This window comes from Gorilla gorilla, chromosome 4 (assembly GCF_029281585.2).
Source record: "Gorilla gorilla gorilla isolate KB3781 chromosome 4, NHGRI_mGorGor1-v2.1_pri, whole genome shotgun sequence".
NCBI classification, from domain to species: Eukaryota; Metazoa; Chordata; class Mammalia; order Primates; family Hominidae; genus Gorilla; species Gorilla gorilla.
The window spans coordinates 166427799-167581231 of NC_073228.2; the positions used below are offsets into that span (position 1 = coordinate 166427799).

At 37.5% G+C, this 1153433-nt stretch overlaps 4 protein-coding genes and 4 long non-coding RNA genes across 16 annotated transcripts; 4 read left to right on the plus strand and 4 right to left on the minus strand.

Moving 5' to 3' along the window:
* Positions 1 to 21027: 21027 nt before the first annotated feature.
* On the minus strand, positions 21028 to 22122 carry LOC129533634 (uncharacterized). The gene is made up of 3 exons (XR_008679912.2): positions 22055 to 22122; positions 21661 to 21900; positions 21028 to 21170 (listed from the first exon to the last, which is right to left on the minus strand). It is a non-coding gene; the product is annotated as an uncharacterized lncRNA (long non-coding RNA).
* A 255610-nt stretch (positions 22123 to 277732) lies between these two features.
* Positions 277733 to 834097, minus strand: LOC109026901 (uncharacterized). The gene is made up of 8 exons (XR_010133979.1): positions 833930 to 834097; positions 822873 to 822970; positions 651415 to 651551; positions 484533 to 484634; positions 407634 to 408025; positions 407442 to 407528; positions 405528 to 405621; positions 277733 to 277867 (listed from the first exon to the last, which is right to left on the minus strand). It is a non-coding gene; the product is annotated as an uncharacterized lncRNA (long non-coding RNA).
* Positions 834098 to 834294: 197 nt separating this feature from the next.
* CCNG1 (cyclin G1) lies at positions 834295 to 841762 on the plus strand. Of its 2 annotated transcripts, none has more exons than XR_010133978.1 (8): positions 834295 to 834538; positions 836013 to 836276; positions 837835 to 838088; positions 838644 to 838722; positions 838803 to 838901; positions 839128 to 839322; positions 840416 to 840667; positions 841086 to 841762. XR_010133978.1 is itself a non-coding variant. In XM_031010828.3 (8 exons), exons 2-8 carry the CDS (start codon positions 836013 to 836015, stop codon positions 840480 to 840482), a joined length of 909 nt encoding a protein of 302 aa, XP_030866688.1. In that variant the 5' UTR covers positions 834295 to 834538; the 3' UTR covers positions 840483 to 841762. The 2 variants fall into 2 exon arrangements, 1 of the variants encoding a protein (XP_030866688.1); XM_031010828.3 differs by having other exon boundaries at positions 839128 to 839252; positions 839302 to 839322; positions 840416 to 841762.
* An 8440-nt stretch (positions 841763 to 850202) lies between these two features.
* On the minus strand, positions 850203 to 857065 carry NUDCD2 (NudC domain containing 2). Of its 2 annotated transcripts, none has more exons than XM_004042953.4 (4): positions 856546 to 857065; positions 854247 to 854295; positions 853606 to 853757; positions 850203 to 850677 (listed from the first exon to the last, which is right to left on the minus strand). In XM_004042953.4, exons 1-4 carry the CDS (start codon positions 856732 to 856734, stop codon positions 850594 to 850596), a joined length of 474 nt encoding a protein of 157 aa, XP_004043001.1. In that variant the 5' UTR covers positions 856735 to 857065; the 3' UTR covers positions 850203 to 850593. The 2 variants fall into 2 exon arrangements, with proteins under 2 accessions (XP_004043001.1, XP_018883310.1); XM_019027765.3 differs by having other exon boundaries at positions 855681 to 857062.
* Positions 857066 to 857147: 82 nt separating this feature from the next.
* Positions 857148 to 888568, plus strand: HMMR (hyaluronan mediated motility receptor). Of its 2 annotated transcripts, none has more exons than XM_004042954.4 (18): positions 857148 to 857426; positions 860559 to 860657; positions 861423 to 861502; positions 864395 to 864442; positions 866335 to 866523; positions 867847 to 867933; positions 868025 to 868125; positions 869842 to 869916; positions 870043 to 870221; positions 870721 to 870869; positions 872121 to 872335; positions 875350 to 875466; positions 879294 to 879440; positions 879672 to 879824; positions 879916 to 880015; positions 880714 to 880890; positions 887013 to 887175; positions 887739 to 888568. In XM_004042954.4, the coding sequence occupies exons 1-18, from the start codon at positions 857381 to 857383 to the stop codon at positions 887789 to 887791; spliced, it is 2178 nt and encodes a 725-aa protein (XP_004043002.3). In that variant the 5' UTR covers positions 857148 to 857380; the 3' UTR covers positions 887792 to 888568. The 2 variants fall into 2 exon arrangements, with proteins under 2 accessions (XP_004043002.3, XP_018883311.3); XM_019027766.3 differs by having other exon boundaries at positions 857250 to 857426; positions 861423 to 861556.
* Positions 879803 to 890698, minus strand: LOC109026988 (uncharacterized). The gene is made up of 4 exons (XR_002006086.3): positions 890342 to 890698; positions 890086 to 890192; positions 885875 to 886007; positions 879803 to 879920 (listed from the first exon to the last, which is right to left on the minus strand). It is a non-coding gene; the product is annotated as an uncharacterized lncRNA (long non-coding RNA).
* An 8392-nt stretch (positions 890699 to 899090) lies between these two features.
* MAT2B (methionine adenosyltransferase 2 non-catalytic beta subunit) lies at positions 899091 to 915522 on the plus strand. 2 transcript variants are annotated; one of them, XM_004042958.4, is made up of 7 exons: positions 899091 to 899577; positions 908146 to 908340; positions 909695 to 909809; positions 909982 to 910134; positions 912649 to 912842; positions 913695 to 913808; positions 914393 to 915522. In XM_004042958.4, the coding sequence occupies exons 1-7, from the start codon at positions 899548 to 899550 to the stop codon at positions 914561 to 914563; spliced, it is 972 nt and encodes a 323-aa protein (XP_004043006.1). In that variant the 5' UTR covers positions 899091 to 899547; the 3' UTR covers positions 914564 to 915522. The 2 variants fall into 2 exon arrangements, with proteins under 2 accessions (XP_004043006.1, XP_004043005.1); XM_004042957.3 differs by lacking the exon at positions 899091 to 899577 and adding an exon at positions 901682 to 901901.
* A 187041-nt stretch (positions 915523 to 1102563) lies between these two features.
* Positions 1102564 to 1125020, plus strand: LOC109026847 (uncharacterized). 5 transcript variants are annotated; one of them, XR_010133981.1, is made up of 5 exons: positions 1102564 to 1102642; positions 1104307 to 1104425; positions 1114486 to 1114560; positions 1117519 to 1117535; positions 1124615 to 1125020. It is a non-coding gene; the product is annotated as an uncharacterized lncRNA (long non-coding RNA). The 5 variants fall into 5 exon arrangements; XR_010133980.1 differs by having other exon boundaries at positions 1102566 to 1102851; XR_010133982.1 differs by having other exon boundaries at positions 1102566 to 1102851; positions 1104310 to 1104425.
* The last annotated feature ends 28413 nt before the right edge of the window (positions 1125021 to 1153433 follow it).

Below are 1153433 nucleotides of genomic sequence, written 5' to 3' on the forward strand. Positions count from 1 at the left end.
TAAATAACAGAAAACAATAATGGTTAAAGATTTTAGTAACATTTCCTCCATGTATTTAGTTTTGTTGTGTACATTTGCTTTTTGAATCAGGTAGTAAATGAAGGAAAACATACATTTATACTGCCCTTGTATAATTGTATAATTTACCTTTCCTAATCCTGTTTGTTTTCTTGAATACATTCAAATTTCCATTTGGGTTTACTTGCTTCTGTCTGATGAGTCTCCTTCAGTATTTCTGGTAAGACAGGTCTTCTAGCAGCAAATTCTCTCATTTCTTGCTTATCTGGAAAGGTCTTTATTTTGCCTTCATTTTTGAAAACTTGCTTTACTGGATATAAGAATTTTGGGTCACATATCTGTTTTTGTTTTTGTTGTTGTTGTTGTTGTTGTTGTTGTTTCAGCACTTTGAATATGTCATCCCACTGTCTTCTGGCCTTTATGGTTTCCAATGTTAAATCAGCTGCTGATCTTTTTGGGCCCCTCTCACATGTGACAAGGCATCTTCTCTTGCTGTGTTCAATACTTTCTTTTTATTATTGGCTTTCAGGATTTTTAGTGTGCTGTGTCTGGGTGTGGGTCTCTTTGTATTTATTCTACTTGGAGCTTATAGAGTTTCTTAAATGTTTAGATTACTGCTTCTCAACAAATTTCAGACGTTTTCAGCTTTATTTCTTTAATATATTTTTCTGCTCCTTTCTCTTTGTCTCACTCTTGGTACTACCATTACACAAATGTTGGTGAGCTTAAAGATACTGTATATTTCTCTGAGGTTCTTTTATTTTTCTTCATTCTATTTTCTTCATAGAAATTTATGAAAACATAATTTCATAAAAACATAATTTATGTTTTCTTCATAGAGAAAACAGAATGAAGATCTTATGAAGATTCTTGTATAATCTCCATCAATCTATTTCAAAGTTTACATTTTATTGTCAATTAAAGCCTCCTTGAGTTTTCATATATATATGTATATACTTGTATATATATGTATATAAATGTATATGTGTATATATACCATTTTTATATATGTTCATATTCATTTTGACTGCTTTAAGTTTCAACACCAGAGTTTCCATTTGGTTCTTTCATAAATATAACTTCTATTTCTTATTTAATATTCTCTATCTGATAAAACATTGTCTTCATACCTTCTTTTATTTATTTAAGCATGTTTTCTTTTTAACTTTTTTGGAACATATTATTATCAGCTACTTGGAAGTCTTTGTCTATTGAATATGATACTTTGTTTCTTTTATAGACAGTTCATGTTGTCTGTCTTTTTTTCCTCCTGTGTATGGGTTACACATTTCCGTTTCTTTTTATGTCTCATTGATTTTTTTTGACAACTAGGAATTGTTTGTAATATACTGCATAATAATATCCCCCTTTCAGGGTTTGTTTTTGCTCTCTCTTCACGTGTTTTGTGACTTGACTAGGCTATTTTAATGACATTTATTTTCCTTCCAGTGTGAAGACTTACTGTTGCTCCTTACAGCAGGCAGCCATTGGCATGTGCACAGTCACTCTGGGATGCTGGGATGACAGTGGTTTTAGCAGGACCCTTTTCAACTGCCTCTCAGATCTCTGTCTTAAGATGGATGCTTCATTTTGTTATATACCGACCCATTAGGCCATGTTAATTATGAGTTGGCTGCTTTATTGGTTTTGATAATGCCTTGAGGCATAAATTGCCCAGCAGTCGAATCTAATAAAATCTGGACAGGGATAATTTATGAAGACAGTATTTGAGGTTTGTTCTGACCACAGAATAGCAGAATGGCTTTTTTTTTTCTATCTCTTTCAATGATTCTCTCTGCTGAGGTAGGTAGCCTATTGTAAACCTTATTGCTGTTAATTAAGAGGAGCTGTTGTCTCTGAGAGTGCTCATAGGGTTTTCATTTCTTCACTCTGTTTCAAGTATTGTCAGTTCATTTGGTAAGAGCTTCACAGTCTTTTGTTTTATGAACTGACTGTACTCATGAGCAAACTTTCAGAGACACTACTCTGGGTGCTGGGAGGACAGGAATCTCTGGTGTTCTTGGCTTGCCTTTCCTTGCATGAAAACTCTACCTAAGATTAAGCTGGAGGAAGTGTGGTTGGGGCCCCAATATTCTCATCCTTCCATGGCCAAGGTGGAACCACTGTCCTAAAAGTAGGGCTGTGGGGAGAAAGAGAGCCCTTAACTTCTTAGTTACACTCCACATATATTTACCTTCTTCAACTCAAAGGTGCAGAAGAGAGAAGGGCTGGCAGCCAAACTCTCAATATGAGATATGGAAAGTCTTGATTGGGAATTGACAGGAGACAAAACCCCATCTTCTTGACACATGTTTCCCTACACTCATGTGGACTAACACTTCTGTCAGACTTAGCTGGGTTGGGGAAGTGGTAAGTAGGTCAGGGCTCGAATGCCACAAATTCTTGCTGTTCTTATTGAGTTTTAGATTTTCTTAAATAAGTATTTCTTTAATTCCGTACGTTCTTAGTACAATTTCCAGAGATTTTTTATATTGTTCTGTTGCTGCCATTGTTGTTTTGAATTTTCATCTGCATTGCTTGTTTTGCTGGGGAATGGGTACGTGGAACTCACCACATTGCCATTTTTGAACTCAGCTATATATTTTTGGGTTTTTTTTCTTTTTAAATTGAGTATATTATTTACATGTATGTAGAGCTGGAGGCTGGGGCCTTCACATTTTAGACCAGAAGAAGCTTAAAGAGTTTTGAACCTCAGACTTAGTTCTCACAGGCACTTGATGTTGCAATATGCATATATAAATCATTTTTGACAAGAGATGATATTGAGACAAAATAAGTGCTACCTGCCAAAGGTTAATAGAGCTAGTTGTTATTGGAGTTAGGCCTACACCCCAGCAATTTTGACTCCTGGTAAAGCCACTGTTCATCTCTCTCTCTTTCTCTCTCTCTCACGCTCTATCTCCCTCTCTTATGGGTAAAAATAGAGATACATTTAGTTTGTGACATTGTATTAGTCTAATTAACATATATATTTCTCAAAAAGAAACAGTAAATCAAACTCATCAGTTAATACATAAGCAAGGATTATCTAACAGGAAGACACTTAGTGAAAGTATATAAAAAAAAAAGCAACTAAGATCAACTGCCCACAAAAGAGAAAGGAGGTTTTTGCTTCAACAAAAGCATGATGCACAGGGTGAAAGATTGGATATGGGAAGTAAGAATGGATGAAATAACTAATAAAGATTATGAATGTCAGATTGGATGACCAGTAAAATTGCAATGACAGTGATAGAAATTGAGTTTTCAGGAGGCAATAAAGGTTAAAACAAAGGTGGTGGGTTTGGTACTACAATTCTGCTTGATTATGAAGATTTAGGAAATTACCGCATACATACACACATATACAGTTATGCTCATTTCATATGTTTCTCTCAATAATTCATATATAATTCATTTTCAAAATAATTTATGTTTTATCCATGCATGTATGTGTGCACACATGTGTTTCTATGTGTGCTTGAATATGGATGTACATTGTGCCTCTGTATAAATGTGTTGTGTGTATGTGTGTATTTGTGTAAATCTATATTATTATCCTGGAACAATAATGTGGTATTCCTCTATGGGATCCGGATTTGGATGCAGCTGAAATAAAATTCTGGATCCCTTGGCAAGCAAATGTGAATAAGTTATTTGAATTTATTTGGCTGGGTGCAGTGGCTCATGCCTGTAATTCCAGCACTTTGATAAGTCAAAGTGGGTGGATCACTTGAGGCCAGGGGTTCAAGACTAGCCTAGCCAACATGGCAAAACTCCATCTCTACTAAAAAATATAAAGTTAGCCAGGTGTGGTGGTGCGTGCCTATAGTCCCAGCTACTCAGGAGACTGAAGCACAAGAATCACCTGTTAGAACCTAGGAGGCAGAAGTTGCAGTGAGCTGAGATCCTGCCACTGCCCTTCATTCTGGGTGACAGAGCGAGACTTGGTCTCAAAAAATATATATATGTATCTGCAGATGCCTTATACCAAATAGACTTACTTGTGAACAGTGCATATCAAACACTTAGTGCAATTCATGACACAAAAGTGTTCAATACATATTAGTTTTTAGCTATATGATATAGTAAAAATAGTTAAGGTAATGAATATGATGTCAATATATTTAAAATTACTGAACTAGCATAAAATATATCTTCATTGTTGAATATGAAAATGGTTTATTTTTCATTTCCCTTTATTATCTATGAATAAAGGAAAATAATCTTTATTACTTGACTTCTTATACATATATTTTAGAAATATTTATTTAAATTTATGCAGAAAGGACTGGGTGCAGTGGTCCATGCCTGTAATCCCAGCACTTTGGGAGGCTGAGGCAGGCAGATCACTTGAGCCCAGGAGCTCGAGACCAGCCTGGCCAACATGATGAAACCTCGACTCTACTAAAAATAAAAAAAATTAGCCAGGCATGGTGGTGTGTGCCTGTAATTCCAGCTACTTGGGAGGCTGAGGCAGGAGAATCACTTGAACATGGGAGGTGGAGGTTGCAGTGAGCAGAGATCACGTTACTGCACTCCAGCCTGGGCAATAGAGTGAGACTCTGTCTTTAAATAAGTAAGTAAAATAAATGTATGCAGAAAGAAATATCAGAGAATATTGAGTCAACTTAATGGTACTTACAACCCTTGGATGTGAAAGTAATTGGGCATATTTAAATAGATCCAAGTCATTTTCCTACTTGGTACCAGGCTCTTAAGTGTACATCTATAGCCAGTGTTCCCAAAACTATGGTTCCCTAAATTCACAATGGGCCTTTCATGTGAAAGACTACAAAATTCTTAAGATTATCACACCTGACAGTAGTATTTTTTAAACATTTTAAGCTATGATATTATTTGAATCCTGAAGGTGTTTGTATACAATGGTAGCATTTCATGTAAATATACAATGATTATCTGGATATCTGTGGAAAATCTTTGTATTTTTTATGTCCAGACCTGTGTAGTTGTAAATTAATTGAATAATAAAATAATGCTGGTAAAGTTCTATTTAAAGTGTTGGCTAGCAGGTACTGTTTTTTTATAATCAGGAGGGCTCAGATGACATTGATACGCATGCTCAAATAGTTAGTTGCATGTGGTAGATTTAGATCTTATGATTACATTTCAAGGTTAGACATATAAAAACCCTACATTTGAAGGAAGTCTGGTTTAACTATGGTATTGAAGTCTGTCAACTTTCTAAAGGACAATTTTCGTCCTATTGGCTTCTTTTTTGCCTTTTTTAAATCAAGGAGGCCAGAGTAACAGATATTATTTTTTTGCATGGTTACATGAATATTACAAATTCATTATTTGTGTATTTATTGTTTTTTCCTCAATCTTTAAAAGATTGAAGGCAAACTTACAGACTTGTTTTGATCATCAGTTATCCTCATACAACAGATAGCTGAACCATTCATTAGGCCATTCATTAGCTCTTGTATATAACACAAGAGCCATTTTATTCTGAGACTCGTACGGTCATAGGCAAAACAATATATATATAATTTTAAATTATAAAATGTTTATCTTATCTCTCATCCAATTAACCTCATGTCACTGAAAACACAAAAGAATAATCATGGTGACTTGGGGATAATTAACTACGTTTTTGTTTGTTTATGCTCTTTTTAAAACAGTTCAGATTAAAGTGATTCTATGAAATGTCTCCTAAAAGTGAACATTTAGTATAAACTGAAACTCAGTCTGGGGTTTTGGATGATGATTAATCTTAGATTTTTCTCTCTTCTCAAATGTATGCTATTAATAGCTTAATCAAGCATTTATCGGTATCATGGAATTAGATATAAATTTTTCTTCAATGATTAAAAGTAATTTTATTACTTCATTTTCACATTAAGTGTAATTTTTGCAGTGGAGTTTTTCAAGCTCTGTTAATAACATTTAATATAGTGCCCCTAGAGACAGAAAGAGGCTGCTGCCATCTTCGGAAGTCAGAACTTCTCCCTTCTAACATTTTACAGCCATTGGTATAACTCAACTACATAGAGAAATAAAGAATAAGGAAAATTAAATTTTCTTAAGATTGCATGTAAAAAAGAGTTCTTCAACTTACTATTTAATTGGCTAAAAACGCAAATGTCTACAGTTACTTGACAGGTTGTCTAAATAAACTGGCCTGCTGGAAATGGTGAACTAGAAGATGCTATCTCACTGAAGAGGCAGTAGGTCAGGTTCAAACTCACATCTCTAGCAAAAATGGAGTCCAGTATTAAAATAACTATAGATTGCTTAGAGGAATCCAAATACCTGGGTATGTGTGTACATGTATGTACGTGTGTGTGTGTTTGTGTGAGAATTCTCGCAATTCACAAAGCATTGGCTTAAATTTTAAAAACACTTTACTACTTCCCTTTCTTCCTTCCCCCTCAAAAAAATCTATATTTGTTTCAGAGGCCACCATTTTGCAACCTGTATATATCATCATTATTATTGCAATGAGTATTAATATTATATTTTTTACCAATGTACCAATAATTTATTATAATCAAGGTTTATTTGGAAAATAATTCATAAAGTACTACATATTTATGATGGATTTATTAATAGTATTATTACAATGTTAACAGTCTACATAAATGTAGCTTGGTTTAATGGAAAGAGTAATCATTTTAGACATCAGTTCCAGTTTTAATACTCAGTTCTTCTACATATTGGCTACAGAAACTTAAGAAGTTTGATTGACTTTACCAAGCCTCAGATTCTCAATCTGTAAAATAATAATACTATTTACATTTCAGGATCATTGTGAAGAATAGAAATGATGCAGTAATAAAGCCTTCTCATAATGTTTGACTTAAAATGGAGACTGTATGGTACATCTATTCAATGACACATTCCACAATCATTAAAATCATTTTTTAATGAAATCTAGCAACTATCCTATTTTACTTAATACACACAAAAAAATCCTTAATCATTGATATATTTTGGATATCCCAAATATCATGTTGAATTGCAACCCCCAGTTTTGAAAGTGAGGCCTGATGGGAGGGTATTGGGTCATGGAGGTGGATCCCTAATGGCTTGGTGGTGTTCTCATGATGGGAAGTTCTCGTGAGATCTGCTTACTTAAAAGTATGGCACATGCCCCCATCTTTTTTGTTCCTACTCCCATCAGGTGAGATATCTGCTCCCACTTCCTCTTCCACCATGATTTTAAGCTTCCTGAAGCCTCCATCAGAAGCCAAGCAGATGGTGGCACCATGCTTCCTACAGAGCCTGCAGAACCATGAGCAAATTAAACCTTTTTCTTATAAATTACCCACTCTTAAGGTGTTTCTTTATAGCAATGCAAAAAGAGCCTAACACAGAAAATTGGTACTTGCTGTAAAGATACCCAAAAAACGTTGAAGCAGCTTTGAAACTTGGTTAACAGGCAGGGATTGGAAGAGTTTAGAGGGTTCAGAAGAAGACAGGAAAAATTTGGAACTTCTTAGAGACTGGTTAAATGTTGTGATCAAAATGCTGGTTGTGATATAAACAATGAATGAGGTCTCAGATGAAAATGAGGAATGTATTAGGAGCTGGATCAAGGATCACCTTTGTTATGCCTTAGCAAAGGACCTAGTTGTATTGTGTCCTCACTCTTGGGATCTGTGAAAGTTTGAACGTGGTAGTGATGACCTTGGGTATTTGTTGGAAGAAATTTCTAAGCACCCAAGCATTCAAGGTGTGACCCCACTGCTTCTAAGAGCCTATGCTCTGATGCAGGCAAAGAAATGACATAAATCTGGAACTTATATTTTAAAGGGAAACGAGTCTATTAATCTGAAAAACTTGCAGGCTGGCCATGCGGTAGAAAAGAAAAGCCCATTTTCAGGGGAAGAAGTCAAGCAGGCCGTGGAGCCACCACTTGCGAGAAATTTGCATAACTAAAAAAAAAAAAAAGGGAAGTGCTGATATCCAAGGCAATGGGAAACATGATTTGAAGGCTTTTGAGAAATCTTCTAGGCAACCCCTCCCATCACAGGCCCTAGGAGGAAAGAATGGCTTTGTCTAGAAAGGTAAAATGGTTTCAGAAGTCAGGGCTCCACAGCCTCAGTATACTGCTCAGGACCCAGGATAAGACACAGCATGGGCTCAAGAGACTGCTCCCCACATCCAGGCAACTCCTGCATTAGCCTTGGTTCAGAGGACCCCAGGTACAGCTCAGGCTGCAGGTGGGGTGTAAGCCACTGTAAGCCTTGGCAGCTCCCATGTGGTATTAAGTCTGTGGGCACACAGAATGCAAGAGTAAAAGAGGCTTGGCAGCCTCCACCCAAATTTCAGAGGATGTGTGGAAAAGCGTAGGTGCCCAGGCAGAAGCCTGCTACGGGGTGGAGCCCACACAGGGAAACCCTACTAGGGCAGTGCCAAGGGGAAATGTGGGGTTGGAGACCCAAGACAGAGTTCTCAGCGGGGCACTGCCTAGTGGAGCTGTGGGAAGGACTCCACCATCCTCCAGACCCCAGAATGTTAAAGCCACTGGAAGCTTGCACCCTGCACCTGGAAAATCTGCAAGCACTAAATTCCAACCTGCAAGAGCAGATTTGGGAGCTAAACCCTGCAGAACCACAGGGTCAGACCTGCCCAAAGCCTTGGGAACCCACCCCTTGAAACAGTGTGTCCAGGATGTGGGACATGGACTCAAAGGAGACTATTTTGGAGCTTTAGGATTTAACAGCTGCCCTGCTGGGTTTCAGACTTGCATGGGGCCTGTAGCCCTTTCTTCTGACTGATTTATCTCTTTTGGAATGGGAATGTGTACCTAATGCCTATATCCCCACCTGATCTTGTAAGTAAATGATTTGTTTTTGATTTTTCAGGCTCATAGGTAAAAGGAACTTGCATTGTCTCAAATGAGACTTTAGAATTTTAAGTTAATGCTGAAATAAGCTAATAATTTGGGGGGATTATTGGAAAGAGATTCTTATATTTTGCAATGTGAGAAGGACAGAGATTTGAGGGGCCAGGGTTGGAATTATATAGTTTGGATGCCCCCTCCAAGCCTCATGTTGAATTCTAATCTCAGTGTTGGAGGTGGGGTATGGGACATGATTAGATCATGGGAGAGGATGTCTCATGGCTTGGTGCTGCCCTAATGATAGTGAGTGAGTACTCGTGATATATGGTTGTTTAAAACTAGGGCACCTCCCCTCCCATCTTTCTTGTTCCTGCCAAGTGAGATGCCTGCTCTTTCTTTACCTTCTTCCATGATTGTAAGCTTCCGGAGGCTATCACCAAAAGCTGAGCACATGTTGGCACCATGCTTCCTGCACAGCCTGCAGAACTGTGAGCCAGTTAAACCCTTTCCCTATAAATTAAACAATCTCAGGTATTTATAACAATGCAAGAATGGCCTAACACCATAATATTAGATATTCTAAGTCCACAATAAAAAATAATAGGCCCAAGTTTTACACACACACATTCACCATCCATCCTTCCATGCATGCATCCATCCATGCACCCATGTAATGTTCATTCATTAACAAATATGTATTAATTGCAAACTGTATGCCAAGTACTGTGCTAGATAAAGCTTACTTAAGCACAGAAATACATGCTAGTCTCTATTTGCTGTAGAAATTTTGAGAAAACATGGTGACTGAGATAAAATAAGGAATGAGAAAGGAGTGGATGAGGGGTGCAATTTTGATTAGAGGAGATGACATCTAAACCAAAATATGAAAATGTAGAATTTTCCAGCAAAAGGAAGAGTTAAGGTAAGAGTGTTCTTGATATATAAAGATTCCAGGGGAGATGATGGAAGCTCCAGAGATTAGTTCATTAGAGAAACAGAAGGAAGGCTGACAGGTATGTATTATGTGGCAGTTATAAATTATCTCAATAAACTTTCCTAGTGTGTCTGAAGCTGCCTCACATATCTGAATCAACAATCCACTATCAGTAAAATTACCTGGACATACCTTGCTTTTATCTTTTCTATTTATTTCTTTCCTAATTTTCTAATTCCTTTTCTGAACATTTGTCATGAGGAAATAGACAACATTAAATTATTCCAGAACTAATATAATGACATTAGTGTAGACAGTAATAATTATTTGGTAAATATGTGATTAAATGAAATAAACAGTAAAACTGGGACACAGACCAACTGTTAAAATTAAAGGAGTTAAGTAAAGGACTCTAAAGAAGAGAATAGAACATAAGCATCAATGAAAACGAAACACTCTTCATGAATGCCTCAGGTTGAAACATTTCTAGACTAAGGCCATTATCAATAAGACTTGTATTTACCATAATAAACAATAATACACATACTCTGCCTCATGTCAGGAGTAAGTGGTCTTCCTTCCTATGTCTCAATTCCATTTAATAATTTTTTAAGGAAATGGAATCACTACTTTTAGTACCCATAAGTAATAATGTTTTTAAATTGTGTGGTACAATAATTTAGTGTAAGTCAATCAGCACATACTCATATCCAAACATAATGCTAGCATTTTGTTTTATTTCTTCATTCACAATTTCAGCACCTATGATGCACAAGACGATCTGCCTAGGATGACAATGTAAATACAAATAACATAAAATCCCTACTCAAAAGACTCCATAAGGAAGATCAGCAAGAATATTTATAATGAAGATGGAGAATTGGTATAGTAGAAATATGTCCTAAGTGTTCTAGAGGCTAAAAGCAGAAAGGATTAAACTATGGGGGAAGTCACAGATGGTTGCTCAAAAATAAAGAGCAACTTATTAGGGCCTTAAAAATGCATATGAGTTCATAAGGTGGTTGTGTCAATATAGCAGAGAGATCTTTGGCTTTTGATACAGAAGTAGAGGACAAAACAATTGATTATATGTAAATACCAAAATATGTTGTATCAATTACTGTGTGTTATTGGCATTCAAGATGGACAGTCAACCATATGAACTATTGTTACTAAAGAAGGCTTTGAAGAGAAGAAAATTTAATCTGTGGCTTGGAAGAAATTCTAGGATATAAAGAACACAAAAAAGCCATTGAAGATTATATAACTTGTATAAAATGAAAGAAAGATTCAGTTATGTAACAGAGACTACTTTGGCCCACATGCTCCTTTTGTTTTTTCCCAATTCTACAAATATGCCGTTCACATTGTCACTGAAATCCAACTCTTCCATTCATGCACTAGACGCCATGTTCTTTTGCCTATTCAAGGATGTGGATCCAGTGGTTTACTCACATCATCCTGACACCATAATTTCTTCTCTCTCTTCTAGATATTTTCCCTCAGCTTACACATACATTGTAATTTCTACCGTCATATAAAGCAAATCCTCTCTTGACCTCATTTTCCTCTCCATCTCACACCAATATTTCATTCTTATTGACATCAAAACTCTCTGAACATTTTATCTACTCTCTTTTTCCAATGTCTTCCCATTCATTTTTTATTGATTCCTTCCTAACAGTCTGTGGTCTCCAATCCTTCATTACATGTGCTGTCGTCAAAGTAACCAGTAACCTTCATATGGTCAAATACGATACTTAAGCCTCAGACTTCATCATTCTTGAACTCTCTGCACATTTAACATTTCATCCATCTTGACTGAATAATTTTCCTCACTTGACTTTCAGGACTCCACATACACCTAGGTTTTCTACTACCTCACTTGTCATTCTCTCATCTTCTTTGCTTATTTCACCTCACATCCCCAACCACTAAACAAAGCTCAGTTTTAAGCTGTCTATGCTTATTGTTATATTGATTTGTGTAGTTTTATTATTTCAAAATACTATCTAAAAATAATATCTCCCAAATTTATTTTTCTAATCCAAACTGCTCCTATGAACTTTCATTCTTAAATGTTCAACGGGTTATCAGACATCTATCTCTACTTGTATGTATAATAATAGACATCTCAAAATTATAGTATATTGATCTAAGTTTTTCCTCTCCTCATTCCCCCACATTTACTCCTCACCCAATCTTATCCATTTCAGTTAATGGAAATGTAATCCTTCTTGTTGCTAAGGCCAAACGTTTGGATTCATTCCCGACTTTCAATCAACCAGCATTATCTATTGGCTCTATTTTCCAATATCTTCAGAAAACTCATTACCTCTACTACCGCTCTGGTCCAAGTCAAGAGTATCTCTTGCCTGGGTAATGTCCATAGCCATCTAACTGTTTTGCTATCCTCAGCTACCCCACAGTTTCTTAATAATGAAACAGTTAATTATTTACACAGAAGTCTAGTGATTTTTTGAAATGTACCTCAAAACATATCATTTCTAAACCACCAATGACTGCCTATTTTACCCAGAGTCAAAGCCAAAACCCATTCAATGACTTAAAATATCCTACATGATCTCATCTCTCATTGCATAAGGGTATATTCAAGCTCATTCCTCTGCCTGGAACATTCTTCTTCAATATATTTGATATTCGTGATATCAATTTCATTCTTCATCTCAGTCAGGGCTTAGGCCAAATACCATGTTTCCATTGAGTTCTTTCCTGCCCTTCATTTTGAAAATTCCCTATATTTCCTTTTTTCCTACACTATATTCCTCTATACCACTGATCATTAACTACACATCAGTATCTATATTTATAGCTATCTACCTATATAACATTTATTTGTTAATTATTTCTTTTCCTAAAGACAGGGAATTCTTTTTGTCTGTTTGATTAGCTATTGAGTCTCTGGTACCCAGAAAAATGTCCTACATCAGGTAAATATTCAATGAACGTTTTAAATGAGTTAATGAATAAATGAATGGATTGGTTTTACTGAGGTTAAAATACTGTATAACATTAAAATTATAGTGGAAATCATGAAAATTTTCAAAATTACTTAGGTATAAATTACCTATATAAGAGTAGAGGATGCAAATACTAAAACTGATAGAGAGTGTGTGAAGTATGAAAAACAGAACTGTGTCCCTGCCTAGTTAGGTAGTGAAAGGGTCATATCACCTATTTTGCCTTCTTTTCCCATCACAGCTGTCTCTCACAGAAGCAGCAGTAAGGTAGATGCTTTTATACAGTTCCTGGACATAGGGTAAAATAATATTAAACCACATTGTGAGTAATTTATGCTGTTTTTATTATCTGTGATTCCTCCTTTTACAAATCTTGCTTTTTTAACTAAGAGAGTGAATCCTTCTGACTCATAATCTTCAAGAGGCAGCCATATTTATAGATAAGGTTTAACAATATTTTGGTTTTACTATACTAATACGATGTATATTTTCTTTTCAGAGCAAAATGTGTCTTCTGTTAAAATACATTTAATTAATAAATTGGTAAATTGATGTAAAAAGAAATATTTAAAATTAACAAGGTTTTCATGTGCAAATATGGCAAAATAATGAAAGTGATACGTGAATAAGTGTACATTTTAAAATTTTAATTGAGTAAGCAAATGACTAAATTTGAGAAAATGGCAAGGTTTTATCCATCCAGGATTAGAACATTTACACAATAATATTGTCTTAGCCTTATCATAAAACTTTAAAAAAGATTGGCTTGAAATAAAATCTCTTTAACCTCCCTATAAATTCCTTGAGGCACAGCAAGTAGGCTATTAGAATTAGTTAATACATACCTAATTAATGAGTCTGATACTTGAACATCTGCATATTGCTCCTCATTTATTTTCCTTCTCGTGCAAAAACTTTCTCAACAGTCATATTATATATAATAGAGCCAATTAGTAGAGAAGCCTGAACTTCTTGTGAGAAGACATGGTTAGCTTAACATTAAACCTGATTTTCTTACATTATCTCTTTCCATTTCTCTTTTTCCACTGCCATTCTAAGTACAGTAACTATGAGTTACATATTAAAACAAAGAGCCAAGGTCAAGCTATGACAAAAATAATAGGACTAGGTTTGGGAGGTCATTTACTAAATGCCAGCCCTGGGGTGACTAGGGCACTTGAACAAAACTTCCAGAAATTGAAATCATTTCCAGATGTCTCCTCTACACAACTTTACTTGGAGGTGGATAGCTATCACTGTCTCTCATTTGTTAATATGGTCTCACTTCCTCTAATTCCTTTCTGATACCATTTCTCCTTTCAGAAATTGCCACCATTGCTCTCCACCGATTCGTGCTTCAAACCCCAGATAAAATCCCAATTTTCAATGAAGGCTTCTTAGATTATTGTAGCCACCATCAGTCTCTTGTAGTGCTCTGTTAAATGTCATTTTATCAAACACACAACTAACATTTGGTTTTTAAAATGGCCATTTACCAGTTTTCTGTTGCACAAAATTAGCTGTTTATTATACACAATCTCGTCCTCAATAATCATTTTATATATTTAAAATGTTCTTTTTGGGGGCTACAGGTGGTATTATATTCCTTTTAATACCTACAGGGCCTAGAATACATATGTATATACTTATACATTTCATGATTTTGTAAACCATTTGGAACAGAAATGTCAACAACTTACATGTTCCAATTATGTAAGAGAATGCCTGCATGTGTTTTGAAATTTCTGCTCTTGCTGATGAAAGGCTTGCATTTAATAAATATCCAGCTGTGACAGCTAAAATTAACATATCTTTCTGTAACATTAAGTAGAATGCTCCATAAGGCTGCACTGGAGTGGAATGTAGAATTTTCCAATTTTAGAACCTTTAGGAAAATAGATCACTTTTTTAGCTGCAATTGATGGGGACATCAGTGTGCCAAACATCATAGGCCTTTGTTTTGCTAAATTTATAAATATTATGTAATTATCATTGTAGTAATGAAAGTTATCATTCACTGGTAGGCTTACTGGGATGCTGGGCACCTAAGATATTTAAATGTGTTATGCCAACTCTGTGACGTAAGTATGGTTGTTACCCAAAATCTACAAATCAGGAAGTGAGGCCCACATAGTCTGTAAAAGACATAGAAATAGAACTCAGTCTGGTCCATTTCAAAGTTTACGCACTGAAGCGTTAAGATATTTTTCAGTTAAAACAACAGTAACAACAAAGTAATCACAGTGAATGGATATAATCCAGAGTCACCCATTAGGTCCAAATCAATTAGCTTAAACCCCACCTTAGGAAAGCGTACCCCATACACATAACCCCCATAGCCAGAAACCTCTCAGTCTCAGGGAAGGCCTCCTTTCCCTTGACCTGCTCTTTATTTCTAATACTTTCTCTGCCTTGGCGGATCCTATTTTGTCCCTCTTCTCTAGTACTTGATTTTCTGCAGCAGTACTTGGTCTCATCTATGTCCCCTTTTGCTGGATTTCAGATACATATCTCAATACCCTTCCTTACCGATATATCTATGGTATAGCCCTACTGAGTAGAAACCAACTGTCCCCATATATTCTGGTGGTCATAATTCCTCAAACTGGTATAACACCTAGATTGCTACTTTTCCATGAGGAGGCCTCTATCTGTTCATCAATCCAACAGACATTCTACTAGGTTTCTTCTATGTATCATAGTTTCAGCAATTGTGAAAGACATAGAATGTTACCACGGAGCTGCAACGATCATGGAATCTACACTATGTATTTTGAATTGTGAAGGTTTCCTGTTGCTGTTGTAACAAATTGACACAAATTTAGTAGCTGAAACATCATTAGTTTATTACATTACAGTTCTGTAGTCTGGGAGTTTGGCAAGAATCTCCTTGGCTAAAAATCAAGGTGTAAGCATTACTCTCTGAAGGTTCTGTGGGAGTTTCTGTTTCTTTACCTTTTCAGCTTCCAGAAGCTGCCCACATTTCTTGGTGTGTGATCTTCTTCCTCTACCTTCAAAGCTGTCAGCTTTGCATCTGTCTGTGTCTTTCTTACGTAGTAACATCTCCCTATAACTCTCCTCTTCTGTATTCCTTTTCTACATTTTAAATCCTTTGTGTTCACTTCGGGAGGCTGAGGCAGGTGGATCACTTGAGGTCAGGCGTTCAAGACCAGCCTGGCCAACATGGTGAAACCCCATCTCTACTAAAAATATAAAAATTAGCCGGGGTAGCAGCGTGTGCCTCTAATCCCAGCTACTGGGGAGGCTGAGGCAGGAGAATCGCTTTAACCCAGGAGGCGGAGGTTGCAGTGAGCCAAGATCAGGCCACTGCACTCCAGCCTGGGTGACAGAGCAAGACCCTCTCTCAAAAATAAGTAAGTAAATAAACAAATAAATAAATAAATAAAATACCTTTGTGTTTATACCAGGTCAGTTGGATAATTCATGATAATCTCCCTATTTCAAGGTCAGTTGGTAGCAATCTTAATTTTATCTGCAACCTTAATTCAATTTTTCCATGTAACCTAACATATACATGGATTCCAGAGATTAAAAAAAAATACATTTCATGTTTGGAGGGGTAGCATTATTCCGTTTATCACAGAAGGTGAAAAGGACATCAGAGAAAGAAAGATCTATGAGAAGCAAAGCACAGAGTATGGAAAGCACAGATAATGTACGGGGAATAGTTGTAAATAGAAGTCCTACCTCATGTTTCATGAAGACATCTTGCAAATGTAGATAACTAACAAGATTGCAAGAGCATATGAGCATTCGTTTCCAGTGGTTTCATTTTTCAAAGTAAGTTATAAAATATTAATAAATAAATAACTATGACAGACAAAGGGGAGCATATAAGTAAGGGGAAGATGAGAAGGGGAAGAGAGAGAAATGAAAGACCTCAAATGCTAATAACCCAAATTGAAATTAGCAGATTCACTTCAGCCTAAAATATCAGTCCTGACATTTTTCTTGTAGCTTCAGCACATCCATTCAACTCTGAGAAGGTAGATTCTCTTCAACTTTCACTGAGGAGTAGGGTTGGGGTGTAGGAGGGGCTAGTTAGAGAGATGCAAGCTTTAGCCCTCCCGATGTCCAGGCAAAGAACATTTGTTTTATGTCCAATTAAAGGTCTTTGGCTGGAGTCAAGAAATAGAATATTAGGCTCTAAGACAAACTGTGAAATTATATTTGTGATGAACCATAGATTTTTCCGAGTACTTTTGGTCAAAGATTATTTAATAACTTTTTATTATGTAATATTTTTTTAAATTTTATTTAAATTTAAATTTTTTAAAAATTTTATTTTAGGTTCAAGGGTACATGTGCAGGTTTGTTATGTAGGTAAATTGCATGTCATGGGGGTTTGTTGTACAGATTATTTTGCCACCCAGGTAATGAGCATAGTACCAAATAGGTAGTTTTTTTCAATCCTCTGACTCCTACCACCCTCTACCTCCAAGTAGCCCCCAGTGTCTGTTGTTCCTTTCATTATGTCTATGTTTACTCAATATTTAGCTTCCATTTATAAGAGAACATGTGGTATTTTACTTTTTGTTCCTGCATTAATTCACTTAGGATCCCAGCCTGCAGTTCCATGCATGTTGCTGCAAAGGACCATGACTTCATTCTTTTTTATGGCCATGTAGTATTCCATGATGTATGTGTACCACATTTTCTTCCTCCAGTCTACCATTGATGGGCATTTAGATTGATTCCATGGCTCTGCTACTGTGATAGAGCTGCAATGAATATATGAGTGCCTGTGCCTTTATGGTCGAATGATTTATATTCCTTTGGGTATGTACTCAACAATAGGATTGCTGGGTTGAATGGTAGTTCTATTTTAAGTTCTTTGAGAAATTGCAAACTGCTTTCCACAATGGCTGAATTAATTTACATTCCCATGACCAGTGTATAAGCATTCCCTTTTCTCCACAACCTCAACAGCATCTGTTATTTTTTTACTTTTTAATAATAATCATTCTGACTGGTGTGAGATAGTATTTCATTGGGGTTTTGATTTGCATTTCTCTAAAGCAGCAGTTTCCAACATTTTGGGCACCAGAGACCAGTTTTGTGGATGACAACTTTTCCATGGATGAGGTGGGATGGTTTCGGGATAAAATTGTTCCACCTCAGATCATCAGGCATTAGATTCTCATAAGGAGTGGAGTGCAGAACCTAGATCCCTTGTGCAGTTCATAATAGCATTCATGCTCCCATAAGAATTTAATGCCACAGACTTCTAGAGGTCCACTGCCCAGTGGTTGGGGACCCCTGCTTTAGAGGTTAGTGATGTTGAGCATTTTTTCATATCCTTGTTGGCCACATTATGACTTGTTTTGAGAAGTGTTTGTTCATGTCCTTTGCACACTTTTTAATGGCATTGTTTTTTGCTTGTTCCTTTTTTTTTTTTTTTTTTTTCTTTGAGATGGTAACTCACTCTGTCTCCCAGGCTGGAGTGCAGTGGTGTGACCTTGGCTCACTGCAATCTCCACCTCCCAGGTTGAAGCAATTATCCTGCCTCAGCCTCCCAGTAGCTGGAATTACAGGCACCACACCTGGCTAATTTTTGTAGTTTTAGTACAGACAGGATTTCACCATGTTGGTCAGGCTGGTCTCGAGCTCCTGACCTCAGAAGATCCACCCACCTTGGCTTCCCAAAGTGTTAGGATCACAGGTGTGAGCCACTATGCCTGGCCCTTTGCTTGTTAGTTAAAGTTCCTTATAGATTCTGGATGTTAGACCTTTGTCAGCTGCATAGATTGCAAATGTTTTCTCCCATTCTGTAGGTTGTCTGTTTACTCTGTCAGTAGTTTCTTCTCCTGTCCAGAAGCTGTTTAGTTTAATTAGGTCCCATCTGTGAATTTTTGTTTTTGTTGCAATTGCTTTTGGCATCTTCATCACAAAATCTTTGCCAAGGCCTATGTTCAGAACAGTATTTCCTAGGTTATCTTCCAGGATTTTTAAATGTTTAAGTTTTACATTTAAGTTTTTAATCAATCTTGGGTTGATTTTTGTATATAGTGTAAGGAAGGCATCCAGCTTCAATCTTCTGTATATGGCTAGCCAGTTATCCCCAAACTATTTATTGAATAGGAAGTCTTTTCCCCATTGCTTGATCTTGTCACCTTTATTGAGGATCAGATGGTTTTAACTGTGCAGCTGTATTTCTGGGCTCTTTATTCTGTTCCATTGGTCTATGTGTCTGTTTTTATACCAGTACCATGCCTTTTTGGTTACTGTAGCCTTGTAGTATAGTTTGGAGTCAGGTAACGTGATGACTCCAGCTTTTTCTTTCTGTTTAGAATTGCTTTGGCTTTTCAGCCTCTTTTTTGGATCCTTATGAATTTTAAAATAGCTTTTTTTAGTTCTGTGAAGAATGACATTGGTAGTTTTATAAGAATAGCATTGAATCTGTAAATTGCTTTGGGTAGTATGGCCATTTTAACAATATTGATTTTTCCCATCAGTGAGCACCAAGAATCTTTAAGAACTCATTTCCCACTGCTCACCATGGAAAGAAACTTTGAGTATTACTTACAGTAGTTTTTTTTTTTCCTTTCCTTTCCTCTTTAAAATAAAATCACCTAAATTTTCAAATTTGAAGACTTTAGCAAGCTTTATTTCCTCCAGGAAAATTCTCCAAACTCTATTTTTAGTCAATCACCTACATCTTACCATTTAGAATTTGACTGTATACCAATATCTATTATTCCATAAGTTTTCTGCAAGCTTAGAATGATTTTCCAATTTCATTATGAGAGGTGACAGCGTGCTGGCAGCCCTCGCAGCCCTCACTCGCTCTCGGTGCCTCCTAGGCCTTGGCACCCATTCTGGCCGTGCTTGAGGAGCCCTTCAGCCCACCACTTCACTGTGGGAGCCCCTTCCTCGGATGGCTGAGGCTAGAGCCGGCTCCCTCAGCCTGTGGGGAAGTGTGGAGGGAGAGGCACGGGCGGGAACCGGGGCTGCATGCGGTGCTTGTGGGCCAACTAGACTTCTGGGTGGGCGTGGGCTTGGCGGGCCCCACACTCGGAGCAGCCAGCTGGCCCCACCGGCTCTGGGCAGTGAGGGGCTTAGTACCTGGGCCAGCAGCTGCAGAGGGTGCGCCAGGTCCCCCAGCAGTGCCAGCCCACCGGCGCTGTGCTCGATTTCTTGCCAGGCCTTAGCTGCCTCCCCGTGGGGCAGGGTTTGGCACCTGCAGCCTGCCATGTCTGAGCCTCCCCTCCCCCTGCCGTGGTCTCCTGCACGGCCCGAGCCTCCCTGATGAGCACTGCCCCCTGCTCCACAGTGGCCAGTCTCATCAACCACCCAAGGGCTGAGGAGTGCAGGTGCACAGCATGGGACTGGAATGCAGCTCCACCTCTGGCCCCAGTGCGGGATCCACTGGGTGAAGCCAGCTGGGATCCTGAGTCTGGTAGGGACTTGGAGAACCTTTATGTCTAGCTAGGGGATTGTAAATACACCAATTGGCACCCTGTATCTAGCTCAAGGTTTGTAAACACACCAATCAGCACCCTGTATCTAGCTCAGGGTTTACGGATGCACCAATCGGTACTCTGTATCTAGCTAATCTGGTGGGTACTTGGACAATCTTTATGTCTAGCTAAGGGATTGTGAATACACCAATCGGCACTCTGTATCTAGCTCAAGGTTTGTAAATGCACCAATCAGCACTCTGTGTCTAGCTCAGGGTTTGTAAACATACCAATCGATACTCTGTATCTAGCTAATCTAGTGGGGACATGGAGAACTTTTGTGTCTAGCTCAGGGATTGTAAATGCACCAATCAGCACCCTGTCAAAATGGACCAATCAGCTCTCTGTAAAACAGACCAATCGGCTGTCTGTAAAATGGACCAATCAGCAGGATGTGGGTGGGGCCATATAAGAGAATAAAAGCGGGCTGCCCCAGCCAGCAGGGGCAACCTGCCTGGATCCCCTTCCACACCGTGGAAGCTTTACTCTTTCACTCTTTGCAATAAATCTTGCTACTGCTCAATCTTTGGGTCCACACCAACTTTATGAGCTGTAACACTCACCGCGAAGGTCTGCAGCTTCACTCCTGAAGCCGGTGAAACCACGAACCCACTGGGAGGAACGAACAACTCCAGATGCGCCACCTTAAAAGCTGTAACACTGACCGCAAAGGAATGCAGCTTCACTCCTGAGCCAGCAAGACCACGAACCCACCAGAAGGAAGAAACTCCAAACACATCCGAACATCAGAAGGAACAAACTCCGGACACACTGCCTTTAAGAACTGTAACACTTACCGTGAGGGTCTGCGGCTTCATTCTTGAAGTCAGTGAGACCAAGAACCCACGAATTCTGGACACAATTACATGCTCTTCAAAGGCCACTTTTAACAAATCTTTATGTCTTCATAGTGATCAGTGTATAATAAACATAGGTGGAAACATCTGAAGGAACCAAGTCAGAGACACTTCTCTTAAGTCAATTAATAATTCAAATGTGTTTAAATTTTTTTGGTCATTGCAATTAGTGCAAGCATTTATGATCATATATATTATGCCTATGTGTGCTTAAGTCTCACCTAATTGCAATAAATAAGAAAAATCATAATACCACAATTACTATGTGTCAGAAGCCATTTATTGCAAATATTTTCTATATGTTTTCTGATTTAATCTTCATAAAAGCCTTAGATCACAGATCATTGTGAAGATTAGCTGAAGGAATATATATATATATAAACTGTTAGGCATAGAGTCTGACCAATAATCAGCTTTCAAAAACTGTTAGCTAAAATAAAAAAAAAAATCTATATTTTTCATCAAAACAACTAGAGTTCAATATTTTCAATGCCTCAGTGTTTTGTTATTTAATAAAAATGAATAGCCCCTCAATAACCAGGAAGATATTATTAACAGCATAGTAAGTTATTCTGACCTTGTGTGGCTCATTTTCTTCCCCGTGGACTCTTCACAGTATGCACAGGCATTTGTTAACATTTCCCAAGAGTAGACAGCTTGCTTAATTTTCTTCCTATGGCATCACAATTATTCCATAACTAGAATTTTTAAGTGAGGTGTCTTGAGTGACTGAGTTATAACAACCAGACATTTCAAAGCGTCCACCAAAGCAATATGGGCTGTGCGAAAAGCTGAAGGCATTAATGTAATGGCCTCCCTGTGGAGAGAAGAACAACATGAGAAAGAGTCACATTTTCTTTGTGTTTTCAAATAAAGCATCCAATTTTCAGAACTCCAGAACACTAGAGAAGGATGTCATTCTTTTGATTTGGAGTATAGAACAACTGGGCAGTGGAAGCACGCTGACATACCTCAGGTGGGTTCATGTCAGAGAGACCTGCTGAAGAGCTGTAGGAAGGCAGGCGATGAATACAAAACCTGAGGCAAACAGCAATTGAGTCAGTATCTTTGAAAAAAATGCTGCATATTATAGCAAAACTTGAAAGAAAATAGGTATCTCTTTAATTTTTGAAATTAACTACATTAATTGCCATTATAATATATCAATCATCAAAGCCAGCTTGTGGAATAGAGCTTGGGGTGCTGTTCTTCAAAGTGCTTCAGCAATTCTCAGGATTTAGCATTGCCTTAAGCCAAAATCACCATAGAGGTCCCACCTGCTATTTTAGTGTAAACTTAAAATATTAATGGTGCTGAAGAGCAATATTGCCTTTGACAGCCATCTATCATGTACTCCCTTATTTTATTGTCCAGAGAATTGAAATACTTCAATATTGAAATGGAAAACAGTGGAGAAGGAAACCAGATTTTTCACTCCTTTCCACTCCACATTTTTCATGAAAGTTGAACTATCAAACTCTTTTTCCAGCCCAGGCTTCGTTATGACCCCCTGGGTACATATCATGCCCTGAATCTGGTTCCAACGTGTTCCTGACAACTCTTTCTCTTCCGGCTCTGCAATCTAGGGCAAAATTTCAGAAGCTCATTTTATACTTTTTATAAGGAAAGCAATCATTTCACATAGTAGGAAAGCTACCTGGGTAATAAAATACTCAACTTCATATATTTAAGTACAATGATGCTAGTATTTACCTGACCAGGGAAGAAATAGTTTCTTATTTTTTAGCTTGTTTTGACACCATATTTTACTTAGTTTTATGACACTATTAGCTAAATTCATAAGTGTGCCAATAATAATAATAATAATAGTTGAGAAACCACTCTTTAAATAAAAAGACATAAAATAACTAACCAGTCCAACTTGGGTGAAAAATGTTACAATGTGTCATCTGTTGATTTAATATTTTATTCAACTGTCTTAATGCATATTACATATATATTATATATGTAACAATAATAATAAAAACAGCATCATTAAAAATTTACAGGGGATTCTGGCAAGATGGCCGAATAGGAACAGCTCTGGTCTGCAGCTCCCAGCGAGACCCATGCAGAAGGTGAGTGACTTCTACATTTCCAACTGAGGTACACTGTTCATGTCATTGGGACTGGTTAGGCAGAGAGTGCAGTCCATGGAGGGCTAGCAGAAGCAGGGTGGGGCATTGCCTCACCCAGGAAGTATGAGGAGCAGGGGGCCTCCCTTTCCCAGCCAAGGGAAGCCATGAGGGACTATGCTATCGAGCCCAGATACTACATTTTTCCCACGGTTTTTGCAATCTTCAGATCAGGAGATTCCCTTGTGTGCCTACACCATCAGGGACCTGGGTTTAAAAACTGGGCATCTGTTTGGGCAGACACCGAGCTAGCTGCAGGAGCTTTTTTTTGTTCCCCTCACACTCCCCACCCCCAATGGCACCTGGAACTCCAGCGAGACAGAACCATTCACTCCCCAGGAAAGGGGGCTGAAGTCAGGGAGTCAAGTGGTCTCGCTCAGCAGATCCCACTCCCACTGGGCCCAGCAAGCTAAGAACCACTGGCTTGAAATTCTCACTGCCTGCACAGCAGTCTGAAGTTGACCTGGGATGATCAAGCTTGGTTGAGGGGGGGATCAGTCCACCATTACTGAGGCTTGAATAGGTGGTTTTCCCCTGACAGTGCCAAAGAGGCCTGGAAATTTGGACTGGGTAGAACTCAACACAGCACAGCAAAGTGGCTATGGCCAGACTGCCTCTCTGTCCCATCTGTTATTCCTCTTCACTGGGCAGGGCATCTCTGAGAGAAAGGCAGCAGCCCCAGTAAGAGGCTTATAGATAAATCTCCCATCTGCCTGGAACAGAGCAGCTGGGGGAAGGAAAGGCTGTGGGTGCAGCTTCAGCAGACCTAAACATTCTTGCCTGGCTGCTCTGAAGAGAGCAGCAGATCCTGACAAGGAGGGTTCTCCCAGCAGAGCACTCGAGCTCTGATAAGGGACAGGCTGCCTCCTCAAGTGGGTTTCTGACCCCCATGCTTCCTAACTGGGAGAGACCTCCCAACTGGGGTTGACAGACACCTAATACAGGATAGCTCTGGCTGGCATCAGGCTGGTGCCTCTCTAGGATAAAGTTTCCAGAAGAAGGAGCAGGCAGCAATCTTTGCTGTTCTGCAACCTCTGCTGGTGATACCCAGGCAAATAGGGTGTGGAGTGGACCTCTACCAAATCACAGCAGACCTGCAAATGAGAGGCCTGACTGTTAGAAGAAAAATTAACAAACAGAAAGCAATAACATCAGCATAATAAAAAGGACCCCCACATAGAAATCTCATCCAAAGGTAATCAGCATCAAAGATCAAAGGTAGATAAATCCACAAAGATGAGGAAAAAACAGCCCCAAAATGCTAAAAATTCGCAACACCAGAATGCCTCTTCTCCTCCAAATGATCACAACTCCTCTCCAGCAAGGGCACAAAACTAGATGGAGAATGAGTTTGACGAATTGACAGAAGTAGGCTTCAGAAGGTGGGTAATAACAAACTCCTCACAGCTAGAAGAGCAGGTTCTAACCCAAAACAAGGAAGCTAAGAATCTTGACAAAGGTTACATGAACTGCTAACTAGGATAATCAGTTTAGAGAAGAACATAAATGACCTGATGGAGCTGAAAAACCCAGGACAAGAACTCCGTGAAGCATACACAAGTATCAATAGCCAAATTGATCAAGTGGAAGAAAGGATATCAGAGATTGAAGATCAACTTACTAAAATAAGGCATGAAGACAAGATTAAACAAAAAGGAATGAAAAGGAATGAACAAAGCCTCCAAGAAATATGGTACTGTGAAAAGACCAAACCTACGATTGATTGGGGTCCCTGAAAGTGATGGGGAGAATGGAACCAACTTGGAAAACACACTTCGGGATATTATTCAGGAGAACTTACCCAACCCAGCGAGACAGGCTGACATTCCAATTCAGGAAATACAGAAACACCATTAAGATATTCCTCAAGAAGAGCAACCCCAAGACACATAATCATCAGATTACCCAAGGTTGAAATGAAGGAAAAAATGTTAACGGCAGCCAGAGAGAAATGTCAGGTTACCTACAAAGGGAATCTCATAAGACTAACAGCAGATCTCTCTGCAGAAATGCTAGAAGTTAGAGGAGTGTAGGGGCCAATATTCAATATTCTTAAAGAATAAAATTTTCAACCCAGAATTTTATAGGCAGCCAAACTAAGCTTCATAAGTGGAGGAAAAATAAAATCCTATACAGACTAGAAAATGCTGAGGGATTTTTTCACCACAAGGCCTGCCTCCTGAAGGAAGCACTAAATATGGAAAGGAAAACCCAGTACCAGCCACTGCAAAAACACACCAAAATATGAAGACCAACAACACTGTGAAGAAATTACATCAACTTTTGTGCAAAATAACCAGCTAGAATCATAAAAACAGGATCAAATTCACACATAACAATACTAACCTTAAATGTCAATGGGCTAAGTGCCCCAATTAAAAGACACACACAGGCAAATTGGATAAAAAGTCAAGACCAATCAGTGTGCTACATTCAGGAGACCCATCTCACGTGCAAAGACACACATAGGCTCAAAATAAAGGGATGAAGGAAAATTTACCAAGCAAATGGAAAGGAAAAAAAACAGGGGTTGCAATCCTAGTCTCTGATAAAACCAACTTTAAACCAACAGAGGTCAAAATGGACAAAGAAGGGCACCACATAATGGTGAAGGGATCAATGCAACAAAAAGAGCTAACTATTCTAAATATATATGCACCCAATACAGGTGCACCCAGACTCATAAAGCAAGCTCTTAGAGACCTACAAAGACTCCCACACAATAACAGTGGGAGACTTTAACACTCCACTGTCAATATTAGACAATTCAACAAGACAGAAAATCAACAAGGATATTCAGGACTTGAACTCAGCTCTGGACCAAGCAGAACTAATAGACATCTACAGAACTCTCCACCACAAATCAACAGAATATACATTCTTCTCAGCACCACATAGCACTTATTCTAAAATCAACCACATAATTGGAAGTAAAACACTCCACAGCAAATGCAAAAGAATGGAAATCATAACAAACATTCAGACCACAGTGCAATCAAATTAGAACTCAGAATTAAGAAACTCACTCAAAACTGCACAACTACATAGAAACTGAACAGCCTGCTCCTGAATGACTACTGGGTAAATAACAAAATTAAGGCAGAAATAAATAAGTTCTTTGAAACCAATGAGAACAAAGAGACAACATACCAGAATCTATCAGACACAGCTAAAGCAGTGTTAAGAGGGAAATTTATAGCATTAAATGGTCACATCAGAAAGTAGGAAAGGTCTAAAATAAACACCCTAACATCACAAGTAAAAGAACTAGAGAAGAAAGAACAAACAAATTCAAAAGCTAGCAGAAGACAAAAAATAACTAAGATCAGAGCAGAACTGAAGGAGATAGAGACATGAGAAATCTTTTAAAAAATCAATGAATCCAGGAGCTGGTTCTTTGAAAGATTAACAAAATAGACTGCTAGCCAGACTAATAAAGAAGAAAAGAGAGAACAATCAAATAGACACAATAAAAATGATAAAGGGGATATCACTCCTGATCCCACAGAAATACAAACGACAATCAGAGAATACAATAAACACCTCTATGCAAATATACTAGAAAATCTAGAATAAATGGATAAATTCCTGGACTCATACACCCTCCCAAGGCTAAATCAGGAAGAAGTCGAATCCCTGAATAGACCAATAACAAGTTCTGAAATTGAGGCAGTAATTAATAGCCTACCAACCAAAAAAAGCCCAGTACCAGAAGGATTCACAGTTGAATTCTACTAGAGGTACAGAAAGGAGCTGGTATCATTCCCTCTGAAACTATTCCTAACAATAGAAAAAGAGGGACTCCCCCCTAACTCATTTTATGAGGCCAGCATCATCCTGATACCAAAACCTGTTAGAGACACACACACACACACAAAGAAAATTTCAGGCCAATATCCCTGATGAACCTCAATGTGAGAATCCTCAATAAAATACTGGCAAACAGAATCCAGCAGCACATGAAAAAGCTTATCTACTATGTTCAAGTCGACTTCATCTCTGGGATGCAAGGCTGGTTCAACATATGCAAATCAGTAAACATAATCCATTACATAAACAGGACCAATGACAAAAATCTCATGATTATCTCAATAGATGCAGAAAAGGCCTTTGATAAAATTCAACACCGCTTTATGCTAAAAACTCTCAATAAACTAGGTATTGATGGAACATATCTCAAAATAATAAGAGCTATTTATGACAAACCCATAACCGATATCATACTGAATGCCCATCATATTGAATGCCCATTCAGTATGATATTGGCTATGGGTTTGTCATAAGGGATTGTCAAAGCGAATGGGAAGCATGCCCTTTGAAAACCGGCACAAGACAAGCATGCCCTTTCTCACTACTTCTATTCAACATAGTGTTGGAAGTTCTGGCCATAGCAACCAGGCAAGAGAAAGAAATAAGGGGTACTCAAATAGGAAGAGAGGAAGTCAACTTATCTCTACAGATGACATGATTGTATATTTAGAAAACCCCATCATCTCAGCCCAAAAACTCCTTAGTATGACAAGGAACTTTAGCAAAGTCTCAGGTTACAAAATCCGTGTGCAAAACTCACAAGAATTCTTATACACCAATAATAGACACCCAGAGGGCCAAATCATCAGTGAACTCCCATTCACAATTACTACAAAGATAATAAAATACCTAGGAATAGAACTTACAAGGGACATGAAGGACCTCTTCAAGGAGAACCAGAAACCACTGCTCAAGGAAATAAGAGAGGACACAAACAAATGGAAAAACTTCCATGCTCATGGATAGGAAGAATCAATATCATGAAAATGGCCAAACTGCCCAAAGTAATTTATAGATTCAATGTTATTCCCATCAAGTTACCATTGACTTTCTTCACAGAATTAGAAAAAAACTACTTTAAATGTCATATGGAACCAAAAAAGAACCCATATGTCCAAGACAATCCTAAGCAAAAAGAACAAAGCTGGAGGCATCACACTACCTGACTTCAAACTAAGGCTACAGTAACCAAAACAGCATGGTACTGATACCAAAACAGATATATAGACCAATGGAACAGAACAGAGATCTCAGAAATAACATTACACATCTAAAACCATCTGATCTTTGACAAACCTGACAAAAACAAGCAATGGGGAAATGATTCCCTGTTTAATAAATGGTGCTGGGAAAACTGGCTAGCCATATGCAGAAAACAGAAATTGGACTCCTTCCTTATACCTTATACAAAAATTAACTCAACATGGATTAAAGACTTAAACATAAAACCAAAACCATAAAAACCCTTGAAGAAAACCTAGGCAATACCAATCAGGACATAGGCATTGGCAAAAACTTCATGACGAAAACACCAAAAGCAATTGTAACAAAAGCCAAAATTGATAAATGGGGTCTAATTAAATTAAAGAGCTTCTGCTCAGCAAAAGAAAGTGTATCATCAGAGTGAACAGGCAACCTACAAATGGGAGAAATTTTTTACAATCTAACCATCTGACAAAGGTCTAATATCCAGAATATACAAGGAACTTTAAAAAAATTACAAGAAAAAAAACAAGCCCATCAAACAGTGGGTGAAGAATATGAACAGACACTTCTCAAAAGAAGACATTTATGCGGACAACAAACATGAAGAAAAGCTCATCATCATGGGTCGTTAGAGAAATGCAAACCAAAACCACAATGAGATACCATCTCATGCCAGTTAGAATGGCGATTATTAAAAAGTCTGGAAAGAACAGATGCTGGTGAGAATGTGGAGAAATAGAAACACTTATACACTGTTGGTGGGAGTGTAAATTAGTTCAACCATTGTGGAAGATAGTGTGGGATTCTTCAAAGATCTAGAACCAGAAATACCATTTGACCCTGCAATCCCATTACTGGGTATATACCCAAAGATTATAAATTATTCTACTATAAAGACACACACATGCACGCATATGTTTATTGCAGCACTATTTACAATAGCAAAGACTTGGAACCAACCCAAATGTCCATCAACGATAGACTGGATAAAGAAAATGTAGCACATATACTCCATGGAATACTATGCAGCCATACAAAAGAATGAGCTCATGTCCTTTGCAGGGACATGGATGAAGCTGGAAACCATCATTCTCAGCAAACTATCACAAGAACAGAAAACCAAGCACGGCATGTTGTCACTCATAAGTGGAAGTTGAACAGTGAGAACACATGGACACAGGGAGGGGAACATCACATGCCAGGGCTTGTCAGAGGTTGGAAGAAAAGGGAGGGAGAACATTAGGACAAATACCTAATGCATGTGGGGCTTAAAACCTAGATGACGGGTTGATAGGTGCAGCAAACCACCATGGCACATGTTTAGCTATGTAACAAACCTGCACTTTCAGCACAGGTATCCCATAACTTAAAGTAAAAGAAAAAAAGAAAAAAGAAAATTTACAATAGCATTGTAATGGCTAAATCTTTATCACCCATCATGTTAATTAACCCTCATAAAATAATTTTATGTTTCCAGTACTATTGTTTCACAAGCAAGAGAAATACAACACAGTGTGGTTTAAGATTTTTGCCTAAGATCGCAGAAGTGCATAGTCGTCAGGGTTTGAACCTAGGCAGCCTGACAACTAATGACCACACTCTGAAGACTCTCATATACTTTGAAGATAGTTGTTTAATCCACTTCTTTTCTCATATAGAAAAAAGGAATTGAGGATGGAAATCTAATATTTGATGAAGACTCAGTGTGCAAGTAATCATGGAGACACTATATTGTTTTATTCTAGTGTCCTTGTAATTTTCTTTATAGAGCACCAAAACAATAAAGTGCTTCTCAAATGGTCGTATTGAAGTGCTTTATAATATTAACTCATTAGGTGTGCATAACAACTCTATGAGGTAGGTTTTATTATTATGCCCATTTTCCAATTGAAGCATCTTGTGTGCAAAGAATTAAGTAATTTACCCAAGATTATTCAGCTGATGAATGGCAAGATATTCACATACATGGTTCTTTATAGTTACAATGAATCTCATTACCAGTTCAATGAAGTGAATGGTTCCCACACTCAGAGGATACTCTTTTGTTAACACCTGTACTTTAACCAAGAAAGGCTGGGATATGACTGTCAGCGATGGGACATTTTTATTTTCTGTCCTCTAGGAGTTGATTAAATAAGTTCTTTTTCACAAAAATCATTGGGCTAATTTAAATTTCTCACAGAATGGCTAAATTATTCCTCATAGCTCTTTCTGAAACACTGGCCTTCCTAGGTTCCTAAGAACAGAAAAGCCAGTTAAGCTGTTGTATATACAAGGGCAATGATGGCAACAGACTTCACCTTGAGAGATTTAGTATCAGCTTCTCCGATCAAAAAAAGTTTTAGGAATGATTTCAACATTAGGTATGCAACAAGATGCAAAATCCAGGCTCTTATGTTCTAAAACTCACTATTTGTATGAGCTGCATGACTTAAAGTATGACAGGAAGTTATTGGTTTCGAAATTCTGAAACTAGAAATTACAAATATCCAGTAGAACTTAATAACACATATGTATTAGTCCATTTTGCACTGCCAAAAAGAAATATCTAAGTCTGGATAATTTATAAAGAAAAGAAATTTAATTGGCTCTTGGTTCCACAGGCTGTACACGAAGCATGGCTGAGGAGGCCTCAGGAGACTTACAATCATGGCAGAAGGTGAAGAGGAAGAAGGCACCTCTTCACATGGTCAGAGCAGAGGAAGAGTGAGAAAGGGGAGGTGCTACACACTTTTAAACAACCAGATCTCATGAAAACTCACTCACTGTCACAGGGAGAGCAAGGAGAAGGTCTGCCCTCAGGATCCAATCACTTCCCACCAGGCCCCTCCTTCAACACTGGAGATTACAATTTGAAATGAGATTTGGGTGGGGACACAAATCCAAACCATATCATTCTGCCCGTGGCCCCTCCCAAATCTCATGTCCTTCTCACATTACAAAAGACAATCATTCCTTCTCAATAGTCCCTCAAGTCTTAACTCACTTCAGTATTAACTCAAAAGTCCACAGTCTAAAGTCTCATCTGAGACAAGGTTCGTTGCTCCCACTTATGAGCCTATAAAATAAAATACAAGTTAGTTACTTCCAAGATGAAATGGGGGGAAATGCATTGGGTAAATACTCCCTTTCCAAAGGGGAGAAGTCTGCCAAAAGCAGGGGTGACAGACCTTGTGCAAGTCCAAAACCCAGCAGGGCAGTCATTAAATCTTCAAGCTCCAAAATAATCTCTTTGGCTCCATGTGTCAGATCCAGGCAACACTGATCCAAGCGGTGGACTCCCAAGGCCTTGGGCAGCTCTGCTCCTATGGCTCTGCAGGGTACAGCCCCTGCAGCTGCTTTCATGGGCTTTCATGGGGTGTTGAATGCCTGAGGCTTTTCCAAAAGCATGGTACAAGCTGTCAGTGGATCTACCATTCTATTCTGGGGTCTGAAGGATGGTGGCCCACTTCTCACAGCTCCAATAGGCAGTGCCCCAGTGGAGACTCTGTGTGGGGGCTCCAAACCCACATTTCATCTTGGCACTGCCCTAGTAGACATTCTCCATGAAGCCTCCACCCTTGCAGCAGACTTCTGCCTGGACATCCAGGCATTTCCATACATCCTCTGAAATACAGGTGCAGGCTCCCAAGCCTCAACTCTCACATTCTGCACCCCTACAGATTTAATACCATGTGAAAGCCAAAAAGTCTTATGGTTTGCACCTTCTGAAGCAACAGCCTGAGCTGCCCATTGGCTCCTTTTAGCCATTGATGGAGCTGGAGCAGCTACAATGCAGGGGGCCATGTCCTGAGACTGCACAGAGCAGGAGAGCCCAGGCCCTGGCCCACAAAACCATTCTTCCCTCCTACACCTCCAGGCCTGCAATGGGAGAAGCTGCCTTGTAGGTCTCTGAAATGCCTTCAAGGCATTATCCCCATTATCCTGGCTATCAACATTTGGCTCCCCTTTACTTATGCAAATTTCTGAAGCCAGCTTGAATTCCTCCCCCAAAATGGGTTTTTCTTTCCCACCATATGGCCAGGCTGCAAACTTTTCAAACTTTTATGTTCTGCTTCCCTTTTAAATATAAGCTATAGTTCTACATATTTTTTGCTCATGAATATGAGCATAAGCTTCTAGAAGCAGCCAGGTCATGTCTTGAATGTTTTGCTGCTTAGAAATTTCTTCCATCACATGGCCTAAATCATCACTCTCAAGGTCAAAGTTCATAGATTTCTAGAGCAGGGGCACAATACTTCCAACCTCTTTGCCAAGACATAACAAAAGTGATCCTTGCTTAAGTTCTCAGTAACTTCCACATCTCCATCTGAGACCTCTTCAGCCTGGACTTCATTGGCCATATCACAATCATCAGTTTGGTCACAATAATTTAAGAAGTCTCTAGGAAGTTCCAAACTTTCCATCATCTTCCTGTGTCCTTCGGAGCCCTCCACACTCTTCCAACCTCTTCCCATTACCCAATTCCAAAGCTGCTTCCACACTTTCAGGTGTCTTTATAGCTGTGCCCCACTTCTTGGTACCAATTTTCTACATTAGTCTGTTCTCGCACTGCTATAAAAAATACCTGATACTGTGTAATTTATAAAGAAAAGAGGTTTAGTTGGCACATGATTCCACAGGCTGTACAGGAAGCATGGCTTGGGAGGCCTCAGGAAACTTACACTCATGGCAGAAGGTGAAAACGAAGGGGGCACTTCTTTACAGGACCAGGGAGGAAGAGAGCAAAGGGGGAGATGCTACACACTTTTTTTTTTTTTTTTTTTTACTTGCAGACGTGATAATTTTCTTTTTTTTCTTTTTTTTTTATTATACTTTAAGTTTTAGGGTACATGTGCACATTGTGCAGGTTAGTTACATATGTATACATGTGCCATGCTGGTGCGCTGCACCCACTAACTCGTCATCCAGCATTAGGTATATCTCCCAATGCTATCCCTCCCCCCTCCCCCCCACACCACAACAGTCCCCAGAGTGTGATATTCTCCTTCCTGTGTCCATGTGATCTCATTGTTCAATTCCCACCTATGAGTGAGAATATGCGGTGTTTGGTTTTTTGTTCTTGCGATAGTTTACTGAGAATGATGGTTTCCAATTTCATCCATGTCCCTACAAAGGACATGAACTCATCATTTTTTATGGCTGCATAGTATTCCATGGTGTATATGTGCCATATTTTCTTAATACAGTCTATCATTGTTGGACATTTGGGTTGGTTCCAAGTCTTTGCTATTGTGAATAATGCCGCAATAAACATACGTGTGCATGTGTCTTTATAGCAGCATGATTTATAGTCCTTTGGGTATATACCCAGTAATGGGATGGCTGGGTCAAATGGTATTTCTAGTTCTAGATCCCTGAGGAATTGCCACACTGACTTCCACAATGGTTGAACTAGTTTACAGTCCCACCAACAGTGTCAAAGTGTTCCTATTTCTCCACAGCCTCTCCAGCACCTGTTGTTTCCTGACTTTTTAATGATTGCCATTCTAACTGGTGTGAGATGATATCTCATAGTGGTTTTGATTTGCATTTCTCTGATGGCCAGTGATGATAAGCATTTTTTCATGTGTTTTTTGGCTGCATAAGTGTCTTCTTTTGAGAAGTGTCTGTTCATGTCCTTCGCCCACTTTTTGATGGGGTTGTTTGTTTTTTTCTTGTAAATTTGTTTGAGTTCATTGTAGATTCTGGATATTAGCCCTTTGTCCGATGAGTAGGTTGCGAAATTTTCTCCCATGTTGTAGGTTGCCTGTTCACTCTGATGGTAGTTTCTTTTGCTGTGCAGAAGCTCTTTAGTTTAATTAGATCCCATTTGTCAATTTTGTCTTTTGTTGCCATTGCTTTTGGTGTTTCGGACACGAAGTCCTTACCCACGCCTATGTCCTGAATGGTAATGCCTAGGTTTTCTTCTAGATGCTACACACTTTTAAACAACCAGATCCCATGAGAACTCACTCACTATCATGGTAATAGCAAGGGGGAAATTTGATCCCACGATCAAATCACCTCCCACAAGGCCCCTCCTCCAACACTTGGGTTTACAATTTAACATGAGATTTGGGTGGGGACACAAATCCAAAACATGTCAACGTTTATTATTTAAAACATTATATTACCTTGTGTGTTTTAAAAATTGATATTTGTCTGAAGTATATTCTTATGACAAAATCATTTATGTCTGGAAATTATCTATGTAGTTTCAAAAGGTAAAAATAATTAAATCAGTAAGACATTAGAGATAATCTAAGTAGCAAAAGTGCTATAGAGATACGGAATATCAAAGTGGAGAAAAATTCCTAGTGAAATAAAAATTGAAAAGACATAAAAGTGTGATTTAATTGTGTCAATTGCCATGGGTTAATAAAACTGTGGCTACTGACCACATTAAGGCAAGGAGATAAGTTTTCACAAAGTACTTCAAGGAGGCTTGTCTTTTCTTACTTGCCTGCTTGCTTGCTTTTCTCCTTTCTTTCTTTTTTTAATGTTGACAACAGAGATTAATGAGCAGTTATTCCTGCCAATTGAAACATTCATCTTTTTAGTTTATCTCCAGAAGATTAAACATAGTTCCAGAAAATTAATCACTTTGCACAATCCAAAAATCTATATGTTGCCTGATGAAATGTTTGATCAGCACATTTCATTTTCAAGATGAATTGGGAAAAGATAAAAATAAAGTTTTTTTTACTGCAGATTATTGTACATTGGCTTATTTAAAACAAACACATAGCCTGACATACAATCCACTGAAAACAATTTAAAAGCCAAATCATTTCCTGAGAAAAGCAATATCTTGCTGATAAAAACTGGTATGAGGCTGTAAGCCTCATGAGAGCCAGCATAGTGTTTTACTCACAGCTGCATTTCTAATACTGTTATATGGAGTAAATGTCCTCAGACCTTTTAAGTGAATGTATCTCTTCCATACAACAGCTTCCTGACAAAGTCTGGATGCCAGAAGTTCCACATCAACTCACCTTTTCAACTCACTCTTGAAATTGCCAAGCTCAGTACTCCAGTTCCAAATGCCTGCAACTTGTTTTGCAAACTTATGCGTATAATATTTTGAACGCTGGCCCTCATAATCTATGCAACTGGACTTTTCCTTGGGCTCCATCAATGTGCCATTGTAGGTAAAAAATACTTCCACTGCCTGTCCTATCTCTTCAGAACTCATCTTAACCAGGTCAGTTCACCCAATTTTTCAACAGCCAAAGAGAATGAGATTGAGAGCTCACTCTTGAGAAAACAGCCAGGTATGGTTGTGGGCAATGGTTTATGAGTTTCTGAAAAAAAGAAGCTTTTCAGAAGGAAAAAAAGAAAAGTATGTGACTACTTCTACTCTAAGTGAAAAGAAAACAGAGAAATGATTCGTCCCACATAAACATCATAGGATCTCTCTGCTGATGCAGTTTTCATCTTGCACAGTACGTTATTGTACTAACGATGTCTCTTACTCTGCTCCCAGCTTTCTAGTGAGGAAGCCACTATGTTTAAAATTCCTTCCCACCTGGGATGGCCATTCTCCTGTGGAAATTCCTTCATTTTGGGGGCTTGGAAAAACCCGCTCAAAATATGTAATTCTTATGCAAGTACAGTCTGTGCACTGCACACCAGGCCTATGGTTCCTCACCAAAGCCCTATTTCTATTTTCTTTTCTTCAGCCTCTGAGTTTCAAGTCAGTAATTTTCCTCTTCTGACTTCAAGGGAAAGACCAAATTCAAAAAATAAACATAAAAGTTATTTCCTTAGTATACATGCATTATGTATAATAAGATTATTATAAGCTTCTCCTTTTCAGAATGTCAACCACCAGAGATAGGTATTATGAATTACATTCTGCAGGCACTGCCCAATTTTCACTCTGGCACCTACACATTCATGCCCAATAGTTTCCCATTTAAAAATGTCTTGCCATAATCATGTACTGTATGTGCAGAATCATACTTCACTATTCCCAAAGGGGAATAAAAATAACTCAGTACAGCTGGCTAAGAGCACACTGTTTCATGTTTCCAACAGAATATCTCTTTGAAAAACAATCCTCGTGGATTGTAAATAATGGCATCAACCAATCACCACTTGAGAAGAAAACTAACACAGTAATTGAGATTTCTTCCTAGAGTGACCAAGAGAATGGCTTGCCTATTTTTATAAGAGTTAAAAACAAGCTGCAAGCTCCCAGTCTGTCCTCTGTCCTTATAAAGAGTCAACAACATTTTGTCGTCTATCAATATCCCATTTGGTGTATCTCAACCTGCTGGGGATTTTTGTGTCTTAGTTTATTAAAATAAATGTTGTACTTTCTTGGTGTGACCAAAAATAAATGATGGCTCATACTGTGCGTGGGTTCTTGCTCATGACAGTCCAGACTGCTAACAGATTGCTAATATGTTAACAGCGCTATTATAAGACTCTCAAAGATGCAATTTTTAATGCCATTTGTGAAGTTGAATTCTCCATGGTAAAAGAGTATTGCATGGGAATGTCGGGATAGATGCTGAGAAGTCCATACACTTTCTACATGCAGATATGTCTGCAGATGTTTAAGAGCTCCAGATGGCTGAGCTTTTTAAGGTAACATTTTCCACGATGTGCCCATTCTGGGCACCAGAATATTGGATGAAATGGTATAATAGAATCTGTGCCTTTTGGCCAAGATCTGCATATCATAAAAGGTACTCTAAATGCAGAAGTTTCTAGAAATGATGGAGGTTATAAAAAATTAAGAATGACTGTACTCAAATAATGGAATTAGATATATTTTTGTTATTTCTTCCAAAGATACTAGTGAAAATCTTTAGCCAGACATGACTCAGAGTGTCTCTAGTTCTAGTGTAATCCATGTTTTTTATGTATTATTTACATGTGTTACTATTGTTTTTACTCTTAGGCTGTTTGTCCTACAGAGTCTTGGCACTAATATTGTAAAGTGAGAGTCTGACTTTAGCTAGGAAGAGGAAAAATATCTGAGAACAAGAAAATATATCTGACACATGGACCATGCTCTATAAATGCATTCCAGTAAAGTTTCATGGAAGGATATGTCCTAATTTTTTGAAAATTATGTGTTCTGTTTCTAAAAGTTGCTTGTTATTGCTAAGAAGAAATTCTGTAAAAGTTTATCATGGTTGCCTCCGTCAATCTTCAGATAAGTACTGTTGGTAAGACTCAGTCATTGATCTAGATTGACCAAGATAGGTGTTCACACAAACAAATGTCATCAAACAGTTAGTGGGTACTATGGCGAATACTCTATAATCATAAAATTCCTACAAGATTATAAACATTCTAATTTTACTTTTTATTATTCAACACTCTTTTTTCAAAATAAACAATACTCATTTGTTTCTAAAATTGAAGTCATAAAGGAGTCATCTGACTTTAAGCAGAGCAAGATTCAGGTGCCCACATAACATTTTATTGGTTCTCTCATTCTCTCCAGTAATTGTTTTCCACTGTGCTGACTTTAGTTGGAAGCACATTTGTTTAAAAATGTTTAAACACCCTTCCAGACTTGCCATCCCATTAGATTTTCTAGTAATTTCACCTAAAATCTTAGCACTGTTGTTCATTCATACTCTTTGACTATGCCTAAGTCATGTGCTTACCTCTGAATTCACAGAGCAGGTTCAGCACCATCTGAAATGTAAACGTTGAATCTAAGGGAAGGCTAGCTCCCAAAAGAAGCCCAGGAAGCTGTTATTAGAAGGGAGCTGAATGCATGCTGTGCTGACCAAAACAATAGGTACCCACTAAACCTTCATCTTGCAAAGAATTACATTGGAAGCTTTGATAATGTGTCAAGTAAGTAAAACAGAAAGTCACACCCAGGCTGGCTGACCCCAAAGTCACTCTTGACAAATGTACCACACTCCCTATCAGTATCAGTTAGATTAGCTCTAGTCTACAATAAAACCTAAGATTGTTTACGCTGATCCATTCTCTAGAACAGTAATTTAACAAGCGGAAGTAGATCTGTTTTCTTCACAAATTTAATCTGTGAATTTTGCTTTTATATTTTGCTTTTAAAAAAGCAAAATTCAGGTTTATGTATGCATAACAAAGAGGTATATTCCACTGGGATCCTGCCCTACCATAAGGACATAGTATAAAGAGCCTCAAATTCCCAGATGGAAAGAAATCTCAGTCAAATGCATCGTCAATATTTAGTTGTAGTTTTCAGTTTTTATATTATTTTAAGTGTAAGCAATGTATTTAAAACTGATTTTCTATAAGCATAGCTCTGCAATATGACAAAACAAAGAGCTAAGGCAGACAAAATAGAAGGTAATTAAAAGAATTTTCTTATAGTATCTCTTTTTAAAAACTGCCATTTCTCACTCTTTCTGATCAATGTTAATAATTTATTTATTCTTATTTTTTATTTTTGTGGTTACATAGTAGATGTATATATTTATGGCATACATGAGATGTTTTGATACAGGCTTGCAATATGAAATAAACACATTGTGGAAAATGGGGTATCCATCCCCTCAAGCATTTATCCTTTGAGTTACAAATAATCCAATTACACTCTTTAAGTTACTTTAAAATGCACAGTTAAGTCATTATTGATTATAGTCACCCTCCTGTGTGATCAAAAAGTAGGCCTTATTCATCCTGACTATGTTTTGTACCCACTACCCATTCTTATCACCCTTCCAGCCCCCACTACCTTCTCCAATCTGTCTACATCTATGTTCATAAGTTCAATTGTTTTCATTTTTAGATCCCACAAATAAGTGAGAACATGAGATGGTTGTCTTTCTGTATCTGGCTTATTTCACTTAACATAATGATCTCCAGTTTCATCCATCTTGTTGCAAACGACTGGATCTCTTTTTTTTTTATGGCCAAACAGTACCTCATTGTTTATATGCAGCACATTTTCTTTATTCATTTATCTCTTGATGGACACTTAGGTTGCTTCTGAATCATAGCTATTGCCAACAGTGCTGCACAAACACAGGAATGCGATATCTCTTTGATATACTGATTTCCTTTATTTTAGGTATATACCCAGCAGTGGGATTGCTGGATCATATGGTAGCTCAATTTTTAGTTTTTTTTAGGAACCTCCAAACTCTTCTCCATAGTGGTTGTACGAATTTATTAATACATTCCCACCAACAGCATACAATGGCTTTCTTTTCTCCACATCCTCGCCAGCATTTGTCATTGCCTGTCTATTGGATCTAAGTCATTTTAACAGGACTGAGATATCTCATTATAGTTTTGATTTGCATTACTTGACAATTAGTAATGTTAAGCACCTTTTCATATACCTGTTTGTCTTTTGTCTGCCTTCTTTTGAGAAATGTCATATTCAAATATTTTGCCTATTTTTGATTGGATCATTAGATTTTTTGTCTGTAGAGTTGTTTTAGCTCCTTACATATTCTGGTTCTTAATCTTTTGTCAGATTGGTAGCTTGCAAATATTTTGTCTCATTCTGTGGGTTGTCTCTTCACTTTGTTGATTGTATCCTTTGCTGTGCAGAAGCCTTTTGACTTGATGTAATGTCATTTGTCCATTTTTGTTTTGGTTGTCTGTGCTCACAATGTATTGCTCAAGAAATGTTTGCCCAGACCAATGTCTTAGAGATTTTCCCTAATGTGTTCTTGTAGTAGTTTCATAGTTTGAGGTCTTAGATTTAAGTCTGTAAACCATTTTTATTTAATTTTTATATATGGTGAAACATGGGGTCTAGTTTCATTCTTCTGCATATGTATATCCAGTTTTCCCAACACCATTTATTGAAGAGACTGATTTTTCCCCAGTGGATGTTCTTGTCATCTTTGTGGAAAATGAGTTTACTATAGGTGTGGACGATCACTTTTAAAAAGCGTTTCTGAGGTTGGAGAATAGGTCAAGACTTACAGAGGTTGGAGAATAGGTCAAGACTTACAGAACTAGATGTATCTGATCACATAGGACTGTAGCCTACGATCTGAGTCCTATATGGCCTGCTCTCCAGCTAACTAGCCTCTCACTATGACTTCTAATTAAAAAAAAAATGCTCATTACACCACAGCTTTCTCGGAAGAGCTCATGCTGCTTTATAGAAAACATCTTCAAAAGCAAGGAAGAAAATATCCATTGTCTCACACAGTAGTCATGTTAATTATGACATTATCATTTTCAAGATGAGTAAACATAGAGGTTAAATTACTGTGGAAGGTCACGCATTTCCTGTTTGAAGGAGAGTGGTGATTTTGTTTGTAAAATTTGGAGACCTTTAAACAGACAGCATTATCTAAGCAGTCACAGATCAACAATCACTGCACCCTCTGGCTGTAGCAGGGAATGCATATACCCTCATATATCATGTGTTGTTGTTTCTCTCCTACATGAGTAATTAATTAATCTTTGTAATGATGCATAAACTGCTAGATTTTTTCAGTTTTGCATTTAGTTTTATGTAAAATATCATAAATTTATTTAAAGATGTTTCTCCTAAATCTCATGAAATGTTGGTATTTTAACCATATCATATAACTGAAACTCTATAACCTCAATTTTGTAGTAATTTAGCATATGAAAAAAACACGTGGAAAATTGCATATATGTAGCTAACTCAACTAAAACGTAGTAACTTTCAAATTCTTTTTTTTAACCTAAGATACAAGTCCAAGTGGCATCAACAGCAAGCCTATGTGGGAATTCCTAGATAGGTTAGTGAGAAAAGTGGACTTTTATGACTGAAGGCCCATCCAGCAAGTTATTTGATGTTACACCAACCATTTTTCTATTCTTAACTTTCATAATGACAAATGTTAAGCATCTGTTTTCTGACGCTTTAGAGTATTATAAAAATGTAATAAAGCCATTTGAACTATCTAAGTACCCTTAAGACAGCTCAATTCCTAAAGAAATTGTCAATACTGATGTGTTGACCAGAAATCGTTATTCATAGAACATAAAAAGATTTCACTCAAGATTGTATTCACTTCCAGACATGATGGCACAAGTCTGTAGTCCCAGCTCTTTCGGAGGCTGAGACAGGAGGATTGCTTGAGCCCGGAAATTCAAGGCTGCAGTGAGCTATGATATCAGGCACCAACCTGGACCACAGAGTGAGACCCTATTTCTTTAAAAATAATTATATTCCTAAAAATTTTATTTTTTTACTGAGCAAATATGTATGCCAGTATATTAATTAAAATACACTATAGTAGACAGAATAAATGAGATAAATTTTCTGCCTTCATGTGGCTTTCAAGATAATAATGTTCATTAAGCATGTATAATAATTTTAATACAGTTAAGATGTATTAATAATTTCTGTCATAAAAGAAATACTATCTTCCATGGAATTTTAGAATAAAGAGTGGTTATTTTCAGGTAAGACTGTAATGTTAAGAACAAAAAGGAATGACTCTGTGGATCAGGACACATTTGAAGAAGTCCTTCAAGAATAGTCACAATTTTTAATTCAACAGACATTGAGTCAATATGACACAGAAATAGAAAGGCACATAGATAGTTCACACACGAATCGGAACCAACGCACAAAGGACTGAACAGAAGACCATATAATTAAAATACACTAGAGATATCAATTTTTCCCCCAACCCCAACATTCCCTTCTTGGAGAACATACTTAATCCAGAGGAGCATGGTTTATATTATACACAACATTGGCCACACCTGGTTTAACCAGATTGGGCACAAGATCAAATCCAGGACAATCACATATTTTCTTTTAGAAATTCGTATTTGTTACAAACAAAGTTTCAAGATGGTCTGTATGAGCTTTTCGATTTGGACAGCACTTTGAGTAAGGGTTGAAGCAGATAATCTGAGGGCAGATTTATTTGAATCAGAAAAAGCCAATGTGGATAGAGAGGAGAAAATTAGGTAGAAGCAGAGAAAAGACCATGTGATCCCAGAAAGAGAGACAGACAGAAGGAAAACTTGCCCTGTTTCTTACCCATATAGTAATTCTAGTTGTGGTCCACCAAATCTTCTCTGTATGCTCTGCTCTTGCTATGCCTCAGTTCTCCCTATTCCTCTTCTATCAGTTTATATTGATTGCAAAAACACAAAGAAATATTTTGGATAAGCTAAGCAAAACTTGAAAAGATTGGAGATAAACTAGGTAGCTTAGTTAATGACTGAATGTCTCATTTCAGGAAAGAAACAAGAGATGAAATGAGAACAAAAGCCAAGGCAGTTTGGAGTAACTAAACTGCCGAAGATATTGACCATTCTGATTGGGTGCTGCTGCTAGAGTTACAGGGATCTATTTGATCTATCTCCTATCTCTCTAATCAAGACTCAAAGTCCTGAAAGGGTTGAAAGGGAGCCTAATTTGACTAACTAGATCATGTACTAGTCAAGAGGGTTGTTACTTGCCCTTTGGCCAGAGTAGGGCAGGGTGTTTTGGTATGCAGTCTACAATAAGGCAACATATAATAAGAGAAATATAATTTTCCAAAACAAAACAAGAAATAGGGCTGTAGAAGAGAAGTATATGCCGGTGACCAAGGAGCAATAGGCATCTGCCACCATTTCCTATCAATATATTTTAATAACTTAAGGTAAGTGAGATTTGATTTTTTGTACTGTAATGAGCCCCGTATAAGATCACAGACTAAGTAATTTTAATTTTATTTGTTTGACAGTGAGGGGATAGTGACAAATTTTAACAGCTTAATGGTATCGGAGCTATGTTGTAGGAAGGCTGCGTTACATGGAACAAACAGTGGAAGCAATCAGAAAATAGGAAGAAATAGAATGAGATTCTTCATCAGGGACTGTAATAATCTCAGGGAGAGATAATGAGAGGGTCAACAGAAAGACTGTAAAGGAGCAGGAGTACAGCTGTTACCATATCTCCAGGAGAAAATGAATACAGTTTTATAATTGACCAATTTAAGGGGGAATAATAGAGAGCAATGTAAGAATAAAGCCACAGTGCATGGTAAGACGAATTGGTATACACACACACAAACACACAAACAACACACACACTCCATTTACATCAGAGAGGCACTAAATAGAGCAAAGTCATTGGAGCCACCATTCCCAAAGTAGAAAATAGACTAGGATTTAAAGAATGTTTGACGTTTTATGTCACTGACACACCCTAGGCAAACAAACAGAGAATGCGCAGCTTCTCAGTTTGCCACAGAGAGCCATGAGGCTTGAAAGTCAGAACCAGAACCCTAGTAATAGGGAAAATGAGATTTATGCAGGAAACATTGTTTTGCTTCAGATAAAAACTTTTTGGAGATACATGCTACTTAGTAATTCAAGTATTGAAGGATGCAGCAAATCCGTAGACTTTACCTTTTGGGAACTTGAAATAGAACAGATAATGGCTATTCATCCTTACTCTTGAAGATAAAAACAATCTTTCCTTTCTTTCCCTTACCCATTCTGAACAGTGTAGAGATGCTGATGAGCAAGTACCTGGTAGAAGTATGACATGTCACTCAAGATTACAGAGTGCATTATGGATGCAAGATAGACACCAAGAGGAAATCTTTGTGTTGAAGAAAGTAGTACTTGTCCTGTGGGAAACGATGAGGGTATGGTAGGTGGATGCTTGAGAAGAAGAGATAAGTCTCTATGAAAAGGAGCTTCTACAGGATAAGAAGCAAGACAATTAAACTTTTGTACCATAAAATTAGCCAGTAAAACTGAAAGAACAATTCTACAACAAGAAAATTGCTTCACTTGATTTATACTCATATTGATAAAGAATTAGCTTGTTGCTGATCAACATGTACACTGAGAACAACTAGGAAAGCTGCCCAAAATATAAAAAAGATTTATGTTTGAAGACACTGGAGATATCTCAAGGCAGTGAAGATTTGAGGGCCAAGATCATGTAGAGAAAGAAAGCACAAAGAAAAATGAGCCCTACATCCAGTGCCACTTTTCCACTGTGGATACATAAATTCCAAAGCATCATCTGAGAATGTGATCAAAAAGTTGTAGCTAAGAAGCTGAGATGATAAATACACTGTTCATCTTTCTACAAGAGATTGAAAAAACAACACAAGCTCATAAAACTGGGCACAAAAACATATTCTGCATAACTTCATTTCTACATATAATGGTAACTATTTTATATAAGCCAACTTATTTAAATTAAGATGTTGAAACTAAGAACACCTTTTATCTTTGGTGAGTAGAATGAAGATAGTGATATAGAAGCCAGAGACTAGCTTTTGGTATGCTGGAAATAGTCTACTTTTGATCTATGCGGTGGGTTACAAAGGTATGTTCAGGCTGTGATAATTCAAAAACTTGAACACTTTAGATCTGTACATTTTTACATACAGGCATACCACAGATATATTGTGGGTTTGGCTCCAGACTACCATGATAAAAGCAATTTGCAATAAAGCAAGTCACACAAATTTTTTGGTTTCCCAGTGCATATAAATTATGATTACACTGTACTATAATCTATTAAGTGTACAATATCATTATGTGTAAAAATGTACCTTAACTAAACATACTTTATTACTACACATGCTAATGATTATCTGAGCCTTCAGCGAGTCACATTTTTGTGGTGGAACATCTTGCCTTGATGTTGATGGCTGCTGACTAATCAAGTGGTGGTTGCTGAATGTTGGGGTGGCTGTGGAAATGGGTTGAAATAAGACAACAGTGAAGTTTGCCACATTAATTTACCCTCCTTTCCATGAAAGTTTTCTCTGTATCATGCTGTTTGGTAGCATTTTACCCACACTTGAACATCTTTCAAAACTGAATTTACTTCTCTCAAACCCTGCTGCTGTTTTATCAACTAAGCCTATGTAGTATTCCAAATCTTTTGTTATCATTTTAACAATGTTCACAGCATCTTCACCAGGAGTATATTCTATAAAAAAAAAAAAAACACTTTCTTTTTTCGTTCATTCATAAGAAGCAACTGCTCATCTATTAAAGTTTTATCATGAGATTGCAGCAATTCAGTCACATCTTCAAGCTCCACTTCTAATTCTAGTCTTCTTGCTATTTTTGCCACATCTGCAGTGACTTCCTCCACTGAAATTTTGAACCCCTCATAGTCATCCAGGAAGGTTAGAATTTACTTCTGCCAAACTCTTGTTAATGTTGGTATTTTCACACCCTCACATGAATCATGAATTTTCTTAATGGCATGCAGAATAGTGGATTCTTTCCAGAAGCATTTCAATTTACTTTACCTAAATTCATAAGAGGAATCACTGTCTATGGTAGCTGTAGCCTTATGAAAAAGATTTCTTAAATAATAAGACTTTGAAGTCTAAATTACTCCTTGGTCTATAGGCTGCAGAATGGATGTTGTGCTGGGAGGCATGAAAACAATATTAATCTTCATGCACATTTCCCTCAGAGCTACCGAGTGACCAGATGCATTGCCAAAGAGTAGTGATGTTTTGAAATAAATCTTTTTTTCTGAACAGCAGTTCTTAACAGTGGGCTTATAATGTTCACTAAACCATGCAGTAAACATAAAAGGGCTGTCATCCAGGCTTTGTCATTCCATGTATAGAGCAGAAGCAGAGTAGATTTAGCATAAAGCTTAAGGGCCCTAGAACTTTTGGAATGGTAAATAGGCACTGGTTTCCACTTAAAGTAACAAGCTGCATTAGCTGCTAACAAGAAAGTCAGCCTGTGTTTTGAAGCTTTGAAGCCAGACATTGACTTCTCCTCTCTAGCTATTAAAGTCCTAAATGACATCTTTTTTCAATATAAGACTCTTTCATCCACATTGAAAATCTGTTGTTTTGTATAGTTGAGAGGTGAAGCCAGCTGAACTTCTGGGTCAGGTGGGGACTTGGAGAACTTTTCTGTCTTACAAGAGGATTGTAAAATGCACCAATCAGCACTCTAGCTAGGATTGCAAAATGCACCAATCACCACTCTGTGGCTAGAGGTTTGTAAAATGGACCAATCAGCACTCTGTAAAATGGACCAATCAGCAGGACATGGGTGGGGACAAATAAGGGAATAAAAGCTGGCCACCCCAGCCAGCAGTGGCAACGCACTCGGGTTCCCTTCAACACTGTGGAAGCTTTGTTCTTTCACTCTTCGCAGTAAATCTTGCTACTGCCCACTCTTTGAGTCTCTGCCATCTTTAAGAGCTGTTACACTGTGAAGGTCTGCGGCTTCATTCTTGAAGTCAGCAAGACCACAAATCCACTGGAAGGAACCAACTCCAGACATATAGTCACCTTCAGGTATCTCAGCTAGATCTTCTGGATAACTTGCTGAGGTTTCTACATTAGCACTTGTTTCTGACCATGGTATTTTTACGGCGTGGAGATGTCTTCTTTCCTTAAACTTCATGAACCAACCTCTGTTAGCTTCCAGCTTTTATTGTGCAGCTTCCTTATCTCTCTTAGCCTTCATAGAACTGAAGAGAGATAGGGCCTTGCTCTGGATTAGGTTTTGACTTAAGGAACTGCTGTGGCCAGTTTAATCTTCCATTCAGACCACTAAAACCTTCTGAATATCAGGATTAAGGCTATTTCACTTTCTTATCATTTGTGTGTTCATTGGAGTAGCACTTTTAATTTCTGTCAAGAACTTTTCCTTGCATGCACAACTTGGTTAACTATTTGGCCCAAGAGGCCTAGCTTTTTGGTCTATTTCAGCTTCTGATGTACCTTCCTCGCTAAACTAAATAATTTCTAGATTTTTATTTAAAGTGAGAGACTTGCAACTCCTTCTTTCACTTGAACATTTAGAGCCCACTGTAGGGTTATTAACAGGACTAATTTCAATATTGTTGTGTCTCAGAGAATAGTAAGGCTTGAAGAGAGAGAAAGCGATGAGAGAACAACCAGTTGGTGAATCAGTCAGAACACATGCATTTATTAAGTCCATCTTCTTATATTCATGTCGTTTGTGGTACCCTCAAAATAATTTCAATAGTCATATCAAAATCCCTGATCACAGAACACCATAATATGTATTATAAAACTGAAAAAGTTTAAAATATTGCGAGAATTAGCTCACGCCTGTAATCCCAGTGCTTTGGAGGCAGAGGCAGACAGATCACAAGGTCAAGAGATTGAGACCATCCTGGCCAACATGATGAAACTCCGTCTCTACTAAAAATACAAAAATTAACTGGACATGGTGGCGTGAGCTTGTAATCCCAGATACTCGGGAGGCTGAGGCAGGAGAATCACTTGAACCTGGGAGGCGGAGGTTGCAGTGAGCCGAGATTGCGCCACTGCACTCCAGCCTGGTGACAGAGCAAGACTCTGTCTCAAAATAAATAAATAAATAAATAAATAAATAAATAAATAAATAAATAAATAAATTGTGAGAATTATCAAAATGTGACACAGAGGCACCAAGTGAGCAGACGCTATTGGACAAATGACTCCAAAAGACTTGTTTGGCACAGGGTTGCCATAAAACATCAATTTCTATAAAGCACAATATATTTGAAGCACAAGAAAAAAGCGCAATAAAGCAAAGTATGTCTGCAAGCACATTAAACTTCTATTAAACGTATTAAAATTTGATAAATAATATAAAAATGTGGTTGTATCCAACTTTGATTTTATTGTAGAAACTTGTATTAATATAGTCAAGTAACTATAGCCAAATCTTGACAATATTTTTGTTTAACATTTTCTCTTGTCTCTGAATAATTTAAAACACCTTGTAATATGGGAACAGGAAGTTGCAGTCCTCAGAAAGGGTAGATACCAAGCATTTAAAACAAATGTAGATAATATCATTTGCAGAAACTGAATAAAAATACACCTAACAAGAGTGAAATTACTCATCATATGGAAGCTATTCACAACAAAGAAATAATTTGTAACTATGTTATTGATAAGACTTCTGTGGGTTTTCAACATAGAACATCATTTAAAAATATTTATAATTGAAGAAATGACAATATTTAGAAAATTATAATATTTCTGGTGGGATGAGTTATGACAGTCATTTTTTAATGGCTTAGTAAAACAAAGATGATAAGATATTATGTAGAAATTTACAGTCAATAAGAGAGTATGTTATTTGAGTCTAATAATTGTAATATTCATCATCTAGACAGAAATGACCTCTAAATATTGGAAAAGAAAGAATCAAATTCTTGCAGCTTGTGACATTATTTCTTTATGCTGCCACTAACTCCCTTTACTCACCAAAAACTTTCTGTTTTGTGCTTGATTTTTTGAGTTGTCCTGCCCATATTGAGTATTGTCCTTGGTTTATAAGTAATTTTTTTCAAATATCAGTATCCTGACAAATATTAAGTTAATAGCTGATTATTAATTATTCTAGATTATTAATTAATGTTCTGTGAATTATTATTCTGTGAATTACAATTGATCTTATTATGATTGACTGTGGATACAACTGAGTATTGTAAGCACTTCCCACAGCACCTGGGACATTACAGGTGCTCAGTAAATTTGTATTATTATATTAGAAAACAGGAATGACCAATACTCAATGAAAACTTGTTGTTGACTAACATCTCATTAGTATGTAATAGAAGTGTACTTTTCAGTGTCTTTGAAATATGTTGGAAAAATGCAGGGCAAAATGCTAGTGCTTGTTAGTAATCATAGTAACAAAAGTTATTCCTGCTGCATTCTACATGTTTATTAATTAGGTTTACTGTCCCAAGTGCAGGAGACTCAGAAGATATTAAGTCAAACACAGTTCTTGCCCCATAGAGTTTAGCTGAAAATTAGCAATCAGCACTCAACAAATGTAAATGTACTATGTGCTGCAAATTGTGCTGTGAAACTATATGATAAAGAATTTAACTTAATGTGAGGATAATATGAGTATGTCCAGACTTAAAGGATGAGCCTAATGCGGCCAGGCTAACAGTGGTAGAATGTTTTTTTTTCCAGACAAAGACAATAACATATGCTAAGTTTACAGGGTAGGAAGAAGTTTGACACATGGGATATGAGGTCAGTGTAGTTCACGAGGAGGAGGAACCACCGGAGAAGACTCAGAATGTGTAGCAAGGGAAAAAAGGAAATCCAGGAAAGTGGGTTATCACTGAGATTATTAAATATATGCAACATTTGGGAAATACCTATATTGAAAATTAGTCATAGCTTCTCTGGTAAGCAAATGTAACTGAGCACCTTGTATTATTTATTTGCTAAATCTGGCAACCCTAGTTATCAGGTAAGTCAAGAGTAGAAAGTGTCAAGGAGGAAATCACCACAATTACAAGTAGTATTTGTGGGGCATTGTGCCAAGAGCTTGGCATGGATTGTGTAGTTTCATATCCCTGCCTTTGGCCTTTCTAATTCACACAGCTGGATCTACTAATGGGCTGATTTAAAGCTCTTGGATGTCCTCATTTGATAATGTTGAACCAGATGAAAATTGTCAAAGTAATCCCAACTCCATTAGCCCTTGTGTATCGGAATAAAATTGAGCTTTATACAAGCCCTGAAATCTGTGGAGTGCTGAGGGCATGGGGCAGAATAGGCTAGACACTTTCAATATCTCTCTCTATCCCTCTCACAATCCACCCTTATTGACCTACTATCTTTGTGTGATTCCTACTTTGCAGACAGCAGAATATTATTTGAGAAACATAATGTCCTTCTAAGACTGTCTGTCCTCAAGCTAGTGCTAGTTTTTTGTTGTTGCTGTTTTTGTTTTGTTTTGCTGAATAATATGGTCTTCTCAGATCCTCTTAACTTCCAGAATCCCAAATAATAATTTGCTGCCGCCATCATAATCATAATTATTATAATATTTAACATTTGCTGAGTTCTTATTAAATATCAGACACTCTACCAAGAGCTTTATATAAATGGTCTCATTAAATTTCTCAACAGTTCAATAATGTTGATATCATCTATTTTTTATATATGTGAAGAAACTGACATCCATATCAAGCCACTTGCCATGATGAGATAACTGAGATTCCCCAAGAGTTACTTATTCAAGTTAAAAGTGAAGTCTATTCATTTTTCACAGAAATAGAAAGAAAAACCTCAAAATTTATATGGAACCACAAAAGACCCCAAATAGCCAAAGCAATCCTAAGCAAAAAGAACAGAGCTGAAAGCATCACTTTGTCTAACTTCAAATTATATTGCAAAGCTATAGTAACCAAAACAGTATGGTATTGGTATAAAAGCAGACACATAGACCAATGGAACCGAATAGAGAACCCAGAAATAAAACTGCACATTTATAGTCAACTCATTTTTGACAAAGCTGTCAAGAGCATACTTTGGGGAAAGGACAGTCTCTCCAATAAATGGTGCTGAGGAAACTGGTTATCCACAGGCAGAAGAATGAAATTAAACCCCATGCCTCAACATATAGAAAAAGTCAAATAAAAATGGATCAAATATTTCAATTTAATATTTGAAACTATCAAACTACTGGAAGAAAATATTAATGAAATGCTCTAAGACATTGATTTAAGCAAAGATTTCTTAAGACCCCAAAAGCACAGGCAACAAAATAAAAATGGACAAATGAGATCACATCAAGCTAAAAAGCTTCTGCACAGCAAAGAAAACTATAACAAAATGAAAAGATAACCCACAGAATGAGAGAAAATATTTGCAGACTGACCCTCTGACAAGTGATTAATAACCAGGACATATAAGAAGTTCAATCAACTCAATAGCAAAATATATCTGATTTAAAAATGGGCAAAAGATCCGAATAGACATTTTTCAAAAGAAGACATACAAATGGCCAACATGTATATGAAAACATGCTCAACATGGCTAATCATCAGAGAAATTCAAATCAAAATTTCAGTGAGACATCAGTTAAAATGGCTTTCACAAAAAAGGCAATAACAGATGCTGGTGAGGAGACAGAGAAAGAAGAAACTTTGTACACTTTGGTGGGAATATAAATTACTACATCCACTATGGAGAACAGTTTGGAGGTTCCTCAAAAAACTAACAATAGAACTAACATATGATCCAGCAATTCCACTATTGTCTGTGTACCCACCCCCCTCAGAAAAAAGGAATTCACTATATTGAAGAAATATCTGCACTTCCACGTTTATTGCAGCACTATTCACAATAGCCAGGATATGGAAGTGTCCATCAACAGATGAATGAAGAAAGAAAACGTGGTGTATATATAGACAATGGCATATTATTCAGCAATTAAAAAATAAAATCCCACCATATATAACAACATGGATGGAACTGGAAGTAGTATTTCATGAAATAAGCTAGGCACAGAATGACAAATACTGCATGTCTCATTCATATGTGGGAGCTAAAATGTTAATCTCATGGAGGTAGAGAGTAGAATAATGGTTCCCAGAGGCTGGGAAGGATGGTGGGTCAGGGGCATTAAATATGGGTTGGTTAATGGGTACAAAAATACAGTTAGATAAAAGAAATAAGATCTAATGTTCAGTAGCACAATAAGGCAACTATAGTTAACAATAATATTATATATTTTAATACAACTAAATGTAATTGGAATGTTCCTAATGAGTAAATAATAAATGCTTAAGGTGATGGACTTCCTTATTATTCTGATTTGATCATTAAACATTATGTGCTTGTATTAAAATATTGCATACATCCCCTAAATATGTACAATTATGAATCCATAAAAATTAAAAATTGCTGGGCGCCGGCCGGGTGCGGTGGCTCACGCCTGTAATCCCAGCACTTTGAGAGGCTGAGGCAGACGGATCACAAGGTCAGGAGATGGAGACCATCCTGGCTAACACAGTGAAAACCCCATCTCTACTAAAAATACAAAAAATTTGCTGGGCATGGTGGCAGGTGCCTGTAACCCCAGCTACTCGGGAGACTGAGGCAGGAGAATGGCTTGAATCTGGGAGGCGGAGCTTGCAGTGAGCCGAAATCCTGCCACTGCACTCCGGCCTGGACAACAGAGCAAGACTCCGCCTCAAAAAAAAAAAAAATTAAAAATTAAAATGCAATTAAAAAAGTGAATTCACTTGACAAAGACCACTCTGTTAGTAAGTTGTGGGTTCAAATTTTAATTTGCATTTGACTGTCAGCTAAGCCAAGTCTCTTAATAAATACTCTATGCTTATTCTCTACCTCTCTCACATTTTTCCCCATCAACAGGCACAATTTTCTCATCATTTTCAAAGCCTGGTTCTAGTCTGTTTACTTGACCATTTGCCCAAATGTCTCTTTAAGAAACAAGAGCCTGTATCTTCTCAACAGGGTGGTTTTTGTGGATGAGTGTTCCTTTTCACCATGCCATTTTTGCATGCCTTCTACTCAAATCAGCTCGCATTACCTCAAACTTAGTAGATCTATTGTGCTTTTAAAATATCCACATATAATTGGGGTTGAGGATGCTCCTTAACATATCTCCAACTGTATGTGGAATTGGGGGAAATATTATTTGTGTATTTGAATTAGAGATTGTGAATATATTAAAATGTTTGTTTTTTAACATTGGAATTTTTAAAATTTAAATCTTCAGTGCAATACAGCAGCTCTTTTTATCTCTATAAATATGTCATTAACTCTAAGTGTAGGCTTTGCTTCACTAAACCTTCTCATTTTTTATGACATTAGTACCTCAGTTTCTGTTTCAGTCAGTTTATCAGATCAATAAAATAAAAAAAATTACTGAAAAAACTATTTGAATTGGCAGATCAAATGTTCTGTAAGACTTAAGGGAGATTATGTAGGCTCTAGGCAATCATTTGAGGAAGCTAAATCTTTACTGGCTTTAGAAAGATGCAAAAATTGTTTAACATTCTCGAATATCAGTTGAAGGACATAACATTTGTTGTAAAATAAACAAAAAAGATAATCCTAAAAATAAAACATCTATCATTGGACAGCCAAGGGCTTAAGATCAATTTTTTTTTTCCAGCAAGACATTTCTAGAAAAAGCAAGAAACAGTTTACTATGCATGATTTTGGGATAGAAGTAAAACTTTAACATCGAATACACATTTACTCTTAATGTGTTCCTAGTTTTAGGAAAAAAAAAAACTAAAAAGCTGATAAATGGAATATTTTCCTGTTATAATTGTTTTAAAAAGGTAAGTTCAACATAATGACAAGCTGTCAATTTGGTAAATTAAGATGACGGAAACCTGTGGTGTGCTATTGAAATTAATCTGAGAAGCTCCAGAAATGTTGACGTTTTAGGGTAACAAAACTTTGTCCTATTAAACTTTGTATTATGTAGGACACTTTAACTGCAAGAACAGAAACTCAACCCAAGCATACTTTATGTTAAAAGCAAATGTTTTGGCTCATGTCACTGAAATGCCTATAGCTTAGGATGTGATTGTGCCTAGAGGGCCAAACAATATCTTACATGCTGGCAGTTTTCTCACCATCTTTAATCTCTGTATTCCTCCCTATTGGATTTACTCTCTATTAGGCCTTTGCTGTGCTACCCTTACAAGCTTCCAGCTCCAATTTTATTTAAAAGAGAGATTCCATTCTCCCAACAGTGTTGGAAAAGTTTCTGGAATTGAGGTCATTGTCCCTAATTGGGTAATAAGTCAAACTCTGAACCAACAGTTTTGGCCAAGGAGATAAAATTATCAGATTGGTAGGCAGGCTTAGAACCAGGGGTTCATTCAACTCTTATCAAACCAGCTGGACTTAGGGGAAGAGAGGAACCCATGGAAACTGGGATGCTGTTGCTAGATGAAGCAAGAACTGATGCTGAAGAGACAAAGCCACAAATGTTCACTATAAGCATCAATCATTTCTCATTCTCCTTTCTCTCGTTTCCTTCCTCTGAATAAAACAAATACTGAAACACCTCTGTTTCTTTTTTCTCTGTATTTACACTTCAATATAGCCTTCACAACTAACAATGGTTCCTTAAATGAGTCATAATGTTTCCATCCTCAGAGTCTTTGTACATGCCAGTTCCCACTGCCTGAAATGTCTGTCTCTCCCTTATTCACTTGGAGTGCTCTTCTGTCTCTTGTTACTACATGGCCAATTCCATTGATGTTCAGTTTAAATGTCAGTTCCTCAAAGAAGACTTGGAGTATAGATTCAGAAACTGTGATTTATCTATTGCGCTCTTAGATTAAAAACCAAATGAAAGCCTCTGTCCCTTTACACATGAGAAAGCATTTGTGTCACTGAAAACCAGAAGTAGAGAGTTAATGAATCTGCTGTATTGCATGACTGTAATCTAAGAACAGACATATACTGAAAATGTAGACAGACAGAGGAGAATACAATCTGAAAAGAGTGAATTATTATGGCTAGAGGGCAATAAATAGAAAAGTTTATTGAAGAGTGAAAAGTTAGAAAGGTCGTAATTCTACAGTGGGTATAGTCTGTATGTATTTTACAGTGTTGTGTGGCTGCATTGGGCCAAATATAAGCTGATGTGTGAAAATTAAAAAAATAAAAACCCAATAGCAATAAAGTCATAAAATCAAAAGTGAGTACATAATTGAAAAAATTCAAACAACATTCTGATGACTATTTCTAAAATACCCGTTGTTCAGCTTTGAGAATTGAAAAATAAACAAATAAAACCACAGAGCATACAAAAATATACTTAGAATGAATAAGATCTAGTATTTGATAGCACAACTGAATGATTACAGCCAACAGTAGTCTATTATCCATTTTAAAATAACTAAAAAACTATCATTGGAATGTTTGTAACACAAAGAAATTATAAATGCTTGAGATGATAGATACTCCATTTACCTTGATGTGATTATTACACATTGCATGTCTCTATCAAAATATCTCATGTACCCTATAAATATATACATCTACTATCTACCCATAAAAGTTAAAAATTAAAAACAAAACAGAGGAAAAATTTTAAAAAGAATAAAGGCATTTTCCAGGTTATTTTTGTATTACTTTTCAAATCCGTACTTTTGGCTAAGTTCTAAAATTTTAAGTTAACATAATGTTCAGTAAAATTAATGATGTAAAACCCCATTTTCTTTATTTTTGCATTTTTTAGACCAAAGTTCTTTGAATAAAATAAAGGGAACTCTCTTCTTATGATCTGGGATGCTCTCTTCTCTCTGTCCTTGCTTAGCTAACTTCTCCTTAACAAGATGTCAGCTCAAATGCCATTTCTTCAAAGAAATGTTTACCCTGAGTAATTAATAAAAATCCAGCTGCAATGCTCTTACAGCTTTTTGCATTTTTTCCTCACTTATCACATATTTTTACTTGGAGACTATTTGATTTTTGTCTGTGCTCCCTCCCAGGCTGCAAGTTCCATGAGGGCAGTGTCCATGTCTGTTTTGTTTCTCCACAGTATGTCCAAAATTAAGCCTAGTTCCGAAGAAGGCACTCAATAAATATGTGTGGAATGAGTAAATGTTATCCATCCTCAAGACTCAGCACAAGTACCTGCAGCTCCAGGTAGCCATCCCTGATACCACTGCCTGTAGATGTCCTCCCTTCTTCTTTGTCTCAGAGGCCTCTGTATATACCACTGTCCTAGCACCCACCACATTGTACTGCATCCATCATTATCACCCTCCCTCACTTCCTAGAGGGTACCTGACACAGTACCTGAAATACAAAAGGTACTGGAGTAGAGATTCTGTAATGAATGAATGTATAAGTGAAGAAAATAATTAATATGCCCTACCTTCACCAGCCTCCTTATGCAGAGGCACACGCAGTGTTATAACCTGGCTGAGGAACCAAGAAGTCCCTAAGGAAATACCTCTGAGATACATTCTTCAATTGGAAAAGTTACTACCCAGAGACAAAAGATGCAGTCATAAAGACCTCATCTTTTAAAGATTTTTTTTAAAGGTAAGCTTTTAGAATCCTCACTATCTTACAAAGTGAGAAAATATTTTTAGTGACTTGATTCTAAAGTTCGGCAGTGTGACAATATAACAATGTCGTTAACTACACTTTCCATCATGTGAATGAAGACTAAATAGTTGACACATTCCTCGTGAGGCACTGTGATTCCAGGATGATTCAGCTGCTCTTCACATAGTACATTATGTGTGAGTGATTCACACCACCTGAGGAGCAGTGTGACTCCTCTTAAAAAATGCTAATAGAAAATCCAAATCACTTCCTCCAGGTCCCTCTCAAATGAAATAAATGAAGTTACGTTTTTGACTACTAAACTCCCTTTTTATTTGGGATTTGAAAGAGGCTCAAATGCCTTTGTGTATAAGAGAAATTTCATGATTAATAAAATGTGCTTTTGTTGGCAGCTAAGAAATTATACCGGCATTGTGTATGTGTGCATGTGTATGAATAATTGGTTAATATGTCAATTTCATATATAGATATATGTTTTAGGTATACTATCCACACATGAATATTATATACATGTATAATATATATCTGTTCTTTCAATAATTGTGTACTGAGCACCAACCATGTACCAGCCAATGCTCTAGGCCCTAGGAGCGGACTATTGAACATAGCATAGAGTTCTTATCCCCATGGAGTTAACATTCTAAGAAGGAAAGACATAATAAACAAATAAATAAAACATTCTAATAAATTTTCAGGGACTGAACAGGATAATATGATAACTAGGAAGGAGAATCACTTCTGATATTCCATTTGTATATATAGACATATCTGTAATAGGTAAAATGTACAAAACATCTCAATGGAAATCTAGCACATTTTTTAAAAAACACAACAGTGTAATAACTTTAAGAAATGTAAATAAGAGCTCTTTTACATTTTCACATTTAAGCAGTCAAATACTTTCATTTACTCTGTGTATTAAAAAAATCAGATGATTTCCAAATTCAGATTTTTCCAAACCTGCAGAATGCTAAAGATAAGATTACTACTGATATGTTTTAAGGTGGCATTCCTAAATATAGCTCTGAGAAGCATCATCTGAGATGCCTTCGAAAATTCCAGATTCTGGTTGACCATATTCAGATCTACATAGTCATGACTTTGTGGATGGGACCTGCAAATATTAAATATTTTTAAATCTCCCAAGATGATTTAGATAACTGACCAGGTTTAAGATCTATTCATCTAAGATGTTCAGAATGGGCATGCAAAGATTCAGAGCAGTGTTTTCGAGATCCAGGTAAGTAAACTGTCACCGAGTGATATGGTCTGGCTCTGTGTCCCCACCCAAATCTCATCCTGAATTATAATCCCCATGTGTCAGTGGAGGGACCAGGTGGGAGGTGACTGGATCATGGGGGCGGTTTCCCCCATGCTTTTCTTGTGACAGTAAGTAAGTGCTCATCTTTTCTTGTGATAGTAAGTAAGTTCTCATGAGAGATGAAGGTTTCAAAGTGTGGCACTTCCTCATTCTCTCACACCTCCCCCCTGCCACCTTGTGAGGAAGGTGCCTGCTTCCCGTTTGCCTTCTGCCAACATTGTAAGTTTCCTGAGGGCTCCTAGCCACGCTCCCTGTTAAGCCTCCAGAACTGTGAGTCAAAGAAACCTCTTTCCTTTATAAATACCCAGCCTCCAGTAGTATTCTTAATATCAGTGTGAGAACAGACTAATACACACATCTTGATAAAAATGCAGATTACTGCTCCCAGCCTAGGGATCCTGATTCACCAGATCTAGAGAGCTGTTTGTCTAGCTTTTGTAAAACTCCCTCGAGTATTCTAACGCACAACTACATTTTTGGAAATCATTGTTTTGAAAAAAATATGTCAGACAGAAAAATTGCCTGTAGGTACAAATATGGTAATTCTTTCCACAAACGTGGGGCAGACTACCAACAAATTTTCAAACAGCTTCTTTTTATAAAAAATGCTACAGAGTATGCCAACTCCTAATGTAGCTTCATAAAAAAATGCTTTTTTGGAAGAAACGTGAATAGATGTTTACAATGGCTGAGAGAAATGTATATTTTGCTAGCTAGTTTCCAGGAGCATCTACTGGTTATTGCATGTAAATGAGAACAAAAGCTATAATTTATGCATGCATGAGGAGATTTCAGAATTGCTCTGACGTTATTCCTTAAGAGAGTTGTTGGACATGAAGACCATAATGATGAAGTCAACATTTATCCGACATGAAACTTAGTGTGCTTTGAGTTATTTCCTCATGTCTGTTTTCCTTTTACTTGGAAAATATAACTCTGTCTTAACCCTTTTCTAGTCACCCCTTGATCCCTATCGAGTTATTATCCCCTCTCAATGAATGACTTACACTAGTTGAAACAAAAATTTCTCATCTTGAGCTGAAAACTATGGGAGAGGAAGTGGTTGGAATGGAATGCATGGCTGTTGGTTCAAGTAAAAAAAATAAAGGGAAAATGTGCAGATGGGCAGGAAGGCATGGTTTCCTCAGAGCACCTCAATGTGGAGCAATGAAGTCTATGTGGGAATGCATATCATAATGGCATATTATGAACAACACAAGAGCTTTGTCACACCTCAGAAATCAGGCTCAAAAGAGGGCAGGTGCGTGGAAAATATTTGTTGAAAGAGAAGGGAATAAACAGATAAATTATTGTATGGCCTATGATTTCTGAAAAGTAAATACCTTACAAATCTACCATAATTTAAACTATCTGGCACTGAGTAAGATAATTGACCTACAGCTCAACAGAAGAAAATAGAATTTCTAGAAAAAGAACTGATTATATATGCAAATTTAAAAAGCATTTAAATTAAACAATATAGATTGGTGGAATAATCATAAATCAAGTAATAAAAACAGTAATAATCAATAAGCTGTTGCTATTTTTAAATATATTATCAAATATAATAAAATGAGATTTTAGCCTTTTGGAGATGAGCTTAAAGAATAACTTGGAAGCTGTATGTCCTTATCCCATTCTGTCATCTCGGCTTTGAGATGGCATATCCTGAACTCACCAAATAGTTCATATCTTTAAGAGCATTGCCCTTCAATTACCATATCAAGCTTCTTTCTACAAAGTTCCACTCTGGAAAGTCAAGTCTCTATTCTCAGAAACTTGTGAGTTTCCTTGATACAGAACTAAAGAAGAGAAAAAGATAAAATAACACAGTCGTTTTTAGAAGGAAAGTGTCTGCATTTATCTCAGGTTGATAGTTATTAATATAATACATCTCAGATTATAAATACATCATAATGTTGGTAAAGAGAGAGTTTTTAATTTAATGCCATTAATTATGAAAAAAACATTCCATAGACATTACCTAACAATATAGCATGTCAGTATATTCTCATCAACAATACCATCTTTGTTTTTACTTTGCTAAGATGACAGATGTCATTGTATGTTTTTGTCATGCACATGATTTAAAATATATAATATATACATTCATTATATATACAGCATTTTATATATATATATACACACACACACAAACACATATACACAAATTGTGAAATGGTTAAATCACTAATTAAGAAATGCATTACCTCTAGTTATCCTTTTATAAAAAATAGTTATTATTTCTGTGGTAAGAACACATAACAAATATCCACTTTCTTTTTTATGAATAGAATATATCACCCTTAACTATAGTCACCTTGCTGCACAATAGATCTCTTGAAATTTTCTCTGTCTTATTAGGTATCCTTTGACCAACAACATCTTCCCATCTCTCTATCTCCGCCAACCACCTCTGCCACTGGTAACTACCATTATACTCTCTACCTTCTATAATATAAAATTTTTAAGATTCCAGTTACGAGTGAGATCATGAGGTACTTGTCTTTCTGTGCCTGGCTTATTTTATTTGACATAATGTCTTCCAGGTTCATTCATGTGGTTGCAAATTACAGGATTCTTTTCCTTTTATGACTCAATAGTATTTCATTCTGTATATATACAACACAGTTTCCTTATTCATTCACCTATCAATGGAAATTAGGTTGATTCTATGTCTTGGCTATTGTGAATAGTGCTTTAATGAACATGATAGTACAGGTATATCTTGAAAATGCTGAATTCCTTTTTTAAATATATACTCATTAGAGAAATTGCTGAATAATATGTTAGTTCTATTTTTAACTTTTGAAAACTTCCATACTATTTTTCATAGTAGTTGTACTAATTTACATTTTCTCTGATAGTGTGTAAGGGTTCCCCTTTCTCCACATCCATGCCAATATCTGTTATCTTTGTATTTGATAATAGACTTTCTAACTAGGGAGAGATGATATCTCATTGTGGTTTTGATTTACATTTCCTTGATGTTTAGTGATGTTGAGTAATTTTTTATATACCTGTTGACAATTTCTATCTTTTTTTGATAAATTTCTACTTAGATCTTTTGCTTATTTTTAAATTATGTTATTTTATTTTTTGCTGTTGAGTTGTTTGAGTTCCTTATCTATTTTGGATATTAACTGCTTGTCAAACGTATAGTTTACAAATATTTTCTCTCATTCTGTAGGTTGTCACTTATTCTTTAACAACACTGTCTTTAGGTATTGTATTTAAACTGAGTACAAACTGAAATTGATGTTGTTTGGCTAAATAGTAGAAATTATTTCTCATATCCAAGAATGCTTGCTGAGAATCAGTTCTCACAGATAATTTTGCAAAATGACAAGACTATAATGATTCTAAGTAAAATAGCATTAAATGACTCTGAAGCATCCACTGTTTCCAGTTTTGAACTGAAACGAAGCCAACAGAAACAAACAAGTTTATTACAGGCCTCTGCCAAATGAATAGCAAAAAATAATCCACTGCAAAAAACGAAAAGCCCCCATTATTTTTGCTCATGTCCCTTACAGTGTGCCATCAATGTATAACAAAACTAAAGCCTGATGCACTTAGAAATAATATTTTTATTTTAACACTTACCCAGGCACCTATACACATCTTTTTACATATGTAAACAGACTAAAAGTTAATATTTATCATAATTTGCTCTGTTTTTTGGCACATGTAATTATAACAAGGCTTTTTATATAATTCATATTATTACTTGATATTTAAAATGCATGCTCTGTGGGTTGTTGCAGGACACTGCTGTACATAATTAGCAGTTATTTTTAAAATATTCAACCAGAACTTTTTTAAAAAAGGTTATTACTAAATGACAATACAACTTTTTTTTTCAGTGGCTTGTAACAAAACAATGTATTTACAATTTGACAATGCATTATTTTGAAAACTATCCTTTCTAAGGTCTAATTTCTCCAGATTTAATAAACTTTTTCTGGTGAAATTTTTCTTCACAAATCAACATCGAACACATCATTCAAATATAATTTCAATCTATTGTCATGTTCTATTTAATCTAATCAGTTTTCCAAATATTAAGGTTGAATATACTAATCACATCATCCTATGTGATAGATCCAACAAGTAAAGAAATCTTACTGGAAACTTTCTTATACATGCTAAAGTATCAGGCCTTCCATTAATTTATTTTAAACACTTTTCAAATGCTACCTTATTTGATTCCCACCCCCCCCTACTCCTTCAAGGCTCCCAAAAGTCTCAGAATGAAAAATGAAAAGCTACAGCATTAACTTATATACACATTAGCTCTTACCATCTATATTAGGGGCATTGTTTCATCTGTTTTAGCAGGTGTAGAATGGACTGAAAGTTAATTGGAAAAGTATTTCAGAACAAAAAGTGGCAGTACAAGGTCAAACAGTTTTTGGAGACATAATGTTTCATACTTTTTATTGGAAAAAATGCTCAATTGAACAAAAATTTTCTAGTTTTTAAAAAACAGTAGGGAAAGATTTGTCTATGTAAAACCTGGCTATGATACGTGAAAAAAATATAAAAAAACTTTCTTCAGATCCACTTTACTTAGCAGGTTAAGAAGTATTTGTCACTATAGCCTTCAAAAGCCCTTTACGTGAGCTTGGTCTATTTTTTCTAAGTGTCCTCCATAACATTTTTTGTTTCTAGACCAAGGACTGCTCTCTCCACCTTCCAAAATCCTGGACATCTATTGACATTATGTCTAAAACCCTTCTCTTTTCAGTTACCTTCCACGGCTACCTGTCTGAATATTATACATGTTACTGACCCTTAGAACTTAATCTGCATGTATTATCACTATGTATATTTTTTGTTCTACCTAGTCATCAATATTGTAACTTTTTGAGGCCACAGATATATCTGATTCATCTTTGTAGCTTCTAGAACACGGTTATATGCACAAAATTAACATGCTGACTTGAATGGATTTGAATAATTATGGCCCATTAAATCTATGGAAAGAGCATCAACTTTTGGTTAAAAAGCTCCTGATGTCCAACATCTAGGTCTAATCCAAATACATGGGTACCTGCAGTCATAAACCAAGCTCCCTCTTGAAAACAATGTTTTCAGTTATTATGATAAAATCAAATGTTGGAGTGTTTCAAGCTATTGTCAAAATGTCATTCAATCAGATGAAAGTAGAATCAACAAGGAAAAAATAGATGGAGGAAATAAAATATATCTAAAGTTTATGAAATTGTTTTGGAGTGATCTTTAAAATTATAATGTACTATAAAAATAATCTATGAAACACTAGGCAACTATCATACAAATAGTTCCTTTTCTGGCACAATAGTAATGATGGTTAATATTTCTTTGGTATTTGCTATCTGACAAATATGTGCCAAGCACATTAGATTTATTATTTCGTTTGTTATACAGTGGTCCCAAATTACTATGTATCACTGATTCGTAATAATCCTGTACCTTATTGTGAACATGACCATTTTAAAGATGAGGAAACTGAGTGTGACAACAGAATTGTGTACTCACTGTATATGCCTCTCCACACTTCCCATTGCACCTGACTGAAGCTGAGGTTATGTGACTAGCCCTGGACAATTGACTATGTGTGGAATTAATAGGTATTACTCGATGTACAGTATATAGCATGAGTTTGAGGTTGCTAAATTCTTTATTCCCCGGGAATGAGACTTTGAAATGATGATGATGATGTCAAAATATTTAAGTAGGCCTGGCGCGGTGGCTCATGCCTGTAATCCCAGCACTTTGGGAGGCCAAGGCGGGCGGATCACGAGATCAGGCGATCAAGACCATCCTGGCTAACACAGTGAAACCCTGTCTCTACTAAAAATACAAAAAATTAGCCGGGCGTGGTGGTGGGCACCTGTAGTCCTAGCTACCCAGGAGGCTGAGGGAGGAGAACAGCGTGAACCCGGGAGGCGAAGCTTGCAGTGAGCCGAGATGGCGCCACTACACTCTAGCCTGGGCGACAGAGCGAGACTCCGTCTCAAAAAAATAAAAATAAATAAATAAAATTAAAGCATTCTGGCCTGCTTGGTAGTCAAATGTGGTGTTCAGATTTCAAATGTGGCATGGTCTCTGATCTGCAGATTGACTGAGCAAGAAATATATCTTTGCTGTGTTAAGCCACTGGCATTTGGGACCTACGTTGTTACCACAGTATGACATAACCTACTCTAGCAAGTGTTCTAGGGCTTCAAATTTTATTTTCGATTTTGAAAAAAAGTTTAGTAACGTTGAAAGAAGTTTATTTTATGCCAGCACTTACAGTCTTTCACAGTATGTTTCTTATAGAAAAGCAAGTCCAAGTGGTTTCTCCAGAATATAATTGCCTACGTCATACGTGTAGCATCAACAAAACATCACTGGCTTTCTTTGCTGGGACTAGTGAATGGTATCTAAGAAAGTTCATTCTGTGGAGATCGGAGATGAGAGAAGCAATTGCTTCCTGAGGTGGTACTTTATCCTAATCAAATCCTCTCTCTGGGAAATACAAATTCTAGGTACACAGGAAGAAGCAAGGTACTGGAGTTTAGCCCCAATTTTTTAAATAATACTGAGCTCAGGCTCCAATTCTCCATGAGATCATTTATATGAGCTTGGAAGTCTGAGATCCAAAATAAATGTCAAGCTGCCAAGGATGTTTCCCCAGCTATTTTCCTTTCTATGTGTCCTTACAATAAATCCACAGCAACGAAGATAATCTGACCTTGTCTTTTCTTGGAAATCACAAAGAACTTAATAAAGATATTTATTTCTTTTTTTAAATAGCATGTTTTCAAAGGCTGGAATGATACTGGCATGTGTATTACCCTAAGTGTCCTACAAAATTGTAACCTAAGTATGCTATACTTTTAACAAGGTGTTCCACAATTACATTTTCTAAAATGGGTATCTATTTGTAGTTATCTGCAAAAATTACAATCAGCAGATTCCAAATTGTTATGAATTATGTTGCTTTTCTAATTTTTAAGTTTATGTGCTCTGTGTGTGTGTGTGTGTTATCAGAAACTCAGATTGCTGCTGTCTTTTTTCACAAGAAAGCCCTGTTTATCCTTAATAAGACAACTTTGCATGCAAAAATTTTGCAACTAAAATGACCTAGAAGGACACGTGCTTTTTAGCATACTAATTGCTTTTGCCATGACGAGAAAATAATGTCTTGTAGCTGACTTTGCATTTCCTAAGCTACATATGTAGACATCCACATCCAGGAGGAAAATTCATTTTAATGTGCTTTGTAATTTTCATAAATGATTGCCTAGTGGACCTGGAGGTCCCACTGGGCCTTGGGTACGGTACAGCACATGGATTTGCAGCTGTGATATTATTATAGATGCGTGACTGCTCAATTGGAAAATAATGGCAAAAGGGAGGAGAAGTCAAGTTTAATGGCCATTGCAAGCTAAAATGTTAATCTAATTATTGTTTTAGTGTTTAATTAATAATAATTGGTTTCTTAAAACATCTAGGTAAAAATTATAGATGCCAAGTCCTCATTAAAATGATGAGCATGCTGGTTGTCTTAGTACATTTTCTGCTGCTGTAACAGAATGCCAAAGCCTGTGTAGTTTATAAACAATAGAAACGTATTTGGCTCATGGTTCTGAAGGTTCGGAAGTCCAAGAGCATGGCACAGGCCTCTGGCAAAGGCCTCATCATGTGGCAAAAGGGTACAAGGGCTAAAGAGCAGAAAGGTGAGGGAACAAGTGAGCACAAGAGACAGAGGGAGAAAATTAGGAAATTTTCATTTTTTTAATCAGGATCTTACTCCCACAATAACTAACCCACTCCCTGGATAATGCATTTAACCATCCATAAGGGAAGAGTCCTCATGACCTATTCACCTCTTAAAGCCTGTGAGATCAAGTGAGGTATCTTAGAGAGTGCAGAGACTAGAGAAAAGCAGGCTTAGTGCAAACCTCAGAGACACACTAGAACTAACATGGTCAGAGGGCCCCGAAAACAAACAAACAAAACAAAAAAAACTCAAAAAACCCAGAAAGAATTATCCACAGTAAGAAATGGAAGAAGAGAGAGTTTAATGTCACAGGACCCAAGAGAATAATATATTTTAGGGGAGAAGTAGTTGTTATAAATAGTGACAAACAATGTAGAGAGATCAAGTCCAATAATGCCTGAAAAATGGCCATTGTATTTAACATCTAGAGACTTTTTCCTATCTTTGTTGAGATCAGATTCAATAGAGTGGTAAGGGAAGAAGACAAATGATCATGTGTTTAATGTTTGATGTACAAGAGATAAATGAGTAGAGACATTCTCTCAAGCAAGTTGACCCTAGAAGAAAAGAACAAGAGATGCTGCTAGTTTGATAGGGATATTAGATTAGAATATATGACATATATATATATATATATATATATAAACTCACCCATAATTTTGCAAAATGATAGGAGCATAATGGTTCTAAGTAAAATAGCATTAAGTGACTCTGAAGCATCCACTATTTCCAGTTTTGAACTGAAATGAAGCCAACAGAAACAAGTTTATTTTATTACAGGCCTCTGCCAAATGAATAGCAGAAAATAATCTATTGCAAAAAATGAAAAGCCCCCATTATTTTTGCTCACGTCCCTTACAGTGTGATATCAGCGTATAACAAAATTAAAGCCTGATGCATTTAGAAATAATATTTTTAACACTTATTAAAGTGTTAAAATATGGTACATATATGAATATATACCGTATGGGTTGGTGCAAAATAATTGCGGGTTTTCCCATTACTTTCAATGCCAAGACTGCAACTAGTTTTGCACCAACCATATGTGTATACATATATATATATATATATATATTCACACACACATATACATACATATGTATGTATATGTATGTATATGTGTGTATGTATACGTATATGTGTATGTATCTGTATATGTGTGTATGTATACTATATGTGTATGTATATGTATATATGTGTGTATTATATGTATATATTATATGTATCATATCAAAAATATCTCATATACATACAAATTTTATATATAATATAGGTATTTGATGATATTTAAATTCTTCTTTTAGAAAGAAGTCAGTAGAAGAAGATATACAAGATAAAAAAGGGAAAAAGGAATTGTTAACAGATAATTGGGCACAGAAGGTACCAGATGCAGATATATAGAAACTAGTTTATCTTTTTCTTTGCATTGAAAAATACAAACCATGGTATTACAAAAAGCAATACTGAGTATTCATATATCTAAATGTTTTAACTCAGCTTAGATTATATCCCATCCTTGATTCTTTGTCTTTAAACTTTCTCAAAGATTCTGGAATCAGATGTTAGGACAGTCATGCATTGAATGATTTTACCTGGCTTTTTGAAAGAATTAAAAATATAAAGAAGCTAGGTAAGTAGATATGCCACTCCTTTACCATACTTCTGTTATCAAACTGAAGGGGAATCCACTCTTATGTACAGTAAGGCCATATATCCACACAGAGGTTTGCAGTGAGAGAAAGAAGTGTGTTTGCAGGGCACCAGGCAAGGTAAATTGGGTAGCTCAAAGGTAAGACCCAATTTTCCCAATGGCTTGCAGGTAAGGATTTTTAATAGCAGGGAGGCAGTTAAAGCAACCTCACAAATCAATACGTAGAGGCCATACATTGATTTGACCTGAAAAGACAAAACATCTCAAAGCAGGGGCTTACAGGTCGTAGGTAGATTCAAAGATTTTTCTGATTTTCAATTGGTTAAGAAGGTGAAGCTTTGTCTGAACTTTGGGGTCAGCAGAAAAGAATGTTAGCTCTGACTGTAGGTGTGACTTCCTCCAAACCCCTCAGGAAGAATTTCAGAATAAAGAACAGCTGTCAGAGGTAAGTCCTCAGTTCTCCTATGTCTGAGGTCTACCTGCCAGTGAATCTCTATGGTGGGGGATCCAGGTTTCTGAAAAACAACTCAGAAACATAAGTTATCTTTAGTTTCTGTAGGGAACATCTCATAATTCTAACCTCCATGGCTATTGTTTTAAGCTACTGTTACCTTCTTGCTTCTCAAGTTACTTATTTACTTCTTAGTGCTACTTAGTTAGTTGCTTAGTTAGGTTCCCTTGAAGGAACTCAAGATTTTCCTTTATTTCCATGCTGGTTGGGGAGTGTTGCAGGGTGCCCAGCAGCCCCCTTAGAGGGTGTCCCTGTTCTGTTTCACCTTTACAACTTGTGCACAGTTACGTACGGTTTGTACAGGAAAATAAGTGAAGCAATAGTCCCAAATTGTGTAACTTTAACATTCTTATAAGTTTCTATGGAAATACCATACAAAACCTTATCTCTTTCCATTTTTCTATCTATCTATCTATCTATCTATCTATCTATTCCCATGTATTTTTTTGTGTTTCACATGAAAGGTTTAATTCTGTAATTTCTGTGTATTTTATAGGCGTACTTGTGTTTATTTAGAAAATCTGTATTCTGTATATTTTTTCAAATTATGTGGAAATATATATTTAGTTAAATAAAGACTATAGGAATGAAACCTTCAACAGAACCTTAAAAATATACTTGAGGAAGTTACTCTATTAAAAAATATAAATAGGCAGATGTCCAATTATTTAGTTGATTTTAGAAATATAGTTTCCCCTCGAGGCAAAAACATCATCTGGATTCTGAATTAAAGCTCTCAAGTACAGAAGGATTAAATATAGAAGAAAATTGATTAGCTTTTTATACAACTATCTCGTAATCCAATTCACCAAAAAATTATACAGTGCACAATGACCATTTAATTTATAAAGAGCTCATTAATTTCATTGTTGTTTTAATCAATGTTCAAAGAGGATTTTGAAGATATTGCTGCTATGTGGCTTAAGGCCGTACATATCCACATTCAATCCCAAACGCATTTTATAACAGATGGGAATAAAAATGACATGGACTCATAGCAATCTGAAAATGACTTTATAGTTTGGTAAATTTATACAACATTTTCACTTAAAATGAAGAATTTTTAGAAAGCAACATACTCATTTTTAATTTCTTCATGTATCTTTCCTTGGACAGATGGAAAAAAGCCAAACAATAACTAACAATGTATCAACAACATAATGGAATTCATGCTTTAACAAATTGACTAAATAATGGCTCACATTTAGAAAAATTGATTTTTAAGTAGTCTATTTACAGACTTCATCTATATTTTAAAGACATTTCTTTCAAAGGTTTTAAACACTGTATATTTGGTTTGTTAGGTAATGCAATGTATCACGTTTTGGCTTTAGGGCAAAGAAAATAAACATACCAACTACTCTAGAAACAAGAGCTTCCAAGAAGAGTGAGAGAGAAAGGGACTGAGAAGACTGCTGAAACTTCTGAGGAAAAAAAGAATCTGGCATATTCTAGCATCTTCCATCAGGAAGGCCAAAGAGACAGTCACAAGAGCTTAGGACAGGTGGAATAACGCCTACAATTCCTCCTGCTGTGAGAGGTGTGCAAATTAAACTTCACTGGCTCCACAGGTAAGAGTAAAAGGCATTGCAAAGCCAGCCACCCCTCCCCACAGGAAAATTCATGACACTGAATTCTAGGAGCTGCCACATACATGAAACTCTCCAGACCCTACCCACAGAAATGAAGAAATGACCCCAATATTGCATGAAATGTGTTCCTAGCAAGAAAACTACATCATACCATAGTAGCTGACTCTGCTATTTTGAAAATCAATGTTTCTTGATTATGAGTTAATTTAACCCTTTACGTTTACAACAGAGGTAGGTAGTGACTTGAGCCTTATTTCATCCTTCATGGCACATTAAGGCAGAGAAAGCAAACCACAAATCTCCCCATAATTAAGAAATTAAGTTCTATGCAAACCATACAAATTCTTATAATCATCTTCCACTTAACTTCGAATGTGGAGACTTGACCTTAGCACAGCAAATTTTAGGTTGATTTCCCTCTCAGCAGCTGCCTGCCTCTTTTTAAATGACTCACCAAGCTTATCATATATCATACACTTGTTTAAAGAGTCTTGGCCTTAATTAGCAAGGGTACAATTCAATAGCACATGTAGTAATTGTCCTGGAAGTAAAAGCTTAATGTCAACTAAAGTGACAAATCACAAACATCAGGTCAGCCAGATGCACAAGTTAGCAAAAGAAAAAGATTTTTTCAAAAAAATATGTAACCCTCCGGAACCAAAATGCCATGTGATCTTGCAGAAGAAGTAGGCTATGTGTTCATTTGTTTGTTGATTTTCTTGTTTGTTTTGAAGCAAAGGGACTAAGAAATCAGTGATATTTTTCTTCAGCATAGTTTATATTTACATACCGTATTTACATTTGGAGAGAAATTAAATTTTCAGTAGAAAGAAACTCCTATGTACAGGATTATAAAAATGTAAAAGAAATATATATGAAGCACCAAACTTCTTAGGTCAAGCACAAGAGAAACCTGGGTAATTTAAGAAGTAGAAACAATTGGAAAATCACTTTCGGCCATGAATCGGGCAAGACTCAATTTCCCAGCAGAAAAACCTGGGGTGGAGTTTCACATCCATCTGTTGGATGGTCAAGCAGCCAAAAGTATACCTTTTGTATACTTCTGTATACTTCATTCAAAAGTATACAAAAGGTAAGGGAGAGAAGTTATAATTGGATATCTGGCCTGTACCTTACCAATACCCTTATGTACATTTATTTTCTGCTAAAATTATCAATAGTTTATTTTCCTTGCTATTTCAAAGGCAGACTAATCTGCTCTTACACCATTAAGCCTATGCGGCACCTGCCTACAATGTATCAGGTACCACATAGTATAAAATGAAAATTGATAATTAAATAACCTTAAGTTTTTGAACTCAACCCATACTAACACAAATAGGAACGACAACTGAATTTGCAGTCCAAGAAGAGCTATGCTAGATGCATGTGGCTAACAACATTTTTTCATGAAGCAATTTGTGATATTCTACAGGAAAGATAGATCTTTAGGTGGAAAAATATCCTGGAGCTTACCACCCATCCATGTCAGCCCTACTGTTCACTGTTGGAAAACAACAACAACTGTTTGTAAGTTGACCATAAAATGAAATTTAAGTTTGGCTGCCTTCTTTCATCATAATATCCCTGGCACACTTGCTTCTATTTGTCTGATTATTCCCTTATCCACTGCAGAGGAGAGGATTACTTTATTGCTAAGACATGAGGGAGAAAAGAAAACCTCTCTTGAATTTAGAGGACATTAAAAACTCCTCATAGCATCCTAGTGTGGTTGTATGTTTGTGTTGGAGGGGAAATTTTCCCATGTGATATACTCACTGATAATTCTCTAGATAATCTGTCTACACAATGTTTCAAAAATGTTTGCAAAACAAAATAGTTATAAACACATAAGCTATTTGAAAGTGTATTTCTGGACAACATGCTATGCACAAATATTTTGATTCCTTAAAAGCAATAATTTAATATTTTAGTGCAATAAAGGAACTCATGGTCTACTGAACTTCAAAAATTGCTTCTAATCTAGAGCATCCCCTGTGACTTTTTAAATAAATTTTAATGTATATTTATTATTAAGGGTAATAAAGTAGCACAGCTTATTTAAAACACAATAATAGGCTTATTGAACTTTGGTAAATTGCTTGCGGATTCTTCAGAGAGATTTTCTTTTGCCTAAAATAGTGCCCTCCTTCTCTGCAGAGTCTCATGAACTTTATATCCCCCGACTGGGATTAGAATTCTTTCTGCTGCAGTAGAGCTACATTCTAAGTGTGTTGTCACGAACAGCCAGTGTCCCAAGATAATACATTGAAAAGGTCATTGAGATGTCTTTGGGATTACACAAGAATATGGTAGGAGTGAAGCAATTGACTTCTACATTTGGCTACTTTGTGTCCACACTTTTTTATTCACTCTATCATAAACATTAACACTGTAGAAATATTTTATTTTTCTTGAAGCCTCTTGCAATACCTCTCCTCCTGAAAAACACACACATTTTCATCCGGATGAAGCCAGTTTGCTAATCAGCCAAGGTGCACCAAAAAGTCAAGTGCAATCACGTATTAATAAAGAAGCTATTAGGGAAAAAGGTATTTAAGAATCAGAAGCAGAAGTCATATTAAGTGTAAATGCTTCTGTCTCTAAACTTAGAAGATTTTTCTTCATGACATTTAATTTCTGTTCTCATCTATATTACTCATCTGCCTTTCTAATTAACATTTTGCATTAACTGCCAATATCAACCTCTTCTATTGGTTTATGTCAATATGAAGCTAATTCCTTTCAGCAAAGTAGGTCTTGAAGCAGTTCTAACCAACCATAGTGAACTCTAAAGAGATGGCTTGTTTAGACGTAAGTCAATATGTTTTTGTTCAGTTTCTCAATTTTTAAAATAGAAAGATCACTTTTTTATTCACAACTGTTTAATGTGGTCAAATCAAGGGATGTTGCAGGTGAAACTTCTGTTCCAATAACTTTCTATAGTAATGCATGATAATAATTATTGAGACAAATAGACTAAAAGACCATTCTCACATTGACCTTTGGGAACTAACTTTGGATCATGCTTACTGGTTTTAAAGATTCTTCTATAAAAATATCACCTAGGAATGGGATTAAAACAGACATGGCTCCTACAAGAACTCATTTCTACCATGACCCTGACAATTTAAACCATACAGAAATACAATTAATCAGCATTGGGAAACTGTTCAGGATTATAAGATCAAATGAAAATTGTTTTCCTCTAAAACAGGGTTTCTCAACCATACAGAATACAAAAAACCCATGAGGAGCTTTTAACAAAGTACTCACGTCCAGATCTCAATGAACGAACCGAACAAACAAAAGTCAAGATTTTCTGGTGATGAGACCCACACATTGGTATTATTTCAGAGCTCCCCAGGTGCCGCCAATGAGTAGCTAGGGTTGACTAGAAAGGACAATGTACACACATACACACACACACACACCACAAAACTCCGAAAGTAGTCATTTCAAGATTCCAGTGAATTGGATTAAAATTTATTCCCTGAGTTTTTAAGATTCATAGATAGAGATGTTCCCTAAACCATAGTGGCAAAATTTCTCATGGATATTTTGCTGAATAAGAAATGCACACGTTTTCCAAAATACATTAGTTGGCTGATAAAGATTGAAAAAGACTTCAAAGAGGATAGAGTTAAGCACAGCATTCCTCAGTTCAGAACTATTGGGGGAAATTCACAAGACTTCAAGAACCAAGAACTGTGTTTATCAGAAATAAATTCTTTAATACTGTGGTTGCTTTTATGTTTTTCTTAGAACTGCTAAACAAATTTATGGGAGGCCATTGTTTTAGGCTCCTACACTAGGCCCCATCAGACCAGACTACACCTGAATGGAATCACTTGTATAAAGTGCCATGTAATGAACCAGAACTATGAAAGGGGCTAGTTTTCCCCAAATCCACAGATTCCAGGAAACATGAGTCATTGTAACAAGGAAGTCCACATGTGTTTTAACCCCGTAAGGAAATAACTTGGAAATGAGCAACCACCTTTTGTTTTCTGTTTCTGCTTTCTTCAGTTCTTTTCTGCCTATAAAGCCAAACTCTTCTGCTTAGCTCATCAGAACACTTACTCTATTTTACAAAATAAGATGTTGCCTGATTGTAGAATTATAAATAAAAGCCAGTTAAGATCTTTAAACTAAATTTATTGTATTTTTTTTATTTTGACAATTCTTTCAGATATTTTCCAAATAATTCTTACAAAATGCTACTTAAAAACAAATCATTATTCTCTTGGAGGTCATCTATGTTAAATATTAATTTTTTCTGTCATTGAAAGAAATCACAACATGATTTTTTGCTTGTTATTCTTGTGGGTCGTTTTTTCTCCATCATGAATTTGTTATCAAACTGAGGAATTTTCTGGATGTAATATCATTTATTACCTCAGTTGATTCTTCATCAGTTTAGAAGCCCATTTTTTAGCATGTGCATAATCACTCTCTCTCTATCTCTCTCTCTCTCTCTAATTATTTTCCACTGTGTAACACTGGTATTTGTGTCTTCCTGTTCATCACTGCCTAAATTCTCTTCTTGGATCTGAAGTTCTATCATATTGGTCTTTGTATTGGATCTTTCAGGCTTGTTAGTGTGGGTCAAGAAAGCGAAAGTGATTTCAATTACGTGTGGTGAATCTTTTAAGAATGTGAGCAGGAATGCCAGTAAAGATAATGGGACCTAGGTGGCCCATATTAGCCCAATTCACAGTAAAACAACTCACGGGTAGGAATGTGCAGATTAGAAAACTACCAGTGAATAGTTATACATAATTTTTCACATATTATCCTAATGTCTCCACACCCCGCTAACTCTTGAATGCACTACCCAATTTGTACTGATTCCTCATCCTCTTCTGCACACATGGGAAATAAAATTCCTTAAAATCTCTCCCAGGTTATATTTTTGGAACTTCCCTGAACTTATATTGACTTACAAATAATATTCTGATTTTGATGCTGCTGATGCCCCCTCACTTATGCTTCAATTCTCATACTGCACAACATTTCCACAATCGCTAACTAAATGAGATGCCCTTTAACACTGGTTTACCCACACAGTGAAGTACTCTGCAGCTCAACAAGTCCTTCTAAGTGATTAAAACTTTTAACTAACAAACCCTATTTTCCCAAAATAAAAAAAAATTAACCATTTTTCTTGATCACATCAGGACCAGTCACCATGCAGTATTCAAGAATCCACTTGTCTGAAGCTCATGATCCATTGTGAAATCTAGTTTATTGAGTCAGCCCACATATTCCTTTATAGCCTCATTGCAACAGGAATACCTTTATCTCCCCTCTCCCCAGCCCACAGTACAATTGTCAAACCCATTTCTGTTTAAACTTGTCACTAACACAGTTTAAGCAGTTTTCCTCATGTACGGCATTAGATGCAAATCATTATTACAGAGTTGTTATGGGTTGCTTAGCTCTAAATTTTAGTTATGTGAGTCTGATTTCTGGTGCCAGAAACCCTGCCACATGTGATATTCTCTCATGCATGATGGGAGCTCTTTAAGGCCAACGATTAGGTCTTCAATGCTTGGCTCCTTACTACAGTTCAATAAAGGTTATTGGACAATTATACAAATAAAATGTTGTAGGATTACTAAAAGGTAGAAAAAGGTTAGGAATATCTAATACAGACTCTTCTTTATGTTATAGAATTCTTTTTAAATTGAGAACCAGATTTTTCTCTTAGCTTAAAAAAAGGCCAAAGATATTTTAAAAATTAATAAAGCCATCCTTATCCCCTAATTCCTCACTCAACATAGAGTCCTTATTGCTCTTGACTCCCCTTGGAAGAGCATTTCTGTGCTACAGCTTGAAAAGTGCACTTATCCCAGTAATAAAGGTTAAATCTATCTCAAGGAGCAGCAATTCTGCATAGGTAGGGCCACATGGAGGGATGTCATGCGGTGTAACAGCTATTTGGGTCAGAAGAACATGGGTGGTGGTAATGGGATTATTTTTTTTTCAATTTGATTTCTGAGTCCTAAGACTGAAAACCTAAAGAACACAGCCTCTCTTCTGAGTAAATGTAATGAGTTTTGAAGCCATATTTAAGTTTCATTCATTAGATTTGTCTTTTGTGTCTTTGTCTGGGGGAAAGGGAGGAATAATATGTTTTCTCATATTACAGAAAAAATAAAAATAATTCCCGGCTTCTTAGTGTGTTTGCAGTTTCCGAATTCCACTTCAACACACAGGCAACATAACTGATTTTTTAAACTTCAGGGCCTAGCACAGTGTCCTGCACATTTATATTTTCTTTTATTCAGTAAATATTGAGCTTCTAGTAAGTGCTCAGTAAATATCTATGACAGTCTTATAAATCAAAGTGATAAAGAAGGTAAATAAGACTGTGGAATAATAAATGAAAAGATAATGTCACTACACTAAGAATTACTTCCAGGCAACAGCCATTTAAAAATACCTAGTAAAGTTGCTGGCACATCAAAAGTACTTAATAATATTTGTAGAAATAAGTTGATAAATTGTGACATGATCAGAAAATAAGATCTAAGCCAAGAAATGAAGACAGCAAAATTAATTGTATTAGTTGTATTAGGAAGTATATGCATGATATCATTACGGAGTAGAAGCCCTTGCAAATGAACGTAGGTGACCCAGTATGTAACGTGAACCTACACTTTTTGGAATTGTTCAAGAACATGAGCCACTATATCTCTTCTCTCACCCATCTTACCGTTTGGTGTTAAAATCAAGATACAAAGAAGTATTTGCTTTTGTCAAAAAGTGAGCACATTTGCGTACGCTACTGTAGAAGAATTTAAGACAGTGTCGAATGATGCAGACACACTTGAGTACAGAGGACTGTAATTCTTAGAGTTTCTTCAAGATGGTAAGACTTGGGCTATTCTCACTTAATAAATTATCCAAGTATTTTTTCTAAATGTAGGCTCCTCGTAAACATCCATCTTTTAAGAATATCAGCAAAGTTTTCTGTCAGAGAAATATCAATTCTGTGTGTGTTTGTGTGTGTGTGTGTGTGTGTGTTTATGTTCGGAAGTATAAATTATATTTTATATGTTGATCAGAATTTGATAACCTGCAAGAGGATTTACAAAACAAGAATATTCTTGTAAAAAATCACTGGTTTCAACACTTTGACACAAGTAGACTTGTAAAATAGTTTGTAACTTAAAACCAAGCCCTAAAATGGTAATCATTCACATTTGTTTCATCTATGATTACTTTGTGACAACCATATTGTAAAATACCTAAATATTGGCGCTATTATCAGATTTTGTTTTGCTTCCCAAATAGCCACCAGCATGATGCTGAGGAATTTACTAATTTATATAAAGAGATGAATTATTGAACAATCTTAAATTATCTAATATGATTTCTAGGTAAGCAGATATTAAGAAACTTATTTTAAAAGTCCAATAAGTAGAAAAAGGAATATTAACTTTTCTGCAATTAAAATCAAAGAAAATTTTTCATAAGTTGTCCCTGAAAAGATTCTAAAACATGTATAGCTTCTGCTGGCCTGACACACATTAAAAAAGAGAGAGATGGAAATAGATAGTATCATTCAGCATTCAGAAGCTTGAAGAGTATTACGTTATCTGAAACTCTGCTTTTAGCAATTAGGCCTCTGGGCATACAAACCCTTTGAAAAATCAGATAATTGCAGGTTTGAATTTTTTTAAAATGCTTTAAATGTGGTTAAAGCAACACTCAATTGATCTACTTCATAACCTTGGGGAGGAAATAATTTTTAACAAAAGAGCAAGGATTAAGCATTGAAAGAGGTAGAAGAGTCACACAGAAGTTAGTCAACTCAGCATGGAAGGCAAGAATCAATTATGTAAAAATTGCCCTTAAATTACCTGTAAAATATAGTTCACATAATTCTGTGTACTCAACCTAGTCCATAAAATAATTTGCTTACTAAAAGTTGAGAAACACTGAAGTAGACAAAGGAAAGAAAAATAGAAAGTCTATATGCAGATGTATAAAAATCTAATCATTTTGCTTTAAATACAATTATGAAGTTCCTAGAGGTAAGGGGTGGAGGGTGAGTGAAGGATTCTAAAGTGTTTGTCCTTGCACATTGGTTGACCAGTTTTAATACTGTCTTCATATCTTAATATATTTAATAGATTTATTAACTATTGTAAGAATTTAAGTTCTAAAGTAAAGACATAATGTAAATCTGCTAGTATATGACTCCACTGTATCATAGAAGGACCCCTTGCTTCCAAACTCTCCCCTACTGCCCTTTCAGGGTACCTGATTATCACACATAACTTACCAATGTAGGTGATGGTTTGACAATAACCACTGTCGACTAAAAGGAAAAAGTGAGGCAAAATTAAAATAAGTAGAGAGCCTATTTGAGCCAAATGTGAGGATTGCAACCCAGAAAACATACTTATACACTAAATTTGAGAGGTGCTCCAAGTTGGGGCAGTTACAAGCAGATTTTTAAGGATAAACTGAAGAGATATAGCAAGGCAGTGTCAGTCTATTCATATAGTAATACTATGGGTTAACAAAAATTAGTGACAGGATGATTGGATGATTGGCTAAAGCATACAGTACCTCTTGGAATAGTTATTACCAGTAAACTAGTTTGTGATCAACCCCTAGTTCCTAGAATTCTTTATATAAGCAAGAGGGGTCTATGAATTTCAGCAGAATGACTGCGGCCTATTTGTCCAAATTTGTTCTCATAGCCAAAATGCAAATGTTTTATGAAAAAGGTAATTGCATGATCTTTGATAAGGTAATATTTTTGTAGATAGTTTAATTCATACTGTCCAGTTCTGAATGTAGAGTTTCATTAAGGATATTGTTATCTATCTGTGCTGTCTAATACAGAAGCCACTAGCCACACATATGGCTATTTAAATTAAATTAATTAAAGTTAAATAAAATTTAGAAATCAGCAGGTGGATAATGAGGTCAGGAGTTCGAGACCAGCCTGGCCAGCATGGTGAATCCCTGTCTCTACTAAAAATACAAAAATTAGTTGGGCATGGTGTTGCATGCCTGTAATCCCAGCTACGTGGGAGGCTGAGGCAGGAGAATCACTTAAATCTGGGAGGTGGAGGTTGCAGTGAGCTGAGATGGTGCCACTGCACTCCAGCCTGGGTGACAGAGCGAGACTCCATCTCAAAAAAAAAAAAAAAATCAGTTACTCAATTATGCTAGCCATCTTTCCAGTGCTCAGCAGCCACATGTGCCTAGTGGCTGTCATATATGGACGTGCAAATATAGAATATTTCCATTATTATTGAGAGCTCTATTGAATAGCACTGATACACCCATGAATTCGTTTCACGGTATTATTTCTATGGAAAACTCCACAAGTGGTTGGAATAAATTTTGGATAACCAACAGATTAGTAAGTTGAAAGCTACCTATAATTAACTTTGAGTCATGTGTCTCCATGAACATGATAACCATCTGCAATGAATAATCTTATTTTGATGATTAATAAAACATTTTATTTTCCATCAAAAATTAAAGAAATGCTGTGCTGTGACATTACGAAAATAGCAAGATACAATCTAGCCTATTAGGCTTTACAAAACATTCATTTCTAGTGTGTGTCTGTGGGGGGGGTGTGTATACACAATCTTTTAGAGGCAGGGGATATTTTTGATTTCATGATGATTATAAAATTGAATATATTTGAGCTAAGAAAAAAAATAAGTACGATGGCTGCTATTGATGGAAATTGTGTGGCCCTTTGTCCTTCACCCCTGGTGATTATTCATTTCTGGGAAAGAAATTTTGTGTACAAATGTCGACAACATGCTAATTCCCTCCGTAGAGATTTCATTTTCAAATAAAAGCTTTCTTCTTTGATTTTCATATTGAACGTTTGGGTTCAAAGGTATAGGGCTACACAAGTAATGCAGTATAGATAGCCTTTTTCTCATACAATCTCATTTCCACAGGGCTCTGTGGCTCCCTCAGTTGTGTAAAGAGGTTTACACTTTTCCTTTAATGTTTCAATAATTTGAGTCCATAAAACAAACTGATAATACACAGATTAATAGGGAAAAGGCATTCACATTTTTATGTGCACATGTGTGCACAGGAGTTATACTAAATATGACAACTCTAAGAAATGGCCAGATGGTTGATGCTTTTATACCATCTTGAAATTACAAAAAGAATGGAGGCTGGGAGTATGGCAGAACAGTTTGTGGTGGCAAAACAGGTTATGGGAGAGGGAGAAGAGGAGGCCTGGCCAGCAAAACTTCTTCTGTTATTTACCTAGATGGTAAATATTTCTTTCAGACCTTTAAAAGTGTCAGACTCTTACTCAACCTTTTCTAGAGTTAGAGAAGGGAGGGCCTCAGAGAAAGACTGGCAACACCCATGCAGATTTTCACTGCAGATGCAATTCTCTCCCACAAAAATCAGCTTTGTAGGGTTACTACTGTCTGCAGTCCCTCTGAACAGCCACTTCAAAATATATCAAAATATATTTTGATGTTCAATATTTTGACAGTCGTCTGTTTTCCCAGTTGTATCCAAAGCAGAATAAATGCATACATGCATAAAAAGAGGTAAACAAATACTGAGAAATGGACTCAGGTCAACTTTTCATGTTGATTCTCACTGATTTTCATTCCAAATCCAATTCATTCATTCAATAATTATTATTTAGCATATAGTGAATGCTAGACACTATTCTATGCACAAGGTAAAGCAGGTCCCTACCCTCACGAGACTTCAAGTCTACTGGGACTTGAGTAAGTTGAAGGGAAGGAAGACAAGGAAAAACATAAACAAATACATAAATAAGACAATTTCAAATAGTGACATATTCTGTGAAGAAAATAAAATAGGCTAGTGGGAGAGAGGTGGCTCACACACTGAGTTATTTTGGGTAGGGTGCTCAGAAAAGTCATCTGTAAGGGTGACATTTGAGCTGACAGCTAAATGATGAGTAGACATTAGCTTTACAAAGACAAAGGAATACAGAATTTTGAAAAGAGAGAACAGCAAATGCAAAATCCCCGAAACAGAGACAACTTCAGTGTGCCAAAGAAATTTAAAAAAAAAAAGAAAGAAAGGAAAAAAGAAAGGCTAGGGTTGCTACAGTGTAGGAAGGAGAAAGAGAATGATAGGGGTGTCTTTAGGGACAGGTAGAAGGAAGGTATTAGAGTCTGGTAGACATGGTAATACATTAAGACTTTATTCTAATTGCAGTTTGAAGCCATTTGAAGCATTTTAACCAGGGAAGTGAAACAATCTGATTTCTATTTGTAGATCAGTCAAGTGACTTTGTGAAGGATGAACTAAAGAATGCAACAGTGCAGCAGGAGCGTCAACTGCGAGAGACATGTTGTTGCAGTATTTCCACTAGAATAGCGATATGACTAGGGCCAGCAGAGGAGATTGGGGTAAATAAATCCAAAATATATGTTGGATGTAAAATAGACTTGACTTGCTAATGGATGTAAGCAATAAGAGAAAAGGAAGAAGGAGGTTAAAGGACCCTTGATTTTATCCTGAGCAAGTGGGTGGATGATGATTTTATTAACCCAAATGTGGTTGTCAGTAGCTATGCTACCCAATTATTCTTACATGGAGGACAACTGGCAATGTCCATTTGGTCCAGCAAACCACAGAAGACAGTTATTTCACAGTCACCAATTTGGTCATTGGAAACATTCTCTGATCAGAAATGAAACCCCCAATCAGGATCAATGCAGTTTATATAATGTAACAAAGAAACACTACACTATACATAATTCCATATCAAAATATCATACTAACTTTACCATGTGCATAAATTAATATATATATATTCTTAAGTTGTCAATACTCAGAATGGAGTGAGATGGTAAAAAAAAAAATTAAAAAACTGTCTCCATATTCCAGAGATATGAGTTCAAATTCTTTCTTGGCACTGTGTAATCTTGGATGAGTCACTTCATCTCTTAACTCATCTTAAAAATCAAAGCAATAGTGTTACTTTATTGAATTGTAGGAAGACTGCATAAGATAATTTATGTGAAACGCTTCAAATACTGCCTGTAGTATAACTAATGTTCAGTAAATAAAGGAGTCTCTCTTTCTTCTCTTCCTCATTCCCTTGAGTTATTGCCAAGTTGTCATTCAGCCTTATCTACTCCACCAACTTTGCAATATTAGCATAAAGATTGCATATTAGGCCATGCTTGCATTTCTATAAGGAAATATCTGAGACTGGGTCATTTATAAAGAAAGGAGAATTAATTGGCTCATGGTTCTGCAGGCTGTGCAGGAAGCATGGTGCTTGGCTTCTGGGGAGGCATCAGGGAGCTTTTGCTCATGGCAGACAGAAGGTGAAGCAAGAGCAGACACTTCACATGGTGGAAGCAGGAGGAAGAGAGGGAGGGGAGGTGCCACACCTTAAAACAACCAGCTCTCCAGAACTCTCTGTCATGAGGAAAGCACCAAGCTATGAAGGATCTACTTCTATGACCAAAATAGCTGCCACCAGGCATCACCCCCAACACTGGGAATTACATTTCAACATGAGATTTGGGTGGGGACAAATATCCAAACCATATCAGATTGTGTCTACTTCTAGATAGTTTCAGCCAAAGTTACAGATTTCTGTCTTATTTTCCTCATATTGTGCATATCAAAAGCAAATACTGATGGGTGAGAGGTGGATTATGATAATTGGCCAGATGTGGCTCACTTGTCAATTCCTGGAATAATAGGGTAGTCTCAGAGTACTTGAAATCATGAATATGAGAGAACGGTGATTCCACAATGCAAAATTAAATTGAGGTTACCTGGAGAGAGAGTAATGAATGCTGATCAGAAGAAAAACACCTGCTACTATACATGTGCACGTTTTTCTTGAAGGAAATTTAGAAACATTAATAATTATTGTCCGAATTCCATTCTAAAAGTGCTAATCTTGCCAGTTCCTTCTCATCACTGAACTGCTTTGGAAACTCAATATTATAAGGTAAGATCAGCCCTAGACAAGAAGTTGCTAGCTGCATTTCTACTCCTATCTTTATTGCTAATCAGCTTTTAGAAGTGGAGACAATAGAAAACTTTGTTTGCTGCATTCTCAGGATGAGAAAATAAGAAACTCTGATTTCTGTTTTTAAAAGAAATGCAGATTTCTGTATTATAGATCTAACTATAGATCAAATGTGGTCATGGATAGATATTAATCTTCCAGTATTGCTTGCACCCAGAGGTTTCTATGTTACTCTCTTCTGGCTAATTCCACAGAACAGGAAGTCTTCTGGTGTGTTAATGGAAAGAATTTTGCCCTCTAATAGGAGGTAAAAGAAGGTAAGATTACTTTCTTAGCCAACCACTGCTTCCTCTATTTGAATGAAACCATGCTGTCAAAGTCAATACCTTGCCTAAGGAAGGGAGAGTAGATATTTGAAAGGGGTTGGGTTTGGATAAAGTCATTGAGGAACTGAACAAATTTCAGCAAATGCCAACCTCTACAATTAGTTTCGCAGGGCCAAGAAGAAAGTTCCCCTTTTGCCCTCTGAGTCACTGAAAATCACCAATAAAAGACAGATTAACAGGATAAAGCAAATACAAATGTATTTAATCATACTTTCATGTGACATAGGAACCTTCAGAATGAAGATCTCAAAGATACAATGGACACTCCCTTTTTATACTTCGATTCAACAAAGTATAAACAGCCATATAGAAATATGATTGGGCAAAAAGGGTAAGATCTAATGCTAATAGATGGAACAGGGAAGACCCCCAACGACCTGACTGTTTAGATTCTTGCTGGCTTGTCTGTGCAGCCGTTTTTCCTTTCAGGTATGGGGCAGGACCCTGTCTGGAATGGGGGTCTTAAAACCTGCAGTCAAAAAAATGTAGGTCAGATAATTTCTTTAGGTCCAGTTTTTACACAGAGAGGCAGAGGGGAAGATTTGAGTAATGTTCTCAGGTTTTATGGCTGGCTTTGGGGAAAAGGGATTCTGGTTTCTATGACCCACCTTGGGGAAGAGAGATTATAGTTTCTATGGCTAGCCTCAAGGGAAACAAGGGGCCAGATATAGGAGGGCAGGTGAAGGTCAGAGAAAAACTTTTGCTTCTGAGGATGCTTCTGAGGCCTTCATTTCAGGGTATCATTTTCTGATCTCCAAAAGATTTAAGTGAGAAAAATTAAACTGTACTGGTCTCATGAAATACTAGCTGAGATTTCTGTTATGCCAAAGGGATTCCAACTGATAAGACAAGTATAATACATTATGAGGAGCCTTGCAAATATTCCGAGAATGAGAGAATTAAAGCAAGATAAATAGTTTACATAGGACAAATGCCAGGACTTTTTAACCAAGAATTCACAAATCTCTGGGTTCTATGAACTCTGTCAAATTGTATGCTAAACTATGTGTACATACACATACTTACCAGGAAATTGTTGAACAAATATTTAAATAGGCATGTGATCCAAAACAGATGTGTGATTAAAAATAGATTATTATCTTCTCCCATTGCTATATTGGTTATGGCATCACATAGTAGGCAGCATTCAGTAAGTATTTGAATAATCCAAAGGTATTAAATAAATGCAAGGATAAAGAAATGAACAATTCAGCAAACAATGTCAACATTTTGCCTGTATATTCTGGACAGGTGCTGAAATATGAGATTTCAATAGTGCCACTGCATTACCGTTCCTCAAAAATCTTGCATTCTAAAGGAGAAAAAAAAAGGTATGGAAATGATTTTGTTTTGGAACGGTAACTGGTAAGATAAATTTGTACACAGATGTTATTGAAGTACAGAAACAGGACTCTGTCCCAACAGAGAGTCACAGTATATTTTATGGACTCTAGACTGCTCCAGTGGTAATGAGAAATCCGCTCCAGAGAATTGACACAGTCTGAGGTTTGTTTAACTCTGAAGAAGAATCTAGAAAACAGAGTAGTAGTAAGATAGTATATCCCAAAATTCATGTTCACCTGGAACCTCAGAATGTGGAATGTGGCCTTATTCGCAAATAAGGTCTTTGCTGATATAATTGGTTAAAATGAGGTCAGGCTGGACTAGGGTGAGCCCTACTTTTAATGACTGGTGTTCCTAGAGAAAGAAGAGAGGACATACAGAGAAGAAGGCATTAGAGTGGCAGGAATCAGAGCCATGCAGCTACAAGCGAAGCAATGCCCAAGATTTCTGGCATCCAGCAGAAACCAGGAGAGAGGCATGGAACAGACTTTCCCTCAAAGCCTCCAGAAGGAGCTAATCCTGCCAACATCTGGATTTCTGATTTCTTCCCTCCTAAAGCATTCGTGAATTAATTTCTGTTTTTTGTCTTTTTTTTTTTTTCCTTTTTTTGAGACTGAGTTTTGCTCTTGTTGCCCAAGCTGCAGTGCAGTGGCACGATCTCGGGCTCACTGCAGACTCTGCTTTCCGGATTCAAGCGATTCTCCTGCCTCAGTCTCCCAAGTGGCTGGGATTACAGGCGCCTGCCACGATACCCAGCTAATTTTGGCCAGGCTGGTCTCAAACTCTCGACCTCAGGCAATCTGCCCGCCTCAGCCTCCCAATGTGCTAGGATTACAGGCGTAAGCCACCGCCCCCGGCCAATTTCTATTGTTTTAAGCCACCTATTTGTGGTCATCGGTTACAGCTGCCCTGGGAAACTCTTACAGCTGTAAGGCATTGGTCTGTAGAGGAAGGCTCAGGAAAGGCCACATGAAGAAAAAAATGTGAGCTTAATTGAGAAGTTAATTCAAGGTTGTCGGCTGGATTCATTCAAATTTACAACAAAAAGATCATAATAAAATATTTCAAAAGCTGCATATATTCTAGAATTTTTCAATGGCCATGAGAAATCTACACCAGCATAACAGCAAAGTCACTTGACAGAGTATGAGTTTTGTTAAACTATGAAAAAGGGTCCATCATCAAAATTGCCAGGATCTTACTGAAAAGCAAATTTTGTGCTGCCTGCTATTTTCAATTTAGTAAGACTCCAAGCAAATCAATGAGGTCAAACAGCTAACATGATCTGGAAACTCATAGAAGAGAAATGCTCATCCCATTGAAGGAATGATAAATCATATATTTCTAGCTGATAAATATTGTTTTCCATTTGGTTTTGCTTTCCATCAACGACTAGGAACACCCATTCTTAGTGACTTACACATGCACATTATATTTTATATTAATTCTATTTTCAATTTGGGGTATAAAAAGTTAATATCTATATAAAAAATTTGTTATGTAAAAATATATAAAATAAACATTAGGAATATAATTATCGAGCATTACACATTATGTAGAATATTTTTACTAATAAACATCTGAATCACATAAAGGAGAAAATGGTTATATGCTGAGTTTTAAATTTAACAAGATATTTAAAACAATAAAAATTTAATTAAAAGCAACTGAGAATCCCGCAGGGCGGCAACCCCAGAACTTTTGCAAAATTTTGTTCATATTTGCCCTCTGCATTCTTTAGTCCTCTTCCTCAGGAGTTGGAATTGGAAGGAAAGCCCAAGTAGCAATTACTCAAAAGATGTCTGTGCTTTATATCACCATATTTAGAAACTTCTAGATACTATGTTTGGAATCAGGAATTCTCATTGTGTACTTAAGTAATTATTGTCATTTTAATTGTCAATGAGCTAGTAAAGCATATTCACTGCTCCATTTCTCAATTGCAGCAAACAGCTACGGTCCAATCTTCTGGAGAAAGGTTTGTGTCTGAAAACTGGAGAACTTTTACTATTACTTCCTCCTTTAAGATTTCCTCAGGTCTTTAGATTCATCTTCTTCCCTTTACCCCAGTCCAACCATGTTTTGTTGTTCTCTTTTTTTTGTTTTTTTTTTTTGAGACAGAGTCTCACTCTGTTGCCCAGGCGGGAATACAGTGTCGTGATCTTGGCTCACTGCAACCTCCACCTCCTGGGTTCAAGAAATTCTCTGCCTCAGCCCCCCGAGTAGCTAGGATGACAGGCGCCTGCCACCACGCCTGGCTAACTTTTGTATTTTTAGTAGAAATGGGGTTTCACCATGTTGGCCAGGCTGGTGTTGAACTCCTGACCTCATGATCCACCCGCCTTGGGCTCCCAAAGTGCTGGGATTACAGGCATGAGCCACCGCACCCAGCCAGGCCAGCCATGGTTTTAAGCTTCTCCTGGAAGAGAGAAGGCACATGTGGGGCATGACCAAAATATCAGGAAGGACAATCAGTGATAACAATAAGGTCGTGATTCCTTATTATGATGGCACGTTTGTGTTGTCAGACGTTTCTTGAGCACTTACTCTGTGCTAGCAATGCTAGGCATGGGTTTCCAGTGGTAAGTAAGATGGATGTAGTCTCCTGTAGGATACAATATTGTTTCTTTTAACACAGGTACATTACCATCACTTCCTTGAGATGATAGTTTTCCTACTCTCCATCCACTTCCCACCATCTTGGAAACATCAGTTTTAGAATCCTGCAGGATTATTAGTACTAACTTCTGTGTTAGTCTATATAGTTAAAGAAATATTTTGCTAGTGCTAGCGTGTGTCCAAATGGAATTCTTTCCCTACCTTGGGATGTTTTGAGTATGTACTGAGGAAGAGAATCTGGAATCCTCCCAGGACCTCAGGAGCTCATGATGACGTATCATCTCTTCTGTTTTCAGTTGGTCCAAAGTAACTCTGAATGAGAAGTTTTAAGACATTTAAAGAGCTACATTTCTTCTACTAGTTTTGCATTCTGTCCTCACAGGGTAAAATTTAGTCCTCTTATGTAATAGTTACAACCAAGTGGCCAAACTGCTCACCTTTTTACATTTTAATTTGTAACTACCTATATGCATCTAAAAACAAACAAAACCCTACGCAGCAGCAAAGACACTAGCCTGCCATGCTCAAACCAAGAAGGAGTGATATTGTAGATGTTACAATTTACTTACTGTAAAATTCTTCTTAAGGAGAGATTCCAGAAATGCTTATGAACTAAAGGAACTATGACATTTAAATAGCCTTAGACTGCTATATTCTACTACCAAAATAACAGAACTTTTATCACAATCAAAAGCTTTTTGGCATCCCTTTTTCTCCTAAATTCTGGTAACATTTACTTGCTGACATAGTATTACAGCTAAACCAAATTGCTCTATTATTGCCTTTAGGAAATGGAAATGAGCCGAATTGTCCAATTTCTTTTTTGCATACCACCTAAGTACACCCGCATACACTTTCAATACACTTTAATTTTTTTTATTATACTTTAAGTTCTGGGATACATGTGCAGAACGTGCAGGTTTGTTACATAGGTATACACGTGCCATGTTGGGTTGCTGCACCCATCAGCCCATCATCTACATTAGGTATTTCTCCTAATGCTATCCTTCCCCTAGACCCCCACTCCCCTACAGGCCCTGGTGTGTGATGTTTCCCTCCCTGTGTCCATGTGTTCTCATTCTTCAACTCCCACTTATGAGTGAGAACATGCAGTATTTGGTTTTCTGTTCTTGTGTTAGTTTGCTGAGAATGATGGTTTCCTGCTTCATCTGTGTCCCTGCAAAGGACATTAACTCATCCTTTTCTATGGCTGCATAGTATTCTATGGTGTAAATGTGCCACATTTTCTTTATCCAGTCTATCACTGATGGGCATTTGGGTTGGTTCCAAGTTTTTGCTATTGTGAACAGTGCTGCAATAAACATACGTGTGTATGTGTCTTCACAGTAGAATGACTTCCATTTTTTGTGTGTGGAGACAGAGTCTCACTCTGTTGCCCAGGCTGGGGTACAGGGGTACCAACTTGGCTCACTGCAACCTCCACCTCAGCAATGCTACTGCCTCAGCCTCCCCAGTCGCTGGGTTTACAGACACCCACCATCATGCCTGGCTAACTTTTGTATTTTCAGTAGAGACGGGTTTTCACCATGTTGGCCAGGCTGGTCTTGAACTCCTGAGGTCAAGTGATCCTCCCACCTTAGCCTCCCAAAGTGCTGGGATTACAGGTGTGAGCCAATGCACCCAGCCCCACCTAAATTTTCTATGCTGATTATGCTTATTTTTCATTCTCCTTCATTAGAAAGTTTGGAAACAACTTTTTATGCCATTTTTTTAAATTTAAGGGTTTTAATTTAAATCTCAAGTGGTCCTTTTTCTTTCATGTATTATGAAGAATTATTTAGTCATTAAGCTATCTCATTTGTAAATAATACTACAAACATTCAGACTGGAAAAACCCCTGTTATCCTGATGGTAAGTAAACATTAAATGCTCATGAGGAAATATTTTACACCCAAATATTAATAGGCAATTATCTTCCAGAAGACATATTGATAAAAGTCTTTCAATGATGTGAAACAAGGTAATAGATAATTGTATTTATTATAGCCATTTGCTTCAGTTACACTCTAAAGTTAATTTTGTTCTGTCTAATGTTATTTTAATTAAATATACACTGCAAGTAGGTCAATGTTGTTAGATGTTGGGTCAATATAGTTATGAGGCAGTTTATACTTATAATGACTCTCTTGCTTCTTTCTAGCAACAGTTAATGATCTATAAATTAAAACAGAATTGGATTGCCTCTTGAATTGTTCTAAGAATTTTCTTCAAGAGATAAACATTCAAAGTAGATTAACAACCAATGAGTGGAATTGTGAGCTGATGTGTGCATATGTGTGTGTGTGTGTATATATATGTGTGTTTGTGTATATGTGTGTATATACATATGTGTGTGTGTATACATATATGTGTGTATATATATGTGTGTATATATGTGTGTTTGTGTATATGTGTATATACACACACATATATGTATAGATGTATATATGTATACATATATATGTATCTATACAGTATATATACACACACACGTATATATGTGTGTATGTGTGTGTGTAATTATCCCTTGCAACCACACTAACCTCAAAGGAGGTGAAGTCATCTGCCAGAAAAAAAATTATATAAAACCTTTAAGGGTTCTGCTTTTTCAAGTCAAGGGAGAATATCATTAAAAGGTGATAGTAACTAGGTGACAACAATAATGAGTTGAAGAAGGAAATCCTCAGTAGCCACCAAAGTTGTAGATATAGAGTCTCAAAATCATTATTTCACTGAATGAGCAAGAATTTTGTATCCACCTTCACAAGTTTAAAGATGATGTCTACAGATTAAACTTCAAGAAGGCCCTCCCAACTAGAAGGTCCTATCAACTTGACCATCACGTTTCAATCATACAACTGAGTAGTTGATAAACATACAGAAATATCAAACTGATAACAGTATGACCTAGTATTTCTTGATCAGACAGAATAACATTCATGTCTGGGACATATAAAAGAATGGTTCTGGGATGGGTGTGGTGGCTCACACCTGTAATCCCAGCACTTAGGGAGGCCAAGGCGGGCGGATCACGAGGTCAAGAGATGAAGACCATCCTGACCAACATGATGAAACCCCACCTCTATTAAAAATTCAAAAATTAGCTGAGCATGGTGGCGTGCACCTGTAGTCCCAGCTACTCGAGAGGCTGAGGCAGGAGAATTGCTTGAACCCGGGAGGCAGAGGTTGCAGTGATCTCAGATCGCACCACTGCACTCCAGCCTGGCAACAGAGTGAGACTCTGTCTCAAAAAATAATAATAATAAATAAATAAATAAATAATAGTTCCACCACGGTCACAGCCTAAGTATCATCTTCTTGTTTATTTGTAAGTTTGGATATGCTGTAACATCCTAAAGTAGAAAAAAAAAATGTATACCATAGCTTTAGGTTTTAATGTTTTTTTTATTATTATTATACTTTAAGTTTTAGGGTACATGTGCAGAACGTGCAGGTTTGTTACATATGTATACGTGTGCCATGTTGGTGTGCTACACCCATTAACTCATCACTTAGCATTAGGTATATCTCCTAATGCTATCCCTCCCCCCTTCCCCCACCCAACAGTCCCCAGTGTGTGATGTTCCCCTTCCTGTGTCCGTGTGTTCTCATTGTTCAATTCCCACCTATGAGTGAGAACATGCCGTGTTCGGTTTTTTGTCCTTGCGATAGTTTGCTGAGAATGATGGTTTCTGGCTTCATCCACGTCCCTACAAAGGAAACTAACTCACCATTTTTTATGGCTGCATAGTATTCCATGGTGTATATGTGCCACATTTTCTTACTCCTGTCTATCATTGTTGGACATTTGGGTTAGTTCCAAGTCTTTGCTATTGTGAATAGGGCCACAATAAACATACGTGTGCATGTGTCTTTATAGCAGCATGATTTATAGTCCTTTGGGTATATACCCAGTAATGGGATGGCTGGGTCAAATGGTATTTCTAGTTCTCGATCCTTGAGGAATCGCCACACTGACTTCCACAATGGTTGAACTAGTTTACAGTCCCACCAACAGTGTAAAAGTGTTCCTATTTCTCCACATCCTCTCCAGCACCTGTTGTTTCCTTTTTAATGATTGCCATTCTAACTGGTGTGAGATGGTATCTCATTGTGGTTTTAATTCGCATTTCTCTCATGGCCAGTGATGATGAGCATTTTTTCATGTGTTTTTTGGCTGCGTAAATGTCTTCTTTTGAGAAGTGTCTGTTCATATCCTATGCCCACTTTTTGATGGGGTTGTTTGTTTTTTTCTTGTAAATTTGTTTGAGTTCATTGTATATTCTGGATATTAGCCCTTTGTCAGATGAGTAGGTTGCAAAAATTTTCTCCCATTCTGTAGGTTGCCTGTTCACTCTGATGGTAGTTTCTTTTGCTGTGCAGAAGCTCTTTAGTTTAATCAGATCCCATTTGTCAATTATGGCTTTTGTCGTCATTGCTTTTGGTGTTTTAGACGTGAAGTCCTTGCCCATGCCTATGTCCTGAATGGTATTGCCTAGGTTTTCTTCTAGGGTTTTTATGGTTTTAGGTCTAACATGTAAGTATTTGATCCATCTTGAATTAATTTTTGTATAAGGTGTAAGGAAGGGATCCAGTTTCAGCTTTCTACATATGGCTAGCCAGTTTTCCCAGCACCATTTATTAAACAGGGAATCCTTTCCCTACTGCTTGTTTTTGTCAGGTTTGTCAAAGATCAGATAGTTGTAGATATGCTGCATAATTTCTGAGGGCTCTGTTCTGTTCCATTGGTCTATATCTCTGTTTTGGTACCAGTAGCATGCTGTTTTGGTTACTGTAGCCTTGTAGTATAGTTTGAAGTCAGGTAGCGTGATGCATCGAGCTTTGTTCTTTTCACTTAGGATTGACTCGGCAGTGCGGGCTCTTTTTTGGTTGCAGATGATCTTTAAAGTAGTTTTTTCCACTTCTGTGAAGAAAGTCATTGGTAGCTTCATGGGGATGCCATTGAATGTGTAAATCACCTTGGGCAGTATGGCCATTTTCATGATATTTATTCTTCCAACCCATGAGATTGGAATGTTCTTCCATTTCATTGTATCCTCTTTTATTTCATTGAGCAGCGGTTTCTAGTTCTCCTTGAATACGTCCTTCACGTCCCTTGTAAGTTGGATTCCTAGGTATTTTATTCTCTTTGAAGCAATTGTGAATGGGAGTTCACTCATGATTTGGCTCTCTGTTTGTCTGTTATTGGTGTATAAGAATGCTTGTGATTTTTGCACACTGATTTTGTAACCTGAGACTTTGCTGAAGTTGCCTATCAGATTAAGGAGATTTTGGGCTGAGACAATGGGGTTTTCTAGATATACAATCATGTCATCTGCAAACAGGGACAATTTGACTTCCTCTTTTCCTAATTGACTGCCCTTTATTTCTTTCTCCTGCCTGATTGCCCTGGCCAGAACTTCCAACACTATGTTGAATAGGAGTGGTGAGAGAGGGCATCCCTGTCTTGTGCCAGTTTTCAAAGGGAATGCTTCCAGTTTTTGCCCTTTCAGTATGATACTGGCTGTGGGTTTGTCATAGATAGCTCATATTATTTTGAGATACATCCCATCAATGCCTAATTTAATGAGAGTTTTTAGCATGAAGCGTTATTGAATTTTGTCAAAGGCATTTTCTGCATCTATTGAGATAATCGTGTGGTTTTTGTCATTGCTTATGTTTATATGCTGGATTACATTTATTGATTTTCGTATGTTGAACCAGCCTTGCATCCCAGGGATGAAGCCCACTTGATCATGGTGGATAAGCTTTTGGATGTGTTGCTGGATTCGGTTTGCCAGTATTTTATTGAGGATTTTTGCACCAATGTTCATCAAGGATATTGGTCTAAAATTCTTTATTGTTGTGTCTCTGCCAGGCTTTGGTATCAGGATGATGCTGGCCTCATAAAATGAGTTAGGGAGGATTCCCTCTTTTTCTATTGATTGGAATAGTTTCAGAAGGAATGGTACCAGCTCCTTCTTGTACCTCTGGTAGAATTTGGCTGTGAATCCACCTGGTCCTGGACTTTTTTTGGTTGGTAAGCTATTAATTATTGCCACAATTTCAGAGCCTGTTATTGGTTTATTCAGGGATTCAACTTCTTACTGGTTTAGTCTTGGGAGGGTGTAGGTGTCGAGGAATTTATCCATTTCTTCTAGATTTTCTAGTATTTGCGTAGAGGTGTTTCTAGTATTCTCTGATGGTAGTTTGTATTTCTGTGGGATCAGTGGTGATATCTTCTTTGTCATTTTTTATTGCGTCTATTTGATTCTTCTCTCTTTTCTTCTTTATTAGTCTTGCTAGCGGTCTATCAATTTTGTTGATCCTTTCAAAAAACTAGCTCCTGGATTCATTAATTTTTTGAAGGGTTTTTTGTGTCTCTATTTCCTTCAGTTCTGCTCTGATCTTAGTTATTTCTTGCCTTCTGCTAGCTTTTGAATGTGTTTGCTCTTGCTTCTCTAGTTCTTTTAATTGTGATGTTAGGGTGTCAATTTTAGATCTTTCCTCCTTTCTCTTGTGGGCATTTAGTGCTATAACTTTCCCTCTACACACTGCTTTAAATGTGTCCCAGAGATTCTGGTATGTTGTGTCTTTGTTCTTGTTGGTTTCAAAGAACGTCTTTATTTCTGCCTTCATTTCATTATGTACCCAGTAGTCATGCAGGAGCAGGTTGTCCAGTTTCCATGTAGTTGAGCGGTTTTGAGTGAGTTTCTGAATCCTGAGTTCTAGTTTGATTGCACTGTGGTCTGAGAGACAGTTTGTTATAATTTCTGTTCTTTTACATTTGCTGAGGAGTGCTTTACTTCCAACTATGTGGTCAATTTTGGAATAGGTGTGGTGTGGTGCTGAGAAGAATGTATATTCTGTTGATTTGGGGTGGAGAGTTCTGTAGATGTCTATTAGGTCCACTTGGTGCAGAGCTGAGTTCAATTCCTGGATATCCTTCTTAACATTCTGTCTCGTTGATCTGTCTAATGTTGACAGTGGGGTGTTAAAGTCTCCCATTATTATTGTGTGGGAGTGTAAGTCACTTTGTAGGTCACCAAGGACTTGCTTTATGAATCTGGGTGCTCTTGTATTGGGTGCATATATATTTAGGATAGTTAGCTCTTCTTGTTGAATTGATCCCTTTACCATTATGTAATGGCCTTCTTTGTCTCTTTTGATCTTTGTTGGTTTTAAGTCTGTTTTATCCGAGACTAGGATTGCAACCCCTGCCTTTTTTTGTTTTCCATTTGCTTGGTAGATCTTCCTCCATCCCTTTATTTTGAGCCTATGTGTGTCTCTGAATGTGAGATGGGTTTCCTGAATACAGCACACTGATGGGACTTGACTCTTTATCCAATTTGCCAGTCTGTGTCTTTTAATTGGAGCATTTAGTCCATTTACATTAAAGGTTAGTATTGTTATGTGTGAATTTGATCCTGTCATTATGATGTTAGCTGGTTATTTTGCTTGTTAGTTGATGCAGTTTCTTCCTGGCCTTGAAGGTCTTTACAATTTGGCATGTTTTTGCAGTGGCTGGTACCGGCTGTTCCTTTCCATGTTTAGTGCTTCCTTCAGGAGCTCTTTTAGGGCAGGCCTGGTGGTGACAAAATCTCTCAGCATTTGCTTGTCCGTAAAGTATTTTATTTCTCCTTCACTTATGAAGCTTAGTTTGGCTGGATATGAAATTCAGGGTTGAAAATTCTTTCCTTTAAGAATGTTGAATATTGGCCCCCACTCTCTTCTGGCTTGTAGAGTTTCTGCCAAGAGATCCGCTGTTAGTCTGATGGGCTTCCCTTTGTGGGTAACCCAACTTTTCTCTCTGGCTGCCCTTAACATTTTTTCCTTCATTTCAACTTTGGTGAATCTGACAATTATGTGTCTTGGAGTTGCTCTTCGCGAGGAGTATCTTTGTGGCATTGTCTGTATTTCCTGAATTTGAATGTTGGCCTGCCTTGCTAGATTGGGGAAGTTCTCCTGGATAATATCCTGCAGAGTGTTTTCCAAGTTGGTTCCACTCTCCCCGTCACTTTCAGGTACACCAATTAGATGTAGATTTGGTCTTTTTACATAGTCCCATATTTCTTGGAGGCTTTGTTCGTTTCTTTTTATTCTTTTTTCTCTAAGCTTCTCTTCACACTTCATTTCTTTCATTTCATCTTCCATCGCTGATACCCTTTCTTCCAGTTGATAGCATCTGAGACTTGTGCATTTGTCATGTAGTTCTCATGCCGTGGTTTTCAGCTCCATCAGGTCCTTTAAGGACTTCTCTGCATTGGTTAGTCTAGTTATCCATTCATCTAATTTTTTTCAAAGTTTTTAACTTCTGTGCCATTGGTTCGAACTTCCTCTTTCAGCTTGGAGTAGTTTGATCTTCTGAAGCCTTCCTCTCTCAACTTGTCGAAGTCATTCTCCATCCAGCTTTGTTCCGTTGCTGGTGAGGAGCTGCATTCCTTTGCAGGAGGAGAGGCACTCTGATTTTTAGAGTTTCCGGTTTTTCTGCTTTGTTTTTTCCCCATGTTTGTGGTTTTATCTACCTTTGGTCTTGGATGATGGTGACTTACAGATGGGTTTTTGGTGTGGATGTCCCTTCTGTTTTGTTAGTTTTCCTTCTAACAGTCAGGACCCTCAGCTGCAGGTCTGTTGGAGTTTACTCGAGGTCCACTCCAGAGCCTGTTTGCCTGGGTATCAGCAGCGGTGGCTGCAGAACAGCAGAAATTGCTGAACTGCAAATGCTGCTGCCTGATCATTCCTCTGGAAGTTTTGTCTCAGAGGAGTACCCGGCCGTGTGAGGTGTCAGTCCGCCCCTACTGGGGGGTGCCTCCCAGTTAGGTTACTCGGGGGTCAGGGACCCACTTGAGGAGGCAGTCTGCCCGTTCTCAGATCTCAAGCTACATGCTGGGAGAACCACTACTCTCTTCAAAGCTGTCAGACAGGGACATTTAAGTCTGCAGAGGTTATTGCTGTCTTTTGTTTGTCTGTGCCCTGCCCCCAAGGTGGAGCCTACAGAGGCTGGCAGGCCTCCTTGAGCTGTGGTGGGCTCCACCCAGTTCGAGCTTCCCAGCCGCTTTGTTTACCTACTCAAGCCTGAGCAATGGTGGGTGCCCCTCCCCCAGCCTGGCTGCCACCTTGCAGTTTGATCTCAGATTGCTGTGCTAGCAATGAGCAAGGCTCTGTGGGCGTAGGACCCTCTGAGCCAGGTGCGTGATATAATCTCCTGGTGTGCCATTTGATAAGCCCGTTGGAAAAGTGCAGTATTAGGGTGGGAGTGACCCGATTCTCCAGGTGCCATCTGTCACCCCTTTCTTTGACTAGGAAAGGGAATTCCCTGACCCCTTGCGCTTCCCGGGTGAGGCGATGCCTCGCCCTGCTTCGGCTCACGCATGGTGCGCTGTATACACTGTCTTGCACCCACTGTCCAGCACTCCCCAGTGAGATAAACCCGGTACCTCAGTTGAAAATGCAGAAATCACTCGTCTTCTGCGTTGCTCACACTGGGAGCTATAAACTGGAGCTGCTCCTATTCGGCGGTCTTGGCTCTACCCCAGGTTTTAATGTTAAAGGCAGTCTCTTTCTAGGGCATGGGAATGCAATGGAAGTAGATCTCTTCCTACACAAATCCTCTTACTAAATGTAAAACTAACTTTTAGATCTGTTGAATCATCCTTTTGAATCACAGGTTCTATTTGAAAAATATAATAGAATATCTCACAAATAAGTGCAGTATCATCTAAAAGATGGCAAAATGTCTGAAATTGTAGAAAACAAAGTTCCAGAAATGTGTTTACTCACTAAGTACATTCTACAGCCCTACCTGTATCTGGTATTAAAGACAGTCACAGGGAATATAGCAGTAATGATCCAAAGCATTTGAAATAGGAACTTCTTGCTTTCGTGGAACTATTAATTTACTGGGAAAGACAAGAGATGCAGAACAACCATGACATGAAGATATAAATGTTCAGAACTAAGAGAGTGGTATGGTGTGATACAAATTTAGGTCATGAAAAAGGCTGTTCCTATTAGCTTTGAAATGCCCATGTATGTTCAAGCATCCATCATTAATTCTATGCATATTCATATTTTGGTGTATAAGCCAAATATTTTCTAACTTGTGGTGTGTTAATTTTCTATAATGTTAATACTTTGAGAAAGGAAGAATATAGCATGAGGGAAGTAGAGAGGAAGCTAGTAAAGTTGCATGTTTCTGAAAGGGCCCAACCCAGACAACAAAAAAATTCAATTCAAATGTTAGTTAGTATGGTTATCAATCCTATTTTTAATATTATTAAGAACCATCCCCCAGACCCACACCAAGATATAATTGAAGCCTCTATATTCTAAATATAGGTCAACATTTCCTAAATTGCATTCTGCAGAGTACTAACTCTGTGAAACATTTGTTAGGGTTATATTTAAAAAAAAATTTCTTCCACTGTCAAGTAGGTTTGAGAAATGCTAGCTTCATCATTCAGGGAAAGTCTTCAAGACTTTTCTGAGTCTTTAATATAATTATCCAATGTGGGGGACATAGCAATGGCACAACTCATTTGAGGACAGAATTCTTTTTCTCTTTGTTCATTGCTACACAATTTTTCTAAGGTACACAGTTTGAACTCCTAAATGGATGCCTAAGGAAATTCTATTAAGCTCAAGACTAGAAACATGAAATTGGCTAGAATTCACTCCCTCGTTGTCCCTGGCTGGGTCATTTAAGCCAACGTCTGTCTGTCTGTCTATCTATCTATCTATCTATCTATCTATCTATCTATCTATCTATCTATCATCTGTCTGTCTGCCTATCTATCTCTGTCTATCTATGTGCCTGCCTGTCTGTCTGTCTATCCATCCATCCATTCATCCATCCATCCATCTCTCTATTATTTTTCTCTATTTATAAGACTTATGGGAAGTCAGATGGCACAGCACCAGGTTCCTTGAGATTAAGGCAGGTAGAGTTTTTCCAGAAGCTACAGTATTATTGGCACTAACATTATTTTTCTTAGGACAGACATGATCTGACATGGTAATCCAGGCTCTGAGGAGGAAAGTGGGTTACTGAAAGAAAATACGAATTGAAGATAATGTTTAGATTCAATGTGGTTTGCTTTAGTTTGCTTTTCTCTCTGAAATAAGAATTTAAACAAAGACATTTTATAATACAGACATCGACACATATATAATCAAGGTTCGTTCTTGTTCTTGAAGGAAAGAGAGCTGCATTCCAAGGAGGCTTGAAGCGTGATTTATTGAAATATATTTCATTATGTATCACACTATGAATTCTGCATAGCAGGGCACTCTACTAATGATCACATCTTTCTGAGTATTAACTCTACATTTTTATTTCCTTTTCTGTCATTCTCCCCAATGAAATTTTTTCTTATATTGCTGTGACTCAACAGGGTATTGGTTTGAGTAGCTACTAGGACTGGCATTAGGGTGAAAATAGGTAGTAAGGTCCTGACCTCAGGGACAGAATAAGGAGATACCAAAATAACAAGCAAACCAGAAATTAAGATAAACAATATTTTAATGAAATATTTTAAAAGTCAAAATTAATGTCAAACATCTATGACAAACAAAACATAAATATTTTGAAAAATCATAGTGCTGATTTTTTAGTTTTGCCTTAGGCTCCAGTACGGCTCTGCATGGCATCAGTAGAAGCCTCTTTAATCAGAATTTCCCTGGGATGCAGTCTGTCAACCTTGCATCTGAGGATATTCGGTTGCCATAAGTTGATTTTTACATAACACTCAGTAGCTAGATTAAACTGATTGTTTTCTTTCTCTCTAAACTGGTTTGTGAATATATAAACCCTACATTATAGATCAATGAAAAATATAAATATTACTTATTAGCATTCTCATGGAAAGCTCAAAGTCCAGGAAAGTTAACACACGGTCAAATAAATAGCATCAGATTCTGAACACTTCTAAGTTGCCTTCTCCACACTCAGGGTAAACCTTATTTTTGGCAAATAAAAAGCAAAAATCACGACACTAACTTTTTTTTTTTACTTTTATAAATGTGGTAGACCTATTTTGATAATTTTTCTAAGGGTTAGAATAAGGGATTTGGTTAGTTTTGTCTAAATAAGTCCTATGAACCATTATTCTACTGCCCTCTATTGTTTCATAGTGAATAATAATGTCCTTGAGCAGGATCAAGTATAAAGTAAAATATCTTTGACGGAGCTGTCATATATAACTGTCTCTATGTATTTATTAATAACCTAGAATATCTCCTGGAAGGCAAAACATATGTGGTTTGTCTTTGGAAATTTACGATTCATTAGGATTTTTGTAAAATGTTGACAGTCATACTTTAGCACAAAATATTAAAATTAACTACATTTAGTTTACTTATTTCGATAAAAATAGTACATTTAAAAATAACTGTTGAAATATAGAAATGTACAAAGAATATCAAAGTTCTCTAAATCTTATATCCAGAGATAAACACTAATGAAAATTGACTCTATTCTTTCTGAGTTTACTGTACACCATTTTAGTTAAAAAAAAATCACTACCAAATATTGCTAAGTAAACTTTTGTTTTTACACAACCAGTCTATTTTTCTTCTCAATCAGTTCTTGTTAATATTTTCAGTGGTCAATTGATTAAGAAAATCGCCCATGAGGACTCTTGCTAGGAACAATGAGGGCTACTAAAAAAAATAAAACTACTCAGTAACCTCAAGTAACATATGACAAGTATGGTTGAAACAACCCACTAAAGAACATGAATGGCAGCATGACGTTCTAAAAATGAATCACAGCTAAAGAAATAAGAAGCAGAGTAGCAAATGTAGTGTAGCTCACTTCTGCTGTGTGATGATTATGAAAGGCTTTTCTATTTTGGAGAAAGCATGGATGAAGGGGAGGCAAAGGGCATTCTTGCAGGTGTCATGTGAAGACTGAGTAAAGCCGAGCATGAGTCTTACTGAGAGTAGTGGAGAAAGGAAGAAGAAAGAAGAAAGAGGCCGGGCACGGTGGCTCTACGCCTGTAATCCCAGCACTTTGGGAGGCTGAGGCGGCTGGATCACAAGGTCAGGAGCTCAAGACCAGCCTGGCCAAGATGGGGAAACCCTGTGTCTACTAAAAATACAAAAAAAAAAAAAAAAAAAAAGAGAAAAAATAGCCAGGCATGGTGACAGGCGCCTGTAATCCCAGCTACTCAGGAGGCTGAGGCAGAAAGTTGCCTGAACCCGGGAGATGGAGATGGTAGTGAGCCGATATTGTGCCACTTCACTCCAGCCTGGGATACAGAGCAAGACTCCAACTCTAAACAAATAAATAAATAAGAAAAGAGGGAGGGAGGATCATAGAAAATACTGAGAAATACAGTATTCATATATTCAGATACGTGTTGGCATACTAAAGAGCACAGCTAATAAAAATGTCATCCATGCAAAAAAAGGAAACTTTAAATTTGATCTGAAGCACACGCAGGCAGACATTGAATTTTTGAGCAGGTGAATGATAGGGTAAAAATATAATTTGGCCTTTGGAGATACGTGCAACTGCACAATAAATAAATGTTGACATTAACTGATCATGCAGAATGGTATTTGTAATAACACATTATTGTTAATGATAATCTTCCTGTAATTATAATATACAGGGTAACATTTCCAACACTCCCTAGCCTGCTTAACCTGTCTGCTGTTCATTCATCCATTTATTCATGGGGTAAACATTCATTGTATATCTTATCAGTGAGGGGCATTGTTCCAGATCTAACAAGAAAATGAAGATTATTTATTTATATATGTACTTGTGCTGTACCTTTTCCCAAAAAGGATTTAAGGCAAGGAAGTGTATTAATATATGATTGCATCGCTTAAGAAGGTTATAATCCCAGTGGGGAAGATGATAGGCATGCATAATAAAACAAATAAAAATAAAGAAATTAATGCCATAAGTGGATGTATAAAATCATTCTGTGAATGCTCTAAGGAAGGTAAAACGAATTCCAAATTCTCGAACTAAGGGAGTCTATATAAAAGATATGGTGTAAGAGTAGAGATGTGAAGTACATAGAATTTTAACAGGGAGAACAGAGAGGAGAGGAGACGAGAGGAGAGGAGAGGAGATGAGAGGAGAGGAGGGGAAAGGAGAGGAGAGCGAGGTATTACATATACACGATATCACCCACATAAATTGAGGTATTTGGCCAGGAATACGACAGCTACAAGGAACAGCAAAACATATGAAGAGGCTACAGTCCAGGTGGATGAGACATTGGTAGGTAGTGATGAGGATGTACTCAGTGCTAGATAATGTCACAAGATTATTGAAGATGTTAAATACCATATGAAGTTTGGATTTTTCATTTCTGTGAGAATAAAAGATTTTCAGGCAACCTAGGAAGAATCTATCTGATTTTATAAAGTAATGCTAACAAGAGTATAGAAATGAAGTTTAGACATAACAGATAGGAGCCAAAGGACCATAAGGAAAGTTGCTGTAATATTCCAAAGTACATATGACTAAGGCTTTAAGTTTTTATGATGGGAAAAATGCAAAATTGAAAGTATCAACTGTATTTAGTAACTAATTTTATGACAGAGGGTGAGTATAAGGAGTTGGTGAAATATGATGATGCTTCTAGCTTTAATGATCAAGAGGTCAGTGATTTCAGAAGAATCTTAGATTTTAGAAGAAAGACTACTAATTAAATTGTTTGGGGTATGGGGATTTTTTGGATTACTGTGGTATCTAAGAGGGTATATCACACACAGAACTGTAAAGAGAGATAATAAGATATTAGGACTTCAGGTACAAATTTGGAAGTCATCTTCAGCAAGGAGGTTTTAGGTTAAGCCATTGGACTGAAAACAATTTTTCAGGGAGATGTTTCTGAGCTAGAATAAATTAGGATGAAAGACATAACCTAGAGAATACCTATACTTTAAAAGCAGATAAAGGAACAGAGGCATGAAAAAGACAAAAAGAAGTGGTCATACATGCAGAAGGCACAATACAATTGTGATTTATTACTGATATATACTTCAGGTTATTAAAAAGATGTTTTTATTATATTAGACATATGTATTATATTATTCTATTAGGAATAGATATGACCCTGAGAAGCTAGCTTGATTTTATCTGAGTACTGTTATATTCTTTGGCCTATGGACAGAACTCGGATGCAAAATTGTGGTTTTAATTCTTGCAAATGTGTGAGGGCTTTTTTAAATTATCTTACTTATTAAATTATCATTCAATAAAGTTGACTTTTTCAGTGTATAATTATTTGCATTAAATATACATATTTATGAAAGTATCACCACAACCAAGATACAGAACAGTTCTGTCACCCAGAAAACTCCCTCATTCTCTATCCCACCACTTTGTAATCATGCTCTTCCTCCACCCCATCCTCTGTTCTGTTAATCTGTTCTTCATCAATACCATTTTTTCCAGAATATTTTATAAATAAAACCATACAGTATGTAGCCCTACAGGACTAGCTACTTTCACTCAGCATAATGCCTTTGATTTACATGCATATTTTTTCATGTATCAATAGTTTATTCCTTTTTATTTTTGAGAAGTATCCCATTGTATAGATATACTACAATTTACCCATTTACCCATTGAAGGATTTCGGGGTTTTTTTTCCAGTTGTTGGCAATTATGAACAGAGTTGCTATAAATATGTTTTGCGTGAATATAACTTCACTTCTGTAAGGTAAACACCCAGAGGAGTTGCTGGTTCATAAGGTAATTGTATTTTTATCTATGTAATAAAGTACGAAACTGTTTTTTAGTGGCATTTTGCATTCCCAACAGCAGTGTATGAAAATGCCAATTGTTTTACATTTTCTCAAGTACCTACTATTTTAGCCATTCTTTATTAGTGCAAAAAGGTGGTCATAATTTTCGTTCCCCTAATGGCCAATGATGTTGAATATCTTTTCATTTGCTCATTTGCCATCTCTGTATACTCTTTGGTAAAGTTGTGTGTGAGGTTGTAAGGCCTATATTTTACCCTCTGGCTTTATGTTATTTCTATATCTTTATTTATCTTTGCCTCATCTTTTGGTCTTGTTTTAATTTTTTTCATTCCTTCTCTACTGTATATTCTTTTATAAGCCACTTTCAATATTCCTGGAATAAGTTTGGTGGGTAAGATGGGAGAGAAAACATAATTACATATAAATAGTTAAATATGCAAATAAGTATAATCTTTCCTGGTTTTAAAAACTAGAGAAAATATTAAATTCTCTCGAGGGAATTTCTAATTTACCTAATCAGATTTGTAACTATGTAGTCACATAAAGGAAGCTTGGTTGAAGATTAATCAGGAACAGAAAGACTCCTATTTTTTTCCTTACTACTTCCTTATAGATAGGACTGTTTTGATGAGGACCAAAGATAGATTGGAATCTGAAATGTTTTAATCAATGAAATTCACATTTGCAGAAAAGTACAGGCACTTGCTATAAATTTAAACAAAATGCTTGTTTTTTCTATTTAGGACAGACTGGCATACAGATTGTATTACGACGACCTGAAAGCCTTAGGGCAAGAGGTACCTTCTAAATAAATGCAGTACTGTTATTTCCCCAGGCTCTGAAGAGAGGTTCTGGAACATCAGCCAGAGCTTAATTAAGGAGTCTCTGCATTGCTCAAACAGTCTCTAGCAGCTTTCTCCTGGCTGCTTGAAGAACTGTCCAGCAAATGAATGGCTGAGAACCAATATGGCATTTACTCTGTAATTAGCTCAAATAAACCTGTAATAAAATGGCAGACCTTATGACTTCCATATCACATTTTCTCTCATATCACTGGTTGATGTAGAGCAATGGAAATTTTCCAAAAAGATAAAAAAATATTAAATGCCAAGATATGTTTCTGTTTTATTACCTCAAATTAACACCATATATTATGAAGTCCTAATCCCAATCTGGTTTTAAAAACTAGATAAAATATTAAATTCTCAGGCATCACAGAACTAATCAGATATTGGCTTAGGAAATTACATGAGAATAATGTGAGAACTTAGAGAGAAAATAAAATACAGGTTAGAGAACTGAGTTGGAAGCATAAAATATTTTCTTTCAAATTTTGATGATTTTCAACCCTTTTGTGTATAATTTAAGCAATAATTTTCATCACAATTTTATTAGATCTTGATGTGGAGGAAGACTTTCAAGAAAAAAATGCAGTGGAAAATTAAGATGTAATTATAAAGATTAGTCATTTCAAATAAAAATAATGTTATTTCATATGGTTCTCAGGTTTATTGTGAAAAAATGACATATTTTTGAATTTATTAAAATTATCTTCATGCAGAGAGACATTTCTGACAGCCTTTAAATCAAGCTTAATTCAAAACCTATTAAAATACACATCTTTAAAAAGGCTTACTGATATTAACTTTTTTACACTGAATACATGCTTAATTTCCCTTTAATATACCTCTTTATTAATCAGTATTTAAATGAAAATGCTATTTCACATTAATATCTGCCTGTGGCCAAAATTCTAATTCTCATTACCCATGTTACTATTTGCTGGAGATAATTAGAGGAAGAATGAGATATCATATAGACCCTCTTAAAATTCACAGCATACTTTACAATAATGACTTCAATGTTTTTCCATGCTCTAGAAAGCTTATGCAGCAGTTATTCATTTGCTTCCATTTTCCTGTGATGCTTCATCATTGCAAACAGAAAAGAAAAGAGAATACAATCTGAGCAAGAAGGTGAGGTTTTGAATGCTAAAAGAAAAAGATAAAGGAAAGAAAGAGAAGTTCTATTGGGCTCTGAGCTATTGTGAAGGAAATCAAACAAAGTGAATGATCCCAAGGGCTAGCCTTGATGCTTGCAAAATGTCAAAACGCAGTGACTGAGCGACATTACTTGGGACTTAAAAAGAAACCTGGTGTGACTGCAATTCATAAGATCTGCTGCAGGAATGGGCATCAAATCTTCCCTCTCCTTTCCTCAAGGATATATATATATATATTGCATATATATATATTGCATATATATATTGCATATATATATTGCATATATATTGCATATATATTGCATATATATATTGCATATATATATTGCATATATATATTGCATATACATGTATGCAAAATAAAATGAACAGTAATTATCTATATACTCACAATTGTTAGGTTAATACTGAAAACTGAATCCTAAGTGCCAAATAAGTAGAGAAATTAAATCAAGTATTTCTTCAGGACTGGCATCAGCTTTTCAGCATAATCTTTTGAGACTGGTGATTAGTAAACTGTATCTTGTGTTACAGGTCAGTTATTTTCAAAGCGTGTTTTCTGCATAAGCAGCATCAGCATGACCTTGGAACTTAGACCCCAGAACTACTAAATCAGAACCTTTGCATTGGGTATTCCAGCAATCTTCATTTTAACAAGCCCTTTTGGGGGATTCTGATGTATTCTAAAATTTTAGAACCATTGATCTAGGTAAAACTATGACACACTGGTGTAATCTAGAGGTAGTTTTTTTTTATTTATTTGCTTATCTATTTATTGAGCTTCTACTAGGTGTCAGGCCCTAGACATATTGTGAGCAACATAACCTAGTCCCTGATCTTGAGCGGTTTACAATCTAGAAACAATAGACAAGCAAAAAGCAAGCAAATAAAATAAAGTTGTGATATAAAGGTTATTAAATAAATAAAGAAAGTACTGGAATAGGAATAACAGGGAGAAAACTACTTTAAATGACAAGATCATGGAAGGTTTTTTTTTAAGGAGATAATAAAACATCTATTTTCAACAAATGGCCTGGGGTTGAAAGCATCATCATTACTTAGGAGCTTATTTGAAATAAAGAATCTCAGGACTTACTCAAAACTTTCTGAATCTGTGTCTGCTTTTGAACAAGGTCTCTAGATGTCAGATGATTTGTAAGCACGATAAGAAGCAATAATGTAAAGGAAAAGAAAAAGCCAACACATGGTGGGTTGGCATGCTGCAGTCAGTAAAATCATCATGTGCAAAGGCCCTGTAACAGGAAAAATCTTAGTATGAATTTTAGAGTCTCCATGGAATTCAAACATTTATTCCCATGCAAGCAGATTTAATCCCATTAGAAGCGCATAAGAAAAGTTGCTCTGCCACTTCCTGTTATTAAGAACATAAAATCATGGTCCATCACCAATTTTTTTTCCGGTAAATCCCAGAAAAACTGTTTAGAGGTATCTGTAAGGAAATTTAATTTCCTGACCCTTATTTTTCTTGATGACAAAGCTGTGTGGTCACGTTCTTATTCGTCTCACAATTCTGGTTATATATTACCACTCAGGATTTGCATGACTTCTGATTTTTAAAAAAGATGACTTAATTAAATAATTTAAATATTTTATGTAACTACTTCATTGCATGAGCAATTTTGATACTGCAATAACCATTATTGTTATAAGTACTATTCACATAACATAAAGAGACAAAATTTACTCAGAGGTAGAGATTGTTAAATTCTAGAAAATTCAGCTTTTTGTCAGTTCACTTAATGTGATATTCAATTTTTGACACAGTGATAACCAATATGAGGCATGGAAATGAGAAAGGGAATAAAAACCTGGAAAAGAATAACATTATTACCTCACCCTATGGATGATTACTACAAGATACCTATCCCTGAGCTACGCACTAGGTGTAATAGAGAGAGAGACATTTAATAAGAAAATAATTCTGTAACATTTGTATTCTCACATCCTGTATCTCATATTTTCAGTTGAAAATGCTAAGAGAGTCAAATCCCATTACTGGGTATATACCCAAAGGACTGTAAATCATGCTGCTATAAAGACACATGCACACGTATGTTTATTGTGGCACTATTCACAATAGCAAAGACTTGGAACCAACCCAAATGTCCAACAATGATAGACTGGATTAAGAAAATGTGGCACATATACACCATGGAATACTATGCTGCCATAAAACATGATGAGTTCATGTCCTTTGTAGGGACATGGATGAAGCTGGAAACCATCATTCTCAGCAAACTATCACAAGGACAAAAAACGAAACACCGCATGTTCTCACTCATAGGTGGGAATTGAACAATGAGAACACATGGACACAGGAAAGGGAACATCACACTCTGGGGACTGTTGTGGGGTGGGGGGAGGGGGGAGGGATAGCATTAGGAGATATACCTAATGCTAAATGATGAGTTAATGGGTACAGCACACCAGCATGGCACATGTATACATATGTAACTAACCTGCACATTGTGCACATGTACCCTAAAACTTAAAGTATAATAATAATAAAATAAAAAAAAGAAAATGCTAAGAGATTAATGGTTTTTCTGAGGTTTAGACAGTAGGACACACTGGCAGGGTAGGGTATGCAGCAGGGGAGGCGGCTGGACTGAGTGGCAGCATTTAAACTCAAAGCTGTGTGATTCTCAACAATTACTTGAATTACAGTGTTTTCCAAACATCAGCCATTATTTTACTTCTATTGCAATACTGTTACACCCAAATGAAACTTATACTGCTATTACTTTATTTACATAAACAAATTTTACATGTATCCCTCCCGTAAATGAAAGTATATTCTTTTAAATTGATAGAAAATACACTAACAATAAATTAAGCAAAATGATAGTATTTAATTCTATCCATACACTGTTGATAACCTGATGCTGAGGAATGTGAATTGTGAGGACCACTCTAAAAAATAAAAATTACCTTATGGTCAAGAGAGTTAGAGCACTGACGACCAGACTAATGCTGTGGCTAATTTTGGTTGAGCAAGAATTGAAAAGGGAGTAACTTGTTCAACTTCAATATCATTTAATGTCTATTCCATAAATCACTTAATTGTATATGGTCAGAGTAGGGCAACCCGAACACTGAGAACTATTAGATTACACTTCATGTTCAAATGTTGAAGCGAAAACAGGCCCTTTTCCACTATATTTTTAAGTAGTAAGCTTATTTCCTAGTTAATAAATACAATGTCAATGGATCAAACAACTTTAAACATATTTCTTATGAATATAGAATGTAATAGAGTAAAATCAAGAAGATGTATTGAGATTAGATGATCCCCAGCTCTCATGGTCCATCATACTGATTGTGGGATAAATAGAGACTGAAGAACAGAGACCTGGGTTCAATCCTGGACTGCCACAAATTAATTTGGTTACCATGTCAGGTAACTTCTTTAGGCCATAGTTTCCTAAGAATAGTAAGTGAAAATAACAAGAGTGACTAATTGATAGCATTATTGGGTGTTTAAATGAGACAGCACGTAAGATTTAGTAAGGTACCTAGCACATGGTAAATGCCCAATATATGTTGCTGTGATAATAATTATTATCATATGCAACAGTGGGATAACAGAGAAGAAGCACCAGTTTTTGGAATGCATACTATTCTTCATTTGCAAATTAAGCTGCAAATGGCAAGTAATGGCATGTCTTTCTTGGCAAATTTTTAGTACGACTTCCATCAGATAGATCGCTGTGTGTAAATAGGCTATTTGTATGACTTTTGAAAAATGTATACTAATTTTTGGAGTAAATTTGAACTCAAATAAATTCCAATGATACCTGGAGTTATTTGAACATCACAGCATAGACTGTGCTTTTCAAAAATTTTTGTTTCTGTTACCCACCTTCACAGTGCCTTTCCTGCCACAGTCATCAGAATGAAACATTGATATCATGATGATCATAACTCAAAATTTGACAGTCATATGCAGTATTTAAAAATTACTTCCAGTCCCTGGGACTTACTCAGCAAACAGAAAAACGTTTATTTTCTAAAAAACTCAAATCTTCAAAAAGTGGATTGTTTCAATATTAATAGAAGTATATGGAAGAAGCACATTATATAAGAAAATATTTTTTCTTACTAGGTATGATTTAAATTATGACCATTATGATGACTCTTTATTCTTATAACCAACACATTCTGGGCATCTGTCTGCTATGTTCATCTCTCTAGTCTTATGAATACATAACATATTTGGGAAATTATAAAATATATAATACATATCATATTCTGGCATGAGTTTAAAAATTGCAATATAAGGAATAGCATGCATTTTACTCAATGCTTTAATAGTTAACATTTAGTAATTGCAGCATACTTAGTTTCTTCTGTTCTATAAGTATTAACTCATTGAATCCACTCAGCAAGAACCCGTAATACAGATGATGAAACTGAGATACAGCCCAAGTCCCACAGCTAGTAAGTGGTGGCACAAGGTTTAAACTCACAGACTGGTGTCAGTGGTGACCATACTCCAATGACTTTATAATTATAAATAATGATAGTACCAATAACAATTAAGTCTCTTTTATGAACTGCAGGTATATTTATACCAATTTTTAAAAGCAACCTTGTTTTTATCTTATTGATTTCAAAACCATACACTGTACATTATAATGAATAAAAAATAGAAGAAAATGGAAGACAGTTCTTTCTGTAGTTTTTTCTCAAATGTTATCTACTGAATAGTTGACAAAAGATTGAGTCTAACCTGCTTTCATCATGACAATGTTTTTTTTCTATTCAGAGTATTTAGTATCAGGTTTCATGACCTTTAAAGCAAATTTCTTCTGGATTCATGTGCTGGAAAGCAACCCAACTAATTCTATTCCCAAGACAAGTACCTTCTCTGAACTTCATATAGATGTCTTCCAAAACTGAAACACATTCAGAAATCTTTATATAGCAGTTTCTGTGTTTGTCTTCCAAAACTGAAACACATTCAGAAATCTTTATATAGCAGTTTCTGTGTTTGCTATATAATGTCTTCTTGCTGGTCACTTGTTATTTTATACCCATCTTGATTTGCTAACCACGATTCTCAACAGCCAGTAGAACTGTGGATTCTGGAACTAAACCAAGTATCATCACACCTTTACTTAATTGTACAATTTAAAATAACTAAAACAGTGTAATTAGACTGTAACACAAGGGGTACATGTTTGAGGGGATGGATACCCCATTCTCCATGAAGTGATTATTTCACGTTGCATGCCTGTATCAAAAAACATCTGATGTACCCGAAAAATATATACAGCTACTACGTATTCACAAAAATTAAAAAATGTTTTTAAAAAGTATCATCACACCTAGGTCAGCCACCACTTTTTATTTCTCAATCATATATAAACTGAGACACACCATGTAATCAACTATCAGGAATTATTCCATGAAAGCATTAATAAAAATGACATAGTTATTAGGGATGATCATAACATTGAATTTCATGGCCCCTTTTCCTCCATGAACTCTCTTCTGCTAACAGAAGTCTGTTACCTGATTTCATTGCCAAAGTTACCTGTCTGTTTCTAAGATTCATATGTATTTCCATGAAATAATCTTCTTTAATATATAAATTGAATTATTAGAAGTAGCAATGGAATAATCAAGAAAACAATAGAAAAATTAAAAGTATAATGATGGTAATTGAAAGAAAACATAGACTTTCTTTATACTTGCTATGAGTCCCTAGGCCAAGTGCTTTCCATACAATTTCATTCAATCCTCACAAAATTCCTATGCTGTAAGTACTATTTGTGTGTTCATCTTCAAAATGAGAAAACTGAAATTCAGAGTATTTAAGTAACTGGCCTAATAGAATACATTTTGTAGGTATCAGGACTAAAAATACAAACCCAAGTCTGTCTTATGTGAGGTAAATTATTTGAACTCTGCAGGTAGTAAATAATAACATCTAATGTCTATAAAACGAGCAGTTCACAACATCCAGATGGAAATTTGGAATGATCTTTTAAAACGATGTCATATATGAAAATTAATAGTTTAGAGTTAAAATAATATCAGTACTTATGTTCTATGTTGCAACAAAGTTAATGGAAAATTATACTCATGATGAGAAATGTGAATTACACCTTGCAGAATGATGTGTAGTTGAATGCAAATGAGCCTCACTTTGCAAAGTGCCTATTGAAGAGTTCAGTGTCAGCAAAACTGACCTGCTCATTATCGACTGGAAAAGGTCTTAATATTTGTTTTGGATAAAAATAAACTAGAGATGAAGTCAGTACTCCGAGGTAAGTTATTTCCTGCTACTAGGGTGAGAAGTCAGATGTACTTAAAAAGCTTGCTGAGCAAGTGTACAAAGTTCGTCATATTTTCACATATAGATGATGATGATTGGTGACTAAGACTCACACTTGGAAAGAATATTCTATTAGCAATGATTTAAAAACACTACTGTTTATTAACTCAAATGTAGTTAGATAAGTTACCACATGCTGTATCCACAAGATAGAACAAAATATTATTCATGTTACAAAAAGAAACTTGAAACTGCTAAAGGTGCCTAGCTGATGACATAGATAGTAGAGACAGGTAAAACTAGAGAGATTAACTATCTTTCAGCAACATCTCCTGTAAGATAGGTTGCTACATTAGAAAAAAATATTGATGAATATTTAAGAGATTTATATACTATCAGTGGCTCTAGGCTTATCTGATTTTCTACCTCTTTCTTATTCATAAGAAAGATATCCACTGGATAAGATAACAGCAAATATTTATTTAGTTCTGAAATACCTTGATTTTAGAACTCAGCGGCTAGATCTTTAACTCCGCCACAATCATGGGCTTCTTGTTAGCTACTGAATGGCTACAAGTAATTTTGGAAAGATAACTTCACATGATTTAGGGATCTGATACTTGAAGTGTTCAAAATTAACAGTCTACTGATCAACTATTCTGTGGCAGAGTGAGTGCTAAGTACTTTACGCTGCTGACTTATCTTCACAACTCTGTAAGATCCAAGTAGTGGTTCTATTAGAGATAGGGAAATTGAGATTTACAGAAATTGCCTAAGGTCACACTCCTAGTGAGGGACATGCAATAATTAAGAGACATTTTTCAACATTGTTGTTTATCTGACATTCAAATTTAACTGGGTATCCTGTATTTTTATTTGCTAAATTGGGCAACCTTAATCTAGGTTCATCTTATTCCAAAGCCTTCAAATGTATTGTATTCTGCTGACTTTATTGTTTTTGTATTCATTTACATTTTCTCATGAGAATTTCACAATAAATCTAAGAGGAAGACAGTATTTTCCATGTAGTATTCCGGATGTAAAAAGGAGTCAAACATTTTTCAATGTCAAATGAGTATTGTTTGTGAGATGCCATTTTCCTATGTTGCAATTATAGGATTTTGATGCTATAAAGTCCCTAGGCTTTGAATAAAATTTCAGCATTGTGCATGGTACATGGTAAGTGTTTAATAGATGTTTATTAACGATGATTTTCTTAGTGCCATCATTACTGTTATTACTACAGGAGTCATCAAGACTCTCTAAGATTTAGAATCTTTTGTATACACAGATACATAGGGTTTCTCGAGAAAAATAGGAGAACTACAAACCACTGCTCAATGAAATAAAAGAGGATACAAACAAATGGAAGAATATTCCATGCTCATGAATAGGAAGAATCAATATCATGAAAATGGCCATACTGCCCAAGGTAATTTATAGATTCAATGCCATCCCCATCAAGCTACCAATGACTTTCTTCACAGAATTGGAAAAAACTACTTTAAAGTTCATATGGAACCAAAAAAGAGCCCATATTGCCAAGTCAATCCTAAGCCAAAAGAACAAAGCTGGAGGCATCACGCTACCTGACTTCAAACTATACTACAAGGCTACAGTAACCAAAACAGCATGCTACTGGTACAAAAACAGAGATATAGACCAATGGAACAGAATAGAGCCCTCAGAAATAATGCCACACATCTACAACTATCTGAGCTTTGACAAATCTGACAAAAACAAGAAATGGGGAAAGGATTCCCTATTTCATAAATAATGCTGGGAAAACTGGCTAGCCATATGTAGAAAGCTGAAACTGGACCCCTTCCTTACACCTTATACAAAAACTAATTCAAGATGGATCAAAGACTTACATGTCAGACCTAAAACCATAAAAACCCTAGAAGAAAACGTAGGCAATACCATTCAGGACATAGGCATGGGCAAGGACTTCATGTCTAAAACACCAAAAGCAATGGCAACAAAAGCCAAAATTGACAAATGGGATCTGATTAAACTAAAGAGCTTCTGCACAGCAAAAGAAACCACCATGAGAGTGAACAGGCAACCTACAGAATGGGAGAAAATTTTTGCAACCTACTCATCTGACAAAGGGCTAATATCCAGAATCTACAAAGAACTCAGACAAATTTACAAGAAAAAAAACAAACAACCCCATCAAAAAGCGTGTGAAGGATATGAACAGACACTTCTCAAAAGAAGACATTTATGCAGCCAAAAGACACATGAAAAAATGCTCATCATCACTGGCCATCAGAGAAATGCAAATCAAAACCACAATGAGATACCATCTCACACCAGTTAGAATGGCAATCATTAAAAAGTCAGGAAACAACAGGTGCTGGAGAGGATGTGGAGAAATAGGAACACTTTTACACTGTTGGTGGGACTGTAAACTAGTTCAACCATTGTGGAATTCAGTGTGGCGATTCCTCAGGGATCTAGAACTAGAAATACCATTTGACCCAGCCATCCCATTACTGGGTATATACCCAAAGGACTATAAATCATGCTGCTATAAAGACACATGCACACGTATGTTTATTGCGGCACTATTCACAATAGCAGAGACTTGGAACCAATCCAAATGTCCAACAATGATAGACAGGAGTAAGAAAATGTGGCACATATACACTATGGAATACTATGCAGCCATAAAAAAGGATGAGTTCATGTCCTTTGTAGGGACATGGATGAAGCTGGAAACCATCATTCTCAGCAAACTATCACAAGGACAAAAAACCAAACACTGCATGTTCTCACTCATAGGTGGGTATTGAACAATGAGAACACTTGGACACAGGAAGGGGAACATCACACCCCGGGGCTTGTTGTTGGGTGGGGGGAGGGGGGAGGGATAGCATTAGGAGATATACCTAATGTTAAATGATGAGTTAATGGGTGCAGCACACCAACATGGCACAAGTATACATATGTTACAAACCTGCATGTTGTGCATATGTAACCTAAAACTTAAAGTACAATTTAAAAAAAAAGGAAAATAGCTTCACAGATGACATATTGTCACATCTGATAAGCAACTTGAAATCATTCGCAAAACAGGAGGCAAACACAAATGTTGAATCAGAGAAGAAACTGGTCATGTTTGAGAGGCTACCAATGGGTCTCTGACTAATTTAACTGGACCATAAATGCTTTAGGAATCACCAGAGTAGAAAAAAAAAATCGATTTAACTTATAAGTACCCCCCACTCCTCTGTTCTCTACAGGGAAGAGTACAACATGAAGGAAAATTGATTCTGATTTACCCTTCTCTGACTTTCCACATGACCTAGGACAACTTATTTGGCTCCTCTAAACTCTGGGTTTACATCTTTCAAATGTGGATAACATATCATTGGGTGGTTGTGGCTGTTAAATGAGATACACGTGCAAAGTGCTTACTTAGCACATTGTCCAAATAAATGCTGGCTATTAGTATTGATAATTTTCTTTCTCCTTTCCTATTTAAAATACTTTGGTGCCCTTTCACAAATTACTTGAAATGTGATTTAACTGTGGTTTCTTTTCTGTTTTTGTTTGTTTGTTTGTTTGTTTTTTTGTGAGACAGAATCTCTCTCTGTTGCCAGGCTACAGTACAGTGGTGTGATCTCAGCTCACTGCAATCTCTGCCTCCCAGGTTCAATCAATTCTCCTGCCTCAGCCTCCTGAGTAGCTAGGACTACAGGCGTGTGCCACCACGCCCAGCTAATTTTTGTATTTTTAGTAGAGACAGGGTTTCACCATGTTGGCCAGGATGGTCTCAACCTCTTGACCTTGTGATCCACCCACCTCAGCCTCGCAAAGTGCTGGGATTACAGGCATGAGCCACCGTGCCCGGCAATTTAACTGTGGTTTCAATGAAGCTGACTCACCTGGTTAAATCTGTCAAAATAATTTATGGCTGTAGATTTAATCTAAGTTGCCTATACCCTAATATTTGGGCTCAATTAGGCCAGATTAATTAATTTTTTTCACAGCTGTCCCACTGGGCTGTTTAGGATTAATGGCTTAATGGCTTTGTTCCCACCTTAACATCATTTTTCAGGAGAACTAACTCGTGCAGGAAACGCCCATGATGCTGTAATAAAAAACAAACTAAAATTAATAAAATTAATCTTTGTAAATTCTTCCAAACAAAGGCCTAGTATAACTAGCACTTTTTACTGCTACTCTTCCCTTCGTTTCCAGTTTATACTGGGGTTTTAGTTTTAATGTATCTCTTGGTAACAAATGTTCACAAAGCTTCCAGCCACCATCACTGAACATTAATACCTTATTTTAACTGCGGCCAGGCATGGTGGCTCATGCCTGTAATCCCAGCACTTTGGGAGGCCAAGGAGGGTGAATCACTTGAGGTCAGGAGTTCGAGACCAGTCTGGCCAACATGGTGAAACCTCGTCTCTACTAAAAATACAAAAATTAGCCAGGCGTGGTGGCACACGCCTGTAATCCCAGCTAGTCAGGAGGCTGAGGCATGAGAATTGTTTGAGCCAGGGATGTGGAAGTTGCAGTGAGAAGAGATCCTGCCATTGCACTCCAGCCTGGGCAACAGAGCAAGACCCTGTCTCAAAAAAAAATACCTTTTTATAACTGGATTTCAAATTATTTTCTTACTCATGATCTTGTTCATCTGTCTTGAGATAGACTTATTAAAAACAGTCAAACTGTAATCACAGTGATGCCTTGTAAGCGATTATTCTCTGCTGGGAGGCTATAGCAGGTTTTAAGCAAAAACAAACAAACGAACAAAAGCTGAAATCCAGAAATCAACTCGCAGTCTACTTCTGCTTCTATCTGTGAAGGCTATGTGAACACTTCAAGTTGCAACTTATTTTCATACTAAAAAGTGTTCCTGGCTGGGCACGGTGGCTCACATCTGTGAGCCCAGCACCTTGGGAGGCCGAGGCAGGTGGATCACGAGGTCAGGAGATCGAGACCATCCTGGCTAACACGGTGAAACCCTGTCTCTAGTAAAAATACAAAAAAAAAAAAAAAAATTAGCTGGGCGTGGTAGCAGGTGCCTATAGTCCCAGCTACTGGAGAGCCTGAGGCAGGAGAATGGCATGAACCCGGGAGGCGCAGCTTGCAGTAAGCCGAGATCACACCACTGCACTCCAGCCTGAGCAACAGAGTGAGACTCTGTCTCAAAACAAACAAACAAACAAAAAACACAGTGTTCCTGTCCAAAAGTAGAATTCAATCGCCCAAGGGAAACTTTTAAGATGATTACCTGGAATAGTATAGTGGCATTCACATCCAATTTGCTTCTGTCTCAGGAAAAACAAAAAAATAGAGCCACTCACAATGTTAGAGGTCACTGTCTCCGAAGTCTACAGGGCAAGATAGGTAACAGCAGCTTCTAACCTACAGTTGATGTCTGCCTTGTAGGAATAGAGTCTGGTGCTGTATTATTCTGCCATTTTTCTACACAAGAAGAAAGAAGTATAGACTTTGTGTGAAGTTGTTGACTGTTAAATATTGGCAGCTAATTTAACTATTTGAAATATGTTTGTTACTCAAAACTTTCAGGCAAGACCCAGTTGATGAACTATTGGATGAAGACTTGTTTTAACAAGTCCTGAAAGATTGCCCAAATTCATTATTTTTAAAAGATCTTAACTTGAACATAAAATAGTGCTAGAGTTAGTGAGATGCACTATCATTTTACAGGTACGATATGCAATATCTCTGCAGTTTGTCACAATTTTTCCTGGCCTTTATTGACCATTGGCTTAATGAAGTCCACTGTAGGATACACACCAAAGGAACTGTGATATTTCTTCCTATTGAGTGAAAAGAACACTCTTTGCTAATGCCATAACAATAAGCCAAAGAGCCATGTTCCTTTAGGCTCTTCCCTTGGGAACTCTCCTTTAATTACTGGTAATATTATAATAATTATCCTCATTGGGTAGGTTCTCTTAATTTCTTTCTATTACTCCGTTTCATGTGACTCCAGACCTCCAAGTCTGACAAAGAATAATCAGTGATAACATGCCTGAGACTTCATAATAGGTTTACATTATTATATTTAGGGAGTTGTCTCATCCTATGAACAATGATTATCCAATAATTTTAAAGATGAGTACCTTTCTGCCAAGTGACAGAGAAGGAGCATTGCTTTCTTGGACAAACAGCATCATTTTAAGTTCCCCTTGATTAAATCCAGCCTGAAAACATCAGCCTAATGACTAATGTCAGCATGACCATAAACCACAAGTGACATCTCTGACCAGAAACATTCCAACCCTGAGATAAACCCCCCTCTGACCAGAAACATGCCAGCCCCGAGATAAGCTCCCCTCCCACCAGAGAGATTCCAACCCTGCAATAAAACTCTCCTCCACACAGAAACATTCTGAGCCTGTGAAAAGCTCTCCCTCCCTAAACTACTTTTTTTTTGTTTTTTTGAGACAGTCTTGCTCTGTCGCCCAGGCTGGAGGGCAGTGGTGCGATCTCGGCTCACTGCAATCTCCGCCTCCTGGGTTCATGCCATTCTCCTGCCTCAGCCTCCCGAGTAGCTGGGACTACAGGTGCCCGCCACCACACCCAGCTAATTTTTTGTATTTTTAGTAGAGACGGGGTTTCACTGTGTTAGCCAGAATGGTCTCAATCTCCTGACCTCATGATCCGCCCGCCACAGCCTCCCAAAGGCTGGGATTACAGGCATGAGCCACCATGCCCAGCCTCCCTCCCTAAACTCTTAAATACTCTTTAGTCTGTAAGAGACAATGCTCCTGACCGAAAGTAGCCAGAAGCCCCTCTCAGGTTTATTCTCCAAAATAAACCTGTCTTTCACTGCTGAGCCACTTTTTGTGTTTTTTCTTCTTTCGTTAACTCTTTAACTCTTACATTTAGTGCCAAAACCCAGTATGGGTGTTGGGGGTAGAGGCTCTCTTGGAACCCAGGAAGCAGTTGGCAGCAGCAGCTTGTCCTACACTAATTCCTGGACCCTGAGAGTCTTTGGCCACACACTCCATCTTTCCTGTCACTTCAGTTTTTGAGCAATTTGCATAAGGAGGAAAACTAATCTAAAGGGAACTGCTAGGGTGGGGCTGGGGCTATTCACTGGTGGGCTCTCAAAACCCTCAAGTCTCAGGAATTCACCTCTGACTGTCCACAATGGGTATTTCACTCTCTCACCCTTGTCCCCTCTTCCTCCCTCCTCAAGGTCTCTGTGTCTGTCTCTGTCTCTGTCTCTCTCTCTCCCTCTCTCTGCCTCTTCCTTGCACGGTTCCAGTCTTGGAGGCCCTTTGCCAATTCCAATCAGAACATCCAGCATCAAACACTAATCCAGCTGACTGATAAGATTTGTCTTCCCCTGGCTTTCTCACAGTACCCAGGAAAGTCAGGTCTGCCATCTCTGTCCTCAGAGGACCAGTGGGACTAAGCTAGCAGAAATCTTAGAGATGCCCAGTTTGTTCTCAGCTTAACCATCCTCTTCAGAAAGAGGATTCTGGGTCTCTGTCTTTTGTCTGGGGATGCCTAGAACAAAAACAGACACCCTCAGCCTCCTCTTACCACTCCACATGGGTGCCAAACAATCCCACATTCCTCCCCACTGAGATGTCTCCTTCACAACCTTGCCAAACTTGGCTTACAGGGGAGCCTAAAGCCAAAGCCTTTAGTTTTTTAATTGCAGCATGGTCTGGCCCCAATACAAATTAGATAATGACAGCTGATGGCCCAAAAATGGCACCTTTGACTTTCAAATTCTCAAGGATCTTGACAACTTTATAACCAGGAATGGCAAATGGCAAGAGGTTCCCTATTCAGGCTTTCTTCTACCTTAAATCCCAACCCTCTTTATGTCAAGCTTGCACCCCTCATGCAATCCTTCTTCATGAAAACCCTCTCTGGGTATCTTCTTCCACTAAAACTAATGTTTACTTATTATTTAATTTTCTTATCTCATTACATAGGCTAGCATTTCCAAAAACTGTGGGCAAAACACATTAATAGTAGGAATCCTTGTTTTAGTTCCTATTAATAGAAATATCTCAAGTGTTTCACTGTTATATTTGAGGTTCTCATTTGATTTAATAATCTAAGCATTTTTTAAAATTTTTTCGGTATTAGTTTATTATGTGTTTTCTTTAGGAACTTGTGTTTAATTCTCTATAATGATCTTTAGCAGCACCCAAGACAATTTTGTTCTGCTTGGTTTATTAATGTGATTCATTAGAGATGTGAACCAAGCTTACCTTCCTAAAATAAAGTCAACTGAATCACATAAAATTATTTATTATGCTGTAGATATACTTTGAAAATGACTAGTATATTTATATCTATATTCAAAAGTAAGATTATTATACAATGTAATGTTTCAATGTTGCCTGGATTGTTTCTGAATGTATTTCATTTCCCTCTTTTACAATACTTCTTCTGTCCATATTTAGAAGACCATGTCCTTTCTTGGGAATCTGAGACTGACAGAATACCTTAGAACCAGAGGAGAAAATGTTGCAGCAAATATGACAGTCAAGAAATGAAATGTTAGCAACAGAAAATGTACTGTCACTCAGAAAAAAAAAGTTGATGTAAAGACACAAGAGAAATCTTTTTACTGTATCTCCAAAGTAATAATTATCCATTATGTAGTATGGTTTGATAATATGTCTATTTTCATGTCTACATATTGTCACTTGAGAAAATGAATGAGAAAAATAAACTTAATACCTAAGGGCAGGAGAACATTAAATTTAAATGCTACTTTATTTATACAATTGCTTGTCATTTTAGTACATAGCTCCAAATATTTGAGTATTTTATTTTATGATACTTTAAAGAAAATAAATTTTAATGTGAGTTTTTTACTCTCGATATATGCATTTAATTATTTTAGTTAACTAGCTATATTCACCCTAAAATTAATGGAAAGAAACAGAAAAACAGATTTGTTTTTTAGATTTGGGGCTTACTCAAATATTATGCTCTACTGGAGAAAGAGAAAATTAAGTAAAAAATGAAAATTATCTTTAAAAATCATAACTTCCATAAAAACTGTCAGAGTATCTTATAAAAAGTATCTATCACTGCATCTCAATAAGGTAGAAATCATTCTCAGTTTAAATAATTGTTTGTCACCTTATAGATTAACATAGCTGGAGATTTTACAGTAATTTACAGAGTTCCTTTATAAACTCAATTGCTTTTACATAAATTAAAAAAAACTCCATATAAAGGAATAATATATATTTAGCAAGAATACATATAATTAAAAATAAATTCATTAAGCATGATAGGAGGACTGCCTATAATGAAAAGAGAAATGGGAATAGAGTGTGTAGCGGTAAGTGACAAAGAAGAAATTTGACAAAAGTTTCTTATGATTAAGCTACTGTAAGTAAGTAAACTAGATATTGTTCGATGCTACCCTGAGACTTTCAGGGTATAATTAGTTGTTGTCAAAAATAATAGTTTTCTACTGATCTAAAGGTGATGCCACCTCTAAAATCTGCTCATTAAAAACCAGGGAAAGATTAACATGCTAGGAAAATATGGCCCCTTACTTTTGTCTGATTAAAGATATTATATAGTTCTAATTCAGAAATTTTTTATGTATGTATCATGGGGAAAACTCTTGAACTTCCTGCACTCGCATTCTTTTCTCAAAGACGAAAAAGAAGATGGTGAGTTCACTTTTCACCTCAATAAAACCCTTTACATAAAGTTTGCTAACTGCCATATATTGTAGGACCTATTGGGCCAATTTGGGAAGTTTCGATGGAAATTTTGAATTCTGGCCTATCTTGTGGTAAGAGTTGGGGCTAAATATTTTGAAGACTTCACATTCCAACCAGCTATGATTGGCAGGTGTTAAAAAAAGCTCCTTCCCATCTAGCAGCTCCCATCCTGCCATTAAGATGTTACATCACTTGAAGTTTGTCACAATCTCCACCTCTAATTATTCCCTGTCTCACACTGAGATGGAGTGTTTGTTCATATTCATCATTGTGTTTGCATAGCAGTTTTCCTAGTATCAGAAGAAATGGGATTTATTATCTCCTCCCATGTCTCTGTGAGAAAAGATCATGACAAACTAAAAGGCCTGGCTATTTTAGCATAAATGGAAGAAAGCAATTCTCTAGGTAGAAATGATGATTCCATTCCACCTGATCTCCTTCAATCAAGTTACCACCCTGGCCCATGAAAGCATTTGTGTTTGGGATTTCCTCTGTACATAATCACAATTATAAATAACTAAAATTAATACTCAAATAATTAAGACAATATTTTTCATGCTAGTTTAGAGGGTTGTGGAATATTTCTGGAAGATTCTTAATGCATAGTATTACCAGTTTTAGTAAATTAACTGATTTACCCAAATAAGCATAAACCTTTAGGAGAGAAATCATAGTAACCCTTATGAATTACTGCCTCACACTCCAAACTCATAAAACTTTCTGACTGGCTTGTCTCCCTGGGAGCAAAATATTTGGTAGATTTAGTAATTTTCACAAAACTTCAATCGAGCGTTTTAATTTCTAGCCTATCTCGTGGAAAGAGTGGGAGCTAAAAATACTGAATTTTGTTTACTGTGTAAAATAAACATTATTTCTGTGTTGCTATTGTTGAAATTTTCCATGGTTTAACCAAAGGGGGATTATATAGTTCAGGGGATCTCAAATTTTAGCATACATCACACTCACCTGGGAGGCTTATTAAACATAAATTTCTGGGCCCCTTTCCCAAAGTTTGTCATTCAGTAGATCTGGGATGGGGTTAGAGAACTTTCATTTTTAAAAGTACCCGGGTGACACTACTAGTCCAGAGTTCAAATGTTAAGAACCACCACAGCCACAATGTAATTGTAAAGTGGAATGTTATGCATTTTAAATAACAGATTATTAATAATATTGCTGCCATAAGAAATATTTATAACTGCAAATAACATTTTTATATGAAATCCATCACCTTAGGCCTATCGATAGAATTTCCTAAAAAATAAGGCCTCTCTTTAAGGAATTCTTCCAATATTTCTGGTTGTATAACAAGCCTCCAGTAAGCATACAGCATGGACTTGCATAGCAAATACCCTTTTTGATGTGTCTTTAGTTAAGACATGGGAGAAGAATACTAATATCTTAATAACTTGCAAAGAGGAAAGATATCTAGCTCAGGATTTTATAAACAACTTATTGACTTTTAAAGAAGAATCATAATAAGGATAGTAAAATGCATTAATCATTTAAAATTTACAAAAGTAAGTTGTTTTATTGAAAAGAAATATTAAAATTTTTTCATACACATACATAGTCTCTGACTACATATCCCACTGCCCATGGTTAAAATTACATATTTTACTCAAGCCCATGGGCCCATGTACTTACTATATTATAATGTTTTGTCTATTAGGTAAATTATAATTTTGAAGGATTCGTGTATTTAAAATATAGCTTAAAATATTTATGTGCATTATCACACATCTTCTATGCGGTAAGAACAATTATTTTAAATAGGTTAAATGCAACATCTAATCTTATTGCTAAAACAAATTTTATACTATCTTATTAATATTTAACAATTTAAACTCTGCCTTAGATCTTTCACAAAATACAGCTATCAGTATTCTTAAAAAATAAAATTAAAAGAACTACCTCTATTAAAATATTTTAAATACTTTATTAATATATGCTTTAACAGTTAATGCCTCCATTGTTATTATTACCTACATATATGTTCTTAACAATCAGTCATATATGTCATATATGGAAATAAACAAAAACTATCTGTCTTAGTTCATTTGGGCTGCTATAAGAAAATCCCATAGACAGAGTAGCTTATAAATAAAGGAAATTTATTAGTTACAGTTCTGGAGGCTGGAAATTCCAAGATCAAGATGCTGAAAGATTCAGTGTCTGGTGAGGGCCCACTTCCCGACTCATAGATACTGACTTCTCACTGTTTCCTCACATGGTTGAAAAATCAAGGCAACTTTCTGGGTTCTCTTTTATTAGGGCACTAAACTATTCATGATTGTTCCACCCTCACAATCTAATCATCTCCCAAAGTCTCTGCCTCCTTACATTATCACCTTGGTGATTAGGTTTTCAACATATGAACTTTTGGGGAACCTAAACATTCACACCAGAGCAAAACACAAATGAGAACACAGGCTACTTATTTAGAGCTTTCAACAGCAAAGAAGATAGTCAACATCACTTGTGTTTAACAAAGACTCAAAGGCCAACTGGGGGAAGAAGACCAAACTTTATAGTGAAGGAAAAGAAGCCTTTAGGTTCTTTTTCTGATTGTAGGCTAGCATGAAGAAGTAGTAGGTGGACTAACTAAAAGTTGGTAATTTATGTGAATGGTTTGGGAAGCATATTTGACTTTCCCTAGTTGGTCCTGAATTGAAAGCAGAGGCAAATATAGGTAAGTTGGCAGTTATTGACCCAGTCCTGGATATTTTGGACTAATTGCTACAGAAGTTATAGTTTGGCTTCCCAGATAAAAGAGTTTGTAGATCAGAGTTCTGCTTTCATCTATGGTCTGGTCACTATCCATTTGTATATTCAATAAGTTATCCATATTATATTTAAACAATAGAGATCCTACATCTTCATGTAAACCTACCATCAGCAATAGATGAACTCCTAAGGGTGCACCCAGAGCTAATAAAATTATCTTTGTTGGTATTCCACAATATAAATCCTGATTAAATGAATAAGATGGGTGCTCAAATAGTGACTTTTAATCCAGCATAATATGCTGCACACACATAATGCTGATCTGAATAAAAAGTACTTGTTCACTCTACAAATATTTATTGAGCACCATAGTGTTTGTCAAATCCTATGCAATTTAAAATACTGCTCTGACACTTACTTTACCTTCTTGTACTAGAATCTGGCTTTCCCTTGTGGGGGTTCCCTAAAGATCTCATAATTGGGTTTTTTTTATACCTTAAGCTCTGGAATATATATGCAGAATGTGCAGGTTTGTTACACAGGTATACATGTGCCATGGTGGTTTGCTGCACCTATCAACCCGTTGTCTAGGTTTTAAGCCCCACATGCATTAGGCAATTGTCCTAATGTTCTCCATCCCCTTACTTCCCATTCCCTGCTAGGCCCCAGTGTGTAATGTTACCCTCCCTTTGTCAATGTGTTCTCATTGTTCAACTCCCACTTATGAGTGAGAACATGCAGTGTTTGGTTTTCTGTTCCTGTGTTAGTTTGCTGAGAAGGATGGTTTCCAGCTACATCCACATCCCTGCAAAGGACATGAACTCATCCTTTTTTATGGCTGCATAGTATTCTATGGTGTATATGTGCCACATTTTCTTTATCCTGGATTTGGGTTGGTTCCAAGTCTTTGCTATTGTTAATAGTGCTGCCATAAACATACATGTACATATGTCTTCATAGTAGAATGATTTATATTCCTTTGGGTATATACCCAGTAATGGGATTGCTGCGTCAAATGGTATTTCTGGTTCTAGATCCTTGAGGAATCGCCACACTGTCTTCCACAATGGTTGAACTAATTTATGCTCCCACCAATAGTGTAAAAGTGTTCCTATTTCTCCATATCCTCTCCAGCATCTGTTGTTTCCTGACTTTTTAATGATTGCCATTCTAACTGGCATGAGATGGTATCTCATTGTGGCTTTAATTTGCACTTCTCTAATGACCAGTGATGATGAACTTTTTTTCATATGTTTGTTGGCAGCATACATGTCTTCTTTTGAGAAGTGTCTGTTCATATCCTTCACCCACTTTTTGATGGGGTTGTTTGCTTTTTTTCTTGTAAATTTGTTTAAGTTCCTTGTAGGGTATGGATATTAGACCTTTGACAGATGGATCAATTGTCAAAATTTTATCGCATGCTATAGGTTGCCTGTTCACTCTCATGGTAGTTTATTTTGCTGTTCAGAAGTTCTTTAGTTTAATTAGATCCCATTTGTCAATTTCAGCTTTTGTTGCAATTTCTTTTGGTGTTTTAGTCATGAAGTCTTTGCCCATGCCTATGTCCTGAACGGTATTGGCTAGGTTTTCTTCTTTTATTGTTTTCAGTCTTACATTTACGTCTTTAATCCATCTTGAATTAATTTTTATATAAGGTGTAAAGAAGGGGTCCAGTTTCAGTTTTCTGCATATGGCTAGCCAGTTTTCCCAACACCATTTATTAAACAGGGAATCCTTTCCCTATTGCCTGTTTTTGTCAAGTTTGTCGAAGATTGAATGGTTGTAGATGTGTAGTGCTATTTCTGAGGCTTCTGTTCTGTTCCACTGGTCTATATATCTGTTTTGGTACCAGTACCATGCTGTTTTGGTTACTGTAGCATAGTTTGAAATCAGGTAGCATGATGCCTCCAGCTTTGTTCTTTTTGCTTAGGATTGTCTGGGCTACAAGGAGCCTTTTTTGTTTTCATATGAAATTTAAAGTAGTTTTTACTAATTCTGTGAAGAAAGTCAATGGTAGCTTGAAGGGAATAGTACTGAATCTATAAATTACTTTGGGCAGTATGGCGATTTTCATGATACTGATTCTTCCTATCCATGAGCATGGAATGTTAATACCAGAATTTCTGGGACACAGCTAAAGCAGTGTTTAGAGGGAAATTTATAGCACTAAATGCCCACATCAGAAAGTGGGAAGATCTAAAATCGACACCCTAACATCACAATTAAAAGAAGTAGAGAAACAAGAGCAAACAAATTCAAAAGCTAGCAGAAGACAATAAATAACTAAGATCAGAGCAGAACTGAAGGAGACAGAGACACAAAAACCCTTCAAAAAAATCAATGAATCCAGTAGCTGGTTTTTTGAAAAGATTAATAATTGGGGTTTTCAACTGCTACATCCTAGACCTGTAGATGAGTAATTGATGACCTTGCCTCTCATTGCTGCATTCAAATCACCATTCTTGCCTTCTCCCTGATGAAACTTCCCTGCTCTTTGTGTCAGACTGCACCATTTGCTTCCAAACCTGTACCTGCCAACTACAGACTGGCTTTTATACTCCTTCAGGATATTAGCACCTTGTTCAAATACTCTCTTGCAACTTCCATTTTTTTTTTATTTCTGATTTCACAATTCAAATAAACAACACACCCATTACCTTCATTTTCTTGCTTCAAATAACTTGAGAAATGTGTTTGTGTTTTCATGTATGTGTGTGTATCTGTCGAATGATTTCAATGTGTAGGTGAAGATGCAAACTTGTATCTTAAGCCAGATGTTCTCCTTGACAGCATCTTGGACGTTTTTTTATGTATCAGTGTCAGCCACGCATCATGGCTCATGCCTGTAATTCCAGCACTCTGGGTGGCTGAGGCGGGCAGATCTCTTGAGCTCAGGAGTTCAAGACCAGCCTTAGGCAACATGGTGAAACCCCAACTCTAAAAAAAGGACATGCAAAAATTAGCCAGGCACGGTGGTGCACACCTGTAGTCCCAGCTACTCAGGAGGATGAGGTGGTAGGATCACTTCAGCCCAGGAAATCGAGGTTGCAGTGAGCTAAGATCACGCTCTCACTCACTGAACTCCAGCCTGGGGCAACAGAGCAAGGTCCTGTCTGAAAATTGTATATATATATATATATATATATATATATATATATATATGCATATATATATGCGTGTGTGTGTGTGTGTGTGTGCGTGTGTGTGTATAAGTCCTGGTTCTCCAGCCCAGATCAATTAATGTCATCAATTTTTAAAATGGGGGAAGACAACAGTGTTCTTTAAAACAAAGGAAGAAAGGCAAGTAAGAAGGAATACATAAATATATGTTTTGTTTTGATAGATGAATAAATACACAGATTATTTAATTAATTAAAATAGAATTTCCTGAGGGATTATAAAAAGTTGAAAAATGGCTCCACTCTTGACTTTTCCACTGTGAATAGCTTCCCCACTCTGATTTTTTTTCTTATCTGTCCCTATTAAATCTCATTTCCCTCAAATAGCCTGATATCACTAACTCTTTAACCACATAGACACTTTTAATTTGTTGACCCTTCTCCTTTGTATTCTCATTTTCCTCCCTAACCAATTTAGATTCCAAGTCCATCATTTAACTAACTCCCTTAACAAAAAAATTCTTAATTCTTGTCCCACTATCTTTCCCTAACTTAATGAAGAATTGCTCTTTCTCCATTTGTTTGTACCATCACCTCTTGCTCGCTCTAGAATATTATTTCTGCAGTTGTCTGCACATTCATCATTAATCTCATTCATCATTAATGTCTTCTTCACTGGATAATTTCTGTCATTAAATATTTTTGTGATAATTCTGGCATTTAACAATAATCTCTATTCACATCCTTCTTCAGTTATCACTGCCTTATCTACTTCTTTTTATGACAAAATTTTTAAATGCTGCCTCCATTTGTTATTCTTACATCCTTTTTTTAATTCTCCCTAATCACCAAATCACCAAATCAAGGTCAGTAGTGACTTCTACATGAAAAGGTTCAATGGCCACTTTTAATTATTATATTATTATGCCTATTAACTAACATTTGAAGTAGCTGATCACTCCTTACTTCTAGAAATACTGTCACTGCATTATGTGATACCATATACTTTTTTCCTTCTTCCTCACTTAGCCTCCTACTTCAGTGTCTCCTTTGCTGAATTTTTATTTTCTTCCCAAACTCTAAATACAGAAGATCTGTCCTGGGATATCTTCTTTCAATTATCTACCCCCATTCCTTAGGTGATCCTAGACTTTCTCCTTGTTTATATTCCACCTTTGTACTTATGACTCACAATTTAGTTTCTCCAGTCTTTCCTCTGAACTTAAGGCTCTTAGATCCATCTGCCTCCTTTATTTATTCTCTTAGATGCCTCAAATTTAACATGTCCAAAACCAAACGCTTTATTTTTCTTCCCTGTTCGTTCCTCACTCTTCCTTTTCTCAGTAAATAAGAATGGCATTTTTCCAGTTCTCAGAATTTAAAAATTGCGTTTTTTTTTTAAAATTATGGCCAATTTATTATATACTATCAAAATTATTTTAAAAGCTTTTTTGAGGTATAACTGATATGCAAAAACCTGCACACGTTTAATACAATTTGATCAGTTTGGACATATTCATAAACCTGTGAAATCATCACCATAATCAATGCAATAGATATTTCCATCACCTCCAAAAGTTTTGATGTATCTCTTTTGCTTTTCTTTTTGTGGTAAGAACGTTTAACGTGAGGTCTATCCTCGTAAACGTTTAAGCATCCAATACATCATTAACCACAGGCACTATGTTATACAGCAGATCTTCAGAACTTCATTCATCTCGTACAAATGAAAACTTGTACCCATTAAACGACAAACCCCCATGTCCTCATCCCACTAGCCCATGGAAACCACCATTCTATTTTCTACTTAATTTAAAATGATTCCTCGTGTAACTGGAATCTTGCAGTATTTGTCCCATGTCACACATACCTCACTTAGCATAATGTCTTCCAGGTTCTCCATGTTGTCATAAATGGTAGGATTTCCTTCATATTTAAGGCTAAGTTCTTAAGAGCCCCATATGCAAACAACACAAATGTTCACTGAAAGATGAATGGAGAATGGATAAAGAAAGTGTAGTTTTATACCCCAATCCATAAGCACATTTTGCTGTTACTTCCTTCAGAACATACCCCAATTCTGATCACATTTTACCTATTCCACTGCCCAAACCATGTGTTACTGGTGGAGGGTGACCAGATTCTTGGCATTTTGAATAAAGAATAGGACAAAACGCACAAACAAAGCAAGGAAAGAACGAAACAACAAAAGCAGAGACTTACTGAAAACAGAAGCACATTCCACAGGGTGGGAGTGTGCCTGAGCAAGTGGCTCAAGAGCCAGGTTACAGAATTTTCTGGGGTTTAAATATCCTATAGAGGTTTCCCATTGGTTACTTGGTGTACACCCTATATAAACGAAGAGGATGAAGTGAAGTTACAAAGTTATTTACTTGGTGTACACCCTATGCAAATGAAGAGGATGTTTCCTGTCATAGCTGAAGTTACAAAGTTATTCACTTGGTCTTAGAAAGTTGGGTTTTTTTCCATTTGATTTAGTTCTAGGAAGTCCTGGCCCCCAGAGCCTATTCTGCCTCAATGGCACCATCATCTCTGACCTGGACCATTCAGCATCCTTCTAACTAGTTCTTGTTCTACTTTTACACCCATGTCATGCTGTTCTCCACGCATCAGCCAGAGTGACTCTTGCCCAATATAAATAAAATCAATCATTGCTCTCTACAGAAACTTCTGATGCTATCACCTTTTTAAATAAATACAATATAAATGTTTAACATGGTCCCTGAATATTTCACTTATGATTTTGTATTGCAGCCCCTTCTCTCCAGGCTTAATGAAATTTTTCTTGCTCTTTGAACATGAGAAAAACCTCAGGGATTTTGCATATGCTATTCCTTCTGTCTGGAAGGCTCTTCTCCCAGATGTCTCAATGACTTCCTCCCCCACTTTATTCATAACTAGTACTGAAACAGCACCTCCCAAGAACACTTTCTCTGACTGCCATGTTTATTTTTTTTAATATTATTTTTTTGAGATAGGGTCTCACTCTGTTGCTCAGGCTGGAGTGAGATGGCATGATCACAGCTCACTGTAGCCTCGAACTCCTGGACTCAGGCAATCCTCCCACCTCAGTTTCCCAAGTAGCTGCGACTACAGGTGAGCACCATGACACCTGGCTAATTTTTTTTTTTTTTTTTTTTTTTTTGTTGAGATGGGATTTTGCCAAGTTGCCGAGGCTGGTTTCAAACTCCTGGCCTTAAGCAATTCTCCCATCTCAGACTCCCCAAGTGATGGGATTACAGGCAAGAGCCACGACACCTGACTTGACTACCATGTTTAAAAGATCACCTTCCATCACTCTCCATCCTCTCCCTATGTTTCAATTTATTGTAGATTTTTGTCATTTTATTTACCTACTTATATGATGTGTCTTTGCTGTTCCTGATGAAAACGTAAAATTGATAGAAGCAAAGGTTTTGTCTATTTTATCTGTTGCAATATTTTGGAGTCTAAACCATGACTGCCACATAGTAGATATTCATAGCAGATATTCAAATAAACACAAAGATATGGATAAAGGAGCATTAACTATAAGCCAGGCTTTTGTTCTGGACCTGCCCTCATGCAACATGTGTTGAATATCAAAGAGAAAATAAACAACCAAAACAAAAGCCAGATAATTACAGATGGTGATAATAAGTGCTGTGAAAGAAATGCAGTAAGTGATGTGTTTTGCAGTGACTGAGTGAGACAGCCTGAAGTGGGCCGAGCAACGCATTTCTGAGGAAGTGATATTTAACGAGAGCCTGAAGGTTAAGAAGTCAAACTCTGAAAAAGCTAAAGGAAAAATACTTCCATAGAGGAAATCATAAATATCCAAGTCCTGTATTAAAAAAAAATCAAATGCTATGCAGCTGACTTAAGACGGTAAGACTACCAAAGAGAAGCCGTATGAATAAATGCATGAGTAAACCCGAGAATAAATTGATCTAACAGCAAGGAAAGAGATGTACTTAAGAGTATTTGTACAATGATCTAAGCCTACGTACGGTAAGATTTAATTTTCTGATGATCCCGAGAATTACCTTTGCCCTCAAAGCCAAAATATAACCCTGACCTTTACCCAAAAATAACTACTTTGCTTGTATCACATGGGCTAAGCTATTACACACTCATTCTTTTTTTTTTTTTTTTTTTTTTTTTGAGACGGAGTCTTGCTCTGTCACCCAGGCTGGAGTGCAGTGGCGCCATCTTGGCTCACTGCAACCTCCACCTCCCCCAAGTTCAAGTGATTCTTCTCAGCTTCCCAAGTAGCTGGGACTACAGGTGGGACTACAGGTGCGCACCACCACGCCCAGCTAATTTTTCTATTTTTAGTAGAGACAGGGTTTCACTATATTGGCCAGGCTGGTCTCGAACTCCTGACCTTGTGATCTTCCTGCCTCAGCCTCCCAAAGTGCAGGGATTACAGGTATGAGCCACCACACCCAGACTACATACTCATTCTAACCAGCACCACACTAGTTGCAATGCTTTCAGAATATAAAATATGCAGATGGATGAGGCTAGCCTGACACCTATTTAAGCAACTCAAAATGATTTTTAAACAGTAGTACATGAGCAACAAAGACAGAGAAAAACAAATTATAGTTTCAGGTCTGGCAACAGCTTAAAAGGCAGCCTTGCATTCATAGCAGCAAGTTACTGCTTCTTCATTTGTTTTTTTATCTTAAAAATAATGAGGAAGCTTTGACTAGATCATTGGTCGTCAAATTCTGCACAGTGGAACTGACAAAGATGTTGGTTCCCTTAGGGAAGAGCTAACCAGAACAAGTAGACTTTTGAGCACTGAGTTCTGTTGTGACCAGAGAAGCACTGCATTTATTACCTGTTTAGGAAATACTGAGGTTCCATGTAAGATTTAATTTTAAAGTAGATTTCTGTGCATATACTGATAGATATATGATAAAGGATTTATAGCTAACATTTTAATGGTAGATTCTAGGTTCTTAGAATATGGTATTCACTCTAAAATTATTTCAAGTTTTCTCTATATTTGAAATTTTTAAGACTAAAATGTTGTTAAAACATGGGTTCTACGAAAAAAGTTATAGAATCCTTTAGTGTACTGAAAGCTTTTAATAGCTCTTATGTCCTATAAATCAATGAAGTTTGTAATCTAGTATTTGTATTTTAGAAACAGTTGTTGATATAATACTAACGTATTGATATGTAAATTATTGAGTAATTATTGAATCTACATAATCATAGAGAGGATTACATGCAGCTTTAAGGCAGAAATGCTCTTATTTTTTTCTAGGTTAACAGTTATCAGCACAAGAACGAGCTCAAAAGAGTCACGTACACGGCGTGTGTGTGTGTGTGTGCGTGTGTGTGTGTGTGACTTTCAATAAAAGAGTAAAGAGATGGCATAATAGTCTTTCAGAATTTTGCTCCTTAGTTCAACTAAAGCCAGATTCCTGTCACACAACCAGGAAAGATTAGGAACATGGACACCTGAAGGGTGAGTAGAGTGGAATACATTGGGCGAAAAGAAAAAAAAGAAAGAATAAACTCTCAGCAAAATGAGAGGGGGTTCTTCTAACAGGCCCCCACGTCACAGACTGATTCCAGACCACCACACCAGAGCTGAAGAGGCCAGGCTCCTCCCCCTTGCACAAGGCCCTTGCACATTGCTCTACCTTGTTCTCCCAGTGTGCACGCAGGTGGGAGATTCTCCAGGGGCCCTCTCCTTTATCTGCCTCTTGCATCTTTCTCTGATGATGCAATTTCACTTTGGTCAGTATCAACAACCTGTTACTATTATGCCCTCAAAATCGTTTCATACATTTGAGTTTACAAGGTAGATTTTGCACTTGTGCAATATTCTTTCATTTCTCTTCTTTTGAAGATGTTAAAAATAATAATAATAATGCAAGACAGAGTAAGAGCAGTCTGAGCTAGGCAAAGTGAAACCACCATTGCAAAACTGTAACTGAGACAGTGAAAGAGATCTGACCTAACCACCTTGATCTTGCTTCTAGCCTTCAAGCTGTCGTCCTTGTTCATTCCTGGGCATAGGGTGAACTAACTTCGGGAGGAACCCAGGAACTGACTCAGTGGCAAGAAGATTGCTTCCATTCACTACAATTTCCATCTCTGACCTGACAAATCAGCACTCCCGGCTCACTGGCTTCCCCACACCCACCAAGTTACAGAGAACGCCACAGAGATACTCCTCGAGAAGAGCAACTCCAAGACACATAATTGTCAGATTCACCAAAGTTGAAATGAAAGAAAAAATGTTAAGGGCAGCCAGAGAGAAAGGTCGGGTTACCCACAAAGGGAAGCCCATCAGACTAACAGCGGATCTCTTGGAAGAAACCCTACAAGCCAGAAGAGAGTGGGGGCCAATATTCAACATTCTTAAAGAAAAGAATTTTCAACCCAGAATTTCATATCCAGCCAAACTAAGCTTCATAAGTGAAGGAGAAATAAAATGCTTTATGGACAAGCAAATGCTGAGAGATTTTGTCACCACCAGGCCTGCCCTACAAGAGCTCCTGAAGGAAGCACTAAACATGGAAAGGAACAACCGCTACCAGCCACTGCAAAATCATGCCAAATTGTAAAGACCATCGAGGCTAGGAAGAAACTGCATCAACTAACGAGCAAAATAACCAGCTACCATCATAATGACAGGATCAAATTCACACACAACAATATTAAATTTAAATGTAAATGGACTAAATGCTCCAATTAAAAGACACAGATTGGCAAATTCGATAGAGTCAACTCCCATCAGTGTGCTGTATTCAGGAAACCCATCTCACGTGCAGAGACACACATAGGCCCAAAATAAAAGGATGGAGGAAGATCTACCAAGCAAATGGAAAACAAAAAAAGGCAGGGGTTGCAATCCTAGTCTCGGATAAAACAGACTTTAAACCAACAAAGATCAAAAGAGACAAAGAAGGCCATTACATCATGGTAAAGGGATCAATTCAACAAGAAGAGCTAACTATCCTAAATATATATGCACCCAATACAGGAGCACCCAGATTCATAAAGCAAGTCCTGAGTGACCTACAAAGAGACTTAGACTCCCATACAATAATAATGGGAGACTTTAACACCTCACTGTCAACATTAGACAGATCAACGAGACAGAAAGTCAACAAGGATACCCAGGAATTGAACTCAGCTCTGCACCAAGTGGACCTAATAGACATCTACAGAACTCTCCACCCCAAATAAACAGAATATACATTTTTTTCAGCATCACACCACACTACACCTATTCCAAAATTGACCACATAGTTGGAAGTAAAGCACTCCTCAGCAAATGTAAAAGAAGAGAAATGATAACAAACTATCTCTCAGACCACAGTGCACTCAAACTAGAACTCAGCATTCAGAAACTCACTCAAAACCACTCAACTACATGGAAACTGAACAACCTGCTCCTGAATGACTACTGGGTACATAACAAAATGAAGGCAGAAATAAAGATGTTCTTTGAAAACAACGAGAACAAAGACACAGCATACCAGAAAATCTGGGACACATTCAAAGCAGTGTGTAGAGGGAAATTTATAGCACTAAATGCCCACAAGAGAAAGCAGGAAAGATCCAAAATTGACACCCTAACATCACAATTAAAAGAACTAGAAAAGCAAGAGCAAACACATTCAAAAGCTAGCAGAAGGCAAGAAATAACTAAAATCAGAGCAGAACTGAAGGAAATAGAGACACAAAAAACCCTTCAAAAAATTAATGAATCCAGGAGCTGGTGTTTTGAAAGGATCAACAAAATTGATAGACCACTAGGCAAGACTAATAAAGAAGAAAAGAGAGAAGAATCAAATAGACGCAACAAAAAACGATAAAGGGGATATTACCACCGATCCCACAGAAATACAAACTACCATCAGAGAATACTACAAACACCTCTACGCAAATAAACTAGAAAATCTACAAGAAATGGATAAATTCCTTGACACATACACCCTCCCAAGACTAAACCAGTAAGAAGTTGAATCTCTGAATAGACCAATAACAGGCTCTGAAATTGTGGCAATAATCAATAGCTTACCAACCAAAAAGAGTCCAGGACCAGATGGATTCACAGCCGAATTCTACCAGAGGTACAAGGAGGAACTGGTACCATTCCTTCTGAAACTATTCCAATCAATAGAAAAAGAGGGAATCCTCCCTAACTCATTTTATGAGGCCAGCATCATCCTGATACCAAAGCCGGGCAGAGACACAACCAAAAAAGAGAATTTTAGACCAATATCCTTGATGAACACTGATGTAAAAATCCTCAATAAAATACTGGCAAACCGAATCTAGCAGCACATCAAAAAGCTTATCCACCATGATCAAGTGGGCTTCATCCCTGAGATGCAAGGCTGGTTCAATATATGCAAATCAATAAATGTAATCCAGCATATAAACAGAACCAAAGACAAAAACCACATGATTATCTCAATAGATGCAGAAAAGGCCTTTGACAAAATTCAACAACCCTTCATGCTAAAAACCCTCAATAAATTAAGTATTGATGGGATGTATCTCAAAATAATACGAGCTATCTATGACAAACCCACAGCCAATATCATACTGAATGGGCAAAAACTGGAAGCATTCCCTTTGAAAACTGGCACAAGACAGGGATGCCCTCTCTCACCACTCCTATTCAACATAGTGTTGGAAGTTCTGGCCAGGGCAATTAGGCAGGAGAAGGAAATAAAGGGTATTCAATTAGGAAAAGAGGAAGTCAAATTGTCCCTGTTTGCAGATGGCATGATTGTATATCTAGAAAACCCCATTGTCTCAGCCCAAAATCTCCTTAAGCTGATAAGCAACTTCAGCAAAGTCTCAGGATACAAAATCAATGTACAAAAATCACAAGCATTCTTATACACCAATAACAGACAAACAGAGAGCCAAATCATGAGTGAACTCCCATTCACAATTGCTTCAAAGAGAATAAAATACCTAGGAATCCAACTTACAAGGGATGTGAAGGACCTCTTCAAGGAGAACTACAAACCACTGCTCAGTGAAATAAAAGAGGATACAAACAAATGGAAGAACATTCCATGCTCATGGGTAGGAAGAATCAGTATCGTGAAAATGGCCATACTGCCCAAGGTAATTTATAGATTCAATGCCATCCCCATCAAGCTGCCAATGACTTTCTTCACAGAATTGGAAAAAACTACTTTAAAGTTCATATGGCACCAAAAAAGATCCCGCATCGCAAAGTCAATCCTAAGCCATAAGAACAAAGCTTGGAGGCATCATGCTACCTGACTTCAAACTATACTACAAGGCTACAGTAACCAAAACAGCATGGTACTGGTACCAAAACAGAGATATATATCAATGGAACAGAACAGAGCCCTCAGAAATAACACCGCATATCTACAACTATCTGATCTTTGACAAACCTGACAAAAACAAGCAATGGGGAAAGGATTCCCTATTTCATAAATGGTGCTGGGAAAACTGGCTACCCATATGTAGAAAGCTGAAACTGGATCCCTTCCTTACACCTTATACAAAAATTAATTCAAGATGGAATAAAAACTTAAACGTTAGACCTGAAACCATAAAAACCCTAGAAGAAAACCTAGGCATTACCATTCAGGACATAGGCATGGGCAAGGATTTCATGTCTAAAACACCAAAAGCAATGGCAACCAAAGCCAAAATTGACAAATGGGATCTAATTAAACTAAAGAGCTTCTGCACAGCAAAAGAAACTACCATCGGAGTGAACAGGCAACCTACAAAAATGGGAGAAAATTTTTGCAACCTACTCATCTGACAAAGGGCTAATATCCAGAATCTACAATGAACTCAAACAAATTTACAAGAAAAAAACAAACAACCCCATCAAAAAGTGGGCGAAGGACATGAACAGGCACTTCTCAAAAGAAGACATTTATGCAGCCAAAAAACACATGAAAAAATGCTTACCATCACTGGCCATGAGAGAAATGCAAATTAAAACCACAATGAGATATCATCTCACACCAGTTAGAATGGCGATCATTAAAAAGTCAGGAAACAACAGGTGCTGGAGAGGATGTGGAGAAATAGGAACACTTTTACACTGTTGGTGGGACTGTAAACTAGTTCAACCATTGTGGAAGTCAGTGTGGCGATTCCTCAGGGATCTAGAACTAGAAATACCATTTGACCCAGCCATCTGATTACTGGGTATATACCCAAAGGACTATAAATCATGCTGCTATAAAGACACATGCACACGTATGTTTATTGTGGCACTATTCGCAATAGCAAAGACTTGGAACCAACCCAAATGTCCAACAATGATAGACTGGATTAAGAAAATGTGGCACATATACACCATGGAATAGTATGCAGCCATGAAAAAGGATGAGTTCATGTCCTTTGTAGGGACATGGATGAAACTGGAAATCATCATTCTCAGTAAACTATCGTGAGGACAAAAAAACCAAATGCCGCATGTTCTCACTCATAGATGGGAATTGAGCAATGAGAGCACATGGACGCAAGAAGGGGAACATCACACTCCGGGGACTATTGTGGGGTGGGGGGAGGGGGAAGGAATAGCATTAGGAGATATACCTAATGCTAAATGATGAGTCAACGGGTGCAGCCCACCAGCATGGCACATGTATATATATGTAACTAACCTGCACATTGTGCACACGTACCCTAAAACTTAAAGTATAATAATAAAAGAAAAGAAAAGGAAAAGTTGTCTTTAAAAGCTCTGATCCCTGAATGCTCCAGGAGACCGATTTGGGTAATAATAAAATTCCAGTCTCTTGCAGAGCTGGCTCTGCATGCATTACTCTTTTTTTATTGCAATCCCCATGTCTTGATAAATCAGGTCTGTCTAGGCAGCAGGCATGGTGAAGCCATTGGCAGGTACAAAAGTACTCACCAAAGAAAGCTCTGTCAGCTATTTAAGGCATCACTTCAGCAAGGTACACAACTAATTGTCATCCTAATGTCCTGAACACTTTGCAGTGATTAGCAAATCCCTCTCTCCACCAAGTCTGGTGAATAGGGACAGCTTTTTTTCTTTCCTTTTTCAAAACATTATCAGATTGCATTTAATCTCAGAATGTCAGTCTTTGAAGACTTGGGATATAATTCAGGTTATCTAGGTCTGGCATTTGTTACAAACACTGATTTACCTGTGTCCAATGGCAAAGAGATAGGGATATTAATTCTTTTTTGAGTATTCCTTAAGGACATCTTAGAAAAGCCATTTGCTACAATATATATCAATACAGGAAATAATTAACGAAAACCTGATGTTCTAATATTCATACTGAAAAACTAACAAAATATACAAAAGATTTTTATGTTTGTTTCACAGATTATAGAGCCAAGTATTCAGATATTTCAATTAATATTAGCTGCATTTCATGACAATGACAGCAGGAGGTTACAAGCAGTTTCATCCGTGATCTGCTGATACATTAGTGAGTAAATTATGTCTCCTCAAATGGCTTCTGCTAAGTGAGTAAACATGCAGGGAATTTTACTTTTGTTCAAATGGAATTTTCTTCCATACTTTAATGACTTTTAGATGGTCTATGTTCATTTTACTTGTTAATTACAGTCTTGTGCACACTGAAGCTGATGAAACTGTGATGCATTCATATTAGGAACAAGTAGTGTATTTCCAAATGGCTTCACTAATGAGAAGGTAGTTCACCTACATAGCAAATCAGAGTTTCAAACAGCCAGCTAAGAAAGGTTATACCCCAATTCACTATGGTTTTCCAAATGGCTTCACTAATGAGAAGGCAGTTCACCTATATAGCAAACCAGAGTTTCAAACAGCCAGCTAAGAAAGTATATACCCCGATTCACTATGGTTTGGCAGTCACTAGCTACTGTGTTTTAATAAGGAGATAAAGAATGACCAACTGAATGCTTATTTCACACCAGGAACTACAATAAATGTTTCAATTGTTGTATTTTACAGAATTACAACAATCTTTTGAAGCAGATCATTTGTTCTTAATTTCAAAGATGAGGAAACTGAAAATTGACAAGGTAACCTGTTCAAAGTCACATAGCTGGGAAGTGGCAAAGCTGGAATGCCACCCAGCGCTGTTTGACTCTAAGGCCCAAATATTTGACCACTGTGTTTGATGGTCCCTGTCCAATTACAGTTCACTATAATCCAGCACCAGACTGGATTGGAGGAAATTAATTTTCACCCAGGACGCTTTTGTTTGCAAAACAGTTCAGTTTTATGCAAACAAAAATTTGATGACCATCAAGGTACCAACTCTTGTTGACATATTCTTTCTGAATTCTCTTAGCATGTGAAAGTAAAAATTGAAAATAAATATATTTTTGTTTCCAACTTTTATTCTAAGTTCAGAGGTACACGAGCAGGACGTCCAGGTTTGTTACGTAGGTAAATGTGTGCCATGGTGGTTTGCTGCACAAACCATCCTATCACCTAAAAATTAAGCCCAGCATCCACTAGCTATGTTGCCTGATGCTCTCCCTTTTCCCATCCCCCACCCTTCGACAGGCCCCAGTGTGTGTTGTTTCCCCCCACGATGTGTCTATATATTCTCACCATTCAGCTCCCACTTATAAATGAAAACACATGGTATTTGGTTTTCTGTTCCTGCATTAGTTTGCTACTGATAATGGCCTCTAGCTCCATCCTGTCCCTGTAAAGGACATGATCTCATTCCTTTTTATGGCTGCATAGTATTCCATGGTACCTATGTACTACATTTTTTTATCCAATCTATCATTGATGTGCATTTGGATTGATTACATGTCTCTGCTATTGTAAATAGTGCTGCAATAAACATACGTGTGCGTGTATCTTTATAATTTAACAATTTATATTCCTTTGGGTATATACCTAGTAATGGGATTGTTGGGTTGAATGGTATTTCTGCCTTTAGGTCTTTGAGGAATTGCCACACTGTCTTCCACAACAATTGAGCTAATTTACACTCCCGCCAACAGTGTAAAAGTGTGCCTTTTTCTTCTTAACTTCACCAGCGTCTGTTTTTTTTTATTGTTTAATAATAGGCATTCTGACTGGTGTGAGATGGTATCTCATTGTGGTTTTGATTTGCATTTCTCTAATAATCAGTAATGTTGAGCTTTTTTGATATGTTTGTTGGCTGCATGTATGTCTTCTTTTGAGAGCTGTCTGTTGATGTCCTTTGCCCACTTTTTAGTGGGGTTGTTTTTTTTTTTCTTGTTAATGTAATTTCCTTATACATTCTGGATTTTAGATCTTTGTCAGATGCATAGTTTGTAAATATTTTCTCCTGTAGATTGTCTGTTAACTTTGTTGGTAGTTTCTTTTCCTGTACAGAAGCTGTTTCATTTAATTAGGTCCAATTTGTCAGTTTTTGTTTTTATTGCAATTGCTTTTGGCATCTTCATCATGAAATCTTTGCTAAGGCTTATGTTCAGAATGGTAGTTCCTAGATTATATTCTAGGGTTTTTATAATTTTAAGTTTTACATTTAAGTCTTTAATCTATCTTCAGTTGATTTTTATATATGTTGTAAGGAAGGGTCCAGCTTCAATTTTCTGTCTATGGCTAGCCAGTTATCCCAGCACCATTTATTAAATACACAGTCTCTTCTCATTGCTTACTTTCATCACCTTTGTCGAAGATCAGTTGGATGTGGGTGTGCAGCTTTATTTCTGGGCTATTTATTATGTTCCATTGGACTATGTGCCTGTTTTTATACCTGTATCATGCTGTTTTGGTTACTGTAGCCTTGTAGTATAAAGTTGGGTAATGTGATGGCTCTGGCATTGTTCTTTTTGTTTAGAATTGCCTTGGCTATTCAGGTTCTTTTGGTTTCATATGAATTTTAAAATAGTTTTTTTCTAATTCTGCAAAGAATGTCAATGGTAGTTTAAAGGGGATAGCACTGAATCTATAAGTTGCTTTGAGCAGTATGACCATTCTCATGATATGATTCTTCCTATCCATAAGTATGGAATGTTTTTCTATTTGTTTGTGTCCTCTTTGATTTCTTTGAGCAGTGGTTTGTAGTTCTTGAAGATGTTCTTCACTTCCCTTCTTAGCTACATTCCTAAGCATGTTATTCTTTTTGTGACAATTGTGAATGGGAGATCATTTACTATTTGGCTCTCAACTTGCCTGTTGTTGGTGTATAAGAATGCTAGCAATTTTTGCACATTGATTTTTTTATCCTGAGACTTTGCTGACCTTGCTTATCAGCTTAAGAAGTTTCGGGGCTGAGATGATGGGGTTTTCTAGATGTAGGATCATATCATCTGCAAATAAAGATAGTTTCACTTCCTCTTTTCCTATCTAAATACCCCTTATTTGAATACCCCTTATTTCTTTTCCTTGCCTGATTGCCCTGGCCAGAACTTCCAATACTGTGTTGAATAAGTGTGGCAAGAGAGGACATCTTTGCCTTGTGTTGGTTTTCAAGGGGAATGCTTCATCTTTTGCCCATTCGGCATGATTTTGGCTGTGGGTTTGTCATATATGGGTCTTATCTTGGGGGGTTATGTTTCTTCAATACCTAGTTTATTGAGTGTTTTTAACGTGAAAAGATGTTGGATTTTATCAAAGGCCTTTTCTGCATCTATTGAGACAATCATGTGTTTTTTGTCTTTAGATCAGTTTATGTGATGAATCACACTTATTGATTTGCATATGTTGAACCAAACTAATATCCCGGGGATGAAGACAGCTTGATCATGGTGGATAAGCTTTTTGATGTGCTGCTGGATTCAGCTTGCCAGTATTTTTTTTTTTTTGAGGATATTTGCATCAATGTTCATCAAGGATATTGGCCTGGAGTTTTGTTTTTTTGTTGTTGTATCTCTGCCATGTTTTGGTATCAGGATAATGCTGGCCTCATAGAATGAGTTAGGGAAGAAAGAGTCCTTCTTTGTCAATTGTTTGGAATAGTTTCAACAGGAATGGTACCAGCTCTTCTCTGTAACTCTGGTAGAATTCAGCTGTGAATCCGTCTAGTCCTGGGCTATTTTTGATTAGTAGGCTATTTATTGGTGCCTCAATTTCAGAATTTGTTATTGGTCTATTCAGGGATTTAATTTCTTCCTGGTTAAGTCTTGGTGGGTGGATGTGTCCAGGAATTTATCAATTTCTTCTAAATTTTCTAGTTTATATATGTAGAGTTGTTTATAGTATTTTCTGATGGTTGTTTCTTTTTCTGTGGGGTCAGTGGTGATATATCCCTTATGATTTCTAATTTTGCCTATTTGAATCTTCTCTCTTTTCTTCTGTATTAGTCTAGCTAGTAATCTATTTTATTTTTTTTCCAAAACTAACAAACAAAAAAACTCCTGGATTTCTTGATCTTTTGAAGGGTTTTTCTTTTCTCTGTCTTCTCCAGTTCAGCTCTGATCTTGGTTATTTCTTGTTTTCTGCTAGCTTTGGGGTTTGTTTGCTCTTGGTTCTCTAATTGTTTTAGTTGTGATGTTAGGTTGTTAACTTGAGATATTTCTAGCTTTTTGATGTGGGCATTTAGTGCTATAAATTTCCCTCTTAACCCTGGTTTAGCTGAGTCCCAGAGATTATGGTAAATTGTATCTCTTTCCTCATTCGTTTCAAAGAGCATCTTGATTTCTGCCTTAATTTCATTATTTACCCAAAAGCAATTCAGGAGCAGGTTGTTCAATTTCCATGTAGTTGTATGGTTTTGAGTGAACTTCTCAAACTTCAGTTCTAATTTGATTGAGCTGTGGCCTGAGAGACTGTTTGTTATGATTTCAATACTGTTGCATTTGCTGAGAAGTGTTTTACTTCTGATTATGTGATCAATTTTAGAGTAACTGCTGTGTGGTGATGTGAAGAATGTATATTCTTTTGTTTTTGAGTGGAGAGTTCTATAGATATCTATCAGGTACACTTGTTCCAGAGCTGAGTTCAGGTCCTGAATATCTTTGTGAATTTTCTGTCTCGGTGAGCTAATACTGTCAATAGGGTGTTAAAGTCTCCACTATTATTCTGTGGCCATCTAAGTATCTTTGTAGGTCTCTAACAAATTGTGTTATGAATCTGGGTGTTCCTGTATTGAGTGCATATATATTTAGGATAGTTAGCTCTTCTCATTGAATTGAACCCTTTACCATTATGTAATGCCCTTCTTTGTCTTTTTTGATCTTTGTTGCTTTAAAGATTGTTTTGTCAGAAACTAGGACTGTAACTCTTGCTTTTTTCAGTTTTCTATTTGCTTGGTAAATTTTCCTCCATCCTTTATTTTGCGACTATATATGTCTTTGCATGTGTGATGGGTCTCTTGAAAACAGCGTACCAATAGGTCTTGGTTCTTTATCCAGCTTGCTATTCTGTGTCTTTTAATTGGGGCATTTAGCCTATTTACATTTAAGATTAGTAACATTATGTGTGAATTTGATCCTGTCAGCATGATGTTAGTTGGTTATTATGCAGTCTTGTTTACGTGTTTCATAGTGTCACTTGTCTGTGTGCTTTGGTGTGTTTTTGTAGTGGCTGGTAACAGTTTTTCATGTCCATATTTAGTGCTTCCTTCAGGAGCTCTTGAAAGGCAGGTCTGGTGGTAACAAATTCCCTCAGCATTTTTTTGTCTGAAGAGGATCTTATTTCTCCTTTGCTTATGAAGCTTAATCTGGCTGGATATGAAATCCTGGGTTGGAAATTCCTTTCTTTAAAGAAAAGAGTATTGGCCCCCAATCTCTTCTAGCTTGTAGGGTTTCCACAGGGAGGTCTTCTGTTAGTCTGATGGCCTTCCCTTTATAGGTGACCTTGCCTTTCTCTCTGGCTGCCCTGAACACTTTTTCTTTGATTTTGACCTTGGAGAATCTGATGATTATATGTCTTGAAGATGGTCTTCTCATGGAGTATCTTACTGGAATTTTCTGGCATTTTCTGACTTTGAATGTTGGCCTGTCTTGCTAGGTTCAGGAAGTCATCCTGGGTGATATTCTGAAGTATGTTTTCCAGGGAAAATAGAAAATATTTTTAAAAGCTTCCTGGACTTTGCAAAGATAATATTTTGGCAAGGAATGTATATATTCATAAAATTAAGTTGGCCAACATATAATGACCAGAAGAAAAAAATAGTAATAAATTAAATAAATTTCACTTTCAAATTATGTTTTTATTTGTCAGTAAAAGTAAAGATACGACACCAACCAATTAATTGGTTTGCTAATGCTTATCCTTTACTTACAATCTTTAAATGTTTACTGGGCTTTGGAATACTATGATCTGTATTGATACTCCACAAATATTTGGTATTTCATAATATTTTATATTTTAACTATAAATAACTGATTTATACCACAGAATTAAAGTCAACTTATGGCTCTCAAAAAACTGGCCGGGTGAGGTGGCTTATGCCTATAATCCCTTTGGGAGGGACCACTTTGGGAGGCCAAGGTGGTCAGATCATTTGAGGTCAGGAATTTGAGACCAGCCTGACCAACATGGTGAAACCCCATCTCTACTAAAATACACAAATTAGCCAGGTATGGTGGCAGGCACCTATAATATCAGCTACTCGGGAGGCTGAGAAAGGAGAATTGCTTGCTTGAATCCAGGAGGCAGAGGTTTCAGTGAGCCATGATCACACCGCTGCACTCCAGCCTGGGCAACAGAGCAAGACTCCCCTCCCCCGCTTCAAAAAAAAAAAAACAGAAAAAACCTATGCCTTGTAAAATTACATTTTTGTCTCTCTTTTCCTCATATGTAACCCATCATTTTATTTAAACTTGATGTAGTGATGTCACTGAATCTGTCAATGTCCCCTTTCCTGTCTGCTAAATAATGCCTTGATTTTATTCTAAAGTACTATCCCACCTTATGCACTTATCATGTGAAAAAAGGGGTCTGAGACTAGCCCAGAGATTGGGGCTTAAGCATATCATCAGTCAGAGGTACATATCTTAATTAATTCAGAATGGCCAAATGATCCAATACAGGCCAATGTCCTCAAGCCTAGGACTTCTTTAGGGGACTGAGTTAGGAAAGACAGTATCTTTCAAAAAGGAATGCTGATCAATAAATGTAATATACCACATTAATAGAATTAAGGATAAAAATCATATGATCATCCCCACAGATTTAGAAAAAACTTTTGACAAAATTCAACATCTTTTCATGATTAGAACTCTCAACAGCTAGGTAAAGAAGGAATGTTCTTCAATATAATAAATGCTATATATGACAAGCCCACACCTAACATCATACTCAGTGGTGAAGAGCTGAAAATTCTCCTCTAAGATCAGGAATAAGACAAGGATTCCCACTCTAATCCTTTCTATTCAACATAGGTCTGAAAGTCCTCACTAGAGCATGTAGGCAAAAAGCAAAGAGAGAAAGAAAAGAAAAAGGAAGAAAAGGCATCCAAATTTAAAAGGAAGAAGCTAAATTGTTTCTGTGTGCATATAACATTAGTTCATATATAGAAGACACTAAAGACTCTACCAAAAACCTCTTATAAATGATAAGAAAATGCAGGCAAGTTGCAGGATACAAGATCAGCACACAAATATCAGTAGTATTTCTGTACAGTAACAACAGACTATCAATAAAGAAATTAAGAAAACAATCTCATTTGCAATAGCATCAAAAAATACTTAGGAATAAATGTATTCAAGTGGGCATAATATATGTACACTGAAAAACTATAAAATATTGATTAAATAAATTGAAGGAGTCATAAGTAAATGGAAATATGTCTCATGTTTATGAATCAAAATAATCCATATTGTCAAAATGTCCATTCTATTCAAAGGAATCTACAGATACCTACTAAAATTCCACTGGTATTTTTTCAAAGAAATAGAAAAAAAATCCAAAAATACATGAAACTGTAAAAGCCTCCAAATAGCTAAAGCAATCTTGAACAAGAGCAAAGCTGAAGGCATCACATGCCCTGTCTTCAAATTACATTACAAAGCTATAGATATCAAAACAGTGTGGTATTGACATAAAAAAGACACATAGGTCAATAGAAAAGAATAGAAAGCCCAGAAATAAACTCACATATATACAATCAACTACTTGTTGATAAAAGCATCAAATATATTCAATGGGGAAAGATAGACACTTAAATAAATGTTGTTGAGAAAACTGAATATCCACATGCAAAAATAAAATAAAATTGGATCTTCATGTTTTATCATAAACAAAAATCAACTTACAATGTATTAAACACCTAATATATTAAGAAGACCTAAACTGTAAAACACCTAGAAGAAAATAGGGGAAAATCTCCATGGCATTAGTCCTGGCAATTATTTTTTAGATATGAGCCAAAAATCACAGGAAGCAAAAGCAAAAATGGACAAATGGGACTACATCAAACTAGAAAGTTACTGTGCAGCAAAGAAAGTAGCCAACAAAATGAAAAGGCAGCTTACAGAATGAGAGAAAATATTTGCAAGCCATATATCTGATACAGAGTTAATATGCAAAATATAGAAAAAACTCATTCAATTCAATTGCAAAAAAAAAAAAAAGCTAACAACCCAGTTAAAATACAGGCAAAGGAACTGAATAGACATATTTCTAAAGAAAACATACAAATGACCAAAAGAAATATAAAAAGACGTTCACCATTACTAATCATCATGGGAATGCAAATGAAAACCACAGGAGATAATACCTCATACCTGTTCGGGTGGCTATCATCAAAAAAGGCAAATGATAACAAGTGCTGGTAGGTATTTAGAGAAAAGGAAGCCCTTATATACTGTTGATAGAAATATAAATTGGTAAAACTTATGGAAAACAGCATGGAGGCTCCTCAAAAAAAAAAAAAAAAAAGCTACCAGACAATCCAGCAGCAATCTCACTTCTAGGTGTCTATCCAAAGAAAATAAAATCACTATTCAGAAGTACATCTGCACTCCTATGTTCATTGCAGCATTATTCACAATAGTCAAAATATGCAACCAATCTAAATATTTCTCAACAGACCAATGGATTAGAAAAGTATAATATCTATTATAAGTACATATATATAACAACATATATTACAACTTATTTATCCATTCATCTTCAAGAGATACTTAGATTGTATATTGTATATGTAGAAATTGTACCCATACAACATATCTGTATATACACACACAGTGGAATATTATTCAGCTTTAAAAGGGAAGGAAATTCTGCTATTCGCAATATGGATAAACCTGGAGGACATTATGTTAAGTGGAATAAGCCAGATATAGAAAGACAAATATTCCTTGTAGAGTCTTAAAAAGTTGAACTCATAGAAACAGAGAGTAGAAGTATAGTTATCAAGCGTCAAGGCATGAGGGAAATGGGATGTTGGTTACAGAACACATATTTTTAATTATAAGATGAACAAGTTCTGGAAATATAATGTAAAATATGGTGACTGACTACAGTTTTGTTTTGTTTTTTTGTTGTTTTTGTTGTTTTTGAGACAGAGTCTCACTCTGTCACCCAGGCTGGAGTGCAGTGGCACGATCTCGGCTCACTGCAAGCTCTGCTTCCCGGGTTCCCGCCACTCTCCTGTCTCAGCCTCCCAAGTAGCTGGGTGCCCACCACCACGCCTGGCTAATTTTTTGTATTTTTTTAGTAGAGACAGGGTTTCACCATGTTAGCCAGGATGGTCTCAGTCTCCTGACGTCGTGATCTGCCTATCTCAGCCTCCCAAACTACAGTTAATAATAATATATTATACACTAGAAATTTGCTAATAATATAGATATTAGGTGTTCTTATCACACATGCACAATGGTAACTATGTAAGGTAATGGATATGTTAATTAGATTGACTGTGGTTATCATTTTATAACATATACATATTTCGAAACATCATGCTGTACACCATAAGTACGTATTATTTTTATTTATAAACAATGTATGTTCACGCAAAAAAATGAACCAGTACTGCTAAGTGAATAGGATGTGAGCCTGGATCTGCTATTAATCCTTCTTCTACCTTAAAGGAAGGCTTGCCAGAGACTAACGTCACCCTAAAAGGAAGCATACTCAAACAAAGGAAAGAGAAAGTCCTGAAAATATCATTTGAGCACCTGGACTCAGCTCTGTCAGAAGCTTAGAACTTCCCAGGTAGATTTTTATTTCCCAAGGCTATAAAAGACCTGTTTTGTGTAAGCCTTGTAAGTGGGTTTCTGGCACTTGGACCAGAAAGAGTCCTGTTAGTGTAATTTGGCCCAAATGAAAGAAATATTCACCAAGGTGCAACACACATACAAAATTGAGATTGCTTATTTCAGATTAAAAATCACCTTCATATGGAAATTCTGCTCTCTATGTTGGAAGGCAATTAAGGAAAAAAAGGGTGGCAGTTGCATAAAATAGATTTTTAGCCTTAGCCCCGCAAATCACTAAACAAACCCAACATAATATAGGTAAACATATCCACTTATTCTCTCATTCGCTCCACAAATTCTATAGATTCTTTTTATTGTGAAAATATAGCATTATTGACTGAAAAGACATAGCTTCTTCATAAGGCAAGAAGATAGTTGTCAAGGGATAAGGAAATACAACGAAGTTATGAGGCAGTAGACCTAGTCCTAAAGGTGTATCAGTTTCTTTTCCTCTGATTGTCAATGTTCTCATCAATTAAATGGGGATAATAAAATTTTCTGTGCTACTAAGGTTTATTGATAAAGAATACAAAAGAATGTTTATGTGTAATCAATAGGAACACATGATACACACAGAAAACTGCAAAGATTTGTTGTTTGCATTAATCACTAAAATATATTTCACAACAGAAAGACAATTTTAAATCATAAACGTAGACCAATATTTACATTCCCAACAGAAATGTCTTTTTTGAAAATAAAAAAAAGTATTTAACTTGTATAAGGCTTGCTTCCTGAGTTTACCTTCCACTTGAGGAATAAAAAAGGGATAAAATTAGATGCATCTACCTTCTGCATGTTGAGAACCATGGTATCTCTGAGCCTGTAGAAGCAGATGTCCCAATTCCAACTGCAAAGTTACTGATATTTTTTCTGTTTTAAAGGGAATCTGAAATGATTCCTGCAGCAGTCGCAAAGGTTAAATGTTGTTCTCCTTAAATGCTATTGGCAGGTCATCTCTCTGTTCTAGCAGGTAGGTGTAGCGTCTTTCTGTTACCCTGCTGACACGATCACTTCACAGATGGCTTTAGCAGCACTTGAACTGACATTGCAGTTGATTGCCAAATGAACCCTTAACCTTTGCCAGTAGTCTGGATATGAAAGGACAAATGTGACCCCACTGACCTTTAGAAGCTGCCTGTTGGAGGTTTTTAGAAGAAACCACAAAGAAGAATTCTTGAATGTATTATCATACTCAAACCACCATCCTTGTCACACCTACTGCTGTGAGTCACTGCACAAAGTGCCATGCTTATGAACTTGCATTAATTAGCAAATGTAATCAAAGTTGATTATAATTAATTACACAATTATGAACATTTCAAGTTTAATTCCACCAAAATTATTTCATAAACTATGTTTTGAATGATGTCTGGCTAAAGGAAAATAGATATGAATGTGTATGTGGATTTCTGATCATGTATCCAACTAATGAAAAAACATTAATATCCCTAATTTTGTACTCATTTTCAAAGACATGGTCTAAAATTCATGTTGACTTTAACATATGATATTGCTTAGTGACCTCTTAAATTGAGCCGTGACCTATCGTGGTACATGTTGCTCTGGTTAAGCTGAAAATAAGCCCTCATTTCACACACAAAAAAGCAATCTTTACCTCTCTGACTCTGTCCTTCCTTATCTCCTTCTCTTCCTTCCCTAATGTTTATTGAGATCTTTCTATATGTCAGATATTATGCTAGTATGCAGGGGATACAACATTGAACGATACAGAAGTTCTCTTTCCTTCAAACAGACTAGAATCCAACAGAATATAGTATATTTGATTAATGGATAGATACACATATGGACAGATATGTGATAATGCAAATATAGCAAAATGATAATTGTGGAATCTAGGTGGGGAGTAAATATAAAATGTTGAATCTATAATGCTTTCAACTTATCTGTATGTTTGACAATTTTCACTATAAAATTTGAGATAAAAATTCAGCAGTAGATGTAGAATATCTACGAAGTGCAAAAATTCTTATCATGAGAGATGTGCAAATTATTATTGGAGTTAATCTTTTCTAAGGAATCAAGGAAGGAGTCTGAGATTTTTCAGATGGAGATCATAGTGGGCATTAAAATAGTTACCCCAACAATTATTTTGTGAAGCCATGTGTTTGGTAGAGATGGACTCTATCTCCCAGTTGTGGGTTCTATTAATTCAACTAACCTAGGCCTAAGCTAGTCAGCATATGACAATTTCCTGTAATTGAGACGGGGTAAGAAATAAGGCAGGCAGGCCAGGCGTGGTGGCTCACGCCTGCAATCCCAGCACTTTGGGAGGCCGAGGCGGGTGGATCACGAGGTCAGGAGATCGATATCATCCTGGCTAACACGGTATGAAACCCCGTCTCTACTAAAAAATACAAAAAATTAGCCGGCCGTGGTGGCGGGCACCTGTAGTCCCAGCTACTCGGGAGGCTGAGGCAGGAGAAAGGCGTGAACCTGGGAGGCGGAGCTTGCAGTGAGCCGAGATCGCGCCACTGCACTCCAGCCTGGGCGACAGAGCGAGACTCCGTCTCAAAAAAAAAAAAAAAAAAAAGCAAAACAAAAAACTAAGGCGTGTGACTGACTTGGGGCCAAAGCAGAAAGAGTAGGTGTTTTCTGGGGATATAAGGAGCTTTCTTTCTTTGATAGTTAATCAAAAAAAAAAAAAAAAAGCTATCAGAAGCCATTTCTGTCTCTCTTTTTTGGTAGTGTGATATGATTTGTTTGACAACTAGGAATGGAACATTCGTTTTTTCTATTATGATAGAAACAAACCTTAAGACGTGCCTGACAACTCAGAGGGTCCCCAGTGATGTCTTAGAGCCAGTGACAAGGCCGTATTTACCCACAGACTTTCAAATTATGTGAGCCAATTAAGTTATTTTATTTTAAAAGTTATTTTAAATTACCATTTTCAATTATTACAGCACAGAGTCCTGGCAGATATAAAGGAATATTTTTATTGTTCATTTTGTTTTTAATATACATTGTTCCTAATTTGTCAATTTTAAGTGACTTTTTCAGTGATTTGCCGCACTTGAAATGCAGCCTCAGGTGATTGGTCAAAAGACAATATGAATAAAAATACATGGTAATCTTTTATTATTATTATTATTATACTTTAAGTTCTAGGGTACATGTGCACAATGTGGTATTCTAATCCTACCTCTAGCTCGTGGGACATTCTACTCCTACTTCTAGCTACCTCTAGCTGGGGTACTTTGATTCTCTCTCATTACCTCCAAAATTGCTCAGTTGTTGTCAATCCCAGGACATCATAGGTATCCTAATGATTGTCTTCCAACATTCCAAAATTCTCAATTTGGTCATATATTAAAGTCTGACAACAAACTTTTAACAGTGTTACATTCATTGGACCAAAAGTCTTTATCTTCTTATCACAGGCAATTAAAACAAATGTCTATTTGGAAATAATTCAACCCATCTGTTACTATCTTTTTTTTTCTATTTTTAAACCAAAACCTACTCAAATGTTTATAATTATAGAAGGATAAACAAATAAAAGCAAATATTGTCATTGTTTAAAAAATACATTCAGTGTTTGGGAAATGAAGGATTACTTTCTATATAAATATTCAGTACCGAATATTGGCATACTTTATGACTACACCCACACATTCATTCAGGAAAATACTGAAAAGGGTTCTGACTACATTGGGGGGGCGGTCTGTGGATCAATGAAGTATATTTTGCTCACTGCACTGACCTGTAGAAATTCTAAATTGTCCTCCATTTTTATTGGTCATTCTTGCAGATTTAAAGCAAAGATCTTTTGATCTGTAAATCACAGTAATATTCTACAAAAAGAGGTAATTCAGGGTGGAAACCCAAGATCAGGAATGAAGATCAAATATGTCTTCAATAGTCTTCAAATTACTTATCACAGTACTTTTCCTCTTCCTTCCAAATTCTACTTCCCATCTCCGAATATCTATACCCAAGACACTTGGTGCTGGTATGTTGTCTTATCTATATGGCTTACTTGTTAAAAGACCAGCTTTTATTCCACATCTCAGCCACTTCTGTCCTTTTATTAGTTTTCTATTGCTACCAAAACAAATTACTACGAACACAGTGACTTAAACAACAGAAATTTATTATATGAGAATTCTGTAGGTTAGATATCTGGGCATTCCCGGGCTCAGCTAGTTTTCTGTTCCAGGTTTTGCAAAGCCAGAATCAACATGTTACTGTGTTACTTTCTGGCATCTCCAGGGACAAATTTGTTTTCAAGGTTATTCAGGTTGTTAGCCAAATTCAGATCTTTACAATTGTACATCTGAGGTTCTCATTTTCTTGCTGGCTGGTAGCAATGGGTGAAGTGGGTCGTTCTCAACTTCTGGCCGTTGAAATGCCCATCCTTGGCTCATAGCTTTCTTCACTCCATCTTCAAAGCCAACAGCACAATTGGTTTTCATGCTTTGCATCTCTCTGAGCTCCCTGTTAGCCTCATTTCTCCTCTTGCTTCTCTCTTCTACATCCCTCTGACACTTCTGCTTCCCACTTCTGCTTTTAAAGACTCGAGATTACACTGGGCTCACCAAGACAATCTCCTTATGTTAAAGTGAGTTGATTAATATTCCAAAATGTCTTCTGCAAAGTTCTTTCACAATATCACCTGGATTAGTATTTGACTGAAAATTCGGGGGATAGTAATAAAGTTGCTCCCTAGACTTTTGCCCTACCACATTCCTCCATCCTTCAAAACTGTAATCATCTTCCCATGTTCCATTCTGTCAACTAGGAAAAAATTTTACTTAAGATTTATGGTGATAGGAGCTTATTAGCATCCTTCTTCCAAATGTGCAAAATATATATATATATATATATATATATAGCTTTTTTTAAACTATCAAAGAAAGAAAGAAAGCTCCCTATATCCCCAGAAAAAACCTACTCTTTCTGCTTTGGCCCAAGTCAGTCACATGCCCCAAGTCAGTCACATGCCCCAAGTCAGTCACAGCCAATATATATGTGTGTGTATATATATATATATATTTTTTTTTTTTTTTTGAGATGGAGTCTCGCTCTGTTGCCCAGGCTGTAATGCAATGGCACGATCTGTCTTAGCTCACTGCAGCTTCTACCTCCCAAGTTCAAGCAACTCTCCTGGTTCAGTGTCCCGAGTAAGCTGGGATTACAGGCACATGCCACCATGCCTGGCTAATTTTTGTATTTTTAGTAGAGACGAGGTTTTGCCATGTTGGCCAGGCTGTTCTCAAACTCCCAACCTCAGGTGATCCGCCTGCCTCGGCCTCCCAAAGTGCTGGGATTACAGGCTTGAGCCATCGCGCCTGGCCTTAATATATATTTTTAAGATGTTTACTTTAACTAATGGGAAATGCTGATGAGGGAAAATATTTTGGAGGCTCTTTTGAAATATCCTTTAAAATACACTTTACATATGGTTATATTAGAGTGTAATTTGTGGGTTTTTTATGAATTCTCTGCAGAAAATAATGAATTCTACACTCCCACTTTTAGAATACTGAACCTCTTTCTTGTGTTTCCAGACTTCCTCATCTTATGACTATTCATCTTCCACCGTAAGCTACAGTGCTGTGACAGAGGCATGTGACCTAGCCGCAGCCTGGTAAGTGCATCAGAACCAGTCATTAAAAAAGTAAGGGGGGTAATAATGGATCGCTTTCTCTTTATAGCAACAGTAGCAGTACCTGAAAATTATAGGACAAAGCAAAACTTTCAGTTTTATCAATGAGCCAATTTATTATCCAGTTTTGAACATAGTTTCTGGCCACTAACTTTGAGTTTTGTTTTCTAGGACCGCAACAATTTTACAAACTCCCAATATCCTTTTAACAAATTCATTGTCTGTTTAATCAGCCAAAGTCTTCTTTCGTTGTTTGTAACCAAGAACACTGAGTAGTACAAACAATATCCAACGTGCTAGTGAAGACTTTGAAGGATGCCATGACACTTCACAAGGAACCCGATTTACTGCAACCCATGGCTCAGATTCTCCGAGAATGGACTGCAACTTTGCTTGTCCTAATGGATTTCTGCCACTCATCCAGGGATTTTCCTTTGAAATAATTTAACTATGCTTTTGGAAATTGCCAGTTCAATTCCTACTTTATTTTTGTTTTGATATCAAGTCACTTTTCCCCATTTACATGACTAAGTGTTCAATGAGTTATAAACAAAATAAAAATTGATGTCAATTTTGATACATTTGCATAAGAAATTACTGTAATGGTTTTAAATTGCATTCCAGTGAAATAAATTCATAGTCACGGTAATTCAGAAAAAAATCTGCATATTTTTTCTTTAATGAAATATGGAGCTTTTCACTTAGAAGATTAAAATTCAACTCCTTATGCTCTTAGGCAAGGCTCGAAAGTAGTTTGGAACAAGAGCAACAGAAACAACAAGAAAAAGTCAAAGTATAAACATGTCCTTAGCCTAAATGATTTATTTGGGGCTGGACACAGTGACTCACGCTTATAATCCCACACTTTGGGAGGCTGAGGCAGGAGGGTTGCTTGAGCCCAGGAGTTCAAGACCAGACTGGGCCTCATAATGACACCTCATAATGAGTCCTCATCTCTACATCTACCCCCTTTCTCCAAAAAAAATTTAAAAACACCTGGGCATGGTGGTACACACCTGTGGTTCCAGCTACTCAAGAGACTGAGATGGGAAGATTGCTTGAGCCCAGGAATTTGAGATTTCAGTGACCTATGATTGAAACACTACACTTCAGCTTGGACAATAAAGTGAGACTCCCTCTCTAAAAAAAAAAAGTCCTTTAAACCATGACATCTTGGTGAATCATGATTCTTCCCCGATATCTTCAAAGGAAACTTTCACCAGAAATACTATTTAATTTGTACCAATTTTAAATTCATAGAATACAGATAGTACACTAGGGAAATTATAGTTAATAATAATTTGTTTATTTCAAAATAGCTAGAAAAGAAGAATTTTAATGTTTCCAACACAAAGAAAAGGCAACTATTTTAGTTGATGGATGTCCCAATTACTCTGATTTGATCATTACACATTGTATCTAGGTATCAAAATATTACATATACCCCCAAATATGTATGACCATTATATAGCAATAAAAACACGTATACTTTTATAGAATACATATTCTGGAACTTTCTTTGTAAGCTGTGACTAGCTCTAACAAACCTTTATTAGCAAGTCATTACAGGTAACTGTATTGCTACACTAGGTTCGTTTAATCTTACCTGACTCTAATGCTATAAATTTAAAAAGCATTTTTTGAGCACTAGAGTGTATTTGTATAAAAGAGAGAGAGAGACACAGTGTGTGTGTGTGTGTGTGTGTGTGTGTGTGTGTGTGAAGAATTCAACACCTTTCCTCCTTGGAGGGCAATGCTTCATTGCAAATATAATTGGAATAGGTGGGTTACTGAACATCACATCCCTCTATAGAAGCTAGGCAGACAAGAGCTATAGAATCCTACTCTGCCCACTTAATTAACAGCCATATGAACATACATGCACAAATCACATGGTCCCCAGTCGACTCTTTCTTACTTGATTGGGAGGTAAACAGGAAGGACAGTTGTATTTTTTTTTTTTTTTTTTGAGATGGAGTTTCACCCTCATTGCCCAGGCTGGAGTTCAGTGCAATCTCGGCTCACTGCAATCTCCGCCTCCTGGGTTCAAGGGATTCTCCTGCCTCAGCACCCCCACCCCACCCCCGCCCCAAGTAGATGGAATTACAGGCACGTGCCACCACGCCCAGCTAATTTTGTGTTTTTAGTGGAGATGCAGTTTCACCATGTTGGCCAGGCTGGTTTTGAACTCCTGACTTCAAATGATTCACCTGTCTTGGCATCCCAAAGTGCTGGGATTACAGGTGTGAGCCACTGTGCCCAGCAAGAACAGTTGTATTCTTTTTTTTTTTTTGAGACAGAGTCTCACTCTGTTGCCAGGCTGGAGTGCAGTGGCGTGGTCTCGGCTTACTGCAACCTCCGCCTCCTGGGTTCAAGGGATTCTCCTGCCTCAGCCCCCCCACCCCACCCCCACCCCAAGTAGATGGAATTACAGGCATGCGCCACCACGCCCAGCTAATTTTTGAATTTTTGTAGAGATGGGGTTTCACCATGTTGGCCAGGATGGTCTCTATCTCTTGACCTTGTGATCCACCAGCTTCGGCCTCCCAAAGTGCTGGGATTACAGGTGTGAGCCACTGCCCCCGGCCAAACAGTTGTATTATTTTTTTTTAATTTTCTTTCCTTTTTTTTTTTTTTTTTTGAGACTGAGTTTCACTCTTTTTGCCCAGGCTGGAGTGCAAGGGCATGATCTCGGCTCATTGCAAACTCCACCTCCCAGGTTTAAGCAATTCTCTGCCTCAGGACCTCAAGTAGCTGAGATTATAGGTGCGTGCCACCACGCCCCGCTAATTTTTATATTTTTAGTAGAGTCGGGGGTTTCACCATCTTGGCCAGGCTGGTCTTGAACTCCTGACCTCGTGATTTATCTGCCTCGACCTCCCAAACTGCTAGGATTACAGGCGTGAGCCACCGCGCCTGGCCTGTTGTATTCTTAAATATGATACCAAGCTCCCTGCTTCCAAGCCTTAGGCAAGCTTTTCCTCTACCTCTCCTGCCCTCCTCATACCTTACAAGTCTGATTCTCCAGACTTTAGTCTACTCTGTGAATTCCTAAAGCTTTTTATTAAATTCGTTTTTTTCCTCAGGGTATCGAGAGATTGTTTCAGTTGCTTTCAATGAGGAAACTAAACACTCAAGAGTGACGTACTATAAGTTTTAAAGAATGGTATTGACTACTTAAAACAGTGCCAGATATTTGGGGAAAGTAATTTTATGTATGAAGGAAGGGCATGAAAATGCATATTATTGTTAGGTTTACAAACATTAACTGATTATCTGAATCACCCCTCTCTTTCCAACTCCTTTTTTAATAGCATTAGAAATATTCTATGTAAATAGTCCAACATTCTCCTTTCCAAGCAAGGTCATCCAGTTTTTCCACAAATAAAAAACTATCAGGTTTAAAGCTTGGATTTAGCAAATATGTACTCTTTCAAAAAGACTGAATGAAAAACTAAACAGAAATATTTGTAAAATCAACTTTGACTGCCATGATAATTATATACAAAATTTTAGAAAACTGATTATTCTTGCTTCCCCAACCTTCTGAAATTGAGCTTATGCACTTTCACTGTTTAAATTTTATTTGACATAAGTGAGAAGCTAAGTAAGTAAAAGCACTTTTAAAAAGATCTGCAACCAGGATCATTGTATTAGAGTTTCAGACAAGGAACTCAGCTCATGAGCTTGCCTTCAGATTTAATTCTAGATGCCCTTTCTCTCTTGCATATGTGAATAAACAGAAAAAAGATTTCCGTTAGCTCGATCTCTGGTTTAAGCAGAAATGCAATCATCATGGTTCCTAAGTGTTGTGTGTACACTTTCTAACTCAATTTTCTCAGCATTATTTAGACATGCTCACTGCTAAAACCTGATAGGAAGCCTTCCCACCCATACCAATTAACCTAACCCTGCAATTTTGTGTTACCCAGTAGTCCTTGAATCCTCCCTTGTTCTCCTCTATGCTGCTTATTTGAATTGGTTTGAATCCTTGCCCAGAAAATGTTTGTAATCTAAAAATTGTCTTAATCTTTTTGGTACAATTTTTCCTGCTTTTTAATTTCCTGAGAAACCCAAGTGAACTTCCAGACTTTTCTGCAGATCGCATGGAACACTATTTTTTAAGTGCAATTTTCTTTTTGTGTTTTGCCCATAGGAACTGGCATGTTAAAAACATCAGTCATTGGCCAAACCACAATAAAGAGCTTCTCCCCCTTCCATTCTCATGGGCTTTCTAGGTGTTTCCCTCAGCAAGATCCATGAGGGAAAGAAAAGACAAAAATACTTCTTATCTATCAAGTTAACACTCTCTGAAAGTTAGGCATTGGAAAATATACATCAGTTGAGAGCTATGAAGTCAACTGTGCACTTGGAGTTACAAATTCTATGGATATTTGAGATTGGGTTTATACATATGAATGACGCTTAGAGAAATCTACAAGATGGCTCAAATAGAAAATTAATTACTAATGCATATTTACTTAGGATCATAAAAGTAAGAGATAGTCACCAAAGTAAGAGATAGTCATTAGAAGGGATGAGTACGTTCTCTGAAAAGGTTTCATTTAAAACTTGGTACTCTTTAGGTCATCACCTTTAGCCCTTCTGTAAGTAACCTTGACATTACAGAATGGGTTCATGGATTTAACTGGATTATTTGGAATGCACGAATTTATGTATTTGTCTTCAAATAAGGACAAGGAGGTAGGTATCCACACTCCTTCAGTTTCAGAAAGGAAGTGACTGAGACTTAGAATTGTGATGTGTCCAGAGTTGCATAGCTAGTAGCTGGTAGAAGCAGTATTTGAATGCAGGTCTATGTGGCTACAGAGCTAAAGTTCTTAAACACTTCTGATCTCCATGGAGAGCTACAATGTTTATGTCATAAGTATAAATCTTACACGTTAAAACTTATTTGAGATGAAAGCTGTACCTGGCAGGAACAACTGTACTTGTGCTGTTTTTTATCCTTAGCAATGGGAAGGGAAGTCATTCCCATGTAGGCCAGAAATTTTTCCATTTGTGCAATAATAATTTGCCTTTCTCTTAAAAAATAGAGAGGAGTTGACATTTCACAAAGGACATGACATGAATACAAGCCAACATAGAGCGTTTGCTTAATCTGCAATTATAATAATCTGTATGTTCAAAAGCTCCAACTATGAGACCAAACCTACTTATAAGCAGTGATTTGGTGATTCAGTCCTTTTGTAGAATTATTTGATGGACCAGGATAGAATATATTCTAGATATATAGGAGACTGGTGTGGTTTGAATGGCTTATTTTTAATGCATGAATGTGAATGTGTGTGGGTGTTTGTATGTAATGGACATAGATAAAAAGGACAATATTCAATACCATCTAGTTTCAAATAATTATTTTAAGAGTTACCAAATGATACATGGGTTCAGGGTATACTGTGTTTTTAATCTCTTATTCAAATAAACCCATGTATCCTAGAATTCATGCATAAATTGAGTTTTCTTTAATAGGTTGACTGTCTTCCTCCTTTAAAAGCATGTGATCAAAATTGCATACTCTGAAATTGTCTTTCTTATATTCTATTTACTGTTGAGATGCTTGCCACATTAAAATATGTCAGAAAAAGCTGGAATAAATAGCTAACCACATTACAGAATACATCAGTAAACTATGATAAGCCTAGAACTATGTATATTGTATTACTGTCTTCTCAGTTTTCAAGCTAAAGACAATTTATAAAATAACTGTTTTTCCTCAGAACAAACATTTCACCAAGAAATATAATTTTTTATTTGTTCATGTCCTAATATATTTGAAAGGCAATTTTTAAAAACTAATGTGTCGCCGGGTGCAGTGGCTCATGCCTGTAATCCCAGCACTTCGGGAAGCCGAGGCTGGTGGATCATGAGGTCAGGAGTTCGAGACCAGCCTGACCAACATGATGAAACCGTGTCTGTACTAAAAATACAAAAATTAGCTGGGCATCGTGGTGCGCATCTGTAATTCCAGCTACTCAGGAGGCTGAGGAAGGAGAATCGCTTCAACCCAGGAGGTAGAGGTTGCAGTGAGCCGAGATTATGCCACTGCACTCCAGCCTGGTAGACAGAGCAAGACTCCGTCTCAAAAAAAATCCAAAAAACAGGCCGGGTGCGGTGGCTCATGCCTGCAATCCCAGCACTTTGGGAGGCCGAGGTGGGTGGATCACGAGGTCAAGAGATCAAGACCATCCTGGCTAACATGGTGAAACCCCGTATCTACTAAAAATACAAAAAAAAAAAAAAAAAAAAAAAAAAAATTAGCCGGGTGCGGTGGCGGGTGCCTGTAGTCCCAGCTACTTGGGAGGCTGAGGCAGGAGAATGGCGTGAACCTGGGAGGCGGAGCTTGCAGAGAGCCGAGATCGGACCACTGCACTCCAGCCTGGGCAACACAGCAAGAATCCATCTCAAAAAAAAAACCAAAAAAACCCCCAAAAAACAAAACTGTGTGTGTGTGTGTGTGTGTGTGTGTGTGTGTGTGTGTGTGTGTGTGTGTGTGTGTGTGTGAATGTGTGTCGTAAGTCAGAGCCCACAAAATTAGAGTCTACGACTTTTGTTAGTCCACAGAAAGGTTTTACTTGAACATAAATTTAAGCCAGTGTTTAAACCATATGAAAATATAGACTCTGGATTTCATCATGAACTCTCCTATATTAAAAGCAGTAGTTGGACAAGATGATCCTTTAGCTCTTTTGGTTTGAAACAGTCAGAGATGTTGAGTCACCCTTTGCTGAAGGTTGAGAGTTACTATCTACCATTTTAAAATAAAAGATGCTCTGTCAGTTCCACTAAAGTGGTACTTTACCATGGTAGAGCTGGAGAGGAGGTTAGTTAGTAGGAATGAATGGTAAAGTTGTTTGCAACTTTCTAAGGCAACACCTTTCAAATTTTAGAGTATATAGGAACTACCTGTGAACTTGTGAAAATGCAGATTCTCTGCTATACCCTCAAAGGTTATGATTTAGAGATTTGGGATGGGGACCTGAGTATTTGCATTTTGAAAAAGATTCCCAAGTGAGGCTGATGTTGATATACAGACCACAGTCCCACAGTTAGCACAGACTTACTGGAAATAGAATCTCAACCATTCAATTGACATCATATACAAAAATCAGCTCAAAATGTAATCAAAGTCCTAAGAGTTCAGAGTTATAACAAAACTATAGAATCTTAGAAGCAATAAAAATAACTATAAAACCTTAAAAGAAAATCTTCATGATCCTGAATTATGCAATTTTTTTAATATCTGACACAAAACACAAGCATCATTGTCAACAAAAACAAATGACCAGGCATCATCAAAATTGAAAACTTTTTTTTTTTCCTTGAGATAGAGTTTCGCTCTTGTTGCCTAGGCTGGAGTGCAATGGCGCAGTCTCAGCTCACTGCAACCTCTGCCTCTCGGGTTCAAGCGATTCTCCTGCCTCACCCTCTCGAGTAGCTGGGACTACAGGAACCCACCACGAAGCCTGGCTCATTTTGTGTTTTTATTAGTGATGGGGTTTCACCATGTTGGTCAGGTTGGTCTTGAACTGCTGACCTCAGGTGATCCACTGGCCTCGGCCTCCCAAAGTGCTGGGGTTACAGGCATGAGCCACCACACCTGGCTGAAACATTTTTTCCTTTTGCTTCAAATGACACCAGTAAGAAGGTAAAAAGAATTCAATGTAGTAGAAATTTTGTATAAATAATATATCTGATGAGGGACTTACACCAAAAATAGAAAAAAAATTCTTACAAGTATATAATAAAAAGATAAATAGCCCAATTTAAAAATGGCAAAGGATTTGATAGACAGTCATCCAAAGCAGGGTTGTACAGAGGCAGCCACAGCAACACACACAGCCATCTGTTGGGTTGCAGGTGGGATAGGAGACCGAAAGGCCTGCTCCAGAGGGAGGATGAACACTTTAGAGGAAGATAACTTCTTACTGTCCTTCTCCTCCACCTCTGCTGAACAATTTTATTCTTTAGCTGGATATTTATACTACATTATGGTGGATAATGAGTTGTAGTTATTACAGAGAAATTTCTTGGACATATACTGTCAGGAATTTGAAGACAAGTTAAAGAATAAACTCACCTACATGCCTACTTTTAAGGAATATATTTATTTGGTAGAAAAGTATATTAAAGACCAGCTGCTGGGGCAGATGCTTGGATTTAACATGGCAGCCTTATGACATTACAGCACCATAAAGATGAAGCGGTTGGTGACATATTTGACATACTGTTCACATTTACAGGTTTGATAGCATTTAAAGAATGATTTCTGGACTACAAAGAAGAAAAACAAGGCTGGGGTTGGACTTAAGCAGTGGTTTACTGGTTACTTCATTGTGTAAATCATCTTCTATGTTAGCTTCCCAGAAGGATCTGAAGCACTAGGTCCTACTTCCAGCCAACGAATGAGATCATTCTGGATGTCACCAGGCCAAAAGGCCAATAGGCTCAGCTAATAATGACTTAAGAATATATTTTGGAAAGACTTACTGTGTTCTGCAACTATTCCCTCACATTATGTATTGATGGGCCAAAACCAAAATGACCTAACCCTCCTGGACATATTTCTCCTGAAACACCTTCTTGTATTCATTAACCTTAGTACGCCTCCTGAAGTGTTTAGGAACCCTAATACTCCTCTCCTCCCCAAGTAAACACTGCTCTCACATGCTTCTGAGTCAGACCCCTCTGAAGAAAGCCCATGTCAAGCATTTCACCCGGAGGACCCCTGGCCCAGCATACATGTTGGTGTGTTAACAGCATGGAATAACCCACTCTCAGGAGCCCTCTTTGTCCCAGGAGCTTTGCATGAATCTTTTTGCGCACTCACAGCTCTTTTGTACATGGTTCAGAATTTCAGTCCTTCAGTCTCAATGGGTTTTTTATATTTATCTAGCGTGTTAGTCAAGCCAGCTGCCTGTCTTGATATTTCGGAATCTTCTATGATGACAGCTTGTCTTGGCTTTAGGAATCAACTGATGAAAGAGATGACCTTTGCCTAAAAACTACATGTGAAAGTCAACTACTAGTCTTAACATTTGCAGTCATTGTGTCACTATGTCTTCTTCTGGTCCTGATGTAGTATCACTATTTCTAGAAGTCTATCTTAAGCATTCTTTAAAGAAATATATATATATATATATATATATATATATAGAGAGAGAGAGAGAGAGAGAGAGAGGGAGAGAGAGAGAGAGAGAGACAGAGAGAGATGAATACTCAAGCTTACCTAGTGGCTATCATCTTGGAATTTTCATGATTATTCAAAGATCAAAGTATTATATGCTATGTGCTTTGTAGTCTTTAGTGCTATGAAGGCAAAAATGCTTCCTACATTGTCCTTTGCTCCTATTTTACTGGGCACCAATGAATGCATGCTGTGTGTTGGAGACAGACTAAAAGGTATCCTGTTCCTATAGCATGTTAAATATGTCTGTGCATATTTGCAGAAAATCCTTTCTGTATAAACCAATTTGTTAGGTTCACTGTTGGGGTAGGTACAGACTCTATAATTTCTTCTTCCTATAAAAATCTCTCCTACCAAGATAGTGTTCCACTGATTGAGCTCAATATGGGAAGAACATAGTAAATAGCTTTACTGGTCATCTGTCTGCTTTGGTTTAGTACAATGTTTGGTAGAATATTACTTACAAGAAAACATATACGTCACATATCTAGAAAAAAAAGTAGCAGCTTCATTCCCAATCCTTTGAGTTTCTAAAAGTAAAAACAAGGATCTGTACTGACTTTTCACATCAATGAGCTACAAGCTATGTGTTTTTCTGTAGTGATGTGCACCATGAAGGACAAAAAAGATATGCAACTAACCAATAAGCACATGAAAAGATTCTCAACTTAATTAGCCACCAAGAAAATTAAAATGAAACCCATAATGAGATATCACTTTACACACAATAGGATGGTTATAATCAAAACAAAGGACAAATAGCAAGTGTTGGTAAGGATATGAAACCATCATACATTGTTGGTGAGAATGTAAAATGGTACAGTTCCTTTGAAAAACAGCCTGGCAGTTTCTCAAAATGTTAAATATTGATGCAGTAATTTCACTCACAGGTATAGGTGAAAGCATATGTCCACAAAAAAAAAACCTTAAAACGCATGAATTTTCATAGCAGCATTATTTATAATAACTAAACAAATGGGAACAACCCAAATGCTCATCAAATGATGAGTGAATAAATAAAATGTTTTATATCCATAAAATGGAATAGTATTTGGCAATAAAAAGGAATGAAGTACTGATGCATGCTTCAACATAAAATAACTTTGAAAACATGCTAGTTAAAAGGATAAAGTTACATAGAAACTACATATGTTATAATTTCTTTCTATGGAATGTCTAGAATAAACACATTTATAGAGACAGTAAATAGATTAGTGGGGTGGAGATAGGAGGATTTTGGTCAGGTAATGGGTAGGGGATATGTGGTTTCTTTCTGGAGTAATAAAAATGTTCTAAAATCAATTTTGTTCATGGACACACAACCCTCAGAATATACTAGAACCCATTAAACATACACTTTAAATGGGTGAATTGCATGCTATGTGAATTATATCTCAATAAGGGTGTTTTTGTAAAGACACTCAAAAACATTTATTGAGCAATTACTGCATATTGATCACTGTCTTTTCCCTCTTTGTGACCTTCAGAGTTTCCGATTAAATAGCAATTCTTCTGGAAATTTTTTCTAACCACCTTTCCCATTGATCGGATTTGATGCTTTCACTAAGTACTTTCAACAAACCCTATACTTCCCTTTCAAATCATGTCTCAGACTTTAATGTGATTGATTATCCCATGTTCGGTCACTTTTCTCAGATTCTAAGTTTCAGTAACCATGAATGTCTTGTCTTCTATTATCCTCATAACTTACTACAGTGCTTGGTAGATGTGATACTTAATAAATTATTCTTGAATTAATTAATGAAGGAAACATGGTCTTATGGGATTACAAACCTCTTTCTTTCTAATTTCATAACAGTCCTGTAGCATGAGGTAAAGAGAAAGTCAAGGACTTCCTCTGCTATTCACAAGCATGGCCAAGGGGGAAGACAAAGTGACTTTCATTGCTATAAAAGACTACAGTGGAATATTTTTTAAAAGGAGCATCAGATTGCAGTGAGAAGACATCAAAATCCAGATTACATTTTTTAAGCTGTGCAACCCTGGGCAAGTTCCTTCACGTAGGAACTTCTGCATATCAGTGAAATACTGGAAATTATACCCACTTCTACTTTCTCCACTGGGTGGCTTGGAAGAACAAATAAGATAACCTGAATGTTAACCCCTTGTAGAAATTTGAAACCACACAATTATAAGTTGCTAATGGTGTGACACATTAGTAAAGAAGTAAAGCTATAACAATTAAGGAAAGACCTGTGTTTATGTCAGAGCCCTCTAGCAGGTATTCTAAAGTGCCTACACAATAGCCAGCCTTTCTTCCTTGCTAACTATCTAATTTTGTTTGAGCAGCCATGTGCCTAGCTATGAGGAATGACTTAGGAGTGGTCTAAGCAAATCATTAAAATGATATTTCCCTTACCTGCAATTGGTCTTGGAATTAACAGGGGATTCAGTTCTTGCCAATACAAAGTACTCTAAATTCATTGTATGTGCCAGAGAAAGATTTTCCTCCTTGAAAAGAGGCACACCAAGAAAACCTTTTTATATTCACCTGTTTTGCTTCCTGTGTAAGATTCTTACCTAAAAGACCTGAGGCAGAACAATGCTGCCACCATCCTCTAGCCATGAAGGAAGGAACAAGAGAACCAGAGATGCCGCACCAACAATTGCTACTGAGTCAACCTTGGACCCACGTACCCCCAGACCTCTTGTCATCTAAGGTGAATGACTGCCTTTAATATTGAAGCCACTGTTGATAGGGTTTTGTAATAGTGGTTGTTGAAAGCATTCTAACTCGTGCTCAGCTCTTTGGGAAATGCAATGGCATGGTTACCTGGGGAAGACTAGGAATCTATCAAAATGCCTTTTTATGCTATGTAAAGCAGCAGCAGTTTAATGTCCCCTTGTGTTTTGCCATATTAGAACAGTAACTATAGGCAATTAAATTCCTGAAAATTGGAAAACTTGCTTCTTAATTTAGGCAGATTAATTGAAAGGATAAAAGGTATTTTAAAAAGTTCATGTCTAAGTACTTGTCACACTAATTTTGATCAAAGGAGAGAAGACAAAGCACAGGAGAAAAAGGTGGGTTTCACAAACCTGTGGGATTTGCTGATCTCTATTGTATTAATAGATTCCTATAGGTTCATGCCACTGCTTTCAACAAGGTACAAGATATAGTTGAAGGCTAATTATGCAATTGTCTGTGTGGCTTTTGTAGCCTTGCTTTCCCAGCCAACATCTATTTCTTTTATTACAGTAACCATATTAATGCAGCTGTGAGGCGCAGAAATAGAGAAGCAGGGACAACACACACCCATAATAATTTGTGACAATTCTTTCATTACTTTATCAAATAAAATGAGTTGTTTCTATCCGGTTGAGTTTCTTTTGGAGGTAATTTTATTGAAAATAAACAAGGGCTAACTCTCCACCCAGACGATGAGTGGCTTACTTAATGGTGAGTTAGCACTTATGTATTTTCTTAATACTCAATCTTAATACTTCTTAATACTGCCTGAAAAGAACAACTACTGACACATTTTTTTCAATGAATTTTTTTCTTTTCAGAGATAAACCCAAGGCAGTCTCAGCTTTGGCAAATATGGATAATGCTGAATGATTCTAAGGTACACTAATGAGAGTCATTTTTTTCTAAAAAGAATGACTCCAAGCTTATTGTTAGAATAACCCTTTACTGTATTCATATTTGTGCCCCCAATGCTGGGAAAAGTGCCTGGCACACAGTAGTGGTTCAACTAATTTTTTGTGGAATGAATGAGGGAATGAACAAATTGGTAATTCTCCAAATTTTACCACTGTAATTCTCTTTTATTTCCTTTTCTAGATCATTGTATTAGTCCATTCTCACATTGCTATAAAGAAATACCTAAGAATGGGTAATTAATAAAGAAAAGGGGTTTAACTAGCTCATGGTTCTGCAGGCCATACAGGAAGCATGATGCTGGGATCTGCTCAGCTTCTGGAGAGGCCTCAGGAAATTTGCAATCATGATGGAAGGCAAAGAGAGAGCAGGCACATCCCATGGCCAGAGCAGGAGCATATGAGCGAGGAGGGAGGTGCTACACACTTAATGACTAGATCTCAAGAGAACTCACTCACTATCACGAGGACAGCACCAAGAAGGACTCTGCTAAACCATTCATGAGAAACCTTCCCTCATGATCCAATCACCTCCCCCCACGATCCAATCACCTCCGCACAGGTCCAATCTCCAATATTGGAGACTGCATTTTAATATGAGATTCGGGCAGGGACACACATCCAAACCATATTAATCACGGAGCTTGTGCTTTTGTAAAATATCTCTCAAACCATATGTGTTAAGAATTTTTGAACCATGAAGACACATGTGACTGCATAATTACCACAGATCAGCAAGAGCTAGAGTGAGGAATTGTTGGATTTCAGTTTAATTTGGTATGCAGATATCAACTGAGAGTAGGTAATATGTGGTCTCCATTAGGCATTTGAAACATTGAAAATAACTCGCAGACCCTCGCTTATTGAAGAGAGCATGTGAAGAGAATCTAGATTCAGGGTCACTGGTGGGCCACGTGGGCTGCCCTGGAGAATATACTTTGACCAAAAAAAAAAAAAAAATGACTCTCTTGTATTTGGTAAACTCATCCTCCTTATCCAAGCCCAGATCTCCAAGTAAGACCACCAGGAAGTAATAGAAGGGGCTGTCATGCACTTAGATAGCAAGAACAGCTTAGTCAGCCCTGAGATGGAAAATATCATAAGAAGGTTATCTTTGCATCTCACCCTCCTCTGTGAGAGTAAAGAAAATGACCTAAACCACCTCACATGCAACCTCCCAGATCAACCATATTGCCATTTTACTTGACACTGTCCTTCATACAAACATTGTTCAGTCCCTGTTCCTAATTTCCTAGGTCATGATAACCTTAAGAATATCCTTCTAAACTCTCTTCTGCTCACTAAAATGCCATTCTTTCTTATATCAACGTATACAGTCAATTCATTATGACATAATATTTTCCTTCCCTGAATTCCTGAACAACGTACAGTCTTCTCCACATTATTTGACCATGCATGGTTTGTCCTAGATTATTTCACTATGCACAGCCTATCCCATATTATGGCAGCATATATAGCCCACACTGTATTAACTTCACCATGATCACTATTATTTTTAACAATAGATACCCATTATTCTTTGCATATTATGTGCTAGGTGCTATATTAGGTGCTTCATAAATATATGTCAGGGTTACATCTCAGAGTATATCCTGAGAACAGTATTTCTCCTCCCCTAGCCTAGGCCAAAGTAGAAACAAAGACTCAAAGTTGGTTTTGGTCTAAGTGTACATCCTTGATCAAAAAGTGACCATGTCTCCCCTTGAGTCTTAGACAAAGTAATTATCACTAGGCTTCCCTTTGATTTTTTTTCTCAATCACGGACCCTGTGCATTTATAAAAACAGGGTTTGAGAAAGGGCCAGGAGTCGACAAAGGGGAAAAGAGTAGAGGGTTCTGATTAACTGTAGAATAAAGAAGTTTTCATTATTGAGGACCATGGAGAGGCAAGTGGAAAGGGCAACTCTTCCAATTGTTCTAGGGAATGGTTGACCCTTCATTTAAGGAAAACCCACTATCTCAACAATCCTGGTCACTTGTAAGTCCCTGAACTAAGGGTGTCCATATTTAGGAACTGTTATGTAGTTCTTCCTGCTTGCTCTGAATTAAAAGACCTTGGTCCACATTCTATCTAGAAAAATTTCATAGAAACCTATTTTCGGGTTTATGTATCTCATAAGTTTACCTCAATTATAAACCCCTAAAGAACTAGAATAGTATAAATTCAATTATAAACCTCTAAAGAACTAGAATAGTATTAAATTCATCCTCAGGATACAATAATTATCCTACTAGTTAACCAGAGAAATTTAGAAATGACTTTATTATTTTACTTCTGTGTCTAAGATATAAAGTACTAGTTAAGAAAATTTTTCAGGTTTATCTACTGTATAATTTGTGACATCATTGATCATGAAGGAATTGATTATTTTTGCCACCTAATTAGTGAAACGAACCTCCACTTAGCACCTTGTGCTGAAAACATGTCAGAACTTCATTACATAGATATTGGAAACTGCAATCAGGTTGCCATGGTGACAACAAGCTCCCACAGGGAGTTTAGTGTTTAGCTGACATACCCTGATCAGACAGAGTGCGATTAAAGGAAAGAATCTAACTTAAAGCACTTTTGTGTTCAAAACACTGCAAAATTATGTCTTTGAAACAGACAATTTCAAATAAAATCACTGCATAAGTCTCCATAGAAATAAAGCAGTTTCTTGTTTTTTTGGTATCTCATTATCCTGTGACCTGCATTTTTTACTTTGAAGATAAAAATTATGATCACAGAAACACTCAGAACATAATCCCCATTGTTTCAATATTTTATTGATTCCAATAATGCATAAATGATGTTAGAAGTCACACATTTAAGCCAAGGCAATGAAGACAAAAGATGCATAGCCTTAATACAAAAAGTAAATCAGAAACAAAGACTGCTTTATGTTAATATGATTCTGTGACATTAATTGACAAAGAAGCATGTTAAAAAGACAAGTCATTAAAAGTTACAGCTTTGTTTGGTTAAATGCCAGCTTTTTTTCCTGTCCAGTCTGTATGCGTTATCGCTGCATTCATTTGCAATGCTTCATTTGTACAATTTGACCTATATATAATTGACCTCTTGGGTCAATACTAAAATGTAGAAAATATTCCAGTCAGCAAATAATTATTGAGATTTCCCTCATTCCAAAATAAATATACCACTTTATGATTTATTATACTTTAATCCCCCTTTTTAAAATGTAGTTGATTTCAAAATATTCAATGCCTTATTTGCATAACCCAACTCAACACCTAAACAAGGCATAACCCTGCTTAGGCTGGGGTAATCAGCTTCTGTCAAGACTAAGGTGCCATTTGTGACAGAGCAAGCAGGAACCAAAAGACTGAGAGAAGTGTAGTGTGAGATATGGCTTGTGATTGACAGCTGGACCCAAGGGCAGGTAATGCCAACAAATTGTAACAGCCGATGGATCCCCAAATTGTCAGAGCCCAGAAAGGCTCTTTGCAGCACACAGGATATGAGATTTAGTTGCAGCAAATCACAGATCTCAACCTTGGAAGAAGAAAGATACTGGGCCAGAAACCAAGGTATTAGAAAACATGCAACCCAGTTTGAGAAGCTTAAATGTTTAAAAACATTTAGTTTCTGCTGACATAAACTCAACAGGAGGCAACAAGTCATTATTGTGGTCCTATATGATCCAGAACCGTTAGTTCTGCCACTGGATATTCAAATTTGAGAACAAAAACGAGAATTCCTTTGAGAATCTAACCACGTAATATTATAGATTGCATTGGTGAACACTGACTCAAAAGAGCCCGAAAATAACTATAAAAGCATGTTCACAGAAAATCATTACACAGAAATCATTTTGCCAGTCTGAATAATAAGTCAGCAAAATTATGAACACAAGGAAAACCTAGCCACTTGACTTTAGGAGTCAATAGGACCAGGTGCGGTGGCTCACGCCTGTAATCACAGCACTGTGGAAGGCCCAGGCAGGCGGATTGCTTGAGCCCAGGAGGTCGAGACCAGCCTGGGCAACATCGTGAAACACCGTCTCTACTAAAAATACAAAAGTTAGCCAGGCTTGGTGAGATGCACATGTAGTCCCAGATACTCGGGAGGCTGAGGTGGGAAGATCGCTTGAATGCAGGAGGTAGAGGTTGCAGTGGGTCATGATGCCATGATCACGCCACAGCAGCCTAGACAAAAGAGTGAGACCTTGTCTAAAAAAAAAAAAAAGTCAGTAGCAAAGCCTTTAGCATAAATTGTCTTTCTGGCCTCAACTTTCCAGAAAGCACAAAAGATAAATATGGTTTTTATATAATAAAAATCTAAAAGCAACCTTTTGATAATCCAGATCCAATCTACTCAAGGCAAAATCATATATATTAAACTGTCTATGTTTCTATAGAATTCTTTTTTGTTGTTGTTGTTTTTGTTTTGTTTTTTTTTGAGACGGAGTCTCTCTCTGTCGCCCAGGCTGGAGTGCAGTGGCGTGATCTCGGCTCACTGCAAGCTCCGCCTCCCGAGTTCACGCCATTCTTTTGCCTCAGCCTCCCGAGGAGCTGGGACTACAGGGGCCCGCCACCACGCCTGGCTAATTTTTTGTATTTTTAGTAGAGACGGGGTTTCACCGTGTTAACTGGGATGGTATCGATCTCCTGACTTCCTGATCCGCCCGCCTCGGCCTCCCAAAGTGCTGGGATTGATTACAGGCGTGAGCCACCACGCCGGGCCTAGAATTCTTAATTATTTTAGGTTGGCAGTAGCCAAGTATATTTGGTAGAGGGTGTGTCTTCAGAGTTACAAAGCTCTGTTTGTTTAACATTTGGGTGTCAAATTTGTGGCTTCACTTTTAGCTGTCTTTATGAAAGCTAAAATCTCTCCTAAGCACTATGCTGAGCTCTCAACTCAATGATTGGAGATTTTGCACATAGGCTCACAGCTGTGGAGTATTTTTTTAAGTTGTGTGAATGATTTATGAATAAGTGTCTGAGCTTTAAATGTTATTGGCCGGGACCAGTGGCTCCCACCTGTAATCCTAGCACTTTGCGGGGCCAAGGCGGGAGGATCACTTGACCTCAGGAGTTCGAGACCAGCCTGGCAACATGGCGAAACCTTATCTCTACTAAAAATAAAAAAATTGGCCGGGCGTGTTGATGATGCCTGTAGTCCCAGCTACTCTGGAGGCTGAAGCAGGAGAAGTGCTTGAACCTGGAGGTGGAGGTTGCAGTGAGCCAGATCATGCCACTGCAGTCCTGCCTGGACAACAGAGTGAGACTCCATCTCAAAAATAAAAATAAATCAATGTTATTGTTGGATATGTACTGAGTCAGTTCCTACTTGTCATAGAGGAAGATGGCTGTGTATCTTTTGATTTGTGTAAGTATACTTAAATACCAGTCTATAAAAAAATAAGAAAAAATAAGATAACTTTTTCTTTCTTAATCAAGCCATTTATTTTAAGATAATTTTAGATTAATATTTAGTTTTAATAAATAATGTAGGTAGCTCTTGTGCAGCCTTTAGCCAGTTTTTCTCAATGGTAACATTCTATAATACTGTAGTACAATATCCCAACTAGGATATCCCAACATTGATACCATCAAGTTGCAGAACATTCCCATCACCAAGAGGATCCCTCTTGTTGCCTCTTTATAAACATAACCACACGATACACAGACCTATCATCAGGCTGTTGCATGTATTAATAGTTTGTTCCTTTTTATTGGTAGATAGTGTAACATGGTAGGGATGTATCATGGTTTATTTAACCATTCATTCACTGAAGGACACCTGGGTTTCCAATTTTTGATGATTACAAATAAACCTTATATAAACATTCATTTACAAGCTATTGTGTAAACATCAGTTTTCATTTCTCTGGGACGAATGCCTAGAAATGCAATTAATAAGTCATATGGTAGTTGCATGTGTAGTTATTTAAGAAATCGACAAACCATTTTGCAAAATGGATGTACCCTTTAATATTTCCACAAGTGATGTATGAATGATCCAGTTTCTTGACATCCTCACCAGCATTTAGTGTTGTTATGTTTAGGTATACCATTAGGTATTCACATGTTAGGGTTTAATTTGTGTTTCCCTAAGAGCAAATGACATTGATGATATTTTTTGTGTGCCTATTTGCCATCTGTACATTCTCTTTTGCCTTTTGCTCATTTTTCTAATTGGAATGTTTCGTTTTGTTTTGTTTTTACTGCTGACCTTTGAGAGATCTTTATACACTGTAGTTCTAGTTCTTTGTTGGGGGTATGGTTAGCAAATGTTTTTTTCCCAGGCTGTAACTTGTCTTTTCATCTTCTTAGTAGAACTTTTCACAGAGCAAAGTTTTTAATTTTGAAGTCTACTTTGTCAGTTTTTCATTGTATGTATTATGCTTTCAATGTCAGATCTAAGAATACTTTGCTTTTCTCTAGATCCTGAATATTTTCTCTTACGATTTTTTAAACGTTATATAGTTTTATGTTTTACACTGAAACTCATGATCAATTTTAACTTAATGTTTGTATAGTGCATAAGACTTAAATTGAGGTTCTTTTTTTGTGTTTATGATACCCTGCACCATTTGTTAAAAAATTTTGTTCCTGCACAATTTGTTTAAAAAAAAATCTTTCCTCAATGAAATCAATTTGCTCCTTTGTCAGCAATCAGTTGAACATATTTGTGTGGGTCTGTTTCTGGGTTTCTGTTGTGTTCCATTGGTCTCTGTCTGTGACAGTACCACAGAGTCAGATTACTATAGACATATAAATAAGTTTTGAAATCAGGTAAACTGGTTTCTCCCACTTTATTCTTTATATATTTTTAAGCCATTCCAGTTCCTTTGTCTTTTTATTTTAGAATGATATTGTCTGTATTTTTTTCTGGGATTTTGATAGGATTTGTGTTAAATCTGTATGTTAGCTTAGGAAAAATTGGCATCTTGATGTTGAGTCTTCTCATTGGTGAATATGCTATAGATTTATCCACTTAATTCTTCCTTGAATTTTTTCATCAGCATTTTGTAGCTTTCAGTGTACATGTTCTGTTAGATATACCTCTAACTATTTTAATTTTTTAATGATTGTAAGTAGCATTGTATTTTTACCTTTGATGCCCCACGTTCATTGCTAATATGTACAAATAAGACAAATTTTTGGAAATTTATGTTGTATCTTAATACCATGACAAATTCAATTGTCAGTTTTAGGAGTTTTTTTAAGATACTTTGGATATTTTGTGTGGAAAACCATGCCATCTGAAATGGGGACAATTTTATATATTTGTTTTCATCTGTATGTATTTCATTTCTTTTATTTGCCTATTGCACTGGTTAGAAGTTCTAGAATTATATGTTGAATAAGAGTGATGAAAACAGTTATCCTTTTTTTGTTCTTAATCTTAGGGGAAAAGCATTTAGTCTTTTAATATTAAGTGAAATTCTAGCTTTGGATTTCTGTAAACTTTCAAGAAATGAAAAATTTTGTCAAATACTACTATCAGGTAATTTTTCTTCTATAGCTTGTTAATATAGTATACCAATGGATAGATTTTTCAGTATTAAACCAACCTTGCATTTCAGAAATAAACCCAGGTTGGTAATGGTATATTATTTTTTTTTATGTATTGCTCAATTATATTTGCCTATATGTCACACACATGCACACAGACACACACACATACACACACACACACAACATTTTCTTATATTGTCTTTGCCTGTCATTGGTATCAAGGTAACACTAGCTTTATAATATGAATTGAAAAATATTCCCTCTTATATTTTCTGGAAGAATTTATATAGAATTTCATGTGAATTCTCTTTTAAATGTTTTGTAGAATTCTCTAGAGATATCATGTGGCTGTTGGAATTAACTTAATTTTTTGGAAGATTTTTATTTACAAATTTAATTTCCTTAATAGTTACAGGGCTCCTCAAACTACCATTTTATGCTGGCTGATGTGTATCAGTTTGTATATTTTGAGAAGTTCGTCCATTTATTCTAAGTTGTCAAATTTATTTTTGTAGAAATGTTTCTAATATACACGTCATTTTTGATGTCTCAAGGTCTGTAGTGATATTTTCTGTTTCATTCCTGATTTTAGTAAGATATATTCTTTCTTTCTCTCTCTCTTCTTTGTCACTCTTGCTAGAGGTTTGCCAATCATGGTTTCTAAGAGTCAACTCTCTGTTTCAAACACATATTCTATCATTCTGTTTTCCTATTTACAGTTTCATTTATTTCTTCTCTTATCCTTATTATTTTCTTCCTTCTGCTTTGGGTTTACTTGGCTCTTCTTTGTCTAGGTTACTGATATGGAAGCTTGGGTTACTGATTTATCATATTTCTTCATCTCAAATGTATGTATTTAGTGCTATAAATTTTCCTCTCAGCACTATTTTAGCCACATTTCACCATTCTGATACATAGCATTTTCCTTTTCATTAGTTCAATATTGTTTTTTATTTTTTCTTGAGACTTTCTCTTCTACCAATAGAAATTTTTTGGACCTGTTCGGTATAGTTGTCGAGTGTTTGTAGATGTTCCTGATATTTTTCTATTATTCATTTCCAGTTTGCTTCCTTGGTCACAGAATGCAATATGTATTATCTCAATTTTTAAAAATTTGTTCAGATTATTTTTAAGACCCTAGATATGTTCTACGTCGGCACATGTTCCATGTACACTAAAAAAATGTATATTCTGATATTTTGGGTGAAATATTTTATAACTATTTATTACATTATGTTTGTAAATAGTTTTTATGGTATTTCTATAGGCTGATTTTCTATTATTTATATAAATTGCTGAGTAAAGGGTGTTAAAGCCCAACTATAATTGTGGATTTATGTACTCATTTTAGTTCAGTTCTCACTCTCTGTCTTCCTTTTGGTTTTTATTTCACATATTTTGTTACTCTGTTGTTTGGTATTGTATAGTGTCATATTTACGATTCCTATATCTTTGTGGAAGATTGAAACAGATATCATTATGTAATGCCTATCTCTGGAAAAGTACTTTGTTCTGAAGCCTACTTTATCTGATATTAACATCTGATGTTAATATGCTTTCTTTTGATTCATCTTTTCCCCTTTAATTTCAACCTGACTATATCTTTATATTTGAGGTGAGTTTCTTATATACAGAAAGTCCTTGGATTATTTTTTTGTTAGTGGACATGGAGGTGATTTTTTTTATCTACCCTGCCAATCTCTGTATTTTAACTAATGTATTTAGACCACTTACATTAATGTCATTGTTAACATATTAGAACTTAAATATGCAATTTCACTTTTTGATTTTTTTTTCTATGTTTGTCTCTTCTCTTTCTTGCCTTTCTGTAGAATACTTGAGCATTTTTTGGAATTCAATTTTGATTTATCTAATCTGCTACTATCCTGACTTTATAAATTCATATATAGTATATATACCATACCTCCCTTTCAGTCTCTAAAATTATATTAGTAATATAATTTTCTTAAATATTTTCACTATGTACACTTATAATCAAATTAGATAATTTTTGCTTCAACCATAAATGGTTTAGAAAATTCAAGAGACGTATTTTTTTTGTATTTTTGCTACTGATTCTTTCTTTTTTCCTTATATTTCAACATAGCATCTATTGCCATTTGTATTTTGTTTAGGGAACTTCTTTTCGTCATTTTTTTAGGGTAAGTCTGCAGAAATGAAATTCTCTCTGTTTTTCCTCATTTGAGAATATCTTGATTTCCTTTTTATTCCTAAAGGATATTTTCACCAAGTTTAGGATTTGGGGTTGAGAATTCTTTCCTTTCAGCATTTAAAAATGTTGTGCTACTTGTGTCTGGCCTCCACGGTTCCTAATTAGAAATTCACTGTATCTGAATTTTTGTTCATCTATAGGTAAGGTATGACTTTTTCTCTCTCTCTCCTTGCTTTCAAGATTTTTCTTTGTATGTATTAATAGTAGTAGAAGTTTTATGGTGTGTCTTCGTGTGAATTTCTTTGGGTTTATCCTGTTCAGAATTTGCTAAGATTCTTGAATTTGTAAAATTATGTTTTTTTGTCATATTTGGGAAGTTGCAGTCATCAAGTACTTTTTGATCCCTGCTGTGTTTATTCTCTCCTTCTGGAATGCCAATGACATAAATGTTAGATATTTAATTATAGTCCATTGGGTTCCAGAGACTTTCTTAATTTTTTAATTGCATTATTTCCTTGTTGTTCAGATTGGGTAATTTTCATTGTTCTATCTTTCTGTTCACTGATTCCTTCCTCCTTCCCCTCCATTCTGCTCTGAGCCCATGAACTGAGTCATTTGTTTTGGTTATTGTATTTCTTCAGCTCTGAAATCTCTATTGGTTTCTTATAAACCTATTTTGTTTTTTGCTGAGACTTTGATATGGTTAAGCTTTGTGTCCTCACCCAAATCTCATCCAGAATTATAATCTCCATAATCACTGCTTGTCAAGGGAGACATCGGGTGGAGGTAACTGGATCATGGGGTGGTTTCCCCCATGCTGTTATGGTGATAGTGAGTGAGTTGTCACGACATCTGATGGTTTTACAGTGTTTGGTAGTTTCTCCTTCATTCATTCTCTTTTCTGTCACCTTGTGAAGAAGGTGCCTTGCTTCCCCTTCGCCTTTGCCATGTTTGTAAGTTTCCTGAGGCCTGCCCAGCCATAACCGTGAGTCAATTAATTCTCTTTTTTTTAATAAATTACTCAATCTCAGGCAGTTCTTTACAGCAGTATGAAAAATGACTAATACAGACTTTCTATTTTTTTGATACTTTCTTTTTTTGTTTCAAGTATGTTCATAATTTCTTATTGAAACATTTTTATTATGGCAGCTTTAAAATATTTTTTGGAAGGTTCTAACATCCATGTCATCCTGATGTTGACATATATTGATTTTTTTTCAGTATGCAATCTTCCTGGCTTTTGCTATAACAAATTATTTTCTACTGAAGTCTGGATATATTGGGTATTATTCTGAATTTTATTTAACCTTTTGTTTTTGCTGGCTTTCTCTGGCACTGCTTCAGCAGAGGAAGGGAGATATATTGCTTCATTATTGCCAGGCAGTGGTAGAAGTCCCAGTTCTTCACTTGCTCTTTATAGACACCTCAGGGGGTGGCTCCTTTTTATGACTGGGTATTTGGAAATTCTGTCTTTCTACTGGGCCTCCACTGATGCCTCCTTGGCTGGGAGGGGTAAAAGTGCCTGGTTATTGCTTCCCATGTGGCCTCACTGAGACCACAGTGCAGGGGCAGTCTTTGTTAATGTTCAGTTGCTAGCGAATGTTCTGAGTCTCAACTAGGCCACCTCTGACAGCATCTCGGTGGGTCGAGGTGTCACCTCTTTACTGATGGGTGGAGATAGAAGTTCAGGTTCCCCAGGTGATTATCAGCCACATCACAGCAGAGGAAGCTCGTTATGGTTTTCTTGAAAGGGAAGTCCCAGGTCCCTATTTGACCTTCTCTGACATTATCCCAGTGCTGGTGTGAGGGAGCCTCATGAGACTAGGCTCACCACTAGGCTTTTTTTTTGGTGTGGATGGAAGTGGAAATAGTTTTTCTGTGGTGTTTGGCTAGAATAGAGCAGTTATCTAAATGTTTTTGCCTTGCTAGCTCACACTCTTCCTGGTCCTTTGACAAGAGAGAGATTGCTTTTGTTCAAGCTTTTTTTGACTGTATCAATTGGTGTTTCTAGGTTGCCAGCTTCTTCAGCTCCATGTCTGAGATATGTGAGGCAAAAAAACAAAAAAAAAGAGAAAGAAACAAAGAAAATCTAGGGAATTCACCACCATCTCATGCCTTGAGTACCAAGGTCTTTAGTTGGTCTGCCTATTTATTTTCATTTCAGTCTTCTTACGTTTGTTTTAGATATAATGTTCAGGATTTTTGGTTGAATAGGGAAAAGTACATTTACTCCATATTCCAAGAAGCAGAAGTGGATTAGCATAAGCTATTTTGTATGGAAATCTAACTGTTCTGAGTTCCTTTCTTTGCTTTATTGCAAACATTTTCTCTTACCTTCTGTGGGTGTTTGAAGATAAAGCCCTCCTTTAAAAAAGGAATTGCTCACAGTCACTAGTAATTTGGGGTATGTGTTTAATGCTCTAATGAAAAGTAAGAGAATAATAAGATGATTTGGAGTGGAGGATAAATAGAGAGTAAAACCAAGAGGACTCTACAGAAAAGGAATAAATTACTAAAGATTATCAGGTGAGTTTGATGTCTAAGAAACAGAAGAAGATAAGAAAGTACTGATAACTCCCCCCCTTGCTACCCCCCCCCCACAAAAACAAACAAACAAAAAACAACCAGTGAGATTTGCCATAGAAGGAGCAATGTTACCAGCAGAAACTTTCATTGACTTCCCAATTTATGGGAAGATGGGGATGTATACATCCCCATCTCATTGAGCCCAGGAGTGACCGCATGACGTGGTTTCATTAATGAAATGTTGGAAGAAATAAAATGTGTATACTCTGATCAGAAGTATAGAAGCCATCTCATGGTTCACATGTCTGGTTTTTGCTGTCTGTAGGAAATGTTCCAGCTAAAGACTACTTTGTCAGCCTGGATTATGGAACAAAGACAACACAGAACAAAGCCAGGTCAGATCCACAATGCAAATAAATTTTAAGTGAAAAATGAACATTTGTTATTTTACTCTACTGAAAGTTTGGGGACATTTTTCAGTTTAGCATAACTCAACTTATCTTTTTTGTATTAATTTCTGATTAACGTAGGGCTGTGCACCTGTTCACTTACATGTCAAGTCTGAGTATCTCAGAAACACTATTATTGCGATTTTTCTCTTGTTCCCTCTCAATTTCCCTTTCTTTACTGTCTCAGTCCCATCAGCATGAAAACATACTAAAATCATAACTATGCACCTAAAAGGAACTCTTCCTGTATACCAGCTATTGTCCTGTATCCCTGTTCCTCTTTACAACAAAGCCCCTCCAAAAAGCTATTTATAATTTCAGTGTTCATTTCTCCTTCTTACATTATCTCTTATTCTTATCAGAGTATTTTTCATATCATTTCTCAAAATACCAAAGTCAACAGTCAGTGATCAATCCTTATCTTACTTGTCATTTCATAGCTCCTTCCTTCCTTCTTAAAAGCACTTCACTTGGTCTTTGATTATCTTCCTACTCCTTCACTCTTTTATCCTCTATTCCCTTCTCTTCTAATGATTGAAGTGCTCAAGGTCAGACTTTGGACCCATTCTAGTTTTACCCTTTTAAAGCAATGTATGTATTAGTATATTATAAGTACTGCCAACTCTACACTTCCACATCCAGGTTAGACACTATCCATAAAATCCAGACTCATATATTTTACTGCCAAATCAGCATCTCCATTTGACTGTCTTATAGACATCACAACCTAATCAGGTCATAAATAGAACTCCTAAGTAGTTCCCTCAAACTAGTGTTTCCTACAATCTTTCTTATCTTATAGATGGCACCTCCATTCCTTCAGTTGCCCAAGCCAAAATTCTAGAGTCATTCTTGACTTTTAATTTACTCTCATCTCATGACAATATGCCAACAAACACAAACCTTCAAAACCCAGAGTCTCATTACCCTCTGACAACCTTCATTTCTACCACCCTGATTCAAGCTATCATCATCTCTTACCTATTCTGCCTGTGTCAATGCTTGCACCCTTATTGACTATTCTCTTCACTGCAGTACAGATTGTTTTAAATATACAGTCATAATACAAAATCAGATTATAAGACTTATTTGCTTATTTCATAGAATAATATCCAAAGTCTTTACTATGACACATTATTCCTTGCATGATCTGGCCTCCTGTTTGCTTTTTGATTTCACATTTATTCCACTCCATCCAGTCTGACCTGCTGTCTAGACATGATCCTACCTTGCATTGTATTGGCCGTTTCTTCTTCCTGGGATGCTACTGCATAAGATACAAGCATGCCTTGTATTGTTTCTCCCTTGTGCTCTGCACACAAATATCAAATCTTTCAGGAGGCCTCCCCTGATTACCTTGTATAAAATAGCCCTGACTCATTATTCTTTATGCTTTATTTTTCTTTAAATTAATTATTAACATCTCACCTAATGGATATATGTTTGGTGAGTGATTATTCTCCCTACAATACAATGTGAATTCCTTGAAGATGAAGACCTTTTATGTTCTGCTTTGTTTTATTGCTATATTCCTGATACCTAACACAAACAGTTGAAGTATTCAAAATATATTTGTTGATTAAATGAATTAATTAATGTCTTTTATCAAATTCTCTTTTTCTCTTTAACAATTGACACCATGATGCTAGAAGCTGTTGTTTGTATTATGTTTCTATATTATTTCCATAACTTCTCAGTGACTTCTATAGTTAAACTATATTAAATATTCCCATTTATCTAATGCTTTTTGCCTTGAATTCAATTTTTCTTATATAACTATAATCATTGCTGTCTCTATGTGTTTTTATTTCTATAATAATTTCCACATTCTTATACAGGTTGAGGATCCCAAGTTAGAAATTCAAAGAAGTCCAAAACCTGAAATTATTTTGAGCACCGACATCATGCTTAAAGGAAATGCTCATTATAGCATTTTGAATTATAGATTTTGGGATTTTTGAATATTCAACCTGTAAGTATAATACAAACATTCCAAAATCGAAAAGAATTCAAAATCCAAAATACTTCTGATCCCAAACATTTAGGATAAGGGATGCTCAATCTATATTTTAAATTGTTACATGTTTCTTGTAAATATCTTCTAAATTGATTTTTTTGTTTGTTTGTTTTTATTTGTATGCATTTAAGTGGTACAAGTGAAGTTTTGTTACATGGATATTTTGCATAATAATAAAGTCTGGATTTTAGTGTAACCATCACCCACTAAGTGAATTGTGTGATGACTTTAGAGAAACTTTTCATGGGAAAATATACTTTAAACATTAGAATCATTATTATTTGGAGTCAGTTACTCATCTCATTTTGTGTGTGTATTATATTTCCAAGTGGTATACATTTTTCTTTTTTGAAATTTGCCAAGCTGGATATATTTTATGTTACTTCCTTTTCTCTCTGTTATTTGTTTGGAGATATATGTATACACATATATATGAATATATATACACATATATATGAATATATATACACATATATATATGAATATATATACACATATATATGAATATATATATACACATATATATGAATATATATATACACATATACATGTATATGGATATATATATAGACACAAATGTAATAGTTAATTATGTAACTATTATGTTTATCTACATTGTATTATTGACAATAATTAATATCTACACTGTATCCCTTGAATGAGTTAAGATGTTACCATATATTTTATCTTTCCTTTTTTCATTTCCTAGATTTTGTTGAAATAATTTGTAATTTTTGTTCCAGATTGTCAAATCTGCATTATCAACATTTATTTAGAATTAACTATGAGTTTACATGATTACGCTCAACACAATATTTTATATACTAAACTTTACTCTTTTTTTCAAATTTACTTATTTTTTGATGAAGTATATTAAGCAAAAACCAGATTTAGGTTTGGGCATAAATGTTTTAATTCCTGATTAAGTCTAAAATTTGGTTTATTCTGTCCTCATTTGTGAAGCTTAACTGAAATTGGGTTTTAACTGTAATGTTCTTCTCCTTCAGCACATTTAAACATCACTTTATTGATTTGTTTCATCCTGTGATGCAGATTAGAAACAATATATGTCTGATTATCAATCTATTACAGAACAAATCTTTGTTCATCGTGGATATATATGAATGAGCTTTTAGTTTGATTCCTATTAGAAGCTAAAGTGTATTTCCTACATCTAAGCAAAATGTCTTGTCTGCTTTGCAGTGAATAAAGAACTAAAGTTCCAAGAGTCACCTGAGGGAGTGTTGAGGGAAGGGAAACAAAGCTCCTTGAGTTTTCTTTTAGAGAAGAGAAGAAGCATGCCTTTCCAGTGTTGGAAGCTCCTTACCTGTCCTTAAATTTATGTGGGGCAGAGCCTGATACTTTCTCTGTCTCAAAGCTCACTAAGACAGTGTCCTCCTATAGATCTCCAACTTTATCTGGAGAAATGGGCTCAGTCGTTAACCTGTGGGCAAACACTAAGCCAGCCTCCCAGAAGCTGGAGCATGAAGGCGTTGATCAATCATCCTATGCAACAGCTCACAGCCCACTTGCTCTCCCAGACCTTGATGCCTTTAATCATCATGTTATTCTAGGGTTTTTCTGGGAAATTCACTTTGGGGAAAGTATTTCTTTCTTCTGTATAGGCCACTGGTTCTTTCTAGAAATTCCTTAATTAGGGGGAGGGTGGTTTCCTCTTATTACCCTTTTAGTTAAAACTCATATTGTTATTTTAGTGGTTACAAATTAATGTTTTAAGTATGTTATATCCTAAAATAATAGTTTGTATTTATATGTGGGTGTTTCCCTGTGTTTTATCTGTATTTTAAGAAATTGGTTGGGAGGATTATCTTAATTTGTCTCATTTAAAATGAGAAATAGGCCAGGTGTGGTGGCGTGTACCTGTAGTCTCGACTACTCTGGAGGGTGATGGAGGAGGACAGCTTAAGCCCAGGAGTTCTGGGCTGCAGAACACTATACTGCTTGGTGGCTGCACTAAGGCACTGAGTTTGGCATTAATATGATAACCTCTCTGGAGCAGGAGACCCCCACATTGCCTAAGGAGAGGTGAACTGACCCAGGTCAGAAACAGAGCAGGTCAAAACTCCCATGCTTTGTTCTCACTTATAAGTGGGAGCTGAACAATGAGAACACATGGACGCAGGGAGGCGAACAACACACACTGGGCCTGCCGCGGAAGGGCAGGGGTCAGTGGGGGAGAACATTAGGGAAAACAGCTAATGCATGCTAGGCTTAGTACCTAGGTGATGGGTTGATAGGAGCAGCAAATCACCATGGCACACGTTTACCTACGTAACAAATCTGCGCATCCTGCACATGTATCCCAGAACTTAAAAAAATACAGTACAATACAATAACGAACAAATAAAACATACAACACATAAAATTCAAAAAATCTTGCAACTTAAAAAAAAAACTCCCATGCTGATTAGTAGTAGGATCACACCTGTGAATAGCCACTGCACTCCATCCTGGGCAATATAGTAAGACTCTATCTCTAAATAAAATAAAATAAGAAACTGGCTTCTAGTTAGATTTTTGTAGAGAATGTTTTGTCTTTACAGATGGAGTACTGATTTAAGCAGAACCTGTGTTAATATTTTTGATTTTTAAAATTTTTTCCTGCCATTTAAATGTGATTTATAAAATGGAGAGAGATAACCTTTAGTTCCCGTTAGATATATTAAGTTAGAAATGTGTAAACTCTAATAAAACTATGTGTTCTTCAGTCTCTTATTCTCAGCCTCTTCTACACCATTGATAGCATCACAAAGGCTAGAGCTTGTGTTATATGTAATATGCAATCATTCAGAACGCTACCACATGGGACTTGGCAAGAATCCACATTGTATAACAAAAATGACCTTAATTGTATGCATAAAATAGGGCAATCTAAAATCTTCACATTCCTATCTATATATTCCTTTTCTTGTGGGGCTGTAACTGAATCTATGCAAAGATCACTAGCAAATGCATTCTGAAATACATAGCTGGCAACAAAAGGAATGATAGAAAATGTATTAAATAAGCATCAAGTATTTTGATTTGAAAAAAGAATATTAAATCCTAAGAGGAGAATAGAGGACAGATATTCAGGAATTTTTCTACACCTCACTTTACTAAAATTTGTATTGATTCATGTTAAGCATCTGGCTGAGGCCCCAGGTCAGTACAATTTTAACTTATGAATAGTCTTCAATCAAAAAAGTAATAGAAAGTTTCTTATAGCTCTCAATAGTAAGAATAAGAAAAAGTGTTACATAAATGCATTATTCTTAAGCCTATGAGAGTCCATGGAAGTCATTTATAGCTCTCATTCTCAACCATTATGTGTGTTAAAAATGAATATGTCATAGCTTAAAGGATATTGAATGTCCAGTGTTAGAGAGTTTCAATTTATTTTCTATTAATCTAAATATCTTTCAGTTTAGGAAACCAAAGTATGTTTGTTTGTTTGTTTGCATATTTGTTTAATTTATAACTATAAACCTTCCCTACTTTTAGAAAGGATTTGAATCAGCTTACTCAACAAAAAAAGCACCATACATACAATAAAGCCCTTTAGAATGGAAATAGAAATAATAAACTAAAAAAAGAAAACATGGACGAAGCAAAAAATCCAGCGAATGGGGTTTCTATACATAGTTGATTTTAATTTATATTAGGTTTAAGCTGCTTTATTTTTGAGACAAGACAAAAGAAAGAATGAGAGAATAATGTGAATTATTATTTCAGTTAATATTTTTGCATCAAGGAAAAAGTGAAAAGCAGTGGCAAAGAGAAAAATAAAAAACATTTATTAAGTGCCTACTTTGTGATAGAAATTGTGTTAAGACACACAAACATATATATTGCCAAAAAGATCTCATGTCATCTTGAAAATTCTTTGAGCTATAAATATTATTCTCATTTTACAATTAAGAAAACTGAGCTTCCAAAAGGTGAATAGTTTTTCAAAGTTCCCATTACAGGAAGGTGATATGCCAAGGATTGAATCTTGGTCTTGTTACACCAAAACAGCCTTCATAGACCATAAGGAAGAGCTTTAAAAATGAATATAATTTCAGGATATCCACATGAACGCATATACATGCATCCAATATATACACACACAACATATAGAATATCAAAGAGCATCTCTCCATATTCAAAAACTGGGAAAGAAATGATACATCACTTTGGTCTGTAGGTAATCTCTCGTCTTGGTTATTAAAGGACAAGTTAGGGAAAGTTAGGATGTGGTAGAGCAAGGATCTTCTTTCCTTTCCTTACAGGAAGATATTTCTGACTCAGCAAATAATATCAAGTTGAATCATCATCTCAAGACTACAAAGTGGATTTTACACAAATGTATCACAATCCATTTTCTGTAAGTTATTATGGCCATGCTGAGGTGTTTCTCAGATCACAGCTGGGGATGAAGGAGAGGCTCAGAGAGTTGAATTTCTTCTGGTTTCTCCCTCATCCTCTTTGAAAATAGCAGTTCTATTTACAAGTATTTTATATATTGGCACTAGCATTAGCTAGCTATTGCTGTGTAACAAATTATTCCTAAGCTTAACCACTTAAAATTTATTATTTATTTTCTTACACAGTTTTGAGAGTCAGCAATCTGGGAGCAGCTGAGATGTGTTGTTATGATTCAGGGTCATGCATGAGGTTGCAATTAAGATGTTGGCCAATGCTGCACCATCTGGCTCCAGGATGACTAATCAACATGGCTGTTAGCTAGAGGCCTCAGTTCCTTTCCACATGGGCTTCTTCTTATGGTTGGTGCTCATGACATGGCAGTTAGCCTCTTTCAGAGTGAGTGACTCAAGAGAGGGAGCAGTGTCCTTATTGACGTAGTTGCTCCCTGCCATTTCTGCCATATTCTGTCTATTAGAGATGAGTCACTAAGTCTAGCCCACACTCAAAGCAAGAAGAATTAGACTCCACCTGCTGGAGGAAGGAGCATTGAAAAATTTGTAGACGTATCTTAAAATCACAAAATAATTCCACATAAGATGCCATTTTTAAGTGTTTTGCAACTTTAAAAACAAAAGGTTAGAAAATATTTCTCTGAATTAACTTCATTAATGTACATGGCAATCCAATTATATTCCCATTTAGTCATTACAAAGCTTGTTCTTAAGAAACCTTGTTAGGGGAAGATAGAAAATTGTGAAATCAGCAATCAGCAGTATAAGAGATGGTCTAAAATTTTATGAAATATCTCATAAATATTAAGTAATATTTAAATGCTTTTGAGAATCTCTTCATCTCCTATATAGATTGCATTATTGTTTTACATATTTAATTTGTATGACATATAGAGGAAGCTCTAAAGAAGTGTGAACTATCAGTGAAATATAACCTGGGCTTTTGGCCATGAAACAATCACACTGAGCAGATAAGTGCTGATTGTTGATGCTAACATATTTTCTGAGATCAGTGATACAGATGATTTCTAGCTTTATTCTTTCTAGTAATACTAAGTTTAGATATCTATCTTATAGCTCAACTTGAGCATTAAGGGTCGGAAATTGAAATTGAAAGTATACAGCTATAAAGTTCAGGAATTAATTGAATGGGCATTGTTGAAATCCAAATTAGTAACCTGAAAGATTAAGAGATTAAAACCACCGAAGAATTCCACATAAGATGCCAGTAAAAAAAAAGATTAAGATTTTGCCATAAGATAATGCAAAAATAATAATAAAGAAGAAGGGAAATAATAAGAAAACATTAGAGAGCTGGAGGATAAATCCAAGAGTACTAACCACAAATAATAGGTAATCCAGAAAGAAAAAGCAACACATGAACATAGAAAAACTGTGATTACATAAATTTTTAAAATTTTTCTGAGAAAAAAATTTAGGAAAGGACTGTAACCAGAAATACAAATGTTAGAATGGAGACATCATTATAAGAGAAGAAACTGAATAAGGGTAAGCAATTAACTTTGCAGAGCACACAGTTCAATTTAAATGCATAATGATACAGTGGCTGCAAATACATAATTTAAGCACTCAGTAAGGCTTGTTGGCATAGAAAATACATACTGTTGGTGAAAACATCATAATAGTCTGGTGCTAAAAGTACGAAGATATCTCAGAAAAAGATAAACAAATGAATAGATCATTAAAAAAAGGATAGGATGTAGAGGTAGACTATTCTCAATATCTCTTTTTGGACAATAAGGAAACAGAAAAATAGAGTTTATTATGAGGAGAAATTATTTATAAATTACTTTCATATAGCAGATAAATGTATTTTACTATGACAAAGGTATGAGGCCATTAGAGCAACAGAATATACAATAAAACTCCAAAATAGCAGCTTGTCCCCACCAGTAAAAATAAAATGGCAAAAGGTAAACAATAATGTAATATAAACAGTAGACATACATGAACCAGAAGAAAGAAAATCTATTATATCCATTGTTATGCTAAATATAAACAATAACAGCATTCACACTTTTGTATGGAAAAGGTATTATGAAAGAAAACAAAGAAATCATTCTTGTAGTCACACTTATAAAGGGTCATTATTTATAAAGGACATTGGATGGGAAAACGTGAAGAGAGACAGGAAGAAAGGGAGGAAGAAGAGAGCTTGGGAAGGAGAGAGAAATCCTATAGGACTTCACTGGAAACTTCCTCCCATGCTTATTAGAATTATTCACTCAGTCCAGGTACAGCGGCTCCTGGCTGTAATTCCAGCACTCTGGAAGGCCAAGGCAGGAGGATCACTTAAGCCCATGAGTTTGAGGCTGCTGTGAGCCATGATCACACCACTATACTCCAGCCTGAGTGACAGAGGAGACTGTCTCAAAAGCAAAAACTAAAACAAAAGCAGTAAGAATTATTCATCCAGCTACAAATTAAAAGGAAAAATTTGTTTAAAAAATTTTTTAAGTTCCAAAATACATGTGTAAGAAGTGCAGGTTTGTTACATAGATAAACATGTGCCATTGTGTTTTACTGCACCTATCAACCCATCACCTAGGTATTAAGCCCCACAGGCATTAGCTACTTAACCCGATGCTCTCCCTCCCCTTCCCCATCCCCGCATAGGCCCCAATGTGTGTTTTTCCCCTCCGTGTGTCCATCTGTTCTCATTGTTCAGCTCCCACTTACAAGTGAGAACATGTGCTGTTTGGTTTTCTGTTCCTGCATTAGTTTGCTGAGGATAATGACTTCCAGCTCCATCCATGTCCCTGCAAAGAACATTATCTCATTCCTTTTTGTGGCTGCATAGTATTCCATGGTGTATATGTACCACATTTCTTTTTTTTCTTTTTTTTTTCCCATTGCAATGATTATTTTTTTATTGATGCTCAAATGATCCCATCCTTGACTAGTGAGAGGAGCCCCTTCAAGTTGGTTTCTGAAGACTTTTTATAGTGTCCTTCCTTTTTGGTATGATGATATGTTTAGGTTCATCTTATGCATCTTCTGTCTCAGCCCTCAGTCATTTCTTCAGGGAGCTCTTGTTCTTTTCAGCAGGAAAGGATATATGGAGGCACATTCGGATGCTTGAACATGGATGACAGACTTTTTAATAGATGCTTATCAGAATATCTGTAGAGTCCAAAAAATGTCTTCTTTCACCTTGAATTTGAATGGAGAGAAATTCAATTTTTTCTTTTATGAAATATGGAGTGTTTTTGTTCGTCGTTAGAGAAAAAGGAAAACAAAGGTTTTAGATAGAAATAAAATGAAGCCTTAACTCCCCTTTAAAATTGATTGTCCTCTCTCTGTCATACTTTGTTCATCATGTCCAGTGAAGAGAGATGCTAATAAGCTTTTCATATTTCCAGCTACGTAAAAACCAGGCAGTGTTTAAAGATTATCATTATAGCATTTGTTTGATATATTTCTTAAGTCTTTTTTTATCTCCAGGTCCCCCGTCCCTGTAGGCTCCCCTCTCACAGACCCAAGTCTTCTTCCTGGCATTTTTAGGAGGGCCTGGTGTTTTGTTTGGAAAATTTTGCTTTATTATATATCCTCAGCTTATACTGCATCACTAGTGAAAATCTTAGTTTTGTGTTTGGTGTAAGTAATGTGTTTCTGGATTTTTTATCATAAAAACTCATTTTATTATACATAAGAGATGGAAATATATCATTAGAATGATTGTATATTTAAATTATGAATCAAGTTAGAGGAGAATGGAATATTGCCCCCTTATGAGAAGACTCTGGAATGTAGAAATTTTTTTCTTTTCTTCTTTTATTATTATTATTATTATTATACTTGAAGTTTTAGGGTACATGTGCACAATGTGCAGGTTAGTTACATATGTATACATGTGCCATGCTGGTGTGCTGCACTCATTAACTCGTCATTTAGCATTAGGTATATCTCCTAATGCTATCCCTCCCCTCTCCCCCTACCCCACAACAGACCCCAGAGTGTGATGTTCCCCTTCCTGTGTCCATGTGTTCTCATTCTTCAATTCCCATCTATGAGTGAGAACATGCAGTGTTTGGTTTTTTGTCCTTGTGATAGTTTACTGAGAATGATGATTTCCAGTTTCATCCATGTCCCTACAAAGGACATGAACTCATCATTTTTTATGGCCGCATAGTATTCCATGGTGTATATGTGCCACATTTTCTTAATCTAGTCTATCATTGTTGGACATTTGGGTTGGTTCCAAGTCTTTGCTATTGTGAATAGTGCCGCAATAAACATAAGTGTGCATGTGTCTTTATAGCAGCATGATTTATAGTCCTTCGGGTATATACCCAGTAATGGGATGGCTGGGTCATATTTCTTTTATCCAGTCTATCATTGACGGGCACTTGGGTTGATTCCATGTCTTTGCTACTGTGAATAGTGCTGCAATGAACATATGCATGTGTGTATCATTATAATGATTTATATATATCTATATTTATATATATATCTATATCTAATGATTGATAAATATATCATTAGAATGATTTATATTCCTTTATATATCCAGCAATGGGATTGTTGGGTCAAATGGTATTTCTGGTTCTAGATCTTTAAAGAATCGCCACACTGTCTTCCACAATGGTTGAACTAATTTACATTCCCACCAACAGTGTAAAAGAGCTTCTATTTCTCCACAGCCTCGCCAGCATCTGTTGTTTCTTGACTTTTTAATAATTTCCATTCCCACTGGAGTAAGATGGTATCTCATTGTGGTTTTGATTTGCATTTCTGTAATGATCAGTTGTGTTGAGCTTTTTGTAATATGTTTGTTGGCCACTTCTTTTGAGAAGTGTCTGTTCATGTCCTTTGCCCACTTTTTAATGGGGTTGTTTGTTTTTTTCTTGTAAATTCATTTAAGTTCCTTATAGATTCTGGATATTAGACCTTTGTCAGATGGATAGATTGCAAAATTTTTCTCCCATTCCGTAGGTTGCCTATTTACTCTGATGATAGTTTCTTTTGTTGTGAAGACGCTTTTTAGTTTAATTAGATCCCATTTGCCAATTTTTGCTTTTGTTGCAATTGAAATCTTTGCCCGTGCCTGTGTCATGAGTGGTATTGCCTAGCTCTTCCTCTAGGGTTTTTATAGTTTTGGGTTTTATATCTAGGTCTTTAATCCATCTTGAGTTAATTTTTGTACAAGGTGTAAGAAAGGTGTCCGGTTTCAATGGAAACACTTATTTTAAAAGATATCACCAGAGTTGGGGAAGATTTTTTAAAAAGTTTGGAAGATGGATGGTGGTGACTGCACAACAACCTGAATATCCTTAATGCCATGGAGCTGTACCTTTAAAAATAGTTAATATAATAAATTTTGTTATATATATCTTACCCCAAGGAAAAAGTTAACATCAGGATATTTGTGGTTTTAGTGTTCTAATAACTCTTAATGACATAGGAAAATATTAAGGGAACAAAAATTAAAAACAAAAGAAAGAGAAAAGAAAACCATAGCCACATTGTAGCAGTCCATCATTTAAGTTCAAATGCTAAACACAGAAAGTTTTCATTTGTTATTTTGAATGCCTACCATGCTCTTTTTTATTTAAAATGTAGCCTTTGAAACTAGAAAAGTAGTCCTGGCTCTCAGCTCAGAGCAATACTGAGGAAATGCTTAATGAAAGGATAAAGGATATGAATGCTTTTGTTCTAGATTCTTCTGCTTTTGGGTAGACACATATCATCTCATCTTCCCAGTTCTCTCTATTCCCCTAGTAGAAAGCCAAGAATGCTGCCACAGTAAATTCAAGATAAACCCTCTGTATTAGTTTGTTCTCACACTGCTATAAGGAAATATCTGAGACTGGGTAATTTATAAAGAAAAGAATAATTGGCTCATGGTTCTGCAGGCTGTACAGGAAGCATGGCAGCATCTGCTTCTGGGGAGGCCTCAGGAAACACAGTCATGGCAGAAGGCAAAGGGGATGCAAGCTGGGTTTTACATGGCTGGAGCAGGAGGAAGTCTGGGGCAGCGGGGAGGTGCTTCACACTTGTAAAACAACCAGATCTCATGAGAACTCACTCACTATACAGCACCAAGTGGGGATGGTGCTAAACCATTCATGAGACACCTACCCACATGATGCAGTCACCTCCCACCAGGTCCCACCTCCAACACTGGAGGGTACAACTTCACATGAGATTTGGGCAGGGACACAGATCCAAACCATATCACCTTCTATCTTCATGCAGCCCATACTCAGTGCATTAGTACCAGAGACTGGTGGCTTAAACAACAAAAATTTTATTTTCCCCACAATCCTGGAGGCTAAAAGTCTGAGATCAAGGTGTCAGTAGAGTTGGTTTCCTCCAAGGCCTCCCTGCTTGTTTTGTAGATAGCCTTATTCTCCCTGTAGCTTCTCATGGTCTCGGCTCTGTGTGTGTCTGTTTCCTAACCTCCTCTTAGAAAAACACAAGTCATATTGGATTAGCGACCACCTTTAAGACCTAATTTTAATTTAATTACCTCTCTACAGATCCTTTCTCCAAATACAGTCAAATTCAGAGATAATGGGAAATTAAGACTTTGATGATTCAAATTTATGGGAACACAAGTTAGCACATAACCCCTGGTTTCCTTTATAGCTGCTTGCTAAGGATAGGAGGGACAACATTTCACTCCCCCAGACTTACCAATGAGCAGGCTGCCGGGAGGCATTTTGGGGTTCATCTTCCACTTGCAAAATCGATAAAAGAGACTGCTTAGAAGAACCAGGGCCAGGATATGTGGAATATTACTTCACCAGCAAAACAATAGCCTCTGATTATTATATTATGGCATTAATCTAAATGTTTTGTGCCAGGCCCTTGGTGAATATGGACCAGTGACAGAAACAAGAAAATACTTCTAAAAACCTGAAAGTTAGGATCTGAATCATCTTTTTTTCCTGATAGGTATGGCATTTCTCTCAGATCAAATTAGTAATTTTTTGTTTAAGTTGCAAATGATTAAGGTTTATTTAACTTTTAAGGATTTCAAAATACATATATTCTAGGGGGGGTGGTGTAGAAAAGATAATATAGTCAGCTCCAGAAATATAGAATCAGTGTCTTTGAAAAGAAGTGTCTCAGTTTATTCATCCATCAAATATTGCTTTAGTATCTATCATATAAGAAGCACTCTACTAGTTGCTACAACAATCACTGGAAGAGACCATCTTTGTCTTCTTGGAGCTTACAGCCTGGTGGGGAGGGATACTGTGGGCTATATAACCTCTTCACATCACACAAATCATATAAAATGATGGAATATTAAAGCTAGAATGAAAAGCATCAAATATTCTCAAACCTACTATGAATTTGAATCTTTCAAGGTTCTATAAAAGTATTGCTGTCTGAGAAACACTCAATTAAAAATTCATCGCTGAATAAACAGTTTTCCAAAGAAGGTATACAAATGGCCAATAAGCACATCATTAGCCACCAGGGAAATGCAAACCAAAAGCACATTGAGTTACTACTTCGTATGCATTAGGTTGGCTATAATGAAAAGGACAGGTAATAACAACTGTTCTTGAGGAGAAAATGGATCCATCACACACTGCTTGTAGAACTGTAAAAGGCTACACAGCATTTTACAATCTAGACATGCCACAAAATATTAAACATATTCACCATTTACCCAGAAATTCCACTCCTAAGCATATATCCCAAAGAAATAAAAAACATATTCATACAAAAACTTGTTAACACACATTCATAGCAGCATTCTTCATAAGAGCCAAAAAGTGAGAACAACTCAAGCATCAATCAAGTGATGAATTGGTGAGTAAATGTGGTAAATCCACACAATGAAATATATTTAACAATAGAAAGAAATGAAGTTCTGATTCATGCTGCAACATGGACAAACATTGAAACATTATGCTAAATGAAACAAGTCAGTCACAAAAGACAACATATTGCATGATTCCATCTGTATGAAATGTCCAGAAAAGGCAAATGTATAGATACAGAAAGATAAGTGGTTCCCTAGGGTTTCTGAGAAGTTGGAGGGAACTGGGACCTGACTGCTAATTGGAATAAGGCTTCTAGGCGGCTTGTTAGTCAAGTGGTATGATTCTTGTTTGCAGGGGGTGTGGGAATGAGGCTTCTTTTTGGAGTGGTGAAATTGTTCTAAAATTGTGACAATGATTGCACAATTTTGTGAATATATGAAAAACTGTATACTTTAAACAGATGAATTGTATGCTATGTGAGTCCATCTCAATAAAGCTGTTATTTCTAAAATGCCAATTGCTTCCATTTTAAATTTCTTGTCAATATCATGTTAAATGAAATGAAAAAACAGGCGTGAAAATAGAACGGCCATTCCTGATATAAAGTAATCACCAAGATAACCCAGATTATGTATTTATTCTTTACAATTTCCATCAAAATCATGGCTCAACCTTAGCAAAGTCAGGGAAGGAATCACATTTTTCTAGTTCTCAGAACAATGTTCTTTCTAGTACACCACCATAACACTTAATAATTTCTCCTGATTTATCGCATTCACCAGATAGTACAGAGAATATCACTCCGTGGAATCCTGCAGTGCACTACACAAACAGCAGTACACAGTGACCCTGATTGGATCACCACTCCAAAATGTAAAAGAGGTCTATTATTAAGTATTTGAACTCTCAAAGGTTATATACGCCCTGATTTGCTTACTGGGACTAACCATATATCTTGCATTCTATTATCTTTTCCCAGGACCATAAAATCAGCATTAAGAAAATCAAAGCATTTACTGACAGCATTTACTGCAAGTTACCTCTCTGAAAAGAAACCAGTGAAATCAGGGACTGCTCACTAGGTGAATAAATGTGTCTTGGTGATTTTCTCCAGGTTAGCAACCCCATGCAACCTTCAAAAACAAACCTAAATCATTTTAGATTTAGAGGAATGTAAAAAGTCAGCATATGATAAAATATGGTAATTTAATTTGTTTCTCTTAATTTAATTTTCACACGCCAAAGGTGCAGACTAAAAGGGTGTTAAAATGCAGGGAACGACTTTATAGAATTACCCTTGCTCCCTGTAAGAGGTTATGAAGATGACATTGGGGAGCATTTTCCTGAACCACTAAATGTTAATGCGTGGCTGATTTGGGCATTTTGAGATGAATTGAGTAAAGGGCTGATCTGATTTCCTTGAGATTTACTGTGAGCATAGATCAAAAATACACATCCTTGGTGTTTCCCTAAGGTCCTTCTGTTTTCTGTTTAGAAGGCAGGGCACTATATAAGTAAAATGCTGAATCATGTCCGGTCTATGGAGATGTTGAACACAATTTTTTTTAAATACTGATTCTTCTTCAACTGGTCCAGTGAATTAATAAGGAAATTTATTTAAATAATAGAGTAAGAAAACTGATATGTTTAATAACTTAAAAATCACAAAGAAACACAACTCATTCCCCAATAATAGTTATTAAAAAGTTAATATTACCTTTATTTTTATCAGAAAGGTAATGCCTATGCCTTAAAGAAAAGGTTAAATATAAAGAACATTTTTACTATCCCAAGAGCCATTAGCATAAAACAACGTTAATGTGTTAGTGTATTTCCTCCCATTTCTCTTCCTCAAGTATGATCTGTTTTGTTTTTCAAAGCATCAACCATCTATTGAAACCATGCTGCTTATCTTTACAGTTTGGGTCCAATGTACAGTATTTAAATCTGAATGTCATGTTCTTTACACACACATACACACACACACACACACATGCACACACACGCTTCACCCATCATTCTCTGATCCAAAGGACAAGTACTATTGTTCTAGTTTTCTTACCTTAGCCAGAATATGTAACCATCCCTTTGAAGATAAAGAAGGTGGAAGATTCCAGAATTTAGAGCTGATTAGTCTGGTCCAAACAGTTCCCAAAACATGGGGTTGAAATGAAACCTGAAAAAAAGGCAATTGCCCCTGTCAATGCTGAAACATACCAGCAGCCTGTACAGTTCCAACGCTAATGCTTGGGCCTGAAACTTCTTTAGAAGAAGTTAATGCCTTTCCAGGCAGGTCACAGAATTTCTTTAAGATGGGAGGCAGGCAATCTTTCCATCAGTGATATAGGATCTAAGGATGTTTTACACCATCACTGGCCTTGGATTCCAATATTATAACTATTTGGATTCAGTCACAAAAGCCATTTTTGCTGAAGCACAAGCCTTGCTTGCATAGAGTATATCCCTATGTCACCCATAAGAGAACAATACCATTTCCTTTGATCTGTAGTTTTAGAGTAGGAAAGAGCCTATTCAATCATGCTGTGCCTTTCTACTTTTATTGACATTTCATTTCTTAGGTCACATTGCTTTGACCTGATCCCAGGGCCTCACTCAGGGCTACCTCAGTCCAACTATCTTAGGAAAAAAGAGTTGGGTCTTGATCCTATCTCTCTGAAAAAGTTCCGGGGCACCTTATGTAAATGAGCTCATTAATTTCAAGACAAACTTCCAGTTGCAAAAATCATTGCTGTCCTTAAGGAGATACAATTTTGCCTCACCAAATCTAGTTACTATAAAGACAAGGCAACATCATTTGGCAATTAAGAGCATGGGTTCTGAAGCCTCAATGTCTTGGTTGAAATATCACCCTTGTCATTTATTTTCTTTATGACCTTTGTCAAAATACTACAAACGTTCTTCTCCTAGACTTCCTTATGTGCATAACAGGAATGATATCACTACTTCCTTTACAGAGTTGTTACGAGAATTCAATGAGGTTAAAAATGTAATGCACTTAGAAAAGTGTCATATAGTAAACACTGAGTACATGCTGGCTATCAGTATCTTGATTGTTTTTACTTATGATTAGGAATATTTTGTTATTTTTAATGACTACCTATTTTGTATTGAATGAATGTAAGTTTATTCAAAAATTCTCTTATAATTGGACATTTAGTTTCTTTTCAGTTTTTACTATTAGAAACTATTATTTATTTGATATAAATACCTTTGTGCATGATTTTTTCATGCTCAGTGGTTTTTTTGAGTTGCACTTCCCCCAAATGTAAATTAATAAATCAAGGAATAAATAGTATAAAGCTCCTGATATATTTGCCAAAATATCTTACAGGACCACTCCGATTATTTTCACCAATTTTGGCACCAATCTAGTCTCAGAATTCAAAAGGAAAAATATGAAGAAGAAAAATGCACTTAGAAAAGTGTCATATCACAAACACAGAGTAAACACAAAAGAAGCACAAAGATCTTATATCAACATAGTTTATAATAGTAAAAACTGAAGAGAAACTAAGACTCTCCCAAAAGATTTTTTAAAAGATTTCAAACAAAACCACCAGGAATTATTCTGGCTATTATTCCCCATCTTTTGTTCTGCGAGCAATAATCCTATGCCAAATTTACACGTAGATGTTCCTTGCTTTTGACTTTTCAGGGACTTGAATTTCAACTCAATAAAAACACAAAGTGGTAGCTGACCTATAATATAAAGTCTCAGTTGACACATCTGTCAGTTAATATTGCTTAACCATTTACTCTGTCAAAAGCCCTACAATAAAATCCGGAGAAATGAAGGAGTGACTTAGAAGAAAATACCCTGAGATAAATCAGAAATACATATACTAAGGGTAGCAGATAAAGGAAACTTAGAAAAACAAACTCCTTCCCTGCTGTCAAATGTTATTATAGAATAGCAGTACACCATATTAATCTAAGCTCTGGGATTAGACTGATTAGTGCGAATGTGAAGTCCATCACACACAAAAAATTTTACTTTGAGCTAATCTTACAGTTAAATTTAGATAAAATCACACGGTGGGTTGAATGTAAATTTTGATATGGAAATTACTGTGCATGGTACAGGTATGGCTGAATTTAGCTTGTCCCCTAACATTCAGTTCCCTACCCCTCATAGAGATTTGGATGGGCATGTAGCCACACAGCTTTACCACATTCCCCAGCAAACCTTGCATCTGTGCTTGGCCACGTGATAAAGTTTTGGCCATTGGGACGTGAAAAAAAATTAAATGTACAATATCTGGATATTGCCTTTAAAAGGAGTGGCCGTGTGATAGAGTTTTGGCAATTGGGATATGAAAAAAAAAATAAATGTACAATGTCTGGATGTTGCCTTTAAAAGGAGTGGGTGTGTACTCCTTAGGCCTCTGACTCTTCCCACCGGCTGATACTTGGTGAGAAGTGGTTTAACCCAGGCAGAGGGGCCCATTGGAATCTTGGGGGAACTGCTCTTTGAATAAGTATAATGAAAAGAATCTGAGTGCCAGAGATGAATTTTAGTAGGCACAATGATGTGTCCTTCAAGAAGACTTGTGGCCTCAGCTGCTAAGACTGACTGCAACTAAGCAGCCTTCAGCTGTTAGACCCTTAAGGGATTTCCTCAGTGGTAGAGAGTCACTGAGTTCAAGGATACACCCTTCCCAAGGAAGCACACATTCAAAGACTAGTTTTGGTGGGAGTGGGAGGTGAAAGCCCAGACAGTTCTGCCCAGAAAGGGACAATTTTGATGGGCCATTTTAATTCTGTGGGATCAACCTAGGCTGTCATCATGCCAGCATTTCAGCTCTACCAGTCTCACTGCCCTAACTTGCTTCCTTCCACTTCCTTCCACAGATTTTACTCCCACTGGTAGCCCCTAATGAAAATTGCATATGCTACAATTGGTTTCAGAGTCTGCTTGACTGAGAATCCATCCAGTTGTGACATGCATTTTATTTCTTGTACTCCTTGAAACACATTATTTACTTAGATTATAGACACCATAGTCATCTGTTTTCATTTTTTTTCTATTTCCTTGGCCACTATTTCTTCTTGTTTGTAAGTTATTTTCCCAATTCATCATGCCCCCAAACTCACTTCCTAGTCCTTTTCCATTTTTAAAAAATTCTCCCCACATTCTCTTGCTGATATTAGCTAGTTTTGTTGCTTTAAATACCATGCAATCTGTTTTCAATACAGCAGCCAAAACAGTCATGTTAAAATATCAAGTTATGTCATTTCTTTCCTGAAAACCATTCCACAACTTCTTATCCCAATCATAGTCTAACCCAGTTCTTTGTTCTGTTTTGTTTTGTTTGTTAGAATAGTCTGAAAGACCTGATACCAGTGGTTCTCAACCCTGGATGTATATTAGAATCACCTGGAGATCTTTAACCACTACTCCAGCCTGAAACTCAGCACAAACGAATTAAATAAGAATATCTGGAGGTGATATGTGGTGCTCACTAATTGTGTAGCTCTTAATAAGAGCATCTGACATGCATCTCTAGATTTAAGAAGCACTGCCTTAGAACTCTAACTCCTTGTTCTCTCCTCTCCTAGTACTCTGGCCATATCTCACTGAGCTTTAGCCTCACTGGACCCTTTCTCATTTTTAAACACACCAAGCAGCACTCTGGACTCTGAGCTTACTGTTTTCTCTGCTTGGGACACTTTCCCTCATGTATCTGGTGGTTCACTCCTTCACCAGCCTCAGATCTTTGCCAAATTTCACTGACCCATTAATCATTTTCCAACTTATCTATTTGAAAGTGTCACCCCCTCCTTCTTCAAAACTTTTAATTTCTCCAAGCATTTATTATATGTCATTATACGTGTTTTACTTGTTGTTTCTTAGCTTCCTATACTAGGTTCCTATTGCCGTTGTAACAAGTTACTACATACTCCATCTTAAAATAACACAAATTTATAATCTTACAGTTCAGGAGGTCAGAAGTTCAAGATGGAAATTACCGAGCTAAAATCCAAGGTGTCAGCAGGGCTTTATTTCTTCTAGAGGCTATAGAAGAGAATCTATTTCTTTGCACCCTCCAGCCTCTGGAGATTGCTGGCATCCCTTGGCTCATGGCCCCATTTCTCCTTTTGCAAAGCCAACAATCCCAGTACTCGGGCCCCTCCTTCTGTGGTCACATCTCCTTCTCTGAGCTAACTCTTCTGCTTTCCACTTTTTCTCGTGAGAATCCTTGTAATTACATTGGGCAGCCTGATAATCTACGACAATCTTACCATCTCAAAATTTGTAACAATTATATTTGCAAAGTCCCTTTTGCCAAATAAGGTAACACAGTCACAGGTTCCAGAGACTGGTATGTGGGCATCTTTTGAGACCATTATTCTGCCTATTATACTTCCTCCTCTCAAATATATTCTCCCTGAGAGAGGAATTTCTGTCCACGTGGGTCACTGCTCTATCCCACGTACCTAGAGCAGCACCCTTTTTGTTGTTTAACAATTTGTTTAATTAATTTATTAATTCAGTGACCTATGACTCCTCCAAAGCTGAGATGAACCCAATAGGTGATGAGCATCTTGGAGATTTTTCCACCTCATCAAGTTATTTTATTTGGCTACACATAATATGCTAGAAGGAAATTCATTTTTACATAATGCTTTTAATAGCCAAAGTATGCTATCCTAAAATATTTTATGAACATCTGCTTTATATTTGCTACCAAGCCCATAAGGGACAATCTTAGCAGAATCAAAGCCAGATTCACTCAACTTAGAGCTCAAGCCAGACAGTTAAAATAAATTTAGATGGAGGAAAGTGATCCAAAGATTCCTAGACTAATCAAACCACAGACAGATTTGGAAGAAATATTAAAAGGTCACTTAATATATTCCCCTGTCTTCATACGAGATAAAAATGTCACAAACTTAGGCTTATCACTGTTTTAAAATTTGTAATTAACTTTGAGCTCCTTGAGATAAGGAATTATATCTTATTTATTTTTTAATCTTTAGTATCTAGTACATATTAAGCATTCGATATGTGTTCTGGAAAGATATATTGAATAAATAAATGTAACAAAATTCTTCATGCCATAAAAGCTGAATATGGAGCTGAAAATCAAATTTAGAGAAAATAAGCACCCATCTTTATGAACTAAAAAGAATTTTATAAAATAAGATATATAATCATATCTCTAAATCAATTATATTGGTACCAAGAAATAACAGCTATGGCTGCAGCTATAGTAAAGCCCACCTCTGAATACTGTCAAAGCCAGGTTTGTACTTATACCAATGACCTTTTGCAACCATTCTCCCAATTACACAAGCCAAAACTTAGGAATCATCTCTGCTTTTCCACTTTCTCTCCCATCCTTACATTCCATCCACCACCAAAACCTGTGGCTCTGTTTTCAAAATATATCCCTTGTAGAAGTCATTGTTAAATGTTCAACAAATATCCCCATTCTTTTGCACATTTCCTAATCCCCATATTGTTAGGTTGGAGCCATGGGATTAATTCAAAGAAATGTGAATGGCAACAGTGACTATCTCCAAGGCAATTAGGAAATGGTGGGCATCCTTTAGCTCCCTATTCCTCAGCTGTAGTGACCTTAAAGGCCACATGTTCCAGATGGCATAGCTAGAAGATTGAAGATGCTGGGATTCTTGAGTCACCATTTGGAGGAGGGCCACTTTGGAGAGCTTCCCAAACTGCTTTGGACTGTGAGATAAGAAATGCACTTATATTGGGTCAAGCCACTGAGATTATGGGATTTGTGTTTTGTAGCAGCTAGCATTAATTACTCTAAAAAATAATAACATCAGAACCAGGAATGGGCGGGGACTTCCCTAACTAAAATGAAAACAAAAATATGTGGTGTCTGCTCAGGAGTCAAACGTCAGAACAGCCAAGAAAGGGATAGTGGAGGTTGTAAATGTATTAATCCTTCGTATACAGAAAGAAAACATGTGATTATGCTATTACCTACAGCAACTTATGATCATATAATTACTGAGCTAGCAACTCCAGGGAAATAATTGTAAAACAGAAAATTAGTAGTGTTAGTTGCCTAGCATAGGCTCTGAAAATGTTACCTCATCACAGAGGCCTTTTCTCTCTTCTCCACTCACAAGTTAACCCTTTATTCTACTCTTGATGCTTCACATGACTCATCATTATCCTCAATTATAATATATCTTTGTTTATTCGCTGAGAACTTGTCTCACTAGAATAAAATCTCCATGAGAAAGAGGCTTAAGTCTCACATTTACCACTTTTATCATTAGAATCTTTAACAGTACCTGACACATAATAGCAAAAAATGTATTAAACAAATAAAAGAATGAATGTATATTCTCTAATTATTGGTTTCAGATGAAGGTTCCTTAATATGCATCAGTGTCTGTCTTTGCTTCTCCTCTCTCTCCCTCTCTCTTTCACCCTCTTGTTCATGTTCACACAGTCTCTCATCTCTTCTTTTCTTTGTGTATCTGCTTTATGTTTCTTTCCCTAGAGACTGGTTTCTCTGCTTCCAAGTTCACATGGCAGTCCCACAGCATCCAAATTAATATGTTTTCTCACCATACTTTAATTTGAAATTATTTTGAGAAATAATCAAAATAATTTGGGTAATTTATGACCAACTGTTGATGGTCATTTGAGGAGAGGGGTATATACACAGTTGTCTATGTCCATAGCAGAAATCTCAAAAAAGTGGCTACTACAAAGCTCTTGACAACAGAATGATAAAGATGATTAATAAATTTTCAAATAACAATCCCCTATTTAGAAACGTAAATATTTTATTAAGTGGTTCCTCAGGAAACCATGCACAGAAAAGTAATTTTAAAAGCCCTAAAAATTACATTTAAAAGATGAAGTAGAGAGCTGAGTGATACTATTGACCATTTTGAAGAGTAAGAAAATAATGTATATTTAAATCAAGTTGTACATAAGGAAATATTCCAAAATCTTTGGGATTACTTATTCACAATCACATGTTTGAAGCACCATTTTCTTTATGGGAATGATGATATGACAAGAAAAAAACGGAATGAGAGTTATAAAAATAGAAGTATGTATAATTTTTTCTTCTGTATTCGATTGTTTTACTTCCTTTGTCTTTCTTTTAGGAAAAGAAAACTTAAATAGCTCAAGCAACCAATTCATAAGCAGATGGAAAAGAAAGTTTGCAAAAGTTTAGTGTTTTCCTGAAAAAGCCACAGATTAAATATTCTGACATGAGAAACCCCATTTATGACTGTGATTTGTCCATAAAATACCAACCAAGTTAAAATAAATGTATAGCTTGCATTTTATGTAGTATGCAGGAAATATCGCCCGATTATATAGTCTAGTTTAAACAAATCCAACTGCATTCTGATTTGGGAAAATAATTTTAATATAACATTTTATCATTATTTGATAATTTAATGTACAACTTATGTACATAGCTGTATAATATACACATATGTGTACACACATAAGCACACAGTATGTTTTGAATGAAAACATTAAAAATTAGTTTTAAGACTGCATCATAAATGAGTATCTTATCTCTTGCTTCTTCTCAAATTCTTCAGATACCCATTGTCCTCTGCTGCTGGGAAACTGTCAAATTTAACAAAAACACGAGGTCTTTTTATTTTACTTCGCAAAAGGTCTCTTCTGTTTTCCTTCCCACACCAATTAGAAATAATATTCCAGAAAGCCAAACAGATGATTATTTGATTATTCTACACTCTGAAAAAGTTTTAACATTCCCTTCTTTCATTTCATTCATTTAGGCAGAGAGAGAGAGACAGTGTGTTTGTGTGTGTGTGTGTGTGTTTACACAATATACTGAGTGTTGAAGAAACAATAGTGAATAAACCAATTTCCTGCCCTCAAATACTTAGGGTTTGACTATATGCCAATAGGCAATGTGCAATGTATAGTATCTCATTTTATTCTTTAAACCCTTTGCGCTAGGGTTAATACCATTTTAAAGATGGGATAAATTCTTTAACAAGCCCAAGCTCAGAGGGTGTTCATTTTTTTAAGTCTCTGGATATCTAATCTTCAAAAGCAAATATTAGTTATTGTGATGGTATTTGAGGCACAACTTGGTAAAATTTGATTAAAAGTCTAGGACCCCACATTCCCCTTTCATCAAATATTTCTTATATGATTGCTGAGGAAGATAAATACATACATTGCTATGAAACAGAAACCCAAAATGTTGCTTTAATTCTTAGTGGGAGAGTAGGAATACCCAAATGCAAGACTTTCTTGTAACCTGGATCAAACACATCACTTTAGACTCAAGCCCTAAGAGGGCTTCTCTATCTTATCAGATGCAATCCAATCAGGATGATTTCCTAAGGTTTAGGGAATGTTCTAAGAGGAAGCAGAGAGATATAAGATGGAGAACTGACCCTCCCATATACGAGTTCAACTCAGTTCCCTTACAAGTCCTAGAGACAGGGAAAAGAAAGTAGAAAGAAAAGATGCACAGTGGCCCTGACCACTAGTAGCAATAGCCCAACCACTGATCCACGGTCTGAAGAACCAGACTGGATTATCTCCCTTTTGGGGAACAAACAAAAAAACAAAAACAACAACAACAACAAAAACAGTGTTGGAGAAAATGAGCATTTTCCCTCACATTAAACTAGTATATGTTAAAGACAGAATATGACTCTTTTTTTTCACTTTAAGAACAATTATTTTAACTGCTCTCCCATAAAAAAAAAGTTTTCTGGAATTGAACAATGAGAACACATGGACACAGGAAGGGGAATATCACACACGGGGGCCTGTTGTGGCGTGGGGGGTGGGGGGAGGGATAGCATTAGGAGATATACCTAATGTTAAATGACTAGTTAATGGGTGCAGCACACCAACATGGCACATGTATACATATGTAATTAACCTGCACGTTGTGCACATGTATCCTAAAACTTAAAGTATAATAAAAAAAAAAAGAAAAGTTTTCTTAGCTTTTCATCTTCAAAAGAGAGCATTATTTACAAAAATGGCCCCCTAACTAATAGAATACTCAAAGGATTTATGTTTAATCACAAAAGCTTCCTCTGCTTCTATTTCCAGGAAACCATCTCTTCTTGCTACAGCTTACTCACACAGCCCATTCCTCACATGTGTATTCTAACCAAAGTAGATTTTCTCAGATTTTATTAACCGTACATTTTAAGGAACAATCCTAAACTTTCCAGGGGTGGTATTTTATAGCAACAGAGAGATCAGCAATAATTATCATGATTATATAAAGCAAAAGAATGAGAATTGTAGAGAAAAACTTATTTAACTTATAACAAGTATATTTCTTATTTTTTTTTTAATTTTAAACCTGTAATGTTAATTAAAGCACTAAGTCTTGCTTATCAGAGATGCTTATTTTGGGTAGTATGGAAAATACAACTCATGGAAACCCAGGATCATTGTTAAGTAAGTTGTACTACTTTTAAAAATATATTCACAACCTTTCTTCCAGCACCAGATTTAAGATAGGTATGCTGTTCAATATCTCTGTCTTTGAAATTTGTTTTCCCTATTTCTGTATTTTTTCCTCTTTCTTTACTTTGTGATTTCTGAATTGTCAATCTTTAATACTCAGATCACATGATGAGGGCTTTAGCATTCCATCTCACAGAATTCTGTCCCTGTAGAGTTGTACACTTTCTAATTTTAGAACTTGCCACAGTGTTTTCTGTGCCACAGCACTGTGAAGTTTTGAAAGAAGAGACCATATTCTATTCAACTGTGAAATCTTCTGCACCCAAAATCCATCACAGTTTTGGCCTATGAAATGAATGAGCGAGTTTAGAAGGGACAAGTCCAGAAATCCATAACTCTAAACCCCCAGACAATTATGCCTCTCTCCACAATCCCTCATCTCTTAATAATACCCATATGAATATAACAAGCAAGTTCCGACTTGGTGTTTTCATCTTTATATAGTTTTGGGAAATCTATGTCTTTCAAGATTTCTGTAGCCTAAAAAGATTAATTCACGGTGACTCATTCTGATCCATATTAAACAGGACAACAAATTGTAAAACTTCTTCAAATTTTCAGAGTCCAGCACCTACATTATTTACTGGAACAGAGCTAATAATACAATTTTGTTACACACATCATCCCTGGATTTATTCTATTTTGTTGCTTTGTTTAGATTTTCCTTATATAATTAAAACATGTATTTTTGTAAATGACCTTAAGTCATTCCTAGAAAAATTTGAGGAATGAATAATTAGACAAATGAAAGATATACCAACTGATGATTTCTATTCCTTCCATAAGTTTTTATAAGCCACTGACAAATGTGAGTTCTCTAGTTCTAATATAGCAGTATATTAAGTTTAATACTGAAAACAAAATCAGTTATTATTTAAAATTTGATGTTGGGCATTCTCCCAGCACACACTTTCTACATCGGAAAGTTAGAGTTTCACTGGCCTTAATTCCCATCTCTAAACTCATTTCATATCCAAATAAGCTATTTTATTCAATAAATATTTATAAAGCTCCCTCCTGACATGCATTCAAAGTTGTTCTGTCAAAGAGAAAAGGTTAGTGAAGCTCAATTAGACCAAATGGAATGCTTGAGAGAACAGAACTGTCTTTGGCATTTTTTGAACATTAATACTGAGTGAGTCGATTCTGTGCCCTTGGACAAGGAATTTTGTAGCTCTGAGCTAGAATTGAAAGGTTTGTCAGTAGCACCTGCCCACACCAATCTATAAATGGTGATGGGATAAGCCATCACATAAGGGTTACACATGACTGTGTAAAGAAAAAACTTGTTTTCAGGTAAGCATTTCCCAGCTATTTCATGTATTTAAAGAGAGCCTGCACTGTTGCTTTGAGGCTGATAAATATGTACTCTATTCCAACTCAGAGGAAGGTACTATTTAGAGCAGAAATATCTGCAGAAAAGACAACTAAGCAGAATATTTAAGGAATCTTCTGGAAAATAAGGGAGATGCTAATCTACAAGTCACTGGAACTCTAATTTCTCATTTTCTAATTGTTCCTGTTAGGTAAAAGCTAAAATGTGCAGTAATTTTCAGCTTTGTCACCAGAGAATTTTCATTTAAACGCTGGATATAAACAGCTGAACCTGAGACTCAAACTGAGCAAATATTCAGTTTGGTAAGACAAATGCCTGTTATAGCTGTAGATCTGGAAAGAACCATGTAGCTCTAAAACATAATGCCTACAGCTCCACAGGATAAAGCAAAATCAAATGTAGATCTTTTCTGTTGCATGACTGATTTGTGTAACTGGATAAAGAAAAATTCTTCCAGTATTAAGGAGTTATATAGAAATATGAAAAAATTTTTGACAGTAATCAAGTAAAAAGAGGGGAATGGATTAAATAATCAGCAGTTTTATTTCTTATCCCAACTATTTGTCACCAACAGAGGTTACCATGTTAAAGCATTTCTAAATTATTAGTCAATGCTACACATTTTCCCATTAAATCAAAAATGCATCGGTCGGTTCTGATATTTAATGTTGCTACTAATTTGTTATATAAGTCCAAGTTTCTTTGTAAATCACTATTTTATCAATAAAAATGGAAGTAACATATTTCCTCCATATCTTTAAAGCTTATTGCAAGAATAAAATGAGATAGTAGGTAGATGTAAAGTTATGCATTTAAAGTCAAAAATTCAATTGTTCAAAATAAGTCAACTGTCTACGAAGATCTTGCAATGTATCAAATCAATAAAATAAACAAAAACAACAAGAAAACAAAATAAGTCAATTGTCTAAATATAGGATATGAGAGAATACACTTAAAACTATACTATAAAAAAGATTATAATCTCTCATGGACATTTTAATGAACAGGTGCTAAAAAGCTAATAAAATCTGAGACTACAAAAACAAAACTATTGTCTAGCTCAAGGGACACAACAGGGCATAATATGCTATACAGGTCACATCAAGTAGTCATTGCTCAGAACTTTGAGAGCCTTTAAGAAGGGATAGGTGAAGTATTTGGAAACTGTGTCACAGGAACAAACTTTGAAACCACCAAGGATGATTACCCAGGACAAATAAAGCTTTAGAAGTATTGTCATTAGAACAGTACATTAGCAAAAGAAATGTGAATTAAAATATGGCTAGCAAGACAGATCACGAGGTCAGGAGATCGAGATCATCCTGGCTAACACGGTGAAACCCCGTCTCTACTAAAAATACAAAAAATTAGCCAGGCGTGGTGGCAGGCACCTGTAGTCCCAGCTACTCGGGAGGCTGAGGCAGGAGAATGGCGTGAACCCAGGAAGTGGAGCTTGCAGTGAGCCGAGATCGCGCCACTGTACTCCAGCCTGGGCAACAGAGCGAGACTCCATCTCAAAAAAAAAAAAAAAAAAATGCCTAGCAATTATAGCTCTACACAAGTAAAAAGATGATGCGACAAAGTAATGAACTTTCTGTCATTAGAAAGCTTCAGGCATAGGCTAGATAATCAATCAACTGACAGAGTGCTCTAGAGAAGATATCCTAGGTATACTCCAAAGACTTACAACCAGACAATTTTAAAATTGAGGCTATAACAGTAATTTTTAAACTAATTGTATTGGACAAAGGAAAGACTTTGTCATCCTGTAGAAATAGATTTCTCCAGTATAAAAATCTTTGAGTAATACGCTAACATGCCATTATTCTGAGGACGATGCTTCCGGATGGTAAAAGGAGACAGATGGAACAATTACTTCCTGTTCTCCACACCATTTTCACAGTGAGTGCTTGTGGCTTGGATGCTACTGCCAAGTGCATGATTAAAAACAAACACTTTTCAATGTGAACATGCAATTTGTCTATCATTCCTATTAATGAAGGCAAGAACTGCTTCTGTTTTGAAAATAAACTTTTTAAAACTTATCTTCCCAGAAATTACTTGAAATGAGAAAAATTGATTTTATTAGAAGGTAATCCTAGAAATACAATATTGAGATACATTGTAAAAATGAAAACTGTTCTGTGAAATAAGCTACAGCCCGTTTGAAAATGACTTGTTTTGTTTTAATGTAAAGCTCACTATCCCATTTCAGACTGTTTGCATATATTTAAATAAAGAATTTTCCATGAGCTGTGCAATTTGAAAACTTCTTGGTTTATATAGGATGCACATATTTATCTGAGGTTACACATAACCAAATAAATACCAAAACTTTCCTAGATTTTGTATACATACCTGGGAAAATTGGAAATTTACTCTAAAGTCATAATTGACTACACAATCAAATTAATTACATAATTTGGCTCCTTATTCTTCCTGCTATTCAAGTGCATTGAGTAAGCTCAAACAGGATTAGCTGGCTCATTCTAAATCCAGATACTCAGAATAAGATTTTGAGACCATAATTGTCCACACATACTATCTCCTGAAGGGAGTCATAGAATCAATTTTCATCAGGGACGAGTTGGGTAATGAAAAGATAAAAGACATCAGAGAGTGACAGAGCCTGTAGAAAATGACAGACAATCCCCTGACAAAATGCATCAGCCTCAATTTCTAAAAATTATATGGTGATCAAATAAAACATTTCTGTGACCTAGATCTAACTCAGAGTCAAGAAGATAAAATCCTGACCTAATGTTCAGCCATTTTATTTTATTTTATAGATAGCAAACCAATACTATCGTGTTGCGGGAAGTCAGGGACCCCAAATGGAGGGACCAGCTGAAGGCATGGTGGAAGAACATAAATTGTGATGATTTCATGGACATTTATTAGTTCCCCAAATTAATACTTTTATAATTTCTTGTGCCTGTCTTTACTGCAATCTCTGAACATAAATTGTGAAGATTTCATGGACACTTATCACTTCCCCAATCAATACCCTTGTGATTTCCTATGCCTGTCTTTACTTTAATCTCTTAATCCCATCATTTTCGTAAACTGAGGAGGACGTATGTCGCCTCAGGACCCTGTAATGATTGCGTTAACTGCACAAATTGTTTGTAGGACATGTGTGTTTGAACAATATGAAATCTGGGCTCCTTGAAAAAAGAACAGGATAACAGCAATGTTCAGGGAACAAGAGAGATAACCTTAAACTCTGACTGCTGGTGAGCTGGGTGGAACAGAGCCATATTTATCTTCTTTCAAAAGCAAATGGGAGAAATATCACTGAATTCTTTTTCTCAGCAAGGAACATACCTGAGAAAGAGAATGCATCCCTGAGGATGGGCCTCTAAAATGGCCCCCTTGGGTGAGGCCGTCTTTTACGGTCAAGCTGTAGGGATGAAATAAGCCCGTCTCCCACAGCGCTCCCAGGCTTATTAGGACGAGGACATTCCCGCCTAATAAATTTTTTGTTAGAGGGGTTGCCTGCTCTCAAACCCTGTCTCCTGATAAGATGTTATCAATGACAATGCATGCCCAAAACTTCATTAGCAATTTTAATTTCGCCCCGGTCCTGTGGTCCTGTGGTCCTGTGGTCCTGTGATCTCGCCCTGCCTCCATTTGCCTTGGGATATCTTATTACCGGTAAAGCATGTGATCTCTGTGACCCACACCCTATTCGTACACTCCCTCCCCTTTTGAAAATCCCGAATAAAAACTTGCTGGTTTTACGGCTCAGGGGGCATCACAGAACCTACTGACATGTGATGTCTCCCCCGGATGCCCAGCTTTAAAATTTCTCTCTTTTGTACCCTGTCCCTTTATTTCTCAAATCAGCTGATGCTTAGGGAAAATAGAAAAGAAACTACATGAAATATCGGGGGTGAATTTTGCCCAATATCTGGCTGAATTTCCCCCGATATCTGGCTGAATTTCCCCCGATACTATCTATATGGATGTTGAATTAAATACGTGACTTTTTCAAGGTCATAGAGTAAATTATGGCAAAGCCAGATCTAGATTCTACGTGTTCTGTGTTTTGGTTGCATGACACTTTTAAGTTATGTGTTTGACTCTATTACTGAAATCCAGAGCCTATGGTTCTGACCTTTAAAATATTTTCATGTACATAAAGATTGTGTTTCTTTGTGCACTGATGTCTTGTCTAATACTAATTCCCTATTCTTTTTGCTTTTTCTATTAACAAAAGACTACCGTGTGAAGTAAAACATAGTGAAAAAATCTTGTAAACATATTTAGCAGGTACTCCTCTAAATCTTGGTGAAAATGCTGCACTACTTTGTAAATTAAAAAGATCCAAAACTGGAATACATTCTGAGATGCTGACTTAGTTAATAATGAAAACTGAGCCTGCCATACTCTGTGTATACCCAGTTCTGCTACATTTGCATAGAATTTTCCTTGGGGAGAACAATAAACAATCTTGAAATCCCATGAATGACTGGCCTGGCATTAACAGTCTGCTATTAATAAAAAAACTCTGTTAGAAAAAAACCAAAGAATAATAAACATTTTCTTGCTAGTAAGTCATTTATAGAGAGACTGTCATCCCACTTTTTTTTCACAGCCTAAACATATGTTACTGCATCTTCAGAAAGATTCATTTTTGCTTAGATGAGACATGGCAAGCAATTGGAGCCTTCAATCCAGTGATCTGCAAGGATGACATCATACCAGGAATAATCATCATGTTTATGATGGTTATGTCCAGCAGGACATTAAGCATTTGTTACTCCTATATAGGCCAGAGGAGAGAAACAAAAAATCATTATTGAAGTGGCTTCAATCTCTGGGTCCAAATTACAATTATTATTTGCCTCTAAGTCTTCCGATTACATAGGGATTCTTCAATGCCAATTTATCTCTTCTAGAAATTTGTTTTTCGTTCTTAAAATAGAAGCATAGCTCTACCTTGAACACAATGATGAAAGATGAGCACATGCAGCCCAATCTATTTTTATGAATGAATTGGTTTGATTTCCTTTTTGGCAACTGCAAACTCAAAGCATCAGAATAAATGTGTTCATTCAACAAAAATGCGTCTTGTTTGATTGAATAATGCTGTGATCCAAGCAAAAGAGTCTTAGAAAAATGGAAATGATTTGCAAGGAAGTCAGTGAGATATTCATATCTTAATGGAGATGAAACCACTCTCTCTCTGGGATTTTTCAAAGACATAGTTGGATAGTCTTGTTGAGTATGAGAATGGTAGGCAGATATTTCCCATTGGCCCTTAGCTACTAAACAATTATACTTCTCCAGTCATTCCCCAGTCCCATGACTAACTGTTACTATTTACCTAGTCTCTAGTATTAGCACTTCATGTGTCCATTAGGATTTTGTTGGTTGTAATCAATACAAACCAACATTAAATAAGCACAAAAGGTAAGGAATTTTATAGAAGGTTGTCATATAACACAGATTCAAAGATAATACTAGTGAGCCAGATTCAGGAAAGAACAAGAATTAGGGAAACTCTGCTCAATAGTCAAATTCCCACAGGAACAGGTGTGGCTTAATTTGGGACACTACGCTAAGAGAAGCCAGAATACTTTGGTTATTTCAACAAAACTGCACAGAGGAAAGGTAATTTCCCAAAAGGAAAAGGAGGTGCTGTTATCAAATGGGAGGGGGAAGAAATGAAGTATGCACTACACTGTCCTGTCCTCTATATTTTTTGTCATTGATCAATGCAAAATTGAGAACACAGATTCCAACAGAGGCCAAGAACATCAACACAGGCTCTTGTCCAGGCCTCTTGATTTGTCTCCATCTTACCCTCACCTTGGTTTCTGACCAAAAGTATATTTTCAACACTTCTGATTTGGGACCAGGCCTGTACCTGGGAACTCTTGCTGTGTTATACTTTTATATCACAGGACAGACATGAAACTACCAAAGATCAGCCTAAAAATTGGTGTGGTTTTGTTTGTTTTTATCTTAGTTTCATAAAAAAAACCTAATAACTTACTGCTAATAACTTCTGAGCATCACTACCTATTGGTCTATGAGGTCATTATAACAGAAATAGCATCAAACAAGAAAAATTCATTTTATAAAACTCAGGGGCAATTAATTTCTGATTTTTAGATACATAAACTTTTAAACTTGATGTGAAAATAAGGATTCAAGAATTATTTCTGTATTTACCATGAACAACTAAAAACAGTTGTACATCCCCAATATGCCACAGTGGGCATTTTGACCAATGAATATTTTATAATGTGCTTAGTAGGCCTAAAAGAAATCCTTATTATTATCACCAACAGCAGAAGCACCAATTGCTAGCATTTTCTCAGGTTTCAGGATATTCCAGACCTAGAGCTGGATGCTTTGCAGACATCAGTCTCTAATGCATATGGTCACTGGTGAGAAGAATGGCCCTATTTCCATGTTATAGATAAACACATGAATGCCTACAATGGTTAAGTAACATACCTTATTTAGCTAGCAAATGCTTAAAACTGGGGGTTAAAGAAAGGCTCATTGGACCCAAGGTTTTTTCCGCTATGCCGTAATTCTACAAAAACCACCAGACACTTTGTATATTATTTAAGAAAAATAAATCTAGTTTATTCTTAGGTATGTCAAATTTAATTCAGGTGACTTAAGTACAGAAGATGTCAATAACTTTTTAAATAAAAGAGGGTAAAATTCATTATGGGGGAGGTCAAGAGCACCTATCATATTCAAATTCATGCTTAAAAATAAATTATAATAACTCTAACAAAATCAGCTGAGAGCCTTTTTAAAAAAATTCTTATTACTCAGGTGTTACTAGGAAGTAACAACATAATGAGAAATATTTTTGTATTTATTTTTGTATTTACAAAATCTAACCACATGATAAAAATCATGGCTAATATTTATTGAGTACTCATGATGTGCTTAATATTGAACTTAAAAATATACTTACTTCTCTCCCCATCCTATTCTTCCTTTCTCCTACATTGAAGTTGTTTTCTGTCCTTATATACATGGCTTCTCATCATTGACCTTACTGACATTTTGTATTCTTTGTCACAGGGGGCAGTCCTATGCATTGTAGGATGTTTAGCACTCTCTGGCATCAACCCACTAAATAAATGCCAGTAGCAGCACTGTCCACAGTTGTGACAACCAAAGTATCTCCACGCTGGGTGCAGTCGTTCATGAATGTAACCCCAGCAATTTGGGAGGCTGAGGTGGGTGGATCATTTGAGGTCAGGAGTTCGAGACCAGCCTGGCTAACATGGTGAAATCATGCCTCTACTAAAAACATGAAAATTAGCCAGGCATGGTGGTGGGAGCCTGTAGTCCCAGCTACTCAGGAGGCTGAGACAGGAGAATCGCTTGAACCTGGGAGGTGGAGGGTACAGCAAGATTGCACCACTGCACTCCAGCCTGGGCACCAGAGCAAGACTCCATCTCAAAAACAAACAAACAAAAAAAGTATCTCCAGAATTATCCAAAAGTGCTGGGGGAAGAGAAGAGGCAAAATAACTCCCAGCTGGGAACCACTGTTCTAGTGACTCCCTTCTGCACCTGTTGCTTGTACCCTCCCTGCCACCTTTGCAATATGGCATATATAACCTGTCTATAATAACTTTTCTCTCTAGAATCTTTAAATTCTCTTAAATTGTTTATTTCCATTGGCTTTAAATACACAAGAAACTCCCTTTTAAGAGTGGTGATTAATTAATTTAAATATTCTCCTGACCCTAATGTTTGTATTAACCTCTGTCCTGTCACTCTTCCCCGCTCCCTAGAAAAATTTGCTGGAAAAGCCATCTATACTTGTGTTCATTTGCCCACTTACCTTTCTCTTCTTATCCCCATCTTAAATTGGCTTATCCTTCTCTTTCTCTCTTTCCTTGGATCCCGTGTACAAGTTCCTGATTTTCCTTTCTCTCTGGAAGTTTCTTGCCTCCTTCTACTTCCCTCTCCTTTTCTCCTCCCCTCTCTTACTTTCTCTTTTCTTCCCCCTCCCTCTCCCTTCCTCTCCTTCCTTTTCTCTTCCCTTCTCTCTCTCACTCACTCTCTCTCTCCCTCTTTCTCTACCCTCTTTTCTGACTCTCTTCTCTATCCTCTCTTTATCTCTCTCTCTCTTCCTCTCTCTCCTTTCTCTCTCTCTCTTAGACTCCACTTCCTGGCTATGAAATTGTGGCATTTCTCAAAGCTGATTCCTAATTATTCTTCTATTACTCAAGTTTCTCTGCCTCAGTGATCTCATTCATCCCCTAGCTTTATAGGTGCATATATGATGATGGCTCACAAAATTTATGCTTGCCTCTTAGGTCTCTCCTTGGAGCATCAACTAACCACATGTGTCCAACTGATGAGTTGACATTTCCTTTCAAAGATCCTAAAGCACCTGAAGCTCCACATGTCCAAAATAAAACTTAAGGTCATTTCATCTTCCAACCTACTTTTTGTCCCTTTCTTTATTACAGTAATTTGATCTTTGATCTATCTTGTTGTGCAAGTGGGAAACGTGTCCCTCTTAAAACTTACATCTTACCTTCATATTCAGTTAATCACAAAATATGTAAAGTTAGTGATGTACATGAATCTTAAATACCTCTCAATTCTGTCCATCTTTTTTATATTCATCAGTTCTAGCCTAGCATACTGCCTTCTTCTCATAGCTAGTTAGGAGTTATGACAAGAGTGTGGCAGCGGGTCCACCTGAATCCGTTCTGGCCCACTCCAGCAGGTAAGCCAGAGGAAGGTCAAGTGATATATGTTTACAATGGAGATCACTGATCTCATTACACACTATACCTTTAAAAACTTTAAATGGTTCCTCAGTGCCTTGTGAAACACACAATACTTAAAGTTTATATAATAAGCAAATCATATACAAAGCACAATAGCAAACTCATCACCAAGCTATACAACCAGTGAGACCTATAATAATAATACTAACAACAACAAAGCCAAAACATAGAAGCTTTATTATTAAGCAGGTACTATTCTAAGTGTTTTACATACATTAGCTAATTTCATATTCACGGCAGCCCTACGAAGTGGACACTATCTTTGTGCCCATTTTACAGATGAAGAGCTGAGGCTCAGACAGTTGAAGTGATCTTAAAAAGACACACAACCATTAAGAGTCAAAGACAAGATTCAAATCCCAATAGTCTGGCTCTAGGCCCGCAATCTAGATAATCACACTATAATATCTCTCAGTAATATAAGACTTTAAATTAGCTCACAATATATACACCAGAATTTTTATTTAATTGGACTTTTCTTACCACTTTTATGGTGGTAAACACCATAAAAATTAGAAGAAAAAAGCATTCAATTGCTACCATTTAGGAACCATCTAAAATTTTCAATTAAATGTGTGTTGTAATAATGCTTTCTTCTAAAGTGTTTGGACATAGAGGAGATAGAATCACTAACCAACTATGAAATGGAAGGTACCAAGGAAGAGAGGAGAGTCATGTTAAAGATATAAAATTATCTTAATGCTACAAACAGGATTAAATGCATTACAACTACTAAAGAAGAAGAAGGCATTAATCTGAAGGGAAAACAGAATTTACGACATACTTGTACTATAAACAACCACTACCAACAACGGAAGAAGGGCTGACATTTATTTAGCATTTACTATTAAAAAAAAAACCTGATGTTCCCCTTCCTGTGTCCATGTGTTCTCATTGTTCAATTCCCACCTATGAGTGAGAACATGTGGGGCCTGTTGTGGGGTGGGGGCGGGGGGGGGGAGGCATAGCGTTAGGAGATATACCTGATGTTAAATGACTAGTTAATGGGTGCAGCATATCAACATGGCGCATGTATACATATGTAACTAACCTGCACGTTGTGCACATGTACCCTAAAACTTAAAGTATAATTAAAAAAAAAGAAAAGAAAAACTGAGCAGAGCCCTTTAAGGCCGTAACTTATTTGCTTCCCACAGCAATTGTATTTGTGATAAATATTATCACCTGTAATTTGCAGGCAGCTAACTGAGGCTAGAACCACAGTGCTAGAAAGCCTGAGGACTGGAATTTGAACCCAATTTAGTGTAACTCAAGTGATTACTTTAAAAACCTTTCAGAGAAAACGAAAACATTACAAACATGCTAATATGAACATAGGTCAGATCTTCCCAGGTTCAATCTGATAATGAGACTGCCTTCCAAGGCCATGACAAAGAAATCCATGAGAAAATCTTCGGAGGCTCAAGAGAAGGTAGGAAAGTTTACTTATACAACAGCCTTTTTTTTTTTTCTTTTTTTGCCTGCTCTGCTTTTCTGCGTTTTCCCTCTTCTCTGCTCTGAAAATTTGTTAATTGGGTTTCAAAGTGAGAAGCTGTTCTCTAGCAAAAGTGTTCTGTTCCAGCCCTTAGGTAGGTTAATATTTTAAACCTTCACCGATCATTCTCCAAGCACGACATGGCACGGTTACTCAGGAAAGGCAATAAATGTAGGCCTTGGCCACCAAATCAGTACTGGGGAGCCTTATTCACCAAAAAATAGGAATAAATGATTAAATTCAAATAAAAGCTGAATTGAGAGAATGTTGTCCTTTGTTCTTCCTGACCACTAGAGAACTTGCTTGAAAATAATTACTTTTAGCATGTATTCAAAATGCCTGCATGAGAAGCCACTCTTCCAGTGTACACAAAGTAGAAGGAATTGGATATTACTTAAAGACTCTGTAGGTGGCAGTGCTCCCAACGGATTTGCCTAACTGTAAGCTTCTCTCTCAAAGCCATCTACAATGATAAGATAACTTTTACTCAGATGAGAAATTAAACTTTTAAAGAAAAATAACAATTTAGAAAGAACAAAATTATCTGGTCGTGAAGAAAATATGAAACATGTTGCATAATATTCAGGTACATATGTAAAAAGAAATGTCTTTTCCTGAAGATGGATTCACTGCAAAGTACATCTAAGGCTCTGTGATTGGACACAGACAAGACTTCAATAAACATTTATTCATTATGCCCTAGAGCATGATATGATTGTTAAAAGCATGATCAAAATTTATTCTGCACTTTGCAGCAGAAAAAGTCTGACTTAAGTATTCAGGCCACGGTTTACAACCCAATTCTAAATTCATGTCATAAAGAAATTAAGATAGTTACTAGGTAGCTTGCAAAGGCATTGTTTTAAGATGTTCTATAGAAGATAAAACATAGAATAATGTTCCATTGTTACTATTAGAAAACAAGGCCTATTTTATTGATAGCAGAGATGTTAGTTATATTAGGCTAAAGTCCTCTAAAAATATACAAAACTCTAATAGCTCAAACACAATAGCTGCTCACTTCTTTCTCAGTGTAAAGCAGGTGGTGTTGGGAGGTGGCTCTTTTCTTCACAGTGATACAGAGCTCCTACTTCTCTTCTGCCTTACATAGGTCTCTGCCAATGCCTATGCCCTGGCAGATGAAGAGGATAAAGAGCACACCCACTTTTTAGAGGCCATAACCCAGAAGAAGTACATAGATATTCCACTCATATTTCGTTAATAAAAATGAGCTGCATGGCCATGTATAGATGTGAAAGGGGCCATAACAGTAGTCTTGGTCTGGGAAGCCATCATACAACCATGCCTCTATTGCTACAGAAAAGAAAAAAGCGTTTTGACTGCCACTTAGTCATCTCCATCACAGATCAACAAAAATAAAATTCAGCTTCACTGACAACAAAATTTCAAAGGCACAATGTTTATAGTACAGGTTCCAAAAACCAATCATTCAAAATCAATGTAAATAAATAAGGAAAACAGCACACACAATTTTAAAGTGGAAAGAATCAAAATATTGGCAGAGCATTACAAAGAAGAAATACAAATTCAATTTTTGGATCTGTGGTCAACAGTTGTGTTATTTTATGCTATTTCATTCCACTGAAGAGGCAGAATATCACAAAAATGTCAGACAGACCTGATTTAAATTAAGGCTGTGTGTATTTCTAGCTGTGTTAGCTTGGGAGAGTCAAATAAATTCTCTGATTCAGTTTCCTCTTCTCTACGATGGAATTAATAGCATCTGTTCATATGGATTCTTAGTAATTAATGACTATGTAAAAAGGACAGCAGAGTTCATGGTACAAAATAAATGTTAAATAAAAAATAACGAGTATCATTATTACTCTTTCTCGTATCATTTTTGATTTTATAGGTTACCTCAACCTACCCAAAACAAAGGCAAATACTGTCATATTCAAATACCATAAATCTTGTTTCCAAGTCCCTATAACATTTTCTTCATTCTTGAACCACAGAACTTCTTAAACAGATCTGACATGTGTTTTTATGCCCCTTTCTGATTGCTCATCCAGACTAGGCACCTTTCATATGACGTGCCATTATCACTTGATTTGTCTACACATTTTCAATATTTGTTTAGCATGTTGATCTATTTTTAAATTGGACAGCATTTGAATATACACTGCAGAAGGGCATCTAAATCATATCTGGAAAAAACAGATTATCTTTTTCAGTCTTTCCTTTTCCAGTATTTAATCTGAGACATTTGATCTGCATTATTAAGTGTGAAAAAATTTAGTAGGTATAACAGAGAGCAAATAGTATGGGCTTTAGAGTCAGATAGATCTGCTTATGACTCTTGGTTCTAGAAATTATTCCCTGTGTTAATTTGGGTGTGTAACTAACTTTGAGCCTTATTTTCTTTATCCTTCAAATGAGAGGCAAGCTAGATTTTAAGATCTTTGAAATCAAATACCTCACATTGATCACTCAATCATTCATTATTATATTCCAGGGCCTACCAGAGTGCCCTCCACATAATAGGCAGCAAATCAGTTATCACTTTTAGTACTATCAGTAATAGGATATTATTAAAGATACCAAGAGAGGTCATATACAGCCCTAGGGAGGAGTAAACAATGATGTGTTACAGATAACAGATTTTATAAAGAAAGATTATAGAAGAGCTAAACAAATAAAAGCATCAAGCCAAAAACCCACCTTCAACTAGTCAGAAATCTTAACAAAGAACATCTTAGATACAGGATTCCATGTTAGTGCATGACCAAATGCTCCTAGATACAAAAAACCCGAAAGGTCCTAAGGAAAATATCTTCAGAAAAAGGAAAGGAGAAAAGTGAAATTTGAATTTATTTATTAAACTGAATCCCTGACATCTCTAATTTGAAGGCTATAGAAATAGATGAAGATTTGTCTCCAAATGAATAACAAAGATATCAGGTCCCCTAGAGGTTTATGTTGTAAAGTGGGCTTTACAGATATTTTCGATGGGATCATATGACCACTTATACTAAAAGTAAGGCAATATTAATAAAGTCCTCTTTAACTACATATGCATTGAGACCATCAAAATGTGCTGAAGACCTGACAGCACCATCTGCTTATCTTTTCATTGGTCCTTGAACTAATGTGTTTTATTCATATGCAGCAGTTACTTAATAAGCATTTCATTGTTTAAAACACAAATTGGTCTTTTATATCCCAAATTTTGGGGGAACTGCATGTCCCCATAAAGCAGTAAGGTATATTTTAATTTTGCCGCATGACATGACACATTCAGCTTCAATGATTTGTGTTGAGTCACTCAAATTATGAACAGTGGTTCCAAAGCACAAATGCAAACTAGGTCTGGTCGTGTTTTTGCATTTAAAAATACAGAGAAAAATGGCAATTGGAACAAACAGTGTTCAGTCCTTTGCAGAGTTTTGTTTTTAGTCAATGTCACAAACTGAACTACAGATTCAGCATAGCTTCATCTCAAAGCAAGCAATCAATAACTTACCATGGAGACACATTATGATTTTGGTAGACTTAGTAAGTTGTGCAATGTGATTTTCTATTTTTTGGTAACACCACGCCTCTAGCTCCTTAACACAGAGAAGGTTTTAATATGCATCAAGGATGGCAGCCCTGCAATTTTGTTCCCTCTTGAGTCTGTGCTTATCAGAACAACAAACTGAACAGCAGAAACCAGAAGTAGAAAAAAGAAAGAAAGAAAGAAAGAAAGTGAGTGTAAGAATCATGTCTGAGAGGAAGCAAAAGACAAGATTGCTTGGGTTGATTTTCCTCCCTCCAGCTGTAATCTTTTATAATGCTAAAATAAGATGGAAGTATCATCCTTCCAATTAGGCACCTTTATTTGGTGTAGGGCCTTAGAATGCTCATATTCTGCCAGCGTGGTCCAGCAAGACCCACACCCATGGTGTCAAATCATAGTGCTCAAATCTAGAGAGGAAGCTCAGGTTCTAAGAAATTGTAGCAATAGTTCCAGGCCCTTCAAGCAATGCAAAGAACAGTTGCCTAGAAATCATTAAGGGAAACATAAAAAGTGAGTAGAAATGGAATTTCATTTACATACATGTATCAGTCATTAAAAAACTATGCATACCCAAGATATTTCAAAGCCCTCTGACCTTTGGGGGTCCCATTTGCAATATCCAGATGAGGTGGATCCATTCTATGCACAATGGGGAAACATTCGATATTTTCATTGGATCCCAAGGGCTTACATACTTTTGCTCCATTTATAACATAGCCTAATTTCTAACTGTTATTCTCATCCTGTCTTACTGTGTCTTACTGTGTCTTTTTTTTTTTTTGATTTGTTTTTTGTTTTGTTTTTTGAGACAGTGTCTCACCCAGGCTGGAGTACAGTGGCACGATCTCAGCTCACTGCAACCTCTGCAACCCGGGTTCAAGTGATTCTCCTGCCTCAGCCTCCTGAGTATCTGGGACTACAGGCACCCGCCATCACGCCCGGCTAATTTTTTTGTATTTTTAGTAGAGACGGGGTTTCACCATGTTGGTCAGGCTGGTCTCGAACTCCTGACCTTGTGATCCACCCGCCTCGGCCCCCCAAAGTGCTGGGATTACAGACGTGAGCCACCGCGCCCAGCTGATTTGTTTTCTTATTGAAGATACAGCAGGCAGCATAGCACATGGGAAAAATAAAGTTGAGAGAAGGTCAGGGTTCAAATGCCTGTTCTGTGACTTATTAAAACAACTCACAGAGTTAATAGTGGACTAAAATAGATACAGTTGTAATGCCCTGGCAGGAAGTTCCTTGTAATTAAGCAATATTACCATTGTATGAGAACTTCTGCATTATGAGATCTAACCCTATCAAGCAAAAAGAATTAAGCATTATCGTATTTTTATTTGCTTAATAATTTTACTTGAGAGATTGTGCCCTGAGTTACCTGAAAGCCTCTAAAGAAAGATCAGAGTGTATGTTTTAAAGCATATATTTTTCAACCCTAGCAAGTAAGTTGCTCCATTTCAGAAATATGGACACTAACAACCAGAGATGTTAAGTATTTAGCTCAAAACCACAGATGGAAGCCAGAGCCTGTTTTAAAAACACCCTCTCCTGATTGGTAGTTGTTTCTTTTCTCGGCAGATGGCCCTAGCTTTCTGCACCAGGTCCTAGATCTCTACCTTCCTCCAAGAATTTACATTTCACTGAGGCCAGCAAGTCTTTTAGATTCTTGCTTATCTCTGAAGCATTGATTCACAATCAAATTAAAGCCAGCAATGAGATAAATACAAAAGCTCCTTCAGAGGAATGTCTCCTCATAATGCTGGGACACAACTGAGTGACATCTTGACTTTCAGCCATATGACCCTTCTATAGAGTCATAGAAAATTAAATCCATTTGAGGATACTACAGGGAGAGGTTGCTTCAAAGGCAGTAGGGTTTCATAATGAGAATCATTTTTATACCAAATACTTAGAGGCCTCATTATTTTACTGTAACAAGGCTTTTTCAATAGGCTTTGAAATTTGGATGTTATTGTTGTTTTAATGCTCTCAAAGAAATAAATCTGAATGGTAAAAGGTAATGTAAAAGAGTTATAGTGCCTATATATCACCATTTTAGAACTCAATCTTTGAATCAATAATCCCTTCAGAAACTACTTTTTAATGTAAATGAATAGCAGGTATGGGTTAGATATGTAATGTATTCCCTTTGGTTTAAATTGATTAATGATACTAACCATTACCTTTTTTGGAGTCTTGGGCATATACTAAATTGTGAGCTAAGCACTTTAAGTCAATTATCTTTAATCTCTGCAACAATTCTTTAAGAGATGATCTCAATAAATATTTGTTAGAACAAATCAATGTAATAGACCCTGGGAGATAGAGGTTTTTGTCTGTCTGAAACGTCCCTCTCCTTTCTTTGGCTTCTGTTGGGGCATTACTACCATACCCTGTGTGGTCTCCTGATGTTGTTGTTGTTGTTGTTGTTTTATACTTTAAGTTCTAGGGTACATGTGCACAACGTGCAGGTTTGTTACATATGTATACATGTGCCATGTTGGTGTGCTGCACCCATTAACTCGTCATTTAAATTAGGTATAACTCCTAATGCTATCTCTCCCCCCTCCCCCTACCCCATGACAGGCCCCCATGTGTGATGTTCCCCTCCCTGTATCCAAGTGTTATCATTGTTCAATTCCTACCTATGAGTGAGAACATGTGGTGTTTGGTTTTCTGTCCTTGAGATAGTTTGCTCAGAATGATGGTTTCCAGCTTCACCCATGTCCCTACAAAGGACATGAACTCATCTTTTTATGGCTGCATAGTATTCCATGGTATATATGTGCCACATTTTCTTAATCCAGTCTATCATTGATGGACATATGGGTTGGTTCCAAGATGTTTTCAGTTAAGAAAACCTACCTTCTCCAACCAAAGGGAGGGAGGACAAACCCTAGACTGGCCATTGAGAGCACCATCTATCTCCTGGCCACAATAATAACCCCAGCAAGGCCAATCAAGTAATTGCCTAGGTGGCTGGAATGGAAAATTCTTCTGGCCTTATTCATTGTGGGGATATAAGTCTGGGGGTGACAGAGGCCTTCTTTTCCAGTACTGGAAGAGTTTGAGAGTGAAGCTGAGCAGAGGATAAGAAGGCTAACAGACGAAAAGAGTAACACTGACCCAGAAGCATCTTTTGAACCTCTGCACTAAACTATGCCTAAAGCCAAAATTCCCCTTAGATTACAGTCAGTTTCCCTTTCTGGTCAATGTAGTTGGATTTGGATTTCTGTTACTTACAACCAACATTTTATTAATTAATTCCATTTTACAGATGAGAAAAGTTAAATTCTGATGTGTCATATATATTACTCAAAGACACCAAAATACATGACAAGCCAAGATTTAAAGCCAGGTCTCTAAGCTCCATAGCAGATGTGCTGGCATAGAAATTGGTTTGGGAATCCAATGTTTGCTGCCCTTGAAGCCATCATGTACTTTAAGCTTTTGTTCCTCTCGTTGGTGATAATTTGTGAGATGTTCTCTAAATCTTAATCCTACCTATCATCCATGGAACACGTTTCTGAGACAATGGTGGAGACCAGCGAGTGAAGAAACTAAATGGTATATCCAATATCCAACTTTGAGCATTGTATTAAACAATGGTTAAAAAGTGAGAGGGGGAAAAATGAAGAAAAAAAGTCCTCCCCTCAAGGAGTATTGAACTTAAGAACATGCAGAGAGACACCTGAATAAGTAATTATAACATAACGTGATAAGTATTATATTAGAGTTATTTATTCACAGTGAGCTTTAAGAGTAAGAGAGAAGTATGAAAAGATATCTAGAGGATGTGAGATTTCCCAGAAAGGATAATACTTAAACTGAGAAGTAAAAGAACAGAAACTTGTCCATTATAGAAAAGTAGAAAAAACAATCCAGACCAGTAATACAATATTTTCAAATTCAGTCAGATATAGTCAGAAAGTCAGACATAGTCAGAAAATGGATTTTGATAAGCATCAAATTTATGAATCTAACTTCATTAGCACCACTCTGGTATTTCTTTTTAAACTAAAACATCACTGCTTTAATTCCAGTGCTTTGTGTACTCTTCCAGGATGTTTTAGGATAAACCTATTTCACTCAGCTCAACAAATATTTATAGAATACTTTTTTTTTTTTTTTTTTTTTTTTTTTTGAGGCAGAGTCTCGCTCTGTTGCCCAGGCTGGAGTTCAGTGGTGCGATTTCGGCTCACTGCAAGCTCCGCCCCCTGGGTTCATGCCATTCTCCGTCTCAGCCTCCCAAGTAGCTGGGACTACAGGCGCCCACCACCACGCCCCGCTATGCCAAGCATAATGCTCCGAAATAAGTAGATGTGGGGGGTGGGGGGTGGGGGGTGGGGCGGGGTGGACGGTGGTAAGAAGTTACTTGGTCATGAAGGATGTATTCACAATAGTCATGTTCTTCAAAGGAGTTAGGGGAGAGATACAAACAAATAGTCTCAATAAAATGGAATTAGTACTTGTCTTTTGCTATAAGAACACAAAGAAAGGGCATTTTGTAATATGACGGCTCACAGGAAGCTACATGGAGGTCATGTCACCTGACCTGAAAGAAGGAAGAGTTAGAATGAGACTGATGAAAACTATAGTAAGGGGGCATTCCAGGCAGAAGGAGTAACTTGAGCAAATATTTAAAGGAGTGAACTACACAGAGTATACAAAGAATTTAAAATAATATATTGTTATTTCAGTACAAAGAAGCTGGAGAGTAGAGACTGGATCATGGAGGACTGAAAGATCTATAACTTTATTCCATAGCCAATAAGGAACCATCAAAACATTTTAAGCAGAAATGTGACAATGTCAGTCTAGTTTTAGCTATGATGTGGAGAATGGAGCTAAGTAGGGGAGAATTAAAGACCTAGATAGTAAGAAGGCTTAGTGCAAACTTTAAGCCTACTACATTCATTTTCAAACCATGTGTAGACACAGTTGTCCATCCAGTTTGGGGAACGACTATAATTCAGGATCACTTAAACTCCTTTTCTATCAGCCAAGGCATTGGAACAAAGCTGTTAAAATCCCTTCACCTCACTAGATTATAAGGACAAGATAATTGTGGAGCTTGGCCATATAGGTGATATAGGTTAAAGATGAAAGCCACATCTAAGGTTAGATGTTAAAGAAGCCTCAAAATCTTTTAAAGATTCCTCTACTCAAGAAAGCATTTTACTTGGTCCTTCCCTTGGCAAGCCTAACCAAATAAAATATTGTTGGCAGAAAAACAAATTATACAGTTCATTGCTCAAACCAATGCAACAAAATCAATTGTATGGATGGCCTTTGTTTGTTTTAAAGTCATATTGAAATTTTTATTGTAATAGCTCAGAGGTCAATCCCAGATCCAAATCATTTCAGAGTTGTGCTAAAGTAGATCTGGAAGTGCATATACGCAGTTATTTTTGTGTGTGTGTGTGTGTGTGTGTGTGTGTGTGTGGTGTATGTGTGTGTAGAGCTGTGAATTCTGAGTATACAATGAGTGTCAACATTATAGTGAATAAGAAAAGCAATTCCAAGGATAGTATTCTTCACAGTTACAATCTACAAACTAAAGAGTTTTCAGAGTTAGTGTGAACCAAGAGATGGGGAAGAATTGACTTTTTGAAATACCATATTTGGGATGTTTAGAAATTCTATAGGAAGCCCAGTGGAAATTCTGTCTTTGAGGGTAATCCGTGCTTATGTGATACAGTCATCCTCTGGGATTCTTCTGTGTCTTAGAGCTTAGGAAATGGTGGTAAACCCCAGCATTTATCATGATAGCATATTCATCTAATTTGATGACTTTTATTTTAAAAATTTAGAGTTTTGATTTAGGTTAGCTTGTCACATTGACAATAACTAAAAGCCAGCTCAGTCTTTCTCAAGGAAAAAAAATGTTAAAGTGATGCCATTATATCTCATAAAATGCACAGAAGAGTAAAACTATCAAGGAGTTAGATGCATATGATATAGACAATGTAGAATTATTGGTGGATCACATAGGTATTGACTTTATTGTTGCACATCCATTCAACCACTTCTATAAACAGAACATCCATTAAATGCCAGATCTGTGAAAACCAACTTTTTTTTCCTTATCCCAAACTTGTTCTGATGATAACAACACTACCATTATCTCCAAGAAGGTCACGTGGCCCATTCTGAAACCACTCAGCATACTTTATTCTTTGCTACCAGTGATTTGTTCAAGGATGGAATTGTGGTCCATGTTTTAACAATTATAACCATCAAAACTCACTCACTTCTGAGAGTTCTTTCTAAACTGTTAGGAAAGTGGACTCTATCAGGATAGAGTAGACCATGCTGTATGTTGGCAAGGGGTATCTGCCCATTGCAGGCACTCAAAGTCTCAGGCTGATAGAGGCTCAATATTGACACAGGCTTCCATGACCACTGAGCAAGGGAAGAATTTGGCAAACTGTAAACACCCCTTTCTCTCTAAATTTATTGGCCAAAAGAAATCATGAGGCCATGCTTGAGTTCAAATTATCAGAGAAGGATAATTCTACCATGAGCCAGAATGTTATTAAACATTTGTGAGTAGCCCAAATGATTCTCATGGTCTGTTCCTATATTCATAATATTCTGTTTGCTTTTTCTTATTTGAAAAATATACTCACCACCTTCCCACCCAAGGGTCAACTCCAAAATGCCATCTAAATATGGCTTTAAGCCTAAAGTTTGAAATTTCTGTTCTCATCTTTATCTGGCTGCTTGATACAGAGACTCAAACTAACAAAGAAACACACGCTCAATATGTAACAGTGAAAAGGAAATAGGATCTCTATGATAAATACTTTTATACAAAGAGGTGAATAATGGAGCCACATGGAAAACACTGACCTTGACTACTTCAGAAATAATACACATTGTGAGGCATTTTACTCTGGGGGTTTTGGAAGTTTCTTTGGTTAGGTTCTAATTCTGATCATTCTTCAGTCTTTATCTTCCTTGGCTCTTGGCTGTAACTTTTGGGGAAAACTTCCTTTTCTAGCATCTGACATCATTAAATCTGAAGAGAGCAAGTTGAATATGTATGCCTACCTTGCAGACTAACACTGCTTCTGCCCAACAGAACTTTGGAAACACAAAGTCATTTTCAGTCTCAAACAGCCACAGCCTATTTCTTCTTGTGGCAATTCACCACTTTCAAAATTTAGTGAGTTTCATAGGTATCTGAGTCTGGTTTTCATTTGTGCCATAGCCACACCTACAAGTCTTTTGGAGACATGACTCTCTATTTAATTGTGAGGATGGTGAGTCTCTCTGCCCCCATGGATCAGCTTAGTCTCTCATCCTGTTACTCGCTTTATCCTGGGCCATTTTTATCCAACTGAAAGGATTTACTGGATACCACTTTAATGGTAAAGGAAAGTTGGCTTTAATTTCTACTGAATCCTTGCTTCAAGTGTGAGTTCTAATTGAATTTATAACGCAGAGCCCCTCTCAGTGTTATCTTTTACCCATTAGAAATAAGAGTCAACAGGCCTCTTCCAACCTTGAAATTTCCTATATTTCTAAACATTCTCCTGTCCCTTTTATTCATGCTTGCACAGTGGCCAATAATTTCCTGAGCGTAACTATTGCTCACAGGTTTTGTATTGGAAGCCAACAAAAATAAGCAAACACACTAATAACATTCTATTTTCTAATATTTTCACCTAGAATTCAAAATCATTAGGCACATTATATATCTGCAAAGTTACTGTAGACAATTTTGCTAAATCTTTCACCACGTCATAGGTGAATCACGATTTTTCCACTTCAAACATTTTTCTCAGCACTTTCCAGCAGGCCCTGAAGTCAATGCCACATATATTAGTTTTTCTGTTTCATAACATCTCATTTCAGTGCCTATTTTTATAGTAGTCAGGATAGGCTCCATTATACCACTGTAATAATCAACCCCTAAATATTTGCAAATTAAAGCACAAATGCTTATTTTTTCACCCATTCTGCATGCTCATGATGGGTGAGCAAAGAGGGTCTGCACATTGTAGGCTATCAGGGGCCAGGCTGATGAAGGCTCTCACTTGACAGATGCCTTAGGTGCTTACATAGGCTGGGAAAACACAATGTCAAAAATCATACACTAGTTCTTAAAGCACTCTTTCCTTCTCTCTCTTTTTCTATCTCTCTTCACTTGAATTTAGCATTGGGGCTTCTGAAAGGTCTGTGGATAATTTGAGATCATTAGATTGTCCAAGATGATCCAATTAAGTGGAAGGTATATCTGAACTTGAAAAATAACAGAACAGTTCAGATTACATTATTGTATATGAGTCCTGATTTTGTTGTGCCTAAAGCCAGATGACTCCTGGGGATTTCATTATGTTAAGTTACTGGCATTTTCAACTGAAATCTTACCAAATAGGACAAGGCGAAGTGCAGCTGGGTTTCAGGCACAGCTACAACTTGGCATTCAAAGTTCCTGCATGTTCTGTCTTTGTGTCTCTTTATGTATCAACCTCATTTCTTCTATTGCTAGAAGCTAACCTTCTCCTCAAGGTATAAAGAGTGTTTTCCATAAATGCTTGATTTTTAATATTGAAGCTCAGTCCATAGTGTAAAACTTCCTATTCTCTTTTAGATCCATGTACCAAAATCCTAGGGAAAGAATCGTTCATTAGCTGAAATTAAGAAAGTGCCCTTTGGGAGGCCAAGGCGGGTGGATCATGAGGTCAGGAGTTCAAAATCAACCTGACCAATATGGCGAAACCCCATCTCTACTAAAAATACAAAAATTAGCCAGGCGTGGTGGCACGTGCCTGTAATCCCAGCTACTTGGGAGGCTGAGGCAGGAGAATCACTCGAACCTGGGCGGCAGAGGTTGCAGTGAGCTGAGACCGCACCACTGCACTCCAGCCTGGGTGACAGAGCGAGACTCTGTCTCAAAAAAAAAGAAAAAGAAAAGAAAGTGCCTAACACAGTAAACATAGTACCCGAACTGTTTCTTTTTTCTCTTTTTTTTTTTTTTTTTGAGACAGAGTCTTGCTCTGTCACCCAGGCTGGAGTGCAGGGGCACAATCTCAGCTCACTGCAACCTCCACCTCCCGGGTTCAAGTGATTCTCCTGCCTTAGCCTCCCGAGTAGCTGAGACTACAAGGGTGCGCCACCACACCCAGCTAATTTTTGTATTTTCAGTAGAGACGAGGTTTCACCATGTTGGCCAGGATGGTCTCGATTTCTTGATCTGGTGATCTGCCTGCCTCAGCCTCCCAAAGTGCTGGGATTACAGGCATAAGCCACCGTGCCCAGCCCCGAACTATTTCTTAGAGAGCTAACCAGTATGACTAGATCTTGAGATGAAACCTCTGACCCCCTTAAAACAATAAATAATTAACAGGGGCTAGGGATGAGGTTTGACATGGCTGTTCCTATGGAAATCACATGGATCAGTAAGCTTGAGGTCACAATTCACAGGAGATGGCAGCTCCTGGATAAACAATTTGAAGACTGCCCAACAGGTGGCTTTCCTATCAAATATTAAAGTAATATCAGGCTGGGTACAGTGGCTCACACCTGTAATTCCGGCACTTTGGGAGTTCGAGGCAGGCAGATAACATGAGGCCAGGAGTTTGAGACCAGCCTGGCCAACATGGCAAAACCCTGCTCTCTAATAAAAATACAAAAATTAGCAAGGGTGGTGGTGCCTGGCCCCCAGCTACTCAGGAGGCTGAGGCAAGGAGGATCATTTGAACTCAGGATGGGGAGGTTGCAGTTAGTCGAGACTGAGCCACTGTACTCAAGCCCGGACAAGGGCAAGATCTCGTCTCCTAAATAAATAAATAAATAAAGTAATATCAAATGAAACAAATAACTTTAAATCTAATCAAATATTCAAGTCATCCTTATTTCTACAATTTTGTTAAAATTCTAAAATTATAAGATATTTTGTATCTTAGCAACCTTGTCTGAAGAAGCTGTTATTTTATACTTGTTCATGGGCGATTTAATAATAGATAGATTTCTGTTCACGTAAAGGAAGACACACAACTATTTATACTGCATTTTGTGATCAATGAATAAAAATTGCATATAAATTTTATTAATATTAAAAGTATTTATTAAATGTCTACAATATACTTGCAACAATTCTAAATATCAAAAATGTATATTGTATATCCTACCTAACAAATAAAACTTTAGAAGTAAATTTTATTTAAACATTTTATCATTGGATATAATCCTAGTTAAATAAAGTCTATTAAACAATTTAAACTGTATTTGATGTATTTATTATGGCTATAACAAATTTCCACAACCCAATGAAACAACACAAATGTATTCTCTTACAGTTTTGACTGTAAGTCTGACACAGGTTTCCTTGAACTAAAATCAAGGTGTTAGCAATGCTATATTCCTTTCTGGAGGCTATCAGGGAGAATCTGTTTCTTTGCAATTTTCCAGCTTATGAGAGGATACTCATATTTCTTGGCCCATGGCCATCTTCAGAACCAGCAACATTGAATCTTTCTGACCCTTCTTATAAAGTCATATATTCCTCTGAGTGCTGCAGAAAAATGTTCTCCAATCTGAAGGACTCATGTTTAGTTTGAGCCCTCCTGGATAATCAAGCATATTCTTTGATCTAGAGTCCTTTCCTTAATCACATCTGCAGAGTCCCTTTTGCCACGTAACATACCATATTCACAGCTTATGAGGACTTGGAAGTGAATATTTGAAGGGGGAATGAGAGAATTATTCTGCCTACCATGATGTACCCGATTCATTTGGATGCTTCAAACACCTTAAAAAGTAGACAAAACCACACAAATACAAGCATGACAAAATGTTCTGTACTTACACAAATTTACTCTAAAAATAACGCCAGTGTTTTAAGAAGTTTGTCTTTATTTTAAACTAGTTTTATGCCATCTTAAAATAATGAGAGGCTTAGCTCAAGATCCTTTTAGGGTATCAGAAAAATTACTATGAAACCTTTTGGTAAATGCAGTAATTCTACTAAGAAAGAGAATTCTTTCTTAGACTAGCTAAGGTAACAGAATCTGAGTCACTGATCAATTGATATTTGATCAGGGCTCAGGATTTAACTGACTTCTTCCAAGGTGATTCAAATTAAAGTCACTGGCACTGAGGCCAACCTTGCCCTTTTTATAGATAAATTGCACTTGTTACATCAATAAGAGTTTTTCTTTAAGGTCCGTGCTTCTAGAATAGATTTAAGTTTTCTCCAGTTGGGATCTCCTGCCAAAGTGATAGATTTTTAAAGCCCTGCTTAGTTCGCGTTACATAACTCATTGTTCTGTCAGTTTGACATATTGACCTGTTCTCTTAGAATTCTTTAAAAGTTGATGCATTCCTTTTTAACACAGTATTACAATTAGCAGGGCCATCTAGAGGTTTTATCTCCTAGAAAACAAGGAATTGAGTCTATGCAGTTAAATATTTTTTTTGAGAAATATGCCTAATTTGTTATCCAGGACATTGATAATTATATACAAACTTATTCTTCCTTCTGATACAATAGAGTTCTCAGATTTCAAGGACTATTATTTGTGAACTTACTACTCTCTGTGTTTATTCTTTACTGTTTATCTGGATATAAATATACACTATAGGCAGATTCCTAATGAATACTATAAACTTTTTTTTTTTTTAGATGGAATCTCACTCTGCCACCCAGGCTGGAGGGCAGGGGCCTGAGCTCACTGCAACCTCTACCTCCCGGGTTCAAGCGATTCTCCTGCCTCAGCCTCCAGAGTAGATGGGATTACAGGCACATGCCACCATGCCCTGCTAATTTTTGTATTTTTAGTAGAGACGAGATTTTGCCATGTTGGCCAGGCTGGTCTCAAATTCTTGACCTCAGGTGATCCGCCCGCCTCAGCCTCCCAAAGTGCTGGGATTACAGGCGTGAGCCACTGTGCCCAGCCTATAAATATTTTTTAAAACATGCATGTACACACATACAAATATATACATATGCATTTTATCTATCTATATACCTCTACTTAGGAAAAATAAATTCAAAACAAGGAGTACTATTTAAAATATTTAACAACTAGAAGAGTTCAAATGCCAATTCATCAAAACAGATGCCACCTCATAAAGAATAGATACTAGCCATAAACATCCACTGGTACATCCACAACAATGAATGCCTATTGAATATTAAGCTTTTTTACACTCTATATTTTCTAATTTTCAAGAACATGTGACCCTTAACAAACTAAAATTATTTTAATAAATCATAATAGCTTTGATTGTTGTTGTTACTGTCACTATTTTTACTGATATTGTCCTCGGATTTCTTAATCAATGCAAACCCCTTAAGTTAGCTCCTTTTTTCCTTCCAGCACTCATCTCTCAAGGAATTCTGACTCCTCGTATTAGAGAAGATTGTTGGATGCCCAAATCAAGGGGTAAAATGCATGAGGGTTGGTAGTGGTTAAAACTGTCTCTTTAATTGGACCACTTGTGGAAGAGCTGTAAGAGATTTTAAAGTTACTGGTTATTACAAGCATTCCAATGTATTTGTTGGTGTGTGATCCCCCTCTTTAAAAAAAATTAGTGTTTATACTTTAAAACTTTCTACTACGAAAACACCTCAAAATATATTAACATCCAAACACTTTTTCCTAGTTCTTAGAGAAGTTCTATGTTCTTTGTTCTTATCTTTCTAACTTTTCAATGGTGCAAAAGTCCTTTAAACTTGAGAAATCTTATGGTTTTAACATATATTTATGAAACCACATTAACAACACTAATGATATTTAGTAGTCAATTTGGTTAGCTAATTGGGAGAGACACCATAAAAATGAGGTAAACTGTGCTGAATGCCTATCGACACTGATAGACGAGTCATGACATTTATGATCAATGGAATTGTGAAAAGACCTACTTAGGCTAAATAATCATTTTTTCCTGTTTTTAAAAGCCATGAAGAGAAAATTAGGTGAATAGTGATTAGGAGCTTAAAAGCTTAACAAATGGCACCATTTAGATTTAAAATGCATAATCCTATTTCAAAGTTCATCTATTTAGACTCTGTATTTTCTCAGATTTTAAAAAGCACCTGCAGCACCCTGAAAATACATATTTAATACTATACCATTGTGGCCGGTCATTGAGAACAACATTTTGAAAATGTATTCTCTAAAGCAATGAGGTCTTCTGAAGAATCTACTAACTGAAGTATATTAGTCCATTTTTATGCTGCTGATAAAGATATACCCAAGACTGGGAAGAAAAAGAGGTTTAATTGGACTTACAGTTCCACATGGCTGGGGAGGCCTCAGAATCATGGTGGGAGGCAAAAGGCACTTCTTACATGTTAATAGCAAGAGACAATGAGAAGGATGCAAAAGCAGAAACCCCTGATAAAACCATCAGATCTCATAAGACTTATTCACTATCATGGAACAGTATGGGGGAAACTGCCCGCATGATTCAAATTGTCTCCCACTAGGTCCCTCCCACAACACATTGGAATTATGGGAGTACAATTCAAGATGAGATTTGGGTGGGAACACAGAGCCAAACCACATCATTCCACCCCTGGCCCCTCCAAATTCCATGTCCTCACATTTCGAAACCAATCATGCCTTCCCAGCTGTACCCGAAAGTCTTAACTCATTTCAGCATTAATCCAAAAGTCCACAGTCCAAAGTCTCACCTGACACAAGACAAGTCCCTTCCACCTATGAGCCTGTAAAATCAAAAGCAAGCTAGTTACTTCCTAGATACAATGGAGGTACAGGTATTGGGTAAATACACCCATTCCAAAGAGGAGAAATTGGCCAACACAGGGGTTACAGGGCCCAAGCAAGTCCAAAATCCAGAGGAGCAGTAAAATCTTAAAGCTCCGAAATGATCTCCCTTGACTCCAGGTCTCATATCCAGGTCATGCTGATGCAAGGGGTGGGTTCCCATGGTCTTGGGCAGCTCCATCCCTGTGGCTTTGCAGGGTATAGCCCCCGTCTTGGCTGCTTTCACAGGGTGGCGTTGAGTGTCTGCAGCTTTTCCAGGTGCACAGTGCAAGCTGTCAGTGGATCTACCATTCTAGGGTCTGGAGGACCGTGGCACCCTTCTCACAGCTCCACTATGGCGGTACCCCAGTAGGGACTGTGTATGGGGACTCTGGCCCCACATTTCCCTTCCACACTGCCCTAATAGAGGTTCTCCATGAGGGCCCCACCCCTGCAGCAAACTTTTGCCTGGGTATCCAGGAGTTTCCATACATCTTCTGAAATCTAGGTGGAGATTCCCAAACCTCAATTCCTGACTTCTGTGTACCCACAGGCTCAACACCACGTGGAAGCTGCCAAGGCTTGGGGCTTCCACCCTCTGAAGGAACAGACCAAGCTGTACTTTGGCCCCTTTTAGTCATGGCTAGAGTGGCTGGGACACAGAGCCCCATGTCCCTAAACTGCACACAGCATGGGGACTTTGGGCCGGCCCACCGTTTTTTCCTAGATCTCCAGGCCTATGATGAGAGGGGTGCTGTGAAGACCTCTGACATGCCCTGGTGACATTTTCCCCATTGTCTTGGGAATTAACATTTGGCTCCTCATTACTTATGCATATTTCTGCAGCAGCTTGAATTTCTCCTCAGAAAAAGGGTTTTTTTTTTTCTGTCACATTGTCAAGCTGTGAATTCTCCAAACTTTTGTGCTCTGCTTCCCTTATAAAACTGAATGCCTTTCACAGCACCCAAGTCACATCTTGAATGCTTTGCTGCTTAGAAATTTCTTCTACCAGATACCCTAAATCATCTCTCTCAAGTTCAGAGTTCCACAGATCTCTGCGGCAGGGGCAAAATGCTGCCAGTCTCTTTGCTAAAACATAACAAGAGTCACCTTTGCTCCAGTTCCTAACAAATTCCTCATCTCCATCTAAGACAACCTCAGCCTGGACCTTATTGTCCATATGACTATCAGCCTTTTGGGCAAAGCCTTTCAACAAATCTTTAGGAAGTTTCAAACTTTCCACCTTTTCTTATCTTCTTCTGAGCCCTCCAAATTGTTCCAACCTCTGCCTGTTACCCAGTTCCAAAGTCGAGTCCATATTTTTGGGTATCTTTTCAGCAGCACCCAACTCTGCTGGAACCACTTTACTGTATTAGTCCATTTTCATGCTGCTGATAAAGACATACCCAAGACTGAGAAGAAAAAGAGGTTTAGTTGGACTTACAGTTCCACATGGCTGGGGAGGCCTCAGAATCATGGTGGGAGGCGAAAGGCACTTCTTACATGGCAGCAGCAACAGAAAATGGGAAGTATGCAAAAGTGGAAACCCCTGATAAAACCATCAAATCTTGTGAGAATTACTCACTACCACGAGAACAGTATGAGGGAAACTGCCCCCATTATTCAAATTATCTCCCACCAGGTCCCTCGCACAACACGTGGGAATTGTGGGAGTGCAATTCAAGATGAGATTTGGGTTGGGAAACAGAGCTGAACCATATCATGAAGAAAATAGTATTTTATTTTATAATACTTCTCCTCTGTTGGCAATATGAGTAAGTGGCTATTAAAAATAGTAGGCACACTAATTGTTCTATATTTAGGAGAGTTTAGTCTCTCCAATTTGGCCTTGAATTTTTAAAATAATTTTCCCATCTATTCATTCAATAAAAATGTATCTATAATTTATTGTTCTACATTCTGGGAATAAAATGATGAAGAAAGCATGTACCTTTTTCCTGAAATTCTATTTTATCTTTTCCTAGCCATACCTAGACTCTTCCTTACAGATATTTCTTACTAAGATTTTAGAATCCTGCTCAGGAATTATATTCTCTAGACACCCTTTATTGATCTCCCAAGACTAGAAAATATCCTTCCCATGTGCTTTCATGATACTCTATTTAGCTTTTTGTAATATTTTCATCCTGGATGGTCATTGGCCGTGTTCTTCTCTGAATTCCCAGTACATCCTGCCCCCCTTTAGTGACCTATATGCAATTGCTGTATCATTCACCATGGTGTTCACACTCCCTAAATCCTAAAACAATCAGATCTCCATCAATAGTTATTGGTTGAATTAATGCCAGTTAATGTGGGTGGTGTTCCTACTTCCCAAACTTTTATTCTTTAATGAGTCGGTACTACAGGCATAAGTACAGCAGAAGTTTAATCATAGCACTGTGGTAGGCACAGAATGTAAAGAGAGCACAAAGGGGAGCCAGAGAACTGGCTCTTGGTGAGCCATGGTCATTTCAAGTGGGAAGTGATAGCTATACCATCTACATGTAGAGGGCTGAATATATTTACGGGGAAACTTGATCAGTGCTTCCCGAGGGCTTGAGTTTCTTGGTACCTTACCAAAACTATAAATAGATTTTTCCTGTCCCAGTCTGAAAGACAGGTGAGAGCAGAAAGCCTCTCCATTTCAAGTTAATCAATGTTTTACTGTAAATTGAACAAACAAGTAGACAAATAACCCACACTAAGGGCTAAGTGAATGAAAGACAGGAGCTTATCGACTGTCACAGCTGTCAAAGTGCCCCAGTTTCACACTCTGGCACTCTTCCTATTATGGAATGGAAAAGATACCAACTTGGTATCATTTCAGGAGAAATGCAGGCTGAAATGAACCTGGTTTTCATAACTTGTCTTAAGAACAGATAACTAAAGGCAGAGATTAGAAATTCACATTAAAATAGAGAGAGAATGACATCTACTGGTTGAGAGAATTTGGCCTTGTAGATAGCTAGTAATGGTTTTTCCCCATAAAGTTGAAATGTTTTCCTTTCTTCTTATATATATATAACTCCAAATAATGATAATGGGAATTATCTACACACAATGAGGGGGAAATTGACCTATTATCTGTGCAGTTCTAATAATAATGAAAGAAAGTTAATCCTTAATTGGCTGGCATTGCAGTTAGAAGTATTTTGCAAATGACTTTAAAAGACATTGACTTAATTTCTGCACGTGTATAAGCAGTTTTTTATGACAGTCTCTTGTACAAAACTGTCAGCAACTTTCTTGCAAATAAAAAAGAAATTTGTATGTGACAATTTTAAAAATCATTTATTGTGCAAATCATAGGAGCTTTCTGTACTAAAAAAATTATTTGCATTCCTAAAACCAATTATCAAGGGAAAAAATCTGCCTTGGGATTGGTGATAAGTTTTTAGGTATATCACCCAAAGCATAATCCCTAAAAAAAACTGACAAATTGGACTTCATTAAAATTAAAAACTATTCTGTTAAAGACATTGCTGAGACAGTGAAAAGACAAGGCTCAAGGCTCAGACTGGGAGAGATTATTTTAATTTTTTTGTATATTCAAACAGCCTACACTGAGATTCATCTCCCTCCTGTAAAGAGAGTTGAGGTTTTGTATGGCATTTAGATGTATTCATGGGTTGTCAAAGCTGAAGGCAAGGCTGCAATCAAAGGAAAGTCCAATTTTTAAAAAAAAATAAAAACTTGCAATGAGAAGTGAAAAGCTCAAATATTAACATTTATTCTCTTATCTAGAAGAACAACGTAACAGGAACTAATTAATTTGAGCAGATATTTTGCTTTAAGTATTTTAGAGAAATTTTTATTTTAAGATAAAGAGAAACCTTTCTAGGCCATTGATATTAAAATAAACAATCATTGAATTTCAACCTTTCCAGCATTTGCTTTCTTCCCATAAATAACATTAAAGGACACAAATTCAAATCAATAGTACCAAACTTACCTAGATAAATCTAAGTCAAACATTATGCCCTAACTAATCTCCACATCTCAAATTTACACGTTTCAAGAGTCAGAATTGCAGTCTTATTACTACTGATTTTCTTCAACTATCAATTAGGGAACAAAGGACTGTTTTTAAAATCATAGCAGAATAAAAACATATACAGTCCTGCATCACTTAAAAATGGGGATATGTTCTGAGAAATGTGTCATTAGGTGATTTAATTGCTGTACGAACATCATAGAGTTACTTACATAAACCTTGATGCTGTAGCCTACCACACACCTGGGCTGTAGATATAGCTTTTTGTTCCTAGGCTACAAATCTTTACAGTATGTTACTGTACTGAAAACTGTAGGCAATTATAACACAATGGTAAGTATTTGTGTATATAAGCAGACTATACCACTAGTGTTCAGAAGAAAAGGGCTAAGAATACCAAATATTGGTTAATGGATTCATAATCGTACACAATCAAGTTGACAAGTCTGTTATACATAAAAGGAAATAGCAAGATCACTTTAAATTCTTGTTGATAAATGAAGCACTTCAGTTTGTATTTTATTTTAGTATTATCTACATCTGCCCATAGGAAAACCACTTTTTCCAAATAAAATTTACTTTTATTTATCTGAGCATAAAAGCCATTTTATGTGGATATTACTTGGAAAGCATTTACAACCATAAATTTTAAAAATTACACATAATCTCACCACTCCAGAAAAATGCTATCAACATTGTATTTTATTTCAAACATCAACATTATTTGAAAAATTAAATTGGGATTATACTACACATACTATTTCATCTAGTTTATAATATATAAACTATTTCTTCTCAAAATATCTTAATGTTATAAGTTCTCTCCCATGTCAATGAAACATTTTTTAGTCCCTAATGGCTGCTTAGTCTTTCAGTATTTGATGAACCACAACTGATCTAATCAATTTCTCTAAAATTAAACATGTAGACTGCTTCAAATATTCACTATTACAAGAAATGCTAATGTTTCTTGCTTTTATTGGTCTTTTTGGCCATCGAACTACATTACCATTGGTTCTATTTTTTCCAGAATTTCAGCAGTCTTACTACCCTTTTCCATTCTAATTATGGCTACTTTTGTTTTTCTACTAACATGATATTTGATCCAATGCTTCTAATTGTCAGGGTCAAAAGTGAAACCTTATCTTTTGAGTCCCCTTATTTAACAGATAATTTGACACATTTCTCGAAAAACCCAAACTCCCCCCACCCACTGCTTCATTTGATAAGGTAACTTTGAATTTGTGATACAAATTTTATGTATTCATTTTTACTGTATAAGTTTTCATTTAAAACATTTTAACATTTGCATGTGGTTTGAGACCCACAAGAACAGCAAAGCTGCTTACGTAACTTTTTTAAAGGTAAAATTAATATATTTCTGAAACCAGAGGCCAGAGGTGAGTGGTCCAGATGGCTGGGGCTGCTCAGTTTCATCAGGTCAGGCAGGAATGTGTCTTCCTCCCATTGTTTTGTTGTTGTTGTTTTAGTTTTATTTGGATTTTGATTGACACACAATAATTGTACATATTTATGGGGTACAGTGTGATATTTTCATGCATGTATACATGATGTAATGATCCAATCAGGGTAATTAGTGTATCCATCACCTCAAATGCTTGCCATTTTTTTTGTTGTGAGAACATTCAAAAGTCTCCCTTCTAGCTATTTGGAAGTATACAATACATTGTTGTTGACTATAGTCACCCTACTGTGCAACAGAATGCCAGAATTTATTATTCCTAACTGTAACATTTTTGGTGTACCCATCACCCATGCAGCGGACACTGCACACAATGTGTAGTCTTTTTAAACATTCCATGTATGAGTGAGATCATCTGTCATAGGTCCTATTGTGCTTAGCTTATTTCACTTAACATAATGTTCTCTAGGTTCATTCATGTTGTCACAAAGGACAGGATTTTGTTCTTTTTTTTGGCTGAATAGTATTTCATTATGTAGGCATACCATATTTTCAAAAATCCATGGATCAATCTGTGAACATTAGGTTGATTCATTATCTTGGCTATTGTGAATAGCATTGCGATAAATGTGGGAGTGCAGATATATTTTTGACATACTGGTTTAAATTCCTCTGGATATACACCCAGTAGTGGGATTGTTGAATCACATAGTAGTTTTATTTTTAATTTTTGAGAAACCTCCATATTATTGTCTGTAATGGCTGTGCTAATTTATATTCGCACCCACAGTGTATGAGTTCCTTTCTCCACATCCTCTGCAGAATTTGTTACCTTTTGTCTTCTGATAACTTGTTTTCGTGTCCACCCCCTGCCATGTTATACCACAACTCTATCATTATGGAGAACTTAAATAGCAGTTTTACTGAGATATAATTCACATAAAATTCACTCTTTCAAAGTGTACCATTCAGTGGGTTTTAGCATATACACAGAGTTATTCAGCAGAGTTCTTAATAATTCAGTCCCAAACCTATTAAGTAGACTAAAGCAAGTAAGTTTTTACGCATTGGCAGAGGGGACATGTGGTGGCCCAGAGAGGAGTAGCCTAACGTGTTTCCACAAATGGGAAGCTCCAAGCAGAATATTAGATCCCGAATGGGGTATGGGGGACAAACGTGAAGAAGGGTAGTATGAAGTGCCAGAGCCCACCAGGATGAGAAGGGCATCCGTGGTAGGGAGAGGGAGGATCAGTGTAGCCAGATGCTTCTGGCACAGCCTGAAAAGGATGAGGCAAACATCCCCATAAGAGTGTGGTCCAGCACGATGTGAGCCCAGCAGGGTGAGGAGGTGGCTATATAGTGTGAGCAGGCATCCAGGAGTGGGAAGTCAGAGATGACCAGAGTGAAGAGGGCATCAACACGGAGAAGGGATGGCAATAGCAGTAGGACATTGGTTATGTACAGGGAATTGGCCAAATAAGTACACATAAAAGAATAACAGGAGACAGTCTTATGTCATAGAACAGTGGTATAAATAGGCAAAAATGATGTCTAGTATGATCCCTGAGGTGACAGAGTGAAATTGGAAATATACGTGAATTTATGGTTTTCAATATATAACAACAGATATAGAAATAAATGTGGAGGTAAGTGCATATGCATGTAAGTGTGCATATACTTATTGCATTCAATGACATGGCCTAGAACCAAAAACACCCCTAACAACAAGCATACCTACAGCTCAGCTCCTGGTTTTTTTAATACTCATCTCCACCAAAAGGCACTCAGACTTGTTATAAAAATGACTGCTTCCAAAACTGAGGCAGTGAAAGTAAAAGAGGAGTCTGGGACATGTTTTGTGCTAGAAAGCAAGCCAGTACTAAAGGAATGACTAGGCCATGTCAAAGGGACATAGGGAAAGCTTGAAGGGGCTCTTTTTGGCCAAATCTGAAGCAACTTGACTATCAAAATAACCAAAGTAATGACTTAGAAAGCACTGGCAAAAATAGAAAGCCATAAGTCTATAATTTGGCGAAGAATGGGATACATTAAAGGTAAGGCCCCACAAAATATATATTAATTACAAAAGAGAAAATAGTGGCTCGAAGACACCAACTTAATCAGAAGTCAAAGTGAACATCATTAGTAGTTCAGCAGATCAAATTCATGTGTCACCTGATAGGGTGCAGGGAGAAGGACACACCATCACTTCTGCAGCATTCCTGATAAAAATTCAGAATTTAATATAGTCATGAGTAAGCAAAAAACAGATACAAATTGAAGGGCATTTGAAAAAATAACTAGTCTCATCTTCAAAAGTGTCAAGGCCATGAAAGTCAAGAAAAATCTAAGGAGAAATTGTTCCAAAATGTAAGAGAGTAAAGGTTCATGACAAGTAAATGCAGTGAAATACTCTGAACTGGGTCTTCTGGCTATAAAAAAAATACTGGGATAACTGGTGTAACTAGAATAGGATTAGTGTATTTATGATGGTAATATGTCTGCGTTAATTTCCTGATTTTGACAGTTTGTTGTGATGATGTAAAATAATGGGATATATTCTGCAGGTAAACCAACGTTCTGTTGTTTCAAAAGAATAAAAGATAAATTTCAAAACCACAGGTAAAATAAGAAACATTCTAAAGCAATTCATCACACACAAAAAATGCAGTAAGTACACACTAAAATATTAGGTGGTGAAGGGGCATCAGGTTAGCCCTCTGAAATGTTACAGGAATAAAAAGTAATTGTCCTTTCCTGTAAATTTGAGATGGTTTCAAAATATTTTAACATTCCAATGAAAAAGGATCTGAATTTCAGATAAATAGTAACATTCAATTCTTTTCATCATCTACAAAAGCCAACATATGACTGCAGGAATTGAAAATAGCTCATAAGGCTCAGGAAGATTGTCTTGTTTGATTTTTCCCACCTAGGAGAAAGAAAGCAGAGCCACAAAAGAATTGTGCTTCTTCTTTCTCAGCTTCAAGAGGACATTTGATCATCAAAGCACAACTATCTTTCTGCCTCTTGCAGAAAATTTTGCCTGCATAACTGCCAAGTAGCTCCTGGATTCAGCACCTAGGACAGTGCTTGGTAGACCATAATAACAGAAATAGTAGCGGTCATAGAACACTCTTACTCAAGGTTATGCAGACAGTGAAGGTCAAAGCCAGAATTTAAAGGTGGATTATTTGGCTTTAAGAGTCCCATTAAACAAATCTTTGCTGACTAAAACTTAATACATTTACTCTTATTAATTGGGTAGTTTATTAAGCATGAAAAGGCTAATTCTCCTACTGGACTGCTTTGTAAAATCATTGAAGATATAACATTGCTCTGCTTTCTTTAAAAAGCATCTGTATGTAAGACGAACATAAGCCATAATGTTATAGTCAATTTTATTTGTCAATTCAACTAGGTTAAGAGGTGCCTAGATAGCTGGTAAAACATTATTTGAGACTGTTTATTTTAGGGTGTTTTCAGAGGAGATTGGCATTAGGATCAGTAGATCAAATAAAGAAAATCCACCATTACCAAGGTAAGCTGAGTTAATCCAATTCGTTGAAGGCCTATATAAACCAATAGGTTGGGTGAGGGCAAATTTAACCTCTCTTCTGGAACTGAGACAATCATCCTCTCCTTTCTTCCAACATCAGAGCTCCAGGTTCTTGGGTCTTTGAACTCTGGAACTTGCACCAGAAGCCCATCCAGTCCTCTGGTCTTGGGCCTCAGACTAGGAGTTACACAATCAGCTCTCCTGGTTCTCAAGCCTTTGGACTCATATTGAATTACACCACCAGTTTTCCTGGGCCTCCAGCTTGCAGACAGCACTATAGTGAGACTTCTTAACTCCATAATCATGTGGAACAACTCCCAATTCCCATAATAAATCCCCTCTTATCTCTCTCTTTTTATATTAACTGTTTTCTCTCTAATTCTATGAAAGAACTGACAGGGAGTTGAATATTCCTACTTCATCATGTAGGAACCATGCCCACATTACTGTTTTTGAGTAGTAAAGAGTTATTGAGATAGTAAAATATTATCTCATTAAGTTAGATATATATATATATCTCAAAATATATATAAGATATATATCAAAATATATATATCAGAAGATATATCTTTAATAGATCCATTATTTTCTGTTACTTCATTAAATTCACACTTTGTAAATAAATAGAAATTTTGAAGTTGAAATATTTTATTTATTTTATCTTATAAGTTCACAAATGGAACAAAGTCATTCAAAACTAAATTCTGAAAATGCCATAACATATTAATTTATGCAATAAATATTATTGAACAAGCACTATTCACCAACTCTATTCTAGATGCAGGAGAAATAATTACAGAGGAAAAAGCAGCAGATTAATGTTATATAAAGGTCTCACTAATAAATTCAGTTTTAAAAATAAGATACCGAATTTCCAGTCATTCATATATTCATTTATTCACTCACTCAAAAACAGATATATCCTCTACTTCTCTCCAGAATATGGTTAAAGATACGAGCACAAGGACAACAATAGCAAAAGCAATATAACAAAAACAGGCTTAAACAAATCACTGAGGAAAATACTCAAAATGTTGTTACAAAATCTAAAAAAAAATTTTTGCAAATTAAATAGAAATGCTTGAGGTCAAAATAAGAATAAGAGGGAAAAGGAACCACTATTGATGCAAAATAACAATAGCTAACATGTTTTCTAAGTGTCGGAAAATTGTATGTTATTATCTCATTAGCTCTTTACTACTCAAAAATGGTAATGTGGAGATGGTATGATTCACTGAGGAATCAAAACTAAATTGAAGTAATATTCAACTCCCTGTCAATTCTCTTATAGAATTAGAGAGAAAACAGTTAATACAACAATTAACTGGAAATCCGGAAAGATGAAGTGTTTTGATTTTTCAACTACAAGTGAATCATTTTCCAAATGTGGTTGTAGGGCAGGTCACTGGTGCTCTTCGGGGAAATATAGAGAATGGTGAATGAACTGAATGTATTCCACTGTTCTGATTGTTTCCAAAGGGGGAAAAAAAAGACAAATTTCCAAACAAAATTCCTGGAAGAAAATTAAATCAATTGATTATACAGAAAATTCATGAGCACTTAAAAAATAAACTAGATCAGTAAGGTTCACTAAAATACTAATGGCAATAGCTCTCATGTATCTCAAGAGTCTCATTTTCAGTATACTATATGCCAGGTACTATTCTAGTGTCTATGTAAAAATTAATCCATCTAACCCTGCAAATATCCTATGTAATATTAAAAAAGCCATCTTATAGATGGAAAATGGAGACACAGATAGGTTTAATGATTTCTGCAAAGTCATTCATATAAAAATTGGCAGAATCAGAATTTTAATTCAAGCAGAATGATTTTAGAGCCTGCATTTTTTATCTACTTTTGTTAGGAAAAGACACAATTATAATGTTACTGGCAATGTGCAGAGTACCCCAACATTATTCTATCGGGTGCCTGGCATATACTAAGCATATACTGGTTATTTGTCAAGTGAATGAGCCTTCTAGCTATTTCTATTATTTTTCCCTCAACACCTTTATACGTGTTGTTTCCTTTGCCTATAATATTTCCCCAAAATCTTTTAAAAAGAGAGCTCATTTTCAACATTTGGATCTGAGCCTGGGTATTCTCTCCACAAATAGACTTCCCTGACTGTCTTTCTAGCATGGACCCCAGTCATATATCTAGACAAATATCCATATATAATCAGGCCTACCTCAACTTGAAATCATGAAATCAACCTACTTTACTTATTTACTTGTAGTTATTTTGTGCTTTCTCAGTACGACTTAGGTGTAAAACAACAAGAGCCCCGTCTACCATGTTCATAACTCTGTATTCCTCCTAGGCTTTTAATACATGTTTGATGAATAATTAGATGAATGGATGAATAGATGGAAAGAAAGATGGATAAATAATGCATCTGAATTTAAGATGGGAATTTGGTCATAAGTTTTACGGTGTCCAGGTGGGCTATACGTATTTTTAGCTGGTTAAATTACCAAGCCCCCCAAATCTTGAATTTACCAAAATAATACCAGATTAGAAAAGTTCTCTAATTGCATGATAGAGGGTTTAATCTTTAACACTTTTCAAAAGTTTTCTTTTTTTGTTTTGTAAAAACAACTGTGAGGCACCCCCCAGTAGGGGCAGACTGGCACTTCACATGGCCGAGTACCCCTCTGAGACGAAGCTTACAGAGAAATGATCAGGCAGCAACATTTGCTCTTCAGCAATATTCGCTGTTCTGCAGCCTCCGCTGCTGATACCCAGGCAAACAGCGTCTGGAGTGGACCTCCAGCAAACTCCAACAGACCTATAGCTGAGGGTCCTGACTGTTAGAAGGAAAACTAACAAACAGAAAGGGCATCCACACCAAAACCCCATCTGTACGTCACTATCGCCAATGACCAAAGGTAGATAAAACCACAAAGATGGGGTAAAAACGGAGCATAAAAGCTGAAAATTCTAAAAATCAGAGCACCTCTCCCTCTCCAGAGGAACACAGCTCCTCGCCAGCAATGGAACAAAGCTGGATGGAAAAGACTTTGACAAGTTGAGAGAAGAAGGTCAGATGACCAAACTTCTCCAAGCTAAAGGAGGAAGTCCGAACCCATTGCAAAGAAGCTAAAATCCTTGAAAAAAGAATAGATGAATGGTTAACTAGAATAACCAGTTTAGAGAAGTCCTTAAATGACCTGATGGAGCTGAAAACCATGACACAAGAAATACATGGCGCATGCACAAGCTTCAGGAGCCTATTCGATCAACTGCAAGAAAGGGTATCCGTGATTGAAGATCAGATTAACGAAATGAAGCAAGAAGAGAAAATTAGAGAAAAAAGAGTAAAAAGAAATGAGCAAAGCCTCCAAGAAATATGGGACTATGTGAAAAGACCAAATCTACGTCTGATTGGTGTACCTGAAAGTGACGGCGGGAATGGAACCAAGTTGGAAAACACTCTGTAGGATATTATCCAGGAGAACTTCCCAAACCTAGCAAGGCAGGCCAACATTCAAATTCAGCAAATACAGAGAATGCCACAAAGATATTCCATGAGAAGAGCAACTCCAAGACACAAAATTGTCAGATTCACCAAAGTTGAAATGAAGGAAAAAATGTTAAGGGCAGCCAGAGAGAAAGTCGGGTTACAAACAAAGATAAGCCCATCTTACTAACAGCGGATCTCTCGGCAGAAACTCTACAGTCCAGAAGAGAGTGGGGGCCAATATTCAACATTCTTAAAGAAAAGAATTTTTAACCCAGAATTACACATCCAGCCAAACTAAGCTTCAAAAGTGAAGGAGAAATAAAATCCTTTACACACAAGCAAATGCTGAGAGATTTTGTCACCACCAGACCTGCCCATAAAGAGCTCCTGAAGGAAGCACTAAACATGGAAAGGAACAACCAGTACCAGCCACTGCAAAAACATGCCAAATTGTAAAGACCATCAACGCTAGGAAGAAACTGCATCAACTAATGAGCAAAATAACCAGCTAACGTCATAATAACAGGATCAAATTCACAAATAACAATATTAACCTTAAATGCAAATGGGCTAAATGCTCCAATTAAAAGACACAGACTGGCAAATTGGATAAACAGTCAAGACCCATCAGTGTGCTGTATTCAGGAGATCCATCTCATGTGCAGAGACACACATAGGCTCAAAATAAAGGGATGGAGGAAGATCTACCAAGCAAATGGAAAACAAAAAATGGCAGGGGTTGCAATCCTAGTCTCTGATAAAACAGACTTTAAAGCAACAAGGATCAAAAAAGACAAAGAAGGCCATTACATAATGGTTAAGGGATCAATTCAACAAGAAGAGCTAACTATCCTAAATATATATGCACCCAATACAGGAGCACCCAGATTCATAAAGCAAGTCCTTAGAGACTTACAAAGAGACTTAGACTCCCATACAATAATAATGAGAGATTTTAACACCCCACTGTCAACAATAGTCAGATCAACGAGACAGAAAGTTAAAAAGGATATCCAGGAATTGAACTCAGCTCTGCACCAAGTGGACCTAATAGACATCTACAGAACTCTCCACCCCAAATCAACAGAATATACATTCTTCTCAGCACCACATCAAACTTATTTCAAAATTGATCACATAGTTGGAAGTTAAGTACCCCTCAGCAAATGTAAAAGAACAGAAATTATAACAAACTGTCTCTCAGACCACAGTGCAATCAAACTAGAACTCAGGATTAAGAAACTCACTCAAAACAACTCAACTACATGGAAACTGAACAACCTGCTCCTGAATGACTACTGGATAAATAAATAATGAAATGAAGGCAGAAATAAAGGTGTTCTTTGAAACCAATGAGAACAAAGACAAAACATACCAGAACCTCTGGGACACATTTAAAGCAGTGTGTAGAGGGAAATTTATAGCACTAAATGCCCACAAGAGAAAGAAGGAAAGATCTAAAATTGACACCCTAACATCACAGTTAAAAGAACTAGAAAAGCAAGTGCAAACGCATTCAAAAGCTAGCAGAAGGCAACAAATAACTAAGATCAGAGCAGAACTGAAGGAGATAGAGACAAAAAAACCCTTCAAAAAAATCAATGAATCCAGGAGTTGGTTTTTTGAAAAGATCAACAAAATTGATACACCTCTAGCAAGACTAATAAAGAAGAAAAGAGAGAAGAATCAAATAGACGCAATAAAAAATGATAAAGGGGATATCACCACCGATCCCTCAGAAATACAAAGTACCATCAGAGAATACTATAAACACCTCTACACAAATAAACTACAAAATCTGGAAGAAATGGAAAAATTCCTGGACACATATATCCTCCCAAGACTAAACCAGGAGGAAGTTGAATCTCTGAATAGACCAATAGCAGGCTCTGAAATTGAGGCAATAATTAATAGCCTACTAACCAAAAAAAGTCCAGGACCAGATGGATTCACAGCAAAATTCTACCAGAGGTACACAGAGGAGCAGGAACTATTCCTTCTGAAACTATTCCGATCAATAGAAAGAGAGGGAATCCTCCCTAACTCATTTTATGTGGTCGGCATCATCCTGATACCAAAGCCTGGCAGAGACACAACAAAAAAAACAGAATTTTAGACCAATATCCCTGATGAACATAAATGCAAAAATCCTCAATAAAATACTGTCAAAATGAATCAAGCAGCACGTCCAAAAGCTTACCCACAATGATCAAGTGGGCTTCATCCCTGGGATGCAAGGCTGGTTCAACATATGCAAATCAATAAATGTAATCCAGCATATAAACAGAACCAAAGACAAAAGCCACATGATTATCTCAATAGATGCAGAAAAGGCCTTTGACAAAATTCAACAGCCCTTCATGCTAAAAACTCTCAATAAACTAGGTATTGATGGGATGTATCTCAAAATAATAAAAGCTATTTATGACAAACCCACAGCCAATATCATACTGAATGAGCAAAAAAACTGGAAGCATTCCCTTTGAAAACCGGCACAAGACAGAGATGCCCTCCCTCACCACTCCTATTCAATGTAGTGGTGGAAGTTCTGGCCAGGGCAATCAGGCAGGACAAAGAAATAAAGGGCATTCAATTAGGAAAAGAGGAAGTCAAATTGTCCCTGTTTGCAGATGACATGATTGTATATCTAGAAAACCCCATCATCTCAGCCCAAAGTCTCCTTAACCTGATAAGCAACTTCAGCAAAGTCTCAGGATACAAAATCAGTGTGCAAAAATCACAAGCATTCTTATACACCAACAACAGACAAACAGAGAGCCAAATCATGAGTGAACTCCCATTCACAATTGCTTCAAAGAGAATAAAATACCTAGGAATCCAACTTCCAAGGGACGTGAAGGACCTCTTCAAGGAGAACTACAAACCACTGCTCAATGAAATAAAAGAGGACACAAACAAATGGAACAACATTCCATGCTTATGGTTAGAAAGAATCAATATCATGAAAATGGCCACACTGCCCAAGGTAATTTATAGATTCAATGCCATCCCCATCAATCTACCAATGACTTTCTTCACAGAATTGGAAAAAACTACTTTAAAGTTCATATGGAACCAAAAAAGAGCCCACATTGCCAAGACAATCCTAAGCCAAAAGAACAAAGCTGCAGGCATCACGCTACATGACTTCAACCTATACTACAAGGCTACAGTAACCAAAACAGCATGGTACTGGTATCAAAACAGAGATATAGACCAATGGAACAGAACAGAGCCCTCAGAAGTAATACCACACGTCTACAACCATCTGATTTTTTGACAAACCTGACAAAAAAAAGAAATGGGGAAAGGATTCCCTATTTAATAAATGGTGCTGAGAAAACTGGTTAGTCATATGCAGTAAGCTGAAACCGGATCCCTTCCTTACACCCTATACAAAAAGTAATTCAAGATGGATTAAAGACTTACATGTTAGACCTAAAACCATAAAAACCCTAGAAGAAAACCTAGGCAATACCATTCAGGACATAGGCATGGGCAAGGACTTCATGTCTAAAACACCAAAAGCAATGGCAACAAAATCCAAAATTGACAAGTGGGATCTAATTAAACTAAAGAGCTTCTGCAGATCAAAAGAAACTACCATCAGATTGAACAGGCAACCTACAGAATGGGAGAAAGTTTTTGCAATCTACTTATCTGACAAAGGGCTAATATTTAGAATCTACACAGAACTCAAACAAATTTACAAGAAAAAACAAACAACCCAATCAAAAAGTGAGTGAAGGATATGAACAGACAATTCTCAAAAGAAGACACGTATGCAGCCAACAGACACATGAAAAAATGCTCATCATCACTGGCCATCAGAGAAATGCAAATCAAAACCACAATGAGATACCATCTCACACCAGTTAGAATGGCAATCATTAAAAAGTCAGGAAACAATAGCTGCTGGAGAAGATGTGGAGAAATAGGAACACTTTTACACTGTTGGTGGGACTGTAAACTAGTTCAACCATTGTGGAAGACAGTGTGGCGATTCTTCAGGGATCTAGAACTAGAAATACCATTTGACCCAGCCATCCCATTACTCGGTATATAGGCAAAGGATTATAAATCATGCTGCTATAAAGACACATGCACACGTATGTTTATTGTGGCACTATTCACAATAGCAAAGACTTGGAACCAACCCAAATGTCCAACAATGATAGACTCGATTAAGAAAATGTGGCTGGGGAGGAGCCAAGATGGCCAAATAGGAACCGCTCCTGTCTACAGCTCCCAGCATGACCGACACAGAAGACAGGTGATTTCTGCATTTCCATCTGAGGTACCGGGTTCATCTCACTAGGGAGTGCCAGACAGTGGGCGCAGGTCAGTGGGTGCGTGCACCGTGCGCGAGCCAAAGCAGGGTGAAGCATTGCCTCACTCGGAAAGCGCAAGGGGTCAGGGAGTTCCCTTTCCTAATCAAAGAAAGGGGTGATGGACCGCACCTGGAGAATCGGGTCACTCCCACCCGAATACTGCACTTTTCCAACAGGCTTAAAAAACGGCGCACCACGAGATTATATCCCGCACATGGCTCAGAGGGTCCTACCCAACGGAGTCTGGCTGATTGCTAGTACAGCAGTCTGAGATCAGACTGAAAGGCCGCAGCGAGGCTGGGGGAGGGGCGCCCTCCATTGCCCAGGCTTGCTTAGGTAAACAAAGCAGCCAGGAAGCTCGAACTGGGTGGAGCCCACCACAGCTCAAGGAGGCCTGCCTGCCTCTGTACGCTCCACCTCTGGGGGCACGGCACAGACAAGCAAAAAGACAGCAGTAACCTCTGCAGAATTAAATGTCCCTGTCTGACAGCTTTGAAGAGAGCAGTGGTTCTCCCAGTACGCAGCTGGAGATCTGAGAACCGGCAGACTGCCTCCTCAAGTGGGTCCCTGACCCCTGACCCCCGAGCAGCCTAACTGGGAGGCACCCCCCAGCAGGGGCACAGTGACACCTCACACTGCAGGGTACTCCAACAGACCTGCAGCTGAGGGTCCTGTCTGTTAGAAGGAAAACTAACAAACAGAAAGAACATCCACACCAAAAACCCATCTGTACATCATCATCATCAAAGACCAAAAGTAGATAAAACCACAAAGATGGGGAAAAAACAGAACAGAAAAACTGGAAACTCTAAAAATCAGAGCGCCTCTCCTCCTCCAAAGGAACGTAGCTCCTCACCAGCAACGGAACAAAGCTGGACGGAGAATGGCTTTGACGAGCTGAGAGAAGAAGGCTTCAGACGATCAAATTACTCTGAGCTACGGGAGGACATTCAAACCAAAGGCAAAGAAGTTGAAAACTTTGAAAAAAATTTAGAAGAATGTATAACTAGAATAACCAATACAGAGAAGTGCTTAAAGGAGCTGATGGAGCCGAAAAGCAAGACTCGAGAACTACGTGAAGAATGCAGAAGCTTCAGGAGCCGATGCGATCAACTGGAAGAAAGGGTATCAGCAATGGAAGATGAAACGAATGAAATGAAGCGAGAAGGAAAGTTTAGAGAAAAAAGAATAAAAAGAAACGAGCAAAGCCTCCAAGAAATATGGGACTATGTAAAAAGACCAAATCTACACCTGATTGGTGTACCTGAAAGTGATGGGGAGAATGGAACCAAGTTGGAAAACACTCAGCAGGATATTATCTAGGAGAATTTCCCCAACCTAGCAAGGCAGGCCAACGTTCAGATTCAGGAAATACAGAGAAGGCCACAAAGATACTCCTCGAGAAGAGCAACTCCAAGACACATAATTGTCAGATTCACCAAAGTTGAAATGAAGGAAAAAATGTTAAGGGCAGCCAGAGAGAAAGGTCGGGTTACCCTCAAAGGGAAGCCCATCAGACTAACAGTGGATCTCTCCGCAGAAACCCTACAGGCCAGAAGAAAGTGGGGGCCAATATTCAACATTCTTAAAGAAAAGAATTTTCAACCCAGAATTTCATATCCAGCCAAACTAAGCTTCATAAGTGAAGGAGAAATAAAATACTTTAGAGACAAGCAAACGCTGAGAGGTTTTGTCACCACCAGGCCTGCCCGTAAAGAGCTCCTGAAGGAAGCGCTAAACATGGAAAGGAACAAACGGTACCAGGCGCTGCAAAATCATGCCAAAATGTAACGACCATCGAGACTAGGAAGAAACTGCATCAACTAATGAGCAAAATAACCAGCTAACATCATAATGACAGGATCAAATTCACACATAACACTATTAACTTTAAATGTAAATGGACTAAATGCTCCAATTAAAAGACACAGACTGGCAAATTGGATAAAGAGTCAAGACCCATCAGTGTGCTGTATTCAGGAAACCCATCTCATGTGCAGAGACACACATAGGCTCAAAATAAAAGGATGGAGGAAGATCTACCAAGCAAATGGAAAACAAAAAAAGGCAGGGGTTGCAATCCTAGTCCTGATAAAACAGACTTCAAACCAACAAAGATCAAAAGAGACAAAGAAGGCCATTACATCATGGTAAAGGGATCAATTCAACAAGAAGAGCTAACTGTCTTAAATATATACGCACCCAATACAGGAGCACCCAGATTCATAAAGCAACTCCTGAGTGACCTACAAAGAGACTAAGACTCCCACACATTAATAATGGGAGACTTTAACACCCCACTGTCAACATTAGACAGATCAACGAGACAGAAAGTCAACAAGGATACCCAGGAATTGAACTCAGCTCTGCACCAAGTGGACCTAATAGACATCTACAGAACTCTCCACCCCAAATCAACAGAATATACATTTTTTTCAGCACTACACCACACCTATTCCAAAACTGACCACATACTTGGAAGTAAAGCTCTCCTCAGCAAATGTAAAAGAACAGAAACTATAACAAACAATCTCTCAGACCACAGTGTAATCAAACTAGAACTCAGGACTAAGAATCTCACTCAAAACTGCTCAACTACATGGAAACTGAACAACGTGCTCCTGAATGACTACTGGGTACATAACAAAAAGAAGGCAGAAATAAAGATGTTCTTTGAAACCAACGAGAACAAAGACACAACATACCAGAATTTCTGGGACGCATTCAAAGCAGTGTGTAGAGGGAAATTTATAGCACTAAATGCCCACAAGAGAAAGCAGGAAAGATCCAAAATTGACACCCTAACATCACAATTAAAAGAACTAGAAAAGCAAGAGCAAACACATTCAAAAGCTAGCAGAAGGCAAGAAATAACTAAAATCAGAGCAGAACTGAAGGAAATAGAGACACAAAAAACCCTTCAAAAATTAATGAATCCAGGAGCTGGTTTTTTGAAAGGATCAACAAAATTGATAGACCACTAGCAAGACTAATAAAGAAAAAAAGAGAGAAGAATCAAATAGACGCAATAAAAAATGATACAGGGGATATCACCACCGATCCCACAGAAATACAAACTACCATCACAGAATACTACAAACACCTCTACGCAAATAAACTAGAAAATCTACAAGAAATGGATAAATTCCTTGACATATACACTCTCCCAAGACTAAACCAGGAAGAAGTTGAATCTCTGAATAGACCAATAACAGGATCTGAAATTGTGGCAATAATCAATAGCTTACCAACCAAAAAGAGTCCAGGACCAGATGGATTCACAGCCGAATTCTACCAGAGGTACAAGGAGGAACTGATACCATTCCTTCTGAAACTATTCCAATCAATAGAAAAAGAGGGAATCCTCCCTAACTCATTTTATGAGGCCAGCATCATTCTGATACCAAGGCCGGGCAGAGACACAACCAAAAAAGGGAATTTTAGACCAATATGCTTGATGAACATTCGTGCAAAAATCCTCAATAAAATACTGGCAAACCAATCCAGCAGCACATAAAAAAGCTTATCCACCATGATCAAGTGGGCTTCATCCCTGGGATGCAAGGCTGGTTCAATATACGCAAATCAATAAATGTAATTCAGCATATAAACAGAGCCAAAGACAAAAACCACATGATTATCTCAATAGATGCAGAAAAGGCCTTTGACAAAACTCAAAAACACCTCATGCTAAAAACTCTCAATAAATTAGGTATTGATGGGACATATTTCAAAATAATAAGAGCTATCTATGACAAACCCACAGCCAATATCATACTGAATGGGCAAAAACTGGAAGCATTCCCTCTGAAAACTGGCACAAGACAGGGATGCCCTCTCTCACCACTCCTATTCAACATAGTGTTGGAAGTTCTGGCCAGGGCAATTAGGCAGGAGAAGGAAATAAAGGGTATTCAATTAGGAAAAGAGGAAGTCAAATTGTCCCTGTTTGCAGATGACATGATTGTATATCTAGAAAACCCCACTGTCTCAGCTCAAAATCTCCTTAAGCTGATAAGCAACTTCAGCAGAGTCTCAGGATACAAAATCAATGTACAAAAATCACAAGCATTCTTATACACCAATAACAGACAAACAGAGAGCCAAATCATGAGGGAACTCCCATTCACAATTGCTTCAAAGAGAATAAAATACCTAGGAATCCAACTTACAAGGGATGTGAAGGAACTCTTCAAGGAGAACTATAAACCGCTGCTCAAGGAAATAAAAGAGGATACAAACAAATGGAAGAACATTCCATGCTCATGGGTAGGAAGAATCAATTTCGTGAAAATGGCCGTACTGCCCAATGTAATTTATAGATTCAATGCCATCCCCATCAAGCTACCAATGACTTTCTTCACAGAATTGGAAAAAACTACTTTAAAGTTCATATGGAACCAAAAAAGAGCCCGCATCGCAAAGTCAATCCTAAGCCAAAAGAACAAAGCTGGAGGCATCATGCTACCTGACTTCAAACTATACTACAAGGCTACAGTAACCAAAACAGCATGGTACTGGTAGCAAAACAGAGATATAGATCAATGGGACAGAACAGAGCCCTCAGAAATAACACCGCATATCTACAACTATCTGATCTTTGACAAACCTGACAAAAACAAGCAATGGGGAAAGGATTCCCTATTTAATAAATGGTGCTGGGAAAACTGGCTAGCCATATGTAGAAAGCTGAAACTGGATCCCTTCCTTACACCTTATACAAAAATCAATTCAAGATGGATTAAAGACTTAAACGTTAGACCTAAAACCATAAAAACCCTAGAAGAAAACCTAGGCATTACCATTCAGGACATAGGCATGGGCAAGGACTTCATGTCTAAAACACCAAAAGCAATGGCAACAAAAGACAAAATTGACAAATGGGATCTAATTAAACTAAAGAGCTTCTGCACAGCAAAAGAAAACTACCATCTGAGTGAACAGGCAACCTACAAAATGGGAGAAAATTTTTGCAACCTACTCATCTGACAAAGGGCTAATATCCAGAATCTACAATGAACTCAAACAAATGTACAAGAAGAAAACAAACAACCCCATCAAAAAGTGGGCGAAGGACATGAACAGACAATTCTCAAAAGAAGACATTTATGCAGCCAAAAAACACACGAAAAAATGGTCACCATCACCGGCCATCAGAGAAATGCAAATCCAAACCACAATGAGATAACATCTCACACCAGTTAGAATGGCAATCATCAAAACGTCAGGAAACAACAGGTGCTGGAGAGGATGTGGAGAAATAGGAACACTTTTACACTGTTGGTGGGACTGTAAACTAGTTCAACCATTGTGGAAGTCAGTGTGGCGATTCCTCAGGGATCTAGAACTAGAAATACCATTTGACCCAGCCATCCCATTACTGGGTATATACCCAAAGGACTATAAATCATGCTGCTATAAAGACACATGCACACGTGTGTTTATTGCGGCACTATTCACAATAGCAAAGACTTGGAACCAACCCAAATGTCCAACAATGATAGACTGGATTAAGAAAATGTGGCACATATACACCATGGAATACTATGCAGCCATAAAAAATGATGAGTTCATGTCCTTTGTAGGGACATGGATGAAATTGGAAATCATCATTCTCCGTAAACTATCGCAAGAACAAAAAGCCAAACACCGCATATTTTCACTCATAGGTGGGAATTGAACAATGAGATCACATGGACACAGGAAGGGAAACATCACACTCTGGGGACTGTTGTGGGGTGGGGGGAGGGGGGAGGGATAGCATTGGGAGATATACCTAATGCTAGATGACGAGTTAGTGGGTGCAGCACACCAGCATGGCACATGTATACGTATGTAACTAACCTGCACAATGTGCACATGTACCCTAAAACTTAAAGTATAATAATAAATAAATAAATAAATAAATAAATAATAAAAAATTAAAATTAAAAAAAAAAAGAAAACAGAAAATGTGGCACATATACACCATGTAATACAATGCAGCCATAAAAAAGGATGAGTTCATGTCCTTTGTAGGGACACGGATGAAGCTGGTAACCATCATTCTCGCAAACTATCACAAGGGCAAAAAAACAAACACTGCATGTTCTCACTGACAGGTGGGAATTGAACACTTGGATACAGGAAGGGAAACATCACACACTGGGACCTGTGTAGGGTAGCGGCAGGGCGGAGGGATAGCATTAGGAGATATACCTAATGTGAATGACAAGTTAATGGGTGCAGCACACCAACATGGCACATTTATACATATGTTAACAAACCTGCACATTGTGCACATGTACCCTAGAACTTAGAGTATAATTTAAAAAAATGTAAAACCGGAATCCATAAGCTCTAACGTAGTTGTCTAAAACATTTTATATTCAATTATTTTTATTTGTTGTAATATTAGTAGACAATCTCTAGAATCATTTCTACAATCAAAAATATTGTTATCATTCAACATAGTACATACTAAGGCTTCACCTATGCTGTTGCTGTTGTTGTTGTTCTGTGTGTGTGTGTACGTATGACAAAAAGTTAAACATCGTAAAATAATATACAGAAGAAGAATGTTTTAAATTGTTTTTCAATGACCATGGAAGCCTATGTTGTTACTTTTTAGACATGTAAGTCCAGAAATGTTATTAAAAATAAATTACAGTTTAATGTCATGAATAAATGTTAGATTCACAGGGAAAATGCTGCTTTATAGGCATATACTAAACATTAGAAGATATAAGAAGTCCTACATTAAAAAGTATACGTCAGGCAGATATTTGAACGAAATTTTCATTCTTCCCTAAACATGAGCATGTCTTCTTAGGTCATGTATAAACGACAATATAAATATAAGGAAATCTGAAAATGTGGGTTCTCTCCCCTCTCTATTCCTTACTTTCTCCATCACTTGGTATCCTTACTCAGAAGCAGGACAGGGCCTTGGATTCCAAATGTTTTATTCCCCTCTTTCATAATCACTGCATGCCGCTGCCCACACACAAACACATTCAACATATTCTTTTCTGATACAATACCATTCTATTGGCTAGAATAAATTGAACAATATTAAAAAGGACTTTTAAGAAGAACTACTGACCTCAGGCAATTTGAGTACCTGATCCGAAAACTATTCTCAGTCAAGGAAGACCTTTTGATGTCCCAAATCATGCATTGTGGGCACTGTCTCTATGCCTAGCCTAAACCTTGCATCCTCTATCTGAGGCCGTACGCATTTCAGGTCCTGAGTTTAGTCAACATGGAAAGACTGCCATCTACTGAATTACAGGCAATTAATTTGGAATGTTGATGAATGTTTGATTTAATCTTGCTTGTGGTAACTCAGTTTTGTTTTTTAATAGCAGATATCACTAATTCTGAGCCATTTCAGGGAGAAGGCAAGAGGATGACTAGCATGGAAGTGGTGACTAACAGTAGGTCAATAATAATTTCCACAATAGCCACTTGTTGAGTGACAAAATAAAGCAACAATCAGGTAATTCTCAGTTGAATAAGAATTAGGAAAAACAGAATAACAAATTTATTGGGCTATTTCCTATATACATACTGATTTCCTAATACACATACTGAGATTGTATTGCCCTATTCACCTTTTCTGCCTGCAAAAGCTGTTAACAACCTTTTCCTTGCTGAAACGGTAAAATCAAAACAGTCTGCTAATGGGCAAAAAAAAAAGAAAAAAAATCCACAAACAAACTATCAAATCAAAGAGGGACAAATCTTAAAGATTTCTTACGCCTTTCTGTCCTTACACCGTCATTCATGTGAACCTCGCCTCTTGTTATCTACAGCTTCACAAATCTTACCCAATAGATAAAAGTAAAAAGCTTTCCCCAAATTCAGATTAGAGCAAGCAAACAACAGTCAAATTTTTTACAATAACAGGAATTATTTATTATGGGCCACAACAGAAAAAAAAAAGATTTTTCTTCACCAAACATGATTATCTGAGGTTTGAAGAAAAGTTAGTGTTGAGAAATCAAATATCAACTCATTAGAGAAAATAGTAGATCATCCTCAGATTCACTATTCATGAATATTGAAGTTCATTAGCTGAAACAGAAAGCACAGATGCAGAAACTACCTAATTTACAGAAAGGTTACCTGAATGATGCCAAGAACTTTCCAAAGACAAATAAAAGCTTGATTAACGGCTCAACGGTCAATGAAGCTCATTTAAATTCACTCATGGGGGAAAATGTAATTTTCAAGCTAAGCTAATAAAATCTCAGTTTCTTGTACTAAATTAACTTTATTAACTTCGTTGTTTAAATTCATGATGACTTAACATCTAAAATATGTTTACTGTTAAAAACTCAATAGTTTATTTCATTATTTTAATAAGTCATTAATCAAATACCAAAAACAAATCCTCTAAAGTCATGCTTGCCAATGTGTTAATGTGTAGGTTCCTGTGGAAATGGCCTGATTCCTGCATGTGTGCTAATAACTATTTCACCATTATTGTAAATTTTCAACAAGTGAACAAGTGTATGAATTTCACATACAAATAAATTAAAGCTCTCAAGTTGCTTATGAAGAGCCAAAGTACTGGGTTGGCTACTAAATCTGTAAAGATTCCACTTTCCCAGAAAATGACAGGCATATAGGTTTGGTAGTTTTCTTCCTGGTAAAAATACTAAAAATAGCAGCACAAGTTAGTGAGACCTACTAATATCTTAGAAGATGCATACTAAAGAATTTAAGAATAAAGAATTCGAAGTATGTGATTTAATTTCTAAGTATTCAACAAGATAGTCAGACAAATAAAGTAAATCTGTAAGAATATTTGCTTAACAAACACAATAACAAATACCAATTATTGTTAAATATAGATTATATGTGTGTGTGTGTGTGTATATATATACACATTTTTCTTTCTTTCAATTTTTCTATATGTTTAGAAATTTAGGTGACACATATTAGGCACAGGAAATAGCAGAAACCTCAAATAGCAGAGTTTCTCTTTTGCATCTTTGAGTAATGCCCAGTCTCAAAAATGCCATTTTTGGGTGCTATTGTTTAATGTCTCGATCTAAACATATATTTTTATTATTATGCTCTAATATCAGAATCGCTGATACCAAGAGTATAGGTACATATCAATAAAGATTTGCTGTCCATAGATATTTTAGGGTCTTATAATTTTTAGAAAGCCCAAATAGGTTGAAAGCTGCTTGGTTACTATGCAAAGTTGAGCATCAAAATGACTAAAAAGGACTAAAAAACAGAAATTCGAATTACCAACCAAAGAGCTGGGTAAACATCCCACTACTAATAAAGCATTACTTTCAATTGGAGCTCATTCTAATTAACAAAACCTTAAAACTAAACTCTGGAAAATAAAGTAAATAAGTACCTCAGCACATCGATGCATACATACACCAGGCAAGGACAGATGGTCATTTTTAAAAGTAGTCTCAATTTGCACTTCTAAAATATAAAAGGGAGGAGCTCTGCAGACCAGCTCCCCAGGGAAAGGAGTGAAAATTCTTTTTAAAAGTATTTAAAGTATCTGACCATATTCTTAAGGGCATACAGGAAAATGAAGAAATATTTAATCAAGAAAATCCACTGAAAATCAGTAAGAACCGTGAAAGTCTGGGGAATCTGAAGCATGAGCTGCTCCCTCTTTCCTCCCACCCAGCCTAGCATGATGGAAACTCCATTACAATCTAATGTAGCCATGAACACAGAGCTCCCTCTTTATCAGCAACCAATCAAAAGTTATCGTATTGTTGCTACATTCCCAGGAAGAACTGGATGTCAGCATTTCTCATCCCATCCCTCACCCACAGCTATACGTTATAGAAATTAAATTTCAGGGAGTGCCGTTGAGAGGGCAAGAGCTCTCCTTATGCCTAACCCTCACTTGTGAGGCAGAGGATACTGAAAATAATAGGGCCCTAATTGCCCTCACTTGGTTCATCTGTAGGGCAAAGAATCTATGCCAGAGAGCCCTACCAAGAAGACAAAAGACAACTTCATGGGTATCACAAAGAGAGAAGCATTCCACTGTCCTCATCACCGGTTCAGAAGCCCTGGCTCAGAGACTTTCCCGAGGGAAAAGGCAAGCCATAAAACAGATAGTTCCAAAGCTCTCTCCAAAGAAATGCCTAACCAAGCTCTTTTGATGGAAAGTAATTAATGGGAAATTGTTAACTTTATTAGAGATATAAACTAAACCATTGACCAGCTAGCTTACCAGAGAAAATGAGTTAAGGCCCTTCCTGGGACTAGAAAAAAACTCAAACACTGACCTCAAAAATTACCCCGAAAAGGATCTTCGTTAAAGTGGATCAAGTATGTAGAGAAATTTATGAACCAAGGCATTGTTGAAAATAATAAATCAATTAACTGGAACTTAGTGAAGCTTAACAGCTGGATGTGGTGGTAGTGAGGAAGGATGGTCAAACAGAGGCCTGCTAAAACCATTATCATTTCAGAATAACTATGTACATTCCGAAGGCTGAACCCTCTGAGTAACATTAGAGGATTCACAGTGCAAGAGAAATAGACCTTACTAAACTAGTCCATCCAATTATTAAATAAGTAAGCAAATGACAGAGAGAAGTCCAAACGAAGACCAGAGTCACTATATTAATATAGTATAAATGTCACTATATTATTAATGTATTATATATAATATTGTATACTAATATATTCCATATTAATACATTGTTAATTCCCTGGAAGAGCTGGATGTCAGCATTTCTCATCCCATCCGTCACCCACAGCTATATGTCATAGTTATTAAATTTCAGGGAGTGCAGTAGAGAGGGCAAGAGCTCTCCTTAAATCCTAACCCTCACTTGTAAGGCAGAGGATGCTGAGAATAATGGGGCCATGAAATAATGGGGCCTATAGAATATTATTCTGTATTAATATATTATTAACATATCATGTATACTATATATTATATAGTATTACAGTATATAAATATATTAATTATGTTATATATTAGCATATATGTTTATAATATAACATATATTAATATTAGTCATTATATTGACTAATTAATCTAAATTAATAAATATATTTAGTAAAATATAATAAATTATTATATATTTTCAGCTTTCTAGCCAGTTTTCCCAGCACCATTTATTAAATAGGGAATGCTTTCCCCAATGCTTGTTTTTCTCAGGTTTGTCAAAGATCAGATAGTCGTAGATATGCGGCGTTATTTCTGAGGGCTCTGTTTTGTTCCATTGATCTATATCTCTGTTTTGGTACCAGTACCATGCTGTTTTGGTTACTGTAGCCTTGTAGTATACTTTGAAGTCAGGTAGCGTGATGCCTCCAGCTTTGTTCTTTTGGCTTAGGATTGACTTGGCGATGTGGACTCTTTTTTGGTTCCATATGAACTTTAAAGTAGTTTTTTCCAATTCTGTGAAGAAAGTCATTGGTAGCTTGATGGGGATGGCATTGAATCTGTAAATTACCTTGGGCAGTATGGCCATTTTCACGATATTGATTCTTCCTACCCATGAGCATGGATTGTTCTTCCATTTCTTTGTAACCTGTTTTATTTCATTGAGCAGTGGTTTGTAGTTCTCCTTGAAGAGGTCCTTGACATCCCTTGTAAGTTGGATTCCTAGGTATTTTATTCTCTTTGAAGCAATTGTGAATGGGAGTTCACTCATGATTTGGCTCTCTGTTTGTCTGTTATTGGTATATAAGAATGCTTGTGATTTTTGTACATTGATTTTGTATCCTGAGACTTTGCTGAAGTTGCTTATCAGCTTAAGGAGATTTTGGGCTGAGACAGTGGGGTTTTCTAGATATACAATCATGTCATCTGCAAACAGGGACAATTTGACTTCCTCTTTTCCTAATTGAATGCCCTTTATTTCCTTCTCCTGCCTAATTGCTCTGGCCAGAACTTCCAACACTATGTTGAATAGGAGTGGTGCAACTGGATCCCTTCCTTACACCTTATACAAAAATTAATTCAAGATGGATTAAAGACTTAAATATTAGACCTAAAACCATAAAAACCCTAGAAGAAAACCTAGGCATTACCATTCAGGACATAGGCATGGGCAAGGACTTCATGTCTAAAACACCAAAAGCTATGGCAACAGAAGCCAAAATTGACAAATGGGATCTAATTAAACTAAAGAGCTTCTGCACAGCAAAAGAAACTACGATTACAGTGAACAGGCAACCTACAAAATGGGAGAAAATTTTTGCAATCTACTCATCTGACAAAGGGCTAATATCCAGAATCCATAATGAACTCAAACAAATTTACAAGAAGAAAACAAACAACCCCATCAAAAAGTGGGCAAAGGACATGAACAGACACTTCTCAAAAGAAGACATTTATGCAACCAAAAGACACATGAAAAAATGCTCATCATCACTGGCCATCAGAGAAATGCAAATCAAAACCACAATGAGATACCATCTCACACCAGTTAGAATGGCAATCATTAAAAAGTCAGGAAACAACAGGTGCTGGAGAGGATGTGGAGAAATAGGAACACTTTTACACTGTTGGTGGGACTGTAAACTAGTTCAACCATTGTGGAAGTCAGTGTGGCGATTCCTCAGGGATCTAGAACTAGAAATACCATTTGACCCAGCCATCCCATTACTGGGTATATACCCAAAGGACTATAAATCATGCTGCTATAAAGACACATGCACACTTATGTTTATTGCGGCACTATTCACAATAGCAAAGACTTGGAACCAACCCAAATGTCCAACAATGATAGACTGGATTAAGAAAATGTGACACATATACACCATGGAATACTATGAAGCCATAAAAATATGATGAGTTCATGTCCCTTTGTAGGGACATGAATGAAATTGGAAATCATCATTCTCAGGAAACTATTGCAAGGACAAAAAACCAAACACTGCATGTTCTCACTCATAGATAGGAATTGAACAATGAGATCACATGGACACAGGAAGGGGAACATCACACTCTGGGGACTGTTGGGGGGTTGGGGGGAGGGGGGAGGGATAGTATTAGGAGATATACCTAATGCTAAATGACGAGCTAATGGGTGCAGCACACCAGCATGGCACATGTATACATATGTAACTAACCTGCACATTGTGCACATGTAGCCTAAAACTTAAAGTATAATAATAATAATAAATTATTATATATTAACACACATTCTATGAATATATTAATATTAGTCACTATATTAATGTATTATGTAACATGAACAGTTTCCATCAAAAATTATGAGACTAAAGAAACAGCAATGTGTGACTCATACACCAGAAAGAAAGCAGTGAACTGAAACTGTCTTTGAGAGTGACAAGACATTAGATTTAACAAAGACTTGAGATTTGCTGTATGGTCAAAGAACTAAATGAAACCATAATAATGGTGACAATGGCTTATCAAGTAAGTAGACAATGTCACCAAAGAAATAGAACTTAAAAAGAACCAAACGGAATTATGGAGCTGAAAGTACAATAACTGAAATGAAAAATTGTGTTAAAATGACTCAACAGTAGGTATGTTCTAACAGAAGAAAGAACTAGTGAACCTGAAGATAAATTAATAGAGTTTATGCAGTCTGAAAAACAGAGTAAATAGAATGAAAATAAACAGAACCTCAGAGAAATGTGGAACACCTTTAATCACACAAACATACACATAAGAGATAAAAAATACTGATAAAAATAATGCTTGAAGTATAAAATTCCAAATTTATTAAAAAATAACAACCTATACTTCCAAAAACCTTAACAAACTCCAAGTAAATTAAAAACAAAGATATACACATATAGACACACCATAATGAAAACTCTGAAAGTCAAAGACCAGGAGAAATATCTTATTAAAAGCGGCAAAAAATAAATTAATAAATAAAGAATTCATCACCTATTAGAAAAACCCAATAAGATTAACAGCAGACATATCTTCAGAAATAATGGAGGGCAGAAGACAGTGGAAAAAAAATATTCGACCAATGCTTGGGAGATGGGAGGATAAAAACCTATGAACCAAGAATTCTATGTCCAGCATAACTATTTTTCAAAAATAAAGGATTATATACCATGACCAAGTGGTTTTTATTCTAGGAATGCAAAGTTGGTTGAACATTCAAAAATAAGTTAATACAACACATCATGTCAACAGAATAAATATAAAGCCCACCTGATCAACTCGAGTCAGAAAAAGTATTTGACGAAATCCAAAACATTTCTGATAGAAATACTCAACAAACTAAGAATAGACGGGAATTTCTTCAACCTGATAAAGAGTATCTATGAAAACCCACAATTACCATTATACTTAATGGTGAAAAAATTAAATTATTTTTCTCTGAGACTTTAAACAAGACAAGAATGTATTCTCTTACCATTTCCACTTAATATTCTTTTAAGACTTCTAGCCAGGGCAATTGAGTAAAAATAAATTAAAGGTATTTAAATTGGCAACAAGGAAGTAACACTATCTCTCTTCCTAGATGGCATAATCTTATATGCAGAAAATTATGAGAACTTGTCTAAAATACTATTAGAACTAATAAAAAAGTTCAGAAAGGTTGCAAAATAACAAATAAATATATAAAATTCTATGTGTTTCTATATGCTTGCAATAAAATTCCAAAAATAAAATTAAGATAATAATTTTATTTTAAAATAGCATCAAAAAATAAAGTGCTTAGAAATAAATTTTACAAAAAGGAGTGCAAAATGTATACTCTGGAAACCACAAAACATTTTTGCGAGAAATTAAGACGTTCCAAATAAACAGAAAGCCATTCTATGGTGATTGCTTGGAAAACCTAATATTGTTTAGTTGGCTGTTATTATGGCATAAGTTATGCCCTGACTCCAAAATTCATATGCTGACATCCTAATTAATCCTCAGTGCCTGAGAATGTGACTATATTTGGATACAGGGTCTTTAAAGAGGTAATTAAGTTAAAATGAAGTCATTAGGATGGACCTCATCCAAAATGACTGATGTCCTTATAAGAACAGGAAATTTGCACATAGATACATATACAGAAAAAAATGATGTAAAGGCACAGGGAGATGTTGGCCATCTATGAGCCAAGAAAAGAAGAAACCAACCATGCTGACACCCTGATCTCGGACTTCTGGCCTTCAGAGTTGTGAGAAAATTAATTCCTATCATTTAAGCCACTCAATCTCTGGTACTTTGCAATGGCAGCCCTTACAATTTAAGACAGAAATAATTCCCAAATTGACCTATAGATTCAATGCAATTTCCATCAGAATCCCAGCTGGTTTTTCTGTAAAAACTGACAATCTGCTTTTAAAATTCATGTGGAAACTCAAGTAACCCAGGAATAGTGAAAACATTCTTGAAAAAGAAGAACAAATTTAGAGGTATGACACTTTTCAATTGCAAAACTTAAGGCAAACCTACAGTAATCAAAACAGCATACTATTTGCATAAAGATAGAGATATAGATCAAAGGAATAGAATTGAGTTTCCAGAAGTAAACTCACATTTTTTATCAATTGATTCTCAACAAAGGTGCTGAGACAATTTAGTAGTGGGGAGGGGGGAAGAAGTCTTCTCAACAAATGATACTGGGAGAACTGGATATCCACTTACAAAAGTATAAATCTGGACCCCTATATCACACTGTGTACCAAAATTAACTCAAAAGTGGATTAATAACCTATATGTGAGAAGTAACACTATAAAACTCTTTGCAAAAGAACATAGGCACAAATCACATCCTTGGGTTTGGCAATGTTTTCTTAGATAAGACAACAAAAACACATGCAACAACAAACATATTGATAAATTTGACCTCTTCAAAATTAAAGACATTTGGGCTTTAAAAGACATTATCAAGAAAATGAAAAAATAACCCAGAAAATGGGAGAGGATATTTGCAAATTATATGTCTGATAAGGGACTTGTATCTAGACTATCTAAGAAACTTTTAAAGTCAATAGTAAATCATGTAACCCAGTTTTAAAATAGACAAAGAATTTGAATAGATATCAAGAAGATATATAAACAACCAATAAGTACATGGGAAACATGTTCAGTACCATTAGTGATCAGGGAAATGCAAATCAACATCACAAGTGAGATACCACCTCACACTCACTGTGATGCTAATACCAACAAGATAAACAATCAGTGTTGGAGAGGATATAGAGGATCAGAACTCACATGCTGCTGGTAGAAATGTAAAACAGTGGAGCCACTTTAGAAAGTGGTCTGGCTATTCCTCAAATGATTAAACACAGAGCTAATATATGATCTAGCAATTGCATTACTAGGTATGTATTCAAGAGAAATAAAAATATATCCACAAAAACCTGCCCACAGATGTTCACAGAATCTTTATTCAGAATATTCAAAAGGTAGAAACAACCCAATGTCCATCAACTGATGAATGAATAAACAAAATATGGATAAATAATCATACATCGGAACATTTTTTCAGCAATAAAAAACTAATCACAAACTCGGGAGGCTGAGGCAGGAGAATCACTCGAACCCAGGAGGCAGAGGTTGCAATGAGCTGCGATTGAGCCATTGCACTCCAGCCTGGGCGACAGAGCGAGACTCCATCAAAACAAAAACAAAAACAAAACAAAACAAAACAAACAAACAAAAAACCTGGTACATACTACAAAGTGGAACAATCGTGAAGACATTATGCCAACTCTGAGAAGGCCATCACACAATACCACATATTATATGCTTCAATGTATATTAAATGTCCAGAATAGGCAAACTTATGGAGACAAAAAGTACATTAGTGGTTGCTTAGATGACAAGAGGGATGGAAGAACTGGGGAAGGAGTGAAAGGGTAAAGATGTTTTAAAACTGATTATAGTGATTGTTGAACAACTCTGTGAATATCCTAAAAATCATTGAATTTTATACTTTAAATGACTTAATTCTGTGGTATGTGAATTGTATTTTAATGAAGTTGTTACAGAAAAGGTTTATCTTACTTTTCCTTTGTCATGTCTATGTATTTCATCAAAGAACACATAAATTATTAGTGATAACACAATAACCAGTCCTTTAGACACTCTATCATGAGAGTACAGACAATTAAGTTATAATAAAAATAATGAGAATATATGACACCTCTCTATAGGGTGTCAATGAATCTTATAAGAAGAGATACCTTACAGAGACTTAACAGATTAGAGATGAATGCCAGGAATTACCTAAACTGATTTCTGAAGGAGTATGGCATAATAGGCAAAGCATTCCAATAATACACAAGAGCATGCACAAGTTCCAGAGGAAAGATAAACTATATGGCAGGAGCAGGGACCCTGAATTATAATCATGCAGTATGGCTATAAAGAAAAATTAAAGGAAGAGAGAAAAAAACTGGGTTAGAGAAGTAGGTGGAGACCACATTGTCTCATTGATTGGCCGAAGTGGAGAGTAGGGCTTTGTGATTATGAATGGCTTTGTGATTATGTAGCCAACTTCTACAGGATCATATTGCTTCAAGCAGTGTCCTTTATTGCTGGCGACTTCCTGGTTTATTCTGTCTCACATGTGTTTCTTAGAGGTGTCAGGGATTCATGAAACACAAAAAATTTTACTTGCAGTTTATATTCAATCTCTCTGATTAAGTATCAATCAGTTTAGGTAATTCCTGGCATTCATCTCTAACCACTTTTTTTTCTTAATATTAAATATTCATGTTTTCTCTTCAAACCAAATCAGCTGGTATCACGTTCGTCATAAGTCTTATGACTGTTACTTTTTAATAATGTTTTTCTTCTCCACTGGAATATAACAGCTATAAAAGCAGAAAACTTGTTTTGTTTACTGCTGCATCTTCAGTGCCCCAACTAATATATAAAACATGGTAAGAATTCAACAAATCTATATAGAATCAATGAAAATACATTAATCTCTCATTAGTTTCCAATTTCATTTATCTGTTTAAGGTATTTTAATAATATGTGGAATTCACATACCTTTATAAAATTTCCCATAAATAGAAGAATTGGTGATGGGGAGGGACTGGGAAAGGGTAAGGAAACTGTTGTTTTTCTCAAACCTATCTTTTGAAAGAAAGATATCATTAGCCTTTAAAAAGCTGAGAACATAACATCAACTATCAGCTTCCAAAAGAATCTCATCAAGGTATTGACCTTTAGAGCACATGTCAGACACACTGATTTACCTAGGTTAGCAAGAATCCAAAGCTTCTTCTGGATTTTCTATTTTCCTTTGTAATATTAACTTCAAAAAACCTGACTTACATGGTTGCCATGGAAATGAATGAAATGGTGAATCGTGACTCTTTTAGAAGAATGCTGCATAAATGTGAAAAAGGGCTATTTTTATTAATATTTTTACAATGTTGGTAATCTCATGATACAGAAGATTCAACAGAAAAAGAGAAGTTTATTATTATAGTCCTAACTCTCAGTATGTGATGTAAATGCTGTGAAAAAAATCAGTACATTGTTGCAATGAATAAAAAAGTACCGGAAGATTAGTTCTGTATTCTGATTTGTTATTTTATATAAGTAAATATATCATAAATCATAACCTCCATGAAGCAATATAATAGCAATTCACTTATACATGTGTATAGATTCTTTTGTCTAATGTCAGCATCATAAAGTATTTCCTCTTTACTGTCAACCTAAGCACACAGCTCTTCCTCTTTGAAGCCTAGCTCTTTTTAAAAAAGCTTCTGACATCTTTTAATGTGAAAAGAAACAAGTGTATATCTGTGAACCCAATAAGGTAACCATAGTGGGGGACAAGGTATTAACAGTTACAAAAGTATTGTATGAAATATTGACCATCATTTGGAAGAATGAAAAAATCCAAAATATATAATCAGATTCCCCAGGTGGAAAATGAATACCAAAGAGCTTTCAACTTTATATGTAAATTACATACTATGGTATATTTTTAATAGCAGCTAATACAGCATAATTACATTATTTTTGGTTTATTTAGAAATTTTCATTCTCAAATTAAATAATTTTAAATTGGCCTTATTCAAAATATATGTAATAGCTACAATCAATGGAATGATTTTCAAACATGATTAGTAAGATAGTAGCTTATACAAGACCAACTAAATTGTTTATTGTTTTCATGACTGCTGCCTACCTTGAAGATTGTTATCATATCTGAATGGTGTTTATTGAGCAGAGTATATTTTCTTTTTTTGTTCCACAGCTAATTCTTCAAGTTCTTTTGTCATTTTAGAAAAGGAGATAACCATAAGGACTAGTAAGCTAAGGTGTAACCTACCTGCACTTCATTAGTTTTCTGGATGTTAAGGGATAGTTGCCAAATGGCACTTTGACATATATTGTTAAAAAGTCTAAAATAAAAGTTCACTTTCAATTTAAACTTTTAAGTCCAGGATGGTGTTCTAGAAGTCCATCTATGAGAACTAACAGTTTTCTTCTGCATTAAGTATATGAGAATATAAGGGTTACCTTTAAGACTTCTACAATTATAATTTATTTGAACTTGATGAGTCTCATTTATCCCTCCAAGAATATTATATTATAAGATCAATAAATAATGCAAAACAGATTTGCCTGCTATGGAAGGTCAAGGAAAGTAATTTCTTCTAGTGATAGAGAGAAATATTAGGAGATGAAGGTAATGTTCAAAAGATTGTGTGTGGTGTTTGAAGTTACCTGCCATGATAGAATAATCAATAACTAACTGGAAAGACCTTCATTTGATCATTCATGCCTCATTGCTCTTGAGCATTATTAAATATTCTCTTGGTTTCTCAGCAGGTTGTCTTTGAAGTTGCCACATGGAACATTTCTGTGCATGAAGGATTATAATTTAGAAAAAAAAGCGTGATACTGACAGGTAGGTACAAGATAAAAAGAGATATAATAAACTTGTACATAGTTCATCAATTACTCAATGACCTTGAGTAACGAGATTATTTTTATCAAAATATGCTTGTTCCCTCTTGAGAAGTCAGTTTTGCCAAATGGCCAACCATAGTCTATTGACCATTTAGAAGTATTGGACATAGGGAAAACATTTAAATTATAGCTGGTATATTATATGGGAGATGTTCATAAAGATGCAATGAATATTTTTTCAACCAAGTATTTTTTGTCAGAAGTGATGATAAATTAAAATGATTTTCTTTAGGAATATCATATTTTGCCAACAAAATTATTAGTGAAAACATTTGCCGAGTTAAAAGAAGAACTCAGAACTACTGTGCCATGAGTATTATCACTTTCCAAAATCCTAAATATATAGCAAGCATGAAGCAGAGCACAAGTGTCAGCTGAAAGAGGAATTTTATGCATGACCACAAAGGTGGTGTGGCCAAAAGCATGGAAGTGGCTCATGTTTACAAAAATCCAAGACCCCACAAAAAATTTTGTAATTTATGAAGAATGACCCCTTAGGGAAGAGTTAGTTTTGGCTAGAATTACATTCTCATACACACACACACACACACACACACACACACACACACACACTCATTTGAAAAGATCACCCAAACCAACACTTATGGTAAGAGTGAGATGAAATTTACATGAAGAAATTCATGGCATGATCCTTAAACAATGACAAATATTTCATTCCATCATAATGTTCCCATTCAGTCAAAAGGCATTCATTAAAATTTACAATGGATTTACAGTAGGAAATGAAAATACAAGGATAAATAAGCCACATTCCTTACTCTCAAATCATGGGGAAACCAGGCAGATAAATAGATTGCATTGTTGTGTAACAAAACCCTGTTCACAGAGAACAGCACGTGATTCTACCGGGGGAGGCAAGACAATGTCTGTAGAGAAGATGATGTTTTTACTAAGTCTTGATGAATAAGTAGGAGTTTGCTATACTGAGAAAATATGAGATGACAATCTCTGGAAAGTGCATAGATTGAGTAAAGAAAGTTTGAGAATCATGAACAACTCAGTGTTATAGAGCACAGAATGCAAAGAATGATGTGGCTAGTATAGCTGAAGCGGGGTTTGTTGCTATCCTTTCTTACATTTTCAGTAGTTAAAGTTCAGCAGATAGCAATTTGAACACGATATTTAGTTAGAGCAGTGGTAACATTAAGGAAGCTAATCAATAAGGTTTATAATAGATTACATTGAGAAATGAGGGGCAAGGCAGAAGTTAAGGGTGATGTTAATCTTTCTTGAATATATTGACAGTGATAATGTCACTCAACAAGATAGAAAATAAATAAAAAGAAAAAACCAAAGGCAGCGAATTCTACTTTTTACATTTTAAGTTTGAATTACAAATTCACTTGGTTTTAGGAACAAAGGTGCAGGAGACATTGTTGGAATAAACAGCTCAAGATGGCACTTCAAATTTGGGGAGTAAATAGTATCATTCATAGAGTGCAAGAAGGAAAAAAGAGAATCAAGAGAATTAAGGAATAAAGGAGAATGAGGAGAAGTCAAAAGTTCGGAGGAAAGCTAGGGGTATGGAGGTGAGGAGTGGGCAGGTAGTGAGGTAGAATGATTTTCTGAAAGCCTAGAAAAGATTCCTCTAATGAAGAAAGGCAGGAGGATTGTGACAAGACTGTAAAACACAGAAAAAAGGTCAAAGAAAAAACTAAACAGGCCACTGGGTTTAGCAATTGAAAAATAAGCCATTGGACTTTGAAAGAAGACTGTCTGTATGACAGGAACACAAACTAGGTGTCCACGGGCTGAAGAGCTGGAATGAAGTGATGATGTGCAAACAATACTACTAAGTCTAGAAAGAAGTTCCAGAAGGATGGAAGAGAGTAACTAAATCGAATTTAGCTGAAGGTGTTAAGTGTGAGTGCAGCTTTATTGTTCATTATTTTTTTCATAGAAAGAGGGGCAAATAGGAAAACCTAAGTGTGTTTTAAAAGTGCTTTTATACAAAGTGAAAGACAAAAACCAATGAACAAAGTTCTAAATAATTTGTAATAGAGCCTTAATCTTAGAAAAGGTAGGCTGGGCGTGGTGGCTCACACCTGTAATCCCAGCACTTTGGGAGGCCAAGACAGGTGGATCACTTGAGTTCAGGAGTTTGAGAGCAGTCTGGCCAACACGGTGAAACCCTGTCTCTATTAAAAATACAAAAATTAGCTGGGTGTGGTAGCACATACCTGTAGTCCCAGCTACTCGGGAGGCTAAGGTGGGAGAATTGCTTCAACCAGGGAGTGGAAGTTTCAGTGAGCCGAGATCACGCCATTGCACTCCAGCCTGAGTGACACAGTGAGAGTCCGTCTCAAAAAAATAAAAATTAAAAAAGAAAGAAAGAAAGAAAGAAAAGGTGAAAAAAATGGCTTATTTCGGATGAAATAGGAAGACACAATAGATACAATGACACATGGAACTTTAGGTATATTTACAAACAAAAAGGAGCAAAGAAGTAAATGTTGTAACATAATAACTTCTATTTTTCTGGAAATGTAAATTTATCATCTCTTGGGCTGTGTTGATGTGGCTTGGATCTGTGTCCCCATCCAAATCTCATGTTCAATTATAATTCCCACTGTTGGAGATGGGGCCTGGGTGATTGGATCATGGAGGTGGTATCTCGTGAATGTTTTAGCACCATCCCCTTGGTGCTGTTCTAGTGATAGTGAGTCAGTGGGTTATCCTGAGATCTGGTTGTTTAAAAGTGTGTGGCCCCTCCCCACCACCATTCCTCCTGCTCAGGCCATATAAGAGGTGCCTGCTTCCCCTTCATCTACTGCCATGATTGTAAGTTTCCTGAGGCCTCCCCAGAAGCTGAACAGAAGCCACTACGCTTTTGTACAGCTGCAGAACAGTAAGCCAATTAAACCTCTTTTCTTTATAAATTGCCCAGTTTCATGTATGTATGTATGTATGTATGTATGTATGTATGTATGTATGTATTTTGTTGTTGAGACAGAGTTTCACTCTTGTTGCCCACGCTAGAGTGCAATGGCACAGTCTCGGTTCACTGCAACCTCTGCCTCCTGGGTTTAAGTGATTTTCCTGTCTCAGCCTCCCAAGTAACTGGGATTACAGGTGCCCACCGCCATGCCCAGCTCAGTTTTATACTTTTAGTAGACATGAGTTTTCACCATGTTGGCCGGCAGGTCTCAAACTCCTGACCTCAGGTGATCCACCCGCCTCAGCATCCCAAAGTGCTGGGATTACAGGTGTGAGCCACCACACCTGGCCTCACGTATTTCTTTAGAGCAATACAAGAACAAACTAATAAAAGGGTATATCAGAAGGGAAGGAGTTTGCAAGTCATATTATAGCAAAATTTGTTAATCTAGTGATTAGAGGTGTGAAGATAAATTAGTTTTGTTATTTTGGTTATGAAATCGATTAAGTTCAAAATTATTCACAGTGACATAGTTGAGGGTTAATATCAACACCCGTGAGTCATTTTCTACCCTGAACATAGCTAATCTCCTCCTCACGCAATGTATGTAGATACATTTAACTAACTATAGTTTCTGTGTTTGCTCAACAAACCCAAGGCATCCAGGTTAGGAATCCAGAATACAAAAGCTTTCAAATCTTAGAAATATGAATTGGTTGAGAATGCCAAAAGACTATTAGGTACTGTGTTGCTTTTGTATGGAGTCATATGATACTTAAAATTATGGGAACATTCAGCAGGGCATGGTGGCTCATGCCTATAATCCCAGCACCTTCGGAGGCCAAGGCAGGCAGATCACTTAAGCTGAGGGGTTCAAGACCAGCCTGGGCAAAATGGTGAAACCCTGTCTCTAAAACACACACACACACACACACACACACACACACACACACACAAAAGCTGGGTGCAAGCCTGTGGTCCTAGCTACTGAGGGGGCTAAGGCGGGAGGATTGCTTGAGCCCAGGAGGCAGAGGTTGCAGTAAGCCAAGATTGCACCACTGAACTCCAGCCTGGGTGACAGAGCAAGACCCTGTCTCAAAAATACATAATAAATAAATAAATTTTAAATAATAAAACAACCAATAATTCCTAGCATAAATAAGACCTGTTAGCCTGAGATATGTATCCAGACTTGCCTTTCTTTAAAAAAATTGTCCTTTTCTCTGTTTTCTTTTCTTATTGGTGTTATTCTACCTTAAGAAGAAAATCTAGAAAAGTGGTTTATTAAAATTCACTCCGTCAAAGCAGAGTTAAATCACAAATGGGGAAAATTATCCCAAACTCAGAAAAGGGCAAGACAGATTAATGGGTATCCTTCAGGATCATGATCCACATTGTCCAGTGGACCCTCCAGGGATTGTCCGATTCCATAAGCTGAACATCTTGATCTAACTTTCTATTGAGTACTGTATTTTACATATCTCTAGTGGCAGAAACTAACTTGATGAAATCTGACAAAAATGTAAATTATTCTTACCCATAACAATGGAAATGAATTTTGTCTGGTGGAAATCCAATTGATTTATGCCTTGTAGAATAGATAACAAATACGACATTTATCATCCTATATGATATCAACCAGTTTTGAATCTGCTTGCAAATTCATTTATATAATCCTGCACATACACACACACATAAACATACACACACTGCAGTTCTTCAAATTCTTCTTTGAACTAGTTTAACATCTTACTGGTTTGCTCATTAACTCATGAGTTAAATAAAATCTTTCCTGTATTCATTTTATATTTTTAAGAGTCATGAGTTATTTTTTCTAAAATTGAGCTTTAGCACAAAGCAGTTAAGTAAACTGGATAACTACTTTTTAAAAATCTCTGTCTAGAAGCATGTCTTCCAGATCTTCCAAAAAAAAAACCCTCATTATATCAATGCCACAGCATTAATAAAATAAATTTCAAGTCACAGTCTTCCATTTATATCAGTTCATCACTGGAATATATTCATTTTTGTCAACAAAAAAATAAGATTAAGTAAAATTGAATTAGAACTGTACATATTTATGTAAGTAATAAAACATCTGTTTATTGTGAAATAAATGTTATACAGAATGAGTATTAACTAAAATGTTGACAAGTATATCCGTAGTCAATGTGGAGCAATTTTTATAATAAAATCTGCACTTTCTCTAACAAGTTCCCTTAGAGATTAAGAGAAAAACACACTGAAATGTAGGAAAATAGATCGAAATTTTAGTATAACAACTACATAGGCTAACTTCACATTTTAGCAAATTCAGAAAATTTTAGCACTTTTCAGAAAATTTTTCTGAATACCCAAAAACGGTAACCTTATATAATTAGTGATTTATATAGACAGACTCACCATTCAGATACTCAGAAAAAGCCATTTGTATAATGATCATATCAACAAGAAACAAACAAAGACACTATTATTTGACTCTAAACACGTGACTGTGCAGATGAGGTTTCCTACTTCAGTCATACAAGGGACAATTCTGAGTACAAGACCGATATGCTCTATATTTCTCAACAATGAGGATTTTGCCTCCATCTGTTTTAATCATTTACTACAGATTAAGTATTGGTATTTATAAAAGAGTAATATGGATATGACTTGAAATGGCAAGCTCATTATAGAAAAAAGGACACAAAGTACCAAGTGAGTAAATATATATATATTATATATATGCTCTATATAGAGAGAGAACAAAGAGAACAAATATGTATTTGAGTGTGTGTGTGTGTGTGTGTGTGTGTGTATAAAAAGCCTGGAAAGAAACCATCTGAACTGCTGACAGTAATACTTTCTGAACCAGTTTACAGCGGATATGTTTTGTTACTTTCTTCATAATTTTCTGATTTTTTTCAAACTTTTTACAGTGAAATTGAATTTATCAAAAGTCCATGCTTTTTCTTCTGTCACAGACTGTGCTACTCATTTTTCTCTCTTCAAGTTTTCATCTACCGTTTCTTCACTTAAGTGTTTCTAAAACTCAGGAAGAATCATGCTTTCCATTGTTCTCACAATTGTTTCTATTTGGTAATTGAGTTCACTGAGTGTGGTTCCTAAACTTTCAGCTATGGCAGGTCCACTCATTAACAGCTTGTGTCTGAGCATTTCAAATGCTTTACATGCCTTTATTCCCACTGTGAGTAAGTCATATGGCATAATTCTCCACTATTACAAGAAAAAATCCCCTCTGAAGGTATACCAATGACTTACTAGGAAGGAGCACATTGCATGGATATTTGCAAACTCAGCATGAAACATTATTAGCAAGGAATTAAACAGCATGTTTTCAGTAGTATTCAAACTAGAAGCAAATGGCCCTTTTGTAACAGATATCTTATATCCTAATTATTATATTCCTTCTACATGGTTACAAAATAAACATATAAAATGAAAATGGCATTTGGAAATGCATTTTTGTTGTACTTCAATGATTGAGAATATTAGTTTTATCTAGTATTTAGGAAAGTCCCACAGATATCCAATATTTTTTCTGTAGTCAAGAGATTTTTGGAAGATGGTGGCTTCAATGAATCCCAACTTGATTAGCCTCTCAGTTCTCACCTGTCCACCTTTGCTGAGTAAGCAGCTACTGGGAAGAGCAGGCAGGCAGGTTACAAGTGAGTCCCAACTCTGCATTCCTTCTGATGGAGACAGTCCCTCTGGATCAGAAATGAGTTTAGAGAACAGCATCAGAGAGGACTGAGACAGAAATTAGATCTCAAGAGCAGGTCTGTCCTTAGAGGCCAAGCACTCAGTAATTGCTGAAGAAGTGACTTGAAACCACCCTGTTCATTCAACTGAAAGTCTACAAGGAACAAAGGGAGAAGGAAAGCTTCCTTCTGGGCATCCAGAGATGACTGACAACTTGACAACTCTTATAGCATCAGCCTCCAGGTAGAGTACAGTGACATACACCACTTACAGGTTGTCATCACTTAAATTTACACAAAGTAAAATTACCACAAGCTCCATGGGATCCTATCAACACAAAAGAAGAAATGGACAAGCAAAACAAGCCCCAATACCCTTAAGGATACTGGAGCTCTGGAGAAGAATGATAACACCACCACCACACTTAGAATAATCACACAAGAGTATATCAAGACATTTAAGAAAAGCATAAAACAAGTTCTTGGAAATGAAACACATCATTTCAAGCTAAAAAATGTTCTGTACTAATTTGCATTCCTCCCAACAGTGCATGAGTTCTCCTTTCTTCACATACTCACCAGCATTTGTTACCTTTTGTGTTTTTGCTAATGCCATTCTATATGGCATGAGATGATATATCATGATTTTCACTTGTAGTTCCCTGATGATTAGTGATGTTGAACACTTTTTCATATACTTGTTGACCATTTGTATGTCTTCTTTTGAGAGATGTCTATTTGGGTGTTTTACTCATTTTTTAAATCAGATTATATGTTTTGTTTTGTATTGCTCTTGAGTCGTCTGAATTTCTTATATATTCAGAATAGCTAGAAGAGAGACATTTGGTGATGAAAATGCTAAATACCCTGAATTGATCATCATATAATGTATATATGTATCAAATTAAATGTGTCAATGTATCAAATTATGTGTCAATTAAAAAAATAAATAAATATATAAAAATGTTTTAAAGTGACAGAAAATTGCTGGTAACACCTGAATTTGCATGGTAACATGCTCTGCTCTAATCTTCTAATGATTTTCCTTGCTATTCAAAATAAAACTCCACCTTCTCACTATTGTTGAAAGCTCCGTTATGACCTTCCATTCCACTACTCCCTGACCTCGATTCTACCTTCTCTCCTCTTACACTATTCTAGACATATCTTGCAGTTTTTTGTACACATAATGAAAGCATGATCACACCTCCAGCCTTTTGCACTTGGTCTTCCCTCTGCCTACATCAGTCTCCTCCCAGATAGTCACATGTCTTACTCTCTCTTTACATTCAATTGTCACTCCATTCAAGAGTCCTTGGTCTCCCAATCTAAAATAGCTGTAACCATACTCTCTCAAAACCTTTATTCATTTTTATTCATATATATGATATGTATTATTGTCTGGCATATTTTTAATTGTTCATTGTTTTAAATTTCATCTCCTTTCCAGCAAGCATATACTCTGCATAAGCATGTCTGGTTTATTCACTTCTGAATTTGTAGTACCTAGATCAGTGTCTGGCACACAGTAGGTATTCAACAAATATATTGAATCAGTGAATAACTAGGTGATTGAATAAATATGTGAATGAATACATGGTGGGTAAGCGTCAACTAAAATTGGTCTCTCATTGTCCTCAATTCTTGACATAGTGCTAATCTCTATTACAAAAAGCAATGATAAGCACTGTGGAAATGAATTCTTAAATGGTTTCATGTGTGTATGAGAGTGCTGAAATGATGACACCAAATACAGCAAAAAGCAGGGGCTGTGGGGCCAACATTTACTAGTGTGGCTGATTTTATTGTTTGTTTATAATTAGTCGCTTCCTCTGCACTCTTTCCAAATTCCTTATAGGTAGAGTACAATTCCCTGCCCCATTCCACTGATTTTGGGTTGATCATGTAACTCGCTCTATAGCCAATGGAATGTGAGCAGCTGTGATTTTTGCTGCATTTGGGCAGAAGCTTGAAAGGTAGTTCTGCGACTTGGTGCTGATACTCTGGCTCTGACACATCCATTCTAAGAACTGCATGTTCCAGAAAGTTGCTGGCTATTTCTTCAACTTGGGTTCTGAAATTAGAAGACACACAGAGCCTAGGAGATCGCATCAGAATTGAAGCCTTCCTACAGCTTTTATTATCATCAGCAATTATTATATGCTACTGGGTTACTGGAAATTTTGGCTGCAGAGAAACCTAATATAACTAAGTATTTCAGAGGTTAAATATCACTGTGAAAACTAGGAAAGATGAGAAGACATATTATTTATTTGTCTCTGTATCCCCAGAACCTAGAACCACAAATGATATCAATATATTCCTAAATCTATATCCAGTGTCAATTTTCATTCAAATGAACTCTCTGTCCTTTATTTTGGATTGGCTCCCTTCTGTATAACAACAAAATGGATTTTTGTTTCATTTGAGTCAGTCTCCAAACATTCAGAATTACACAAATTTTTCAGGCATATCTTTCTTGATAAGTGTAAGAAGAACAGTAAAAGTTGTTACCATTAAGTTTGTATTTATCTAATTGTGATTTAATAGGTTCTCAAGAAAATAAAATAATGTAAATAAACATATTTAAGAAGTGAGGATGAATGTTCATGCATATACTTGAATGATAAAAGTAAATGAAGGAAACTTGTGGTCAGACTAGATCTATTCTCTATGAACATTTATTCCTATCTTCTAAACTTATAGCAGGATTATAGTTCCTTGGCCTCCTGTAGTTGGGTGGAAACAGATGACGAGTTCTGTACAATGAGTTGTGAGTGAGTTACATGGGTTGCTTTTAGGCCAAAACATTTACTTGCCATTTTGAGACATTAAGAGTTCTGGCATGTGACTGCCAAGTTCCCAGATATAGCTTCTACACTAGCATGGATTCTGAGTGAATACTAAGAATAGGTCTCTCCTGACAACCAATCTATGAGATGTAGTATAAAAATAAAGTCGAACTCTTGTTTTAAGTCACTGAGATTTTGAGGGGATTGTTAATAACTATAGCATCACTTGATAAAACATAGACATATGGTTGAATATATATCCTCAGTGTATATGTGAACACACTAACATAATATTGTAACTGAAACAGCAGGGGTTCAGTCTAGGTCCTGCTGCTCACCACACAGAAAGCCAATCACTGAGACAACAAGTATTGCCAGGGAAGAAGGCTTTAATCGAGTGCTGCAGCCTAGGAGATGCGAGTCTCAAACTCATCTTATTAACTGACTAAAATTAGGGAGGGGGTTATATAGCAGAAAAAAAAAAATGTAACCATGTGTTAGAAAACAGGAACCAGGGAAGGGTAAGGAAACAAAATGAGGGGTCTAGCATCTCAGTGTCTGGATGCAGTGATCTGGTGAGTTTCAGTTCTTTGATACTTTTTAAGAGGGCTGGGAGTCCTTTCCTGAGGAAGGAACTCAGATAAAACCATTGTAAATTTCAAGCTTTAAGATCAAAAGGGTCAATTTTTATGTTCATCCAAAAGAAGTATCTATGGGACTACTGGGTCTGTTTCAGCCTTCCCTTTCTCTTTTTCAATTCCTCAATCATGGAGAATCTGGTTGTCAATCATTCTGGACGCTTCATGCTGAGGAGGGGCTTTGTGGACAGCTCCATACCAAAAGTGGGACATGGTCCCTCAGAATCAAAGGCTAATCTAATACCGTAGTTTTCTGTGAAAACACAATCTTTCTGTTCCCCACTTCCATCAAAGACAAATCACAGTAGGACCAACCTACCTGCAAAATAAGCTTCAGTCCCATATAGTTGGCCTGATTACCCAAACACCACCTGGGCTCTCCTAACTAGGCCTTGCTGGAACCTCTCACAAGGCCATTTCAGTCAAAGCTTTGAAGAAATAACTAATTCTTCCAAAGAGTTCCCATTATAAACGAAACAGGTACTTATTAGCCATATGCAAATAAACACATTGCCATGAATTCACAAGTAGTTTTAAAATTGTGGAGAAATTAGGCAGAGAGAGAGAGAGAGAAATAAGCTTCAAATTCTGTTTACAAAAGTATAGTCTACTCAATACACTTCAAGTGTACTTAAAGGTTACAAATAAGTCTAAAGAAAAAAATTATCCAGACCCTAAAAAACAAAAAGAATCAGTAATGGTTCAAACCAAAAAAGTCATAAAAAATTATTTCATTCCTTCATTAGTCTGGTCCATGCAATCAACTCCTGCTCTGCTTTATATTGGGTTAGCAATCTTTACAAACACATCAGCTATTTAATTAGAAGCCTGGTAGTTTTCTCTCTAATCCAGTGGTGCAATCTCCAAATTTACCAGAAACCTTCATTCAAGAGTCCTTTTCATGAACTCCTCCTAAGAAGCAAGCCCTGGACTGTAGCTGATTGTAAATCACTTTTTGAGAAGAATCAATGCAAAACAACAATTGTAGATGACAAAAGTATTAGGACAGCCATAATTAAAGACACAGTTGACAAGGAAATTTGGCTATGTCTGTTGACATACAACAATTTAATATAATAATAATCATTACTGACAACATATATTAAGATATATCAGAATTTCAGAAATCTCATACAATCCTAGAACACATATTAACAGCATATCTATATAAATATAACCCAAATAAAGTTAAATACCCCCTCACATTTGGTAATGCTTTCTATTTAATTCTAACATATCGAATAGGCCTAATATGTTACTCTTGAACTTTAGGAGACCCAATATCCAAAAAAAGTTAGTTTGAGGTCAAAAGACTGAATTTAGAACTTGAAATTTCTCCGTTGGAAAGTCTGTCAAATATGAAAGGATTAAGACACATGGTATCACACAACAGAATCACAAATTACTATAAAATAGCATTCATTTAGCCAAAATGATGAAACAAAAACATTTACTTATTGATAGAGAGGAGACACAGTTTCCCAAACAATAAGACCTAATAAAGAGAGCGTGAGGTCAACTAAATCTGTCTCTCCCACCCCCTTTTTGTTTTCTTCTGTAGTTTTCCACAAAGGTAAATAAAAATCTCTTATTCTCTCTTGCATGAAAATTTTGTTCAAACAGAAAACCAAATTGCATTCTATCTTTGTATGATATATTATTAATATTAAAGCTAACTTTAATAAAACCTTATAAACAAATCTATCTAATTTTAATCAGTTGGACCATAAGTTAAGACTTCCATAAACCTTTTATATCCTTTTGCAATTTTCCATTAAAAAGCAGATGAATACTACAAGAAAACTTTCTGATTCGAACACATGGACCCAGATGCTGGCCTTTCATTAGAGTGCTTTTGATATTAATGTTTAATTTATAGGAACACTCAACTAATCTTGTCTCTGGAAATCAATCCTTACAATTTCACACACGCACCTCTTACACAATAGTCCCTGGCCCTAGAGGAGGCTGAAGCGTTTTAATTTTCAACCTTGTCTCTCACAAAACAGTTCATTTTGTTTGTCACCTTCTCCCAGGTCTTAAGACAAGGCTTTGTGTAGGGGCTCAAGGTTCAAAATTTAGCAGGGGTCAGTGCCTTTTTCAGAACCAGGAGTCAAAGCTCTGTAACTTAACAGCGCAAGGATTAGTTAATAAGATATTTATACTACAGAAACTCCTATCATTCTCTCTAACATTTCACATATTAAAACACTGTGATTTTTGTATCTAGTAGTTACTGCCTGTAACACTTCAATCCACTGTATTAAAGTAGTTAGTTTACTGATTGCATATGTCTAATTGCTAGCATTCTAGTGATAGAACTGTGACCAAATGCATCACAAATGTGATAAGTCCTATGCCAAACTTATCAAAGTAAGACAACTAACTTTTCTCTCCATCATTAAAAAAAAAAACGATAAATGCAAATTTCAGTTATGGAAACTCAGTATGAAAATAAATAATCTTCTTTCACTTAAATTCTCTACTACAAAACAAGGACAAAGTAAGAACAAGCTCCCAGTAATTTCTTTTCAGCTATTTAAGAGTGTTATCACATATTTCTGAGACTGGTGTCCAGATACAGTACTGAAAACTGATTAGGTAATTTTCACCACTAAAATCTTCAATCCAGTGCAGCATTTGTACAGAATTCATTTCCAAGTACACACATGAAGGCCCATCAGTGACAAATGATTGGGATACAAAATCATTAGAGAGTCTCACTTTTTTCATTTTTAAAAGTGATTATTATTAATACTTAAACCAGATGAATGTCACTTAATGCTAATAATGGTAAACACAACTGAAGTAGTATGAGAGAAATCCCAGTCAATGTAATTTCCTTAAGGACAAAGGCAGTCTTTCCTAAATATTAAAACTCTGTGCCCATATCACAGTTTTTTTCTCATTATAGGAAAAGATCTGAAATGAACTCAAATTATTAATTGAATTACTTTGGATATATACACCATTTCAGCATTTCTACTCGCGTCTACTTTTCCAAGTAACAAAATAAATAATACATTATTTCTCTTCAGAACTTATAAAAATAAGTATTTTATTCATTGATTTATTTTTGTCAGGAACCTTCAAGCTCTTATAGCTCTCTGGATCAGAGGTGTACAGTGTTATCCAGAGCCTTAAAAAAAAAGCACATGATGGATATTTTCTTCCTGGTATGCAAATTAATGTCTTTAAGTCCAACAATACCATTATATATTTTGTGCAATTAAAAATTATTTTTAGGCACGTGACCAATAAGTTCTTTAGTGCTAGTATTAACTATGCAGAATAGCAAATACAGTGTGAAGCAATACAAGCATTTATATGAAATTTAGCTCCATGCTAAACCTGGCTTCATGCTTAGCTATATTAAAAAAGAACTGCTAAACTGCCAATTTAGTTTTTTTACAATATTTCTTATTTTACTTTCATCAAGATTAAGAGACTTAACTATGAGCAATGTTAATTAGCAAAATTCTCCAATTTTTCATTAGGTTTTAAAGAATATTTTACTATCTAAATTTTTCAAGTTTCTATTTTCACTGTATGTGAATGAAGATCGGCAGAGAAAAACAGGAAAAACTACACGTGACTTACACAGACCATCTATGAATTGTTTGGACTTTCTGTTTTGTCCTAAATTTTTTCTCCTCTTTTTTTTAAATAATAAGCTATTTTACTTTAGGGTAAATATTTACCATACAAGATCCTGTTTCACTCAAAAGTATTCTCATTTTTTTAGAACTATTCTTACCAAAAAATTCATCTTTATATCCATAACTTTCTTCATATCTCTCTCTCCTACTTAGTGGTTTCTTTCTACCTTGTTTCATAAATAACCTTTTCAAGTCTGTAATTTGAATTAACCTTTAGATAACTTCTGAAACAGACAAAATTATTCTTTTCCTCACTAAGAATATATCTTCTTTGGCACATTTTATATGCAGAGTTATGTGTTAACTATAAGCCTTATCTTCAGTAACCTTAAATTTTAGTGAAAATCTAGGAAGCATAAACTCCTGAGCTGCCTCTCAGATACTGGCATTTTATAGATGAGACTTATTCCACAATTTTTAGAAAGATGTTTCTCCATATCTTAACTTTTTCATAGTTGGAAATGGCCCAGACATCCAATGAGCATCAAAAATAATTTTAAGATTTTAAATTACACAAAATTTTCACCGACAACATTTATCCCATTTACATGTACTCAATTCTTTTATTTTTAAGTTTATCTAGATTATTTCAGAAAAATTTACAGCCAGTGAACAATAAGTGCTCACCTAAGTAAGAACCTTGAAGTTAAATATTTTTGCCAACAACGCAGAAGATTCAGCTCACATTAAATTAGTCTCACTTGTCAAAGAAGGCACGCAAACCAATATCATTTTATTTTAGCTGGGTTTATAGTCTTTTAACCTTCTATAGCAAGCCCTGACACCTCAAAATATCTAGCAGAGACAAATATAAAACCCAGATAAAAATGTACACTGACAATTCCGAAGACATTTCTATTTTTCCTTTATCAATAATTTTAAAGCCATCTTGTCCATTAAAGGTTTACTTAAGTTACATGAACTTGAAAAATACTTTAGACTTTCTTAATTTATTAATGGTCTTTTATTTATAAGCCAGTTTAGTAGACACAACATATAATATAATAAATATATATACATAAACACATGCAGACATTCACACATACACATAAACACAGATCCAATAGCTTTTACCTCAGAACTCCAGCCATGAGACATCTGTGTAAACTCACCCGTTTACATGACTACACTTTGTTTGCCCTAGTAGGTAATCCACTGAAGGCTGTCATCCAAAATGTTGGGCAAAGCAGTTTTCATGGCAGTTTGATTTTAAAAGGCCAAACCTCCCCAGACTCCAAAGAACACTGGGGCCAAATAGCACCACAGAAGAACATCACATACTAACCAGGCCTGACCCTGCTTAGAACAGCAGCACAAAAGCCTGGACACATGAAACTCCATCACGCTTTCCCATGCAACAGCAAACTCCAGATTCCAAACAGTATTACAATAAGCTTTCTAATTCTAATTTCCCATGACACACACACAATAACCAAAACACAATCCAACCGCTGCAGCAGCAAACAAGCCCTAAGAGTGTCCAAACTCAATCACGCGCTTCCTGCTCTCAGTCAGTTGGGCTTTTTCAACCTGCAAATGGAAATCCTTTACAAGTTTTCCAAATTGAGAGGAGCAGATCCTGCTCTCTGGGCCCAGAAAGGACACTTACCTATCTGGGCAGATGTCAAATTTCAAAGGCTGTTCTTCTGAGGCAATCAGGAACATGGTTGGGGCCGGTAGTGGCAGGGCCAGAGAGAGGGAAACACACTTCTATCCAAAATTGAGCGGTCAACTGCTTAAGAGGGCTTCTGAGACTCCTGGCCCATAGCAGCAGATCCACTAGCAATGCGTTCCCAGTGAGGGAAGCAAAATCTGTTACCAAAACACCAGGGGTTTAGACTAGGTCCTGCTGCTCACCATACAGTAAAGCTAGACGAGTACTGCCAGGGAAGAAGGATTTAATCAGGTCCTGCAGCCAAGGACATGGGAGATTGGTCTCAAATCCATCTCCCTAATCAACTAAAATTAAGAGTTTATATAGCAGGGAAGAAATGTAATATTGTGTAGGAAAACATGAAGTCGGTAGGGGTAAGGAGGCAAAATGAGGAGCCTGGCTCTCATTGTCTGGCTGCAGTGATCTGGTGAGTTTCAGTTCTTTGATACTTTTTGAGAGGCCCGGGGGCCCTTTCCTGAGGAAGGAACTCAGGTTAAAAAAATGTAAGTTTCAAGCTTTAAGGTGAAAGACTCCATTTCTTTTTTTCTAATTCTTTAATTTTAATTTTTCCATAAGTTATTGGGGTACAGGTGGTATTTGGTTACATGAGTTAGTTCTTTAGTGGTGACTTGTGAGATTTTGGTGCACCCATCACCTGAGCAGTATACACTGCACCCCTTTGTAGCTTTTATCCGTCCCCCCCTTCCACCCTTCCCCCCAAGTCCCAAAGTCCATTATGTCCTTCTTATGCCTTATAGCTTAGCTCCCACATATCAATGAGAACATACAATATTTGGTTTTCCATTCCTGAGTTACTTCACTTAGAATAAGTCTCCAGTCTCATTCAGGGTGCTGTAAATGCCATTAATTAATTCCTTCTAATGGCTAAGTAGTATTCATCATATATGTATACCAGAGTTTCTTTATCCACTCATTGACTGATGGGCATTGGGGTTGGTTCCACAATTTTGCAATTGCGAACTGTGCTGCTATAAACATGCGTGTGCAACTATCTTTTTTGTATAATGACTTGAGAAGACTTAATTTCTATGTTTATCCAAAAAAACCATCTATGGACTATTGGATCATTTAAAATATATCTTAAAGAAGAATACAAAATTATTAATAATAAGTATCTCTAATGAGTGGAAAGGGGGATTTTAACAATTATACCCTTTCTTATGCTTTTTTTTTTGGCAATGTTTATGTAACAATGTTACAATTTTTTTAAGACAAGGTTTTGCTCTGTCACACAGGCTGGAGTGCAGTGGCACAATTATGGCTCATTGCAGCCTCAACCTCCCGAGTTTAAGTGATTTTCCTACCTCAGCCTCTGGAGTAGCTGGGACCACAGCCAGCTAATTTTTTTACTTTTAGCAGAGATGGGGTCTCACAACGTTGCCCATGCTGGTCTCAAACTCCTGGCCTGCCTCAAGTGATCTAACCACCTCAGCCTGCCTAAGTGTTGGGATTGCAGATGTGAGCCACAGTGCCCAGCCAAACTTTTTAAAAACAATTTATAAAAATAAATACAATCTGTCTTCCCCTGAAAAAAGAAAGAATGCCTTCTAGTAGAAAAGGATAAGAAACGAGATAATTAATGGGAGCTATGTTTGTATTAAAGAACTAGAAGTGGAACCTCAGAAAGGTCTAGTATCTGCTGCATGCCTATGATTTCATTCTCTTGGGATATGGCGGGGGGTGGGGTGCGTGGTAGTGAGCAGACAATAGGACTCATGTTCCATCAGCATATATTTTACATAAACTGTTCAAACCTAAGGTGTCTTAGGTGGAAAATGTACGTATTAGTAAAAGCTTGGGCCCCTAATCCTGCTAGCTGTACATGAAACATTCGGCAAAGCAGAGAAATCCATGGGCTAACCCTGAGTTAATTCAGAGCTTCAGGGAGAAACCTTAGGTTAACGACCCCACATTAACTAGGTTCAGCATAGACTAATGAGCTATTCTTTCTTCTTCCTCTGCCTGTGTGTTTCCCCTTTTCTTTGCATTAAATGTAACCTTTCCAAGGCAACATTTTTTAAACCATTTCTCTAAATTACTACCTCCCCTCATTTTTATCTATGGCAACCACTGCATTATTTCCATCATAGCATTTATTATAATTTGTCATTATTAGTTTATTTGTTTTGTATTTGTTTATTGGCTGTAGTGCCCCCTACAGTATATGTTCCATGAAGGCAGGGATCATGACTATCTGAATACTTTATCCCCAGCTTTAGACAGTAGTAGATATATAGAACACATCCAATAAATATTTATTTCATAAACAGACAGAACATTAAATAAATCATCTTTGTTCCGTATACCAAATAGCTCTCATTTCACCAAACTGGGAAAAAATAGGAAACTACTGATTGTTTTGCAGCCCGCCATGCCCAAGCCCCCCGGCAGTGGGCTCCCACATGGCCCAAGCCTCCCCAATGGGCGCTGCCCCCTGCTCCACAGCACCTGCTCCCATCAACCGCCCAAGGGCTGAGGAGGGCAGGCACGTGGCACAGGACTGGTGGGCAGCTCTGCCCGCAGCCCTGGCGTGGGATCCACTAGGCGAAACCAGCTGGGCTACTGAGTCTGGTGAGAACTTGGAGAACTTTTATGTCTTACCGGAGGATTGTATATGCACCAATCAGCACTCTGTGTCTAGCTCGGGGTTTGTGGATGCACCAATCAGCACTCTGTATCCAGCTAATCTGGTGGGGACTTGGAGAACTTTTACATCTAGCTAAAGGATTGTAAATGCATCAATCAGCACTCTGTGTCTAGCTCAAGGTTTGTAAATGCACCGATCAGCACTCTGTGTCTAGCTCAAGGTTTGTAAACTCACCAATCAGTGCTCAGTATCTAGCTCAAGGTTTGTAAACACACCAATCAGTGCTCTGTGTCTAGCTAATCTAGTGGGGACTTGGAGAACTTTAACATCTAGCTAGAGGATTGTAAATACACCAATCAGCACTCTGGGTCTAGCTCAAGGTTTGTAAACGCACCAATCAGCACCCTGTCAAAATGGACCAATCAGCACTCTGTAAAATGGGCCAATCAGCTCCCTGTAAAGTGGGCCAATCAGCAGCATGTGGGTGGGGTCAGATAAGGGAATAAAAGCAGGCTGCCCGAGCTAGGGGCGCAACCACGTTGGGTCCTCCTCCACACTGTGCAGGGTTTGTTCTTTCGCTCTTTGCAATAAATCTTGCTGCTGCTCACTCTTTGGGTCTGCACTGCTTTTATGAGCTGTAACACTCACCGCGAAGGTCTGCAGCTTCAGTCCTGAGGCCAGTGAGACCACAAACCACCGGGAGGAATGAACAACTCCAGACATGCTGCCTTAAGAGCTGTAACACTCACCACGAAGGTCTGCAGCTTCAGTCCTGAAGCCAGCGAGATCACAAACCCACCAGAAGGAAAAAACTCTGAACACATCTAAACATCAGAAGGAACAAACTCCGGACACACCCTCTTTAAGAACTGTAACACTCATCACAAGTGTCCGCAGCTTCATTCTTGAAGTCAGTGAGACCAAGAACCCACCAATTTTGGACAGAGTTTTACTTATAGTTTCCATTACAGGAATTGTCTTAGTCAAATCAGAATTCATTTTTAACGTATTTCCTGGTCATCACAGCCAAGGTAAGTGGGATTATTTCTGTAGTTTTTCTTTTACATTTTAGGAAAACACATATGTTCAGTCTATGGAATTTCACTGGGTTTCAGGGGGTAAATTTGAGGAACAGGCCTTGAAATTTACATAAGAGTTCAAAATTGGCTGGGCACAGTGGCCCATGCCTGTAATCCCAGCACTTTGGGAGGCAGAGGCAGGTAGATTGCTTGAGCCCAGGAGCTCAAGACCAGCCTGGGTAACATGGTGAAGCCCCATCTCTACAAAAAATACAAAAATTTGGTGGGTGTGGTGATGCATGCCTGTAGTCCCTGCTACTTGGGAGGCTGAGGTGGGAGGACGGCTTAAGTGAGCTGGGAAGGCAGAGGATGCAGTGAGCCAAGATTGCGCCACTGCACTTCAGCTTGGATGACAGAGCCCAATTCTGTATCCATAGGAAAAAAAAAAACCAAAGAGTTCAAAATTATTTGAAGACTTTTTAATTTTTTTCAAGAAACAGATCAAATTAGGAATCTGTTTTAAACCATCAATTTCTCAATATTTTTAAAATGTTTGCCATTTGAAATAATTAATTTTGATAACTAAGGGTTTGGCTGTTTCTTAGCAAATTCTTTGGAATACCTCTATAATCTCGACTACTGTTGATATTTTAATTGGAAATCTCAAGGAATTGCTGAGTTCCTAATTTATACGAAGAATAACTCAAAGAAGGGCATATTATGCACAATTATTTAACATTTTAATTATAAATGAATTTAAGAAACACTTCTGAGAACTCTTACATGCTATCTGAATCTGCATAATTTAGATCTTGTAGAAACGTGTTGGGGCCTTTTAAATTCTTGCTCACTAAAATATACTTTCAAGACATCTTTTAAAATTTTCAAAAATAGGTTTAAATTAAATTTATATTTTAAATTAGGTTTTAATCGTCTTCAGAAAAAGCTCAACCTTAATTATGGTTTTCTCACAGCCAAATTTCCTTACATAGAATTATCATTTAGACCAATTGCTTTCACAAGAAAATCTTTACTAATTCTTTTTAACATTAGGGCTAAAAAATTACCTCACTTCCCTTATTGGATTAGGGCTTCATCACCACCATAATAAATGCAGACTATGAGACCTGGCCCTGTTTTGGTTAACAAAAAAACATTAAACTGCAAACTTTTCAATGTTGAAATTACTGCTGCCTCTTTTAAGTACATTCATCTATATTCACTGTGATAATGGATTCAATGACAAGTTGGTTGACCTCAAGTTTCTGATGCAAATCAATATTCATAAATAAAAACTGTAAGAGTCTGCTATTTATATTACAAAAAAAACTGTCATGGCCAATAGCATTTCTAAATCCTGCTTAATAAACCACTTGACTCTGCTTGTATAATTGAGAGAGGAGAAGGCTTGTGTCTGAATTATCTACATAAGTGCTTAATTCTGGTGGGAGCAATTTGAACCTAATGTCATTTTTCATAATGTGCATATTAGTTATACTTTAATACCAAACAGTTTCTGGTAAGCCACATTCGGGTTATAGACTTAATATCTAAGTCAAAAACAAAACATAAAAAAAATTTCTCTGTGGTTTTCAACAGGTAGTCCCTGGACCAGCAATATCAGCAACACTACTTGGGAACTTGTGAAAAATAATATTCTGAGTTCCTGTCTGAGGTCTACTGAATCAGAAACTAGGTATGAGTGTATGGTACTCTATGCCTTAACAAGCCTTCTAGTTGATTCTGACACTAAAGTTTGAGACCCCCTGCTTTATATCTTCTACAGTCCTCAGTGGACTCTTGAGTGCTGGCATCTCTCATTGCAGTGTGAGCCTGTGGCTCAGCGCTCCTCTGACTTAAGAGAGTTGTTCCCTCTACATGGACTGCTCTGGCCTCTGAAGTTTAGGTTCACCTCCCCAACAAACGAGGGAGATGTTGGGAATCTGTAATGCTCACTTATGTTTATATTCTTAACTGCTGCGTAACTGTGGCCATGCTTGGTGCCTGATGGGAATGTAAATTAAATTAACCCAGCTTGATCCAAGTTAGAGTTGATATCATCACCAGTCTTCAAACCTAGACAAATATTTTGTGTTCCAAATCAGTGCAGTGATAGTCTGAAAGAGCAAACAAACCAAAAACAATTCTACTGATGAATTGTCCTTTATATATGACTGACAGTCCACAAGATTTATCTGGCTAATCTAGATCTCTGGATAATGAAATCTACACTTTAGATTTTGACCTGAATAATTTACTTTAATATTTAACGAACAGGAGTCAGTCACTCATTGATGATTCACCAAAACCAGCATCATTCTTAGTATTTGAGATTTCAGAGGATATTTTTATCCTGATCAGTAAATCTAAGAAGTTAGCATGTGATTCATAGGAACCACTGGTCTTTTGAAAGGGCCACTGTATAAACTTTAAGAATTGCTGTTTGAAGTCATCATATGTCTTAGCAGCATTTTATATATATATGTATATATATACACACATATGTGTATATATGTGTATATATGTATATATGTATAAATGTATATACACATGTGTATATATGTGTATACATATATATGTGTATATATGTGTATATATGTATATATGTATATATAAGTATATATGTACATATGTATAAATGTATATATGTATATATATGTATATATGTATATATGTGTGTGTATATATGTATGTATATATGTGTGTGTGTGTGTAAATTCAATTTTTGTGTCTTCTTGTGCAATAGCTGTCCCCTTCAACTATTTATCCCATACAAATGTAATATTCCAGGGAGTGAAGATGCCTGCTGAGAAAACGTAAATGTTCTTTTAAGCCCTGAAAATATATAACCTAAATCTGAAATGTCGCTAAAGCAAGAATGTTCAATACTGCCACTAATGGGTAAACTAATGGGTAAATTTAAATGCGAAGTGAGAATGCAGCTGAAAGAAGAAATGGCCTTTCTAAGAGCCTAAGTCAAAAACAAAATCAAACATTTCCCTAAAATTGTCCTCATTCTCTACGTGTAATACAAATGCTTGGTAGTCTTGTGTGATGACACTTCCCACGGGGTAAGCTTCAGTACCCCAGTGACATCATTAACATGTCGGTGGTAGTTTTACTTGCATTTCCATTTTCAGTTGCACTTTGACAACTACAAGGTTGTCAAATCTTAAAGGTGAGTTTTCAATGTTAAAAGATTGAGGAAATCATCTAAATTGCCAAATTGTAGAGAGTAGTCCATAGAGTTTGAAAATGGGAAATTACTTATGTGTGCATTTGTCCCTAGCTAGTATTACCATTTGTCTTCCACATCTATTTACTGAAAAATTATAGTCTAACCTTCAGAAAGCACACAAGGCGAAGCTGGTTTATTCTGATTTTTTGAAACAATTAATTTTAATTTAACTGGGATAGTCTTAGGAAATGTTTATGAAACATTTCATGTTATAACATGATTTAAAAATAATAATTTTACTCAGCACACTGAGGCAAATGGCTAAGAGTAATTTCAGCTACCCCAGACTCCGACCACTGACCACCCCTGGCATCACACGGGCACGTTTGTTACCTATTTGTTCCATACCAAGTTGTATGCACTGCAGTTGTTAGATTTTGCTCTAGCGTTCTTGACAATCTGTAATTCTTGGAGTAAATTACAGAATAATAATAATAAGAGAAAGAAAAAGAGAGGGAGGGAGGGAAAAATACAGAAGCACAGAAGGAGAGAAGGGTAAAGAGACGAAAAGGATATGTTAAAAAGAAGAGACAGAGGAGGGCAAAAGTAACGATATTACAGAAAGGGAAACATATCAAAAGTAAAATTGATGGTCAAAGCTGAAAGACCCAAATTTAAATTTAAATATAAGCTGAAAGACTTACATTTAAAAAAAAGAGTAAAGATACAAAGCAAGAAAAAGCAGACAGGTTCACAAATCAACTATTATTGTAAGAACATTAATTTACAGGGAAAAAATTTTAAGGAGTTATTAATAATTATAGGTGGTACAAAGAGATAGACATTAAAAAATAAATATGAGCATTATACCTCCTTTTTCTTTCTCTTTCATTTTTTCTGATTATTCAAGAAGACATTTTCAGTTTAATGTATGTCTTTCACACTTTTTAAAAATTTTTTCACTTTCTTTTTTAACAAAGAAAGAGCAGAGCTTTTGGCCTTTAGGTAGAACTCAATACCATTATTTTGTTATTAAATAAAATTACTTTTACCATTAACTTCTATGTTACCCAACTGGCACAAAAACAATAGAATCTTAGAAATCTGGTCTTGCCCAAATTGTACATGGCATGCTTTTTTAAATTTCTGAACTAAACCTTAAAAAGTACGTTTCCCTAGAGTTGCATCACTCTTAGAACCAAAATGAACATTGGAAAACAGGACTCTGCTCTCTCTCTGTCTCTCTCTCGTAATGAAAATAAACTTAAATACATCACCTTGATTGTTAAGTTTTCTTAAAAATCATCAAATTATATAAAAACATCCAACTTTCAAAAAAAAAAACAAAATTCTCTGGTCTCCACATTTGTAGGAGTGTGTGTGTGTGTGTTTCATGCTATGAACATATTTATGACTAAAAGCCAAGTAAAAACCATGCTTACCAAGGCTGCTTAATGAAGAGTGAAACATCTTGACTTCTACAGTGTCTGACCACATTCCCTTGAAGTAAAAGCAATGCCGTTTAAATATTAAACCACTGGCCGCTAGCAGTTGAGGCTAGCACTTAAATATGGCTAGTTCAAACTGAGATGTGCTGTATCAAGTAGTGATATCAATAATTTAACTGAAAAAAGAATGTAATAATTTTGTATAGATTAAATGTCAAAATGATAAAATTTGGGATACAGTTATTTAAATAAAACATTCAAATTAATTTCACTTTTTTAACAGCTATAATGAAAGTTTTGTTTATATACATAGTTTGCATTATATTTCTGTTAAACAATACTGTTCTAGAAGCTGTCACCAACAAATTTAGCAATGTAAGGGTTACTAATGACGTTGTGGAGAATATATTTTTGTGAACATTTTTTCACAATTTTGTACGTAATTATGGATCTGTTCTAGTTTTCTGCACCACCTTGAATTATGTTTTATAATATATATTTTTCTAGAAAATCATTAGTTTCAAGAATTTTTGAAACACTTATTAGGTATAACTTGTATATAATATCCTCACAAATTTTTGTTGTTTTCTGGACCACTAGTTATATTTGTAATGTTGAATTATGTACGTGGAGTTTCTACTTTTATCCTTTATTTGGAATTAGTGTATTATTTTTATTGCTTTCTGTTTTCTATTTTAAGAATTTATCATTTTACATTAACTAATATATTCTATTTCATAGTGCTTTCGCTAATTTCTAAAATTCAATTCTTATTTTCTTTTTGTTGCTTAACAGTAAAAAGCAACAAGACAATAAATCAATGTGATACACCTTTTGCAATATGGCATAAAATTTTTAATCTTCAATGGTTTCTTTGTCATTATCTACCAAAGAGAATATAGTTTCTTCTTGATTTCTGTTTTTCTTGAGAGTTTAGGATTTCCTTTAAGTTTCAAATGTATAAGGGTTTTCTGGTTAAATATTTTAAAATTTGTCTTTAGTGTATGGTGTTCAGAATGGTAAGTGTAAACTGTACAGTATCTACTTTGAGAAATTTAAGATATTGGTTTTAATAACCTAGAATATAAATAATCAACATTCATTTTAAAATCTGTATATCCTCTGCAACATACAACATTTTATATTTACATATTACATATAGCCTATTGATTTCATACTTCAAAATTTTTAAATCCTTGTTTTTATTTTCAGTCTATACCAATGCCTAGGAGAATATGTCTCCTTATATTCAAAACGGATTGCTTGTTTCACCAGAAGGGATAATCTTATTGCATGCTTGAATGAGATGCTTCTTTCTTTCTTGTGCTGCTTGTCAATTAAAAAGTAGTTTGTCTTAATTCAGTGGCAGCCATCTTGGAATCATAAGGAAAGCTAACTTGTGCAAAAACTGATACTACAGTAGTTCAGCAAAACAGAGAGGTAAATAGAGTCGGATGGATGATGAAAGCAATAAGTCACAAAGACAACTAATACTAGAAGTAGAAGTCTTTCGACCTCTAGGATTTTAGGTTGGTAACATATACTATTTTTGCATATTATGTAAATCTAATTTCATCTATATCCCTATTACAACAGAAGACATCCCTGACTTGTTAACAATTCTCTCTCTGCTTGTCACTCAAGACAATGTTAAGGGTAGGCACAAGTTAAATAAGTAATAGTTTGCTACATATGTTAAAATTGCTACAATCACTATTATCTTGAGAAGTAGAAACACTAATATTTCTAAGTGCTTCTCATCTCTAGGCAGGGATATAGATGGTTAATGCATGGAAGATAACGTCCGTGTGAAACTATTCAATTTTTGGCATGTTTAAGAATAAACGGTGTCACAAACGGTGCATCTATAATTTCTCAGACATGCTAGTGAACATATGCCCAAATTAAACTCAAATTATTTTTCTCATCCTTTATCCATGAGTCAAATTCTTCCCGAACACCCTCTTGGACATATTCCAAAGGTAAAGCTAACTAGATCACATCTTTCTCTGCCTCTAATTTCTAGGCATTCAGTTATAGGTGGCCTTTAAAATTATAATATTATATTAATATAATATAATGGAAGCTCTATTACAAGGCAACCAAAAGAACATATTCTTTGTCAACTTTAACTCTGCTTAATATATATTCAGCATTATCTCCTTTTACTTATACAGGTGAAAGAATAAAAGGTTTGTATAGTTCCGCAGTCTCATTTCGGTTTTCTTGCAACTCAATATATTTTTCTTCAAGTCCATCCCTAGGACAAAGAGGGTTGGGTTCTGTCAACCAGTGTACCTGGCCAAGGTAATTGCACTTGAAATGACACCTCCCTTTTAGAAACTTTCAAAGACTCCTTGATATATTCTCAAAAACAAAAATACCACAATTGAACTTTAATGCTTATATCCACATACTTCTAAAGCATTAACTAACTCATTTTATTTCCAGTAACCTATCTTTCTATCGAAGATTGTATTTTCCAAAGATGATCATTGTGAGCTCTTGGAGTTGGCTCCTGTGTCCTTTCGATATATCTTACTATTATCTTTATTATTATTATTAGGAACTTGATTTTCTGGCACTATATGATGCTCCAGATTCATTTTGTACATTTTACACCACAGCCCTAGAATAAGCATTTCTCTGAGGAACTCTGGTATGTTTTTATTTTTGTTTTGTTTTGGAAGTTAGTACTAGAAAGCAACATCTGGACCCTAGCTGTATTTGTTGATACTGGGGTGTCATCAATTCTAGGCTTTCTTAGCTGACAGAATAAGAAAATAGATATTTGTATACTAACCCATGTGTTTACATATGTCTATTAGTCTGCACACAAATGCACACACACACACACATATACACCACACATATATATCCATCCGTATCAATATTATCTATATTAAGCTAAACATAAGTTTACACTAATATCTCCAACTCTAAATCATTACCCCAGGGATCATTATGGCCTTCTTGCTTATTTATAAATCCCCACCCCAACAGGGATAAACACAGCTCCCACCACCTGTCATTTACTCACTTAATTGTTCAATTCCAGTATATACATATCACAGAATGATAATAAATAATTCACCTATAATCACATGGGAAATTACTTATTCATCCACACTACAGTATTTGTGTACTGCTAGGTTTTTGGGGGTGTTTTGGCTTTGATTGTGGTTTTTATTTATTTTTTGCCTTTTGTCTTATGCACTCCATTCATTTCTAAATTTACTGAGATCAGCATCTTCCTCACACCTGCCTGTCTTCATCCGGGTTTTTTAATACACTTGTATTATAATTAGTTTGTTTTTTTCATATTCTGTATTCCACCCTGGAATCCTTTGATCTACCAAATGATATTGGGAAAATTTGCATACATTAAAGTTTACTCTTTGTGCTATATATAAAGTTCTATGAGTTTCGGCAAATGTATAGTGTCATGTATTCACCATTACAGTGCTATACACAGGTTTACCAACCTAAGAAGTCCCTGTGCATTAACTTTTCAACCCTGCCCAGCTCCTCACAAACTCTTGGCAGCTAGTAATTTTTTTAATGATCTCTGTCATTTTGCCTTTTCCAGAATGGTTGTATAATTGGAATCAGACGCTGTGTAGATTTTTAGACTAGCTTCATTTACTTAGCAATATGCATTTCGGATTCATCCATGATATTTTGAGGCTTGATAGCTCATTTCTTTTTATTGCTGAATAACATGTCATTGTATTGATGTCCATCCATCAATGTTTATTTCCAAACAATTGTATTGATGTCCATGCATCAATGTTTATTTCCATGCAAAGTGTATTACTGTTACTTGGCCGCTTCCAGTTTGGGGTAATTATGAATAAAACTGCTATAAACATTTGTATCAAGGGTTTTGTGTGGACACAGTTTTCAAAATAATTGAATAAATACCTAGAAACATGATTGCTAGATTGCATGGCCTTTGCTTTCTTTCAGTTATGTTTGTCCAGTATTCTTTTGACCATTTCTTTTATTTTTACATTTTGTGTAATCTTGTTTCAGATATACCTTGCATACATAATAATATATAGCAGGGGTGTCCAATCTTTTGGCTTCCCTGGGCTACATTGGAAGAAGAATTGTCTTGGGCTACATATAAAATACAGTAACACTAATGATAGCTGATGAGCTAAAAAAAAAAAAGTGAAAAAACAAACTCATAATGTTTTAAGAAAGTTTATTAATTTGTGTTAGGCCACATTCAAAGCCATCTTGGGCTGCATGCAGACAGGCTTGATATATAATATAAAATATATTGGAAATAGAAGTTTTACTCAAACTAATAATCTTTGACTTTTAATAAGTCAAATATGCATGTGTACATGTATATTTATATGTATTATAATATTTGATGGTTACCTTTATGTTTTAAAATTATGACTACATATTTTTGTTTAAAACTATCACAAAGATACAGCATCTAGTGACTGTCTCCTGTGAAAATCGAGAAATTGTGCATACTTTTATTTCCCTTTTCATGTTTCAGAGCTGTAGATATAATCTAGAACAGTGAATCTAAATCTTTATAGTAGTAAAAACTTATCTTCAAACAAATACTGCGTGAAAATCCAATACATAAAACAGTTAAACATTGCAGCTGTTCTAATTGGGTCACACTGAGTTTTCCCTCCTCAATTCTTTTTAATACTTCTGAGGAGGTTCCAAGATGGTCTTTGTTTTATAATAGTATTTCTTTGCCATCTCATTACAATATGCCAAACTCATCTTCTCACAAATAGTAGGCCTTTAGAAGCAATGTGTGTTTTCACCCTTTTATTTTACTGTTACTACTTACGGTAAGTGAGCCTAGTGTTTAACCAACCATTTTAATACAAGGTCTCCTCCTTAGATAAAATGATTCAAATAACAGAAGTGAGTTGCTCTAAAGAAAAATATGTAAATAATCACAAATACAATATTTATGTGGCAAAAAAATTCCAACGGTAACAAAGGAATAACATAGTTTTAGAAAACCCTGCTCTACACCAAGTTTCCTAGGAGAAGTAAGGTAGATCAAGGAGAAATAGAAAGTGTTGTCTGAGACTGAATATAGGTAGGCGAGGGATCTTTCAAATATTTTAAGTGAAAAACAAAATCTTAGGGGAAATATAATAAAATTAGCAGATTTCATGAGAATTTTTACAAGGCAACAGACCTATGTTAGAGTTATAGACTACGCTAGTTTGCCTTTCTTCCTCATTTTAACCTTTAGCAAGTAGTAAGTCTTCTTAAAGAGTAAATAATAATCAATAACAAGCTGCCACAAGATGAAAGCATGAAAATGCACAGAGAAAGTAACAATTATGGAGAACATGTAAAGTATATCTGAAGAAGAGTCAAAAATGCAAATAAGAAATACTCAGGATATACGGGCCGGGCACGGTGGCTCATGCCTGTAATCCTAGCACTTTGGGAGACCAAGGAGGGCAGATCCCCTGAGGTCAGCAGTTCGAGACCAGCCTGGCCAACATCGCAAAACCCCATCTCTACTAAAAACACAAAAATTAGCCGGTGTGGTGGCGCATGCCTGTAATCCCAGCTACTTGGGAAGCTGAGGCAGGAGAATCGCTTGAACCAAGGAGGCAGAGATTGCGGTGAGCTAAGATCGTGCCACTGCACTCCAGCCTGGGTTACAGAGTGAGACTCTGTCAAAAAAAAAAAAAAAGAAAGAAAAGAAATATTCAGGATATAATAAAATTCTCCTTCAAATAAGAAAAAATGATTTGAAATTTAGATTAAGAGAGCCACCTGTATATTGATAAGACCTTCTAGTGATATACTGAAATAACATTATTAAACTTCAAAAATAAGGAATGAATCTAATATATGCCTATGCAAGAAAATTGAGTAATGTGCTAAGAAAAAACTGATTTACTTCAAACTATTCTATGGCAACACTCAATGCCAGAATAAAGTGAATTAATGTGTGTAGTAGGTTGAATAATGGTCACCCAAAGACATCAATTTCTAATTCCTAGAACTTGTAAAAGTTACTTTGTCTGCGAAAAAAGTGTTTGCAGATTTGACCAAGTTAATAATTTTGAGATGAAAAAATTAACCTGGACTTTCCAGAGGGGCTCTGGATGCCATCCTAAGTGTCCTTGTAAAATTGAAACAGAAGATGCTTTTATTTATTTATTTTGAGACAGAGTCTTACTGTGTCGCCCAGGCTGGAGTGCATGGTGCAATCTCACCTCACTGCAGCCTCCGCCTCCCGGGTTCAAGCGATTCTCCTGCCTCAGCCTCTTGAATAGCTAGGATTACAGGTGCCCGCTGGTCTCAAACACCTGACCTCAAGTGATCCTCCCTCCTCGGCCGACCAAAATGCTGGGATTACAGGCATAAGCCACCACAACTGGCCCCGAAATAGAAGATTTCAAACAGACATGAAGAGAAGAAGGTTATATGAAGATGTAGGCAAAGATTATAGTAATATAACCACAAGCCTAGGAATGTTGAAGCAGCTACCAGAATCTGGAATAGGCAAGGAACAGATTCTCCTCTATGCCCCCTGGAGAGAGTGCAGCCTCAATGGATTTCAGGGTTCTAGTTTTCAGATCTTCAAGAAAATTAATTTCTTTTATTTTAAGCCTGTAACTAGAGAGGGAGCCAAGTCGGCCAACTAGATGCAGCCAGGAAGAACTTCTTCCATCGAGAGAGAACAAACCATCAAGTAGACCGGCACACTTTGAACAGATCTTTAAAAAGAAGGCATTGAGAGTGGACAGAGGATGAATGCAGATCCCAGGCTTAAAGAGAAGGAAGCTGGGAACTCTGAATGAGGCTGCTAAGCGACAGGACACATTCCAGGTCACGAGCAGCTCCTGGGGAAGAGATAAGTGAAATAGGCGTGGAATGGTTCACTCTCACCATGGACCTCCAGAATCCTAGCTGCAGGAGACCCCACCACTCCAGAGGAGATTTGAGTTGGCAGGGGAATCTTCCTCCAGAGTTGACAGAAACAAAACTCCAGCCTGCATGAAGCCCAGAAAGTTTGGTGTGGGAATAGATACAGTGGAGCACAGCCATGATTTCCGGTCCCCCAGTGCTCACCATGCTGCTCTAGGTGGCTTGGCCTTTGTTGTCCGCTGAACCTGGATAGAGCAGGGTTATCCTGCCCGTGACACAGGTCCAGTCTGATCTGAGCACCCCCTGATCTGCCAGTCTATCCCAGGGTCCCTGCCTGGCCACACCCACTGGCAGTGTAGCTTCAGCTACCAAGGTGAGGCACTTGCCAGCAGGCACCACCATAGCTTTCTTGTCAGCAGACCCCACCTAACAGTTGGAGCACTTCTGCAGGCAAGCCCCCGTCAGCCAGCACGTACTCAAAGCCCTAACCCATTGGTATGTGCTTGCCCACAGCCTCCCCTCACTGCTTCAGCCACATGTGCACACAGGACCTACTAGTGCCCACTGCTAGCAGCATGCATATATGGGGACCCCTACCACCCAGTGCCCTGCCGCTAAAGTGTTTTTGCCAACACCCATCATCAGAGTGTCATTGCCAGTTGACTGAGAACACCTTGGCCACTCCAGCATAGCAGGTGCTTAACCTTAAGGGGCCAGAGAAAAAAGCTGTGGATGGGTCTCATCTCAGCTTCCCAGGGTCAGAGCATGAAGCCCAGGATTCCTGAGCTGAGCCTTGGTCCCCTGAAATTATCCAGAAACAAAGTAAACTGACTGAACCCATCTTATACCACTGTCAAACCCTAAGGAGCATCAAATCGTATAAAAGCAAAAATCCCCATGCAAAAGACAGCAACTTCAAACATTAAATGAGCATCAGCCCGCACAGATAAGAAACCAGTGTAATAACTCTGGCAACCCTAAAAGCCAAAGTGTCTTCTTACCTCCAAACAATTGCACTAGCTCCCCAGCAGTGGTTCTTAAGCAGACTGAAATGGCTGAAAAGACAGATGTAGAATTCAGAATCTAGATGGCAACAAAGATCATCAAGATTCAGGTATTGAAACCCAATCTAAGGAACCTAGAGAATTAAATAAAATGATGAAAGAGATGAAAAACAAAATAGGCTCTTTAAGAAAGAACCAAACAAGAATTTTATAATATAATTGGAAGTATTAACAGCAAAATAGACCAAACTGCAGAAAAAAATCTCAGAGCTTGAAGACTGGTTCTTAGAATCAACTCAGACAAAAATAAAGAAAAAATTTTAAAAAATGAAAAAATCCTCAGAGTAAATGGGGATTATATAAAGAAACCAAACCTATGATTCACTGGTATTCCAGAAAGACAGGGAGAGAGAGCAAGCACCTCAAAAAACCTATTTGAAGACGACGTCCACAAATGTTACCTCAACCTCTTTAGAAAGGTGAACATGCAAATTCAGGAAATTCAGTACCTCGGTGAGATATTACATCAGATGAACATCCCCCAGTCATACAGCCATCAGATTCTCAGAGGTCAACACAAAATTTTAAAAATATATATTTAAGGCAGCTAGAGAGAAGGGACAACTTATGGAGAAAGAAAATCTCAACAGCCTAACAAGAGACCTTTCCACAGAAACCTTAAAAGCCAGAAAAGACTAGGGGCCTGTATTTGACATACTTAAAGAAAAGAAATTTCAACCGAGAATTCCATGTCTAGCCAAACTAAGCTTCATAAGCAAAGGAGAAATACAATGATTTTCAGACAAGCAAACGCTAAGGGAATTCATTACTAGCAGACCTATATTATAAGAAGTCCTTAAGGGGCTTATAAATACGAAAACAAATGACCATTACTTGCCACTACCAAAACACACTTAAGTATATAGCCCATTGACATCACAAAGCAACTATATAATCAAATCTACATAAAAACTAGCTAACAACATGATGACAGTATCAAATCCTCTTATATCAATTTTAATCTTGAATGTTAATGGAATAAATACCCAACTTAAAAGGCACAGCTGGCAAATTGTATAAAGAACGAAGACTCAACTGTATGCGTTCTTCAGAGACCCATCTTACATGCAATGACATCCACAGGCTCAAAGTAAAGGGACAGAGAAAGACCTATCCAGCAAATAGAAAACAAAAGAGAGCACAGGCTGTTATTCTTATTTCAGTCAAAACAAACTTTAAACCAACAATGATAAAAAAAAAAAATACAAAGAAGGGCATTGCATAATGATAAAGATTTCAATTCAACAAGAACACTTAAGTATTCTAAATATACATGCACTCAAGACTGGAGCATCCAGATTGATTAAACACGTTCTTAGAGATGTACAAAGAGACTTAGATTACCACACAATAATAGTGAGAGACTTCCACACTCTGCTGACAGTGTTAGATAGTTCAACAAGGCAGAAAACTAACAAAGATATTTGGGACCTAAAGTTGACACATGACCAAATGAACTTAGCAGACATCTGCAGAATAGTCCACTGAACAAGAACAGAATATACATTCTTCTCATCTGTGTGAGAAAATATTTTAAATGGTCCATTTTCAAGGCATAATAAATTTAAGGACTGGCAGCTATCCTGCAAATGTAACAAACTGCACAGCTCATGCACCTAGAAGGTCACAATAAGTGAACAGAATGCAGAGGAGGGGTCAGCCCATAAAAGGGGAAAAAGTTTCATAACTGGGAAATTGAAACTTAAGCGGGGAAGGGGATGCGGCATAACCTTATAAGGGGGGTAATAAAATATAAACGCCTTAGCATTTGCTTGTCTGGGAAGATTGTAACCCCATACTACTTGACAATGAGGAACTAGGGGAGGGACTCGAGTGCTAGAAGATAAAGTGCCTGTTGTGACTGCCCCAGATGTGCTCACCGGACATTGAATCTTTCAAGACCGTCATTAAAAAGTCTCACTTTCACTGTTCTTCTTGCTTCTAAGTCCATTCTTTGTGTTTGGATGGATAAATGTGTTTCTCACAATCTGCATATGGTACATACTCTAAGATCGAACACATGCTCAGCCATAAAGCAATTCTCAGCAAATTCAAAAAACCTAAAATCACACCAACCACACTCTGGGACCACAGCACAATAAAAATAGAAATCAATACAAAGAAGATCTTTCAAAATCATACAATTATGTGGAAATTAAACAATGTACTCCTGAATGACTTTTGGGTAAAAAATAAAATTAAGACAGAAGTCAATAAATTATTTGAAACAAAGATGCAACATAACAGAATCTCTGGGACACAACTAAAGCAGTGGTAAGAGAAAAGTTTATAACTCTAAACACCTACATCAAAAAGTTAGAAAGATCTCAAATTAACAAACTAACATTATACCTAGAGTAATTAAAAACACAAGAGAAAAAAACAGCCCCAAAGCTAGCAGGAGAAAAAAATAACCAAAATCAGAGCAGAACTGAATGAAATGGAGACGTGAAAATCCATACAAAAGATCGACAAAACCAAATTTTGTTTTTTGAAAGAATAAATAAGATTGATAGACTGCTAGCTAGAGCAATAAAGAAAAAAGAAGATCCAAATAAACACAATCAGAAATTACAAAGGTGACCACTAACCCCACAGAAATACAAACCCCATTACCACTAATCCCACAGAAATACAAAACAAACAAACAACAAACCCTGAGAGACTATTATAAACACTTCTATGCACACAAACTAGAAAACCTAGAAGAAATGGATAAATTTCTGAAAACATACAAGCTCCCAAGACTGAACCAGGAAGAAATTCAATCCCTGACCAGACCGGTAACATGTTATGAAATAGAATGAGTAATTTAAAAAAAAAGCGCTACCAACCAGAAAAGGCCCTGGACCAGACGGATTCGTAACCAAGTTCTACTAGATGTATAAAGAAGAGCTAGTACCAATACTACTGAAACTCTTGCAAATATCTTCTGAAACTCATTCTATGAGGACAGCATTATTTTGATGCCAAAACTTGGCAGAGACACAATAAAAAGAGAAAATGTTAGGTTAATATCCCTGATTAACATAGATACAAATATCCTCAACAAAATACTAGCAAAACAAATCTAGCGCACATAAAAAAGCAATCAAACATGATCAAATAGGCTTTATTCCTGAAATGAAAGGTTGGTTCAACATATAGAAAACAATAAATGTGATTCATCACAAAAACAGAACTAAAAGCAAAAACTACATGATCATCTCAGCTGAGGCAGAAAAGTCTTTTGATAAAATTCCACATCCCTTCATTTTAAAAACCCCAAAAAATCTAGGCATCATAGGGACATTCCTCAAAATAATACGAGTCATCTATGACAGAGCTACAGCATAATGCTGAGCAGGGAACAGCTGGAAGCATTCCCTTTGAAAATCAGAACAAGAGAAGGATGGTCACTTTCACCACTTCTATTCAGCGTAGTACTGGAAGTCCCAAGCAGAGCAATCAGGCAAGAGAGAAAGAAATAAAAGGCATTTGAATAGGAAGAGAGGAAGTCAAAATAACTCTCTTTGTAGATTATATAATTCTATACTTAGAAAACACATAATTTTTGCCCAAAAGCTTCTAAATCTGATAAACAGCTTTAGCAAAGTTTCAGGATACAAAATATATGTAGAAAAATTAGTAGCATTTCTATATACCAGCAACATCCAAGCTGAGAGCCAAATCAAGAACACAATCCCTTTTGCAATAGCCACAAGAATAAAATACTTAGTAATACAGCTAACCAGGGAGATCTCAGATCTCTACAGCAAGAATTATAAAACGCTACTCAAAGAAATCAGAGATGACACAAACAAATGGAAAAACATTCCATGCTCATGGATAGGAAAAATTAATATTGTTAAAATGGCCATACTGCCTAAAGCAATGTACAGATTCAATGCTATTCTTATCAAACTATCATAGTCATTTTTCACATGACTAGGCAAAACTATTCTCAAATTCATATGGAACTACAAAAGAACCTGAATAGCTTAGCAATCCTAAGCAGGAATAACAAAGCCAGAGACATCACACTACCCAACTTCAAACTAATACCACTAGGCTACAGTAACTGATACAGTTTGGCTGTGTCCCCACCCAAATCTCATCTTGAATTGTAGCTCCCATAACTCACACATGTTGTGGGAGGAATCCGATTGCAGATATTTGAATCATGGGGGCAGTTTCCCCCATATTGTTCTCATGGTAGTGAATAAGTCTTATGAGATCTGATGGTTTTATAAGGGGAAACCGCTTTCACTTGGTTCTCATTCTCTCATGTCTGCCACCATATAAGACATACCTTTTTCCTTCCACCGTGATTTTGAGGCCTCCCCAGCTATGTAGAACTGTGAGTCCATTAAACCTCTTTTTTCTTTACAGATTACCCAGTTTCAGGTATGTATTTCTGAGCAGTGTGAGAACAGACTAATACAGTAACTAACACAGCATGGTACTGGTACAAAATCAGACACATAGAACAACAGAACAGAGTAGAGAACCCAGGAATAAAGGCACATACCCACAAATATCAGATCTTTGACAAAGTCTACAATAATAAGCAATGGGGAAAGGACTCCTTATTCAATAAATGGCGCTGGGATAACTGGCTAGCCATATGCAGAAAATTGAAACTGGACTCCCTTTCACCATATACAAAAATCAATTCAAGATGGATTGAAGACTTAAATGTAAATCCTAAAACTATGAAAACTCTAGAAGAAAATATAGGAAATACCATTTCAGACATAGGCTTTGGCCAAGTGCTTGTCAGCACTTATGATTGCATTAGACAATTTTTTGAATTAGTCTACCTAGCTCATGCGCTTGTGCACTTTCTCTTTCTTCTTTCTCTTTTTTTCTTTTTCTTTTCTTTCTCTCTCTCTCTTTTCTTTTTTCTTTAGCTTTTCTTTCTCTCTCTCTTTCTTTCTCTCTCTCTCTTTCCCTCTCTCTCTCTCTCTTTTACCATTCTATTGGTTCTGTTTTTCTGGAGAACCCTGAATGATATAGAAACTAATTATTATCATTAATACATATTTATTTCAGTTCATCACATTCTATTTATTTATTTTGTGTGTGATGGAGTCTCGCTCTGTCGAGAGGCTGGAGTGCAGTGACGCAATCTTGGCTCACTGCAACTTCCGCCTCCTGGGTTCAAGGAATTCCTGCGTCAGCCTCCTGAGTAGCTGGGACTACAGGCGTGCACTACCACACCCAGCTAATTTTTGTATTTTTAGTAGAGACGGGGTTTCACCATGTTGGCCAGGATGGTCTCGATCTCTTGACCTCAAGATCCGCCCGCCTCGGCCTCCCAAAGTGCTGGGATTACAGGTATGAGCCACCATGCCCGGCCTATCACATTCCTTTTTAAAGAATTAAATTACAATTAAATTTTCTTTTGAAAATATGGCATTATAACGCAATGCCATTTAAAAAAGTTTCTTTTTTTTATCATTATACTTTAAGTTTTAGGGTACATGTGCACAACATGCAGGTTTGTTACATATGTATACATGTGCCATGTTGGTGTGCTGCACCCGTTAACTTTTGGAGGCCTAGATGGATGGATCACTTGAGATCATGAATTCAAGGCTAACATGATGAAACCCTGTCTCTAGTGAAATACCAAAAAGAATTAACTGGGCGGGGCAGTGCATGACTGTAATTCCAGCTACTTGGGAGGCTGAGGTGGGAAAATCCCTTGAACTTGGGAGGAAGAGGTTGCAGTGAGCGTGGACAACAGAGTAACACTCTTTCAAAAACAAAACAAAACAAAAAAGTTTGCTTCTTTTTCTTTTTATAGTTTTCTTCACTTCTTTTTCTTTGCTCCTTTACTTTCTTCCTTCCATCTTATGTCTGCAAGTCTGTACATATCCAAGGAGAAATGACTAGAACAATATTCGTTATTCCTGTGAAGGTAATTTCTAGCTAGTGAGGTTTTCTATTTTTTTAGCTTTCTTTGTCCTTGTTGATATGCTTGAAAATGTTACAAATAATATGTAATACATTCTTATAAAATATCCAAAACCAAGTAATGCTGAAATAACCAATCATCTGGAAGAAAATTAAGTTAGAAGTTTTTCTCTCTTACACAAACACACGCACATGAATTCTAAGTGTTTTAAAGACTTAAATGCAGTAAAATAAATGAATGTGGAAATAAAAGAAAACAAATTAAGCCCTAATATGAAAAGTAGAAACCATTAGTATATAAGTTATCAAGTATTAGAGTGGCACAGTACTTTAATACATAAAGATCAAGAAAAATAAATTAGAAAGGAAAGAATTACTTAATAACATAAAAATAATAGAAAGAATATATGACAAACAAGTTATAGAAAAAAATAAATGTAAAACTAAAAAAAAATTGTAACATCTCTGCCATTCATGAGGAAAAGGGTTACTTGTGACTTGTTACTTCTGGAACTCCCAACTCTTAGCAGAGTCACTGGTATGCAATAGTATCTTAGTGTATTGTTAAATGACAAGAAGGAAAGAATGGAGGAAAGGAGAGAAAATAAAAGGCAGAAATGTGCCAAATTTTAAGATAATTCTACTGTGCTCTTTTTCTTCTGTTTCTTCACCTTTTCTACAATGAATACATTATTAAATACATGTTACTTTTAAATAAAATAAAAATAAATCTTAAGAAAGTGTAGAATAGTGTAGAATTAAACACATTGTAATATTCACCCTCTTTTAATATTCTTTGACAAAATGTGATTGCAATTATCTTTCAATATATATTTAAACTGTGTTAAAAACACAAATATCTATAAATTGTACCTCTGAAAAGTTTTAGTTTTGGTCTTAAAGAAAATAGAATTATTTAACTATTTTCGTTGAAAAAAATTGAATAATAATCATCATGGATTAATAATTTAAGTATTAATGCAAATTTTCTAGTTGCATTATTTACTATTTGTTTGACCTGGAACAAGACATGATGTACTTATCACAGTGTCTGGCATTTTGTTTTTAAAAAAAGGGAGTTCAGTAAAAATATAGCTATTAAGATACATCTATAGAAATTTTCAGTATGGTAATCTGAGAAGGAAAAGAATATCAGTGGAAGCACCATGGCATAATAAAAGCAAATTTATACAATCAAAAATTATTTTATTGCCATTGTAAAATATCCATTCACGTCTTTTGAAAATAAAATCTTGCTCACAATGTGTTTTTCATAGAGCTGGAGAATATTATAAGAGTCAGCAGATGAAGTTGATCGTCTCATTTGTGAATGTGAGTTATTGCTAAACTCAACAGCTGCAAAGGATGAATTACTTTATATCCCCTTTCCATGACAAAGCATAGTTCATTTTTTGCCTTGGACAGTTTATACAGGAAAAGCAAAGAAACTGGGATACTTGGATCCACACTAAGCAGTTTTAATACTACATGTTTGCTTACAAAAATTCAATCTTTCCTTGAAAAAATAATTGTTGATTTAAATAAAATGTAAATCTCATTAACAGCCACATAATGAGGATGAAATCTATTGAAAGCGAAAAATGAATTTCCTCTTCATATAATTATAGCTGCCTAAACTTATCAAAGGCAAAAGGGACAATTGAAAGTATTTTTTTATTAATTACAAGTTCAAAAAACCACATAAGCAAAGTGAGGCACATCAACTTTCCCTTACAAAAAATAACTTCATAAATAAATATTCTGGTGTTAGAAAAATACTATCACTGCTCAAGATAGGAATATCTGTCTTCAGCATTTATTATACATTTTATTATCATTTGCTTGATTTCCTGCAACTAACCTTGGTACCTCCAGCAAACATTTATTTCAAATGTTTAGGACTGAATGATAGTTTGTGGATACAACAATAGTGCTGTTTATATAGAGTGACTTTAACAAGCAGAATACTTAAAGTACTTTATAAATAATATTATCTCTAATATAATAGCATGATTTAAATAATGGATTGAAATCTGTTTTCTTACCAATAATTTATAATATTTTCTGAATCCAGTCTCCTCCATAACACCTTCCCTGCTCACTCTAGCTGCATTGATTTCATTTTTTTTTTTTTTTTTGACACAAATTTCGCTCTTGTTGCCCAAGCTGGAGTGCAAATGGCACCACCTCGGCTTCCTGCAATATCAGCCTCCCAGGTTCAAGCCATTCTCCTGCCTCAGCCTCCCGACTAGCTGTGATTACAGGCACCTGCCACTACGCCCAGCTAATTTTTGTATTTTTAGTGGAGACGGGGTTTCACCATGTTGGCCAGGCTGGTCTCGAAGTCAGGACCTCAGGTGATCCACCCACCTCAGCCTCCCAAAGTGCTGGGATTACAGGCGTGAGCCACCATGCCGGGCTGGTTTCATCTTTCTGTTTTTTTTTTTTTTTATTATGTTCATCATCAGTAGCAGCATAGGGTTTAGCACTTCATTGCATGATGAGGTTTAGCCTGGTTCCCGAACCCAGGTAAAAGCCCTGAGAGTGAAAGCTTCATGCTTTGTTCCTTTAAATGCATCACATTTTCTCACTCATTGTCATATGAGCTTATTATATGCCAATAACTTTCCCTAGAGGATTTTATATGTAGTATCTTATTTAATTCACACAATAGCCCTGTGAGATGGATATTTTATATCTATTTTTCCAAATGAAAAACCTGAGGCACAGTCAAATCAGGAGTTAATTCTAAACCACCTGACTACAAAACCTTTCCTGTTTGATTGCATACAACCACATAGTAGATATCCAACAAGCACTTGGGGACAGAAGAAGAAGGTGAGCCAATATCAGATTCGGATCCTAGGATCTCAGTTCTAATGGCTCGTTACCCTGAAAAACATGTAGTGGGTATAAAATAACTAAAAGGATACAGAAGGTATTGGAATTAAATTAATTCTAGTCAAGTCTATTGAAGGCACTTTGAAAGTAAAATTCTTCTATCTGGCACTCAAGTTCCTTTAAAAACTTTTCATATTAGAATAATTTTAGACTCATAAGAAGTTGTAAATACAGCACTGAGAGTTCCCATATAACTTTCACTCAGCTTCTGCAGTATTAACATCTTACCTCACCATATTACATCATCAAAACCAGGAAACTGGCATTGATAAAATACTATTAACTACAGACTTCATTTGGATTTCATTCATTGTTGCATGTGCTTGTGTGTGTGTGTGTCTATGAAATTTTATCTCATATGTAGATTCATGTAGCCACCCCCTCCAACAGAATTTAGAACAGTTTCAAGATTTCATGTATATATACGTATATATATGTGTGTGTATATATGTATATATGTGTATATATATATACACGTATATATAGTGTATATATATATACACGTATATATGGTGTATATATATACACGTATATATGTGTGTATATATGCGTGTATATATGTGTATGTGTATATACATATATACCTATATATACATACAGGTATATCTGTGTATGTACACACATACAGGTATATCTGTGTATGTACACACATACAGGTATATCTGTGTATGTACACACATACAGGTATATCTGTGTATGTACACACATACAGGTATATCTGTGTATGTACACATACAGGTATATCTGTGTATGTACACACATACAGGTATATCTGTGTATGTACACACATACAGGTATATCTGTGTATGTACACACATACAGGTATATCTGTGTATGTACACACATACAGGTATATCTGTGTATGTACACACATACAGGTATATCTGTGTATATACATGTGTGTATATATACGTATATACATGTATATATACACATACATGTATGTATATATACACGTGTATATATACGTGTATATATACACGTATATATATACATATATATATACACACACACACACACACACACATATACTATATGCCCAGCACAAGCACTTTCTTCATTCAGGTCAGACTTCTTACTGATCTCTATATGTGTCATAATCTCTCCACTAAATAGAATGCTTCTGGTCCACTGCTTTTACATCCACTTATCTCAAAAATCATCATGAATCGATTTTTAAAACTTTGATAAATTATATTTAAATATTGCTTTTGGATGTTACATTTTGTGGAAATATATAAGCTTCATTATCTAAAGTTTTCTGAAACTCATGGATGTGCTGAACTGTTGCTAGGGAACCAATTCCTATAGCTGCTAATCAAATTCCTAAAAGAGAGAAAGGATAAGAGCTCACAAATACATTTTTGTTTTTGCTTTTAATTAAGCAATTAAAGCGGTAGAGTTGTGCAGATGGAAAGAGAGATATGGACCTTCAGATATGCAAATATTTTAAAGAAACATTTAATAGAATCCCTCATTTTATAACATGTTATAAAATGCTGAGATTTGCCCCCATCATACAGCAAGTTAGTGATTTAGCCTGGATTAAAACCCACTAGTTTCCAACAGGCACACTTCCCATTATGCCTCACTGTCTTTAACAGGTGGAAAGAAGGAAAATACTTGTAGAGGCCAACTTCTGACAAGTGGCAGACAGCCCAATAGGAATCTAGCTTCAAAATCAGATCAGGCTTGGATGAAACAGAGATTTAAAGATTTAATGATTCGTGAGAGAGTTGCCTAATAACACATGACATTAAAAACTTTCCAGTTTTCATTTTAGATTTGGTAGTATTTAAATTAGCTATCTTCATTTAATTTTTAATGAGTAAACCGAGCTATACGTATTAGACATGTGGTCTGATAATATTTAAACCACCTGGAATCATTGAAATGTGATAGACAGATACTCAACATAGTGGACCAATCATTTAAGTATTTTTTAAAAATCATGACAATTAAATCTGAAAATCTAAATTTATAAGGATCATCACCTCCTTTTTTTCCCAAAAGTACCACTCTTAAAACCGATTTCAGTTCTGATTTTTTGATGTCTTAATTAGTTCATATTAATCTAACTCTTCTCTGATCTACTCTACTACTTATAATTTGTATCAAAGATTTTAATAACTGACTAAAACCTTTCATATTATTTTTCTCTATATGTTCTTTTATCATCGGAAAGAGCACTTTGTAAAGGAGCGTGTGTTTTGTACTTTTCTTATTCAACCTGGCCATAGAGCAAGTGTTTAGTAACTAAATCCTAAATTATTTTTTAACAGGGTAATTCATAGAGGTTATTTGCGTTTCAGCAGAAGGAGCAACTTATTCTAAATGAACTCGGAAAATCACCTATCAAGATATCAACTGAAAAGAAAATTCATATTCTGAAATCATGGATAAAATAGTACTAAACAAATGACAGGGAATCACCAGTAATTTTTGCAGAGTAGCATGACAAAAGTTACCTTGCACTACACAGTGCTTATTACTTTAAAAGGATGATGAGGAAAGCTCTAGAGAAAACCTTAGAGAAACTTGTTTCCTGCCTGGACATTTCTTCCAGCAGGTTGCATGACCTTGGAAAAGATACATAAATTCTTTGGGCCTCAATTAGGATTGATTTCTAAAATACTTCTAGCTTCAAATTATTATGATATTATTTAAATTCTAAAAACATCTTTTACTTATACAGAAGTTAAGAGGGATGTAATTTATAGCAAAGCTTATAAAATCAAATGTTTTTGATGATCTCAGCTTCAATATAACATTACCCCTACTTTAAGTTAATTTGTGCAAGGCTATTTCAGACATAATAACTGAATAAAGAGAATTCTGATGGTTTAAAAAACAGAGAATCTGGTATTAGTTGACTTGAATTTAAGACCCTACTTGACCTTTCCCAGTTGTTAGAACTTGAGGAAACTTTTTCTCTTTTCTTTTTATCTTACCTATAAAAATATATAGGTGGGGGGTAGGAGAATCATTACAATAAATATTCCTTAAAGACCTTTTCACAGTTTTATTATATTGTTGGAGAATGGCATGACATTTCAACACAATCACTATCTCTGAAGGTTAAAGAAAAAAAATAACTAAATATTACTGTAAAAAAGGAATCAGTCACAGCTCCAAAGGGGAATGGAGAAGGTGTCCTGTGATCCACTAGAGAGAGGCTGGAACTGCAAGAGGGGTCAATTCTGATTAGGAAGGAGCTAGAAACCACTCCTAGGAAGCAAAATTATATAAGCAAATTTTAACTTATTCCTCCACCAAGGATGCCTGTATATATATTGAGTCTATATATAGCAAGTCTCCACTTGCTCTGCCTGTCAAGCTTTTCCCATTTCCTCTGTGGCCCGGTCTGCTCTCCCTCATGAGGCCAGTTTCTTTCCATTCTTTAGGGTTCCGTCTGATGCCAGCTTAACAGAGAAGCTTTCCAAAAGTCGCTTTTTCTTAATTATTGCCTAAGTCCTTTATTAGTTTTATTTTCTTTTGAGATATATATATATAGAACTTTTGAGCTATATATATAGCTATATATATTTAGCTATATATATAGCTATATATATTTAGCTATATATATAGCTATATATATTTAGCTATATATATAGCTATATATATTTAGCTATATATATAGCTATATATATTTAGCTATATATATTTATATAGCTCAAAAGTTATATATGTTATATATATAGCTCAAAAGTTATATATTATATATATAGCTCAAAAGTTATATAATACAAATGTTATTATATTAGTATGCACTGTAATATATAGTAGTTATGTAATATAACACTTTCAAATCTAACCCAAACTTTTCTTCTGAAGTGAAGCTTTATATGCCCTTCACTTAGATATCTCACAGCTATTTTTGACCTCACTCCTGTCCAAAATCAGACTGACTTGATGTGTCCTCTCAACCCTGTTTTCTGAGTGTTACAATTCACCTGGATGCTCCAACTAGAAATTCCTGGTTTCTCATTTTTCCCTACTCACTCCTGAAATCTAATCCATGAGCAGGCTCTAGTAGTACACCTCTAAAGTGTCTTGAGTGAATGAACATTCCCCCATCATCACTGCTACTTTCTAGTCAAAGTCACTGTCATCTCTTCTCCAGTTATTCCAATAGACAGCTTCCATCCTTTTTTTACCCTAACCACAATATATCCTCTCTCTGACAGTTGGAATAAACTTATAAAAATCTAAACAGGATTGTCATTATTCTAACTAAAGCCTTCCAGAGGATTCCCAGTGCATGTTGTCTACCACACACTTCAAAACCCCTTATGATTTAGCACTGGCCTCTCTCCTCCTTCACCCCAGCTGGCTCTGCTTCTTGATCAGTTTCCTTCAAAAGCTCCAGATCCTGGAATAGAGCATCTCATTTCCCCTTAGAGGTTTTGTACAGACTCCACTTGCCCTGCCTGGCAAGCTTTTCCCATTTCCTCTGTGGCCTGGTCTGCTCTCCTTCATGTGATCAGTTTCTTTCAATTCTTCAGGGTTCTGTTTGATGCCGGCTTGACAGAGAAGCTTTCCAAAAATCACTTTTTCTTACTTATAACCTAAGTCCCTTATTAGTTTTATTAGCCATCTAGTCCTTTATTAGCCATCTGATATGGCTCATACCAGAATATACAATTATTTAAATTATTCATCTGTTTATTTTTAATCTTTCTTTCCCGCCAGAATATTGAACTCCTAATACAGTGTCTAGTATACAATAGGCACGTGGTAAATATTTGTTAAACAAATTCATTGAGTGTTGGGGAACTTTCCCATCAGTTCAATTTTCTGGGGAAAACCGTTGGCAAAATTAAATGGCTTTATGGTCATTTTCTCTGGTTTCTTTGTCAGGTTTATTCCACAAGGCAGAGGAAACTTGAAATATCATAACTGAGAAATTGTTGTTCATGTATTTTCTTATTACTTTGGTGATTTGAACTTATATCTTTATTTCACATGATTCAGTGGTTTAAAATCTATTTTGTGTAGATATCAGACCATATTTTATACCTAAATTTTGAAAAATCTGACATTAGTATCCTCAGCATTTCTTGATGATTTTCCATTTTCATTTGTTTTTTAAATAAATTTACTGCAGTTCAGAGTTGCTGATCAGTTTCACTTATGCTGTGAAAGCTCTGAGAAGATTACTGGATGTTTTAAACGTAAATATATGTAGTAGTGATACAGGATCATACGACAATGTCACCCAGCACTTTTAACACATTATGTAATTGCGTTTTTAGGTTAGAAATCAGTTTTCTAAGTAGACTGTGCAATAAAATAAAACTTGCTTTAATTTGAATATTAAGTAATTTCATTTAATTCAGAGAACAGTGTTTCCAGCAATAGAAAGTGAAACTTTTATTTAGTATTGCTTTGATGAAGTTGTATCAACACTTATAAGTTAATCACAATCTAATTTTAGGTCATCTTATATTCTCAAGCAGTTTTTGTATCAATCCTGCTGTAAATTAAAATGAGTGAAGGAACAAAGAGTGAAACGAATTAACCTTCTGGTCAAAGAAAGGAACAAGTCAACAGACCCACTTACTTTGATTGATCAATGTTTTATTTTGCTTCAGGGTTTCAAACCAAGTGATTGGATTTATATAACATAATACTTTCATTTGTATTAAGAGCAGCTGGGAGCATATACAATTTTTTACATGAACTCTTCTCCAAAAATTTTTTTTTAATTACTAATTAAAACTAATACTCAGAGTAAGTTGCAGAAAACTGTTAAGAATTCATTAACTCCTGTATTCTAAGTAGGATCTGCTTACGAGCTGTAAAACAAAAACAAAAACAAAAAACAAAACAGAACAAAAAAAAACAGGGTTTAACCTGCAAAAATTGCCTGAGGCATATCAAATTTATAAGAGTGATAGTAAGTAGTCAGAGGAAGTTTGCTTAGTCAATTTATATTTGGATTTGGAAAAGATAAAACATTATTTTCTATCATCATTATGATAATTTTACTATTTAAAAATAGAATTCAATTTATTGTGAATTTTATTTTATTTATGTTGTCCAGAATAACATTTATTGTGAAAGGCTTAGAGGTGAACTTGATCATAGATATCTGCAAAAACAAACAAAACACTCAGGTTACAGAATGTGGCAAAAGACTGAATATAATACAAGGTGAGAATTATTCCCAACACAGCTGCTAGAGTGGTCTCTTGAAAAGATGAGTCAGATCCTGGCACTTCTTAGTTCAAAACCCTGCTAGGCATGGCTCCTCCTCACACAGAGTCAAAGCCAAACTCCTCAAAGGGAACTTCAAGGCCTCATGTGATCTGTGCCCCTCCTGTGATCTCTGCCCCTCCTGTGATCTCTGCCCCTCCTGTGATCTCTGCCCCTCCTGTGATCTGTGCCCCTGTAGCCTCTCCGCAGCTACAGCAACCCCACTTCCCTCTCGCCCCACTCCTTACCTCTCCTCCTCCCTCACTCCCCATCAGATACAGGGTCTCCCTGCTATATGAATGTACCAGGCACACTCCCACCTGAAAATCTTCATATCAGCACTTCTTCTGCCAGAATTATCTTCACAAAGCTAATCCCCCACTCTCTTTATGACTTTATTCATGTCATCTTCTCAAGGATCATCCTAACCACAAGTTGCAACCTGCCCTGCCCTTATGCATTCTTAACCCCTATTCTCTGTTTGACTTTTTCCTTTTTACTTTCATGACTTTTATTGCCTTCCAACATGTTATACAGTTTACTTCTTTTTCACATTTGTTATTTATTATCTGGCTCCCCTCATCGGAATGTAAACTTTGTGAGAACCGAGGCCTTTGTCCCCAAACACCTGCAAAAGTACTCCATATGTAGTAGGAGGCATTCAGGGCATATTCATTGAATGAATGAAATAATACATCTATAATTTTTCTCAAGTTAGAAAATGAAGTCTGTGGGAGAACACAGCCTGAATCAGGATTAAAAGCCAGGAAGAACTAGAGAGGATAAAGAACCCAAGGGAAGTGAGGAAGGACAAAGCAATTCTCAAATGAGAAAATGAGAAAGTTTAGGGACTCTAGTTAGCCCAAACTATTTTTTGTTTGTTTGTTTGTTTTGAGATGGAGTCTTGCTCTGTCACCCAAGCTGGAGTGCAGTGGCTCACTTCAACCTCCACCTCCCAGGTTCAAGTCATTCTCCTGCCTCAGCCCCCTTAGTAGCTGGGATTACAGGCACCCACTACCATGTCCAGCTAATTTTTATATTTTTGGTAGAGATGGGGTTTCACCATGTTGGCCAGGCTGGTCTCAAACTCCTGACCTCAGGTGATCCACGCGCCTTGGCTTCCCAAAGTGGTGGGATTACAGGCACGAGCCATCGCGCTGGCCCAAACTGGTCTTCTTCTGTATTTATTTTAATTTATTCTGTACATTCCATAGTAACCTATTTGATATCAGAAAGTCTGTAGTAACATTTTTGACTCCAGGAAGCATTTTCCATGATAGTGCTGCAGATGGTTTCTTAGTAAAAGAAGACTAAAAGGAAAGTGAGGCTGTATCATTTGGCTGCAAACCAGCAGTCCTAATGGCAAGATGCCCTGGAGCCAATGAACCATTGTGAAACTGTAGTATTTTCCTCAATAACACAGCTCTAGGGATTTCGTTAACCAGTAAAAACAATTTTCTTTGCATCCAAATTGGCATGTTATCCATCAATGGGATTTCTGTGTGAAGCTTGAAGATACTCTTTATCATTTTATTTCTCTAATTAGAATTGCTGCTTAATCAAAAAAAGACTTTAACTTTAAAATTAGGATAAATTTAGAGGATGAGTTCTATAATATGCTTTCAATATGAAAATTACTCATTTTCTGAATCTTTATCAGTGAAGTTACAATTTCCTTTTTAGATATACTTAATAAAAATGAACTAAGGTCCCTAGAAATCTCATGAATCGAGTAGGCAGGCAATACGAGAGAGAAAAGACTAATGGACAGGCAAGATTCTAATACTGGTGACAATAATGCAGGTATTCTGCTATTTTGACAAATTACAGCTTTCTTTCTCAAAATTCCATTCTCTTTCTCTCGTCTCCTCTCATCATTGCCTGCCTATAAATTTATTTGTACAAATAAATTTGTATAAATGTCTTGGCAATACATTAATTTATTAATTATACTCAGAAGTAACTCTAGGCAAAGAGGTATGTCAGGGAAGTTTCATTGCATACGGATTCCAGAACTTTCTAGCATTTGGACCTGTGATTGTATCACTACCTAGGGCAGAATTTTACCAGCCAGAGATGTACTGCCATCAGCTCTTGCTCTCAACTGATTTTTATAAAAAATAAAATTTATGGCTTGACTATGTTTCAAATGATGCATATTAATTACAAACTATTCATTTGCAAGGACACTTATATCAGGGATTACTCTAAAAACAGGATTTAAATTTACCATATTTTTCTAATAATTCTAATATTGAGAGAAGGCAGACAACGTAAATTTCCTAATCCTATTTTAGATAATACCAAATGACATTTTCAAATAGCCTGCAAACAATTAAATGATTAATTCAACCCGTTGTTCATCCTTTTCTCTTCAGACTTCATGATTGCTAGTGTGAGAACAGATTTATTGATGGAGATTTACTGATACAAGTACTGAATAAGGTATCAACTAATTTGGAACCATCGTTGATCACATTCAATAAGGTAAGTAGTGGGCATGATAGCCAATAATTGGCAATAGATAAGTATTGAGGATTGGTCTAGGGGGGCTTCTAAATGATCTTAATTTTGTGTTGATAAATGTGAAAGGAAAATAAAAACTTGGGACCCCAATTCACATGCCACAAAGAAAGAAATTAAGCTGAAACCTGGGTCATGCAAAAAACGGCCTTTTCTTGTGTTCTTAAACAGATAGCTACAGATAAAAGGTTAAAGATATCCACTAGTAGCTACTTTATATTCATCTTATCTGATGTAAAGTGCTGATTTACTGAGCACCAGATGAACACATTATTGGCTATTCCCCTACCTACTCCTTTTCTCATGCATTATATGGATTACAATATCCTTCCTCTTTTCTCTCCAGCCAAATTTTCCTTTGAAATATTTAAGCCCTCAAATTCATCTTTGGAGAAAAGCACAGACCACAGACTGTTTCTGTGATTCCTTGGGATTTCTGTTTGTTGGTTGGTTTTTTTGTTTTTGTTTGTTTGTTTGTTTTTTCTTTTTTGAGATAAGGTCTCACTATGTCACCCAGGTTGGAGTGCCATAGTGTGATATCACCTCACTGTGTGATCTCAGCTCATAGTGTGATCTCAGCTCACCTTGGCCTCCCAGACTCAAGCGATCCTCACACCTCAGCCTCCTGAGTAGCTGGGACCACAGACATGTGCCACCACATCTGGCTGATTTTTTGTATTTTTGGTAGAGACGGGGTTTCACCATGTTGCTGTATGCAAGTTGGTCTCGAACTCCTGAGCTCAGGCAATCTACCTGCCTCCGCCTCTGCCTCCCAAAGTGCTGGGATTAAAGGCATGAGCCACTGTGCCCAGCCTCGTGTTTGTTTTTTTGTTTGTTTGTTTTTTCCAGGCATGTCCTTAACCTTGGCAAAATAAACTTCTAAATTGACTGAGACCTGTCTCAGATACTGTTTTGGTTTACATAAGAAATAAACAACTATAAAGATAGATTAAAAATATAGTAAGTACTATATATATATATAGTAATTATATATATATATCCTATTGGTTTTATATATATCCTAATTTTATACACACACACACACACATATCTCCTATTAGTTCTGTCCCTCTAGGGAACCCGGACTAATACAGGGACTATCAGATGATTGGCACCTACAACAATACAGCTTGTATCCCATCATCAATTACTTTTATTCCCTTAGTTTCTGGCATCCTTTACATGAGACTATCAGGCTTCCATTTAACAAGATGTGGAACAAACCCAGGGGTCTGGCAGGGACATTACTCTAATGTGGAAATATGTGGAAAGTTGAGGGTTTTTTCTTTTCTTTTCTTTTTGTTTTTTGTTTTTTTGTTTTTGAGACGGAGTCTCACTCTGTCCCTCAGGCCGGAGTGCAGTGGCGCGATTCGGCTCACAGCAAGCTCCGCCTCCCGGGTTCATGCTATTATCCTGCCTCAGCCTCCCAAGTAGCTGGGACCATAGGCGCCTGCCACCACATCTGACTTTTTTTTGTTTGTTTTTTGTTTTTGTATTTTTAGTAGAGACGGGGTTTCACCGTGTTAGCCAGGATGGTCTCGATGTCCTGACCTCGTGATCCGCCCGCCTCAGCCTCCCAAAGTGCTGGGATTACAGGCGTGAGCCACCGCGCCCGGCCAAGTTTTTTCACCGCGCCAGGCCAAGTTGTTTTTTTTTCCAACTCCTTAAACAAACGATTTCTGAATTGTGCGAACACGTGAATGCTTTGTCTTCAATGCTTTGTCATGTTATGATTCAGAATTATGTATTGTACACACAATTCTAGGCATATAAATAGTAACTAAAGCATATATCTTTTATTTGTTCATTCAATAAAAAATTATTGAAAGTTTATGATGATATAGGCACCTTGTGCTTAGTATAAAATGGGGATCAAGCTATAGAAACTCTGCCATCAGAGAATTGTGTAGTTAATGGGAGAGACAATATTTGAATAGTATACAAATAAATCTTAAACTTCAGCTGTGAAAACTGATAAAATAGATACTTGGAGAACTAAGAGAACATGTAGCTGTCGGTTAAGCTATGTTGATATATTCAGTCACTAGAACAAGAAGCATCCACATATTTGGGACTGAAAGATTATTTAACCTGTAGCCCAGGCAGATGTTGGTTTCACTATTTAGACTTTTTTCTTTCTTGTGCTAAATAATTCCACACCAAGAACAACGTGTATTTATTTATTCTTCCTAGTTTCAGGCCCTGACCTCATAAGGCACAACTACAATTAAAGTTAAAATATTGGAACAGTGCCTTTGCTTGGAATTTGCAGTAACAACATTTGTCCAACATCGTTCAATACATGGCGGAAGGAAACGCCATAGCAACTGCAGCATTGAAAAAAACTTGAGAGAAGAATTGCACGATGATATTTATTCTTGAAAAATACTTGTGAAAGGAAAGGTTTATGTTTCCACAGCAACAAACTTTGTTGAGTACACTGAGCTCTGTTAAAAATAAAGAAAAGGAGAGAAATAGAAGTGAAGGACAGAGTATGGTCTAATGTGGCAAAATAAGGAATTCTGAAGTCAAGGACATTGTAGGAGGAATAAAAAAAAAATCCCCAGTTGATCATGGGTTCTGGTTTTCTTTAAATTTTAATTAATTAATTAATTTTAAACCTCATTTTATTGTGGCAAGAACTTAACAAAAGATCTATCCTCTCAACAATTTTTTGGGGGTAGGGTGGGCATTCACTCATTTTTAGTTTTTTTAATAAATATATTTTTCTTTCAATAGCTTTTGGGATACACGTGGTTTTTGGTGACATGGATGAATTATTTAGTGAAGTCTGAGATTTTACTGCACCCATCACCCGAGTACTGTACATTGTACACAATACGTAGGATGTTTAAAAATCACACCCTACCCTTCCCTCCTTCCCTGAGTCTCCAATTTCCATTATACCACTCTGTATGCCTTTGTGTACCCATAGTTTAGCTCCCACTTATAAGTGAGAACACATGGCATTTAGTTTATCATCCCCAAGTTACTTCACTTAGAATAATGGCCCCCAGCTCCATCCAAGTCACTGCAAAAGACATTATTTCACTCTTGTTATGGCTGAGTAGTATTCCATGGTGTATATGTACAACATTTTCTTTATCTACTCTTTGGTTGATGGGCACTTAGATTGGTTCCATAGCTTTGGGACCAAAAATTATGCTGTGATACACATACGTATGCAGGTGTCTTTTTGATATAATGACTACTTCTTTTGGGTACTCAGTAATGGGATTGCTGGATCAAATAGTTGATCTAGTTTTAGTTCTTTGCCTCTCAACAAAGTTTAAGTGTATAACACATTATTAACTGTAGGCACAGTGTTGTACAACATATCTCTAAAACTTATTCATCTTGTACAATTGAAACCTTATGACCATTGATCAGTAACTCCATATTTCCCCATCCTTCAGTCTACTCTGATTTTATGTGGTTCACTATCTAAATTACCTCATATAAGTGACATAGTGCAGTATTTGTCCACCAATAGCTGGCTTATTATGCTGAGCAGAATGACTTCAAGGTTCATCTACACTGTTGCATATTGAAGGAATTCCTTATCTTTTTAAGGCTGAATAATATTCCACTGTATGTATGTACCATATTTTCTTTATCCATTCATCCATGAATAGATATTTAGATTGTTTCCACATCTTGGATATTGTGAATAGTGCTACAATGACCATTGGAATGGTAATATCACTTAAACATACTGATTTTAATTATTTTAATAAATATCCAGAAGTGGGATTGCTGGACCATGTAATAATTTTATTTTGAATTTTTGAGGAATCTTTGAATTGTTTTTCATAGCAACTGCATCTTTTTGCTTTATGACCAAGAGTGTACAGGACTTCCAATTTCTTCACATTTTTGCCAACATTTATCATCTTTTTTAAAAAAACCATCCTACCAGGTGTGAAGCGATCTCATTGTGATTTTGATTTGCATTTACCTGATAAGTGACATTTAGCATTTTTATATGTGTGTCAGTCGACTGTATGACTTCTTTAGATATTCATTTAAGCAGCCATTTTAAAAATTGGATTGTTATTCTTGTTGCTTTTGAGTTTTTCCTTATATATTTTGGAAATTAACACCTTATCTAATATCTAGCTTACAGATATTTTCTTCCATTCTGTAGGTTGCCTTTTCACTCTGTTCATTGTTTCTTTGGCTATACAGAATCTTTTAGTTTATGTCTTTTTAATTTTATACGAGTTTAACTTGTCTACTTTGCTTCTGTTGCCTGTGTTTTTGGTGTCATATCCATGAAATAACTGCCAAGACCAATGTCATATAGCTTCTTCTTTATTTATTTCTAGGAGTTTTAAAGTTTTGAGTCTTACATTTTTAATTAATTTTGAGGGTTTTTTTATGGTGTATGATGTGGGTCCAATTTCACTATCTTCCATGTGGATATCCAACACCGTTTTTGAAGAGACTATCCTTTCTTTATTGCATATTCTTGGAACCTAAGTTGAAGATCAATTGACTATTTATACATGCAATCAATTTCTGGACTTTTTGTTCTGTTTCATTTTTCCACGTGTCTATATTTATGACATTATCATACTGTTTTAATTACTATTGCTTTGTACTACATTTTGTCTTTTTTTTATTCCTTTGTGTGGAGAATGGGTCTTGCTATATTGCCCAGGCAGGTATCAAACACCTGGGCTCAAGCTATCCTCTCGCCTCTGCCTCCTTAAGAGCTGAGATTACAGAAGTGGGCCACATGCCAGCAATTTCTACTATATTTTGAAATCAGGAAGTCTGATGCTTCCAGTTTTGTTTTTCATTATCAAGGTTGTTTTGAATATTTAGGGTTTTTTGATTTCATATAAATTTTAGGATTGTCCATTTTTTAAATGTCATTGGGGTTTTGATAATTACATTTTATCTGTAAATTGCTATGGGTAATGTGAACACGTTAACAATATTAAGTCTTCCAATCTATGAGCACTGATGTCTTTCTGTTTGCATGTGTAGTCTTCAATTTCATTCATCAATGTTTTGTAGTTTTCTGTGTACAAGTGCTTTGCCTCCATTTAGATTTTTGCTAAGTATTTTATTCATTTTGATGGTTTGGTAAATGGAATTGTATTCTTAATTTTTGAAGAAGTTAGTTTGTTCTTAGTTTATAGAAAAGCAACTAATTGTGTGTGCTCATTTCATATCTTGCAAATATTCTGGATTATTAGTTCTAACAACTTTTTATGGAGGTTTTAGAATTTTCTACATCATGTCATCTGTGAATAGCAATTATTTTACTCCTTGTTTTTTTTGGATGTCTCTTTTTTTTTTTCTTGACTAATTGCTCTGTCTAGAATTTCTGGTAGTATCCTTGCCTTCTGATCTTAGAGGAAAAGCTTACAGTTTGTCACCACTTATTATGAGGTTAGATGTGGGCTTGTCATATACGGCCTACATTATGTGGAGGTACATTCCATCTATAAATAGTTTGCAGAGTGTCTTTTTAATCATGCAAGGGTGTTCATTTTTGTCAAATGGTTTTCTGTATCAGTTGAAATGATCATGTGATTTTTTTTCTTTCAATCTGTTAATGTGGTACATCACACTAATTGATTTGCACGAGTTAAACCATACTTGCATCCCAGGGAAAATTCCCACTTGATCATGGTGTATGGTTCTTTTAAAGTGCTGCTGAATTCAGTTTGCTAATATTCTGTTGAGGATTTCTGTATCTCTATTCATTAGAGATATTGGCCTGAAGTTTTGTTTTCTTGAGGTACGTTTTTCTCACTTTAGTATCAGGGTAATGCAGGCCTGATGAAATGACATTGGTAGTATTCCTTCTATTTCTGTTTTTTGAAAGACTTGGAGAAGGACTGGAATTATTTCTTCTTTAAATGCTGATAAATTGACCAGTGAAGCTATCTGGTTCCGGGCTTTTTTTTTGTTGGGAAATTTTTGATTACTGATTCAATCCCCTCTGATTGAATATAGATTGATTCAGACTTTTTATTTCTTTATGATTCAGCCTAAGTAGGTTGCCTGTTTCTAAAAATTTATTCACTTCTAGGTTACCCAGTTGGCGGACATAAAATTATTTATAGTAGCCTCTTATGATCCTTTTTATTTCTGAGGCATCTGTGGTAATGTCTCCGTTTTCACTTCTAATTTTATTTACTTGAATCTTCTCTCTTATTTTCTCGGCTAATTAATGGCTTTTAAATTTTGTTATCTTTAACAAAAACCAACTCTTAGTGTCATTGATTTTTCTATTGTTTCTCTAGTCTCATTTGTCTATTTCTTCTCTAGTCTTTATTATTTTCTCTCATGTGCTAATTTTGGCCTTAGTTTTTACTGCACTTTTTAGTTCCTCGAGGCATAAAATTAGATTTTTTATTTGAAATCATTCTTTGGTTTTAAATATATGCATATATCATATATATTAATACTGTGCTTGTATCATTCTTGGTACTATTACTGCTACAACCTATAAGTTTTGGCAAGTTGTATTTTCATTTTCATTTGTCTCAAGATTTTTTCTAATTTCCCTTTGATTTCTTCTTTGACCCCATGGCTGTTCAAAAGTGTGATGTTTAGTTTTTACATATTTGTGAATTTCTCAGTTTTCCTTCTGCCGTTGATGTCTAGTTTCAGTCAATTATGGGCAGAAAAGAAACTTGGTATGATTTCATTCTTTTAAAATTCCCTAAGAATTTTCTGTGAGCTTAAATGTGATCTCTGCTAAAACTGTTCCATGTGTGCTTTAAAAGAATGTATATTCTGGGTGGAATGTTCTGTATGGGTTTGTTAGGTCCATTTATTTGTAGGGTTTTTAATGTTTGCTATTAATCTGTTAACTTTCTGTCTGGCTGTTCTATCCATTATTGAAAGCAGGGTATTAAAATCTCTCTTACTATTATTTTATTGCTGTATATTTCTACCTGCAGTTCTGTCAATGTTTTCTTTACATATTTAGGTGCTCTGATGATGGGTGATATCTATTTATTATTACGTCTTCCTGTCAAATTTATTATTTTATTACTATATAATATTTCCCTTTGTGTATTGTGACAGTTTTGATTGAAAATCTGTTTTGTGTGATATAAGTATAGCCATTCTGCTCCTTTATGCTGTTGTTGTTCTCATTTCATTTCATGGGATATCTTCTCCATCCTTTAACAACCAGAGTGTGTGTCTTAAAATCTAAAATTAGTTACTTGTAGACAGCATAGAGTTGAATCTTGTGATTTTTGTTTGTTTGTTTTTGAGACAGAGTTTTGCTCACTGCCCAGGCTGGAGTGCAATGGCGCCATCTCGGCTCACTGCAACCTCCACCTCCCAGGTTGAAGTGATTCTCCTGCCTCAGCCTCCCAAGTAGCTGAGATTACAGGCGCCTGCCACCACACCAGCTAATTTTTGTATTTTTAGTAGAGACGGGGCTTCACCATGTTGGTCAGGTTGATCTCAAACTCCTGACCTCAGGTGATCCACCAGCCTCGGCCTCCCAAAGTGCTGGGATTACAGGCGTGAGCCACCATGCCCAGCCTGAATCTTGTTTTCTAATGAATTCATCCACTTTATTTGATTGAGGAGACTTCATGAACATTTAAAATAATTATTAATAAAAATTTACTATTGCTACTTCAGTGTTTTTGTATATCTTGTAGTTGTTTTGTCACTCTCTCTTGTTTTCTTCCTTCGTGCTTTGCTGATTTTTTGTAGTGATGTATTTTGATTCCTTTCTCTTTCTATTAGTGTATATTCTATATTTTCTTTGTGATTACCATAGGACTTACAGAAAATATCTAACAGTTATAACAGTCTATTTTAAGGTTATAGCATCTTAAATTCAATTGCATACAAAAACCCTACACTGTTACTCTCCCTCATGACACCTTATGTTATTGATGTCACAATGCACATTTATTTGTATTGTGTATCCATCAACATTTTTGATATAGTGTTTTAATACTTTTGTCTTTTAACTTTTATATTAGAATTAAGTGATTTACACACCGCTATTACAGTAATATAGTATCCTGTATTTGTGTATATATTTAACTTACCATGTTTCTTATTTTCTGTGCTATTTTATTGCTCTTTAGTATCTTTTTGTTTTGGCTTTAAAAGAAGTTTCTTTAACATTTTTCCCTCCACCCCCCACCACCCTGTCCTCCTGTAACCTTTAACATTTCTTGTAGGGCAGTTCTAGTACTGATGAACTTTATTAGCTTTTATTTGCCTGAGAAATATCTCTTCATTTTTAAGGGAGAGCATTGCTGAGGATAGTATTCTTGTTTGCAGTTTTCTTATTTTGGTTTGATTTCTTTTCTTTCAGCACTCAGAATGTATCGTTTCACTGCCTTTTGGTCTGCAAGGTTTCTGCTGAACAACTAGCTGATAGTTTTCATGGGGATTCCCTTATATGTGAAAAAAAATGATTTTCTCTTGCTGTTTTCAAAATTATTTTTGTCTTCAACATTTGACAATTTGATCATAATCGAGTCCACTGTGTACTTATTTGGGTTCTTATTTGGGATCCCTTAGGCTTTCTGGATGTGTGTATTCATTTCCTTCCTCAGAATTGGGAAGTTTGGGGTCATTATTTCTTTCAATATGCTGTCTGGTCATTTCTTTCTCTGTTCCTTCTGCAGTCTTATATGGTTGTATTTGGTAAGCAGTACCCATTATCTGTCTGTCAGTTTTTGACTGTCAGACTCTTGAACCAGCCTATTTTTAAAAAAAGAAGCATGCTTCAATTTACCTTTTTAAAATTGATACATAATATGTGTACATATTTCTGGAGTATATGTGGTATTATCTAACATGCATAGGCTGTTCAATGATCACGTTAGGGTATTTGGAGTGTCCATCATCTCAGGTATTTATCATTTCTATGTGTTATGAGCATTTCAAGTCCACTCTTGCAGGTGTTTGGAAATACACGATACATTTTTGCTAACTATAGTCACTCTGCTCTGCCATGAAGCAATAGAAAATTTTCCTTCTATTTAACTATTATGTTTGTACCCATTAACCAACCTCTCTTCATCCTCCTACCACCACCTACACTCCCTTCCCAGCCACTGGTAGCTCTCATTCTACTCTACCTCCATGAGACCAACTTTGTTAGCTCCCACATATGAGTGAGAACATTGAATACTTGTCTTTCTATGCCTGGTTCATTTCCCGTAACATAATTACCTCCAGTTCCATTCATGTCACTGTGAATGACATGATTTCATTATTTTTTATGACTGAATTATATTACATTTGTATATATACCACATTTTCTTTATGCATTTATCTATTCATGGACGCTTAGATTTTTATATTTTTGCTATTATTAATGGTGTTGCAGTAAATGTGAGGGTGCAGGTATCTTTTTGATATATTCATTTCTATTCCTTTGAATAAATACCAAGTAGTGGGATTGCTGAATCATGTGGCAGTTCTGTTTTTAGTTTTCTGAGAACTCACTATACTGTTTTTCATAGTGGCTATTCTAATTTACATCTTGCCAACAGTGTAGGAGAGTTTCCTTTTCCCTTCATCTTTGCTAGCATCTGTCATTTTTTTTCTCTTTTAAATAACCATCATTATAACTGGGGTGAGATATCTCATTGTGGTTTTTATTTGCATTTTCCTAATGATTAGTGATGTTTAGCATTTTCTTGTATACCTGTTGACCAATTCTTTTGAGAAATGTCTATTCACATCCTTTGCTAACTTTTTAATGGAATTACTTGTTTTTTTTATTTTTTGAGTTTTTGAGATTCTTGTATATTCTGGATTTTGTATACTCTGGTTCTTGTATATTCTGGATTTTGTATAGTTTGAATTTTGATGTTCTTGTATATTCTCTTGCCAGAGGAATAAGTTTGAAGAGATTTTCTCTCATTCACCAGGTTGTTTCTTCACTCTGTTGTTTCCTTTGCTATTCAGAAGCTTTTCAATTTAATACAGCCCATTTGTCTATTTTTGGTTTTGTTGCTTGTGTTTTTGATGTCTTAGCCATAAAATATTTGAATAGACCAATTTCCTTAAGAGCTTTCCCTACATTTTCTTCTAGTAATTTTTAGTTTGGGGTCTAATATTTAAGTATTTAATTCATCTTGAGTTAATTTTTGCATATGATAAAAGATAGGGGTCTAATTTCATTCTTGTGCATATGGTTATCCAGTTTTCCCAGCACCACTTATTAAAGAGGATGTCCTTGGTGCCTTTGTTGAAAATCAGTTGGCTGTAATATATGGATTTATTTCTGGATTCTCCATTCTGTTCTATTGGTTTATGTATCTGTGTTTATACCAATACCATGCTTTTTGGTTACTGGAACCTTGTAATATATTTGGAAGTCAGGTAGAATGATGCCTCCAGCTTTGTTCTTTTCAATCAGGACTTAATGTTAGCTAATCATGCTCTTTTTCAGTTCCACACAAATTTTAAGAATTTGTTCTATCTCTGTGAAAAATGACATTGCTATTTTCATAGAGATTACCTTAAATCTGTTGATTGCTTTGAGTATTGTGGTCATTTTAATGATGTTAAGTCTTCCAGTCCAAAAGCATGGGAGGTTTTTCCATTTGTTTGTGTCCTCTTCAATTTATTTCATCAGAGTTGTTTTCCTCATAGAAGTCTTTCACCTCCTTGATTAAATTGATTCCTAGGCACTTTATTTTATTTTTTGTAGCTGTTATAAATGAGATTGCTTTATTTATTTCTCAGCTAGTTCACTGCGGTATAGAAATAATAGTGGTTTTTTGTAGGTTGATATTGTATCCTGCAACTTTACTGAATTCATTTATCAGATCTAAGAGTTTTTTGAAGTCTTTAGGTTTTTCAGATATAAAACTATGTCATCTGCAAAGGGCAATTTTACTTAGTCTTTCCCAATTTGGATGCTTTTTAGTTTTTCCTCTTGACTGATTGCTCTGGCTAGGATTTCCAGTTCTATGTTGAATAGGACTGGTGAAAGTGAACATCATTGTCTTATTTCAGTTCTTAGAGAAAAGACTTTCAACCGTTCTCTATTCGGTATGATATTGGCTGTGAGTTTATAATATATTTCAGCCTTTTTATGTTGAGGTATGTTCCTCCTATGCCTGGTTTTTATCATGAATGAATGTTGAATTTTATAAAATGGGTTTTTTTGCATCTATTGAGATAATCATATGGTTTTTGTCCTTCATTGTGTTTTTATAATATATCCTATTTACTGATTTACATATGTCGAACCATCCTTGCATCCTTGGGATAAATCCTGCTTGATCAATGGTGTATCATCTTTTCTGATGTACTAATGGATTCAAATTGCTGGTAATTTGTCAAGAACTCTTGTATCTATATTCATCAGGGATATTGATGTCTGGTTTTTTTTTGTTGTTGTTGTTTTCTGTGTCTTTGTCCATTTTTGGTATCAGTGTAATGCTGGCCTCATAGAATGAGTTAGAGATAATTCCCTCCTATTCCTTCTTATGAATTTTTTTAGATAATCTAAGGAGAATTGGTGTGTGTCAGTTTTTCTTTGTAACTTTGGTAGAATTAGGCAGTGATTATTTGCTCCCACAGCTTCCTTTGTTGGGAGATTTTTATTGCTAATTCAATCTCCTTACACATTATTGGTATGTTCAGATTTTCTTTCTTTATGAGTCAATTTTGGTAGGTTGTATGTGTCCAGAAATTTATCCATTTCCTCTAGGCTTTACATTTTGTTGTTATAACAGTCTCTGATAATCTTGTGTATGTATGTGGTTATCAATTGTAATGTCTCCTTCACTTGTAATTTATTGGAGTTTTCTCTTTTTGTATTTTGTATTTTGGTCAGTCTAGCTATGTAACTAATATGTTACATACAACTAACTAAGTAACAAATAGTTGCAAAGATGTAACTATTTGGTAGGCTCATGGTATTCCATATGTCTGTTCTTTTCTCTTTATTTTTTTCTGACTAGGTTATTTTAAAAGTAATTTCTTCAGGATCTGGAATTCATTTTTCCGCTTGATCCAATCTATTGTTGAAGCTTTTGAATGCATTTTCCATTTCATTCAATGAATGTTTAATTTCCAGAATTTGTTTTTTTAAAAATCTCTTTTAAATTTCTCATTCATATCCTCTATTTTATTTCTTAGCATTTTTTATATTCTATTATATCTCACTAAGATCCTTCAATCTCATCATCTTGAATTCTTTATCTGGGATTTCATACATTTCTTTTTCACTGGAATCAGTTGCTGGAGAGTTAATTGTGGGTTTTTTGCAGGTGTAGTATTTTCTTGCTTTTCCATTTTTCATTTGTCTTTTATATTGATATCTGTGCATGTGTTATAAAAATCACTTCAATTTTTTGAAATTGCTATAGTGATGGAGGACTGTTTCCTGAGGATGTACCCATGGTGTTGGTTGGTTAGGGTGCTTTGGCTTTGATTCTGGGGGTATGCAGTGGTGTAGTCTTAGTATGATTTCCTTGTAAACAACATCAGTAGTGTCTATGATTTTCTCAGTGGCTTAGGGTGTGGTTGTTAGTGGAGGCTGGGGTGAAATTTTGCTGGGGATGGGGACAACATCTGGGCCAATCCTCAGGTCCTAGTGGTGGCATCGGTGAGCTGAGCATGACTTTCCTTGGTCCCCAGGGGAGCCCAGTATGCTGGTAGTGGTGTTGGCAAGTCCAGGCAGGCCAATTCTTGGGTTTCCAGGTGGCTTGCTCAGGTGCTAGAAGTGGCAGCAGTGGGCCAGGTCCTTGAGTCCCTGGACAGCAGATGTGGCATGGGCAATAACAGTGGTGGATCAATCATCTGGCTCCCAAGCAGTCCGTGGTTGTTTTGGTGATGACTGCAATGGTCTTCATAGGCCAGACCCCAGGCCTGCATGTGGTGTGTGTGCAGGTGGAGGCCAGCTGTGGTAGTAGCATGTTGGCTGGGCCTCTGCTCAGGCCCCTGGGAGGAGTGCTGAGGTGTTAATTGTTGTTGATGGGGCAGGGCAGTCCATAGGCCACTGGATAGTGTGTTGGACACTAGGGATAAAGTTAGATTAAGCAGTCTTGTCCTCAGGTCCCTTGTCATGAGTATAGGATGGCTATGATAGACAGAGGCAGGGTGATTCCCAGACCCCTGGCAGAATGCTCAGGTTGGGGTGGGAGTGATCGTACTATGGCGCAGCTCCTGGGAGGGCAGGGTTGGTTTCAGAGGCAGCAGCCATAAACAGGGAGAGCAAACACTTATAGCCACCCCGTGGTGGCTATAGGTAGTATAGCCTTTCCTTCAGGTGCTCTTAAATGTGCAGTGGCCCTGGTACTGGGGGTGGCAGAGTTGCTGCTAATGGCTCACACTCTGACCCTTGTGGCAGCAGCCAGCAGCAGTACCCGGATACATGTGGGGGAAATCAATGAGGCTCCAAGAATGTGGAGATGCAGGAGGTCTTGGGCCCCAATACAGGATGCAGTCTAGTGGGGGCTAGGCTCTCAAAATGGTGACCTACTGTAGCTGCTTAGGCTTGGGGTGTGTGTGAGCTCTCTCTATGGCACAATGTCATTGCCTGTTCTCCAGGTAGCTCCCTATATTAGTCTCAGGACCCGTGAGGATCTTGGGCCTTTCTCTTGGCTTTAATTGCAGGAATTCATGGTAGAAATGTTGACTGTTGGGGGTCAGCTTTTTCTCCATACTCACCAGCATCCATAACTTCCTGACTTTTTGATACAAAACAGTTTAACTGGAGTGACATGATATTTCACTGTAGTCTGGATTTGCATTTCTGTGATGACTAGTGATGGTGAGTATGTTTTTAATATCCCTTTTGTATATCTTCTCTTAAGAAATGTCTATTGAGATCTTTTGCTTATTTTTTGATTGGATTATTGTTTGAGAGTTCCTTACATATTCTGGTTATTAATACCTTGTCATATGAATAATTGACAAATATTTTCTCCCATTCTGTAGGTTATCTCTTTATTTTGTTGGTTTTCTTTGCTGTGCAGAAGTTTCTTAGCTTGATGTAATCCCTTCTGTCTGTTTTTCAGCTACTCTCCAGATAGTTGCCTGTCAGTCTTAGGGCCTATGAGAATCAAGAGGCTTCCCCATGGCTGTAATTGCAGGAGTTCATGGTAGGAATGTGGACCACTTGGGGCACTCACCCTTTCCCTGCTCTGGGGAGCCTCTCCAGCTCCCAGTGGGATCCCACCTGAGCAAACCACCTCATTTCCCTCTCTTTCCTTGCATTGGGATTTTTTTTTTCTGTCAATTATCTGTGGAATTCTAGCATTCTGTCTTAGATGATCTATTAGAAATGTGATTATCTCCTTGCTATTTTGGTTCTTCTTTGTGGACAAGGCAAGTATCAGTTGACGTTGAAACTCAGAGTGCTGAACAAAAGGGATAATTTCTATTTCTTTTCCTGGTATAACATTTTATTCATGGTCCATTTTTGACTAAGTTAATGAACTTTTGCAGACAAGCTTGTTTTATCTATTTAAGCATTTATGGAAAGTGCCTTAAAATTCCTTGCTTTTATTAGAAGCAAAACTCCAGGGATAAACAGCTGGTAACATTATATAAGACAAATGTACCATTAATGGACAGGAAGCCTCTGGGGAGTGCCTCTTTTCTAAAGGCACATGGCTAACTGATGTTAAGGTTCCTGGGTTTAGCCTCCTAACTTTCTGATTTGTCTGTATAGGAAACTTTCTACTGCTAGTAATTAGCACTCTCTAGACATCTGTTTCCCTGGGAAAAAACACATAAGCCACAGAAAGATTAAATCTAATTATTATGATTTCCATTTCTGGAGCAACGCCTTTTCATAAATAATTACGTCTTAGAGCAAAACTGGCAAATTTTATTCACTGGCCCTATCATTCATAATAATGAATAGATTTATAACCCATACGCTCATTAACTACAGAAGGCTAATTAGGACTTTAACCAAAAACACCATTATGTGAACTGCTCACTGAGGTCATCACAGAATTTTGGCTACAAAATCACCCACTTCTTACTCTGTATCCAGAACCCAAGGGCAAGAGTGAAATAGTATCTGCCACATCGGGAAGAGGAGTTTACAGCTGTGTATGAAGTGACCCTCATATAGAGGCAGGTTCTTGTATTCCTGAGGCTGTATGCACTCAAAACATGTGAAAATAAAAATTATGGCAGAATAAGATAATCATAAAAAGGTCAGCGGGTAGACATAAGAAAGACCAATACCACATTCTCACAGAGGCATAAGATTTAAAAAAAAAATAAAGAAAAAGATTAAAATTGTTAAACATACATGGTGATAAAGAATACTATCACATTTTTGTCTAAATTTTTGTATATTTAAAATAGTTTGTAGGTTTTTTTATTATTATTACACTTTAAGTTTTAGGGTACATGTGCACAATGTGCAGGTTAGTTACATATGTATACATGTACCATGCTGGTGTGCTGCACCCATTAACTCGTCATTTAGCATTAGGTATATCTCCTAATGCTATCTTTTAGCAGTTTCCTTGTTTCAGGTCTTAGATTTAAGACTTTAATCCATTTTGAGTTGATTTTTATACATAGTGAGAGATAGGGTCTGGTAAGCTGATTCGGTTACTCTAGTTTTGTAGTATATTTTGAAGAAGTCAGGTAGTGTGATGCTGCCAGTTTTTTTTGTTTTATTTGTTGTTGTTTTCTCCAGATTACTTTGGCTATTTATATGGAACCACAAATGAACAAACAAAAAACACAAGGTCTTTTGTGGTTCCATATAAATTATTTCCATGAAGAATGATATTGATATTTTGATAGAGATTGCACCAAATGTATAATTGCTTTGGATGGTATGGACATTTTAACAACATTGGGGAAACACTCCAGGACATTAGTTTAGGCAAAACCTCTTGTGTAAGACCTCAAAAGCACAGGCAACAAAAACAAAAGTAGACAAATCCGATTACATAAAGCTAAAAAGCTTTGGCACAGCAAATAAAACAATCAACAAAGTGAAGAGACAACCCACAGAGTGGGAGAAAATATTTATCAATTAGTCATATGACAAAGTATTGATAATCAGAATAAGTAACTCAAACAAGTCAATAGTAAAAAATAATAATCCATTTAAAAATGGGCAAAAGGTCTAAACAGACATTTCTCGAAAGGGGATATACAAAAGCACCAACAGGCATAAAAAATGAACACTCAGCATCACCTGTCACAGAAATGTTAATCAAAATCAAACTGAGATATTGTCTCACACCAGTTAAAATGGTTTTCATCAAAAAGTCAGGGGATTATGAATGCTGGCCAGTATGTAACGTGAAAGGAACCCTCATACACTGTTGGTGGGAATGTAAATTAGCACACACACTATGGAAAACAGCGCTGACGTTCATCAAGAAACTATAAATAGAGCTACCATATGATCCAGCAATTCTGCTACAGGATATATATCCAAAAAATTAAAAGAGGAAATCAGTATATTAAACAGTTATCTCCACTTCCGTGTTTACTGCAGCTGTAGTCACAATCGCCAAGATATGGAATCAACCTAAGTGTCCATCAAAAGATGAATGGATAAAGAAAAATGTGCTATATACACAAATGGAATATTATTCATCCATAAAAAAGAATTAAATACTATTATTTGCAGCAACATGGATGGAAGTGGAGGTCACTATGGTAAGAAAGATAAATATCTCATGTTCTTAATCATATGTGGGAACTAAAAACATGAATCTCATGAAGATATAGAGTAGAATGATGGTTACCAGAGGGCAGGAAGGGAATGGGGAAATGAGGGACAAAGAGAAGTTGATTAATGAGAGTTAATACTTGTGGATTCGATAGAAGAAATAAGACCTAGTGTTCGATATATCCGTAGGGGGACTTTAGTGAACAATAATCTACTGTACATTTCAAAATAGCTAGAAATAATAATTTGAATGTTCCTAGCATACAGAAAAGATACAAATTTAATGTGATGGGTACATCAATACCGTGATTTGATCTTCTCTCAGTATTTGAATATATCAAATTATCACAAGCACCCCAAAAATATGTATATCTGTTATGTAACAATTTTAAAAAACAGCAAAAAATCTTATAATGGTTTCAAAGACTTTCAAAGCCATATCGTTCCAGTTTTTGTTTTAAACACAGCTACTCCCTGGCTTCTTTTCTGATATCTTGCACTCTACTTTAGAATTCATAAATTCCATACTTTCTAATGCTCTGCTATCTCATTGATTCACTATGGGCCCCTGATTGCAAAATAATAATAATAGGTTTTTTTCGGGCTTCTTGCATTCTCCCTCACCAAGCCTAGTTCAGAACTTGACATTCATAAGCGCTCCACACGCACTGCATATTGGCCTTTTATCTGCTTCCACAATTATGCTGAAGAATGTTTGTGCTTATTCTGAATAACATTTGTGAGAGATTCTTCTAGCTCCCTCAAAGAACAGCCAGTGCAGTTTAATTTACTAGCTCATAAAGTACTCTGTAAAAACAGAAGACAAGGAGAGAAACTAACAAATGAGGCTCTGGCTGAGGACAAGACAAGATTATAATTTACGATGTGTTCCCCAACAGGATTTACTCCCAGTAGGTAACAAATGGCATGCGCACCAACAAATCACCATTTGCTAGCTGTGTCCTGCCTAGCTCTGAGTAGAGTCTGTTAATCTACTGCCTTTCACTCCACTCTGCAGTGCAATTTGGTAAATTAGCAATAAGGTCTAACCTAAAGTGCATTACACATGCAGTTAGCTATCATAATGCATATGCTATGCTTCATTTACACAATCCGTTACACCCATTTCCAGGGGTTGATTTTACCTTTTATGACTGATTCAATGTTGTTTCAGGAGCTAAGACAAATTGATACCTTAGCAAATTCATCCAATGCCTCATAAACTTTTTGTGTAGGCTTCCTTGAACTTCCTTTGAATTGCTATACAGAGCCAAAAGAAAGAATCTCCATCTCCCAGCATGTCATCTTATAGTAACTATGTTTACTATATATAAGCCTATTAAAAACCTCCAGGGCAATTTTAGGATTTTTAAAGCAGATTTAAAAAATAAAAATAAAAACAAAGGAAGAATGACTTTTATATATATATATATAATATATAATATATATAACATATATAATATATAAAATGTCATTCTTCCTTTGTACATATTATATATTTTATATATATATATTATATATATATATATATATATAAAATGATCTCTAGCCCAGTTTAGTGCTAGTGCAGTGATTTGTACTAAGCCTTCAGCCATTTTACCCACTACTGTTTTTGTACCATTAGGGCAAATTTCAAAAACCAAAAATAGCAAATAATGTCTTAGTGTTATTATGAGAATAGCTCTGACCTTGTGGACCTCCTGAAAAGGTCTCAGGGATTCTCAGGATTCTCTAGGGGTTCATGGATCCTACTTCGAGAACCACTGTCTTGGAATTTAGGACACAGAAAAACTCTTATACTGTGTGCTGCTTTAAGATTACATACAAAAATGGAACAGTTAATTGTTTGCACTTTTTCTCTAAAAAAATGTTTTTGCTCAACAACATGCTTTTCTGCAGAAACAAAAATGACCCTTTACGTCACCCACCTCTTCCATGACTGGTTACCTTATGCTGCCACAAAAATAAAGCTGGTAATAACCAATGGAATTACCTAATCTAGGCCTTTTACACACAAAGAAACAGAGACAATGAGGAAAAAATTGACTAGAGAAAGGCTACAATTTGAAGTCTTCTGATTACTAGCCGAATCATTTTATTTTTGCATATATGACTCTATTCAACCATGTCACTCTTCTCTCTTTAGCATGTTGACTCCCCCCATCCCTCTGTATTCCCCTTTTAATCAGACTCGCTCCTAATCATATGCAGCAGTGTCTCATGCTTTTATTTTGCTAGTTCAAACCACGTTTTTAAAATATTATCTCTAGGTGGTGTGACTACATTTAAACACTGTGTCCTAGCCCAAAGCAATTAAAAATAGTTTAATCTAAATTTCTGAGTGATAAAGTTTAAGGAGAAAACAAAACGAACATAACTTCTAATTATCTTTGCATGAATTTGCAAAGAAATATTGTTTAAACATGAATAATTGCAGTGGAGGGGAAATGAGTTCACCCTGGAACGCTGTCTCTGAAGATAGCAGTTTACTCCACCCTTAGTGGCTGTAACCTTGCCTAAATTAAATATAATGAGTAAGAAATTATTCAGAAAGTAAAGCAGAAAGTAAGAGAGAAGAAAAATGTATTCGATATTTTCAGTCCTAAATTACAGGTTTACTAATCTAGCTGTACCATATTGCAGATGTTGCTTAATTCATTATAAGTGAACCAGAGCAAATTTACTCCTACTGAGAATAGAATCGTTACCTTAACCCAAAGAAAGATGACGTGAGATGCAGTGACCATCAAGCATTGGATAACAGCTTTAAAAATGTTTCCAACTGAAATCTATGCTGCCTTTACCTATTAAAATGTGGTTAACAATTCCCTTGTCAGTCATTTTAGTGCTATTTAGGTCTTGTTAATTGAATTTAAAGGAGCACTTTTATAATAGAGAGAAGAAAAGGACAGACTGGGTTTGAATATCTTTCTCAAAATAAATTTGTTAAAGAGCCTTTTTATGTCCAGCGTTTGGAACAGGCTGGTGGCCTATTTAAAATGAAAATATTTAAAAAGTGAGATGTTATGTTGTTTCTAGGATCTCACTGTAATAATCTGAATGCCAAGGACTCTACTAGATCTGGATATTGTAAAGCTGAATTTTTTGGCAGAGCTTAAAAGCTAGGATTTTTTATGCTTAAGTTTGGGAATTATACCTTAGGTCTTACCAGGTTTTGCATAATACAAATATAAAGATGGCTTCTGGCTTATACCAGCTGAGTTTATCCTTCACCAGACAGTTCTAGTTTATGGTACAACAAACAAACAAGGGTAGCTGCACACTTCCTGTCAATCTTTCATGGTCTTTAATGGCTCAGATTTAGTGAGGACGATACAGTAGATTTCCTCTTGCGGTGTTAGAAAGGCCCATTAAATAGGCATCCATGGCTGTAGGTTTAAATATATCATCCAGCATTTAGACTTTAGCCATACTAAACTATTAGAAATGGGAACTCATTTTTGTATCCTATATTATGAATTGAATGCGATTGTCAAAAATCCCACCCTATTTCTAAAATACTGGTTCAAATACTTTTTGTGGCATTTTTCTCTGACACAACAATTTTTTTGTCAAACATTCTACAATTTAGGACAAAAAGCTGAAACAGTGAGTACACTCGAGGCACTAAAGGCAGACCTGAAATCCTTTCCCCGCTACAAGTTTGGACTAAAAGTTTTTGGACAAATGATAGAAATAGAAGGGCTCCTGCTGATAAATCCTTCCAGGGCAGCTTTCATTCCTTTATTGACTATGGATGGGACAGAACCCTAGCAGGAAATTTTCAATGAGCCATGGTAAGAGATAAAGCAATGCCAAATCTGATGACTGAAGATAAACACCAATACTCCAAGTCCAAATCAAGGGCTGAGTGGAACAAGCATGAATGTTTGTCTGTTCACCTTTGCTGAGTACAAACTGAGAGCTTCATACTGGAAAGATGACTCCACTCTCAGCTATAAACTTGGAGTGAAATTAAAACTGGAAAAGAAAACAAGGGGCAATTTACCTCTGTTTTACAAAAAAAGCAAATATCTTTAGGTTCAACTCTCAATTATTAAGAGACAGAAGTATTTGGAGCTGAAACTGGCTCAAAGAAGTAGAAATGTGAGAGAAAGAAGAGGAGTTTAAATTTATGTTTCATGTTCTAGGTACATTCCAGAATATCAAGAGAATGCAAGAGAATGTGAATAATAATAGCAGCCACACTTATTGAGCATTTATTGTAAGAATCATGCTGTCCTTCATGTGCCAAAATGAGAATAAAGCAAGGCATATATTAAGATGCTCTTTTTACAAGTATGGAAAAAGAGTAAATGCAAGAGAGATAACAATCGAATATTAAAGGTCACCAGTAGCAAAATGCACTGCTCAATTCTGCAATAGTCTACGCTCAGACTTCACTGCCTGGGCTGCTTAACTGTCACCCCCTGAAGGTTATTTGAATTTTTACTTTTACATATATCTATGTTTGATTTTAAATGTCTGTATATCTGTATCTATCTTATTTGCATCTATTAGTATATATAGATATATATACATATATGCACATTTATTAATGTATGAAGATATACAGACACATACATACATACATGCATATATATATACACATATATATATGTAAAAAGAGACAGACAGAAAGACAGAAAAAATTCTGTATAGCTGTAAATTCATCCCTGTAGTTCAATTCCCTTAGTCAGGGGAAAAGAAATTGGGCTACAGTTCCTTTTCATTAAAATTGCATTTGAACTATTACACTTGGCTTAAATATGACTATACTCTTTTCTCAAATAAATCTGTTTCTTGTTAAAAAAAAATGTGGATTTTATGCACTGGATCATAACCTTAAGTCTTTCCTGAGCACACTTTATTAATAAAAAAAAGTGTTAACAATGTTTGTAAAAATTCTACAGATATGTTTTATGCTTTCATGAGTGTAAAAATAAAAGTTAGATTCTTTGTCATTAAGAAGGGCCAAGAAAAGGAGAGTATGAAGACTTCTGTGTAACACCCAACATTGTGATTCTTCATGACTAATGAATGTACAATAAACAAAGTTCAAAAATGGGGCTAGAGGGAGCCAGACTGATCTGAAGCTTCTGGTTGAAGCAAACTAAAACCAGGGCTGAGTTATGCTTGAATCCCATAGGTAAGGTTGTTTAATGACACTTAAAAATAGCTTGAACAGATATCAATTATAGGAGAAATGACTACAAATGAATCAGAACTTATCAAATTGTTGGTGCCTTGGACAGTGTTAAAAGTCCCTGAAATAGTAAGTGAAGACTATCTGAGACAGGCGTTTGGCTAAAGTGGAGGGACCTTGAAGGCCCACTCAGTTCTCACATCCACAAAATCTTTCACTACTGATTTGTATCTGTAACCTCAATCAGTCTGATATGGTAAATTCTGATCTTCTTGGTTAATCAAGTGGATATATTGATCCCTGGATTAAACAGAATGAGCTTAAAGTATAGATAATGTAAAACTAAAAATAAGTATAGATGTAATGGCTATTACAGGTGTCACGGTCAACTGTTCTGTGGCAAGTTAGTTGTTGGGGGACTTCTTTTGTTTTACATGTGTTCAAATTCATCAAAAAATAGAATCATATTTTAAATATTTTAGATAAAATCTACTTATATCCAATAATGTGAATATTTAATTTTAAAAAAAATGCATACAAAACTAAAACATCACAAAATGAAAAAGCCTGGAAAAGATGATACACTGAAATCTTTCTCATTTTCTTTTGAAGATAAGGTACTAATAAAAGGAGTCTTCAAAGATGTACCTCACCACTTGACAGCAATATTCAAAGACATCAATTATACCTTTATCAACTAGAGAAATAAGAAATATTCCCAGGTTTATAGAATGAGGCATATTTGATTGTCTAAATTTTACTAAATAAATTCTTAGACAAATAACATTATACATGAGAACTCAGCAACATTAATTGAAAAAAATTTCTTTAAGTAAATCATATTGTGAATTTAAGGGAGTGAAGTTTGGTAAAAATATTGACCTTGCCTCTAACTTGGGACTCTAGTATTCATATAGGACATTTTGAACACGGATTTTAAACCAAGACTGCTACTATTATAACACCTTAAGCTAAATTTAAAGCAATAAAACAAATTAGACTTCAAACAAAATTCATCTAGGGTTATAGAATAAATATGGACCAAAAATATTGATTTTTGAAATTCAGTTAATTTTCTAGTGACGAAGTGTGAATTATCTTACAGATGTGTTCAAAAACTTAACTTCAGAGAGACATAATCTATAGTTTTGCCTCTGTGTCCATCCTTGGATAAAACAGACTGGAGGAACCATGTGCATAACCCAGCAAACTACTTTGCAATAATTTACTTATACAACACATATTGGAGTGCCAACTATGTGTCTGGAATCTGGGGCTTCCTGCTGAGATTACATAATAGATATAGTTAAATATGCAGTGGTTACTATATTACTACCACGGTCCTATATTAACATAATGAACACATAACTGCAGCTTATTTATGGGCTAAGTATCATAGTAACAAAATATAGAGGATCAAAACATCTGGGTATACAAGGACAAATAAAGATGCATAACAATATATTTTAATATATCTCTTTCATTTTTTAACCAAATAAAAAAATGAAAAGTGACATAAGAAAGCAGAATAAAAGAAATGAATAAGAATTCACATTGAACTCAGTATGCTGGGGGAAAAAGTGTGTTTTCTCTTCAAGTATCCAAGAAACAATAAAATGTTGAAAGTACGTTTGGCCACAAGGACAAAATTAATAAATTATTTATATTGGAAAGAGTATAAATCATATTCTGTGACTACAATCTCATTTAAAAAAACAATAGAAATCAAAAGTTAAAATTATTATACATTCACCCCATTGGATAGTCAAAAGCATTCTTCTAAACTTCTTTAAGGCAAAAGGAAATTAAAAAGCTCAATTGCTGAAAAAAATCAGTAAGAATACCTTTCCTTTCAAAATCCATGGGATGCGATCAAAGAACAACTAATTTTAAAGGAGGAGATGGAACAAAGGGAATGACTGTTTGTTCTGTGGTTGTTATCATTTTTAGGATTAGGACAGGGCAGATAATAAAAGCTCAGTCAGTTGGTCATGCTGACTAAACCACACAGTAATGAAGCCAGAGAAGACCCTGGTCATTGTATTGCGTCTATGTGCCAGCTGAATGAGCTTGTACACAGCTCCCGTCTTTAATAATGGAGATGATAAGTATTTCCTTCATGAGGTTATCATGGAGAGAGTAAAACAGTGCTTGGTACTAACCAGATTTTCAATATCAGAATATTAGCAAAATTCCAATGGGGGAAAATCCGAAGAATCGAAGAGTAAAATATATCAAATGTTAAAAAAGAGAAACAACTTAAGAGTTGAGAAATTATGATTGGATTTGAGCATCAAGATGCCACTTGAAATTTCAAGAAGGCAATTTCAGAAGATTGAGGGAAGGTCAAGATTATAGACTGAAGGAGCTTATAATGTTCCCAAATAAAGTTTTTTTGGGAAAAAGTCATCCAGGATTTCTAATAGCCATTTCTTTTATATCTATAATTTCAACTTTTATTTTAGATTCGGGGGATACGTGCTGTGCCTGTTTGTTACATGGGTGTATCACATAATAGTGAGATTTGGAGTACAACTGATCTCATCGCCCAGGTAGTGAGTGTAGTATTCAATAGTTAGTTTTCAACCTTGTAACAGGCATTTCTTAATGACTGGTATATGGAAATCATTTTGCAAAGCTACTTTAAGACGGAAAGAAAAAATATTTCACTCACTTTCCTGTGTTCTCTCTGTTGGCATCCAAAAGGCTCATCAGCATTATTTACTTCACAAGTGCTCTGTATTTTTTATATAGCATAGTCATTCTCTAATGTGTTTAACAAATATTAATTGAGCCACTATGACAGTGTCAGTCTTTTTGTTCGAAGCTGGAAATTAATAATATCAATCTCAGAAGGTAAATTAAATAACGATTTTTAAGACTAGCCAAAAATCCGACTATTTATGTACAACATATCGATTTTTAAATGTTGACTCAAAAATATTAAGGCCACACTAAGAAACAAAATAAATAAAATCTTAAGTAGAGTTTATCCTTTATCATTGATCTGACAGTTTAGTCATTGGTCTCCAATTTCACACCTATTCTAATTTTAATCTCTTTCAAAGTTTCCTACACAACTCATGTCATTTTCTGAAAAGAAAAAAAAAGGCTTCTAACGTACAAGAGATTCAAAATTAAGGAAGACAGAGAAGTATTACATACTCTTAGAGCATTTATTTCATGGCCTGTGTCACCTCATTTTATGGGAAAGTTCCATGCTGACCAGATTTCTGATTAAAGGTGGATTTGACTGAGAAGAAAGTTGACAGCTCTACATCAACTGAACAAAATCCTTCTCAGAAATGAAAGAAAAGTACACTTTTCTTTCAGGTATAATTCTTTCACAAAAGTGAGGGACTTTCCTCAGCACTTAGCAATCCCCAACTCTTAATGCCAGGAAATCCATAAAATACCAATTATTCTATAATTACATAATATTTTTGAATTGAGTAATTATTACCTTCTAGACATTGTACAGAATACTTGCATTAATTACTTTTCAAAAATAGCATGAATAAAGAACTATGATTATTTTCATTTTCAAATGAGAAATCAGAGATTCACACAAAGTAAATAGTTTGCCACAGGTCACATAGCTGAGATTCAAATTTATGATTAAGTGATAAGGCTAGAAGGACCAAACGAACTAGGTAAGTTGAAAATAATAAAGGACTGAGGATCAAAGAACAAAAAATAAGAGGAAAGAAGAAAACAGCATAAAGAAAAGGTGGCAGTTGTAATAACAGAGATAAAACCCCACATCAAATAGTCTGCCATTACAGAGTTCTGTGATTGCATTTTATCCTTTACAGAGAGACAGAGACTGAAGAAGGACTTTTGGACTGCACCTCCTGTTAAAAATTGTCTGTAACTTTCCAAGAACATCTGACAATAGAATCCAGAGAGATACTACAAAATGTGTGATTATTTCTCTTCTTTCCCTAATTACTGAGTAGAAAAAAGAAGCAGCAAGACGAAAATGGGAGAGCGTGTGCTATTTTTTCATCTTTGCTCCAAATGAGGGATTTGGGCAGATATATTCATATTTCACTGCTTAACTTTAAAAACAGTTCTTCTGGGATTCTCTTTCCTGATGGAATTATATAGCACTGAGTGTTATGTTTTTAATAAGATTCAAATCAGAAGTCTTTGACAGAGAAAAATGTACCCCAAAGGTCAAATGTGTCACTGGGAAGACTAGAGGATTCAATAGAGAAATAAGCTACACTGTCATTTATTACAAAGGAGTCAGAAGAGTCTCTCTTCATACTTTGCTTTCTTTGTATTTAGCAGTACAAGTATAATCTGTGGACCTTAAAATATTAAAAGATGAACTAATAAGAATATTTCCTTGAAAATAAGATGCCATTTAAATCAATGTCAAAGTTATGTAAAAGTCAAGTAATGAGAAGACCAGAATTATTCTTCATGATTTTATTAAACCGTAGCTGGTATATCAATCCATCACTTGCCTAGGTTGTCTAGAATGCATGCGTAACTGTTCTTTGTGAATGGAAACGAGCTGAAGAAAGAGGAAATGTCTGATATCCACAGTGCAGCGTGACAGGTCACTCTATTGAAGAGCAAAATAATTTAGCCGTGGCTCTTCTCTATTGCTGAAAAATCAGCCTGACAATAGTTACAGGTTTAATTGTAGTTCTAATTTTTGTGCTGTAGAATTCATCTGCTGCTGAGAAACTACTTTGTTGTGTGTTTCTAAATCATTTGACATTTAGAGGTGTTATGAAGGTCGTGAGATTTATAATAAATACCAAACTTCAAAAAGAGATGTATTTTTAGTCATTTCTTAAGGCCAAATGATGTGCAGAAAATTATGTAGGTGGAACAATAATAGGAATAAAGGAAGTGGCTAACCAATTTTGTTGCACCTTATTTTCTTTAATATTGGTAATTTTTAAAAGGTTGTGTGTTCTTGTGCTTTTAAATCTAGTTTCTAATGTGTTCTGCTGCCACATGGGTATAATACAGTCTGGTCAAAGGTTGTAAACCCCAATGTTTACAGAGTTTACACAGTGAAATTCAAGAAGTAAAGTGAGTCCATTTGGAGAAAAATCACATTGCCATTTTGCCCTATATTTTTGTCATCCATCTTTTGACAGAGCTCCAATGAAGATAAAACTTAGGTGCTATAGAAGTTTGATGATGAATGGCAAATGTTGTTTAATACTGGGATCAGAGACAAGGGGGAATGGCGAGGACTTTGATGAAGTGGAGACCCCAGAGATTTCAGCCAATCCCATTTGACTGCTGCCTTTGAAAATGCAGGTCCAGAGCTACCCAATCTTTTAATTTTTTTTACATTTCTGAAAACGTTTCTAAAACATAACACAAACAAAATGCAAGTGTAAAATTACATTTAGGTCACAGGCTTGGTATGATGTATCTTGTAGTCAGAAAGTGTAGAGTACAGATATCACAAAAATCATGCAGTTATGTGTGAATTAGTAACATTTGGAGAACACCTCTACTGTGGGTCTGTCTTGATATCTATTTTGTTCTTGAGTTCTTCTAGGTTGTGTGTGCAAGGGGAAGGGAGGGGAAGGAGTGAAGAGGGCCATATAGACCAGACTGCAGGAAGTCACAGAGTTGAAACACACTGCAAGAAACTCTATACAGTCATGTGCCACATAACATTTCAGTCAACAATGAATCCCATATACACCAGTGGTCTCATAAGTATTTTTACTGGACCTCTTCTATGTTTAGGTGTGTTTAGACAAATACTTACAATTGTGCTACAGTTGCCAGTAGCATACTATATGGGTTTGTAGCCTAGGACCAACAGGCTATACCATACAGCCTAGGTGTGTAGTAGGTCATGCTATCCAGGTTTGTGTACATTCACTCTGTGATGTTCCCACAACAAGGAAAACTTAATGATGCATTTCTCAGAATACATCCCTGTCACTAAGCGAGGCATGACTGTATTTAGTGCTGAAATCAAATTTACTGTTAACTAGTTTTATGACACTGTACAAATCATTTAATATCTCTATGCTAATTATTTCCTCTTTTGAATTGATGACCGCTAGACTAGATAATGTCTAAAATGTCTTCCACCCCTAAAAATCTAGAATAGATGTAGACAAAGTATTTCACAGCTTCTCAGTGACAACTACCAAAGTTAATCATACTGTATCTAGCCTATAATTCCTCATTAAATCTTTTTTCATAATCCTTTTCACTGATATGATTTTCTTATTTAAAATTCCCTTTTTATACACTTTCATACATTTTGGTTTTTTTATTCTTCCCATGCCTATGCCTTAAGAAGAGGATGAAAAATAGATTTCATCTTCTGTCAAGTCTAATATCAGAGCAGCTTCCCAGAAGACTGTGTTCAAAAGGATTGTGAGCACTTCCGGAAGTGCTGCACGGAGCATGATTGATTAGCAATGTCTGTATGGGCGAGGGAGAACAATTTACACTTTATATCACAGAAATGAGTTTAGAAGTATTGGTTCTGAATTCTAAGATTTCAAAATTACTAAACCCTAGATTAAACATCCACGATTCATGACTTTCTCCCTACTGTTCTTGAGACTTTAGAGAGTTTTTTTTTTTTTTTTGCCAAAAATATCAAACTTCCTTTTATTTATTTTTTATTCTTTGGCGGTCATAGAGCAGGTACTTTTTTTCCATCAAATTATAAGAGATCCTATCAAAAAATGCCTTAAGTTGTATTTCAAAATTCTGAAAAATCATAGGCAAAATGTACAAACTATGTTGAACTGAAATTAAGCAAAGTTAATTGTGCTTATATCCAGGGAAAAGAAATTGGGCTACAGTTCCCTTTTCATTAAAATTGCATTTGAATTATTACATTTGGCCTAAATATGATTGCATTCTAAGGCATTTTCTAACAAATGAAGCACTCAGTTTTTTTTATTCTTCACAACTAAGCATAGGAGTAGTGTGAAATGTACAAGACCTGTCAAAGTCTTATATTAATATATAAGCTTCTTGCTAGGTTTTTGTGCCAACTTTCTAAAAATATTTGTCAAGAGAAATTCTTGTAATTTTATGAGATTTTAATTTTTATCAAGTAGAGTTTTTAAAGGTTCTGATTTTTAAATTTCCATATGTAAAATTTGTAACAATAATTATAATTTTATTATTTGTAGTACCTACTACAAACTAAGATAGGGAGGACTGCCTAATAGAAATCTATTTCTTCCTTGGTTAAGAAATAATATTAATTTGCAAACGATTCTATTAATTATCAGTATATAAATGTGTGCCATTTTAGGGGATTAAGATGCCTAAAAAAATATATTTTTTAAAATGGAGCATTATCTTAAGTAACCTTCATGAAGAAAGAGTTTTCTACATTTATATACATTGAAATTACCACCAGTATAAATTTTTGAATTAGTAAAGAATAAATTAACATGTGGTTATCTACTGTATTAGCCCGATTTCACACTGCTCATAAAGACATACCTGAGACTGACAATTTACAAAAGAGAGGTTTAATGGACTCACAGTTCCACGTGACTGGGGAGGCCTCACAATCATGGCAGAAATGTGAAAAGCACATCTCACATGGCAGTGGACAAGAGAAGAGAATGAGAGCCAAGCAAAAGGATTTTCCCCTTATAAAACCATCAGATCTTCTGAGGTTTATTCACTACCATGAGAACAGTATGGTGGAAACCACCCCCATGATTTAATTATCTCCCACTGGGTCCCTCCCCCAGCATGAGGGAATTGTGGGAGCTACAATTCAAAATGAGATTGTGAGATTTGGGTGGGGACACAGCCAAATTATATTATCTGCCATTCAAGTTAATACTTCTTAATAAATATATTTAAAAGGAAAGCAGAACTTTTAGGAAAAAGATAGCCACACTTTGAAAATTCAGGTACTGAAAAATGTTTTCTCATGTAGCTTGTTCAGATGAAAATTTTAAATCACACTTAAAGTACTGCTTGATATTAAAAATCTATCTCTTCTTCTTGCTTTTCCCCCAAGATCCAGAAGTCAAGGCTTTTCCAATTATGGTGGTATGCTTGGAAATCTCCAAGGCTCTAAATAAAAGCTCTCTCTGGATTCCATGAGAAGAATTTCTGGGTGGGTCACACAACTACAACTTTAACTCTGGCAGAACTGTTAGGTGAAGAGCTGTTGACCCAAAGGGAAAGGAGTCCATTTATTTTTCATGCCTGCTAAAGAAAATTAGTCCAGCTATTCTGACAAACAACAGCAACAACAAGAAGCACATCTTATTTCTCATTCTGAGCTATTCCCCATTCAAATCCATGCCTCTTCTACTTTTGAGAATCTTTTTCATTACAATTTTATGGTCTCTAAAATTCTAAAAATTTTTCAAACCCAAAAATCTCCGATAATTGTCACATGATCTGAAATATTGCAATCTCTGAAACTTCACAGTTCTAGGAAGTATCAATTATTACATGTATGCAAGTCTTTTATTATCATGAGGTAATTAATATACATTGATTATGGAAAAGCACCAAAAATGATACTATACAATTACAGGATTAGTTTTAGCGTTAAAGGGACCACATACCCTGAAGTGTGTCCTTAATTATTCAGAAGCAAGTAATCATCTACGTGGAATATATCAATAATTAATGTCTACTTTAATGCACTTTAACGGAACTCTTCTTTTGTACAGTGAATCAACATATTCAACACTAAAAAGTTTAAAGTTTTAACAAACTTAGAGGTGATATCAGTAGCGGGAACTCAGGCTTGGGTCTTTGTCTTTATTACATTCTCCTCCTGGGTTCTCTCATCTAGTGCTACGTCTATAAATAGCAATTATGTGCTGCTGATGTCTCTAAAGTTTATTTGTCCAACTCAGTCTGCTCCACTATATTCCATATCCATTCATTCAACTGCTTATTTGATCTTTCCACTTGGATAGATATCTAGTAAATATATTAAACTTAGTACTCCCAAAAGTCAACTCTATGTTGCAATTTATAAAATCTACTCCTCTACCAATTTTGACCATTGGGGCAAAAAAATGCCACCATCTTCTCTGTAACACGGTTGAAAATACTACACGTCATTCCAGACTCCTTGCTTACACTGTCTCCATGCTATCTCCAGCAAGCCCTGTTTTATTCTACCTGTAAAACAGAACTTCAATGTGTCCATTTCTGTCCATCCCTACTGCTACCACCCTAGTCCAAACCACTGTCATCTCTTCCCAGGAAACTGCAGTAGGCTCCAAAATAGATTACTGCCTATATTCTTCCCTCTTCCACAGTTCATTTTCCAACAAAAAGAGCAGCCAGAATAACCTTTTACAACAATAAATCAATCTATGCCACTCCCCTGAACAAAACCCTACAGTGACTTTACACTGTATTAAGAATAAAATCCAAACTGTTTTTCTACAAAGACCATTATCACCTAATCTCTACCTTATTCTTTGAATCGTCTATGTTTATTATTTTTTGTTGTTAGTTTCTGCCTGCATGAATTATTAGCTCCAAGAGGGCAGAGATTTTTCTGTCCAGTAAATCTTTGGCCTAGCCCCTAGAGCAGTGTGTGGTGTATAGTAGACTCTGAATAAATGTTTCTAAAAAGAATGACTGAGATTTCCCAAATATGATTACAAATGTATGCCTGCAAAATGAAAGGAGGGGTAGTGGTGGTCATTGTACTAAAATAAGGTCATATATGACACATTTCTACATTTTTTTAATTAAACAATAAACTGAGCGGTCCCTGCTATTCAGGTGGTAGAGCTTTAGTTCCTTCTTTTAATGGTGCATAATATTGCATTAAACAGCTCAAAAATTTTTCAGCCATTGTCCCCACTAATAACCTTTCTTCGTTTTTTTTTTTTGCAACAAAATATGAAAGTATTTTTTTCCCACAACCATTCCATTTTTAAGCTTTAAAGAAGCAGGATTTTTTTAAATTTTAGCATTTATTCAGTTCCATCATTTGTTTATGATAATTATTGGTATGCTCTTACTGTAACTTTTTTCTATTTTAAATAATTTTTACCTTTTCTCTTGTTGTTCTTTAGTTTTATGTGTTCTTAATTAAGAAGACCCCCACTGCCTTGTGATTGTAGACATAGTCTCCTACGTATTTTTCCAAGGGTTTTATTGTTCTTTTAAATTTAAAGTTTTAATGCTTATACCATTTAATTTTAAACATAGTAGGAGATGGAGGATCCACTATCATTTTCTTTCAATGCAATCTCAGGGGTGTTACCACTATCCTATTCCCATACTAAATTAAACTATCACCTGTGAACCCCAAAAATTTGAGAAAGGTCTCAGCTAATTTACAAAGTTTATTTTGCCAAGGCTGAGGATGTGCCCATGATACAGCCTCAGGAGGTCCCGACGACATGTGCCCAAAGTGGTCAGGGCATACAGCTTGGTTTTATACATTTTAGGAAGACACAAGACATCAATCAACATATGTAAGAACTACATAGGTTTGGTCCGGAAAGGCGGGACAACTTGAAGCAAAGAAAGGAAGACTCTAAGCAAAGCGTGGAGGGAACTTCCAGGTCACAGATAGGTGATACACAAACAGTTACATTCCTATAAGTTTCTGATTTGCCTTTCCAAAGGAGGCAAATCAGATATGCATCTATCTCAGTGAGCAGAGGGGTGACTCAAGAGAATGGGAGGCAGGTTTGCCCTAAGCAGTTTCCAGCTTGAGTTTTCCTTAGTGATTTTGGGGGATATTTTCCTTTCATACAACCATCATATGGTTGGTTATCATATTTGTATCATGTATTTCCTTTCTCAAATATTCTGGGATATATTTGTGCCCACTGATTTATTTGCTTCCTCAACATAGTACAACCATATTAAATTGGTTGCAGGCACTTTATAATATATTCTGCCATTGTTCTTCAGGCATTTGCAAGCATTTATGGTTACTCATAAATTTTAAGACCATCTTATACAATTAAAAATTTATGTGGTATTCTAAATAGAATTGTATTAAATTTATGTTAATTTGGGGACAATTGACCTTTTAATAAGAAGTCTTTCCAGCTAAGAATATTATTTTCTTTTTCATTTAATAAGATCTTGTTTTACGAGTTTCAAAAAAAAAACTCATGTAAATTTCGTGTGCCTTTTTCCTGAACTCATTACTAAGTACTTTTCAGTATATATTTACTATAGTTAATTATTTCCACAATAAGTTTAGCTATATTTTAAGTATTGCTATAGTAGAAAAAGTTATTAATTTACTTTTCTTATCTCCATTATATTATCCAATTTACTGATAAATTGTATAAGTCTTTATAAATGTATACATAGTTTATTTCTCTGTTTCAGGCATTTTATAGAAATGTAATTCATCAGCAAAGATAGCGTTTCATTCTAGTTTTTCCAGACTTATTGAATGTTTAAGAACTTTTATGGCATGAATAATGTTTATAATAGATTTATCAGTTATCAATTCAATTCAAATAGCTTCATTTTTAACAAGACTATTAACTTAATGTCATATTTATATACCTTATGAATTTTACCTTTTCAGAATTTCAAATATTTAAGAAATGTAAAAAGTGATTAATTTTATTAAAACACCTGAGATCCACTATGAAATGTACTCCATGACTACTGTGATATAATTGCCTATATATATGGAATTAATTTTTAAAGTCTCTATATCATATCTTATTAGTGCTGTTTTGGACATTTTCTTTATACTGGAACTTGCATCTACAGCTGTTGAATTTTGTCAAATACATTTTACTATTTATTGAGATGATTTAGTGTGTTAATATAATGTATTAAATTATCTATTTCCAGATATTAAACTTCCATTCCTTAAAAAAAATCCTGCTTTATAATAGTGTATTATTTTTTGACACATTCCTGAGCCATTTGTTAATATTTTGTCTGTAGTTTCACAACTCCTTTTATAGTTATTAAAGCAATACTGGGTTCACAAAAAAAATGGACTGGAAAACAATCCATCTTTTCATATGTTACTGGATTAGTTCAAAAGCCATTAGAATTACTGTTCTTCAAATCAAAGTGAAACCAAAGATAAAACTCAGTGGGGAATCTATCAAGTCCTAATTATTGATCAATGGTAAATATTATCCTTCCTATTTAATTGTGGTAATTTATTTATGTTTCCTACTTCTTGTATAAATTTTGATTATTTATATTTATTTTCCTGAAAAATATTCTGCCTTCTTCTGATTTTCAATTTTGTTGAAACAATTGTATATAGTGTTCTAAGTCTTTGCAATTTTCTCTCTAATTCTTGGGCACTCTTTGATGTCACTTGGTTGGCTCACTGGAACAATGGTCTGTGTGGGGATACCTAAAGTCCTGTAGGTGGCAGAAGCAAAGTGGTCAAAATCCCTAAATGTCAAGGTTGGCACACTGTTAGTTTCCTGTTGAGACACAGAAAGTTTCCGTGCACTCTGATCCCCAAAACTCATCAAGCTCCACTCATCCATTCAAGTCCTTGGATACTTTGGGGATTAATGGGGATCTTACCCACTTACATGAGGTCAGTATTGATCTGATCACTGGATGTCACATATTCATCTTGTTCAAGCTCTCCCTAAGTTATCTAACTTCTGGTCCTCACCTCTAGATGCATATGTGATTCTCCAGATACCCCTCAATCCCATGACAGAGAAAACTTCACACCACTTTTCTTAGTCCCTCCACCATAGTCTGCCAAAGCCTGAGGCTTTATGTATACCCATCAACCCCATCAACTCTCTGGCTCAGGAAGTATGAGAAGCCCAGAGCTGAAATAGACACAAAGGAGCTATTATCAGGTTACCACGCTTGCTGAATGGTCCCAATTTTATCATAGACATAATCACTCTTTATGTGCAGTGAGTTTACTCTGGGAGTTAGGATGAAGGTTGAGATTTAATCAGTTGAATGTAATAATTTAAAAAATAATAGTAATTGAATGTAATAACTTAAAAGGTAATAGTAAAATAAAAAGTAATAGTAATCTCCTCTATTAAAAAGTAATAGAGGAGACAATACCTTTGCATATGTTTCCAACTCTATCTAATGTCAAAGTATTATACCATGGTTCAACTAGTCTTAAAATACCCATTCCTCATTTCTCTGATCTGTTAAAAGGCAATAATGCCAGTTTACATATCATGGTATTGTTGTGAAGATTAAATGAGTTAATCCATGTAAAACACTAAATAGCATTTATGGTGTGCTCAAACATGTATCAAATATTTTGAGCACCTACTAAGTGCCAGGCATTTAAAGAACAAACAGGACAAAGTCTGTATTCTCAAGAAGCTTTCCCCGATAGCAGCAATCAGATAAAGATGTCTGTTCTTGCTATTTCTTTCCAGCATTATGCTGGAGGCTCTAGTCACTAAAGTAAAGCAAGAGAAAAAAAAATCAAAGGCATCCAGATTAGAAAAACAGTAACTTTTTATCTGTAGTCAACATGATTAGGTATAATACTCCTATTTAACCTATAAAATGTGCTACCCGACTTAATAAGTTAATATAGATACCAAGATTAATATAGAAAAATTCGTGTTTTTATAGTAGAAATGAACAATTTAAAGTTGAAATTAAAATATTATTTTGTTCACATAAAAATAAACACTTATGGATTATATTAGTCAGAATTCTCAAGATAAACAGAAGTATATATTCAGAATATATATATCATATTATATATATTATATATATGGGCAAACTATATATATGTGCATATATATATATACACACACACAGTTACATGTATATGTGTATATATATGCAGTTTTACATATACATGTAAGCATTTTCTCTTTTTTATTACTTTTTAAATTACTGCATTCAACTGATAAAATCTCTGCCTTCATCCTAACTCCCAGAGTAAACTCACTGCATATAAACGGTGATTATGTCTACAATAACACTGGGACCATTCAGCAAGCATGGAAACCTGATAATAGCTCTCTTGTGTCTATTTCAACTCTAGGCTTTTCATACTTCCTGAGCCAAAGAGTTGATGGTGTTGATGGGTATACATAAAGCCTCAGGCTTTGGCAGAGTATGGTGGAGGGACTAAGAAAAGTGGTGTGAAGCTTTCTCTGTTGTGAAATTGAGGGATATCTGGAGAACAGCATATGCATCTGGAGTTGAGAACCAGAAAATAGATAACCTAGGGAGAGCCTGAACAAGATGAGTATGTGACATCCAGTGATCAGATCAATACTGACCTCATGCATATACTCATAGTTGGCCCTTAGTATCAGTGGGTTCCATATCTGTGGATTCAACCAATCACAGATCAATAATATACAGAAAAAAATTAAATAATGTGTCTGTACTCAACATACAGACTTTTTTCTTGTCATTATTTCCTAAACAATACAACTACTTACATAGCATTTATATTGTATAAGGTATTATGAGTAATCAAGTATATGAGAGAGTGTATGTAGGTTATATGCAAATACTACACCATTTTACATAATGGACTTGACCATCCACAGATTTTGGTATCTGCAAGGAATGTGGAACCAATCCCCCAGGGATTCAAAAGACACTGTTAAAAGAGGGAAACATCCCAGCACAGTCTAGAACAAAATATTTGCAAATTATGTATCTCATAAAAACTTTTATTCAGAGTATATAAAGAACTCTCAAAATTCAACAAGAAAACAAACAACTTCATTACAAAATTGGTCAAAGATCTCGACAGAATTCCACCAAAAACACATGGATGGTAAATATTATATGTAAAGATACTTAAAATCTTTTGTCATTACAGAAATGACAATTAAAACCACACTGAGATACCACTACAGACATATTAGATTCACTGAAATAAAAAAGACTGACTATATCAAGTGTTGGTAAGGGTTTGGAGCAGTTGGAACTCTCACACACTACTGATAGGAATGTAAAATGTGTCAACAGAGTAGAAGTAGTTTGATGGTTTCTGGAAAAGCAAAATATACACCCGACATATAATCTCGACATTCCAATGCAACCCAACAGCACTGAAAGCATATTCATACAAAGAAAAGTACACAAATGATCACAGCAGCTTTTGTTTGTAACAGCCAAAAACCAGATACAACCCATTTTCCATTACCAGATGAAAATAAACTGTGATACAGGCATACAATCGAATACTACTTAGCAAAATAAAGGAATTAACTCCTAGTAGTTGCAAAACTGCATGAAATTCAAAATAACTATGCAGAGTAAAAGAACCTAGAAGAAATTACATACTGTATTATTCCATTGTTTATAAAATTATAGAAAATGCAAAGCTATCGCTAAAGGAAATAGATCCATGGTTACCTGAGGAAAGAGGGTCTGGAAGGAGAAAGGATTATAAAGGTGCACAAAGAAATGTTAGGAGACAATGCTTATGGCATGTGTCTATTATCTTTAACAGTGATGTTTCCATATATATACATGAAAATTTTCTCAAACTGTCTACCTTAAATATGTTCAATTTATTGTGTGTTAATTATACCTCAGTAAAGTTGTTTTAAAATTCCTAAGGTTTTTTATTGGTCTGTAAAGTTACACAAGATGAGTAATTTTGTGTCCTCAAGTTAGGTTGTCCACATGAACTGGACACCTTTCATCACATTCTCGGCTACGTATTCATGAACTGTCAAATGGAGGTATGTCACAGATGACCATATATTTTGTTAAATCCTAAAATTTTTTTCTGAAATACATTATAAACTACAAGGCAAAACAAGATATATAAAAATATTAAGGCATACATAATACATAAATGTTATATGTGAAATAAACATTACAGCATACATAATACATACAAATAAGAAACAACTGGCTTGCCTACCTTTGCATTGATTGTAGGTATGTACTGAATGTGATAGCAATTATAATGTTCTTGTTCGTGTGTACCTTTAAGTAGGCCAAATTAACAAAGAGCATTCATTAATACTCATTACAATCATATTTAACAATATCCTTAAGAATTAAAAGCCCTAATCCTGTCATTAATTGATTAAAGCAGTATATGTGAATTTGATTAATAAGCTCTGTGTGTTCATTAAGCTATCTACTTGTATGCGGATTCATCTACCAAAAACTCATTGCAATTCAGCAACATCATTAACGCATATGGTCATTCTGAAAATGATGGTGGTGTTAATATCATGGCCATCAGCATGAGCACATTAAAGAGTTTTCCCCCCAGGCTTTAGTGAATTAGGTTTTGCTTTGACAAAATGAAAAAGTATTTAATATGATCTGATTATGATTTACAGCCACAGTGCTGAAATAACAGGAAAACTTTATATTCTCCAATTGAGGAATATTTGAATAAATTTCATACTGTAGGATATAATGCAGATATTAAAAAGATTTTATGTATATAAACATGAAAAATATTAAAGTATCCTGTTGAGTGAAAAATGAAATTAGAGAAAAATCCTATTTTAAAAGATGAACAAAAATCATTCTATAATAGATACATAAGCATTCTTTTGTTTTTTGTTTTTTTTTTTTTTTTTGAGACAGCATTTCACAATTTTGCCCAGGCTGGAGTGAAGTGGTATGATCTCAGCTCACTGCCATCTCCGACCTCCGCCACCCCGGATTCAAGGGATTCTCCTCCCTCAGCCTACCAAGTAGCTGGGATTATAGGATCCCGCCACCACGCCTGGCTAATTTTTGTATTTTTAGTAGATTTGGGGTTTCACCATGTTGGCCAGGCTGGTCTCGAACTCCTGACCTCAGGTCCATCTGCCTTGGCCTCCCAAAGTTCTAGGATTACAGGCCTGAGCAACCGTGCCCGGCCAGCCTTCTTTTTAGAAATAGAAAATGTATGAAAAGCAATGTTAACAGTAATCAAACTGTTAACATCAGTTACTTTAACCTGTGTGGAAAAAGAACAGATTGTATCTTTTTCTATTATTAAAAAGTATATATTTTACTTACTTAATTATTATAAAACATGAAAGAAATATTATCTCTCGAGAACACAATTTCAAAGTCCCAGAAAAAGACTTCTGAAGATAAAAATATCTATAGGGCATTATTCATTCAAACTAATAAAGTTAGTTCAAAAATTATATGTTGAAGAGACATAGGTGTGCTGTCCAATTATTACAACAGCACTACAAAGGAATCATCACTATCTTCATTTTACAGGTAAAAAAATTAAGATTTCTTTCCAAAGCCATATAATTACCAAGTAGCAGAAACTAATATGAACCCAAGTGTGACTCTAAAGCTTGGGCTTCTGACTATATAATATTACTTTTATATATTCGAATCCTACCTTGATACATTACAGAGCATGTCCAGCACTGCAAATACTATACTTTGCCCAGAGTATGCCCATACTTGTGTAAATCCAGCATGGGTTTGTGGGCAAAACACAAATCATAAAATATTTATCTTCATTTAGAGCATTTATATTACACAACTTATGTGCCTGCTTTTGCCATCTAGAGAAAACAGGTATGAGCTGGCTGTTTGGGGGCTGTTATCCATGTTTCTGAAACAAGAACACTCTCTGTGCAAAGCTTGCTGGCATTTTTAGCTGTTTCTGGTCTCAGATTCCCAAAAGCTACATGTTAATTGAATAATGCTAATTGGCCTAGCACTGAAAACGATTTCTGAACATAATGTGTTGGACCTGGAAATGGATTCGAATACAAGAGATAAATTTGCATGCCCCTCAAACGGTCTTTTATTCTCCTTGAAGGAATTGTGCCTCTTTTCTAAGCAGTAAGAATTGATGTTAGAATGTTCTCATAGGTTAGGCCACTTTCTATGTATGGCTTTTATGACAGAAACTATGTGTTTTATATAGTGCCATGGTCCTTAGAGAAATGATTTTTAAATGTAATGGATTCCCAAGGGAAAGACTCTGCTGACTAGTTGACTATCTGAAATGCACTCAGAAAGAAAATATAGAACTATTAGCAATGGTTTTTTTTTTTGAGTAAGCATGATCCTATGCTTCTCCTTTGGTTATTTTCTGTCCAGAAGTGGTAGATGAATCCATACACAAGTATATAACTTAATCATTACATTGAGTTTTTTAATCAAATTCACATACACTGCCTTAATTAATGACAGGATTAGGGCTTTTAATTCTTAAGGGTATCGTTAAATATGGTTGTTTGTAAGCAGTATTAATGAATGCACTTTGTTAATTCAGCCTACTTAAGAGTACACATGCACAAGCATATTATATAATTACTATCACACTTTGACATACATACAATTAGTGCCAAACATACACACGCACACACACACACACATGCACAAACATATATACCCATTTACTGCTAAATTGCAGCAAATTCAGATATACAACAGGTCAAATGCCTCTTTTATTATATATGACCAGAATAATATTTATAGTTTTAAACTTATAATATTTTAACCTAGTCTCCTAATTCATGAATTCTGAATAAGAATTCTATAGTATTTAATTAAAGTATATCATTTTTGAATGTAAAATTAGGACAGCACCAATTTACTCATTTATTCAAATAAGCATTAAAAGTCTATTATGCATAAAGCAATGGGCTAGGCAGTGAATTTTCAAAAATGTTCAATGTTCAGTAATTGTTTTAAATACATGTATTCAAAATATCAACTAAAACAACTATAAGAAGTAGTTGAATAAGTGAATAACAACCTGAAGAATCCATGTTTGTAAGATTTCAGTGTCTTATTTGACGTCTATTAAATACCAGTTTTACTGTTTTATCGGTTGAATGTACTACTAAATGTTTTCACATTTCAAAATCATAAATAAATTTTGACAAATGAAAAAGGTCATTAGCTGCTTTAAAATCCTTCAGAACTGCTATAAAATATATTCTCAATGGGATATTAATTAATTTCAAAACTAACATTTCTGTTGATTACCCTTGAGCAACACATAAATGTTACAAGACTATCACTGCTAAAGAGATGACTGGTTGCTTTCGGAATAAAAAGAAATAGAATGGACTGGATTTCTTTTTCTTTTTTTTTCTTAAAGACAGCTATTAAGATATTTAATCTACTTTCAATTTTACTTAAAAATAAAAACAGAACCCTTAAATAATTTACTTGCTTTGTTAGGGAAATTTTCCTTTCATAAATTTTTTCTGGGATAATTAAGAACTAGCATAAAGAGTTACTTATAAAAGTGTTCTTAAAACATCGATTATAATAAAATAACTGAAGAACTATTCAATAGAAAAATATATTCATATATATACTTCATATATATGTTCATATATGTACAGATATACACAATTCATAATAATTGCCACTGGGATGCCAATCACAGTCTAGAATCTATGGTGGTAGATTTCTTTTATTTTTGCTTGCCTGAACATTCAGAATTTTATAATTTTCTGTAGCATGTCTTCACTGCTTGCAGAGTGAGAAAAACATTTGTACCAAATTAGAAAACAACAACAACACTGAGGTTTTGTAACTTTTAAGCATTAAGGATATACTTTTTTTAGTCCCTCCCCATTTTATGGGCCTCATAAAATGCAAAGTTAATCTGCATGTCCATAAATTTGTTTCCTGACTCCTATCAACAGGCTTACCCACCCCTCAATATTAATCCCAAAGACTTTGTGTAAATACCCTTGGGAAAGTCACTTTTCTCTGAATCTGAGTTTTTCTTCTCTGTATAATGAAGGCATTAGAGTGGGGTTTTGTTCTTTAACATTTAGTATTTTATGATACTCAATGACATTCTAGGAAGTCTTCAGAATATAGTCCTTACAGCCTTAATTAGTTCAATGTATAGCTTTATTCCTGTATCGGTGAATTTAGTTTATTTTTCATTAAACAAAAGCATATTCGCTAGAACAGGAACATTTATGTCTGCAGAAGCTGTCTGCTGCCTTTTGCTCTACTATGCCCTGCCCCCAGAGGTGGAATCTATAGAGGCAGTAGGCCTTGCTGAGCTGCAGTGGGCTCTGCCCAGTTCATGCTTCCCAGCCTTTGTTTACACTGTGAGCTACTCAAGCCTCAGCAATGGCAGAACCCCATCCCCCACACCAAGCTGCAGCATGGCAGGTAAATCTCAGACTGCTGCACTAGCAGTGAGCAAGTTTCCATGAGCATGGGACCTGCTGAGCCAGGCACGGGAGGGTATCTCCTGGTCTGCCAGTTGCTAAGACTGTGGGAAAATCACAGTATTTGGTCAGCAGTGTACCATTTCTCCAGGTACAGTCTGTCACAGCTTCCCTTGGCTAGGAAAGAGAAATTCCCTGACCCCTTGTGCTTCCCAGTTGAGGCGATGCCCCATCCTGCTTCAGCTCACCCTCCATGGGCTGCATCCACTATCAAACCAGTCCCAGTGAGATGAACCAGGTACCCCAGTTGGAAATGCAGAACTCACCTGTCTTCTGTGTCAATCTCACTGGGAGCTGCAGAACAGAGCTGTTCCTATTCGGCCATCTTGGAAGCACAATCAATAAAATTAAACTTCTAATAAAGATACCACTTGGGCTGGGTGTGGATGTACACACCTGTAATCCCAGAACTTTGAGAGGCCAAGGTAGGCGGATCATGAGGTCAGGAGATCGAGATCATCCTGGCCAACATGGTGAAACCCTGCCTCTACTAAAAATACAAAAATTAGCTGGGCATGGTGGTGTGTGCCTATAATCCCAGCTACTCAGGAGGCTGAGGCAGGAGAATTGCTTGAACCCAGGAGGCGGAGGCTGCAGTGAGCTGAGATTGCACCACTGCACTCCAACCTGGTGACATGCACCACCACACCCAGCTATTTTTTGTATTTTTGGTACAGACGGGGTTTTGCCATGTTGGTCAGGCTGGTCTCAATCTCCTGACCTCACGATCCACCTGCCTCCCAAAGTGCTGGGATTACAGGCATGAGCCACCGCACCCGGCCTGTTTTTTTTTTTTTTTCCTGCTTTAAAGTTCTTTCCAATGCCTACTATAAATCATATATTTTATGGCATACTCACTATTTATTAAAATACATGAGAAAATTTCAACCATTTAACTTGTACCTCCTAGGCAATAAATAATTTTTTGTTTCATAATATTCAAAAGCTTAGCTAATCTATTAGCTACATTTTTGTATTGGTGTCAACAGTTAGCAGAAAGTCTGCCTCACAGTAAATTGACATCAAGCTACAGAAGAAGAAAAACTATTTGTTCTATTCTATAAAATCACTGTAGGATCACAACTGAACATGGCTTGTGCATCATATCAAGTCTTCTTTGCCTTACCTCTTAGTTCAGTCACTGTTGGCAGCCACTGGCGCTTACATCTTGTGTTAGTTTGTTTTTCACACTGCTATAAAGATATTACTAGAGACTGGGTAATTTATAAACAAAAAAGGTTTTATTGACTCACAGTTCTGCATGGCTGGGGAGGGCTCAGGAAACTTACAATCATGGTGGAAGATGAAGGGGAAGCAGGCACCTTCTTCACAAGATGGCAGGAGAGAGAGAGCACGCAGAGGAAACTGCTACATTTAAAACATCAGATCTTGTGAGAACTCCCTCATTAACCTGAGAACAGTATGGAGAAAACCACCCAAATGATCTAATCACCTACTGCCAGGTCCCTTCCCTCTAACCATGGAGATTATGGGGATTACAATTAGAAATGAGATTTGAGTGGGGACACAGAACCAAACCATATCATTCCATCCCTGGCCCCTCCAAAATCTCCTGTCTTCATATTTTGAAACACAATCCTGCCTTCCCAACAAGCCCCCAAGGTCTTAGCTCATTCCAGCACTAACCCAAAAGTCTAGGTTGAAGTCTCAACTGAGACAAGGCAAATCCCTTACACATATGAGCCTGTAAAATAAAAGCAAGTTAGTTATTATACTTCCAAGATACAATGGGGATACAGGCATTAGGTAAATGCTTCCTTTCCAAATGGCAAAAATTGGCCAAAACAAAGGGGCTACAAGCCCCATGCAAGTCCAAACCCCAACAGGGCATTCATTGAATTTCATAGTTCCAGAATAACCTCCTTTGACTCCATATCTCACATTCAAGGCATGCTGATACAAGGGGTGGGCTCCCAAAGCCTTGGGCAGCTCCACCTCTGTTGCTCTGCTGGGCTCAGCCCCCAGGGCTGCTTTCATTGGCTGGCATTCAGTGCCTGTGGCTTTTCCAGGCACATGGTGATAGCTGTAGATGGATCTACCAGTCTGGAGTCTGGAGGATGCTGGCCTTCTTTTCATAGCTCCACTAGGCAGTGCCCCAGTGGGAACTCTGTTTGTGGTTCCAACTTCACAGTCCCCTTTGCATTGCCCTAGCAGAGGTTCTCCATGAGAACTCCGCCCCTGAAGCAGACTTCTGCCTGGACATTCAACCATTTTCACACATCATCTGAAATCTAGGCAGAGGCTCCTAAAGTTCAATTCATCTTCTGCCCATCCACAGACCCAACACCACATGAAAGACACAAAGACCTGGAGCTTGCACCCTCGGAAGCAACACCCTGAACTGTATATTGGCTCCTTTTAGCCATGACTGAAGTTGGAATGGCTGGGACACAGGGTGCCATGTACCAAGACTGCACAGAGCAACACGGCCTTGGGCCTGCCCCACAAAACCATTTTTCCACCCTAGGCCTCCAGGACTATGAAGGGAGGGGCTGCCATGAAGATCTCTGAAATGCCCTGGAGACATTTTCCCCACTGCCTTGGCTATTAACATTTGACTTTTCATTACGTATGCAAATTTCTGCAGCCACCTTGAATTTGTCCCCAGAAAATGGGTTTTTTTTTCTTTTCTACTACATGGTCAGGCTGCAAATTTTTCAAACTTTGTGCTCTGCTTCCCTTTTAAACATAAGTTCCAATTTCAGACCATCTCTTTGTGAACTCATATGACTAAATGCTTTCAGAATCAGCCAGGTCACCTCTTGAATGCTTTACTGCTTAGAAATTTCTTCCACTATATACGATAAATTATCTCTCTCAAGTTCAAAGTTCCTCAGAACTCTAGGGCAGGGAAAAAATGGCACCAATCTCTTTGCTAAAGTATAGCACAAGTGACCTTTGTTCCAGTTCCCAATAAGTTTACCATCCCCATCTGAGACTTCCTCAGTCTGAACTTCATTGTCCATATCACTATCAGCATTTTGGTCAAAGCCATTTAACAACTCTCTAGGAAGTCCCAAACTTTCCCAATCTTCCTGTCTTCTGGAACAGCCATCCAAACTGTTCCAACCTCTACCTGTTACCCAGTTTCAATGTCAATTCCACATATTCAGGTCATCTTTGTAGCAGTGCCCCACTCCCAGTACCAATTCTCTGTATTAGTTCATTTTCACACTGCTATAAAAATACTAGCTAAGACTGGGTAATTTATAAACGAAAGAAGTTTAATTGACTCACAGTTCCACATGGCCCTGCAGGCCTTAGGAAACTTACAATTATGGCAGAATGTGAAGGAGAGGCAGATACCTTCTTCACAAGGTTGCAGGGGAGGGAGAGAGCACAGGAAAAACTGCCACTTTAAAACCATCAGATCCCGTGAGAACTCCCTATCATGACAACAACATGCAGGAAGCTGCCCCCATGGTCCAATCACCTTTCACCAGGTCCCTCCCTCAACATTTTAGAATTATAATTCAAGATGAGATTTGTATAGGGACGCAGAGCCAAATCATATAACCTCCAGATTGAACTGGGCCCTCTTACTTCCTGTGCAAGCTTCTCTGATGACACTGGTTGCAATGCCTGCAGAAACTGGTTCTTCCCTAGCAGAAACACAATAAAAAGTGCAGGGGACTTAACACCTCTTGACTGCTGTGCAGAAACCAGTGCTGAATCAGTTCATTTCATAATAATTTCAAAATATTTACACTCACAATTCCTAATCACACTAAGTTGATAGACAGCTACTGGTATTGCCATCCAGATATCACTAGGAAGTGATCAGTCAACAAGCCATTTGACAATTTCTACAAATTGCTGATGGATTTTTTTTCTTTTCCTGAATTCACTGGCTAATAAGATTCTCTGAAAGCAATCCATAACCCAGTGGCTCAATTTAGCCTCTAATGCCTCAATTGTACTTTGACATTACTTTTTATTGTAATCAAAATATTTACTATATTAACTTTGGAGGCCAAAAAAAGTTCATCTTTGAGAAATTATTACATATGGACTCTTTGTTACATGAGAAACATGTAAGAGACTAATCTTTCTGTAAAATCCTGTTATGGTTTGGCTCTGCGTCCCCACCCAAATCTCATCATAAATTGTAATCCCAACATGTTAAGGGAGAGATCTGGTGGGAGGTTATTGGATCATGGAGGCAGTTTCCCCCATGCTGTTTCCATGATGGTGAGTGAGTCCTCACAAGATCTGGTAGTTTAAAAGTATGTGGCAGTTCCCCCTTCCCTCTCCTGCCAACATGTAAGATGTGACTTCCTTCCCCTTCTGCCATGATTGTAATTTTCCTGAGGCCTCCCCAGCCATGTGGAACTGTGAGTCAGTTAAACCTCTTTTTTTGTTTTTATAAACTACCCAGTCTCAGGTAGCTGTTTATAGCAGTGTGAAAATTGATGAATATAGAAAATTGGTACTGGGAGTGGGGCACTGCTATGAAGACACCTGAAAATGTGGAAGTGACTTTGGAACTAGGTAATGGGCATAGATTGGAACAGTTTGGAGGGCTCAGAAGACATGGAGATGGGGGAAAGTTTGGAACTTCCTAAAGACTTGTTAAATGGCTTTGACCAAAATGCTGATAGTGATATAGACAACGAAGTCCAACCTGAGGAGGTCTCAGACGAAAATGAGGAAATTTACTGGGAACTGGGGTAAAGGTCACTCTTACTGTGCTTTAGCAAAAAGATTGTTGGCATTTTGCCCCTGATTTTGAGATCTGTGTAACTTTGAACTTGAGAGAGGTGATTTAGGGTATGTAGCAGAAGAAATTTCTAGGCAGCAAGGTATTCAAGATATGGCTTGGGTGCTCTTAACAGCATACAGTCATATGTGTTCACAAAGAGATAATCTGAAATTGAACCTCACGTTAAGCAGAGCATAAAAGTTTGGAATTTTTACAGTTTGACCATGCAGTAGAAAAGGAAAAACAAACAAACAAACAACAACAACAAAAATTATCTGGGGACAAATTCAAGCTGGCTGCAGATATTTGCGTAAGTAATGAAAAGCTAAATGTGTTAATAGCCAGGACAATAGGAAAAATGTCTCCAGAGTATTTCAGAGATCTTCATGCCAGACTTTCCCATAACAAGACTAGAGGCATAGGAGGAAAAAAATGGTTTTATGGGGGCAGACCCAGGGCCCCACTGCTCTGTGCAGCCTCAGGACATGGCACCCTGTGTCCCAGCCACTCCAATTTCAGGTGTGACTAAAAGGGGTCAACGTACAGCTCAGGTTGTTGCTTCAGAGGGTGCAAGTTCCAAGCCTTGCTGGTTTCCATGTGGTGTTAGGCTGACTGTGGGTGCATAGAAGACAAGAGCTGAGCTTTGGGAGCCTCTACCTAGATTTTGGAGGATGTATGAAAATGCTTGGATGTCCAGGCAGAAGTCTGCTGCAGGGGCAGAGTTCTCATGGAGAACCTCTGCTAGGGCAATGCAGAGGGGTATATGGAGTTGGAGCCACAGGCAGACCTCCCACTGGGGCACTGCCTAGTGGAGCTGTGAGAAGAAGGCCAGCATCCTCCAGATTCCAGAATGGTAGATTCATCAACAGCTTGTGTCACACACCTGGAAGACCCACAGGCACTCAATGCCAACCTGTGAAAGAAGCCACAGGGGCTGGACCCTGCAAAGCCACAGAGGTGGAACTGTCCAAGGCTTTGGGAGCCCACCCCTTGCATTGACATGCCCTGGATGTGAGACACACAGTCAAAGGAGATTATTTTGAAGCTATAAGATTCAGTGACTGCCCTGCTGGATTTCCAACTTGCATGGGATCTATAGCCCCTTTGTTTTGGCAAGTATCTGCCATTTGGAATGGAAGAATTTACCCAATGCCTGTACCTCCATCGTACCTTGGAAGTAGCTAACTTGCTTTTTATTTTGCAGGATCATAGGTGGAAGGGACTTTCTTTGTCTCATATGAGACTATGTACTTGGACTTTTGGGTTAATTCTGGAATGAGTTAAAACTGTGGGGAACAGTTGGAAAGACATGATTGTGTTTTGAAATGTGAGAAAGACATGAGATTTGGGAGGGACCCTGGGCAGAAAAATATTATTTGGCTCTGTGTCCCCTCCCAAATCTCATCTTAAATCCTCACATGTCAAGGGAGGGACCTGGTGGGAAGTAACTGGATCATAGGTATGGTTTCCCTCATGCTATTCTTGTGATGGTTTAAGTGTGTGGCAATCCCCTCACTCCTGCTTCCATGTAAGATGTGCCTTGCTTCCCCTTCTCCTTCTGCCATGATTGTAAGTTGCCTGAGGCCTCCCCAGCCATGCAGAAATGTGAGTCAATTAAACCTCCTTTGTTTATAAATTATCCAGTCTCAGGTAGTTCTTTATAGCAGTGTGAAAATGGACTAATACAGATCCTGACAAGTGAAAACAATAATACCACCTCTACTGTAGTATAACTTGACCCATTAATGGAGACAACGCTTTCTGTTTAGTTAACAGAGTATTTTTCTCTAATATTGTTGCATAAAAACTCACATATTCATCATTTTTCTGGCTGTAAAATTATTATAAGTATGCATCTTGAATTTTTGCTAGATACGTTAAAGCTTTTTTAAATTTACTTGCTCATGCTCTTAAGTGTTAGCATAAGATTTTATATAACTATTCTCAGTATACCTCCACGTCCACTAGGAATATCACTCTATTTGATACTCGTGAGAAAATAGTATTGTGTGAAGCATAGCCAATTTATGTGGTCTTTATGACTTTTTTTTCAAAGCTCAAAAGGGCTTCCTTTCTTATACTTTTATAGGTTCAAACTGTAGAGGTGTCATTCACCTAAATGAAAGGGTAATACAGAATATGTAGTAACCTGCCATCCCAGGAGATCTTACTCTAGACCAGGCTGTGCCGATCAACAGCCAAGGAATATTTTGAAATGACATTTGTCTCTTATTCTGCTCAGAAAAAAAAAAAGAACAAAAACACTCATTTATTGGAAATAAAGTATTTGAACCCTATCTGAGAAATATTCATTTATTGTTTATATCCACTATTTAGTTGAAGAATAGTAATTGCAACTGATTATCTTTTTTTTTCATACAGGGTCTCAGTCTGTCACCCAGGCTGCAGTGCAGTGGCACAATCACAGATCATGGTTCACTGCAGCTTCAATCTCCTAAGAGGCTCAGGTGATCCTCCCACCCCAGTCTTCCAAGTAGCTGGGACTACAGGCCTGCACCACCATGCCATGATTTTTGTATATTTTATAGAGACAGGGCTTTGCTATGTTGCCCAGGCTGGTCTCAAAATCCTGAACTCAAGTGATCTGCCCACCTTGACCTCCCAAAGTGTTAGGATTACAGGTGTGACCCACCATGCCCAGCCTAGCATAATTTTTTTATTATCTACTGTATGCCAGTTTGCTAAGGACTGTTTTTCATTATTTCATACTGTTGAAATAAGCAGTTATCTTTTTGAAATGCTTAGGACCAGAAGTGTTTTGAATTTCACATTGTTTTGGATTTTGGAATATTTTATATACACAATTAGATATCTTAGGAATGGCACCCAGGTCTAAATATGAAATTTGTTTATGTTTTGTATACATCTTATTTATATAGACTGAAAGTAATTTTTTACAAGATTTTACATAACTTTCATTCATGAAACAAAGTTTTGATTGTGTTTTGACTGTGACTTCTCACATGAAATCAGATATGGAAGTTTTTTACTTATGGTGTCATGTCGGTGCTCAAAAAGTTTCAAATTTGGGAGCATTTTAGATTTCAGATGCTCAGATAAGGGATTTTCAATCTATATGTTGCAATCCCCATATTGTAGATGAAGAAATTAAGGTTTAGTGAAGGCGTATATCTTACCTCAGGAGGAACTTGCATTTGAAGAAACATCTTTCTGACTCAAATTCACACTAAGTTATCCTTGAACCATGGTGTGAATATGTTACATTTATTTATTTATTTATTTATTTATTATTATACTTTAAGTTTTAGGGTACATGTGCACAACGTGCAGGTTTGTTACATATGTATACATGTGCCATGTTGGTGTGCTGCACCCATCAACTTGTCATTTAACATTAGATATATCTCCTAATGCTATATCCCCCCGCTCCCCCCACCCCACAACAGGCCCCAGTGTGTGATGTTCCCCTTCCTGTGTCCATGTGTTCTCATTGTTCAATTCCCACCTATGAGTGAGAACATGCTGTATTTGTTTTTTTGTCCTTGTGATAGTTTGCTGAGAATGATGGTTTCCAGCTTCATCCATGTCCCTATGAAGGACATGAACTCATCCTTTATTATGGCTGCATAGTATTCCACGGTGTATATGTGCCACATTTTCTTAATCCAGTCTATCATTGTTGGACATTTGGGTTGGTTCCAAGTCTTTGCTATTGTGAATACTGCCACAATAAACATACGTGTGCATGTGTCTTTATAGCAGCATGTTTTATAATCCTTTGGGTATATACCCAGTAATGGGATTGCTGGGTTAAATGGTATTTCTAGTTCTAGATCCCTGAGGAATCGCCACACTGTCTTCCACAATGGTTGAACTAGTTTACACTCCCACCAACAGTGGAAAAGTGTTCCTATTTCTCCACATCCTCTCCAGCACCTGTTGTTTCCTGACTTTTTAGTGATCGCCATTCTAACTGGTGTGAGATGGTATCTCATTGTGGTTTTGATTTGCATTTCTCTGACGGCCAGTGATGATGAGCATTTTTTCACGTCTCTTTGGGCTGCATAAATGTCTTCTTTTGAGAAGTGTCTGTTTATATCCTTCGCCCACTTGTTGATGGGGTTGTTTGATTATTTCTTGTAAATTTGTTTGAGTTCATTGTAGATTCTGGATATCAGCCCTTTGTCAGATGAGTAGATTGCAAAAATTTTCTCCCATTCTGTAGGTTGCCTGTTCACTCTGATGGTAGTTTCTTTTGCTGTGCAGAAGCTCTTTAGTTTAATTAGATCCCATTTGTCAATTTTGGCTTTTGTTGGCATTGCTTTTAGTGTTTTAGACATGAAGTCCTTGCCCATGCCTATGTCCTGAATGGTAATGCCTAGGTTTTCTTCTAGGGTTTTTATGGTTTTAGGTCTAACATTTAAGTCTTTAATCCATCTTGAATTAATTTTTGTATAATAAGAGCTTTCTATGACAAACCCACAGCCAATATCATACTGAATGGGCAAAAACTGGAAGCATTCCCTTTGAAAACTGGCACAAGACAGGGATGCCCTCTCTCACCACTCCTATTCAACATAGTGTTGGAAGTTCTAGCCAGGACAACCAGGCAGGAGAAGGAAAGAAAGGGTATTCAATTAGGAAAGGAGGAAGTCAAATTGTCCCTGTTTGCAGATGACATGATTGTATATCTAGAAAACCCCATCGTCTCAGCCCAAAATCTCCTGAAGCTGATAGGCAACTTCAGCAAAGTCTCAGGATACAAAATCAATGTACAAAAATCACAAGCATTCTTATACACCAATAACAGACAAACAGAGAGCCAAATCATGAGTGAACTCCCATTCACAATTGCTTCAAAGAGAATAAAATACCTAGGAATCCAACTTACAAGGACGTGAAGGACCTCTTCAAGGAGAACTACAAACCACTGCTCAATGAAATAAAAGAGGATACAAACAAATGGAAGAACATTCCATGCTCATGGGTAGGAAGAATCAGTATCGTGAAAATGGCCATACTGCCCAAGGTAATTTATAGATTCAATGCCATCCCCATGAAGCTACCAATGACTTTCTTCACAGAAGTGGAAAAAACTACTTTAAAGTTCATATGGAACCAAAAAAGAGCCCGCATCGCCAAGTCAATCCTAAGCCAAAAGAACAAAGTGGGAGGCATCACACTACCTGACTTCAAACTATACTACAAGACTACAGTAACCAAAACAGCATGGTACTGGTACCAAAACAGAAATATAGACCAATGGAACAGAACAGAGCCCTCAGAAATAATGCCACATATCTACAACTATCTGATCTTCGACAAAAACAAGAAATGGGGAAAGGATTCCCTATTTAATAAATGGTGCTGGGAAAACTGGTTAGCCATATGTAGAAAGCTGAAACTGGATCCCTTCCTTAAACCTTATACAAAAATATGTTACATTTATTAATTCAATTTAAAATATGCATTAACTACCTACCCTACTATGTAATAGATTTTTTAAGGAATTAAGGAGTTAGTGTAGAAAAAAAAGTTAAAAAGACATTTCCTTTCCTTCAAAGGTTAGCTTATAAGCAAATCTATAATTACTTAAAATAACTAAAATGTGGCAAATAAATGTAATGTGATAAGTTTTATGAAGAGAAGATAAAGAGTATATTAGGGGTTTTATAAAGGAGACATCAGGAAAATATTCCCAGAAAAATATTATTTGAGCAGGCCTAGAGGATAAAATTAAGTTAACTAGGAGAACCAAGGAAAGGTGGAAAAGAGAAAGGATTTCACACATTTGGAAAAATATGAACAGTTTTGTGTTTGGAGTGGACATGGAAAGTAGACATGGCTGAAGAAACATCACTGTAAATGACGTGAAGCAAGTGAGGAAAAGCCCTTAGCATGTGAGGTCCTATAGACGCCATAGGTAAAAAAAAAAATATTGATCTTTATACTGAGAACAGAGGGAAGTGATGGAAGATTTTTAAGCAAGAGTGTATTTTTGGTGGAAAGACTTGGGGTTTTGGTAGAAGTTGGTAAGATATTTTGTTGGCTAGACAGTACTTTCATTTTACTAGGATTTTACTTATCAAGAATCTTAATTCCAAGTAATTGCAAGGATAAATATTTTTCTATTTTACTAGGTGCACTGAATAGAATAACTCTTAAATATCAAAGCACTTATATGCACATATTTAAACTTACATGTATTCATACATGATATTTTACGCATGAATATTCTTATCTTTCACCCTTTTTTTTTTTTTTTTTTTTGAGACAGAGTTTCACTCTTGTTGTCCAGGCTGGAGAACAGCAGATCCATCTTGGCTCACTGCAACCTCTGCCTCCTGGGTTCAAGTGATTCTTATGCTTCAGCCTCCCAAGTAGCTGGGATTGCAGGCATGCACCACCACACCCAGCTACTTTTTTGTATTTGTAGTAGAGACAGGGTTTCACCATGTTGGTCAGGCTGTTCTCGAACTCCTGACCTCAGGCGATCCACCTGCCTCAGCCTCCCAAAGCTTTTCACCTTCTAATTCATTTTTTATTATGACAGTTGTATTCTCTTAAGATTTTCAAAATTTTACAACAATATTACCTACTTCACAGTCTTAGTATGATAAACAAATGAAAGAAAGCATGTATTATTTAAGGACTAAAATTAAAGCCCAACATTAAGTGGTGCCTTGACACCTGGGAGAAACCAGGGAACCTCATCTGGCCTAATTGCAAGTGTCCTTCTCCACCTTGCTTCTGCTTATAAGGTTCCCTAGCCACACAGCCTTCCTTATCAAGGAGCCCAGGAACAGTTCCTGCTCATCCCTGAGTAACAGGTTACCGTTTCTTGCCAGCCCCTGGAATTTTTAAAACAAGCCAATCCCATCCTCACCCAGGAACTAGAGATAACTCCAGCTTCTTGGTACTGCAAAGCCTGCTTCCCACAGCCCCTGGTTGTTTCCTGTCTTCCTGTGTGTAGCTCTTGTGTAGCCCTGCATGGCACAATTCCACCTTCCTCTGGCTGTGAATATATGTAACTAATAAACCACTGCTACCAAGTTCATCTGTTCCATGTTGGATGCCACGTGTTGAGCCATCCTCATAATCCTAGGGCAGAATTCCTCTACCACAAATGATGTGTGCTATGGCTTAAATGTGTCCTCCAAAAGTTTGTGTGTTGGAAAACTAATCTCCAAATTCTTATGTAGATTAGAGTTGGGACCTTTGACAGATAATTAGGATTAAGTAAGGTTACCTGGGCCAGTGTGGGCAGGGCACCCATGATGGGACTGGTAGCTTTATAAGAAGAGAAAGAGAGAACTGAGCTCACATGCATACCCTTACCTTCTCACCATCTGATGCCCTCCCCCAAGTTGTAATGCAGCAAGAAGGCCCTCACCAGATGCCTGCATCATGCTCTTGGGCTTCTCAGCCTCCAAAACTGTGAGTGAAATAAATGTCTTTTTAAAACAAATTATGCAGTCTGTGGTATTTTGTTGTAGCAACACAGAATGAACTAAGACAACATGAATATAAGATGATTAAAATAGTTTGTGGGGGAAAAAAGCAGCCTGTGCCTGTAAAAGCATTTGAAAGATATTAAGTTCTTTACAAATATAAATCCAACCTCTAAATTAATCTAGGTCTCCATTTTTCTGCTGTTAGAATACTCTGTGCTGTTTTGTAGATGAGAAAACTGGGGCTAAAGAAATAAAATTGTTTTTCTGAGTTTATACAATTACTGAATGCTAAAACCGAAATTTCAAACTTTTAGCCATCTAAATCCAAAGCTCCTACTATTCCTATCATGGCATATTGCAGTCATTTCTCCCACTTAAAATGTGACTAATAAGCAATGATTAAAAATTACTTTTTTAAAGAACATAAATAGCAAAGGAATTATTTTCTTAAAATAATTTTCATGACTCCCACTACACCCACCCTTGATCATAGGCAAACATCACATAAAAAGGATCTGAGAGATCTCTCAAAAATCCATCATTATTTTCCTTTGACACACAGGAATGGAAGAAAGCATTTATAGTGTAAGGCTCAACACACACACACACATCAAAACACATTACCAGCACCGGCGCTTCTATCACACATCTTTGCAAGTAGCGGCAGCATCTCTAAAAAGAAGAGAAGATTTAGCTCTGGTCGATCAATACGATCAAAGAGAATGTGCAGTCATACTATTTTAACTGCAAAACAACAGAATATGTTACTACTGTTACAATATTGAAATTTCTACATGACATCATTTATTTGGCACCTTCTAACTTGGCCCAATATCACAGAAAGATATTTGAAGGAGCACAGTATAGTCTAGTTCCTCGAAAAAAAGAATTAATAAACAAACATGATCAGTATTTATACTTGCCTGGGCTCTGAAATGTGCACAATAAACACAGATGGAGTATCTAGAGCACAGAGCTGTGCAAACATCTTAGAGAAACAGAAAAGTGCTAAGTGGTATAGTTCAGCAAGTTACAAAGCTGATGATTTCACGAAATTGACTTTTTTTTTTGACACAGAGTCTGGCTCTGTCGCCTATGCTGGAGTGCAATGGCATGATCTTGGCTCAATGCAACCTCCACTGTCCAGATTCAAGTAATTCTCCTGCCTCAGTTTCCCAAGCAGCTAGGACTACCAGCATGCGCCACCACGCCGGGCTAATTTTTATATTTTTAGAGACAGGGTTTCACCATGTTGGCCAGGCTGGTCTTGAACTCCTGACCTCAAGTGATCCACCCGCCTCAACCTCCCAGAGTGCTGGGATTACAGACGCGAGCCACCATACCCGACCCACAAAATTAACTTTTAATAATGACTTAAAAATGTAGAAATTAATATACTTGCACTTTAGCTATTAGGATTTAAAAGCAACTCTGATGGTACTTTATGTCACCTTCAAAGTGCAATAAATCTTTTACATGTTTAACATTACCAAATACTCATTATTAAGCATTTGCATCTATCTTTGTATTCTATTTATTCTTAGATCAGCTAAATTTTTTTAATATGAACTTACTTACCTATGATGAGTCAGAAATAACATCAAAATTTTCAAAACCCAAATCAACAAACCAGAGAAGCCTTTTATTTTCAAAAGCCAACTGAGCCTTTTGTCTCTGGGGGAAACACACACACACACACACACACACACACACACACACACACACACACACACACTCACCCTGTTTAACATATAACCTAGGTGTGCTCTATATGTTTTATCATCCCAAATTCAATTCACTCTGCTCATGAAAATTTCAGGGAGGAAAAAGACAGCTATGGGAAAGGAAGTAGGTACTTGATTTTATTTAAGTCAACAAGTATTCATTGAGTATCTATTCTCTGCCAGAAATCTGTTACCTTTTGAAGATAAATTGTAAATCAAAAGCACACAGTTCCTCTCATAGAGTTGATGGTCTGGCAAGAAACACAGATTCTCCTACTACACTCTGTGGTTTTATCCTGTTTGTTTTGCTTGTAGGACTTACTTTTACTTGTAACTATGTATTTGTCTTTTTACTTTTTTACAGTTTGACTCCTCCATCAGCGAATCTATCCTTTAGAGAAAAGGCTACTTTGTTCATCACTGTATATTCTGTCCCTAGTAGATAACTGGCATGTTAGACCAGTACTGTCAGGGTTCCCATACCACCCTTAGGTTCAGTGATTCACTAGAAGTACTCACAGAAGTCATTATAAAGCTGTTAAACAGTAAAGCTGTTATACTCATGGTTATGATTTACTGCAGCAAAATGATACAGATAAGTATCAGCAGAGAAAAAAAGGCACATGTAGGAGAGTTCAACAGAGATCTGGCACAAGTTTCCAGTTGTCCTCTCCCTGGGGAGTCATACAGACAAGCACTTAATTCTCCCAGCAGTGACGTGTGACAACATATATTAAGTATTGCCAACCAGAGAAGCATGCCTGGACCCTCTTTTCAAGGGTTTTGGTTGATCGACTCAAAGGGAGTCAATCACATAGGTATGGGACACCGATGGATCTGACCTTGGTTACTTGATCTTTAGCCCCTTTCAAAGTCAAACTCATATAGCATTGGCCAAGGCCCCACCGTAAGTCACAGCGTGAGCATAAAGTACCCGCCATGGCCCAAGGCCCCAGGTACATGAAGATACTTTATCTGGCAGTGTATTTCAAGGAACATTTCAATGTGATCCCTCTGAAGCCAGTCAAGGCCAGTCCTTTCTTTGGAATGTGCAGTGTTGGAATCTCACAAGCCTGATGAATCAAGATTTTTTTGCACATGGACATTTGTTGAATAGTGAGCGAATGAAATGTGAGAAGTTTTATGAAAAACAATGGACAGATTGCTTTAACATTATGTAGTAAAAGGTTTAGCTTAATTTCTAAAACCAGAGAAAGTCTTTCTCAGGTTACAGGTTTGGACTGTGAGCTGGAAGACAAATGGAAATTACCAAATTAAAAGATGGCGTATGTGAAGAGGGAGTAAAAATGGAGCTGCCACTGGTAGAAATAGTGTACCAAACAAAGTGAATAAGCATCCTTGAAAAACCTGGAGACACACTTATCATTTTAAAAATACTCTTGAACCACCCATTCTCTGTAAACACACATATTGATGTTTATAGAGAAGAGAAAACGCTGCATAAATTTCTTTCAGATGCATCATTTACATTTTATACCAAGAGATAACAATCCCTTCCTTTGGCTACATAGTTTAGATCCACTCATTCCTTAGTCTTCCTTGGCAGTTCATTCATGCAAAAAAAAATTTATTGAGATTTACTATGTGCCAAACCTCAAGCAAAGTATTGCCAATATAGCAGTAAACCTCACTTCTTGCATTTAATGAGGCATGTTTATCTAAAAGAAATCATCACAGTTTTACAAATTGTGAGGCTGTAAAAGAAAGAAGAAAGTGTACATGGGAATAATCTGTGGAATCAAACTTACATCATTTAGATTGGGGTGGCAAGGACATCTTCCTGAAGGGATAACCTTTGCACTAAGATCTAAAAGACACAGAGGAATTAGCCAGATATATCACAAATGGAATATGGATTAGGGATTTGGCAGCAGTCCTGGATAAGAGCTCCAGTCCATGGGAAGACCCAGAGCATGCAACGGAGACAAAAGGAAAACCAATATTTCTCAGATGCTGTGTATAGGAGGAAAACTGGTTCAAGACACTGGTGCACTGGAAAATGAGGGCCATAAGATGGAAGTCCTTCTAGGCTATAATAAGAACATGCCTTTAATTCCAAACATAGGGTTAGAGTAGAGTTCTAGAACTATTCACTGTTTGGAAAAAGTTAGCTAAGTATAATTGCCAGCTGTGAGTCCCACTCCTGGCCTGGACATGCTGTTGCTCAGTCTCCAAAACAACACAACAGGCACACACACAATATACAATACAGGCTTTGTGCCCTTTAGAGAAAGAGCAGTTTAAGCAACATTTACAGCCCACACTAGCTTTGGGACAGAGAGAGGTTCTGAGTTTGCACAATGATCATTCTTTAAGCCATATTCCCTGGACCAATAGGGTCAAATCACCAACAATGCTAAATGTATAGGTTCATTTAAGATGAAGACTTCTCATGCTGCATTTTCTAACTCCTAGCCCTGCCTCCCTTGTTGTGCTGAGTTATCCAAATTAGGCCCTGAAAAAAAATATTTAATGGGGCCTCAATACCTATCTATGTCTTTGAGAAATATAAAAAGTGTAAAAGAAATATTTCCTGTATTTAAGTGGCTTGGAACATAATACGGAAGATGAGATATAGACCGAAGTTATCTCAAGTTCAGCCCCGGAATACGGCAAAAGTCACAGGATGGGACAGGCATCCTTCAGAGGAGGTAAGAACAGAATGAGATCAGACATTGCTTCTTGAAAAAAATGATAGGGTCAACTCAAATTTAATAGCTTCCACAAGAGTATGAAGTAGGTAAATAAGGATAATTAGCAGAAGCTCTTAGAGGATATAGACGGCAAGGTAGATAGATTGGTTGACTTTAGCCTCTACTGGTGAAGGCCAAACTCCTGCTTCTCTCCACATTTGCTAAGAATAGTTTAAAAGTTCCCCCTTTCTGCCATGGGACACCATCCACAAAATAGCCTGTGTCATTAAAGTAGTTTGAGCAATAGCTTTAAAGCAAAGCCAGCCAAGGAAACTAAAACTGTATCGAGAAACCTAAATCATATACTGCCAAAAAACAATGGAAATGTTTTACATTAGCAAAGCGTTTCAACTATGATTTCAAGAAGCCCAAAGGATAAAAGATGCATGAACCTCATTGCAAGAGGGAAAAAGGCTGACTGAAAGTTCTTTGAAAGAAAAAGTAACCAAGGGTGGTGATTGAAAGGTTCAAATTGCCCACAAGGTAAGTCTCTCTGTGGTACTGTTTATATTGTGCTATTAAATTTTTCCTAAACAAAACAGGAGACAAGACTTGAGTTCCTTGTACTCAAAATGCAAATCCTTTTAAAATGACACTGTGATAGGTTAAATTCCTTATTCTGTATTTGAAGAATTATTGAGAGGCCCTTAATAGAGGTGGCAACACTGAAGAAACATTAAAAATTCAGTTTCTCTCATTTTTATTTGCAGCTAGAGAATTTCTTTGTATCTCCCAGACGTTTTTGTTTCATATCTCCCTACATTCTCACCCCTCACTAAGTGTTTGATTAAAAAAACAGAGCAGAGGGGCACACATACATTTAACAAATATCTCCTGAGCACTTACTAAGACCGGGGAATTCCATAATGAGCTAACAAGGTCCTGCTCCCATGGCACATGTATTTTTCACGGTTCTCATATTCTAGATACTTCATCAAAGTTATCTTGTGAAAAACTTTTTATTACCCCAATAAAAGTTTGTTTGCCACCAATGTTTTACCCTAAAACACATTAAGAACCTAAACTGCTTTCCCAAAACATGTGAGGCTTCTGAGTGCAGGAAGTACCTGTCCGGTACGGAATAATGGGACCTTCAAAGAGGTAAAAGAGGACAAAAGGACTAGGAATGGAAGAAAAGGGAGAACAATCAAAGAAAGAAGGGAATTCTCTGGTGCCTATCCAAGATGGATTCTGAATGAACAAATTACTGAATGAGAAAAATAAAGAATTGGTGTGTACCATATGTGGGGAAGATAGTGAATTGTATTAACACCACACCACACGTTATAAAAATAACCACAGGGTTTACATTTAAGGGACTTATTTCTTTCCTTCCTCTTGACCCTTTCATGGAGGAACATCTTTACTGGGGAAGAATAAAGGAGTGTTCAGTATGCAAAGAGAAATTCTGTTGTCCATATAGATGCTCCAACTCAAATAATCTAAATCCTTCTCCATTGATATTCAACATCCTGACTCTTCAGAATGGAGGGTTGTCTCACAGAAAGAACAAAGGAAGAAAGGACGTGAGGGAGCAGAACTCTTCTGCTAAGCATCATTCTGTTCACTGTGAAGTAGGCATTGCTTGGGGCACTCACAGAGATTCAAACTCAGGCCTTATCACAGAAGGCTGCCACCTTGAGGGGATGTGGCATACACCATTGGCCTAGTCCATGGGAGAGAGCCATAAGAGAGACACAAGTTATAAAAGAAGATGTTACCTCTGTTCTGCCCTGGGAGACAGCAGGTTTCATGTAAACAGACTTACATACTTCATGTAAGCTGGTGTTATCTGAGGTGATAACACCAGCACAAAGGTACAGAAGTAGATGATCTCAGACTAGGCTAAAGAGAGCCCTCCAGCCTCCCTAAGTTACACGATATTGCAGCAGCCTTACCAATGAACATAGTGTTTGAGTTTTGTTTTCCAAAGTAGGACCTGGAGTTCTTTGTCTCACCACCAAGGAAACTAAGGAGTGTGGCCACGAGGGTAAGGTTGGAGCAAAAGTTTAACAAGAGAAAGGAGAAAGCTCTCAGCAATGGAGAGGGAGCCTGAAAGAGGGTTGCCATTCTAAAGTTGAACACTAGGGATTTTATAAACATACTAGTAGGCTGAGATATTTCATTTACATAAGGTGCAAAGAACTGGTTAGGACTCGGTATTTCATTTGCATAAGGCATGAATTCCTGACAGCTCCTTCCTATCCTTTTAGTGCACATGTGGACTCACCCTAAGTTACTCCATGTTGTTTAATTTCCCTTACTGCATATGTGTAAGGGGGTGGGATTCCCCATTGTGGATGTGCTGGGTTCTATGTTACTTCTCTTAGGCATGCTTCAAGCAAGCCCCCCTTCCCCCTCCCCTGCACAAATGCCCATATCTGAGTATGTCCAGAAAAGGAAATAAATGTGCTCACTGAAGCCTACCATGTATATGTGACCCTTACTAGTTAACTTACACAGAAAGCATCTTATGGTGGACCTTGCCTCTTTATCTGTGCTTGCAGCCTGATCTTTCAAGCTGTTCCTTTGTTAGAAAAAAAGGAATTCTACCAAGGACTTGTCCTAGCTATCTGCCTAACTAATTCCTTTCTCTCTTTTCCCTCAATATCAGTAGAATTTTCTGGAAGTGAGGACTAAAGATATAACTGGGTTTCAATGTTTGGAAGAGAGTGTAAGAAAAGTAAGCATCTTGAATGCTCAGAGGAGGAGCTGAAACTCACTGCAGCAGGAAATGTGAAATTACCCAGTGTTTCTCATTAGAACAATGAGGGCAGGATCAATAATTTCCCCAGAAAGGAGAATTTACTATTTCTAAACTCATTTATGGTAGGATAGGAAGACTTTAACTAGACAGCCTGTGAAAAACATAACTTTATATGGGTTATCTGAGAAAGGGGAAGTTGACATTCATGACTCAGTTACTTCCGTTAGGACTAAATTGGATTATGATGGGAAAATGCTACTGTGATGAGAAGAAAAAGCCTTACAGCAAGTCATTTGTGTTTAATAAGAATCTGATGCTACTTATCTACAATAAAACATTCTCCCAAATTAGATAATATAAAATATAGCAGATCTTTAGCTTCACCATTATTAGGTAATTCCAAATGGCATAAGGAATCCCTAATTCTAATCCCAGCAGGGCTCTGAACGTCCCCCTTGAAACTACATATAAAGCTCACTAAGAACAGTCTTTGGAGTAGGACAGCTCTATAGTAGTTGTGTTACTTTAGGCAAGCCACTTAATCTCTGAGTGCCATGTAGTTAGAAAGCCAGGTTAAGTATCACCTTTGGATCGGGCATCAGGCAAGCACTGAAGAATAACAGGGAAACAGGCAGATAAAATCCTTGACTTCATATTGTTTACATTATAGTGGGGATTTTTTTAAGGGAGTGACAAACAATGCCAGTTTTTAAAAAATGCAGATTTTACAAATTCTATGTTATGCATACATTATAGGTTGTTGTGAAGATGATATAAAATCATGTAGATAATCCCTTAACCTGCAGTTACATATGTTGTGTGTCTTAATTATCACTCATATTATTAGTGACAATGTGAGCATCAGAAAGTTATTTTTATAGAAGCCACATGGAAATATAACTTTTGTTCAAGTCTAAAAAAGCCAAGGAAGAAATAGATTCAAAGCAAAAGGAATTATAGTTTCTAACAAGGATGCCATAAGTACAATGGAACTGTCACAGTGCAAAAAAATGTATTTTATTATTTTTAAATGACACCTCCATGGCAGACATTATTCCTTTTACCTAAGAAAGTGCTTTTGCCATTTAATCACAAAATCAATATCTAGTTTAATGGTAACTAGCTACTTTGGACAAAAGATAAGACAAGAGGCAGGTTAATTACATTTCATGGGGATTGGAACATTAAAATAATCTAAGGAGCAATTTACCCTCTGGACAAAGATTTAGAGGATAATAACCATTTCACTAAATAATAAATACATCCATGGGAATGGGGCCATGTTAAAGAAAATACTGCAATTCACAAAGACTCCTTTTTTTGAAAGTTTGGAATGTAAAGAAGACAATATTAAGGAAAATAAAGCAGGCAAATGAAAACAAACAAAAAAACCTGTGAGCTTTATAACAATCGAAAAAGTAAGCTGGAAAGATTTAAAAATCAAAGGCTTTATTAAACTGTGGCCTCCTCTAGTCCTCTAGGACTTCTAAGTCAAGAACTAGAATTTTCTCTGTATTCCCTGGTTCGTTCTGCATACAGTGGGCCTTCAGGAAACACTTATTGGGTAAACTGAACTTTCTGGCATTTGTAAACTCCACTATACATGTTAATAGTTCAATAGCATAAACTGAAAACATTGCTTAGTCATTCATTATGTAAAGGCCTCACATGATACACCACAGTTTTATGAATAAGCCAAGTATTTCAGCTGTAATTTCATCTGACATGAAACTGGAATAAATTTGTGCTATTTCCTCATACTTTTTCCTGTTCCCTTCTAACAGTTTTCCATTTTCAGCTGTTAAGAGGTGACCCACCACAGAACTCAGTCTGAGCCTCCAATGCAGCTCACTATATTTCATCTTCAAATAATATTTTAAATAATTTGGTTTTTCTGATGTTGCTGGTATCACGTGTGGAGGTGGAGGCAGTGGTGCTGTCTGAAAGAGGAAGACTACTAAACGAATAGTCAGTTTGCTGAAGCACAGGCTAAATAGTGTTGTCCCCAAAGGAATTCAACATGTAATTAACTGCTAGAAGTTTCCATAGAACTCAATATAATAGCAATTTTCTATGTTTTATGTATTTTCTTTTTAGAGACATGATCACACTCTGTCCCTCTGGCTGGAGTCAATAGAATAGTTCTTAACACGTATTCAATCACAACATTTTCACACCAAATGCCCAGCATGGTACCGGCCACATAATCCAAGCCACTATCAACATTAACTTAGACCATTGCAATAGTCTTTTATATGATTTTCCTGTTCCTGTTACTGTGTCTCTACTATTTATTTGCCACTGAATGGCCAGAATGAACATTGTAAAACATAAATCATATCACACTGCTCTGCTGTGTAAAATGTTCCAGTGGTTTAAACTGCATTTGGAATCAATCCATATTCTAAACTGTGATTTTCGAGGCCCTATAGGATCTGTCTCCTGCTGACTTCTCTAACTCCAAGTTATACTAGGTACTTGAGTTTACTATACTTCAATTGCACTGTCCTTTTTATTGGCTCTATTTCTATTGGATGCACCAAGTGCCTCTCTTCTTTAGAGCCTTTGCATCTGTTTTTTCCTTTGCCAGAAATGACCTGCACTAAGATCTTTCTAATGAATGCCTTCTTATTCATGTCATTTCTCTGCTGCTTGTTCAAAGACAAGTTCCTTCAGCAACCAGTCTAACAGAGCTGCTATTTCCAGAAGTCACGGTCACATCTCCCTGATTTATTATGTTCATACATTTATCACTGTCTACAATGATTGTCTTCAAGTATTTATCTATTGATTAAACACCTCTCCAATAAACCTGCTCCTAAGATTTTTAAGGCCCACTAATGTATGCTTAAATATTTAGAAGTTTAGAAATCAAGTGATAAAACTGCCAAGTAAAATATATTCTACCTTCCTGCCTTGACAAAAATGGGTTGGTAATGAAAGGCCAAGTTCAAATGTAGAATTTTTGACTGCTTGGTGTTCTATGCCAGAATATAACAGCATGGGAGAAGGAGACTAACCCTTACCCATAGCCCAACCCCTTTTTCTTCCCACTCTTGACATTGTCTTATATAAGAATGGGCCTCATGTTTGTATGTAAGACACACCAGTGCATATAACCATGGTCCATCTACAGTGTCCATCTCATACCCCAGGCAAACTATAATGCCCCTGGCCACTCCTCAGACGTAGAAAGGGGTACAACAGTGGTATACTTTGCCTTGTGCATATGGACCCAGGAAATAGTCCTGTGCACTCCCTAAAAGTATAGGCTTGAAGTTGTTTGGGCAGGGAATTTAAGTGCCAGTTGCCTAGATCATGATCTCCAGAGAAGAGCAAGTGGCCATTCAGACTCCTTGACCAGTAGTGAGAGATGTGCCATATCAGGCCAGAGTGCATTCCTCTTATATGTGAGGGCCAAGGCATGGGCTGGCTGGGGAATTTTAGGAAGAGATTGAAGTCTCAACCCCACTCCATCCCATCCTAATCAGAGTACAAATACCAAAACAGCAGATATATTTTGTTTTCGTATATGTTTACTTTAGTAAACAGTTTCAGGCACTTAATATACGCTTAATAAATATCTGTAGAATAAATAAATATTTGGCATGCAAATATTTATATAAATAAATATAATGTTTTAACCTCAGAACATTCTTGAGTATGGAAGTATGGAGATACTTCTATCCCCATCTTCCTAGTACAACAACTTGAATACAGTCAGGAAAAAGAAGTGAGTTCAAGTTCACACACTAACTGTCAGAACTGCAAATGAGGATTAAAGGGAGTCAGGTATCCAAGAATAGAGACTTAGTCATTGCTATGCACCAGATTGTCAATTCTGTACAATGCAATTGGTGTTTTTTTTTTTTTGGCCCTTCAAGTAACATAGGAGAAAATGAAGAATTTTAAATCTATACCTCATCACCAAAAAATGGGGAACCAGGATCTAAAACATGGCAAGTTTAGGAGAACAGATGGTTAAGCTGGCCATGAGTCTTCTCAGCAGAGGTGCACCATTCCTGTCGGAAACCCCAAATCCACAAGGAGACTGAAGTCCTCAGTGTAACTTAAGATCTGCTATTGGATCTCTCAGAGTCCACTAGAGGGTCTCAACTTACTAGGTGAAGATTTTCCCTTAAAGATGATGATTATCAAAGAATAAATATCTGAAAAGGGGGGTTTCACATTGGCATCAAATTTTTCTAAGTGTATTAGTTCGTTCTCACACTGCTATAAAGAACGACCTGAGACTGGGTAATTTATAAGTAAAGGAGATTTAATTGACTTACAGTTCCATAGGCTTAACAGGAAGCATGGCTAGGAAGCCTCAGGAAACATACAATCATGGCGGAAGGCAAAAGGCAAGCAAGCACGTCTCACATGGCAGCAGGCGAGAGAGAGAGTGAAGGGAAAGTACCACACTTTCAAACCATCAGATCTTATGAGAACTCATTATCACAAGAACAGCATGGGGAAAATCTTACCCCATGATCCAGTCACCTCCCACCAGGTCCCTCCCTCAACACATGGGGATTACAATTTGAGATGCGATTTGGGTGGGGACACAGTGTCAAACCGTATCACTAAGCATGGAAAAGCAACTGGCTCCAACTCAAAAGGAAGAACGTCAATAGTCTGATCACATGGCATTAAGAACCATAGCAATAACAATTATACCTAATATATATATATTGATTTTACCTTCTCAGTGCTATTAACTTCTTCCCCTCCTCTCTACTGTCTCCCTAACCCAAGGTGCCCTCAGCCCTCACTTAGCCTATTGCAGGATCCATCCCATCCCCCCATCTTCTTTACATTGTAACCAGAGTTCAAAATACAACATACTTATGTCACCATCACCAACACTTCATTCTTCTTAAAATTATTCAGAGGCTTCTCAAAAATATTAATTTAAAAAAACGGAATCCATAATATGGTCTAAAAGGCCCTACATGTTCAAACTCCTGCTAGCATCCCCAGTTGCACTACACAGTACTCTTCTCTCTCATTCCTGAGGCATCAACCGCCCTGGCCTTCACTACATTTCTCTGACACTCTCTGTTGATACAGGGCTTTTGCCTACATTACTCTTCCCTTTCTCTCCCCACCATCCCTTAGTGTCTTAGCTTGTTTGGACTGCTGTAACAAAATACCAGAGACCAGGTAGCTTGCTCACAGTTCTGGAAGCAAGAAAATTCAGGATCAAGACCCCACCAAATTCAATGTCTGGTGAAGGCCCTCTTTCTCATTCATAGAGGATGTCTTCATGCTGTGTCCTCGCAGAGTAGAAGGGGCAAGGCAGCTCCCTAAGGCCTCTTTCCTAGATGCACTAATCCCAACCATGAGAGCACCTTATAATCTAAATCACTTCTCAAATTCCCTACCTACCAATACCATCACAATGGTGAATAGATTTTAACCTATGAATTTTGAGGGGGCACAAATATTCAGACCATTGTACTTAGTTAACTTCTATTCATCTTTGGGATCTAGCTCTACTGTCACTTTCTCAAGGAAGTTTCCTGCTGTCTCAGACTAGAATATAACTCAGAGTTGTAACACTGAATTGCTTTATTTGATAGCAGTTATCACAGTTAAAATTTCACACGTTTATATGATTACTTAATTCATAGCTGCTTTCTAACCAAGCCCACAAACCCCCCAAGTCACAGGCTCCACGAAGGCAGCAGAATGGGCTTGTTTCGGCGCACTCTTTTGTTTCCAGAGCTTAAAACCATTCCTGGGACACAGCTGGTGCTCAATGAATGTTTCTTGAATAAGAAAATGTGTAGACTGAGCATGTTTGCGTGAAGCAAACTGTGTTCTGCATTTTCTATGTTACAGATGAGGAAACTAAAGCTTAAGAAGATGAATTGTCCTAATGTCATATATTTAGTACATAGATCATGAAGCTGGTAATCAAGCCCACACTTTCTAATTCAGTTTCCAGACCTCAAAAATTCTATGTAATAATATATCTGCCAAAATGCACTTCCTGTTGTCTCGCATTTCATGCCTCTTCTTTCTTCCATAGCATAATCTTATATGAAAAGTGTTTCTGTAGAAATGAAAAATATTCCTAAATTATGTCAATACATATTTTCAAATAGTGAAGGGTGACCATTCTTTCAAAAACATTTTCACTTTTTCTGAGATGGAAAAGACACCCGGAAATGTATTTCTTCATCAACAGGTAAACTGAAAAGTAATGTCAGGTACCCATGGTGTTACACTAAATTATTCCCTTTCCTTTCCTAAGGCAAATGCTCTAATCAGCCTCATGCCACATAAGTCTAACACCACTCTGCCCCATGGTATTGAATTAACCTTTACCTGACATTTCTAGGTAATCATTTTGGGAGCCATCCAATAAATCATTTAATAAAATGAAAGTAAAATAGCCTTCCAGAAAGTGCATGTGCTCATTTTAAGTACTTCTAAATGGAGGCAATTGCACTCAACAACAAAAATAGCTCTTTGTACCAACAAACATAAATGAGTGGACTGGCCTTCTACAAAGGCAACAAGGAGGCATCTGGCCATGAACCAGAATGGACTTCTTAATGACATCCTCAAACAAGGACAACTATGCCTGTGGGGTTTTCTTCCCTGTCCTCATCTCCATCTGTGGCTACTGAACTTTGGCAATTCATCAGAAAAACAGATTGCATTTGCAAGGAGATTGCATCACTGTCTGGTAGAATAACTGATAAGCTAAATGGTGAGGAATTTTTGCTATCTCCTAAGATAAGCTGCCTTTTGGAAAGAGAAGTTGGCACCTACTTTATAATACAGAAACGGATGGAGAGTCACCTTGAAGATAATTTTGCCTCTATAAAAGGTTATTCGGATGCCTTATTTAGTTATGGCAGTGTAAAGAAGTGGGCACCCATTGTTATGTTTTTGAGTACCTTAGCCAATCTGTTTCATTCCTTGATATTCCAAGTTGATTTCTCAGAATAAGTGAACCGATATGCCTAAGAAGGTGACAGTCTGTGAGAGAAAAAGGAGTTATGCCTGAAATCCTGATCTTTGAGACCTGAAGTTAGAAAAACCTGGAGGAGTGGTCCAGAATAGCTTCAACCAAGGCCCAATGGTAAGACAAGAAATAAGATAATGAGCCTTTTGAATAATGAGGCTTTTAAGCTGGCATCCCTGCCTCAACACAGTGTCTGTGAGATTGTAGGGAAGGGCAGATTTATTAGGAAAAAAAAATAGTTTGTGGCTGATTCTTCCTCTTGAATAGTAGTTTTTTATTTACTGGGTTATCAGATGAAAAGATTTGCCATTTTACTATGATGTGACCTTTGAACACTCACACAGGCCTTGAAAACATTTTATATGATAATAATTGGCTTGAGAGAGCCGTGTAGTTAATGGTTCTGAAAGAAAGCACAGAATAATGGTCACTTAGGAATTTCCCTTCAACCACAACAAAATGAAGATGCTCAGTATTCAGAAAAAGGCTAGACATTCATTTGCATTCCATAAAATAAGGGAAAAGTTTGCATTTCTGGGAAGTGTATACATCTAGATCAGTGGTTTTCAACTGGGAACTATTTTGCACCACTTCCTTGAGATACCGGCAACACCTGGAGATATTGTTTGTCATAATGGGGAGCTGAGATTGGCATCTAATGGGTAGAGGCCAGGGATCCTGTGAATCATCCTACAATGCAACAGGTCAGCCCTCCTCATATAAAATTATTATCTGTTCGAAATGTTAATAGTGCTGAGGTTGAGAAACCCTGAGATAGATCAAAAAGGATCAACTCAATTGCACTGAAAGTCATCCTCAGATCTCATTACAAACTGAGAAAGTCAATTAATTCAAGAACTGGTAAAACTTTGTAATCTTTTTATTTCTCAGACAGCTGGCTGATTTCTTCATCCGAGGAACACATTCATCAAGCCCACTGCAGAGAAACTCTTCAGTTGCATTTTCCTACATAATTCCAAATACATATGGATATTCTGGGGGAATCCAGGGGAAGCTTTGAGAATTTTATCTATGTTTAAAGTGACAAGCAATATTACTCTATAGCGCATTATGGGGAATTTTGTATACTTGGCACTTTAGCAAAATAGAACGAACAACCAAACAATATTCCAATAAAAATCCAGTATTCTTATGTAATATCTAGCTGAAGCTCTGGGCCACATAAACTGGGCTGTTCTCTGATCTGTAATTTAATATGAAGAGTGTGGAGTCTGATCAGGAATTAAATGTTTTGGATCCCAGTCTCTTTCAAATTAACTGTACTACTGTGCAATAAAGGTTCATATACCTCACCTATGATTAATTACTGGATTATTGTATTTATCTATGGGACTTATTGTGAAAATTAAATTAATTGTGCATATCAAAATATTTAGGAAATTAACAGCTTAATAAATGTAAATAATAGTGACTTTGCTTCAAAATAACTCACAAAAGTATCACAAGATGGAACTTGACTGAGAGAGGCATTTTTGAGAATTTTCTGTATTCAAAGTGTCTCTTGTTGTGGAAATTTTGTCTTTCAATTTGACATTAATTTAAACCATTAAGTTACTGAAAGACAGAGGAAAAGCTTATGTATAGCTTCATGCTAATTCTGAATCACGGCATTTTGTTAATATCAATTTTAAGAAAAAGCTGTGTCATAAAGAATAGTCACAGTTATCCAGGATTTCCACGGTTTTACTACTATAGGATTTTAACTGTTGGATGGCCAATTATTTCAGCATTTTGAAATCTCGCTTATAGAAATAAATATAAACGAAAAATAATGAAGACATGAAAAGCAACATAATTTTTCTGGAAATCACAAATTCATGTATCTAAAACAAAGCACAATAAAACAAAACAACAAATATATAAATAGATATAAGCCACATATAATTTAAAGGTGAATAACTGAGTGAGTCCTAAACTTCTTAATGAAATATTTTTAGGGACTATATGTACCTAATTTAACAGGAAACATACATAGCTACTCAGTAGTCTCACAGTACCTATCCATGCTATAGCATTAATCACATTTGACTCACAACCTTTCTAGCTTGAAGCCAACAATACACTCTGTTCAGTTATAGACCAATGGCTTATAGACATACATAACTTATTATCCTAAGTGGGTAACTAAAACTTTTATAGCCTTCAAATGATTTACATTTTCCCATGCCTGACCTGCTACACATGACATGCTCTTGGTATTAGAGATAAGATTTTGGCTTTGTTTTTCCTCTTGGACATTAGTGAAAGAATCATATAGAAGTTATACAAGGCAAGAAGAAAAGCAGCCTTGTGATGGGGTTTGTCTAATATAACTTTTATGCTGCAATATCACATTATCAACAAACTAAACTCACATGCTTTAAGAAGCAATGCTCCATGTTATATCTTAGAAAGCTTGAAATTCTCCACAGGTCTCATCAAAAACTAAAGAGGAAGGAAAAGGGGAAAAAGAAAACTATGCAAAGAATTTCAAGCTAATAAAGTTTGTGGAATATGGTAGGTAATGAATAATGTTAACTGTATTTAATACTGTTACAGAAGTTTAGAGTATCATTTAAATTCCTTCATTTCCTAGAAGTAGAATATAGATTATAAAATAATTTTTCTCACAAACTTCCAACCTCACTTCTAATATCTCCATGAAGGTTAACATTATCTCACTATGGCCGGGCGCAGTGGCTCGCGCCTGTAATCCCAACACTTTGGGAGGCTGAGATGGGTGGATCACCTGAGGTCAGGAGTTCAAGACCAGCCTGCCCAATATGGTGAAACCCTGTCTCTACTAGAAATGCAGAAAATTAGCTGAGCATCGTGGCGGGTGCCTGTAGTCCCAGTTACTCGGGAGGCTGAGGCAGGAGAAATCACTTGAACCCAGGAGGCAGAGGTTGCAGTGAGCTGAGATCGCGCCACTGCACTCCGGTCTGGGTGACAAGAGCAAAACTCCATCTCAAAAAAAAAAAAAATTATCTCACTATGTGGGAATTCCCTGTAGCAAATTACTTTACATACTTGTTTAAATATAGTTTTTAAATATAGAGAGCATTAGTTGACAATTGGAAACACAGTATATACAGAATAATTTTATTTTAATTATATGGCTAGAGAGTATGTGTTATTTGTTGTTCATATCTTTCTTTTGGCAGCCTTCTCTCCTGTACTCCATGTAATTTGGGGAACTTAGATCAAGAACTGTCAGGACGGCATAAATATAACTCTTTAGGGAGCCTGCCTTTGCCCTCACATGGAAAGAATATGTCTGAGAATGAAGGCAACTAGAAGAAATGGGGTGCCAAAGAGAGAGAGAGATTCAGGCATTACAGTTTCTAATTATTCCTAACAAAGATTTCAGTCTTAATTTTAAAGAGCTATGAAGCTACTGAAGAGAATCAATCAGGAGGCAAGAATGATCATATTTACACATGGCAAAGATCATGCTAGCCACCGTACAGGACATAGTTTGGAAGAAAAAAAAACATGAGTTAGTGTGTGAATTCCATTTCTGAGGTTATCATTGGCATCCAGGCAAGAAATCAAGGCATCTCTTCTTTTAAGTGTTTCCTGGTCAATATCAAATCTGATCAAGTGTTCATCCCCAGCCCCTGTGTACTCTAATGATACCTTGTATACTTCCTTCTTCATAGGTATCACAACAATACAGTTTTTGTCTTATAAAGATTTTTCAATGCCTGCTTTCCCACTAGACTCACACATGAGTGCAGGAATTTTATCAGTTGTGTTTACCTCTTTTAACCCCTATACATGGAAGAGTACTTAGTACAGAGGTGATGCCAAATAAATATTTGTGGAATGAATGAGTGAATGATCAAATGAACAAGAATTGACACTAACAGGGCCGGGCATGGTGGCTCACGCCTGTAATCCCAGCACTTTGGGAGGCCAAGGCGGGCGGATCACGAGGTCGGGAGTTCAAGACCAGCCTGGCTAACATGGTGAAACCCCGTCTCTACCAAAAACACAAAAAATTGGCCGGGCGTGGTGGCAGGTGACTGTAGTCCCAGTTACTCGAGAGGCTGAGGCAGGAGAATGGTGTGAACCCAGGAGGCAGAGCTTGCAGTGAGCCGAGATGGCACCACTGCACTCCAGCCTGGGCGACACAGCGAGACTCCGTCTCAAAAAAAAAATAATAATTAATTTAAAAAAAATTGACACTGTTATTGGCCTTAGAAACATAGTTTTATTAAAAATGTTAATTATGTACACATGAGGAATAGAAGTAAAATTAATATGTGGCTGAAAACTCATTTATAGCAATATCTTATACATCCACATGAAAAGTCTTCCCCCCCAAGTGCTGTCAGTAAAGTGGATTTTTTATTTTTTTATTTTTTTACTTTTCTTTTACTAAACATCATACAAAATTATACAAACTTTTTTTTTTTTTTTTGATACGGAGTCTCACTCTGTTGCACAGGCTGGAGTGCAGTGGTGCAATCTCAGCTCACTGCAACCTCTGCTGCTCAGGTTCAAGCAATTCTCCTGCCTCAGCCTCCCAAGTAGCTGGGATTACAGGCACCTGCCACCGCGCCCAGCTTTTTTTTTTTTTTTTTTTTTTTGTAGTTTTTAGTAGAGACAGGGCTTTCACCATCTTGGTCATGCTGGTCTTGAACTCCTGACCCCGTGATCCACCCGCCTCAGCCTCCCTAAGTGCTGGGATTACAGGTGTGAGCCACCATGCCCAGCCCACAAACACTTTAACAAAGAGAAAATTAGTAGAAGTTGCTGGAGAGTGAAAAAGAGTTGGATAAGATATAGGGCAGGTCCTTTGGCTACTACGTGAAAATGTTGCCTACAAACCAAGTCTCCATCAGTGTAAGATCCTAAAGGAAGCTACAATATCATCTTCCTAATAATCTGATATGTTTTCCTACATTTTAGCTCATCTTTCAGTAAACTGGCTGGATAATAAAGAAATGGTATTCTTCGAAAAATAACTACAGCCCTAATTGAATTTTTCGCTCCCTTTCTGCCACCAGTAAGGAGACTATTGTTCATGGTGCTGAAACTTCAAAGACGGATGACTAAACTTTCTGAAGGCATAAACACAATCTTCGTTCTTCTTTCTGATGCGTGACCACAGGCTATTAAGTTTGTTTCTGGATTTATAATGAGCCTCTCCTACTGACTTAGTGAGATAAGGTAGATTTTAATTACTTAGTTTCAGGTTCTGAAATCACATTGAGCACAAACCAGCACAGAATCAAATCATGTTGTGACTAATTTGTCAAGCAATACTGAGTCATAATTTAGAAAAGGTTATATTTTGCATGCACTATTTAGATTTTCCATAATATGCCATTAATAAATTTTATATGATTTGAAAATCTGCTTAAGGTAAAATATCTCATCTTTGCATTAAGAAAGCATATGCTATATTTCTCCTGTGATTTTTAAAAAATACATTTGATTCCACATAAAAGTAATGTGATGAATTCTTTTCACATTTGTTTCTTAGATTATATGTTTTGGTTTATATAAAATCTGAAAGCATAGTTGCAACAACAGCTGACAAATGAGACGGACAGACTGCAAATGCATTGTGGGAAAGGTACATGAGGCCAAAATTGCTGACTGTACTATTTCTATGCTCCCTACCTAGCTTCAAAGATGAGCCAGTTTCTGGAGTTGAAATAATTTTCATTTATTTTCAATGGTTAACATGATTATTATTCACTAACATAGAAAAGCAATTCATCCTTTTTTATTTAGTTATAACTAAGCTACTTTCTTATTATAGAGCTCTAAATTCAGTTAGCAAATGTCCTTTTGAGCTCTGGATGGAAATTACTTAGGCTGAATTTCTAATATCATGAAGATAAGTAAGCATTTAAGTGGGTATGACACATGCTTTTAAGTAAATGTCCTGTGAAAAATTATTTTCTTGTAATTAATTATCTTCCCCAGAAGAGATAAAAATATAATTTTTATTTGGATAAAACCGAGGACATTGTTTATTTGGATTATGGCTCAGTTTCAAACACAAATATATGTCACATTAAGATCCCATTTCTATATGAAAGGAAAAGAGTAAAAGTTATCTGATAGTTAAATGAATTCTTTACAACAACCTAGACAATATTTGGAAACAGATGTTGAAATTCTATGAAGAAAATTTAATACTGTGAAACCTTATCACATTCTGTTCTTGCTCATGCTCTATGACCATTTGATGGGGAAATTAATTAATTTAAATACCATCTATGAGTACTTTAGAAACTCAGTGAATCCTTTGGAATATAATTAATTCTTTTTTATTTTCATTAAGCCTTGAGAAAGTCTATGCTTATTTATCAATATCTGAGCTCTTTTCCTGCACTGTGTTGAGGGGTCCACAAAAGAACAAAAAAAAGCACCTTATATCTCTAGGGCTCTCTAGAGCTTGCAAAGGGATCTCACTACATTTCACTTAACACACATGATAAAAAGTAAGGTAACTCACTGGAAAACTGAGATTCAGGAGAGATTGTTATTTTCCCAAGTTCAGAAAGATAGTGTCAGAATTGGGACTTCAACCTGGGATTTCTGACAATAGGTCCAGCATGTTTTCCTACAGGTGTTGTCTAACACGACACCTGACCTAAAGAGGATACAAGTGAAAACGAAATGTAAACATATATGGAAAAGTTAAATTAGAAATTAAGCACCATGTTACAGAGGCTAAATAAATCATCTGAACTAAATCATTGACCTATACTAAATAACCACTGATATAAACTGAATGAGGAAAGAATATTGGAACCTGAGGTGGCTTTATTAGAAAAAAAAAAACCTAACAATTAGAGAATTACAAATAACTTTTTAAAATTTCAATTTTGGACTTGGAAAATTTCATTGCAACTTTCATAAAGGAAAATCAAAGAATCTTTTATTTGACCAAAGAAACTAACTAAAGGCAATGTACACTATATAAGGTAAAAATGTGATCTTCCAAAAGCTGTACACATCTAAAATACTATTCTCTATATTTCCCAGTAGATGACAATTCTATAGAAATACTGCATGTGCTATTGTTTTGTTCTTGATAATGCTTTGGAATAGTATAGGGTGGATTAATATTTGCTGCCATACACATCAAAGTGGAAGATGGAAATTAAATTTCTGAAACATTTCCAAATGTGCTTATAGTCCACATTTTGAGAGCAGTTCAACCACTATTTGTCTACGCTCTTAATTTTCTTCCTAATGATAACATTTAATGGTAGAATCATCCCCAAATTGCTTGGGTCAGAAGAAATTATGTCGTATTTGATAATTCAATTAATTTGTTTACTTAATGACCTGGCTTATAAATATAATGAGGAAATGAAACCACTGGCTAATTTACCATCAAACGTATGGTACATACATTCCTATTTTTGACCCATAGTCTGCTAAAACTATAAAGAATTATATGAACTGGGCTGACTATAGAAAGTTGCAAATTGAATAATACGGGTTCTTGCTGAGAAGGAAAGAAAAAAAAACAGGTTTTCATTAAAAGAGAAAAAGGACAGCACTTAGTGTGAATAAACCTAGAATTTACATGGCTATTTTTTTTAGCAACTCAAATAAATCTGAGCAAAAGAGAAATTGTCTACAAAGTAAGTGGACTGTATGAGATGGACCCACTATAAAATTTATTTCTGCTCTTAAAAAACTATGGTCAAAAATTATTTAACTGTATGTTTAAAAATAACTGAAAGAGTATTACTGGGATGTTTGTAACAAAGGATAAGTGCAGGAAGTGATGGATACCCCATTTACCTGATGTAATTATAAAACACTGCATGCTTATATCAAAATATCTTCTGTAACCCATAAATATATACACCTAATACGTACCCACAAAAATTAATAATTTTTAATGTAGATGTTAGTTTTTAAACGTTTTTTATCATAAGACTATTCTGATTGCAAGAAGCAAAGTACATTTCAAATTAGCTTACACTAAATAAATAAATAAGCTTATAAGGGGTGAGCCTAATTCAAAACTGAAGAATGAATGAGAGAAAAGTCAATTAAGAGAAGGTTACTACAGTAATCTGAAAGAGAGATAATGGTGTCCTCAAGTGGTGTATTAGTGGAGGAGATGGCTAGAAATGAAAAGGCAAAGAGATACCTTTGATGCAGAAATGACAGATCTTCTTAATTATTGGGTGTTGAGATATGTACAATGAGGGAAGTGACCAGGAAAATTTGTTTTTGTTCTTGTTATTTTGTTTTGTGTGTTTTCTTCTATTGCTTTTATAATTTTACTGTCACATTTAAATCTCTAAGTCACAGAGGATATAAGTTGAAGGGAAACACACATAACACAACTTTTAAAAAGAAACAAGAGTCTCCCACAGATCGGGAGGTGTATCATGAATTGAGGAGTATTATCATGTCAGTTCTGAGCATCTGAGGGCTTAAAAATAAAGTGCAATAAAACAAAAAGTTTTCAATAGAGAAATTAATAAGTAATTATAACAGTCTGTATTTACATTCATGCAGTTAAGCCATATCTCAGATAGTTACACCCTGCAGTTGAAAAAGGCCATAGAGATTACCCACTAGTTCCATCTCTATTTTGAATACACACACTGACTTTCAAATAAGTCAGTTATTAATAGCTAATATGACACAACATGATGTTAACAGAGTTGAGACAGCCTTGTTTTCCCAATGATCCAATCAGTGTTTCTTATACTCTTCCATTTTATTCATTCATTCATTGTTATTCTGGCATGTACTATGTCAAGAAAAGGCACATGTTAGATGTTACAGAGAAGGCCGAAAGTACGTCCTTGTGGACGACACTCTACAGTTATATTCAGAACACCATAATAAGTATACAACAGTGTACTACAAGAAAACATCGAAGGTCCAAACGAGTGTTTGGATATAGCTTTTGAGTTCAAGTGAGAAAAAAAATAAAGCCATGGTTAATAATTCTTGCCAAGCACATTAGTAAATGCTTTACAGATCTTTTCTCACATCATCTTCACTATGCAACTCACAAAACAGTTATTATTAAACCCCATTTACAGATAAAGACACACTGAGAGTAACTTAGTAATGTACAAAAGATAGTATAGCGGCTAAATATTCAAATCATGGCAGTGACTCTAATCATCGTATTGCACCGCTCACCTACAGTAGCAGGAAGGATGAAAAAATTTTGAAGAGAACATGAGATGCATAGGACAAAAAGTATGCATAGTACTTCCAATTATGAGAAAAAGGAGCAATATCATGGGTAAAAAAAGCATATTGCAAGTATTCACAGAGATGGCAAACTGCATGTGTGTTTGTAGAACAGTATTAGAAAATTACGATGGAAAGGTAGGAAGGGCCAAATAGTCAAAGGGATTGAGTACCAAGGTAAATTGTTGGGTTTTATATTGTGAACGGTGGGAGATATAAAATCTTTCTGAGCATAGGAGACGCATATTCAAATCAGATTTTTATGAACATTAATAGTAGTGCTTTTTTCTTTTAAAATGACATACTCTAGCATATTTTAAAAGAAAAAAAAAACAAAAAACCCAAGAAAGCATTGAAATATTTTGAAAACCAGGACAGCAACCAGACTAGAAATAATAACTAGCCAGATTTGTTTAAAAAGTCCTCATCACCAATTATAACACACCAGATTTGCTTTTTTACCAGCTGAGAAAAAAAAAATGCCCTCACTTCCACTGTTTGTTTTTACTCATTGGCAGCATTTTCAATCATAATTACATTCAATAATATTTTGAATAATTGAAACATTGATTCTTAGTTACGCAAAACTCTTGGTTTTTGTTATAGTATGAAATTATTGAGGATTGACTCTGCTTACCAAAGGAATCCCTAAGTAAAATATATGGTTGGAATATTTATCCAAAATCCAACTTGAATTATACATGTTCCAAATACTTCCCATTGTAAAGGACCCTTCAGCATGCATAAATTCCTGAGAAATCAGCACATATTTTATGATAAAAGATAATGTAATCAAGTGACCGGCAGCCCATTTAAATACCAAAATATTATTCATGTATAAGAATACTTTGCGCAAAGAATCTGTATGACTTATTTTTAACAAGGGAAAAAAAAGAATACACAGTAAAAGGAAATTTTCTATAATGTGAGTGGATTGGGCAAAATAGACCTTTCTAAAGAGTCTCCTTCCTCCCTCCAAAAGAAAAAGAAAAAAATAGAACACCTATTCTGAGCATTTATTCAATCCCACACTCAGTCAAGTCATAATGACTCTACTGGTAGCTTCAAATTGGCCATTTGGGAAGAACATACAGCACAGAAATCAGTAAATCCAACAAATCTGGGCAGTTTTTTATTCCAGAGCCAATTTTCCAATACATAACTAATTATAAATATTCCAAATGTTTTCTTGATTCAGGAACCTTGATTCTTGTGAAAATATTTGAGAATTTGATGACTGAAATAGAAATCTTACAGAGGACATTTGAAATATAAAAATCAGTTATGTTTTATTTTTTAAAGAACAGAAGTCTTCTAAGATGTATCATTTTCCCTTTGTCATAGGAAGGCTCCCAAAATGTTTTGCCATTCACTAAATATTTTTGAGGCTATTAATGAGAATGCTCCTTAAATCTAATAGTCTTCACTTGTTCTCAAATACTAAAATGCTGATGCTTGTTAAAACACAAACTCCTGAGCTGCACACACTCCAAGAATTTCTAATTCTGTAGATTTGGGTTGGTGGTCAAGAATGTGCATTTTTAACAAGTTTCTGGATGATGCATATGCTCCTGGTTTAGGCCTCATACTTTGAAAACCGTTGGATACTTAACCATATTTTATTAGCAACTAGAAAATTTGCCCTTAATAATATAAAATATTTTAACTTTCTGATGAAAATCGTTTTAAAAGGTAATGGTCAGGCTGGGCACAGTGGCTCACACCTTTATTCCCAGCACTTTGGGAGGCGAGGAGGGCCATATTGCTGGAGTCCAGGAGTCCAGCCTGGGCAACATAGCAAAACCTCATCTCTACCAAAACTACAAAAATTAGCCGGGCATGGTGGTGCGTGCCTGTAGTCCCAGCTACTCCGGAGCTGAGAAGGGAGGATCACCTGAGCTCCAGAGGCTGATGCTGCAATGAGCCGAGATAGCGCCACTGTGCTCCAGCCTGGGCGACAGAGTGAGACCCTGTCTCAAAAAAATAAATTAATTAATTTAAAAAAGGTGAGGGGTCAGGTGCAGTGGCTCACAACTGTAATCCTAGCACTTTGGGAGGCTGAGGCAGGCAGATCACTTGAGGTCAGGAGTTCTAGACTACCCTGGCCAACATGGTGAAACCCCATCTCTACTAAAAATACAAAAATTAGCCCGATGTGGAGGTGCAAGCCTATAGTCCCAGCTACTGGGGAGGCTGAGGCAGGAGAATCACTTGAACTCAGGAGGCAGAGGTTGCAGTATGTTGAGACTGCACCACAGCACTCCAGCCTAGAAGACAGAGTGAGACTCTGTCTAAAAAAAAAAAAAAGTAATGGTCTACTTTCTTCAGAATTACTTACCAGACATAATTTAGTATTTCTTAAATATAAGATCTCTCTCTGGGCCATTAAGTCATCATTTAGATATCAGTTCTCATTTTTCGTCAGTATTTGAAAATCTAGCCTTGGACTTTGTGTCTCTTTCTCTCTCCCCCCCTCCCCCCCCCACACACAGACACACACACACAGAGACACACACACACACACACACAGACACACACACACACAACACCAAATCTGTTTTGTATTTATTATTGTCCCTTTAAGTTGAAGCAAAGCCACTTCACTTTTCATAACTTAACTTTTTGCCCCAAAAGTAGAAATATCCATTTTTCGTTCTTAGGGTTGTTGTGTGAACGAAGTACATAATGCCGGTATATGTTGAGCAATACAATTGACAATGCTCAAGTATTCAAAGATATACTATAATAGTGAATCTGATTTTTATTTGAAAACTGAATTACTTTGCAAAACAAATGGGAAAGATAAAATAGCTATAAAAAATGTCAGAGGACCTTATTTAAACATCTTGAATCTTATTTTAAATACAGCATTATACATACCTCAAAGAATGCCCATCTATGAGTTTATTCACTTATATATCATTAAACTAATATTTATTGAGTGCCTAGTATATATCGGGTACTGTGTACTGGGAATATAGCACTGAAAAAAAAAAAAGACAGGAAGATCAGTGTCATGACTCTTAGAGTCTACTAGGGCATACAGATATTAATCAAATAATCATGTTAGTGAACTTTTCAGTTAAGGGTGAATAATTTATCCAAAGTAAATTAGATACATTCATTTTTAGGGCTACTGTGAGTACATATTATAAATAATAACTGACCTACATTTGAAAATCAAAGAAATAGTCCATAAGGAAATGATAATCTCGTGCTGAAAATAATCTTGTGCTGAAATCTGGAGAATTAACAGGAGTTAACTAGGCAAAAAGAAAACAGTGTTCCACAAGGAGGAAGCACTGCACAGAGCCCTGGGGTGAGTGAGAGGATGGTGGAGTGTTGAAAGCTATGAGAGACAGTATAATAGCCCTGGTAGTAGGAAGGGAGTGGAGAGAAAGATTGAGAAAAAGTGAGCAGGTAAGGCTGGAGAGATCATGATAAGAATTTTACTAGGCTAAGAATTTTAATTACCTTAAGAACAATAGAAAGGCAAGGGTAGGTTATAAGAAGTAGAGAGAGATATATAAACAGATTTGTGTAAAATATCACTACCTTGGTTGCTTTAGATATACTAAATTGAATAAAATGCATGGCTAAATTAATTTCACTATTTTTTCCTCTTCTAATATGCCTCCTAGAAAACTTAAAATTTTATGTGTGGCTCTCAAATTTCATATAGAAAATCTTAAATAAACTTTATTTTTCTCTATTGCTTTGGGCAAAGCATATGAGAAAAAGTCAACAAACAATTGTTCTTATTAGGTAAGATTTTAAAAAATTTCTAAGTACTACTAAACATTTAGACATTTATAAGCTATGTATGAATCACACCATAAGAACTTATATGCATAATTCAGACCCCAGGCTTAGATATTTAGCCCAAAGCAGTAGAAAAAAATATTCCAGGATAGTATCGTCCATCAAATATAATAAGAGCCATCTGTAAAATTTTAAGTTTTCTAGTGGTCACATAAGAAAACTAAAAAGTGAAATTAATTTTTTATTTAACCCCATAAATCTAAAATCTTATTTCAACATTCAATCAATATATAATTATTGAGATATTTTCCATTTCTTTTCTAGTATTATGTTTGGAATCCAGTGTTTTTCTGACTCCCACACTGTATCTCATCTCAGAGTATTCCCATTTTAAATGCTCAGTACCTTCATGACTAGTGGCTGCTGTGTCACACACCACAGCTCTAGGAGGTGGTGGTTCTGGTATTTTATTCTCCTAACACTAATCAATTTGGTGACTTTAAAAACGTCACAATCTCTAGGTTTCCTTTTGTCATCTATGACATAGGCATAATATTCATTTTATCTGCCTCAAAAAGCTACAATAATAAATTTAAAAACAATTCAATATATTTGAATATTCAACTCAATAGCTCACATTATTAAGAATGATTTCCATCTTACTTTACTTTCATGATTTGTATACCTTCAAAATTAATAATAAAAACAAACACCAAAAAGGATTACTAATACTAAAACAAATATCAGTACTATTTGTACTGTGATAGCTTTAAAAATACATTAAATGTTGTTAGGCTTTCTATAAATTAAATTAGAACTCACACAAATGTCCCTTATGAATGAAGTTATTAGCCAATTATTCAAAAAGAACATACATGGGCATTTTAATAAATTATAAATATCTAATGATGCTCTTGTGTAAATACTGGGCAGATGCCTTGGCTATGAGAACCACAAGCATTTTTACCACTCAGGAAATTGATAATAGCCTAGATTAAGGAGGAAATTATGAAAAACAGTCCAGAATTTTAATTAACACTTAAATACGCTAAACTGAAATCACAATGACATAAAAAATAATGCAGCAACTCCAGATTTATATAACTTTATAGAACTGTTGAAAAGTGAATTTATTAAATAAGGTGTTCAGTACCTTATTTTCTCAGATTATCTTTTTTTTTTCATTTTTTAAAAAAGAAACAGGGTCTCATGCTCTGTCACTGCATCTGGAGTGCAGTGGTACAATCATAGTTCACTACTGCCTCAACTCCCGGGCTTGAAAAACCCTCCTGCCTCAGCCTCCCAACTGGCTGGGACTAGAGATGTGTACCACTGCATGTGGCAAATTTTTTAAGAAAACTTTTGTAGAGATGGGGTCTCACTATGTTGCCCAGGCTGGTGTTGAACTTCTGGCCTCAAGTAATCCTCCCGCTTCAGCCTCCCAAAGTGCTGGAATTACAGAAGTGAGCCAATGTGCCCAGCCCCAGATATCTCAATGGTATCCATTTGATACAAATGATTTTAATTACTTAGTTGTTATATGCATCATGTGATATGCATCATAAGAAAACCTAAACAGGGTTTGAATTATTCCCAATAATGCAAATGTGTCACTGTAACTAGTATTTTGTGTGCTAAGAGGGTTGGGTGTTCTGTCACTGGTATTCTTGAACTCTGGATCAAAACTTAAACCCCTATTGCATTTAGAGTTCAGTGCTAAGACTGGTATAATACCTCTCTATAATTTTTTAAATCTGTTATAAATATCAGGCCACTTGGAAGAAAATTTAATACTGTAATCATTCTAGTGCTTTGCTAAAAGTACTACCACCTATAACAATTCCCATTGTGGTAGATACTGCATGAATGTCTCTAATTCTTTGGTTTCTGTGCACCCATTTTGCTACATGATTTTCACTAATAATTACTGATGAGATTGAATCTATACCCTTTCTCTTTTTGTGTACTTTTTTCTTGTAGCTATTTTAGCCATTTTTGAGTGTACAATTCTGTGGCATGAAGTACATTCACATTATGCAACTATTACCACCATCCATCTTCAGAACTTTTTTGTCTTCCCCAACTGAAACCCTGTGTCTATTAAATATTAATTCCCAATTCCAGTCCCTGGAACAACTCCAGCTCCTGGCAACCACCACTCTACTTGCTATGAATTTGACTACTCTAGGAACCTAGTAGAAGTGGAATCATACAATATTTGTCCTTTTGTGACTGGCATAATTCACAACGTAATGTTTTCAAGTTTCAACCATGCTCTAGCATGCATCAAAATTCCCTTAAGACTGGATAATAGTTCATTGCATATATGTACCACATCTTGTTTATCCATTCATCTGTTGATGGACACCTGGGTTACTTCTGCTTCTGGCTTTTGTGAATAATGCTGCTATTGAACAAGGGTGTGGAAATATCTGTTTGAATCCACACTTTTGATTATTTGAAAATTAAATTCTTTTAATTCTTTGGGTATGTACTTAGAGAGGGAATTGCTGGATCACATTGTAATTCTATGTTTAAATTTTTGAAGAATCACCATACCATTTTCTATAGCAGCTCCATCATTTTATATTCTCACCAACAATGCAGAAGTGTTCCAAATTCTCTATATCCTTTCCAACACTTGTCAATTTCAGGTTTCATTTCATTTTGTTTTATTTTTGCAGCCTAATGGGTATAAAGTGATATCTCTTTGTGATTTTGATTTGCCTTTATTCTTTTACTCACAAACCTGGCTGGTTTTATGACTAATTTTAGTCAATGAAATACTAGCAACGTGACTCATGAATAAGATTGAAAATGTGCTCGGGCTTGTCTCTCGCCCTCTGCTGGTAATGGATGGTCCCTGAGTTACAATGGTTCAACTTCACAATTTTTAAACTTTATGATGGCTTTAGCAAGGTATCAAATACATTTTTTACTTAGAATATTTTTCACTTACAATAGGCTTATTGGAATGTAACTCCATCAGAAGTCAAGGAGCATCTATACAATGGGAAGAACATACTCAGGCTTGCCTGTTGAAGAAAGGGATATGAGGAACAGAGCCAAACTACTCAAGTCAGCCCAGATGAGGACATCCTAGGTTAGGCAACCAGTAGCTGACCCTCAACCAAACATGTGAGTGAGCTAGCCAAGATGAGCAGCACCTTCAAGCTAATTCTTGTTGGCTGCAGAGGCATATGCAAGCCCAGGTGAGACCACCTAAGCATAGCCATGTCAGTCAATCCTAGTTCCAGTCAGCAAAACCCTATAGACTCAAGGCTAAACAAATTGTCACTTTGTTTGTTTATTTTGGAGTATTACTACTAACACTGGATAAGTCATACATAATCTGTGGTAGGAAACCAAAAATTAAATAATTGCATGAAAGTCTAATGCTAAAAAATAAATTAAGGTAGAAATATGGTGGTAAGAATGTGACAAAAGGAAAGATCAAGTTGGTTAATATTGCTGCAGTACAGTGGACAGACCAGAAGAATGAGGATGGAAAAGCAATTTTGCTCTTTTGAGAAAGTATGTTTTCCTGTCTCCATTCACTCTGTCAAACCATGGACATTGTGTTTGGCTCCAGAAACCCTTTTCTAAAAATCTATTAGCTGAGAAAGCAAAGAAACAAGGAAATTGGTTTGTATCCATGTAAGATCAGGAAGTTCACAAGTCCAGGCATAACAGTCTTTCTAACGGGCAGACTGCAAAATTCTTATTGGCTACACAGCTATTATTTTCACTTACACTCCAATCCTTGTGACCCTGGTCATCTCACAAACTTTGTTCTATTTTATACCTGGCCTACTATAAGTCTCTATGTTTCCTACCTGATCTTTGTCAACATTTGAGTCAGAACTTTTGGTCTGGAATTATAACTTCCATTGGTTTCTTCTCATTGTGTTTCTCAGAAATGCAACTTTTCAGAAAATACAAATTAAACACGACTGGGATGTTGTGGATGACAAACCTAGCTTGCTATTAAAAATTGTTTTCTTTCACTATGAAAACACAAGTTCCAAGAGTTTTAAACACAGTGCTAGAAACAATTATAATCTCCACCCCCAACCTTTGCTTTCTTTCTCTGTGATATTTGGCACGGCATTCTTATAGTTGTCATTAGCATCAGTATTTTCACTGGTCGTGAAATGAGCTGTAGAGCACCCTCACAATGAAGCCAAGGGAACGTAATGCCAATTTTTGTTCTGTGATCAATTTGAAATGGCTTGCTGTTTGGGTCCTGACTGAGACAGATTAACAACATCTTACCGCAAAATGCTATTGATCAATCTACTGTTTAAAAAAAATTACCATGGAAATGTGTTATTTCTGATATCTCATCTCCCTTTATTTAACTTTATAGTCTCACATTATTTTCATAAATAGACACCCTTTTCCAGCAATGTCAAAGCACACAATACCACAGGGATTTTATTAAAATGCATTTAACAGTGGTAAACATGCCAACAGAACACTTAGTTTCATAAAGAAAAAAACATTAAAAGAAAAAAGAATAAAATCTGGACCTAATTTTCATACACAAATATCATCTTCAAGATAGTTTTTTTTCAGTTTTTATAGCTTATGTCATGAGAAATATATCAAAACTATTATTTGACATGTAAAAAAGAAACCTGGTTGTATCTTACTCATCTTAATCTATATAGCAAGAATTTTTAACGTGGGAAGCTCAAGCCACCCAGAAGACCATGTGTGGAATTCAGGAAGTCCAGGAACTTGAATGAATACAATTAGATCCCCTTTTCCCACTAACCTGTAACTGGTTTAGCCATTCCTTAAGCTATGAATGTAGGCAACAGACCATAGTACTGTTAAAATTTGTGGTTCTCATCAGAAGAAATCACAATTTTCATATTATTAATACATTAAAGTTGTGCAAATAGTTCAATATATTATTTATGTCCACCACTATGTCAAAATTATAGTAATAATTAGGTAATCATAGATTCAATTACTAAATGTGTTGAAGAAGTGTATATATTACCATGTCACAAGTTTGTTTTATTATATTTGTGAAATGTTTTTAAATATAGGTTTTCTTTAATCTTAGGTATTTTATGCCCTCAATAACTTTATTTAGAAAGGGGCATCTACAGGTTTCACCAGGTGCCAAAGGGGTCCATGGTACAAGTATTCTTAATAACCTCTGCTCACCGGAAATATATTTACTAGCAGAAAATTCTTGTTGAACATCTTAAGATAGAAAAAATTCAGCATCACATCTAGCAGAATGAAATTTGATGAGTCACTGACTGAAAACTTTGTGTGGGCAGCCTTAAGGAAAACTAAAATAAGCAATATTCGAGGCCACTCTCTTTCTCCTCCCTCTGAGCTAAATACCCTTATTCTGCCTTGTGCTGAAGTTATCCAGTGTGCTCTCGGAAAGCAAATGGTTTCCTCTCCTTTTCTGGCAGTTCTCAAACGTTGAGACTTTTGTCTATACTCTATTAAACAAGGTCTGTGCTAAAAGGAACTGGTAAGTGTGTTAATTATCAATGCCTCATTGTAAAACGTGAGTAAAAATAGAGATGACACCATCTATAATCTTGAGTCCAGAAACTCAAGTGTCTCTACTTACCTGAATTTTCAAAAATTCTAGAAAGGGTCAAGTTCACTAATATCTCCAATTGCGCTACATTTTAGAGCCTAATTTTCAGGTTTCAGGATCTAATAATCCTTCAGGGGTTTCATCAGACCCCGACAAAATTACCTTCCACCTCTACCATACAACTAAAGATATTTTAGGTTTAATTTTTCTCCTCCTCCTTCTAATAGATCACCCAGATCAAAAGGAGCAGGTATCAAGTATGCACGAACACAGCTCACAACACTTTACTCAACCACATTCCCAAAGGAAACAGCAGTGATAAATCTTTAGTAATAAATGAAAGTTTGACTAAGCCATACTAATATTTAAGGTTGGTTAATTTCGTGCCAGCCACCGTGGCCATACGGTTAACCCAGCATTGAAGTAAACTTAGATTTTGTACGTAATCTAGGCCATATGTACAGGAGATTGAAATTAGTAAGGCAAGGTCCACTGCAGGTTCCTTATTAGTCCCTTCTCACACTGCTAATAAAGATATACCCAGGACTGGGTGATTTATAAAGGAAAATGGTTTAATTGACTCACAGTTCAGCATGGCTCAGGAGGCCTCAGGAAACTTAATAATCATGGCAGAGGGGGAAGCAGACATCCTTCTTCTCATGGCAGCAGCAAGAAGCGCCTAGCAAAAGGAAGAAAAGCCCCTTATAGAACCATCAGATCTCGTGAAAACTAACTCACTTCACAAGAACAGGATGGGGGAAACTGCCCCCACGATCTATTTATTTCCACCTGGTCCCTCCCACAACACGTGGGGATTATGGGAACTACAATTCAAGATGAGATTTTGGTGGAGACACAGCCAAACCATATTAAGTTGGATTAGGTGTCTTAGTTGATTCCTGCTGTTACAATAAAATACCATAGACTGGGTAATTTATAAATGGTAGAAATTTATTTTTCACAGTTCTAGAGGCTGAGAAGTCTAAGACTGTGGCACCAGCAAATTCACTGGCCGGCGAGGGCCTTTGATGGTGCCTTCTATGTGTCCTCACATGGCACAAGGGCAAAAGGGACAAACTTGCTCCCTCCTGTCCTTTTTTAACGGCACTAATCCCATCCACCCTCATAGCCTAATCACCTCCTATGGACCCCACCTTTTAATATTATCACCTTGGGAGTTAAGATTCCATGTATAAATTCAAACACGCATTCAAACCACAGTTCAAGGGAAATGAATTCATCTCCTTTGCTGAATTTGAACATAATAAAAATCACAATAAATTTTTTATTCTTCATACCTACAAGAGACTCTCTGAAAGACAACTGTGGACCAGTATTCCAAAGTCCAGATGTTTTCTAAAGCTTAATGTATCTGTATATGTATTCAATATAACTTAGTTGATCCCATTTCATGTTCCTTTTCATAGATTTGGATATGTGAATTAACATATATTCACTCCTGGTGAGACTAGCAGCATATGATATAAAATATCACAAAATAGCAAATGGTTAAGCCAAGTTCTTTTTTCTTTCTCCATTCCTGTGTAATCTAGGGCACCCAGTTGATGGGGCAAAAGGAAAATTTTAAGATGAAGTTTTAAGTTGAAATTGGATAGGTTAAAAAAAATGTATTCACATTTTTCTGCCTACCTCAAGGGAAATGTACTAACTGAGGATCGCATTGAAATGGAGGTGTGTTCAGACACTTCCTGAGTTTTTATATTTAACTTCCTTTAGACTCAAAGCAAGAACACAGGGAGCCCACCTCCATTTCACATCCTGTTAGCACATTTTATAGGGGAGGGAAGAGATGATTGAATAGTTAGAATCTGTACAGTTCTAATTATGTGGGATGCTGAAATAAGATTAGCAAGAATTGAAATGCTGAAAAGCAAACAATATCCACAGAAATGGGGTTAAGGAAAGTCTTGGCATTATTTAAGAGGATAAATCTCTTTCCAACTAGCATATTATTACAAGAATATTTAAGTTTAGTACATACTATAGAGCAAACTGAGGCTGTCTCTCTTTTGTTAAGGTATAGATCTTTAACCTTTTTTGAACTGAAGAACTTCAAGGGTGAAAAACAAGCACCCCTGAAGGGTGAGGGTTTACACATGTTCTAGAATAATGAGCAGTTAATAACTGCAATGTCATCTGTAGGAGAAATATGTCACTATTCCATTTAGACACATTCAGGGCCCCTCTGCTTGCAGATCACCTCACTTTGAAGTTTTAAATACATCCAGTATTAACATATGATAAAGGAAATCATGGATTAGATAAACTCCAACATTTTAACAGATATATAAATATCGATGTGAACAGTATCATCTTTGAACAATACAATTAATATGACTGACTTCCATAAAAAATTTATTCACTTGGCTCTTTGACACAGTACCTGCTTTTACCCTCCCCAAATATTATTGAACTGCCAAGTTGTATTTGGCTAAAGCTTTGGGCTATTTAAATGAAATTACACTTAAAACTACTTACAAGGTCAGAGGACATCTTCTCAGATTTTGGCAAGATCTTTGCCATTTGTTCAATTAATGCACTGATGATCTGAAAGTAAATCTTGTGCTGGGGAGAGAAAGTTACATAATGTCCATCTATGTGACAAGCATCTGAACTGGTATTCACTAAGTCTGAGAATCTAGTCAAAGTTATGATGAATACAGGGCTCACCTGGTGAGAAGGGGGTGGTGGCTTAAGAATTCAACAACTTTAGGTCGGCTGAATCCATAGGTAGATCCGATATTCATATAACACTGTACTCTCAGCTTTCCCAAGGGCAGAGTCAGGACTGGGCTCGGTGGCTCATGCCTGTAATCCCAGAAATTTGGGAGGCCAAGGTGGGTAAATCACTTGAGGCCAGTAGTTTGAGACCAGTCTGGCCAACATAGGGAAAGCCCGTCTCTACTAAAAACACAAAAAGTTAGCCAGGTGTGCTGGTGCAAGCCTGTAATCCTAGCTACTTGGGAGGCTGAGGCAGGAGAATCACTTGAACCTGGGAGGTAGAGGTTGCAGCGAGCCAAGACTGCACCATTGCACTCCAGCCGGGCTGACAGAGTGGGATTCTGTTTCAAGAAAAAGAAAAAAAAAAAGTTGAATTGAGTCTGAGAGTTGATGCCTTCTTATATTTTGCACGTTGGTTGCTTGCTTGCTGCACCCAGCCCTGCAGGAATTTTAAGCATTTTGATACTTTCAGTCACATTTGATGTTAGGGTGGATATGATACAGGAAGGCAGTATTTTCCAAAGTGTAGTTTAAGGTCCACCTAAATCAGGAGTATCTGGAAAAACTGGGATTTCTATACTCTATCTTTTACTCAGAGACTGAGGCTTGATTAATCTGCATTTATACCATCTATTTTGGGTGATTCCAGTGCATTTTAAAGTAGATCCTCCAGTATTTTCTGCATAATTGGATGATTGATTGAGCGAATAAACAGAATGTAAGTGGAGACTCCCGCAGTTGTTTAAAAATGATCTTGTACTGGCCGGGTGCGGTGGCTCACACCTGTAATCCCAGCACTTTGGGAGGCCAAGGCGGGCAAATCACGAGGTCAGGAGATCGAGACCACCCTGGCTAACACGGTGAAACCCCATCTCTACTAAAAATACAAAAACAAAATCAGCTGGGCATAATGACAGGCATCTGTGGTCCCAGCTACTTGGGAGGGTGAGGCAGGAGAATGGCGTGAACCTGGGAGATGGAGCTTGCGGTGAGCCGAGATCATGCCACTGCACTCCATCCTCGGTGACAGAGCAAGAATCTGTCACACACACAAAAAAAAAATTATCTTGTACTCCGCATTTTTCTTGAACTAAAAAAGAAACTAACTGGAAAGAAGAATGTCTGCATATGAATTTACTCATTCATGTAACTTACCATGTTGCTTTTTCTAATAGAATATATTCTAATAACTTCAAATAATTTTACATAGAAACATTGAATTTATTCTGAAGTATTTAATGGTAGGTAACTGCAAATACAGGCAGGTAAAGTAAAAATAAATAATTGAGTTTCTTAAACTTTTCTGAATTTACAGTTCTTAATTTTTGTTCCCCAGTATTTTACCAACCCATTCATCCAGAACGCTACTAAGTTAGCACAATATATACTCTTAAAACAGAATATCTTTAAAGATGTTCCCTAAAACAGGAGCAAAAACAAAATACAAGTTTTATACTATTCCACAGAAAACATGGGATTCACATATTCCCTTGAGGGAAAGGTTATCTTTTCAAAAGGTTATCTTTTGAATCAACCTAAACAGAAGAAATACTTCTATTTAAGAAGCTGGAATAATGATAAGAACTGCTGTTAGACTTCTAATTGTAGAAACACCTAAATTTCTAGTTTACAAGTTGTCCTGTTCCTGCTATGAAAGGATGTTTTATACTTTTCAGTCTTGAATTCATGTTTGTTTCTTATGTAATATACAGCTCTCTTGGATCCAGCAAAGCCTTACTTGATAGATACTCTGTTATCCCATTTATTGCAGCAATGATTATGATATGAAGATGCATTTTGGTGCTAACAAAATCATATTGTAGGCTCAATAGCTAAAGAGGCAGAACAGAATGGCCCACCAAGGTACAGTTTTTGAGAAAATACTACAGTAGAATCATCAGCTAGGGAAAAAGAGATTGTTTATGTGTTAGTTGAACATTGATTATAGTACTTTGGGGGATTATTGAATGGTGTTTTGGAATTTGAGGGTTTTATGAATATGGCAAAAGCTTTTTTGCCTCTCCGAGGAACAAAAAACCTACTTTTAGGGCACAGATTCTAAGAAAGGATGAATATTCTGTCTTTCATACCCAATTACTAGCACCAGGTCTCAGTCTCACAAGATTTGACTCTTTTCCTGCAAGTAAAATGAGAAGACAAATGAGGTGATCAAAATGTAGACTGATGTGATCAAGAAAGTAGAGATTGCGGACCGGGCGCAATGGCTCACACCTGTAATCCCAGCACTTTGGGAGGCCGAGGCGGGCAGATCACAAGGGCAGGAGATCGAGACCATCCCGGCTAACCCAGCGAAACCCCGTCTCTAGTAAAAATACAAAAAATTAGCTGGGCGTGTTGGTGGGCACCTGTAGTCCCAGCTACTCGGGAGGCTGAGGCAGGAGCATTGCTTGAACCTGGGGAGGCGGAGGTTTCAGTGAGCTGAGATTGTGCCACTGCACTCCAGCCTAGGCAACAGAGTGAGACTCCGTCTGAAAAAAAAAAAAAAAGTAGAGAATGCAAACACGATAAACTACAAACAATGGAAATATGAGTTGAATGTACACAAGAAATAAGGAAATATTACGGGGAACATTAATAAAATAGGCTTCTGATTCTTTGAGGGTATTCCTCTAGCTAGCCTCTTTGGTAAGGTTAAAATATGAAACAGTGTTTTCCAAAGTGGTGCGTTGGACAATTTGTACAAAAATCAGTCAGAGAACTTGTTTAAAGCAATTTCATCAGAAATGCATTCCTCTCTATCTCTCAACTCTGCTCTATTATGTTGGCATCATCTTCAGGCAGGTTCTCTTTTGAGATATTTATAGGCAGCTCCAAGTTTCCAGGCTCCTCACAGCTAGCAAAACATGAGCTCTTCTGTTCCAGACTTTACTAAGATTATATCCTATTGGCTTGTGTCACATCGCTGATTCCTGAACCAGTCATTGTGGAAACATGAAATACGCTGTTTGACCAGTCCTGGGTCATTTGCCTAACTATGGTGACAAAACATCTGGTGAGTTCATTTAAACCTTAAGAACTAAGAATATAGGACAGGTGGTTGCCCTTTGAAATCAAGCTATAGCTACCAACAAATGAAATAAAAGCTACTAGCCTGACAAAAACCAAGCCTTCTATGGGATACTTTATATATGCTCATGTATTTATGGTATAAATGAAAGTAAAGCTCCCAGGAAGGACTCTTAAAATTCTTAATGACGCTCATCATTTTTGTCCTTGCTCTGTCTTTCTTTGTCTGTCTCATATATTTCCACACCAGACTGACTCTCATTCTTTTCCCTATATAGCTTAGTCTTCCCTCCATCTGCCCATGGAGTAAAGATGTTTTCCTGGAAAGCAGACTAAGAACATACAACAAACTGTTAAGGATGTCATGTGAGTTTGGAATTGCATTCAGCTTCTAAAGCAGAGACCTGCAATAACAATTGCTTGAGCAAGATAAAGTTTTATTTTATTTTATTTTATTTCATTAAGGAAATCCAGAAGAGCTAGGCGGACCAAAGCTGGCATAGAAAATCTCACCCCAGGCCCTTTCCATCTTCCTGTCCCACCATCATTAACACATGACTTTCGTTTTCAAGTTTGAATTCCTAAACTCAACCAAAAAAAGGCAGAAGCAGCTCCAGTTATCACATCACCATTATAGGAAGGAAGAACAGAAGAGTGGGAGGATAAACAGGAAACATCTCTGTGCCAAGGTGATTCCTTTATAAAATTTTCGTGGAGTCCTTACCAAACGACTTTTGCTTACATTACATTAGTGATTTTTATTTGCAGAAGAGGCTGGGACCTGCAGTTTTGTTTGGTGTAGATCATGCTACTTCCCTACCCCATTTCCACAATTCAAGCAACTGTTACTAAGGAAGAAATGGAGAACAACAACTGTTACTAAGGAAGAAATGGAGAAATGGACAACTTTTTTACCACAGTGGTGATATTAGTGATATCAGTGATGGAATTATGGAAGACCTCTCCCATATTATATATTTCTGCAATGTTTGAATTTTCACAGTATTTTGATAAACATGGAGACAAAGACAGGGAATCTGTGGAATACAATGTAGGTTACGTCTACAATAGGAGTGTCACAATACTGGAATACAGATTATATTATCACATGTTGACCATATGCTGGCTATTCTTCCATTATTCCCTTTTTATCTATTCTTATTGCCTTCTCTAGTACCCACTAAAAAACATATTTAAGCTCAATTCTTTAATTATTCATTATTGTGACCAGTATATAACAAACATCTGACTATCATTATTTAGAGGTGATGCATGAAGGTTAAAAAACGGTGTGTAGGCGAAAAGCACAAGTTTTCAAATCAGTAAACATATTAATATTGATTAACATACTGTGCTACTCTGGCAGGTCACTTTACCATTCTGCTCCTCAGAGACATCCCTTCTAAAAATAAACGAGGTATTCTGTATTACTGATTAGGCAGTGTTTTGTTTTTTTTTTCAATTTAAATCTATCAGAGTCCCCAAGGAAAGCTAGTAATATGTGGATTCTAGAGCCTCATCATCAAAAACTTTCATCAGGTAGTCTGCAGTGAGCTAATGAATCTGCATTTTTGCCAAGCAATGGCAGGTGATTTTTGAGAAAGGTATCAGAGGATTATATCTTGAAAACACTAGTAAGATATCTTCAAATTCTTTCAACTTAATGAGACACACAGAATTTGTCTTTGTGTGTGTGTGTTTTGTTTTGGTTTGGTTTTTTGCAACAAGGTCTCACTCTGTCACCCAGGCTGAAGTGCAGTGGCATGATCATGGCTCACTGAAGCCTTGACCTCCCCACTCAATCAATCCTCCCACCTCAGCCTCCCAAGTAGCTGAAACTACAGGCACACAACACCACACTTGGCTAATTTTTGTATTTTTCACAGAGATGGGGTCTCACTATGTTGCCGAGGCCAGTCTTGAATTCCTGAACTCAAGAGATCCAACCACCTTGGCCTCCCAAAGTGATGGATTACAGACACGAGTCAGTGCACCCGGCCAATAATTTGATTTCTGCTTATAAAATATTTTAATTTTTAAAGCCAGTGCATGAAGCAAAACTTTCATACCTATAGCTAAATTGGACATGAAGATATCTTCTCTCAATAAGTCCAATGAAATCAATTTTTCTTCCAACATTGGAATTTTCCTCTTTCCCTCTTTTTCTCTTTTCTTCCCTTTCTCGTTCTCTTGCTCCAGCTGAATCTGCGAAAGCTAAATGTCTACATGATGAGATTCACCTGTCTTGTCCATGCGTTCTTAAGATTCTGCAATGTTAAAACTCAAACTATAGAACAATTCATTATTTTTAAAGAAACTTTCCAGGAAAAATGTTGATGAGGCCTCTCACAAGTTAAAATGAAAATCAGTTTGGTTTTAATCTCATCCAGCTTTGATTGGACAATAAACATTTGGGAGTAATTTAATGAATAAAAGTGCTCATATTTTAGAAGGTAATGGTACCATAAGATAGAGCCACTAAACTGCAAATAGACAACATGTATTGCCAATTTCTCCAAGGGGAAAGGTTTATTAACCCACGTTCCAGACAGAGTGGTAACACTGTCTTGTAATTGGAAGCTCTGCCCTTTAGGTCTTTGCTACCAAATAACCTGAAGAAGCCACTCTTTTGTATAACAACACGAGCACCTTAGTTCCCCAACCAGCTATTAATTTCACTTCATTGGATCTTAAAGCACATTTTTAACCTGAGTCCACTAAATTAGTCATGTGGGGTTTTATGCTCAATGGAGGCAAAAGAAATTCTTATTAATTTGAGGGAATAGTGGAACATAATAAAATATGGTTAAACAGCCATTCTCTTGACATAAACATCCATTTAATGAAGAACAAAACGTAGACTCATTCATTTAGTTCTAACAATCCCTGTAGTCCCAATTGCTATATTCAGTAACGCTTTCCAGACTGTTCCTAGTTCTTCTACATTTGCCTTTTTTTCAACCTATTTTAATTGGAAAGTTGCTAACATCACCCATTTTTAATATGGTAAATTGGATATCCACAGAAATGATGTCATTTTAAAAGCAAGAGAGGCACAGGAAAGCATACTCTTCCTGAGACTTCTACTGGGCAGTGCATCCTTGCAATGATAGTGCCGTGGCAAGAAAATATTTTAAATTTTTGTTTATTTGTAGTTTGTAGTTTGTTTTTTACTGCTATCCTAGCATTGATTCCTTCTTTTTTTAGTTAAAAGTCCCTGATTCTTCTTTGTATATAAATATAGTGGGACAATCAGTCAAGGTCCCCCACAACTTCTGGCCAAGAGTGGGCAGGAGGCCAGATGTTCTCTTCCTGGAACTTCAATCTTAAGCAGAAGGACTCACAGATAAAAAGAAACTTGGACTCACTCATCTACCAGTAGTGCCCTATTAAAAGTCATCTATTTTTATAATAGTTCTACTATGAAGACACATGCACAAGTATGTTTGTTGCAGCACTATTTACAATAGCAAAGACTTGGAGCCAACCCAAATGCCCAACAATGATGGACTGGATAAAGAAAAAGTGGCACATATATACAATGGAATTCTATGCAGCTATAAAAAAGAATGAGTTCATGTCCTTTGCAGGGACATGGATGAAGCTGGAAGCCATCATTCTCAGCAAATAAATACAGGAACAGAAATCCAAACACCACATGTTCTCACTCATAAGTGGGAGTTGAACAATGAGAACACATGGACACAGGGAGGGGAACATCACACACTGGGGCCTGTCAGTGGGTGGGGGGCAAGGGGAGGGAGAACATTAGGACAAATACCTAATGCATTCAGGGCTTAAAACCTAGATGGTGGGTTGACAGGTGCAGTAAACCACCATGGCACATGTATACGTATGCAACAAACCTGCACGTTCTGCACATGTATCCCAGAACTTAAAGTGAAAGTTTTTTAAGTCCATTTTTTAACTGAATTTTCAGAGTGATTTTGGTCATTTCTAAACTTTACATCTTTATATTTCTGTTCAATTCTCTGAACTATTCCATATCCTTCCAACAAATCTCTGCTTTGCTTAGGCTTATCAGAGCCAGTTTGTTTTGTTTTGCTTTGTTTTGTTTTGTTTTGCTTGCAACTAAAGAACCATACTGATATGAAAATTAAAGGCAAAATGTTATAATAGCAAAAGTCCCCAAAGTCCTTTTACCTCCCTTAGTGCTTCTAAAGCAAATGATGGAAAGGTAATCCCCCTTGATTCTTGAAAGAAAAACGTAGGTTTTCTCTGCAGAAAAAGTATACATATCTCTAAACACTTAAAACTCAGAGCTTCTGTGCTGCAGGTTCATGTCTTGCCACACAGATATTTTTAATGAATTGATTTTAGAACATGTCTTATGCATAGAAGGAAAATTAAACTTTGAACAAATCTGCTGCTGTTTCTGAATTAGAATTTCTCATTTTTGCATAAGGGAATTTTCATGCTGAAAAGAATTAGGTATCCTGACCTCAGAATCACAATAAGAAATAAGAGAAGAAAAGATTCTCAGTGGAAATAACTTCCCTCTAACTCAGGTAGCTTCGATCTTTACCACTTTTTATTATCACTTTTGGCACTTTGTAGAGAGACAGGAGCATAAGTCTTTTCCCTAAATGGTTCTTGTCTTGCTCTTCTGCCTCTATCAGCTCAAGATAATAATTATTGGGAAATTAAAAGTGGCATTGGTTGAAGGTTACATCCTTTGAGAAAGTGGAGTCAGAAATTCTTTCTTGCTTAGTGTATCAAAATATTTGGGCAGTATAACCAAAGAATAAGAAGGAGCCACCCACGAAGAGCAGAGGATAATATTTAGAGAAAAAAATTAGAATGTTATCCACGTAAATTTATATTGTTTCCCTTTACTACACATTCTTTCTTCCAACCTTCAATTTCATGCACTTACAATAAAAATTATGTGCAGTTTATCTCTACAGAAAGAAATTAATTGAAAGCTCAAAATAGTCTGTAAAGATTGTCATTTATTAATGTTCTGAAGGGCTTTTAAAGCATCTAACAACAAAAGTGGTTTCTTTGGTAAATAAAGAGGTCTCTAATGGTGTTTGACAGTAATGACTTACATTTTACTTACTTAGCTGCACATTTGATTACCCATATCCAAACATGAAATTGGTATTATTTCTTTCACCATATCTTAAAGACTTGAAATAGGATATAAAGTGAGAAATGTCAAGGGGCAAAATATAAATAAATGAGCAATAAGCTGCTTTCCTGTAAAAGGACCTTAGATATGCTCCATGGAAGAAATAAAGAAATGGAATCAATTTGAATTATGCACAGGTGAGAAAATAATGGTTGCTTTCTTTTGCATTTTGGAAGCGTAGCATCATGAAGTATTCAAGCACTTCTTGTTTTATTTTTAAATGATGAACTATTTGCACATAGAAAATAGCATATTTAAAGTTTAAATTTGTTAAGTGTGTAGCTTAAAGAATGACAAAACAATGACCTGGCACCTGGAAACCAGCTTAAGGAATAGATCCTTACAGATACCTTCTGAAGGCCTCTTCATGCTTCTACCTGACCATAATGCCTCCCTACTCCTGAAGGGTAACCGCTATACTAAATTCCTTTAATCATCATTTGCTTTTCCTTAGTCTTGTCTACAAATCGATGTGTCCCTAAGTCAACAGCCTGTCCAGGCATGTTTTTAAGGTTTAGATAAATGGGCAAATCATCAGGTCATTTTTTCTTCAGTACTATGTTTTTGAGATCTATCTATGTTTCACCACTCAATAGGAAAACACTGCATGCATAAACTAAAATTAATTTTTTTCCATTTTCCAATTGATTGACATTAGGGTTGTTTCTTTTTTGAGTTGTTTCCTCTATTGAGAGAAATGCTGCTATATATATGCATATATTTTCACTTAGACATGTGGAAGACTTTCTCGAGGATACATGTTTGGGTCTAGAATTTTGGATTCTTAAGGTACATGCATCTACCTTTTTGACTAGATAATATCACCTTGCTTTCTCAGGTGGTTATATACTTTCACCACGTGAGTATGAGTTCCTGTTGTTCCACATCCTTGCCAACAACTTTACCACTGTGGTAACTGTAAAATGATGTCATATTTAGGTTATAATTTACATCCTTCTGCTTTCTATTGATATTGGGCTTTAAAAATATACTTACTGGACATTTATATTTCCTTTTCTGTGAAACGCTTGTTATAATTTGATTATTTATTTGCCCTTTTATTGATTTCTACGACTCTTTTGTATGGTCTGGGTACTATTCCTATGTCAGTAATAAGTACTATAAAAATCTCTTGGGTTTTGGTTTATATTTTCATAATTTATGGTATCTTTTGAAAAATGTAAATTCTTGTAATCCCAGCATTTTGGGAGGCCAAGGCAGGTGGATCACGAGGTCAGGAGTCGAGACCAGTCTGGCCAACATGGTGAAACCCCGTCTCTACTAAAGATACAAAAAATTAGCCAGGCGTGGTGGTGAACGCCTGTAATACCAGCTACTCAGGAGGCTGAGGCAGGAAAATCGCTTGAAGTCAAGAGGCGGTGGTTGCATTGAGCCGAGATCATGCCATTGCACTCCAGCCTGGGTGACAAGGAAAGACTCTGTCTCAAAAAAAATGTAAATTCTTACTTTTAATATAAAGTTATTTTCTCCTTTATGATTTCAGATTTTGTGCGTTGTTCGAGAATATAATAGAGCTATTTTTCTCTTAAAACATAAAAGTATATTTTTCATATTTAATATCACTGAGAGCTGATATTTATGTGTGTATAAGTGTGGAGATGAAGGAGGATTCAATTTTACATCTTTCCATGTTAACAAGCATGTATCTTAGAACTCTTTATTGCTAAGCTCATCTTTTCTCCAGTTATCTCTATAGCACCTTTGTATATGTTGTTTTCATATATATTTGTATATGTATAAAATATTTGGCTATATGATAAATTTCTAGGATTTCTAGAGGTTATAATTAAATTTTGAGGATTCCTAACATTCTATGCATTGGATTTTTTGTGTGTGCCTGCTGTTGCCTCTACCTGGAAGCTCTTTGCTTGACTCACTTCTCCCCCATGTTGGGTTTTTGCTCAAACTGGACTTTCATGACAATTTTAACCTAAAGTATTTCCCAGTGTCTCACTGCTTTTTTTTAAATCCCTATCACATTTTATTTTTTATATCCTTTGCCACTTATGTTTATATTCACTTCTTTGTTTACTGACTCTATCCTCCACTAGAATGTAGAATCATGAGATCTGAAACCTTGTCTTTTTCATTTCTGCATCTTCAGTGTCTTTGGAATAATACTTGGAAGACAGTAGGTATTTAGTGAAAGTTTAACCAAGGAATAAATGAAGAAATGGATATAAAATTTGCTCTGTCATTTATGAGATTAAGAATCTTATGTAAGTTACTTAATCTTTCTGAATTGTACTTTTTAAATGTTGAGGTAAAGCTTAGAGATAATGAATCTACTATGACTACTGTAGTATTTGGCACACAGAAGGTTCTTTGTAAATGATAGAGATTATTATATACAGTCTCTGCATGAGAAGAAGCAAGATGCAATTTGTCATCAAGAGCACCCCAAAACACAAACACATGAAATATAAAATGAGAGTTTTAGACTTTTACTTGATTTTAAAAAATAAAAGAAAGAATAAAAGAAAACCAAAAAGGAAATAAAAGAAGAAAGAAAGAAGGAAGGAAGGAAGGAAGGAAGGAAGGAAGGAAGGGATGGAGGGAGGGAAGAAGGGAAGGGAGGGAGGGAGGGAGAAAGGGAAGGAGAGAAAGAGAGAGAAGAAAGAAAGAAAAGAAAGAAAGAAAGAAAGAAAGAAAGAAAGAAAGAAAGAAAGAAAGAAAAGAAAGAAAGAAAAGAAAGAAAGGAAGGAAAGAAAGAAAAGAAAGCAAAGAAAGAAAGAAAGAAAAGAGAAAGAGAAAGAAAGGGAAAGAGCCTTCTGAAACTATTTCAAACTAAAGAGAAAATCCATTAGGATATTATAGTGGTATCTTATAGAACCCAGAACTGAAAATAGGGAACTCAGAAATCCTTCCTCTCCCTTTCTCATTTCTGCTTTTCTCTGCAGTGAATTTAGTGGATTTACTTCTTCTCCCTCATTCTGAAAAGGATTCAGTTTGTGTGGCAGCCAACAGCTACAAGGGCTATAGGTTACATATTCAGCCAATCAGAAATATGCTGATCTTTTCTTTTTTATTCCCTAATCCAAATTCTCACGAAAATAATTTATTTGACTGAATTGATTTACCCATATATTTTTCAACAAATCAATTGTGGCCAGAGAGCTAGGATTATATTGAACAAACATGAAAGTTATCTCTAATGCATATATCTATGGGGAGAGCAATTACCTACATAAAAAAGGAAGTAGTCTCCAGTAAGTTAAGGGGGGCTGCAAAGATCATAAATAGTCTATTCCAATTATATTTGAAGAAGGAAACCTTAACTAGTGTCTGATCTTAGAGCATTAGCTCGAAAAATAACCCCAGTAGGAAGTTATAGTATAATGAAAAGGTCATTGCTCTGAAAGCTAAAAGATCTTGCTTCCAGGATCTAGTTAACCAGCAGGAAAAATTCAGAGAGAGTCACTAAGGACAATAGAACCATTACATTAAATACTATTATTTTTGGCTGCCTTAAAGTGCTATTATTCAATCTTTTCAATGATGGGTTAAACTTCAGAATATTTTAATGAACATAAATAATTTTTGTCTTGACTTCTTACAATAATCCATGTGGGGTTTTCTAGACCTCTTATCTAATGCTGTAATTTTGTGCTTCTACAGTGGATGACTAGGTTCAAACATAAATCACTTGTTTAAAGAGACACTAAGAAAGAAAATCTATTTTTTCTCCAAAGTTAAAGATAGATATTGATACTGACTTTCACATCACAAAACTCTTATTTTACCTGATAAACTGCAAGGCTCCAAAAAGACAATACTCTGAGAAGGACATACTTTTCTTCCTTCATTTGACCTAACATTCCTTGGGAGGGGTCACTCCCATGGTGACAGCTACTGGCAAACTTTAGCAGTATCATCGCCAATTAAAGTGTCTCTTCCTCCTGACAGTCAGTATCCATTTCATTCTAGATGTGCAATTTGGCCTCTTTCTGTCATGAATCTCCTCTCCTAGATGGCATTTTGAGAAAACAGCCACTTGCTTGATTTCTCTCATATCATGGGAAGTTTCAACCCACTGGGATGTCACCCATATAGTACTAATTACTTTTACCTTTGCAGTCCTCAAATTAGAAAGGCACTATCCACAAGCCAATGATGCACAAGATTAAATAGATAATATTTTGCAAATGATGCAGACAGCAAATCTATTAATGTAAAAATGATGTGTTCATGTTCGCAATTTATTATAGTAATATAGGCCAGATTCATCACACACAAACACACACACACACGCACACAGACACACGCACACAAATATAAACATATATAGAGAGAGACAGAGAGAGAGAGAGAGCGAGAGGAAGGGAGCTAAGGCTGGTCTTTCTAAACATTTACTAGATTTCAAGTGTTCAGCTGGGTTGTTTAAGTAGTTTATCTTACTTAACCCTGCAACAAAATCTCCATTTTTAAAATAAGGAAAAGAAGCTTTGGAGAATTGAAAAAGTTTTCTCAAAATTTCACACAAAAAAAGTATAATTTAATGGAGTAGATTGCAAACTTTGGTGCTCACTGCAGCCAAGCAGGTAAAATAAATGAATAAATTAGGTGTGGCACTTGTAGATTAAACTAAAAGAAATGTTCTTTGCTTCTTCAAGTAAGAGTTCACTCTCTTTGTTACTTGAAAAGTTTCACCCTCTAGATTAATCCTTCATTTTCCCAAGTACAAATAATTATACCTCTATTATAAGAAAAGCAACAATGTGAAATAAGTGACCATTACTTACTAACACAGCTTTGGAGTCAGGGCAACACTATAGAATGATGGAAATTGCAGAAAACTGTAGAAGGCACGTCATGATTAAATGGTGCAGCCATTGTGCCTCTCCTGCTGATAGTTCCCATGGGAATGCAGACCTAGGGTGGCCAGACCTCATTTTTTAAGTGAAGATGCAAGTTTGGATTTTTACATGAAATTATCCAGTGTTTATATGCTGGCTCGAACATTTTAAAAACACAATGCATGGGCCAAATAAAATACACATGGATCAGCACTTTTCAAAGATGTAAGGGAGTAAAAGTGAAAACATGGTATGATGTACACATAGGTTTGAAAACTACCGGTGCCCCATACTAACTTGTACACTTTGGATTTGTTTCTCTATTCTTAGTCTCCTCATTGGTAAAATAATAGACTCATTAAGAGGATTACATGAGATATTCATGGGACTAATCACAATTTAAGATGGTCAAAGCAAATATATGACAGGACAAACTAGATATTTGCAAATATTTATGTCAAGTGAATGAGTCATGATTTAAACTGATGTCTGCCTCACCTCAAAGTCCATGCTTTTTCTACTACATTACCATTCCCTTTAACAGGCTGAGGATTCTACACAATATTTGACAGATCTCTTCTAGTTTGTCCTGTCATATATTTGCTTTGACCATCCTAAAATTGTGATTAGTCCCATAAATTTCCCTCAGCTAGCACACTCAGGACGTGAAGATCGGTTTTGGTTACCAATAATAGAAAACCTAACTCAAATTGCCTTAAAATATAAGGAGATTTTATTAACTCACATAAAGCTCAGGCTTTAATTGTGTCACAAAATTTGTGTAGGTGTGTGTATCTGTGTGTGTGCGTGCTTCTCACATCTCACTCTGCCTTCCAAGATATTTACATCTTCCTAAAATTGATTTATTTTAGCATCTCAAATGACTGCTAATACCTAGGGCTCCCTGTTTCCTCATTCATATTTAGCAGGGAAAGAGGTCATTTTTGCTCCAGAATTCCCAGCGAACTGAATTTCACTCGGAATGAGTGTAGGTACCATGGGAATGGGATAGCAAGTCCTGAACCACAGTGTGTGACCAATGAAATGAAATGCTGTGATTGGCTTGGCCTAGGTTCCAGCCCCACTCCAGCACTAGATGCCCAAGTGGAAACTGGTGACCATTTGGAAAAGGAACTGAGGAGAGAGTTGGCAAAGAAGATATCAACAAATGTCCATCTACACTGATGTCTTAATAAGGGTTCTCCAGAGACACAGAACTGATAGGATAGGTAGAGAGAAATGCTAAAAGGGATTTATCAGGAGAATTGGCTGGTTTGATTATGGAGGCTGAGAATTCCCGTCATAGGCCATCTGCAAACTGGAGAACCAAGAAAGCTGGTAACGCAGCTCAGTCCATGTCCAAAAGCCTCAGAACCAAGGAAGTTGATGGTATAACTCTCAGTCCAAGGCTGAGACTCAAGAGCCCAGTGAGATTGCTGGGGGGAGTCTTGAGTCTGAAGGCCAGGGATCCTAATTTTCTGATGTCTAAGGTCAGGAGAAGGACACCTCAGCTCCAAAAAGAAAGGGAAATAATTAACCCTTCCTTTGCCTTTTTGTTCCATCGGGGACCCCAGCTGATTAGATGGTGCCACACACATTGAGGGTGGATCTTCCACACTCAATCCACTGATTCACAGGCCAATCTCCTCTGGAAACACCCTCACAGACACAGCTGGGGCAGCCCTGTCATTGAAATCCAAAACAAACCACCTGGGCTTCCCTTTCAGCAGAAAAGTTATGAGCCCAGGCCGAGCAAAGCACCGAGAATAAATAATGCTCTATCTGCTATCTGGATATCCCTTAATTCAGTCAGGTTGATACCCCAAATCAGCCACCACAAGTCCATTCCTTGTCAACTTGACACCCATACTCATGTCTTTAAATCATACTTAGTCTCTGCATAAATGAAATTAAAAGGTTGTAGTTCCACTTAACATGATATAACTATTCTGTGTACAACCAAAAATGTATTAATCCCTTCCCTAGAAGAGGAGGTTAAGTCCTTGAGTGATGTTTACTCTTTTCCTCATATTCCATAACTTAAATATTATGATGTAAAAATGAATAATCGCTAATTAATGATATAAATTCAATTTTGAAATTTTGTTTGTTTGGAGGGCTGAAGGGTAATACAATCAGTATTGTATTACCAGGTGCTATGGAAATAGCCATGGACCTTACATTAAATAATGATGCTCTTTTATTTATTTATTTATTTATTTATGAGACGGAGTTTCACTCTTGTTGCCCAGGCTGGAGTGCAATGGCACAACCTCGGCTCACAGCAACCTCTGCCTCTCGAATTCAAGCAATTCTCCTGTCTCAGCCTCCCGAGTAGCTGGGATTACAGGCATGTGCCACCACACATGGCTAATTTTGTATTTCTAGTAGGGACAGCGTTTCTCCATGTTGGTAAGGGTGGTCTCGAGCTCCCAACCTCAGGTGATCCACCTGCCTTGGCCTCCCAAAGTGCTGGGATTATAGGCGTGAGCCACCGCGCCTGGCCAATGACACTCTTTAATCCAAGAGTTATTTAGTGTAATAAACTCTTACATTTTAAGAACTACAAGACAGTTTAGAAATCTGTAAATATAGGGCCGGGTGCAGTGGCTCACACCTGTAATCCCAGCACTTTGGGAGGCCGAGGCAGGGGGATCATGAGGTCAAGAGATCCAAACCATCCTGGCCAACATGGTGAAACCCTGTCTCTACTAAAAATACAAAAAAAAAAAAAAAAAAATAGCTGGGCGTGGTGGCAGGCGCCTGTAGTTCCAGCTACTTCGGAGGCTGAGGCAGGAGAATCACTTGAACCCAGGAGGTGGAGGTTGCAGTGAGTTGAGACTGCGCCACTGCACTCCAGACTGGCAACAGAGCAAGACTCTGTCAAAAAAAAAAAAAAAGAAAGAAATCAGTAGATACAACCTATTTATTTTGATAGATTAATAAAATGGTTCCAGAAGAGCATAAATGGCATGCTTAATATCAAGTTTAAAAGTTATTTGTAAATGGAATCTGTATTTCTCTGCTTTTATTTCTGTTTCTTGGAGGAGCAGCCTAGGACAAATGTACAACACAAATGTCAAATCTCTTTTCAATGACAATTTAGACTGATAAAACATAGAGTCATTTTTTTCAGACTTTATTTCTTAGAGCAGTTTTAAGTTCACAGCAAAATTAAGAGAAAGGTACAGGCTGGGCGCGGTGGGTCACGCCTGTAATCCCAGCACTTTGGGAGGCCGAGGCGAGCAGATCACGAGGTCAGGAGATCGAGGCCATCCTGGCTAACACGGTGAAACCCCGTCTCTACTAACAATACAAAAAAATCAGTTGAGTGTGGTGGTGGGCGCCTGCAGTCCCAGCTACTCGGTAGGCTGAGGCAGGAGAATGGCGTGAATCCGGGAGGTGGAACTTGCAGTGAGCCGAGATCGTGCCTCTGCACTCCAGCCGGGGCGACAGAGCAAGACTCCGTCTCAAAAAAAAAAAAAAAAGAGAAAGGTACAGAGATTTCCAGTAGTCTCTCTCATTACCAACATCGCTCAACAGTGGTACATTTATTATAACTGGTGAACCTACATTAACACGTTATCACCCAAAATCCATAGTTTACATTAGGGTTTATTCCTGGTGTTAAGTTCACTCCTGGTGTTGAGTTCACTCATATTCTATGAGTTTGGACAGATGTATAATGATATGTATTTGTTATTATAACATCGAACAGTATTTTCACTGCCCTAAAAATCCATGTTCCATCTATTCAGTTCTCTCCTCATCCCCCACCTCCTGTGAACCACTGTTCTTTTTACTGTCTCCATAGTTTTGCCCTGTCTTGAATGTAATATAGTTGAAATTATTACATATATAGCCTTCTCAGATACACCCTTTCACTCGCCTATATTCATTTAAGTTTCCTCCGTGTCTCTTCATGCTTGATAGCTCTTTTTTCAGTGCTGAACAATATGGATGTACCACAGTTTACTTATTCATTCACCTACTTAAGGACATCTTGGTTGCTTTCAAGTTTTAACAATTATGAATAAAGCTGCTATAAACACCTGCATGCAGGACTTTGTGTGAAAATATGTTTCCAATTCCTTTGGGTAAATAACAAGAAGAATAACTGCTGAGTCAAATGGTATGTTTAGTTTGATGAGAAATCACCAAGCTGTCTTTCAAAGTGGCTGTACTATTTTTCATTCCCACCAGCTCTGATTATATGTTCCTGTTGTTTTACATTTTTGTCAGCATTTGGTGTGTTAGTATTCCAGATTTTGACCATCCTAATAGGTATATACTGGTGTCCTGTTGTTTTAACTTGCAGCTCCCAATGGCGTATGATTATGTGCATATTTTCACATGCTTATTTGCCATCTGTATACCTTCTTTGATGAGGTGTCTGTTAAGGTCTTTGGCCAATTTTTAAATCAGGTTGTTTTCTTATTTTAAAAGTTCTTATTTTTAAAGTTATTTTAAGGTTTTAAAAGTGCCTTGTATATTTTGGATAACAGTCCTTTATCATAAATGTCTTTTGCAGATATTTTCTCCCAGTCAGTGACTTGTCTTATCATTCTCTTGACATTGCCTTTCACAGAGCAGAAGTTTTTATTCTTAATGAAGTCCATCTTATCAATTATTTCTTTCAGATACTCTGCTTTTGGTGTTGTATCTAAAAAGGCATCACCATACCCAGTGTCATCTAGATTTTCTTCTACATTATCCTCTAGGAGTTTCACAGTTTCGCATTTTACATCTAGGTATACAATCTATTTTGAGTTAATTTTGGGGAAGGATGTGAAGTCTGTTTCCAGGTTTATTTTTGCATGTTGATGTCCAGTTGCTCCAACACCACTTGTTGAAAAGACTGTCTTTGCTTCATTGTATTGTCTTTGCTCCTTTATCAAAAATCAGTTGACTATATTCACATGAGTCCACTAGAGTCATTTTTAAATCAGCCCTACACCCTCTAAGTACTTCTAGTAGAAGAAAATTGATGGATTCTTGTCTGGGCAAAGAAATACATCTGTCTGAATATATGCCATGAACCTAAACAGCTATTTCATTTTGGATGGTTTTTAAGTTCTCCAACCTATAATAGATGAGATGGAGAGAAAAAGAAGAAACAACAAAAAAGAGGAAAGAAAAGGAAAGGAAAGGTAAAGGAAAAAAGAAAGATAACTAATTACTTGGACATTGTGTTTTGTCAAAGACAATTCTTTTTCAAGGTTTTTACATTTAAAAGAAACATTTTAATATTATTGTCTAATTTTTTGTCTGCCAACTTCAATAGCAGAGTACTGCCAACAGAATTGGTAAGTAATGCAATACCAAAAGATATGCTTGTATTAGTCTGTTCTCACACTGCTAATAAAGACACATTTAAGATTGGATTATTTATAAAGGAAAGAGGTTTAATTGACTCACAGTTCCACATGGCTGGGGAGGCCTCACAATCATGGCGGAAGATGAAGGAGGAGAAAGGCACATCTTATATGGCAGTAGGCAAGAAAGAAAGCATTTACAGGGACACTTCCCTTTATAAAACCATCAGATCTTGTGAGACTTCTTCACTACCATGAGAATAGCACAGGAGAAACCCACATCCATGATTCAATTACCTCCCACTGGGTCCCTCCCATGACATGTGGGGATTATTACAATTCAAGGTGAGATATGGGTGGGGACACAGAGCCAAACAATATCAATGCTTCACTTGATTGGAAAAACCAAATTCATTAGTATCTACATATCCAAAATTCTTTTGTGTATTTGTTTAGAGGTAACAACAGTTAAATGATAAACCTGCCCTATACTCCTAACTTCAAACTTAAAACATTGTGTTTTCAAAACTTTCAAAGAGTTTCAAATATTTCTGCCCTCTACAAGTTAAAATCTGTGTAAATCCAAATCAAGAGAAAAAGAAAAAAATAGCAAATATTTTCTAATGTCTTTTCCCAAAACAGAGATTTCTCAGTCTCACTATTCTCCCTGCTATTTCCTCACATAAAAAGTTATTATTTATAGCCTAGCCTTTTTAGGGCATAGTTATTCTAATGTCAACATCATCTATGGTGTGGATGGAACTGCTGTGTCAGACAACAGAAAGAAAGGTTGGAAAAAAAGCCAAATTTTCTGTTTAAATTAAAAATTGAAGATTTTTAAAAATTCATTTATCTAAAAATAATAGTCTTTTTGGACTCTTGTGATACTATAAAATATATATTTGTTCTGCATCCATCCCGGTTTCCTGGCATACAACTTCTAAAATCTGTAGAATCACCAAAGTCATGTCTTTTTGTGTGCTAATGCGTTGGCTGATGGCTGGCAGCCCCTACATAACTTCAGAATGGGGCTGGGCACCAGAAAGACCGAAGCAGGATTAGAAGGTTGGGACTTTCAGCCCCACCCACAACCTCTGGGGAGGGATTAGGGGTTGGTTGGGGGTTAAGTTAACCAAAGTAGCCGGTGCTTTAATTAATCATGCCTAAGTAATAAAGCTTCCAGAGAAACCGTAAGGACTGGATCTCAATGAGCTTTCAGATAGCCAAATGCATGGAAGTGCCCGGAGAGTGTCACACCCAAGAGGGCATGGGAGCTCCACATCCCTTCCCACATGCCTTGATCTGTGCATCTCTTTGTCTACATTCTTTGTAATATTCTTTATAAGAAACTGGTAAATGTGTTTTCCTGAGCTCTGTTGAGTTCCTCTAGCAAATTAATCAAACTCAAAAAGGTGGTCACCATGGGAACCTCAATTTACAGCTAGTCAGTCAGAAGCACAGGAAAAACAAACTGAGGCTTGCTACTGGCATCTGAAGTTAGGGCAGTCTTGTAGGGACTGAGCTCTCAATCTGTGCAATCTATGCAACCTCCAGGTAGATAGTGTCAGAATTGAATTGAATTACAGGACACTGAGCAAATTAAAGGACACTGAGCTGGTATCCACTGCAGAATTAATTGCTTGCTGCTGGGGAGAAATCCACACACATCTGGTGTCAGAAGTATTTTGAGAGAGTGTAGTTGAAGAAACTGAGTTTGTTTTTCCTTTTCAACTATATAACTGCCCTCAGATATTCCTAATTCACTGGTAATTAAACATTTGCAGAATGTGTATATGGTTGCACAGCAAATAATCCTTGCACTATCTTTAAGTTTAGTTCAACCAGTTTTCCAAATGCTATTCATCAATGTATCATGGCACCTATCACTTCAGGGAAAAAATACTTGGCATAGTGTAAAAATTATTTCTTTAACAGATAGTATCAGATTTATTTTTATAGAGGAAAACAAATTTTGAGGAAAACACCTTGATAAGAAAGTGAGTTAGGAGAAAATGCATGTGGTTATAAGTTGGCAAAAGTCAAGACAGTAGAAGAAATAGCTAAAATGTTCTGCACCAAAAATAAATAGAACTCTGATGGTGAGAAAAGTGAGAGAACAAAGAAGAGAGGATGAAGGGCAAGGGGGCCAAGAAACACAACCAGGGAGTCTGGAGCTCAATTTACAGAAATAGCTACAGGACTTCCATAAACAGGAATTTCTTACAGTGAATTTTAAATTGTATGTGTTACTTCACTGCAAAATTCTCCATATTGTCAAAAATTCAGGAAAATCTTGACACAAAATGTTATAAAATAAATGGTTTGATGAAACTAATGGGAAAAGCCAATTTCTTCACCTGGGTCCATGTGCTGTGAAACAGAGACAGAGACAGAACGGCCAGATGGTCCCAAAACTGACCTAATTTGTCAGAAAGTCTGGCTTAATCATATCAAGAACCTGAAACAGTGGCTGGTGCATAGTAGCTGCTCAATACATATTTGATCAGAATTAATGAATGAATTCATTAGGCATCGGTGATTTTGAGATGCTCTTTGAGAACCATGAACATCTTCTCTCAGGTAGTCATATAGTTACTAGGGTATTAAAATGAGGTTCAAGCAATCTAATTGAAATTATATACATCAATAAAACCTTTGTTAATGTCTAGCTTATATTTACATTAATATTTAACACTTTTGAATATTAAAGTTTTAAGAGTAAACATGACTGTGGGTACTTTTTCAAACCTTAAAGTATCCTATTTTGCTCTCTTTTAAATACCTATTGTACAGAAAATCAAGAGGCTTTTAAAATCACTTTTAAAAATAAAATTCCACTTTTTAATCTTTTTTTTTATTATACTTTTAAGTTTTAGGGTACATGTGCACATTGTGCAGGTTAGTTACATATGTATACATGTGCCATGCTGGTGCGCTGCACCCACTAACTCGTCATCTAGCATTAGAAAGAACATTGTATAAAAATAAAATGTTCTTTAAAGATGAAAAAAAAAAGAAACAGAGACTATGAAAGAGATTGGTCTGGTTACAAGAAAAATAAAACAAGGAGCAGAAAAAAATAAAAAACATTGGCAATACAGAAAAAATAAATAAATAAATAAAAAATAAATAAAAAATAATAAAATAAAATAAAACTCCAAGGCATAATTTACAACTATGGGAATAAAAACAGTTTATAGACGCTCAAGTTAAACCAAAATCTTCACTATCCATGCCGATTTCAAAGTATTAAAGTGTTAAGCATGACAAATTGCCTCAAAATGTAGTGGCTTAAAACAATAAATATGTATTATGCTATGACTTGAATATTTGTCCCCTCCAAAGCTCATAGAAATTTAATCCCCAATATGGCAGTATTGAGTGGTACAGCCTTGAAGAGGTGATTGCATCTTGAGGGCCCTCCCTCATGAATGGATTGATCTATTCATGGATAATAGGTTAAGGAATTAATGGGTTATGATGGGAAGGGACTGCTGACTTTATAAGAGGTAGAGAATCCTGAGCTACCACCCTCAGCCTTCTCTCCATGTGAGGCCCTGTGCTGCCTCAGGACTCTGAAGACTTTCTACTAGCAAGAAGGCCCTCACCCAATACGGACTTCTCAGCATCTATAACTGCAAGAAATAAATTTCTTTTCTGTATAAATTACCATATTTCAGGTGTTTTATTGTAAGCAACAGATAAATGGACTAAGACATTACTTCACATTTTCTGCGGATGGGATGTGGAGCTACTTAGCCCAGTGATTCTGGCTCAGGGTTTCACACTGCTGTCATGACAGCAACTGAAGATACACTTTTATAAAAGTTTGAATGGCGCTGGAGAATCTGCTTAAGATGGTTCATTCACATAGGTGAGAAGTTGGTGCTATCTCTTGGCAGAAGGCCAAGTTTCTTGATGCACAGACCTCTCCATAGCACTGCTTGAGTGTCCTCATGACAAGGGGGCCAACTTCCATCAGAAGAAGTGAATGATCAAAAGAGATGAAGGTGGACGCTCCAACGTCTTCATGAACACTCTTGGAAGTGACACAACATTACTTCTATCATATTTTATTCATTAGAGGCAAAACACAAAGTCCAGCCCATACTGAAGAGGAAGGAAGTTAAGCTCTGCTATGGTTTGGTTTGGTGTCCCCACCCAAATCTCATCTTGAATTGTAATCCCACCATCTGCACTTGTCTCGTGGGAGGCACCCAGTGGGAGGTAACTGAATCATGGGGGCAGTTTCCCCCAGGCTTTTCTTGTGATAGTGAGTGAGTTCTCTGGAGATATGATGGTTTTACAAGCGTCTGGAATTTCCCCTGCTGGCATGCATTCTCTCTCCTGGTGCCCTGTGAAAAGGTGATAATTATAAGTTCCCTGAGGCCTCACAGCCATGCAGAACTGAGTCAATTAAACCTTTTTTTTTTTTTTTATAAATTACCCAGTCTCAGGTATTTCTTCATAGCAGCATAAGAATGGACTAATACAGCAAATTGGTACCAAGGGAGTAGGGTGCTGCTATAAGGATACCCAAAAATGTGTAAGTGATTTTGGAACTGGGTGATAGGCAGAGATTGGAGCAGTTTGGAGGGCTCAGAAGAAGACACAAAAATGTGGGAAAGTTTGGAATTTCCTAGAGACTTGCTGAATGGCTTTGACCAAAAAGCTGACAGTGATATGGACAACAAAGTCCAGGCTGAGGTGGTCTCAGAGGGAGATGAGGAATTTCTTGAGAACTGGAATAAAGATAACTCTTGCTGTGCTTTAGCAAAGAGACCGACATCATTTTGCCCTTACCCTAGAGAACTGTGGAACTTTGAACTTGAGAGAGATGATTTAGGGTACCTGGTGGAAGAAATTTCTAAGCAGCCAAGCCTTCAAGAGAAAGCAGAGCATAAAAGTTCGGAAAATTTGCAGCCTGTTGATGCAGTAAAAAAGAAAAAATGTAGTTTCTGGGGAGAAATTCAAGCTGGTTGCAGAAATTTGCATAAGTAACGAGGAGCCAAATGTAAATAAAACAAGGGGTAAAATTGTCTCCAGGGCACATCAGAGGTCTTTGAGGCAGCCCCTCCCATCACAGAGTAGGAGGCTTAAGAGGAAAAAATGGTTTCATGGGCCTGGCCCTGGCCATGCTGTTTTGTGCAGTCTCAGAACTTGGTGCCCTGCATTCTAGCCATGGCTAAAAGTGGCCAAAGTACAGCTCATACCACTGCTTCAGAGGGTACAAGCCCCAAGCCTTGGTGTCTCACATGTGGTGTTGGGACTGCAGGTGCACAGAAGTCAAGAATTGATATTTGGGAGCCTCTGCCAAGATTTCAGAGGACATATGTAAATGCCTGGATGGCTAGGCAAAAGTTAGCTGCTGGCCAGGTGCAGTGGCTCATGCCTGTAATCCCAGCACTTTGGGAGGCTGAGGCAGGCAGATCATTTGAGGTCAAGAGTTCAAAACCAGCCTGGTCAGCATGGTGAAACCCAGTCTCTACTAAAAATACAAAAAAAAATTTAGCAGGGCATGGTGGCCCATGCCTATAATGCCAGCTACTTGGGAGGCTGAAGTGGGACAATCATTTGAACCTGGGAGGTGGAAGTTGCAGTGAGCCAAGTTAGTGCCACTGCACTCCAGCCTGGGTGACAGAGTGAGACTCCATCTCAAAAAAAAAAAAAAAAAAAGAAGAACAAGAGGAGGAGGAGGAAGAGGAGGAGGAGGAGGAAGAGGAAGAGGAAGAAGTTTGCTGCAGGGGCAGAACCCTCATGGAGAATCTCTGCTAGGGCAGTGCAGAAGGGAAATGTGGGGTTGGAGCCCCCACACAGAGTTCTTACAGGGTCACTGCCTGGTGGAGCTGTGTGAAGAGGGTCACCATCTTCTAGGCCCCAGAATGGTAGATCTACCTACAGTTTGCACCGTGTGCCTGGAAAAGTCACAGACATTCAATGCCAGCCTGTGGAAGCAGCTGGGAAGAGGGCTGTACCCTGCAAAGTCACAAAGGCAGAGCTGCCCAAGGCCATGGGAGCCCACCTCTTGCATCAGCATGACCTGGATGTGAAACATGGAGTCAAAGGAGATCACTTCAGAACTTTAAGGTTTAATGACTGTTCTACTAGATTTTGGACTTGCATGGGGCCTCTGGCCCCTTTGTTTTGGCCAGTATCTCCCATTTGGAATGGGTGTATTTACCCAATGCTTGTACCCCATTGTATCTAGGAAGTAACTAACTTGCTTTTAATTTTATAAACTCATAGTCAGAAGGGACTTGCCTTGTCTCAGAAGAGACTTTGGATTTGGACTTTTGAGTTAATGCTGGAATGAGTTAAGACTTTGGAGGACTGTTAGAAGGGTATGATCATGGTTTGAAATGTGAGGACATGAAATTTGAGAGGGGCCAGGGGAGGAATTATATGGTTTAGTTTTGTGGACCCACCTAAATCTCATCTTGAATTTTAATCCCATAATCCCATGTGTCTTGGGAAGGATCTGGTGGGAGGTAATTGAATCATGGGGGCAGTTTACCCCATGCTGTTCTCATGATAGTGAGTGAGTTCTCATGAGATCTGATGATTTTGTAAGCACCTGACATTTCCCCCGCTGACACTCATTCTCTCTCCTGCTGCCCTGTGAAGAGGTGCCTTCTGCCATTATTGTAAGTTTCCTGAGGCCTCCCTAGCCATGCAGAATTGAGAGTCAATTAAACCTCTTTTCTTTATAAATTATCTAGTCTTGGGTAATTCTTCATAGCAGCATGAGAACGGACTAATACGGGCTCCATCTTTTGAAGAGAGGAGTGTCAAAGGTTTGTGACTATATTTTAAAACCACCAGTTATTATGAGTCAAAAAGTATGTTTTCTAAAAATATTGTGCTTCATTTATACAATGCAACTTAACCACTTGATATCCTGCTATATATAATATTACTACAGTAAGTCATTCTTGGACCAGGAAGAAAGTTTCCTTAGAGAAGAAAGGAGTAGAAAAAGGAGGAGGAGAAGGAGATGGAATAAGAGGAAGAGGAATAAGAAAGAGAAGGTGAAAAAGAAAGATTGGGAAGGGAGGAGAAAAAAGCAGGAGGGGGAAGACGAAAAGAAACAGCCATTATCGTCCATGCTGTATAGTTCAGTTGTTTTTCTTATTGCTCTGACTGGGTCATGTGCTATTCCTGATTTGATCACTGTATCAAGGAAATTCTATGTCTTACAGGGCAGACCCAAGGCACATAGGCACATAGGCACATAACCATTCCTGGTCTAGGATAGATTCAACACCTTGAAAGCATATGGACTCAAGTGGAAGAAGAGTGAGGTACCAGAGAAATCAGAGTTGTGGTTCCCTAAAGCATGAGTTGATTCTAGGTAGCCAAAAACAGATACCCACTAACAGACGTCTATAAATATACATATATATTTATGGTGTGTGTGTGTGTGTGTGTGTGTGTGTGTGTGTGTGAATTAATCACCCCAACAGCTATTTGAGGAATATAGGAATTTAAAAGTGAAAAAGGGGTAAATCTTAGAAGGAAAGGGGACATGAGCATAAAGATATATATTTTTTAAAAAATACATTTATTCAAAAGGGACCTGTAAGTTAAACATATATTTTTTAAATCTATACATCATTAGTAAAAAATGACCATGTTAGAATGTCTCAAAGCTATGCAAAGCAAATAATATTAATTTTGAAAGATTAGGTATCTCACCACATATGGGGTGGTCAGAATGAAAAGATGAAAATGAGATTGAGTTCAGCATGAATAAAATAAAGACTGGGGAATAATTTCTCTAGTCTAGGGACATGACCAGGCAAGTCTCAGTGGCTCTCATTATAGAAATGGATGAATCAAGTTCATCATTTCCAGATATTCTTGAATAACTGATTAATCTACTAATCCTTATTGCTCTTATTAAGTGCTTATCAAGTAACTATGTAATATTTGGTTTCCCTGTAGGTTGCTCTATAAGAAAGAGAATATCTGGCAGTCTCCTTTAATATTACTCTTTCTGAATTAGTTAACTGGCATCCTGGTAAGATTCTTCTGAATGTGTATCATGAGTGGTGCAATGTCAGGATAATCAGATTCATGCCTGTCTGTGTCTTTCCCAAAATATCAGACTTTTATTGATACTATCTCAATCATAAAAGCCACGAGCTATATGGAGTTCCCAAGGAAGCAGTTCTCCTTAGTAATTCCCACTCACTTGGTAATTAGAGCTGTAGGCACACTGGCTCAAGCCACTCCACAAGTCAGTCAATATTGCCAACCATACATGATAGTAGACTTAAACAATACGTGTTATAGATTAAACATTCCACAACAAACTAAGTGACATTTAACATCAAGAGAAAAGGGATAGCAAAAACAGGTTAACAGACCAGTTCGTAGAGAGTGATGTAGGCCAAAAGAATATCCTGGTCTGGCCCAGGTGGTTGCTGGTCTTTCACAGAAGAGTCTTTGATGTGGACAGAGCCTTTGGCAGCAGATGCTGGTTGCTTATCATAAATGCTAGAAAGACAGTGTCTGTTAAGACAGCCATTTTGAGCTGCTGAAGTCCTGCTCTTTTTATTTCCCTAGAATCCTCTGGTGAGGACTGACAGTGGAAGAGTGTACTTTGTCCTTATCTGGTTGGGTCCAGTCTTTATTATCAAGCAAAACATCTAGTCCCGGTTGGCAAGGTGTCTTTTGAAATGTAAGATTGAGTCTTTTCCTAAGATGGAGTTACTTATGTCAATGGTGCCGTATACAATGAAGTTATCTCATATCATTCAACCCTGAAAGATTGACATACTCTATATTTTAACTAAAATATGCTCTTCCTGCTGCCCTTAATTACAATAAAATACAATAATGCTACCTCTGGGTAGCCAGTCAGGCAACATCTGTAAAAAACCCCATATAACTGTATTCCCTTTTCAACTTTCATTAAGGATTAGTACCAATGAGTATTGCTCTCTGCCCTTTGCAGCAGATGTGTATTAATCCGATGGCATTACTCTGGTCAACCTTGAATTTATTCATTCCTCACCCCTGCTAGTAATATGAGTGGCACTTCCATTTACAGCATAAAGACCTAGAGGCAAGACTGAAACTAGCGTGTTGTCCCTTTTCTCATACTTCTGTTTTTATACTGAGAATTTGCTCCAGATTTGAGTTCAGTCCCTAAAGTCTAAGAGAACCTTCATTTTTATTCAGCAAACTGTCTTTGCCACTTCATAGTTTAAAAAAAGAAAAAAAGGACACAGGTGCACTTTTGATACAGTGGCAGCCTGGGATATGCAGATTCCAGAGGGAATCCAGATGCAGATTCCAGAGGGCAGGCACCATGTTTCTGACCACCCTCTTCATCTGTACTCACATACCTGCCAGACAGTGGATCGGGATGCACTGGTGGCTGCTGCCCCTCATTGCACACCAAGCAGAACATGATCTATTGCCTACAGATCAGGGTGGAAAATCACTACTGGCTGTAAATACCCTATTGACCTTGGAGCAGCAGCATGGCCCTGCTGCCGCAGTGTGCAGGGCAGAGGCCATGGAAGCCATGAAGGTGGCCAATACTTCCAAGGTCCCCCAACATAGATCTGTTGTAGACAAGATTGACCATCTCAATGTCATCCAGAAATGGTCCTAACTCTGAGTCATTACCTTTTGATTTTATAGATCGCGAGGCTGCCCCATTGTTACTGGGTACCAGAACTACAAATCTGTAGCTTATATAAAAATGTGAGCCTTTAGACCAGATACTTATTTAAACAAACAAATATGAGCATCGTGGTCTGCATATAGAATATTTGGGCTCTAAACTTCTCAATACTTAAAAGTCCAATTATTCTCCGAATGTGTTTCTTGTTTCTTTAGCCTGATATGCAGATGGGGATTTCCTGAGTCACAGATAATGTAAAACATATTTTGAATGAAAGTTTTAATAAAGCCACTGGTATGATTAGACATTGTGTCCCCACCCAAATCTCATTTTGAATTGTAATCCCCAGGTGTTGAGGGAGAGACCTGGAGGGAAGTGATTAGATCACAAAGGCGGTTTCCCCCAAGCTGTTCTCATGATAGTGAGTGAGTTCTCATGAGATCTGATGGTTTTTTATAAGGGGGTCTTCTGCCTTCTCTCTGTCACTCAGTCTCTGCTGACATCTTGTGAAGAAGGTGCCTGCTTCCCCTTCCACCGTGATTGTAAGTTTCCTGAGGCTTCCCCAGCCATGTGAAACTGTGACTCAATTAAACCTCCTTTGTTTATAAATTACCCAGCCTCAGGTAGTATCTTTATAGCAGTGTGGGAACAGACTAATACAGCCACAAACTATGAGTTGGGTTCTTTGCTTAAGTATGAGATGCTTGATGGGGACTTTATCATGCAATATTAATTTGCTTACCTTCTTAAGCTTAGATGGAAAATGAGCTTTTTTATTTAAACATACTCCTAAAAATAACATTCTCTTCTGGGATTTGACTACTAAAAGTGAACATTTAAAAGTAAAAGATATTCTCAGAACTATTTTTTTAAAACAGAGAAAGTGACATTTGAAGAAGAACCTTTGGATATTTTCATATAAGCAAACTTCTTATCTTCTCATGATCTGCATTTTAATCTCTAAATGAAGGAGATTAGGGAAGGTGGAGCAAGAAGGCCAAATAGAATCCTTCAGGGTTCCCACAGGAACATCAAATTAAACAAATATCCATGCAAGCAAACACCTTCATAAGAACCAAAAAAAAAGTGGGTAATCACAGTACCTGGTTTTAACATAATAACAAGGAAAGAGGCATTGAAGTGGGTAAGACAGACAGTCTTGCATTGTAACACATTCTGCAACCCCAGGCAGGGCAGCATGGAGAAAGAATCCATGGGCTTAGGGAAGAGAAAGTGAAGTGAGTGTGGGTTTTAGCATTGAAACTCAGAGCCACCTAGTCACAGTGGAATACAACACAGGGCAAAATTCTGCCAGTGCCAACTGAGGGAGCATTTAGACCACACAGTCATGGATCAAAGGGGACTCCTTTGCCCCAGGAGGAGAAAGTCACTTCCTGGCCAACTTCATCACTAGTTGACTAAAGTGACCTGGGGCCCTGGATAAATCTGAGTGGCAGTTGGGCCATAAGGACTGCAGTCCTTGTGGAAGCCCTGATGCTGCAGTGGACTTGGGGTGTGACAAAGCGCAACAACAGTCGCAGTGGCCATGATAGTGCCTGAATCACCCCTCCCCCAACTCCCAGCAATGCAGCTCCTGTAGCAACTCCTTTTACTTGGGGGAAGGAGAGGTAAGAGTACAGAGGACTTTATCTTGCAACTTAGGTGCCAACTCAGCCACAGTAAAACAAAGCACCAGGCATATTCCTGAAGCCCCCAATTTCATTTATTTGCTCCTGGATGGCGTTTCTAGGTACAACTTCAGCCAGAAGGGAATCCACTGCCCAGATGACAGCTACCCAGTCCCAGCAGGATTCACTAACTGCTGACTAAAGGGGATTTAGGCCTTGAGTAAATATCTGTGACAGCCAGACAGTGGTGGCCTCAGGCCCTGGGTGAACTCTAGTACTATGCTGGTCTGGAAAGCCATGGGCTTCAGGTGTGACTCAACATGATGCCAGCTGTGGTGGTCACAAGAGTGCCTGTGCCATCCCACCCACAACTCCAAGGACAGAAAAAAAAAAACTCCCTCACAGAGAAATACTACTTCTGATTGGAGAGAGCAGAGGAAAGAGAGTGAGAGACTTTGCCTGGTAACCCAGGGAATTCTCCTTTTATCTTCCCCAAGTCTACCAAGTCTGTGTATCTAGTTCACAGGAGTTGTAGTGCTCCTGGACTTAAAGAACCCTCTCATGTGAAAATGCTGCAGGGACCACAAGCTTAGGTCACAACACTTAGTCCCCTTTGAATTATTGGAAAGCCCTCTAAACAAGGACAAATATAAACAAACTCAGACTGCAAAGATTGAAATAAAAACCTGACTTTTCAATGCCCAGACATTGACAAATATTCTCAAGGATCAAGAACATTCAGGAAAACATGACCTCACCAAATGAACTAAATAAGACATCTGTGACCAATCCTGGAGTGATGACAATATGTGACCTCTCAAGCAGGGAATTCAAAATAGCTGTGTTGAGGAAGCTCAATCATCTCAAGGTAACACAGAGAAAAAATTCAGAATTCTATTATACAAATGTAACAAAGAGATTGAAATAAAAATTTTTTAAAAATCAAGCAGAAATTCTTGAACTGAAAAATTCAATTAACAAGCTAAAAAATGCATTAGAGCCTCTCAATGGCAGAATTGCTTGAGCAGAAGAAAAACATTAATGAGCTTGAATACAGGCTATATAAAAATACACAATCAGAAGAGAAAATAAGAATTAAAAAGAATGAAACACATATACAAGATTCAGAAAATAGTCTCAAGAAGGCAATTCTAAGAGTTATCGGCCTTAAAGAGAGAGAATGGGGTAGAAAGTATATTCAAGAAAATAATAACAGAGAATGTTTCAAACCTGGAGAAAGATATGAATATCCAGTTACAAGAAGGTCAAAGAACACTGGGCAGATTCAACCCAAGTAAGACTATTTCAAGTCATGTAACAGTCACCATCAAAAGTCAAAGACAAAGAAAAAATTCTAAAAGCAGCGAAAGAAAAAAAACAACATATAAATGAGCTCTGATAACGTTGGCAGTCAACTTCTCAGAGAAAGTCTTAAGAGCTAGGAGGAAGTGGGATGACATATTCAAAGTGTTGAAAGAAAAAAACTTTTCAACCTAGAATAGTATATCTAGCAAAAATTATCCTTCAAACATGAAGAAGAGTTTTCCAGACCAAAAAAACTGACAGATTTTTTTCAACACAAGACCTCTCTTAAAAAAATGCTAAAGGAAGGTAGTCAATGTGAAAGAAAAGAACATTAATGAGCAACAAGAAATCATCTGAAGTTGTAAAACTCACTGGTAAAAGTAAGTACACAGACAAATACAGAATATTCTAACACTGTAACTGCAGTATGTAAACCACTCATATCTTTAAATAAAAGATAAACCTATCAAAAATAATAGCTACAACAATTTTTTTAAAGAGATAAACAATATAAAAAGACAAAAGAGAAAAAAACTCAAAAAGCAGGGAGGAGATGATGGAATTTAAAGTGTGAAGTTTTTTAGTTTCCTCTTTGATTTTTTTATTTTCTTTGTGATCAGAGTTAAATTGTCATTGGTTTAAAATAATTGGTTATAAGGGATTATTTGCAAGCCCTATTTATGGTCATCACAAAATAAACGTCTACAACAGATACACAAAAAATAAAAAGCAAGAAAATAAAACACACTACCAGAGAAAATCACTTTTGCAAAAAGGAAGACAGAAAGAAGGAGAAAAAGGAAGAGAGTACCAACAAAACGACCTGAAAACAAATTTTTAAAATGGCAATAGTAAGTCTCTAAATATCAATAATAACATTGATTGTCCAATTAAAAACATACAGTGTGGTTTAATGGATTAAAAAATAAGACTTAACTCTGTGCTCTTTGCTGCCTACAAGAAATCCACTTCATCTAAAAAGGCACAAATAGACTGAAATAGAAGGAGTGTAAAAAAAAAAAAATTCCATGCAAATGGAAACCAAAAAAGAGTAGAAGTAGCTATACTTATATCAGATAAAATAGATTTCAAGACATAAAGTGTATAAAGAGACAAAAGGTCACTAATATTGATAAAGGGGTTAAATCAGCAAAACAATATAATTATTGTAAATATGTATGCATTCAATGCTGGAGCACCCAGACACACAAAGCAAATACTATTAGAACTAAAGAAAAAGATAGATTCCAATACAGTAATGCCCCAACACCCGATTTTTAGCAATGCACAAGTTATTGAAACAGAAAATCAACAAGGATACAATAAACTTAACCTGTAACACAGACCAAATGGACATAATAGATACTCACAGAACATACATTTAACAGCTGCAGAATACAAGTCCTTCTCCTCAGCACATAAAACATTCTCAAGGATAAACCATATGTTAGACAACAAAACAATTATCAAAATTCTTTTTAATTACAGTCATATCAAGTAGTTTTTCTTACCACAATGGAACAAAACTAAAAGTTAATAAGAAGAGGAACTTTGAAACTATGAAATACATAGAAATTAAACAATATTTTTCAAATAAACATTAGGGCAATGAAAAAATAAGAAGGAAATTTTAAAAATCAAGCCATAAAAGAAAACTGAAACACAACATACAAAACCTATAAGATAGAGCAAAAGCTGTACTAAGAAATTTATAGCAATAAATGCCTATAAGAGGGAAAATTAAGAAGGAAATTTTAAAAATCATACTATAAATAAAAATTAAAGAAAAATTTAAAAAATAATGTTATAAATGAAAATGGGAACACAGCATACCAAAACCTATATGGGATAGAGCAAAACAGTACTAAGAGAGAAGTTTATAGCAATAAATGCCTACATCAAAAAAACAGAAAAACTTCAAATAAACAACACAGTGCATCTTAAAGAACTAGAAAAGCAAGTGCAAACCAAACTCAAAATTAGAAGAAGAAAAAAAAAGAAGATCAGAGCAGAAATAAATGAAATTGATGCTAAAATAACAATAACAAAATAACAAAAGATCAGCAGGACAAAAAGTTGGTTTATTGGGGTAAACAAAACTGACAAGCCTTTATCCATACTAGGGGAAAAAAAAATAGAAGACCCAAATAAATAAAATCAGAGATGAAAAGGGAGATATAACTGATACTACAGAAATTTAAAGGATCATTAGAGACTATTAAGCAATTATATGCCAATAAATTGAAAAAACTTAGGAGAAACGAATAAATTCCTAGGTACACACAACCTACCTACATTGAACCATAAAAAAATCTAAAACCTTAATAGACCAATAACAGGTAACAACCTAGAAGCAGTAATAAAAGGCTCCCATGAAGACAAAAAAAGTCCAGGACCTGATTGTTTCACTGCAAGAACTAATACCATTTTGACTCAAACTATTCCAAAAACATGAGGAGAAGGGAATACTTTGAAACTCATCCTACAAAGTCATTATTACCCTGATACCAAAACCAAAGACACAACAACAAAAAAGAAAATTTCAGACCAATATAGTTGATAAACATAGATGCAAAAATCTTCAACAAAATACTAGCAAACCAAATTCAATGATACACTAAAAAGATCATTCACCAAGATCAAGTGGGATTCATCCCAGTGATACAAGGATGGGTCAACATAGGCAAATCAATAAATGTGATATATCATATCAACAAAATGAAGGACACAAACCATATGGTCATTTCAATAAATGCCAAAAAAGCATTTGATAAAATTCCATATACTACTTTGATAAAAACTTTCAACAAACTGGATATAGATGGAACATGGTGGAACATGATAAAAGCCATATATGACAGACCCACAAAGAGTATCACATTGAATGAGGAAAAAGACCCTCTTGTAAGATCTGAAGCAAGACAAGGATGCCAACTTTCACCACTGTTATTCAACATAGCACTGGAAGTCCTAGCTAGAGAAATCAGACAAGAGAAAGAAACAAAGGGCATCAAAATCGGAAAGAAAAACATCAAATTATCCATGTGTGCAGACAATCTGACATTATATTTAGAAAAACCTAAAGATCCCATCAAAAAAACCATTAGAACTGGTAAACAAACACAGTAAAGTTGCAGGACACAAAATCGACATGCAAAAATCTGTAGTTTTTGTATATGTCGACAGCAAATCATCTGAAAAAGAAACCAAAAAGGTAATCCCATTTATGATAGCTATGAATAAGATAAAATACTTAGGATTTAACTTAACCAAAGAAGTGAAAGATCTGTACAATGAAAACTACAAAACATTGATGAAAGTAATTAAAGAGGAAACAAAGAAAATGAAACATATTCCATGTTTATAGGTTGGAATAATCAATATTGTTAAAATCTCCATATTACTCAAAGCAATCTACAGATTCATACAATCTCTATAAAAAATGATATTCTGCACAGAATTTTTTTAATCATAAAATATGTATAGAACCACAAAAGACATTCAACAGCCAAAGCAAACCTGAGCAAAAAGAAAAAGGTTAGAAGTGTCACATTACTTAACTTCAAATAATACTACAAAGCTATAGTAACCAAAACAACATGGAACTGGCATTGAAAACAGACACATAGACCAATGGAATAGAATAGAGAACCCAGAAATAAATCCATGAATTTACAGTTGTAATAGTCCTTTTTCACACTGTGGAATTATATGGTTTGGCTCTATGCCCCACCTAAATTTCATCTTGATTTGTAATCCCCATAATCCCCATGTGTGGAGGGAGAGACCTGGTAGGAGGTGATTGGATCATGGGGGCAGTATCCCTTATGCAGTTTGTGTGATAGGGAGTGAGTTCTCATGAGATCTGATGGTTTTATCAGCATCTGACATTTCCCCTGCTTTCATTCTCTCTCTCACCTGCCCCCTGCTTTCCCTTCATGCCTCCCCAGCCATGCAGAACTGTGAGTCAATTAAACCTCTTTTCTTTATAAATTACCCAGTCTCCTGAATACAGCACACCGATGGGTCTTGACTCTTTATCCAATTTGGCAGTCTGTATCTTTTAATGGGGGCATTCAGTCTGTTTACATTTAAGGTTATTATTGTTATGTGTGAATTTGATCTATGATGCTAACTGGTTATGGTGCCATTAATTGATGCAATTTCTTCATAGTGTTGATGGTCTTTACAATTTGGTATGTTTTTGCAGTGGCTGGTACAGGTTTTTCCTTTCCATATTTAGTGCTCCCTTTAGGAGCTCTTGTAAGGCAGGCCTGGTGGTGACAAAATCTCTCAGCATTTGCTTCTCTGTAAAGGATTTTACTTCTCCTTCACTTATGAAGCTTAGTTTGGCTGCATATGAAATTCTGGGTTGAAAATTCTTTTCTTTAAGAATGGTGGCTCCCACTCTCTTCTGGTTTGTAGGGTTTCTGCAGAGAGATCCATTGTTAGTCTGATGGGCTTCCCTTTGTGGGTAACCCGACCTTTCTCTCCATCTGTCCTTTACATTTTTTCCTTCATTTCAACTTTGGTGAATCTAATGATTATGTGTCTTGGGGTTGCTCTTCTTGAGGAGTATCTTTGTGGTGTCCTCTGTATTTCCTGAATTTCAGTGTTGGCCTGTCTTGCTAGGTTGGGGGAGTTCTCCTGGATAATATCCTGAAGAGCGTTTTCCAACTTAGTTCCATTCTCCCTGTTGCTTTCAGGTACACCAGTCAAACACAGGTTTGGTCTGTTCACATAGCCCCATATTTCTTGGAGGCTTTCTTTGTTTCTTTTCACAGTTTTTTCTCTAATCTTGTATTCGCACTTTATTTCATTAAGTTGATCTTCAATCTCTGATATTCTTTCTTCTGTTTGATTGATGCTGCTACTGATACTTGTGTATGCTTCACGAAGTCCTTGTGCTGTGTTTTTCAGCTCCATCAGGTCATTTATTTTCTTCTCTAAATGGGTTATTCCAGGTAGCAATTAGTCTAACCTTTTTTCAAGGTTCTTAGCTTCCTTGCATTGGGTTAGAACATGCTCTTTAGCTCTGAGGAGTTTGTTATTACCCACCTTCTGAAGGCTACTTCTGTCAATTCATCAAACTCATTCTCCATCCAGTTTTGTTCCAATGCTGGCGAGGAGTTGTGATCCTTTGGAGGAATAGAGATGTTCTGGTTTTTGGAATTGTCAGTGTTTTTATGCTGATTTTCCCTCATCTTCATGGATTTATCTACTTTTGGTCTTTGATGTTAGTGACCTTCAGATGGGGTTTTTGTGTGGATATTCTTTTTGTTGATGTTGACAGTATTCCATTCTGTTTGTTAGTTTTCCTTCTAACAGTCAGTCCCCTCTGCTGCCGGTCTGCTGGAGTTTTCTGGAGATCCACTCCAGATCCTGTTTGCCTGGGTATCACCAGCAGAGGTGCAGAAGATCAAAGATTGCTGCCTGTTCCTTCCTCTGGAAGCTTCATCTCAGAGGAGCATCCGCCAGATGCCAGCCGGAGCACTCCTGTATGAGGTGTCTGTCAACACCTGCTGAGAGGTACCTCCCACTTAGGAGTCATGGGGGTCAGGGACCCACTTGTGGAGCCAGTCTGTTGCTTAGCAGAGCTGAAGCACTGTGCTAGGAGATCTGCTGCTCTCTTCAGTGTTGGCAGGCAAGAATGTTTAAGTCTGCTGAAGCTGCACCCACAGCTTCCCATTCCCCCAGGAGCTCTGTCCCAGGGAGATGGGAGTTTTATCTATAAACCCCTGACTGGGGCTGCTGCCTTTCTTTCAGAGATGCCCTGCCCAGAGCGGAGGAATCTAGAGAGGCAGTCTGACTGCAGTGGGTTTGTCGAGCTGTGATGGGCTCCACTCAGTTCGAACTTCTTGGTGGCTTTGTTTACACTGTGAGGGAAAAACCACCTACTGAAGCCTCAGTAATGCTGGATTTCCCTCCCCCAAACCAAGTTGGAACATCCCAGGTTAACTTCAGACTGTTGTGCTGGCAGCGAGAATTTTAAGCCAGTGGATCTTAGCTTGCTGGGCTCTGTGGGGATGGGATCCACTGAGCAAAACCACTTGGCTCCCTGGCTTCAGGCTCCTTCCAGGGGAGTGAACACTTCTGTCTTGCTGTTGTTCCAGGTGCCACTGGGGTATGAAAAAAACTCCTGCAGCCAGCTCAGTGTCTGCCCAAACAGCCACCCAGCTTTGTGGTTGAATCCCAGGGCACTGGTGATGTAGGCACCGGAGGGAATCTCCTGGTCTGCAGGTTGTGAAGATGGTGGGAAAAGCGTAGTATCTGGGTCAGAATGCACCCTCCCACATGGCACAGATCCTCACAGCTTCCCTTGCAAGAAGAGGGAGTTCCCCGACCCCTCATGCTTCCTGGGTGAGGCAATGCCCGACCCTGCTTCATCTTGCCCTCCGTGGGCTTCATGTACTGTCTAACTAGTACCAATGAGATGAGCCGGGTACCGTCAATTGGAAATGCAGGAATCACCCACCTTCTGCATTGATCTCATGGGGTGCTGCAGACTGAAGCTGTTCCTATTCGGCCATCTTGCCAGCCACACCTCAAGGACACGCATAGGCTCAAAATAAAGGGATGGAGGAAGATTTACCAAGCATTGCAAAAAAAAAAAAAGAGCAGGGGTTGCAATCCTAGTCTCTGATAAAACAGACTTTAAACCAACAAAAGTCAAAAGAGACAAAGAAGGCCATTACATAATGGTAAAGGGATCAATTCAACAAGAAGAGCTAACTATCCTAAATATATATGCACCCAATACAGGGGCACCCAGATTCATAAAGCAAGTTCTTAGAGAACTACAAAGAGACTGAGACTCCCACACAATAATAGTGTGAGACTTTAACACCCCAATGTCAATATTAGACAGATCAATGAGACAGAAAATTAACAAGGATATTCAGGACTTGAATTCAGCTCTGGACCAAGGGGACCTAACGCACATCTACAGAACTCTCCACCCCAGATCAATAGAATATACATTCTTCTCAGCACCACATAGCACTTATTCTAAAATTGACCACATAATTGGAAGTAAAACACTACTCAGCAAATGCGAAAGAATGGAAGTCATAACAAACAGTCTCTCAGACCACAGTGCAATCAAATTAGAACTCAGGATTAAGAAACTCACTCAAAACCACACAACTACATGGAAACTGAACAACCTGCTCCTAAATGACTACTGGGTAAATAACGAAATTAAGTCAGAAATAAAGAAGTTCTTTGAAAACAATGAGAACAAAGACACAAGGTACCAGAATCTCTGGCACACAGCTAAAGCAGTGTTAAGAGGGAAATTTATAGCACTAAGTGCCCACAGGAGAAAGCGGGAAAGATCTAAAATCGACACCCTAACATCACAATTAAAGGAACTAGAGATGCAAAAGCAAACAAATCCAAAAGCTCGCAGAATACAAGAAATAACTAAGATCAGAGCAGAACTGAAGGATTTAGAGACACGAAAAACCCTTCAAAAACATCAATGCATCCAGGAGCTGTTTTTTTTTTTTAAGACGAACAAAATAGACCACTAGCCAACTAATAAAGAAGAAAATATAGAAGAATCAAATAGACACAATGAAAAATGATAAAAGAGATGTCACCACCAACCCCACAGAAATAAAACCACCATCAGAGAATAATAGAAACACATCTATGCAAATAAACTAGAAAATCTAGAAGAAATGGATAAATTTCTGGATACATACCCCCTCCCAAGACTAAACCAGGAAGAAGCTGAATCTCTGAATACACCAATAACAGGCTCTGGAATGGAGGCAATAATTAATAGCCTACCAACCAAAAAAAGTCCAGGACCAGAAGGATTCACAGCTGAATTCTACCAGAGCTACAAAAAGGGGCTGGTATCATTCTTTCTGAACTATTCCAAACAATACAAAAAGAGGGACTCTTCCCTAACTCATTTTATGAGGCCAGCATCACCTGATACTAAAACCTGGCAAAGACACAACAACAAAAAGTTTCAGGCCAATATCCCTGATGAACATCAATGTGAAAATCCTCAATAAAATACTGGCAAACCAAATCCGGCAGCACATCAAAAAGCTTATGCACCGTGATCAAGTCAGCTTCATCCCTTGGATACAAGGCTGGTTCCACATATGCAAATCTATAAATGTAATTCATCACATAAACAGAACCAATGACTAAAACCACATGATTATCTCAATAGATACAGAAAAGGCCTTCGATAAAATTCAACACCCCTTCATGTTAAAAACTCTCAGTAGAGTAGGTATTGATTGAACATATCTCAAAACAATAAGAGCTATTTATGACAAACCCACAGCCAATATCATACTGAATGGGCAAAAGCTGGAAGATTTCCCTTTGAAAACTGGCACAAGACAAGGATGCCCTCTCTCACCACTCCTATTTAACATAGTATTGGAAGTTCTAGCCAGGGCAATCAGGCAAGAGAAACATATAAGGGGTATTCAAATAGAAATACACGAAGTCAAATGGTCTCTGTTTGCAGATGACATGATTGTATATTTAGAAAACCTTATCATCTCAACCCAAAATCTCCTTAAGCTGATAAGCAACTTCAGCAAAGTCTCAGGACACAAAATCAAGGTGCAAAACTCACAAGCAATACACCAATAATACACCAATAATAGACAAACAGAGAGTCAAATCATGAGTGAACTCCCATTCACAATTGTTACAAAGAGAATAAAATACCTAAGAATACAACTTACAAGGGATGTGAAGGACCTCTTCAAGGAGAACTACAAACCATTGCTCAAGTAAGAGAGGACACAAACAAATGGAAAAACATTCCATCCTCATGGATAGGAAGAATCAATATCGTGAAAATGGCCGTACTGCCCAAAGTAATTTATAGACTCAATGCTATCCCCATCAAGCTACCATTGACTTTCTTCACAGATTTAGAAAAAAACTACTTTAAATTTCATATGGAAGCAAAAAAGAGCCCGTATAGTTAAGACAATCCTAAGCAAAAAGAGCAAACCTGGAGGCATCACGCTACCTGACTTCAAATTATACTACAAGGCTACTGTGTCCAGAACAGCTTGGTACTGGTACCAAAACAGATATATAGACCAATGGAACAGAACAGAGGCCTCAGAAGTAACAACACATCTACAATCATCTGATCTTTGACAAACCTGACAAAAACAAGCAACGGAGAAACAATTCCCTATTTAATAAATGCTGTTGGGAAAACTGGCTAGCCATATGCAGTAAACTGAAACAGGACCTCTTCCTTGCACCTTATAAAAAAATTTGCTCAAGATGGATTAAAGACCTAAATGTATGACCTAAAATCATAAAAACCCTAGAAGAAAACCTAGGCAATACTTTTCAGGGCATAGGCATGGGCAAAGACTTCATGACTAAAACACAAACAGCAATGGCAACAAAAGTCAAAATTGACAAATGGGATCTAATTAAACTAAAGAGCTTTTGCGCAGCAAAAGAAACTATCATCAGAGTGAACAGGCAACCTACAGAACAGATGAAAATTTTTGCAATCTATTTATTTGACAAAGGACTAATATACAGAATCTACAAGGAATTTAAACAAATTTAAAAGAAAAAGACAAGCCCATCAAAAAGTGGGCAAAGGATATGAACAATCACTTCTCAAAAGAAGACATTTATGTGGCCAACAAACATATGAAAAAAAGGTCATCATCACTGGTCATTAGAGAAATGCAAATCAAAACCACAATGAGATACCATCTCATGTCAGTTAGAATGGTGATCATTAAAAAGTCAAAAAACAACAGATGCTGGAGAGGATGTGGAGAAATAGGAATGCTTTTACATTGTGGGTGGGAGTGTAAATTAGTTCAACCATTGTGGAAGACAGTGTAGCAATTCCTTAAGGATCTAGAACTAGAAATACCATTTGACCCAGCAATCCCATTACTGGGTATATACCCAAAGGATTATAAATCATTCTACTATAAAGACACATGAGCATGTATGTTTATTGCAGCACTATTCACAATAGCAAAGACTTGGAACCAATCCAAATGCCCATCAAAGATAGACTGAATAAAGAAAATGTGGCATATATATACCATGGAATACTATGCAGCCTTACAAAAAGGATGAGTTCATGTCCCTTTGCAGGGACATGAATAAAGCTGGAAACCATCATTCTCAGCAAACTAACACAAGTACAGAAAACCAAACATTGCATGTTCTCACTCATAAGTGGGAGTTGAACAATGAGAACACATGGACAGGAAGGGGAACATCACACACCGGGGCCTACCAGGGGGTGGGGGGCTAGGGGAGGGATAGCATTAGGAGAAATACCTAATATAAATGACGGGTTGATGAGTGCAGCAAACCACCGTGGCACATGTTGACCCATGTAACAAACCTGCACGTTCTGCACATGTATCCCAGAACTTAAAGTATAATGAATAAATTTTTTTAAAAAACCTGTTACCTAGAGCAAAAAATAAAAATAAAATAAAATAATAAATTACCCAGTCTCAGAAGTTCTTTATAGCAGTGTGAAAAATGAACTAATACAATAGTCAACACATTTTTGAGAATGGCTCCAAGAATATACATTGAGGAAAGAACAGTCTCTTCAATAAACGGTGCCGGGGAAACTGGATATTCATATGCAGAAAAAGGAAACTACACCCCTATCTCTCCCCATATACAAAAATCAAATCAAAATGGATTAAAGACTTAATCTATGACTTCAAACTATAAAAGTACTACAAGAAAACATAGGGGAAAATCTCCAGGATATTAGAGTGGGCAAAGACTTGAGTAATACATCCCACAGGCACAGGCAACCAAAGCAAAAATAGACAAATGGGATAACATCAAGTCAAGCTTCTGTGCAGCATAGGAAACCATCAACAAACTGAAGAGACAACCCACAGAATGGGAGAAAATATTTGCATACTACCCATCTAACAAGGGATTAATAACCAAAATATATGAGAAGCTCAAACATCTCAACAAATAATTTGATTAGAAAATGGGCAAAAGATCTACGTAGCCATTTCTCAAAAGAAGACATACAAATGGCCAACAGGTATATGAAAAAATGCTCAACATTGCTACTCATCAGAGAAATGCAAATCAAAACTACAATGAGACAGCATCTGACCCCAGTTAAAATGGCTTTTATGCAAAAGACAGGTAATAATGAATGCTGGCAAAGATGTAACAAAAGGGGAACTTCCATACTCTGTGGGAATACAAGTAGTACAGCCACTCTGAAGAACAGTATGGAGGTTTCTAAAAAAACTATGAACAGAACTACCATATGATCCAGGAATTTCACTCCTGGGTATACATCCCAGTGAAAGGAAATTAGTATTATCTAAGAAATAGCTCCATTCCCATGTTTATTGCAGCACTATTCACAATCACCAAGATATGCAATCAAAGTGTCCATCGTCAAATGATTGGATAAAGAAAAGTGTGGTACATACACACGATGGAATATTATTCAGCAATAAAAAATGAAATCTTGTCATTTTCCAAAATACAGTGGAACTAGGGAATATTATGTTTATTGAAATAAAAGTATCACATATTCTCACTCACAGGTGGAAGCTGAAAAAAAAAATTGAACTCATGGAGACAGAAAGTAGAATGACGGCTACCAGAGGATGGGAAGGAAAATGAGGCCTGGGACAAAGAGGGGATGGTTAATGGGTACAAAAATACACTGAGATAGAAGGAATGAGATCTAGTGTTCAGGAACACAACAGGTGGCCATAGTTAAAAATAATTTATTGTATATTTCAAAATAACTAAAGGAGTGAAATTAGAATGTTCCTAATACAAAGAAGTGATAAATGCTTGAGGTGGTGGATATCCCAGTTACTCTGATTTGATCATTACACATTGTATGCTTGTATCAAAAACCCACATGTACACCAAAAACATATACAACCATTACATATCCATAATAATTTAAAACAACTTTTAAAAAATCATAATAGTAATAAATAAAGGGCAACAACCATATAATGTTTGAAGTCTCCCGAAACCCTAACATCCCCAGAATCTATGGTTGATTCTTCCTGGGAGGGAAAATTACTATATTCTAGGCATCTGCCTTTGAAAACAGTATTCTTCAAGATGTATAGCCTCTGAGCTACATATTGTTTTCACATCAATGTGATTTATCTCCTAAGCTATATTTTAAAAGCATTGAATTCCAGGATATTTCACCATACTTTAATCACATATATCTTTCTTCCTTGCACAGTATATATACTTCAGAAATACCCATCTAAAGATTCACTAGGCATGGGGCTGGGCTCGGTGGCTCACACCTGTAATGCCAGCACTTTGGGGGGCCGAGACGGGTGGATCACAAGGTCAGGAGTTCAAGACCAGCCTGACCAGCATGGTGAAATCCCATCTCTACTAAAAATAAAAAAAAAATTATCTGGGCATAGTGGTGCACGCCTGTAGTAACAACTACCTGGGAGGCTGGCTTTGTTATTTCAATCCTAGTATAATTAAACTAAAACACAAACAAAGAAAGAAAAAATACAGGACAGTCAGAGAGATGGGAGCACTGGATATTTAATGATGCTAAACAATAACTGTGATTTTTATGGGTGGGGGCGAGTTGAAGGAGGGTGTGATAACAATATTGGTTTTTTTAAAAGCAGAATTCCTATCGTTTATGTTGAAAATTTTACAGATGAAGCTATATGAAATGCAGAGTTTTCTTCAAAATAATCTACAAAAGGGAAGATTACTAAATAGTTAATAATGTGAACAAATTTAGAAATGGGTTGACAGTGTTTAAACTGTTGATAGGTACATGGGGTATCATATTTCTGTATCTACTGTTGTATATGTTTTACATTTTCATAAGTTTTTTTTTTTTTTACAAAAAGAAATACGTGTTGGCTGAGAAGACTCTGCAGCTCTTTGGATGCTTCACATACATGCACTGCACTGATGAGAGAAAATTACCAAAAAAGAAGGAGGAGGAGGAGAAGGAGGAGGAGGACAAGAACAAGAAGAACAAGAACAAAAAGAGCATCAGAAAAATATTAAAGAAACTTAGATCTAAAGCTGTTCTTTGATTTAAAAAAAAAATTAAAGGGAAAAACTCTAATAGTGCTCTAGGGGTGGGTCAACCACATAAAATTCACCTGCAACATGCTTTTGGTGTGATTCATTAACTCAGAGATGGTTTCCAGAATACTGTTACCTTTGATGGGGTTCAGGACATGCTACCCCAAACTAGGACACTGTGGCAAACTGAATATTTTTAGCTGAAGGAATTTGAGAAACGACAGATGGTGAAAGGACTTTCTGACCTACTTTCCTGAAGCAGGTCATAAGACCTTCCTGTGAGAGGTGCCCTCACTATACCCGAAGGAAAGGAGTCTCCTTACATCTGAAGATGGAGAAATGCCAAAAGGAATCTTAATGAATAAGCCTTACTAAGTTTCCTCCAGTTTACTCCACTTAGCTCATACCCTTTTGTCCTATTACATTTTTCTCATAACACTCCATTCTTAATCAAACTTAGTATAAAAACGCTTCGGCTTAACCATTTATTAGGGGTCTTCATTTCCTTATGAAGCTCCCACATCACATAAAACATATACTAAATGAATTCGTGTGATCTTTTCCTGGTAATCTGTCTTTTGTTATAAAACCACAGCTGAGAACCTAGAAGGGCAGAATGAAAAGATTTTTCTCCCTCTCTTACAGTTTTTGTTGACCGCAAAGAGGCAGAAAAAGCCTGGAATACTCTACTCACCCCAGGGACGGCAGTTGAAGTCTAGGACAACTTCAAATCTGACAGAAGATAAGAATTCTTACCCTATCAGTTTCCGGGGTATCTGTCCATAGCGCCTGATCAAGAGAGGAAGGTATTAATAAAGCTGTTTTCTTGTTACTTCCTTTCCAAATTCAGATTTGCAGGAGAAAAGTATTGGTAAGAATAAATTTTTTGAGTTGTGACTCTTGTGAACTTGTTTTTGGGGTATTCATTGGTTATTGATCCTTTCTCAGGGGCAAGTATTGGCTTCCTGTTTATCTTGTTTAGTGTTCTGTAAACTTGGCTTGACTTTCTACCTGTCTGGGTAGACATATTGTTGGGCCTACATCTGCAGGCAGTCAACCATTACACTGGGGATGCCAAGAGTAGGCTGGACAGAAATGTAGTTTGCACATCATTTGCTGCTAATGTCCTACCAACTTTTTGCTGTCTCCGGTGAGGTGGAGAGGGTGGTGTCTTCATCTGTTTTCCCTTTGGCTATATTTGGAAATAATTTTGGATCTTGGGAGGTCTGTATCTTTTGAAATTTCTTTTGGGATACCTCTTTTGTCCATGGATAAGTCATAAAAGGCTTACTGGTTTTGGTTTTGAGTCACTTGGAATAGACGTACTCTTCGGCAAAAAAAAAAAAAAAGAGTTAAGTCCTGCTAGGAATATTTATTGTTTGTCCCAAACAAATGATTTTTTAAAGTGCTCTAAGGTCGGAAGGTGATTTTTTTAAGTGCTCTAAGGTCAGAAGTTGGCCTAATCAGAAGTTGATATTCACAGCCTGAGAGGAGTTCTGATTTTCTGAGGCCTGTCCGCTCTTTCTATTTTATATTGCTCCTTCCATGGGAACTTGTCGACTAACACTCCTTTCTCAAAACCCTACTGATTCTATGCTCTGCCAGTGCTGCCCACCTTCTTCTCTTGGCATGATCTGCAGAGGATAATTTGGAATTTCACTGGCTTCTTAGGGAAACTTCTGATCTCCCCACACTGACTCCCCAAGGTCCTTTCTCCCCATTGCTTCTGCTCTTGCATACTCCTTTTGCCACCTCCCATCCTCATTCAGTTCTCCTGAATTCCAAGGTTCCCCTCCAAGGTCCTATCCTTTTTCATGTCAGCCTCTTAATCACTGAACTTTAGGTCCCTTTGTTGCTAGGGACTCAGGTTCCTCCAATAGCAAATAACTGAAGTTGGAAAGAAAAAAGGCTAATTGACAATAAACTGAATATTGTATCCACTCAGCTGGGCTTTGAAGACATCCAGACAGCTGCTGGATATTTCCCCAGTCACTTCCCTAAAATGTAGCTTGCAGCCACCATAAGATTACATATCAGGGCAAAGGAAATCTAAAAAGCCTTCTCCACAAATACTGTGAGAAGTGTTTGCCCTCATATTGAATAGGTAAACTCAACTTGTCCCATTTATCTGAAATACAATTCAGATAAAAATATCAAGTGGATATAAAGCAGTGAGTTTGTATTACTATTTTACTGACTTGTGGCTACAATTTTAGAATAAAATCAATTTTAGAAAAAAGATTTTATTTATATTTATAAATATTTACATATTTATCTGTATGTATGCGTATGTCTATATATTAATATGTACATTACATATATGTGATATTTTTCCACCTCCAGGTAATATTACCAAATTAATTTATAAAATCCATTAAAGGAGTTCTATTCAAAATTGTTTAGAGAGGAATGAGCACTTATGTAAACTAATTATTCCTGAAATTCTCAGAAATATAGAAACATCCAAATTTTTTCTTTTTCTTCTTCTTTTTGATTTACATGAGGTAGGATATTCTTTGATATATAAAGCTAGTTTTAAGATTTTTGATAAATAAAAGCAGACATGTCTTCAGAGTTGTAAGTTTTTCTACATAGATTTACTAGTCAATCAAGCTTGTCTCTACTAGATGTTTAAGATTATAAAACTACAAATTTAACCTAGGAACAAATAAAAATACATTGCAACAATAAAAATAAATTGATTTCTGCTTCTATGAGTCGAACTATTTTTAGATTCCACACATAAATGAGATCATGCAGTGTCTGTCTTTCTCTAGCTGACTTATTTCATTTAACATAATGTCCTCCAGTTTCATCTATCTTATTGCAAATGACAGAATTTCCTTCTTTTTTAAGGTTGAATAACAATCCATTATATATACAGATGTATATACACACACACACACATATATACATGTATACATACACACATTTAAGAAAGAAAGGGAGGAGGGAAGGAAGGAAGGAAGGAAGGAAAGAAGGAAGGAAGGAAGGAAGGAAGGAAGGAAGGAAGGAAGGAAGGAAAAAGAGGGAGAGAGGGAGGGAGGGAGGAGGAAGGAAGGAAGAAAGAAAGGAAGGACTCTCTGAGATGATGGATGTATTAATTATCTTGATTGTAGTGATTATTTCACAATGTATATGTATGTCAAATCATCAACTTGCACACCTTAATACAATTTTTAATTTTGAAATATGCCTCAATAAAAATAAGTAAAGTCTTTCATGTATCCTGTTTGTCTTGGTCAGCCATATTAAAATATAATTATCTAAAAACTAAAAATAATCAAAGTTAAAATTAAAGCAAGTTATAAAACTGGCAGACCTATCAGACACATCAAAGATTCAAACCAGGAAGGGCATGGAAATCTGCAGGATGCCAGCTTCATATTTGCTTTGCTGCTGGTTGGAAAAAACCTATGTGATGCCAACAATTCCCATGCTTCAGTATGACAGATGCTTCTTTCTCCTCACATTCTACAGTGAATCCTTTGAGAGAATAGCAAAGACCAGCCTTATTTAGACTTGTGAAAATGTGAAGATGTTCCAGCCACTATGATTTTCCACCTCTTCTGTCACAAGAAATTCTAATTCTACATTATCTGCATGCCTTTGAAAAAATCAGCTGCTGGCTTTCTGAGACCAGATTAAAAAAGAATAATAAGTATTAACTTATTTCAAATGTGTTTGATCATGAAGAAAGGAGAAAATATGTATAAAGAGATAAAGGTGAGACATGTAGAAGTAAAAACATTGTGTTGTATGTCCAGGGACCAAAGTCTAGTCCACTTCTGACATTAGCCCTGCCTTTTGAACAAAGTCACCTAAAGCTCTTGAAAAAATAAGCAGTTACTGAAGTCATTCAGTAAACTATAAAGTATTAGAAATTATGAGATTATATATGTGCATATACATATGATATATTTATGTGTGCATATAAAAGAGTATGTGTGTATGTATAGTGTGTATATGTATACATACATATATACATGTGTGTGTATGTATACATACATATATACATGCATGTGTATATAGTATGTATATGTATACATACGTATATACATGTATGTGTATATAGTGTATATATGTATACATACATATATAGACGTATGTGTATAGTGTATATATGTATATATATGTATATACATGTATGTGTATAAATATATACATGTACACACACATATACAAAATGTTATATGTATACTTAGCCATCAAAAAGCTCTCAGATTTTCTTTTTTCTTCATTCCCTTTATGAGCTATTCAAAAGTTCAAGTATTTCTTGAACACAGGTAATTTACATGGTGCTGTTAGAATACATATATTCATTATATGTCTATAACAAGATACGTACTTTCTTATTATAAAAAGCTCTCAAATTTTCCATTTCTTTGCTCTGCAGGCTCAGACTCTCTCTTTGAAAACCTAAGACTCTATGTTAAGGACTTTGAATCTCAGTCAGCAGATAATGTTTATTAATCCATCTATTTCATCCTTCTGTCCATCCAACCATTCATCTATTCAGTGTTCTCCAAACTCCAAGGTAGTAGTGACATGGTGAGGTTTGATATCTTTCAGGAAAGAAAATAAGAAATTATCCCAGTTCTACTTTGCTGTTACTATTTGCTTGTTTCTTATTTTAAGTACTGTTTTTTAATTTATAGAAAGGATGGCAGATAATGGGCTCCTGAGGGAAAGGAGCATGTATTCTCATGTATCTCCAGGAATTAGTGAGGTACTCATAAGTATTTGGAAAAGTGAATGTACGCACATACATAAACATGAAGGTACTTCAAGACCAACATGCTAAAAGCTTCTCTAGGAATACAGAATTATTTCAAGAAATCTTGTCTGAGATTTATTATGAAAGATGAAATCAGAGACTCAAAGAAAGGAATATTTCCTTATTCCTCTTTTGTTCAAACTTCACCATGTTTGAGCAGTGGAGGACAATGGAGAGAGGAGAAAAGAGCGGAAAAGGAGAAAGGGAGAAATTGGGAAAAACAGTCTGGAGTGCTGTATGCATGGCCAAAAGAAGAAAAAAGTAGATGGTGTATTAAGAGTAGCATTACCCACTGGGTGCGGTGGCTCATGCCTGTAATCCCAGAACTCTGGGAGGCCAAGGCGGGTGGATCATCTAAGGTCAGGAGTTTGAGATCAGCCTGGCCAATGCGGTGAAACCCCATCTCTACTAAAAATACAAAAATTAGCCAGGCATGGTGGTGAATGCTTGTATCCCAGCTACTCGGGAGGCTGCAGCAGGAAAATCACTTGAACTCAGGAGGCAGAGGTTGCAGTGAGCTGAGATCGAGCCATTGCTCTCCAGCCTGGGCAATAGAGCAAGACTCTGTCTCAAAAAAAAAAAAAAAAAAAGAAAGAGTAGTATTACCGCTAGTTATCCATAGTCCTCTGCCCCGTCATTTCAAATCCAAGTTATTTCTATTTTAAGAATAATGAAAATGTTGTACCAACGCCATTAATGAATATTAATCTAGTTAAAATATCAATTTTTAAAAACAAATTTAGAAATAAAAACAGTTCTATTTATCTGCTTGCCACCAAAAAAAAAAAAAGAAAGAAAGAAAGAAAGAGAGAATTGCTTGATGTATATCAAGCATGGCAGGAAAAAAAGAAAAAAAAACTGTAGGCTTAACTTTTTAGTTTTTTTGCCTCTGTGATGTTTGGTGCTTGCTTAATATACGTATGTTAGAAAATGACGTGATGGTTAGCTTTGTTTGCTATCATAGTATGTCTGCCTGAAAACTGTTTCCAAATTTTTTTTGGTAACTTGCAACCTTAATGCTATGCTAAGTAATACATATTTTAAATTCATATTAATTTTAAATATTAAATATATTAATAGATTGAAGGTATTAAATATTAGAGGTATGAAAATTATTAACTAAAAATCATAAGATAAAAACTCAAACACTCGTTAAAAAACATAAGTTTAAATTTATACTTTTGTCATCTTATTTTTACATGGTATAGAAAGGCTAAATACATTTCAGTCTGCTAACAAACATAAAAAATTCTATAGCAGAAAATTTTACGCTTTAGAAAATGTAAAAAATTCTTCCTCATAGAATTCATATATTCTATGAGGAAGTATATGCTTTTGAAAATTGTGAGATGAAATATTCACAAAATTTTCTGGTCTGCTATAGAATGTTGGTATGTGACAGACAATTCACAATTGCCTACTTTATAGTTTTCTCCATAAAAGAGAGGTCACTAATGGCTGAAATTTATAATTAATATATGTAAATAAAATTACTAGAAACTATAAGTATAAAGGAAAACAACTTTGTAGGCCAAGTATGTGAGGTGTGAAGAATATGTTTTTGTTCTGAGGAAATGAAAGTATTTATATTCTGTTGTAGGACTGTGTCCTTATAGGTTTAGGCTGTTTCCTCAACTATAAACATCTCAGGACCATGGGTTGTGACTGACAAGGAATGTGCCCTGCTTGTTTAAGATGGAGTTGATTTTAAAATGGTGTTACTTTGGCTCTCTTGGGCTTCTGCCTCTGTAACAAAACTACCAACCCAAGATCAAGCAAACAACCTGACAGTGGGCTTACAGTGATACTTAACCTTCTTTATATTTGTCAGTCATTTTAAGTATTTTGTCATTTAAAGATACTGTTTTACTTTCTTTTTATTATTATTATTATTATTATTATTATTATTATTATTATACTTTACGTTTTAGGGTACGTGTGCACAACATGCAGGTTTGTTACATATGTATACCTGTGCCATGTTGGTGTGCTGCACCCATTAACTCGTCATTTAGCATTAGGTATATCTCCTAATGCTATCCCTCCCCCCGCCCCCCACCCCACAACAGTCCCGGGTGTGATGTTCCCCTTCCTGTGTCCATGTGTTCTCATTGTTCAATTCCCACCTATGAGTGAGAACAAGCGGTGTTTGGTTTTTTGTCCTTGCGATAGTTTGCTGAGAATGATGGTTTCCAGCTTCATCCATGTCCCTACAAAGGACATGAACTCATCATTTTTTATGGCTGCATAGCATTCCATGGTGTATATGTGCCACATTTGCTTAATCCAGTCTGTCATTGTCGGACATTTGGGTTGGTTCCAAGTCTTTGCTATTGTGAATAGTGCCGTGATACTGTTTTACTTTCATGCTTTCCTGAAAGCTTTTGCAAAGTACAGATTTATGATAATTTTAAGATCATGCCACTAGACTGGGTAAGAATTTCCAAAACTCGAATTTAGAATCTGATGTGTTCATGAAACTGTTACCAGAAAAAGTGGTCTAGATCCAGACACCCAGAGAGGGTTCTTGGATCTTGCACAAGAAGGAATTCAAGGAGAGTCTCAAAGTTCAGTGAAAGAAGCAAGTTTATTCAAAGTTACATCATTGCAGGGTATGGTGCCCTCAGAAAGCAAGTGGAGGAGCGCACCATATTTGTTTTAAGATTTGTGTATAGAGGTCTTTCCTATGCAAAGACTAAACTAAGCTGTGCCTACGTACAGGTGAGCAGACAGAATGACAAAATTTATTATTCTATTGAGTTAAAGAAAACTACCCTTGACATTTTAGTGTGTGAGTACATCAAAGCATAAGTGTTATTTTCTTGAAAGCATATATTTTTATGGGTATTGGGACATCTGGACTCTCTACTGTTGTAGGAGTGTGTCCTTATAGGTTTAGGCTGTTTTCTCAACTATAAACATCTGAGAACCATGGGTTGTGACTGACAAGGAATGTGCCTTGCTTGCTTAAGATGGAGTTGATTTTAAAATGGTGTTATTCTGGCTCTCTTGGGCTTCTGCCTCTGTAACAAAACAACTAACCCAAGATCAAGCAAACAATAATTAATTACATGGAACTGAATGAACTGAAATATAATTATTATGGTTTTTGTTTTGGAAAACTGATAGTTCTTCAATGTCTTGTTTTCAGATCTAATGAATGACTTTTTTCTTTTCTCTTAAGCTATCTATAGCTTACAGCTATTTGGTAAAGTATGCCATTGTGAACAAAAATGAAACATTTATTTTTTTCTTCCTATCTGATCCCTCCAAAATTTAGAAACTCTTATTAAATATTCATATTTTTATGGCAATATGGTTATTTGCATAAGTTCAATAAGAATCTGTTATCCTTGTAACTGGACATAATTGGAAACATTGGTTACCTTAATAAGGCTTTCACTGGAATGTCCAGTTTTAAGGAACTAAGCTTGACTTCATTGAGTCGTTGCTTTCAATAGCCTCTTGGGAAAAACAAGACAAACAGACAAGAAAAGCAACCTGACAGTGGGCTTACAGGATTTCTGACCTTACAGATGAGTAAAAAAGGTTGCTTGCTGGCAGGCCCAGGAAACTTCCAGATACTGGAAATGTTGAGAAGAGAGGAATTCATTGAAATCTATAGGTATTGTGGATGACATCTGATGACAAGCTCCTCTGCTTAACTTCCTAGCCTCAGAGGCTTTTAAATACTTAATCTGAAATTCCTTATGAAAAGTTTTACCAAAGCAAAGTGAAAAAAGAGCCTATGTGGTCAATTACTAATCTTGCCACTTTTAGGTAAGTAATCAGGCCAAGTTTAATGAGACTATAAGCAAATTAGTCTTACTGTAATTATATTTGACATAAGCTGGGTGACTGTGGAGAGAGAACAATGTTTCCATGAAAAATTATAGGAAACATATATGGATAATAAAATCTAGTCCTGTTCACTGTAAAGTTTTGTTATCTACCTATAAATGGGACTGAATCTTTAATTCTTAATAGTTTTCTCCAATATCTGGTTACAACTCCCCAAATAAATGTTCTTAAATTTTCTCCCTTCTGACTTGGAATTATTGAGAATGAAAACTGCCTTTTTCTTGAGGACCTGCAGGCTGATGCTGGAGGATTTGATACAAACTTAAGAGAAATCTTCACAACATATCATGTATAGACAATCTTCATTCCTTTTGCCATGTGGGCGACTCAGAAAATTCACTGGAACACCCGGTGACATAACCAAAGATATTCAAACTATAAATCAGGAAAATCTATAAAATTGCTACCACTATCTTCACTCCACCATCTTAAAATTATTCAATCTCAACATCTAGAAATCTTGACTTCCCTCTGCCCTTAACTTGATACAACCATTAACCTTTGTTTTTCTCTTATTGCCATAAATGTACCTCCAATTAAATGACTGATTTCTCACTTCATATAGAGACTTAATTTGGGTGGTTGACTACTCCTATCTATACCACTGCCTCCCAAAATGAGATACAATTGTTTAACTGGATAGAACTGTTCCCAGGGCTGAGAGACTAGTTCAATGGGATGTGGAGCAATCTACCAACTCAGCTTCTGAATTGTGAAGCTTCTTGGGGAAGTTTCAGGTGGATGAATGGTGGGGTTCATGACATGATACCCCATAATATGACAACATAGCATATTTAGTATTTTTAGCTGGAGTCGTTTGAGAAATGGTAGGTGATAGAAGAATTCTCTGTCTTCCCTGAGGCAGGTCATAAGACTTTCACATGAGAGGTGCCCGCCCTGTCCCTGGAGGAAAGGAGTCTCCTTTCTCCAAAGATGGAGGAACTTCAAGAAGAATCTGAAGGCACAGGCTTTGCTGAAGGATAAGTTTCCCCCAATGAACTGCGAGAAAAAAGCTTAGCTTTTTCCATGACTTTTCACTCCTTATCAAACTTAGTGTAAAAACACTCAGATTTAATCATATATTTGGGTCTTAATCTCTTTATTAAAGCTTTCATATCATGACTTTTATATTAAATAAATGTTTATGCTCTCCTCTTGTTAATCTTTCTTTTGTTTCAGAGACCTAGTAGAAAACCTAATGGGTTAAAAGGAAAATAATTTTTCCCCTACACCTTCTAAGCTAAAGGTAATTAGAAATAGATTTCTCCACTTCTGTGCAAGAAAAAAAAATCTTAACATTACAAATAAACAATCTTGCTTCCATTTCTGAAATGATCCAAATTTTATTAAGCTGTAATTGCATGGTCTGGTTAAGGTGAAAAAAAATATCTTTAAGATAGTGTATTCAGCAACACAAAATTATTTTTATTAAAATAACATTTCTTTTTGCAATTGATGGGATGATGTAAATGGTTTTAACACAGTGAGAATCTCCTTCAAAATATTTAAATGTTATACATCATGCTAGTTCCTCCAGAAAAAAAAAATCATTAATCTGGCTGCTAATGAAAACCTCTGAGTTATTCTAAAATTAAACAGCAGAATTATGCCTGCACTTCATTGGATATTATTCAAGTAAATTAGAAAAACATTGTTTAGCAAATTTGACGGAAATTAGTCAGTAAAGAATATTCCCTTATTGAGTCATACTATACTGTCGTTAAAATTCCATCTTAAATACAACTGCTTTACACCAAATCAGCAACATCTGCCAGGTTGGTACTTTTTTTTTCTCATTTTTCAATCTCTTTTCATTAATCCCAACACTTTTATTTAATTAAAGCTTGACTGTCAACAAATGAGCCTGAAAAATGGTTTTGAAAGGCAGATATTAATGGTTTGCATGCTAACAAAGAGCAAAGCTTGAATAGTTTCATATATGCATTCCCAAAGAATATGTAAGTATTTAGACATTGTAGTGAATCAAACTGAAATTGATATTTTTATTAAAATCTCTTTAAAGAGACAAGAGCTGCCCTTGGCCATTAGGTATAAAGCATTTTACCATATTATCTTTTAAAGGAATTGCTTTCAGAACACAATTTATTTTAGCTGTAAGGTACACCACAACAAGAAGCATAAAATATTGTCATAACGAAAACATTTAATTGAGGAATTGATGCCCTCAGGCAACACAGAGAATGTTACCATCAGGTTTTGTAAATAATAAATATTTGGTATGTCTTAAAGGATCCACTATTAAAGTGTTTTTATGAACAACGATATTAGATCTTAATACTCTTATGCTTATTTGTGCTTTTGATTACTCACTTATTAATTCTAATAAAAAAAGGTCATAGAGATTGTTAAAATCTAAGAAAAAATTAAGTTAAATATTAGAGAATTTTGTTGAATAATGCATTGTTTGAATAACCGGACTTGTTTTAATTAGCATTTTCCACTGTATATTTATTTATAACCAGACAAGGGAATAATTTACATGCAAACTATTGAACCATTTTTCCACAAAGTTTAGATAAATAGAGAACACCTTAAATAACCAGAAGTGGACAAATATGATAGCTAGCTTTATGATAAGGACTATATTTTACCTGGAAATACAGGTTAAAATCATAATATGCACCTCCCTTACGTAACATAAATATGTTATGCTATTTTCCCATATGCCATCCACGCAAAGATCTTCTAATGTCATTGAAAATATTAGATCAGAGATACAGAAGGATCCTGGAATCCATTTTAATGCAAATGGGCAAGTACTAAATATGTTTTAATGATTATCAGAGTTTGCACAATTCCAAGATTGAATGCACCTTCAGTGCATATAATGTGTGTGCATGTGTGTAAATATCCTTTTAGCTGAAGTCCTATGAAAAACATGACTTCAGTTAGAAATTGACATTATCAATAGAGCTTTTCAAAGTTTTAAGACAATATCATAAGTAACAAACAAAAGATATCCAACTCATCTATAATCTAACATTTAACTGTTCATATCTAAATTCTAATATTAATGAGCATCTCTTGATCAAAGCAAATCATGTCATAGGACTTATTTTCCAAAAGGAGGACCTCACATGTAACAAGACCAAGCCAGAAACAAAAATATGAATTTAATCTAGTGTTATGTTTGCAAGTTTTCATAACTGGAATCTTACTGAAAGTAAACAATTCTGGTTTAACCTACCTTTTTAGCATTTTTGCCATTAGTAAATGGATACTTTATAGTTAAATTGTACCTTTTGCTTTGCAATTTGAGATGCATATTTGATAATATGTATTTAAGGTAACAACAGAAAATAATATTACCCAAGATTGATCCATAATAACAATTCATAATTAATATTTTCTCAAAAAGAACATTAAATAAGTAATAAGCTATATAATTATCATGAAATGCCTATTCCTAATACAAGAACAAAATCGCCATAGTAATTCACTCTTACAAAGATTTTTAAATTTATAATAGCTAATACTCTTCTTAATATTAACAAACCTAAAAAAGTGGAGTGATTTGGATGTTCAAGTACAGGATAAATATAAACATTGATGATTTTAAGAAACACGCTAACTTGATATCCAATCTTTTTTATTAAACATCCAGTTTTTAAAAGTGTGTGAACACACTTATCAATAGAGTTTAACAGAAAAAACTATTTTTAAAATAACTGAGAACACACAGAAAATCATTTAAACATGCTGTTAAAATTCAAAACTACATAGAAGTTGACTTAAAAACAAAAATTTTTTAGAAATTTGAATAATAAAATGCTGCTATTAAAGTTTACAAAAGAAGCTGCATTACATTTCTTTAAAAGCAAATAGAAAGTAATAAATACTCATAAAATGCAAATTATTTATTTTTCCTTTTCTTATTAAAAATGTTCTCATTTTTAATTTTTGTGGGTACATAGTAGGTGTATATATTTGTGCGGTACCTGAGATCTTTTGATACAAGCATTCAATGAGAAATAATCACATCATGGAGACTGGGGTTACCATCCTCTCAAGCATTTATCTTTTGCATTACAAACAATCCAGTTACACTCTTTTAATTATTTTAAAATGTAAAATTAAGTTATTATTGACTATAGTTACCCTGTTGTGCAATCTGTTGATGGACACTTAGGCTGTTTCCAAATCTTAGCTGTGGTGAATAATGCTGCAATAAACATGAGAATTCAGATAGCTCTCTGACATATTGATTTCCTTTCTTTTGGGTATGTGCCCAGCAGTGGGATTGCTAGATTACACGGTAGCTCTATTTTTAGTTTTTTGAGGAACCTCCAAACTCTTCTCCATAGTGGTTGTACTAATTTACATTCCCACCAACAGTATATACAAGGGTTTCCTTTCAACACATCCTCACCAGCATTTGTTATTGCCTGTCTATTGGATATAAGCCATTTTAACCGGTGTAAAATGATATCTCACTGTAGTTTTGCTTTGCATTTCCCTGATGATCAATGATTTTGAGCACATTTTCATATGTCTGTTTGCCATGTATATGTCTTCTTTTGAAATATGTTTATTTAAATCTTTTGCTGATTTTTTGATTGGATGAATTGATTTTTCATATAGAGTTGTTTGAGCTCCTTATATATTCTGGTTATTAATCCCTTATCTGATGGTTAATTTGCATATGTTTTCTCCCATTCTGTGGGTTGTCTCCACCTTTTTGGTTGTTTCTTTTGCTGTGCAGAATCTTTTTAATTTAATGTGATTCCATTTGTTCATTTTTGCTTTGGTTGTTTGAGCTTATGGGGTATTACTCAAGAAATTTTTGCCCAGACCAGTGTCCTGGAGATTTTCCTCAATGTAGTCACATAGTAGTTTTATAGTTTGAGGTCTTAGATTGAAGCCTTTAACCCATTTTGATTTGACTTTTATATGTGGTAAGAGATAGGGGTCTAGTTTCATTCTTTGCATATGGATATCTTGTTTTCCCAGCACCATTTATTGAAGAGACTGTCTTTTCCCCAGCACATATTCTTGGCACCTTTGTCAAAAATGAATTCATTGTAAGGGTGTGGGTTTGTTTCTGGGTTCTCTATTCTATTCCATTGGTCTATGTGTCTGTTTTTATGCCAGTACCATGTTGTTTTGGTTATTATAGCTCTGTAGTATAATTTGAAGTCAAGAATGTGATTCCTCCAGTTCTGTTCTTTTTGCTTAGGATGACTGTGGCTATTGTGGGTCTTTTGTGGTTCCGCATAAATTTTAGGATTTTTTTTTCTATTTCTGTGAAGAATGTCATTGATATTTTGATAAGGATTACATTGAATCTGTAGATTGCTTTCTATAGTATGGACATTTTAACAATATTGATTCTTCAATCCATGATCATAGAATATTTTTCAATTTTTTTGGTGTCCTTTTCAATTTCTTTCATCAGTGTTTTATAGTTTTAATTATAGAGAACTTTCACTTGTTTTGTTTAGTTAATTCCTAGGTATTCGATTTTATTTGTGGCTATTATAAATGGGATTTCTTTTTTCTTTTTCAGATTGCTCACTGTTAGCATATAGAAATGCTACTGATTTTTTGTATGTTGATTTTGTAACCTGCAACTTTACTGAATTTATCAGTTCAAATAGTTTTTTTTTCTGCAGCCTTCATGTTTTTCCAAATATAAGATCATGTTATCTGCAAACAAGGATAATTTGACTTCCATTCCAATTTAGATGCTCTTTATTTCTTTCTTTTGCCTGATTCCTCTAGCTAGGATTTCCCGTACTATATTGAATAACAGTGGTGAAATTAGCATTTTGGTGGGTTCTAGATCTTAGGGGAAAGGCTTTCAGTTTTTTTCCCATTCAGTGTTATACTAGCTGTGGGTCTGTTGTATATGGCTTTTATTATGTTCAACTATGTTACTCATATCTAGTTTTTTTAGGGTTTTATCATGAAGGGATGTTGAGTTTTACCAAATGCTTTTTCAGCATTACTTGAAATAATCATATGATTTTTATCCTTCATTCTGTTGATATAATGTATTGTATTGATTGATTTGTGTACATTGAATCATCCTTGCATCCCAAGGATAAATTCCACTTTGTCATTATGAGTGTTCTTTTTAATGTATTGTTTAATTTGATTTTGCTGAGGATTTTCGCATCAATATTCATCAGAAATATTGGCCCATAGTATTTTTTTATGTGACTTTTTCTCATTTGGGTATCAGAATAATTCAGGTGTCATAAAATGAGTTTAAAAGTATTCCTTCCTCCTCTATTTTTTGGAAAAGTTTGAGTAGGATTGATAATAGTTCTTCTTTAAATGTTTGGTAGAATTCAGCAGTGAAGCCATCAGGTCCTAGGCTTTCCTTTACTGGGAGAATTTTACTATGGCTTAAATGTAGTTATTTGTTACTGGTCTGTGCAGGTTTTGAATTTCTTCCTGGTTCAATCTTGGTAGGTTGTATGTATCTAGGAATTTGTCCATTGCTTCTAGATTATATCGGCATATAGTTGCTCACAGTAGCCACTAATGATCCTTTGAATTTCTGCAGTATCAGTTGTAATGTCTCCTTTTTCATTTCTGATTTTATTTATTTGGATCTTCTCCCTTTTTTTCCTTAGTTAGTCTGGTTAAAGGTTTGTCACTTTTGTTTAACTTTTAAAAAAAACTTTCGTTTCACCGATCTTTTGAATTGTTTTCTTAATTTTAAATTTATTTACTTCTGCTCTGATCTTTATTTTTTTTTCTTTTACTAATTTGGGGGTTGATTTGCTCTTGCTTTTTTAGTTCTTTAAGATGCATCATTAAATTATTTATTTGAAGTTTTTCATCTGTTTTGATGTAGGCACTTATAGGTATAAACTTTCTTCTTAATAGTGCTTTTGCTATATACAAATGCAAAATTTTTAAAAATTTAACTGTTAAGAAAGAAGTATATGATTAGCTATATTCAATATATATAACATAAGGATTAACTAGTATATTTCCTGAATTGTATGTAGCAGTATCTATCAAACATGAGGTGAATCGCCTTTGACTCAGATTTAATTTTTGTGTTTATTGTAGAGAAATCATCAAATAATATTAACACAAAATATATTCATTAGAATTATTTTTGCAGAATTATAATAATGCCAGCAAATGGAACTAAATGTCCATCAATAAGATATTAGTTATAAGTTATAAAGATCTATACAATGAAATATTACAAAGGCATTGAAAAGAATGTGTGTTTATACTCATCGGACAGAATATATTACTATGGCACATTGTTAACTAAAAAAAAGAATTTTAAAATGGTTATGTAATTGAAACTTCTTATTTACACTATGATGGAGTAATGAGAAATGACTCACTCATTCATCACAAGAGAATCTAGAAAATTGGATAAAAACCTGACCCTTGAGAGAAGGGAAACAAAAGAGGTGAACCCCATGATTACCTCAGATTTTTGCCTGGAGAAACTTTCCAAAACATGTTGCAAAAGAAAGATTCTAATCCTAGGACAGTAGTCTTGCTTATTTGAGAAGATAGAGACAGGATTTTGAAGTGGCTACCTGGGGTTTGAGGAGAAAGAACTGGAAAGGAGGGAACTATAAAGAAAATAAGCTTCAGGAATTTGCATAAGGTTCTTCTTAAATCTATTTAAGCCATGCATGCATAAAATGAAATTCCGAAAGTCAAAGCAATTGATTTGCTATTAAATGAACACCAGAGTTCACACAAGAGTGGGTATCATTCAAAGTTTGACGAGCTATATAGCAAGAATTCCTTGCCGAACATCAAGCGTATTCAGTCAAGAGACCATAAGGTTGACATATTTTGTGGTCCTGAGTAAAGGCTTCTCCACATCTCCCCTCACAAAGTTTACAAGCAAGTTTTGTAATTATCAAGCTGACACTCCAGTAACTACCTTCAAGATCAAAGTGCAACCTTATTTAAAGAAAGCCAACACAATCCAACACTCAAAAAAACACAAAATTTATACTGGTCAGTATTCAATTAAAAATTACTAAAACTTCTTAAAAGTAGACAACTATGGCCCATTACAGAAGAAAAATCAATCAATCGACAAAAACCAAGAAACAGTAGATATGATAGAACTAGTAGAACATGATTTTAAAGCGTCTGTTAGAAATATGCTTAATATGTTCAAACATTCAAGGAAGTCACTAATATGAAAAGAGAAATGTATTATATAAAGAACAGCCAAATGGGACTTTTGAAAATGGAAAATATGACATTTGAAGGAGGAAAAAAAATCACCGCATGGGATAAATAGCAGTTTAGACCCTGTAGACTAAGTAGATTTTAGTGTATAAAATCACTGAAATTTAAAAGCACTGAAATTTAGTAATAGAAAAATACAACATAAAGCAAAGAGAGAGAGAGAAAATGCTCAAAAACAAAGATATAGGCGAAAGGATACAAAGATATAGGTCAAAGGATACAAATTAATGAATAAGTTTAGAAATCTAATGTGCAGCATGAGAACTATAGTTAATAAAATTGTATTGTATTGGACAAGTAGATAAAGAAACTGTGGTATATATATATACGATGGAATACTACTCAGACATAAAAAGGAATGAATTAATGGCATTTGCAGCAACCTGAATAAGATTGGAGACTACTGTTCTAAGTAAAGTAACTCAGGAATGAAAAACCAAACATCATATATTCACATTCATAAGTGGTAGCTAAGCTATGAGGATGCAAAGGCATAAGAAGGACATAGCAGACTTTGGGGACTCAGAGGGAAAGGGTGGGAAGGGGGTGAGGGATCAAATACTACAAATTTGGTGCAGTGTATACAGCTCTGGTGAATGGTGCACCAAAATCTCACAAATCACCACTAAAGAACTTATTCATGTAACCTAACAACACCTGTTCCCAAATAAACTATGTAAATAAACATTTTTTAAAAACATTGTTGTACTGGAGATTTTTATTAATTAAATACATTTTAGTTGCTCTCATCACAAAAAAGTATGTGAGATGATAGATATGTTAATTTGTTTCACTACAGTAAACACTGTACTATCTATATGTATTCCATAACATCATGATTTACACCTCAAATATTCACAATAAAATGTATTAAATAATAAATATAACAAAAAAAAACAGAGACTGAGTAAATTGTGTAATAATATGAAATGACCTAACATATTTATAATTGGAGTCCTTGATGAAGAGGCGGAAAGACAGATAAAATATTTAAAGAAATAGTGGCTGTATTTTTTTCTAAATTGGATAAAATCTATACAGACAAACATTCTAAGAAGTGGAACACACTATTAGCAAGATAAATACAAGGAAGACTACACTAAAGGCACTGTAATCAAACTGCATAAACCAGTGAAAAAGACAAAATTTTAAAAGCTCCAAGAGAAAAAAAAAAGACATTACTTACAGGAACAGTAATAAGAACAACTAACTTCTCATCAGAAATTGTGAAAATCAGAGGACATTGACAGATTTAAAGTTCTGAAACAATACAAAAAAAAAACAGTAAACATAGACTATTATGTTTAAGGAAATTTCCTTCAAAATTAAGATGAAATAAAACCTTTTCAAATAAATGGAATCTATTCTTCAGTATGATAAATGTTAAAAGAAGTTCTTCAAGCAAAAAAAGGCATTAGATACAAATTCAAATCTATACAAAGGAACAGAGTGTCCAAAATAATACATTTTTCTCATTTTTTAGTATTTTTTAAAATCCTCCTTTAAAGCAAGAATTGTAAGCATATAATATTGTAACTTTAACATATAAGAACATATGGCATCAATAGCACAAATGAAGGATCTTTAATACTACAATGTTTAATATTATTTGAAGATGGCCTTTGATATGTTTGCGATGCATAAAATTTCGTAACAAACAAACAAAATATGTGGTATATCTTATATACCAATAGTGGAGATAAAAATAAAATACAAAAAACTACTAATTAATTCCAAATAGAACAGGAGTGAAAAATATGAACAAAGATCAGATGGGAAGAATAGAGAACGAATAGCAAGAGATATGCATAAATAGGTATATATATTATATATATGCATCATAAAAATACTAATCATAAGAAAGCTAGATATTAATACTGACTTGAGAACAAGAAATATTGTCAGGGATAAAGTAGGACATTACATATGATGAAGGTGACAGTTCACTAAGAAGATATAAACATATATATATATACATATATATATACACATATATATATATACTTACAAACTCAAAATACATTAAACAAAACTACCAAACCTGAAATAAGTAGGCAAATCCACAATTACAGCTGGAGAGTTGAGGATTTTGACTCTCCTCTCTCAGTAATTGATAGACTGTATAGAGAGAACAGTAGTAACAATGTAGAATATTTGAACACAGGAAGAAAATTTGACCTCAACAATGATCTCAGAACACACACCAAATTTAACTTGAAACATAAAAGTTAGAACTACAAAAATATTAGAAGAAAAATCAGGAAAAAGCATTTGATTTTGGGAGATGCAAAAATATTTTCAATAGGAGACAAAAAGCATGAACCATAAGATAATTTAATAAATCTGACTTTATCAAAATTAGCTAAAAACGATGTTTGCTCTTTAAAAGATAGAATTAAGAAAATGAGAAGTCAAGCCACAGTCTTAGAGTAAATAATCACAATATACACATCTGAGAAAGCACATGTATCCCAGAATATATGAAGAATGGTTGCAAGTCAATAGTAAGAAGAAATATTTTTTCAATAGGCAAACTATTTGAAGAGACATTTCACATAAAAAGATATATGAGCCTAGGTGTGGTGGCTCATGCCTGTAATCCCAGCACTTTGGGAGGCCGAGGCGGGCAGATCACAAGGTCAAGAGATTGAGACCATTCTGGCTAATACGGTGAAACCCCACCTCTACTAAAAATACAAAAAGTTAGCTGAGTGTGGTGGCACATGCCTGTAATCCCAGCTACTCGGGAAGCTGAGGCAGGAGAATCGCTTGAACCTGGGAGGCAGAGGTTGCAGCAAGCCAAGACCACACCATTTCACTCCAGCCTGGGCAACAGAGAAAGACTCCATCTCAAAAAAAATAAATAAATAAAAGATATATGAATGGCCAACAAGTATATTTCAAAATGCTCAACATTATTAGTCATCATGGAAATGCAAATTAAAACCACTATGTAACCCCTAAAAGGCTAAAATTAAAAAGTGCTAGCAAGGATGTGGAATAAATGGAACTCTCATACATTGCTAGCAGTTACACAGAATGGCACAAAATGGAAAACAATTTGGTTGTTTCCTTACATATCAACATATATTTACTATACAACTAAGAAATCCCACTCCTAGTTACATAAATAAGAAAAATTAAACTTATGTCCACAAAAGTCTTGTACCTAAATATTCATAGATATTTTATTTTTGGTAGTCAAAATTAGGAAACAATATTGTCAGGTGAAAACCTAAAAAAATTATGATCTGTTTATAATATAAAATATTACTCATTTTTTGTTGTGTCTCTGCCAGGTTTTGGTATCAGGATGATGCTGGCTTCATAAAATGAGTTAGGGAGGCGTCCCTCCTTTTCAACTGTTTGGAATAGTTTCAGAAGGAATGGTACCAACTCCTTTTTGTACATCTGGTAGAATTCGGCTATGAACCCGTCTGGTCCTGGGCTTTTTTTATTTTTATTTTTGGCACACTTTAATTACTGCCTCAATTTCAGAACTTGTTATTGGTCTATTGAGGGATTCGACTTCTTCCTGGTTTAGTCTTAGGAGGGTCTATGTGTCCAGGAATTTATCCATTTCTTCTAGATTTTCTAGTTTATTTGCAAAGAAGTGTTTATAGTATTCTCTGATGGTAGTTTGTATTTCTGTGGTGACATTCTTTTTATCATTTTTCATTATGTCTATTTGATCTTCTCTCTTTCCTTCTTTATTAGTCTAGCTAGCAGTCTATTTTGTTAAGTGTTTCAAAAAAACATCTTCTGGAATCATTGATTTTTTGAAGGGTTTTTCATGCCTCTATCTCCTTCAGTTCTGCTCTGATCTTACTTACTAAATGACAGGCCAATATCCCTGATGAACATCGATGCAAAAATCCTCAATAAAATGCTGGCAAACCGAATACAGCAGCACATCAAAAAGCTTATCCACCACAATCAAGTTGGCTTCATCCCTGGGATGCAAGGCTGGTTCAACATATGCAAATCAATAAATGTAATTCATCACATAAACAGAACCAATGAAAAAAAACACATGATTATCCGAATAGATGCAGCAAAGGCCTTCAATAAAATTCAACACCGCTTCATGTTAAAAACTCTCAGTAAAATAGATATTGATGGAACAGATCTCAAAATAATAAGAGCTATTCATGAAAAACCCACAGCCAATATCATACGGAATGAGCAAAGCTGGAAGCACTCCCTTTGAAAACTGGCACAAAGACAAAGATGCCCTTTCTCACCACTCCTATTCAACATAGTATTGGAAGTTCTGGTCAGGGCAATTATGCAAGAAATACAGGTTGTTCAAATAGGAAGAGAGGAAGTCAAATTGTCTCTGTTTGCAGATGAGATAATTCTATATTTAGAAAACCCCATCGTATCAGCCCAAAAACTCCTTAAACTGATGAGCAACTTCAGAAAAGTCTCGGGATACAAAATCAATGTGCAAAAATCACAAACATATCTGTACACCAACAACAGACAAGCGGAAAGCCAAATCATGAATGAATTCCCATTCACAATTGCTGCAAGGAGAATAAAATACCTAGGAATACAGCTAACGATAGACATGAAGGATATCTTCAAGGAGAACTACAAACCACTGCTCAAGGAGATAAGACAGAACACAAACAAATGGAAAAACATTCCATCCTCATGGATAGGAAGAATCATTATTGTGCAAATAGCAATACTGCCCCAAGTAATTTATAGATTCAATGCTATCCCCATCAAACTACAATTGACATTCTTCACAGAATTAGAAAACAATACATAAAATTTCATATGGAACCAAAAAAGAGCCTGGATGGCCAGACAATCCTAAGCAGAAAGAACATAGCTGGAGGCATCATGCTACCTGACTTCAAACTATACTACAAGGCTACAGTAACCAAAACAGCATGGTACTGGTACCAAAACAGATATATAGACCAATGCAACAGAATAGAGACCTCAGAAATAACACCACACATCTACAACCACCTGATCTTCAACAAATATGACAAAAGCAAGCAATGGGGAAAGCATTCCTTATTTAATAAATCGTGCTGGGAAAACTGGCTAGCCATAAGCAGAAAATTGAAACTGGACCCCTTCCTTTCACCTTATACAAAAATTAACTCAAGATGGATTAAAGACTTAAGTGCAAAGCCCAAAACCATAAAAACCCTAGAAGAAAACCTAGGCAATATCATTCAGGACATAGGCATGGGCAAAGATTTCATGATGAAAACACCAAAAGCAAATGCAACAAAAGCTAAAATTGACAAATGGGATCTAATTAAAGAGCTTCTGCACAGCAAAAGAAACTATCATCAGAGTGAACAGGCAACCTATAGAATGGGAAAAAATTTTTGCAATCTACACATCTGAAGCACTTTTGTTTACAAGAAAAAAACAAACAACCCCATCAAAAAGTGGGCAAAGAATATGAACAGACACTTCTCAAAAGAAGACATTTATGTAGCCAACAAACATATGAAGAAAAGCTCGACATCACTGATCATTAGAGAAATGCTGGTTAAAACCACAATGAGATACCATCTCACACCAGTCAGAATGGCAATTATTAAAATTCAAGAAACAATAGATGCTGGTGAGGCTGTGAGGTATTAGGAACGCTTTACACTGTTGGTGGGAATGTAAATTAGTTTAATCATTGTGGAAGACAGTGTGATGATTCCTCAAGGATCCAGAACCAGAAATACCATTTGACCCAGCAATCCCATTAATGGGCATATACCCAAAGGAATATAATCATTCTACTATAAAGGCGCACACACACATATGTTTATTTCAGCACTGTTTACAACAGCAAAGATATGGAACCAACCCAAATGCCCATAAATGATAGACTGGATAAAGAAAGCATGGTACATATACACCATGGAATACTATGCAGCCATAAAAAGGAATGAGATTATGTTCTTTGCAGGGACATGGATAAAGCTGGAAACCATCATCCTCAGCAAACTAACACAGGAACAGAAAACTAAACACCGAATGTTCTCACTCATAAGTGGGAGTTGAACAAAGAGAACACATGGACACAGGGAGGGGAGCAATACACACTGGGACCTGTCGGGTGATGGGGGCCAAGGGGAGGGAGAATATCAGGACAAATAGCTAATATATACAGGGCTTAAAACCTAGATGACAAGTAGATAGATGCAGCAAACCACTATGGCACACATATATCTATGTAACAAACCTGCACGTTCTGCACATGTATCCCAGAACTTAAAGTAAAATGAAAATAAATAAATAAAATAAAATATTACTCATCACTAAAAATTGAACAATTACTAGTACACAAAACAACATGGGTAAATTCTAAAATCATATGCTGAGCAAAAAAATGAGCACATACAAAATGATAACTTTTATATAAATATGTTAAAGATATAAACTAATCTACCAGAAAGAAGTTCAGTGGCTTCCTGGGTGTGGGAGTGGAGTGGGAATTGATACAAAGAGCATAAGAGAATTTTCAAGGTTATGAAAATGTTCTACATCTTTATTATGGTTGTGATTATATGTATAAGTTTGTATACATTTAGCTAAAATATATGTATACATCAGTCAAAACTTAGAACACTATATATTCAAACTGGCTTCATTTGTATATGTGTGTGTACATATATGTGGGTATAGCTAGCAACCCATAGGCAGCCGCTAGAGGGCCACACCTAGATTTTGTCACTACAAATCACAGAATCACCCCCAAAAATCTCAATTTTACACATCTTGTTCTATGATGAATATCTTCTTTCTTTCCATATCATTCCTTCAATATGTCGATTCCAACAATTTTCAACCTGATAAAGACTTAAATACATTGGCTCAACTACCTTTCCACTGGTTGTGATCGTCACCTTCTTTAGGTCCTCATTTCATCCTCAGCCAACTTAGATTCTATAGGCCATTATTATAATAACACCCCAAACACTCTTGCTCCGTCTCTATGTATAACTCATTCCAAAAAAAAAAAAAAAAAAAAAAAACTCTACCCCTGGCTAGGACCCACTCTCTGCTAGTCCTTACTTGCACTTATGCTATACAATGTGGCTGGAGAAAAACAGAAAAAACACAACTAAGCTCAATCCTCTCACTTTAAAGGTATGACCACTATTTCAAGTGGGCCTGACAATGCTCCTGCACTTCACTAATTCATTAGCACTTTCTCTCTTCAATCCTCTAATGGTTCCACTTTCTTTTCACTCTGAGCTAATGACTTCTTCTTGGAAGCAATAAAAAACACCTTTCTGCTGAGCACAGTGTCATGCACCTATAATTCCAGCTACTTAGGAGGCTAAGGCAGGAGGATCATTTGAGACCAGGAGTTTGAGGCCAGCCTGAGAAACATAGTAAGATCTTGTATCTTAAAAATGAAAAGAAAAGGCAACTTTTCTTTCTTTTGTATTCTTATAACAACAAACTACTCAACTGTCTGCCTCCATGCCAAAATACTGTCCTCCTTTGTTACCATATACAAACCTCTGTATTCCTACCTGATTCTAACTCATCTACTTATGCACTGGACTCAGCAAGCCTACTGAAATAAATTCCAATTAAGAAAATAATTTTTTTCCTTTACCTATCCACCTCCAACTTCAAAGAAGTTGAGTGCCCTATCTTTACTACACTTTTTACAGCCCAATTTTTCTATCTCCCTTTATTTAAAAATATAAAGTATATATTTCTACTTCCTATTTCTTTTGTGGGCTCATTCTTCTCAGGCTTTCTTCCCCATAAATTCTCTGAAATCATTCTTGCCCCAAGGCCACCACTGACCTCCACATTGCTAAAGCCAACGATCAATTTTTAGTCCTGATCTTCTTTAATCTTTCCACGACACTTGGCATAATTGATCACCTACACCCCTGACTTGACTTCTCTGACTCTTTCTACACTTGGCTTTTGATAGTTATAAACACTCACAGATTTTATTTTACTCACTGATCATTCCCTCTTGCTTATTTTTGCTGGAACCTCCTCCTCTTTTTGGCTTCAAAATATTAGGCCTCAAGTTAAATCTTCACATCTCTTTTATTTTCTGTTAACATATTCTACTAAGTAATTTCATCAAGATACATGCTTTTAAATGTCGTATCTTTTTTTATTCTCTAATTTTTTCTTTCCTCTTCAATCTGAATCCCTCTTATGAACCAGACATGCTTATTCTCTGCTTGCTTGACATGCTGAGAGAATTTGCCACTACCAAGCCACCACTACAAGAATTGCTAAAAGAGCTCTAAATCTTGAAACAAATCCTGGAAACACATCAAAACAGAACCTCTTTAAAGCATAAATCTCACAGGACCTATAAAACAAAAATACAATTTAAAAAACAAAAATAGAAAACAAAAAACCAAGGTATATAGGCAACAAATAGCGTGATCAATGGAATGCTACCTCACATCTTAGTACTAACATTGAATGTAAATGGCCTAAATGCTCTACTTAAAAGATACAGACTTGCAGAATGGATAAGAACTCACCAACAAACTATCTGCTCCCTTCAAGAGACTCACCTAACACGTAAGGACTCGCATAAACTTAAGGTAAAGGGGTGCAAAAAGACATTTCAGGCAAAAGCGAGCAGGAGTAGCTATTCTTATGTCAGACAAAACAAACTTTAAAGAAATGGATGTTAAAAAAGACAAAGAGGGACGTTATATAATAATAAAAGGTATTGTCCAGCAGGAAAATGTCACAATCCTAAACATATATGCACCTAAGACTGGAGCTCCCAAATTTATAAAACAATTACTAATAGACCTAAGAAATGAGATAAACAGCAACACAATAATAGTGGGGGAACCTTACTGCTCCACTGACAGCACTAGACATGTCATTAAGACAGAAAGTCAACAAAGAAACAATTGATTTAATCTATAGCCTGGAACAAATGGACTTAACAGATATATACAGAACATTCCATCGAACAACTGCAGAATATACATTCTATTGAACAGCGCATGGAACTTTCTCCAAGATAGACTATATGGTAGGCCACAAAATGAGCCTCAACAAATTTAAGAAAATTGAAATTATATCAAGCACTCTCTCATACCACAGTGGAATAAAACTGGAAATCTATTCCAAAAGAAACCTTCAAAACCATGCAAATAGATGGTAATTAAACAACCTGCTCCTGAATGATCATTGAATCAAAAATGAAATTAAGATGGATATTAAAAAATTCTTCAAACTGAATGACAATAGTGACAAAATGTATCAAAACCTCTGAGACACACCAAAGGCAGTGCTAAGAGGAAAGTTCGTAGCCCTAAACACCTCCATCAAAAAGTCTGAAAGAGCACAAACAGACAATCTAAGGTCACACCTCAAGGAACTAGAGAAACAAGAACAAATTAACCCCGAACCTAGCAGAAAAAAGGAAATAACCAAGATCAGAGCAGAACTAAATGAAATTGAAACAAAAATATACAAAAGATAAGTGAAAGAAAAAGCTGGTTCTTTGAAATGATAAATAAAATTAACAGACCATTAGCAAGATTAATCAAGAAAAGAAGAGAGAAAAATCCATATAAGCTCAGTAAGAAACAAAACGACAGAGTTTACAACTGACCCCACAGAAATACAAGAGGTCATTGAAGGATACTATAAAAACCTTTATGTGCATAAACTAGAAAACCTAGAAGAGATAAATTCCTGGAAAGATACAACCCTCCTAGCTTAAATCATGAAGAATTAGATACCCTAAACAGACCAATAACAAGCAGCGAGATTGAAATGGTAATTAAAAATTACCAACAAAGAAAGACCAGTACCAGACGGATTCACAGCAGAATTCTACCAGACGTTCAAGGAATTGGTACCAATCCTATTGACACTACTCTACAAGATAGAGAAAGAGGGAACCCTCCTTAAATCATTCTATGAAGGCAGTATCATCCTAACACCAAAACTAGGAAAGACATAATCAAAAAAGAAACTACAGACCAATATCCCTGATGAACATAAACACTAAAATCTTTAACAAAATACTAGCTAACTGAATCCAACAATATATCAAAAAGATAACCCACCATGATCAAGTGGGTTTCATACTAGGGGTGCAGGGATGGTTTAACATATGCAAGTCAATAAATGTGATACACCACATAAACAGAATTAAAAACAAAAATCACATGATTATCTCAATAGATGCAGAAAAAGCATTGCTGGACAAAATCCAGCACTACTTTATGATTAAAACTCTCAGCAAAATCAGCATACAAAGGACATACCTCAATATGATAAAAGCCGTCGATGACAAATTCACAGCCAACATATTACGGAATGGGGAAAAGTTGAAAGTTCCCTCTGAGAACTGGAACAAGATATGGATGCCCATTCTCACCACTACTCTTCAACACAGTACTGAAAGTCCTAGCCAGAGCAATCAGACAAGTGAAATAAATAAAGGGCATCCAAATTGGTAAAGAGGAAGTCAAACTGTCGCTGTTTGCTGACGCTATAATCGTTTACCTAGCAAATCCTTAAGACTCTTACAGAAAGCTCTTAGAACTGATAAAAGAATTCAGAAAAGTTTCCGGATACAAAATTAACGTACACAAATCAGTAGCTTTTCTATACACCAACAGTAACCAAGCTGAGAATCAAATCAAGAACTCAACCCCTTTTACAATAGCTGCAAAAAATAAAATAAAATACTTAGAAATATACCTAACTGAAGAGGTGAAAGACTTCTACAAGGAAAACTACAAAACACTGCTGAAAGAAATCGTAGATGACACAAACAAATGGAAACACATCCCATGCTCATGGATGGGTAGAATCAATATTGTGAAAATGACCATACTGCCAAAAGCAATCTATAAATTCCATGCAATTCCTGTCAAAATACCACCATCACTTTTCACAGAATTAGAAAAAAAAATTCTAAAATTCATATGGAACCACAAAAGCCCATATAGCCAAAGCAAGACTAAGCAAAAAGAACAAATCTGGAGGCATCACATTACCTGATTTCAAACTATACCATAAGGCCATAGTCATCAAAACAGCATGGTACTGGTATAAAAGATAGGCACATAGACCAATGGAACAGAATAAAGAACCCAGCAATAAACCCAAATTCTTAAAGCCAACTTATCTTCAATAAAGCAAACAAAAGCATAAAGTGGGGAAAGGACACCCTTTTCCAAAATGGTGCTGGGATAGCCATGTGCATTGGCTAGCCACATGCAGGAGAATGAAACTGGATCCTCATCTCTCACCTTATACAAAAATCAACTCAAGATGGATAAAGGACTTAAATCTAAGACCTAAAACTATAAAAATTCTAGAAGATAACATTGGAGAAACCCTTCTAGACATTGGCTTAGGCAAGGATTTCATGATCAAGAACCCAAAAACAAATGCAATGAAAACAAAGATAAATTGCTGGGACTTAGTTAAACTAAAGAGCTTTTGCATGGCAGAAGGAATACTCAACACAGTAAAAAGATAACCCACAGAGTGGGAAAAAATCTTCAAAATCTATACATCTGAAAAAGGACTAATATCCAGAATCTACAATGAACTCAAACAAATCAACAAGAAAAAAACAAAAATCCCATCAAAAAGTGGGCTAAGGACATAAATAGATAATTCTCAAAAGAAGATGTACAAATGGCCAACAAACATATGAAAAAATGCTCAACATCACTAATAATCAGGGAAATGCAAATCAAAACCACAATGTGATACCATCTTACTGCTGCAAGAATGGCCATAATCACAAAATCAAAAAACAGTAAATGTTGGCGTGTATGCACTGAACAGGGAACACATCTACACTGCTGGTGGGAATGTAAACTAGTACAACCACTATGGAAAACAGTGTGGAGATTCCTTAAAGAACTAAAAGTAGAACCACCATTTGATCCAGCAATCCCACTACTGGGTATCTACCCAGAGGAAAACAAGTTATTATACAAAAAGGATACTTGCACATGCAAGTTTATAGCACCACAATTCACAATTGCAAAATCATGGAACCAACCCAAATGCCCATCAATCAACGAGTGGATAAAGAAACTGTGGTATATATATACATATATGATGGAATACTACTCAGCCATAAAAAGGAATGAGTTAATGGCATTCACAGTGACCTGGATGAGATTGGAGACTATTATTCTAAGTGAAGTAACTGTGGAACAGAAAACCAAACATCATATGTTCTCACTCATAAGTGGGAGGTAAGCTATGAGGCTGCAAAGGCCTAAGAATGACACAATAGACTTTGGGGACTCAGGGGGAAAGGGCGGGAAGGGAATGAGGGATAAAAGACTACAAATACTGTGCATTATACATTGCTCACAAATCACTAGTAAAGAACTTACTAATGTAACCAAACATCACCTCTTCCCCAATAAACTACTGAAATACAAAGTAATAAAAATAAAATAGCATCATGAACACCCCCTCCTCATGTTCCTTTCCCCACACCCTGTTGTACTTCTTTTTATAGAATTTCTCACTATGTGATTTTTTACCTATATATACAAAAATACCTCTTTATTGTCTGATTCTCTTCCTGTATTATTTGCTCCTTGAGGTCAAAGACCTCATAGCCTTATTTCACTAATATATTCCCAAAACCCAGTACCCGGCACAAGGTAGGAAAGCAGTAACATTTATTAAAGAAACTGAAGGACTAAATAAATAAGCCAATGAATGAATTAATGATAGCATGGAAGATTATTCAACAAAATGTTTTATGGATATAACCAGCTGATGAGATCATGGATAATAACATTCTTCTATGTACATTTTTCTACTTATGCTTAATATCACTTGCAATATCTACACATATATGCATATTCTTTAGAATAAAAGAATATTTTCAATGTTTTGTTTATATATTTGAGGGTTTAAAACAACTTAAGAGCAACGTTAGGATAATATTACTTCAAAGAAGCTTGTGAAGGAGGTCTTGGGCAGAGAAATCCCACTGAAAAATTACCTTAAATGTTCACTGCAGTGAGATAAAAGCTTTAGATACCGGAAAAATGAAGAGTGTAAATAATTAACCATTAGGAAAATAAATATGTTTGTCTTTTTTTTTTTTTGAAACAGAGTTTCGCTCTTGTCACCCACACTGGAGTGCAACGGCGCGATCTCGGCTCACTGCAACATCCACCTCCCTGGTTCAAGTGATTCTCCTGCCTCAGCCTACTAAGTAGCTGGGATTTCAGGCACCTGCCACCATGCCCAGCTAATTTTTGTATTTTTAGTAGAGATGGGGTTTCAACATTTTGGCCAGCCTGGTCTCGAACTGCTGACCCTGGTGATCCACCGGCCTCAGCCTCCCAAAGTGCTGGGATTACAGGCATGAGCCACCATGCCTGGCCAGATATTTGTCTTTTTAAAAAATATATCAAAATGAGAGGTCAAGCTAGTCCTACCCAAAGTTCTTTACATTCTTTAAATGTAGGGGAAGGGGCCCTTCCTGAACATGCTACATAAAACCAGTAACACCTCCCCAAAAAAGTAGCTCTTCTCCTCCTACCCCTTTACATTCTTTAAATGTAAAGAACCCCAAACCTTAGCATCATGCAATGTACCCTTGTAACAAACCTGCACATATATCCCCTGAATTTAAAATAAAAGTTGAAGTAGATAAATCCACATAAAGAACAAACTTTTTATGGCCTTAATTGCCTGAACCTAAATTTCATTCAGAATTCAGAGTTCTGCGCATGATACAATAAAGGAACATTCAGATGTGATTTCCCCTGCAAAGTATATACAGAGATCCCAAATAGTAAGTTATAGCTCTTCCTCACATGATGCTCACTAATTTACACACAAAGACATTCTGCATGTTCGTGCTATTCTATAATCTTACTCACAAGGGAGATTTCCATTTGGAAAAAAAAAGTAAATTATGAAAATTTTCCTCAGTGTCAGTATATGTAATTTCTACGGTAAATATAAAAATTACAGGATATTTAGTTATAATTCCCACCCAATTTATTCAATAATTAAGTATTGAGTGAGTCTTATATGCTAACAACTATGCTAGATCATGAATTGTCTGAGTATGAAACATAAATGTTAACAGGTTTCTAGCCTTCAAAGACCCATGGCCTTTTTCCCATTAAGAAAAGAACCTAGGTGGGAATTGAACAATGAGAACACATGGACACAGGAAGGGGAACATCACACACCAGGGCCCGTTGTGGGGTGGGAGGAGGGAGGAAGGATAGCATTAGGAGATATACCTAATGTTAAATGAAGAGTTAATGGGTGCAGCACACCAACATGGCACATGTATACATATGTAACAAACCTGCACGTTGTGTACATGTACCCTAAAACTTAAAGTACAATAAAAAAAAAGAACCATTTGTCTTGAAGTTATGTAATGTAGGAGTTAAACCACAGAAAAGCACAAGCTTTGACATCAGACCAAGTAGATCAAAATTCTAACTCACTCTTTTTCTTTTTCTTTTTTTTTTTTTTTTTTAGAGACAGGTTTCACTCTGTTGCCCAGGCTGGAGTACAGTGATGTGATCATAGCTCCTTGCAGCCTCAAACTCCTGGGCTCAAGCAATCCTTCCACTTCAGCCTCTTGAGTAGCTAGAATTACAGGTGCACACCATGATGCCCACCTAAGTTTTAAATATTAAAAACTTTTTTGTAGATGGAGTCTTATTATGTTCCCCAGGTTACTCTTGAACTCCTGGCCTCAAGCAATCCTGTTGCCTAGGCTTCCCAAAGTGCTGAGATTACAAGTGTGAGTCACCACACCCAGCCCTAACTCACTCTTATAATACATATATGCTATTCCATTGTATGGATGTAGCAGTATTTATCCAACCAGTCCCCTAACGATATAGTATGCATTCAGTGTTTTCTGTAATGAGGTGACATAAGACAGTGTTGCAACAAACACCCCTGCACATACAGCCTTATGTTCTGATGTGTTTATTTACACAGAAATTAAAAGCAATAGCCTCCAGATTGCTGCAATAGTCTAACTAGTGTGCCTGTTCTGTCCTTGTTCTTTTATCATGCACATAAAAATTAAAACTTAGACTGTGTCAGTCTTCTGCCCCAATCCATCAGTGGTCTGTCAGTTCTCTTAGAGCAAAAGACAAAGTCCTTCGATGACCTGTGTCTTTTTGTGAATTGCTCATCTTCACCCTCAGTATCATTTTGACACCATTTCCTACCACTCCCCACCACAGTCGCTTCACTCCAGACACACTGGCCTCAGTACTATTCCCTGAATCCAACACGATGCAAGCCCTCACCTTAGAATTTCTTGCATTTGCTTGTTCCCTCTACTTGGAGCTGTCTTTCCTTAGGTGTCTGCATGCCCCACTCTCTCACATTCTTCAGGTCTCCACTCAAATGTCACCTTCTCAGCAGCGCCCTTCCTGAACATGCTAAATAAAACCAGTAACATACCTCCCCAAAAGAAGTAGCTCTTCTCTTCCTACCTCACCTTATTTTGTTCAAAGCATTAATTACATCTGACATACTTTGGATTTACTTGTTTATTTGTTTATTTTCTGTTTCCAGTCCTACTCCAAATAAGAGTACCACCCACAGGGGTAAGGACTTACTTTTTCTACTGCCATATCTCTGGTAACTAAAATTGTGCCTGGCACATAGTAAGTGCTCACTTGATTTTTATTAAATGAATTGATAAAGGAATTAAAGAGTCTTAAAGCTTGGCTAGATGCTGCCAAATTAATCTCCCCAAAATGTTGCTGCAATCAATATTTTTCTGCAAGATGTAAGAATGATTGTAACTACTTCCCCATACTTTTACCAATTCTAGACATTATCGATCTTTTTATTATTTATGTATGTACTTATTGTCTAAAGGATAGTTGCAGCTTTTATCAAGTAAATGTGAAACTCTAATGTGTAGCCAAACATACATATTTAATTTACTTCTATATGCTCCTAAGTGACACACTGCAAGAATGCAAACAGAAACAATGCAGATAACTAAAGTTTTGAGCTAGGTTTTTAGCTCCAACAATTAAAATGCAAATCAAATACCTCTTCAAGGAGACCTGTCTAAGGAAGCAATCTCTCAGTTTCAAGGAAGTATCTTTCAGCCAGCACCATCCTTCTGTGAAATAAGCAGCTTCTTTGGCAAGTCTGAAAGAAAGAATGGGGAAAATGAGAGGATCACTCATTATAACTGCCCTCCTGGAGTTCTTTCAAGAATATGCTTCCATGACAGATAAAGGGAATTCAGAGGCTAAGAGGCACTCTGTTAAGATTTACAGGCGGCTCTGGCAAAGATCCAGATGCAAGATAAATAACAAATGTGCACGGGAAAAGAAGGATGTGACAGAGTGAGAATATCCTTCATATGACATGAAAGGCAGTGATTCTGGGGATGCAAACTCAGCCTGTTGAATAGTCCTTGAAAATGGCATTTTAAAAGAACATCGAGCAGTTGGAAGACCTATGGGGAAATTGACAGAATCCAGAACTAGACAGTCATGTTGAAGTATTGTGAGGCATGGATTTTCTTTAAAAAAGTCTCAGTGTTAAAAGATAATTTCCATTTGTAGTATAGAAATTACAAAGTCGGGTCATTTTTGGATAGTTCTGAGTTAATAAAATGATAGCATAAACCAAAATTAACACTAAATTCAGTCATTTTTTATTTTCAAGTTCTTCTTTTCTCTTATATTTAATAGGGCTTTGGGAAGGAAGACAGGTACCTTTCCAAATTGCAAACTAAAGATGTCCTACAAAACCCTGAAATATTCAGGCCTACTTCAGAAATTAGCCAAATTCCCCATTTTGGAGATAAAACTTAAGTTGGAGGTAGAGCCAATAAAAAGATAAAATATTGCCAGACTACAGAAAATTCAGATGATTTCAATGATGTTGCCAACAGATGGCAAATGCAGGGCAGTGGAAGATAATGCCAAAATAATTACCTCTCAAGCCAGAAGCCAAACTAGGGAGTCTACTCTGAGAAATAATCATTCTACTCACTGCTCAGGAAAAGGACATGCACACACACAAATATTAGGAGGAAAATAATCAAATCTATAGAAATAAAGGAAGAGTACTGAGATTAAATTATTCTATCAAAGGAAATGGAAAAAGAGAAAGAATAGTTTAGATATGCCTCTTAAGAATAACATTGTATGAAAGTAATTCAATAATAATAATGTTTGCCTTTTTAAAGCCATATGTGCTAGACCTTGTGTCAAATGCTTTTATAAGTATTTTCTCATTCAACTCAGGATAATGCTGTGAGCTTGATTTTATTATTGCTCAGATTTTACTGGGGGATAAAGAAGTTAAGTTCTCTTTCCAAGGTCACATAACTTGTAAGTGGTGGAGCCAGGATCCACTACTAGACATTTTGACTAAACAGACTACACTCTTCGATATTACACTGTGTATAAGGTCAAATTTTACAGGTAAACAGCTAAAAAGCAGCTTAACTTTCTATCTGAACCCAACTATATAAGCCTAGTACATGACAATGTTACTCTGTTCACCTAAGACTCAAAGACTCATTGATCCAAACATTTAATTGGCACTTACTGCATCACAAATGTCATACGAGGCACTAGGGAGAAGATAATTTCAGCTCAGGAAGAGTATATTGTGTAGTGGGTGGCATTAGGCCATTCTTGCATTGCTATAAAGAAATACCTGAGACTAGGTAATCTATAAGAAAGAAGTTTAACTGGCTCACAGTTCTGCAGGCTGTACAGGAAACATAATGCCAGCATCTGCTTCTGAGGAGGCCTCAGGAATCTTTTACTCATGGTGAAAGGCAAGGCAGAAGCAGGAAGTTCACATGGTGAAAGCAGGAGCAAGAGAGAAAGAGTGAGGAAGAGGAGCCACACACTTTTAAATGACAGGCTCTTGCAAGAACTCACTATCATGAAGACAGCATCAAGCCATAAGGGATCTGCCTCCAGGATCCAAACACCTCCCACCAGGCCCCATCTCCAGCATTAGGGATTCCAATTCAACATGAGATTTGGGTGGGGACAAAAATCCAAACTATATCGGTAGAGAATAAGATAGATATGTTAACAAATAATCATAATGCAATGCAAGAAATGGCATGCTAGCAGATACATTCATGGAAAGGTGGGAAGAAAGAAAGGGATGAGAGGTAACTGAAAGAAATAAAACAGAATATCCAAAGACATTAAGTTGGCATTCATAAAAAAAATTCAAATATGGAATGCAGACTGTGACAAAAGAACATAACTATTAAAAATGCATGAAAAAATGCATGGAACAACTTTGCTGAAGAGTGTGCTCATCTAAGTAACTTTGGAAAGGAGTGAAGACTGTAAGACTAAACACAAAGGAAACCTAACATAAGCACTATACTCTCCTTGATAAAGTTGTTTTCCCTGGGGATATAGTTAACAGTTATTTTAAAACTACATGTGTATATTGTAATTTTACAATGAAGTAAATGGATGATGGATGATGAAAGCAAGATTTCTCACTATTGGAGTGGTAGATAACAGACAAGCAAAGAGACAAGACAAGAAAAATCCATGTGGTAATGTTTACAGTTGGGAACATCTGTATGAACTCCTGTCTAGCTTAATACAGATGCAGATGGAAATGTTTAGGGATGTGCTTGTGTGTGTGTTTATGCACAACTTAGCATACACACATGTATTTTCTTGTTCTGTCAAATATAACGGTCTACAAGAGACAATACACTAGTAGCAACACCTGAAGCCCAGATCTTGGTTTCTAATACCTTTCTCCAATAAACGAACCAAATATCTTTAGAGAAATATCTGATTCTAGGACTGCGGCAGTAAATGTACAAGATGAGTCTGGAGCATGTTATACTCAAGAATAAAAAGAAAGAAATCCACATTGATAGGTATATGACAAAATAATGGCACATGAGCTAACTGCAAGAGCTACTAATGGCCAAAGCAGGAAGAGTAATGATAAAATTATTTTCGATTATAACCTAAAATATAAAATAAATATCCATTAACCCATATTAATATAAATAGCTAATTAAATAAATAGATGAGAGATAACTAATAAGTTTCTCATGCTGAAGAATTCCAAATAACTTACAAAGATACCCCATTCTCAAGGAGGAGAAATAGAACTCTATAATAGAGAAACCTGACAAACACTACTTCAGCCAGATAATCAAGGTTAATATCAACAGTGGTTGCATATGTTGATTAGTATGTGCCCCTGCTATGACATGATAATAATGACACTTTGCTTCTGTGGTCTCCCTCCCAAATTCCCATAACACCAGTATAATCATAAGCAAATCACAATATAAATCACTACTGAAAAATGTTCTACAAAATGCATGAACAGCATTCCTTCAAAACCATCAAAGTCAACAAAATCAAGCAAAGTCTGAGAAGCTGTCCCAAATAGGAGAAGCCTAAGGAAACAGGGCTATGTGAAATGTGGTATCATAGATAGAATCCTAGAACAGAAAAAAGACATTAGGCAAAAACTAAGAAAATATGAGGAAAATGTGAACTTTAGTTGATAATAATGTGTCAGCGTTGGCTCATTAATTGTAATAAGTGTATCATGCTAATGTAAGATATTAATAATAGGTAAAATCAGGTGTGGGGTATCTATCTGCACAACTTTTGCATAAATCTAAAACTATTTTATATTTAAAAGTTTATTAAAATCAAAGATCCATCACAAAAATTGAAAAGAATTCAAAGAATGTGGAAAAGAAAATTAAATATTTTTACATTTATGAGCTTTTATAAAAAGAAAAATAGCATTCGTTGAATATGTACCTCCAAATATTAAGAAAGTAAGTACCCTAGAAACATATATACATGAGAAAGATGAACATTTATCCTCAATATACAAAAAATTCAAAGAATAGAGCAACTTTTTAGCAAATTCTGAGAGGTAGAACTTCTGGGAAAAAAAAAAAGGCTTAAGCAAAGAGTTGCAGGATAAACTAATCTGACCTTCCTAAAGTGGATAGAATTGGTATTACTGAAGGATAAGATTGTCTCCTTGAATGGCTCTCTCTCTGTCAATTTCTAGAAGTCTCTTTCTTATTTTTCTTATCAAAACATTAAAAAAGATGAGCCTGAAATGAACTACCAAGGACTGAATTAACTATGGTCAATTTTCACAGTAGTTGAACATAATAGGATCATGGAATCTCAGAGCAGGTAAAATCACCAGGGTCAACCCCTCATTGTGAGGAAACTGAGACCCAGAGAGATAAGGTGTCTTGTCCTACAAAATAGGTATAACTGATGACTCATTTGACACTAGAGCCAAGTTTTCTTTAACTGCAGGACCATGCTTTTACCCATGTATGACACCAGTGATGGAAAATAACTGCTACATGTTACTTCTTGCAGCCATTCCTTACTTCCTTACCTTTCTCTCTTTCTCTCTCTCTCCAATGTTTGTCTATCACAATACATTTTCTAACAGAGCAGATAGAGAGGTTAAAATGCCCTTTACCCTATGCATCCCATACTCTAGATAATGAATAAACTTATATTCCATCCTTAAAGACAAAATGTTGTACTAGTATAAAGCAACTATGCCCTAAGGTGACAAGTTAATCCTGGAACCAAAGCACACCACCTCACACCAACATGCTTCAGACCATAATAAACTCAGAAACTTCATTAAACTAATGTTTGCTTATTAAGCTGGAACCAATTAAAAGTAATCAGACAAAAAAGAGTGATCCATTTCTTCTAATACATTAATTCAATTTGGATGAAAATAAGCTATACCTCGAATTAATCACTTCAATGGGAGTTGGTTAAAATGGCTAGGTTTTCTAGCCCATCAATTTTAAAACTGAAATGAAGAAAAACACAAAAGCAGTTTAATTTCAATAAAAGTACAGCTTTGAACCTCAAAATAATCAGATATTGAGCAGACGCAGCTATTTTTCCAACTTATATTCTAATTAGTTTTCTCTGGTCTAAAACTGATAACGCACCCTATAAACTTGCAAATTTAGTAACTATCTGTAAAAATCTTTTTCTTTAAATAGCTTGGGAGTTGTCTGCTGGGACTAAAAATATATGCAACAGATACAGAAATGTTTAAAAGTGAAAAATTTGCCTGTCTGAAATGTACTTAGAAATATGAAAAATCTGTGCTTAAATAAGTTGCTTCAAAATTGCCTCATTTCAAATCTATTAAACTTTCAAAATCTCAAAGACAAAAGAAAAATGTCAGCAGTTGATGGTAAGCAAGCATAAACTTTATATTATTATAATGTTTCACAAACCACAAAATTTGAATTTCAGAGCAGAAAAAAATCTTTGCAACCACCTAACCCCAATTTTCACATTTGTGCAACGTATCCACAGAGTTTAAGTAATTTTCTAGAAGCCACACAAGTAGTTGGGATTAGATCCCAAGGGTGTTGCCTGCTGGTGCAACGCTTGCCACCTTTTTCATAATAACATGCAGCCCCCTCCGTTTCTTGTCTTCATAGATGAGTGGCTGCCATTCCTTCTATAGTATGAAACCTTCATTCTCGTATTCTCATGTGTGTTTTCTTGGTTTCACTTCACCCTAAAAGTCAACACTATTTACTTTCGGATCTTTATTTCTTCAAGGAGAAAAATACGTGACTATTTGCTCTATAGCTTGAATCAATATGTCTAAAATATAATAAACCTTTTTCTTTTCCTCTCAGAATCAGGTGACAGTAAGTAAAGTATATTTTGCAGACACAAGATAAACAAAAGAAAATATGACAGTGAACGCTAATTAAAAAATAATCATGTTAAGTACAGTACCCTCGATGACAACAGATTTGGCTTGGTGGTTAATTCTAGGTGCCAGAGTGAGACTTTTTGACTTCAAAGCCTTCTTCTTCCACTGTTCAGCTGTGTGACCGGAAGTCACACCCTCACTATTTTTATAGTTCAAAATAGATAGGTAGATAACATAGAAAGAGATAGAGTCATAAAATCAGAGCAAGGAAGTTCAGTAAAGTCCCTGGTGTTTCCCACAAGGACTGCCTTAATGCTTCTTTTAGAAATACCAAATAACAAATTATTTCATTATCTTTTATCGCTCTCGGCTTTACCAAACATTTTCGGCTTGCCTATTATGCAAGCCAGGGCTACTAACACAGTTCCTTAATATTTCTAAGTCCCAGGTCTCCTCATCTATAATGCTTACTCACAGAATTTAATGAGACAGTAAATAATCTGCTGTAAGTTGTCTGTTGAGATTTGGAAGCCTTTTCACCCTTTTCTGTACTTTCCCTTTTATAGCAAAGACTAGAAGCTTAAGAGCTGGATTTCCCAGGCTCCTTTACCGACAGGATTCTGGATACAGATTAGGTTCTACCAATTTTGGCGAGTTTGTAAGACAGAAGGCGGCCGAAGCATATTTCTCTTCCTCTGGCAGTGACAATCACTCGTTTGACCTTCTCTCCTTGAGTCACCTTCCTTGATGCTACACATTTTATAAATTTTCTCAACATGAGAAAAAGCAGCAATTTCCTGATCCTCTAAAAATCTACAGCAAATAGAAAACAAGTGACAGCCTTTCCTGACCTTCACTCTTGGAGACCATCCAGTGGTTTTCTAAGCACCTAATCCCCCGTATTAAATTCCTTTCTTCTCAAAATAGTTAGGGTGGTATCTGTTTCCTGACTGACCCCACTGATAAACACATAATGTATCCATCACAGCACCTTGCTCTCATAGGCACTCAATAAAGGATTGCTTGAAAACAGCAGCAGGAGTAGCAACAGCAACAGTATTAGTAGAGGCAGTAAACTCAGTCTCCACTTTCTCTAACAAAACAAGAATAGCGGACTATCCAAATTAGGGAAAATTCTGGATTATGGCTCTCATAAGAGAAATATTACATTAGTATTTAGAATTAGATACAGTAATTTAATTCAGCTATCATGCTATTTTGTAGAACTATGTTTGGGTTTGCAAGTATTGTTTGTGCATTTTATGTTCATGTGATTTGGAGAAATGATTTTTAAGCAAAAAAAAAAACAGCATATCTGTGTTCAAATCTCACTCAGCCACTTACTAACTGTGATTTAGCACAAGTCAACTTTCTATGCATTGTTTCCCAATACAAAATAAAATAGCTGAAACAAATGCTCATAGAGGGTCTGCTCAGCTGTTTAATGCTGTGCTTTTAGAACTAAGTATGTGAAGGCTTTTAAGGTCCTTGAAAACTAATGCCGGAAGTGATTTAAATATTCCCCTGAAACCATATGTATGTGATTAATTTTCCTAAGGAAGAAAACATTTGCATATCAAAAGGTATTTTTCATTTTAATATAGCCTAGCTCCTGTCCCAATTACCATCAAATTTTTATTAATAAAATAATGTTGTCTCATTTCAACCAATATACAGTCAAGAGAAAAGAGACAGACCTGAAAAGTATCCATTTATTCCATTCATTCCAAGGATATCTCAGAGGGCAATAATATACTGGTCTTTTCAGTCATCAAAAACCATACAAACAGTAGCTTCTGGCAAAAAATAAAATAAAATAAATACATTTATAAGGCGGGGACAGATAGAGAGAGAGGGACACAAAGACACACAGAGAGAGAGATGAAGAAAAAGACAGAGAAAAAGACAGAGGGAGGTAATATGAAAATATTTTGAAAAGTGCAAAGCACTGAATGAATGTAAATATAAGAGGCTTCAACCACCTATCTGAAGAAATCACCAATCAATGAAATCCATTTCTTTATTCTGCTAGAAAATTTAAGTTCTCTAACGCAGTCCAGCATATATTGGTTAGGGCATAAATTCTGGGTAAGAGCAGACATGGAGTTGAATTTCAGATTCAGTAGTTACTAGCTGTTTGATTGTAAACAATTTAATTTTCATGAGCTTCAGCTTCATATTAGTAAAAGGAAAACAATAATAGTAATCGCATAGAATTGTTTGAATTAACTAACAAGATTCATGTACAAACATGGATAACACCTATTAAGGTATTTACTATATAGCAAATGCTCCTTACATGTTAGTTACTCACAGAAATCACTCCTCCAACCAACCTGCTGTTTCATTTCATGAACTATCTTTCGCTATCCCACCGGTATCTTTTTTCTGGCAATTTTATTATTATAAGCCTAGCTCTAAAGGATTAAACAGATTTCAGTTTTCACCACTCTGGACCTGTGAAGAGATGCTAGAAGGAAAAAAAATTGAATTCAGAAAGTAAATTCAACTTATTAAGTTGAAACCAAAATAGAATTATAAAGGAAAAGTTTGGTTTTGGTTTCAATTGATTATGAATACTCTATTCTGTCACAACTCAATCTTTTCATCTATTTTTGTTTTCAGCAGGTTCTGGGCCATCCAGTTCTAATCTCCTTTATAAGAACGTACTTTCAGCTGGAAAAATACCAACATGTGAACTGCTCAGATTACCTTTAGTGACACACAGAATTTCTCAAATCTAAAGGAAAGGGTCAAAAGATGCAAATCCAAGGGGCCTTGGAAAAATATTTTTAATATACCAATAAATTGGTGCTTTGTCAGTCAGATGTCTCCAAATGTGGTCCATGGCCCATTGTGGGCTGCCACAGTCTCCATGGTGGGCCATGGTCTTTTCCAACTCAATGGAGTTGGAACAAATATTTACTAAGCATAGTACGTGCCAGAAACTATTCGATACTCAAGATACAGAGATAAATAAAACAGAAAAAGTCCTTGATCTATTGGACTTATATTCTAGTATCTAGAGACAGACACATAAAAATTAATAAGTAATACATTATCTGGCAAATGATACAAGTGCCTTAGAGAAAAATAAATAGGAAAGGGGAATAGAAATACCATGGTAGGAAGAGAGGCTCAATTTTAAATAGTATGTTCAGTGGAAGCTTCACCAAGATGATAACATTTGAGAAAAGACCTAAAACAGATGAGTAGCAAGCCTTTTGCATATCTGGGGAAAGAGTATGGTAGGCAGAAAGAGGATCAAGGCAAAAACATTGGGGTGAAAAAGTACATGCAGGCCACGTGGCCAATCTTTTCTTATTAAATTATCTTTTACATTGAATGAGCCATGGGATATGTCAACCTTCCCAAAATGAACTCCTTTCAAAAACCTGGAAAATCATCAGATGTACTTTTGTAAGACGAGCCCTGGACAGTGGACACCCAGGAAAATTATTCAGAATGACAATATGATGCAATTTTTTAAGTCTAAGTGAATATCACATCCAGCTATCGTGGTCACTGCTACTTAAATGTAGAAAATAGAACCCCTCTGAGTAAAGACTAAAGAATAGCAATCATGCAATATGGCACTCATTCAACAGTTATTGAAACATTTAATAAGCATGCACTATGTTTCATGTATTATTTTTGTATTATCAAAAATACAAATAAGAAGATTGCATTTACTAGCATCTTGGTCTTGGATACATAACAAGGACATGTACACATAGTCATGTGATAAAACAATTCAAGCACATGGAATCAACCTTCCACACCGCCAAGCACCATCACCAACATTCTGGAGAAAATTTTCTTTGGAGTCTTACACTACAGATATGGTCATCTCCATTCACAAACAATCAGGAGATTACCTATTTAACATTATTCACAAGTACTAGATAGCATCAATTCTGAAAATAGATACAGACAGATTAGATTATTCTTTTTTAACGGAGGTGAATTTCCCATGAAGCAAAGCAAGAAATAAAGAGATATTTTGCAGGAAAAAATTTCCAATTATTCTTTGGCTGGACACTTCCTTGTATTTTGTGGATGAGGAAAAGAGAATACACAATTCCCCCTGATTTTCTGTTCCTATAATGAACATCTGTTGCATTTGCCCAGAATCCATTCTCCCTTCCTCTTGGAGAATCATCCCCTCCAGCTTTCTGAGTCAGACCATTTTGATTGAGAATTACAGCTCCAGGGGTGAGCAAGTGATCCAAACTAAGACAGAGTACTCCTTGTCCCCTTGCAAGGCCAGCTTCATTGGGGAATGTGTGAGCCATGTAAATATATAGGACCCTGCAGTCGGAAGGGTCTCACACTTGGCTTAATGCGTTACAGCATCTGTCTCAAAATAGGTAATAATTTTGTTTCTGAACTTGTGTTTTTTAAGTAAAATCCAATGGGACAATAAGGTTTCCATGTGAGCACAGTAAATATGCACAATGTCCATCACTCCATGCTACCCCATTCACTCATAACATTTGCATGTAGCATTCGCATGGCCCCATGAATACAGAATTTCAGTACATTAGAGTTCAGTGATATTCAAAGCAAGAAGGTATCATTTGCATCTAAAACTGAATAATTGAGGGACCTGAAAGCCACATTTTTCTTTTGAGCCAGAATTTCCTTCAATAGGAAAAGAAGGCAATTGCATTCTAAGAAACACGGGTGACCAGAGAACCCTATCATATTCATTTTCTCCAGTGTAACATTCCTGTGTTAGGCAACCACTTAGCTGATAATGACGACATTCTAGAAGGAAAGGAAAAAACGGGGAAACTCAGAGTTCCTTTTTCTTTTGGTCCTTCCTTACTCATCAATGAGCGGGACCTAGAGAATATTGACAGAATGAGGACATATCAAGAAGTGAAGTTAGTATGATGCAGCATCTCTACATTTCTGGTAAGAACAAAATCCATATGCATGAGAAAGTTTATACAACATAAATTTTGTAATTTTGACGAATTTGTATATGAATTAAATGTCATTTAAAACTGGCATTGCATATATAAAGACAAATGGTAAGGTCTATGCTAATCATTTAAAATTTAAATTTTCTTTACTTAGAATGACATTAAACAGCAAATAAAAAGCACCATGACAAGCTGAATGTGAGCATGGAAGAAAGAAACTTCATATTTAATCACCTTTAACAGCACTCTTTTCTTACTTTTTGAACAAGAAACTTCACACTTTCATTACTCACTAAGCCCCACAAATTGTGTAGCTAGGCCTTCTTCCTGGCCACCGCAATTGGTTCAGAATGGGCATATGAATTAATCAAGGCCAATGAGACTTAAGATCATGGAGTTTTTGGGGTTTTGCCTTTTTATTAAAAAAAAAAACAAAAAACTTTTATTTTGGTTTTCTTTCCCCTGGAGCAAAGAAATATAGAATGTCTCTTTCCACTGAAAGTGATTAGGAATACAACCCTGGAGCTCCTAATGGTCATCTTACTGCTGAATAATGAAAATGCCAGAGAAAAAAAATGACCCCAGAGGTAGAAAAAGATTCCTCACAGTATCATCTGAGCATCTGAGCCCAGCCATGCCTGCTCCTCCTATGTTTCTATTTTGTTTGGACTAGTTGAGATCATTTCCCCTTTTGCTCAAGCTAGTTGGAACCAAGTTTCTATTATTTACAATCAAAATATTCTTGCTATTAGTATTCCCTTGCCACATACCTTTGATGTGCTCCTGCTCCTTTGCCTGTGGAATAAAGGCAGTCCTTATGAATTTAGCGTTTACTCCAGGCTCCTACCCGACTTTCGACTTTCTCCTTCCATTATGCAAGCCGCACACTTGTGTTCTGGCTGGCCACCCCCCTCTGCTCCTGGTTGTGCCTTCCTACTTGTGCTTTACTTTTACTATTTCCGCCTACACCTAGAGACCATGTGACCTCACTTACTACCTCATAATGCTGCATCACATCTTTCAATACCCACCTGCAATGTTCTTTCTCTAGAATGATCTCCCTGTTTGTCCTCAAAACCATGTTCTTTCCATTTCTTTAAACATTGTTATTTTGAATATACAGTTGTGTAATAATAATTATCTATATCCCTCACTAAATTGTACATATTTCAAAGGTATCTGAATTTTCTACAGTGTCTAGCACAGATACTGGTACATACTTCTTGTTCAATAAGTACTAGTTGAATTGAATTAAGTGGAGGACTGAAAAACAACTGAGAAGAAAATTCAAAACACTCAAGAGGGTAGGAAGAATCAGAAACCTTGATGAATTCCGGCAGTGATCTCTTAAGTAGACTATTTTGTGTCATTCTTAATGTTATTTTTGCCTGAGGGAAGACACAATAAATAACATTTTAAAAAACCAGATAATCTATTCCTGCTTAATGTTTAGGATAAAATGGACAGTTCAGTTCATCAAGGAGACAAACTCTACCAGCTTCGGCTCTGAGTCTCTCAAGTTGCAGTTATCATCTTTTAGGCCAAAAGTAGCACTTCGAAATAGAAAGTCTCATATCATATACTAAACTGTTTTAGGTTCAATAGAAGCATAAATTCAAAAAGGTCAAAGTCATACTTTTTTTTTTACATTTTTATGGGTACATAGTAGGTATATAATTTTCATCCATCCCTTCCTCCCTTCTACTCCTAAAATACAGAAAGTATTCAATAAACACTAGTTGAAAGTTTTTTCCTGTCTTTTTTTCTTCAGACAGAGTCTCGCTCTGTCACCCAGGCTGGAGTGCGATGGCATGATCTCGGCTCACTGCAACCTCCACCTCGAGGGTTCCAGCGATTCTCCTGCCTCAGCCTCCCGAGTAGCTGGGATAACAGGCACCCACCACCTCGCCCAGCTAATTTTTGCAATTTTAGTAGAGACAAGGGTTCACCATGTTGGTAAGGCTGGTCTTGAACTCCTGACCTCAGGTAATCCACCCACCTCGACCTCCCAAAGTGCTGGGATTACAGGCATGAGCCACTGCATCCAGCCTAGTTGAAAGTTTTTAACTAAAAAACTTTTAGTTATTATCAAAATCTCGTCCTGAAATATTTCTTTGATAATTTTTATTTTCATGCTCTAATGTAAGTGGTACTTTGAAAAATAGAATACAACGTGATTAGTGCCACTAGAATAGTACCCCTGACATTCTGCGATGCTCTAGCTCCTTCTTAGTTTGGGTTTCTCCATAAACAAACTCTGAGACAATGATGTGGGTGCAAGTGGTTTTGCAGGGAGGTGATGCCAGGAAGTACTGTGAAGAAGTAGAAAAGTGAGAGAGTAGAGGAGGGGATGTGTTAGTAAGGGGTGAATAAATGAGCAAGTTGTTGCTGTAGGCAATTGGGTGTCAATGCTACTGAGGACCCTCTGAGAGTCTTTGTGCAACACACCCTGAGATTCCCATCCCTCACTGGCTGAACATCACTCCAGGGGAAATTAACTCTACAGAACTTCCACATGTTCCTTGGCAGCCATGCTCTTGCAGCTAGATAATACCAGTAGGCAAAGAGACACAGAAGCCATGTGTGATTGTCCTAGGATAGGCTGAGGGGATATGACTGACTGCATTTGCTACAGGTCCTGATAAGTGTAATATGACATACTCCTGAAGCATCAATATTTTATCTATTGTGCATCTGCTGTGTGCTAGACATTGTTCTAGATGTAAAAGGTATAAAATTGAAAATAATGGATGGAAATCTCTTCCATTATGAAACTTGTACACCATTAGAAAAGACAGATATTAACTCATATATTATACAAATATATGAAGCATGTTTTATGAAGTTCAATGCATATAATGATAACTTGATCTTGTCTGAGAAGTTAAGGATGGGTTCATAGAGAAAATGAGATTTGAGATGAGGAAGGAAAGGTAAATAAGACTGCACTATGAGACACTGAATACATTTAAAAATGCAAATATGGCTGAAGTGCAGAGATAAAGGACAAAGAGGAGCAGCAGGTCAGGCTAGAAAGGCCAGCAGAGGCCAGATTATTTGGCACCCTGAGGGATATGTTAAAAACTATAGTTTTAAAATAGGAACAATGGAAAGTCACTGAAGGATTTTAAGAGAGAATATTATGTGGCAAGAAAACTGTTTTGAAAGACTTCTTTGCCTATCCCTTGTAGGAATTGGTTTAGAAAAGTGCAGAGTAGGTGTGAGAAGTACACTTTAGAGAACATAAGTGATAAAAATTGTGTGGATAAAAATTGTGGCTTAAGCTAGATAGTCACAAAGTAGATGAACTGATATAAAAATGGCATGACATGATGATAAATTAGACATGGAAGAAGAAGTATCCATGAAGATACTTCCATTTCTACCTCTGGCTTCCGCTCACTGGACCCCCATAAAGGCAGACACTGTCTTGTTCTCTGCTGTACTGTAGTAATTCATATAGTGCCTGGATTACAGAGCAGGCCTATATTTTTGATAAATATTAGGGAAGGAACAGATTTGGTGAGGGAAGTACCTTTGAGAGTACCATACCATTGAGACCTCCAAGTGGCAATGCTGAGTAAGCATTTGGAATAGAGAGTCTGCAGCTCCCAGGAGGTCTGGTCTGGAGATATAAATCTGGAATAGTCACATATACTTGATAATTGAAATCCAGGTCATACTTGTTATTGCCTGGTGAGAGAATTTAGTATAAGAAGAAACCCTTGAGGAACTTGATTGTCCACAAATTAAACCTAATGTATAACTGCAAATAAATTTCTCCTTTGAAAGCTATATAAATATTTATAAGTTATTCTTATATAAATACGTTGGGAAGACAACAGTTTTGGTGTTGTTTTTGCTTTGTTTTATTTTTTTACCTCATCTCGATTTCTCAGTCTCTTAGAGATAATTTTGTTTTTCTCTCAGACATAATTTTCATCCAGACACAAACACACAAGTGGTTCTCACATTTTAAAAGTCTGTGATAAATCTTAACACAGTTTGAACTATTATAAAAAAAGAAAAATATTCAACTATTTCAAATCACTCCCTTTAGCTTCTAAATTTTCTAAAATGCAGAGCTAATTACTTAGTGGGACATAATGGCAAATAAAATTAAATGGAAAGAGGCACAGAAATGTCAATAGAAAGAATCCCAGAATCAAAACAACTGCTTACTTGTCGGTCGATAAAGTGAAGAGCAGAAAACCTCTTTGTAAAGGTTGTTCTTTTTTTTTCCTTTAGCAGAAAGAGAACATATGCATGAAATGAATAGTCTATATTTTATATCTAACAATACCACACATATACAGGAAAGCACTTAATCTCTGAGATCCTATAACCATATGACAACTAGAAAAACAGTGGCTAAATGTATTTACAGCATTGACAACAAAGCCAAATAAATGGAAACTTCGGGACATTCTTACTTCAAAGCTTACTTCAGTTTAAATTTTCCCTGAATATTTGTTTAAGCTCCATAAGGTTAAGGGAAAAAATATATATAAATGAGATAAAGTGATATCCTCCAAGCCATAAAGAGCAGATAGGAGATTTAGATAAGGGCATGTCTTAGACCAGGGCTGTCTTCATCAGGCTACATTTTCATTTTTCCCTCCTTGCGAGTTCTTCTATGAAAATGAATCTCTGCTCTATCATGTAGATTAACCCAAGGGTCATCATTCTAAAAATGCAAGAGAAGTGAAATATGAGGTGTGTATTTGAATTTTACTGAGTCATCACCATCTGCTTATAAATGAATTAGAAACCTAATAAAAAATGGGCTCACATAGTTACACCCACCATGAATCTGTCCATTAGGGGATAATCAGCCGTGAGTTACTTAGGGTGGTTTTACCGCTGGGTGGCGTACTGCCCACCTCCGAGTAGCATGTAACTGGCTCTTCCTCTGCTTCTGGGATTATATACATGAAATGTCAAGAATCAGACTTACTTAATTTTAGGTTTTGAAAATATGAATGAGGGAAATACAGTTTCTGAAATCTGACATATAAGTAAAATGAGATGTATGAAGGACTTGCCTCTAGGGAACAAAAATTTAGTAGTAAATCATTCCTACATTTGATTAGATTCTGTGTATTACATCTTCTAGAATTTTGTAATCGATGTAGAAGTTCCCCCACATGGAAAACTCCAGTCTCTATCTCTCCCCCGAGTTCCAGACTCACATCAACTTCATAGTCACTTCTCCACTAGGTTATTCCATAGAAATCTCCAAAACCCAATTCCAGACTGCTATCTTCTCCCTCTGTATCTGTCCCTCCTTTAGCGTTCCCTATGACATTAAATTGCCTTCCAGGCACCCAGCTTCTTAAACCAGAAACATAAGAACCAGTGCATTCCTTCACACAGCACATAAAATTTATCAGCAAATCTATTGTTGCCATATGAAAAATATTCATAGAGTGCATACATTCTTCTCCAACTCTGCTGCCACTACCTTTGTGAAAGCCACTATCAATTCTCTTCTGCATAACTGCATTATCTCCCTGCCTAACTTCCCTGCTTCTAAACTCACACCGTACCCAAATTAATAGTAGCCACAGTGATCATACAAAAATATAAATCTGATCACATCATTTCCCAATTAAAATTCTTTATTATTTTGCTGTGAACCTAAAACTATTCTAGAAAATAAAGTATATTGATAAAAAATAAAAGCTTTCACTAGCATTCAAATGAATTTCAAATAAAACTTAAACCTCTTTTTATGGTCAAAGGTGAGGCTCTGCAAGACTGGGCTCCGCCTACTTGGCCCACGTACTCCCCATCAGCACTCTACAGTATACTCACTGTTACTGAGTCACAGAGCTGAGTCAGAAGCTGCTCAGATGCTCCAGATCTTTCCCGCTTTAGGATTTCTGCATGTGCTGAACTGTTTGCCTGGAATTTTCTTTCTCTTTTCTCTGCTTATCCCTTATTGTTCCTTTTAATCTTTCTGGGCCCAACCTAAGTGCCATCTTCTCCAAGAGTCCTTCCAGAGTCACCCAATCTAAAGAGAAACATCCCCTCCTCACACCCTTATTCTCCACCCAACACCTGGTAACTCGTTCTTTTTTTTTTCTCTTAGACAAATAGAAATTGTATATATTTATCATGTACAACATGTTCTTTTGAAATATATATACTTTGTGGAATGGCTAAATCTAGCTAATTAACGAATTCATTATCTCTTACATGCTTTATCTCTGGCAACATTTAATTAGATGTTGTGCACCCTGTTTAGTTACTTATTCCTTGTTTTTCCCACAAGATTGTGAGCCTTGTGAGGGCTAGGCTTTGTTTACTAACTAATGTATAACAAGCAGCCACTACAGTGTAAGCATCCAATAAATACTTGCTGAATAAATGAGTGACACCACAAAGTGGTAAGCACTTCCCCTTGGGACATCATTACATAATCTTCAAATATGAGCCTGGCTGACAACCTACTGAATTCAAAACCCACTGCGAGTAAGAAACTAAAACAAAAACCACAACCTAAAATTTTTGGCTGCAAAAGATGATTTTTTTCTCTCATTTGAAACATGCTGACCATAGAGTGTCCTATTGATGCCTCCAATTTCAAAACTCTTCTTAGATCTTGAGTTTTTGTTCTTAATCTTTCCCCAATTTAAAATGAGTGTTTTGGCCAGCATTAAGGCATATACCATGTTGACTTCAGCACAGTGAAATGAAAATGTAAGACTTTTATTTCCAGAAAGTTAATTATTTTGGATGTCATGAGAAGCTGAAGTCTCAAACATTTCTAATCTTTCTCAATCAGCATTTCCCAAAATTTTTTTCTAAGGAAAACAGTTGTTCCAAGAAGTGCTAACATATCACGCAATAATGCACGTATACACATCTATGTAACTACCTACTTGCATAAGGTTTTGTATAGTCAAAAATATAGGAAATACTGAATTAAACAAAGATAAACAGGTCTATAATTGTCTTCTCAGGCAGCCTTTATTAATACAGGCATACCTCTGAGATATTGCAAGTTCAGTTCCGGCCATCACAATACAGCAAGTCACACAAACTTTTTGTTTTCCCAGTGCATATAAAAGTTATGTTTACACTATACTGTAGAATATTAAGTATAGACTAGCATATCTACAAAACAATGTATGTAACTTAACTTAAAAATACTTTATTGCTAAAAAAATGTTAATCATCTGAGCCTTCAGTGAGTGTAATCTTTTTGCGGGTGGATGGTCTGACCTCAGTGTTGATGGCTGCTGAGGTAGTAGTCATCAGTTGATAACTGATCAGGTAGTAGGTGCTAAAGTTCGGAGGGGCTGTGGCAATTTTTAAAAATAAGACAGCAATACAATTTGGCACATTGATTGACTCTTCTTTTAATGAAAAATTTCTCTCTGTCCCATGTGATGCTGTTTGACAGCATTTTACCTGTAGTGGAGCTTGTTTCAGAACCGATGCCAAGTCTCTCAAATGCTGCTGATGCTTTATCAACTCAGTGTATGTAATATTCTAAATATTTTGTTGTCATTTCAATAGTGTTCACAGCATCTTCACCAGGAATAGATTTCTTCTCAAGAAACCGCTTTCTTTGCTCATCCACAAGAAGAAACTCCTCATCAGTTCACATTTTATCATGAGATTGCAGCAATTCAGTAGCATCTTCAGACTCCACTTCTAATTCTAGTTCCTTTGCCATTTCCACCACATCTGCAGTTACTTCTTCCACTGAAGTCCTGAACCCCTCAAAGCCATTTTTGAAAGTTGGAATTAGCTTCTTCTAAACTCCTATTTGACCTCCTCTCATGAATCATAAATGTTCTTAATGACATCTGGAACGATGAGTCCTTTCCAGAAGATTTTCAATTTACTTTGCCCATCAGAGGAATCACTATATGGCAGCCATAGCTGTACAAAATGTATTTCTTAAATAATAAGACTTGAAAGCCAAAATTATTCCTTGCTCCATAGGCTGCAGAATAGATGTGTGTTAGCAGGCATGAAAACAACATTAATCTTCTTGTGTATCTCCATTAGAGCTCATGGGTGACCAGGTGCATTGTCAATGGTCAGTAATAATTTGAAAAAAAAATCTTTTTTTTTCTGAGCAGTAGGCCTCAATTATGGGTTCAAAATACTTAGTAAACCATGTTGTTAACAGACGTGCTAACATCCAGGCTTTGTTGCTTCATTTATAGAGCACAGGCAGAGTTGAGTTGGCATGATTATTAAGGGCTATTGGATTTTTAGAGGGGTAAATGAGCATTGGCTTCAACTTAAATTCACTAGCTGCATTAGCCCCTAAGAAAAGAGTAAGTTTGTTCTTTGAAACTTTGAAGCTGGGCACTGACTTCTCCTTTCTAACTATGAAAATTCTACATGTTATCTTCTTCCCATATGAGGATGTTTTATCTGTATGGAAAATATATTATTTAGTGTACCCACCTTCATCAATTATCTTACCTAGATTTTCTGGATAACTTCCTGCAGCTTCTACATCAGCCTTTACTGCTTTACCTTGCACTTTTATGTTATACAGAAGGCTTCTTTTCTTATACCTCATGAACTAACCTCTGCTAGCTTCCAACATTTCTTCTGCATTTTCTTACCTCTCTCAGCCTTCATAGAGTTGAAGAGTTAGAACTTTGCTCTGGATTAGGCCTTGGGTTAAGGGAATGTTATGGCTGGTTTGATCTTACATACAGACCATGAAAACTTTTGTCATATCAGCAATAAGGCTGTTTTCTCTTCTTAGCGTTCAACTGTTCACTGGAGTAGTCCTTTTAATTTCCTTCAGTAACTCTTCCTTTGCATTCACAACTTGGTTAACCATTTGGTGCAAGAGGTCTAGCTTCCAGCCTGTCTGAGCATCACACATGACTTCTTCACTAAGCTTAATCATTAAGTTTTTTAATTAAAGTGAGAGACATCTTTCTTTCACTTGAACACTGAGAGGCCATTGTAGGGTTATTAACTGACGTAATTTCCATATCGTTGTGTCTCAGGGAATAGGGAGACCCATGGCAAGGGAGAGAGATGGGGCCGGCCTGTTGATGGAGCAGCCAGAACACGCACATTTATTAAGTTAGCCATCTTCTATGGGCAGGGTTCATACCCATCATCTCAAATACTTCACATTACTCTATTGTGAGAACACTTAAAATCTATCTTTAAGCTATTTGAAATATATAATACATCATCATTAACTATAGTCACCACAGCCTATTCCTCCTGTCTAAATGGAGATGTTGGTCAGGGCTATAATTTTTATTAAAGCTAAGACTTGAAATGGAATTATGAAAATAGAATATATATCACTGAGATATGAGATATTTATTAATTATCTAATGAGGTAACTTAAATTGAATTTTGAATACTAAGAGCAATAAAAGGGCAAATGATGAAATAACATCATCAAGAACTCATCAGCTTCAAACTCATTTCTCATTGCCCACCTACCATCATTTCAGTCACTTGACATTATACCCAAGAATCATTAACACATTACTGAAACACTTGCTTTGCTTTAAAGTGTTGTATAATTTACTGTAAATGGCATGCTAAACTTTTCCATCCTTATACACTTTGATGCTAATGATGCTTTGAATACTTACAGTTTACTAATGGCTAAAATACATTATAAATAGTTTACTACTTAATTACCTATTTTAATTCATAGCAGAGCTTAAGCAGTAGGCAAAAATAAATTGCAATAAAATTTTATAGATAAGCTAAACTGAGTTTCTGGTGAGTATAAATGTTCTCTTCTCTTGAAATAAACTCAGAAAATAAAATTATCAATAATTCAAGGTATTTTTACCTTCTGCTATATGCACAACTATTTTATAAATAACGGTTTTATGTTCTAGTTTTAATGAAGAATTATGAAAAGCATATTCTAATAACCTATGAACTGATACATATCTAAAATAATCTATGACCATACAATTATTTGGATTAAGGTATAATGAAAAGCACATATTATTTGGGGTCCAAAAAACATGGACTCTGTCACTGATATATTTATTCAACACATTTTATTGAGCTTATACTATATGCCAGTCACTTTTGAGGTACTCGGGATACTGTAGAGAGCAAGACAAAATATTTACCCTTATGGGACTTACATTCTAGGAATGAAGACAGGCAAACAACTAAGCACAGAGTAAAGCAATCCATGTTATAAAAAAATGATACGAATCTATAATAAAAAGGGAGGAGTGATGGAGAGAGGGGACCAATGTGATAAAGTAGGCAGGGAAGTCCTCTTCAGGGAGAAAGCATTTGAGCAGAAACTTGAATGAAGGTAGGAAAGTGAGCCATTTTAAGACCTAATAAAAGAGTATTCCCAGAAAAGGGAGCCAAAGGTACTTTTTCCCAGAAAAGCACCTATGTCCTCCAGAGGAATAAGCTTGGCAGGTCTAAGGAGCATGAGAAAGTCATTGTGACCAGACTGAGCATTGTACAAGATGAGGTAGGCAGATAGCTTGTCTGTGGTAAGGGTTGTGGGTGTTACTAAGCGTGATGAGAAGACCCTAGAAGTTTGAGTGTATTTCATTCTAGGACTTAGGTTTTCAAATGTTCAGTCTAGCTGCTGAATGGAGAACCAACAGTAGTTAGGCAGAATGAACAGGGAGATTTTAGTAGCTTAGTAATAGTCTTCCAAGTGAGACATGAAGGTGCCACTTACGAACACGTGAACTAGTTACTCAGCCTATATGGCCTCAGTTTCCTCACCTACAGGCTGTGAGCTGTAAATGAGTTCTCATTACATGCAACTTAAATTCCGCATTGAAGGTTAAACAAACTTCAGTGGCTGACTACAAGATTCTGTATCTAAAATCAACATTGAATTGAAATTCAACCCTGGGAAAACTGAAGTGGTCTTTCACAGAATTTATTTCATATGTACTGTATAAATTTTGGAAGAAGCACTATAAAAATAGCATTAAAAAGTGACAGCAACTCTAACATGTAAAAATAACAATTCTGAATATGTTGCTGTTTTTCTCCCTGAGGATGTACTTTTGTAAACCTGTTTTTTTTTTCAAAGAACCATTTATCATCCTTCAAAGCATTAAATGTCCTTCAAAAAACATAAACTTTTACTTGTTTGCAGGCCTATATAATTATAAACAATACTTTGATAATGCTTGTGTGTAAATCCCTGCATGCCTACCTGGTTATTTCCATAGTAAATATTCTTGAGAGTAGAATTTTTGAGGCAGTCAAAAAAATAATACATATATATATATAAATTTAATGCATTTAACATCATTGCCAAATTTATTTCCAGAAACTTATTCCAATAACCCTTTTAACATGTGCCTGACAAAAATATTTTTGACCTTTCCATGGCTTTTCTGAGACCTTTAAAGCCCTCTTTTTTACATCTTATAGTTTCTATCTCTGCCTGTTTTTCTTGGGAAGTGTCCATGCTCCAGACTTTTCTTCAGATCTAACACTGCACAAGTCTACACACTCAAAACCTCCCTAGGTGTGGAGTCATAGCTGACAATATTGATTCCCTGCATAACTGCCTTTCTCACCCTTCTCCCTAGCCAATAGCGACACTAGCTTGTTTAGGTATCAGATTGCCAGCAAAACATCGTATTTAAGGCAAGGAGGTACCTCTTCCAATCCCGGGAATGGGGCAATAAATATTTATATTTGTAATTCATTGATGGGAAAAAGTCATTCTTCTATTTTCTAATTCCATTGTCTTTGCCACGAATTAATGGCATGTGAATGATATTAAACCAATCAAACATAAGAGGAAACATGCTGGGGGCTTCTGGAACAGCAATCCATGCTTCCCAGACAATAGAAAAGAAGTAATTCTCTAACTGCTCTGGCCACTGTCCTGCTTCATACTTTTGAATGGAAATGTGATAGATGGAAATTTAGTAGCCATTGTGTAGCTGCTACACATTTAGTTACTACATTTCAAGATAAAAACAAGCACGTCAAGGGTGGCAGAACAAAAGGATGAAAAGTGCCTGGCTTCTTGATGACATCACTCAGACACTGAACAAATCTTGAATTGTTCACCTAAATGCTTCTTATTATGTGAGATAATTCAATGTTTTGTTGTTTAAAGCCACTGTTTTAATTTTTTTCATTACTTGCTGTTGAATATATCCTATTCAATAAACGAGGGTATCTAATCAATCTCTCTACAAGTAGACATTCATTTGTTTCCTGAGCCACCACCATTAATTTGAATGTCAGTGGGGTTCATCTAGTCTGAACTGGGGGCTTCAATATCGTAACTCAGGATAACAGTTACATAGGATGGTGTTCATGAGAATTTGCCTGCAGAACTCAATGACAGGAAGCTTAACTGGCCAGGGACTCAGCTGCTATACTCTGAAACCCTTGTCTGCATTTGTGCTGAGGCCAATGACTGAACACGGCAGGGATTTTAAGGCAGGCCCATCCCTGGGAAACAGGAGACTCCCCTGACAGCCAACTTTAATATGAAGATTCCCAATGGCATTGCCACACCTCCCCACAATCTTCTTTTGCTGTCATCTTCACTGAGGATCAGACTTGAGTTGCAACCTGATGGTTCTCCCACCTTCCCCAGATCCCACTCCACTTCTCTCAAAGGTGTTTCTCCTAGTAAAAACTTTGCATGTTAAATCCAATCTCAGAGGACTTAGACTAACATGCATGGTATAAATATCAACTACTAACCCTTTACCTGTACCTTTTCCACTGAGCCCAGATTTGACTTCTGAATAATTCTCAATCCAGTATTTCATTGCAACCACTATTAATAAGTAGTGGTTTTCATGCTAGATGAAACCTTTATACCATCTCTGCCTTACCCTAAAGGAGTATTTATTGTTCACGTGCCAAGAGTTGTGTCATACTGGAAAGGGAAAAAAATAAAGCTATGATATCTTAGGCACTTCTCACATAGCTCCTTTATATACTTCCAAAGAGTCCCAGGCCTAATATATTCATTAGAAACTCAGAATGACAGCAAAGGTTTTAATCAACAGGTTTTTTGTTTGTTTGTTTGTTTGTTTGGCTGTCTAGCTTTTCATTTCCTCTTCCAAACTGCACTCGGTTTGTTAAGGGGTTAGATTACTGGATAAAATCTGGTGAGATTATCGAGAGACCTGCCTTCCCTTAGAGCAAACAGATAATTCCTCCCTCCAACTGAATTTTGAGAAAGGGAAAAGGTACTGAAAATGGTCGAAATTTTAGTCCTTCTTACTAGTGGCATCATGATGTCAAAGAAAAGTTACACTTGGACAAGTTAAACAGGCAAGGAAGATTTTATTCAAAACTGTCACCATAGCAGAGAGAGATTGAACTTAACCTTACTTTAACAAATGCCTGAGAATTTTTAAGCACTGAGTGAGCCAGTAGATACTGCTGGAGGACTTTAGGTGGGAGATTGGCCAATGTAATTAGTCCATCTGTGTTTGCTAATTGTCTCTTATTGAAGTTAAGCTCCTACTCTCCCACGGAGACTGGGAGTTAGAAGGCTGTCTTTTTTTCTAAGTTATATTTCAAAGGGACAGCTCCCAGGTCCATTAGAAAGACATCCCTGGGTTCCAAAACTGGCAGGAGGCTGGGAAAAGATTTACATCTTAAAGGGGCAGAATTTATAGTTGCAAGTTTTTAAAAGTAAATACTCCAAGAAAAGGAACCTCAAAGGTATATAGTCAGGAAGAACCTGTCTAAATCTTAGTCAAGCTGAAGGGAACATTAAGGCTATCCTGCTCAATAAACATGCTGTTTCTCCTTCTGAGTTTCACTAATCACTCCTTGTTTTGAAGACCTGTGCTAAAGAATTAAGTGAGCCTCTGATAACCTTTCAGCAAATTCTCTTTTGCCCTAAACAGCCAAAGTCAGGTTCTGTTGTTTGCAACCAATGTCCCCCTGATAAATCAAGATTGCAGTCCTTATTTCACTTTGTTTTGAAAATTAGGAAATAAAACTACATTTCCCATTGAGAGTAAAATAAACCAGATATAGTAGGAAGGCTATACGTGGGCCTGGAGACCAGAGCTCTGGATTCTAGTTTTAGTTTAGTCACCATGTGTTTGAGCTCTGAGGCTCATTTATCTCAACATGACAAATGAGAGGGTTGAACCAGATGGTCTCTGAGGCCCCCTCCAAATCTGTTATTCTAAAACTGTGATAATTTTGACCAGTTAAATAAATGCATCATTAGAAATGGAAAACAAAAAAGATTACTCTTTTAAACCCAAATTTTCATTGACTGGAAAAGATAAAGATAACTATGCCAAAACTGTCCATGGTTTAGTAAAAGTGAAATCACAGGCAGAATTTGGAATAACAAGTTTTGATTTGATGGGAGTTCAAAGCAGCCATAATTGACTTTCTCTTCAAAGAGGCTCTTAGCATAGACCTACACAAATCGCCCATATAAAATGGTTGGCAAGTACAAAGGAAAAAGACAAGAGCTATGTTGAGTAAAGAGTTATTTTAGACACCGAAGAATACGTTAGAACAGTAACTTGAGAAAGGAGAAACACGACAAAAAGCATTATAGAATAAATTCATTTTCCAAGCACTCTGGAAGCAGCAATCCAGAGTCAGGAAAAAAGATAGCAAATCACACTACAAGGGATAGATGAATCTGTAGTGTTCACAAAAGGAGGATAAATGAAGTTTATCACGGTGGATTCGGTGTTCAAAAGAGTAGAAAGTTCTTATAACAGCTGCTACTTGTGATGGATCTCAAGAATGTTTTCAAATGAGTAGATAAGGTCTCGCAATCTTTGCATTCTGCCTGGACTCAATCCTTTGGAAAAGGAAAGAGAGTAAAAGACAGTAGCTGAAATTTGTTGCCAGAAAATGCTGAATATAATTTTAAATATGCCTTTCTTATTTGAAATGTAATTCATGCTCATATCTGGAAAAATGCAAGGGAAGGAAAGATAAGCAAAAGAAAGTAAAACACATACTGCCATTACCCATCTAGAACCAACTCTACTTCATGGTTCCTCCTAGTATAAGATCTCAGATACTACAATGATAGAATTATTTCTTAAATTACCAGCCACATACCTATGTGTTCAAATTGGAGATTAGAGAATTGGACTGTTGCCTTTGCCTTTTCTGTCTCTCCACCTCTAACCATAAATACAATTAGGTAAAGATTACTTAAACAGCCTCAGCGTGTTAAGGATGTAACATGGTTTTCCTAAGCTGCTAGCTTAGGCAACAGAGAGACGATCTGCTTCTACTGGTAAAATTAGCCTTTCTATCAGCCTGGGTATTACTTCTTGAACAAAGTATGTAGCAAGGGTTTCCATATGTCAGGTTTCCCTTCAAAGGGAATTATCAAGGTACAATTCCGTGCATTAATATCATAGGTTCCCCTCCCACATGCCAGCATGATTCAGTCAACATTCACAGTGAGTAATGGATATTCAAGTACAGACTCTGTCTGCTGTCAGCACCTAGTCCCCCTAAGTCCCAGCCTCTCAGAGAGGTAAAAACGTTTTTGCACATAGCTCTACATTTATGCTCCTGTTATATGAATATTAGTCGAAGTGGACTTAGAAACCAATGGGTAGCAGTCAGGTTTCCAGGGCAAATCATCTTCCCAGCATGGGCTTTAAGATAAGACTACATTGACTGACACTAAAGGCTCTGTAAAAGGGACCAGTGAAGATTTCTATGGAGTTTTACGTCATTAGCCAAAAATTTCATTTAGAGCCAACTGCTACTTCCTGGAATAAAGGCAGAGCCAATCACTTATACACGTTTTATAATAAATGCACTACCAACCAATCAAATAATTTAAACAATCAAAATCTTCTCATGGGGAGGACATTTCAAGCTAGGCAGCCAACACCAACTAGTTTTTGCATTACTTCAAACGATGACAACAAAAGAAATAAAACTCATTACCCTTGAGTACTCATATTCTGACATTACACGATGTAAATCATCACTTCAGTGTGAAGTTGAATTCTGTTTGCTGATACTTTGTTGACGATTTTTGCAGCTATGCTCATCAGAAATATTAGTCGTAATTTTCTTTTCTTGTAGCATCCTTGTCTGCCTTTGGTATCAAGGTAGTGTTTTTGGTAAAAGGAGGTGGAAAGTATTTCCTCCTCTTTAATATTTGGAACACATTAAGATAAATTGGCTAACTCTTCTTTCAATGTCTGGTAGAATTCTTCAGGGAAGCCATCAAGTCCTGGGCTTTTCTTTTTTTGGGGGGGCGGGGGAAGTTTTTGATTACTGATACAATCCCTTTGCTTGTTATTAACCTGTTCAGATTTTGTATTTTTTCATGATTCAGTCTTGGTAGGTTGTATGTTTCAAGGCAGTTATCCATTTCTTCTAGGTTATCCAATTTGTTGGTGTACAATTGCTCAGAGCAATCTCATAATCCTTTGTATTTCTGTGGTTATCAATTATAATGTCTTCACTTTCATTTCTTATTTGAGTCTTCTCTGTTTTTTTAAAATTTAATCTAGCTAAAGGTTTGTTAATTTTGTTTATCTTTTCAAAAAAACCAACTCTTAGTTTCACTAAACATTTTTGGTATCTGTTTTACTTATTTCTGCTCCGATAAATATTTCCTTCCTTCTGCTAACTTAGTTTGACGCTTCTTTTTCTAGTTACTTTAGGTGCAAAGTTAGTTTGTTTATTTGGGATCCTTCCTATTTTATCGTAGTAATTTACCACTATAAAATCCCTCTTATAACTGCTTTCACTGCATCCAATAAGTTTTGGTATATTGTGTTTTTATTTACCTTTGTCTCAAGATATTTTTTAATTTCCCTTTTGATTCTTTTAATTTGACACATTTGTTGTTTAGGAGTATATTGTTTGTTGTCTACATATTTGTGAATTTTCTAATTTTCCTCCTGGTATTGATTTCTGATTTTAGACACTATGTGGTCAGAAAAATTATTTGATATTCTTCCATTGCTTGAACTTATTAAGAGTTGTTTTGTCACCTAACATATGAGCTATCCCAGAAAATATTCTATGCACATTTTTTATTTATTTATTTATTTATTTATTTATTTATTTATTTTTATTATATTTTAAGTTTTAGGGTATATGTGCACAACGTGCAGGTTTGTTATATATGTATACATGTGCCATGTTGGTGTGCTGCACCCATTAACTCGTCATTTACATTAGGTGTATCTCCTAATGCTATCCCTCCACCCTCCCACCACCTGACAACAGGCCCCGGTGTGTGATGTTCTGCTTCCTGTGTCCAAGTGTTCTCATTGTTCAATTCCCACCGATGAGTGAGAAGATGCGGTGTTTGGTTTTTTGTCCTTGCAATAGTTTGCTGAGAATGGTGGTTTCAAGCTTCATCCGTGTCCCTACAAAGGACATGAACTCATCATTTTTTATGGCTGCATAGTATTCCATGGTGTATATGTGCCACATTTTCTTAATCCAGTCTATCATTGTTGGACATTTGGGTTGGTTCCAAGTCTTTACAATTGTGAATAGTGTCACAGTAAACATACGTGTGCATGTCTTTATAACAGCATGATTTATATTCTTTTGGGTATATACCCAGTAATGGGATGGCTGGGTCAAAAGGTATTTCTAGTTCTAGATCCCTGAGGAATCACCACACTCACTTCCAAAATGGTTGAACTTGTTTACAGTCCCACCAACAGTGTAAAATTGTTCCTATTTCTCCACATCCTCTCCAGCACCTGTTGTTTCCTGACTTTTTAATGATTGCCATTCTAACTGGTGTGAGATGGTATCTCATTGTGGTTTTGATTTGCATTTCTCTGATGGCCAGTGATGATCAGCATTTTTCTCATGTGTCTTCTGGCTGCATAAATGTCTTCTTTTGAGAAGGGTCTGTCCATATCCTTTGCCCACTTGTTGATGGGGTTGTTTGTTTTTTTCTTGTAAATTTGTTTGAGTTCTTTGTAGATTCTGGATATTAGCCCTTTGTCAGATGAGTAGATTGCAAAAATTTTCTCCCATTCTGTAGGTTGCCTGTTCACTCTGATGGTAGTTTCTTTTGCTGTGCAAAAGCTCTTTAGTTTAATTAGATCCCATTTGTCAATTTTGGCTTTTGTTGCCATTGCTTTTGGTGTTTTAGTCATGAAGTCCTTGCCCATCTCCTAAATGGTATTGCCTAGGTTTTCTTCTAGGGTTTTTATGGTTTTAGGTCTCACATTTAAGTCTTTAATCCATCTTGAATTAATTTTTGTATAAGATGTAAGGAAGGGATCCAGTTTCGGCTTTCTACATATGGCTAGCCAGTCTTCCCAGCACCATTTATTAAATAGGCAATCTTCTACCCATTTCTTGTTTTTATCAGGTTTGTCAAAGATCAGATAGTTGCAGATGTGTGGTATTATTTCTGAGGGCTCTGTTCTGTTCCATTGGTCTATATTTCTGTTTTGGTACCAGTACCATGCTGTTTTGGTTATTGTAGCCTTGTAGTGTAGTTTGAAGTCAGGTAGCGTGATGCCTCCAGCTTTGTTCTTTTGGCTTAGGATTGTCTTGGCAATGTGGGCTCTTTTTTGGTTCCATATAAACTTTAAAGTAGTTTTTTCCAATTCTGTGAAGAAAGTCATTGGTAGCTTGATGGGGATGGCATTGAATCTATAAATTAACTTGGGCAGTATGGCCATTTTCACAATATTGATTCTTGCTACCCATGAGCATGGAATGTTGTTCCATTTGTTTGTAACCTCTTTTATTTCATTGAGCAGTAGTTTGTAGTTCTCCTTGAAGAGGTCCTTCACGTCCCTTGTAAGTTGGATTCCTGGTATTTTATTCTCTTTGAAGCAATTGTGAATGAGAATTCACTCATGATTTGGCTCTCTATCTGTTACTGGTGTATAGGAATGCTTGTGATTTTTACACATTGATTTTGTATCCTGAGACTTTGCTGAAGTTGCTTATTAGCTTAAGGAGATTTTGGGCTGAGACGATGGGGTTTTCTAGATATACAATCATGTCATCTGCAAACAGGGACAATTTGACTTCCTCCTTTCCTAATCAAATACCCTTTATTTCCTTCTCCTACCTGATTGTCCTGGCCAGAACTTCCAACACTATGTTGAATAGGAGTGGTGAGAGAGGGCATCCCTGTCTTGTGCCAGTTTTCAAAGGGAATGCTTCCAGTTTTTGCCCATTCAGTATGATACTGGCTGTGGATTTGTCATAAATGGCTCTTATTATTTTGAGATACTTCCCATCAATACCTAATTTATTGAGAGTTTTTAGCAGGAAGCGCTGTTGAATTTTGTCAAAGATCTTTTCTGCATCTCTTGAGATAATAATGTGGATTTTGTCGTGGGTTCTGTTTATATGCTGGATTACATTTATTGATTTGCGTATGTTGAACCAGCCTTGCATCCCAGGGATGAAGCCCACTTGATCTTGGTGGATAAGCTTTTTGATGTGCTGCTGGATTCGGTTTGCCAGTATTTTACTGATGAGTTTTCCATTGATGTTCATCAGAGATGTTGGTCTAAAATTCTCTGTTTTTGTTGTGTCTCTGGCAGGCTTTGGTATCGGGATGATGCTGGCCTCAATGAGTTAGCGAGGAGTCCTTCTTTTTCTATTGATTGGAATAGTTTCAGAAGGAATGGTACCAGCTCCTCTCTGTACCTCTGATAGAATTCGGCTGTGAATCCATCTGGTCCCGGACTTTTTTTGGTTGGTAAGCTATTAATTATTGCCTCAATTTCAGAGCCTGTTATTGGTCTATTCAGAGATTCAACTTTTTCCTGGTTTAGTCTTGGGAGGGTGTATGTGTCCAGGAATTTATCCATTTCTTCCAGATTTTCTAGCTTATTTGCGTAGAGGTGTTTATAGTATTCTCTGATGGTAGTTTGTATTTCTGTGGGATCGATGGTGATATCCCCTTTATCATTTTTTATTGTGTCTATTTGATTCTTCTCTCTTTTCTTCTTTATTAGTCTTGCTAGTGGTCTATCAGTTTTGTTGATCTTTTCAAAAAAGCAGCTCCTGGATTCATTGATTTTTTAAAGGGATTTTTGTGTCTCTATCTCCTTCAGTTCTGCTCTGATCTTAGTTATTTCTAGCTTTCTGCTAGCTTTTGAATGTGTTTGCTCTTGCTTCTCTACTTCTTTTAATTGTGATGTTAGGGTGTCAATTTTAGATCTTTCCTGCTTTCTCTTGTGGGCATTTAGTGCTATAAATTTCCCTCTACACATTGCTTTAAATGTGTCCCAGAGATTCTGGTATGTTGTGTCTTTGTTATTGTTGGTTTCAAAGAACATCTTTATTTGTGGCTTCATTTTGTTATGTACCCAGTAGTCATTCAGGAGCAGGTTGTTCAGTTTCCTTGCAGTTGAGTGGTTTTGAGTGAGTTTCTTAATCCTGAGTTCTAGTTTGATTGCACTGTGGTCTGAGAGACAGTTTGTTATCATTTCTGTTCTTTTACATTTGCTGAGGATTGCTTTACTTCCAACTACGTGGTCAATTTTGGAATAAGTGCGGTGTGGTGCTGAGAAGAACGTATATTCGGTTGATTTGGGGTGGAGAGTTCTGTAGATGTCTATTAGGTCTGCTTGGTGCAGAGCTGAGTTCAATTCCTGGATACCCTTATTAACTTTCTGTCTCGTTGATCTATGTAATGTTGACAGTGGGGTGTTAAAGTCTCCCATTATTATTGTGTGGGAGTCTAAGTCTCTTTGTAGGTCTCTAAGGACTTGCTTTATGAATCTGGGTGCCCCTGTATTGGATGCATATATATTTAGGATAGTTAGCTCTTCTTGTTGAATTGATCCCTTTACCATTGTGTAATGGCCTTCTTTGTCTCTTTTGATCTTTGTTGGTTTAAAATCTGTTTTATCAGAGACTAGGATTGCAACCTCTGCCTTTTTTTGTTTTCCATTTCCTTGGTAGATCTTCCTCCATCCCTTTATTTTGAGCCTATGTGTGTCTCTGCAGGTAAGACGGGTTTCCTGAATACAGCACACTGATGGGACTTGACTCTTTATCCAATTTGCCAGTCTGTGTCTTTTAATTGGAGCATTTAACCCAATTCATTTAAGGTTAATATTGTTATGTGTGAATATGATCCTGTCATTATGATGTTAGCTGGTTATTTTGCTCATTAGTTGATGCAGTTTCTTCCTAGCCTTGATGGTCTTCACAATTTGACATGTTTTTGCAGTAGCTAGTACCAGTTGTTCCTTTCCATGTTTAGTGCTTCCTTCAGGAGCTCTTTTAGGGCAGGCCTGGTGGTGACAAAATCTCTCAGCATTTGCTTGTCTGTAAAGTATTTTATTTCTCCTTCACTTATGAAGCTTAGTTTGGCTGGATATGAAATTCTGGGTTGAAAATTCTTTTCTTTAAGAATGTTGAATATTGGCCCCCACTCTCCTGTGGCTTGTAGAGTTTCTGCCGAGAGATCAGTTGTTAGTCTGATGCGCTTCCCTTTGTGGGTAACCTGACCTTTCTCTCTGGCTGCCCTTAACATTTTTTCCTTCATTTCAACTTTGGTAAATCTGACAGTTAAGTGTCTTGGAGTTGCTCTTCTCATGGAATATCTTTGTGGCATTCTCTGTATTTCCTGAATTTGAATGTTGGCCTGCCTTGCTAGGCTGGGGAAGTTCTCCTGGATAATATCCTGCAGAGTGTTTTCCAGCTTGGTTCCATTCTCCCCATCACTTTCAGGTACACCATTCAGACGTAGATTTGGTCTTTTCACATAGTACCATGTTTCTTGGAGGCTTTATTCATTTCTTTTTATTCTTTTTTCTCTAAACTTCTCTTCTTGCTTCATTTCATTCATTTGATCTTCCATCACTGATACTCTTTCTTCCAGTTGATCGAATCGGCTACTGAAGCTTGTGCATTCATCACGTAGTTCTCATGCCTTGGTTTTCGGCTCCATCAGGTCCTTTAAGGACTTTTCTGCATTGGTTATTCTAGTTAGCCATTCGTCTAATCTTTTTTCAAGGTTTTTAACTTCTTTGCCATGGGTTCGAACTTCCTCCTTTAGCTCGGAGAAGTTTGATCATCTGAATCCTTCTCTCAACTCGTCAAAGTTATTCTCCATCCTGCTTTGTTCCATTGCTGGTGAGGAGCTGCGTTCCTTTGGAGGAGGAGAGGCGCTCTGATTTTTAGAATTTTCAGTTTTTCTCCTCTGTTTTTTCCCCATCTTTGTGGTTTTATCTACCTTTGGTCTTTGATGATGGTGACGTACAGATGGGGTTTTGTTGTGGATGTCCTTTCTGTTTGTTAGTTTTCCTTCTAACAGTCAGGACTCTCAGCTTCAGGTTTGTTGGAGTTTGCCAGAGGTCCACTCCAGACCCTATTTGCCTGGGTGTCAGCAGTGGAGGCTGCAGTACAGCAAATATTGGTGAACAGCAAATGTTGCTGCCTGATTGTTCCTCTGGAAGTTTTGTCTCAGAGGGATACCTGGCTGTGTGAGGTGTCAGTCTGCCCCTACTGGGGAGTGCCTCCCAGTTAGGCTACTCAGGGGTCAGGGACCCACTTGAGGAGGCAGTCTGTCCATTCTCAGATCTCCAGCTGCATGCTGGGAGAACCACTACTGTCTTCCAAGCTGTCAGACAGGGACATTTAAGTCTGCAGAGGTTTCTGCTGCCTTTTGTTTGGCTATGCCCTGCCCCCAGAAGTGGAGTCTACAGAGGCAGGCAGGCCTCCTTGAGCTGCAGTGGGCTCCACCCAGTTCAAGCTTCCCGGCCGTTTTGTTTACCTGCTCAAGCCTCAGCAATGGCGGGCACCCCTCCCCCAGCCTCGCTGCTACCTTGCCGTTTGATCTCAGACTGCTGTGCTAGCAATGAGCAAGGCTCCATGGGCACAGGACTGTCCGAGCCATGCGCAGGATAAAATCTCCTGGTGTGCTGTTTGCTGAGACTGTCAGAAAAGCGCAGTATTAAGGTGGGAGTGACCCGATTTTCCAGGTGCCGTCTGTCACCCCTTTCCGTTGCTAGGAAAGGGAATTCCCTGACCCCTTGAGCTTCCCGGGTGAGGCGATGCCTCGCCCTGCTTCAGCTCATGCTCGGTGCACTGCACCCACTGTCCTGCACCCACTGTTTGACAATCCCCAGTGAGATGAACCCAGTACCTCAGTTAGAAATGCAGAAATCACCCATCTTCTGCATCGCTCACACTGGGAGCTGTAGACGAGCTGTTCCTATTCGGCCATCTTGGAACCGCCCTCTCTATGCACATTTTAAAAGAATGTGTATTCTGCTGCTGTTGGATAGAATGTTCTGTATATGTCTGTCATGACTGACCATTTGGTCTATACTGTTGTTCAATTCCACTGATCCTTATTGATTCCCTTGTTTCCCATGTTATTCATTGTTGAAAGTGGGGTACTTAAGTCCCCTACTTTTATTGTATTGCTGTCTATTGCACCTGGAGGACACAATGCTAAATGAAATAAGCCAAACACAGAAAGGCAAATACTGCATGATCTTGCTTATATGTAGAATATAAAAAAGAAAATCAAACTCATAGAAATAGTAGAATGGTGGTTTCCAGGGGATGTGGAAGGGGTGATGAGGAAAATGGGGACATGTTGATCAAAGAGTACAAAGTTTTAGTTATACAGTATGAATAAATTCTGGAGTCTAATGTACAGCATGGTTACTATAGCTAAGAATCCTATATTGTATACTTGAAATTTGCTGGGAGAGTAGATCTTAAATGTTCTCTCAAAAGAAATATTGAGTGATGGACATGTTAATTAACTTGATTGTGGTATCACAATCATTTCACAATGTATAGCTATGCCAAAACATCATGTGGTACACCTTAAATACATACAATTTTATCAATTACACTTAATTACAGCTGGGAGAAAAAACTCCTAATTTGCACCAGTGATTGCAAGGTTATGTGCCACACCATACTAAGACACAAAGATACAGGGATACAGAATACAGTAAAACATGGTTCCTGCCTGTTGTAGTAACAACAACAACAAAAGAACATGTTACCAACTGTTACGTCTTGACTTCCCCAAACTAAGCATCTGAGGAAGCATTACAAAGTACCTTGATTTGTTGTTTCTTCCAGAAGCAATCTATCCTTTTGAAGGATGTCTAAGATGTTAAAACTAGTGATTTATTCATGGTACAGAAGCACGAGATCTAGACTGGAATTAGATGATGGAAAACCTGGCATTCAGAAAGAAAAGAGTATCTGGGCTGCTTTTTTGCAGACTCTTTGGAAGGGATCTCGAATCTCTTATTCCAGAAGCATCTGAAAACAGGAAAGAACCCTGAGGTGAAGTATGAAAATAAAAATAATTTTGAAAATTTTTTCAAAAATTTTCAGAATCCAAAATTTAATTCCCAAACTGTAATGAAGCAGAAAGTTATCCCAAAGTTTCTTGAATTAGCCACCTTATGCCTGTCTTAAGTGACTTTTGATAGATGGTTTAAAGTCTGAAGGAGATATCTAATATCAATCAATGTAAACAACTTTTGGCTATTAATTGATGATTAAGTCGTATAACCATCTACAGTGGCATGTTACCTCTGTGATGTGGAATAGGATGTAACGAGATTAACTCACAATAGGTGGGACCTGTGATGTATCAAGTACATGGATTTTCCTAATTTACTTAGTTGAAAATGTAACCTGACACCACACTTAAAGAAATAACATTGAGCTCTTTGTTTTGTAATATTATTTTCATTTTAAAAAAAGAGGACTATCCTGAAAACGATAAATTATGCTGTGAATAGAGAATAAAGTATAATCTTCTTTCCATTTTCTAAAAGGCTCTGCATTGATTGCACATGCCTCTCTCTCAAGCCTCATATCCTGACACCGTTCCTTCAAAATTTCAAAGTTTATTCTAACTTTGCACTCACTTTCCTCTACATGAAATAATCTTTTTTCTCTTTCTTCTCTTCCAGTCTCTACAGAGGTAACTCCTTCTTATTTGGGCTTCAGTACAAATCTTACTTGTTCAAAAACATGTTCCTTAACTTTGTACAACTTCATACTTTAGTCAACTCTTTATGTTTCTTTTATACTTTACACAACTTCATTCCTTAGTCAACTCTTTGTGTTTCTCATGGTTCTTATCTGCATCAGAAAATATCTCATTTACCTGCTTACTGTGTTTTAGTCCCTACAAGTATATAAATTTCAAAAGGATAGGAAACATGATTATCATATTTATCATTTGTTGGGAGCAGGCCCCCCAAAATCTGGCCATGAACTGGCCCCAAAACTGGCCATAAACAAAATCTCTGCAGCACTGTAACACATTCATAATGGCCCTAACGCCCAAGCTGGAAGGTTGTGGGTTTACAGGAATGAGGGCAAGGAACACCTGGCCCGCCCAGGGTGGAAAACCGCTTAAAGGCATTCTTAAGCCACAAACAACAGCATGAGTGATCTGTGACTTAAGGACATGCTCCTGCTGCAGTTTAGTAGCCCAACCTATTCCTTTAATTCGGCCCATCCCTTCGTTTCCCAAAAGGGATACTTTTAGTTAATCAAATATCTATAGAAACAATGCTAATGACTGGCTTGCTGTTAATAAATATGTGGGTAAATCTCTGTTTGGGGCTCTTAGCTCTGAAAGCTGTGAGACCCCTGATTTCCAACTTCACACCTCTATATTTCTGTGTGTGTGTCTTTAATTCCTCTAGCACTGCTGGGTTAGGGTCTCCCCGACTGAACTGGTCTCGGCATCATTAGGGTCCTATTTTCTACAAGACTGTCTAGAATATTTGTTAAGGAATGAATGAATGAAGTATACAGTGGCTTTCTAAGGAAGAAAAATTAAAGGAAAATTGTGTTTGTTCAATACTGGCGTGGTTTTCTGAGCCTGGTGCAGTACTTGGCATGTATTATGTACAGTCTCTTGGTATAAGATACAAAACCCAATTAAGCCAAAATCTGATCTTTGTAATTAATAAGAGGTTAAAATACCTCCAGTGTCCTTGATTGCTGTCTATGTAGAGTGAATAAAATCAAAAGTACATGTCATATATTTTTACATTTTTCAGTAGAATCATATATGTTGTTGACAACTGGCTCCCAGCATTTAATTGAATGTTATACTGATATATGTTTTAGCACTCTTGCGCTCATCCTTCTTTAATCAAATTAACCAAATCTATATCTCATCAACCACACATACCTGAAGCTCAAATTTCTTGATGGCTATCAGAAAGATGTTCTGTCATATGTTCAATACAGCACTATTCACGAAGCAAAGACATGGAATCAACCTAGACACTCATCAACAGTGTGTTGGATAAAGAAACTGTGGTGTGTATACACTATGGAATACCATGCAGCCATAAAAAAGAATGAAATCACATCCTTGCAGCAACATGGATGCAGCTGAAAGCCATTATCCTAAGCATATAAACACAGGAACAGAAAACTGAATACTGCATGTTCTCACTGATAAATGGGAGCTTACCACTGAGTACTCATGGACATAAAGAGGGCAATGATAGACACTAGGGACTACTAGAGGGAACAGAGAGGGAGTGGAGGAGAGGCTGAAAACTAATTGTTGGGTACTATAACCAGTACCTGGGTAACAGGATCAATCATACCCCAAACTTCAGCATCATAACCATGTAGTAAATCTGCATTTGTACCCCATGAATTTCAAATAAAAGTTGAAATTATCTTTAAAAAGAAAGAAAAGAAAAATGGGCTGTGTTGCAGTATGGTTTTCAACTTCTCTTCAACATTGACCTGTAGCAGTTACTCTTGTCCCTGACTGTAATCTTGGGTCATTCCCAAAAGAGAGGTGTTCCTCTTTTCATATTAAGTGCAATAATAAATTTTGGAGCCCCATCAAGCCTAAGAATGAGTTGTGCAAATAAGCATAAATTCCAGAGTTAATGCTCATCTTTTCAAACAATGATCCTGTTCTCCAACCTGTTGTTTCCCTGAAAAGTAATTTAAACATTGAAAATTAAAACACAATCTGTTTCCTCCCCAACCTCTACCTGCTGTCACTACTCCTGGATTAAATTAATTTTATTTAAGCGAAAAGTAACTTGAATTCCAACACCTTGCTATTTGAGGTCCCACCAGGTTACTGCTACCTTGCTGTAAATCTGGTTGCTTCATTATTACTTTCAGTGAAATTAATATCAACTGCCTATTTGTTTTCCCTGTCAATGTCTTTAAAACTCCTTGATGGGGGGCCCTAATAAAAAGACATAAAACAATAAGGAAAGTGATTTCTCTACCTTCCTTTTGGTGTCTGACATCATTAATGTGATTAATGAGGTGATCAAGGAACCCAAATCGCTTGTCACCATTAGATTGCTAATACAATCACCAAGGCTCAAAGGTGGGCAAGGTATAAAAAATGAAAGTTTTCTCTTATGTCTGTTCTCCTTCTTTCTCAAGGAGACAATCTACTCTTGTGTGAAGCTTTTTGTAATACAATAGTAATCATTTTGTAATGGAAAATGCTAAGAAAATGGCAAACGTGTTCATTTGGTTCCAAATATTTGTGATGACTAACAAGTAGTTATTTTACTTTAAAAGCTTAACAGTACATTCCAGAGACTGAATGATTATAAAATTAAAAAACAAACATCTGAATTTGTACCTTTAACATAAAAAGCAAAGAGAAGGAGTATACTCACCAATGGAAGTGATTGGAAGTCCAGCAGTAGTTTGGGCTTCAGACACAACTAAACTATCTTGCCCTTTCTGTCCCTCTCTTCCTCTCCCCAGTTTTCTTTTTCTGCTTCCATTTTCTGCTCTAAATTTTTCTGTTGTTTTCAAAATCTTAGAGAGAGAGAGAGAGAGAGAGACTCTTCTTTTCTCTCATTCTAGTAAAATTCCAAAATTAATACAAAAACTCAGCTTGGTGACGTGCTTAGCCCTAGAGGATGAGAATATCAAATACACTGATGTGTTCACAGGAACCACATGCCCAGACCTGGAAAAGGGAGGGGTCGTTCACTCTGATGTGAAACATACTCCTGAGTGTGAAATATCAAAATGGTTTTTGCCCACAGGAAGAAAAAAAAATCAGTCCCCAGCAGTCAAATAATACAAATAAAATGTCTACTATAGAAGGAATAAATTATTTTCAAAGAGAAAATGGGTTTGCACTCGGTCACGTTAACTTTGTTCTACAGAGTTATGCACTGATGGGATTTCTCATACATGGCTTGGGGATATAAGCTTTAGAAATTTTTGAGAGGGCAATTTGGAAACCTTTTATATATGAATATACACTTTGATCAGACAACCACTCCTCTAGGAATTTATTCTAAAGAAATAATAATAAATCTTTGCCAAAAATATGTAACTAAAATGATGTTTATCTCTTTGAATATATAACAACAAAAAATTGGAAGCAAACAAAAGGTTCAAAAATAGGGAACAGATCTAAAACAGCATCAAAACTGGTAATTTTTTCATGTATTCATTTGCTTATCTGTTATTGATTTATTTATAAAATCTGAAAAGCTATACACCAAGAGGCTAGGACTGTCTGTCTCTGGGTGGTCGAAATATGGGTGACTTTTCCTGCATTTCGCTCTTTTTTTTTTTTTTTTGCTAATCTCTATTTACTAATTTTTTAGCCAATGTGTGTAAACATGTATTAGTTTTGTAATGTTTGTATTCTGAAAAGAGGGCAACTTGAACACAGATGGCTGATTCACTGCAAACACCCTAAGTGATACCACATTTGGATATGAGGCATGGTGGGACATAGGACACTTCTGAGGTGTTCTTAGGGACCAAGAATTGGCCAGAAATTATTCTTTTATGTGTCTGTCACAAGCTTAGAGGTCAGCCTCAGGGCAGAGAGCTTACTGTATTTGGGGTCACCAATGATGACTCAGATGTCTTGGTTCCCTGAGGGAAATCAGCAAGCAGGTGCCTGGGCTCCTCTTCCAGAAAGGCTGCACCTGACCACTTGCCACATGTTCATACCAACCCCGAAGTCCAGGAAGCAATCACACTGAGGGCAAGAATGTCCCATTCCCTAAAGTGGGGAGATGGCTGCTACTTGTATTCCAATTTCATATAATACTTCAAAATTAATTCCAGATGAAGTGAAGATTTAAATGCAAAATCTAAAATAGTTAAAATATTGTAAGAAACTTTGGAAGAATATGTGTATAATCTTAGATTATCATAAGCAAGATAGAAAACCTAAAGGTTGTAATGAAAAGTATAGACATATTTCATTATATAAAAGCATCTTTTATGACAAACATAACATGAGAAATATTAAAAGAGAAACGAGAGACTAGAAAAATATTTTCAATGTTTTCAATGCTTATGTCAGATAAAAGATTTGACATGTCCTTTATTAATAATAATACAAATAAAGGATTTGTAGTCCCTGTATAAAATGATCTCCTCATGTCCTTTGCAGAACATGAATGGAACTGGAGGCCATCATCCTTAGCAAACTAACTCAGGAACAGAAAACCAAATACTGCATGTTTACTTATAAGTGGGAGCTAAATGATGAGAACACATGGACACATAGTAGAAAACAACAGATACTGGGGCCTACTGGGGGGTGGTAAGTGGGAGGAAGGAGAAGAAAAGAAAAAATAACTACTGGGTACTAGGCTTAGTACCTGAGTCACAAAATAACCTGTACAACAGCAAATCCCTGTGACATGAGTTTACCTATATAACAAACCTGCGTGTGTACCCCTGAACCTAAAATAAAAGCTTAAAAATAAAAGATCAAATAAAATGATCTCCACAAATATGATAAAGAAAAATAGCGGAAGGGAAAAATGGACAGAGGCAAAGGCTGAAGAGGCTGATAAAAATACAAGAATTCTCCTAAACTCTTTATGGCTTATGGGAATGCAAATTAAAACAATAAGACGCCATTTTTTATTCATCTAATATAGAAATACTAATGCAGTGAGAATGCAGCACCAAGAAGGAACAGAGATATAATCTCTGATGTGTAATAATTTGTGAATTGCAATGACCACTTTTGAAGGCTAATTAAGCAGTGAATACTAAAATTGTAAATGTTTACCAACTTTGACCTACCAATCTCACATTAGGGAACCTAGTCTATGAAAATAAAAATCCTTGTGTTATATGAGCAAAGATGTTTGTTGCAATAGTATTTTATAGTGGCAAATCAAAAGGAAAAAATGAAGAACTACTAACAGGAAATGATTGGAACAATCACAGCACATCTATTGCATGCAATAATGGATAGCCATCAGAAAGAAAACTAGGTTAGACCAGTGATTTTCAAGGTGTGGCCCCTGGATAGGCAGCCACAGCATCACCTATAAAGTTGTTAGAAATGCTTATTCTCTGGCTCTACATCAGGCCTTATTTTTTTTTTTTTTTTTTTTTTTTTGAGACGGAGTCTCGCTGTGTCGCCCAGGCTGGAGTGCAATGGCATGATCTCGGCTCACTGCAAGCTCCACCTCCCAGGTTCACACCATTCTCCTGCCTCAGCCTCCTGAGTAGCTAGGACTACAGGCGCCCGCCACTATGCCTGGCTAATTTTTTGGTTTTTTAGTAGAGACGGGTTTTCACCGTGTTAGCCAGGATGGTCTCGATCTCCTGACCTTGTGATCCGCCCGCCTCGGCCCCCCAAAGTGCTGGGACTACAAGGGTGAGCCACCGCGCCCAGCCTACACCAGGCCTTCTGAATCAAAATCTCAGAGGGTAGGGCATAGTAATCTGTGTTTTATCAAGTTATCCCGGTGTTTCTGATACAGAAACAATATATCAATTGTCTTGAGAGGTCTATTTGCACTGTTAAATGAGAAATAAAATTTCCAAGTAATATATTTAATGTGATTCATTTTTATGAAAACACCATCAACAAAGCATGTACATTTTTTGATGTACTTTTGCATAAAGTTGCATGAAAAAGCAGAAAGTTGTGGAATAATAGCTATGTTTGATGCCAATAACATTGATTAGGATGGGAAAGCAGTGGAATGGGAGAAAAAAACCTCTCCCTTCATGCATCATTGCTTCATTTTTCACTATTAATAGTGAGTATATATTACTTTCCTAATTTTAAAAAATGACATTTAAACAATAAATTAAAGAAAAAAGAGTAAATGAGCCTACACTTTAACTCCATGTAAATCAAACAGACCCCAAGCTAATTGGACATCAATAGAAAAGGTTCTTTCTTTCCCCAAGCCTCAACTGGCCTCAAGATCTAGCTAGTGATGGTCCTGGAACAACTCTTCATTAAGCAAACTATTTAAATAGGTAGATAAGTCAGAGGAAGGATTCTTGGATTTCGCATGAAGAAGCAAATAATGCAATTTCCCTGTATCATTCTCTCGAAACCACCTGCCAGTTAAAGACCCATCCATCGGACCTTCTGAATAGATTACAGTCACTGTAAGCAAACTATATAAATGTCAACATCTCTAAAACGACTTTATGGTAGTTTAGTAATTGTGAAAATTTTGTGTATTGTTACTTTATATCAGTCCTTCTTATCATGTTTTAGTTTTAAATTTCAAATCATGTAAAAAAAAGATTTCTTGTTTAAAACCTTAACCATTTATTGAAATACAATTTTTAAAGGTCAAATTAAGTTATTGAATTATCACTTTTTTACCTAAGAATTTTCTTTCGAGGACAACATCTTTCAATACTATCACTTGATATTGATCCTATCTATATTTTAAGTTTGTTAGAAAATACATTTATTTAAAAATGTCCACCAAATCAATAATTATGTGACTGTTGAATCCAAAAGTTTCATCCCAGGAAGTCACACAAGCTAATAACATGGGCCAGAATAATCACTGAGATTAGGTAAATTTAACTCACTATGTTGACTTCTTCCTTTTAATTGCTTACCTCTTGAATGTAGTCAATAGTTTGATGAGCTCTGATTATGAAGAACTGAGCTAAAAATATTTTGAGTTAATAATCATCTGCAAAGTGATATTAAAGATTGTAAAACTTTTGTCTCCTGCCCCCTTTCTCATTCTTTTTCTTTTTCTTTTTCTTTTTCTTTTTTTTAAGACAGAGTCTCGCTCTGTTGCCCAGGCTGGAGTGCAGTGGCGCGATCTCGGCTCACTCAGCCTCCACCTCCCAGGTTCAAGCAATTCTCCTGCCTCAGCCTCCTGAGTGGCTGGGACTCAAGTGCACACTGTCACACCTGGCTAATTTTTGTATTTTCAGTAGAGACAAGGTTTCACCATGTTGGCCAGGATGGTCTCTATCTCCTGAGCTCATGATCCACCCGCCTCGGCCTCCCAAAGTACTGGGATTACACGCGTGAGTCACCGTGCTCAGCCTCTCATTCTTTTTTCATGAGACAACTTTAGGGTTACGACTGAGGTGAATCTCTGATTACTAGTGCCCAGGTGATTTGATCTGTGCATTTTACTAGAAAATTAACAGGAACATTTACTTGCCCTTAATAAAAATCTATATTCCACTAAAAGAAACTCATGTTTAAAATTTCCCTAAGGCTGAAAGAAATACTTCCATAACCTAATATGTCAAGGTGTTCTAAATGAGGATTTTCCAAGACAATCACATAAAAAGAAGCTTTTGCCACTAGACTTAAATAGATTGGATTTATATAATTTAATAAATTGACAAAGTCCACTGTAATTCTTTAGAAGTGAATCTCTTTTCATCTTCCAAGTTCATTGGCTTCATTACTGTTGCAAATAATTTCTAAACCAGGATTACATTTGCACCTCTCCAGAGAGCTGCTCAGAGTCCTGAGAAAAATCCTACTAATTTTGGGACATGCTTTAGTTCTCATCAGATACCAACAAAGAAAACTCTTTCTGCCTTAGCTATAAAATATTTGCTCTGCATTAATATATTTTGCTAGTATATATATATAATCTTTTCCTTCAAGCAAATATTTGAGAACCTACTATGTTCCAGTTCTTGGCAAGCACTTCAAGCATGTAAGGAAAATAAAGACAAAGATTTGACATAAGTACTAGCTTACAGTACAGTAAGGGTCTTTTCCTAAAAGAGTTCCTAAATGTATTTTTACTAACTCAGTAACTACTTAACTAGATGTTTAACTGAACACATGTGCTATTTCCTACCCTTTCAGTAACTAATTAATGCATTTTCCTATTTTGCTTTAAAAGTTGCACCAGCCTCCACACTGTTTCCTTGCATCTTTCCCTTCATCGAGGCCCAGTGGTCACTAGCATTCAACCGAGGAGCAGATAGTAATGTGCCTTCCAAAATTATTTGACTTTATTTCCATACTACTCTCTCTTTTATGAAAGAATATCCTGAGATGCTCAGATTAGGGAGAATATTTTTATTTAAATATTAGGAGTTTGTGCTTGCATAATTTAAATCACAATATCTTCCTCTGCAAGGACTTATATGTTATGCTGAGAGATTATCGGTTTTATCTGTGGTGTTAATGGAAATTCAAATTGTTAAATTAGATACAGATATCATATTCATGGTTTGCATTATTGAGGAAAAAAGCAGACAGTTGAATAGATTTGGAAATTGTGCATGTTCAAGGTAATGAGTATAGTAAATGTGAAAAAAAGTGTAGTTTTAAAAAAATGTAGTTGTAGGGAAAAAGTCTATCCAATATAAACTCTCAACCATAGCTATAAGATTTTTTGTTCAGTAAATTCTATTCTGTTCTTTATCCCAGAAAAAAATTTTTCAGTTGATGGGGAACAAAGTTCAATATTAAAGAATTCATGTTACTGAAATTCCCACCAGTTAATAATGTCCCTTGAGAGCCATAGCCAGACCTTATAGGAGAGAAGATGTATACCCTTCTGCAGAGTTCCCCCTGTTAACCAGGCAAATCACAGAACATATGGCTGAAAGAGTTCCAGTTCACCAGTCCCCTTCCACCATCAGATACTAGATTTCCCACATTTGCAGTAGATGATGATCCATAAGATACTTCTATGTATTTGCAACAACAACCTTTGAAAAGTATGATGCCATCAGTAGGTGTTTCCCTGGAAAATTTCTTTAACCACAAAGTACCTTAAACTCCACACTAGAATTCTTAGAATGGAGATTCATTGAACCCACACTGTGGTTTCCTATTAGAACTACATCAAAGAGAATATGAACTACCATCTCCAGCTAATGGTTAGAAATGAAGATGCTGAAGTTAAAATGCCTGGGTTTAATTCCCAGATGTGTAATCTTGCACATATTACTTAGTCTCTGTCATTCTTCTTCACATGTAAAATGGAGATGAAACTGGTGCTCACCTAAAAGGCTTATTGTGAAGATGAAATAAAGTGCTTAGTACAATGCCTAGTACCTAGTTCCCCCCCTACAAATTCCTCATTTAACAAACATATATGTGTGCTACTATTTGGTCATTTTCAATGTTTTTACACTCCATCACTTTTCTAAATATACTTTAAGGGGTTTATTGGTTTTATTGGCATTTCCAAAGAACTAGATTCATACTGGTTTTCTGAAGAGTTTTTTGTTATTTTCTGCTTTCCTTTTTATACATTTTATAAAATTGAGATACATCTTTTTCTTGATATTCTGTTTTCTTTGGTTATTTTTCTTTATCTAAGTTTTTTTATTTTAGCCTTCTTTCCTAAATGTGGGCATTAGGACACTGCTTATAGCTTGTACTATAAACAATAGGCTTCAGCATGTTTTCTAGAGTTTTCAGTGTTCATGTTAATTTTCTCTTTGATTCAAGAATAAACTGGGAGTGAATTTCTTAATTTTCATGAAATTCAAATTCCTTTGTGTCATCCCTTGGTTTTTAGATTACTGTATTTTGTTTGAGAATACCTTTTAGTTTACCGTCATCTCTATTAAAAAATATTTTTGTCTTGACAGTTAAAAATGTACTACCATCTAAGAAAATTTCTTTAAATTAGTAATTCTGATACACCCTTAATAATTTCCAAGAAGATTTCTGCAGGCCATGTAGCCTTGATGTTGAGAAACATAGAATAATTAATAAAATCAAAAGAAAGTCAATGTTTGAATGTCTAGGCATTCTGTTTCCTTATTATAAATTTTAAGTATCGGTCGGGCATGGTGGCTCACACCTGTAATCCCAGCACTTTGGGAGGCTGAGGCGGGCGGATCACGAGGTCAGGAGATCAAGATCATCCTGGCTAACATGGTGAAACCCCGTCTCTACTAAAAATACAAAAAATTAGCCGGGTGTGGTGGCAGGCACCTGTAGTCCCAGCTATTCAGCACGCTGAGGCAGGAGAGGCGGAGGTTGCAGTGAGCCAAGATCACGCCACTGCACTCCAGCCTGGGCAACAGAGCGAGACTCCGTCTCAAAAAAAAAAAATTTAAGTATCTAGTAAGAATCAAGAATAAGGCATGGGAAGAATTTTAAGTATTTGTATTTGGTTATACATTTACTCCACTCAGTTTTAACAGTCTCTTTATAATATTAGTCAGTCCAGGAAGTTTTCTGGAAGTAAGGTGACAGGAACTCGAGCATCAAAACAGAATGGTGGGTATGAAGTGGGCCCAGCAGACTGGGTTCAGGAAAGACACAGACTGTCAAGTTCAAGCCCATGTTTAAATATACATATAAATAAATAGACCATCCAAACAATACGTAACGAGCATCAGATAAGAAAAATTTACTATTATGATACTTCTGCCCCAAGAAGAAAAAACAAACAAGCAAACAAAACATGCAAGAACAAATGGCTTAACTTCCAAGACATGGCCAACAACAGAGACACAGATCTTCATATAAGTTCTAGAAGTTTATCATCTCAGTCCCCAAAAACAAGACATTTACCCTGAATCCAGAGTTTTCACTATTTTATGCAGGGTTATGGAAAGAAAAACTATTCACATAACTTTGAGCAAGTGGTTCTCATTGAGTTTCAGTTTCCACATCTGATAAACAGCTGTGGGGTGGTAAAGGGCCTGACTATGTAATCTGTACATTTATTTTTAGCTTTAATATTCTATAGTTTTGTAGGCTGGCTAACATATGTCTACTCTAAGCATTAAAAACATATGAAGAGGCTGGGTGCGGTGGCTCATGCCTGTTATCCTTGCACTTTGGGAGGCCAAGGCAGGCAGATCTCTTGAGGTCAGGAGTTCTAAACCAGCCTGGCCAACATGGTGAAACCCCGTCTCCACTAAAAAAAAAAAAAAAAAAAAAAAATTTAACCAGGCAAGGTTGTGGGTGCCTGTAATCCCAGCTACTTGGGAGGCTGAGGCAAGAGAATTCCTTGAACCCGAGAAACGGACGTTGCAGTGAGCCAAGATCATGCCACTACACTCCAGCCTGGGCGACAGAGTGAGACTCTGTCTCAAAATATAATAAAATAAATAAATAAACAAACAAACATATGAAAAAAGTCCAATCACAAATAGCAGGGCTATAAGATAATTTATTAAAATGGTTTTGATTGAATACACAGCACCCTAAACTATAACTTGATAAGACTAGTTTTGAAGTTATCTTTTCATTGATAATAACCTGTCTTCAGGTATAAAGATTAATCATGTCAGAAGTTATTTTGTGATGTAAAAATTTGATTTAACCACCTAAAACTGTAAGAAGGAAGTAAACTTCTGAGTACCAAAAATGGGCCAAGAAATACACGTTAGGTGTTTTACATGTTTTATAAGTAGAAATGATGAACATAAAATTGTAAACTATCAGCCTCTAGCAGATGCTGTTGGTTCCCTGCCCATATCCCTTGGGTGTTGTGACTTTAGTTTGCTCCTGCACAAATATTATACCAACTGGCAATATCTGCATCTCTTTACCTGAAAGTCTGGGAAGCCATGGAAGGCCGCTTTGCCTGCACAGAGCAGGCAGATGGCTAGCTTATCCACTCTGCAGGCAAAGTGTATGTTTTACACTATTAACTTAAAAAAAAATCACAAGATATGAATTTATAAAAGGAAAGAGGAGACTGTATTTCTTTTAAAGAGTTACAGTCTGCAAGGTGGCCATCCCACAGGATGGGAAGCATGCCTCAGGCCAAGAACAGAAACAGGCACTTCAAAGGAGGAGTTGGAGTGGAATCTCTATGCAAAAGAAATTGGCTAAATACACATATTCAAGTGACAGGAGGGGCTACGAATACAAAGGTACTCCTGACACATGCATATTGAACAAACATGCATATAACATACAACCTATGTTCACTTTGGGGTAGAGACTTAACATTTAAATGTATCACAATTAGATACTATAAATCAAAAAATCTTTTCGGGACATGAAGGCACACAAGTGCACAATCTCTGTAAACCAGCCAGGACCAGTCCGTGGTCAGTGGCCTTCTTATCTGAAGAAAGTTACTAACATCAGTCTCTAATCCAAGATAAGAGTAGTCCCCTCTTATATTCAGAGGGTATGTTCCAAGACCTCCACTGAATGCCTGAAACTGAGGATAATTTACTGAGCTGGATTGACCTTACTTGGAACAAGTTCCTGCTTGTGCTTTTTTGGTGTATTTTTCAACTTTTATTTTGGATACAAGGGGTACTTGTGCATGTTTGTTACCTGGGTACTTTGCATAATGCTAAAGTTTAGGTTATGAATGATTCTGTCACCCAGATCCAGAGCATAGTACCCAAAAGTTAGTTTCAATCCATGCCCCCCACCCACAGTAGTCCCCGTTTCTATTGTTGCCATCTTTATGTTTCTGAATACTCAGTGTTTAGTTCTCATTTACAAGTGAGAACCCATGATATTTGTTTTCTCTTCCTGTGTTAATTAGCTTAGGATAATGGCCTCCAGCTACATCCATGTTGCTGCAAAAAGTGGGATTATGTTCTTTTTTATGGCTGTGTGATATTCCATGGAATATATGTAACACATTTTCTTTATCCAATCCACCATTGACAGGTACCTAGGTTGATTTCATGTCTTTGCTATTGTGAATAATGCTGCAATGAACATGCAGGTGTATGTGTCCTTTTGGAAGAAAGATTTGTTTTCTTTTGGACATATACCCAGAAATGGCATTACTGGTTTGAATGGTGTTCTGAGTTCTTTGAGAAATCTCCAAACTTCTTTCCCCAGTAGCTAAACCAATTTACGTTCCCACCAACAATGTATAAGCATTCCCTTCTCTCTGCAGCCTTGACAGTATCTGTTATTTTTTGACTTTTAATAATAGCCATTCTGACTGATTTGAGATGGTATCTTATTGTGGTTTTGATTTGCATTTCTCCGATCATTAGTGATGAGGAGCATTTTTTCCCTATTTTTGTTGGCTGCTTTTATGTCTTCTTTTGAGAAGTGTCTGTTCTGTACTTTGCATAGTTTTTAATGAGATATTTGTTGTTTGCTTGTTGATTTGTTTAAGTTCCTTATAGATTCTGGATATTAGATCTTTGGTGGATGTCTAGTTTGTGAATATTCTCTCCCATACTGTAGGTTGTCTGTTTACTCTGTTGATAGTTTTTTTGGGGGTTTTTTTTGGTTTTGTTTTTTTTTTGGTTTTTTCTGGGCAGAAGCTCTTTAGTTTAATTAGGTCCCATTTGTCAATTTTTGTTTTGGTTGCAATTGCTTTTAGAGACTTAGTCATAAATTTTTTCCCAAGGCCAATGTCCAGAATAATTTTCCTAGATTTTATTCTAAGATTTTTATAGTTTGAGATCTTACAGTTAAGGCTTTAATCCATCTTGAGTTAACTTTTGTATATAGTGAAAGGTTGGGGTCCAGTTTCATTCTTCTACATATGGTCAGACAGCTATTACAGCACCATGTATTGAATAGGGAGTTCTTTCTTCATTGCTTATTTTTGTCAACTTTGTCAAAGATTAGATGGTTGTAGGTGTACAGTCTTATTTCTTGGTTCTCTATTTGGTTTCATTGGTCTATGTGTCTGTTTTTATGCTAGTATCATGCTGTTTTGGTTACTGTAACCTTATAGTACAGTTTGAAGCCAGGTAACCTGATGCCTCCAGCTTAGATCCTTTAGCTTAGGATTGGTTTGGCTATTTGGGTCCATTTTTTGTTCCATATGAATTTTAAAATAGTTTTTTCTAATTCTGTAGCAAATAATCTTGGTAGTTTGAAAGGAGTAGCACTGAATCTGTAGATTGCTCTGAGCAATGTGGTCACTTTAACCATGTTAATTCTTCTAATCCATGAGCATGGAATGTTTTTTCATTTGTTTGTGTCATCTCTGATTTCTTATTGCAATGTCTTGTAGTTCTCCTTGCAGAGATCTTTCACCTCCTTGGTTAGATGTATTCCTAGGTATGTTTTTGTGTGTGTGTGTGGTTATTGTAAATGGAACTGTGATCTTGATTTGCCTCTAAGCTTTAACATTATTGGTGTATAGAAACGCTACTCACTTTTGTACATTGAGTTTGTATCCTGAAACTTTACAGAAGTTGTTTATCCATTCCAGGAGCCTTTTGATGGAGTCTTTAAGGTTTTCTAGGTGTAGGATCATATAATTTATTAAGAGAGATAGTTTGACTTGTATTTTTCGTATTTGGATGCCTTTTATTTCTTTCTTTTGCATGATTGATCTGGCTATCACTTCCAGTGTTGAATGGGCATCCTTGTCTTGTTCCAGTTCTCAAGGGGAATGCTTCCGGTTTTTGCCCATTGAATATAATATTGGTTGTGGTTTTGTCATAAATGACTTTTATCATTTCGAGTTATTCTTTTTTATGTATTTTGTTGGGGATTTTTGCATCTATGCTCATCAGGGACATTGGCCAATGGTTTTCTTTTTTCATTGTGTGTTTGCCAGGTTTTGCCATCAGGGTGATGCTTCATAGAATGAGTTAGTGAGGAGATCCTTCTCAGTTTTTTGGAATAGTTTCAGTAGGACTGATGCCAGTGATTTGTTGTATGCCTGGTAGAGTTCAGCTGTGAATCCATCTGGTCCAGGACTTTTTTGGTTGGCAAATTTTTTATTACTGATTCAATTTTGGAACTCATTCAGTATTTCAATTTTTTCCTGATTCATTCTTGAGAGATGGTATATTTTCAGGAATTTATTAATTTCCTCTAGATTTTGTAATTTGTGTGCATTGAGGTGTTCACAATAGTCCCTGAGGATCTTTTCATTTCTGTCAGATTGGTTGTAATGTCACCTTTCTCATTTCTGATTGTGCTTATTTGGATATTCTCTCTTTTTTTCTTTGTTAATATAGCTAGCTAGCTATCAATCTTATTTATCCTTTCAAATAACCAACTTTTGGTTTTATTGATTTTTATATGGATATGAGTGTTTCAATTTCATTCAGATCTGCTCTGATTTTAGTTATTTCTTCTGCTAGCTTTCAGATTAGTTTGTTCCTGTTTTCCTAGTTCTTCTCAGTGTGATGTCAGATCATTAATTTAAGATATTTCTAGAACTTCAAGGTAGGCATTTAGTACTATACATTTTTCTTCTAAAAGGGAATGCTTATACACTGTTGGTGGGAGTGTAAATTACTTCAATCATTGTGGAAAGCAGTATGGTGATTCCTCAGAGAGCTAAAAGCAGAACTAACCATTTGACCCAGCAATCCCATTACTGGATATATACTGAAAGGAATATAAATCATTCTACCACAAAGACACATGCACATGTGTGTTCTTTGCAGCACTATTCACAATAGCAAAGACATGGAATCAACCTAAATGCCCATCAGTGACAGATTGGATAAAGAAAATGTAGTACATATATACCATGGAATATGTATATTATGCAGCCATAAAAGAAAATATTATGTCTTTTGCAAGAACATGGATAGAGCTAGGGGCCATTATCCTTAGCTAACTAATGCAATAACAGAAAACCAAATACGCACATGTTCTCACTTATAAGTAAGAGTTAAATGATGAGAATTCATGGACACAGAGAAACAACACACGCTAGAGACTACTTGAGGGCGGAAGGTGGGAGGAGGGAGAGCATCAGAAAAAATATTATTGGGTATTAGGCTTCATACCTGGGTGACACAACAATCTGTACAACAAGCCCCTGTGATTAAAGTTTACCTACATAACAAACCTGCACATGTACCCCTGAATGTACAATAAAAGCTTAAAAACTAAACAAAACAAAACAAAAAAAACCCCTTTTCTCCTAACACTGCTTTTGCTGTATCTCATAAATTTTGGTATGTTGTATCTCTGTTTTCATTTACTTTAAAGAATTTTTTTATTTCTGTCTTAATTTCATTGTTTACCAAAAGTCACTCAGGAGCAAATTGTTTCGTTTCCATGTAATTGTATAGTTTTGAGAGATCTTCTTGATATTAATTTCTATTTGTATTCCATTCTGGTCCAACAGTATGGTTAGTATGATTTCCTTTGTTTTTTAATTTGCTGAGATTTGCTTTATGGCTGAGCATGTGGTCGATCTTGTATTACCTTCCATTTGCGGATGAGAAGGATGTATATTCTGTGGCTGATGAGTAGAGTATTCTGTAGATGTCTTGGTTCCAACTGATCAAGTGTTAAGTTTATGTTGCATTTATGTCCAGAATTTCTGAGTTTAAATCCAGGATTTCTTTTTTAGTCATCTGCCTTGATGATCTGTCTAGTGTTGTCAATGGAGTGTTAAAGTCCAAAACTATTATTGTGTGACTAAGTCTTTCCATGGGTCTAGAAGTAGTTGCTTTATGAATCTGGGTGCTCCAATGTTGGTTAAATACATATTTAGGACAGTTATATTTTCTTGTTGAATAGAAACAATTATAATATAATGCCTTTCTTTGTCCTTTTTTACTATTGTTGCATTCAAGACTGTTTTATCTGATATAATAGCAACCCTCTTTGTTCTTTTCCATTTGCATGATAGATCTTTCTCAAACCCTTTATTTTGAGCCGATGAGTGTCATTACATGTGAAACTGGTCTCCTGAAACAGACAGATGGATCTTGTTTTTTAATAGTACTTGCCATTCTGTGCATTTAAATTAGGCATTTAGACCATTTATATTTAAGGTTAATATTGATATGTCAAGTTTTAATCTTATTGTGAGGTTGTTAGCTGGTTGCTTTGTAGTTTCTATCATGTGGTTGCTTTATAGGATCTTCAGGCTATGTATTTAAGTGTGTTTTTACAGTAACAAGCACTGTTTTTTCATTTCCATGTTTAGAACTCCCTTAAGGAGCTCTTATAAGGCTGGCCTGGTAGTATCAGGTTCACTCAGAGCTTGCTTCTCTGGAAAAGCTTTCATTTCTCCTTTGCTTATGAGGCTTAGTTTGCCAGGATATGAAATTCTTGATTGGAATTTATTTTCTTTAAGAATGCTGAAAATAGGTCCCTAAGCTCTCCTGGCTTCTAAGGGTTTCTGCTGAGAAGTCCTCTGTTTACCTGAAGTGGTTCCCTTTGTACATGATTAGACCTTATCCTACAGCTACCTTTATGATATTTTCTTTAGCTCTGACGTTGGACATTCTGGTGACTATATGCCTTTGGTGATGTTCATTTTGTATAGTATCTCACAGATGTGCTCTGAATTTTTTGTATCTGGATATCTACCTCTTTAGCAAGATTAAGAGAGTTTTCTTGAATTATTCCCTCAAATATGTTTTCCAGGTTCTTTTCTTTTTCTCCTCTGTCAGGAATGTCTATAATTCATCACCTTACATAATGTTATATTTCTCAAAGACTTTGCTTATTTTTTTTTAATTTTTGTCTAACTGGGTTAATTCAAAAGACTGGTGTTCAAGCTCTGAAATCCTTTCTTCCATTTGTCCCACTGTATTGATAAAGGTTTTCATTGTATTTTGAATTCCTTAAGTGAGTTTTTCAATTCCAGAAGCTCTGACTGATTTCTTTTTAAGATATTTATCTCTTCCTTCATTTCCTGGATTTCTTTAGAAGTTTCTGTGTATTGATTTTTTAGCCTTGTCTTGGATCTCATTGAGCTTCCTTGCAATCCATATTTTGAATTTTGAATTCTTTATCTGTCATTTCGGAGTTTCTATTTCAGTGAGGGATCACTGCTGGAGAGCTAATGTGATCCCTTGATGGTATCAATAAATACAGATTTTTCATGGTGCTATAACTCTTTTTTCTTTCTTTTTTTTTTTTTTTTGAGTCAGAGTCTCACTCTGTCGCCCAGGCTGGAATGCAGTGGTATGATCTTGGCTCACTGCAAACTCCACCTCCCAGGTTCACGCCATTCTCCTGCCTCAGCCTCCCGAGTAGCTGGGACTACAGGTGCCCGTCACCACACCCAGCTGATTTTTTGTATATTTAGTAGAGATGGGCTTTCACCATGTTAGCCAGGATGGTCTTGATCTCCTGACCTCGTGATCCACCCGCCTCAGCCTCCCAAGGTGCTATAATTCTTGAGCTGTTTTTTGTCTCATCTGGAGATGCTGGCATTTCTAATTTCTGTCATTATTTTCATGCAGGTAGAATTTTTTTTCTTTTTCTTTCTTTTCCTATATGATTATTTATTTATTTCCTTTTTCCTTTTCCCATCTTCCTGGGAGGGTATGACTGTAGAGAATGCTAAGTAGGGTATTTTGGTTTTGTTTCTATAGCGTACACAGTACTTTGGGCAGACTTTACACTGGGCTGTTCATTTCTACCTACAAGCCAATAGCTGGTGCTTACAGGTAAGAGCTGGTTACAGCCAATGTGGCTGGATGTATACTGATCCTTGTTTACTGGCCAAAGCTCTCTGTTGCCTCAGGCAATGGGCTGATTTATGAAGGTACAGTGGTCTGAGCTCCCTGATCATGAAGGACACAGTCAGACCAGGTAGGTCCACCTACAGATCCTTCAATGGCAGGCACCAGCACCAGCCTTAGGGAGAATTCAGTGGGCAGCCACCAAAAACCTAGATGTGGGCCTAGGCCAGGAGCTGGGAAACCTCCTCAGCCCCAAATTCTCTGCAGGGGGTTAAAGAGCAGCCTAAACTCCCAATCCAGGAGAGTGAGTGCTCCAGATGCCTCGAGATCTGCCTGGGTATGCAGCAGTTAAGGCCCCCTGCACTAGGATCTATGTCCAGGAAGGGTGGGGAAGTGCAGACTGCTGAACAAAATGAGTGGGTAGAGTATTGTTTATTCTTTGACTGAAGCGGTGCATGACTTAACCCTTGCCTAGCACAGCCTTAGGTCTTGTTTATAATTTGGTATTTTATTGCCACAAAGAGCCGGTTCTGTCAGTCTTATGATCTCTACTTTACCATTAATGCCAATCACTTGTGTCTAAATGATGAGAGGGGGTATAACAAAGCATGTCTGACCTCCCATCCTATCATGGCTGGGAACTCTGCTTTAAGGTTTCTCTGGGGTCCCCTTGGCCACAAAAGGGGATCCATTCAGTCACTGGCAGCTTAGAATTTTATTTTAACCTTACAACACTATTTCCCAGAATTCTCCAGAGGTACTAAGGTTTAGTCACTGACAGCAGAAGCTACCTTTATAGTCCTCCCAACATTGGCTACCCCCATTTCCATGACTCTCTTCCCCTCCTCCCTACCCATGTTTCCTGCACCTGCCAAATAAACTACTTGTACTCAAATCCTTGTCTTGTCTCAGGATCTGCTTCTGGAGGGAGAGATCCAGACAAAGACTACCAGAAAAAGACTGATCTATTGTGAAAGCACATCTTCCAATTAAATTATGATTTTACCTTTACTACCCCACTTATATACGCTCTCACATTCTTTGCTCAAAATAAGAAACAACCTTGGCAAGAATCTTGTATCTACAATCCAGAAAGTGATAACCACTTAAAAAATAAATAAATAAGTAAACAGATAAATAAACATGGATGTGAGATTGAATGCCCACCCTGGCAGCAAAGAACACGGCAGATACTTTTTCCACAAATGATGACATTAAGGCTTGCGGGAAGGGAGCCAGTCCTTTAATTACCATTTTCCCTACTTTTAGGAGAATCTTGAAGATAAAGACTTGAATAAGTATGCTTTAGCAAGATAGGTGTGATTAAGGGTACATTCTGCTCAGCACTAATTCTGAGTCTGAAAGCAAAATTTTGGCAGAGACACACCATGTGTACTGTCTTTCAGGAGTTCAGAAATAATGAAAAGAGGTATGTTGGAGATTCTCTAAAAGAAGAAAAAGAAAACTGCCATTATCCCAATTATATTGTAGCATAAAGTTCAAATCAAAGGCAAACTTCAAATTTTAGAGTAATTAAAGAGGTAATTGCAGTTAAAATATTTTGGTTCATATATGTGGAAGTAAAAATTGCTTTATAATATTTTGGTTCATATATGTGGAAGTAAAAAAAATTATTCCCTTCCCATGAGAAGGGAACAGAAAATATGTCTGTTTCCACATTGCTGAATCATTCATGAACAAACTACAGATTATCAGGTATGTTGCTTTTATCTGGCTTGACTTTTAGGGAATCAATCACAGTAATAAGCCTGATCCTACATAAAACTAATTCTGAATGAGAAAATGAACATTTTATGCTTGACTGATGCTTGATGTACTTAGCACCCAGTTATAAAGAATTTGGTCTTTTTTTTTTTCTTTTTGCTCATCCTCTTTTCCGTTTCTCTTCTCTACTCTATTTCAATGGGAATTTTCATGATAAACTCAGTCCCCAGGATTTTATCTTTCTAAATCTGGAGACCAGTTATAGTGATATCTAACGGAGGAAAGAGGATGTTTTAAAAAATAGTAGATGCATGGCTTGGGGTTTCATAAGACAGGGAGTAAAGAGAGAGAATTAGAGCATCAGAGACCTCAGTAGCGTATTAAAACCTGGGAGATGACAGGAGATTTTATAAAGGGATGTCATTTTATAAAACTGTGATTCAAACACAAATCACTCAAATACTAACCTGAAAGTATAAGCTTATAGTAGAATATAGTAAGTATAGTCTGGAATACTAGGCTAAGATGCTTGTCCTGTCCCTTTCTATCCACAACATACATACAATGGTGCCAATGGTCTCCAGAGCACTAACAGGACAATTTTGAATACTTCATTAGATAACCCAAACCACCAAACAGGCATTAAGCTATCATTTTCCAATCAACCACATTATCTTTTCTGTCTCTAAAAGATGGATATTTAAAGAGAGAGAATGTGTATATTCTATCTTGGGAAAAGTGGTAATTTTATTTCAGCTTTATGTACATCATTAAGTTGATGGGAATTATGAAGACCTAAATTACATATGCGAGCCATTTCAGGCACTGGGCCCTCTGGTAGGAAGAGGCAGCCATCAAATCAGTCAGTTCAAGTCATCCTTGACATTAACAAGGTGGCTGGCTATGATCACTTTAATAAATGACTTTCTGCTCCTATTAGCTGAGCGACTATACTCTAGCTCCTGTTCCCAAAGCATGTCACCAAACTAGTCTCCCAAAAAGTGTATTTAAAGGATACAACATTTTTTCAGTGTTCGTATTCAAATAAAAGCTTAAAATTTTAGGAGTCCTGGGCAAGATGGCCGAATAGGAACATCCTCAGTCTGCAGCTCCCAGTGAGACTAACGCAGAAGGCAGTTATTACTGCACTTCCAACTGAGGTACCTGGCTTATCTCATTGGGACTGGCTAGACAGTGGGTGCAGCCCATGGAGGGTGAGCAGAGGCAGGGTGTGGCATCACCTCACCCAGGAAGCACAAGGGGTCAGAGAACTCCCTCCCCTAGCCCAGGGAAGCCACGAGGGATTGTGCTGTGAGGGACGGTGCTATCCAGCCCAGACACTACACTATTCCCACTGTCTTTGCAACCCACAGACCAGGAGATTCTTTCAGGTACCTACACCAGCAGGACCCTGGGTTTCGAGCACAAAGCTGGGCAGCCCATTTGGGCAGACACCCAGCTAGCTGCAAGAGTTTTTTTGTTTTTTTGTTTTTTTCATACACAGTGGTGCCTTGAACGCCAGTGAGACAGAACTGCTCACTCCCCTGGAAAGGCAGCTGAAGTGAGGGAGCCGAGTGGTCTTGCTCAGGGGATCCCACTCCAACAGAAACCAACAAGCTAAGATCCACTGGCTTTAAATTCTTGCTGCCAGCACAGCAGTCTGAAGTCCACCTGGGACACTTGAGCTTGATGTGGGGAGGGGTGTCTGCCATTACTGAGGCTTGAGTAGGCGGTTTTCCCCTCATAGTGTAAACAAAGGTGCTGGGAAGTTCAGACTAGGCATAGCCCACTGCAGCCCCACAAAGCCACTGTAGCCAGACTGCCTCTCTAGATTCCTCCTCTCTGGACAGGGCATCTCTGAAAGAAGGGCAGCAGCCCCAGTCAGGGGCTTACAGATAAAACTCCCATCTCCCTGGGACAGAGCACCTGGGGGTAGGGACGGCTGTAGGTGCAGCTTCAGCAGACTTAAACATTCTTGCTTGCCGGCTCTGAAGAGAGCAGCAGATCTCCCAGCACAGTGCTCAAGCTCTGCTAAGGGACAGACTGCCTCCTCAAGTGGGTTCCTGAACCCCATGCCTCCAGACAGGGAGACACCTCCCAGCAGGGGTCAACAGACACCTAATACAAGAGAGCTCCAACTGGCATCTGACAGGTGACCCTGTGGGACGAAGCTTCCAGAGGAAGGAGAAGGCAGTAATCTTTATGTTCTGCAGCCTCTGCTTGTGATACCCAGGCAAACAGGGTCTGGAGTGGGCCTCCAGCAAATTCCAGCAGACCAGCAGAAGAGAGGCCTGATTGTTAAAAGGAAAACTAACACACAGAAAGCAATAGCATCAACATCAACAAAAAGGATGAACACTCAACAACCCCATGCAAAGGGAACCAACATCAAAAACCAAAGGTAGACAAATACACGAAGTTGAGGAGAAACCAGCACAAAAAGGCTGAAAACTCCAAAAACCAGAATGCCTCTTCTCCTCCAAAGGATCACAACTCCTCACCAGCAAGGGAACAAAACTGGATGGAGAATGAGTTTAATGAATTGACAGAAGTAGGCTCCAGAAGATGGGTAATAACAAACTCCTCCAAGCTAAAGGAGCATGTTCTAACCCAATGCAAGGAAGCTAAGAACCCTGATAAAAGGTTACAGAAACTGCTAACTAGAATAACCAGTTTAGAGACGAACATAAATGACTTGATGGAGCTGAAAAACACAGCATGAGAACTTTGTGAAGCAGACACATGTATCAATAGCTGAATTGACCAAGCAGAAGAAAGGATATCAGAAATTGAAGATCAACTTAATAAAATAAAGCCTGAAGACAAGATTAGAGAAAAAAGAATGAAAGGAATGAACAAAGCCTTCAAGAAATATGGGACTATGTGAAGAGACCAAACCTACGTTTGATTGGTGTAGCCGAAAGTGATGGGGAGAATGGAACCAAGTTAGAAAACACTCTTCAAGATATTATCCAGGAGAACATCCCCAATCTAGCAAGACAGGCCAACATTCAAATTCAGGAAATACAAAGAACACCACAAAGATACTCCTCGAGAAGAGCAACTCCAAGACACGTAATTGTCAGATTCGGAAAGGTTGAAATGAACGACAAAATGTTAAGAGCAGCCAGAGAGAAAGATCAGGTTACCCACAAAGGGAAGCGCATCAGACTAACAGCAGATCTCTCTGCAGAAACCCTACAAGCCAGAAGACAGTGGGGACCAACATTCAACATTCTTAAAGAAAAGAATTTTCAACCCAGAATGGTATATCCAGCCAAACTAAGCTTCGTAAGTGAAGGAGAAATAAAATCCTTTACAGACAAGCAAATGCTGAGGGATTTTGTCACGACCAGGCCTGCCTTACAAGAGCTCCTGAAGGAAGCACTAAATATAGAAAGGAAAAACCAGTACCAGCTACTGCAAAAACAAACCAAATTGTAAAGACCATCAACACTATGAAGAAACTGCATCACCTAATGGGCAAAATAACCAGCTAGCATTATAATGACAGGATCAAATTCTCACATAACAATGTTAACGTTAAATGTAAATGGACTAAATGCCTCAATTAAAAGACAGACTGGCAAATTGGATAAAGAGTCAAGACCCATCAGTGTGCTGCATTCAGGAGACCCATCTCATGTGCAAAGACACACATAGGCTCAAAATAAAAGGATGGAGGAAGATTTACCAAGCAGTTGGAAAGCAAAAAAACAAAGCAGGGTTGTCAGTCCTAGTCTCTGATAAAACAGACTTTAAACCAACAGAGATCAAAAGAGACAAAGAAGTCCATTACATAATGGTAAAGGGATCAATGCAACAAGAAGAGCTAACAATCTTAAATATATATGCACTCAATACAGGAGTACTCAGATTTATAAAGCAAGTTCTTAGAGACTTACAAAGAGACTTATACTTCAACACAATAATAGTGGGAGACTTTAACATCCCACTGTCAATGTTAGACAGATCAACGACACAGAAAATTAACAAGGATATTCAGGACTTGAACTCAGCTCTGGACCAAGAAGACCTAATAGACATCTACAGAACTCTACACCCCAAATCAACAGAATATACATTCTTCTCAGCACCACATAGCACTTATTCTAAAATTGACCACATAATTGAAAGTAAAACACTTCTCAGCAAATGCAAAAGAATGGAAATCATAACAAACAGTCTCTCAGACCACAGTGCAATCGAATTAGAACTCAGGATTAAGAAACTCACTCAAAACTGCACAACTACATGGAAACTGAACAACCTGCTCCTGAATGACTACTGGGTAAATAACAAAATTAAGGCAGAAATAAATGAGTTCTTTGAAACCAATGAGAAAAAAAGACACACGTACCAGAATTTCTGAGACACAGCTAAAGCAGTGTTAAGAGGTAAATTTATAGCACTAAATGCCCACAGGAAAAAGCGGGAAAGATCTAAAATGAACACCCTAACATCACAATTAAAAGAACTAGAGAAGCAAGAGCAAACAAATCCAAGAGTTAGCAGAAGACCAGAAATAACTAAGATCAGAGCAGAACTGAAGGAGTCAGAGACATGAAAAACCCTTCAAAAAAATCAATGAATCCAGGAGCTGGTTTTTTGAAAACATTAACAAAATAGATAGATTGCTAGCCAGACTAATAAAGAAGAAAAGAGAGAAGAATCAAATAGACACAATAAAAAATGATAAAGAGGTTATCACCACTGATACCACAGAAATACAAACTACCATCAGAGAACAGTATAAACACCTCTATGCAAATAAACAAGAAAATCTAGAAGAAATGGATGAATTCCTGGACACATATACCCTCCCAAGACTAAACCAGAAAGAAGTCGAATCCCTGAATAGACCAATAACAAGTTCTGAAATTGAGGCAGTAATTAATAGCATACCAATCAAAAAAAGCCCAGGACCAGATGAATTCACAGCCGAATTCTACCAGAGGTAGGAAAAGGAGCTGGTACCATTCCTTCTAAAACTATTTCAAGCAGTAGAAAAAGAGGTACTCCTCCCTAACTCTTTTTATGAGGCCAGCATCATCCTGATACCAAAACCTGGCAGAGACACAACAAAAAAGAAAATTTCAGGCCAATATCCCTGATGAACATCAATGCGAAAATCCTCAATAAAATACTGGCAAACCAAATCCAGCAGCACATTAAAAAGCTTATCCACCACAATCAAGTCAGCTTCATCCCTGGGATGCAAGGCTGGATCAACATATGCAAATCAATAAACGTTATGTCTCACATAAACAGAACCAATGACAAAAACGACATGATTATCTCAATAGATGCCAAAAAGGCCTTCGATAAAATTCAACAGCCCTTCATGCTAAAAACACTCAATAAACTAGGTATTGATGGAACGTATCTCAAAATAATAAGAGCTATTTATGACAACCCCACAGCCAATATCATACTGAATGGGCAAAAGCTGGAAGCATTCCCTTTGAAAACCGGAACAAGACAAGGATGCCTTCTCACCACTCCTATTCAACACAGTATTGGAAGTTCTGGCCAGGGCAATCAGGCAAGAGAAAGAAATAAGGGGTACTCAAATAGGAAGAGAGGAAGTCAAATTATCTCTACAGATGACATGATTGTATATTTAGAAAACCCCATCGTCTCAGCCCAAAAGCTGCTTAAGCTGACAAGGAACTTTAGCAAAGTCTCAGGTTACAAAATCCATGTGCAAAAATCACAACCATTCAGATACACCAATAATAGACAAACAGCCAAATCATGAGTGAAGTCCCATTCACAATTGCTACAAAGAGAACAAAATACCTAGGAATACAACTTACAGGAGAGGTGAAGGACCTCTTCAAGGAGAACTACAAACCACTGCTCAAGGAGGTAAGACAGAACACAAACAAATGGAAAAACAGTCCATGCTCATGGATAGGAAGAATCAATATCGTGAAAATGGCTGTACTGCCCAAAGTAATTTACAGATTCAATGCTATTCCCATCAAGCTACCATTGACTTTCTTCACAGAATTAGAAAAAACTACGTTAAATTTCATGTGGAACCAAAAAAAAGCCCATATAGCCAAGAAAACCCTAAGCAAAAAGAACAAAGCTGGAGCCATCACACTACCTGACTTCAAACTATACTACAAGGCTACTGTATCCAAAACAGCTTGGTACTGGTACCAAAACAAATATATAAACCAATGGAACAGAACAGAGGCCTCAGAAATAACACCACACATTTACAATGATCTGATCTTTGACAAATCTGATAAAAACGAGCAATGGGAAAAGGATTCCCTATTTAATAAATGCTGTTGGGAAAACTGGCTAGCCATATGCAGAAAACTGAAACATGACCCCTTCCTTACAACTCATACAAAAATTAACTGAAGATGGATTAAAGACTGAAACATAAGACCTAAAACCATAAAAAATCCTAGAAGAAAACCTAGGCAATGCCATTCAGGCATGGGCAAAGACTTCAAGACTAAAACACCAAAAGCAATGGCAACAAAAGCCAAAATTGACAAATGGGATCTAATTAAACTAAAGAGCTTCTGCACAGCAAAGGAAACCATCAGCAGAGTGAACAGAAACCTACAGAATGGGAGAAAATTTTTGCAATCTACCCATCTGGCAAAGGGCTAATATCCAGAATCTACAAGGAACTTAAACAAATTTACAAGAAAAAAAAAGCCCATCAAAAAGTAGGTGAAGGATATGAACAGACACTTTTCAAACTAAGACATTTATGCGGCCAATAAATATACAAAAAAAAGCTCATCATCACTGGTCATTAGAAAAATACAAATCAAAACCACAACGAGATACCATCTCACACCAGTTAGAATGGTGATCATTAAAAAAGTCAGGAAACAACAGATGCTGGAGAGGATGTGGAGAAATAGAAATGCTTTTACACTGTTGGTGGGAGTGTAAATTAGTTCAACCATTGTGAAAGACAGTGTGGCGATTCCTCAAGGATCTAGAAATAGAAATACCATTTGACCCAGCAATCCCATTACTGGGTATATACCCAAAGGATTATAAATCATTCTACTATAAAGACACATCCACAGGTATGTTTATTGCATCACTATTCACAATAGCAAAGACTTGGAACGAACCCAAATGCCCATCAATGTTAGGCTGGATAAAGAAAATGTGGCACATATACACCATGAAATACTACGCAGCCGTAAAAAATAATGAGTTCAGGCCAAGCGCTGTGGCTCATGCCTGTAATCCCAGCACTTTGGGAGGCCTCATGAGGTCAGGAGTTCGAGACCAGCCTGGCTAACATGATGAAACCTTGTCTTTACTAATGATACAAAAAATTAGCCAGGCATGGTGGCACATGCCTGTAATTCCAGCTACTTGAGAGGCTGAGGCAGGAGAATCGCTTGAACCTGGGAGGCAGAGGTTGCAGTGAGCTGAGATTGTGCCATTGCACTCCAGCCTGGTTTGCAGGAGGAGACTTTGTCTCAAAAAAAAAAAAAAAAAAAGAATGAGTTCATGTGTTTGCAGGGACATGGATGAAGCTGGAAACCATCATTCTCAGCAAACTAACACAGGAACAGAAAACCAAACACTGCATGTTCTCACTCATAAGTGGGCACTGAACAATGAGCACATATGGGCACAGGGAGGGGAACATCACACACTGGGGCCTGTCGGGGGTTGGGGGATAAGGGTAGGGATAGCATTAGGAGAAATCCCTAATGTAGATGACGAATTGATAGGTGCAGCAAACCACCATGGCACATGTATACCTATGTGACAAACCTTCACATTCTGCACATGCATCCCAGAACTTAAGTATAATAAAAATTATTATTATTATTATTATTATTATTATTATTATTTGAGACGGAGTCTTGCTCTGTCACCCAGGCTGGAGTGCAGTGGCATGATCTCGGCTCACTGCAACCTCCGCCTCCTGGGTTCATGCCATTCTCCTGCCTCAGCCTCCCGAGTAGCTAGGACTACAGGGGCCCGCCACCATGCCTGGCTAATTTTTGTTTTTGTTTCTGTTTTTGTTTCTAGTAGAGACAGGGTTTCACCATGTTAGCCAGGATGGTCTCAATCTCCTGACCTCGTGATCTGCCTGCCTCAGCCTCCCAAAGTGCTGGGATTACAGGCATGAGCCACCGCGCCTGACCAATAAAAAATTTTTTAAGGGCAAGAATATTAGAAAAAAATTGGACCCATGACTCAGTATCTCTTCAGTAGAAGTAGTAATCAAGGCAAATGTTTACTGTTAGGTTTGTTGAACATAGATGTGTGGACAGAAGCTTAATGTCCATGCAATCTGTTTCCAGTGCATTAGCCATTACATTACAAACAACAAACAAAATTCTTTCTTGTTTAAAATGTGTTCCCCATGCTCAGAATCAATCTTGATCAACAGACTGCGGTATAATTTGATGGTTCAGAGATGAGAAGATTATGGACATATTTCAATTAAAAAACAAATAGAGAGAAGACAACTTAATGCACTATGCATCTAACAATGTTTCTGAAAAACATTTAGGAGTTCTCCAAGCCAATTCTGCACAGAGTCTTGGTCTACATTGCCAAACAATATAATATAGATGAATTACTTACGGAGAAGCTATAGGAAAACTTCTGTTTTTTCACATAACAAACTCTTTTTTAAAACATTATTTATTTATTTATTATCTTTTTTTTTTTTTTTTTTTTTTTTTGAGACAAGGTCTCACTCTGTCACCCAGGCTGGAGTGCAGTGGCACCATCTCATCTCACTGCAATCTCTGCCTCCCGGGTTCATCGGTTCACCTGCCTCAGCCTCCCAAGTAGCTGGGATCACAGGCACGTGCCACCATGACCGGCTAATTTTTATATTTTTGGTAGATACAGGGTTTCGCCATGTTGGCCAGGCTGGTCTCAAACTCCTGACCTCAGGTGATGCACCCACCTCAGCCTCCCAAAGTGCTGGGATTACAGGTGTGAGCCACTATACCCAGCCAATAAATTCTTAATATATATTTAAAAGTTGAGTGTGCAAAAATAAAATCATCTGTGTTTAATTCTAGCCCCACCAATTAAAAGATCCTGAATTACTTGACATCTCTCATTCAGACATTTATTCATTCAACAGATATGTATCATTGCCTATTATGTTTGAGCCACTGTCCTAGGGTCTGTGAATACAGAAGTCAACAAAAGAGGCTCCAATTCCTGACTTTCCCTTTTAAATGAGTGAGTTAATATAAGAGATTGCAGACAAATATACAGTATATTAATATGTGAGAAATGATAGAAAGCAAAATAAGGAAAGCAGAGAATGGGTTATGAATTACTGAGGGATGGCATTTTAGATAGGGCCAGGTAAGGTGTCCCCCGAAGATGACTTTGGATGATGACCTGAAGGAAGTAAGGGAGCAAGTCATGCAGATAACCATCCAGGGAAAGGGCATTCCAAAGGTAGCAAGTACAAAAGCTCTGAGGCAAGACTGTGCCTCACAAGAAAAGAGGTGCAGATGGTGAGCACAGAAAGGTGAAGAGCAGAGTGGCAGAGGAGGTCAGAAAAATGGTGGGGTGGGGGCTAGGGGACAGACCATGAAGGCCTCATAATACGCAGAGAGAATGTCAGAGGAAATGAGAAAGCCTTGGAGGTCTTTGAGAAGAGAAGTGATATGATCCGGCTTACATTTGATAGAAATAATAATAATTAATCCCCATAGGTTTACTGAAAGATTAAATAAGATAATTGATGTAAAATGCTTCCCTCAGAGCATGGCAAAAGGTAAACATAAAATATTCACCGCTGTAATTATTTTTGTTATCTAGATAGAGATTAGAAAAGCATAATCAAAAATAAAGTTGTTGTACAATATTATAGATTAGGTTTCTTATTTTTTTATTTTGCTTTTATCCTTCAAAAATTAGATCAATAACCCGAGGGGAGAAAGAGAAATAACAAGGATATGCTTTATTTAGTTCAAAGACCAAGTGAAGAAAATTTCTGAAACAATAAAGTCTTATTTTTAAAATGGAGGAAGAAACTTACAGGTACAAAAGAGAGGGAAATTAAAGTTTCCAGGTAAACCTCTCAATATTCGAAGCACATAAATAATTGGAAATCTTATTGAGGCAATTTGAATTGATGTTTCTTCTAACTTAGGCCTAGGAACTAGCATCAAAATGTGTTTGGATGACTTCAGCAAAGAGTTTTACTTAATAAATAGAAAGAATTTGTTGTAAATAGATTCGAAGAAATATACTAATAGACTTCCCTGCTGGCTGAGCAAGATTACTTTCGTAAAGCAAGGCAAAAGATACTATTGCCTACTTAAACATTCTGGCATAAAAATTAATACAGAAGCTGGACTTGAGAGAAAAAAACAAACAGATCATGCTCAAAACATCATGGGAAACAAAGTCTATCATATTTCTTCCAGTAAATCATCACAAGGGTACAATAGGCACAAATGATATGAAGAATGGAGAGGGATTTTTTATTTGAACTTTCAGAGAACCTTGCAGGATCTTATTTCACACAGAGCCTACAGAATAGTATATTATATCTTTCATTTTTATATCGTTTTATGTATTTTGCTCCTTTAAAAAGAATTTATCGATTACCTATTATGTGCAAGGAGCTGTGGGAAATAGAAAATTGTGTAAGACATGGTACTTTCCTCCCAAGAAACTCACATTACAGCAAAGGATGACGAGGCATAGACTATATTTCGCTGGACATAAGGCACCATGAATTTAAGTTAAACCAAAATAAGAAATTCATAGAAAAAAGAAAATCTAACTATACATAGGATTTTAAAAACATACTCCAATTTCAGAAACATTGAAATAGGAAACGCATACATTTATATACAAAGCAGGTATATAAATATCTACCCAAGAGGAAGCATAAGGAACAAGGATACTTTTTAAAAAATGTTTTCATTTCCATAGGTTATTGGGGAACAGGTAGTGTTTGGTTACATGAGTAAGTTCTTTAGTGGTGAGTTGTGAGCCTTTGGTGCACCCATCACCTGAGCAGTATACACTGCCACTCAATTTGTAGTATTTTATCCCTCACCCATTGCCCACCCTTTCCCCCTGAGTCCCCAAAATCCATTGTCTTTCTTATGCCTTTGCATCCTCATAGCTTAGCTCCCACTTTAAATGGGAACATACAATGTTTGTTCTCCATTCCTGAGTTACTTTACTTAGAATAATACTCTCCAATCTCATCCAGGTTGCTGTGAATGTCACTAAGTCATTCCTTTTTATGGCTGAGTAGTATTTCATCGTATATATATACACCGCAGTTTCTTTATCCACTTATTGATTGATGGGCATTTGGGTTGGTTCCACATTTTTTGCAACCCTTCCAGACATTGGCTTAGGCAAGGATTTCATGACCAGGAATCCAAAAGCAAATACAATAAAAACAAAGATAAATAGCTGGGACTTGATTAAATTAAAAAGCTTTTGTATGGCAAAAGGAACAGTCAGCAGAGCAAACAGACAACCGACAGAGTGGGAGAAAATCTTCACAATCTATACATCTGACAAAGGACTAATATCCAGAATCTACAATGAACTCAAACAAATTAGCAAGGATGCTTTTTGAAATTGCTAGGTGCCATAGCAGTACAAAGAAAAAAGATATTAATTACTATTGAGTCAGATGGATAGCAAAACCCAAATGATGTTAATATTTCAGCTGGGTTTTAAAAAGAGAGATAGAAATTCTATCATGGCAATGCTGGGTGAGAAATGCAGTCCAGGCAGAGGAAATAGCACATGTAGAGGCACAGAGTAAAAATTAATTTCACAGAAGAGCAGTCATAATGCTGGGCATGGTGGCTCACATCTGTAATCTCAGCACTTTGGGAGGCCGAGTTGGGTGGAACACGAGGTCAGAAGTTCAAAACCAGCCTGACCAACATGATGAAACCCTGTCTGTACTAAAAATACAAAAATTCGCCAGGCGTAGTGGTGCACCCCTGTAATACCAGCTACTCAGGAGGCTGAGGCAGGAGAATCACTTGAACCTGGGAGGCGGAAGTTGCAGTGAGCTGAGATCACGCCACTATACTCCAGCCTGGGTGACAGAGCGAGACTCCGCCTCAAAAAAAACAAAAAAAAGAAAGAAGAGCAGCCATAAAATCAGATTGACTGGAGAAGGTTTGTGTTAGACCCAGTTCTAGAGGGCTTTAAATGCTAGATAAAAGATTGTTAAACATTGCCCTGCCAGAAACTAATAAGTTTTAAAAGTAGAGGGCAATTGCTCTCCTATACGTGGTTTTGGAAGATTAACAAAACAGCCGTCCACAGTGGGCTGTAGGGAAGCTTGTCTTCAGAGTGGGACACCAGTGAGGAATCTTTCATAATAATATAGGGAAGAGGTGCCAAACTGAACCAGGGAGGCTAACATGTGGGTTGAAAAGAAATGGATGTGCCTCTCCCTTTATAGTGCTTTTATTTACATGTGATACACAGTAATGCGGCACAGGAAGAATAATAACTAACTTAGATTCTGATAAAGACATCAAGATAGAACATGTGTGAATTTTTTTTAACTATATGTAGGTAGAGGCAGAATCAGCCACAGAAAACAATTTCACTGCCTCAGAGGGCAGGTCTGTTGTTCTCTTCCCAGCATATTATCTAACTCTCATGGAGGTTTCTGGTCAAGAATTTAAAAATGAATATTTTAGGAGAAATTGAATATTACAACTTAAGTGCTTCACCAAAGATGACTACAGTGACTCAGCAGTTCAATGTTATTCCACTGTTGACATTTTTGTGACTGTGACAGTTTGTAAAGGCATTACGTCCACACCCAACCTGTGGCCATGTAATCAGTAGTTTATAGTTGGTGACTTCATGGGATGAGCCATGAACCAAAATTTTGGCTACTTTATTAAGCAAGATTGAATTTAGGAGCAAGGAGACTCAGTCAGGGCCTCCAAGGATGGCCAGTGGGTTGTATCCTGCACATGGCACTCAGCTGAAGGGGTGAGCAGGAGCAGGTTCTGCTTCCCAAGCCACGCACGCTGTGGCAGGGTTGCTTCGTTTTTCTCAATGACCCACGTGGAAGGCCTCATAGTCTAGGCCAAGGAGACTTCTGGAGGGAAAAGGAGAGTCACAATGGAGAGTATCAGAGGGGAGCCAGGACCAGATCTGCATTTTGGAAGAGCTCCCCTACCCCCAGAGAGGAATCAGAGGAGGGAATCCATATTTTCTATTTCAAAAAATAAAATCTTTCTGAAAGAGACTGGACATGCACACATCATCAAAGAAATTTCGTTTCACACATCATCAAAAGAAATTTTATTTAACACTAATAGACTAATTACCAATTAAAATGGACTAACTTCTCCAAGCATCACTTAGATACTGAACATTGGTTCTCACTTTCCAAAGAACTCCTTCCTTTGATATTTTGGTACAGTAGATTTAAAAACGATGACCAAAAATGATGGAACAATATCAGAATCACCTTGGGTGCTTCATAATTCAGATTATGAATCAGTAGGACTGGATTCAGATGTGAAAATATGCGGCAACCAGATTTTGGATATACTGCTCCAAGGCATATTGTGACCAATAAATAGTTCACAGGCAACTCATGAGAATAAATTAGTTTTTACCTTTAAATGCCATAATAGCTTCCATTTTTCAATGTATTTCATGCCATTCTTTCCCAAGCAACCAACCTCTATCTTTCAAGATAATTATATTAATGGTTGATAATAAATATATATGAAAACCATGTATTATTTTGTGTCTGACATCTTTTAAGATTATTCATGGTACAGTGTGCATCAGTAGTGTGTTCATTTTTATTGCTGAGCATAATAAAAAGGTTGGCAATGAAGGAGTAATCTTGATAACAAGTGAGATTTTTTCAGTCATGAAAATTTTTTTTTCTTTTCTTTTTTTTTTTTTTTGAGATAGAGTCTCACTCTGTTGCCCAGGCTGGTGTGCAGTGGCATGATCTCGGCTCACTGCAAGCTCCACCTCCTGGGTTCACACCATTCTCCTGTCTCAGCCTCCCAAGTAGCTGAGATTACAGGTGCCTGCCACCATGCTCGGCTAATTTTTTGTATTTTTTAGTAGAGACGAGGTTTCACTGTGTTAGCCAGGATGGTCTCGATCTCCTGACCTCATGATCCGCCTGCCTCAGCCTCCCAAAGTGCTGGGATTACAGGCAAAATTTTTTCTTGATTAGTAAATATTTACATATATAGGTACACACATTACACACGCTACAAACTTCATTTACAGTTTCGAGATTGTTCTATTTGTATCTATAAGGTTTATGGTATAATTTATTGGCTTTGAGCAACTGTTGCATATTTAATGTCTCCCAAAAAGTGTTATTCAACAAAGAGAAGAAGAAAAAGGTCACTTTGGTCAAATTATTTGAATGACGAACCTTTTAGATTATTGCATTGATAATGAATTTATTCCTCTTCTCTAGTAAAATATCTTCAATACTTCTTGATTATTCTAGAGAAACAAACATAAATATCTGATAGGTATTTTGTATAAACTCTAAAAAGTCAACAGGGAAAGGACCAGAAAAAAGTACTCCAAAGCAAATCCCCACAGACATTTTCTGTGAAGAGCCAGATAGTAATAGTTTAGACTTTGTGGGCTATATGGTGTCTGTGACAACTCTGCCATCATGGCATGAGAGCAGTCACAGGCAATATGTAAACGAATGAGCATGGCTATGTTCCAATAAAATTATATTTATAAAAACGGGCAATTAGCAGGTAAGAGATACCACTAAGCACCCACTAGAGGGGCTAAAATACAAAACACTGTCAACACTAAATGCTGGCAAGAACGTGAAGCAACAAAATCTCTCACTCATTGCTGGTGTCAATGCACAATGGTACAACTGCTTTGGAAGACATCTTGACAGTTTCTTACAAAGCTAAGCATAGTATATTACCAAATGATCCAGCAATGGTCCTCCTAGATATTTACTTAAATAAGTTAAACACTAATGTTCATACAAAAACCTGCACACAGGTGTTTGTAGTAGCTTTATTCATGATCTCCAATAATGGGAAGCAATTAAGATAAACAACTTGTGATACAGTTGTACAATGGGATATTATTCAGCAATTAGAATAAATGTGCTATCAAATCACAACTAGACATAGCAGAACCTTAAATGCATATTGCTAAGCAAAAGAAGCCAGTCTGAAAAGGCTACGTACTGTATGTTTCTCACCGTATAACATTCTGCAAAAGTCAAACTAAAAGACAATGGTTACGGGTAGGGAGGGGAAGGATGAACAGGTGGAGCATGGGAGAATTTGACGGCAGTGAAGGTATTCCATATGACACTGTAATAGTGTGTACATGACATTATGCACTGGGAAAGACCCATACAATGTACAATGCAAAGAGTGAACCCTAATGTAAACTATGGACTTTAGTTAATAAAAATGCATCAATATTGGTTTACACATTTTAAAAAATATACCAAAGGGAAGATATTAATAGCAATGGAAACTATGGTCTGGGTGGACAGAATATATGGGAACTCTATAGTTTCTGTTCAATTCTTTTGTAAACCTAAATCAGATCTAAGGTCTAAGGAAAAAAAAAACAGAAAACAGGCAATGAGCCCCATTTGGCCCGTGGGTTACAGTTTGCTGATACCTGTTCTAAAGAATGAAAACATCATCAGAGAACACTTGGAATTTATGAAGTTGTCATTGTGAATTTCACTTACTCTGAGGAAATTCATTCAATGTGGCTTTCAGAATTTTTTTGGAAAAGGAGTCTTCTCATAATAGCCGTCCTGACAATTACACTCATATGCTTATTTCTACAGCAGTAAGTTATCCATTATATCATCTTTTCATAGATGCCAACAGTTAAGCCTATCCTTGCTTCAGCATTAAGGGTCTTCCCCATAACCCAGCAGAACACCTGTGCTGGGAAACCTGGCATACCTTATTGCAAACATAAGCAGAGCTCAAGTTATGTCTCACCTACAGAGCTCAAGTTCTGTCTCACCTACAGAGCTCAAGTTATATCTCACCTAGGCTGCTGGAAAATTCTCCATGTGATTGGATACTTCATGGCTCTCTTTAATAGATTCATCTTTTATACTTTAGAAAGCTTCATCTTCTAGAGTTTTCACTTGTTATGTTACCACTAGTCACACAGGAAATAAACCTAACATTTATTTTTAGGTTCTATAAACTTAATCTTCCTCAATCTTCATGGATACTTACAGCAGAAATGTTTATTGCATTTTACGATACTTAATAGAATATGAGTAGAATTTGTTTTACTCAAAATGATACATGTATTCTTGATAACAATATTATAAATAATCTGTTTTACATTTAATGTGACATTAAAAATACATATTCAATGATGTCATTATTATTCTATATACTGAGTTGTTTTTGTTTGTGTTGCAAAATTATAGCAATAAAATTTAACTGCAATTGTGGATGCAATTATGACTTTTATTTTCTTATAATTTGCCATAAATCATAAATAATATAATGCCTATAAAAAGCACAGCTGTCCTTCTTGGGGAAAAAATGTTTTTTTATTCTTGTAATTAGAGTAGAATCTGTCAAAAGTCAAGAGTAGAATTTTAGCTAACTCGGCATCCCTCAGCTGCTGGGTGATATAGGATGTGTAAAAGCCTTGTTTTCTTTAGGAAAAAACTATAGCTGCTCTGAGAATTTTAACATGCACAGTTTTGTCCCTTTTATGTAATTTTCAACAGAGAATATACTGAGTAAAAGTGGTAAGGTAGTCAAACTTCAATCACGTAGCATGAGGATCAGATTGGTTAGCTTGTAGGGGTAGGACGTCTGAGTTGAAATGAAAGATTTTTCTTAATATTTGTAAACATAGCTACTTTCTGTCTATAAAAGACTGACAATATTCTTTCCTGACCATATCCATAAGTAGGCCAGCAGCCATTTTGAAAAGTGATGGATGTGTATATTGTGGAGAGGGTAGAATAGAAAAAAGAGTAGCCAGAATATTCTTTTAAGTAGAAACAAGAGTATCTAAGTTATGAATTGAGTTTATCAAGTGTTCTGTTCTTGAGAAAGTATAAATAATCTTTAGAGGCATAATAGAGACATCTTAGACAACCAGCTATTTATCACATACAATGCCATCACACAAGCCAGCACATAAACAAAGGAAGGTTAAATACATAAGAATCCCTGTGCCATATAACTGCAGTTTGTCCTAATATCCTTTTTCTTTTTGTCTCTGGATTTGTATATGTGGGAGGAAGGCAAGGAGAGAATCAGAGCTTGCAAGGAGAATTTTGCCTTGTTATTTTGCTAATTTAATGTTCAGTATCTGGTCCACCTGCTGCTGTGCATGAGCTGCGGTGATCTGACACTGATCATGAAATGCTGATTGAAAAATAATGAAGAGTTGACTTTAGATTAAAATTCTTTGTGGGTGAACTAACAACATTCAAGCTTATTAGGACAAGTCAATAACTAACCAAATTTGTGCTTTTGAACTATTTTAACAGATGGCTGCTTTATCTGGTTTCATATATCTTTCATAAGCTCGAAAACTACTCATTTACATTTTCTTTACATCTTAGAAAATAATTGCTGTGGTTTTTCACTTTTTATTCCCTTATGCATTTAAGTTTCCATGTTGAAATTTTCGCCTGGACTTTTTCTACTTTACAGTGGCAAGATTAGAATAAGTTAGTAATAATTAAGTGTGAGCCAGAAGCATATGTAATTTTTAACATATGCCTTGGAAACTAAAGTTGCCTAAGGAAAACACTTATTTCCTCAACTGAAAAATGTGAGATTCTGAGTTTGTCAGAGTATCTTCTTATATAAGAAAATTTTTCAAAAGTTAGAAAAATTTTAAGGCAATAACATGATTTTTCTAATAGTGACAGTGACTTTCCATAACTGCAAACAGATATTTAAGCAACTATGACAAAGTCACATCTCAAAGGTGCTTATAGGGCAAAGTTTTTCAATGGCTCTATGCAATTTATACACCATCCTAAATTTAGAAATCTTTAACAAGTATCATATTTAATATGGTGCATTACACCAATATGGAAGTTATCCCAATCAGTAGATACTTTCCTCTCCTATTGTCTAACATAATCTACTTCTTCCAGAAACACTTGAAAGACTTTTTTTTTTTAATGAACACTCTTCATTATTTTTCATTCACTGACAGGGCTTCCCTTTAATCAAGTATAATAACTGCTGTATGAAAGAAAGAGTAAGCCTTGATCTTTGAGAAGAAACATATAGGCATGTATGGTGAAGAGACAATTAATTAATTAAGTATTCAAAAAACTTCTTAAAAAATGGTAGCAGGTCTAAGAATATCATCATTACCATCTGAAAAAAACAAGCAAACTAGTTTACTATACAAACTAGTTCAATGATTCTGCAGCCAATCAATAACATTACATCCAAAGTTACCTGAAGTACTCAGAGAACAGAGCTTATTCTTCCTGTTACACTTCCCAAACACAAATAAAAACTAGGATGATGTGGTAGATTGTTTACATGAATAGTCCCAAATACTAGCTTCCCTATACCCAGGATCTTTGCCCTTAACTGTATTCCTGTCTCACTGTGACTCTGGGATTGAACATTCGACTTGTTTTGCCCAATGGGATATTAGTCAATGTGTTGCAAACAGAGCAGAAGGCATGGATATTTCTGCTTGCTCTCCTGCATAATTGGGCTGACTCATTCCTGGAACTTACCACCACCAAATGAGCATGGCTAGGCAAGTCTGATGCAAAGATATGAGAGACTTAGGAGTAAAGTTTAGTTGTCCAAGCAAAAGTCACCCTAATCTCGATAGTCTCTTCTTAAACTGCAAGTTGACAGCAGATGTATGAACTGGCCCAGCTCAAAACAACCCAGTTTACACTGGCAGAATTATCCAGCCAAACTATAGACTCAAGAGAAATAATATATGCATGCATTTTAAACCTCTTTGTTTTGGGTTGATTTATTACCCAGAGTTCCATTTGGAGTAATAATGTTATACAACATGATAATGACAATAGATAATTGATACACCTAGTCATATTCGTAAAACTCTTCCTAAAACCTTATTAATCTACTGTTTTGACTGAATATGCTAAGTAACTTAACACAGTAATTTTCTCCATTTCTCCCTTTCTCCCTCAATACTTTGAAATAAAATGCTTCATTACAGCTTTAAATATCTCTCTATTATTACTATTAATAATATGTACATTTCAGGTGTGACATGCTAGTTAACCAAAATTACTTATTCAGCTTCCAGGACAATGTTTCACAGTTACAGTACGCCTTTTACCTAAAAGTAGTCTTAGACCCGAGGAGAAACTTCTGAAAAAGAGAAGGCTTAGTCTGAAAAATAAAATATTCCTAAGGGCTTTGGGTAAACAAACCAAACAACAAAGAAACAAAACCCTCTTCCAGAATATCAAATAAAATCTTACTTACTTTGAGTAATGCAAATTTCTTGCTAACATATTTTTCTCTTTTTGCATTTTCAACCAGACAGCTGAAGATAATTAGAAATCATCAATCTACTTATTTCTTGTTGTTACAAGTCAAACATCATTTTATAGGGACCCCCCACTTCTTGCCAAGTTTTCCACGTCTTTCTCCAGGACAGTACTAGATCAACATGAGCATACTCATCAGATAAAGTGAAATAATTAAATAAATAATTTTACCATGGGGGGCAGTCAAAGATGGCCAAATAGGAACAGCTGTGGTCTGCAGCTCCCAGTGTGATTGACAGAGAAGGTGGGTGATTTCTGCATTTCCAACTGAGGTACATGGTTCATCTCACTGGGACTGGCTGGACAGTGGGTGCAGCCCATGGAGGGTGAGCTGAAGCAGGGCGGGGCATTCCTTCACCCACAAAGTGTAAGGGGTAGGGGATTTCCCTTTCCTAGCCAAGGGAAGCCATGACAGACTACCTGGAAAATCGGGACACTCCTGCCCAAATACTGTGCTTTTCCCAAGGTCTTAGCAACCAACAGACAAGGCAATACTCTCCCATGCCTGGTTCGGTGGCTCCCATGCCCACAGAGCCTTGCTCACTGTAAATGCGGCAGTCTGAGATCAATCTACGAGACAGCAGCCTGGCTCGGGGAGGGGCGTCCGCCATTGCTAAGGCTTGAGTAGGTAAACAAAGCCGCTCAGAAGCTCGAACTGGGAGGAGCACACCACAGCTCAGCAAGGCCTACCGCCTCTAGACTCCACCTCTGTGGGCAGGACATAGCTGAACAGAAGGCAGCAGACAACTTCTGCACACTTAAACATCCCTGTCTGACAGCTCTGAAGAGAGCAGTGGTTCTCCCAGCATGGCATTTGAGCTCTGAGAATGGAAAGACTGCCTCCTCAAGTGGGTCCCTGACCCCCATGAAGACTAACTGGGAGACACCTCCCAGTAGGGGCTGACAGACACCTCATATAGGCAGCTGCCCCTCTGGGACAAAGCTTCCAGAGGAAGGATCAGGCAGCAATATTTCCTGTTCTGCTTTGCTGTTCTGCAGCCTTTGCTGGTGATACCCAGGCAAACAGGGTCTGGAGTGGAACTCAAGCAAACCCCAGTAGACCTGCAGCTGAGGGACCTGACCGTTAGAAGGAAAACTAACAAACAGAAAGGAATAGCAACAGCGTCAACAAAAAGGTCATCTACAGCAAAACCCCATCTGTAGGTCACCAATATCAAAGACCAAGAGTAGATAAAACTGCAAACATGGGGAGAAACCAGAGCAGAAAACCTGAAAATTCTAAAAATCAGAGCACCTCTTCTCCTCCAAAGGATTGCAGCTCCTCGCCAGCAATGGAACAAAGCTGGATGGAGAATGACTCGGACGTGTTGACAGAAGTAAGCTTCAGAAGGTTGGTAATAACAAACTTCTCCGAGCTAAAGGAGGATGTTCAAACCCATCATAAGGAAGCTAAAAACCTTCAAAAAAGATTAGACGAATGGCTAACTAGAATAAAGAGTGTAGAGAAGATGTTAAATGACACGATGGAGCTGAAAACCATCACACAAGAACTTGGTGATGCATGCAAAGCTTCAATAGCCGATTTGATCAAGTGAAAGAAAGAGTATCAGTGATTGAAGATCAAATTAATGAAATAAAACGAGAAAACAAGGTTAGAGAAAAAAGAGTAAAAAGAAATGAACAAAGCCTTCAAGATATATGGGACTATGTGAAAAAAAAAAATCTATGTTTGATTGGTGTACATAAAAGTGATGGGGAGAATGTAACCAAGGTGGAAAACACTCTTCAGGATATTATCCAGGAGAACTTGCCCAACCTAGCAAGGCAGGCCAACATTCAAATTCAGGAAATACAGAGAACACCACAAAGATAATCCTCGAGAAGAGCAACTCCAAGACACATAATTGTCAGATTCACTAAGGTTGAAATGAAGGAAAAGTGTTAAGGGAAAGAAGAGAGAAAAGTCAAGTTACCCACAAAGGGAAGCCCATCAGACTAACAGTAGATCTCTCAGCAGAAACCCTACAAGCCAGAAGAGAATGGGGGCCAATATTCAACATTCTTAAAGAAAAGAATTTTCAACCCAGAATTTCATATCCAGCCAAACTAAGATTCATAAGTGAAGGAGAAATAAAATCCTTTACAGAAAACCAAATGCTGAGAGATTTTGTCACCACCAGGCCTGCCCTACAAGAGCTCCTGAGGGAAGCACTAAACGTGGAAAGGAACAACTGGTACCAGCCACTGCAAAAACATGCCAAATTGTAAAGACCACTGATGCTATGAAGAAACTGTATCAATTAACGGGCAAAATAACCAGTGAACATCATAATGATGGGACCAACTTAACATATAACAATATTAACCTTAAATGTAAATGGTCTAAGTGCCCCAATTAAAAGACACAGACTTGCAAATTGGATAAAGAATCAAGACCCATCATTGTGCTGCATTCAGGAGACCCATCTGACGTGCAGAGGCACACATAGGCTCAAAATAAAGGGATGGAGGAAGATCTACCAAGCAAATGGAAAAAAAAAAAAAAAGCAGGGTTTGCAATCCCAGTCTCTATAAAACAGACTTTAAACCAACAAAGATCAAAAGAGACAAGGCCATTACATAATGGTAAAGGGATCAATTCAACAAGAAAAGCTAACTCTCCTAAATATATATGCACCCAATACAGGAGCACCCAGATTCATAAAGCAAGTCCAGAGAGACCTACAAGGAGACTTAGACTCTCACACAATAATAATGGGACACTTTAACACTCCACTGTCAATATTAGACAGATCAATGAGACAGAAGGTTAACAAGGGTATCCAGGACTTGAACTCACATCTGCACCAAGTGGACCTAATAGATATCTACAGAACTCTCCAACCCAAACCAACAGAGTATATATTCTTCTCAGCACCACATCACACTTATTTTAAAACTGACCACATAATTGGAAGTAAAGCACTCCTCAGCAAATGTAAAAGAACAGAAATCACAACAAACTGTCTCTCAAACCACAGCGCAATCAAATTACAACTCAGGATTAAGAAACTCACTCAAAACTGCACAACTACATGGAAACTGAACAACCTGCTCCTGTATGACTACTGGGTAAATAATGAAATAAGGCAGAAATAAAGATGTTCTTTGAAACCAATGAGAACAAAGACACAACATACCGGAATCTCTGGGACACATTTAAAGCAGTGTGTAGAGGGAAACTTATAGCACTAAATGCCCACAAGACAAAGCAGGAAACATCTAAAATCGACACACTAACATCACAATTAAAAGATCTAGAGAAGCAAGAGCAAACAAATTCAAAAGCTAGCGGAAGGCTACAAATAACTAAGACCAGAGCAGAACTGAAAGAGATAGAGACACAAAAAACTTTCAAAAAAATAAATGAATCCAGGAGCTGTTTTTTTGAAAACATCAACAAAATTGATAGACCTATACCCAGACTAATAAAGAAGAAAAGATAAAAGAAACAAATAGATGCAATAAAAAATTATAAATGGGATATCACCACCGATCCCACAGAAATACAAACTACTGTCAGAGAATACTATAAACATTTCTATGCAAATAAACTAGAAAATCTACAAGAAATGGATAAATTCCTGCACAAATACACCCTCCCAAGACTTAACCAGGAAGAAGTTGAATCTCCAAATAGACCAATAACAGGCTCTGAAATTGAGGCAATAATTAATAGCCTGCCAACCAAAAAAAGTCCAGGACCAGACGGATTCACAGCTGAATTCTACCAGAAGTACAAAAATGAGCTGGTACCATTCTTTCTGAAACTATTCCAATCAATAGAAAAAGAGGGAATCCTCCCTAACTCATGTTATGAGGCCAACATAATCCTGACATCAAAACGTGGCAGAGACACAACAAAAAAAGAGCATTTTAGACCAATAACCCTGAAGAACATCAATGTGAAAATCCTCAATAAAATACTGGCAAACCAAATCCAGCAGCACATCGAAAAGCTTATCCACCAAGATCAAGTCAGCTTCATCCCTGGGATGCAAGGCTGGTTCAACATACACAAATCAATAAACATAATCCATCACATAAACAGAACCAAAGACAAAAACCACATGATTATCTCAATAGAAGCAGAAAGGCCTTCAACAAAATTCAACAGCCCTTCATGCTAAAAACTCCCAATAAAATAGGTATTGATGGAACATATCTCAAAATAATAAGAGCTATTTATGACAAACCCACAGCCAGTATCATACTGAATGGGCAAACACTGGAAGCATTCCCTTTGAAAACCAGCGCAAGACAAGGATGCCCTCTCTCACCACTCCTATTCAACATGGTGTTGGAAGTTCTGACCAGGGCAATCAGGCAAGAGAAAGAAATAAAGGGTATTCGATTAGGAAATGAGGAAGTCAAAGTGTCCCTGTTTGCAGATGACATGATTGTATATTTAGAAAAGCCCATTGTCTCAGCCACAAATCTCCTTAAGCTAATAAGCAACTTCAGCAAAGTCTCAGGATACAAAATCAATGTGCAAAAATCACAAGCATTCCTATACACCATTAACAGACAAACAGAGAGCCAAATCATGAGTGAACTCCCATTCACAATTGCTACAAAGAGACAAAGAGAATAAAATACCTAGGAATCCAACTTAAAAGGGATGTGAAGGACCTCTTCAAGGAAAACAACAAACCACAGTTGAATGAAATAAAAGAGGACACAAACAAATGAAAGAACATTCCATGCTCATGGATAGGAAGAATCGATATTGTGAAAATGGCCATACTGCCCAAGTTAATTTATAGATTCAATGCCATCCCCATCAAGCTACCAATAACTTTCTTCAGAGAATTGGAAAAACTACTTTAAAGTTCATACGGAACCAAAAAAGAGCCCACATTGCCAAGACAATCCTAAGCAAAAAGAACAAAGCTGGAGGCATCATGCTACCTGACTTCAAACTATACTACAAGGCTACAGCAACAAAAACAGCATGGTACTGGTAGCAAAACAGAGATATAGACCAATAGAACAGAACAGAGGCCTCAGAAATAACACCACACATCTACAACTATGTGATCTTTGACAAACCTGATAAAAACAAGAAATGGGGTAAGGATTCCCTATTTAATAAATGGTGCTGGGAAAACTGGTTAGCCATATGTAGAAAGCTGAAACTGGATCCCTTCCTTACATCTTATACAAAAATTAATTCAAGATGGATTAAAGACTTAAATGTTAGGCCTAAAACCATAAAAACCCTAGAAGAAAACCTAGGCAATACCATTCAGGACATAGGCATGGGCAAGGACTTCATGACTAAAACACCAAAAGCAATGGCAACAAAAGCCAAAATTGACAAATGGGATCTAATTAAACTAAAGAGCTTCTGCATGGCAAAAGAAACTACCATCAGAGTGAACAGGCAACCTACAGAATGGGAGAAAATTTTTGCAATCTACCCCTCTGACAAAGGGCTAATATCCAGAACCTACAAAGAACTTAAAAAATTTACAAGAAAAAAAAATGAACAACCACATCAAAAAGTGGGCATAGGATACGAACAGACACTTCTCAAAAGAAGACATCTGTGCAGCCAACAGACACATGAAAAAATGCTCATCATCACTGGCCATCAGAGAAATGCAAATCAAAACCACAATGAGATACCATCTCATGCCAGTTAGAATGGCGATCATTAAAAAGTCAGGAAACAACAGATGCTAGAGAGGATGTGGAGAAATAGGAACGCTTTTACACTGTTGGTGGGAGTGTAAACTAGTTCAACCATTGTGGAAGACTGTGTGGTGATTCCTCAAGGATCTAGAACTAGAATTACCATTTGATCCAGCAATCCCATTACTGGGTATATACCCAAAGGATTGTAAATCATGCTACTATAAAGACACATGCACACGTATGTTTATTGCAGCACTATTCACAATAGCAAAGACTTGGAACCAACCCAAATGTCCAACAATGATAGACTGGATTAAGAAAATGTGGCACATATACACCATGGAATACTATGCAGCCATATAAAAACGATGAGTTCATGTCCTTTGTAGGGACATGGATGAAGATGGAAACCATCATTCTCAGCAAACTATCACAAGGACAAAAAACCAAACACCCCATGTTCTCACTCATAGGTGGGAAGGGAACAATGAGATCACTTGGACACAGGACGAGGAACATCACACACCGGGGCATTTCGGGGGGTGGGGGGCTGGGGAAGGGATAGCATTAGGATAAATACTTAATGTAAATGATGCGTTGAAGGGTGCAGCAAACCAACATGGCACATACATACCTATGTATCAAACCTGCACGTTGTGCACATGTACCCTAGAACTTAAATTATAATAAAAATAATAATAAATAATTTTACCTTATTCCTGTGATGTCTTTCATGGATGGACAGGAAATTGTCAATAATTATATATAAGGGAAACCTAGGGCATTGAGGACATCATTTGCTTTTTGCTCAACCTCTCAGAATCTTGTTTTTTCCTTTTATCACAAATCAAATCATGTTGCTGGGCAGAGAAAGGCTTGGAGAATATGGTACCCTGCCCCCAAATAGTGATTATTTTCTCCATATTTCTGTGGGAGTAGGAAATACTACAAACCAGAACCTAAAAATCATTTGTTTATATCTTAAATTCATCAACCCAAGTTAAAGTTATATACAGAAATTTAATATGAGAAAGTGGTAAATTTTTACTTTTTAAAGACAGAATATCATTATTTCCAGTGAGTTTCTCACATGAAAAGATAGTGAGATTGCCAAGCTAACAATCACTCATTTCCTTGATACTGATAATAACTACAATACATCTGCTTCCTCTAAGTCTTATTCTCTGCTAAGTGATTTTCAGACATTTTATTTAATACTACAATGATGATTCAACAGCAAATGTAATTAGTTGGCAGATCCAAGAGTCAGTTCCCTCATCCTTCTTTCATGCTGCCTTCCCCTGTAGTGGCTAGAAAAGTGAAATACTCAATTTTCCAAACTTTCTTACAGCAAGAGATGGCTATGACAAGTATTGGCCAACAATCTATAAACAGAAGTAGATTTAAGAGATTTCTAGAAAAGCCTTTCATTTTATGATTGAAGAAACTGCCAAAATGGACATAATTCTTCCTTTCTTCTGCTTTGAATGTGGATTTGATGCCTAGAGCTGTGGCAGCCATCTTGTCACCATATGAAAAAGACCAAGAGCATTGCAGAGAAGCCAACCTTGATATTACTGAACCATTAAACCAATTCCAGCAGCCATCTATCTCCAGATTTCTTGCCATGAAAAGGAAAATAAGCCCCTACTTTTTACAGTCATTGTTAGTCAAATGTTTTACTACCACAACATATAAATGTTCCTGACTGAAGTTTCAAATCCCATTTTCTTAACCAAGCCCAATATTTCTTCTCTCCCTGTACTCAGTATTAAACTAGATATTGCATTAGTAATATCTCACAAACTTCCCAACACAAATTTTTATGCTAAGTTCCAAGTACATGTGAGGTGCTGGTTGCAAGATGAAGCCAACTGATTGCTGATTTTAGTATACTCATCATGAAGAGAAGCAGAGTAAGTAGTAACTACCACAGGTTTGCTTTTTATCTGTCTGTAACTTTAATATTAAAAAAACAGAAAGCAAGACTAACACCAAAGTATAAAATGTAGGACTTTCAGAGAGCTTATTTCTTGGGTACAGAACTTTCATTCATCCTTTTATTTCTGAAGGCTCTGCAATCATCAAGCTGCTCCTAATTTAGAGAACTTTAGAATTACTAGAATCATTTCCTGGGAAATTTGAGTTATGAAGGCAATTGAAGTGAAACTGCATTCACGGATTGTAGTATCATAGAAAGAGGGCAGACTTTGAAGCCAGATAGAAGCTTAAGCACCTGGGGTGATTTATTTAGCCTGCTTGTGTTTCAGAATTCTCATCTGCAACAGGTAAGTTGCAGACCAAAGATATCATTTCTGTGACATGCTTTGTACAGACGATGGAGTATATTAAATGTTCAGTAAATATTTTGTATTTTTCTTAATTTGATTATCTTTCTGATATCTTGGCTTTTTAAAAATCTTTAGACAAAGCCAGAGAAGAAACATCCCAGTATGTTCAACCAGTCTCATGCTTACTCAAAATGACTTTCTGGCCTCAAAATAAAATCTTTTTTTCAACCTATAAATCTCTAAGTACAAAGCAGGGAAATTGTGGTGAGAGCAGCCATTGATTCTGATGAGATCTCTGACTGGGCTGAGCAAACACTGGGTAAATTCCAAGTTCAATGAGGGCTAAGCAAATAAAACCACAGCCAGTTCTGTTTGCTCCATCTGCCTAAGATGTGAAGAAAGTGTAAATGGAGTGTTCTGTTAGCCTTCATTTTATTTATTTAGCAAATGTAAAATTGGTCATGGAACCTGTAGTACATTCTACAGCCCAGGTCACAAAATGTTAGCAATAAATGAAAACCAAGATCTTATAATATCTTCATAGTTGTTTTCCCCTCTAGACTGTTCATGTAATAAGTATTTGAGATCCTTCTGTTTGTTAGACATTGAGGATACAAAGATTAATAAGATACTGCTCCTGCCCCCTTGAAAGGCTCCTAATCTGCTTGGAATCAGAAGCTGGTTTCTGGGGCGACCATGATGGGTAGCAATGGCAGTTGAGAATGAGGTTTTTTTGTAGAGATCGTGGAAAATAAATGCTCAGCAGTTCAAGTTATGTGATAAAAGGTCTTCCCTTCTTGTGCCTCCCTCATAAGGCTTCTCTATGCAAGTGCCAAGGCTGGGAGACTGGATCAAGTCAGACAAGATTATCTAGGCTTGGGCAGAGCTAAGATTATAAAACCAGCCCAAGAAAGGAGAGAACTGTAAGTTATCTGTTCCCCATGGCCTGACTCAAATGTCAAATGTCTACTCTGCCAAGCAGCTCAGGTGGGCAACCTGGAAGCTTAGCTTATGTCTGCATATTGTAGCTTCATCCTGAGCAGAAATGGTGGAAATTGTGCCCTGATAACAAATCCAGAGGCTCTCTTCTTGCCAAACCCAACCATATACAATTTGTCTGCAGCTACTGTGCCTCCTCTCCCTGCAATAGCTGAGTGAACAGAGATGGAGGAGTAATAATGAAATAGACATGCAAATAAGTCATTATAATGCAATGGACTATGGAAGCACAGACTAATGACCAGTGAATTCTTCTTGGTCCCAGAAACAGATGCTCACAGAAAACTCAGAAGACTTCTCAAGTGCCAATACTTAAAAGAAAATATAGACGTTTTGTTGAGCCGGTACATGAAAAGAGGAGAAGATAAGGAGAGAGCATGCTGGCCAATGGAAGAGCATGAGAAGTGCAAAAAGGCAGGAAAGCAACTGATGTGTTCCGGAAAAGTCAAACAATTCAACACTGGAGTTCAGGTGTTCCACATGTGTAAAGGGTGAGAGCAGCCATTGATGTGGATGCAGTGTCCCTGATGGGGCTAATCATTAGACAACACATACATGCATCAAAACATCACACTGTACCTTAGAAATAGGTACAATCATTATCTGTCAATTAAGAAATAAGTATTAATATCTTAATCTGTGGGAGGGAAAGAAAAAATCAGTTGGATGTTGCCTTTTATGATTAAAGAGTCAGTGCAGCTCAAATTAGCTTCATAAAAGGACACATTTTTCATTTCCTATAGATTACATAACAGGGAGATTTCACATGTTAAAAACCCATATTTTTGTTTTCTCTTGAAAACTCAAATGTGGCAGCAATCATGGAGGTGAAAGGCAGCAGTCGTTTAGAAAAATACCCGATCCAGTTGGCCACCAACCCTGACCAGCCCATTTCATTTTTTTTCCTGCCAGGCCTTGGAAAGAAGTGAGTGTTTTACTCCTGCACTCAGTGATGAAAAGATAAAATTTTTAAACAGGAGACTGATAGGATTACATTAGTTTTATGTTCAACATAGTGAGCAGAGAAGGAAGGGATACCACACACACTCTGCTATCCCCTGCTAGCATTTTAATAATTTAAAAATCCCTCGCTCCTGCTTAGGCAATTTTTAATAGTGGGTACGTGAACCTCTGAAATATAGCTCCTTTGCTACCAAATTCCCCTTTTTCTCTCCTTTAGTGAAAGGATTTTCAAATCATAGAGTACATTTTCAGAAAACCACAGGAGATAATAGATTTTATTGTGTTGAATGTCTTTAAATAATTCAAATCAAAGTATACTATGAACTTACTATAACTCATCTATGGTGTTCTAATGGTTATTAAATACCTAGATTTGCTCCAATGAGTTAAACGAAAGTTTATCCTGAATGTGCAATGTTTGCAAAGCCCTTTGGCATGTGTGTTGCTGTGGCATGTGGACTCACTACTTGATCGTGGTTAAGAAGGTTTGTCCCCAAGTGAAAAAGTTGAGTGGGGAAAGTTGAGTTTAATAATATCAACATATATCATTGCAATGCACTGATTTAAAACCAAATTAATATTTTATCCTCAGGTAATTCTTACTGTAATCCAAAAAGTCTCATCAAAAGAGATTTATTAAAAAAACTTTTCTTTTATTAAGTTTACTAACCAGAGTTATTTTTAAGAGTCTCCAAGATGAATACCTGAGATGTAGAAAGATGTAAAGTTTCTGGAGAAATCAAGGTTGCAAAATCCTGTAAAGTAAAATACTAATGGGAATTTTGAACAGATATGTCTAATGCTATTATAATGAATGAACACAAGTGGATAAAAATGATTGACAAAAGGATAGAGGATCTCTAATATTTACTGAGTTCCTTCTACATGTCAGGTACTATTTTAGGTCTTTCATATATCACATAATACACCTAAACCTCACAGTAAACCTGTGTCAGGTTACTATCCTCACTTTACAGGTGCAGAAACTGAAACACCGAGAGGTTAAGTAACATATACAAGGTTGCGTAGTTGCAAATGGCAATCAATTTTGAACTTAAGATTTGTTTAATTCCAAGGCTATGCTTTGGAGAGAAAAAAAACACTGTAAATGATGAAGAGTTTCACCAAGCATTACCCAATCTGCTGAAAGACTGCTGCTAACCTCAGCTGTATGGGTGAATCTGAAGCCAGGTGCACACATTGGGAAAGGGAGGTTCACAGGTCCCCTACGTTAGTTCTTCTGTTAAGAGATGCTCCTGCAATATTACATAGGCTGCTTTGCCCACTGTCACTCACACACACACACACACACACACACACATACGCACCACAGCAGTGCTAAATGTCTAGGAATTTATGACAGGATGGGCCATTACTTCTACCCAAAGATGTAAATCCTTTTAAAAAATACCAAATGTTGGGCACCTAGACAGAGAGCACGCCATTCATCAGCATAGATAAATATATAAAATCCACTATAAGAAAACTGAAATAAATACACTCACACGCTGTCAATCTTTGCCAACACTATGAACTGAAGTGAGCACAAGAAGCCACTGGTAACCTTCAGATAAGAAATCCTTAAGCCAGAGACCCTCTTTCACTTGTTTCTTTGGTATTTTACTAGGTTTAAATAAAGGCTGACAAATCACTCCACCACAGTAGCAATAATTCTACCTAGATATTTTTGTATGTGAAGGAACCAACCAATAAGACTTAAGAACAAGAACAAAGCTGCCAAAGGAGATGGATGTGATGGCAACCTGAAAGATCATGATGTCCACCTGATGTGCAAGAGGAGGAGGGCTGCATTGCACAGGCTAGGAAACCAAAGGTGGCTCATTGGGTTCATCTGAGGCTCTTTAAGTGAAGACCGGGTCACAACAGAAACGCCCAAAGAGAGGTTCTGAAAGAGCTGTTCTTTTCCTGATGACTTCACTTCATTTAGGGATTCACAAAAGTACAAGCTTACTTTCTTTTTTTTTTTTTTTTTTTTTGAGATGGAATCTTGCTCTGTCCCCCAGGCTGGAGTGCAGTGGCACAATCTCGGCTCACTGCAAGCTCTGCCTCCCGGGTTCACGCCATTCTCCCGCCTCAGCCTCCTGAGCAGCTGGGACTACAGGCATCCGCTACCGCGCCCAGCTAATTTTTTGTATTTTTAGTAGAGACAGGGTTTCACCGTGTTAGCCAGGATGGTCTCGATCTCCTGACTTCGTGATCCGCCCACCTCGGCCTCCCAAAGTGCTGGGATTACAGGTGTGAGCCACCGCGCCCAAATTTTGCTACTTACCTAGTATGAACAAGCAAAAAGAGCAGAAAATAATGCCCTCCAAAAAAAAGTCACTTGTAATAGCAGTTATCAGAATTTTAAATGGAATCATCATTCTACATGATGGCAACAGCTCTTCTGTAGATGGGCACATTTCCAGAATCTTGACACTTGTTTTATATCCAGATTTCACAATTTTCTCCAGTTACAATAAAATGTGCAGGGAGCACTTATGTTCCTGCTCATATATTATCTTTGATTTTAAAATCTTGGAGGCAATGATATATTCTACACTTATTTTTATATAACCTACTGCACTTTCTTTTAAATAATAACTCATTGCCTTCGTAAAGCAGATTATATATTTCATTTGAGTACTTCCATTATATCATTTTATTTGACTCTCATTATCCTGTGAGGGAAAGCAGGATGGCATTATTTCTATTTTACAGATAAAGCCTTAAAAGAAGATAGTTTCCCAGGAACACACAGCTATTCAACAAGAGGGTTGAGGCAAGATCCTGAATCTTCTGATCTATGGATAAATGAACCCAATTTTTTGATTCATTTATTTTCAAAGAAGAATAAGGCTGTAGTGATTGTAATCCTCTTAAGTCTACTCAGCCTAAAGCATAGATCAAATGCAGGGAACCCTTGGCAAAAATCTTTAGAATGCATGGTGTTTAGACCAGCTGCTGCTGTCAAGGGCAATAGCAAATTAGCAGTCTGTGGAAATTGTGGGTTAGATAGTTCCTTTAAGGACAAAGTTCATTTTGATTGGGTTTATATTATTTTTTAATGAATACAATGGTGTATCAAATGGCTTAAAAATAAAATAAAGCAAAAGTCATTGCTATCAACTGAATATTTGTTTCCCTTTAAATTCATGTGATGGTATTTGGAGAAGCAGTTTGTGGGAGGTAACCAAGATTAGGTTAGATCATGAGGGTTTGTCCCCATAATGAGATTAGTGTCCTTATTAAATAAAAATTTAAAAAGGAGTAGACAGGGGATCTATTTCATGGTGTGTGGAGAAGAAAGCTGGCGTGAAGACATAACCAGGAAGAGGACTTTCACCAAGAACCTGACCATGCTGGCTGACTCCTTGGTCTCAGACTTACAACCTCAATAGGACTGTGAAAAATAAACATCTGCCATTTAAGCTACCCAGTCTGTGGTATTGGTATTCTGTTCCAGTACACTAAGAAGACAGAGAGAGTCATATAAGTGGGCAAGTGTCATGAATGGTCATAAAATAAGCAGCTTAACACCAGTTCCTTACACCAGATGGCCTCTGTCGTTACCTGAAATTGTGAGCCTGAGCCCCAAATAATAATTTGTTCTTACTGTCTTCTAAAAGGCAGTACACTAAAAATCCTGTTCCTTGTCAGTTATGGCTCCTAAAACGCTACCAATAAAAAAAATACTTTGCAAAACAAAGTTAAAATACATATAAACTGAATTAATTAAAATTTCTGTAATACTGACTAATTAAGCCCTCCAGACAATTACTTCCATATGCAGTTCACTGTTCAATGAGATGTCACATATTATTATCCTAAATAAAAGTTTAAAACTTCCAAAAAGACCTTCTAGAGAAACTTTTACAGAGCTATAATACCTAAATACACAGCACAATATACTTTTCATATATATTAACAGCATTAATACCCTTCCAAGGAAAAGTATAAGAAGTATATTGGTCTTTTGTCAGATATATAGATTGTGAAGATTTTCTCCCGTGGGTTGTCTTTTTACTCTGCTGACTGTTCCTTTTGTTGTGCAAAAACTCTTTAGCTTAATTAGGTCCCAGCTATTTATCTTTGTTTTCATTGCATTTACTTTTGGGTTTTTGGTCATGAAATCCTTGCCTAAGCCAATGTCTAGAAGGGTTTCTCCAATTTTATCTTCTGGAATTTTTATAGTTTCAGGTCTTAGGTTTAAGTCCTTAATACATCTTGAGTTGATTTTGTATAAGGTGAGAGATGAGAATCCAGTTTCATTCTCCCACATGTGGCTAGCCAATTATCCCAAGACCATTTGTTGAAAAGGGTGTCCTTTCCCCACTTTATGTTTTTGTTTGCTTTGTCGAAGATCAATTGGCTGTAAGTATTTGGGTTTATTTCTGGGTTTGCGATTCTGTTCCATTGGTCTATGTGCCTATTTTTATACTAGTACCAAGCTGTTTTGTGACTGCAGCCTTATAGTATAGTTTGAAATCAGGTAGTGTGATGCCTCCAGATTTGTTCTTTTTGCTTAGTCTTGCTTTGGCTATGTGGGCTTCTTTTGGTTCCACATGAATTTTAGAATTGTTTTTTCTAATTCTGTGAAGAATGATGGTGGTACTTTGATGGGAATTGTGTTGAATTTGTGGATTGCTTTTGGCAGTATGGTCATTTCACAATATTAATTCTACCCATCCATGAGCATGGGATGTGTTTCCATTTGTTTGTGTCATCTATGATTCCTTTCAGCAATGTTTTGTAGTTTTCCTTGTAGAGGTCTTTGACTCCTTAGATAATCCTAAGGGTTTTTTTTGTTTTTTTGTTTTTTGTTTTTTGGTTTTTTTTGCAGCTATTGTAAAAGGGGTTGAGTTCTTGATTTGATTCTCTACTTGGTCGCTGTCGCTGTATAGAAGAGCTACTGATTTGTGTACATTAATCTTGTATCCAGAAATTTTGCTGAATTCTTTTATCAGTTCTAGGAGCTTTTTGGAGGAGTCCTTAGTGTTTTCAAGGTAAACAATCATATTGTCAGCATACAGTGACAGTTTGATTTCCCCTTTACTTTAGTTCTTTCTCTTGTCTGACTGCTCTGTGAACTCAAACAAATCAGTAAGAAAAAAATAAACAATCCCATCAAAAAGTGGGCTAAGGACATGAATAGACAATTCTCAAAAGAATATATACAAATGGCCAACACACATATGAAAAAATGCTGAACATCACTAATGATCAGGGAAATGCAAATCAAAACCACAATGTGATACCACCTTATTCCTCCAAGAATGGCCATAATCAAAAAATAAAAAAAACAGTAGATGTTGGCATGGATGTGGTGAACAGGGAACACTTCTACACTGCTGGTGAGAATGTAAACTAATACAATCACTAAGGAAAACACAAAAATTACTCAGGCATGGTGGCACACGTCTGTAGTCCCAGCTACTCAGGAGGCTGAGGCAGGAGAATCACTTGAACCCGTGAGGCGGAGGTTGCAGTGAGTCGTGATGGTGCCACTGCACTCCAGCCTGGGAGACAGAGCAAGACTCTCTCTCAAAAAAAAAAAAAAAAAAAAAAGAAAAGAAAAGAAGGTAAAAGTATCAGAATACCTGATGTGTTTGAGCAGGCTGAAAGGAGATATAGAAAAATGTAAGAGAAGTGAGAAATATATATATATATATATATATATATATATACACACACACACACATATATGAAAAAACATTACTATTAGCAATTAAGGAAAAATGGGAAGTTATGCAACAAATGAGTAGTGGTCAGAACATACTACTGTTGTGACTAGAACTTACAAGATCATAGTAAACATAAAGGCTGAAAATTGGTCTACTCAAAATAATGACATAAATATTTTGGCTGAATGAGAGGTTATGTTTTTATGCATGCCTGTGCAGGGAAAGGTGATGAAGAAGAGGTAAATTGTCCTCCTCCATGGTGAGAAGTTAATAGATGTTGGTTAAAACAAAATGAATAGTGCCATAAGCTGTTGCTCAGAAATGTACAGGTGCTTTCTACAAAATTCTGTTGAAAATGGTTGCTTCTGAAACGCAAGAAATGGGCAGGAGAGCCTGGGAATAGATATTCTTCCAATAGCTTTGTAGAACTTTATAAGTCTTTAAACTAGGTGCTGAAAAATAAAAAAATTAAAATTAATTTTAAAAAATTTAAACATTTAACTTACTACCTTTTTCCACATTAAATAAGCCAACTTTTAAGCATTCCTTCCATGGGCCAAAGCTTTTGCTACTTAACCATGAAATCATATATGTTTATTCTAGCAAACATTAGAGAATGCATTGTGTGTGTGTATGTGTGTGTGTGTGTGTGTGTGTGTGTGTGTGTGTGTGTTTACTACTCTCATGAGAAAATTATTTGCTGGATTTCTGCTAGCAAGAAAGATTGCCTGAAATGGTTAGGAGAATCACTTTTAATAGCTTGGAAGAAAGGACAGTTTTCTAAGAAATTGTCCCCAAGTTCACCAGAGAATAATGAAGCTAATTTCTAAAAATCCCCAATGCAAACCTTTGTCCTACTTCTTGGGCCTCATCCATCTTCTCTGCATTGGCAGGCAAGAACAAATGTAGCAAAAACCCTTTCCTAACTTCACAGATACTGATAAATAAAATTAACTGATGAACGTAACCAGAACACCTAGGCAAACTAGATAACAATTTTACACTTAAACTTTCCTTATTAAAGAGAATATGCTGATCTAGCAGTACACCTCTAGATATAGGGGGCATGATAGCCCCCTTCACTAATGTGTCATTCAGAATCTTTCTGTCTTATTTAGTAATTTTTCATGCTTGTGGGGATCCAAGGTTTTCTTTTTTTTTTTTTTTTAGAGTTTTCCATTGAGTAGGTTAAAATGGAGATATTTTACTATCATCTTCATGTTTAAAACTCTACTCCACTGCACGATGCCTTCCTGGAAATATTTAACTGGAACAAAAACACTCTAAGATGTGCACACAGGAGATGCACCCCACAGGCTCCTCAAACACACACACTGGCATACAGCAATCTCTAACTGATCTGGAGGCCGTAGCCATATCAACAGATATTTTAGTTTATGCTGTATTGTTCCTCCACTATTTAGAATAGTTTTCTATTCTCCTTAGCAGCGACCCTCAATCTTTAGTTGGGTATATAAGCATTACACAAGGTGTATTTTAAATATGCAGGTTCTCTACTATGCAGCCATAAAAAAGAATGAGTTCATGCCCTTTGCAGGGACATGGATGAAGCTGGAAGCCATCATTCTCAGCACACCAACACAGGAACAGAAAACCAAACACCGCATGTTCTCACTCATAAGTGGGAGCTGAACAATGAGAACACAGGGACACAGGGAGGGGAACATCACACACCAGGGCCTGTCAGGGGGTGGGGGGCAAGGGGAGGGAGAATATTAGGACAAATACTTAATGCATGTGGGGCTTAAAACCTAGATGATGGGTTGATAGGTGCAGCAAACCACCATGGCACATGTATACCTATGCAACAAACCTGCACGTTCTGCACATGTATCCCAGAACTTAAAGGAAAATTAAAATAAATAAATAAAATAAAAATAAAAATGCAGATTCTCAGGCGCCCCGTTATTTGGATTCTTCGTGTTTAGTGTTGAGTTTGTGAATCTGCATTTTAACAAATCCCCCTCCATCCTATGAGTCTGCTGCCATATTTACAACATACTGGCCTGCAGGATACGACTTAAATCCTTTACCAGAATATACATAGTTCTCCCAACCTGGTCCTTGCCTATTTCTCTAACCTATGTTTCTTATATCCCAGAATGAACCTGTTGCTCAAACTGAAGTATCACCTTTCCATGCTATTTCAAATATTTGTAGCATATTTCATTTTACTTTCTAGAACACACTTCTCCCGCCAGTATTTATTATCTTCCCACCATACCAAGTATCTCCTGTGAATAATGGACTTTTGGGGGAGGGGATGCTCTTTTATCTTCATTTCTCACTCAAAACATGTTCTAATTAGAGCTGCTAACTATAGTATCTACTCCCTTGGCCACAGGAAACCAGTGGAAGGCATGTGAGGCCAACCAAATACTTTCCCTGGGATTCTTTTTGAACTAGAAATTTTATCTTTCTGTGCCTGGCTTATTTCAAAAAGAAATAGAACTTTAATAGTGAAAAAGCTGAGAGATGTGTGGGTCAAGAGCTATATGAAATCTTGTTCCTTAAAAATGGAGTAAAGCAGCCAAGAAGAATAAAGCTAACATCCACAAAGGAGCAGGAATAGTTAATAAATGTACATTGATCAAATATAATTTTGCTACAGGTAATACTGTTATACATTATTAAGCTAAACATATGGAAACAAATATTACTTGACTGAACGTGAATGAATACAGGCTGAGGTCAGCATGGGTATGTTTTACATGGGAAAAATGTATTAAATTCTAAGATCTATTTAGGACATTAGGACTGTTCATAGTTTAAACAGGCCAATAATTTAATATAATATCATACATTAATATGTAACTAAGAGAAATCATTTCTTATAGATAACTCTAAATTGGAAGGAAATTATAATGTTTTCTGGGTCATAGATTCCTTTGAGAGACTGATAAAATTTGAATTCTTTTAGGGGAAAAAAATGCATATTTACCCCAAATTCAACAAACAGTTTCTGGAGAATCACAGATGACCAAAAACCTATTCATGGAGTTCTTTTAAAACTTCCAGGGCTCCTGTTGTTTCCTGACTTTTTAATGATTGCCATTCTAACTGGTGTGAGATGATATCTCATTGTGGTTTTGATTTGCATTTCTCTGATGGCCAGTGATGGTGAGCATTTTCTCATGTGTTTTTTGGCTGCATAAATGTCTTCTTTTGAGAAGTGTCTGTTCATGTTCTTTGCCCAATTTTTGATGGGGTTGTTTGTTTTTTTCTTATAAATTTGTTTGAGTTCATTGTAGATTCTGGATATTAGCCCTTTGTCAGATGAGTAGGTTGCGAAAATTTTCTCCCACTTTGTGGGTTGCCTGTTCACTCTGATGGTAGTTTCTGGAGAGGATGTGGAGAAATAGGAACACTTTTACACTGTTGGTGGGACTGTAAACTAGTTCAACCATTGTGGAAGACTGTGTGGCGATTCCTCAGGGATCTAGAACTAGAAATACCATTTGACCCAGCAATCCCATTACTGGGTATATACCCAAAGGATTATAAATCATGCTGCTATAAAGACACATGCACATGTATGTTTATTGCGGCACTATTCACAATAGCAAAGACTTGGAACCAACCCAAATGTCCAACAATGATAGACTGGATTAAGAAAATGTGGCACATATACACCATGGAATACTATGCAGCCATAAAAAATGATGAGTTCATGTCCTTTGTAGGGACATGGATGAAATTGGAAATCATCATTCTCAGTAAACTATCCCAAGAACAAAAAACCAAACACCACATATTCTCAGTCATAGGTGGGAATTGAACAATAATAACACATGGACACAGGAAGGGGAACATCACACTCTGGGGACTGTTGTGGGGGGGTAGCGGGGAGGGATAGCATTGGGAGATATACCTAATGCTAGATGATGAGTTAGTGGGTGCAGCGCACCAGCATGTCACATGTATACATATGTAACTAACCTGCACATTGTGCACATGTACCCTAAAACTTAAAGTATAATTATTTAAAAAAAAAAAATTAGAAACACCAAAAAAAAAAAACTTCCAGGGCTCAACCAGACTTGTTTCTGTTCTGCTCTACATGACTGCCACAAAAGCCTACCTGTATATGTAAGAATGAATAAAGTAAATTGGAATCAGGGAGGTTTGAAATGGATTTACTTTCTAGGTTAGATGTGGTAGACAGTAACATAGACAAGAGAATTCCAAGTGGCAATTAAGAACCAAAGGAAAATGTTAACATAGTCAGTTTTAGGAACATATTTCTTGGTGGTGCGCAATGGCTTACGCCTGTAATCCCAGCACTTTGGAAGGCCAAAGTGGGCGGATCACTTGAGGTCAGGAGTTTGAGACCAGCCTGACCAAAAGGGTGAAACCCTGTCTCTACTAAAAAATATAAAAATTAGCCAGGTGCGGTGGCACGCGCCTGTAGTCCCAACTACTCAGGAGGCTGAGGCAGAAGAATCACTTGAACCTGGGAGGTGCAGATTGCAGTGAGTCAAGATCGCACCACTGCACTCCAGCCTAGGCGAAAGAGTGAGACTCCATCTCAAAAAAAAAAAAAAGAAACATACTTCTTTACTCTACTTTTCATTTTAATTTTTTTATTTGTGTCACTGTTTTTGCTATTTGTGGAAGTATCAGTTTGTTTAATTTTCTTACAATTTCTTATTATATTTATTTTATCTAATGCAAAATGCAAGCAATTTTATTATTTTTCTTTATATTTCCTTATGATGTTTATCTGATGCAAAATACATGTGCTTTTGTGCCACATTCCAGGTACTTTGTCTTCATATCTATTGACTCTGAAGCTGGGGCAGCAATTTCAAATGTCAAATAGGTAACTTAAGGTTGAATAGAGGTTCTACATATTAAGTAGAAATTTCATACTGTCTACCGCAAGTATGTCATGAGATAATGTTTAGACTATTTCACAGTCTGACATCTAATAATATGTTTTATACTGTTTTTTAGTTATTGCATGCCTGTCTATCTTCTTTATCCTACTACATGGTAAATTACTTTGGAGAAGACTCCAGGTTTTCTGTTTCCCATGTTATTTCCACGTGGTATTTTGGTCAACATTATGAGTTGCATGTGACAGAAACAACTCAAACTGTGTTAGCGGGTCAGGAGGAAGGAAGGGTTATTGGCTTCAAAAACTGAAGAATTCAATGAATCATTCTTCCTTTGGACACAGCTGGATCCAAGCGCTTCAACAATGTTGTCAGAGATCAACTCTTCTACAGCTTGCACAGTTTCTCTCTGTGTTGGCATCATCATTTGATGAGTTCTTCCCAATTGAAAGCTCTCAGCACCTCCAAGCTTACATTCCCCTTGGCTTCTCTCTCTCAACTGTACATTCTTACATACTCCTGGAATTGAGTGCCATGTACCTACCCAATAGTATACCCAATTCTGAAAAGTCTGGAGATAGGAGTCAACTTTATCCAAATTATGTGGGTTAAAAAGTGAGAAGAGATACTTGCCAAAAGGAAAATAAAAGTACAGATATCAAAATAATGGCAATTATGAGATGGAAATTAGGTTCTGGACAGGCAAAAACAACATATATTCACTACACAGAATTTACTAGCTTTAAGCATGAGGTAAGAAGCAGGACTTAACTCAAAGGTGGGGCTAGAACTGCAGACCAGATTGAAGGCTAGCTAAAACAGGGAAGTGATGAAAGCACCTCTCTATAAGACATGTCAACCAGTGCCATGTCAGTTTACTATTGCCATGGCAATACCTGGAAGTTACCACCCCTTTCCAAGGCAACAACCTGAAAATTACCACCCTTATTTTAGAAATTTCTGCATAGTCTGTTTCTTAATTTGCATGTAATTGAAAGTGGGTATAAGTATGGCTGCAGAACTGCTTCTGGGCTTCTACTCTGGGCATACTGCCTATGGGGTAGCCCTACTGCACAAGCTACAGTACCTCTGCTGCTGCTGTACACTGCTGCTTCAATAAAAGTTGCTGTCTAACACCACTGGCTCACCCTTGCTTTCCTGGGTGAAGCCAAGAACCCTCCCAGGCTAAGCCCCAATTTTGAGGTACACTTGTCCTGCATCAAGTACATATCAAACAGTCCTTGGTTGATAGAGCATTCACTCTTACTAAGGACTGAAAATAAATAATCTTTTTTTGTCCATCTTATACAGGACCCATTTGATTGCAAGGCATAGAAACCACTCGATATACTTCAAGTAAAAATTGGTTTTATTTTATTCTCAACCAGTCTCACTGTTAGAATTACAGCAGGGCCTCCAGAAAACAAACAAACAAAAAAAAAGCAAAAACAAACAGCTGCTAGTTACGTGAGGGTGTTGGGGTGGGGACTACAGAGTAATGAGGAGGATATGTCTGATGAATTCTACATGTCTTTGTGCATCGGTGTGCCTCTTTCATTCTTTAAACCAGCTTCCCGTAAGTTTGGTCCACAGTACAATATTTTCTTACCTAGGACATCTTGAAATAAGAACTCAACACCAGAATGCATTGGGACGTTTAGCTTAGCTGCCCACAAAAACCTCAGTTCTCTGGTCCAGATCAGATTGGCCCAACTGAGGTCAGGAATCCACTCCTGGTTCCCTAGAGGAGCTGTCTGAAGTAGAAATTAGAGCAGAGGGGCTGGAGGTGAAGTTATTAGAGCTCAAAGAGCTTCTTTTTGTGGCTCCAGTGGCAGGACAGGTCCCCTGAAGGTGGTCGTGGAAGCAAAGAGGAAGTTATTAACATCTTTAATCCAATTTGATACAAAATTTAATTCTGCATTTTATCTCAACTACAAGAGAGTAGCACAAATAGAATTTTAAAAGACAGTAAGACTCTAATAATGAGAATTCCATTCTATTTGTAGGCCAAAACCAAATTATTATTTAAGGAAAATGGTGAATAATGAGATGATCTGTGTAGCAAAATAAGAATTTCATTCATTTTCAAGCAAGGTTACTAAAAGTGCTTTATCTTATAAGTTAGGTAAGTAATGGTTATAATCAGTAGAATTTGAAGTTTTAAGGGATAATAAAGGTAACCAACTTTTGCTTCCCACTAAATGTAAGAATGTCTGATATCCATATGTATATATCTTTAAAATTCACATTGGCGTGAATAACAAACTTGTAGAGAATATTTGAATAGATAAGTTATTTTTAAAATAGTAAGACAGCATACATATTGCAGTTTCAGCTTCTAAAGACCCACTAAAGGAGTTTTTAAATTGTTTTAGCTATATTTACCATTTACTTTATATCTGATGATATTAAAGAAATGGAAATGCACATATCTTTTCATTAGATTTGAGTAAATTGAATCAACCACACATAAATGTGTTCCTTTTCAGTGTTCTACTTAAAATTAACCACCTATCAAGAAAAGCCAAATGCTATTTATGATAGCACCTTCCAATAGAGGGAAAAACAAAACTGATTTGATTCATGTATATTCCAACATTTAAACCATCTTGCAGTTCAAAATCTGCAGAATGTTTTCTATTTGTTTTTACATATATATGTTCATACTTCTACATGAGGTGAGTAGCTATCAATAGGTTGCAATGAACTAGTAACTTGTTTATATTCTGAATGTTTTCTTAACCCTGTCTGTGTTCATTAGTTGTGGTCATAATAAGCTTGTTGCTGTGAAATCTCTAGTACACAAAGAAAAGAAAATATATATATATATATATTTTTTGATATACATATATATATATATATATATCAAAGAATGTCTCTGAAAATTTGTCATCTCTAGTTCCTTGAGATTGCCGAAATTGTCTTTCTGGAATTTTCATCTCCCAGATCTCACATCAGCATTTACCTTTCCAGGGAAGCAATTATACAAAGTAGTTAAGGCAAAGGGCTTAAAGTCAGATGGAATAGAAGTTAAACTCCTCCTTCTTCACTTACAAACTGTAGGATCTAGGACAAGTCATTTAACTCCTCTCAGCCTGTTTCCTAACCTACACAGAATGTGTACCTACCTCACAAGTCATTGTGTGGATTAACTGATATAAAATACACAAAGCACTTAGGATAGTACCCAATACAAAATACTCACTTAATTACAGCCATCGTTGAGAAAAAATCATGATTAGGCCAGCCGCGGTGGCTCACGCCTGTAATCCCAGCACTTTGGGAGGCCGAGGTGGGCAGATTACCTGAGGTGAGGAATTCAAGACCAGCCTGGCCAACACGGTGAAACCCCGTCTCTACTAAAAATACAAAAATTAGCAGGGCATGGTGGCATACGCCTGTAATCCCAGCTACTTGGGAGGCTGAGGCAGGAGAATTGCTTGAGCCCTGGGAGACGGAGGTTGCAGTGAGCCAAGATTGTGCCACTGCACTCCAGCCTAGCCAACAAAGTGAAGCTCTGTCTCAAAAAAAACAAGAGAAATAATCATTATTTAAAATTAATAATAATAGTAATAATGACAGGGCCTTTTGTACTTCTGAACTGGTATATATTGCTTTTATAATACATATGGTAATGATTTTTATATAACTGTCCTACTCATCCTCATCAGACAGTGAGCTCCTTGAAGATGATGATTTTGTTTTATATTTTCATATATAATCTTGGTAAATATTATGTGCTAAACAATTCCTGTAAATGGAATTGAAGCTAAAAATAGCTACAAGCCAATTATTTCTTCTAGGAGGCAGAACCATACAGCTCTTTATTCTACTTTATACATTTGAAGTGTGTAAGACATACACTCTCTGAAACCTTCCATCAAAATCAAGAATAAAAGAGGCAGGTGTTCATGGTAAAACAGGCTATGCAGTGCTCTTAAATGGTAGCCGAGTTTAAACTCTCAAGGCAAGTACTGAGTTAATGTCTAACAAAACCTGACTGCTATTCCATTTTAAGTTCTGACAGTGTTCTTAGCAATCTGTAAAGCAGAGAGAGGCTGCAACATTCTTTGAGATATTGCATCAGAACTCTTGGTTCTGGGCTTCAGCCCTTGCTGCATCAATTTATATTCTGAAGGTTATCTTTAAAGCCAGAAAGCTGAGGAACAGAAAGGTTTAAAATAAAAATTTTCTAGGGTTTACTATATCTAAAAATCCTTATATTTTAAAATTGGCTTCACCTTGATAATAGGGCTCTGATTGTAGTAGGAAACAGACTTAACTTTTATTTCCCTTTGAAAATGTACTTTTCCAGTGTGGGAGAATGCACTGAACTACTTTTAAAATTATGTTCATGGATATTTCATAGGCTGCGGTAGACTTGTGAGTCCTAAAAAAGTTAGCATTTTTCTTCTCTGGAATCCTGACTCAACCCCAGGACCAATACTCAGCAAACTAAACTGAATCTGAACAAGGAGCTTAGAGCACCTCCCACTTGCTTCTGAAGGTGCCTCAGGGGCTTACCTGGCCTAGATAAAATTCAAGAAACATTGAAGATGGGTGCTAAATTACAGAGTGGAGAGAGGCTGACTAAAGTCAGATAACCTAACACCTGTCTGGAGAGTAATGAAGAAACGTTTATTCTGATCGAGGAACAGAAAAGAAGGTGATGAGTTTGCAATAAGGATAAAGAGAAAGGAGAAGGAACTTCAAGGTGAAGGGCAAAGCACAGAAGTAGAATGTCATCAATGGTCACTTTGGGTTAGTGTGTATCATGGTGATACACAATTAAGCATTCGAGTACATTCTCTGTTTGATTATTCAATCTGGAAAAAGGCCACAGAAGGCTTCAGCAAAACACTGCACAGTGGGAGAAACTTTTGACACTCCAAATCTAGTAGATCTTGATGGATTTAAATATATTCGATCCCTTCATTCCTCAGTTCTCCAAATATACAGTGTTTATTGTGTCTCTAGGACATGCCAAGCACAATGTATTTTGAACGGTCACCACCAGCATAAGGTGAAGATATGCCGCATCACACTTTCAACTATCAGAACCCAATGCATACACATACATACAGGAAAACACACTCTCAAAGAAAGACAATATTTTCCCAAATGTAAAGTAATCTGCAAAAATGTCCCCTGCCCACAGGGCAGGGAGCATTTTACATTTTAATGCAGAGCAGTTTCAGTTCCCCATACACACTTATTCACATCAAGTCAGGCTTTCTTTCAATAAGACACCAGCAGATAATGGTACCTGTACAAGCAACAAAGGTATCTGCCTCATATCACCACTCTAAGGTACAAAAAACGACTTTAAAAAAGCTTTGAAATGATCTTTCTGTTAGTTTATTTTTCCTTTTATCTTCATCCTAATTCCTCCTGATCCCCCACTTCCCCACAACTGGTTTCTATAGCCAAAAGGGAAACAGTATGGGGTGAGGAGGATGTATTTTTCTTCTATTTTATAAATACATACTATGTAAATATATGCATATACATATATATTTACACAGTCAAATTTGATGTATCTTAAAATAAGATGTAAGTTGTAAGAGGAAAGCTTTTTTTCAAATGCAACTTTGTAAGAAGGAATCTTAAAGTAAGATGATACTGCAGTCACTGGGTTGCTGAAAGGTGACCTTCACCCCCAACCACATTAGTCAGCAATTCAATTTTCTCAGTATCTTTAAGAGGTGATAATAGCTGCAAATTGTCTTGACATATGCTACCAGCTGCTTCTTTTAAGCAACAGTTACACAACTTGCTTTCTCTCCATTTGAATCAGAAAAAAAAATGTTCTTTAACAGTTGTTTTTACATTTTCCAACTAAAGTTTGGAACTGCATGTTGGAACTCCTATGTGCAGGAGTATCCAAGAGCCAGTCTTATTGAAACATATGAAAGCCACCCTTATTGATACATAATTTTACCTTTTCTCAATCTCATTATTTTAAAAAAAGAATTTGTAATGTCATCCTGTTTGATCACATTTCTATCATTTGTCATTGCAATTTCACACTGCGTCTGAGATCACACCACATTTTTCCAAAGAATGCTCACATCCCGCACTCCATGAGACCCTCTCAACCACTCTGAGTATGGTAGGTGGGGTGGGTAATACTAACCACAGTTCAGAGTAGCAGAAATGGAAACTCAAAGAATTAGAGTATGAATATTTTCAATAACTGTCTTGAGTTCCTGTACCTTCTTTCATACTCCAAGAGAAATCTTGTACTACAGCATTGTAGACTCAATACTCAACTTCATGCAATGGCCTCATAAAATTCTATCTTTAATTCCTCCCATTTATTCAAGCTCCACACTTGATTTCTAATGTCTCTTGAAAATTTGGCCCATAAGTCAAATTAAATAGAACATCTCCTATGAGCTTCCCTTCCTTCACAAATTCCTGTTGCTGTCACCTTAGTAGCCAACTGTGACTTCACCTTCAGATTTTTAGGAATTCTTCCACCTCTTTCCACAAATAAAATAAGTTTGTCTTCCAACTCCCCACCCCAGAACTCTTCAGTAGCTCTCCATTTCTTACTCAATAGGCTAAAACTTCTGCCAAGAACCCAGAGTTCTTTAATAACAACCTAGAATCACCCTATCTACCAATCTCGTTCAAATGCTACCCATTTCTTGCCCTTGACACTAATCAATTTACCCACTTTATTGTCTTATAAAGACATCAGCATCATTCTTGAATGTCTGCTGTTTACGTTTTTCTTTTTACCCAAAATTCTTCCCACCAATGATTCAGTCATCACTATTCTCTCCCTACATGCCCACAAAACTGAGTGTTTATTTCACAAATTCAGCTATTCAACACTTTGATAGTGTATATCCACTGTTCTCTGAAAATTTTCTCATCTTTGAGCTCTTAAAGATAAGATGAACATAGATAATAATAAATTTTCTGTCCTTTCCCAAGTACCCTAGCCCAGAGATTAGACACACGCAAACAACATAGGTGGCGAGGGTAATTCTGGAGTAGGAATCAGAAAGTTTAGCCCATTAGCAAGCTGCAGAATGTGGACCACCCAATTAACCACCTGGATTTTAAGATCTCTATCTACAAACAGAGGAATATTCGAATAGGAAAAAGTTTCTCAAAACTCATTCATTCATATCCCATCTTTGTGATTCACTGATGGGAATAGTGTTACTACTTATGTATATGACGATGGGTATGATTGACTACTGAATCTCCTCAATCCGACATCACCTTTTACCTGCCACTCTTCTTTTTTAGTCCCCTTTATGGCAGGACTGCTCAAAAAATTGTTTCCATTTTTTCTGGATCCCATTTCTTCCCTTCTATGTTTCTCTTCAATCCTTTCTAATTAGGCTTTCTGTTTCTTATACACCAGTAAGCTATATCTGTCAAGGTAATAAATTATCCCCATCTTGCCAAATCTGATGATCAATTCTTAGTTCTTACTTTCCTGAACCTGATAGCAGTATTTACTACAGTTGATCACTATATCCATCCTGAGGCGCATTATTAACTAGGCTTCTAGGATACCACACTATCCTGAGATTTTTCTCCTACCTCACAGGCCACTTCTTTTCAGTCTTCTTTGACAGTTTCTTCTCTTCTCGATCTCTAAACGCTGAAATGTTCCAGGACTCAATTTCAGTCTATTTCTCTCTTCAATCTACACTTGTTCACTAGTCATCCATTTGACTTTAAATATCATCTATACATTAACTCTTAAACATATATCCATTTGTAACATTTTATTTGAGCTCCAAATTCATATATACTACTTTTTATTAAACATCACCACTGAGATATCTAATGGCATCTCATATTTAATATGTCCAAAATGAAACTCTTTAACAAAACCTTGCCCCCTTTAAAGTGCCCAAATGTATTCTTTCCGTGGGCTTCCTCAAATCTGTAAATGGCACTACCCATCACTCAGTAGTTCAAGCCAAAAGTATTGGAAAAATTCTTGATGTTTCTCTTTTCTTCAACCCACACATCCAATCCATTAGCAAATCTTATTGGTTAAACTTTTGAAATGTATCCTGAATCCATTTTTTTCTCACCAATTCCATCACACAGCCCTAGTAGAAGCAAGGATGCTACTAGTTTAAAATTGTCATCGTGCAAAGAGTTTAAAGGTGCCCATTTGGGGTAGGCATATAGTTGAATGAGAAAGTGGGACACCTAAGAGATTTAGAAAAATGTCCTCCTGTGGGCACATGGCTTAGCAGCAGATGACTTTGCAAAGATTTTTTTTAAAATGTCCATCAATGATAGACTAGATAAAGAAAATGTGGTACATATACACCATGGAATGCTATGCAGCCATAAAAAGGAATGAGATCATTTCCTTCACAGGGACATGGATGGAGCTGGAAGCCATTATCCTCAGCAAACTAATGGAGGAACAGAAAACCAAACACTGCATGTTCTCTCTTAGAAGTAGGAGCTGAACAATGAGAACACATGGACACAGGAAGGGGAACAACACACACTGGAGCCTGTCAGGTGGGGCAAGGGGAGAGAGAGCATCACGAAAAATGGCTAATGCATGCTGGGCTTAATACCTAGGTGATGGGTTGATCTGTGCAGCAAACTACTATGGCACACGTTTACCTACGTAACAAACCTGCACATCCTGCACGTGTATCCCAGAATAAAATAAAATAAAAAAGACTCTCTTTTCTTCAGTGGAATATAACCTGTGTCGGGGCACTTGAAGAACAGAGCTCTAGATATACGTCAGCCCTTACTTGATTCTCAACCTACGTAACTGTACTTAGACCATGAGTCAGAGCCTCCATCATCACTCGCCTAGAACACTACAGTCACTTCCTGTTCATCTCGTCGTTTCAACCGGTGTCTCCCTGCATTAAGTTCCCCATAAAACTTCCAAAGTAGTATTTCTAAATTATAAAGCAAACAAAGACCCTCTCCTTGGCCAAATATAAGTCAAGATCCTCTGAGCCCTCTTTTCACCTAGGCCTCAACTCCGGGCTCTATCCTTGGCCCATTTAGTCCAATTTTAGCCAAGAATCCTGCTGGGTCCGTTTATCAGGAATCCCCCACCATTGATATCTGATCAAATTCTTCATCCCCCACTTTTGGTATCTGATCTCTCTTGACTTCTTATCACTCTGGTCTGAGATCAGCAAGAATCCTGTCAAGTCCATTTAGCCAGAGTCCTCCTTACTCCTAATGCTTCTTCTTAGTAATTTGCCATCTATTGACCCCCACCCTGCTCCTTGGCTATAATCACTTGTCATTGTATTTGGAGTTGAACTCACTTTATCTCCTTTAGTGCAAAACCCCCATTATAGAAGTCTTCTTTAACAGTGTCATGAAAATGTTTTCTTTAATAAAGCAGGTTGTGGCTACCCCAACTAAAACACCTCCAGAGACTTTCCACTACACTCAGAATACCATACAAACTCCCTACCATGGCCAGTGAGGCCCTGTAGGCTCTCACCTTTCCTCTTCCTTGACTTCATCTTTCTACATTACCTGCCTTACTCACTCAAGTCTAGCCACGTGGCTTTCTTGCTGTTTCTCTGGCATACCAAGTTTATCCTGCTTCTGGCATTGAGAATTGCTACTCCTTTTGGCTATAATCACATTCCCCAAGATCTGTGCATAGGTTATTCCTTCTATTTATTCCATTCCTCTTAAGAAAACTATTTCCCAACTATCCTAACTAAAATTGTACACACATACACACACACAGACACGCTTTCTGTATCCCTTACTCTGCCTTATTTTCATATAATTTATCACAACACAAAATATTTTATATTTACTCAATTTGTTTTGTTATTTTCTTTTTCCTCAAAATTTTAAGCTTCCTGGCCAGGTATGGTGGCTCATTCCTGTAATCCAAGCACTTTGGGAGGCCAAGGTGGGTGGATCACCTGAAGTCAGGAGTTCGAGATCAGCCTGGCCAACATGCTGAAACCCTGTCTTTACTAAAAATACAAAAATTAGCTGGGTGTGGTGGCACGTGCCTGTAATCCCAGCTACTCGGGAGGCTGAGATAGGAAGATCATTTGAACCCAGGAGGTGGAGGTTGCAGTGAGCCAAGATTATGCCACTGCACTCCAGCCTGGGCAACAGAGCAAGACTCCATCTCAAAAAAAAAAAATTAAGCTTCTGAAAAAGAATCATATCTAGCTTATTTTTTGCTATATTCCCCCAGTGTTTAGAACAGAGACTGGCATTAGTAGATAGTTAATACTTGCTGATTGAATGAATAATTGTTATATTTATGTATCATCTTTACTATTGCTTACTAACATTATTTTATTTAAATTGAATGCTTTTGTTACTTAAATGGTTACATTTAAAATGAAAAAAATTTGAAAGTAACTAATTAACAGTAGCATTAGCCACAATTAGAAGGTAATCTAAAAATTGGTATATTGAAAACAAAATAGTATTATTGCTGCCTAGTTAGCTATTTTTTGGTCAAAGACTCTGAGCTTAAGCCTCACTCTATTAAAAAGAAGATTACAAGGTATTGAGAAGTCCCAAGGACACGCTAGCCCAAACTCAGGCTTCCTCCTCCTAAGAAAATCTGAGTAAACAAGAGGGAAATGTTTCAACTTGTAAGATTCAAAGGTATTGAATGCCGTGCCATATTACTGCTTAAAATCATCGTACAAATCATCAGTAGCAGACTTTCCTAACTTTGGAATGCCCTGCCCTAGACAGCGAAGCCCTTGTGTCTCAGATTTTAGGACTGTATAAGGAACAAAAAAACAGCCTCCTCAAGTTCACATAACTGGCCAGAACGAACTAAAGCTTGGAAACTGATTTTCTGACCCTAGCCCAGGGTTCTATATACTAAGTTAACCATTTTCCCCATTTTACATAAAAAAATATGCCACTATATTTTTCCATATTTTTAACCTAGCTTTGGCATTCCCTGAAGCAATCAGATTTCCCAAGTCTTTGGTCATGAATTGCACTCAAAGTTTACCTACGAGTTAAAGCAAGGTCTGGAATAACATTTCGCACCCCTGGTGGTGCACGCCTGCAGTCCCAGCCACTTGGGAGACTGAGGTAGGAGGATCACTTGAACCCGGGAAGCAGAGGTTGCAGTGAGCGGAGATGGAGCCGCTGCGCTGCAGCCTAGGGAACAGAGCAAGACTGTGTCTCAAAAACAAAAAACAAAACATTTCACACCCCTTAATACAAAGTCAGTTATACCAAGAGTCTCTTTTTGTAAGAGCTTACAACATTTGCGTATGTGAGAAGCTGATGTACAGTCAAAATGACAGAAACAGATGCTTTCTGCTGCCATCACTTAATTTGAGACCTATTTTTCCACGCTGGTGAACAGAAGGCTATCAGTTGCAGAGGCTACAGGTGAAAAGGGTCTTACATTTTAGAACCTGTTGAGGATAAAATGCCACCAAACATTTTCTAAATTAAAATGCATTTTGTTTTGTTCATCTGAAAGTGATACATTTCTATATTGGGTTAGGGCATAAAATCTGCTGCTTAATGGTTGTCCACAGGTTGATGTTTACTCTCCTGCTTTTAAGACATAAACATCCAGGTTGAAAACCTGAGCTTCTGACAATCCTAGGCGTGGTAAGCGTTGGTTCTCTATAAATGGTTGTCATAGAAATGAGCAGAGTATTGCAAAATCAAGTTAGAACAATTTAGTTACAAAAATTAGATAACTTAAAATACCCAAAGATATTTCTGATAAAAGACTAAATCCACTATAGTATAAAGGTGTTTTATATGTCCATATTTGCAAGGCTTTTCAGTCTTAATTTATTCATTTTTTCAACAACAGTAATTTATTGTTTGGAGGCAACATGGTATCATGAATAGGGTAAAAAATCAGCATATATACCAGTCTGTTAATTTCTCCTCACCTCTCCCACTTATTTGTTCCATGGCCTTGGATAAGAAATCTGGCTTTTCAGGGGCTCCATTTCCTCTTCTACATAAAAGTGAGAATACCTTTCAAGGCTATTGTGGAATTAAATGAAATATCATGTGAGTCCAGTATGGTGTTTGACAGCTACTAGACAATTACCAAATGCCGACCTACTCAGAGACCCCTCTACTTTGGCCAAGTGCAATGGCTCACGCCTGTAATCACAGCACTTTGGGATGCTGAGTTTGGAGGCTCCCTTGAGGCAGGAGGATCCCTTGAGGCTGAGAGGATCCCTTGAGACCAGGAGTTCAAAACCAGCCTGGTCAACATAGTGAGACCTTGTACCTACAAAAGGAAAATTTTTTAAACCAGTGGAGGTGCATGCCTGTAGTCACAGCTACTCAGGAGGTTGAGGCAGGAGGATCACTTGAGTCCAGGAGTATGATCATGATAGTGACACAGCACTTCAGCCTAGCCTAGGTGACAGAGGTAAACCCTATCTTTAAAAAAAAACAAAACAAAAAGGATGTGCTGCTATGTGTACGTAATGAATACAAAGTTGTGTGGTATAGTCCTTCTCTCAGGAGTCACAGTGTGAAATAATTCAAACTCCTTTCTACCTTAGTGTCATACATATGATTTCGCAGTCTGAAAGCTGAATCACAATTCTACTATCTTCTGTTGTCTCATTCTTTCTCATCCTTTGGATCTCAGCTTAAATGTCACCTCCAAAGAGATATCTATGCAGACTAACCCCTAACACAAACAGTTAGCCCTAATTCTCAAGATCTCATTTATTTCTTTCACAGTGCTTCTATTGACACAGTCATGTGTGTGTGTATGTGTTATTTGCTTTCACTACTAAACTGCAAGAGGGCTGGGAACACATTTTTCTTGTTACTTATATCCCCAGTTCCTAGATTAATGCCTAACATTTAGTAAACACTCAAAAATATTTGTTCAGTAAATGAACAGAGATACAGTGTTGAACAATAAGAACACATCTTTCACTTAGGAAAATATTCTAAAGTGAGAAACAAATATAAAAAAACAAATTAAAAAATAACTATTAAACTATAATAGCAATACGAGCATCATGTACGTAAAATATGCTAGGAACACTTGTTTTTGAGTTAGGAAATATCTATAATATAATTTGTCAAGCACTATAATCAATGAATTTTCAAAGTGCTTTGTGAACAAAGATAGTGGAGAGAAAGATTTATTGTACTTAGGCAGAGAAGGGAAACCTGAAGTGTCGTATAGCTGACATTCTGATCTAGGGCTCAAAGTGTAAGTATGATATTGCCAGAAGTTGAAGGAGTAGGAGAGTATTCATGATAGAGGTAAAAAAAAAAAAAAAAGAAACTCGCATCTTCCATTGAACATTTGTCATACAGTGGAAAGATATCCCAAATGAGGAATAAATAGATCTAAAAATGACAGCATAGAACTTCATGTTTGGTTCCGCCATGTTAAAGTTTGCAAGTCATTATATCTATCCTTAGCAAAAAAAGCTGGACATAAGGACAAACTGAAAATCAATGACTTTTCTTGGACTCTTTAGAGAACTGAGTTTGCAGAGTGAACTGCCATCCCAAAATCCGAAGAGAAAGACTCATTCAAAGAGACAAAGCCAGAATCTGTTTAGCTAGATAGAAAACGCTGAAGCCATAAACTTAAACAGTATTATTTTCTAGGGTCCCTGTAACAAATTACCACAAACTTGGAGGCTTAAAACAATAGGGATTTATTCTCCCACCAAAAGTATAAAATAAACATTCATCAATCCATATTGATATTAACAAATGAGTGAATAAATGGGGGCGAATAGACAAATCTGTTCAGAATTCTGAAGAGTGAATGTAGATACTGACCCCTCAAGGAGATGGAGCATAACCAACTCCCCAGTCCTTAAGTGTGGGCTGCTCAGAGTGGTTTTTTTCCAAAGAGTAGAGTATAAAAAAGAGAAAAAAAGAGTAAATCTGCAGAGGAGAAACCAAACACACACTACCTCTGCCAGGTGATAAGGGGAGTATCAACAGTGATAGTTCATGCTGTTAGTATGTTTCCTGGATATAGTGTGGTGAGAATCACATTTTACCTCTGTGGTTCCTCCAGGAACACATCACTCCAGTCTAATCATGAGAAAAATACCAAAAAATTCCAATTGAGGAACATTTTACAAATTACCTGACCAATACTCCTCAAAACTGTCAAGGACATTAAAAATAAAGAAAGTCTGAGAAACTTTAATAGCCAAACAGACCAAAGGAGACAAGAAATGTGGTATCCAGAAAGAGAAAAAAAAAGACATTAGGTACAAACAAATAAAATCTAAATAAACTATGTACTTCAGTTAATAATTTCCTGATATTGATTCACAAATTGTGACAAATGTATTATATTTATTTAAGATATATTAATTACAATGTAACCCAAGTCTCTGTATTGCATATGGGAGCTCTGTATTGCATATGGGAGATACTATTAATATCTTCACAATTTTGCTATAAATCTAATCTAAATACATTTAAAGTTAAAATTATTTAAAAATAAGTATTTTCAGTGGCTATTTTATGAAAAAAATCCTATATGCATTATAGAAAACCCTACGTCTATAACACTTTCAAATAGGCATGGAAGAAAAAGGCTAGTAAAACTTCTATACAGACAGTTATACTTACTAAAGCAATGACTCTTCAAGAACACATTCTTATCTTCATTCTTTCACTCACAAAAACGTTCTACCATACTCCTGAAAGGTAGAGAAAGGCTTTGCCTTGGCAAGAAAGGTGAAAGAGAGCCATGTGCACAAATTTAAATTACAAACGTGCACTCTCCAATTTTTATACCAGGAAGTCACCATTTTTGTTCTGACATTTTGGGTGCTCATTCGTCAGCCATTATCTGTTTTCTTATTTGCTAGCAGAGACTACCTTGGCACTATAAAGGCTGAAAACATCAGATACTCACCTTCTCAGACACCCCTGAAGTTCACATTTGGACATAAAACACTATCCTGCTCTATGGAATATGAGGGGAATTCTTCTAACAGGTTCTGGGAATGGTTTTCATTCTTAATTAAAAGACATGTAAGGAAACTCTCCTCGACCTTCCTTTCATATACACCTCATGGTTGTAACTGTATGAGGACATGATGCCTGGAGCTCTAGCAATCATGTAGCAGCCATGATGGGGTGGTCCTAATAGTAAAAGTTAAATCACCAAGAATGGTAGTTCGCTAACAGATATAGAAAGCATCGTCCTTTAAAGGCATCATCGAGCTGTTGAATCAGCTAATCCTAAAATCTGTCCCCACATCTAGACTTTTTGTTAAATGGATAATAAATATCCTCATGATTTCAGCTTCTTTTAGTTTTACCTTGTTAGAGTTAAGAGCACCATAACTGTTTTATGTCGAATTATGCCACTCCATAAATTTGTTCTTTCCCACTCCAACTTATGTTTGTCTACCTGAACCTGATCTATATATTAATCAAAGTCCAGTGACATTTTCGACACCTGAAAACCTCATTCCAAGGGAAGAGAGCCCTACTCTAGTTCATTAACCTTTATTGCCTATAGCATTAGTTCAAACATCTCCCAGCCCATCAGAACCATTTATGAACTTAAAATATCCAGCTTCCCAGGCTCTGCTTCAGACGTATTAAATCAGTCGCTGAAAGGAAAAAATCTGGAAATTTGCATTTTTAACAAGATACTTGGATGATTGTTGTGGTCATCTATATTTAGGAAGCACTGATCTACATTGCATTAATACTTAGTTTGCATGCTCATTTTCTAAAGTCATAATCAGAGATTTGTTAGCTTCTAGAGGACAGAAACTAAGCCTTGGGGGTGATGATATGTTTCCGTTTTCCTGGCATATTTTCTGTCTTCTGAGGTAATATTACTTAAAGAATAGCCCACATCCATGACAGGTGTAGAAATCATTTTAGTTGGGGAATGATATGAAATGGATAAACATGATATGCTTAATTTAAAATATTGCCTAGAATCCAATTTCAAAGCAGCTTTTAAGAAGTAATGGGGATAAAGTCACCTACAGGAAACTAAGTAAAAGAGCCCTGTCAGAATCTTTTGTTCCATTAGACACCAGGAATTCTTCCAATTTTATTTTTATATTTTCATTCTATTTATTTTATATAATGGTAACTTAAACAAAAATAGTATGTAAAAAGGGTGGAGGTGGAACTCAAATGGCTAAATATTGGAGAAGATTGTTCTGTGGGATTGTAGCAAATAGATAAAGTCTTAATTTTTGTAGCTATGATGGTAATCTCTTTAACTAGAAAAAATATTGAAAGAAAGTATATCTTTCTACTTGCTTTGGTGCCTTTCACTAAGTGTTGCACAGAATAAGAAATGCATTAGTAAAAAGAGAAATAAAACCACACATTTTCTGCCCTGGACAGTGGGGAGTGCATCTTATTCACACATTCAGTCCTTCATTCATATATTCCTTGAGCATCCACTATGCAGCAAGCACTTTTCTACTGGCCATTTGGATGCTGAAGTGACTAAGCAATAAAACCTGGACATTTTCATTTTTACTAAGTAATATGGTTTGGATGTTTATGCCTTCCAAACCTCATGTAGAAATGTGATACCCAGTGTCAGAGGTGGGGCATGATGATGAGTGGTTTTTGGGTCATGGGGACAGATTCCTCATGAATGGCTTGGTGCCCTCCCCATGGTAATAAGTGAGTTCTCACTCTCTTAGTTCACTGGAGAGCTGGTTGTTTAAAGGAGCCTGGCTTCTCCTCTCTCTCTCATCATGTGATACACCAGTTCCCCCTTTGCCTTACACCATGATTGGAAGCTTCCTGAGGTCCTCACCAGACACAGATGCTGGCACCACACTATCTATACAGCCTGCAGAAGCATAAGCCAAAATAAACCTCATTTCTTTATAAATTATCCAGTCTCAGGTATTCCTTTATAGCAAGCTTGTCCAATCCACGGCCCACGGGCCACATGCGGCCCAGGATGACTGACTGTGGCCCAACACAGTCATAAACTTTCGTAAAACATGAGGTTTTTTTGCAATTTTTTTTATCTCATCAGCTATCATTAGTGTTAATGTATTTTATGTGTGGCCCAAGACAATTTTTCTTCTTCCAATGTGTCCCAGGGAAGCCAAAAGATTGGACGCCACTGCTTTATAGCAATGCAAACGGACTAATTAACACGCCAAGCCACTTAGATGATTGTGACGATCCTTCAGGTTTCAGAAGCATCAGTCAATATTACACAGATATTTAGTTCATATTTCACCAACACTCATCTCACAGAGCATATATTTTCCATGCAGGATAAAATAGTAAACAAACTTAGGACAAGTGATATTATTTTATATCCAGTAACAAGAAAAGGCTCCACTAATAAGGTAACATTTGAACAAGACCTGCAGAAACAGAGTAGTAAGTAATGGGATATCTAGGAGAAGGGTGTTCCAGAAAGAAGAATCAAGGAAGTCCCTGGAGCAACAGCTTAACTGGGAATTTTTTTTTTTTTTTTTTTTCTTTGAGATGGAGTTTCGCTGTGTTTGCCCAGGCTGGAGTACAATGGCATGATCTTGGCTCACCGCAACCTCCGCCTCCCAGGTTCAAGCAATTCTCCTGCCTCAGCCTCCCGAGTAGCTGAGATTACAGGCATGCACTATTACGCCCAGCTCATTTTGTATTTTTAGTAGAGATGGGGTTTCTCCGTGTTGAGGCTGGTCTCAAACTCTTGACCTCAGGTGATCTGCCCGCCTCAGCCTCCCAAAATGCTGGGATTACAGGCGTGAGCCACCGCGCCAAGCCCTTAACTGGAATATTTAAGAGACAGCAAGGAGACCAGTATGCCTGGGAAGCTGAGTGACAAGGAAAAGAGTAGAGAATCAGGTTAAAGAAGTAGTGGAGGGGCTGATCTTGAAAACCTAAGCTATTGAAAAGTCTTTAGTATTTATTCTGGAAGAAAAGAGAGGCCACTTGAAGATTCTGAGAAGGGCATGATCTCACTTATGTTTAAAAAATATATTCTGGCTGCTGTGTTGAGTGTAGACCATAGAAGAAGTGTGGAAGCAGGAAGATGAGTTGGATGATGAAAGCAGTAACGTGGGCAGGTTGAACTATGATGGTCATGATGAAAGGGACAAGAAAGAGATCAGTTATCAGTATTTTGACAATAGAGCCAACAGGATTTCCTGAAGGCTTAGAAGTGAGATTTTGAAAAAAAACTGAGGAATAAAGGATAACTGCATGGTTTTTGGTTTTGTTCTTTTGTTTTGCTTACTTTGGGGCTTTTTATGTGTTTTTTTATTTTGTTTTGTCTTGTCTGAGCAACTGGAAGGAAAGAGTTTCCATTTATTAAAGTAAGAAAGACTCTTAGAAGAGTAATGTTGGAAAAGAAAGCAAAATTGGAGTTCACTTTAGTATCTATAATATTAAGTTTAAAATGTCTACAGTATATCAAAGTGGAATGACAAGCAGACATTTGAATATATGAGTCTGGAGATGAGGAAAGAGGTCAAGAGTAGGACAAATTTTGGAGTTGTTAATATTTAGAAGATATTAAAGTAATGAGATCTGAAAGATTCACAGAGTAGGGCAGTCTGGATTAAAGAAAAGTCACGATGTAAAGATTTAGCCCTGAGGCAACACAAATAAGTTGGGGAGATAAGGAGAAACTAGCAAAGACTGAAAGAAAGAGCCCAGTGAGGTACAAAAAGAACCAAGAAAATTGGTATCCACAAAACTAAGTTGAAAATTAGGGCATGAACACTGGTGTCAAATGATCTGAAAGGTCAAAGGAAATAAGAACTGGGGACCGAACATTACAACAAATAAAAGGAAAATCATTCATGATCTTGACAAGCACAATTTTGACAGATTGAGGGGGAGGCCAAGAGTGAATGAGAGGAGTGATCTTGGGCACAGCTGATAGGGATAGGTATTTCTAGAAGTTTTGTCATAGAGTTCCTGAAGAATGTGATAGGAGTGAGAGGAGGAAATACAACAAAGAGATTTATTTAATAGGTAATTTTCCATCATGTGATTATACTGATCAAAAATTACAGTGGAAAAATTGATTTACAGGAGAGAGAAGAATGTCTAGATAATATCCTTGGAAAATCACAGGAAAATGGAAGCTAATGAACCAGAGGAAGTGTTGGTCTCAGGTAGGAAAACAGACAGTTTTTCCATAGTCAAAGAAGGGATGTCAGGATAAGTAGATAAAGATGCAAGTAGCTCATGTATGTAGTAGCAACGAATGTACTAGACTCTACCAGACTTCAAAAATCCTAAAAATCTGCATTTTATTTAACAAGAAAGAAAAATATACCATGATTTTGTTTTTACACGAATAGCCTTTATTAGAGGATTTTAGTTGGATCCAAGTACTAAACATGGTTTCACAAAGGTATTCTGACTCAATTAGTTGGAAAGGAAAAGTACAAAAAAATTAATATTCAGATATGTAATCAAAACCATCTTGCATTCAAATGCCTCCTAATAATAAATGAGGGCCTGAAGTTTGAAAACTTTCTTCCACTTTAGTACATTACTCTTACTATTTTTACTATTCGCCATATGATTAATAATAGCATAACTCAATGATGTATAATTTCCTTTTGACCATAGTTGGTCCAAGCTACAGGATGAGGCAATCAACTGTAGCCTGAAATAGTCAATGATGACATATCTTTATCAACTTTCCCAAACAATTTGACTTAACAGTCCTCAAGTTATAATAAATTTGATATTGAAATATTTTCAAAGCCTGGAAAAACTGATAATGCTACTAAATGGTGCACATCGGGATGGCATCCAAAGGTGATTAACTGCTTACTCTCTCACTTCAGGCCAAAGTCCATGGAATGCTGAAGCATCAAGTTCTTAGATCAGGGTCAGACTTGATTAATGCCCAAAATAAATCAATAATATAGGAAAAGTTGAACAAGATTGGCTGTTAAGTCCTTGAGAACAACTGAGGTTTGCATTTCTCATTCTGATGAGCTAACAACAACAACAACAAAAAATACTGAAACTACACAAGCAGTTGTAAAATGTAAGTGTATTTTTCCATAGACTAGAAGTTTATATAGCATATTCTCATATGAGAATATATGCCATATTTTCAATATTCAATAGCACCCCTAAGTGAAAAAAAATCTTTGCCCTATTTAAGACAATCTGATATTTATATATATAACTACTACTGTCTATATTTATGTATATGTATATGGATGTTTATATGAAAACTTCTCACAATTGGCCACAAAATTATGGCTGAACCAAGACCTGCAATTACTTTATTTTTGTTAGTTGTCAGGAATCAGTTATTCTTCTGCTTCTGATATATTATATTACTTCTATCTCTTTCCATCTTAGCAGACACAGAGTCGCCCTAAAAGCAGAACAATTCTTTTTGGTAGTACAAAATTAAATTGTTTACTTGCAAATATTGAAAGCTTTTAGAATTTGAACCTAGACTTTATCCATCATTCGGTAACCTATCCTTCAGTATGGCCAAATGAAAATATAAAATACTTTGCTCTGAAAGGGAGAAATGTCATTATGTAATAGGCAAGATTGTCATTTTTTGGTATATTACTTGCTGAGTCATTAATAAATAGATAAATCTGCATGAGGTGCATGTCCTTGGAAAATCAACACTGGTGATTTGAAAGAAATGCAAGCCCCTGACAATCAGAAGAGGTGGTGTTGTAAAGGACAAGTGGAGCCTTTCAAGTGTTCTAACCTGCATGAATCATTAATATTTCTTCAATTATTTAGGCTACAATTTTTAGTTTTTACTGAAGGCATCATGAGAAGATTTCTCATAGCCATGTTTAGTGGTTACAATACCACTTCTATTAACCTAAATGAGAATATCTCATTTTATGTATGTGCCCACAACCACATCTCAATGCTAAAGATCAAATGCAAAGTTCAATAGATTTTTTTAACATTAACCAGTTTCTCTGTATTCATCTCCAGAGTTACTAAAGCACTTTTACATTGTAAAATACCTGTGTCATAAGGAACAGCAGCAGAAACAACTAGAAATATAATTGGGCCCACTGTCATTAGCTGATTTATAATTCCATATATAAAAATATAATAACATACATGTATTAATGGTTTTAACCATAGTTTTCTACCTGTGGAACCAAATGTAGCTTTTCTCATTTTTTTCCTAACTAGAAATTTCAGGCCTGAGTTGGAGCTAGAACTCAAAACAAAGGAGGGAAATTAGTCAGAAAGTCTTTGAAACAAGCTATTAAAAAGTACCTAATTTTCTTATCCATATTAATATAAAACAATTCTCTCTATATAATGTCATCTAATACTATAAATGCAAAGTAATGTCATACGTAAAATAGACTTTCCCTAACATTAGAAGCATTTCTTCGGGATTCAGTCCCCACCAGCTCCTTGTTTTTGAGACAAGATCTCACTCTGTTGCTCAGGCTGGCGTGTAGTTCTATAACTATAGCTCACTAGAACCTCAAACTCCTGGATCCAGAAATCTTCCCACCTCAGCCTCCTGAGTAGCTGGGACTACAGGCACATGGTACCACGTGGGGCTAATTTAAAAAAAAATTAGAGATAGGGTCTTTCTGTGTTGCCCAGCCTAGTCTTGAACTACTGGCCTCAAGCAATCTTCCTGCCTCAGACTCCCAAAGTGCTAGGATTACAGGTGTGAGCTACCACCCCTGGCCAGGATCCACTTCTTCACTCTTTGCATCTTTTTTGTGGTTGGGAAGAGCATAAAATGTACAGAATCCTCACCCTTGATTATACGCAAGAACAAGCCCTGGTTATCTGAAATCTACCTTTTTCGTCAGGAGGAATGCAATTCCACAACTCCCGAGGAACCCATGGCTTAGATTTCATTATTTATGATTTGTGTTCCGATTATGAGGCAACATTCAGAAAGCAAGATAAATGGAAATGTTTTTGAGTTTCCATTAGTGACAGCAGCTTGTCATGTCCCTGTAGCAAACCCTAGCAGTTGTTCACACATGGCATAAATGGTAGAAGCTAGTTACCACTCCACATCTACCAAAATGTGAACATTATTTCTTATCCTCTTGCTTTCTACTCTACCCTCCAGTAAGGTTATAGCCATTAAATATTCAGTAGATGACATATTCAACAATTCTGTAGACCCAAATATACCCAAACAGTATTTTTCATTAAAAAGGAGGGTTTTTCCCCATTCATCAATAATAGATTAAAAATGTGTTTCTACACATGCTAATGGCAATATAGCTTAGTAGAGAAAAAGGAGGTGTTAATGATTGAAGACCTACAGGCTACTCTAAGCCACTAAACATTTACTATTGCAATTCTGTCATTTTTCAGCTTCCCTTGCTAGGACATGGGAGTGGGACCTGATTACAAACAAGGGCTGTGAGATTTTGATTAAGAGAATGCTAGATACATGGTTACAATGGACAGTCAAGGGCAGCACGCACTTTCCAATTCTATCATCATGACACTCCTCCCCATCGGGGAATAGGCAATGACAGTGAGATAACAAGTTCAATGGAGAATGTCTTTGGGACTGAATCGGGTCTCAAGACAGAATTTTAAAAAGTGTGTATCCTGGCAATCCCAGGATTTTTACAGTCTTTTCCTTTCACTTGTTTAAACAGAAGCAAGGATCCATCTATTACCTTCCCAACCTGCCCATCGTGGCTACTTCAGAGACCAGAGTTCACGTCTAATTGGCTTATTCATTCTGAGAGCAGAGACACAGAAAGGGAATCTAATTTCATAGTACAAGTTGTGTTTTTATTAACTTGTGCATTGAAGAAAAGTCCAGCCATTTTTTAAAAAATCTATAAATAAGTACAAGCAAAAACCAGTTCCTTCTCTATGAACACTTTCCTCTGGAAAAATCTCTTAACTAATTTTCAGCTAAATTACTCACTAGATTAACAAACTCACTTATTCCCTCTGATAAACTCAGGAAACTGTCTAATACCCATGTCATAATAAAATTATAGGAGTCTGTAAGAGATAAGAAAACCAAAGTGTTTTTCCTCCTCTCACACACTCAACACAGCACAGTTCACCTCTGGTCACCAAGGTGTTGTGGGGGATTTCTTCCCAACACAATCAGTTCTCTAGCACATACCAACTGGTTGTCCTATAATTCACTTCAGTTCCAATACTGCCTGTCTGGAGATAGTGTCAGGTCTCACATATTAAGAGCTCAGTCCCACAAGACTGCTCCCACATCAGATGTCATTGTAAGCCACAAGTTGTGACCTGTGCTTCTGACCAACTAGCTATAAATCAAGGCTCCCATGACCCCCTTCTTGAGTTTGATTATTTTTCTAGAATGGCTCACAGAACTCAGGGAACACTACTGTTGACTGGTTTGTTTAGAGGATATAACAACTGATATAGATGAACAGCCAGATGGAAGACGTGCAGAGGGTAAAGCACGTGGCAGGAGTAAGGAGCTTCCATGCTCTCTCTGGGCACCTCACACTCCAGGAACCTTCATGTGTTCAGCAATCTGGAAGCTCTTGAGCCCTTCAAAGCTAGTCCTTTTGGGTTTTTATAGAGGCTTCTTTATGTAGATAAGATTGATTAAATCATGTGTCATTGGCGATTGACTCAATCTTCAGCTCCTATCCACTCCTAGAAGGTTGGGGTATTGAGCTGAAATTTCCAGCCCTCTAATCCTGCCTTTCTTTCTGGTGAGCAGCCCCCATTATGAAGCTATGTAGGGGCCCCCCAGGCACCAATCGTCTCATTAGTGTTCAAAAAGATATCACTTTGGAGATTTCAAGGGTTTTAGGTACTATGTGCTAGGAAGAAGAAGCAGAGACCAAATACATTTTTCTTATTGTATCACAATATCACGGCATCCTCCTAGCACTCTACCCAATTATGGGCCCACCAGTTGGGCTGCAAGAGTCAGTTGTGTTTGTTTGTTCCTATTGGCTTTCTACCAGCTGCACTTGTTGAGGTAATTAAAACATTTTATTAACTATTACATAAACAACTGAAATAAGAGTTCAAAAAGAAGGAAAAGGTGTTTTGCTATGAAAACTAAATTGGATTTTTAAAAACATGTTCTAAATGTAACCACTATCAAAAATTGCTATATAATTTGGTGTGAATGAGGTGGAGGCATTACATCCTCAAAAGTCTAGATGGAGAGTGGAAGCCGGCAGCTCCACAAAGATTTTAAAATTCTGACCCTTTTTGAAGAACCAGAATCTGGAAACAGGATGTGAGAGACAAAGCATCATGGGTGTAGTTTAGCCACGAAAAAAGATGCAGAATGTCAATCCTTGAGGCTCATCTCAAAGGAAGGCCTCAAATTATTTTAATGAAATTGGCAAAGGAATAGAGAATGTCGCATTCTTAGGATGGTTCAACTTACAATTTTTCGACTTTCCGATGGTTTTTCAGGGTATTAAATGCATTTTGACTTACGATATTTTCAATTTACCTTAAGTTTATTAGGACTTAACTCCACTGTAAGTCGAGTGTATGCGCTTCATTTTTTATGATTCTCTCGCCAAATAACTCTCTCAATTAATTCACCACCCATTGTTCCTAATTGCCTCGGGTAGGAGGGCTTCTTTTGTTTTCCTGATCTAACCATGTTTCACTTTCTCCTGATGCTCACTTTGCTTCTCCCAAGCCAAATCCGACTGAATAATATTTATTAAGAAATCTCCCTGTAGCAGGACTAAAAACACTGGCAAGTAAAAAGACTGCAAGGCTTTGCATTCTAACAGGGAGTAGTGATAAATCCTATCAACCTGAATGAATCAAGGTTTCATCTGGCTTTCATTTACTTTTTTTTAAATTATCCTACTTTAAGTTCTGGGATACATGTGCAGAATATGCAGGTTTGTTACATAGGTATACACGTGCCATGGTGGTGTGCTGCACCTATCAACCTGTCATCTACATTAGGTATTTCTCCTAATGCTATCCCTCCCTTAGCCCCCAACCCTCCGACAGGCCTCAGCGTGTGATTTTCCCTTCCCTGTGTCCATGTGTTCTCATTGTTCAACTCCCACTTATGAGTGAGAACATGCAGTGTTTGGTTTTCTGTTCTTGTGTTGGTTTGCTGAGAATGATGATTTCCAGCTTTATCCATGTCCCTGCAAAGGACATGAACTCATCCTTTTTTATGGCTGCATAGTATTCCATGGTGTATATGTGCCACATTTTCTTTATCCAGTCTATCATTGATGGGCATTAACCCTGTTATCATCCCATGACATTTGGAGCGAAGAGGGTGGCCAAGTTGTTCATCCAGATGTAATTTATGGCAATTTAAACTGAGTCTAGAAGTTAATAACTTTAAAATAATGCATGCACCTCATACTGAGTTTAATTGGGGTTTATTAAAAGATGGGTAATTTATGCCTTTTTGCCCTTCATGTATCCTCCTTTAAAAACAAGTTTACCAGGAATTGAATAAAAGCTTTCATGGCACTCTCAATATTTTCTGAATTGTCAGCTTTTTTAAAAAAAACAGCTTGTCAGAACTTAAATGGTTAAAGAAGATTCACCAGCTTACCTATAACTCCTCCTTGGGCACAATATCAGCAGAAAGCACATTTCTCTTCACTCTGAAATTGTAGAAAGTGACACCGTTGTGAAGCCTCTGGGACTCCTCACTAAACATGAATATTCAGCACCAAGAACAGAAACTTTGGCACATCACATTAAATGTAACCTTAAGAAGGCTTATCATTTTAAAGTCATGTGCATCTTATTCCCCCAGATTTCTCTTCCCAACTGTCTAACATGACTCGGCATCTCAACCCAGTCAGCAATCATTTCACATACCTGAGGGAGAAAGAGAATAGCTCCCTCACTGAAGCTCTAGCGCAAGAAGTTTGGGCCAGTCACCTGTAACAGCCATGCAACCATCAAATATTCAGTATTAAATCAACCAAGGCTATCAGGAGAAAGGCTTGCATAATATTCAAGTCCTTTAAGGGTAAGAATGTATTAGAAATTTTCAGCTAGAATTCTTTGGTTGCAAATATCAGAAACTCAAGGAAGTTGGCTTAAGCAATAGCAGGAATATATTGGTTCACTTATCCTAGAAGTAACAGGGGCGTGAGGTGGCCTCAGGCACAGATAGTTGACAGGTTCAAACAATGTCATCATGTATCTCATTCCTTGCCTAATCTCTACTTTTCTAGTTAACCTGCACTATATAAATACAGAGATGAGGTGTATGTGGTCCTCAGAGTCTGCAAATTCAATAACAACAGCACCCCTGAGAGTCTGTGTCAGTTATTTGACTATACCATCCCTATTTGCTTTACATGCCCATGCTTTGGTAGGAAACTCAGGACCACATACTTTTTTTTTCTTTTTTTTTTCTTTTGAGGGAGTCTTGCTCTGTCACCCAGGCTGGAGTGCAGTGGCGTGATCTTGGTTCAAGCGATTCTCCTGCCTCAGACCCCCAAGTAGCTGAGACTACAGGTGCGCACCACCGTGTTTGGCTAATTTTTATATTTTAGTAGAGATGGAGTTTCACCACTTTGTTCAGGCTTGTCTCAAATTCCTGACCTTAAATGATCTGCCCACCTCAGCCTCCCAAAGTGCTGGGATTACAGACGAGCCGCCATGCCCAGCCAGGACCACATATTTAAGAACCCTTTCAGAATTGGAGGATGTGGGGCCCAGGCCCTGTGGCTCACACCTATAATCCCAGCACTTTAGGAGACTGAGGCAAGAGGATCACTTGAGGCCAGGAATTCGAGACCAGCTTGGATAACATGGTGAAACTCTCTCTCTCCTAAAAAATGTATACAAAAATTAGCTGGGTTTGGTGGCGCATGCCTGTAATCCCAGATACTTGGGAGGCTGAGGCACAAGAATTTCTTGAACCCGGAGTGAGGTTCCAAGATGGCCAAATAGGAACAGCTCCAGTCTACAGCTCCCAGCGGGGAATTCCCTTTCCTAGCCAAGGGAAGCCATGACAGACGGTACCTGGAAAATTGGGACACTCCCACCTTAATACTGCACATTTCCAATGGTCTTAGCAAACAGCACACCAGGAGATTATACCCCACGCCTGGCTTGGAGGGTCCCATGCCCATGGAGCCTCACTCACTGCTAGCACAGCAATCTGAGATCGAACTGCAAGGTGGCAGCGAGGCTGCGGGAGCGGCATCTGCCATTGCTGAGGCTTGAGTAGGTAAACAAAGCAGCCGGAAAGCTCGAACTGGGTGGAGCCCACCACAGCTCAAGGAGGCCTGCCTGCCTCTGTAGGCTCCACCTCTGGGGGCAGGGCATAGCTGAACAAAAGGCAGCAGAAACTTCTGCAGACTTAAACGTCCCTGTCTGACAGCTTTGAAGAGAGAAGTGGTTCTCCCAGTATGGAGTTTGAGATCTGAGAATGGACAGATTGCCTCCTCAAGTGGGTCTCTGACCCCCGAGTAGCCTAACTGGGAGACACATCCCAGTAGGGGCTGACTGACACCTCATACAGCCGGGTGCCCCTCTGAGACAAAGCTTCCAGAGGAAGGAAAAGGCAGCAACATTTGCCATTCTGCAATATTTACTGTTCTACAGCCTCTGCTGGTGATATCCAGGCAAACAGGGTCTGGAGTGGACCTCCAGCAAACTCCAACAAACCGGCAGCTGAGGGTCCTGACTGTTAGAAGGAAAACTAACAAACAGAAAGGACATCCACACCAAAACCCCACCTGTACATCACCGTCATCAAAGACCAAAGGTAGATAAAACCACAAATATGGGGAGAAACCAGAGTAGAAAAGCTGAAAATTCTAAAAATTAGAGCATCTCTTCTACTCCAAAGGAACGCAGCTCCTCACCAGCAATGGAACAAAGCTGGATGGAGAATGACTTTGACGAGTTGAGAAAAGAAGGCTTCAGACAATCGGTAATAACAAACTTCTCCGAACTAAAGGACAATGTTCGAACCCATCGCAAAGAAGCTAAAAACCTTGAAAAAAGATTAGACGAATGGCTATCTAGAATAAACAGTGTAGAGAAGACTTGAAATGACCTGATGGAGCTGAAAACCATGGCACAACAACTATGTGATGCATGCACAAGCTTCAGTAGCCAATTTGATCAAGTGGAAGAAAGGGTATCAGTGATTGAAGATCAAATGAATAAAATGAAATGAGAAGAGAAGTTTAGAGAAAAAAGAGTAAAAAGAAACAAAGCTTCCAAGAAATATGGGACTATGTGAAAAGACCAAATCTACGTCTGATTGATGTACCTGAAAGTGACGGAGAGAATGGAACCAAGTTGGAAAACACTCTGCAGGATATTATCCAGGAGAACTTCCTCAGCCTGGCAAGGCAGGCCAACATTGAAATTCAGGAAATACAGACAACGCCACAAAGATATTCCTCAAGAAGAGCAACTCCAAGACACATAATTGTCAGATTCACCAAAGTTAAAATGAAGGAAAAAAATGTTAAGGGCACCCAGAGAGAAAGGTCAGGTTACCAACAAAGAGAAGCCCATCAGACTAACAGCGGATCTCTCAGCAGAAACCCTACAAGCCAGAAGAGAGTGGGGGCCAATATTCAACATTCTTAAAGAAAAGAATTTTTAACCCAGAATTTCATATCCAGCCAAACTAAGCTTCATAAGTGAAGGAGAAATAAAATCCTATACAGACAAAAAAATGCTGAGAGATTTTGTCACCACCAGGCCTGCCTTGCAAGAGCTCCTGAAGGAAGCACTAAACATGGAAAGGAACAACCAGTACCAGCCACTGCAAAAACATATCAAATTGTAAAGATCATCAATGCTAGGAAGAAACTGCATCAACTAATGGGCAAAATAACCAGCTAACATCATAATGACAGGATCAAATTCACACATAACAATATTAACCTTAAATGTAAATGGGCTAAATGCTTAAATTAAAAGATACAGATTGGCAAATTGGATAAAGAGTCAAGACCCATCAGTGTGCTGTATTCAGGAGACCCATCTCATGTGCAGAGGCACACATAGGCTCAAAATAAAGGGATGGAGGATGATCTACCAAGCAAATGAAAAACAAAAAAAGCAGGGATTGCAATCCTAGTCTCTGACAAAACAGACTTTAAACCAACAAAGATGAAAAGAGACAAAGAAAGCCATTACATAATGGTAAAGGGATCAACTCAAAAACAAGAGCTAACTAACCTGAATATATATTCACCCAATACCGAGATTCATAAAGCAAGCCCTTAGCAGCTTACAAAGAGACTTAGACTCCCACACAATAATAATGGGAGGCTTTGACACCCCACTATCAACATTAGACAGATCAACAAGACAGAAAGTTAACAAGGATATCCAAGACTTCAACTCAGCTCTGCACCAAGTGGACCTAATAGACATCCACAGAACTCTCCACCCTAAATCAACAGAATATACATTCTTCTCAGCACCACATCATACTTATTCCAAAATTGGCCACATAGTTGGAAGTAAAACACTCCTCAGCAAATGTAAAAGAACAGAAATTATAAAAAACTGTCTCTCAAACCACAGTGCAATCAAACTAGAACTCAGGATTAAGAAACTCACTCAAAACCACTCAATTACATAGCAACTGAACAACCTGCTCCTGAATGACTACTGGGTACATAATGAAATGAAGGCAGAAATAAAGATGTTCTTTGAAACCAATGAGAATAAAGACACAACATACCAACCAGAATCTCTGGGACATATTTAAAGCAGTGTGTAGAGGGAAATTCAGAACACTAAATGCCCACAAGAGAAAGCAGGAAAGATCTAAAATTGACACCCTAACTTCACAATTAAAAGAACTAGAGAAGCAAGAGCAAACACATTCAAAAGCTAGCAGAAGGCAAGAAATAACTAAGATCAGAGCAGAACTGAAGGCAATACAGACACAAAAAACCCTTCAAAAAATCAATGAATCCAGGAGCCGGTTTTTGGAAAAGATCAACAAAATTGATAGACCTAGTACTAGAAAGACTAATTAAGAAGAAAAGAGAGAAGAATCAAATAGATGCAATAAAAAATGATAAAGGGGATATGACAACTGATCCCACAGAAATACAAACTACCATCAGAGAATACTATAAACACCTCTATGCAAATAAACTAGAAAATCTAGAAGAAATGGATAATTTCCTGGACACATATACCCTCTCAAGACTGAACCAGAAAGAAATTGAACCCCTGAATAGACCAATAACAGGCTCTGAAATTGAGGCAATAATTAATAGCCTACCAACCAAAAAAAGTTGAGGACCAAACAGATTCACACCCGAATTCTACCAGCGGTACAAAGAGGAGCTGGTACCATTCCTTCTGAAACTATTCCCATCAATAGTAAAAGAGGGACTCCTCCCTAACTCATTTTATGAGGCCAGCAACATCCTGATACCAAAGCCTGGCAGACACACAACAAAAAAAAAGAGAATTTTAGACCGATATCCCTGATGAACATTGATGCAAAAATCCTCAATACAATACTGGCAAACTGAATCCAACAGCACATCAAAAAGTGTACTGACCATGATCAACTTGGCTTCATCCCTGGGATGCAAGTCTGGTTCAACATACGCTAACCAATAAATGTAAACCATCATATAAACAGAACCAAAGACAAAAACCACATGATTATCTCTATAGATGCAGAAAAGGCCTTTGACAAAATTCAACAACCCTTCATGCTAAAAACTCTCAATAAAATAGTTATTGATGGGATGTATCTCAAAATAATAAGAGCTATTTATGACAAACCCACAGCCAATATCATACTGAATGGGCAAAAACTGGAAGCATTCCCTTTGAAAACTGGCACGACAGGGATGCCCTCTCACACCACTCCTATTCAACATAGTGTTGCAAGTTCTGGCCAGGGCAATCAGGCAGGAGAAAGAAAAAAAGAGTATTAAGTTAGGAAAGGAGGAAGTCAAATTGTCCCTGTTTGCAGATGACATGATTGTATATTTAGAAAACCTCATCGTCTCAGCCCAAAATCTCCTTAAGCTGATAAGCAACTTCAGCAAAGTCTCAGGATACAAAATCAATGTGCAAAAATCACAAGCATTCCTATACACCAACAACAGACAAACAAAAAGCCAAACCATGAGTGAACTCCCATTCACAACTGCTTCAAAGAGAATAAAATACCTAGGAATCCAACTTACAAGGGATGTAAAGGACCTCTTCAAGGAGAACTACAAACCACTGCTCAACAAAATAAAAGAGGACACAAAGAAATGGAAGAACATTCCATGCTCATGGAAGAATCAATATCGTGAAAATGGCCATACTGCCCAAGATAATTTATAGATTTAATGCCATCCCCATCAAGCTACCAATGACTTTCTTCACAGAATTGGAAAAAACTACTTTAAAGTTCATATGGAACCAAAAAAGAGCCTGCATCACCAAGACAATCCTAAGCAAAAAGAGCAAAGCTGGAGGCATCATGCTACCTGACTTCAAACTATACTACAAGGCTACAGTAACTAAAACAGCATGCTACTGGTACCAAAACAGAGATATAGACCAATGGAACAGAACAGAGCCTTCAGAAATAATACCACACATCTACAACCATCTGATATTTGACAAACCTGACAAAAACAAGAAATGGGGAAAGGATTCCCTATTTAATAAATGGTGCTGGGAAAACTGGCTAGCCACACATAGAAAGCTGAAACTGGATCCCTTCCTTACACCTTATGCAAAAATTAATTCAAGATGGATTAAAGACTTAAATGTTAGACCTAAAACCATAATACACCTAGAAGAAAACCTAGGCAATACCATTCAGGCATAGGCATTGGCAAGGACTTCATGACTAAAACACCAAAGGCAATGACAACAAAAGCCAAAATTGACAAATGGGATCTAATTAAACTAAAGAGCTTCTGCACAGCAAAAGAAACTACCATCAGAGTGAACAGGCAACCTACAGAACGGGTGAAAATTTTTACAATCTACCCATCTGACAAAGAGTTAATATTTAGAATCTACAAATAACTTAAACAAATTTACAAGAAAAACTCAAACAACCCCATCAAAAAGTGGGCAAAGGATATGAAGAGACACTTCTCAAAAGAAGACATTTATGCAGCCAAAAGACACATGAAAATATGTTCATCATCACTGGCCATCAGAGAAATGCAAATCAAAACCACAATGAGATACCATCTCATGTCCGTTAGAATGGTGATCATTAAAAAGTCAGGAAACAACAGGTCCTGGAGAGGATATGGAGAAATAGGAACACTTTTACACTGTTGGTGGGACTGTAAACTAGTTCAACCATTGTGGAAGACAGTGTGGCGATTCCTCAAGTATCTAGAACTAGAAATCCCATTTGACCCAGCCATCCCATTACTGGGTATATACCCAAAGGACTATAAATCATGCTGCTATAAAGACACATGCACACGTATGTTTATAGTGGCACTACTCACAATAGCAAAGACTTGGAACCAACCCAAATGTCCATTAATGATAGACTGGATTAAGAAAATGTGGCACATATACACCATGGAATACTATGCAGCTATAAAAAAGGATGAGTTCATGTCCTTTGTAGGGACATGGATGAAGCTGGAAACCATCATTCTGAGCAAACAATTGCAAGGACAGAAAACCAAACACCACATGTTCTCACTCATAGAGGAAATCGAACAATAAGAACACTTGGACACAGGGTGGGGAACATCACACACCAGGGCCTGTCGTGGGGTGGGAGGACGGGGGAGGGATAGCATTAGGAGATATACTTAATGTAAATGATGAGTTAATGGGTGCAGCACACCAACATGACATATATATACCTATGTAACAAACCTGCACATTGTGCACATGTACCCTAGAACTTAAAGTATTTAAAAAAAAAAAAAAAGAATTGCTTGAACCCAGGAGGTGGAAATTGCCATCAGCCAAGATCACACCACACTACACTCCAGCCTAGGCAACAGAGCTAAACCCTGTCTCAAAAGGAAAAAAAAAAAAAAAAAAAAAAAAAGAATTGCAGGAAGTAGGGGGAAAAAAGACAGTTCCTAAAATGAACAGATGCAGAACAGATCAAAAAATAAATTAAAAAGTAGCCAACATCCACATATATGCCTTATCACAGCCAACAGGGGAGGTAGGTAGGGAGGGTATATGTGGGGTAATGGAAAGGATGCAAACTTTGGAGGCAGAGTTCTGTCTTTGAAAACTGTTTCTACCACCTACAAGCTGTGACTGCCTGAGTCACATTTTTTAGCCTGTTTTCCCATCCACAAAGCAAGTCCTACCATGGAGGGTTATTTCAAGAATCAGATGTCCTCCTTGTAAAGCACCTAGCATGGGGCTTACCGTATAGTAGATGGTCAGTAAAAGACAGTTCCTATTACTTGGGTGGAGCAAAAGAGCCAAGATTAATGTTAAATCTCAACCAAAAAGAAGCAGAGAGTTGGAAAGATATTTAAAATATAAGTTTACCCTCTTTAATAGTGAGTAAATAAATGATCATAATTTCTTTAAAATGTTTCAAATTAGAATTAGCATTAACTGGCTGGGCACAGTGGCTCACACCTGTAATCCCAGCACTTTGGGAGGCAGAGGTGAGAAGATCACTTGAGGTCAGGGGTTCAAGACCAGCCTGGCCAAAATGGTGAAACCCCGCCTCTACTAAAAATACAAAAATCAGCCAGATGTGCTGGCACATGCTTGTAATCCCATCTACTTGGGAGGCTGAGGCATGAGAATCACTTGAACCCAGGAGGCAGAGGGTGCAGTGAGCTGAAATGGTGCCACTGCACTCCAGCCTGGGTGACAGAGCAAGACTCTGTCTCAAAAAAAAAAAAAAGAATTAGCATTACCTTATAAAATACATTGTATTTCATATAAGTATCTTTTTTTTTTTCTTTTTGAGATAGGGTATCTCTCTGTCACCCAGGCTGGAGTGCAGTGGCAAGATCATAGCTTACTGCGACCTCAAACTCCTGGGCTCAGGTGCTCTTCCCCATCCCAGCCCCCCAGGTAGCAAGGACTGTAGGTGCACACCACCACACCCAGTTAATTCTTTTATTTTCTTGTAGAGAAAGGGTCTTGCTGTGTTGCCCAGGTTGGTCTCAAACTCCTGGCCTCAAGTGATCCTCCCACCTCGGTCTCCCAAAGTGCTGGGATTACAGGCATGACCCACTGCACTAGGACTTAATATATTGTTATATGGTGTTTGCTGAAGTATTACATTGGCTCATTTATAAACAAAGCACGTGCTCAGGGTGTGTAGTTGCAATAAATATGTTGGGAATGTTTTCAGTCTCAATATTCACATTGATATTTAATAAACTCTGAATAATTAGCACAAATCAAAATAGGCTAAATACGTTTTTAAAATCAGCACTAAGCTCAGGAAAGAGCAAAGACTTATGAATATGAAGCGGAAGGCTATTTAGTATTTGAAATCCCATTTCTGACACTCACACTAACCCCCCTGTAACCCTGACTGCCAGTGCACTGAATTCTCAGTGCTCCACTAGCTGTGAAAGAGGAAGCTGCTGGGCCCCAATCACCTCCAAAAGATAGTTTGTGTTTGAGAACATGGCATGGAAAAAGAAAAAAAAATGATTTCAATTCTTAAATTTCACTCGCCTCTCAGGACAATTTCAGTAAGTGAACACTTAATTAATATGTATCTATCCCTTTTATTATACACAAAGATTATATAGGTTTTAATGTATAACACCAAATTTATTAAATAGCTATATTTCATAGTTAATGTAGGAATTCAAGTTCACAGAATCACAGAACAATAGAGCCAGAGGTAGCCCTGAAATTGAACTACTCCAATCTCTTTAGTTTACAGATGAGGAGAATCAGGACAGAGTTCATGTTTTCTGGCATAAGTACACAGAAATTTCATTTTACCATCCCACGTAAGCAGGAAATTGTTAAAGGTTTAAAAGTAATTTTTCAAAGCAGTATTAGTTCTTTCAACTATAAAGAGAAAAAGAATATAAATAAGAAAACAAATATGTAAGAGAAAGCACTGAACACAGATATACAGATTAGGGTCTAGAAACTGGTTGAAAAGATTCAGAAAAACCATCAACCAGAGATGAACACGACAGGAGGTGAAAGACAGCCTCTGAGAATTTTCACTTTATAACTTCTGCATCTCACAAAGATTGCACATGACTATCTCCAGAGTAGAATTAGATAGACATACCTCAGAGGGAGAACTAAATACTAGAATTACATGAAAAATTTCACCATACTAACCAATGTAAAGTTATTAAATTAGCATTTGATAAGGGAAATGTTAAAGAAAATGTCATCACATCATACAGCTGTCTTGGGCAACTATGAGCAAGTTCTAAAGAAATAAAAGACAATTACTAGTGGGCAACATGTGCCAAATGCCTAGAAAGCCAACAAATTGTGTTCAATGACAGAAATTTTCAAGAAATCTTAAACAGAACAGCTGCCAAAATGTGACTGGATTGAACAGGGCTTTGGGATGGTGGAGAGAGGAGTTCATCAAATCCTCTTCTTAAAAAGCAGTGATAAAACTGAACAAAATTGTCCAACACTAAGATTTCAGGATTCTGGAATAGACCAAAGGTACAATTTCTTTAGAAATGGACCAAAGGCATAAAGCAAAATAAGACACTCAGATTCAATAATAAAGAAAAACTAAACCCTGGATAATAACAGCGGGAATCTGTGGGGTTTTAGCCTGAAGCTGCTCCCTACTTGTCTTTCCCAGCACCCATCAGCTTAGTAGCTCTATAAGGTCGGGGGCAAGCGGTGAAAACAGCAGCTTTATTGCCCAAGGAGGGGATGTCTTAATTTGCAGCAAAGGTCAGAAAAAGAAACCCATGAGCCTGGGAACTGTCAGAAACAGCAGCCACAGTGATGTTAAAAGAATAGGGAAAATCAAAGGTCACAGCTATCCTGACTTGATGATACTGGATGGGTCTAGTAACAAACTGGCAGACTAGCCAGAAATTTAACAGGAAGATGCCCGGAATGAGTGAGACTTGATAAGCAAGTACATATCCCTGGAAGTCTGGAAGGCTGTGCGTAAGGCCATGCACCCATGCAGAGGTGAAACAAGCAGGCTGAGCAGAAAGTAAAAGCCAGGGAAGACTTAACAAATTGACTGAATTCTGAATGCATCCCCCAAGCCACAAATATATCCGTTAGTAAACAGTGGAACTGTTACTGGCTTGAGATGATTAAACACGACCTCTGACCAATCACTGGCCCAATACCAAGTTATGCTCACCCAAGGTTACCCCTAGAAAGCCAGATTTAACAAAACGGAAGGAAGGAAGGAAGGAAGGAAGGAAGGAAGGAAGGAAAAAAGAAAGAAAGAAAGAAAGAAAGAAAGAAAGAAAGAAAGAAAGAAAGAAAGAAAGATCACTCAGAAGAGACAGCAGTGTCCACCCAGAGGAAGACAGGCTTCATAGAATTAGCACAGGCAACTTACTAAACAAATAAACAAAATAGCAGCAGCAAAATCCCCCAGCTGGGGAAAGATCAGAATCCAGAGTTGCTACAATACGCCAAAAATGTCCAGTTTTCAATAAGAAAAAAGTGACGTCTGACAAGAAATATGTAATTTTGACTGCTAGTAATAAAAAAACAAATCCACTGAAACTGTTTCTAAAAGTTTCCAAATGTTTAACTTAGCAGACAGACAAATATGTTCAAAATACTAAAAGAACCATGTTTATAAGAATTAAAGGAAATTATGATAACAATGACACATTAGAGAATCTCCAAGCGACTAAAATGAATGAATTAATGATAGATAATAGATACACACACACATACATACAGTGAGTGTAAGTATAATTCTTGTCACTTGCAAATATTATACATTGAAATTACATCTAGTAAGCTAAAACAAATTCTATGATTCCTTGGTACTCCTTATAGTATGGGATAGTTCAGTCAGTCCTGTACCAATTTCAACTCATGAGTTGAAGATTTGGGAACTGAGCTGAATAAAAGAGACAAGTGAGGCAAGAGGCTTTAAAGAGAAACTAAAAACATAAGTCCCAATATATGGTATACAATAATAAGATCAATATGACACACAGATACTGTATTTTATATTATTTCATATAAATAATGTGTAAGGTAGATGATACTTGGATTAAATCATACATGTTGGTGTCTCCTCATCCTATATATTTCCATGAGAGATACCTAATAACCAAAAATAATCGTAAAAAACAGTTTCTAAGGGCAGAAAAATTAAATATGCATACTATGTATTTTTCTTTCAGTCATAATCAAGAGACTGATAAACTGTGAAGTTTTTGAAATCATTCTTTTCCCACATCAAGTGCTACAAAAATCCTTTTCCCACAATCACAATAACACTTTACCTTTGTTTTTATTAAGACGAGTAAGTCTTTTTCTTCTTTCTGAAGACAGGCTAACACTGAAGAAAGTATGTTTTTCTTATACCCTACATGCATTCAAAGAAAATTATATTTTTTAAAATTTATTGATACTGGTGTAACAACCACAAAACTTAAAATGTTATTATAGTAGGCACTGGGGTGTCTAGAATGCTTGGAAACTACAACCTAATTGGCAGGGTTGTAGATCACAGAGTGTCAATAAGAGCAAAGGTTCCCTGAAAATCACAGAGTGTCAATAAGAAAAAGGTTCCCAAACATCAAAAAGCTAGTGAAAACTGTCTCCTCATTAGTAACTTCAGTTGCTTATGGGATATGGGTTGTTATGGAAACTGCAGTAAGAATGAGAAAAAAATTGGGAGACAGAAAAATATGGTCATAATGGGCAGGAGCTCATTTATAAACTCTTTTTTTTTTTTTTTTTTTGAGACAGAGTCTGTCTCTGTTGCCCAGGCTGGAGTGCAGTGGCGGGATCCCAGCTCACTGCAACCTCCATCTCCTGGGTTCAAGCGATTCTCCTTCCTCAGTCCCCCAAGTAGCTATATTACAGGCACGAGCCACCACAGTCCAACTAATTTTTGTATTTTTAGTAAAGACAGGGTTTCACCATATTGGACAGGCTTGGCTTGAACTTTGGACCTCAAGCAATCTGTCCACTGCGCCTCCCAAAGTACTGAGATTATTACAGGTGTGAGCCACCACACCTGGGCTTCTATAAACTCTTCATAAAACCTTTCTTCTTTGAGTTATCAGGTGCCAGTTTGATCTCATGTTATCATCAAATTCAAAATGTCTTTCAAGGTTGTAGGAGTGAGTCCGATCTCTAGCTTTACCTTTGTCTCTCCAGAATTCTTAGGAGCCTGAGTTACAAGGTATTGGGGCAAGTTTTATGGTATTAGTAACAGATTGATCTTATTTAACAACTTTAGGGGATTACAAAGATCTTGCTGTACATGCTAGTACATACATTGCATGTCTCATAAGCCTCTTAATTCTCTACCCAAGGGTGTCTTTTACTATTATAATGAGCATAAGTCAGCCCAAAGACACTAATCATGGGTTTCTGCACTTGCATGAATTTGGGGATTTTCCCTTCTGCTCTTTTACCTCCTTGCTGCAAAGTGTTCAACCATGAGCCCAGAATGCAGTTCATACACTGCAGAGCGGATTGTTATCTCCATTTATTTGGCAGGTTTGCTCCCCTTTAAGAGACACTATGACAACCTTATCTAACCTACTTCAAGAGGAGGCATCTCTCACAGAAACCTTGTATCTCTCAATAAGCGTGTCTCCTCTCATTAAAGGTAAAGAAGTGCAAGCCTCTGTGTTCACTGAGTGTTCATCTAAATTACATCTAGTCTGCATTTTCATGACATCAAAAATGACTTACTTGTTTTTCACTACAGCATATTACCTCCTGGTGTTTTCACCAGGTGTTTTTAGATGTCACTGTTACTGTTACTGTCATTTTCGAGTGGCTGTTTTTCAAATCATGAAGGTAGGTGTAAGATAACTACCTTATAAGCCATAAGGCATTTGCATTTATTTCAATCTTTTTGGCTACCTAGGAAAAACAATACTTTAGTCCAAAGAGCTTTGAAGTCGATAGACTTAAATAGAAATCTAGACGTTGTCACTAACCAGCTATGAACGAACATTGGGCAATTTCCTTAACCTGAGCCTTTACCCTGAGACTGTTAACTACAAAATCTTTGACAAAAATTCTGGAAGAAAAAAAAAAACTCCATAGATTATAAATAAAATTAAGGCCAAGTATTAAAAAAAAAAAAAAGAAAATTCTGGAAGAACATAGCATGGTTGTGGCCCCATGACATTTCTTAGAAATCGTACATTTTGAGTAGTGGGAAGATGAAAGTAAAAATAAGCCTTTTTAACAGATTTGCCACTGAAATTATCAATAGTCAGGTACTTTGTAGAACAAGTTTATTACTAAGTGGACTTGTTACTTGAGTGACATTCAGGTATCAAAAAGTCACAGAAATGTTATCTCATGGGCACTAAGAGTCATTTTTCATGTGTGTCTGTTTTTAAAGTTTAAACAATTAACAGTACTCAAGTGACAGAGACTCATGAAAGATGACAGTCTATCAGCACTTCTCAACAAGGATTCCAGGAGAGCATTAAGCCCTGACGGCCCAAGACATCCATCATATTTAATGAATTAACCTATCTCCTGTGTATATAGAATATTACTAGCATACCATCCTCAGGAAAACTGAGAAAAGAATAGCCTGATCATGGTTTAATTTCCTCACAGAACACCAGTAAATGAAAGCTGATAGCTACGGGGTTGAAGGACCTAGGATTTAGTCACATTTTCCTGACAAGGCCTGTAAGTGCTCTACTCTCTGTCTCAAGGATCATCTTGTTGCCTATGATAGATAATAAACAAGGTCATACAAATCTCACTAGTCAATTTTGGGTTTTTACCCAACATTTTATTCTTTAAAAGATTTAGACTAACAGAGTTATTTAGCGTTTCCAGTTGTGTGTTTTATTTAGCAAGTGAGTAAAAATATTGGAATATTGAAGTATTTGCATAAAAAAGGAAATGGTATTGTTTTGTAATCTCTGTTTTATTTCCTACTAAAGTTTTATATGTAAAAAAAGTCTATGGAGTGTGAATTAGAGCCAGACTAGGACAAGGCTATAAAGAAACCACAGAATCGTCACAGCTCTAGAGTCAGGCACCTACTAGCTATGAAACTTGGGACAACAATTTAATTTTCTGAGTTTTAGTTTATGTGTAAAATGAGTATAAGTAATAACTTCTTCATAAGGCTGATGAAAGGATTAAATGCAAAAAAACCTGGTTAAGTGTTTAAATTTAAAAGAAACTCATTAAACAACAGTAGATATGATTTATTCTTACTATTACATCTAATTCTCAAAGTCTTCCAGAAGAAAGAACTATCCTGCTTTAAATGCAGCATACCTACCAATCAGAGCCCCAGTGAGTAGGATATCTGGAAGACAGGAATTGGCTTGGAAACGGAGAAAGTAATTGGGAATATCTTTTGACTTTTCAGTAAGTCACAGAGTCAAATAATTCAAAGATTTAAAAGGATTAAGAGTCACTGCTCTTATCATCCCTTGCTGGAAAAATAATGTGATTTACTAATACATGAATTTCTAAAATAATGATTCAAATTTAAGTAGAAAAACTGGAGTATATGGGTTTCCAGAGAATAAAGAATTGGATGTTCAAGAAAATTTCATTGGTAATTAGGGAAATGCAAATAAAGTAACAATAAAATATGATTTTTTACACATCAGTCAGTAAAAAGTAAAAATAAGTAATAAATGTCTATATTTGACAAGGGTATGGAGACCAAAACTGTGGAAGTAGAAATTGGTGCAGCCTTTTTAGAGGGTAATTTGGCATCTATTCTGTATGTGCATGTCTTTTTACTCAGAATTCCACTTCTATGAATCTACGCTACAGGATTCTGACATGTTCAAAGATAAACATTCTAAAATATTATTATTTCTTTTTGTAATTAAAATGAAACAAAAATTTTACCAATAGGAAAATATGTATATTAATCATGATTATGCTATGCTACAGATGCAATGCAACCATTTTACATCACGAAACGATTTCTATATGCTGGTTTGGATAGTCATCCCAGATATATCACTAATTGAAAAAGAAAAGAAAAAAATAAAGCAAGTTCCAAAACAATCTTCAGAGTATGGTATTATTTATTTATATACATATATGTATATATAGCATTGGGAATCATGTGTGTGCACATGTGTGTACAAATGCACCCTATCCACATGAATGATTTACACACCCTATTCACATGAATGATTTAAATATGTTAAATAGTAGAAAGTAAAAATTATTAACTCCCCTTTTATGACCTTCTCTCAATCCCTTCCCTTCTCCAAAGAGAATCACTATCACCTGTCTGGCATATATCTTGCTCTTTCTCTCCCTCCCTCTGTCTCTGTGTGTGTGTGTGTGTGTGTGTGTGTGTGCATGGCATTCCCAATGCTATATCTATAGCATATATATATGCTATATTATAATATATAATATGTATATGCTATACATAAATTGCTTCCACTAAACTGAGAATTCCTTGAGGCCAGAGGCTATAAGTATTTTAATGTTCTCTCAATACCAGGCAACTCACACTGATTTAAACACTGAAAGTATTAAGTCTGTTTGTTCACGATTTGAATTTGTTGAATTTAAATTGAGGACATTCATGTTGTATATATAAATATTATATATATATGCTAGATTCCCAATGATATTAATAATTTTTACACTCTACTATTCCACATATTTAAATTTCCCATCAAACACACATTACTGTTGTGATTACAAGTATTTTAAATCACCAAACATGGTGGCCGTTGCCTGTCATCCCAACATTTTAGGAGGCTGAGACGGGAGGATTGCTTGAGCCCAGGAGTTCAAGACCAGCCTGGGTAACACAGACAGACTCCATCTGTACAAAAAAATAAAATTTTATCCAGGCAGGTTGGTGCGTGCCTGTAGCTACTGGGGAGACTGAGGCAGGAGGATCGCTATAGCCTGGGAAGCCAAAGCTGCAGCAAGCCATGATTACACCACTGCACTCCAGCCTGGGCAATAAAGAGAGATTTTATCTGTCTCCAAAAAAACAAAAAGAAGTATTTTAAATAATTGCTAAGGAATTTAATATCTGTCTTTCTCATCTGGTCCAGGAACAGCCCTGGAAGTTTGATCTAATAATCAAAACTTCTTCTTCTAGATTAATCCTCTACTATAAATTAATCAGGTAGCAAAAATAGAGCTAAAGCAAAAAACAATAGATAGGAGAGTTATAAAAACTACAAAATGAATGTCCTTAATTTAAATTCAACACATTTAAATCGTGAACAAACAGACTTAATACTAGCAGTGTGTAAATCAGTGTGAGTTGCCTGGCATTGAGAGAATATTGAAATACGGATAGCCTCTAGCCTCAAGGAGTTCTCAGTTTAGTGGAAGCAATTTCTGTATAGGCAGACCATTTCAATATCCTGACATAAATTCAGTGCTTAAGGGTACTCTCAAAAGTTTTAAAAACAATAAGAAGGAGTCCCAGAAAGGAAGTCTGGATAATGTTTGCTCCTAGACTCTAAGGATTAATCTCTTTAAGAACTGAGGCTCTTATCCATCTGACTGCAAATAAGCCAAATTGAAATAAATAAATAAATAGGCAATGACTCCTTAATAACTGTCCTATATATTTCAATCTATTGTTTTCCTTAAGAAGTTAAAAAAATTAGGTATCTATGCGAATACCATATTATGTTTTAGTTATGAACAAATTAGAAGATTTAGGATTGCATCATTTATTTATTTATTGCTTGATACCCACCAACAATAGCCACAGACAATTACTTAGTCATGTATAATATACAGAGTACCTATGTGTACATCATTTCATTTTATCTTTACAACTTTCATGTTAGGCAGGAAGAATTTTCCCCATTGTACATATTAGGAAATAGAGATTCAGAGATATTAAAATAGACTGTTCTTAGCCAGTGCAATTATGCCATAAATGGGGCATTTTTCTCTATCCTGAAGAAGATTCTAGATTTGCAAATACCATATTTAACAATAAGGCAAAATATAACAAAGTGTTCCTGTTTTCTCCACTATTAACTGCAGGACCTTTTTAGACCATGCTGATATGATTACAGTAATTATCATGGTAACAGGAATAGAACATATTGTAAGATAAGGGGAAAATATCGACCTAAACTTTCCTTAGAACTCCTACAAGTGCTCAAAATGGCACCTTACACTTTTCAGATCAGAGTTCTCTTCATGTACTTGCTTTCTCCATCCAAAGCACTTTTAGTAATTTAATTTTTCATGTCCATGACTTAGTTCAGTAAGATACTGCTTCAGCAACAAGACTTTCAGGAAATTTGGCACAAATAGCTTATGTTTAAAAAGGAACTTATTGAAATTATACAATTGCAACTCCAAGAATATGTTTGCTTCAGGTATGTCTTGATCCAGGAGTTCAATAATGACATAAAGACCTAGACTCCCTTCATCTACTGGTTCCACTCTCCCAGAGTGCAAAATAGTTACCAGCAGTTCCACACCACAGGCTTGCATGTTCAAATCCAGAAGGCAAAGTCCACATATCTCTTTCCTTAGCTGCTCACATAAGTTTTGTTGTGCCTTATTGGCTCTTATCGAGTGACATATTTATTTCTGAACTTTGGAAGAGTTCAGGAGCAAAGTGATACTTTGAATGGTCAGGCCTAAATCTCAAGTCAATCTTTTGAGCTGGGAGTAAGTCAATGTCATGCAAAGCACACAAAATAAGGGGAAAAGGAGTGGATCCCAGAGGAAAATTAGTATACCCTTACCAGAGAAAGCTTAATAAATTCTGGATCACTAAAACAAGTCATTTATGACAATTTCTTATAGATCTGATATTAATACTCCAGGTACAATTTTATATTGACTGAAGGCTGATAATTTGTTTTGTGGCATAAAATTATATAAGGGTAAGGAAAGGTGCTATTGATTAAGTTTCCTGGAGAACAGACTCTGAAATGGAAATTTGCAGGCATGAAGTTCATTTGGAAGTGATTTCAGTATCAACATTTGTAACAGAGTGAAAGAAGAATAAGCGAGCAGTGGGAAAAGTTGAACTCTGAAAAAGTTGGCCTCAGCCAATCCCTTGGAGATCTCTGAAACTAGCCTACTCTTCTAATAGTCTAGTCTTCTACGTTGCCCTGAATTGAGGCAAGGGGAACAGGCCCTTACACTCTTGCTTTGTAATTGGATGTAGGTTACTCCTGAAGAGCAAATGTAAACTTGGGTGAGGCAAAGGCCTCCCGCCAAGGGCATTTTGTGGGAGGGTCTCAGCTGTGCCCTCTCAGCAGTTAACGCTTCCGGAAGCTGGTGGAATGAGTGCCTTGATACTGCTGTGAGTGATCTGGGCAGCACTCCACCACATTCTTGGGTCTACCCCTTGTTCCACCCATATCCATCAGTAGTAATTAAGTCCACCTCATCTGGGAATACTTCCTCCAGGATTTGGTCATTCTCTTCCTGGGGACACACACAAATGAAAGGTTAGTGAGATAAATGACAATCCCTCCACCACTGCAGCTCTTCTCAGTGTCTCAACTGATATTCATCATCTCTTTCCTCTGTTACTGATTCTAGATTTCCCCCACACTCAGCACCTCTGCCAGTCTAAGCCCCAGGATGTAAGCCCCTGCCTACCACAGCTTTTTTACACTACAGTTACTGCACTTGTCGACTGATGATCACAAGTGGGTGGAGGTGTACCAAGAAACACCTATGGATCCTCTGGTGTTCACTGGAGGACGACAGTCCTACCCTCTTCTGACGATGAGGGTCAGTTTTCACTGCTACGTGCCTCCTTTACTTGCCTTCTGACTTCTCGGCACAAAGATTCTAATGTGTTTAAAACCTCAGCCATAAAATTTAATAGGATCCTTTCTGCGTCTCCTGGTGAAAGCACTCTCCCTCTGGGAGTCATAATCTCTAGACCCATACAGCCCAAAGTTGTAGGGATAAGAAAGACAAATTCTATAATGGAATCATTGAAAGTGATAGGAAACTGGTCAATTCCTTCTACCACTTCTTTGGTTCCCAGACTTATGTAGTCTGGAATATTTATTAGGGATACAGCACATTATAATTGCTATTGATTAAGAACATATAAAATGTTCTGTGCCCTTACTAAGCTGCTCATTTATCACTCTGTCACTCTGGCAGGCCAGTATTTTCTGGATGGTGTGGTACAAGATAGAACAGTGGATATCATAGCTATGTGCTCAAAGTTACACTTTGTTTGCTGTCAAGTGGATTCCTTTGTCTGATGATGCACTATGTTAAATTCATATCCATGGACCAAACACTTCTACCCCTTGGAGAGTGGAGCTAGCCTCAGCCCTATGAACAGGAAAACCTATATCATACCCAAAATCAATTCCAATCTCAGTCTACATGAATCTCTTCTCATTCCAGGGTGAGAGGTGTCCAATATAATCAAATGGCTAGTTAGTCTTGAGGAAAGGTGTCATATTAAGGGCTCAGCATTTGTCTATTGCTGGCAGGTTACACCTAAATAGTATCATAGCTGGATTAACATAGGTGAGTTGAAGCCCAAGCTGTGGGCTCATGAATAGCCTTCGTCTTTGCCAACATGGCTATTTCCAGCACCAGAGTGGCTAATTTGACATCAGCTATTCAAAGTACAATTGTCTATTTAGTTGTTTAGTGCCACTGCTGCACAGGCTCTTTCTGGTGTATATTCTTATATAAAACAAAGGACTTCTAATTTCAGTCAAGATAAAGTCTGAGACTGAATCTCTACTCCCACCTGAAACAACCAAAAAAAAAAAAATGGAACAGAAAAATAGGAGAATACTATACTAAGGCTTTTACACTATTTTCACTATGAATAGAATGGTATAAAAGCACTTAAGTGTTAACCGTGATAACTTAAACGTTTGTATTTTAAATTCTAAATCAACCCCTAAAATAGCAAAGAATTACAGAATCATAAAAAATACAATTAATCCAAATGAAAGCAGAAAAAGGGGGAAATGAAACAAAGAACACATGGGCATATAGAAGATAAATAGCAAGAGAAAAGATTTAAACCTAAGCATATCAATAATCACATTAAATGTAAATGATTTGAAGTCTTCATTAAATGGCAGAGATTGTAAATTAGAGAAAAAAGGAAGATGCAACTATTTGCACCTTACAAGAAATTCACTTTAAATATATAAACAAAAATTGGTTAAAAAGTAAATGGATGAAAAAAGATATGTCTTGCCAACACTAACCAAAAGAAAGTTGATTAGGTATATTAATTTTGGCATCATCTTCAAGTAATGTGTTTTGCTAGCTTTTAATGGGATGGAATGAGCTACTTCTTTTTTTTTTTTTTTTTTTTTTTTTTTTTTTTTTTTTTTTGAGATGGAGTTTTGCTCTTGTTGCCCAGGCTGGAGTGTAATGGCACAATCTCCACTCACTGCAACCTCCGCCTCCCGGGTTCAAGGGATTCTCCCATATGAGCCTCCAGAGTAGCTGGGATTACAGGCATGTGCCACCATGCTCAGCTAGTTTTTGTATTATTAGTAGAGACAGGGTTTTACCAAGTTGGCCAGGCTGGTCTCGAACTCCCGACCTCACATGAACCACCCGCTTCGGCCTCCCAAAGTGCTTCTGGGATTACAGGCGTGAGCCACCTCACCCAGCCAGAATGAGCTACTTCTATAGGCCCAGAAGGTTCACGGAAATCAGAAGGGTTTTTTTGTTTTGTTTTGTTTTGTTTTTGAGACGGAGTCTCACTCTGTTGCCCAGGCTCGAGTGCAATGGCATGATCTCGGCTCACTGCAATCCCTGCCTCATGGGTTTAAACAATTCTCCTGCCTCAGCCTCCTGAGTAGCTGGGAATACAGGCACCCGCCACCATGCCCAGCTAATTTTTGTATTTTTAGTAGAGATGAGGTTTCACCATGTTGGCCAGGCTGGTCTCAAACTCTTGACCTCAAGTGATCCACCCGCCTCAGCCTCCCAAAGTGCTGGGATTACAGGTGTGAGCCACCATGCACAGCCAGAAATCGGAAGTTTTAAGTTGCAGGTACTTTGACTCAAATGTCCCCAGCCCAAATTTAGCATTCCATTCCTTCTCAACCAAGATTCTTACCTTGAATGGCAGAATTGCTGGCCTTGAGAACTCAAATTCTCTGCTGTCAGGAAGCCCAGTTCAAGTCCTGATATTCAGCACTTCTTTTTCTCTGGCTTTCAGAAATTAGAATTTCTTTATATCTTACTACTGAGGTCCTTTGGCTTTCACAGATAAGTCACTGATCAATCACCCTCAGCCTTTTGTTGTCTTTCTCCACTGTATCAAGGCCACTCAGCAAGAGACATACAATTCCACAGACCTTATGATTACTATTTCCCCCAAAGCTGTTAAATACCAGAGATATTGAATCTTCTAGTTTATTTCCTTCCACCAGCATCTGATCTTGGTTTACTACCAATGGAAGTTTGAATAACTGGACTGCTACATCATGCCACAGGCTATTTATATTCCACATACCACCAGTAATGGTTGTCCTTATTGCCGGCTGCCTTGCACATAACCATCTCCAAGATCTCATTTAAGAGTACAACTGTCATTTAGAATTCGCTGATACCAACTGTCCTAGGTCAGGTTTCCTAGTAAACAGGCTCTGAGATTAAGGTTTTCAGGTGGTTTATTAAGAAATACTTTCAAAATAAAATCCAAGAGCAGTGATGGGAAAGATAGAGTACTGGACAAAATGAGAACTTAAACTGTGATGCAGTTGTAGCAGAGACCTCAGCTGATACCATGGGGTTCTCTGTAGTTGGAATGTCCCAAATAAAAGCAACAGGGCCAAGCCCTTATGCCCCACATTGGCCTGCCTTTGGATAGGATGTTCCTGAAAAGGAGACATAATCTTGGGCAAGAAGACTCGCCTTTGCTGAAGGTAATTCCCTGTTAGGCACTCAGCTGTGAGCTGTCAATAAAGTAGAAAATAATTTAAACATGTGTACTATAAATCTTAATTCAATTTTTTAAATAACAGCTAAGTGAATGAGTGCTTTGATGTTAAATGTAGCAAATGCTAGGGAAAAAGGGAGGACCAGGCAAGAAATTTGGGTAGCACACCATAAATCTACCACAAAAAGCAATATGAAATGAAAGGGGGAAATAACACAGCTAATTTTTTTTTCTCGTCTTAGTGTTCCATGGGGTAGATTAGAAGAAAAAGTTCCACTGTTAACTCATTTACCTGGGGGAAGGAAGATGATAAGGAAAAAACAGTTCAGTGGGAATTTTGGGCACCTTTTCCAAAAGATTCTTAAAAAACAGATCTCCTTTACTTACAGTGATCAAATAGTCACAAACATATTATAGATGCACAGTCCTTTTTACTTCTTCAGGTTGACAGGTGGAAACATCAATCTATCAGGGATGGAAAGGAAAAGGCCAAGAGAGCAATGAATCTAACTGTTACTAATTTTCAAAACAAACAAGACTATTTGCCAACTGCAGATCTGCTTAATTTTCATCATGAGCCCAACTCTTCTATTTCATTCTCATGGGACCCATCCACATTGGAGAATTTGTCTACTTAATGCAACAAAAATCAATCAAAGTCAATTTTTGTGTAGACAAAAAAAAAAAAAAAAAAGTCCGAGTTTTTCCAGATAATCTTGTGGGGGATAAGTATTATTGGATCACAACTTTCTTCTGCCTCCCCTTAATTCAAATGCTCTTATAAAGAAGCTCTCTTTTAGAGTTAATATGAGAAAGACGTATCCAAAAGCAAAGAGTTAATATGAGACAGACCTATCTCAAAGCAATCTCCAAACACCAAATGTATCTGTTTTGTTTTCTTGACTAAAACTAGTTTTACTTCAAATGTATTTCAAACACGACTCATCAAGAACTCACCTTATACATTCTCACATGGTACCTGACACAGCCATAAGAAGCTATCCCCATACAACTATCACAGTTTCCAACTACATCTCCAAATTAAGTTTTGTTTTGTTTTATACTTTAAGTTCTAGGGTACATGTGCACAACGTGCAGGTTTGTTACATAGGTATACATGTGCCATGTTGGTGTGCTGCACTCATTAACCCATCAATTACATTAGGTATTTCTCCTAATGCTATCCCTCCCACAGCCCCCCTCCACCCCCCGACAGGTCCCAGTATGTGACATTCCCTGCCCTGTGTCCACATGTTCTCATTGTTCAATTCCCACCTATGACTGAAAACATGCGGTGTTTGGTTTTCTGTCCTTGTGATAGTTTGCTCAGAATGATGGTTTCCAGCTTCATCCACGTCCCTGCAAAGGATATGAACTCATCCTTTTTATGGCTGCATAATATTCCATGGTGCATATGTACCACATTTTCTTAATCCAGTCTTTCACTGATGGACATTTAGGTTGGTTCCAAGTCTTTGCTATTGTGAATACTGCCACAATAAACATACAGGTGCATGTGTCTTTACAGTAGCATGATTTATAATCCTTTGGGTATATACCAAGTAATGGGATTGCTGGGTCAAATGGTATTTCTAGCTCTAGATCCTTGAGGAATCACCACACCGTCTTCCACAATGGTTGAACTAGTTTACACTCCCACCAACAGTGTAAAAGCTTCCCTATTTCTCCACATCCTCTCCAGCATCTGTTGTTTCCTGACTTTTTTTTTTTTTTTTTTGAGACGGAGTCTCACTCTGTTGCCCAGCCTGGAGGTCAGTGGCGTGATCTTAGCTCGCTGCAAGCCTCACCTCCCAGGTTCATGCCATTCTCCTGCCTCAGCCTCCTGAGTAGCTGGGACTACAGGCACCCGCCACCACACTCAGCTAATTTTTTGTATTTTTAGAGGAGATGGGGTTTCACCGTGTTAGCCAGGATGGTCTCGATCTCCTGACCACGTGATCCACCCGCCTCGGCCTCCCAAAGTGCTGGGATTACAGGCGTGAGCCACCAAGCTGGGCCTGTTTCCTGACTTTTTAATGATGGCCATTCTAACTGGTGTGAGATGGTATCTCATTGCGGTTTTGATTTGCATTTCTCTGATGACCAATGACGATGAGCATTTTTTCATGTGTCTGTTGGCTGCATAAATGTCTTCTTTTGAGAAGTGTCTGTTCATATCCTTTGCCCACTTTGATGGGGTTGTTTGATTTTTTCTTGTAATTTGTTTAAGTTCTTTGTATATTCCAAGTACTAGCCCTTTGTCAGACGGGTACATTGCAAAAATTCTCTCCCATTCTGTAGGTTGCCTGTTCATACTGAGGGTAGTTTCTTTTGCTGTGCAGAAGCTCTTTAGTTTAATGAGATCCCATTTGTCTATTTTGGCTTTTGTTGCCATTGCTTTTGGTGTTTTAGTCATGAAATCCTTGCCCATACCTATGTCCTGAATGGTATTGCCTAGGTTTTCTTCTAGGGTTTTTATGGTTTTTAGGTCTAATCCATCTTGACTTAATTTTTGTATAAGTTGTAAGGAAGGGATCCAGTTTCAGCTTTCTACATATGGGTAGCCAGTTTTCCCAGCACCATATATTACATAGGGAATCCTTTCCCCATTGCTTGTTTTTGTCAGGTTTGTAAAAGATGAAATGGTTGTAGATATGTGATGTTATTTCTGAGGGCTCTGTTCTGTTCCATTGGTCTATGTCTCTGTTTTGGTACCAGCACCATGCTGTTTTGGTTACTGTAGCCTTGTAGTATGGTTTGAAGTCAGGTAGTGTGATGCCTCCAGCTTTGTTCTTCTTGCTTAGGATTGTCTTGGCAATGTGGGCTCTTTTTTGGTTCCATATGAACTTTAAAGTACTTTTTTTTAATTCTGTGAAGAAATTCATTAGTAGCTTAAAGGGGATGGCATTGAATCTGTAAATTACCCTGGGCAGTATGGCCATTTTCATGATACTGATTCTTCCTAACCATGAGCATGGAATATTGTTCCATTTGTTTGTGTCCTCTTTTATATCATTGAGCAGCGGTTTGTAGTTCTTCTTGAAGAGGTCCTTCACATCCCTTGTAAGTTGGATTCCTAGGTATTTTATTCTCTTTGTAGCAATTGTGAATGGGAGTTCACTCATGATTTGACTCTCTGTTTGTCTGTTATTGATGTATAGGAATGCTTGTGATTTTTCCATATTGATTTTTGTATCCTGAGACCTTGCTGAAGTTGCTTAACCGCTTAAGGAGATTTTGGGTTGAGACGATGGGGTTTTCTAAACATACAATCATGTCATCTGCAAACAGGGAAAATTTGACTTCCTTTTTTCATAATTGAATACCCTTTATTTCTTTCTCTTGCCTGATTTCCCTGGCCAGAACTTCCAACACCATGTTGAATAGGAGTGGTGAGAGAGGGCATCCCTGTCTTCTGTCAGTTTTCAAAGGGAATGCTTCCAGTTTTTGCCCATTTGGAATGATATTGGCTGTGGGTTTGTAATAAATAGCTCCTATTATTTTGAGATACATTCCATCAATACCTATTTTATTGAGAGTTTTTAGCATGAAGGGCTGTTGAATTTTGTTGAAGGCCTCTCTGCATCTATTGAGATAATCATGTGGTTTTTGTCTTTCATTCTGTTTAGTGATGGATTACGTTTATTGATTTGCATATGTTGAACCAGACTTGCATCCCAGGGATGAAGCCAACTTGTGCAAAAAGGCTGAAAATTCTAAAAACCAGAGTGCCTCTTCTCCTCCAAAGGATCACAGCTCCTCACCAGCAACAGAACAAAGCTGGATGGAGCTGAGAGAAGTAGGTTTCAGAAGGTCAGTAATAACAAACTTCTCTGAGCTAAAGGAGGATACTCGAACCCATCGCAAGGAAGCTAAAAACCTTCAAAAAAGATTAGACAAATAACTAACTAGAATAAACAGTGTAGAGAAGACCTTAAATGACCTGAAGGAGCTGAAAACCATGGCAGGAGAACTACGTGGTGCATGCATAAGCTTAAACAGATGATTTGATCAAGTGGAAGAAAGGGTATCAGTGATTTAAGATCAAATTAATGAAATAAAGTGAGAAGTTTAGAGGAAAAAAAGAGTGAAAAGAAACGAACAAATCCTCCATGAAATATAGGACTATGGGAAAAGACCAAATCTACATTTGATTGGTGTACCTGAAAGTGATGGGAAAAATGGAAACAAGTTGGAAAACACTCTTCAGGATATTATCCAGGAGAACTTCCCCAACCTAGCAAAGCAAGCCAACATTCAAATTCAGTAAATAAAGAGAACACCACAAAGATACTCCTTGAAAAGAGCAACTCCAAGACACATAATTGTCAGATTCACTAAGTTTCCAATGAAGGAAAAAATGTTAAGGACAGCCAGAGAGAAAGGTCAGCTTACCAACAAAGAGAAGCCCATCAGACTAACAGTGGATCTCTCAGCAGAAACTCTACAAGCCAGAAGAGAGTGGGGGCCAATATTCAATATTCTTCAAGAAAAGAATTTTCAACCCAGAATTTCATATCCAGCCAAACTAAGCTTCATAAGTGAAGGAGAAATAAAATCCTTTACAGACAAGCAAACACTGAGAGATTTTGTCACCACCAGGCCTGCCTGACAGGAGCTCCTGAAGGAAGCACTAAACATGGAAAGGAACAGCCACTGCAAAAATATGCCAAATTGTAAAGACCATCAACACTATGAAGAAACTGCATCAATTAATGGGCAAAATAAACAGCGAACATCATAATGACAGGATCAAATTCACATATAACAATGTTAACCTTAAATGTAAACGGGCTAAATGCTTCAATTAAAAGACACAGACTGGCAAATTGGATAAAGAGTCAAGACCCATCAGTGTGCTGTATTCAGGAGATCCATCTCACATGCACAGACACACATAGGCTCGAAATAAAGGGATGGAAGAAGATCTACCAAGCAAATGGAAAGCAAAAAAGAGCAGAGGTTGCAATCCTCTGATAAAACAGACTTTAAACCAACAAAGCTCAAAAGAGACAAAGAAGGCCATTACATAATGGAAACGGGATCAATTCAACAAGAAGAGTTACCTCTCCTAAATATATATACACCCAATACAGGAGCATCCAGATTCATAAAGCAAGCCCTTAGAGACCTACAAAGAGACTCAGACTCCCACACAATAATAATGGGAGACTTTAACACTCCACTGTCAATATTAGACAGATCAACGAGACAGAAGGTTAACATGGATATCCACGACTTGAACTCAGCTCTGCACCAAGTGGACCTGATAAGCATCTACGAACTCTCCACCCTAAATCAACAGAATATACGTTCTTCTCAGCACCACATCATACTTATTCCAAAATTGACCACATAGGTGAAAATAAAGCACTCCTCAGCAAATGTAAAAGAACAGAAATCACAACAAACTGTCTGTCAGACCACAGTGCAATCAAACTAGAACTCAGGAGTAAGAAACTCACTCAAAACCGCACAACTACATGGAAACTGAACAACCTGCTCCTGAGTGACTATGGGGTCATTCGGGTCATAACAAAATGAAGGCAGAAATAAAGATGTTCTTTGAAACCAATGAGAACAAAGACACAACATACCAGAATCTCTAGGACACATTTAAAGCATTGTGTAGAGGGAAATTTATAACACTAAATGCCCACAAGAGAAAGCAGGAAAGATCTAAAATCGACACCCTAACATCACAATTAAAAGAACTAGAGAAGCAAGAGTAAACACATTCAAAAGCTAGCAGAAGGCAAGAAATAACTAAGATCAGAGCAGAACTGAAGGAGATAGAGACACAAATACCATTCAAAAGATCAATGAATCCAGGAGCTGGTTTTTTGAAAAGATCAACAAAATTGGTAGACCTAGTACTAGCAAGACTAATGAAGAAGAAAAGAGAAGAATCAAATAGATGCAATAAAAAAATGATAAAGGGGATATCACCACCAACCCCACAGAAATACAAACTACCATCAGAGAATACAATAAACACCTCTATGCAAATAAACTGGAAAACCTAGAAGAAATGGATAAATTCCTGGACACATACACCTTCCCAAGACTAAACCAGGAAGAAGTTGAATATCTGAACAGACCAATAACAGGCTCTGAAATTGAGGCAATAATTAATAGCCAACCAACCAAAAAAAGTCCAGGACCAGACGGATTCACAGCCGAATTCTACCAGAGGTACAAAGAGGAGCTGGTACCATTCCTTCTGAAACTATTCCAATCAACAGAAAAAAAGGGACTCCTCGCTGACTCATTTTATTAGGCCAGCATCATCCTGATACCAAAGCCTGGCAGAGACACAACGAAAAAAGATAATTTTAGACCATTATCTCTGATGAACATCAATGCGAAAATCCTCAATAAAATACTGGCAAGCCGAATCCAGTAGCACATCAAAAAGCTTATGCACCAAAGTAAGTTTTAACAAAGTACATGCTATGAAACCCATGTCAACAGAGTACCACATTTTGAAAAAGACGAAAACCAGAAACAATACCTGCCTTTATAACCCAAATAATTATTGTAGAACTCTGATTCTTGGGTTCCTAACATCAAAGTGGTGAGATAATTAAAACACACGTAGATGAAAGATTATGTACCCTCTTGGCCAATATTTCAAGGCTGTTTTCAGTATAGCAAATGAATGCCTGCATTTGCTGTCTTATTTTACAAGAAATAAAATTGGTGACAAAAATATATTTAACAAGTACTTTTAAACATATTTTAATGACAATAAGAAACTGGTTAGATATACACTTTGTGTGCTACAGTCTAAAATTTCATTTTGTATTTTAATTGGATACTTTATCAGCTAATCTAAATATTTTGCATCATGCAGAAAGCTAAAACATTGAGAAACTATGGTTAATTAAATTATCTGATTAGCTAAATATTAAGGCAGATGATCTTTTAATTCAACAATTTCTGAATACACTCGATAGATAGAATAATTTAATTTTTCTTAGTGGCTCAGGATCTTATAAGGCTTCAAGAAGACTTTGCTCAGCCATAATATTATACTATAAATGTAGATGGTCAACATTAAATTGTTTTATTGATATAAAGGAGTAGGCTTATGTATTGTTCATCTTCTAAAAAGAAGACAAGGAATGATTTTGAGTCCTCCATTAAATGTATATAATACATATTGATAAAGAACATGTAGAAGTCCAGCCAATCAAGGGCTTTAAAATTACCAAGAGAAGCACCCATCTGTTACCTAAAATGACAAGAGCTTGTCACAAATATTCATAATATCATAAAGTAGAAGGTGTAATTATTTGCAATAGCATAGTCATGCTGGTTCTATTTTTCCCAGCTACAGAATATTCTGTAGACTGTGGTAATAACTGTAAACAGCTGTTTGGTCTTTAAAAAAACAGCAACAAATTTGAACTAAAAAGTCTACATTATCTTTCTCTTCCCAGCACTTATACTTTCCAAAAGTGTGGCCATTTAGTATAAGAAGTTTGTATTAAACCACCCACCTCTCAACTCATTTTTAATCCAGAACTAGCTAGGAAATGTCAGATTCCTTTCATATTTATCCCATATATAGTTCTTAGTTCCTTGCCCCATTTGTGTTTCCTAGTCCCTTGTCTAGCCATCTGTGTTAATCTAACAACTGTTTCTATCTCCCTAATATAGCATTCATTAAAGATGGCAGGGACTAAGATAGAAAAGTAAACTGTTGGGGTGAATTTCTCAAAAGATGGCTCTGTGTGACGTGGGAATGAGAATATATGCAATTGTTCATAGAAATATTTTGTAAAATTCTAAAATTTATGTGGAACCACAAAAGACCCCAAATAGCCAAAGCAATCTTCAACAAAAAGAACAAAACTGGAGGCATCATTTCAAAATTTACCACAAATCTATAGTAACCAAAATAGCCTGGTATTTGCATACAAGCAGACACACAAACCAATGGAATAAAATAGAGAGCCCAGAAATAAATCTAAATGTGAAGGAACAATTGATTTTCAACAAAGATGCCAAGAATACACAATGGGAAAAGAACAGTCTCTTCAATAAACGGTACTGGGTAAACTGCATATACACACGAAAAAGAATGAAATTAGACTTTCTTCTCACACCATACACAAAAATTGACTCAAAATGATTAAAGAATTAAATGTGAGATCCGAAGCTGTAAAACTGCTAGAAGAAAACATAGGGGGAAAAAGCTCCATGGCCCTGGTTGGGGCATGATTTTTGGATATGATCTCAAAGGCACAGGCAACAAAAGCAAAATTAGACAAATGGGATTATATTGAACTAACAAGCTTCTGCACAGGCAATGAAACAATCAACAAAGTGAAGAGCTCACATAAAGAGTGAGAGACTACATTTGCAAACCATACATATCATAAGGAGTTAATATCCAAAATATTAAGGATCTCAACTCAACAGTGAGAAAACCTGATTTTTTTAATGAGCAAAAGACATGAGTACACATTTCTCAAAAGAACACAAATAAATAGCCAACAAGTATATTAAAAAATGTTCAACATCACTAATTGTCAGGGAAAAAGCAAATTAAAACCACATGAGATACCACCTCAGACCTGTTAGAATGGCTGTTATCAAAAAGGCAAAAGATAACAAGAATTGGCAAAAATGTGGAAAAAAGCAAATCCTTGTACACTGTTGGTGGGAATGTAAATTAGTACAGCTATTGTAAAAAACACTACGGAGATTCCAGAAAAAATTAAAAATAAAACTACCAAACACATGATCCATAAATCCCACTACTGGGTATATATCCAAAGAATATAAAATCAGAATGTCAAAATGGCATCTGCACTACCATGTTTATTGCAGCACTATTCACAATAGCCAAGATATGGAATCAACCTAAGTGTCCATCAGCAGATGAATGGAAAAAGAAAATGTAGTGTGTATACACAATATAATATTATTCAGCCTTAAAAAAAATGAAGAAATTCCTTCCATTTGCAGCAGCCTGAAGGAACCTAGAGGACACTACATTACATTAAATAAGCCAGGACCAAAAAGACAAATACTATATGATCTCATTTACATATGAAATCTAAAACCACGGAACTCATAAAAGCAGAGAGTAAAGTGATGGTTATCAGAGGTTGGTGGAGTGGCAGTCTGGGTTGGAGTCAGGCAGAGTTGGCTACAGGACATCAAATTTCAATTAGACAGGAGGAATAAGTTTGAGGTATCCATTGTACATCATGACAACCATAGCTAATAATATATTTTATACTTAAAAATTGCTGAGAGTATATTTTAAGTATCCTCACTGCAAAAAATAATAATAATAAGTATGTGAGATAATGCATATGGTAAATAGCTGGATTTAGCCATTCTTCAATGTATGCATATATCAAAAAATCATGTTTTCCATCATAACTATATACAATTTAACTTGTGAATTAAATGAGCGAATTCTTAAAATAATTGATGTTGCTGGAGAGGATGTGGAGAAATAGGAACACTTTTACACTGTTGGTGGGACTGTAAACTAGTTCAACCATTGTGGAAGTCAGTGTAGCGATTCCTCAGGGATCTAGAACTAGAAATACCATTTGACCCAGCAATCTCATTACTGGGTATATACCCAAAGGATTATAAATCATGCTGCTATAAAGACACATGCACACGTATGTTTATAGCAGCCCTATTCACAATAGCAAAGACTTGGAACCAACCCAAATATCCAACAACGATAGACGATTAAGAAAATGTGGCACATATACACCATGGAATACTATGCAGCCATAAAAAATGATGAGTTCATGTCCTTTGTAGGGACATGGATGAAACTGGAAACCATCATTCTCACCAAACTATTGCAAGGACAAAAAACCAAACACCGCATGTTCTCACTCATAGGTGGGAATTGAACAATGAGAACACATGGACACAGGAAGGGGAACATCACACACCAGGGACTGTTGTGGGGTGGGGGGATGGGGGAGGGATAGCATTAGGAGATATACCTAATGCTAAATGACGAGTTAATGGGTGCAGCACACCAACATGGCACATGTATACATATATAACAAACCTGCACATTGTGCACATGTACCCTAAAACTTAAAGTATAATAATAATAAAATAAAATAAAGTAAAAAATAAAATAAAATAAAATAATTGATGTGGTAACATATGACAGATGTTGCTATTAGTAAAATATTAAAAATTTTTAAAAGAATATATGAAGTCTAATAAGTCAGGTTTGGATGTAATGAAGTTAACTCACAGGAATTGACTTGACTGGGTTTCTTAAGTATGAAACCCACAAGAACAACACCCTCTTCCAAAGACCTTTTCCACTAACTCCACCAAACAAAACAGACATGGTCTTTCTCTTTTCCAGAGTCCATTTCTTATGTAGCAGCCAGATTTCTCCCTACACTATCTACAACTCTCCCACCCCAATTTTATTTGATCATCTTGTTCTCTGAGCCAGTAATCAGTAAGATTCTAATTACCTTTCATCCTTTTTTGAGGCATGCATTCATCCATTAATCTTCAGTAATAATGTCACTTAGAAAAGTCCTTTTATATTTCATACATCCTAGAGCTCATTTTGAAATTCTTGGCTATTTGCATATATGATTCTTGAGCTGGCTGTTAAAATGTTGGGAGACACAGTGGACAAGATAGAGAAGTACATATTCATATCTGATCCCACTTTCCCCCACTCTGGGATAAGCCGTAGGCTTACAAATTGTTCACTGAAACTGATAGATAAAGACTGTATTAGTAGTATGTGCCCAAAATAATTTCTCACACACACACACACACAAATTGATTAACAGTTGTAGTTGGTTAATATTTGTATTAGTTTGGTTTAACTTTAAATGTATGAAATAAATATATATTTTATATATTTATATATATGTATATATATCTCCTTCCCCAAAGCAAGACGAAGTACAACAGGCAATTAAAGCATGGTCTTGGTTTGGGGGCACTCAACTTTGAATTTTCACACTCTTGTAAATTTGCTGTGCTGAGAACCTTTTTATTCCTGTTTAACATTCAGGACAAAAGCAATGTACATGTCTATAGGCCTATTTGTCAAGAAATAAAAGTAATAAATGAGAGACACATTTGAATAACAAGAGTGAACTAGACATGAGAAAATAGAACAGGCCTGGGCAGCTTCAATTCTCCATCTTAAAATTACTCACTATTGTTGAGAATAATAGAATATCAAAAGAAGAAATTCAAAACTCAAATTAATTCCTATCCTCCCAGGAGAAGCTGCCTGCCTGATTCTGATCTGTCTTTCATGCGTTGTTCTCACTCAAACTTACAATTTCAAGGGCTAGAGTGTCACTCCAATATACAAAGAGGCATTGGCATTAATAAGAGTTATATTTAGAAATCCTTCTACTGTGAGATAGAATACAATATTAAACTTGCGAATTTTAAGGTCATGACAAGGACACATTGACTAGCTAAAGTTTCAAAATTATGTAAATGAGCTCCTTTGGTAATCATAGGCTCTACAAATGTTCTGTCCAAATTAAAAGGGAAAAGTTTGTTCATTCTTCCTGCAAATAAGGACCATCAGGATGGGCATGTTATATTCTGGTAACAAACCATCCCAAAATCTCAAAGAGACTTTTAAAAACAAAGGTCTATTTCTTTCTCATCCCACATAGCCATGATTTTACTCTTGGTACCAGCTGACAGAGCAGCAACCATCCTAAATATTGCTGATCATTATGACAATGGGAAAAAATATTCTTAAAGTGTGTTGCATGAGTAATTAACTATTTCTGTCTAGAAGTGACTGTCACTTCTCTCACAGCTCATTGGCTGAAACAAACCATGTGACCCCACACAATTGTAATGGGACAGGGAAGTATAATCTCTCCAGGTATCCAAGGAAAATAAGATGACAACCAGAGCAGTAAACACAACAACAACGGGCTTCTCTTCTCACTAGCTTCCAGTTCGCATCCACCACTGAGAAACACAGGGGGAAATCAGAGGGAGGCAGAAGAGTGGAGGCCCCACTCCCTTTAGGATGGTGTTGCTGCTGGCTGGCTGCATGACCCAGCCAGGGTTCAAAGTCCTGTCAGGTAGCCTACACCACATCCATTTCCTGTCTTTCGAGAGTAGTGGTCAAATCCTCTCTAGTTCCTTCAGGTCTAAGAATAACTCCCTAATGTTTCTAGTCCCAGGGTACTGAAGTATCCCCTGTGGTTTTCCTAATTGTTGTGGACTGAATTGTGTCCTCTTAGCATTCCTGTGTTGAAGCCCTACCCCCACAGTGCGATGGTATCAGGAAATGGGGCCTTTGGGGGATAATTAGGTTTAGAAAAGGTCTTGAGGGTAGGATCTTCATTATGGAATTAGTGCCCTTAAAAGAAGAAACACCAAAGCTCTCTCTGTCTCTCTCTCTTCTCTCTTCTTTCTCCTCTCTTCTCTTTCTCTTGCTCTCTCTCTCTCCCTTTTTTTCTCTCTCAACTCTCTGACTCTTGACTCTCTCTTTCTCTCATTCTCCTCCTCTCACTTTCTCTCATTCTCCCTCTCTCCCCCCATTTCTCTTCTTGCTGTTTGAGAATATAGTAAGAAGGCAGCCATCTGCAAGTCAGAAGATGGCCCTCATTAAGAATCTAGCCTTCCTGGCACCCTGACCTCAGAGTTCCAACTTCCAGAACTGTGAGAAATAAATTTATTTTGTTTAAGCCACCTAGTCTTTGGCATTTTCTTATGGCAGCCCAGCAGACTAAGACACTGATCCCACCTATACTCTTATAATAATCCCTTTATTAAACTCTTCTCAAATTACCTAATACGAATATGCCATCCCTTTCCTGCTGAGATCCTTACTAATGCAATATGCATTTTAATTCTCCATTGTTTGTACCTATAATTTATCTCAAACTTGTAATTTCCTATATACATGACAGCTTAATTATGCCTTGGAAAATTAGAACAAACTTCTATTTAAAAGGGAGAAATGTTTAAGTAAATGTAGCATTTATGTTTTATTCAAGGCATTGTAAAGAGGAAGGCACAATACAGCATAATCATTCAAAGAACAGGACTTGGGTTTAGGCAGACCTGGGGTTTAGTCGCATCTCTACACATTGTAGCAAAGTTATTTGGCCACCTTACTTAGCTTCTCTAATACTCTCATGCCTTACCTGTCAAATAAGAATTATCATTTGCCTTACAACCAAGTTACAGAGTTGTAATGGCCCAAAACCTGGAGCAAAGAAAGCTATTACTATTACTCACTTACCAAAAATGCTTTTTTGGTATTGCTATTTTTTGTGATTTTGCTATTACTGGATATTGCTATTACTATTGCTTCTCGAAACCTGAGCATATCTATGGGTGCCAATTCTCACAACCATCACAGCCTACGGGACTTTTCCATTAAGGGGAATAGATAAGTGCCCATCAACAAGATCCAAAAGCAACATGAGCTAAGGCCAGGAGGCATCCTGCATTTGCCTACAGAAGATTATCTTCCACAGCAAAGCTAATCAAAGCTTTATTATCTTTAATGAAGTTCTCATATTAAATGCAGGACACTTGATATAATTTATCTTGATCAATTTTTTAATGCTTAGAGGAAGTTGTTTGACAAATTATTTGTTCTGCCTGCACATTCTCTCTTTATCATTTTTCTTGCCTGCCACTACATTAAACATGGACATGACCTACAGAGCGGAGTGAAAAAAACTAACAAGCATTAAGCCCCTACTTCAGCAACTAACAGGAGACTTATTCACACAAGACATCACTTAATTTTTCTTCAGCAACACAGAGTTTTCCATGGCTCAGTCAATAAGCATCTCACAGGAAAGTCAAACTGGGTTCTGGAGTCTCCATGTATTATGAGCCTTTGCAATGGGAAAAAGAACTTCTCGGCAGGCACATTAAATCGTGAAAGGTCTGAAAACCAACAACAATTGTGGTCAGGCAACCAGAAATTTTTGCTTCCTAAATCCCATGCCCAAAAATAATTTCTAATAAATTGCTACTTACAAATGACCTTGAAAGTACCTAATCAACCCATAATTGCAAGACGAAAGTGTTAGGAAAATGAGTTATATAACCTTAATCAACTTCCTTAACCTCTTTAGTTTTAGACTCCTCGTTAAGATGGGGGGAAATAATAGTACAAAGGGCAAGGGCTGCTGAAAAGAATGAAATAAAATGAGGCATGCAAAGTATAGCACTTGATATAGAAGAAAATAATAACCGTTAGGTATTTTATTATTGTGATATCTGATATCCATTCTAGCTATTTCTAGCTATGAAATGTTGATCCACTGCCATTTAGAAAATTTGATCCATCTTGCAAGAGAAAGGTTATTCTTGTTATATAGCTACTCTTAGAGTTTAAAGCTTCCCTCTAATCATATGCATCCCAAAAAGATTTGACAGTTTTCAGTTGTCAAGGCCATCCCATGGGGGTGAAGATAACTAGCTTGTTAAATAATTCCATATCAATAAGCCAAACAGCTTTTTCTGATTTCTGGTTCATTGCACTATGGAACATAATAGAAATAAGATGTGGTTAATATTAGGTGTCAACTTGGTTGGATAGAAGGATGCCTAGATAGCTGGTAAAGTATTGTTTCTGGGCATGTCTGGGAGGGTATTGCCAGAGGAGACTGACGTTTGAGTCAGTGGACTGGGAGAGGCAGACCCACCCTCAATGTGGGTGTGCACCATCCAATTGGCTGCCAGTGTGGCTAGAACAAAGCATGCAGAAGAAGGTGGAAGAAGCTGGCTTGCTGAGTCTCCTGGCTTTCATCTTCCTTCCGTGTACATGCTTTTTGTCCATTCCTCCTGCCCTTAGACATCAGACTCCAGGTTCTTTGGCCTTTGGGCTCTTGGACTTACACCAGTGGTTTGCCAGAGGCTCTTGGGCCTTCTGCCAACAGACTGAAGGCCGCACTGTTGGCTTCCGTACTTTTGAGGCTTTTGGACTCAGACCAAGCCACTCCTGGCTTCTTTCTTCCTCGGTTTACAGATGGCCTACCATGGGGCTTCACCTTGTGATCATGTGAGCCAATTCTCCTTAATAAACTCCCTTTCACATATGTCCTGTTAGTTCTGTCCCTCTGGAGAACCCTGACTAATACATAAGGTGACCTTTACCCTAGGTGGCCTTGAGAGCTCCAGGAGACCAGGTTTTAAATATTAAACCTCAAATATCTACTAATTTGTTTCAAGGGTTCATTATAACTGTGAATTTATAATCTTAAAACAAGAAAAAGAAAAAAGGAAACAAGAAAAGAAGTTCTTATTCATGTTTTAAGGTTTCTTAGTTTTCTGATAGGTATTTCTTTTACAACTCCTTTTTTGACTCAAAGTATGCTTTTAAAATGAGGAGGGAGTATTATCCCAAATGTCCTTATTATCATTATCAATTCATCTACAAATATCCTACCATACAAGGCAATATTCCTAAAGGCATCCGCGCCAGATAGCTGATCATCGTTACTGGGTGAACTAGTCAGAAGGAAGGTGTGTTCATGGAGTCAAACATTTCACAGTCCATTGTTTTTTCCCAGTCAGGGCCCAAAATGTAAGAAATTAAGCAAATGGAACTCTAGCCCTTTGAAATATTTTTCTGTTTAGTCAATTTCCTTGGAAAGAAAAGAGAGGTCTTACAGCAGAAATAGCCATTTTTACTCAGAAATTGTTGCCATATTAGCTTAAGGGAGTGAAGCCTATCATATAAAAGTGCAATTCAACCAAATTTGGCATGCCACTCCAGATACTCCACCTCTATACTAAAGTCCAAAGCTGGTTAAATTTGAGCTTTCTTTTTTTTTTTGAGACAGACTCACTGCACCTCCGACTCCCTGGTTCAAGCGATTCTCCTGCCTCAGCCTACCGAGTAGCTGGGATTACAGGCACGCATCACCACGCCCAGCTAATTTTTGTATTTTTAGTAGAGATGGGGTTTCACCACGTTGGCCAGGCTGGTCTCAATCTCCTGACCTCGTGATCCGCCCGCCTCGGCCTCCCAAAGTGCTCAGATTACAGGCATGAGCCACCACGCGCGGCCAATTTGAGCTTTCTTATAGGATTATAATTTTTTTTTTAAGATTTAATACTGATTTTTTTTTCCAGAATAAACTTTCATAAGACAATCCCACTATTATGGCGTGGGCAGACGCCTCCTGCCTTGTATCCATCTCATCTGGAGTTGACAATCAGAGAATCCACAAAGTGACTGCCTACCAAAGACTACAAAATAAAAGGGCCCAATAAAGTGTCCTTTAAAACACCTTCAAAAACTCCTGAATACACATTGTTCTACAAGGTGACTTTCTTGAACTCTTCCAAAGTGAATGTCATGAAAACCAAAAACAGACATACACCAAAAAAATAAAGCAAGCAAGAGAGCAAGAAAGTAAGGAAGAAAAAAAGAAAGAAGAAAGACTGAGGCACAGCCATTATAATGGCTAAATTTTTTAAAAAACATACCTTACCAAGTATGTTGGCAAGAAGGAACTGGAACTCTCTTGCATTGCTGGTGAAAATGTAAAATGCTACAACCACTTTGGAAAACAGCTTTGCAGTTTCTTAAAATGTTAAACATATACCTACTATATGATTCAGCCATTCCAATCTAGAAATACACTCAAGACAAAAAAAGCAAATGTCTATACAAAGACTTGCCCACAAATAGTCACAGCAACTTTCTTTGGAAAAGCCAAATCATGGAAACAACCCAGATGGGCATCAACAGGTAAATGGATAAACACATTGTGATATATCCACAAGATGAAATGCTGTGCAGCAACAAAAGGATGAACTATTGACACATGCAAAAACATGGAGGAATCTCAAAATAGTTACACTGAGGAAAAGAAGCCAGACACAAAATAGTACATACTGTATGATTCCCTTTACATGAAAACCTACAAAATTCAAATTATCTCTAGTGACAGAAAGATCAGTGGTTGCCAGAGGATGAGGGAGGAAAGTAGAGTGAGGGCAACAGAGAAAGTTTACAAAGGGGAACCAAGAAGCTTTGGGGGTGGCATATACATTCATTGCCTAGATTGTGATGATAGTTTCACCATGTATACATGCCTAAACTTATCAAATTATACACTTTAAATATATGCAGTTTTATTTCAACTATATCTCACTTTAACATGTAAAAAAAAGATGGAGGGACTACTCTAGATTAAAAGAGGTTAAAATTCATCCAAACATGTGAACATTGGACTCTTCTTTTAGAAAAATCACATAAGATAATTGCAGGACAATTGAGGAAACTTACATATGAATTGCATAAGTAATATGGTACTTGGGTTATTTCTTCTAAGATATAACAACAGTATTGTGGGGAAGTTTTTTCTTTTTTTATTCTGTTATAGCAGCCCAAACTGACTAAGACATTATTCCTATTTTGCAGACAAAAAAAATAACACAAAGATTAACTAGCTTGCCCAGAGTTATATAGGATAACTGGAAGAGCAGGTACTTATACCAGGGCAGTCTGAGTCTAGAGCTGGTACTCAAGTCTGAGCTCCCAATGCCTCTGAAGTCCAGGCAAGAAACATAATGAGCGGGTGGGGCCTGTGACAAACTGGTACATTCAATTCCTGCTCCTCGGCCAATATTGTCACGTCTTTGGACTATTCAAAAAAAAAGCCTGAAATTTGAATTTAAAGGCAAAATTTGTTGGTTGCTTTTGCTTGATTATTTGTTTACATAGGAGAAATTTCATTTTTAAAATATAATACTGATAAGAAGTAGACATTTTGAAAGAGAAATTCTGCCCATAAGCCATCAATTTACAATCTATATCAAAACTATTAAAGCCCTTTGGCACTGCTGCATTAAGAAATATATTGAGAATTTCCAAGAAATTCTGTCTTTATGGAATCCATGATCCAAGCCAAAAGTTAAAATATCTACCCCATCCACGAGGCCCTATTCAATGATATTTCTGAAACTAGAAACTTCTATTATGCCAAAACACCAGATGGGTAACAGGTTTTGTGGAATGCACAAGCAGTACACACAGAACTTTGAGCATTCTTTCTCTCTTCACCATTTCACCAGGTCTCTGTGTCTATAGTACACAGAGGGGACACAGAACACAGAGAAGACAATGTTAACAAGGGAATCCTTCTCTAACTTCTGTCCCCAACCGACCTCACCTTGTCAACTTTCAAGAAGAAAAGGCAGATATGGCAAAGACAATAGCATCTACTTCCTCTACTCAGTGCCACCAACAGGTGCTACAAATGCTGACAGCACCATACTTCATTTAGTTCCCTGTGCAGGATTGGGGGTTTCTGAGAATCTCATTGCCGGCATACTCTTGCTCTGCTGTTTTCTCTTGAGGACCACTTCCCTTTCTTCGCCTCATCACTGGGCTCCGGTCCTCACTGATGGGCTTTCTTTCTAAGCCTAAGGAAAAGGGAAAGAGGGGAGTAAAAGAGCAGAAAAATTCCCCTAGTGTGTGCACGACACAAGTAATCCTCTACAAGGTAACATTTCTGTGTTGGCAACCCCAGAGGCAGGTGCAACAAGTTAGTGCCAAGGAGAAATCAAGGTCATAATAATAGTATTATTTAAGCACTTATTATGTACTAGGTATTGGATAAGATACTCTCTAAACATCATCACCAGAGCTCTGAGGAAGACTCTTAGGGCATCTCAAAGATGGAGAAACTGAGACTCAGAATAAGTTTACCTGTCTCAGTCTAGGGTTCACGTTTTATAAATGCCACACCAGGGACTCCAATCCAGACCTCATGCTGGTCCCAGAGCTTTTTCCATCATAACATTCTGTCTCTAGGAGCAAAGATTTATGATGAAGAAGAAAGAATGGGGTTAGAAAAAAAACAAAAACAACTTCCAAAACAGAAGAGCACACCTCCCTATTGTAAGCTTCAGCCACCAGCTCTCCAGAGCTTTGTTTCTCACCATCTCACTGGGGGAGCTCACTTAAAATACCAATTCCTGGGTCCTACTCTAGACTTAATGAATCCAAATCTCTAGGGTGGGGAACCAGGAATGTGCATTTCTAATTACAACCCCACAGTGGATTTTAATCAGTGGTTCTTCAACTGAACCACTGAATTTGATGATTCAGAAAAGGAGAAAGGCAGAGTCTAACAATCTCTACCAGATATTCAAAGATGAAAGAGAAACTTTAAAGTAATAACCGAGGAAGGAGCTTTTGCTGCCAGACATACAATTTTTAATTTTTTCGAGGCAAACAATTATTATCAACAAACATCTCAAGGAAATCTAGTCCATTTATTTTACTTGTTTTGACATCTGCTGATAATGACAAGCTACAGGGAAAAGCGGGTTTCAGGATTGCAGCAATTAGCTAATTTGTGGCTGATTATTAAAAAATAATATATGCAGCTCCATGTTTCTCCAGAGGTGAGAGTTACAAATTACTATGCTTGTTCCTGTTGCCACTGCCACTGCTGATGTTATTGTTTTTAAAGAATTGCAGCCTCCATATGTTTGTGAATATTAATAGTTTGAGGTTTTTCAGGTTGCCATAGCCACCTCAGCTCCCTTCTGCCGGCAGGACATGGTGCACTGGCAGTCAGTATTGTGAAGGAATCCACGTATGTAAATGTAACCTGGGAAGCTGCTCAAGCTGGAAACAGCCTCTTTCCTTCCCACGATTCCCAGTTTTAATCGTTAGTGACCAAAATGCACATGCTTCCAGCCCACTAGCCATCTCAAACCCAGCACAGTTATCCTCATACATCCATCCTCCATATCCCTGGTAACCGATCCTTCACTGTGCTTTTTTGAACCTTTATACACACATTCTGACTCAGTCCTTCCGGCAATACTTCCTCCACCTTCTCTCCTAAACTGAAATATGGCTCTTCCCTGATTATGATGATACTGAACTCCTAAGTATATGCAAATCCTGGTGATCATTTTCTTTTCTAACCCGTCCCTCACCCTACCATCCCATTATCTCAAAAACTACAGGTAGGTGGGTACCAGCCTCAATGTTTCTGATTCCTCCACTGTTTGACCAATTCTCTTTCAGGGAATCCTCCTTTTATTAACCTCCTCCATCTAATTTTGCCATGCCTTTCTGATCTCAATCCTTGTCTTCTAACCTCTGTGGGACCCCCAAGCTTTCCTATGGGTCCCATCTCCTATCACCCCCCTTAAGGAACTACACAGAGATTAGATGCCCGCCTCAGCTACTTTACCTCCTCTACTCTAAAGCTGTTGCTTCAGCTCCATCTCTTGTTGATTTAAGTTCTACCTACAGGCCAGATCAAATGCTTCCACCATAGTGATGAGTTTTCTACATTTCCAAGTTGACTGACATTGTCTCTGGATCCACAAAGCATGTGAAGCTGTAGAATACAGTGCTTAGGAATGTGGTCATTGGATTAAATTATGCAGGTAAAGTCCTGGCTTTTCCATTTTGTGCCCCTGTGGTTCAGGACAAGTGTTCTAACCTTAAGACTTCAGTTTCCTCACCCTTAAAATGATAACAGTAATAACATCTATTTCACAGAATCATTATGAAGATGGAAGAGATAACTTCTGGGTATAATTTAGATTAGTTGAAGGTAAGAGGAAACATAACTCATACTAGCATAAGCAACAAAAGTGTATTACTGGCCCACTAATCTGAAAGTCCAGAGAAAAAAGAGTCTTCAGGCTGGGTTTGATTTCAGTGGCTAAGCCACAGATTCAAGAAGTGGTTTCTTTTTTTACTCCCTCTGTTCTGCCTTCTGTGGAGTCAGTAGGCTTGCTTTCCCTCACAGGTACAAGGAGCTTCTTCTTCCAAAGCAAAGGAATGAACAAAATGATCACTTCAAAAAGTTCTCCCAAAATAGTGAGAGAACTTTTCCAGCCATTCTCAGAAAAACCTCTCATGGCCTGTAGTCCAGATGTGAATAGCTCTTCCCATTCACATGAGAAATGGCTCTTCCCATTCACATTCACAAAGTCGCATTCTTGAACCATTGCCTGGGGCAAGGGAATTCCTTGCACTAATTGGCTCAGACCTGCTCACCCTAGCACAGAGAAAGGGATTACAAATCCTGGAAAGCATCTTTCCATCTATAAACTGCACAGTAGGTATAAGATAAGAAAGAAGAGGCAGTTGGATGTTGGGAGGATGACATAATATTCACAATGGATGGTCAAGTCCTTCACTAATAATGCGAAATTAGTAAACACCCTGCTAAAATCAGCAGTGATTACTACATCATTTTTACCATTGATGACTACTTCTCATTCTTCTTTATATTATCATTTACTGTCAAACACTGCATGTTCTCACTCATAAGTGGTAGCTGAACAATGAGAACACATGGACACAGGAAGGGGAACATCACACACCGGGGCCTGTCATGGGGTTGGGGAGCTAGGGGAAGGATAGCATTAGGAGAAATACCTAATGTAGATGATGGGTTGATGGCTGCAGCAAACCATCATGGCATGTGCATACCTGTGTAACAAATCTGCACATTCTGCACATATATCCCAGAACTTAAAGTATAATTAAAAAAAAAAAGTTAAAAAAAAGACTCCTCCTCATACCCTGTGCAACGATTACTGATCTTTTCACCACTAACATACACTAACATGAACTTTTTACCACTAACGTACACACCCCAAATTCTGTACCTAGCAGTGTCCATACAAGAAACCTACCTTCGATACGTGCTTGTTGGATAAATGAATAGACTGTAAAAGTGATCCTATCCAATGTCAAAGTCTCTTTCTGGCAAGGATTACAGATCACTCTAGATTATTTTATGCTCTTCAGTACAGAAAAATGTAACACATTTTAAAAAGTCTTTTTTATACAAAATAATAGTACTAACCCATCACCATTACACAGGCACAGAGAGCAAGTATGTCTTTGGTATTTTCTGTCTGATCAGTAAACGCTTATCCTTTACTACAATTACATGCAATTTCTTCTTTTATAGCTTTCTTTCACTATTATTTCAGAGGTACATGATTCCATTTGACCAGACTAGATGCAATACGCAGAATAAAATGAGATATATAATTTGTTTTGGTCAGTGTACCCTCATAATAAAAGCTAAAAGATCTTCAAATGAATAAATTCTAAGACCCTATAGTTTTCAAAACCACAAATTATCAGAAAATCTCCAATATTATACAGTGTAAAGAGATAAAATACTTACATAGGAAAAGACTTCCCTGTTAAGATTCATCTTTGAAATGTCTCATTTTCCATGAAAAATATTTAATCATCTTATACCAATATAAAGACATATATTCTTTATTCTGCCCAATTTTTTTAATAAATGACATTACTTCTAAACAATTTTATTTTAATGCTTTTGAAAAGTAGATGATATTAGCAATTCTGCAATAATTTAACTAGCAAAGGCATTGTTGTAATTTTTAGATAGATGTGGTAAATGGCTCTATATGGGAGTTGTTTCTGGTTTTTAATTCCTGGTATTTCTTTTAAAGCCTGAGTGATTCTAGACTTTTTTAAAATATAATATTAAACTTGGAAATGTCTTTGAGAGAAGAAAAGTGTGTGTGGGAGACTGTAAAACAGACTGGCCGTCTCAGAGTAAAATGAGAGAAAATGTGGACACTCTTGTCTTTTAACAGAAAGCTGTAGCAGTGCAGAACCTTTGCTTCTTGTCTGTAGAGACCATGCAGTGAATTTTTAAGAGTAGAAACTGATGAAAGAGTAAAACAAGAAATGTTTAGAGAATATAAACTAGTCAGACCATCTGAACTTCATGGAAAAAGCAATACATTTTAAAAGCATAATAATAGCACATGAGCCCAATCTAGGTAACACTACATATAGAAAGCTATATTATACATTATACATCTAATAATCCATATGCATGACCAGTCACATTTCAATTTCACATGTCTCCTAAAATTGCCACTTTGGTTTATCTCTATCCACAAGCTTTTCACTATCCAATACAAAGCAAAGTCTCAGAAAATAATGAAACAAGATGAAGGAGAGCTCATGCAGTGGACAATAGTATATCCCCACAGAATTTGATGCCTGATCCAACTCATTGAAGTAGATATTGTTACCTGAGGCCAAGATGTTAAATAATTTTGTTCTATTTTTCTGAGTATTGGGAATCGGGTCCCAAAGACACTGATGGCATTGTAATGTGAGATCTAACCAATAAATCTCTTTCCCAAAGCAAAATCCAGCAGAGAAAGTGGGCACCATTGATCTCACACAGCCAACTAAATAGCCAAAAGGTTGAGCAATGTAAGTTATTCTATTACCTCTGTTGAATTTGGGTGATGAGTCACTCGGGTGAAGCTTTTGATATTTCCTCAGTGATCAGACTGCTTGATGGTACAGCCAAAATTCATTTAAATCCATATTCCCTGCAGCCTCCTCTCTGGCTTCCTTGGTGACCCTAAGTACAAAACCAGAGATGCAACCAGTACAATGGGAGGGCCTTCTTGATAATGATTATAAAACCACTTATTTCCAGGAGATACACACGCAAATAGGCTTATGAAGAGATGCTCAATCTCACTCATTATTCAAGAATAATAAATTAAGGCAAAAATTAAATGCTATTTTTACCCCAAAATTTAAACCATATGAGAATTTGGGAAAAAAATTCTCACCTATGGGAGGATATATTGATGCACTCTTGTTGTTGAATCTAAATTTTAAACATGCATACATTTTGAAACAGTAATTCCCATTTTTATAAATTGAACCCTAGGTAAGTGTTCAGAGATGCATACAGATGATATTACAGTGTTGAATAAGGAAGTAGCTAAATTAATTATAGTAAATCCATGCAGTGGAATGTCGTGAGGATCTACAAAGAATGAGGTAAATCTATATATACTGATATGGAAATTATCCCAATGATATTGCAAAGTGAAGAAAAGTAGTTTGAATAGCAATAGCTATCACATGATTTCCATTTCCATGCTATGATTCTCATTTGTGAAAACAGCATATACATATTTTTTTCCTTGTGTACATAGAAATTTCTGGAAGTATAAAATACCAATAAGTCTGTGGAGGGGAACACTAAGGTAGCAGGGGCAGGGGTGAAGTCAATGTGGATACAATAGGACCTTAACTTCCCACCTATTCTTTCTTTATTTGACAAAAATGTTTACATGAGAGAGGCAAGAGATTCTCTTCTCTCTTATCTTGCCTGTGTGAAGGCGAAATTGGATGGTAAGTGTACAGTATAAAGAGCCTGTCAGACACCAGTGAATATTGGGTCCCCTATTAAAACATGACTGAGTGTGCACAAACACACCCACACATACACAACCCACTCCCTTCCACCAGCTTCTAAAACCTGATATCCTAGTATGCCTTCCATCAGGGAATGTCTCCATTTCTTCAAGGTATTCTTATTTCACAGGAAGACAGGCGAGAGGGACTAGGACAAGAGTTAATTTGGCCATTGTTGTCACTCGATAGCTAGCTTATATTTTTCAAAAGAGAAAGAATCTCTTGTTTTATTTTACATTTCTAAAACAGAGAGAAATAAAATCTTCCCAGGTGCTATCTGTGACTTAGGCAAATGCTGCATCCTGCTCCCCACTTCAATCAATCTTGAGAGAACAACTGGGGTGGGAACATTTAAAAATACCTCTGCTGTGATTGAAAACTGCAAGAATAATGAAACTTTAAGCATAATAATGTTGAAACAACACACAGTGAATTGTGGGGATTCTGACAGTCAGTGAGATTTCCAACTCCTTGTCTCTCTCTCAAATCACAGAAACAGTAAAAAAAAAAAAAACTACCTTCAGTCAGTGGTCTCCAAAACAGATGTTGCTCTCACACATCAGCAATAAAGAAATTTTGAGCAAGCAGTCACAAAGTCACATACATCACACCATTTTACTAATATTACCAAATATAAAAATTAAAATTAAAACATGACATTTAAAATATACAGAAAATCAAATTTCTAGTATTTTTTCCCACATCCAATGGGTTTCTGTTCCAAATAACTCATTAAGAAGAAACTATCATGCTCTCTCTTACACAATTATAAAAGTTACACCCCTAAAATATTACAACTTCATCTACTCAACCAGCAAAATCTTTTGAGACAACTTTTACTGCTAAAATGCCTCCTTAGAGAGCGTAGCGACACAAAATTAATTTGAGGAAATTTATTATTATTCTTTCAATTTGGAAGGGGTAGATACTATTATGAGTGCTCTGTAGGTGCCAAGCATTGTCAAGAGCCTTAAAACATTTGACTTTTAATTTTTCCAACCACTCTGGATAGTAAACCTTATTCCCATCTTTCAGTTACAGAAACTGAGGATTAAAGCAGCCCAAGATTAACTAGTTAGAAACTGGTAAGATATCACATCGGAATCTTACTTTGACTGATTCCAAATCCAAACACTTAATCAGTCTATTTACTGCTTAGAAAAGGAAAACACTAGGTGTAAAAAAAAAATGTGTAATGTGGTTACAGAATCTGAAATCATGAAATATTACGTAGTCAAAAAGATAAGCAGTTTGAGAGCTGGGTCTTCTCTCATTCCATATCTGTGAGATTTATCACTTAAAGCTCACAGATATAGCTACACAGAAAGATTTTTCTGTAGCTAACAATAAAACAGGACCCCACCTGTATTTATCACCAGGTACACTACACCTTAAGAACTTTGGTAGGGAAGGTTTGCAAGCTTGTCCAACCCGCAGCCTGTGGGCTGCATGTGGCCCAGGACAGCTTTGAATGCAACCCAATACAAATTGGTAAACTTTCTTAAAACATTATAAGATTGTTTGTGATTGTTAATGTTAGTGTATTTTATGTGTGGCCAAAGACAATTCTTCTTCCAATGTGGCCCAGGGAAGCAAAAGATTGGACACCCTTGGTTTAGGAAAAACATTTTCCACAAATTTAAAGTTGTCTCTTTATAACTTTCTATTACTTTATTTAAAGTGAAAAATAAAACCCACATAGATTTTTTTAAATTAAATCTGTGCATATGATTTGTGTGAGAAATTCTTTTTTAAATAATTTACTCTGTGGCAGTGGTTCTCAATGGGGGAGGATTTTGGCTTCCAAGGACATTTGGCAATGTCTTGAGACAGTTTTGGCTGTCACCACCAGGGTAGGGATGCTTCTGGCATCTAGTGGGTAGAGGCCAGGGATGTTGCTAAACGCTCTACAGTGAACAGGACGGTCCTCTACAACAAATAATTATCCTTCCCCAAATGCCAATAGTGCCAGGTTGAGAAACCTCACTCTAAGGAAATAATCAATGATATTGTCAAAAATAACTATCCAAATGTGTTCATCACAGCACTATTTGTGATTGTTTAATAATGAGATGTTAAATTACAGTACATTTATTCGTTAGAACACTGTAGCCATTTAAAATGATGTTGGCCGGGCACGGTGGCGCATGCCTGTAATCCCAGCACTTTGTGAGGCCTAGGCGGGCGGATCACGAGGGCAAGAGATCGAGACTATCCTGGCCAACATGGTGAAACCCCGTCTCTACTAAAAATACCAAAAATTAGCTGGGCATGGTGACACGCACTGAGGCAGGAGAATCACTTGAACCCGGGAGGCGGAGGTTGCAGTGACCCAAAGTAGTGCCACTGCAATCCAGCCTGGGTGACAGAGCGAGACATCATCTCAAAAAAAATAAAAATAAAAACAAAATAAAATAAAATGATGTTGCAGGAGAATATTTAACAACATGAAGAAGTGTACATGAATTTACATGTCCTAAATTAGTACGTTTGGTGTGGTTATAGTATTATAAAAGTATACATATACTTACATACAGCATGGAAAATATTTTGAAAGAATATTGACCAAAATATTAATAACGTCTGTTGCTGAAAGGAGATCCTATAAAATAATATCAATGAACAACGTCATTAAAAATATTAACACACTTATCCTGAGGAGGAAAAGCACAGTTGATCTAAGCTACCATCTCAAAATCAAAGCCTTCTCAACATATAACATTTTGCAACATCTCTTTTCGGAACATGTCAGTGGAAGAGTTTTATTTCCTGACATGAAGTTCCTTAATGATAGAAGAGGGGAGCAGCAGGTGTTTCTCACCAGGTGCCTTCATGATGGAAGCAGATAGAGTTCACTGGAATATTTTTGTTCAGAGCCAAAATAGCACCTACTATTCTCGTGCCTTGTCTTTAAAAGCCTTCTTTGTTACACTGTGATTCAAAAGCAAAATTACTCTTTTGCACCCACTCCAAGAACAGTATGATCATGACACTCTGCAAACTGAATAAATGTTTGAAACATCATGAACATCACATATCCCCATATCAGAATGTTGTATGAGTAGGAGGCATTATGATATCATCTGCTGTGCAGCCTCTTAACTTCCTATTGCAATTCAGAAATATTACTGGTGTCCCTCCAGAAACACCTCCTTTATTTTAGTGACCAGTAGCCTTATTGTGAATAAGCCAAAAAATAAAATAAAATGAAATGGCAATAAGTCTCCACAAATACTACAATGTTTATATAAACCAAAAAAAAAAAAACTGATAAGAGAAAGTTTGCTCACCAATATACTTGAACTTCTTATCTGCACCAGCCAGAGAAAGGAAACAGGAAGAGGTGAAGGAGAAAGGGAGAGAGGAAAAGAGGACTATCTATTATTTACAAAGGAGCAAAGATTATATAAAATAAAATGTCCTTGCTTATATTCATCTAAAAGAGGTCCAAATAGCTTACAGTTACCCATGGTACTAAGACCATTTCTTCTATTCTGAAATATTAAATAAGAACAATATTTTCTTAATGGCTCCAGAAAAGAGAAAGTACTTTTGTTATGGTTGTTCATCCATTACATTACATATCATGTAAAATCATTGAAAGCACATTAACTCTCTGACTCAAGATCATAAAATAATCATATGTACATGCCTTTATTTCCTTCCTAAAATCTTAGGAAAATACCAAAAAACACGTATTTTTTTAAACACTGACAAACTCTGGAAAATAGAAAATCATTTCATCAGTGAGCCAAACTTTGAAGAAATTTCTGAAAAGCAGAGAGCAAATAGAATAAGATTGACAGAAGAGTCCAAGTAAGAGAGACAATCAAAGAGAAACAAAAGAGAGGGGCACTACAGAGCCACTTTTCCCAGTGGTGATACAACAAAACTCCAAGTTTAGAGTCAACAAGAACTGGAAGGAGCAGCAGGACATGGAACAGCCCTCAGGGTAATTAACGAGTGGGCCAGTTTCCAGCCAACATCCGTGTGTACAGACAGGCTGATTGCAACATGCATCCCAGACAGAGCACAGTAAAAAACAGTTCTCTAAACCTATGCTGTCCAATATGGCAACACACGAGTGGCTAGTGGCTTCAGTATTGGACAGAACAGCCCCAGAACATTTCTATTATAGCAGAAAATTTGATTACATGCCACTACTCTAAACAAAGTGGGAGGTCGGATGATAGTAGCAAGAGTAGAGAAGGACATACAGGAGAGGAACTGAAAAAGCAATTTTCCTGTCATAAGCGCAGGGCCTAGAAATGAAGCAGAAATGAACTAAGATAACTGCAGACATACAGAGAGGAAAAGGCAGCTCTGTGCAAAACTGAAATGATTTTTTTTTCCTCTTCAAGTAAAAGGCAGAAAGAATTACAGTGGTTAAGAGGATGGTCTCTGGAGCCTGAATGACTAGTGTTGTTCATATTTATAGCTATACAGCCTTAACACATTAAATGCATAAGGTAGAACAAGTGAATTAAAGCCCTTGGTACATGTTTTCTTATCTGTTATATCAAATAATATAATAGTCTCTACCTCACAGAATTATGGGAGTATTAGTTAATTTATATAAAACCCTCAACAAGTGTTTGCTCCTGCAATTGTTATATTATTACCACAATAAATTTTTCTATACTCAGAGCAAAGCCATCCTTAATTTGACAGAAGTAGAGAGCGTGAGATTGGTACCCACCCTCCATGCATCCTAAGAAGACAACCTATCCCCTGTACATATTATTTACAAAGAGTCATCTGGTAGGTAGTCCTCCCGATCCTGTGATAGTCCTGTTTCTTAAACAAGCAAACAAAACTGTGGAGGACTCACGTGCCATCTAGTCTTTTAATCAACTTTGTCTTTTATGTATAAATTTGAAAAACAACTATCGAACTCCAGACATCTGAGGACAAGAACATGAAAGAGAAAGATAAAAATAAACATTAAAACTGACTTCAGAGGAAATAGACATTATATAAGCAACATAAGATAATTTTTTTTAAAAAAACAGACTTTGACACTTAAGATATTTTATAAGTAAAACAAGAAAGTACTACCTTAAAAGGTAATCAATATCGTACTGGAAATTGAAAGCATGATTGAAAAAAAAAAGAAAGAAAAAAATGCAGAATGCCAAGAGAAGAAAAGTAGCAGAATACTTATATCTTGTTTTTAGAAAGATATAAGTATTAATCACTTTTAATTTTTTAGAAAACTAGGTTAAAATGTATTCATTAAAATTTAAGAGGAATTACTAAAATTAATGTGATCTAAAACAATAAAATAACAAGAAAATAAAGAAAAAATTTACTTAGTAAAATATAAGACAAAGGAAATATAGGTAAACAGAAACATTAAATATGAAGGAAATAATAACCCTATTTGTGTCAGCAATCACTATATATGTACCCAAATTATATTCTTCTAATAAGAAAATATATATATAATTAAGTTTTATATAGCTATATGCTATATAAAAGAAAAAAAAAGGTTGACTACAAGGTATGAACAAAGGTATACCTGTAAGTGCAAACAAAATGAAAGCAAGTATGGTAAAAAAAAAAATTAGATATAGAATTCAACGCAGAAGGTATTAAATGAACTAGAGCAAGCTGTTTCATTTTAGTAGAAATTACATTACACCCAAAGCAAACAAGCAGGAAAAAGAAAATTTATGCTCCTAATAACACAAAGTAAAGATATATAAATGAATAACTGCTAAAAATGTAAGAACTCATAAACATTATAATAATGTTGAGACTTTACATACTTAATTTAAAATGACATATCAAGTAATCAAATATTGCAAAAGGTCATAAAATACTTGAGTAACAATAAGTTTCTTATATCTAAGAAACAGAGCATGTATAATCTTTTTGAATGTCCTTAAAACATTTATAAAAATTAATCATATTTTTGAACCCCTACTGAAGCCATAATCTGCAAGAAGTAGAGACCATTTTGCCATTACCTTATAATAGAATAGAATAGAAATTAATAATTTTTTAATATTTGGTAAAGGAAAAATAAATTTTCCATAAAAGAACTAGATCTCCCATACATAATTTCAAATAACTTATGTAGACCCTGCCCCATCAAGGAGCTTAACTCTCCACCATTTAAGTGTAGGCTGCACTTAGTGACTTACTTACAAAGAATAAGAGTACAGAAAGGAAGAAAAGGTAAATTTACACTGGAGACTCTGACAAGCGCTACCTCAGCCAGATCTTAATATGATATAACAAGAATGGCACTTCATCTCTGTGATCTTCTTTCCTTCCTTAATGTTAATCATGGAAAAAAATACTTCAAACCCAAAATAAGGGATATGCTACAAACAATAACAAAAAAAACTGACCTCAAAGCTATTAAAGTTATTAAAAATTAAGAGACTGAGAAATGCTCACAAACCAGATGGAGCCAAAGAGACATATAAAGTAGTATCTTGGATGGGATCCTGGAACAGACAAAGGACATTATTTTTAAAAACTATCAAAATTAAAATAAAGTATAGAAATTTGTTAACAGTAATGTACTGATGTTGGTTCATTAGTTGTAACAAATGTACCACAGTAACGTAAAATATTAACAATAGGAAAAACTAGGTAAGGTGTATATGAGAACTCTCTGTATTATCTTTGCAATATTTCTGTAAATCTAAAAGTATTTTGAAATAAAAAGTTTATTTAAATAAAAATTAATTTTAAAATATAGCAAAAAAATCAGTTCAAGAATGAAACACCTAGCTGATTTTATTCATATGAAATTCTAGCAAATGCAAAGATATAGAGCTAAAAAATCAGAACAATGCTTACCTCTGGAAGTGTAAAGGATTGAGTGGGACAGGGCATGAGGAAACATTAGGGGATCATGATAATATTCCATATCTTGATTTGGATTTGGATTACACAGCAATATGCATTTGTCAAAATTCAGTGAAGATACACTTAAGAGTTGGGCATTTCATTGTATATAATTTTTAAATCGTGGCCAGGCGTGGTGTCTCATGCCTATAATCCCAGCACTTTGGGAGGCTGAGATGGGTGGATCACTTGACGTCAGGAGTTCAAGACCAGCCTGGCCTACATGGCAAAACCCCATTTCTACTAAAAGTACAAAAATTAGCTGGGCATGGTAGCATACACCTGTAATCCCAGCTACTAGGGAGGCTGAGGCAAAAGAATTGCTTGAACCCAGCGGGCAGAGGTTGCAGTGAGTCGAAATCATGCCACTGCACTCTGGCCTGGGCCACAGAGAGAGATTCCATCTCAAAAAATAAATAAATAAACATGTAAATGAATATTGAACTGTAGTTAATGATATGCATTATGAAATACGTAGACAGAAATATACTGAAATCTGCAATTTACTTTGACATTTATCCAAAAAAGAATATGATGGCTTAATGCATAGAGCGAGCAATGGGTAGGAGAATAGCTATGTGGTAAGCAAGTAGAATAAAACGTTAATGGTAGAATTTAGGTGATGGGAATATGTGCATTTATTAGCAAATATTTTCAAAATCATAGTGTATTCATAATAAAATATAAAAACAGAAATTAAGGAAATTTTAGAATTAAACTATGCTAACCATCAAAAACTATGCTGGTAAATAAAGGAAAAAGATCATTAAAAGTTCAAGGAATTAACAGACCAGATGTTGAAGGATAGCAACTGGATTTGCCAAGCATGATAATAGGCATTGAAATCATAAGAAAGACAATGCAATAAGGTAGGGACATTATGGGGAAAAAGAGATTATGCATTTCCAGAAGGAGCAGGGGTTTTAATAAGACAGGGTTCTGGTCTAGAAGAGGTAATAGAGAATGAGTATATAAATCCTAGCATCTAGTTGAGGTACATGGAGCAGGAGGGAAGAGGAAAATACAGCCTTTTTTAAAGAGGATTGAATGCACAGAATACACAGATTTTGATCACAATAAGAACAGAACATGATGCAAAGAGGAGAGGAGACACAGGACACTTTACTGATCAACAGTGCAGGTCCCAGAGGATACAGGAAGCTTTGGGATTCTAACAACGAGGGGTTGGCGATGTACAGATTGCTGTACAGATGACAAAAATGGGGGTGATAATGAAAGTCCAGGAAGATTTTGCCTTCTAGAGATTACTAAAGTAAATACAGATGTGTGGCATCGTGAAATTAATCCTCAGTCTCATAGAAGAAAGAGAGTGATCAGATACAGTACTACGGACTAAAATGCTCAGGGAAAAAATTCAAACCTCACTCCTGTCTCAGACAGCATCTAGGGATACAGCTAAAAAGAAGCTGAAGAGGCCGGGCGCAGTGGCTCATGCCTGTAATCCCAGCATTTTGGGAGGCCGAGGTGGGCAAATCATGAGGTCAGGAGTTCGAGACCAGCCTGGCCAATATGATGAAACCCCATCCCTACTAAAAATACAAAAATAAGCCTGGCATGGTGGCAGGCGCCTGTAGTCCCAGCCACTCAGGAGGCCGAGGCAGAAGAATGGCTTGAACCCGGGAAGTGGAGGTTGCAGTGAGCCAAGATCATACCACTGCACTCCAGCCTGGGCAACAGTGAGACTCCCTCTCAAATAAATAAATAAATAAATAAATAAATAAATAAATAAAAAAGAAGCCGAAGAAAGGAGAATGGGATGCATGGGATGCATTTTTTAAAATCAGAAAATAATAGAAAACTAATCAAATTTTGAAAATGTAGACTAATAAAACGGAAGCCTGGTTCTCTGTAAAAATTAATAAAACAGACTTATTTACTTCTGGAAAGCATTATCAAAAAAACGAAAAAAGAAAACATCAAATAACCAATATTAATCATTAAAAAGAAAACATAACTGGAAATTCAAAGTATTTCTGGTTTTCATTTTTGAAAAATGCCAAATATGTACAAAGATAGAAAGAATAGAACAATAAAACTTAATGTACCCATTAACTAGCTTCAGCAATTACTATGGCTTATTTTGTTTCATTGCTATCACCATCCACTCCCTGCAGCCTATATTACTTTGAAGCATATGTCAGATATCAAACCATTTCAGCTGTAAATATTCAGTGTGTATCACTAAAAAGTAGTATCTCCTTTTAAAGACAGCACTGTATCATCATCACAGATTCAGTGTTCATATTTAAGTTTTCATATTTTTTAGTTCTTATAATTTTCTTGGTTTGTTTGTTTAAACCAGAATCCAAATACGACCCATACATTACAATTGGTTGATATTCTTCTAGGTGTCTTCTAATGTATAGGTTTCCCTTCTCTCTTTAGCTCTTGCTTTCCCCCTATAAATGTTGTTGTTGTTGTTGCTGTTGTTGTTGAAGAAATGGTGTCTTTTATCCTGTGGTTTGCTTACAGTCTGGAGTTTGTTGATTATATCCTGCAGTGCTGTTTAATATATTCTTATATATTCTTCATTTGCTGAATATTGGCAGTTACATCTAGATGCTTCATAAGATTCAAATTCCATTATTTGATAAGACAACGTCATAGATGACATTGTGAACCTCCATCAAGATCTGACCATTTCTGCTTTTGTGATGTAGCAGCAATTGATAATCATTGCCTAGCCAATTAATTCACTGGTGTGAAAAAATGATATTTTATTTATATTGTCAAAAAAATTATCAGAAAACATTCTGTACAGCCTCATGCCAATAAATCAAAAACTCTAAATAAAATAAAAACTTCTCTTGGAACATGTTTTATGAATATTGAATCTGTAATCTGTAATAAACTTTAACAAACTACTTACCATACAAAAAATTAAAAAGATAATTATGAAACACTCATGTTTTAGAGACACATTTTCCCAAACTTCAAGGAACAGATAACTCCTTTGTTATAAACTGTTTCAGATCATAGAAAAAGATGAAAAACTTCACAGTTCATTTTATGAAGCAATACTAATTTTGATATGAAACCCAATAAGGGTATAATAAAAAGGAAATTATAAATCAGTTTCATTTGTGAGGATTTAAAAAATCATTAGCAAAATGAATCCAGCAATATATTAAAATAATTTAACATAATAACCAACTGGAGTAGAACCAGAAGTGCAGACGTGGTTTAACATTAGAAAACAGTTTCTATAAAACAAAAACAGATGGCTATCCTCCCTCACTTCAATTATTTGACATTGTTCCAGAGGTTCCAATTAGCACAAATAAAGACGTAAAGTTGTTTAGTATTTGAAGATGATATGATTGTATGTAAGAAAAATCCAAGATTCCAAGTGAAAAACTTGTTACCAAAAAAAGCAAATACAACTAAGTAGGCTGGATATAAAATTAATATACAAAAATTGATGGCTTTAATATCTAAAAACAATAACTATTTTTAACGAATAATGGCATAAAGTACCAAAAAATCAATAGCAATAAAAAATAAATCTCCAAGAATAAATATTGTAAGTAAATAATTAACAAGATCTAAATAATAAATGGATTTAAATACTCTTGAGGGATGTAAAATGATAAATAAATCAAAGTATAACATATTCTTAGGAAGACTAAACATTAATAGAAATGTTATTTCTCCTTAATCTGTAAATGTAGGGAAATCTTAACTATGAGATTTAAATAATATAATAAACACATGAGAGTAGCTAGGAAAAAAAAAAAATCTGGGTAAAAAAAATTCAGAGTATAATAGGGACGAGCCCAAAGAGGAATTAAACATTATAAAGCCAAAATAACTAAAGCAGTGTGGCAACAGCACATGAAGAGATAATCAATGGACTATAATAGAAAGTGCAAAAATGAACCCAAAAGCACACAGAAATTTATATTATGGGCACCTCAAAGCAGCAAGGAAAAGGTGACTGATGCAATAAGGAGGGCTGGCACAACTGGATAGCCATTTGGAAAATTGCTTCTGTCTTACACCTGGATAAATTCCAAAAAGATTAAAGATTTCCTGAAATATAAAAGTGTTTGAAAAAGCCATTTGCAAATCCTTTCAAAATTTCAAACTGGGAAAGATGTGTTTATGAAACATTACCTAAAAGAAAAACTAGATAAAAAACAATCTAGGTGAAGATTTTTTGCAATTAATGATATACATAATGCTTAAATATCTCTCAAATGTGTGAAATGTATAGATCCCATGAATACTCAGCATGACAGTACCTCTTCTGCAGCGTCTTTGTCAAAACAATGTGTTAATTATTTTCACTGTGCTCATAGGTCAAAACTAATATTTCAACGTTGTTTAAATTCATGCTATTTATTTTTAATTAAGGCTCTGCTTTCACTTCGGGGAAAAAAAAAGACTATTTTCCATATTTTATGTTGCAAGTGTACACAAAGCTTTGATTACAGTAGCAATACTCCCCAAAATGGAGTTAGACTAAGCTGGGTCCAGAACCCAGCCCTATCGCTTCTTCAATATGTGTCTTTGCAGAAATTAATGTCACTGACCTCGGGCATCTTTATCTATAAAAGAGTACTAGTAATATCTACTTCACAGGGTTTTTGTTGGAAAGAAAATGAGATACCAATTGTGAAGTTCTGGGCACACAGAGTAGGGACTTCATGTGTGTTAATGTTTTTTACCTCTTTTCTTCCCTTGCCCTCATACCTGGAGCATAGACGGTTCCATTCTTTCAAAGAGCAAGCTTACCTGGATAGCTAAGAGAACCTACTCATTTTACAAATGGTGAAACTGAGGCCATGCAGAGACATTTCCAGAGAAACATCCCACACAGACATGGACAATGACAGTTTCCTCTTATCCCCCCGAAGGAGCCAAAACCACGAGTCACTGCAAAAACCTCCAACTCCAAACCTCAACAGGTTTTCCCATGTCCTGTGAAATCCCATCTACCCACAAGATATCCAAGGTGATAATCCAAGAGTTAAAAAACAGCCACCATTTTTTTTTTCTAGACTATGTCCTTTTGAGAACTGCAGAACTAAAACAAACTGTATAAGCAAGTTTGGAAGAGTTAATGCTGAGAATGTCTCTTGGACACAGCACAAGGGCTCCACCTTCAGCTTTAGAGTGAAGAGGAATTTTTCAAAAATTCCACTGTCAGAGTCCTAAGACAGCAGACCTGAAATATGATCTCTTCTCATAAAATTTAAACTACACAACCTTTCACTTTTAAATATTTCAGTCCTGAATATTTATCTACTGCCCACAGGTGAAATGAAGATTCTTATAATGTGCAATATTGACATTATAGTGACAAGATTTAAAAATGTATTACATTTTCTGTAAATTCTTCAGAACGTACATTTTCACATCATTTTCTTTATAGTTGCAGCAAAGCCTGATTAGCTCTTTCATTTTAATTCTCCTATGGTTTCACTCAATTTGACTTAAGTTCTTCTAATAAAGAAAAAGGTTAATTCTTGCCCTGTAGATTTATTTATAAATTACCAGTGGGTTTTGAATATTCCAGTAAATACATTGCAGTCTTTGGAAGAGAATTTTTATATTGACAAAGGGAAGCAAAATTCAGTTCTATTCAAGGATGTTGATTGGACCTTGAACATTAAAATCTACCAGTGGGCAGTGGTAAGGAATACAGCATCTAAAAACAAACTTCCAAGAGAGTCCTGTAATTTCACAGAATGAAACTGACAAATCTAAGTTGAATTCTAAAGCGATTTATATAATTGCATTACAGAGTGGAAGATAACCTTTTTTCAGCTACATATTTTACAGTGATATATTTTTTAAAAGGTGACAAAGTGCCAATTGCTGTACAAATTGTGGCATATAGGAGGGAAATTTGTCATTTTTCTACATTAAAATTAGTAGATATAGATTATAAGCAAATGTAAATACAGACAGACACAGATTGAATCTTTCAAATCTTGATCGTAAGTGTAAACTTTTTGCTAATTTTCTCCATCTTTTTTCCTCTATCATACTCTCAGATTTCTAAGTCTTAGTGAAAAGTCACAAATATTCAGGGTTATAGAACTGTGTCTCAGTAAAGAAAATTGGAAAATTAAACTTACGTCTTAAACCTCAGAAAGTTTCTACATGCCTTCTAATGGTTTCTTGAATTCTTATCTTTTTTTTCCCATTGGATTGCTTACAAAACTGGAGTCAGAAGTTGCCACACAGAAACGTGATTTTTTTTGTGTCCCAAAGACACTGAAATGAGATTACTGCCTCACCAAAGCAAGGATTGAAACCAAGCCCCAACTTCTGTTTTTTTCAACACTCAGGTTTCAAAGTCCTTGCCCATCTAAAGTTTCTTTTATAACGGTGGGGAGTTAAAATGTGTAGTGTAATTTCTATCCACTTAGCACCATGATAATTATTCTTAAAATGTATTCTAATCCTCATAATGACCCAATGACAGTTGTTTTAAGATTCCTCATTTTATCATTAAGTAACCAAAGCACAAAGAAAGTAAATAAGCCCGAAGTTGTGTTGGTGCACCAGCAGGCCCAAACTCTTACTCCATATCCTCTCTACATATATCAACCACCACAACCCTCACATTAACCCTGTATGTAGGTGATTATCAAAACAAATACTTTTTGAGGCCAGCTGTGGTAGCTCAGCACTTAGGGAGGCCAAGGTGGGTGGATCCCCTGAGATCAGGAGTTCCAGACCAGCCTGGCCAACATGGTGAAACCCCATCTTTACTAAAAATACAAAAATTAGCTGGGCATGCTGGCGTGTGCCTGTAATCCCAGCTACTACGGAGGCTGAGGCAGGAGAATCACTTGAACCCGGGAGGTGGAAGTTGCAGTGAGCCGAGATCGTGCCACTGCACTTCAGCCTGAGTGACAGAGCAAGACTCCATCTCAAAAAAAAAAAAAAAAAAAGAAAAAGAAAAAAAAAAAAGCAAATACTTTTTGAGCAATTTCTATTTGATAGACATTATGCCTTATGAAAATGAAGCACAGAAATGTTAAGCTGCCTAAGATATCAGAGCAACTTCACAAAAGTTGGAACTAGAAGTCATCCGCTGAATATCGACCCTAAAGAGCAAGCAGAAAGATTCAAAGTGAACAGGCTCTGGAATCAGAAATGTCTGCATTCAAATCCCAGCTCCACCACAGCCAGCTGTGTAACCTAGGTCGAGTTACCCAACATTACTATTCCTCAATTTTCTCTTCAGTTAGTTGAAAAGAACAATAGCATGCCAAATTTTTATGAGGATTAGAGCTACCATATAAAAAGAATCTGGTAAAAAGTATGGATGCATACAAGTTCTTTATCATTTCAGAAGAAATAGGATCTCGTAGGCATTTTCCTCACGGTGAACAGTTATTACAGGCATCTCAACTTTATTGACCTTGGCTTTTCCACTTGCCCAAACATAACAAATTTACTACCCTAAAAGAATTAGCTTTGACCATGCCTGTCCCCAAGTATCTAATGAAAATATTGGTGTAGGTACAAAATAAATGCTCTTGTTCTTTCCTCTCTTCCACCTCCTCTCTCTCACTCTGTCTCTCTCTCTCTCTCTCCCTCTCTCTGTCTCACACACATACACACACACACACACACAGTGTCTTAGTGCAAGTAGAACCATCAATGAGATTAAAATGTTTCACTAGATGGAAACAAGAGAAAAAATACAAACTCTAAAGAAAGATGCTGAATTGCTATCTTTCTAATGATAGAAGAATACCTCATAATCACAAATTGTTAAGCTAATTATTTTAATTTTTAAAAATTGAAAAATCATGATATTAATGTCTTGTAAAGCTTTCTCCTCTCTAATTTCATGCCTAATGTGAAAAAAGCCACATCATACATAGGTCTTTTTTAAAAATAAGAAGTCCAGAAGTTATTAGTAAGATATTCGTTACTGAACTAATATAAAGGAAAGGTTATTCACCTCCTGCAATATCTTATCAAGACCATTCTTTAGGAGAAAAGTCCTAAACTATGTAAACAATTCAATTTTTCCCTACATCACAGCTCATCCAATTAATGCAGGATCCTTCCTCTCAGTCACGTTGCAAGCCCGGGACCCCCTAGACAGCAATACCCCATCTGGGTCTCACTCAGCCACACTGGCATGCCCCAGCTCACCTGTGTTATAGCTTGTACCCATGCTCAGCAGTTCCTGAGTTCTTGTACCATGCCCAAGAAGAATGAGGATACATGGGACATTGAAGGGAGAAGAGGGAAGAGAAGAATTTTATTGAGTAATGAAAATGGCTTTCAGCAGAGAGGGAATGGAGGGGTGTGGGGTAAGGTTCCCCTGTGTGGCTGGGTCTGAGTCTTATAGACTCAGAATCTGGAGTGCATGCTGATTGGTCTGTGAGTATGCAAAAATGGTTAAAGCAAAGACACCATGCAAAGGTGAGCATAACAGTGTAGAAAACCATTTAAGAAAGGGTAGGTATATGTAAAATAGGTGAAAGGTGAAGACCAATTAGAGGAAAGCACACCAAACAGAAAGACAAGTTCTCAGTCTGGTCTGAGGAATTAACTTGTGGCTTGGCTTTCAGGCTTTAAACTCTTTGGCTTGGAGGTGGGGTTTCACTGGAATCCTACCCCTATTTGCCTATGCATTTGGCTGCCTCCTGCTGCTCTCACAATTTTAGAGCTGTAAAATATATGAAGAGATTTATTCTGAGCCAAATGTGAAGACCATAACCCATGACACAGCTACTACCAAGAAAGGGGTCCCAACCCAGACTCCAAGAGAGGGTTCTTGGATCTCGCACAAGAAAGAATTCAGGGTGAGTCCATAGAGTAAAGTGAAAGCAAGTTTACTAAGAAAGTAAAGAAATAAAAGAATGACTACTCCATAGGCAGAGCAGCCTGAGGGCAGCTGGTTGCCCATTTTTACGGTTATTTCTTGATTACATGCTAAACAAGGGGTGGATTATTCATGAATTTTCCAGGAAAGAAGTGGGCAATTCCCAGAACTGAGGGTTCTTCCCCTTTTTTGACCGTATAGGGTAACTTCTTGACATTGCCATGGCATTTGTAAAGTGTCATGGCGCTGCTGGAAGTGTAGCAGTAAGGATGACCTTGAGGTCACTCTTGTTGCCATCTTAGTTTTGGTGGGTTTTAGCCAGCTTCTTTACTACAGCCTGTTTTATCAGCAAGGCCTTTATGACCTGTATCGTGTGCTGACCTCCCATCTCATCCTGTAACTAAGAATGCCTTAACCTCCTGGGAATGCAACCCAGTAGGTCTCAGCCTTATTTTACCCAGCCCCTATTCAAGATGGACTTGCTCTGTTTCAAACACCTCTGACACAGCCTCAGGAGGTTCTGAGAACATGTGCCCAAGGTGGTTAGGTCACAGCTTGAATTTATACATTTTAGAGAGACTTAAGACATAAGACATTAATACATGTGAGGTATACATTGGTTCTGTCCCATAAGGAGGGACAGCTTGCAGTGGGGTCTCACAGAACATAGGTAGACTCAAAGATTTTCAGATTGGCAATTGTTTGAAAGAGATATGTTATTATCTAAAGACCTAGAATCAATAGAGAGAAGCGTTTGGGTTAAGATAAGAGATTGTGGAGACCAAGGTTCTTATTATGTAGATAAAGTCTCATAGGTGGCCACCCCTACAGGCTAATGTTTCCTAGTCAGATCTTTAAAAGGTGCTAGACTCAGCTAATCTCTTCAGGATCAGCAAAAGACCTGGAAAGGTAAGGGGATTATCTAAGGAATGTAAATTTCCCCTACAAGAAATAGCTTTGCAGGGCCGTTTCAAAATATGTCAAAGAAATATATTCTGGGGTAAAATACTTTGATTTCTTTCAGGGCCTGCTATCTGTCATGTGATGCTATCCTAGATTCAGGTTGGAATTTGGTATCTTATTGTTACTATTGGTCTTAAGGTCTCTGTTTTAATGTTAATGTTGGTCAGCTATGCCTGAATTCTAATGGGAGGAGAGCATACTGAGGCATGTCCAACCCCCCTTCCCATCATGGCCTGAACTAGTTTTTCATGTATCTTTGGAATCCCCGTGGCCCAGAGAAGTGATCCATTCAGTCTGTTGGGGGGCTTAGTATTTTATTTTTGGTTTACAGCTTGAAGAGTCCACTGAGATTATTTAGCCACTGCAGAAACTTCTGGAATATCTGCCTAGTTTTTCCTCCTCTTTTCTGAGAATTAACTTCCCTTAAATACTGGAGTAGACTTCTCAGCCATGTTTGTAATTCATGACCCCTCTCTATTTCGTCACAGGTATGAATTCCTGGATCAACATGATAAATCAGGTTAGTCTTGAACTTCAAACATGCTAGTTGGCCTCAGGGGTTAAACTAGAGGCTAGAGAAGCCATATTTAATCAAATTCGTCACAAAGCAGGGGAAGGAAGTATGGGAGAAAAAGAAAATAGACTTAAATCAAGTTTAGCCAAAAACTGTCTCTTTACATATTTTAAGTTTGGCCTAAAGGTTTTTCTGTACATTGTAAACTATAACAAGTAAAGGTGTAAACAGACCGTAGCCTACACTCATGCTAATCACCAAGTTTTGGCCAATCAAATATAGCCAACTGTTTGAATAGTGTTCAAATAAGGCAAAAGCCAACCTGTAACCAATCCAGCTGTTTCTGAATCTCACTTCCATTTTCTGTGCATAAATCATTCATTGCTCAATTAAACTCCTCTAAATTTAATTCAGCTGAAGTTTTTCTTTTATCAAGACAAACAGAAAAAATAAGAAAAGAAAGTACATGGAATGAGAAAGAGGTCAGAAGAGAGAAAAAAAAGAAAATGTCTTCCTTGCATTCTGACAATTTTCTACTCCCAAGTATCAGTAATTCATGAGACTCAATCACTTTCTGCCCTTGGTTTACATGTGATGCTCTTAATTATTTTGTAATCCACTTCAGTCACTCTTAAGTTAAAGTTTTTGTTTATGGCAACTGTGGAATTCAATAATTCAAACTTAAAATTAATTCAAACTTAAAACTGTTGGAATTTTAAATTATCCTGAGCCTTGAAAGGAATGTGGCTATGCAACCTGAGTCACACAGAATGCAGCTGCAACTTCTGCCTTTTTTTCTCTAAATAATTAAGACCAAACAACATCAGAGATAAGACCCCTCAGATTATTATCCCTCCTCATGGTGGAGTAATAAAATAACCTTCCTTAGAATGTACCACTCTGTGACCAATTAAGTTGCAGTGGTGTATGTACTAGTCTTGTATGGAAAATGTTAAAATCCTGCTAACATCTCTATATAAATGAAACCTTAACTCTCCACTTAGGAACACTACCCCATTCTCTTGGAGTCCATTTCCAGGTGTCTAGCCTCAAGTTTAGCATTCCAATAAACTCTATACTTAATCATATTTTCTGAATCTCATTATTTAAGGTTAACACAACCAAATGTTCCCTCACTAAAATATTAGATGAATGCCTTCTTCTATTTTATAAAACAGAGAATGAGACCCAGAAGGGTGAAGTTCCTGCTCTGCTCATTTTCACCTACATAATTAGCAGAACTAAATTCAGTTCCTTTATTTACAACCGAAGTTCTCTTCCTACTACACTAATTTCCATTGAATGTTCTAAAATACTGAAATGGAAGTATGAGAAACCCAAATATCATACTTCACAAAAACCTAAGATCCATTAATTGTACGACATAGAAAACATTGCAAATTAAACTATGATATGTTGCTAAGATGCAAATGATAGTAAGAGATATTCATATTTCAAATATATTAAAATACGAAATCAAAGGCTCACTTTAGAATCGGGGAAAATGGTAATATAATGGATGAACTGAATTTGGGACAGGGCAGGTTGAAATGTATTAATCGTAGTACCAGTTGGGGAGGAAATGGATAAGTTTTTCAAATAGGGAAATGAATACTGTGATTCTTCCTGTTTTAAAATCCATTGCATATGTGTTGCCAATAGTGGAGAATCTGAGCCAAGTTCAGAGTACTTAAAAGATGAATGGAAAGGACACTTTCAAATCCTCTTCTTGATTGATGTCAAAGTCCTAACACTAAAGGAATGTGAGGAAAGAGATGGAAAATGTATAAACCCCATTTCTAGTCCTCATGCATCATTCTTTAATCAACGATATTTATTGAGTCCCCAGTCAGTGTTAGGCACCGTTTCAATACTGGGTCTATAGCAGAGAACAAAAGAAGTAAAGTGCTTCACGGAGCTGATATTGTAGTGGAGAAAACAGATGAAAAACAACAAAACTAAATTAAAATGTCATAGAAAATGTCAAGTAGTATGCAAGTTCAAGAAAATTAAAGCATAGTAAGGAGTCATTCCCTCATGAAACACACAATATAAACATGAGTCTCACATACATGAAATAATTTTTCAAATCCTTTGTAGGTGACTAAGTGTCTAGGTAAGTTGTTTGGACATTTAGTATACTAGAATTCAGAGAGGTCCTCTCAAGGCTCTCTTTTGCCTTGATCTTAGATCTAACAACCGTGTCATTTGTTACTTAATTCAAAGACGTGGACCTTGATACAAAACCGCTACTCTCTGCTAAGGTAGTCAATCCAGCAAGTGGGAACCAGTTGCATGTAAACCCTTCCCTTGATTTCAACAGAGTATGTGGGACCACTCACTCTTGCCTTTGTTGCTCTATAACCAAAACTTCAAATATACCCTAAGGCAAGCTTGGAAGCATGAATTTGTGATCCCTGTCTCACAGTCAGTGTCCCCCTGGCCTCCCTCATGTCACACTATGCTTTTCCTCACCAGTAAATACTAACTCTTTCTAGATGGTTGTCCAGAAGGTTTTCTTCATTATCATTTAGAGTAGTACCATGAAATTCCCAGGAGGGCCACCTGAAGCTCCATGAAATTCCCAGGAGGGCCACCTGAAGCTAAGTCCTATCTCTCCCATCATGCCATCTGCCCAAGGTTTAACAGGGATTATTTAATTATGAATTGTAGAGAAAATAAAAATCTGAATTTCTCAGAGAGCTTGAAGTCCTTTCTAGGAATATTTTTAAATTTTTTTCATTAAAAAAAATTTATACAAATATTTATTAGTCTTCCAAACCTTCAAGCAATAAAGACAATGAAAAGCATCCTTGTTCCCATAACAGCCCAATCTCAAATCTCCTTAGAGGATTATTTTCAGAAGCAAAATTAAAACTACAAAAAAATCAAATGAAAATTTGAGAACTGAAAAATGCACTATTTTAAATCAGAAAAATTTAGTGGATAGGCTTAATAGCAGAATGGAGACGAAAGAAAGGGAAACTGAAAATGCAGCAACAGAAATTTGTGTGTCTTGCTATATAGTGATTCTGTGTATTATTTATTAACAAATAAATAAACATAAAGGGAACTTTCTATAGATATAATGTTCTGTAACCCACTTGTTACTCAGACATAAATTGTAGATACTATCTTTTTCTCTGAGTAGATACAGGTGTCATGTTCTTCTTAATGGCTATATATAAGTTTATTGTATGGAACTATGGTAGTATGTTAAACTATCACCACGTTGATGAGTTTCTTTACAATTTTCACATAATGATGCAACAATTAACATATACACACTTACTTGATGCATTGGTGTGTTTCCATAGAATATATTCCTGAAATTTGAACTTTTAGGTCAAAGGAAATGTACACATTTTAAATTTATCAAGATCTCCATATTGACTATGAAAAAGACTGTACTAATTTGCATACCACTATCTAAGTGGGGACTGCCTATTTTCCCATATATGCACCTAAATTGGTTATCATTTTCATGTTTGAATATCTGATCACTGAAAAATGATTACATCATTATAATATTTACTGAAAAATTATGGTATTTCTCACAATACTTACTCCTTTTAAAATTAAAAAATACATTAATTTGCTCAGCAGCAATAGAAAAACATTAATTAAAAAAAGTTTTAAACTTCATATTTACCCCTACATGTAGCTTATGTTAATGGTAGAAGATTAAGAAAATAAACACTTAAGGAAAAATGGAATATCAGGGTACATGTGGTGGCAGCCAAATGGAGAACTTGATACAGGTTATTTCTCTACTGTTACAACTAAAAACTCTGAACAGATTGCCAAATGCACTATTTGAGAATTCTGAAAAGTCAATAATAGCAAATGAATTGAGGACTAAAGTGAAAATTTAAATGTTGGCCAGCAAAGTAAGACTCCAGTCACTAGGAAATTCATAATGACAATGAAAGCTAAAAGTCTGAGAGAAATGCATCTTTCTGGCCAAAGGTATAAGGAAAACAAACCACTGGAAGTTAAGAGTATGAAAGAAATCCCAAAGAGGAAAGAACCGGAGAAGGGGATCCTGTGTATGAAGTGACGTAAGTCCTGGGCTTACCTCCAAGCTGTGCATGTACACAACAGACTCAAAGAAATCAACAAAGGCTTTAAGAAGTGAATTTCCGTATAAACCACTGGTCCAGCTGAAGACAAACCCCTAAGATGCACATGTGCCAAGCAGACTCAAAAAGCATAAGACAGGCCTGGAAAACTGAAATGATATTGGAACCACCAGCCTAAGAAGGAGAATCAGAACTTGTGGTCTGAACCTACCTAGCCAATTGCCTGCTTAAACAATAAAGAAATAAATAACATTCTGCAGAGGATTTAATAGGACCTAGAATCTATCAACATGATATTAAAAATATTCTGGATACAAACCAAAAGCATTCAACATACAAAGAAACAAAATTATCTAACCAATATCTAAGAAAATAGATACTCAGCAGATACCAAGCCTGAGATAACCCAGATGTTGGGATTATCAAAGACCTTAAAGTAGCTATTATAAGAATAATCCGTTAGATAAAGATAAACACATTGAAATGAATGGGTATATAAAAGTTTTCAGAAGCAAAATTAAAACTATAAAAAAGAATCAAATGGAAATTTGAGAACTGAAAAATCAGAAAATTTTACTGGATGGGCAAAATAGCATAATGGAGATGAAAGAGAAAAGAGCCAGTGAAATTGAAGACGGAGCAATCGAAATTATGCAATTTAAAGAACAGAGAGGAAAAGACTGCAAAAAACTAAAAAAGCCTCCAACCTATGCAGCCATATCTAAGGATCTAACATGTTACTGGAGTCGAAGAAAGGAGAAATAAATTGGTGTAGAAAAATGTTGAGGAAGAGCATCAGGATAAATAGCTAATGCATGCAGAGCTTACTACCTAAGTGATGGGTTGATAGGTGCAGCAAACCACCATGGCACACATTTACCTATGTAACAAACCTGCATGTCCTGCACACATATCCCAGAACTTAAAATTAAATTAAAAACAACAAAAAGAAAAAAAATGTTATCAAGAATCCTGTCATCCAGATATAATCAATTTTAATATTTGATATAAACATTTCAAGGCTTTTTTTTCATATACATAAGTGCACGTGCACACACACACACAGACACTCTCACTCACATATCCTGGGATACTGGAATATCTGCCACTGGTAAATTGTTTTTTTCTTTAATAATATGTTGTGAATGTTTTTCTATGTCAATAAATGTGCATCTTGTACAAAAATTTTAATGGCTGGTCAATAGCTCATTGTATAATGTAGCCATAGTATTTTATTTTATTTATTTATTTATTTATTTATTTATTTGAGAAGGAGTCTTGCTGTGTCACCCAGGCTGGAGTGCAGTGGCATGATCTCAGCTCACTGCAACCTCCGCTCCTGGGTTCAAACGATTCTCCTGCCTCAGCATCCTGATAGCCATCATATTTTAAATTCAATAACCTACCTTTGCTTAGCTTCCTTCCCTTTTTTTAGCCATTATAAAAATTCTGAACTAGAAATACCATTTGACCCAGCAATCCCATCACTGGGTATATACCCAAAAGACTATAAATCATGCTGCTATAAAGACACATGCACACGTATGCTTATTGCGGCACTATTCACAATAGCAAAGACTTGGAACCAACCCAAATGTCCAACAACGATAGACTGGATTAAGAAAATGTGGCACATATACAGGATGGAATACTATGCAGCTATAAAAAATGATGAGTTCATGTCCTTTGTAGGGACATGGATGAAATTGGAAATCATCATTCTCAGTAAACTATCGCAAGGACAAAAAACCAAACACCACATGTTCTCACTCATAGATGGGAATTGAACAATAATAACACATGGACACAGGAAGGGGAACATCACACTCTGGGGACTGTTGTGGGGTGGGGGGAGGGGGGAGGGAGAGCATTAGGAGATATACCTAATGCTAAATGAGTTAATGGGTGCAGCACACCAGCATGGCACATGTATACATATGTAACTAACCTGCACATTGTGCACATGTACCCTAAAACTTAAAGTATAATAATAATAAAATAAAATAAAATAAAGAAATAAACTTAAAATACAAAATATAGAAAATAAATAAATAATAAATAAATAAATAAAATAAAAATTCTGCACTCAGTCTTATTCCTAAATCATTTCACATTTCACACCATTATTATTTTCTTCATTCATATTCCTAAAAATAAAATTGCTGTGTGATCCGATTTGGATATTGGTTCCCTCCAAATCTGCTGTTAAAATGTAATGCCCAATGTTGGAGGTGGGAGGTGGGAGGTGTTGGATCATAGGGGCAGATCTCTCACAGATGGTATTGCACCATTCTTGCAGTAATGAGCAAGTTCTTACTCTGAATTCATGAGATCTGGTTGTTTAAAAGAGTGTGGCACCTCCGCCTGCTTTCTCTTGCTCCCACTCTCCCCATGTGATACGCCAGCTCCCCCTTCACCTTCCACCATAATTGAAAACTTCCTGAGACCTCACCAGAAGCAAGGCAGATGCCAGCGCCATGCTTCCTATACTGCTTGCAGAACCATGAGTGAATTAAATCTCTTGTCTTTATAACTTACCCAGTCTCAGGTCAAAGACTTACTCTGTGTAAGAGAGTATTCATTTAACCAGTATTTACCCAACAAATATTTATTTAGCATTTAATATAAATTAGGTACTGCCAATATGTGGAAGTACTACTTTCTCTGAACCTTTGCCAAATCTAGGGTTAATCAGCAACAGTTGGTCAATCTTGAATGACAAAACTAAAAAATATGCATATATTGAGTTTCTATGGAACAGTTAAAGTTGGTCTCAGTGGTACAGTGATGGTGCAAGATCAAGTCTCCAAAAAGCTATTTAAGAAAGAATGGAGTCATTAAGTATTAAGAACACAGAAAACATTGATTTTTTTTCTTGTATATTTTTTTCTTTACTTAAATAATGGAAGTGTCTTTTAGCAGCAGAATTGGCTCATATCAGAGCTACCCATTTTCTCTCAATCAGCACAAAGGTGATCCATATACACTGACAGCCCTAATGGACGGATCAGTGCTACAATCATCTCTGTATAAATTGGCTATAATTATTGAATCATTTCTACCAAATAACCACTTTTACAAATTTTAAGATTGCTTTCTGAATATTTTATTAAAGGTTATCGACTATATATTATGATTGCCTGAATGCTGATTCCCAAGAAGTTAATCCATTATTCCATATCCCTTTAAGAATTAATATTTGTGAAGATAAACTGGGCATGGCAGAAAAGCATGGAATACATTATCAGTGTAAGATATTCTTATTCCCTAATTGGAAAAGTAATCCTCAATTATTCTGTGATCACTCCTTCCTGTGTGACCTTATTTTTTCATGAATATACTACTAGTATAGTATGCTAAACAATTGTAGAATTATACTCTTTGAAGTCTGTCTTCCCTGGTATACATTGAAATGCCTTTGAGGGCATGAAATTGAGTCATACTCATTTTATTCTGTTAGTTAACTCAGAAAAATGCTAGATACAGGTATGCTGTTTTTTGTTTTGGTTTGTTTTAACATATTTTGGTATTCTTCTTCACTGTGAATGCAGAAGATATCCCACTTAAAAACAAAGCAAATTCAGCCAGGCGTGGTGGCTCACGCCTGTAATCCCAGCACTTTGGGAGGCCGAGGTGGGCAGATCACGAGGTCAGGAGATCCAGACCATCCTGGCTAACATGATGAAACCCCGTCTCTACTAAAAATACAAAAAATTAGCTGGGCGTGGTGGCGGGTAGCTGTAGTCCCAGCTACTCAGGAGGCTGAGGCAGGAGAATGGCATGAACTCGGGAGGCAGAGCTTGCAGTGAGCCGAGATAGTGCCACTGCACTCCAGCCTGGGCCACAGAGCAAGACTCCGTCTCAAAAAAAAAAGCAAATTAAAACAACCTCTGGTTGTTGCCAGATAAAATACAGAACACCCAGTTAAATTTGAATTTCAGAAAACAAATTTTTTTAGTATAGGTATGTCCCAAATATCACGTTTATCTGAAATTCAAATTTAACAGGGCATTCGTATTCTTATTTGCTAAATCTGGCAACCCAAAAATGAATGTACTAGAAATAACTGGAGATTTCCTAGAATATCCCTAAAACCAGAACAAAAGTTTTTCCCTGGCCTAGGAAGTAAGATACCCCAAAATCTTCGTAAAATGGCATGTGGGACTTCTGAGCTAAGAACTCACTAGAAAGATGTAAAGTGGGGCTAGATAGCCACTTTATCAGAAATGCTGTACAATAAGTGCCTGCATTGCTTAATATATGGGACAATATCACTTCTAAGTCTTGACCTTTTTGTGCATTTTACTTTTGCTTTAATTTCGGGAGTCCTTTTTGCTATCAGAGCTAGAAAATCTTGAACTTTTTAATTGATTTGTCTCCACTAGTGAACTTGGAACCATGCATCTGTCTTTCAGGAGTCGGTTTCCATCCATTGCTCTGGAACACCACCCTAGTGGGTATTCCCAGAAAAGCACCTTTGTGAGAAAAACCAGGTGTGGAGGTCACAATATTTACGTCAATGCACAACAGCCAGACTCCATTTCAGATGCTATTTTGTGAGCACAGATTTATTCACCACCAGATCATTCTTACTCAGTTACTTTTCCCAAACTCTCAACTGCTGCCAAGGTTAACGCAGGCTCTGACTCTGCCTGTTGATTCATATTAATTAAGCCAATCCATGATCTTGTATCACACAGTGTCTGTTTTTAATATAACCTATTTGATGAGGCTGTATTAATTTAGGAGAAATGTGCACTGGCATTCTGGCCTGCACTCTTCCTAATTATCTTACAGTCCGCATTCAGCAGCATTGAAATTAGACTGTGGTTATCATAGTTAATGGAAGCCCTTAGCTCCTAGCTAAGTGATCTCCATCAGTCACCTGATCTTTTCTTGCTCTCAGCTGCATAAACATGATTGTGCTATCTATGCACTCCCTGATGAACACATAATTTGAGTGAGGGTGTGAATGTTTTAACAAAATCTCCTGCTTAGATCCTCAGGGCAACAAGATGGCACTCCATTCTGGTACCTTTCTCTAAGTGGAAGGATAACAAGATTGGAATGACAAGCCTACGAAAAGAAAAGTTACACAATAACAGGGGCTAGGTAAGGTGAAGCTGGCTCTGAGAATATGCAGGAAACTTGAAACATGACTCTGCAATTGTGCATTAAAGATCAGATGGGGCCGAGCATGGTGGCTCACGCCTGTAATCCCAGCACTTTGGGAGGCCGAGGCGGGCGGATCACGAGGTCAGGAGATGGAGACCATCTTGGCTACGGTGAAACCCCGTCTCTACTAAACAAAATACAAAAAAATTAGCCAGGCGTAGTGGCGGGCACCTGTAGTACCAGCTACTCGGGAGGCTGAGGCAGGAGAATGGCATGAACCCGGGAGGCGGAGCTTGCAGTGAGCCGAGATCGCGCCACTGCACTCCAGCCTGGGCGACAGAGCGAGACTCCGTCTGAAAAAATAAAAAATAAAAGATCAGATAGTAGATTCTCCACAGAAGGCAGATAAGGGCATCAAAATCCTCCATGTGTTTCCTCATGCTGCTTTTGAGCGCTACAAAGTCAATTCCACATTGTCCACCTTTCTCTTAAAAACTTGATGGAAGGCTGGGTGCGGTGCCTCATGCCTGTAATCCCAGCACGTTGGGGAGGCCGAGGCAGGTGGATTAGTTGAGCTCAGGAGTTAGAGACCAGCCTGGGTAACACGGCTAAACCTTGTCCCTACAAAAAATACAAAAATTAGCTGGTTGTGGTGGCGCACGCCTGTAGTTCCAGCTACTTGGGAGGCTGAGGTGGGGGGATCACTTGAGACTGGGAGGTTGAGGTTGAATGAGCCGAGATCATGCCACTGCACTCCAGCCTGGGTGACAGAGTGAGACCCTGTCTCAAAAATAAAATAAAATAAATAATAATAATAAATAAAATTATAATTTAAGAAACTTGGAGTTCCTAGTCAAAACTACTAATTCCTGCTCTGTTTCCATTCACTATGTTCATTCATTCATTCATTCATTCATTCAACAAATACCTACTAGATACCAGACACTGTGAAATGCACTGGGGAAAAACCTGTGAATAAAACAGAAATAGTCACTTTCTTCATGAAACTTCAGTCTAGTCAATGAGACAGGTAATTAAACAAGTTAATTAAAATCAATAATTATAAATTGTGAAAATGCTGAGAATAATACAATAGGGTGCTCTTATAGATAATGACAAGGAGGAACCAAGTTTTGAAAGGGTGTTTTGGGAAGGCCTCCCCAAGGAGATGACACCTCAGCTGAGACCTGACTGACCAGAAGGAATCAGCATATAAAAACTGAGACAGCACAATCCAGCAAAGAAATAGCATATGTAAAGGTCCTGAGGCAGGAATAAGCTTGGTGTTTCTGAAACCAAATGTAGGCTAGAGTATCTGGAGTTAAAGCTAGAAGAGAAGAGGAACTGAAAATGTGACCCTCTATAAAGCCCTTCTGCCACTGGAATCTAGGATGTCAGTGGTTGTCTGCATCTCTTTCCTCTTTTTCCACCGAATAATACCCAATTTAAGAGCAGAAATGATGTAATGTTCATTTTTAATTACCAACAGTGTCTATTATGATGCCTTGTGTAACACAGGTGGCCAAGAAATGGTGGTTAAACTTATATTGATTTAAATGTACTATGAATTCCAATTGTATCTGTAAAAAGAGAAAGCTGCTTAGTCTCTGAAAAACTTGCTAATTATAACAGTTAATATTTATTAAGCCATTATTATTTACTGGGTGCTATTCTAAGCTACTTATACATATTCATTTCCTTATGTGCAAAAACCCTATGAGTAGATATTATGTTTGCTTTCATTGCAAAGGTGAGAAACTCAGAAGCTGAGAGGTCAATTAACTAAAAAAGTGAGAGTATAATTGGTGTCTGAGCCAGGATATGAATCCAGAGAGTTAGTCTCCACAATACATGTCCCTAAACATGATGGTAATGCTCCTAGCAGTCTGAATATGAAAACTAATTAAGCCATTGAGGTACATCAGTACTTAATGCTCTGGGATTTATGTCAGGTATATGACATGTTATGGAAGGTACATACTTAACCTGAATATGTAACATGTCATGGAAGGTACATACTTAACCTGAATATATATTACTCAGGTTATATGAAATATACCTTTAATACATTTCCATCTCTCTGTATTTTTGGTTATAAGAAAGGATTATCTATTCATGCTTCAAAAGGTTTGAGTGTTGCTATAGAAACTGCTTTTCCATAAATTTTCGAGATGGCTCTCAGTTCGCAAGACACTCAGCTATAGAAACAGTAGAACATTTCTCAGTCCTACCAACCATACCAGCCCCAAGGGGTAGCTCAGGGGAATTGTCGATTTTTCTCAATATTCTCCATCTTTTTTTCTCCCTCTTTCCCCAAACTAACTCAAATACAGAATCTAAATAAAATTAGTGTGCCTGCTGTGCGATATAGTTTTAGGACAAATTTTCTAGTCTCCTCCCCAGCTACCAGCTTGCTTCCCCTGAAATGCTTTTAAATGAAGCTCTGGTGCATCCCCTGCCTGCTGATGATGTAGGAGAGACCCATTGCTGAGAAGACTCCTGTTCTTTGATTATTGCCTTCTCTGGGGACTTTTGCCTAGGATATAAGGTGAGGGCAAATGGAAAACATATGAATGGTATTTAGAAAAGTAAGAATGTCAAGTTTTCTGGAAAGGAATGAGAAGAATGTACTGATGTTTTGATAAAGCAATTCATCTGTCCTAGAAACTCAAGCCTCCATCATCCCTTTATTCATAGCACTCAGCACGGCTCCTGGTATCCACTAAGTGCCCAGTAAATGTTGGATAAATGTATGAAATCTCTGGTCCTTTGAGAGGTAAATGTATGAGAGTAAGATGGTAGGAAAGGTATAGAAATGTCATAAGACTATTTCCCCAATGACTCCCAAACACAGCTATCTCTAACTCCTTTTGTACATACTACTAGATCAACCCAATCAGCATCCAAGATTATCTTTGCAGTTGTTTTGAAATTGTTTAATTTTGTGATCAAGCCTGTTAACCATGCACTGATATATATGTGTACACACACACACACACACACACACACACACATATATATATATATATATAAAATTTAGGTTTATGTACCATCTCCCCAAGTAGATTTTAAATCATTGTGGTCTTATTTCTCTTTTCATTGCCTGTTACATACATATCCTTTTACGAATACAGTATTGGGCAGAGAGAAGAGGCTCAATAATACTCACGTGTTAGCTATAGAATCTGAAATGGTGGAGAGCTTCCTGAGCAGTCTTTTTCTTGGAGTGTATACCATTTGGTCACTCAAATTGGGATAATTCCACAGAAATCTCCCATTCAGGCCAGCTCATCCCTTTAATCCCAGCACTTTGGGAGGCCGAGGTAGTTGGATCACATGAGGTCAGGAGTTGGAGACCAGCCTGGCCAACATGGTGAAACCCCGTCTCTACTAAAAATACAAAAATTAACTGGGCATGGTGGCGAATGCCTGTAGTCCCAGCTACTTGGGAGGCTGAGGCAGAAGAATTGCTTGAATCTGGGAGGCAGAGGTTGTAGTGAGCCGAGATCACACCACTGCACTCCTGCCTGGGTGACACAGCGAGACTCCGTGTCAAAAAAAAAAAAAAAAAAAATCTTCCATTTACTCTCACTCAATAAATATTTGAAAGGAAGGAGGAAAAAAGGGAAGGGAGGAAGGGATGAAGGGAGGTGGGAAGTGGGGAGAGGAAGGGAGAAAGAATTTGGAAGGAGCTTTCAGTTTGAGAGAAAGAATTTAGAAAGAGCTTTCAGTTTAGTGAGACTGAAAGAATATGGGTTTTGGAGTAAGATCATCTGAGATCTAATAATGTGAGAATTTTGGCAAATAATTGAGCTGTGTCTCTTTCCCTAAATTATGGACATTAATACCTTTCTTAGAAAATGTATATAATGCTATGAATTTTAAAGAACTAGAACTCTTTTAGTTTCAAGTGGGATGAATACATCCAGAACTAGCTGAAGCTTAAAGAGGAATACTGGGGTGCTCACAGAATCCAAGGGGCTGGCTGAAGGATCAGGGATGGTACAGAGCCCTCAGAGTCTTCTAAAGCTTGAGAATGGTGTAGATAGAAAAACCACAGACCCGACATTTTAAAACAATGATTAGTATTATCCATGCAGAGATAAAAGGAAAGAGGGAAACAAAGACCACAGGTGGACAGTTTCATTGTAATCTGAAGTAGAACTAGGCTAATTACCCAAAGAAGTCATTATGTGTGTTTTTCCAAGAGCCACCTTTTTCTATAGTTAGAATTTGCTTATAAAACAGGGCAGTAGTGGGCAAGGCAACCTTGTGACACAGGGAAGACTGAATGGGTCCAAGTGAATCTCCTCTGATGTCTTGCTAACCCTTGTCCAATGACCACCCTAGGGCCACCCAGATGTCATCCTCAGATCCCTGCTGTGTGGGCCTCTCTGCAACATGACAGTTGGCTTCTTCAAAGAAAGCAGAAGAATTTCTTTCATTCTTCAAATCTCTCCTTTTAGAAAAATCATGCTTACTTCTCCATCTATCTTTTGGCCTCTGCTCCCACAGTTACCTGAATATTCATACAAGGCTTGAATCTAAACTCTAAAAGAAAAGATCCGATTAATCTCATGACTTGTCAGTGGGCAAGACTTTTCCATTAGGATAATACTACTTGGTCTACAGGCCCCTTGGAACTACCACATAGAAAACAGGTTATCTTGTGAACTGCTGACTAAGAATCAGGTGTTCATTTCATATCCAATTTCTTATGGTCAGGGAGGTTGAGTGATAGAGATTTGTGTAAAAGAAACCACTTTGGAAATGGAATGTAACAAGCTTGGATTAATGAGTACACTGCTCTAACCAAAGGATAATTTCATAATGTGGCACTTAGTGTTTTTCTTATACAAAAGGTTTTGCATTTATTGTTTCATTTTATTTTAATATTTACAAAATTCTCATATTTGTATAAAGAAGGTATTCTAATCTCCATTTTTAAGTAGGGAAATTTAAGTCCAGCAAAACTAAGTCATTAATCCAAAGTATAGTTAGAAAGCCTAGTCCATATTCTGTGACTCAGAATTGTTACATTTTTGCTTTTTTTTTTTTTGCTACATTGCATGGTTATCATTGTCCTCCATTGCCTTCTTTTTGTATTGTGCTTAAAAAACAAACCTCTTTTGCTTTTATCATCTCAAAGAGAACAACGGCCAGGGAAGACAAAGATAGCAAAAAAGGAAGAGAGAATACTGCTGCTGTCTCAAGGCCTGTGGAAGGAAGGAGAATCTTATAATCAGGTCACATGCCAACTAGGATCAATTGGTAGGGGAATCCTGAAGCTCCATGTTGAGAATTTCAAAAGCATATCTGGGCTGGGCGCGGTGGCTCACGCCTGTAATCCTAATACTTTAGGAGGCCAAGGCAGGTGGATCACAAAGTCAGGAGTTAGAGATCAGCATGACCAACATGGTGAAACCCCGTCTCTACTAAAAATATAAAAATTAGCCAGGCGTGCTGGCAGGTGCCTGTAGTCCCAGCTACTCAGGAGGCTGAGGCAGGAGAATCTCTTGAACCTGGAAGAGGGAGGTTGCAGTGAGCCGAGATCACGCCACTGCACTCCAGCCTGGGCGACAGAGCGAGACTCTATCTCAAAAGAAAAAAAAAAAAAGTATATCTGGGTTCTCCTGGGTGGAGGGAAGGCTTCTGTTAGATTAATGATATCTAGGTGGAGGAGACGTTTTATGATTGCTTGGTGATGTCCTCTATGGCCTCTAGAAATATCAGCAGAAAAGAAAGATTATTTAGCATGCCAGGCCTGAGCTTTATTATGTCAACATTGCCCACCTGAAATTATGGCACCAAATATATTATTCTGCTGCTTCTAGTAAAATGAGGGGAAACAACTGTTGAGAATGGATCTGTTTGGGAGCTAAATGTACTTAGGGTGCTTTCTTTTTTTTTGTTTTTTGTTTGTTTGTTTTTAGTTTTTATTTTAAGTTCAGGGGTACATGTGCAGGTTTGTTATATAGGTAAACTCATGTCACGGGAGTTTGTTGTACAGATTATTTTGTCACTCAGGTACTAAGCCTAACACCCAATAGTTTTCATCATTTAGTTTCCACTAATAAATGAGAACATACAGTATTTGGTTTTCTGTTCCTGCGTTAGTTCACTTAGGATAATGGTCTCCAGCTCCATCCATGTTCCCACAAAAGACATGATCTCATTCTTGTTTATGGCTGCATAGTATTCTATGGTGTATATGTACCAGATTTTTTTTATGCAATCTGTCATTGATGGGCATTTAGGTTGATTCCATGTCTTTGCTATTATGAATAGTCCTGCAATGAAAATTCATGTGCATGTGTCTTCATGGTACGATGATTTATATTCTTTTGGGTATATATCCATAAATGGGATTGCTGGATCAATTGGTAACTCTGTTTTTAACTCTTTCTGTATGTTCAAATTAAGTTAAAGAATGGAACTTTACTTTTCTTGTAAAGAGAAATTACGTATTTAGAATTTAGGGATGATAATCCTTCACAATGGCTGGCTTTGGTTAAAAGGATAATACTGATGACAATGATGATGATGATAATAAAGACAGCAACAATACTAACATCATAATACCTAAATATAAACTCTGTACAGAGAAGAAAGTGGATGAGGGAGAACTGACCTGAAAGATTCACACACAGGCTGTCCAATATATAAAATATTTTCAAACTTATGAAAAAATAATACTTTGCAACTTGTTTTTACCTCTGTAGAAGTGTTGAAGGGCCATAGGGAAATTAAAACATCATCCAATTTTCTTTAATGGAAAAATCCTTAACCAAGATAAATAACTGTCCTTGCACAGAAAGAGCACTGCAGATGCAAACATTTTTTCATTGTTTTAAATTATGATTTCTAATTTGGGAAGGTGTTTGCTATTTTTGTCTTATTTTGTGGCTGTTTATTATTATTATTATCGAGCATCATCTCAGAATGTTTCTGCTTTGGGAAACAAATTGAAATAAAACCTCATTTCAAATGATCAGTTTGAAAGTCATAGAAAAAACAAGGAAGTGTAACCAGTGATTTAGAAAGCCTTTCCTGCACCCAGATCACCATAAGCCCAGACATAAGACAGGGTTAAGAAAGTCTGGAAAAGCAGGCAGCAATGTTCTGAACACTCCACGGCAGAAAACGAACCTGAAGACCACATACCAAAGACAACTATTTTGCCTATGAAAGGAAAAAAAAAATAGGTACACTTATTTTTAATTTCAGATAAACTGGAAAACTATTTCAAAAAACATTAAAATGTAGAAAAATAAACTGACAGTAAATCAAACTTGTGCATCATGGAAGAATTCCACGGGGATTGATTCAAGACACTTCACATCTCATATTAAAACACTTTATACACATACACACACAGACACACACACAGTCACATTAAGAATATATATATTCTGGTATATATAGATGCACTAGGATATATATATTCTAGGATATATATATAAATCCATATATATGTAAATATATACATATATATATTTTAAGAAGACCCTCTGTAAAATGGAAGCACGAGCAGGCACAGTATACTCATATGTCTTATTAAAACAACATGGGACATTTAAAATTGGGCTTGCCATTTTTCTGGCAGGAAAAGAAATTTAGCCAATTTAAGACTGAAAATTAAATGGCACTACACATATATATCAAGCAGAAAGTAAAAGAGAAATGAAGTAACTGAGTCCAGGAATTTCAAATGGAGCTCACTTAAAAAAGAAAGGGAGAAAAGAGAGGCCAGAAGCAAAAGAGTCTAAGCACACGAGTGGTAACAAATGTGTAATAAGTGTAGAATAATAGCCTCTGTCCTGAGGTTAGGTCTGACTCTGGGTTGGAGGCAGAGTGGGTGAGGGTGGTCTACAAGGCACAATATGTGTCAGACAGACCAGAGGCACACATTCTTGTCAACGCCTATGCTTCAGGCCCCTTTTCTAGATCATAGCCCTGAGATTCTAACAACCTCTGGATCTCTCTGAACAGAACCTCTAATAGATCCCTATTCCACTAGATCCTGGTCTCCTGACCTAGGCTTTGTGTCTCATTCACCCAATGCACTAGACCCTATATTTCATCTCTGTAGATTCAGGGCAAAGTGTGTTTCTCCTTGTCTTAGAAGGCTTTTTTAGTCTCAACATTCTTCTTACTCATTCAGGGTTATTATGCCTGCTTGATCCCCCCCAGCCATTGGTTACCGCTCTATAACTCACTAACTGTCTGCTCTGGCCACAATATCTATCAATGAAATGCTATGAAATGTGTGACAAGGTGGAAGGAAGTTTTAGAGTCACACAGATCTGGGTCCATGCCTGCTTCCCCACAGACTGTAGTGTGAGCCTTCGCAAGGTCCTTTGCCTCTGTGAGTTTCAAGTTTATCCTTGCAGAGTTATTGTCTGGATTTACAATAATTTTTAAAATCTGACTCACTGGTACATCACATATGTTCCAAATTGTAGTTACTATTATCTGAATTACTAGTTTGACATTTCATTCCATCCTATTATCTTCTCCTTTCTGATCCTCTGCAAAACTAAACTAAAACACCTGTCTTACTTTTCATTGATTCATTCATTCCAACATTATTTTGCTGGATGCCTACTAGAATAATGAAACTCTGCAGCAGGTGCTGGAGATTCAGCAAGGAGAAACAGAGAGCTACAAACACAGTGTCTACCCTCATCAATCTTTTAGTCAAGTCAAAAAGAAAAACAACAAAAGCATAATTGCTAATTGCTATGGTAATAAGTACATGAAGAAAACCTACAGAGGATCCTAACCTACTCTAGGAAAGGGGAGGTCTGAGACAATCCTAAGAAAAACTCTTCTTAGGACCTAAACTATCAGTAAACTGAGTTACTCAAAACAAAGAGAGCAGAAAGCATCCTCAAGTGTAGAGGACAATGTATGTGAAGCCCAGCAGTGGGAGGGATTTGGCACATTCAAAGAACAGGAACAAGTGTGGCCAAAGTACAGTCTTTGGGTGACAAAGATGGTCACTATTAAATATAGAAATAGCAAATGGGTCAAATCTGAGCCATAGAAGGAGTATAAAAAGAAACGATTCTCAAGCCTTTGAATTACCCAATGAGCCAACGAACAAAAGAAGCACAGAATCTCTGAGACGCCTCAGTAGTTAGTACAGGTTCCTTGCATAGAATTGAGCTGTAGGTAGTAAATGTCACAGCAACACTGGGAAAACAATTGTGTCCCAGAGAGTCCCCGCCTTGTAAATATATCTCAGCCTATTTTAGGGATGTTTTAAGGTAGCAATTGACAACTAAATAACTCTTAGCTACCATGTGTCAGGCAATATCATAATGTTCTAGCTACAAATCCTTCCCACTGTGTGCCCCCATAGAAACCTCTTTCTAACATTTCACAAACTTGACTGTAAATAACCACTTATTTATGTGTGTTCTCATATAAACTGAAACTGTGTTATCTCCAGTGCCTAAAACACAGGGACACAAATTATATGCTCAATAAAAAATATATTCATATATTTTCTCCCATGCTAGGAATATCCTTTCCCTCTCACTTCGTTTTATGATGAATAACTTATCTTTTGCATATACAGATGGCCTTTCTGTATTTTCATAAAACTTCACTCATCACTGCACCTACCCACCTGTACTGTCATTCTCTTTTTTTTTTTTCTCTCTACCCTACCAGATAGAAACCTTCATAAAAGCTCACATCTATTCTATTGTAGTCACTATGGCCCTAGGACCAGTATAAGATGCTTAATAAATTCGGGTTTAATTAATGTGTTGAATTCATGAAAAATGAACTTGCTCACAAGGCTTATAATATATCCATTTTATAGACAACAAGATCTGCCCAGTCAGCAAATTCAGGGCAGCACTAGATTCAGAACTCACCAATCCTGAGTTATTACTATGAAACTCATCCTGTTGAATCTGGCTAACTTCCTATGACAGACATTAAGGATTGGTATTTAGATTTTGTTTGTTTGTTTTGTGTTGTTTTGTTGTGTGGAAGGAAATGTTTTGGTATTAGTATCAGCTATTTCAAAAAAAGGAAAGGAAAGGAAAAACATAAAGGCATAGTATCCTAAGCACTTAGAAAAAGGTCATCAAGCAAGAGACAGAGCAAGACCTATTCACGGAGAACAGAAAACAGCAAATTAATTCTAAGGCTCTCTGGAGGCTGAACACAAGTGAATGAAGGTTAGCAATGCTACAACATATTCAGTAGCCACGAGTGTGGACTTGTTCTTTTAACAGAAAGATTCATATAATACTATCTGAGCAGCATTTGCCTAAGTGCCCTCCATGGAACATTATCTGTGACAGTGCTATGGTCAAGTAGGTTTAGGCTTCATCAGCAATTAACACATGTAATGGTGAAAAACTGGTTACACATTGTTTAATCTCACGCTTTCCAAATGAAATTAACTTGAAAAAGCTTTTTTCTCCACCCTTCAACACTAATTAATACTTAGAGAAAGCAATATTTCTCAAAACACCCTTTGGAAAACACTTGCATATGTAGTAGAAGACCGGAAATGGACAGAAGGGAAAATCGCTCCCAAGAGTATATACATACCAGTAGGTCTCTAACTGCATGTAAATACAACAGCTTTTGTGATGGAGCATTCTCTCATTACTATCTTCAGTTCTTCTACTTGAGATAGTTCTGTGCCTCTTAAAATCAAGACAAATTCAACCAAAAGGAGGACTTTAGGAGACGATAGTCCCCCAAAACTGAAATAAAGCTTGTTTGTAAAAAAAAAAAAAAATGGAAGTTCCAACAACTTTAAAATATGTTTCCATTGTTAATAACAACTTTTAATAGATGCATAGCCTTCAGCAACCTCATAGTCTGTTTTTTGAATGCTTTGTACAAGACGTGCTGAGAATTTATTTTTCTCCCTCACTGCTCTAACTTGCTGTGGCATTGCCTTGTTAAACACACAGCTAATGACATTTCTGGGGATTTAGAGGTAGGACATACAGAAAGGTCTACAGTAAAACTGACAGTCATCAAGTCTGGAGGACATGAACTGTGTAGGTAACAGACATGGTTTCCTATGATTGCACTGCAACTTTAAAAACTTAGTAAAGTAATCCAAAAATGTATGAACAGGGAAGAAAAAAGGAGTTGTAAAACATCCTTTCTGAGATGACTTTTAGCATTTTCAAAAAAGTTTTGAATTTATAGTGCATCAGTAATAGAGTTCTTTTAATGGCAAGTTTCAGGAATTTTTTCAAGGTATACTGAATATTTATTAAGCATTTTTGATGTCACAAAATATGCTACAGATGCAAAAATGCAAGGAACTGTACTATGGAAGTTCACAGCCAAACGGTGGAAATAAACTTAGAGTTAAATAATTGAAATACTATGTAATGCATATGCTAATAAGATAAGCTCACAAAGATTAGCATAAGGGGACAAAACGATTTACAAAGCTTGGCACAATAGGGTAAGGCTATGGTCACAGAGAAGATGCTGGAGTTAGGTTCTGAAGGCTTAATAGGAGTTTGCTGGGTGCACATATTGGAAAAGGGCTTTTTTTTTTTTTTTTTTTTTTTTTTGAGATGGAGTCTCGCTCTGTCACGCAGGCTAGATGGAGTGCAGTGGTGCGATCTCGGCTCACTGCAAGATCCACCTCCCCGGTTCACGCCATTCTCCTGCCTCAGCCTCCCAAGTAGCTGGGACTACAGGCACCTGCCACCACGCCCGGCTAATTTTTTGTATTTTTAGTAAAGACAGGGTTTCACCGTGTTAACCAGGATGGTCTCAATCTCCTGACCTCATGATCCGCCTGCCTTGGCCTCCCAAAGTGCTGGGATGACAGGCATGAGCCACCGCACCCGGCCGGAGAAGGGCATTTTAAGCAAGGGAAATCACATGAGATACATGAAAAAACCCAGCCAATTCAAGAAACAGAGGCAATGAATGTTGCGTATTTTATTTTTTTTCTTTTTTTGAGACAGGGTATTGCTGTGTTGCTCAGGCTGGAGGGCAGTGGCATGATCTCACCTCACTGCAACCTCCACCTCCCGGGCTCAGATGATCCTTCTGCCTCAGCCTCCAGAGTAGCTGGGACTACAGGCCCCTGCCACCAGACCTGGCTAATTTTTATATTTTTAGTAGAGAAAGGGTTTCACCATGTTGTCCAGGCTGGACTCAAACTCCTGATTTTAAGTGATTTCCCCGCCTTGGCCTCCCAAAGTGCTGGGATTACAAGCATAAGCCACCACTCCTGGCCAAATGTTGCTTATTATTAAAAGGCAAGTACGGAGAAAGAAGGAAGCAGGGGATGATATAGGTCTACTTGTGCTCTCCAAAGATGTGATAATAGTTTTAACCATTCTAGAAAATATTTGTAAACCTTGCATCTGACAAAGGACTAATATCCAGACTCTACAAGGAACTCAAACAAATCAGCAAGAAAAAAATAAAATAATCCCATTAAAAAGTGGCCAAAAGACATGAGTAGACATTTCTCAAAAGAAGACATACAAATGGCCAAAAAACATATGTAAAAAAGTTCACCAGGCACGGTGGCTCACACCTGTAATCCCAGCACTTTGGGAGGCCGAGGTGGGCGGATTGCTTGAGGTCAGGGTTTGAAACCAGCCTGGCCAACAAAGTGAAACCCCATCTCTACTAAAAATACAAAAATCAGCTGGACATGGCACACACCTATAATCCTAGCTACTGGGGAGGCTGAGGCACAAGAATCTCTTGAACCCGGGAGGCAGAGGTTGCAGTGAGCCGAGATCCTGCCACTGCACTCCAGCCTGGACAACAGAGTGAGACTCCATCTCAAAAAAAAAAAAAAAAAGTTGAACATCACTAATCATCAGGGAAATGCAAATTAAAACCACAATAAGATACCAGAATGACCGTTATAAAAAAGTGGAATAACAATACATGTTGATGCTGATATAGTAGAAAGGGAATGCTTATACACTGCTGGTGGGAATGTAAGCTAGTACAACCTCTACAGAAAACAGTATAGAGATTCCTTATAAAACTAAAAGCAGATCTACCATTCGATCCAGCAATTGCACTACTGGGTACTTACCCAAAGGAAAAGAAGTTATTATATAAAAAAGACACCTGCACACTTATGTTTATCACAGCACAATTCAAAATTGTGAGGAAGGTGTGAGGAAGGTGAGGGATGGAAAACTACATTTTGGAAACAATGTACACTACTTGGGTGACCAGTACACTAAAATCCTAGACTTCATCACCATACAATTCATCCATGTAACCAAAAGCCATGCTACTCCTAAAGTTATTGAAATTAAAAAATTTAAATAATAATTTTAGCCAGTTTATATATCTGTATATAAAGTGGTATATATGTCATCTCATATAAATATATATATCTTATATATAGTATCATGTATATCTTACATATATATATATCTGTATATATGTCTGTCAAGTAAGACTTTTTTTTTTTTTTTGAGGTAGAGTTCTGCTCTTGTTGCCCAGGCTGGAGTGCAATGGCGCTATCTCAGCTCACTGCAACCTCCACCTCCTGGGTTCAAGCAATTCTCCTGCTCAGCCTCCCGAGTAGCTGGGATTACAGGCGTCCACCACCATACGTGGCTAATTTTGTATTTTTAGTAGAGACAGAGTTTCACTATGTTGGTCAGGCTGGTCTCGAACTCCTGACCTAAGGTGATCCACCCACCTCAGCCTCTCAAAGAGCTGGGATTACAGGCGTGAACCACCATGTCTGGCCTCAAGTAAGACTATTTTTTTATTTGAAAGATAAATGTGTTAAGAAGAGCCTAACAGAGTTAGGCTCATTGTGTTTTGCCTGTTTCTCACTAGTCTTTTGTGTTTTGCCTGTTTCTCACTACTGGACACCATGAGTTTCTGAGTGAAACCAGAATTCATTTCTACCAAAAATTCATCTCTACCAAAAAAAATTTACTTTTTTGACACAAAGTGGCAGATGCATGCATGGAAGAAAAAGAAAGCAACAGGCCCCAAACTCTGTTACACCTTTCCCGCAAGCTGTGAACCCTAGTCATGGTGTTACAAGCTGAACTGTTGGAGGCTCCCCACAACACCACTAAGTCAGTCTCATGAAAAAGGAACAGTTGTCAGTGATTCTGTTAAAGTTCTTTGGTTGCAAAGAAAATAAATAGAATCTGGTTCTCTTAAGGCAGAAAGGAATGCATGGGAGGAGCAAGGGACAGCCTACAGAAAAGCCAACACCCCAGACTTATGAGAAGGCCCAAGAAGAGCAGTTTCAGTAATCACGGTTCATTGCAAAAACCGTCAGTCTCCACAAGACACTTCTATCAGGATAAAAAAACCCTGCAACTATTTTAGATCTTTATCATCCCCCTCAAGATTCAAACTCCAGGAACAGAGCATGTGATCAGGCTGGCTTCTGTCTCATATCTACCCATTAGCCAAGGAAATGCAGAGCACCAAGACAAACATGATGAGGGAAGGATAGTTCCCCTAAGCAAAATTGGGATGTGGATACCAAAATAAGAGAGAGGAGATGCTGAACACACAAAATCAATACACGCCCACCACAGTCCACACAGCATCACACATCTGGAAACTTATAAATAATCAGCCAACTCATTCACTGAACTTTACATCTTCTACACTTCTCAATCAGACCTGAGATGGAGGAGGTGTTACAAGAAGCATAGAGAGTTGTTAAGAATAAGGTCTAGCGAGGCAGTCCGAAGAGCTGAATCTTAGGTCCACCATTCACTAGTGGTGAGAACCCCAGCCAAGTTTCTTAACTTCTCTGTGCCTCAATTTTTTCTTTTTTTTAAGAGATAAGGTCTCACTCTGATGCCTAGGCTGGGGTACAGTGGCGCCATCATTGCTCACTGCAGACTCCAACTCCTAGGCTCGAGTGATCCTCCCACCTCAGCCCCCCAAGTAGTTGGGATTACAGGCATATGCTGCCATGCCTGGCTTATTTACTTATTTATTTAGAGATAGGATCTTGCTATGTTGCCCAGACTGGTCTCAAACCCTTAACTTCAAGCGATCCTCCCACCTCGGCCTCCTAAAGTGCTGGCAGTTTTTTCATCTGTAAAACTGGTATGATAATATTAGGTGGGGGTCCTACAAGGGTGAGAGACTGGGAGGAAAAAGAGGTGAAGCATAAAATGCATTTATTTAGTGCTCTTCTGGCATCTGATAAGCACTCAAGAAACATTAGTTACTGTCATCTAGCTGTCTGGCGCTGTGACTTGCATAGATAATTCTCTTCCCCCTTCTAAAGTGTCTTGTTTTGATTATTGAGTTTCCTCTAGATGCTCCTATATAACATCACAATATCATAATAGAAATTCAGAGTGAGAAGCGTCTTTGTTTTTCTTCCCTGCCTTGTTTCTCTCCTACCTGAAAAGAATAGTCAAGACTTCATTTAGATTTCAAACTAATGTTCTGTGACAATTGTTCAGCATGAGTAGCATTCAAAATATAATTCCAGTGATTTTTTTTCTTCTTTTCCAAAAGGCATACAGCTAAGGTTAATAGAGGTGCCACTTTCAAAATATATCTGCCCTGAGCAACATAAAAGGATTATTTAAAAAGGCACAGTGCATTGGACACACCCTGGTATTAAAGGCCTAGCAACTAAAATTAATTTTACAAGCTCCTACACACACCAATTTTCATTGACTCTGAATCTTCTAAATTATACTTTCCCCTTGTTTAGGGAGGTCTATGAAAATAAGTAGAAAGAAGAAAAATCTTTTCATTTGCAAACCAATGCAGAGACAGCACCTGCACCTTGTGAACATTTAAAGATAAATGACTTTGTCCTTTTGTTGTTTCTTTCTTCTTCGTTTTTCTCTGCAGAGTTGATTGACGGCAGTAACATTACAAAAATAAAACACTGATTTCCCCTCATCAAGTCTCACTGCTTTTTAAATTATCTTGGATAGCCTTCATTTGTAAATACCTTATCTTTGAGAACAGATGCCTTTAAATTTCCTCTAGTGTAGCTTTTACTGCATTTTAATCAAAAAACGTATCTTCAACACAAGTAAAATAAAGAAAGACTTCTGATTTTTTTTTTTTTAAAGAAAATCCTTTCGTTATGGCCCTAACAGGATTCTTTTTTAACTTGTTCAAAGTTTAAAGTAGAGCATAAAGGTCTAAATTAGACTAACCATTTTTCCTTCAATTACGCTCCTGGGATAGACATTTGAAATAAATTTCAAGCTAAGAAATTATTGCTCAAGATGCTCTCAAAAGTATTTCAAAGTCCAAGATTATGTCTTCATTCTCTCACACTTGTGTAGAAGCTTACCTCCATTAAATCCTTTGAATTATTATTCAAAAGCAGCCACATTCGTTTACTCTTAATTCTGTTGGCTTAGTACTTCAGTGCATAATTTTACTTTTAAAGTTCTTTAAAGTGGCTTCATGCTATTTACATATTACATAATTCAAGGACTAACAAACCAAGATATTACAAAAGGGAAAATGTTCAGTTCTATAACTTGTTAATTAAGACTGCAGTACCTATGTAAAGATAGCCCTAGATAATCTAGAAGTCTCTAGAAATAGGAAAATTGTCCCATATTATAGGGGAAAGGGAGAAGAAAGCTGAGAAATTTTTAGAGTAAATCCCAATATGACCTGATGTCTAACTTGGTGCCCCTTTTGCCCTTATTCCCTAAACCTTCTTCACTTATACCTACAATTTAAAAGATAGAAAAAAAAATAGGGGAATTTAAAGAGGTATCTTTGGTGCAGATCCTCCTAACTTCTAACAAAAAGTCTCATGAATATTCACACATAATAACAACTGAAAAAGAGCTTAAAATAAAGTTGAACAGATACACTATTGCCAAAATCTGGGAGGAATTTCTCACAACTCTATGGCTTATGAAACTGGATAAAGAAAAAAAAAATTCCTTGCCCATGCATGGGTTCATCAAATGGAACAACCCAGAGAGAAGGTAGGAAGACATTTTATTCCTCTTTCACTCTAGTCTCATGCCTGAGACATCCAGGATGCGTACCAATAAGAAAACTCAGTGAGCAGTCATCTAGTTCGAGAGTACCACTTTGGGATGTACGGTGAATAATGTCTCCTTATACACTCTCCCAACTGGACCTTGGGATTTCTACGGTTGTCCATCATTACCCACCTCCTTTGCAATTTCAAAGGAATCCCCAATTGTGTATCATATTCATTTCTTAGGGCTGCAATAATATATGAAAACAAACCAAATGGCTTAGAACAACAGAAATTTATTTTCTCAAAGTATTGGAGGCTAGAAGTCTGAAGTCAAGGTGTCAGCAGGGCCATGGTCCTTCAGAGGGCTTTAGGGGAAGATCCTTCCTCGGCTCTTCTCAGCTTTTGATGGTTGCCAGCAATTCTTCACGTTCTGTTCCTTGGCTTGCAGCTGTAGCACTCCAGTCTCTACCTCTGTCATGTTTTGGTCTTCTCCCCCTGTGTGTCAGTGTCCAAATCTCCTCCTTCTCATAAAGACATCAGGCATTGAATTAGGACCTACCCTAATGATCTCATCTTAACATGATTATATCTGACCCCATTTTTAAATAAGGTCATCTTTCCAGGTATTTGGGGTTAGGACTTCAACATTTCTTTTTGGAGGACACAACTGGACTCACAACTTGAGTATTCTGGTGTGAGATAACACCCTTCTGCCCTGTTTTTCAGAGAAAGGGGTCCTATGGTCCCACTTTCCAACCCAGGCACATGACCTAATTCCAGCTCACTGGATGCGTCCACTCCATATATTAATAAAGTTAGATTAAGTGACACAAAGGTAAAAGACCTTTACATTTCATTCCCAACTGCAGTGGTAATGCCCCCTCTACCATCCCAATACTCGTACAATGTCCTAACTTCTTCCAAAGTATTAAATCCTTTCTGGCTTAAGATAACCAGAGACAGTACTTGGTATTTGGGAATGACAACTTTCAAAAATATATAATTGGGTGACACAGGATGAGGGGCTGCAGAGGTGCATCTCTCCTAGAAAAGAATGTATTCTTAGAAAAGCTAAAAAAGAAAGAGCCTGAAAGAAATACACGCAAGGGTTATAATTTTTATATTTGAAATCCGCTCGAATGTGAAGTTTCCAGGCAGGAGGATTTAAGAACCTCAGTACTGAAATCTGTAAGGCATTGGGAAATGAGCTACTTTTTTGTGGTTGATTTGATACAAGAATTTAGCAAACAGTGAGAAGCGCCATAAGAAAAAAACACAACCCTGCTGGTAAACATTATCTGAATAAAGATCTCCTAATTTGAGGATGGATAGAGATAAAGAAAGGCAGAGATTTCCTCAAAGAATGATATATGCAAAACATTAAGAAGAGAATATCATACTGAAGAATTAAAAGAGCATTACTCTGACAGTCATTTACTAGTAGAAATAGAGGAAAAATCATTACTAATTTTATAACACCCCTCAAAAGGATGCCAGAATACCTAACTTCTATGAAATTAGAGCACAAAATCAAATGTAAACTAAGAAAGGAAAAACAGCATAATGATGTGGAGATACAATTTATTAAAATTAAAAAAATGGGCCGTGCACAAGGGCTCATGCCTGTAATCCCAGCACTTTGGGAGGCTGAGGTAGGTGGATCACCTGAGGTCGGGAGTTCAAGACCAACCTGGCCAACATGGCAAAATCCTGTCTCTACCGAAAATACAAAAATTAGCCGGGCATGGTGGTGCATGCCTGTAATCCCAGATACCTGGGAGGCTGAAGCAGCAGAACCGCTTGAACCTGGGAGGCGGAGGTTGCAGTGAGCTGAAATTGTGCCACTGCACTCCAGCCTGAGCAACAAGAGCAAAACTCCATCTCAAAACATAAAATAAAACAAAATAAAAAGTAAAATTTAAAAATGAAATTTAAAGATTAAAAGAATCAATGGAGACATTAAAGAATAGGATTGACGATATTGTGAAAGTTGGGCAGAGAGTTATTTTATATTTTGTTTTGTTTGGCTTGTTTTTCCATCCAACTAAAGGGAAACACCTTCCTGGCTGAAACACAAATAAAACAAAACAAGGATGGAATAGTGAGTAGAGCTGGTGACTCTCAAATCCTGTATTTACGATGCACCTCTTCATAGACTTATACAAGTAAGGTAAGAATCAAGTCAGAAATAAAATTTCTTTGTTTCCTGAACAACTAAAAACTGTTGTATAAACTGCCAGTTTGTTTGCCATGTTTGTCTGATACTTTAAATAGCATAGGGCTTTAGATCTAAATGGCTCAACAGATCAATTTGGAGAGATGAGCCTAGCTTAACGCGTATTTCCATGGAAATAGATAAACTACACTTCAACATACTGTGAAAAGATACAACACACTAAAGGTATCCTGGAAACCTCTTCTTCTTACACCACCCCTCTACCCCTAATGCATTCTCACCTTGTCCCATAAAATAGAAACTTTAATCAAAACTTCTACTCTCACTAGGAAGAACTTGACAAAAAAAAAAACTTCCACACTTCTTTTCACCCCTTATTGGATTCTTTCCACAACAAGAGAGGTTATAAATGATTGAGGAGTTTTGTGATAGTCTGAAATCCATACACCTACTTTCACGTATTGAAGTTTTCAACTAGAGGCAATTTTGACTGCCAGGGGCATTTGGAAACGTCTCAAGAAATGTTTTACTCTTGTGTTTCAGGGTAGATAAGAGACCAAGGATGCTGCTAAGCACCCTATAACACAGAGGACAGTCTGCCACAACAAGGGATTATCTAGTTGTCCAGACATGGTGGCTCCTGTCTGTAATCCCAGCACTTTGGGAGGCCAAGGCAAGTGCAACACTCCAGGTCAAAAGTTCGAGACCAGCCTGGCCAACATGGTGAAATCCCAACTCCACTAAAAATACAAAAATTAGCTGGCCGTGGTGGCAGGTGCCTGTAATCCCAGCTACTTGGGAAGCTGAGGCAGGAGAATCACTTGAACCCAGGAGGCAGGGGTTGCAGTGAGCTGAGATCATGCCACTGTACTCCAGCTCCAGCCTGGGCACCAGAGCAAGACTCTGTCTCAAAAAAAAAAAAAGAAAAGGAAGAATCCTCTAATTCAAAATGTCCATAGTGTGGAGGTTGCTACACCAGATGGGGACCTCTGCTTCTGCCTGACCCAGTTTCATGTTCTTTCTTCTTATATTGCCTACTTCTACTTTCCATCTCATGAAATTTACAAAATAATAATAATTTAAATAAAAAAAAAAAACAAGCAGGATCTTCTTAAATCATTCACCTTCACCTGGCTTGGTAAGTTCATCTGCCTGAGGAGCAGAAGACTGCTTGCATGAGTCTTCAGGTTTGGGAAACAATCTCTCTTTTGCTTTAGCTAGTTTGAGTTGAGTCTCTATCCATCTACTCACTTCAAGGTCTGGCCATACTCTCTTAAAACTGACTTCTCTGTGATTCTCCTCAATTTTTCACCACAAATTCCTGAAGTACATTTGAATTGATCTGTTTTCCTTGCAATTAAGCATGCCCTAAGACACATACACACTACATGTAGTTTAAAATAGCTCACACCTGTAATCCCAGCACTCTGAGAGGCTGAGATGGTAAGATTGCTTGAGCTCAGGAGTTGGAGGCTGCAGTGAGCTATGATGGCACCACTGCACTCCAGCCTGGCCTACAGAGTGAGATCTTGTCTGTAAAATAAAATAAATCAAAATATTAAAAAATCAAGAAATTATAATTTTTTGTGTGAACAACCTCAACATTTCACATCACCACACACAATTTGATCTTTCCTGAATGACTTAGAAGGCCCTTCAGAATAATGCAATGCCTCAGAAATATGTTCTCCAACACCAAGTATCATTAGAAGATAGATATTTTCCATTTGGCATAATATGAGTGGGGAGAATTTTACTGGCATTAGTCAAAAACAAAACAAAACAACAACAACAAAAAAACATGACACTCTTCCCTTAGGAATCTAAACTATGCTTATACTCTGGTTTTCTCTGGTCTTTTGCCTGATTTAACTTTGGTAAAATACTATAAGAAAACACACATTACTAATATAGGTGTTATAAAACTCTAGTTAGAAATTACTTATGTCTTCTACTAACCTATCATTCACAAAACACTTACTAAAATGTTGCTAATATACACTGATCTAGCACAAATCTAGGGAATAAATACATTATAACTGACCTTGTTAAAAATCTGATATTTTCATTTAAAACCTTACTGACATCTGTGTATATGTCTTTCTAAATTATGATTCCAATATGCTGCAGTTGATCTTTGACCTCTAAAAGGTCATTTCTTTCATAAAGATTTCAACCCCATTCAGTTATAACAGAGACTGAATCCTGAGTCCCCTGCCCACGTCTCCTCTGTCACACACATTCATGGGTATTTGGGGCATTAAACTATTGCTGGTACTACAATAGTTTCACTTCTTAAGGAGAAATCAATGTGAACAAATGGATCATGAAGAATTCTGGGTATTTAGTGTAAAAAAATTATATCAACCATTCAGAATAATACTGATATGTGTCAATTAGAAAGATAATGTACAATGAGATAAAAGGCTACTGGGAAAACTGTGATGATGGATAGGTTTTGTGCTTGATTTTTTATTAATATGACATCACACACTGACAGGAGTCCTTGTCTCTTCACATTTTGTAGCTAGAGAAGAATCTTCAGAGGAGATGAATTTTTTTTTATTCCGCCTCCCCACAATCCTCTGAGCTTCTGGAGAAGCAATGTCAATTATACCATCATTAATGCAAATGGCATTTTAAAGGGTTTGTAAGGCAAACGGAGAATGTTAGTGCCACTCAGAAGTGCCAGTGTGCACTGCAAATTTCCCCCTAAAGTCTGCAGCCCATCACTTGTCTTTATTCACTCAGATCTAATCCTATCAACTGAGGGGACAGGCCACTGGCCTGCTCTCTGCCTTTGTCACTCAAACTCACCCATTAAAAACAATCCATTTTCTAAAGCTGGACAGTGTGGAATACAGGTTTGGCAGCCAAAAGACAAAAATTCCTATATGCAGAGCATGATAATAAGGAGCCTGCTGTCTTTTTTGCTCCATGAGTTATTCTTATTAAGATAAAATGTGTTCCAAAGTGACTCAGAAACATGAAAATCAGCTAGTTCATAAAAAGTTATATGGGAGCTTAGGCTTTCAAATTAAGAAAATAAACATGATAAACATAATCCCAAACTCAGTATAAAAGTGTCCACTGCCACTAGAATGTCCTCCTTCTATTGTATTTTCTCGTGTTGTAATATTACAAAGAACCTTCTAATTGTGCTATCATGAGAATTTAGATGGCTTCACAGCTGAATCTTATCCACTAATCTTTTGTGTAACGAAAGCTGAATTTGTAGTAACAAAGCTTAGAAGTCAATAATTTACCTTCTGATGATGAAGCATCTACCTGGTAGAGTGCACTGTGCTAGGTAATGAAGGACATCAAAAAAGGGAAGATGGAACATGGAACACCCAGGTCTTACTCACAAGAAGTAATGGTGTATTAGAGAAGATACAATAAATAGAATGCAAGCAAAGATGTAAAAGCTGAAATGTCACAACAAAGCAATTCTGTATACATAGTCATTTTATAAAACTCAGAAAGCATTACAGACTCTAAAACAGCCCATATTGAGGCTGGTTGAGATCAGCTGATGAACCTTAACTCTTAGGATATTTACTTTATTCTGTAGGCAATGAAGATCTAAAGAAACTTTGAGAAGAGGGGTAACATGGTGGAGCGACAAAGGAAGATAATACTGTCGATGGTACACCTATTGCACTGATGGCACATGAATGCAGGTGGTGTGTGAACATGAAGTTGTATAATGTTGAATTGCACAGCGAAAAATATATTCTATTTTGACTTTCTTTTAAAAAAAATACTTAAAGGAAAAAGTCTTTGATTTGGTACTAATATGATATTAACATCTCTCCAATACTTGTTACTATTCAACAAAGAGAGCAGGCAATCACATCCACTTTGAATTCAATAATATTGTTTTTATTAAATTTGCACTTACTTTTACAGTTACCATCTATTTATGGTGATACTTATTTCCTCTTTATATACATATTGAACAAATAAAAGCTTCTATAAAATAAAATTAAAATTAGCCAATTTAATGGAAAAATCATTCAGTATGTGCAACTGAGTTAAATTTAGAAAACACATACCTAGGCTAGGAACCACTAAGCATTTTCTTTTTTCTTTCAGAGACAAGGCCCTGCTCTGTTGCCCAGTTTGCAGTGCAGTGGTGAGATCATTGCTCACAGCAGCCTAGAACTCCTGGGCTCAAGGGATCCTTCTTCCTTAACCTTCTGACTAGCCAGGTATGATTACAGGCTCTCGCCACCACACCCAGCTCTGTGTGTGTGTGTGTGTGTGTGTGTGTGTGTGTGTGTGTGTGTGTGTGTGTGTGTGTAGATAGGGCCTTGCTATGTTGTCCAGGCTGATCTCCAATTTCTGGCCTCAAGCAATCTTCATGCCTTGGCTTCCCAAAGCACAGGGATTACACGCACAAACCACTACACCCAGCCAACATTTTCTTTAAGAAATACTTGTACATGTGCAAAAGAATGTTCAAATATGTTCACCACAGCATTGTTATAATAGAGCAGGGGTCGCCAACCTTTTTGGCACCAGGGACCAGTTTAATAGAAGACATGTTTTTTCATGGACTAGGGGTGGGAGATGGTTTCAGGATGATTCAAGTGTAATACATTTACCATGCACTTTATTTCCATTATTAGTACATTGTAACATATAATGAAATAATTATACAGCTCACCATAACATAGAATCAGTGGGAGCCCTGAGCTTGTTTTCCTGCAACTTGACAGTCCCATCTGGGGGTGATGGGAGATGGTGACAGGTCACCAGGCATTAGATTCTCATAAGGAGCATGCAACCTGGATCCCTCACATGTGCAGTTCACAATAGGGCTGACACTCCTATCAAAGTCTAATGCTGCACTGATATGACAGGAGGTGGAGCTCAGGTGATAATGCAAGCAATGGGGAGTGGCTGTATATACAGATGAAGCTTCATTCAATTGCCCTCTGCTCACGTCCTGCTATGCAGCCCTGTTCCTAAAAGGCCACAGACCATGGTCCCGGGGTTGGGGACCCCTGTAACGGAGGAAACATGAAAACAAATTGAATGTTCCTAAATAGAGAAAAGGACAAATAAAGCATAGTACCAATATTCTAGAATACTAGGCAGCTGTTCAAAGGCTGGGAAGTATCTGCATGTGTTTATATGGAAAGATTACCAATTTAAAAAACGAGCAAACAGAAACAAACAACTCATAAAGCCATACATTTGGCATGATCCCAATTATTTTTTGAAATGTATACATATATAAGCAAGTGCATACAAATGCACAGGAAAAGTAGTGGAAAAATGATTATCAAATAGTTAAAATTGTTCATCTCAGAAGAGGTAAAATATGGAATTGAAGGGGAGGGGAAAGAGTCACATTTTCTTTCATATAATGATAAACTGCTTGAATCTTAAATTCATGTCATGTCATATATTGTCATGTACTTTTGAATGACTGGTGTAATTTTTAAAATAATTAGGAAAACAAGAGAGACCTCAGGTAAATTTCTATTTAGTTTACTCTTTCCCAAAACTACACTAAAACATCAGAAAAGAACTTTTTAAAGGGCACAAAATCATAAGGACAAACAAAAAAGAGACAACAGCAGCAAAATGTTTAAAGCTGGATGAGTGGTAACTGACTAAGGGGTTCAAAGAAAGCTCAATCCTAAACCAGCAGTGGAAGAAGCCAAGAAAAAAACAAATATGCTTTGCAGAATCTACAAAGTCTCTGGAATTGGCAACATCAGGTTCTCTGGGAATAGATATGAAAGTAAAATTAAAAACAAGAGAATTGTTTGAAAGACCGTTAAAGAAGTAGTAAGAGAATTCTGAGCAACAGTTACATCCCTGATTCCTTTCCTACTTCATTCAGCCAGTCTGTGCATCTTACCTGCCCCAACAGGATAGAGGAGGCTAACTCTCTAGAGCAAATAAGAAAAGCTTACTTTTTTGTTAAGGAAAATAAAAGGCATAGGTAAGGGTAGAGATAATGTATGGAAAAGAGGGATTCTCCATCAGGAATTCCCTCAATGAAAAGACTCATTGAGATCAGTCCAGAAACCCTACACATACCCTCAAGAGATTCCTCTCTGCTGTTTATTGCCCCACTTTTGAGGGATCACCAACATCCAAAAAAAAAAAAAACCCTTGAACATGAAAGACAGGGTTTGAAAGGAGTAAAAGTGACTTGGAGGGAACAGTCTTTACAGAGAGAATAAAACCTTAAATAAACTATCCTTGCTATGTATTTTAAAGATTAGACAAGCTATAATATACGTGAATACAACAGTGTACTATTAATAAAAGAAGAAAGAGGGAGAGGTAAGAAGAGAAGAAAAAAAGAACACAACAAAAAAGAACTACTGAGAACAATTACATATATATATATACACACACACATTTATGTTTATAGATGTATGTATACGGATGTGTGTGTGTGTGTGTATAACTCATTGGAATAGTTGAATCATTAAGGTGAGAAAATCTCCCAGAAACTGAACAAAAAGACCTCAGAGAATAGTTGTGCCTATATCTATCACGTACATGTGCTTTTTCCCAGAGTGGTCTGCTTGCAGCTTAGTGCAGTATATCCCGTTTGTTCATCTTGATATTCCAGTTTCGCAGTTTCCTCTAACACTTGGCTTTCCACTGTCACCTCAAGGGCTGATTCCTTCCATAGAGAAGTTCCAGGTTGGGTTCCTCATTTTGGTTTCAAGTCCAATTTCCCAATCTAACAAATGTTAAAATGTAAATATCTTACTTCCCTGCTTTTGGCCCCAGAAGAGGGGGAAGTCAACTCCTATAAAAGGAAGGAAAGAAAGAAACTAGTGTTATTTCTGTCAGTCTCTTCCTCTTGTGTGTAAGCTGCATGACTCAGGGACTCTGCCTAGAATAGTACTGAAGGCAATAGAAGAGCATAAAAAAATATTTTGGAATGAATGAATGAACAAACAAATATAAGCAAGAAACATACGGCTTTTAGAAGTGCCATTGTAACCTGGAAAAAGAATGGAAAAAGTAATTTGAAAAACAGAACAAAACAGGAAGGCTCTGATAAGCACAGATTTTCTCTTTACACTTATTTGGAAAAAATTTCAAGGAAGGTGTCTGTAGAGTTAACTCCATTTCCCCAAGTCTAGCTCTAATCAGTCAATCTCTGTGAAGGCTTTCTTTACATGCATACCTGTGGACCTGGGATTCCCATCTATTATGTTATACCCTTGGAAATATCCCCTACATGGTCTTAGATCCTCCACTCTTGCCTCAATATAAGCATTTTATTTCCTTCTTGCTAGAAGTAGATGGTTTAACAGGCTGTGAGTTATTCTTTTTTACTTAATGTTTTCTTAATTTTAGTGAAGTAATACATCCATGTAACTTTAAAGTCACAATCAGATGGTGGGGTAGGGACTGGGCCAATTGGTTGGGGAGCACCCAACTGTCAGTGTGTGTGGGTACCTCCTCCTGGGCATAAAAGGCCTGGCTGTCAGTATTCTGAAAGCATTTCAGAAGAATAGGAATGAGGTATCTCACCATCCAAGTTACAGACATTCAGCATCTCATCAGTACCCTAGCTGTACAAACCTCTCCAATGTGAAGCTCCCATTATCTACCAGGATGGACAAGGGACAGGTTCCAGGCTAGGAGGATTGAGAGAGATGATCTGGGAGTCTAAATGCTCATTACACCAAGGTTTAATAAATCCCTTGATTTTTACTTCTTTTCATGCCCCATTTTTAAAGGTGCCTGGTGTCTCCAATTGCTGAGCCTTTCTTGATTCTAGAACATCATTTTTTTTCTCTTACTGGCTTCATTCACTGCAGACTTTAGTTTCAGATTTTTCAAATTGGTTAACTCAGCTTCCATCTGCTTTCAGTTTCCAAAATGTTGTTAACGTCTTTCCTGTGTTGTCATCTTCTCTTCTGTTTCATTTTTTTAAATGAGTACATACTTTTTATTCATTTTGGGAGGTTTAGGAGATTGCAAAGATAAATGCATGTGTTCAATCCTCCACATTTAACTGAAAGTTCTTATTCAATTTTCTTAAGCCAATGGCTATGTGCCTTTCTAAGAGACAAGTTGTATGTCTGTACTGAAAAAAGAAAATTTATACTATCCTTAAATCTCTTCTTAAAGGACTTTTTATTTAGAAATCGTGTGTCTGCTTCTTGGGATTTTATAAAACAACAGTGATACAAATGAGGAAAAGGAATATGATGAGTGAGTGTCACCAAAGGCCCAAAATTTCTGTTTTAAGGAAAATAATGAAGGAAACGGAAAATTCCCTCCCCATAACATACACACATGCCTCCAAGATAGCCCTCTTTCCAAAACTGTAGCAGATTTGGCGTAGTGCTGGAAATCCACCATCCTTTGTTTGTTGATGTCCATGATTTGGTGCCACATCAGCTAAGGGGCAGAGACTTTTCAAAAAGTTGAAGACTCCCAACTTGCAGATGGCATGCGGGTAATATCTGGGAGGTGACTTGGCACTGTTGCAGACAGGAAGTAGATGGAAAACGAAGCCATCTGATAAGTCTCTGTCTCTTACAAATGCAAATGTCCTTCAATTTGTATTTCACTCAGGAACAAAGGATCCAAGTAAGACCTTCCCCACTGAAACAACAGCCTTGACCCCACATAAGAGACAGATTGGAGGGGCTTGCTGAATGTCAGTTTTGGTGCATTGATCCTAATCCTATCACATTTCTTGAAGTTAATTACTATGATATTCTACTAATGACACTGACCACTTTGTCTAGCACCCTGGTTCCCGGTTCTTAGTCCTGATATCGCAGGTGGTAATGGTTAATATTGAGTGCCAACTTGATTGGATTGAAGGATGCTAAGTATTCTTTCTGGGTGTGTCTGTGAAGGTGTCACCAAAAGAGATCAACATTTGATCCAGTGAACTGGGAGATGCAGACCCACCCTCAATCTGGTAGGCACAATCTAATCAGCTCCCAGCATGGCTAGAATAAAAGCAGGCAGAAGAACATGGAAAGACTAGACTGGCTAAGTCTTCTGTTTCATTTTTCTCCATCTGTTTTCTTCCTCCTGCCTGGATGCTTTTTCTCTTTCTCCTGTGCTGGATGCTTCCTGCCCTGGAACATCAGACTCCAAGTTCTTCAGCTTTTGGATCCTTGGACTTACACCAGTAATTTGCTAGGGGCTCTCGGGCCTTTGGCCACAGACTGAAGGCTGCACTCTCAGCTTCCCTACTTTTGAGGTTTGGGGATTCAGACTGGCTTCCTGGCTCCTCAGCTTACAGATGGCCTATTGTGGGGTTTCACCTTGTGATCGTGTAAGTCAATTCTCCTAATAAACTCCCCTTCATATATACATCTATCCTATTAGTTCTGTCCCTCTAGAAAACCCTGACTAATACCCAGGTCTCCCTATTTCTAGCTTGACTTCCTGATGTAAAGACCTCAGGACGTTTCTGTGCACTGATATATCTGATGGCTCACCCTGCCCTCGCTGGCTTTCTTCCCTCTCTTTTTTCTGATTCATACCTAAGAAGTGTTTGCCTGCTGCTAGCCATATGTGTGACAGTGTCACTCATGCTCCTACTTAAGTCCCTTAGTAATCATAGTTCAAATTCATTTTTATGTTCCTACCGCCCTAAAAAATTTAAAAATCTCATTGTACTCAGCATGCAACATAAAGCCACTCACAAACCATCTTTACCTAAAAAGTACCCAAATGATGGTACTGTAGCAGGACGAGCTGCAGACAAAACCTCTCAGACACTGAGTTGTAGAAGGAAGGGCTTTATTCAGCTGGGAGCATCGGCAAGCTACTGTCTCAAAATCTGAGCTCCCTGAATGCACAATTTCTGTCCCTTTTAAGGGCTCACAACACTAAAGATTTCACATGAAAAGGTCGTGATTGATTTGAGCAAGCAGGTGGTACGTGACAGGGGCTGTATGCACTGGTGGTCAGAGAGAAACAGAACAGGGCAGGGAGTTTCACAATGTTCTTCTATATGATGTCTGGAATCTATGAATAACATCAGTTTCTAAGTTATGAGTTGATTTTTAACTACTGGGTTTAGGCCAGGCAGGCCCAGGCCTGGTTTCAGGCCTGGCGCCGGGCTGCCTGTCTTTGGTTTTACTTCCTTGTTGTTTTTTCTTAAAACAGGTACTGAGTGTAAAACAATATAAAACAATATGAGAGGGTCTCTCTCTTCCCTCATTTCCCCCCTTTGACACTCTCACTTTTTATTAGTGGGAGTTCTCACTCTTATTTTTGCTACTTATGCCTTTTTGTGCAATAGATTGATAGTGATTTATATAGTATGCTTGTGCTGAAGCATTTTGGTGAACTAAGGTAGCAACGAAGTTTTTTATCATTTGGAGAAATACAGGTATCCGACAAGAGAGCAGTAACCAGGTTCCTATTACTATTATTACTTTTATTATAAGAGTTTTAAATTCTCCTATTGCTGGGAACCAGTTTCCAAACATGGCTCCCAGATTGAGTCCATGCCACACTTGTACGGATACATGTGCCAGCCTTGTTACATCTTTAACTATATCCTCAACTACTTGCCCCTGATCATCTATGTGTAGACAACAATTAGTAAGGTTAAATTTTTCACAAACTCCTCTTTCAACTGCCAGCAAGTAGTCAAGAGCTAGTCTATTTTGACAGATAGCATTTCTCATCAGAGTCTCTTGCCGGGCAAGAGAACAGTCAAGGCTTGACCGGTTTTATTAGTAATAATTTTTAAAACAGTTTGTAAACATATGATTCAGCTGAGCATGTAGATGGGGGTTCGATATCCCCATGAGCTATCTTGTGCCCAAGTGGCAGGTCCATAGTATAATATGATTTTTTCAGGGGGCCATTCATCATCTTTCCAATCACCTAAGGCTATGCTTCGTTTTTCGCAGGAAGCATAGACTGGGAAGCCAGAAGTTTACCTGTTTTTATAGGCAGTAAGAAGAAAGATGGTTTAATGGTGCCAATTATGCAGCTACCTGTCCACTGATCAGGCAGTTTAGCATAAGCTCTGTGTCCACATATCCAGTATAACCCGGTGGGGGCCGTTCCAGTCCCAGTGGAATTCTGGGTGGGCCCAAACAGTCTGCAACTTTGGAAATTTACTGAATGGATTTCTTTCTGTGTAATTGGAACTCCACCATGTAACTGTTTTTGTGGTACCATTATATAGCTTTTGCCCAAGACAACTAAGCCACCCTACAGGATAAGTGAATCCTTTTCCTTCTCTAGCTATGCAATGCTGTCCAATAATTGAGACTTTTAGAACCCAAAAATTGTAAGGGTGGTTCTTTTGGGCTGGGAATTCATCAGGAACTGGGTCTGTAGGAACTAATTCTTGGGCTTCCCATGGCCACTGATCTCCTGTTACGGTTCCTCCACAAACATAACGTGAGGTGACTTGTAGAGATTGGGCTACATGTTCGGCTAATTGCAAAAACAAATTTCTGGTTTTTCCTGGAGTCTCTGGTACTGGCACATTTAGTTTATCATAGAAAGTCTGAAATACTGGTTCTGGAGAGCGTTTCTGAACCTCTCCTTTTATTAGGATGCTTAAACTAGGATCTAGTCCTTTTCCATCAATGCCTAATGTTATATATTTTCCTTTATTTCACTTTGGGTCTGAGGGGTTTGTGATTATCAACTCTAAAAGGTTGAAGCTCCCACTCATGCAGAAGGGGCTGACTTTTCCTTTTTGGAGCCAAACAGGATCTTTTTTATCTTCTTTTCAAGTAGCCCAAATAAATGACACAAGACCAGTATTGACACATCTTACATAAATATGATTCTTGACAGATATACTTTTTTTTTTTACTGTGTCACTTTTTTTTTATCAATTTAGAGAACCACATCCTATTCCATGCTGCTTACTATCAATAGCAGCACAAGTATCAAATTTTAAGGTTACATTTTTGGGGACCCCTCTTTCTTCTGTTCTAGCTATTACCTTACTTGTGTCACCTAGAAAAGGACCAGTCCTTAATTTTATTTTAAAAACTGTGATCATGGGAGGCTTAAAATGGGTCCTAACACACATCAGGTTGGTTACTTCCTGGGCTACATATCTTGGATAGAATAGCATTATACAAACAAGTTTCTTTTAGAGTCCTGGTACACTTATAATAACCATAAAATAATAGGACTGTAGCAATCTTTTGTCCTACCTCAGTGACTTGATGTATATACTGGAAACAGTTCTCAGTCTGAGGAAGGTCAGTTGAAGTCCTTACTGTACAAGTCCAAATGTTAGGGTAAATGAGTCCTGTGATGAGTTTTCTCATGCTTCGGCGGTGTGTGGACCAGTAGGCTTCCTGGTGTGACTGGAGCAGGGCTTGCAGTTTTCTTCAGAGTCACTTTGCAGGGGTTGGCGAAGCTGCTGCCATCCACTTACAGCTCCCAGTCTACTGATGTTTAAGGGTGGTCTTGGAGGTTGGGCCTCCTAGAATAAACTGAGTCCAATACTTCTACACAGTTATGTTTAACTGGGCTCTCTGATACTCGGAGCAAGGTGGCGGGGTTTAAGGTGTTGCAAACTTCAACGGTTATGTGGGGATTTTCACAGAGCAAGCTTTGGTATCTAGTTAGTCTAGCATTCATTAGCTAATGGTGTCCTTTGGTATTTATTAAAATCACCACAGCATGGGGGGACTTTATGTTTAGGTTTTGTCTAAGAGTTAGCTTATCTGCTTCTTGTGCTAACAGGGCCATTGCTACCAGGGCCCTTGGACATGGGGGGCCAGCCTTTGGAAACCCCATCTAGTTGTTTTGAGAGATAGGCCACTGGCCTTGGCCAGGGCCCTACAGTCTGGGTTAAAACTCTAACTGCCATTTTTTCTCTTTTTGACACATACAATGTAAAGAGTTTTGTCAGGTCAGGTGGCCTCAGGGCTGGGGCCGACATGAGTTTTTCTTTTTAATTCATGAAAAGCTCATTGCTGTTGGTTGTAATAGATGTAGTTTATCTAATCTACATTTTTATTGACTGTCGTCTACCAAAATATTGACTTAAATCTTGTAACTGTTTGATTTCAAGCTTTAAATTGATCTGGTATTCCTTGTGGGGCTCCAATTGCATCTAAATAGATATGAGGGTTGAAAGATCTATAAGGGGCTTCTCTCGCTTTACGATGTCTTATTTTTTTTTCCTTCCTCTGGTTGATGAAATGCCAGGGTGAAGGGATAGCCAAATGGACTAAAGCACAAGTGCCACTCTAGTTATTTGGCAGAGTGCCCAGTAAAGGTCCACCACAATACCACAACCCACCTGCTCGGGGATGAACAAGGGCTGACTGACTGATAAGCTCTTGAAAATTCTTAGCTCACTGCATCCCTTCAGGTCTCCAAGGAATGCTAAGTCTCCTCCCTGCCATGAGAGACACTAAGTGAACTTAGTGTTGGGAGACGGAAGCTGGATGGCCCTTGGGGGCTGACCCGCAGGGACTTCGGGATACAACAGAGACAGCTTGGCATGACTTATTACTCCAGGCTGTAGAATCCTGGAAAAGAGCTACCATGTAGCCCATGCCTGGTTGACTGAAGGACCACCTTAGTGGAAGGGGGACAATCAGGGCCTCTGGACTGCCATGTGCACAAACATAACAATTGCTTTTGTTTAACGTGCAGATGGAATATTTGATCCATTTCAACCAGGCATTTGCATCTTGGTATGCTGTCTTAATTGCCAAAGTTTTTTTTAAGTCTTTAACTTTTATGATCCTCTAGTAAAATGAACGTTTCCTTTAGCACCAATTTTTATTACTTTTTAGACCAAAGAGAGCTAAACACCATTTTATATTTAATAATGCTTCTTGTATGATTTTTATACCAGATAAGCTAAATTTTACCTTTATATTAGTGAGCTATTAAAGTTAAACAATTTTAGTAAAACCTTGTAGACATATTTATCCAATTTTTTTTATGTTTGACCATAAGGTAAGATTTTACAGACTCTTTTTAACCTTTTGTAACTTTTGTTAAAGAGCAGGTTGATGCTTTCAGAAAAACCTGTTGCATTTTTACTTTAATGTCCAGTTCACAGAAAAACTGGATGATACCTTTTTAACTTTAGTTAATATGTTTACACACAGAATTTTTTTTTACAATTAACATTTTAAAACTTGCTTAAACTTCTAAAACAATAATTTTTTTAACCTTTTAATGTAGGTAAAAATCTACATTCTTATGCCCCTTTATAATCTTTTCACCAAAGGTATATTTTATTTTTCTTATACACCTTGCACATAAACTATTTTTTTAATAGTACTCGGGAGGCCTTATTACTTTTAAATTATACAACATTTTTCACATAAATTTTTTTGTAACTTTTTTTTTCATGACTTTGGCCAACAATTCTTCAACATGTCTCAACTTTCTGACTTACTACAAACATTTTCTTTTTAAACAACCAGTTAATTTATTTCAGGACAAGAATTTACCATATAACACTCCTTTTACATAAATTCTGCCTCCCATTTTTTTTTTTTTGGAAGATAACCATTCCTTTTTTTAAAGGGAACTTTTTTTATGTCTTTGGACTAGACTGTCTAAGGCCACAAGATTAGAAGTTACCATAATACATGCTACACTGCTAACCTTTAGCAAACTTCACTTTTGTTGAAAACCTTGTAAGTTTGGGATTTCAATTATCCTTTGCTATGAATAAGACCTTGTTTAGTCTAAATTAACTTAGAGTTGGTATAGATGGCCTTTTTTTCTCTCTGCTGGTCTTTCCTTGCCTCTGCCAGCCGCTTATGCTGCTGTTCTTTTAACTACTGTGGGGGGAAAGGGGGTATAAAACCAGCTGTAACTGTCTATTTATAGAAACTGGTCTGGGTGCCTTGGCTTACAGGTTACCTCGTGTCATACCTTTGAAACAAGGGACCTGTCCAGGCTTCCTTTTGATGGCCAACCCACCTCTGATGCTGGCCAGTCTATTTCACACAAAGTTCTAAGTTTTCCTGGTGTCACAGTAACACCGTAATCTCCCTTAAATTTTCTTGAAATTTTTTTTTAACATAGTTCCTAGTGGAGTGGGCTTATTTGTGCCTGACCTATGCTTCTTCAAGAGAAAACACCACGCTCACACCACACATACTCACCACAAGACACAGAATGGGTAAAGAGGGCACATGCACACTTTTACCATTTATACCAAACCAAAATCACAAAATTCAAAATCCAAGTACCAAAAAATTCAAGCCAAGTCAAAACCAGAACCAAAGTATCCAGCAATTCAAGTCAAGTCAAAACCAGAACAAAAGTGCCAATACAGGCACGCCATGGGTGATCACTCAGATGGAGTGGGGCAAGTTCCAAAGTCTAGTCTTACCAAGTCAAGCCAAGTCAAAACCAGAACAAAAGTGCCATTGCAGGAACACCGTGGGTGATCAGGCCACACTTCCACTCTGATGGAGTGGGGCAAGTTCCAAAGACTAGTCTTACCAAGTTTCAGATGTCCGGACTCCAAGTCCCAGTTCCTTCCGGGTGTTCAGCCACTGTGTTAATCCTCCACAGGGACCTGTTATGCGCTGCTCTGGTGAGGCGTTCCACCAGGGCAATTGCCTACCCGGGAGTGCTCTTTGGATCGTGCCACTCAGGCTGGCTGGAGTCCCCTGCAGGGACACTCCACAGGGCAGGCTTAAGCCGCCTAAGGGGCTGCCTCGGCTGTCTGTCAGTCACCTCACTTCCCGGTCAGGGAACCAAGAAATGCAGCAGGACGAGCCGCAGACAAAACCTCTCAGACACTGAGTTGTAGAAGGAAGGGCTTTATTCAGCTGGGAGTGTCGGCAAGCTACTGTCTCAAAATCCGAGCTCCCCAAATGCACAATTTCTGTCCCTTTTAAGGGCTCACAACACTAAAGATTTCACAAGAAAGGGACGTGATTGATTTGAGCAACCAGGCGGTACATGATAGGGGCTGCATGTGCCGGTGGTCAGAGAGAAACAGAACAGGGCAGGGAGTTTCACAGTGTTCTTCTATACAATGTCTGGAATCTATTAATAACATCAGTTTCTAAGTTATGAGTTGATTTTTAACTACTGGGTTTAGGCCAGGCAGGCCCAGGCCTGGTTTCGGGCCTGGCGCCAGGCTGCCTGTCTTTGTTTTTACTTCCTTGTTGTTTTTTCTTAAAACAGGTACTGAGTATAAAACAATATAAAACAATATGAGAGGGTCTCTCTCTTCCCTCAGTACCACTCCTTAACCAGCACCTTTTCTGTCAGGTGTCTTCTCTAGGCCTGGTTAGTCCTCTGCATCCATAAAGGGCTTGGTCACATGTTACCCTTTCTAAAAGTCTCACCTCATATTTTGAGTTTACTTTCATCTTTCCTTTTCCACTTCTCTCAGCTTTAATGAGATAGTGCCTCACTTTGTGATTAACTGTTGCTGATTAAGTAAAAAAAACAAGAACATGAGTTTGATGAGAGAGAAAATGCTAGATATAGAGAAAATAAAACAGTGAGCCAAGCTAGGAATTAGAAATATTCCCAAGCAACAAAACAGAGCAATTGGGACAAACACAATTATCAATGTATATTTCTACAGTTATATAAGCTTGTGATACTATGCAGTTAAGTAATGTTTATAATTCTTTCCCGCTTATTTACAGTGAAAGATATGGACACTATGAAATCAGAATAGTTTAAAATCTAGATTTCCTTTTACTCTTTCTGTTGATTTTAAATATTGCTAACCAATTCTTTCACCCACACACCCATAATGTTTTTGGCCCTAGCAATCTAGATTTCCTTCTTGCATTAAGGTTATACCACTTGGATGTTTTGAAGTAAGAGACCTATCTGGGATTACAAAATTGTGAGCAAAGCACTCAGGTACTGTTTGCCATGTAGACAACAAAAACTAGGAGCCAAAAACAAAAACAGCCTCTTCTTACCGCTGAAGTAAAGGTGTTTTTATAATCCATATAGACTTGGTTTAAAAGTACTATTTTCGGCCGAGCGAGGTGGCTCACTCCTGTAATCCCAGCACTTTGGGAGGCCGAGGCAGGCAGATCACGAGGTCAGGAGATTGAGACCATCTTGGCTAACACAGTGAAACCCCGTCTCTACTAAAAATACAAAAAATTAGCCAGGCGTGGTGGTGGGCGCTTGTAATCCCAGCTACTCAGGAGGCTGAGGCAGGAGAATGGCATGAACCCGGGAGGTGGAGCTTGCAGTGAGCCGAGATAGCACCACTGCAGTCCGGCCTGGGCGAAAGAGCGAGACTCCATCTCAAAAAAAAAAAAAAAAAAAAAAAGTACTATTTTCACGCATCACATTGTCTCATGATATGGACAATAGAATATCCTTGGGTCACAAAGAATTAGTTTACCGTCTTTTTTAGGTAAACTTAGTACCTATAAAAGACCACAAGGGAAAATTTCTGATACTAAAACATGACTAATTAAAGACATAATCCAAAAAAAAATTTCCTTGTTAAAAAAAAATTGTAATAAAGCCTGAGAATGCAGTTTGAATGCGTTCACCACATTCCATGAGAAATCAATAGAGGCTCATATCAAAGCACATCATGACGAATATTTGGTTTACTGGGATAAAGAAAACATTTTAAAAGCACCAGGAGAAGCAAGAAACCAGGTTACCTACAAATAATAAAAACTGGACTGGCCCAATATTTAACAACCAATTGTATTCTGAAAGAAAAATTCAGTGAGCTAATAATTTGGCATCCTAATCACTTGTCTTTCATGCATAAAGGCAACATAAAGATATGCTCAGATGCATAAAACCAAAGAGTCTTACCTGAGGATACACTCAAACCAATTGAAAGAAAAATCAAAGTGAGGAACTAAATTGAGAAAGACATGAAATAAAATTGATTTCCATACTCAATTGGTATCCAACTTTGGGAATCCAGTTTGATTATGGACTACATTAAAAAATGAAACGTCACCCTATAGTGCCTCCCTCAAATGTTTCTCTTCTGTTTTTCTCTCTTCATTCCAGAAAATATGTTTATTCAGCCTCCACAAAAATGCAGGGAAAAAGGCCGGAAATTATAAATCATCCTCCCCAAAATTGTACAGCAATTCACAGCAAAGAGAACTACATTAAACACTTAAATAATTTGCTAACCTAATGAACTTATTATCCTCCAAAAGGAAATAGAAACCACAATTCTAGCACCAAGGATTTTTTTAAAAATATAAATAATGTAAAAGTTAGAAATGTAATGGAAAATCACTAATTATTATCCAAAGCAGAAATTATAGGGCCTGGAAGAAATGTGTTACATCTCTTGAAACCTCTAATATTCATTTACATATCCATTTTACATATCCATTTAAGCAGGAAAAAGATCTATTACCAAAATTATTGAACTTCGGATGCTGGCCACAAGCACTCAATTTGGGAACTTCTGTTGTTATTCAACATGAAGCTACCCAATATAATTGGAAAGCATTGTAGTATAGAAAATACTTCTCATCTGTGGGGAAAAATAGAATTTATTTGCAATTGTACTGTTCCTTTCACTAATTTAAAGGAGGGAAAACACAATTTGGATTAGCCAGACAGATGGGGTCACATCACTTCTCAAGCTATTTATCAAAGTTTTGTGGCAAGAAAAATTTGTATTTAAGAAGCAAATTATTTGTAAATGAGTGTTTTCTTTTCTTTTGTTTTGTTTTTGCAGATGCCAAAGCCATATATGTAACTCTTGAGAAGAGCCCTTTATTTTTTTTCTTCTAAACAAGATTACTCTCCATCTTTGGTTCTCTCTTGCCCTTTTTTTTTTTTTTTTTCGAGACGGAGTCTCACTCTGTCGCCCAAGCTGGAGTGCAGTGGCACGATCTCGGCTCACTGCAAGCTCTGCCTCCCGGGTTCACGCCATTCTCCTGCCTCACCCTCCCGAGTAGCTGGGACCATAGGCGCCCACCACCACGTCCGGCTGATTTTTTCTGTTTTTTAGTAGAGACGGGGTTTCACAGTGTTAGCTAGGATGGTCTCGATCTCCTGACCTCGTGATCAGCCCGCCTCAACCTCCCAAAGTGCTGGGATTACAGATGTGAGCCACCGCGCCCGGCCTCTCTTGCCCTTTAAAGAAAGGTACTGCCTGGTACAATAAGGCCCATGATGAGAAGAGTAAGAAGATTGAATTATCTTGAAACCCTCTCGACAAGGGGGAGGAATCCAAGCACCTCCTTGCACTGCTCACAGGGACCAAGAATCATATAGGAAGGACCAACAAAAGAGGCTGTAGCTTTCCCAATGAATAGACAATGATAACAACGAAGAGTGCTTACAGAGAAAATCTGTTCTGCTCCAAAGCCAAGACTTTAAACCCTAACTACATTTGTATCAAAAACTTAATGGAAAAATTCACATAATATGGCAAAATGTAAGCTTTAGAATCAGAAAGACCTGAATTTAAATCCTCAATATCTATGTCTGGTATATAATTTGGGCAAATTATGTTTTGCTTATTACCCTGTTTACTCATTGGCAAAATGAGGATAATAATACCTGCCTTATAGAGTGCTTGTGAAGCTTTGAGTAAATACAGGTAAACCATGTGGTTATTCTATGAATATTATTAATGATGTCCTCAGATTCACTTAGAAAGAAGAAGAAATTAAGGGGCTTATTATCTGAAGTACGTAACAATATAAACCAGTAAACATTTATTATAGACCTGCTATGTGTCCTTCAAGATTTTGGATGCCATAGAGTATGTGAATGTTATATTTGCCACATTAATCAAATAATACATTCTTTTTTTTTTTTTTTTTTTTGAGACAGCCTCTCACTCCATCACCCAGGCTGGAATGCAGTGGTGTGATCTCAGCTCGCTGCAGCCTCCACCTCCCAGGTTCAAGTGATTCTCATGCCTCAGTCTCCCAAGTAGCTGGGATTACAGGCCTGCGCCACCATGCCTGGCTAATTTTTGTATTTTCAGTAGAGACTGGGTTTCACCATGTTGGCCAGGCTGGTCTCAAACTCCTGGGCTCAAGCGTTCCGCCTCCCTCAGCCTCCTAAAGTGCTAGGATTAATGGCATGAGCCACCATACCCAGCCAAATAAAACATTTCTGAGGATGATAAACTAAACTACAAGCACTAGAAAAAGTGAAAAGGTGAGATCTCTATAGAAGGCAGGGACAAGAAGTAAAAAATAGGAGCTGAGCCTTAAAGAATGAGCAGATGGGAGAAAAATGCAAGAGAGGATACAGCGATACACAGAGGGAATCAGGGGTGTAGGGTGTGTATGGATGTGAGAGATACAGAGAGAGAAAAAGGACCATATCTTGGGTTCCCAATGAGTGCCAGTACTGCATTAATTGCTTCACATAGTAATCTCATTTAATCATCAGAATAACTGCAAGGTATTATTCCATTTTACAGAGAAGGAAACTAAAGATCGGAGAAGTTAGAATGCAGAGCTTTTAGTGACATAGTCAGGATTTGAAAGGAGGTCTGCCTAATCCAATACTTTAATTCTTTTCAATACCATGTTTGTCAAAGTAAAGATAAACATGATCAGACTGGAGTGCAGTGATTCTGTTGAGGAAAAAGTGCTTTTACGTTCAGAAGCCTCTGAATGTCCATTTTGTGACAAGATTCTGAAATTTATTTAATTCCAAAATTGAGGTAAATGTCCCATTGCCCACTCTCTTTAATGTGTAGGAATTTAGCTCTTTTCCCTACAGGCAAAACTTGCAAAACTTTCAGGAACCCCTGGAAAGCCTACAATTCCCGTCACATAAAAAATTCCCTTCCCACCTACCTCCAAACCCCAGTAAATTCTATTTCTCACTCCAGCAGGAATTGATTTTCATTGGTATTCATTTGAAGTAGGGAAGGTCATGATTTAGAACATTGAAAATGTGTTGTTTAAAGAGCACAGTTTGTATCTTGCTTCAGAGAGAAGATCTTTAAAGATGCCTTAGCTTAGCTGACTTTTCTTACCCTCCTGGTCCAAGAACCATCCTCCAGGGAGAAAGTCAATTTCAAATCTGCACACTGCAGAGGCTATGGGGCAGTCAATTGCAGAATGCAGATCAGCCTGTGTCTTCTCTTTTGAGATAAACAGAATCTGGGAAGAGGGTTGATGTAAAAGTTTTTGAGCAATCCTCATAGCAAGGGTGTCAGGTTTTAGGGAGATTTCTTTATTGTGTGGCAAATACAGAATTTACTAACTTGCCTGCACCATTCTATTATGCAACCAGGAAACAAGGCTCCACGCGAGTCTAAAAAACCAGCATGTTTCCATTTGAAAGCCAGCCTGACTCTAGCCTAGATCCCCACTAACAGAATGTATTTTTTTTTATTTTTTTTTTATTTTTTTTGAGACAGAGTGTCGCTCTGTCACCCAGGCTGGAGTGCAGTGGCACGATCTCAGTTCACTGCAAGCTCCGCCTCCTGGGTTCACACCATTTTCCTGCCTCAGCCTCCCGAGTAGCTGGGACTACAGGCGCCAGCCACCACGCCCGGCTAATTTTTTGTATTTTTAGTAGAGACAGGGTTTCACCATGTTAGCCAGGATGGTCTCAATCTCCTGACCTCGTGATCCACCCGCCTCGGCCTCCCAAAGTGCTGGGATTACAGGCGTGAGCCACCGCGCCTGGCCCAGAATGTATATTTTAGTTCCCAGGTGCTCCCCAAGCTTTGAATGTGATTTGTAAACATTCTCAATTAGTCTATTCATTAAGCAGTTTTTTATTGCAAAAGTGTGTCCATGACAGGAGGTTTGTTTTTTAAATGGTGTGTATGGAGAAATTAATTATTCTGCAGTTTCCTGAGAAAGAATGCAGTAGAATCTGGACGTGTTTAAAGTATACTTAATTACTCAGACACGGATATTATCAAAGCACACAATGGCTCCATATATCCCCTCCTAACATCTCAAAAAGCATCAACTCTAACTTTCCATTTTATAATGTAAATTTTTTTATATTTTACTTATTTATTTATTTATTTATTTTATTTTTTTATTTTTTGAGAAGAGTCTCGCTCTGTAACCCAGGCTGGAGTGCAGTGGCACTATCTCAGCTTACTGCAACCCCCGCCTCCCAGGTTCAAGTGATTCTCCTGCCTCGGCCTCCCCAGTAGCTGGGATTACTAATTTTTGTATTTTTAGTAGAGATGGGGTTTCGCCATGTTGGCCAGGCTGATCTTGAACTCCTGACCTCAGGTGATCCACCCACCTCAGCGTCCCAATGTGCTGGGATTACAGGTATGAGCCACCGTTCCCAGCCCTATAATATAAATATTTTTATATAAAATTGTCTGAAGATAAAAAAGACTATACTCGAGGGAGCAAATGTTAGGCCAACCTTTGCTGTCACTAATGCTGGCCAGGACCATGAATATTCACGCAGAATACTTTTCTAAAAATCACATGGAGTGACTAGCACTTCTTTTTCCTTTCCCCAACATTTTCCCACTCTGACTAGAATAATTCAAAACTTTGAGCTGGGCATCCACAAGATTACAGACATTTGTATGTTTCTATTGCAATAAGTGGCCAAGTTTGAAGCTTACAGGACCTCCTTTCTAAGTAAAGGTGCTGGAGAAACAAGAAGCTTTCCTGACCTGAGCTCCACTCAAGTGGTGAACAAATAAAGGCAATCCAAGAAGTGAAAGACCTAAAGCCATAGATCGAAGACACTAAAAGAAGAATAAACCTCTAGCCTTGGAAAAACAGTGCTATTTATTAAACACATGTACCAGGCATATTTGTTTTGCAAACATTAGTTTAATCTTCACAACTACATGAGGGTAGCATCACTATCATCCATCTTTCATAATTGAGGAAAGTGAGGCACAGTTAGTAAGTAGTAGAGCCAGGGTTTGCACCAGGCAATCTTGACTCCAGAGACTGCATTCTTAGTGACTAGGCAAGCTGTGTTACTCATGGTTCTCCAGAAACACAACCAATCGTTTATATACTGGTATATGAAATACATTTACTATAAGGGATTGGTGATTATGGATGATTATGATTATGTGATTATGGATTACATGACTATGGAGACTGAGAAATCCCATGATCTGCAGGCTGGAGGCCCAGGAAAGCCAGTGGTACAGTTTCGGTTCAAGCCCAAAGTCCTGCAAGCCAGTAGAGGCAATGGCGTAAGTCCTGGTCCAAGTCCAAAGGCTTGAGAACCAGGTGTGCTAATGCCCAAGGGCAGGAAAATAGGGAGGGCCCAGCTAAGCATTCACCCTTCCTCTGCCTTTTTGTTCTTTTCAGCTCCTCAACAGGTCAAATGACACCCAACCACACTGGTGAGAGTAATCTTTACTCAGTCTAATGATTGAAATGCTAATCTCTTCCAGAAACACCCTCACAGACACACCCAGAAATAATGTTTTGCAAACTATCTGGGCATCATTTAGCCCAGCCAAGTTGAAACATAAAATGAACTTTCACTCAAGCTCATCTCTTTCTATTACTTTCTAGACACTAGGCCCCATGAGATCAAAGACTGTATCCATTTTCTTCATTTGTGTGTCTCCAAAATCCTGGAACACTGTCTGGCAAATATTAGGTGCCCAATGAATGTTTCATTATTTAATTATATAAGTATACGATGAAAACATGAATAAATGGAATTCCCAATCTAGCTTTTCCCCCTTGATCTTCAAATATATTGGGTATAGAAAACAGGCCACTCTTAGGTGCATGAAAGGCACTATCTAGTGAGAAATCCCTGCCCTAGCTGTTTTTCTAATGTGGACCCAGACAATGGACATATACAATAGGAATACCCTCCTCACCCCACCCTCATGGACATTTTTTTCTGTTTTATATATAACCCTGACTAGCCTCTAATGTGTAATTTCCTGTCACCAATTTTTTCTAGCATTTAACTAAATTGAATTTTAGGGCAATGAAAAGATAATAATTTTGCCTCTTCACATTTATCCATTGTCTCTCAGTGTGAGGTCCATGGAAATTCTGCTTCAGAACCAACTGAGATGCCTGCTGGAGATGGGATTTCAGGATCCTATTTCAGACCTTCTGCATCAGAATCTCAGAGGTTGGGGCCCAGGAATATGAATGTTTAACCAGCTTTTTTTTTTTTTCTTTTTTTCAGACAAAGTCTCACAATGTCACTCAAGCTGGAGTGCAGTGGCATGGTCACAGCTCATGGCAGCCTCAATCTCCCAAGTTCAAGCAATCCTCCCACTGCAGCCTCCCAAGTAGCTGGGACTAAAGGCATGCAAGCATCACCATGCTCAGTGAAGTTTTTTTAATTTTTTTTGTAGAGATGAGGTGTCATTATGTTGCCCAGGCTGGTCTCGAACTCCTGAGCTCAAGCAATCCTCTTACTTCAGCCTCCCAAAGCATTAAGATTACAGGCATGAGCCAATGTGCCCAGCCTTAACCAGCTTTCTATGTGATTATTATACATAGACTTGTTTTTGGCAAACACAAGAAGAGATTATCAAATCTCTTCCTCCACAAAAAAGGTTATAAACTCCTTTTTTAAAAAGCCCCTAACACTGGGCACCAGTATTTCAGAGATTAGCCTGTTTCCCCTGATGCTGAACCTGTTTACCCTCTCCCAACGTCTGATGTCTCCAGTTTCTACCCTGCTGCCTCCCACTTGTTTTCAAATTCTGCCCAACTCCCTTAGGGTAATCCTTTGGCTGAACTGTGTGCCTGACTTGACTTCAGCTTCTCTCCTAGATGCTTGCTGTGTGGACTTCAGTGGTGGTCCCTAAGCAGTACTGTCCCATACTATACCTGGCTTTGACTCATGGAACCACAGGCCTATCCAACTCCTGGCCCCCATTTCTAGGGTAAGAATTTGAACATCAGTGAACTAATCCATATCACTTCGGAAGCATCCTTTCTCCCAAATATTGTTATTCAAAAGAAAGATATCACAGGGCTTAAGAATACAGATTCTAAAGTCAGAATCTACATCTCAGCTTGACTGCTTAGTAGCTGTGACATTGAGCAAGTTATTTTTCTTCTCTGCTCCCAGTTTCTCCATTCACAATAGTATCTCCTTCATAGGATGGTTATAAGGATCAAATACACATGTGTAGAGCACTGAAACAGTGTCTGGCCCACAGTAAATGCTCAATAGGTGTTAGTTGCTGCTGCTGCTGTTGCTGTTATTTATGTGAAATATGATTCCAGGAGCATCCAAGGACAGACTTAGAGTTGGGAAACAGATACCATGAATATGAACTCTAAGGGGAAATCAATGAAAAAAGAGTTCTATCTCCCTGTCTTGCATGTGCTATGTGAATAAGGGCAGATTTATACATATAAAAATGATCTTCTTTTCTCCCAATGATGTTAGCAGCAGAATTTTCTTCCTCTTTAACTCCTTATATACAAAAGCTACATCCTAAAGACTTTATATCCCCCTTTAAGACGTGAAGGGGTCCAGAATAAGTTTCTATGGCATCAAAATTACTTTGAACTGAAGGCATTTGAGTTCCTGAAATCCTTTATCTGCCTAAAAGCAGATCTTCTCAAAAGAACTAAAAAGAACTTTATTGTCCATAAGTCCCCTCCCTGGAGCCCTAATCTTCTCTTCTTGGAGAGATATGTCAGCACCACACCCAGACACTGTCAGAAGTTATTACATCTTCCTTTCTCTCTCTCTCTCTCTCTGTTGCTTACATACACATACACACACACACACACACATACACACACACACACACACACACACACACACAATTTTTAAATGCATGCAATATTCATAAACAAATGCGGCCCGGTGCAGTGGCTCACGCCTGTAATCCTAGCACTTTGTGAGGCCAAGGTGGGCAGATCACTTGAGGTCAGTAGTTCTAAACCAGCCTGCCCAACATGGTGGAACCCTGTCTCTACTAAAAATACAAAAAAAAAAAAAATGCATAAGAACACAGCAAGAGTGCCGTCTCCTAGGAGGGAAAGGAAGATGGGGTGGGGAGAGAAAGACTTACCTTTTATGGATATCCTTTTGAATCTTTTTAATTTTGAACCATGTACCCATTCACAAGGTATATAAATATTAAAGCAAATGTTTAATTCATAGTAATTCCCATAATAGAAACAATAAATATAACATTATAATACGTAAGAACACAATGAATATGTTTTGTACATTTAACATACATAAAGCAAGCAACTGCAATTCTGATGAGATTAAAGCAAAAACGCTTCATTACTATGATAACTGAGAATTTCTTCAAAATCATACAGGAGGAGGAGAAATGGTAAGTAAAAAAGCCATTGGTAATTGTTGAAGCTGGTGATGGGAACAGAGGGTTCCTTGTACTTTCATAAAGTATATCAGGGTTCTGTCTACTTTTGAAAATAACTAAAATTTTCCATAAGAAAAAGGGTTTTTTTTAAGTTTCATTAAGAGTCTATAATTAAGTAGTCAGGTTATTTATAGGGCTCTAAAGTAGATCAAATTGATCCCAGGATATGAAGCTTGTGAGGGCAGAGTAAAGGGGAAAAAAAGCACTTCATTAGTATTTGCTACAAGAAGCAATGGCTTACAGGCAGCCACAGGATTTAGACTAGGCTGGAGGTGGAGGCCTCACCGAGACAGAAAGGCAGGCAGCACTGTCAGAAGTAACCGTCTCACATCTTTCTCAACAAAGACCACCATTCCAGTAAGGTTATCAAGCTTCAGCAACAGTAAATAAGCCTCTTATTTTTAATTGGATCTTTCTCAGAACTTCCATGTTGATGTTTGCCTCCTGCATATTTTCAAAGACTAAGAAAAAGCTGTAGAATGATTTTCAATTGATCTCAACATTTTCATATCTTGAGCTAATCTAGATATTCTAATATTGTAACTGCCCAACAGATTCTTCCTGCCTGCCACACAAAGACCATGACATTGCAGTAAAGAAAGAGTTTAACTGATGTGAGGTTGGCCACGCCATGCAGGGGAAAGAGTTATTACTCAAATTAGTCTCACGAAAGGCCCATAAACTAGGGGATTTTCAAAGATAGTCTCAGGGAATGGGTGGGGTGGCTAGGCAATGGGTGCTTGCTACTGACTGGTTGGCAGTACAATCATCGGGGTGTATGAAATGATTCTCCTGCACTGAGTGGCTTCTGGGTGGGGCCACAGGAGAAGTTGGTAGGTCCAGATAGAGTCATCACCGGTGTCAGACATACAAAAAAATCTAAAAAGGTATCACAAAAGCTCACACCTGTAATCCCAGCACTGTGGGAGGCCCAGGTGGGTGGATCACCTGAGGTCAGGAGTTCGAGACCAGTCTGGCCAACATGGTAAAACCCCAACTCTACTACAAATACAAAAAATGTTCCAGGCGTGGTTGTGGGCGCCTGTAATCTCAGCTACTCGGGAGGCTGAGGCAAGAGAATCGCTTGAACCCAGGAGGCGGAGATCGCAGTGAGCCAAGATTGTACCATTGCACTGCAGCCTGGGCAACAAGACTGAAACTCTGTCTCAAAAAAAAAAAAAAAGGTATTTCACAAGGTCAATCTTAGGTTCCGCAATAGTGATGTTATCTGCAGGAGTAATTGAGGAAGTTGCATATCCTGTGACCTCTGGAACAATGGCTGGCAGAATTCAGGCTCCTCTATCCTCCTAGGCTCCTGGCCTCTCATTAGCTTTTCGAAGGCAGTTGGGTTTTGGGGAAGGGCTATTATCATTTAAACTATAAACTAAATGTCTTCCAAAGTCAGCTTGGCTTAAGCCCAGTAATAATTAAGGCAGCTTGAAGGATAAGGACAAGAGTGAGGGTTAGTTAGATCGGATCTATCCCACTGCCATAATTCTCTCACTGACATAATTTTTGCACAGGTGGTGTTAGGAATAACGCTCAAAATCCTAAGGAAATTGAACACTCGAACAAAGGATTCTTAGCAAAGCAATTTTACTTCTGCGCAGAGGGGTGCCTCCTTGGCCAGTTGCCATGAGAACACACCTGAACAAAGGGGCACAAGAGCCTTTATTCCTGACGCAAGTCCTGCCCTTGTATCCTTTCCCCATTGGCCGGGGGCAGGTCACACAATCTAAACTAATCCCAGTTGGCTAAACATGTGATGTTTTTAGATAGGGTGGGTACATAAAAGAAAGTGGAGGGAAAGCGGAAGGGGTGTCTGTAACGAGCCAGAAAGTTAGTCCTCTTTCCAAATAAGGAAAGGAATGTGAGCTGGTACTGATAACGCTTGGTACTGTCATGTGCCTGGGCATTTAACAAAGGCAAGAAGGAAAAAAGGAGAAAAATGGGGGATACTATGAATTAAAGAATAAAAGATTGATCAGATTATTTGAAGAGAAACCTCATCATATCCCACAGTGGTTTCAAAAATTTTAAAGAATATGACATAAAAATACTTTTTCTATTTTAAATTTGAGGTGTTCAAGAGTTCAACACATCCATTTCCTATGACCAACTCACTCAGTTTCTCATTATGTTGCAGTTGGATTTCTGAAACACCAGGATGAACCAGGTGAGCCTATGCAAAGCTTATCTGACACTGATACTTCCAGGACCCAGCACCTCTTATTAGCATAGTTGAAGCAACAGAGAGGGCTTCAGATGTTGCCGCTAAGTTTTTAAAATTATCCTTCATTGCTTATTGCTCTCTAAATTGTGGTTCCTTTAAAAATACAGCATTTTCAGATATAGCATTTCCTCTGGAAAGAATTAGGCATATTCCACCATTTCATTCCCATGCAAAAAGTTAAAACCAAGTATAGGCCCAGTTAGAGAGGGGAGGTTAGATAAATGTGTATTGGATGTTTTGTTCTTCTGTTACTTCTTCCTCCCCCTTTTACGTGTTTAAGATGAAAGAGCACTGGCTTGGGTTCTGCAGACCTCATTTCAAGCCCTGGCTTCTGTGGCTCCATATTTCTGTGCTTTGAAATGTTGAGTAATGAACTGGCTTTCTATTTCCTTATCAATAAAATAGGGATAAAAGATCTATCCCACTAACTTTATACAGGTCTTGAAAATAAAAATAAAAACTCTTGCAAAATGATTGTGTGTTACATGCTGCCACATGCTGGTTCCATGCTGCTTAGGAGATACTTGGTGCCTCCTTCACCTTCTACACCTACTCCTTCTACACCTACTTCCTTAATACCTTTCTCCCCCATTCAGATTTTCCTCACTTTTCTCACCTCTCAAACCACTGAGCACAGACCAGCCTCCATCTTCAGGCTATGCTAAAACTGTCCAGGCCAAGGTTACCAGTGACCTATATGCTGTATCAATCTATTGGACATTTTCAGTCATTATCTTTTTAGACATCTCAACATAACTGACCTCTTTCATTAAAGTCTCTTCATTATGGTTTGCTCTTCATGCTCCCCGTTTTTTTTACCAGCCTTTCTGGCAGCTTCTTCTCAACCCTCTTTGCTGGCTTCTCTGTCTGTTAATTTATATGTTTTTAAGTTTCTCAAATGTTCTGTTTAAAAAAGAAATTAGTAGAGATATAAAGTTATTTTTTTATGTAACCTTCCTTCATGCAGAAGTTTCCTTTCTTTGTTTAACAGAGAAAATTCACAAGTATTTATACTTTTTAAAAAAACAAAAATGTGCATTTAAATATTATTTCCAAGACAACACATTATTATGCAAAACTAATGAGATTTGCAGAGATTCTAGAGGTTAAAGGTTATTTTCACAGGACTTAACAATATGTGAAGTCCTAGTGTGTCTTACAAGAAGTTATGATGTAAAATAGAATCTGCTTTTCTGTAGCTACAAGAAAAGGTGGGAAATTTTCTACTTGTGTCACTAAGATTTCTTGCACCAGCAATTACAGGCACCTATGGGTTGAAGACTAATGCTGGAATTCTGTCAGTTAGCTCAATAAACAAAAGAAGCATGACTAAAAATGTGGAACTTAAAATGTGAGGGATAGGGGAGAAGAGAACGGAATAAAATTTTTAACAAATGAAATCTTTTTTGTTGTTTTTTTCTTTTGAGACGGAGTATCACTTTGTCACCCAGGCTGGAGTGCAGTGGCGCGATCTCGGCTTACTGCAAGTTCCACCTCCCAGGTTCACGCCATTCTCCTGCCTCAGCCTCCCAAATAGCTGGGACTACAGGCGCCCGCCACCACGCCTGGCTAATTTTTTTGTATTTTTAGTAGAGACGGGGTTTCACCATGTTAGCCAGGATGGTCTCGATCTCCTGACCTCGTGATCCACCCGCCTCGGCCTCCCAAAGTGCTGGGATTACAGGCTTGAGCCACCGCGCCCAGCCAACAAATAAAATGTTATCATTCAATGCATTGTATTTCTTTGGGCCAGATCTCTAAATATTTCAGTCACTCTGTGCTCATTACCAGACCCCCTACTACTGTTCTTTCTCCATACCTCTTCTCAGATGATTCCATCAATTCCCGTGGCCTTAATTAACTTTTCTTTGCAAGTTACTTCCAGATTACACCTGTAACCTAACTTGTCTGGACTTCTGACAGGTATTCGACAACTGATTGCTTGGCATCTCCTATTAGAAGACTCACAAGCACCTCAAAATTACTATATCCGAAACAGAACTCTTTAATTTGTGTGCCCTATCTCCTTTCTCTTTCCTTGTCATTGACATCTAACTATGGCACCCTCATTCATCTACCAAGTTTTTCAAAGCAGAAATCTAAGAGTCACCTTTAATTTTTCTCTTTCCTTCATGTTCCTCCAAATTTACCCACTTCAACTTTTATCGATTATCCTTCTAACTTATGTCTTCCTTAGATCATCTTTTCTTCAGCTCTGCAGCCATTACCCAAGCCCAGGCCATCATTGTCTCTTACATGGGCTATTGCAATAACCTTCAAACTGGCCTCTTCCTTTTGCTTTTGCCCTCATTCAATTCCTTTTTCCTATATCAGTCAACATGATCTGTTTTAAAAGCATAAATAAGAACATGTCCCCTACTGAAATCCTTTCAATGATATTGCCTTACATTTACAAAACCATCCAGGTTTGTTCCCACACTTCCAAGAACTCACATGCTCTGGTGGCTGCCTATCTCTTTTGTCTCTTTAACTTCATTCCACCTTTCTCTCCCTTTCACTGACAACACTCCAGTCACAATAGATTTTTTTCAGTTCCTCTGACACAGCAAGTTCTTTCCCATCTTGGAGCTTGTAAACACACTAGAACATCTTGCTACTCATCTTTTAAAAAACTAGCACCAACTCAACCCTTAAAGTCTCAACAACCCCTTAAAGTCTCAACACAACAGTCACCTCTTCAGAGAGGCTTCCTTGAGCATTGTCTCCAAGGAGAATCTCCCTGTTAACCTCCCATTGTGGCTCCCTGTTGTTTTACCTCATGACATTTAAGTTGTAATGTATATTTCCTCTTGTATTTCTATGTCACTGTTTGACTCATCCACAAGACTGAACGGGGTGAAGAAAAAGACTATACCTAATTGGTTCTTCACCACATACCAGCACTCAGCACTGAGCCTGGAATGGAGAAGGACATCCATAATTCACTCATAAAAATCCTGTTTACAAACAAATTTACAAATCTTAGGAGTATATAAAGCAAAGAACACAGGTAGATATTCTCTCTAATTTTTTAATGGTAAAAGGAGGAAAATCTTCAATTAATTTTATGGTCATAATAATTCTTTGACATAGAAGAAGGGCTGGGTCAGGTTGGGGACCATCCTGTGCATTGTAAGATGTTTAGCTTCATTTTTGGCCTTTATCCACCAGATGCCAGTTACATCACCTCCCCTTGTTTGTGAAAACCAGAAATGTCTCCAGACATTGCCAAGCGTCTACGGGAAGAGGGTGGGGGTCGGGGGAGAACCAGTCGAAAACCATTTACCTACAGAGTAAACTTTTTTTTTTTTTTTTTGAGACACAGTCTCGCTGTGTCACCCAGGTTGGAGTGCAGTGGCACAATCTCAGCTCACTGCAACCTCTGCCTCCTGGGTTCAAGCAATTCTCCTGTCCCAGCCTCCCAAGTAGCTGAGACTACCGGTGCATGCTACCACACTATCAGGCCTCTGAGCCCAAGCCGGCACGTATACATCCAGATGGCCTGAGGCAACTGAAGAATTACAAAAGAAGTGAAAATGGCCGGTTTCTGCCTTAACTAATGACATTATCTCGTGAAATTCCTTCTCCTGGACAATGAGTATCAGAAGCTCCCCACTGAGCACCTTGTGACCCCCACCCCTGCCTGCCAGAGAACAACCCCTTTGACTGTGATTTTCCACTACCTACACAAATCCTATAAAATTGCACCACCCCTATCTCCCTTTACTGACTCTCTTTTCGGACTCAGCCCGCCTGCACCCAGGTGATTAAAAAGCTTTATTGCTCACACAAAGCCTGTTTGGTGGTCCCTTCACACAGATGCACGTGACATTTGGTGCCATGACTTGGATCGGGGGACCTCCCTTGGGAGATCAATCCCCTGTCCTCCTGCTCTTTGCTCCATGAGAAAGATCCACCAACAACCTCACATCCTCAGACCAACCAGCCCAAGGAACATCTCACCAATTTTAAATCGGGTAAGCGGCCTCTTTTTACTCTCTTCTCCAACCTCTCTCACTGTCCCTCAACCTCTTTCTCCTGAATTTCGGCACCACCCTTCAATATCTCCCTTCCCTTAATTTCAGTTCCTTTCCTTTTCTGGTAGAGACAGAAGAGACACATTTGATCCATGGACCCAAAACTCCGGCGCCAGTCACGGACTCGGGAAGACAGTCTTCCCTTGGTGTTTAATCACTGTGGGGATGCCTGCCTGATGATTCACCCACATGTCAGAGGTGTCTGATCACTGCAGGGATGCCTGCTGTGATCCTTCACCTTGGTGGCAAGCACCACCTCCCCTGGGGGCAAGTACCCACCCCCTCCCGTGTCTCCACCCTCTCTTTTCTCTGGGCTTGCCTCTTCACTATGGGCAGCCTTCCACCCTCCATTCCTCCTTCTTCTCCCTTAGCCTGTGAACTTAAAACCTCTTCAACTCTCCTGACCTAAAATCTAAACACCTTATTTTCTTCTGCAATACCACTTGACCCCAATACAAATTCGACAATGGTTTCAAATAGCCAGAAAATGGCACTTTCAGTTTCTCTATCCTACAATATCTAGATCATTCTGGTCATAAAATGGGCAAATGGTCTGAGGTGCCTGACGTCCAGGCATTCTTTTACACATCAGTCCCTCCCTAGTCTCTGCTCCCAATGCAACTCGTCCCAGATCTTTCTTCTTTCTCTCCTGTCTGTTCCTTCAGTCTCCACCCCAAGCTCTGAGTCCTTTGAATCCTCCTTTTCTACAGACCCATCTGACCTCTCCCATCCTCCCCAGGCTGCTTCTTGCCAGGCCGAGCCAGGTCCTAATTCTTCCTCAGCCTCCACTCCCCCACCCTATAATCCCTCTATCACTCCCTTCCTCACACCCAGTCCAGCTTACAGTTTCATTCCACAACTAGCCCTCCCCCACCTGCCCAACAATTTCCTCTTAAAGAGATGGCTGGAGCTGAAGACTTAATCAAGGTTAATGCTCCTTTTTCTTTATCCTACCTCTCCCAAATCAGTTAGTGTTTAGGCTCTTTTTCATCAAATATAAAAACCCAGTCCAGTTCATGGCCCATTTGGCAACAACCCTTAGATGCTTTACTGCCCTAGACCCAGAGAGGCCAGAAGGCCATCTTATTCTCAATATACATTTTATTACCCAATCTGCTCCTGACATTACAAAAAGCTCCAAAAATTAGATTCCAGCCCTCAAACCCCACAACAGGACTTAACTAACCTCACCTTGAAGGTGTACAATAATAGAGAAGAGTTGCAATTACTTGCCTCCGCTGTGAGACAAACCCCAGCCACATCTCCAGCATACAAGAACTTCAAAATGCCTAAACCACAGTGGCCAGGCATTCCTCCAGGACCTCCTCCCCCAGGATCTTGCCTCAAGTGTGGGAAATCTGGCCACTGGGCCAAGGAATGCCCACAGCCTGGGATTCCTCCTAAGCCATGTCCCATCTGTGCAGGACCCCACTGGAAATCAGACTGTCCAACTTGCCCAGCAGCCACTCCCAGAGCCCCTGGAACTCTGGCCCAAGGCTCTCTGATTGACTCCTTCCCAGATCTTCTTAACTTAGCAGCTGAAAACTGACACTGGCCAATTGCCTTGGAAGCCTCCTGGACCATCGCAGATGCTTTGGGTAACTCTTACAGTGAAGGGTAAGTCCGTCCTCTTCTTAATCAATATGGAGGCTGCCCACTGCACATTACCTTCTTTTCAAGGGCCTGTTTCCCTTGCCTCCATAACTGTTGTGGGTATTGATGGCCAGGCTTCTAAACCTCTTAATACTCCCCCACTCTGGTGCCAACTTGGACAACATTCTTTTATGCAGTCTGTTATAGTTATCCCCACCTGCCCAGTTCCCTTATTAGGCCAATACATTTTAACCAAATTATCTGCTTCTCTGACTATTCCTGGACTACAGCCACATCTCATTGCCACCTTTCTTCCCAACCCAAAGCCTCCTTCGCATCTTCCTCTTGTATCCCCCCACCTTAACCCACAGGTATGGGACACCTCTACTCCCTCCCTGGCAACTGATCACACACCCATTACTATCCCATTAAAACCTAATCGCCCTTACCCAGCTCAACGCCAGTATCCCATCCCACAATAGGCTTTAAGGGGATTGAAGCTTGTTATCACTTGCCTGCTACAGCATGGCCTTTTAAAGTCTATAAACTCTCCTTACAATTCCCCCATTTTACCTGTCCAAAAACCGGACAAGTCTTACAGGTTAGTTCAGGATCTGCACCTTATCAGCCAAATTGTCTTGCCTATCCACCCCGTGGTGCCAAACTCATATACTCTCCTGTCCTCAATCCCTCCCTCCACAACCCGCTATTCTGTTCTGGATCTCAAAGATGCTTTCTTTACTATTCCTTTACACCCTTCATCCCAGCCTCTCTTCACTTTCACTTGGACTGGCCCTGACACCCACCAGTCTCAGCAGCTTACCTGGGCTTACTATCGCAAGGCTTCATGGACAGCCCCCATTACTTCAGTCAAGCCCTTTCTCATGATTTACTTTCTTTCCAACCATCTACTTCTCACCTTAATGAATATTTTGATAACCTTCTACTTTATACCCCTCCTACAAATCTTCCCAACAGGACAACCTCCTGCTCCTCCAACACCTATTCGCGCATCCCCCTCCAAAGCCCAAATTTCTTCCTCATCCATTATCTATCTCGACATAATCCTTCATGAAAACACGTGCTCTCCCTGCTGATCGTGTCTGGCTAATCTTGCAAACCCCAACCCCTTCTACAAAGCAACAACTCCTTTCCTTCCTAGGCATGGTTAGGTACTTTTGCCTTTGGATACCTGGTATTGCCATCCTAACTAAACCATTCATTCTCCCCATTTCCCCACATTTCCCTCTTTCCTGTTCCCCACCCAGACCACACTTAGTTTATTGATGACAGTTCTTCCAGGCCCAATCACCAATCACTGGCAAAGGCAGGCTATGTTATAGTGTCTTCCACATCTATCATTGAGGCTACCACTCTGCCCCACTCCACTGCCTCTCAGAAAGCCAAACTCATTGCCTTAACTCGAGCCCTCACTCTTGCAAAAAGACTGCGTGTCAACATTTATACTGATTCTAAATATGCCTTCCATCTCCTGCACCACCATGCTGTTTGTATAGACTAAAAGAGGTTTTCTCACTACACAAGGTCCTCCATCATTAATGCCTCCTTAATAAAAAAACTCTTCTTAAAGCTGCTCTACTCCCAAAAAAGCTAAGGTCATTCACTGCAAAGGCCATCAAAAGGCATCAGACCCCACTGCTCAAGGCAACAATTATGCTGATAAGACAGCTAAAGAAGCAGCCAGTATTCCTACTTCTGTCCCTCATGGCCAGTTTTTCTCCTACTCATCAGTCACTCCTATTTACTCTCCCACTGAAGTTTCCACCTATCAGTCCCTCCCCACTCGAGGCAGATGATTCTTAGACCAAAAAAAAATCTCCTTCCAGCCTCACAGGCCCATTCTATTCTGTCGTCATTTCATAACCTCTTCCATGTAAGTTACAAGCCGCTAGCCCGCCTCTTAAAACCTCTCATTTCCTTTCCATGGTAAAAATCTATCCTCAAAAAATCACTTCTCAGTGTTCCATCTGCTATTCTACTACTCCTCAGGGATTTCTCAGGCCCCCTCCCTTCCCTACACATTAAGCTTGAGGAGTTGCCCCTGCCCAGGACTGGCAAATTGACTTTACTCACATGCCCCGAGTCAGGAAACTAAAATACCTCTTGGTCTGGAAAGACACTTTCACTGGATAGATAGAGGCCTTTCCCACAGGGTCTGAGAAGGCCACCGTGGTCATTTCTTTCCTTCTGTCAGACACAATTCATCTTCTTGCTCAGCCCCAACCTCGTCCCAGACACCAGCCCTCTAAGCGACTCTCTTCCAGTCCTCCAGCAGGCTAGACAGGAAATTTGCCGAGTTGCTAATCTTCTCTTGCCTACTCCAGATTCCCAGCCATATGAAGACACCCTAGCTGGACAATCAGTTCTTATTAAGAATCTGACACCTCAAACTCTACAGCCTCGATGGACCAGATGCTACTTAGTCATCTATAGTACCCCAACTGCCATCCACCTGCAGGACCCTCCCCATTAGGTTCACAACTCCAGAATAAAGCATGTCCATCGGACAGCCAGCCTGATCTCTCCTCTTCCTCCTGGAAGTCGCAGATACTCTCCCCTACTTCCCTTAAACTCACTCGCATTTCTGAAGAGCAGTAATAACCCTTATGAGCCTAATACATCCCTTCATTCTATTAGGTCTTAGTCCTTACCCTACTTTTTGCAACAGGGCTTTACGCAATCACCCCCACTACTTGGACTGCACACCAAAAAATTTGTCATCCCTCCTATCTTCTGTCTAGTCATACTCCTATTCACCATTCTCAACTAGTCATAAATGCCCTGCCCCTGTTTACATTGCTGGTTTACACGTTTCCTCCAAACCATCGTAGAGGATATCTCCTGGTACTATCCCCAATCCACCACTCTTGACTCCCTCTTGGAGTGGATAGATGATCTTTGCTGACAGGGCACTCTCCAATACTTTGACCCTGATGAAGTCCTATTCTTTTCTTTTATACTCACTCTTATTCTCCACCCTTTACCTCTCCCCGGCTATCTCCACCACACTATCAATCTCACTCACTCTCTCCTAGCCGTTCTAATCCTTCTTTAACAAACAGTTGCTGGCTTTGCATTTCTCTTTCCTCCAAAACCGCTGAGGCCTCGACTTACTCAATGCTGAAAAAGAAAGACTCTGTATATTTTTAAATGAAGAGTGTTGTTTTTACCTAAATCAACCTGGCCTGGTATATGACAACATAAAAAAAAAAAAAAAAAAACTCAAGGATAGAGCCCAAAAACTCACCAACCAAGCAAGTAATTATGCTGAACCCCTTTGGACACTCTCTAATTGAGTCCTGGTTCCTCCCAATTCTTAGTCCTTTAATACCTGTTTTTCTCCTTCTCTTATTCGGACCTTGTGTCTTCTGTTTAGTTTCTCAATTCATATAAAACCGCATCCAGGCCATCACCAATCATTCTATGACAAATGCTCCTTCTAACAACCCCACAATATCACCCCTTACCCAAAAATCTTTCTTCAGTTTAATCTCTCCCACTCTAGGTTCCCAGGCCACCCCTAATCCCGCTCACAGCAGCCCTGAGAAACATCACCCATTATCTCTTCATACCACCCCCAAAAATTTTTGCCGCCCCAACACTTCACCACTATTTTGTTTTATTTTTCTTATTAATATAAGAAGACAGGGATGTCAGGCCTCTGAGCCCAAACCTGCACGTACACATCCAGATGGCCTAAGGCAACTGAAGAATCAGAAAAGAAGTGAAAATGGCCGGTTCCTGCCTTAACTGATGACATTATCTTGTGAAATTCCTTCCCCTGGACAATGAGTCTCAGAAGCTCCTCTCCGAGCACCTTGTGAACTCCGCCCCTGCCCGCCAGAGAACAACCCCTTTGACTGTAATTTTCCACTACCTACACAAATCCTATAAAACTACCCCACCCCATCTCCCTTCGCTGACTCTCTTTTCAGACTCAGCCCACCTGCACCCAGGTGATTAAAAAGCTTTATTGCTCACACAAAGCCTGTATGGTGGTCTCTTCACATGGACGGGCATGACACATGCCCAGCTGATTTTTGTATTTTTAGTACAGATGGGATTTCACCATATTGGTCAGGCTGGTCTTGAACTTCTGACCTCAGGTGATCCACCCAAAGTGATGGTATTACAGGCATTAGCCACCATGTCCAGCCCAGAGTAAACATTTAATATGTCGTTTTATCCTTCTCCCATCCCCCCCAAAATAAAAGTAATAAATGAGAAAGTTATACACAAGAGCACAAGTGACCTGTTTAAGACTACAGATAATTAGGAGCAGAAAGGAGAGCAAAACCCACTAGCAGACCTCCCATTTAATGCTGAAGCAAACTCATGGTTCATAAACACCTGGTTGATCTGCTTTTCTGGAAATGAATATATTCACTTAGGTAGATAACAGTAATCATATTCCCATCAAAGTTAACATTAATTATCGTCAATAAATTGGAAAGACAGTTACAATGAATTTATATAAATTCTTTGAGGCATGGAATTATTTTTCCTATCTTCAGGAAAGCTTATATAAATAATTTTTATATAAGGCAGAAAGACAGCTGGCATAAGGGAAATTTGGTAGCTGGGAGAGATGTAATATATTAATAGACAGGTTTTATATAAGGTACTTTTTATATGAGGTACCATACTGGTACATCTTTTAGGAAAAAAAGATTTTAAATTATAAGTTTATATTTTATAGTTATCTTTTTTCAGTAAAAGTATACTAATCACAAACATTCCAGATTTGAATTGCTTTTTAATAATTCATACAATGTACAACCCTATCAGACTTCAATGGGTGCATAAAATACTCTAAATTTGAGTTATTTTCTCATATTTTATGTACTAGCTTGTCTTAATCAAATTCATTTATTTTCTGGACCATGTACACCCTTGGGTTCTCCTCAAACCTAGGGTTGTGTTTAGAAAATATTAAGGTATTATCATTAAGCCCACATAAGCAGATGGGAAAGCTTTATCATAGGATAGCATCTATCTATCATTAATTGGTCTTCTGCTATGAGGCTGGTGCTGTACTGAGTGCTTTACACTTAGATAGTAAGAATATAAAGCACTTAGTACTTAGGCTTTATAATAGCCCTTTGATGTAGGGACTATTATGCCCATTTCACAGATGAAGTAACAGAGAAATAAGTAACTCACCTAATCTATTATGTGAAGTCAGGGGTGAAAACCCAGGTCCCTTTGACCCCAAAGACCAAATTATTAACAACCAAATGATATGTGCTCTGTTGGGCCAAGAATCAATGCATACTGCATGTCTCTCATGGCCATTTTGATCATGATAACCTGGACACCGATTGGTTTTTCTGAAGCAACTTGAGACTTAATAGAAGCCTCACCTCTCATCCCAGAGAAGCCACAAACTAGAGGTGATCTAAGTCAAGTAAATTGGTCCCACACTTGTCCATATACCTTGAATTGAACCAGATATGGCATGTAGGAAGTTGAGAAGGGATGCTGTTTACTCTTACTATCCTCTCTGAATTCATCCACATGAGCTAGGGTGAGCAACCATGCTGTTACACCCAGGATCATCTCAGTTTTACCACTGAAAGTCCTGAATCCAAGGAAACCTGTCTATTGATGTGTTACCTCTCTCCCAGCTACCAAATTTCCTTCATGCCAGCTGCCTTTCTGCATCCTAAATGTCGATTTTTTTTAAGGAAACATTAAGACTTTACTATATGATAAGCACTATACTAGGTACAAAGGATATCAAGGCCAAAAACAAAAAAAAAATCCAAATTTTCCCACAGGTACTATCTGCCTGCCTGCTATAACATTGTTTCAAACAAATATCCATCCTTTCAAAAACTAGCCAAGATTAAGACCTGCCACCTGCCACTATACTCTATAAATATGAGGTCCCATCTGCCTGGTTCTTCCTCTGGTTGCTCCAGCAACTGCCTTATGTCCAATTGCCATTCCCACATGGTCTAGTCTAGTCACCCACTGGTCAAACTCATCCTACACTGACCATGGTTTCAGTACCCCTTTTGGGGATATATTCATCATTTCTTATTTCAGCATGAAATGTTTTAGATGACTTTAGGTTATGTAATCATTTTCTTTATAACGCTGATGGGTCCTTGATCCTCATTATTCTGAGATGAATTAAATTTTAAAATGGTTTCCCACAAATTGATATAGGCACTGCTTATGAAAGAGAGCAAGAATGTTTGAAAAGAAAAAATGAAAATGGATTCAAAAAAAGAAGCCACATGTCTAACTAGCCCACCTCACTAAGGGAGAAGCTGGAAGTGGCTAAAGGCAAAGAACATGCCTCAGGGCTGTTGAGTTAATGGTGTCAGTGATTTCCCAAACTCTAGACTATGGATCCTCAAGTAAAACACCAGAAGAATAGTTGTCAGATCTCCCTTCTAAAAGACAACTGTGCTTTCTAGAAATCTGGTTTTGCAGCCAAGTGCGGTGTCTCACACTTGTAATCCCAGCACCTTGGGAGGTGAAAGCAGGAGGATCACTTGAGCCCAGGAGTTCGAAACCAGCCTGGGCAATGTGGTGAAATCCTGTCTCTACAAAAAAAAGAAAGCAAAAATTAGCCAGGCATGGTGGCATGCTCCTGTAATCCCAGCTACTCTAGAGGCTGGAATGGGAGGATGGATTGAGCCCAGGAGGTCAAGGCTACAGTCAGCTATGATCACACCACTACATTCCAGCCTGTGTGACAGAACAAGACCCAGTCTCAAAAACAAAAAAGAAATATCATTTATCCTTTCTCAGTATTTTTGTCTATGCTTGTGCAGTTTCTCCTACTTAATGCCACATCCAGGTTGAACATTGAGGCCCTTCTATGTACTTCCTATATCTTCTTTTCATAAAAATATATTGATGGGTCAGGCACGGTGGCTCATGCCTACAATCCCAGCACTTTGGGAGGCCAAGGCAGGTGGATCACCTAAGGTCAGGAGTTCGAGACGAGCCTGGCCAACATGGTGAAACCTCGTCTCTACTAAAAATACAAAAAAAGAAAAAAAATTAGCTGGGCATGGTGGTGCACACCTGTAGTCCCAGCTACTCTGGAGGCTGAGGCAGGAGAAGCGCTTGAACCCGGGAGGCAGAGGCTGCAGTGAGCCAAGATGGTGAAACTGTGCTCTAGCCTGTACGATAGAGACTCCATCTCAAAATAATAATAATAATATATTGATGAATATATTAGTACCAATTTGGCCACTTATTACCTCTGCTACCTTGATGAAGTCACAGCATCTTTTGGACCCCACTTTCTATAAAATGAATGGATGGATAATATCCTAATATAATGAGTAACAATTATTGACTGTGTCACGAATAGCTAACGGTTTTACCTCCTCAATATCCCTTCATCTTCTTTCTAGTAACAGAACCCATCTTATAAATAAGAAAACCATTACGAGTCATCTGCACTGCATTTGTGCTAGCACAATACCTTTCTCCCCAGCATTTTCTTCCCTTTCCCCCACCAAATAATTCTGATTTTCTTTCTTGAGTACTCATCTTCCCGTTCTTAGTCATGTTCCAAGGTGAATGAATGAATTACATTTGGCTTAATACAGTTTCTGTATCCCATCCTCCAGGCCCCAGAGATGGGTTCAAGGGGAGACATGTGACCCAATGCCAGCCAGTCAAAGAGAGAGAGAGTGAATGCCAGAAATGATGTGGGAGCACTAAAAGAGATCTCCTCTGTTAATAGAGATCATATGGTGTAAGCTGTGAAATCATTTTGACCCTGTCAAGGGAGAACGTCAGTAGCCAGGGCCATGAACCTAACAATGAGGCAATGACATAGGACAAAGAGTGAGGAGACAGGAAGAAATCCGATGCTTGATGACACAGTTTGTAGACTGATCTTCACTCGAAATCCAATCTATCATGAGTATATAGATTTTCTTTCTTGTTGCAAACAGTTTGAATTTGTTTTTCTGTTCCTTGCAAGCAAAAGGAATTCAAACCAATGTGAAACAGAGGCTTGGCCAATCAGAACACATTTATCCTTCAAATTACTTTCTATGATTCATGGATCATGGAGGGGCCAAGTCAGGGCCTCCTTAGCCCTGTTCACCCAGCATTCTTAGAGGAAAAGGTTTATTTCCTTTCCCAGGATTGCTAAGCAATCTTTCCTTGCCCCCTGCAGGGAGATAACCTGTCCAGAAATGAATGTGTCTCTCTAATCATATTCTTTAAATTATGGAACTTAGAAGTACTAAACCCAGGTCTAGTCTTCGATGTTCAGTTTCATTCCTTTTACTTAACTAGTTTGGATTGTGTTTCTGCTATTTGTAACTGCAAAGGTCTTGATGGGCCCCTATGTGCTAGATACTAAGGTAAAATTTTTGTGTAAGTGAGAAACTATAATTATCCTCATTTTATAGATGGAGAAACTGTGGCTCAGAGAAGTTCAGTGACTTATCCAAGGTCATACAACTAATAATTGAAAGTTCCTGAACAAAACTTTGTTCCTAATCATTGTGTGAGACAGCTTCTAGATGATTTCCCGAGGTTGTTCACAATTCTCCGATTCTGATTTGGCAGCTAAGCTCTACGGGAAAAAAACGGAATGGAGCAGCCTTGATGGATGACCTCACTGGCATGTCCTCCGAAAAGATTTCATCAAGGTTTAGCTTGCTAACTCCTCAACAAAGCTCGTAACAGCTGTGGGTTCTGTTTGTCATTGTCAAACTCAAGTAGTTCAGCATTATTCCTTGTCCTCCAAAACCAAGCATGCCTCCCAGGTGGATATTTATTACATACTTTAAAAGAATGCATAATATTGGTGCCCAAAAGCAGGGTCAGCAACTCTCTATCTTCCGCGGCTCACGAACAAAAGGAAAAGTAGGCAGCTTAAGGATGACAGATGGCCACAGCACCTTGTGCTAAAATCGAGGGTCTGGGTGGTAGTTATCTTGAAAACAGACATTTAAATCCAAACAAAAAGAATTCTACTGTCGTAGGCCATTTGTATTGCTACAAGGAAACACCTGAGGCTGGGTAATTTATTTAAAAAAAAAAAAAAGATTTAATTAACTCACTGTTCTGCAAACAGTACAAGCAGTGTGGTGCCCACATCTGCTTCTGGTGAGGGCTTCTGAGGAAACTTACCATCATGGCGGAAGGTGAAGGGAGAGCAGTCGTCTCATGTGGTGAGAGTGGAGCAAGAGAGAGAAGAGGAGGTGCTACACACTTTTTTTTTTTTTTCTTGAGACGGAGCCTCGCTCAGTCCCCCAGGCTGGAGTGCAGCGGCGCGATCTCGGCTCACTGCAAGCTCCGCCTCCCGGGTTCGCGCCATTCTCCTGCCTCAGCCTCCCGAGTAGCTGGGACTACAGGCGCCCGCTACCGCGCCCCGCTAATTTTGTTTTTGTATTTTTAGTAGAGACGGGATTTCACCGTGTTAGCCAGGATGGTCTCGATCTCCTGACCTCGTGATCCGCCCACCTCGGCCTCTCAAAGTGCTGGGATTACAGGCATGAGCCACTGCGCCCGGCCGGTGCTACACATTTTTTAAACAGCCAGGTCTCTGGAGAACTCACTCACTATCACAAGGACAGCACCAAGCCTATCGTGAGGAATCCACCCCCATGCCCCAAACACCTCCCATCCCGCCCCACCTCCAACACTGGGGTTTACATTTCAACATGAGATTTAGGGCGACTAAATACCCAAACTACATCATCTACTAAGGGGTCAAAAACAAACACAACAAAATAAAGAACTACCTTCATTAAAGCCCTCAAACAGTAAGCCCATCTCATTCCATGGTACATTATGAAGTCACATCTTGTCCCATCAGCTTTCCCCCACTTTGTCAAAATTAAAAAAAAAAAACCAGTGGATTGAGGGTATGATTGCAGTTTTCTCCTGTACTGCCCACTTATTACTGCCTACACACTAGACAGCATCTAGAGCTGGCCCTAGTTTCTTCACTCCTTTCAGATGGATTCATCCCCTGTAGCTCCAAGAGGCAAGAGTAAGGGTTTAGTATAAGCAATAGGACCCAGTCCTGCTCCTCAGGCCATGAAAGTGTGTATATCCAATGGAACTCTTAGAGTACTAGTTTCCTATTGCTGTTATTTTTAAAAAATTACAAACTCAGCAGCTTAAAATAACACAAATTTATTCTCTTATACTTTGGAGACCAGAGGTCAACACGTGTTTTAAGGGGCTAAAATCAAGATGTTGGCAAGGCTATCCTTACAAAGGCTCCAGAGGCACATCTGTTTCCTGCCTCTTCCAGCTTCTAACAGCTGCAGCATTCTTGAACTCCTGGCAGCATCGCTTCAATATCCACTTCCATGATCACACAGCCTTCTCCTGTCTTTGACCTTCTTGCCTGCCTCTTATAAGGGCCATTAGGGTTATCTTCAAGGTCCACTGAATGATGTCGGATAATTCCATCTTACGACTCTTAACCACATTCTGCAAACTTTCTGCAACATCTGCAACATTTGCGATACTCATGGGTTCCAGGGACTAGGATGTAGACATCCTTGGAGAACCCTAATTCAGTCTACTATCATGAGGACGGCCAAATTCCCACTGGACACTTGGTTGGAGATGAGTATTCAAAATATAGATCTAAAAATAATAAGCTAGACAGTTTTCTAGGTGGAGGGGAACAGGTATGTTTGAAAAACAGACATGCATTGTCATTTGTAGGAACAAGCAAATTTGCAATACGGTGCAATTAAGCCAAACACAAGAAAACCAGGCCTGAAATCAGGAAAAAAAAAAAAAAAAATAGGCTATAGTCCTCGTTCTGCCACTAACCAGCTCTGTGAGAGCTTATATGAATTATTCAACCTCTCTAAACCTGCTATACTGTCTATAAAGTGAGAGACTTGCTCTCCTGATAGTGCTATTTTGAATACAGAAATAAAATTCATGTAAAACAACTAAGCCCAATGCTTGGAATATAATAACCTATAAATGTTAACCATTTATATGATAGTAATGATAATAACAATAATAATTTCTGATTGTTCAACTTGTGAAATAAGTAACAATATTGGCCAGGGAGGTTTGAAATTTCTTAGGTTTTTGTTGTTTTGTTTTAAGTTTTGTTTTTAAAGCAAGACTAGAAAACTATTTTTCTCAGAGACTGCCATAATTTTTGGAAGTAAAAGAGATCATTTTTGCCTGAGGTCTATCTCTAGCAAACAAGAAGAAATTATTGATCCCCAACTTGTTATGCAACCCTGCACTCTTCATAGCAGGAGCTTAAAAGGACTAAGATGTGTTTTCCATCCTCAGGAGCCTTGCACTATGGTTAATGTTGACGAAGCCAACTTATTTAAAACACAGAGCAAAATGAGAGACAAGATCGAGTTGAGTCTAAATTATATAGAATGGTTTATAAGTGCAATAAAATTCCAGGAGAAAAACAGATTCACATGGGCTAGAGGAGTCAGGCAAGAGCACAGGCATAAACTAGAACTTGAAGAATGAATAATATTTAGATATACAGGAAGCGGGTAGTGGGAGCCTTAGAAACTGGGATGGGCAGAGGCAAAGGCTAGTGGCCAAAGACAGTAATCATATTAGCCTGGCACCACGCATGGGTATGTCAGAGACCAAAGAAAGAGACAAGTGCTAGAATTTAAAAGAAAAAAAATAGCATAGCAAAGGTTAAGCATAGATAGAGACTTTTGGAGTCAGAATATTTGGATCTAGATCAAGTTCTCACCCTTTGCTAGCTTTGTGACCTTGGACAATTCATTAAACTTCTCTGATCCTCAGCTTTGTAGCCTATAAAATCAGGTTGATAATGTTTACCTCATTGTATTGCTGTAAAAACCGAAGGACATAATGAATGGGAAGCATTCATTAATATCCCTTGCAGATATTAATAGTGTAAAAAATGTCATTTACAGTAGCAGTAGTATTAGTAATAATAGTAGTAGAATAATAATTCCAGATTTGGGAATCATAGATATTCAAATATGAAAAGGGTCACAGAGATTCTTATTCATTCCCTGTAGTTAATAAAGAAGAAGCTGAAGTCCACGCAGACTTTCACCGACAGACTCAGAAGCCACTGTTGTTTCCACCACACCTGTCAGATTCAGCATTTCTACTCCAAAATATCTAGTTGTTGGTGCACTTGAATATGCTGAATTCCTGCTGATTTAGGAATCCTTTTTAAAGGACTGCTGAGTTTTAGCTGCCTCTAGTCAGAGAAAGGATATGAGAAAGCCAAATTCTGCAAATAGTTTTCACTCTGCATTAACCATTCCACCAAGAGTAGAAGAAACAGGACAAAGCCCAGTATGGGCTTAAATTCATGTGCCTGGTCTTCCTCCAGCCTACATTTTGTCCAACCTTTCAGCTTAAAAAAAAAAAAAAAAGAAAAGAAAAGAAAAGAAATCCACTTTGGTCTTCAGGGGTATAAACCAAGTCCATTAAAAAACTCTCATACATGTTGGGTCTTTTTTTTTTTTTTTCAGAGTGATCTGAAATTTCTCAGCCCTGGAAATATATGTAAAAATAATTTCACAAAACACTTAGTGTGATTCCTAATATAAACACTCTGAAATGCAGATTCTTAAATGAGTTGGTGCAGTAAGGGATGAGCAAACCATGTTCTTATACTGCCCCCTTCCGGCAAACGGCTGGAAGAGACAGCCTGCATATTTTGTGTTGAAGAAACTAGTTCAATTTCATTTAAAATAAAACTTCTTTTGTAATCTCTTTGCCCCAGCTCTGCTGATAGGCAGCTGTAGGTAATTTCTCTTGTTGCTTGAAAATGTTGCACAATATGAAAAAAAAATAATGTTAAAGTAAAGACATCTTTGGTGCTCTAGAAGGGCAAGAAGTAGGGAAAAATTACTCAGCTGTATTTGTATCAAGCAGGCACATGGAAGCTGGGAAAAAAACAGAACTCCCTCCTTGGTTTATGAGAATTGATGGTGTGAAATTTCCTCAGATGCCAAAATCAGCTAAAGCACAGGAAGACCATAAATATAAGGTAAACAGAAGGAATACCCATCCTAGCTTTCTTTCTTAGTAAGACAGAAATAAAGGCCAATTTCTACAATATTGTGGCTAGAGATCAATTTGTGAAATGAATCCTGGCCTCTGAAAGCTCTTCCTTCCTGAAGCATGAAAAAACAAGACTTAAGAGATTACTTAGGCTGGCATAATCCCTCTTCATCCAGATACAGCCTGTTAGCTATGATAAGATAGGCTATACTGTAGCAACAACCAGCCATAAAATCTCAGTGGCTTACACCAAGAAAAGTTTATTTCTCACACACATAAAATCACATGACTGGCCGGCGCGGTGGCTCATGCCTGTAATCCCAGCACTTTGGGAGGCCGAGGCAGGTGGATCATGAGGTCAGGAGATCAAGACCATCCTGGCTAACACGGTAAAACCCCGTCTCTACTAAAAATACAAAAAAATTAGCTGGGCGTGGTGGCGGGCACCTGTAGTCCCAGCTTCTCAGGAGGCTGAGGCAGGAGAATGGCATGAACCCAGGAGGCGGAGCTTACAGTGAGCCAAGATTGCGCCACTGCACTCCGGCCTGGGTGACAGAGCGAGACTCCGTCTCAAAAAAAAAAAAAAAAATCACATGACCAAGGCTCATGATCCTCATCACACTGTATTCTAATTGCCTACCTATTTGTTTCCACAGCAGACCATGATATTCTTTGGGTAGGAACTACGTCTATTCGGTTCTCTGTTGTGTCCCCAATACTTAGCACAACACCAGGCAAATAGAAGCTCAAAGAATATTTGTTCAATAAATGAAAGAATAAAGGATAGATAAGTGAAGCAAACTAAATACCTCTGGGCATCATATCCAGGAGCTCTGATTTCTCCCTTTCTAAACTTCAGGTGCAGTCCGCCTAGCAAAAGTCCATTTTACACTGGGGTTCATCCCTCTGTTCCCCTAGGCCTCTGGCCATGGTGTCATGTCCATGTAACTTGTGTGATCTCTTTAAAGGTCTTCTTAGTGAGCCATTGAAAAAGCAATGCTGTGAATCAACAATGGTGGTAGGTAAATATTCTTAGCCACCAGGCTTTGTGGTGCTTGCATTAGGGAGAGGGTGATAGATGTAGAATACAGCCCACTGGAGCACTTAGGGATGGCTGCTCGGAGAACCACTTCACAAAATGGTACCAGTGCCAAGCACCAGAAATCAAAATGGAAATGCAAGACCCAGTGAGATCACAGGGGAGAAAGAAAAAGGGAAAACTTTTCCAGTTAGGGTTTAAAAAGAAAAAGAAAGTGGCACCTTAAGATGTGCTTTATATATACAAACATATATATATAAATACCTTACTACTTAATTACTACAACTATGGTAAGCAATCTGAGGGCAAGTAAAAGAAGCCTTGCCCTCAGACAGCTTACCAAAGTAGTAGTAATATGTGTATATATATAAATATATGCATTTCCAAAAGTCTTACTAGCATAGTGGGAAGCCCAAAAAGATCCTTTTCCTTTTCCTCTCTCTTTTTTTGTTCTTTCTATGGCTCTCCATTTCCCACCTACCAAATACTAACCAAATTACACGGTGACCAACTGTTTTGAATCCTCTTCCCTAAAGAGCTTACCATTTCCACCTGTTTTTTACCAAAGATCCTTTTAAATTATATGCTTTGATGGATACTAAGCTGGAAATTTTGGCTCTTTGTAGTCCTGAATCCTACATGCAATTATCAAAGGGCTTATGGATTATTATTTTTCACCTAAAGCAGATGAGATGTGCTGTGGCATCGCAAATGCTAGGACATAAAAGTTCTGAACCCTAAATCTTGCAGTTTAGCATTTATTGTACCAAGTACAATACCGAGTTTATCTATGTATATGGTTTTAGAAAAGGAGCAATTCTATGTACTTGGAGATTAAAGATTGGTTTACAATTTGTATTAAAACAAAGAGCTGCTGGTCCCAAATCCTTTCTCCTTCCTGGCCCCAATAAATCTGATTCTTGCCTCCAACAGAGGATGCCTTCCCTGCCCCTACCCTGTGGTTAGAGAGAGAACTGCACTGTCATGGGGCTTATATTTGCCTGACCTTTTGCATACTCATATTAGGCAATGATGACTATTTCAGGACTGCAGAATACTAAGTGAAGAACTGATAGATTATATAGTGTGCCTCCTAAGTGGCCTGTTGCTATGGTTTCCCACTGAAAGAACAGAATTCTCGCCATTAGGTTATCTGAAATCTGCAGGACTGCACCAAAATGTTTCTGCAGAGAAGAGGACTGTCCGTTAAACACAGCTCCATCTGATCAAATCCAGTCTCAGATCAGCAGGGAGCATAATAAGTTTTTGGAAGCATGACTTCAGCAGTAGGATTTGCAGCACATTTGTGGGACTGAAACTGAGGCATTGCCCTCTGTTGATGAGTGACCTTTCCTATATTTGTTATCTATGTCCTCTATGCCAAAAAGTTATTGAATCTGAACCACCTGGGCATGAAAATGGGAACACAATGCTCCTGTACTTAAAACCCTCCAAAGGCTTTCCATTGCTCTTAAGATAAAAATCCAGATCCTCTTGAGTGCCTTGCAGTTCTTTGCATGGTCAGACCCCAACTGCTTCTTTATCCTCATCTCACTCCACTCCATTTATGCCTTCTGACAGGACTCTCCATTTTCATTTTATAGCACTTATCGACATTTGAAATTAACTGTAGGTTTTTGTGCTTCTTTAATATATATCTACCCCATTAAAATAGAACTTTAAAGTCATGGGCTCTGTCTTTGTTATCTTTGCTATATCCCCAACACCTACTATAAAACTTGGCACATTCTATCCTAATTTAATTAGCAATTAGAGGACTGAATGTCTACTTATTCATTGAACAAGTAATAAACTGAAAAAAAAATTAAAAGATTTGCCCTCAGATTGCTTATGAATACAGTACAAGGAAATATGTCTGGGTAAACAAATAGCTATATACCAATGAAACAGCAATTTCTCGTTATCTCCTGGAGACCTGGTGCTGACCCTGATGGGTAAGTAATGCCCATGCCTTTAACACAGGTGTGCTAGACACATGTCTGAAGGACATGCTAAAAGGTAACTCAACCAGTCTAGTAGTAACTCTTAGCTCATCAAAAACCTTCAGCCACAATAAAAGAAAGCCCAGAGATTCTATAAGGAAGACAGAAAATACTTTGAAGGGTATTTATAGGGATAGAGTGACATTTATCCCCGCTCTCTCCTCAAGCCACCTGAAAGGTTGGCAAGAAAATTCCTTAGGGAGATGGGAGGAGAGAAACCCAGAGTGTGTGGAGAGAAGAGGAGGTAGGTACTCACATAGAAATGTAGCTGGACCAGAGTCCTCTTAAAAAGACTCTTGCTCTAGGATGAAGGGAAGCCAGCAGTGTACTGCCAATAGGCGGGAGCTAAGGGAAAGTCAAGAGCCTAAGAGGGCAGAATGTGCTCCTTATTGGGTACTCAAAGAGTTCCTATAAGTGCCCCATGTGAGGAAGAGCCAAAAGGTTGCCTTGTCGTGAAAGAAACCACTGGCAATCAAATAAACCAGCACCAGGCAAATAATACTTGCCCTTTCTTCGTAAATTTAGCACACATACTTGATATACACATATACATGCTCTCTCTCGCGTGCTCTTTCTCATTCTCTCTCTCTCTCTTTCTGTCTCTCTCTCTCACACACATGCTCAATGTTTTACTCTAGAGGAGCCAGAACACAGATGAATTGGGGAGAAGAGGCGGAGAAGGCAGAGCAGAGAATGAGTCTGTGACCCTTCCCCACTGGTGGACTTAGGAATCAGTGGCAGGCCTAGGAGGAAGGTTGGCCAGACAGAAACGTTGACTTGAATGAGAGATTAGAGTTTTGATCAAGGCTGAACTGAAATTCTTAACACCTGATGATGAGACTGTACTAATACCTGAAGGCATATAAGATTGCCTAAGAAATCTTTTGCCATAGGGAAGGAGAACCCAGAGAATGTAGGTGAAGGTAGTGCTTAGAAAATAATGAAGCTACAGAGACAGAAACTAGACAAGTGATTGCCTGGAGCCAGAGTGTAGGAGAGAGGGTGGGGGGAGGACAGAAATGAGAAATGACTACTCATGGTTATTGAGTTCCTTTTCCAGCTAATGAAAATGTTCTAAAATTGATTGTGGTGATAGCTGTACAATTCTGTGAACATACTAAGCACCACAGAATTGTACACTTTAAATGGGTGAATTGTATGATACCTGACTTGTATTTCAATAAAGCTGTTTTAAAAAATAATAATGAAGCTGACTCCTGATTGCACCTTCTCACATCCAGTCTGTACAATAAACTAACTTCATAAAATAGAAAATAATAAGTTTAATGAGAATAGTAAAAGTAAAGTACAATAGGATTTCCAAGTTGAGGTAATCAGCTCAAAACCTTTTCTGCTTAGGAAATTATTTGATTTACCAACCAATGTTCTAGGAATATTTGGAATAATAGAATCATGCTTGTACTTATTAAATATGCAAGATACATTCCTATTTTTCTCCTCCTTTAGCAAAAATTATTCATGAAAAAGATAAATTTCTCATCAACTCCCAGGAGAATTGTGTATCCTGCAACCGTAGATAATTCAATAAGTCTTGTGACTATAAAAGGATGATATCTTATATCTGAATATATTATTGCATGCAAAGAACTTTTCAAGGACAAATGTTTCTCATTCAGTCATAACCACACTGAATGATTGGTAGAGGAATTATATCTGCATTTTACACACAAGGAATGTTAAGACTAAAACAGGAGTCTGCAAATTATGGCCCACTGGCCAAATTTACTCTGTCACCTGTATTTACACAGCCCATGAGATAAGAATAATTTTTACATGTTTAAGTCATTGAAAAAAAATCAAAAGAAACATATCTCATGAATACTGAAAATAACATGAAATTCAAATTTCAGTATTCATAATCGTTTATCAAAACACAGCAAATGCTCATTTATTCACATATTGTGTCATGCTTTCATGCTGCAATGACAGAGATGAGTCTTTGTATGACAGAGATTGTATAGCTGGCAATGCCTAAAATATTTAGTATTTGTCTTTTAAGAAAAAGTTTGCTGACTTCTTCTCTAAAAGGTTGAATGACCTCTCATTTCACATGCTTAGTTAGCTGTAGAAAGAGACATAAGATCACTAATTAAGGTCATAAATCATAATATCCTGTTCCCTATACAATAACATTTGTAGTATTTATATGTTCATTTCCCTCTTCTGTTGGGCCACCAAACTTTCTTTTGGAAATGAAATCTTACAAAACTATTATTATTATCACTATCATTATTATTATTATTATTAAGACAGAGTCTCACTCTGTCACCCAGGCTGGAGTGCAGTGGTGCCACCTCGGCTCACTGCAACTTCCATCTCCCAGGTTCAAGAGATTCTCCTGCCGCAGCCTCCCGAGTAGATGGGATTACAGGCACCTGTCACCATGCCCGGCTAATTTTTGTATTTTTAGTAGAGATGGGGTTTCATCATGTTGGCCAGGCTGGTCTCAAGCTCCTGGCCTCAAGTGATCCGCCTGCCTCGGTTTCCCACAGTGCTGGGATTACAGACATGAGCCACCGCACCTGGCCCAAAACTATTATTGTGCTTAGAAGTCCCTTCCCCCATTTCTGACTTCCTTAACTCTTAAAAATCCCCTATGTCTCAAATTATAATACCACATCCTCAGATATCCATCATGTTAATCTAAAATAAGTTCTGTAGTCATCCAACAGTTTTTTTCTGCCTGCTGCACAGACAAAAACCAATTCACTGAGACCACAATATTGCAGTAAAGAAAAAATATAATTAATGTGAGGCCGGTCACTTGGGAGCTCCGGATTTCTCATGCAAATCAGTCTCATGGAGGCTCAGAGGTTAGGGTTTTTCTTTTTTTTTTGAGACAGAGTCTCGCTCTGTTGCCCAGGCTGGAGTGCAATGGCACGATCTCGGCTCACTGCAACCTCTGCCCCTCCAGGTTTAAGCAATTCTCTGCCTCAGCCTCCAGAGTAGATAGGATTACAGGCTCATGCCACCACACCCGGCTAATTTTTTGTATTTTTAGTAGAGATGGGATTTCACCATCTTGGCCAGGCTGGTCTTGAACTTCTGACCTCATGATCCACCCACCTAGGCCTCCCAAAGTGCTGGGATTACAGGCATGAGCCACCGCACCCGGCCTAGGGTTTTTCAAGAATAGTTTGCTGGGCAGCGTGCTAGGGAATGGGAAATGTTGATTAGCCGGGGGTGAAATCGTAGGGGTATGGAAAACAGTTCTTGTGCCCTGAGCCAGCCTCTGGGTGGGAGTCACAAGACTGGTTGAGTCATGAGTCATGGGACCGAGTAGAGTCAGTTGGTCATCAGGAAGCCAAAAGTCTGAAAACCATCTCAAAAGGCCAATCTTAGGTTCTATAATAGTGATGTTATCTATATGAACAATTATAAATTTTGTGACCCTGGAACAAGGCCAGTTATCACTTAACCATGCCTACCTCTTAGCAGAATTCAGCCCCCTCTCATATTCCTAACCTTGTGGGCTTTCATTAGTTTTTAGAAAGGTGGTTTAGTTTGGGGAAGGGTTATTATCATTCTTGCCTTAAGGGTAAACTATAAACTAAATTCTTCCCTAAGTTAGGTTGGCCTATAGCCAGGAATGACCAAGGACAGCTTGGAAGTTAGAAGCAAGATACAGTCAACTATGTCAGATTCTCTTACTGTCATAATTTTGCAAAGGCAGTTTCAGTTCCATTTTATACTCTCTGACAGGATCCTGCAGTCAACTATAGAGTGCTATGAACCAGGAAGAACCTTAACAACCATATAATTCAGAAGTCAGCGAACTTTTTCTGTAAGGGCCAAATAATATTTTAGCTTTGCAGGCCATACTGTCTCTGCAATAACTACTCAATTCTGTCATCATAGCACAAAAGCAACTATAGATAATACCTAAATGAATGTCATTCCAATAAACCGTTATTTAGAAAAACAGACAGATGGCTGGATTTGGCCCATGAACTGCAGTTTGCCAACCCCTGATACAGTCTATACCTTTATCTTACATGTTGTGAAGCTGAGTATGAAGAGAGTACAATAGCATGAATGTTAATGTCCCCTCAAATTCATATGTTAAAATCCTAACCCCCAATGTAATAATATTAGGATGTGGAACCTTGGAAGGTAATTAGGTCATGTGTGTGGAATCTTCATGATTGGGATTAGTACCCTTATAAAAGGGACCACAGAGAGATCCCCACATACCTTTCCACCATGTGACCTCACTGTGAAAGGACAGCTATCTATGAGGAAGCAGGTCCTCACCAGACACTGAATCTGCTGGCTCCTTGGTCTGGAACTTCCCAACCTCCAGAATTGTAAAAAATAAGTTTTTGTTGTTGACAAACCACTCAGTCTATGGTATTTTGTTATACAGACCAAATAGACTAAGACAAGGAAAGTGACTTGAGAATTAGAATCCATCTTCCTGACCCAAAGCCTAGTCCAATGTGTTGCTACTGAGAGGTGACAGCGTGCTGGCAGCCCTCGCAGCCCTCGCTCGCTCTCCACGCCTCCGCTGCCTGGGCACCCACTCTGGCCACACTTGAGGAGCCCTTCAGCCCACGGCTGCACTGTGGGAGTCCCTTCCTGGGCTGGCTGAGGCTGGAGCCAGCTCCCTCAGTTTGCCAGGAGGTGTGGAGAGAGAGGCGCGGGCGGGAACCGGGGCTGCACACCAGTGCTTGTGGGCCAGCGCGAGTTCTGGGTGGGCGTGGGCTCGGCAGGCCCCACACTCAGAGCAGCCGGCTGGCCCCGCCGGCCCCGGGAAGTGAGGGGCTTAGCACCTGGGCCAGCAGCTGCTGTGCCCGACTTCTCCCCAGGCCTTAGCTGCCTCTCCGCGGGGCAGGGCTTGGGACCTGCAGCCTGCCATGCCTGAGCCTCCCCCCAACCTGTGGGCTCCTGCGCAGCCCGAGCCTCCCCAACAAGTGCCGCCCCCTGCTTCACGGCACCCAGTCCCATCGACCACCCAACGGCTGAGGAGTGTGGGCGCATGGCATGGGACTGGCAGGCAGCTCCACCTGCAGACCCCATGCGGGATCCACTGGGTGAAGCCAGCTGGGCTCCTGAGTCTGGTGGGGACTTCCAGAATCTTTATGTCTAGCTAAGGGATTGTAAATACACCAATCAGCACTCTGTATCTAGCTCAAGGTTTGTAAACACACCAGTCAGCACCCCGTGTCTAGCTCAGGGTTTGTGAATGCACCAATCGACACTCTGTATCTAGCTACTCTGGTGGGGACTTGGAGAACCTTTGTGTCCACACTCTGTATCTAGCTAATCTAGTGGGGACGTGGAGAACTTTTGTGTCTAGCTCAGGGATTGTAAATGCACCAGTCAGCACCCTGTCAAAATGGACCAATCAGCTCTCTGTAAAACAGACCAATCGGCTCTCTGTAAAATGGACCAATCAGCAGGATGTGGGTGGGGCCAGATAAGGGAATAAAAGCAGGCTGCTGGAGCCAGCAGTGGCAACCTGCTCGGGTCCCCTTCCGCAGTGTGGAAGCTTTGTTCTTTCGCTCTTTGCAATAAATCTTGCTACTGCTCACTGTTTGGGTTCACACTGCTTTTATTAGCTGTAACACTCACCGCGAAGGTCTGCAGCTTCACTCCTGAAGCCAGTGAGACCACGAACCCACCGGAGGAACGAACAACTCCAGATGCGCCGCCTTAAGAGCTGTAACACTCACCGTGAAGGTCTGCAGCTTCACTCCTGAGCCAGCGAGACCGCGAACCCACCAGAAGGAAGAAACTCTGAACACATCTGAACATCAGAAGGAACAAACTCCAGACAAGCCGCCTTTAAGAACTGTAACACTCACCGTGAGGGTCCGTGGCTTCATTCTTGGAGTCAGTAAGACCAAGAACCCACCAATTCCAGACACACTACAACCTGACATTGTCCTTAAAAAAAGCTTAGACTGACGAATCTAAGATACTCAAAAACCCAAAGAAATTAATGGAGCCTCTAAATCTTTGGAAATTAGAGGGGGATATAATTTCATTTCTTTTTTTGAACCATGCAGGAATAGGTAAGAATAAATACTGCTTTTACAAAGCCAATCTTTCTTGCAAATAGCACGAATGTTACTATCTTTAGCATAGCTTTCCTATGAAACTGAACACAAGGATAAATGTTGAAAAGAGCTTGCCTTCTCCAAGAAATTTTTGTGGTACACAGGATTTTGAAGACAAATGTATTTTAAAATACCAGATCAATTAAAAATGCAATCAATTGCATTTGTTGAGCACCCACCATGTCAAAGCACAATGCCTAAAACTTCTTCATACCTAAAAAGACTGTCTGACCCTCAACAAGTAAAATTCACCACCTGTTCCTACAATTCCATTCCCTTTTCATCACATTAAAGATAACTTTATTGCAAGGTGTTATAGGTTGAATTGTGTCCCCCTAAAATTAAAATGTTGAGGTTCTAAACTCCAGTCCTTGAGAATGTGACCTTTCTTGGAAATAGAATAGTTGTGTATGTAATTAGTTAAGATAGTCATTATGGCAGGTCCTAACGCAATATTACTAGTCTCTTTTGAAAGGAGAGCATTTAGACAGAGACAGGCACACAGAAAGAATGCCATGTGAAGATGAAGTTTGAGACACAGGTGACGCTTCTCCAACCAAAGAATACCAAAGATGGCTAGAAAACCACAAGAAGCTAGGAAACACAAATTAAATGGATTCTATTTCAGAGCCCTCAGAAAGAACCAACCCTGACAACACCCTGATCTCAGACTTCTAGTTTCAAAACTGTGAGACAACACATTTCTGTTGGTTAAGCAACCCAGTTTTCAGTACCTTGTTACAACAGCCCTAGAAAATTGATACAAAAAGGTTTACATGTCTTTAGCCCCTAGAATAGAGGTCCCCAACCCCCAGGTCACGGCCTGTTAGGAACCTGGCCACACAGCAAGAGGTGAGCAGTGGGTGAGCGAGCAAAGCTTCATCTGTATTTATAGCCACTGCCCATTGCTTACATTACCACCTGAGTGCCACTTCTTCTCAGATCAGCGGTGGCATCAGAGTCTGATAGGAGCGTGAACCCTATGGCGAACTGCACATGCAAGGGATCTATGTTGCATGCTCCTTATAAGAATCGAATCCCTGATGATCTGTCACTGCCTCCTGTCACCTCTAAATGGGACTGTCCAGTTGCAAGAAAATAAGCTCAGGGCTCCCACTGATTCTACATTATGGTGAGTTGTGTAATTATTTCATTATATGTTACAATGTAATAATAATAGAGATAAAGTGCACGATAAATGCAATGTGCTTGAATTATCCCGAAAATATCCCCCACTGTCACCTTGTCCATGGAAAAATTATCTTCCATGAAACCAGTACCTGGAGCCAAAAACGCTAGAGAATGCTGCCCTAGAATATAAGTGCTTTAGAACAGATATGTTCTTTTTATGTATTCATCCATTTGTTCCAAAACACTTTTTACTAAATGCCTTATGTCCCAGAACTTATCATAAAACCTGACTTACTGCAGACATTTGATAAATGTTTGACGGATAAATGAACAAAGGTAGATGATAAGGTTTGGCTGTGTCTCCACCCAAATCGCATCTTGAATTGTAGTTCCCACAATCCCCATGTGTTCTGGGAGCGACCTGGTGGAAGGTAATTGAATCATAGGGGCAGTTACCTTCATACTGTTCTTGTGACAGTGAGAGAGTTCTCACGAGCTCTGATGGTTTTATAAGTGGCTTCCCCCCTCCCCCACTTTTGCTTGACACTTCTTCTTGCTACCACCATATCAAGAAGGACATGTTTGCTTCTCCTTCTGCCATAATTGTAAGTTTCCTGAGGCCTCCCCAACCATGCTGAACTGTGAGTCAATTAAATAGCTTTCCTTTATAAATTACCTGGTCCCTGTCCTTTTAGCAGCATGAGAGCAAAGTAATACAGTATACCTGTACCAGGAGTGGGGCACTGCTGTAAAGATACCTGAAAATGTGTAAGTGATTTAAGAACTGGGTAATAGGCAGAGGCTGGAACAGTTTGGAGGGCTCAGAAGAAGACAGGAAAATGTGGGAAAGTTTGTAACTTCCTAGAGATTTGGAGGGCTCAGAAGACAGGAAGATGTGGGAAAGTTTGGAACTTAGATTGGGAAAGTTTGGAACTTCATAAAGACTTGTTTAGTGGCTTTGACCAAAATGCTGATAGTGATAATGGACAATGACATCCAGGCTAAGGTACTCTCAGATGGAGATGAGGAACTTGTTGGGAACTGGAGTGAAGGTTACTCTTTCTATGCAAAAAGACTGGTGGCATATTGCACCTGCGCCAGAGATCTGTGGAACTTTGAACTTGAGAGAGATGATTTAGGTTATCTGGTGGAAGAAATTTCTAAGTGGAAAGCATTAAAGAGGAAGCAGAGCACAAAAATTTGGAAAATTTGGAGCCTGATGATGCAAAAGAAAAGAAAAGCCAATTTTCTGGGGAGAAATTCAGGCTTGCTGCAGAAATTTCCGTAAGTAACAAGGAGCTGAATGTTAATAACCAAGAAAATGGGGAACATGTCTCCAGGACATGTAACAGACCTTCATGACAGCTCCTCCTATCACAGACCTAGAGGCCTAGGAAGGATAGTGGTCTCCTGGGCTGGATTCAGAGCCCTCCTTGCTGTGTGCAGCCTTGCAACTTGGTGCCCTACACCCTAGCCACTCCAGCCATGGCTAAAAGGAGCCAATGTATAGCTCAGGCTATTGCTTCAGAGGGTGCAAGCCCCAAGCCTTGGCAGCTTCCACATGGTGTTGGGCCTGCAGGTGTGCAGAAGTCAAGAAGTGAGATTTGGTAACCTCTGCCTAGATTTCAGAGGATGTATGGAAACACCTGGATGTCCAGTCAAAAGATTGCTGCAGGGGTGGAGCCTCATGGAGAACCTCTGCTAGAGCAGTGCAGAAAGAAAATGTGGAGTTGAGACCCCACACAGAGTTCCTACTGGGACACTGCCTAGTGGAGCTGTGAGAAGAGGACTGCCATCCTCTAGACCCCAGAATGGTACATCCACCAAAAGTTTGCACCACGTGCCTGGAAAAGCCACAGGCACTCAACATCAGCCCATGAAAGCAGCCAGGATGGGGACTGTACCCTGCAAAGCCAAAGGGCAGAGCTGCCCAAGGCCATGGGAGGCTAGCTCATGCATCAGCGTGACCTGGATGTGAGACATGGAGTCAAAGGAGATCATTTTGGAACTTTAAGGTGTAATGACTGCTGCAGTAGATTTCATACTTGCATGGGGCTTGTAGCACCTTTGTTTTGGCCAATTTCTCCCATTTGGAACAGGTGTATTTACCCAGTGTCTGCACCCCCATTGTATCTAGGAAGTAACTAACTTGCTTTTGATTTTACAGACTCATAGGTGGAAGGGACTTGCCTTGTCTCAGATGAGACTTTGGACTTGGACATTTGAGTTAATGCTGGAATGAGTTAAGACTTTGGGGGACTGTTGGGTAGGCATGACTGTGTTTTGAAATTTTTGAAATTTCTGAAATTTCGGAGGAGCCAGGGGGTAGAATGATATGGTTTGGCTGTGTCCCCAGGCAAATCTCATCTTGTAATTCCCATAATCTCCACATGTCATAGGAGGGACCTGGTGGGAGGTAATTGAATCATGGGGACAGTTACCTCCATGCTGCTCTCATAAGATCTGATAGTGAGTGAGTTCTGACAAGATCTGATGGTTTTATAAGGGATTTTTTCCCCTTTTGCTCGGCACTTCCCCTTGCTGCGGCTTGGCATGGAAGGACATGTTTGCTTCCCTTTCTGCAATGATTGTAAGTTTCCTGAGTTCTCCCCAGCCATACTGAACTGTGAGTCAATTAAACCTGTTTCCTTTATAAATTACCCAGTCTCATGTATGTCCTTATAGAAGCATAAAAAGGAACTAATACAGTAGACAAAAAGGAAGGGAGAAATGGAAGAAGGAAAAAATACAAGTGAATGTACTCAAAGTTCTTTTCTTGAAAGTGCTCAAAGTAGTGTTAGGGAGACAAAACTTAGACATGTGAAAATGTCTTATATTACAAAGCAGTATAGAATAAATGGCCCAGATATTGAGTACCATCTGAACTCAGGAGACATCATAGGTAAAGTCAGATGTGAGGTGTGTATTAGAGTTTTTGTTTGTTTTTGTTTTGGGGTGTTTTATTTAGCAGCATTAATCAAATTTGAATTTGATGAAGAGACTCATCACAGATGCATAAAAATCACTGTTTTTTAAAAAGCACATTGATCTTCTTATAAAACAAGAAATGCTTAAGTAATGCATATAACCATTATCTAGTCATTGTTAGTTCCAGGATTTTTTAATGTTAGGTTTTCTTAATTCATGGCATATTTTTGTTTGAAGCAGCAAAATTCCAAAGTAGGATTTTGCTTAGGCCAGTGGTTTTCAAATTTTAGAGTGCCCAAGAATTACATGGAGAAATATGAAGCATGGTGGAAGTCCTGGGCCCCACACTAGTCCATCTCAACTAGCATCTCTAGGGCAGAACCAAAGAATTTGCCTCTTAAATATTCATCCCTCATGTAATTTCTCTGCAAGTGGTGTGTGGAGAACATGGCCTTAGGCCTTTGTTGTCATGAAAACTGAACTTCTGTTTAATGGTAAAGACATTATAATTTTATTTAAAAATACTTTGCCAGGAGCAGTGGCTCACGCCTGTAAAGCCAGCACTTTGGGATGCCCAGGTGGGCAGATGGCCTGAGCTCAGGAGTTTGAGACCACCCAGGACAACATGGTAAAACTCTGTCTCTACAAAAAATACAAAAACTAGCTTGGCATGGTGGCAGTCACCCGTACTCCCAGCTGCTTGGAGGGATGAGGTAGGAGGATTGCTTGGGCCTAAGAGGTTGAGGCTGCAGTGAGTCAAAGTTGCACCACTGCACTCCAGCCTGGGCAACAGAGTGAGACCCTGTATCCACAAAACAAACAAACAAACAAACCTCTATAGTAGAGAGTAAATAAATGTAAATATCTCAAAAACCATTGATTGTGGTTTGGGATTTTTTGTTTTTGTTTTCATTCTGAGTTTGGGTTCATTTTTTTGTTTTGGGGGGTTTTTTGCTGAATTTTTTCCAAGTCTGTATTTTTCCAGTATCTTCCAGATACTAATCACCTTCCAAGATTGCAAGTTTTTTGTCTTCAACTGACAATTAATTCATTAATTTAAGGGAGAAATATGGCTTGGTTAATATCATCTGCCTTTTTTTTATTTTAGATTTCTCAATGCATTAACTATGCCTCTAAAAATTAGAAAGCTTAAACATACACCAACTATTCTATGAAGTTGCAGAAAGGTTGAATGTTTTGTTTTGAAGCCAATTTTATAATCTTGAAAAATCAAACTACTTCTTAAATACACATAGTATCATAAATTCAAAACGTCTCCCTGATCTGTATTTGGTACCCCAAGTTGATGACAGGGTCCACTGACCATTATTATCAATAAGTGTGTGCCAGCCATCAACAGACAGCACAGTATTTAAAAACCTTAAAAATTTTCATTCTTCCTACTCTCTGAGAAAATGTTTCCTATAGAAGGACATTTACAATCATCAGGCTAGCAAGTCTTGATCACTGGACTGAACTATTAGCATATATAAAGTCAAATATGCCTTTGCAGATGCTCATAAACAAAATATCCATTCCTTTGCCCTCCCCACTAAAAAACACCATTTTTATATTGTTACGTGAAAAGATTTGGAGCCATGCTGATAAAAGCTAATTAACTGAGCAGTTACTATTTACCAGGCACTATGATAAGCACTTCAAATTCAAATATCAATTTATCATCATGACAGCCTGAGATAGCGGTTTCATTATCATTCTCATTTTACAATTTAGAAAACTGGTGATTAATGATTAACTGGCTGAGATCTAACAGTTATTAAGTAACAGAGATGAGGTTTGAATTTGTGGTCATCTGACTTCAACTCCTGTGCTACAAGTTTTCCTCCAAATTATCAGATTCTGGTGAAGTAGAATGAGAACTGGGCTAAGATCCAAGAGATAAAAATGTTCTTCTCTCAGCTGTGATACAAAGTAACTGGGTAGTTTTGACCATGATATTTACCCTCTTTGGGTTTCCGTTTCCTCTTCCATAAAGAGTGGTAATTGGACTACTAGATGAATAATAAAATTGCTTCCAACACTAATATACCATGATTTAAGAGCAGCCACTTTGCACAAAAAGAGGAATAGAAAGACAATGGGAGCCATCTGGATGTGAAAATGATGAATGGCAAAAGCTTTTGGAGGGGATAGTCTCAGATTAGCATTCAGTGCCTTGGGGCCCACACACCACATTGCCAGTCTCCTGCAAATTGCCTGCAGCTGCACTGACCTAGCCTCTTAGACTGCAGAACCCTTGACAAATTGTTCAAGGTATTTAGCCTTGGGTTTCCCTAAGAACCCATCTAACCCATAAAAATTAGAAGTCTTGTAATTTTGCCAATTTTGCTGTTAGAAGTGTAACAAAGCTTTTTTGTCTGAACTAAATTATCCCTTCATTCCAGATAGCAAGAATGCCTTTGCAAATTCTTTCTCGAGTAGCTGATAGTGGAGGATTTTCACATCAGTGAAAAAATGAAAACCATCTAAAGAAACAATCATAATGATATCATGATGGAAGAAAAGCTGTGTTAATCTCAGAAGCTATGTGTCTGTATCCACTTTTATAGGGTCATGCCTCAAAAATTCACCTCAATCCATAATGCCCAAGATTTCTACAGAATTTTAGGGATTTATATTCTCATTATTACTACTTCCTCTTATTTAGAAATCCTTCTTAAGTCTCAGTCTCACTCATGCTAGCCTCCCATTATTTTCTTTCTACCCTACATGAACCCAAACATCTTCCAAATTATGATTCCCACAGGGCAGCGCTTGTGATGACAAAAGAGGATCTCTTCATAGCATACAGAGCAAACAGTCCTAAATCTAATATTACAAATCTCTGTTCTTAAAAATTTCAAAGCTATCTTTGCCATTGGGAATTTTTCAATGGCTATATTTTGTCTTGAAGTCCTGGCATCTCTCATCAGGTTGCCTGGCCCTCTCTTCATCTCCCTGGACCCTTGGGATACTCTCTCAAAGTCATATATCCCAAATGTTTTTATGCAGAAATGCTGGCTACTTCTCTTGCATTATCCTTCCAGACCATGTCTAGTGCCTATTTCTTCATACCCAAAAAGAACTCTACTACTGGCATGCCAATTTATAGTAAATTACTTTCAACTACATTGTCTGCTACCCAATCTTTGTATAATTATGTTATTGGAATATAAGTGGGAACTTTATGGCCCAGTCTCACCACAGTGTATTATTCAAACAAACAAAAAGCAATTCTGATTCTGACTCTTCAAGTTAACTAAGAGATTTGATTTAAAACAAAGTAATACTTTACTGCTTCACACTGATAGTGGCAGGAGGCAGACAAATGCCTAGGCACATAGGGGTGGGTCCTCGGTGAAACCACACCTTCAAACCAAAGACAGTTTAAAGTCTGAAAGCCAAGCTACAAGTCTTGAATAAATCCATGGACCAGATTAAGAGCCTCTCTTCCCATCTGGCATGCTTTCCTATCATTGATCTCTATCCCTTCACCTATTTACATATACTTACCCTTCCCTAATTGTTTTTTAACACTGTTACATCCATCTTTGTTTTAGCCTTTTTTGCATACTCACAAACCAATCAGCATGCACTCACCCATTCTGAGCCAATAAAAGCCCTGGGCTCAGCCACACTTAGAGACTGCTCACCTTTGGGCACCTGACTTCAGAGAGGAGGCTGCCCTCTTGGATCCCCTCCCCACTGAGAGCTGTCACTCAATAAAACTCCCTTCATACTTCAGTTGTCAGTGTACCCTCATTATTCTTGGATGTGGGACAAGAACTCGGGACCTGCTGAATGTGGGTACAAAGAAAGACTGGAACACTGTAGCCCTCTGCCCTTCACTGGCAGAGGGCAGCTGCCCCACATGATGGGAAGCAGCACTGAGGTGGAAGCAGCAGCAGGGCCAGTCCCCAGAGCCACAAGCCGGAGTGGGACAATGGGACTAAAAGAGCTTGGCATGCTGTAACAACCCCTATAGGGATTTGGGGTCACTGGCATCCCTGTTCAGGTGCCACTGTGTTCTCCTCATCCAGACACCACTGCCCAAGGCAAAAACAGGTCATGTACACCCAGCCCAACTGCAGGTTGAGTGCAGATCCTGCAGCAAGCATTAGATATGGGCAGGAGCGCAAGCCAAGTGCTTCCTGCTGGGCCAAGTAGGTGGGATACCTCCTGCGGCAAGCCTGGGCCAGAGCAAGGCCTGGGCAGGGGTGTCACCAGCCACAGAGGTCTCCAGCTGGAACAGCAGCTCTGAGAGAAATCCTGTGTCAACACCTTAAAATTCTTCTCCCATTTCTCTCCACTGCCAACTTTCATGTTAACTGCCCAAAATTGTTCTCCCCATTCTTCACTCTTCATTTTTGGAAAAAAAAAAAAATTACCCAACATGCTTATCTTCACAGACACTCCTATTTTCTCATTCCCCTCTCGAGCCCCCTTTTGTAGTGGCATAACACTTTTTGTTAATTTTTTTGCATTTTTAAATTTTGCAATACTTCTCAGCCCATTTTGAAATAAACCACTCCTCGTTCTTAGTTCATTCATTGGTCTAATCAACATAACAGGTAAACAGAGAGATAGCATGGGTAGGAACAACATTTTCATCAAGTAGTGGAAAAGAAAAGGGTAGTGTGAGTACTTATGCATTTTTATTTTTGTCCCTTTTACAAATAAATTAACATTTTTGAATGAATGGAAAAACCAAAACAAATGAATTGCAGTAGACTCATGCAGTGACAATTGTCATGTCTGGAGTTCTTAGGATTTACAGAGATAACATGGCAGAAATAAATTAAAGTTCTTTTTGACATAATAAAAGGCACCTTGAAAAGAGGTTTAACTTGAGAACTGTACCTGGAAAATGACAGCTGTGAATTAATTTGAATGCAGCAACATACGTTAAAGGAAACCAAAAACAACTATTTACTACACATACAAAAGAATCTTCTGTAGATCTAGGCAACATTCAGGCAACAGAACAAAACAGAACCCAGTATAAAGAAGTCCAGTCCAACTGAGTATTGACATCAAAATCTATATGCAAGAGGCTGGGCGCGGTGGCTCATGCCTGTAATCCCAGCACTTTGGGAGGCTGAGGTGGGCAGATCACGAGGTCAGGAGATCGAGATCGTCCTGGCTAACTTGGTGAAACCCCATCTCTATCAAAATACAAAAAATTAGCCAGGCGTTTTGCAGGCACCTGTAGTCCCAGCTACTAGGGAGGCTGAGGCAGGAGAATGGCCTGAACCCAGGAGGCGGAGCTTGCAGTGAGCCGAGATCGCACCACTGCACTCCAGCCTAGGCAACAGAGCAAGACTCTGTCTCAAAAAAAAAAAAAAAAAAATCCATATGCAAGAAAGCTCCTTAACCTGTTAAAGTTTATTGATTGCAAACAAAATAAATGATCCTGACTAATTTAAACAGAATAGAATATCATTATAAAAAATATGAAGGAATGCAAAGGATAGAGAGAAAGATTTAAATCTGCCTATCTCTCTCCCCTGCTGAAAATGCTTAAATAAATTTCTTCTAAGTATAATTAAGATCAAAACCAAACCATCAACACTGCCTACAAATTGTGGATGACCTGCCTCCTTCTTCCCACTCCAGCAGTTTATTCTACCTATCTCTCCATGTTGCACTCACACTGGCCATTTTGTGGTCCCTTATCTATCATTGTCCCCTAGCCACAGGGCCTTTGCACATGTCCTTCCTCTTTCTAGATGCTCTTCCCTCCCATCTCCCCCACTTCTCATCTACTCATCCTACAGGCAAAAGATAAAGCTGCACTTCTCAGGTTAATGAGTTTGGATGTTGGTATCTACATAAAAGTCTAAATAAAACAACAAAACAAAATTATTAACTCCCACAGGGAACAAAGAGTGAAATAAAAGAAAAACAATTATTGTATACCACATGAGTAAGGCATGAATAGTGTTTACAGACAACAGTCATATTGCTGAACACTGAATTTTCTGACCAAAATTATGAGATAACTCTATTGGGTGTGAGGTGTTGGTGCAGGAAAACAGGGCAGTAATTACAAGTATTATTGGACTACTAGATGAATAATAAAATTGTTTTTATTTTAGGGGGAAACAGGGAGGGGGTGGTCAGGAAGTGGAGGGGGAGAAAGCTAAATATCTTCTTCCACAATGGAAAGGTCTCAAAAATGTGCCCTAAACTGAAAAAATAGCTGTAAGAGTTCAGTCTTTGCAGCTGGAGGATCACAGATGGGGGAAAGTAGAAAATAGCGTATAAAGATGCTGCTGTCTTTAAAATAAATCTTAAGAAATTATTGATTCTTAAAGCCAGGTATATATATCATTTTATTTTTAAAATGATACTATTTTCTAAAAGCTAAAGGGAAATTAAAATAGGAAAGAAACAAGACAGGTAGGTGAGAGGCTAATGCATGTTGTCAAAACTTGTGCATCTGCTAGAGATGGGTCAAAAATTTGACCATGTCTAATAATGTATTTTCTGAGAAAACTTTTAGGCAAAACTTATTATCAAAGAAATAGAAATCTTGGCTGTGCGTGGTGGCTCATGCCTGTAATCCCAGCACTTTGGGAGGCCAGTGAGGGCAGATCACTTGAGACCAGGAGTTCGAGACCAGCCTGGCCAACATGGTGAGACTCTATCGCTAATAAAATACAAAAATTAGCCAGGCATGGTGGTTCATGCCTGTAATCCATGCCACTCTGGAGCCTGAGGTGGGAGGATTGCTTGAGCCCAGGAGGCGGAGGTTGCAGTGAGCCAAGATCGCACCACTCTACTCCAGTCTGGGTGACAGAGCCAGACTCTGTCTGGAGAGAAAAAAAAAAAGAAAGAAAAGAAAAGAAATATAATCTCTATGATTGCAATTAGCATCTTGTGTCTAATAATGTGTTCTCATTTGAAATTGTTTATTGACAAACTACTGGTAGAGTTTCCTGAAGTGGTAGGTCTCCAGGGAAGGTTTACCTAGAAGAATTTCTTGCCCTAAATGCATCAGGACCACAAGTGACATTTTTTTCAAGATGAAAAATTATGTTTAATGGCCCACATATGTTGTAAGACAATTATTTCTGATATGGAAAATAACAAGAAAGTCATGTGAGAAGCAAAGAAACCATATGCTCAGGAATTAGGAGAACTGAACTTTGGATTTTTCTCTAGTTTGGATATTTGACCCCTCCAAACCTCACATTGAAACTTGATCTCCAATGTTGGAGGTGGATCCCAATGGGAAGTATTTAGGTCAACACTCATGTGTTGACACCCTCCCATGGGGGTGAGTGAGTTCTCTCTCTATTAGTTCCCCCAGAGCTGGTTATTAAAAAGAGCCTGGCACCTCTCCTCTCTCTTGCTTCTTCTCTTGTCATGTGACCTCTGTGATCTTTGCACACACAGCCCCCTTTCACCTTCTACCATGAGTGGAAGCAGACTGAGGCCCTCAACAGAAGCAGATGTCTGTGCCATGCTTCTTGTATAGCCTGCAGAACTGTAAGCCAAATAAACCTCTTTTCTTTATCAATAGCCCAGCCCCAGATATTCCTTTATAGCAACATTATAAAGGAATTTAGGACAAAGTAGACCTGTATTGTCCAAAACAGTAGTCATTTGTCACATGTGGCTATTGAGTATCTGCAATGTTGTTAGTCCAAATTAAAATGTGCTGTAAACATGAAATATACAAAGGGTTACTAGAAAATTTAAAATCACATCTGTGGTTTGTATTGTATTTCTGTTGGACAATACTGCTTATTCTGAGTTCTGTCATTAGTGGTTGCATGGTAGTGATATGAATGTGAGTCATTTAACTTTATTAGGCCTTGATTTTCTTAAGTAGAAAATTGATTGGGGGAGGTGGTTAGATAGATGGCCTCCAAAGCCCCTTTTCATTCAGAAATGTTACAAAGAATCCTAAGATGGGACACATATTAATGACTTGAAAAGCCAGCAGATTGTTCCTTCAAATAGCTCAACTCCACCATGGAGAGCTTCCCTCCCTGCCCCTGTCAAACCCAGCCAGACATCTTTACCAAATGATGTTCTCACCAGTCACTACTCTATGTCCTGTGCTGAATGCTTTACAAGTATTTCATTACATACTTATCCCTGCACTATGAAATCAGTAGTATTACACTGTTTCACAGATGAGGAAACTGACACCTGAAACTGTTAGCTGACTTTGAAAGGCTTCAGAGCCAGGATTTGGAGGAGTCAGGATCCATATTCCTCTGAATCCAAAACCTGAGCTCCTTATCAGTGTGCTCTGCTTTTCTTTACAGAAGCCAAATTGGTTTTCCTCTGGAACCTAAACTATACTACCAACTTTCTGAGTCAGTACAACTTTTTTGTCTTGTTTTTCATCCCTGGATCCTCGGCACATAAAAAGGATGATTAATAAGCAGTACAGTATGATTAATACAGGATGATTAATAAATAGGGCCATAATATTCTGAATTTCTGTGTCAGTTGGTTAAAAATTAAGATTACACTTAAGGTATGCCTGTAAAATAATGTGACATTGTTGGGTTTTTAAGAATATATATACATATCAGCCATATCTAGAATGCAGTACATAAATGACCATCATCTACTTCAGAGGAGAAACTTTGAACAGTTATTTCAACATTGTTTACTTAGTGTTTTTTAATCCTCTTTATAAATTATCTTCAGAGCCCAGAATGTATTTTCTTTGAATGTCTGAAGCACAAATTTTATCTCTTCTTTCATGTATTGTTTATGTTAGGCCAGAGAACAAGATATCAAAAGTACTTGAGAGCCAACTTGGAAAGTCTCCTAATGGCCTACAATGGGACAAATTTGAGCATCAAAAAACAATAATAATAGTATCTGATTGAAATATAGCAGATAATTTTAAAAATATTTTTAAAAACCTATTGGTTGTCACCAGAATTTGCTGTGTCATCAACCCATCATTATAAAAAATGACAAATATATTGAATATATTGAGCATTTAATTCCACTTTTCTGCATAAGTTATATTTCAGTATAACCAATTGTTGCTGAGGAAAAGGTCTTATGCAGAACATTTCTAGCAAATACATGCAAAAACAATGATAAAATAAGAAAATCACCATTTGCAACCCCTAATAAAATAATGGTTCAAGGCAATAATCATCATAGATACTAAAACCATTAGTTAAAATTTGATGAGCAACTTTAAAAGGAAGAAATCATGCTGACTGCATTTGAAAGTGGAACATCCAAAATTATGTTTCCCCTCATGTGATGCAGTAAAAAGTACAAAGCATTTGCTTTTTAAAAAAGAAAGAAAGCTGAATCTAATCAAGCCTTCAGAGTTCTAACTTCCCATTTACAAGAAGTATAAAGGCTAGAAAAAAGTTAAACAACACAACACTAGAAGAAACCAATCAGCCATATCTAGGATGCAGCACATCCTGCAGGACAATAAGCTTGGTGTATTCAATAAATGGATGATGTTCTGTAACAAAAATTGTAAAAGGGTGAGAGTGGCATCAGCAAGATGGCAGAAAGGAGTTCTCTGGCTCCACTTCCTCCTCCACAGATGCCCAACTTGCAACTATCCAAGGGCAAAAATACCTTCATGAATATCCCAGAACTCCAGAGTGAAGCTGAGACATCCCCTTCAACTGCACAACTGAGAAAACCCAAGATAAAAGGTCCTCCCCAGGCCAGGAGGCAACTATAAGTTAGCATTTACCTGCAAAAGGAGCATCTGGTCCCTCTGAATCCAGCAGCTAAGAGGTGATCCAACTAAGACCAGGACAGGAGGCAACTGCAGGTTAGTGAGTACCCACCTGGCCCTGCCCAACTTCAAATGCAAGTCTCAGTGCTCTGCTAAAGCCTGTCCTAGGCCAGGAGGCAAGCCTACATACATGTATATCTGTGGAGCATAGCCTCTGGCCCTACCCAACTCAAGTGGCCAAGCAGCAACCTCAGAGACCTCATCCAGCCTGGGAACCCAGCATCCAAACCTCCCCAACTGGATTCAAAACAACAATACTGTCCAGCCAGGGAAGAAACCTGTAATCCTGCCTGACCAGAGATGATTGCAAAGCTCTGCCTGATGGCAGCATCCATCCAGTGGTCTCACCAGACCATGGAGCACAGCCAGCACTACCCATCTGGCCACAGACAGCAGGAAGGCACCTAGCCCATCTGGACAGCCTGATACCAAAACCTGCCTTTCCAGGTTTGCTACTAGCTTGCCCATCCAGGATTCTAGGCCAGACTAAATAGTAAAGATGTACCACCATCAAAGTACGCCTGCAAAGGCTGGAAGAAGTAGCTATCTCCTCAAATGTACAGGCATCAATGTAAGAACACAAAGATTATTATAAATCAAGGAAATGTGATACCGCCAAGAGAAACTAATAAACTTCAATAATTGGCCCAGAAGAAAAGGAAAGCTATATAATGATTGACAAAGAATTTAGAATAATCCTTTTAAAGTTCAGAGAACTCCAAAAAATATTAATAGAAAATTAAATGAAATTTGGAAAACTCAATACATAAAACTGAGTCTGACAAAGAAATATAACAAAAAATAGAAAACCTAGAGATAAAAAATACAATAACTAAATGGAAAATTTTCAGTAGAAACCTTCAACAGCAGAGTGATCAAATGGAAGAAACAATCAGTGAGCTAAAAAATAGGACATCTGAAGTCATTCAACTAGAAGAGCAAAAAGAAAAAAGAATGAAAAAAATAAAGAGGGCCCATGGTAATCATGAGACACCATTAAGGGAACTAACTTTCACATAATAGAAATTAAGGAGAAGAAGAGAGAGAGAGAGAAAAAAAAAAACAACTATAAACCATATTTAAGTAAATAATGGCTGAAATTTCCCCAAATCTGGGGCAAGACAGCAACATCCAGGTACAGGGAGCTCGGAATCAGTAACCAAATTCACACCTAAGAGGAGTTCACCAAAGCACATTGTAATAAAATTATTAAAAATTTAAGACAAAGAATACAGAAAGCAGCAAAAGATAAGAAGCACATCATGTTCAAAAAGCTCTAATACACCTTTCAGCAGATTTCTCAGCAGAAACTTTGCAGGCCAGAGAAGAATAGAATGATATATTCAAAGTGCTGGGGAAAACAACTGCCAATCAAGGATATTTTAACCAGCAAAACTGTCCTTCAGAAATGAGTGAGAAATAAAAACTTTCCCAGGAAAAAGAAACCTAACAGAGTTCACCAGCATTAGGCCTATGCTATAGGAATTGCTAAAATTCATTTTTAGGCTGAAATAAAAGCTAATTAATAACAAAAAGACACACAAAAGTAAAAAACTCAATAATACAAGTAATACATAGTCATACTCAGCATTCTCAAATACTGTTACAGTGATGTGGAAAGCATCTGTATCACTACTATATGAGTTAAAAGAAAACTATTAAAAACAACTGTATCTACAATAAATTATTAAATTATAATTATATATAAAATTATATATATAATTATAAATTATTAAAGAATACAAATTACCAAACAAAGGTAAATCTTGACATCAAAATTATAAAAAGTGGGAGGGGAGCGTGTAAGTGTAGAGTTTCTGTATGTGAGTTGTTATCAGCCTAAAGTAGCATGTTACAAGGATAAGATGTTTTATGTAAACATAAACATGGTAGCCACAAAGCAAAAACCTATAGTATTTCTGCAACATACAAAAAGAAAGGATTGAAAGCATACCACCGCAGAAAACCATAAAACTGTTCCTGAACCAAACTGAGGGTCAGGCTTCTATTTCTTGTGGCCCAATAATGAGATGCAGATGAACTGGGGAGGAAGAGAGTTTTTATTTCTGTAACTGGTTATAGGGACAAGGCCTGGAAAATATCACCAGACCAACTCAAAATTACAAAGTCTTCCAGAGCTTATATAAGTTCTAAGCTATATGTCGATGTGTAAGTGTGCATTCATCTAAAGACATAAGTGATTAACTTCTTTTAATCTACAACTAAGAACTGAGTCCTGAAGACCTTCCTCTGGAGCCTCAGTAAATTTCCTGATGGGTAAGTTTACTCAGTATATTTACTAAATGGGTCCGAGTGTTGAAGTGATTACCCTTATCTTGTCTCCTGCTAAGTCATGGAGGTTTGGGGAGTTTCTACAGACTCCCAATAAAACTTGTTTAATCTTAAACAGATCCTGTTAAGAATTGCTTTATTTTTACATCCTTTAAGACCCAGAAAAGGCCTAGGCAAAACTCTTAATGAGCTTTTATTACATTCCAGTCTTTGTATAAGGGCACTGTCCCTTTCAGCTTTTAATATTTAACTTAAGCACTCAGTCAGTACTAAAACAGTTGTTATGGAGTTCTGTGTTATAGTGAGACCTGCCCTGTCACAAAACCACAAAGAAAGACAGCAAGAGAAGAAGAAAGAAACAAAAGACATGCAAAACAGTCAAACACATTACTCACAATAGCCAAGACAGGGAATCAACCTAAGTGTCCATTAACAAATGAATGGATACAGAAAATCTGGCATATGTACACAATGGAATACTGTTCGGCCTTAAAAAAAGAAAATTCTGTCATCTGTGACAACATGAATGAATCCAGGGGACATTGAGCTAAGTGAGATAAGCGAGGCACAGAAAACAAATATCACATGATCAACTTAGATGGAGAATCTTAAAAAGCTGAACTCATAGAAGCACAGAGTAGAATGATGCTTACCAGAGGCTGGCAGAGGGTGAAAGGGGGCAGGGGAAGGGGGTGTAACAAGTCAGTGAGGGAGCAAATGGAGAACTGTTGATCAAAGGGTACAAACTTTTAGATAGGGAGGAGAAATAGGTTGCGAGATCTGCTGCACAGCAGAGTAACTATAGTCAATAATAATGTATTATATATTTCAAAATTACTAAGAGAGTACATTTCAAATGTCTCACCATAAAAAAGATAGGTAAACAAGGTGATGAATATGTTGATTAGCTTGATTTAATCATGCCACATTGCATACAGATATCATAACATCACACTGTACCTTATAAATATATACAATAGATTTGTCAATCAATAATATTGACAAAATAAATGAGAAGAGATAACAAAATTAAAAAAGACTATTATAGATTAAAAGGGTTAAGAATATAAATGCCAAATGCAATGTGAACATCTTGTTTGGACACTGATTCAAACAAACTAACTTTAAAAAAGTCTTTTTGAAGTAATCAAGGAAATGGAATATGAACTGGGTATAAAATAATGTTAAGAAAGTATTGTTCATTTCGTTAGTACGATAACGGCAGTGTGATTGTGGTTTTTAAAATGTCCTTATACGTCAGGGATGCATAATAAACTAGTAACATAAGTTAGATGACATGATATTAAGGACTCTAAAATATAAAATATACCAGCAAAATTTAACACTACCACCAGCAATAGTAGCAATGGTAGTTGTAGTGGAGATGAAAAATAACGTGAACAAAATATTTATAATGTGGAAACTGCAAAATATGTATATTAAGGTTCACTTTTTCTCTCTACTTCTGTAATGTTTGAAAATTTCCATAATAACAAATAATTTAAGCCTCAAATAATTTGGAAGCATGTCTCATGAGTTAGGTGGTGATTAAAATGTGTTATTCTATTTTGGTCAAAAACAATGCCTGTCTCTACTATAATAAGCAGTTTTCCTGTGTGTTATTGAAGGCAATTTCAGAAGAGAAGAACTGGGTTTGAATTATCATTCTGGGTGATCTTGTGTGCAGAGATCTGTGTCTCTGCATACCTTGTTTTCCTTATAGGTTAACTAAGGAAGTTAAATTATTGGATCACCAAAGTCTTTTCCAGCACATTTCTAGAGCTGTTTCACTTAATGACAGATTATTAGATAAGGGAATAGCTTTTTATGGCCATAATAATCCTTTGAATATGTAAGTATTCATTTTCAAAATAATTTTTAAAAACAGCTTCATTACCTGTAATAATGACTATATTTAATATTTGACCACAGCAATTATACAAGGTCAGAAATACTCAAAACCAATTAATTCCATGAACAATAGCATATGAGAAAACTGCTTCAATATATTGTATTCCAGTCAGAGTGAACCTATAATCCCTGGAAATTCTTACCTGCTAATAGTTATCTAATTCTGATTGTCTGCATGGCTCAGGTCACCAGATAACAGCTTAATTTACTACAGTGAATAGACTGCTTACCCTGTTACATCTCAAAGATTCTCCAAAACAGATAACTGGTACTGAATAAATTAAAGAAACAATTTGGAGGTTTTCTACTCTTCAAACCAGTTATACTGATGATGTATAGTGTACTTAACCTTGTGAATCAGATATTTGACAGTAAATTAAACTAGCCATTATACCCCACTTTCCAAATACACAGAGGTGAAGTGAAGCTATCGGGATAATCCATTATTGGGTTTGGTTTTTTATATGGTTTGGCTGGGTCCCCATCCAAATCTCATCTTGAATTATAGTTCCCATAATTCCCAGGTATTGTGGGAGAGACCCAGTGGGAGGCAGTTGAATCATGGGGGCAGTTTCTTCCATATTGTTCTCATGGTAGTAAATAAATCTCACAAGATCTGATGGTTTTATAAGGGGAAACCCCTTTCACTTGGTTCTCATTCTCTCTCTTGCCTGCTGCCATGTAAGACATGCCTTTTGCCTTCCGCCATGATTGTGAGGCCTCCCCAGCCATGTGGAACTGTGAGTCCATCAAACCTCTTTTTCCTTATAAATTACCAAGTCTCAGGTATGTCTTTAACAGCAAACAAACTAATGCAGTTTTTTTGTTTGTTTGTTTTGTTTTTCATTCCTTGCCACTCTTTTTTCCCACAATTCCATTCTATACTTCATCAGTTCCTAGGAACTTTTCCAATGTAGTCAAACAAATCACTCCTTAAGAGTAATGTTTCTATACCCTTTCTTTGATAATTTTACTTAATTCAATTGCTAAAGTACCACTGGCATAATTTTATTCTTAAACTATTTTTATAATGCACAGCTATTGTTAGTATCTGGTGTTGTCCCTTTTTACTTAAGCTGATTATAAAACTAGAAGTCACTGTTTTTTAACATGGGAGGAAATATAACTTGCACTCACTAAAGTAATTAAATATTTGTATTGGGACATGGCAGATGTAATTAACCTCAACTCTAAATAGATTTAAACCTAAAATATTTGTGTAATGACTAATTACCTTAAAAAATAAAATTGCAATTATTTGACTCCATTACTCAATATGAGTACTTTTCCTGCTTAATTGCAAATAATGAACTAACCTGTCAATAATTGTACATAATAAAAGATGTCAGATCTGGAAGAGAGTAGAATTTGATACTGAAGTTTTTAACTTTTTAGAAGTATCTCTGTTTTCTTGCTCCAACTTAGGAAGAACATAATCACATTCGGATTTAGAATTTTGAGAAAGTTTAGGCAATTGCCTTTTGTTTAAGCCTTTTCAAGGTAAAACTATTTATTGTGTTGAGGAAATTAGAGGCCTGATGAATTTGAAACAAAGCATTGCTTTTGAATTCCTTCATGAATTTCATATCAGAGTATAAAATTCCTGCTAGATAATCCTGCATTTAAATGTGTAAACTTTCCTTGAAATAAACTTCCCAGTACAAGCTATCATTATCGCTTTCAAAAGACCTTTGGGACACAGCTTGAAATTTTTGTATACTTTAATTGCTCAACCAAAAAAATATATACTTCAACCTCCAGCAGGCCACCACATTGCCTATCTTCAAGCAACATCATGGCATTCGGCACCTAGAAATGATGTTCCTAGGGCTGTGCTGCATGGCTGTGTGCAGTGCCCCTCACTTCAAGCAAACGCATGCTCCATTTAATCAAAATGTTCTACCAAGAGGCAACACTCAACAGATATTTGTTAATTCACTAGTAGTGCCTATAGCAGTAGGTTATTTGAATATTGGTGGAATATTAGAAGACTTAGATACCAGAATTTCTTAATAATAAAAAGTATGAAGTGAGTAGATATTTGACAATCTTTGAATTCATTTCTTAGGGAAAGATTACCAAACGAGATTTGTAATTCAAATCCACAGTGTGATAGTAGGCATTGATCACGCAAATACAATAAATACCAAAATTCTGTTTTGCTCTTGGAGACCTAATTAATAACCACTTCAATGCCTAGCACAAAAGAAAGCTTTCTGCAAGTGCCTTCCTCTTAACGAAATATCGTCATAGACATCTTAATCTTTTCTTTCTCCTTTTACAATAATTTGGTATTATTATCAATATTATTATTTTTTATGATGATTATACATTGGATTTGGAGACATCCAATAGCTTGACCAGGTCACAGCAAGTGGTAGCCCCAAAACTGATATCCATGCCTTCTAATTCCAAGACTTGAGCACATTCTATCCCAAACCTCAAATTCCATTTGAGTCATTCTTTAATTCTATAACCTGATTTCTAGTCACTTGAAAGTAAGAGCACAATGAAAAGAGAACTAGGTTACTTAAAACAATTGTGATAAAGAAAACTGCCAAAAATAAAGATATGCAAGTCTTTTTTCCCACCTACTGATTTGAAATTTTATAAAACGAAGGGCATGAAACAAGGAACCTACAGGTTGGCCTTTCTCATTAACAAACTTTTTCCCCTTCAGTAACTGGCAACAGTTTGTGGAGAAATAAAATAGTAGAACTGGAAGCATTCTTTAGAGTTGAAACTGATTCCAAAAACCTGAGTTCTCACCTCTGGGTCCCTCTTAAACTCCTCTACCCTTCACCTTCTCAGATCTCCTCCTGGGCCGAGATTCCCATGCCACAGCCTTCCCTAAGGAGGGGCTGTAGCACGTGAGAGCTCAGAGACACCGCGGGCAGAAAGAAGGCACAAGGCTGTGGCCAGATGTGCCAGCAGGTTGGTGTTTAGGAAAAGAGGAGGCTAAGGGAAAGCACTGTTTTCCCAGGGAGCAGGCGCCAGCCCGGCTTCCTAGATTCGTCTTCCCTAAGTCCCTCCTGGCAACCCTTCAGTTTAGCACCCTCTTTATTCTCAGATCCTCCCACTCTCTAGATTTCATCCCTTCCATCCCTGGGCCCAAACTCTTTTTCAAAAGAAGTGCCCGAAAGCCCAGCTCTGTCTGCCTCTCCCCTGTTCCTACAAACTCTTTCCCTCTATTTTCCTGAACCCCCAGCCTGAGAACTGTATCCTCTGCCCTGGCCTCTCCACAGGCTGCACCTTATTCTCTCCTGGCCATTGCCTTCACCACTGACATGCATTCCTCATATACTTACCTCAGTTAAAAGGAAAGAGACAGAGAGCCTTTTTAAAAAATATTAGAAATATTAGAATAATATTCTAGTATTCTATATATATAATTTCTATATATATTTCTATATATATTTCTATATATATTTCTATATATATTTCTATATGTATATAATATTCTATATATATAATTTATTTCTAATAAAAAATATTAGAAATAAACAAATATTATGCCACATCTGTAATAATGGGATATGACCAAAAAATGAAAGCTATGCACATAACTGAAGTCAGGAAACATTGAACTAACCTGTCTTCTTTGGAAATGAGAAAACTTAAAATCTAGTGATGCTACAGGAATTGCTCAAAGTCACAAAAGGGATTAGTACCAGAGGCTGAGCTATCCTTAGCATTTTTGCAGTGTGTCTCTGAAAGCAGAGATGCATTCAGAATAGCTGTGTTTATTCAACACAAAAAGACATAGCATGCCTATTATAAAGAGGCCCAGTTTCCCACTCATTTGGACACACTTTAATGTCCTTTGTTTAAAGACTTCCTAGCTTCTTCTATTCCCCCATTTTCAATCACAGCTTCAAACTGTAGAAAAGCTATTTGTTAAAATTTGGGGAAAGACCCCAGGGACACAGGCAGGTGAACAACACATACTGGGGCCTGTCATGGGGTACAATGGGAGGGAGAGCATCAGGAAAAATAGCTAATGCATGCTGGGCTTAATACCTAGGTGATCGGTTGATAGGTGCAGCAAACCTCTGTGGCACAAGTTTACCTATGTAACAAACTTGCACGTCATGTGTATGTACCCCAGAATTTAAAATAAAATTAAATTAAATTTAAAAAAAGGATTTGGGGAAAGAAATGTGGCTAGCAAAATATTACCTTCAGTAGGCCCTATTAGTGTCTTTTGAATTTGTTGGTATAAACACACACAACACACATACACAACAGCACACACACACAACACACACACACACGACTCAGAGAGTTACCTCATTGATAGATTTAAGTAAGAAAAGAAAACTGCATCTTTTTTCTTGTGGTGAGAAAGAACTGAAATGGGGACTAAATCATAATGGGGCTCTTCAAAAATGCTGAACAACAACATTTGAAATTTTTACGCAGACCTCCAAATGCTGCAATCATCCCACTGTAAAAACTTAGTCAATTTTTTTTTTCTAAGAAAGGAAGTAAAGATAATAAAGACCTGTTACCTAATTCTGAGCAGAGGCTGAGTCACTGTGTAAACACACTTCAACTACCGGCCTGCTTTCTCAAGGGTGAATCAATTGCTTTGAACAATGAATGTACTGAGTTCTTTCCAATTTTATCCTGCAGAATAGTACCACTCATCATTGTTCTGTGAAAGCATGAATATAAAGAGTCAATATCTTCTGGGTTTGTTGGCTATCTTCTGTTTTGGAATTTGAATTTGTCCAGCAGGCCTACAAAAATGAGCAACAAAGAGAAAAGGAGAGTTCACATGGTGCCATGAAGGCACAAACGACAAGAGACTCGGAGACCTGGACTCCTTCTGTGGCCAAAACCACATAAAATCCCAAAGGCCGTGGAAAAAGAAAATTTACCAAATTATTCACACACACAAAAAAGCAATGAACTGACCGGGCATGGTGGCTCATGCCTATAATCCCAGCACTTTGGGAGGCCGAGGCAGGGGGATCACCTGAGGTCAGGAGTTCGAGACCAGCCTGGCCAACATGGTGAAACCCCGTCCCTACTAAAAATACAAAAATTCGCTGGGCATGGTGGCACGTGCCTATAATCTCAGCTACTCGGGAGGCTGAGGCAGGAGGATCGCTTGAACCCGGGAGGCAAAGATTGAAGTGAGCCAAGACCGCACCATTGCTCTCCAGCCTTGGTGACAGAGCAAGACCCCATCCATCAGGACATAGGCATGGGCAAGGACTTCATGTCTAAAACACCAAAAGCAATGGCAACAAAAGCCAAAATTGACAAATGGGATCTAATTAAACTAAAGAGCTTCTGCACAGCAAAAGAAACTACCATCAGAATAAACAGGCAACCTACAGAATGGGAGAAAATTTTGGCAATCTACCCCTCTGACAAAGGGCTAATATCCAGAATCTACAATGAACTCAAACAAATTTACAAGAAAAAAACAAACAACCCCATCAACAAGTGGGTGAAGGATATGAACAGACACTTCTCAAAAGAAGACATTTATGCAGCCAAAAGACACATGAAAAAATGCTCATCATCACTGGCCATCAGAGAAATGCAAATCAAAACCACAATGAGATAACATCTCACACCAGTTAGAATGGCAATCATTAAAAAGTCAGGAAACAACAGGTGCTGGAGAGGATGTGGAGAAATAGGAACACTTTTACACTGTTGGTGGGACTGTAAACTAGTTCAACCACTGTGGAAGTCAGTGTGGCGATTCCTCAGGGATCTAGAACTAGAAATACCATTTGATCCAGCAATCCCATTACTGTGTATATACCCAAAGGATTATAAATCATGCTGCTATAAAGATACATGCACATGTATGTTTATTGAGGCACTATTCACAATAGCAAAGACTTGGAACCAACCCAAATGTCCAACAACGATAGACTGGATTAAGAAAATGTGGCACATATACACCATGGAATACTATGCAGCCATAAAGAATGATGAGTTCATGTCCTTTGTAGGGACGTGGATGAAGCTGGAAACCATCATTCCAGTTTGCAATAGTAAAGTATCTCAAGGACAAAAAACCAAACACCGCATGTTCTCACTCATAGGTGGGAATTGAACGATGAGAACACATGGACACAGGAAGGGGAACATCACACACTGGGGCCTGTTGTGTGGTGGGGGGAGTGGGAAGCGATAGCATTAGGAGATATACCTAATGTTAAATGACGAGTTACTGGGTGCAGCACACCAACATGGCACATGTATACATACGTAACTAACCTGCACATTGTGCACATGTACCCTAAAACTTAAAGTATAATTAAAAAAATGCAATGAACTAATTTCACAGCCTTTTTTTTTTCAACAAAACTCTGCTTTCAGGAAAAAACTAGAGCACTACTGTTCCACTGTCCCCTCAATCACTTAGTAACCAGCCTTAGGCAACTCATTTAAGCTTTATCAACTGCATCTTCCCCCCATGCACCTGTAAAATAAGATTGTGCTACTGTTACCTACTGTTCATATGAGAATTAGATGAGATAATACATCTAAAGCATTTAGCAATATGCCTGGCATGAAGTAAGATCTCAAAAAATGACATCTATTATTTTGAGTATATGACAATGACATGTTGCTGAAAGATAGCTTGAAAATTAAATCAGCTTACATGTGGTGAGACATAAAGGGAAAGGTAAGAAGGGTTTTTTTTTTAACAACAACAACAAAAAAAAAACAGGGAACAACATTCCCCTTTCTTTAGGATTTTGCTGAAGAACGATTCCAGGTTTAGAAATAGTCCGTCGCTAAGGCCAAAGGGTGTTTTCTTAACTATTCTCATAAAACTCAATCATTCCTCATACTCATGAACCCTTTATTGACCTAAGTAGACTAGGGTTACCTTTGGCAAATAAATATTCTGGAGGCCCAATTAAATTTGAATTTCAGGTAAACAATGATTTTTAGTACAAGTACAGTATTCCATTAAATAGCTGAAACATATCTTTACTAAAAAATTATTAGTTACATGTCTGAAATGCAAATAAAATTGGGAATCTTGTATTTTATCTGAGAATCCCAATGAACACCTGGACTCCAAAAACCAGGAAAATCTAGATGGTGCACCCACAGCAACCCTCAAAGACCACAAGTGTGAGCCTGGGGGCTGATGAGAATACTTTTTTAAATTAGAATATCACATATACGTTCACTGGCTTGAGTGAATTTTTTTCCTTGCAATCAAAAGGCTTGACTGCCAAAACACGTGTCTGTTTCAGCTTTTCTGTCTTAAAAGATGGAGGCGTAATACTCACCAGGCTCTTGTAAAGAGAAAATAGAAACTAAATGTGAAAGTACTTTATAAACTAGGTTTTGGGGACTTCCGGGTAAAAATACTAGATTGAACACATGCTCCCTCCAGAAACCTTGCTAAAATAACAGGATAGAAATTGTTTAAGGCATGAACCCAAAAGGAAAGAGAACAAAACCCAAAAGGACAGAGAGGATACACCAGCAACAGCAACCCTCCCAAGGAGCAAGGCAGGTGAGTGAAGCTGTCTTGGACCTTTTATATCAGACCAGCTAAATACCATTGAGTGACCATCAAACAACAGGTGAAGAGGAGCAAGCCCCCAGCTAAGTTCTATTCAAACCTTTAACCAAGATGATGATGAGATAATAAAATAGTACTTGTCTTAACCCATTAATTTTGGGTGAATTATTACACAACACTGGAACACACAATAGAAGGCAGAATGGAATAGATGTCATTAAGACACAGGGCTATATAGGACACAGGTGGAGACCCATTGTTAACTAAACAAATTAGAGAAGAGTTCACAAAGATAGTGGTATCTCAGCTGGTCTTAAAGGATAAATAGGCTGGGCGCGGTGGCTCACGCCTGTAATCCCAACACTTTCGGAGGCCGAGGCGGGAGGATCACTTGAGGTCAGGAGTTTGGGACCAGCCTGATCAATATAGTGAAACCCCATCTCTACTAAAAAATACAAAAATTAGCTGGGTGTGGCGGCGGGCACCTGTAGTCCCAGCTACTCAGGAAGCTAAGACAGGAGAATTGCTTGAACCCAGGAGGCAAAGGTTGCAGTGAGCCGAGATCGCACCACTGCACTCCAGCCTGGGCAATAAGGGCAAAACTCCGTCTTAAAAAAAAAAAAAAAAGAAGAAGAAGAAAAGAAAAGTGAAAGTTTCGCCAGGTGCAGTGGCTCACGCCTGTAATTCCAGTACTTTGGGAGGCTGAATTCGGCAGATCACCCGAGGTCAGGAGTTCAAGACAAGCTTGGCCAACATGGCGAAATCCCGTCTCTACTAAAAATACAGAAATTAGCTAGATGCAGTGGTGTGCACCTGTAGTCCCAGCTACTTGGGAGGCTGAGGCTGGAGAATCACTTGAACCCGGGAGGTGGAGGTTGCAGTGAGCTGAGATCACACCACTGCACTCCAGCCTGGGCGACAAGAGTGAGACTCCATCTAAAAACAGAAAGAAAGAAAAGAAAAGAAAGGAAGGAAGGAGGGAAAGAAGGAAGGAAGGGAGAGAGGGAGGGAGGAAGGATGGACAGAAAGGAGGGAGTGAGGGAGGAGAGGGAGAAGGAAGGAAGGAAGGAAGGAAGGAAGAAAGTTTCTTTCCCCCAATCCCTCCTTATTAGTATTTAAAATCCCAGGGAAAGCCTCTGACTGGCTAACTTGTCCATGTCCCCTCCCTTAGACCAATCATTGTTACCAGCTGATAGGATAATATTATTGGCCAGTGCCCAAAAACTGAGTTAATATAATCTACAGTCCCAACAGAATCACTTGTTATGAAGGAATGACAGTTCCTACTAACGATAAAGGAACAGTGCTGTAAATCAGAATCAGGATGAAAATATTATAGGGCCGATTAAAAATAAAACCAAACAGGCCAGGCGCAGTGACTCATGCCTGTAATCTCAACACTTTGGGAAGCCAGGGCAGGAAGACTGCTTGAGGCCAGAAGTTCATGACCAGCCTGCTCAAGATAGGAAGACCCCTCTCTACAAAAAATTAAAAATTAGCCGGGCATGGTGGTGCACACCTGTAGTCCTAGCTACTTGGGTGGCTGAGGTGGGAGGATCACTTGATCCCAGAAGTTCAAGGTTGTAGTGAGCTATGATTGTGCCACAGCTCTCTAGCCTGGGCAACAGAGCTAGAATCTGTCTAAAAAAAAAAAAAAAGATGTCCAGCATATGGATATAATGACTGATTTTGTTTGCAGATTTACAGTGTGAACAATGGACCCTCACACTTTTAAGGGCTGCATAAGTATTCATTCCTCATGCCTTCCTTTCCCCATTCTACCCCAGTCGAGGCCAATTGACTCTAAACTTAAGAAATCATAATCCTGAAGGAGGTAAACAACTTTCCTATCATGTAAAGGTCAATGAATAGATCTTGCACCAGAATTCACCAATTCTGCATTCCTGACATGTGCAGCAAACGCAAAACATTCAAGCACGGATACATACTTCTTGAGAATGCAAAATAAAAACATAGGCAACAAAAATAATGTGGAAAGTGGATAAATTTTCCACTCCTGCACAGCAGATTTTATTTCCAAACATCTCATTCCCTCCCAAAAAACTGCAGTGCAGATTTTGCAAACACGATGGGTTACATAAGTAGGATTATGTACTCTTCATGCAAACTCTGAAGCCAGCTGTCCATCCAGTTCTATTTCCCAGATAGGAAAAAGCATTACAACCCAGTTTCAACACAATGCTGGATAGATATTGATAAATTCTGACTCTCTCGTTTCAAGTTAGAAAAAGGAAAATATATTTTAGAAACGTATTCACCTAGACTCTTTTAATAAAGTCAATGGCATTTAGACTATAGGATTATGGTTTTATAATTATATATTCAGTATGAATATCAGGAATCCATACAATATATTTAAGTGTTATACGTTTGTTTCCTAAAAAATTCATATGTTCAAGTCTTAACCCCCTGTACTGCAGGATGTGACCTTATTTGGAGAAAGGGCCCTTACAGAGGTAATCAAGTTAAAATAAGGTCATTAGGGTAGGCTCTAATCTACTATGACTGATGTTCTTATAAAAAGTGGAAATTTTGAGACAGCAAGACACAGAGGGCGAATGCTACATGAAAATTCAGGCAGAGAGCAATGTGATGATTCTACAAGTCAAGGAACAGCAAACATTGCCAACAAACAACCAGAAGCCAGGCGAGAGTCTCCCTCTCAAGTCTCAGAGGGAATCAACTCTGCCAAAAATGTGATCGTGGATTTCCAACCTCCGGAACTGTGAGACAATACATGTCTGTTGCATAAGCCACTCAGTGTACAGTACTTTGCTATGGCAGCCCAAGGAAACTAATGCATTAAGCAAGAAACATCATGTAAGAAATGAAAGACGGAATACATTCCCTCTGAAAACAACTTTAATCTTTTATTCCTACATTTACTCTAACGAAGAGTTTAGTCTATTCTCTCCAGACCAAATAATCAGAAATTGAAGGTACTGTCTTCACAACACAGGCCCAAAATTCCACTATGTTTTATAAGTAAAGTTAGATTCCTTCCTGGTCCCTAAATTATGCAGATAACAGTCTCAACCCTCAGTTTTGGCTAGTCATTGGGAAGTAAGCCTGATTTCAAGTAGAGGAGTTTAGACCACCTTTCACCAAAAAAGACTACGCTTCCATTTCACTCTGTTTGCTGGTCCATAGAGAAGAGACCAGAAAAAGGCTAGGTTTTCCCCTGCTAACCTGTGACTGCCTGCTAACCAAATCAGCCCGAGATTTATTATCTGCCCTAATCCTCCTGCTCAGTTCTATGAGGGTTCATGTTCCTTCTTATGCAAGTGCTGGGGGGTAGGGAAGGGAAGATAATGTTGGAAATGCAAGAGTAGCAATCTTTACTATCTGTAATAGTATATATGTCAGGTAGGGTTGGGATCCAGTACCTGCCTAGGAGACTAAGGTTTTTCAACTTTTCTGTTTCAGATGCATTATCCTCCCACCTAGCCAAGAATATAAATCAGAACTTTAGTGAAGAGTTATAAATCTGATATCCCTGACGCTATGACTCCAATCAGCTTTTCCCATAGGTCAGTGTACAGTTTTGGCAGAATTATATGGTCCGTAGCTACTTATTCATTGGCCAATCTGATCATGAAATTCAATTGTTTCTCCAATAGGTAGCAAGAAAGCAGGATGCAGTGAAGGCAGTTACCAATTGGCCCTCAGCCTGGAAAGTCTGGACTTTGTTGCCATTCCAACCTCCTTGGGAGTCACTAACAGGCACAGAAATAAAATTGGGTTCAGGGTTATTGCATCATTCAAAAAACAAGGGTTCTAGGAGAAGCCTATGGTCCTGTTCTTGTCTCTGTTATCTTTTTGTTACAAAATGTGGCTGTTTGTCAATTGCAGAAGCTCACTGAAGAATGCAAAGAGCATGGTACATGTGCCAACCTATGCATTCAAAATGGCAAATGCCAAATTGTATTGTATAGGTAGATGGTATGGAGAGCATTTGGAAAAGGCATTGAGGTGCATGTGTTCTCAGCAGAAATAAAAGTTCAAAGCTTCCAGGAATCTTTTAAATTTCAGCCCCTCTACTCTCCCAAATCTGCCCAATCCATCTGGCTGACATTCCTTTCACTTCAGGTTTCACTATTGCCTCTTTGCATGCCCCATTCCTTTGAGATTTGACTCTTCACGCATTGCCTTTTATCTTTTTTTTTTTTTTTTTTTTTTTTTGGTTTGGTTTGGTTTGTTCTTGGGTCCAATACCTTTATTTTACATATAGAAGCTGAGACCAAAAAGAAACTTTGGGTAGTCTGCTCCAGGTCAAACATCCATGTCAGGAATTCTGATTCTCATGACAACGACCTGTCAACAACATTATACTTTTGAGCCACTGGAATTTTATTTAACTAATTGTGCTGCATTTAACTGTGTTTGTTATTTAAGGTATTCACAGTTATATTAGTTTAGACGTCAGTTTGAACTCCATAATTGTAGACACACTTTAATACTCCATATATGTTAAAACAAATGAACACTTGAGCTAACAGCAAAACAGTGTCCAGTGGAAATTATATGAACTTTAAGGAGTCAAGTGTCCTCCTTACTTTAAGGAGTAAAGTTTCATTTACAACTACAAATATATTGCATCAAGTGATATTACATTTAAACATCACAGGAGAGCCAGGCACCATGGCATGTACCTATAGTCCCAGCTACTTGGGAGGGTGAGGCAGGGGTATCAGTTGAGCCCAGGAGTTCAAGTACAGCTTGGGCAACAAAGGGAGACCCTGTCTCAAAGAAAAATGGCAGTCATCCAACATTTTTAATTTTATTTTCCTTTATATTCCTGAGAATCACATTAAAGTAATACATTCTGAAATAATTTGCTTTATAGTCCTGAGAGTCACACAGAAGTGAAACATTCTTACCTACTGATTTTGAAATCACGTCCACTAAATTTCTCTATTCATACTACCTCCCTACTCCTACCTCGGCTCTACTCCTGTAGCTGAGAATCTTCTGTCTCTTCCTACAGCACAGCACCAGGTCACCAGCCAGGTCAGTCAAAGCCTTGATTTATTGTTTTTGAGGAGTGGGGGTAGGGGGACTTAAAACAACAGGAATTTATTCTCTCACAATTCTGGAGGCTAGAAGTCCAAGGTCAGTAGGGACCATAAGCTCTAGGAAAGAAACATTTCCATGATTTGTTCAGCTTTTAAATCCCCAAGTTTTCCTTGCGGCATCTTAATTCCAATTCTGCCTTTATCTTCACATGGTGTATTAGTCCCTTCTCATGCTGCTAATAAAGACATACCCAAGACTGGGCAATTTATAAAGGAAGGCAGTTTAATTGACTCACAGTTCAGCATGGCTGGGGGAGGCCTCAGGGGACTTAAGGAGACTTACAATCATGGTGAAAGGGGAAGCAAACATGTCCTTCTTCACACAGTGGCAGCAAGGAGAAGTGCCCAGCAAAAAAGGGGAAAAGCTGCTTATGAAACCATCAGATCTTGTGAGAACTCACTCACTATCACAAGCACAGCATGAGGGTAACATCCCCCATGATTCAATTACCTTGCACTGGGTCTCTCCCACAACATGCGGAGATTATGGGAACTACAATTCAAGATGGGGTTTGAGTGGGGACACAGCCAAACCTTATCTTTCCGCCCTTGACCCCTCCCAAATCTCATGTCCTCACATTTCAAAACACAATCATGCCTTTCCAACAATCCCCCAAAGTCTTAACTCATTCCAGCATTAACTCAAAAGTCCAAGTCCAAAGTCTCATCTGAGACAAGGCAAGTCTCTTCTGCCTATGAGCCTGCAAAATCGAAAGCAAGTTACTTACTTCCTAGACACAATGGGGGTACAGGCATTGGCTAAATGCTCCCATTCCAAATGGGAGAAATCGGCCAAAACAAAGGGGTTACAGGCCCCATGCAAGTCCAAAATACAATAGGGCAGTCATTAAACCTTAAAGTCCCAAAATGATCTTCTTTGACTCCATGTCTAACATCCAGGTCATGTTCGCTGATGCCAGAAGCGGCTTCTACAGCCTTGGCCACGTGGCCTTCTTCCTCCTTATGTGTCTGTGTCCTCTACCTCATCCTCTTCTTTTTTCTAATTATTACATAATGAGTGTAAATAATTCTGCTACTCGTGATATTTCGATACATATATAAAATGTATAATAATCACATCAAGATATTTAGGATATCCTTCAACTCCAACATTTATCATTTATTTGTGTCGGGAACATTTCAAATCTTTTCTTGCTATTTTGAAATTCAAAAAATTATTGTTAAAACTATAGTCATCCTACTGAGCTATTAAATACGAGAATGTATTCCTTCTATCTAACTGTATATTTATACCCATTAACCAACCTCTCTGTATCTTTCTACCACACTTTGCAGTCTCTGGTAATTACCACTCTATTCTCTACTCCATGAGAGTCACTTTTATAGCTTCCACACATGAGTAAGAACACGCAATATTTGTCTTCCTGTGCCTGGCTTATTTCACTTAGCATAATGACCTCTAGTTCCATCCATGTGGCTGCAAATGAGATGATTTTATTACTTTTGATGGCCAAATAGTATTACATTTTGTATATATACCACATTTTCTTTATCTGTTGAATTGCTGATGGAACTGTTGGTTCCATATCTTGGCTACTGTGAATAGTGCTGCAATAAATATAGGAATACATGTACCCCTTTAATATATTGGCTTCTTCTCCTTTGGATAAATACTCAATAGTGGGATTGCTAGATCCTGTAGTGGTTCTATTTTTAGTTTTTTAAGAAATCACCATACTGTTTCCATAATGACTGTACTAATTTACATTCCCACCAACAGTGTGTAAGCATTTCCTTTTCTTCACATCTTAGCCAGCATTTGGTATTTTTTGTCTTTTTGGTAATAGCCAATCTGACTGGGGTAAGATGGTTTCTCCATGTGGTTTTGATTTGCATTTCTCTGATAATTAGTGATGTTGAGCAATTTTTTTATATACCTGTTGGTCATTTATATGTCTTCTTTGGAGAAATGTCTATTTAGATTTTTTGCCCACTTTTTAATGGGATTATCTGTATTTTTGCTGTTTAGTTGTCTGAGTTCCTCATACATTCTGGATATGATTCTTTTGTTGATAAATATTTTGCAAGTATTTTGTCTCATTTTGTAAGTTGTCTCTTTACTCTGTTGATTGATTCCTTTGCTATGTAGAAGCTTTTTAATTTAATATAGTCCCGTTTGTCTATTTTTTGTTTTGCTGTCTGTGCTTTTGAGGTCTTGCCTCAAAATCTTTACCTAGACCAACGTTCTGGAGTATTTTCCTGTTTTCTTCTAGTAATTTTATAAATTTAGGTTTTATGTTTAATTCTTTCATACATTTTGAGGATTTTTTTAATATCATGAGATATAGAAGTCTAGTTTCTTTTTTTATAGATACTCTATGTATACTGTACATATTTTTACATATATACTATATATATACTTTATATATACTTTTTAATATATATAAAAGTATTTTATACTTTTACTTTAAATTCAGGGGTACATGTGCAGGTTTGTTAAGTAAGCATGTTTCATGGGAGTTTGTTGTATAGATTATTTCATCACCTAGGTATTAAACCTAGTACCTATTAGTTATTTTTTCCTGATCCTCTCCCTCCACATATCCTCCAAACTCTAATAGGAAGTCTAGTTTCATTCTTCTGCAAATGGATATCCAGTTTTCCTGGCACTACTTATTGAAGAGAGTGTCCTTTTCCTGTAGTATGCCCTTGGTGCCTTTGCTGAAACTCATTTGGCTGTAAATATGTGGATTTATTTCTGGGTTCTCTGTTTTTGTTCCATTGGTCTATGTGTCTGTTTTTATATCAATATCATGCTGTTTTGGTTATGATACCTTTGTAGTATATTTTGAAGTCAGATAGGATGATGCCTTCAGCTTTGTTCTTTTTACTCAGTATTTTTTTGGTGCTTTTTTTTTAACATATTCACATTTTATTGCAGTTTTCTTTTAAAATTCAAAAATAAGAACATTATTTTTTCAAAGCCAAGTAACAGAAGAGTATATAAAAAAGTCAATTTTGTGCATTTATTTTTACATTTCTTTCTATGCTCATATAAAACATACATGGCTTATGTAATTATACACATATGCTCCTGATCTCATCTGTATTAAATTTTTTTAAATTATACTTTAAGTTCTGGGACACATGTGCAAAACATGCAGGTTTGCTACATAGGTATACACATGCCATGGTGGTTTACTGCACCCATCAACTTGTCATTTACATTAGATATTTCTCCGAAAGAAATTCCTCCCTAGCCCCCCATCCCCCAACACTCCCCAGTGTGTGATGTTCCCCTCCCTGTGTCCACATGTTCTCATTGTTCAGCTCCCACTTATGAGTGAGAACATGCAATATTTGATTATCTGTTCCTGTGTTAGTTTGCTGAAAATGAGGGTTTCCAGCTTCATCCATGTCCCTGCAAAGGACATGAACTCATCCTTTTGTATGGCTGCATAGTATTCCATGGTGCATATGTGCCACATTTTCTTTAGCCACTCTATCGTTGGTGGACATCTGGGTTGGTTCCAAGACTTTGCTATTGTGAACAGTGCTGCAATAACCATGCATGTGCATGTGTCTTTATAGCAGAATGATTTATAACCCTTTGGGTAAATACCCAGTAATGGGATTGCTGGGTCAAATAGTACTTCTAGTTCTAGATCCTCGAGGAATCGCCACAATGTCTTTCACAATGGTTGAACTAATTTACACTCCTACCCACAGTGTAAAAGCATTCCTATTTCTCCACATCCTCTCCAGCATCTGTTGTTTCCTAACTTTTTAATGATCACCATTCTAACTGGCGTGAGATGGTATCTCATTCCTTTGACAAACCTGACAAAAACAAGCAATGGGGAAAAGATTCCCTATTTAATAAATGGTGTTGGGAAAACTGGCTAGCCATATGCAGAAAACTGAAAATGGACCCCTTCCTTACACCTTATACAAAAATTAACTCAAGATGGATTAAAGACTTAACATAAGACCTAAAACCATAAAAACCCTAGAAGAAAACCTACGCAATACCATTCAGGACACAGGCATGGGTAAAGATTTCATGACTAAAACACCAAAAGCAATGGCAACAAAAAGAAGCCAAAATTGACAAATGGGATCTAATTAAACTAAAGAAACCAAGGCAATACTATTCAGGACACAGGCATGGGTAAAGACTTCATGACTAAAACACCAAAAGCAATGCCAACAAAAGCCAAAATTGACAAATGGGATCTAATTAAACTAAAGGACTTCTGCACAGCAAAGGAAACTATCATCAGAGTGAACAGACGACCTACAGAATGGGAGAAAATTTTTGCAATCTATTTATCTGACAAAGAGCTAATATCCAGAATCTACAAAGAACTTAAACAAATTTACAAGAAAAAAAACAACAACCCCATCAAAAAGTTGGCAAAAAATATGAACAGACAAAAGAAGACATTAAGGCCAATAAACATATGAAAAAGGCCTCATCATCACTGGTCATTAGAGAAATGTAAATTACTCAGTATTGTTTTGGCTATTCGTTTTTTTTTTCGTGATTTCATATAAATTGAAGGTTTTTTTTCTATTTTTGTATTTTAAAAACAGCATTGGTACTTTGATAGGAATTGCATTGAATCTATAGATGGTGTTGGGTAGTGTGGTCATCTTAACTATATTAATTCTGATCCAAAAGCATGGGAGATTTTTCCATTTGTGTCCTCCTCAATTTCTTTCACCAGTGTTTTATACAGTTTTTCTTGTAGAGTTATTTCACCTTCTTAGTTAAATTTATTCCTAGGTTTATTTTGTTTTCTTTTGTTTTATTTGTTTGTTTGTTTTGGTAGCAATTGTCAATGGGATTGCTTTCTTGGTTTCTTTTTCAGCTAACTCATTATCAGTGTGCAGACATGCTACCGATCATTTCTATATACTAATAACATTGAAGGTGAAAGCCAAATCAAGAACACAATCCCATTTACAATAGCCACAGACACACATGAAAAAAGTACCTAGAAAATACATCTAATCAAAGAAATGAAAGATCTCTACAAGGAGAACTACAAAGCACTGCTAAAAGAAATCAGACATGACCCAATCAAATCGAAAAATATTCCAGGCTCATGGATTAGAAGAATTAATATTGTAAAAATGGCCATCCTGCCCAAAGCAATCTATAGATTCAGTGCTATTCCTATCAAACTGCCAATATCATTAACAGAATTAGAAAAAAGTCTTCTAGAAAAAAATTAAATATTTCACAATTGTGAAATTATAATTTAATGTAAGGTAAATTCAGGTGGAGCCCATCATCTCCCAACCCACTTCCCTACAACACTCCATGCCAAGAAGAGATCTTCCTAAGATATTTTCCTTTTCCCAAGGAGAGGTTGGGGTGGACCCCCCCATGTGAAGGATTTTAAAGAGGAAGTTTCAGGAAAGAGATGACATAGGGGAGATCAAGGCAGAGAATGAGAGAGCTGCCATGAGGGACTAGAAATAGGGACACCTTTGTTTGGTGTGGGGGAACAGGTTAGGAAAAAAAAAAAAGAAAAAAGTCTTCTAAAATTCATATGGAACCAAAAATGGGCCTGAATAGCCAAAGCAATCCTAAACAAAACACACACACACACAAACACACACACACACACATACACACATACACAAAGCTGGAGGCATCACATTACCCAATTTTAAAACTATACTACAAGGCTACAGTAACAAAAACAGCATGATACTTGTACAAAAACAGACACATAGATCAACAGAACAGAACAGAGAACCCAGAAATAAAGCTGCACACCTGCACCCATCTAATCTTTGACAAAGTTGACAAAAATAAGGAATTGAGAAAGGACTTCCTATTTAATAAAAGGAAAAACTGAATATCTATATGCAGAAGAATGAAACTAAACCCCTACCTTTCACTGGATACAAAAATTAACTCAAGATGGATTAGATTAAAGATTTAAATGTAAGACCTCAAACTATAAAAATTCCAGAATAAAATCTAGGAAATGCCATTCTAGACATTGGCCTCAACAAATAATTTATTACTAAGTCCTGAAAAGCAATTGCAGCAAAAAGAAAAATTGCCAAGTGGGACCTAATTAAACAATAGAGTTTTTGAAAATAAAATACTTAGGAATATACTTATGCAAGCAGGTGAAAGACTTCTGCAAGAAGAACTGCAAAACACTGCTGAAATAGCTCATAGGCAACACAAACAAATGGAAACACATCCCATGCTCATGGGTAGCTAGAATCAATATTGTCAAAACGGCCATACTACCAAGAGTGATCCACAAATTTAATGCAATTCCCATCAAAATACCATCATCATTTTTCTCAGAACTAGAAAAAAAATCCTAAAATTCATATGAAACCAAAAAAGACCCTGCATAGCCAAAGCAAGACTAAGCAAAAAGAACAAATCTGGAGGCATCACATTACCTGACTTCAAACTATAGTATAAGGCTATAGTCACTAAAACAGCATGGTATTGGTATAAAAATGGCACATACACCAATGGAACAGAATAGAGAACCCAGAAATAAAGCCAAAAACTTACAGCCAACTGATCTTCAACAAAGCAAACAAAAACATAAAATGGGAAAAGAACACCCTATTCAACAAATGGTCCTGGGATAATTGGCAAGCCACATGTAGAAGAATGAAACTGGATCTTCATCTCTTACCTTATACAAAAATCAACTCAAGATGGATCAAAGACTTACATCTAAGACCTGAAACCATAAAAAATCTAGAAGATAACATCAGAAAAACCCTTCTAGACATTGGCTTAGGCAAAGACTTCATGACCAAGAACCCAAAAGCAAATGCAACCAAGACAAAGATAAATAGATGGGACTTAATTATACTAAAAAGCTTCTGCACTGCAAAAGAAATAATCAGCAGAGTTAACAGACAACCCACGTAGTGGGAAAAAATTTTGCAAACTATGCATCCAACAAAGAACTAATATCCAGAATCTATGAGGAACTCAAATAAATCAGCGAGAAAAAAACAAATAATCCTATTAAAAAGTGAGCTAAGGACATGAATACACAATTCTCAAAAGATATATAAATGGCCAACAAACATATGAAAAATGCTCAACATCACTAATTATCAGGGAAATGCAAATCAAAACCACAATGTGATACCACCTTACTCCTGCAAGAATAGCCATAATTTAACAATAAAAAATAATAGATGTTGGTGTGGGTGTGGTGAAAAGGGAATACTTTTACACTGTTGGTGGGAATGCAAACTAGTGCAACTACTATGGAAAACAGTATGGAGATTCCTTAAAAAACTAAAAGTAGATCTACCATATGATGTAGCAATCCCATTACTGTGGATCTACCCAAAGGAAAATAAGTCACAATACGAAAAAGACACTTGCACCCACATGTTCATAGCAGCACAATTCACACTGGCAAAATACGGAACCAGCCCAAATGCCCATCCATCAATGAGTGGATAAAAGAAAACGTGATATATACACACACACACACACACACCATGGAATACTACTTAGCCATAAAAAGAAACAAAATAATGGCATTTGCAGCAACCTGGATGGAGTTGCAGACCATTATTCTAAGTTAAGTAACCCAGGAATGGAAAACCAAACATCGTATTTCTCACTTTTAAGTGGGAGCTAAGCTATGAAGACACAAAGGCATAAGAATGATACAATGGACTTTGGGAACTAGGGGGAAGGGGTGGGAGGAGGGTGGAGGATAAAAGATTACACAGTGGGTGCAGTGTACACTGCTCAGCTGATGAGTGCACCAAAATCTCAGAAATCGCCACTAAGGAACTTATCCATGTAACCAAACACCACCTGTTCCCCAAAAACCTATTGAAATAAAAAAGTAAAGGGTTTTGTACAGCAAAAGAAACTATCAACAGAGTAAACAGACAACCTACAGAATGAAAGAAAATACTTGCAAACTATGCATCTGACAAAGGTCTAATATCCAGAACCTTTAAGGAACTTAAACAACTGAATGAACAAAAAACAAATAACCCCATTAAAAATGGGCAAAATATATGAACAGATGCCTATCAAAAGAAGACATACAAGCAGCCAATTACATATGAAAAAATACTCAACATTACTAATAATCAGAGAAATACAAATTAAAACCACAATGCCATACCATCTCACACCAGTCAGAATGACTATTATTAAAAAGACAAAAAATAACAGATCCTGACAAGACTACAGAGAAAAGGGAACACTGAAATGTCGTTGGTGGGAATATAAGTTAGTTCAGCACTGTGGAAAGCAGTTTGGAAATCTCTCAAAGTACTAAAAACAGAGCTACCACTCAACCCAGCAATCCCATTACTAGGTATACAGGCAAAGGAAAAATAAATTATTCTACCAAAAAGAACATGCACACGTATGTACAGCGCAGCAGCATTTGCAATAGAAAACACATGAAATCAGCCTAGGTGCCCATAAATAGTGGATTCAATAAAGAAAATGTGGTACATATACACTATGGAATAGCGTGCAGCCGTAATAAAGAATAAAATTATGACTTTTGCAGCAACACTGATGGAGCTGAAGGACATCATTCTAAGTAAATTAAAGCAGAACAGAAAATCAAATGCCACATGTTCTCACTTATAAGCGGGAGTTAAACACTGGGCCCTTATAGATGTAAAGGTGGGAACTATAGACAATGGGGACTACTAGAGGGTAGACAAGGGGCAAGCAGCAAGGGTTAAAAAAGTACCCTTTGGGTTCTATGCTCACTACCTAGGTAACAAGATAATTCATACCCCAAACCTCAGCATCACACAATATGCCCATATAGCAAACCTGCATATGTATCCCCACTGAATCTAAAACAAAAATTGAAATTATTTCTTTAAAAAGAAGAAAAAAATGCTACTAATTACTCCCATCCCAACTGATTTCTCCTGAGGAAGCCACTGATGTTTTTTACGTTGATTTTATATGCTACGAATTTACTGAATTTGTTTATCAGTTCTAAGAGATTTTTGGTGAAGTCTTTGGTAGAAATCTTTTCTTTCTTTCTTTCTTTTTTTTTTTTGTTTGTTTGTTTGTTTTGAGATAGAGTCTCACTCTGTTGCCCAGGCTGGAGTGCAGTGGCACCATCTCATCTCACCATAACCTCCGCCTTCCAGGTCCAAGTGATTCTCCTGCCTCAGCCTCCTGAGTAGGTGGAACTATGGGTGTGCACCACCATGCCCATCTAAGTTTTGTATTTTTAGTAGAGACGGGGTTTCACTATGTTGGCCAGGCTGGTCTCGAACGCCTGACCTTGTGATCTACCCGCCTCGGCCTCCCAAAGTGCTGGGATTACAGCCGTGAGCCACCATGCCCAGCTGGTAGAAATCTTTAGGTTTTTGTGTATATTAAGATCATGTCATCTGAAAAGAGGAACAATTGGACTTCCTTTTTTCCAGTTTGTATGCCTTTTATTTCTTCCTCTTGCCTGATTGATCTGGCTAGGACTTCCAGTACTATGTTGAGTAAGAGTGGCGAAAGTAAGCATCCTTGTTTTATTCCAGTGTTGTTGTTGTTTTAAGCTTGCTCTATATGAAGAAGAATATATGATTTTGTCCCCATTGCCATTCATTATTAACTGATAGATGCTGCTCAGGTCTTATGTTAATAATTATTCTGAGATAGTGGAAAAGGGTGTCACAGAAATCTCAGCCATAGTCACTGAAAAAAGGAATGGAAAAACAACTGATATATATTTTCCAACCATCCTCTGTATTTCTAAACACTATGCTTTGGTTTAATTATTTCCTCAAACACACACATACACCTCCTTTTAAAAGAGTTATTACAGTCATGTGTTCCTACCTCTGATAGTTGCCATGTGATCCAGGCAATTCTATCCATGTGGTAGCCACCTGATGTTGCAAGCTCAGACATTCAAAAATGGGGTTTGCAAATTTAACTTGTAAAAAGAAAATAGTAACCTGAAAAAGTATAAATATTAACACACACACATACACACACTTGTTTATTAACCATATTGCTTCAAAAGATTCTGAATAAAGAGAGTACCAAATAAATCATCTTGATAAACCAAAAGTGGGGAGAGATAAGGTCTAAAACATGAAGGTAGGGTCTGGAAGTTTAAGCCTAGTAGAATGGAAGGTCTTTGACAGACCAATCTTAAGAACATGGAAGAGACTCTGAAAACAACAGAAAAGGAAAAAACACCAAAATCAAGCCTCTTTATTTCAGGATTTCTGAAGGTAGAAGCTGACTCTAAGGAACATCTTGTGAATGAGATGGTGTTAGACTCTGTCCCAAAATGAATAACCCTGAAACTGAAATCCACAAAGAGAAAAATCACATGAATTAGAGCTTCCGTAGTCTATCTTTAAACAGAATTTTTGGGGGAAAATCTATTTAAAACAAGCATTTAGAAAAACATCCTTTTCCTGGCATGATTATTATGTGCTTCATGTTGGCAGGAAGACTTCATTTCCAGTGATATTTTCCAATTGTTAAAATAAAAAAGTTCCTGCTGCTTTCTTTGCAATCCATAATTTTGTATTTTTAATTTAGATAACTCAAGCGTCTCAAAGCAGAAATAAGCTGCATATTCATGAGCCCTGATTTGCTGTAATCATTATTTCTGAAGCTCTGCATCAGTGAAGACTCCAAGTATTTGAGTCCTTGTTCTTAAGCAATTATAACAGATTGGCCTGGAACTGAGGGAGTTGGGAGACCCCACTTCTTCGTTTTTCTCTTTGACGGGCTCTATTGCTCTATCTGAGGTCAACTTTCTCAGCTCCCAAACAGGGCTGATATTTAGTTGCTTCAACATTGGCAGGAGGGATAAAAGTCTATTTAATATGTTAATTAGAGAATTGTTAACCTTTCATCAATCAGCATTTGGTCATAAACAGCAAAGGGAAAACCGGAGGAAAAGACGGATATATTAAAATGATCTAAGCAAAAAGTAAAGGAAATTTGGAAATATACGCCAATACACAGAAAGGCAAACAATGTATGATCTCAGTTAAAAACAGAGAGTAGAACATTGGTTATCAGAGTCTGCTGGAAAAAGCAAGGAAGGGGGAAAGGGAAGATGTTGATCAAAGAGCACAAAGTTTCAGCTAGACAGCAGGAATATGTTTTAGTGATCTATTGCACTGCGCAGCTTAAAATAATGTATTGTGTATTTCAAAATTGCTAAAAAAATAGATTTTTCACATTCTCTTCACCACAAAGTGATAAGTTGGTGAGTTGATGGATATGTTAATTAACTTGATTGAACCTTTTTATAATGTATACATAGATCAAATCATCACATTATACCCCATAAACACACACAGTTATTATTTGTTAATTAAAAATAAAAGAGGCCAAGTGCAGTGGCTCATGCCTGTAATTCCAGTACTTTGGGAGGCTGAGGCAGGTGGATCACCTGAGGTCAGGAGTTCAAGACCAGACTGGCCAACATGGTGAAACTCCATCTCTACTAAAAAAAAAAAAAAAAAAAAAATGAAACAGGCATGGTGGCACACACCTGTAATCCCAGCTACTTGGGAGGCTGAGGCAGGGAGAATTGCTTGAACCCAGAAGGTGGAGGTTGCAGTGAGTCGAGATTGTGCCACTGCACTACAGCCTGGGTGACAGAGTGAGACTCCATCTCAAAAAAATAAATAAATAAATAATAACAAATAAAAATAAAAGAAAAAATACAAAGGATTTTTAACTTCAAAAGAAGCAAACACACCAATAATGTTTTGTATATGTGAAAAATGTGGATGTAGGGATAAAAAAACTAAAACATGGCCAAAGAGTAAAGCCAAAAATAGTAGGAATTACAAAAACATCTAGAAATCATCTATCTTCCCATCTAAAACTTGGTTTCTCTTCATGGAAATAGCCCACATTTGTGATTCTAAGAAACGGGAGTTTCAGTGTCACCTGTGCTACTTACCAGGTATCTGCCAAAGGACGAGTTCCTTAACCTCCTTATGTTTTGCTTTCTTCATCAGAACTGATATCTTCATCTGTGAAAGGGAATGATCACACTTTCCTCTTAAAGCTTGTCGGGAAAATTGAATGAGATGTAAGTAAGGAATACAGTATTGGGTCAGGCATAATGGCTCACACCTGTTAATCCCAGCAATTTGGGAGGCTGAGGCAGGCAGATCACTTGAGCCCAGGAGTTCAAGACCAGCCTGGGCAACATGGCAAAACGCCATTTCTACAAAAAAAAACAAAAATTAGCTGAGCATGGTGGTGTGCACCTGTAGTCCCAGCTATGTGGGAGGCTGAGGCACAAGAATCGCTTGAACCTGGGAGGCAGAGGTTGCAATGAGCCAAGATCCTACCACTTCACTCCAGCCTGAGGGACAGAGCAAGACATTATCTCAAAAACAAAAACAAAGAATATAGTGTTGAATCAGCACAAAGTACACACTCAATAAATGTTAGTATCTTGCCTTGCTTGATTTCTCCTTTTCACCCTCTGGCTAAATAGCTTTTGTGTTTTAAAGGCCTCAGAGCTCCCCTTATCAACAATTCCAGACTACAAGTATCCCACTTAGGTTTTTCTTCAAAAAGATAGTACTAGAAGAAACCTCTAGTAAACCGTATAAAGTGCTTGCCCCAGTAGCTGGACAAAGTAGTAGATCAACAAATTTTTATTACTGTATGTCTATTCATCTATTCTAATCTTTCCATTTTCCCCAAGAAAATGTCAGCAAGAAGAAACAGAGTACATTTGGAAACTGTGTCCTTTTTTTTTTTTTTTTTTTTGGTAATTATCTGGCAACAGTTATGTGGACACATCATTCAGTTCCCAAATCAATTTGAATCAACAGCTAGGTTCCACACAAAACCTTCATTTTTCAGATGATGTATTTGAAGCACAGAAAGGTAAAAGCCCCCTTCCAGAGTCACATAACAGTGGAAATCTGAGATTTTTAAGGCCATGAGATCAAAAAGAATTATGGATTTTGGGGCAACTGCTCAGCTTCTTCATATGGCTATATCTTATCTTTAAAAAACTGTATCTTTAAAAATCCAATCATTTCTGTCTTAAAAACGATTTTTTTTTCTGTTTATTAGACAAATTTAATTTGAGATATATGGCCAGGTGCAGTGGCTCATGCCTGTAATCCTAGCACTTTGGGAAGCCGAGATGGGTGGATCACCTGAGGTCAAAAGTTCCAGACTAGCCTGGCCAACATGGCGAAACCCCACCTCTAATACAAAAATACAATAATTAGCCAGGCCTTGTTGCTCATGCCTGTAATCCCAGCTACTTGGGAAGCTGAGGCAGGAGAATCGCATGAACCCAGGAGGCAGAGGTTGCATGAGCTGAGATCCTACCACTGCATTCCAGCCTAGGTGACAGGGTGAGACTCTGTCTCAAAAAAAAAAAAAAAAAAAAAAAAAAAAAAAGAGATATATATTATCCACATATATAAAGCTATAGTATATCCATTGATTTATAGAATTAATCTATACTAATGAAATAATAATCTTTTTCTGTTGTTGAGGGCAAGGATTACATCTTAATCTTCTTTCTATCCCTAAAAGTGCTTAGTAAAATGCCTCCTAGAAAGTATTTGCAAAATAAATAGAGAATTGTGTTTTTTTGTTTGTTTCCCTACTCTTCCTGACGCTTTCCTTACTGTGCCGTTCACCAAAGACAGAGCTGCTCTTTCCTACCTCTCAATCTTTGCACCTGCTGTTCCCCTCCCTGGAATGCTCTTCCTCATCTCTTCAACTGACTGGCTTATTCTCATCCTTCAGTTATTGGCTTATGAGTCACTTCCTCAACAGGGGCATCCTGGATCATCCATCGTGAACCCAAGCAACTTATTATCTTACACCCTGGCGGCTCATTTACTTGTGCCCATCACAGTGTGAATGACCAGTGCTGTGTTCTACATAAGCTAAATAAGACAAGGAAGCTTAACTAACCGATTCACTGCTATATGCCAAGCATTGTGCCAGCAACTTAAAAAAGGCTCAACAAATATTTATTGAAAAAACGAGCAAAACAAGCTAAAGCAGAGACCAAGAATGAATTTTTTACCTAGTATTAGGAATAAAGGAGCTGACTCTTACTTGTCTTATGTTAGAATTAGAAAATATGGACTCAGTACACTTGATTTGCTTTCTTCGTTATTACAAAATTAATCAATGAATTAAATTCATTGCCGTGTGCAAGTTTAGTACATTGGTGGGTTCTAAAATCTTCACTCCCCAATCTGAAGCGTTGGCTTGATTCTAGGCAACTATTACACCCTCTAAAATTAAAACTGGTTATTACATTGGAGATTTTGTGTTTCTTTTGATAATTGAGCTCCACTGGCTATTCAAGAAATCAGCACTTATGCTTCAGTTTTTTCTGGTTTGGTTACAGAGAAACAGCATGTCAATTCTCAGGACAATGATTAAAACGGCACTTCCCCCTCACCTCTACTATTTTTCTACGTAAGTGGATCAGAGCTGACAGACCATTATAGCAGTACAGTACCCAGCTGACATTATTGACTGAAAAGCAACTACCGTGCTTATTTTCTGTTGACTTAATGATGGGACAGGCATAAATAGAGCTTGGTGTCTTTGCTTTTAGCCCTTAATCCCATCATGGTGCTCAACCACTACCATATTGGTCATGTAGAGAGAAATATCCAGCTAAACATAAAAACCAGCCCAGGGATCTTTTGAGATGACCACAGTCACTCTTACATCTACAGTTTTCCCCCTTTCATCATATCAATCATAGGAAAATGCATCTCAAATCCCTCATTAAAAATAATTTTGGCTCTAATAACATCCTAAAACATTTTATAACTTTTATTTATTAAATTATTTGACTCTAAGTAATATATTATACTTCATTTATATGAGCAATCATCCCAAATACTTAGAAATGCTTACAAGGAAAGAAAATTAATCTAAAAAAGATTTTAAATTGAATAGAATTCTTATGACTAATATATTAAAGAATCATTAAAATTGACAAAATATGTTTTATGAGTATTTGATTTAATATTCATTCTTTTTTGTGTGTTTTTCTTGTATTTTTGAGCCACTTAAAACAATTTTTTTTCAGGCCTCAAACACAATTCTTACAAAGTTTCTAAAACCCTAATCTGTCTGCCAGTAGTGCCTAAGCAGAAAAATCAGCCTTACACTTGACTAATTCCTGCAAAAGTCAGAGTTAGAACTGATCACTTTCAATAATCATTCTCTATATGAAAACTGCTGGTGGATTATCCTGAAAATGTGTAGTAAAGTAAAATAAATAACTTTCATCAAGTAGAGAAATGAATAGGCTCTTAATCTCTTTCAGAAATATTTTGACAGCCATAAATACGAGGTCTATAAAATAGTAAGCCCTCAAATATTTTTACTCATATGAGTTTCATTAGAATGGCTCAGAAATATCATCAGTTTTCCCCCTAAATCAAATACCCACACGTCTTCACCTGGTGGTAGAAGTGATTATATTAAAATATTTTACCCTGAACTTGTATTTCTTTGTGTTTAACTGTTTAGAAACTTCTGACATGCTGGAATCTCTCTGCAAAAGTTGTCGTAATCAGTTTCAAAGAGATAGTTTACATACAAAACATTCTTTCCCATATCACGAAAAGAACTTCTAGTCACCAATATTTTTTAAGAAAGTGTATGTGGGGTGCAAATGAGAAGATAAAATAATCCAGAGCATGACATATTCATATTCTTATTCCCTAACCATTCAGTTTTAGCATTTGGTGTAATTTGAAGCAACCTTTCAAATTGCATTGTTGATTAGGTAATTTTCCTCTGCAGCTATCCAATTTTTCTGAAGGTCATCTTGAATTGAGTGCATTAATATCAAAGTTTGCAAAACAGCAACCTTGGAAAAAATGTGCACTCTGACTTTTCCCCTTTCAGAAGTGACTTCATCAGTGGCTCCAGCTCTCTGATGCCCAATCAGCTGCATAATGATGATGATAATTATTATTTATTGAGCACTTGCAATACGCCAACGCTGCCAAGCACTCTACATGCATTACTTCATTTAATTTCTACAACAACAATATGAGACAGATATTATTATCTCCATTCTATAGATGAGGGAGCCGAGGCTCAGAAAATTTAAGTAAATTACAAAATCTCACCAATGAGAGACAGTATAATCGGAATTCAAAGCCATGCTGTGTGACCCAAAAGTTCACACTCCTAACTAGTTTTTTATTAAGTGGATGGTTTAATCCAACTAGTTGTTTAATAAGGACAAGCAAAATTCTAAAAGATGATGATTTTTTTAACTAGTCCAACAATTTTGACATTGTGATGACAAAAACACTAAAGCCTGATCTCCCAACAACTGAGCTGATTATTTCTTATCGTTAATTATTGAAAACGATTTAACTGGTAGTAAATACAGATAAAAGCTTTCTGAATGTGGTGTGGAGGGCTCAGGTATTCTCATTTCAGTGGCATCAGCTTAAAATATGTACTCTAAGAAAGTTAGAGCTTTTCATCTTCAAAGTAAATATTGATTGACCTGTTTTTTTTTCTATAACTTTTGAGAAAGACGTGGAAAGAGAATAAAAGGGTAAGCTCAGCTAAGAACATGATCAAGGAGAGGATCAAAAAATATAACTCCAATGTTCTGTGCTCTTTGGCTTTAAATTTTTCCAATGAAGTAATAATCTATTCTGATATCTATTTGAATAACTCCACTGGACTTGAGTGATTTATCAGAGAAATTGATAGCCATAGAACTGCGAATATCCTTTTCCACTTGTGAAAATCTGCATTGTCTTTTTGAAGCTTCCTTCTGTGTGATCTTTATTAAACATAAGCAAGGGAAGCACAAAATTCACTAGAATTCAATGAAGCTTCTCATTTACTTTCTTATATGTTATCCCTCTTTCTCTCCCTCCCTCTCTCTCCCCCCTCCCTCCTTACACACACATGCGCGCACACACACACACACAAAACGAAATGACCTTTACTTCACCGTTGCGTGCACACCTCAGCTACTTATGGGCTTTTATGTCTCTAACGTTATTTATTTCTGTATGCTTTCATCAAAGATTTATTGAGTACTGCTATGTCCCAGGCACTATGAACAACATCAAGTACAGAAGATGAATGATCTATAACTGCCATTGAATTTTGAAGGATCTTTAGTTTAAAAGAGTCATTTTAGAAAAAAAAAGAGCTAACATTTTTCCAAGCATTTATATGCCAAGCCAAGTGATCTTCATTTATTCTCTGCCTTAGTCAGCACAAGAGCCTCAGGAGGTAGGTACAATTATTTTCTTTCATTTGTCAATTGAGATAACTAAAGCTTACATAAGCCAAGTAATTTACAGACGATCACAGAGTTAGTGACAGAACTATTGTGGCCGTTACTATAGTAGTAGAAGCTCACTTATATTAAGCATCTACTATGTACCATGAATTGTTGTAAGCACCTGATATAGTTTAGCTTACTACTCTTATTACCCACCATTTACTGATGAAACAGTAGTACAGAGATGTTAAATAAGTTCTCCAAAGTTACCAGTAGAACTGGGATACCAGTTGTCCTTTTTTTTATTTATTTATTTTTATTTTTTCATTTTTTTTTTTGACGGAGTCTCCCTCTGTCGCCCAGGCTGGAGTGCAGTGTAGTGGCGCAATCTCGGCTCACTGCAATCTCCGCCTCCCGGGTTCAAGGGATTCTCCTGCCTCAGCCTCCTGAGTAGCTGGGATTACAGGTATGTGCCACTATGCCCACCTAATTATTTTTGGATTTTTAGTAGAGACAGGGTTTCACTGTTAGCCAGGATGGTCTTGATCTCCTGACCTCGTGATCCACCCGCATCGGCCTCCCAAAGTGCTGGAATTACATGCATGAGCCACCACACCAGGCCCCAGTTGTTCTTAATAACTCACAGACTCAAGTCTGGCTGTGCCAAAACTCATGCTTGTAATCACTATGAAACTGAAAGATAACGTATGGTCTCCATGATTAGGGCAATATTCCAATCTGCCTGGTCAAAGGATACTAATGAAAGAGAAGATCTTGAAGAACATGGTTTATTCAACGGATCAAGCATAAGACTTTGTGATCTCAATCTACAAATTGTTTTCTGAAGTTACAAAATTCAGCAGAGACATGGGAGCCATGAAAGTCCAATTCCATGGCTCAAGTTTGCCATATTTTCCTTATCTACAACAAAGGAGTAAGTGACTAAGAGTCATCTATTGTATAATACTTTCCAGCTTTGAGCATGGTGTTCCACAAGTATCAGGAAAGCAAAAATCAGGTACATTCTAACTTAATGTTTTGTTTCAAAACCCGATCATAGTGACGGGTGCACAGTAGCCAGTCAATAAATTGTTATTAGATAAATGTTGGAAAAAAGCTTTCTGAACAAGCACTTTGTAGTATTTGCAGGGCTGGGCCTAGGGCGAAGCAAATGAGGCTCCTGTCTTGGCACAGAATTTAAGGGGCATCAAAAAATTCCTTTGGCTTCGGGCTCCAATATGGTTCAGCACAGCGTTATTACTGATCCTGTTCTTATGAAAATTGTAGATGTTTCACTTATCATAAATTATTTTGCACCAGTGTTGCCCCAGCCCTGATTACACACACTCTTCCTGATAACTTCCTGCCACTTACTACCTGTTTTATCACATGTAAGTTACCGAAAGTTTTCTGAGACTCAGTTTCCTCATCGGTAAAATGGGAATAAGAATTTTTAATTTATCATACTGTTGTAAGGAGCGAATCAGGTGGCATGTGTGCAATCTCTGACTCAGTGCACAGCATAAAATTGGAGCTCAATAAACATTACTTCCCTTGCCTGACAAGAGAAGTGTCTGTTAAATCGTTTCTTTACATGGTTAATTATTTTATTTAATTTTTCTTCCCCAAGAAGATCAACCAATCCTTACAGGATCTCTCATTCGAACTGGTTATTTCTCCCAACAAGTTGCCTCTCGGGCAGATTGTCTGAGCTCAGGGGTTCGAGACCAGCCTGGGCAATGTGGCAAAACCCTGTCTCTACTAAAAATACAAAAAATTAGCCAGGCGTGGTGGCACACTCCTGTAATCCCAGCTACTCAGGAGGCTGAGGCAGGAGAATCACTTAAGCCTGGGAGGCGGAGGTTGCAGTGAGTCGAGTTCGTGCTACTGCACTCCAGCCTGGGCAACAGAGCAAAACTCTGTCTCAAAAAAAAAAAAAAACACACACACACACACACACAAAGGTGCCTCTATATGATGCCGAGATATCAGTTGATTCAGAAAAGTCAGACAGATAAAATGGCAGCCAAATGTTGCTTTATTATTGAGATGGACTAATACCATTCATGGTTTCCACCTTGTGGTTTTGTCAGCCTATCTGAGAGACACAATCCAGATACAGTAGAAACTCTCTTACTAGACTCAGTAGATTAATGCAAATTCTTGAGCACCTCTGCAAAACCTACTGACTAGTGGCCAGGGCAGGCTGAATGTTTGAGGCTTGTATGTGACTTCCTGGAATGCCCACACACTTCTGCTGCCTCCAGCTGTGTTGCATGCTTACTAGGAGTGTGTTTGTAATTAGACAGTAAAATTTAATACACAAGGCAAAGAAAACTTAGTGCAAAAAGGGAGAAAAGTTGCTATTTCTATGAGAACTAAGTTGAATGCTTTGGGAAAACAATCAATAAAGGCAACGTAAGCCAAAAATATTAAAAAATGACTCAGGCAAGGAGCCTGTCTTCCTGGATTCACAAGGAAGTAGAGGATTTCAGGTACTGATGCAATTTTAATACAAAGTAGGAAGTGGTGCCTGCTACAAGAAAATCACACCTAAATTTCTATGCAAATAGATTACAGTTTGGAGCTTAGGGGTTACAATTCTAACATTCAGTTAGATTCAGAGATTTAATTTCTAAATCCTAATTAAAACTGATTTATTTCCAGCCGAGCACGGTGGCTCACACCTGTAATCCCAGCACTTTGGGAGACCGAGGCGGGCGGATCACTTGAGGTCAGGAGTTCAAGACCTGCCTAGTTAACATGGCAAAACCCTGTCTCTACTAAAAATACAAAAATTAGCCAGGCGTGCTGGTGGGTGCCTGTAATCCCAGCTACTCGGGAGGCTGAGGCAGGAGAATCGCTTGAACCTGGGAGGCGGAGGTTGCTGTGAGTCGAGATTGCGCCTCTCCACCACTCCAGCCTGGGCGACATAGTGAGAGATTCTGTCTCAAAAAACATAAAAATAAACTGATTTATTTTCTATAATAAATCTAGAAAAGGCTAACATGCCATTCTGCAAATAAAACCAGTGGAACTTAGAATGTTGCAATACTGAGAATATTTTTTTTAAAAAAAAAACGTGTATAATTCTCATTTCATCATAAAACCTCGGGCTGAATCTAGCTGTACTTTCCTAAGATTGCAATAAATCTACTAATTGCAATGACTATTCCTCAAGAATTTAATGAGTGTGGTTTACTGGCAAATTCATTTCTACCTTTCAGCTGGGTGGTCTTGGGCTCTTGCTAAGCCTCTCTGACCGTCAGTTTTCTCCTATGTAAAACTGTGGATAACAACACTTATTTCATGAGGATGCTGTGAGAATTTAATGAAACAATTTATGTAAGCGCTGGCACATGGTAGTTACCCTTCTCTGCCGCAAGGCAGTGCCCCCACGGGTTTAATTAAAGCTTTGGCTCTTTGCCTCTCAGTGAACAAAAAACTTTGAGTGTCATAATTAATGGATGAAGTCCAAAAAAATAGAATGTCAAAACCACGCGCAGGATAAAAACGAATGAGCTGGCATCCTTTTCAAATTCCTAGGCTCCTTTCCCCCCCTAAATTTAGACACGGTTGGCTGCTTGAAAAATGGCGTGAGCCTGCCATCTAGTGGCTACATGGAGGAACACCAAACCCCTTGTGTTCAGGAACCAGAGCTAGAGAATCTTTCCAAAAGGCATCTCTAATTTTAAAAACACCCCCTCAACACAAGATTTGATTGGCAGCAACGTGCCAACTTCCTTAATCACAGCAACGAAACTACTAACACATTCTTCGAGTTCTCCTCCACTGTGTGCCCCACATTCCCAGCCAAGGCCTTGCTGTTCTGTGGTCTCACAGGCTTTCACCCTGTCAAAACCAGCTGTCGGTCAGCTGTTACATTAAAAAGAATCTGATTCATTTACATTGTAATCTTATTAAAAATAATTCCTACTGCAAAGTATCCCCATGGGGATTTGCATTTTAATTTGATTTCACTTAGATACTATTTGACTTTGCGTTGGGTTTTACTATGTATTTAGCTAAGGATGCAATTCTTCAAGGCAGTGTCTCTCCAGCTGCATCAAAGTGCATCAGAATATTCTGGAGGGCTTTTTAAAGCTCAGAATATGGGGGCCCCATCACTACACTTTCTGAAAATGTGACTTTCTAATGAGTTCCCAGATACTATTGAAGGAAATCAAAATTTTTTACCCCAAAGTATATTTACTTGACATATTTTGGGAGATGGTTGTCAAAGAGCCCACAAACAGAAGTGGCCCTGCAAGGCTGTCTTTAGTGAGGAAGATTTGCATCTGTAGAGAATCTACATTAATGCAGCTAGGTCCTCCCTTGTCCAGATGTAGGAAGATTACCTGAGAGTCTGACACCTTTAAACATCAGAAAGAAACATTTACCACCTATCTCTCTGAAGGTTGCTACTTTGTTACCTAACAAGATCACCTTTTCTAAACAAGCCACTTCTTCTCCCTGTCCCATAACCTGCCTTGCCACTATAACCTGATTGACCACCATAACCTGGTTTCGGCCATGCAGTGAGCCTTCATTATTTCTGTAAGCTCAAGATGCATTCCATTACGGGGCTGGGCAGTCACACTGTAGTCCTTCCCACGTACATGTTAATAAATTTTGTATGCCTTTTCTCTAATTAATCTGCCTTTTGTGAGTTCATTTTTCAGCAAACCTTCAGGGGGCAAAGGGGAAGTTTTCTCCTTGACCCCTAGAATATGATATTGTTTATCTGGGGACCACAATCTGGGAATGATGGACCAACCTCTAATGGTAATGACACAATTTCACAATAAGACACAGCTAATGAGCAAGACCATTTTTAAAAGGCATTTCTGCAGGCTGAGACAAGAAATTAACATGTGAACAACACAAATTATTTTAAATTACCAGGCCCAGAGAGACATTAAAATGAGACCAGCATCATGCCCTTTGAACTATGTATTCATCTCTTGAAACTGCTTACTGTTGCTATAAGTAGCTATAAATTATCTAACAATGCAACAATGGACACCATAATCCACACTCTATAACTTAACAATGTGTAGCCAATCATTAATCACTGTTATTTCTATAAACCAATGAGAATTCCTGACAATTTTATATCAGCCGCTCCCTGTCCCCCTTTTTTTGCCTTTAAAAACCTCCCTGCAGCTGGGTGCTGTGGGTCACGCCTGTAATCCCAGCACTTTGGGAGGCCAAGGCGGTGGATCACCTGAAGTCAGGAGTTCGAGACCAGCCTGACCAACATGACAAAACCCTGTCTCTACTAAAAATACAAAAATTAGCTGGGCATGATGGCACGCGCCTGTAGTCCCAGCTACTCGGGAGGCTGAGGCAGGAGAATCGCTTGAACCCAGGAGGCAGATGTTGCAGTAAGCCAAGATCACACACTGCACTCCAGCCTGGGTGACAGAGCGAGACGCTGTCTAAAAAAACAAAAACAAAAAGAAAAAAACAAACTTTCCTATGTTACCACCTACATTTCTGAAATTCTCCACTGCCACCACTGCACTTGAGGTGACCACCCCCTCTCTCCAAGTCTCAGTATTTATGTCACTTCCTCCAGGACAATCTCCCTGACCACTAGTCTAGGTTCGGGGCCTGTCTGAGGACTTTCACAGCACCCTACACTTCCTTCCACACTCAGGCCATGACCACAATAAATGTAAATTGAGTGTTCACTTGTTCCAATCCCAGCCCAGATGCTGAGGGTTTTACCTTACACACATTGTATCTCAAATGCCTGGGGCAGGGCCTGGCTCAGAATAGGTGTTCAGTGTTTCTTAAATGGATGAACAAACGAATGAATAAAAATGAGTACATGAGTAGCTGCCCTCTCCACTTGGCCCCTTCTATAAGACATAAAAAAGATGGGTAGCTCTGAGTAAAGTGTTTTCCAGTTCAGAGATGTCTGGCCTTGGTAGGAGCGTGCTGACTTCCCAGAGTATCGTGAGTGGCTGTGATCTGAATAACATATCACGGCTGAGTGTGAGCCAGGCTTACACTCAGGACGTGATGCAAGCGACGCTTTGCTTAAGTTCAACAAACACATTGAAGCCTTATGGTACATCAGGCATCATGCTAGAGACACCGAGTATAAAGATCTGCTAATCACTCCTGTGAGACAGGCGCACAAACAGAACAGTACCGCAGCATCCCAGAGGAGGGAGAAGCACTGTGGGCCAATCAGGAAAAATGAACTAGGCCTTTGTAATGAGTTGCATAGTGGCCCCTGAAAGATGTATCCAGGCCCCACCCTCAGTATCTGCGAACATGACGTTATTTGGAGAAAAGGGCTTTGCAGATGTAATTAAGTAAAGACTCTTGTGATGAGATCACCCAGATTTAGGAAGGCCCTGTGTTCAATGACTAGCATCCTTCTAAGAGAAAAGAGAGGGAGATTTGAGAAAAGGAGAAATATGGAGATGGCTATGGGAAGCTGGAGGTAGAGACTGGAGTGACAGGCCAAAGAATGCCAAGGATCACCTCATAGGTATTTATTATTTCCCAATCACTACAGGATTTTTTTCCTTTACTTTTTCCTTTTACCTGAAATCAGCCACTTTATAACTAGAACACACTGTGTATCCATATGGTTGAATTCCAGGCGTTAGAGCACCTTTTGTTGTTGGTAAGAGACTCCCTGTCTTCTTCCACAGATCCTGTAAACTACTTAACTGTGCAATGCTGTTTACTCATAGCATTTTTTTTTTAGATGGAGTTTCACTCTTGTCACCCAGGCTGGAGTGCAATGGTGCGATCTCAGCTCACTGCAACCTCCACCTCCCAGGTTCAAGCAATTCTCCTGCCTCAGCCTCCCAAGTAGCTGGGATTACAGGCATGCACCACCACACCCAGCTAATTTTTGTATTGTTAGTAGATGGGGATTCACCATGTTGGTCAGGCTGCTCTCAAACTCCTGACCTCAGGCGATCCACCCGTCTCGGCCTCCCAAAGTGCTGGGATTACCGGCAGGAGCCACCACGCCCAGCCACTCATAGCATCTCTTAATAGAGAACTCTGTAAAATAAGATATTGAAAATGAGAATAAGATAAATACGTATTTTTAACCCAAACAACATCTTGTCAGGCTACTTACTTTGAAACACATCATCTTCTTCAGTACTTGCCCCTAATGGCAGTAGTCTTAGTAAAGATTTAATTTTACAGGAAAAATGTTCCTTCTCAGCCCCCAAGCCAAATGTCCTCATCATCCTACCCTCAGAAACTCTATCCACACTTTGCCCAAGCCCCTGGAACTCACCAGTCTGGATTTGATCCATCTCCAAGACCAAGCGGGGTGGTGCTCACACACCCCTGATCCTCCATCTGTGAGAGCAGAGACCAGAGAAGCACTTGGTCTGCCTAAGACATCAGAGACGAGTTCAGTGGGCGCTCTCTGAGCCATTTCCTAAAAGTAGAGCCTGGGCTTCTGGTCCAATCTAGGGAGAGAGCACATGGTCCTCCAGACTTTGCTGACCTTATACTGGTCTATATGATCTAGGTTCATCAAAGTGTTACTTTTGCCCCCTCTTCAAATTGTGCTGTTTAAACTTCTATTTCTCCATCTTCATCACTATCATGTCTCCTTGGGGCTCGAATCTCAAGAAGCCAACATATTGAAATGTTCATAGCAATAAATGGTCTCCATAATCTTTGCAGTGAATACATCAACTCTATTTTGCTATCCCAATAAGCTTTTAAATATCCTAGTTTCATATGAATTTACATCAGGCCATAATGAGGCAATGGGACAACATTTAAACCACATATAGACTAAGTGGCATTTAACTCACCAACTCAAGTGTGGAAGAAATTTCACATTATTTCCTTTAAACCTACTTTTCTCATTATGTCCTTCTGTAGAGTTCCATGGGAATCTGGGGAGCTTATAAATACTTGAAAAAGTCAACAAGAGTTATTTAATCTTCAGCCCATTGTGATTGCTGCCATTATCCTCATTGTCTGATTCTGCAGGGCCCCTTGAAGTGGGCGGCTCCACCGCAGCCATGACACTGGGGCGCAAGGCACTTTGCCAAGCCGACCTAGGTTTCAGGCTTCTGGAGTTGAGCACTCCATTGGCAGTTTCTTCTGCAGCTTTGCCATTCTCTAGGTAAGGGCTAGGGCTGCTGCCAAGATTCCATCACGTCATAGTGCTATTGTATCACGGCCTCTTACCACTCTAGGAGAGGGGCTGGAGCATCCCTAATTATGCAGGTGAAAGTCCCTCTCAGGCAATCTGAAGTCTGGCTTTGCTAGAACTCTGTGCTGGCCTAGAATAAACAGGCCAAAGGTGCCCATGTGCCTGCTACCCCTACAGTCTGAAATTTCTCCAGTGAACACTGCTGTTTCAGGTCTGACAATGTGTGCCCCTTGGTCATTTGCCCTTATTTGTACATCAGATGCCCTATTCCAGAAAAGGAGATGATGAATCTCTGGAGTATGAATCACTTCATTATTTTATATCATTTTTTAAAATTATCTGATACTCTAAAGCCACGCAAAAAGATTAAGGGCATATTTGAACTACCTTTTAACAAGGCATGCTGAATATATGGTTGATTGTCACACGGTTCAATAAAAATTCACTAAAGCAATAGTGAAATAAATGTAAAAAGTCTAAATTCAAAATGTAAAGAGAATGGGAGAGGAGACAATGAAGAAGAAATTAACATGTTTTTTTGAGACTGAAAGTTGATATAGGAATGGTAACTGATTTACCAGAGCTGAGAAAGCTTAAAACATGACTTCAGGAAAGAGGTTTCCAAAAAAGAAATCCTATTCAGGAAAGAAAGAAAAAAAGGAAGGAAGGGAGGAAGGGAGGAAGGGAGGAAGGGAGGAAGGGAGAAAGGGGGAAGGGAGGAAGAGGGGAAGGGAGGGAAGGAGGGAGGGAAGGGAAGGAAGTAGGGAGGGAAGGAAGGGGAGGGAGGGAAGGAGGGAGGGAAGGAGGAAGGAAGGAAAGAGGGGAGGGAGGGAGGGAAGGAGGAAGGAAGGAAAGAGGGAAGGAAGGAAAAGAGGGAGGGAAGGAAGGAAAAGAGGGAGGGAAGGGAGGGAGGGAGGGAGGGAAGGAAGGGAGGGAGGGAGGGAAGGAAAGGGAGAAAAAGAAGGAAGGAAAGAAGGAAGAGATGGAGGGAAGGTGAGAAGGGAAGGAGGGAGGAGAGAGAAGCTCACAGAAATTGAAGGCTCCAGGTAACCTAGAAGATAGACTGAAATGTATGTGATCAGTTGATAATCTGTATAAGGAGCAGTTAAGCTCTCAGATCCCCATGCCCTCATCACAGCCAAGCAACTGCTCTTCCCTAACCCCCACAGCATACTGCAGTGCTTGTTCTCAAAGGACACTGCAGCAGAGAGACCCTAGACTCTGGAACACCTGGCACCCAGAAAGCAGGAGAAGGCATCTAACTAAAGACAGGCTCTGAGAATGCCAGCTCCCTTCCCTACCTCACTCTCAAAACACTTTCAAATAAACTTAGTTTTAAGAAAATATCTGCTGACAGAATATCAGAGGATCCCTAGTGGAGAAAATAAATGCCCCCCAAGAAGCTCTATATATAATTTTTGTGAAATAGTTTTGTGAATAGATCTCTCAGTTGTCTAATCATCAATATGCTGGAGGTGATGATGCCCAGTCACTTTGGCATAATTGACGTTTTGGACCATAGAATTCCTTGTTGCTGAGGCTGTCTTGTGCATTGCAGGATGTTTCAAAGCATCCTTGGTTTCTCCCACTACATGTCAGTGATGGCCATTCAAAAATGTCCCGAGACAATGCCAAATGTCTCCTAGGGGAAACAATCATGCCCCATATAAGTACTGCCACCCTACAAGGAAACCCATTAGCCCATTAGTCAACAAATACCACATACACACAGCTCCCAAACAGCTTTCTAATTACTCACTTCTAATGATGAGCAGCCAACAGAAGCTCCAAAGCAAAATAAGACAGAAACTAAAACAAACAGAACAAAAAAACTCTTAAAAATCAAACAGGGAGAATTTCTATGTGTGTTTAAAATTGTCTGTGAGAAAAAAAAGTTGTTAAGTACAAAATAAATAAAAATATGGAGATAAATGTAACAAGCAGTTAAAATGCTAAGGACTTTTGTCTCAAAAATGAGGTTTCAGTGGCTCACGCCTGTAATCCCAGCACTTTGGAAGGCCAACACAGGCAGACTGCTGAAGTTCAGGAGTTCAAGACCAGCCTGGCCAACATGGTGAAACCCCATCTTTACTAAAAATACAAAAAATTAGCTGAGTGTGGTGGCACATGCCTGTAGTCCTAGCTACTCAGGAGGCTGACGCAGGAGAATCACTTGAACCCAGGAGACAGAGGTTGCAGTAAGCCGAGACTGCACCACTGCACTCCAGTGGTGCAACACTCCTGGGCAACAGAGCGAGACTCCACCTCAAAAAAAAAAAAAAAAAAAAAAAAAAAAGCGGGATGTGGAGATGATTTGAGTGACATCAGTAGATACGGAATTACCTGTCACTATTAGTGCTAAGAAAACATTAGGTGATAACTGCCAAATGTGTACACAGACAAGTGATATAAAAATTTAAAACAGAGGACCACACTTAGCTTAGCTTTAGGAGATTCTGGCATCTCATAGGAAAAGGGATCAAATTATAAATGATATACGTCTGGAAATTCAGTAAAAATAGTAGGTTGTGCATAGTGTTTTTGCCATAGTAGTGAAGGCACGGATTTCTTTTGTTTGGTGTTCTTGGGGACAAGATGACAAATGTAAACGTCCCTTAATTAGTGAGAAATCACCAGCCTTCTTTGGATCTACCCCACTTAGGGAGAGGAGATGGTAAAGTGACGAATAAAGGGAAAAGTGACTGAGGAAAGAAAGGTGAGAGGAAGCTGCAGAGGCAGGAGGTGGAGGGAAAGTGCAGATCTGCTGGCACGGGGTCTGGGGTCTCAGGTCTCTGCCGCCTGGGGAGCGACCTGCCTGGAGAGGCGGGTTGCGATAGCAGCGCTGGGCTACAGACCCCGCCTTATCTGCGGGGAGGAGAGGACGGGTGGAGTCACTTGCCGCATTGCCACAGCCCCTCCTCCTAGTTTTAAGAAGAACCGAAGCATTGTTTCTGCTTTAACAGAAGTCACTCATTCCTTATAACTGAAAACAACGACTGTGGGCTCTGGCACCTCTTTCGGCTCCTTGTACTGTTGGAAAAAAAGTCTGGGAAAACGTGTACCTTGTTTTTTAAATGGGGATGATTGTGATAGCCAACAGGCATACGATAGGTTTATTTCCTTGCTTTTTCCCCCAGTACATTGACGATTCTTTGTAGCCACTTGAACTCATTTTAAAGACATTTCGAAAGAACTATAAGTCAAGCTATAAAGTATTTGGCTTTTGCAGGAATAAAACACGCCTTTCGAGTCAAACACAGGTCTTTCAGGCACTAAAAACAAGTAGGAAATGAGAAAAAAAATAAAACCAGAAGACTTCAGGAAAGTGACAAATTGGAAAGCATTCTAGAAGACTCATAGGACGACTTTATGTGAAAGAAGCACTCTAGGAGCTTTAAAAGCTTATGGGCAATTTATATTATAAAAGGATTTTAGGCTCAAAAGTTTTGGGGGAAGGCACAGAAAAAACAGTGCCATATTCTTAAATTGGCGGGGCGAGCAAAGGTGGTGGAGAAGACCCCGGGAAGCTGCTGGAGCCGGCTGAGGAGGAATCCTAGGTTTTGCGCGGAACTGGCCACTGTAAGTGGTTCAATGTGCGCATGGGATTTGGATTCATCTCCATGATAAACTGAGAGGGAAGCGCCTTGGATATTCCAGTCGATGTATTTGTACACCAATTCCTGTGATGTCACCAAATCCTCAAAAAGAAACACATGCCTAGGTGCTGTACTTTGTCTCTCTTTAGACATGCTGATAAATGCTGTGAGATTCTGCTGTTTGAGGATGAGACAGGATCTCGCTCTGCTGTCCAGGCCGAAGTACAGTGTTGTGATCATAGCTTGCTGTAACCTCAAGCTCATGAGCTCAAGTGATCTTCCCACCTCAGCCTCTCATGTAGCTAGGACTACAGGTGTACACTACCATGCCTGGCTAATTTTTTTCTTTTCTTTTTTTTTTTTTTTTTGGTAGAGACAGGGTCTTATTCTGTTTCCCAGGCTGGCTTTGAACTGCTGGCCTCAAGTGATCTTCCTTCTTCCACCTCCCAAAGTGCTGGCCATAACACCTGGTCTTTCTGAACATTTTCAATTGTATATTTTTATTTTACAAAGCCAGAGACATAAATAATATTCAAGGCATCCAGGAAAAAAAATTTAAAACAGAAAAAGTTGTTTTTCTCTCCTCCTAAGAGATTGAGTGAATGATCGTAAAGGGCTGGTAAAAATTGAGAAGGGTGGAGGGAAGTATGGGGCAGGGGAAACATTTCAGGCAGAATTCTGTTTAGATGAGACCCCACACGCAAGTTGGGAAAGGTCCAAGCATATGGAGACAACAGAATCAATGTTACTAGAGCAGTAACAGGGAAACCAGGGTCGGATTTGAGTTTCCTCAACAGGAAGATAGGAGGGCTCCAGTGGAAAATCTCCAAGGTCATGTCAAACTCTAACTAGAATGTTACTAACTAGAATGTCTAACTAGAATGTCCAACTGTAATCTAATGTAGAATGTCTAAACTGAATCTACTGTAACTCTAAAAATTGTTAAGGGTGATATCAACCAGTATTTAGGATTAGGAAGTATCTTTAGGGTTCCAGTCCTGGAGAGAGAATATGTTCATATCCAGGCCTTTGAGAAACTGACAAGATGAAAAGTATCAGTTTATAACATCATTACTTGAAGATAATTCATAAAAGAAACATTAAATCCACTAAAAATGGGAATAGCATTTCTTATTAAATAATGGAAAAATTTTATAGGGACAATCATATTGCAAAGAGAAACTAAAGATTATTTTTTTAAAATCAATCTTACACTTAAAAATTTGTTTATAATAACAATTATGTCCTAATTCCTACAAGAAACAAAAATAGAATTAAGGATTGACTTTTTGCTTTTGGCATGATCCTTTTGATAAAATTATATGAAAGCTCCTATGTCAGTCTTTCTTTCATATTCCATTTTCAGACTTTTGAAAAGTCTTCTAGAGTTTCATCAATTTTCCCAAGGACTTTACCTTACCCTTTGATATTCAAATCCCTCATTTCTAAAGTATCTGTGTTGCCATCATCCTTTTTTTCTTTTTTTCTTTTCAGACGGAGTCTCGCTCTTTTGCCAGGCTGGAGTGCAGTGGTCCGATCTCAGCTCACTGCAACCTCTGCCTCCCGGCTTCACGCCATTCTCCTGCCTCAGCCTCCTGAGTAGCCAGGAGTATAGGTACGTGCCACCACACCCAGCTATTTTTTTTTTCTTTTGGTATTTTTAGCAGAGATGGGGTTTCACCATGTTGACCAGGATGGTCTCGATCTCCTGACCTTGTGATCTGCCCGCCTCAGCCTCCCAAAGTGCTGGGATTACAGGCGTGAGCCACCACGCCCAGCCGCCATCATCCTTTTACAAGGTTTGCAAATTTATGGTGTAATATATTTGGGTTCTATTTACATTACATATTCTGCTTGACATTGACTGTTGCGGGAAGTCAGGGACCCTGAATGAAGGGACCGGCTGAAGCCATGGCAGAAGAACGTGGATTGTGAAGATTTCATGGACACTTATTAGTTTCCCAAATTAATACTTTTATAATTTCTTATGCCTGTCTTTACTGCAATCTCTAAACATAAATTGTGAAGATTTCATGGACACTTATCAGTTCCCCAATCAATACCCTTGTGATTTCCTATGCCTGTCTTTACTTTAATCTCTTAATCCTGTCATCTCATAAGCTGAGGAGTATGTATGTCACCTCGGGACCCTGTGATGATTGCATTAACTGCACAAATTGTAGAGCATGTGTGTTTGAACAATATGAAATCTGGGCACCTTGAAAAAAGAACAGGATAACAGCAATGTTCAGGGAACAAGAGAGATAATCTTAAACTCTGACCGCTGGTGAGCCAGGCAGAACAGAGCCATATTTCTCTTCTTTCAAAAGCAAATGGGAGAAATATCGCTGAATTCTTTTTCTCAGCAAGGAACATCCCTGAGAAAGAGAATGCGTCACTGAGGGTGGGCCTCTAAAATGGCTGCTTCAGGGGGCAGCCATCTTTTATGGTCAAGCTGTAGGGATGAAATAAGCCCCAGTCTCCCATAGCGCTCCCAGGCTTATTAGGATGAGGAAATTCCCGCCTAATAAATTGTTGGACAGACCAGTTGCCTGCTCTCAAACCCTGTCTCCTGATAAGATGTTATCAATGACAATGTGTGCCCGAAACTTCATTAGCAATTTTAATTTCACCCCAGTCCTGTGGTCCTGTGATCTCGCCCTGCCTCCATTTTCCTTGTGATATTCTATTACCTTGTGAAGCATGTGATCTCTGTGACCCACAGCCTATTCGTACACTCCCTCCCCTTTTGAAAATCACTAATAAAAACTTGCCAGTTTTACGGCTCAGGGGGCATCACGGAACCTACCGACATGTGATGCCTCCCCCCAATGCCCAGCTTTAAAATTTCTCTCTTTTGTACTCTGTCCCTTTATTTCTCAACCTGGCTGACGCTTAGGTAAAATAGAAAATAACCTACATGACTATCGGGGGCAGGCTCCCCAATAATTGACCTGATGGGTGGGCTAGAAACAAGTGCTAATGATTGAATCACTTAGATGAGACTAATTTCATAAGTGTTTGGTTCATTAGTGAGTACATTCATTTACACATTTATTCTAACTGTGGAGTAACTTGGATCCTGAGCACTTACTTAACAAGAACTCCCTGTACCTATCACAATAGTCTTGAGATTACATATAAAATAAAGGCCCTTTGTCCAGAGGAATGGTAAAGGAGAATTAGTCAAGTATTCTGGTTAACTGATAACTTTGGGTTTCCCTAACCTTTAACCTTCAACTCATGGGAGTAAACAGGGAGTGACAACAACGGACTGTAACAGCCGTCAAAACCCCGTCTCTACTAAATACACAAAAATTAGCTGGGCCTGGTGGTGCCTGCCTGTAATCCCAGCTACTCGGGAGGCTGAGGCAGGAGAATCACTTGAACCAGGGAGTTGGAGGTTGCAGTGAGCCGAGATCCTGCCACTGCACTCCAGCCTGGTGACAGAGTGAGACTCCATCTTAAAAAAAGAGTATGAAGCAACAATCTCTTTCTTCTCAAATCAGAATCATAACTAACTCTCACAACCCAATATTCACTTAGTGCTCTATTCCAGTAATTTTCAGTATTTGGTGCCAGTAATTAGACTGGTATTTGCATAAAAGTGTAAAATGTGTCCATTTCTAGAAATTTCTGATTGGCAAAGGGACAAACAAAAAAATTTTGTAGTAGTTCTTTTCCCCACCAGCTATGGAACTTTCTCAATGGACACGTATTGACCATGGAAATTATCAGGCCTGGTTATAGAAATGTCAATCACTTTTAGCCTTTAAGTTCAAAAACAGCATGAAGAAGGCACTGCTGATATTCTTGGCACTCAGTTGCAATAGAATCATTCTTTCTTTATAGAATTTTAGATGACTTTCAAGTCCATTTCCTTTTCTGACTTTCCTTGACATACTGCATTTTTTGATATACATCTTACAAACTGTCTAATCTTTACTAATTTTATACTTAGGTGATTTCAGAGTTTTAAAAGAGAACCCACAATGATAATATTTTGATCATTTTGGATGGCAATATTTCTGTACAAGTTGAAGCAGCGGTGACAACAGGCTTCTTAAAACACTCTCTTCATATTTTGAGATTATTAAATTTACAAAAATAAATTCTACTTTGCATGGAAAGCTGGGCTCACTTGGTCCTTACAAAAGTTGATTGTTTCCACCAGGTGTGGCGGCTCACATCTGTAATCTCAGCACTTTGGGAGGCCAAGGTGGGCGGATCACAAGGTCAGGAGATCGAGACCATCCTGACCAACACAGTGAAACCCTGTCTCTACTAAAAATACAAAATATTAGCCGGGTGTGGTGGCGGGCGCATGTATTCCTAGCTACTTGGGAGGCTGAGGCAGGAGAATGGCGTGAACCCAGGAGGCGGAGCTTGCAGTGAGCCGAGATGGAGCCACTGCACTCCAGCCTGGGCAACAGAGTGAGACTCCATCTCAAAAAAAAAAAAAAGAAAAGAAAAGAAAACTTGATTGTTTCTTTACAGAACTGGCCCAGGTATTGCGGCATATGTGGTTGCCTCCACAGTATTTGAAAGTTATTGAACATGCTGCCTAAATATCTCCCTGAGAGGTATGCTTTATTGTCTAAAATTCCGACTTTGACATTAATTCCTTTAGATCCCAATGTTGCCTAATTAAAATTTGTATACTACCATTGAGAAATGTGGCAGATTGTATTTTCCAAAAATAGCCACAGCAATATTTCTGCTTTCACACACTCTACCAGATTGTTACCACTCCCCAACAAGATTTGGAGCCTCTTTTCATTTTCCTTGAATTGAGGTAGGCTGTTTGGACTGCCTTGGCCAACAAGAAAACAACAGAACAGATGCTGCATGACTTTTGTGACTAGTTCATAAAAGATAATAAGCTTCTGCCTGGCATGCTCTCTCCCTCTCTCTGTCTCTCTCTTTCTCTGTCTTTCTCTCTCTATCTCTGTGCTCATCCTTGGAACCCAGACGCCATGTAAGGAAGCCAAGTAGCCACATTGAAAGGCCACATGTAAGTATTCTGGCCATACCAAAGTTGAAGTTCCAGCTCACAGCCAGCATTAAAGCCACACATGTAAGCAAGTGAAGTCTTCAGAAGACTCTGGTACCCAGCCTCCAAGCCACTTGAGCTGCCTCTAGCCAAGTGTAGCAGAAATGAGCTGTCCACATGTCTTCCCAAGTTACAGAATTGATGGTAAAGCAAATGACATCATATCTTTAGTTCACTTCGTTTTGGGGCTTTTTTTTTTCTTCAATTTTTGGTGTTTTGTTTTGTTTTCATGTAGCCATTGATAACCAAAACAGGACTAACACATTATATTGGTACAAGTTAGTTTTTTAGATTAGCTATTTTGTAGCAGATATAAGAACCATGGGGATGATAGCATGGTACAGATAAGATTTAATGAAGAGATTTTTCTACTTATGGTGAGATTTTTCTACTTTTTCTACTTATGGTGAGTCGACCTGGCAGGGATGGGAAACGGGGGAGAGAAGAGAGATGGCAGGATGGCAAGAGGAGAATATAAGTAAGAATTTCCAAAAACAAATTCTTTGGATGGGGAGTATAGATTAGCATTCCATATTTTAGAGCAATAAGACTTTTTAAAAATAAACATGCAAAGCCTAGTTATACTTACCATTATCAGTAATTTTCAAGACGAATTTTTCATTCCATGTTTTATGAGGTAGCCAAGACTCCCAACTATCTAGAGCAGAGTTTTCCATACCACTTCCACATATAACAAGCATTTCAGAGGAAAACAACCTTCTACAACCCCTTTCCTCTACACCAGGAGAGCTCAAGTTATCCACAGACTTCGATGTATATGACTTACTGTTCTCAGGAAACTGTTATGACTTCTTTCTATGTAATACACACACACACACACACCTCGGTACATAACTGTATATATAAAAAGAATCCCATACACACATATTTTTAACCTCAGTGATGATAGAATACAATAAAGTGTTGCAAAATAATAAACAAATGGATATAGCAAATGATTTACCTTACTAATTGCTATTTAGTTTAATACTGTCATTATGGCATAATTTCCCTGGAGATAAATCAATTATAAAATGCAGGGGTTTCAAAATCCATCCAAAACAAATCATAATAAGAAAAAAAAAACTGCATGAAAAGTTACTATAGAGAAACTTAAAATGATCTAAAAAATACATGAAGCAAAAACTCATGGAATTGAAAGGTAAAATAGACAATTCCACAATAAAAGCTGGATACTTTATACTCTGCTTTCAATGATGAATAAAACAATTATGCAGAAGATTTAACAGGAAACCAAAGACTTGAACAACACCATAAGTGAATTAGACCTAACATACATCTATAGAATACTCCACCCAACAACAGCAAAATACACATTCTTATTATTATTATTATTATTTTTTAATAGAGATGTGGTCTTGCTGTGCTGCTCAGCTGGTCTCTAACTCTTGTCCTCAAGTGATTCTCTGCCACAGCCTCTCAAAATGCTGGGATTATAAGTGTGACCCACTGTAAGGGGTCTTCTAAGGCACAAATAGAACATTTTTCAGAATAAACCATAGACTAGGTCATAAGCCAGGTCTCAATAAATGTAAAGGAATTAAAATCATACAAAATATATTCTCCAACTACAAAGAAATAAAATTAGAAAATAACAATGAGAGAAAGTTTGAGACATCTACAAAATAATTGAAAATTAAACAAGAGACTCTCAAACAACCAATGGGACAGAGAAAAAATTTAAATTTGAAAATCCCATGTGATGAATGAAAAATAAAAACAACATACCAAAGCTTATAGATGCAACTAAAGAAGTGCTCAGAGGGAAATTTATAGCTTTAAATGCTTTTTTTTAAAAAAAAATCTCCACTCAACAATGTCACCTTCCACTAAAATCAAAGCAAAACCAAGGATGGAAATAATAAGGTTAAAATGAAAATAAATAAAATAGAGAAGAGAAAAACACTGAGCAAATTTTTAAAAACACAAAAATTGTTTGCAAAGATGAACTAAAATGACAAACCTTGGCTAGGAATGGTGGCTCACACCTGTAATCCCAGCACGTTGGGAAGCCAAGGCAGTAGGATCACCTGAGGTCAGGAGTTTGAAACCAGTCTGCCCAACATGGTGAAACCCCATCTCTACTAAAAAATACAAAAATTAGCTTGTCATGGTGGTATGCACTTGTAATCCCAGCTACTCGGGAGGCTGAGGCACAAGAATCGCTTGAACCCAGGAGGTGGAGGCTGCAGTGAGCTGAGATCATGCCACCACACTCCAGCATGGGCAACAGAGTGAGACTCCATCAAAAAAAAAAAAAAAAAAAAAACCCACAAACTTAACTAAATTGGCCAGAAAAAAATAAAATTCAAATTACAAAAATCAGGAATGAAAGAGGGATATCACAACCAACCTCAATAAAATAAAAAGAATTACAAAGAAATAATATTCACAACTATACGCTAACAAGTTAGATAACTTGGATGAAACAGAAAAATTTCTAGAAACATACAAACTTTCAAAATTAACTCAAAAAGAAACATAAAATCTGAATAACCTTACAATAATTAAATATAATAAGTTTAGTAATTTTAAAACTTTCCATGAGAAAAGTCCATGTCGAGATGGCATCACTGGTGAATTCTATCAAGCATTCAAAAAAGAATCAATACCAAGGTGGTTCATTACGCAAAAACCAGTGTAATACACCACATTAACAGAATGAAGGGGAAAAAACTGTATGATCATCTCAATTGAGGCAGAAAGAGCATTTGACAAAACTGAACACTCATGATGAAATCACTCAACAAACTAGGAATTTAAAAAATTACTTTCCCGTAACAAACCATAAATGAAAAGCCCACAGCTGACTTCATATTCAGTGGTTGAAAGACTAAAAGTTTATTCTCTTATATCAGGAAAAATTGCCTGCTTTCAATATTCCACATAGTCCTAGTAAGAACAATTAGACAAGAAAAATAAATAAAAGGCATTTTTGATGGTCAATTTAATGTGTCAACTTGACTGAGCTAAGGAATACAAGGATAGCTGATAAAATATTATTTCTGGTGTGTCTGTGGGGGTGTTTCTGGAAGAGATTAGCATTTGAACCGGTAGACTGAGTAAAGAAGATCTGCCCTTACCAGTGTAGGTAGGCATCATCTAATCTGTTGAGGGACTGAACTGAACAAAAAGGCAGAAGGGACAATTTGCTCTTTCTTCTTGAGGTGGGACATCCATTTTTCTCTTGCCCTCGAATATCAAAGCTCCTGGTTCTCAGGTCTTTGGCTGTAGCCTTACACCAGTTTTCCTCCCATCTTTGGTTCTCAGGCCTTCAGACTCAGATTGGGAGATACACCATTAGCTTCCCTCTTTCTCAGACCTTCAGATATGAACTGAATTACAACACTGGCTTTCTTGTATCTCCAGCTTGCAGACTGCTGTCTGCAAGATCATGGGACTTTTCAGCCTCCATAATCATATGAACCAATTCTCATTTTACATATTATGTAAATTCACATTTTATACATATGTAATATATATTTATATATATATATTTTATTAGTACTGTTTCTCTAAAGAACCGTGATTAATACAGCATTCGAATTAGAAATAAAGGCCAGGCGCAGTGGTTCATGCCTGTAATCCCAGCACTTTGGGAGGCCAAGGTGGGTGGGTCACCTGAGGTCGGGAGTTTGAGACCAGCCTGGCCAACATGGCAAAACCCCATCTCTACTAAAAATACAAAAATTTGCCAGGCGTGGTGGTGCATGTCTATAATCCCAGCTACTTAGGAGGCTGAGGCGGAGGCTGCAGTGAGTTGAAATCGCACCACTGCACTCCAGCCTGGGCAACACTCTGTCTCAAAAACAAACAAAAAAACAAACTGGCAACTAAAAAGTAAAATTATCTTAGTTTTATGATTTTATATATAGAAAACTCTAAAGAGGCCATGAAAATATTATAATTAAGGGGCTTGGCGCAGTTGCTTATGCCTATAATCCCAGCAGTTTGGAAGGCCGAGGCAGGCGGATCACTTGAGGACAGGAGTTAAAGACCAGCCTGGCCAACATGGTGAAATCCCATCTCTACTAAAAATACAAAAAATTAGCCAGGCTTGGTGGCACATACCTGTAGGCCCAGCTACTCGGGAGGCTGAGGCAGGAGAATCACTTGAACCAGGTAGGCAGAGGTTGCCGTGAGCCGATATCACACCACTGCACTCCAGCCTGGGCGACAGAGTAAGACCATATCTCAAAAAATAAATAAATAAATAAAATAAGATAAGATAAAAAGAACATATGCAAGTCAATAAATGTGATACACCACATAAACAGAATTAAAAACAAAAATTACATGATCATCTCAATAGATGCAGAAAAAGCATATGACAAAATCCAGCATCGCTTTATGATTAAAACTCAGCAAAAGCGGCATACAAGGGACATACTTTAATGCAATAAAAGCCATTTATGACAAACCCACAGCTAACATAATACTGTAATACTGAATGGGGAGAATTTGAAAGCATTCCCTCTGAGACCGGGAACAAGACAAGGACACCCACTCTCACCACTCCTCTTCAACACAGTACTGGAAGTCCTAGCCAGGACATTCAGACAGCAGAAAGAAATAAAGGGCATCCAAATCAGTAAAGAGGAAGTCAAACTGTCACTGTTCCCTGACGATATGACTGTTTACTTTGAAAACCCTAAAGACTACTCCAGAAAGCTGCTAGAACTGATAAAAAGAATTCAGCAAAGTTTGCAGATACAAGATTAATGTACACAAATTGGTAGCTCTTCTATACACCAACAGCAACCAAGCTGAGAATCAAATCAAGAACTTAACCCCTTTTACAATAGCTGCAAAAAAAATTAAATACTTAGGAATATACCTAACCAAAGAGTCAAAAAACCCCTACAAGGAAAACTACACAACACTGCTGAAAGAAATCATAGATGACACAAACAAATGGAAACACATCCCATGCTCATAGATGGGTAGAATCAATATTGTGAAAATGACCATACTGCCAAAAGCAACCTATAAATTCCATGCAATCCCCATCAAAATACCACCATAATTCTTCACAGAATTAGAAAAAACAACTCTAAAATTAATATGGAATCAAAAAAGAGCATGCACAGCCAAAGCAAGACTAAGCAAAAAGAGCAAATCTGAAGGCATCACACTACCTGATTTCAAACTACATCATAAGGCCGTAGTCATCAAAACAGCGTGGTACTGGTATAAAATAGGCACATATACCAATGGAACAGAATAGAGAACCCAGAAACCCAAATACAGCCAACTGATCTTTGACAAAGCAGACAAAAACATAAAGTGGGGAAAGGACACCCTTTTCAACAAATGATGCTGGGATAATTGGCTAGCCACATGTAAGAGAATGAAACTGGATCCTCATCTCTCACCTCATACAAAAATCAACTCAAGATGGATCAAAGACTTAAACCTAAGACCTGAAGCTATAGAAATTCTGAAGATAACATTAGAAAAATCCTTCTAGACTTTGGCTTAGGCAAGGATTTCATGACCAAGAACCCAAGCGCAAATGCAATAAAAACAAAGATAAATAGCTGGGACCTAATTAAACTAAAGAGCTTTTGCACGGCAAAAGGAACAGTCAGCAGAGTAAACAGACAACCCACAGAGTGGGAGAAAATCTTCACAATCTATACATCTGACAAAGGACAAATATCCAGAATCTACAATGAACTCAAACAAATCAGTAAGAAAAAAACAATCTCATCAAAAAGTGGGCTAAGGACATGAATAGACAATTCTCAAAAGAAGGTATACAAATGGCCAACAAACATATGAAAAAGAAAAAATGCTTAACATCACTAATGGTCAGGGAAACGCAAATCAAAACCACAATGCAATACCACCTTACTCCTGCAAGAATGACCATAATCAAAAAATCAAAAAACAGTAGATGTTGGCATGGATGCGGTTATCAGGGAACGCTTCTACAGTGTTGGTGGGAATGTAAACTAGTATAGCCACTATGGAAAACAGTGTGGAGATTCCTTAAAGAACTAAAGGTAGAACTACCATTTGATCCAGCAATCCCACTACTGGGTATCTACCCAGAGGAAAAGAAGTCATTATTCGAAAAAGAAATTTGCACACACATTTATAGCAGCACAATTCACAACTGCAAAACCGTGGAACCGACCCAAATGCCCAACAGTCAATGAGTGGATAAAGAAACTGTGACATATATATGTATTTACACAATGGAATACTACTCAGCCGTAAAAAGGAATGAATTAACAGCATTTGCAGTGACCTGGATGAGATTGCAGATTATTATTCTAAGTGAGGTAACTCAGGAATGGCAAATCAAATATTGTATGTCTTCACTGATATGTGGGAGCTAAGCTATAAGGACACAAAGGCATAAGAATGATACAATGATACAATGGACTCTGGGGACTTGGGGGGAAGAGTGTGAGATGGGTGAGGGATAAAACACTACAAATATGGTGCAGTGTATACTGCTCAGGTGATGGGTGCACCAAAATATCACAAATTACCATGAAAGAACGAAAGAACTTACTCATGTAACCAAATACCACCTGTACCCCAATAGCTTATGGAAAAATAAAAAATAAAAATAAAATTTTAGTTTTGTTTTTGGATAGAGAAAAAAATGTTATGAGTTTTACTGATGGAGACTTCATATTCTCTGCTCATTTTAACTGTCATTACCATGCTGTATATTAGATTCCCTGAGCAGTAGAAGGGTGATTGTTAGGGCTGGGAGTGGGGGAAATGGGGAGATATTAAAGCATACAAACTTTCAGTGATAAGATGAATAATGCAACATTCTTGAGCCTTGTGGGAGAGAGATGAATTAGAGGGCTGCTTCTCAACTAGGGGTTGGTGGAGGGCAGAGAAACTGAGACTCTCTGTTCCACAGTGGACATTTTATTTGTTTTGATATTCACAAGATGTCCTTAGGAGTTCCACGGTTTTTTTAAAAAAAAAAAAACAAAGAAAGAAAATTTGAAACTGCAGCAATAATTAATTATTGGCCCAAGAGGGCTTTTTAATATCATATCCTTCACCAGAAACTTCATAAAAGGCCCTTTTCCTTTTTAAAATGCTTATTGTTAAGGGACTTATGTGCTAGTGAGTATTTGAACAAGTTAGCCCTTAATTACTCAAAATAGTTCAAAATTTATTGTGAAATGATTGTCTAAAAATTAATAGTTGTCAGGCACGGTGGCTCATATCTGTAATCCCAGTGCTTTGAGAGGCCAAAGTGGGAGGATCGCTTGAGCCCAGGAGTTAAAGACCAGCCTGGGTAACATAGTGAGACCCTGTATCTACAAAATAAAATAAAACAAAAATTAGCCAGGCATGATGGTGCATGCCTGTAGTCCCAGCTACTAGGGAGGCTGAGGCAGAAGGATCACAAGGAGTTTGAGGTTACAGTGAGTTAATGATTGTTCCACTGCACTCCAGCCTGGATGACAGAGCAAGACCCTGTCTCAAAAAGAATATATATATATTATATATAAAATATACATGTATATATAATATACATGTATAATATATATAATACACATATATTATATATTATATATGTTATATATAATATATAATATACATATATGTTATATATAATACACATATTATATATTATATACATATATAATATATAATATACATATATATGAATATATAAATATATATTATATAAATATGTATATTATATATTATATATATTATATATGTGTATTATATATGTATATTATATATAACATATATAATATATGTGTATTATATATGTATATTATATATATACATATATATCAATAGTGAAGTCTAAAACAGTGAATTCAGTTGAGCAGAGCAAAGTGCAACTAAGCAATAAAATTCTGAGCTTAGTTTTCATAGGTAGATAAAATAGCATTTCTTTGTTCATGAACTTGAAATCATTTCATAAACACATGCCATTAAGAAAACATTTCTGGAGAAGTAATTCCAGAAGGGAATGTGAGACGTGCAATGGGAAACAACAGGAGAATGAAAAGTCTTGAGCTTAGTCCTAACTCATGATCCACAAGCCAAGCAACCTTGAGTAAATTATTGAACCTCTCTGGCTTTATTGTTCTCTCCCAAAAAAATATGGGTCACAATCTGTTATAGACTGAACTGTATCCCCCTAAAATTCATATGTTGAAGCCCTGACTTCCAATGTGACTCTATTTGAAACCAGGGCCTTTAAACACATAATTGAGATAAATCCCATATAATTGGCATCCTTACAAGAAGAGACACCCACAGACCATGTGAAGACAGAGTAAGAAGGTGGCCATCTGCAAGCCAAGAAGAGACCTCAGAAGAAACCACACTTAATGACACCTTGGTCTTGGTCTTCCTGCCTCCAGATCTGCAACAAAATAAATTTCTGTTGTTTAAGCCACTCAGTCTACGGAATTTTGTTTGGCAACCCTAGCAAACTAATACATAAACCCTGTCCTGAAAATCTGGCAAGGATTCTGGGAAGATTGCATGACAAAATAAATGTGAAAGTCCTTCGTAAACGACAAAATTTACCAAAAAGAGAAGGTACCGTTATCTCTCATGGGATCATCATTTGCCTTCATGCATAAGGGACAATCCACTTAATGAAAACAGAAGACCAAAGAAAAAACAAAAATATTGGTTTATGTTTATTAGCTGATTTGTATTAGGTCAACTTTTCCCAGTTTATGTGGTCTTAGGAGATGAAGTCCACTTTATGGTCAGAACAACGGGAAGACTAATGTTATTGTAAGGACAAAGACCCTGATAAAATTGCCCATTTATTGATGTCAGCAGTGCCATGGGTTGTAATTTATTTCTCTCTCTCGGAAGATGACTTATTTCTACAGAAAATAATAATATCTAACATTTGTTGAGCACTTACATGTACTTTTTTCCACCTATTAGCTCAATTAATCCTTACAACAACCTTTTGGGTAGTACTGTTATTCAAAATACGAAGATCTTGAGGCTAAAAGCTTGTAAGTAGAGAAACTGGGACCCAGACTGTAGTCGGTCCCTTAGCACCTCAGCCAAATTGCTGCTATTAGTTATTAGAAGTTCTTCTATAAGGCCAGGAATTACAGAAAATTTCATATAAAAATCTGCACCAATGTGATTTGGCACTATTACCACTTCCAAGTATTTTCGCACCCACACATACTGTGTTTATCATTACATGATGGAAATACATATTTCCATTAAAAATAGAAACATTCATAAGGTACCTAAAGATTTTATTTTATTTGACCTAAATCTATGCATGGGTGACTTTTAACAAAAGCTAGATATTTTAAGGGGGCTTGAACAAACTGATGTGCTCTTCCATCATATTTTCACTACATAAGGGTACATAAAATTCATGTTTTTATTTATTAGTCTTACTTCAATACTGATGTAAAACTCCTAAACTTGACAAGTGAGAATATTTTAAATCAGGAAGAGACCTTTGAATAATTTGAAACTAAAAATCAGGCATAAAAAATCGCTACAGAAAACACAAACATTTATAAAACATTTTGTGATCATTCTTAACATCTACTCAGAGAATTTTAAGCATGCTAAATACATAGAATTTCTACTCTTTTGTGTTGTTTGCTTCCATTGTAGTCTGTATTTGAATAGAAGCTTCTATAACAATACAGCTGACTGAGTGTAAATCGACTAGTGTCAATTAAATTGACCAGTGTCATATGAGGCTTCAGATTGTTCCAGCAGTCAGATACATCTTTAACCTGCTGGTTCCTTCCTGACATCATTTAAACAGGCACGTATCTAGCTCATCTTTGAAAAGCAAACTCTCTTTCTCATCACCATGTCCACCCTCTGGCCATTGCCTCTACCCCTTATAGTCAAGTTCATTGCAAGAATGGCTTATAGACTCATTGGTTTCATATTCTCTCTTTCTTGTTCATACTGTTTTATCCTCTCTGCAGCATCAGATACTGGTGCTCACTTTCTCCTTGAAACACTGTCTCCTGATTCCTGCAACATCCTCTCTTCTTATTTCCCTCTTATGTCTCTCTCTTCTCCTAGATTCCCTTTGGAGACTCCTTTTCCCTAGATTCTCTCTTCAGATTTATCATCTTCAACTCTCCTGAACTGATCTATTTCCATGACTCAAATCACCCCCTATTTCTGATGAATCCCAAAGATACCTGCAGCAACAAATGTTTCTCTAGCTGCCTTTTCAACACCTCCACGTGGAAGTCCCTCAGACATCTTGAACTTAAAGTTTTCCTCCAGCAAACCTGGTCTTTTTTCTGTATTCTCTGATAAATACATGAATAGAACTCCAATTCAAACTTTTGCTAAAGTTCAATGCAACCTTCTGTTTTTCCTAGGTTAAGGCAATGACCTTTAAACTGTTCTTCCTGCCTCCAGTCTTGGCCCATCTCTCCAATCTTCACCCTGATGCCAAGTGGTCATCCCAAATCACATACCCAATTGTGGTGTTCTTTTTAAATTCCATGGTTGGTTCCCCAAAGTCTGCAAAGTCCAACATTTCAAGAGTGGTATACATGGTATACATGGCCCCTCAACATGAGCAACTGCTTCTATCCCCAGTTTCACTGCTAAACCACCTCCCTCCACAGCCTCTGTACTTTAGCCAGAGTAATCTCTATTTCGTTTGCAGAAATCAGTTTATTCTCTCTTTCTATTGCGCCTTTGCACATACTGTTGATTTTGTCTGCAATTCCCTTTGCACCAGCCTCTTCACTTGGCTAAATCCCTAAAAAACTCAGATCAGGAGTCACAGTATCTTGGAAGACTTCTACAAAGATCTCTTCCCTTCACTCCTTCCCTGACCCCCCTGATTTTGTTTAAGTCTTCTTGTGTGTTCCCCTGATACCCTCTGCATGGCTCTGTCATAGCACTTATTTTTATGGTTATTCATGCATTTCCCTGGAAAGTTTTTTATTTGTTTTGCTTTGTTTTGTTTGATTTGAAGACATACTGTAATGTGGAATACATTACCCTAACTTGGGTGTTTTTCCTCCACACTCACCCACCAACCCTTGGAATGCCAAGGGAGGGCTCCTCACTGCCCTCTACCAGCCATAGAACCTGAAAGCCACGAAGAGGCTCTGACCCTACCAACAGTACAGGCAGTGAAAAACAACCTTGGGATGTACTAATTATTAGAAAACTGAGGTTTGGGGAGAGAAAAGAGAAAACGGTTGGCAAAATCAGAGAGGGGGATAAAAGAGTTAAAAGGCTAGAAAGATAAGGAAGGTAGTAACGTGAAACAAGGAAGGCCTTAAGTCCAATTCTCAACTACGCCAAAACGTTTTGTGCACATGGGGTGTGTGTGTGTGTGTGTGTGTGTGTGTGTGTGTGTGTTTGGGTGTGTGTGTGTGTTTGCTTTTGGGGGAGGAAGGTTAGCAACCTAGGCAGAAACCTGGATAAGAAAGGAAATTGTTCTCGCCTTCCCATTCTTTCTCCTTCCAAAGCAGGAGACAACAGAGACACCTGCAGTGCTGGCTTCTGACTGGAGGACAATGACCCAGCTGATCCTTCTGACGTCTTATGTTCACAGAGAACAGTAGCCAACACATCCTGTGGCTCAAAAGCTGTAGCAGCATTTTTTATCTGGGATTACAAAATACAATGGTCTGGCACTTACAAAGTTCTCAAGAAATACTTGTTGATAGACAAACAAAGTAAACAGTCAACATGGGCAAAATGTTGATTATTGAAGCTGGGTAATGAGACTTAAATGTTCTGAAATAGAAACTTTTTAAAAAACTGCAGAAAAATCCAAATTCAAGTTTTGTGTAAAGTATATTTAGTAAATAGTAAACAGTTACTAAACATGAGATATATAAAATATCCCACATTTCTGAAGAGAATAAAAATATCAGAGTTGTCAAAGGCAGGTGTGTTTAAGTTCAGCACGATGACCTGGCACATGGGAAATATATAATAAATGCAAACCCTATATAGTATGTTTTTGGCTGGTCTTGGCTTTAAGCTTTGTACTCAACAGAGTCTAAAGCCATTAGAAAACAGACGATCCCCCTCTAATGTGACCCAGTGCCTTTATATAGCAGTGGTTACTTGACGAGTCAAAAATTTAGTTTTTCATGAAATATATAGTAAAACCTCAATTAATTGGAAGGGGTTACTTTATCTGAGTATAGAAGTGGTAGCTAGAACCTCTGAGTAGAAGGATATTCATGGAATTGTTAATCTATGTTTTTTATGTATCCTTCTCTGTCTTTCTCCTCCCAACCATACTTAATTTCACTGGTGTCCCATAAACTAATAAAGAATTAAAGAAGCCACTGACAAGCAAGTTAACTTCAAATGAATAAGATAGACTAGATACACTAGAGAACAGCTAGAGAAGTGGAGGAAGCTGTAATGCATAGTTACAGGAAGGATCAGAAAGCAGAAGGGAACTCAGCTGAGATCTTTTTGACCGTCACTTCCTTGGCCCTTATCATAGTTGGACAAGGCTACACACAAAAGTACCAGACATTTATTAGGGAGCCTGAAAAGAGGGTAAGGTGATTGGACATTGTGAGCAGGAGGGAAGGCACAGACTCCCACATCTCCAAGATGGAAACAAACAAAGCCAACCGGGAATTTCCCTGTGAGTCAGGGCAGTATTTGACACACCACCACTGTTTTATACCTGCTTGTTATAATCTTTGTTGTTGAAAGGCACGTCTACAGCCTACCATGTGGAGAATATGATTGCATCTTCCCGTTACTGCCTGGATTCTTGCCCAGCCTCAAGGCCATTATTCTGACCATTAGTTCTTGTTGTACTTAACTGTTAATGGAGAAGAAGGTATGAGGATAAAAACTGAATACATCATTGAGCCTAGAATATACCCCCAGAAGTCAGTCATTTAACAAATTTTTAATAGGAATTCATGATTAAATCCACACTTCTTTAAAAATAAAATCATAGTTAATGAAGGGCTCATTATCTTTATTTTACAAGAGTGGATAACTGAGTATTACATTTCCACATTTTGCTAATTAGGTCTTTTCAATTATTTAAATGATGGCCTATATTCTAACATTTTGAAATGAAAATGGCAGAGGGGGTTAAGGGAGGAAGAAAAATAAAGAATTTCAATTTGACTTGATTTATATTTAATTAATGTCTCTCCAGTACTAGTGAAATATTTTTATGTGAGAGATTTTAATAAAAAGTAAAAATATTCTAATGTACGAGAAAATATCGTATTATATAAACAATGATATATTACCTAAAAGCCCTCAAGTGAAAATTTCAAATATAAAAACGTATAGAAATTAATACATGCAATTTAGGTATTTTTATCTGTGTTAAATAAACAGTTCTAATACTCTGATTATCCTTCTAGGCTGAAAACAGAAGACTAGTCTGATAACAGAGAAAACACATCAAAGTGTGTTTAAGCAAGATATTTAAAAAGAAATAGTAATTTAATACTAAGGGCTACCATTTATCAAGAAATCTGTGATCTGGGAATAGTGACTACATCTTTATGCACTTTCTATTATTTAATCCTCTTCATAACCCCATGAATAATGTATTTTTTACTTCTCATTGTTGAGAAAAGAAAATGTGATTAAATAACTTGCTGAAAGTCACATAACAAGTTATGAGCTATTCCTGGATATGAATATAAGTTTATTTTATTCTAAAGTCTATGTGTTTATATTGTCCACAGGTTACATGTTCTACAAGGACGTATACCAGTCTAATTTGTTCTCCACTGGCCTATGCTATGTGTTCAATAAATATTAGTTAATTTATTCATGCTTTTGATTGCTATAAAGATTTTTTTTTTTTAGACCAAGTCTTGCTCTGTTGCCCAGGCTGGAGTGCAGTGGCACCATCTTGGCTCACTGCAACCTCTGCCTCCCAGGTTCAAGCGATTCTCCTGCCTCAGCCTCCTGAGTAGCTGGGATTACAGGCACGTGCCACCATGCCCAGCTAATTTTTGTATTTTCAGTAGAGACGGGGTTTCACCATGTTGGCCAGGATGGTCTCAAACTCCTGACCTCAGGTAATCCACCCACCTCTGCCTCCCAAAGTGCTGGGATTACAGGTGTGGGCCACCGCGCCCAGCCTGCCATAAAGATTTTATGATTTTTTAGCCATTTTTAAAAAATTGTGCATATACATTCCTAATTTTAGGAATTAGGAATAATAGGAACTAAAAGCCAAAAGGAGAAACTACATTTATAAACTCACACATTACAGCAAAAAGTATTTTTAAATAAAATCACTTGTTAAAGGTTATAAATTGCCAATTTATATTCACTAGGTAAGCTTTTATTTTCAAAAGGAACAAAGGCCTCTTCCCCATTTGAGCCCCAGTTTCTTAAACTGACCTGATTATGTGGCTAAGGTATTATTGTGAGGTATTGATGTTTTCTCTTGTTTTTCCTTCCCCTTCCTCCCCACCCCTTTTCCCCCTTTCCAGAGTTTTGTTCTGTGGCATTGCCTTGGGTAAGTACACGGCAGGGCAAACAGCAGAGTGACAGCAAATCTTTCAGATTTTCACTTTTTCAAAGTAAGAGAGACCGAACTGGGGCCATGAGAACAGAGACATCCAACTACTGTGTAATTCATAAGAGTTTAGAACTGACTCCTTGTGCACCCTTTTTCAGGCCCTTTTACTAATGGACTTTTCTCACTTGTGATGATCTGGGAGAGTGAGAGTGAGGAGAGTCTAAGAAGAGTTCAGGCTAATTATTTTCCCACTAATCTGGCATAGGAGAGGCTCATAGAGATTAAATTCATTATGGTAAATACAAAGTAATACTGCTTTACACTCGGGTCTGTAGACTGAGATTCACACTCACCACAATTATTCCTGTTAACAGTCTGCCACATACCTTTCATTTTAAGCAACTGAAAAATTTTACCAACTTTTCTCTTTAAATTTGCTTTAAAAGCAAATTCAGAAAATTGGTAGAGGGTCAAGAAATTACACAGTCCAACTCCATTATTTGATAAATTGTATAAAAAGCAAACTAAGGCAAGAATCAACTGACTTCCAAAGTTCACGAAGAGAGCACTCTGGAAGTTGATAAACCACCACACCATATAAATTCCACCACCTCTTTATCTGTAATTAAAAACCAAAGGTTGACTTTTTTTTTTAACTACTCACTGTATTTTTAGAAAGATGGGGCAGAACCACTGTAGAACTCCTAAACCCCACAGAACAAACAGTACATTCTGGAATGACACGCTGGCAGCCGATTGACCTGACCCAGGCAAGGGTTGCTGCACAGAGTATTTAGTTCGGCCCCCTACTGAATGAAGACACTTTGTTAAATTCTCCAATGAGAGACGCTTAGAGGTAGGGGCGTGGAAGGGGGCCGGGGAATTTGAGGCCAGATAACGGGAAGTGTGAGCCGATTGGCCGGACTTCTCACTCCACGGCCCAGCCGTTTACGGATCGCGGAGGCCATCCATCAAAAGAATTACACCAATCAGCGGCGAAAATGCCCCCTTCTTGCGAGAAAGCCCCGCCCTCCAATATATTCCTCGTTAGGGCAGGCGCGGCCCCTTCGGCTCCGAGCTGACCCTGATCAGGGCCGAGTTGTCTCGGCGGCGCTGCCGAGACCTCCACCCAGGACAGTCCCCCTCCCCGGGCCTCTCTCCTCTTGCCTACGAGTCCCCTCTCCTCGTAGGCCTCTCGGATCTGATATCGTGGGGTGAGGTGAGCAGGCCCGGGGAGGGTGGTTACCGCTGAGGAGCTGCAGTCTCTGTCAAGGTGAGTGGGACTGCGCGGGAGTTGACCGCCAGGTGCGGGTGGGGAGCGGGGTTGGGGGCGCGGGGCGAGGAGTAGGTCTGGCCCGCGCCCTTTTCCACACTAAACTCTACCGCTGTTGTGAGCACAAGCCCAGGCTAGTCCGAGGCTGGAGGGGCGGAGCCGGATCCGGCCTCCTGAGGTGCCTTTAGTGTCTGCCGACCCAGTCCCAGGGACTAGCCTGGGGAGGAAGAATGGAACCCCTGCAGTTAGAGGTTCCTCACATGACTAGCTCTGAAGACCTCCTGCCTTCCTGTCTTTAGTTGGTGTGGGAGGGACCTTCCATGTATCCAGGGCTTAGCTTGTGCCCGGGACATGGTTGTGTTATGCACACTTAAATCAATGGAATTCCCAGGTTCATCTTTCAGACTAGATTAGCAACAACCCACCCCACCCCCCCGCCCCAATACGTGCTCCTAATGTCACCTTTTAAGTTTCCTTTCCTAACAACAATGAAAGTTAAGTAATATTGAGTATTGTGTGCCAAGCACTGTGCTATACTCTTTAAGTGGTGAATCATCTTGTTCAGTCTTCACATTCAGCGACAGATATTGTTACCCTCATTTTATAAATCTAGAAAGAAGCTCAAGCTCATTATTATTGTTCAGTGTTTTTTAAGCGTCTACTGTATGTGCTAAGCTCTTTACGTGATTTCATTTTAACTCACACAAATCTGTGAGGTAGGTCATAAACCTTATCCCTACTTTATAAATGAGGAACTAAGTACAATTAAGTAACTTGAACAGTTCATTTTGTTAATATGTGGCAGAATACTTAACTACCATCTGCTTTTCACTTTCGGTATCCTGTCTTACGGTGTTTATTCGGGGTTATCTATTGACAGTGAATAACTTGAACAAGTATTTCTTGAAGATTTGCATTTTATTTTTCTAAAAAGCATGGTTCCGGCCGGGCGCGGTGGCTCACGCCTGTAATCCCGGCACTTTGGAAGGCCGAGGCGGGCAGATCACAAGGCCAGGAGACCGAGACCATCCTGGCCAACATGGTGAAACCCCGTCTCTACTAAAAATACAAAAATTAGCTGGGCGTGGTGGCGCATGCCTGTAATCCCAGCTCCTCGGGAGGCTTAGGCAGGAGAATCGCTTGAACCAGGGAGTCGGAGGTTGCAGTGAGCCAAGATCATGCCACTGCACTCCACCCTGGCAACAGAGCGAGACTCCGTCTCAAAAAAAAAAAAAAAAAAAAAAAAAAAAAAAAAAAAAGCATGGTTCCTTACCTCTAGGAACTCAATTTAGGATGTGACCAACTTGTAGAAGGGAAATAAATAACAGATGGCACTTTGCAATGACTTAGATGCACTAGCCGCATCGGGGGATGGGAGGCTTATAAATCATTTCTTGGCCCAGTGCAGAGATGGCCAAGGAAAGCAGGAAGGACTACTCTTACACTCCTTTCTGGTCTCTTTTTCTATATATAGATGATAGAGGTACTGACAACAACTGACTCTCAGAAACTGCTACACCAGCTGAATGCCCTGTTGGAACAGGAGTCTAGATGTCAGCCAAAGGTCTGTGGTTTGAGACTAATTGAGTCTGCACACGATAATGGCCTCAGAATGACTGCAAGACTAAGGGACTTTGAAGTAAAAGATCTTCTTAGTCTAACTCAGTTCTTTGGCTTTGACACAGAGACATTTTCTCTAGCTGTGAATTTACTGGACAGATTCCTGTCTAAAATGAAGGTATGTTTGAAGCTACATTTTCGTAATTTTGCTCAGTGTGTTTTGGAGATGGAATTGTTACCTTTTGCCTGGTATTCATAAACTTGACCTTTTTTTTTTCAGCACGTAGCCAAAACATTAATTTTGTCTACTACAGCATTAATATTTCTTATCATAATCAAGAGTAGTACATCAGGTATTAGACTTAAATTCTGAAATGAAAAATAGTCTAATATCAAGTAACTAATTGCAGTTTCCTAGTAAGAAAATTGGCTGTTTTTAAAAAACCCTTCTTGATAGGTTGGATTTGTCCATTTATTTACTATTTTTAGATATAAACAAATTTATTAGTGGCAGAAATTTATTAGAGGCTACATTGTGGCTATTAAGATATATTTGTTAATCAGTACCCATATATAAAATTGTAAATGTTTTAGCCTTAGACCTAGTCAAGACTTGCTTATGCTTGGCATGTCCAGCTTCAGTGTACATGCAGTACGGAGGAGAGTGTGTCTGAAGGAGGAGCAACTATTTTCCTATACTACATAAACAAGACTATGTCACTTTCAGAGCTTAACTGTTACAAATGCATCTGCCTTTCCTGTACACCCATGGTCACTGGAGGAAAACAAGATGATGTGACAATTGGAAGGAAACTCATATTTTAGTCCTCGGTATCTAACACAGTTCATCATAAAAAAGGAGTTCAATATTTGTTGAAGATTCAAGAAATTTGCTTCAACAGACTAATTAAGCTCTTTAGACATTTCACGTGTAGTCATTACCTTTGAATCTGTAAATGTTGCACAAATGAATAATATACAGCTGTTCCTCAGGTATAATTCAGTCTTATGTGAGAATAAGATCGTTGCTCTTATGTACAAATCATAATAAGAAAAATAACTACATTATGCCTTTAAAGAGGCATAAGTGTACTGCTGAAGAGGTTACAAGAAGAGAGAGAGCACAGAGATATTAATACTGGTAAAAGCTTAGTTTCATGTGAGCTGGAAGTAAACAACTGGATAAAGTTTTGACTGTGTCTCATACGGCAGACATTCAGAAAATTAAATGATAAAGATTAGTAGTGGATAGAACTCTTAGAGGCAGAGTAAACAGTATATGCCATAGTATTTTAAAACTGTTTTATATGTGTTCCCACAAAGACAAGAGCCTGGAAAAAATACAACATCCTGCAAAGAAATGGCTTATTTTGTAAATAAGCCATAAAGTATTTCAGTCCTCATGTATCTTTGACTAGTTAACTTATTTGATCAAACTAGAACAATGTTTACTTATAGTTCTACAGTGATTAATAAAAACACAATTTTTCTATGCTGAGCCAAACATTATACTGAAACTCAGTCCAGTTACTCAAAAATTGGTTCTAAGTGGGGTCCATAGTGTTGACAGGCTATAGTTTAGGTATGAGTGGATTGTGTTAAGTCCATCACAGCTGAGAAATAAACCTCAAATATACATTTTCAAAATGTTGGGTTGGAGTTCTAGATTATCCTTTATGTTTTAATTGAAATAAGGCAGAGTCATGGGCTTACTGGTTTTGTTTTTGATTTTTTAGGTACAGCCCAAGCACCTTGGGTGTGTTGGACTGAGCTGCTTTTATTTGGCTGTAAAATCAATAGAAGAGGAAAGGAATGTCCCATTGGCAACTGACTTGATCCGAATAAGTCAATACAGGTTTACGGTTTCAGACTTGATGAGAATGGAAAAGATTGTATTGGAGAAGGTGTGTTGGAAAGTCAAAGCTACTACTGCCTTTCAATTTCTGCAACTGTATTATTCACTCCTTCAAGAGAACTTGCCACTTGAAAGGTAAGTGACCTTTGTTTTGAACAAGAGAGATTTGGAAATCAGAATGGTATTGTATGGATATTGCATAAAATCAGTATCCTCATAGAATTCTAATAAAAATAAGTAAAATGACAGCTGTGGCTCCTTGAAGTTTAATGTCCATCATAAGTGAGAAAATGTTCCATTGTCAATAGCTTCATTAAAGCTAATTCTTGGGATTAAAGTACATTTTGACTTTATAGAACCTAGTAGGAAAGCATCTAACACAAATTTATGGAAAAAAAGGACCTTCAGTGGATGTTGAAATATTTATTAAAACTAAAAGAAAATAAATATTGATATTTGTGGCATAGTACTATTCATTTTAATTTTTTGGCCCAAATCATCTAAAACTCCCATATGGTGCCTTTAGAAGTTAGTATCTCTGATGGAAGGGGAATTCCTTTCAATAGTTCACTTGCTATGATAAATGTGCATAAGCTTTACTTTAAAAATTGACTTCAATGTTTTTCTAAAAACATCTTTTGACTAGATGTAGTATTACCTAATAAAAGTAATACCATTTTCTTTTTAAAGGAGAAATAGCATTAATTTTGAAAGACTAGAAGCTCAACTGAAGGCATGTCATTGCAGGATCATATTTTCTAAAGCAAAGGTAAATATTTTGTAAAGATTATGCCTATTGATATGATCTGTTTTTATATTTGGCATTTACTTTAAATTTATCTCTTTTAGCCTTCTGTGTTGGCATTGTCTATCATTGCATTAGAGATCCAAGCACAGAAGTGTGTAGAGTTAACAGAAGGAATAGAATGTCTTCAGAAACATTCCAAGGTATGTCAAGGACATAGCCTAAATCCTATTAACAGCTGTAAAAGAAACTAAACCCCTTCTATCTCCTGAAGTAAAATGAGATGTCATATGTTTATTTGAAACTTAAGTAGCTATCCTCAAATGTTTTTAATGAGCAAAGACACATGTTCATAGGATTGCATTTATTAATGTAGTTAAATAAGGTGGGACTTACTTTGAGTAATGATTTTTTAAAATTTATGTACAGATAAATGGCAGAGATCTGACCTTCTGGCAAGAGCTTGTATCCAAGTGTTTAACTGAATATTCATCAAATAAGTGTTCCAAACCAAATGTTCAGAAGTTGAAATGGATTGTTTCTGGGCGTACTGCACGGCAATTGAAGCATAGCTACTACAGAATAACTCACCTTCCAACAATTCCTGAAATGGTCCCTTAACTGGTAAATTTGGTCCGTTATTATTCTCCAGATAGAGAACATTTTCCAATGCCACAATTTTCAACTCAAGAAGAGTAATTATCTTCAAAATAAACAAAATGGAGTTGGAATAGTAAAGGGGGAGATGACATCACTGATCTAGTCAGCTAATATTTGAAGGCCTTTACTATATACAAGGTACAACATCTTAGGAGTAAGGAATTATCCAACCTCTGATACATACGTTAGCCATTTCATTAAATTTTCAGCTTAGAGAACAGCATCCTCCTTGTAGCACTAAAATCATGCTTTTTTTTAATTGCACATGATCTTGCTGTATGTATCTGACTGATTTAAAATTACATAAGCTGAGCAGGACAACAGCACCAAAAGTCTGAACCAAGTATGAACTAATTTGAGACTGTTAGCTTATAAGCAAAATCAATATGATCTTGGATATTGTACTTTAAAGAAAAAAAGTAGGCCAGATGCAGTGGCTCACGCCTGTAATCCCAGCACTTTGGGAGGCCAAGGCGGGTGGATCACGAGGTCAGGAGATCAAGACCATCCTGGCTAACACGATGAAACCCCGTCTCTACTAAAAAATACAAAAAAATTTAGCCAGGCGCGGTGGCGGGCGCCTGTAGTCCCAGCTACTTGGGAGGCTGAGGCAGGAGAATGGCGGGAACCCGGGAGGCGGAGTTTGCAGTGAGCTGAGATTGCGCCACTGCACTCCAGCCTGGGCGACAGAGCAAGACTCCGCCACAAAAAAAAAAAAAGAAAGAAAGAAAGTAGGATATGATAGATGGTCTCTACATTGGGTATCTGGAAACTGCCAGAGTGTGTCAACACTATAGTAACCTATCATTGCTATAGCAGCTGGACTACTGCAAAGTAGTTATATGCATAAAAAATGTAAACTTGCTTTCTGCATATGTGATATACATTCTTGCCATCTAAATTTCCTAACTCAGTGATGATTTATTCTACTCAAAACTAAATGTTAACATTTAATACATCTATATATGATTATGAATATTAGATATGAACATTTCAATTTTCTTAGTATTTAGGCAGACTGGCTTCTGTTAAGTTGGATTTTGTTTTATTTAAATAGGATTATTACAGCACCAAAAAACTTCTCTGAAGCCTTTCTCCACAACCTTGTTCTATGGATTCCATAATGTTACAATGGATTTAAGCTATGAAGCCTCCAAACATCACGAGATAAGCATGATGGTCTCAGACTTGGGAAAACTGCCTAATATTATGCTGTAGTGGAATTATGTTTAGATTTGAATTCATCTGTGAAGCATTCAAATCAAAGCTAAAAGCCTAAATGTGAAATGCTAATGACAAGCCTGAGAAGGTAAACTGTGAATCTTCATTTCTATCATTGATCTAACTTTAGATATTGGATCAATATATTTAGGTGGTATTGAAAATGCTATTGGAGGAGTCACACTAATACTATCAACTATCAGTCTTTCCACAGCTTCAATCACTCTCATTATTCTAATCCTACTCCTACTTAAATATTAAATTTTAAGTTATGAGGTTTATGTCAAAAGCAACATTTCACAAATGTACTTTTAAGGCATAATAAGGGTTAACATTCTAGGCAGTATAAACACACCCCATAATGCAAGTAATAGGTAATCTAGAGATGTGGACTTTATTGCTATATGGGAATTACATTTAAATTTGAGGGCATTTTATATAAAGAAAAATACAGACCTATAAAGTTTGGCATATTCATTAAGTTATCTTTTAATATTTTTTTCTAGAAAACAGGTGACATTTGTATCTTCGATAAAAATTTTTATACAGAACCTACTGACTCAAACTGAATCCCATCAAGAAAACTAGTTTCTATTGTATTAGTAACTCAAAATAAATTATCACTTCGAAAACTTGCTTTCCCACACTAAGGTAAGTTCAGACTAGATTGAACACTCCAGAAGTTTTTTTTACTACAGACTGTTTTTAAGTTAGAAGTGATGGCAATTTTATAAATAGAGAATATAGTTCCACTGATGCCCTTACTGTGCCAAAACAAAAATCTTAAGCAAGTAGACACCTTCATAACTATGAATGAAGCTGCTGAGGTAGTGTTTAGGATCCTCCATGTCAGTTAGTGAATGTAAGAAGTACAGTGTTAAAGTGTTGTAAACAGTTACTCAGTGCAATGTATAGCCTGAGTCTATCCATGATGGCTATATCCAATTTGACATCACGTTATGGATCAATACACAATGAAAAACCAAAGAACCACAGTATATCTTATTCTTAACTTTTGTAAACCATGTTTTATGGGTAACTTTTTAGTTTTCCCAAAAGGCTGATAAATTTCAATATTTTGAATACATCATTGTTAATTTTGAGTTGGCAGAGGTAAACTAACCAACTATCATTATGTTTTAGTACTAAGGGATATACCTTTCAATAAAGTTAATGAAATTCAGTCCTTTGCTGGGTGGCTTTTTTCTCCTCTGATTTAATTAACTCTTTTAGCAATGTGGTAACAGAACATTATAAAAAGCTATCTCTACTCAGTATATTTAAATTTAGTACTAAAGTTAGATGCATAGTACCAGAAACAATAAAATCCCCATTAATAATGTGACTATTAGCTGACACTTTACTTTGTTTTTTCTGAAACATTATAAAAAGCTCTCTCTACTCAGTATATTTAAATTTAGTACTAAAGTTAGATGCATAGTACCAGAAACAATAAAATCCCTATTAATAGTATGACTATTAGCTGACACTTTACTTTTTGTTTTTTCTGAGACAGGGTCACTCTTGTCACCCAGGCTGGAGTGCAGTGGGGTGATCTTGGCTCATTGCAGCCTTGGCAGCCCAGGCTCAAGAGATCCTCCCACCTTAGCTTCCGAAATAGCTAGGATTATAAGCACATGCCACCGCACCCAGCTAATTTTTTTTTTTTTTTTTTTTTTTCTGTAGAGGCAGTGTTGTCACTGTGTTGCCCAGGCGGATCTCAAACTCTTGGGCTCAAGTGATCTGCCCACCTCGTTCTCCCAAAGTGCTGAGATTACAGGCATAAGCTACCGTGCCTAGCCTCTAATGTTTTTTAATAGACATAGAATGATGACAAATAATTGTTTAATGTGTATTAAAAGTTGGTGTTTATGCATTATTAATCCCTTTTATCACTTAGATTCATCACTGCTATGGATGCTATCCTTAATACATATTTACTTTTAGTTTCAGCCCACTTGAAGTTCTGTGCCAGCCTTCTTACCTAATTAAACAGCACTTCAGCAGCGTGGTTGCTAATGCCAGGTAACCACCATGTGTTATGTTAGCCTGCTTGGATCAATTGTAATTATTACTGGAATTGAATTAATTAATATGATTTTGAACAGTTCACGTTCAAACTAACATCCTGTAAAGTAGACACTGCAAGGAGTTACTGATGAAAGAAAAGTTGTTCATAAAAGAAGCCTCCTTTTATAATTGACTTGCCTTAGACTTATTTAATAATTTTTCATAGTATTTTTTTAAAAAGTATCTGAACCTTGTACATATTTACAATTATGAGACATCCTATCTAAAAATTTATATTTTTGATTTAACATTTGTGGCTGGCAGTGATAATTTTTACTCTCTGGTACTATGAATCATCTCATTAAAATCCTCTCAACTGAATGACATTATCCCAATTTGCAAATGAAAGAGAGACAGAGAACCTAATGATTTGCCCCTGGTCTATACCTGGTACTTGGAGGTAGGATTCAAAGCCAGGCAGTTCTGACTCCAGAGGCTGTGCTCTTAACCACTCTATACATTACCTCTCAAAATAGAAGATTAACTGGACTCAAGTGAAATTGCTTGTATAATTTTTAATCAAAACTATATTCTGGCCACATTAACTTCTGTGCTGTCATCATGATCATAGAATAATAACAACACTCAATTTATTTCTCTATACTAATAACTTTGATAAAATATGTTATTATTTATTAAATCTATTTTTCAGAAACCAAAAAACAGTAAACATGAGTCAAGATGAATTAAAAGATAAGCCAATTTTTAAGGCCGAGCGCAGTGGCTCACACCTGTAATCCCAGCACTTTGGGAGGCCAAGGTGGACGGATCACTTGAGGCCAGGAGTTCGAGACCAGCATGGCCAACATGGTGAAACCCCATCTCTACTAAAAATACAAAAATCAGCTGGGTGTGGTGGCGCATGCCTGTAGTACCAGTTACTCCAGAGACTGAGGCAGGAGAATTGCTTGAACCTGTGAGGCAGTGAGACAAGATCACACCACTGCTCTCCAACCTGGGCAACAGAGTGAGGCTCTTGTCTCAAAAAATAAATTAAAAAGCCATTTTTATATTCATCAAAGTAGAGTTAGGAACAACCAAAATTGCCAAGGATAATTAGGGACATTATATAATGATAAAATTCACCAAGACAGTGCTAAAAGTGTAATAAGCACTTATTATCAGATCTTAAAAATACATGAAGAGACCAGGTGCAGAGACTCATTCATCCCTGTAATTCCAATGCTTTGGGAAGCCAAGGTGGGAGGATTGCTTGAGGCCAAGAGTTCAAGACCAGCCTGCTCAACACAGGGAGACCCTATGTCTACAAAAAATTAAAAATTAGCTAGGCATAGTGATATACATCTGTAGTCCTAGGTACTGAGGAGCCTGAGGTGGGAAGACCGTCTGAGCCCAGGAGTTTGAGGCTGCAGTGAAGCATGACAGAGTTGCTATGCTCCAGCCTGAGTGACAGGGTAAGACTCAAAAAAAAAAAAAAAAAAAAACATGAAGCAAAAAGTGGCAGCATTAAAAGGAGGACTGGACAAATCTTCATTTACAGTTGGAAACTTAAACATTCCTCTCTCAGTAGTCCATAGAATTAATAGAAAATTAGCAAAGATGTAGAAAAATGGAATAACACTAATAACCAGCTAGATTTAATTGACATAAAACCCTTCTACCTAAAACAGCAGAATAAGCATTCTTTTCAAGTACACATGGAACACTCACCAAGATAAACCACATCATGGGTCTTAAACCTTAACAAATTTAAAAGAGATGAAATCATATAAAGTATATTTTTTGACCATAATCTAGAAATCAGTAACAGCAAGAAAATCTCCAAACACTTGGAAATTAAACAACACATTTCTAAATAATTCATGATACTACAGGGAAGTCTTAAAAAATATTTTAAAATAAATGAAAATATCACCGTGCTTGGAATGCAGCCATGCTGGTGCTGCAATTTATAACATTCGACTGCTTTTTACTAAAGAAGAAAAAGTTCTCAAATTAATACTCTAAGCTCCCACTTTAAGAAAGTAGGAAAATCTAACTGGGTGTGGTGGCACACCACTATAGTCCCAGCCACTCAGAAGGCTGAGGTAGGAGGATCATGACCCCACGAGTTTGAGGCTGCAGTGAGCTATGATAATAACACTACTCCAGTCTGGGTGATGAAGTGAGACCTGTCTACAAAAAAAAGAAGCCCAAACTAAACCTAAAGCAAGCAGAAAGAAGAAAAAAAAAAGAGGCAGAAAATAAATGCAATTGTAAACAAATTAATAGAAAACAATCAAAAACCTAATTTTTGAAAAGAGCAGTAAAATTGATAAACCTCTGGCAAAATTGACAAAAAAAGAGAAGCTGCCAATCTTAGGAATCAAAGAAAAGATAACAGTATAGATCCTCATTAGAACGACACAAAGAAAATACCATGAACAACTCTATGCACACAGGATTAGATGAACCAATTCCTTGAAAGGCATACAGTACCAAAACTTAAATAAACCTCAATGAATTCTCTATTTTTAAAAATTGAACCATTGTTTAAAACCTTACTAGCAAATTCATAAAACATTTAAAGATATAACAAATTCTACACATCTCTTCCAGAAAGAATAATCACTTTGCAATTCATTTTACAAGACCAGAATTAACATGATACCATACCAAGATAAAGATAATACAAGGAAAAAACAAACAAAAACAATTGCACAATATCCAAAATGAACACAGACATAAAAATCCTCAAAAAATAAAAATCTAGATACATAAGCTGAATAATGTACCATGACCAAGTTTGGGGTTGGGAGGAAATATAAGCTGTTTCAAAATTCTGGAATCAATCAGTAAAATCCATGATTTTAACAGTCTAAAGAAAAAGAATGACCAAACTGATACAGAAAGAGCATAGAAAATTCAGCATCCACTCATGAAACTCTGCTAACAACAAATTAATAGATGGGAACTTGCTCAACATGACAAAGGGAATTTAAGAAAAGCCTACAGCTTGCATACATAATGGTCAAAAACAATGCTTTCAAAATCCTAAGATCCGGAACAAGACTGAGATGGCCACTTTCTCCATGTTATTGTCCTGGCCACTGCAATCAGGCAAGAAAAATCATAGACTAAAAAGAATAAAATAAAACTGTTCCTATTCGTAGTTTATGTAGAAAACTTAATGAGTTAACAACAAAATCAGGCAAGAAAAATCATAGACTAAAAAGAATAAAATAAAACTGTTTCTATTCATAGTTTATGTAGAAAACTTAATGAGTTAACAACAAAATAACTCCCAAAACTAATGAAGTTTAGCAAGGTCACAGGATACAAGGTCAACAAACAAAAATCAAACACATTTGTACATACTAGCAATGTGCAATTGGAAACCCATGTTTCAAAAATAATACAACTTAACAATAGTTCCCCCAAAATGAACACTGTGGAACAGATGCTGAAAAATGACATAAAATGCTGATAACTGAAATCAAAGAGGTCCTAAATAGATACCTCATGTTCATGGATTGGAAGACACAAAATTGCATTCAAAACCCCAGTAGGATTTTTTGTAGATACAGAGTAGCTAATTCTAAAATTCATATGGAAGGCAAAGAAACTAAATTAGCCAAAATAATTTTGAAAAAGATTTCAAAAAAATTTTGAAGGAATCATGCTGCCTAGTTTTAAGACTTACTATAAAGCTGTGATAATCAAGGCAATCTGGTATTTATGAAAGGATAAACACATAGATCAATGGAATAAAGTCCAAAACCAGACTCACATAAATAGCAATTGATTTCTGACAAAGGTGAAAAGACAACTCAATGGGGAATGGACAGTTTTTCAACAGATGATTTTAAAACAACTGAACATCCATATGCAAAAAAATAAACCTACCTAAATTTCACAGCTTATACAAAAATTAACCTAAAATGGATCACGGATCTAAATGTAGAACTAAATTTATAAAATTTTTAGAAGAAAAAAATCCATAGGCCGGGCACGGTGGCTCATGCCTGTAATCCCAGCACTTTGGAGGCTGAGGCGGGCAGATCCCTTGAGGTCAGTTCAAGACTAGCCTAGCCTATATGGTGAAATCCCAACTCTACTAAAAATAAAAAATAAAAATAAAAAATGGGCTGGGAGTGGTGGTGCACACCTGTAGTCCCAGCTACTTGGGAGGCTGAAGCACAAGAATCACTTGAACCCAGCAGGCAGAGGTTGCAGTGAATGGAGATTGTGCCACTGCACTCCAGCCTGGGTGACAAGAGTGAGAATGTGAGTCAAAAAAAGAAAAAAGAAAAATTCCTCATGACCTGGGGTTAAGGTTCCTAGACATGACACCAAAAACATGATCCACCAATGGCATGATGGATAAGACTTCATCAAAATTAAGTCTGTGCTTCAAAAGACACTATCAACAAAGTAAAAAGAGAATAGGAGAAATTACAAATCATATACCTGGTAAGAGACTTGTACCCAGAATATATAAAGACTTTTACTACCCAATAAGACAACTAAAAAAATGGGTAAAGAATTTGAATAAACACTGCTTTAAGGAAGATACACAAATAGCCAATAAGCACAAGAAAGAATGCTCAACATAGTCATCAGAGAATAGCAAACCAAAACTAGATAGAGATCCCATTTCATATCCACTAGAATGACTAAAATCAAAATGTCAGGTAAACAAGTATTGGCAAGGATGCAGAGAAACTGGAACCTGCATACACTGCTGGCGGGAAAGTAAAAAGATTTAGCTGCTTTGGGAAACAATGACAGCTCCTCAAATGATTAACATAGTTATCATATAACCTAAAAATTCTACTCCTAGGTAAGAAATGAAAACACATATGCACATAAAGACTTGTACACGTTTAAAGCAGCTTTAGTCAGGACAGCCAAAGGGTGGAAATACCCAAAATGTCCAACTTACAAATGTATAAACAAAGTGATACAGCCATACAATGAAGTATTTTCAGACATACTAATGAATGTGCTGATACATGCTAGAATATAGATGAACCTCTTAAGACATGTAAAGTGAAGGAAGCCAGTAACCAAAGACCACGTATTATGATTCCATGTACATGAAATGTCCAGAATAAGGAAATCTATGAGATTAAAAGAGGTAGTATGGATGGCGGGGGATGACGGGAGAAGGATAAAAGCTAAACTATACAAGGTTTCTATCTGAGGTGATGAAAACATTCTAAAATTGATTATTGGAATGGTTGCATTTATCTGTGTATATACTAAAAGCTACTGAATTACACACTTTAAATGGGTGAAATGTATGTTGTTACAATAAAGCGTTTTTCTTAATTATATATGATCCCATTTATAACATGCTTGAAGACAAAAATATGAAGATGGGGATTATATCAGTGGTTTCCAAGGTTTAGGGGCTGGGAGTAGGGTGTGTAGAGTACAAAGAGAGCACGAGAGTTTTTACAGTGATTGAACTCTTCAATACTCTGACTGTGGAGGTGTTTACACATATCTATACTTAAAATTCACCAAACCATACACCAAAAAAGTTAATTTTACTTTACTCAAAAAATTTTGTTAAATGTCAAAGAGAATAAAATTAAAAGAAAAATAGCCTCTTCCCCCGACAATTCATTCCTAAAATGAGCAAGATAGGAATCACAGGGTGAATGGACTGCCATGGCCTGGAGTGAGGTATTAGGGTCCAGCCAGGATGAGGAGGACATTCCTGCTCAGCATAGGATGCGAAGCCTAAGCAGGGTGAGGAAGACATTCATGTGGGGAGATGACCTACAATAGAGAATCAGGCCAGGCGCAGTGGCTCACACCTGTAATCCCAGCAATTTGGGAGGCCCAGGCGGGCGAATCACCTGATGTCCGGAGTTCGAGACCAGCCTGACCAACATGGAGAAACCCCGTCTCTACTAAAAATTAAAAATTAGCCAGGTGTGGCAGCGCATGCCTGTAATCCCAGCTACTCAGGAGGCTGAGGCAGGAGAATCGCTTGAACCCAGGAGGCGGAGGTTGCAGTAAGCCGAGATCACGCGACTGCACTCCAGTCTGGGCAACAAGAGTGAAACTCCACCTCAAAAAAAAAAAAAAACCCCACAAATAATCAAATAGGAATCAGGTTTCTCACTGGTACTGAAAAGGGTTATAAATATGGAGAAGGAAAAAATGAAAATGAAGCCCATGGGATCAGAATTTATATGTGAATTTATGGTTTTCAATATACATAGATGCAGAAATATAGATGTAAAGACATGCATTATATATACACACCAACGGCAACTGCACACTAGCACATATCTTGGCTTTTAAATATTACTCACTAAAGAGAACCCAGGCTCTACGGAAAAACGGGTGATTCTTGGGTTAGGTCGAGGACAGTATGAGAAGCCTGGTATATCTTATGCCAGAGAGTAACAAATTCATTGAATAATGATGGGAATGTGTCAGAAGGACACAGAGGCCACCCAGAATGGACTTCTACCAGCCAAATGTACAATAATTTTGAGCATCAATGTAATGATAATAGGTTTTTTAACCTGCTGAATAAAATAGAAAATAATGAGTTTATAGAGATACGATAAATTTAAAGTCTGATGAGAAACAAGGTAGTATTTTGCAACTATCTTCTCAAGAAATAATTATAAAAATAACTACAGTGGAGAAGTCTGGCAGACACTACCTTAATCAGTCATCTAAGAAACACCATCAGAAATGAGACAAACTGAAATTATTAAACCATGACAGGATGCACTTCTATCACATTCCTGCCAAAGATGAATAACCTCAATCTAATCATGAAGTATCAGACAGAACTCAAAATAAGGGATGTTCTACAAAACTAGCCCATAATTGTCAAAAGTACTAAGTTGTAAAAGGAAACAAATGAGAATTTGTTCCAGAATGAAGTAAACTAAAGACAGCTGACATCTAAATGAAAGGCATGATTCTGACTGGATCCTCTTGCTATATGGACATTATTGGGACAATCAGTTCAATGTGAATGAAGTGAAGATCTGAGGATTAGAGGGTAGTAATGTGTCAACGTAAATTTCCTGATTCTAATGGTTGCATTGTAGTCATGTAAGATAATCTGAAGTAGATAGTAATCAGTAATGAGGAATCATGTCTTCAACTAAATCACAAATGGTTCAGAAAGAAAAAAATTATCTGTAACTTTTCTATGCATGAGATTTAAAATTTTTTCAAGAGTTAAAAAGGGCAAAAAATAAAAAGGACATAAATAGGATATTGAATAAAATGTCTATAGACAATTCCTACCTATATGCCTAAATCACTTACAATCAAAATGATGCCACTGATATACAATTAGTGACCTTACTTTGCTTTCTGCCACAAAGGACTCACCTAATTACCATGATCACACTTCTCTTTTGTGTTAATCCACTTCTATTGTTAGGGTTTTAACTATTTTTAAACTTCTTGACATAAAGTAATCCCTCAAGTAATAATATTCTAATTAAGAAATTTACATTAACTCTTAATTTACTTAAAATACATTTATGGACTTTTTCCTTTATTAAAATTGTTTTCAGCGCTATAATTTTGTGTGAATTGTTATACTTAGACAAAGGGGTACACAATTCCTATTTAGAAAACTTTATTGAATATCATACTTATCAAAAGAAAAAGTTAATTTTCCCCAAAGGCACCCTTCATTTCACATGATCTATACTCTAATGTTCTTTTGTATTAAAAATATGGTTAAATATGGAATTAGTAAAATGCAGCATATAAAACTTCACACTGAGCAAAAACAAGTCCAAAACAACTTTACCATATATCCATAGAATAGTTCCCACAGTACATTTCCTATGTAAATTATGTTTGAATGCAATTTTTAGAACCATTTTAAGATACATTTTGCAATCTGTTAACTGTAGGCATCCACATTTTTCTTCCATTACATAATCTGTTTATCTGATTAAGTTGGCAATATCTGCTAGGATCCACAAAATGCAGGAAAAAAAGCAGTTATTTCTCAAGGTTTGAGAAATCTGGTCCACCTTTAGTGTAGTTTCCTGAGATTTCTGCTCCACTGAAGTCAAAACCAGGATTCTAAAAGATACAAACATATATATAATGAAATAAAACTTATAAGGAAAAATACAAGTACAAACTGGCAATTGATAAAAAAGGATATATAAATGACCAATAAATACATGAAAATATAACAGACTTCACTGTTACCACCAAAGTAATATTTAAAATTATGAGGCATTTTTCAACTCTCCCAGTTACAAATATTTAGACATCATATGTATACTACAATGTTGGCAAGTGTATGGGGAAACATATACTTCAATAAAAGTCTGTAATTATATTTAATAGCTAGCATTTTTATTTTATTTATTATTATTTTTTTTTTGAGACGGAGTTTCGCTCTTGTTGCCCAGGCGGGAGTGCAATGGTGCGATCTCAGCTCACCATAATCTCTGCCTCCCAGGTTCAAGCGATTCTCCTGCCTCAGCCTCCCGAGTAGCTGGGATTACAGGCATGCACCACCACGCCCGGCTAATTTTGTATTTTTAGTAGACACGGGGTTTCTCCATGTTGGTCAGGCTCGTCTTGAACTCCCAACCTCCGGTGATCCGCCTGCCTCAGCCTCCCAAAGTGCTGGGATTACAGGCGTGAGCCATGGCGCCCAGCCTATAGCTAGCATTTTTTGAGAGCTTTCTATATGCCACACAAATTTCTAAGAGCTATACATATATAAGATATTTAACCCTCACAACAGTCCTGTGAAGTACTATGTCAGGCCTTAGTCTTTTTGGTGGGCTATTTCGTTTATCCAACAAACATTTGTTGAGCTCCTACTGTTTGGGAGACCATTAGAGGTATGTAGAATTCAAGAGCGAAAAAAAACAAAAATCCCTGCTCTAGTGGAACTTAACATTCTAGCAGGAGGAGACAAACCATAAATCAACCAGTACAGGCGCTGGCAGACTTTTTAAAAACTAGGTAGTAAATATGTTAGGCTTTGCAGTCCACATAGTCTCTGTCACAAATACTCAACTGTCTGAAAGACAATATACAAACAAATGAGCATATATGTATCCTAGAAAAGCTATAAAACAGGTAGTGGGCCAAATTTGGCCCAAGGGCTGTAGTTTGCCAACCGCTGATGTAGTGTTAAAAGTTGGTAAGTGACACAGAAAAAAAAAAAAAACAGGATAAGGGAAATAAAATTATATTTAAATGGGATGATCAAAGTATGCTTCATTGAGCAATGATATGAAAACATAAAAGTTAGCCAAACTGTGGGAGAAGAGCATTGCAGTCAGGATAGCAAAGGGATGGGCTGACATGTTCTTTAAGGAACAGCAAACAGGCCAGTATGGCAAAAGCAGAATCACTAAGAGGGATAGCTGTAAGGGAGGAGGTAATCAGGGAGATGATGGAATAACTGATCAGAAAGGGCCCTTTAAGAGATAGAGAAATGACTTGCAGATTTCTGAGAAGTGGCATGATGTGACTTGGATTTTAAAAGAACTGCTCTAACTGGCTGGGCGCGGTGGTTCACGCCTGTAATCCCAGCACTTTGGGAGGCTGAGGCGGGCGGATCACGAGGTCAAGAGATTGAGACCATCCTGGCCAACACGGTGAAACCCCACCTCTACTAAAAATACAAAAAAATTAGCCGTGCGTGGTGGCGGGAGCCTACAGTCCCAGCTACTCGGGAGGCTGAGGCAGGAGACTGGCGGGAACCCAGGAGGCGGAGCTTGCAGTCAGCAGAGATCGCACCACGCACTCCAGCCAGGCGACAGTGAGACTCCATCTCAGAAAAAAAAAAAAAAAAAAAAAAAAAAGAACTGCTCTAACTGCTATTTTGAGAAGACTATGGCAAGAGTAAAAGTGAGAAGACCAATTAGAACGTTATTAGAGTAATCCAGGCAAGACATTAGAGGTGGTCCAGATCAGAATGGTGGTAGAGTTGGTGGTGAAAAGTGGCCAAATTCTAAATATATTTGGAAGGTAGCATCAGTAAGATTTCCTAATACATTGGATAGCGTATGAGAAAGATGTAAGAATCAAAGATGAGTCCCAATTTTTTTTGACCTGAACTACTAGTTTTCATCAACTGAGATGAGAAGGCTACAGGTAAAAACAAATATGGAAGGATGTTAGGGTGTTCAACTTGGACATGTTGAGCTTAATATACATTAGATAGCCAGGTGGAGATGTTGAATAGGCAACCGGGTATGCAGGTCCTAAATTCAGAAAAAAAGTCTAGGCTAGAGGTATACATCTGGAAATCATTATCATAAAGACGTACATTATCAAGTGTTGCAATCTAGCAATTCCTCTCCTAGATATTTATCTTAAAGATATCTTAGAACACTTGAGTAGTTTCACAGAGATGAAAGCACAGCTTTGTTTAAAATAGAGAAAAATGAAGAAATCTAAATCATATCAAAGGCAAACAGCCAAATAATGATGACACATCCAAACTACAGAATCCTCTGAAGCAGTTAAAAAGAACGAGTTTTATACCTATGTATTAGTAGAGAAAGAGACCCACAGCATATTATTAAATAAAAAAGCAACAAGAAGAACAATACACACAGTGTGATCCTCCATTTATGCTAAAAAACAAAACAAAACAAGCAATAGCCAACGTATGAGATGAAAATGAGATAGATGCATGGAATGGGGAGAATGGTGGTGAAGGGGCCTTTCACTTTTTACACTAGGTAAGTCCATATTGATTCAACTATAGTAAGAGTTTATTCATGCATTACTGATGTACATAAAAGTAAGCTTAAACTCACAAATCACAGCAATACAAATAAATTCCTCTCAAGAAAATCTTTCGAAAAATCAAATCCATACAAGAAAGGCCATTTTTCTAACAATTCACTTTAAAAATTCTTCTAGAAAATGTTTGTAATTTTTCATGACATTTGAGTTTTAATTTCAAATAATATTTATTTGATGATTTTTATATATTTAATTACACATACTCATACACTTCATCTGACTTACTTCTTTTTGGAATCTCTCTAATGTAAGCTTTCTCTGCATTTGGTCTTGCACCCAAGGATCCGCTGCATATTCAGATTCTAGTAGAGAAGTCCAACAATTTGCTGCATCTCTCTTTGTCTTTGTAAGAACAATACGAACCATTTTTCTGTCCTCTAAAAAACACACACACACACACACGCACACGCACAAATAAATTAGAGTTCTTCATCAAGTTGGTTTTTTTTTTTTTTTTTGAGACAGTATCACTCTCACCCAGGCAGGAGTGCAGCGGCTTGATCTCGGCTCACTGAAACCTCCACCCCCCGGGTTTAAGTGATTCTCCTGCCTCAGCCTCCCGACTAGCTGGGAATACAGGCATGCGCCACCATGCCCGGCTAACTTTTGTATTTTTAGTATAAACGGGGTTTTGCCATGTTGGCCAGGGTGGTCTCAAGAAGTTCTTCATTAAATTTTATATTTCCAAAAACAACTAACTAATCTTTTCTCCCCCCACTAGGTAACTTTGACATACAACGGTTTTCAACACATTTCTATTGCTTTATCTTTCAAAGCTGCAAAGACAAAAAAGACCTAATACAAAAGGGGAAAACATATCAAGACAAAATTATTTTAATTTGATGAATTATAGTAATTACCCTTACCCAAAGTCCATGTTCCCTCATCAGCTATTGTAGAATCAAAGAGTTTGCCCTGAAAAATAAACATATAAGGTGCTAAAAATACAGAATTTAATTTTTATAAAGTTTTCATGATTAAGATTTACCTACTTTCCTACCTAATCCACATCTTATACCACCACTTCACCATGACATTTATAGGTGCACAACCCTAAATTTTCTCCCAGCAGGTAAAATGGAAACTAGTTTACACTGCAAGGGATATTTACTATGGCAAAGAACACAGAGCTCTCTAAAGAAAGATGAGGGCTCCTTAATTTTTAGAAGATACAGTAATACTGACCACTGGCCAAATGTGAAATTAATATCTGAAATGCTTTAATTCTACCAATTTAAATTAACCACAAGAAGGGATCTCCTGCTAAAACTAAAAAATGTTGTCTTTTTTTTTTTTTTTTTTGAGGCAGAGTTTCGCTCTGTCGCCCAGGCTGCAGTGGCACGATCTGGCTCACTGCAACCTCCACCTCCAGGGTTCAAGCGATTCTCCTGCCTCAACCTCCCGAGTAGCTAGGACTACAGGCGCCCGCCACCACGCCCGGCTAATTTTTGTATTTTTAGTAGAGATGGGGTTTCCCCGTGTTAGCCAGGCTGGTCTCGAACTCCTGACCTTGTGATCCGCCCGCCTAGGCCTTCCAAAGTGCCAGGATTACAGGCATGAGCTACCGCACCCGGCAAAATGTTGTTTTTAAAGTAAACTTTTAAAAACGTTTTAATCTTTTTGTTGGGCAATCGGCATTAAAAAAACTTTATGTATTCCAGATTTGATAGATTAGTTGTGACTAACTGTTCACAAACTCATGTTTTTTTAAAAAATAAACAAAATATAAATTTAAAAGAGACTGCACCAGGCCCAGTGGCTCAGGCCTGTAATCCCAGGACTTTGAAGGCCAACGTGGATTGCTTGACCCCATGGGTTTGAGGCTGCTGTGAGCTACAATCTCACCCCCGCACCCCAGCATGGGAGACAGGGACCCTGTCTCAATAAATAAAAAAAAATTTTTTTTAAAAAGAGAGAATGCCTAAACTCAAATCCATTTTAATTTGTTGCCAAATTTAAGTTATAGAAAGTGAAATTACATGTCACTAGGAAAAGCCCACATTTTAAAATATGTCAAAATTAGTGGAAAAAGAATCCCACTGGTCTATACGTACATCAGAAATCCCGAATTCAGCAGCTACTGCTAAATTCCGAAAGTTACTGGATTTACTAAAGTAAATTTAAATCGTAATCTAAAACCATTGTTGAGGAAACTATGAATTGTACAATTCAGAAAAGTAACTGAGATCCAAGCTGACATAATGTCTTTCACACGAATCTTGAGGCACTCAAAGCACCTCCATATACTGTAATATATATAATAGCTAATAGCTAACATATAGTATGAACTTATTACATACCAGTGAATACTCCAAGCTCTTCATACACATGAATACCATGTTATGCTCAAAACAATCCTATGAGAAGGGTACTATAACTACCTTATCTTGTGGATAAGGAAGGTATAGAGACACTGAACAATCTCTCGCCCGTTTACAAAACTAGGAAACAAGTAGTCTCCCTTCACCATATTACACTGCCATCAAACATCTTGGGCATCTAACCTGAGAACTAAATCTAATTTCAACCTGTTAATTTAACTATACACTTAACAAAGAAAAAGCGGGTCCAGATCCAAAGAGCATTGGTGAAAAGAAATAAAAGGAGTACTACTTATTTTATGCACACACCTCTTCACCACCTGCTTGACCACTCCACAAACATGCAGGATTTTCAAGCTTTTAGATGAGAAAACTAATCACCTGACATCATCTCTAAATTCTCTGCCCGTTATTCTATCCCTATTTTCTTTGTTGTCCTTTCCTATATTTATCTATTTATGAATTACGCCTCCGTACAGGAGCTTAACCTCTCCACTGCAGGTACGTTATCTGTTGTCTTCCTGTCTGTCTTCAGTGCACGGAAGAAATATTTGTTCCTTTAGCAACCTAATCTGTTCCCAGCTGAAGCCCGTCAGAGAAGCAGAAGCAGCAGTCTGACTTAGTTTGAAAACTAAACAGGAAAATGGGCTCCTCAAATTTCCACAACTCAGCACCTGCCCTGAGGAGGCGGGGGCTCTGACCAGACCCAAACCTGGTCAATGTTATCCTCTTTCTCTTTCTGCCAGCCACAGGAGCCGTCGGGACACCCAACAGTCGTTCAGGGAAACGGGGCTGGGGGCGTCTGGGAAGAGGAAACTGAACACAAGCCCCGAGCTGCCGCTACCTTGAGGATCTCGCGGCCGCCCACCGACAGCGCCACATGCCGGCTCTGGAGGCCGCACTGGATATCCTGGGCGCGCGTGCCTGGCGGCACCTGAACTTCAATGAACACCTCCTCCAGGGTCTGGTACCACTGGCCCCACGGGGTCCCGCACGGTACCACCCCACTCCGCTCCTCAAACGGGGCCGACATAGTCCAGTCCCTCCCGGCCGCAGCCGCACCAGGAGGAGCCCAGCGCACGCGCGGAATCCCACGCTTAGGCTACGCCTCGGCCTTTCCGCTCGGGTCATTGCGCATGCGCAGGAACGCAAGCTGGCGCCTTGGTGTGCGTGTTCGTTTTTCCCTTTCAATGGCCATTTACGGCACCGGCAGGCCCCGGATGAAAGAATTGAAATCCAGAAAAGTTCGCATGCAACGAACAATGGGACAGAATTGGAACCAGTGAAGCCGGAACTCACTACACCGTCACCTAAGTGACGCCAAAATGCACTAACGTCTCCGGAGTTAAGTGCGCTTGCCCAGATGCTAGGTTACAATTGAGTAACTCCGGGAATGACTGGGTGGGTGGGTGGGTGGGGTGGGGAACAGTAACGGTCTCCTATTGGATGTCAGCCTAAACTCACAGGCCAGCTAATTGGACGCAATCAGAACCCAGCATTCTTTCTTCGTGTTCCTGTGCGGGATTGGTGTGCCCAGGGGTTTGGCTTTCCAATTGGCTAACGCCGGGGTGGGTGGGGAATGTGGGGAGATTTGAATTTGAAACCGGCAGGGAGTGATAATCCGCATTCAGTTGTCGAGGAGTGCCGGTCACCTTCAGTTTCTGGAGCTGGCCGTCAACATGTCCTTTCCTAAGGCGCCCCTGAAACGATTCAATGACCCTTCTGGTGCGTAAGGGGGAAAGAGCTGGGGGACGGGAGACGCCCTAACGCCCTTTGCCTCTTTCAGCTCCCTTCTTGGGAGGCAAGCAGGAGGCGATTTTAGGGTCGGGCTGGGGCTCATTCAGTTGATTGATTTTTCTCAAATATGCTCTAAGCATCTGTTACATGCCAAGCACTAATCAGGATGCTAAGGATACCGCAGTGAGTGAAACAGTCTCCGCCCCGTGGGGCTTACATTCAGGCGGGGAATACTGTCAATAAACAGCGGTAATGGAGAAACTACTGCAGGGCGAAGGGAATGGACCCGAGACGTTGGTAGCTATTTGATTTTCAAGTCCGAGAGGGCCTCACTGATAAGAACACTGGAGTATTACTTTTAGTCTGAACTTGTGCATTTCTTTTGTGTATTCCATTTGGGCATAAAAGAAGGAAGATTAGTAAAGGCAGTTTATGGGTGTAAAATTAGAGCAGCAGCACTTATTGAAAACATAAACAATGAAGTCATGGCTGATATTGACCACTTATACCTCAGGCACCGTACTAAGGCTTTACATCGATTATTAGTTATGTTAATTTCCCACCAACTCTAAGGGGTAATCCTATTATTATTTTATTGATAAAAAGACTGAGACTTAAATTTGTTTAGTGCTACATTACCAAAGTGACCGGACTGGAATATGAACCCAGCCCCCATCGTGTGCTCTTAACACCGCAATGCATAGCACAGTAACCAGGAAGTCTTAGCTGTGTTTGGTAGGCACTCATCATTTAAGATGCTGTATGCGGCTGGGCGCGGTGGCTCACGCCTGTAATCCCAGCACTTTGGGAGGCTGAGGCAGGTGGATCACGAGGTCAGGAGATCGAGACCACCGTGAAACCCCGTCTGTACTAAAAATGCAAAAAAAAATTAGCCGGGCGCGGTGGCGGGCGCCTGTAGTCCCAGCTGACTACAGGCTGAGGCAGGAGAATGGCGTGAACCCGGGAGGCGGAGCTTGCGGTGAGCCGAGATCGCGCCACTGCACTCCAGCCTGGGCGACAGAGCAAGACTCTGTCTTACAGAAAAAAAAAAAATGCTGTATGCTGGGACTGTGCTACTAGATCTTGTTTATTCCTTCCAAAAGCCAAGTGAGGAAGGTACTGATATTGACCTCATTTTACAGTTAAGAAAACAGAGGTTTTGTAACTTGCACAATCAGTAAGTGATAGAGCTAAATATTAAAGCTCATGATTTATTCACTATCATACACTATTTCGTGGTTACTCATTACATCTCTAAGTTCTGTCAGCCAACGTGTGAATGAAAATATTCACAACTACTCACATAGGAAGGCCAAATGAGCAAGTGAATCAGCACAAACTTATTTTCTTAGTTAAAAGACTCAAGGACCATATGATTTCCCGAGTAATCAAAAGACCTACTCTTAAGTTTTGTCAGCAGTGTGGCTTTAAGGTTTTTTTGTTTTTTTTTTGTTGTTGTTGTTTGCATTATAGTAGGTTAAACTGGCTTTATCAAAGATATAGTATTTCAGGCTCGCAGTTACAGGAATAATACTAATTATTCATTTGATGCTTAATGTGTATGAGGCACTGTGGTGATTTTTCATATTCCAGTACTCCAGCCTGGGTGACAGTGCGAGACTGTGTTTCAAAAAAAAAAAAAGCAAAAAAACCCCCAAAATTTATATGTGTGTATCTCTACACATACATACGAAAGAAAAGTTTCACAAAACAATGCTTAACTTTGCAGCATATGAGTCATGCTGACTTTTTCTATTGTTTTTACTTTTTAAGAAATGCTAATCAAGATCTACTCATGGGGCTGGGCCTGGTGGTTCACACCTGTAATCCCAGCACTTTGGGAGGCCGAGGCAGAGAGATCAACTGAGGTCAGGAGTTCAAGACCAGCCTGGCCAACATGGTGAAACCCTGTCTCTAGTAAAAATACAAAAAACTAGCTGGGCGTGGTCGTGGGAGCCTGTAATCCCAGCTACTCGGGAGGCTGAGGCAGGAGAATCGCTTGAACCCAGGAGGCAAAGGTTTCAGTGAGCCAAGATGGCGCCACTACACTCCAGCCTAGACAACAGAGCAAGACTCCGTCTCAAAAAAAAAAAAAAAAAAAAAAAAAAAAAAAACATGAGTTCCTGTCTACTGTTTGACAAACATTTAGGGGACAGCAGTAGTTGTCTGGGAATGGTCCAAGCTCCTTGCTCTTCCTATTTATTTGCATGAGACTCCAGACTGAAGTAAATAGCTTTTCAGAGAATAGTATTAATCTATTTGTTCCCAATCAGCTAAAGCTTTAGGCTAATAGTATTTTAATTACTTTAAGTCCTAAAGACCCCATCTCAAGTCTGCTATGTGTATTTACTCAGAAATGCCTTCAAATCTGGGACTTCAGTTAAGTGAAATTATGCAGTATAAACTTCTGGAACATACAAATATAGTCTAGTACAATTTGTACTTTGCGTAACATTGGCTTTTTGAATTTCCTAAGCCTCACATTGTTTATCTATAAATTATCACACAGGGTTCTTGTGAGGATTAAATAAAATAACATCTGTAAAATGCTTAGCATAATGCCTGGCATTTAGTAAGTGCTCAAAAAATTCTAGTTGCTCTAGTGTGGTTGCTTTTCTTCCGTGTGTTTGAATTGCAGTTGACATCTTTAATAGGTCTGATGTATTGATATTAGCCAGAGATGGATTATCACTATAAATTTTTATTCTAGGCTAAACATTGAGGGATAGACAATTTTAATTACTTTATTTCTAGAAACTGATAGTAGTTATCTTTGTGACTCTCTTCGAGTAGAGTTGACACCAAGTATTTTATTTGCTATATTCAATCCTTAGTAAGAAAGCCATATATTGCCTGTAATATATGATGTTCATCTCAAAACTGTCGTTTGCTCAGTTGCCTGTGTTCCTTTGACCCGGTTGATATAAAGGGCAAGATGATATTGTTCTTCATAGAGAGGCCTTCTTTATAATATCAAATGGATGCAATTTTTTACATTTAAAAAGAAGAAGCAGTTTGTTAATGACATTTTTACATTTATATTCACTTTATTATGACATGTTTTAACTTAAGATCATAAGTAACATTAGATAATATATTAATGTTTTCTATTTCCTCTAGGTTGTGCACCATCTCCAGGTGCTTATGATGTTAAAACTTTAGAAGTATTGAAAGGACCAGTATCCTTTCAGAAATCACAAAGATTTAAACAACACAAAGGTAATATAGATCACCAAAGAACAATGGTTATGTGATCTTATAAGTTTTAAAGTTATGAATAACAATATTTAAAGATGTTATAGCATTTTTTAAAATGTGAAGCTAGAACTATATTTAAATTTTACTTGATGGATTTATGAAAGGGTCAAGTACAGAATAATGCTGTCATCATTACATTGTTATATAACGAGGAAAATTAAGCAAGATACTCATATTGATATGTAGCTTCCCTTTTGGTAATTACCTTGACTTGTCAGGGAATATTAGGAAAATCAGAAAGGTGTTAGATGTGTAAAAAAATTGTATGAGTAATTATTTGAAAATGTACAACTAAGGAAAGAATATATTGTTTCATCAAAAGTTGTAATTAGAAATTTGGGGCCTGGCAAGGTGGCTCGTGCTCGTAATCCTGGCACTCTGTGAGGCCAATGTGGGGGGATCACGTGAGTTCAGGAGTTCGAGACAAGCCTGGCCAACATGGTGAAACCCCATCTCTACTAAAAATACAGAAATTAGCCAGGTGTGGTGGGGTGCACCTGTGGTTCCAGCTACTAGGGAGGGAAGTGGGAGAATTGCTTGAAACTGGGAGGCAGAGGTTGCAGTGGGCTGAGATGACACCACTGCAGTCCAGGCTGGGTGACAGTGAGACTGTCTCAAAAAACAAAAACAAAAAGAGAAAAACAAAAAAAATTTGGAAATTGTGTTTTGTGTGTAGTTAAAACACATTGACATCAACCATGATCTGTACAATTCATTTTTCTGCAGAATCTAAACAAAATCTTAATGTTGACAAAGATACTACCTTGCCTGCTTCAGCTAGAAAAGTTAAGTCTTCGGAATCAAAGGTGAGGAGCTTTTATATGCCAGCTGGTTTATCAAGTGTATCATCAAAAACATCTGTAAGTATTGTATTTGATTAGAATGGGTTAAGTGTATGAATCAAGGTTATAAGTAAATCTGTGAATTAATGAAATGAGTTATCATTAGAACTCTAGCAAGTTTTACATTTCTGCCTAGGTCATTATGTTTAAATGTGCCCTTAGTTCACAATTATAATGGTCTTCAATTTTCAATCACTTCTATGTTTAAATTGTTTATTACCTAGTAAACATCTCAAAATTATGTGATGCTTTGATTTATTAAGTACCACCATTTGAGTTGTTTTGTTTTCGTGTATTTGTTTGTGGGGAAGGGTAAGTGTTTTTGAAGAAAAGGGGGAAAAAATGCCAATATCTAAGAGAGGTTTGCTACTGAGAAACTGTTAAGGAGTGGTGAGAGATTAAATTCTTAATAGTCTTGTGGCTTGTGCAAGAGCTACTATTACTCTTTTCATAAGTTTATAAACAGGCAAGCTGCATAATACTTTTTTTATTTTATTTATTTATTTTTTTTGAGATGGAGTCTCACTCTGTCACCCAGGCTAAAGTGCAGTGGCGCCATCTCAGCTTACTGCAGCCTCTGTCCCCACAGGCTCAAGCGATTCTCCTGCCTCAGCCTCCCCAGTACCTGGGATTACAGGCACGCCCCACCACGCCCAGTTACTTTTTGTGTTTTTACTAAAGACGAATTTTAACCATATTAGCCAGTTTGGCAGGCTGGTCTTGAATTCCTGACCTCAGGTGATCAGCCCACTTTGGCCTCCCAAAGTGCTGGGATTACAGGTGTTGGCCACCACACCCAGCCGCCATATAATACTTTTTAAAAGACAGCTGGGGGGCGCACAGTGGTTCATGCCTATAATCCCAGCACTTTGGGAGGCAAGGCAGGTGGATCACTTGAGGTCAGGAGTTTGAGACCAGCCTGGCCAACATGTAGTGAAACCCCATCTCTACTAAAAAATACAAAAATGTGCTGGACGTGGTGGCATGTGCCTGTAGTCCCAGCTACTTGGGAAGCTGAGGCAGGAGAATTGCTTGAACCTGGGAGGCAGAGGTTGCAGTCAGCCAAGGTGGTGCCACTGTACTCCAGCCTGGGCAACAGAGCGAGACTCAGTCTCCCCAAAAAAAAAAAAGACAGCCGGGCACAGTGGCTCACGCCTGTAATCCCAGCACTTTGGGAGGCTGAAGCAGGTAGATTGCTTGAGGTCAAGAGTTCGAGACCAGCCTGACCCACATGGTGAAACCCCGTCTCTACTAAAAATACAAGAAAATTAGCCATGTGTGGTGGCACGTACCTGTAATCCCAGCTACTCGGGAGGCTGAGGCAGGAGAACTGCTTGAACCTAGGGAGGCAGAGGTTGCAGTGAGCCGAGATTGCACCACTGCACTCCAGCCTGGGCAGCAGAGCGAGACCTAGCTCAAAGATAAAAATAAAGTAAAGTAGTTGTACAAATTAATAGGTTTTTTGATGTGAAAAATATTCAGAGTTGGAAAAAGGCTTAGGTTGTTCATTCATTTGGCAGTTGCCTAAGCCTCATATTCTGTAATGTAGAGCTATGTTGTTCAGTATGGAAGCATAGCCACATGTGTCTATTGAGCAACTGAAATGTGGCTAGTGCTATTAAAGAACTAAATTGTTAATATTTAATTTTAATTAATACATATTTAAAGACATACTCGATTTTGTTAGTGGAACGCTTTTAAATATTTTTGGAACAACTTGAGTATGTGAATTTACTTTCTCCTCTCTATGTTTTATGAAATTAAATATACATAAACGTTTCTGATGAAAATTTAGCATTGAATTGAGACGTGCTATAAGTGTAGAATACAAAGAAAACTTTAAAGACTTAGTACAAAAATATAAAACATCTCATTGATAATTTTATACCAATGACATGCTGAAAAAATATATTTGATATGTTGGGTTAAATAAAATATATTAAGATTTTTACTTTTTAAACACACTACTAGAAAAATTTAAATGCATAGGTGGCTTGCATTATTTTTATTGGGCAGGACTATTATAGACACTCTTTTCTTACAAATTGATGTAAGTGGTTTGACTTAAATTTCTTGAAGAAACTGTTCTGTAATTTTGTAATTTATAAAGCCCCTTAGAAAACTAAATTACATACAAGTTTGTATGGAGCCCCAAAATAATAGTCCTTCCCCATAAAAAATGTCATGGAGTGTGAAATTAATAAACATGACACTGATGTCACCCCCACCTCCTGCCCCACTTAGAAACATCTGAAACAGATTTCATTCAAGATGTTGATGCCTTTCTTCCATTTTTAGATGGAAAAGATATTCTTTTTCTAGCCATTGTGTCAGAAAGTCTGTTGGATATAAAAAGATATAGTGTGAAAATTATATGTCTTATTTAGAATAAAGCCAATGAGAAAATTAGAATCAGAGCTTATGCTGTGTCAGTTTTTATTTCTTTGCATCTGTATATTTTCCTCTTCGGGTATCAAAGTTTAAGTCGATTTCTCTTTGTAAGATTCTTTCTGAGATAGCATAATTAAATATTCAAGATGTGTTGCTGTTTAACATTAGAGGGAGGTAGTCAGTAGCTTTATTCATAAAGTTCCACCTGTTCTTTTCACTGGGCTGATTAGGAAAATCCTGATTTATTGGGTTGAAAACTTCTAAACCTAAAATGTCTTGAGATTTTTAGAATCTTTTGTTTATCAGATGAGTGGCCTACAAAATTTTTAACAGTCTCAATGTAATGTTTAAAATAGAAACTAACTGTTTGGATCCCTTCATCTTTTCTGGTAACTGAAAAACAAATTTGGCTGTGATATCTGTGATATCTAAATTTGCTTATAAGTTTTTTTGGCTTTTAAACAGAAGGAATCTCAAAAGAATGATAAAGATTTGAAGATATTAGAGAAAGAGGTAAGCAGTGCTTTATTTAAACTTAGTAAAAAGTACACATGATAGAGAGTTACACAGATTTAAGAGATAAGGATTCTGTTGCAGTGTGAGGAGTCCTGCAGTGAGGCAAACATGCCATCCAGAACAGTGCCTACAGGAAAACAGTTCTTACAGCATTTCACAGATCTATCCGGGCTATGTTAATGTGGTATGCTGGCAATGCCAAGATTAAAGATAGCCCACTTAATGAAAAACTGATAACTGAAAATCATTATGTCAGTTGATTACAATTATATATGTGGATCAAATATTTATATCTATCCATCGTTCACAGTCTTCCTGTATGCTAACTTATGTTAACACAACATAGCTAGAGGATTTCTTAGTGAGCATGCAATCCTAGCTGGTTAGACTGTGATGAAGTTAGGCTAACTCGATGCATTGCTCTGCACAATAGGTATAGGCCTTCCTCATGGGTGAAATAACATAGAGCTGTGCTGTTTGATATGGTAGCTACTCACCACATGTGACGATCTAAATTAAATAAGAACTCAATTCCTCAGTTGCAATAATCACATTTCAGGTGCTCAATAGCCACATGTGATTGGCAGCTACCATACTGGACAGGGCATTTCCACCATGACAGAAATTTCTATTGAACAGTACTAACCTAAAGAACCCGTTTACTTTCCTAGCAATGCTAAGCAGCTCACTGTGAACTTTGCTTCTCTGCAGTCTTTTTTTTCTGTTTCCATTGCTGACCAACTCTTTTCCTCATGGATATATTCTTTCAATATATTAAAATCTTTCATTTGATTACAGTCAAATGTTGGCTTTCGACCAAGAGTATGTCAGAGTAACTGTAAATGTCTGCTCAGTTGCTCTGATTCTTTTTTATTTATTCTAATAATGTTAGCTATCATTTTACTGAGGGTACATGTAGGGGTTGATACTTACAGGAATAATCACTGAGTCTCAGTGAGATAGCTGGTAAGTGAGTGGTAGAGCCAGGATTAGAACTAATAATTTACACCAGTGACTTCATTGGGTATAGAATTTTAGGGTGGCAGGTTCCCCCCCATTATATTAAAAATATCATTTCATTGTCTTTTGGCTTCCACATTTTCTGTTGACAAATATTGGTTTGGGTTGTTTTTTGTTTTTTGTTTTTTTTAATCTGGTAATAGCAGCAAGAATGATGGCTTGCCAATGCCTAGTACATTCTCCTCAGAAGCCCAGCTCTGCCTTCTTGAAATAAAAAACATTTAGCATTTTAAGCTAATTTGAATTTGTGTAATTGAAGCTAGAGAAAATAACTATTATAGGTGGAAATACCTTAAAAGTGAATAAAGAGCAGCCGGGTGTGGTGGCTCACACCTGTAATCCCAGCACTTTGGGAGGCCGAGGCAGGTGGATCACGAGGTCAGGAGATAGAGACCATCCTGGCTAATATGGTGAAACCCCGTCTCTATTAAAAATACAAAAAATTAGCCGGGTGTGGTGGCCCGTGCCGGTAGTCCCAGCTACTCGGGAGGCTGAGGCAGGAGAATCGCTTGAACCCAGGAGGCGGAGCTTGCAGTAAGCCGAGATCGTGCCACTGCACTCCAGCCTGGGCAACAGAGCACAGAGCAAGACTCCATCTCAAAAAAAAAAAAAAAAAAGTGAATAGATAGCTTAATTGTACTTGGAACTTATGGCAACTAAAGTTCTTATGTTCTTAAAATGCATTAAGACTTTTAAGATGTATCATAGGTAAATATGATTATTCAAATAGCTAGTAACATTAGAATATCTACAAGCATAATGTCAAAATCAGAGATTTTTCCAGAAACTTTAGGGGTGATTATTGGTAGCATCTCCTTATGTTGGCATGCTATCAGTGAATCATTTATTATCACCTTGTTTTTGTCCAGATTCGTGTTCTTCTACAGGAACGTGGTGCCCAGGACAGGCGGATCCAGGATCTGGAAACTGAGTTGGAAAAGATGGAAGCAAGGCTAAATGCTGCACTCAGGGAAAAAACGTCTCTCTCTGCAAATAATGCTACACTGGAAAAACAACTTATTGAATTGACCAGGACTAATGAACTACTAAAATCTAAGGTATCTGAGCCTCATGATAACATTTACAATTGAATAAATATAAACACATTTTTTAGGGCCGGGCACGGTGGCTCATGCCTGTAATCCCAGCATTTTGGGAGGCCAAGGCTGGCGGATCACCTGAGGTCGGGAGTTCGAGACCAGCCTGACCAACATGGAGAAACCCTGTCTCTACTAAAAATACAAAAATTAGCTAGGCATATTGGCAGGCGCCTGTAATCTCAGCTACTCGGGAGGCTGAGGCAGAAGAATCGCTTGAACCCAGGAGGTGGAGGTTGCAGTGAGCTGAGATGGCGCCATTGCACTTCAGCCTAGGCAAGAGAGTGAGAGTCCGTCTCAAAAAACAAAACAAAACAAAACAATGTACACCAGGCGATTCAGATTCATTTTGTTAAGCAAACATGTTTCAAGAAATCCTTTCTCAGGGACTTGCTTTAGAGTCTTGCAATGGACTTTCCAGCATATAGAGGTAAGTGACCACCCAAACAACCTTTCAAAAATGAACCAACAGGCCAGGCACAGTGGCTCACACCTGTAATTCCAGCGCTTTGGGAAGCTGAGACGGATGGATCACTTGAGGTCAGGATTTTGAGACTAGTCTAGCCTAACATGGCGAAACCCCATCTTTACTAAAAATACAAACATTAGTCAGGTATGGTGGCGTACACCCGTAATTCCAGCTACTCAGGAGGCTGAGGCATGAGAATCGCTTGAACTCGGGAGGTGGAAGTTGCAGTGAGCAACATGGCACTCCAGCCTGGGTGACAGAGTGAGACTCTGTCTTATAAAAATAAAATAAAAATAAACCAGCAAGTCACATTAAGGAAAAGAGGGATAAGAACAGTAGACTGGTACAGTGGCTCATGCCTGTATTTCCAGCATTTTGGAAGGCTGAGGGCTGGAGAATTGCTTGAGGCCAGGAGTTTGAGACCAGCCTGGGCAACATATCAAGACCCCGTCTCTATAAACAAATTGAAAAATTAGCTAGGCATGGTGGTGGTGCACACCGGTAATCCCAGCTACTCAGGAAGATGAGGCAGGAGGATTGATTGAGCCCAGGAGTTTGAGATTATAGCGAGCTATGATCATGCCACTCCACTCTAGCCTGGACAGCGGAGCGAGACTTTATCTCTTAAAAAGAAAAGGAAAAAAAATTAAATCAATCAGTAATTATGGTGTAGGTCAAAGACTGTTCTCTCTACCAAAGTATATTAAAGTCAAAAACATAACCCCAGTGATAGGTAGAAAAATCAATATTTGTGTATTTTAAATATGTCTTAGCAGAAAATAATTCTGAATTTTTTACGTGTTTGTTGTATTTAGTTTTCTGAAAATGGTAACCAGAAGAATTTGAGAATTCTAAGCTTGGAGTTGATGAAACTTAGAAACAAAAGAGAAACAAAGATGAGGGTGAGTGCTGCCTTTGGCAGGTTTGCTGTGTCTGGATCTGGGGATCAGTACAACTTTCTCATTTCCTAAAACAGGTATCTTTGTTGTGTAGGGTATGATGGCTAAGCAAGAAGGCATGGAGATGAAGCTGCAGGTCACCCAAAGGAGTCTCGAAGAGTCTCAAGGGAAAGTAGCCCAACTGGAGGGAAAACTGTAAGTGAGTGAATGTGAAGAGAAATTGTTAAGTGGAAGCAATTCTTGATTTGAGTCTCTTCACAAATTATTGTTTACTGAGACTTCAACCTTCTCTTAGTACTTATCTCATTGCCTCCCTCCAGTTGCCCTATTTCTCTTTTTAAACTAGAATGAGCCCTAATCATTCTCAAACATGTTGTGCTACAAAGTTGTATGAGTGCGTTACTTTTGTACATCTTCTGTATTATTAATGATGAGGAAAGATTTCATGATCTTATGAAAGTGGTCTTTAGATTGAAATTGAGAAACACTGGTATAGGAAGTTGTGATTTATGCACAATCCTAGCCTTTGATTTTGAGCTTTAATATATATATAATAAAATGTGTGGATAGTAAGTATTCAGTTTGGTGACTTTAGCAATTGTATATACCTATGTAACCACTACCAAACAAGATAGAGAACATTTTCATCCCTTCAGAAAGTTCCTTCATACCCCTTCTTGTCCCCCTGCTACTGCCTATGTCATGTCCCCATCCCCATAACTACTTTCTCACTTACATCATCATAAATTAGCTTTGCCTTTTTTTATTTATTATTATCTTTTTTTTTTTTTTTTTTGTAGAGATGGGGCATTGCTTTGTTACTCAGGCTGGTCTCATACTCCTGGGCTCAAGTGATACCACCCTGGCCTTCCAGAGTGCTGGAGTTATAGACATGGGCCACTATACCTGGCCAGTTTTGCCTTTTTTTAGGACGTGCAAGAGAGAAAGAGCATGTGTGTGTGTTGCTTCTTTTGTTTGATGTAATTTTTCAAGATTCATCCAAACCGTTCTGTGTACTGTAATTTTTCCTATTTTATTTCTGAGTAGTGGTTCACCTTATGAATATACCTCCATCTCTTTACTCTTCTCCTTTTGATCATTATTTGGGCTGTTGCCAGTTTCTGCCATTAAAAAGACTTCTGTGAACATGTTTTATGTTTTTTTACGGACACATTTTTATTTCTCAGAGAAATTTCTAGGAGTAGAATTCTTGGGTAATAGGGTAGTGTATATATAATGTTTTTTAAAACTCAAAAGTGTTTTTGCCATTTTTATACACCTCCTGGCAATGTATGATAGTTTCGTTGTTCCAGATTCTCACCAACATTTAATGTTGTCAGTCTGTTTGATTTTAGCCTTTCTACTAGGTAGGAAGTGGTATCTCCTTTGTGATTTTAATTTGTTACCATGAATGTTGACCATATTTTTATGTGCTTATTGACCATTTTATGTGCATATCACCTTTTGCAAGGTGTCTATTGAAGTCTTTTGTCCATTTCTTGCATTGGACAGTTTGGTGGAGGTAAACAGTTAAGTAATTGAATACCAGGTAGTCTGGGACAAAAGCTTTATGGGCACACAAAATGCTATTTAGTATGTTGGGTGGGTGGGGAAACCAGGAAGACCACAAAAAAAATATTATTTCTAACACTTGGGATACTGTAATGACGGTTCTCGTCATCATAGGTTTTTTTGTCAGTATATATTCAGAAAACTTTCTCACTTAAATAAAAATTTTAGTCTTCTATTTTGAGGTAAATTGTGAATTTGAGAAATCACATAAAATAATAGTTAAGAGTTAGGACTCTGTAGTCAGCCTGCCTGATACAGCAGTATCTGGTACATAAGCATTATGTAAGATTATTAAATAACGAAACTAGAATGTATTAACATATGCAATTTTTGTTTTAGTGTTTCAATAGAGAAAGAAAAGATTGATGAAAAATCTGAAACAGAAAAACTCTTAGAATACATCGAAGAAATTAGGTAATATGAGCAGTAGCTTTAAATTGAACCTTATTTTTTTAATACTGAGTCATTTTCATCATTTTTCTGTTATTTTCCCCTGTGCCTAAATAGATGTGCTTTTTAAGGTAATTTGTTTTAATGCAGTTGTGCTTCAGATCAAGTGGAAAAATACAAGCTAGATATTGCCCAGTTAGAAGAAAATTTGAAAGAGAAGAATGATGAAATTTTAAGCCTTAAGCAGTCTCTTGAGGAGAATATTGTTATATTATCTAAACAAGTAGAAGATCTAAATGCGAAATGTCAGCTGCTTGAAAAAGAAAAAGGTATTACAGTGTTTTATAGTTACTTTGTTTAGATAAGTGTTACATACAACATTTAGGAAAAATACTACTATGCTAAAACAACCTTTTAAATATAATTAGCTATACTAACATTTTAAATATAATTAGCTATATAGCTATACAACAGCAAAAACCTGTACTGCATTTTAGAATATTTTACTCTTATAATGTTTGTTTTCTGTTTATTTCAATACAGCATATTACCTGTCTTGATTGAAATATATACAGTCATATAATTCTTGACTTTTCCACTAGGTGGCTATTTAACAATCAGTAGATAACACAGAACAAGATTTGTGGGTTTTATTATTTAGCACATAGTATATAGTACATGGAGTAATGATATAAAGTTCACAGTTTTGTTTTCTTCTTTGGAAATACCATGCTAAAAGCAGTGTAATGGAATATTATGGGAGTCCAGGTTTCTCAGTCTTAATGTTCTTATCTAATTCCAGTATTCTTGATGTTTTGCGTTTTCTAGAAGACCATGTCAACAGGAATAGAGAACACAATGAAAATCTAAATGCAGAGATGCAAAACTTAAAACAGAAGTTTATTCTTGAACAACAGGAACGTGAAAAGCTTCAACAAAAAGAATTACAAATTGATTCACTTCTGCAACAAGAGAAAGTAATTTACCACCATATTTTTTTAAACTGTTCATTTTGTGTCATACATTTCCCTATGTCTCTGAACACCTTTAAATTGTGTATATCCTTTGATCTACCAATTCTATCTTTAGAGTCTTATCCTGAGGGCATAATCATGGATATGCTGAGGATTTAGCTACGTATTTTCACTACATGTTCACCCTAGGGTTATGAATAATGTGGGAAAATGACAACAGATACAGCAAAATAGGGAATTTTATAAAAATTTTCTGGCTCATTCTTGTGTTGTTTAGGCTATATAAACATTTACACTTACCTTGTAAAAGACTGTCTAATTACAGAAGAAACAAAACAATTTTTAAAATCCAGATTATTTATAGAACATTTTACATATCAGTGAGAAGAAAGAAAGTCCACTGAAAAATTATGGGCATAGGATAGAAACAGAGAAGGAGAAGTTCTGTCCTGTAAATAGAGAAAGATACTCCACCTTAGTAGTAACCAAGGAAGTAGAAATAATATTTTTTTCACTTACAAAATTGGCACAAATTAAAACATTTGATAATACAAAATACTGGTGAGAGTTAAGCCAACAGGTACTTACATGCACTGATGTGAAATATTATAGTGTTGGACAACCTACAACAGCTAAAGGAATTGAGTAGATCTGTATACACTGACCTGGAAAGATTTCAGCAACAGAGTATATATCATTTATATCCCTCCCCAAATGTGTATATATATATATAAGTGTAAAGAAAAATACCAGAAGGCATATATATTCCAAACTAGTAGCTATCTCTGCAATGGGAAAACTAAAATTAGGGGGGGAGGTCGTCAAAGATAATATTAACATCATTTGTAATGTTAGAATTATTTCACAATGGTGATGTATTTGTATATTGTATAGCTTAAAAAATAATTTTATATAATATGGAAATCACATACTTTTTACATAATGTGTGAAAAATTATGTTAATGTCAAAGCCAGTTGTAAAACAGATATATATATATAAAATATAATTTTAGTTTAAGAAGTTTCTGCATGTGCGTTGCATAGAAAAAAGCCTAAGATGATATTTGCCACAATGTTAACAAGGTATAGGAAATAATCTATGAAAACAAATATGCTATTTCTATATTGTTTTAAGTTTCCTTGAATCTGTTGAATTTAGGTTTCATCCTTCTTTATCTGTACTTTTTTTTGTCTCCTAGTACAACCTCACAATGCCATTCCAAATTATTTTGGTGGTTTTCTGTTTGGATATAGGAATTATCTTCGAGTCTTCATCAGAAGCTCTGTTCTTTTCAAGAGGAAATGGTTAAAGAGAAGAATCTGTTTGAGGAAGAATTAAAGCAAGCACTGGATGAGCTTGATAAATTACAGCAAAAGGAGGAACAAGCTGAAAGGCTGGTCAAGCAATTGGAAGAGGAAGCAAAATCTAGAGCTGAAGAATTAAAACTCCTAGAAGAAAAGCTGAAAGGGTTTGTATTAATAGGATCTCATGTTTATATATGACTTCAGATGTATTTATTTTGAGTACTCTTTGTAGTATTCTCTTATCAATCATGTGAGCGTGTTAGGTTGGAACTATTTTATAATTAAGTAGTAATTATTAATTATTTTACAATTAAGTAGTAGACACAGAATGTGAACACAAAACGTACATGCAAACAAGTAAGACAGCCCCCTCTTTTAAGTTAAAAGTTAAAGCTTTTGCCCCCTTTTTTTAAGGCCAAAGAGAGTTTTAATAAACAAATGACAAAAGTTTTACACTTCTTTACTACTCTGATAATTTCTGAAATTTATTGAACATCAGCATTAGAACAATAATGAACTCAGGGCTGGATGTGGTGGCTCATGCCTGCAATTCCCATACTTTGGGATGCCAAGGTGAGACGACTGCTTGAGCTCAGGAGTTTGAGACCAGCCTGTGCAATATAGTGAGACCTCGTCTCTACTAAAAATTAAAAAAAAAACTAGCTGGGCAGGGTGGTGTGTGCCTGTAGTCCCAGCTACTTAGAAAGTTGTGGGAGGAGAATCACTTGAGCCCAGGAGATTAAGGCTGCAGTTAGCCGTGATCACGTCACTGCACTCTAGCCTGAGCAACAGAGCGAGACTCTGTCTCAAAAACAAACAAAACACAATAATGAACTTGGGGGAAAAAAATAAAGAATCCCTCCCATTAATAAATAGCATTCCCATTTTTGTCTATGCACTTACATAGTGTAAGTTATACCTTTAATTACATTTTTCAGGGAGCACAAACACTTCAGAAATAGCAATCGAAATGCAAAGCAGGCTGGCACAATGGCACATGCCTAAAGTCCCAGCTACTCAGGAGGCTGAGATGGGAGGATCTTTAGAGCCCAGGAGTTTGAGGCTGTAATGCTCAATGATTATACCTGTTAATAGCCATGGCACTCTAGCCTGGGCAACGTAGCACAGGATGCCACCTCAATCAATAACTGATAAAAAGCAAATGAGAAAAAATAATTATAACTGGGAAACATTCAAAAGTAAGAAATCTCTTATTTACAGTAGAAAGACTGAAATCTTGGCTGGGTGCGGTGGCTCACACCTGTAATCCCACCACTTTGGGAGGCCAAGGCAGCGAGATCACAAGGTCAGGAGTTCGAGACCAGCCTGGCCAACATGGTGAAACCCCATCTCTACTAAAAATATATAGTAAACTAGCCTGGCATCGTGGCGCACGCCTGTAATCCCAGCTATTCAGGAGGCTGAGGCAGGAGAATTGCTTGAACCCAGGAGGCAGAGGTTGTGGTGAGCTGACATCGTACCACTGCACTCCAGCCTGGGCGACAGAGGGAGACTGTGTCCCAAAAACAAAAGAAAAACTGAAATCTCACTTTTTTCCTGAACTCTAGTTCCTTACAATTTCTGCCACATTATGTTTCCTTCTCCCATACACTTATTTATTTCATTTTGTTTTGTTTTGTCCATAGTAATTGCTAATTTTTTATTTATTAAGAGAAACTATTCCTTAGCCTACATATTCATATTTCATAGTTCAGGAACACAGGTTAGTGACAAACACTACTACATTTATTTAAATTAAAAGTCTGGTTTGATTCTTGAGTTCAAATTGCAAATATTTAAATCCTTGGGATCTGATCATTAAAACACTTGTTGTCAAAGGACTGTGGGCTAGATATGAGTTTGTATTATTGTAATATATCTCACACCTGTGTATCTGTCTCAGTGGATACTTTTGTTATTAATCTTTTCTGTTTTCTTATGATTAGTGATGCAAATGAACAGCAAGGTTTTTCATATCCCTGCTTTTGGGGGAACAATACAAAATTGTAATTAGGGGTGTTGTTCTATACTACAGCCAATCTCAGGGAACAGGAATCTTGGGAAAATAAGATAATGTCATTTTCAGAGAGGAAAGAAAATTGAGATAATTTTTTATTCCAACTCAACAAACTGTGGTCCAATGGTCAAGAGATAAGGATTTTTATTACTAATTCTGTTAGCTAGCTGGTTGATTCTGAGCAAAACAATCTTAGTTTCTTTCATTTTCTACTTCATTAGATATAAAAGAGTTTTATTAGATGGTCTCTAAGATCCCTTCTAGCCTGGAAATTTCAAGCTTAAGAGAAAAACCAACTAAGAATTGAAAATAATTCCTCTAGGGGACAGGGAAGAAAATATTTTTATTATAAACTCTTTAGTCATATTTGATTGCTCTTGCTGTGGTGTGTATATTTTTGAAATCCGACACTTGTTACAGAATGAATTTGATCAGCTATTTTTCTTATCTCAGTGTCCAACTTAGTCTATAAGTACACAATGCTTATTTACAATTTTTAGTTCTGTATATTCTTTAAAAGATCTCTCATAAGCTCATATGCATATCTAAAAATTTTATCACCACTTTGGAAATATATTATTTCCAAAATATCCGTGAGATTTAATAGCATATGTTTATAAAAATGACTTAAAACCCATTCTGTCTATGCAAAATAATCAATTAAAGAAGTTATTAAGTCTTTCAGTAATAGAGTATCATGTGGGTTATTCATATAATCAGAATAAATCCACAGAGTCTTGTAACTCTTTCTGTAATTTAAAATGAAGTGGCTTTAGTTGTTCATGGTATTTCTCAAGTATCTAAATGGAGAGAATGAAACTTTATTCAATCCAGATGTTTTTTAACTGGTAATCTTTTGCAGTCTTTAGTCCTGGCTAGTATCTTAAGATTTGGTTTTATAGTCTTTTATATCCTACTACCTTCTTCACCCAAATTTTTAAAGTAAAATAAGCAGGAAAGATAAGTTGAAGCTAGTAGAAAAATGCATAAAAAACATGCTTTCAAGGTAAGTCATAAATTAGGATCTGAGCTATTTAGCAGGTAATGCAGTGGTGAAGATATGAGCTATATGATTCACAGTTTCAAAGGTAAATACTATTTTCTTTCTTAGGGTAGTAATTGTAGGTGGCATTTTATCTTTCAATTATTTCTTTTTCTTAGGAAGGAGGCTGAACTGGAGAAAAGTAGTGCTGCTCATACCCAGGCCACCCTGCTTTTGCAGGAAAAGTATAACAGTACGGTGCAAAGCCTTGAAGATGTTACTGCTCAATTTGAAAGGTATTTTTCTTGGGAGCCTGCACTCTTAAATATGATGTGTGCAGAAAGGGGTGTTTACCCAGGGAAATATGTGAGCAAAGCAGTCACACAAAGGATGATTCGTATTAGTTTAAATTCCATAATCACCAACCGTAAGTGGGCATTTAGCATTATCTGGTAATCTTATTATATTTATATAATTCCCCTTTATAATTTATAGAAATTCCCCTTTCTCACCATCCACTTCAACTTTTATGCGCTGAGCCAGGTGCGGCAGCATATGCCTGTAGTCCTAGCCACTGCATAAGCTGAGGTGGGAGGATCAAGTCATGCACTTAGAAGCATTTGGTGCTTCTGCCCTACTCTCTTGATGTTATCATTTTCATAAAGAATTCAGAAGTTTTTATCTCTTGCTAAACCTATAAAGAGACCCACATTTATACTCATCCTATCTTCCCACCTATTGCAGATGAAATGTCCTAGTCTTTTAATCTTCAGTGACCTCATTCTATCATTTTGTTTTCTCATAATTTGAAACCTTTTTACTGGAATTTTTCCAATCCATATTAAAACATGTTAATGTACATCTGTCTGTAAAATATATTAGTTAGCTGGCCACTGTGGCTCATACCAGTAATCCCAGTGCTTTGGGAGACCAAGGCAGGAGGATTGCTTGAGGTCAGGAGTTTGAGACCAGCCTGGGCAATAGAGTAAGACCTTGTTTCTACAAAAAAAAATATTAAGAATTAGCCAGGCATTGTGGCACATGCTACTTGGGAGGCTGAGGGCAGGAGGATCACCTGAGCCCAGGAGTTCCAGGCTGCACTGAGCTAAGATCACACCACTGCACTCCAGCCTCGGTGACAGAGCAAGACTGTCTCAAAAACAAACGAAAAATAACTAAAATACATAAATTGTTTTAAATACTTCTCTGACCCTAACTTCCTTTTGTAGCTGTCTAACACCACCAGTCATTCCCTTCTTAACCCCAAATTCTACTCCTTTTCAGTCCTTTTCCTTCTCCTCCTTTTTCTTCTCTTGACAGAGAAGATTGTCTCTATATCCACTTCCTCACCTCCCATGCCTTCTACTTATTTTCTCCTTAAATAAAAAGTTTATTTTGGGTGGAACTACAAATTACAAAGGCCAATATAATGAATACCTATATATTAATGTTAACATTTTTATTTATCACATTTACTTTAGCTCATTTTGGGGGAGAGTTTCCTTTCTTTTATTTAATAAATACAAAAGAATGCATAACATGTACATAAACTGTAGAGCTTGAAGATAAAACTGACATGCATGAACCTATAAAAGACAACCAGTAAGCCAAAAGATTTTCAACAACCTAGTATCCATCTGTAAGTTCCTCTGCCATCCCATGAAAATGGGACAGATAACACTGTCCTGAAGTCTACATTAATTATTTCCTTGCTTTTTTCCCTGTGTATTATAATTTTATGACACGTATATCCATACAAATAATGCATTATGTAATTTTCCTTCTCCTTGAACTTTACCAAAAAATGTCATCATAGTATATGCCGTTTCCTGGGACTTATTTTTTCATTCTGCATTATGTGTGTTTTCAGGATTGAATTGTGTTGTCTGAGGCTACGGTTTGTTGATAGTCACTGCTATGAGTATTTTATTGTATGAATATACCACAACTTATTTATTCATTCTTTGGACTTTGAGTTGTTTCCCATTTGGTTAGTTATTATTAGTTATTTGGTGACTATAAGAATACATGTATGTAAGAATTTCTCTAAAGCCAAAGCTATATGAATGTTCAACTCTGAAACTTAATATCAAATCACTTTCCAATGTGGGAGTAAGAATCTACACTCCCACTAGTGTTGTATAAGTTTCCATTTATCTTCTTTGCCAAAGCTTGTTAGACTTCTTAAACTTTGCCAGTGTACTTAGTGTAAAATGGCTTCTTATTGTGGATAATTCATCTTTCCTTTTCCATAAAATGCTTGTTTATGACTTTTGTTTATTTGTCTATAGGGTTATCATCTTTTCCTCATTGATTTGTAGAGGTTTTCTTTATCAGCCATATGGGTTACAGGTATCTTCTGCCAGTTTAGCTTATTTTTTTATTTTCTTTTTGGTTTCTTCTGATGAGTGGAAATTCTTGATTTCAATATGGTTAAAATATTTATCTGTATGTGGGTACTTTTGCTTCTCACTTAAGAACTTCTTTCTATCTCAAGGTGTAAAGATATTCAACCAGTTTTCTTCTAAAAGTCTTAAAATTTCACTTTCCATTTTTCCACCTAGAACTGATTTCTGTTTGTGTAGCAATACAGGGATCAAATTCATTTTTTGTTTTCCCTATGGACAACCAATTGCCTAGTTTAATTTAATTCATTAAATTGTACCTTGTTTCCCCAGTGATCTGTTCCCACATGTGATACATTATGACAGACACATAGATAAATAATTTATAAGTGTATATGTTTTATTTATAATTTTTATTGTACCAGAACATATAAATTATATAAATATATGTAAATTATATATATATATTTATTGCTAATATCAATCCTGTAAAGGAATTTCCCTTCTCGTTAGTTTGAAGAATAGTGCTTCAGGAGGTTTTTATCTATTCTGTGATTTCACTCACTATCCATATACTCGTGGCATTAAAATTTATTTCATCAAACCAGACCTTTCTTTACAGCTCCATATTCACATATCCAGTTACCCACTTGACATCTTCAAGTAGATATCACACTGTCTTTTAATATTAACCTGTCCAAACCAACTGTTGATCCTTCCATTGCTTTCTACCCCTAGTCTCATTGTTTTTATTGTAATCAGTGACATCATCTTCCCAGCTTTTCATTCTATAAATCTTAGAGTCATCCTTCTTCATTCTCTCTTCCTTACCCCCAATATTCAATCTATCTCTTGAATTTTTCTACTCTGCTTCCAAAAGAGATCTTGTGTCTTTCCATTGCCAGCTCCTTAGTCTAAGCCTCCTTTATCACTCACCTGGGCTGATAAATAATTGTTTTCGAGTTGATCCTTCAATTTTCCATTCTTTCCCATGCCCTAATCCATCTTCCTCATAGCTCTAGAGTGAGCTACACATTTAATTAAACACCTTTTTATTTTATTTATTTGTTTATATATTTTGAGTCGGAGTTTCGCTCTTGTTGCCCAGGCTGGAGTGCAATAGCACTATCTCAGGTCACTGCAACCTCCCCCTCCCAGGTTCAAGTGATTCTCCTGCCTCAGCCTCCTGAGTAGCTGAGATTACAGGTGTCCACCCCCACGCTTGGCTAATTTTTTGTGTTTTTAGTAGTGACGGGGTTTCACCATGTTGGTCATGCTGGTCTCGAACTCCTGACCTCAGGTGATCCACCCGTCTCGGCCTCCCAGAGTGCTGGGATTACAGGCATGAGCCACCACGCCCAGCCTACTTGGACGCCTTTAATGGTTCCCGTCTGTCCCCCAGGTAAGCCCACTGTGCCCTGCGGTGATGACCCTCATGCCACCAGCTTCTGCTCCAGCCTTTCTTACTCATTAGGCTCTAGTCTCACTTCTTATTTTTTGAATTGTGAGTAATTTTCATGCTTGGTAGTTGATTTCTTTTCCATCTCTGTATGCATACCTCCTGCACTTGATTTTTTTTTCTTTGAATACACAGCAGATGCCATGTAAACTCATTAGTACTTGCCTCAGAACACTGAATTCTTACCTGTGTTAAATGCATGAATACATTAAAAACTTTTTAGTTTTACTTAGAAGTATATAAAGTGTAAACTGATCAGTTATGATTGTCATACGCAATAGTTAGAAAACTACTTTGACTTTTTTTTCTTTTTAATAAGCTATAAAGCGTTAACAGCCAGTGAGATAGAAGATCTTAAGCTGGAGAACTCATCATTACAGGAAAAAGTGGCCAAGGCTGGAAAAAATGCAGAGGATGTTCAGCATCAGATTTTGGCAACTGAGAGCTCAAATCAAGAATATGTAAGGTATATAGAGCAAATAATGGCCTTAGAACCATTAAGACAATTTAATGTTGAAAGCCAGCTAGTAACTGTCCCTTGGCTTGCTTTTGGCCATCTTATATTGCAAATTAAGAATTTACTCAGTTAAAAAATGACACTTCTTGAAGAGTTCCTTGAGGTTTAAAAAAAAAAAAAGGAAAAAGTAATGAAAGTGGCTATAAAATGTTTAGTGACCTCTTCTCTCTCAAACCAAAGGATGCTTCTAGATCTGCAGACCAAGTCAGCACTAAAAGAAACAGAAATTAAAGAAATCACAGTTTCTTTTCTTCAAAAAATAACTGATTTGCAGAACCAACTCAAGCAACAGGAGGAAGACTTTAGAAAACAGCTGGAAGTTGAAGAAGGAAGGTAATCTGTGATTAGAACCTGAGTGCCATGTTAACTCAGTTACGATGTTATTTTTTAAATATGTTTTTCTCAATTTAATTCTTCCATGCAGAAAAGCTGAAAAAGAAAATACAACAGCAGAATTAACTGAAGAAATTAACAAGTGGCGTCTCCTCTATGAAGAACTATATAATAAAACAAAACCTTTTCAGGTTTGTCAGTTAGGAGTAAACTTACTTGTGTTTATTTTAGGGACTCACTTTGTTCCCTATTATAGTGAGGACAGTGACTCAGGTTTTCTGCAAGATCATTTTGCTCTGCACTTACAGTGCCAATTTAGCTCACTATTAAAGGTTTATACATTTTATTAAATTATGCATAATTTTTTCCCACATTATTGAAATATAATTGACAAATTTAATTGACATAATTTTTTCAATGGACCCTTTATGGTTTAAAAAAAATTTTGTAATGTGGAACTTAAAAGTTTGGCTCAGAGGGCTTGCCTGGTATGAGCTTTTGATAATTAACCTATTTTAATTTGTGATGACTTATTGCAAATACTCATCGTTTCTCAATATACTGATCTTTTAAAAGAAAAAAGAATAAATGCTGATTTTGGAACTTAGAAGTACAGTATTGGTTATAATGTGGTAATCTAACTGATACAGATAAAACTGGCCAGCTGGCTTTTTTACCTTGTTTCTTTTCCTCTGTTTTAATGATCTTTAAAATGAAAAATACAAAGTTTAAAAGATTTTCGTAGAGAATCTATGGAGAGCCCTGAGAATATGTGAACATACCTTGTTTTCATTTGTGTTTTTAATTTTCTTTAGTGTTTATGGTTTATATGAAACTAGTAAGATCAAACTGTTTTAAGTCTTAACTTTATTTAAAAAATCTTTTTCAGCTACAACTAGATGCTTTTGAAGCAGAAAAACAGGCATTGTTGAATGAACATGGTGCAGCTCAGGAACAGCTAAATAAAATAAGAGATTCATATGCTAAATTATTGGGTCATCAGAATTTGAAACAAAAAATCAAGCATGTTGTGAAGTTGAAAGATGAAAATAGCCAACTCAAATTGGTTTGTAAAATGACTTTTCATTTTATTAAAGATATTGGAGTGGGGGTTATTCTAACTATAATACTTAAATAAAATGAATATCTTTGGTATCAGAAAAAAATAACAGTTTTTAGAGGAAAATTGAGCTGTGATTTAGTGGATTTATTTTAGAGTGTTGACCAGATGGGCATTCAATGTTCTAAAGTTTTCTAGCTACCTTCTTAATATATTGAAAATTACTTGAGTAATTGGATGAATTCATTAAGCTTTACATATCTATTTCCATTTGCAAAACTGCAAACTCGTTGATGTAAAACCATAAAGAGAAGCAGTGTTCAAAAATATTTGGGCATTTAATTTTTTTAACATATGTATTGAGATATAATTGACAACCCATACAATCCACCCATTGAAAGTGGACAATTCAGTGTTTTTTAGTATACTCACAGATTTGTGCAACCATCACCATAGTCAATTTTAGGACATTTTCATCACCTCAAAATGAAACCTTGTTATCCTTTTCCTAACACTCTCCTATCTCCTCACCCCACCCCACCCTTCAGCCCTAAGAAACCACTAATCTACTTTCTGTCTCTGTTGATTTCCCTATTGTGGACCTGGCATATTCATGGATTCAAATAATATGTGGCCTTTTGTTACTGGCTTCTTTCAGTCAATTAGCATAATATTTTCAAGATTCACCTGTGTTGTAGCATGGAGAGTATTTTTTTTATAGCCTAATAATTCATTATGTGGGTATACCACATTTTATTTATTCGTTTGTCAGTTGATAAACACTTGTTTGCACATTTTTGGCTATTATGAATAATGCTACCATAAACATTCATGTACAAGTTTTTGTATGGACATTTGTTTTTATTTCCCTGGGAAATAATAGGAGGGAAATTGCCAGATCATTTGATAACTCTACATTTAATCATTTCAGGAAGTATCAGACTACATTCAGATGAGATCGGGTGCGTTCAGGGTGGTATGGCCATAGAAAGGTCAGGCTGTATTCAAAAGTGGCTCATACCAATCTATATTCTACAGGCAGTGTACGAGGGTTCCAATTTCTCCACATTCTTACCAACATTTGTTATTATCTGTCTTCTTTATCCTAGCCATTGTAGTGGGTATGAAGTGGTATCTCATTAACTTAACTTGCATTTTCTTAATTGGTGATGATGTTGGTCATCTTTTCATGTGCTTACTGGCCATTTGTATATCTTCATGAAAGAAATGTCTGTTTATACTCTGCTCATTTTTAAATTGGATTATTAGTCTTTTTATTATTGTGAGAATTCTTCATCTATTCTGGACACAAGTCTCTTACGTATTATTTGCAAATATCTTCTCCCATTCTGTGCATTGTCTTTTCACTTTCTTGATGATGTCCTTTGACCCAAAAAACTTTTATGACGTCCAGTGTGTCTATTTTTTTGTTTGTTCGTTCCTTGCTATCTATCTCCTCTGCCAAATTCAAGGTCAGGAAGATTTACCCCTGTGTTTTCTTCTAAGAGGTTTATAGTTTTAGCTCTTACATTTAGATTATTGATTGATTTTGAGTTAATTTTTGTATGTGGTGTGAGGTAAGGGTCCAGCTTCATTCTTTAGCATGTGGACATGCAATAGTCCCCACACTATTTTTTAAAGAGAATATTCTTGCCTCCAGTTAATGGAGTTAGCATCCAATTAAAAAATCATTTAGACTGTACATGTATGGATTTATTTCTAGACTCTCAACTGTCTTCCATTGATCTATACATCTATCCTTGTGCCAGCACACTGTCTTGATTACTGTTGTTTTGTAGTAAGTTTTGAAATCAGGAAGCGTGAGTCCTCTTTGTATTTTTCAATATGGTTTTGTCTATTCTGGACCTCTTGCAATTCTATATTAATTTTGGAGTCAGTTTTTCTACAAAGAAACCAGCTGGGATTCTGATGGGAATTGCATTGAATCTGTAGATCAGTTTGGGACATATTATCTTCACTAGGTTAAGTCTTCTAATATATGAATATGGGATATTTTTCCAATTATTTAGATCTCATTTAATTTCTTTCAACAATGTTTTATAGTTTTCAGAGTATAAGTTTTCCACTTCTTTTGTTAAATTTATTACTATTTTATTCTTTTTGATGTTTTGTAAATGAAATTGTTAATTTCATTTTTGGATTGTTCATTGCCAGTGTATAGAAATACAATTGATTTTAATATATTTATCTTGTATCCTGCACCCTTGCTAAACTCATTTTAGTTCTAATACTTTTTTAGTGGATTCCTTAGGATGTTTTTATAGATCATGTCTTTTGCAAATAGAGATAGTTTTACTTATTTTCCAATCTGGATGCCTTTTATTTCTTTTTCTTGTCGAATATCTCTGGCTAAAACCTGTAGTATAATACAGTGTTGAATTTAGAAGTAATGAAAATGGACGGACAGCCTTGCTTTGTTCCTGATCTAGGGGGAAAGCATTAAGTCTTTCTCCATGATGTATGATGTTACCTGTATGATGTATATAGCGTGACATTATTAGATGTTGATTTGTCGGCCAGCCGAGGTGGCTTACGCCTGTAATCCCAGCACTCTGGGAGGCCAAGGCAGGTGGATCACCTGAGGTCAGGAGTTTGAGACCAGCCTGGCCAACATGGTGAAACCTCGTCTCTACTAAAAATACAAAAGTTAGCTAGGTGTGGCGGCGGGCGCCTGTAATCCCAGCTACTTGGGTAGGAGAATCGCTTGAACCCAGAAGACAGAGGTTGCAGTGAACCGAGATGGAGCCATTGAGCCTGGGAGACAACAGCGAAACAATCTAAAAAAAACAAAGATGTCGATTTGTCATAGATGCTCTTTATCAAGTTGAAGAATTTCCCTTCTGTTTCCTAGTTTGTTGAGCATTTTTATATGAAAGGGTAATGAATTCTATCAAGTGCTTCTTCTATTTCTATTGAGATTATCATGTAATTTTTTTATTCTGTTGATATGATGTATTTTATTAATTGATTTTTAGATGTTAATCTAACCTTCTGAGATAAATCTCACTTGGTTATGGCATATAATTATTTTTATATGTTGCTGAGGGGTTTTTTTCAGCCATATTCCTAAGAGATACTGGTCTGTAGGTTTCTTTGCTTTGTTTTTGTTTTTTTAATGTCTCTGTCTCATTTTGGTATCAGAGTAATGGTGACATCATAAAATGAGTGAGAAATGTTCCCTCTTTTCTATGTGGAATGGTTTTTGAATAATTGGTATTAATTCTTCATTGAATGTGTGGTGGAATTTATTGGTGAAGACATCTGGACCTTGGTTTTTCTTGTGAATATTTTTTGGTTACTAATTCAATATCTTTACTTGATATAGGCTTATTCAGATTATCTCTTTCTTCTTGATTCGGTTTTCTTCTTGAGTAGTTTATGTCTTTCTATAAATGTGCCTAATTTGTTGGTATATAATTGTTCATAGTATTCCTTTATAATCTTTTTTTTTATTTCTGTAAGGTCAGTAGTAATGGCTCCTCTTTATTTCTGATTCTAGTAATTTGAGTCTTTTTTTTTTAAGTTTCTTTCTTTTTTTAAATTTTTAGTGGAGAAAGAACTTTATTTTTTTGTTTGGTTTTTGGGTTTTTTTAGAGACAGGATCTCACTCTGTCACCAGGCTGGAGTGCAGTGATGCAATCACGGCTCACTGCAGCCTCAACCTCCCTGGGCTCAGGTGATCCTCCCACCTCAGCCTCCCAAGTAGCTGGGACTACAGGTGTGTGCCGCCACACCCGGCTAATTTTTCTACTTTTTGTAGAGTCAAGAGTTTTGCCATGTTGCCCAGGCTGGTCTGGAGCTCCTGGGCTCAAGGAATCTACCAGCTTTGGCCTCAAAATGCTGGGATTATAGGCTTGAGCCACTGCACCTGGCCAAGAACTTTTCTTTTTTATAATTTCATCTTTTATTTTAGATGTGGGGGTACATATGCAGATTTGTTACATGGGTGCATTGCATGATACTGAGGTAGGGTATGACAGGTCCTGTCAGCCAGGCAGTAAGGATAGTACTCAATAGGTGGTTTTTCAGCCCTTGTTTAATGGCTGAAAAATCCAACATCCGATTACTCTCAGACATTTTTTCTCCTTTTGTCCAAATGTATAGGTTATACTTTTCTGTTTTTTGGCATGCCTTGTAATTTTTCATTGGAAAGTAAATTTTTAGATCATATATTGTAGCATTTCTGGGTACAGCTCCCCCTCCTTTTGGGGCTTTTTATTTGCTTGTTTGCTTAATGAGTGGCTCAATTATTTTAGTGAAACCTATCCCACTACCTCCCCAGACCCCAACAGTATTGTGCCTCTGATGTTGCTGTTCAGGGAGGTACAGTTTTAGGTGTGCCCACAATTACCCTGGGATGACACTTGCTTTGGTAGGGCTGCCTTCCTCTCTTTCCGTGAACACAGTGGCTGTAAACTCCAGTAGATGCTGGCTCCTTGCTTGATTATTTGCAACAGTGCCTTAGGGCATAAATTGCTCTATAAACTAATCCAATCAAATTCTGGCTCCTTTGTAGGGATTGCATATGAGAGCAGTGCTGGATATTTATTCTGACTACAGAAGGGCTCGTCCCAGCTATCATATTCCCTAGTTTTCTCCTGCAAACTAACTAGTCTACTGTTCAGCCTGTATCTTAAATCTCCTCCCAATTCTCTCTCACTATAACCACCACTGTTCTTTAATGGTTCCCCAACCTTTTTGGCACCAGGGACCAGTTTTGTGGAAGGCAGTTTTTCCACAGACCGGATCACCCAGCTTGTGATGGGGTTATGTGGATGGTTTCAGGATTAAAGTGTTCCACCTCAGATCATGAGGCATTAGATTCTCATAAGGAGCATGCAACCTAGATCCCTCACATGTGCATTTCACAGTAGGGTTCACACTGCTGTGAGAATCTAATGCTGCAGCTGATCTGCCAGGAGGGGGAGCTCAGGGGGTAATGCTTAATGCTTCCTGGCTGACCACTTACCTCCTGCTCTGCAGCCGGGTTCCTAACAGGCCTTGGATGGGTATTGGTCTGTAGCCCGGAGGTTGGGGACCCCTGCTTTAGAGCACCCTTAGGCTTCAGCTTCTCCAAGCTCTGTTGCAGGTGAAGTCAGTTCCTTTGAAAAGAAATGAGGAGCTACCTGTTTTATGGCCTACTTGTCTTTTCCGCCCTCCTTTCCCCCTCCCCCGACAATATCCCTGAGTCAGGACTAGAGCTGAAATTGGGGACAATGGCAGTTTTCTCTCTGAGTGACCTCCTCTGCCCTAGGAGCTGAGTTTTCAGTGGACTTGTGGGGAAGAGATGAGGAATAGCCTCAGGCCCTCTTGAGTAACCTCCTGGTGTAGAACCATCCCCCTCATGAGCGAGAGAAAGAGTCATCGGGGCCCAGCATTTTCAACACACTGTGCCCAAGGTGAGCCCCTGTTCCATGAATGGGGCTGAGTGGAGGAAGGGATCCCCCCACCTCACAATTGCATTTGTCCAGGATATAACCGCAGCCACAGGGAGCTGGGGACAAAATGAGAAACTGTGATGTCCTGGTCCTCCTGGGAGGGAAGCTTCTGACTCGGAGTTGGGGGAAAAGAGGGCCCTGTGCTTTTGGCTGTAGCCGTCTGGTGTGGACTTTGCCTTGCTAAGCTGGGAGTGGGAAGAGGGGAAGGAGTTTTGGCTTAAATACTGCAGGCTCTTTTTCACCAAATTTTTGCAGATTTTCTTGAATAGATGTTTCTTCATTTGCTGTTTTTCCCTTAGGTCAATTTTCAGAGGCTTTAACTGGTTAACATTTTATAACTTTTAGTTTCACTAGGGAGCAGGTCAGCAGAACTTTCATGCTGTCATGCCAGAAGTCCATCTCAGCAATTACTTTTGAGTTGAACTTTTATCAGAAAAATAGCTTTGTAGCTGTAGAGGGGCAAGGAGATTTAAAAGACTGTATCTCCTTTGTCACAGCTGTTTCATGTCATTTTGTAATTCAGTCTTAAAGTCTGTGTCTAGTAGTGATTTTTGCTGTTGAGTGTGATAATACATAAACAACTTTGGAATTTGCCCGCAACATTGGTAACACATTTCACTGACATAATCTTTAATAATTGTTTATTACCTATTATTTCTTTTTACCTAGGAAGTATCAAAACTCCGCTGTCAGCTTGCTAAAAAAAAACAAAGTGAGACAAAACTTCAAGAGGAATTGAATAAAGTCCTAGGTATCAAACACTTTGATCCTTCAAAGGCTTTTCATCATGAAAGTAAAGAAAATTTTGCCCTGAAGACCCCATTAAAAGAAGGTAAGACATGAATAAATGTATAAAAGTGCCCTCTTCCTTTGGATTTGCTTTTATAGCATTTAGCAAGTCATCCATTTTATGAACTGTGAAAATTTGTTGACACCTTCTGATAAAAGCAGTTCTTACTGAGATTGTTGTGTACAGTGACTGTTTTTTTCCTCCTTCTATGCTTTCTTTTCTGTATACCTGGATTCTGCCTGTTCTTCAAGGCAAATCTCAAATCTTCCTTGAAGCTTTGCATGACTATTTTGTCCCTGTCCACACACCCCAAATTACTCCCTCTATAATACCCTTAGCATTTTAACCTAAATGTCTCTTAGGTCTTTAATCATTTTCTGATTTGTAGTTTTAGAGAGGTAAATTTCTTATTTCTTGACTGTGAATGTTTGTCTATCACAATAAATTAAAGTTGGTTGAAATGATAAAGAAATCTAAAAATTATCTTACAGAATATATTGCTTCATCTGCCTTAAAGAAGATACAAGGCCTGTTTTTAGTTTATAATGATGGATAAATTCGTTTTAATCTAGATTACTAATCCTTCTTTTCAATAATTCTTCTAGGCAATACAAACTGTTACCGAACTCCTATGGAGTGTCAAGAATCATGGAAGTAAACATCTGAAAAACCTGTTGAAGATTATTTCATTCGTCTTGTTGTTATTGATGTTGCTGTTATTATATTTGACATGGGTATTTTATAATGTTGTATTTAATTTTAACTGCCAATCCTTAAATATGTGAAAGGAACATTTTTTACCAAAGTGTCTTTTGACGTTTTATTTTTTCTTGCAAATACCTCCTCCCTAATGCTCACCTTTATCACCTCATTCTGAACCCTTTCGCTGGCTTTCCAGCTTAGAATGCATCTCATCAACTTAAAAGTCAGTATCATATTATTATCCTCCTGTTCTGAAACCTTAGTTTCAAGAGTCTAAACCCCAGATCCTTCAGCTTGATCCTGGAGGTCTTTTCTAGTCTGAGCTTCTTTAGCTAGGCTAAAACACCTTGGCTTGTTATTGCCTCTACTTTGATTCTGATAATGCTCACTTGATCCTACCTATTATCCTTCTACTTGTCCAGTTCAAATAAGAAATAAGGACAAGCCTAACTTCATAGAAACCTCTCTATTTTTAATCAGTCGTTTAATAATTTACAGGTTCTTAGGCTCCATCCTATTTGTATGAAATTATAATCTGTGGATTGGCCTTTAAGCCTGCATTCTTAACAAACTCTTCAGTTAATTCTTAGATACACTAAAAATCTGAGAAACTCTACATGTAACTATTTCTTCAGAGTTTGTCATATACTGCTTGTCATCTGCATGTCTACTCAGCATTTGATTAACATTTGTGTAATATGAAATAAAATTACACAGTAAGTCATTTAACCAATTAATTTTTCAGCTTGTATTTTATGAAGTTACATTCATGCTTCTGTGTAAGATGTATTTATCATCTCTACCCTACCCACACCACCTTGTCCCCAGAATCACAAAAGATACTGTTTAGAAAGTGGTAAATCTCTCTCTAAAATGCCTGTTTTGCACATATCATTGGTATGATATTTATAAGCTACGTTTTTCATAATGTGTTCTCACTGATGGCCCAACAGGGACTATCAGTCAGAATTGCTTTTCATTATTACTTTATTAGATCTTAATACATGGTTGAATTTTAAAATACAGTTTTTTAAAGTTCAGAAGAAACGTAGAAATTAGAAAAATTGTCTAATAAAATAAAATGGTTTAATGGGCTGGGCCCAGTGGCTCACGCTTATAATCCCAACACTTTGGGAGGCTGAGGCGGGAGGAATTCAAGACCAGCCTGAGCAACATAGTGATACCCCATCTCTAAAAAATATATAAATAAATAATAAAATGCTTCAGGACTTCTACTTTTAGCCAACATGGGGTAACAAGATGAACAACCAGGTGCACTGCCCAAAGTTCTGCCCACTGGGAGGATTTCTCTTTACCACTATCCTTCAGGGATGTCCCAGAGAAGGGCTGGTGTACTGTAGCTATCCACTTTCAGGTGATGCCTACATATCACACAGAACCATCTATAAACTAGGTGCATGTTGTTTCTTCCTGTCAACTCATCATAGGGGACTCTCCATGAGCTTGGGAGAAAAAAGGCAAGGTAGCAGGAACAGGGACCATGGGCATTTGGGTCACTTCTTCATGTAACTTGCTTTTGCCTTCAGGTCCTGCCTGGGCCCAGTCACATACATAACATGTTCTTTGATGATGTACTCCTGCTGTCCACACCCAGCATTATGGCTTGTGGGTCAGATAACACCCAGCTCATGATGGGCAGCTCAGGTCGCATGGTAACTTAATTGACCACGGTAAGCATTCAGTCCCTACTGAAGCCCAGCAGTAGGCCCAGAGCTGTTTCTCAAAAGAGTAGTTATCTGCATAGGATAACAGGTCTTTCTTCAAAATACTAAGGGTCTGCACTGAGATTCATCTATATGGGCCTGCCAAAGGTTCCAACAGCATCTCTATCTGCCACTGACACTTCAAATACCATTGGATCTGCAAATTCATATGTCCCAAGCAACAAAGCAGCTTACACAATAGCCTGGACCTATTGCAGAACCTTTTCCTATTCTGAGTCCTACTCCAAACTGGCAGTCCTACTCCAAACTAGCAGCTTTTCAAGTCACTCAGTAAATGGGCCAGAGTAACAAACTCAAATGAGGAAACGTCTCCAAAATCCAAAGAGGCCTGCCACATGTCATGCCTCTTCTGGTTGTAGGAGGGGGCAGATGCAAAAACTTACCTTAGAAGGGGTATCTCAACATGCCTCATACCACTGGACCCCTAGAAATTTTACTGGGACATGAAAAAGCCTTTGAATTTTTGTTGGATTTACTTCCCACTTCTGACATGCAAATGTCTTACCAATAGGTCTGGAGTAGTTGCTATATCTCACTCATTAGGTCCAGTGAGCATAATGTCATCAATGTAATGGGCCAATGTGATGTGGAAAGAAAAGGCAATCAAGATTCCTGTGAACAAAATTAGGACAGGGCTGGTGAGTTGATATGCCCTGAGGTAGGACATGAAGGTGCATTTCTAGCCTTGCTAGCTAAAAGCAAACTGCTTCTGGTTGGCCTTATAGACAGGGATGGAGAAAAAGGCATTTGTCAGATCATACCAGGTAGCCGCATACCAGGAACCAGGGGTTGTGTTAATTTGCTCAAGCAATACATCTGGTACCGTAGCTGCAATTGGAGTCACCACCTAGTTAAGTTTGTGATAATCCATCTGTCTTCTGCTCAGGCTAAATAGGCGAGTTGAATGGAGATATGGTAGGAATCACCACCCCGCCTTCCTTCAAGTACTTATGGTGGCACTAATCTCTTCAGTCCCTATAGGAATTGAGCATTGCTTTTGGTTTACTATTTTCCTAAGTACAGATAGTTCTAGTGGCTTCTACTTGGCCTTTTCCACCATAATAGCCCTCACTCCATAAGTAAGGAAACCAATGTGTGGATTCTGTCAGCTGCTGACTGTATTCTAATTATACATTCTAGAACTAGGGGATAACCACAGGATAGGTTCAGGAATTCACTGGGCCCATTGTGAGATGGAACTAAGCTAAAACTCTGCTGATCACCTGACCTCCATAAGCTGCTACCCTGACAGTAGCACTTTGGATCTCCTGAAATTAGTGTCACTTCAGAGAGCCAGTGTCCACTAGTTCACAAAAGATCTGATTATTCCCTTTTTCTAATACACAGTTACGTTGGTAAAGGTTGTACATCCCTTTGCGGAGGACTAGGAGAAAGACTAACAGTATAAACATTTGGTTATGGACCAGGGTCCCCTTGAGGTCCTCCCCTTCAATCGAAGGGTTTTGGGATCTATAAAGTGGCTCAAGTTTGGGAATTAAGGGACCACGATTCTGTTTTTATGATTCAAGTTCAACTTTCGTCACTTGACTTAGAAGTTTTCTGCTTATACAGATCAAGTAAGACTTCAGTAGGCTTCCTATCTATTTCACGTCTAGGGAAACCATGATCAACTAGCCAAAGCATAGGTCTACAAGTGAGATTATTCTAATTGTTCCTTTGGCTCTGTCATTATGATAACCACTTCACCTTGCCTTTGGTGGTTGAGTCCCATTACTTGACCCTTGCCACCCTGGGATCCTTTGCTTCCATTATATTTAGGTTTTCCAGTTCGGTGACTGCAGTGAGCTCTGGCCTACAGAGAAGAGCCATCACAGAGTTCTGAAAAAGATGCTGGAGCTCTCCTTGCAAATTTCTTTCTCATAGTATTGGTGAAAGGTATGCTTTCTTGACCTTCCCAGTGTGGATGAGTAGTTCTTAAGTGAAAAATCTAATTTCCCAATATTCCTAAACCTTTTAATCCCATCCTCTAGATTAAACCAAGGTATATCCAGCACTTCCAATTCATCTTTTCCATGTTTTAGTAAGCCAATCAAACTGTGAGCACCCTTTCTAACTCCCCAAGCTGCAATGTTAAATGCAGAATCTTGGCTTAGTGAGCCCATGTCAATAAATTTGACCTGATCCAACTTTATGTTCCTTCCATCATTTTCCAACACCTTTACTATCCATTCTGACATATGTTCCCAGGTTTTTGTCTGTATAAATTAGAGACTTTGAGTAACTCTTTGGAGTATAGCACATCTCTTCATAGGTAACACTTTGTTCCTGTCTAGTTTCAGGTCTAGAAGCAAAGAAGGGTGGTGGAGTTGGGTCTGGAGGAGAACGGACATTGTCTTGCATATCAACTGCCTCTAAGGAGGCCATTACAATTTCCTCAGGCAATGCAGTGTTAATCATCACAGACAGGTTGGAGGGTACTATCACTGGAAATGGAGAAGCTGCTTCCAATGGGGTTGAGAAGCCTCTCCACTAGCAAAGAAGACTCATCAGAATTTAGGGGCTTAATGTCCCCAGCTTCTTCAAGGTCTTCCCATATGTCCCAATCCTAGTTTACAGAATCCCATTTTTTTTTCAGTAAGTGCCCTCATTTTAACAATAGTCACTCTGCAAGGCTGGAATTCTAATTTGTGTTGTAATTCAGCCAGTCACAGGATGAGATGCTGTGTTTGATTTTCAACAGTCTCAGCTCTGGGGCTACAGGAGATAGGGTTTTCTTCAGGGTGCACATAGAAGCTTTCAGATTATGGAGCACTTGAGCTGGGAACAAAAATCCCTACACTCACCTTTTTTTGCACCACTTTATCCGGTGACATTAGAAACAACCAACTGTCCTCATTATACTCATTATGAGGCAGAATAGGTAGTCAAGGAAGTAAACATGCCCTTGGTATGCAGCAACTGTGGCTTACTGCACCACATACTTCAACAAAATAAGCCCCAGCATTCACATTGTAGTCAAGCTAATTCAAGAAAAGCTATCTTCAGTAGGAAATTTCCCTGTAGATAGCATATACATTTTGATTTTACCTATCCTCAGCCTGACCCTTTGTTCATTATAATAGTAAAAAACCCACTGCTGGGTGGAGATTTAAGATGCTAATGAGACATGCGATATATGAACAAGCATGTACAGCTACTGCTCTTGTGCACCCAGAGGACACCCAGAACATGCTTACTAGTAACACCTCTTCCCACCCCCTTATGATTAATCATGTAAGATTCCCAGAAAGGGAGTCTCCCTAGTGCCAGTCTTTGTGATCTCATCCTTACCAGCGGCCTGTACTGAATCCTCTCTCTAAGGATGTACTATCTATTGTGCACCTAACTTTCAAAATATTCTTTTTCCTTTGCAATGAATTGTTTAATGCTGCAACTTCTCCACTCTGTGTCTCTTAAGTTCTTTTAGACTAAGAAGACAAGAACAAAGGTTTCATAACAGCCATCAACAATTAGTTTTCCAAAAATCAAAAAAAAAAAATCATATACACAGTTAGCCAGCTCCTTGCCTCTTATAACTGGCTGATTAGAAGTGGCCAATGCAATTATTTTGTGTATTTCTATTGCCAGATCATGCTATGCACTCAGTGCTCACTTTACTAACTGGAAAGAATCATTAACATATTTAATAAGATCAGAGTACCAATCCCAAAAACCCTGGAACCATCAGGAAACTCATCCCTAACATTCTGTCCCTCTAGAACAACTCTTGGTACCAAAATCTGTATTAGTCACAGTTCTCCAGAGAAATAGAACCAGTAAGAGATACATAGAAAAGTTGATTTACTATGAGGAATTGGCTGACATGATTATGAAGGCTGAGAAGGCTTGCAACCTGCCATTTGCAGGCTGGAGACCCAGGAAAGCAGGTGTTGTTCAGTACAAGCTTGAAAGCCTGAGAACCATCATAGCAGAAGGTGTAAGTCTCAGTCCAAAGTCAGCAAAAGACTGATGTTCCAGCTCAAACAGTCAGGAAGAAGGGATTAATTCTCCCTTCCTTTGTTTTTTGTTCTACTCAGCCTTCAATGGACCCTCAATCAGCTTTAGTGCATCCACTAATTCAAATATTAACCTCATTCAGAAACACCCTCACAGACAGCCCCTGAGGTAGTGCCCACGGTCAACCTATGATCTAGTCAAGTTGATGTATAAAATTAAACATAACAATTAAACATCACACTGGGTTTGGGAACTGAACACCCTGTCTAGTCTAACTCATGCCCTATTGATCTACAGTAACTTTTAACCTTGAATACTTGTTCGTGTTTCACACTGTTGACAAGAGAGGACAGAGGTCAGGATGCCCTGCCTCCTTCCTCAGTATCGTTCTTTCAGATCCTCTTCTTGCTGCTGTTCATGACTTCTATGTGAACACCCCCTAAAACAGGGTGAGAAGGATGACAGAGGTGGTGAAAATATGAAACTAGGCCCCAGAACCTATTTGTGGGTGAAGCTGGACCCCAAGACATCTATCCTTACGAAGGTTTTACTTGAGACTCCAACACTAGCTTATTCATTAGTCCTTTAAATTAGGAGTCATCTAAACTCCCATCACAAAGCAAATTTCGACAAATAGATTTTCCAGAAACTGTTACAACAAAGAGGGTGGGGTCAATATCTTGTCTCTTCATCTCTAGCCACAGTAACATTCATCCATTTTCCAACCTATTGTCTCTTCATCCATTAGGACTTTGTAGTTTTCAAGAAAAAGAGTGAAAGCCAAACTAATTATCTTTAACAAGTGAATAATTATATACACATAGCCCACTGATTTGAATTGTTTAAAATCAATTCTCTTTTCTGGGAGAAACAATTTTAAAAAGTATTATCTTCATGTATTTACACACTGAAGAATTTAGTGGTCTGAGGATAAAATAGATTCACTTATAAGTATGCTTTTGATTTTGATTATACTGCATTTCATTTATTCATTCATTTATATATTCAAAAATATTTATAAAATATTCATCCAGTGCCAGGGACTGAATTTGGTGCTGATACACAGAGGAGAACAAGACTTTGCCCCTTGTGTTTTTAAGTGAAAGGTGATAGATGTGAAGTAAATAATGGTCACACACACTTTTTTAATGGTAAAAAAATAAAGGTATAGGATACTGTGAGAGAGGAAAACATGAGGGTCTAAGTAAGATCGGGGTGTATACTATTTGAGGAGAAGGGCAGACAAGGAAGGTAGAGTCAAAGATGCGGCACAGATCCTGCAGGGCCTTGTAGATGGGAAGTTACTGAAAGATTGTAAGCAAGTAGTAAAATAACCTGCTCTGTCTTTAAAGGATTATTCAGTCTGTGGTAGTGCAGGCAGATGTCTGGATATGCCAAAAGTGAAAGCTGAAGTAAGTCTTTCCAGTGGCCCTAATGGTCCTAACAGATCTACAATCTCACACTTCCACTCGCTTCCCTCTCTGGCTTTTTTCCTTCTCCTTCTCCTTCTCCTCCTCCTTCTCCTTTATTTATTTATTTATTTATTTATTTATTTATTTATTTATTTATTTGAGACAGGGTCTTGCTCTGTCACCCAGACCGAAGTGCAGTGGTACACTTCTTGGCTCACTGCAGCCTCAATCTCCCAAGCTCAAGTGATCCTCCCACTTCAGCCTCCCAAGCAGCTGTGACTACAGCTATGTGCCACTATCCTCGGCTAATTCTTTTGCATTTTTTTTTTTTTTATGAAGATGGGGTTTCATCATGTTGCCCAGGCTGGTCTCAAACTCCTGGGCTCAAGCAATCTACATGCCTCAGCCTCCCAAAGTGTTGGGATTACAGGTGTGAGCCACCTGGCCCAGCTTTCCCTATTTTATTGTTTTTAGCCACACTGGACTCCTTGCAGATGCTTGAGCACATCAGGCTGAGTAGGCCTATCTTCTGTGCACTTGATTCATCTGCCTGGAATGTTCTCTTATCATATATTTTTGAAACCACTGAAGGGAGGAAGCTCCTTGGACCTGCTCTCTGGGAAACTGTGTGATGCAGAGATCTGGCTGACTTCTCTGATGTATAGCCTGAGTGGGAAGTAAAAACTTTCTAAGGTTAAGCATGGTGATCTTGGATTTGTTACCTTAGTGTAAAACTAGCCTATCTTGACAAATAAATACCATAGTTAACAAAGCAGACAAAAAATATTAATTTTTAATAAAAAGCTTTAGTCTTTAAATATTTTTCAATCTGTTAATTTAAAATATTGTCAAGTTTAATTTTCATTTTCTTGACTACTGGTAAGTTCCAGCATGTTGTCCTGTGTGTTTTTGCCTTTCGACTTTTATTAACAATGAATTGCTTTTTACATTTGATCTTATTTTCCTTTGGTTTGTCTTTTGGCTTTGTTAATTATCATTATTGTTGTTGTGCAGCTTTTTACAAAAATCTATGGTTTAATTTATGATATTTTCCCTTTTGGTTTCTAAATGCCATAATATGGTTATAAAAGGTTTCCTCACGTCAAGATTATTTTATATATACTCTTCTAATGCTTTTGTTCCACTTTTTTAGTTTAACTCTTTTAACCATGATAAATGAAACAATAATAGTTCAACTTTTTAAATTTGTAAAGTACTTATTTTAGTATAAGTGAATTAGAATCCAGCCTTATTTTTTTTCAGTTTCCACACAAAGCATTGACAGCCTTATTTTTTTAATGATCCATTTTAAATTTACTATCTTTATCCCCTAATAAATTTTCATATGCGTACTTGAATCTAGCTGAGTTAATTAGTGTCATAGTATCTTTCAGACAAACTTGGGAGGTTAAGAGGAAGATTTGGTTTGGGAGACAAGATGACAATAAATTAATTTAATCTATTTTAGAATTTCACGTAAGTAAAATCATACTCTTTTGTATTTAGTTTCTTTTACTCATCATAATGACTTTGAGATTCACTTACATAGTTCATTTCTTTGTATAGCTAAGTAATATTCCACAGTATAGATACACCACTATTTGTTTACCCATTCATCTGCTGATGGATGTTTATGTTGTTTCCAGTTTTAATCTGTTTTGAATTAAGCTGCTATGAATATTCTTGTGTGAGTCTTTATAAATATATGTTTTATTTCTCTTGGGTAAGCACCTAGAAGTAGAATTACTGGGTCATGGAATAGGTGTATGTTTTTTGTTTGTTTGTTTGTTTGTTTTTGAGATGGAGTCTCTCTCTGTCACCCAGGCGTGAGTGCAGTGGCACGATCTCGGCTCACTGCAACCTATGCCTCCCGGGTTCAAGCAATTCTCCTGCCTCAGCCTCCTGAGTAGCTGGGATTACAGGCACATGCCACCACACCCACTAATTTTTGTATTTTTTTCAGTACAGATGGGGTTTCTTCATGTTGGTCAGGCTGGTCTCTCACTCCTGACCTCGTGATCCACCCGTCCTGGCCTCCCAAAGTGCTGGGATTACAGGCATGAGCCACTGCGCCTGGCCAGAATAGGTGTATGTTTAACTTTATTTTATTTTATTTTCTTCCTTTTTTTTTCTTATTGTTCTTATTTCTCTGAGGCATACATGTAACCTTATAAAAACTGCCAGTTTTCTAAAGTGGTTGTATCATTTTATACTCCCTCTAGCAATAAAAGAGCATTGTAGTCATTCAAAATGCTTGTTAGTGAAGCAGTTGAGAATATACTACCCCAAAATATGCCACACTGGCATTTTGACTATTTTAAGTTAAATATGCTTAAAAAACAGCAGGCACAAGAAGATCACTGTGACCTTTCTTCTGTTTCTTAAAAGCAGATGAAATCCTCACATGAATGATGCCCTCCCGTACTAGAAGTAAAGTAACATTCCTATCACCAAAGACAGGAAGTTAATGCCAAGATAATTCTGTACCAACCTTATTAAAATAACTGATCTTCTAGCCTCAAAAATTTACTTTTTCACAATTTAGTATTCTGTCTAATTTGGTATTTAATTGCAACTCTAACTCCATCTTTGGGTCTTCACTTCCTTTGGAAGGGCCCATGCCACATTAAGTTCGTATAAAATAGTCTTGTATGTTGATCTACCTTAATTTAATTCTTAAGTCTAGCCAGAAAACCCTGAAAAGGTAGAAGTAAAATTTGCCTCCCTTATATTATCATTTGATGCTTCCAGTCTTTAACTTTGGCCATTCTGTTAGGTATGTAATGGTATCTTGATGTGGTTTTAATTTGCTTCTCTATGTGCTTATCGGCTATTCTTATATCTTCCTTTTTAAAGTGTTGTCTGAGCTGGGCGCTGTGGCTCATGCCTGTAATCCCAGCACCTTGGGAGGCTGAGGCAGGCGGATCACTTGAGGTCAGGAGTTCGAGACCAGCCTGACCAACATGGTGAAACACCGTCTCTACTAAAAATACAAAAATTAGCCGAGTGTGGTGGCATACACCTGTAATCCTAGCTACTCAGGAGGCTGAGGCAGGAGAATTGCTTGAACCCGGGAGGCGGAGCTTGCAGTGAGCCGAGATCATGTCACTACATTCCAGCCTGGGCAGCAGAGCGAGAGTCCGTCTTAAAAATAATAAATAAATAAATAAATAAATAAATAGCGTTGTATGGCAGATGCACCTGACAGCAATAACTTTAAGCATACCCTGAGAATACCCTGTGGTCTAAGAAGAATGTGTGCTTGGAGCTAAGGAATCCGGGAATGGCCAAGGCGAATATTCACTTCTATCTATGGAGGACATCTAAAGAATGTGTGCTTGGAGTCTGGAGCTAAGGAATCCAGGAATGGCCAAGGCAAATATTCACTCCTTATCTATGGAGCTGCCTGGGAGGCTGAGGCTGTAGAATTACGTGGGGCCCAGGAGTTTGAGGCTGCAGTGAGCTGTGATGGCACCACTGCTCTCCAACGTGGGTGACAGAGGGAGACCCTGTCTTGAAATAATAAAAATAAATAAATTATGCCCAGTTAGCCACTTGGGATCCATCTTGAAGGTCTGGCTTTTTCAGGTTCACATTTGTTCACAAATGCAAACACACACACAATTCTTCATAATTTATATTAATAGATTTCTCTGAATGCCTCTTACAGTTTACCATGCGCTGTGTGCTCTAAATGAATGTAACATTAAAAGTTAGATGATTTTTTTAGTTCAATTTGAATGTCAATTTTTGATGTTCTTAAATTGGTACAGAGCCATAATTCAGAATAGCGGTGCAAAGCTCACTGAGCACATTCATCACCCTTGAAAGTCTTCGAAAACAGATTACTGGGCTTTGCTCCCAGAGAATGATTTCGTTCCTTAGGTTCTGTGGTGCAGGCAGGTTTGGAAATCACTTATCTAGAAGTCCTTAATGCTTTGTGAAACTTAAGGCCGCTCACTCCATCTACCATTTTCTCAGAGGGCAGCATAGCATTAATGGAAATGACCCGTTGCATTTTACTTCTTGCGTGCTGTTACCACCACTGCCTTTTACTCTCCTTTGAAATAATTAAAAGCACTGGGAAGGGAAAGCACTGGAGAATTTTACTAAACATAATCTGTTGCAATAAGGTGTAACTAAATAAAATGAGAAAACTGTGCCTTTTAGAACAGGAATCAACTGCATGATCTGTGTGCTTTCCAAAAGTGTGGCTCACTCTTCTTTTGCAAAAGAAAACTACAAGGAATCTTGACAGGAAGTTGTTGCGTTTTTGTTTTTGTTTTTGTTAAGTAGTTAGTTCTACCAAATAGTTTTGCAAATAGACCCAGGCTTGACTGGCAATTAAACATGAAACTTCTCATTGGGTATTTTCGAGACTACCACGGGGAATCAGCTACCAGCTTACTGCCATGTGGAAAACTGCACGAGATTCCGGGATTGGAATCAAAATGCTAATTTAAAAGGTCAAGTGAAGCTGCTCCTCACGTTTTGGCGTGCCTGCGCTCTCTGCAGGCAGAAGCGAACAAAGACCCAGCAAGAGAAGGCAGAGGCTAAGACCCATCCCGTATCTGCTCTCCTGAAATAATTCTGGAGTCATGCCTGAAATGCCAGAGGACATGGAGCAGGTAAGAACTAGCAATTCAAGAAATGAAGCATTCTAGAGTAAGAGATGCTTTAAAAGCATTCCAGTGAACGCCTGCTAAAACCAGAATTGTTGTGTAAAGAAAATAGAAACGGGAGTCATTCATTTCCTTAAAACATAACCTCGGGACATGGAAGAATAAGCCAACTTTAGTTACTGACCCGGAGAACCAGGTTATGAAGGGCTCAGCTAAGTCTCATTAGCTGACAATACAGAATTGCAGTTTCATTTACCATTTTAAATGCAATTATGTATATAAAGTTTCTACATAAATAAGGATTTTATCTGTAGTGTGTTCCTTTCCAGATGTTCTTTGTCTTTGTATGAATTGAATCTGCTAACATAACTTTTAGTTTCAGGCTGCTCTCTTTAAATGTATAGACTTAGCCACCACACCAAGTTGTATATTGTCTATGTTAAGAATGGCGTTTGATTCGCATAGACCCTACCATCATTAAAGAAAATGATTAAAAACCATATCCAAACATATGCCCCTAGAACTGTACCCAACTTTTACGGGGAAAGTATCAAGTCAGATTTTCAAAAGTAGCCAAGTTAAACTCTTTCTGTTCCTCAAGACTAGGCTGCTCTGAGAATCAGAATGCTAATTGCATATGCTTGCCCTTAAACCTTCTTCACGTTGAAGAATGAAGAATTAATTTTCTTTTCTCCCATAGAAAGGTAAGATTACATCACGTGTTGCGACTAGAAACTTTAAACCGAATTCCCAGTTTTTAAGAGAGAAGTAGTAAGATGATCTTGGCTGCTCCCCCGGCCCTCTTCCCGCCCTCTTCTTTGTTGTCCCCTGATTATGCTTGTTTAGCGCTGGGGCAGTCCTCAAGGATTCCCTAAATAAAGCCAAACTGATGAACAGTAATAGCCTGTGTTTAAAAAAAAAATCGGAACATAAGAAACCTCAGGCTGTCTTCGATTACTGTTCTAGAGAAACTTTATGTTTACACGAATAAGGAAATGAGTTTTTGTTGGGGGTTGGGGAGGAAGGAAAGTCAAGGTGTTCTGACGTGGAAAACTTCTTTAAAAGGCTGCTTAGTCTTTAGTTTGAAAATAAACCAAAAAGGTTTAGGAGTCGGGGAAAGGCCCTAGGAAAATCCAGACAGTGGTCACGTTTGTGGACGACGTTTAGAGCTTGCTATCCTGGGCACACAAGAACCCTTGGACTGTTCGGTGCAAAGTTGGCAAATCCTACACGGCCTGTGCCAGGGTTTACTTTCTGCATCAATTTCACAGGCGTCCAGCCCGGCTGAGGACTTTTTGCGGTTTTTAACTGGAAGGGAAATAAGTCGGCATCAGCACTTAGGGCTGATTAACTTTTAAAAGGTGGTAGAACGCCCAGCCTTACACGCTGCTGCTTAAATTCTCGGTGCTCACCAAGGCTGGGCTCGTGTGGCCCAATCCTGCAATCCCCAAGGCGGTGTTTCTTAAAGGGTGGGCTTGATTCTGGTTAAACCCATTAAGAAGTCGGACCCCGGGCTCGTTTCTTGTTCTGTAATTATGGGTAAAGTCCAAGGATCTGCGTTTTGAAGAGGTACCTAAGTAGTTCATCTTCCTTCCCTCCACAACTTTTTATTTTTAATTAGTTAAAAATAGTTTTACATTTTTGAAATCTCACACACAGGTTTTTTCTTTTTTTAAGCATCCCAGGAAGACAAATGGCTCAGACGCCAACCCTTTTATTTTTATTCCTTGTCTTTTTCTAAATCTTTCAAAACCCCCACCTAGGGCTCTAGAGATGTGTACATTATGCTCTACCCACCTCCGCCCCCGCCCCCCATGACTTTCAAATGCTTTTTATTCTACTTTTTATATTGCTCAGTCGATCCTCATGCACTGCGCAGTCTGCAAACTTGAAACTCAAGGCGATCCACTTCAATCTTTTCCCGAGTCAAGAAAAAAAAGAAAAAAAGTAGAATAAAAAGCACACAAATAAAATCTCCAAAACAAAACCTGAATTCACCGCCTAAGGTCAGGGCCTTTCTTTTGTGTGTCGCTTTAAGCATCGGCGCGTGGGCTGGGGGCGGACCGCGCGTACCCGCCCTCTTTCTGGGGCGTCGGCGGAGCGTGGCCAATCAACGGGCGCGGCTATGGCAGCGGAAGCCGGAAGCGGCGAGCGGGGTCGTTCTGGGCCTAGGGGAGGCGGGCCGAGGGCGTCTGAGCTGAGGCCCGCGTCGATCCTGGGTTGGAGGAGGTGGCGGCCGCTGAGGCTGCGGCGTGAAGACGGCGGGCATGGTGGGGCGGGAGAAAGAGCTCTCTATACACTTTGTTCCCGGGAGCTGCCGGCTGGTGGAGGTGAGGGAGTCGGCCTGGGCGTCTCCGGTGGGAGCGGGGGCGCCGAGGGGGACGAGCCACCGGGGCTCGGGCGGCTTTCTAGGCGTATTCCGCCCGGGTCAGAGCCTCCGGCCGGGAGTGGTCTCACCGCCAACCTCCCAGCCCCGGATCCGAGGGGGGCGCCACCGAGTTTGTTTATCTCAGCGCACACGGGTCAGTGTTTTTTTCTTCCAGCCACTGCGGCAGGAAGCAAGTAGGTGGAGGTTTTACTTTCGAGTTCTGTCTCTGCTCCTGAGGACGAAGAGGTTTTTCAGAATTGTTTGTTTTGATTTTGGTTTTCCCCGTTTATTCATCTTTGGTTCGTATTTCTCGATCTTACAAGTTCGTAGGTTTGAGAAAGAACAGGAAAAGGTGACTTCTTACAAATAACAGTGCTGGAGATGACAACTTATTGAACTCTTACGTTCTCAGCAGTATGTTATGCACTTGACGGGCATTACTTTAATCCTCCACTGTGAGATACTTGATATTGCCTCATTTTGTAGACGAGAAAACAGGCATAGAGGGTGAGACATTGGCCCAGGTTCATTCCGTAAGGTTGGAGCCTGGAATTCAGATACAGGTTTGTGTGACTGTCTTGGGCTTTGAACCACTACGGAGTTTCCCTGAAGGAAGATTATGGTGATGATTGGAAGATCCATCTCTGGTGCCCCCCGCGCCCCCGTCCCATCCTGCTCCATTCCACTTAAGGGCCTCCAGCATTAATCTGTCCACCGAACATATCCAACCCTGGGGATAAGAACACTACTAATGCCCAGACCATGTCTTTTGGAGAGAATAGAGAATACAGGAGATGGCTGTTTCTGTTAATGCAAAGTTTTCATGCTTCCAAATTTACTTAGGGTTTTCAAATCACTTTGGTTCTTTGAGGGTAAAGTTAGGATAAATGGTCTGTTAAACCTCTATGTTCCTAGGTCCTCCAGACCGTGCTGAATGCATGTTACATACGTTTACATTTATATGTATGCATTTGTATATGTACGTGTGCATATAAAGCTTAATCTACTTTCACAAAAAGAAGTTCAGTATAAAAATGAAAATAGCTTTTCGTGTTTTCCTTCATTAAAAATGAAACAACGAAGAGCTTGGCACAGACTTACTGCTCTCAAAACCTGTAGAATTAAAGCTTACTGACTCATGAGAACGAGAACTGTCTCATAGTTAATGTTAGAGAAGCAGCCTGGAGTGGTTCTTGTTAGTAGTACTGTCTGTGGAGCACAGTAGCCTCGCAGTAGGAGTTAGACCAATCCCACCTAAGTAGTCAGAGAATCTTAAAAAGTAAAGCCCAGTAATGTTAAGGGTCTGTTTCTGGGGAATTAAAAAATTAAACATGGAACTGTGCCAAGTTTTAAAGTTTCCTAAGACGACAAGGTATTTACCACTGAAATTTAGGAAAACCACATACTAGTAGTATTCCATTCTTTACTTTTCTAGAACATTTTTAGTAGACATTAATGCAGGTGTGCTAAAGTAGAAATCACTGTCCCAGAGTACTGTGTTGGACCATTTGGAAGGAGCCATATATCTCCCATTACCTATACAATTTGGTATCATTCGATTAGATAGGATAATAAGAACATTTATTTATATGTACTTAATTTTTCAAGAAATGTTTTTTTGGTGTTCATAAATCTGGTCCCTTGGAGTGATTGAATTCCGTGCTTCAGAGTTTAGACAATAAGAGGCAGATACGTTTAGAGTAACTTAAACTGATAGTAGATCTACTTTCCCCCATATAATAAAAATTGAGAAAAAGTAGACTTCAGGCAAAGTATTATCAACTCTTTATTGTGCCTTGAGTGAACTAGATAGCATTTTATTCTTTCGTTCTGACTTTCTTAAAGTGTTTAGACATTTCTTCCTTGTGCACAACAACTAAAATAATTTATGGAGTGCAGGTCCAAAGTAGTTTTTAGAGGGATATTTCTTTTTCTAAAGAACAAACCAAAAAGCCTCAACAAAACAGTGTAAAAGGCAGAGTATTGCTTATATAGAAGCTCAAAAACAGAGATATTTGTTTGGCATATGTTAAATTTCGGAGTAATGCATATTCAGAGGAAAAGTTACCTTGTTTAAGTAAACGAAACTATTCGGACTCCTCGTGGTAGGGATAATATGGAAAATGTTAGAAATGTAGAACTTTAAAGCTGAAAGAGCCTTAGTCATTTTGTCTAAATGCCTTCCCCATTTACCAATGAGGAATTAGATCAATAGAGATAGAATAACTTCTAAACACCAATTTGTGGCAGAACAGATAAAACTTTAATCATTGATGAAACCAAATATTAGTTCACAGGATTGAGACAAAATGCAGTGTATTTGACTTGACCAGAGAAGCAAGACTCAGGTTCTGGTTCCAGCTTTTTCTCTTTTACTATAGACAAAACATTTAACACTGGACTTCTTGTTACTCTCTTTGGAAATAATATCTTTTCTAACAAGCTGCTGGGTTTTTTTGTTTTCTTTTTTTTCCTCTTGCTCTTTCACCCAGTCTGAAGTGCAGTGGCTCAATCTCTGCTCACTGCAACCTCTGCCTCCAGAGTTCAAGCGATTCTCCTGCCTCAGCCTCCCAAGTAGCTGAGATTATAGGCGCCCACCACCATGCCCGACTAGTTTTTCTATTTTTGGTAGAGATAGCGTTTCACCATGTTGGCCAGGCTGGTTTTGAACCCCTGACCTCAAGTGGTTGGTCCACCTTGGCCTCCCAAAGTGCTGGGATTACAGGCGTGAGCCCTGGCACCCGGTCTCAAACTGCTATTAAAAAAACAAAAACAACTATGATTGTATACTTATATAACATGTTAGTTTTCTTTTTTTTGGTTTTTTTTGTTTGTTTGTTTTTTTGAGATGAAGTCTAGCTCGTGTCCCCCAGGCTGGAGTGCAGTTGTGCGATCTCGGCTCACTACAACCTCCGCCTCCTGGGTTCGATCGATTCTCCTGCCTCAGCCTCCCGAGTAGCTTACATTACCTAAAATTACCTAGAAAAAAATATGAAACAGTGTACAGTACCCAGCAGTCAGGTGTCAGTGCTCAAGATTTTTATTAAGAGTGACGATCAGAAGTGCAAGCATTTACTGAAATGGAAATGATACTGCACAACATTCTATTTGAAAATTAACATGTTATAGGCCGGGCGTACTGGAGGCCTTACATAGTAACCCAGGGGTATAAGGATATAAAGTTGCATTTTCTCATACAACTCCACTTCCTTTTTTACGTTAAGGTATTATATTCCCTAAAGAGCCTTGTTCTTCTCTATACTTAACACTGCATCAACTCCAAGAAGCTCTTAATTATAAGAAGATCATCTGGGCTCTTACTTAAGCTGCATTAAGTTAGCAAAAAATACTGCAAAACTGTGACGATTCATAAGATTTTTTAAAAAATTCATTTAACAGATGTTAAAATGAAACAAGTGTACTTCACAGAATCAGTGAAGTACACAGATCTTAATTCATTGTTCAGTAACTTTTGTGGATTGTATAATGCTTTGGCTTCTATTTCAAGTTTTCCTTTTTAAGGGGGAAAGATACTGTTGTCATTTTGAGAAAGGTAGATGGCACTCTTTGTTTTGCTTGTGTAAGAGAAACGGATTTTTATGAAAGCTTTGAACTTTCCTGGAGTTCGAGAGTACACTGGTCCTCTAAGTGCGGTCTCCAAATCACGATGATCAGCATCACTTGTTGGAACTTGTTGGGAATGCAAATTATCAAGCCCCACCCCAGACCTTTGTGATCTAAAAGCCCTCCAGGTGATTCTGATCCACACTGAAGCATGAGAACCACTGACCTTAGGAACTGTTACCTGTTCCTTTGCTTCCGTAGAGTGAAGTAAAAAGTGAGAAACTCAGAAGAAACCAAATTATCTCTCTTTTAGAGTATTTTTTCAGGAATCTTTACCGTATTTATCCTGTGTAAATTGTTTTCTCTGATTGTATCTGTACTAGACTTGGCATGTTTTCTCCTCTTTACAGTTCAATCTTTGTAGAGCTGTTTTCTTGCCAAATTTCAAAGAAAATATTTTGTTGGCTGAAATCCTTGTTTTCATAGATCAGTTGGTTTAGAGCCAAGTTTTGCAACACAGCCTGAATGAAATTGCTTTCAACTTTTAAAATGTCTTGAAATTGGTTGAACTAAGGAAAAATAATCCTAAGAATTTACCTTTATATTATCTTTCCCTGTTGGTCTTTTCATTTTACGTTTTTGATTGCTAGAAATACTTGATTTTGGTGTCTTTTAAAAAAAAGTATGTATTCGGCTAAGTAATTTAGTTGAGCTAAGGGCTTTAAAAGGTCTTTGGTTATTGTATATGTATTTAAAGATTTTGACAGCCCAGAATTAGGTGATTATAACAACTCTTGAGATAAAATAACTGGTTTGTTTTTAATAGTAAAAGTTGACTTTATTCAAGATCCTGGTTGGAAACTTGGTGTTACCCATCTTGGGAAGAAGGGACATTTTTGGAACTATGCTTGGAAACATAGAATTTAAATTTTTTCCTAAATAGTGGTTCTTTTTCATTTCTGTGTGTAAGAATTTATTTGTTTCACAGTAGCAACACAGATGAGCTTAAAATATTTTTTCTTATCCTTTGTGTTTATTAATTTTAGCTTTTTTTTTTTTTTTTGAGATGTAGTCTTGCTCTTGTTACCCAGGCTGGAGTGCAGTGGTGCCATCTTGGCTCATTGCAACCTCCGCCTCCTGGGTTCAAGCAGTTCTCCCGCCTCGCCTCCCGAGTAGCTGGGATTACAGGCACCCGCAACCATGCCTGGCTAATTTTTTTGTATTTTTAGAAGAGATGGGGTTTCACCATGTTGGCCAGGCTGGTCTTGAACTCCTGACCTCAGGTGATCTGCCCAGCTCGGCCTCCCAAAGTGCTGCGATTACAGGCATGAACCACTGCACCTGTCCAATTTTAACTCTTCTATGTAGGTAAATTTTGGGTTAACTAAGGAACATTTACCAATTTGGTTAAACTTAGAAAGCATATAAGTGTTGTAAGGACCAAGTTTTTTTTCCTCCTCATATATTCCTTTGAAATGTTGATTAATTCTCTACCTTGGGTCCATCAAAATATGATAAATCATTGAGACTTGAAAGAACATTTGGGATTAAAATCTGAAGACCAGAAATGTCAGCTTGTAAATATATTGGCAGATTTGACGCAAATACTAATCAGGCCTTAAAATAGGTAAACTTAAAACACATTTCTCTCTAGAGACTCAAAGAGCACCTTCAGTCGTATCTATAGGAGCAAGACAAATTGTAAAGTCTTATAAACTGAAGAATGTAATGTTGTTATTTACTATTTAGGTACTTGGAGCAAAAGTATAAAAAAAGTTGCTGTTTACTAACTCATTTGGGTATTATCAATCATAAATAGAATTTTCTGTTAACATAGGAAATATAAATCTACATAATTCCTTGCATATCATCTTGTGTTCCTTTCCTTGGGTAAGATTATTATAACTTTTTTAATTAAAAAAAATTTTTTTTTTTGAAATAGGGTCTCACTCTGTCCCCCAGACTGGAGTGCATGTCATGATCTCTGCTTATTACAGCCTTGGCCTCCCAGGCTCTTGATCCTCCCACCCCAGCCTCCCAAGTAGCTAGGACTACAGGCATACACCACCTGTAGCTCAGCTAATTTTTGCTTTTTTTTTTTTTTGGAAGGACGGGGTTTCACCATGTTGCCTAGGCTGGTCTCGAACTCCTGGGCTCAAGTGATCCACCTGCCTTGGCCTCGCAAAGTGCTGGGATTAAAGGCATGGGCCACCATGCCTGGCAAAAGCTTTTTCTTAAGTGATACAGTTTTTTATATGGTTTGATTAATCATTGTTCTAACTTTATTTATTACATTTTAAAGTTGTGTTTTCTGCTTTTTTTATTTTAAAAATTTATTTTTATAAATACAAAGTGTATTTTTACTTTTTTTTTGTATTGAGATGGGTCTCATTATGTTACCCAGGCTGGTCTCAAGTTCCTGGGCTCAGCAGAGCTGCCTGCCTCGCATTCCCAAAGTGTTGGAATTACAGGCGTGAGCCTGGTGCCTGGCCCTAACTTAACTTTAGAATTGGCTTGCAGATATGGGACATGAGTCAAAATACGTAGAATTAAGACATTTAGGGAACAACGATGGTGACTAATATATTTGAGAGAACTATTTTCAAAGTCAGTAACTCTTTCTTTCCGCCTTCACCTTTTAGGAGGAAGTTAACATCCCTAATAGGAGGGTTCTGGTTACTGGTGCCACTGGGCTTCTTGGCAGAGCTGTACACAAAGAATTTCAGCAGAATAATTGGCATGCTGTTGGCTGTGGTTTCAGAAGAGCAAGACCAAAATTTGAACAGGTTAATCTATTGGATTCTAATGCAGTTCATCACATCATTCATGATTTTCAGGTATGATTTAGGTTATTTTAAGATATACATGAACAATATTAAGAATTGTCTGGATGATACAGAAACTATCCTTGCTCTCAAGGAAATTACTATGTTTGAAAGCTCTAAAGCTGTATTATGCAGTAGCATTTTTTTCATTTAGCATGACATGGTATATGTAAACCTTAAAGTTAAATTTTGACACGTTGACAAAGACAAATATGAGGCATTTTATAAAATGCTTATGTTTATAGAGTGCCTTCTAAGTAATACTTTCTCTGCAAATGGTTTTCAAATGTTACTGTAAACCTCACAACACTGCAAAATAGTTATTTTCATTTTAGAGCTGAGGAAGCAGGCTCAGAGAGATTTTCGGTATCATTGATACTATTCTCCCTTTGACATGGATTTATTAGATATTTAAATCATGTCAATTGCATAAATGATAGCTCTTTCCTCTTGTCCAAACTGGGGGATAAAACTTGTTTTGATTTAGAAACACTTCTGTTTTGTTCTTGTCTTTGAGACGTAATCTTGGTTTGTTGCCCAGGCTGGAGTGCAGTGGTGCAGTTGAGCTCACTGCAGCCTCCGCCTCCCAGGGTTCAAGCAATTCTCCTACCTAAGCTTCCTGAGTACCTGAGACTACAGGCGTGCGCAACCACACCTGGCTAATTGTTGTATTTCTAGTAGAGATGGGGTTTCGCCATGTTGGCCAGGCTGGTCTTGAACTCCTGACCTCACGTGATCCACCCACCTCAGCCTTCCAAAGTGCTGGGATTACAGATTTGAGCCACCGCGCCCAGCCTAGAAACATGGTTGTTTTATTTTCAGACAGGGTCTCACTCTGTAGCCCAGGGTGAAGTACGGTAGATCAATCACAGCCCACTGTAGCCTTGAATTCCTTGGCTCAAGTGATCCTTCTGCCTCGGCCTCCACAACAGTTAGAACTACAGGCTCATGCCACCACGACTGGCTGATTTTTAAATTTTTTTGTAGAGATTGAGTACCAACCACTATGTTGCCTAGTCTTATCTTGAACTCCTGGCCTCAAGCATTGTCTCACCTCAGCCTCCCAAAGTGTTGGGATTACATGCATGAACCATCACACCAGAGTAGAAATACAGTTGTTGACAGTTTTTTTCCTGGTTTGTGTCTGCATATTATGAAATACTCTTTTCAGTGTCTATAAATATTTTAAGTTTGAACCTTGCGGGGAAAAGAAGCAGCATGACAAAACTACATTAGAAATTACAATGATTTATTCTTAGTTGAAAGAATGTTGACTTCACATTTTTCTCTGAATTAACTTTAAGAAGGCTGTAATACCTCTTTCATTTTATTTTGAGTTAAAAATACGTCAATGCTTAACTTCTAGCCCCATGTTATAGTACATTGTGCAGCAGAGAGAAGACCAGATGTTGTAGAAAATCAGCCAGATGCTGCCTCTCAACTTAATGTGGATGCTTCTGGGAATTTAGCAAAGGAAGCAGGTAATGATGACTTTATAAAATTTTCATAAAATATTAAATGATTGCTGAGTTTTTAGAAATTAAAGTTTTGTAGATGGTTATTTGTTTTTATATATCATGAAAAACCATTCTAAATTCCATGAAAGAGTAATGTCATGTAAACATTTAATAGACGTGTCTTCTTTTCTTGTAGCTGCTGTTGGAGCATTTCTCATCTACATTAGCTCAGATTATGTATTTGATGGAACAAATCCACCTTACAGAGAGGAAGACATACCAGCTCCCCTAAATTTGTATGGCAAAACAAAATTAGATGGAGAAAAGGCTGTCCTGGAGAACAATCTAGGTAAGACATAATCTCTTTAGCCCCTGATTGTTTTTGAAGACTTTAAAAATCATTTATACATATACATATATATGTTTTTAAATTTAAAAAGTCAATGAATATGAATCATTAGAGAAAAATTAGAATATAGTTAATAAAGAAAATAAAAAATTCTAAGAGATAACTACTTTGTGAATCCTTCAAGACAGTTTCCACTATCAGTGTTTACATATTCATCTTTACACATAGAAAACAAGTCAGGTAATACAAGCTTTTGTAACTCATTTTCAAAAAACAGGGCAGTATAATTTCTCTTAGAGTGAGATATTCTGTTTATGTATTCTGTTATATGTATGTTACTGTGTTACATGTGTATGTATTTTGTTTTTATGTATTCTGTTATATGTATGTCGTATGTATTAACATTCTATGTATGGTGTTTCTTTTTTCCTGTATGTGAGTTTGTGTATAATACACATCTCCATATATAAAAAGTATACACTCCTTAGAAAAAATGTAAAATTACTAAGAACAAAAGTTCTCATAAATGGTGCCTCAGGGAGATAAACACCAAATATGGTTAAGTGTGGAAGCATTTTTATATATTTTCAAAAAATGTATGCATGTTGTTTCACAACCTGTTTTTTTTTTTCCCTCAACATCTTTGCATTTCAGTACACGTGGAACCTACTCTGGGATGTCTTACTCCTATCAGTGGCTGCATAGTACTTAATTTAATGGTCCCCTGCACTAAAACTACTGCGTTAGACTGTACTATGGCCTTGAGAAGCAGCCCTAGTATAGAATACCTTACTAATGGACATTTAGTTTTTCAAAAAGTTTTCTTATATTATAAATTATTCTGTTGAAATCATCCTTGAATACATTTGTCTTAGTTTATTTCGTGCTGCTATAACAGAATACCAACAACTCAGTAATTTATAAAGAACAGAAATTTATTTCACACAGTTCTAGAGGCTGAGAAGTCCAAGATCAAGGTGAGGGTCTTTCTGGTCCTCTGGAGGGGAGGAATGCTGTGTTCTCACGGCAGAAGAGCAGAAAGGGATGTGCTCCTTCCTTCAAGCCCTTTTATAATGGCATTAATCCATTCATAAGAGCAGAGTGCTGATGACCACCTAAACACCTCCCAAAATGCCCCACCTCCCAACACTGTTGCTTCGTGGATTAAGTTTCAACATGAATTTTTGGAGAGGACAAAAACATTCAAACCATAGCAGTTTCTAAGTTCTCTTGTCATATAATTTAAAAGAAAATGTTTGATTTGCAGTTAAAGTGTTAACTATTGTATACCATCAGCAGGGACCATTATAAAATCTAAATATTAATGAGTGGTTGTAAAACTAATGTGAACACTCATATACCCTTCACATAGATTCACAAATTGTTAATGTTTTGTCACATTTGTTTTATATGTTTGCTTTTGCCAGACACATTGATAATTAGTTGAATTTAATCTCCAAATACTTCACCTTTCTTTTATCTTCTAACAAGAAGAATGTTCTTCACATAATTACAGTGCAGTTATCATACATTTGGAAACTTAACATTAATATGGTACTGTAATCAAATACAAATCTATTTAGGAATTTTCTCATTTATGCCAAAAATGTCCTTTATTGCTTTTATTTTTTAATCTAGCATCCAGTCAAAGACTATTCATTACATTTAGTTGTCATGATGTTTTATTTTTAATGATTATATTAATGTAGGATTTATATATATATAAAAAAAACTAGTCCAAATGACAAGATACTTAACGAATGTGGTTTTGCCTTTTTTTTTTTTTTTTTTTTGAGACAGGGTCTCAGTCGCCTGGGCTGGAGTGCAGTAGGGTGAACACAGCTCACTATAGCCTTGACCTCCTTGGCTTAAGCAATCCTCCCACCACGAACGGCTAATTTTTTTACATTTTGTAGAGACGAGGTCTCACTGTGTTATCCACGCTGGTCTCGAACTCCTGGGCTCAAGTAGTCCTCCTGCCTTGGACTCCCAAGTGCTGGAATTACAGTCATGAGCCCCACCGCACTCAGCCTTTGACTGTTTTTAATTTTATTTTTGAGGCAAGGTCTCACTCTGTTGCCCAGGCTGGAGTACAGTGGTGCAGTCATAGCTCATTGCAACCTTGAACTTCAGGCTCAAGAGATCCTTTTGCCTTACTCAGCCTCCCAAGTAGCTGGGACTACAGGCATGTGCCACCACGCCCAGCTAATTTTCATTTTAATTTTTCGTAGAGACGGAGTTTTGCTATGATGCCCGGGCTGATCTTGAACTCCTGGCTTCAAGCGATCCTTCTGCCTTGGCCTCCCAAAGTGCTAGCATTATAGGCATGAGTCACTGTGCCTGGCCTTGAATATTTTTACATTGCATTGTCACAAGTGAGCTGTGTCATTTTGGTATATTTTAATTAAAAGGCAAGGTTTCTACTTTCATATTATTTAAATCCACACCCTTGTATCTTACATCAAAATTTAAGAACCAGTCAGCTTTAAATTATTTGCTTTTGTTCTTCTCTAGGAGCTGCTGTTTTGAGGATTCCTATTCTGTATGGGGAAGTTGAAAAGCTCGAAGAAAGTGCTGTGACTATTATGTTTGATAAAGTGCAGTTCAGCAACAAGTCAGCAAACATGGATCACTGGCAGCAGAGGTTCCCCACACATGTCAAAGATGTGGCCACTGTGTGCCGGCAGCTAGCAGAGAAGAGAATGCTGGTAAGAAGGATTCCTGAGTCCTGTCTTAGCGAAGGTCCGCTTTGTCTTTTCCATGCTTGAACTTTCATAGCTGTACTTGGAGTGTTACTGAGTGAAAGCCAAAAGTGCTTTTTTAAAACTAGGAGACCAAACAAAAGTAGTTTACATATACACTGTGTTCATGAAGAATAAAAATATTATGCTCTTCTGTTTGAATTTATTTCTTATGTACTATAGATTCCATCATTTCTTTTATTGCAAAGTGTTAGGAAACTTCAAAATAATCATCTAAGGTCTTTTAAGAAGGTACTCTTTGGGGGCTGGGCGTGATGGCTCACACCTGTAATCCCAGCACATTTGAAAAAGTTGGTATTAAATATAATATCCATACAAAGAAAGATGAGACTGATTTAGTTTAGAATATTAATAGGATGACCACAGTTTTTTAATATATGAGAATTATATTTTGTAATATATAACATGACAATATTTAAGAAAGTTTAGCTCAGCTTGAAAAATGGTTCTATTAAGTTTTTGTTGTAGCTTGGGATAATTAAAAATACTCATTAAATTATACTGTTTTCATAAAAATTTGTAATGCTTTTTTATATTCCCACTAATTAAGTAAAATTGGAGCCTTTTTTTGATTTTAAAAATTCTTAAGGTTTAAATTCTAGAAATTGCTCTTTTAAGTGTTTTGCTAAGAGTATTAGTAGGAATTTGATTTTAGATATCTTGTGGAGACCTTTCCAGAAAAAGAGAGTTGCCTTTTAGTTCCTGGACCTTATTTTAAGTAAGCTTTTTGGTCAAACCTATTATTCTACTCAGCTCAAAAAGCTGAAACTATTGAATTTATTGTGTCATCGTTCTTAGGATCCATCAATTAAGGGAACCTTTCACTGGTCTGGCAATGAACAGATGACTAAGTATGAAATGGCATGTGCAATTGCAGATGCCTTCAACCTCCCCAGCAGTCACTTAAGACCTGTAAGTACATGGCTGTAAAAACCTTCTTTAGATCCATTGCTATGGTATATATTATTGCTGTGTTGGGTAACTTCATTTCTCAGTACTAATCAAAGTGAACTTTGCTTGTATGCTGGCTGTTCATAGTGCTACTTTTCTCTAAATTATCATCTGTAGAGAAGATCATGAGTATTGAAGTTTGTAGAAAATGTATTATTGTCTTGATCATGACAGGCATTTGGTTTATTTTTCCAGGGATGATCAAATCAGATTTCTTACACTAAGAGCAAAAATAAGTAGCAAATATAAAACCTCAAAATGGCCAGGCACAATGGCTCATGCCTGTAATCCCAACACTTTGGGAGGCTGACACAGGAGGATCCCTTGAGCCCAGGAATGGCTCATGCCTGTAATCCCAACACTGGGAGGCTGACGCAGGAGGATCCCTTGAGCCCAGGAATTTGAGACTAGCCTGGGCAATGGAGGGAGATCTCATCTCTGTTTAAAAATATATACATATTAAAAAAAAGGTCAGGGGGAACAAAGCCCTCAAAATACAGCCTTTCACTTACTTTTGATTTTTTTGTGTTTATCTTTCTTTAAAGATTACTGACAGCCCTGTCCTAGGAGCACAACGTCCAAGAAATGCTCAGCTTGACTGCTCCAAATTGGAGACCTTGGGCATTGGCCAACGAACACCATTTCGAATTGGAATCAAAGAATCACTTTGGCCTTTCCTCATTGACAAGAGATGGAGACAAACGGTCTTTCATTAGTTTATTTGTGTTGGGTTCTTTTTTTTTTTTAAATGAAAAGTATAGTATGTGGCACTTTTTAAAGAACAAAGGAAATAGTTTTGTATGAGTACTTTAATTGTGACTCTTAGGATCTTTCAGGTAAATGATGCTCTTGCACTAGTGAAATTGTCTAAAGAAACTAAAGGGCAGTCATGCCCTGTTTGCAGTAATTTTTCTTTTTATCATTTTGTTTGTCCTGGCTAAACTTGGAGTTTGAGTATAGTAAATTATGATCCTTAAATATTTGAGAGTCAGGATGAAGCAGATCTGCTGTAGACTTTTCAGATGAAATTGTTCATTCTCGTAACCTCCATATTTTCAGGATTTTTGAAGCTGTTGACCTTTTCATGTTGATTATTTTAAATTGTGTGAAATAGTATAAAAATCATTGGTGTTCATTATTTGCTTTGCCTGAGCTCAGATCAAAATGTTTGAAGAAAGGAACTTTATTTTTGCAAGTTACGTACAGTTTTTATGCTTGAGATACTTCAACATGTTATGTATATTGGAACTTCTACAGCTTGATGCCTCCTGCTTTTATAGCAGTTTATGGGGAGCACTTGAAAGAGCGTGTGTACATGTATTTTTTTTCTAGGCAAACATTGAATGCAAACGTGTATTTTTTTAATATAAATATATAACTGTCCTTTTCATCCCATGTTGCCGCTAAGTGATATTTCATATGTGTGGTTATACTCATAATAATGGGCCTTGTAAGTCTTTTCACCATTCATGAATAATAATAAATGTGTACTGCTGGCATGTAATGCTTAGTTTTCTTGTATTTACTTCTCTTTTTAAATGTAAGGACCAAACTTCTAAACTAATTGTTCTTTTGTTGCTTTAATTTTTAAAAATTACATTCTTCTGATGTAACATCTGATACATACAAAAGAATATAGTTTAATATGTATTGAAATAAAACACAATAAAATTAACACTTGATCCAGAATGTTAACTTACCACCCCATCCTAGAATGTTACAATTACTGTATCTATTTGTGCGAACAGATTTGTTTTTAACTAAAAATTAATAGCTATATAATCTTGTTACATTATACAGTTGACCCTTGAACAGTGTGGGTTTGGGGTATCAACCTTGCACAGTCTAAAATCCACTATAACTCTGGACTCCCCAAATACTTAATTAGTAAAAACCTGCTGTTGACCAGAAGCCTTACTGATAAACATAGTCATTTAACATATTTCTGTCTTCTGTGTATTATATACTGTATTCTTAAAGTAGCCTAGAGAAAATAAAATGTTATTAAGAAAATCTCAAGGAAGGGAAAATATATTTACTATTCATAAAGTGGAAGTAGATTATCATAAATTTTTTTTTTTTTTTTAGACAAGGTCTCGCTCTGTCGCATAGGCTGGAGTACAGTGGTGCATTCTCAGCTCACTGCAACCTCCGCCTCCTGGGTTCAAGCAATTCTCCTCCCTCAGCCACTCGAGTAGCTGCGATTACAGGCACCCGATTACAGGCACCCGCCACCACGCCCAGCTGAGTTTTGTATTTTTAGTAGAAATGAGGTTTTGTCATCTTGGCTAGGCTGGTCTCAAACTCCTGCCCTCAAGCAATCCACCCGCCTCGGCCTCCCAAAGTGCTGGCACTACAGGTGTGAGCCACTGCACCTGGCCTGGATCATAATCAAGTTCTTTATTCTTATCTTCATGTTGAGTAGGCTGAGGAAATTAACTGGGGAAATTTTACTGATACCTGAGTCCTACCCTGGGATTACTGAAATAAATTTTGGGAATTGAGGCCTATTAATTTATTTTTAAATGTTTCCCAGGTGGTTCTAAGGTTGCCAGTCTGGCATTGCATTTGGCAACCACTAAATTAAAGCATTTTGTTTTATATTTTAAGTTACTACGTTTCATATAGTGCATAATTAAGTTTCGGAGAGTAAAAAGTGTTATTCTTCTCTAGCCACCTGTTTTTCAACTGTGGAAGAAATTGATGTAGATCAGTTCCTTGCATATGTTTCTAGAGGCACTCTGCATATAGAAGAATATAATCACAAAACTCACGTGTCCATACTCTCACCATCTGCCCTCACAAAGAATAACATACAATTCTCTGAACTTTTTTTCATTTGGAATTTGTTGTATAATATAAAGAATGTCCTTTTTTTTTTTTTTTTTTTTTTGAGATGGAGTCTTGCGCTGTCGTTAGGCTAGAGTGCAGTGGTGCGATCTCGGCTCGCTGCAACCTCTGACTCCCTGGTTCAAGCGATTCTCCTGCCTCAGCCTCCCAAGTAGCTAGGGTTATAGGCAGCGCCACTACACCCAGCTAATTTTTGTATGTTTAGTAGAGATGGGGTTTCACCATTTTGGCCAGGATGGTCTCGATCTCCTGACCTCGTGAGCCGCCCACCTCAGTCTCCCAAAGTGCTGGGATTACAGGTATGAGCCACCGTGCCTGGCCAAAAATGTCCTTTTTAAAAAACTTCATTTAAAAATTTCATTATTTGCCATGATAGCATAAATAATGCCTGTATTTCCCTTTCCAGATTCCCCAGTTGTCAGCATTTAGCACATTTACCCTATCATTTTCATGCACACTACATATGTATACTATTTTTATTTCCTGAACTATTGAAGAGTAGGTTGAAGATACGATGCTTCATCACCCACTTAGTATATAAACCTCAGTGTATATTTTCTAAAAATAAGGATACATGCCTATATACCCTGTAATGTAATCACAATCAAGAAATTACCATTCGATTTCATAAGATCCCATTCAGATTTCATCAGTTGTTCCAGTTTCCTTTATAGGTCTATGCAGTCCAAGATTACTTGTGTGTGTCGCCATGTTGCTTTAGCTTCAATATGGAACAGTTCCTCAGTGTTTGTCTTTCATGAGCTTGACATTTTTGACATTTCTCTGTATAAGAAACCATAAGTTGACATCGATAGCTTCAGTTACAGTCTTGTTCCACAGGGTTTATTTTGGCTCTTCCCATGTTTGTGGCACCTTTCTCTGACAGCAACCGAGTTCTCAGTTCTTTTTTTTTTGAGACAGGGTGTCACTCTCACCCAGGCTGGAGTGCAGTGGCACAATCTCAGCTCACTGCAGCCTCCACCTCCCGGGTTCAAGTGATTCTCCCACCTCAGCCTCCTGAGTAGCTGGGACTACAGGCATGTACCACCATACCCAGCTAATTTTTATATTTTTAGTTTCGCTATGTTGCCCAGGCTGCTCTCAAAGTCTTGAGCTCAAGTGATCCACTCACCTTCGTCTCCCAAAGTGCTGGGACTACAGACATGAGCCACAGTGCTCAGCCCGAATTTTTTTTTTTTTTTTTTTTTTTGAGATGGAGTCTTTCTCTGTCATCCAGGCTGGAGGTGCAGTGGCATGATCTCAGCTCACTGCAAGCTCCGCCTCCCAGGTTCATGCCATTCTCCTGCCTCAGCCTCCCAAGTGGCTGGGACCACAGGCACCCGCCACCACACCCAGCTAATTTTTTTTTTTTGTATTTTTAGTAGAGATGACATTTCACCGTGTTAGCCAGGATGATCTCGATCTCCTGACCTCGTGATCAGCCCGCCTCGGCCTCCCAAAGTGCTGGGGTTACAGGCGTGAGCCACTGCGCCCAGCCTCAGCCCTCATTATTCTTATATTTATTCATTTGCTTCGTTCATCCATAAGAATCATTCTGATGACACTAGCCAAGCCTTCCTCTGTTCTCCACTTTACATAAGCCTCCAAGCCAGCTGAGCATTCCCAGACCCATGTGACCTGGCCCTGATGCCAGTGACTGCAGGGACCACTGTACCTGGTCAAGGATCCTCCCGACCCATGGAGCACTGCACCAAGAATCACATGTGCCACTATGTACCAGCAGAGCACCAAAGAGAAGGAACTAGTTCTTTTTTTGGCTGCATTTATTCCATTGTGTCAATGAGGGAAATCACAATTTATTGGTGTATAGATGGTCCCTGACTTACAATGGTTCAGCAGATTTTTTGACTGCAATGGTGTGAAAGTAATCACATTCAATAGAAACCATGCTTCAAGTACTCATACAACCATTCCATTTTTCACTTTCAGTATAGTATTTAATAGATTACATGAGATATTTAACACTTTGCTATAAGATAGGCTTTGTGTTAGATGTTGCCCAACTGTAGGCTAATGTAAGTGTTCTGAGCATATTTAAGGTAGGCTAGGCTAAGCTGTGATATTCAGTAGGTTTATGTGTATTAAATGCATTTTTGACTCAGGATATTTAAAATTTATGAAGGATTCATCAGGATGTAACCCCATCGTAAGTTAGGTATCTATATTGGAATATAAGCTAATTATACCCCTTTGGCAGCCAAATCATCTCATCAACATTAAATATAGCAGTAGGCTTTTTTGTAATGTTTTTTTGTGCAGTAGGTTTTAATTCAAGGGCAGGCTAGTCAAGATAATTTTTTTGCTTGAAGGAAGTATTATGTATAGTGCAAAGAAACAACTCTAGATTCAAATGTGATTTTTCCACTTGCTAGTAGCAAGTTGCTTTTCCTTTCGGAGCTTGAAGTAATTTTTAGGGTTAAATGAAAAGAATACCACCTATTTCACAGGTCTGTCGTGGAAATACTTGGAACAGAGATACTAGCACATGTAGCTGTGGACTTAACAAATGCCTAAGGGTTGGGGTATGGGGGAGAAATGGTGGTCTTGTAATATTACCTTCACTTTCAGCTGTAAGATATTAGGAGTTTTCTCTCATAAATAAGATTACCAGTGGTTTTTCTTTGTGATTTTTAAGTATTTTCTAGACTTATTTTTAGTATTTTGTAAATGCATTTAAAAATATTTCAAAGAAAATTATTTTTGTAACTTGTTTTACCTAAGGACTTCTGAAAGTTCTGTTCTGTGTTTTGCTACAGAAATAGCCAGAATACTTGAATTTGTATACATATAAATGTATCTCTGGAAATTGAATACATTCACTCCATGTATTTACTTGCAAGTGATTTACATTGAAAGATGGCCATGAAATTTCCCAGCTGTGTCTACAGTTACTTTGCTTTCCATGGTCCCCATTTCAATTCTAATTTTTGACATATATACATGCTACATATTATTGAACAATTTCAATTTCCCCCCAGTTTGTTATAGATTTTAAAAATATTCCCTTTGAAATGAAAAATTGATATAGAGCCTTTAAAATGTTTTAATGTGAGATGCTAAAAAGTATTCAGGATAAGTCAAACACTTTGGCATATAGGAGGGCTGGAAATAATTTTTTATTTTCCTTATACGGTGTCACCCCCAGGCTTTATGTGCTTAGAACACATAAGGTCCTTGGAAAGTTGAAAGAGGGATGATGGTTCTGGCCTTCAGAAGTGTTCGTCTATAGTTACAACTCACCCTGAAACTAGAGGTCAAGAAAGGAAGAGGAAAAAATAGATGCCATATGATATGACACCAAATAAGATGACACCAATGTCTATGTAGTTGGATAACATTTCTCTAAGCAGCATGAGGGACAGTCATCTTTCATAATGTTAACCCCAAAACATTCTGAATTTTTCTTAATGACCCATTACAGATCTATGATCTATGACCCACTTAAGTCTGCCAAACCAATTTAACACACTCTCTGCCTACAGACAGTGTTATCAGACTCAGATTATTTATTTTATTTAAAATCTTGAAGACTTGTGAAAAAGATGTGAACTTTGGTGAATAGACTAGTTGCATCCCAACCTTAGATTTTTTTAAAAAATGTTTTTAATTGTGAAAAGAATAGTGCATACAACAAAGTACATTAAATGTATGTGCAGTTTGAAGAATAATGATAAAGTCCTGTGTACCTGCCACTCAGGTTAAGAACATTACAAGTACCTTAGAAGCTCTGCAAATGCTTTCCCCCTATTGTTTCTGTATTAGGCGTAATTTTTTCTCTAGAGAAAAGAAACAATAGGATATGTGTGTGCGTGTGTGTCTGTGTTATATTTTTCTTTTTTAAGAGATGGGAGTCTTGGTATGTTGCCCAGGCTCGAGTGCAGTGGCTATTCATGGGTGCAGTCATAGCCCCTACATCCTGGAACTCGTAGCCTCAAGCAACCTTCTCATCTCAGCCTCTTAAGTAGATAGGACTACAGACATCCACCACTGTGCTCAGCTTGTGGCCGGCAGACTGAAGACCCAGGAGAGCCAATGTTCCAGTTTGAGTTGAAAGGCAATCTGCTGCAGAACCAGGAAGAGTTGATGTTGCAGGTGAAGTCTGAAGACTGCTAGAGAATTCTCTCTTGCTTGGGGAAGATCAATCTTTTTATTCTACTCAGGCATTCAACTGATTAGATGAGGTCCACTGACATCATGAAAGATGTATTTGTCCATTCTCATGCTGCTAATAAAGACATACCCAAGACTGGGTAATTTATAAAGAAAAGAGGTTTAATTGACTCATAGTTCAGCATGGCTGGGGAGGCCTCAGGAAACTTACAATCATGGCAGAAGGGGAAGCAAATATGTTCTTCTTCACATGGTGGCAGGAAGGAAAAACGGTGAGCAAAGGGGAAAAGCCCCTTATAAAACCATCAGATGTCATGAGAACTCACTATCATGAAAACAGCATGAGGGTGACCACCCCCAAGATTCAATCACCTCCCACTGGGTCACTCCAATGACACATGGGGATTATGGGAACTACAAGATGAGATGTGGGTGGGGACACAAACCATATCAGAAGGCAATATGCTTTACTCGGAATTCACCAATTTAAGTATGAATCATATCCAAAACATCTTCACAGACACCCAGAATAATTGACCAAATATCTGGGCAGCCCGTGGCCCAGCCAAGTTAATACATAACATTAACCATAATAGTATCACTTCTTCCCCAGAGGTAACCATTATCCTGACTTTTTTTTAACTTTAAAAAAATTGTAGTAAAATATACATATCATAAACTTTACCACCTTAACCACTTTGAAGCACACGGTTCAGTAGCATTAAGTACATTCACATTGTTATGCATCCCATTTCCAGAACTCTTCATCTTGCAAAATTAAAACTTTGTAGCCATTAATAACTGCCCCTTTTCTCTCCCCCTGCACCTGCTAACTAGCATTCTTCTCTGTGAATTTGACTACTCTAGATAACTCATTTGAGTGGAATCATGCAGTATTTCATACATTATTTGACTTGTGACTGGTTTATTTCAATTAGCAGTAACATTCTTAAGGTTCATCTATGTTGTAGCATATGTCGGATTTTTTTAAGGCTGAAACAATATTCCATCATATGTAGATATCACATTTTGCTTATCCATTCATCTGTTGATGGACATTTGGTTTGCTTTCACCTCTTGGCTATTGTGAATAATGCTGCAATGAACATGGGTGGCAAATCTCTCTTCAAGAGATTCTGCTTTTAGTGCTTTTGGATATATACCCAGAAGTGGAATTGTTGGATCACACGGTAATTCTATTTTTGATCTGTTTTTCTGATAGTGCCATCCTAATGGGTGTGATGTGTTTTTTTTGTTTTTTGTTTTTTTTGGTTTTTTTTTTTTTTTCTTTTTGAGATGGAGGCTCACCCAGACTGGAGTGCAGTGGCACTACCTTGGCTCACTGCAACCTCCGCCTCATGGGTTCAAGCAATTCTCCTGCCTCAGCCTTCTGAGTAGCCAGGACTACAGGTGTGCACCACCACGCCTGGCTAATTTTTGTATTTTTAGTAGAGAAGAGGTTTCACCATGTTGGCCAGGCTGGTCTTGAACTCCTGACCTCAGGTGATCCACCCATCTCAGCCTCTCAAAATGCTGGGATTACAGGTGTAAGCCACCGTGCCTGGCCGGTATCCTAACTTTTGTATCAGACTCTTGATTATCCTTATGGTTATTTACAATCTCTGTATGTATCTCCTATACATTATTTAGTTTGAAAAATAGGCACAAGCACACATCTAGCTAGGGGAAAAGCACACTATTTCTACTGCTAAGTGACAGTTCCCGGGAGATGATTAACTGAATGTCTTTGGCTTCAGTTTTCCAGAGAGTTTACAGAGCTCCTTAGGATCCAGTGGGCAAAGGCATGAGTAAGTCTTGGGAAAATTAGATCTACCACAGGATGGTACTTTGAGCCAGGGACGGGGTGGTCAGTAAGAATGTGGTAAGGGGAATGGAGTTACCCAGTATTTTCGGTTTCTGAGCTAATCATCCCCATGTTTGACTCTCAGGCTTATGCTTGGAAGGTAAAATAAGGATGTATTCCTCATATATTCCAGTCATCACAGCATGGAGAGCAGAGAAGGAAAAAATAAGAAGCTGGTCCAGGCTCATCCTGGCATTCTAAGACTTAAGGAAAAAATATGGTACAATTGCAGAAACCCTCTTAGTGATAACAGCCCTCAACTTACTCTTGTAAGTCATTTTGCCATTCTGGACCTCTTGTCTTATATTTCCCATCTCTCTTCACTATTGTTCCAGAATTTCCTTGGTCTCTTCTGTGTTGGGTCTCCTGTTACCTGTGTTTCATTTCTTTCACTTTGTTGTGCTTTCTAGTTTTGGCTGCACATCTTTCAGTAGCTTCCTGAGAAAGGTTCAATAACAGATACAAATGTGAAGGCTCGACTGTGAGTGCCTGGGTATATAATTTTAGCTGGGAAATCATTTTTCCCTGGAATTTTGAATGCATTGTTCCATTGTGTTTGTGCTTCCACTGTTGATTTTGTGAAGTTCAAAGACATTATGATTCCTTGTCCTTTGTATGTTTTCCTCTCTTCTCTGGAAGCTTGTCAGATCTTCTCTGTGTCTCTAGTGTTCTGAAATTTTACAGTGGTGCCCCTTGTTGTAGTTCTCTTTTCATTCGTTTTGCCTTGTACTTGGTAGGTTCCTTCAATCTTTAAACTTAAATCCTTCACTATTTCACTGCTATTTTTCTCCTATTTTCTTTTTCATTCTACTTTATAGCTATCACATCTCCTATTCTGACTGTAGTAGGCTGAATAATGACCCCCTCCCCTTCCCCAAGATGTCCATGTCCAAATCCCTAGAACCTGTGACTCTTACAGCATGTGATTAAATTTAAAAATCTTGAGATGAGGAGGTTATCCTGGTGTGTCCAATGTAACAAGAGTCCTTTTAAGAGGGAGGCAGGAATTCAAAGAAGTAGGAGATGTGATGATGGAAGCAAGAGGTCAGAGTGATGCAAGGAAGCAGTCACAAGCCAAGGAATTTGGGCCTCCTCTAGAAGCTAGAAAGGCAAGAAAACGGATTCACCCCTAGATCCTCTGGAGAGGGCATGACCCCGGCAACACCTTGGGTTTGGCCCAGTGAAACCCATTTCAGGCTAATGACCTCCAGAACAGTAAGACAGTAAACTCATGTTATTTATGCAATATGAGATAGCATCAATAAGAAACTAATACATGGATTCTTTGATTTTCATATTTTCTTCACAATTTTTCAGCTCTTTGTCTTTTTACATTCTGAGAGGTTGCTTTGACTTTTTTTTTTTTTTTTGAGATGGAGTCTCGCTTGGTCGCCCAGGATGGAGTGCGGTGCCACGATCTCAGTTCACTGCAACCTCCACTTCCCGGGTTCAAGCAATTCTCCTGCCTCAGCCTCCCGAGCAGCTGGGACTATAGGCGTGCACCACCACGCCCAGCTAATTTTTGTATTTTTAGTAGAGACGGGGTTTCGTCATATTGGCCAGGCTGGTCTTGAAGTCCTGACATCGTGATCCACCTGCCTTGGCCTCCCAAAGTGCTGGGATTACAGGTGTGAGCCACCCCGCCTGGCTGCTTTGACTTTTTAATACCCCTACAAATTCTTCTACTAAATTCTTTTTTGCTACCATCTTCTTAATTCCTAATAGCTTTTCTTTGTTCTCTGTATGCTTCCTTTTTTAAAAAAAAAAATTGCATCATTATCATGTTTCATGGATGTATGGGTTCTCATATATCTCAGAAATATCAAGGGTAATTTTGTTTTCGTTACGTGGAGTTTTTTGTTGTTTTTTATTTTTGTCTTCAGGATATGTTTCCTCCATACTCCTTTGTTTTTGGTCTGTTTTTTCACCCCAGTGGAAAACCACTATTCTGGTACCAATGTAAGTGGTTTCCTTTAGTTGGGAAACCCCTATTGTCATTATTTTTAGGTTTTTCCTCCTGGGAGATTAGACTTCTCGGGCTTCTTCCAGTCTCCTGAGTGGAGGGCAAAGGTCTGACTGCCCATGGCCTGGTAATTGCATGGAAGAAGCAGCCTGAGATCCCTACTGTTAAGCTATTAAATGAGAGTGCATCAAGGTGAACTCTTTTTTTTTTTTTTTGAGACGGAGTTTCACTCAGTCACTCAGGCTGGAGTACAATGGCACGATCTCAGCTCACCGCAACCTCCGCCTCCTGGGTTCAAGTAATTCTCCTGCCTCAGCCTCCCGAGTAGCTGAGATTACAGGTGCCTGCCACCATGCCCAGCTAATTTTTGTATTTTTAGTGGAGATGAGGTTTCACCATATTGGCCAGGCTGGTCTGGAACTCCTGACCTCAGGTGATCCACCTGCCTTGGCCTCCCAAAGTGCTGGGATTACAAGTGTGAACCACTACACCCAGGCATGTGAAAGTTTTATCACAGAGAAGTGATGCTAGGGGAAACAGAGAGCTCACCACATCACTATCATGTTTTTAAGCCATCTGAGCTAGCACTCAGGGCTCCTCTCATACCATCCACTTCCTACTTAGGGTGATCACATAATTAGTAATGTAGAGGCTCATTGTTAGAATCAAGTTTACCTGTTATAAAATAGGCTTTCTTAAGAGTGTGATATTCATCCAGTAGAGGCCTAGTCCCATGATAATAGGGCAAACAATTTTGAACTCTTTGCTAGATTATATTAGAGTTCCCACACAGTTTGAAGTTGCTGCAATTAGCATTCAGCCTTCATATGTTCACTTAATCCTCCTATTTTCAGCATAGTACCTGCCCATTTACTCCCCAACACACACACCTCAGTCTAGAACCCACCTCTGTCCAGGCTCAGTGGCTCACATCTGTAATCTGAGCACATTCGGAGGCTGAGGCAGGAGGATCACTTGAGCCCAGGAGTTTGAAACTAACCTAGGCAACATAGTGAGACGCTGTCTCTACAAAAAAATTAAAAATTACCCAAGTGCGATGGTGCTGTGTAGTCCCAGCTACTCAGGAAGCTGAAGTGGCGAGGATTGCTTGAGCCTGGGAGGTCAAGGTCGAGGCTGCAGTGAGCAAAGATGGCACCACTGCATTCCAGCCTGGGCAACAGACCAAGACCTTGTCTGGGAAAAAAAAGGAGGGGCAGGGAGGGGAGAAAATAGAAACTATCTGTGTTGGTCTCTCCAGGGAACAGATGTCCAGTCATCAGGAGCTGTTGGGGAGGGTGTCTGGGAATCTAACTTCACTTTTTCTTCTTTACTCTGTCCCTTCCCCTTTACCCAAGATTTCAGAGGTATCTGATCCCAAGCCTTTTGAGGATTTTCAGAGTAAGTTAGTTTAGTTCTCAATCCACTTCTAGCCAAAATTCAGCTCTTTTGGGTAGGTTAAATCTCTTACCATTAGTTCCCTTGCTTTTCAGCTTCCAAAATTTTGTTCTGTTGTCACCTTTCTTGTTCTCTCTGTCCTTGTTGTGTTAGGTCTTTTTTAAAAAAAAATCTTTCCTTGGGATTTTGAGAGGAAAACAAAATTTGATACATGTATTCAATGCACTATCTTATTATAGAACACCATACCATTATTGATTTTACAGGCTTGGATCTTGAACCTCCTAACCCACTTTATGAGCTGAAACTCTCAGTTTTCTTTAGTTTGACACCTTACTTAGCAGTGTGTGATCTTCTGGCTAACTTGAATTGCTGCTGTTTGCCATTATGTCTTTGGGAAAGTTAATTAACTACAACTGGAACACAAGTATCTTAGATATGGTCATCATTTAATACAAATGAAGCACTAAACTAGCCATTTCATTTTTGGCTACTAATACTGGCTGCCTTCACCTGGAAAAAATGATGCTGTTATTAGTAATAATTCCTATCATTTTTGGAGTAGCTTTTAGTTGAAAAGATCTAAATATTCCTTGAACTCCTGTGGACTTCTTATTACAGACTCTCAAGTCTAAGCTTTAAAATTGAGAAAAATCAATTTTCTGATTCCTGCCAACAGCAATTCTTGGGGGATGATTGAGGATCAGCATGGCATATAAACCTTGTTGATCTAAAACAAAGCTAGCAATTTTCATCCTTTACCCAATGTTCCAATCAGTGTTCTTAAGTTAATAATGTTAGCTTCCTGAAGCGAGCCTGCAGTCTTTATATTTTCCATTTGTAAGATATAGTTTCACTGGATTTTAGCAAGCGGTATTTGAATTTCCATTCCATAAGGTGGTGCTGACTAAATGCTAAGTGTAGTAAAATTGGTATTAGATCTCTTGTATTTGGGCACTTTAAGGATGATCTGGGCATGAAAATAGGACATTATACTGTAGACAGTGTATTAATTTTTTATGTGGCTTTAATAAATTGCCACAAATGGAGTGGTTTAAACAACTCAAATATCTTACAGTTCTGTAGGTCAGTAAGTGTAAGGGGGTAGATGCAGTTAATATTTACAAAAGGATTAAAGTACAATCTTTATTAATTTGTAAATAAAGATTGAAATCTGACACAGGTCTTAGTGGGCTAAAATCAAGGTATCTGTAGGCTGCACTTCTTTCTAGAGCATCTAGGGGAGCATAAGTTTTCAGCTTATTTGGATTGTTGGTGGAATTCAGTTCCTTGAGTCTGTGGGACTGAGGTCATTGTTTTCATGCAGATTATAAACTGAAGGCTCTTCCCACCTTTTGGAGGTAATCACCTTCCTTGGCTTGTGGCCCTGTCCTCAATAAAAGCCAGCAGCAGCAGGTCAGGTCCTTACATCAAATCTCTCCAACTTTTCTATCCCATACCACTCTGAAAACAGCATGGATATAGTCTCTAATCTTAAGGATGCTTGTGATTAGATTGGGTACTTCCTGATAATCCAGAACAATCTCCCTATTTCAAGGTCCATTACCTTAATCACATCTACAAAGTCCATTTTGCCATGAAAGGTTCTGGGGATTAGAGTATGAACATCTGTGGGGGAACATCATCCTGCCTACATGTGCAGTAAATGCAGTTCGTTCTGTAACTAAAAAATGAAGTTATTTAGAATTGGCAGCTTGAAAATTCAAGGTAAAAGCATTCTCCCAAAATGAATACATATTATTTGCTTAAATCTCTTGAAGGAAGATAGTAGAAACACAACTGGCTTTTTATAGTACACCTTCTCCTCCAAAAATTGGGTTATTTTAGTTTTGGTTTTATCTTTACTTACTTAATCTTTGGTTAAGATTATTCAAAATAATAAAGATTATACTTTAATCCTTTTGTAAATATTGACTGCATCTACCCCCAAGGTGACAGCCATTACAATAGGGCAGATAAAAATGGAGCAACTTCTTTTTGCTATTCTTAGACACTGACAAGTCATTCAAATGAAAAGCAAATTAAAATGGAGCTACTGAATAGTTTAAAAGGCAAATGTTGCCTTTCTTTGCTATCTCTTACCCAAAAACTTCAGCTTATGATCCAAAGACAGACTGGCAATATTGTCTACTGTCTTTTATCATGCTCCAAAAAGCAGTTGATTATCTTGGAAGGGCTTCAAAATCAATTAAGAAAATCCCTTATGTCAAGTTACATTTCAGACAGGACAAATTAGATGTATGGGAAAATGTCCTGATAAAGTACTCAAGAAATAATGAATCTGTGTACAATTTGTAATTGCTCCTGCAAAAAATTTACAACATAAAAGGGCCTGTTAACCTGAGACTGGAAGCTCACTGATGGATTTTTTTTTTCATTACAAATGCAAATGCCTTTTGAAACTGAGCCCAGAGCATTTTTAAATGTCCAAAATGTAATTCAAAACATTGTTTATTACATTTCTGTCTGGGCTCTTCACTGCATCACAAGCTGCTTTGTAAATGCTGATTTTTCAGCCAGCAGGTCCGCAATGAAAAATGGCCGATTTGGCTGGCTGATGTAGAGTGTGTCCTAAAGGGCATCTCTGCGCCAGGATGAAGGGTAAGGGTTAGCACAAACGCCGCAAAAAGATGGTGATGGATGGTAATTGGAAAGACATTCTAGTTGTTAAGTGTCACTGAGAGTGTTGCGTTTGTTTCTACTTTATGTATTAAAGATAGACAGATAACCTTCTATCTGCATAACCCCATCCCTGTAACTACAGAACAATGCAGGCTCCATGGATCACAGATAATAAGTTTCTCAGGGCAGGGGTTGGTGGATTGGGTGCTGGAGGCTGGAGATACTTAGTCAGAATGAGGTATCATCTAGATAGAGTACTTTTATCACATTGCTGGAAAGTTCAAATGCAGTTTCCTTCCCTTATGAACTACTATTCCCCTGTGAGTAAACTGATTTCAACTCTTCTAAACTACTTGGATTTTTTTCCTCAATTTCCTAACTTTTGAAGTATGGATGAGCTCATCACTAATTTTCTCCCCCACGATAAACATTAGCAAGTGGGAAGTTATTATAGGGTTATTATACAATATTTATGGACCACTTTTTATTTGTGAAGTGTTTGAAGGTCTCTTAAATATGAACTGTTTCCAAATAACCTTGGGCTCATTTTTTATCTTGATCCAAATCCCATGGAAGCAAACCAATCATGAAGCTCTCTTAAAAGTCATTGGGAGCCCCAGGCTCAGAACCCAGCTGTGCAGCACGAACTATTAGGCCCAGTGCTGCGGGAAGCTTTGAGTAACTGAACCACGGGGACTGATGCTCATTTAGGAATCAAAGTTGGTGCTTTGTTTCCTGAAGCCTTTGCCTGAGCTGAGGAAGGTGGAATAAATCCCTCACAGGAGTTCAAATTGTATAGACTTTACTTTAAACACAAATTCTCAAAACAATTCCTTTTGAGACAGTTTAACAAAGTGATGTCTTTTCTGTTTAAAGACTGGGGAACAACAACAACAACAAAGCCAGTAAAAAAGCAAACTTCAGAGTATTCCTATCCACAGGATGACTCCGATTTTTTTTTTTTTTTTTTTTTTTTTTTTTTTTTTGCAGCTTGCAAGATTTAATAGAGTGAAATAGAGTGAAAACAGAGCTCCCATACAAAGGGAGGAGACCCAAAGAGGGTTACCGTTGCCGGCTGGAATGCCTGGGTTTATATCCCGATCCTTGTCCCTCCCGCTGTGCTCTCAGGCAATAGATGATTGCCTATTTCTTTACCTCCTGTTTTTGCCTAATTAGCATTTTAGTCAGCTCTCTGATTGGTCGGGTGTGAGCTAAGTTGCAAGCCCCGTGTTTAAAGGTGGAAGCGGTCACCTTCCCAGCTAGGCTTAGGGATTCTTAGTTGGCCTAGGAAATCCAGCCAGTCCTGTCTCTCAGTCCTCTCTCTCAACAGGAAAACCCAATTGTTGTTGGGGAGGTTGGCGGACAACTGCTCTCACTGCTTCCTGCTGAATTGGGGCGCAGTAGGGGTTGTGCAGTCGAGATTTCCTCAGGAGGGGTGCCTTCGATGGATGACTCCGATTTCTAAGTTAGTCTTCATTAATGTTCTCTTCCACTTTCATCACTCCGTGTTCTCTCTTGGTGAGCTTTTTCCAATTTTCATCCACAAATATCATCACAGGTACATACTCTGAAACCTCCCGATTATTTCTGTTATGTCCATCTACCTTCCTCTGCTTTATAACTTGATCATATTCCTTTTTATCTCTCACCAAAGTATGTTTTTCTTGATTTGTTCAGTTATCATTTGACATAATAATAGTGTCTACTAAGTACATTTCTAAGTGCTGTACTTGTATAAATTGTGATACATTTGTGATAAAAATAACCCTATTGCATATTATTACTGTGCCCATTTCACAGGTGGAAGACATGAGACACAGTGATGATAAGTGGCTCCTTGCTGTCAGGTGGTGGAGTCAGGATTCATGCCCAGGTGACCTGGCTCCAGAGTTCCCACTGCTTACCCCTGTTTTTCACTGGCTGTTGTAATTGGGAGAGTATCAGCTTTAAGGTCACAGAGACCTGAGTTTGAATGCAAATCTTGGCATTTACATATAAACACCCTGGAAGTTTGAGCTTGGGCAAGTTTAGCAACTTGACTGAGCTTTAGTTTCCTCAACAGTAAAACAGAGATATTTCTGTGAAGAAAACTGAGATAACCCCTGTCAAAGTCCATGACCATGGTACGTGCTTGATAAAATTTAAAATGTCAGCTAAGGCAGGGTGTGGTAACTCACACCTATAATCCCAGCACTTTTGGAGGCTAAGTTTGACACCAGCCTTAGCAACAAAGTGAGACTTGGTCTCTACAAAATAATTAGCCGGTGTGGTGTTGCCTGCCAACTGCCACTGCACTCTAGCCTGTCTCTAAAAAAAGAAACAAGTGTCAGATAATTCTTTCTCTCCCTCAATGTTCTCAGCTTCATAATTTGCAAATGAAATTAACTAATTTTTGTGTGTCGAAGAAGAGATTTAATATGTTGCTTCTAAGGTAATCTCAGATATCGTGACTTTTCAGGTTGGTGGACTTTTCAATACTACAGTCCACCTAGGAAGAGTTACATCTCTGAAATTGGACCAAGTCACATGTTCTTGGGTGTACTTATTTTTGATCTGGATCTTTTATATTTCACTTACATGTTCTTGTAAGTGAAATGATCTTCAGGAAATGTTTTGAATGAAGAAATGAAGTGGAGCAGCAACCACCTGCTTGTGGGTTTGTATCGTATCACGAAGAGCTGATGGGCCAGTCTGGTGCTCCAAGAATGGCAATGACCCATGGCAAATGCCTCGGCAGTGGTGGCAGTAGAATCCTCCCTGGCCATGGGGCCAGCTGTTTCTGGCTGCACACCATGTAGTGAGAAGTTCCCTTTTCAACCTGGACGTTTTCTAGGAACCACATGGGCTGTTAATTTTACAATGGCAAATATAACTGCAGATGGCTGTGTGCAAGATTGGGCTGCAGGATAAACATGATGAGGTACCCACTTTCTGGGGACAAAATGGAAAGCTTTATCTTTTCTGTTACACTTATCTCAAAAGCAATTAGAATCACAAGCTATTGCCAAGTTTCAGGTACACTTATTGATATGTGATGAGAAGGATATGAAAAGTTTGTTGTATTCAACAAATGAGCCCTTCCTCGAATAAGCCCTCACATCATTTTTATCATCAGCTTGAACTAATACTTTGCTCTACACCCCCTACTTTACTTGACTTTTCCCCATGTAAATTTGGGCATGTTAATTCACAGGCATTTATTTATTATCTACTCTGTGTGCTTTCCTGTGCATTTGGAAATATCAAGAAAAAATCAAGTCCGATCTTCATCCTTAAGGATCTTGAAATCGAATAAGAGCTAAGAATAAAACATAAACAAATGCTATACAAACATATTAATATTTTTGGAATGGCTATTTGCAAACTACCAGTTATTTAGTTTTTTAATAGATATAGTCTATGCATAAATTAAGCATATATTTATGTACATATTCCATTTTAAAAATACAGTTGAAAGGATGTTGTACATACTGTTGTATTCCTTGCCTTTTTCATTGAATAGTATGTTTTGTAGGTCATTTTATAGCTGTACATATGTATCTGCTCCATTATTTTAGCTCTGGGATACATGTGCAGGATGTGCAGGTTTGTCACATAGGTAAACATGTGTCATGGTGGTTTGTTGCACCTATCAACCCATCACCCAGGTATTAAGCCCAGCATGCATTAGCTCTTTATCCTGATGCTCTCCCTCCCCCTGCCGCACCTCCCCCACCCCCCACAGGGGCCAGTATGTGTTGTTCCTCTTCCTGTGTCCATGTATTCTCATTGTTCAGCTCCTACTTATAAGTGGAAACATGGTATTTGGTTTTCTGTTCCTGTGTTAGTTTGTTGAGGGTAATGGCTCCAGCTCCATCTATGTTCCTGCAAAGGACATGATCTTGTTCCTTTTTATGGCTGCATAGTATTCCATGGCGTATATGTACCACATTTTTCTTTATCCAGTCTATCATTGATGGGCATTTGGGTTGATTCTATGTCTTTGCTACTGTGAAGAGTGTTATAATGAACATACATGTGCAGGTATCTTTATAGTAGAATATTTATATTCCTTTGGGTATATATCCAATAATGGGATTGCCGGGTCAAATGATATTTCTGTTTCTAGGTCTTTGAGAAATCACCACACTGTCTTCCACCAAGGTTGAACTAATTTACATTCCCACCAAGAGTGTAAAAACATTTCTATTTCTCCATAGTCTTGCCAGCCATCTGTTGTTTCTTGACTTTTTGATAATCACCATTCTGACTGGTGTGAGGTGTTATCTCATTGTGGTTTTGATTTGCATTTCTGATCAGTGATGAGCTTTTTTTTTTAAATATGTCTGTTGGCTGTATAAATGTCTTTTTTTGAGGAGTGTCTGATCATATCCTTTGCCCACTATTTAATGTTTTTTTTTTCTTGTAAATTATCTCCCATTCTGTAGGTTGTCTGTTCGCTCTGATGATAGTTTCTTTTGCTGTGCAGAAGCTCTTTAGTTTAATTAGATCCCATTTGTCAATTTTGGCTTTTGTTGCAATTGCTTTTGGTGTTTTAGTCATGAAATCTTTGCCCGTGCCTATGTCCTGAATGGTATTATCTAGATTTCTTCCCAGGTTTTTTTTTTTTTTTTTTTTCTGAGACAGAGTCACTCTGTTGCCCAGGCTGGAGTGTAGCAGTGCAATCTTGGCTCACTGAAACCTCTGTCTCCTGGATTCAAGTGATTCTCCTGCCTCAAGTAGCTAGAACTACAGGTGTGTGTCACCACACCCAGCTAATTTTTGTATTTTTGTAGAGAAGAGGTTTTGCCATGTTGCTCCAGCTGGTCTCGAACTCCTGACCTCAAGTGATCTGCTTGCCTCAGCCTCCCCAAGTGATGGGATTATAGGTGTGAGCCACTGCACCTGGCCTTTAATCCATCTTGAGTTAATTTTTGTGTAAGGTGTAAGAAAGGGTTCCAGTTTCAATTTTCTGCATGTGGCTAGTCAGTCCTCCCAGCACTATTTATTAAATAAGAAATCCTTTCCTCATTGCTTGTTTTTGTCAGCTTTGTCAAGGATCAGATGGTTGTAGATGTGCAGTTGTGTTTCCGAGTGCTCTATTCTGTTCCATTTGTCTATGTGTCTGTTTTTGTACCAGTATTATGCTGTTTTGGTTACTGTAGCCTTGTAGTATAGTGTGAAGTTGGGTAGTGTGATGCCTCCAGCTTTGTTCTTTTTGCTTAGGATTGTCTTGGCTATACGGGCTCTTTTTTGGTTCCATATGAATTTTAAAGTAGTTTTTTTCTAATTCTATGAAGAATGTCAATGGTAGTTTAATGGGAATAGCACTGAATCTATAAATTGCTTTGGGCAGTATGGCCATTTTCACAATACTGATTCTTCCTATTCATGAGCATGGAATGTTTTTGCTCCATTCTTTTTAATAGCCTCATAGTATGTCATATGAAAATCAGTTATTTTCTTTTATTATTACCTTATTGTTGTCACCCCAAACAGGTACATTGAATCTGATCATTCACCTTCTCAATCTTGACTTAAATGAATTTTAATTCATTAAAAAAATGGCTCTTAAGGGAGAAAGTGTTAGTAACTGAAGATTTTGACATAGATGTTTGGGATATCATTGAAACAAGTATAGGTCTTTTCTCTGTGACTATTTTGAAGGAGATGACATTTAGTTGGATTTATATTCTGGCTTATTTATTTTAAAAAGCAGCCTTATGAAGTCACAGTCATAACAACATAAACAAGAGCTAAGAAAGCACTGAAGGTGTTCTGAGTATGGAGCAATTGTGGGAGTGATTTTTAATAAAGTGGTGCCCTTTTGTGTCGTGGCTGCCATAACAGTAGATGTAATCCCTGCCCCACTGCTCCATTCACATGTGAAACTGGGGCTTTGGCTTCCTTAGTCTACTTGCTGATTTTATTTTATTTTATTGTGGTAAGAATACTTGGCATGAAGTCTAACCTCTTCATAAATTTCTGAGTGTACAATTCAGTATTATTATTATAGGGATAATGTTGTACAGCAGATATCTAGAACTTATTCATCCTGTATAACAGACTTTATGGCCATTGATAAGCAACTCCTATTTCCCCTTCCTTCTAGCCTCTGGCAGCTGTCATTCTACTCTCTCTTACATGAGTTGCACTAGTTTAGATTGCTCTTATAAATGGAATCATGCAGATTTGTTTTTCTGTGACTGGCTTATTTCGCTTAGCATAATGTCCTCAGGATCTATCCATGTTACCTCATATTGCAGGATTTCCTCTTTTTTAAGCTGAATAATAATTGACTGTATGTATATACCACATTTTCTTTATCCATTCTTCTGTTGATGGACAGTTAGATTGTTTCCATGGCTTAGCTATTGTGAATAGTGCTGCAATGAACATGGGAGTGCTAATATCTATTTGAGATCCTGATTTCAATTCTTTTGGATAAATATCCAAAGTTGAATTGCTGGATCATATGATAGTTCTATTTTTAATTTTTTGAGGAATCTCTATACTGTTTTTCATGGTGGTTGCATCATTTTGCTTTCTTGCTAATAATGTACAAGGGTTCAAATTTTTCCACATCTTATCCAACATTAGTTGTCTTTTGTTTTTTGAGCCTAGCTATTCTAATAGGTGTGAGGTGATATCTCATGATGGGTTTTCTTCGTATTTCCCTGATGATTAGTGATCTTGAGCATCTTTTCATATACCTATTGGCCATTTGCATGTCTTATTTGGAGAACTATCTATTCAAGTTTTAAACCCACCTAAAAATCATGACTAGTTTTTTTTTTTTGCTATCAACTTATAATAATTCTTTGTATATTTTGGAAATTAACCCCTTATCTGATGTATGCTTTACAAACATTTTCTCCCATTCTGTAATTGCCTTTTCAGTCTGTTGTTTTTTTCCTTTTCTTCACTCTTGTTTTTACTGTTGTTATTGTTTCTTTGCTTGTATGTTTAAAAGCATCATGAAAAAGAAAATAACGTGCTCAGCAAACTTTAACTGGTAATTTCCATTTTTAATACTATAAGAGCTGATGCTTATAATGCTGTTTTAGAAATTCTGAGATGCCTGTATCATTGTTGAAGAAAAACAAAATCCATGCCAGTTTAGTTACCTATATTTTATTCTAAAAATTTTTAATGCATTTAACTATTGTGTCAAGTGCTATCTATGCATTATGTCATTGAATCCTCATGTACGTGAGGTAGGTATTCTGTATTTCACTGGTGAAACAAACTCAGGGAAACTAAATAACACCCTAGTTACACAGTGAGTAGCAAAGATGGAACTGAGATCTGGTTGTCTCCAAAGCCCATATTATTTCTGTTCTGCCACGCTACCTCTAAGTCTTTGAAAACTGTGGATCTGAATGTTATACATATGCATGCACACATATACGTGCACATCCACCCACATACAATTACTAGAATAGTAGTTCTGGGACATTTGAGGTAAACTTTTGTTGTAGATAAGGGTTTAGACACCCACACTATAATGCTATACTGGTCTTTTTACTTCAAAAACCTTTTGGCAGCATTGCCAACAAGTAACCAATTTCAGTTATATGAATTTTATTTCACCCTTGTATTGTCTGCCTTGGGTTGGTGGCGATGTGATGAGTAGGTGGAAAAGTCATTGCTTAGTGTCCACTATGTGCTATACTAAGCAAAGAACTTTGTAAGATATACATGTGGAAGCCCATCTATATCATATCAAAGCCCACTTTTCTTGAGGAAAACCTGTGCCATGTGGTTCCTATAGACTGAACTCCTCTTCTGTGCCCTGTCCAAGGGTGGTCATATTATACTCACCTAGGGGCAGAATACCCAAGTTTCCTGGCCAAAATAATTGAATCAGGACAGGCATATGACCCAAGTTGTGTAAATTTGACTTTTCCTTGAGACTTTTGCAAAAGGAAAGGCATTTTCTCTTTATTTTCTTAGGAAAAATAGTAGTAAGGGCAATGATTAGTTGCCATTTTAGCCACCATATGCAGGCTTTTGCCTAAGAATGAAGCTGAGACAAGCAGAGTCGAGAGTTTGAGAAAAAGATTTGAACTCTTAATGAAATCACTTGAACCCTTTGATTCACTGACTTGAACTTTCCAATCACATGAGTCTCCTTGGAGAAAGGGCTCATTCCAGGGCTGGAGTTACAAGATGAGCATAGGTGCCAGAGAATGAGGAAGTTATTCAAAAAATAATGGAGGCATGTCAGAGGGACACAGGAATTAACTTGAAGGATCTCCCAATGGCCAAATCTGGAATAAGTTTAGTAAAAAAATATAATAATAATAATGGATTATAGTACATAGAATAAATATGTGTGAGTCCATAGTGATATAGAGAAATAATTGAACAGATCAGAGAGATGGAACAGCTCTTCCTTACTGTAGAATTCCAGTAAATACATGTAGGATGCATGGTGGAAATAGAAACTCACCATTTGCTAAACACCACAGTAATAATTATTGCAGGCAATAATTATTGATAGACGCTAAAATTAGTGGGTGGAAGTATGATGAGAAATAGCATATTTGCATGGTTTCAACATATCACCCCACAAAATACTATTTACAAAGGAAAAGTAATTCTTCAGTAGAGAAACCTTGTAAATATCACCTTGACTGAGTGATCAAAGCTCACGTCCCGAGCAATGAGACATATTGACGTGTGTCTATTGATATAATGCACTGAGGATGCAATGTAACTTCCATGGTATTCTTCCTAAAAATGAATAATGTCAATCTTTATCATGAGAAAATATCAGACAAACTCAAATTGAGATACTTCTATACAATAGCTGGTTAGTATTCTTCAAGCATTTCAAGGTCAAGAAACACAAAGACTGAGGAACTGTTCCAGATTGAAAAAGACTAAAGAGATAGTAAGCCTAAATGCAATGTAGAATTCTGCACTAGAAAAAAAGACATTGTTGGCTGGGCACAGTGGCTCATGCCTGTAATCCTAGCACTTTGGGAGGCTGAGGCAGGTGGATCGCTTGAGTCTGGGAGTTCAAGACCAGCCTGGGCAATATGGCAAAACCCCGTCCCTACAAAAAATACAAACATTAGCCAAGCATGGTGGCACATGTCTGTAGTCCTAGCTACTTGGGAGGCTGAGGCAGGAGGATCATTTGAGCCCGGGATGTGGAGGTTGCAGTAAGCTGAGATTGCATCATTGCACTCCAGCCTGGGCAACAGAGGGAGACCCTGTATCAAAAAAATAAAGAAAAGAAAAGTAAAAAGACATTATTAGGACAATTGCCAAAATCTGAATCCGGTCTGTAGATTAAGAGTATTTTATCAATGTTAATTCCTTGGCTTTAATCATTTTATGACACTTACCAAGTTGATTATATTTGGGAAATCTGGATGAAGGGTATTTAAAGTTCTGTATGATATTTTTGCAGTTTTTCTGAGATCTAAAATTATTCCAAATATAAAGTTATTTCCCTGTCTTGTCATTTTTAGTTATTTTAGGTTGGATTTCTCTCATCTGAAACAAAAAAAAGCCCTAATTTAATAAACACACTTACCTTGTTATTTTACAACAATGCTATAGTGTCAGGCATGAAACTAAGTCTTAGGTAGCTTAAGTAACTTTTCCAGAATCACACAATCAATAAAAGAGCAAGGATTTGAACAAATATCTGCATGACTTCAAAATCTTATGCGTATTGTAAAAACAAACAACTGGATAAGTAATCCTTATTTTGAAATTTACCATATTTTCAAATCTTTACCTTGTTCTGGAGAAGACTTGAGGCAGAATACTTGAAAGCTGGGTCCAGGCTAGGAGAAATAATGGCACAATATTAGGAAATGTTTCAGTATTTGTGTTTTATAAGCATACAAGTAGGACTCAGTAATTATATGGTACAGCAGGGCACGCCAATTAGCCTCAATATGCACTTCCTGTAAAAATAATTAACATTTGACAGACAGTATGATCAAATAAACCAGATAACAGAGGCATTTTTCCAATGGGATATATACTTGGTTTAAATCTTTGATGAACTGTTTTTCTATATTGAAGTTGTTTAAATTTAAGGAAAAGCAAACAGTAGGGCATGTTAAAATATCCATTAACTAAACATCATGAAAGGGTATAAAATGCCTCCAGCTGCCAAAAAACAATTAGGCTGCAAATATGCCTTTGGTTACCTAACCACACATTCCCTAAACATTTAGTTCTAATTAATTTTCTTCATTACACAACAATGCCTCTCCTAATTACACTAGAGAAATTCTATAAACCTACTAGCTATTCGAAGTCTTTATTGCACAAATTATTCTGGCAGGTCCCTATTCTAAGCAAATCCTCACTCTCTAATTTATACGTACCTCATCTCAGCAGACATGGTCTACTTAGTAAACCCTTGACAGCCAGGCAAACTAATCCTGTATGTGACCGTATTTCAAATTAGTAATTTTAGTGAGATGTACCATCAATGATGAATAATTGAAAACATACCAAGGTAAAGGTGAAAAGTACAAGCTCAGAAACCATGTAGCATCTGAATTCATACACATGTTGTCAAGGCTTGTGATCCCTGGACTTGCAATTGAGGCTGATTCAAAGAAACAAAATGGTGCTTTTACTGAACTCACAAAGGGTAAGCAGTCTTAAGGCACCAGAAGCAATACAGCAAATATAATAGTGGGAAGGACTGAATGGGTCCTAGAACCATAGACTTTTAGGGAGAGGCACAAACCATCACTCAATAAATAAGGAAATCAAACCCAGTGAACTGATATGATGTGACGTGCTCAAGGTTTGACATTCCTTGGTAGAGCTGTGAGTACAAGTAGGACTCCCTAATTCCCAACCAGAGCTGTCTACACAAGACAGTGCCACTGTAGCTAGAGACAGTTTAGTTCAATTTATCAGGGCCTGGTAGCTGGCTGGTAACAATGTTTCTAAGTTGAGCAAAAGACAGAGTTCAATCCCTGCTAAGCCATTTTTTTATTTCCTTTCCCAGCCACATAAAAGTTTGTGATCTTAGTTATCAGAGTTTTGGAGGATGGCACGTGAGACAATCGGTACAAATGCATCCTCAGTATTCAAAACTCAAAGCCAACGGCTGGTATTTTAGCAGCTTCACTTTCTATGCCTAGAGCATGCTGATTAGCCAACTATTTTGGCCCGGGCCTGCGGATTGGCTTTGTCGCCTTCTTGTTTTAAAAATATGAATATTTGCTCATAGCATTAGGTAAAAAATAACCTAGAGTTTTGCTACTGGAGTGTGGTCTGTGAATCAGCAGCATCAATATCACTTGGGAGATATTTGCTCCCCAAACCTATAGGAACAGAATTTGCATTTAAACAAGATCCCCAGGTAATTCATATGTGCACAGAAGTTTGAGCAGCATGGGTCTCAAGCAGTCGTCCTCAAATTGTAGTATGTGTCCTTGAATTCATCTGGCGGGTACCTCATCCCCAGAGTTTCTGGTTCTGTAGGTCTGAGCTGAGGCCGAGAATTTGCATGTCTATAAGTGTCTCCAGAGGCTTCCGAGACAAAATCTTCAATGCTTCTGGCATTGGCTCTGCTTTATCTAGGATTTTGGGGGTGTTGGAAATTCGATTGCTGGAAGTTTTGGTAGCTAAGGACTCTACCAGAGTTGTTGTTCACAGAGTGTGGACTTGTGCAGTTTCTAAAGATGATTCTGGAAATTCTGCATATTTGAGGATAGCAATAAGTCAGTAGTTCCCAATTTTAGAGAGAGGTTGTTAACAGTACAGATTCCTAGTTACTATCACCACTGAAAAAGACAGAAAGAAAAGAAAAGAAAGAGAAAAGAAAGAAGGGAGGGAGGGAGAGAGGGAAGGAAGGAAGGAAGGAAAAAGAGAGAAAGAGAGAAAGAAAGAGAGAGATAAAGAAAAGAAAGAAAGACCCACTAACTTCAAGTTAGTGGGTCCTGAATGAGGTCCAGAAATCTGCATTTTTAACAAACATCCAGATGATTCTGAGACAGGTGGTCAATAGACACACTCTGAGAAACTTGATTCAAGTGATGGACATCATAGGAAAAGAGCAGCATCTGAGCCCTCTCAGCAGCTGAGTGCCAACATTCTCCCAATGCTGTGGCAAGTGCTTTTCATAATTTAGCAATTGAAACAGTTCTAAGAAATCAGTCAACTGGGCCTGTTCCTCACTGATGTCCCAGTAGAACTTGTTCACTCACCTTTCTTAATTATGTCTGGCCAGCAGTGGAGCACTCCGGCCGCCTGCTCTTTAATCTATTTATCCATCTTAGAACTCCAATTAACCAGGTGCAGCCATCCATCTGGTTAATATGAGGACAAGCTGTTAATTTGTGAATGAAAAAAGAGATACGCAGACAACAAGCAAACTAGCAAGGGCCTCTGTAAGGTAACATTGACTCCAATCTTTGCAAAGCAAGGTGGGGGAACAGGGAAAATTATTTTAATGAAAGAAGGAATTGCTGTTTGTTAGAGGGAAGGGACACAGAATTGAGGCAGCTTTTGGTACTCACATGATTTGCCCTAGGTCATCTCAGAATTTAGTAACTTTAGCTGTGAAATAGAAAGATAACAATACTTAATTTTCATTTCAGGGAAGTTAGGGGATGCCATGACATCAAATGAGACAAAACACCTTGTAAAAGGCAACATACGGCCAGTTGTGGTGGCTCACACCTGTAATTCCAGCACTTTGGGAGGCTGAGGCAGGCGGATCATTTGAGGTCCGGAGTTCGAGACCAGCCGGGCCAACATGGTGAAACCTTGTCTCTATTAAAAATACAAAAATTAGCAGGGCATGGTGGCGTGTGCCTGTAATCCCAGCTACTCAGGAAGCTGAGTCAGAAGAATCGCTTGAACCCAGGAGGTGGAGGTTGCAGTGAGCCGAGATCTCGCCACCGCACTCCAGCCTGGGCAACAGAGAGAGACTGTCTCAAAAAAAAAAAAAAAAAAAAAAAAATAAGGCAACATACATATTTTTGTTAGTTTTTGTGCAGCATTTCTATTTTATGCAAATATACAGGGGAACCAGTTTATGTTTCATGCACACTTGACATTTTACGATAAGTATTTTCTAGCAAGCAGGTTGGACACTTTACTACTTGATAGTCTTCAAGTATGTTTTGTTTCCAGTTTCTAAAATCCATAATAGAACAGATTCCCCTGTGGCCTCAACCCATTCTTAAACTTTAGTGCGCACTGGAATCACCTGGAACTTGTTAAAACCCATCTGGCTGGCCTCTTCTTCAGAGTTCCTCATGCAATAGGTCCAAGAGAGGCCTGAGAATTTGCATTTTTGACAAGGTGACTTTCTTAATTATGCTGGTTGCAGACCACATGTTGAAAACTACTGCTTCCCCTGATAATAAACAACACTTCCCCTGGTAATACAATATAAGCTTCCTTACTTGAAAAGTTCATATCCTCCAGCTGAAATTCCTACTCCTGGTGACCAATGTAGGAAGAGTCATATTCTAGGTTTAGAGCTGAGTGAGGCAGTAGAAAATATGCACCTGTGACCTTGGATGCACTTGTATAAAAAACCACTGTGCTAAGCACAATTTCTTTCTTTCCATGTGTTTGAAAAAATATTTCAAGCCTTCCAACTATCCCAGGAGTTTATGATCAAGCTGCTGAGACCAAATAGACCCTATAACACACTTTGTGAATAATTACTGAGCAAAATAAACTGTAAATGCAAAACAGCATTGCCTAAAGTTCCCAGGTGAGAACGCAGTCACATTCCTAAAAGCAGAAATCGGGATTTAAATTCCAAATGCTCAGAAAATCTACTTTATCACTTCATTTTTTTTTTTTTTTTTTTTTTTTACAGCCAGCTAGAGGCAAACCTCCTGACTTCAGTTCAACCAGAGATGGGGTGAAGCTTAGACCTCAGTGTCTGCACTGTGTAATTAGATAAAGTTTGAAAATTGTATTCTCAGGGTGTGATCTGTGAACCATCTGCAGCAGAATTGCCTTAGAAACCTATTCAATGAGCATATTAAAAATGGCCTACTGAAATAGAAACTTGGGAGCAAGGTCTTGGAAACTTCTCATTCAGCCAGCTCTGCAGATAAATCTTATGTTTGTTTAGTTTGAGAGGACATGCTCCAGAAGCTTCTCCCCAACCCCACCCAGCACATCAAAGTTTGAGATGATCACACTGTCCTTGAGGTAACCCTGTGTATCATGCATTAATAAGTGGCAGCTGTCCAGAGATGTTTAATTTTCAGTTTGAGCCTCAGTTTCTGGGTAGCTCCAAGGTCCTAACAGGGACTTTATCCTGCCTGTGATAGGAGCCTTCCTTTTGCACCTGAGAGGAGCACAGAGCTCCATGCTGGACAGATGGGAGCCAGGGAAGAAAGACTCTGCTACATGCAAAAGAGGAGAGGAATCCAAAGGGAGAGAAAACGATCAGGGTCTGAGGATGAACAGCCAGGCTGCTTTTGGTTGGTTCCTAGGGAGCTTGGCAGTCTAGATTAAGAGGTAAACTTGCTTTTTGTTCTGTGTGTGTGACACAGAGTCTCACTCTGTCGCCCAGGCTGGAGTGCAGTGGCGCTATCTCCGCTCACTGCAACCTCTACTTTCACCTCCTGGGTTCAAGTGATCCTCCTGCCTCAGCCTCCCTAGTAACTGGGATTACAGTCGCCCGCCACCACACCTGGCTAATTTTTGTATTTTTAGTAGACCCAGGGTTTCACCATGTGGACCAGGATGGTCTTGAACTCCTGACCTCAGGTGATCCACCCACCTCGGCCTCCCAAAGTGCTGGGATTACAGGCATGAGCCACTGCACCCGGCCTGAATTAATCTTTCTTTTTCTTGTTGTTGTTGTTGTTTTTAGATGGAGTCTTGCTCTGTTGCCCAGGCTGGAGTGCAGTGGTGCGATCTCCGCTCACTGCAACATCTGCTTCCTGGGTTCAAGTAATTCTATTGCCTCAGCCTCTGGAGTAGCTGGGATTACAGGAATGCGCTATCACACCCAGCTAATTTTTTTAGTTTTAGTAGAGATGGGGTTTCACCATGTTGGTCAGGCTGGTCTCAAACTCCTGACCTCAAGTGATCCACCTGCCTTGGCCTCCCAAAGTGGTGGGATTATAAGTGTGAGCCACTGTGCCCAGATGTTTTTTTTTGTTTCTTTGTTGGTTTTTTGTTTGTTGGTTTTTTTTTTTGGATGGAGACTCGCTCTGATGCCAGGCTGGAGTGTGGTGGTGTGGTCTTGGCTCACTGCAACCTCCGCCTCCCAGGTTCAAGCAATTTTCCTGCCTCAGCCTCCCAAGTAGCTGGGACTACAGGTGTGCGCCACCACACCCAGTTAATTTTTGTATTTTTAGTAGAGGCAGGGTTTCACCTTGTTGGCCAGGATGGTCTTGATCTCTTGACCTCATGATCTGCCTGCCTCAGCCTCCCAAAGTGTTGGGATTACAGGCGTGAGCCACTGTGCCCGGCCAGACTTGTTTTCTTAAAGAATCTGTTTTCTAAAAATAATTAGTCTTAAATTTACTCTTACTCTCTCTAAAGGGTAGGTGACATAAATATGGGCAGTAAATGTAGTCCTGTGGCCCAATTGTGAGCTTCGGGGTGGGGCAGTCTTTTTTCTAGAACTTCATTGAGCTCCTTTCTAGTTATGAAATTAATACATATCTAATGCAGACACCTCTAAAATCACCGCTGAGTGCAAAGATATGTAATCACACCAAATTAATCTGATGATAGTTACTGAGTATATATCAGTGTGGGATTTCAGATTATTAAATAAACAGAACCAAACTCCGCATTTTCTACCTGCCATGTTCACCTAATATACAGTCACTATTTTTCTACCTTAAACTATATTCTGTGATCTGATTTTTTAAAATGACTGAATAGCTTCTTATTGTATCAATGTTATGGTTTATATCTGTGGTCATTGATGATAGAATGTAGTATCCTTTGATGGTTTCCAACAAGATTTCTTTATCTTATACCAGATGGCATTTCCTAGCTCTTGCCTGACAATTAAGGGATAATGTTCTGATTATAGTAGTTGTTACATTTTCCTCCCTCCAGACCAATTAAGTTCTCATTTCATATTTAGGGGCTCGCTGAAAGCAAATGCAGCAATCCCAACCCCTTGTATTCTATTCATTAATTCTTGTCTTTGGCAAATATTGAAGAAGTGGAGGTGATTGAGACACAAACCTTGTCTTCCATGGGTTTTATTCTGATGGAGCCCATGGGCAATATACAAATAAAAATAAATATATAATACAATAGCAAGTGGAGATAAGAATCAGTTAAATAGGTCTAGACTTATTACTATTAACTGGAAGGATATTCGTTATATTACAAACGTTATAATTGTCAGCAAAATCTGGGTCACAGGCTGAGGTCATGCATGGTAGACCAAGGGGAGGAGCTTGAGGGCCCCTCTTCACCTTCAATATCTGCACGCATCTCCATCAGTCACTGATGGTCTTTCTGGTTTCCTCTTTTATCTACCACATGAAAAGACTATCTGATTATAACTTGATGCCTGATACTTTCTAAGTCAGGTGGAGAACATCAGGCTTCCTTTCTAAAGGAGTCATTTTGTTTACAATGGCCCTGCCTTTGCCTTGGTGCTGATCGTTTTTGTGGTTTTTCTTTTGTTGTAATCTTATCCTTTTCCTTTCCTTTTTTTTTTTTTTTTTAATCGATGAAGTGTTTATATCGGGACGGGCAGTGTTGAGTATTTAGTTTCTTTTTTCGAATTGAGCACAATGATATTTATTACACATTTCTGGTTTCAAGCTAATCAATAAAGGAGGCCAGCAAAAGCCAACCCTTCCGGAGGCTCGGGCTCACTGAATGTGTGTGGCAAAAGCTGGAATTTTATCTCTTAAGAAAAGCGGATGGATCCCACTGCTATCTGACTGCTCTGTCAGACAACAGATGAAGAGAAACCCCTCCAAAAAGTTGTTATGGTTTCTCACTAGACCTTCAGATGTCTGTTCACAGATGAGCTTCTAATTAACCAGAAATCTGTCTCCCACGAGGTCAATAAAAATCTGACACTTTTTCAGAAGTACATTTTGGAGTGACTTTCTGGTCATTTTAGAGAGCATTAAAACATAAAAGCATTTCGCTTTCCAATGGAAGTTCTTTTCTATTAGTACCAAAGATGAAATCTCCATGATCCTTTATATGTTTCTAAGCAGCATAGCTAAACATCTCAAAGAATTTTCTCGTTATTTTTCTGTAATTCAAACCTATGCAAGCTTAAAGGGAACAATAATGATACCTAGGATTGGCTTGTGTAGACCCAGAATGCTTTTGCATATTTTCATTACACATTTATTTAGTAATCAGAAGAAGTTATTTTGATTCTTATGTAACCAGTTCCTCAGCCAGAGTAAAGTCAGAATAAAGTGAACTATCAGGCCTTATGAATATACCCATATTAGAGGAAAATATCCTTTCAGCCCTATCTTTATGGAAAAGGACTTAGGAAGTGCAAGTTCAAAACTTGGTAAGTCTGACCACTGTAGAATTTATTTCCTTAGTGTGGCATGTTTAAATTTTTTGTGGGTTAAAAAAAAGATTGGATCAATTCTGAGGGATTTTGTGTGTGGAGTCTTTCTGGAAGAGGTCTTTGTAAGTACAAAAATCTTTCTAGGTAATGTCCTTGAAATGGGTAAGGAGGGAAATGATAAACTGAGATGAGACCTTTCAGAAGTGCTAACAGAGCCTCAGACCTGATCATCCATATTAAAACAGGACCGTGGTCTCCATTCAGGAGCTTTTTGATACCTTTCCATCTAGATATGTGAGATGTCTGGAGTCAAACCTGGAGGGTTTCCACAGGATAGTGTGGCTGTTTGGGTTCCCAGAAGCTTCCTTTAGCAGGTTAAGCAGGAAGTATATTCTTTAACAACCAAACCTCCTGTTCCTCAGCGTTAATCCCCAGCCACGTTAAACACGTTTCCGAACTTTGTATTTAATGCATATCTAAAGACCAGTTTTGTCAAGGATTGACTCTGTCTTCCTTGTGCTCTTTGAGAAACTTAGGCAAGTCCACACATATTTTTTATAGCCTGCCTCACTCTTTACTATATATGTCAAACGTTTCAGCCTTCGTAAGGGAACAACTGTGCTCTCTCTGGATATAAATGTTACTGCTGTCAGTGAACTCAAGTCTATTTGTTCAGTTACGGAATTTTCTCTGAGGTTGCTCACACCTGTAATGCCAACACTTTGGGAAGCTGAGGCAGGAGGATCACTTGAGCCCAGGAGTTTGAGATCAGCCTGGCTAACATAGGGAGATCTTTTCTCCACAAAAATGAAAAGAATTAGTTGGAAATGGTGGCAGGAGGATCCCTTGAGCCAAGGCCAAGGAGGTTGAGGCTGCAGTGAGCTATGATTGTGCCACTGTGCTTTACCCTAGGCAACAGAGACCTTGTCTCAAAAATAGAAAAAAAAAAAAAAAGAAAAGAAAAAGAAAAAAAAAGAAGGAAAAGAAAGAACTCTCTCTGGATGCCTAGAATTGAATATTTATGTCCAGTCAGTTATTGTTCCTTTAGCTTCCAGGTGAAACTAGTAGGGGCAGGAGATAAAAATTTAGTTTTTCCTAATAATAATAATAATCTCATGGATACTCATTGTAGAAAACAGGAAAAAAATTAAAAAGCAAATCACACACACATCACACACACACACAAACACACTCATGATTTTATCATGCAGAAATAGTCATTATTAACATTTTGGCTTACTTTCCTCTGGTCTTTGTTTTAGTAATAATATCGATAGAGCATGTGCCGTGTACTGAGTACTTTGCACCCATTGAGAGATAGGTAGTATTATCCTAAGTTCCTAGAAACCACTATGTCACATACAGACTAGAGGGCAATATACATTATGTTCTTGCACATCTACACACCATAATCAACAGACACATATACAAACATGCATGCATATTGGGTTCCTGTGTATCGGTTTCTCTGTACCTTATTTTACTCAACATGCTGTCATAAACATTTAACCATGAAAATAGATAATCTTTGAACATACCTTTTGTTAAGGCATACTATTTCAAGCTGTGGATATATCCCAATCTACTTAGTCACTTCCCAGTTGTTTGCTTTTTGGATTGTTGCTGCTGTTTTCAGCTCACTTGTTTATTCTACCAAATCAGAACCAAAATATCTATTTTCTGAGGCTTGAATATTTCCAATAAGGGTTAAGCCCATTTTTTTTACTGCCTGCAAACTGTCTCTTATATGAGGTTACAAACAGGTTATAAATAAACAGACTTTGAATATGAACACTTCTAGAAAGAGGAAAGGGGGATTAGAACAACTCTAAAGGGTTGAAAGCCCACCTTGGAATCCAGAGCCAAGTCACACCATAACCCTTTCTCCCTCTTGACACCTCCATTAATTCCATACACAAGTTTTTTCAGGCGTGGGTAACTTTATTTTGATAAAATTATAAGCTTTGAAAATACTTGTAGGATATTGCACTGTATTTATTTGTCATGTATCTTTATTCTTTAATCTGATCAGCTACTTTTCTATATCTTTCTTGGTATCAACATGAGGAGCATAGGCCATTATTTTGTAGAATGTCCTTCAGTTTGGGTTTCTCCAGTGCTTCCTCAAAATTAGATTCAGGTTATTCATTTTTGGCAGGAATACCAGTTGGTGTTTGCCCTTTCTGTGTATCGTATCTGGAGAGTCATGATATCCGTTGGTTCCATTACTGCTGATGTTAACTTTGATCCCTTAGTTAAAGTTGAGGGTGTATCTGCCAAGTTTCTCTACTGTAAAGTTATTATTTTGCCCTTTGTAATTGACAATTTGTCAGGCAGTGTTTGAGAATATGTATGTATCCTATTCCTCCTTGACCTTCTACCCACTAGTTTTAGCATCTCCTATTGCTTGGACAGCTACAGAATGGTGATTTTCTAACTTCATAATTCATACCCATTTATTAGCTGGCGTTCTACTATAAGAAAAAGCTTTTCATTTTCCTTTATTTAACAAAATTCTGGCACCAAAGCCCTCATTCCTGGGACCTTCATGTAATCGCTCACCTATAAACATTTATTAATATTGGTATAGGCTCATGGATTCTTATTTTATTTGCTGGTTTATAATCCATTTCTATCATTTTTTTGTTGATGCTCAAATTGTGCCCAGATTTGGCCAGTAGGAATCCACCAGGCTGGCTTCTGTGTTTTCTTGGCAGGTCCCCAACATGTTGTAAGTACTTCTACATGTTGTAAGTTCTTGTGGAGTTTACATTTTGGTAGAAAGTCAGAGAGGCCTTTGGTATAGTTCTATTTTTATTCATCATGCTTGGTATTTCATGAGCTCTTCCATCTGGAAACTTAAGTCCTTTTGTTCTGAAAAATATTAAAATAATTTTCAGTTTTCACTTGAATGGGCTTTCTAATTTTCTTATCTTCACTTTATTTTCATTTCTTTGTCTTTTTTCTCTGATTTCTGAGAGATTTCCTCAGCTCTTTCAGTTCTGCTGTTTAGATTTTTATTTCTGCTGTCATGTTCTTAACAGCCTTATCTATTAACTTTAAATTAAAAACGATATCCTGCTTGTGCTTCATTCCCATTAGCTTGCTGAAGATATTCATGAAACTGTTTCACTTGAAATTTTCATTTTCTATATAGTCTTTTTTCATGTTGCATATGTGTGTGTGCACATTGTGAGTGTGTTCTGTTGGTCTGCTTATTTTCTTCTTTCTTGTTAGATTCCCTCAAATATCTGGTGATCCTTGGCTTTCTGTTCATTTTTAAAAAATAGATTATTTTTTAGAGCAGTTTCAAGTTCATAGCAAAATGGAGCAGAAAGTACAATGATATCCAGCCCCTCCATCCACACACAGCCTCCCCTACTATTGACAGGCAGCAGGGTGGTACATTTGTTACAGTTGACGAACTTACATTGAAACATCATGGTCACACAAAGTTTACATTAGGATTCACTCTTGATATTGTACAATTTTGTAAAATGCATAATGACATATATCCACTATCACAGTATCATAAAGAATTGCCAGGCGCTGTGGCTCATGCCTGTAATCCCAGCAGTTTGGGAGGCTGAGGTGGGCAGATCACTTGAGGTCAGGAGTTCAAGACCAGTCGAGCCAACATGGTGAAACCCCGTCTCTGCTAAAAACACAAAAATTAGCTGGGCATGGTGGCGGGTGCCTGTAATCCCAGCAACTCAGGAGGCTGAGGTAGGAGAATAGCTTGAACCTGGGAGGCGGAGGTTGCAGTGAGCCAAGATTGCGCCACTGCACTCCAGACTGGGTGACAGAGTGAGACCCCTGTCTCAAAAAAAAAAAACAGCAAGAAAAAAGAATGGTTTCCCTGCTCTCAAAATCCTCTGTGCTCCATGCATTATCCATCCCTTCCCCCGGCCCCTGGTGACCATTGATCTTTTTACTGTCTGTCTGTATGATTTTGCCTTTTCCAGAATGTTACATGGCTGGAATCATACAAGTCTGCTCATTTTCAAGTACACGGCATAAAAGATTAGAAACTGAGAGAGAGAGTGGGTATTGTCAAGTGTGAGCATCACTCCAGGGTGACTTCATCAGCAATCTTATTAGGGTACCCCAAATATCAGTATTGTTGGGTTTTTCAACTTTAGCTAGTCAGAGAAGTCTTTTGCCATGTTCTACCCAGAGGATATAATTTGGAGTGTCAACATTCTGGGGTCAGGCAGGGAAGAAAGGCTGGATATCTCAAGTTTTGGTATATAAGCTTTCTCTGAATTCCCCTGTTTTTGGTTGAGGATCGCTGCCTTGAGACTCTGTTTTGTCTTCCCTGGCCCTCTGTGCAGAATGGAGGAGAGAATCTGTGTATCTAACTACTTATGAAATAGACTCTATCACTTTTCTAGTTTTCTCTCTTTTTTTTTCTTTTTGAGACAGGGTCTCGCACTGTTGCCTAGGCTGGAGTGCAGTGGTGCAATCTTGGCTCACTGTAACCTTCGCCTCCTGGGTTGAAATGATTCTCATATCTCAGCCTCCCTAGTAGCTGGGACTAAACGTGTGCGCCACCACACCTGGCTAATTTACTTTTCTAGTTTTTTAGTCTCATTACTACTCTATGTTCCATGAGGTATCAAATGCCACAGGCTCCTGTGCATTTTGGGTTCTGATGTGTCAATGCATTTCTTCTTTAATCTCACTACTGCCAGTTTAGAAAATTCTGTCTTCTAGGTCTGCTAAATCAATTTCCACTTAATCTGTTTTCCAGATCCCAAAATTTTATTTTCATTTTCTCTTCTGTTCTTTTTCCTGAGTTTGCACCTTTTTCTTTTTTCAATTCTTTTACTATTGATATATGAGATTTTAGAAGAGAGGAGATAATGTGTGTGTTCTATGTGCTGAATTTTATTGAAAGTTTCCTGACACTTTTTTAGTGTTATGTTTTTATTCTTATGATAATGAAGCACATTCTTGACCAAGAAACCCCCTAGTTCATCTTCCTGCATCATTCATACAATTATAGGGTCAGAAGGGAGACAGATTTCTGTTCAAACAACTGCTCAGCCAGTATTATCTTTGTGCACCTGGTCAAGTCACTTCATCCTTCAAGCTTTAATTTCCTCTCTTGCAAAATGAAGATTAAACTGGTACTTGTCTCATATGAATGTTTTAAGAATTATCTGAGACAATAGGTGCTAATGTGCCATCATGGTGGCTGCCATAAAGCAGGTGCTTGGGAAATGGCTGCCCTTCACCTCCTGCTCATCCTCCTGCCAGTTTAAGATGTGGATACAAGATGGTCAAAGAGTTGTGACATTTTCAGGAATTGAGCCTGTTTCTGAAATGCTGATTTTTGTGAGAGGGAATCTGTAGGTGTCACCTGGACGTGGCCTTTTGACATTCAAAGTAGAGTGATGCAATCCACAGGTGAGGGGCATAGCAGTCCTGGTGCATTTATCCATTCATTCATTCACTCATGCAGTAATGAGTGCCCATTGTATGGGGCATTTTAAAGTAAATATTATATATCCTGTCAGCAAATAACTGAATACTTCAGGATCTCAAAAAGGGACATTCTTTCATAGTAAGACTTTGTAGAATTAACATGTTCTAGCCGGGCATGGTGGCTCATACCTGTAATCTCAGCAGTTTGGGAGGCTGAGGTGGGTGGATCACCTGATGTCAGGAGTTCGAGACCAGCTGGGCCAACATGGCGAAACCCTGTCTCTACTAAAAATACAAAAAGTTAGTCAGGCTAGGTGATGCGTGCCTGTAATCCCAGCTACTTGGGAGGCTGAGGCAGGAGAATCGCTTGAACCTGGAGGGCAGAGGTTGCAGTGAGCCTAGGTCGTACCATTGCACTCCAGCCTGGAGAGCAAGAGCGAGACTCTGTCTCAAAAAAATAAATAAATAAATAAATAAAAAATAAAAGAATTAACATGTTCTTCGTATTATCTAATATTCAATGAATATTGAAATTGTTTTCATTATTACACATTTTTTTCTAAATAATTCCTCTGTTTATTGACTTGGTTTCCAGATGTGATCTATTTATTGTTTTTTGATTCTGAAATCTCAATTTTCTTTTAGCTTTTTTACCCCTAGATCACTCCCTCTTCCTTTTTTTCCTCTGTGTATTTGCTTATTGAAGAAACAAGGTAATTATCCCATAAAAAAGTCTTACATTCTAAACTTGGTCAATGCTTCCTCAAGGTGAGGATTGACTTGTTCTTTTAGTTCATTGACTTGTTCTTTAGTCTTTGTAAGTAAGAAGGTAGAACTAAAGGCACATTAGTTTCTGCATCATTTCATTTTTTGTTTTTAGAGAAAATATAGTGTGCCATGTAGTTTATGTTTCATCACATCACGTAATATGTAATGTTTCACTGTTAAGCTTTTTGTAATAGTAATATCAATCAGGATTCAGGTGGCGGTGTTCTTATCCTTTCAATGTAAAGTTTCCCATCAACATTTTATTTATTTATTTTTATCATCTCTTGATGACTGGATGATTGTTATGAGTTGAATTGTGTCCCCTCTAAATAGATAGATTGAAATTCTAAACCCTGGTAACTGAGAATGTGATTTTATTTAGAAATAAGATTGTTGCATATATAATCAAGTTAAGATGAAGTCATTATGGTGGGCCTGAATCTAATATAACTGGCATCCTTATAAGAAGAGGGGAACACCAGGTGGAGATGGAAACACATGGGGAGAGGATCACATGATGACAGAGGCAGGGCTGGGATGACACAGACAAAAGCCAAGGAATACCAAGGATTGATGGGACCATCGACAGGGGCGAGAGAGACAAGACAGGATTCTATCTAGAGTCTCAGAAGGAGCACAGCCCTGCTGACACCTTGATTTTGGACATCCAGCCTCCAGAGCTGCGACAGAATGCATCTGTGTTGTTTTAAGCCACCCAGTTTGCGTTGGTTTGTTATAGCAGTCCCAGGAAACAAATACAGTGGCCATTGCCTGGTCTGGTTATTTTATTAAAGGTTGAGAAATAGTGATTTTTGTTTTCTATCAATTTTTTTCTCCATTTATTAGCTGGAATTCCTCTGAATGTAAATGTTTCTATCCTTCACTAAGGTTATTTTCATTGCCTTGAAGTTTATTTACCCTAGATAGGCATAGTATATGCTGACAGTTTTTTTCTTTTTATTATAAATTTTCAAAGTAATAAGTTGGTGCTCTAGCAACCTTCAGGGATGTCCACTGAATTTATTTGTTTTTCCTGTCTTTCCTTTCTTTCCCTTTTGAATATATTATGGACTTACAAAGGAAATAGGACATTTCCTTATTTAAAGGAAATGTCATTAATAAATTATTCTGGGCCCCTGGGCACAGTTGTACATGAAATGTAGGGTTTGTATATTTCCCTTGAGTAAAATATATGCAAGGAAAATGACCTTGTTAGGATGTCTAAGAAAATGCCTTCTGGTGCCTCAGTGAGTGTCTACCTAAGTTCCAATAAGGTCAAAGTTGAGTTTGGTTGAGGTAATTCTCTGAATACCAGTATAATATTGGGTATAATTATTTTACTATTTATTCTTCAGTTTGATAAATTTTATATCTCCTTGGAACTGTGACCATTTTACCTGGAAGAGAATTAAACTTAGATATGTTGTCAGAAATTCTTCCTATCTCAAAACTGTTATGAACTCTGAATAGAATCCTTCTTTTCATGGGGCCAATGAGCAGCAGGATAAAGAACTGGGTAGTAGCAACTGGGTGGAGATTTGTGATTATTGCAACTTTGTCTTCAAAAACAAAAACTTGGTTATGAGAATTAGTGTATCCGAGGGAAAAGGACAGATTACTTAAAATTGTAACTATCTTGGAAAATCCAATTGTATCCTCTTAGCTTTGTTTCATCTCTCCTCACTAAATTCAAGCTCCTCTAGAACAAGGCCTTGTCTAACTTATCATTATATCCCCCAAACACTCAGTTTAATGTTTTCACAGAGTAGGTGCTCAATAAATAAATGAATTTAATTAGAATTCAATGCAATTAAAGTTCCTCAAAAGACCAATATACTTTAGACAAATTTAGAGCAATGAACATCACGTGAGAAGATAGAATGGATCCAATTACCATAAAAAGGATATATTAACTGCATTCAAAATTATGTGGAAGTACAATGATAAAGATGCTTACAATATAAAAAGGTTATGTTGTAACATAGTATCCCATTAGATAAAGAAAAATGGTAGGTAATATTTCAATATGAATTTAAAAAGAAGAATGTTTTGTGTGAGGGAGTGTGTGTGTGTGTGTGTGTGTGTGTGATGGGCTTTATTAGTCAAGATGCAATTAAGCAAAAAGAAACCATATAAAAATCTCAATGTGAGGAATCTAACATGGAGCAATGCTTACAAGGTTAGATTGCTGAAAAAGGAAGAAGGGAATACTGAGGTATCACAGAGACAGTAACTGTGGGACACAGCTACTTCACCTAAGAACGAGAAGCAAAGGATGTGGCCAGGGGTCATCAGTGCCTCAGAGGAGGGCTCAGCCCTCTGAGGAGAGAGCATTGCCTAGTTTTGGCTGGTACCTTTCGAAGGAGCTCCACAGAAATGGTTCTGGGAGTGCTTAAAAAACCTGGAGGCTGGAAGTGAAACTAACTGCACTCCTCAGGCTCAGTACCATTGCTGGGGTGATACTGACAGAAACAGCAAGCAAACTGCAGGTGAAATGTTCCTCTCCCTTCCTGTCCTCCAATCTCCCTCTAGTCAGAAATGGGAGGGGTAACCGACACAAAGAGGGGAGCAATAAACACTGGAGCTTACTTGAGGGTGGAGGGTAAGAGGAGCATGAAGACTGAAAAACTACCTATCAGGTACTATGCTCACTACCTGGGTGACGAAGTCATTGCACACCAAACTCTAGCAACACACAATTTACCCATGTAACAAACCTGCATATGTACCCCCTGAACCTAAAATAAAAGTTGGGGGAAAAAATAAAAGAAATGTGAGGTGTGAAGTCCCAGTCGAAGCATCACAAAGAAGAATGTGCGAGAGTAGCTTTGAAGTCGGGAGACAAGAGCTTAATCATGGTTGTATCAGGGAAAGAGATATAGACACCTGCTCTCACCCTTTACGTACTTCTGCATTGTTTGAACTGGGTCTATGGTGACCAAGCCTTACTTATTTTTTGTGGAGATACGATTCACGTACCCTTTTAAAGTATACAATCCAGTGGTTTTTTAGTATAGTCAAAAAGTTGTGCAGTTACAACCACTATGTCATTCCAGAATATTTTCCTCAGTGCAAAGAGAAATTCCATGCCCTTTAGCTGTCACCTCCTATCCTCCTACACCACCTACCCTCTGGCCCTAGGCAATCATTAACCTACTTTCTGTATGTGTAGATTTACCTATTTAGGACATTTTATACAAATTGAATCATAAAAGTCCTATACAAATTGAATCATATAATATGTGGTCTTCTTTTGCTTAAAAAATTGTTTTTAAGGTTCATCCATGTTGAGGCATGTGTAGGTACTTTATCACCTTTTTTTTTTTTTTGGACAGAGTCTCACTCTGTTGCCCAGGCTGGAGTGCAATGGTGCATGATCTCGGCTTACTGCTACCTCCACCTCCTGGGTTCAAGAGATTCTCCTGTCTCCACCTCCCAAGTAGCTGGGATTACAGGTGCCCACCAACTCGCCCAGCTATTTTTTGTATTTTTAGTAGAGATGGGGTTTTGCCATGTTGGCCAGGCTGGTCTTGAACTTCTGACCTCAGGTGATCCACCCGCCTTGGCCTCCCAAAGTGCTGGGATTACAGGTGTGAGCCACCATGCCTGGCTGGTACTTCATTACTGTTTATGGCTGAATAATATTCCATTATATGGACATACAGCATTTTCTTTATCCATTTACCTGTTGATGGAAGATTGGGTTGTTTCTCCACTTTGACTATTATGAATAGTGCTTTTATAAACTTTTATATACAAAATTTTGTGTGACCATATGTTTTCAATTCTATTTGTTATCTACCAAGCAGTGGAATTGCTGGGTCATATGGTAGCTCTATATTTAACATTTTCAGAAACTACCAAACTGTTTTCCACGGCAGCTGCACCATTTTCCATCCCTAGCAGCAACGTATGAAGGTTCCAATTCTGTGCATCCTCACCAAGACTTGTTATTGTAGGTCTTTGTGGTCATTGCCATCCTCATGCATGTGAAGTGATAACTTATTAGGATTTCTCTCTATAAAATGAAATTATACATTATTAGTAACCCCAGCATCTTTTCATGTGTTTCTTGACCATTTGTATATATTATTTAGAGAAATATCTATTCAAGTCTTTTGCTCTTTTTTTTCTGCAACAGGGCTTTGCTTTGTTGCCCAGGCTGGAGTGCAATGGTGTAATCATGGCTCACTGCAGCTTTGACCTCTCTGGCTCAAATGATCCTCCCCACTCAGCCTCCCAAGTGGTTAGGACTACAGGTATGTGCCACTGTGCCTGAATAATTTTAAAATATTTTGTAGAGATGGGATCTCACCATGTTAGTATTGTTCATTTTTTAATTGTTGTTTGTCTTTATGTTGTTGAGTTGTAAGAGTTCTTTATGTGTTTTAGATACCAGATTCTCCTCAGATATATGATTTAAAAATACATTCTAACATTCTGTAGGTTGTCTTTTCACTTTCTTGATAATGTTCTTTGCTGCACAGAAGTTTTAAATTATAATGAAGCCTAATTTATCTGTTTATTTTCTTTTGTTGCTTGTGTTTTTGGTGTCACAGTTCAGAATCCATTGCCTAATCCAAGCATAAAGATTTATATTTGCTTTTTTGTGTTTTACAATTTTAACTCTTACATTTAGGACTTTGATAGAGTTTGAGTTAATTTTTGCATGTGGATATACAGTTGTCTCAGTATTATTTGCTGAAAAGACTATTCTTTTCGCATTGAATTACCTTGGCACGCTTGTTGAAAATAAATGGATTTCTGACCTCTAAATTCTATTCCGTTGATATATATCCCTATCTTTATGCTAGCACCATACAGTCTTGCTTAGCGTAACTTTGTAGTAAGTTTTAAAATTGAGAAGTTTGAGTGCTACAGCTTTGTTCTTTTTCGAAGTGTTTTGGCTATTTGGAGTGCCTTGAATTTCCAAATGAATTCTAGGATCAGCTTGTCAATATCTGCAAAAAAAGGCAGCTGAGATTTTGATAGCAGTTGCATTGAATTCCATGCTTTACTTTTAGGAACAACACTATTTCCATTTTGACCAGAAAATCTATGTTTTTCAAGATGCTAGCTCTCTTGGTAATAGGCATTTATTGTAAGCTGTATTAAATAAGCTCAGATTAAAATAAAGATTTTGTCTCTTTTTAGAGCATATAACATTTATAACTTTAAATTTATTTGGGTGCAATAAATATTTGTGTAATTTTGTGAAGACAGGAACTATGTCTAGTGCTGATCACTGTGTACCCAGGCTAAGCCTGGCAGCCTCTACATAGAATTTGCTCAAAGAATTGTCAAGAAATGGGGACATCTTCTCTAACAAGCCAGGGAAGAGGAGCAGAAGGGTATGTGGTCTGACGCTGTCCAAGGTCCCAGGATATATTAAAAAACCCCTCAGTTTGACCAGAAACAAACGTATGCAAGGTTTACGATTTCATTTATATGAACTGTTCAAAAATCTGGGGGTGAGAATACGGAGTGACTGTGATTGGCATGAGGTTTCTTTTTAGGTTGACAGAAATGTTCTAAAATTGGATTGCGGTGATGATTGTTCTCTGTAATTGTACTATAATTCATTCAATTGTACACTTAAAAACAAATTTTATGGTATGTAAATTGTATCACAATAAAGCTGTCTAAAAAAGAACTCCAGCTTGAAACTGAGGCCGTAACCCATTTTTAATTTTTATTGAGGAAAACAATACAGACAAGGCAAGTCAAAGGGGGCGATATTTCACTGGCAAAAAAAATGTGGAGGTGGAATGATTGAAAGGGATAGTGGAGCTGTACAAAGCAGTTGGGACTGAAGCTCACAAAAAAGGTGATGAGGGATCAAGGGCCAAGAGTCCGGTAGGGAATAGGTCTATAAAAGGACTTGGAATACAAAGTAGAGAAAGGACATGAGGTTGAAGAGAGACTTGGGACTGGAAGCTTAACCCCTCTGCCCAGTTCTTGACAGTGAAGAAACAAAGAAGGTCATGGTCTTGCTTTCCAGAGGTACTGGGGGAACCACATTTGAAAAGTTCCAGGGCAGGGCTGGTCACCCTGGTGTGAAAAGACTATAGCAACTGCCAGAGAAACGTGACAGTGTGAAAACCTTCCATTTAGGAGTCATCAGTTCGCCATTCACCCTTGTCAGCCCAGCTGCTGGGATGGCTCAGAAGGAAAAGAAATGATTGATAGTGGCCCTTGACAGGGTACAAGGGAGAAAGTAAATGTTCGACAAATGACTGCAGGTCATGTTGGCCAGGCTCTCTGACTCCCAATCCTGCTCTTGAACTTTATGATGGAGGGTTTGCCTCCCTCATAGTCTCTTCAGTCTAAATCACTTGCACAGCCTGAGCAACATAGGGAGACCATGTCTTTACAAATAATTAAAAAATTAGCCAGAAGTGGCGGCTCGCATCTGTGGTCCCAGCTACTAGGAGGGCTGAGGTAGGAGGATTGCCTGAATAGGGGAGATGGAGGCTGCAGTGAGCTCTGACTGTGCCACTGCACTCCAGCCTGCGCAGTGGAGTGAGACCTTGTTTCAACAAATAAATAAATAAAAGCAAAATAAATCACAAATGAAGGTCTTCTGCTTTGATACTTTTGTTCACTTGAAGCTAAAATGGACTTGGCCTTCAAATGTAGTTTTGTTTATTTACAATGTCAGCTCTCACAGCGTTCTTTAACATGAATGATTGCCAGGAACTATGTTAAGATCTTGCCAAGCGTCCTCACACCAACTTGAAGAGTGAGGGACTGTCAGCCCCACTTTACAGATGAAGATATAATCTCAAACATGGATTAACTTGCTGAGATCACACAAGTAATAAGTGGCAGAGGTTGGGGCTTCGACTTGGGTGTGTCTGAAGCGAAAGCCTGTTTTCTAGGACACTTTCCTGTCCCCTCTTTCCAGATATTGACCTATAATGTGAATCCTTACACAGAAAAGTGGACCAGCAATTTTGCCCTCTGCCTACCAGTTGAGTAGTAGGGAGTGCCAGTTGATTTTGTGGCAAGGGCTGGCACAGTGCTGGGAGTTGGGCCTGGGCCTTGTCACAGCAGTCTGCAGCCCTCAGATGCTCTGGGTCCAGCTGGTTAGTACCAGCCAGTCAGACAGCATTTTCTAACACTGATTGCAGCTGTGTAGACCTGGCAGCTATGTCAGGCTCCCAAAATAAAAGCTTAAGGGTCTTTTATTTTGTTACCAACTGGCCTGGTTTTGACACTTACTGGGAACAACTAGGCTTTCAAGTGCTGGGTTATATGAGCTCAAGTTACCCACTATGTTATCAGATTATCACTGAAACAATCACATGCATGAAATTTGAATCTAGCACTTGCACCTAAATTCAAACTAGAATGTTATGTTAAAAACCTACAGGCTTTGTTCAATCTTGGAGAGACTTTAATTCCCAAGGGAAAAAAAGAGTCCTATTGCACCTCAATCCTCCCTAGGGTGATGGTAAGGATTAAATAGATGGCATCATTTCCATTTTACAGAGAAGTTGGATCAGAAGGGTTTCTATCTTGAGTGTGCCTGGCACCTTGTTTTACATCTGTATATACTCCACTGAAAATCATTGTTTATTGATTGAGTCACCCTATAGTCAGGAAATGGGAAAAGGAAATAAAGGTATGATTTATGTAGTTTTAGGTGTACCGTTGTTTCCATTCTGTCTGGTTCACCATCCTGGGGAAGTTTTCCTTTCTACTCTGTGTCCAAGTGTTGAATTCCTCCTACCCTGTGAGAGGATGACTACCCAGAAATGACCTCTGGGGTTATTTTGGACTTGAATGGTGCAGAGGTAACAACTGATGGTGTGGAGCCTACAAATGAATGTGAAAAGCAACAGGTCTCCCCCTGCCAGTCTCCCTTGCAGCAACCCCGCAGGAAGGCAGTGAGATGAAAAGCCAGGTATGGACCCCTGTGGCAGGGAAGTGTCCAATGTCATCATTAGGTCAGAGAATTGCACTTCCTTGCTATTCAGCTATTTTAATGACATTTTTCCCACTTGATATCTTCTCCTTGCTATAAGGTAATTCAGTGTGGAATGAAACCCAGAGACCGGAATCTGTTTTGAACAGAGGTTTTATTGTAAGTGGTATTTGTGTTCTTTATTCTCTTTATTTTTATTTTAGTGTTTTTAATTTACGTTTCCAGTCAACACAATAAGCCCAGTTTTTGTGTTCTTTAAAGTGTAAGTTTTTTTTCATATATTGTTCAGTGTTGTAAATGTTTTATATTTATTAAAACTATATTTTTTAGTCATAACCTTTCAAGCCTCCTTGGGAAACAGCTGCACTATTCTTTTAGACCACACGAGGGCAATGGTGTCACGTGTAAAAGATGCTCGCCTGCTGCTTTCTGAACAGATGGCACATTTGTTAGACTTCATTGGATGTATTTTTCCTTTATTGAAGCACAGGGGAATTTCGCATTTGCAGGTAGAATGGGGAAAGACAGTTAAAATTTTATACCGTATTTTTATCTCTTTGTTTATGCTGATAAAGGTAGCAAAGGCAGTTGATTTATTCTCTTTTTTGCTGTTTTGAGGGATTGGTGTGCTAACAAGCTGAGGTCAGCATTCATTACCACAGTGACCCTGGCAGAAGATGCTCTGTTGATTTTGCATTTCATTGAAAATGTCACAGAGATAATACATAAACCCGTCTTTCCCCCCCAAACCCTCCAATACCCTTTCGATATGATTCTAATCCTGTTGTTCCTATTGGATTATCTTTGTGATTAATGTTTCTCCACGCCCATTAAGTAGGGAGACTACAGCCAGCTTTCTCTGAGGATACCTTGTGTGACCTTACTACTCCGCGGTCACAGAAACTCTGAAGTGTTCCTTTCACGGGTGGGCTTGGTCCTGCTGGGTTCCTAATGTCCCCCAGTCTCTCTGGGTTCTGGAGGTCTTCACTCAGAGCTAACCAGCTCACTCTTCCTAAGGCAGAATAATGCAGAGGTTTCACCCAAAAGTAGACAGTACTAGCATCTTTTCTATGGGAATATTTGGTTTGCCATGTTCTATTGGCCTGTCCATTTTTAAATAATTAGTTTTCAACGCTTAAATGCAAAGTCTTCTCATTAAAGATCTAGGTTTCTTGCTTTTCTTGAAACATCGGACAGCATGGTATTTCTAGCCTAAACAGCCCCTGGTGACAATCGGCAGAGCCACCTTTGTGGCTTTATGCAGTCACTGCACACACAGATCTTCCCTTTTGTTTTCCTGACACTAAGGGAGGTGCCCTTTGTAACCACGTTTGTACTCTTTTCGTTATAATAAAAAGGAAAATGAGAATTTAATACCCATGCCCGTCTCAAAGGAAAAAAAAAATAGAAAGGTATAGTAGGAGAGCCACATGTCTCAAGAAAAAAAAATGATCCTAAATCTAGACCTCCCTGCTGTAGCACTTAGAGTAATTGCCTGGCCTTGCGGGCATTCGATTTTCAGCACCTGGGAGAGCTTCGTCTTTAAAAGTGGGCTGGCCTGGGGTTGTCCTTGGTTAAACCCCAAAGACACTTGAGAGTCCAGTCATCTTTTATCCTGATGGTTCAATGGGGACAACCTCATTTAATCTTACAACAGCCTGCGAGGTAGTCACTGTCCTATATGGGTACACTGCTTAGCGCCATACCGGGCACGCATTCAGAGGTCGACCACGCCCTGACTTTTCCTTAGCTTTATTTTGGAAGCAGTGGGTTTTAAGGCTGGTGCTCCTCGGAGCCTCCTAACCATCACTCGTTTGGCAAGTTGCAGATACACTGCCTGACTAAGCTGGGAGAAAGAAAGGGTTAAAGAAGGAGAGCGGGAGGGGAAAACCCTCTGGATCGTGGGCTCTGACCCAGACGCGTCTCCATGCCCGCTCTGCAGCCTCGCGGTGGCAGCTGAGCTGCACGTAGCTGGAGGAGGCTGCAGGAACAGACAGGAAATCCATTCTTGTTCTGCAGATACGTCGGCAAATCTCCCAAAGCAAACAGCAGAGGAAGTTTGCTTTAGTGGAGACAAACTCACAACTTTGCTCTTTCAAAGCCTCTGTTTACAAGTCAAAGCCCAGGCTCAGTCGGGCTTTCTTCCCACACTCACCTCCAGAGGTGCTGCCTGCGGGCGTTTCGCTACCAAAGACCCGCAGCGCCGCGGCCGGTCCGGGATAAGCCGGTGGCTGCGGCTCCAATGCGGAACCGGTTCTCTAGCCGCTAAGGAGCCAGGGCTGCTCACCCCAGGCCTCCTGAGGTTCAAATTTGGGAAACGGAGAGATGGGGCGCGGGGGAAGCCCTTAGATCTAGTGAGCCCTAGAGTTGAGCATCACGCGCAGAATGAGGTGACTCAAAAAGGAAACTGGCAGGTGCTGGCCTTGGGTAATTTCCTAGTGCCCAAAAGTGCTAAACCACGCTGCTCAAAGAATAGAAGCCACCAAAATATCTGAGTGGTGGTGCTGGCTCTGTCACCTGAACTGTGTCCAGTGTTATACCTGAATTGGGTGTATCTGTTAGCTTAAAATAAGATAATACTGTAATAGCTAGAGTCTGGAATAAAAATATGTTACCTAACGGTGAAGTTTGGTGAATTTTTCAAAACAATAGCACAGATCTTATGTAACTTTATATCCCAATGAAATCTTTCCTGTGGGGGAAGTGAGTAAGATGGTGCTTTCAGCTGATTAACAGGAGACCAGGCCCAGGGGTACCAGGCAGACAGAGAACATGGAGATCGGGTGAGTGGCTGGCTCTCTTGCCCTTGAGGAGCTGAAAGCAAAAAGATCTCAGATAAGGTGGAATACTGTGTTCAAAGCCAACGGTTCTGGGGGCAGCTGCATTTGGTTTTGAATCCTGGCTGTGATGCTTTCTAGATGGGGATGTTGGGAAAATCACATACTCTCTTTAAAACTTAGTTTTCCATTGCTGAAAAGGGGATGGAGAGAGCGGTTAAGCACTTCCTCAAGGTTACACAGGGGGCAAATGACAATGCTGACTTTCAAACAGAAATGTCTGATTTCAGAGCCTGCACTTTTCACTGCATACACTTCCATTGATTGAAAACCACAGCCCACCTCCCCAACCCTTGGAGCCCACGCTCCTTTAGATTTAATCTCAATGCAGATCTTGAGCTCTTAGATCTAGGGCATTCCATCTTTGCTGCTTATGTTATGATTGCTCAGTTCAGGAACCTCCCCTCTTTCTGTCTATTCAGGCTTTCCAAGTCGTTTGTAATCTGGCCCCAGTGTTTTTCCAGCTGAATCTTCACCTCTTCTCAACCATAATTCCTGGTTAATCCTTGTGCCTTTTCATGCGTTTTTCTCAGGCCATCCGCACTTTCTGTGATACTCTTCTTTTTTTCTGCAAAAGTTGGTGTGGTTCTCTGCCCCTGCATTTCTCTAAACTATTTGTTTCTAGAGTGTGCCCCGTGGGGTTCAGTGGTCAAATAAGCTTGGAGAATGATTGTTTTTTTCAAATGGAGTTTTATGCTAATGTGTGTTATAAGTTCCTCAAAAGATGCAATTGCATGCAGGGTTTCTCAAACAATTTAAACCTAGGAATTTAAAACTCACCCTTCCTCCCTCCCTCTTCTATTCTTTCTTCCTCCCTTCCTCCTTCTCTTCCTTCCTCTTCCCATCCTTTTTTGTTTTCTTTTAAAATATTTCATGGGGCTACAATGCCATACTATGTGTTTTGGAGGATACAGCTCTCTTATAGTTGTGGTGACTGAATTCCTAAGTAATGAGCCCAAGGCCAGACTTGAGGACTAATTCTATTCCTAGGCAGGGTATGATGAGGGCATCAATTAGCCCTGATGATACTCTGCTGAGAATTCATTTTTTGCATCTAGAACTATGCTCTTTCCGGCTTCCCTAGTAAGCAAAATCCTGTCTTATAAGGCATTCCAGTAAGTGCATTCCCACTTTGGGCTCCTGTACATTTTCTAATTCCTTTGGCCTGATTTGTCATTCCAAGGTCTGGCATCCTACCCAGACCCCAAACTGGACTCTGTATTGTTAGTTTCCCTTCATGACATGGCTTACATTACTACCTGTGTTCTCTCAATTTGCCTTTCCTGGTGGCCTGTCTCAGTATCCCAATCTTCATTATTGGCTCTATGCCTTTCTGATCCATCCTAGCTCTTTGTCGAGTATTTGGTCTGGTTTGGTTGTTGAAGAGTTTAGGCTCTTGGGCCAAACAGTTCCAATTCCAGTTCCACGATCTGATAATTGTAAACTCTGGAGTAAGTTACTTCACTTTGGACCTCAGCTTTCTCATCTATTAATAGAGGTAACTCCCTCATACAGTCCTTGTTAGGATTAAATGATAAACTGCAGGTGATATGCTGCTAATATCATGTGGCACAGAACAAGAGGGCAATAACTATCAGTCGTTATATTACCTAAGTCTCAAAGGCTTCTTCAATCAGTTTAGCCCACACTGAGCCCTCTGGTCTCTAAATATTTTGTGCTTGGTGTCTCATACTTAGCACTCGATGCTGTATGTGACTTAGTTACACTGTCCCAAGCTAGATTTGGAGTTATTTTTTTTTTTCAAAATTATGGATAATTTCATACATACCCATTAGTAGAGAGAATAGTAGCATGGATCCTCCTGCAGTTGTCATTGAATTGAGATTTTTGGGATAGCTCTTTTTTACCTTGCTCTACTGTTAAATGTATTATTGGTCCATACACAGGTGACAGGGAATTTTCCCTGACTGAGCAAGAGCTACCCACTATGTGTGAGCCTTCATATAAAGAAGTACCTGCTCAGCCTCTCTTGGAATATAGGACCACCACAAAGTCTCTGTTTTTTTCTAAAGAATGGGGAGATGGAAGAATGACACCCTCCCATATGGCTCCTGGGGAATCCACCTCACTTTCCAAAACTTTATTCTCCCATCTCCTCTTGTCAGTTCTTCAAGGCTTGAATTGTGTTCAATTGATTTTGTATCCCCAGCCCCTAACAGAACTTGGTGCAAAATAATCTTTGAATGTTTGTCTTTCCATTTTTGCTAAAGTTTTATTAGAACTGTTTTCTAGTATCAGATTTGAATCCCAGTTCTAGACCTAGATCCTTAAGGCTGCAGACTAAAGAAGACAGATCTCAGAGCTAAATCTGTCTCTTCTTCTCTCTCTCTTTTTTGTACTGGATGATTGACATCTGAGGACACAGCATATTGACTTCTTTTAAGATGTTGAAACAAATAAAAACTATGTGCAGGAGAAAACATGATCCTACATTTATTTATGAGGCATCAGACAATGTCTCAGGAAACATGTTTTGTGCTGTAATTCCTCTTGATGGCACTGGAGCCTTAAATATCATCGCAAGTCCAGCCTTTCACATTCTAAATCCTATTATCTAGGTTAGCTCATCTGTATTCAAAAGATCAATGTTGCATTATTACAAAGATCCTTTCAAGTGTAAAAAGGATGGCACTTCATTACAGAAAGTAAAAGAAACTAATCAAACTTTCTTGGTGAAATCATTGACTTTTTTAAGTAAAGGGCAAATTTAAGAATTTGAAAGTCCGAGATGCGAGAGAACCCAGTGGTTTAGGCTCACTCTGGCATGTGCCTGGTTGTAGCATGTGGGTCTTGGGTAACCCAAAGAAGAAAGAAGATTTCTTAAAAAGAGTATCAATGCTCCCAGCTGTTCTCATTTCTTCTGTCACCGCTTGGTTGTGTATCTTGGAAAAAAAATGTACTTCTGGTGGGAAGACTCAAGGAGAGAATCTGTGCTGCGTGGTATACTGGCAATATTTGTACTGACCTGGTTAATAGAAATTTTTAAGAAAACATTGGTAAATATTATTTATTCATGGTGTTAACTATTCTTTCAATAGGCAGTTCTTGTTTCTTTTCATTGCAGTTGGCATTCTCTGGGTTGTGTATTCACATACAGGATGTTTACTGGGGAGTGCGTTTGGGATTGGCACCAGTGGAAGGGAGGGGAAGAAAACAGAATGGGGTAGAGGGAGAAGTGGAGTATGGTTCATGCCCAAGGATATATATACACAAGGACAAGGAACTCTGGAGCTGGAATGGCCTTTCAGAACTCTCTTCCCTGAGGAGCAGACAGCCTGCCCAACAGTCATTGTGTTGTAAGTGAACCACCTTGGAGAAGGAGTTTGACGTTACCAAGGCATTGCTCTTTAGCTGGGGCAATCCCCAAAGGAAGATGGTAGCTAAGGACTATTTGCTAGCAGCACTCCTAGCAGCCTGGGTAAAATTCCTTTTATTTCTCAAAGAAGAATCTGGGAAGCACATCACAGTCTCTACCGCTCTTAATATCTTAAAAGAAAATGCTCATTGATCACCTTCAGTGTAATAGGACTGTGGTAGGTACTGGGGCTTATCGTGGTGAATAAGAAACAGTGCTTGCCTTCAAGATATTTATCATCAGCCTCTTCTTGCTAAGATTTGTTGATTATTATGATATTCCAGGCACAGTTCCAAAGAGTCTACTTGTATGAACTGTTGTAACCCACTAAGCCATATGAGATACTTAGAGCTCTTATCCTCATTTTATAGATGGAGAAACTGAGGCACATGGGGGAGAAATTTGGGGAAGGCTCTTTTCAGAGTCCTGATAGCCTGCTTCTATATTGCTTCCCAAATGTTGCCATTTCTGTAAGATCAAAACCATTCTTTGTATTCTGGTCACTTGTATCTGAGTTAACTATAAAATTTGCTTACTGACATGTATTTAGCGTGGCTATTATGGTAAAGCTGCCCTGTCCAATAATAGTAGCCGCTAGTCACATAAATCCATAGAGCATTGAAAATGCAAACCATCCAACCTGAGATGCGTTCTTAAGTATAAAACACACACAGGATTTCAAAGACATACTGTGGAAAAAAAATGTACAACAGCTCATCATTTTTTTTTTACATTGATTGCATGTTGAAACAATAATATTTTGGATATATTGAGTTAAATAAAAGTCTATTTTAAAAATTAATTTTAGCCTGTTTTCATGTTTTAATGTTGCCACTTGGAAATTTAAAATTACATACATGGCTTGCATTTGTGGCTTGCATTTTATTTCTATCAGACAACAGTGCTTTAGAGTACCTGAGATTTTTCCAAATGGGATGTATTTTGCTCTTAAATGCAGAGAAAGTCCTTATTTACTTTGGTATTGGGATCAGGTTCTTTTGATATGCTTCATTTAATTTGTATTTATTAATAAGGATTCTATTCTTCGGATAGCCACTATGTGCTGGTTGTTTAGTGATTGTTGAAAACTAGTTAGAGGCAGTCTGAGTGAGATGAATTAAAGTTCTATTGTTGCAGGGGAACAAGGTCATCAACTTGAGATTAATCAACGGATTTCAAATCACCAGGAAGGGATATTTTACCTTCAGCTTTACAGTTTCAGCATGTAAATTGCTGTTTAGAGGAGAGCCTGTAAAATCAATCGAGCCTTTCTCCTTTCAGAAATTAAAAGCAATTTATTTTTGTTTTTGGCAAATCCTGGAAAGCCGTTCTACATCCAGCTCCTTCTCCCTGACACCACCTGTGTTGCCTGTTTTTTAGGCCTTTGAATAGGGACGTGAGAAATTCAGTGGTTTTTGGGTCCCACAAGATTTGGAGGAAACCCCTCTGGTCCCTGTTGGGGAGCCCATCTGTCCCCACCTGGTACATTTTACTTCAAATGAGTCAGAAACTCCAAAGCTAAACTTGGCCAAAGTAGCACATGTCATGTGGACTCCACCCAGAGCCATATAAATCATCCCCGGATCACACCAAACTTGGCCTCCAAACTGGGCACAGATTTTTCAATCTGGTCCTAGAGTTTGCCAGAAGGCAGGAGGACCACAGGGATGTGTGGGATGCATCTGGCTTTTATCCCAACTTCTGTGGTTAGTGAAGCTTGTCTGATCCGGGATGGGGTATAAACACAGCCGTGTACTTGAAAGACACCAAACCACCTTGAAGGGTCATTTCATCCAAAGTCCTGCAGAAAACACTTCTATACATAGCTTTGTAAGCAACTACTCAAGTTCGAGAGATGATCTGTAAATATATATATACATATATTTATATATATATTAGGCATCCCAATTGATTGCCATCTCAGTACTTTTTAATATCAATATTTTGATGACAAACCCAAGCTGAATGAACTTTCACTTCTTTTTGGACAGATATATAGAGGCTGCCTTATTAGATAAACTGACTCTTGAAAACAACAACATTGTGTTTTGTTTATCTGATTTTTAGGACAGGCTCTTTTTAAAGTTTTGTTGTTGTTTTTAATGGAGAAGAACAATAATGATTAACTTTCTTTATCACATCTTGTTCTCCTTGGGTCAATGCAATTTATTTTCCAGTTTTCAAGGAGGTGCACTCTGCTATATGGTATTTGTCTGATTTGTGAAATAACCTATCTTTTGGGGGAGAAGGCTGGGAAGGGTTGTTGGTATTTTTTTTCTCAAGCCGTACCTGGACCTCCTCCCTGCTCCCCCTACCAAACAAACTGCCACCTCTACATGAGAGGAACAGCACTCTCAATCTATTCTCCTTTCTGCTGTTCATAACACCACAGATTAGTAATTCATCTGAAAATCAAATAAAAGCATTTATGGAAACCACGGAACAGAGCTTCCCAGGAGCTTCTTAGTAAAATCAAAATCACTGCTCTGAGTAAGAAGCATTCTTTAGTCTGCCCAGGCAGCAAGGCAGCTGAGTAGGGGTTCAGGATTTATTGGCTGTGCCTTTGGGATGGTTACTTAACCTCTCTGTGCCTTGGTTTCTTCACCTGTGAAAAAGGAATAAGACCGTATGTTATAGGGTTTTATGAGGCATAAGTGAGAGAATACTATGGAATGATGAGCGCAGTTTCTGGACTGTAGTGAGTTATCAAATGTGAGAAAGTAGACAGCAAGATGGTAGTGAAGGGTCATCTCTACCAGTCTTTTTTTTTTTCCTCTGGGTTGAATGAATTTAATTGAATCTGAAGTTTAAAAAATTGATATATAATAGTTGTACATATTTTAGGGGTACATGTGATATTCTGATGCCTGATTACAATGTGTAATGATCAAATCAGGGTCATTGAGATATCCAGTACCTCAAACATTTATCTTTTCTTCCTTTAGTTTTAAAGCTTTTCCACAAAGTTATTTGTTGAAGGCTGGGCATGGTGGCTCACACCTGTAATCTCAGCACTTCGGGAGGCCAAGGCAGGCGGATCACCCGAGGTCAGGAGTTCAAGACCAGGCTGGGCAACATGGTGAAACCCCATCTTTACTAAAAATACAAAAATTAGCCAGGTGTGGTGGTGGGCATCTGTAATCCTAGCTACTCGGGAGGCTGAGGCAGGAGAATCGCTTGAACCTGGGGGGTGCTGAGATCGTGCCACTTTACTCCAGCTGGGGCAACAGAGCGACTCCGTCTCAAAAAAAAAAAAAAAGAAAAAAAAATAGCTACAGCCTGTAATAGCTTGAGACAGGCTGGGCATCTACCTTTCCATGAGGCCTCTGCATGTGGCTGGGTTGACTTTTTCAGTACTCCAAGATGAAAGAAGTGAAGGTCACCAGTAACTGGTCCCAGAAACTGTCACAGAGCCAGCTATATCCTATTGATCAGAGCAGTCATAGAGCCCACTCAGATGCAAGGGGAAGGGATATAGGTTGTTGGTTTTTTTAAAAAAAATTTAAATTAGGGCCTTCCTTTGTCACCCAGGCTGGAGTGCAGTGGCGTGATCACAGCTCACTGCAGCTTCAACTTCTTGAGCTCAAAGTTATCCTTCTGCCTCACCCTCCCAAGTAGCTGGAATTATAGGCACACGCCACCATGTCTGGTTAATTTTTTCTGTTTTTTTTTTTTTTTTTTTTTTTTTTTTTATGGACACACGGTGTCACTTTGAACTCCTGGGCTCAAGCCATCCTCCCGCCTCGGCCTCCCAAAGTGCTGGGATTATACAGGCATGAGCCAACATGCCCAGGGCACACTTGCTTGCTTTTCTTTCTTTCTTTCTTTTCTGTTTTCTTTCTTTCTTTCTTTTCTGTTTTCTTTCTTTCTTTCTTTCGTTTCTTTCTTTCTTTCTTTCTTTCCTTTCTTTCTTTCTTTCTTTTCTTTTCCTTTCTTTCTTTCTTTCTTTCTTTCTTTCTTTCTTTCTTTCTTTTCTTTCTTTCTTTCATTCTATCTCCCTCCCTCCCTCCCTTCTTCCCTCCCTCCCTTCCCTTTCCTTCTCTTTCCTTCCTCCCTTCCCTTTCCTTCTCCTTCCTTCCTTCCTTCGTCTCTTTCTTTTTTTCCAATCAGCCTACATCATGCTTTGAGGACACAGGTTTTGATGCATAGAAGCATCAAGACAATTTATGGCCATCTGCCCCTCCACTATTGGCTCTGCTGATGCTAATGTTTAAAGTCACCTCTTAAAACATGGCTAAAAGTGTTCAAAACAGGAAACAGGACATAACAGCCTACAAGGCTATTAGAGAGGCCAGGAGATTTCCTTTTTCTTCTGGTGGTTGTTATTGCAATTTATAATCTCCTAATAGCTTCCTAATAGCTGTCACCCACTGCGGGCCTCTCATAAACTTATCATCCACTGGACTCTTCACATCTTTATTTCATCAGGCTGCTGTTTCATATTTGTATAAATTCCTTTTTGAATTGAAAGGCAGAATTTGATTTTTGTTAACAGAATTTTCATCCTGTTGGTTTAAGCTGGTTATTGTTTTGAAAGCAGTTGCCTTTAGGATGTTTGAAAAATGTATTCATAGCTCAGATGGAGTTTGTGGCTTTGTTTGCTCTTGCCAATTCACTGCAGCAAGAGTAAACTTCCAAAAACTCAAATATGGCTGTTGACCTCTGCATCAAACGCTTCAGAGGTCCAAGGTGTTGTCCTCAGCAAAAAATCTGACTTTTTTGCATAAATTATAGCCTCCTGACTATACTGTCATTTTCACTTTTTATTGTGGAGGGAGCAGCAACACGATTCCTTTTATAATTTTCTCATTGTTGATGTAATGGAACAGAATAAAAAATTAATCTTCTATCGAGCATCCTTTCTAATTCTTTTTCTTTGTTCTAGCAGTCTTTCCACAAAATAGTCCGGAGATTTTATGGGCACAGTGCCATTGCCCATAAGTAATAAGTTATTTTTTTCCTATCTAATAGTTTTGCAGTTTATTTTTCATTGAGTTGTCTGCCCTTGAGTACAATATTGAAAAGAAGTAGTGGTTGAACAACCTTGGCTTGTTTCTAATTTGAAAGGAAACACTTCTGACTTTTCATCATTAAGTATTCTGTTTGTTGTAGGTTTTTGTTTGAAGATACTATTTATCAGATTAAAGAAGTGTCTTTCTTTTTCCTAGTTTGTTAGTTTAGTTTTAATGCCTGAGTGGATATTGACTTATAGAAGGTGTTTTTTTTTCTGAATTAATTGAAGATCATAATTCTTTTCTTTCTTTTAATTGGTAATGTAAATTACAATAATACATTTCTATAGTTAAATCCACCCTTTATTCCTTTTTATTCCTGAGTAGTATTCCATTTATAGATTTATCACAATTTGCTTATCCACTTATTTGTTCATGGACATTTGAATTGTTTGCAGTTTTTGGCTATTAGAAATAAACTGTAGGAATATTTATGTACACATCCTTTTATGGACATGTTTTCATTTTTCTTGGGTGAATGCTGAGGAGTAGAATGTGTGGATCATATGGTAGATACATGTTTAATGTGTTAAAAAAACTGCCAAACTATTTTCTCAAGTGGTTGTATTATTTTATATATTTCTACCATAGTATATGAGAATTCTGGTTGCTCCACATCCTTGTCTTTAATTGGTATTATTATCTTTTAATTTTTAGCCATTCTTTTGTGTAATGATACATCATTATGATATTAATTCACATTTTCCTAATGACTAATGCTGTTTTCCATCCTTTCATGTGCTTATCGGCTATCTGTATATCTTCTTTTGTAAAGTGTTTATTCAAAGTTTCTGTTCATTTTAAACATTGGATTGTTTGTCTTCTTTTTTTTCTTAAAATTTTTTTTTTAAAGACCATCCATTTGGCTCAGAAGGTTGTTTGTCTTCTTATTATCAAGTTGTAGCATTCTTTATATACATTCTGGTATAGGCTGCAAGTCCTTTATCTATGTTTTGGGAATTTTTTTTCTAGTCTGTGACTTGCTCTTTTGTTTTTAAAAATAGTGTCCTGGCTGAGTGTGGTGGCTCATGCCTGTAAATCCAGCACTTTGGGAGGCCGAGGTGGGCAGATCATGAGATCAAGAGATCGAGATCATCCTGGCCAATATGGTGAAACGCTGTCTCTACTAAAAATACAAAAATTAGCTGGGCGTGGTGGCAAGTGCCTATAGTCCCAAATACTCAGGAGGCCGAGGCAGGAGAATCACTTGAACCCAGGAGGAGGCAGAGGTTGCAGTGAGCTGAGATCGCGCCACTGCACTCAAGCTTGGCGACAGAGTAAGACTCCATCTCAAAAAAAAGAAAAAAAAAAGTGTCCCTTAAAACCAAAATTGTTTAATTTTGAAGTTCGATTTGTCATTTTTTTAATGCCTTATGTCTTCTGTGTCTTACCTATCTAAAAACTTTGATCTATTCCAAGATTGCTAAGATTGTCTCCTATTTTCTTCTAGAAGTTTTATTATGTAGATCTATGATCCATTTCGAATATTTGTATATGGTGTGAGATAGCAGGTTAATGTTGTTGGATTTAGTTTTTCAATTCTTTGTAAAAAATTATTTTTATACCGATGCTCAGATAAGTTGATCGTTTCCTTTTTCATACATTCTTTGCTTGTTTCTTGGGTAAGGTTGTTGTAGCCTAATAAAATGAACCGGATAGCTTGCTGCCCTTTTCAATTCTCTGAAATAGTTTGCACGAGATTAAGATTATTCCATAACATTTAGAAAAAATTACCCTTTAAACAGCTTTGGCTTGGTGATTCTGTGTGTATATATAACAAGTGATTTAATCTTTTAAAGGCTATAATTCTATTTATATTTTCTATATCTTCTTGAGTCATTTTCAGGATGTAGTTTCGCAGGAAATTGCTCATTTATATCTGTTTTATTAGCTCAGGAGTTTGAGACCAGCCTGGCCAACATGGTGATACCCTGTCTCTACTAAAAATACAAAAAATTAGCTAGGCATAATGGTGGGTACCTGTAATCTCAGCTTACAGGCCTCAGGAGGCTGAGGCATGAGAATCGCTTGAACCAAAAGGCAGAGGTTGCAGTGAGCCGAGATCGCACCCAGGAGACGAGTGAGACTCCGTCTCAAAAAAAAAAAATATAGCATAAAGGCAATCTGCTTTAGATTTCTTTTTATTAATATGATGACTGCTATCAGTTGAAAGCTCATTTAGAATTGTGACCAAATCTTATTTTTCACTATAGTTTCTGGACAAACAACACCAAAACTGAGGCTTCAGATAAGTTGGTGAAACTGGAATTCAGTCCAACGGCACATCTAATTTGCTCTACCTGCAAGATCTATCCAGACACGTCTTACTGTCTCCTCTGCTATCCTATGACTCTAGTCGAGGCTTCATCGTCTCTTGTCTGGACTTGTTTGAAGATACTATTTATCAGATTAAAGCAGTGTCTTTCTTTTTCCTAGTTTGTTACTTTAGTTTTAATGCCTGAGTGGATGTTGAATCTTAGACAGTCTCTGGGTTTCCCTGTTATCAGTCTTGCCCACTCCCACCCACCAGTTTTCATCTATTTTTCGCAAAACTCTCAGAAAAATCCTTTAGAAACTTCCAATAGATCATATCACTCCCCTGCTCGAAACTTTTAAGTGTTTTTCCATCATACTTAGAATACATTACAAATGGAGTAGGAAGGTAGAATTGACCAGAGGTGTCTTCCGAATTCCAAATCTTGCTGTTTGGTATACAGAAGCTAACTCTTACAACTTCCCCCATAGGTACCAAAGGTTCCTCCCCTGTACTGTAACTGCAACCCACACCCAAATCCCTCCAGTATATTGGCTGAGAGCTACAGAATTGAGGGGAAGGTCTTTCTGCTCCTTGATAGAGATGTTTTCCTTCAAAGGAATTAGTACCATGTGCCAAGACCTCTCAGGGCCACAATGCTAGAGACCTTCCTATCGTGGCTAATTCATTAGTTCAAAGCGATACCACAATGCCTTTGCGCACATAACTACAAATATATCCAAGTGACTAGAGGGATTCTATTTTCATTTGGTAATCTCTTTTTCTTTTCTAGTTATTCAGAAGATTGAATTGTTTATTTTGTAGGAGTTTTTTACAGTGCCAGTTCTATATGTATTTATGTCTATTTGTAATTATTTATTTTGTCTGATTTCACAAAGGATTTGGGGCAATTTACAAGATTGTTTACTATCACATGAAAATACGCAAAAAGATATCAAGACTATAGAAGTTATACGTTATACTTGGAGATAAATACAATTAGTTCCAATACAGTTACTCGAGTTAAAAGAACTTTTGGTTTCTGACCTTCCTAGCAAGCACATTCAAAGAGGAAGTAATGTCAGTTCAATTATTTACATAAATAAACAAACATAGCCATTCCTTGGGAGAGGGAAATCTTTTGTTGGTACCTAGCATATATTTTTTTAATTGCATGATTTCCTCTCCCCGTTAGGAAGAGGGTTGGATGATACCAAAACATCCTAAAGCAAAAGAATGGCCTCCTGTTAGGGGTTTTCCCTGCTGGCGGCATTGCTTAATGACAGCAACTCAGTGAAATGACTTTGGAGGCAACCCAGGCAAAATGTTGCTTTCTGATGGTCCAGCTTAGTTCCAGGATATAGTTTAGAATGTCTAGCATAAACTTTGATTTTCAGAAGAATGACATGATTCTTTACAAATAATGGTGGATTCCTAAACTCTATCATACACCTACTACCTTGACTAGCTGGGAGCTGGGGATGAGGTCCATGAACTATTTTTTTTTTTTTCGTTTTTTTTTTTTGTTTTTTTTTGAGACTGAGTCTCGCTCTGTTGCCCAGACTGGAGTGCAGTGGCACGATCTCAGCTTACTGCAAGCTCTGCCTCCTGGATTCAAGCATTCTCCTGTCTCAGTCTCCCGAGTAGCTGGGACTACAGGTGCACACTGCCACACCTGGCAAACTTTTGTATTTTTAGTAGAGACAGGGTTTCACTATATTGGTCAGGCTGATCTCAAACTCCTGACCTCAGGTGATCCACCCAACTTCCAAAGTGCTGGGATTATAGCTGTGAGCCACCGTGCCCAGCCATGAGCTGTGGTTTTTAAATTTTCTTACTTTTAATATATTTCTTGAGGTATAATTTATATACCATTCAATAATCCATTGAAAATGTACATTTCAATTTTTTTTTTTTAGTAATTTGTACAGTTGTCCCATTTTCACTACAATCTAGGGAAAACTGCATTTTTAAAATTTTTACTTTAGGTTCAGGGGTATATGTGCAGGTTTGTTATATAGGTAAACTGCATGTCATGAGGGTTTGGTGTACAGATTATTTTGTCACCCAGGTAATAAGCATAGTAACCCAATAGGTAGTTTTTGATCCTCTTCCTCCTTTCACCATCCACCCTCAAGTAGGCCCTGGGATCTGTTGTTCCTCTTGTGTCCATGTGTTCTGATAGTCTAGCTACCACTTATAAGTGAGAACATGCGGTATTTGGTTTTCTGTTCCTGTATTAGTTCACTAAGGATAATGCCCTCCAGCTCCATCTATGTTGCTGCAGTGGTCAAGGCGTCGTTCTTGTTGATGGCTGTATAGTATTCTATGGTGTATATGTACCACATTTTCTTTATCCAATCTACCGTTGATGGGCATTTAGGTTGATTCCATGTATTTGCTATTGTGAGTAGTGCTGCAATGAACATATCTGTGCATGTGTCTTTATAGTAGAATGATTTTTTTAATTTTATTATTGTTTTCTGGCCCTAATATCTGTGGGGAGCAGAAAAATTTATATTCCTTTGGGCACATATCCAATAATGAGATTGCTGGGTAGAATGGTAATTCTGTTTTAAGCTTTTTTGAGGAATTGCCACACTGCTTTTGACAATGGCTTAAACTAAATTACAGTCCCATCAACAGTGTGTAAGCATTCCCTTTTCTCTGCAACCTTGCCAGCATCTGTTACTTTTTGACTCTTTAATAGTAGTCATTCTGACTGGTGTGAGATAGTAACTCGTGGTTTTGATTTGTATTTCTCAAATGATTAGTGATGTTGGACATTTTTTCATATGAAAACTGCATTTTTTTTTGAAAGCTGCATTTTTAACAGGAGGCTTTCAGTAGCGTGAGCTGGGCTGTCAAGTTGAGAAACCTGGCTAGAAGGGATCAGGTGGATTACATGAGTCTCATCCATTTTGGTTTGAGCTTTAGCATTGGTAAATAGGTCTTTGGAAGTAGAAAGTTCACTCTTGTTTTATAAAACCTCGGCAATGATATATTTAACATTGTTGCTTTTAGTATCCTCAGGTGATAGTAAGAGTCAATCATGCATGAACATTTACTTTGGCTGAGGTACAGATTTGAACCTTGCTCTCTGGGTCACCGGCTATAAGACTGAGTCCTTCAGCTAGTTGGTGAGTCTTGGCAATTCTCCAGCATCCATATCTCAAAATAGGTTTCTTGTGTTTTACTTACAGGCACAATAGCTAGTTGTCTTAGAACTGAGGAATTATGCTCCCAACAAAGCTCTGATTATCATTACTGAAAATGGAGGACCTCATTTCAGTACTGAAAATAGATGTCTTTTATTTCTAGGCAGAAAATAGAAATTTTGGATGCATTTAAAAAGTGTGCATGTTAGGGAGAGGGTGTGTGTGTGTAATAAAATGTTAAGGAATCTGCATTAGCAATACAAGGATTCAGGAAATATGAGGCATTAGAAACGACAAGGGATACTTACAAGGTTCTTCTTCAGCATTTCTCAAAATATGTAAATCAGCATGTTCCTAGATACAATGTAATGAATGGGTATTGTGGTTAAATAACTCATAGACCCCTGAAAGGGTCATCCACCTTATTTCTGCAGGATGTTTCAGGGCCATTGTATGTTACGAATCTCTACTGGGGTCATGGATTTTATAATGAAATTTACATTTTTGTATAGAATGTATTTGCAGGAGTCTGGGTCTATTATGATTTTTCAGTTTCAATATCCAATTTATCTTACTTTAATTGTGTAATATTGAGTAAGTTAAAACTCAGAAAGATAAGTAGTTGCAAATGGTGACAGTGTTTAGAAACAGATTGTTTTGCTATGTCAAGATACTTACCAAACTCAGCAAAGAGGAGCAGTGGGACATTTTTGTTTCAATTGTCTATTTTTCGATCGCTGCTGGATATGACCTATATGCTTTTAATTTTATCATTTTATTTTTGAGACAGAATTTTGCTCTGTTGCTCAGGCTGGAGTGCAGTGGCTCAATCTCAGCTCACTGTAACCTCTGCCTCCCAGCCTCAAGCCTCAGCCTCCCGAGTAGCTGGGTCTACAGGTGCGCACCACCACACCAGGCTAATTTTTTGTAGAGATGGGGTTTCCCCATGTTGCTCAGGCTGGTTACAAACTCCTGAGCTCAAGCGATCCTCCTGTCTCAGCCTTCCAAAGTGCTGGGATTATAGCATGAGCCACCATGCCCGGCCTGGAGCTATATGCTTTTCAACCAGTGCCACCCAAAGTATGATCTGTGGACCAGCACTGTTTGTTATGGTCTAGGTTAAGAAAAGAACAGAAATCGAGAATTAGTATTTAGAAAGTTTTACAGTTACTTGTCAGTGCTGTGACATCCAAGCAAGTGATCAGTGGACTCTTCTTGTTCATCAGCGTCTGGTCATGTTGGGTGATGTCAATCCACATGGTGGGTTACACGTAGTTCAGCCACTTACTGTTATCATCTGCAATAGAACAGAAGTTAATAAACAAACAAAAGCAGACATTTTTTAATTTTTTCTCTTTTTTTTGTAACCACAGATCATTTAAGAAACACTGCATTGAAGGACAATTAAGCTGTTGGTTATGTGTAATTACATACCCTCTCTCTCTCTATATATATACACATACATATATATGTATATTAAGGCAACATATATATATATATAGAGAGAGAGAGAGAGAGATGTTGTTTAAAGGAAGGAATCAGGTTGTTGCCATACCTATGACATTGTAAACTATTACACCTCTGAAAAGTCTTCTATACAACTGTTTGAAACTTGTTGATTTTCTAGAATCTTCCACCAGACAAAACCTAATTTTCTATTCTAGAGAGGGACAGCTTCTTTTTTGCTGGGGATATTCTTCTTCTAGGATATCAGAGACACCATGGAGATTGGTCTACCTGCATTCAATTAGCTATTCACCCTCTCACCATGATTTAATATGGTCCATTGGCATTTTCTTGATTTATAAATTCTGTGAAAATAGAGCTCAATACCCTTGCCTGCACAGAAATTCTGGAGCAGCTATGACGTACAGATTTTAGATTTTAGTGATTTTCTTTTTCTGTCTCTTTCTGGCTAACGCTTTCAGAACTAGCACGAAAATTGGAAGGGAGAATGTAAATGTGCACTTAGTATTGCATCAAGTTTCTAGGAAAATCCATACCATGACGACTGTTAACATCTGGTTTTAGAGGAGTGGCCAAGTAGTTAGTTCATCTAGGTAAATACGTAAATAGCAAACACAAAATACATGTGTACAGCCCTCTAATAACAATAGATCATGAGATTCTGTCACGTAAGTGTTAAGGGTCCATCAGGAGTGCTCCCTGGTATAATCTTTGTTCAGACTTTCAACAATCCTTCTACATATTTTTAAGATAGTCTCCTTTCTCGTCTCTCTGTCTTTAGGTATGACATTCCACTGTCTATTTCACACTATCCATCTTTTTCTAAGTAATCTTGCTATACAAAAAAGTGATCACATTACATCCCCCTTTAGGAGTCCAATAATTTCTCAATGGCTTCAGTTTATAATCCAAACTCCTTTAAATGTTTTTTTTTTTCCTTAATTCTGTTCTTGTGCACTTTTTGGTTCTCAGTTTCTGCCATGCCTTGAATCAGACTCTATAATTCTGCCATTCCAAATTAAATGACACTGGCCATATTTTTCTGGCTTAAAATATATATATATTCCTGAAATATTCCTTTCCTGTTTTTTATGGGAGTGCATGCTTGTTTCCTTTCTGAGGCTCAGGTCAAGGGTGATTTCCTTGGAAGCTCTTTATCTCCATTCTCCCAAAGCACAAACACACTGCTAGATTCTTCTCCCCTAGGTTTCCTAGAGGAATGGGGCAATGATTCCTAGTAAGAGCTCAGTACATGTTAAAAATTACTAAAGTTATTCTCTGGTTCCTGTATGTGAAGAAAGACAATGCAAGCATTTTTATAAGGAGAATGGTGAAACTGACTCCTTATCTGGTTATTTTAGAGGACCATCATAGATGATAATCACTTAGGAACTATTTGGTGGCTCAGATCTGATTATTAAAAATATTATACCTGAATGCTTGTGTGTTTTGCCTTATGCACTGATGCATTTTTGAATTTTAAGAAAACAAGAGCCTTTTACCTTCTTAATTTTCCTCTTACTCAGAAGCATCCTTTTTCTAACCATTTGTGTGACTGATAAACCTTATGCCTTGTATTTTAATTTTACTTTATTTCTTAATGATATAGCTTGATCTTTCCATGTACATACAGCATAAGTCCATCTCATTCTTAGATGGCAATTGAGTTTTCTGTTGAATGGATGTACAGTTATGAGTTCTGTCACCCTTGCATTGGTGGACACTTAGGTGGACACTGGCTGACCTAATCATGACTATATAACTAGTCAAGTTGTAGAATATTAATGTAGATAAAATGTTTTACATTCATGCAAATTGCCATGTGCTAAAGGGACTAAAGTAAACCAGAGTGGCCCTAAAGGAAAAAAAAGGCAGCAATTTCAAAGGCATTTGAACAACAACACTGAAATAAAATTAATTAACTTCCCTTTAAACAACTTCTTTTAAGTTTTCATGGCAATTTGTGCTTGTGAAAAATTCTTGGCATGTCTTCTACAGGGAAGACACTCACTCTCTGTAAACCCTAAAGATAGGAGGAAAAAGAAGTAACTCCAAGTAGAAAGGGAAGGCTCTGTTAACACTGGACAGGGCAGAAAAATGCTTTAGTTGCATGATTTTCTGCTAAAAGGCCCCTTGAAGCAATCTGAAACTCTGCAATGTTAATTTCATAGTAAAATTTTTCTCACAGAATATTAAAACATAGTCTGGATATGAGACAGTCTCTAGTTGGTTTCCAGTCACATTGCAGGTGGTCAAATATTTGTGGAATGAATGTGGCTGTGAGGTGAATGGATGTAGCTGAGGACTGATGGTGAGTTCACCACTGCTTGGACCATCATCTCCAAAGAATGATCAACAGCACGCTGAGTCTTCCTGAAGGGCTGAAAAGTCACCCCAAAATTCAAGTAAATTTCAAGATCTGGAGTTGGGAAACAGAAAAAGTTCTTCAACCAGGCTTCAATGTCTTCTACAGGGAAGACACTTACTCTTTGCAAACTCTAAAGATAGGAGGGTTTTACCAGCCTGGCAGAAGTTGGGAGAGGTTCCTACTGTGGAAAAGCCTTTCTATGAAGCACACATAGATGCAACATAAGACTCTTACAAAGTTGAAGGATGATTATTAAAAGCAAATGATACTCTTATAAATCACGTCAATCCCCTATAGAGATAATTTAAAAGGTTGCCATGTTACTTATTTATCTATTGAGACAAGGTCTTACTGTATCACCCAGGCTAGAGTGCGGTGGTTTGATCACGGCTTACTGCAGCCTCAATCCCCCCAGGCTCAAGCGATCCCCCCACCTCAGCCTCCCAAGTAGCTGGAACCACAGGCAGGCACTACCGTACCCAGCTAATTTTTAATTTTTTTGTAGAGGTGGGATCTCACTATGTTGTCCAGGCTGGTCTTGAACTCCTAGGCTCAATCGATCCTCCTGCTTTGGCCTCCCAAAGTACTGAGATTACGGGTGTGAGGCACCATGCCCAGCTGCCATATGTTTTTAATCGGAGATATTACTTTTAAAGAAATCTGTGGCCATAGATTAGGGCTTCAAAGTTAGACATACACAGAGAAGAAAGCCACAGACCCATAAACTCCCCCCAAAATTTGACTCTACCTCCTTCAAATTGATGTGGAAAGCTACGATTTGGTGTTGTGTGACAGAAGATGATTTCCTGGAAACTGAAATTATAGCCTTGGGAATAAAGTAGCGTGATGCAATGGACCAAGCATTAGAAGATCTGGGGTCTGGTTCTTGTTTTTGTTCTTTAATGACTTTTGTATTAGGAAACTTATCCTGACTAGGCTTAATCATCAGAAAGTTTGGAATAAAAATACCAGTCCCACTTGTTTTATAAGGTTGTTGCAAGGATGAAGTGAAACAAGTGAATATGAAAACATTTTATAAACTGCTGTTATACAACTATAAAGTCTCATTACTTGCTGAGGATTACAATGTTCTCAAACTTTACTGTGTGGATAAGAATCATTTGTGGTGCTTGCTAAGAATGCAGTTTGGAGAACTTCTATTTCCAGCAATCCATGAGGCAACACAGCCAGAAAAACTCCCCCACTACACAACTCCTAGAAATGCTGGACAAAGTATAGCCAACATCATTATAAATACATAACTGAGTTTGTGATTAAGAAAGGAAAATTCCTGGGGTCAGAAACTGAGCTTGCGATCAGGAAAGGAAAATTCCTAGGGTCAGAGACTGGAAGTGGAGCAGCAACTTGAAGGCATAATTAGATGCTAAAACCACATTACCCTGAGGGGCAATAACCTAGATTCCTGCATCTCAGGATAGAGGGGGACAGAAGAGAAAGTCTAACTCACTCACAGTGGAGAATGGGAATTGTGACCTCCCATTCCCCACTGGTAGTGCTCTTTTTCCTCATAAAAAAGGGCAAGCTAAAAGAAAAATCTACCACTGGCAAAAGGAAGTGACAAGGAGATAACTCTCTTGGCCTGAGTTCCAAGCAGGGGTGGGAATGCACTCTTCCTTTTGGATTATTCCATAGGCTTGCCCTTCTGAACCTTCACACCACTTGCCCGATCCACAAAAACCTAAACTCTGAAACTAACTCTGAATTCCTGGGTTGCTGGAATCAAGGCAAGGAGGGCAGAAACCAGAGCACTTTTTCCTTGCAGGGATGCTGCCTCTCTGCCCAGGTGTCTCTGGGTTCCAGGTATCGAGCCCTAATATTAGTTCCAGTTCCCAAACCCATAAGATCCAACAGAAATATAGATTCTCAAGGACTTCAGCCATTGGATCTGAGATACAGACTGTCAGCATGTTTAAAATATTTAGAAAGTACAGATTCCTAGGTCACACCTTAGTCTTAATAAATCAATAGCTGGGGTAGGCCCAGGAATCTGCAATGAAAATAAGCATCCCAAAGGAGTAAGATGCAGAGAGCTCTCAGAGGACCCACTGGAGAATATAGCTTTGCCAGTTTCCCAAAATGTATTCAATCATCTACTTGAAATACTAAAATTATTCAGAATTGGTTCCACCTCTCCATCAGTGGGTTAAACAGATACCTATTGATGACAAATTTCCTTTTCTCCCTCAAGGCTATTGAGACTTTAACGGTTTTCTCAACTGAGTTGAAAATTGGGAAGCCTGAATTTTTCTTTACTGGACTGAAAAACAAGCATGCAGAACAAAACAAAAACAACCCCCTCACACCGCCACCAGAAAACAATGATAACTGAACCAACACGGAGAATAAATCGAAGTAGCATCCTTTCCCTGCCTTCTGCCATCTGCTTCCCTGGCCTCCCTTGTGCATTGCTGCTGAATCTGGCTAGACTGGAGATTCCCCCTCGTCTTGTTATGACTTATGGAGGTTAAAATGGTGCATAATGGACCATTGAGGCAGATGGTAGCTTTCTTTACTGTTTATGTTCTTTCCATATTGAAAGCTTGTAGTTGCTCCAGATGCATTTTGCCCCTCAGAGGAGGGGCGGGGAAGGACTCGAGGAAGGGTTAGATGAAGGTCTCAAGAGAACAGCCACTAGGAAATTTTAGTCCTGGTTCTCCATCTTCTCGTTCTTTGTTGCCTTTTTATCTATTGAACTCAACATGAGAGGGGTATGCTTTTGAAAGGTCTACGCAGGGAAGAGTTGTTTTTCCTATCTTTGAGCTGTTCAGCCATCTGTCCCAATTTCTTCCTGGTTTCCTGTTATTTTCATTCTGCCTTTTATAAAGATTAACATGCAGTGCAACCACGTATTCTATTAAGCTTGTCTCCTCTCTACTTTATCTCATTAACTGCTTGATCACTGTGAATAAAAATAATCTTCCATTAAGTCACAACTTCAAACGTCTCTGAGACTTTAGATCAAGCAAACCTTCAACAGCTTAAAAAAATTGCTTTAAATCCAAGAGGTTCACTTCAAAGGAAAACCTATGGGTGTTCTCAGCCCAACTGACAGGTAAATAGTCAATTGTAACTAAAGATATGCAAGTGAGAAAACACAACTTACTCTGGAGTTTGTAGTTTCTGTTAACTTCTCCAGTTGGGGCAAGTTAGAGCTGACCGTAGGGTGGGGTTGGCTTGATCATACAATGGCCTATACATGGAGTTGGGGTAGTATCAGGAGGCAAATCTGCAGTTTTCTGTTCTAGTCACAATTTACTTTTCTATTTACAAAGTTAATTTAAAAAATAAAACAGGAAAAAGGGGAGGAGGTGTGTAGAATATCACCCCGACCGCAGATAGCCACTGTTAACATTTTGTTAACAGTCCTTAAGTTCTTAAATTTGTGTGTGTGTGTAAAACACATACGCATACATTTATAAAAGTAGCATACAGTTAATATGCTTTTGTAGTCATCTTTATACTTTCTTTGTCAACATATACAGGTGGTCAAAGGATAAAATAGCTTTTGTGTGTGTTGATCCTTTTACCTAGGCTGCCCTTCTTTTACTCTTAAGAGACTTTTCTGATCTCCCTGATTTGTCTGTTTCCCATTGGAAGCTCTCATTGCTTAGTGGATTTCTCCTGGGCACTAATAACAATTGTAACTTTTTATTTCTGTGTGATTTTTGATTGTCTCTCTCTAGAGACTACGCTGTGAACTACATATGGATAGGGACTAAGTATTCCCAAGGCCTAGCACAGTGCCTGACACACAGTAGGTTAAACTTTGGTTTGGATGAATGAATGATAAGTTTTCAGATCTACAAGTTATTTCATTGCATGCATAAAAGATTGCTTGTCCCGCTGTAGTTTAATTTGAGGATGCTTATTGGCTATTATAAATGGGATAATAAGAAACTTTATATAAAACAGCCTTGCCTACATCCTTAGTTATTTAGAAAAATTTCTAGGAGTTGGATTCACAGACTAGAGGGTAGAGCACACTTTAATGCTTTAGATATGTATTGCTAAGTTGTCTTCCACAAAGGTACTAATTGTTAGTAGTCTCTAGTAGTAGTTCAGGGTGCATGTTTCCCTGCATCATTGCCAAAATGGTCATACCTCAAAAAATTTTTTCTGCCAATTCATGTGTTTTTCTTTCTGCAGATTGGCTATTCCTAATTGTTATTTATTTATTTTTACCTGGACATCTATCTTTTTGTATTTATAACAAATCTGCAAATCAAGATTTTTGGTAATGTAAGACATATATTTCTAGTCTGTTCACTGACTTAAAATCTTTTTTATGTATTAATTGATATATGGGTGCCTGTTTGTACAGATGCAAAACCCTCCATCTCTTTTCTTTATTGTTTTTTGTCTTTTATACTTATACAGCTTTTTCCACAGCAAGGTTACAGAAATAATAGCTCAGAAAAAATTCTAAGGGTGTATATGTGAGTATACAGGTAGAAAAGACTGGATTAATCTCTAAATGATGCTGGTGAATTGATCAGTTTTACAGAGGGGAAAAAGTTATTCTCATCTAACACCTTACATCACAATATGTTTCAGATGGATTTAAAACAAATTTTAAAAAGTGTAAAAGAATGGAAAGAAAATCTTGGTGGATATATGGTTTCACTTATCTTTCTTTACTGAATTTTCAAATTTTGGAGTCTAAGAATTATTTTTTTTTTTATTTTAGAGGCAAGGTCTTGCTTTGTCACCCAGGCTGGAGGGCAGTAGCACTATCATAGCTTACTGCATTCTGGAACTCCTAGGCTCAATCGAGCCTCCTGCCTCACTCTCCTGAGTAGCTAGGACTACAGATCTTCCCCATTGCACCTGGCTAATTTTTTTTTTAAATTTAATTTTTGCAGACATAGCAGTCTCCTTATGTTGCCCAGGCTGATCTTGAACTCCTGGCCTCAAGAGATTATCCAGGCTTAGCCACTCTAGTGGTTGGGATTATAGGTGAGAGCCACTGTGTCTGGCAAGAACTACTTTAGATTAAAAAAAAAAATTCTTATTGTAAAAGTCTGGTAGGCCCTGGCGTGGTGGTTCACGCCTGTAATCCCAGCACTTTGGGAGGCCAAGATGGATGGATTGCTTGAGCTCAGGAGTTTGAGAACAGCCTGGGGAACATGGTGAAACTTCGTCTCTACTAAAAATACAAAAATTAGCCAGGCATGGTGGTGGACACCTGTAATCCCAGCTACTTGGGAGGCTGAGGCAGGAGAATTGCTTGAGCCCAGGAGGTGGAGGTTGCAGTGAGCCAAGATCATATCACTGCACTCCTTCCTGGGCAACAGAGCAAGACTCTGTCTCAAAAAAAAAAAGTTTTGGTTAGAAATTTTGATCAGAAATTTCCCAAATAGTTCCATGTTGAGAGGGAGATTTTAACTCCAGATCTCTGAATTTCAAGTATCTTTTCCTGAACCCCATAATGATGCTTCGCCTACTTAAATTAAGCCAGGGCAAGTAAGTAGTATGGTAAAAGGGAACAGACACAAGACTTGGGAGCTGGAAGGCGTAGTGTCTAGTCCAGGCTTCATTTCATTACTCATCACATATTTTTAGTTAGGTCGTCTTGGGAAGACTTTCTCTTAGATATTTTCCTGTCTGTAAAGTGGACTAACAAAAATCTCTGCAAGGTCTACTTCACAGAATTGTTAGAAGACCAAATCAGATAGTTTAAATAAATAGTATTCATTACTGAAAAGTGGTGTGTTCATAAGAATAGCACAATCTTCTTTATATTGTGCTATTTATGTTCCTGTCTATCTCTCCTACGGAACCATTTTTTTAATCTTTTTTTTAAATTATACTTTAAGTTTTAGGGTACATGTGCTTAACATGCAGGTTAGTTAGATATGTATACATATGCCATGTTGGTGTGCTGCACCCATTAACTCGTCATTTACATAAGGTATATCTCCTAATGCTATCCCTCCCCATCCCCCAACCCCACAACAGGCCCTGGTGTGTGATGTTCCCCTTCCTGTGTCCATGTGTTCTCACTGTTCAATTCCCACCTATAAGTGAGAACATGTGGTGTTTGGTTTTTTGTCCTTGTGATAGTTTGCTGAGAATGATGGTTTCCAGCTTCATCCATGTCCCTACAAAGGACATGAACTCATCATTTTTTATGGCAGCATAGTATTCCATGGTGTATATGTGCCACATTTTCTTAATCCAGTCTATCATTGTTGGACATTTGGGTTGGTTCCAAGTCTTTGCTATTGTGAATAGTGCCACATTAAACATACCTGTGCATGTGTCTTTATAGCAGCATGATTTATAATCCTTTGGGTGTATACCCAGTAATGGGATGGCTGGGTCAAATGGTATTTCTAGTTCTAGATCCCCGAGGAATCGCCACACTGACTTTCACAATAGTTGAACTAGTTTACAGTCCCACCAACAGTGTAAAAGTGTTCCTATTTCTCCACATCCTCTCCAGCACCTGTTGTTCCCTGACTTTTTAATGATCGCCATTCTAACTGGTGTGAGATGGTATCTCATTGTGGTTTTGATTTGCATTTCTCTGATGGCCAGTGATGATGAGCATTTTTTCATGTGTCTTTTGGCTGCATAAATGTCTTCTTTTGAGAAGTGTCTGTTCATATCCTTTGCCCACTTGTTGATGGGGTTGTTTGTTTTTTTCTTGTAAATTTGTTTGTGTTCTTTGTAGATTCTGGATATTAGCCCTTTGTCAGATGAGTAGATTGCCAAAATTTTCTCCCATTTTATAGGTTGCCTGTTCACTGTGATGGTAGTTTCTTTTGCTGTGCAGAAGCTCTTTAATTTAATTAGATCCCATTTGTCAATTTTGGCTTTTGTTGCCATTGCTTTTGGTGTTTTAGATATGAAGTCCTTGCCCATGCCTATGTCCTGAATGGTATTGCCTAGGTTTTCTTCTAGGGTTTTTATGGTTTTAGGTCTAACATTTAAGTCTTTAATCCATCTTGAATTAATTTTTGTATAAGGTGTAAGGAAGGGATCCAGTTTCAGCTTTCTACATATGGCTAGCCAGTTTTCTGAGCACCATTTATTAAATAGGGAATCCTTTCCCCATTTCTTGTTTTAATCAGGTTTGTCAAAGATCAGATAGTTGTAGATACTTGGAATTATTTCTGAGGGCTCTGTTCTATTCCGTTGGTCTATATCTCTGTTTTGATACAAGTACCTTGCTGTTTTGGTTACTGTAGCCTTGTAGTATAGTTTGAAGTCAGGTAGCATGATGCCTCCAGCTTTGTTCTTTTGGCTTAGGATTGACTTGGCAATGCGGGCTTTTTCTTGGTTCCACATGAACTTTAAAGTAGTTTTTTCCAATTCTGTGAAGAAAGTCATTGGTAGCTTGATAGCGATGGCATTGAATGTATAAATTACCTTGGGCAGTATGGCCATTTTCACAATATTGATTCTTCCTACCCATGAGCATAGAATGCAGAACCATTTTTTAAGAGCAGTTTTGTTCTCCCCTGTACTCTGAAAATGCTTAGCATAAAGGCTTTGCTGAGTAGGTTATATTTTGCAATGACTAAGAGCTCTGACTCTGAGGTCCTAATGAGTTTTGTTTGAACCCAGATCCTGTCATTCGTGTTGGTGTGACCTTGGGAAAATTGTTTAAGTTTCAGTTTTCCCATCTTTGAAAGAGGAAATAATAGAATCCATCTTGGTAAGTCAGGAAGCTTGGGTTATGTGAACAATCCATATCAAGGTTGTGGAAATAGAAAAGAGAGTGTAGTAGTTAATGTATCTATATCTGTATCTATAATCTATATAAACATATTCTGCAGGAGTGCTTGGTGAAAGTATGATCCAGGGACTCAAATTATGATCTTGTTCTCCCCTTTTGATTTGCTTTTCTCTTAGTCTCTATTTTGCAAACAGGATTTGTCCACTAGGTAGAGAAGATGATGTTTCAGCCCTTGCTTGACATATCAAGTTCTCTAACTCAGGATTTAAACGATTTACCAATATAAAAAAATTGTGATGAACTAGTCTGCTTGATTCCACTTGGTCATATTCTCACCCTGGATCAATCGCATGGTGTGATGAATGGGGTGCTTTTATTATTTAGACCTGGTCTTCTTGCCCACTCTCCTGGCGGTGGCCATGGGGTACTAGACCCGGCACTCCCACCACTATCACATGATTAGAGAATGGGAGGAAGAGTCTTCTAATGGGATGTGGTGGTATTATAGGCTGTGTTAACAGATAAAAACGGCCAGTCTGCTACTTTTCTTATAGGACTGTTGTGAGAATTCAATGATAGAACTTTTTTGTATCCTGGTCTGGAATATAGCAAGCTCTTACTAATATGATTATTTATTGGAAGGATATTTGTGTCCAGGCATCTTGCAGAAAGTAGTCACTTTGTTAATCGTTTAAACCTCTGAATGAGTTTATTCTAAACATGTAAGAACGAGTTCTAGGAGGTCCTATGGTAAGAGACAAAAGGCAAAGGAGCCATCCTTACTCTTCGTAGGGATTAGGCTAGAAAAGGGCACTGGGGGTTAGAAAAGGAAGTCTGTCTTTTCCAACCTGGGATTCCTCATAATAAGTACTTATTTTTGGTGGCAGTCGTAGGAGTATCCAGCCTTGGGTCTCTGCTGCCATTCCTGACCTCGCTTCAGAGTCAGAAGGTCAGTCTGAAACAGGATTAAAGTGAAGAAGACACTGGCTCCTCCCTGTTTTCTTTTCTTCCTGTTGGTCAGGCTGAGACCCCTAGATTTTTGTCCTTTTGTCTCTTCAGGCTTCGATTTTTCTTAGTTTTGACTTTTTCTTGTAGTCTGACTTGGATTGTGTTAAGCTGGAGCCCAATGTTAATACTTAATGAGAAATGTAATTTAGTTCAGCCTCTTTGTATGTGGTGCATTGTTGAGACTAAAAAACTGAAGAAAAAAGAAAAGAAAAAGAAAACCAGGTTGAACCTTTTGACTTGGAACCATGGAAACACTCTTCTTGCTAAGCACCATCAACTTAAAGTTGAGACTTCCAACTGGCATCCATCATCACAGCAAGCAGGGAAACCTATTGAAATAAACCCAATTACTTTTTCCTTAAAGACAGACATCAGGAGACATAACAAATCATGTGCAACAGGATATATTTTTGTGGTAATTTTCCTTAATTATAAACAACATTTTGATATACTTGTCTCTAAAGCATCTATGAGAAAGAGTTCAAGTGAATAAATAGTTTCTGCATTTTATGATGTGATTTTAGTTCCTTTACCTTGGCTGCTTAAGGATGACGGCTTAATCTGATATTCCTGAAAATAAGAAATATCTATATTTCCGTGATCACTGAAAGTTCACATTGGATTGTAAACTCAGATGGAACTGACCTGAGGCTTATCAGAGCTGAAGCAAAGGAAGCACATGAGAACAGAGAAGATTTAATCAGAAAGAAAATTCTGCTTGAGAAACAGTCTTTGCCCCACCAAAGTCTTTTGAGTTTAGGAGGAAGGAGGACAGGGGATGAGAAACAGAAATAAGGACCATTTCAAATGTTATTTAAAAAATAGCACCCCCTCCACAACTTCTTTTTCCAGTTAGGTTCAATAGAAAGTAATCCTGCACATTCCTCGGACATCTCCTGTTTATGTTCTTGACGCAGATGGACTAATGGAGACGTCCCCCTCCAGTGGATAATAATGCCCAACAATAACATTGCATGTTTTATTCGCTATGCTTTCTGCAGCTGACTTGCTTTCCCAAGCTCTGTAACTTAGCTTCTTTATTTATGGATGTAATTTTTATCTCCTCTTTTCCTAATGGGGATGTTTGGAGAACTGAGGGAACAGTTATGAAAACAACTCTGGAGGGCAAATAACCAAGCCTGTGGCAATGCAGTGCTATCCTGAACTCACAACCCATTTTGGAGTTAATGTGCTGCTGGGGCCGAAGGACATGTCCATCACCCTGTTCTGATACTATTCAGGGCAGACAGATGTGGGCATAGAAGCTGTTGTTATTGGAGGATTTTTCTGCTCAAGCAGAGTGATGCACTGTAGCTTTAATTTTAGCAAGAAAGATGATGGTTACTGCTCTAATGCCTCTGATTAAGGTCAGCAGCAACACTGCTTGGGAACAATTAAGATTGCTTTAAAAAAATCTATTTTTTTCTATCTTCAAAGTTGGGGGATACCAGAAGGAAATGTGTTATGTCTGTACAGATTGTATCAGGTATCTATTGCTGTGTGGCATACCATCCTAAAACATAGTGGCTGAAAACAACAACCGCTCATTTACTTAACACTTTTGCAATTTGGGCAGGGCTGACCTGGGAGGCCCATCTCTGCTCCAGGTGATGTTGGCTGGATGCACATATGTGTTTGTGGTCAGCTGGCTGGTTCTGGTGGTCTCAGAAATTGGGGCTGTCAGCCAAGGTAGCTTGGTTCTTTTCCTCGTGGTTCCCCAACAGGATAGACTGGGATTCTTAGACTGCATTTGCAGCTCTCCAACTATGTAAAACGCAACCCCCTTGCCTTGACCATTTTGTGAACTTCCAGGGGACGTGTCACAAATGTTCTCAGATAAGACTCTTCTGTTGAAACTGTGCTTCTCTGCCTGCTGTGGCAATTTCTGCCTGCCCCTGCCTGTCTCCCAGCATGGCAGAGTTGCCATTGCAGCTGTCTCTTGCTGCAACAGAGCATTGGACCCACATGTTCCCAAAACAGTGTGGCTCTCTGGGGCAAGGTGGGAGCACTGCTCCTCTCTCCTTTGGACCGTGCTATGTTGGAGGGGGGCCCCAGGACTGCTTGCATCCTCATTTTGTTTACCTTTCTCCATGCTTTATTGTTCTTCATCCATTTCAGACATGAGTCCTGCAGAGGCTTGGCTGGAATTGAATGGATTTGACAGAAGGCGCCATACTGAACTTCATCCAATGACATTTTATTCAGTTGAGCCCATCATGCCACATTCTCTCTATTTTTAGGGTGAATTCTCCCAAGAATCCTGATTTGCTAGACAGGCCTAGATATAACTGATCCTCATTTAGCTCTTCAGCCAGGACCCTTCCTTCCCTCATCATCCCTCTCTTGAACCAGCACTGTTATCAAGCAAAGTTTCTTCTGTTTTGAAGGTGAAGAAACTAAGTTAAGGAAATGGGAAATTGAACTTCTTGATTTATGCAGTGGCTGCAGGTTAGTGAGATTCCAGGGCTCTTATTTAGTCCATCCCTCTGTTGGCTAATCCTCCTTATCCTAGGGAATCAAAGATATCCTGTGGGGGTAGCAACGAGAGACTCCATATGGTGTTCTGCTCTTTCTCACCCTTTTTAATTTGGCTCATTGTTCAATCTTAATTTGCAATTGTCACAGCTGCGATTACATTTCTGACGTTCCACCAACTCCAAAAACCCTTGAATCTGAACCCTTGGCGGTTTTAATTTTATTTTTGTTGAGAAAGGTTATGTTGTCACAATGGATAAAGCTAGCATTTCAGCAAGGGAAAACATTTTTTTTGGGGGGAAAAATATAATTCTAATTTAGTATTAAGCCTTAGAATGGGCTGCAACTGTGGAACCTCAAGTGCAGGGGAGTTGACAACTCAGCCATAATCAAGCTAACTGAATTGGACAGAGCAATGTGAGACATAATTAGCAATTCCGTTCAGCGAGCTGTCTCCTGAAAAACTTAAAATACCTTCCCTGCCTCATGCATATTCAGTGCCTCATTTGCTATTGTTTTTATCCAACAGGTTGAAATTCAAAAGGGAAAAATTCTGAGTTGTCTGTCTCACTTTCATCCTCCACATTCTCCTCTCTTTTCAGCAACCCCCTCCCTCAAGCCAGTCCCATTTCAATACAGCAGGTCACTCCAATGCCAACTGCACATTGACAAATACAAAATATTCTGAGCACAGTGTTTTTTCTCTTGTTTGTATCTTTTTCAACACTTCTACTCATTTAGATAAACAGAACAGGTATGTTTGCCCTGGGGAATTAGAGTCACTTGATTGTGTGATCAGGCTTCTGAAGGCACGTTGTTAGAGTCAGGAATCCTTTCCTTCACATGATTGCTGTGTCTTGAGTAGGTTTGGGATGAACTGGAGATTGATTGATGATCCCAGGCTTTTCCTCCTGATCTCTGTTCACCATGATGGGTTTGCTTTCACTCTTCCTGATGTTCCAGGCAAGTTGGGCGTTTGTCTGTAGATGCGCAGTGAAATCTCAGAGGCAGTGAGAGGGGAGGAAAGAAAAATCAAATATATTACCCTGTGTTCATTGCATGCCCTGGTTAGCTGAGCCTAGAAGTTCTACATTAGAAGCCTGTCTGCTTGGTACCCAAAATGTGGTGGGTGTCACCACTCTGGAAGGACTTTCCAGGAATTACTAGTTGTTTGGAGAGGCAGTGCTGTAGAGTGAAAAGCAAGAGTGAGTTGGAACTGGTGTCAAATCCTAGTTTTGTGCTTACTAGCTGTATGAGAACTGTCTTAGACTGTTTGAGCTGCTATCATAAATTACTACAGACTGAGTGGCTTCAACAAGATAAATTTATTTCTTATGGTTCTAGAGGCTGGCAAGTTCCAGATCAAGGTGCAGGTAGATCTGGTGTCTCATGAGGGCCTGCTTCCTGGTTTGCAGATGGTCATCTTTTCATTGTGTCCTCATGTGGTAGACAGCAGAGAGAGGGAGCAAGCTCTAGTGTTTCTTCTTCTAAGGGCAATAATCCCATTCCTGAGGGTTCTACCCTCATGACCTAATTATCTTCCAAAGTCTCCACCTCCTAATACTATCACATTGAAGGGTAAGAGTTCAACACAGGAATTTTAATTTAATTTAATTTTAAGACATAAACGTTTAGTCTGTAACATGGACCAAATAAAACTTTACCTCCCTAATCATCAAGTGCTTCATCTGTAAAATGGAAATAATAACAACACCATGTGTGGATATTATTGAGGCTTAAATAAGATAATGTATAGGGAAAACCTAGCTGAGTGGCTGGCACATCGTTGGTGCTCTACAGTCATGCTCTTCCTTTTAAAAATTCCTCAGCTTCCTCATCTTAGTCTTTCTTTTCCTTTTGTTTCTTTTTAAAATTATATTTTGCAATATTATTTTAGGAAATATAAAATATGCTAAAAATTCACAAAATTACTCAGGACTTTCAATCTCTTTTTCTACAAACCTCCTTTTCAAAAGACACATTCTAGCAATTAGTAAATGCTGATTTAAGTTGTATCATCTTTCCCTTTTCCTATTAATGTCTGCTAGAGGCGACTGGCCAAAGGCATAAAGTTGAGTTAAATGAGAAATTAAATATTTTTTCTCATCCTAAATTCCTGGAAGCATCACCATATTTCCTCACTTCAAAATAGCCTCCCTCAGATTTTAGCTTTTCCATTTAGGGAGCATTAGGATAAGAAAAAAGTTATGTTAAATTTTTCAGTTTGCTGACTTAACTTGGATGCCAAAGGTTTGATTTTTGCATGCTTTTAAAAAGTGGAAAGTAAGATGTTAAGGCATACTCAGACTTGTAAATATTTTAGAGGAAGCATATACTCTAAAAGAATTCCTATATCAAATATGATGATAGTTATGCTAGAGACTTTCAAGAGGAAATAATAGAAGGAGAAGGGTCTCTAATATTATACATTAGAGGAAGAGAGTTGGGAACTTGGTCCTTTTCAACGTTACATTTGCTATAGTTCGTTGACATTTGAATGAGTTCACAAGACAAGAAACAAATGCAAGGACTGAATTAAGTAGAAGAATTCCACCCCTGACTCCCTCCTGAAAGCCAATAGATCTTATTATATGTATCATACCATTTGGCAGGTTATTTAGCACTTCATTGATTACCATCACACACTGTGCTCTAATTGTTTCCCAAGTAAAAGTCTTGCTTCTTTCAAAATATTGTAAAATACTTGAAAGAAAAGGTCATATCACATACTTATTTTTTGTGGCTTCCCACAGGTCCTAGCCCATTCTACACATGCATTAAGCAAAAAAGAAATTCTTGCAAATTAGAGACAAAATGAGAAAAAAAGAATCTATGAAACTTCCTTCTATTCACAATATCCATTCATTTTTGTGAATGAGCCAAGACTGTGACCCACCATGCTCACAAATGGAAAGGAATGTACAGGAGGTTAGAAGAGATGAAGGCCAGAAGAAGAGCCTTTGAAATGAATATGTTGAACTCCATCAATGGAAAGAGATGGAGTATGGGGTGATGATGGAGAGATAGGGAAAGGTAGAAGAGAATCGGTGGTGGCTCAGCTTCCATGGAGAGAATTAAGACCATAATCAAGTTCCAAAACAGTTTCTATTTCCTAAGGGTGGGGAACAAGATAGGGAATATTCTAGAAATCATGACTCCCTTGATGGAACAACCTTAGTTAGGTCTTCTGGATACCCTCCTGTGTCTCTCATGCAGGAGCTTGACCAGCAATTCCTCGTGGAGAATTGAGGAAGCCAGTACTGTGAAGAATGGGGACAAAATAGCATCTGGATGTTTGAAGCTTAGGGCTTGCACACTATTAACCGTGAAAAATACCATCCTTTGCCTCCTTGAGCAAAAATCCCTAGAGTTTTGAAAGTAATTAATCTGGTGTTTTTACTTTAACCCCAGTAGAAGCCTAAATCCTGAAAAGTCTCTGCATAAAGTATATTTTGTTGACAGATTATTGTGTAGGGTATAACCTCCCACAAAAATCTTGTCTAAATCCACCAGAATGGCTACAATGAATGATACTGTATCAAAGTCGTGGCTATATTTGCTGCATTGCCTTCGATTTTTTTTTGCTTCTTTCCCTCTCACACTTTTTTTCTAAAGCAGCGAGTCTATTGAGAAATCTTATTAAAAATCACAAACTGAACAGCACGCTTTTTTTTTTTGCGAGCCAGAAACAGATTTTAAATGACAAAAAAAACTCCTTTAATCTTTTTGTAACATCTTGACAGTTGTGCCAGAAGATGTCTGCTTCTGCCTTCAAACTATAATTGCTTTTGGTCTGAAATAATTCATTTCCCACTCTTTTTCCTCTTCTAGAAAACCTTGCCCTTTCAGCTGGATATTTTTCCTTAATTTTGTGGCTACTTTTTTTTGGAGGGCAATGGGAAGGGTTAGGGAGCCAGGAGGCTAAGAGACCAGAATGAATGTCATAACACACACATTTTGTGAAGGTACAATGTAGAATAAAGAGAGGATCCGTGAGCCAAGGAATGAAAAAATAACACATTTTGTCATAAAAATGAGGTTAACCATCACAGTTTTTGAATATCTAGTGTCATCAAAGGTATTTGACCTTTTAAAATCCATCAGAGCATGCTTCTATTTGCTTTGTTTTCAATAACTCAAGTGCTCAAGTATGATACTTGAAATCTTTTTTAGAAGCCAGTATCTTAAAGATCCCAAATCTTGCGTGTTCTCCAAAGAATTATTTTAAAAACATTGGAATAAAAGCATCATAAAATTTCCATAAAATCTACATTTGTGGATTCTTTAGCACAGAACACTTCTGATTTATAGTATACACTTTATGGGAACTAGAAACAGGTGATCTCAGCAACAGGGAGAACTTCGTGAGATAGGGAGTTTAGGCATCCATGAGAATCCACAACTGCAAAGTAGCATGGTACATCTTTCTAACCTCTAGGCTCAAGTCTTGAATCATGAAGAATAGAAAAGGAAAGATATGACAGGAAAAAAGAGGATGTGAAAGAGAGACAGATTGATCATCGTGCAATGCATGATGTACAGATCATATGGACTTCTTGCAGTGCAGTGTACATATTCCCCACCTATTTCTGTAATTTTCCCAAACCAGTTCTGTGAAGGTAAGTGTAGTGAACTCTTTCATGACTCAGTTTTATGAATGATTTTGGTTTGTTTGCATCCATTATCATTAGAGCCCAGAAGAGGACCATGACAATGCATGTTGGTGGTGGTGGTTGTTGGATAGGGGGCTGGAGGGGGATGATGAAATTTGCTGGATGTGAATGGAGATTTTTCTAGCAGAACATCTTTCCTTTTCTAACTGCTTGAGAAAATAGGAAATGCATGAATAAAAAGAGAAAAAAGGGAATCTCAAGCCTCTGTTGCAGTACTTCTTGGAAACTGGATTAGGCACACTGTTGCTAATCTAGTTTCCAACAAGTACTGTGACAGAGGTTTGAGATTCCTACTTTCCCTGGATGCTACTTAGCTATTGAGGCCCAGAATGGAAATGGTGCATTTCTCTGTAGGCAGGAAGTAAGGTACATTTGGAGAAGCAAGGTTTCTTCTTTTTAAGGGAAATAGAGGTTAAAAATTAACATGCATTAAGTACTTACTGTGAGCCAGGCATAGGGATGCTCCCTGTAGCATGTGGCTGGGCCTCTGTCCATCCTCAGGAAGACTAGGTCGAGAGAATCAATTATCTTAAGAGCAAATCCAAAGTTTACGTTATATATTTTTATGGTGTCTTAGGAGTTTCCTAGTAGATGAGAACAAAAATTCAATCTTTGCTAGCCGGGTCTCAGACCGAGAAGCAAAACAATTTTTTTTTCTTTTGGGTTTTTTTTCCTTAGGTCATATCCATGGTAGGTATCACAACCATTACTCATTGCCTAGGAGTAGACTTTTTGTTTCTCTCTCCTCAATTCAGGACCTGAGATGTCTTTTTCATTTCTCCTAAGTTGTTATTTAATTTTATCTGTCCTTCTTGGAATATGGGGTCTGTTTAGTCTTCATAGTCCCATTTCCAGGACTCTCATGACACTATGTTATTTCTTTTTCTTCTTTCTTTTCTTTCTTATTTATTTTTATTTTTTTAATGGAGACAGGGTCTCGCTCTGTCACCCAGACTGCATTGCAGTGGTGCGATCTCGGCTCACTGCAGCCTCGACTTCCCGGGCTCAAGGCATCCTCTCAATGTTATTTCTAATTCCATTCTTCCTTCTCAGGAGCATGCCTCAGATCTATTCCAGTCTTCTAGGATTCAAGCAGTTTTGTGAAAAACTAATGATCTTTTATTTTTGTTATTAAGAGGTCTGGTGTTCCTGGGGGATCGGTTTCCTCTTAAGATCATCTTATTTTATCCTCATAATAGCTTTGTGGCTAGGCACAGTGGCTTATGCATATAATCCCAGCACTTTGTTTGGAAGGCCAAGACGGGAGGATTGCTTGAGGCCAGGATAACAGTGAGAGCTGGGTAACATAGTGAGACCCTGTCCTACAAAAACAACATAGTGAGACCCTGTCTCTACAAAAATAAAAAATAAAAAATAGGCTGGGCATGTTGGGGCATGCCCATAGTCCTAGCTACCCAGGTGGCTGAGGTGGAGGGATCATTTGAGCCCAGGAGTTTGAGGCGGAAGTGAGCTTTGATAGCGCCACTGCATTCCATCCTGAATAACAGAGCAAGACCCTGTCTCAAAAAAAAAAAAAAAAAAAAGCTTTGCAAGGTAGGTAATACCATCTTTATTTTACAAATGAGGAAACTAAGATCCAGAAAGCTAGATAATTTGCTTAAATCACATCATTAGTAAATGGTAGAGCCAGAAGTTAAACGCTGATATGTTCAAGTCTGATAGATCTGTCTGTGTTTCTGCTACACAGGATCTCTTAAAGACTAACATTTATTGAATGCCTACTAATGGGTCCAGTACTATGCCAAGGCTTCTGTGCTGAGAAATTCTAAAAGGGAGTTGGCATAAAAGTTGAAGACTATTGACTACCTAAAATACTATGATGAGAGAGATTCTGTGGTCCTATCTACAGTCAAGGGGGAAGGATGCTGGGATTGATTATTAATGTCTGTTATGGGAACATGATAGGGTGGCCTTGCCAGTTTTTCATAGTAGTTAACTATGACTTACAGAGTTACCCAATAACAGAGGCAGAATGACATGGTATTTAAAAGCTAGATTTTGGATGTCTACAGACCTGATTCAAGTCTTGAATCCACGATATACTTAACTGTGGTGTACTCAAGCTGAGTCTCTCGTTATTTCATTCTATAAATGAGGATAATAATAGTATCTACTTCACAGTTATTGTGAAACTTAAATGAGACAATTCACTTAAAAGCACATAATGCAATGCTTGGCATATTGGGTCTTCAGGAAATTTTACCTATTAGAAATAAAAGTCATGAGAATGGAAGTTTACCTTGATAGACCATTTACTATTTTTTATTTTTGTTTCTCTAATCTTAGAGTGGTTAACTCTCTAAGAATATCTAGCTGACATATTTTTCACAGTGACATAAAAGAGTAATTATTTTCTTATTTTTTTCCCTGACAGCTTTCTCTTCACTTCCTTAAGATTAGAAGTTCTAATTTGGCTAATTGATTCAGTTAATAATGAGCACCAAATTCTGAATAGGAGATTGGTAAGAAGGGTTCTATAAAACCACTGATAAAGGTGTGATGCATTAAAAACATCAGAATAGGTGTAATAATTTTAAGGGGCTGTGGTGGGATGCAGGAGTATAGAAAATCCTAGTATCTGTGTTTTGAATAAAGATGATGTTTCTTTTGCACAATTTCTCTGTCTGTGTTTCAGTCTTGTGAGATAAGAGGAATGTGAAGGGGATTGAGGAGGGGCTGAATCTGAGAAGTGTAGCCACAAACCACTGTTTCTTGTCCCAGTTCCATTAGCACTGTATAGTCAAGTGCTTTGGTACTGTGAGTGTACTTCGGTAGCTTGTAATTGCCCTGTGCTTCAGTCAAGAGATGGGTAATTGCTCCTATGGGCCATGGATTTCCTGCTAGCAGCATCTGATTGAAACAAGCCATTTATTGTGGTTAAAAACCCCAGACTTGCTGCAGTGTTTACAGATAAACCTTCTGTGCGACAGTCATTTATTCTACCCAGCCATCCATATATCAAAAATATTACAAACTACTCCCCTCCTTTTTTCTTGAAGACAGATCAACTATTCTTTTCAGTTTGATTAAATTTCAGTATGTAGTGTTGATGTGCCAACTCTTTTCTCTTGTAGCTTATGATTTAAATAAAGTTGCATTACTTTGGACTTAAGTTCTATTCTATTTTGGGGGCAGTTGTTAATAGCCACACTCCACACTACTGTAGTTGTAGTCAGGTACTTTTGCAAAGTTGTCTTTTCTTTTTTCTGTTCCTCCAGTAAGACAAATACAGATATTATAATACTCATGTGTCTGTTGATGCCCTCATGACTTGAAACGTAGCAAAGGTAAGCCATTTATTCCTTAGCAATTATGAGCCTTTAGGTTTCTGGTAAGACGAAAGAGAACTGTTTGTTTTCTAATTTTAATGACACCTGCATTTGCAATGTATACAATCCATGATCCTCCATAATAACATAAGGTAGATGACACTCTGCCCATACTCAATTTTTATCGAGGTTCCTATTCATCGACCTCTACATTTCCATTAAAATTAGGTTTTGGCCAGCCGCAGTGGCTCACACCTGTAATCCCAGCACTTTGGGAGGCTGAGGCGGGTGGATCACGAGGTCAAGAGATTGAGACCATCCTGGCAACATGGTGAAACCATATCTCTACTAAACATACAAAAATTAGCTGGGTGTGGTGGCACACGCCTGTAGTCCCAGCTACTCAGGAGGTTGAGGCAGGAGAATCGCTTGAACTTGGGAGGCAAAGGTTGCAGTGAGCTGAGATCATACCACTGCACTCCAGCCTGGTGACAGAGCAAGACTCTGTCTAAAAAAAAAAAAGAGAAATTAGGTTTTAGGGGCTGAATGATCAGTTCGATGTCTACATATGATTCAAACCTGTCCAGTTGATCTTGAGATTTGGTTGAATTTAATTTAATTTCTCTGTTTTTGAATAGTAACATTGATAACCATCTTTCACTTGCTTCCTTCATTCTTGTGTCAAGAACAAAGGAATGGTTAGAGATAAACTGGTTAGGGATAAATGTTCAGGAACAAACTGGGAATTCCCTGGACTTGGGAAATCAGAAACTTGGTCATTTCCCACCACATCCCCCTTTTAAACTTCCCTGCCAACCTGTACACTTGGTTGGAGTTCATGAGTAATGTATGTTCTTTCTATAAGAATGAGTAGGATTGTCTGGTAATTTTAACATTTCCGTGCAAATTCTATAGGTTGATTGGTAGGAAATATGGTTAATTCACTTTTTTTTGATTGAATAACTGTGAAGGATTTCTATCATTATGGTCAGACCTAGTCAAATAAAAGAGATGAAGTTCATCTTATTATTTATTTATTTATTTATTTATTTATTTATTATTATTTTTTTGAGATGGAGTCTTGCTCCGTTGTCCAGGCTGGAGTGCAATGGCACGATCTCGGCTCACTGCAACCTCCGCCTCCCGGGTTGAAGCAATTCTCCCACCTCAGCCTGCTGAGTAGCTGGGACTACAGGCGTGCACCACCACGCCTGGCTAATTTTTGTATTTTTAATAGAGACAGGGTTTCACCACATTGGCCAGACTGCTCTCAAACTCCTGACCTCAAGTGATCCACCTGCCTCGGCCTCCCAAAGTGCTGGGATTATAGGCGTGAGCCACCGCACTTGGCTGAGGATCATTTTTTGTGTTTTCTTTAGCACCCTATGCTCTGTTTGCAGCCCTATCTTCCTTAAATATGTGGAGCTGGTCAGTTTATTTATAATGGAGTGTCCAAGAATATATTAATTAGGATTCACACAGCTCTATTCAAGCTTGGGTCCCTCAGACAATGATTCCTAATTTACTCTCCAAATTCTGAGGTTGAAATTAATGGTTTGAGCAAAAGCAATATACAATAGTTGAATTAAAGCAAAGAATACTTGTCCATAGTACACAGATCAATAAATGTGGTCACCTGGTAGATGGAAGATGAGCTGTGCGTGTCTGAGTGCTTAAGAGCATGGGCACAGAACAAGAAAATAAAAACTCAGCCCCTATAGTGGTACAGGTGTATGAAGCATTTTAGCAGATCCAAATTTCGCATAAAGATTCACAGAGTAAGAATTAAGTTTACAAAAGTAATTCTTCATAAATTAACACTTTCTTATGGGCTCAGGTAGTTGGCTTATATATTTACCTTGTTTACCTTATGAGGTAGATGTATTCTCACCTTACCTAAAGATGAAGGTGCAAAGGCTCTCGAAGGTTGAATAACTTGATCTAGGTCATGGAGTTTGGAAGAGGAACAGCTGGGGTTCTAACTCAGATAAGCCTGACTCCCAAATCCACGTGCTTTTCACGATTTCATTCGGTTCTTTTATTTTTCTTATAATTTCTCTGAATAGTAAATTTCCTTAGTGCAGTTAAATATGATTTGATTGATTGGTATTTGGTTTTTGCTTGGCTTTTAAAGAACTCCTTCAATTATTGATTCATTCAGCTAATATTTATTTTCGTATCTCCCGTGTGTCAGGCACTGGTAGCCACTGAGAATACAAAGATGAATGCAATGTGGTTCCCATTCTTTAGAAGCTTTCAGAGAGGGAACAGATATGCAAAAAATATTTATGATTCAGTATGAGAGCCATATTAGAAGTATGTCCAAGTTTCAGGCGTGGGACAAAATGTAAGAAAGCATTTTGAGGGAGGAAGTTGTATTTGGCAAAGGGGTCTTACAAAAAAAGGAGTTTTAATAGGGGTCTTAAAAGATAGTGATGATGATAATAATGACAATTAGATAATAGCTACTAGTTTCTGAACACTCAGAATGTTCCAAAAAGCTGATTAATGTCTTATGTTGTTTAAAACTCTCAACATCTTTAGGTGTTCTTTTCATATTTCACTGATGAGAAAACAGAAGTTCAGGGAACTTAAACAACTAACTACTAGGTGATGGAACCAGGATACAAAGTCAAGTAGCTGGTTTCAAAAAGTCAGCCCCATTTTGTGGATCTGTTGTACTGAAGCTGTAGTGAGTGAGGATTTGCCTAGAAGATTGTGGGCTTGGGATGAAGGGACAATTGAAGACTGCAGACGGGTTTGACTGGCCAAGTGACCAGCATGTGCAAAGACAGGGAGAAGAGAAACAGTGTGGTATAAATTGTGGAGTTCTATGTTGCAACATATGGCTGAATTGTACCTTATATGTTGAATGTTGTTAAGGAAGAAAGCCCTGAGATTGTGTTCGGATCAAGAAGGACCCATTTGGACATGAGAAGGAGTTTGGACTAGGCGTCATTGGAGGACTGTAAGTAGGGGAATGAAATGATCCCATTAGTTTTCATCAGTGAGGTATGCACAGGTAATCAGAAGACATTCTAGGTTTCAGGGATATGAGTTAAAGCCCTCAAAAAATGTTAACAAGCAGCAATTTAATAGCTTTAACTTTTTATCATCATGCTTTCTTTCTAGTCAGAGCACTTCTAACAGAGAGGTTAGGTAAGTCCTTGAAACTGAAATCTGCAAATATCATGCCCATTTATCTGGGTTGCAGATAGAACTGAAAGAACCTTGATCACGCTTTTTTGTTGTTGTTTTTTCAGACAGAGTCTTGCTCTGTCGCCCAGGCTGGAGCGTAGTGTTGTGATCTCGGCTCACTTCAACCTCTGCCTCCCGGGTTCAAATGATTCTTGTGCCTCAGCCACCTGAGTAGCTGGGACTACAGGTGTGCACCAACACGCTCAGCTAAGTTTTGTATTTTTAGTAGAGATGAAGTTTTGTCATGTTGGCCAGGTTGGTCTTGAACTCCTGGCCTCAAGTGATCCACCCACCTTGGCCTCCCAAAGTACTGGGTGGGATTACAGGCATGAGCCACCGCACCTGGCCTTTATCACTCTTTATGTCACCTGAGACAGAGATTCATTCTGGACCAGCGCTTTGGAGCAAATTGCTTTCTCCCCAAGGAGGGCCTCATATGGAGGATTTGTGAGTCACAGATTTAGGTCTTTCTCCCCACCCTGCCTCCCCTGCCCTGGCAGAATGCATTCTAACATTTTGTAGGCTATAACCCAAACCCCAGGCTTCCAACCCATAAAATGGATATTGACAACCCATTTCGGGGAAGGAGAGCTGTGGTTGAAAGGGCCACTGGGTTACCGATCTTGATTGCTGTCTTTCTCGGTATGGCAGCTATCAGACGGAATGCACCACCTGAAGATTTAAAGCCAGCAGCAGTCTTAATCTCTCCTGATATTTTCCTCCTTAGATTGGCTCAAGCATTGCCTGACACTGGCAGCTGTTTTCCCTGACTTTCTTTGCTGTTATATGATGACCTTTTCTTTGTTTATTGTTTTATTTGAACTTTCTGAGAGTTTATATAATTGATGGGCTTGTGTACCACAGTATGTCTGGAAATCTGCTAGTGAAATACTACAATGTCTGTATGCATGTTTTTTCCTTTCCTTCCATCTCCACCCTCACTTCTGATGTCAGATAGTCAACATTCCAACTAGTGAGCTGATATGGTAATAGAGAATTTTCCTTATCTTGTAAGCAAAAGGTTTGGGTCAATCAGAGTCACGTAGGGTCAGCCTACATTAGAAATATCAACTTTTTGCTGACAGTTTCTTGGGCTTTGATATAATACCCAAGTTGTAGGTTTTGATATATTTCTGAACAGAGATCCATCTCTACTTACTTTACCTCAGCTTGACAGGGGTGTTGAAAAATACGAATCATGATATTATTCATTACTTAAGAAAAATATGCAGTAAATGATTGTCAATATAGGTTTGCTAGCTAATCATGTAATGTTTTTGTCTGATTTAATAAACCCACAGGAGTTAGAAAAAGACACAAGAAATGAAAAAAAGCAAGTTACAAAACAGAATGTATAGAATCCCATTTTTGAGCTAAATTGTATATGATATCAGCTTAAAGATATGGAGGAAAAACATCAGAAAGTTAGTAGTGATACCCTTTGGGCCACAAGGATTTTTTATGTCATTTATTCCTGTATTAGTGTGTGATTTCTTATATTTAGAAAAGTTTAAAAACACAGACATTAAGCACTGGCATAACTCAAAAGCTTCTCATGTGTAACAAGGTAGAATGATTAGCAAATACATAAAATATTTTGTATGTTTCAAATAAAGAAGTTAATTGTTCAGTTGACATGGTTAAACCTAAAGTTTCCTAGTTGTCATTTTAAATTGAACTGTGCCTGGGTTTTGTGAGAATGATTGAGTCTCTGATATTTTGACAGTAAGGAATTAGGCTTGGTGAGTTATTACTTTCATATTCTTAGAGCCTGTGATCAAGGTAAGCATTAAAAACACTTCCACTAGTTTTAGCAATTGATATGCAAATAGATGCATTTGCAGATAGCTCTTGCTCATGTTTGGTGCTAGCCATGGTCATATATATACATATATGTCTATATGTATACATATTTTAGTACCTTCTCTGTCAGTCAGTCCTGCCTAATATCCATTGGGAGCAAATGGTATGCCAAACATCATAATGGGTGTTCAGAATAAGAAATACATGATGCCTGTCCTCAGGGGGCTCATGGTTGCTTTGAAAAGGAATTCAGTGTACATATTGAATTTCATTGCTTAGATGTGTTTTCATTTATAGAGGGAGATGGATTCTAAAATTGTTATGCTTCGCCATACCTTCTGAGAGGTGTTCTAAAACAAGGCATCACTGCCAGGCAATGTTGTGACTGAATATTTTCTCAAAGGGATATAGTTAATCATTAAACATCTAGTTTGGTGCTGATTTAGCAAAAATTCTTCATGAGTGTTCACAATTGTGATTTTCCTTGAGTTGCTTAGGGTAGATTTGGAAACCTGAGGGTGAGAGCTGAAGTGTCTGGTTTGGCTCAAGGGCCTGATGTGAGGGGGAATTTTTAGAGTCTTTTCAGGATCCTGTAAAGTTAGTCCTGTGTCCCCTGCTCATGGAATAATGCTCTAAAAGAGATGCTTAGAAGATAAGAAAACTAACTACTAAGTAATGGAGTTGGCAAGAGAAATTTTAAATCCAGAGGGCATTCATCAAGGTTGATCAGGCACTCAGATTGTCTGGGTTGGCTCTTCGTGATCACGGAAAACCAGCAGGGGGTGGGGTGCAGGAAGACATGATACTCAGGGTTGCCTCTTATTTCTGTTAGCAAGTATGTCTGTTAGAGGGTATTGTGTCTTGATACACAAGATATCAAAATTAAAAAATTAAAAATACTCCAAAACAAATGCATTGAGAGAAATTTATGCCAGAAAACTTTCAAATATAGAGAAAAATGCTATCCCTTTAATACCATTATTTGAGAGAAGGTATTCTGATTTTTGAATGAATTTAATATTTTTCATAATATTTGTGTTTATATATGGATTTGATCTATCTATCCATCCAGATTTGACCTACATACACATATGAATTCATTCCAGTCATTTTCTGAGCCTAATTTCCTCTTTTATAAAATGAGGACACTGATGCCTTCCTGGCACGTGACAGACACTAAGATCAGTTTGTGGAGCTAAATTTAAAGTGCTTAGCACAGTTCTTGGCAAAAAGTAAGGCATTCAACAAATGCTGTACCCCTTCCTCACCTTTATGTTGGGATATGAAGATGAGTGAGACATAGTGTCTGTCTTTGAGAACCTTCTGGTTTAGTAGGAAAGAAAACCAGGTTAATAAATAGAACCCATGAGACCTCCTATGGAAGGTGTTTTGGGCCTGACAAGGCAATGACTAAGGACCTCTGTGTTTTCACCACACCAGAATTGTCCAAGTCAGCCATGTTATTTGCATAGGATGGAATTGAATGTCCACGCAAAAGCCTTGAAGTCATTGGCAACCTGTAAGAAAATGTTGTAATGGTGAAAGCACTTAATGTGTACACTGAGTAGAGAATGATTTTTAGCAGAGGGCCTGCATTAGTTTCCCAGGCTGCCATAACAAAGTACTGCAAACAGGGTGGCTTAAATAACAGAAGTTTATTGCCTCGCAGTTCTGGAGGCTCAAACTCTGAGGTAAAGGTATGGACATGGCTGGTTTCTTCTGAGGGCTGTGAATCTGATCCATGCCACTTTCATAGCTCCCAGTGGTTCGCTGGAATCTTTTGTGTTCCTTGGCTTCTGCTGTATCACTGCCTTCATCTTCACGTGGTGTTCTCCTGGGTGTATGTCTGTGTCTGAATGTCCCCTTCTTATATGGACACTAGTTGTTTTAGATTAGGAGCCTACCATACTCCACTGTGACCTCATCTTAACTAAGTACATCTGCATTGACTCTGTTTCCAAATAAAGTCAAGTTCTACGATACTGAAGCTTAGGACTTCTACATATGAATTTTGGGGAACATAATTCAACCCATGATAGCACCCTTTTTGATATAAGAAGTAAGTGTTTCTGTATATTTTTTAAGGTACAAGGAGGAACAACAAATTAGCATTTCTCCCAAATGCAATAGGCATTAGAAAGGCACACATTTTATCTGGATGAACACAACAGAAAAGAATAGATATTGAGAGAGAAAGAAAGGAGCTAGCTTTCATTGGATGCTTTCTATTGTCTAGACACTATTAGATTCTTTGTCCAAGTTATTTCATTAAAATAATTCAGTCCTCATTAAGACATACTTATAGGGACATTTTCACTTTGTAGATGTAGAAACTGAGGCTCACAGGCGTGGAATAACTACCCAGAGTTTGGAGCCACAAAGGGATAGAGATTTGAAAAGTAATTTGATGGGTGCCAGAAAACATGTTTCTCCCTTCTAGCATGATGTCATCCCAAGAAAAAAAAAAGAAGCTGTGATGATACATGAAAGATTGTGGAAGTCAAAGACCCTAGAACATTGTTCTATAAAGAGTGGCTCTTGTCAACTGGAGTAGCATTATCAGTCAGGGTCTTAGCCATATTTTAAAACTTTAAAATGGAAACAGATACCCCAATATTCTTTCATTCTTGCAAAGATCCTATTATAGGCAAACATAAAAACCATCAATCCAAACCTCAGTTCAAAAAATTTACAATTTTCTACATTTTCTTACCCCACTCATCAGCTTGCTCACCACTGTAGGAAAAACTGAATCCACAATTGGATCATAAGAAGAGGCTCTTCTGGTGGTTCACATGGAAACTTTGGCCACTTAAAATCTGACTTTCTTCTGTTTAGCATTCAACATATTCAATCCTCCACAGCCTCCGCGCTGCCCCCCCCACCCCGCCACCATTTCCCTTTCTTCTTCTCTATTCTTGTCCTACCACATCCGTGTCATGGAAATGGCTACTGAAATAAATTAGTTTAATTTGTGAAATCACATTATGGTTCTCTCTGCTCATGCCAGTTTGCCCAGATTAGCCCAAGCAGATGGCTCTGGAGTTTCATCACTGGTGAGAAAAGGGGCCTTTTCCAGAGACGAAATACTAGTGTGGGAGAAATGCTGTGGATGCCAAAAAGCTGTGTGCTTGAGTTTTTGGGCTAGCAAAAGCAGAGCTTCACATCAGGTCGACTCTGCCTTCCGAAGAGAGGGCTCTCGGAGAGCTAGAAGCAGCTGGTTCTGGAGAAAAGATGGCTTGAAAAGAATCAGAGGCATTATGAGTCTTAAATTATTTAAGTTCCTCCTGTGGCAGCGAACTGTAATTGCTTCCTATTTCTGTAAATATTAGCAGCTGTGAGCCTTTCAAGTAAGAAGCTAAAACAGCACTCAGTGTATCATACTTAACTCCGGAATATTGTTAAATATCTGACCTTGGGCTGTCAAAGCGCACTCATTACCCACACTAGCCCTTCTGCTGGGGAGTTGTTGACACTCTGAACTGGTGCTTTATTTTCAGCCTGGGCTGTAATAGCCTCGATGGATGGAGAATCAGCAAAGGGAATTGCAAGTCACCAAGTAGCAACGTCTTGATCCGTTTCCTCAGAGGAGGTCGCTTTTGCGCTTGCTGCCTTTTAGTTGTTTTCACACCTGTGACTCCACCTACAGCTGGCATGACAGATCCTTCATCAAACAGCAAAAACTTGAAATCAGCTGCTACTCTTCCCAAACTACTTTTTATGCCAGCTCTTACCTCTTTATTCTCCAATGATCTCTGCCTCATGTTCCATGCTATAGTCATACTCATTTTTTTTTTCAGTCTTTAGATCCTCATATTCTCCCTTGTGTCTTGGAGTTGGTCCATGCTGAGCCCTCTATTTGGAACACACTCTGCTCATCCCATTGTGCCTCTATGCTAGCTTCCACTTATTTTTACCGATGACACCTGCTTTTATTGATGGAAGCCTTCCCTGACCATCCAAATCTTGGCTTGTTATCTTACTTATTTTCCCATATTTCTGGGCATTTTTCCCATAAGAACACACACCACACTAGATTGTAAAAACTTATTTTGTGGTCTTTGTCTAGTGAGCTCCCTGAGGGTAAATGTCAGTCCTATTTGTGGTTTTAGTTGCAGGGTCTGTTTGGAGACTGGCACATAGCAAGTGCTTCATAAACATTTGTCGAATTCATACTTCTATGTCTAGCATTGTTGAGACCCAATACCAGAGGGCTTATCTTAGTCTTGAGGAATAGAGCTGCCAAGCAATCAGTGTATGTGGCAGAATCTCATAGATGTCTTCAAATAGCCAGTTCCTCTTCTTCCTTGTTAATACATTTGTTTGGACTAGAATGTGACCAGCTCAGCAGGTAAATCATGAATGGCCTAAGCCAATTATTAAAATCCCATTTCTTTTCACCATTGATTGGTTCAGCAGTGGGCATGTGGGTCAGTTCTGGCCAATGCCACATAAAGGGGAGTATGTTGAAGGTTCCAGGAAAGATATTGCTTTTTGTTAATAGAGTTTTGTGAGAAGGAAGCCATTTTGATCCTTGCCCATTCCTTTCTACTTACGTGCTTTCATGGAAGATAAAAAGAGGTGCTACAAACAGTTAGCAACCATGAGGAAATAGACCCGAAAATGAAGGCAACACATGAGGACGGGCAAGTGGAAAGATGGAAGGTTCTTAGGTCCTTGATGGTGCTGCTGAGTTGCCAAAATCAACCTTGGGACAATTTGCCTCTGGATGTTTATGAAGCAAACAATAAATCATCGTCTGGTTTTAGTTACTTTTTTGTTACCTACAGCTAAAATTATTCTAACTGATATAGACACCAGGAAAAGAAAGGTGAGTGCATGGATTTTGGGGCTCATTTAAAAAAACTGAAGAGACACTGTGACATGATGAGAGAAGACAGCATAGAAAATGTACTGGATTTGAGGCTGAGACATCTTAGTTCTATCCACAACTGTCCTGAATCTTTTCTGTGTGATCTTGGACAAGCCGTTCTTCTGCCTTATTCTCTAGTCAGGCAATAATTTATTCAACAGGCAACAAAAAATGCATTTGATTGCCAACCGTGTGTTATACACTATATTAAGTGTTTAGGAACACAAGGTTAAACTAGATGATGATCTCTAAGTTCCTTTATTTATAAAACTGATTCATCTTTTATTTTTATGTCTTTGAAAAGAGTTTTAGAAACTATGAGTCCATAAAAATCCTGTACAACTTCCCCAGAAAATCTGCCTTGATTCCAAGCATGTTTACCATTGGCCTTTCTCCTCATCCAAATTTTTTGCAGATCCCGTCTGATAAAATTAAAAAAAAACCCCACAAACCCACCAGCATCTGTCTCTGGCAAGCATGCTCGTGAGTCACATCTCCTCTGCAAAGCAAAGTCTCATGAAACTAACTGATTAAAAGGAGAACATAAAGAGGGGGTAGTCTGTTGAATTTATTTTAGGTTTAGCCTTCTAATTTCCATTCCACTTGCACTTATTTATTCAGTCACAAGGTCTTGGCACTTGCAATATATTTAGGTGACCCTGCTCTGGCTCTCCTCCCTAGTTTCCTGGTGGGGAATAAAGGTTATGGTGTTGTCATCAGTGGCATTGTAGCCACAGCTGACCACACTCAGTGGGTGATTTCTCACCGGTTCATCATCATCTCACTTTGATTGGGACAGTGCTTTTGATTCAAACTCCCACAATCCGGCAAGTTGTTTATAGGTAGTAACCCCTGTTCTTGGTGGTGGTGCCATGCTGTTAGATCGGGAATCATTCTTCTTAGCTGGGGGCGCTGGCCAAAGGCTGGGTTGCAGATAGTCATCATTCCAAATGGGATAGAGGATGGTGAAGAGCTGACCAGTAGCAGCTGCTGGTTGTAAGTTTTAGGACATTGGCTTGACTGCCAGGTGTAAGTAGTGTAAAGCTTATACAGTGGTTCATGGTGTGTGGACTCAACAAATTCTGTGTTGTTGCTCTTCTATTGTTAGCATGTGAGTTCTTTCTCTGGGTCTATGATGGGTGCTTTCGTTCCCATCACTGGGTCTGAATTTCAACAAGTGGGAAGAAAGGAAGAATAATAGGATTGCATGTGTCTTGTTTTTTGGATGTGACCCAGAAAGACGCACGAGTAACTTCGCCTCATGACCTTCATTGGCTAGCACCTGGTCACGTAGCCACATCTAGCTTTAAGGAAGATTAGGAAATGCAGTATTTAACTTGGCAGCCATGCACACAGATACTTCTATTATAATAGAAAAATTGACATGGGGTAGAAGGCTAGAAATCTCAGGCACAGTAATCTTCAAGGGATGGTAACAGGAGTAGCAACTTGGTGAGTTTCAGCATCTATGCAGCTGTGAATTCTATTTTTTTTTTTTTTTTTTGAGACAGGGTCTCATTCTGTCACCCAGGCTGCAGTGTAGTGGTATGATCTCGGCTCACCGCAAACTCTGCCCCCCAGGCTCAAGCGATTCTCCTGCCTCAGCCTCCTAAGTATCTGGGATTACAGCTGTGTGCCACTACCACCTGGCTAATTTTTGTATTTTTAGTAGAGATGGGGTTTTACCATGTTGGCCAGGCTGGTCTCGAACTCCTGACCGTAAATGATCCACCCGCCTCAGCCTCCCAAAGTGCTGGGATTGCAGGCATAAGCCACTGTGCCCGGCCACAGCCCTGAATTCTTTATGGAATAATTCTCACTTGAGCAACACCTCATAGTTTCCCTCTTGTATTCTCTTATTTGTGTTCTTGTTTCTTCTCCCAGCTACTGTCCACTTTCTGGGAGTGGAAAAACCTGTCCTATAACAGGATCCTCCTGTACTGGGATTAGGTCAATGGCACTTTTTGTGATTTAAATCATATTTGTGTATTTGCTTCCATTTTTACAGGCTGGAGAAGGAGATTCATACCTAAACATATACTTCAAAATAGAGTTTTGCCCCATCCTTTCCGCCAGTGTGTTAGCAGAGCCCTTTGCCTCTAAAGGGGAGAGCAGAACCCCAGTACCAGCTGCGATGCGTAAAAGAGAGACATTTAGTGACGCAGCTTTTTTGCCTGGTGAGGGTATGCTCTCTAGAGATGCTTGTACCTTTTTAAGGAAAGCCAACCAAGCTGCTTTTGGTCTCTGTTTAAAATGTGTAAAAGACAGCAGCAGGTAACTTGCTCATTGTACATTCTCCAGACATTTTCACTCTCTCCCAGAGCTAAGGAGAAATGACATATTATCTGTTTCTTGACAACTGATCTAGGAATATTCCTCCAAAGAACAGTTCTTGATTTGTACTTTATTTCATCCTTTTAAGAGATACACTACTAGGGAATTTAAAAGCTGTAATGTTTCATACGTGAGGGATTTAGGTTCTATCTGTCCATTATTTTGGCTGTGAAATGGTGACATTTGCTCATCTCCCAATGAAGCTCCAATATGTCCTTAATAAAACTCTCTGAACAGAGAGATCTATGCTCTGGTTTCTGCAGTGAATGAAGGAATTTTTAGCAGTTGTCCGACAGTGTTCTATATATAACTAATAGTTTAGAAAGTGAACTGTTTACCGTGGTGACTTATGGTTGTTTAGAAAAAGGAGGCCATTGGTGGAACTTTATTTTCTTATTGCATGGTAAAATTCACAAGGCCTTTCCTTGTAGAAACATGAGGAGAATTAGTACTAAGATGGTGTTAGGTGGGAAATGAGCAGCGGAGAACACCTGGGCCCCTTTCCCTTACAGTGCTCTCCTCTTTTTTGGTCTTGAGCTGCTCGGAAAATATGACTTTGGTCCCATATGTCAGCATTCCCTGTTCTAGAGATGCACCAAGCTCTTGATCTCTACATCCTTTGCTGTGTGGATAAGGCTTGAGTCCTATATTTCACATCTTCAGAGGCTGGTTCTCCACTATGTAAAGGGCTGGCCAATCTAATTTGTTTACTTTAAGAAGATTTTGAATGATGGAAACACCAGGCATTAGGTAGGTGGGCAGGGGAGATATTTTAGGGCAGATTTAGTTTTTTGTTTGTTTTTTTACATTCCTTGGAAGCCCATTCCTTCCTGATTTCAGAGCTATGGACTCTCTTAGGAAAAAATAACCCAAAGATTAAATATTTTCTTATGAATGAGGAACTGAAAGAATGTTGAAGGCCAGATTCTTGAGGGTAAGAAAGAAAATTGGAAAATGAAAAGAAAGCAGCAAATGAAGTGGGTTGGAATAATCTGTGCTTTTTTTGTGTGTGTGTGTTTCTCCTTTTTGTCTGGTTTTATAAGAATCTATGTGTCTATTTCTTTCCTTCCTTCCCTCCCTTTTCTTTCTTTCTTTTTCTTTCTTCTTTTATTTCTTTTTCTTTCTTTCTCTTTCTCTTTCTTTCTCTCTCTCTCCTTCCTTCTCTCTCTTTCTTCCTTCCTTCCTTCTTTCCTTCCTTCCTTCCTTCTCTCTTTCTCCCTTCCTTCCTTCCTCCATCCCTCCCTCCCTCCCTCCCTCTCACTAATGTATCTAGAGGGAGGATTTCTCCGAGTATGGATAGTGTCAAAAACTTGTGCTTTACTATTTAAGTGAAGATAAGGGCAGCAGGTGGAGGGAGAGATTTGATTGCTAAAATGGGGTTGATGTCAGTTGCACATTTATTGATCCATTTTGTTCTTGTATGACTAGTGATCTTTGCAGAAATTCAGCATTTTTGCAACAGAAATCTGAAGACTACCTTGTTCAACTACTTTATTTTACATATGATGGAAACTTAGAGGTCCAGACAAAAGTGACTTGCATAAAGCCTTACAAATAAATTGCTGTATTTATTTTAAAAAGTAAACCGTTTATTGAAAAATTATATACATTCAGAAAAGCACAAAAAACTTTCCAAAGTGACTAGATCAGTGCAACTAGCTTCTGGACCAAGCCATGGAACGTTACCAAGCACCCCAGAAATCTCCCTCATGGCCACCTCTGTCACCACCAAGCTCTCCAATCCTAAAGGTAACCACTATTCTACTTAAAACACAGCATAATTTCTCCTGTTTTGGTGAATTTTATGTAAATGGAATCACATAGAATCTGTTCTTTTTTATATGGCCTTTTTCACTTAACATAATATTTATAAAATTAATCCATGTGCATGTCGTAATAGTCTGTCCATTTGCATGGCAATACTTTATTCTCATGTGTGAATGTAACTCTATCTACTTTCCTGTTGGTTTGTTTTTAATGACTGGAGATTCCTAGTGCTCATTTTTTTGTTTATCCCAATTATATTGGCTCAGGACAGGAATATTTTCTCTAAATCAAACTACAAGGTCATTGTTTGAGGTTTAATCCTTAAGTACAACAACCAGGAAACAAGAGTATATATCACCACTGATTATCTGCTATAGGAACTCCTTTTTTCTTTGCCCCTACTTTCTCTGACTATTGAGAAACTAGTTGAACAAGAGTCAGATAACATTTCCCCTCCTCCTTTTTCTTCTTCATTATGGAATTTTGCTATGAAGAATGGATTTACCATTTGGGTTTTGAACGATTCCTGCTGAAGTGGTTCATCTGGAGCAGTGACTTTCCTTGTTCATTCTTCCCAGATCCTCTGGGAGAATCCAGATGGTTCTTGCGTTTTTAGTGAATGAACACTTGCCGTCTTGCATAATCTAATTGTCTAAAACTGCCCACATGCTTACCATCTGAAGTGGTGCTGTCTGCCATAGGTGTCAGGTTATCTTTCAGATGACTTTAAGAAAGAAGGCATTTTAGCCCGAAATCATGGCATCAAAATATGTCTCTCCTGGTTAGCTAAAATTGACAGTTTTTAAACCCCTTTATTAAAAATACAATTCATCAGTCTGAAAAAGAGAATCTAATTATTTAACTGTCAGCAGTTTTCCCCATGGAAAATAAACCTTAAGTGTTTACATGTAACTTAGCTAGATTTTAACTAATTTACTTATTTAACCAAGTATTAAAAAAACTATACCATACCTTGTAAATTCTTCTAAACTCTTTTTGTTTCCATTGATTTTGATTAAACAGGTAATTGGCCATTGATCAATAGGCACAATTCTGATGAGCTAGTTTGGCTGAACTCCGGGAAGAGGGAAGCCAGAGGTTTGCTGACACTCCAATCTATCTTCTATGAATGCAAGCTGGCTAATAAATATTTAATGGGCAGTTGTTTGCAGTTTAATCGAATTAGATAATTCTATTAGAATCCTGTTTGGAGACCTACAGGTATCATATATCACAGTTGAAGACATGGTTAATAATTTAAGCTAAGTGACTAGTAATTAGAGAGACAGTCAGATTAAGCAGGAACTTTTGGTTTTAAGCCACTTGGGAATTGGTGTGTGTGTGTATGTGTGTGTGTGTGTGTTTAAGAGAGAATGCAACAGTGTTTGCGTCTGTGAGAGCAAAAGAGAACAAGAGAGTACGAGTGAGAGAGACAGTGAGTGAGCGAGAAAGAGAAACTAGATAGGATTTTAGCCTATAAACCATTACCCAGATTAGCTAATGCAGCAAGTCTGGGCCAAGCCTTAAACGTGATAACAAAGCATGAAGCCCCTGGGGTTTATTTAACATCTCATCCCCTCAGTTAATGAGATGGAAAATAGTTCACTGTTTATCTACAGTAGATTGAGCAGATGTTGCCAATTCCATTTTATGGAATGTAATCTTGGTGAGATTGTCTTCTGCCCATTACCTTTTCCTGGCCTCAGTCTCTCCCATGCTCTTCTTGTTCCAGGGGTTGCAGATACCCTCTTGGCCATGGACTAGATGGAAAAACTTCCAAGGAAGGACTTAATGGCCTTTTCAAGTTCTAAACAGTCACTTCTAATAGGGTGAAGCTGGTTGGTTGACAAATATTTGCAAACAGCTCCAAAAATGTGAAGACTGTTGACTCTAAGGACTCCCCTCAAATTACTGTTTATGAAACTCTTCCAGTTTGGGATTTTATTTCATTGGTTTCATTTGCCTCTTTTATATTTCAGTATTCTACAAATATATTATAATTAGAGCATCGTGTCTAAGAAATGTAGTATGATTCTCATTTTAGTAAACCATTTCAATTATCCAGAACCATTAGGAAATTTGTATTTTCCTAAATTGTGATATCAGGAGAAAATAGCTAATTTACAAGCAACAAGATAGTGGAGATAGAGTTTAAGGAAGGAAATAAGCCAGCTTAGGAAATGGCCTGTAGATTTGATAGGACTTACCTTTGCCTATAGCAGAAAGCTGGGCTTATAATGGGCATAAATATATAAAGGCTTGTTTTTTATCATGCAAAAATGTCTACGGGTATGGGGGTATGTGGTATTTGATATTAGATCAGTGGTGTAAGGATGACAGGGTTGAAGTCTCTGTGATTCTCTTGACTTTTTTCTTTATGTCTTAAGATGGCTGCTGCTACTCCAACCATCATGTTTGCATTCCAGGCAGGAACTTTCAGAAAGGGATAATGTTTCCCAGAAATTCTCAAGAGACATCTGCTTATTTCTCATTGACCCTTAGCTACAAGGGTCTCAGAAAACTCTATTTTTATCTAACCAGCCTCTATAAGAGAGGAAGGAGAGGGAAAGAAAACTGGAATAAGTGTTGAGTGAGCCAACCTACAATATTTGCCATATTCTTTAAGGAAATTTTCTTATTTTGTAGTAAGTATTGACTTAAGTCTCTCTTACCAGAATGTAAGCCCTTTATGATTTCTTTAGGCTCAGTATTCTAAATGGCAATTAGAAACCCTTGCACTATGGCATATAGAAGTACTTGACAAATTATGCTACAGTCTTGAGAGGAGGCCGTAGAAAAGGGAAGAATTACTCAGAGAGGAGGAAGTCAGAGACAAAATGTTATATAAAAACACACATAGGCCGGGCACAGTGGGTCACACCTGTAATCCCAGCACTTTGGGAGGCTGAGGTGGGTGGATTACCTGAGGTCAGGAGTTCAAGACCAGCCTGGCCAACATGGTGAAACCCCATCTGTACTAAAGATACAAAAATTAGCCGGGCGTGGTGGCACACCCCTGTAATCCCAGCTACTCGGGAGGCTGAGGCAGGAGAACTGCTTGAGCCCAGGAGGCAGAGGTTGCAGTGAGCTGAGGTCGTGCCACTGCACTCCAGGCTGGCCGACAGAGCGAGACTCTGTCTCAAAAAACAACAACCACCACCACCACCACAACAACAACAACAAAGCCACATATACACATAAACACACACATATTGACAATCAAATCATAAATAAATATTAGCAATGAAATCTCTCCCTCCATCCCCTGCCCTTATCTTCACTTAAATAGTAAAGCACAAGTTTTTTGATATATATGTATATGTGTATGTGTATGTGTGACTGGTATTATTCTATCTTGTGGCTGGTGTTATTTTCTCTTGTCCTCAACAGATTTGTAGGAAATGGTGACAGAAATTTCCAGAAATGCTTGTGGCCATGATAACAGCCCAGACAATAACAATTTAAGGTTTGCTGTATGATTTGTTCTTTTTGGGTTTTTTGAATAGTACAAAGAAAGTTCAGACTCACCTAATGTTTATTGAGATCATCATGCTTAGCACATGTACAAACATTGACTCAATTAGCATTCAAAATAATCCTGTGTGAGGGTGGTCATATTCTCTAAATAGCATCACCCTTAGCATCTTTTTGTTGTCTCTCACATCTGCTTTCCAAATCATTCTGGCTCTACCTTTGAAATACTGATCACTTCTTAGTTCCACCACCAGTACCTTAGCCTAAATCACTGTCATTATTTGCATAGACTACTTCAAGTGCCTACCAAATTATGTTTTTGCTTTCCTTCTGCACCTGCCCCCCTACCAAGTTCATAATCATTTTCTTACAGAGAAGACAGAGTGAAAACATGTGATGCAGTTAGTATATGAACATATTTTATGGCTCCTGGTATCAAATGTATGTAGATAGTGAAGGAGGAAGAAGGTTTGGAAGAAAAGTACCCATAGTGACAGCTCTCTGGGGGAACATGGTCATATGGGGGCAGCGGTCCACATGGTGTTCCTAAAGTTCTTAGAGAAACCTAGTAGTCATAGGACAAAGAAAATACCACAGGCCCCCAGCCCCATAAAGAAAAAAAGCACGGAGGGAGATTGAAAAGGACTGGAGGATTTAGCCAGTAGCCAGCCGGCTCCTTTGCAAGTTGTACACACTCCTCAATACAATGTGTTGACTTTGTACAAGGAGGCTGAGGTGCTGCTATCCATTCAGAAGATGCTGGTGTGCAATGAAAGCAGAACAGCAGGAGCTGTACAGTGGAGAGGACTCTTTTGATTTGTAGCTCCTTTTGTTGCATTCCTTTTGAGTTTTCTTGGTTCTGTGGTTTGGACCTCCACAGACCTAGAAAAGTTCAGAAACTTGAAAGGGAAAAAAGCCTTTCCTCCCCAGGGCTGGCTCTTCCACTTTCATCTGTGTCAGCTGTTCATGCCTCACAAAGATGGTGCTAAATGGAACTCTCTGCAACCTCTGGGTAGCTGGGAGTCCTTGTGAGATGTTATGTTCTGGGAATAATGGAGTCTTGTTACTACAGGCTGTTAACATACACCCTTCCATTGTTGAGAACAACATCCAGGCAGCCACAAAGCACATGGCTTCCAGTAGAATCCTAGGCTCGAGGATGTCTTGGGGAGTTTGGTTCTGTGAAAGGAACATAGAAACCCCAGGACATTACTTCTAAGAGCTGTTTTTCTCTTTTTTTTTTTTTCCTGAGTAAGTTGTTTAATTTTATCTTTGTGTTTGGCAGCACAAAGAGTTTAAAGTAGCTGGTTGTAACAAACCGCCAAGTACAAGCGATTTCAGGGAATTTGCTTTGTAATATGGTTATGTTATCTTCTTTGAAGGAATGATAAATATCTTTATCTACACAATAGGTTAGATATCTTACTTTCTGGAATTTTCTATGATATCATTCTACCTTGATTCTCATGGAGAATAAATATAGGGAATATGTTCTAATATGCCACTATCACCTGTGTATGTAGGCATTGTTCTTCAATCATGACATTCTTTCCTGCTAAGCCTTGATGTGGCTGCCAAAACATTGTCAAAGAAGGTTCTAGGGAGTCATTCAATTGATTGAGATTTGTGCTTCAATGAAAAGATTGTCTAGGGGCAAAAATTCCCTTCAGGTGATTCTAAGATCATTTTAGCAAAGACTTCTCTTAAAGGCCAAACACTCATTTGCTTACTTCCAAGATAAGAAAAGCAAATATGAAGTTTCATAAAAAGTTTTAAGTAAGCATGGGATAAGAGGTCTGGTGAATTTGGAAGAGAGAGATGTGTTTAATTTGTATTAGGTGTTTTTGTGTGCTAGGCTGATTATATAAAAAAAGCTACTTTAGCAAATCAATTATAGTTAGAATGACAGGGTACAATGGTAATAGTTGAGACAAGCTTCATTAGGCATTTGTGAGTGTGGCTTTTTTCTTCTCAAAGGTCTGCCTGGGTCACTGGAATAACTGTGAATTTGGGTCAAGGACCTGAGTAAGGAGGGGAAGGCTCATTTATCATCAGAGAAGGGCAAGACAACTGTCATCACTCCATTTGACTCCAGCTGTGAAGTGAACAGCTTATTTTGTTTTGATGATGATTTGAGAGACTCATCAATAAAATCACCAATACTCTTTTCAGTGCTGCAATCTGTCAGTGTGTGTGTGTGTGTGTGTGTGTGTGTGTGTACATGTACATACACGTGCTTATTTCAAGGAAAAAGGGAGAAAGCAGGAAACAGCTTTACCTTTACATATATATATATATATATATATATATATATATATTTACACACGATTTCCCATTCTCCATTCACTGATGGTAGGGACGCATCTCAGAATCTCCAGCTGGTCCATCATTGTCCCTGATGGTTAGCATATTGAGCTTGTTTTGCAGCTTTATTGCTCAAATGTGCTGCGGTTGCCTACTGTGCTACTCATATAACCAAGCCCAGAGGATTCTTTGGAGGAAACAGTGATTAACTGCAAGAAATGGACTGAGTAGACTGTCATCAATCTCGTTCCTTTATTTTCAAGAGCTCATTTCTTGAAACTTAATCATTTCGAAGACTCTAAGTTCCTTGTAATGATTTCCTGGGTACTTACTAAGCTAATACACACTCAGCACTTAACGATGTGTGAGGCACTGTGCTAAGCTTCTCTCTTTCATGGATTCATTTAATCCCCACAACTACACAGTGGGGTAGGTTCTATTATTGTTTCCTGTATTAGTTAATGCAGACTTAGTGTTCTAACAAATAGACTCAAAATAAAGAATGGCTCAGATACCGCAGAATTTTCTTCCTTGCTCACATAACAGCACTGTGTAGGTGAAAAACTTAGAGAGTGAGCCGCATCCCCACAACTATTCAGGAACCTGGACTGATGGGGGCTTTGCCATCTTCAACATATAGTTTTTTAGATGATCTTGAGGGATCATCTCCATTCCAACCAACTATTAAGGTGAAAAGAATATAGATAGAGTACTATCCAGGAGGTTTTTATGTGGCAGATCTGGAAGTTGCAGTCATCAATTTTGTTCACATGTATCACAAAGCTGCCACGAATGGTAAGGGTAACTGGGAAATGTAGTCCCTGGCTGGCCAATGACTCCCCTGAGACAACTCTACACTATGGGGAAAGTCTAACAGGTTTTTGGTGATCTGCTAGCCGTCTTTGCCCTAGTCTGTCCTTCTGGCTACCAAATTGCTAAGAGTACTTTTCTTCTCATATTATTTTCTAAGAAAGGCAATCTAGATTTCCATTAGTTATCATATCCAGATCAAGGCTCTCTGGGTAATGCACTGCCCTACATCAAGTGTGGATAGATGTGATTCCTTGTGTCTTGCAACAGATGACCTGAAAGCTGAGTTATTTTCCTTCCTCTCACCATACACCCAATAAATAACGACATTATGACAACACACATAGAAGCTCCATCCTGGAGAATGAAAGCATGGGAAACTCACAGCTATCACTGATCTATAACAATGATGAATCATTTCTAGCTTAGTATATGGTGAACTTTTCAAAAAAAGCCTTATGGACATCTGAATAGAATGCATCTTCTCTGTTTGATACATATATATACACACATACATATATGTATAAAATATATATTTTGTATATTGAATTCATGTGTATATATAATTATATCTCTATAAATGTAATATTCACACTTATACATATATGAAGAGAGAATACATAATAATGAATGTATAGTAGTGGATGAATCTTATTATTCAAATTATATCTTTAATTTTTTAAAAGTCAAAAAAATTTAAAATTTTTTTTGTAGTGATGGGGTCTCACTCTGTTGGCCAGGCTGGTCTCAAACTCCTGGGCTCATATAATTCTCCTGCCTTGGCCTCCCAAAGTGTTGGGATACAGATGTGAGTCATGACGCTCACTTTTTAATACATTTTAAACCTTTTTCTTACCTGAAATAAAAGATAGAGAAAAGTCTTTAAAACATATATACAACTTAACATAGTAATAAAGTAACCATCAATACAATCATCATGTAGATCTAGAAATAACCTTTCAGCAAGGCAGAAATCCCCCCAGCCCCATTACATCCTTATGACAACTTGTTCTATTACTGCTTATAGTAACTATTGTCTTGACTTCAGGAATTCAAATCTCGATTTTTCTATGTAGTTTTACCACCTAAGCATGCATTTTTTTTTTTTTTTTTTTTTGAGACAGAGTCCCACTCTGTCACCAGGCTGCAGTGCAGTGGCGTGATCTTGGCTCACTGCAACCTCCGCCTCCTGGGTTCAAGCAACTCTCCTGCCTCAGCCTCCTGAGTAGTTAGGACTACAGGCGTGTGTCACCACGTCCAGCTAATTTTTGTATTTTTAGTAGAGACGGGGTTTCACCATGTTGGCCAGTTGGTCTCGATTTCTTGACCTTGTGATCTGCCTGCCTCAGCCTCCCAAAGTGCTGGGATTACAGACGTGAGCCACCGCACCCGGCCGCATTCTTAATATACATACTTTTAATCTGTCTGTTTTTGAATTTTATACAAATGGACTCATACCGTGTGCATTTTTGGTGTCTTTTCTCATTAACTACTGTAGTATTTGTCGAATAGTGCTGTAGTTTACTTATTTTCATTTATGATTTGGAAGTGCTTATCTCTTATTCTAGCTGGTTACATTTTTAAGCCTTGCATTTTCAGGAAATATATTTAATCCTATGGTCTGCCACTTTGCCAAAAATTAATCGACAATGATTATTCTGTATTAACTATAAGACATTTTGATTTTTTTCACTTACCTCTGCTTTTTTTAGTTTTAGAGTTATAACTTTAGATGATCTTGAGGGACCATCTCCACTCCAACCACTGTCAAGGTGAAAAGAATATAGATAGAGTACTATCTGGGAGGTTTTATGTGGCAGACCTGGAAGTTGCTGTCATCAATTTTGTTCACATTTGTCACATGGCTGCCACGAATGGTAAGGGTAACTGGGAAATGTAGTCCCTGGCTGGCCAGCGACTTCCCTGAGACTTTCCCTGGGGAAAGTCTAACAGGTTTTTGGTGAACTTGCATACAATAAAATACACAAATTTTAAGTGCATAGCTCAGCGAATTCTTACAAATGTATGTTTCTGCGTAACCACCATCAGAATCAAGTTATAGAACTTCCTTGCACTCCAAAAGGCTTTCTCATGCCCTTCCCAGTCAATACCCACCTTCCACAGATATTTACTATTCTGATTTCTATTATTATAAATTAACTTTCCCTGTTCATGAGCTATACATAAATGAAATCACACAGTACATTCTTTTTGTGTTTGTCTTTTACTCATCAATATATTTTGGATGTAACAGGATTTTTTTTTATCGCTGTGCAATTTTAAATTGTATGCATATATCACAACTGGTTTACTCATTGTGTATTATAATGAATAAAACTGCTATGAACAGTCTTGAACATGTCTCTTTATGGCTATATATACTTACTTATCTTGGAAATATGCAAATACATGGAATGCCTGGCTAACAGGGCAGCTGTATATTGAACTTTATCAGAACTGTCAGATAGTTTTGAAGAGTGCTTGTAACAATTCACACTCCAAGCGGCAATGCCTAAGAATTCCAGTTGCTTCATTCATATAATCACCAACACATAGTATTGTCAGTCTTTAAAAAATTTTAATCAGTGGTGACTAACTTTTTCGTAACTGGACAGATAGTAAATATTTTAGGCTTTATGGACCATAAGCCTGATGCAACTACTCAACTCTGCCATTGTAGTACAAAAAGCAGCCTCTGACAATACACAAACAAGTGTGCACAGTTGTGTTTGCCAACCACTGGTCTAAAATGTCTATTCCATCACTTCTGTATTCTAGCCCATGGATAAAGAAAGGAGAGGGAACTTGGACCATATTCTTTTCTTAAAAATCATGGCCTACAAGTTACAAATACTACTTCAATCCACAACCCATTGGTGAAAATTTTGTCACATGGCCAATTTGCAAGAGAGGATGGGAAATTATTCTTTTGCTGTGTCCTCTGGGATCAGCTAAAACTCTCAGAGGTTCTATCACAAGGTCAGGAGATCAAGACCACCTTAGCTAACACGGTGAAACACCGTCTCTACTAAAAATACAAAAAAAATTAGCCAGGCGTGGTGGCAGGTGCCTGTAGTCCCAGCTACTTGGGAGGCTGAGGCAGGAGAATGGTGTGAACCCGGGAGGCGGAGCTTGCAATGAGCTGAGATTGTGCCACTGCACTCCAGCCTGGGCGACACAGTGAGACTCTGTCTCAAAAAAAAAAAAAAAAAGAAAGAAAGAAAGAAAGAAAGAGAATGGATATTTGTGGGCAACTAGCTGTCCTTTCTACAGCAAGCCTTGTCTTGTGGCAAATTTCTTCAAGTAAAGGAAAGCTTATTTTTATTTCTTTCGTTATATTCCTTCTGTATGCTTTTCATCCATTTCTTCTCGAACTCATGGTAGACAGATACTGGCTCTCAAAGATCTATCTTCCGTGACTATTGTCACTTCTCTTATAATTTCTACCTCTTAGTCCATTTGATAGATTTCCGACTTGTTAATTCGGTTTTAGTTGATGTCTATTTTGGTATTCAGTTGATTTATTTGTTGCTCTTTTTTTTTTTTTTTTTTGACATGGAGTCTCACTCTATCGCCCAGTCTGGAGAGCAGTGGCGTGATCTCGGCTCACTGCAACCTCTGCCGCCTGAGTTCAAGCGATTCTCCTGCCTCAGCCTCCCGAGTAGCTGGGATTACAGGCGCCTGCCACAGCACTTGGCTAATTTTTTGTATTTTTAGTAGAGACGGGGTTTCACCATCTTGGCCAGGCTAGTCTTGAACTCCTGACCTTGTGATCCACCCGCCTTGACCTTCCAAAGTGCTGGGATTACAGGCATGAGCCACCACGCCCGGACTTATTTGTTGTTCTTTTAAAAAATCCTAGCAATTGTATTTTTAATTTTCAGATTCTGGTTACTGCTTTTCACAGTGTCTACTGTTTTGTAGCTGTAATGTCTATCAAGTATTTAAATTTCCATTCAATATTGTTCATCAGCTCTGTGTACAGGCATTGAATATTTTCTTTTTGGCCTAAGGTCTCTTTAATATTGTTAGTTTTTTCTCATAAGTTTTGTTATTTTGGGGCTTTTGCTTATATTTGTAAATTTGCATCTGGAATAAGTACTAGTACTTGGACATGATTTCTTTAGCACAAGTGAATGTTGATGTTCTTTTTTTTTTTATTTTTTGAGACGGAGTCTCGCTCTGTCACCCAGGCTGGAGTGCAGTAGCGCGATGTTGGCTCACTGTAAGCTCCGCCTTCCGGGTTCACACCATTCTCCTGCCTCAGCCTCCCGAGTAGCTGGGACTACAGGCGCCAGCCACCACGCCTGGCTAATTTTTTGTATTTTTAGTAGAGACGGTGTTTCACCGTGTTAGCCAGGATGGTCTCGATCTCCTGACCTTTTGATCCACCCTCCTCGGCCTCCCAAAGTGCTGGGATTTCAGGCGTGAGCCACTGTGCCCGGCCGATGTTCTTTAGATAGATAATTCAGTTATGATTACAAGACCTCTGGCTCTATAGCTATGCAGGGCAGAGGAACAGAGAAACATTTAGTTGTGTAGCTTTTTCTTTAGGTGCATGAGTGGCTTGACTGTGGGATGCTAGGAGTTTCATGCAACATATCCAGTGTTCCAGTGCTCACTTGAGTTGTCTTTTGGGGGCATATCTTCCAGTTTATTTGGTGGTGTATTTGAAGCTTGTCCTTCAAAACGTATTGAAGTCAATTTGAAAGCAGGGACCAATACAGTTATTCTCCAGCCCTTTAATGAATTTTCTCGCTGATGATCACGCAATTTGGGGTCTCTTCCAGGGCTCGTCCACTCTTCCTGATTTTCTTATTTGGAGATTATTCTGTAGTTTTGTTGGTCTTCTTTTTTGACGGCATGAAGTTGTATGTTCCTCAGTTCTTTAGGAGTTCACTGTCGATCATTTTTTTCGTTTTTCTTTCTTTTTTTTTTTTTTGAGATAGAGTCTTGTGCTGCTGCCCAGGCTGAAGTGCAGTGGTGTGATCTTGGCTCACTGCAACCTCCTCTTCCCAGGCTCAAGGGATTCTCATGCCTCAGTTTCCCGAGTAGCTAGGACTATAGGCATGCACCACCACATCTGGCTAACTTTTGTAGTGTCAGTAGACACAGAGTTTCGTCATGTTGGCCAGGCTTGTCTTGCACTCCTGGCCTCAAGTGATCCACCTGACAGCCTCCTAAAGTGCTGGGATTACAGGTGTGAGCCGCCACGCCCAGCCCACTGTCAATCTTATGTCACATGTTTTTCATCTTCCCGAAGTTTCTTAATGATTGGGTTGGCTAATGCATCCTCAGTGTTAGCTATCCTGAAGTAGGATCGCCTCTATCAGCTGAATTTTGTGTCAGAGCTGTTGGTGAATGAGCCAAGAATCTCAACAGGGTTCTTGGAACATACCAAAACTTTGAAAGCAAGGTCCTTTTTATGTTTCAATAACTTGTTTAAAAACCTTCCAGCAAAATGTTTCATTTTGCTGGAACCTTTCAGAAGGATAGTTTTCTGATAAACTTGGGAGGTATATATCTAGAGTCTGGTATAGGAGGCATCATGGGACTGCCAAGGGAGCCAGTTCCATGCCAGCTAATGCCTGGAGAAACAGAATCAAATAACCAAGTGGGAGATGGAGGAGGTTTTGTATTTGAATTTATTACATTGTATTGTGTTTTGTTTGCCTTTATTTAAAATTAAACTCATCGACTGATTTTTAAATTGACTTTTGGCATTTTAAAAATATGTAGAGGAACAAAGTTGGGAATCTAACTATTGTTTGGATTCATTAAGAATTACTCTATTAAAGCTATTATTTCATTTGAAGTTTTTAAAATTAGGTTTATTGTTAAAAATAGGTTTTTCTTATTACAAATATTATTACAAAATAATATATGCCCATGGTAAAAATTTTTGGAAAATGCAGATAAATAAAAATAATTTAATCCACCTATCCAGAGATAACTACTGATAACGTTAAAAAAGATATATTTTTAGCCCTTTTTCTCCCACGTGTGAATTAGGCTTAATAGAAATTGGGTAACTTACTGTCACATGGTAAATGGTGAAGCCATGCTATAAAACAAGGCACACTTACTCCAGAACTTTTGCTTTTAAACACTGCAGTGTATACTTGGCCTTATGGATCAATTCCTGGCCCTAGGAAGCCCTGGAAGATGTAGGATTATAGCAGTTGGTAGCCATCAGCAAGAAGCGGAGTGAGGAGGTTGATGACTGTGAAGCATTCTGTTAGGTCCCAAGGGGAGAGTTGCTTTTCGGGGGGTTTGTTTCTCTTAGTTTCCCCAAAGGCCTGCTCTTGTTGATGACTCATATCTTATTGGCTCTGAAATTCTACTCTCTTCCAGGTATCCTACAGAGCAGATTCATTATGTTTAGTTGTTTTATTTTTTTAATAGAAACTCTGCACTGTTGAACTCCATAGCAAAACAAAAAAACTCACATGGATTCTAATCTTGTAATTATCAATTTGGGTGCAGTTTTCTCCTTGAGACTGGGCAAAGGTAGAGGAGGCATGGTGCATGCCACAACCTTCTTTATTATCCTTGAATTTACTCATCTTTTTGGCAGGCTCATAGAAGTTAGCAAGGACCCAGAGAACTGAGTTGCCATAACATCTCTCTAAGACCTGCTTCAGGCAGTGCATTTCAGCAAGGAGCAGACCATGGAGGATCACAGGGATCTGAATTTGCAGGTGATGGTCCAAATTCTTGGCTCCAAGTATAAAATACTGATTTCCCAACTCCTCTACCCAGGGCTTTCTTGCTCTGAGGCCAGGCTGGCACTGTTTGCATAAAGCACTGTTCCATTTGAAAACAGCTGTGCCTAGAAGCAGATGAGAGTCGATGAAGTAGGGATCATAAGTCAGCAGAACTGTGCTACAAAGGCATTTTCTGTTGCTGCTTTTGGTGGATGCTGACTAGGAAATCAGACACTCCATAATCAACAGAACTTTACATCGTGCATTTTAGAAGCTAAAAATCCTAGATAAGAGGTCCTTAATGGTTTACTCCCCAGGACAAAAGCTGCAGCTCATAGATTCTGTGTTTTCTGGCATTAATGTTATGATCTCACTGAAATGAACATTATCAGAACTCCTTTTAAATTGTCTTTTTGAAGTTTGCTAACTTATGGTTATAAGACGTGCGTTTTCCCTCCCCGATGAATGTCAGTTGGTATCATCTTCCCTACTTGACTGACATAAGCTTTCTTAACCTGCTGTCCTTGAGATAAATCTTGGTGGGGAACTTAGTTATACTCAGCTACAAAAGAGACGCTATCATTTTGATGTGTTATTGAACTGAGGAGTGATAGTTCCTGTCACTGGGCTGGTGAACACTCTCCTGCTTCCTTTACTGTAGTTGTTATAAATGATGTGTTTGGGGGGTTTCGTTTTAGTTTATTTTTACGTTTATGAGTCTGTGGTCTTTCTTACAACAAAGTCCAGCTGTTCCTGCATGCCTCATCACTCCTAAGTGTGGTATAACAGAATTTGAATAAGAAATGTAAGGCAAACAAGAGTTTGTGATTTTATTAGAAATGCTGGAAAAGAAATTTTTTTTTTTTTTGAGACTGAGTCTCATTCTGTTGCCCAGGCTGGAGTGCAGTGGTGCAATCTCGGTTCACTGCAACCTCCACCTCTCAGGTTAAAGCAATTCTCCTGCCTCAGCCTCCCGAGTAGCTAGGATCACAGGCACCTGCCACCATGCTGGGCTAATTTTTGTGCTTTTAGTAGAGACAGCATTTCACCATGTTAGCCAGGCTGGTCTCGAACTCCTGACCTCAAGTAATCCTCCCACCTCGACCTCCCAAAGTGCTGGGATTACAGATGTGAGCCACTGCACCCAGCCTGTATGAGGCATTCTTAATACATCTCTTTTTCTCATATATCATCTGATGATTATCTTTGACTGTCATCCATACTCCTCTTCCACAGTTAACACAGTCATGAGTTATGGCCCTGAGTTTGACCTGAGCAAGAATCAATTCTTGATGCTGTTGACAAAGCTGCTTTTGGACTCACATCATGATCCACATTTCTGAGACAGAGTCAGACACTATAACCAGCCTATCATTGCATTGGATATAAAGTTTGGAAGCAGAGCTGCCAAAAAGTGAAGACAAATCAATAATTTCTTATTCTTCAATAGTAAAGCAATTGTATCCTATTTCTGATCCTAATAGTACCCTTGGAGGCATCTTTACTGTGTGATCAGATCTCCTCCAATATCCCTCTTACTCCCCAAAACAAACTCAGGATGACAACCATATGAAATTACTATGAGGATGCGGGAAGACGTGGATTAGTCACTAAGTGACCTTGTTGATATTTGTGTTTTGAGTTTCAATAGCCCAGATGATGTTTCATCCAGTTGCTAACATCCAGACGCCCTACCAATTGACGTACTTATTTAAGTCAAGCCACACGATCCTATTTATTCCTTTGCCATTTTATTTGCTAGGATTTAAAATGCAATGTCCTCCTTTGTCTGAACATGCACTATCAAAGTTCTTCATCTATCAATAGCAGCAGAAAATGCAACGAACAAACCTATTTCTTTTAGATCTATTTTTGTATGTCTCATATTCTCAATGTCATTTTGTACTACCCTCCCACACCTAAGTGGTCATCTGGCCTTCCCTAATACAGTTCTTTGATTTCATTGAGAACAGCCGTTTGTCACATTTAGGTGGCATATGTGCTAATCATGGTTTAATTGGTCTCTCCTGTTCTGTGATGGTACAGGTGTGATGCAAATAAAACCTATATGTGCAATGGAGGTGATTGGAATTACGGTCAACTGACAGGAGGCATCAACCTCTCGGTGCTTGAATAGCCAGTTTATTGGATCAGACAGGACAATTACCGCAAATGGCCTGTCAGAATGGTTAGAACTCCCTACAGGCTTTGAGGCAGGTGTTTGTGCCTTCATTTTAATCTCTTCCTTTCTAGTTCCAGGCTACATGCAGCCCTTGGCACCAGCAGAAGCATTAATACAGAAATGTGGGTCACCTGCATGCCCAGACCAGTGGATCTGGACTCACTGCCAAATGAGGCATTAGTTCCCTGTGATGCAAGCTGGATTTCTCCAGGGAAAAGCTAGCCTGACTTGCAATCCTTTATGGATCATCTGAGTATTTGATTTAGTAGAATTATGGATATTTAGAATGCTTTTTCCTGAGTTCTAGTGGAGCCTCTAGAGACTACAACATTCATATCTCTCATTTTATGATTGAGGATTTGGAGTTTCAGAGAGGTTAAGCGAGTGCCCACGGCTCAGCTAGTGAGTGGTAGAGTCAGGGCGAGGTTCCCTTGTAAGTCTTTGGACAGTGCTGATTACTGGACCCACAGCTGCCATCTGAGTGTCCTTTCCTGACACCTGACAGTTTCTGTCTGTGGAAGGTACTGAAGCCTTAACAGCTTCTAGAGATTGGATAAGCAAAATATATACCTGTATAAAGAAAAGCTACAGACAATTGTTTTCTTCTTTTAACTTCTCTATTCTGCATGATTTTTTGTATCTCACTACAATCAAAGTAGTAGTTATTCTATGGTGGTGCTTCTCCTTCTGAGTGTTAAAGTTGTTGGAAATCTGTGACAATTCTGTTATGTAGCTAGGCTCTATTTCATACATTATGGTTGGTCATCAAAGTTTGATTACATAGAAGACGTGTGTTAGACATATCCCTACTTTAGATGTGCAGAAACCGGGCTTCGGGAATGTTTAATAACTTTCCTAAGGTCACCTGAACAGTAAGGCCGGACCTGGGAGTTGAACTTGAGACTGGTTTCCCTGAAACCTATGTTGTTGACCTCATGGCACACAGTTCCTCAGAACACTGAGCCCTTCCATAGTCATTTAGCTTACTCCCAAGAGTGAATGCAGCCTTGGGATAATTTGTTTCACAAGGTTGAGGCATTTCTCAAAACTCCTCTTTGAAGATCAAAATTTGGATGGTAATTTTCCTCTTCTCAGATTATGCCTAGTCAGAAAATTGTTTCAATGATCAAACTTGTATCAAACTTGGGGTTAAGGAAATGGGCCTATGCAGTGGTTGGGGTGATGGTCCTGCCTTTCTGAGAAACCCCTGCCAAGGAAGCCACTGCTAAGTGTATTAGATGTCAGTTCATTCTTTGAAAGTGAGTTAGTTTATTCTTTTTTGGGAATACAATGGTCCTATATTTTTATGTATTTATCATGTTCCTTATAGAGATATAGGCCTTGCTACTTAGGCCATTTCTGTCAAAACTCAATAATTTCTAGACTAGTAAAAAATTTGAGCATTGCTGTTTCATAGACAGTTATAAAGCTGTCAGCTTTCTAGATGGTACTTTTTTAATTTGTGGATTTTTCTCAGAAAAGCCCGTGACTTGGAAAGCCACTGTTTTTTTTTTAAATTTTATTAACAGTTTGTTACACATCTTGTACCTCCTTCATATCCCTTGTGATCATGTACAATTCATCCAGTTTCTGTTATTCTCATTATAAAGGACAAAAGTAATAAAGGCGGTAGAATGGCTTGTTAAGAAAAGCCAAGTTCTGGGAGAAATTGGCAGGCACCACTCAGTTATTGGTTTGGGAAAAACGCTTCTAAATCCTTGCTTGGATGGCAGGACTGAATGTGAAATTTGGGAGGCATTGTGATCCAGATGGTTTTCTTGTTCCCTTGTAAGTCTACATTTTCCTTTTTTTGGAGGATAAAGACAGAAAAAATGAAAGATAGCAAAACTCAGTTTTTAGTTAGCTTCATGTTGAGCAATTAATCTAGTCAACCCATGTTTTGCATGTACTGCTTTTCATAATTACCAGTTAGCATATTTGAATATACAAATGAGCACTGTCACCTAGATAAAAACATGACCAGTTTCAAAGCTTGGGGGACATGCACAAAGAATTATTGCCCTACGTAGAGGTGTTCAAGGCTGAAGATGACCTTGACCACCTTGTCTTTTCTGCCTGGAAGTGATTCAATGCCTATCTGCCTACTTCCCATGTCTTCCCAGGCCATTTATTTTTCTTTACTTCTCTCTGTTTCTTCAGTATTTATCTAATTTTCAGATATTATCATAAATTGAAAGGGTTTGTAATTGCATCATTAGGAGGATGAACAGAGGGTTCAGACACTCACCCAAAATCTGCCCGTACCCTTTGATACAAGAGTTTTGGATTTTTAGTTTGAATGGGAGTTTGGTTTGAATTTTCAGTTTGAAGTTTTTTGGAGTTTAGTTTGAATTTTAGTTTAAATTGGAGTTTAGCTTGAATTTTTAGCTTCAAGTTTTTTTCAGTATTGTTTGATTTTATTTTGAAGTGGAGCTTAGTTTGAATTGAATACAAAACAGGATTCAAGGAGGATGAGAGACAAACATGATGAAGGTATTGTTTTGTCTTTCTTCCTTGTACAATGAAATGAGTTTGAGTTTATTGGTTAATGGGGTGATGGCCAGAAGTTGTGGGGCTTACAAATTTTTGAATAAGAGGGTTCAGGAACTGACTGCCTTAGCATTGGTGCTTCAGTGTCCAGGTGTCAGAGTATACACAGAATTGAAGAAGGGGAATTATTTAGGCACAGTTTGGCGCCTTTGGAAATGGCATCTTGAAGAATTATCTGGAAACCATGCTCTTGCCTAGACACTGGCATTAACAGGATGGAGGTGACCAGCAGTTGCTGGAGGGAGGCTGCCAACATTTGTGGAGGCACTTGGAGCAGGAGAGGGAGAACATGTCAGTTTTATATGAGGACTATAGCTGACACATTAGTTTATGGGCATGTGTGAGGCACCCCCTGGGAATGACAGTGACTGGGGAATATTTTAAGTACCTCTTAGAACCAGTGAAATTCAGGAATCAAGCAATTTTTCATTCATATGAAGGAAGAGCTTATTATATTCAAGTTAATTCGTTAAGTCTGGTGGGTGCACAAAACTGTGAAGGTCTGAAATGTGATCCTAGTTGCAAGCTAACAAGTCAGCCTACTACAGTTTCATGGTTGCTGGCAGAAGGCATGAGACTCCTGGTAGGAGACAAATAACTTTATTATGCATAGCTTTGAGGCAGCACGAGCTTGATGTTTGAATTTGTTCTTTCTGTCCGCCATGTTCCATACAATTATGCAGAGGAGGACCTTGCTGAATGCTGCACATACAGTGGATTTGTGTCCCCATGGAAGAACCCACACCTAGGAAACCCTAAATTTTTAAAAGGGTTGTTAGCAAACCTGACCAACGTTTGCCTTCAAGGGAGATGCTATCTTTCTTAAACTGGTCGGGAAACAAATCTGCCCTTTGCTCCAGAAGGAGACACTACCTCTATCTTCCAAGGCTGTTGGACATTCAAACATCTTTGATGAGATAGTCTAGAAAAAAACTGTCAATGCATCTGCTGAAAAGATTTGCAAAAATGTGAGAGACTCATGAAGGTTTGTCTCCCAACAGTATATCCCAAAGACTCATATTTTTATAATTATTGTAGATGGATAAACCTGGAATCATTGGAGTGATACCAGTAGAGGTAAAGTAGGAGTATTTTGAGGGTGTGAGGGTCTGTTTATGTTTATGGAGTTATACCCACTGAGGGTTTTCCTTCTCTGGTCTATAAATTGGATAAATTTTTCCAGGGTGTTGTCTTTCTTGTTATTTAGACTTATCTGGCACAAATGGTTAGGCTAGGTCTACAGTTCTAATAGGTTTTGCCTTTGGTATGCAAAGGAAAGGCTTCAGACTAAATGTTTCAGTGTCCATTAAAGAGTAGCGACAGAAACCAGAAATCTTATATCCTGTCATTGTGTAATATGCTGGATTGCTTCAGCAGATTAACTAGAGAATAAGGAAAAATCTACATGAAAGTGAGTGAGTATACGTGGAGTGTGTGTGTGTGTAGGGATGTGTGTGTGTGTGAGAGAGAGAGAGAGAGAGAGGGAGACGAATGGCCTTCTGTATTCAGAAAGAGCCTGTATTCTTTTGTACTTTTAACACTGTTGGTCGTTTGTTTTTTCCTTGTAAATCTGTTTGAGTTCAACAAGTGGGTGAAGGATATGAATAGACACTTCTCAAAAGAAGACATTTATGCAGTCAACAGACACATGAAAAAATGCTCATCATCATTGGCCATCAGAGAAATGCAAATAAAAACCACAGTGAGATATGATCTCACACCAGTTAGAATGGTGATCATTAAAAAGTCAGGAAACAACAGGTGCTGGAGAGGATGTGGAGAAATAGGAACACTTTTACACTGTTGGTGGGACTATAAACTAGTTCAACCATTGTGGAAGTCAGTGTGGCAATTCCTCAGGGATCTAGAACTAGAAATACCATTTGACCCAGCCATCCCATTACTGGCTATATACCCAAAGGATTATAAATCATGCTGCTATAAAGACACATGCACACGTATGTTTACTGAGGCACTATTCACAATAGCAAAGACTTGGAACCAACCCAAATGTCCAACAATGATAGACTGGATTAAGAAAATGTGGCATATATACACCATGGAATACTATGCAGCCATTAAAAAGGATGAGTTCATGTCCTTTGTAGGGACATGGATGAAGCTGGAAACCATCATTCTCAGCAAACTATCACAAGGACAGAAAACCAAGCACTGCATGTTCTCACTCATAGGTGGGAATTGAACAACGAGAACGCTTGGACCCGGGAAGGGGAACATCACACACCGGGGCCTGTCATGGGGTAGGGGGAGTTGGGTGGGATAGCATTAGGAGATATACCTAATGTAAATGATGAGTTAATGGGTGCAACACACCAACATGGCACATGTATACATATGTAACAAACCTGCACATTGTGCACATGTACCCTAGAACTTAAAGTATAATAAAAAAAATATATATATATATAAAACACACAGTTGGTCAAGTGTAGCTCACTTGAAAGGCATTTTAAAGCTCTTAGATGTGCTCTCTCATACTTTCAAGACCTGCAAATGATAACCCAAGATTTTTGATGATGATGACATTTGGTAAACATGAAATTAACCTTCAGAAACATCACTTCTTAATTCAGATGCTGCTTAACTCAAAGTTTCAGTATTACAGAGTTGTGAAGTTTTCGTAGGTAGGAGGAGAAAACTAAATCAGTGTTTTTAACTAAGTATTTAAAAAGAAAGTGAAAAGAGGAAAATTGTATGTTTTACAGGTAGAGCATCTTAGGCCTTTTCATAGCTAATCTGTTTGGAATTCTTTGACTAGGGTGGAATAAATGTATTATATGAGAGGCTCTATTGAGCACAGTGTGATGGTCGCTTAGTCTGACTGTGGCTGTGTCTCACATATCACTGTACCCAGTCAATACTCTATTATTGCAACTTAAGTGGTTTGCTACAGTGTTCCATGCACTGGGTATTAGAAGCTGTGTTCCCTAATTTCCTAAGCAATAATGGTATAAGCAGTATGCATTTTTTATTATAAAAACTAACAATTGCCTCCTCAGAGCTAATGGTTTTTTATATACTATTGGTACCCAGGAGATTTAGTCATAAATGAGAGCAAAATTAAATATGAAATGTGCTAAATTTTGGCAGAATTAGATTTTTCTTTGTAAAGGTTGAAGTCTTCAGTTTTTCTTGAAATCAAACTTTGGTTTTCTTACTGGTGCCTTTATTTCTATTTTACTTAAATGAGTGTGTTGTTTCCTGATTAAAATTGATTCAGAATAATTATAACAATAATAGTTCATAGCATGGGCCTGGGTAGTATTCCTTGTAGCTCCTGGAGGCTGTCTCCATGCAGCCTTTCTGTCATCAGTTTTTAAATATGAACCATATTTGAGATGCAGAAGGAGAAATGATTATGAACTACATGACAAAGATTGTCACGTGAAAGATCATTTCTGTCTTCAAATGACTGCTGCTTTCACAGATCAGGGGCTCTGGGTTCAAGAAAGAATTCACTTGGTGAATTGCCTATCTACTGATTTTACCGTAAATAGGAGGTAAGAAAGGGCAATAGTTTCTCTCATGAGTAGATGTAATTAAGGGTTGCTAGTGTCCAGGTAGCAAAAGCCCCAGTCCCAAATCAAGGTAGAGTTAGAGCTGCCCTGGGGCGATAGAAACTGGAAGTTCAAAGTCAGCACAGTCAAACTCACATTCTTATCTCTTTTAGGAGGTCTCTCAGTTTTTCCTTTCTGCTCATCTCTGCACATTCACTTCATTTTTCTTTCTTTCTTTCTGGGCTTTTTCTGCTTCTTTATACATGGCAGAATATGGTAGCCTCACAGGATCCATCCCAGGTTGCATATTTTCAATCCCAGTGACTTGTCCCAGCCACCAGGTCAGAGTCAGCCTGGAGACCTTCAGGAGTGGGGCCACATTTAAATTAATAGGGAGTGAAGGGGATGAGTGCCGTGGCTCACACCTGTAACTACAGCACTTTGGGAGGCTGAGGCAGGTGGATCACTTGAGGTCAGGAGTTTGAGACCAGCCTGGCCAACATGGTGAAACTCCATCTCTACTAAAAATACAAAAATTAGCCTGTAATCCCATCTACTCGGGAGGCAGGAGAATTGCATGGACCCAGGAGGTGGAGGTTGCAGTGAGCCGAGATTGCACCACTGCACTTCAGCCTGGGTGACAGAGCCAGACTCCATCTCAAAAAAAAAAAAAAAAAAAAAAAGGGAGTAAAGGGACAGTGACAGTAGGCGGGGTGTGTTTCTTGATTAAAAGTATTGAAATTGAACAATATTTATGATAAAACCAATTACAGCCACAGTCTGCAGGCCAGATATAGTCTGGAGGTTCCCTGTTTAAGATCCCTCAACAAGTTTTTCTTAGACCACTCTCCAAATTCAAGGGACACCTAGCTTCATCCACAGGGCTAGAATTGGGATGATGCAAGGGAAGCTCTTGTCTCAGGGGCAACATTTAAGAGGATCCATGAAAACATCAATAATGTAGATAAATAATGCTTCTATGTAATATTAAAAAATCAAACTAGTGTAAAAATTCCATGATGAAAAAATAGAAAATTTAAAAGAAGGCAGGATTATTATTACTGATTTTCCTTTTCCTTCAGGCTCCAATATGGCTTAGCACAGCATGTTTTGCCAGGTGTCGACCTACAGGCCAGTCAGTTGAGGGCAGGGGAGTGAGTCCCATCAATAACCTGAGGGGTCAGTTCTCAGCAGTAGGGACATGGGCCAGGCAGGTACACCTCAAAAAATATCTGCTAAATGATGTGTGTTGGAGCATTATACTTTATTCTGAAATATGGCCCCTGGATGAGTCAGTTCAGGTTGCCGTAACAAAATACTATAGAATGGGTAGTTGAAACAATAGAAATGTATTTTCTCACCGTTTTGGGGGCTGGAAATCTGAGATCAGGGTGCCAGCATGGTTAAGTTCTAGTGTAGGGTTTCTTCCTAAGCTTCTAGATAGTTGCCTTCTCACCGTATGCTCACATGATCTTTCGTCCATGCGTGGAGGGAAAGAAATAGAGAAAGGGGGAGGGAGGGAGAGGGAGAGAGATGGGAGAAGAGAGAAAGAGAGAGTGAGGGCATGAGCAACAAGAGAGCAAACTCACAGGTGTCTCTGCTTCTAAGGACACACGTTCCATCATGAGGGCTCCACTGTCATGACCTCATCTAACCCTAATTACCTCCCAAAGGCCCCATCTCCAAATATGGTCACAGTCACCGTGAGGTTAGGGCTTCAATATGCGCATTTGGTGGGGGAGTGGGAAACAAACATTCAGTCCATAATGGCCCCCAAAGATTAGAAATACACTTCAAACATTTTTAACTCTTCTTTAATGGTCTTTCTTGGATTTCTCATGTGTAAATTTTTACTTCTCTTTGTTTAAATTTAGTTATCTTTAGACAGTGTTGTCAAAATATAAGCCCAATAAATTTTTAGATTTTGTCATTGACTTCTTATTTCAAGTAAGTTGCCAAAAGAGTAGCTTTTTGTAAAGCTGACTGACTCAAAGATTTAACTAGAACATAAGGCTTGGGTGTTTAACCATTTCTGAAACCCCCCAGGACCTGACCAATAATTACTCTTCCAATCCATAAGAAGACAGAAACATTTAGCATATGGGTTTTCTTTCTTGTCTAGAATCAATCAGAATGTGTCACTTTGTAGCTTGCTATGGTCAATCAAAATGTTGTGCCTAGTTCTTATAAATGTAAATCTCCTAAAGACATTTTTCAGAAAAGACTGTCAAATTATTAAGTGATAGGAATGTTGGTAGAGAAAATAAATTCCTTTAGACATTTTATAGGTACTGAAAAATTAGGAAATGCTTTTATTTTTTTTTGACCTTCCTCAAGGGATGTTTTGGTTTTGATTTCAAACACCATATTGGAAAACATTTTAACTGTGAATATAATTCTGAAAACACTTCGAGCCCTGACAATATCTGTCCTGGGCAGCTTCGTATCAAGCTGGCAAAACAGATCCTGAAAAAATGGGGGGAGTATTTTTGTTTTCAGAATGCTTTATATGCAATTCCCCAGAAACAGCTCAAAAAGATAGATACTCTTTTCTAAAAGGTTGCTGGTTTAGCACTTCCCAACTTATAAAGGTTGGAATTTCCCACTGGCTCAGCGGAGAGATTTGTATCAGTTATTTTAGACTCACTTAATAGCACATTTGTGTTTGAGATGAAGCGTGAGTCCCACCAGACAAAGTAAGATTGTTCTTAAAAATTGGCCTCCTTCTCCCTCCCACCCATGTATACTCAGATCTAAAGTTGCGTCTTCTAAATGTTATTCCACAGCTAGATATGACATCCCATCTTAAACCAGCAGCAGTAACTGCTGTTTCTCTTTGTAGAGAACATGACTGGATGTACAGCACACAGATTTGTGAAGGCTGGAGTTTTTCAGTTCCTTAAGTGAAGCCCTCGCTATAGTTCCCCCCACCTTCATGCCCATGTGGTAGTATAGATCAGAGTGAGGGTGAAGAAAGCTGGTGATACTTGGAAAAGTACCGTGAAGGCTTATACAAAACACGGACAGTGACGCTTGCCTCACCACCAGTGATTTCAGGGTATTCAGTGCATTTTATTTTCATTTTTGCAGGGACATTCATCATGCTCTATCTCGTTTAGTTCTTCCCCACTAAGCTTCCATGCTCCTTGAAGGCCGGGCTTCCTTGCAACCTTTTGTCCTTCACCACCCCTGGTACTGCATGTGAAGGTCACTGAGAAGTGTGCTGAATGTTTGAAATGCTGAGTGTGTTTGAATTGATCAAAAGTTCACTTAGGGGAAGGGAAGACTATTATTTATTGAGTGTTTATGCCAAACATTTGACATAAATGCATTTTTCCTGTGAATCCTCACAATAGTCTTATGAGAAAGACAAAATTATTCCCATTTTGCCAAAAATTGAGAAACTGAGGCTTTAAATAGTAAATTGCTCTGCATCAGTGGAGTCAGCTGGACCCAGGGTTCTAAACAAGTCTATCTGGTCTGAAGCTGATGTCATCAGACTGGGCTGCATCTGTAATTAGAACCAAGGTCCCAGATTCAGATGCCTGTAGGGCGCGGAACACAGGGAAGGAGCCGTAGGAGGACTGGGGTGAAGGAGAACCTCTGCCTACAGACCTTGTCCAAAGTGGGCGGCCTCTTAGTTTAAGCCAACTTTACAACATTGAGAGAGGGAGAGAGGGAGAGGGAGAGAGAGAGGGAGAGAGGGTGAGGGAGAGAGAGAGAAAGCGAGAGAGAGAGAGAGAGAGAGAGAGAATCCATAGATTTGCATTTTTTAGGGATTTTTCAAAGTCTTCCAATTTTTATATTTTAGCAACGAATTTGATAATAATGCCTGTAAAAGTTAAAAACAGTTCAGTGGGCCAGATTGAGGCTGCAATCTGAAAGTTTTTAGCTGTTATATTAAAGAATAGTTTTAAAGAATTGCAACTGTTTCCCTCAAGTAGGCACAATCGTCCTTTGGTATCTGAGGGGGGTTGGTCCATGGATGCTCAAGGCCCTTATATAAAATGGCATAATATTTGCCTATAACATACACACATTCTCTCATATACTCTAGATTGCTATAATACCTACTACAATGTAAATGCTGTGAGGTAGTGGTTATACTGTATTCTTTTAATGTGTTTTTTTCTTTTCTACATCCCCGAAAAACAGATGTTTTAAAATTTGTATTCTTCTTCTTCTTCTTCTTCTTTTTTTTTTTTTTTTAAGGACTTTTCATCCATGGCTGGTTGAATCCGCAGATGCGGAACCCGTGGATACAGAGGGCTGACTGGATTGTAACCCTGACTGATGTAACGTGCTACCCGCCCAGGAGAACTTAGAGAACTAACTGTAATTACTAGTTTGCTGTTTTATTAGTATATGAAATATTTATGGATAATACTTTCATAAGAAGCGCTTTCGTATCTACTCAATGTGGAGTGAGGACAGTGAATACACCTGCTTACTTGTTTTACTTACCCTACTTGATGTGACGTTCTGATTCGAAACTTCATGAAAAACAGCACAGTTATTTATTTATTTATTTATTTATTTATTTATTTATTTATTTATTTATTTATTTATTTGAGACAGAGTCTCGCTCTGTCGCCCAGGCTGGAGTGCAGTGGCGCGATCTCTCGGCTCACTGCAACCTCCGCCTCCCGGGTTCAAGCGATTCTCCTCCCTTAGCCTCCTGAGTAGCTGGGACTACAGGCACGTGCCACCATGCCCGGCTAATTTTTTGTGTTTTTAGTAGAGATGGGGCTTCACTGTGTTAGCCAGATGGTCTCGATCTCCTAACCTCGTGATCCGCCCGCCTCGGCCTCCCAAAGCACAGTCATTTATTAAGCAGTGAACTGATGCTGCATCCTGAACTGTATACAGTTTTCTAAGTGTTTCATACAAGTATATGCACTCTCGTAGTGTTAGTGACAGGAGGCAGCCAAACGCCTAGGCAGATGGGGCGGGTCCCCAGGCAAACCCCACCTCCAAGCTGAAGACAGTTTAAAGCCTGAAAGCCAAGCTACAAGTTAAATTATCAGACCAGACTGAGAACTTATCTTCCTGTTTTGCATGCTTTCCTCTGATTAGTCCCCACGTTTCACCTATTTTACATAAACTTACCCTATCCTAATTGGTTTTCTACACTGTCATGCCCGCCTTTGAGCGGTGTTTTTACTTTAACCTTTTTTGTATACTCACAAACCAATCAGCATGCACTCCCCATTCTGAATCCGTAAAAGGCCCCGGACCCAGCCACATGGGAGAACTTTCCTGCTTTCTAGTATGGGAACCAACTGTATATCCCCTCCACTGAAAGCCATTTATATTGTTCAATAAAATTCTTCTCCGCTCTCCTCACCCTTCAATGTCCAACATATCCTCATTCTTCTTGGTCACAGTATAAGAGCTCAGGAACTGCTAAACGTGGGTACAAGCTATAACACAGGCAAGCTGGGGCAAGCCAGTGTGGCTGTGTGAGGTCTGGGTGGGGCGTCACCAGCCAGGGTTCCCCAGCTTGCAAAGTGACTGAGAAGAAAAATCCTACATCAACAGGACATTATGAATGACATGCATATGTAACCACATGTAGTTTTGGCATTAATTACTAGTTGCTCATTACGAGATGTTGATGATGCCCCTTGTCAGAGGCAGACAGGGTGGTTAGTCTCTTGTTCTTGATCTTGGTCCTTTTTATCTATTGTTATCCTGGCCCAGGTCATCAGCTTGTACTGTCATCCTCTTCACTGTCCCAGAGTGTGCCAGTCTCTTTTGACATATGTGTTGATATGATAATCACAGCAAAGTGTGTCTCTTAGCTCCGTTTCCTGACATTTGCATCTGCACAGAGTTCAACTGAATTACGATTGCTTTAGCAATTTCTGTTCCTAACAGCTATTTCGGGAAGCAATATAGCGAGGTGATGCCCTTCACTGTCAATGTTTGAATGCCTGTGAATATCCGCATTCAGTACTCCCTTGGTAAGATGACTTTGATGAGCTTCCATGATTTCTATGTAGAAAAAAGAATACCTTCTAAGATGTTGCTAAGGTTCAAATGTCTGTTCTTCAATGATTGTCCCCTGCATTTCATTATAAATATGTCTACTTCCCTACTGCAAGGATATAACCTGTCCCTGGATTTTTCAGATTTCCCTGCCTTTTTAAAGTGGTATCTTGTCCTTTCTTCTACTTTTGCCCTGTTTCCTCTCTTTTTTCTTCCCTATTTTGTCATCCCAGAGAAACCACTTTTAATTATTTTTAACTTATAATTTGGGAATTTAACATCATGTCTGTAAATAACATGCTTTTATTGCTACCACTTGATTTTTCAATTACAGGTGTTGTTTCTGAAACTTCACATATGGAAGGTAAAGATTTAGCTCCATTTCTCTCCTGATTCCTGCCATAAAATGACCACCTTTCCATCTCCCATTTTTTTCTAATAGAATTAGTTGAAATTTGTTAGATTGGTATTCTATATTCAATGTCTGTATTATTATGGCTTCATAAGCACTATAAACAATCAAGCCAAGACATGCACTAAGGGACTCTCCTTCCCCCAACTTGGGGTTAATAATTGTCATATTTTTCCTGTTGTTTAGTTTTTTAATGTACTTACTTAGTTGAACCTGAAACATTCCAATAATTATCTCAGTCTGTTTTTAGTATATTCAGATATGTCAGGTAGTATAAATGTTACCTTTTTGGAGCAATTTCTCTTGGAGTCATCTGACCTGCTATAATCTTTTTTTTTTTTCTTTTTTCTTTCTTTTTTTTTTTTGAGATGGAGTCTCACTCTGTTGCCCAGGCTGGAGTGCAGTGGCACGATGTTGGCTCGCTGCAAACTCCACCTCCTGGGTTCAAGTGATTCTCCTGTCTTAGCCTCCCAAGCAGTTAGGACTACAGGCAGGAGCCACCATGCCCAGCTAATTTTTTTTGTATTTTTAGTAGAGACAGGGTTTCACTATGGTGACCAGGCTGGTCTTGAACTCCTGATCTCAGGTGATTCACCTGCCTCAGCCTCCCAAAATGCTAGGATTACAGGCTTGGGCCACTGCACTTGGCCTGACCTGCTATAATCTTGATCATCTGTACTTCATGTCTACTGCACAACAGTCTTCCTATGATCTTCCTTTAATATTATCCTGGTGATGTCTTTAGTCTCTTCCCTGTTTCATTCAGAACCACACCTTCTTTTTTCTTGGTTTACAGCCTTCTTTGGAGGGGCACATGTGCTGGTAGTGTCCAGCGAAAGGGTGCATGGGAGATCAATATTTTGAGATATTACATAATTTTAAACATTTCTAATCTTTCTTCACACTGAATTGATAAGTAGCTGCTGATAATTTACCTTCAGAATTTTAAAATTATTACCTCATTGTCTTTTGGGTTCCAGAGTTGTTGTTGAGAAGTCTCAGTCCATTCTCCTTCCTAGTCTTTTGCATGTCACTTCTACTTTTAACCCCTTTGGAAACTTATAGAATATTATTTTTTTTATTGTCCCAAAATTTCACATTGACGTGCTTTGGTATACATTTACTTTCATCCATTTTGCTGGTTACTCAATATGCCTTTTAAATTTGATTTCTTTTATCCTTCAGTTCTGGAAATTTTCTTGAATAATAATAATAGTTATTCTTTGAATGTTTCATTAACCTCCATTTCCTCTGATCTCTATCCTATTCAGAAGTTAGACCTCTTAGACTGCTCTTCTAATTTTCTTGTCTTTGCTTTCCTGTTTTTAATTTGTGTCTTTATGTTCTGACTTTCTGAAAAGTCCCTCTCTTGCCCTTCCTCCTTTTCCATTTTTTTCTTTCTTGAAGTTGATCACTACTAAATGTGAAAGGGGTTTACCAAGAAAAAACTAGAATGAAGGATGTTGATTTGGGGAAGGCTATACTTTTTAAAAAATGAATTTATTGAATTTCATCCTTTTAATGTATACAATTTAGTGGTTTTAAGTATATTCATAATATTATACAACCATCACTAGCATCAAATTTTGGAACATTTCCATCACCCTACACCCCAGTAAGAAAACCCATATTCATCAGCAGTCACACCCATTCCCTCCTTGCCCTCCCTCCTGAAAACCAATCATCAACTTTCTATTTCTATGGATTTTCCTATTTGACATTTCATATAAATGCAATCATACAATATGTGGTTTATGTCACTGACTTTTTAACTTAGCATGATGTTTTCCAAGTGTATTTATTTTGTAGCATGTGTCAGTAATTTTTATAGCGGAGTTATAGTCCATTGTATGAATATACTATAACCTGTTTATCCATTCATTTGTTAATGGAAATTTAGGTTATTTACAGTTTCTGGCTATTATGAATAATGCTAGTAAATGCTAGTATAAACTTTCATATACAAGTTTTTGTGTGGCTATACATTTTTCAGTTCTCTTGGGTAGGAGTGAAATTGCTAGGGTCATATGTAATTGTATGTTTAACTTTTTTTTTTTTTTTTTTGAGACGGGGTCTCACTCTGTTGCCCAGACTGTAGTGCAGTGGTGTGATCATAGCTCATTGCAACCTCAAACTCCCGGGCTCAAGCAATTTTCCTGCCTAGGCTTCCCAAAATGCTGGGATTACAGGTGTGAGCTGTGATGTCTTGCCACTGTTTAACTTTTTGAGGAACTACCAAACTATTTTCCAAAGCACCTGCACACATTTACAATCCCACAAAAACGTTAAGGGTTCCCATTTCTTCAGATCTTTATCAACATTTGTTATTGTCTATTTTTTCATCAAAGTCACCTTATTGGGTATAAAGTCGTATCTCACTGTAGTTTTGATTTTCATTTCCCTGATGACTAACGTTGTTGAGCATCTTTTTATGTGCTTATTGGTCACTTTTGTATCTTCTTCGGATAAATATCTAATCAATCTTTACACATTTTAAAATTAGATTGTCATTTTTGAGTCATAAGAGTTCTTTATGTATTCTACATAGAAATTCCTTATTAGATTTATTATTTGCAAATATTTTCTCATTCCATGTGTTGTCTTTTTACTTTCCTAATGATGTTCTTTGAAGCACAAAATATTTTCTGATAAAATCTAATTCATATATTTTCTTTTGTTACTTGTCATTGGTGTCATATCTAAGTAACCATTGTCATTTGGATTTAATCCTACAGATTCATCTAAGGGTTTTATAATTTTAGTTCTTACATTTAGGTTGTTGATCAATTTTGATTTAATTTTTATATATGGGATCAAGTAGAGGTCCAACTTCATTCTTTTGCGTATAGATATCCAGTTATTCCAACATCATTTGTTGAGAAATCTGTTCTTTCCTAAGGAACTGTCTTGGCATCTTTGTAGAAAATCAATTGATCATACATGTAAGGGCTAGTTTCTACACTGTCAATTCTATTTCACTGACCTATATGTTTAACTGTTTTGAGAACCTCCAGATAAACCTGGGTTTCAGGACCAGAGTAGCTAGCAACGATGCCCCAGCGGGAAATGAAGGGGAGCTGGACATGGGTGTACACGGTATGCCTTTCACTGGATACTTCTTTTACCTGGCAGATGGACTAATGCCTAGTTGCACAATTCATGACCATATGGTTTCTCACATGGAAAATTTGTTTATATTGGCAGATGCCCTGTGGCTCTTGTCTGACTCATATCCTGTTTATGCCTTCCTGGGAGCCTGACCTTGTGTTCCAACAAGGGTCCCAGAGAAGAGCTGGCCCAGGGTAGCCTCTATAATTCTTCAAATGGAATGTGCAAATTCATTGCACTACCACAATATGAAATAAATTCAAATATTTTTACTTACAAATCCTGGGCAGGCAGGGTGTAATGAGTCAGAAAGGTAGTCCTTCATTCTGGCCCATGCAAGACAGGAATGAAGAGGCAGGCAGAGAGAGAAAGAGAGTGAGCATAGCAAATAGCAGTATACATAAAAGAATAGAATGTGAGTTACTTTAAGTTTGCAGGCAAATGCCTGAATGATCCCTTTAAAGGAAGCTGGGGGAAAGCAGGGAGCCCTGTTAGCTAGGCAGGAGAGATGCCTTTAAGTTCTTGTGTCTGGCTACCTACGTGATCCATTTGGATGTGGTGATTTGGGTGTGGTGTTTTACTTCTAATGCCTAGGTGAAATCAAATTGGAAATTAAAAAAATATTTGAAATGAATGATAATAGTGACATAACTTATCAAAACCTCTGGGATACAGCAAAAGCAGTGCTAAGAGGAAGGTTCATAGCATTAAATGCATGTATCCAAATGCACTTTAGAATCAGCTTTTCATATTTGCTAAAAAAAGAATGCTCAAATATTGATAGGGAGTGTGTTGAGCCTATAGATAAATTTAGTGAGTTGCCATCTAACAATATTTAGTCTTTGAATTGATGAACATGGGATGTCTTTCAATTTAATTAGGTATTCTTTAATTTATTTCAACAATGTATCATAGTTTTCCACATACAAATCTTACAATCCTTTTTAATTTTTAATTTTTTTTTTTTTTTTTTTGGAGGCAGGGTCTCACTCTGTCACCCAGGCTGGAGTACAGTGGCACGATCATGACTCACTGCAGCCTCAACCTCCTGGGCTCAAGTGATCTTCCCACCTCAGCCCCCTGAGTAGCTGGGACTACAGGCACGTGCCACCACTGCTGGCTAATTTTTTTTTTTTTTTTTTGGTAGAGACGGGGTTTTGCCATCTTGCCCAGGCTGGTCTTGAATTCCTGAGCTCCGGTGATCATCCCTGCTTGGCCTCCCAAAGTGTTGGGATTACAGGTGTGAGCCACTGTGCCGGGCCTACAATTCTTTCGTTAATTTTATTCTTAGGTATTTTATTCCTTATGATGCTATTGGAAATGGAACTGTTTTCTTAATTTTATTTTTAGAATGTTTATTGCTGGAGTATATAAATACAATTGACTTTTGTAATTGATCTGGTATCTTGTAACCTTGCTGAGCTCGTTTATTAGATTTAATAGTTTTTAGTGGATTTCTTAGGATTTTCTATATATACAAGATCATTTCATCTGAGAATGGAGATAGTTTTAATTCTTCCTTTCTAATCCGGATACCTTTTTCTTCTTTTTCTTGCCGAACTTGGGTTAGACCTTCCAGCACAGTGTTGAATAGAAGTGCTAAGAGTGGACATCCTTGTCATATCTCTTTTTCTTTTTTTTTCTTTTCTTTTTCTTTTTTTTTTTTTTTTGAGACAGGACCTTGCTCTGTCACCCAGGCTGAAGTGGCACGATCTCAGCTCACTGCAACCCCTACTTCCTGGGTTCAAGCGATTCTTGTGCCTCAGCCTCCCAGGTACCTGTGATTACAGGTGTAAGCCACCATGCCCTACTAATTTTTTTGTATTTTTAGCTTTTTAGTATTTTTAGTAGAGATGGGTGTTTTGCCATTTTGCCCAGGCTGGTCTCGAATCTTGGCCTCAAGTGATCCACCTACCTCGGCCCCCTAAAGTGCTAGGATTACAGGTGTGAGCCACTGTGTCCAGGACTCCTTGTCATATTTCTGATCTTAGGCAGAAATCATTCAAGTCTTTCACCACTAAGTACGATGTTGTCAGTTTTTCATAGATGACCTTTATCAGGGTGATGAAGTTTCCTTTTACTCCTAGATTGTTAAATGTTTTCATTATGAAGCAATGTTGGATATTGTCTAATTTTTTTGGCATCTGAGATGGCCATGTTATTTTTATCATTTATTCTACTGATTTGGTATATTACATTGATTTTTCTATGTTGAACTGACCTTGCTTTCTTGACATAAATACCACTGGTTTGTGGTGTATAATTCTCTTTATATGTTGCTAGATTGAGTTTGCTGGTATTTTTTGCATCTGTATAAAATAATTATTGGTCTATAGTTTTTTTTTTTTTTCCTGGTGCTGTCTTCTGGTTTCATATAAGAGTAATACCAGCCTCATAGAATAAGTTTTAAAATTTTTCCTACTTTTATATTTTTTGGAAGTTTGTGAAGGCTTGATGTTAATTCTATGTTAAGTGGTAGAATTTACCAGTGAAAACATCTGAGCCTGAGATTTTCAATGTGAGAAGTTTTTTGATCATTAATTCAATCTCATTACTTTCTTGGGTATTCGTATTTTCTGTTTGTTCTTAAGTCAGCATTGGTAGTTTGTGTTTTACTAAGCATTTGTCCATTTCATTTAGGTCATCTAATTTGCTGGCATACACTTATTCTTACTAAGCCTTTATAACCCTTTTTATTTCTCTTATGTTAGTGATAGTGTCTCCTATTTCATTCCAAATGTTAGTCATTTGATCATTCTCTTTTTTTCTCCCCATTGGGCAATGTAGCTAAAGGTTTGCTAATTTTGTTAATCTTTTCAGAGACTCAACTTTGGATTTAATTCCTTTTTCTCTGTTGTCTTCTATTATTTGTTTCATTCATTCCCACTCTATTCTTTATTATTTCCTCTAAGCACTGCTTTAGCTGTCTCCCATCAATTGTAGTATGTTTTGTTTTTGTTTGCATTCCCATCAATATATTTTCTAATTTTTCCTGTGATTTCTTCTTTGACCCATTGGTTATTTAGGGCTCTGTTGTGTAACTTCCACATGCTCGTGCATTTCCCAAATGTCTCTCTATTATTGATTTATAATTTCATTTCATTGTGACTGGAGAACATATTTTGTATGATATAAATCTTATATATACTGAAACTTGTTTTATGTCCTAGGATATGTCGATTCTGGAGAATGTTCCATATGCATTTGATAAGAATGTATGTTTTTCTGTTATTGGTTGGAGCATTCTATAGATTTTAGCTAGGTCTAGTTGGTTTATAGGGTTGTTCAGTGCTTTTATTTCTTTGTTGATCTTTTGTTTAGTAGTTCTACCTATTATTGAAGGTGGGATTTTGAAATCTCCAATTATATTTTGAGTTGTATATTTCTCCCTTTAATTATGTCAGTTTTTACTACATTTATTTTGCAGTTTTGTTGTTAGCTTAGTATATGTTTATAATTACTATGTATTCCTGATTGACACTTTTAACATTATAAAATGTCTTTCTCTGTCTCTAATAACAATTTTGTTTTAAAGTTGATTTTGTGTGATATAAATTTAGCCACTCCAGCTTCTTTTGGTTATTGTTTGTGTGGTATGTCTTTTAGTGTTATTTTACTTTCCACCTATGTCTTTGAATCAAAAGTGTGTCTCTTACAGACAGGAGAGAGTTACATAATTTTTTGTTTGGTTTTTTTGTTACTGTTGCTTTTAAATTATTTATTTATTTACTATTTTTAAATTAATGCATATTGAATGTACATATTTTGGGGATACATTTGATAATTTGGTACATTCAGATAATAATATCAGGGTAATTGGGATATCCATCACTTTAAATATTTATCTTTCTTTTTTTTACTCTAGGAACATTTAAATTGTTCTAACTATTTGGAAATGTGTAATTGATTAATGTTAACTATAATCACTCTACTAAGCTATCAAATACCAGGTTGTATTTCTTTTACTTAAGTATATATTTGTACCTATCAATCAACCTCTCTTTACCTACCCTTTCCCTTAGTGTTCCCAGCCTCTGGTTATTGCCAGTCTTCTCTATCTTCATGATATCTACTTTTTATCTGCCGCTTTGTCTTTTGATTGGAGTATTTAATCCATTTACGTTTAATGCAATTACTGCTAAGTAGAATTACATTTCATGCAATTACTCCTAAGCAGGAATTAAGTCTGCAAGTTTGTTATTTATATCCATATGTCTTTTGCCCTTTCTGTTTCTCTATTTCTCCATTACTGTTATCTTTGTATTAATTAGATATTTTCTAATATGCCCTTTGAAGTCCCTAAGACTGCTGGTTTCCACAGCTCCTCTGATTTTTATACTGTTGGTTCTCAAGGCTACTGTAGAGCTAGATAGTGATGGGAATAGGCCAAGCAGAACACCACAAACCTCATTGTCCTTATGAGATTCAGATGTTTTCCTTGAATGATCACTTCTTGGATTGCTTTATGCCATTGGTTAATTTCAGATTTATGAATAAGTTGATTTTGACAATTTTTGCTGGTGTTCCTATTGCTTTTAAGGAAGAGTAGATTTTCAAATGTCCATTCTCCACCATTCCAGAAGTGCTCTGGGAATTCCTTAAAATCAACTTTCCATTCTTTCTTTTGACTCTATTTATTCTCTGAGTATTACTTTTTGGAAAAATAAATTTGTTCTTGTTTTCCACACCAAGTAGCCAGGATATTTTATTTCTCTGCAGATATTAAAAGTTAAAATATTTTTTCCCCTGTAATCTCCATTTCCTCTTATTTGCTTCAGCCTCTTTATTTTGCCTCTCTATGTTAGAATTTTATTCATACAAAATGGCATCTGTAGTAGCAACCACTTATTGAAGAGTTACTGTGTGCCTCCTCACTGACTCTACTAAGTGCGTTTTACATATTAACTTATTTCATCTTCACATTAGCTCTTAGAGGTCACTGCTATAATTTCCCCAATTTTTTTAAATAATAGAGCTGAGACATAAGAAATTACTCTCGTCTAAAGTTATATGGCATTAAATTGCAGAGTTGACATTCAGGTCCAATCTGACACCTATATCCTCTTTATCAGATATCAGCTCATCCTTGGGTTATATGCTTACATTTACCAGTGGGATTTAAATACTTTGAGCATATGGGTGGGCCTTGTTGACAGTTGGGTGTCTGGTGCAATCTGTAGGGTAAATGTGCTTCTTGACTTTTCTTATTGCTATTTGGAATTAAACTTATTCTTTTCTGCTAGTCAATTATCACTTGTCTATCAGCTCTTCATCCTCCAAATTTTATTTGTTTATGTTCTCTTTTTCTTGCATTTGTGAATTTATGCCTTGGGAGAGAAAGGTTTACTATCATTTTAATAGGCCTTTGGAAAGAATTAGAATTATATGCATGTTTTCAATACATTGCCTTTTTAATTATTTTAAGCATACTTAAAAAATAATCTCTGGCTGTTTCGTTATCTGAAGTTCTTGGGGGTCTATCCTTCTGTTTATTTTATCTGCTGATTTATCAGAATACTAGATTTTCCTTTTGAGCTCTATAATTTTATCTTGCATGAGCATCCTCAGTGGGGCTTTATCCATGGGATTCCTGTGTGGTTTGGGCTGAGTCTTTCTCCATCTAGATAAGTTTCTCATTTTCTTTTGCCAGGTGCTCCAGGACCACTTTTTATGTTAATTTCTTGCCTCAGGAATATGGGACTTTGCAAGGACAGAATACAATAAAACCCAAAGTCATGAGAAGGAAGGCTTCTGGCTAAAAATTTTCAGGGGAGGTTTTTCCTCACTACGCATGCCTGGAATGTGGAACCAGACCAGCCTCCTTTTTACCTCCCTGTTCCAGTGGGCATCTGAAAAACCATTTCACTGAGAATGCAGCCTTCTCAGGGGCCTGAATTAAGGATGAGAGTCTCATTTTCAAACCTCTGTTGCTCATAGATTCAAGGTCTTATCTCCTATGTGTGCAGCTATTAAAGAGAAACCCCTCGGCTGACTAAGACCAGACTAACCCCTTTCCCAGGCACCAAACCGGGGTGATGTGGCACATCTGTCTGAGTCCCTTCCATATTCATTTTTGACCCCTAGGGATCTTCATTATTTTCTTGTGAGCTCAGATATACATTTAAAATAATCCTTGTGATATTTTAAACAGAGTATCTGTGTGTTTTATAGCAAGATAATTTTTACGTTATCTGATTTATTTGCTTGATGTCCTAAAATTAACCTTTTTTGAATTATTTTGTGTATACTCAATGGATCTTATCCTTACATTGAAAGTACATATAATTTTTCTTTTATGGCTGCTCAATCAGAGAATGTATTTTTAAGGCCATCTAATGGGATTTAGGACCAGGTCAATAGAGGTCAATAAAGGTCGTAATCGTTTCTTTGTGTTCTGTGCTGGCTAGCCTAACTGGAACATGGCATTTTGTTCTGGATGCTGTGTTTTCCAGAATATTAATAGACATTTGGTATGTTATGACAGGGAGTTAGGATGGTGAGGCATCAGGATATTATGTCAGTTGAAGAATGGTTTAAAACACTGAGAAATTTACTTTGGAGAAGAAAAAAACATGAGAGGATGTGATAAAATCTTTCGTGGAAGACCAGTTAGATTTATTCTTTGTGTCTTTAGAAGGCTTCACAACAGATGGAAGTTACAGAAGAAGACCAATTTGGGATTGATAGCAAGAAAACCTCTTTCTAAATACAGCCATCTGCACATAAAAAGATAGCCCACCATACAGGTAGGTGATGACTTTGTCCTTTCCCTGTCATCTGCAGGACAAACATAGACAGATATTATCTTATCTCTAGTTCTTAAGATCACAGACTTTGGAATCAGATTACTTGGGTTCGAACACTAGTTTTACCAGGTATTAGTTGTATGACCGTGGGAAGTTATTTAACCTCTCTGAGCCTCTGTTTGTCTACCTGCAAAATGATGTACTCACAGTAACCTAGGTCATAGGGTCATTGTAAAATTTAAATGGGGTAATACATGTAAAGCTGTTAGAATGTTGTACAGCATATGGTAAGCCCTGAAAAAGTGTTTACCAATATTATTATCATTATCATCTGTCAAGGATGTAAAAGAATGTGTAGAATCAAAATCTCACAGAACACTGGAGTTGTGAGTGACTGCATGAGTTTCCCTATAGCTGCTGTAACAAATGATCCCAATCTTGGTGGCTTAAAACAACAGCAATGTCTCTTGACCTCATGATCTGCCTGCCCTGGCCTCCCAAGAGCTGGGATTATAGGCATGAGCCTCTGAACCCTGCCTGGCCAACATGGTGAAAACTGTCTCTACTAAAAATACAAAAATTAGCTGGGTGTGGTGGCATGTGCCTGTAGTCCCAGCTACTTGGGAGGCTGAGGCAGCAGACTCACTTGAACCCAGGAGGCAGAGGTTGCAGTGAGCTAAGATCGCACCACTGCAGTCCAGCCTGGTGACAGAGCAAGACTCCATCTCAAACAACAACAACAACAACAACAACAACAGTGATGTATTCTCTCACAATGCTGGAGGCCAGAAGTCTGATATGAGTTTTGAAGGGTCAAAATCAACATATCAGCTGGGCCGTGTTTCCTCTGGAGGCTCTGGGAAAATCTGTTTCTTGCCTTTTCCAGCTTTTTGTGGCTGCCGGCATTCCTTGCCTCGTGGCCACATTAATCTCTACCTCTGTATCCCATTGTCTTCTCTTCTGCTTGGAGTCAAATCTCCTTCTATCCCCTCTTATAAGGGCACTTGTGATTGGGTTTAGGACCCACCTGAATAATTCGGGATAACCGCTCCATCTCAAGATTTTTAACGCTATGATATTCACAATGTCCTTTTTTTTTTTTTTTTTTTTTTTGCCGTATGAGTTAACTTTCACAGGTCGCATGGATTAGGATGTGAATATCTTTTGAGGTTTATTTTTCAGCCTACCACAATGATCCTTATGGACATCAAAGTAATATGTTTGCTATTCAAAGAACACCTCTGCAACATCTTGAGCAAGTTTCACAGCCTCCTCTTTAGTAATATCAGTGTTGGAGAACTAATAGATTGTGCTATAATAACCTTTACACACTTTTCCTATTCTCAAGAATCTACAGTTTTGGAATTATTGTTTTTAAAATTTCTTTTGCAGTCTGGTTTACATTTGCTTACATTCCATTTGTATCATCTATCTTTATATTAAAAAATGTGCCAAACTCAGGTATATTTATCCCAATCCATGCCTGAATAGTTATTGAGGTTTTTACAGTGACCTATCACATTTAAAATAAGGGAGGTATATTAATCAACATTTTATATTTGCAAGTGTCAAAAAATAAGTGACTTAAGAATTAATGGAAATCTATTGGTTCACATAACAAAGAAATCTGGGAACAATTATAGCTTCAGTAGGATCCTGGTACTTAAACCATGGCTTGGTTGCTCCAGACTTGATCTCTCCATCTCTGAGTGCTGGTTCTTTTTGATTGATTTTATTCAGCTAGTTAATACTAAGATGGCAAGGTGATCACTGGCAGATCCAGGCAACTATGCTATCTTCTAAGATCCTCAGTGGAAAGAGCTCAGTATTTTCAGTGATTTCTAGAATTTGCATTCACTGGGCTGACCAAGTCACAAAGCCAACCCTGGATAGAGCCAGCTCCATCCAAACTGCAGGGACATAGAGTAAGGAGTAACAATTCTCTTTTAAAAAAAGATTAAAAAGCCATTATCAGAAGGAAGGAAAATATTTGCTGGTCAGGCCACAGTAACAGATGTGATATGCAAAGCACAACATGTAATACACAAAACATCACATATGCTATATATTATCATAGTTTCAACTCTAAGTTTTGCCTGAGGCTTATGGAGTCAATCCCATTGCTCTATAGTCATGTGTCAGGCTCTGTGTACACTTGTGTTTGTTTATATTGTAGATAAAATTTACCAGATGGGAAAAATCCATCAGTGCTGCCTAGATAATAAGCTGGCCTGGTGAAAGTGATCAGAGGATGTGGGTAAATTTATCTTTGAACAAATGAATTAAATATGCACAGTAAATGGTTCAGTGCACAGCAAGAGAGTGCCGCCTAATCGTTGGGGAAGAAAGCAGAGCCAGCAGAGCAGCAAGCCTCACGCGGTCATTCCTACAGTGGGGTCTGAGAGGTGGCCATAGCCAGGAGGCTAGCAGAGTGCTTTGTAGCACAGCACTTGCCCGAGTGTGCAATATGTTAACTACAGCTGGGTCTGGCATAATCATCTCTGACTAATGGGTGGAGAGAGGAGGGGGTGCAAAGTGCTGAATAAATAAATTACTTAATTACATATTATCGGAGAGAAGAACAGATGGTCAGCTTAGCCCATTTCCCAATGCCTTTGGCTTCTGAATGGAGAGTGGATCCTCAGAGACTGGAGGAGGTTGGGCTCTTGATTCTGTTTATCTTCTGGTCCTACTTGAGGCCCCTGGTCTTCAGGAACAAACAGGCCTCCTTTCCGCAAGGCTGGAAGGCACTGGGTGCTCTAGTGCCCACTCTAAGCTGAATTAGGACAGGCCTAAGCTGGTCAGCATTTTCCACTTTGTTAATTTTGGCACCAGATGGAGGTGAAAATGGATTTTGTTTCCTGTAAAATGGTTGAAAAGTGATTTTCAATTGAGGATCTAATCAAATGTGAAAGGGGTAGTTGAGCATTTACTTAATGTGCTCAGGAGCATCTCCTATCGTTGTAGACCGTATGCTTGTTTTCCTTTGCTTTGGATGTCCCCATAGAGAGTCCACTTATTTTTCTGAGTGTGGGTTGCTGTGGTGTTAGAGGGAAGGGTAGCTGGGGTAGTGTTCTGGGAGCGTCCTGTTTGTTTTCAAATGCTTCAGTTTGGCATGGTAGAGGCTGCAGAGCAGTGGCTCCCAGATGCTCATCCGGGCATGCTTGCCAGGTTGGCTGCATCGGAATCACCTGAGTTCTTTGTTAAAGTTACACATTCCTTAGCTCCACACATAGGGATTCTGATTCATTAGGTCTTGGGTAGGATCTGGAAATCTATTTCTCTAAAAGCTCCACAAGTGATTGTAAAGCAAGTTTGGACGTAACTGTGTCTCAGCTGGGGAACAGGAAACAGATGGTAAACCAAAAAGTGTTATGAAATAGATTTTAACAATGGCCTGTTTACAAAGGTGTGGGCAAGTTTAAGGGAAAATCTTCAGGGATGGTGAGGTTCCCAGGGCCAGCAATGGTGGGAAACAGGTACAAGGGGAGGGAGTGGTTATGAGAACCTGGTGAGACTTGTAGGTGTTAAGAGAGGACCCCTGGACAGGAACTATGGACAGCCACTGTCATTCTGTGGTCCAGCAGGGAGGAAAATGAGAACAAATGCCCCAATCTGTCTTTCTTTTGACTTTTGATCTCTTCTTGGTGCTTTTCAGTGGCCAAATTCAAAGGGCCAGAGAGCCCAGTTGACATAGTCTATAAAGGTCAGACTCCTGAGACAGAAAGCAGGATGGAGAAGGTTGGAGGGTGGACCTAGAAGGGCAAATACAGAATATCTAGCACACAGGGTATAGATAACATGTTGTAGTTATACATTTGTGTGCCAATTTGTGCATGACAAATATGCCAATATGTTTTGTTCTATAGACATGCTTCTTTTCTCGGTGTAAATTGCCTCCACAGCTTCATCACAGAGACTGTAAACTCTTAAAGAGCAAGGGTGACATTTGATAGAATTACCTTCCTGTGTTGTGCCTACAGTTCAGCCAGTTCATATGCTGCTTCTGGCACGGGCTGCAAGGAGAATATTTTGGAAAATCATAATTGTCTGCCTGGCTGTCAACTTTAAATTTAGTGACATATTGGTAGGATATTCTATTCTTTCTTACTAAGTAATTATGGATCTATCATTCTATATCTTTGAATTTACTTATTTATACTTTCCAGGGAGCTATTTATATTTGTAACCAATATGGTCTTCATGTTGGTTATTCTCAACATATTTCCTTACGAAACCATATATATATCCTTAGAGAAACCACATTGCTTTTACTTCCTAAAAGATTACATTCAGTTGTGTTGCTTTGTTTTGGTTTTATTTTATGTATTTTTTCATTGTATTTAAAGCACACTTTTAATGACCAATTATAATTGTAACTCTATATCAGAAGGTTTGGATTAATTTTGATTTTAGTATGCTGTGCATGATGATTTAATAAATTATTGGTGTTTAGAGTCCCTCTTCATGCTAGACACTAACAGGTCAAAGACAGAGTCTCCTATATCAGCTATTCACCAGGCAACCACTTGTGCTTGGTAGGGAGGCCCAAATCCTGGGTTTCATATGAGGCAGCCTGCAGTAGTGGTTTAGAGCAGGGACCCTGCAGAAGCATCACCAGGGTATTGTGAAACGCAAAATACAAAAGGGCGTCACTCTGGTTCAGAGTTCTAAAATTGAGTTGGGAAGCCAGACTCAGAAGGACCACATGCATGGCCTGGAACATTGACAAAAAAAAACCCAGGAACTTGCCTTGATCCTTTCAACAGGGCCAAATTGCCCTGACCATAACCTCCTGAAACTTCAGCTGAATTTTGCTAGTGCTGCAGTTCCTGAACAGCAACAGCAGATGAACTATGGACTCATAAACTAATCCAGCCACCTCCACCAATGATAATTCTTACAAAGCAACTTGTGTCAGCACACTTAGTTTCCTTTAAAAAAATCCCTGCTTCCCTCCCTCTCTTTAGAACACAATTAGCTTCTAGCTAAAACAGGATCTCCCAAATTGCAATTCCTAAGACCCCAGTAAATGCCTTCTCTTACCAAATTGCAGTCTGGTTTTTCGCTTCTTCTTGGCTGACAGTCTGAATTCTCACGCCACCACTTACTGATGGTGTGTGTGACTTTTGGCATGCTATTTAACTTCTTTGTGACTCAGTTTTTACTTATGCAAAAAGGAGCAGAATTATAGTTCTATCTCATCAACATGTTGTGAAGAGCAAATAAGAATGCAAACAGGGGCTGGGTGTGGTGGCTCACACCTGTAATCCCAGCACTTTGGAAGGCTGAGGAGGGCAGATGCCTGAGCCCAGGGGTTTGAGACCAGCCTGGGCAACATGGCAAAACCCCGTCTCTACAAAAAAATATAAAAATTAGCTGGATGTGGTGGTGTGTGCCTGTAGTCCCACCTGCTTGGGAGGCTGAGGTAGGAGGATTGCTTGAATCCGGGAGGTCAAGGCTGCAGTGAGGTTTGATCCCACCACTGCACTTCACTCCATCCTGAGTGACAGAGTGAGACCCTGTCTCAAGAAAAAAATAAATAAAAGAATGCAAAAAAGCACATGGTGTCTGGAGAGTGAGTTACTGTTACTCGCTGTTCTAATTCATAAGAGGAGAACATAAGAGCTAAGGAAATTGTGATTTAGGTCAGGTCATGACAAATTGGAAAGCAAAAAGTGGTTACACTATAATTTTCTTTCAGGTTTCCCTTTCCATTTTGAATAAGGCCCCCTTCCTTTATAGAAAGAAACTACACTGTAGTGATCTACAGATCATTGGCAGAGTTCCGTAGAAGCTGATGTTTGTTTCCGAGGCTCTTTTCTCACTCCTTTCTAATTTCTATGGTGTACTAGAGCAGAGCTGTGACCACAGCTTGCTCTTCATTCGGTCCACTGGCTTTGAATCTCTACTCCTCCATTTTCTAGCTCTTTAATTTTTGGACAAAGCATTTTTACGTCTTCGTGCTTCAGTTTCCTTACACGTAAAGTGGAGATAAAAGTGGAACCTAATTTATGGGATTGTTGTGAAGATTAAATGTGTGTGTTTATATGTGCATAAAGTTCTTCAGGTAGTTCTGGCAGGAGGCTAAGAGGTCTGTGCCTGTTGGCTTAACTTACTCTCTGCTTCAAATTGCTCATGCTTTGTTACCCATCCCTTTATCCTGCACTCCTGCGTCCTCAAGGTGTTTATACAAAAACACCTTGAGAGTCTTTTGTTCAAACATTCTTCCCTTTACAAAATGTCCAAGCTCCTCGGGATTCTGACACTTCCAGTACTACTTTAGGACTGACAGGTCTCATCTGCCCCATTCCCCATTTGCTCTTTCCCAAGGCACCTTCATCTTAGTAAATGACATCATATTTCATCCAGGTGCTTTTACTTCTCTCTTTACCACATTGGATTCATCAGCAAGTCAGTTTTATTCAACATCTAAAATATTTCCCTAAGTTCTTCCACTTCTTTCTGCCTCACTGCCACCATCCTAATTCCAGCCACCTTCTTTCACCTGGGACTAAAATAGTTCTTTCTTGCATCGGGGCCTTTGCATCTGTTCTGTTCTTTGCCTAGAATGCTACTTCCTCATCACTTTCCAAAGATGTATCTTCTTCACCATTTATATCTCAGCCCCAAAACACCCTGAAATATCTCCTCACAGGTCTTGATTATCTACTCTGTGTGTCATAATCACCCCTACCCCAAACCCTATAACGCATTGCCATGTTTATTTCCTGTAAGGCGTTTTCAAACTCTTGAAAGCATTTTATTTTATGTTTTATGTTTTTGTCTTCTCTTATGATTTTAATAAGGCAGGGGTTCTCTCCCATTCTATCTCTGGAAAATAGCAGTAGAAAGTAGGATAGACACACAAAAGAATGCGGAATTGAATAGATGAAATTTTTGTTAAATTTATTCAATGGAATGTAGGGAGCTTGGGTAGGTCTGTATGAGCTAGGGAAAGATAAGGAAATGTATACACATTAGTTTCTTCAGTGGGGCAGAGATGGTGTAGGAGAGATGATTATTAGTTTTGCCTTTATGCAGTTTACAACAAATTACATTTAAATAAAGAAAATTAGAAAAAATGTTGTATGGTGCTTAAAAACTCAGGCTTTGCATAAAAAGAATGAAATGATGTCTTTTGCAGCAATATCAACGTAACTATAGGCAATTATCTTAAGTGAAATAACTCAGAAACAAAAAGTCAAATACAGTATGTTCTCACTTATAAGTGGGAGCCAAGCTGTAGGTACACATAGACATACTGAGTGGAATAATAAACTCCAAAAGGTGGGAGGATGGGAGAGGGTGAGGAGAGAAAAACTACCTACTGGGTACAATGTTCACTATTTGGGTGGTGGGTACACTAAAAGCCCAGACTTCATCACAATGCAATATCCATGTAACTAAACTGCCCGTGATCCCCCTATATCTATAACAAAATTTAAAAAGGCAAATATAAGCATTCTTTCTTTTTAAAAAAAGTAAATGTCTTTTTAAAAATTGATTGACTGTGGCCAGGGGCGGTGGCTCACGCCTGTCATCCCAGCACTTTGGGAGGCCGAGGCGGGTGGATCACGAGGTCAGGAGATCTAGACCATCCTGGCTAACACGGTGAAACCCCATCTCTACTAAAAAAAAAAAAAAAAAATTAGCCGGGCGTGGTGGCAGGCACCTGTAGTCCCAGCTACTTGGGAGGCTGAGGCAGGAGAATGGCGTGAACTCAGGAGGCGGAGCTTGCAGTGAGCCAAGATCACGCCACTACACTCCAGCCTGAGCGACAGAGCGAGACTCCATCTCAAAAAAAAAAAAAAAAAAATTGATTGTTATAGGCGTCAAGCCAGCTCTGCTTGTAATAAACGGAAGGCAACTGCAAAAAAACAAAACAAAAAACACCTCAGTGTTCAGAGCCTGATATGGTTTGGCTGTGTCCCCACCCAAATCTCATCTTGAACTGTAGCTCCCATAGTCCCCACGTGTCATGGGAGGGACCCGGTGGGAGGTAATTGAAGCATGAGGGCAATCTGTGGTAGGGAATTCTCACGAGATCTGATGGTTTTATGTGTCTGGCATTTCCTCTGCTGGCACTCATTCTCTCACGTGCCGCCCAGTGAAGAGGTGCCTTCCATCATGATTGTAAGTTTCCTGAGGCCTCCCCAGGCATGCAGAACTGTGAGTCAATTAAACCTCTTTTCTTTACAAATTACCCAGTCTTGGGTATTTCTTCATAACAGCATGAGAACGGACTAATACAGAGCCAGAGAGACTTGGATTCAAATTCTCACGTCTCTATTTCTTAGTTGTGTGACCATGGGCTGCATACATTTTTTTCTGTTTCTCAAATACAAAAACCTTTCCCCCTGCCTTTGGGCATTTAAGCTTGCTGCTGCTTCTCCCTGGAATGCTCTTCTTTTAGATATTCTCATGGCTGGCTTTAACTCATCTGTCAGGTCTTGCTCTGTTCAAATGGTCCTCCTCAGACGGGATGTTCTTAATCACCCTGTGTAAAGTTTCTGCACTGCCAACTTACTCGTGTGACTGTCCACTATGTCACCTTGTTTATTTCCTTACAGTACTTATGACTTTATAGAATTATCTTATTTATTTATTTGTTTATTTATTGTTCATTTCACTCAAAGGAACATAAGTTCTAAGAAAACAATTACCTTCTCATTCTTGTTCACCTAACACCTAGTAAAGTATTGCCTGTGATATAGGCACTCAAATGTTTATCAATAAAAAGAAAAAAAATTTCCACCTGTGCTTCAGTGAACTCAACCACAAAATGAAAGGTGGCTAGCCCATGGGGACATTATAAAGTTCATATATGGTGAAGAAAAGCACTTAACACTCAGCCTGGCACAGTAAACATGGAATTCGTAATAACTATGGTTCTTACATTGTCCTAGATAATGTATTTAAATTTTATTAATACTTGTATCATTTTCCACACTAGTAGAATACAGGTTAAATCTCTCTTGTCCAAAATGCGTGGGACCAGAAGTATTTTGGATTTCAATGTTTTTGGAATATTTGCATATTTATAATGAGACATATTGGGGATGGGACCCAGGTGTAAACATTTATTTATGTTTTATATATACCTTATACACCTAGTCTTTAGGCTATAAATTTATTTTTCCCTTGGGGTTGCTGAATAAACTGTGTATTGTGCACCTACATTTTGACTGTGACCTGTCACATGAGGTCAGGTGTGGAATTTTTCACTTGTGGTGTCATGTCCATGCTCAAAAAGTTTCAGACTCCATGGAGCATGTTGGATTTTGTATTTTTGGATTAGGGATGCTCAGGCTGAAATATGCATACTAGTTGCTAGATCTTGAGCAACTACTAACTTCTAGGCACTTTACATTCAACTTAGTTCTTCCAGTTGTTTGGGCAGAAACCTTGAAGTCATATTTGATTCTTTTTTTCCACACTCAACATAAACCTATATGCAACTCCTATAGCCTCTACCTTTAAAATATACCCAGAATCTGACAACTTCTTTTTTTTTAAATTAATTTAATTTAAAGTTCCGGGATACTTATGCAGGATGTGCGGGTTTGTTACATAGGTAAATGTGTGCTATGGTGGTTTGCTGCACCTATCAATCCATTACCTAGGTATTAAGCCCAGCATGAATTAGCTATTTTTCCTGATGCTCTCCCTCTCCCCACCTGCCATGACAGGCCCCAGTATATGTTTTTCCCCTCCCTGTGTTCATGTGTTCTCATTGTTCAGCTCCCATTTATAAGTGAGAACATGTGGTGTTTGGTTTTCTGTTCCTGTGTTGGTTTGCTGAGGATAATGGCTTCCATCTTCATCCCTGTGCCTGCAAAGGACATAATCTCATTCTTTACTATCGATTTGTAGTATTCCATGGTGTATATGTAGCACATTTTCTTGACCCAGTAGACCATTGACGGGCATTTAGGTTGATTCCATGTCTTTGCTATTGTGAATAGTGCTGCAATGAACACACGTGTGCATGTCTCATTATAATGAAGTGATTTATATTGCTTTGGGCATATACCCAGTAATGGGATTGCTGGGTCAAATGGTATTTCTGGTTCTAGGTCTTTGAGAAATCACCACACTGTCTTCCACAATGGTTGAACTAATTTACATTCCCACCAACAGTGTAAAAGCATTCCTATTTCTCTACAACCTTGCCAGCATCTACTGTTTCTTGACTTTTTAATAATTGCCATCTGACTGGCATGAGTTGGTTTTGTGGTTTTGATTTGCATTTCTGTAATGATCAGTGATGTTGAGCCTTTTTTCATATGTTTGTTGGATGTGTGAATGTCTTTTTTTGATGTCCTTTGCCACTTTTTAATGGCGTTGTTTTTTTCTTGTAAATTTGTTTAAGTTCTTCGTCGATTATGGATATTAAACCTTTGTCAGATAGATAGATTGCAAAATTTCTCTCCTATTCTGTAGGTGGTCTGTTCACTCTCATGATAGCTTTTTTTTTTTTTTTTTGCTATGCAGAAGCTCTTTAGTTTGGTTATATCCCATTTGTCAATTTTTGCTTCTGTTGCAATTGCTTTTGACGTTTTTGTCACAAAATCTTTGCCCTTTCCTATGTGCTGAAAGGTATTGCCTCGATTTTCTCCTAAGGTTTTTATCGTTTTGGGTTTTACATTTGAGTCTTTAATCCATCTTGAGTTAATTTTTGTATCCAGTTTCAATTTTCTGCATATGGCTAGCCAGTTCTCCCAGGACCATTTATGAAATAAAGAGTCCTTTCCCCATTGCTTGTTTTTGTCAGGTTTGTTGAAGATCAGATGGTTGAAAGTAATGGCAAAAACTGCAACTACTTTTGCACCAACATAATAGATGTGCGGCAGAATCTGACTACTTCTTCCCACCTGTGCTGCAGTACTCTGGTTCCAGTCACCATCATCTCACCCTTGGATTAATGTAGTCACCTCGTAACTGCTCTGCTTGCTTCTCCCCTTCTCCCATCTCTTCTCCACAGTGTAGCCAGAGAAGACCCTATAAAAGGTCAAATCATGTCGCTCCTTTGTTCAGAATTCTCCAATAGCTCCCATCTGAGAGTGAAAGTCAAACCATTATCAAAGCTTATCAGGCTAAGCATTATCTTTTCCTCTGCCCTCTCTCTGTCCTTAACTCCTTGTAGTCTCCCCTTCTCTCATTATATTCCAGCTACGGCACATTCCTACCTCCAAGCCTGTGCACACGCCACCTAGAAGTCTCCTCCCTCAGTTATATGCCTGGCTTACTCTCTCATTTCATTCAGATCTTTGTGAAAACATGACCGTAATAAAGAAAATGTGGTGTATATACACAATGGAATACTATTTGATCACAATAGAGAATGAAATCCTGTTATTTGCAACAACACAGATAAAACTAGAGGTAATTATGTTAAATGAAATAAGTCAGCACAGAAAAGGCAAACATTGCATGTTCTCACTCATATGTGGGAGCTAAAAGAATTGATCTCATGAAGGTAGAAAGTGGAATGATAGTTACCAAAGGCTGGGAAGGGTTTGTGTGTGGAGGTTGGATGAGAGAGATAGGTTAATGGATACAAACATACAATTAGATAGAAGAAATAGGATCTAATCTTCAATTGCAGAGTAGGGTGACTATAGTTAAGAACAATGTATTTTATATTTCAAAATAGCTAGAAGAGAGGACTTATGTTCTCAACACATAGAAATTGTGGTAATTGATATCCTAAACACCCTGACTTGATCATTGCATATCCTATACATGTAACAAATTATTACAGGTACCCTATAAATATGTGCAAATATGTATCAATAAAAACAAAACAAAAGGTAAATCTAAAATATGATTCTATAAGACATGTTATATATATGGTTATATATTATATATATATTTAATACTCCTCATCACTCTTTACTGCATCCTGTTATTTTTCTCATAGCACTTATCACCATCTGACGTATTTATCTGCTTGTCTCTTACCCACAAGAATGAAAGCTTGTCAAAGGCTGAGGCTGTTTAGTTCGTTGCTGTATCTCTGGCACCTATCTCGCTAATTGGCACATAGCAGTGCTCATCAAATATTGGTTGAATGAATGAATAAATTAATTAATGAGTGAATCACCTGTTCTTAAGAAGCATATTGTCTACTGTTTCACAGAAATAACCTGAATTTTTCCACTTAAATTAATAATTTAGTGAGTACTTATTTGGTACATTGCTAAGTATTTTTTTCAGCCTTATCACCAATAAGGGATTTTTTTGATTCACAATAGTCACAATATACTTCTTAAGAACAGGTGATTCACTCATTAATCCATTCATTCATTCAACCAATATTTGATGAGCACTGTTATGTGCCAATTAGCGAGATAGGTGCCAGAGATACAGCAATAAACTAAACATGGAGGTGGGTATACATATCACACACATAGAGATACATGCATATACACATACATATATATATATGTGCATGCACATGTATGTTTGAACAGATGTGAGTATGGATAAATATACATTTGTATGTGTATACATGTATGTATGAGTATGTGTGCACAAATTTTGTTGGCTCAAGAAAAAGATGGTTTCTTACTGAATGTCTCACTGAAAAACCTCCATCTTCTGCTCTAGGAAATGGTGCCAGAAGCAGGACATGGAAGGAGATAGTAGAGACCTACACACCAATGAAGCAACCTGACCATGGAGGTCAATACGTTTTCCCATGGAGGTCATTAATAATTTCCCAAAACCCATGGAGGGCTTGGGAAATTATTAAGGGGTTGTACAGTTTTTCTCATGGTCTTTGTGAAAACAAATGGAGTTACTAAATGCCAGTGGAATATATCACAACAAACATAATGACCTTTAGTGGGAGTTTAGTTCTCCCTCTCTACCTTGGAAAGCAGCAGCTCTAATAAACTGAGGTGGTCAACATTTGTGGTATGCCTGTCTCTCTCTTCCAGGACCCTTTGAAATATATACATTTTTCGAATTTAGTTTTGTCTGAAAAATCTGCATCCAATTTGAATGAAATTGAATATGTTTCAGGGCACAAGCAGCATGTCTTCCATCTGAAGCAAAATGGAGATGAATTTCAATTAGATGTTCCCATTATAATCTGTCTCCACCTGTAGTTTTCATCAAAATTGCTAGGAAGTGTGATATAATGTATGATTGGGATTTGCCCACTGGCAGCAGTGTCCCATTATCTTAGTAAAAAAGCACAAAATAATTAGTCTGATGCATATAGATAGTGGCTTCTTACAGCAAGTGACTTTAATTGTGGTGAGTAATATATATGGAGTTTGAAATCTTATATATTTCCCTCCCAAGAAGACACCAGTTACTAATTCAGTTGACAAAGTAACAATGTTTCAGAAGATTTAATGGAAACTGAACATCCTAGTCAATAGCCACTGTAAAATGTCCCTTTTATGGCCTTATTTTTGCTTGAGCTTAATTTATGGTAATTTGGTGGTTGCATATAGCCTGAAAGTATGCTGTTGGCTTGAGAGTTAGTACTTGGATGTTGCATAAATCATGGCTGAATGTGTTGGCTTCATCTAATGCTCTTCTTTCTCCTACAGTTGGAGTCCTTTTCATCTTGTCATTTCCCCAGCTTCTCTCCTGTTTTCAATTCATAGGGCTCTGAGAGATCAGTATTTAGGAGATCTTCATAACATGGCATCTTCCCAATGCTAGGTAGAGTGTTCCTGGGTTTCATAGGGAGGGAATTCAGCAAATCTTTTTGTGGGATAGAGATGGTAACAGTATTTATGTTGCACTAGCCCACAGTTAAGCACTTTAAAAGAAAATATAATCCACTTTTCCTGTCTTCCTATCTGCCTCTAAATTCCATGTTAATATAAAATATGAAATTTAAAAGTATATAATCTGATCATTTCTTTTCAGAAGAGGTTTATAGTAGTTATGTTTTGATTAAATTTGAAATGTAGGCACATGTATACATATGTAGCAAACCTGCACCTTGTGCACATGTACCCTAGAACTTAAAGTATAATAATAATAATAAAAAAAGAAATGTAGGACAAGTAAACCAGCATGTTCCAAGCCCACATGTAATCTACTTGGGGCCCTAAATGATATGAATGAATGAACTGTACTATGGGATTTGGTTTCAGTAGCTGGTCTTCTAAGAACTATACTGGATGCTTCAGAGATAATGAGATCATTGCCTACCTTCCACCATACTTTGATTTTGAATGTTTATTAGTAATTAGTGATTTTCAGAACTGATTAAAATTTCTAAATAAAGTCATATGTCTAATTGTGGGCAATCTTGCTCTAAATGTTGTGAGAAAACGTGTTTTAAAATTTAGGTTCTTCTACATTCCCCAAGTCACAATATAAATGTTGCCATTTATTTATTGCTAGAAAACTCTTATATTTTTCTATTTCAATTATACAACTGTCTTCCTTTGCTTATCTGTAATTATAATGCTAACATGTGTATAAATTACACAGTATTTTTATGTGCATTATCACTTTTAGTCCATATATCAGCCTCATGTTATAAAATTTATTATACATTTAAATTAATTTAAATGCAGAAACAAGCAAGTTTAAAATTAAAATGATATTTAAAATTTTATTATAACATTTTTATAATGATGAAATAACAAATGTTTATTGTAGAAAACCTGAAAAATGCCAGAAGTACACAGGTACTGCTTAATAAGAACTGACTAAAAATGGAAAAAAAGACACAGATTACCAATATCAGGAATAAATAAATGGATATCACTACAGACTTTGCAGACATTAAAAAGATAATAAAGAAATTCAACAAACCACTCTTGGTACATAAATGCAATAACAGATAAAATGTACTAATTCCTTGAAAAATACAAATTACTGAAACTCACTGAAGATGAAATAGGTAACTTAAATAGCCCTATTGTTATTAAAAAATAAATTTACAGTTAAAAACCTTATGTAAAAGAAATCTACAGGTCCAGGCGGTTTCACTGGTGAATTCTTGCAAGCATTTAAACAAGAATAAACACAAATTCTGCACAATTTCATCAAGAAAATAAATGAGGAAGGAATACTTCCCAATTCATCTTATGAAGCCAGAATTATTCTGATATTAAAAACCAGACAGGCCGGGAATGGTGGCTGACGCCTGTAATCCTAGCACTTTGAGAGGCTGAGGTGGGCATATTGCTTGAGCTTAGGAGTTCGAGACCAGCCTGGGCAACATGGTGAAACTCTGTTTCTACAAAAAATATGAACATTAGCTGGGTGTGATGGCACATACCTGTAGTCCCAGCTACGTGGGGGGCTGAGGCAGAAGAATTGCTTGAGTCAAGGAGGTTGAGGCTGCAGTGAGCCATGACTGCACCACTGCCCTTCAGCCTGGGTGACAGAGTGACACCCTATCTCAAACAAACGAAACACCAAAAACATTACCAGGAAAGAAAACTTCAAAACAATAGAACATCAATGCAAAAGACTTCATAAAATTTTATCAAATTGAATCTATAATGTATAGGAATAATAATGTAATATGACTATGAGAAATTTATCCTGGGGATAAGGCTGGTTTAATATTTAAAAACAAATTAAGATAATCCACTGAATCAATACTTTAAAGAAAACCCACATGGACATACAAATGATGCAACAAAAGTATTTGCTTTTCCTGAATTCAACATCCATTCATGATAACTCTCAAAAAACTAAGAATAGAAGAGAATTTCCTTAGGCTAATAAAAATTATCTATTTAAAAAATCCTATATCACAAATCATATTTATTATCACATAGCCTTGTTCCCCCTAAAAATCAGGAACAAGGAAAGGATGTCCTACCTCATCACTCCAGTTCAACGTTGTATTAGAAGGCCTAGCCAGTCTCAGAGTCAATAAAAAGAAATAAAAGACATGGATTAAAAAGAAGAAATCAAACTATCCCTATTTGCAGACAACATAATTATTTACCTAGGAAATCCAAATTCCAAGGCATTTACAAACAACAACAACAACTCAAACCAAGCAGAAACTCCTAAAACTTATAAGTGAGTTTTGCAAGGTCACAGAATACTAGATCAATACACAAAAATCAAAATCAATCACATTTCTTAATACTAGCAACATGCAATTGGAAAACAAATATTTATATAGTGATATCTATATCTACATCTATCTATTTATATATACCACTGAAAATATCTTCCAAAGTGAAATACTTAGGGAAAAGCTAATAGAATTTGTTCAGAAACTGTATGCTGAAAGCAAATGTTGCTGAAAAAAGCCCTAAGACAACTTAAGTAAATGGAGAGACATACAGTATTCATAGATGGGAAGACTCAATATAGTAAAGATTTAAATTCTCCCCATATTTATCTCCAGATTTGAAACAATTCCAATAAAAAAATCTCAGCAGGAAGAATTTTTATAAATATACACAAGCTGATCTTAAAATTTATACAGAAAGGCAAAGAAACTAAAATAGCTGAAGTAATTTTGAGAATGAAGAATAAAGTTAGATAAATCAAACTAATTTTAAAACTTACTATAAAGCTATAGTAATCAAGACAGTGTGGTATTGCCAAAGGGACAAACACATAGATCAATGTAACAGAAATAGAGTCCAGAAATAGATGAACTCAAATATGACCATTTTATTTTATTTGCACTTAAATAATTTTATTTATGTTAAAAATAAACTTTTTTAAGAATAATTTTAGATTTACAGAAAAACTGAGAATAAGATAATTCTCATTATACCTTGCACCCAATTTCTTCTATTATTAACAGATTAATATGATGCTTATATTAAAATTAATCAGTATTAATACATTATTATTAACTAACGTCCATACTTTTTGCAGATTTTTAAAAGCATTTTCCTAACGTTCTTTTTCTGTTCTAGGATTCCAGTAGGATACATTACAAATTTAGTTGTCATATCTCCTTAGGCTTCTCTTTGCTGTGACGGTATCTCAGACCTTCTTTGTTTGTGATGACCTTGACAGTTTTAAGAGTACTGGTTATGTATTTTGTAGAATGACCCTCGATTGGGATTTTTGTGATGTTTTTATTATGATTAGATCTACATTATGGTTTTCTGGAAGGAAGACCATAGAGGTAAAAGGTCATTTTTATCACATCAAGGGCACATACCATCAACATGTCTTATCACTGTTGGTAACTTGGATTACCTGCCTGTACTAGTGTTTGTCACGTTTCTCCACTGTGAAGTGATGCATTTTTCCCCCTTCCCCCACTTGGCTCTTTGGAGAAAAATGTACTCCCATTTTTTAAAGGTGGACTGTGCAAAAAATATTTGAAATTCTTCATCATAAAAGTTTTTTCTCTTATCCTCATTTATTTATTAACTAATTTATTTCTGTTAGTATAGGCCCATAGATATTTATTTTATAATTTAGGTTATGACCCAATATTATTTTAGTTTTTTGCTCAAATTGTTCTAACTTTGGACACTGGGGGCTCTTTTAGTCAGCTCCTGTTTCTCTTTCGTATACTCTCCTTACTTATTTCAGCAGTTTCTTGCTTTCTGGCAATAGAAGATACTGTAGGCCTATATTGTATATTTCCTAGTGCAATCCTGGAATCACCCATTTCTCCAAGGATCTCTGATTCTTTATCTTGGAGATGGTATTAGAAGCCAAGACCTGAGCATTATTGCTACTGCTTGTAGGCCCTCTTAGCTGATGGATTAAGAAAATATACGTGTACATGCTAATCTGTGTGTGTGTGTGTGTGTGTGTATGTCTATAAGTGTTTCCACTTATAAGCATATATACCTATGTTAAGCTAAACATGAGTTGACACTGAGGTCTCCAACTCTAATTCTGTTACCATATGGATTACTCTAGCTCCTTCCCTAGCTTATCTATATAAACTCCCGCTCCAACAGTGAGCAATGTGGCTTCGATCACACACCATCTCTTTCCTTGTTTAATTTCAGTATGTGTAGCTGAATTGTTATCTCGTACTCATGTGGAAAATAACTTTTTTGACTAGAGCATAGGTCTTACATACAATTTCGTTTACCTTTAATTTTACAGCCTGCACTCATTTCCAAAGGTACTCAGGTTAGCACATTTTCCCACACCCCTTCAGAGAAGTTGTTTCGTATGTCTGTAGTACAGTTAGATTCCTTTGTTACATTCTGCATTCCATTCAGGAATCCTGTGACCTACCAAATAAACTTTTAAAACTTGCATATATAACTACACTGTAAAGTGCTGTAAAGTTCATGGGTTTTGATAGATGCATAGTGTTCCGTATCAACAATTATGTATCATACAGAATAGTTTTACCACCCTAAAATCTGTGCTGTGCAAAACAAGTCAACCCCTCCTTGCTGAACCCCTGGTAACCACTGATCACTGTAGTTTTGCCTTTTCCAGAATGCCATATGATTGGAATCAGACTGATGTAACATTTTCAGATTGGTTTCTTTTACTTAGAAATATGCATTTAAGATTTATTCATGTTGTTTCATTGCTTGATAGATCATTTCTTTTCATTGCTAAATAATATTCCATTGTATGGGTGCCATTTGGTTTTTACAAAGATGCATAAGTAACTCAATGGAGAAAGTATAGTCATTTCAACAGTGTTGGAACTATCAGATATCCATTTGTAAAAAATGAACCTCTATGAATGAATCATAGATCTAATTTCACAATTTTACAATTAAATCTATGTTTTATATATGTGAGGATGATATTGAGGTTCATCTATGATTAATTCAGAATTAATCATAGATCCAATTGTAAAATTATAAAACTTTTAGAAGAAAACCTTCATGACCTGGGGATAAACAAAGAGTTCTTAGATGAAACTCTGAAAACATGGTCCATAAAAGAAGTTGATAAATTAGACTTCATCAAAATTAAAAAACTTTGCTCCACAGTAGACACTATTTACAGAATGAAAAGATAAACTACAGACTGGTAGTATATATTTGCAAACCAGATGTCCAACAAAGGACTTGTATCCAAAATATATAAAGAACTCAAAACTCAATAGTAGATAAAACAAACTAATTATAAAAGTGGCAAAGACTTGACATATTTCTGCAGAGTGTATACAACTGGCACAAGAAAAGATATTCAACAATATTAACCAAGAGGGAAATGCAAATATACCATCTGGGGCCAGGCATGGTGGCTCACGCCTGTAATCCCAGAACTTTGGGAGGTGGAGGCAGGAGGATCGCTTGAGCCCAGGAGTTTGAGACCAGCCTGGTCAACACAGAGAGACCCTGTCTCTCTCTCTAAAAAAAATAAATAAATAAAAAATATGAACCGGCTCCTTAGTACTTTTCTGAATTTCTTTCTTCACTTCACATCAGCCACACACATATCTTTACAGTTTTTGGAATATAATGGATAAAATCTTGACCTTTACCTGAAAAGTACTTCCCCCAAATATTTACATAGCCAGCTATCTCACATCTTTCAAACTTTACTCAAATGTCACCTTCCTAACGAGGCCCACTAGCTCCATCTGTTTAGATTACAGTCTCCTATCCCTGTACTCATAATGCCTCTTTCCATTTTCTTTTTCATAGCATTTATCATTTTCTAACAAATTATATAATGTGTTGATTACAATTATTTCTTATTGGTATCTTTACCTATTAATATCTAAATTTTGTGGAAGCAGAGGTCTTAGGCCTTTTTAAATGGTGGATCCCAGTATCTGACATATAGTAGATGATCCATAAATATTTGCTGCCTGTATGAAAGAAATAATGTTGTTGCCCACCATTTAACAGAATTTTAATATTGTGATGTCTGAATATCAAATATTTATCATTTTTATGTGCTTTAAGTTCTTGTCAATTTAGTAGTTAGTTGTAGGGGTAGTTTATATATATAAATACTATTACATTTTCCTGTATCTATATTAGAATAACATAATTTTTGCACAGAATCCCTAGTTCAAAGACTTAATTTCTCCTCTTTTTCAATGTTGTTTTATATTTCTTTCTGTCTTTCTCCTCCTCCTGCTTGTTACATTTCATAGGAATTTATAATTGAGTTAGATTAGTGACACTCTTCTTTTTCCTCAAGTACACATAAATGCTTTTTTAAAAAAAAGCTCAGGAGTTTAAGCTAGTCTTATTAAAGTCTCATGAAAATTGTTTGTTTTTGAAAGGAAGAGATGATGTTGTAATAGACAAGGCTTTGTCTTTTTATGCCACTGAAAATACGGAACTGGATTGCGCATGGTGGTTTTTGCCTGTAATCCCAGCTACTCAGGAGGCCTAGGCAGGAGAATTGCTTGAGGCCAAGAGTTCAAGACCAGCTTGGATAACAAAGCAAGACTCCATCTCTAAAAAAAATAAAAAATGAAAAATTAGTTGGGCATGGTGGCATGTGCCTGTAGTCCCAAGCTACTTGGGAGGCTGAGGTGGGAGAATTCCTCAAACCCAGGAGTTTGAGGCTGCAGTGAACTATGATCTCACCACTTCACTATAGTCTGGGTGACAGGGCAAGACTGCTTCTGGAATTGGGACTCAGGAATACAGGTAGGACCTATCAGAAGTAAGCAAGTAAATGTTCACTTTCACCGAACAAATTGCATAAGATCAGATAAGCAGAAGGTTGGCCAGTTTCATTTTTACCTTGCTGCTTAAGTTCAGAATTGAGGTTTTTGGATACACCTTCAATGAGAAGAAAAAAATAGAAAGAAAGTCTTCAGTTTTGTAAAGTGTTACTCAAAACATGTATTATGGATGCCTCAGCTCTTAGTTTAGTTCTTGGCTCAAACTCATGTTGGAAAATATGGATATTGTTATTTCTGCTATATAAAATGAATTGAGTGGCATAGACTTTAGAAGCAGTCTTTATATTGAGAGCCTTTTAGATTTAAATGGTCATTTATTCTTTGACAAATATGTTCAGAAAGCAGTGGAATAATCATTAGTTTTGGAACCACAAAGCACTGGGTTTCAAGTGGGGAGAAAAGCAAACACAATCTTTGGCTTCCTAGGGAATACAGCCTAGTGGAGGGTGGTAGGTTTTTAAAATGATCATGGTGACATGTAATTACAGACACTTCAAAATTAAAGTAGAAAGAGCAATATAGTAGACTAGAAAGTGGTGGAATAGTCTGGGGAGCACTGGGAAGGTACCCCCAAAAAAGTGTTGAGTTGGGATATGAAGAGTGATAGTTTAGTTAGTGAAGTGAGATGAGATTGAGAAGAATTTCCAGTTGGAGGTAACAGTATTTAAAACAAAAAACAAAAAAACAAAACAAAACAAAACAAAAACCTAAGCTGGATTGCAGTATGTTGGGGGAAAAGAAAAAAGAGACCAATAGGACTCTTAGTATAGAGAGCAAATGAGAGAGTGTTGCCAGGTATGAGGTAGGCAAAGTCTAGATCATGAGTTGCCTTAAGTGTACCAAAAGGAATCTTGATCTATCGCTAATGGATAATCTGTAACAGCTTTGAAAAGCCAAAGAAAGGTTTTAGACAAAACTCAGATGCTCAGAATTTGGTTTCAAAAATGTCACTCCATGCGCCCAAGTATGGAAAATCAATTGGGGGAAGAGGAGCTGGAAAAGAAATAGGCAAGTTAGGAGGCTACTTTATATTAGTAATAATCAGGCAAGTAATGGTTGTGACTAAGATGGTTTGGACTAGATGAGTTAGGAGGCAATTGTGATAATCCTGATAATCCAGGCAAGAGATGAGGGTGGTTTGTTCTAGAGCAGTGATAGAGGAGATGGAGAAAAATGAATGTGTTGTTCATAGCTGTCTCCTTTCTATGTCATACGGACCAGAATAGGTCATCTGTGTAATCAATGCAATGTATTAGCTGCCTAATGCCAGCTGATATGAAGTTTGCAAGCAAGGCTATGGTCTAATGGATCCCAATTTAAAGATCAAATAATAGTGCAGTTCTTTAAAGGACTGAGATCTCCAACAGCTTCTTCCTGCACTTTTAAGAAAGATGGCATGATGCTTTTGGGAACGGTGGTGCAGATAATCACTCAAAGCTCCAAGCAAGCACCAGAAGAGGAGGACCCTTGAGTCAGGAGCTGCTGCAATCCCTGGCAGCTAGCCTAGCAGCAGGAGGTAGGCAGGTGACATATAGGCAAGGCAGATGTTCTGTTGAGCTACTCCATCTGGATGGGGGCTTTTAGTTCCACTGCTCTTTCCCAGTCTTACAGGAAGCAAGTGCCAATGATACATCTTCATTAGGATGAACAGGACCTTGTGTAGAGGAAAAGCGCTTGCCAATTACCAAATGCTCAGGGTCAATGGGAACCCAGATACTGCACTGACAGCGTTGTGGGAGATTGATGGGGCCTCTTCAACAAGTGTTTCTCCGAAACAGTACTTGTTGACAGTATTAAGGGAAACCGTCGAATCTCAATCTGTTTTGATACAGGGATAAAACGTGTTAATGATAGACTCCTCATTGAATTGTCTGTGCCAGGCTTTTTGTGATTTGCCTCCACTCCTTTCCTCTTACTTCTCAGATCTCATTTCCCTCTGCCCTCCCACATTAGCCATGACAACTCCTCATGGTATCTTGAAGACCCCAAGCATATTGCTAGCTCACACACTTTGAATTCTCTGTCTAGAATTTTCTTCTTCCAGATATGTGCATGTTTGCTCTGTTACTTTAATAAGTCTCCATTCAAATTAATGTCCCAAATGAGGCCTTCCTTGACCACCTTACTCCTCAATTGCACTTGTTTGCCTCTGGCCTTTCACCCAGTTTTCTCTCCTTGCAGGATTCTCTGCACTGCTGAACTATGAAGTGCACATATGTTTGTTTATCTGTTTGTCTCCACAGTAATAATGCAAGCTCCACGATGTGGAGATTTTGTCAGCCTTCCTCACTGTGTCATCCTCAGCATCTAGAAAAGTCTTCACAGAGTAGGCCCTCAAGAAGTATAAGAGTGATTGATCAAATGAATCTCATTTAATATTCAAAGCACAACCGGAGAAGTACTATTGCTATCCAATTTGACAGAGGAGGAAATGAGATTAAACATTTTATATAAAATCAAACCCATATTGATTTCAGAGTCTAATCTTTTTACTTAGGCTATTCTGTCCCATTTTAATATTTGATTTTCTCTTATCATATAAACTGAAGAGAAAAAACAGAAAATACTACTTACCCTTGTTATCAAAACTGTCCTTTGCCAAGCCCATGGACATGATACCAAGATAGAGCAATGGTGTGGCTATTGCCTAGGTACAAGAAAACCTTTTGAGATTGAAGGTAGAAACAGATGGGAAAATATTCTCTGAGCACTTATGATCAAGGTTGCCTCTACTTCAATTATAAGAGAGAATTTATATGTGTATATGTCTCAAAGCAGCAACTTGGCATGATGCTTCCCCTGAGGAGCAGACAATGACCTTCTTTTGGACAAAAGACAAATGAGAGAAACTGAAGACAAACGTCTAAGAGATTCTCAGTCTCTTTCCAAGAAAGAAAACTGTAACCTCCCAGTCTCCTGAAGATGAAGCTCCAAAATCCCATTTCTTTCTTTAAGCATTTTGTGCAGCCAGAGGCAGAGAGTGGCGGTAGTGATAAGGATTTAATGATGTGAGGTGCTATTTGTGTAAATAACTGTGAGAAATATCAAATCTTACAAGTGGTAATGACCATAAACTCCAGCTCCCTAAAGCCAGGTTGGCAGTGTAATCTGTTCATGCATAACCTAGTCTACTGTATGTTAAATGCATTTGGTGTGCGGCCATTATATTAAATTTACTTCCCTATTTCTCAGTTCTGGGTTTGCTTGTATGGAAAACCAGATGCTTTCCCCACAAAAAGATCTAAGCTGCTGACTCTTTGGGAATTTTTACTGTGAGTATGTCCTTGAGTGATTATTTTTTTGTATTACTACTTGCAGAAATATTTCTTTCTTAACAAGCACATTGCCAAATTATATGCATTTCAAATGATTTTGCCAGCATAAAAAATTAGAACTGTAGGTGTGGTAAACAATATATCAAACAGGAAATCAGGACTTAGTGATAGAACTTGGATAAACTCGAATGCTGGAAGACTAGAGTATTATACATAATAATTTTTTTGTATATTAGCTGAGGGTTAGGCATTCTCTTTCTTTTTTAATTCAACTCTGAAAATCTTTAATAATGTCTAAGTTCACTCTCCTGACATTGAAAACAATATATTAAACCTAATAAGGTCAACTTTTAATTAAAAATCTTAAAGTGTATCAAGCAAATCTTTCTAATTTATCAATTTTCATTGATTGTAATAGATAGAAAATTGGCCTAAATGTTGCTTGATTATAAACCTAGAATTTTAAAAATTTTCCTTTACAAATACTCTAAATTTTAGCCAAATGGGAAAATCCTATTTAGATGAAATTGATGTCAGTTTGAATTTCAAAGCTCTACTGCATTTTTATATTTTCTCTATAAAATATTGATATTTCTTTGTTCCCTTCTTTTCTTTTTAAATATCAATTTAATACCTTCACAGTCTAATATTTCTTTTATTATACTGCTATCTCTATCTCTAAACTCCTAACAATGTACTAAAACCTCAATTTTATTTGTTCTTAGATTGACTCACTTGATTTAAGGAACTTTAAAATAATAATTGCAACTGGGTTTTCCTCTTCTTTTTAAATATAATAAAGAGAAAAATAAAAGATTGGTTGAGAACAAAAATGAATGAAATATGTAGTTAACCAAACTTGAATTTATATATTTGTTGGCGTACATACACATTTCATCCAAAATATATTTTATCTAAATAAAACAAATAACAACTTACATAATTTATTATCATGATTTTAAATGTGTATTACTATATTCGTTTTATTTAACAAATCTTTATGTAGAGCTTACCATGTTCCAGGCATTATTCTAAGAGCTTGATAGGTATTAAGTCTCTTCATTAATCATTATAACCACCCCTCTGGGGTAGGTACTATTATCCCCAATTTGCACATTAGGAAAAGAGACACAGAGAGGTTACATGATTTTTCCAGTGTTTTACTACTAACGGATGAAAGAACTGTGATTTGAAACCTCCAGAATATGTGTTTTTTTAACTACTGTGCTATGCTGTCAGTCCTGGTTGCTTAAAAGATGAAAGTGTTGAAAATGTCAACTTTCAGTGCCCATCATTATTTGGGATTATTAATATCTGGAAAGAGATGAATTTTATGACCTATCTCTTTTACCTCAGGAAAATACAATGAATATTTTATAAGTATATACATTTATGCCTGTTATATATAGGCAACTACTACAGTAAGAATAGTTATGACTACATTATAGTTCTGGAATTTCCTTATGATTTGTCCTCTCCAAGGATTTAGACATTTCTGGATAGTTCTAGAAGAGGCTAATGGAAATGTCCGAGTGCAGATCAATTTGTAGCTCTTATTCCTTTGGTCCCCCTTCACCTTGGGGGGCTGATTATCTCTTTGTATTCCATGCTTTTCCACATTCAATATGAAACCACAATGTACTCATGATTAACTTAGATTGCGGATAATTTTTTACAGCCAAGAATTATCAGTTAGCCTGCACTCAAAATTTTCTCCATGAAATAATATCAGAAGAGCTAGAATTCTTATTATGACTTAGATGTGAATAAGCATGTATCTTTCTAATATGGTTTGGCTCTGTGTTCCCACCCAAATCTCATCTTGTAGCTCCCATATTTACCACGTGCTATGGGAGGGACCCAGTGGGAGAAGATTGAATCATGGGGTGGGTCTTTCCCGTGCTGTTCTCATGACAGTGAATGGGAAGATCTGATAATGTTATAAACAGGAGTTTCTCTGCACAAGCTCTCTTTTTGTCTGCTGCCTTCCATGTAAAATGGGACTTGCTCCTCCTTGTCTTCCACCATGATTGTGCAGCCTCCCCAGCCATGTGAAACTAAGTCCAATAAACGTCTTTCTTTTGTAAATTGCCCAGTCTCGGGTATGTCTTTATTAGCAGCATGAAAATGGGCTACTATACTTTCTTTGTTTTCCAAAACTAATTTCATATTGCTCCCATATTTTTGTTTTACTTATTTCTTCTAGTGGAAGAAAAAAAGAAGTAAAACTTTCTAGCTATGTTTAAACTCTAGTTTAAAATTATCTCTTGTAGGTACAAATACAGTCAGTTCAGAGTTGACACTCACTTTCAAGGATGTTTTGTCCTGGCTGATTCCGATGGTGTGTGAATTGCTGGTTTGGATCCCGGGTATGTCAGCACCTGCCGCAGATCACTGCAGACCTTGTCCTTGTCTCTTCTTGTGAGGTCCTTACTCTCTGAGGTCTCATTGTCCTAAGCACTTCTCCAGTCCCCTGCTCCTATTAGCATCTATGACAGAATGTTGCTGTAAAAAATTTCAAAGGTAAAAATATGTAACTGATGCACCTTAACCAAGATTAAAATGCAGCTGATTTGGGAGAGAAGAACCCTTCAATCACATCAATGTGGTGGAAAGGGGTCAGAATACTGAGAGGAGAGCATTTGGGGGAAGACTTTCTTTAGATAATGTGGTGCTAAACCTGTGAACCAGGGTTCTCCAGAGAAACAGGACCAATAGGATCTATGTGTGTATAAAGATATTTATTTTAAGAAATTGGCTCATGTGATTGTGGATAGTGGAGTGAGTCCAAAATCTGGTGGGGGAGGCCAGCAAGCTGGAGACTCAGGAAGGAGTTGTAGTTCAATTCCAAAATCAATTCCTGGAAAACCAGGAAGAGCCAATGTTGCAGATGAGGCCCAAGTCAGTCTTATGGAGAATTTTCTCTTGTGGGAGGTCAGATATTTTTTCTATTCAGGCCTTCATCTAACTGGATGGGGCCCACCCACATTATGGAGGGCAAATTGATTTACTTAGGCTCCACTGATTTAAATGTTATTCTCATTCAAAAAACACCTTTACAGAAACATCCAGAAGAATGTTTGACCCAATAAGTGGGTACCATGACAAGTGCCAGCATAACCTCTCCCCTTGTTTACTTGGCACCCATATGCATCTTTTTAAATCATACTTAGCTCCCAAAGACAATTACAAGGTCATGCTTCCACCTAACATTGTACAACTATCCTGAGTACAACAAAAATGCACTAACCATTTCCAAATAAGATGATGCAAAGTCCTTTAATGATGTTTACTCTTCTTGATATTCCATAACTTGAATACTATGATGTAAAGTTAACAATAATTACATTCTATGATATAAAGTCAATATGTCTATGTTATGTGATAAGGGGATAAGAGAGGGGAGATATACACATGCATATACACATATTCATAACAAATTAAGGAAGAAGTATTCATGACATTATGATAATTACAGGTCCTTATCTTTGTAACTGGTCGTGTGGTTGTAGCGGGTATTTATAACTACCTTCTTCCACGGCTCATTCCGTATTCTCTTTGCCCTCAGCAAGTATCTTAGCTGGTCATACTTCTTTACCTGGTTGGGTGTTCTAAATCTTAATTCCCGAAGGGTCTGGGCCATTAGGAGTCCTGCCTGAATTGAATTGTTGTAGTTTTCCATTGGTATAATCCAGGATGTGGTAACACTAACAGATGCTCTAAGAGATCTTGTTATTCTAGATATATTCTTCTTTCTTACCTGCATTGTAGCAGGGCAGTCCAATTTCTCCCTAGTCCTCCAAGCACTTTGGGGAAGGAATTCTCTACTCCTAGCTTTAGGCCTAATTAAGAGTTGGGGCCTGCATGGAACGTCTAGGAGAGCTTACAGCTGGTGCTTCCGTGAATTGTGGGGCTTCACTTATGTCAGCGAGAATTAAAGAAACCTGAGTAAAGATGAAGAGAGTTGCTAGAAAACTGCATTTAGGAAACAACTACATGTCCACAATAGCCCAGCAGATAATGCACATTTTCCATGGACCAAATGTGGGCCACATTAAGGTTAGACTTGTCCCTGAATTAATTTAGGTTCTACTGAAGAGAAAGGGAAGAGCTTCCAGTAGTGACAGTCTGTGCAGAGTGGGCCACCGGAGAACCAAACTGAGGAAGACTTGTCCATGTCATTGGAGCTGTTCCTGGCAAGCTCAGAGAGGAGGGAAGCTCTGAAATCCTCACAAAGTACCTGGGTGAAATATCTGCCAGGCCCAGAGAGCATGGTGTTGCTCTATCACTTTCATGCCATGTGGGATATGATGCCACGCTGAACACTTGAGCTTCTCTGAGATGCTCCCAGCCTCTTGGATACACTCAGGAAAATGGGGTACCCACTCACAATGGCCTCAGATTCCTATGAAACTATCTGGGTGTTTCTGTGCCTTTTTCTCCCGCGGAGGTGGTGGATTGCCACGATGTTTTTATCCTGCTCTTTTTTTTCCTTTATTCCTTCATTTCTTCCCAGTGCTGGAAAGGTTCTCTACTTCATACTTCTCTCTGGCAGAAACTTTTGCCTTATGTTATGGCTGATTATTTTTCTACTTCTTCTTAGTCACAAAATCCTAATGCAAGAAAGGATGCAGGGGACTAATGTATTTTTAGCAAAAACAAAAAACACAAAACACTTTGGGAGTAAACTTTTGACTGTTTCTTCAGAAAAGCTTCTCTCCTTTGTGTTGCTAAGATCAGTGGAATTTTATGGGCTTGCCTTGCTTAAGGTAGGGATGTTTGGGTAGAATTCCCATTGCATTAAAAACCTTAACTCATGGTTACTTCTTGCATTACATGATTACTTTATCTCCCTTTGTCCAGTTATGGATCTCTTTTGTTACTTTTTCTTTTCTCTATTTAATAATCATAAGGTTATTTATCCAGCCTGGGTTAGAGAAGAATTATAATAACCTTATTTCAATGCTTTACTCTCCTTCTTATAAGTTGTTTTTAGAAGCCAGGATCAATCATTAGATTCAAAAGGATGGATAAGTTGGACAATAATTATATTAAACTCTTTGAGAAGATACATGCAGGAGATAAAATTCTAGATTTTTCCTAGACAAAAAAGATAATTGAATATTCAATGACAGTGATATCTAATAACTTTAGCATTTTGTCTCAATAGATAGTGATTTTTTTTCTGGTGGGGGGGATAGAGGTGTATTTTCAATAGAGATTTTGATTGTGTAATTTGACTTCTAAAAAAATAGGATGCTAGATGGAATGTCTGTATGTGCATTTTCATTAAACATTCTTTTTAATCAGATATATTTAAAGATTCTTGTTTGGGTTAAGTCAGATTTGTCAGCTCTTCAATCAGTTTGTAGTACATTGTAAAAGAATATACTCAAAACAGAGCTAAGCTGTCAAGCTGTGACAACTTGGAATGAGGAAGATTTTCAAAAATTATGAGTGAGATATTTTAAATGTCTCCTTGACATCCACAGCACTATTCAAAATACTTCATCAGAGGCATGCGCTTTCAAAATGTACTTGAAAATTAATGTAAGGAGTGTAATTTGTCAGTCTTTGTCTTAGCAAACGAGGCACTGACAGTCACGGAGCATTCTTAGTAATATAGCACTGACTCTCCCCACCTGGCGCTGCCAGGCTGCGGGAGAGATGGAGTGACCTCTTCAAGGGGCAGTGAGAAGGGCCTTAAGCAAAGCAGAAACATAAGAGGCTTGATTCCAAGACCTGTTGATACCTGTTTGAGCTGATGGCAAATGGCAAACTCCATTTGTCCTTTGCCAAGAGGATTGTGTGATTTAGTGATTCCTCGAAGGAGCCATTTCATCCTTAGCTGTATGTTGGGGACATGAGCTATTTGTCCTGACCTCAGCTCATGATAGGGAAGGCTGTGGCAAAGAGACAAAGCCTTGACTATTTATTTTAAATAAGTCCCTTAAGGGACAAAGGAATATCTCAGGCCAGGGGCAGTCCTAAGTTAGCTTCCTCTAAATTCAAGGAAACCTTTCCAACACCTGACCTGGGAGAAACCTCCAGGGAGGCCACTTAATTGGAGAAGGGGCTACGAATGAATCATATTGAGCCATGAACTTTCACATTTCTTTTCACTGCTTCTCTCTGCCCAGTAAATGCATGTGTTGTGTGCTTGTCTGCGACCAACGTTTAAGAAATGAAAGTGGGAAAGGTACCCAATGCTGGATATTGACGAGAGAGATGTAAAATTGATTTTAAGGTGGTTCGGCCTTTCATGTGCATAGAGTTTCTGATGTTTTAAGGTGCACCAAAGGGAAATTCACAGTAGGGACTCATGACAGTGACCCAGAACCCAAAAGTCAGGAAGGCTGGAAATCGGGTTCTAAGAGCCAGGCAGCTACTGTGTATCAGACCATGGTGGCTTCTTTTCTGTAAATGTGTCTGCCTTTCTCTCTGTGTACAGAGGAAGGAGATGTTTCAAGAAGTGAGGAATGGCCAACATCTTAGATGCTGCAGCAGCATCATGCTAGAACAATGGGGTCTGTGGAAACAGCCTTTGGGCTGAGTGATGAGAATTAACTCAAGGAGGGATGTTTTAGTGGGGGTGGGAAAGCAACAAACATGCGGGAGTGAGTTGAGAAGTGTAAGACAAAAGAATATGGAGGCGGGACAGCTTTTTGATTATATATATATGTGTATATATATATATATACACACATACATATTTTTATCATTCCCTAGGTAACCACTTAGGAAAAGGGGCTTTAGAAAGGAGATAGATGTCAAAGGATACAAAATAGCAGATATGTAGGATGAACAAATGTGGATATCTAATATACAATATGAGGACTAAAGCTCATAAAATTGTATTGTCCTAGGGATTTTTGTTAAATAAGTAGATTTCAGCCGCTCTTGTCATACACACAAAAAGGAACTGTGGGAGATGGCAGATATGTTAATATGCTTCACCACTGTAACCATTTTACTATCTATAAGTATCCCATAATACCTTGTTATAAACCACAAATAGACACAATCAAATTTATCTAAACAAATAAAAGAAAGGTTTGATACTTAGCCTGAAATTATACATCTAGTGAGTGGAGCAGATGTAGGATTCAAACATATGAATGTCTTCCCTGAGGGACAGGGCTCTTAGCTGTGATTATTTTTTCCACTGATTTCATCAGGGCTGTGAGGATGTGGTCACTTACAGAATCGAGAGCCTTCTTCGTCCCAGGGTATGGTAAGTCACACAGGTCATACACAGTAGAGGTAGCTTCCATAGTTTGCTTAGTCTCACAGAAAAATAACATAGCTCAGGGAATGAGTTTTTATTTTTAATCCAGTTATTTCGCTGGACTCACCATAGACATAATTGTCTAATTTGCCCTAGCCCTCCCACATCACTTGAAGTAAATATACTTTTTGAGTGGCCTACTTTTCCGTATCAGGGAAGGTGTAATGATAGAGTATTTTGCTATTTGACTTGTACATTCTATCTGTAGCTTCTAGAATAAAAGAATAATAGAGACAATTAGTTCTGCTAAATGCATCTTGGAGTCATGTGTTAGCTTATCTATGGATTTTCTCCTTAGATGTTTAAATATTCCCCCTGCAATTTAGGTTTCATCAAACAAAGGAGATCTGATTTAAGATAATTCTCTTGGTAAGAAAGCAATTGCTGCTGCAATCTGCCATTCACCCAGAGCCATTGATCCCAGGATAAACATCCATTTATCAGAGAATTCAAAATAAAACACAACATATGCTGTCGTTTATAGCAAATTGATGAGCAGAATTCCGCATTCTTCCGAGGTTCTCCTATGTAACCATTATTTCGTTTACTTTGGTGAAAATTAATGTAAAATATTAGTTTCATCTCCTTTTACTATTATTCTTAATTCAAGCTACAAAGCTGGTTAACATTGTATAAAGTCAGTGTATTGTTTTAATCTCATTGTACAGTTTTGTTTATCTAAAATAGTCTTTTCGAAATATTAATAGGTGTTTAAAAATGGTCTCTTTTATAAGCCACTCCATCCTTCGAAGCCATTCATTCTGCAACGTGTTAGTTAGGTGCTTGGGAGGAATTCAGGCATTTGGATTGTGACTTTGGCCTTGTGTGGTGACCTTCTTGCAGCAACCATATAATCATCTTCTGAAAGCTATAGTTCAGGTATAAAAGGGTTGTGGCCATGAAGAAATGCTTTTCATTAGAGTTGTCATTGGATTTTGCAATCTGCACGTACCAAGCAAAATGACCATGAGATGATAATTAAGTGGTCTCTTTATTATTTCAGAGAGGAAAAAAGTTCACAATTATGGTGATTGCAAAGCCTCTGAATTGGAGATAAAAAAAATACAACATAAAACACTTGTGTGAGCATAGATTCACTCCTTTCATTTTTTAAATGTAGATGATATTTTTTCTTGAATAATGACTGTCTTGTAGGACAAGAGGCTCTTGACTGAAGGTTGGCATTAAAATACTTGCTGTCTAACAACAGTATAAGCAGATTGTACAAAGGAGACTAATGTTTAATCACCGAAGTTCAAAACCAAGGTTTCTCTCTACAAGGGGTGTGTGGAGCCTCTAAAAGATGCAACAGATGGGTACCTCAAATTTAAATTCTTTTGATGATGATTAAGGATTTTCTGCTTAAAAATGATGAAAATAAACTTTCACTGATAGTCTTTGAAGATAACAGGAGAAGATCTATCAGAAAATTATAAATTTTTTGTGGGATTCATTTTAAAGTAAGTGGTCGTTGCTTCTCTGTACTATGTGATGCTACTTTTCTGCCTTTTAATATACGTTTTCACTCGAGCTCACATAAAACTCAGAATGAAGCTGTAGTTATACATAAGAGTGTCTGCATTATTTCTCATACTTTACTAAATTGAAAACCTGATTTTTTTAAATCTCTGGTGAAAAAAAAATAGAGATGGTCCCGACAGAACTGTTAAATCATTTGTCTTTCTTCTCTCAGCTGTTGATTCACCACCTCAAGCAAACAAAACTTACCAATGACCCACAAGACACGGTGGACGCGTTCATATATCTGTCTGCTAGTTTTCTCATCTGTAATCTGAATGAGATTATGTGAAATTTCATAAACATCAATTATGAACATTTTTAAAAATTCCTAATAAATTCTTTTTTTTTTTTTTTTGAGACAAAGTCTCGCTGTTGTCCCCAAGTCTGGAGTGCAATGGCACAATCTCGGCTCACTGCAACCTCTGCCTCCCAGGTTCAAGCGATTCTCCTGCCTCAGCCCCCCGAGTAGCTGGGATTGCAGGTGCGTACCACCATGCCCGGCTAATTTTTTGTATTTTAAGTAGAGATGGGGTTTCACCATGTTGGCCAGGCTGGTCTCAAACTCCTGACCTCAGGTGATCTGCCCGCCTCGGCCTCCCAAAGTGCTGGGATTACAGGAGTGAGCCACCGCACCCAGCCAAAATTGCTAATAACTTCTTAAGTTGCTTTCCCCATGTCATTGAGGAGTTGTTTTGAAAACTTCTTTCCACTGCAGTAGGTCCTTAAAGCATTTCCAGGGAGTTGCCACCCAGGGTTTTACTACCAGAGAAAGGCTCTCTTGAACACATTCACCTTTGATTATGCTTAATGTGTTTATTAACAAGAAGTACATTATGTCTTCTTATAAAATTTGTTATTTTGGTTGTATACCAATGCTTTGCTAATTCAGTAACCACATATCTAATAAATTAATTCTGTATCTTTATTGAATCTCAAAAAGCATACCATGTAAAGTGCTTGCTTAGTATCTGCAGGATAACTTTTTATATTATAAACTATCAATAATTATTGATTGGACTAGAGAAAGCTGTGAAATTCTAGAGGGGTAAATTTGTACTAAGTATAAATGAAACGTCACATAACATCATAGAAGACTTTTTCAGCTCCAGAAGGGCTTTAAAAAAAAATCATCAGTGTATTTTGTAGTTTGGATGGCATACTAAATATGGATGAAAAAAATCGATATTAAATGCATTTATTTAAATTAAAAAATATACATCATATCCAAATGCAACAGCTCAATGGTTGCACTAGAACAATCTAAAAGTTGTTAATTCCACAGCATGAAGCCCTATATATGAAAATGAGATGAAATCTACTATGTGCCAGTGCTCCAGATTGCTGGCTGCTTTTGCCTTCTGATATATGCGAAAGCTCAGTAAAATGTGCTATGTGAGAAAAGAAGTGAGTGAGTTTATATTATTATGTCTAGTAGAACAAACTGCATTACTTTGTTTATAAAAAGCTTTAGAGGTCCATTGTTTGCTTTTCTCCTATTTTTATTTTAGATTATAAATTCCTCCCAGAATTTAGTGCAGTTTAAAAAAAATCATTACCTTTAAGGAAGTAGTCATAAATCTACATATATTAGCCTTCCTAAAGCTGTATTTGCATAACTGATTTAAAAGTAACATTTGTTATAAGCTTAAGTCTCGATGCTATTATCCCATGGCAGTTAATTTCAACCACTGTGAAATGTCAAGGGTGACCTGTTTATAGTGACTCTCATTCTTTTCCCTTGCCAAAGCAGAAGGCACTAGATAAGCACCTAGATTCTAGGAAGTTGAGGAACAGGCACCTGACACCCCTGATGATTGATTAATCTCCTTCTCCCCCAAATTGAATCAAAGGCATCCACAGCTGTTGGGTGGTCCCACTCTTTATTCCCTTTGACACTTCCTATTGGCTGCTACTAGAGTTAAATCCTGAAATAGACATCTAATAATGGACTTCCACTGCCCTCAAACTTTTGAAGTGTCTTTCCTAGATGGTACCTTGAAATCCTACCCATTTTTTAACATTCACCTCTAATCTCATTATCCAAGTTGGAATTAATGATTCTTTCCTTCATATTTTTATGACACTTGGCTTTTCTATGTTATAAGGACAACCTCACATTAGTTGCTATACATCTACTTTTTTTGAATTGATGCTCACTTGGGACACTAGAGTGTGAGGGATTAAGTGAGCAGGGATTTTGTTTATTTTGTTCACTATATCCCCCCGTGTCTAGCACAGTGTTTCCACACCTAATAGGTGCTTAATAAATATTTCTGGAATGGTTGAATGATTCCAATGGGCTTTCAAAGTTTTTTTCTTGTGGTAAGCTTTAAAGAATATCATTGTCTTGTTCACCTCAATATTCCCAGTACAGAGGGCACTTAGCACCTTGCAGAAACAAGAGGCTTTATAACTATTTGTTCCATAAATAGATGGTTGGCTGAATAAATGAATAGAGCTGTTTTCTCCAAAGCCCAAGATGCTCTAAAAGGCAATTGATCTTTGAAAGGTATAATCCTGAGTATTTAAAGAAATTTTGTCATAAATTGAGTAATTAAAGTAGTAATATACCCACAGCACTAAATAAATAGCTGAAAACAAGACAAAACAAAGTGTTCTATAACTTAAAGTGTTCCCACATGAACAGACAGTTTTCAAAAGAAGACTACATGTAGCCAACAGTTATGTGAAGAAAAGCTCAACATCACTGATCATTAGAGAAATGCAAATCAAAACCACAATGAGATACCATCTCCCATCAGTCAGAATGGTTATTATTAAAAAGTCAAAAAACAACAGATGCCGACAAGGTTGTGGAAGGAAAGAAATGCTTTTTACACTGTTGGTGGGAGGATAAATTACTTCAACCATTGTGAAAAACAGTGTGGCAATTCCTCAAAGACCTCAAGAGAGAAATACCACTTGACCCAGCAATCCCATTACTGGGTATCTACCCAAAGGAATATAAATTATTCTGTTATAAAGAAATATGCACGTGTATGTTTATTGTAGCACTATTAACAATTGCAAAGACATGGAATCAGTCTAAATGCCCATCAATGACAGACTGGATAAACAAAATGTGACATATATGTATATGTATCTGTGTGTATATCTATATCTGTGTATATATATCACATTTTATTTATATATATACATATGTGTGTATATATACATATCTATGTATGTGTATATATATGTTTTCATTTGTGTGTATGTATACACACACACACACACACACACACACACACACACCATAGAATGCTATGCAGCCATAAAAAAGAATGAGATAATGTCCTTTGCCAGGACATGGATGGAGCTAGAGGCCATTATCCTTAGCAAACTAATACAGGAACAGAAAACCAAATACTGCATATTCTTGCATATAAGTGGGAGCTAAATTATGAGAACACATGGACACATAGAGGGGAACAATGAAAACACTGGGTCTATCAAAGGGTAGAGTGAGAGGAGGGAGAGGATCAGGAAAAATAACAAATGGATACTAAGCTTAATGCTTGGGTGATGAAATAATCTGTATCACAAACCCCATGACACAAGTTTGTCTGTGTAACAAACCTGCACATGTACCCCTGAACTTAAAATAAAAGTAAAAAAAAAATAGTTCCCAGTTTTTGGATGATGATGTACCAGACACTGGAGATTTACGCTTGTAGTTTTTATTCATGATCCATTTGGAGAGCTCTTCCCTAGCCACCCTGTCCACAGCTGTACCTCTCATCTGAATGTACTTCTTTAATTGGTTTATTTTGTTTCATAACTTTTATCCTTACCTCACATAATATTATATTAGTATATTGCTTTTACGCAGTAAAATTTCTACAGTTCTCCTGCTGGAATATAACCTCCATGAGGGCAGACAGGTCTTGTTTCCTGCCTGGAGAATTGTACTAATACCTGGTATATAGCAGGTACTCAAACTTTTTTTTAGCAAATGAAAACATTTTCTTTAAAAGCAAATTGTGTCTCAATATTGCCTCCTGCAGTCCTGTGGCTCTACTATTTGACCATGGGAGTATATGTTATCTCTCCTTATTTATTATCCCCATTTGAAAAATGAAAGTCTTCCTCTTTGGAGATTGAGTGTCGTGTTTATTTTATGCTTGATGATCCCTTGGTTAAGGATGTATTCATGAGAAATAATCAGTACAAATGACAGTATTTATGTTAAGCTCTTTTTTTGTATGAAATTATTCTTTAGAAATTTTGCTGCCTCTAATCTTTCCAATCTGCCATAAGATTATCCGTGAAATTGCTACAAGATTTGCCAGTGGTCTCAGGGTATAGGGGCTGCAGCATGAAAATTACACTGCAGTATTTTGAAAAAGTACATCAGAATTAATTCGTTGTTGTTTTTCTTCTGATCTATAAGCAGTTTAAATTCATACTGGCCTGTGCTGTGTGTGGGAGAGATCCATAGATAATTTGTGCCTTTAATGATAGAGGTTCTCACAATTCTCTACATGAATGTCATGACAGGGAAGACAAAAATCCCTTTTTGCCACTTAGAAATGCAGGACAAAGCAGCTGACAAATGTCATCTGGAATTTTATATCATACAAACACATATTCCCTGTGTCAGCAAGGGTACGCCTATATGATTTTAGCCGTTTCCTTCTAATTTCTCCAGAAATAATGGGTTAGTTCACACAAGACAGTGTGGAGATTATTGATATAATCACACATTGAAATGGGACCCTGAGCTCTCTGTTCACAGAAAAACTCGCCTGGCTTTCTCTGTATTTGAAGTGATTAACGATGGTGCAGCATTGTGGGAAAATGGTATGTCTATAATTATATGAAGCCACAGGAGGGAGAAACCCTTTCTGAACCTGGTCTTTGAAGACACCCAAGTTATTTGAGTCTAAGCCATTAGGGGGAAAAACAGGAAGAAAAAAGCAAGAAAACTATAAAAAAATCAGAATATGTAGTTGTGACACTGGTCTAGGGAGAGACTGTGTGAGACAGAAACAAAACGGTTGGGGACATGAAAAGGTAACAGACAGCAGGAGATATTGGTTTAGCAGTTAAACAGGAGACTGTGCAAAGCCAGAGCCCTCATCCCGTTAGCTGACTGGCATCTCCCTGTCATCCCTATCACTCCACCCTCCTTTCTAACCTGTGATATGGAGACAGTATTTCTCACCATCTTTTGTGGGACACAGTGACACAGACAGATTGCTAAAAATAGAAAAGACGATGTCAATATTATAAACAATGATGTAGAATAGGCTGGTCTTCACTGCAACCTCTCTCTCTCTTTCTGTCTCTCATATTTGTTAACGTACAGACCTTCTTAAAATGTAGAAAGACTTAGGACTTATGTGCATTTCAGAATCACCTTTAAGGTGCAAGGGGCGTCTGGTACACTGTTTTCTCCCCAGCAGTTTTGGTGCCCTGCTCGCAGGAGATGGACTGTATTCTCCGGCTGCCCAGGGGCAGAGCTGGGGCTGGCCAGAGGATGTGAATACAAACCGGCAGCTTATTTCCATTCCTGACCACTTGGTGCCACTCTAGCTTTAGAAACTGCTCAGCTACAACAAAACCCTGGCATAGAGCTTGCTTCTAGGTTGGCTTCTGTGGTTTCAAAGACAGTCATTGTTTTGAAGAAGGTCATTTGGAGAGTTCGGTGGCTGATGTGATTAGAATGTGTACAGCGAATCGCATTCCAGGTGCTTTGTGTGCTAACACTTAGGTGTTATTACCAGCATTAATTATCCAAGGGACATGTAACAAACACAGGTGGGCCCTTGTTGGTTCATTTAAAAGGCAAGGCTCTGCAGAATGCAAACCTCCAGGTAGCCACGCTGGCCTTTAATTTGGAGTTTAATTTAGGGGTAGCTGGAGCACACTAGACCTTGTCTATTCATAGATTGGATGTTATAAAAAGAAAATTATTTCAATATTAGTTCCTCTCCAATATATGCTGCACACACACACTTACCCCTAGAGTAAAAACAGTCGGCAAGAACTTGAAAATGTTGTTAAATATATTTGCTTGCATGTGATAGTTTAGGTTTTTTTCCTACCCTCATCCTCTTTACTTGCATAACTTTTTATTCATTAGTAAAAATGACATTTTTCTTCACAGAGAGAACCATCTATCAAATGAGTTAACTATCTCCAGGTTGCAAAACACATCACCCAAAATGACACATCTTCATCTTCATCTTGTTCTCTACCTCCCTTTTTCTTCTGGGACCAAAAGGGATTCGAGGAAGAAATTTGTACATTTTTTTTTTTTTTTTTACAGCATCAGGATGACTTTCTAAAACGGAGGAGATTTCAGTATTTAGCTGAAGGTCCTTGTGTTCTGTTTTAATGGGAGCCTAGGAGGGGGGTTTGCCCACTTTTAAAGATGCTAGTGAGGGCTGTGCTTTTCTGACTCATTAATTTGGAAAGGCAAGAGGAGGCTGCCATTAAGAAATGTCTTTGCAATTAATTGCATGTAAAACCAAGTTTTTTTCTGACACATTTATAGAAATTGCTTTACCTTATTTATGCTGATATGCTTCTGCTGGCCTTAGCGTGAGTGGAACTGGCCCTAGGCAAAATCGAGATGCTGGCAAAATCTGTTTCTAAGCCACTTCCGATTTTGCTGCTCACCTTTCCCTTCTCTGAATCCAGAACTTCTTTTTTATTTCCCCTTAAACCTTATTAGTTTTGAGTTCAATTGCCTCTGGCATTCCACTTATGAACCGTGGGCTGTCCTTGGGCTTGGGGGTCAGCAAGCTCTGGTAGGACCCTGACTCTGCCATTTTCTTGCTGTGTAAGTTTAGGGAAATGATTTAATTTTCCCATTTTGAATAATCAGTGAAACACGGTAGGTGAAGCTTGGTGTCTGGTTTCAGAAGAGTGGAACACACAAAGTACTGGTTAAAAATGAAATTTTCTAAATCTTATTGTAGAAAACTGACTCAGAATTTTAAGGAAAGACTCAGGAATCTGCACTTTTAAAAGTGCTGTAAGAAATTCTTAACACTTACCTAAGTCTGTGAACTCCTGGCTTAAGAAATAAATCTTCCAAGGGGTAACTGTCTTTGTAAAAGGATCAGGAAAAATAGCATCACCGAAAGGAGGGGATGAGTAATGGGGGAGGGGGTTACTTAGATATCATAGTTTTTTTTTTTTTTGTAGGGAAGAGATTTGTGGGCAAAACAGGGTGTGATTTGATCAATTTGCTGTCCTGAATCCCATCTAGACAGGAAAAGTTGGGCATTTGATTCAGTATATTGTTTAGGCAAAGTACACAGTACCTCCTTTCTAAAGTGGAGATGCTAAATCCATTGATTTTATTCCTTTGGTGTCATTTTTTCCAACTTTTTAAAAGTTGTTTTCTGTATTAGATCATTCCTCCCACCTTTGCTGATTAGTAGAGGCTTTTGCTGGACTGTAAGCTCCACGAGGGTGGATACCATGATTTTGTGCTCCTTTGGGATTTCAGGTTCTAGCACAGCACAAGCATGTGTGGTAGGTATCTGGTCAATGAATACCTGAGGTGGGTAGAAAAATTTTCTTAACCTCTAACACGTACTGATCAATCTTCCCTTTTCCTCATTCCGTTCACCTTTGTGCATACTTAAGGCCTGAACAGATTGAGATTCAGTGAGCAATAGAACTGTTTCAGGGGAGGTTGATGTTCTGGATGAAGCTGGGTTGCATGTATTGAAAATCAGGGATGGCTGGATTTATGGAAGGCAGATTTTGAGGGAAATTAATTCAGTATTGGCTTGTGCCTGGCCATCTTTCTAGTTCAGATCATCTAGGAGATTAAAGATCCACTAACCCAATACCAGTCTGATTTGCAGAGCATATTGACCATTTGGAAAATTGAGCGATGGAGCAAGTTACTCCCTGCCGGGCTTTGATGTTGACCCAGACATTTAGTGCCTAGTGAGAAGATTTTAAGGAGTAACAATAGTGAGGATTGTTTTGAACATGGTTAGTATTTCCCTGAGGCAATAACAACTATCTAATTCTTCTCAGAATTCAATGTACATAGGGGAAATGCAGATTCCTGGGGGCCCCATTCTAGATCAAACCCATATATTGCAAACCATAGGCCTGGAGGAGAGCAGAAGAGAAGCCCAAGAGATTTAATTGGACTTAGTCTGGAAGAGGCTTTTCGTGGGGTCCAGATCATCCCAAGTCTCCCACTCTCTTCCCCTCATCAGGGGCACTAACGGGAGCAATATCTGACATGTGTAATTTATTCACTGCTCTCTACATGGGAAGTTCTGGCGTAGGAGTTAGCTGTATACTTGGTCTATATATATTTGACTCCAGGCCTCATCCTTGTCACTGGTTCTTTTTGTGTTTGTTTTTTTTGAGATGGAGTCTCACTCTGTTGTCCAGCCTGAAGTGCAGTGGTGCGATCTTGGCTCACTGCAACCCTCACCTTCAGGGTTTAAGCCATTCTCCTGCCTCAGTCTCCCAAGTAGCTGGGAATACAGGTGCCCACCACCTCATCTGGGTTTTTTTTTTTTTTTTTTTTTTTTTTTGTATTTTTAGTAGAGATGGGGTTTCACCATTTTGGCCAGGCTGGTCTCAAACTCCTGACCTCTGGTGATCCACCCACCTTGGCCTTCCAAAGTGCCGGGATTACAGGCATGAGCCACTGTGCCCAGCCTGGTTCTATAACCAATAACCACATAACTTTTTGAATCTCATTTGTATCACCTGTAACATGGTTTAAGCAAGCAAACTTCTCTCATGTGCTCTGGCTATCCCTGTGCCCACATTTTAAGTGGGTTACAAGAAGAGTTTTGTAGATTTTTGTTATGGTTGACTTTGAATTCTTAATATTAGATGGGTTAGAAGCCCAATTTCTTATTTTTAACAGTTGAGGGCAGTGATTCTCAAAATGTGGTTCCTGATCTAGTAGTGTCAGAATCCCTGGGACTTGTTAGAAATGAACATTGTGAGCCCACCCCAGACCTACTGATAAAATGTTGGTGTGGAGCACAGCAAGCTGCGTTGTAATAAAACCATCCAGACTGTTCTAATGCTACTCTCGTTTGAGAATGACTGAACTTTAGGGAATGTTCCTCATTGGAATAAAATTTTAATGAACACCAATTTGGCTGAATGGATAATCCTTCATATAGCAGAATTTAAGGAGAACAGATAAAGGCCAGTCAGGGGCTGTGTATGGTAAGAGGAGAGTAAGACAGTATCTTGGATCAGCTACATCACAGTTACCTTAATTGTTTTGGCTAGGGCTGACCTTATGCTTATATTAGAGAAGTTATTTAAGCTCTGAGTTTTGTGGTTCTCGCTTGTAAATTTGGGGGAATAATAGGAGTCCTACTTCACTTGGCTGCTGTGGGGTTAAATGAGGATGCATCAAAGTGCCTCATGCAGTCTGGTGTGCCAGGTGTCGGGTGAATGGTCCCTTGTGTACCCTCACTGAGTGATGTGTGATTCCACTAGACTACAAGCCCAAGGAGGGGCAAGGCCTGCATCTCTTTTGCTCATTGTTACAGCCGTGGGAGCGAAGACAGTTCCTGACCCAGACATTGTTCAATAAATATTGGTTGTATGAACAAATGAATGAATGAATGAAAAAAGTAAATGGATGAATGACTACACCAGTTTTGTTTGGATATATTGGCTGATACAGTATATGTATGATGAAAAGTTTGCTTTTTGAGGCAGTTTTAACCCATAATAAAAAATTTAAGGGACATACAAGTACTTCCATATCATTAAGTATAAGGGAATAGGGTTCTTGCACTAAATGGTGAAATTAAATTAATATGGGTATTTACTGATTCTGTGTAAGTGATTACATGAAAATTTTCAAAATTTCAAGTTATGAAATACTGTGGAGATCTGTCACTGAGAATATTTAGACAGACTGAAATTTAGGGTAGATCAGCTTTGCAAACACATTTTTTCCCATTTGGTTTCCTTATGAATCATTTGTTTTTGACCCTCAACAAATAAAGGTTGCCAGGAAAAAAGAAAGTCTCCAGTGAATTTCTGCCTTTACTTTAATTCATTCCCTTCCTCCTTTTCTTCTTTGTCTTCATTTTCATAACCATTTTTTTTTCTTATTTGGGTTCCAACTATTTGCCAGTGATGTTAAACACCCTATAGGCTTTACTTTTTTTCCTAAATTAACTTTTTACCAACCATATTATAACCACTCCATTTTACAGATGGAAAGACTGTAACTCTGATATATAAGTAATGTAAGCAAAACAGGACTGAAACTTAGGTCTGATTTCCCATCCACCCCATGAGAGCATCTCATCTCATGCTCTTTTCACTATAGCACCTGGAACAGAGAAACATCTTCATTGCTTTTTGGCTAGATGTGGTTACCTGTTACTCCCATGCTTAGGAAGGGTAGATGGGCTTTCCAATTCTTAGAAGACTTGCAGGTGAAAAGGAATGGAGTGAAAGTAGCCAGATCATGCGCCATAGGAGGAGGGAGGATGGCCTTTCTTTTTGTCTAAGGAGTGGATGTTCAAACATCAGAATGGAGAAAACTTAAAAGGGAAAGGCTTTGGCGACCTTGGATTTGGGCCAAGGAACGCTCTCAATCCTCTTTACTGTTTACTCACCACCCCTTGGTTGCACCTATTCCAAGTTCTATGATTTGAACTTACTTTTTTGCGGGCCTTTGACACTGATTGTCTGTGCTCTCTCCTGCTTCCCGTTCATTCATGGAAACTTGAAGCTTCTGTCAATGTATGCCTGACAAGTCTAGGCAGAGGTGATCTCTCCACTGCATTCCTGACTCTGTTTGACATTCATTTGGCACTCAGTTACATATTGCCTTTTGATACCAATAAATTAGCTAAATAAGAACCATTTAATGTTGAATAAGTAGTGTATTGTTTTCCAGACACAACTGTATTGTAAAGATTCCATAAAAATAGACAGCGCTTAAAATAATCATATGAATGAAATAATAACTAATTTTCATTAAAAAACCGGCGTATCAATTTCATCTATTCCTCATATGAATTTGTGTTAACATAGCTGGAAAATGTAGTCCAAAAGGAAAAATAAAAATCAACATAATTCCAGCATCCAAAGATAGCTACTCTTAAATTTTAAATAGATTGAGGACAGAGACTATTTTTTATAAACCTGAAATATGTTACAAGGTTCTAGTCACGTAAGGAATACTCAGGGTACATTAAAAAATTTTATTTCAATAGTTTTGGGGTGCAGTGGTTTTTTTTTTTGTTACATGGAAGAATTATATAGTGGTGAATTCTGAGATTCTAGTGCACCTATTACCCCAGTAGAGTACATTGTACCTAATGTATAGTTTTTTTTTTTAAATCTCTACCCTCCCCCTTCCTTCACCCTTCTGAGTCTCTAAAGTCCATTTTACCACCCTATGCCTTTGTAACCTCATAGGTTAGCTCCAACTTATAGGTGAGAACACATGGTTTTTGGTTTTCCATTCTTGAGTTACTTCACTTAGTATAATAGCCTCCAACTCCATCTAAGTTGCTGCAAAAGACATTATTTTGTTCTCAAGATACATACATTGAATAATCCAGCATGTTCCACAAAACATAGTTGATTAAACATAATTGATTAAGCTTACGAGAGAGCTGAATCATATTTTCTTGACTTGACTGTTGACTTTCGCTCCTCTTTTCTTTTTACACAGCTGACTGTCCAATATGACTTCTGTCCAATATGACTTCTACCCAATGATGTCAGAGACTGTTGTTATGTAGAACTTCTACTCATAGGAAAAATCACACTTCCCTTGGCCAACACTTTACTTTTTGTTTTAAGAAACCAGAAAGGCTATGTTCTAATGTTTTCTTAAGTAAAACTTCCAGGCCCTAACAAGTTGCATTTTTAGAAAAATCTTACTCAACTTAACTCCCCGTGGTTCTGTAATGTCATCTATAGAAAAATATCTTGAAATAGCTGTGTCTCTTTGTGTCTGAAAGATTGCTCTTTCCTTGGTCCATGAAGATTTATAATTATGTTGATTTAAAAAAACCCTCCAGCTTTGACCGTATTTCCCTCTCCTGTTGAATTCTTGATCTGTTATGATGAAAAGATACATGCTTTTTTCTGGATCCTTCTCTTTCTTTTTTTCTCACCCTTTCTTCAAAATGGGATGTTTTGCCAATAGCTTTACTGGTAGTACTATAAAAAGTCATGGCTGACAGCCTAAGATTTTGGAGTTTCAAGTCCTTACTTCATCACTGTTTAGCACTGTGATCCCGGGCGAGTTACTTAACTGCCTCAGTTTTCACATATGGACAATTGCAACAATACTATTAACTACCTCACAGAAATATTCTGACATTTATAAAAGACATTATATGATAAGAGGCTTAGCATACTGCCTGATTGGTGCCTCCACATAAGAAGAGCTGTCTTTTCCCCAAAATATCATCCTCCAGAAGATGGGGTGGCTTCTACTACAAAGTTATTATGGAATCTCTCATAAGAGATGTGCTGTACAATAGCACATAAAACCACAGAAACCCTAATGACCTCAGTGAATGTGAGTTTTCCATACCTAAAGCGATCATCTGCCATGATAGGTTCAGAAAAGAAGCCTCCCAAATTAAGAAATAATTAGTAAATGTTCCTGGAGATTTCACATTATGACTTCAAGTATTGCATGTCACTATGAACAAAATCTTTAAAGAGTCTTTAAAAAGGAAAATTCTGTGTGTTTGGGTTGTGGAGATTAGGTATCTACTTCTATAGGATGAAGAGAAAATGCCTCAATGTAATGCTGATGAGTACTTGAGGCAGGAGGTGATATTGCTACCAGTTGCATCATGCACAATTTCAAACAACTTAGATGGAAGAGAATATAATGAGTGCTAGAAGACTGTTAGACTTCTCAAAATATGCATCCGGAGATGATAATGACATGATGATGAAGACGCATGTGAAGAATTCCAAGAAAGTTATTCCAAGTATTGTGAGGGTAGTAAAGAATAATATATCTAAACTATGTCTAAATTAATGTACTTCATACAATATGTGATTTTTAAATACACTTGCATATAGAAATGTACAAAAAATAAACCTTAGAGGAAAATATTTAACTTTTTGTCTCTAAATTGAAGTTAATATACTGAAGTTGGCTAAAAAACATTTTGGGAATCTTCATATTGAGAAAATGGAGGACTCATATTCTGGGCCACCGTCTGTTCTAGCATATATGGTAAAGAGTACTAAAAGATTAGCCCCAATCATAGCAGCAACATTTCAAAAAAGATCAAGTCTCTTTAAAAAGTAATCAGTCTGATATTTTGAACTGGAATATGCATATCTTTTGTCATGGGGATTCCTTTTTTGAAAAAAATCAACATTATCTCATTCTATTGATCTTTGAAGCTATCAAATTATGCTTCCTCGATTATCATTTTTCTCCTATCTCAGCCCACCAACTTTGCACACATTCCCTAACCACACACACATTTTTTCATGCTATAAAAATAAATCACTCTATAACTTTTATGTTGGTATATTTCATGGTAGAGTATTATTCATAACATTCCTGTTTAGTGTATTCTATGTGCCAGTCACTGTTTTAAGAACCTTATGATCATCCTGTTTAATCCTCACCACCACTTTCTCAGATAGACACTACTCTTATCCCATTTGAAACAAGAATAACTGAGGCACAAAGAAATAAAGCAATTTTCTCTAGGTCACATAGCCAATAAGCAGTAGAGCCAGTGTTTGAATTTAGAGTCTGACTTCAAAATCTCAGGCCTTAACCACAATCCTATACCCCTCCACTGGCTAGGCAGTCTTGTTTATGTTTATTTAATAACAAGACAACTTTTTAATTACAAAAATTGCACATGTTAAATGTTAAAAAGCAATAGTAAAATTGCTAAAGTTTTAAAACCTCAAACAATGGTAAAACACAAGTTGAGAATGAAAACCCCTCCTCCACTTACCAATTTTCATAGAGATGACTATTATTAAAAGTTTGTGTTTAGCCAGGGGTGATGGTATGCACCTACAGTCCCAGCTACTCAGGAGGCTCAGGAAGATCACTTGAGCTCAGGAGTTTGAAACCAGCCTGGGCAACATAGAGAGATCCTGTCTTAAGTTTAAAAAAGTTTGTTGAATATTATTTCTAATTATGTAGATATAGATATAAAATATATATTAATAACATCACAGTGAACATATTCTGTAACTCGTGACTGATTCATTTATATGTCATGCATGTCTTTCCATGAAAGGATGTGTGGTTCTGCCTTAATTTATTGGTTCTATAGTATGGATGTAGCATCATTTCTGTAGTCATTCCACAATTCATGGCCATTTGATTACATTCATGGGAATATAGGAAACTATATGAAAATGAATATCCTAGACTTTATCATGTCTGTGAATGTCAATTCCATTTTTCTCCAGTTCAGGCTTAATCTTGATATTGCTCTTGATGCCTCTTTTTCTCTAATACCCACATAAAATCCATCAGGATATTCCACTGATTCTATTTTTAAATATATGCAGACATTGGTCATTTTGGTCATTTCTAATCACCTCTTCTCACTATCATCCAATCCATTACCCCTTATCTGAACTATTGTCATTACCTTGTAACTTGTTTTTCTACTTGCCAATAGCAGCCAAGAGTGATCTTTTTAAAACTCAATCAGATAAAAATCGCTCTACTCAAAGACTCTCCATCTAAGTCACTAACAGTCAAAGTGCATGCCATGGTCTTTAAGACCCTCCCTGAGCCAGCATCCTACTACTTTTCCCAACCTTGACTTCTACCGCATTCCCGTGTATTCACATTACACCAGCCACATTAAAATATCTGCTATTTCTTAAATATAATAAGCACAATTTCTCCTTAAGATCTTTGCATTTGTTGTTCCCACTGGCTACAATCCTTTGAGCCATTCTTCCCCCATATTTGCTTGACTGACTTCTTCATTTCTCTTTTAGGTCTCTGTTCAAATGCTATCACATCTTATTTGTTGAATGAGTGTTGAGTGAATGAAATATTTACGCAATTGAATAAATATTTCTGGAGAATAAGTTTCTAAAAGTGAAACTGCTTACTTGTTTTTCCTTTTCAAATCCTTCGTTATTCCAGTCCTCCATCTTATATCCTTGCCTATTTTATTTTAGTATTCTCATGCTCCTCTTCAAAATGCTTCTGTGTTCCTGTCTGCTGTTTCTACTGTGGAAGGCTGGCTGGCTCTTTGTCTCTCCTGGGAGCTCTGGAAGAAAAGGAGACACTAGGCAGCTGGTCTGAGTCTCGTGGGCCACTTTGCAAGGCTGTGATTTCAAGAGTGACCTTGGGGTGTGACTGAGTTGTCATTAAACAATTTAATAGATGAAATAATCCCTTCTTCATACTTCAGCCACACTTATTTCTTTCCAAATATCTGGCACCATGTTGTAAACACTCAACACTGTAAAGAAAAGGTGTTTTTTTAAAAAAAATCAGTCTTATCATATTGGTTTAAAATAAAGAGGATGTATATTGAAATTAGCACAAATCAGAGAAATCCTGGGGTTTTAGTCATGAAATAAAACTTTTGTCCATATGTATCTTTAAAACATTATGGCATTTTTGTTCACCCTTACCACATTCCATTTGAGAAAATCATATGATTACTGTTAATGACAAAGCAATTTATGATTTCCTAGATAACTAGGATAAGAATGAGTAATTAGGATAAAAAAAGATGGAATTTTTGAGCTAGGAGAACTCATTTGTTTATTCCCCTAATTTTCTACAAAAAAGGAAACAGATTACTGTAGAGGTTGGGTGACTCATTCAAGGTCACACAGCTAGTTAATGGTACAGGTCGGTCCTCTGACTCCAAAAATAGTGCTCAGTAGCATCCATGGAACAGTGTCTGTGAACCAAATCTTTTGCTAAGTGAAGTTCTACCTGATAGATAATTCCTGTTCCTTCCAATTGTCCTGACACCCTGCAGTTTAGTTAGATTACGTGATTTGGCCTCATATTTCTTCTGGAGCTAGCTGGATAAGGATCACCCTATTAGGGGGCTTAATTTTGTGCTAATGATCCTTCTTTCTGTCTGAAGTCTTCAGGTTACAGGTTTTTCAAAGAAACTCTGTGCTGCTTGTCCTTTTTTGCTTGCTGCATGACGTGCACATCAGTGCCTCCTGCAGCCTTCCACTTGTTAATTGTCTCTCCTTCCTAATGAAGCCTGTATCAGCTCCAGTGCTAATTGAACTTCGTCCTTCATTCAGACTGTGTTATTAAACAAATAGTCACAGTGTTTGGTCTCACTTTAATAGGAGCATTGATGTTTGCTTAACATCAAAAACTTATTAGTAATCCATTGAAAAGGCAATTAATGGAGGACATGTGGGTAAAGAAATTGAGCTAGTCTGCACCACAGGACAAAGAATGGCAAAGACGTTCTGGTTTTCTAAGGTTTAACTGTCTGTATCCTGGTAGTTGCAAACTGATTGTTAGATTCTTGACTCTTAACCCAAATCAATGAATTTATCATTTATGTAAAGTAGCACCTATGTGTCTAATATCAAAGCGAAGGACAAGCTGGCTTATCCGTCTCTGAAGTTTTCAATCATTCTCCCTCTCTCTTTATGACATTTTCCCCAAGCTTTTTAGCAGGACTTATCTTTGTGGTCACAGAAAACATGAACAGGTGAAAAGAAGGTAATGCATCACTTGCAGTCTTCCCACCTATAGCTAACCACTGATAAGCTTTGGTGTGTATTCTTTGTTCTTTGGTGCTGCATTCTAACACACACATAGAGGCACAAAATTGGATTAGATACCATATTGACCTGTTGTTTATTTTTTAGTTGGTCATATATTCTAAGTATCTGTCCTGGACAATAAATAGAGACCTATGTCATCATAGTCAATGGCTTTGATATAATCTCTTGGTTAGATAGGCTGTAATTCATTTCATCATATTGTTAGAGGTTTAGAAACAAGTGTTTCTTACTTAATTGTTTACATAGCCTTAAGTTAACTTCATTATTTGCATGAGTAATAGTAATACTAGAAAATAGTAATACTAGAAAAAGAAAATTGCTAGACTACTCTGTTATAAAATAATTCTCCTCTGTTTTGTGAGAACATGCAATGTTTGGTACTATCAGGGTACAAATTTATAGGCTACATAACAATTTTCCTGAGTATCAAATTTTCTTTACTTGCAATTTCACCAAAAAATTATTAAGAAATAACAGGTCGATCAAGAACTATTTTTAAGATAATGGCTTAAGGTGTGGATTTTTCTCTGCCTGTATACTCATGAGGATAAATGATACCTGGGTTCAAAGGAGAAACAAACTCAAAATATGAATCTAATGGCATCTGGCAGTGGAGTAAAGCAGAGCAGATCAAATTCTCTTTACAATCCACATTACATAGATATGAAAGGAGAAGAAACAATAACAGGTCACTCCATTTGTTCCACGGACCTGGGATATAATGTGAAACTTCCATCTGTGTTAATGAGTCATGCATGGCTGGCTCCCCAGGCAATATTTAGTAAATGAATAGTGTTATTGCCTGGCAGGGACCCTTTTAGAAAGTGCTGTTGTTGCGCAAACCTAAATATATATATATACATATATATATATATATGTATGTATTCCGGTTTAGCTAGGATTATGATGCATAAAATGTTGGTAATAGGTTTAAAAGATTAACATAGACCAGCTTTCCATGAGATTGTTCTTTATATAAAAAAGTTACATGCTCTTTCTAATGTCATCATAAAAGTCAGGCTGGAGGATTATCGATTTTTTGGAGGCTTTTACTAGATAGCTTGATAATTGACTCTCTCAAGTTTTAACACTTGGCCCTGGGTTTGCTGTTTACCTTGCTGAAGCAATTTGGTGTAATTAATTTTTATAGCTGTGTTTGCTTTTAGGGTTTATACTTTGGTGGAAAGCTATCTCCAGTCAAAACCGCATAGAATTACTTTTTTCTTTGAATTAAAACATACAATTGTTTAAAATAAGAGTCTCATCTATAAAATTAAATAGAGAGTAAAATGTAAAATCTTTTAACATCTTTACAACTACATCAGATAGACATGTCTGTGGATAAGGACTGAAAAGAAACAAAACTGAACGCAGTTAATGTGTTAGGTATTAGAATTGATCCATATTTTTAGTAAAGAATAAGTAAAAATAAGGGAAAAAGAGGCATGAGGTGAGTTGTTGTTGTTGTTGTTTGGCTGGTAACGTCAGTTTTGTCAGTTTGATTCGGTTGGGGCCGCAACTATAGCTTGGCTGCGGGCAGGGCCGGCCTCACAGGTTGCTGAGTTCCAGTAGGGTCTGGTCCAAGGTCTGATGAATCTCCACGTTTCCTCCTTGGCACTGGCCAACGTCTCTTCTAGGTCATCGGTGGTTTTCTCCAACTTTGCCAGAGACCTTTTGACAAACTCTACTCTGGTCTCAGCCTCCTTCAGTTTCTCCTCCAGCAGTTTCATCTCCTTTTCATATTTCTCTTCTTTGGTGGAATACTCCTCCTCTGAGGCCATCAGGGACTTGATGGTCTGGTCCATGGTTTGAAGTTTCTCCTCCAACTGTCTGGCTTGGCTCTCGGCCACCTCAGCTCAAAATTTTGTTAGAATTTTTTCTTAAATATTTTTAAATTGATTTTTAATGTGATATGATTGCACAAAGTTAGAAATACAAAGTAAAAAGAGGAAAACAAGGAAAATTGATAATTCCTCCATTCAGATTCATCATGGTGTTAAATTGTTTTATTTCACTCATTCCAGTCTTTTTTTTTTCCTTCAGTATGGGTACATGTTTATATATATTTTTGCTAGTATAATAGAATAATGTGATAAACCTTTGTGTATACACATTTTGTGTACAGTTCTGACTATTTCTTTAGGATCAACTTAAACCCTAAGTTTTAATACTCTGAAGGCTTAGAGTTACTGTGGGGCTTTGGGCTGGAGAGAGGGATTGGTGGTACTGAAGCTGTTGATTACAGGAGAAAAAGAACCGTGCTCTTGAAGTATTCCCTTCACCCCCACTTATAGTAATCCCTCCTGGCGTTGTAGAGATAGCATGGAATTGTTTCTGGCTAGATTATGATTCTGAGGACTCCGGGTTGATTTTTACAGTATGTAAGAAGAAAAAGTTAGAAAAGGTTTTTATGCATGTAAGTCACTCCTAAAAAGTTGTGTAGAAAAATGAAACCTTATTTGAGATTATTATGTGCTATAAATATTCTGATCTATAAGTTCGATTTTTTTTCCATTGGGGAAAATATAAATCAGAGTATCTTGAGTATTCTTTCTTTAAAAGAGAACATGGGTTCAATCATGGAGACTCACAAATGGAGGAATAAGAGAAATATGAAGTTTTGCTTTTGCAAACATACTGAAGTGGAAAATAGAAAAGCTGAAATCAACAATAACAACAACAAAAACGCCACATCCATTTGGACTAAAATACATGTATATATAACACAACTTTCCAAGCATAAAACGAAAACTCTCACCAAGGGAATGAAAAAAATACCTTTTGAAAAACTGCTGAAATAGGCCTTTTGTTGAAATAGTTTTATTTCCACTTTAGAAGGTCTATTTACTACAATTCTGGGAGTGAGAGGGATGATTTTGAATAAAGAATAGGGCCATTTAAGATGTTGTGCAGAGTTCCAGAATTTATGAAGACTGGTTTGAATTAAAACTAAATGTCACCAGCAAATAGGAGCCAACAGAAATGTACATTTCATTTATTGTATTGGGAGCTAGGGAAGGCAGCAGGGATGAGCTTACACTTAACAGGACTCTCTTTTATATGGCACTAATTTTTATGTGGAGAACTTAGACCTTACAAAAGCATGTGTTTCTCTCAAATCTTCTTAGCTGTTCAGATTAATTCATTAACTGACAAGAGTTGATATCATACCTCCTACTTGAGTATAGTACAAGAGGAAAAAAATTAAAATATTTAATGCATTTATTCATTCAGTAAATTTGTATTCAGCAGCTGTTCTTTGCTGGGTGTCATTCCTGTCACTGTGAGGACACTGGCAAACGAAAGAGATAGGTCCTTGCCTTCGGGACTCCTAGAGTTGAGGACAGATAATGCATAGGAAGAAACAGGTGAGTTATCTTTCAACAATCAAAATGGAATGATTGGGAGATGCTGGGTGAAGGTTGGGTGGTCAGGGAAGGCCACTGTGTCACACCTGAGAGCTCTCCAAGATGATTCCAGAAGTCCACCCCTTTCTCTTTTCAATTTATCGTATCTGTCTTTCCTCCTTCTGTGGCCTTTACCTTCTTGTAAAGCACTTACTATTATTATTTGCTTTGACGGAGGAACTGTAAAACTGAAATAAAGATGCAGTTAAAAAAAAAGAGCCTGAAATGCATTTTTTATAAATCAGAGGCTCAGGTGCACCATCCTTTTTTCAACTCCAAGAAAATCATAAATTATTTTATTAGAGGGAATTACCACAGCTCTAGATCTTAATGATTGCTGAACAGGAGGTTTTTTTCTTTTCTAAACGTCAAGTTAGCTGCCAGTTTTAATTTTCTTTTGGAATTTACACATTAAAAACATTGTTTTAGCTGTTCAACAAAACTGTCTCTTATATCTAAGGGATGGTGCCAGAGTATGAAATGTGCATCTTGGTTTGATTTCTTCCCCTCCAGCCTGATTGACGAGTAAAAGCCAGCCTTGCATTTTATGACTGGAGGGCTAGTATTCAATACTAATAACTATGGAAAAAAACCAAATTCCAATTTTACTCTTTAATATCTTCATGCCCAGAAGTTTTCTATTCAGGCGTCTGAGAGTGGGTCGACCACATTTCCGGTATCTTTATTTGATGGTGCTGTGAGGTTCTTTTGCATAGATCATTAATGCAATAATTCTTGCACTTGGGATTTCAAAGACCAGTACAATGGCAAAAAAAAAATTAACACATATTTATTCAGTGTTTGTTGTATGTCAGACAGTGGTCTAGGGTACGGAGAAATAGCAGTGAACAACAGCAGAAAGAAACTGGCAAAAATGGTTGCCCTCTTGTAGAGTATATTCAAATAAGGGGGGGAGAAAGTAAATGTATAAACAAGTAATGCCTCATGGTGATAAGTACTCAGAAGAAAGATTGCAGAGAAGGGATAAAGGGATAAGCAAGGTGGAAGTGAGGCCTGCAATTTTAGACAGGAAAAAGATAAGCTTGGGAAGTTCTTCCTGAGTTGGTCACTTGTAAGGATAGATGGGAAGGGGGCTAGGCAGCAAGCCAATGTGAATGTCTAGGGAAGTTAGGAACTTCCCTAGTGCAAAGGCCCTGAGGCAAATGCTTGCCTAATTCCATCTAGGGCCAGTAGGGAGGCCAGTGTGGCTAGAGGGTGGGAAGAGAAAGGAGGAGTTGTAGGAGATGAGCTCAGAGATGAAGGGTGAGATCATGTAGGTTCTTATCAGCCCTTAGAAAGACTCTTTGGGTTTTGGTCAGAGTGAAGTGGAAAATCATTTCAGGATTGTGAGCACTAGAATGTCACGATTTGATTTTCTACAAATACACTACAAGAGAGGAAAGGAAGAAGTAGAGAGACCAATTGGAGACTATTTCAGTAATCCAGGCAAGAGGAGATGGTGGGTTGGATCAGAGTAGTAGCAGTAAAGGTGGTGAGAAGTCTGATTTTGGATACATTTTGAAAATAAAGCCAACACATTTTACTGCCAGTTTGGGTGAGGGATGTAAGATAAACAGAAGGGTTAACAATGAGTCCAAGGTTTTAGGCTGGAGCAAATGGAAGGATAGAGTTGTTATTTACAGAGAACAAGAGGATTGGGGGCTCTCTTAGGGGAAAGATCAGGAGCTTGATTTTGGACATACTCAATTTGAGGTGCTCATTATTACCAAAATGGAGACGATAAGCAGGATGCTGGGAATGAGTGGTTGAGATTGGAGGTATACATTTGGGAGCAGTCAGCACTAGTGTGCATGCTCTGCACTGATGTGCACACTGGCTTCTATGTTGTTCTGTCTGTGACTTGCATAAAAATAGTCTTTGTGGCACCTTCAAATTGTAATCCAGTTCCAAGCCAGGTATCTCAGATTGTATCTCTGGCTTAATTCTGGATTGGGGGTGATTTGATTTATTTTTGTCAATATTCATTTTCCCCTCTGTTCAGTCACAACCATGCAGCTACTTATTATTCCTATTTCTTGAGGGGTGTGGGTAAAGGGTCTGATATTGATTTATAAGCCACAGCAAATTCAGCCCCTTTTGATACTCCTCTGAAAGGAGGCTCTCTTTGAGAAAGTTTTTGTTACCTTTCCAGTTAATCCATCTTAGAGTTGATTATAATTTTAAGCTTCATGATGCAATAATCTATAACATTTATATAGTGCCATTATCTCTTTCCAAGTACTTTATGAACATTTGTTAATTGCTTGCTGTATTACCCCACGAGGCAGGTAAAGTCCCATTTGCATTCATTGTAAGAGTTTCCTGACAGTGGGGGTTTGAGCCGTGAAGTGATTGCCCATCAAACACCTGGCCAGTTAGGGATAGAGGGATCAATAAGCAAGTAATGATGATGGCTTCATCTTCATTAATTAATATTATTTTAGTACCTCCAGCATTCCCTCGTAAAAGTCAGAACCCCAAATGAAAATGGTGTTTTCTTTCCCTAGAGACTGTAACGGATGCGATCAACTTGAAACAGATGGGAGATATTAAGCACCAAGAGGGTGAATGAGGAGGTGGCCCCAAACTGCCTTCAACATTCTCATTATGAAAACAGAGAATTTTTACCCCAGAGGACTTTAAAGCAGTACTTAGTAATCTGGTAGAGTGAGAGTAGAAGCATTTGGCTGACTGGCTAAATACAAAACTTCATTTTTGCTTACAGTGTTAGAGATTTCAGGCAAAAAATGTTTTCTTTCATTTATTAAAATTCACTCATTGACTGATTTGTTGATACCTCCTATATGATAGGCACTTCATAGGCTCAAAGGCAGATAGCAATATATAAAAAAGACTAACATCTCTGCCTTCATGGAAATTTCTAGAGCAGGAATAATGATAATTAACATTTCAGTACTTACCATGTGCCAGACACTTTCTATCACTGCATTTAACAAATCATTTGATTACAACAAGAGTCTTATCATTATCAATATTTTACAGAGAAGAAAACTGAGATATAGAGAGAATAAATTACTTGCTCAAATGCATAGTTAATACATTATGGGGCTTTAGTCCAAAGATAACCACTATGCTTTAGTTTAGTTTTATTTTCTGCATGAAGTATTGTAGTTGAGGGAGATGATTAGTTTGAAGAATTCACCTTAGCTACATACAATGATAAATTTCAACATACTGATCTTAAATTCTTAGGAGCCAAAATGCATGCATGCAGAATTATGTCACAGGTCAAAGGAAAAAATTGGTCTTACATTGTTTTTCTCCAAGTTTTTGCCTTGAGCAAGTACAACTTGAGTATTCCATTCTCACATCTTCTCTTTCCTGTTCATCTATATTTAATGAAGATTGCTGACTCTTTCAGATAAGTTTTATGTCTAGGATATTTGGAAATGATAATTCAGGGCTGGCCTTGAGCAAAATGGTAAAGTATGTTGAGTTAGGAATCTTAGATGCTCCCAGTTTCTCACCATTTTCCCACCCTCTTTTTACTCACTCACTTATACAACACCTTTTCTGTTTCTTTGTACAAATGAAATGAATAAAAATAGCTTAAATTTAACTCTCTCCCCCGTCAATTACTTTACTTTTATAGATTTTATAGATTTACTTTTTTGAAGAAATTTCATGCAAGCATTTAGAACCTGGGCAAGTCTTGGGAGGACTTCTCAAAATGCCTTTTTACTATTGGTGAAGAATGACACAGGGAAAAGAGTAGGAACTTTCAGGTTGGATAGAATTGAGTTTTACTTCTGACCCAATCCTTTACAAATTGTGGGGCACTGGAAAGAATAGTAAAATCATTGCAGTCTCATTTTCCTAATCTAACTGGGATTCAATTATTTCTAATGTATGTGAATTGAGCTTCTCTGTGTCTAGTTACTTGATAGGTGCTTAATAAATAGTTGCTGTTTGTTAATGCTCATTCAACAGATGTTTGAATTCTTGTTGTGTACGGGCTAGGTTCTGGGGAGATAAATTATGGTGCAGTGCAAATACCATGAGTGCTAATGAAAAAGACAATAAAAATGGTCTTCATTCTGAGCCTCAAACAATAGAGTAGGTGTCCCCTCTTCCATCTCGTCTCCATTTTTTTCCTTTGCATTGATGAGAACAGTAATCACTAAAACACTTTTCTTAGTGTCTTTTATAATCTCCTGTTTTAGTAAGAATTGACTCTACTGATCATCTTGCCGCTTGTCTGTTCTAAGCTTCAAGAAATTGGCCATGAATATTGTTCCTTCTGTTCCTGTGGGTTCCTCATCACTGCTTTCCCTGCTCTGTTCCTCTGTAAGATATGGAGCCTGTGCATTCTGAGTGCAGTTCCTACATTATTAATGTCTGCACTGCACTGCCTCCCTGAAATAATGATGATCTGAATTAGGCTGTCTTGGGAATAAAGTAAAGGAGTGGATTCTAAACCTAAGTATAAATGGGAAGCAAAGGAGAGGAAGCTGTTTCACAGAGTTCAAATCTGCAAGGATGGCAGCACCATTAACCAAAACCATGAACACCTCCAATGTGTGAGGGAAAGGGTGATAGGCCATGAAAGAGACTAGAATTTGGAAGGAAGATCTGGGCTGAGAAGAGAGATGAGGTATGTATCAGGTAGCCTTCTACATAGTGATGATATTTAATTTCATGAGGCTGGATTAACATACCAAGAATACCAAGGGGGTAGGTAGAGAAATACAAAGAGTAGAGAGGAGGATCAAGGTACTGCTGCGGGGAAACTCACATTTAGTGAAGGAGCAGCAAGAGGACCTGAGCTGGATCAGACACCTAGGAAAATAATGGTCCTATGGGAAAAGGGAGTTCTGGAAGATAAATTGACAAGACTGTGAATGGTTACATAGGGAATCAGAAGAATGAGAACTGAAAAATAGCTCTAGAATTTTTTGGTGAAGTGGCCATTAGGAATCTTCAGAGAAAGAGATGGGCATGGTAGTTTGAACAGATTACTGTGGAATAAGAGTGAGTGAGCAATCTAAGGGAAGGAGCTAAGTATGAGCTACTCTTTCAAGACTTGAATGGCGGAGAGAGGGACGGAAGCAGAGAGACAGAAAGCCAAAGAAGACTTGAGAGTGATGGGACCTAAGGGTAGGTAGATTAGGAGACAACTTTAGGTGGAGGAAAAGGTTCCAGTAGACAGAGAGTAAATACAATCTTAAGTCTCTTCTTAGAGAAGAAGAGTGGGACCGGGTGTGGTGGCTCACGCCTGTAATCCCAGTACTTTGGGAGGCCAAGGGAGGTGGATCACCTGAGGTCAGGAGTTCGAGACCAGCCTGACCAACATGGTGAAACACCATCTCTACTAAAAATACAAAAATTAGCCAGATGTGGTGGTATGCAACTGTAGTCCCAGCTACTTGGGAGACTGAGACAGGAGAATTGCTTGAACTCGGGAGGCAGAGGTTGCAGCGAGCTGAGGTTGCGCCACTGCACTCCAGATTGGGCGAAAGAGTGAGACTGTGTCTCAGAAAAAAAAAAAAAAAAAAAAAAAAGAAGAGTGGTAGTTCTTTGTTTTAGGACTAGTGAAAAGAAAATAGATTAGATATAGGATAATCTATTGAGGAGGATGAAGTAATGATAGAATTTAAGGAGAGAGTAAAGACTTAATATAGGCATTTTGTTATCTTTATAGTTGTTTCAGTTAGTTTTATTTTTGAACAATAATTATTCCAGATGAGAAGGATAGTAGATATTTATATTGGAACACATCACCTATTTCACAGTTTTCATTAGTAATGCTTGTAGGCATGTACGTACTTTAACATTAAACTTTTACCAGCTTAATTAATAACAGGACTATCAATGTAGAAATTTGTGACTTTACTTTTGAATTTTTCGTTATTATCTTCTTGAGTACATAGAATTGCTTTTCTATTTTCTATTTCTATTCACACATTCATTTTAATTATATTTTATGATAAAGAATGGTGTAGGTTTTAAGAATTGAAATTATCTAAGGGATCATACAGTTTAAGCCATAGATTAATTTCAACTTATTATCAGCCAATAGTTTTGTGTCGGTTGTGTTTTACTGAAGACATGGCCTTCCTTAGAGTGATGGAATAATCCTATTTCCACAGCTCTGTCTCTAGAGAGACAGGTAGAGAGCTGAGATTTTGGACAGCCCAGTTATTATTCATGTGGCTTCAGTATATTCTCACGTCACAGGGTATGCTAATATCTGTCTCATGCAGTTCTTGAAGCAAATATGAGAAATTATACTTTTTAAATCCTTTAAATAGTTAAAATGTACAAAGATTCATATTTAATGTTACTTACAGGCCTTGGAGAAACCTATTGGCTTATTTTGATGATCACTATTTTACAAGTTTTGAATTCTGTTAATTATAAGATGTGATGTATTAATTTAAAAATAAAAATTTTAGGCTGGGCGTGGCAGCTCATGCCTGTAGTCCCAGCACTTTGGGAGGCTGAGAAGGGCAGATCACTTGAGGTCAGGAGTTTGAGACCAGCCTGGCCAACATGGCAAAACCCTGTCTTTACTAAAAAATTCAAAAATTAGCCTGGTATGGTGGCGCGTGCCTGTAATCCCAGCTACTTGGAAGGCTGAGGTAGGAGAATGGCTTGAACCCAGGAGGCGGAGGTTGCAGTGAGCCGATATCATGCCACTGTATTCCAGCCTGGGCAACAGAGTGAGACTCCATCTCAAAATGAAAAAAAAAAAAAAAGCAAACAAACAAACAAACAAAAAAAAACAAACACCAAAAAAAAAAAAACCCAAACAAAAAAAACAAACAACAAAAAAGATTTTAATTTTATTAATTTAGTATCCAATGTTTTTATTTAAGCACTCAACATAAGTTTAACATTCTGTGTTTACCATGTTACCCACTTCCAAGATAGATGATAAAAAGTGTTAGATTCAAAGACAAGTGTTTACAAATACCTACTATATGCCTAGCATTTTATGCAGTGTTTGGTGGTGTGGAATCTTATTTGAGAATAAAATTAAATATAAAATTGTCCTTTTTAAGACTGAATAAAGACGGCTAACTAGATGTAGCCAGGAGAAGCATCTGCCACTAAGGGAGCAGGGCATCAGGAAGACTGGCATACTCCAAGAAGATTATCGGAGGGAAGGCATTGAGAATGGATAAACGGAGGACACAGATGCTTGGCTGAAGGGGGAGGAAGCTGGGAACCCTGGACAGGGCTACTGTGCCATGCACAGGGACTCATTCCTGGCCCAGTGACTCTTGGGGAAAGAGTAAGTTGAACAGGCAAGCAGTGACATGCTCTCACCACGGATCTCTGGAATCCTGGCAGCAGGAGACCCCACCACTCCCATGGACACTTGAGCTGGAAGGGAGAGCTTCTTAGAAGTAGTAAGGGCATGACTCCAGCGTCTGTGGAGCCCTGAGGGTTTGGTACAGGAATTTCTGCAATGGAGCATGGCCAGGAACGCCCATTCCTCAGGCTCATCATGCTTCCCTAGGAGACATTAGCCTTAAGGGAGCTGTTAGACTGGAACAGAGCAGGGTGATCTTGCCTGTGAGATCAGCCTATTCCAAACTGAGTGCACTCCTGTCTTCTGGCCTCTCTCAGGGCCGCAGCCTGGCTGAGCTTGTTTGTGGTGCAGCCCCAAATGCCCACTTGGGCCACATCATAGCTCTTTTGCTGGTAGACTGTGCCTGACCATCAAAGAGCTCCAGTAGAGTAGCCCCCACTGACACACACCCTTCCTTACACCATATGCAAAAATAAACTCAAGATGGATTAAAGACTTGAATTCAAAACCTAAAATTATAAAAACCCTTCAAGATAACTTAGGAAATAACATTCTGGTCATAGGACCTGGCAAAGATTTAATGACGAAGCTGCCAAATACCATTGCAAGAAAAAGAAAACTTGACAAATGGGACCTAATTAAATGAAAGAGCTTCTTCAGAGCAAAGGACACTATCAACAGAGTAAATAGACAAGCTACAGAATAGGAGAAAATATTTGCATTCTGTGCAATATCTGGAATTTATAAGGAACTTAAATTAACAAACAAAAAACCAACAACTCCCTTAAAAAGTGGTCAAAGGACATGAACAGACAATTTTAGAAGGAAGACATACATGTACCCAACAAGCATATGGAAGAATGATCAACATCACTAATTATTAGAAAAATGCAAATGGAAACCACAATGTGATACTATAACATCTCATACCAGTCGGAATGGCTATTACTATAAAGTCAAAAAATAACAGATGCTGTTGATGTTGTAGAGAGAAAGTAATGCTTATACAGTGCTTCTGGGAATGTAATTTAGTTCAGTTATTGTGGCGAGCAGTTTAATGATTTTTCAAAGAACTCAAAACAGAATTACCGCTTGTCCCACCAATCCCACTATTGGGTATATACCCAAAAGAATATTAATCATTCTACCATAAAGACACATGCCTAAATATGTTCATCACAACACTATTTACAATAGCAAAGCCATAGAATCAACCTAAATGTCCATCAATAGTAGACTGGATAAAGAAAGTGTGGTACGTATACACCATGGAATACTGTGTAGCCATAAAAAAGAAAAAGATCATATTTTTTTGTAGCAACATGGATGGAGCTGGAGCCCATTACCCTAAGTGAACAAACACAGGAACAGAAAACCAAATACTGCATGTTCTCACTTATAAGCGGCAGCTAAACCTTGAATCCACATGGACCCAAAGAAAGGAACAACAGACACCATAGCCTACTTGGAGGTGGAGGGTGGGAGGAGAGTGAGGATCAAAAACCTACCTGCTGGGTACTATAATTATTACCTGGGTGATGAGATAATCTGTACACCAAACCACCATGACATACAATTTACCCATATAACAAACCTGCACGTGTACCGCTGAACCTAACATAAATGTTAAAAAGTTATATATAAAATTGCTCATATCTATACTGTATGGTTGAAGAACAGGGAAAATCATTATGCGTTGTTGTAGTTTGAGACAACTCCATTACAAAGGAGGCTCAAGATAGATTCTGATGACGGGGAGAATTTGAGGTAAGTGAAAAGGTGAATAGGCAGTTTCAACTAGCACCAGCCTATAGTATTTCATTTTAGCTTATAATCATAAACTGTTTATAGCAATTTCTGTCTGTACACTTAGACATGAGTATAAAAATCTCAAACATCTTAAATTTTAATCATTAGGTATCATAGCAACATCAGCACTCAAACACAGGACTCTGCACACAGACAAGTTCATAGCTGGTAAAGTGTTGGAAAGTTCAGGGGGAGACAACTCTCGTTAGACGTGATAGGGAGCCAACTTCTGCCATAGTTTTGGAGAAATGATGCAGGAAAGTTCCTTTTATTTCTTCAAATAGTAAAAAATGCTTATGTATCACTGAGGGGCTACAATGAACTATTTACTTATTTTCAGTAAAAACAAACAAATGATCAATCGATTGGACAAAGCTCCTGAATAATAAAAAAGCTCTATTAGAAGGTTTAATTTACACATAGTATTAACCCATTTATGCCTGCGGTTGCAATTTTTTGAATTTTTTGCAATCAAACCTTGGCGATGATCTTAAACAGTAGGATGTAAATAACTCCCACATTCTTAGCGTTCCAATAATGGAACACTAGGCATAAGTATTAAGGGCCAGGGCATGAATCCAGTGGGAGAGAAACAAATTTCCCCACAGTGTGTTGTTTCCAGAAAAGGGAGGGACACTAGGAACACAGAGCAGCAAACATCCGCCCTTATATAGTTGAAGTCTGTGTCCATTGTAGTATCTGATATTCCGTACGTAATACTGTAAGTGGAAAATTTCCCTGAGTTTGGTACTTGTAAAAATGCTTTGCTTTGAGAATTGAGTCATAGTGTGCCCAAATCTAACAGCATTGTCTGTTGGATTAATGAAAGTACAGGAAGGCTGCTTTGACAGCTCACTATTGCAATAGAACCCAGGTGCTTTATGTCTTTTTCCCTCCTCCATTCTCTCTGTAATTCTCCTGTTCCCTCTCTAGGTTTCTTACTTCCTGGTCACAAAATGGCTGCCAAAGTCCATAAGCTAAATCCTAATGTGAGTGAACATGATCAAGGTAGGAAACAGAAGATCTGTCAGGGTTACAAAAGGGACAGATTTTAGGTTCTTTTATCTTTTTGTAAGGCACAAAAAATCCCAGGAAAACTCCAGCAGATTTGTTTTATTTAAAAATTCGGTATCATTGAGGTATAATTTATAGTAACATTCACCAAGGTTAAGGATGCAAATTAAGCTTTCACCAATGTATACAGTCATGCAACCCATACCACAATAATTCAGAAAGTCAAGATAGAGTACCATTTCTTTAACCGACTATCTTAAAAATTCTTCTGTCCATAATGATATTTTTATAGAGCTGATCCTTAGATCTTAATGAAAGCTGACATTTCAATAATAGCTAATCTTTATTAAGTGCTTTCTGTGTGCTAGTCACTACACTAATGTTTGCCACACTTTACCTCCTTTATTATTTTTGAAGTTTGATCATGTTTGGACTTGATATTTATCAATATATAATAGTTGCACATATTTTTGAGGTACATGTGATATTTCGATACATGTTTATAATATGTAATGATCGTATCAGGGTAATTGAGATATTCATCACCTGAAACCTGTATCTCTTATTTGTGCTAGGAACATTCATTCTTTTCTTCTAGCTATTTTGAAATGTACAAGTTATTATTAATTATAATCTCTCTAATATCAAATATTAGAACTTATTCCTTCTATCTAATAGTATTTTTGTATCCATTAACCAACTTCTCTTCATTCTCCACTCCTCCTTTCCTTCCCAGCCTTTGGTAACCATCAATCCACTCTTTTTTAAATTTTTAAAACAGCAGTGTAGAATAGGTTTTATTAACAGGGCTGTCACTAGTATATATGGTGTATTTGTGTGAAATAGCAAAGGGTAGCCCCTCTGCTTGGATGCAGGAGACAAGGCTGTCTAAGTAGACCAGGGATGGAGTTTGGCTTTCTCTTTCCTCCTGGACATCTTTGTGGAGTACATAAAATTTTGGATGAGAAAGCCTACTCAACTGTTCCCGTTTTATAATACAAAAACTTCAACTTTAGAGGAGTGAATCAGCCCATTCTAGTTTATGCAGCATGGGGCGTATCTTGGCTTTTGGTGATGGGATTTTATTCACTGGTATCATTGTTAAGTCTATGGAGAAATGTCCTTGGCTAAACAATTCGTTGAATTTCTTTGTAAGATTTTGCCTCCTTCTTATTCAGTATTTACCAACTCTTATATATTTATTCAGGCTTATCTCTTTCCTCATTGATTTAATAGCATGAAATCATTTTCTCAGTTATGACACTATTAACTATTATTGCAATTACTATTTGTTCATAGAACCTCATATAATTTTATCTTTTTAGTGGAAATTAGATATAGCTGATAATATTACAATAATTTTAAATTGACTAGTTACTAGCATTTCATGTAAATTTGTTTGCATTGAGACATGTGAAAAGCTCTTATGTATTAAGTTTCCTATTTTTGATAAAATTATTCTTGCTAAAAAACTCAAACCTCTTTGAATATACATGTATTTTCTTTTATTAGTCATAGATAGTTATTAGGTTTTAATGAAATTGCTTGATGATGCCATAACATAAAATGAAAAATCTGGTCAAACATTATATGCCTGGAACAATTTTTATATAATTTTATGATTTTAAAGCTGTCATGGATAGTCCCAGGGGAAATATTTTTGGGAATTGCAAAACAATTGTGTTTGAAATGAATTGTTCAGAGTTGGTTAGTCTATACTGGATTTTCAAATAAAAATTGTACTGGAATTTTCTTCTTTTTCTTGAGGTTGAGAGAAAGTAAATTAAAATTAGATGTTCATTTCTTGATATTTAAGTCCATGGTTTACCCATCTTGCCTTCTGAAAAATAGGTATAATTAGATCTCTTGCATAATTTACTCACTATTCTATAAAAAGCAGTGTACAGATTATTGAGAAACTAGAAATGATGGCAGAAAAGTCTCCCGATTAGAAAATGATCGATTAATTTGTTGCAGTTGATAAAATATTAGTGTCTATTTTCAGATTCTAGGACTATAAAGCAAATAACTTAACCTGTAGCATGTATTGTGACTTAAAATCAAAGAGGCTGTCAATTACTTTGAGGCACACTCCTTTTTGGGGTAAACTTACTTTATTGTTTTTTTCTGTTTTGTGTTTGTTTCTCAGCAACAATATTTCTCCTTGAAATTTCACAGCAGATCTCTTAAGCAAAAGAAGATTTTTTTTTTTTAACTACACTTTTATGTTTGGGACAGCACATTACTCTAGAGCTGTAGATCTTAAAGTGTGGCTTTTCTTTCAGCTTTCAGTAGCATTAGCATCACCAAGAATCTTGTTAGAAATGCCAGTCCTAGGGGACCATCCCAGAGCTGTCCGATCAGAAACTGGGATGGGCCCAGGAATCTGTGTTTCAATAAATCCTTCCAGGGGATGATGATGCATGCAAAAGTTCGAGAACTACTGTTCTAAAGGAACTTAATACATCCAAATTAACTATGTTGCTATTAATTATTTGCAATATTTTAGCCTGGGTAGAATTGCTAAGTCACAGGATATGAACATATTCAACAATACCAGGTAATGCTAAATAGTTTTATAAGTACCTGTTCCAATTTAGAGTTCTACCAGTAGTAAATAAAAATCTTACTGTCTTATCCCTAACTTTGTCAGACATTTTAATTTTTATAGATCTGGTGGGTGTGAAATGGTATCAAGTTATGGTTTGAATTTGAATATACTTAATGACTTTTAGCATCTTTTCATGTATTTATACGTTTGTTGGTCAGTTACATTTATTTACACTTAAGTAAATTGCTTATTTTTATCTTATCAGTTCTCAATTGGGTTTTCTTTTTTGATTCATAGGAGTTTTAAAAATATTCTGGATACTAATCCTTTGTCATTTTGTGTTTCATATCTTTTCCCTGGTTATGATTTTGACTATCACTTTTCCTGATGTATCATTGAAGAAGTTCACAATTTTAAGGTAGTCAAATCTATTTGTCTTAATTTTGTTCCTATGATTTGTTTAAAAACTTACTCTTTATGCAGAAAACAGAACTATTCTCTGATTTTTTTTTTCTAGAAGATGTTTAAGGCTTTGTCTTTAACATTTAAGTTTTTATTATACATAAGTATCACATATGTACCTATATATAAAATTATATATGTATACACACATTTTACTGAGGTTTAATTCACATATAATAAAATATATACCTATTTAAAGTGTATAGTTTGGGTTTTGACAAATGCATACACTCGTAACCACTACCACAAGCAAGAGGTCGAATATTTGCATCACCTCAAAAAGCTCCCTTTACAGTCTGTTGCTCCCAAGTCACCTGGCCCCGACCAACCACTTATCTGTTGAATAACCAGAGATTAGTTTTGTCTTTTATAAGAATTTCATATAAACCGAAACTTACAGTATGTATTATTTTGCATCTGGCTTCTTTCACTCAGCATAATGTAAATGAGATTTATCCATGTTGTTTTATGTAGCAGTAGCTGTTTCCTTCTTACTTTCCATTTGCTGAGTCTCATTCTATTCTATTGTGGCATAGTCCATAATTTGTGCATCTATTTACTTGTTAATAAACTGTTCCAGTTTTTTAAAATTATTTTGAAAAAAGTTGTCATGAATATTTGTATTCAAGTTGTTGTATGAGCATATGTTTATATATCTTGAAAAAATAGCCAGGAATAATAAGTTAATATTTAACTTTATAAAAAACTACCAAAATGTTTCAAAAGTAGTCCTATTTTGTATTCCACCAGCCATGTATGAGAATTCAAGTTTCTTCACCTTCTCTCCCACACTTGGTATTGATAGTCATTAATTTTAGGCATTTGAATGTGTGTTTAGTAATATCTCATTGTGGCTTCTGTTTGCATGAAATTGGTTTTTGTGATGTATGGGAGGGATTCAATTTCATTCTTTTTTTTCATCTGATCAACCAATTGTCTTAGTACCATTTAGTATATAATACAAAATTCCTGATCGATATGCAATGATAGTTCTATCATATCCTGAGATGATACTAAAACTGTAAAAATTGCTATGAAAATGGGCACTCTCCTTTTTATAGAGCTTGGAGTAAAATGTAAAAGTTTAACAGGCATATTTAATTTCTTGCTTTAAGTTAATCAATATTTTAATAAGCTTCCTTTAGAAATTAGAATGCTTGTTAGTAAAGTCATCACTTATTCAGCCCTAACTTATTCTCTTCTTGCTCAGTGTCTTATCTATTTTTTTCTCTTTTAAAAAATTCTTAGCCTTGAAGCTTTAGATGTGTTTTTAAAAAATCCTATATTTTATCTGTAATTTTCAGTGGTCTATACTTCATCTGTACTCCAGATATGTGGTTAACAATATTGCTGGCCGTGAACGTCCTCTACGTTTTAAGATTTATTGTTCCTCTGAGTAAAGGAGAAGTAGGTATCCTAGAGAGAGAATTTGAAAAATATGGAAAAAATGAAAGTATGAAGGTGAAAACTAAAAATCACCTGTAATCTTTCCTCCCAGACATAATCCTAATCTGCATTTTTAGTTTCCATTTGTTTATCAAAATTAGACATACAAATGTTAAAGAAAAAGTAATTTGGAATCGATTATTTAGTGTTCAAAGTTAGTCTTTAGCACTTTCTCCTTCTCAATTATATTCTTTAGTGTACGCTTTAACATTCTTTAAGTATGTAGTTTGTTCTAGAAGCATTATTAAGACTTTTACATTTGACTACTGTTAAATTGTAAAATTAAAACCTAATGAAAAGTATTTACAGAATTGTGACTGTATATTTGGAAATTTTAATATAAATAAAATTATTTTAAGACATAAGGCCAATAATAAAATATATGTAGCTATAGTCACAATTGAGAAAATATGTTGTAAAATACATCATTTGCAATATTATTTGAGTTAAGAACTATGTTTGGTCTATTTCTGAGTCAAGAATGTTAAATTGTGCTAATGTTTAGTTTTATATCACATTTTTAAATAGAAACCCTATAGTGCAGTAAATAGTGTAAATTGAATTAATTTGTTTTTATGTTTCCATGACAAAATTTATACTTTCATCTTCAAAGTAGATGCTTCAAATTTATTTTCTAATATTTAAATTCCCTAGTTAAGAGTGGAGACAAGAAGATTTAAAATGTCTAATCTCTTAGGGTTTAGAAATACAAGCAATTATTGTGTGTGTTGGATTTATTACTTTTGTAGATTAAAATCAATGGGATTTTTGCAATTAATGACAAAATTGCATATAATGGTCTTTTGGTATTAATAGACTTAGTAAGCCATCTGTAGCAGTTTTCAATTCTCAACATAATTGCATAGAGTAGTTTGTTTTCCAAGGAAAAATCTCTAGACAAACTATGCCTCATTTTACTTCTATTTTAAGCTAATCCCCTGACTGAATCTTAGATCTATGAGTTACTCTTCTTTGGAGATTTGGGAGTTTGCAGAAGTGTGGAGATAATAAAATCATGATTTGATAAGTTGCATACTGTTCAGGGATGGCAGGTTCTTCCTATACCAATGTCAGTGTTTTATTGTTTCCGTATGTGTGTGGGTGAGGTAGGGGAAAGGTGAAAATAACATTCTCTCCTTCCATTTGGGTACACAAGTTTATCATTTAGACTTAAGAATGTGTCATCTGTCTAGAAATCAGTTGGGTGAAATGGAATCTGTGAACTCACATTTAGTTATGTGACACAGATGGTCATTTTTCTCCTAACATGTCAATGTGTGCCTGTGAATGAAATCCAAAGACCCTTTTGTTTTTCCTAGTGTGAACTTCAGGTACAAGAGTTGAGTTGTTCTTACTCAATTCATAGTAATCTCATTGTTATATTTTGGTTGTTTGACTCTCCAAATCTCATGTTGAAATTTAATCCCTAATGTCAGATGTGGGGCCTAATAGGAGGTGATTGGGTCATGGGTGCAGATCCCTCATGAAAGTCTTGGTGCCGTCTTCGCTGCAGTGAGTGAGTTCTTTCTCTATTAGTTCCCAGAGAGCTGGTTGTTAAAAAGAGCCTGGCACCTCCCTCCTCTCTCTTACTTCCTCTCTTGCCATGTGATTTCTGCACAGACCTGCTCGCTTTCATTTTCCCTGAGTGGAAAAGCCTGACGCTTTCATGAGATGCCCAGTCTTCTGGCCAGCAGAATTGTGAGCCAAAATAGACTGTTTTTCTTTATAAATTACCCAGTCTCAGGTATTTCTGCACGGCAACACAAACTGAATTAAGACACTTATCATTGCTTTACCTTTTATCTTCTACGGTGTTTTTTTTCTTTTATCTTCTACCCTGATTCTAACCTATATATAGGCATCATCTTCATTGAATTTAACATATAACATACCATGTTATATGTTGTTCATATGTTCATTTAGGTATATGTCTGTAACAAACATGCTGCTTTATTTTGGGGTGTCTTCAGTTTATGTAGATGATTTTATGCTACAAAATACACTCCTAATATTTTCTCTCAACATTAAAAATATTTATTATTAAATATTATGTTATTTTATGTTTCCATTATATGTATTTATTACATTTTACTTACCCATTCATTTAGTGATCAAAACCTTATAGGCCTCCAGCATCTTGGTATGAGAAAAAATGCTTTAACTATCATCTTCATATGTGGCTCACTCTTTAAGGACGATTGTTGAGTGCTGGGATGTTCTCACACTCAATGTTCTTCCACCAGTAGTTCACGAGGCTTTCAGTAGTTGATGCTATCTGACCTTTTACATTTTGCCATTCTAATGTATGTAAAGTGGCATCTCCTTTTAATTTGCATTTCTCTGATTACTAATAAGGCTAAACATCATATTCTTATAAACCATTTAAGGTTTTCATTTTTGTAAATTGCCTATTCATAGCCTTGCTCATTTTACTTATAGATTTCCATTTTTTCTTGATGATTTATGAGAATTCCTTTTATATTTTTGTACTTATTCCCTTGACTGTCTTAAATATTGTGAATGTCTTCCATCAGTCTGTCATTCATATTTTGTTTATGACATGCTTCCCTGAACATGAATCTTTCATGAAATTTGATTGCATTAAAATTAATTTTTCCCTTTATAGTATCTATTTTGACTATTTTAAAAACTGATTTCCTAATCTACCCCCAAGGTCTCAAATATATTCTTTTGTATTTTTTCTTTAGCTTTATAGTTTTGTATATACTGTGTTTTTCCATTTATATAGAGAATTTACTTCATAATGCATCCTATTCCTACTGATTTATGATGCCTCTTTATTACAAAACTAATATATTGTTTCCCACTGGCTTAATAGTCTATTCTTGCACCAATTACTACCTATTTATTGATCCATCTCTATCTATTCATCTATCCATCTGTCTATTCTATCAACTATCTTTAATTGTTTGGCTTCGCAATATCTGCTAAAGCAAGTTATTCATTTTCTTTTTCTAAACTGTCCTGCTGACTGATTCTGTGTTCTTACTTATAATTGTGGGAAGAGCCTATGAAATTGCAAATTTTACTCAATTCTGTTTTTGGAATGACGTGATATAAATAGAGTAGTCTGAGTGACAATTGATGTGTTTTAACCATTTAATGGTTTCATCCTTGAACATAGTATAACTTTCTACTCAGTTTTAAAAATCTTTAATAGAGTTATTTTTTCCTGCACTTGTTAGGAAGACATTTTATTTATTTGTTTTTCAACTTTTAAGTTCAGGGGTACATGTGCAGGTTTGTTATATAGGTACACTTGTGTTATGGGCGTTTGTTGTATAAATTATTTCATCACCCAGGTGTTAAGCCCAGTACCCATTAATTATTTTTCCTGATCCTCTCCCTCTTCCCTCTCTCCACCCTCCTATAGGCCCCAGTGTGTGTTGTTCCCCTCTACATGTCCATGTTTTCTTATCATTAAGTTCCCATTTATAAGTGAGAACATGTGGCATTTGGTTTTCTATTCCTGCATTAGTTTGCTGAGGATAACAGTTCCACCCATGTCCGTGCGAGGACATGATCTCATTCTTTTTTATGGCTGCATAATATTCCATGGTGTATATGTACCGCATTTCTTTACTCAGTCTGACATTGATCGGCATTCCATATCTTTGCTATTGTGAATAGTGTTGCAATGAACATATGCATGCCTGTGTCTTTATAATAGAAAAATTTATATTCTGTTGGGTATATATCCTGTAATAGGATTGCTAGGTCAAATGATAGCTCTGTTTTTAAGTCTTTGAGGAATCACTACACTGAAGAAAACATTTTATTTAGGGTGAGTCCTAGATATTTATTTGATATTTTGCTGTGGCAGTGACTAGTATTTTGTTTTCTATTATATAATTTAGTTAGTTGTATTGGTAAAGATATATCTATGGATATTTTTGTTAATAGTTTACTTACAAGCTTTCATAAACTTATTAGTAAAAGTATCCACTTTCTTCAATGTTCTATGTAAGAAATAATATAATCTAAAAATTACAATTTCACCTTTTTCAAAATCTTCATACTTCTAACCTATTTTCTTTGTTTTGTGGCATTAATCAAGTCGTCTAGTAATACATTAAATAGTGGTGGTATTTCTGATATTGTGCTATTGATTATGTATTTGCTGTAGAATTTTGGGCAGATATTTATCAAGTTAGGGGAGCCTTCTATTGTTTCAGTTTTTCTCGTTTTTTTTTTTTTGTTGCTTTGTTTTGTTATTTGGTTTTCTTTAAATAATCCTGTAAAGTATTGAGATTTTTCAGATGCCTCCCTGCATCCATTGGAATGATCATATATTTTTTCTTCTTTAGACCATTAATATGGGGCATTATGATGACTAGATTTTCTTATGTTACAGTTGCTACATTCCTGGGATAAAATCTGTTTGACTGTGATACAGACATTTTAGTATAGCATTAGAACATTAAATGTATATCTTATTTAGGATTTTGGGATCTATGTTCACATATTAAAATGATCCTATAATGTCATTTTCTTATATCCAGACTTTGGTTTGAGGTTAATAATTAGCTTTGTTATATAATCAGGAAGCTTACATTCTTTTTCTACTTACTAGAATTTTTTGAATAAGATAGAGATCATCATTGTCTTCATAGCATCTGATAATGAACCTAGGGTTGATTCACAGGGAAGTTATTGAGAGCTTTATGTCTATCACAATGTGATAGACACACACAGTGGTAAATACATAACGACCACCTTTCCAGGGTTTGTGTTGGGGGTGGGGAGTAGGGAAAATTCCTGATTTAAGTGTTTTCCAGTTTTTGTAGTGCAAATATTGCTACTACGCCCTATTTCAAGCTATCAATGTGAGTCGCTGAATGTGAAGTTGCAGAGATATGCACCGTCAGCTCCTGTGACCTGGCACAGGCTGGCCCCAGCCAACCACCTGTCTGTCAACACAGAGACTATGGCAACCTCTGGAGAGGAGTGGCAGCTCCTTCACTTTCACCTTCCTCGTCTTTAGCACATTCCTTTTTTGGCCAGCTCTAACTCAGAAGAGGGTTCTAGGAATCTTATTTCTGGTTTAACAAGTTATTTTTGGCTTCATGGAGAACAAACTGCCATTATTAGTACTTTTAATTTATTTGATGGTTATTGCCCTCATCAGCTTTACTATTTGGACATTTTACATGTTTCCAAACATGTACCGTTTTTATCTAGGTTTCAAATTTGCTGGCATATAGTTTTCCACAGCATTTTTATATTTTTAATACTTACTAAAATTATTTACCCACTTTAATTATAATATATAAATTTTTAATTCTTTTTCTTGATATGTCTTGCCAAAAGTTTGCAGTTGTATTAAAATACTTCTCATTTAATCATCTCTATTTTACTGATTTCTATCCTTATCTCTATTTTCCTTCTTTCATTTCCATTACATTTTTCTTGTTTTGATTTTTGCTCCTTTAACCTGTTTATAATATCCCTTTTTGTTCATTATGATGTTTTTCTCCCAAAAGTTTGTGTTATCTGATATCAATTTGTTTCCCTGACTTTATTTAGCATTATAGTTACTTGGTATATCTGATTTATTCCTTTTGACAGGATTCATGACCACTACCCCAAAATATGGCACCTTTGCCTGTGTGGAAACAACAGAAGCAGGAAGATTACTCTCATTTTTCTCTGGCCTTTTTCCCTTGAAGCAGACCATAAAGAAGAATCTGACCTTCCTCTGAAGGAAACCTTCATTCCAGACATACCCTCCCTATATCCAAAGAACATCTTTATCTTTAAAGACACAGAGATGCCAAGAAGAATCTGAACAAACAGGCTTTGCCAGATCCTCCGGTTTACTAATATTGGACCATACTCTTTTGTTCTTCAATCATACTTCTGCATTATGTCCATAAAAATACACAGTTTTCCCCATTCCTTTGGGTATTTATTCCCGAAAGCTTCTGTGTCATGTAAAACTTATATTAAATAAATTTGTATGCTTTTGCTTGTGTGCTTTTCCCTTGTGTCTTTTGTTATGAGGGTTTTGGCCATGCTCTTAGCGATGGGTGAACAAAGAAATCTTCTTTTCTCCCTTATACTTTATTTTCTTTTTATAAGAATTCATTTACATTTATTATGAGTTTCAGTAAGTTTGGATTTATTTCTGCAGCTTCATTTGACAATTAAATCTGTCATTTGTTCAAACATTATAAGGATTTGAAGACACTTCAACATATACTGCTCACTCCCAACTAATATATTCTTGTTATCAAATATTTTACTTCTGTTTTTTTCTAACCATGCAAATTAGATGACTTCATAATCATCATCACTATATCCTAGAGTAAATTTTTATCCACATTTATCATTTCTTTTTGTTCAATATTCCTTCTTACATTTTAGACCTTTCTTCAGCAATAGTTTCCCTACTTCTTGATGTATATTTTTTCAAATAACTTTAATGAGTATATGTTGGTTGTAAAGTTTTTGTCTAAAAAATGTTTATTTGGGCTGGGTGTGGTGGCTCACACCTGTAATCCCAGCACTTTGGGAGGCTGAGGTGGGTGGATAACGAGGTCAAGAGATAGAGACCATCCTGGCCAACATGGTGAAACCCTGCTCTACCAAAAATACAAAAATTAGCTGGGCGTGGTGGCAGGCGCCTGTGGTTCCAGCTACTAGGGAGGCTGAGGCAGGAGAATTGCTTGAACTCGGGAGGCGGAGGTTGCAGTGAGCTGAGATCCTGCCACTGCACTCCAGCCTGGTGACAGAGTGAGACTCTCAGAAACAAACAAAAGTTTATTTGCCTTTTCTTCTTGAAAATTAGTTTTGTTAAATTTACACTTATGGACTAACATTTTTTTTTTCTAAAAACTTTGTGAAGATTTTATTACTCTGATTTCTGGCTTTCCTTGTTAGTGGAGTGAAGTTGGCCACAGCTTTGTCTTTTCCCTTTGGCTGCTTTTAAGATTTTCTCTTTGTCTTTGTTACACTTCAGTTGTGATTACTATGTGTCTTTTTGATGTTTATTTTTATTCATGCTACAGATTGTTTACCAAGCCAAAGTGTTACTGTCCAAAAGTAATGTTAAATGTTTAAATGTTCTTACCTAAGTATTTTTTTTCCTCTATTTTTCCCCAATATTTCTGGAACTCCAATTGAAGTGTGTTAAATATTTTTATATCTTAACTCCTTTCTTCTTTTTTCTTATTGTGTTTCTTTTCCACTTCTGTACTGAATTCTGAGTTATTTCTTTAGATCTGTCTTTTAGTTCATTAATCATCTCTTCAGAGGTGCCTAATTTTTTGTTTAACCCATCCAATATATATTTAATTTTATCCATTGTATTTTCTAGTTCTAAAACTTCTCTTTCTTTTCCAAATGTTGCTGACAATTTCTAATAGTTGATTCCCCACCCTTTCATGTTTTCAACTTCTTTTTTTCAATTTCTTAATCATGTTAAATATTTTTTTCTTAATTTGTATTCTAAATCTTTTAATTCTAGTGTTTGCATCCTTCAAAGATAGACTTTCATTTAAACCTCATGTAATTATGTCAGTTTTCAACTTATTATTTCTATTTCGAGATAAGGAAAACTAAAGCTAGGAATGCTAAATAATTTACCCATGTCAAAAATTTAATAAATGTCGGGGCTAGTATTTTAACTCTGATTTGCTTGACCTCAGAAATGCTGTTGGTGTGATCATACTTGAGTCTTCCAGTCACTATCGATTGAGCAACTAATACATGTACCAGTAGATCTCATACTAGACTCTGAGTGTGTTGAGTGTGGGAATAATGCTATATTGAATATTATATCCCATGCATTTGTTAAAAAGCATAGAAAACTGGAGACACTTAATATTTACAAGGTTACATGGCCAATCATTGTCATAGGATCTTGCTACTGGATCTCCTATTATTGAAGATTAAGTACATTTATAGGATCAGTTAATATTTGACTCATTAACCCCAGACTGCCTCTGTAGTAGGATGTGAGGGCTAATCTTATGGACAATTATGGAATATCTTTGGTGTCTTCATTTATATTTAGTTCCATCCTACTACTTTTAGGTTGTGGTGTTTGTTGGGTCTTTCTTTACCTTGCTTATTTGGGCTTTTGTGGTAGTTCATTCACTAATGTTAATCTCTTTTTATTCATCAGTCCATCCTGGATGCTACTGCTGCATTGTTCTCTCTAAAGTGTAGCTTTTATTGTAAAGCTCCTTGACTCAAAAACTTTCAGTATTATCTCTCTGTTGCTTATATTACAATGCCTAAATTATCGCCATTGGCATTCATACCAGTCTTTAGTATAGTTCCAGTTTTCTATTTCAAGCTTAATTCTCCCTACTCCCTGCATAATGACAACAGCTAACACTTATTTTGCACTTTCCCGGTGTGTGGCACCATCTTGGGAGCTTGGTATGTATCATGTCATTTAATATTTGCAACAAATCTAGAGATATGTACAATTATCCTTGTTTTGCACATGTGGACCCTAAGGCTTAGAGAACTTAGATAATTTGCACAAGTTCACACAGCTAATAAGTGCTCAAGATGAAATTTGAATCCAGACAGTGTCACTCCAGAGCTGATGCTATAAATTACCCACTGAACATTGCTTACTTATATCCTATTGCCCTATTCTAAAACCAAAAGGGATTTGCTGTGTCCCAAACTTACCTTATACTTTTTTTGCTTATATTTTATTTTTGTCATGACATGAGATGACAAAACCTAACACACACCCAGTTTAAATTTTATTTCTTGCAAATCTTCCCTCATTTTTCAACTCTTAGAATACTACATGTGCCTCTCCTTGTCACAGAAACATTTATTTCAGTTATCTTTGCATGGGCCTTTCCTCCCTGGTTGTGGTTTAGGGATCAGTGTTTCCAGGATAGATGATGACTTTAGCTGACTTTCAGCAGCTAGCATGTTGTATTACTGCATTGTCACACTGCTATAAAGATACTACCTGAGACTGGGTAATTTATAAAGAAAGGAGTTTAATTGACTCACAGTTCTGCATGGCTGGGGAGGCCTCAGGAAACTTACAGTCATAGCATAGCAGGCAACGTCTTCAAAAGGCAGCAGGAGAGATAGAGGGTGCAGGAAAAACTGCCACTTTTAAATGATCAGATCTCACGAGAACTCTCCCTCTGTCACGAAAACAGCATAGGGGCAACAGTCCCCATGATCCAATCACCTCCCACCAGGCACTCCCTCCACATGTGGGGATTACAATTCGAGAAGAGATTTGGGTGGGGACACAGAGCCAAACCATATCACTGGGGATCTGAATCAGCAGAAAGAAGTTTGGACGCTGCTTTTGCCGCTTTGTAGGTGGATCATTTTGACAAAGCTGCTCTGAACGCTCTCCAAGTTTCTTCCTGTTGCAGGACTCTTCCTTAATTCAGCTAAAGATGGGGTTCTTGTCCGTCCCACGGCCACGAAAATTTAGGCTTGCAGATGGCTTAAAGGGGGAGTAAAGCAGGGTTTTATTGGGAGAAAAGGGAAAAAAGAGGGAAACAAGGACTCTGGCCCTCCATGAGAGCCGTTCCCACTAGGCAGTTTGAGTCCCAGGTTCCACACAGGAAGAGGTGGGGCCAGGGCATGAACTTCCCTCGGCTCCATACAGCAAGAGGCCCTGCAAAGGGCGTGAACTTCCTGAGGCTCCACCTCAGTGGGCAGGTTGGTTGGAGTTTCTCTAGGGACCTCCTCCCATTTGGCTGTCTCATTTCCTCACCTATGAAATGAAGAGGCTAAGCTATCTCACAGGGCTGTAATGAGAGAGCAACAAGGTAATGCAGGTAAATCTGATGGCAGGTAAGTGGTGTGTACCCAGTGCTACCTTTTGTTCTAGTCCCACTTAGTTCAAGCGCAGGCCCTTGTTTATATTGGGTATGGAGTAAACAAATTGTAAGAGTGAATGAATCTCCATTGAGTCTCTCGTTGACAAACTCCATGAGTGTGCTCTGCTACTGCAGTTTTTGCATGGGATTTTCCTGATGTTTACTCCTCCGCTCAAATAAAAACTACCAACCTTGTGGCACATTTTTAAGGCTACCTTACTTTTTCTAGGTGATAGTGGCTCTAATTGGTTCAAGAGAGAAACTAATCCTTTCTCTTAAATTAGTTGTCTAATGATTCTTTCTCCGAGGGCAAGTAAGTCTTAATCCATTTCGATGTAGAGACTCCTATAATGAATCATTTGTGGGAGTTCTCTGTCAGGTTTAAAGGAATTTAATTTGGATACATTGTATTGGCTTTTTCAAAGGCCCCTTTAAGAGGGTTATTTTTCTCATACGTATAACTAACACTATTTCCATTTTTATTCTTGTCCTCATGAGCAAATGGCATAGAGTTTGTTGTTTGGATAACTGGAGAGTTGAGAATAGAATTCATCATTACTGAGATTACTTTCAACTTAACAGATGAGAAGTAAAAACCTCTTGCGTTTGTGAGTACCATGTAAAGTGGCTACAATCAGCAGGTCACAATGGGTCCTGCCACAACTATATATGGAATTCTCTCTTTCCACTCTGTATCCCTGTCTGTCTTCCTTCTGAGCAAGATTTAGGAAACTTCTCTTGGAGCTGTCAGCTTTTGAGTCAAATTCAGAGTTCTACATGATGTTTTTCTCATTCTTCCATCTCTAGTTTCATGGAGAAGATAAGAAACACTTTTTTCGGAGTCCATATCTGGTCTCCAAAATAGTGTTTTAAAAAGGTCATTGTAATAGTCTATAAAGTCTTAGTTTTATTTACATATTAATTTTCTTATACTCTTTATTTATTTGACTCTGTTTTAACTGTAAGAACAGCTCTTATGAATACCTTGAAGAAAGAACATGAAATTGTCCTTTTGGGTACTTCGTTATAGCTACAAAGTGTCTACTCTCTCTGCAAATGTAATCAAGTGAAGCAATTTTTCATACAAAGCAAAATAGAGCTGTTGGCTGTAGTCACTGTGAAGTCAGGAAACAAAACAAGGCTAATCACTGGAGGAGAAGACACAGAATGAATTTTGTAAGAAATAGGCCATCTTCCTCACTAGGCAGGTGTGTGTGTGTGTGTGTGTGTGTGTGTGTGTGTGGGTGAGTTCCCACCACTCTGGAGAATAGGAATATTGATGACATTAACAGAGCTTATTAATGATCATTGTAACTAACTCCATCCACGTAATTAAATCATCAGCTACAATTGGTAACGGGAGTGTAATTTAAATGGAACTATTCTGACAAAGTAGTTTGCACTGCATTCCTAAATATTTAATACTCCCTATGGCTGGATTAACTGGAATATTTAAGGAGCTATTTAGCCAGGTCTTTCAAAGGTGATGAACAGACATGTTCTATGCTTTTAAAAAAAGACAAATTAATTATAAATAAACTTCTACTTAAAATCTTCCGTCATTGGGCATAACGTAGAGTGGGAATTTAAAATCATTTTCTTTTATTTCATTGATAAGACAGATACACCCCTAAAGGAGAATCTATTTATTTTAAGCCATTTATTAAGACTAGAAAGTAGAGTAAAAGCAGAGTAGAATGTATACATAACGCAAGCACACACAAACACACACACACGCACACCACACTTGCATTAAAACATGCCAAAAACTAAATAAGAGACATAGTGTATCATTCAGAAAGTTTGTTTACTGAGCATCTACTATGTAATAATACTACAATAGATGGTGAGGATATGGTTAACAAAATGGAAAAATATGGTATTATATTAGGGGATGTGGATATTACACACATAATTACAAGTGCAATAAGTGCTGCAAAGGAGAAAAGGGGGCCGGGCGCGGTGGCTCAGGCCTGTAATCCCAGCACTTTGGGAGGCCGAGGCGGGCGGATCACGAGGTCAGGAGATCGAGACCATTCTGGCTAACATGGTGAAACCCCATCTCTACTAAAAATACAAAAAAAAATTAGCCGGGCGTGGTAGCGGGTGCCTGTAGTCCCAGCTACTCGGGAGGCTGAGGCAGGAGAAAGGCGTGAACCCGGGAGGCGGAGCTTGCAGTGAGCCGAGATCGCGCCACTACACTCCAGCCTGGGCGAGAGCGAGACTCCGTCTCAAAAAAAAAAAAAAAAAAAAAAAAAAAAGAAGAAGAAGAAAAGGGAACTGACAAAATCTTTAACACGGCATTGCTATCCATTCTAGGTCCTCACAGGAGAAAGAGCCATGTAAAATGATGCCCATCTCTCCAACACCTGCCTCGCTTTTTCTAATCAGTCCGTTTGCTAAGTGATTGGATACAATCTTAGTAATTTTTTGTTTGTTTGTTTTTATCCCTTTAGAGAAGCTTAGATTATATTTCCTCTATGGGCTTGTGGAAAACAAAAGTATTGCTATCTCCTGGCACTTAGACAAGAAAAGGGTATGCGGATTTGCAGCACCTGCTGTCTGCAATTCTCCTTATTTGTTATTGGGATCAGGTTTATAGTTCCTGCAGACCAGGAAGCTCCCACCTCAAATAGACCCTGGTTTCTCATTTACTGGTTATTTCCCTTCCTTCTCTGGTTGCAAGCTGGAGCAAAGGAGTTTATCAGGGCAGCTTTTAGGCTCCAGATGGCAGGGAAAGCCTGGGTGTCCTTGTAAGAAAGAGAGGAGAGAACAGAAAGTTAACATTTCCTAACACTAAAGACCGCTTGTCTTTTGTTGAGAAAATTACCTACTATGTCTCTGTATTATGAACCGGATGTTTTCCTGCTGATTCCTACCAAGGTCAAAGAAAAATAGGCTATACTGCTGTGGTCCTTCAGGATGGCTTTTGTGTACGTATGGCTAAGCATTTGAAATAGGTCTTGTGGATTACTTCAGACAGAAAAGAAAGTGTCAGGCAGGTGAAAAGAGGGGAGCGTTTTTCTGGCAGAACAGCATGTTTAAAATTCTTGGGAAATGTCATCCTTAAAGATTGGAGAGATGTCCAAAATGGTTAGCAGGGAGAAGGAGTTGTTTGAGATGAGCCTGGGGAAATAAGAAGGATAGCTTTATTTTTTCGTTAGACTGCGTAGAGATTATGGATTTGTGGGTGTCAAAAAAATATCATCCCTGTTGGATTTTTAAAAGTAAACTTGCACATTTTTTTTTTTTTTGAGATGGAGTCTTGCTCTGTTGCCCAGGCAGGAGTGCAGTGGTATCTCGGATCAGTGCAACCTCTGCTGCCCGGGTTCAAGCAATTCTCCTGTCTCAACCTCCTGAGTAGCTGGGAGTACGGGCATATGCAACCATGCCCAGTTAATTTTTGTATTTATAGTAGAGACGGGGTTTCACCATATTGGTCAGGCTGGTCTCTGACTCCTGACCTCAGGTGATCCACTAACTTCGGCGTCCAAAGTGCTGGGATTACAGGCATGAGCCACTGCACCCGGCCAACTTGCACATTTTAAAATACTTTTAAATTTACAGGAAAGTTGCAAGATAGTAGAGAGTTCTGCCCCACACCCAGGTTCCCCTACTATTAACATACTACGTTAGAATGGTTCATTTTTCACAATTAATGAACCAATATTAATACATTATTGTTAATTAACTGCATACTTTGTTTAGATTTTCTTAGTTTTTACCGGAATGTCTCTTTTTTCTGTTCCAGGATCCCATCAGGATGGCACATTACGTTGGGTTGTCATGTCTTTTTATGCTCTTGTCCGTTCTGGCAGTCTCCTTGTTTTTGATGACTTTGAGGGTTTTGAGGAGTACTGATCAGGTATTTTATAGATTGTCCCTCAATTGGGATTTGTGTGATGTTTGTCTCACGATTGGACTAGGGTTATGAGTTTTGGGGAGGAAGAGTAGTACAGAGGTAAACTGCCATTCTCATCACACTAAATCAAGGGCACATCCTATCAATAGGACTCGTCTATGTTCATATTAACTGAACATCTGGCTGAAATTGTGTTTGTTAGATTTCCCTACTGTGAAGCTCCTCTTGTTTTGGTCCCTTTCCAAACTGTACCCTTTGGAATGAAGTCCTTATGAACAACCTACATTTAAGAAGTGGGAGTTATGATCCACTTTGAGGGCAAAGTGTCTAATTAAATTATTTGTAATTCTTTGAATAGAAAATTTGCCTCTTCTGTCCTTTTTTTTTTTTCAACTTTATTTTCTTGCTCAGATTGCTTTGGCCATTGGGAGCTCTTTCAGTTGGCTTCTTTTTCCCCTTGATGTTACCATTGTGTGTGCGTTTACTTTAATTTTTTTTGTTTGTTTGTTTTTATCACTTCTTTACCTCCTGGCATTGTAGAATACTTCAGGCTCATCTTGTATCTTCCCTACCCCAGCCCTAGAATCTGTAATTTCTAAGAGGAGCTCTGGTTTCTCTTAATGAAAAATGATGTTAGAAACAAAAATCAGGGCTTTAGATTTGCTCATTGCTACAGGGCTGTCATTGCTTCTAGGCCTTCTCAGCTGATGGATTAAGGAAATGCATGTGTGTGTAGTAGCTATGTATATACACACATCTGTAAATGTTCCTACGTGTGTCCATCTGCATCAACATCAAGCTAAACATGGTTAATACTGATGCCTCCAACTCAAATCCATTACCCCATGATCATTCTAGTCTCTCTTCCATGTTTGAAACCTCTCACTCCAACAGTGAGAAACCTGGCTCCCACCATCTGCTGTCCATTTACTTAATTGTTCAATTCCAATATACATACACAGTGGTTTCAGAATCATCCCTGCTGTTCTTTCCCTCCTGTTTTCTGATCGAGAAGGCATGCATTTGACAATGGTCTGAGTTGAAGCTCCAAATGCCTGCCTCCCTTCTTTCTTTCCTTCTTTCCATCTGTCTGTCTGTCCATATATCTATCCATTCCCTTTTCCATTTATCCAGTGAATACACATTTTTAGAGCTAAGTGAGCTCATTGACTTTTAGAATAGGGTTATCACTGGTAGATCTGGGTGGATGAACTGGTACTATTTATTATAGCAGACTCTGTTAACTAAATTCTATTAACCAATATGCCATGTTAACCCATGTTTTCTATTCCCCTTGCGAAATGCACTGTTGGTTGCTTTTGGCATGTTGAAGCCTTTCGGTGAGCCAGCTACTGTTTATCACGCTCATGTTTATCTGTTCCCACCACATGAGATTTACACAAAATGAGAGATAGTTGTATTTATTTCTAAACCTGTTTCACATTTTCTTCATTTTATTTTAGTTACGTGATTTAATTAAATATTACACAAACTAATGAAATTAACCAGTAAAAATTCAGAACTCTGTTGAATACTTTGGAAACTCTCAAAACAGAGTAAACATGGCTGTTGATTTGGGGTGGGAAAGATAGTTGTAAAAAATTGGAATTTTTTTTTAACCCAGAAAGGTTGTTTGCCAATAATGCTTCTCAAGTGTATTTAAGTTCTCATACAACTTTAAAAAAACAAGTGAAGGACAATTATGGTAATGTGCTAAGGAAGCCATTTATGAAGGAGGGAAAATGTGCAACTTTTATTGGTGTAGACTCACATCAAAGAAAATGCCTTGGATTTTTACCAAAGACTCACAATTCATGTACATTTAAAAATTAACAGCCAGGCCAGGCACGGTGACTCAGGCCTGTAATCCTAGCACTTTGGGAGGTTGAGGTGGGCGGATCACCTGAGGTCAGGGGTTTGAGACCAGCTTGGCCAACATGGCGAAACCCTGTCTCTACTATAAATACAAAAATAGCCGGGCGTGGTGGTGAGAGCCTGTAATCCCAGCTACTCAGGAGGCCGAGGCAGGAGAATCACTTCAACCTAGGAGGCTGAGGTTGCAGTAAGCCAAGATTGTGCCACTGCACTCCAGCCTGGACTACAGAGCAAGACTCTGTCTTAAAAAAAAAAATTAACAACCAGGTGTGGTGGCTCATACCTGTAATCCCAGCACTTTGGGAGGCCAAGGTGGGTGGATCATTTGAGGTTAGGAGTGTGAGACCAGCCTGGTCAACATGGTGAAATCCCGCTTCTATTAAAAATACAAAAAATTAGCTGAACGTGGTGGTGGATGCCTGTATTCCCAGCTACTTGGGAGGCTGAAGCAGGAGAATGACTTGAACCCGGGAGGTGGAGGTTGCAGTGAGCTGAGATCACGCCACTGCACTCCAGCCTGGGTGACAGAGCAAGACTGTCTCAAAAACAAACAAACAATAAATTAACATAAAAAACTTACCACTTTGAACTGGGCACAGTGGCACGTGCCTGAAGCTGAGGCAGGAGGATCACTTGAGCCCAGGCATTCCAGTCTCTAGTGTGTCAGGATCGCGTCTATGAATTGCCACTACACTCCAGTCTGGGCAACATAGAGAGATCTTGTTTCTAAAAAACAAAAAGCAAACAACAACAAAAAAGCTCTCTCAGTTTGATTGATTTTTCTGTGATAAATCATTTATCCTATCTGCTTTGGAGAAGTGGATCTACTGCATTTCTATTCTTGATGTGTATTACGACTTTAATAGACTTTTATAGCTTAGTTTGGAAAACTAGTCATGACTAAAAATTTGTGTTCAGAGTTCTAAACAATAGTGGTAAACCTTTAAGTTAGCACCTCTGGAGCTTGTGCTGGACATCTTACACATGCCCTTCGCAGTCTATTTTCTTTTTTTTTTTTTAATTTTTTTTTTTCTTCCTTCCAATCCACTTTCTACCTTTCTCTCCTCTCGGTGCCCAGGAAGCTGGCCTGTAGAGGTTATGTCAGTGGTGAGCCCTTGCCTTCTGGCTTTTTGCTGGATTAGCCTAATGTTGTGTCCTTCTAGGAGATTGGGGAGCTGATGAAAAGTGAGGCATGAAGAATGGTTCTTCCAATTTTCTTGTTGCAAGGTCACCTATAGCTAAGTATGTCTCTCCAACAAAATCACCCTTCCTCTCAAGGCAGATTCCTTTACGTGAACCTCTTTTCTTCTGGATTCTGGCAACTGCTTCCGCTGTTCATTCTTTGACCTAGTAATGGTAACTGCTCCACTGCTTTTAGATTCAGATTACTGCACTATCCCTTTTTCATCTCTACACTCACATTCTGCGGATCAGCCCTTTATGGAGAAATACTCTTCCAATTATTCTGAACACATTCACAATACATAAACTATAGTCTGTCTGAAGTATAATCTAATGAAAGATAACTAGGTTGGAGGGTGGAGGTTGGAAGAACTAGGTTTTTTTGTCCAAATGGCATCATTACTTATAGGGTGACCTCTGATAAATTTCTTAAGTTTTTTGAATCTCAGTGTCTTCCTATATGAATTCACTAGCCTACCAAACGACTGGAGAGAAGCATTCTCATACAATGTGAAAGAGGATAAGCAACTATCCCCCTCCTAGTTCTACATTCAGATAGGGAAGTAAAAGGGAACTAGGGTTTGTTGAGAACATGCCAGGCATTCTCGCATCAGACTCACAGCTACTCCATGATATTTGGTGTTATTCCCATTTCATCAATCATGAAACTGAGGCTAAGAGCTCCTAGGTTGGTCACACAACTAAACTGTCAGTTTCTTTATCAGACCAATTACTGGTTCTATGCCCAATATCCAGCATGTTTAGCAGAGGTAGGTGCTTATGAACGTTTGCAGGAAGAATGGATATGGGAGGAAACAAAAGGAGGCAGGATTTGGATCCAATTCTGAATGACTCCAAAACCCATCCTAGTGTGGTTAACAAAACATAATTCCTAGTATTAAATAGATGAAACAAAACTCTTTTCAATTTTGTTGTGGACTAAATTATGATCTCTTCTTGTATGTTTACTATTATATCTATTTGACTTAGATTTAATGAGTTAATATTTATCAGGAAAACACACACTGATAGATGGGATGGCACAAAGGTATAGATAGATATTGCTGGAGTTTATGATATCATAATCCTCCCAGGCTAGAATGCTGTTGCCTGTAAAGCACAGAGAATATTGCTGGACCTACTTAGCTATCTTGACTGATAACAACCTTAAATAACAGGCATATTCCAATTTTCCTTAGAGACTTATCAACCTGTTTTTGTTTAAGACATTTGTGTCTTTTTTGCTGAGGGCTGAGGTTGGGAAGTAGGTATGACTTTATTATATCTTACATGAAATAATGCTTTCATTTGTCAGGTATATTTAACCCATTTGTATTTCAAAAGCGTTTTTGCTTTAGCATTTTGGAATTTAAATGAATTTGTTACCTTGCACATGTCATTGATTTTATAAATTTTGGTAATGAACCTTTACTGCCTTACAAAGCAAGTCAAATTTTGCAGGCTGTCCTCTCATGACAATCTCTTCATCTGCCTAGATGATCATGATATGGAGAAGTAAGCTGAGGATCAGATTGTTTTCTGCTGATGGCACTTCAAGTGGGTAGCCTATATGATTTGGCTGTTGTTGCTTGTGTAAACACATGGAAGTACTGTCATGTAAAAGTTTGTCATTTTCTCTTAGATATTTATGCACACGCAAGTATACATATATATGCACATATGTGTATACATGTATGTTGTGTGTGTGTATATTTCTTCCTGTTACTCAATTTTATCTTTTATTCTTGATTCAGAGGGTACATGTACAAGTTTGCTATACGGGTATATTGCGTGATGCTAGGGTTTGGGATCCAAATGATCCTGTCACCCGGATAGTGAACATAGCCCCCAAAAGGTTTTCAACTCCTCCCCAGCTCCCTTCTACCCGCTTCTATCAGTCTCCAGTCTATTGATGCCATCTTTTTTTTTTTGTCCTTGAGGCAGGGTCTTGCTTTGTTACCCAGGTGGGAGTTCAGTAGCGTGATCACAGCTCACTGCTGCCTCAACCTTCTGGGATCAAGCAATTCTCCCACCTTGGCTTCCCAAAGTGCTGGGATTACAGGTGTACGCCGCCTTGCCCGGTGTATTGATGCCATCTTTATGTCCATGAGTACACAATGCTTAGCTCCCACTTATAAGTGAGAACATGTGGCATTTGGTGTTCTGTTTCTGTGTTAATTCACTTAGGATAATGGCTTCCAGCTGCATCCATGTTGCAGCAAAGGATGTGATTTTGTTCTTTTATATAGTTGCATATTTCATGGTGTATATGTACATTTTCTTTATCCAATCCACCATTGATGGGCACCTAGGTTGATTCCATGTTTTTGCTATTATGAATAGTGCTGTGATAAACATATAAGTACATGTGTCTTCTTGGTATAGTGATCTATTTTCCTTTGGATATATACACAGTAATGGAATTGTTGGGTTCAACAGTAGTTTTAAGTTCTTAGAGAAATCACCAAACTGCCCTCCACCGTTGCTGAACTATTTACATTCACACCAACAGTATATAAGTGTTGTCTTTTCTCAGCAACCTTGTCAGCATCTTCTGCTGTTTTTTGATTTTTTTCTTTTTTGACAGAGTCTCACTCTCTCACCCAGGTTGGAGTGCAGTGGTGGGATCTCACCTCACTGTAACCTCTTGTCTCCAGAGTGCAAGCAATTCTCATGTCTCAGCCTCCCAAGTAGCTGGGATTACAGGTGTGTGCTACTATGCCCTGCTAATTTTTGTATTTTTAGTACAGATGGGGTTTCGCCATGTTGACCAAGCTGGTCTTGAACTCCTGGCCTCGAGTGATCCCTCTGCCTTTGGCTCCCAAAGTCTTGGGATTACAGGAAAGAGCCACCATGCCTGGCCTGTTTTTTCACTTTTTAGTAATAGCCATTCTGACTGGTGTAAGAGGGTGTCTCATGGTGGTTTTGATTTGCATTTCTCTGATGATTAGTGATGTTGATTGAGCATTTTTTCATATGATCCTTGGCCACTTGTACATTTTCTTTTGTAAAGTGTCTGTTCATGTCCTTTCCCCACTTCTTGATAGGGTTATTTATTTTTGTTTGTTGTATTGTTTAAGTTCCTTACACATTCTAGATATTAGACTTTTGTCAGATGCATAGTTTGCAAATATTTTCTTCCATTCTGTAGGTTGTCTGATTACTCTGTTGACAGTTTCTTTTGCTGTGCAGAAGCTTATCTTAATTATGTCCCACTTGTCAATTTTTGTTTTTGTAGCAATTGCTTTTGAAGGCTTAGTCATAAATATTTCTGAGGACCAATGTCCAGAATGGTGTTTCCTAGGTTGTCTTCTAGGATTCTTATAATTTGAGGTCTTACGTTTAAGTCTTTAATCCATTTTGAGTTAATTTTTCTATATAGTGAAATGTAAGGGTCCATTTTTATTCTTTTGCATGTAGGTAGCCAGTTATTCCAGCATCATTTATTGAAAAGGGAGTCCTATCCCCATTGCTTACTTTTGTTGACTTTGTTGAAGATCAGATGGTTGTAGGTGTCTAGTATTATTTTTGGGTTCTCGATTCTGTTCCACTGGTCTTTGTCTGTTTCTGTACCAGTCCCCTGCTGTTTTAGTTACTTCAGCCTTATAGTATAGTTTGAAGTCAAGTAATGCGACACCTCTAACTTTGTTCTTTTTGCTTAAGATTGCTTTAGCTATTTGGGATCTTTTCTGGTTCCATATGAATTTTAGAATAGTTTTTTTCTAATTCGGTGAGAAATGACTTTGGTGGTTTGATAGGAATAGTGTTGAATCTGTAGATTGCTTTGGGCAGTATGGCTATTTTAATGATATTGTTCTTCCAATTCATAAGCATGGAATGCTTTTTCATTTGTTTGTGTCATCTATGATTTTTTCTTCAGTGTTTTGTAGTTCTCCTTGCAGAGATCTTTCACCTCCTTGGTTACATGTATTCCTAGGCATTTTTAAATGGCTATTGTAAACGGGATTGCATTCTTGATTTGCCTCTTACCTTGAATGTTATTAATGTATAGAAATGCTACTGATTTTTGCACATTGATTTTGTATCCTGGAATTTTACCGAAGTCATTTAGCAGTAACAGTAGCCTTTTGGCAGAGTGTTTAGGGTTTTCTGTGTATAGGATCATATCACCGGTGAAGACAGATAGTTTGACTTCTTTTCCTATTTGGATGTCTTTTATTTCTTTCTCTTGTCTGATTGCTCTGGCAAGGACTTCCAGTACTATGTTGAATAGGAGTCGTGAGAGTGGGCATCCTTGTCTTGTTCCAGTTTTCACATGTTGCTATTTTTAAGTTATTTTCTGAAAAGTAACTTCATCTCTTTTGTGTAGGTACTGTAGCCAAAGTAAAGATAGTTCATGACTATCTTAAATGCTCTTCAAGTGAATGTTAAAATTTAATGGCTTATCACTAATGACTACCCTTTTTTGTTCACAATTTTGCTTAGGCTAAGAACTTGAGAGTTTAGCAGTGGTTAGAAACTTCAAACAGATCTTGCGAGTATTGGGTCTGTAGAGAAGTTCTAAGGCAAACACCAAAAAAATGGACAAATCTTCCTGTTAGTTCTGTTGCATTTACATGATGGGTTGTCAAATAAGAGGGCATGAATATGATAGTTTAGTTTCATATTAATCAAATCCTGCTTTACTGCCATCACAAAACCTTCTCAGGTCATGATCCAGCCGGTCTGTTTCTTAAATATGGCTTTATAATGTCTGTGTGAGGTAATTAATATTAATTGTGGCTTCTCTTGGTGTTATATTATCCACTGCTATTTGTCATTTGCTGTAAATTCTCTGGTTGGAATTCGCTGTGTTTCTGAAGTGTGTATTAATACACATTCTTGAGTTACAGTCTACCATCTTGAGAGACATAGTGGCCATTTGGCCTCTGGGCAGTAGTCCAGAAACAAAAATGTTCAGTGATCTTGTAATGTAATTTAAAAATTTGTGGCCATAAACTTTTCTCTGTGGGGATTTGTTGGATTCTTTTTTTTTTTAATCCCTAGGGCTTAGTTTCCTTCTAAAAATTGGAGGAAATACTGGTACCTACCTCACAGAGTTGTTGTGAAGATTAAATGTCCTAATGTATGTAAGATAATGAGCCTGACGTGTGGCATTTAGTAAGTGCTAAGTAAATGCCATCCACTAAAGCCATTAATACTATCAGAATTAGGTAATATGCTATAGCAAAAGTCACACTCATTTTAATTTGCCAATGTGAGCATTTGTGTTTCCCTACCTTAAATTTTTTTTCCCCCGAACAATGCCTAGCCCCAGACCTTAGCATCAAGTAATAAGTAGCAAGCTCTGAAATGTCCATTAATTTTTAGAGGCCACTAATGCATCATTGAGTAAACTGGCTCACTGAGCTCCCTGAACGATATCCTAGAAGAGTTAACAGTTTTCCAAGAGGGAAAAGTAGTTTAATCCCTTCTCACTAGTATTTTCAGACCCATTAAGCTCTAAGTAATGGTAAGGCTTCCATGACAGCTTGAGCAATGTACTATATTTTTTATTCTTTCTCCAAAGTGCCTATTATGGCTATATCATTGAGTTGTTTGTTCTTTGGTTTCCATTAAAGAGAGTAATTCCAGTAAAGGTTAAAAAAGGGCCTCTCTCTCTGTTTCATATTGCCTTTCTATTATCTGACTCAGTATTTACTGATTATGAAAAAGTTAACTAATCAAAAAGTTTAATAAAAGAGTTAAATAAAGGCATGAAATAAAATGAAAAGCATAGCATCTGTCAAATGCTTAAAGGGCATTGTGGTCCTATTTATTTATTTATTTTTCTGTCAGTATATACAGCTAAAAAAAGGACTGATTATCACAGTAACTCCTGGATTGTAATTGGGAAGGAGAAGAAAAGAAAGAGAAGAGGACTCTTCTTCAGTTGAAACAAATTTTTAGGGTGACCATTCTGCCATATTGCTGGAAATGAAATTTATGAAATCAAAAAGGAAAGTTGCTTATGAATTAGTAACTTTTGAAGATTCAGTACCAAATATGAGCTGTAGTACATTTGCCTGTTTATTGGAATGAGTGATCGCTATTTCTTTCTCACTTCATCTTACTTCACCTGTGAAATAGTAAAACATTATTTCTATAAATCCACAGCCCCTTAGAAAGGGGGCCCTGTAGATTGCAGCTATCAAAAGCTTAGCATTTAGCATTTCACCTTGGCTTCATTTGTGCTGGTCACTGTGTTTCACAAAAGTGGACAATTGCCTGATAGGCAATTAACTCACACCTAGATTTCTAGGTAAAACTTTACCAATGATAATCATCTCAGAGCTCTTTTGTACAAAAACTTCAAGATTAATATGATTCATCTAGTTCCATCCTGGTTGAGGGAGGGACTTACTTTGGGGTTTACTAGATTAAAACCCCAGGACTTATGAATTATATTGGAGGAAGCTAGTCTTCAGTGCTGATTATAATTTTAATTTATAGTAAAACTTGCTAAATGTTGGAGGACCCCACCCCTTGAGGACTGCTGTAAGGAGAGAATATTGTGACACGTCTGCAGAAGGTTCTGCCCAAGGTCCTACGTTGCTCTGGGAAATGCTTACTTTATTTTATTCTGGTCTTTTCCAGTTACACCTGATCTCGGTAAGGTTTCTTTTTCTTTGCTCTTGGCCAGACTACCATGCTCTACATCATTAACCCTAAACTCTGGGGAACTGATTCCCTGACAGCATCTTTGATATTAGATTAGATCCCTTCCAGGCTGCATTTAATTGACTAAGTTCCTAGGGGGAATAACTGCTCCTGTTCCCTGTCTCTATTTTACCTGGCCACTCTTCTTTAGTAGCTGGCTTGCAAATTCACTGTGTGTCCATGAAGAAGGAAGTGCGACAGATAAAAACAAATGTTTATGATTCTGAATCCCTGTTTTTTTCATTCTAATAACATCACTACAGTCACACTTGTCAATGAGCTCCTTTGTTCTTTCTGAATCCTCCTCCTCCAAGTAATAAGAAAGTGGCCACTTTCCTCTTATGTACTTCACATTGCACCTTATGTATTTTTTTTAAAGCAAAAGACAAGAGAATACCGGTAATTAAAATACCACTTCTTTTTCCTTGGCTTTAATGTCTTCACTTCTGTTTTTAATCTTTTAAATCATTTATTTTTAAATAAATTTATATTCTGAATATTTTTGTTTATCTTTCTTTTCTTACAAAGATAAAAAAACCCACCTTGTTTCTTCCCAAATATAGAAGATATGCTCAGTGTGAAAACTTCAAACATAGAAATATATAATATGGAGAGTGAAAGATAACTGTAATAATAATCTTTCTCCTCCCCCTGCAAAAAAGTTAATCTTTATTTTTTGGTGGGTAGTCCTTCTGATTTTTCTGTGTGTATAATGTCAATTTTTGATGGTAACATTGCTCTTCAACAATTAAAAAATAAATTTGGTAGGTAGTTGTTAAAATTCATTCCTATTCCTTCCCTAAGACATATCCAGAGGCTCTTAGGCAAACATGCGAGTTCACAATCGTAGATTTATAATTGGTTGAAATGTTAAAATCTGATTTGGTCAAGTCACTGAAATCCCTCCTTCTAAGGTCCTTCTGTGTCCGGAATTGGTTCTTTCCAGTGGGTTCTTGGTCGTGCTGACTTCAAGAATGAAGCTGCGGACCCTTGCGTTGAGTGTTACAGTTCTTAAAGATGGCGTGTCCAGAGTTTGTTCCTTCAGATATTCAGATGTGTCCCGAGTTTATTCCTTCTGGTGGATTCATGGTCTTGCTGACTTCAGGAGTGAAGCTGTAGACCTCGCGGTGAGTGTTACACCTCTTAAAGGTGGCGCATCCAGAGTTGTTTGTTTCTCCCAGTGGGTTTGTGATCTCACTGGCTTCAGGAGTGAAGCTGCAGACCTTTGCAGTGAGTGTTACAGCTCATAAAGGTAGTGTGGACCCAAAGAGTGAACAGCAGCAAGATTTATTGCAAAGAGGGAAAGAATAAAGCTTCCACAGTGTGGAAGGGGACCTGAGTGGGTTGCCCTGCCAGCCGGGGTGACCAGCTTTTATTCCCTTATTTGGCCCCACCCACATCCTGTTGATTGGTCCATTTTACAGAGTGCTGATTGGTCCATTTTACAGAATGCCGATTGGCCCGTTTTTACAGAGTGCTGATTCATGCATTTACAAACCTCTAGCTAGACACAGAGCGCTGATTGGCGAGTTTTTTCAGAGTGCTGATTGGTGCATTTACAAACCTTTAGCTAGACACTGAGCGCTGATTGGTGCGTTTTTACAGAGTACTGATTGATGGGTTTACAAACCTTTAGCTAGACACAGAGCACTGATTGGTGTGTTTACAATCCGCTAGCTAGACAGAAAAGTTCTCCAAGTCCTCACCGGACCCAGAAGCCCAGCTGGCTTCACCACTCGCTTCGCCTCTTGCTGCAGTGGAGCTCTGAGATGTTACATGAGTTCTCTGATGTCACAAGCTGCTGATCCCAGCTTCTTTGTTTCTTGCCCTTGGCCTTAGTTCTTCTTGATGTGCCTTCCCTTGAAATGATAGCTCAGGGCTAAGATCACACAGATCTGTTGAGTTTGCACTTTGCTATGTGCTACCTGCACTATAAACTACATGTCCTCCTCTTCAAAACGGTAAGAATGCTGATTACTGTGGTTGCTAATTCCTGAGTTTCCTTTTGTGTCTGAATAATCATAATTAAGTGATTATGAGAGACCCACCTGCAAAGTATTAGTTCCCTTTCTCCTTCAGGAAGAAATAGGGTTCTGAGGTGTAGGTAAGCCAGGCAATTGAAAGGTGCACCTCCCAACTCCATGCAAACTGTGCCTCACCCAGAGCCAAACTTTTATTTCCCACTGGCCTCATGCTCTGTGCTATGAGAACTTTAATCTTTTAGAGTTTAATTTTTTCTCCTGATATAAGGAAATGAATTAGTCATACTTTAGGCCCAGGGCTTTTAAATATTTTTAAACATTTTTGTTTACTATTAAATTGACAAAAGTTGCATATATTTATTGTATACAACATGTTTTGAAGTATGTAAACATTGCAGAATGGCTAATTGCAGCCAAGCTAATTAGCATTTGTGTTACCTCACATACTTATCACTTTTTTTTGTGGTGGGAACACAAAATCTACTCTTATAGCAATTTTCAGATTTAAAGTAAATATATTGCTATTAACTATAGTCAGAATGTTGTATGATAGATCTGTTGAATTTATTTCTTCCATCTTACTAAAATTTTCTTTCATTTGACTAACATTTCACCTACCTATCCCCTAGCCCCCATCTCAGCCTTTGGTAATCACTTTCTACTCTCCACTTCTATTAGTTTAACTTTTTAAGATTCCGTATGTAAGATCAATCATATGGTATTTGTCTTTCTGTGCCTGGATTATTTCACTTAACGTAATGTCCTCTAGGTACATCTATATTGTTGCAAATGACAGAATTTTCTTCTTTTTAAAGTCTGAGTAGTATTCCATTGTGTGTATACGATACATTTCCTTTATCCATTCATCCACTGACAGCCAAGATATGGTTAATTCCATATCTTGGAATTAACCGTAGATATGGTTATGCAAATGGAATTAACCAAAATATGGTTTATTCCATATCTTGGCTGTCAGTGGATGAACGGATAAAGGAAATGTATCAACCACATCCAGGTAAGTGCCTATTGTGAATAATGCTTTAATAAACAGGGGAGTGCAGATATCGCTTCAAAATACTAATTTCATTTCGTTTGGATATCTACCCAGTAGTGGGATAGCTGGATCATATAGTGTTTATATTTTTAGTTTTTTGAGGAACCACCATACTGTTTTCCACAATGGCTACACTAATTTATATTTCCACTAACAGTATACATCTTGTTCTCCTTTTCTCCACATCCTAACACTTGTTGTCTTTTGTCTTTTTGATAATAGCCATTCTACCAGGTGTTTCATCATATTTCATTGTAGTTTTAATTTGCATTTCTCTGGTGATTAGTGTTGTTGACATCATTTACATGTCTTTTTTTTGAGAAATATCTATTCGGGCCCTCTGTTCATTTTTTAGCTGGATTATTTGCTTTCTTATTATGGAGTTGTATGGGTTGTTATGTATTTTCGGTATTAACCCTTTATGAGATACCTTGTTTGCAAATATTTTCTCCCATTCTTTAGGTTGTCTCCTTACTCTGTTGCTTGTTTCCTTGGCTGTGTAGAGGCATTTTAATTTGATGTAACCCCACTTGTTTATTTTTTTGTTTGTGCTTTGAGGTTCATATCCAAAAAAGTATTTGTCCAGATCAGTGTCATGGAGCTTTTCTTCTATGTTATTTTTTAGTTGTTTTACAGTTTCAGTTATTACATTTAAGTCTTTAATACACATTGAGTTGATTTTTGTATATGGTGTGAGATAAGTTTATATTTCATTTTTCTACATGGGGGTTTTCAGTTGTTCCAAGATCATTTATTAAAGATACTGTCCTTTCCCAAAGGTCCAGTGTATTTGTCCTTGGCACTTTTGTCAAAAACCAACCGGTCATAAATGTGTGGATTTGTTTCTGAGCTCTCTGTTCCATTGATCAGTGTATCTTTTTTATGCCAATACCATGCTGTCTTGATCATTATAGATGTGTAGTATATTTTGAACTCAGGTAGTGTGATACCTATAGTTTTGTTCTTTTTGCTCAAGATTGCTTTGACTATTTGGGTTTTTTATAGTTTCATACAAATTTTAGAATTGTTTTTTCTATTTCTGTGAAGAATGTCATTGGAATTTTGATAGGGATTGCTTTGAATCTGTAGATCACTTTGGGTAACAGTGACATTTTAACAATATAATTCTTTCAAACCATGACCATGAAAAATCTTTCCATTTATCTGTGTTTCCTTTGATTTATTCCACCAGGTTTTAGTGTACAGTTTTCAGTGTACAGGTCTTTCACCTCCTTGGTTAAATTTGTTCCTAAGCATTTTTTTTTTTGTCGCTGTTGTAAATGAGGTTGTTTTCTTGATTTGTTTTTTTGGATTGCTTATTACTAGTGTATAGAAATGCCTCTGGTTTTTGTATATTGATTTTATATCCTGAAACTTTGTTGACTTATTTTATTAGTTCTTACAGGTGTTTTGGTAGAATATTTGTGGTTTTCTATATAGAAGATCATGTTGTCTGCAAACAGGGACAATTTAACATCTTTCTTTCCAATTTGGATGTCTTTAATCTCTTTCTTGTGTCTAATTGCTCTGGCTAGGAACTTCCAGTACTATGTTAAATACAAGTAGTATGTGTGGGCATCCTTGTCTTGTTCCTAATCTTAGAGGTCCAGTACTTTTAATGGTGACTTGGCAGGTATGTCAATGAATTAAAAAAGATTTTTGTGGCAGCCTACTGAACACTGCCAGAGTAATACTATCACGTATTAACTTTGTTTGCTGATTCTCTAAAGAAGATAAAGTAGTTGACCCAATTATATCAGCTTCTATTTTTTCTCTTGGGTCTTAGGATAAAATAACCCCTTGAAAAATCTTTCCTACCCTTCTTTCTGGCATGTTATCCTTAGAGGAGAGGCGCCAAGGAGAAGCTGGTTCTGCTCAGGTGGGCAGAAGTTGGAAGAAACCCTTTAAACTCTGAGCTCTAGTTTGGAGTCTGGAGATGTAAAAGTTTTATTAAATCTGTAACTGAGTAGCTTAGTGGCTTAGCCTCGAACTACATTTTAAAACTCTTTTTTTTCTTTCCCCTCTTCTCCTCCCCACTGCCGAGTCTCTAGCTATAACTTTGAGATAAACTGCATGTGTGTTATCTTTCATCTTGAAATGCAGCCTCAGAATGTGCTGTGAAGCTCCACTCCTTTTTTTTTTCCCATTCTGTACTCCCATGCCTTATGCACATTTATTTACCTAGATACTTGTTACGCACACACCATGCTCACTTATCTGGTCATATATTTCCTTAGAAGCTTCAGGGGTTGGATCCTGATAGGGACCAGCCACTGCTTTCTAACGAAAGATTACTTCAAGGCTGGAACCCACTCCCAGCTAAACAGTGACTACAAGATTGACTGCAATTAATTTATAACCTGGTAGGATCCATGATGACATCCTCCCCTTCACCAAATGGAACAATAATTCAGTATGAGCCATTGGAGCAAGTCATGCCACCTGGTGCCTATTCCCCCTTGCCTCTTCCGCATTCCAAACCCTTTCTTTAAAAACCCCTACACTCCCTCCACAAACTGAAGAGTGGAACTGCTTTCTACTCTTCCCTTTGCTAGCACCAATAATAAAGAAATCTCGCTCTTTTTAAAATCACAACTCACTAGATTTTAACTTCTTTCTACAAGCAGCCAGCAGCCAGACCCTTTTGCCAGTTACACCTCCACTACATCAAGACAAAACTTCAAGACCCTACTCAAGTCCTTTAACTCCTCCCAGGATGGGGAAGATGTTTCTAGAAAAATCATAACATCAGGTCAAAGGCAAGCTACATCCATCCCAAAGCATGACATGCCCAATTATTGAAACTGACAATGGAAGAATATGAAGGTGAAGTAGACCTGGAGATTGGTGATATTACTATGTTTTATTTTTTGATGCACCAAATAAATGAGATTTCCTCTCTTGTGTGTCCAGTTTAGAAGCTGCTTAATTTGCTTAAGCCATATGGGTGAGGTAGGGAAAGTTAATGGAAGTGGGAAATGATTGCATTGAGCCCACTTGACCCATTCTGCAACACCTGCAGCACCTGGTACCTGTAAGCATTTGGGAAATGATTGCTGTCTTCATGCCGGATGGTCCTGGCACCTTTCAGGGGCTGCTTGTTGCCTTACTCGTTTCTTTTCCTAAACCTCAAATGATTCTTGTCATTCCTCAGAAACTAAATTTATCCCTTTGTTGTCATCTCTCCTGTCTTTATCTATGGTGACTTAGTTATTCCTAAAGCCAATGATGTTGAGTCCCCTGAAGTGGGGATAAGAGGAATGTTCTGTTCACAAGTATTAATAATTTTTAATTAGCCTCCTCAATGGGTACCTTTTATGTTGCAACTTTTTATTTTCTTTTCTAATTTTTTAATTATCCCTAAGCTTGAAAAAGTCAAGAATGATTCTTCTAGGGGCTCTGTTGGAGAGTACCTCAAATAGCATCATCCAATTTCATCTTTAAAAATTCCTTCTCCATTTAACCTAATCAGTTTTGAGATTGGATTAAATTAAATACCTTCAGTCCTTTTCTACTTTTGGATGACTGTGATTTATTCATATATATTTATTTCATGTCTATTATATGCCAAGCATTCTTTTCATATTGAGAAAAAAACTTTTCCAGCCCTAATGAGGTACTTAAACTAGGAGGGGAAATAGATAGGATGATCAGAGGAGGTGATATTTGACCACAATAAACTTGTATGAAATGAAGGATCACTCCATATGAAAGCCCTAGGTAAAGAGAGTTTCAGGAAGGAAACAAAGAACAAGACTAAGCCAGGAATGAGCATACTGTATTCACACCACAGCCTAGGAGGCCAGGGAGGCTGGATTGAGTGAGAGGAGGGCATGGTGGCCCAGAAGAGTCTGGAGTGGTAGCCACAAACAGACTGTACAGGACTCTGTACAGGATTCTGTAGGCCATGGCCAGGAGTTTGTATCTTAAACCTACTAAGGACCATTCCCACTTATTTAAGAATTTTTATTCCAAAGTTGTCAGCAGAATTTGCCTCATTGTCTTTTCTCCCTGGAGATCTGTCAGGGTTTCTCATATGGTGCCATATCTCACTGATTGTGACATAAAATGATAAAAGATGAAATCTTTTTTCATTTTTATGACTCTAAATTTGGGATATGAGCTGTAGCTGAGAATGCCTTGGCATAGGGCCATAGTTTGACCTCACTTGTCTTTCTTAGCGGTAAAGAAAATAATGGGGCATCTTATAACTGGTGATGTCTTAGTTTGGGTGAAATATGGTATGTCCAGGACTCCAGAATGGTTCACAATTGACATCTCTCACATCTCCCTGGCTTTATGGTGACCTGGTAGAACAGAACCACGGTCAGAAGCTGGTAAACATTAAGGTAATTTCTTACAATGCCTCCCAATCATTTAGACTCAGGTATCAGTCATACTTCTAATTATGAATTTTCAAGATAATACTGATGAGAAACAGGAATGTAATGACAGCTCTGGGCTGTGGTGTTATATATATATCATATATTTTTTTTCTTCTTTCGCTCTGTTGCCCGGGCTGGAGTGCAGTAGCATGATCTCGGCTCACTGCAGCCTCCACCTCCCGGGTTCAAGCAATTCTCCTGCCTCAGCCTCCTGAGTAGCTGGGACTACAGGAGCAAGCCAGCAAGCCTGGCTAATTTTTGTATTTTTAGTAGAGATGGGATTTCACCATGTTGGCCAGGATGGTCTTGATCTCCTGACCTCGTGATCCGCCCGCCTTGGCTTCCCAAAGTGTTGGGATTACAGGCGTGAGCCACCGCGCCTGGCTTATATATGTTTTTGTCCACAGCTCTATTAAACTTACATAGTTCTTGTTTTAATGTTACGTGGTTTAGGCCTCAGGGAACAAAAATCTCACTCCTGTCCTTTCACTTGCCCCAAGACAAGACTCCCCTCTTCCCTCCACCTCTCTGATTGCAGGTTTTAAGACTCTTCCAGAGAGGGTCCCACCTGTGGGAAGGAGGAAGGAATGCTGACATCAGGAAGTCTCCATAAAAACTCAAGAGGACCAGGTTTGGGGAGCTTCTGGGTAGCTGAACATGTGGCGGTTCCTGGAGGGGGGTGCACACGGGGAAGACACGGAAGCTTCCAGCCCTTTCCCCATACTTCACCCTATACATCTCTTCATCTGTATCCTTTGTAATATTCTTAAATCAGTAAACATAAGTGTTTCTCTGAGTTCTATGAGCCACTCCAGCAAATTAACCCCACCCAAAGAGGGAGGTGTGGTAACCTCAACTTGAAGCAGTTGGTCATAAGTCCTGGAGGCCTGAACTTGTAACTGGTGTCTGGGGGTGTGAGAGGCAGTCTCGCCATGAAGCCCCCAGTCTGTGGAATCTGACACTTTTTCCAGGTAGATGGTGTCGGAATTAAATTCGAGGACATCCAGCTGGTGTCTGCTGCTTGGTGTGTGGGAGAAAAAGGCTCACACATTTGGTCAAAGTCTTCTGTGTTGATGACTGTTGCTGTGGTGGTGTGACAGTAGGGGAAAAATGTGGTTTGAGATTTTTTTCCCTACACAGAACGTAATGTGCTTATGTGCTGAGCTAACTGGGCCACAAAGGAAATGAACATGCTACCCTGACCTTATTGTTAGTCTTCACTAACCAACTAAGCTAAATAGATAATGAAACATCTGTGGATCTGGCACATTTTTCTAGTTTTTGACAACTTTGGTAATGCCTGCCTTCTCTCCTGAGGTCTTAAGACCATGCAGAGGGGTCTCTACCTTTTAAGTGAACCTTTGGAATGCCCATGTTAAAATGATTGTTTGCTTTCTTCCTATAGTGCAGCTGCAGAGCTCCTTGAGGACAGGAACTGTGTCATTCATTTCTGTATTTTTAATGCCTACCAGAAATGCCTTGCTCATGGTAGACATTCAATACAAATTGATTAAGTAGATGTCAAGAGTTCATCACCTCAAGGAGCTTATGCTCCAAAGAAAAGCTTGTTCTTAACATATTGAAAACTTGCATAGATTCCTTGTTTACTAGGACCAAAGATGTGTTTTCTACAACTCAGACATAAGAGTCAAGTGGCTGTCTACGATTTTTATGACTGACTTCATCTTGTTCTTGGATTCTCATTTAAGCAGGCAACAGAAAGTATTTAAACTTTAAGTTCAAAGTTAATTCAAATTCTTCAGGTATAAAAACAATCTTCTTTGGATAAATAGTCAATTCAAAATTTGGCAACTTGCCAGGCTTATTTTTCTCTTCTTGGGCAGCTTTGCTTCCTTCTTCCGTGATGACATCAATGGAGAGAGACCTTGGTTCAAACGACATACTATTTCCTGGCTGGCTCCAATGAAATGTTAGTTCATCAATTCACTGGGTGTTCTTGGCAAGTGATACTAAGACATGGCATGTTGCACCCGATCTTTTGGGGCATTGTATATTGGTCCCAAGCTGCCAGGGTGTGAGAAAACCCAGGCCCAGCAGAGAGTCCATGCCTATGTATTCCAGCTGACACTAGCCTCAGCTAAGGTGTCTGGTACAAAGCCAGCATTGACTGCCAGACATCTGAATGAGTGAGCCTTCTGATGCTTCCAGACTTCAGCTCTCAAGTCTTCCAGCAGAGGTTCCAGACAGCAGGGAGCAGGGACAAGCCATTCCTGCTGTGCCCTGTTCAGATTTCTGAGCCACAGAATCCATGAACATAACGAATGGTTGTTTTATGCCACTAAATTTTGAAATAATTTGTTATTCAACCTTTTTCCCCTCTTTTCTCTGCCTCCTCTTCTTTCCTTCAAAAAATTATTTTAAAGACTTGGAATATTTGGAGGGCAGTCTTAAAAATAGGACCATTTCTTCAAAACCATACTAATTAGTATTTTAATCATGGGGTCATTTGAAAATATATTAGAAAAAAGCATTCACTTTTTTTAAAAAAGGACTTTTGTTACAGCCAAATTATATAAAACAGATTTTTTTTTTTTTAACTCAGGACAATTCTACCAGCTTCACCTAAGGCCAAAAGCTATTTTCATTAGAGAAAAAAATGTTTTTCATTTCCTCAAATGGTAATATGTGCACCCAAGTAAGTACAAAGTTGAAAGTCAAAAGTTGTGATACAGCTGGCTGCATCACTTGATCTCTATCTGAATGTTAGTGGCATGATTATTGGAGTTCACTGTCACAGCAGGGTGGGGGGACAACGCGGCAGCATCAAAAGGAAATTGCATTTGCTAAAAAATATGGGTGAAAATGTCTTCAGCAATTACCATAGGTCATCCATGCTGCACACAGCAAATGGCAGAGAAAAAGGGCTTCATATGGGACGAGCAGAGAGGAGGGTTAGAACGGTGCTGTTGTGATGTGTGGAATCAAAATGGACCCCCCATCATGCAGGCTTGCAGCAAACAGCAGTATTAGTATAATGGCCTGTAATAAATTACCAGTAGTTTTTAAGATTTCCTTTTTGTTGTTTCAGGTCAGCAAAAATGCCATCATCTTTCCTTGCTTTGTGCTATCTGCACTCCCCTTTTAGATCCAGATGACTCCCATTCTATTCCAGCTGGCTGCCTTTAGATTTTTGAATTAGCACTCAATATATTTTAATTCAATTTAGAAACTAATGGATGCCTGAACTTATTTAGCCCATCCATTCAAGCATCTTGAAGTGCGATTTTGATTGAGGCAATTTTTCCAATTACAATTTTAATTTTTCATTTTTCTTTATGTCTCTCAAAAATTAAACTCTGCTTTATTGATGACTGGGAAATTCTAGGTAAGCAGTCTAGTAAAGTAAAATATAAATGGCTCTTCCAAATGTTTTTTCCCAGTATGGTGGAAAAGATAATTATTAAATAATGTTGGATTTTTGTAGATTATAATAGCCTTGTGTACAACTCACCTTATTTTTAACCAGATTTTATGGGTAGTCTGGGGGTCAAATTGTGTTTTCTCTAACCAGGAAAACGACAACAACACAGGAAATAAAGACCCAA

Coding starts and splice junctions, on each gene's coding strand:
- CCNG1 (XM_031010828.3), top strand. CDS start 836,013: ATGATAGAGGTACTGACAACAACTGACTCTCAGAAACTGCTACACCAG. Junction 836,277..837,834: donor GATTCCTGTCTAAAATGAAG/GTATGTTTGAAG, acceptor TTGATTTTTTAG/GTACAGCCCAAGCACCTTGG. Junction 838,723..838,802: donor TCATATTTTCTAAAGCAAAG/GTAAATATTTTG, acceptor TATCTCTTTTAG/CCTTCTGTGTTGGCATTGTC.
- NUDCD2 (XM_004042953.4), bottom strand. CDS start 856,734: ATGTCGGCCCCGTTTGAGGAGCGGAGTGGGGTGGTACCGTGCGGGACC. Junction 854,296..856,545: donor GCGGCCGCGAGATCCTCAAG/GTAGCGGCAGCT, acceptor TTTATTTTTCAG/GGCAAACTCTTTGATTCTAC. Junction 850,678..853,605: donor TAGAGAGATTCCAAAAAGAA/GTAAGTCAGATG, acceptor TGTATCTTTTAG/AATCCTGGTTTTGACTTCAG.
- HMMR (XM_019027766.3), top strand. CDS start 857,381: ATGTCCTTTCCTAAGGCGCCCCTGAAACGATTCAATGACCCTTCTG. Junction 864,443..866,334: donor TGAAGATATTAGAGAAAGAG/GTAAGCAGTGCT, acceptor GTTTTTGTCCAG/ATTCGTGTTCTTCTACAGGA. Junction 870,870..872,120: donor CACTTCTGCAACAAGAGAAA/GTAATTTACCAC, acceptor GTTTGGATATAG/GAATTATCTTCGAGTCTTCA.
- MAT2B (XM_004042957.3), top strand. CDS start 901,839: ATGGTGGGGCGGGAGAAAGAGCTCTCTATACACTTTGTTCCCGGGAGC. Junction 912,843..913,694: donor TAGCAGAGAAGAGAATGCTG/GTAAGAAGGATT, acceptor CATCGTTCTTAG/GATCCATCAATTAAGGGAAC. Junction 913,809..914,392: donor CCAGCAGTCACTTAAGACCT/GTAAGTACATGG, acceptor CTTTCTTTAAAG/ATTACTGACAGCCCTGTCCT.